We start from the raw sequence: 1,045,723 nt of genomic DNA on the forward strand, positions 1-1,045,723 counted from the left end.
GATACTCCTCACTTATTTAGTTTAGCCTGCCTTCTCATTTATGGACTAACAGATTTGATAGGATATGGAAATTGATACACAAATTATTCATGCATTTTGATTTATCTGTGAAGAAGATTTGCATACCACAATTCCTTTAGAAAGTAATAATATAGGAAAGTCCTATTCAATTGTTCACCAACAATCTTTCATTTTGCTCTAAGCTGTCTCTTTGTTAAATTATTACTGGTGTTTTCAAAATGCTGTCTCGCTGAGTGTGAGTGTGATTTGAGAAAAGTGAAGTGATATTGATATTGTTTTCCTTCTGATGGACCAATCTGAGTTGAGAACTGAATGCACGTCCTTTCAGCTCAGCTCTACAGAAACCAGTTACAATTGTAATGCCTTAAGGAATGAAAATAATGTCATAGCACAAAGCTGAATCACTCGTGATTCACTGCCAAAAAACGTCCTAAACTACGTTAAACTCATAAAATATAACCCTTAAGGACTAGTTTTATAAAGAAAGTGTTTCTAAAAGTTCTCCACCATAAATTCTTATTTCCAGACTAACACGAAGCTCTTTATTGAACCCTTCTGTAGCATGAATATATAAAGAAAACAGGAAATTGCAGAATTGTCAGCCTTGATTTAAAAAGTTGAGAGTTTAAGTCACATTCATGGCTTAGGTTTATGTCCAGATGCAGCAAAAGTGATTGTTGGAGAACCAGTATTCTGTATTGCAGCTGAGATGCTGCCAGGGTCCACCGTCTTTGCCAGGTCCAGCACACTTAGCCATTTCTTGATACCACGAGGCAAAGTAAGGCAATTATCTATAGTCCACAAGTGGTTATATAGTTCGAGGTTTTTCAATCCACATGACATTTGGAAAAAGCAAAGAAGCAGCCCTCCATAGATGAGACAGCCAAAAAAACCTGATTAAACCTCCACATTGTTGGTGTCATTCTGCACAAGTCAAGCCATCTAGCCAACTGAACTAATCCAGCTCCATGATACAACATGGTTTGGACCAAATTCAATGAAGAATTATTTCTGTGTTGATGGAGACCTCTGGAGGAGGCTGAGATGGATCACCCATGTGATACTTCTGTTTGAAGAAAATTGCAGATATTTGTCTTTATCTTTTACACTTGTGTTGGCTCTGCCTTTAGTAAGAATGAGAATATTTGCATAATTAGTGGTTTAGCTGTACACCAGCAACTTCCCAACAAGAAGTGGCAAAACTACAGAACTTTAACCCAATCTATTGAGCATGGATCTATAACTCTGTCCCATAGCATGTGATATGAAGACATCATATTTTATAAATTGAATAAACTTGAGTTTGGAGGATCATGGGTAACTGGATTATTTAAAAGAGGTTAAAGAGTGACATTAGAACTATATTTTAATCTGGCATTCCTTAATAGTCACTTGTCTTGTGACAATGCTTTGTTTAGTGGAGAAAATTTAGGTGGCTTATAACCAAGAGGTTCCAAGTTGTGCTCTGGATATCACTTGGAACATTTGAGAGGTAGCTGCTGAATGAAAGAAGCTTCCCAGTTCAGATCTCCTGTTTCTCTGGAAACAGCCTTTGCCATGGTCTAGAGTTGTACCTGGTCCCACTGCAATTGCTTAAGAAGCCTCTGAAAGAGACGGTCAATATTTCAGCGACATTCATATTTGTTTGCCAAAATTTTAAACCAAAGCCACCTGAACATTTCAAACTTCATACTTTTTATTCCTCAAAGATCCAAGACTCATTTGCCAAGAGTGTATTTATTAATATAAATCTCTTGCAAATAAAAATCTGTTTTTGTTTGTTTTTATTAGGGGTGTGAGTATATATATGTACGTTAGTGAGTGTGTATGTGTATGTGTGAGTGTTTGTACGTGTATCTGTGTGTGTCTGTATGTGTGTGTTAGTGTGTTTGTGTGTGTGTGTGTGTGTGTGTTAGTAAGTGTGTATGTTAGTAAGTGTGTATGTTTATGTGTTGAGAATGTGGTGCTAGAAAAGCAGGTCAGGCAGCTTCCGAGGAGGAGAATCGACATTTCGAGCAAAAGCACTTCATCAAGAATGTGTGTTAGTGAGTGTGTTTGTATATGTGTGTTAGTGAGCGTGTACGTGTGTGTGTGTTAGTGAATGTGCATGCGTGTGTCTGTATGTTAGTGAATGTGTATGTGTATGTTTTAGTGAGTGTGTGTAGTATCTGTGTTAGTGAGTGTGTATGCGTATGGGTTTTAGTGAGTGTGTATGTTGTGAGTGTGTATGTGTATGTTTGTGTGTGTATGTATGTGTGTCAGTCTGTATGTGTGTGTGTGTTGTATGTGTGATTTGGAGATGCCGGTGTTGGACTGGGGCGTACAAAGTTAAAAATCACACAACACCAGGTTATAGTCCAACAGGTTTAATTGAAAGAACTAGCTTTTGAAACGACCTGATAAAGGAGCAGTGCTCTGAAAGCTAGTGCTTTCAAGTAAACCTGTTGGACTATAACCTGGTGTTGTGTGATTTTTAACTATGTTGTATGTGTGCGTGTGTCGAGAATGTGGTGCTGGAAAAGCAGGTCAGGCAGCATCCGAGGAGGAGAATTGACATTTTGGGCAAAAGCCCTTCATCAGGAATGTGTGTTAGTCAGTGTGTATGTGTTAGTGAGTATGTATGTGCATGTGTGTTAGTGAGTGTGCATGCATGTGTATATTAGTGAGTGTGTATGTGTGTTAGAGAGTGTGTACGCGTGTGTGTTAGTGACTGTGTATGTGTATTATTGAGTGTGTATGTGTATGTGTGGTTAGTGAGTGTGTATGCATGTGTTAGTGAGTGTGCATGTTTGTGTGTGTTAGTGAGTATGAATGTGTATGTCAGTTCGTGAGTGTGTATGCGTATGTGTTGGTGAGTGTGCATGTGTGTGTGTTAGTGAGTATGTATGTGTATGTGTGTTAGTGAGTGTGCATGAATGTGTATATTAATGAGTGTGTATGTGTGTTAGAGACTGTGTATGTATGTGTGTTAGTGAGTGTGTATGCGTGTGTGTGTTAGTGAGTGTGTATGTGTATTATTGAGTGTATATGAGTATGTGTTGGTGAATGTGCATGTGTGTGTTAGTGAGTATGTATGTGTATGTGTGTTAGTGTGTCTGCATACATGTGTTAGTGAATGTGTACATGTATTAATGAGTTTGTATGCATGTTTGATAGTGAGCGTGTATGTGTTAGTGAGTATGTAAATGTATATGTGTTAGCGAGTGTGTAAATGTGTTTGTTAGTGAGTGTGTATGTGTGTGTTCGTGTGTGTGTTAGTGAGTGTGTATGCATGTGTGTGTTAGTGAATGTGTATGTGTATTAGTGAGTTTGTATGCATGTTTGATAGTGATCGTGAGTGTGTATATGTATATGTGTTAGCGAGTGTGTAAATGTGTTTATGTCAGTGAGTGTGTATGTGTGCGTGTGTATGTGTGTGTTAGTGAGTGTGTATGTGTATCCGTATTACTGAATGTGTATGTGATGGAATATCTAGAGAGGTAAACATCCATACTTTCATAATCAAAATGAGCGCAAAAACTAATTTTGCATCTTCATCAAATACATTTTGTTTTATGTTAAATCAATAATTTTGTGCTTATTAAAGTAATTTGGTTGATGGATCATTGTTTTTATATTAATACAAAGTAAGTGCACTATTGGCCATATTAGGAACCAGATAAAGCAACTAAGTCAAGGGCAGCCACCAGTACCAGTCCACAGGCTTAGGCATGGTCAGACGTCTAACTTGGGTGATCATGATCTAGAGGCTCTGTACAAGGAGGGAGACAATAAGTGGTCATGCTAGAGGAAGTTGTCAATTGTAGAAAGCACACTGATTTATGGGGAGGACCATTAGACTATTATACATAGGAGCAGAAATTAGGTCATTCAGCTCATCGAATCTGCTCCACCATTTAATCATGGCTGATAAGTTTCTCAATCCCATTTTCCCACTTTTTCCCCATAACCCTTGATCTCCTTTATACTCAAGAACCTAACTATCTCAGTCCTAAGTATACTCAATGACCTGGCCTCCACAGGATTCTGTGGCAATGAATTCCATAGAGTGACCGCTCACTGGCTGAAGAAGTTTGTCCTTATCTCCATTCTAAAAGGTCTTCCCTTTACTCTAAGGCTATGTCTTAGTCTATCCTCCCAATGAAAACATCTTCCCAATACCTACTCTGTCCAGGCCATTCAGTATTCTGTATTTTTAAATTGGATACCCCCTTATCCTTCTAAACTCCATCGAGTATAGGCCGAGAGTCTTCAAACATTCCTCATATGTTCAGCCTTTCATTCCTGGGACCATTCTTGTGAGCCTCCTCTGGACATGCTCCAGGGTCAGTAATCCTTCCTGAGATATGGGGCCCATAACTGTGCACAATACTCCCAATGTGGTCTGACTTGGTATGTTCATCTCACATGTCTGGACGGTAAGGCAAAGTTGGGCAGGTATAGCCTCAAACAGATAGAGAGGTTGGGAGGAGACTCATGGAGATGTAATGCCTATGGAATTAGCATAGAGAGCTACTACTAAGGGGATATTGATGTTTGGGAATTCATCCATGCAGCAAGGCAGAGCCTGGTCCGAGCGGTATTTGATTTTGCTTTCAATTATCTTGCAAATCACTAATGAGCATTGGAAATGAAAATGGCTGTGACCAGACTCAGAGTGGGCAGAAGCAAATGCTGCCATCTGTGAGGGAGTGGTGTGTAAGTTGTTACTGTGTCTGGCCCTCTAAAGGGCAATCCCAATAGAGACACACCCACACAGTGAAAATGAAATGGACTGGCAAGGTTGGCCTTGGTTATCAGCGTACAATGTGCAGTCCAGCTCTTTGACCTAATCTCTCCTGACCATTTCATTCAGGCCAACAGCTAGATCTCGCCCCTGCCCCACCGCCCCCATGAATGCCTGTGACACAATAGCAATGTCTGACTACCTGAAGAGATGGAGTCTGTTTTCCGAGATTGCAGTCACCTGTGAGACACTCATTGCCTGCTCACTGTGTTGCAGCTGTTGCCTTCACAACTTGCTCCATGGAATATTGCAGTTAAAAACAATGTTCTTTTGTTCCAGTGAGGTCATTTCTTTTATTTATGAGGAAAGATTGGATCAGCTGGGGTTGCTTTCTTTCAATGTGAGGAGGCTGAAGGGAAACCTAATTGAAGTGTATAACGTTATGAGAGGTCTGAATCAATTTGACAGGCAGGTTCCATTCCCTTTGGATCTATGCATACTTTATGCATAAGGGCAAGTTTTGGGTCATAGGAAGAAAATGTTTGGCTATAAAAACTGACTATTCCATTGAAGACAGTCTAACAATATTTGACAAGTTCCTAAGCTGAGATAATTAGGTGAAATAATGTTATGTCAAGTTAGCAAGATTTTTCTTTATAAGGAAAGGCTTTCTCAAAGCACTTTTATGCAAAAAGAAACACATCTGCTTCTAAAGTTTCTCATTTCCTATACAATGAAAATCACCCCCATGTGCCTTTGCTGCTCTGGTGATTAGTGAGCAGTGTACAATCTTAGTTTCAAAACAGATGTGTAATATGAATCCCTGATCTTACCCTTATTCATTCCATCACATCATCCAGCCTTCTTTCTCTTGATCTGTTAAACAGGCCATTCCAGATAGCGACAATCGACAATTTCCCTCAGCTGTCCCAGATAAAGTGCCCACAAGCTATCATTTTCTACATCATAATCAGCCTCATTTTTTGCTTATGCTAGTCAAGGACTCTCCCGTGAATTATTTTTCAATTCAATTTCTGCTAATGCCTGTCATAACTCAAATGCTTCCAATCTTCTCACTCAACAGTCAAGGTCCAGGTTTTATAGCTGTGCAACATACTTCTCCTCCATTTACCTCATGGGAGTGAATTTAACCTTAACTGTCAGGGTAAGCTTATTTTAAATTTAATGTTTAGTTACTTACCTCCCAGAAACTCACCTGAATTCTAATAATTGTGATTTTTACTCAGGTTTCATGACAGATGGCTAAGTCATTGACCCAAGTTAGTCTCACTCCTTCTATAAACATATGAATTAGGAGCAGGAGAATATCATTCAGCTTCTCAAGCCTGCTCTTCCATTTAATAAGTCCATGGCTGATGTGATTGTAGCACTGGAAACTTATATGTTTATGGTTAAGTGACAGTTTTGTCAATTTCATGAAAGATTTCTCTTTGGAAGGTCTAATGAGCGCACATACCACATCTTATCAAATTAACCTCATTAACCAGCTGAATAAAAGGTCAAAAGACATAGGTGCTGAAGCAGGGCTTTAAACCCATCAATTCCACTCTGCTAATCTTCTCTCCAATACTTCAAACTCACTCTACCTCTGCTCCTGCAGGCACCTCCCACCAAGATCCATGCTCTACCTCTCTCTCACTATTGCATACACCATCCTTCCCGATTCACTCTCACCCACTCCAACCCCTCATTCCCGGCTTTTCCACATACTGCAGTCCGTCCTCTTCCATCCCCTTCCTCCTATCAGCAATTCAGAATTTTGTTTTAAATTAAAACCAGTCTGTTGACTCAGAGCCAGAACTCGTCAGTCAATGTCCTGCATTGGTGATGTAGGACCCATGCAGCATAAATGTATCCAGCTGGGAGCCAGTGGAGATGGAAATGCTGGTGGCAGAAAGGGAACACATTGCCAGGACCGTGGGGACGATGTTGGACCACAATGACTGGAGGAGTAGAGAAGGTGAAGTTTACAGAGAGGGAAAGATGAACTTTTGAAGCTGTTTCAGATTTAGTAATATCAATTTAATATTAGTTTATTCAGTATTTGCCCATGTGTACTTATTAAGTAATTTATTCTGTAATGTAAGATGGCAACAGATCATGGCGACATTACACAGTTTTCACTGCACCTAGGTACAAGTGGCAAAATTAAATAAATAATCTAAATCTAATCCTTGATTCCCTTACTGATAAAAAATCTGTCTATCTCAGTGGAATACACTTAACAAACCAACCTCAACAGCCCACTGCAGTAAAGAACTCCACAGATCTATTACTCTCTGAGATAACTAAGTCCTCTTCATCTCTGACTTAAATGGGTGCCCTCTGGTCCTAGATTGACCTACAAGGGCCAACAACTTTTCCACGTCTACCCTGAGAATCAATGTTTCAATAATGTCACCTCTTATTCTCTAAACTCCAATTAGTGCAGGCCCAAACTATGTAACCTTTTCTCATAAGACAGTCCCTCCATTTACACAGGATGAGTCTAATAAACTCTTTCTGGACTGTAACCAGTCTTTCTCTAGTTAAGGGAACCATAGCTTTTTACAATATTCCAGGTGTGGTCTGATTATTGCCTTGTATAGTTTTTAATAATCTATTTTTATAATCCATTCCCTTTGAAATCATATATCAACACTGCATTTGCCTTCCTTATTACCTGTTGAATTTGCATGCTCACCTTTTGTAATTTATGCATTTCCTCTGTGCTGTAACATTTTATGCAGTCTTTTTCCATTAAATAATAGCCGGCTCCACTATTCTTCCTGTCAAAGTTTATAATCTCACATTTTCCCATATTGTATTCCCTCTGCCAAGTTTTAGTCTGCCAATCCTGACTCTGACCACCCCAAATGGCTTGATACCCTGGAGTGGTATCATAGTATGCTGATGATTTGTTCAGACCCCTTGACTGTAGGCCATCTCATCGATCAAAGAAATCATACAGTCATGCAGCATAGAAACAGACCCTTTGGCCCACCGGGTTCATGTTGACCAATAAACACTGATCTACTCTAATTCTATTTACCTGCACTTGGTCCAAAAAGCCACTGTACTATGGCACCTTAGATTTTCATTCAGATGATTCTAAAATATTGTTTCTGAGGTAGAACATTTCATGTTTCTACCATCCTTGAGTTCAAAAGAAGGGTCACTGAACCTGAAATGCTAATTCTGCTTTCTCTCCACAGATGCTGCCAGACCTGCTGAGTTTTTCCAGCAGTTTGTTCATGATTCCCAGCATCCACAGTTCTTTCAGTTTTTTGTTTCACGTTTAACCAATTTTCATGTCATCTGTAAACTTGCTATTTATACTTTCTACATTCTCATCTAAGTTGTTGATGTACATCTCAAATGGCAAGGTTCTAGCACTAATCCCTGAGGTATACTGTTAGTCACAGGCTTCCAATTTCAAAAACAACCTTCCACCATCTTTGCCTCCTATTTGTATGCCAATTTTGGATCCAGTTTGCCAACATGCCTTGGAACCCCTGAGCTCTTACTTTTTGGACCAGTCTTTCATGTTGATTCTTGTCAAAGGAAGTCCATGTAACCCACGTCAACTACATTACCTTCATCAATACATTCATCCACCTTTTCAAAAAAAATCAGTTGAATTAGCCTTACAGGATCTCCCTCAAACAGGTTCATGCTGACTATCCCTAATCAATCCCAACCTTTCCAAATATTGATTAATCCTTTCCTTCAGAATTTGTTTGCAATAATTTCCCTACCACTGCTATCAGACTAACTGGTCTGTAATTACCTGGACTATCCCTGCTGCCCTTCTTGAACAAAGGAACCACATTAGCTATTCTCCATTTCCTGGCATTTATCAATGGCCAGCAAAGTATTAAATACACCGTGGGGCAGCACGGTGGCACAGTGGTTAGCACTGCTGCCTCACAGCGCCAGAGACCTGGGTTCAATTCCCGCCTCGGGCGACTGACTGTGTGGAGTTTGCACGTTCTCTCCGTGTCTGCGTGGGTTTCCTCCGGGTGCTCCGGTTTCCTCCCACAGTCCAAAGATGTGCAGGTCAGGTGAATTGGCCATGCTAAATTGCCCGTAGTGTTAGCTAAGGGGTAAATGTAGGGGTATGGGTGGGTTGCGCTTCGGCAGGGCGGTGTGGACATGTTGGGCCGAAGGGCCTGTTTCCACACTGTAAGTAATCTAATCTAAAAAAAACATCGTTCAGGGCCCCAGCAATATCCTCCCTTTGCCCCATAGCAGCCTGGAGATTTGTGCACCTTTACACCTGTTAAAAAATCTCATACCTCCTCCTTATAAATCTTAATGTGTTTGAGAATCTCACCATCCCAAGTGAAACCCCGAGATACAATTTTTTCTCCTCTGTGAAAACAAATGAGAAATATTCATTTAATATCTCACCATGTCAACTGGCTCCACACACAGATGGCCCCTTTGGTCTTTAGTAGGCCCCACGCAATCACTGGTAATCCTTTTCATTCTTAACATAATTACAAAAAGCTTGGTGGGGATTTTTCTTGATCCTAACTGCCAAAGATATTTTGTGGCCTCTCTGCCCTCCTCATTTCTTTTTTAAGCAACCTTTTACACTCTCTATACTTTTGAAGGCCTCCCCTGTTTTTATTGCACTGTATTCCATCTTTCTCTTCATCAAATTCTTGATATCCCTTGAAATCCAGGCCCCCTGGATCTGTTTCCCTTGCCCTCAGAAGAACTCACTGGTCCTGAATTCTCATTTACATTTAAAAGATTCCCACTTTCCAAATATAGACTTACCTTCAAGTAGCTGCTCCCAATTGAATTTTGATATTTTGAAGTCAGCCTTTCCCCAGTTAGGTTCTGCACTATTCTATTCTCCTTCCATAATGACATTGAAACTTGCAGAGTTTTAGTCACTATTCCAAAAATGCTCACCTGCAGAAACCTTAATCACCTGATCAGTTTCATTCCCTAGGATTAGGTCTAACACTGCCCCATCTCTGGTAGGTCTATGTATGCACTGGTACAAAAAACTGTCCTGAATACAGATTAAACATTTCACCTTTTCTGATCCTTTCACACTAAGGGGTACCCAGTTAATGTTAGCAAAGTTGAAGTCCCCTACAACTATAAATCCATTTCTTTAAAAACTTTCTATGATTCCCCTACAATACTGCTCCTCCATTTCTCCTTCTGAATTTTTGAAAACCTGTGGTAGAGTCCCAAAAAAGGCAATCACCCCTTTTTATTTGTAAGCTCTACTTAGATGACCTCATTTGAGGACCTCTCTAGGATGCGCTCCCTTATCAATATCCTTTATTAATAATGCAATGGCCCACCTCTTACTCCCCCCATCTTAGTAGCCTTCCTCATTAACCTACTACCTAACCCCCTAAATTCCTGTTGGAGGACCTCATTTCTTTTTTTACCCATGTTGCTGGTCTCGAAATGTACCATGAATGCCCTTCAGAATGACCTACAGCCACTCTGAGATGTCTTCAACCTTGGCTTGAGAGTGAGTACTGCAGGGTGAATGAGCTTGCTTAGCAACATACCGTGGTACAGGAAATTATTCAAGAGGGAATAAACCATTTGGGAAGTCCTTCCTTGACTGAGAACTGCTGACAAACATCCTGGCTTTGCATCTGCACTAAATGGCACAGCCACATGGCAATCCTGCAAGCCTGGTATCTCTGGCAGAAGGGAAAGGTGCAAATGTCAAGGCAGGGATGCTGTGAGCATCAGTTCATCAAAGTGAGTGAGCCCAAAGAGAACAAGTGAACAGCCCAGAATCGCAGCCTGGTCCAGTCCATAAGCAGGGTGCATGACCCTGAATATGAAGTGTGCTTCCTGCAGTATAACAGTGATAGCTGTCATTGTGCCCCAAGGTGCAATGAAAACTATCTTACTCCTCTGTCATGAATGATTTCCTGTACCACAGTGCATTGGTAAGCAAACTCATCTACCCTGCAGTTCACGCTTTGATCTGGATAAGTTGAAAGAACCTCAAACCTGTAGAGAGGGCGTTGGTCTCGTAGTATTATTGCTAGATTATCAATCCAGAGACCCAGATAATGTTCTGGAGACCCAGGTTCAAATCCCACCATGGCAGATGGTAGAATTTGAATTCAATAAAACAAAATCTGGAATTAAGAATCTACCGATGATGCTGAAACCATTGTCAGAAAAACCCATCTGGTTCACTAATGTCCTTCAGGAAAGGAAATTTACCATCCTCACCTGGTCTGGTCTCATGTGACTCCAGACACACAGCAATGTGGCTGGCTCTCAAATGCCCTCTAATGTCTTTGAACCTCTTGTAGCATAGGTACTATAGGGTTAGTGAAGCTTCAGCTCTTTGATATCTAGAAGGAAAAGACATATGGGTAGTGCTGTGATGGATGCAAGAGGTGCATCATAAGACAACTACAATTTGTATTTCTGAAGAAATGATGTGATGAGGGAGAAATGGAGTTCAAGAAGAAAGAGCAGTTATGAGCATACCATCGTCTTTGAAGGCTCTGTTTTCCATGGCTATTTTGATAATGGCAAGCGCTGTTTCTTCCATCAGCATGAGATCACACTGCCATCCCTGATTCTGCAAGTTAGCTGTTGCTAGTTGCAGTTTGCACCAATATGTGTCAGAAAGAGGGAAGTGAAGTCTGTTTGGATGATATGCTTGGTATTATTGAATAATTGGCAATGGATGCAAACTTTGAGATGTGATATGAGGCATGGAGGAGTGCTAAGTGTGTAAAATGAAGTGTGAGTTATGTTATATAAAGTGGGTGAGCAATGGAAGAAGGCGATACATTGAGCAATATGTGAGGCTGTTAACACACATTTGAAGATGCATTCAATAAGGTCTTTGAACCTCTTCCAGTCCCAGAGCCACGAAATGGACAAAGTAGACTTTGTGTCAAACTCTTTTTCTTTGAACTTTTTTTTTTCTTGTGTTGTGGTGGAAGCTCTATTATTCTGAAGCTTTTACTTCTTTATTTTTCTAATTTATTACTATGATTTTGAACTTGCGAATTTCTGTAATGCTGGACTTTTTTTCTTATTATTCTAATTTTTTCCTAAGAATTTGAGGTAAGGAATCTGTACCCAGGGACTTTTGTACCTATGATGGCATCACATGTGGCAACCTGTAAACTTTTCACTGTACTCATGTGAGAACATCTGACAATAAAGCTAATTCAATTCAGTTTGAAGAGTAAAGTCACTCACTCTCATTACAGAGAGATGAGCAGTGGTGCTTTAACCTGAGGGTCACCACAACTCAGACAAGATCAAGAAGGTGAGACCCTCATGGTGATATTAACCAGTGTGGGAATTGAACCCACACTATTGGCATCTTTCTGCATCACAAACCAGTCATCCAGCCAACTTAGGTAACCAACCTACACCAATGGCCATGATCTGTGCCCACAGTCTTCAGTGTTTGTCAGAAAGACCTTCCGGTGCTGCAACAAGAAAGATTAGAGCATGTTTTGTGCCATTCCATGCTTTTCAGTGCTCTTCCCTGGTAAATCATACTTTCAGAATGACTTCCAACATCTGCTCCCATCAAAATGTATCTTCCCTTTAAGAGGGAAGCTGGCTTTAAAAATTGAAGATTATCCTGAACTCATGTTAGCTTTTCATAATTTTGTGCTACCGGCTCAGGCATGGTGCAGTCTACAAAAATGTAACTATGAAGACAGCACAAAGCCTGCTGATGGCATGACACAGGTTAGTAGAATATGACAAGCCCAGCCTGTTTTTCTCTTTTCAGGGGATATATAAGTTTTCCCCTAACTTGCTGTGAGGGCCCATCTGCAATGACCTCAAATTAAACCATTTGCTCCAGGTTAGACTATAGATTACTGTTGAGAGTGTGATGCTGGGAAAGCACAGCAGGTCAGGCAACATCCAAGGAACAGGAGAATCAACTTTTCGGGCATAAGCCCTTCATCAAGAATGAGGCTTGTGGGCCGGGTCTGAGGGATAAGTGGGAGGGAGACAGGTTTGAGAGGAAGGTAGCTGAGGAAGCAATAGGTGGATGAAAGTGAGAGAGAAGGTGATAGGTCCACAAGCCTCATTCCTGATGAAGGGCTTTTATCCGAAATGATGATTCTCCTGCTCCTTGGATGCTGTGCATTCCAAGCAACACACTCTCGACTCTGACCTCCAGCAACTGCAGTCCTCACCTTTTCCCTGTAGATTACAGTACCTAGGAGCCCACACCACTCATGGTGGAAGCTAATTTCTTACATTTTCAGTTATGTCAGTGACCGTACAGCAGTTTCTTTTCGATATTTGGTGCAATTGGATTTGTCAATCAAGCAGTTTTGCTACCATTCCTGATTCTCTAAGATCCACATCTCTTGTTCTCCTTTGTAGCTATCTCCGGAACTGTCCCTGCCACTAATACCTACAGTTGGCTACTAGTTCTCAATGTTTCACCTTGAGCAGAAACCTCTGTTTCAGTATGTAATCCAGTCAGCATATTGATGCTTGACAATGACACAATATATGATGGTGTCGCTGAGGCAAGTTCTCCTGCTGTTTATGCCTGTTGAAAATGACCTAGTGGAAAGAGAAAAGGAAATATACTTGGATTGTCTCTGACATTCTAGGCAATAGCACATAATAGTGATCCAAATACAGCTTTATGAAGTCAGGCTACATGCCTGTGCATTTATCCGATGTTCATAAAGGGTGAAATTAATAAAAATACATCATTCCTGTCAGCCTCAAAATGTCCTACCCTAATTGCAATTGATCTCCAACATTCTCATTTCAGTTCTTAATGCAACAGTCTTGCTCCTGTATTGTCCCTCTGACATTTTTTTAGAGAGAGGGCACAAGTTATTGAAACTCTCTTGTCTCTTGTCCAAGGTGTTGTAGAAGCTGCAAAGAGAAACAAGAAGTATGAGGCTTAAAAGCAGGGAAATGCTGAACTGAAAGCAGGTGCATGGAATATAAAGTGAGAGAGGAGACATAAGTGAAGGTTCTGGATTAGTGGTGCTGGAAGAGCACAGCAGTTCAGGCAGCATTCAAGGAGCTTCGAAATCAACGTTTCGGGCAAAAGCCCTTCATCAGGAATAAAGGCAGTGAGCCTGAAGCGTGGAGAGATAAGCTAGAGGAGGGTGGGGGTGGGGAGAAAGTAGCATAAAGTATAATGGGTGAGTGGGGGAGGGGATGAAGGTGATAGGTCAGGGAGGAGAAGGTGGAGTGGATAGGTGGAAAAGAAGATAGGCAGGTAGGACAAGTCTGGACAAGTCATGGGGACAGTTACTGAGCTGGAAGTTTAGAACTAGGGTGAGGTGGGGGAAGGGGAAATGAGGAAACTGTTGAAGTCCCACTTCCTCCAGACCAAAGGGGTAGCCATGGGCACACGTATGGGCCCCAGCTATGCCTGTCTCTTTGTTGGCTACGTAGAGCAGTTGATCTTCCGTAATTACACCGGCACCACTCCCCACCACTTCCTCCGCTACATTGATGACTGCATTGGCGCCACCTCGTGCTCCCGCGAGGAGGTTGAGCAATTCATCAACTTCACCAACACATTCCACCCAGACCTTAAATTTACCTGGACCATCTCTGACACCTCCCTCCCCTTCCTGGACCTCTCCATCTCCATTAATGACAACCGACTTGACACTGACATTTTTTACAAACCCACCGACTCCCACAGTTACCTGGATTACACCTCTTCCCACCCTACCTCTTGCAAAAATGCCATCCCGTATTCCCAATTCCTCTGCCTCCACCGGATCTGCTCCCAGGAGGACCAGTTCCACCACAGAACACACCAGATGGCCTCCTTCTTTAGAGAGCGCAATTTCCCTTCCCACGTGGTTAAAGATGCCCTCCAACGCATCTCGTCTACATCCCGCACCTCCGCCCTCAGACCCCACCCCTCCAACCGTAACAAGGACAGAACGCCCCTGGTGCTCACCTTCCACCCTACCAACCTTCGCATAAACTAAATCATCCGCCGACATTTCCGCCACCTCCAAACAGACCCCACCACCAGGGATATATTTCCCTCCCCACCCCTTTCCGCCTTCCGCAAAGACCGTTCTCTCCGCGACTACCGGGTCAGGTCCACGCCCCCAAACAACCCACCCTCCAATCCTGGCACTTTCCCCTGCCACCGCAGGAACTGTAAAACCTGCGCCCACACCTCCTCCCTCACCTCTATCCAAGGCCCTAAAGGAGCCTTCAACATCCATCAAAGTTTTACTTGCACATCCACTAATATCATTTATTGTATCAGTTGCTCCCGATGCGGTCTCCTCTACATTGGGGAGACTGGGCGCCTCCTAGCAGAGCGCTTTAGGGAACATCTCCGGGACACCCGCACCAATCAGCCACACCGCCCTGTGGCCCAACATTTCAACTCCCCCTCCCACTCTGCCGAGGACATGGAGGTCCTGGGCCTCCTTCACGACCACTCCCTCACCACCAGACGCCTGGAGGAAGAACGCCTCATCTTCCGCCTCGGAACACTTCAACCCCAGGGCATCAATGTGGACTTCAACAGTTTCCTCATTTCCCCTTCCCCCACCTCACCCTAGTTCTAAACTTCCAGCTCAGTAACTATCCCCATGACTTGTCCAGACTTGTCCTACCTGCCTATCTCCTTTTCCACCTATCCACTCCACCTTCTCCTCCCTGACCTATCACCTTCATCCCCTCCCCCACTCACCCATTGTACTTTATGCTACTTTCTCCCCACCCCCACCCTCCTCTAGCTTATCTCTCCATGCTTCAGGCTCACTGCCTTTATTCCTGATGAAGGGCTTTTGCCCAAAACGTCGATTTCGAAGCGACTTGGATGCTGCCTGAACTGCTGTGCTCTTCCAGCACCACTAATCCAGAATCTGGTTTCTAGCATCTGCAGTCATTGTTTTTACCTATAAATGAAGGTGACAATTCTGGCTAGACTTTGAAAACTTGAAGAGATTGCTGACCCTGGCTGATATTAGTAAGGAAGAAACAAAAGGTGTGTTTGTGATGTGAATTAAGTGTTATCATGTGACCTTGTAATGGGGGTGAAAGACATTATGAAAATAAGGGTATTGTTGAAGGTGAAGGAATTGACTGTTGCCACATATTGCAGAACAGATGGAGAAGTCGTGACTGTTCATCCTTACTTTTCTTGAGAGGTTAATGAAGAACTTAGCATACAGCAGAAGCCCATTTCTTCAAACTAACCATCTTCCAGGTGTTAGGGAAGTTAAGTACTTGAACTCCATGAATATATTTGTTCCTAGATCAACAGTTCAAATCCTCTGCCCCATGAAATTCCCCAGGGAATCAATGTTTTACAAAGGGTTAAGGAAACCATCTTAATGATTCTGCACCCCCTTCCACACCTCCCCCCCCCCCCCCCCCCCCATCTGTTTTACATTAGTTACTGGGTATTTTCTAGGTGCAAAGGCAAGTTTAATTAACAAATTATTTGAAGAACATAAATTACAGCAGTTTTTGACAAACATCAAATGTATTGCATTGCAGCTAGTTACCAGAATGCACTGATTCAAAGTTACGTGTGTGTGTGTGTGTGTGTGTGTGTGTTGTGTGTGGGTGTATGTATGCATGCAAGTATATATTCTAATACCCCTACAAAATACAAAACTTCTGTTTCTTAGTTACTTTCCCCGTGGATTATTAATAAATCATTTTGAGTACCTTACATTTCTCATTTTCTTTAGTAAACAGCAATTGATGAATGTGCTTCACAGCAAGCCACACTCTGTGCTGGCAATATTAAAACCTCCAGTGATTTATCCAATATAATTGTTCCATTAAGTTTCTCTGTTTCACAGGGTACATCCAGCTCTGACTTTAAAACAGTATCTCCTACTGTCTGCTCCCATCATTTCAACTTCTCATGTCTGTCGACCTTATGATTTCCCTCAATTCTGCTATCGGCAAACTAATGCATTTAGTACAATTTTATATTGTTGTAGTGTGACCATGTGAAACAGAGAAATGCCTTTTTTTTAACTCCTGAAGACAACATAGTGTAAAAAAGAAATACAGAATTTATTATGTAGCACCTTTGCTAATCTCAAGATATTTGAAAGTGCTTTCCAACCAATGGAGTACTTTTGAGACATAATCCCTGTTGTACAGTAGGAAATGAAGGAGTAAATTTATACACAGCATGTTGCGACGATAGTAAAGTGGCAATATCCGCTTCAGTGATATCCTCAAGGACCCACTGGTGAAGTGCGGCATTCCCACAGACACTTGGGAATTACTGGCCCAAGACCATCCAAAGTGGAGGAGGAGCATCCAGGAAGGCACCAAGAACCTCAGGAAAAAGTGTAAGCCAGGTGAAAACAGTGCAAAGAGCACATTGCCACACCGATCCCTTCCCAGGACTACCTTCTGCCCTAAGTGCAACAGAACCTATAGAAGCCACATCAGTCTGCACAGCCACCAATGGGCTCCCCCTGACATTGGAAGAGAGTTATCTTCATCTGCAAGAGACCGTCGATGATGATAAATGCGATAATAACCAGATAATCCATTTTTTTAATGAGGTTGATTGAGAATCATAGAATCCCTACAGTGTGAAAAACAGGCCCTTCTGCCCAACAAGTCCACACCAAACCTCCGAACAGTACCCAACCCAAACCCATTCCCCATTACTCTACATTTACCCCTGACTAATGCACCTAACCTTCACACCCCTGAACACTATGGGCAATTTAGCATGGCTAATTCACCTGACCTGCACATCTTTGGACTGTGGGAGCAAACCGGAAAAAATCCACACAGACACAGGGAGAATGTGCAAACGCTGCACAGGCAGTCGCCTGAGGCTAGAATCAAACCCAGGTCACTGGTGCTGTGAGGCAGCAGTGTTTAATCACTGAGCCACTGTGCTGCCTGAGGGATGAATGCTGAGCAAGAAACCACTATTAACTTGCTTGCTGCTTTTGCAAAGAGTGCTGCAGGATGTTTTCATCCACTGGAGTGAACTGCCAGGCCTCAATTAAACATATTCAAAAGGCATTTTCAGCTTAATGTTTTGTACTCAAGTTCTGAACTGGGACTTGAACAACAGGTTTCTGACTCACAGGTCAGACCCCAACGGAGCCATGAGTGAAACAACTTTGAGGATAGTGTATTAATGAATATCACCAATCACACCTACAAATCAACTCTTTGCAATGGAAGGCTCATACAGCTGCCTTTTGAAAGCTGGTAGTGAATTCATTCTTAACGCAATCCTGGCAAACTATTCCTGTGACTCTAAACATGCAATAATGTTTTCTCACATTGCTCCCCAGAGCATTTCACTCTCAACCTATGTCCTTACATTTAGCTGCCCTCAGAAATTTGTTACCATCTTCTACATACTGTCATATTCTTTTGTTCTGTTCCTGAACACAGCATTACAACTTTCGTAATGGTCTTATTAGCAGCTTAGGTTCAATTTACTTGAAAATCTCAAAAAGGTTTACTTAACTTGAAGCTATAGGGCAGCTTATACACACATCATTAACTTAGCATGCTGTTGCTTGGACTCCTCATGGTTGCTAATCATAGTTGTCCTCCTAGTCCTTTATTCATTAGTATACTCAGCTCTTAAATTAGCACCGCAACATCCCCTTTTCCCTCCAAGACAGGAACATAGGAGTTGGCCATTCAGCTCCTTTGTCTGTTCACCATTTAATGAGATCATGGCTGATAGGGTGGCCTAACTCCATATTCCTTTAATACATATTCCTTAACATCTTTGCTTAACAAACTATTAGCTAAATCAGATTTAAATCTAACAACTGATCTAACATCAACTGCTATTTGTGGAAAAGGGTTCCAAAATTCTATCATCTTTTATGTATCGAAGAGCTTCCAAAGATCTCTCCTGAATGATTTGGCCCTAATTCTATGCCCCAAGTTCTAGAATCCTCAAGTAGTGGAGATAGTTCATCTGTATCTACCCTGGCTTCCTATTAATATCTTGAAGACTTTGATCAGATAACCCCTTAACTTTCTAAATTATTGACAAAACAGGCCAAAGATTACACACATTAAGAGTAAAACTGTAAATACATTCGTTAAATTATTTACATGTCAAGAAGAATCAAAAGAAACCACAAATTTATAAGTTAAGAGATTGAATAACATACAGCTAATCCTTCCAGATGTTGCAAAGGTTTAAGCTTCTGGACATTTAGATTTCACACTTGGTTATCGTTGACTGACATTTGTGTTGGTGTCTTAAGAACATAAGAACACAAGAAATAGGAACAGAAGGAGGCTGTTCAGCCCTTCAGCCTACTTGACCATTTGATAGGATCATGGCTGATCGAACATTCTAATGCCCACTTTCCTGTCTTTCCCCTACTAATCAAGAGTCTATCGATCTCAGTCTTAAATATGCACAAGGACTCTGCCTATGATGTTCTATGGCAGGGATTTCCAAAGATTCTCAACCCTCTCAAAGAAGAAATTTTTCCTCATCTCAGTCTTAAATTGGTGCCCCTTTATTCTGAGACTATGCCACCTAGTTCTACACTCTCCCATATGGGGTTACATCCTCTCAACATTTATCCTGTACGTTTCATTGAAATCACTTCTCATTCTTCTAAAGTCCAGTGAGTGGAGTCCCAACCTGTTTAACCTTTGCAAATAAGATAATCCCTCCACACCATGGATCATCCTAGTGAACCTCCTCTGAACTGCCTCCCTTAAATATGGGGACTAAAACTGCTCATAGTACTCCAAATGTGAATTCACCAGCACCTTAAACAGCACTCTTGTTGGTTGTTAGTGTGCTGCCATGCTGATTGTCCACATCTTCATTTTCCAAGTATATATTTGTTAGTCTTCTGTATACAGTTCCTCAGCTGTTTATGTTTCTTCTCAGCGTTGTTCAATGATGTAGGCTCAATGAACACTTTGGTTAAACTCTATGTGTGACAAAGATTCCTTGGGTTCAATGTATGCCTCTGACCCTTGGTCCTAAGTGCAGATTAGAACAAAGAACATAGAATGTTACAGCACAGTTCAGGCCATTTGGCCCTCGATGTTGCACCGACCTGCGAAATTGATCTGATGCCCATCTAACCTACACTGTTCTATTATTATCCATACGCCTATCTAATGCACATTTAAATGCCCTTAACATCTATTACGGCATGCAAGCAGTCCATTCCATGCCCCTACTAATCTCTGAGTAAAGAAACTATCCCTGATATTGGTCCTAAATCTATCACCCCTCAATTTAAAGCTATGTCCCCTCGTGTTAGCCTTTACCATCCCAGGAAAAAGGCTCTCACTGTCTACCCTATCTAACCCTCTGATTATTTTATATGTCTCGATTAAGTCACCTCTCAACCTTCTTCTCTCCAACAAAACCAGCCTCAGTTCCCTCAGCCTTTCCCCATAAACCTTCTTTCCATACCAGGCAACATCCTAGTAAATCTCCTCTGAACCCTTTCCAAAGCTTCCACGTCCTTCCTATAATGCGGTGACTAGAACTTCACGCAATACTCCAGGTGCGGCCTTACCAGTGTCTTGTACAGCTGAAGCATGACCTTGTGGCTCTGAAACTCATTCTCCATACCAATAAATGCCAATACACCATATGCCTTCTTAACAATCCTATCAACCTGGGTGGCAACTTTCAGGGATTTATACACCTGGACACTAAGATCTCTCTGTTCATCTATACTGCCAAGAATTTTACCATTAGCTCAGTACTCTGCACTGCATTTCCTGTTACTTCTTCCGAAGTGAACTACCTCACACTTTTCCACATTAAACTCCATTTGCCACTTCTCAGCCCAGCTCTGCATCCTATCTATGTCCCATTGTAACCCATAGTATCATTTGGCACTATTCACAACTCTGCCTACCTTAGTGTCATCCTCAAATTTACCAACACATCCTTCTACGCCCACCTCCAGATCATTTCTAAAAATTACAAACAGCAGTGGTCCCAAAACAGATCCTTGCGGCACAGCGCTGGTAACTGAGTTCCAAGATGAACATTTCCCATCAATCACCACCCTCTGTCAAGCCAATTTCTGATCCAAACCGCTAAATCACCTTCAATCCCAAAACTCCTTATTGTGTGCAATAGCCTACCATGTGGAACCTTATCAAACGCCTTACTGAAGTTTATATACACCACATCAACCACCTTCCCTTCATCCACCTGTTTTGTCACCTTCTCGAAGAACTCAATGAGGTTAGTGAGGCATGACCTATCCTTCACAAAACCATGTTGACTAGCTCTAATCAAATTATTCCTTTCCAGATGATTATAAACCCTATCTCTTATAACGTTTTCCAACACCTTACCCACAACTGAAGTTGTGGCCTATAATTATTAGACTTGTCCTGACTCCCCTTCTGAAACAAGGGAACATTTGCTATCCTCCAATCTTCTGGCACTACTCCTGTTGACAATGATGACTTAAGGATCAAAGCCAAAGCCTCTGCAATCTCCTTCTTTGTTTCCCAGAGAATCCAAGGATAAATCCCATCTGGCCCTGGGGTTTTATCTATTTTCAGATCTTCAAAAATTGCTAAAACCTCCTCTTTGTCAACCTGAATCCCATCTAATCGTGTAGCCTGTTATCTCCATATTCTCACTAATATTACCCTTTTCCAATGTAAATACTGACAAAAAGTATTAATTAAGTGCTTCCCCTATGTCCTCAGATCCCACACAGAACCGTCCACTACTATCTTTGATTGGTCCTTATCTTACTCTAGTATTAGGCAGTTCTACCTTTGCATATCAGTCATGTACCATCTTGTGTTTCACTTCTTTTATGGGGTTTGTCCTGCATTCCCATGAAGTTGGACAGGTGAAGGACTGGCAGAGTTGGGCTAAATTTCTTTCTAAACCTGATGCTTGCTGACGATAGTTAGCCCATATGTAAAGATTTAGCTCTTAGGCATGACAAATCAAAATAATTTTGTCACTCTCTTTTTGTCAGCCTGCATTTCACATTAAGTGCTATAACACTGTGGACCATTCACTCAATGGATTGTTCCATTGGATCTGGAAGAACACAAGGCTGTTACATGATTTATACACCATTAGCACTTACGTACCTAAAACGTCTGCCTGAACTATGTGGTCCATGTCAGATATAATTTCTTCGCTTTATTAAATAGTCTGAACATTACACTCATTGTGCCCACCACTGACACAATTAATTGATAATTGCAAACTTGGAAAATTAGATGGTGACTAGGAGAAAATTTTCCCAATGTAATAATTAAGAAGGCAAATCGATCTACTAACATTGGAGGCAGTTCAAAAGAGATTCATTAGACTGATTCCTGGGACAAGGAGTTTTATTTCTTCATTCATGGGATTTAGGTGTCATTGGCTGGGCCAGCATTTAATGCACATCTCTAGAAGGTGGTGGTGAGCTGCCTTCTTGAACCACTGCAGTCCATGTGCTGTAGGTTGACCCACAATGCCCTTATGGAGAAAATCCAAACATTTTGATCCAGCGACAGTGAAAGAGTAGCAGTATATTTCGAAGACAGGATGGTGAGTGACTTGGAGGGGAACTTGGAGATAGTGGTGTACCCATGTATCTGCCACCCTTGTCTTTGAGATGAAGATGGAATGTTTGTGGATGTGGTGCTAATTAAGTGAGCTGTTTCACCCTGGATGGTATCATGCTTTTTGCATATCCTTGGAGCTTCATTCATCCAGGCAGAAGAGTATTCCATCACACTCCTGAGTTGGGTGCTGTAGATGGTGGGCAGGGTCATGGAAGTGAAGAGGTGAGTTACTCACTGCGATAGAGTTAAGGTTAGGATTAACCCTATCATAGTATTAGTAGCCCCTGACTTGCTTTTATAGCACAGAACATATAGTCTAGTTGAGTTTCTAGTCAATGGTAACCTCAAGGATGTTGATAACGGGGGATTCAGTGATGGTAACACCATTAAATGTCAAGTGGCAGTGGTTAGATTTCTGTTATTGGAGATGGTGAATTCTTTGCATTTGTACTGCCCCAATGCTACCTGACACTTTTCAGCCCAGGCCTGGATGTTGTCAAGGTCGTGCTGCATTTGGACATAATTGCTTCACCATCCAAGAAATCCCAAATTGTGCATCATCAGCAAACATCACTATTTCTGACCTTCCATTGGAGGGAACGTTATTGATGAAGCAGCTGAAGGTGATTGAGCCTAGACCCTACCCTGAGGAACTCCTGAAGAAACATCCTGGAGGTGATTTATCAAGACAGCTAAACAGATTAGGGCACTATTCATTGGTGTTTAGAAGACTGAGTGTGATCTTATTTGAAAAATCTTGAGGGGATTTCACAGGTTGATGTGGAGAAGATGTTTCCACTAGTGGGGGACTCTCAAACTACAGGACACAGTTTGGATACCAGAAAACATTGGAAAGCAACTTTAAGGAAGGTTGGAAAGATGGACCTGTAAATGTGGCGCACCATTGCAGAACCTAAGAAGCATGTGTGAAGAACCCCAAGGCTGCTCCTCACAGTGAAGTGGAGACAGACGCCATAAGACCATACGGTATGGGAGCAAAATTAGGCCATTTGACCCATTGAGTCTGCTCCATCATTCAATCATGGCTGAAATGTTTCTCAACCACATTCTCTTGCCTTCACCCTGTAACCTTCTGAGAGAGTCAGAAAACAAACTTGCAAAGACATCAGATTCACCATTGAGCTTTAGTGGTTGGCGAAGAAAATTCTGATCCACTGACCATTGGCTTCAACTCGGAGAATGACACAATGGCCAGAGAATTGGTAAGCAATCCTTAACCAGGGTAAAAGAATTGTTTGCGTGGTTCACCAAGCAGTCAACACTGGGGAATCTAATTCTCTAGAAAGGGGTCTTCAAACAGAAACAAAAGGAGCAATTGACATCTGAGATTAATGACAATAGAAAACATAGAAAATAGGAGCACTAAAGTAAGCCATTTGGCCCTTCGAGCTGCTCTACCATTCAACATCGTCATTGCTAATCATCTTCCTGAGTCTCTATTCCCACTTGTGCCCCACACCATTTGATCTCTTCAGCCACAAGAACTATATCTATCTCCTTCTTGGAAACACAAGATTGAAAATAAAATCTTTTTTTTGGACCACAAGAAAGAAAAGAAAATCAAAACCAAAGGATAGCCGAAAATATTTAATATGCCTGGACCACAAAGTGAAGATGTTATTAAACTAAAGCGGGTTTCAATGATTTTGCATAATGTAAATTAGAAACATCAAGTTTTAATTCAAAACTTCATCAACAGAAGATAAAAGTTGCAGCAGGATTTAATGCGAAGATAAACAACATGGGAAAACTTTCCATATTGAAAAACAAAATTTAGGAAACCAAATATATCACTAAGAAAATGTACAAAAAGCCATGGATCTTAAAGTTACAGGAAAAAGAAGGATTGGACACATGGAAAGATCAAATCAAACTCAAAATGGGGCACATCAGAAGAAAAGATTTTTGATGTACAGAATTGTTTCAAAATTAAACAGCAAGTCTGAAGCAGAATGAATCAACACACTAGATTGTTTCAATTGAAGAGTAGCAGATGATACAAGAGTTGGCATTATTGAGACATCAAATAAATCTGAAGAAGTCTGAAAAGTTTTGATAATTATTTTAGTCTAAGGAGCAAAAATATTCTGAAAAGGGACAAATTCAAGAAGCAAATTGAGAAACCAGTAGATAATTTTATTAATGACCTTTTCAGGCTCATTGAAAGGTGTGAATAAGTAGTCCTAAATGGAGGATTAAAATTACATTGCATCGCAATAAGTATTGCTGATGAACCCCTGCCAGACTTTGCAGCCTAAGAAAACCTCACCCTAGAAAAAGCAATAGTATAGTGAGACAAGCAAAAGTCCATAAACATAAGGTTGTTTTTTGGACTGAAGGCCTCTTCCACAAGAGTTGGAGCTGGGTCCACTGTTGTTTGTCATTTATGTAAATCATTTGGGTGAGAACGTAGAAAACATGGTTAGTAAGGTTGTGGATGACACCAAAATTGGTGACACAATGTACAGTCAAGAAGGTTATCTAAGAGTACAATTGGACCTTGATCAGCGAGACCGATGGTCGAGGAGTGGCAGATGAAGTTTAATTTAGATAAATGTGAGGAACTTAGGAGATTGAGGGGTTACATTATGGAGATTTATAAAATCATGAGGATCATAAGGTGAATAACAAAGGCCTTTTCCCTCGGTTTGGGGAGTTCAAAATTAGAAGGCATGGTTTAAGATGAGAGGGAAAGATTTAAAAGGGACCTGAGGGGCATCTTTTTCACAACGCATGGTTCATATATGGAATTATCTTCCAGAGGAAGTGGTAGATGCAGATACAGTTACAACATTTAAAATACATTTAGACAGGTACATGAACTGGAAAGGTTTGGAGGGATATGGGCCAAATGCTGGGAAATGGGACTAATTTAGTTTGGGAAACCTGGTCGGCATGGACAAGTTGTTCCAAAGAGTCTGTTTCCATGCCATAATATTCTGTGACTCTATAAAGATTATAGTTCAGAAAACCCCGAATGACCATACGGTTTCTTAAGTACAGGATTATAGAAGAAACACCGGAAAAAAGGGTATAGTCTGGAGGGAAAGTATAAGTTTCCATAAAACCCTACCAGCAATTTGGAGCCAAAAGGAGTTGCAGGCACAAACACCAACCTGAAAACAAAGAAGAATATTTTCACTGCAAGGAAGTTGTCTATTTTGAGAAGATGTGCCAAAATAAAATTACTTTCATGGGTGCGAATGAAAAAGTCTCCATGCTTAGAAATATTCATGAAGTTGAAGTATCTGCCCCAGAAGAGAAACCAAAAACATCTTTGGTAAGAGAGAGAGTCAGAGAGAGATCATGTCATTGGTAAAGACAGTCATACTTTGACAATGCTTTTATGGATCCCTAATGTGTAATAAACATATCAATGTTAAAGCCTGATGAAGACTCGGTAACTTGCCCTCACTGGACTAACCAAAGGACAACACGTCCTCCAATACCTTGAAAATATCAACCATTTTCCATAACTTGGCAACATCCAATGAATAGAGGAAGGCAGATGATGAGATTTATCATTGCCTCCAGTGTGCCAGCTCACCTTTCATCCTACCAAGGGAGAGAGTACTTGAGGACCTGTATCTCAAACCCGAGACTGAGATCATAATTGATAGGAAAGCATTGATTTCCATATTCCAACATGATTTGGAGATTTGGACAACCTACAACAGGCAGCTCAACAAATCCAGTGGCAAGAGAGGTGGTCCAAATCAATTTGTGCAACATTAAGGCACCAGTGACTCAAAACCAGCTTCCTTGGATGGGATATGTCAATCCCATGCCTGACATCAGATTCCTCAAGCAATTGTCCCACTCCAGCAATTGCATTCCTGGAGAGGTCGCCAACTCAAAAAAGAGGGCAAAAACCTGCCAAACATGTGGCAGTATCTGTGGATCACACATTTGATTTATCAGCCATCTCAGAACGTATTGAATCAGAGTGGAAACAATTATCATTCATCCCAAGGGACTGCATAGGAAGGTCTATTCACATCTTCAGAAAAGCTCTATTTAAACAATATCATCACCAGTTCCAAAATATTCAAAAGAATTTGACTTTTATCAATTTGCTTAGGAACTGTAGTTACGTTGCACTATTATATTAACAAGTAAAACTTTGAATTTGGACACAGCTAGGTCAAAGAAACAGAAATGAGACCATTTGTTTTTATGATCTTTTTCTTGAGGAGCAAATCTTCACCATGTCAATGGGAGAACATTCCGCATTCAGAATGTATCATTGAACAGAATGTATCATTTTTTAAAGCACGCAAACTTCAATCCTTCCAAAATACACAGCCCTCCAGTTAAACAGGTCCTGATAATGAAAACATCTAATACTTGGTTATCATTCCAGTGTCCCTTCAATGAACCTTCTCCCCACAAAAGTGGGCACTGATCCTAAATGCAGTTGTAACAAAGCCATGAATATTTAATTATAGCATTTCTATATTTCTCGCAATCTATATTCTTTGCCCACGGACTCACAGTGCTGGTCATGCCTCTTCAGTGTTTCATGAACTACAGCTCCCATCCATCTCTTCTACTTTGTTATGGTATGGAAATATTCTTGTGTGGAATGTATATGATTATAATTGACTCTGAATGCAATATAGTGCATTTATCACAGTCCTGTCATGCTTGAACTTCTTGTCCCAAAGAATCCAAGTCAGCCTACTTCAAAAATAATCTTTGGGACAAATCCCAAATGGATTGTGGTCTCATTAACAAACATAAGAATTGTTCCCAATAGATGCTAATATCAAACGGTCATGTTCACATGAAAGTGTAACTGGCAACGTTAAATAGATATATTAACTCTACTTGAGTTAAAATGGAATAATGTGACATGGTTCATAGTTAGGTGGGGACTTATTGTAAACCTAACTACAAACTTATAAGTCAGATACACTTCTTTGCATTTATAGTTGTCCCATTTATCATATTCTCATTTTCTCCCATTTGAAAATTGTGATCCCAGTTTAAAGTTTAATGATAATTGTAAAGTGCTTCTTGGTTTGTGCAACACGGGATCTTGATTTTTTACACGTCAGGCCCCATGACTGGTGTCACTTTTCCAGTTCCAAACATTTTGTGGGGACTATAGATATTGTGACTCTGAATGTGAATGAAAATTTACATTTAATTTGAAGATCATTTGGGTTGAACCTCCTGCAGTACAGGTACTAAACAGAACACTCTGCAGCAAAAATACAGAATGTAAAGAAGTTGGTTTCGCTAGTGGCCTGCTTCTTCTCATGTGCATGAGTGAGGAGACATTTTAAGTCAGTGAGAGAATTGGCAAGGCGATTTTAAAGTCCTTTCTTCCAGCTTGTGCTGCAAACACTTTCCAACATAACTGAAAGTGCCCAGCTGGGCAGTACACTGGTTCAGTGTTTAGTACTGTTGTCTTACAATGCCATGGACCTGGGTTCGATTCCAGCCTTCAGTGACAGTCTGTATGGAGTATGCAAATTCTCCCTGTGTCTGCATGGGTTTCCTCTAGACCCTCTGCAGTCCAAAAATGTGCAGATTAGGTGGATTAAACAAGCTAAATTGCCCCATAGTGTCCAGGTTTGTGATGGTTAGTTGGTTTAGCTGTGGTAAATACAAGGTGGGATGCTCTTCAGAGTATCAGTGCAGACTCGATGGGCCAATCGGTCACTGTAGGAATTCTATGATTCAAATGATGGCAGGGTGGCAGGGTGCCTGCAGCTTTGAAGAGATCAAGAAATACTTTTCCTGGATGTTTAAAGACATCTTTCAGCCAAAGAATGATAATGCCAAGAATTGTACAAGAATCCCAACAATTAACCCAAGGAAAAGCTAGAAGCTGAGGCAGCACATCCCAATTTAAAAACAGAGCAATAGTATCTTCTCACAAGCTGTCCTCTATTGGACATGAGCATCTTCCTTGAGTCCATATTCTAGTGTCCCCCACCTAATGCAATGTTTTAAATCTGGTCTATCCTTTTCCATCATTATTTTAAATCTAATAGAATTATGGTCGCTGGACCCAAAGTGCTCCCCCACTGACACCTCAGTCACCTGCCCTGCCTTATTTCCCAAGAGTAGGTCAAGTTTTGCACCTTCTCTAGTAGGTACATCCACATACTGAATCAAAAGATTTTCTTGTACACACTTAACAAATTCCTCTCCAACTAAACCCTTAACACTATAGCAAAGCCAGTCTATGTTTGGAAGGTTAAAATCCCCTACCATAACTACCCAATTATTCTTACAGATAGCTGAGATCTCCTGACAAGTTTGTTCCTCAATTTCCCTCTGACTATTGGGGGGTCTATAAAACAATCCCAATGAGGTTATCATCTCTTTCTCATTTCTCAGTTCCACTCAAATAACTTCCCTGGATGTATTTCCAGGAATATCCTCCCTCAGCAGCTATAATACTATCCCTTATCAAAAATGGCACTCCCCCTCCTCTCTTGCCTCCCTTTCTATCCTTCCTGTAGCATTTGTATCCTGGAACATTAAGCTGCCAGTCCTGCCCATCCCTGAGCCATGTTTCTGTAATTGCTATGATATCCCAGTCCCATGTTCCTAACTATGTCCTGAGTTCATCTGCCTTCCCTGTTAGGCCCCTTGCATTGAAATAAATGCAGCTTTATTTATTAGTCCTACCTTGTCCATGCCTGCCCTGACTGATTCGCTTCCGTTCTCAACTGTACCAGTCTCAGATTGATCTCTTTCCTCACTATCTCCCTGCGTTTCCCCCCCCTGCCAACCCCCCCTCCCCCCTTCCCTCCCTCCCGCCCCCCCCCCCCCCCCAACTTTACTAGTTTAAATCCTCCCAAGCAGCTCTAGCAAATTCCCCTGCCAGTATATTAGTCCCCTTCCAATTTAGGTGCAATCCGTCTTTCTTGTACAGGTTACTTCTACCCCAAAAAAGATTCCAATAATCCAAAAATGTGAATCCTTCCTGCATACACCAGCTCCTCAGCCATGCATTCATCTGCTCTATCCTCCTATTCCTGCCCTCACTAGCTCGTAGCACTGGGAGTAATCCAGATATTACTACTCTCGAGGACCTCCTTTTTAAATTTCTGCCTAACTGCCTGTAATCTCCCTTCAGAATCTCAACCTTTTCCCTTCCTATGTCATTGGTTCTAATGTGGATAATGAGCTCTTGCTGGCCCCTCTCCCCCGTGAGAACATTCTGCACCCTCTGTGAGACATCCTTGATCCTGGCACCAGGGAAGCAAAACACTATTCTGCTTTTTCGCTGCTGGCCACAGAAACGTCTGTCTGTACCTCTGACTAGAGAATCCCCTAACACAATTGATCTCTTAGAACCCGACGTACCCCTCGTTGCATCCGAGTCAGTCTCAATACCAGAAACTTGGCTGTTCGTGCTACATTCCCCTGAGAATCCATCACCCCCTACATTTTCCAAAACAACATACCTGTTTGAAATGGGTATATCCACAAAAGACTCCTGCACTAGCTGCCTACCTCTCTTACCTTTCCTGGAGTTAACCCATCTATATGACTGTATCTGAGACTTTGCCCCCTTCCTACAACTGCCATCCATCACATACTGTTGCTGTTGTAAATTCCTCATTGATTCTAACTGTCTCTCCAACCAATCCATTCGATCTGATAAGATTCGCAGCCAACGGCATTTATGGCAGATATGATCCGCAGTAACCCTTAAACTCTCTTCAAACTCCCTCAACTGACAAGGAGTATATATCACTGCAAAAACCATTTTTGCTCCTTCCCAATCTACAGACCCAGAAATTTACACTATCTTATTCCTCTACAAACACTGCCCCAGGTTAAATTAATAGTTATGGCTTATATTTTAAGTTTAATCAAGAAACATATCTCCAAAAACATATAATCAAGAAAGAACCCACCCTCCTCACTACTGCAGATTCTCTGTAGACCACACTTAAAGCAACAATGAACTTATCTGATTCTATGCTGTGAACTTCGTCCAACAGTTCCTCCAAGATCAGTTGTGAATTTTTGACGGTATTAGACAAGAACTTTCAAAAGCTGATTGGAGGCAGATGTTCACTGGTAAAGGGACGGCAGGAAACTGGGAAGCCTTCAGAAATAAGATTACAAGAATCCAGAGAAACTATATTCCTGTCAGGGTGAAAAGAAAGGCTGGTAGGTATAGGGAATGCTGGATGACTAAAGAAATTGAGGATTTGGTAAAGAAAAATAAGGAAGCATATATCAGATATAGACAGGCTAGATCGAGTGAATCCTTAGAGGTGTATAAAGGAAGTAGGAGTATACTTAAGAGGGAAATCAGGAGGGCAAAAAGGGGACATGAGATAGCTTTGACAACTAGAATTAAGGAGAATCCAAAGCGTGTTTACAAATATATTAAGGACAAAAGGTTAACTAGGGAGAGAATAGGGCCCCTCAAAGATCAGCAAGGCGGCCTTTGTGTAAAACCACAGAAAATTCGGGAGATATTAAATGAGTATTTTTCATCAGTATTTACTGTGGAAAAGGATATGGAAGATATAGACTGTAGGGAAATAAATGGTGACATCTTGCAAAATGTCAATATTACAGAGGAGGAAGGGCTAGATGTCTCAAAACTGTTAAAGGTGGATAAATCCCCAGGACCTGATCAGGTGTATCCTAGAACTCTGTGGGAAGCTAGAGAAGTGATTGCTGGGCCTCTTACTGAGATATTTGTATCATCAATAGTCACAGGTGAGGTGCTGGAAGACTGGAGGTTGGCTAACGTGGTGCCACTGTTTAAGAAGGGCGGTAAAGACAATCCAGGGAACTATAGACCGGTGAGCCTGACCTCGGTGGTGGGCAAGTTAATGGAGGGAATCCTGAGGGACAGGATGTACATGTATTTGGAAAGGTGAGGACTGATTAGGGATAGTCAACATTGCTTTTGCATGGGAAATCAGGTCTCACCACCTTGACTGAGTTTTTTGAGGAAGTAACAAAGAGGATTGATGAGGGCAGAGTGGTAGATGTGATCTTTATGGACTTCAGTAAGGCGTTCAACAAGATTCCCCGTGGGAGACTGATTGGCAAGGTTAGATCTCATGGAATACAGGGAGAACTAGACATTTGGATACAGAACTGGGGGTAGAAGATAGAGCGTGGTAGTGGAGGGTTGTTTTTCAGACTGGAAGCCTGTGATCAGTGGAGTGCCACAAGGATCGGTGCTCGGCCCTCTACTTTTTGTCATTTACATAAATGATTTGGATGCGTGCATAAGAGGTACAGTTAGTATGTTTGCAGATGACACCAAAATTGGAAGTGTAGTGGACAGCGAAGAGGGTTACCTCAGATTACAATAGGATCTTAATCAGATGGGCCAATGGGCTGAGAAGTGGCAGATGAAGTTTAATTCAGATAAATGCGAGGTGCTGCATTTTGGGAAAGCAAATCTTAGCAGGACTTATACACTTAATGGTAAGGTCCTAGGGAGTGTTGCTGTACAAAGAGACCTTGGAGTGCAGGTTCATAACTCTTTGAAAGTGGAATCGCAGGTAGGTGGGATAGTGAAGTAAGCGTTTGGTATGCTTTATTTTATTGGTCAGAGTATTGAGTACAGGAGTTGGAAGGTCATGTTGCGGCTGTACAGGACTTTGGTTGGGCCACTGTTGGAATATTACGTGCAATTCTGATCTCCTTCCTATCAGAAGGATGTTGTGAAACTTGAAAGGTTTCAGAAAAGATTTACAAAGACGTTGCCAGAGTTGGAGGATTTGAGCTATAAGGAGAGGCTGAACAGGCTGGGGCTGTTTTCCCTGTAATGTTGGAGGCTGATGGATGACCATCTAGAGGTTTACAAAATATGAGGGGCATGGATAGGGTAAATAAGCAAAATAGTTTCCTTGGGGTGAGGGAGTCCAGACTTAGAGGGCATAGGTTTAGGGTGAGAGGGGAAAGATATAAAAGAGACCTATGAGGCAACTTTTTCACACAGAGGGTGGTACGTGTCTGGAATAAGCTGCCAGAGGAAGTGGTGGAAGCTGATACAATTGCAATATTTAAGAGGCATTTGGATGGGTATATGAATAGGAAGGGTTTGGAGGGATATGGGCTGTGTGCTGGCAAATGGGACTAGATTGGGTTGGGATATCTGGTCGCCATGGACCGGTTGGACCGAAGAGTCTATTTCCATGCTGTACATCTCTATGACTATATGACTCTAATCATAACAAGGCAACAGATCAAAGACTCATTGCACCTTTTCCAGGCAATTAAGAATGGGCGATTTTTGTAGGTTTGCCTACACCATCCACATTCACTGAACAAAGTGAGCACTGAGTTTTCTGTTGAGACAAGACATCAAGAAAGTAGCAAAAGGAAATCTCTGTCATAATTTTCAGGACTGTTGGAGGGAAGAAGTATTTGAATACAAACAGCTGAAAATCATTTTCATGGGAATAAAAAGAATACATTTTACTTGGGGATAAATTTATAACAGAATGGAGGTAAAAGAGCAACTTGAGCTGGAAAAATCCCAATTTTCTTTTTAACCCCTTCCCTTTTTCCTTTGAATGCCACAATTGGTGACTTCTCAAATATTGATTGATTTTTGGACTACCAGACAAGGTAGCCTAAAAGGAAGCAAAGAAAATACAGATAACTAAGAACCATTCATTTTGAGAAAACTGCCAGATCTGACTTTTAATAACGCAACATATAACATGGAACACAGAACATTACAGTGCAGTACAGGCCCTTCGGCCCTCAATGTTGCGCCGACCTGTCATACCAATCTGAAGCCCATCTAACCTACACTATTCCATGTATGTCCATGTGCTTGTCCAATGACAACTTAAATGTACTTAAAGGTGGCAAATCTACTACTGTTGCAGGCAAAGCATTCCATACCCTCACTACTCTTTGAGTAAAGAAGCTACCTCTGACATCTGTCCTATATCTATCACCCCTCAATTTAAAGCTATGCCCCCTCGTGCTCGCCATCACCATACTTGGAAAAAGGCTCTCCCTGTCCACCCTATCTAACCCTCTGATTATCTTATATGTCTCTATTAAGTCACCTCTCAACCTTCTTCTCTTTAATGAAAACAGCCTCAAGTCCCTCAGCCTTTCCTCGTAAGACCTCCCCTCCATACCAGGCAACATCCAAGTAAATCTCCTCTGCACCCTTTCCAAAGCTTCCACATCCTTCTTATAATGCGGTGACCAGAACTGTACACAGTACTCCAAGTGCAGCCGCACCAGAGTTTTGTACAGCTTCAGCATAACCTCTTGTTTCCTGAACTCGATCCCTCTATTTATAAAAGCTAAAACACTGTATGCCTTCTTAACCCTGTCAACCTGGGTGGCAACTTTCAAGGATCTGTGTACATGGGCACTGAGATCTCTCTGCTCATCTACACTACCAAGAATCTTACCATCAGCTCAGTACTTTGCATTCCAGTTACTCTGACCAAAGTGAATCACCTCACACTTGTCCGCATTAAACTCCATTTGCCACCTCTCAGCGCAGCTCTGCAGCTTACCGACCTTAGCGTCATCTGCAAATTTACTAACCCACCCTTCTACGCCCTCATCCAGGTCGTTTATAAAAATGACGAACAGCAGTGAACCCAACACCGACTGTTGCGGTATACCACTGGTAACTGGACTCCAGGATTAATATTTCCCATCAACCACCACCCTCTGTCTTCTTTCAGCAAGCCAATTACTGACCCAAACTGCTATATCTCCCACAATCCCATTCTTCCGCATTTTGTACAATAGCCTACAGTGGGGAACCTTATCGAACGCCTTGCTGAAATCCATATACACCACATCAACCAGTTTACTCTCATCTACCTGTTTGGTCACCTTCTCAAAGAACTCAATAAGGTTTGTGAGGCACGACCTACCCTTCACAAAACCATGCTGACTATCCCTAATCAAATTATTCTTTTCTAGATGATTATAAATCCTATCTCTTATAACCTTTTCCAACACTTTACCAACAACTGAAGTAAGGCTCACTGGTATATAATTACCTGGGTTGTCTCTACTCCCCTTCTTGAACAGGGAAACCACATTTGCTATCCTCCAGTCTTCTGGCACTATTCCTGTAGACAATGACGATTTAAAGATCAATGCCAAAGGCTCGGCAATCTCCTCCCTGGCTTCCCAGAGGATCCTAGGATAAATCCCATCTGGCCCAGGGGACCTATCTATTTTCACACTCTGCAGGATTTCTAATATCTCTTCCTTATGAACCTCAATCACATCTAGCCTGTATCTCAGTATTCTCCTCGACAACATTGTCATTTTCTAGAGTGAATACTGTCGAAAAATATTCATTTCGTGCTTCCCCTATCTCCTCTGACTCCACACACAACTTCCCACTACTATCCTTGATTGGCCCTAATCTTACTCTCATCATTCTTTTATTCCTTAAATACCTATGGAAAGCCTTTGGGTTTACCCTGATCCTATCTGCCAACAACTTCTCATGTCTCCTCCTGGTTCTTCTGACCTCTCTCTTTAGGTCTTTCCTGGCTACCTTGTAACCTTCAAGCGCCCTAACTGAGCCTTCACATCTCATCCTAACATAAGCCTTCTTCTTCCTCTTGACCAGAGATTCCACTTCCTTCGTAAACCATGGCTCCCATGCTCTACAGCTTCCTCCCTGCCTGACAGGTACATATTTATCTAGGACACACAGGAGCTTTTCCTTGAATAAGCTCCACATTTCTAATGTGCCCATCCCCTGCAGTTTCCTTCCCCATCCTATGCTTCCTAAATCTTGTCTAATCGCATTTAAGTGAGCAGTATTGAAATGTTTAACTTTAATTCAATTGCTTAGAGTCCCTGAAGTACAGAAACAAGCCATTCAGCCTACACTTACCATCTGAAGAGCATCCCACTCAGACCAATCCTCCCCCCAACCTATCCCTGTAACCCTGCATTTTCCACAGCTTATCTACCTAACCTGTCCATTCTTGGACTGAGGGAGGAAAGCGAAGCACCTGGGAGAAATCCACGCTGACTTGGGGAGAATGTATAAAATCCAGAGGGACAGTCACCTGAGGGTGGAATAGAACCCAGGTGCTTGGTGTTGTGAGGCTGCAGTGCTAGCCACTGTGCTATCCTCAAGTGCTCTTGAGTGGTACTGATCAGCTCAGTGGCTCCTCTTGGACTGGGAGCTGCTCCCACACAATACTGCTTCACAGTTTGTGTTAAAACATCTTGATTGATCATAGCACTATGATGGAAGGTGTTCCCAAGATTTCAGTTACTTAACATGCAGTAACCATTTTATTTATTATTGTCAAATTGTCAGAATACAACAGGGAGTGTGTAGACATGGCAACGTACTGGGTGAGCTTAATGCTAAAACTATGGGTCCACATAGTTTTTCGTCATTTATATAAATGATTTGAATGTAAACGTAGGAGGTATTATGGGTAAGTTTGCGGATATCATCGAAATTGAAGGTGCAGTGGACAGTGAAGGAGGTTACCTCAGAGTACAACAGGACCTTGATCAGATTGGCTGAAAGGCCGAGGAGTTGCAGATGGAGTTTAATTTAGATAAGTGTAAGGCACACTTACTGTCTTACACACTTAATGGTAAGGTCCTGGGAAGTGTTGCTAAACAAAGAGACCTTGGAGTGCAAGTTAATAATTGCTTGAAAGTGGAGTCAAAGATAGAAGAATAGTGAAGAAATTGTTTGGTATGCTCACCTTTATTGATCAGTGTATTGAGTATAGGAGTTGGGGGGTCATGTTACGGTTATACAAGGCATTAGTTAGGTTATTTTTGGAATAATGTATTCAATTCTGGTCTCCCTGCTAAAGGAAGGATGTTGTGAAACTTAAAAGAGTTCAGAAAAGATTTCCAAGCATGTTGCCAGGGTTGGATGGTTTCAGTTATAGGGAGAGGTTAAATAGGCTGGGGCTGTTTTCCTTAAAGTGTCAGAGGCTGAGGGATAGCCTTCTCAAAGTTTATAAAATAATGAGGGGCATGGATAGGGTGAGTAGACAATGTTTTTTCCCTAGGGATGGGGAAGTCCAGAACTAGAGGGCATAGGTTTAAGGTGAGAGGGGACAGATTTAAAAGAGACCTAAGGTGCAACTTTTTCACACAGTGAGTGAATCGTGTATGGAGTGAGCTGCCAGAGGATGTGGGACAGACTGTTACAATTACAACATTTAAAAGGCATCTGGATGGATATCAAAATAGGAAGGGTTTAGAGGGATATGTACCAAATGCTGGCAAAAAGGACTAGATTAATTTAGGATATCTGGTCACCACAGATAATTTGGACCAAATGGTCTGAATCAATGTTGTACAGCTCTATGACTCTATGACTCTATGGTTGGTTGAAAGATACCATAGTGTTTCTGGATCTGCCAACAGAGGAAGAGTTCAGAATGTCTTCATCACTGAATGTACATTAAAACTTTGTGAACATGCAGTTACTTGATACACTGAGTCACTTTATTAATGAGAACATTTCTCATCATATTTTGATAGCAACTGATTTCCACACATAAACCAGGAGCTTTATCTCAATTACTCTCTTTCTGTGAGATTCCTTGTACAACACTGCATAGTCAAGCAAAGTTTTTGTTAACATTTTACTTATTTCTTTTCTTTTTAAACAGAGCACAATTTAGTTTGAAAAATTGTAGTTTTATTTTGGCCAAACTTCAAATGCATTATTGTTTTCTCATTTTGCATTGTTGGAGAGTTGAGCATGCAGGATTACAAACAAACCAGTTCTGATTTCTCACAAGACAATCATAATCTGCAGATTTACTTGAAGCAGTTAGGAGCCATAATTTATTTATATTTGTCGCAATTTTCTCTCAATTCCAATAACTTAAAAACTTAATCAAAGAAGCTACAAAATGAATGTCATTTTGCAAACAATTAATATAAAGAAAGCTGAATTGACACAGGATCTCTTGTTGGTAAAAACAATGACTGCAGATGCTGGAAACCAGATTCTGGATTAGTGGTGCTGGAAGACCACAGCAGTTCAGGCAGCATCCAAGTAGCTTCATCTCTTGTTGTCATTGAAGAAGCTTGCTGCAGCATCTAGATCCAGCCTAATTCACAATGAAAGATTAGCCATTTGATTGTGGATATGGAATTTAACTCAAACCTTCAACATCCCTTCGCCATTTCACACATAAGCCTAAGCATTTTTTTTTTCACTAGTGATCTTGTAATTACAGTTTGTAAAATATTTATCTACACTTTGCACTGGACATCAAATTCACAATTAATTCCAAATCTTGATGTTTGAATATTAGAGTAAAAAAACATGCTGAGGGCAGGAGAATATAATCAAATTGAAATCATTAGAATCCTGCATCCATTTTCTATCTTGCTTCCAAATTTCACATCATATAAATAAATTGGTTAGATTGACAGTTGTCCATATATAGTTGTCCATGGTGGCCCAGTGACTGGGAGCTCAGTAAGATGAGGTACAATAGTTTGACATAGCAGGAATTATATAAGGTAGGAAAGGAAGGGGTGAAGATACGAGCAGCTGTTTGAGCAACGATCTGACTGAGATAAGAAGCTAAGTAAAGTGAAGAGGAGTTAAGTTGAGGCATTGAAAGTCTAATGGAGTAAGAGTAGGTCAGAGAAATGCTCCGATTGAGGGAGTTACAAAATAGTAAGTGGGAGGTGCCTAACTTCTTTGACATAGTGCATGAGGAAAGATATACATCACACTTCTGTTCAAGCATACAATCACACACACATATACAAGTGTTATAAATTGTAAATATTACATTTAGAATTTGAGATCATCCACTTGGCATAGAGAGCTACACAACAAACTGCAGTCTTCATGGCAGCAGTGATGAAATAAACTGCAAGATGCAAATGAGAACACTGAAAAACAAACATTTATAAAGAAAATGTATTTGCTGTATCAACAATTACTATCATGAGCTAAGTAATGGTCAATAAATCAGGTCTCCAAGGGGCCATAAAAAGAGGAAAGAAGACCATTAACATGCAGCGAAACTTCTTTCAGCAGGTTTCACATCACAAATACAATCCCTTTTAACAGTGTATAATCGATCTTCAGGAATGTGGGTATGCAGCTAAAATTTTCTTAAGTGCACAGTATCTTGACATCACCAACAGGAGGACAGGAATGCAAATTATACTGAGATCCTGCTCCGAATTGTCAACTGATTTTGTAACATTACCATAAATTGACTCTCTGGGCTGAATTTCATGAAGCTGAGCAGATGGGACTGGAGTGGGTGAGGCCATAATTTCAGATTCTCCAACTATGCCTTTTTCCCCAGCCTTTCAATGCAGTCCTGCCTCCCATCAATTTTGGAAGAGATGGTGGGACCTTTATATCCATACCCTGAGCTGGAGGTGAGCTGCAAAAGGAGCGATCAAGGCTCTTAAGAGCAAGGATACCTGACACACATTCTGTAAAGAGCAATCAGGGAATTAAAATGATACATTCCACATAGAATATATAACAATACATGCAGCTTCCTGAATCTGACAGAGAACCAGTGTAGACAAAGGATGTGTCTGTCAAAAGAGATGGCACCAGAGTTGTGTGCACTGATAGAAGGCAGTCTCACTTATATGACTACTAGTAACCTGTTGGAGACAGAACTTTTTAGCCCTGGGTCCTTTTATGGAGCAGTACTGACATCTCAAGGTTAGCCCTTTTTCTGTAGGCTTCACTTATATTAAATTCACCATTGATGGGGCCACACAGGCAGAGAACAAGGGAATTTGCTCTAATGAGTTGCAGAAGGTTATGGACTGCACCCATGTGACCATTAAGGCACTGGCTGAGCAGCCAGATGCATTAATAAACTCTGCAAATGTTCAAGTGGTCTGTCACAATATTTCTTGTAGGTCTGTGCTCCATACCTTGGCAATTGTTTAAGGATAAAGTGACGACTGCAGATGCTGGAGATCAGAGCTGAAAATGTGTTGCTGGAAAAGTGCAGCAGGTCAGGCAGCATCCAAGGAGCAGGAGAATCGACGTTTCAGGCATGAGCCCTTCTTCAGGAATGAAGAAAGTGTGCCAAGCAGGCTAAGACAAAAGGTAGGGAGGAGGGACTTGGGGGAGAGGCGTTGGAAATGCCATAGGTGGAAGGAGGTTAAGGTGAGGGTGATGTTGATGATTCCTTCATCCTTAAACAATTGCAGGTCCTCTTGCTAAATTTATTGCTAATGAGGCAACTGTATCTCAAAGTCTTATTCATTGAAAGAAACCTACATAATTGTCTTTGAATTAATCCAAGCAATCTGCTTCAATAACTTCAGAATTTGTTCCATAGAATTATCACTAACTGACTGAAATATTATTGCAGACTAGTTTTAGATTTAGGCTGATTCAAGCTGAAGTCTTGCTTTTTTTGGATCCAATGCTTTCCTTAATTGCTCAGAGTATTGAGTTGGGAGGTCATGTTGCAGCTGTACAGGGCATTGGTTATGCCACTGCAGTTCTGGTCTCCTTCCTATTGGAAGGATGTTGTGAAACTTGAAAGGGTTCAGAAAAGATTTACAAGGACATTGCCAGGGTTGGAGGATTTGAGCTATAGGGAGAGGCTGAATAGGCTGGGGCTGTTTTCCCTGGAGTGTTGGAGGCTGAGGGGTGACCTTACAGAGTTTATAAAATCATGAGGGGCATGGTTAAGATAAATAGACAAGGTCTGTTCCCAGGAGTGGGGGAGTTTAGAACTATAGGGCATAGATTTAGGGTGAGAGGGGAAAGGTATAAAAGGGACCTAAGAGGCAACTTTTTCACTCAAACGATGGTATGTCTTTGGAATGAGCAGCCAGAGGAAGTGGTGGAGGCTAATACAAATGCAACATTTAAAATGCATCTGGATGGGTATATGAATAGGAAAGGTTTGGATGGAAATGAGCCGAGTACTGGCAGGTGGGACTGGATTGGGTTGGTATATCTGGTCGCCATGGACGAGTTGGACCGCAAGGTCTGTTTCTGTGCTGTTTATGACTTTATGACTAGTCTGGACAAAGTGAAATAACTTACTATGCCTGAGCTTGTCTGCTCCTTTTTGAATCCTTAAAATACAAATCACAAACCTCTTATTCTTTTCTCATTAGAACATCCCAGCAATGAATGCAGGGAGGATGGCAACTTCATGAAGGTCTTCATATAAACATAGAAAATAGGAGCAGGAGTTGGCCATTCAGCCCTCCAAGCCTGCTCTGTAATTCAATGTGATCATCCAACTCAGCACCCTGCTCCCACATTCGCCTACACCATTTGATCCCTTCAGCCCTAAGAACTACATCTAACTCCTTCTTCAAAACATTCTTTGTTTTGGCCTCAATCGCTTTCTGTGCAAGAGAATTCCATATGCTAGCACTCTCTGACTGACTTTCAGTCAGAAATGGGAGGACTCAAGCAATAAAAGTATTGACTTTGCAGTCAGTCAGCTGACCAAGCCAGTCTGCAACTAACCATCCTCTTCCGTGATATTGCAAACCAGAATCCTGTGATGTCCTACTTTACATGAATGAGCTGACACTCTTCAGTGTGGCTGACATCTAAAAGGTTCTTTGCTGTGATACCTAGGTGACAACTGTTAGTCAGGATTTACTAAATCTAAACATGAAGTCAGGATGTCATCGTTTTGGTTTTCTGTTTTTCATCACTGTGGTTGATGTGTCACTTTGGTCTGAGGATTACACTATGGGGGTTTCTTACACAGATTTAGGTTCAGATGCTTCATCATGGTTAGACTTATTTTAGCAAATTATTTTGCTTTGAACTCTTACCTTCATTTTGTATTTCTTTCTATGTTTTTCTGACTAGTCTTAAAATGCCATACAAATCATTTTCCATAAGCCTTGAGGCTTATAACATCTGTTTCATAGGGATTAAGCATAAAAGGTAATGGAGCAACCACAGCATCTTCAATGAAACTGTATGAACTCGACTAAACATATGAGACCTTTCATTTCACCCTGAAAAAAGAATAGAAAATGTGCTCTGGGCCTGAATATAAATGAGGACATAATGAAGTAATAATTTATAGAAACAAATAACTACATTATTTATTAAATTGAGCAAGTCATGAATGACAATGGTCTTATGTTGGGACCTATTTCCAATTCTAATTTAAATGAACTGCATTGATTTAACAACTCAACATAAATTGATCAAATCATACATGGTACTAAAACTAAATCTGGGGGAGGGGTATAGCAAAGAGGAGGGGGATTGAAATCTAATAGAGTATCGAACAGTCGTTAAAGCAAATTACATAAAATTTGTAAGTGGATGGAACAGAGTCAGATTGAATTTGATACAGATCAATAATGATTATTTAATGCTGGGTAGACAACATATGTACTCTATGTATGATGCTAAGGCAGCAGGGAGAATTTAAAAGACCATGGGATGCCAGTAAACACTGTAGTTCCCATGTTCAGTGGCTGCACAGCAATTAATAAAACATATAGGAACATTCAGCAATAATGCTAAATATACCCTTACAACACAAGGTTAAGGGCATCATATTAAACCTGTATTTTAATGTCATCAAAGCTCACCTTCTCATGTTTTAATCAAAACAGAAGGGACCCATAAAAGCCAGGAAGCTGTGAAGGGTAGATCTATCTGATTGATTGTAAGATCATGCTGTGTGTATCATGCGTTACAAAATTATGTTTGATAAATCAGAGGAGAAATTAGATCTTTTCCACTTAAAAGGAGGGTCTCAGATGGAACTCAGAGTGATATGTTAGACAAACAGAAAAGATAAAATCCCAAACATTATTTCCATTTCAATTATGGCACTAAAATTAGATTGACTCAGGGTCAATCAAGCTGACGACAAATTTAAATTTGTTACCATATCGATCTTCATACAAAGACTGTCCACTGAGGTTTTGAGCCATTACTGTGTCTGATTTTAAGACACTTCTCCCCTCTTCTGCTCTCCTTATCCTTTCCATTATTCATCAATCAATTTATTACCAGGGTTTGTCCAAGGTATGTGGTAAACATTTTACCAAATGGTGTACAACAGCAGCCAGAGTAGGGAGGGTTAACATTGTCTATCCATGGAAAAACAAAAGAAAGAAATTATAATCCTCACATTGCCTTCCATAACCTCAGAAGGTTTCACAGCCAATGAAGCACTTCTGGTCTGTAAGAAACAAACTACACAGTGAAAAAGCGACAATGAAATATGAAGTACAGTAGATTCAGTTAATTGGTGCACTGCATGATCTGAGAAATAACTATGTGGGAATTAGCTGATCATTTGTTTAAGTAATATTATTACATAAGACCTCCTCTGTGCTTTTGAGAAATAATGCAAAGAGATCTTTCATGTTCACCTAAGTGGCTGATATATCATCGAGTATCTCCAACTGCGCAGCACACCCTTCATAATACACTGGAATTCAAGTCCAAGAATTTGTCACCTTTCAGTCTCAATCTGATTCAGGTAGACGCAAATGAGATTAGTAGACTGTTATTTGGAAGATATCTGTGATATCATTTATTAGCACTCCAACAACAGTATTATCAATCACCCTGCATGTTTTAAGACAGCAACAGGGGACATTCAAATTTGGATTCAAAACCAAAACGTCAGAGGTATATTGAAAGGGATCAAGGGAGGAATAGTGAAGATGACCAGAGGGAGCAGTATGGTGTATGGGCCTTAAGAATCACATGGGAGACCACACATCCAATCCCCAAGACCAGGAAAATTTTCTTCCACTTGGTGACAACAGGAAGGGGCCAATGTAGGAAAACCTAAGCATAGGAAAACAATTAAGCTCATCAATAAGCCACTTAAAAGCAAACATCCGTGAGCCTGCTGGGATTTAATGGTGGCTCAAGAATTATACAAGTAGCACACATGTCTCCAATCCTTTCCTGTCCAATATGTCAGCAGCTTACCAGGAAGTTTCTCATTTCCAGGCATTCGGTCGTCAATCAAGAGATCTGGCATCAGGAATGGCAGAGGCCAACCTTCGAGCCAGACACCTATGCTTTCATTGACTCAGACCACACTCACCAGCAATCTCCTGTTCATAATGCTCATCCCACTCAATGTACCTCTCTCTGAGGACCAATGTCTGATTTCTGATCAAGGCCTATGAGATTGGGATTTCTGAATGCTTTGAAATATTGCTTCCAAAACAAAGTACAGTCAATTTTTTAATCCTTGTTTATGAGCTTCTATACATAATAAAAAGGTAAATTTTACTACTAACCAATACAATCTTTAGCCTGGGAATACTTTACTATTTAATTTATATTATAAATACTAAAATAAAGCAAATTAACATAAATATGCACTCACTAAAACAAATCAACTCTCCAGAGGTGTCCTTAGCTCCTGACGTCACAAAGTTGATAGAGAATTCAAGAGAAAATTCTTTACTTAGAAAGTAGTTAGATGTTAAATGGGAATGCAAAAATCCCTAGGTCCCTGTCCACAAAGCAAGGCTGCAATTTGTCCTTCTCTGCCATGTCCGAGCAAATATCAGGAATAATGCAGGACAACTCCAATTTAACTTATCCGGGTACACCATAGTCTTTTAAAGGTGGCAATGATGCCAGGGATGATGGTTTATTCTGGGAACACTTAGCAGTGGCAAGTTGTTCCAGTGCTGTGAGTGGTAGAATGGGGATAGAAATCGGTAAGAGGGATACCTCAAGGACTAGGCAAATAGATAATGAGGGGACTGTGGAAAGATACAGTGATGGATTTTTCTAGGCCTTGAAGAGAGAAACCCTCTATGAAAGTTGACAAAACATACCCAGATAAAAAAAACATACGATTCAGCCTGAGGATCTCTCTCTGCAGATGCTTCCCAATCTGCTCAGTTTTTCCAGTATTTCTGGTTTTACTTCAGATCTTTAGTATCCACAGTACTGTTGGATTTTGGGATTACTTAAAAACTGAATTTTCCAAGTATTTCCTGTGTAACGTGGAGTGTCATCTATCAGCTATGACAGCAATACCTAACTTCCCAAAATTCTAGCAAATGAAAAACAGGGAGGGATTACAGGAAACACAGAGGTCATATTGCCAGTTGAACTAGCATCAACAATTTAGAATGATAGAGTCGTAGAGATGAACAGCATGGAAACCGACCCTTCATTCCAACTTGTCCATGCCAACCAGAAATCCTAAATTAATCTAGTCTCACTTTCCAGCATTTGATCCATATGCCTCTAAACCCTTCCTATTCATATACTCATCCAGACGCCTTTTAAATGTTGTAATTGTACCAACCTCCACCTCCTCCTCTGGCAGCTCATTCCATACACACACCACCCTCTGCCTGAAAATGTTGCTCCTTACGTCCCTTTTATACCTTTCCCTGTCACCTTAAACCCATGTCGTCTAGTCTTGAACTCATCCACCCCAGGGGAAAAAGCCCTTGACTATTTACCCTATCAATGCCCCTCATTATTTTATAAACCTCTAAAAGGTCACCCCCCAGCCTCTGATGCTCCAGGTAAATCATCCTTAGCCTATTCAGCCTCTCCCTATAGCTCAAACCCTCCAACCGTGGCAACATCCTTGTAAATCTTTTCTGCCCCCTTTCAAGACACAACATCTTTCCTATAGCAAAGAGACCAGAATTGAATACAGTATTCCAAAAGTGGCCTAACCAATGTCCTAGGTAAAAATAATGACTGCAGATGCTGGAAACCAGATTCTGGATTAGAGTGGTGCTGGAAAAGCACAGCAGTTCAGGCAGCATCCGAGGAGCAGGAAAATCAACGTTTCGGGTAAAAGCCGTTCATCAGGAATAGAGGCAGAGTGCCTGCAGGGTGGAGAGATAAATGAGAGGAGAGTGGGGATGGAGAGAAAGTAGCATAGAGTACAATGGGTGAATAGGGGTGGGGATGAAGGTGATAGATCAGAGAGGAGTGTGGAGTGGATAGGTGGACAGGAAGATAGGCAGTAGAACAAGTCATGGGGACAGTGCTGAGCTGGAAGTTTGGAACTGGGGTGGGGTGGGGGAAGGGGAAATGAGGAAAATGCTGAAGTCCACATTGATGACCTGGGGTTAAAGTGTTCCGAGGCGGAAGATAAGGCGTTCTTCCTCCAGGCGTCGGGTGGTGAGGGAGCGGCGGTGAAGGAGGCACAGGACTTCCATGCCCTCGGCTGAGTGGGAGGGGAAGTTGAAATGTTAGGCCACAGGGCGGTGTGGTTGATTGGTGTGGGTGTCCCAGAGATGTTCCCTAAAGCGCTCTGCTAGGAGGCGTCCAGCCTCCTCAATGTAGAGGAGACCGCATCGGGAACAACGGATACAGTAATCCATTAATCCCTAACCAATGTCCTGTAAAGTCACAACATAACATCCCGCCTCCTATACTCAATGCATTGACCAATAAAGACAAGTGAACCAAACACTTTCTTCACTACCCTGTTTGCCTGCGACTCCACTTTCAAGGAACTATGAACTTTTGTCCTAAGTTCTCTTTCTTTGGAAACATTCCCCAGGACCTTATTATTAAGTGCATAAATCCTGCCCTGATTTGCCTTATCAAAATGCAACACCTCATATTTATCTAAGTTAAACTTAATCTGCCACTCCTCAGCTCTTTGTCCTATCGAATCAAGATTCTGAGATAACATTCTTCACTGTCGACTACACCACCAATTTTGGTGTCATCTGCAAACTTACCTCCAGTATTCACATCCAAATCATTTATATAAATTACATAAAGCAGTGGACCCAACACTGATCCTTGCAGCATATCACCGGTCATGGGTCTCCAGTCTGAATAATGATCCTCCACCACCATCCTTTGTCTCCTAATTTCAAGCCAATAGCTAGGTCTCCCTGGATTTCATGTGATCTAATCTTGACAACCAGTCTAACCTTGTCAAACACCTTGCTGAAGTCCTTGTAGGCAATGTCCACAGCTCTGCTTTCATCAATCTTCATTATCACTTCTTCAAAAAAATCGATCAAGTTAGTGAGACACGATTTTCCACGCACAAAGCCAAGTTGGCTATCACTAATCAGTCCTTGCCTTTCCAAATACATGCAAGTCCTGTCCCTCAGAAATCCCTCCAACAACTTACCCATCAGTGACATCAGACTCACTGGTCTATAGTTCCCTGGCTTTTCCTAACCACCTTCCTTAAATAATGGCATCACGCTAGTCACCCTCCAGACATCCAGCACCTCACCCATGGCTATTAATGATACAAATATCTCCTTAACCCTATTTTCCAAAGCTTTCTGATGTCCTCATTTTGCTCTTTTGATTTACCTCTTAAGTATACTCCTACTGCCCTTATACACCTTGAGGGATTCACTTGATCCCAGCTGTCTATATCAGCCATATGCTTCCTTTTTCTTGACCAAAGCCTCAATTTCTCTAGTCATCCAGCATTCTTCACATCCACCAGCTTTGGCCTTCACACCAACAGAAACATACTGCCTCTGGACTCCTGTTATCTAATTTACGAAGGCCTCCCACTTTCCAACCACCCCTTTACATGTAATTTACCTGCTGCCAAATACACCCAATTCTTGGTGCTTTGCTTTTAAAAATCAGACGTTTTTGTTCTTAGAAAGAATGGTAACTAACACTCAGATGAAGGTAGGCAAGGGGATAATGATCATCTGATGTCACAAGTAGTTGTCCCATGGCCATTGGCCAACATGGCTCAGACAAAAATTATCTTGCCCCGAGAAATATGATATAACAAGACGTGCTCAGGGCAGAGGGCAGTTTTCACCAAGCAGCAGTTCTTAGCAGGCAATCATAGAATCATAGACTCATAGAATTGCACAGTACAGCAAAGGCCCTTTGGCCCATGAGTCTATATCTTAAAAAATACACTATTACCCACAGTAGATCTACTTCCCCAGAATAAGCCCATAACCTTGAATGTTATGAGACTTTAGGTGCTTTTTAAAGATTGTGAGGCCACTCATCTTAACTACCCTCCCAGACAGTGCATTCTAGGCCACCCCCTCACCTTAGGTGAAATATTGTTTTTCCTTATGTCTCCTCTAAACCTTCTGCCTTTCACTTTAAAAGAGTGGCCTCTTGCTCTTGATCCTTCAACTGAGGGAAGAAGCTTTGCTTTTTAATTGCTTCTATCCACACCCCTCATAATTTAATACACCTTCATCAGGGTGCCCCTCAACCTTCTCTGCTCCAAGAAGGAAAACCTGAGCTTATCCAACCTCTCTGAAATGCCCCATCCTAGATAACAATCTGGAACAAATATTTCAGATTTTTGAAAATGAAACATTGATAATTGGGTGTATTTGGCAGCAGGTAAATTGTTTCTGCTAGTTCAATAGGCAATGGCTTGAGAGCAGAATGCATCTTTCACAACTTTAACAAGGCCACTACGTTCCATACCAATAGTCTGTTTGGCATCTGGTATCAGTAAGCCATCCCCAATTGTCACAGCTTTATACATTCTTTACCTTATTAACTAATATATAATATCTAAACTGTTGCTTCTTAACAAACTCAATAAATAGAAAATTAATTATAGATTGTTGATTGACTATATTAGTTAACAGTGTTGGCAAGCCCCCTAACTGAACAGTACTTTGTCTTTATATTAGGAAGTCTGACTATACTTAAAGTTGGTAGGTCTTCAAATTTATCCAAAGGCACTGAAGGAAAGTGGAAATTGCAAAGGCACTAACCATAATCTTCCAATCTCTTCTGATACAAGAGTAGTGCCAGAGGACTGGTGAATTGCAAATATTACACCCTTGCTCAGAAATATGGGTAAGCCAAGCAACAACAGGCCAATTAATATAATCTCAGTGGTGGGAAATCATTTTGAAACAATCATCTGAAACAAAATTAATAGTGAACTGGATAAAAGCGCATTAAGAAATCCAGCACGGATTTGTGAAGAGCAAAACATGTTCAATTAATTTGGCAACATCTGTGAAGAGAAAACCGTTAATGTTTCATGCCCAGTGACCCTTCTTCAGAACCAGACCCAAAACTTTAACTCTGTTTTCTCTTCATCGATGCTGACAGACCTGCTGAGCTTCTCCAGCAATTTCTGATTTTTGTTTTTTTCAGATCCAGCATTCAATTCTTTTATTTAAATAATTTGATTGAGCTTAACAATTAAGTAACAGAAGATAGTTGACATCTTGGATTTCCAAGACATATTTGAAATGTGCCTCACAGGAGACTTCTCAGCAAGTTTTACCCTTCAATTTTTGAGTTTTATTTTGCAGCAAGTTACCTGAAGGTAAGACCTATCTAATGTTGCAGTGAAGGAAATAGCATCGTGGCCAGGAACTGAATCTCCTTAACTTATCAGATTGAATGATTTTCAAACTAATAATGCAAGGGCTGGGAAGGATGTGTAAAATGGAGTCCAGTAAATGAAAACAATGTAGAATGAAGTAATGTGCATGTAGCATTTTGATTCAATTTGCACAAGTCATCATATACTCTTTCATGTATTACAGAAATGACACAGCTCATTAATGTCAAATATTGGTGGACAATATATTCTGAAATTAAGATAAAGGGAAGAAATGTTTAAATAGAATTTGTAGATAGGAAAATAGTAATTTATATAAACAATAGATCAAGAAATGCATATTTATGTACTCTCAATTGTTGAAATGAAGCTGAACTTGATCTGTTGAATATTTGATATCTTCCAAACCTGAGTCTATCACAGTAACAGTGGCTGAAAGGTACAACTCATCTCTTCCAATTCTGGCCCTTTAGACCCAAATTGAATAATGCACTCTGGGAGCAGAATGCTTACAACCATCCAACCTCTGACTCATCTAGAGCTTTTCTCAGTAGCTGAAAAGGTGAAGACAGACAATTCTTTATTCTTGTGTTGAAATCCTCTTGCATTAAATGCCAGCATACCATTTACCTTCCTAATTACTTACTGCATCTGCATTCTGGCTTTCAGTTATTCACGCAAGGGGACATCCTAGTCCCTTCAGAGGGCAAGATTTGCCAATTTAAGAAATGCTCAGCACTTCTGTTTTTCCTTACAATATTTTTCTCACATTGATATTTTATCAGCTGTGCTTGTGCCCAGTGCCTTAATCTGTCCCAATCCCATTGCAGCCTTTTTGCACCTTCCTCACAATTTACTTTCCTACCTGATTTTGTGTCATCAGAAAACTTGGAGATATGCTGTCCACATCTAAGTCTTTTTTTAATTGACGGATAAAATATGGGCAAAGCTGGCTGAGCCAGCATTTATTGTTCATCTCAAATGGCCCAAAGCGCAACTAAAATTCAACCACATTGCTGTGGGTCTGGAATCACATGCAGATCAGATATGGATGTCAGATTTCCTTCCCTAAAAGACATACATGATCCTGATTTTTTTTTTCAACTGTCATCATTCCTTTTCTTAAATTCAAGATCTATTTATTATTACATTCAAATTTCACTTCTGTCATTGTGCGTTTCGACCCCATGTCCTAGAATATTAACCCATGGTCCTAGATTAGTAGTTAAGGTGAGATATTGCCACTGCCTAAGTGCAACACCACTCCCCATCCCCACCCTCTCTGGCCCCCATAATCTCGCTTAGAGTAGAAATTGCTGGGTCCAAGCTCTGATCCACTTGTCACAACCTGCCAACCTGGGAATTCCTTTTTGTTTTCTGTCCATGGACCAATCATGTCAGTTTATCACCCTCATTTTAGGCCATCCAAGATGGAGACAAAGATAACAGGCTGAGCGAGTTCATCCATTCCCATCTGCTTTCTTTTTTTCTTTTTACTTCTCTTTTTCTTTTCTTTATCAGGTTAGTCAGCTGCATTAGCATAGCAGCAAGACCATGCTGTGCACAGAGCAGCGGCATACTCCAGGTGGTCGGAGGTGGTGGCTTTGACAGCAAGGATGCCCTCCTGGCAATTGGAGGCAGCAACCGTGGTGATAAAATTTCTATAGCGATCAGAAATGGCGATCGGAGGCAGCAATGGTGGCAAAAGACTCTCCAAGATGGCGACACCAGCGACATCTGGGACTCCTGGCATCATCAAGGCAGGAGAGGATGGATGGCCCAGAGCAGGGACTCCTGGTTAGCAGTGGGGCAACCGCAGCAGCTGAGCTGGGGTCTCTTGGTTGTGGGTTGAGTGTGGGTTCAGCACGGGACTCAGCATCAGAGAGGTGGGCCCAGCAATGAAAAGATGGTGCCTAAAGAGTGGCAACTCCAATAATTGCAGGTCCAGAGCAGATGTCAGTGGGATGGTAGAAGAGGGATGGAGGTACAGGTACCATTGGTGAGACAACTCAAGACTCATGGTGGAAGCGGTGGAATGAAGATATACTCTCCTTCTGTTATATCTTTTTACACTTTTTATTCTTAAACTATTTAAAATGGTGTTGGATTTTACTGCATTATTCACTGTAAAATGAACTGGACAATAAATCAAATTCAATTCATTGCTGCAATAATGTAGAGCCTTGGTCAAACCACACTTGGAGTATTGTATCAAGTTTTGACCTCCCCACTTAAAGAAGAATGTGTCAGTCTTCGGGGTGCAACTGGTCTGTTGACTGAAAAGTTGATGGTTCAAGATCATCCGTGGAAGAAAAGCTTATTCCTTTTAGGGAGTGGCAGTGATATTAGTCCTGGCCTGGTAATCCAGAGCCTCAGGGTAATTTTTCTACCATGGCAGATGTTGAAATTTGAATTTGATTTTTAAAAATCTGCAATTAGAAACCTAGGACCAATGCTGACCATGTAACTAGCTTTGATTGTCATAAAGACCCATCTAGTTCACTATTGTCCTTCAGAGAAGCAAATCTGTCATTGTCACTGAGTCTGGTCCACATGTGCCTCCTGACCCATAGTAATATGCTTGACTCTTAGCTCCTCTCTGGGCAAGTAGGGCCAATAAATACTAGCCAGCCAGTGTGGACACATAAATAGTGAAAAAAATACTCGCTCAAGAGGGAGAGCAATAAAGATTCATTCGATAGATTTCTGGAATTGTGGGAATGCTCTCTGAGGAGCTGCTGAAGTGACTGGGCTTGTATTCTCTCGGGTTGAGAAGCATGAGAGGTCATCTCATTGAAATACATAAAACTCTTAACAGATAGATGCAGCAAGCATTGTTTGGGTTTAGAACCGCGAAAGACAATCTTCGAATAGCAGGCAGCATCGGGGGTTGGAAAAGTCAAAGTTTCGGATATAACCCTTCTTCGGGATCCGACTTCACCTCCTGATGCTGTCTGCGTTGCTGTGTTCTTCCAGCCTCCTATTTGTCTCACCAGTCTGGTTTGGCAGAATGGCCTGTTTGCAAGTAAGGTTAATTCTGTGACTTCATATTTATTAATTGGATTGTTTTGTTATGTCAGTTAGTGCGCTTTAATCCACACCTAAAGTAAAGGATTTTAAATACCCAGTGTTGATCGATTTCTCGGTCTGATTGCTAAGGCCACCAGATATTGCTCTGAAACTCATATTTCTTTCTATTTAACATTGACCTTCATTCTTCGGTCTACTTTGAATTTTTTTTTGTCTCAAACCATGCTGGCTGCCTTTTCCCCATCCCTCTTCATCACTCGTTAACAGTAAAGCATTTTGATTGCATTTTTACAATCCTGAACTTGTCCAGTTTTCCTTTCAACGCGTCCGTGCCGCTTCTGGGCGTTGGGGTCCCACAGTCGGCATTATCCGGACCTTCCTCCTGGTTGGGGATACAGAGATGCAGCCTGTGCAGGTAGCGGGGGAGGAGAGAGAGAGCTCCCGGCAGATTCCAGCGCCGTGGTGCCGCTGTCTAGTTGCTGTTGTAACATCCGAGGCGGTGACGTCTGAGCACTCCACTCGTGTCACTTGCAGGAGGTAGCTTCGGATTTAAAAAAGAGAGCGCGGTCCGAGAGACTCAGAACAGGAGTGAACAGAGCAACTACACAGCGTTACAGCACAGAGCGAGAGAGGGACAAGACCTGGGCAGGGCACAACTTTTGGCTGCTTGTTTGTGTGTGTGTGAGAGAGAGAGATCTGCTGTTTTCACACCAGTGAGCGCTAGTCACTGGCTGTTTGCACCCCTCCCTCACTCCCAGCCCCCCCCCCCCCCCCCTCTGCCTCCCTGATGAAGCTGCTGTCAGTTACATCTTGCTCGGGAGGATGCTGACCACCACCATGGCTGAGCCTCTGAGCCAGGCGAGCTGGGAGCAAGTCAATGACACCTCGATCAACAGCTCGGCCGTCTCCTTAAACATCAAGTCCAGCCAAGTGGTGACCTCTGCCAGTATGTTCACCATCGGGGTGGTGGGCAACATGATTGCCATCGTGGTGCTGTGCGTCTCCAAGAAAGAGCAGAAGGAGACCACTTTCTACACGCTGGTGTGCGGGCTGGCAGTGACGGATCTGCTGGGCACCTGCTGTACCAGCCCAGTGGTGATAGCCACCTACCTAACCCAGCAATGGCCCGGCGGGCAGCCCCTCTGCCACTTCTTCTCCTTCTCCATGCTGTTCTTCGGCTCGGCTGGCATGACCATCCTGTGCACCATGTCCATCGAGCGCTACCTGGCCATCAACCACGCCTTCTTCTACAGCCAGTACATTGACAAGGCTCTGGCCAGGCTGGCCCTGATGGGAGTCTACTTGCTCAACCTGGTCTTCTGCATCCTGCCCTTCTTCGGCCTGGGCAACAACGTCCGCCACTTCCCCGGGACCTGGTGCTTCCTGGACTGGAGATCCAACAGCACGGTGTCCGCCTCCTACACCTACATCTACGGCGGCTTCAGCGCCTTCCTGATCCTGGTGACCGTCCTGTGTAACCTGTCCGTCTGTGCTACCCTCATCAGCATGAGGAAGAAAGCCATGGGGAGGGGAGACGCTGCTGCTCCCGGCAGCTTCAGGGGTCGCCGTTTCCCCCACCTGGCCGCCGCCGAGATGCAGATGTTCTGGCTCTTGGTTCTCATGACCATCGTCTTCCTGGTGTGCTCCATCCCTCTGGTGGTAAGTGACGAGGAGTATCCAAAGTAAAACACCTTACTAATTTTTTTGTTCATTGAGAGAGTTTTTCTCTGATTACTATCCCCAATATAGGCGACAAAACGTTTAATGGAAACATTTGCACTTGATTAATGGCTATTTCTAGACAGACTTTAGATGACGCTTTGAGAAACTGCGTGGACCTATAATTGCCACCCCAATGCCAGATCAGATACTTTTGGTGAAAATTCTCCTCTTTATATTTTAACCATTGGAAGACCGTGGTCTTATTTCAGTTCACAGGGCAACTGTTGTTAAAACATCTCAATTCTTAGAAGTGAAAGATCCATTTATAAAAGTTCCGATATGTTATTGTATGTGGAGTAGGTCTAATGGTATTATGGTTGGACTGTTAATCCAGACACCACGGTAACAGAACCGAGGTTCAAATCCCGCCACAGCAGATAGTGGAATTTGAATTCAACAAAAAAGAATCGGGAAAAAGAGTCTCATTATGACCACGAATCCATTGTCATCTGTTCCATTAATGTTCTTCAGGGAAGGGAACTGCCATCTTTACCTGTTTCATGTGACTCCAGACCCACTCCAAAGTGGTTAACACTTAATTGCCCACTGAGCAACTAAGGGTGGGCAATAAATGTTGGCCTAGCCAGTGACACCCTCATGCAGTGATTTTTTTAAAAAAATTAATATAGCTTGTAATATCAACCCCCAAAAAATTCAATACATTTGTATTTAATATTACTATTGAAATGCTAGTGCAGTATGAGTATATTTGCCTTTAAACAGAAACATCATCAATCAGATTATATCACACCTGGAAAGTGACTTTCTGACATCTAAGTGATCTAAGGTGGTTCCCATTTTATGATGTACATTTTGAGAAAAACGCCAGTTAAAATTGCAGCATTTGCAGTCTTATTTATATAGTGCATCAAAAGATATGGTGAACGTATGATCTATACACATACCACCTGAGAAAAGGGAACTTTTCAGTTGTCTGTAGTTATTGACAGTGCTAAACTCTGCTTGTTAAAGTTTCAATCAATTCCAACTATGACTGTGTAACTAATCATAGTAAGTTTTGGATGCTATTAATTGTATAGAAGTCATGATTTGGAGATGCCAGTGTTGGACTGGGGTGAACAAAGTTAAAACTCACACAACACCAGGTTATAGTCCAACAGGTTTAATTGGAAGCACTAGTTTTCGGAGCGCTGCTCCTTCAATTATATAGAAGGCATGGTTGATTCTGATTGTGCTCGTGGATAAGCCATTGTTCCCTGACACCACTGTTGTAATTCTACATCATGTAATCTCCACTTTTCCAAAAGTGTGACGTCCAGTGTTGATTCAGTTCTCTAGTTGAAGCTGAACCAATGATGGATAAATCTCTAAATTCCTTGCTTTCAAACTCAATTTATGGAAACAATTATTTATTCAATAGACTTATCAATCTTGACTATGATTATTTCTGGACAGGCTCTCTGTTCCTGCATTCATTTTACAATTGTACCATAGAATTTACATCTTTCCTATTTCAGCTGTCTTACGTCTTTCCATTTCAACAGTCTATCCATGAATATGAGAAGTTCACTGTTCTGTTCTTCACTGTTTATTAAATATCCAAAGTGTGCACAGTCTGCAAACATTGAAATTACACCCTGTATTCATACGTCCATGTATTTATATACAGAATATCAAAATGAGCAGTAGTCATCAGAATGGCCCCGTGGGACATCAGTCCATACTAGCTATAAATATGAAAAATAACTTGTTTGTTGCTGTATGATTTTTTTTGTCTCCTAAGTATTTTTTGCCCTTTTTGCACTTTCCCTTTAATTCCATTACCTGTAACTTTATTAATTCATCTATTACAAAGCATTGCATCAAATACTGTTTGAGAATATATATGACATTGGATGCAAAACCCTTATCAACCCTCTCTGCTACTTCATGTAAAAATACAGTCAAGTTAGTCAAGCAGGTTTTGCTTTCAATTAAAGAAAGTCAGCCTGAATTTGTTAACTTGGTTTTCCCAAATGACCATTAAATTTGTCCCAGGTCATTTTGTTTCTCAAGATTTCTGTACTATTGATGTTAGACTGATTTATTACCTGATTCACCCATCTTCCTTTCTCGAACAGGTGTCAAACATTTGTAATGCTTTAATGCTCTGGTACCTTCCTACATCGAAAGAGGATTGGAAGATTGCAGCTAGAGTTTCGCAATTTTGCCCCTGATTCCCTCCGCAGCATAGAATGTACTCCTTCAGACAATTGTGTACTGCCAACCTTTTATTATTTCCATTTAGTTTTCATCCTACCCAACGGGTTACTACTTTCTCCCTTAGTGTGACATTATCAGTACCCTTTCTTTTCTGAAAACCAATGCAAAATATTCATTCAGTATCTTAATCATGCCTCCACAAGAAAATTTTGTTTAGGTCCCTAATCAGTTTTGCCCTTTCTTAACTATATTTTTACATTTTATAAGTTAGTTTTATTGACAAAAAATGTTTCTTTTTATGTTATGCACTAATCTAAGAAACATAGAACCATTCAGAACAGAAAGAAGCTGTTCAATCCCATTTTACATGTGTTAGTGTTTTGAAAGAGCTACCCAATTACTTCCAGTTCCTTTCTCTTTCTCTATAGACCTGCAAACTTTTCCACTCAAGCTCCTGTTTTGAAAGTTATTTTAGAATCTGCTTCTATCATCCTTTCAGACAGTGCACTTTAGATCCAACAAGCTTGTTTTCTGTGTTATCTCTGGTTCCATTACCAATTATCTAATTCTTTACGCTCCAGTGACCAAACTTCTTGCAAGTTGCAAATATTCTATTTTCATACCAACTACTTGTCTGTCTTATTTCTAATTTCAGTTCTCCTGCATTTTCCTAATTCAGTTTATTTTTCCCCGTGATGAACTTCATATTTACTATACTTGCTTTTTCCGAATCATTAGGTCTGTATCTTTGGTGAATCAGAAAACTCCAGCTCTGCATTCCATTCCTTTTCCCCTCCTCTGTGCAGTCTATATCCAAACTATCACTTCTGTGAAGAAATACCACTGCTCGAGTATCCCTTGATGTGTTTAACTTTGATTTCAATCCAGTTGTGCTAGATTTCTTTTCCACCTCCCTGAAATTGCCATACTCTAGTTAAGTATGTCTATCTTTGATTGTGTTGACCTTTTCCATAACTACTTGGCCCCTATAGAAATAAAATTGCAAAATAATTGCTTTGCCAAATTAATAAGCAATCACTTTATTAAAAACATGTTGAACTTCAAGTATGAAATGCTAAATATTGCATGCCAAATTAAAAGCAAGGAATTTGCAAATGCTGAAAATTCAAAAGAAAATGGAAAATGTTGAAAGTGCATGGCAATTTATTAGTACAGGTGTCTGGAAGGAAGTGTTGATGTTTGATTGTACAAAAAATTTGGAAGATCTCTTGCTACTAATAGGACTTAGCTTGTATTGAAAAAATGATGTGTGATGTCTCAAGTTTCTTATCTACACTACCTGCTTACAAAATTTACCCTAACAGGACTTATATTTAAAATATTAACATTTTAAAAAATCATTTTACATGCCAGTGATACTGCAATACGTTTTTGGCACTTGCTATTTTCATGTCAAGTTTATCTACATTATTAATATCAAAATAGCAGATTTATGGTGAAGTAGTCAATTGCATTATAATTAAACAATTTATCCATTTAAAGTAAAATCATTAGAAGAAACTTTTTATTCTTTCACGGGATGTTGGTGCCTTTGTTTCCCATCACTAATTCCTTGGTGAGCCACCTTCCTGAACCACTGCGTTCTATCTAATAAAAGTACACCCACAGTGCTATTAGGAAGGGTGTTCCAATAACAGTGAATAAGTAGTGATATATTTCAAAGTCAGAAGTGGTGACCCCATGTATCTGCTACCATTGGCCTTCTAAGTAGTATATATTGTGAATTGGGAAAGTGCTGTTCAAGGAGACCTGACAAAATGTTGCAGCATCTGTGGAGAAGTCAACACAACATTTCAAGTCCAAGACTTTCCATGAGGGAAAGATATTAAAAGAAGAACCGAACTTGATAAAGTGGAATGGAAATTGCTTTTGCTGATTTATGCCATACTCACTTAGGTTATGAGATTAAGTACTTAAATTAATTTGCTTTTGTTTATTCAGATACGCATTTTTGTGAATCAGCTGTATGGCCCTGCACAGCTCCAGGCAGGTGAGAAGCTACATTATCGCGGCGATCTTCTAGCCATTCGTTTTGCCTCGTTCAATCCAATCTTGGATCCCTGGGTGTATATCCTCTGCCGGAAAAAGCTCCTTACCATGGGGTGTGAGAGACTGAAGCGAACGGTGGGTGCTGCAAAGGATGGCCAATCACGCAGGGTGGGTTGGGCCAGCGGCCAGCAGACACCACTCTCATGCCCTAACAGTATTGCTACCAGCTATGCCTCACTACAAATAAAAGATGAAAGCAAAATGTTATATGGGAAAGCCTGCCACAGAGCTGCTAACTTGACTCATTCATTCACAGACTTCACCAACCAGCAACTGTGGGAGGCCGTAGCTCACCCTTTCAGTATCCCTGATGAGAATCACACTGGCATCACTAAGACTCGTTCTGAAACCCCTCCACAGTCTAATGCCATTGTTTGCACAATACTAAAGGAAACTACGATAACAGATGTCAGTGCACAAAACAACACTGCTCTGAGCCAGGAGAGGAGAATGTTTGACATTTTGAATTGCACTTTAAGTACACCTTCGTCATGCATATCAGAGAGAAGTATTTAAAAGGAAAGATTACTTTTCTAAAGTGTTGGACACTAATTTATAAACTTTGAAAATATCAAGCAGCAATCTAATTTTGGCAGGATTCCTCTTGTCATAATTTTAATAACATTTTGAACACTGAGGCAAGGTTAAGATGATATTATACAATCCAATCCAGTCATACATGTAACTAATTATAGATCTTAACTAAAATCACTTGACATTAATGGGTTGATAATGGCCTCAGAATGGGGTCAGTCACTTTACTTCCACCTTAACTTCAACAAAGCGGCTACCAAAAGCTTGTACAAGGTCTATTGGACACTGCAAGTGCCTAACTGTTTCATGTATATTAACTGGATTCTATGGTAGTTGTCATTGTTTGGAAATCATAGAAGCAGGCTATTCAGCCCACTGAATCTGCACCAGTCTTCCAAACAGCATCCTCCCCCATACCACCCCATCCCTGCATTTACCATAGCTATCCACCAAACCTGCATATCGCCAGATACCACAGATAATATAGGATGGCCAATCCAACTAACTTGCACATCTTGGACTCTAGGAGGAAACCAGAGCACCCAGAGGAAACTCACACAAACACAGGGAGAATGTGTAAATGTCACATGGACAGTTGGTCAAGGCTGGAATTGAACCCAAGTCCCTGGCGCTGTGAACCACCATGCCACTCATTTTCCATAAACTAAGCTGAAACAGAGATACAGCCAAATTAAGCTTGGCATTGTTTTGTGGGCCAGGAGAATCAGTAATGCATCTCTGGATCCCACATTAATACTTGGGCCGTTGCTTCATGAAGATTCCCCTCCCATGATTACATTTGCTCTCCCCGTGCATTTACCTTTTTTTGCTGACTGGGATTTCCAGTTCAATTAGATCCTGCTTGACAGCCACTTGACTCACTGGCCCATTGTTACTTAGCCTTAGACTCAATACCACTTGCAAGGTCCCCTCCAGGTCACTCACTATCCTGACTTGGAGACATATTACCATTCCTTCACTGAAGCAGGGTAAAAGTCCTGAAACTCCCTCTCTAAAAGCATTGTCGGTCAACCCACAGCATGTGGACTGCTGCAACTCAAGAAGACAGCTCAACACCAACTTCTCAAGGGCAACAAGGGATGGGCAATAAGTGCTGGCCAGCCAGTGGAACTCATGTCCCACGAATGAATGAAAAGCATGACATTTCCTTGTTTTGAGTACCGTCGCCCAAAATTCAAAACCAGCCACATAATCATCTCAGTTACAAAAATCTCAATTTTCAGAGTGAATTTAATGTCCTCCCTGTGGAATGTTTGATAGTGGGATGGGCTTTCAGTCGAGCAGAGAATGTTGGATGGTGACCTAGAGTCTTCCCATGTCTGTCCTCATTTTTTCATTTGAAAAGACTCATGGACAGCCTTCCTGTTCTGCTGCCAATTGAACTCCTGAAGTAGGTGATAAATTAATGACATTCAACCAGTTGGGGTCTCACTATGTGAGAAGCCCAATAATCATTCTTGTCAGGATTGCTTATGGGTTTCCAAAAAAGCTGTCCTTGGGAAAGGTGGGGAGCCCTCAAACAAAGGCAGTCAGTTCCTGCTGAGGGGATCTGCTCTTGGGAAGGGAGTCTACTATAAACCTTACAGTCATAGAGTCATAGAGATGTACAGCATGGAAACAGAACCTTTGGTCCAACCCGTCCATGCCGACCAGATATCCCAACCCAATCTAGTCCCACCTGCCAGTACCCGGCCCATATCCCCTGAGCCCAGGGAAAAGACTTTGTCTATTTATCCTATCCATGCCCCTCATAATTTTGTAAACCTCTATAAGGTCACCCCTCAGCCTCCAAAGCTCCTTATTATAATCACTTCTTCTACTGCTAGACCCCTCTCCAACAGCCCTTCCCATGATACCTCCCCCAATGCGCCCATCCGACACCCCCATTTACTCACCTGTACTCCTGGGTCCTTTGGTAATCCTGGGCAGTAGTTGAGTGCAACTCCCAACATCAGTCACCACTGTGCTGCTGAGCAACAGTGATTTGCTGGCTCTTGATTGGCCAGCAGCCCTTGTGGAGACCAGCAGACCTTTATGAGTGGGATCTCCATCCCCAGGCTCCTTGATCCCAGGGAAAATTCAGCACTGCCCAGATCTGAGACTGATTGACATTGCATTTTGGAGCCTTTCTGAAACGAGGAGCTGTATGCTCTCACAGTCATAGAAACTGGTGAAAGTAATAAGGTCCAGTTTTGTTTATTCTCCAAAATTAATTACAAAAGCAACTGACAAAACTAAAGCAAAGGGAGTAGTTTTGTAACATTGTTACCTAAACAGTACAGAATTTAAATATGCATTATTTAATAACTTTCCAGGCCATAACCATTCGAGTTTTGCACTATAACTACTAATCAGTTCACTAACACAAGAGTGAAAAGAAATGTCCCATCAAAGACTGGAACCACGGTGGCCTGTGAATTATTATTAATGCCTTATCAGATACTAGCGTCACACTCTCCTTACATCAGTCTGTGAATTCTATTCAGGATTTACCAAAGAATTGCCTGGTGCAGTGGTAAATAAATGCTTTATTACATTATCAAGATGTTTCAAAGCATTTCACTACCAGGGAACATCTTTGAAGTAAAATCATAAAGTGCTGAGAACACATCTCAGGTCAGCTTGACCCTCTTGGGAAAACAAAAATGTTTACACTTCAGTTTTAAATAAGGGCCAATACCAAAGGTTCTCTCCACACATGTGACTAACTTGATGTATGCTTTTAGCAGTTTCTATTTTAGTTTCAGATTTCTAGCATTTCCAATAGTTATACTTTTCTTGATTACTTCTGAAATACAATCATTGTTGTGGTGTCAATACCATCCAGTTCACAACAGCAGTTCAGTGGTTAGCACTGCTACCTCACAGCACCAGAAATTTGATTTGATTCCACCCTGTGTGGAGTTTGCACATTCTCTCCGTGCCTGTGTGGGTTTCCATCCAGTGCTCCAGTTTCTTCCCATAGTCCAAAGATGTGCAGATGAGGTGAATTGGCAATGGTAAATTGCCAGTAGTGTCCAGGGGTATGTGCAGACTGTGTGGATTAGCCATGGGAAATGCAAGATTATAGGATAGGGTGGCTGGATGCTCTTCAGAGAGTTGGTGTGGACTCAATAGACCAAATGGCCTGCTTCTACACTGTTGGGATTCTATGATAAGACCTGTAATCAAATACTATCTGGACTATGATAGAAACTGGCGATAGTCCAGCAATGGAATACTAACCATTTAAAGACTGTCACTAAGTAAGTGTGAAGATGGAGTAATTGTGGAATAACTTTTAGAATTAATAGCACCTGATCTATAATAGCGTGGACAAAAACCATCTACTTTTATGGAACTTACCTGCAATATTTTCCATCCTTTCCTCTCTAATCTTCAAACTGGTCAGCCTATTGGTTAAGCAAACAGAAGTATGACTCACTACCAAGGCTCTTTCAATGTTACACTTTAAATGACCAATGAGACCAGCAGCTGACATTACTTGCCCAGATATGACCATTGAATTAAAAACAAACTCTCTGAATTTTATAAACCAAAACAGAAATTGCTGGAAAAACTTAGCAGGTCTAGCAGCATCTGTGGAGAGATATCAGAATTAACATTTTGAGTCTGGTGACCCTTCTTCAGAACTGTCCAGAATGATTCTGAGGAAGGGTCACTGGACCAAAAGTTAACTCTGATTTCTCTCCCCAGATGCTGTCAGACCTGCTCAGTTTTTCCACCAATTTCTGTTTTTATTTCTGATTTCCAGCATCTATATTTCTGTCATTTTTTCCCTCAAATTTTATCCCTGACACTCAAAGAGTGTTGCCTTCTCAGAGTTCCATTGCCATGAGCTGCTAAATAGCCCTCCATGCAAGTGGAAGATGAATATTGAGTCAAATAGGTAAATTAGCAATCTATTTTACCATAGGAATCACCAGTATTGAGTCAAGTTCTGTCCTTGGCATACAGCTACTTATGCAATACATATTCAGCAGGATGTATCAAACCGCCATCAGGGAACAGAATATTAGTAGGTTATACTCTGTCAAACTCAATGCATTGAGACCATTTGAAAAATTTGAACCTGTGTCTATGATTTAGTCACAGAGTTGCCTGAAATGTATCGTCCACTTCTTCGTAAGAGGACATGGAGTCCACTCTTCACTGATTGTTGGCTTGTGAGAATTTGCTGGTGAAGCCTTTGTGGGATATAGGTAAATTAATGTTACTTCTGCAATTCTGCAATTCCATCTTACAAAGTAAAATGAACTCACACCAGTGTGTAATTGTTTTAGCCAAGAGCTGAGTCAACAAGAATGGAAACAATGTGGAGGAAATATATAATTGTTTTTGTATTAGCTAAAACTGTATGTCAGAAGGTAGACATTATTGGAAAGTAGATAAGATGTTGTGAGGGGATGAAGTTAAGCTAGATACGCCTGTACAAACAGTAGATATAAACATGTGCTTCCCACTTTTACAAAAACACAGGAACAAACCCCAATTAAAAGGGTCATAGGGATCAGAACGGCCTCGGGAAAGGCACAGATGAAGGGGGTAGATAATGATGAAGAAAGAATATGCCTAACAATGACCTATAGCAGGATAAGGTCAAACAGCCTTGTGAGACCAGAAATAAGCATTTATCACAGACAAGGCCGGATAAGGCAAGAGATAAACAGGGGTAATGGGGGCCGGTCTTAGGGAAGTGGACGATGTAAACAGGGGAGGGAGCAGTGTAAAACAATAGACATCAAATCATATAAATGTTGTGTATGAATTGAATTTGGTGTGTATGTCCCTTGCCTTGTAGACAGTGGACATCACACCCACTTGCAAGTGTAAAATAAATGGCACTACTGATTCAGATCTTGTCTCGGACTGAAATTATTGAAGTGAGTGGGCTTTGTTTCTCACACCTTCCATGGCCAATACTGCATATCCACGTTCCACACACTGTACTGACACTGTAGTAAGGCATATTTTTAATTTATTATAGTGAAGTGTCTAATGTTTACTTGTAATTTAGGATCAAACTGCAGCAATTTTTCTCATTACCAAGCATTCAATTGTAAAGGTGTTTCTTGTGTCAAGTTTGTTCAATTTCCATCTACAACATTGCATGCTGGAAGAGGCTGCACATGTATGTCATTGAATTGTTTTCTTTATTTAAAGACTTTCTCTTGGATGAATAAATTATGTAAAATATTTTTATGTTCAATAAAAAAAATTTACAAATAAAGAAATCTATAGATGTTCTAATTTGAACTGATGTTATTACTTGACATGTCAAATTGCAGAATGAAACCAGGATTTATAGATCATACTTTGATTTGCTTTTTATTTTTACGAAAGAGTCTCTTGCTAAAAATTGAGTAATGCTGCAGATTTTGCTTTAAAACAAAACAAAAGTTTATTAACAAAAGATATAAAGATGAAATAGAATAAATTGAACTATCCACTTATAATGTAAATTCATTGATTTTAAACATACAGTAAGAATATAATCGAATTATTCCAAAAATGCTAATTTATAAATTGAAAATAAAACAATAACTCTTGCACAGTACTGAAAAACACACCTTATTTTAGACCCAAAAACATCATTCATGCAGTTCTTACAGCAGAGTTCCTGTTTTTAACACCTCAATGGATTTAAGTCACTCATGACTTCAAATTATTAACAAGAACTGCAGATAGCTTCTTCCTGTAGCTATTATACATCTGAGTTTAAATATACTCAGCTTAATCTATCCAGCATTTTATTCTAACTCTCCTTGGTCTGAGACTAACATTAACCCTTCATTCTAAGGTAACCTAATTCAGTATAAACTTCCCTTCTGAGGAACACTGGTCAATGCAACTATCTTCATCCAAGAACTGCACGAGATTGCTTCAAAGTAAAGCTAAATTTAAAAAATGCTCCTCTCTAAATTTTTTCCTTTAGCTTAATAATGAAGCTCCAGAAGTCTTTGTCAAAACTTGAGGCTCTATTTACTTTACAGGGTTGCAAAGCAATCTTGTGTAAACAACAATCCATTAGTGGTGCACAAAATGCAATTAATTCTAAAGCGAGGCCTCAAAAATGTTTAAAAGAAATCACCATAACAACAGAAATACTTACAAGTTAATTATCAACTTCTACATATAGAACACCCCTACATTACTGACTCAAAAACCAAAAGCCCAAACCTACAATAAATGATCCTAAGATATATATTATGTTAAAAATCCCTCTATATCCTAGTGTGATGGTTGGCATTTCACCGAGAAAAATATTCTGTTTACTAAAGAGTAAAGAGAGCGATAAGAGAACTGTGAAGTCTATTAAATTAGTTCAGAATAGAAACATTGTTCATTCATTGCTCATCCAACCATTTGAGCCCATCCTGCCATTCAGCTCAATCTTTGCAGTGTTTACCCATTTTAGATCTACAATTCTTAGCATTCATACTTAACAAAAGTTGATCAATGTCAATTTTGAAATTTTGAACTAACCAATCCTCAATTTTATTTGAGGAGAACATTCTAACTCCCCATTACCCATTGTGTAAAAATATGCTTCTGAACATTGATCTGAATGACCAGGATCTAATTGAAAGATTGCGACCCTTTATTCTGGATTTCCCCATTGAAGGAAATGGTTTTCACCATCACTTCTGGAAATCTTATAGTAACTTTAAAATCTTCAATTCAATACCCTTTAATCTTTACTTTTCAAGGGAATACAAAAATGGGGTTGAATTCTACCAGAGAGTGACTGTGTCAATTTTCAAATCTTTGATGAAAGGTTTCTCTTCGTGAGTCCTAGTGAGATTTTTCAAACTATTCTCTGAAACTTGCCTCATTATTTATGGACTACACCATTATGATTATGGATTAGTGGTGCTGGAAGAGCACAGCAGTTCAGGCAGCATCCAAAGAGCTTCGAAGCTCCTTGGATGCTGCCTGAACTGCTGTGCTCTTCCAGCACCACTAATCCAGAATCTGGTTTCCAGCATCTGCAGTCATTGTTTTTACCTCCTACACCATTATGATACCATTCTCGTACTATTTTCCCTCTTGACAGCATCAGAAATATCACTGCTTGGACGTCTCTTTTTTTTCATCATTGTAAAGCCCAGCCAAGCACTAATTCAGTCTCTTCCAGCCAGGAGTTGCACTATACACTGTGACATGGGAACCCAAAAGTAATGCTTCTGAGGGTACAGTGGTGGCATAGCTGGCACTTTGTTTCAAATACAGGTGATATTGTGTTATATTGCTGTTTAAGAGCCAAACTATACATGGTACCCATTCATCACATAATTCCATGTTAGAACCCTGTCTAAGGGAGTGCTATGTTTTCCCCAATGCCCAGTATAGCCTGGCATCTTCTATTTGTTCACTGCAGGAGGAATAATAAACTAGAAGGCTTGCAAACTTTTATTGTTATTTGGCAACGGCAAAAGCAAAAAAGAAACAAACCAACAATGGAGGCAATCACTGCTCTTGGATGTGCCCTAAGATGTTGGTGACTGCTGGTCCAAGCTGGAGGAATGGAGGTACAAGCTGCAAACTGGAGTGACCAGGTCACCACTCTGATTTTCATGTCAGGAACTGTCATCATCTAATGTCTAACCGGTATATAGGAGAGTACGAAACTCCAAATAATTGGAGCAAGATTCGATACTAATGGCTTGTGTACTATATTGGCAGATTGTACCATCCAAAGTGCATCAGGGTAGCAGAATGGAGTGCAGAAAATAGTGTTACAGCTGCAGTGAAGGTGCAGAGAGAGAAAGAGAAATATCAGAATTGACATTTGGTTACAGACTGGAACCTATTTCCTTCGACCTCAAGAATCTCATTATTGCCGATGCTGCCATAGTTTTCCTACTGATGTACCAATACCAACATCAATTATGGGATGACAATATTCTTCCCATTGTCTATGCAACACGTTCTAATAACTTTGTTTAAACATAATTTTGGTGAATTTATGATATCATTTTAAAATTTAGGTTATTTCATAAAAATTAGACAAAACTTTGCATATTACTGATAAATTACTTGCATTTTATGCTTCATTTATTGTCCAGTTTCTTGTTAGTGATTACTTTTCTATTAAGATTTCGAGGATAAAAACAAGAACAGTGTAGGATTCAAGCCCACATGGAGGCAAGAGAGAATAGTGTAGGATATTAACAATGAAACAGCAGTCTTCAAGTCTTAATCTTAGATATGATGGAGGCTGGTACAATCACAACATTTAAAAGGCATCTGGATGGGTATATGAATAGGAAGGGTTTAGAGGAATATGGGCCAAATGCTGGCAAATGGAACTAGATTAATTTAGGATATCTGGTTGGCATGGACGATTTGGACTGAAGGGTTTGTTTCCATGCTGTACAGCTGTATGACTCTAATTCAGCCCCATGGAATACTTCTCCTGCAATATGTGGGAAATCAGGGACATTTCCAGTCTCCATTGTGACGATGTATGCAGTAAGTGTGTTCAGCTGGACCTCCTGATTGATCACATGGAGAGGCTGTGGAAGGACGCACTATGAAGTATCCATGATGCTGAGGATGTTGTAGATAGTATGTTTAGTGGGCTGTTCACACTACAGGCAAGGGTTACATAGACAAAAAAGCATTGAGTGACCATCAGGAAGAGTAGTAAGCATGGGCAGGCGGTGCAGGAGTCGCCAGTGGCCATTCCCCTCAGAAAATGGATTTACTATGTTGGATACTGGAGGAGTGATGGCCTGTCAGAGGAAAGCAGCAACAGCCAAGTTTGTGGCACCACAGGTGGGTTTGTTGCACAGTAGGGGAGGGAACAGACTGGGAGAATGGACTCAATTGTAAGGGAACTGACAGGCTGTTCTCTGGCAGCAAACAAGACTCTCAGATGGTATGTTGCCTCCCTGGTGCCAGGTTCGGAGATGTCCCAGAATAGCTGCAGGACATTCTAAAGGAGAGGGCGAAAGGCCAGCAGTCATGGTTCATGTTGGCATTAACAACATGGATAAAACAAATCAGGAGTTTAAAGAATTAGGTAGTAGATTAAAGAGGACAGCTACTAAAGTTTTAATCTCCAGAATACTTCCAGTATCATCGTGCTACTGAGTATAGGAATATGAACATAGGTCAAATGAACATTTGGCTAAAGAGATGGTGTAGAAGTGAGGGCTTTAGATACTTGGATCATTGGGACAGCGTCTGGGGGAGGTGGGACCTGTACCAGCTGATTGTGTTGCACTTGAATCAGAAAGGGTCATTATCCTTGAGGGACGTTTGCTTGTACTGTTGGGGAGGTTTTCTCTTCATTTATCACCCATCCTTAATTGCCCAAAGGCGGTGAAGAGTCAACCACATAGCTGTGTCCCATTGAGGCCAGACCAGGTAAGGACATCAGCGAAACACATTTGGCAGGGGAATAGGGCACAGGTTTAAATAGCAAATGTAAAGGAGGGAGCTAGGCCCAATCAGAACAAGAACAAAGAACAAAGAAAATGTACAGCCCAGGAACAGGCCCTTCGGCCCTCCTAGCCTGAACTGACCCAACACATCTTCCCTACTTATGTCCACATGATCCAGATTAATCAAATATCTATCTCTAATTTCAACATTCATCATGTTCCACTCCTCAGTGAACTCTGATGCAAAGTAATCATTCAGAATCTCACCCGTTCTCAGGTTTGAAACACAGCTTTCCTTTATTATCCTTTAGTGGACCAATCCTTTCTCTAGTTACCCACTTGCTTCTTGTATAAGAATGAAATGCTTTGGGATTCTCCTTAATTCTGCTAGCTAAAGCTATTTCATGACCCCTTTTAGCCCGCTTTATTCCTCATTTTAGACTTGTCCTACTCTTCCGATATTCTTCCATCAGATGTAGATAGAATGCTTGGACAGCCCAGGAACTGGAGAAGACATGATCAGGTAACATAGGAAGTATGGAAAGCTAACTTGTTCTATTTTATTGCAAAGAGCTTAACTGGTAAGGTATCTGACCTTAGCGCATTGATAAGCACATGGGAATGTAATATTATTGCACTCATTAGGCCATGGTTGAAGGAAGGACAGTACTAAGAATTCAACATTCCAGGATATAGAAGTTTTGGGTGGGATAGGGGGAAAATAAGACAGGTGTGGCATTGCATTCGTTTCAAAGGAAACCAGAACTGTAGTAATGATGGGCGATGATATAAAAGGGTCTTTGAACGAATTGAATTGAACTTATTGTCACGTGTACCAAGGCACAGTGAAAAGCTTTGGCTTGCGATCAATACAGGCACATCACAGAGTTAAGCAGCATAGATAAGTAAATAATAGGTAAACAGCAGCAAAAACAAAAACACAGGTACAAGCGAATGTTAAGGGTTTGTGAGTCCATTCAGTATTCTAACAACGTAGGGTAGAAGCTGTTTTGAAACCAGCTGGTGCATGTGTTCAGGCTTCTGTATCTTCTCCCTGATGGTAGAGATTGTGGAAACACATTGTCAGAGTGGGATGAATCTTTTGAGAATGCTGGCAGCCTTTCCTTGACAATCAACCTGATAGACGGATTCTATAGATGGGAGGTTGGCCTCTTTGTGATTGTCTGGGCTGAGTTCACCACTCTCTATAACCGTCTCTGATCTTGAATAGTACAGTTGTCATACCAGATAGTGATACATCCAGACAGAATGCTCTCGATGACGCACCTATAAAAGTGGGCAAGGGCAATTGCCGTCATGCCATATTTTCTCAGCTGCCTGAGGAGAAGAGATGTTGTTGGCCTTTGTAACCAGTGCGTCCACATGAAGAGTCCAAGAAAGCTTGTTGTGGATGACCACTCCCAGAGCTTGACACTTTCCACTCATTCTACCTCTGTGCTGTTAATGTGTAGGGGGGCATGAGTAACATCCCACTGAAAGCCAAGCATGAGTTCCTTGGTTTTGCCTGCATTGAGAGCTAGGTTTCTCTCAGGGCACTATTTTTCCAGGTCTTCTACTTCCTGTTTATAGTCTGTTTTGTCGCCGTCTGAGATTCGACTGACTATGTTGCTGTCATCGACGAACTTGTAGATGGCATTAGTCTAGTATTTGGCTATGCAGTCATGGGTATACAGTGAGTCCAGTAGGGGCCTGAGTACACACCCCTGGCTGACTTCAGTGTTGAGTGTTAGTGAGAATGAAATATTGTCCCCAATCCCCACGGATTGTCCCCTGTGGGTCAGGAAACTGAGGATCCAGTTCCAGAAAGTACGGCTTAGTCCGAGATCACTAAATTTAGTCATCAGTCTTAGGGGATAACAGTCTTGAAGGTTGAACTGTAGTCAATGAGTAATGTTCTTACATAGTTGTTCTTTTTTCAAGATGTTCTAGGGAGAAGTGAAGGGCAAGTGATATGGCATCTGACGTGGATCTAGCCAAAAGTGAGGACTCCAGATGCTGGAGATCAGAGTCAAGATTAGAGTGGTGCTGGAAAAGCACAGCAGGTCAGGCAGCATCCAAGGAGCAGGAAAATCGCGTCGATAAACGTCGATTTTCCTACTCCTCAGATGCTGCTTAACCTGCTGTGCTTTTCCAGCACCACTCTAATCTTGGCTCTGACCTGGATCTGTTGATCCGATAGGCAAATTGGAGTATGTCAAGAGTAGTGGGGAGGCTGGAGTTGATTAATGCCATGACCAGCCTTTCAAAGCACTTCATGACCACCAACGTTAGGGCCACTCAACAGTAGTCATTGAGGCATACTGCGTGAGTCTTCTTGGACACAGATGATGTGGCCCTCTTGAAACAGGCAGGGACAGTGACCTGCTGTAGGGAGAGGTTGAAGATGTCCAAGAAGACCTCTGCCAGTTGATCTGTGCATGCTCCGAGTGCACAGCCTGGCACTCCGTCTGGTCCATTGCTTTCTTTGGATTCACATGAAGGAAAACTGATCTGACCTCTGATGCAATGACTGTTGGGATAGGTTCGTCAGGATTTGTTGGAATAGGTGTTACCTCTCCGCCAAAATTCTGCTCAAAGCAAGCATAGAAGGTGTTGAGACGATCTGGGCAGGATATGTCATCATCTGCTTTCTTGTACTTTCTCTTTTTAGAACCTGTGATGTCGTTCAGTCCTTTCCATATTCGTTGGCTGTCTGTCTGAGTCTCCAGTTTGGATCGGTATTGGTCCTTGGCTGTCTTAATGGCTCTGCGAAGGTCATACTTGGATTCCTTATATTTGAGTGATCTCCTGATCTGAAGGTCTTACGCCTGGTTTTTAGCAGGTTCTGTATGTCATGATTCATCCAGGGTTTCCTGTTGGGCAACATCCGGATTGACTTCTTTGGTATGCAGTCCTCACACACTTGCAGTGTGGTGTGTCCGGTCCGGAAATCCTTGATTTGGCAGCCTCAGGGGCAACTTCGGCGGCAGCTTCCTGTAGCTACTTCAGAAACCCAGGAGCTGTGGAGGCAACAAAAGATGAACTTTGTCCTAACTTTGCTTCAATTATTTCTTTTTATTATTTCCGTAATTAAAATGGTGCAGAATTGTCACACCTTATACACATTTCATTGGATTTTCATGAATACAAGGGGCGATAAATTGCTATCATATTCTATTCTAGGATGTTGTCTGGCTTGAAAATTCTCAATTATAAGGAGACAGTGGATAGACTGGGTTTGTTTTCTTTGGAGCAGACAAGGTTGAGGGGGAAATGATTGAGAAATGCAAAATTATGAGTAGCATATACAGAGTAGAGCATGAGAATTGCTTCCCTATGACAGATGTGTCTAAGACCAGAGGGCAGAGCTTAAGGCCAGAGTTCAAAGTGAGAAGCAAACAGTTTAGAGGGGATCAGTGAAAGAATTTTTTGACCCGAAGGGGTGGTAGAAATATAGAATGAGTTGCCCAATAGGGTGGTGGAGGCAGGTACTCTCTCAGCATTTAACAAGCATTTGGTTGAGCACATAAAATGCCAGGTATGGTAGGTTATGGACCAAGTGCAGGTGGATGGGATCAGTGTAGTTTGGTGTTTGCTGATCAGCATTTATATGATGAGCTGAAGAAACTATTTCAATGTTGTACGAATCATAATGAGCCAAATTCTGCAAACTACTCAATGGATGCAGGACCTGCATGCTATCACCATTTTTATGAGCCTAGTACACTAATGGTTTGAAGAAAGTGGATGTGGAGGGGTCACAGCACCAGAAATCACTACCAGACCCTTCACATTCACTCTGGTAAGCAGGAGCTGCAGGTGTACCTTGGAACTGAGTAGCAACAGCATCTGAAGCATCTAGCATCTTCTCAGGGCAAGCTTGGTGTGTACAGCAATTACTCAGCAACTCTGCCAGTGACACCAGCACCTCACTTAATTGCAAAGAAGAGTCCTGTACTTGTGCAGAAGGCCTTGAGGGTACAGAACCCACTAGCAGCTCAGGTAGTTAGAAGACAATAACCAAGGTCATCCCAAGCCACATGATAGCACGGTCAGCAGCTGCTCTTCAGCACAGTGGAAGAGCAGGAGGAGCAATTATATAGGTAAACATGTGAGAAAAAAGAACATCCAGCTACACACACAGTTCATGGTTACTTTTTTGTAGATTCAGGAAGTCTTGAAAATAGTTGTAACACCAATAAATTTTTGTTATAGTGGGTCCCAATATTTCTTGGGATACCACTTAGATTTCGGAGCTCTCTGGTTCCATCAAAGTGTTTAAAAGGTGAGAGCATGGAAACTTCAATTGCGTCATTGCCATAATGTCCATTCTAACCGGGACAAGGCAAATGGTAAAGTTAATGAATGCGGTACCACCAAGGCAGTGCTGAAGCTTCATTGATTTGTATGGAATCCAGAAATACATCATAATCATCAGAAATACAAAAAACGAATTTTATGAATTATTTCAAGAATGGGTGTGTCCACAGCATCCTTTTCAAGGATAGCACGATACCTTGACTGTGATCCCTAGAGCATTGCTGCATCTGGTCATTACTTTCCTGAGGTTACCAATGTACAACTCTCCTTCCCAACCTGCTCCCCCTGCCTGAGGTGTGGTGACCCTTAAACAATCATCAGTTAAAATCACTCTAATGAAAGAGCAGTCTCATGGTCTATAAGACTGCAATTTTTACACGCTCAAAAATATCCCGATTGATTAATTGTTCTCCATTCTGGAATGCCAGACCACAGAACACCACAATAATATTTCAACACTTGCTGGGCCACTGATTGGCTCCATCTGATTTGGTTAACCATTAATCACATTTTCAAAAGCACTAAGGCCTGCTCAATCGTCACTCAAGTTATGCAGTGACAAGTATTGTATCTCTCCCTTTCAGCAGTGCCAGTGTTCCTCACAGGCAACAGTGGCCATAACTTCAATGTCACTGTTACAATACAGGCAAGTCAAGTCAAAGCAGCCTCACTATTACTGAATTTGCAACACTGTGAATTAGATGATTCAATGACTCTCAAAATTGCTCAATCATTCATAACCAGATTTTAAAAGTAACAGACCTTAGACACCAAGTTTATAACTTTAAAAAAAAATTGACAATTTATTTTTAAGAATGTAACTTCAGCAGAATGTGGATAAAGTGCAAGATAATCTAAGTAATAGTGACAATATAAACCCATCGTTGTCGACCATAAACCACCACTCACACACCAACAAACTGACAGAGGAAAAAAAATAAGCACTACCGCAGTTAGGCTGGTCATTTAAATTAAAAAAAACTGACAGACAGACACAGTCAAGGGATGAATTTTTTAAAAAGAGAATCAAAATTTACTAGTTTGATAACCATTTCAATGATGAATACCAGGCTTTCCTGTGGTGCTTAGATGATGGGTTGTATAGCAAATATATAGGACTGTCTTTCTTGCTTGAATACTAAAGTGCCCTATCAATACAAATAGCTTCTGCAAATGTCTGGTGACTTTTGGTTATTTCTTGTAGCCTGAGATTATTTTCTCAGAACTTTCAACAAATAAATAAATAACTATAGAAAGCAAAATGTTCTGGAAGTATCCAAACAAAACTGCTTCCTGCAAAATCCAGTCAGGATCAGTTCACTCTTTTTTTCTTCAACATTCTCTGTGGTTGATTCACCAGCACCAGTCATCCCTTGATAAACCTGTTCAACATTCAATCAGCTGCCAGTCCCTGATCATAGCAACATTTTGGTGCCTAAACGTCTACTGTGTCTGTAGAGGAGCAAATAACAAGCATTATGTTGCCAAGCCTGCTCCCAAGACCAGACACCTGTCTTTTGTTTCCTCCCCACTTTTTAAAATGCTGCTGTCCAAAATTTAAAGTTCAATTTTCAACTTCAAGTCAGTTCCAAACCAAGAATGAGAAAAATAAAAGAACATCACCCACTATCCAATCTTGAAGGTGTGCAAAGAACCCAAATAGGTCTGGTACCTGGGATGGCTTTAGTATGTAGGTCAATGCATCCTTAAGTAATTTCCAACAAAACTCTAGTTTAACAATTGAAAATGAATTTGAGCAAAATAGCAATATAATCCATAATTTTCAAACTTTGCTTATTATAAACATATAACAATAGAACATATCTTAGATATGAAACTCTGAGGTCTGAACAAAGTTAGGAAGGATTTTGGTAAATTTATTTTCCAATTCACGCTGGCAGCAGAATAACAGGGCTATGTGCAGTCCCTTGCCTGGAGCCAATCGCTGCCATATGCTTTCCTTCTTTGTTTTACTGTTGTTTCTACTCTTTTTCTTTGCTTTATTTTCTTTGTATTTTGATCCTTTGCTTCTCTTTTTCTCTGCGGCAGGTTGGTCAGCAACATCGATGTGGCAGTGACAGCAAGCCACGTGCAGAATGGCGGGTGTGGTTTTTCCCGGTGACAAGAGGCGGCATTAGTGAAATTGTTCTCCTGGTGACCAGAGGTGGCGGCCTCAGTGAGTGCATTCTCTTGCCATTTGTGGGGTTGCGGCAGCAACAACGAGGTCATGTTCCTGACATTCGGGGCAGGTGGCAGCAGTCACAAACCTCCTGCCACAATTGGGCACAACAGCGCCAGTGGCAATTGACACTTCAAGATGGTGGAACCAGCAAGGTGACTTCTGAAGCCGAAGTGGGATTTCTGGCCTGGCGGCAGCCTGGCCTGTTAGCACAACCAGTATCTCCTGGTTGTGGGGCAAGTCTGGGTTCAGCAGCATCAGCAAAGTGGGTGCAGTGGCAAAGAGATGGTTCCTAAAGTGAGGCAACTCTTACATTGGTGGGTCTGGCGCAGGCAGCAGTGAGGTGATGCAGACCTCCATGGAGACTAATTGACGACATGAACAGATTGAGAAAGACCAATGTTTTGAATTTTTTACTTCTTTATTTTCTTAATTTATTCCTATCACCTATAATACAGGATTATTTATTTCTTTACCTTTTTCTCGTTTCTAAGAATTTGTTCTTAAGTACTTGTACCTCGGCACCTTTGTACCTAAGATGGCACTGTATATACAGCGACTGTAAACTTTTCAATGTCCTCATTTGAGTGACAATAAAGCTAATTCAATTCAGTTCAATAAAACTGTCATTGTTTTATGTGTTCATGTAGGTTTCCACTGAGCTCTCCATATTCCCCATGACAGAAGATTTGTTTATGCCTTGCTTCCCTCCATTCGACACATACACATTCTCGTCATCATCCCAAACCACAAGTAGACACTTGCACACAGACACACACGTAAGACACATGCCCAAGTGCACTCAGCTTCCCCTATTCACAGCCACCTCCTCCTGCCACTTACTCACTCCCCTTCGGTCCTGCCTGAAAAGTCAGGTTGGGTCCTGAAGGATATAACTGCTAGACTGGATCTGCGACAAGTGGTGAAGGAACCAACATGAGGACAAAATATACTCAACCTTATCCTAACTGGTCTGCCAGCTGCAGAAGCATCTGTCCATGACAGCATAGGTAAAAGCAATCATCGCACTGTCCTTGCTAAGATGAAGTCTCGCCTTCACATTGAGAATAATCTCCATTGTGTTGTGTGGCTCTATCACTGTGCGAAATGGGATAGATTTGAAACCAATCTAGCATCTCAATTTTGGGCATCTGTGGAAAAGGACATGGAAGATATAGAATGTAGGGAAATAGATGGTGACACCTTGAAAAATGTCCATATTACAGAGGACCAAGTGCTGGATGTCTCGAAACACATAAAGGTGGATAAATCCCCAGGACCTGATCAGGTGTACACTAGAGTGCTGTGGGAAGCAAGGGAAGTGATTGCTGAGCCTCTTGCTGAGATATTTGTATCATCGATAGTCACAGGTGAGGTGCCGGAAGACTGGAGTTGGCTAATGTGGTGCCACTGTTTAAGAAGGGTGGTAAAGACAAGCCAGGGAACTATAGACCAGTGAGCCTGACATTGGTGGTAGGTGAATTGTTGGAGGGAATCCTGAGTGACAGGATGTACATGTATTTGGAATGGCAAGCACTGATTAGGGATAGTCAACATGGCTTTGTGCATGGGAAATCATGTCTCTCAAAATTGATTGAGTTTTTTGAAGAAGTAACAAAGAGAATTGATGATGGCAGAGCAGTAGATGTGATCTATATGGACTTCAGTCAGGTGTTCAACAAGATTCCCCATGGGAGACTGATTAGCAAGGTTAGACCTCACGGAATACAGAAAGAACTAACCATTTGGAGACAGAACCGGCTCAAAGGTAGAAGACAGGGTGGTGGAGAGTTGCTTTTCAGACTGGAGGCCTGTGACCAGTGGAGTGCCACTAGAATCGGTGTTGGGTCCACTACGTTTGGTCATTTATACAAATGAATTGGATGTGTGCATAAGAGGTATAGTTAGTAAGTTTGCAGGTGACACCAAAATTGGAGGTGTAGTGGACAGCAAAGAAGGTTACCTCAGATTACAACAGGATCTTAATCAGATGGGCTAATGGGCTGGGATGTGGCAGATGGAGGTTAATTCAGATAAATGTGAGGTACTGCATTTTGGGAAAGCAAATCTTAGCAGGACTTTTACACTTAATGGTAAGGTCCTCAGGAGTGTTGGTGAACAAAGAGATCTTAGAGTGCAGGTGCGTAGCCCCTTGAAAGTGGAGTCACAGGCAGATAGGATAGTGAAGAAGGCGTTTGGTATGCTTTCCTTTATTGGTCAGAGTATTGAGTACAGGAGTTGGGAGGTCATGTTGCAGCTGTACAGGACATTGGTTAGACCAGTGTTGGAATATTGTGTGCAATTCTGGTCTCCTTTTTATCAGAAAGATGTTGTGAAACTTGAAAGGGTTCAGAAAAGATTTACAAGGATGTTGCTGGGGTTGGAGGATTTGAGCTACAGGGAGAGGCTGAACAGGCTGGACTGTTGCCCTGGAGCATCGGAGGCAGAGGGGTGACCTTATAGAGATTTACAAAATTATGAGGGGCATGGATAGGATGAATAGACAAAGTCTTTTCCCTGGGGCAGTCCAGAACTAAAGGGCATAGGTTTAGGGTGAGAGGGGAAAGACGGAGAGGGGAAAGACCTAAAGGGCAACTTTTTCATGGAGAGGGTGGTGCGTGTATGGAATGAGTTGCCAAATGAAGTGGTGGAGGCTGATACAATTACAACATTTAAAAGGCATTTGGATGTGTATACTAATAGGAAGGGTTTGGAGGGATATGGGCCAGGTGCTGGCAGGTGGGACTAGATTGGGTTGGGATATCTGGTCGGCATGGACGGGTTGGACCGAAGGGTCTGTTTCCATCTCTATGACTTTATGACTTTATGACTCTATCTATGAGGCGCTGTGGGCCATCAACAGCAGCTGAACTGTACTCCAACACAATCTGCAAACCTCATGGCCTGGCATATCCCCCACTCAACCATTACCATCAAGTCAGGGGATCAACCCTGGTTCAATGGAGAGTGTAGGAGGGCATGCCAGGAGCAGTATCAGGCATACCTAAAGATGAGATGTCAACCTGATGAAGCTACCAAACAGGACTGCTTGCATGCCAAATGGCACAAATAGCAAGTGATAGACAGAGCAAAGTGATCCCACAACCAGAGATCAGATCTAAGCTCTGCAGTCCTTCCACATTCAGTCATGAATGGTGGTGGACAATTAAATAACTCACTGGAGGAGGAGCCTCCACAAATATCCTTTTACTCAATGATTCAGGAGCCCAACACAACTGTGAAAAAGATAAGGCTGATGCATTCACAACAATCAGAAGTGCTGAGTGGATGATCCATCTCAGGTTCCTCCAGTGGTCCCTAGCATCACAGATAGCAGTCTCCAGCCAATTCAATTCACTCTATGTGATGTCAAGAAACAGCTGGAGATTCTGGATACTGCAAAGGCAATGGGCCCTGATAACATTCCGGCAATAGTACTGAAGATGTGTGCTCCAGAACATGCCGGTCCATTAGCCAAGCTCTTCCAGTACAGCTACAACACTAACATCTAACCGACAATTTGGAAAATTGCACAGGTATGTCCTGTACACAAAAAGCAGGACAAATCCAACCTGGCCAATTACTGCCCAATCAGTCTACTCTCCATCATCAGTCAAGTGATGGAAGGAGTCATCGACAGTGCTATCAAGCAGCACCTGCTCAGCAACAACATGATCAGTGATGCCCAGCTTGGGTTTCGCCAGAGTCACTCAGCTCCTGGTCTCATTACAGCCTTGGTTTAAACATGGACAAAAGAACCGAGTTCCACAGGTGAGGTGAGAATGACAGCCCTTGACATCAAAGCCACATTTGACAGAGTATGGCATCAAGGAGCCCTGGCAAAACTGGAATCAATGACTATCAAGGGACAAACACTCCGCTGGTTAGAGTCATACTTGGCACAAAGGAAAATGATTGTAGAGGGTCAGTCATCTCAGCTCCAGGACATCTCTGCAGGAGTTCCTCAGGGTAGTGTCCTAGTACCAACAATCTTCAGCTGCTTCATCAATGACCTCTGTCATAAGGTCAGAAGTGGGGAAGTTCACAAATGATTGCACAGAGTTCAGCACCATTTGTGACTCCTCAGATACTGAAGCTGTCTGTGCTGAAATGCAACAATATGGGCAGCACGGTGGCACAGTGCCAAAGACCTGGGTTCAATTCCCACTTCAGGCAACTGTCTGTGTGGAGTTTGCACATTCTCCTCGTGTCTGTGTGGGTTTTCTCCGGGTGCTCTGGTTTCCTCCCACAGTCCAAAGATGTACAGGTTAGGTGAATTGGCCATGCTAAATTGCCCGTAGTGTTAGATGTAGGGGAATGGGTCTGGGTGGGTTGCTCTTTGGAGGTTCAGTGTGGACTTGTTGGGCTGAAGGGCCTGTTTCCACACTGTAAGTAATCTAATCTAAAAAAATGTTCTGGACAATATCCAGGCTTGGGCCGATAAGTGGCAAGTAACATTCATGCCACACAAATGCCAAACAATGACCATCACCAATAAGAGACACTGTAACCACCACTCCTTGACATTCAACAGTATTACTATCATTGAATTTCCCACTGTCAACAACCTTGGGGTTATCATTGACCAGAAACTTAGCTGGACTCACTGCATAAACACAATGGTTAAAGAGCAGGTCAGAGACTAGGGATACAGCAGCAAGTAACTCACCTCCTGTCACCCCAAAGTCGATCTACCATCTACAAGGCATAAGTCAGGATTGTGATGGAATACTCCCCACTTACCTGGATGGGTGCAGCTCAAGAAGCTTGACACTGTCTAGGACAAAGCAACCCCTTGATTGGCACCACATCAACAAACATTTAACCCCTCCACCGCCAGCATTCAGTAGCAGCAGTGTGCGCTATCTACAAGATGCACTGCAGAAATTCACCAAAGATCTTTAGACAGCACCTTCCAACCCACAACCACTTCCATCTAGAAGGTCAAGGGCAGCAGGTACTTGGGAACACCACCAACTGCAAGTTCCCCTCCAAGCCACTCACCACCCTGACTTGGAAATATACCGCCATCCCATCACAGTTGCTCTGTCAAAATCTTGGAATTTCCTCCCTACTGGCATTGTGGGTCAACCCACAGCAAGTGGATTGCAACGATTCAAGAAGGCAGCTCACCACCACCTTCTCAAGAGCAAATAGGGATAGGCTATCAATGCTGGCCAGCCAGCAACACCCAAGTCCCTCAAATGAATTTTTAAAAAAGTGATGCAGAGTTGCTATGCTGGATGTAAGGGATCTGATAAAAAGATAGACAGGAGGAAAAACACAGTAAAGTTTAAAGTCACCTCTTAGTATAAGTGCACAAGTTACTGGCTTTTCCTCCATTTTGAATGCAGTCAGTCTCTGCCAAGCCAGGTAAGTGCAGAGACTCTTATATGAGGAGCAAAAATGAGGCATGGGAGAAGGCTGTTGGGGTTCTTGAAGAACAGGCTTGGGGTTGTTAGAAAGTGCATTCTCAGAGATTGGAGATGTATGGCATAGTTTTGGGAAGACTATCCATTGAATTTGATGGATTCCCTTACTATCAAATCCATCAATTAGAGACCACAAAATTCTGCCCTTAGGAATATACAAACATGAGGAAGTCATTCAATCCCTCAAACTTGCCTTGCTGTTCAGTTTGATCATCCTTAATCAAACACAATTCACCAACAATTTTTTTTCAGATCCCTTGTTGGACTTACCTCTTTATATATGTCAACATCAAGCTTGAATTTCAACTAATCAGTAAATAGTCAATATCCACAGGCTAGTCAGCTTAACCTTGATAGGTGGTAGGATCACTGCACTTCATGACAATGATATGACAAAATTAAGTGGTACACAGAAAATATCAGAAAATAAATGATAGCCAGTACGGATTATTAAAGGAAAATCATGTTTGACTAACTTGATTGAATGCTTTGATGAAGTAATACAGCATTGATGAGGGTTGTACTGTTGATTTTGTATGGACTTCCAAGGCATTTGTTGAAGCATCACGTCATAAGTGTATAATAGATCTGGACAATATCCAGGCTTGGGTCGACACGTGGCAAGTAACATTCACTCCACACAAATGCCAAACAATGACTATCACCAATAAAAGACACTATAACCATCACCCCTTGACATTCAATGGTATTACCATCATGATTTAAGTTGCTTATCATAATGTTGTAAGTTGCTTTTCTGATAAGTGAAATTTTAAATACAATATTAAGCGAAATGAATCTACCTATTATCGCCAATGTAAATACTATAGCAATGTTCTTTAGGCTCTTCTCAGAAGGGAAAATCATCATCAGACTGCTGCTCCGCTATAATGTTCCCAAATCTGCTCCGCATTGTGTCCTGGGGTTTTAGAACATAGTCTTTACAGAAATTCAGAGTGCAGAGTCCCTCAGAGAGCTCCTTCATGGTACCGTGAAGTCGGGGGTAGGACAGGACCTGTGCCCATTTGGTAGCACTAGTTCCTGCACAGTAGTTTAAAAGTTCAGTATTAATGTCAATGAGAAGGTGAATGGATGAGGATCAATAAGTAGGGCATTAGGCTATGTAGATGGCTGAGGTTAGTGGGTAAGTGTATGAAATGGGTGCTGTTGGTGAATCAATCGGCGAGTATGTGAGGTGACTGGTGGTAAAGGTGATAGGTGGAGGTGGATAGGGTCGCAAGGTAGTAGATAATTAGAATGACAGATAGATAAAGTGGAAAGTGAATGAGGTGATAGGTGGGTCAGCTCTGGTGAAGTAGTCATTAGATGGTCAGAAGGAGTAATCAGATTGGGTCAAACAGGTAGGTGGGGGTGTGATAGGTAGTTGTCAGGAGATACAGATGATGAACAAGGATGAGGGTATCAAGTCAAGAGGGTAAGTCAGGGGGGTCAGGGGCTAATTAAAAGAGCAGAAGGATGGTCAATGGGTAGAAGAGGGGAATCAAGACCTTAGGGAGGACAGTCAGGAGGTTGAGGGAGAAGTTGAGAGCTCTCAAAGTCAGGAATTGGGAGCATCAGTTCTACAGTTACTCAGATGTAGAAAGTTACGTCTTTTTTTCTTCTAACGTCTCTGGGGTAACCACGCAGGTAAGCATGTTTGAACTGTTCAAGGTTTTTTTTTAGAAATTAGATTACTTACAGTGTGGAAACAGGCCATTCGGCCCAACAAGTCCACACCGCCCCGCCGAAGCGTAACCCACCCATACCCCTACATCTACATCTACCCCTTACCTAACACTACAGGCAATTTAGCATGGCCAATTCACCTGACCTGCACATCTTTGGATTGTGGGAGGAAACCGGAGCACCCGGAGGAAACCCACGCAGACACGGGGAGAACGTGCAAACTCCACACAGTCAGTCGCCTGAGGCGGGAATTGAACCCGGGTCTCCGGCACTGCGAGGCAGCAGTGCTAACCACTGTGCCACCGTGCCGCCCCCACGGTGGCACGGTGGCACAGTTCTGACTCTAACTCAAAGGCTGTTTGGTTCAATGAATCTATGAACTTGTGGCAACTGCCTGTTTAGGAGATAGTACACACTTAGTATGAATTCTGTATAAAGCTCAAATGGCAGATGGAGTTTAATTCAAATAAATGCGCGGTGCTGCATTTTGGGAAAGCAAATCTTAGCAGGACTTATACACTTAATGGTAAGGTCCTAGGGAGTGTTGCTGAACAAAGAGACCTTGGACTACAGGTTCATAGCTCCTTGAAAGTGTAGTCGCAGGTAGGTAGGATAGTGTAGAAGGCGTTTGGTATGCTTTCTTTTATTGATCAGAGTATTGAGTACAGGAGTTGGGAGGTGCTGTTGCGGCTGGACAGGACATTGGTTAGGCCACTGTTGGAATATTGCATGCAATTCTGGTCTCCTTCCTATCGGAAAGATGTTGTGAAACTTGAAAGGGTTCAGAAAAGACTTGCAAGGATGTTAGGTAAAAACAATGACTGCAGATGCTGAAAATCAAATACTGGATTAGTGGTGCTGGAAGAGCACAGCAGTTCAGGCAGCATCCAACGAGCAGCGAAATCAACGTTTCGGGCAAAAGCCCTTCATCAGGAATAAAGGCAGTGAGCCTGAAGCATGGAGAGATAAGCTAGAGGAGGGTGGGGATGGGGAGAGAGTAGCATAGAGTACAATGGGTGAGTGGGGGAGGAGATGAAGGTGATAGGTCAAGGAGGAGAGGGTGGAGTGGATAGGTGGAAAAGAAGATAGGCAGGTCGGATAAGTCAAGGAGACAGTAAGTGAGCTGAAAGTTTGAAACTAGGATGAGGTGGGGGAAGGGGAAATGAGGAAGCTGTTGAAGTCCACATTGATGCCCTGGGGTTGAAGTGTTCCGAGGCGGAAGATGAGGCGTTCTTCCTCCAGGCGTCTGGTGGTGAGGGAGCGGCGGTGAAGGAGGCCCAGGACCTCCATGTCCTCGGCAGAGTGGGAGGGGGAGTTGAAATGTTGGGCCACGGGGCGGTTTGGTTGATTGGTGCGGGTGTCTCGGAGATGTTCCCTAAAGCGCTCTGCTAGGAGGCGCCCAGTCTCCCCAATGTAGAGGAGACCACATCGGGAGCAACGGATACAATAAATGATATTGGTGGATGTGCAGGTGAAACTTTGATGGATGTGGAAGGCTCCTTTAGGACCTTGGATAGAGGTGAGGGAGGAGGTGTGGGCGCAGGTTTTACAGTTCCTGCGGTGGCAGGGGAAAGTGCCAGAATGGGAGGGTGGGTCGTAGGGGGGTGTGGACCTGACCAGGTAATCACGGAGGGAACGGTCTTTGCGGAAGGCGGAAAGGGGTGGGGAGGGAAATATATCCCTGGTGGTGGGGTCTTTTTGGAGGTGGCGGAAATGTCGGTGGATGATTTGGTTGATGCGAAGGTTTGTAGGGTGGAAGGTGAGCACCAGGGGCGTTCTGTCCTTGTTACGGTTGGAGGGGTGGGGTCTGAGGGCGGAGGTGTGGGATGTGGACGAGATGCGTTGGAGGGCATCTTTAACCACATGGGAAGGGCAATTGCGGTCTCTAAAGAAGGAGGCCATCTGGTGTGTCCTATGGTGGAACTGGTCCTCCTGGGAGCAGATACGGCGGAGGCGGAGAAATTGGGAATACGGGATGGCATTTTTGCAAGAGATAGGGTGGGAAGAGGTGTAATCCAGGTAGCTATGGGAGTCAGTGGGTTTGTAAAAAATGTCAGTGTCAAGTCGGTCGTCACTAATGGAGATGGAGAGGTCCAGGAAGGGGAGCGAGGTGTCAGAGATAGTCCAGGTAAATTTAAGGTCAGGGTGCAAGGATGTTGCCAGGGTTGGAGGATTTGAGCTATAGGGAGAGGCTGAACAGGCTGGGGCTGTTTTCCCTGGAGCGTCGAAGGTTGAGGGGTGACCTTATAGAGGTTTACAAAATTATGAGGGGGATGGATAGGGTAAATAGGCAAAGTCTTTTTCCCTGGGGTGGGGGAGTCCAGAACTAGAGGGCGTAGGTTTAGGGTGAGAGGGAAAAGATATAAAAGAGACCTAAAGGGCAACTTTTTCACACAGAGGATGGTACATGTATGGAATGAGCTGCCAGAGGAAGTTGTGGAGGTTGGTACAATTGCAACATTTAAGAGGCATTTGGATGGGTGTATGAATAGGAAAGGTTTGGAGGAATATGGGCTCAGTGCTGGCAGGTGGGACTAGATTGGGTTGGGATATCTGGTGAGCATGGACGGGTTGGACCATGCTGTACATCTCTATGACTCTATGACTGTTTTCACAAACTTAATAACATGATACATTTTAAAGATCTCGCAACAAATATTTGTATTTTAAAATACTTTCATGGGAAACGGGTGATGCTGGCAAGGCCAGTACATGTTGCCCATCGCTAACTGTTTGGTACATGTGAAATATCAATGCAAAATGTATCTCATAACAAATGACAAGTGCTCCAAGAAAAACTATATGAAAAGTGGGCAGAAAGATTGATACATTTATAATGAGGCTTTCAGAAAGAACAGTCTGCTTTTGCTATTGTATTATAGTTGCCTTCTATTTGTCATATCTCCTCAAATATAAATGATTTCTGGCAACTGCACCCTTTATCTTTGATGACATGAGTTCCTTCATGACAGCTATTATTACCACAGGGCATGGAAAAACAAGTAGGTTTCAATTGTCTCTTCTCAACTGCAGCTGTCAATTATTTGCTCAATTGTGAATAGGTATTGCCACAAGTACTGCTAGCTGGACACAGCGAAACTTTGTGGGCAAGATCTAAGGCTCCCTTCCGCTACAGTGGCAGCATCCCTACCCCTAGAATAAGAGACCTGGGTTCAAATCCCACCTGCTCCAGGAGTGTGTGATAACATCTCTGAACAGGTTTTTAGAAAAATAGGTTAATAAATAGGGAGCGTCCACTGCCCTTGATGGGCTTTGCAGGTAAATTCATAATTAATTGGAAACATGGGCCATGTTGTGGTGGTGGATGAAACTGCAGAGTAAAATGGGTCAGTTGGCAGTTGACTACAACTGCTCCGTTGTGCATGAAATAACTTCTGATTATAAACAAATGAGGCGGGAGGCTTGGAGATCTCTTCTGACACAGTGCTCGTGTTCCTGCCTCTTGAACTAAGAGGGCCAGGTTCAGGTTCCATCAGCTGTCGAGGTGTGTAATAACATCTTTGAACCGGTGAATGAAGAAAATGGAATGAGTCTACCCTGAACCAGAAGGCCTGTGTTTAAGTCGCACCTGTTCCAGAGGTATCATAGCCCCTCTATACTGGGTAACTAGGGTGATCTACTCCTTGGCTCACTGAAATGTTTAACTTTTTGAGTAGAATAAGAGCCACTTTCAATGGGAGGGAAAATTAGGCAGAATGTATAATGGCCAGGGTCTATACTGGGTGGAATTTATGTGATTTATATACAGGTGTTTCCTATATTGGGCAGGTTCTGTACTCAATGGATTCTATGTTGAGTATATCGAAATCTGGGTTGTTCTATAATGGGTAGTATCAATGTCGTGTTGGTCCTCTCCTCGGTGGATTCTGTTTTGGTAAGTTTTTTTTCTGAGCTGGTCCTTCTTTTCTATTCTTTCATGGATGAGCCACAAAAATTGTTGCTTTCTGTCTGGCACAAGAGTGCAAAGACAACAGTGGCTAAAACATGGCATACAATGAAGTTAGAGATAGTTTTAGATGCAAAAAAAGAGGTGAATAAATTGGCAAAAAAGAGAACAGACCCAAGGACTGGGAACATTTAGAAGTCAGCAGAGGAGGACCAAGTGATTCATAAAGTGCCACGGTGGCTCAGTGGATAGCATTGTTGCCTCACAGTGCCAGGGACCTGGGTTCGATTCCAGCAACTATCTGTGTGGAGTTTGCACATTCTCCTCGTGTCTGCATGGGCTTCCTCTGGGTGCTCAGGTTTCCTCCCACAGTCCAAAGATATGCAGGTTAGGTGAATTGGCTATGCTTAAAAAATTGCCCGTAGTGTTCAGGGGTGTGTGGGTTGGGTGCATTTCTCAGGGATAAATGCAGAGTAGTCAGGGAATGGGTTTGGGTGGGTTACTTTTCAGAGGATTGGTGTGAACTTGTTTGAGCCAAATGGCCAGTTTCCACACTGTAGGGATTCTAAAAAAAAGGAAGGAAACATAGAGTATGAGGGTAATTTTGTGCAGAACATAAGAACTGACTGGAAAGGTTTTTATAGGCATGTGAAGAGAATAGCAAAACTAATGTAGGTCCCATACGGTCAGAAATGGGGTAATATGCAATGGGGCACAAAGGAATAGCTCTCTGTAATGTAAAGATGGAAGTAGAGTAGCAGTGCCGTCTCTGAGTTTCTGCTCTGGGGTTCGCCTGCTTCTATTTGCTTTTTTTGTTTCTGTTTTTTCCTTCTTTTTGATTTTGCTCCTTTCTTTTGCTCTCTTTATTTATTTTTCCCTTTGGTAACCTTTTTGGCACTTTCAACAGGGTGAGAGCAGGCCCTGCCTTATGGGTATATGCAGCAGTGGCAGCAAGAGTTGGCTCCTTGGGAAGAGCAAACCCAGTGTGGGGAGGGTGAGTCCTTGGAGAGCTCGTGATGACAGCAAGTGTGGGCCCAGAGGCCCGAGATGGTGTCAGAGCATGGAGACTTTGACATTGGTGGGCCCAGTGCAAGACTCTTGGTGACGGCGGCAGCACCGGTTTTCAACATGGCGGCAAGGGCAGGGCAGCTTCTGTGATTGCTGTCGGTCAGCTGCGGCAATGCGGTAAACCCAAATCGGTTCTCCTGGCGGCAATTGGGAATGGGAGTGGCGGCTGCATCAGCGGCAAGGTGGTCGGCCTGGTGTGCTGCTCCTGCCAGTGAAGTAGTGACAGCAGACATGGCCCTGGAATGGACTGTGATGAGGGAGTGTTGGTAGGCGCAGAGTCTATTACGGAGGAGCTCCACATCCCGTAGCCCCCAAACGCCTCCCCCCCACCCCGCCTCATGTTGAGCAGACCACAAGAAGGGAGGAAATCTCTGTGTTTAGTTACGTTTTAGTTATATCTTAATACTTTCTGGAGGATAGTTGAGAAGTTGGCTGAAGAGGACCAAGGGATTCATTACGCTTTTTACCATATTAATTTGTTCAATAAAACTGACAATAAAAATTCAAATTTAATTCAATTCAAATCAAACTAAATTCATATTTCATTTCTGGATTCACATTTTTGGACCTTTGGAATCTCTCTTGGGGCAGACGTGACCAGCACAAGAAAGACAGATTGCACCTAAATTGAAAGGGGACTAATATACTGGTAGGGACATTTGTTAGACCTGTTCAGGAGGATTTAAGTAAGGTGGGGGGGGGGGGGTGGGACCCAGGGAGATAGTGAGGAAAGAGGTCAGCCTGAGACTGGTACAGTTGAGAACAGAAATGAGTTAAACAGTCAGGGCAGGCAGGGACAAGGTAGGACTGATAAATTAAACTGCATTTATATCAATGCATGGGGCCTAACAGGGAAGGCAGATGAACTCAGGGCATGGTCAGGAACATGGGACTGGGATATCATAGCAATTACAGAAATGTGGCTCAAGGATGGACAGGACTGGCAGCTTACTTTTCCAGGATACAAATGCTACATGAAGGATAGAAAGGGAGGCAAGAGAGGAGGGGGAGTGGCATTTTTGATAAGGGATAGCATTACAGCTCTGCTGAGGGAGGATATTCTTGGAAATACATCCAGGGAAGTTATTTGAGTGGAACTGAGAAATAAGAAAGGGATGATCCCCTTTTTGGGATTGTATTATAGACCCCCTTGTAGTCAGAGGGAAATTGAGAAACACACTTGTAAGGAGATCTCAGCTATCTGTAAGAATAATAGGGTGGTTATGGTAGGGGATATTAACTTTCCGAATATAGACTGGGACTGCCATAGTGTTAAGGGTTTAGATGGAGAGGAATTTGTAAAGTGTGTACAAGAAAATTTTCTGATTCAGTATGTGGATGTACCTACTAGAGAAGGTGCAAAACTTGACCTACTCTTAGGAAATAAGGCAGGGCAGGTGACTGAGGTGTCAGTGGGGGAGCATAAGTGATATGGTTAGTAAGTTTGCAGATGATGCCAAAATTGGAGGTGTAGTGGACAGCAAAGAAGGTTACCTCAGATTACAAAGGGATCTTGATCAGATGGGCCAATGGGCTGAGAAGTGGCCGATGGTGGTTAATTCAGATAAATGCGAGGTGTTGCATTTTGGGAAAGCAAATCTTAGCAGGACCTATACACTTAATGGTAAAGTCCTAGGGTGTGGTGCTGAACAGACACCTTGGAGTGCAGTTTCATAGCTCCTTGAAAATAAAGTCACAGGTAAGTAGGATCGTGAAGAAGGCCTTTGGTATGCTTTCCTTTATTGGTCAGAGTATTGAGTATAGGAGTTGGGCGGTCATGTTGCAGCTGTACAGGACATTGGTTAGGCCATGTTGGAATATGATGTGCAATTGTGAAACTTGAAAGGGTTCAGAAAAGATTTACAAGAATGCTGCCAGGGTTGGAGGATTTGATCTACCTGGAGAGGTTGAATAGGCTGGGGCTGTTTTCCTTGGAGTGTCAGAGGCTGAGGGGTGATTTTATAGAGATTTATAAAATCGTGAGGGGCATGGATAGGGTAAATAGACAAAGTCTTTTCCCTGGGGTGTGGAAGTCCAGAACTAGAGGGCATAGGTTTAGGGTGAGCGGGGAAAGATATAAAAGAGATCTAAGAGGCAACTTTTTCACACAGAGGGTGGTGGATGTGTAGAATGCGCTTCCAGAGGAAGTAGTGGAGGCTAGTAAAATTGCAACATTCAAAAGACATCTGGATGGGTACATGAATTAGAAGGGTTTGGAGGGATATGGGGCAGGTGCTGGCAGGTGGGACTATATTAGGTTGGGATATCTGGTCGGCATGGATGAGTTGCATCAAAGGGTTGGTTTCTATGGTGTACATCTCTATGACTCAATGGCTCTACGACTAGACAGGTTAGATGCAGGAAGAATGATCACAATGGTTGGAAATCCTGCAGCAATGATCTAGAATAAGCAAAATACATAGCAACAAACCAAAAGGAGCAGTCCCTATTAATGGGAATTGACAGAGGAATAACAAAATAAGCCAGTCATCAAAATGTAAAATGTTTCTCAAAAGCAGCCTGTCAAAACCACTTGGATAAAGATCATGAACAACAAGGAAACATATTAATAAGGAAACATCGCAAAGAGAGGCTCTTAGCCACAGTTGACCTTATCTTGAATTGTTGTCAGCTACAGGATGGAATTTATTGCAGTAAATTATTGTCAATTCAGTTGAGAAGTAAGGTATAATATGTACCCATGAGTTCCAATCGCATCGATTTCACATGAAATGGTGAAATGGAAGTTGCCACTCTCATTCTCACTGTAACCAACCTATGCAAAATTAAATTGGGTGGCTTTAATTCAAGTTCACAACAGAAAGACATTCGCAAAGTTTGACCCTGGTAATTGTTGGCATATTACAAGCAGTTTAATTGACGATGCCCCCCTCTGTGGCCACTCAGCTGCAGACAAATATAAATTCCACAGCAATGGACAGGCATTTTGTTGGGCAAAGGAACTAGATGCAACATGAGGGAAAACTTCTTTATGCAGCAAGCAGTTTCTAATGCAGAGATGGAGGGAAGTATCAGGAGGTAGGAACAAACCGGAACAATCTCTAAAGAGCTAGTGCAAGCTCAATGTAGACAAGCAGGAGCCTGGAAAAACACAGCAAGCCAGACAACATCAGGAGAAGTCAGTATTTTGGGTATAGCCCTTCTTCAGGACTGCGAGTGGGGGGTAAGGGGAGCTGCAGATAAGGGGGGGGGAGGTGCTGGTGGGAGGAGGATGTGGATTTTGGATGGGATGGGGGGAATGGGGTGGTAAGGTAGGGATAGGTGAACACTGGCCAAGGTTACAAACTGTTTAGTTGATGGGAGGAATGAATCAGATTAGTAGCTGGAAGGAAGGATTGATCAGAGGAATGGAAAGGAGGAGGATAGGCTGGGAAAGGAGTCAGGGAATGGGAAAGGGGGTTATTTGAAATTGGAGAACTCAATGTTGAGTCCTCCAATCTGTAGGCTGCCCAGGTTGAAGATGAGGTATTGTTCCTCCAATTTGCAGTCTGATTTGCTGTGGCAGTGGAGGAAGCCAAGGATAGTCATGTCAGAAAGGAGTGGGAAGGGAACTTAAAATGGGCAGTGACTGGGAGGCCTGGTCGGCCTCTGTGGGCCTGGCTGAGATGGTCGGCAAAATGTGCCCTGAGTTTACGTTTGGTCTCCTGGATGGAGAGAAGACCACATCAGAAACACCTGATGCAGTAAACTAGGTTTGAGGAGAGGCAGGTGAACTTCTGTCTCACCTGGAAGGACTGTTTGGGGCCCTGGGTGGAGGTGAGGGGGGTGGTGAGCCAGCAGGTTTTGCATCTTTTACGATTACTGGTGAAGGTACCAAAGGGTTCAGGGGGGTTGGTGGGCAGTGTATTGCAGTCCAAGGATTGGTGAAGGGAATGGTCTTTGCGGAAGGCAGAGAGTGGTGGAGAAGGGAAGATGGCCTTGATGGTGGGGTCTAATTGGAGTTGATGGAAGTGTTTAAGGATGATAGGATGGATGCAGAGATTGGTGGGGTGGTAGGTGAGGAAGGGGGTACCCTGCCTTTATTGCATTTAGGAGGGGTGGTGTTTGGAGCAGTGTTGTGGGGAATGGAGGAGGTGCAGTGGATAGCTGTCTGGATGACAGATGGAGGAAAAGCACTTTGTTCAAAATAGTTGGACATCTGGGATGCTTGGGAATGGAATGTTTCCTCGTTTGAGCAGATGTGGCAGAGATGGAGGAATTGGGAAAATAGGACGGCATGCTTGTAGGATACTGGGTGGGAGGAGGTGTAGTCCGGGTAGTTATATAACTCTATGGGCTGATAGTAAACATCCGTCTGGAGACTGTCGCTGGAGATGGAAATGGTCTGGTCGAGAAAGGAAAGGGAGGTGTCTGAGATGGACCAAGTGAATTTGTTGGTGAAGTGGAAGTTGTGGGCAAAGTCGATGAACTGTTCCAGTTCAGCCTGGGAGCAGGACGCTGTGCCGACCAAGTCTTCGATGTAACAGCAGAAGAGTTGGGGTACAGTGCATGTGTAAGGACTGAAGAGGGATGTAGCAGGGGTAGCTGGGGCTTATCCGAGTGCCCAGGACCACCCCCTGGTTTTAGCGGAAATGGGAAAAGTTAAAAGAAAAGTTATTAAGGGTGAGGAATAGTTTGGTGAGGTGGAGGAAGATGTTGGTGGAGGGGGACTGGATGGGTCTGTTGGAGAGAAAGAAGCTGAAGGCCTGAAAGACATCATTGTCGGGTATGGAAGTGAATAAGGACTGCACACCCATAGAGAAGATAAAGCACTGGGGACCGGAGAAACGGAAGTTACTAAAGAGGTAGTGGGCGTGATTAGTGTCACAAGTGTAGGTCGGAAATGAATGAACCAAGGGGGAGAGGATGTAGTTGAGATAGGATGAGATAGGATGAGATGGGTTTGGTGGGGCAGAAGCATATGGCGATGAGCGGGCTGGCCAGGGTAGTTGGGTTTGTGGATCTTGGGAAGCACGTAGAACCGGGCAGTGCAGGGCTTGGGGACTATAAGGTTAGAGGGTGCGGAGGAGAGATCACCAGAGGCAATAAAGTCACGGACAGTGCAAGTGATTTCGGCCTAATGGGTCACTGTGGGGTCACAGTCAAAAGGGAGATAGGACGAAGTGTCAGAGAGTTGGCATTCGGCCTCTGCGATATAGACATCCATTCTCCAGACTACCCACCCCGCCTTTGTCAGCGGGTTTGATGGTGAACCAGGGGTTGGTGCAGAGAAAGTGGAGTGCTGCATGTTTGGAGGGGGTGCGGTTGCAGTGGGTAAGGGGGCTGGAGAAATTGAGGCAGCCGATGTCACATCCAGGCCTGCCAGGGGTGGGGGTGACCCGGTGGATAAGGAAGGTTGGAGGCAGGAGAAGGGGTCCTCGGAGGGAGATTGGAAGTTTTTGTCGAAGAAGAAGGTACGGAGGCAGAGGCAGCAGAAGAGCTCCACGCCATGGCAGGTACAGAATACATTGAGGTGAGGTGGGGGCGGACGGGATCAAACTTTAGTCCTTTACTGAGGGCGGACTGTTCAGTCTCAGAGAGATTGAGGACAGTGGGAATACTGAATATGAGGCAAGGCTCAGGGGTGGGGTTTTTAAAGGGGGCGGTTAATGAGGAGGCTAAAGCAGGGAAGATGGGAAGGGTGATGATATGTCATGGGTGAGGGTTGGATGTGATGTGCGGGAGAAAGGAGATTGAGAGGGAGTAGGCTGGGGATCGGGGTGGGGATGTGGGAAGGGATGCGGGGGATGAGGTGGAGAGGAAGGGGGAGAGGTGGAGGGTGGCGTGTATTGTGGGGGTGAACAGGTGAGGGGGAACAGCTGGTGTGTTGGCTTGCTGCAGGTAGACAATAGGACTCTGGAAAATGGAGTCCGATTCTTGATTGCAGAGTGAGTGGAGCCCGAAGTGGAGGCAGAAGCTGGAGGAAAGTTGAGATCAGTGGGAGACCAAACGTAAACTCAGGGCATGTTTCACTGAGCATTTCAGCCGGGCCCACAGGGCCCACCTGATCTCCCAGTCACCGCCCATTTTAATTCCCCTTCTCACTCCCCTTCCGACCTGACCATCCTTGACTTCCTCCATTGCCATAGTGAATCAGACTGCAAATTGGAGGAACAAAGCCTCATCTTCTGCCTGGGCAGCCTACAGCCGGGAGGACTCAACATTGAGTTCTCCAATTTTAAATAACCCCCCTTCCCATCCCCCAACTCCCTTCCCAGCCACCTCCCCCTGTCTTCCATTCTTCTGATTGACCCTTCCAGCTACCAACCAGATTCCTTCCTCCCATTGACCAACCAGGTCATACCATCTACCAGCGTTCACCTATGCCTACCTTACCGCCCCACTCTCCCTCCCCCATTCAAAACCATCCTTCACTCCCCAACCACCACCCCCCCCCTTATCTGCAGCTCCCCTTACCCCCACTGCTTGTCTGAAGAAGGGTTTTAACCAAAATATTGACTCTCCTCCTCATAATGTAGCCTGGCTTGCTGTATTCTTCCAGCCTCCTGCTTGAGACCCTTGGATTCCAACATCTGTAGTTTCTTTTTGTCTCAGTGCAAACTCAATGGACTAAATAACCTCAATCGCTGCTGTATTGTTTGACAGTCCTATGTTCTTTTGAGTTTAAGAGTGATTTTTTTTTAGGATTTTTGTAAGGAATTGCTAAGGTGGTGAAGGCTTTCTACTGCTGTTGAAAGAGTCTAGAACTAAGGGACCTAATCTTAAAGTCAGGGCTTCATTGCTCAGGAGACAAACAAATATTAACTTCCTGTTCACAAAATCATAGAAGCAGGATTAATAAATAATTGTAAAACTGAGATCAATAAATATTGTTGCTCAAAAGAAGTGCTCAAATCAGGTATTGTCCCCTTGTATGACAGACAAGCAGCAAGGAAACAACTCTGAATTTAGATTAGATTCCCTACAGTATGGAAACAGGCCCTTCAGCCCAACCAGTCCACACCAACCCTCCGAAGAGTCGGACCCATTTCCCTCTGACTAATGCACCTAACACTATGGGCAATTTAGCATGGCCAATTCACCTGACCTGCACATCTTTGGACTGTGGGAGGAAACTGGAGTACCCGGAAGAAACCCACGCAGACACAGAGAATGTGCAAACTCCCCACAGACAGTTGCCCGAGTGCTGGAATCGAACCTGGGACCCTGGTGCTGTGAGGCAGCAGTGCTAACCACTGAGCCGCCGTGCCGCCCATAATTTAATTAAACAACCCCTTCTGTGCTTAACTTGTTCAGTACTAATCTTTAATATAAAACATACATTCATTGCAACATTTACTTCTTACTTCATTTAACTTAGCTTCAACTTTAACTTGTTTCATTTAGCTTCACTTCTTTAACTTAATTGAAGTTTATCCCTAACTCTTGCTTTAATTCTCTAAGTTTGTCTTGAAATAACTACTACCCTCATTCAAGTGGACTGGCTAACTTTGCTCACCATGTACGTCTCACTTTGTGGTTCTCTCAAGATCACTTCAGGGCACATACTTTTCAAATGTTGGTTTCAACAGCTTCTCCTGAGGAAATCCTTTGTTCTATTGATCTATCTCAAAATGCGATCCTTTCCCAGAAACTTCTCTGGCACTTAGCCAATAAATTAATGTGATCATATTGTCAATCACAGCCAATAGAGTTTACTGGTAAACAACTCCCAAATGTTCAGACCAAGCTGTAAACAGCCATATGCCATAGTCCAGTTAAGGTAATATGGTGCCCTTTTATGTCTAGAGTCTAGATTAGAGTGGTGCTGGAAAAGCACAGCAGTTCAGGCAGCATCCGAGGAGCAGTAAAATCGACGTTTCGGGCAAAGGTCCTTCATCAGGAATACAGGCAGAGAGCCTGAAGGGTGGAGAGATAAATGAGAGGAGGGTGGAGGTGGGGAGAAAGTAGCATAGAGTACAATAGGTGAGTGGGGGAGGGGATGAAGGTGATAGGTCGGGGGGGAGGGTGGAGTGGATAGGTGGAAAAGAAGATAGGCATGAAGGACACGTCATGGGGACAGTGCTGAGCTGGAAGTTTGGAACTGTGGTGAGGTGGGGGAAGGGGAAATGAGGAAACTGCTGAAGTCCACATTGATGCCCTGGGGTTGAAGTGTTCTGAGGCGGAAGATGATGCATTCTTCCTGTATGCATCTGGTGGTGAGGGAGCGGTGGTGAAGGAGGCCCAGGACCTCCATGTCCTCGGCAGAGTGGGAGGGGGAGTTGAAATGTTGGGCCACAGGGCGATGTTGTTGATTGGTGCGGGTGCCCCAGATATGTTCCCTAAAGTGTTCTGCTAGGAGGCATCCAGTCTCCCCAATGTAGAGGAGACTGCATCGGGAGCAACGGATACAATAAATTATATTGGTGGATATGCAGGTAAAACTTTGATGGATGTCGAAGGCTCCTTTAGGGCCTTGGATGGAGGTGAGGGAGGAGGTGTGGGCTCAGGTTTTGCAATTCCTGTGGTGGCAGGGGAAGGTGCCAGGATGGGAGGATGGGTTGTAGAGGGGCGTGGACCTGACCAGGTAGGCATGGAGGGAACAGTCTTTGCGGAAGGCGGAAAGGGGTGGGGAGGGAAATATATCCCTGGTGGTGGGGTCCATTTGGAGGTGGCGGAAATGTCGGCGGATTATTTGGTTTATGCGAAGGTTGGTAGGGTTGAAGGTGAGCACCAGGGTCGTTCTGTCCTTGTTACGGTTAGAGGGGTGGGGTCTGAGGGCAGAGGTGCGGGATGTGGACGAGATGCGTTGGAGGGCATCTTTAACCACGTGGGAAGGGAAATTGCGATCTCTAAAGAAGGAGGTCATCTGGTGTGTTCTGTGGTGGAACTGATCCTCCTGGGAGCAGATACAGTGGTGGCGGAGATATTGGGAATACAGGATGGCATTTTTGCAGGAGGTAGCTGTGGAAGTCGGTGGATTGGTAAAAAATGTTGGTGTCAAGTCGGTCGTCATTAATGGAGATGGAGAGGTCCAGGAAGGGGGAAGGTGTCAGAGATGGTCCAGGTCTAGAGACAACCATTATTTGGTCATCACCAAAACTGTAGGTATGTCTGAGCTGCAGTTTTAACCAAGGTCAGAGTTTCAACTAGCTTGACCAAAACTCCCAGAATGTTTGATTGTAACTTAACCATTTCTGCTGCTGGTCACCTGACCACAATTTTTACTAGCCAAGGGTATTAATGAATATGGAACCAAAGGAAGTAGCGGCAGTTCAGTTACAGAACAGCCAAGGTCCATCTGAAAGATGAATCAGACTTGAAAGGGAGATTATTAAATTGGTCAGAGTTCAGAAAAGATTTACCAAGATGTTGTCGGGAATGGAGGGTTTGAGTTATAAAAATAGCCTGGATAGGCTGGGATATTTTTCACTGGAGCATAGGAGGTTGAGGGGCAACCTTACAGAGATTTATAAAATCATGAGGGGCATATACAATTAGGAATAGCTTATCAACAGCTTTGAGTTGATCTAGGGATTTACTTCTCGCTTTGATATATCTAGTGACTGATTAGGCAAGAGGTCCTGAGTTCAAATCCCAGAGAAACACTGACATGTTATCACTTGAGCCTGGAGTTGCTAGATATTTCTTAAATGACACCTTTTGCTCAAATCTGAAGTGGGTTCATGAATCCGTGATGTCATTGCAGCAAAAGGTGGAATTGAGTTTGAAAACACCTGTGGTACAATGGCAGTGCCCCTGCTTCTGAGCTAGAGGTCAAGGTTTAAATCCCATCTATGCTGGAGGTATGTCACTGATTCAAAACAATTACCAAGAGCTTCAAAGTTTATGATTGACCTGCAATTCACTTCCACCTGTAGTTTTCAGTGTCCAACAGCAGAGGGAGCTGACCAGCAAAAACTGAATAAAAGTTTGGCACAGGAAAGGTTCATATTGAAATTTGGAAATAACAACGGGAGACAAAACTGAGCCAAATAACCGATGAAATTTCCTCTGGCTTTACAAGCAGATGTGCATAATATTTGGCAGGCAGTTGACCCAAAATGGAAAATACCTTGAAAAACTCTAAATAATACTGACAACTAGAAAGAGCAGTTCATTAGATGGGGAAAAATTTGAAAGACAAATAAGATGGTCTTAATTTTTGTTGTCATATTATCATCAATCTGGTTTCCTTCCTGCTCTTCTGAAAGTAGTCACTCCATGGGGGCCACTACTTTATAAGCAAAGGATGCTCTCCATTTCCTCGTAACTAGCACTGTGTGAGCTACAAGTGTAGTCAACTTACGAGCTGCATCATTTAGAGTTATAGAGTCATACAGATGTACAGTACAAAAAGAGACCTTTCACTCCAACTTGTTCATGGTGATCAGATATCCTAAATCAATCTACTCCCATTTGCCAGCATTTGGCCCATATCCCTCAAAACCCTTCCTGTTCAAATACCCATCCAGTATCAGCCTCCACCACTTACTCTGGCAGCTCATTCCATACATGCAGTGCCCTACGCATGAAAAGGTTACCCCTAAATCCCCTTTAAATCATTCCCCTCTTGCCTTAACCCTATGCTCTCCATTTTTGGACTCTCCTACTCTGGGGAAAAGACTGTGGCTATTCATCCTATCCACGCCCTTTATGATTTTATAAACTTCTTTAAGGTCACCCCTCAACCTCTGATGCTCCAGAGAAAATAGTCCCAGCCTATTTAGCCTCTTCCTATAATTCAAACCCTCCAACCCTGGCGACATCCTTGTAAATCTTGTCTGAACCCTTTCAAGTTTCACAACGTGCTTCCTATAGCAGAGAGACCAGAATTGAATGCAATATTCCAAAAGTGGCCAAACAAATGTCCTGTACAGCTGCAACATGATGTCCCAACTCCTATACTCAATGCGCTGACCAATAAAAGCAAGCGTACCAACCGCCTTCTTGACTACCCTGCAACTTCACTTTCAAGGAACTCTAAACCGGCACTCCGAGGTCTCTTTGTTCAGCAAAACTCCCCAGGACCTTACCATTAAGTGTATAAGTCCTGACCTGATTTGCCCTCCCAAAATGTAGCACCTCACACTTGTCTTGATCAGCCCATCTGATCAAGGTCCTGTTGTACTCTGAAGAAACCTTCTTCGCTGTCTACTACACCACCAACTTTAGTGTCATCTTCAAACTTACTAACCATACCTCCTATATTCACATCAAAATCTCTGAGCGCTATTCATGTTATCACCCTGTGTTCCCAGATGCAGTTCCAACAAGAGTCAAATTTTCTCTTCCTAATCTAGAGATTGTCTACCCAATTATACTGCCCACCATTCACCTGGCTGAAATCAAAATATTCAGCACAGAGTAGGATCGAATCAAGACTTCCCTAAATGGTGCAGCAAAAACAGCTCAATGCATTTGAATTTTCTTCAAATTTACTTGAAAGTTTATTTTTCTCCTTTATTTACTTATATGCTCTACTGAAAATACTTGCCCAATAGTGAATTCTACGTAAAGTAGTTCCCTGCCTCTTACCAGTATTACGTTCCGTATAAACCTATTCTCAGTACTTTTCATAGCACAGAGATATCAATCAATAACTACAAGATCAGAAAATCCTAGTTAAGTAGTTGTCATCAGAACAAACAACCTACTTTAAGTTATTGAAAGTGTTTAAAATAAAAAGTTAAGTAGAACCAATCTACTACTTCAATAGGTCACTTAGCCAGAGGGTTTGACAGTTCAAAGGCTTGCCCAGTCTGCCCCATAGGGGGATTGGAAGCTCAAAATGTTCCTATGCTGTGCCTCAAAGCATTTATCCTTTCAGGCTTTTGCTTTAAAGTTTTGGAAACCTGAAGCCATTGAGTAAAACAGCCACTGCAGACCGGTCGGTAACTCTCTGGAGACTGTCATGAAACATGAACACATTCTCCTCTCTCCTGTTCAAGTGCTGAAAGAATTTGGGGACATGTTCACCACATGCTGCCAGACATAAGATACCTCCCATGAGAACGTTAGATAAGGTAACATAAAAAGAAGTTCCATTTGGGGGAAAATTGTTATCAAAAGAACGACACTTGCCTTGAAGTGGCTGTGACCAGAGGGCAGATTGTAAGAAGAGAGCAGCGGTGTGTGGGACTTACTGTCATCATGTGTTACAAGGCTGGTTTTGCATTTCTGGGACCTAGTTTCAAATCTGATCCAGACTGGATGAAAGTCTCTGTCTATTGAAAACATAGGTCTTGCATGAATTCAACCTCGGTCAACTCAAAGACTGAGGAGATCATATGGCAATTCATGTTGCTGGTGTGAAAAATACAGTATCCAGAAACACTAAATTGAGACATTTACCAAGAAGCCAGTTTTTGGGCTTTTGCATTGCAGATTTGGGACAGTGAAAAAAATCTGCCCTGAAGTGAATGCTTTCCATGCAGACAATTATAATTTCCAATATCAATTATCAGGACTAGAAAATCTTACACATATCACAAGACTTCCAAGGTCATATTTTACTTATGAGAGTATATTCTGTTTCTTTTAAGCCAATCATTCAAATTTATATAGTTATTATGTTTGATTTTTTTTCAGGTGGAGGCAATGAAATTACTTGTTTAAGGGGAGGTTTGTTCTTTGACAATAGTGGCAATATAACTTGCACTTCACTTTGGACTGCTATGTGACGTGCCAGTACATGACATGGGCATGATAACTTCCCAAGCAGTCTGCGTTGTACTTGTTATTCCCAAACTGGATTGGTGCAAGTTCTGATGATTCTGATCATGTACTCAGAGCAACCTGTTCCATGATGACTGCAGGAGCTTAGCTGGCTTTTGAGAGCTTCTCTGGTAAACACTTTAAAATCAACAAAAATTATTTCCATTTATACAGCACCTTTTAGATCGGTAAATGTCCCAAAGCAATTCCCGGTAATCAGGCTCAAAAAGCCGTACCAAAGGAGTAATATGGAACTGCGATTAAAGACAGTCTGTCAATGCAAGTATAACCTTTTATTCCTACTTTCTGTTTTCTGTCTGTTATCCAAACCTTAATCCATACCAGTACATTATTTCTTAAACCATGCGTTTTAATTTTGCCAACCACCTTCCCATAGGGAATCTTATCAAAGTCAAAATCCAAATATTTGCATCCATTAACTGCCCTTTATCAATTTTGTTAGGAACTTCCTCAAAGTATCTAACATGATATCCCATTCACAAATTCATGTTGACTGTGGCCTATCAGATCATTTTTATCCAAGGGCCTGTTTCCACACTGTAGGAATTCTAATTATACTTCTAACAGGTCCAAAATAATAAATCCTCTTGTTGTCTCTTCAACATGCTGATCTAAAAAAAAATCCCTTAAATATTCCAGAAACTTGTCCTCCACAGCTTCATCCTTATCTCCATGCTAAAGTTCCTTGTTCAGCAAGTGAAGCTGTAATCAATTTCTTTTGGAAAATTTCTATATTCACTTAATATTATTTTCTTTGGCTGATGTCTGTCATTGAGACCTCATACAATCTGCTAACTCAACTCACTTGCTACTGGACATTAGTTCCCTAATTTAATGTCCTCAACTGCATTGGAGGAGATCCTTTCCCCTCTGACACTTCTTCACTCTTATGGATTTGGAGTTTTCTTCCAAGCCACTTAGGACTTTTTCCATCATCCCTAACTCCTTGGATTGCCAATAACTGCACTTCTGTAGTTGGGGATGTCGTCTTTCTGGAAGAATGTGTTTCTGGGCAGAATAGACCTTCTGGGCTTCTCTCTCCATCTCTCTAGGTTGGAAAAATGAGAGAAAACACATTAGCAACTTTTCTCTGTTCTCCTCTCCAAGAGTTTTCTAGTCATTTTGCTATCATAATATGACATGAAACTACATCTTAAAGACAGCTAAACATGCAGTCTTTAGCTCACTGTTCCAAAGTCATTTTCTGATTTCTCAGAATAAATATTGGTGGTCAAAGAAGTGTAAACTAAAATTCTTTTTCCTTCAATTTAAAACTTAGGTTTCTAAATAATACCATACTATGAGCCTTCATCACACAACAAAAAATGAACAGCTGTCTTTAAGAGATATTTTCACAGACCTATTACAATTTCGTCTTATTGTTATTTCTATTCCTAGATTTTACTTCAATAGCAACAATATATTTACATTAAGTATGCAAGGACTTTCCAAAATGATTACAATCTACCGAAGTCTATTTTTACCATTTACTTATTATCATGATATTAATTTTCCTTCATGTTAGTTTTTGTTAAAGAAGCTGCTAACATATTGTCTCTCACTACTATCTGAATTATTTTCAAATAATGTGGTTTTAGCATAAAACTCCAATTAAAAAGATTTTAGTTATGAAGTTTCAAGAGATAAGTTAAAGGATTGTGATTTGTGTACATAGTCATCTCCTCAGAGTTGTTTGATTTGTCGGCTTCAAAGCATTTAAAGCCAACACCAAACTCAAAGTCTCTTTTTCCACAATTAAATATTTTCATGGCTTGCTTCATAGAGTCATAGAGCTGTACAGCATGGAAGCAAACCCTTCAATCCAATTCATCCATGCCAACTATATATCCTAAATTTGCCAGCATTAGGCCTATGTCCCTCTAAACCCTTCCTATTCATATACCCATCCAGATGCTTTTTAAATGCTGTAATTGTACCATCCTCCACCACTTCCTCTGGCAGCTCAATCCACACATGTATCACTCTCTGTGTGATAAAGTTGCCTCTTATCTCCCTTTTAAATTGTTCTCCTCTCACCTTAAATCTATGCCCTCCATTTTTAGACTCGCCCATCCAAGGAAAAGAACTTGCATATTTAACCTATCCATGCCCCTCATGATTTTATAAACTTCTATAAGGTCACCCATCAGCCTCCGATGCTCCAGGAAAATAACCCCAGCCTCTTCAGCCTCTCCCCATTGCTCAAACCCTCCAACCCTGGCAACATCCTTGCAAATCTTTTCTGAACTCTTTCAAGTTTCACAATATTCTTCCTATAGCAGGGAGACCAGAATTGCTCGCAGTATTCCAAAAGTGGCCAAATGAATATCATGAGGAGCAGGAGAATCGACGTTTCGGGCATAAGCCCTTCTTCAGGAAAGTTGATGACAGCAACACAGGTGGCTGATGCCCGAAACATCGATTTTCCTGCTCCTTGGATGCTGCCTGACCTGCTGCGCTTTTCCAGCAACACATTTTTCAGCTCTGATCGCCAGCATCTGCAGTCCTCACTTTCTCCTAAATGAATATCCTGTACAGCTGCAACATGACTTCCTAACTCCTGTACTCAAAACTCTGACTAATAAAGGCAAGCATACCAAACACTTTCTTCACTATCCTACCTACCTTCGACTCCACTTTCAAGGAACTATGAACCAGCACTCCAAGGTCTCTTTGTTCAACAACACTCCCCAGGACCTTACCAGTAAGTCTGAAAGTCCTGTCCCTTACAAAATGCAACACCTCACACTTATCTAAATTAAACTGTATCTGTCACTCCTCAGCCTGTTAGCCTATCTGATCACGATCCTATTGTGTTCTAAGTTTATCTTCTTCGCTGATCACTATACCTGCAATTTATTTTACATGAAAAGTAATTGCCTTCTTGAAAGAACATTGCACCAGTACCTGTCTTGCTGTCATCAACATCTTGTTTCAAAGGCTTAACAAACTTCAGTGCTAAAACCAGTGCAGTAATAATTGTAACTTTCAAGCTGTCAAAGGCACTCTGACATTCCTTTCTCCATTCAAATGCCTTGTTTTTTTTATTTAAACAAACTTGTCAATGGAAGTACTGCAGTGCTTAAATTCATAACCACCAACCATGAAATTCATTCGTAACAATATATTATAAAGTGCCTTTTTTGTCTTGGGACAGGCTAGTCCAAGACAGCCTTTACTTTCATTTTTCTGGGTGCTACCTGGTCTTGTCCGATATTGTGGCCCAAATAAATTACTTTTACTCTGTCAACTTCAGTTTTAGCCAAGGTTTTGACCAAATAACCCTTTACAATCAATCAATCAATAGTTTAAATGTGGTGAATATTCCTTGTAGATTCGGCTGAAACAAATTGTCTGTGTATATTGCATAATCCTTCAATAACCATTTTTCATTAGTCGTTGAAAAGTTATTGGTGCATTTTGCATTCCAAATACCATGACTTTACATTGACAGCATTTGAACATCCAAACATCAGAGTCTTCTCTTGACCCATTTGAATTCAAATGAATGCAAAGCACTATATTTGGTGTCAGCTGAGTTTCAGGAGTTGCTAGCAAAACGTCATGTTTAGACACGATTTTGCCTTTGCACTCCACTACAGATTTTTTTTTCTGTCAGGGCTTAGCTTTCAATTTTCTTAAGACGCCTACAAGACAGTGAAGCTATTCACCAATATCTGGTAGTTTGGTAGGTACATCAGCATCAACGAGCACTGACAGCGCGATGCTGGAGACACTGTTGATGATTTCAATATCTAGGCTCCACAATCATTGGCAATTTGTCACTTGAGGCTAAATCCACATCCTCAGCATTAAACCTGTACTGTTTTTCCAAGTTGAGTAAGAGAGTGTAGAACTACAGCAGCCTGACTGAAACACCAAACTGCAAACCAACAAACCTGTGGCCTCAAAGCATTCCTTTACAGTCTTTACAGCGTTGATATGTTAGGCAGGAGAAAACAATGAACAATTTCCACTTCACAGTCTCAGATGTATCCTTGGCATCTCTTGAAAATTACTCAATATCTGGAGCATTTAAATTCCATCATCATGCACTTAATGCTAAACCAGTCATGTCTGCACTGGGTCAGCCTCACACATAGATGACAGCTGCATATCCACAGACCTTTGACGTGGTGAGTTGGCCACTGGATCACTACTTCCTGGGAATCCACAACTCTGATACAAGGACACTTGTGAGTAATTATGAAGCAATTATGAACTGACAGCTTGGAGATTGCCACTGACAGCTGTGACCTCTGGAGGACAGCTGTTTGGAAGGGCATCGGAGGAGGCAAACATTATCAAAACACTTAGCTGGTCAAGAAGAGGGCTCAGAAGAAATAGAGGCCAGTGGGCCCTGTCTCTTCTCAGTGTACTGTCTTCTTCTGCAGCAAGTTCAGCAGAGACTGTCATGCCAGAATGGGACTTTAAGCCTCACCAGATGATGCTCAGCACAGAGCTGACAGCCATGATGCAAGTCATTGTCTTCCAAGATGGAAGACTTCCATCAAACATCACCCCTCCATTTTGTTCCCAGCAATTGGACACTCCAGAATTAGGGCAGCCCTTTGGACACTATTTATCATAGGCAATAGGCTGTTCATTTATTTGGGGGTTTGTTCAGTAACATTCCTGTCTGTGCTCAAGAATTAGCTACTCATGGTTGTATGTAATGTCCAGCACACCCAAGCATACCCATACTTCCCAAAAGCAGAGAAATGCCTTCATAAATGTGTATGTGCTGAAGGAGTAGAATTGCCATAAAATATTGTTGATAAAATAAGGAGTTTATCAATAATTAGTAATTTCAATTATTCCCACTAGAGGGTGTCAAAGTATTAAAAGTCCAGGGCTCTGAATTCTGCTGGACACACAGTATATACTCCTCATGTTACATCTTAAATTCACTGTTACAATAATAATTTTTTAAAAGAATCCTCTAAAAAAATACTTGCAGCTATTATGCTTATTTTTCCACTCCTATGAAGATATGCAAATAACTAGACAAACAACAATCCATTCTCAATCTAAATGCAACTAAAGGATAAGAAGTGGCCAGTGGGGGGTTACAAGGAATGGATTATTTGACAAACATCAGCAAAACTCAAACATAAATTGCAGAATTTAGCACATTAAGCCATTGTTTCTTGTAATAATTTCTTTTTTAGGAAGGAGGTCGCAAGGCAATGCTGGTCCTGAATATCCAAGCTTAAACAGTTACTTAATTTTTTTGGCATTAGATCAGAGACATTTGTGATAGAGAGCAGATGCCAGTGTTTAATTAGGTCTAATATAGAGTTTGGGTGATTTTGAAAGAATCAGTTTACCTCAATGATTTAGACAGGGAATTATGATGTGTCCACCCCAGTTTAGAACATAAGAACGTTAGTTAGTGGAGGAGTTGTAGACAGTGGTTAGCACCGCTGTCTCACAGTGCCAGGGACTCAGATTTGATTTCAGCCTTGGGTGCCTGTTTGTGTGGAGTTTACAGTCTCCCTCTGGCTGTGTGGATTTCTGCCAGGTGTTCTGGTTTTGTCCCATCGTCCAAAGATGTACAAGTTAGTTGGATCAACCAGGCTAAAGTTGCCCTGTAGTGTCCAGGCTAGGTGGATTAGCCATAATAAATGTAGGGATACAGTAGAGCTTGGATCTGGATGGAATTCTCTTCAGATGGTCGGTGCAGACTTGATGGGCCAAATGGCCTCTATCTGCACTGTAAAGATTCTATGAATCTCACTGCCTTTTTATGAATGGGGTCTGTAATTGGGGCTTAGCAGAAGCTTTATTTTGCAGTGTGTTATTGAAATCAAGAATACATTGCCTGAAGAGTCAATGGAAGGAGGTTCAATTGTAAGTTTCAAAAGGAAATTGGATTCAGTTAGTAGCCCCTCTGACCTCTGAATGGGATCAAATTCTACTCCCCCAGGGCTTTAGCATGAAAATAAAAAGTGACACTCCCAGCTCAGTAAAGGTAAATTTGCCAGACCATAGCGCTGCTCTCTCATTATATAGAGAGAGATGACTGGTAGCTGTTTAACCTGAGGTGCACCAAGTCTCAAGTGAGGGGAGAGGTTGAAAAGGGAAGTCCTTCATGATAACTTCAGCTGGGAATTGAATGCATGATGTTGGTGATACTGTGCATTGCAAACCAGCTATTCACCTAACTGCGCGAACCAAACCCTTCTTAAAAGACTGGTATTCCCAGACAGACTCCCACCCAAGTACTAACCAGTCAAACTGCTTCACTTTTGAGACCAGACAAGTTCAGGAATTTTTGGACAAAAATACTGTATCAAAGATGGTGTGTTTAGATTGTGACATTAAATTGAGGCCCATGTGCTTTGACCATGGGTGGATCCAAATGAATCAATACATTATATTGTTTGGAAGAGGGGGAAGAGTTATCCCCAGTGAGCTGGCCTACATTTATCATTCAATTAACATGACAAAAACAAATTATCTGGTCATTATTACATTTTGTTTATACATATTTGCTGTGTGTATGTTGGTTGTCACATTTCCTATATTACTACAGTGACTACATTTCAAAATTCTTCAATTGTTAAGCACTTTGAGATATCCGGTGGTTATGCAAAGCACTGTATAAAGGCAAATGATGTTTTCCTGACTACTTATCCAGATCTACTAGCTATAAGCTTTATTGAATAAAAGTAAGAACTCTCTAAAAACAAAAGTTTTGGGTCATATAATTTTAACAAGATGTCAAAAAGTTCTATCTACTCTAATCCCATTCTCCAGCACTTGGATTGTAGCTTTGTAAGATATGGCTTTCAAATGCTCATCTAATATTCTTAAATACCTTGAGGGCTCCTACCTCAGCCATCATATTAGACAGTGATAGCCAGATATCCATCATCCTCTGAGTGGAAATGAAGTTCTCAAATTAAAACTGTCTTTTGATTATTGTTCCCTCTCCTGAGGGAAAAGGTTTCTACAGCCTATTAACTTTGTACATCTCAATCAAGCACACCCTCAGCCTTCTGTACTCTAAGGAAACCAACTCCAGCTCTGATGAAGAGCCATCTAGACTTGAAATGTTAGCTTGCTCTCTCTCCATGGATGCTGCCTGACCTGCTGTGATCTCCAGCATGTTTTGTTTTCAGTAGATTCCAGCATCTGCAGTAATTTGCCTCAGCTATCTAGTGTCTCTTCACATCTGAATCACTCTAGTCCAGGTGACATCCTGGTGCATCCTCATCTGCACCTTCTCTTAACACAATGACATCCTTTCTGTAGCGTGGCAACCTGAATTGCACATAGTACTCCAGCAGTTACAAAGGCAGTGACTTCACCAAAAGGCTTCTGTAAGAAAGGTATGCCATTGAGATTTTATTTTAATGCGCTTTAGAAATAGTCAATTGAGACTGAACAAAAGGATTCTGTCTCCTTAAAGTTGAATGCAGTTGCAAAGCAAAATGAATGGAAGAGCCCTCATGTCTTTAGCAGTTAAGTGATGCTCATCAATAACATGATACAAACTGTTTGAACACCTGGTCACATACTTCTTTTGAACTGTAGAGTTGACTTTTTAAATGTCTGAAGATGGATATCAGGGATGATCTCAGCCTGTTATTCCCTACCATAGCTGTTTGTGATCCACAGTTATTTATGTAAACTGTAATGCCGATCATGCTATGAATCAAACCCTTGTTGATGTGTTTCCCTCTCCTGTTACCTGTAAAACAGTCACTAAGATGAAGGATCATAATCATCTGAAATTCAATGGTGAATAATCAGCAGTTAATCTTCAGAATTGAAAACATAACATACATAGACATGAAAGAAGCCTTGTGAGTTTGCACTTAGAATTCCTTTGCTTAAGAACAATCACACGTTTACAAAAAGAGTTATTTACATTTTTACCAGACACTCCCTTCACTATGTACAGCAATAGGACATAAAGGTGGACATTTACATCCTCTTCCAGGCAAAATGTGACATGGGTAGGAGAGTCTCTGCTTGGACATTTACCACAATACCATCTTCCCTAGCTGGCTATGCAGAACCCCACATGGAGTTATGGCGAATTTACAAAATTAGATGCAGGATAGATCTGTTTCAAGCAAGGAAAGTAAAGTTGATGCTTTTTAAATTTACTAAATTCAAATTGTGTCTATTATCATCATGTACAGTGAGGAATTCAATGAACATATGACAGACAGGTCCATAGGGTCTGTCCACAGTCTTGTAGCAATTGAGGATCATGACCTCCATTGTCCCCATTCACCAACAGCACAGACAAACAGAGAAACATATGATGTAACATCTGTGTAATGTAAATAATTGACAGGTGAGGGAATCTTGAATCACTGCATAGATGGAGAAAGGAGATTTAATACAATTTGAAGAACGGAGGTGGAAAGGTGGAGTGTAATAACACAGCTCTCAGTGTTGAGGTGGAAGCTAGTAAGTGACTAGGAAAGTGTTGATAAGATTGTCTCTTTGATCTGACTCCATTCTAGTAGGAGTTTGAATACATTACTCATGGTTATTCTCTCTTTTTGGTCTGAAAGAAGATCTAGAAAGTATTGGAATTAGTGCCAAAGGATAAAGAATTGGAAAGACAAAAGCCCGGAAATGATAAAATCCTGGGCCAATCCCAACAAAGGGGGGGGGGGGGGGGGGGTGATAAACAGCCTAATGTTACTGAGTTTGTGCTCATTCACACAGAAATGGCAACATCTGAGTTTTTAGGTTGTGTTGTAACATGAAAAGTGCACAGAAATCAGGGGGTGAAATAATTTAGTGAGCTGAATATCGTGGGCAATGTCGTGATATGTGGCAGACGCAGATGAGAAGCCCGTCAAGGCTACATTCAATGTCACAAACATTTCATTGGATCTTTTATACGTTTGCTGAATAGCAAGGCAAGTTTCTCAGTAGGCAGTGATGAAGTGCCAATTCTGAGGACCAGAAGTCATTAGACGCCTTATTATCAATCTAACTCACTTCATTAGTCTACAGCTTCCTAACTGACAAAGTGCATCAAATGAGCTTGACATTGAGAGTTTCAATGTGGAGGCCATAATGGGTACCTGGTGGATTCAGCTCGCCGCTTGGTCTAGAGATCCCCCATATTGCAGACTGGTTCTGACATGTTCCATTAACACCAGCCGCACACACACACACACACACATATTCACTGACATAGGCATTTGACATGTGATAGCAGTGAAAAACCCTCATGACACAACTCTGGTCTATTTACAGTACGCTTCTGAACTTCAATGCTGCACCTCCAGCTGCTGCAAGAACACTGTGCAGTCGGGGACATGTACTTTGGTCATGGTCTGGAACCGGTTGTATCACTGGACTTTTTGTTTACTCTCTTAATGCTCACTCACTTTGAGACTATCTGGATGCTCTCAATATCCCTGCCTTGCCTTACTTTGCCTTGTCCTTTTACGCTTTGCCACCTCAACCAGAGAGACCAAGCTCACTGCAGGTTAGCACAGTGACAAAGCCAGGAACTTGTCATGGTCATCAACGCTCCTCAGTCAAGTCCAGGTGGAAAGCCTTCACTCGGGAAACTCCAGCACAATTAGTCAAGGACAATTTCCAATACCAGACTCGAGGCTTGGGCCTCATCAACTTCTAAGGCTAGTAAGATTCAGGGCCTTCTGCTCCTTATAACAGGTGGTCAGAAAGTCCAACATCCATCTTGACTCTTTCAGCCATATTTTAGGCTACTCTCCTCCCAGAAAGAGAGAAAGGGAGATATTAAAGGAGATGAAAATGGATAACACGGCTTTTATTTTGGTGCAAGTGGGGAGGGGTCCCAACCAAGTAAATAAGAAGCATGGAGGGCATGCAGGATTAGTGATATCGAGGGGTGGGATGGGTGATACTAAGTGGGAAAGACATTGCACACAATAGTGAGAGTTGCAGAATGAGCCTTGGTGAGAGGTAGATATGGTAACAGAGAGGGTTGTATCAGAGATGGATTGGTAACACTTAGTCTGGTGAAGTGGAAAAGAGCATTGATCTTCTTCTGTCATTGCTGGGGATTCTTCCAGGTGGCTGAGAATGCATTGATCTGTGTGGCAACCTTGGATCTACTGGTAACCTCGGATTACAGTGGCAATATATATTTAGGTATCACCTTTAATATCATAAATGGTCTGTAGGTGCTTCATAGGAGCATTATTAAACAGAATACAATTATTAAACATTATTAAACAGATGACTAGAAACCTGGTCAATTTGATAGGATTTAAGGAGTACCTCAAAGGAGGAAAGTCAGGTAGAGAGCAAATTGGAGAAGGAATAAAATAATGTAGTAAGGATTTAAGCAGCAAAAGTAATTCTACCTTAAAAATTTTCAATGACCTATGGAAAAGACTTACAAGGATTTTGCCAAGATTGGAGGGTTTGAGCTATAGGCAGAGGCTGAATAGGCTGGGACTGTCTTCCCTGGAGTGTTAGAGGCTGAAGGGTGACCTTATAGAGGTCTATAAAATCATGAGGGGCATGGATAGGGTAAATGGACAAGGTCTTTTCCCTGGGTTGGGGGTGTCCAGAACTAGAGTGCATAGGTTTAGGGTGAGAGGAAAAAAATGGAAAAGGAACCTAAGGGGTAACTTTTTCACGCAGAGGGTGGTGCATGTATGGAAAGAGCTGACAGAGGAAGTGGTGGAGGTTGGTACAATGAAAACATTTAAAAGGTATCTGGATGGGTATATGAATAGGATGGATTGAGAGGGATATGGGCCAAGTGCTAGCAAATGGGACTAGATTAGGTTAGGATATATGGTCGGCATGGATGAGTTGGACTGAAAGGTCTGTTTCCATGCTGTACGTTTGTATGACTCTATGACCCTCTCCTCCACTGCCTACTGAGGTAGAGTATTCCAGAGTATTCCAAGTCAGACTACTGACAGAGAAAATAAAATTATCTTCCGATGTATTCTAAAAGGTAACCCCTAATGCTAAAGTAGTGCCACCACCATGCCCCTCACCTAGATCTGGATTCACCCACAGGAGGAACATAGTTTCCTCATCCATTTTGTCAAGACCACCTAGGATTTCATATACTTTGATCAATTCACCCTTTACTAAATTCTAGTGAAAACAACCCAGTCTGTTCAACATCAGTGGTTAAAAGTTGGTTAAACAGAGGTAAAACAGATACTTTTCTATTCAGAGTTTTATTCTAATTCACACATAACAAAATTCCAACATACAGTTTACTTATTTCCATTATCTACACCCAGTTCTCACCCCATTATTCCTTAATTAACATATAATCTGGCCCTCCCAGACCCTATTATATGATAATTGATTCTCTTTTTCAAAGAAATTCTCATATATTCAAAAGAATAATGAAAAACAAGAAATATAAAAGTATGACTTTTTAAAGTTTGATTTATTATTGTCAGGACAAGATATTACATTCTCAATATTTTTAAGGTACATTGGAGTTCAAAATGTTATTTTCCAGTATTTCTAATGGCTTCTTAGAGCTTGCTCCTTTCTTCATAAAGCGATCAGAAAGCAGTCTGTTGCAATCCACCCATTTAAATTTGAAGAATCTCAGTTTTCCACTATTTATTTTAAAACAGCAATATAAATCCTCAGTCTCTTATCATTTACACATTTTGGTAAATGTATGTTATCCCATAATGAGATAACTGCACAAAGATCAGTCTCCCATCACCAAGACACCCTTTATTTTCTTGTGCATAGTACACTGACAGTGACCAGCCAGTTCGGGGTCAGTCCCAGAACTGAGGAGATTCTAACCTCCCGGTTATATATTTTTTGCCAGTCCCTGGATTGAGGAGATTCTAAATCCCCTGCTTATACGTTTCACCCACACCCACACCCACACTACTGCCCAACAGCAGTAGTGCTACCTCCTTTTTTGTTTGTTTTTTTTTGTTGTGTTTGTGTAGGTGTCAGACATAGTGAAGAACAACGTGTGCAGAAAACTTCATTGACATTCCACCACCAGCAAGAAAACAAACACCCAAGTGGCCAGTGACAAGCAGTGTTCTTCTCATCAATGGGGAATGCCTACATGATCGATAAAGTGAAGGGAAGAGTGGGTAGGGATTAAATCAAAATAGAATCAGAGGGGGAAATAAAACGCTCCACTCCCTGTGGTGCCCGCCTGTCTTAGAACATGTCTAGGGTGTTGGTGGATACTGTATGCTCCTTCTCCAGGGACACCCAGGCTCGAACATAACCACAGAAGAGGAGCCATAACGACCCTCTCCCCGGCCCGCTGTCTGGACCAGTTTAAGGCCAGTCTGCCCAGGACATTCTGTTTTTCTTATTTTATTAAACAGTACAGTTTACAAACAATTAACATTAACAGCTGTTTACAGAGAAACAGCAATTTACAAGGGAGTGGAGTGGCAAAGCCAGGCCCCAAACCCTAACGTTCAACCAGTTTTCAGGGAAATGAGGACAAACCTCAAATCCCACTTTTAGTCAGCACAAAACAGTAACAGTAACAAATACATACAAGGCAATCCAATTAGATAAGAAACAGTGCGTAGAATACAGACAGTCTTCCAGCAACCCAGCAAGCCTCCCGTCCCTCACACATTCTGGCCACTCGAAGGCCGCCCGCCCCTACGCCCGTTCTGGCTCTCAGTCCACCAGGTGCCCCTTCTGGGTCTCGGTCCGCCCTGGCACACCTTCTAGCCACCTCAAGGACAGCCCATCCTGCTTCCCCAACCCCACAGGACAACAGCGGTCAGGACAGCCTACCCACCTTCTGGCTTCCCTAACCGGCCTTCACACCTTCCAGCCACCTCTAGGACAGCCCGCCCTGGTAGCTGCCTGGGGTGACAGCGCTGAGGACAGTCTACCCATCTTTCGGCTCTCGGTCTGCCCCTATGTACCATCTGGCTCTCACCCTCCCCGTCATGCCTTCTGGTCTGTGGACTGCCCTGACACACCTTCCGGCCACCTCTAAGACAGCTCGTCCCCCTCCTTGGGATGACGGTGCAGCCCACAAGCCTTCCGGGTCTCAACCTACCCCTACGCATCTTCTGGCTCCCAGCCATTCTAACACAACATCCGGCCACCTCTGGGACAGCCTGTCCCGATTACCCCTTCTTGGGATGACAGCACTCAGAATGGCCTACCCACCTTCCAGCTTTCAGGGCAGCTGGCATCGGGTTGGCCTACCCTTCTTCTAGCTTATGGGACAGCATACCCACCTTCTGGTTCACAGGATGGCCTTCCCACCCTCTAGCTCTCAGGGTGACAGCTTTCAGGAGGACCTCTGAGCCTCCCAGCTCACACTAAGGCCTGCTAGACCCAAGGACACACAAGACAGTGCAGGCAATAAACCCAAAAAGCCACAAGACAGAGTCAATTATCAGCAAACAGAGTCCTATCTGATACAGAAGGGTATCATTATCAGTTCTCTTCAAAATGTAGAGTCTATTCAGAGGAACAGAATCCACACTCCAGTATACAAAGTGCATTGTCACAAATGGAGTCCATACAATCTGCAGAGTCCATTGCCAAAAGCAGTGTCCACAGCTGAGGGCAGAGTCCACTCCTGAAGGCAGCAAATGCACACCCACAGCACACATACAGGTGTTCAGTCTCCATAGAGGCCTGGCCCATCCATCAAGAACCAAGTCCACTCATGGGAACACAGTACATTGAAAAGGTGCAGTTAACTCACAGGGGTTTGGTCCACTCCCAAAGGCAGAGTCCATTCCCGAAGGCAGAGTCCACTCCAGGATGCAGCAATTGCTAATCTCCCAGCACATACAGAGGTGTTCAATCTTTACAGAGGCCTTTTCCACACACAAAGGGCCAGGCCTACACACACAGGAACAGTTCCACCTGGAAAGGTGTATTTTTTCACAAGGGCTCAGTTCAAACCCCAAAAAAGTGAAAACACATTCAAAAGAAAGAGAACCAGAGCGTGAGGGCTAAGCCCTGCCTCAAAATCAATATTGTCCTTTTCTCAAAGTAAGAGAGAAAAGACTAACACACAAGCTGTAACCAACCAGTGAAACAACAGTTCCCTAAATTGGACTGGATTATCCTGAAACACATTGACTGTGTAAATCAGGCAGTTTAGAAATCAGTCCTCAATTGAATAGGACTACCACGCTACAAACTGACAGTATAGATCAGCCAGTTTAGGAATCAGGTTTCCCCCCAAAAACAGTAGAAACCAACAGTAGCAGTAACACACTGACTGTGGGCCAGCCAGCACAGACTCAGTCCCCTCAACTGAGGAGACTCTAAATGTCCTGGTTATATTTTTATTCCTGTTTATATGGTTGATTAACCAGTACAAATTACAAACAAACAGTTAACATTAACAGCCATATACAAGAAACAGCAATTTACAGGGGAATGGGGCAGCAAAGCCAGACCCCACACCCCACCGTGCAACTATTTCACAGGGAAACAAGGATGAACCTCGAATCCCACTTTACATCAATCAAGAAGGAAACAATAAACACAATCACATACAGCCAGTCTGATAAATTGAACAATAAAACAGTGCATATATCATAGACACCCCTGGCAACCCAGCAAACCATGCGTCCCTCCAATCTTACAGCCACTCAAAGGTAGCCAGCCCCTATGCTCCTTCAGGCTCTTGGTCCACCCCGTGTCCTTTCCGGCTCTCAGTGTCTACTGTTAAGGTATGTTTTATTGCACTGACAAGTTGAAGGGCAACATTTAGCTCCCACTCATCAAAGGAAACTAATAAGCCATTCTGCACTTGAGGATCTACTACAAATATTTGCCTTAAAAAATCACTAAAAACAATACATTTCATGAATTCTTAATGAATCTCAATGATGGTAATTTCAAAACACAATGCTCTATTTCTAACTTCTCAGTGTTTTGTTTGTGTCAATAATATATTTCATCTTGGGATCATTCATATCTTGGATTCCAATATTGGTATCTAGCCTCATTTGGGTGCCCAGCCAATTCAAGTCCCCAGTTGAACATTGCAATTCCTCCATTTCGCTAACTACCATGGTTGTAGAGGTTGATTTTGATGTTGCGAGTTCAACTCCAGTTCATCACTGATACAAAGTCCCACATTTTCAAACTGATGCAGAGTCCCATAATTAATTCTGCCTGATTTGCAATCCAGTGGATTTAACAACTGTAGAAGCCTGACCTCCAATTTTCGATTCTACTTTAAGCCCATTTATGATGATGTTCAACTTCACTACTAACCTCCTACATAAAATGAGCTACATGCATCATAAAGGTGTTTGTAAGCTGTTCCCCATAATGCCAGTAATACATAGCAGGCTCTGCCTTCAACTGCAGAGAGCCCAGTTTTAATAAGGCGGTACTTACTGAGAAGCACCAAAATCTAGAGGCATGTTTTTGGCCATATTTGGATTTGTTTCATTTTCAGAGTGTCTCCTGTACATTTAGCATCTCTCCTGTTGAGTGATGAAAAGCTTCCCTTTTGAGCTAATCTGCCTTCAGGAATGTAGCTTCAATATCAATTGAGCTAGACTCACAAGTATTTGTTGCTCACAAAACCAAATAAATCTTCAAAATTGTTCCTCCTGCTATAGGTGAGGACTCTTGCAGTTTTTCTTCAAAACCTCATGTAATCTCATCAGGCGATATCTTCTCCACACCTATCCTTCAATGTGACAGAGCTACTTGTCCCTTATCTGGCACTTCTATGTACACCCTAAATTCTCTCCAGCTTTACATATTTTTCTGTATCGCAGCCATTTTCATCCCAGATGATGTTGCCACTGGATAAATCAGATCCCAGGATAAAAGCTGGCCTGATAGTTTTTTTAAATTTTAGTTAATATGCTGGGCAGTCACTGAAAAATGGTCACAGAAGGTTGAAAAGTTACTTTAACAACAGAAAATAAGAACAGAAGAGGAGAAATAAATTAATGAAAGCTATATAAACATCGAACATAGTTAGAAATATCTTCACACAGACAGCATAAGAACCTTTCAAATAGTTTTCCTGATACTATCTGTTACAGAGATTCAAATCCAGAAAAATTATTCCCCCTACGTCAAAATCTTTACTCAAAGATCTAATATTTATTTAACTGATTCTTCCCAGGTTTTGTCCTGTGAAATTTGAAATGACTTGAATACTCAGAGAATTGAGAGTTTAAGCTTTCTCAACTTGTAATAATCTATACATTTCTAACTAACTTCAAATGACTCGTGGTTCAGAAATTGCAAAAACTAATCCTTTCTAATGTGGTAATTTATTTCTTTAACAGTTCTGAAAATCTTCTTTCCAGAAGAGAAACCATAGTTTCCTGTTATATTTGCATACTTACTATTCTTGAATTGTAGTTGGGTCACCTCTGAACACTCTATAACTTTCAGCCTCTGTGTTTTCCAAGCTAAAACCAATCCTTGATTATGCTAAACCAAAAACCACCTAAAGGCCTTCACGTTATACTCTACTATCGTAAACCACCATGGTATAAACAATTTTACATTTATAGTCCAAGGGTTCACAGTCTTCACTTCTTTGACACAGAGTAGATTAGACTACATTTCAGAAGTGTGAGAAAGTGAGGACTGCTGCTGCTGGAGAGTCATAATTGAAAAAGGTGGCACTGGAAAAGTGCAGCAGGCCAAGCAGCATCCAAGGATCAGGAGAATCAATGTTTCAGGCGTAAGTCCTTACTCAGGAATGTGGATGGGGATGAGAGATTAATAGGGGTATAGGGGTGGTGTTGGGGGGGAAGATAGGTAGGAAGGTGATAGGTGGATGCAGGTCAGGCGGAAATACTGATAGGTTGTTGGGGAGGGTGGAATGGATAGGTGGGAAGGAAGATAGACAGGTAGGACAGGTCAAGAAGGTGGGGCTGAGTTGGCAGATTGGATCTGGGATGAGTTGGGGATAGGGGAGATTTGGAAACTAATAAAGTTGATTTTGATGCTGTGTAGTTGAAGGGTCCCATGGTGGAAGATGAGATGTTCTTCCTCCAATTGGCGGTGTAGTTTTGATTTGGTAGTGGAGGAGGCCCAGGACTTGCACGTCCTTGGTGGAGTGAAAAGTGGATTGAAGTGGTAGGCTGCAGGGTAGTGGGGTTGTTTGGCGGTGCCCCCCCCAGAGATGTAACCTCAAACGTTCCGTAAGTTGGTGTCCTGTCTCCTTGATGTAGAGGCGACCACATCAAAAACAATGGATGCAGTAGATGAGGCGGCAGGATGTGCAGAAAAATCTCTGCCAGATGTGAAAAGATCTTTTGGGACCTTGGACAGAGGTGAGGGAGATGTTGTGGGTGCAGGTTTTACACCTTGTGAGGCAGCAAGGGAAGGGGCCGGATGTGGAGGGTGGGTTGGTGGGGGGCTTGAATCTAACGAGGGAGTTGCGGAGGGAATGGTTTCTACAGAACGTAGATGGGGTGAGGAGGGAAATATATCTTTGGTGGTGGGGTCTGACTGTAGGTGGCACAAATGGCGGTGTATGATGAGCTGTATCCGGAGATTCTTGAGGTTAGAAGGTGAAGAGAGGAGAGGTTCTATCCATGTGATTGAAAAGGTGGGGTTCGAGACTGGAGGTGCAGGAAGTGGAGGAGATGCGCTGGAGGGCATAGATGATCACATGGGAGGGGATACTGCCGTCCCTGAAATAGGAGGCCATTTGGGATCTCCTGGAGTGGAATTGTTCCTCCTGGGAGTAGATGCGGTGGAAGAATTGGGAGTAAGGGATCACATTTTTACAGGGGGTTTGGGGGAGGTGTAGTCAAGGTAGCTGCGGGAGTCGGTGGGTTTGAAATAGATGTCCATGTTGAGCCGGTCTTCGGAGAACATGCCACTTTAACTCAACTGCCCACTCTCCCAAGCGCCACCCTTTTCGACTCTATGTTTCTCGGAGGGCTGTCTGATCTAGTCTTTGACATCCAACCTTTAAAAAATAATATTAATGTATATAAATCACACAATTTTCATGACACAGCTTTTTTTAACCTTTCTTCTTACTTATTCATAGTCACTAGGATCTTTGGTCATGTGGACTTCTGTAGCATTCCCATTCTATATTCTAAACTACACTATCTGCCACACTTCCTACAGGACTGCTGCTTTTCCTATCTATACTCATAAGCCATGCACCATTCTCATTTGGAACTGTATCACCTTCTTTCATTGTCACTGGATAAAAATACTGGAACTGCCGTCCTAACAGCATGGATTTACATAGACCACATAGATTGCTGTAGTTTAAGAAGTGTGCTCAATACCACCTCTTCAAGTGCAATTAGAAATGGGTGGTAATTGCTGGAATAGCCAGTTATGTCCACATGCAGTCACGGAATTAAAAAGATAACTTTTATCAAAAGAAGGCTTGCGTGAACTATAAACAGGAGAGATTGGGATGTTTCTGTTTTGTACATTCTGTGTAAGCAATTCCCTCTGACAAATAAGTGCAGCAGCAGTTTTTGCAGTTCTAGAGACATGTGGACATTTGCTCCACGCTGAGCTTGATGACAAATTCACTCTATAAACAATTTTATTATGTCAACAACTCCCACAGTCTTCATATGGATTTCTCTCAGGAAGTGATAAAGGCGATACTGTGAGAGGCACTGTCTAACCTATCTTCCCTACTGAGCCATCAATCAGCAATATACTCACCTACCAGGAGAAGAGGTCAACATGGCTGTGCTCTCAGTAAATACCTGAATTGCTGAACAGGCTCTTTTGCATCGTCCCAGCTGTGACTGGTGCGTATATCTAAAAGTGTACAACAAGCAAGTTAACTTACCTTCAACTGTTAACATAAATGATTAAAAGGTGTAAGAGTCATGTGTGATATATGCTCTATTTTAAATTTGAATTGAGGATTTTGATAGATTTCTTCCACTGAACTCACTCGTGTTTCTTCTATTGCAGGTTTACATTATCCAATAAGAGTTTTAGGGGAACATGTGGCAACTAATTCCATTTATCCTAATTAATTCCAAAGTAAGTGGAATCTTTGCAAACTCTAATAGTCATTATCTCTTTTGTGAAAGCACTAAAAGCTCTCTTTAAATTTTATTGCCTAACTTATCTTACTACCCCTTTTACATGGTTGGCCCTTCAGATGAAAAATGGCTAATTTAAGGTATTTTGTTTTCTTTTCCCGATTCAAAGGGCAATTGGCCATCTGGCTTGCAATCCTTTGTCAATGCTGCTCTTAAATCAAGCTCTGTAAATGCACAAGACTAAAGAAAGACTTGTCTGCTTCTCAGTGAAGAGGTTACAATGTGTTTCCTTCCTAATACTATGGAAAAGATTGGAAATTTCTCATGACTGTCAAGTCATGTCCTTCCACACGTTGTGGAATGCCAACATATATTTGTACCAACCAGGCCCTACATCTTAGAATGGATCACCATGTTTTGGGTCAACACCTGACAACTGCTTCTTTGACCCAGTTTTTTACTAGATCTGAAAAGTCAAACCATTCTTCAGGCATAAAAGGATCTCATGTTAATGAGTGACTGTATTTGTATTGGCAGCAGGAACAGAGACATCTATAAATTCCTTCCAGATTAAAAAAAACAATAATATTTGGATTTGACGTGAGTTTACAGCTTGTGGTGCAATCAGTATGGTGGGACGGGAAGGGGGACGAGTACATGGGGGTGGAGAGTGTTGCATTATGCCAAACATTTCAGGACAGAAATTCAGATGGTCTGAGATGACTTGAACAAGATTGTGGTGGAGTTTGTAATGAACTCCCAACAAAATAAGATCGTTGCTTAATTTCATTTTCTATGGTAGGATTACTTTTGAATGGCTAAAGTGTTGCAAAATCCTCCGCAGCTTTCATGAACGTCATTTTGAACACTGTCTGTCATGGTTGCTCTCAAAATGCAGAGCTAATTCTGTTATCATCGAGTGGATGAGGGGGAATGTCAATAAGATTCAATGATTTGACTTCTTCCTTGTGGAGGTGGAACTATGACTTTTGGAGTGCCCTTAACTGACCTCTTAACATAAAGCAAGGCCAGCTGATTGACATCTTTCAGCAGTATGCTGTTCACTCTTCTGGTAATATATTGACGGTACACAGGGTTCAAGGTTCAAAATATCTGATGTCAGCAGATCTTAAAAGGCCAGTCACTCTTAAACCCATCCTACTGATGAAACTGCAAAAACACCATCCCTTCCAAAAGATTGAGGGCTGACGTTTCAGATACCATCAGAGGCATGGAAGGAGGCAGAAAGTGTTGTACATGAGTCTGAGGACATGAGTACTGAACAGTGCAATAAGCACCACCCACAATAATGGGTGTCAAGCAGATCTGTTGGAAAAACAGCTTAGGACTTTGAAGGAGTGAGAACTAATATTTGATCCTCCTCAAAGCTTTTATGACAGGGTCTATCATATTAATGTGACCTGTAACTAGTGCTCACAGCAATAAATTATTTCATGTTAACTGCAAGAGACTCTTCCAGTTAGACTGGCAGAAATTTTCATCATAAATTAGAGTAAAAAGCGAAATTGTGTCTTCTAGTTCTTTCCATTGGTCATGGGGAAATCAATCTCAGGCAACTGTCTGTGTGGAATTTGCACATTCTCCCCGTGTCTCTGCGTGGGTTTCCTCCGGATGCTCTGGTTTCCTCACCCGACCCCACAAAACAGACGCCACCACCAAGGAACCTCCAAACAGACCCTACCACCAAGGGACCTCCAAACAGACCCCACCACCAAGGATATATTTCCCTCCCCTCCCATATCAGCATTCCGGAAAGACAACTCCCTCCGTGACTTCCTCGTCAGGTCCACATCCCTCACCAACCCAACCTCCACTGCCGGCACCTTCCCCTGCAACCACAAGAAATGCAAAACTTACGCCCACACCTCCCCCCTCACTTCCCTCCAAGGCCCCAAGGGATTCTTCCATATCCATCACAAGTTCACCTGCACCTCCACACACATCATTTATTGCATCCGCTGCACCCGATGTGGCCTCCTCTACATTGGGGAGACAGGCCGCCTACTTGCGGAACGTTTCAGAGAACACCTCTGGGACACCCGCACCAACCAACCCAACCGCCCCGTGGCTGAGCACTTTAACTCCCCATCCCACTCTGCCAAGGACATGCAGGTCCTTGGCCTCCTCCATCGCCAGATCATGGCAACACGACGCCTGGAGGAAGAGCACCTCGCCTTCCGCCTAGGAACCCTCCAACCACAAGGGATGAATGCAGATTTCTCCAGCTTCCTCATTTCCCCTCCCCCCACCTTGTCTCAGTCCCAACCCTCGGACTCAGTACCACCTTCTTGACATGCAATCTTCTTCCTGACCCCTCTCCGCCCCCACCCCCTTACCGGCTTATCACCCTCACCTTAACCTCCTTGCAAGTATCGCATTCCCAACGCCTCTCCCCCAAGTCCCTCCTCCCTATCTTTTATCTTAGCCTGCTTAGCACACCTTCTTCATTCCTGAAGAAGGGCTTATGCCCGAAACGTCGATTCTCCTGCTCCTTGGATGCTGCTTGACCTGCTGCGCTTTTCCAGCAACACATTTTTCAGCTCTGACCTCCATCATCTGCAGTCCTCACTTTCTCCTCATTCAGTGTATAAGTCCTACCCTGATTTGCCTTTCCAAAATGCATTTCCTCCTCCCACTTTATCCCAGTCCCAAGCCTCCAACTCAGCGTCGCTTTCTTGACCTGTCCATTGTCTTTCCCATCTATCTGCTCCACCCTCCTCTCTGACCTATCACCTTCTCCACCACCTTCAGCTACCTATTGCATTCTCAGCTACCTTCCCCCCAACCCCACCCCCGTCCTATTTATCTCTCAGCTCCCCCGGCCCACAAGTTTCATTTCTGATGAAAGGCTTATGCCTGAAATGTCGATTCTCCTGCTCCTCGGATGCTGCCTGACTGGCTGTACTTTCCCAGCACCACACTCTTGACTCAGACTCAATTATGACACTTTAAGCCAAGTTCATAATATCCACAATTCCTTAGGAGAAGCACTACCAACAGAGACATATTTGATTAACAATTCAGATTAATCCTTTCTGAAGTATTCATAGCCCAGCACACAGATAACTTTATATTTGATCATTCTAACTATGGCTCACCTGATGATTATTTTTGCTTCATATTATATTTTAATTTTCTTGCTGGGGTTTTAATGAGAAGTGTGCATCTTAAAAAAATATAAAGGCATATTGAAATATTACACAGAATAACACTTGCAAGTTCAAAGCCACACCCAGTAGTAGCAGTGAGTACCATCGACAAGTTGCACTATAGACATTCACCAGGGTTTTTTTAACAAAACCTTCCAAATACATGACCACTGCCATCTAGAAGGACAACGGTAGCAAATACATGGGAATATCTTCGCCTGCAAGTTCTCCTCCAAGTCACTCACAGCTCTGAAATATATTGCCATTCTTTCAGTGTCATTGATTCAAAAGCCTGGGATTCCTTCCCTAACGGCATTGTGAGTGTACCTACAATTGAAGTTCTATGGTTTGTCAAGGTAGCTCACTGCCACAATCTCAAAAAAAATGAGGAATGGATCATAAATGCCTACTCAGACGGTGAAGCTCACAACTGCTGAACAAATAAAAACAAACCAGGGATATACCTAAATGCCTACTTTGGAAGAGCTGCCAATATGTAGATGGTGTGACGATGCTGTGCCTTTAAGACATGTGCTCTGTCCCATTTCTTTGGCAGTAGAGTTTCGTCACAGTGATGCTGAGGTGTCTCCTATCGAAAGGCAATTTGCAAATAGCTTTGCGTTTCTCTCTGGGTGTTCTTTTAAATTAAGACAAAAGAATCATGAGAGGGTGGGGTCAGATTGACACAGACCCAGCGGACTTTGATTTTGCTTTCAGTTAGTTTTTTGTTAGTCAGCTGCTGCAGCGGACAGCTAGAGTTCTCGTTGCTGTTAAAATGAAAACTTAGACAGAGAATTTTTGTCTTAGAGATCAGAAGGGGCAGCTTGTTTCTTTCCACTGGACTGGAGGGAGACAGCATGTGAGAATAATAATGTTTGGGGGCATTGTATTTTGCCAAAGGATATTTGTGGGCTTCTGCCTATATTGGAACAGTTGTTGATTAGTGGTTAAATAATACATTGTCTTGTTCAGTATGGCAGTAGAGTAGTTATACCAGTTCTTCGTTTTGTTGCATTTAAATTGCATTGTAACAATAAAGTGAGTTTTTATTAAAGCTTAGTGGTTGACCAATCAAATTATATCTGGAACATAGCACTTTACATGTGCATTTCAAATCAAATAAATTTTAGGGTCTAGACTATCTCCATGATATATTTTAGCAAAGGCTGATCTGGTCTCTAAGCATGGCAATAAGCACTAAATATGGTGTTATGTATGGGCTACTGAAATGTACATTGCACAGCAATGTTGTATAAACCTAAACAGTGTAAAGGGTAATGTATACTCTAAGCCATAAATTATACGACAGGACGTACAAAATTAGTAGTGTGATGCAAGGGAAATCACGGAGTAAAGAAAGCATTATTTTAGCACATGTATTTATATGGAAGTTCAGGATAGATGATTATCTTTAATAAAGGGAGGGAAAGAACCCATGGCTCCACCAAATATTGATAACCTGTAATAAGCCACCTGTCCATTATTATATCTGACAGAATGAAGATTTTTGGATGTCTTTGCTTCAAAGAGCTAGTGAAAGCTTAGAACATAGAATTGTTACAGTATGGAAGGCAATCATTCAGCCCAAAATCTGCGTTGTATTGTTCTATGTTCAATGTTCTATCTCTGCCTAGGCTCTCCAAATGAGAATTATGACTTATTGCCATCCTCCCACCCTTTCCCCATGACCCTGCATAGTATTGTTATCTAATGTCCTCTTGAATGCATCGATTGAAGCACCCTGCCTAACTATTCTAGGCAGTGCATTCCAAACCTGAACCACTCGCTGCTTGAAAAAGCTCCTTCTCACATCACATTTACTTCTTTTGAAAATCACTTTAAATCTGTACCATCTGTGACTTTTTTAAAGTGTTAGAACTGGTTCTCCCTATCTGCTCTGTCTAGACCTCTCACGATTTTGAACATTTCAATTAAATAACTTCTTAGCCTTCTTATCTCCAAGGAAAACAGTCCCAACCTCTCCAATCTATATTCAGAACTGAAGTTTCTCATCCCTGATACATTCTCACAAAGCTCCTCTGGGCTTTTCAATGCATTCACACCCCTGTTAAAAGGTGATGTCCATAACTGTACACAACACTCCAGCTGAAGTCTAACTAGTGTCTTACACCAGTGGATAATGACAGATCTTTTCATTTCTGTACATTCCTATATTCTTTAAAAATTAGCCCAACTTATGACTAAAAAGAATAATCACAAAGAAGCTTTATTTTTATCTTTTTGATAAACTTTATTTCATAGCCATTTAGAGTTATTCATGTTTTTCTCCCTCCCACCAAGATGGGGAATATTAATGTTGGCAATAGAAAATGTTCTATTACTGTCCAAAGTGTTAGCTTGGCTCCATTGATAATATTCTTGCCTGTGAATTAGAAATGTGCAGGTTGAAGCCTGACACTAGCATCTGAGCAAATTATCAAGGTTGATCTTTACTGCAGTAATGGCAAAGTGCTACATTGTTGAAGGCAAAATTCCCTTCAGATGAGATCATAAATGAAGGTACTGCCTGTTCAAATGAACATAAAAGATAGTGAAAGTTTACTTGAAGAAAAACATTGTGGTATCCTGGCAATATTTGTGTTTCAATCAAAGTCATCAAAAAGGAATTAACTGATCATTCACAGAATTGCTAGCTATGGCATCTCATTGTGTGAAAATGCTGAATAGTGATGTGACTCACAAGCCTTAAATGTAACTAGAACACTCTCTGGTATAAGAAAAGTGTATACATTGTCATTTTCTCACCTCATGTCAACAATTTACACTTGTACTGTTCAAGGTCTAAATACTGGGAAAAAGTTCCTATGCACTGCCTCACAATGTGCCTCAAATCTAACTTCATAGAAATAAGTACAATCCCTCTACTTCCTCCACAAACATTCATGACCTCATTGATCTTATAAAAATATTGCAAGTCAATAGGCATGTAGCCATTGAGATAAGACTTCCAAAAGTTATTTCTCTTAAACTCTTACATAGAGGGCTTATGCGCAACTAATTTGAACTAGATCCATTCTGGGATTGCTGATTGTTCAAACCCATGGACTCCTTTAAATAGAACTAAGAACTAAGAACAAAGAACAAAGAAAATTACAGCAGAGGTGCAAGTCCTTCAGCCCTCCAAGCCTGCGCCGATCCAGATCCTCTATCTAAACCTGCTGCTCATTTTCTCAGGGTCTGTGTCCTTCTGCTCCCTGCCCATTCATGTATCTGTCCAGAAACATTTTAAATGATGCTATCTTGCCTGCCTCTACCACACCTGCTGGCAACATGTTCCAGGCGCCCACCACTCTCTGCGTGAAGAATTTTCTATGCATATCTCCCTTAAATCTTTCCCCTTTCGGCTTGAACTCATGACCCCTAGTGATTGAGTCCCCCATTCTGGGAAAGATTTTCTTGCTCTCCACCCTGTCGTTACCTCTCATGATTTTGTAGAACCCAATCAGGTCCCCCTCAACCTCTGTCTTTCTAATGAAAATAATCCTAATCTACTCAACTCTGTCTCTTCATAGCTAGTGCCCTCTTGGTGAACTTCCTCTGCACCCTTTCCAAAGCATCCACATCCTTTTGGTAATGTGGTGACCAGAACTGTACACAGTATTCTAAATGTGGCCAAACCAAAGTTTTATATAACTGTAGCTTGACCTGCCAACTCTTGTACTCAATACCCAATCCGATGAAGGAAAGTATGCCACCTTGAGAGTACAGTGGACATGAACACCCAGGTCTCTCTGACCATCAATTTTCCCCAGGGCTTTTCCATTTACCTTATCGTTCATTCTTGAATTGGATCTTCTAAAATGTATCACTTCACATTTGCCCTGATTGAACTCCATCTGCCATTTCTCTGCCAGCTCTCCAATCTATTTTCTGCTGTATTCTCTGACTGTCCCCTTCACTATCTGCTACTCCAATAACCTTAGTGTCTGTAAAAGTTTTCCTGTAATATGAGGAGTATAATCTGAATTATTCATTTTGCCTCAATTAACAAGAATAATGAGAACAAGCAAACTGTGCATAGTATCACAAAAATTTATTTAAAATATCTTAAAATACTGCATTGGAAAAGCTTTTTGTTTTACAGAGGTTTTGTGTTGACATTCTGTATGGTTGAGATTAAATTACAATATAAAAAATGCTGTCAGAGACATGGCCCCATATTTCACTTCAAATAAATAGGATCTTATATCTGTAAAGGATGAGGTTGATAAAAATAAATAAATAACTTAACTATAATAAATACTTTGCCTAATAAGTTTCTTTAATGCATAGAGATGCATAGCATCCAACATGGCTGGCTTGCGCTCAAAACATCTGTTCGAACCATGTGTTCATGTGAGTGAATTGGTTGGTGCTCTTTCACCTTAATGTTTCTCATAAACCATTCACTTCAATGGAACATTTTAGAAAACAAAAGAATCCTCTTTTGTTGAGTGTAGGCTGATAACTACTTGAAAGTCTTCGCAATCTGGTGATCATTTATACGTTTCAGTGTCGGATGCTACATTTAACCTGTTTCACTTGTGCACATCTTGTTCCCATGACCAAATATAAAATTGTGTATTATACATGAAATTGCAATGATATATAAATGTGCTAAAAGACTACTTCACCCAACAGACTCTTTAAATGCACTAATGTGCAAACATAACTCTGTTATCAGTTTTTAAGCTGCATGTGACCCAGCTCCATCAATGGTTCAATATTCCACTTATTGATAGTGAGTAACTAGGTAACCATTCAATGGATTTTAGCACCTCTTTGGTGGTTTTGGTGTGGTTGGATAAAGTTTTCCTCCATGTAATATGGTCAAAGTCCCAATTTTGCAATCACCGAGAAGAAAAAAAACATTAAAACTGGCAAAACTACAACCCATTTCCGAGCATTGCTGTTTTATTTTCTTAATATGTTGTTTCCTTCTGGGTAATGAAAGGTGTCAAATAGAGGTAAGGTGTTTCTTAATGGAAAAGTGAGTGATCATGAGTAAGAGAGAGACACATCCAATCTCCCTTTGTACACCTCTTACATAGGTAAAGGAACAGAAATGGCTGTCTAGCCACAATGATGGAGATGGGAGAAATTCAATAAACAAAAAGAAATGCAGTCATACTTTCAAGCACATGAGTAAATAAGACTTCCCTTTGGTAAATACTAAGTCAATAACCAGTGGTACAAATAACATTCATGAACCAAACAGATTTGTAATTAAAATCATAGGGACGAAATTCCACTTCAGCAGCAATGCAAGACATAAATAGTGAATTGACCACATGCTTTGCCTGATGTCATTTTTTGTGACTTCCAACAAGAAAATTTGGTCAGAGTATGTATCAGGCAGCCATTTCACCACCCCAATTTTGTGGTGGTGTTAACCACAACATATGTTGCAAAATTTGAAGGAATTGAATCTGCTTCAGTTCTATAAAAGCCACTGAAATGGAATCAAACACTTATTTTGAAATCAGAGATTTCCCCATCAATATCATACTCATCTTAAACTGAAAGCATTGATGAAGCTGCCTTATTACATGGTCAGACAACTGAGTTACATGCCAGTCTTTGGACCTTTGTATTTTTCCTTTGATCCACTCAGGCTGCAATATCCTTTAATTTTAAAGTGAATAGAAATTCCACTGTCTCTACCATAGCTGCATTGACTTATTTACAAAGCAGAAATGCTCTAGGCCAAGAATTACTGAAGGGACTTTGTTGTCAATGTTTCTCTGAGCAGCTCGCTTTGCAACATACACTTTCTCAACTGTTATTCTGTTAATATAATACATTACATTGAGTCACAGAGCACCAAAGAGGTGTCCACATACTGAACATAACAATTGTATTTCGGGGATATGTGTTTTGCAAAGTATCTTTTCAAGGGAGAAGACTGTAGGGATTCTATGATATGATTCTATTCTATAATCTATAAATAAACAAATACTAGCATAGCAGTGGTGAAAAACAAGTTGCTTGCCTTTGTTCTTTTCATCCTCCTATTATTATAGTTGACCAGACAGACCTATTTGCTTTCAGGAAGGAAGATATCACTGGAGAAGCTCCAGGATCTTTATATTCTCTTTGTGAGCATCCTGTATTCTTTCCTGCTTGATGTTGGAGGAATTTTGCTATATTCAAAGTAGCTGTTTCATATGCCTGGACTGATTTCTGCAAATAATTCATTACATGTGACATACTCATATGCTTCTGAGAAAGTTAAGATATGATATAAATGCAAGTACACTTTTCCCATTCTCAGATTCTATAAAACTTTCATTTATAGGCTATTTCTCTTCGATTAGATATACCTTAAGTGATACTTATGTAGCAAAGAAAACAACTTGAAAATCAATAATGTAAGATGGCAGGCTATTTATATGGATCATTAACTACATTCAACTTATTAAGAGTTCTATCGTATTGCAGTTAATCATACTTTCAGTCACATATGCCCTAAGCACCAGATCACCAACCAGCTCTTTTCAAATGAATATATGAATTATTACAAGTGGAATGGAGACCCTCTCAGTGTCATATCTCCATATCACAGATGATATGCAATAATCTCAGCAGGTGCTCTTGAAAAGAATTAATTCTAAATTGTAAATTTTAGTACTGGGCATGGAAATGATTATGTTTATTTTTAAATCTGGATTGCACATTGCCATGCTAAATATTTGGTTCGAAAGAGTGAATATGAATCCAACGAAAGTAAATTTTCACAAGTTGCAATTAACAGAACAAAATAAGAATGAGGATTTTTTTCCACTGATGCAATAGTGAGGCCTGTTAAGAAAAAAGGCACTGAAGACTTATAAATAGATGAAAAGAATAAATTATTATTTGACCTCCATATAATTTCAGCAGATATGAAATTCTTAGGTAGAAATTGCTGTAACAGTTTTGTTTGAATGAGTAGCAAGTCTACTCAAAGGAATGTAACAGGACAACTTAACAAAATATATTTTCTTTTATGTCTGATCCTAGAGTTAGTGTAATTCTCTAAAGTTAATATAGTTTTGAAGTTCTTTTGAACTCCTCGTAGGTTTCTGCCAGTTGTTTGTCCTTACGTCAGCACAACCCTGGGGGAAAAGTTAATTTCCCACATCAGCCAGTAAGATCTTTCAAAGAACAAGCAATTAGAGCAGTTGGGTGGTGTGTGTAATATCTATTGAGAACTAAACTCAGACTGATTAATCTCATTATAACCGCTATAGCCAGCAAATAAAAGGAAAAGATGGTACTACATTTCAAATCTACAGGTTAAAAAAAAGCTAAAAATAGTCACCATCACTTCTTTTTGTTGTCTGGATTGTGCATGTTTAAGGAATGTTGCCTCGTTAAAACACAATATTGTTACACTGAGATTTTGTTCTTTTTGCAAAAAAACTTTCTTGGGAGTAAGCCATTCAAACCTATGGCATTTGAGTTAGAGTTTTGATCATAAAGTTAAGCTTCAAAAAACTAACACAACTTCTAAATGGAGTCAACTAAAACACCATCTGTTTTAACACAATGAAAAAAAATGGCCTAAAACCCCCTTTTCAATATATGCTACATAGTAAGATTGATCATCTACAACAGCAATGTATTATGTGACACTTGATTGGATCTTGCTGTATTGCCGTGGTTTATAAGTGAGGTTAGAACAATTAGATTAACTAATGGTTTCAAGGGTCACATTGTAACCTGCTGTTATTTTGCAAGATATGTAACTTTAAATAGAATTAAGGTGAGAGTCTGATTACAGCATAGATTTGGGGAGACGTGTAATCCAAAGGCAAAAGAACAGTAAACAAGATAGGGAGTAGACTGAGCCAATAACTAAAGGTAGGAAGTGTAATTGGGAAACTTTTAGGACTTAGTTCAAACTCAGTGTGAAGTAACTGTGTGCTCCATTAACTACCCATTCCACTTAAACATATTGAATTCACACACTTGAACAGTCAGACAAAAGACTAAGGTTAAAATGCCTTGAATTACTGTCTTTAGAAGGTACCTATATGCTAAATTGTTGGAGCTCAAAACAGGACAATGGTTGTGACTTTGGAGAAGACCAGAATAAATTATTGTGACAAAGATACATTGAGAGACAATAGGTAAAATAATTCAGGAGGATCACTTTCAGTGTGGGATATGTCAGGACTTTAATAAGCTTTGGCTTATTAAAGTATCACAACATTCTGGTTGCCATTAAAAATACTGACTCTGTTCCTGCATGGATACAAATCATTGTGGCTCATATTGTGAATAAAGAAGCCTATAAAGCTAGGTTTAGAAACTAGCATGCAAACTAAATGTACACCTGAAACCCTTAATAGCCTTCTTTAGCAGATATAAGTATTAGCTATTTAAAAAATTGCTTAGGTATATGAATCTTTTCCTTTCTCATTTAAGCTTGCTTTCTCCACTCTTAATTGAAAGCAAATTTGATAAATTGTTGTAAGGGACCTAATAAACTGATTATTTTTTTAAGATTATTCCTACAATATTTGATGGAAGGGGACAGATGACAGAGTTAGCTCCTTCAACAATCTACTATGTAGTATCAGAACACTAGTCAGTGTAATAATAGTTTACAACATACTTCTTCAAATATTTTACCAGATATTTTAATTTCATGCAGAGGTAGTCTATAATGAACGTTGCCCTGTTCCAATTAAAAATTATTGAAGTTTCCATATGCACACATAATATAACCTGACCAAGGTTGTATATGGTTTCAGTTATTTAGTATGTGCAGCACATACCTTGTAATATGTTTGAATATGTTTGTCATTACTACCTGCATCATCACTACAAATGAAAGGACACCATATACTTAAGATAATGGCGAAAAGAGATTATAGTGAATCAATGAATGAACTGCATTAAGATGTCTCTCCATATGCATGAAATGCAATGCTACGCATTCAGATCACCATATGGAAGTGACCCTGAACTCTACTTCTTGGATAGTTTCCAACATGGACAGTGAGGTCTTTGAATGCTTTTAGAGAATTAACAGGGTCTCCAATCTCTTAAAAGATGGGACAAGTGTGAAGAACTACATAAACAACAACCAGGGAGCTTCAGTTCTATGTTGTATAAATACTTACACATACATGCGTATATATCTACTCTTGTTAAAAAGAAATATTAGTGACTATGAATGAGTATACAATGTTGAGATCCAAACAACAAGACAAAGCTTAGCAGGTGGGGAGAGAGGACACCATTGTTCTGGAACATTCTCAGTTCCTCTGAGAAAATGCCATACATTTCTTCCTGCGAATTTCTGATGTTTTACTTTGCAATTTCATGTGATTTTCCTCAGTAAGAACTTTGAGAGCCCTGCAGAATCTTCCTTTTGGGAGTTTAGCATTGTTTCATAGAGTTCATCATGCTTTCTCCACTTTCAGTATTCATTGCATCCATCAAAATAAACGTTGCACATTGATATAGCTGAAGTAAATTTGCTTTATCCAGATAACATTTAATGGATCTTCCATTTCTGGGATTACGTTGTGAATCTTTGTTGAAGAAGCAGATGCTTTTGACTACAAGATATTTGTTATAAAAACAAACTTTCTTGGAGGATATTTCCAAGTCATGTCTTTTGAAGAACATTTTACAAGCTTCATGTATCTTTACTGTGACTTTTGCATATTCCATTCAAAAACTGTGCAATGATATGTTTATTTCTGAAGAGCTTCATGGCATTCTTCCAACAAAAACATTGTGCAGAAACGTTTTGTGATCATAATAACTCCACACAATATAAAACTTGTATTCCTCTGAACAGAACAAATCCAGTGCATTCCTGTCATCTTAACATGGAGAAATCTTGGTAGTATTTTCACCTGAGGAATGACATGTACTGTTATACCCTATTGCATTATCTGTAAAGAGCTAGGAACTGATTTGCTGGCAACCATTATAGTGTGTAAGGCTTCTGGAGGCCATATTCACAGCTACACAAGAGAGTCATGTGATAATGTAAAAAGACACTGCCCAAAACAGTCATCTTATTAGTCAGCATTAAAAATAAATATAGTTTTAACTTTTCAAGTCTAAAGTGATTATTTCTAACATATGGAACCCAGAAAACATAATACCTTGGGAGTAAATGCTTGTATGTAAACATAAAACATTTAAAGTTAATTTAATGCCGACCAGGAACATTAACTCAAATTCGTGTGAAGGAGAGAAAGAAAAACTAAGTGCATCATGCGGAAATGGAAAATTGGAATGTCGACTATTTAGCAAAGGATGCACAGATGCACAGCTACAGCCCATTATGAATTAAAATTCTGATAATGTCATGAAGGCAGTTGAGAAAATTAAAGCAAAATACTGCAAATGTTAGAGGTCTGAGATAAAAAGAAACAGAAGATGCTCAATAGAAACTCAATACGTCTGGCACCATCTGTGGAGAGAGAAAGAGAGTTAATGTTTTGAGTCTGATATGACTATTTTGCAGTTCTGAAGAAAACTCTTATCAGACTGGAAGTGTTAACTCTTTCTCTCTCCACAGATGCTGCCAGATCAGTTGAGCTTATTCAGTCTTTTCTCTTTTCATGTTAACCAAAAGTGCAGATTGGCATTTAGTAGTTTCCTAAAAGGCACTAGAAATGAAGAGTGGGGTCAGCTATACCCTTCTGTGGATAAGAAATAATGAATTATATTCTTTTTGAACAGCTGAGGAGCTTACCAAAGAGGCCAGCATGATTCAGCATCCATCTCCAAACAAATTCAAAACACAGATCTCTCAGTATGAATTTCAAGATCCTAGACTGGAAGTAGGTGAGCCTATTGACAACTTTGCAACAAGATTTAAAAATGCAGCCAGAAAATGTTAAGTTTAAGAATACATATGAAAGGCTGATGGATTGATTAATTTGTATGCTACACATCTTGAAGTACAGAAACAGTTAATCAAAAAGAACAAGTACCTAACACTGTAGGCTATAGATACTACCAGAGCAAATGAAGCCATGAGCAGGCAGTTGAAGACAATGACTACACAAATGGCTTGTCTTCAGTTGAGCTTAGAGAAAGACAGCATCGTCAGTGTCGTGAAACAGCAAGAAAAGATTGTAGAGAGAAAGAAATGTGAAGCATCTCATGGCAGTCACATGAATTCACAGATAGAAGGAAATGTTCCACATATGGATAAGTCAATAGAGTTGTTGGAAAGGTCAACCATTGGGAAAAGATCTGCAGACAAATGAAGAAAGTGAAAAATGAGTCACCCAAGCCAGAGAAACAAGGAAAATGGGTAGAGAGAAAAAAAGGAATCCAAACCTTGGAAGATACCAGTGAGTTTGGGACCTGACTGACATACAATAACGTTTGTATGTGATATTGCTACAGAAAAGAAATTCACACAACAATTCAGATCAGGAGAGGATGAAAAATAAGCTGACAATCATAAACCTGAGGTGATATAGAGTAGCATTATCCTATGCAAACTATATAAGATCATTCCTGAAAATTTGTAAGAAAACAGTTATCCAAAAAAAGCATTTTGAAAGTGAGCAACATCATGTCAACAGCACGTGGGGGAATGTGATTCAACAACCTGAATCAAAGGGACACACAAGATGTTAGCTATTTGTTTCACGACACTGAAACAGATGGTTCTGCTAACCTGGAATTGCACAGACATATAGGGCTGCAGATTATCTCAGAGAACCACAGGTGAAGGAGGAGATACTGAGGGTTGAAGATAGTACAGCCAAGGAAAAGCATCTCTGATCAGATGCAAAGTTTTTCTGGTGTGAATGTACCCAGCATGTTTTGATAAAATGCACCTAACCCTAACCCTAACCCATCCTGACCCATTCTGTGGTTGCTGGAAACCTGAATCAAACAGAAAATGCTGGAAAAGCTCAACAAATCTGGCAATATTGGTGGAGAGAGAAACAGAGTTAATGTTTCAAGTCTATTGTGACTCTTCTTCAGTACTAGCATGATGACTACACCATTGAAAGAGATCCCATCAGTGTTAGTAAAAGCAAAGGCTTTCAGAGGGCTTTAGAACCTGAAGCTAGAAATGGAATTATTGCTGATGCCAACATTCAATAAACCCTTTGAATGGTATAAACTCCTCACATACCTTTAGCCTTAAAGTAAGCTAGAATGAGGTCCAGCAAGAAGTAAATGAGATATACAGGGGATGCAAAGGAGCAGTCAGCAAAGCCGTTAATATCCAGATATATAATGTAACTGAGAAAGATCATGATAGTCATCAACATCATGAAAGTTGGGAATGAATTAAATACAGATAAATGCATTTTGAAAGTGACAATGCCAGTTCTATGCACATGATAGAACCAAGTGAAGTCCTGAAAGTATCAAGGCCACTTCTGGGATGGAATCCCCAAGAGATAAAAGAGAGTTATGAGGTTTCATTGGCTTGTTCCTTTGCACCACAAATGTTAGAACAGACAGCAAAACTGCAGAAGCTAATGAAAGGAAATGTAGACTATCAATGGTCAGAATCACATGACAGGAGTTTCAACAAACTCAAAATGCAGGTCTGCCGTACAGTTTTCTTTAACTCCGCAACTGGATGCTTCTGCAAAAGGACTAGGAGCAGCCCTAGTACAACAGGGAAAGCCAATAGCATTCACATCCAAAGCTGTAACTTTAGCTGAGACCGATTTGCCAACACAGAGAATTTTTGGCTGTCGTGTATGGATGTCAGAAGTTCTGTACATTTCTCTATTGAAGAAATTTCACAGTGGAGGTGATCACTGCCTGCTGGAGCAAATCTACGTGACACATTTGTGTATCACACCAAGAAGAGTAAAGAGGTAACTCTTGAGGCTTGTTGCAAATTCACTCTGAAATTCAAGCCAGGGAGAGAAAGACTGCTTCAAGAAACCCAAAGTCAGTTGTTGCCACAAGAGAATCAGCATATAGAAGATCTAGTTAGAAAGATTCATTACCTAGCGAACAAGACTTAATCAGAGATAGGTACAGAAAGGCAGGGAGCTACCTCTCACAGGAAGTGATATGATCCAGCAATATGTCATTACTGGTCAGTCAAAGAAGACACCTCACCAGAAGATAGAGCTTTATTAACTGGATCCAGAATAAACATACTCAAAACAAGGCAGGAAGTACTTCTCTAGAAGACACATGAAGGCCACATGGGAATGGAGAAGTGTAAACTGTGATGAACTGTGCACTGGCTATCCATATACACAGAAATTGAAAATATGGTATCTACATGCAACGTAGGCCAGAAATAAAGGAATGCGTGGCCGAAAACAAATGGTAGCTAGTGAAGTACTACCCAGACTGCGGCATACCATAGGAGCTGATTTGTTCACATGCAATTAAAAATGGTGCCTCATAGTCACAGACTACAATTCAAAGTTACCTTTTATTCAGAAGGTGAAAGACTTGAGAATCACAACAGCCATCTCAGCAGTATGAGTTCTGTTTGCTGAACAGGGAATTTCAGAAACATTAATACATGACAATGGCACCCACTTCACATCCAGAGAATTTAAGGAATTTACTGAACAGTATGGATTCAACATTGTCACCTCATCACCATACTTCCCTCAAGAAAATGGATTAATAGAAAGACATATCCAGACTGTCAAAATAATCCCTATGAAACACTGAGACCCAATCGTGCCTTATTGTCACTCTGATCCACACCCCTCAAGGCTGACATGAAATCTCTTGCAGAGTTGTGAATGGGAATAAAAGACTGCTTTGCCAAGCAAAATACATCCCCAAGTGACCAGGAGGAAGTGAGGCAACATCATACTGAAGCACAGGAAAGAGGAGGTCAACACTTCAACAAACATGCCAAATCTCTACCTGAGCTGTTGAAAGGACAAACTGTACATGTACAGGGTCCAATCATTAAAACCCAGAGTCCAGCAAAAACTATTGCCAAAGCTGAGACACCAAGATCATATACAATTGAGACTAAAACAGTAAGCAAATGAGAAGAAAACAGTCAATAATCAATCTACCATTGAGCTGGAAAAATGGAAAATATTGTCAACAACAATGCTGAAAGAAATCACAACCCAGCGGGATAATATTAGCAACAGCAAGCATAATCCTGCAACACCAGGAGCAATGCTTACAATATTGCCTGTGCAGTATGCCAACTTGCCACTGAGAACAACAAATGCCAAATCTACAAAATAAAAACACAACATCTTACCACCTGATTGATAACATGAATAATATCATTATAAAATATGCTATAAAAGGGAATACTACAGCAATAGGGGCATTGCATTTTAAAGAAAGGGAGGGATGTTCTATATTGTTGTGTTGTCTGTAAAGAACGAGAAACTAATTAGCTGGGAACCATTTGGTCTGTAAGTGTAGCATGGGAGCCACATTCATGGATGTGTTGGAAAGTCATGTGACATGTAACAGAACATTGGCCTAAAGCAAATTTTGTTACCAGCAGCACGGCAATCTGTATTAAACACAAAAAGCTCTAAATTTTCCAAATCTAAAGTATGATTATTTCCAAAATCTTGGAACCCTCGGAGACATACTATGTATTCTAAGCTGTTAAAAGCCTGAAGTTACTGTTAATCTTTAGACTAGAAAACAGAATCAATATCAAATTATTTTTGGTTGATTTGCAATTTTCAGCAAAGGAGCAGCACAGATTAGAACTAAATCTGGTTCATGGTCCAACTGAAAAATCAGTTACCTTTGAACTCAATCAAGTTGAAATACAGGGCCCAGCAAGCACCCCCTTTCTCTCCCACACACCCACCCTCACACCCCTACCATTCCTAATGTTCAACTATTAATGCCACTTTGTTACCTCCAAAAAAAAGTGTTGTACAGCCTTTTTACCTTGCCGAGATTATTGTTCCTCAAAGTGAACGCATAGTCCATAGTGACGTAGTTCATCATCCCTGACACATGCATTCAACTGCAGAGACATTCGTGATTATCTGCCACTGGTTTTGCAAATCCAGAAAGGCAATATCTGTATATTTGCTTGGTCTGCAGCATGGATGATTGATCACTATCTCATCAGTATTAGAAAGAATCCCATTTTTATTTAACATTTTGGACAATGTTAGGTCATAATTCGACTCGTAGCGTGGACAATTTCCACTGCAATATTTGAAATCTACAATCTCTTCTGATTTATAACCAAGTCCCAGGTCTTCAACTTTGAGCTTTAAGGTATTGATATGGCATTCACTTTTATTTTTTTTCATTTTCCTGGATCCTCTCCGTCTATTTCTTCGTGAGGTCTTTGATCGTTCTTTGCCTTTATGTGAACTGCCTGGTGATCGTTCATAGCGGCTTCGCACATCCTCTGCAAATTCTCCAAGTCTGTTTAATATTGCAGTCTGATCTGTAAAAAGGAGAATTTTAAAATAGCAAAGAACCATGGCTTCTCCAGTGAAATTACAGGACAGAGATACATATCAATTCAGTTTGTTTAGATGGCATGCATGTTTGCAGCAAATCAATTCCTCTGTAGCAATGACTAATGTCAAGTTGTGTAAACATTAAAAATTACACCTGTGTAAACAAAATCCTTCTCAAAATCTTTTTCTAAGAGACTAGGCTCTCAACGTGCTTTGTTATGCACACTTGCCTTATTATGAGGTCTATAAAGAGGCATGATCATACGTAGGGGTAAGAGTTGGCATAGGTACATGGAAATATCATGGAGGTGGTGGGTGGTGATGGGGTATGGTTTGAGGGCTACTCTGCCTAAAATAAAACCAAATAATCTGGACAAAGTGCTAAAGAATTGAACTGAGCCCTATTGTCGGCCCAACTCAGTACTCAATTGCTCCTATGACCAACATCAATCTGCTTCTGGGGTCAGCATGCCTGCCTCTATTAAATCGCTGCTCCCTAGAACAATAGTAGAACATAAAGGACCACTTTATACTCAAACTACCGGTCTTGATTGTGAAAATCTAGCTCAATTAAACTTTTCAAAGGCATTTTGTCAGTTCTAAGTATTTCCAGCACATTCTGTTTTCATTTAAAATATAGTTGTGTGCAGCAACAAATTCAGGTCCTAAGATTGCTATTACAAGTGATGATGTCACCAAATAAAACTTTCTGGAATAATCTCATTGTCTGACAAGCACTGCTTCACTAGCTACTAGGTTAGATTTGGCTGACAGCATTCTAAACCTCCGCCCGTGTTAATTTTCCTCATTGTGTTTTTTTTTAATGTGTCTTTTCTCTCATTGCCCTTAGGCTGAATGTTTCATGTTTAAAGAGGAAAATGTGTAAATTGCTTTTGGGCTCATGAAAATACTGCCGAAGCTTGTTTCTCTGAGGCAGTGGAAGGACGGCACGCCCTCAGATTTTAACACAGTGCTTGTACTAGATACAAGTGTTGATACTTCCGACACTGTTTCACTGTCAGTAAAATGTAATTGAGTCATCAATTGCATTAGCCAACACTTTTCTATTTATAGAACTTGCAACAGAGAATAACATGCAGATGTGAGTGGAAGCCAGACACTTGGAAATGCTTAAAATATCCAAAAGGTGGAACTGACTTAAACTACAAGAATGTTATTTCAAATCTGCTGATATCATTAACCATTTTATGACCTGCAGTTTCCTCAATTATTTGTATCCCCATGGTTATTGTTTCCTATTTTGCCAAATGATTTTAAATGATAAATGGATCATCCATTTAAAAATCAGTTTGCTATTCACTCCCAACTTGCATTATTACCACAATGTTAAAATTAGTCCTCAGCCCTCAATTAATGACAGCAAATGATGAACAAATCATTTTTTACAACACTTCTATCAAAGTGTTTTGCCCACTCTCAAGACATAACTCTTGCATTATTAGTATGGCATTTTTCAGACTGAAACGAAATACTCCCAAAGTGGCTTTGGGTAAATGCTTTGAAAACTTACCTGTAAAATAGAACAACTAAAGGAAAAGATTAAATGATACCTCTGGCTGTATTATAGGATGTCATAATTGAATATCTCAAAAACACAGGTAAGTTTATGAACAGTTAGCACTGTACTAGGAAAGGAAGAGTGTTACATTGGACCTGCATTACTCAAGAGCAAAAACAGAAATTACTGGAATAGCTCAGCAGATTTGGCAGCATCTGTGGAGAGAAGTCAGAGTTAATGTTTCCGGTTGAGTGATCCTTCTTCAGAACTTTATGCAAGACCTGGTGAGTTTCTAGGTGCTTTGCTTTTATTTTGTGTTAGGGTAAGCTGTGGATCAAGATTGGTCAGGATGTTTTCAAACCTGACAGAACCTAATTATGTAAAAAGTAACTAAACAGCCTTGCATTGGAAAAGAGAAGAATAGGTGAGAAAACTATGGTGTTTTAAAATAAAAAGTAACAAAAAAAGGAATTGGTCAACATTGAAGTACATTTATTTTTAAAGTTAGAGAATAAGCACAAGACGAGACAACATTTTTGCGAGCAACAAGACAACATTGACAAGTTCCAATAAGTCAAAAGAATTAGGAAAAACATCTTCTTCCCAGAGATTATGAGTTACATGGAAATGATTCCCTCAGGAGGCACTACCTTCAAAGTGAATGGATAGATTTGTAAGGGAGCTAGGTATATATCTGCTGGTTGTAGTTGGAGGGCGGAAGCTGAGGATCAGAGAGGTACTAACACCACCTTTTGATAATTTGGGGATAAACTAAAGGGAAGAAATTTAGTGTGACGTGAAGTAGAAGATCAACAAGTGGTGCTAGTGACAGGGAGAATTGGAGGTAGAAGGGTAGTGAGTTGGCATTTGGGCTCCTCCGAATCCCATGGAAAAACTTACCTAGGTTGCAGTTCTTTAGTTTCATTACGTGTTGAACAAGTCAGCATCTGCATGGTTTTGTGCTCTGATCCACTCCAGTCTAAAAATTGAACTTACATCTCACAGATCCCAAATGCATGCAGTAAACAGGCAGCTGCTTTGGGAGTTCTGTTAAGCAGGAAGGCAATGGCATCATGATAATGTCACTGAACTAGGAATCCAGAACCCCAGTTTAATGATTTGAGGATGAGGTTTATGTGCCAAAATGGTAGTTGAAGAAATTGGAATTCAATTAATCTAACTGGAATAGAAGGGAGGTCTAATGACAACTACATAACGACTGTTTATAATTGTAAAAACCCAACTGGTCCTTTAATTTCCTTTCATAAAGGAAATCTGTCATCCTACCTGGTCTAGCTCACATGTGTCTCCAGACCCACAGCAATGTGGGTGATTCCTAACTCAATAAATGGTGGTTTAGCCAACAAAATCCACATCAAAAGAGCAACTTAAAAAGGCACTTTTCAATTTGTTGCTTGCCTTTTTGGCAATGATTGCAATGTTATCGATAATATATTGAAGCCACTTTGATCTGTTAATGCTGAACAACGGAAGTGAAAACTAGCTTTCTTGATGTAGTAATTACACATCTTCTCATGGTTTAAATGAACTTGATGCGCTGACTGGCCTTTCCTTCTTTAGATGTATTATTGATTTGCCAAATTATGGGTGTGAGGGATCAAGACTGTCTCAGTGTTATTTTGAAAATATATTAAATTGCTTCAAATGAAAAGAAATATTTGACCATGTGTAAAATGGGTCCAACCGAATCAATTGGAAACAGAATCACTTTTGGTTGCATGATGAGGTAAATTTAGAAGACTCCTTCTGCTTGAATCCAGCAGAGAAAAATAATTTCCTCTCCTCACAACATAGATTGTAACAAAGGTGAATTAAAATTAAGATAATCCAGCTCCACATCGTTATGTGGGTTCACAACCGAAGGATGCATGGTTTGCCATGAATTGATAGTGCGTAAACACAGCCTGATAGAATACCACGATAAATCTATGTGGAAAATGCAAAAATTCACCGTAGTTTTCTCTGAGGATGCTTCTTTGATGTTTGAGTAATGGAATGTTTCCTTGGCACAGAACAGTTTTATTCTGGACATAACCCAAGACATATCTAGGAGCAGGGTTCAAAATAGATGGGGTTGGTGGATGAATTCATCCACAACATACCACCAGTAACCTGCAGAAAAGTAATGACAAGAAAGGTTGCCTCTATGTATTACAGTTGCTCTGGGCCAGGACTGAACAATCAAAGGTCTAGGAAGTGGAACAACCTAGCTTGATTGGAGGAACAGTAAGAAAGTATAAGAGACAGAAATTATGAGGAGCTTCTCACAGATTGGCTTCTCCATAGATGCTGCTCCAGCATCACCAATAACAGGTTCTCTCTCACACACCCTTGCTGCTCTGCCACAGACAAAAGCTACTGTTTCAGGGTGTTATGGACCAGGCCAGACCCCTGAAAACATTTCAAGAAAGTAGTCCAGACCCTAACTTTCCTAGTTGTTTTAAGCAGGAGTGAGGTGGATATTTCAGGAGTGAGGCAGTTGGGCCAACCTCACGGTTTTAAACAAAACAGCTTTTTTTTTTACAAATTACTGAATGAAACATGAACAAAAGAAAACCAAATTTAGAATAATTTAACTGATCTGAAAACCCAGTCAACTCTATCACCACTGAATGATGTGGTTCCAAATATTGCAACATCCTCATAAATAGCGACTTGGCCAAAAAAAAGGTAAAAAATCAAAAACATGTTCTTACAGGAGAGATGTCACAGAGAGAGAAGATTAGCATGAAGCTGTTTCTTTGGGTCACCAGCTAAAACTTGACCAGTAGCTGCAAACAAAACAATTTCCTAAAACCAAACCAAACCATCGATGAACTTGGAGGACTGGCCACTCCCCTTTCACTGGTTAAGTTTTTTTTGAAAGAAAAACGCTTAAAAGCTTTTTCAAGTAGATATTTCCAGACATTTCAGAACAACTGCATTTACAACCTATCTGAAAAGAAAGGACAGAATAACCTTGTTAAAGGAGGAGTGTCATCTCAAAGGGGAGGGCTGAGGACAGTGATGAGGCCGAGAAGAGAAGGGTGGTGACGCCTTGCTTCCTTTTACTGAAGCATAATGTACATAATCCAGCAGTTCTATTGTTAATAAAAATAATCCTGGGGATAAAGGGCTTCTCATATGAGGAACTCTATTGAAGACTCAGTGTCTATATTCGAAAACATTTAGAAGGATGGTGGGGGGGGGAGGTGAAATTGGACTGAACTTACAAAATACTGAGAGACATGGATAGAGTGGATATTAGATTACTTACAGTGTGGAAACAGGCCATTCGGCCCAACAAGTCCACACCACCCCGCCGAAGTGCAACCCACCCATACCCCTACATCTACCCCTTACCTAACACTACGGGCAATTTAGCATGGCCAATTCACCTGACCTGCACATCTTTGGACTGTGGGAGGAAACCGGAGTACCCGGAGGAAACCCACGCAGACACAGGGAGAACGTGCAAACTCCACACAGTCAGTCGCCTGAGGCGGGAATTGAACCTGGGTCTCTGGCGCTGTGAGGCAGCAGTGCTAACCACTGTGCCACCGTGCCGTCACATGGATGACATGTTTTGTTTAATAGGAGAGACTACGACCTGATGGCTCAGTGATGGGATTACCTTTTAGAACTGAGATGAGGAGGAATTTCTTCAGCCAGAGGGTGAGGAATCTGTGGAACTCATTCCCAAAGAGGGCTGTGGAGACCAAGTCATTGGGTGCATTTAAGACAGAGATAGATAGGTTCTTGATTGGTAAGGAGCTCAAGAGTTATGGGGAGAAGCCAGGAGAACGGGGTTTAGAAACATGTCTGCCATGATGGAATGGTGTAGCAGACTCAGTAGACTGAATACCCTATTTCTGCTCCTATATTCGATGGTTGAAGAAAATTTCAAAGATAAATGGAAAAACTGAAATGACCTACACCTCTGCAGTTATTTATCATTGGGACATCTGCTTATGATTTTTCAGCTGCTCAGCTCCCAATTCACCCCAAACTGTCTGGAAGAGAGAAACGCTACAAGCAGTGAAAGGAAAGAGTTTTCTACATATTAAGGAAAATTAGTCAGAAATCAAATCTATTTTTGTGCATCACCCAGCAGGTAATTACAGAGTATTGTTGATCATCATCTGATTTCACGTTGACTGCCTTCTTCGTAGTGAAACAGACTGTGAAATCATCACAGAATGGTTACAGCACAAAGGGAGGCCAGTTGGATCCTCATACCCATTCCAGCTCTCTATTAGAATTACACAGCTAATTCCACTTTTTTATGTTTTCCCTGTTGCCCTGCAAGTATAGTCTCTTCACAGGGATTATATTTGATTTTCAGGCTACTTCTATTGATTCAAATACAAACTGTTTCCTCACTACTGTTTTATGATCAATTTGCCATACTTACAATGCACAGTAGGCCAGACAGATTGAGTTGGCAATTCCCTTCTCTCATCAGTCTTACTTTCCAGGGATCCTTGACTCTCCACAGGTTCTTGACTTTCCATTGAAGTCCTACTGATGGAAATTTTCTTGTCCTGAGCTGGTATCTCTCTGGATTGCGGGTTATTCACTGGAAACCAATTCTCCTCTTTGGATGAAGCAATTGTACTTGCAATCAGGGATAGAAAGATGGCCAGTGTCCAGTAAGTAGCCTTCAAGACAAGAGCCATAATAAATAAAATTTTAAAGATAAAATCAGATAGAAATGGTTCTCCTTTGCTCTCATATGACAGCGTTCAGGCTTTGACACAAAATGAGGCTTATTTCTAAAGGCCAAGTTCAAGAAGATTTGGAACAGCATCAAAGAAACTAAGCCAACCTCCCCTTCAAAGCAAACTATCAGCAACAAACAGTCATTTGGAATTTAACAGTAGGTTTGGACTGTATCATCACATTGACATATTGGCTGCATTAAGCACTTTTGTCAGAGGGGCTCAGTCTGCCTGAAAGTACCAGGTAACCCATTTTTCATTGCAAAGTAGTTAAAGCCTAGATCTGGCTTGTGTACAAAAGCACCCGAAGCCGATTGTTTATAGTCTACAGTAGATTCTCAAAATACAATAGATTGAGAGTCACTGATCTCCAAAAGAGGAGAAAGGTGGCTGGGACAGGGTTTTGCAACATTCACGATTTCAGACCACAACAGATTATAACAAATTCTTGATCTCAGAAGAATTGGAATTATTTTTAAAATTTGTACCTGCCATCTTCTCAGCGGTTTTCCAGGTAAATCAGCCAGACCTCCTGAATCTATCAGATTAACACCTTCACACTCTTGCTTGCATCTGTCTAAAAAGATTAATATTTAAATTAAAGACAAAATGTAAGTTTCCAGTCCCGAAGAGAGTTCCAAGTCAAGTGAAATCTGTAGAAGCAATAAACTGTGCCTATGTTCGCACAGCGAATAACCGATGATCCTGTTTTATTACTTTATGAACAGTAATCTCTGGTAAAGATAGATGAGGCGTTGGGTCATATGATGACAAGTAACTAAAACAAGGTTTTACATCACTTATAAACAAAGCAAAGGTTATTAAACTGGAGCAGACAGATGATAATTTAAGTGGGTTCAGGTAAAGGTCCATGTAACAACAGCAGTGCCCAAAATCCGTAGATCACACTAGTTTTCAAATCACTGAGTAGTCCTGACAATTCCTTCCTTAAATGTTTAACACTTACAAACACAGAAAAAATGGCCATAGTCTTAAAAGGATCTAGTCTAGCCAGATAACAGGTCTTCCATGTTTAGTCAAATATATTTAGATATAAAATGGGGAATGACTAATTTTAATCAAATCAATATTTCATCTGAAACGGTGTTGGGTCTTTGCAGTATGGCAAGAAACACTATGCTTGGATTAGGATTATGTAGAGATTTCAGGAGTCTATAAACTGAAGAAAAACAATTTTGTAGATTGTCAAGTCAAAGCCTCAAAACCATGCATTCAACAATGAAATCCCAACAAGTAAAGAGGAAGTATTGAACAAAAACATGTATAAGGGAAGTGAAATTAAAATATCTTGAAATCACTGGGCAGGTATTTACCTTTCAGCCAGGTGTCATTTATATTTAAGACTGGATCAAGAATTCAAAGAGTCATAGAATCCCCACAGTGTGAAAACAGGCCTTTCGGTCCAACAAATCCACACCAACCTTCTCAAGAGTAACCCACGCAGACCCCTTCCCCTATACTCACCCCTGACTAATGCACCTAACACACACATCCCTGAACACTATGGGCAATTTAGCATGACTAATTCACCTAACCTGCACATCTTTGGATTGCGGGAGAGAACCAGAGCACAGACACAGGGATAATATTCAAACTCCACACAGACAGTTACCTGAGGATGGAATCAAACCCAGGTCCCCGGCGCTGTGAGGCACTGTGCTAACCACTGAGCCACTGTGATGCTGACATTAAGTATGTAATTTAAACCATTGACATTTTATAACCTCAAAACTGGCTTCCCTCCCAGGAATTTCACACTGGATTTACATCACAATGGTAACAGCAGAGCAGTGAGAAGACTATCCATTGACTCATGTGAAAAGTGCACTTGAATATTTACTGAGGACAAGCACCAGCTCATCTTGCATAATCTCCATGGCTAAACAGTTTGCCAAGATTAACAGTTGAGTTTTAACATGGGGGAATAGACATTTAGTAGGTGAGACAGTTATTTGTTAATGGCTGCACACAAGCCATGCATCTTCAGGAATGGAAGGGGAAGTGAAGAGAAACCAAAGGCACGAAAGATAGCATAATCAGGAAACATATTAATGTTCTGCAAATTGCAATTCATTCCCACATTTATTACATTCAAGTTACGGAAAACAGAACAGCCTTGAACAAACTGTTGTTCTCTCTCATTATTTTTTGCTCATTGGTTTTTTCTTTTACTTGACTGAATTATTGACATTGAATAGTGACTTTTCTCCACCCTCAGCACCACCTGTGCAGCCACTGGATGAATTTCTCAATTGGCATTACTTCAATTTGTGTCTGTCAATTTTTGTTACAATGATTTCAGTTCTTGACCTATAATCCCATTTTCTACTTAGGCTCTTTAAGCATGCACTAGCTTAAACACAATAATTAATTCCATTTAAATACAGCTTTATGAGTATTGTTAGCTTTTCTCTGACATCAGGTAATACAGCAAGTTTATTTAGTCTTCTCTGAAAATTGAGTTTACATCACTTACATCACTGAACATTTTAACAAATCGATATATTATAATTATAATGCACTACTGAATGTTTGGTGATGCTGAGGCTTTTAATAGGATATTAGATGATTATTTGGGTAGAAATAATATGCAAGGTTAAGGGAAAAAGCTGGAGATTTGCAGTAAGTAATGACGCTCACTTGAAGACCTGATGCAGACATAACAGGCCAAAAGTAATGTAATTAATCAAAAGAGAAAGAAAATTTTAAATTAATTTTAAACATACTTTTCTGGGATTTCCTGCCAAAAACAAAACAACATCAACTTACATTTACATAGCACTTTAACATGGTAAAATTTGCCAAGGCATTTCAAAAGGCACTAATCAAACAAATAAGACTTGGTTAGAAAGGAAAATGTTCTGACACAAACTGTAGCCTTGAGGAAAGGGCATTTCCTAAAGTAACATTAACAATATAGACAGGATCATCCTGGATTTATTAGGATCTCTGAGGACTTAACAGATCTCAACCAAATCAGCAATACGCTTTGCCTCAGCCCTTCTAACCACGAGGATATAAAAATCACTCACATTTCCTCCCCCTCATTGCTTGCATTTGCTCCTCAGCAAAGAGGATTATCAGCAGGCATTCCTGCTGCAATTCAACTTTGGACAGGTTGTATCGATTAGTACCAGTGCAGTAAGGGAAGATTAGCAGTTTGTTTGAGTGCAGCTTTACCTCCTTGCGGGAAAGCTGTGATTTAGACTGTCATGATGGGAATATTCTGGATTAGTGGTGCTGAAAGAGCACAGCAGTTCAGGCAGCATCCAAGGAGCTTCGAAATCGACGTTTCAGGCAAAAGCCGATTTCGAAGCTCCTTGGATGCTGCCTGAACTGGTGTGCTCTTTCAGCACCACTAATCCAGAATCTGGTTTCCAGCATCTGCAGTCATTGTTTTTACCATGATGGGAATATTAGTCGAGCATCAATTTAAGCAGATTCCAGCAGACAGGCAGATTGGCACCCATGCTTTCCTGGTCAGCATCTCTATTTTTTGATGCATACATGAATGGATCCTCGTGGTACATAAGAACATAAAAAAACATGAGCAGGAGTAGGCCAGCTGGCCCACTGAGCCGGCTCTGCCATTCAATAAGACCATGGCTGATCTTTTTGTGGACTGCGCTGTACTTATCCAGCTGTTCATAACAACCCTTACTTCCTTTGCTGTTCAAAAATCTATCTTTGCCTTAAAACTATTTAATGAGGGAGCCTCAACTGCTTCTTTGGGCAGGGAATTCCACAAAACCACAACCCTTTGGGGACAGAAGTTCCTCCTCAACTCCGTCCTAAATCTGTTCTCCCTCTTTATGCCCCCTAGTTCTAGTTTCACTTGCCAGGGAAACAATCTCATTGCTTCTATCTCATTTATTCCATTCATCATTTTACCTGTTTCTGCAATATCTCCACCCATTCTTCTAAATTCCAATGACCCAGTCCACTCAGTCTGTCCTCATAAAACAACCCTCTCAACTCTGGAATCAACCTAGTGTACCTCCTCTGCACCACCTCCAGTGCCAGTACATCACCTTTCAAGTGATAGAGTCATAGAGATGTACAGCATGGAAACAGACCTTTTGGTCCAACCCGTCCATGCTGACCAGATATCCCAACCAGATATCTAGTCCCACCTGCCAGCACCTGGCCGATATCCCTCCAAACCTTTCCTATTCATATATCCATCCAAATGCCTAGTAAATGTTGCAATTGTACCAGCCTCCACTACATCCTCTGGCAGCTCATTCCATACACGAACCACCCTCTGCGTGAAAACATTGCCCCTTAGGTCTCTTTTATCTCTTTCCCCTCTCACCCTAAATCTATGCCCTCTAGTTCTGGACTCCCCCACCCCAGGGAAAAGACTTTGTCCATGTCCCTCATAATTTTGTAAACCTCTATAAGGTCACCCCTCAGCCTCCGACGCTCCAGGGAAAACAGCCCCAGCCTGTTCAGCCTCTCCCTGTAGCTCAGATCCTCCAACCCTGGCAACATCCTTGTAAATCTTTTCTGAACCCTTTCAAGTTTCACAACATCTTTCCGATAGGAAGGAGACTAGACTTGCACGCAATATTCCAATAGTGGCCTAACCAATGTCCTGTACAGCCGCAACATGATCTCCCAACTCCTGTACTCAATACTCTGACCAATAAAGGAAAGCATACCAAATGCCTTCTTCACGATCCTATCTACCTGTGACTCCACTTTCAAGGAGCTATGAACCTGCACTCCAAGGTCTCTTTGTTCAGCAACACTCCCTAGGACTTTACCATTAAGTGCATAAGTCCTGCTAAGATTTGCTTTCCCAAAATGCAGCACCTCACATTTATCTGAATTAAACTCCATCTGCCACTTCTCAGCCCATTGGCCCATTTGGTCCAGATCCTATTGTAATCTGAGTTAACCCTCCTCGCTGTCCACTACACCTCCAATTTTGGTGTCATCTGCAAACTTACTAACTGTACCTCTTATGCTCGCATCCAAATCATTTATGTAAATGACAAAAAGTAAAGGGCCCAGCACCAATGCTTGTGGCACTCCACTAGTCACAGGCCTCCAGTCTGAAAAACAACTCTCCACCATCACCCTCTGTCTTTTACCTTTGAGCCAGTTCTGTGTCCAAATGGCTAGTTCTCCCTGTATTCCATGAGATCTAAACTTGCTAATCAGTCTCCCATGGGGAACCTTGTCAAATGCCTTACTGAAGTCCATATAAATCACATCTACTGCTCTGCCCTCATCAATCATCTTTGTTACTTCTTCAAAAAACTCAATCAAGTTTGTGAGACATGATTTCCCATGCACAAAGCCATGTTGACTATCCTGAATCAGTCCTTGCCTTTCCAAATACATGTACATCTTGTCCCTCAGGATTTCCTCCAACTTATCCACCACCGAGGTCAGGCTCACCGGTCAATAGTTCCCTGGCTTGTCTTTACCGCCCTTCTTAAACAGTGGCACCACGTTTGCCAACCTCCAGTCTTCTGGCACCTCACCTGTGACTATCGATGATACAAATATCTCAGCAAGAGGCCCAGCAATCACTTGGCTTCCCACAGAGTTCTCAGGCACCCACCTGATCAGATCCTGGGGATTTATCCACTTCTTACCATTTCAAGACATCCAGCACTTCCTCCTCTGTAATCTGGACATTTTGCAAGATGCCACCATCTATTTCCCTACAGTCTATATCTTGCATATCCTTTTCCACAGTAAGTATTGATGCAAAGTATTCATTTAGTACCTCCCCATTTTCTCTAGCTCCACACAAAGGCTGCCTTGCTGATCTTTGAGGGGCCCTATTCTCTCCGTAGTTACCCTTTTGTCCTTAATATATTTGTAAAAACCTTTTGGATTCTCCTTAATTCTATTTGCCAAAGCTATCACATGTCCCCGTTTTGCCCTCCTGATTTCCCTCTTAAGTATACTCCTACTTTCTTCTAAGGATTCACTCAATCTCTCCTGTCTATACCTGACATATGCTTCCTTCTTTTTCTTAACCAAACGCTCAATTTCTTTAGTCATCCAGCATTCCCTATACCTACCAGCTTTCCCTTTCACCCTGACAGGACTATACTTTCTCTGGATTCTTGTTATCTCATTTCTGAAGGCTTCCCATTTTCCAGCCGTCCCTTTACCTGCAAACATCTGCCTCCAATCAGCTTTTGAAAGTTCTTGCCTAATATCGTCAAAATTGGCCTTTCCCCAATTTAGAACTTCAACTTTTAGATCTGGTCTACCCTTTTCCATCACTATTTTAAAACAAATAGAATTATGGTCGCTGGCCCCAAAGTGCTCCCCCATTGACACCTCAGTCACCTGCCCTGCCTTATTTCCTAAGAGTAAGTCAAGTCTTGCACCTTCTCTAGTAGGTACATCCACAGACTGAATCAGAAAATTGTCTGGTACACACTTAAGAAATTCCTCTCCATCTAAACCTTTAACACTATGGCAGTCCCAGTCGATGTTTGGAAAGTTAAAATCCCCGACCATAAATACCCTATTATTCTTACAATTAGCTGAGATCTCCTTACAAGTTTGTTTCTCAATTTCCCTCTGACTATTGGGGGGGTCTATAATACAATCCCAATAAGGTGATCATCCCTTTCTTATTTCTCAGTTCCACCCAAATAACTTCCCTGAATGTATTTCCGGGAATATCCTCCCTCAGCACAGCTGTATTGCTATCCCTTATCAAAAATGCCACTCCCCCTCCTCTCTTGCCTCCCTTTCAATCCTTCCTGTAGCATTTGTATCCTGGAACATTAAGCTGCCAGTCCTGCCCATCCGTGAGCCATGTTTCTGTAATTGCTATGATATCCCAGTCCCATGTTCCTAACCATGCCCTGAGTTCATCTGCCTTCCCTGTTAGGCCCCATGCATTGAAATAAATGCAGTTTAATTTATTAGTCCTACCTTGTCCCTGCCTGCCCTGACTGTTTGACTCACTTCTGTTCTCAGCTGTACCTGTCTCAGATCAATCTCTTTCCTCACTATCTCCCTGGGTCCCACCCCCCCACCTTACTAGTTTAAATCCTCCCAAGCAATTCTAGCAAATTCCCCTGCCAGTATATTAGTCCCCTTCCAATTAAGGTGCAATCCGTCCTTCTTGTACAGGTCACTTCTACCCCAAAAGAGATTCTAATGATCCAAAAATGTGAATCCTTCTCCCATACACCAGCTCCTCAGCCATGCATTCATCTGCTCTATCCTCCTATTCCTGCCCTCACTAGCTCGCAGCACTGGGAGTAATCCAGATATTACTACCCCTGAGGACCTCCTTTTTAAATTTCTGCCTAACTGCCTGTAATCTCCCTTCAGAGTCTCAATCTTTTCCCTTCCAATGTCGTTGGTTCCAATGTGGACAATGACCTCCTGCTCGTTCCTCTCCCCCGTGAGAACATTCTGCACCCTCTCGGAGACATCTTGATCCTGGCACCAGGGAAACAACACACCATTCAGCTTTTTCTCTGCTGGCCACAGAAATGTCTGTCTGTACCTCTGACTACAGAATCCCCTAACACAATTGATCTCTTGGAAGCCGACGTACCCCTCATTGCATTAGAGCCAGTCTTAATACCAGAAACTTGGCTGTTCGTGCTACGTTCCCCTGAGAATCCATCACCCCCTACATTTTCCAAAACAGTATACCTGTTTGAAATGGGTATATCCACAAAAGATTCCTGCCCTAAGTGCTGACCTATTGAACCATTGAGGGAGTGCAGCATAGGTTCACGAGGTCAATTCCTGGAATGGCGGGACTACCTTATGCTGAAAGACTGGAGCAACTGGGCTTGTATACCCTTGAGTTTAGAAGACTGAGAGGGGATCTGATTGAGACATATAAGATTATTAAAGGATTGGACATTCTGGAGGCAGGAAACATGTTTCCGTTGATGGGTGAGTGCTGAACCAGAGGACACAGCTTAAAAATACGGGGTAGACCATATAGGACAGAGATGAGGAGAAACTTCTTCACCCAGAGAGTGGTGGCTGTGTGGAATGCTCTGCCCCAGAGGGCAGTGGAGGCCCAGTCTCTGGATTCATTTAAGAAAGAGTTGGATAGAGCTCTCAAGGATAGTGGAATCAAGGGTTATGGAGATAAGGCAGGAACAGGATACTGATTAAGGATGATCAGCCATGATCATATTGAATGGTGGTGCAGGCTCGAAGGGCAGAATGGCTTACTCCTGCACCTATTGTCTATTGTCTATTGTCTATTGTCTCTCTCACCCTTCCTGGAGTTAACCCATCTATATGGCTGTATCTCAGACTTTCCCCCCTTCCTATAACTGCCATCCATCACCTACTGTTGCTGTTGAAAATTCCTCATGGCTTCTATCTGTCTTTCCAACTGATCCACTCGGTCTGATAGGATTCGCATCCAACAGCATTTATGGCAGATATAATCCGCAGTAACCCCTAAACTCTCTTTAAACTCCTACATCTGACAAGAAGTACATATCACTGCAAAAGCCATTTTTGCTCCTTCACAATCTACAGAAAATAACACTGTCTTATTCCTCTACAAACACTGCCCAGGTTAAATTAATAGCTATGGCTTATATTTTAAGTTTAATCAAGAGACTTATCTCCAAAAACATATAACCAAGAAAGAATCCATTATACTCACTACTGCAGCCTTTCTCTTGGACAGACTTAAAACAACAATTAACTTATCTGATTCTGTGCTGTGAACTTCGCCCAACAGTTCCTCCAAGATTAGTTGTGAATTTCACTGTTCGTTAATTTTCCCAGATGCATTCCGATGACCAGCGATACACAAATTCAAACAGCAAAGGCAGTAACTGTGCAGGTTCTTTCTCTCTCTCTCTTTCTCTCTCCCTCTCCCCGTTTCTCCCTTTCCCCCTTTCCCCCTTTCTCTCTCTCTCTCTCTTGTACTGTCCTCACCATGTGCTGCTCTTCTGCTCTTCTCCCTTTTAAACTGCCGTTGTTTTGACTTTTTTTTCCAAAGTTCCAAAACAATGCAACAGCATATGAAACAGTAATTGCTGCTCCTGGAATTCGAGGAAATCACCTCCAACACCTAAAATACCTCAAAAAAACGAGCAGCTCTTACAGCCAGAAATTTTTCCCATCCTCCATCTTGGATTATCCAGAATCCTGTAAGGAGATCAAAATTAGACTCAAGAAGCCATGAGGGGATGGAGCAGGGCAGTTTGATCCCTAAAAATATATGAGTCAATATTTATATGAGGTGTGTGAAAAATTCCTAAATTTTAAGCCAAAAGTTATGGGTCAATTTCTAGATAAGACCACCTTTTACACAGATATCTATTGTACTTCTGAAGTGTAACCTCACTTGAAATGTAGGAAACATGGCAGCCAAGGTGTAAAAGAATAAGATTATGACAAAACTATATGGTTTTATGACATTTTGAGGGTTAAATATTAGTCCAGACAGATTGATGGTAAAAGTGATGAGGTTCTTCATTGTTACCAGAGCCTTGTCACAGCTGACAGATCGGAAATCTGTTCATCAGCCTCACAACCTTTCTGATGTGCTGTATCCAAAGCCATGCCATCAGGGGAGACCCTGACAACGGTTGCCATTAACTTTCTGACCTCGTTTCTGGAAAATAGTCACCCGGGAGATACACTTGAGGTTTGTCATCTTTGGTAGAACCTAGATTCCTCCAAACGCCAAGGCAAAAAGAGGAGGCAGGTGCAAAAAAAACCACACACAATAGTAATTTGTGCTCCTGACAAGAAGATTTGCTGTCAGAGGTACAAAAGCAGAAAGTTCCCTTTGTGTCCTTTGCTGCAGGTACTGAAAATATTTTTCGCTATTGCTAATGACCTCAGGATAGTTCCTTAAGTGATATTTGGACAATGCCATAGCTTTTCATCAAATAGTTGATGAGTACCGGGCACTAATGAATCAAGGCAAACTGTGCAATAGAAGTGCTTTCTGTAAATACACTCAGTATGATTCTATACTGACAATATTAGTGACCAACATAGTTTGACTATATAGAATGAACAACCAGCAATACAGATAATGCACAATTTACATACTTGAGGTCAAAAGCGAAAGGCTCATTTGAAAAGCTTCAACAACAATGTAAGTGGCGCATTCTTACTTGCAAACATTTTTAGACACACACCATGACATTCACTCATGCCGCATCCAAGCTTATCCTGCAGTAAGTGAGGAAAGTAAGCTGTCCTCTCTGACACTGCAAGGCCCCCTTCCAAAAATGTGAAGAAAATTGAATAGAAACTACCAAAAGTGAATATTGTTACCAATATCTGAATGCAAAAACAACTAGCCCCAAACACGCAAGGTGGCAGACCTGAAGAAAACTTCTCAAGTAAGGCAACCAAATGATTTTTTAAGCTTAGTACCTGTTCTGCAAATGTATGACACAAAGTTCTTCTCCATAATCTGTCATTCTTTTGTCATTTTCATGCTGCTCATTGATACTCACTAGGAATGAGGCAGCTGCTTGACTTATCAATGACCTTGTGCAAACTTTTGAAATAGCCAAGATTGAAATGAAAGGTAGCATTTAAATAGCATCTTATCACATTTATCAGGATTGGAGCATTTCACAACCATTTTATTATTTTTTAAGTGCAGTTACTACCATTACATAGGCAGAGCCAGCAATAATTTTGTAAGTAAAAAGGTCCTGCAATTAGCAATGAGATGACTGAGTAGCTAATTATGCTTCTAGTGATGTGAAGAGTTTGTAAGGGCACCAGAAGAACATTACGTGATTTTCTAAACACAGAAAATGCTGAAACAAGACAATGGGTTACTGCATGTCTTTGAAAGGGAAATAGCAAGTTGTATATTTGCAATGTGTAACAGGAAAATGGCAGTTTTTGCCCATCCAGTTGAACTAATGAACAAGACTTGAATGTTTAATAGAGATTTTCATTACATGCTGGCATGGAAGCAGCAGAGATTCCAAATACAACACTGACTGGACAGGAAATAAGTGAGTAGGGAACTCATCATTGATTTACGTACTTGTGTTGCAATATAAAAGTTGGTTATGAAAGCAAAATTAAAGTTAAAAGCAAATTTTAATCATTTGCAGATTGGCTTGTGAGACTGAAAAAAGACTTTACTTAATACTGGCATATGCTCTGATTTGCGAGGTCAGCTCCTCCAATTACTAAAAAATGCATATTGGGTGAGAGTCAATTTATGGAAACCAGCTGGATATATTTGTAGGGGGTGGCCTAATTAATTCACAAGCAACAAATTCATGGTTAACCAAGTTTATTTATTCCAGCAAATAAAAGCAAAAGACTGAAGATGCGGAAAGTCTGAAACAAAAACAGAAACTGCTGGAGAAATTCAGCAGGCATGGCAGCATCTGTGGGGACAGAAAACAGAGTTAATATTTTGACAGACTTGAAACATTAGCTCTGTTTCTTTCTGCACAGGTGCCAACAGACCAGCCGAGTTTCTCTGGCATTCACTGTGTTTACTTTTATTTACACCATGTACTAATAACTAATTTTGTAAATAATTAAGTGAGGCCAGCTCTGAAAAAAAATTATGTGCATGTAGTTCAGTTGTGTTCCAGAGGCAATGTCAGTGCTCAGTAAATTATTGCTCAGTGACATGGTTCCAAAAGAAACAAAATCATTTAATATCTTCAGTGTGATGTTACAATGCCCGCTCCACGAAACGTAGCAGTTAAAATGAAATAAGGCCACTAATAATTTTCATATTTCATAAAAATGACATCATGGTGCATGATGCTTTGACTAAAGTGAATTAAGCTTTTAATCCACCAGGTGGGGTATGATATTTAGCTTATAAGCCAGCATATATCTATCATATACAAACCTGCATTATAAAACTGTCACAAGTTTAATAATAGGCAAAAGTGAGGACTGCAGATGCTGGAAATCAGAGTTTAGATCAGAGTGGTGCTGGAAAAGCACAGCAAGTCAGGCAGCATCCGAGTAGCAGGAAAATCGACGTTTCGGGCAAAAGCCCTTCATCAGAAAACTGATTCCAGAGGAAGGGCTTTTGCCTGAAACATCAATTTTCCTGCTCCTCGGATGCTGCCGGACCTGCTGTGCTTTTCCAGCACCACTCTGATCTAAACACAAGTTTAATAATATTAATCTATTACAGACTAAATATCAGCCCTAAAATATACTCCATCTCGTAATATCTAGTCATATCTTTTTAAGGGAAATTAAACTCCAAAACAATATCTAATTTCCACTCTTCACCTTTATTTCTGGCAATGACAGAGTTAGGAAGCTCAAGGAAAGAACAGTGATCAGATTCAATTGTAAATATCAAGCACAATTCAAAAATTCCAACTAAATTTTTCTGAAATTTGATTCTTAGTGAATCACACATTAAAAATATGAAGTCACAAGAAAAGACCTAATGAAGGATTGTAATCTCCGACATACTGGCAATGGCTATCTTTGCCAAATTTATTTGCTTTCTTTGGCTTCAGATTGGAGGTCTGGGCTTTCTCACTATCAATGATTGATTATCTTTCATATTTCTTATTTATTTATATTCTTTCATGGTATATGGGCATCAGCGGCAAGGTCAGAATTTGTGCCCCACCCCAAATTACCATTCAGAAATTGGTGGTGGACATCTTTCTCAATGCTGTCGTCCTTCTGGTGTAACCAGGGTACTGCTAGGAAGGAGTTCCTGGATTTTGACCAACTGACATTGAAGAAATGGCTATATAATTTCAATAAGGATAGTAGGTGGTTGTAAGGGACTATGCAGAGAATGGCACTCCATATGTCTGCTGATTTTGTCCTTCTACATGAGAGAAGTATAGTATGGAAGGTGCTGTCAAAGGAGCTTCAGCAGGTTGCTGTAGTGAATCTTGTATATAATGCACACTGCTGCAACTGTGCATCGGTTATGTAGTAACAAGTGGATCTTTAAGGTGGTGGACAGGTTGCTGATAAAGTCTGGGTGTTGTTGACCTCAAAGCCACATTCATTCAAGCAAGTGAGACAGTATTATTAACATGCCTCTTGTAGATGATGGACAGGTTATGGTAAATCAGGAGTTCTGTCATTGTAGCCATTGTATTTTCATAACTGTTTCAATTCAGTTTCTGGACAATTATAACATACTGGATCCTGATAGTGGGGGTTCAGTAATAATAATGCCTTTGAAAATCAAGGGGGATAGTTAGATTTGCCTCAGATGAGAATAAAGTAGCCTTTATTGTCACTCAAATGAGTGCAGTGAAAAGTTTGTAACATTGCCTCTCAGCACCCTCTGAGGTACAGGGTAACTAGATAGAGATACTTTAAGTGTTGTCACAGAAGTGAAATAGAAAAAAAAGACTAGTTTGGGAATACAGATTTTAAAAGTCTTGATTGGACTTATTGGAAATGGCCTTAACTTGGCATTAATGTGGCATTACTGCACCACTCATCAGCCTAAGTTTGAATGTTGTGATATTGTCCAGGTCTTTCTGCATATAGACACAGACTATTTCAGTATCTGAGGAACCATGAATGATGCTGAATATTCCACGCTCATCAAAGAAGTTCCCTAATCATAGAGTCAGAGAGATGTACAGCACGGAAACAGACCCTTTGATCTAACTTGTCCATGCTGACCAGATATACTAACCTAATCTAATCCCATTTGTCAGTATTTGGCCCATATCCAGGAGAAAGTGAGGACTGCAGATGATTGAGATCAGAGTCGAGAGTCTGGTGCTGGAAAAGTACAGCAGGTCAGGCAGCATTCGAGGAGCAGGAGAATCAACATTCTCAGCAAGAGCTCTTCATCAGGAAGGCCCATATCTCTCTATACCCTTCCTATTCATATGCCCATCCAGATGCCTTTTAATGCTGTAATTCTATCAGCCTCCACCACTTCCTCTAGCAGCTCATTCCACACATGCACCACCCTCTGTGTGAAAACGTTATACCTGAGGTCCCTTTTATCTTTCTCCTCTCACCCTGAACCTATGCCCTCTAGTTCTGGACTCCCTCATCCCAGGGAAAAGACTTTGTCTATTTATCCCATCCATGCCCCTCATGATTTTATAAATCTTTATAAGGTCACCCCTCAGCCTCTGATGCTCCAGGGAAAACAGTCCCAGACTATTCAGCATCTCACTATAGCTCAAATCCTCCAACCCTGGCAACATCCTTGTAAATCTTTCTGAACCCTTTCAAGTTTCACAACAACCTTCCAATAGAAAGGAGACCAGAATTGCACGTAACATTCCAAAAGTGGCCAAACCAATAACTTATAGTTAGAGGGATGGACAGGCGGTTCTGTGGACATGGGTGAGACTCTCGGATGGTTTGTTGCCTCCCGGGTGCCAGGGTCCGAGACATCTCGGACCGTATCTTCAGAATCCTTAATGGGGAGGGTTGTGCAGCCAGAAGTCGTGGTGCACATTGGCACCAACGACATAGGTAGGAAGAGGGGTGGGGAGGTCATTCAGGAGCTCAGGGAGTTAGGCTGGAAGCTAAAAGCTAGGATGGATTGAGTCGTCATCTCTGGGTTGTTGCCGGTGCCACGTGACAGCAAGGCAAGGAATAGGGAGAGAGTGCAGTTGAACACGTGGCTGCAAGGATGGTGTAGGAGGGAGGGCTTCAGCTATTTGGACAATTGGACTGCATTATGGGGAAGGTGGGACCTGTACAAGCAGGACGGGTTGCACCTGAACCAGAAGGGCACCAATATCCTGGGAGGTACGTTTGCTAGCACTCTTCAGGGGGGGTTTAAACTAATTTGGCAGGGGGATGGGATCCGGACTTGTAGTCCAGCAAGTAGGCTAGCTGTTTGTCAGGATGTCCAAGAATGTAGGGAGGCTGTGGAGAAGGTAGCACTGACAGGGAATACTTGCAGACACAGATGGGTTCAAGTGTGTATACTTCAACGCAAGGAGTATCAGAAATAAGGTGGGTGAACTTAAGGCGTGGATCGGTACTTGGGACTACGATGTGTGGCCATCACGGAAACGTGGATAGAAGAGGGACAGGAATGGTTGTTGGAGGTTCCTGGTTACAGATGTTTCAGTAAGATTAGGGAGGGTGGTAAAAAAGGAGGGGGGGGGGTGGCGTTGCTAATTACAAATGGTATAATGGCTGCAGAAAGGCAGTTCGAGGGGGATCTGCCTTTGGAGGTAGTATGGGCTGAAGTCAGAAATAGGAAAGGAGCAGTCACCTTGTTGGGTGTTTACTATAGGCCCCCCAATAGCAGCAGAGATGTGGAGAAACAGATTAGGAAACAGATTTTGGAAAGGTGCAGAAGCCACAGGGTAGTAGTCATGGGCGATTTCAACTTCCCAAGTATTGATTGGAAGCTCTTTAGATCAAGTAGATTGGATGGGGCAGTGTTTGTGCAGTGTGTCCAGGAAGCTTTTCTAACTCAGTGTGTAGATTGTCCGACCAGAGGGGAGGCCATACTGGATTTAGTACTTGGTAACAAACCGGGACAAGTGATGGGCTTGTTAGTGGGTGAACATTTTGGTGATGGTGACCACAATTCTGTGACTTTCACCTTGGTTATGGAGAGAGATAGGTGCGTGCAACAGGGTAGGTTTTACAATTGGGGGAAGGGTAAATACGATGCTGAAAGACAGGATCTGAGGAGCATAAGTTGGGAGCATAGGCTATCAGGGAAGGATGTCGTGGAAATGTGGAACTTTTTCAAGGAACAGATACGATGTGTCCTTGATATGTATTACCTGTCAGGCAGGAAAGAGATGGTCGTGTGAGGGAACCTTGGTTGACGAAGGAGGTTGAATGTCTTGTAAGGAGGAAGAAGAAGGCTTACATAAGGTTGAGGAAACAAGGTTCAGACAGAGCATTGGAGGGATACAGGTTATCCAGAAGGGAGCTGAAGAAAGGGATTAGGAGAGCTAAGAGAGGGCATGAAAAATCCCTGGCGGATAGGATCAAGGATAACCCCAAGGCATTTTATGCGTACGTGAGAAACATGAGAATGACGAGAACGAGGGTAGGTCCGATCAAGGACAGTAGCGGGAGACTGTGTATTGAGTTGAAAGAGAGAGGAGAGGTCTTGAATGAGTACTTTTCTTCAGTATTTACAAATGAGTGGGACCATATTGTTGAAGAGGAGAGTGTGAAATGGATTGGTAAGCTAGAAGAGATATTTGTTAGGAAGGAAGATGTGTTGGGCATTTTGAATAACTTGAGGATAGACAAGTCCCCCGGGCCTGACGGGATATATCATAGGATTATGTGGGAAGCAAGAGAGGAAATTGCAGAGCCGTTGGCAATGATCTTTTCGTCTTCACTGTCAACGGGGGTGGTACCAGGGGACTGGAGAGTGGCAAATGTTGTGCCCCTATTCAAAAAAGGGAATAGGGATAACCCCGGGAATTACAGGCCAGTTAGTCTTACTTCGGTGGTAGGCAAAGTAATGGAAAGGGTACTGAGGGATAGGATTTATGAGTATCTGGAAAGACACTGCTTGATTAGGGACAGCCAGCACAGATTTGAGAGGGGTAGGTCTTTCCTTACAAGTCTTATTGAATTCTTTGAGGAGGTCACCCTGTGGATGAGGGTAGAGCAGTGGATGTAGTGTACATGGATTTTAGTAAGGAATTTGATAAGGTTCCCCATGGGGAAAGTCAGGAGGCATGGGATAGAGGGAAATTTGGCCAGTTGGATAGAAAACTGGCTAACCGGTCGAAGTCAGAGAGTGTTGGTAGATGGCAAATATTTAGCCTGGAGCCCAGTTACAAGTGGAGTTCCGCAGGGATCAGTTCTGGGTCCTCTGCTGTTTGTAATTCTTATTAATGACTTGGAAGAGGGAGTTGAAGGGTGGGTCAGTAAATTTGCAGATGATACGAAGATTGGTGGAGTTGTGGATAGTGAGGAGGGATGTTGTCGGCTGCAAAGAGACTTCGATATGATGCAGAGCTGCGCTGAGGAGTGGCAGATGGAGTTCAACCCTGTCAAGTGTGAGGATGTCCACTTTGGAAGGACAAATAAGAATGTGGAATACAGGGTTAACGGTAGAGTTCTTGTAAGGTGGAGGAGCAGATGGATCTTGAGGTCTATGTTCATAGTTTTTTGAAAGTTGCCACTCAGGTGGATAGAGCTTGTAAGAAGGCCTATGGTGTATTAGCGTTCATTAGCAGAGGGATTGAATTCAACAGTCGTGAAGTGATGTTGCAGCTGTACAGGACTTTGGTTAGGCCACAGTTGGAGTACTGTGTGCAGTTCTGGTCGCCTCACTTTAGGAAAGATGTGGAAGCTTTGGAGAGGGTGCAGAGAAGATTTACCAGGATGTTGCCAGGAATGGAGAATAGGTCGTACGAGGATAGGTTGAGAATGCTAGGCCTTTTCTCATTGGAATGGCGAAGGATGAAGGGTGACTTGATAGAGGTTTATAAGATGATCAGAGGAATAGATAGAGTAGACAGTCAGAAACTTTTTCCCCAGGTACAACAGAGTGTTACAAGGGGACATAAATTTAAGGTGAAGGGTGGAAGGTATAGGGGGGATGTCAGGGGTAGGTTCTTTACCCAGAGAGTGGATGGGGCATGGAATGCACTGTCCGAGGGAGTGGCAGAGTCAGAATCATTGGCGACCTTTAAGCAGCAATTGGATAGGTACATGGATGGGTGCTTAAGCTAGGACAAATGTTCGGCACAACATTGTGGGCTGAAGGGCCTGTTCTGTGCTGTATTGTTCTATGTTCTATGTTCTATACAGACACAACATGACCTCCCAACTCGTATTCTCAATGTTCTAACCAATAAAGGAAAGCATATCAAACACCTTCTTCACTATCGTATCTAACTGCTACTCCACTTTCAAGGAACTGTGAACCTGCACTCCAAGGTGTCTTTGTTCAGCAACACTTCCCTAAGATCTTACCATTAAGTGTATAAGTCCTGCCCTGATTTGCCTTTCCAAAATGTAGCACCTCACATTTATCTAAATTAAACCCAAGGTCCTGTTGTAATCTGAAGTAACCTTCTTCACTGTCCATTACACCTCCAATTTTGCTGTCATCTGCAAACTTACTAACTATGCCTCCTATGTTCACATCCAAATCATTTATGTAAATGACAAAAAGCAGTGGACACAGCACCAATCCTTGTGGCACACCACTGGTCGCAGGTCTCCGTCTAAAAAGCAACCCTCCATTACCACCCTCTGTCTTCTACCAGTGCTAACCTGATGATGGAAAATAGTTCATTGATAAGGCAGCTGGAGATGATTCGCATAGAAGACTCCTACAGCAATATCCCAGGACTGAAACGATGAGCCCCTGACACCTATATCGATCTTCTGCATTTCTAGTTGTGACTGACCAATGGAGAGCTCTTCCCAATTCCCATTGACTCCAATTTTGCCAGAGCATCTGATGCTATGCTCTTTCAAATGTTGCCCTGATTTCAAGGATAATCGCTGTCAATCTCCCATCTTGAATTCTAATCTTCTGTTCATATTTAGACCAAGCTTGCAATGAGGTCAAGACCAACTGGCCCTAGTAGAGCACAAACTAAGCATCAGTGACCAGGTAATTGCTAAGTGCCACTTGATAGCACAGTCGATGACACTTTCCATGACTATGCTGATAATTGAGATGAGATTGACAGGACTGTAATTGACAAGTTTGGATTTGTCCTGCTTTTTGTGGATAGGACATATCTGGGCAATTTTCCAGCAAGAGCAATAGTGAAAGTAAATAGCAACAGTGGTAACAGAAATCCACAACCAGGCAGCTGTGAACACAGAAAATAAGAGAGAGCAAGTATACAGAGATAGAAAAAGAGGAAAATAGGTTTTAAAAAGCATGTTAATAGGACGTTTACATAAAAGATACAGCAATGGTTCAGTTGTCACAGTAACGTAAATTAAAGTAATGTTTTCATTCAGTGGGCCAAGTCTTGTTGGCAAACTAACTCAGTGTTAACAGCATGCATCATTCTTAAAGCGTAAGTACGCCAGTAATTTTAGGGGTAAAAATATACTTGCTAGGAGTTGCAAATCTTCAGAGATGGCTGGTCAACTTTTCAAAAAATGGCATCTAATCCCCAGCCTCTTTGTCAGAACATGTTGAATTTCATTGTCTTGTCCAGTGAACTCAACAGCATGATCTATAAGTATAGATACTGAATAAAACTTATATATGTTATTGCAATACAAATTGATCTTGCCTGAGTACACATTTCAAACAGTTAAGTCTCATTCCTGCATAAGATCAGTTTTAGAAATTTTAAACATTTTAAATATTAAAAGCGTTTTTTTTCATGTGGGCATTTCTTGAAATCTAATGTCATAATTACAAAACCATTTTATCCTCTTTCAAAACACTGTCTAATTCACTCTAGTCTTCATGAGGACACGCAAAAAAATTCCAAAAGCACATGGATTATCAAAATTACTAGTGATATCATGTAAAGATCCCGGGGTGATGTAAAAATGCAATTGAAACCTTAATCACCTCAATAATAGTAATTTGTGTGGCGTAACATGTTTGTCACCAGTAGAGATATTCCAATGTGGTGGTCACTAAGTGATGTGAAGGTGTCAACCGCTCTCCTCTAATGTGCATAACTGGTTGAGTTATTGCAAATATCGTTGTAAGAATAGCTGAATAGATAATGGACAAACTACAAATGCACTTACCTTCTTTATCCCCTCAGAAAACACACTTCTTTCTCTAAATCTAAAGTGTCACTGAAAGCACCTGATGGTTTGTTATCCTGCCCACTTGTGCTTCCTATCTATGAACGAGCTGATTGAAACTAAATATTTGTTCAAAAACAAATTGGAAATAAAAGTCTCACAATGCTAATCAAAGCCGAAAGTCCTTAACAAAATAGCAATTAATGCACTAATAAAATTGCCTGAAAAGTATTTAATTCCTGCATGGCAACTTTTGATCTCAGTGTTACAGGAAGTAATTTATTCATGCCAACCCATATACAGACCATTGCTTTAATTTAAAATGCATAAGCAACAAAAGGGCAATGAGAAGCTGCAAGATCCAGTGAAGGACCAATGTGCCAACATATTGAGGCATGCTCTAGTCTTCACTGCACCCTGCAAAATCCAGGCATCTCTCTTAAACACAAAATGTGCAGAGCAGGAAATTGAGATGTCATTAATCTGCCTGCTCAGTTTCATGGTTTACATTCACCCTAAGAGAAACTTTACAAATCAGAGTAAAAGAATAAAATGGTACAAAAACACAGCAAAGTTTTAATCAATTAAAGCATTTTTGGGAAGGGGAGTTCCCCAAAGTTCAATTTCAATTAGATTTTGGGAAGTATATTTATGATATAAGAAGGAAAATAGGGATAGAGAAAAAATAAATATCTACTGTTACTTTAAAATCTGAGGCTTTCTAGAATGTGTACATTACCACAGTCAATACTGTTGTATAAAACAGACAATACCTGAAGAGGTTAACTGACAATGCCAGATAAGCACTGCAATGAAGCTGTGAAGATCTAGTGAAGAGAGGCACTAACCCTTTCTATAGTTGTTACCAATGCTATGTGAGAATGTTTCAGTTGTGGAAATGTGTACTGCCTCTTCAGCTGAATCCGAAGTCTCAATTCAGATGATCACATAAATAACGCGTCGATAACTGGTAATATTATATCTAGTAAATCTATTCACTGTTCATCAAGATTGTCTTCTGCCAAAGACAACTTGTGAGCATCCTTCCTCACATGGTATTAGTAGCTTAGAGTAATACCAGCAAGAAGGATGGGTGGCAGTGAGACTGTTCAAAGTTACGAGCTCCACTCTAATGCTGTATTTCAAGCATTACTTTATTGTTTGTAAAATACATTGGAACATGCCCCTCATGAATTTTGAAACCTCTATGTCAATCCAGGGAAAAACAGCACCAGCCATTTTAACCTCTCCCTAAAGCTCAAAACCTCCAATTCAGGCAACATCCTTGTAAATCTTTTCTGAACCACAAAAGAAGGGAAAATAACTTATTCTGGGCAAAGGTGAAATAATGGGACATTTCAATTTTATTCCTGTAGTGAGGATCCTATCAGCAGGTCCAAAGGTCAGAGGCAAGTTCAGCTATGGTGTCCTGTTCAACCCAGGGCTACACCTTTTTAGTGGCAGCCAGCAAACTGGCTACTATTGGGAGTGCTGTAACTATTAAGATTAGTCACTTGTTCCCAGGGATTTTGGGTCCATTGGAGAACTGGCAGCTCAGTCAGTAGGCAGTTCATGGTGTCCAGCTACTCCCACTGTGACCTCTGGAAGGGATTTCCAGGATTTGGATGTAATGACATTGAAGGAGTTGTCATATAGTTTCAAGTCAGGATGATGTGCAACTGAGATGAACTTGCAGGGGATGGTTCCATGCAGCTATTTCCCCAGACCTTCTAGATCCCAAGTTTGGAAACTACTGTTGAAGGAGACTTCGTGAGTTGCTACAATGCATCTTGTAGGTAGTACATGCTATTGACACTGTGTGTTAGAGGTGGAGGGAGTGAAGGTTTAAGGTCTTGAATGGGATGCCAATTAAGTGGGCTGTTTTGTCCTGAATGGTTTTCAGAGTCTTGAATGTTTTTGGAGCTGCACCTATCTAAGCAAGTGGGGTCCTGATGTGTGCCTTGTAGATGGCGGACAGCCAGAATAGTTCTATTATACAATCCATCCCATGGATAGTACAACTACATCAGAGTATTTTGATACAGATTAAATACAATTCCCTACAGTGTGGAAATAGGCCCTTCGGTCCAACAAGTCTACACCAACCCTCTGAAGAGTAACCCAACCCATTTCCCTCTGACTAATGCACCTAACACTAGGGGCAATTTAGCCTGGCCAATTCACCTGCCCTACACATCTTTGTGGAAGGAAACCCACGCAGACACAGGGAGAATGTGCAAACTCCACACAAACAGTCACCTGAGGCTGGAATTGAACCTGGGAACCCTAGTGCTGTGAGGCAGCAATGCTAACCACTGAGCCATCGTGCCACACACAGTTCAGAATTAACACAATTCTTGCTTGTAGTTAAAGGTTAACAATGTTACCATAAATAATCTAGACTTGTTTATAGGCATTTACATTCTACCATAAAAATCTTGATCTAAACAACTAACAATACAACTTAACTAAATGCAGTTCAAGATCTGTTCTATACTATCCAACCTAATCCTGCACTCTCAACAGATTCGACAGCCTGCTACAAAATGACCAATGGGTCTGGTCACCAGAAATAGATCTGAACTGCAGACATACATTTCCGGTCAGTGAATCAAAGTCACATTCATACTACTCATGAAGAAACTTAAAGTTCATTTTCTTCTGCTCACAAAGTTAAGCTCCAGGAGACAATGATAAAAAAAATGACATTTACAATCTATTGGCATGTAAATGATACTAATCTCAGCTCCAGTATGATCGAAGAAGTATTTAACAGAGATCAGCACCCAGTCACTTTCCCATGGGGTAGAAGACAGAAAATGTTACCCGTGGCATACTTTTAAATCCTTTAAGCAGCAAGTTTAGATATACACAGTACTGTATTAGTCATCCCAGTGTCCACAGGCAGTCTGTGTGAACTCAAAGAGGCACCAGGAGACATGTCTTACTCAGAAGTGCTTAATGGAGGAAAGGCAGTATGATCTGGTTACAAACACATTTATTAAATGGCACTAAGTTATAACATGATTTTATGTGCTTTAACCCACATTACAACTTGCCCAATTACTGCAGATGCTCAGCCCAAAACTTTCCATTGAAGTCTCCAGCATGACCACAGCATAACCACAGTTACAGTGAATGCCATCATCTAAGGCATATGCCTCATTTGTCTAGACTCCCTGCATGTGGAAAATGGTTGCAGGACCACAAACCTACAAATTGTTAGTCACAATATCTGACCTACCTAAAGTTTGATCCTCTTGTTTTGAGGGAATGTGTAGGGGGCTGGAGGTTGTTGGCAAATGGGGGTGGTGTGGTGATGGTGGGTACACAAGTTATTCTGTTAGAGATGACCATTACTTCGCAAAATATAAAGTTGGTGGGCAAAACTACCTCATTGTTAATAAGGACCTTAGGTAGTGATGCAGTTATAGAAAATGGCCCTTTTGGGCTAAAGACTCTTACCTGCTTCCAAAGCTAGCAGCTTGACCTGCATAGAAGAAGGTGGCCTGAAAAGGCAATGAGTTTGTTAAAATTTAAATGTCAGTGCAGAGCAGATACTCTACACTACAATCACCTGATTCTGGAATGTTTATACGTATGCACAGCGTGATGGAAATTTCTGCCCTCGTCCAAGGTGAGCTTGGAGACAAAGAGGGCATTTACTCAGACAACAGTGTGTCAGATGATGGCCCTACCTCATTCTTGTCTCTGCTCCAATGTTTTAGGCAGGAAAGATCATGGGCAGCCTTCCCATCCTGATGTCAATCAAGTCCCCTAAGTTGGAAATTAACGCCTCGTCCCACCACTACTTGTACTTAAATAGTTGTGGGTGAGGCAGCCATCATGTGGGAGCCTGAAAAGCAATACCTGGACCTCAGGTGGGTATATTGCTGGAAGCTACCATGCTTACCAATCATAATGAAGAACTATTGGTCTCTGATTGACTGGTAGCTCTTGAATGGCAGGATTTCCGCCCTCAGAATCTTTGATCCTAGAAAAGATCCACTGTTGCCCTCTTAAATATCTCACTGGCACATAACACAGCCAGCTATTATCAAAAAAGGTAACATTCTCAGCAGCTCTCCCACCTGGCAGGTGAGAGTCGGGTGCCTCAGTTGGTAGTACTTTGGTTTCTGAATCACGAGATTCCAGGTTTAACTCCCATACCCGGGCATGAGAACTAAAATCAAACTGACACTCCAGCAGAGTGCTGGACTGGCAGAGAAGACATTAAACTGAAGATTCAAGTTAAGATTGCCGACCTGACATGATGGGCCTGGAGTCTCTCGGAATTAAAAAGAATGGCCAGGGCACTACTGCAAGCCTACCTCTGATCCTAAGTACACTTGTTTTCCCACTTATTAGTTATAAAATATTAATAAGCTTTTTTAAAGATGTGCTATTTGGTCAGTTGGACAGTTCCACATATACAGTCATTGTAGTGACTATAACAAGGTCAGACAAATGGACCTCAGAATATGCGTTCCCTGATTGGGGCTGTTAATCTGGTCCAATCAGGGAGTCCTAGCTGACAGATAAGTACAGGAGTATCAGACATCCTTTTCAGTGTGAGAGCTGGCTCTGAGGGAGCTGGATCAATGTCAGGGACTCTCCATGTGTAAATAAAGGGTGAATTGGTGATGAGACACCGGCCTCTGTGAAGTTATTTCAGTCATGTGATAGAAATTCCAGGAATATACCCAGAGTCAGCTACCTATCATATATTGGATTAGTGGTGCTGGAAGAGCACAGCAGTTCAGGCAGCATCCAACGAGCAGCGAAATCGACATTTCGGGCAAAAGCCCTGATGAAGGGCTTTTGCCCGAAACGTCGATTTCGCTGCTCGTTGGATGCTGCCTGAACTGCTGTGCTCTTCCAGCACCACGAATCCAGTATTTGGTTTTCAGCATCTGCAGTCATTGTTTTTACCTTACCTATCATATATGCCTGTGCAATTACACTATTTTAAAGAAAGCGAGGGCGATTTATCCCTAGTCTCCCTAAATCAACATTGCAAACAAATGATCCGGCCCTTATCACATTGCTGTCTGTACACCTTTACTGTGAGAATATTAACTGCTGTATTTCTTACAAAACTGACCACACTTCAAAATTATTTAATTAGCTTAAAGTGCTTTGAGACATCTAGTAATGGCCATGTGGCACATCAGACTAGCAAGTAGTGCTGACACAATGAGGGTGTCAGAGAGGTATTGGGCAGATGATCTTTAAAAAGTAAATTACTTATGGATGGGCACCTCCTTTGCATTTAAAATAAGGGCCTAATCAACATAGTACATTTTGCTTCCTGCTCTCTTCGCTTGCTGACCACAGTCAGACAACACTGAGAACGCTGAATGCATTGTGCTTCAGGACTCCAGAACTGATTTTTCAGGAAGTAAGCAGATAACGTACTTCAGCTTGCTTAACACACAACCTTACAATTTTCCCGTTAATATAACCAATCACTTTCCTGGTACAGTTTGCCAGTGAGAAAATGGGCTTTCACTTTTCAAATTAACTTTAATAGTCTCTAGAAATTCTTCCAGACATTTTCACAGACTTAATTTATTGTTAGCTTTCTGTTGTGTTTCAAGGAAGCTGTTAGGTTTACAATACAGTGTAATTCACTTACTTTCTATTACCATTTATGTTTGGCACGGAGCTTTACTGTATATTAATGGAAGTTCTCATGTACAGTTTTCCTTAAGGTTTAAATCTATCTACTGTTGTTTCTGACCTTGGTCATGGTTAGGCTTCTATAGCTTATATACTTCACCTCTTATTTTTTTTCTTTATCCAAGTTTGTACTTAAATGCACAGAGACCTGTGGTATGTTCTTTGATTCCAACACTATAATGGTGCCATTTTTTGTGGAATTCTTTCTTTGACTCTCTAATGTAGACGCATCACAGTCACCACATGGAAATATGTAAACACAGTTATGTACATATTTGGGAAAGAGTCTATCTTCTGGTTTGCTATGCTTGCCAAAACTCTACTTAAAATAAAAATCACCCTCCACCAACGTAATTCAATTTTTAAAAGCAGATTCTCAGACAGTTTTTTTACCTTTTGACTAGTGGGACATGTTTTGTAGCTGTCTAAACATAGGTAAGTATTCACAGAATTTTGTGGGAAAATTATGCAACTTTAAAATCCTTAAGTTCATAAGCCAAAGAATAATGCGATTAAAAATACCTAATTTACAATGTTGTCAGGGTTAACTAAATAAAAGTTTCCAAGAAGAATATATCTCAATTGTATGCATATTCTTCATTCATTGTAGTGTGTTTTGACTGTGGTTACTGCTTCAGTCACACATGCCTACAAATTACTGTTTGCAATGGGGGAGAAAAACTGCCAGCGCTTGTCAGAGAGCAATGTAACATCAGAATTTTACCACCATAACGTATGAAAACAAAAAAAAACATTGTTTTGACACTTCTATATCTATTACTTTAATTTCTGCCTGTGGGTTAATATATCTGTTACAGTATCATGCAATCAATGAATTTGTTGATCATTTGAACACTAACATTACAAATGGAATTTCTAGGTTTTGATTCTTAAACAATCAGTGCTCCACTCTTGGACAAAACTTAAATAATAATTGGCCACGTCTCCCAGATCTCGATATAACTTAAAGAGTTAAAACTCTAAATTTACATAGCTCATTTAACATTTCATCTTCTTTCATAAAACTTGACTTGATTATTGAAAGCAAATTTGTCATTGAATTTTTCAAAAAATATTAGTTAATTGGATAAACTCCAAAAGAATTGATTCAGGAACCATAATGCAATGCGGACCAGCTAACAACACAATGTCTATTTGACTGGCAAGTGGACATGGTCAAACCTTCAAACTGCTGAAACACTACACACATGGTTGCAACAAAGTTTTGTTTTTAAAGCCACAGTAGAATTGTGAGTGTTTCTGACAATCCGGGAGTGCGGTGCTGAAAAAGCACAGCAGGTCAGGCAGCATCCGACAAGCAGGAGAATTGACATTTCAGGCATAAGCCCTTCATCACAAGGGCATCCTGATGAAGGGCTTATGCCCAAAATGGTGATTCTCCTGCTCCTTGGATGCTGCCTGATCTGCTGTGTTTTTCCAGCACCACACTCTCGACTCTGATCTCCAGCATCTGCAGTCCTCACTTTCTTCCTGTTACTGACAAGGCCAGGATTTATTGTCCCAGTCCTAATTTCCCAAAAATCCAGTGGTGGGCTGTCTCCTTGAACTGAATGATTTGCCCAGTCACTTTAGAGACCAGTGGATCACATTGGCATGGGATTGGAGTTACATCTAGCTAATAACTAGAGGTTTCTTTTTCAAAAGAAATGAGGTACCAGATTGGGTTTTTAGTAATAGTGCAGAAATTTCATGGTCGCTTATACTGATGACAGTGGTTTATTTGAACTATATTTTGAGACCGCACCTTAACATCTGCAGATTTTATACTCAAGTCTTTAACATTATTAAAGTTGATCTGGTGTTGGAATTATTCATATTTCTCAAAGGTTTGTTCTCAAGTGAACTTAAAGTCAGAATAAATGGGGATGCAGTAGCTCCTAGCTATAAGGTATAAATTATCTTGACTTATCAAATTTCTTGCAACTAGTTTGATGGCATCAACAAAACTCTTCCAAACTGTTTCCACCTGATTTTTAACAACATGGTTCCTTCTTCATAAAAAATATGAAGTCTTTCTTTCCCAAAAAGGAATAATGTATGTTGATTCCAACATCCTGTGTTATTGCTTTAACACCTTTGAGATTCACCCACTGGAATTGAGATGGGGGAGAACATCACAGCACAATGGAAGATTTATAGAATCCTTTCATTTCCATCTGCCACAAATGGAATTTTAATGCTCCTGTTTGTTAAGAATGAAACAGAGACAGATAGGCTGAAAATTCTACAGTCTTTTGTGTTGGTTCATCCTTAAAATTTGTGGGAATTCCCAGATGGGTTAAGAATGTTCATATTTAAATAGATATTTGCTTGATACTTAACTTCTGTAGCTCAAATGCCAAAGGTCACATTATTTGGAGCAACCATTTTAATAGTCTGTTTGTTCCTAAAAGCATTCACTGCAAATCCATAACATGCTGGTGACTGACATAGTAACTGATAAAGTGACAGCTTATCACTTAATTCACACTGTTCTAAACAACCCCATAGAGACACACATAATAGCTGAACAAATAAAACATAATTCAAAATACATGATATTCTTCAGAAAAAAAGCTGTGAACTTAAATTGCTTTTCAAAGTAACAAGGTAATAAAGTAGCTAGTCTTATTTCCCAAAATGTTGAAGGAACATTAGTTTGTCTCACGTAACTCCTGCCACCAACTGCAAAGGTATAAGGAATGGTTAGGTATATGCACTTGGCCCACACTGCAGATGTTGGCAGAGGTGCAGGAGCAATTGCTCCTGATCTCTTTCTGAAGCATCAGTGAAATTTTTTACCAAATGCTTTACAAACTCAAGATCACAATGAACAGCTGAAATGGTCTTCTCCAAACATTTCTTTCACTATGCAGAAAGTTGTGGAGTTGTTAAGGCATTGAGGAGCTCATTCCTACACAGCACGTGTAGCTCAGTTGGCAGTGCATGGGACTCTTTATCCCAGTTTCATGATTACAGATCACACATTAGGTAATGAGTATTTTATTTGGTGTTTTTCCAAGGAGATTACAAACTGCACTCAACAAACTGAGAAAGAAACATTTGGACAAGATATTGTGATGATACTATGGTTGTAGGAGGTGTATTTTGTTACAATTTTTCTTTTATGAAGAGAGGTTGAGACAGAAGTTCTGAGCGATCTGCTTTAAGCCAATAAAATAAACAGCTTGTGAGGTCTTAGGTTATTCTTCTAAAATTGGAACAATATAAGCACCTCGAATTGGTAAAAGCCAAATTATAAACTTGCAGGATTTATGCATGGAAGATTTGTGCTTGGGTCTGTAGATATGCAAAAAGGGAGGACTATCTCTGGTTATCAGATCCTTTCCTGGAATTGAGTTGCCCTAAATTTACTATTATTGCATTTAGGATAACCGTATTAAAATATGGAAGCCCAACAAGTTTCAAAACAAATGTTTACACAAATATGGAGCCAGTAGGATCAGAAATAGTCCTCTCAAACCCATAGCAATCATGAAAAGCATTGCCTACTCTCACTCAGCTACTCCCCAACTATTTTTCCTTACATTTTGCCCACTTCTCAGGATCTATCTGACAGCCTCATCAGCTGCTTGCCAATCTAATTTAAATGATTCCCTCGGCCCAATGTCAGTCAGGCCTTGGGCCTCACCTTTCCAAATCAACAACTCATCCTTGCACTCTAATCATGCTGATCGGTTGTTGCAATCCAACTTCACCACCTTTGGATAGTAATAGTATACATGCAATATGTTACGTGCTCCTTACACTGAACTTATCAACTAGAAATAATCACATCATGATTTAACAATATATTTGCTGCCAGTGTTTGGGGCTTTGCATTAGGGATAGCCAATTGTGACATAACATGTATCATTACATTTTGCACAGCTAAAAAAACATAAACAGTAGTCCCTAACACCACACAATCAACACATTGTTGCCAGAATACAAATCTACCTGTTTCCACTGTATTCTACTTAATTTGCATCAGCTTTGATTAGAGTTTAAATGTCACCAGCATTTATTTTCTGAACTTTCATACCATTGAGTTCTGTTTTATAAACCAAGTATGAAGTCAAGTTTGTTGAGGGCCAGATTTATGTTTTTGAAACAGTGGAAGCAAAGTATGTGTCTCTTGTGCTTCTAGAAATAAATGGGCCAAATGAGACATTGCAAATTGTTTTAATATGATGTGAACCATTGTGGGTTTCAACTTCTTTAAGTCCAGGAGGAGCTTAGAGCATAGTACATTTTAACAGACAATGGTCTCTTTCCTGATCACATATCATTTGCTAGTTATGTTCCTTTTTATTACCGAACCTTTGAGTATATTTCATGCTTCAAAACATATCTCATGCAATAATTATTTTGAACTGTGTATTGGGACATTTTTAGAATTCTGTCAGTAAATGGTTTTTCAACTTTTACAGACCAAATCATTTTAATTCATTCCTATTTTGTAAAGTCTGCTGATCCAAGCATAACATTTCCCAATTAAATTCTCATGCAAGAACAACATGTTCCTCAATTAAGTTTGTTCCTTCATTCCTGAATGTATTCAATCCATGGCTGTATGTCAGGGGCATCCACATGCTTTAGAAGCACCAGTCAATTTTTGTAAAAAAAAACCCATTAGATCAATGTTTTCTGTTGGTTTTGTCTAAACAAAATTGATATATGAATGATGAAATGGACTGCAGCAGAAAAATTTTACAAATTGACCTTTTATTTGAAGTGCATGGAAATCCTGATTCAAATAAAACAATTGCGTTATTTGTTGAGATTTAACTGTCTGACTGTTTATACTCTGAAAGTATACCTGGCGTGACTATTTCTGTTAATATTTTGAGAATAGCTTTTTTGATTTCACAATTCCAAACACTTTTACAAGATCATGTTATTCCTGCCAGGTGGTTAACACTTGCCAAATATTGATTTAGGCAGCATCGTGTACTCAACAGGTATCTGACTTTTATAATTTTGTACAAATATCGCTGAATTGATTTTGTTTTGAAGTTTCATTGTATGTTGGAGGATATCTTAGGTCCCCAGTATATTGTGAAACAATTGGATGGATTTTGTGATAGAAATTATTGATTATAAACAGCATCAGTGTAAATCAGACAGCAACTTCCAGCAGCCACACTTAACACAGTTCAATGCAGAATTGGGAAGTCACCATCCAAAATGCTTCGTTCCCAATAAAACATCACTATTATGGTACTGAATCTTAGTATTGAAATACAATGAGAAAGTATGTGGTATGTTTTGCTGTGTATATGCACTACCTCACCAGAAAAAAAGTTAGAGCTTGACTAACCCAGTAAGACTTTCACAGTGTGATAGCCTTCAAGCTCTATTACATTGAAAATTAATTTTTTTAAAAAAAGACAGAATTTCAAATTTTAACTGTTGATGATTTAAACCATGACTTTTTTTTTCCAAATCTCTCTCAATCAAATTTTCTTTCCTTCACTTTGTTTCAAGTTTTTTTTACATGATTCAGTGTTGCATTTAAAACTCGCAGTTCCTAGCTGAGACTCTGCACAATTAAAATAATTGTTCAATTTGGATGGTTATGAAAATACACAGTTACCTGGGTTAGTCCCAGGTTCCAGATAACATGTGGAGGAATGTAGAGGAGATTTTTTGAACAGTTAGCTGACATGAACCTCCAGTGCATTATCACAAAACCTCTATGGGAAAGTCCATATGAAACATACAGCTAGCACCATTTGTTCATTGGGGATCAGAAACCCTGGCATATGTTAAGCCTTTTTTTAACCAAGAGTCATTAATTTACCTCTGATTATTGTCTGTGAAATACCACAGACATTAAGGTGACTGGTATTAATTACCAGGTACATCCCTCTCACCTCTTTCGAACAGGGGTGAAAGATTTGCAGTCTTCTAAACCTCGGTCACACCTACATGTCTAAAGAGAGTTGTGATCAGAGCTTCAGCTACCTTCAACATTACTGCCCCGCTTTCTAAGGTGCACCCCATTCACAGTGGGTTTAAAGTAGCTCTCTTGATTTATTTTACCCTATCAATTTCTATATACCTTCATCTCTGTTATTCATTCATTTTTTTCCCAGGTATTTGAAAATACATGTTTCGTGCATGATGTAGAGTAATCACTGCGCAACAGAATGCTCCATACGCAATGTAAGCAGCCACTTAATGGAAGAATGAAGTTTACTCCTGATAAGATACTCAAAACATCACTGTAGCTAGCATACAGGATACTTGGCTTTATAAACGGAGCCATAGAGCATAAAATTAAAGTGGTGGCGCTACAAATTTAGAAATCACTTGTTTTTCTCATTTGGCAGATTGTAGGCAATTCTGAACACCACAATTTAGGAAATGTGTCAAAGCCTTAGACAGAATAGGACATTTACCAGAATAGTATGTGAGGAAAAAGACTTCAGTTACGGGAACAGACGAGAGAAACAATGTTGTTCTGGAGAGCAAAACATGTAAGGGTTGAGTTAATGGTAGTGCTCATAATCATGTGGGGTTTGGATACAAAAAATGAAGAGAACTGCTTCTTGTAGTAGTAAATAATTAACCTTTGGATACTTATTTAAAATAATTGATTAAAGACAAAGTGAGGGGAAATTATAATTGCACATTATTATCTGGAATATGCTCAAATTTTGTATGCCTTGGAAATGGCATAATTCCTTCTTCTAAGCTTCCATCAATGCAAGACCTGGTGAACTATTATAAACCACACAATAGCAGTCCAATAACAGTGTCCCTCCCAAAATACATTTCAATTCTAAGATTTTTTTTATAGCTGTGACCTGGTCAACATTTTTCTCTTAACAAACATCGTCAAAGAAAGGACCAAACAGGTTATTTTCTTTTTGCAGCATGTCGCTGGGTAGAAATTAGCTGGTCTGTCAGACTATTTAGCAGCAATGATACTTCAAAAGTAGTCAATCACAGTAAAGCACTTTAGGAATTCTTGAGGATTTAATAGAGGTTGCATGCATTTTTTTTCCAATTGTGATCATGGTCATTCCTTTCCTCAGAAATCCTGGTCCACAAACCTACAATGCTATTTATTCATTTTAAAGTTTGCTTGTTAGCCTATTTAATTGATCCAAATTGCTTTGATTAATGCTTTTTAGATACTGTGCATCATTGCTTGAATGCATAAATTCTTATTTTTTAAAACAATTTGAGGTGACCAAGTAGAAAATATCTTATGGAAAAAGTTGCACGAGGTGGCTATTGGTTTTTAAAAATCACATAAAAGACAAGCTTTAAGTATGGTGGCTGGGGAAATGAAAATCCACCCACCCTAGAGACTTGAACGCATAATCTAAGCTGACATAGACAAGGAGCGATGCAGTGTTGGCAGCAGCCTATATTTTTGAATGAAACTTTAAACCAAGACTGTCTACCAGAAGGCGCTTCAAAGATTCCATGATACTATTCTAAAAGAAGAACTGTGAAGTTGTTCTTCTTGGTGCTCTGGTCAATAATTATATCTCAGCCAGCAGACTAAAACAGCTTATCTGGTCACCATCAAATTTCACTGTGCAAATTGGTTGTGGCATTTCCCATGTTAAAGTTGTGACTATGGTTAAATACTTAACTGAGTATGGAGTACTTGAGGACATTCCAAAGTTGTGAAAGGCTCTGTGCAAATTCAGGTTCTTCTTACTACTTTTTGGTGCACTGAGAGCAATTTTATTTTATATCAAGACTACATCTGACATGATTTAACACAAGAAGAAATAGATAGGGAGAGAATTTATCATCCAAGAATGAACTCATAACTCAATGGTACAGACCTGTCAAGCCTTACAGATTTGTTTAAATTCTAGTTTAGTTTAGTAACTATTAGTTTTGTTTTGCTTTACACACAGAGTCACAAATGAACAAAAAATTACAAGAGGTTTAGTTCCTTTCATTGTTGAAATAATTGGACCATAATATAACCATGTCTGTCACCTAAGGCACTGTCTCCAACAGAAATAAATTAATGAGAAACAGTAATACTACCCTGAGGCAGCCTTCAGGGTCCTGTTGTACACTATATAATTCAAACTTAAGCCATTAATTTAATAAGTTTTGGTGACCCAAAGACTTTTTCAAAAGACATTATTTTAATTTATTTTAGTAGGGAAGTTTTTGCTCATAAAATGAAGGATGCCAGTTCCTAGGACTGGAATATATTTTTATTTTGGGAATCTGGTTTCACCATCAAGTACCACTAAGATATGCACAATCCAGACATGAAGTTCCCTTTATTGTGCATTAATAATAAATTCAATTGTAGATGTATTATGTATCTATGTATTTTCGCACTTAAGATGTGTATGAGCAATGTCCCAGTATCGTGCTGAATTGGTGTTAAAATAAAACAAATTATCTGTTAGCATTTTGTGGGACAGTGTGCAAGGTGACTGCCTCATTTCCTAATTATAACTACACTTCAAAAGTACTTGATTGGCAGCAAAACACCTCGAGACATCCAAAGATCATGATAAACCTTACATACATGCAAATCTCTTCTTCCTCCTTTATGCTATCAACCATTTTGTGGTGTGAACCTGAACTCAGTAGGAGCATTCCTGAAGTTACTTCACATAAGACTCTTACAGGTAAAGGAGAACTTCACCTAATTTGTCTGAGCTGAATTCAATTTCACTCAAATGGAATGCAAGTTTAGCATTCAATAAAAACTCAGTTACCAAAGATGAACAGTATTTTCTTTTGTAAAAGAATTAAAGTTGCAAACGTACAATGTTGAAATCCAATAATTAAATGTCACAGTGATCAATAATTGGCTCTGCAGCTCTAAATATGATCAGGCCAGTTGTCACTTAACTTCTATGGTTTTTTCAAACCCTTGGGGTGGAATCTTCTCAGCCCCTGAACAAGTGGACATTGGCAAGAAAGTTGGGAGAATTACATGAGGTGGCCAGTGGGGAGCTTCCTGACATCAAGAGCTAAATGTTTACCATTTAATAATCAAGAGTTAAACAGCAAGACAAGATTCTCGCAAGTGAATGACAAGAGACCTCTTTACATTAACATTCTCATGATCACACCATTTCACCTCATTAATATGTAACTTGCCCTTCTCCGACATGCTGGAGAGAATAGTAAGAATTCCTCACATGAATGTCAGAGCAGTAACTTGGCCTCTTCAGCTTGTTTCTTGCTTCGCTGGCCCTCCATCAGTCACCAACATCTCCAGGCATGGTCCATGAGCAGTGACTGCATATATTACTTCCACCTGCAGTGAGTGGGAGAATACAACAAGCAAGGTACCATGGAGTTGTGGTTTGAAGATAATGAGGAGAATTTGGGAAGATAATGTTTAGAAACCTCCTTGGACTTGTGGACAGAAACTTCCATGAAACTCAACAAAACTGAGATTGAGTTGAGAGTGCTGGAGGAACAGGAGAATCGACATTTCAGGCATTAACCCTTCATCAGAAAGGTTCCTCAGATGCTGCTTGACCTGCTGTGCTTTTCCAGCACCACACTCTTGACTCTGATCTCCAGCATCTGTAGTCCTCCATTTCTCAAAATTGAGATTGAGACAATTTTTGATAAAATTCAGCTTTTGTTGTGTGAAAATTGGCTGCAACTACCAACTAGACACTAGTCGTTCTTTTTGAAAATATAATTATCAGTTAGTAAATGGTTTGGGAAGGCCATTAGATTGAAAATGTGCAGGAAACTGATGCTCTTACTATTTGACAATCTATAAGTGAAAGTAAATGGTGACAAAGGCAAAGTGAAATAACTCCAGAGAGATCACAATCCTGTCACTAAGTCACCTTTCATTTAAGAATCCTTAACACTGCTGCAGCTCCCTCAGAGCCAGCTCTCAGCTTAACCAGGATGTCTGACATTCCTGTTTATATTGTCAGCCAGGGCTCACTGTTTGGAACGGATTAACAGCCCCAATCAGGGAACTCTTATTCTAAGAGGTCCATCTAGCTAACCTCATTACAATCAATACACCCCTGTCCCTCTGAGTCTGTGGTGTCCTAGTTTTTTTTTAAGCTTCTCCCCAGTTCATTTTAGCACTGGGTCAGGTTCTTACAACTCTGCCTCTGATACGGGCAGCATGTAACACACAGTAGCTTGCCTTTTACATCTCTCGGAAGAGAGAGGCCTTTCTTTAAGCTTGTGGAAAATTCATACACAACCTGGCCTTCATCCTGACACTATTTGCATCAACTCCCAAAACAGGGTCAGCCTTGGATTGGTCAAGTCATAGCTTTCAGGGAAGTGAAGAAACAGCTATCATCCTCGAAGGTGTTGGCACAGTATGATCCCAAGCAAGATCTGGTACTCACATGTGATGCCTCCCTGTACAACATCAGGGTGGTATTAGAAATTCATCCGCTTCTTCAGGTGACAACAGCATTGATATGCCAACATGTGCTGTGTCCATCGCAGATTCTGGGGATACCTCCAATGCTGGATGGAGAGGGAGAAGCCACAGGTTCTGGAACAGTTGGAAAAGCTGTCGAGGAGCCTGGCATGTTTTGTTCCCACACTATTTGCAAGTTTGCAGTTTTCCTATAGTCCACATGCTTATTCAGAACTGTCACACATAGCTGAATTTTATATGTCACTGGACCTGACCTTGTGTTGACCATGCCCCTTACCATTCCTGTAGTTCTTACACCAAACTTTGTCCCCTGAAGTAAACAGTCCCTCTCGCTTCGTGGAGCCTTGTGTCTGGTATTAGAGTTCCTGATGCTATTTCACCTTCCTCCCAGGTCATGAAGATTAGATTTAACCTGGTGCAGAGTCTTCTCCCCATTAGCAACTCTACTGTAGTTGCATGAGGGTTGGTCCTATAATCATATAGGAACCAAGATAGTTTGGTATCTAGTCTCTCCAGGTCCCAAAAGGTCTAAGTTCTGATTGTGATAGCTCTTTGGTTTCCCCGTCACCACCAGCTCCTCAAGAAAGTATCTGCTTCTCAAGAATAATGCTGTATTTTGGTTAAGGTGTTTTAAAAATATTATTTTATTTGTTTTCAGGGATGTGAGAATTGCTGCCAATACTTAAGACCATAAGACCATAAGACATAGGAGTGGAAGTAAGGCCATTCGGCCCATCGAGTCCACTCCGCCATTCAATCATGGCTGATGCGCATTTCAGCTCCACTTGCCAGCATTCTCCCCGTAGCCCTTAATTCCTCTAGACAACAAGAACCTATCAATCTCGGCCTTGAAGACATTTAGCGTCCCGGCTTCCACTGCAATCCGTGGCAATGAATTCCACAGGCCCACCACTCTCTGGCTGAAGAAATGTCTCCGCATTTCCGTTCTGAAATGACCCCCTCTAATTCTAAGGCTGTGTCCACGGGTCCTAGTCTCCTCGCCTAACAGAAACAATTTTCTAGCATCCACCTTTTCAAAGCCATGTATTATTTTGTACGTCTCTATTAGATCTCCCCTTAATCTTCTAAACTCCAACGAATACAATCCCAGTATCCTCAGCCGTTCCTCATATGCTAGACCTGTCATTCCAGGGATCATCCGTGTGAATCTCCGCTGGACATGTTCCAGTGCCAGTATGTCCTTCCTGAGGTGTGGGGACCAAAACTGGACACAGTACTCCAAATGGGGCCTAACCAGAGCTTTATAAAGTCTTAGTAGTACATCTCTGCTTTTATATTCCAACCCTCTTGAGATAAGAGACAACATTGCATTCGCTTTCTTAATCACAGACTCAACCTGCATGTTTACCTTTAGAGAATCCTCGACTAGCACTCCCAGATCCCTTTGTGCTTTGGCTTTATTAAGTTTCTCACCATTTAGAAAGTAGTCCATTCCTATATTCTTTTTGCCAAAGTGCAAGACCTCGCACTTGCTCACGTTAAATTCCATCAGCCATTTCCTGGACCACTCTCCCAACCTGTCTAGATCCTTCTGTAGCCTCCCCACTTCCTCAGTACTACCTGCCTGTCTACCTAACTTTGTATCATCGGCAAACTTCGCTAGAATGCCCCCGGTTCCCTCATCCAAATCATTAATATATAATGCGAACAGCTGTGGCCCCAGCACCGAACCCTGCGGGACACCGCTCGTCACCGGCTGCCATTCTGAAAAAGAACCTTTTATCCCAACTCTCTGCCTTCTGTTAGATAGCCAATCCTCAATCCATCCCAGCAGCTCACCTCGAACACCATGGGCCCTCACCTTGCTCAGCAGTCTCCCGTGTGGCACCTTATCAAAGGCCTTTTGAAAGTCCAGATAGACCACATCCACTGGGTTCCCCTGGTCTAACCTACTTGTTACCTCTTCAAAAAATTCCAACAGGTTTGTCAGGCATGACCTCCCTTTACTAAATCCATGTTGACTTGTTCTAATCAGACTCTGCTCTTCCAAGAATTTAGAAACCTCATCCTTAATGATGGATTCTAGAATTTTACCAACAACCGAGGTTAAGCTGATTGGCCTATAATTTTCCATCTTTTGCCTTGATCCTTTCTTGAACAAGGGGGTTACTACAGCCATCTTCCAATCGTCCGGGACCTTTCCTGACTCCAGTGACTCTTGAAAGATCTCAACCAATGCCTCTGCTATTTCCTCAGCAACCTCTCTCAGAACTCTAGGGTGTATCCCATCGGGGCCAGGAGATTTATCAATTTTAAGACTTTTTAACTTTTCTAGCACTATCTCTTTCGTAATGGCAACCATACTCAACTCAGCCCCGTGACACCCTTTAATTTTTGGGATATTACTCCTGTCTTCCACTGTGAAAACTGACGCAAAGTACTTGTTAAGTTCTCCTGCTATTTCCTTATCTCCCATCACTAGGCTCCCTGCATCAGTTTGAAGTGGCCCAATGTCTACTTTTGCCTGTCGTTTGTTTCTTATGTACTGAAAGAAACTTTTACTATTATTTCTAATATTACTGGCTAGCCTACCTTCATATTTGATCCTCTCATTTCTTATTACACTCTTTGTTATCCTCTGTTGGCTTTTGTATCCTTCCCAATCTTCTGATTTCCCACTGTTCTTAGCCACTTTATAGGATCTCTCTTTTTCTTTAATACATTTCCTGACTTCCTTTGTCAGCCAAGGTTGTCTAATCCCTCCCCGGTTAATCTTTCTTTTCTTGGGAATGAACCTCTGTACAGTGTCCTCAATTATACCTACAAACTCCTGCCATTTTTGCTCTAGTGTCTTCCCGGTTAGCCTCTGCTTCCAGTCTATTTTAGTCAGTTCCTCTCTCATGCCCTCATAATTACCTTTATTCAACTGTAACACCATTACATCAGATTTCGCCTTCTCCCTTTCAAACTCCAGACTGAACTCTACCATATTATGGTCGCTACTTCCTAAGGGTTCCCTTACTTTAAGATCTTTTATAGAGTCTGGTTCATTGCAAAGCACTAGGTCCAGAATAGCCTGCTCTCTTGTGGGCTCCATGACTAGCTGTTCCAAAAAGCCATCCTGTAAGCATTCCATGAATTCCCTTTCTTTAGATCCACTAGCAACATTATTTACCCAGTCCACCTGCATATTGAAGTCACCCATGATCAATGTAACCTTGCCTTTCTGACATGCCTTCTCTATTTCCCGGTACATGTTGCGTCCCTGGTCCTGACCACTGTTAGGAGGTCTGTACACAACTCCAATTAATGCCCATCTCTAATTTCCCTTCAGACTATGGTGTCTGATCTTGAACTGCTGCAGTCCTTAGAGTGAAGGTATATCCACAGTATTGGTACAAATAGAATTCCAGGATTTTGACCCAGCAACAATGACGAAGCAGTGATACAGTTCCAAATCAAGATGATTTGTGGCTTGGAGGGGAACTTGTAGATGGTGGTGTCCCAAGGCATCTGCTGTTCTTCTCTTTTCATATGGTGGAAGTTGCCAATTTGTTGCATAAAGAGCAAACAATCTTAAAATAAATGCCTTCTGTGCTTCTTCTGTGTTATTGTAATAATTTATGTGTAAAACCAATAAGTCTTAAATGGACAGAATCTTATCAGGATCTGAGCGACATGGGCTCTGGTGAATGTGTGGCAGAACAGGGCAAGAGGGCAAACTCAATGTCAGGACCATCTCCCACCATGTTTACACTTTTCACAAACATCATAGCAAGTTTCTCATCAGGCAGCAGCAAATTGCCTATTAAGAGGAATTACTAGTTGTTGATGGCGAAACACACCTCACTAATATTTAGCGGTCTATCTTCCCAAACATGCCAAACAAGTTAGATGTCAAACAAACTCAACATGGAAAGCAAGTTGCGTACCAGGTGGATTTAGCTGCCGCTTACTCTGAAGGGCCTCCATATTGGGCACAGGGTGCCAACATCTCAAAGAATGCTTCATGGCCACTAGCCACGTGCACCCCACGCACACAAGCATTGGTGTCCAATATGTGCCACCCTCTCTGAGAGCACTCAACACACATCATCAATCCACTTACAAGACATGTCTGCACTTTACTGCACACCACAGGCTGCACTAACAACTAACATTGTGGTGCTGTAGCAAGGACACTTTGCACTTAGTAACATGCACCCAGCTCATGGACTGGACCAGAGTATACCTCAAGGTTTTTCTCCCACTCCCATAGCACTCTAAAACTATCAAGGTGCTCACAGCAGCCCTGTTTTTCATTGCTTTGTCTCATCTTCTTGATGCTTTGACCACTCAGCCAGAAATGGTAGGCTCACATTATTTCTATCTTGCCTTGCCATTTAGCACAGACACAAAGAAAGGAAACTTGTTGTGATTGTCAGAAGATCTCAGTCAAGTCAATGGAGGTTGCCTTTGCTCAGGCGTCCCTGCACAGTGAGTCAGAAGCAGCCTCCGATACCAGTTCAGAGCCTGTTCCGAATGGTCAGAGTTAGCATCCTCTCCACATAAGCGGTGAGGAGGAAAATGTAGGGCAGCCTGTCACTTGTTTTGACTCTTCCCAACCCTATTGTGGGCTGTTTTTCTCCTGGAATGAAAGAAAGGCACATATTAAGGGAGATGAAAGTGGGTGGCACATTTGGTAGTTCAGGTGCAGGTGGAGAGGTGTCCCAAGTGAGTGAGAGAGCAGCACAGAAGTGATGCGGGGTTTGTCCTTTTGTGGATTGAAAATAAGGGAAGGACAAACCTTCCCTTTGTGGAGAGAAAATAAGGGAAGATGTTGCAGACAATAAGGGATCGTGGTGGAGCATGAGACTTGTTGGGAGGTGTGTGCAGCACCAGGAGATAGTACTGGAGCGAGGATGAAGGCACTTACCCTGAAAAGGAAAATGTCTTCTGCCTACATTGCTGGGCATTCCTCCAGGTGGCCATGGGAGGCAACCTCGGACCAGGGTCCAAGGCATAGTCTGTGATGTGGCCTCCATTATTGATCATGAGAAGTGGAAGCCCTGCGTCTATACCTCCCTGACATGCAGGACTTCCAGGATCCCACTGGCAAAACACAGCACAGATCTCCCCTTGTCTGCCGTGCTCAGGGAAAATGTCAGAAACTGTGCTGGGCAGCTCCAATCTGACAATGGGCTTTCAAAGGTGGCAGGGCCAGAAGGTATGCCAGTGAAATCCGGGATATTTGCTGATTAGTGAGTTCTTCTAGGAACAGTGCATGGTAAGATGGAGCTGGAATCAGACATGAGAGACATTATAAGGTTGTGATAGGTAACTAATGTGGCGATCTTGTAAGTAACAGCAAGAGAACTCATTAAGTTTCAAGATGAAACACACTCCAATATACTTGACTCAACTTGAACTTAAATGAAACAAAATTGGATTGACCCATAGACTACAAAGTTACACAAAAACCTGTGGTACAACAAAGTAAACATTTAACACATCTCTGAAATATGTTACTAAAAGTACATATATACAGCAACCTGTACGAATAGAAAAGGTCATCCATGATCTGTACAACGCTAGTTAGTATCTATAAATCAAAGGAATTGTCAAGAATTAAAACAATGAGGATTTCAGAGGATTTAAGAAGAGTTGAACACTCTTGGAAGCAGAGTCATTAGGGACATTTAAGTGACTGCTGGATATGCACATGGACAGCTGTGAATTAAGGGGTGCATACATTAGGTTATTCTATTTTAGATCAGGAATAATCCTCAGCACAACATCGTAGGCCAAAGGGCCTGTTCTGTCCTGTACTTTTCTATGTTCTTAAATACTATCCATGCTGGACCACAGAAAAGCTTGGTGATCAGGAATGGGAAAGTCCACTTCGCTTTCCACCTTCAGAAACAAAACCAACTTTGAAATACTTCTCTCTATCTCCAACTTCTAATTGATCATTGACTAATTTCTGACTTTATGGTTGTTTGTAACATATTTTCATTTCACATTTTTTAGAATGACTATGTTCTACCAAATAACTCAGTAACCTGTGGGGTGCACTGCCTGCTTCTAAAGAAGCCGAGAATGCTTGAAATCTAGATTTGTTCAAACACACTGTCACAGTAGATGATTTATGAGAGTTCATCTTAGACAAGGGAGGAGTGCATGGACACTCACCAATGAACAACTAATCAGATCTAACGCTGTTTGACATCTATATACATGGCCTGCCAATAACCACACCTTACAAGTTCATCTATACTGATGACAACCAAGGGCTATGCTTCTGCACCTTGGGCCAGATCCTTAATGAAGATGTTGCAAAGTTGATGGACTATTGCAGCACATGGATTAGAATAGGTGGGTGCTTGTTTTTGGACCAGAGCAGACTCAGTGATCTGAAGGGCCTTTTACTGTGCTGTAAACCTTCACGACCCCATGGTATCTCACATGGAATCCCTCTCAAACCATATCCAATGTATTCAACCTCCACAATGCCACTGAAAAATAAAATTGCATTATCTCTATGAATAGTCAGAGACTAAAGCATGGTCCTAAAACAACATACTTGAGATGATCTAAACAGAAATTTGCCCTTCCAACAGCATCTATAAAAAGTAAAACAGGAGCAATAGTCTAAACCAAAAATGACCCACTCATCAAATTTGCTGGATCTAAGTGGGGCACCCCTACCACAAAACTCTGATTTGTTCATTCCTCCATGGGATCTCTAATTGCCCATAAACTGAGTGGCTTGCTAAGCCATTTCAGAGAGCAGTTACAAGTCAATCACAATGTTGTGGGTCTGGAAATACATGTAGATCAGACTGGATAAATATGACTAAATTCCTTCCCCAAAGCACATTTGTGATCAAGATGAGCTTTTACAACAATCAATGATAGTTATTTTGTTCATCACATAGGTTGGTTTTATAATTCCAGATTGTATACAGTTAATTTAATTCCACCAGCTGGCATGGAGGGATTTGAATCCATGTGCCAAGAGTATTATCCTTGGCCTTTGTTTTTCAGTACATGATATTTATTACAATGCCATCACCTTCTCTGGTCTATCGTACTCCACTGTGTACTGTGCAAAGGCCATCATAAACATTTTTCAGCTTCTCAACTAAACGTAATAATATGCATCACAGCACTCCACTCAACATCATGACGTCCATCAATTGAAGAAAACTCACAAATAAATAACTCATGTCACCCATTTAACAGAAACTTGTGAATCATTTCCCTCGTCTAGGTCCATCTTGGATCTGTTGTCATTCTCTGGTCTATTGTACTCCACAGAATACTGCGCAATGTCACCACAAATATTAAGCAGACTCTGAACTGAGCTGGAACACTCCACTCCAACATCATAACCACCTACCCCCCGCCTCTTCCCTGGCTTCCTGTGCTCGCAAACATTTATGTCCACCAGTTGAAGAAAACCCACAAGCTGGTTGAAAACATTCATATTGCACCTCACTTATCACTCCAGAATGACCTGCTCAATCATCCCACTGCCTGCCTTTCATCTCAGTGTCCCATATGAGGCAGCTTACCTGAACAACATTTGCCAGCAGGTGCCATTTGGATTTGGGAACTTGAACCACAGAAAGTTAAGAGCAAGTTCCTTGTGACAAAATCTATCTGTTGAAGAACCATGGAAAGAATGGTCCTGGCTAAACAAATTCAAGACAAGCCAGTATCTCAGCACAGCCAATTCTGCCAGTCGATACTCAGTGCAAACCCCTTATACATTCAAAGAGCCACAAACAATGTTGCATATTACTGAAGAGCATTCCTTCTGAAGGTTAAGGGGCAGACTAATCCTTTTATACACAGCAACTCAGGAGACCATCTTTTGGCTTGAGGGATTTGCATTTTCCAAATAAATAACTCATGTCACCCATTTAACAGAAACTTGTGAATCATTTCCCTCGTCTGGGTCTGTCTTCGATCTGTTGTCATTTTCTGGTATGCTCCATTATTTAGCTTTATGGAATCCTTTTGAGGTTCAGCAGAAGACTGTTCTAGACATAGCCTTTGGGACATTACTTACATTTTGCTTATCTTTGTATCTGAAACCCACCAGGGCCTTTGGCTGTGACTAATGCATGCTACATTCTACCACATTGGTTACTTAAAATGCATCTCACTGGTTGAAATCCTTTGCTGTTGTTGGAGCTCTGTGTGAATATATTGTGATAATCCGAATAAGCTAATACACCAAAAAGATGGACTGATTACCCAATCCCAACATCTACCACAAGTATGGCTTTTATAATGGGTGCATATTGAAACTACAACACACTTGTATTATTTAGCATTGATAAATTAACATTGAGTGGAACAAACTACGACATAGTTTAGTTGTTAGCCTGTTATAATGTGCTATAGCATATGACATCAATGAATTGCTATTATGAGACACTGGTTCTTTTGTTAGCTCATTTTGATTGCAATCATTAGACCATTTCTTCACACAGAGTGGCTTGAAGGGTCCAGTGTCATCTGCAATTTCTGCCTGTCAAAAAAGACTCCAGCTATTGGAATTTCATTGTGCCCTGATGCTCCTTTTGATAATGGGAAAGCCATTGGTTTTTTTTTAGAATTCAAACGTTTTAGCGATGCATCAGGAAAATTAACTCAGCTGGTAGATGACCAAGATTTTCTGATATTTGTACCTGTCTCTTTCAGAAAAGGAAAAACTTTACTCATGGTTTCTACCACAGTTCTTAACTATTAAACTCAACTTCACACATTAAGCTATAAAATGTGAACTACCAAACATACCTATTTTCCCAGTTTAATGAAAATGAAACTCATATAAGGTCACCAGCAATCTGTGCAAAGCATCTTAAATAATTGCTCATAACTTGCTCGTCATAGAGTCATACAGCGTATAGTCATAAATCCTTGGGTCTAACCAGGCCATGCTGAACATAATCTCAAACTAAACTAGTCCCACCTATCTGCTCCTGCCCATATCCCTCCAAACCTTCACTACTCATGTATTTATCCAAATGTCTTTTAAATGTTGTTATTGTACCTGCATCCATCACTTCCTCGGGAAGTTCATTCCACATGTGAACCACCCCCTGCGTTAAAATAATTGCCTCTCATGTCTTTCTTAAAATCTCTCTCCTCTCTCCTTAAAACTGTGCCCCCGAGACTTGAAATCCCCCATCCTTGGGAAAAGACAACTACCATTAACTCTATCTATACTCCTAATTATTTTATAAACTTCTATAAGGTCACCTCTTAATCTCTTCTGTGGCATTAGAAACATAGGAGCAAGAATATGCCATTTAGTAATCTAAGCCTGCTTTGCCATTCTACATCATGGATGACCATCTGCCTTAACTCTGTTTCCCATACTACCTCAATATTTCTTGATTTAATTAATATCCTTAGATTTGTCTTGAACATACTCAATAACCAAGCTTTTGCTGCTGTCTGAGAGAGAATTCCAAAATGCACCGTGTTTGTAGAAATGGTTTCGCATTCAGTTTGATATTTTTGACACTGGATGTGCAAGGTGTGGTAAGGATGTCTGGCAAGTTTGTGAACAATGAGACCAACAGTCTATCTCTTTAATCAAAATTTGAGGAAATAACATGAATTTGAGTCAAATTAGGCACAAAAGAAGAAATATTGTGAGGAAAAGAAAAATTGGAATGAGAGATTGAAAACAAGATGGCTTGAAAGACACAAAATTTTAAAAGCTGTTAATATTAATTTAGTACATGTTTGAACGAGTGTCAACAATTTCAAGTTATCTCTTTCTGGGCTAGAGAGATGGAGTTACATGGCAGGAGCATTTATCTTATTAAAGAAAAAGGAATTTATGCTGTGAAGTTTCAGTTGTAAGCTTCTGCATCGAGTTTAACCGGTAGTTCAAGTGCATAAGCTACAATCCTTTAAACTCCTAGAGGCCAAGAGGAAGCTGTCATTTTTCCAAGTCTATAGTGGCAATAGGTACAAATCATCCAGTAAGTCGCAGCAATCCATAAATCACAACATTTCACTTATTCACCACAAATTGCTAGATGATATACGCATTAGCAATGATGTGGATGTTAAACTTGCTATTTCTTTGCCAACAGATTTTTCTAAATATGTCTAACAACTGCTAAACTTGTGTTACAATGACCTGTGATACAGCTACACTTTTCTTGAGAAGGTTTACCATTTTTTCCCTCTAACTTCCTCCACATTCTCAGTTGCAGCAATGATTCCCAAGATGCACAGCAGAAGTTCACCAAAGATCCTTAGACAAAATCTTCCAATCCTAAAACCACCTCAGTCTAGAATGACAATGGAGGCAGATACATGGGAATACTGTCTCCTGCAATTTTCCTTCCAAACCGCTCACCATTCTGACTTGGAAATATATCACCATTCCTTCACTGTTGCTGGGTCAAAATCCTGGAATTCCTTCACTGTTGCTGGGTCAAAATCCTGGAATTCCCTCCATAACAGCATTGTGAGGCAACCGACAGCACATAAACTGCAGCAGTTCAAGAAGACAGCTTAACAGCACTTTCTCAAGGGCATCGAGGGACAGGCAATAAGTGCTGGGCAGCCAGTCATGCCCACATCCCATGAATAATTTAGAAAGTACATATTTCAGAACAAACAGCATGAGAATCCCTCCCTGTTCTCCTTCATTCTTTGAAAGACAAAAAAATGCCATGCCATCAGAAATGTGCAGGTTGAACTTAATAGTTGGATTTAGAGTCGTAGAGTCAAACAACACTGAACAGACCCTTCAGTCCAACTTGTTCATGCATACTAGGTTTCCGAAATTTAATGAGGCCCATTGCCTGTGTAATAGACTTTTTTTTAACAAACTCAGCCAATCTGACAGTATTTGTGAGAATTACATCGAGTCTCAAGAATCATATTTCACTCAGAATACTGGCTGAAATTTTGTGGAGGTGTTGGGGATCTCCGAATTGGCGGAGTGCTGGTGAGAGACTCATGTTGCCATTTCCAGAGAACACCAACCAATCCAGCAAAAGTGATGCCATTGTTTTATTTGGAATTAAGAATCTGTGGGTGGAGGTCCCACTCAGTAATCAGGGGGCAGCAGCCCTTATACTCAGGGAGGAAGCCCTGGCTGTTGCAGGGAGAGCATCCACAGAGACTCAGGGTCCTGGAGGACCAAGGACTAAGATAAGTGGTTTGAGAAGTATAAGATGGGGTAGCTAGGGACAGGACTTTCTTGGGATGGGGGTTTGTGGGGAGATGTGCATCCCTGCCCCATCCTTCAACCATGCTCTGGTTGCTTTTGATCAAGGACCCCACAACCAGAAGGCAAACCAACTATATAGACCTACAGTATGCCACATGGTGACAGGATCACTTGCCATTGGGTTAATCCCAATGGCAGCAGGCTGAGAACCTTAAGTGGGTCCTTAATTGATCACTTTACGGTCTCATTTGGCAACAGGGTAGAAAGGGTCATCAAGGGACTTCCCACAAGAAATTAATTCCAGTGAAGCTGAGAAGGCTTTCTGGATTGGTACTATGTATAATTAAGTGCTCTTCCTGTCTCCCAGCTTGCCACCTTCAGAAGCAGAAGATTCCATCAGTTAATTCCTTCTCTCTCCATAGTTGCTGACAGAGCTTGTGCTTCTAACACTCGGTTTTTATCTTCTACTTCTGGCCTCTGTAGTATTGAACTTTTAGTCAGGATTTACTTTGAAGTTTGAGAGATTTCCAAGACCCAGTGAGATGCTGAGTGGAACACTTAAAAACAAAAATATTAAGTACACTTCTTTTTGTTCCCTTGGTAAGTGAATAGAACAGTATTGTAGATCTTCACAGCTTGGTAATGTATTTTAGGGATGCAAATTTCCAATATTTCAATTGCATTCAGATCTCCATCAAATCTTTCAACATTACCATTATTAGTTACACAAGGACTATTCTTTTATAGCATAGATAGTATTTTGAAATCACATTTACAGAAGAAAAAAATTACCAGCGCCTTTCATCAAGATCTATTCCAGCCAATGAAATATTTTTAGAAATGCAATTGAAACATTGCATTGTACATGTGGATAGCTATGTTTCACAAATGCATTGAGACAAATGGCCAATTATGTCTTTCATTAATGTTGCTTCTATGAGGAGTAAAATACTTTATTCCTTAAAGAAGGCAATGAATGTTAAATGACTACCTAAAAAAAAACAGTTGAACCTCATTTTTAATTCTCATCTAACAATATAAGATTCCTTGCGCTGAAATATCAGCTAAAATTGTGCTCAAGTCCTTTTAAATTAGATGACTGGTGCCACTGACGCAAGGCTGAGACATAAGGGGTAGGGGTTTACGTTGTGGTGAATTGTACCTTTACACTAAGAATTGTTATTGAGCAAAATGGAGGGGGGAGGGGAGTTATGTAATATGAACATCAGATCACACAAAACTGGAATCCAAGTCTACAGGGTGCAAGAGATCATTTGTTCAGAAGTGCAGTACAATGCTAAGAACAAATGAATTCAGTGCCTACCTAGGCACTGGACTATAGAGGCAAATCCCACACCATGCTGACAGTTTGCAAGAAATGCCCACAGAAGGGCATGCAGGAATCAGCAAAAAGTCAATCAGTCACAGAGATACAGTAGACACTGAACTTGACTCAGTTCATCTTAACTCAGTCTCCTCTACAGAATCTTCATTTCCCAGGGACACAGGAAGATATTGATCATTTATTTTCCCAAAACAAAGGCTGCTAACAGATATCAATGCCAATGATGACCAGTCACACAAGAATTTTCTTGATGTATCCTTTATATTGCTAATTTAGTAGAAGCTGGAGGTCCTTGATCTTCTAACACAATTGGCGTGACCAACAATCATTGAGAGGTCTCTACTGTCACTTTTGGAAATTATCTCTTTGTGAAGAAGGTAGAAAAGGGGAAAATTGGTTTGTTTATTCCACTGAATTAGGCAAAAAGATGCATTCTTCCCCATATTGAAGGTCAAATCACAGTCAAGTCATTCAAAAGAAACCAACATCCTGAACTTTCACTACTGCCCCCTACACTTTAACAACCATTAGGGATGAACAGAACTTTGATAAGGGTGGAGGTAACTCACCACTGATAAATGAACAGCTAATTGCACTAATTGACATCCAACACCACATGGAACAATGGCCACAAAGGAGCTTATAGTAATTTAATGAAGAATGAACATTAGCAAAGCATCAACATTTTCCTCAGGCAACAGGAGGCCCACAATACCTCAGAAGTCTAGAATCATGGATTTAGAAAGGGATCTTCAATCATGCAGGCAAGAGTTGGGCTTCAACACAAATTTATGAGCAGTGAAGCTTCAGGCAGGGAGGATTGTACTTCCTATCTCTTCGTACGGTATGGCACATCCTTACTGTAATTTGCAAACAACACCCAGATGAATGTGATACATTATGAGAAAAGCTTCAAACCACCTTAGAGTGGTTCAAAAATTGCAAGCAGTTCACAATAAGTTCACAAGAAGTTATCTGTGGAAAAGGACAAACCCATATTCAAATTGGATCAGGTACAAATGGCAGCTGAAGTCAGCAACTGAGTCTTATCAGCAAGCCATGGAAACACGCAAGGACTTTTTCAAAAGGATGTAGAGGCCCAAACTCTAAAATGCAGGAGTTTGGAGAAACTTAAGGAGGAGTATCAAAAGGAACTTGAACACAATTTTAAAAAGCAATGGTTTTGGAAAATCTAGTTACTTTAAAGAGGCTGCTGAAATAAAAGCCAGGAATTAGCAGTCACATAACACTAACAATCTTCTGAGACTTAGAAAGAAAAGATTGCTGAAATTTCCATATGTCCTGTGCCGAAACTGTTATTGCTTTTAAGCAACTGAGAAGAAAGAAACACTCTGACGGTGGAATAAAACTCTTTTACTGAAATATTCGGAGTTGGAAGATCACTAAGAATTATCGGTTGAGGAAAATATTCTGCTCGAGTCAATGAGCAATGACTTTATAGTTAAAAAGAGAACTTTTGAAAGAAAATGGCTAAGCAAGGAAGCTAAAGATAATCAAAAGTCAAAAACTAAGGTGGACCGTATTGCAAAGGCAAAGGCTGGAAGGTTCGGAAACATTTAAAGATCAACAAGTGTTACTAAAAAAAGTCATAAGAAGAGCAAAGGTAAATTCTGAAAGAAAACTACTACAAAATACAAAAATGGACAGCAAAATCTTGTATAAGTTATACAAGGGAAGAGAAGAGCTAAAGTGAATGCTGGTCCCTTGGAGGATGATACTGGGGAATCAATTGTGGGGAACACAAATGATGAAGTTACTACATCAATATTTTGCCTCAATTTTCACTGTGGTAGACACGAGAGCAATCCCAATAATAGCAGATAATGTAGTGATTATACAAAGGGAGGAACTTAGAAAAATCATTATCACCATCAAGACAAAAGTACCAAGCAATCTGTTAGAATTGAAGGCACACAAGTCCCCAGAACCTGATAGCCTACATCTAAGGGTCTAAAAGGAAGTAACAGCAGAGATAGTGGATCCATTGCTTATGATATTCTATAATTCCCTGGATGCGGGAAAGGTTCCAGTGGATTGCAAAAATGTTTATCCAACATCCTTATACAAAATGTGAGGGAGGCAGAAAGTAGGAAGCTACTGACCAGTTAGTTTAACTTTTGTTTGGAATTTGTTGGAATCCATGATTGAAAAAGCATTAACAAGCCATTTAGAAAGTCAATATACAACCCATCAGAGTCAACATGGTTTTATGAAGGATAAATAATGTTTGACAAATTTGCAAAAATTGTTTGATGATGCAAAAAGCAAATGGATATTAGGAATCCTGTTGATAGCGTCATAGAGTCATAGAGCTGTATGACATGGAAACTTTGGTCCAACTCGTCCATGCTGAACAGATATCCTAAATTAATCTAATCCCATTTGCCAGCATTTGGCCCATATCCTTTTAAACCCTTTCTATTCATATATCCATCCAGATGCTTTTTAAGTGTTGTAATTGTATCAACCTCCACCATTTCTTCTGACCTTTCGTTCCATGCAGGCACCACCCTATGTGTGAAAACGTTGTCCCTTAGGTCCCTTATAAATCTTGCCTCTCTCACATTAAACCTATGCCTTCTAATTTTGGAATCCCCCACCTCAGGGAAAAGACCTTGGCATTTCATCCTATCTTTGTCCCTCATGATTTTATATACCTCTATGAGGTCATCCCTCAGTCTCCGACACTCCCGGGAAAAAAAGGCCCTAATCAATCTCTCCATAAATCTCAAACACCCTAACCCTGGCAACATCCTTGTAAATCTTTTCTGAACCCTTTCAAGTTTCACATCATGCTGCAAGTATAGAAAGTATTAGGTAGACTGAACCTGGAGTATTGCATATAATTTTGGTCCCCTTACTTGTGGAGGAATATACTTAGATTGGAGGCAGTTCAAATGAGGTTCACTAAATTGATTTCAGTGATGGGGATTTGTTCTATGAATAGAGATTAAGCAGCTTAGGCCAGAACTCTCTGGAGTTTAGAAGAATGAGAGAAGATCTCATTGAGGTATATAGGATACAAAAGTGAATTGACCAAGTTGATGTAGGAAGGATGTTTCCTTATGTGGGGCAATCTAGCATGAGAGGTCATAATTTTAAGATAAGGGATAGCAGAGTTAAAACAGAGATGAGGAGAAATTACTTCTCTCAAAGAGCCATAGAAATGTACAGCACGGAAAAAGACTCTTTGTTTCAACTCGTCCATGAAAAATGTGTTGCTGGAAAAGCGCAGCAGGTCAGGCAGCATCCAAGGAATAGGAGAATCGAACGTTTCAGGCATAAGCCCTTCTTCAGGAATGCCCGAAACGTCGATTCTCCTGCTCCTTGGATGCTGCCTGACCTGCTGCGCTTTTCCAGCAACACATTTTTCAGCTCTGATCTCCAGCATCTGCAATCCTCACTTTCTCCAACTCATCCATGCCAACCCAGATATCCTAAACTAATCTCGTCCCATTTGCCAGCATTTGGCCCATATCCCTCTAAATCTTTCCTTTGTATACTCATCCAGATGCCTTGGTCTTGGATCTGTGAAATTCAGTACCCCAGAATGCAGGGGATGTCGAGATAAGGATTAAATTTAATGAGGAGATGCACAGATCTTTAATTAGTAATGGGTTAAAGGGTTCTGGAGACCGGGCAGGAACATGGAGTTGAGGTGGAGATGAGGTCAGCCATGATCGTATTGCATGGCAGAGGAGGCTTGATGGTCTGAATTGACTATTCTTGCTCCTAGTTCTAATGTTCTTGAGAAATATCCTGCTCATCGATACAGTATATTGATATAGCATAAAACACCTAGCTTGACATTTCACTTACACTCTTTCTTGTGGCTAGTGACAGATGAAGACAAAGTACATATTTAGGATTGTTTTCATAGCTAACTTCTTCCAGAACAAATTGTTAACCCATTGCCAGTGTCTATTGCATCACGTTACAAGACTACATCAAGCCTGGCTGACCAGCACATTTGACAGTGTGTTGCTGAAAAAGCACAGCAGGTCAGGCAGCATCCAAGGAGCAGGAAAATCAACATTTCGGACCAGAGCCCTTCATCAGGAATAAGGAGGAATCCTCATTCCTGATGAAGGGCTCCGGCCCAAAACGTCGATTTTCCTGCTCCTCAGATGCTGCCTGACCTGCTGTGCTTTTCCAGCAACACACTCTCAACTGTGATCTCCAGCATCTACAGACCTCACTTTTGCCTGACCAGCACATTCTCCTACTCCTAATGTCTGCCCATAGACATTTGGGAAGGATTTACAGGTTGAAGATCAACCTGCTTGCTGACAGATTCCTGAACCCAGATTAGATTGTATCTCACTGGTGGATGATGTCAACAACTGTGATGTTTTGTCCGTCTTCTTTAACAGTATATTGTCAAAATGCTTGCACACTTACATTTGCCATATCAAGAAAGTTAATACATTGGTGGAACCAATTATACGATACAGTATATGAAATATTTGCTCTACATTAGGGGCCACAGCAAGAAAAGGCATACTGCCAATCTTTGAGTAAGCACTCAAATAGCTTGAACTGGCTAAGTTTTAACCATTTCTCAACAAAATAACATGAATTTTCCATCTCATTTTGGTGATCTCTCTACACCACTTTGCACTGCAGTATAGAATTGAAGATGAAACATTCCACTTTCTTTTCACACATTACAATGAATTTTAAACTAACAGCATGAGGACTTGTTTATCCAATTTAGGAAGGCTGATTCATACTCAGAAAAAAATGACTTGTAAAATAGGACATTATCTGTTTCCAAATATCACTTTGACTGAAAAGGTTACTGACGAAGTCCAACAGCATTGCCATGAATCGTTTCACTAACCAGTCATTCAAGCACTCCCAGTACATTCTCATGTAGCTTCTTAAGTAACACATCACTGCTGTCAGCTTTATTCTGTCTCAGTTTGCATTCAAAGGTGACATCTCCTCAACGGCTTCCCCCTTTCTCCTCACCTCTCCTAAAGTTGGGGCTAATGTTGGCATATTGTTCAATATACCCAGACATCACTACCCACAATGGTGGAGAAAGCAGAAACAATTATTTGAAAAGGAAATCTGATTAACTCTGACAGGAAATGAACTAGCAGGGCCTTGGCCATTGAGCAGGGGAGTGAATTGACTGAAAAACTCTGGGGAGGCCAACATTGACTCAAGAGGCCGAATGGCCTCTTTCTGTGCCACAAATGACTCCGAGCTCCTAAACTGACAGCTCACACATTGCTTGCCCAAAGTGGTCACTTTTCATGTGACCGTGGTAAATATAATGTGTGACATCACATTTTCTGAAAGGTTATCTAATAATTTTTGTCTCCTTGTTCATTCTGCTGCTTTAGCACATTGAGACCAAAAGCAGTGTCTCGACACCATCTCAATTAAACTCAAAGCTGCTGGCATGTATGACTCATGAATCGCTTATCCACTTAGGCATCAAGGAGTCAGAGAGCTTTAGTTAGTATTTGTGTTGGAAGGAGCGTATTAAACCTACTGATCCAATTGCCCTAGGTTCTCCTTGGTGGAAACGACCAGATAGCTCAACTAGGATCATAAATTCATAGATTGGAACCAATGTTCTACAGGCATATACCCAATCTCGCTGTTTTCTCACAGTCAAGTATGTGAGTATTCTAATACCAGTCACACTGCTTAAATATGATTCCTATAACAATAAAAGGCTCCTGACTGCATATGAGAAGCTAATCCATTGGAATGTTTTTGATTTATAAAGTCCCTAAACAATCATTGCAAAACACATCATATAGGTAGTTAGCATCTCAAGTTCAAAACCAGAGCTGCATAATTCAGACAGACCAGAATCTGTATTTGAACTTTAAATCTTGATTTCCTAGCATGAATTAACAATTCTATCTGCTCTGATGCTCTGCTCTCATTTTCCCTTCAGCACGATCCATCTAACTTTCCAGTTAATATTTTGCCACAATTGTTCTTGCCCTGTTTACTACTAAATCCTCTGTTCAGAGAGATCCTGGACTCATCCAACACTGCTGGTCTTTTCAATTGAAATTCTATTTTGCACCTTCTGAACAAGGACTGGAATCAGAAATTGGTATCAACCTGTTGCCAACACAGTTACACTTGAGAATCAGGCAGTCTCTGGTGTTAAACGAAAGTGAGGACTGCAGATGCTGGAGATCAGAGTCTAGATTAGAGTGGTGCTGGAAAAGCACAGCAGGACAGATAGCATCTGAGGAGCAGGAAAATTGATGTTTCAGGCAAATGCCCTTCATCAGGAATGAGGCAGGGACCCTCAGGGATGGAGAGATAAATGGGAGGGGGGGTGGGGCTGGGGAGAAGGTAGCCAAGAATACAATAGGTGAATGGAGATGGGGATGAAGGGGATAGGTCGGAGAGGAGGCTGGAGCAGATAGGTGGGATGGTAGATTGGCAGGTAGGACAGCTCATGAGGATGGTGCTGAGCTGGCAGGTTGGAACTGGGGTAAGGTGGGGGGAGGGGCAATGAGGAAACTGGTGAAGTCCACATTGATGCCCTGGGGTTGAAGTGTTCTGAGGCGGAAGATGAGGCATTCTTCCTCCAGGCGTCGGGTGGTGAGGGAGTGGTGATGGAGGAGACCCAGGACCTGCATATCCTGGTTCTGGGCCTCCTCCATCGCCGCTCCTTCACCACCCAATGCCTGGAGGAAGAAAGCCTTGTCCTCCACCTTGGAACACTTCAACCTCAGGGCATCAATGTGGACTTCACCAGTTTCCTCATTTCCTGCAACACCCCCCCCCCACCTTACCCCAGTTCCAACCCAGTACTGCAGCTCAGCACCATCCTCATGAGCTGTCCTACCTGCCAATCTACCATCCCACCTATCTGCTCCAGCCTCCTCTCTGACCTATCCCCTTCATCCCCACCACCATCCACCTATTGTACTCTTGGCTACCTTCTCCCCAGCCCCACCCCCTTCCCATTTATCTCTCCATCCCTGAGGGTCCCTGCCTCATTCCTGATGAGGGACTTTTGCCCAAAACGTTGATTTTCCTGCTCCTCAGATGCCGCCTGACTTGCTGTGCTTTTCCAGCACCATCTAATCTAGTCTCCGGTATTAGACAGTCTTCAGTATTTGCAAAAGGAAAGAAAAGGAGATCAAGAAATAAAATGTAATCAAATGTATTGATTCATTCACTACACAAGAACATTAGATTCTGAAAATTCATCATAAGAAGCTGGCAACTTGAACATGGCTACTATTGTTTCAGGTTTTGAGATAAGCTATGGAATCATGCCACTCGATTAAGCAATCTCATTTCCCAGTATTCTATGGTTCCACAGGTCAACCCACTGCTCCGAGTTTGGCTCACAGTGTGTATTTGTATTCTGTTGATACACAAGCCAATAGAGAATTTAAACCAGTATAATAATGTGCATCTGCATATCAGTTGTAAAAATATTTATAGAGGTTGCCATTTATTCATAAACACTTCTGATTTCCCATGGCAATATGCCAAGACTTTTTAATATAAAGCAGTTTGCAGATACACTGAAATCAACTCAGGTCTGAAGGGTGAATGGAATGAATTTTGATTTTTACTCCCCAAAAGTCGAAATGTCAACTGTTTAACTCTCTGACAGGCCAAGGTAAATAACAAGTATTGACTCCTGTTTGCTGTGCCAGTTAGGAACGTTTTGCTTTTGAACCTGAGACTTGCTATTGGTTATCAAAGAATGCAGTAAAACCTAGCACTATATTAAGACAGCTTCTGTGTAAATACGTTATCAGGCTGAGTAGTAACTGTTGAACATACAATAATAGTCCTGTGCCATGCATTAATGTTATTGTTTTTATGCATCTTAGAGATGCTGTGCTCTACCTAGGAGCCATTAATCATGCAATGATGTTCAGTTATGGACTTAATCTTTAAAAAAACCCTATCAAAAATCTATGTATGCAATGTCAACAGGATTAATGCAGAGGGACAAAAGTTTTATGTCTAAGTTCTATAGTTAATGCAATGTGGCCAGATAGATTTGATTGGGAAGGATGGGACTGGAGGTTGAAGATCCAAGCATGCTTCTATAGTGTGTAATGGTTTCTTTGGTTTGGATTAATGAATCAGGAATCACACATACACAGTAGCATTTATCGTCAGAATAGTCTCTTCTGAAATAATTCAGCAATTCAAAAATTAATAGCAGAATAAAGATAGAATTCTATGGCATCCTGCCACTTGTCTTTTTTTTACTTCTATGCAAACACTGGTTAAAGCATCTCAGGAATTTCTAGCAGGAATGGCCATTTCAGAGCCCTAATACAGTCAATAATTGTAATCATTTTGACAATTTAGCCACCAATTAGAAATATGGCTAAGAGATTCGGAAAGCTGCAGTAATCCTCAATAAAATGCCAGGTCTTTCGGCTAAGAGCCACAAAAGAAGACTTAAAGTGGAGGGCAAAACGCAGGGAAAGATTAAACTTCAAAGACATTCCAAAGGGAAGTGGATCCAGTGGTATTTTAACTCTAATAATGGACATTGAGGAGGAGAGGGAATTAAATATTATGCTGGAGCTTATGGCTATGTGTTGAAGTTCAGAAAGGAAGTTATCAATTCAAAAGACTCAATTAACTGAGTGAATGAGTGAGTGAGTGGAGTGTTAATTAAGTGGGCTGCTTTGTCTGGATTGTATCCAACTTCTTAAACATTGATGCAACTGCACTTATCTGGGTAAAATTGAGTGTACTCTATTATTCACCTGACCTATTGATAGTAGACAGGCTCTTTATAAACAAACATTTAGACGTTTCTTTCCTTTTAAAAAGTATTGCTGAAAAAATGTTTTGTCAAAGCTTTTTTTCTTGCACTCAGCAGGACAATTTGCAAGAATACCAATTTAAGTTGGAAATCAAACATCATACTTTATGAAAGGAAGGTGCTAATTGCTGAGAATTTGGACCCTGATTGGCAGAGCTGTTGCCAGAAAGAGAACATCAATGATAATTGACAATTAACTGCTAAGTTTTGTTCAAATTTTAAACAAGGCAGATTGACTCTGAATGGTCAAATGAAATACAGAATGGTGATAATTGTTCTGTAGAACTGAAACAGGTACAAATTTTATATATTATACATATACAACACTCAGCACACCCAAGTGCACCACACAATGAATCCAAATGACAACCCTAAATTATTGTCAGTGTAATTATCCTTACACTGAGGATTATCCAGTAAATGATAGCCATTTGCAAAAATCATGTAAACATTGGACATTTAGTTGTGTGTTTGCAAGTATGGGCTGGTTGGGCTCAGTGTGTATCTTGCTTGTTTCAAACAGGCAAAGGGATTGCAGTTTGATATGAATAGCCAGTCACCTCTCATACAGAATAAATCTTGGAGTTTCCTTTCAGTAAGTAATTTACTTTCATTTTCCTCCGACCAAAGTGAATAATCTGCACATTGTATTTGATCTCTTAGCTTGTTGCCCACTCACATATCCTGTCTATATCTTTTTGCAGCTTCTTTTTGTCCTCCATGTAGTTTATATTCCCAACAAATTTCCATCAGAAAACATAAATAAGTTATTTTCAATCTTTTGTTCAAATCATAAATATAGATTGTAAGTCAGTGCTGATCCTGCAGCAATAACCAGTTGTATCCGCCAACTTGAAATGCCTGGTTTGTCCTTACCCTCTGCTTCCTGTGCATTTATCAATCCTCTCTCCAATCTAACTTATTACCCACTAAACCACAAGCCCTTATGTTGCATGTTAACCTTTTCTCAGCAACCTATTCAATGTCTTTTTGAAATCCTATCAACTAACTCCCCTTTATCTACTGTCCTAGATACATCCTCAAAAAACTCCAAAGAATGTGTCACCTACACTTTCTCATCATAAAACTATATGTACTTATTGTCACAAAGCTTGTCTTTTTCCTAAAAGCTGGTCCTTCTTCTCAAGGATACTGTGTCCTTGATTATTCTCAGAGGGGTTCTAATACAGTCTGGGCTCCGAATTGGCCGGTTTGGTACAGAGCTGAAAAGTGTGTTGGGAGCCTTTTCGTGTATTCGTAAACAGATGAGACTTTAGGCCACAGCTTTCATGTTTTAGAAGCAACATGAATGGGGAGTGGTCAATCCTGGAAGCTGAAGTCTTGTTTGAGTCAGTGCAGCAGGAGCTATGTGTGAAACAGGCTGCTGAACTCTCTCTCCTTCTGCCCTTCTAACTTTGATCTGTAAGCCTTTGTTTCATTTTTGCTCTGTGTTTAAGGGGTTTGCTTATTGTGACTGTTGCACGTATTTTTTGGAAGAGCATAATTAAGTCTCGGTTGGATAGACTGAATTCTGTGGGTATTCTATATTCTGTTCTTTGTGTTTCATTCCGTAATTTTGTGAATAAAGTTTGGTCTGGTCATCAACCGAAATAACTTACTCTGGGTAATTTTCACTGTACACTTACCGAAACAAATTGCAAAGTCACGGTCTAGGCTGCCTGCTTAAGAATGTTTTGAGTGGCCTGGCCTAGTCCAGTCCATAACATTATCATACTATGAAGTTCTAAGTGCATTATCAAGAATACAGATCCCAGCATTTTCTCCAACGTTGATGTTGAATCAGCTTCATTATAGTTCCTACTTTCTCTCTCCGTCTTTCTTTTATGTTTGCTTATTTCAAACCTGATGAAGTTATTCCAGAATCTATGGGCTAAATTTTCAGAACTAACTATTGGAATTTAAATTATTTATCTGCTGTGGTGAGAGTTGACTTCACATCTCCAGATCAAGAGAGCAGCCCTCAGGATTACCAGTTCAATAATCCCATGTGATCCAGAATAAAAAGCTCGTATCAATAACAGTGACCATGATTCACTGGTTTGTTGTACAAACACAACCAGTCCAGTTGGTTATTTGCAAACATTAAAAGGCAAGTTATTGAGAAATGTGTCAAAGTAGACAAATTACTCATCTGAATAGGAAGGTGGGTGAGAACTATATAATCATTCTTCTATACCAATTATGGAGGAAAATTGTATCTTGGTAGTCTAATATGAAAAGAACTACATAAAACTGTAATTTTAAAAGCACAATTCTCTGAATGATCCTTTCCAGAAAGAGAAAAGATCAGCCATTTTGAACAACCTCATCAATCTCCAACCTTATATAATCATCAGAATATTGTGGTCTTTGTCTCATGCAGAAAACCAGACACCCTTCATCCTTGTCAACCTCTGCTGATTCCTGTAATGTAGTAAAATGGCATCAAGTTGAAGTTTCAAATGCCCCTGTGGCATCTCTTCATCCTATCGGAGTGAACCCAAGTCCCTTCCCTCAGGTTCCTGCCTATAATACGTCATGTGTTTCAGAAGCTGTTGTCTCCATCACGATAAAAAGAGAAAGAAAGACTTAGATTTATTTAATTTCTTTCAAAATTTCAAGCCACTGCAAGGCACTTTATAGTCGATGAGCTACTTGGAAGTCTTACCTTTTAACCACTGGATACCTAATGGAGCGGCTCTCAACCATCAGAAAGTATGATGCAGAGGTACTAGCAGCTTTTGGTAAACTGGATCACCAGTGTCAAATTCTGTGATATGACAAGATCCCCTGTGTACGTATCAGCTCTGAATAAGCTGATTTGTGGGCAATCAAGTTAGCTATCTCGGTAGTGGGGGTGGAGTGTTAGTCATCATCTACCACTTGGTGGGATGGTAAACCAAAGCCATATTTGCCCTTTCAGCAAGATGTAGAAGCTCATGGTAAAGAAGAACTTAGGAGGCCTCCAGTGCCCTTGCAAATATTTGCCTCTCAACCAACAGCACTAAAAAATCATGTTATTATCACATCGCTCTTTGTGGTATCTTACTGTGGACCAATTGGCTGCTGTGTTTCCTTTGCAACAGTGAATTTTGCTTCATTGACTGTTAAAAGTGCAGTGCATTGAGGCATCCATGGCTGTGAAATGATCTAAATGAAAAGAGAGAAGTTTGTATTTATCGGACATTGATATACCCATTGGCAACATCATTCAAGCTGCTTAAACATTTTGAAGGTGGATCCATGGTCTGAGAAATTTTCGGTGCATTGAGACTAGCTACAGTTTGGTTCATACACTTCTCAATAAGAAAATCAATCGTTTGCCAAACAGCTGTTCAACACAAGGTAACTGACTCTCAGGGGTCAAATGAAATGTATCTAAGGAGTTCCAAGGATATAAGGATGGAAATTGCAGAAACTTTGGCACAAATTTTCCAGAAATCTCTGAATGCTGGCAAGATGCCAGGGGATAAAAGAAAGGCAGATGTTACTCCCATTTTTAAAATACAATATCGAAAGTGACCAGGAAACTGCAGACATTTGAAATTAACATCTCAGGTTATGAAATTCTACTAACGATCGTGGAGCATCCATATATGTATATACATAAATATACAAAACATATCAGCAGTAGAACATAGAACATTACAACTCAATACAGGCCCTTCAGCCCTCGATGTAGCACCGACCTGTGAAACCAATCTGAAGTCCATCTAACCTGCACTGTTCCGTTTTCATCCATATGTCTATCCAATGACCATTTAAATGCGCTTAAAGTTGGCGAGTCTACTATTGTTGCAGGCAATGGGTTTCATGCCCCTACTACTCTCTGAGTAAAGAAACTACCTCTGACATTTGTCCTACAACTATTACCCCTCAATTTAAAGCTATGCCTCCTTGTGCTAGCCATCACCATCCATGGAAAAAGGCTCTTACTGTCCACCCTATCTAACCATCTGATTACCTTTTGTGTGTCAATTAAGTCACATCTCAACCTTCTTCTCTATAACAAAAACAGCCTCAAGTTCCTCAGCCTTCCCTCCAATGAGTAACATCCTAGTAAACCTCCTCTGAACCGTTTCCAAAGTTTCCACATCCTTCATATAATGCAGTGACCATAAGTGTACACAATACTCCAAGGGCAGCCACAGCAGAGTTTTATTCAGCTCATGGTTCTGAAACTCAGTCCTTCTTCCAATAAAAGCTAACACACTGTATGCTTTCTTAACGACCCTATTAACCTGGGAGACAACTTTCAGGGATCTATTGACATGGACACCGAGATCTCTCTGCTCATCTACATAACCAAGAATCTTACCATTAGCCCAATACTCTGCATTCCTGTTGCTCCTTCCAAAGTGAATCACCTCACACTTTTCCACATTAAACTCCATTTGCCATCTCTCAGCCCAGCTCTACAGCTTATCTATGTTCCTCTGTAACCTATAACATCCTTCAGCACTATCCATAACTCTACTGACGTTAGTGTCATTTGCAAATTTACTAACCCATCCTTCTACGTCCTCATCCAGGTCATTTATAAAAATGACAAACAACAGTGGACCCAAAACACATCCTTGCATAGACCACTAGTAACTGAACTCCAGGATGAACATTTCCCATCAACCACCGCCCCCTGTGTTCATTCAGCTGGCCAGTTCTGATCCAAACCATATTTTGTGCAGTAGCCTACCATGGGGAACCTTATCAAAAGCTTTACTAAAATCCATATACACCACATCAACCACTTTATCCTCATCCACCTGTTTGGTCACCTTTGCAAAGAACTCAATAAGGTTTCTGAGGCACAACCTACCCTTCACAAAACAGTGTTGACTATCCTTAATCAGTTTATTCCTTTCTAGATTATTATAAATTCTATCTCTTATAACTTCTTCCAACACTTTACCCACAACTGAAGTAAGGCTCACTAGTCATATACATGAACTTTAGTAAGGCATTCGATAAGGATCCCCATGGTAAACTAGTGGAGAAAGTGAAGTCACACGGTGTGCAGGGTGTTCTAGCTAGGTAGATAAAGAACGGTTGAGCAACAGGAGTCAGAGTGTAGTATGGAGAAAGGTGACCAGTGGTGTTCCACAGGGATCAGTGCTGGGGCCACTGTTGTTTGTGATATACATACATGATCTGGAAGAGAGCACTGTTGGTATGATCAGCAAGTTTGCAGATGACACAAAGATTGCTGGAGTAGCAGAAAGCATAAGGGACTATAAGGGACTGTCAAAAAACACAGAAGAATATAGATAGACTGGAGAGTTGGGCAAAGAAGTAGCAGATGGAGTTCAATCCAGTCAAATGTGAGTTAATGCATTTTGGGAAGTCTAATTCGAGAGCGAATTATACAGTAAACAGAAGAGCCTTGGCAAAAGTTGATGAGCAGAGATATCTGGGAGTTCAGGTTCATTGTACTGCACAGGTGAATAGAGTGGTCAAGAAGGCATATGATATGCTTGCCTTCATCTGGTATTGAGTATAAGAGCTGGCAGGTCATGTTAAAATTGTACAAGACTTTAGTTCAGCTGCATTTAGAATACTGTGTACAGTTCTGGTTTCCACATTACCAAAAGGATGTGGACGCTTTGGAGAGGGTGCAGAGAAGGTTTATGAGGATGTTGCCTGGTATGGAAGGTGCTAGCTATGAAGGAAGGTTGAGTAGGTTAGGATTGTTTTCATTAGAAAAAAGGAAATTGAGGGGGGACCTGATTGAGGTCTACAAAATTATGAAGGGTATAGACAGGATCGATAGAGATAAGCTTTTTCCCAGGGTGAGAGGTGAGAGGTGAAAAGTTTAAGGGGGATACATGGGGCAAGTACTTTACACAGAGGGTGGTGGTAGGTGCCTGGAATGCATTGCCAGCAGAGGTTGTAGAGGCAGGCACGGATAGATTCATTTAAGATATGTCTGGACAGATGCATGAGTAGGTGGGGAGCAGAGGGATACAGATGCTTACGAACTGGACGACACGTTTAGACAGTGGAGTTGGATTGGCTCAGGCTTGGAGGGCCGAAGGGCCTGTTCCTGGGCTGTAAATTTTCTATGTTCTTTATTCTTTGGTCTATAATTACCAGTGTTGTCTCTACTCCCCTTCTTGAACAAGGGAACAGCATTTGTTATCCTCCAGTCTCTGGCACCTATTCCTGTAGACAATGACGACATAAAGATCAAAGCCAATGGTTCGGCAATCTCCTCCCTGGCTTCCCAGAGAATCCTAGGATAAATCTCATCCAGCCCAGGGAACTTACCTGTTTTCACACTTTCCAGAATTGCTAACACCTCCTCCTTGTGAACCACAATGCCATCTAGTCCAGTAGTCTGTACCTCAGTATTCTCCTTGACAACATTATCTTTTTCTAGTGTGAATACTGATGAAAAATATTCATTTAGCGCTTCACCTACCTTCTCTGACTCCACGCACAACTTCCCACTACTATCCTTGATTGGCTCTAATTTTACTCTCGTCATTATTTTATTCCTCATATTCCTCATAGAAAGCCTTTGGGTTTTCCTTTATCCTATCTGCCAACAACTTCTCATGTTCCCTCCTGGCTCTTCTTAACTCTTTCTTTAGATCTTTCTCAGCTAACCTGTAACTCTCAAGCACCCTAACTGAACCTTCACGTCTCATCCTAACATAAGTCTTCTTCTTCTTACAAGAGATTCAACTTCCTTAGTAAACCATGGCTCCCGTGCTCAACAACTACCTCCCTGCCTGATAGGTACATACTTATCAAGTTCCATGAATAAGCTCCACATTTCAATTGTGCCCATCCCTGCAGTTTCCTTCCCCATTTTATGCATCCTAAACCTTAGCAAATCACATCATAATTGCCTCTCCCCCAGCTATAACTCTTGCCCTACAATATATACCGACCCCGTTCCATCTCTAAAATACACACAACCAAATTATGGTCACTATCACCAAAGTGTTCACTTATCTCCAAATCTAACACCTGGCTGGGTTCATTACCCAGACCAAATCTAATGTAACCTCACCCCCTTGTTGGCCTGTCTACATTCTTTCTGCCATTGTAATACTGTCCTTGACTAACAATGCCACACCTCCCCTTTTCCATTCTTCTCCTCTGCTGCATAAATTACTGGTGCATAAAGGGAGCACATGCTAATCTAACTCTTTGACTGTGTTACAAATAAGCTTGATTGGATAAGGCAATGGAAGTTGTAAACCTGGATTTTAGTAAGACTTTTCAAACTATTCCTGTGGATGAGCTACTACTCAGACTAGAGAAAGTTGGCATCAGCAGGAATATTTTACATAATGGATATATATTCATTAACCAAAAGTGGCACAGAGATTATCGTCAGCCTAAGAAAATATTATCAGTGGGGTCCTGTGGCTTCTGAGATAGGGTCTGTTTTATATGCTTTCTTTTATAAATTATCTGGTGCCAGGAATTGCAAAAACAATTGATGCAAAGCTGCTGAAGAATGACAGACTCCAAAGTGAAGCAGAATAAGTCAGAGGAGCATTCGAATATTTTTGGGAACTAGGAAGATAGTTGATAGATGAAAGTCAAAGTAGAAAAAAGCAAAGTTTCTCACATTAAGAGAAATAAATCCACAAAGGGGTAATAACTTAAATAAAAAGACAACATTGTGCAGAGAAACGATTGATAATGAAATGAAGCTATCAGAGCAATGATAGATGGCAGTAAGGAAAGCAAATCTGATGAAATTCACACATGCTCTGCATCTTTTTCTCCAACATTTACATAAGTTGCATCTGTCTTCTCATGAGCCTGATCAATTCAAAAGATTGCCCTGATTAGGTTGAAGCAGTGCAAGGTGAGTCCCAAGTTGCATCAAATTCATGCTGAGCTTGACGGAAATTTTGAGAATGAATGTTTTGCTCTTCAGCAGTGTCATTCTCCAGCTTCACCTGAGTATACAAAACTACTTTTATAATATCTATCTGGTCTTTTTAAAAAAGCATCATTCTTTATAAAAGAGTAGCAACACACATTGGATTAAGTTTCCTCTCCACTCCAGTGAAATCATAAACCTTAGAACATTTGGATTTCACAATAAAACTTGAACAGAGGAAGTTTCTCTTTATTGAATTGCCATTCAACAACAGTGTCAACACTTACACAAGAGTAGAGGAGATTAACAAAACTTGTTTGGATTCATTCCAATTTTAGTATAGATATTCCCTCCCTCCATTTTATCTAATATTTGAAATGACTTGTAAAACACATCAATATTTGACTGAAAAAGCTCAGGATGGAAAACTTATTGGAGAGACCACAAGATGAATTATTCAAATGAATAAACCCATTACATAAACATCAGAACAATATGTATGTTCAAAAATATTAATCTGACCGCTTTTCCATTTTAGAAGGATAAGGTTCCAAGTTCTGTTCAGGGACCCGAGTTTCAGTCCCAATTAAATGCTCGAGGAAATGCCATTACTTGAATTAACTATTAAACCGAGACCAATCTGCCCACTCAGCAGTATATAAGATCACTAAATATTTCATACTACAGTTTGAGGGGCAGGAAACTTCTCAAAAACTGTTGAAGTGAATCACTTCAGCAACAATCAGCAGAAACAGAATAAAATAATTTTATTGGTGGATTTGAGAATTTGGTGTGTGGTGTTTGACACAGATGTTTAACTCCATAAGAAAAGTCATCCACTTTAAAGTAATTCATCACATGAGAAAAGCTTTGAGAGATCAGTTGAATGCATGCATTCCTTTCTTTCTTATCTATTGATAAGTGTGGATTAATTTACTTGAACAGTCCAGTGTGACTGCTTTTTCCATCCCCAAATTTATCACTGCAACAATTGCATCTGTTCCTTTGCTTATATTCAAGTCTGTCACAATAATGAGTATTTAGCACATTTGTAGAATAGTAGTTTCAATCGAAGGCGAGTGCTCCTTACAAGACAGTAATAATCCTGAATCAAAACTTCCTTTATTTTACTCAATGTCCTGTTTTTGGATCAGTTTTATCACAGGTACATGAAGTAGTGGCATGTAGACTCTGTCCCAGCAAAATACCTTTAGTCACAGAAAGCTGTTTTTTTGTGCCATTATGATTTTCCATTTCCCACAACAATGAATGTTGTGCTTGTCTTAACAAGATGATCAATTTCATGTCTATTGCTGCCAAGTTATGAACAGTTCCATGTTATGAATTCATGCTCTCTAAAACAAACAGCAAGATAAAATCAGTCACCAAATGCCAAAGCACTTTAGACTGACTTGGGGACAATGTTTGGGAGTTTAGATGGATTCATACCCAGGTCCCAAATGAACTACAGAGCACAAGGAACTGCTCATTGCCACCTTCTCAAGGACACTTTGGGATGGGCAATAAATGCTCGCCCAGCCAGCTACACCCACATCCCCTGTAGAAATTAAAAAGGCATTCAAATCCAATGTTCTACAAATCTTTCCTTCAGAACTGTTTGTTTCTGCATGAAATACATTATTTTCAAAGTTTATACAGGGACCTACAGGCGCTTATCTCTGCTCCGATCAAGTCTTGGAAGACCTTCTACCACACCACACTAATGAACCATGAGACATTAGCCGACCAATTCTACAGTGGGAGGGAGAGATGACACTATCAACACTGAGATAAGAACAGGGACCTACAGTTATAACACTGCAATCAAAAAAGGTTTAAGAATTTGTGCCGGGCCAGAACATCCATACTAAGCTTTGAGTAGATAATAGTGGAAAGAGATGTATTTGGATCATATGATAAACCAAAAATAATAGATTTATCAATGCTATCTAATCCAAAAAACCCACTTCAGGTTTGAACACACTCACTTCTTATTCTTCATCATAGAAAAAGTCTACTTTTTTTTAGATTTGTGAACTTTCACTTTCAAGCATTTACAAAACGTATATTGTGCAGAAATTATATTAAATCAAGAATGTCAGCATTTAATTGACAAGAGATTTCTTCAATGAAAAATATTGTATAACTAGCGTTTGAAAAGCCTTTACCCAAGGGCCTCATTAAGCACAGAAGCAAAATACTGTAAACTCTTCCTTTATGAAATAGTTTACAATATGAATGTACAGAAGATTTTCCCAGCAGTTGCCACAGAGAGTGCATATATTGTGCCAGGATTTTAGCCCAACTTCTAATAATTCAAATAATGTCTTGTGAGTAGTCAGGGGTTTATGATCCTGAACTAAACCTGGCATTCAACTTCAAATATGTGAACTCTTACATGCATACAAAGTTCTCATGTAATCAAAACTGATTCAGATGTGCACACTCCCCAGATGAAACTGAATTAGTATTGATAAAAATATTAAAAGGAAAAACTACACTCTTAATACAAATAACTTTATTCATAGATTTATTTTCTATTCTATTCTTAACTTTGTTCATGAATATAAGAAGGGCAGAAGCTCTTAAAAACAAAATGAAACTAATGAATAAGGAAATGCACTGAACCAGAAAAACAGGTTTTCTCGGTCAGAAGACCTAACGATAGATGTAACAATTAACTTACAAAAATGAATTGTCACTTCATGAAGTGTATACATACTTAGCTAAGACCTTCCAAAGAGAAAAATAATGTATTCGCAGCTCAAAATCGATCATGCTTTTGTATCAATTTGGGAAAGAAATGAAACTGTTTTAGGCTGAAGGATCTGTTTCCTTGCTGTACGACTCTATGATTCTATGATCGAATTCAAACCAGTAGATGGACCTACATGTACAAGCTACATGGGCTGAAAGATCTTGTTTCTTCTTTCCTGTTTCATTTGTGGACTGACAGCCCCTGAATGCATTAGAGAGTGTACAGGCAAGAAAATACTGTCGCAATAAAGTTGTTCAAATAATACACTACACCTGGAATCATTTTTTACAAGAAAATAGAATGAAGTACAACTTTGCTACCTCAATTATTGTGAAAAATAAAGTAACTTGCTTCACTAGTTTGTCTGTTTAAGACTACACATTTTCTGGTGTAGATAAGTATATTCTGAGATCATCTAAAGGGTATTCTTCTGCTGTCAGGGAAATTTCTTTACAATCAGCAGAAAATGGTTAGTTTTCTCTTTTTCAAAAAAATGTAACATTAAAAAAACTCTTTTAGTGACAAAGGGTGATGCCTGAAGCTTGGCAGAACAAAATATATTTTTAAAACACCAGGGTTTAATGGAACTTACTAAGCAAAAATACACATGTCCTTATTAGGAAAAAGGGATAGCAACTTAAAATGCTCCAGTACATTTCCTGCCCATTAGCACGAGAACAGAAGAGACCATGGAACAAACTGGTTACCCTCTTTCCTGAAGAAGGGCTTATGCCCGAAATGTCGATTCTCCTGCTCCTTGGATGCTGCCTGACCTGCTGCGCTTTTCCAGCAACACATTTTCAGCTCTGGTTACCCACATTCTCAATTGTGAAATCCAGAGAACAAGTAATTAAAGCCAACCCAATTTTCTTATCATCAATTAGGCAGGAAATGTGGATTCTTATTAAATTATACATTTCATCAATCAATATGCAATTAATCATAATCATAATCATAATAATCACTCTCTGGGCAGAGCAGGTAACGGCTGTCTGGTGGTGTTTTTTTTAAGTCGAGGTACAGTCCAGTTATTGTTTTTTTAACGGCTAAAATTTAAAGTTTTTTTTAAGCGCCTAGCGGACCCGGAAGCTGGTGTCGCGCTAGCTTACCTGGGAAAGTTTTTTTTCTTATAAAAGCGCGCAGGCGAGGAACCCGAGGCACTACAGGGGTAGAGCCTCCCACCCGCCCTCCTCCTCTAACCTAATAATATGACCCGTTGTGATAAGCAGGTAAGTGCTGCATTTTGCTTGTTTGTTTCTTTAGATCTAGTTTTTAAAGTTTACCTTTTAGAGGGATGGCAGCGAGGGCAGTGCAATGTTCCTCTTGCAAGATGTTTGAGGTGAGAGAAGCCATTAGCGTCCCTCCTGATTACACTTGCAAGAAGTGCACCTATCTCCAGCTCCTCCAAGATCGTGTTAGGGAACTGGAGCTGGAGTTGGATGAACTGCGGATCATTCAGGAGGCAGAGGTGGTCATAGATCAGAGCTTTAGGGAAGTAGTTACTCCGAAAGTTATAGAGAGATGGGTGACAGTGAGGGGGAGTGGGAGGAAGCAGCCAGTGCAGGGACCCCCTGCGGTCATTCCCCTCAAGAACAAGTATACCTTTTTGGATACTTGTGGGGGGGATGACTTACCAGGGGTAAGCAACGAGGTTCAAGCCTCTGGCACGGAGCCTGTCCCCGTTGCTCAGAAGGGAAGGGTGGTGAAAGGTAAAGCGATAGTTATTGGGGACTCAATAGTGAGGGGCACAGATAGGCGGTTTTGCGGGGGCGACAGAGACTCACGTTTGGTATGTTGCCTCCCAGGTGCAAGTGTACGTGATTTCTCTGATCGTGTTTTCCGGGTCCTTAAGGGGGAGGGGGAGCAACCCCAGGTCATGGTCCATGTTGGCACCAATGACATAGGTAGGAAGAGGGGTGAGGATGTTAGACAGGCTTTCAGGGAGCTAGGTTGGAAGCTCAGAGCTAGAACGAACAGAGTTGTTGTCTCTGGTTTGTTACCCGTGCCACGTGATTGAGAGTCAAGGAATAGGGAGAGAGAACAATTAAATGCGTGGCTACAGTGATGGTGCAGGAGGGAGGGATTCCAGTATTTGGATAACTGGGGTTCTTTCTGGGGAAGGTGGGACCTCTATAAACAGGATGGTCTACACCTGAACCTGAGGGGCACCAGTATCCTTGGGGGGAGGTTTGCTAGTGCTCTTGGGGGGGGTTATAAACTAACTCTGCAGGGGCATGGGAACCTAGACTGTAGCTTTCAGGTGCAGGACCTGGAGTGTAGGGAGGTTAGGAACATGGCATCGATCTCGAAGGAGGGTGCCTGTAAACAGGAAGGTGGCTTGAAATGTGTATACTTCAATGCCAGAAGTATAAGAAATAAGGTAGGTGAGCTTGCAACATGGGTTGGTACTTGGGACTTTGATGTTGTGGCCATTACAGAGACGTGGGTAGAACAGGGACAGGAATGGCTGTTGCAGGTTCCAGGGTTTAAATGTTTTAGTAGGGTTAGAGATGGGGGTAAAAGAGGGGGAGGTGTGGCATTGCTTGTCAAGGATAGTATTACAGCAGTAGAAAGGGTGATGGAGGAAGACTTGCCATCTGAGGTAGTTTGGGCGGAGGTTAGAAATAGGAAAGGTAAGGAGTTTTCTACAGGCCTCCTAATAGTCCGAGAGAATTAGAGGAAAGTATTGCGAGGATGATTCAGGACAAGAGTGAAAGTAGCAGGGTGGTTGTTATGGGGGACTTTAACTTCCCAGATATTGACTGGGAAAGCTATAGCTCGAGTTCGTTAGATGGGTCGGTGTTCGTCCAATGTGTGCTGGTGGGTTTCCTGACACAATACGTAGACAGGCCAACAAGAGGTGAGGCTATACTGGATTTGGTTCTAGGTAATGAACCAGGCCAGCTGTTAGACTTGGAGGTAGGTGAGCACTTCGGGGGCAGTGACCACAACTCGGTGACTTTTACTCGAGTGATGGAGAGGGATTAGTGTGCACTGCAGTGCAACAGTTATAGCTGGGGGCAGGGAAATTATGATGCGGTGAGGCATTTCTTAGGATGCGTGGATTGGAAAAATAGGCTTCAAGGGAAGAACACAAATGATATGTGGAGATTGTTCAAGGAACAGCTAATGGGTGTCCTTGATAAGTATGTACCAGTCAGGCAGGGAGTAAAGGGTCTTGTGAGGGAGCCATGGTTTAACAAGGAATTGGAATCCCTTGTGAAAGGGAAGAGGGCGGCCTATGTAAAGATGAGGCGTGAAGGTTCAGTTGGGGCGATTGAGAGTTATAAGGTAGCCAGGAAGGATCTAAAGAGAGAGCTAAGAGCAGCGAGAAGGGGACATGAGAAGTCCTTAGTTGGTAGATTAGGGAAAACCCAAAGGCTTTCTATAGGTATGTCAGGAAGAAAAGGATGACTAGGGTAGGTATCGGTCCAGTCAAGGATAGTAGTGGGAAGTTGTGTGTGGAGGCGGAGGAGATCGGTGAGACACTAAATCAATACTTTTCGTCAGTATTCACTCAGGAACAGGACATTGTTGCCGATGTGAATACTGAGTCACAATTAATTAGAATGGACGGCTTTGAGGTATGTAGGGAAGAGATATTGGAAATTCTGGAAAGGATGAAAATAGATAAGTCCCCTGGGCCTGATGGCATTTATCCTAGGATCCTCTGGGAAGCTAGGGAGGAGATAGCGGAGCCATTGGCCTTGATTTTTATGTCGTCGTTGTCTACGGGAATAGTGCCAGAAAACTGGAGGATAGCGAATGTGGTCCCCTTGTTCAAGAAGGGGAGTAGGGATAACCCTAGTAACTATAGGTCAGTGAGTCTCACTTCTGTTGTGGGCAAAGTCTTAGAGAGAATTGTAAGGGATAGGATTTATGAACATCTGGATAGGAATAATGTGATCAAGGATAGTCAGCATGGTTTTGTGAAGGGCAGGTCATGCCTCACAAACCTTATTGAATTCTTTGAGAAGGTGACCAAGGAAGTGGACGAGGGTAAAGCAGTAGATGTGGTGTATATGGATTTTAGCAAGGCGTTCGATAAGGCACCCCATGGCAGGCTAATGCAAAACCTACGGAGGTATGGCATTGAGGGTGCATTAGAGATTTGGATTAGGAATTGGCTGGCTGGAAGGAGACAGAGGGTAGTAGTTGATGGTAAAGGTTCATCTTGGAGTGCAGTTACTAGCGGTGTTCCACAAGGATCTGTTTTGGGACCATTGCTGTTTGTCATTTTTATAAATGACCTGGAGGAGGGGCTTGAAGGCTGGGTGAGCAAGTTTGCGGATGACACGAAAGTCGGTGGAGTTGTGGACAGCGAAGAAGGATGTGGCAGGTTACAGCGGGATATAGATAGGCTGCAGAGCTGGGCAGAAAGGTGGCAAATGGAGCTCGATGTAGCTAAGTGTGAAGTCATTCACTTTGGTAGGAGTAACAAGAAGATGGATTACTGGGCTAATGGTAGACTACTTGGTAGTGTGGATGAGCAGAGGGATCTTGGTGTCCATGTACACAGATCTTTGAAAGTTGCCACCCAGGTAAATAGTGCTGTGAAGAAGGCATATGGTGTACTGAGCTTTATTGGTAGAGGAATTGAGTTCCGGAGTCCTGAGGTCATGTTGCAGTTGTATCAGACTCTGGTGCGGCCTCATCTGGAGTATTGTGTGCAGTTTTGGTCACCATACTACAGGAAGGATGTGGAGGCATTGGAACGAGTGCAGAGGAGGTTTACCAGGATGTTGCCTGGCATGGTAGGAAGATCGTATGAGGAAAGGCTGAGGCACCTGGGGCTTTTCTCATTGGAGAAAAGAAGGTTTAGGGGAGATTTGATAGAGATGTACAAGATGATTAGGGGTTTAGATAGGGTTGACAGTGAGAACCTTTTTCTGCTAATGAAGTCAGCTGTTACCAGGGGACACAGCTTTAAATTAAGGGGAGGTTGGTATAGGACAGATGTTAGGGGTAGATTTTTTACTCAGCGGGTTGTGAGTTCATGGAATGCCCTGCCAGTATCAGTGGTGGACTCTCCCTCTTTATGGTCATTTAAGCGGGCATTGGACAAGCATATGGAGGTTATTGGGCTAGTGTAGGTTAGGTAGGCTTCGGTCGGCGCAACATTTTTCTATGTTCTATGTTCTAAAATTTAAAAAACAAAAATCTCTCCATATTAGTGTGATTCTGACCTTTCCCTGCCAAAGATTGACAAGTAGCCAAGTATTCACCTTCATTTTGTTCTGTTACCGGCCTTTAAAAAGTGTTCAAAATACAATTAGATTAGATTACTTACAGTGTGGAAACAGGCCCTTCGGCCCAACAAGTCCACACCGCCCCGCCAAAGCGTAACCCACCCATACCCCTACATCTACATCTACATCTACCCCTTACCTCACACTACGGGCAATTTAGCATGGCCAATTCACCTGACCTGCACATCTTTGGACTGTGGGAGGAAACCGGAGCACCCAGAAGAAACCCACGCAGACACGGGGAGAACGTGCAAACTCCACACAGTCAGTCGCCTGAGGCGGGAATTGAACCCGGGTCTCCGGCGCTGTGAGGCAGCAGTGCTAACCACTGTGCCACTGTGCTAAGTGATATCCAGCCTTTGTCTCCTGATTTGTTAATCCTATTTGATGATCCTACATCTTTTGTTTACTTATCTTCATTCTTAGAATATGAGGTTTCCCTTTATAGCTCTGAATGATAATCAGACACGAAGTCAAGCGTCTCAGTGTTGCAGTTTCATTCTTGATTTTTATCATCTTCATGTAAGAGGTCAGATTATTAGTTGATGACCTATTACTTCGTCCTACCTTTGATTGCTTGTGCATATTAGCATTTGGAGTATCCGTGATTTAAAGATCAAGCCAATAAAAATATTATTTTTCATTCCACATATTAAACAACATAAAGATCAATTTGTATTGCAGCTTCAATAGACTTCCAATAGACTGTGTTGCACGCAATATCATTACAAACTTTTGTTGTGGCTCAGAAAAATGTCATGGCTTTCATATTCTATTGTTCTTGATTATAAAACATACTTCGTTAATCCTATCATGGGATATTTTTTCCCATCCCAAAAACCCTTAAGGTGGTGGTAGTATGTTGCCTTTTTGACTTGTTATGACCAGCTCTCTCCACTCCTGAACTGATGACAACAGAGTTAAAATTTAAAATGGAGGTGACATTACTAATTTAATAAATAAATACTTTATTGTGGACAATATGGTTATAAGTTAAAAGTAGAAAGGTACTTTAATTACTAAAGTCACTCAAACACACAGAAATTAATAAATCTCCTGATTCTACAGGGTGGCATGATGGCTCACAGGTGGCATGGTGGCTCCATGGTTAGCACTGTTGCCTCACAGCACCAGGGACCCAAAGTGTAGCCTCAGGAACGTTTGCACATTTTTCCCATGTCTGCGTGGGTTTCCTCCGGGTGCTCTGGTGTCCTCGCATGGTCCAAAGATGTGCAGGTTAGGTGAATTGGCCATGCAAAATTGCCCGTAGTGTTAAGGGGTGTATAGCTTAGGTGCATTAGTCAGGGGTAAATGTAGAGTAGTTGGGGAATGGTTCTGGATGGATTGCTATGGACTTGTTGGGCCGAAGGACCTGTTTCCACATTTAAGGATTCTATGATTCCAAGGTTTAAAATGTACAGATATATCTGACTTCCCACCAATTCTGATAAAATGCATACAACCACGTACCTCCTGCCCCCAACAAGTATGCAAAAATTGAAAACAGAACTCCACAAAGTATCAGATCTTAAAATTTGGTCAAGTAAAATGTAGACTTAGGACAAAAAATTATTGACAGATTGGTTGAATATATACATGCTGTTGAAGGGGTCATTTTCTACAGCAGCAGCGTTCCTCAATTGAGCAGTTATAGCTGATTGATTTCTCTTTTCCCCTGGACACAATGGAGTTGATTCAGAGTTCTGCATTTAAGAACGCTCAACTTGGAACAATGAAGTGTTCTGATAGATTTTCAACTTTCAAACTTTGATGAGAGAGATTTCAGAGAAAGAGAGAGGGGCAAGGCTGTTGTCCCTGTGGCAGACTCTCACTTATCAGTTTAAATTGTGTGCACAAACTGGGTCATCTGGTCTTTCACTCAAAAGGCTTTGTAGACCCAGTGACTCCATCAAGGAGCTTTGTTCTTTGCAAATTTCAGCTACTGTAGCCAGGGTCCTTTGTTTTGAAAATGCTCTTTGCTTTGAAAAGTGTTCCTTTCAAAACAGCCAAGACATGTATTTATATCAGCTATATCTTTAAAATTAGCAGATCGAACCAATGATAAAATAAATTAATATTTTAGCCAAAATCTGCACATCACGTCACCCACACAGGCAATGAAATGTAACTTGTAGAAATGTTTCATTGCAAGGTGCGAAAAAACATGAAAATAATAAGAAATATATGTACACCCAGAATTCTGAACAGAGATAATTTCTGGATAAAATATTACTCATCACATTGTTTCTCCCTGCAATTTTGGTGATCTTTAAGTGATAAGGCTGTAATAGTAAACTCTATCAAAAAAGCTTGGTGTTCCAAGTTTGGAATTTTTCCACAAAGGTTCAGGGTTTATGACCAGTATTTGTCGACAAAACCTTCAAAGGGTTTAAGGTCTAATAATAGGGTTTCCTTCTCTACAGTACAGTATTTATTTTTGTATAAACATAACTTTTTGAAGATGTTTCCCACTGTCTCTCCATGCCTGACCTAATTTCTGTAGGAGGATAATGCCTAACCTAAGGTCACTAGAATCAATAACTACCTTGAAGAGTTTATTGAAAATTTTGGCAGGTAGCACCCTTCATTTCAAAATTTGTTCGGCCACACATTAATTTTCTTGCAACAAATCCATAAGTGGGATAGTTGAACCTGCATTAAACCCACATTTCCAGAAGTAGTAAGATTTCCTGTCGAGTCATGGAGGTGAGGAAATCTATAAATGCCAGAAATTTTTCTGATCTTGGCAATACCTGTATCTAACTCATTATGTGCTTTAAGTAGGTTACCTGCACTTTTGCAAACTCAATGTTTGTAAGATTTACCACCAGATCAGCTATCCAGGGTGACAAAGGCCACTTTCTTTCACCTCAATTGTTAAGAAATCCCGCCCTTTAGCAGATATAGCAGTTTTTGTTATAAACTTGACACTTCCTACCCTTCCTACCCTGAAGATGAGGAATTGGGTCAGAGTTTTCCCTGGTTAATGGATTAACCTTTCTATAGTCAATGTAGAGCCTGGTTGAACCATCAGGTTTGGGCACTGTCTCTACTGTGGAACTCCCGCCACTCTTTCTGGGTTCGAACAGAAGGTTTTTCAACATGTATTAGAGTTCTGCTTTCATCTACCTCAAGAAACAGGCCAAAGTGATCAGGATGCTGTTTATGAGTGGGGTCTTTCCTACATCCATATAGGTTTGTATACTTGGTTTGTCTCTAAAGACTTATTTAAATTCGGTGAGTTACCCCACCAGATCTCTTCTCCTTTCTAAATATAAATATGACAACGAAGGGTCTTCTTCCCCAATAATGCAACATCGGTGGCGTGGTCTGCAGGGAATTCAAATTTCAAAATTGTTTGAACCTACTCCTACTTCATCTTCACTATCTCTTTCATCCTCCACTGTCTGTACAGCCTGAGAGACCTGTTTAACCTTCAGCTGGCTGTGGTATTGTTTCAGCACATTGATTTAATGCAGTATGGAATACTGCATTAAATCAAAACTGTATGGAATCAAGACTCTTTTCTGCAGTATGGAATTTCAAAAAATACTTCACGTCACTAATCCTCTTTGCTACTATATTTGGGCTTTCAACAGTTCACCTTTGAAGGATAATGACACTAACAAACAAAAGCAGAAATTGCTGGAGAAACGTAGCAGGCCTGACAGCACCTGTATTTTGAGCCCAGTGATCTTTCTTAAAGACACTTCTTCAGAATGAACCTTTTGTCCCATAATGGGGGTACTCATGGCTGTATGCCCCAATCATCATCTTGAGGATCTAATTATCCAGTTAAAAAGCCCCTTGTGACTGTGGGTGTTATACTTTTCTCAATCTCAAATTTCTGAAAAAAATTCAGATATATAATTACGAACCAGACCTTGGCTAATAATCTATATGGATTGAAGAACTGGATTAACACTATCCTGATGGGAACTGTTCTCAAAGAACTACTTCTGGGAACCAGGTAGCCACACCCATTCTAGTGAGAATGCGCTGGTGTTTCCCCTTTTGGTTTTCAGCAGGATTCTGAACAATCTACCAATACTTTGCTAAATGGTTAACCAAAGTTAGGTACGGGATGCAGGGTGACTGGTTTTATTATAGCTTGAGGTTTTCCTACAATCTAGCACCTGCAGCCAACTTCATAGTATAGTACTGCGTTCTTGAGGAGACATGGACAGTAAAAATGCTGGCTTACATGTCTGGGTACAAACACAAGCCATGGGGATTTCATGGGCTAGTTTCAATATTTTCCTACAGTAAGTGATGGTTCCATTATGGTACCATTATCATGTCAACCACCTATTTGTCTGCAATTCAGAGGGAAGTCTCTATTATCTCATCAGCATTCATGTCTTTAATTACTTGTACACAGGAGCTCCCTCTGTTTCAGTCTGGACAGCATTGTGCTATTCTGTTTAAATTCTGGGCCCACCTCCCTTGGGTTAGCCAAGTGTTCAAAAAATGTTTCAGATAGCTAAATGGTAGAAAAATCTGTCTGTGCTGCCTAGGTCAACAGGGCTCATTGGTCCATCAATTGGTCACTACACAGGCTGAGAAAATACCTCGAACATTTCCCATAACAGCTCCATCTCCATATCCTCAATTGGACTTTGCAGCAACAAGGAAGCCATTACTTTCGCTCCTGCCAAGTCATTCTCAAGAAGAAAACTGATCCCATTCACAGGTGATATCACAAACATTAGGACATACTCAAGATGCAACTAATTCAAAAGTCTGGGTACGTACTCTCTATGATATCAATCACTAAAGGCTTGACATTCAATGCACTCTGATGGAAAAGTTCATTCCTTAGCAAAACAGTTGGTGTGGCCCCTTACATCCTTAAGTATGACTATGGGTTTTCCTATAGGTTTCCTGAAGAAGGGCTCATGCTCGAAACGTCGATTGTTCTGCTCCTTGGATGCTGCCTGACCTGCTGCGCTTTTCCAGCAACACATTTTCAGCTCTGATCTCCAGCATCTGCAGTCCTCACTTTCTCCTTTTCCTACCACATACCTGCATGGCCTTTCTGCTGCCTACTTATTTGCTTGGGTCAACTTACTATTTTTCTGCCATTTGCACCCATACTAACAGCTGTGCCACCCCCTCACCTCAGTATAGTATATCTCTTCCTTTCTCTCATTCCAGGAGAAAACAGTCCTTAGTCATCCCCAAAAGAGCCAGGCTGGGCAGTTGGGTGCCCGACATTCCACTCCCCACCCTCGATGAGGAGATGATTTTGGACCAGGATCAATCCATTGGAGAAGATGAAACATCCATGTCCCAGCAAACAAGTAGGAAGCTCTTTACCCCCACTCTGAATGTATTATGAAGACTCAACGCTTTATTCTTGGTCATAGCACATTCTCGCTTTTGTCTCCTTTTGGATTTCATGATCTTCGTGGTCAAGAATACAATGTGGCAAATCATTCCTTTGAAGAAGGCACCATGTATTCCTCAGAGGATGAAGCAGCAAGGCTGCCTCCTGTAAGCCCACCAACTCAGATACTGATATCCTGGGGGAATATTGGCAGGATTAGAGTCGGGGACACCTGATGGTGAGCACTTCACTGCCACATCTCTACTGCGGCTTCAGGAAGAAACTTAATCAGCTCACCAATTTCTCAAGCATAAGGAAAGACGGGCAATAAATGTTGATCTTGCCAGTGTTGCTCACATGTCATGGAAGAATTTTTAAAAGCTTATGTGTGTTAGCATTAGCATTGTCATTAACATACAGCTGCTGCAATGGATTAGGAAGACAAATAGAATGTAGGCCTATGCTGCAAGAGGAATACCAGAATTATTTTGCAGGGCTGAATGAGAAAAACTGTGGCAGATGGAGTTCAATGTAAGTAAAAGTGAAGTTACCCATTTGGAACCAAAAAAGGATACTTTTTAAATGGTATGAATTTAAATACAATCAATGTCCAAAGAGACTTGGGGTTCAAGTGTACAGATCTTTGAAATATCAGAAGAAGGTTCGGGAAATAATCAACAAAGCCAATAGAATGTTAGCCTTTATATCTAGAGGACTAGGATACAAGGATGCAGATGCTATGCCATGGTTCTACAAAAGCTTGCAGAACTGCGAGCAGATCTGGGCATCACAACTTAGGAAGTATATCTATGCTTTGGAGGGAATGCAAAATAGGTTTACAAGAATGGATAGCTGGACTTCAGGTATTAAGTTATGGGGAGAGATTATACATTTTCTTTCTCTGGAACTTAGAATGTTAAGGGATGATCTAATTGAATTCTTCAAGGTTTAAAAAAGAAACACCAGGGTAGATAAAGATAAACTGATTGGAGAATCTAAATCTCAGGGTTGTAGTCTGAGAATTAGGGCAGGACCATTCAGAAGAGATGTTAGGAAGCACGTTTATACACAAAGAATGGTAGATGTTTAGACCTCCCTTCTACAAATGGCATTGAGTGCTGAATTGTTTGTTAAATTTAAATCTGAGATAGATAAGTTTCTGTTAAGCAAAAGTAATAAGGGACATGGACTGAAGGCAGGAATATGGATAAAATAAAACAATGAGTCAGTGGATTCAAAACGTGAATTCTGCCTTCTTCCCACAGATGTTGCCAGACATGCAGAGTCTCTCAGCAATTCCTGTTTTTTTTTTCTGGCAGGTATATGGAATTAGGCCACAAATTAGCCATGATCTCATTAAATGGTGGAAAAGCTTTGAGGGACTGAACAGCCGACTCTTGAGCTGGGTGCTTGACCCTTGTATGCAAAGTATCCTTGCAGCAGTTTCCAATGATAGCTACTGATGTGTTCCAAGCAGCATTGAATTGCAGAAGCATACTGTGAGTGGATCAGAGATGAGCCATGATGATATCATAAGCCGAGTACACATTGGATGCCATGTTCTGTGGATGGGAGTGTAGGAAGTCACTGCCTGTAGAGTGTGTCCTGAGATGTTGGTGACTGTTGCCCAAGATGAAGGTCTGGAGGAGCAAGCAGTAAGTTGGGGTCTCCAGCCCTACTGGGAATTGCTGCGGTATTGGGAATTGTCGTTTCTACCAAGCTGGTGGGAAATGGTTGGAAAATGGAACCCGTTAATCTCAATGTTTAGAAGACCCTCACTCGATATCTCACCTGATTGTCTCAAATTTCACACCAAGGTATATATCGTTCAGTTTGTGGGAAGATATTCACTTGGTTTCAACCTTAAAACAGTGACCTGTTCAGGATTACAAAGAGAAACAGAATTTTCTTAAAACTATTAGACAACTGAAAGAACTAAGTATCCTGCTCAGAATGCCTTCCAGAACTAATCTTTGTTTGGCTTGGCCAAATCTGAAGGCAAATGGAAACGTGTGGTTGATTGTACAACTTTGAATCAGGTTTCAGTGTGATATACCACCCAACAACAGAATTTCACTGACCTTCTCTCTGGAATCAAGAGACAGAAATGTAAATCCTGCATTGATTCAGTCAATGGTATTTGGTCACATCCAATTAAAGAGACGGATTTGTTTAAAACTGCATTGACTGGACTGAATGGATATCAGTATTGCTGCATCAGATTGCTCTAGGCTATTTCAATACAGCCCTGTTCTCTTTTGGGCGCAAGTCATTGACCTTTCAAAAGATCTGCTTAGCATCAACTCTTGTGGATTGTATATACGCAAACGTATAAAAGCTTCACACGATTTCTGAGATCAGTATAAGTCAATGATATGGTATTATCCAGGCTTACTACTGCTAGGTACCTAAGAATGTGAAAAGAGTCAGTTAGTTAGGGAGGGAAGCCTGCAAACAACTGTGAATAGCAGGGAATTAACTTAATCTTCTAAAAAGAAATGAGCCACAACTCAATACCCACAAACGCTTTTATAAAAATAAGGTATGGGCAAACTTAGGGCTCATGAACTTTGCCAGATCTTTTATAACAGTCTTAACCGAGCTTTCAATATCCCCAATAAGGCAGCAAACAAACACTCAAAGATTCTGTTCAATATTCACATCATCTATAATTGCATTGCTTTTTACAAGGAGAATTGCAATATGCCTGTTCAATTCCATTCTAGTAATTTGTCTAATTTTGAAAGAAAGTACATCAAAAACTGGGGGGAGATGGTGGCATACAGGTAATGTCATTGGAATATTAATACAGGCTAACACTCCAGGGACAATCTATGAAGCTGGTGAAGTTTAATTTCAATAAATAAACCCAGAACTGAAAGCTAGATTTGGTAATGGTAACTATCATCATTGTTAGGGACAAGGGTGGCATAGAGTTAGTGTCACTGGACTAGTAACTGGAAAGCCCAAGAGCAGTTAGGCTAATGCCCTAAGGACATGGCTTCAAATTCTACAATGGCAATTAGTGTCATTTCATGACCTACTGGTAATGTCATTGAACTAGTAAAACAAAGGCCCATGAGGAGTATTCCAAAGGTTTTACTTTCTTAGCGTGGACCATGTGGAGCAGAAAATGCTGGAACTAGGTGTCAATGCTGTGAACACTGTTGTCACGCCAATTGTGAGCTGCCTTCTCGATTTTGCAACCAATGTGGTTAACCTCACATTTATCCAAATTATACTACCTTTGCCCACTCACTCAGCCTGTTCAAATCATACTACAACATCTCTGCATCCTCCCCATAGCTCACCCACCCACTCAGTTTAATACATTATGACAATAACATATTGTGAATAGCTGGGGCCCAAACACTGATCCCTGCAGTATCCCACAAATCACAAGCCTGCCATTCAGAAAAATACCTGTTTATTCCAACTCTTTGCTTCTTCTCTGACAACCAACTCTCTATTCATCTCAATGCACTATCTTCAATCCCATATATTTTAATTTTTGACATTAATTCTAATGTAGGACTTTGTTGATAGCCTTCTGAAACTCCAAATAAACCACATCTACCAGCTCCCTGTCATCATCACTCTTAAATCCTTGAAGATTTGGAGTAAATTTGTCAAGTATGGATTCCCTTTTATAAATCCATACTGACTCTGTCCGATCCTACCACTGTTTTCCAAAAGCTCATCTATTAATTTTTTTCCATATACTCTAGCATTTTCCCAGTCCCAAGTTTGACTGGTCTACAATTCCCAACTTTGTCTCTGCCTCCCTTCTTAAATAGTGGGGTTACACTAGCAACCCTCTATTCTGTAGGAACTGTTCCAGAGTCTATTGAATCTTGGAAGATGACCATCAATGCATCCGCTATTTCTAGGAGCACTTCTTTAAGTAGTCCAAGATGTAGATTATTGAGGCCTGAGGATTTAATTGACCTTCAATTCCATCAATTTCCCTATTATCATTTCCCTACTAATACTGATATTTTCAGTTCCTCCTTCTCACTAAAGCCTGTGTTTCCTAATATTTTTTGGTATTTTATTTGTGCTCTTCTTTGTGAACATAGAACTATGGCTGGGATGGACAAATGTTTAATCAGTAAGGGAGTCAAAGATCTGGGGAAGAAGTAGGAAAGCATCATCGAGGATTATTAGATCAGCCATAATCTCAGATTGACCAAACTCAATGGGCCGAATGGCTTCCTTCTACTACTAGGTAGTATAGTCTTAATGTGTAAACACCACTTATCCATGATTTATTTATTGCCTCTACACCTTCAGGCTCCTTGATTTGACAGCAATAGTTAGGTTTTAAGCAAGTAATCACAGATGAGATTCACATGATCATAAGATAAAAACAGACAAGCAAACAAAAGTAGCCATCCTCCTCCCTCACCTCCATCCAAGGCCCTAAAGGCCTCCTCCCTCACCTCCATCCAAGGCCCTAAAGGCCTCCTCCCTCACCTCCATCCAAGGCCCTAAAGGCCTCCTCCCTCACCTCCATCCAAGGCCCTAAAGGCCTCCTCCCTCATCTCCATCCAAGGCCCTAAAGGCCTCCTCCCTCATCTCCATCCAAGGCCCTAAAGGAGCCTTACACATCCATCAAGGTTTTACCTGCACATCCACCAACATCACTTATTGTATCCGTTGCTCCCGATGTGGTCTCCTCTACATTGGGGAGACTGGGTGCCTCCTAGCAGAGCGCTTTAGGGAACAGCTCTGGGACACCCGCACCAATCAACCACACCACCCTGTGGCCCAACATTTCAATTCCCCCTCCCACTCTGCCAAGGACATGGAGGTCCTGGGCCTCCTTCACCGCCGTTCCCTCACCACCAGACGCCTGGAGGAAGAATGCCTTATCTTCTGCCTCGGAACACTTCAACCCCAGGGCATCAATGTGGTCTTCAAGAGTTTCCTCATTTCCCATTCCCCCACCTCACCCTAGTTCCAAACTTCCAGCTCAGCACTATCCCCATGACTTGTCCTGCTTATCTTCTTTTCACCTATCCACTCCATCCTCCTCCCTGACCTATCACCTTCATCCCCTCCTGTACTCACCTATTGTACTCTATGCTACTTTCTCCCCACCCTACTCTCCTCTAGCCTTTCTCTCCACCCTTCAGGCTCTCTGCCTTTATTCTTGATGAAGGGCTTTTGCCCGAAGCGTCAATTTTACTGCTCCCCGGATGCTGCCTGAACTGCTGTGCTCTTCCAGCACCACTAATCCAGAATCTGGTTTCCAGCATCTGCAGTCATTGTTTTTACCTAACTAACAAAACATGGCAGCCCTAAGGTGGCACGGTGCCTCGGTAGTTAGCACTGCAGCCTCACAGCACCAGCGTCCCAAGTTCGATTCCAGCCTCGGGCAACTGTCTGTATGGAGTTTGCACATTCTCCTTGTGTCTGCGTGGGCTTCCTCTGGGTGCTCCTCCCACATTCCAAAGATGTGCAGGTTAGGTGAATTGGCCATGCTACATTGCCCATAGTTGTTCGGTGCATTAGTTGGGTGGGTTACTCTTCAGAGGTTCGGTGTGGACTTGTTGGGCCGAAGGGCCTGTTTCCACACTGTAGGGAATCTAATCTAATCTAATCAGAGAAATGGGTTCAGGAAAGGAGCTATGAATAAAGATTTGGTTTAAGACCCAAATGGAAGAAACCTATTCAAATTCAGTTATGAAAGAATCATAGATACATTTGGTCTCAGCAAAACAGCAAGCAAACTCTTCAGAATGTCTGAAGAGGAGTTCTGAAAGATGCAAGATTAGGAAAACAGGACAAAGTGCAGCAGTATATTGCCTTTGGAATCCAGTTTGGGTTACATAACTGAAAGTAGTAATAATTAGTGAAGACAGCATCATCGACTCCTCCTCTATGTAATACTTGGCAACAACCGGCTTCACAAGAAACCACAAATCGACACAACTAAAGGCAAATGAGTCACAATGTAGGAATATAACATTGAGGGCTCTCTTGTGACACAGTGGCAGTGGTAGAACAGTTCTGATGAAGAGTCACCACATTCAAAACAGAACTCTGCTCTCTTCCCATACCTGCTGAGTTTCTCCAGCAACTTCTTTTTTTGTTTGAAAACATATCATTTTTTTGGAACCATACGAACATAAAAAGTAGTAGCAAAAGTAGAGCATTTGGCAACGTGAGGCTGCTCTGTCATTCAATAAAATCATGGTTGATCTCTTGTATTGTAAGATCCAAACTCCCAGCTACCCGTGATCACCCTGATTCCCTTACCAAATGGAAAACTATCTACCTCTGTCTTAAAAATATCCAATGATCACTGTCTTAAAAATATCTAATGATTCTGTCTCCAATGCTTTCTGAAGCAGAGGTCCAAAGTCACACGACTCTTTATGAAAAACACATCTCTTCAACTCTGTAAGAAGGTGACACCTAATTTTAAGTGGACTAAATGGACTCAGCTACTAGAAGACTCATCTGAGACAAAGCATCCTTTCCATGTTGACTTTGTACGTCTTACTCTTTTAACCTCCAGTGAACTCAAATCCAGCCTGTTCAATATTTCCTAATAAGACAACCTGCTCATTCTAGGTAGCAACTTAGTGTTTAGAGTTAGGGTCTGGGCAGATAATAGTCATTTGGACTGCAGCTCTTTGCGGTATAGGCAATGTTAATCTTTCTCACTATACTAGCCCCTCCAGTCATGATATTCCTCTTTGATTTCAAAGCTTTAATGGTTTCCTCTAGCATCATGCCATGTCAGTTAGTTCATCCTGCAGCCTTCATTCTCATCCAATAAGCTGAAAACTCCTCAGACTTATTGGACAATTACAAAGACCAAAGGATCCTTTACTCCTGCCCTTTGAATCCACTGACCTGCTTCACTTACCATCACAGCTTCTTTTACCTAGTCACTGACTAACTCAAAATATCCTGTCATGAGGATTTTTCAGGTAACATATTCCTTCTCTGATGTCCCATATTGTCTGCAGTTTGGTCTCCAGCTCACTAACTCCAGGCTAAAGCTCCTGCAGCAGCAAACTGCAGATATTTTTACCCTGGATCAGATATTCCCATTTGCTGCAGTTGTAGTACATTGTCTGACCTGTCATCTTTGTTCATAAATAATTTAATTAATTTATTTATAATTAATGAACCTGACACCTTCCAATTGGTTTTCGCACTGCCAATAGACTTTTGCAAAATTAAGATTTAACATTCTAATAAGTAGGTGGTTAAGGGGTAAAATGTTTTCATGCTTTCTTTAATATCACTAACTTTTTAGTTCCCTTCTGCCAGAGTCCTTTAAAAAAGTAACACAAATGTACATCAACCAATTATTTATCCTTTTCCTTGCAATGTTACATTTTATTTATCTTCAAATGTGCTTGGGGGAGAATGCCCTCTAGCTCTCTGTCCCCTCTCCTGCAGCTTTGAACTTCCACTCTGCTGAAGGTAGAAAGGGAAAACGAAAGGAACATCTTCCTCCCCTCCTCACCTAATTTCCTTATTTACCAAACACATTGATCTACACTCTGCCCTGCTGCACTTCAAGAACTGCATTTCAATAGCTCAGCCTTAATTGATTGTGTTAATTCCATGGCTCTCTTTATTAGCTCACACAAGTTGAGTATGGTGCCATGATTTAACTGACACTCTTGCAATTAGCATGTCAAAACAAAATTAAGTGGTTGCGAAACTTAACAAACGCATGAGCAGCCTGTAAAAAGAAAATCCTTTTTTTCTAGATGTTAGCTGGAGATTCTGATAAGGAAGTATAACATAAAAAGGGTTTAAATAGATGGGTGTTCCTTCTTTATTGACAGGGGCAAGCAGAAAAATTATCCTTCAACTTAATAGGATTCCTAGATAGCCCCAGACTACATGGCCAACCATGGAACAGCCCACTACTATACCTTCATGATTTGGATGAGCCAATGTTGGACTGGGGTGGGTAAAGATGGGCACCTCAGCATCTCACTCTACCACAAACCATGGATAACCTCACAATGCTACATTTCTCTAGCTTCCACCCTAAACATATTTAAAAAGTCATCCCCTACGGACAAGCCCTACACATACACAGGATCTGTTCAGATGAGGAAGAATGTGACGGACTCCTGAAGATGCTGAAGGACGCCCTCTTAAGAACAGTGTATGATGCACAACTCATCGATCACCAGTTCTGATGTGCCATAACGAGAAACTGTAATGACATCCTCAGGAGACAGACACGGATTGCAACTGATAAGGTACCCTTCGTTTTCCAGGACTTCCCGAGAGCCGAAAACCTAGTCGTGTTCTTCACAGGCTGCAACACATTATCGATGAGCATGAGCACCTCGCCAAACCTTCCCTCCGCCTCCACTTCGCGCCTTTAAACAACAACCAAACCTTAAACAGATCATAATTTGCAGCAAACTGCCCAGTCTTCAGGACAACATCAACCACAGCACCATACAACCCTGTCATGGAAACCACTGCAAGACGTGTCAGACCGTCGACATGGATACTACCATTACATGTGGGGACACCACCCACCATGTGGGGACACCACCCACCATGTGGAAGGTACTCATGTGACTCAGCAGGTCCTCATGTGACTTAGCTTAAGTTGTCTATCTCATATGCTGAAGGCAAGGATGCCCTGAGGCATGGTACATGGCAAGACCTAGCAGATGCTATAATGGACACTGCACAATGATGGACAATGCAGGAGTGTTCCCTCCCACTTAAGGAACACTTCAGCGATCAGAGACATTTGGCCTCGGACCTTTGGGTGACCAACCTCCAAGGCGGACTTCAGGACAGGCAACAACGCCAAGTGGCTGAGCAGAGGCTGATAGCAATTTCAGTACCCATGAGGATGACCTCAACCAGGACCTTGGGTTCATGTCACACTACAGGTGAGCCCACTACATTATACATACACACACTCTCGTACATACTCACTCACACGGATCTTCTCTCATATACAAGCTCTCTCTCATAAATACACACATACACCCACCATACTCACACCCATGCATGCACCCTCTCACAGGCTTATACCCCATCACATTCACACACACACACTTTACCAAGCTTCTACACTCACAAACACACACTCTGTCACATGCACTCACATTCATACTCACATGCACACACACACTCTATCTCTCTCCTGCACATGCACACACAAGGATGAATTTGTATTTGTAGAATTATGTTTGCAGATACATTCTGTTTTGCTCAAAAAATGCAGAATCTGCAAGCAGTCAATCCATGTAATATTTTGTAAATTCCACTTTTGGAAATAGAACCAGTCTGACTCAAGACTGGGATACAGACAGACTCTAACCTTACACATTTAAGGCATTGTCTGAGCTGAGATGTCACCTTTTGTTATAAAACCTTAAATTATCTTGAGAATGTGACTTAAAAGTTGTTCTGGGATTTACGTATTAAAGAACTGAAATCAGCAAATCCATTCTAAAAGGTGAAAGATTAACAATTTAGGTTTGTTCAAGATATCATTTCAGTTACATGACACTGTAATCTTTTGCTATAAATTCTGCCTTATGGTCCTGCTTCACAACCACCTGATGAAGAAGCAGCACTTCGAAAGCTAGTGCTTCCAAATAAACCTGTTGGACTATAACCTGGTGTTGTGTGATTTTTAACTTTCACCAAGACAGGTATATTCTTTAAAAAAAGGGCATGATGTGGAACAATTGTGAACCATCAAGAATCAGGTACATTTGGATTCTCTTCCCCTACTTGGAAATATGTCATATTCAGCTTCATTATTCTGCCTTAGGCACTTTAATAAATGTATCGTATTTCTCCATGTTGGTGGTAAGTTTCCTTTAAGTTTGACAGTTTTCTTTCAATAAATTTTATTCTGCCTCCTTTAAGAATACTTCGAGTTTTGAGACATTGTTAACATTGATCAAATGTTTATTGATGACTGCAAAACAATATATTCCAACTCAACTGATTACAAAGTATTACTGCAATGAATCCTGAGATTGTCTTTCAAATGGCACTAGACAAATCTTTGCTGAAGACTTTCCAGATGCAAGTAAAGGATGTGAGATGCTGGAAATGTCTTACTACTTCAACACCTCATGTGATTTCCTGCAGAAGCACTGAGATCAAGTTTTTTTTTCTGAGTCTAACTGGACTTATAGCTAGTGGGTGGTAATGAATGTGAAGGACCCATTCACCATAATATTTGTCAAGTAAAATATCACAAATGAAGACATGGTGAAAGGGATGTGCATTGTGCTACATAAATATCTTCTGAAGGGATGCACTTTTTATGAAAATATAAAGAGTTCCCCATGTTCTATGCAAAACACAAACTTTTCCAGTATGAAATGTGTTCACTTTACTTCTGGTTATACCAGAAGTTTGCTTGCTGGGATACCATCAAAAATAAATTACAATTGATATTAACTTAGGCAAACAGACCCTTAACTAATAACCAAGCAGATTGTCAGACTTCACTTCTTTACTGACCTGGGGAAAAGTTTGACAACACACCTCCCAATATACCAGTTGGATGTTTATAGAGCAGTTGTACCTTTGAATCAACTTTCTGTGGATTTCATCAAAATCAGTGGCTCAAATCAAGAGACATTCTGGATTAATGAACAGCAGTTCATAGCAACAGATTTCTCTGCTGCTAACAGGATTTGTCCTCATGGTGGAGTCAATAGAGTTCAGACCCAGACTACAGCCTCAAAAAGATGTTGATTTTATCAAGATTCAAAAGTCACTTATTATCACTGAACTTCAAACTATCTAAAATGAACATCTATCCGCAAATGAAGACATCAGAATCAATATATTTACGACAGATATTCACATGTCTCTTAAGACTCCAATCTAATCAGTTCCCTTGGTCATGGTAAAGAGATTATTTCCTTCATGGCCTCAGACTCAACAACAAAAGCCTTTGCTAAACTGACATTTCATGCCATGTTTTACAATATTCTTTTCCTTTCTACTGACAGAACTATACATGGAAATAATGTCTAGTTAGCTAAATCTATGAATTAGAGAATAGATTAATAAAACAAACAGAAATCTATTATAATCAGTGGAATACCCTCAATGTAGGTCTTGGGTAGTTTAGCTGCGTGGTTCTTAACCAGTTTACAAGGCATGGCACTGATTCTTACCTGTACCATTTACTCAGTTGAGGATACTGTTGGAAGAGCACCACAACTGCTGTTGCACATTGAATCAATTATTTTTTGGCATGCTCTAGATTTGCTCCATGCTATATGTCAAGTCGTTATAGATGCTATGCCAGGGTTAGCTTCTGTTACCAAGTCTGTAATTGACTGATAATGATACAGTCTCGGAAGCATTTGCAAGTCCTTATTGTTCACAGTAAAGACACTTTATTAACGCCCCCCCTAACCAACCCTATGTTTCCACAATCAACCATTGAGTACAATATGCACCCCCTTCACCCCAATTATCACACTATATATGTTCAGCTTAATCTATGTCTATGCCCATAATTTCTGGTTAGGTTTCCAACTCGATTTATCTCACTCATGTTTTAAAAGAAGAATCATACAATAAATTATTGCTTATTGTTTCCTCTAAATATCAGCAAAACAAAACAGCAGCTTGTCACTAAGTATAGTGATGACACAGAGTGAATGCATGCGATGTTGATTAGTAGGAAAACTTAGCGTCATGACAAAGGAAGTCCAGTCTTAGCAGTAGTTTTAAATTTCAAGCTGGAATTAAGTAAACGCTAATAAAATGGAACTAGTTGGTATGTATTATATTTTACCTTTAATTTTTAAGTAATGTTTATTACTACTAGTAGGGAGTTTTAAGTATAACAAGAGTAATCAGTTTTAGTGTGATGACTAGATGAGGAAAGATTCTTTCTGTTTAACATAATCTCCAACCCAGTCGCTTCTAACAAATATTTTTATTTACTTTCAGCACACAGCTATATCAATTGGCAATTAAAACATCAAAATTACAGATCCGCTAAATATACCCACCCTCCAATCAGTATACAGTTCTGAATCTAATGGGGGTGTTGCTTCAACTGGGGAGACTATCCAAGGTCAGGTCCTTGGCACCATGAATGGTTAAGCTATACAGGGCAGGACAAGAAATACAGAACAGCAGAGAGTGCCAAGTGATTCAATAGTTAGATACTTTTTTCTTCTGCAGTCACACATGAGAATCCAGGAGAGTGTGCTATCCTCCCAGCTTCCAGTTTGAAGGATGTCACTGAGCTACTGCAAAGCATCTTGGGAGAGGTGGTTAAGGTAACATGAATGAATGAATGATTTATTGTCACATATATCTCGGGAGATACAGGAAAAGTGTTATGTTGCCACAGTCCGGCACCATTTTGAGGTACACAAGGATAAAAAGAAAGTACTTAAATAAACCTTCATCAGTTAAGATCCCAAACATGGATCCAAGACTTATGCAATGTTTATGCAAGGTTACCCTCTGGGTCTATAAAGCCAGGAGTCCCCACTCCATCATTGCTACAGCCAACATATCGCCTCTGATTCCAGGAGTCCCCAACAGTCAGTGACTGTTGATGCCACTCCAGCCTTCCCATGACATCAGGAAGATGAAGAATAGAAAAAGAAAAAAGGCAAGAAAGGAGAGAGAGAAAGAGAGAGCGAGGGAAAGGAGCAGATGAACTGAAGCAGATGAGCTGAGGAGTCTGAAGACTATTTACCATGCTAGCGCCACCATCTTGAAAAGGTGAAGGGAGAGGAAGGTGAAGTTAAAGAAGTAACATTCCACAATGATGACAATGACATAGGCAGAAAGAGGAGTGTGTAGAAAGCTAGAAAGCAAATTAGGAAGCAGGACCTTAAAAAGTAACCATCTCTCGATTATTCCCAGTGCCATGCTTGTGTGTACTAGAAAATGGGGTGAAGCAGATAGCAGGATGGAAATATGGCGCAAAAAGGAAGGCTGCGCGTGAGATGAGACCTGAGTCAAGAGTGTAGTTCTGGGAAAAACACAGCAGGTCAGGCAGCATCCGAGGAGCAGGAGAATCGATGTTTCGGGCATAAGCCCTTCATCACTCTGCCGAAAATGTCAATTCTCCTGCTCCTTGGATGCTGCCTGACCTGCTGTGCATTTCCAGCACCACACTCTCGACTCTGATCTCCAGCATCTGCAGTCCTCACTTTCTCCCAGTGAGATGAGACCTGTAGAGTTGTGTCTAAACAGAGTTGGGACTGAATTCTTTATGAGGCATTTTGCCAAAAATAAAGCTATTGATGAGGACGTGAACTAACTTGGCAGGAATATAGGAATCATAAGACAATGTCAGGGTAAGTGCTAAGATGCACAAAATACTGGGAGAAATAGAAAGCTCTGTAAAAAGGAATAGTAACTCAATGGGTAGAGTAGAGTAATGCACAAAGAAATATAGTCTAGGTCAAGGTTAAGTGCATGTATGTGAATACACAGGAGTTATAAGTGCAGATTGCATTTGGAAGTATAATGTCATGGCTAAAACAGAGACTGGTAAAGGAAGGATATTTGGAGAGGATGCAGAAAAAATGTACAACAAAGTTACCAGGACTGGAGGGTTGAGTTACAGAGACGAGGCTGGATAGGCTGGGACTTCTATTACTGGAGTAAACTGAAATTGAAGTTGAGGTTTGACCTTATAGAGGTTTACAAAATCATGAGGAGCAAAGATAAGGTGACTAGCAAAGGTCTTTTTCTGAGGGTAGGGGAGTTCAAAACTAGAGGGCAAAAGCTTAAGATGAGAGAAGAAAGATTGAAGAGGAATCTGAGGGGCAATTTTTTCACACAGAGAGTGAAATGAACTGCCAGAGGAAGTGATAGATGCAGTTACAACATTTAAAAGACATTTGGACAGGTACATGAATAGGAAGGATGTAGAGGGATATGGGCCAAATGCAGGCAAATAGTTTTAGTTTGGGAAACTTGGTCAGATGGCCGAGATGGACAGAAGGGTCTGTCTCTGTACTGTATCACTCTATGGCCCCATCCAATTTGGGGAGGACTGGATGTTAAATATTCCTGGAGACTAACATTATTATGGTAGCAGCAGCTTCAAGAAAATTTCTCAATATTCCAAGAATTACACAGGTTATTTGTCTACAAATCCTTGTGATTTGGCTGTAACATAATACATGAATTGGGAGAACTTTTTTTAAACGCGAACTCCCGTTGGCTATTCTACAATTGCTTCCCTGGCACAAGGTGTCATGGTGCATGAAGGACTGGACTCCATGTCTATGTCACATGATCAGTTGGCTTGTGTGTTTTGTGCTGAGGTGCTTCATGAAAGGTTCAGTACTGTACTCAGTAATTTCCAGTCTTGTTTTTTGCAAATCTCACTGTCTTTTCCATGAATATGGAAGGATAAAATTGCAACAATGTCAACAGGAAGCATCCAGGTTAAACAAATCACATGGTGACCATAAACAAAAGGTTATAACACTTGAACAGAAGCTAGATGTTATAAAGCCTTTTGAGCATAATGAAAGAGCATGTGATATTGTTCTTGCAACAGGAATAAAGGAGTCTACACTAAGCACCAATAGAGACAATGCAGAAAGAATTAAAGAAAGCTGCGTTGCTGGAACAAATCTGAGTGCTAGCAAGTCTGTGAGATCATGAACAAAGGAACGTGAGGAGATGGAATGGCTTTTAAGTGTGTGAATAGAAGATCAATTAAAAAAGCAATCTGGGACCACCTTTCTCACCATAAAGCAGAAAGCCTTATCAATTTATGAGGACCTAAGGAACAGAACTGAAAGTCCCGCTGATTTGCCTGCCTTCAATGCTAGCAGTGGTTGGTCTGCTGGATTTAAGAACCACTATGTTTATCATAATGTAAAATCGTGTGGTGAAGCTGCCAGTGCGGATGAGGAATGTGCACTGTCATTTCCTCTCATAGTAAAAATATTGATTGAGGAAGAAGGCTGCACCTTAGATAAAATCTACAATTTACACTGGAAGCAAATGGCATCCAGAACCTACATTTCTAAGAATGAAGCACACGCTCCAAGTTTTAAGGTTGTGAAGGATTATATGACTGTGCTGTTGCATGCCAATGCTAGTGGAGACTTACAGCTTAAGCTTGTGGTGGTGTATCACTCTGCCAACCCACAAGCCTTGAAAAGTTACCTTATGTCTCTCTTGGTATTTACTTCAGATTAAGCAAAAGAGGGGATGACGGGTCAAATTTTTTCTGACCTTATTGTTGATGTTTTCGAGGATGTTTTTTGAAATTATTGCAGGAGAAAAAGTTTGGATTTCAAGATCCTCCTCATTCTGGACAACGCACCGTGCCATTGGTAAGCTTTCTGAAAACATCAAAGTGCTATTCTACCTCCGAACACAAACTCTCTCATTCAACCCATGGACCAGGGTGGAATAGCAGTTTTTAAAGCTTATCACCATTGTGCAGAGCATTTTATAGCATTTCAGGTATTGATGATATCTGATGTAGTACTTTGTCCTGTATTAGGACAAAATGGGTGTCAGCTGTAGCAACCCCAACTGAGGCCATTCTCCTGTAATTTGGAGAACATAAACAGCTATAAAGAAGGATAAATGAAAGTGCATACATATAGTACCTTGCAACATACTGCAACCAATGAACTACTTATGAAATGCCATGTCAGCGAGAATGGCAGTCAATTAGCACACAGCAAGGTCCATGAAGCATCAAGAAAGCAGGTCAGCAGCTGATCAGTTTGAATGGGGTTGCTTGAAGGGTAAAAGTTGACCAAGATATGTGAATATTCTCCTGCTTTGAATAGCATCTCAGGACCTTTTATACCCTCCTGAATTTTCTGGGGGTAGATAGGAAAGTGGAATTGAGGCCACAATCAGATTAGATAAGAACTTATTAAAGGTTAATGCAGGCTGGAAGGGACTCAGTGACCTACTCCTGAGCCTAATTTGTAAATTTGCATGTTCATTTGAAGAGTTGGATAATGTTCTGATTTTGTGTATCATCATAAATATGACTCTTTGACAATGTAGGATTCACTTAAAAATAAAGTGCAAGGCTAGATTAAGTGCTCAAGTAATGCAACACAATCTCAGGAGGTGTGCTATTCTCCGTACCAGCTAAAGGTAAAAGTACTTGACCTGCCAGATAAAATGTTTCAGTCAAAGGTAAGCCACCAGGGCAATCAATTTTCTGGCTGAGTCCTCTCTCCCTGTGGCTAATTTGTGCAGATTAGCAATATGTTTCCATATAGCTGCCCTGGATGGAACCCAGCCAAAAACGAAAGTTATGATGCAAGAGCACATTGTATGTACAGAACAGTTTATTTGATGCTTTATTTTGTTAAAAAGCATTTTCATAAGTATCCGATGTTGTTTGTTGATGCTGCTATGTAGTATAAAATGCAACAGATAGCATACTGCAAGGAGGCAAGACAGTTAAAAAATTTGATGCAACATGAAGTCTTCAGTTTAATCATGAACTACCCACGTTCTTCCTGCTTATGGTGCTCCCAGTGTCTCTCTTTTTAGCTGTACAATCAATAAAGTTTCACAGGACTGTCATGGAGGCAATTCTAAAATATTATGTGAAAAGATTTTATTTGGAACTACTGCTGGTGGAACTTTTTAAAAATCATTTAATCTTCTGTTAGAGGCAGGGTGGAGATTTGGAGTTAAGCACTCATTTGTTAGGGGGAAAGCGAGGATTGCAGATTCTGTCGAGATCAGAGTCAAGAGTGTGGTGCTGGAAAAGCACAGCCAGTCAGTCGGCATCCAAGGAGCAGGAGAATCAACATTTCGAGTATAAGCTCTTCATCACTCGTCTGTTAGCATGTCTTTTTCCACAAGACATCGAACCAATCTTATAAGTTCAGATGGACCTAAACAGGTCCCATTGCATTATTTGGATGAGGAACAGGTAGTGGTGGTTGGGGGAGAAGAGAGAAGTTAGAGTTATCTGTGTTGTCCAGGCCAATATTTATCACTTACAATCGATATTATTAAAACAGAATGCTCAGATTTTGCAGTTAGCAGTGAATCAACAATGCTCACTCCCAACCTTGAGTAAAGCTGCCTACAAACCTGTAGCATATATTTTCAGCTTCAGACACTAATTTGAATCTGCCTCCAAGGTAAGCCTTTATTTCAGTCAGTGATATCAGCAAGGAAATAAGCATCCAATCACAGTGATGTATTCTCAAACAACAAAAAAAAATCAGGTGCTAAAATGATCCTCTGATAAAAATCCAGTTGCACCACATTCAGAAAGATGTAACTTTTCCAAGGTTTCCAGGAGTCAAAAATGTAAAAGAAAAGACAAGCTCTCATCAGTTCAGTGAATTTTACTCAATTTCAGTCTCTGACCAGTTATATAGCCATAGAGATGAGCAGCATGGAAACAGAGCCTTCGGTCCAACTTGTCCATGCCGAACAGATATCCTAACCTAACCTAGTCCCATTTGCTAGCACTAAACCCTTCCTATTCATATACCTATCCAGATGCCTTTTAAATGGTGCAATTTTACCAGCCTCCACCACTTCCTCTGGCAGCTCATTCCATACACGTATCACCCTCTGCGTGAAAATGTTGCCCCTTAGGTGTCTTTTATATATTTCCCAACTCACCCTGAACCTATGCCCTCTGGTTCTGGACTCCCCCACCCCAGGGAAAAGACTTTGACTATTTATCCTATCCATGCCCCTCATGATTTTATAATCCTCTATAAGGTCACCCCTCAGCCTCTAATGTTCCAGGGAAAACAGCCCCAGCCTATTCAGTCTCTCCCTACAGCTCAAACCCTCCAACCTTGGCAATATCCTTGTCAATCTTTTCTGAACACTTTCAAGTTTCACAACATTCTTCCGATTGAAAGGAGACCAGAATTGCACACAATATTCCAAAAGTGGCCTTACTAATGTCCTGTACAGTTGCAACATGTCCACCCAACTCCTGTACTCAATGCTCTGACCAATAAAGGAAAGCATACTATCCTATCTACCTGTGACTCCACTTTCAAGGAGCTATGAACCTACACTTCAAGGTATCTTTGTTCAGCGACACTCCCCAGGACCTTACCATTAAGTGTATAAGTCCTGCTCTGATTTGTAGTACCTCGTATTTATCTAAACTAAACTCCATCTACCACTCCGCAGCCCATTGGCCCATCTGTTCAAGATCCCATTATAATCTGAGGTAACCTTCTTCAGGGTGGCACAGTGGCTCACTGGTTAGCACTGCTGCCTCACAGGATCTGGGTTCGATTCCAGCTTCAGACAACTGTCTGTGTGGAGTTTGCACATTCTCCCTGTGTCTGTGTGGGTTTCCTCCCACAATCTAAAGATGTACAGGTTAGGTGAATTGGCCATGCTAAATTGCCCATAGTGTTCAGGAATGTATAGGTTAGATGCATGAGTCATGGGTAAATGAAGGGGAATCGGTTTGAGTGAGATACGCTTCGGAGGGTCAGTGTGGACTTGCTGGACCGAAGAGCTTGTTCCCACACACTCTTTTATCTAAACTGAAAATGTTTTAATTCTGGATTAATCACGTTTAGCTTTGAATGTTCCAATTCCACAGGTTGCTATCAATTTGAGAAGTAGGTGCTGTAATTTATTGTCACTACAGCCATCACAGAACTTGGGCTACAATCCATTACAAACCCACCAACTCCCTCAGTTACCTCGATTATACATCCTCATACCCTGCATCCTGTAAGGACTCCATCCCATTCTCCCAGTTTCTCCATCGCCATCCCATCTGTTCTGACAATGCTACCTTCCACACGGGGTCTCAGAAACATTCACCTTTTTCCTCAGTTAAGGATTCCCCACTACCATGAGCAAAATGACTGTTAGTCATGTCTGACCTGTCTCCTTCACCTCATCACTTTTCTCTCACAACAGTGCTCCTCACTTACCACACCACCAGCATCCCACCTATCTTTCACCTTCAATGGGATACCATGACCAAACACATATATCCCATCCCTCCCTTATCAGCATTCCACATGGACCATTCACTCCAGGACACTGGGTCTTCTCCTCCTCCATTCCCAACAAATCCACAAACTCCCATAGCATCTTCCCATGCAGTCACAGAAGGTGTAACACCTGTCCATTTACCTCCTCCCTCCTCACTATCCAAGGCCCCAGACACATCTTCCAGGCTAAGCAATAATTTAGCTGTACTTCACTCAATCTATTCGCTGCTCAAAATGTGTTCTCATCTACAGAAAAAAAAACACAGGCAGGCTGACCACTTTTTTAGAACACCTACATTCTGTCCAGAAAAATGACCCTGAGTTTCCAGTTACCTGCCAATTCAATATGTTTCACGTTCCCAGACCAACATTTCTGTCTCGGGCTTGCTGCAGTGTTCCAGCAAGTTTCAGCACAAACTCAACAACAGCATCTCATTTCCTGCTTGGGGACCTTGCAACCTCTGAGACTCAATATTGAATACCTTAGACACAGATTTCATTCTTCCATGGTTTTCACTCATCTCATACCCACACCTGTTATGACATGGTTTGCTTTTAGCACAGTCACCCATTCTCACCTACTCCTAGGCCCGTTATCACATTAAATGGGGTACTTTCAGTACAGCTCACCTATTTTCTCACTCTTAGCTCTTCTTACCACTTATTCAGCTTTTCTTCAGTCACAGCCTGCTACCCATAATCTCCTTGGTTACCTATCCCTTTCCTAACCCGCTCTATGGGCCCCACCTCCACCTCTCCCCTTCCCCACCAATCTGGTCCTTCAAATAAATCCCACCTTTGCCTGGCTACTAACAATTCTAATGAAGTCACCAAAGTCGAAAGGTTAACTTTGCTTTCTTCTCTACAGGTACTGCCAGGCCTGCTGAGTTTCTCCTAGGAGAAAGTGAGGATGCTGGAGATCAGTAATGGAGAATGTGGTGCTGGAAAAGCACAGCAGGTCAGGCAGCATCCGAGGAGCACGAGAATAAGCCCTTCATCAGGATAATGGGTTTCCTGTTGAAGGGCTTATGCTGCCTGACCTGCTGTGCTTTTCCAGCACTACAGCTGAGTTTCTCCAGCAATTTCTGGTTGTTTGAGGATCCCAGCATCTGCAGTTCTTTTGTTTCAGAGGCGATGCTGCGAGCTGGGAGAGATTCTATTTTCGACTGTGGGCCGGCGGTATTAGACATGAACAGATTCACTCTGCTGAACTGCGGGGGTGTAAATTTGACTGTTGACGGCCTGTCTCAGCTAAACACTTGCGGCTGACTTGTGAACGCGTGAACGATGCAAACTCTAAAACCAACTTGGCCTTTCACGTCTTCAAGTTTTGCTTTGTCCAATCTCTCCATGATTTCTCTCTCTCTCTCTCTCTTTTTCGCCGATCCGAGCCAAAAACCACAGCAAATGGGACAGGAATGATGCGCGCTTTTTGCACTGGGCATCAGAGCGTTATTTCAACATGAGGAGGGCACGATCGTCTCACCCAAAACGACACGTCGGACTTTTCCTCCAGAGCTGTGGCCAATTCTCCCCAGCATGGGGAAAGGACACTGAGATCAATTGTAGTCAAGCAGGCAGCAAAGACCAAGTCAGTCCGAAGCGAAGGTTGAATCTGAGACCTTGGCGATGTGTCAGGCTCCTGTACAGCCTGAAGCCCACCTGTATTACAGGGACTTGGCGCCCGAGATTCACCAAAGACTGATGGTAGCCGCCAAGTAAATATCTGGCAAAAGCTCGAGAAGCTTCAAAATGAAATGATGGCTTTTCTTTTTTTTTTAAACAGTTTTTTTTAACCCACACTAAACAGTTCCCAATTAGAGCAGGTCGATTTTCCTCGGATGCTGCCCGACCTGCTGTGCTTTTCCAGCACCACCCTAATCCTGGCTCTAATCTCCAGCATCTGCAGTCCTCCCTTTCGCCGAGTTCCGAAGTAGTATCGAATCTTTAGCTCCGTTTCTCTCTCCACATTACTTTATGATGCCCGAAGGATTGTTTATATCTTAGACACAAGGCACACATCAAAGAACGTCATAGCTGAGAAACAGGCCATTCGATCCATCCAATTCTATCAACGCTTTGACTTGAACCTAATATCAATCTATGATTATTTCCTGTATGCTTTCCTTGAGTTAGTCCAACTACTAACCATTTTTTAAAAAAAGCTAGAACTCTTCTCGGCAATTATGAAATATATTCAAAGGATTTTTAATTTAATTCTTGAGATTGTCTTTGTACTTTTTTTTCCTATTTATATCAAGCTAGTCAGTATTTATATTAACGAAACACTTCTTAATATTGAAGGTCATTGTCAGGTCTTGTTTCCGTTTCGCCTGTCCACCTGTAACCTTCTTAGGCCTTACTGGGTTTATATCTGTAATCTCCCATCCCCGGTATCTTGACAGTCAACCTGCAATGAATAACATGTGGAAAAGTACTGTGACGAGAATAAATTCTGTTCTGAATAGATCCCACCAGATTGCAGTACGAGGGTTTAACTCAAGACTTGATGGTCCTTATTCGGCAATAGAACAGCTTAAAGCGTCCCCAGAGTTGCATCATTTTACAATGATCAGTCTTGTATCTCCAATTCACATGTTCAGACAGCCAGTTTCTCGAGGTTAGAGATTACTGTGTACCAATTTCCAATGAAATATCCATGTGTCGTACCATTGTTGCTGCAACATATAATAATACATTGCAGCAAAGAACAACGAAGCAGTATTATGAAATCACACTGTCCTTTACAGTGACTCGATTGTGAAGAAACGGGAAAAAAAATCATCACAGCCATTTATCCCAGAATAAAAAGAAACCAGCCTGACTGGAGAGGAGTTCGCATATTTGATATTTACTGGTACTGCCCAGGAACAGTGAGAATATACGATTGTTGGTAGCCTCACAAGTAAACTCTACATTGAAAACCACAAGACAGAATAAGCGACTTCTTTTCAAACAAGAGAATGAGGAAAAAGATACTGTGTGCTCAGTGGGGTGAGGCAAACGTGTGTATTCAAAGACCAAAAACCTGATCACAATTTGATCACAATTTTGATCAAGTCTGTTGTACGGGAGAGCAGTCACTTAATGTTAAAACTCCAATATCCCGCCAGCAGAGCGGAAGAATACAACTTCTCATTTCTGAACATCCATGACATAATGAGACCTGAAACATTTTGTCTCTAACCAAGAAAAAAACTTCTCAAAGCCTGAGAAGACAGAAAACAATTATTTAAAAGTTAACGTTACATTTTGTAAAAGTGTGAATCAGATTGCAATTACTGCAGTAGGATGGCACAAAAGTAGATGCATTCACGAAAAAATAAAGAACTGTGGGCTGTGTTATGTCAGAAGGAAATTGTAAATACATATTATTCAGAACAATGATTGACCTTTTCCATGTTTCTACCTTTGTATCTTTTGATGAACATTCATATTATACAATCTGTTTCTATGTTTCTTTCAAATTAATGCTAATTCACTATTGACGCAATGGAATGTGTTACATTTTTTGTTGCTACATAATATGTACACCCAACACGTGTTGAATAAACAACATTGCAGCCTTGCCTTGGTCATGCCTTATGACAGACTGGAAAGTTTTTAAATCATGGGGCTGAAGGTCCCATTAATTGTTCTACCGAAAAGGCTATATGATGTTCAATTTTACATACAAGTCAATTTATTGAGTATAATTACATTCTTGACAAAATAAAATAGTGTGGTTTTATGTACTTTAGATTGTCGGCGCCTTGAGTCATGTATTCTTTGAGTTTGTTATTTCAACTATTTTAATTTAAAGTGTTAGTGTTTAAGCAAGAAATGTCAGTTTATTCTCCAAGTAATACTTGAGAAATCAGTATAATGACTTTTAAAAAGTCAATATTTCCTACGGGGCTTGTTGTGATGATGTTGTCACAATTTACGTAACTAATAGATCTCATTTTTGCGTTCCAACTTGTTTTGCTTGTCATGAAATGTATCCAGTATGTACATCAATTCTAAAAACTGTTCTCTGATACACGTTCTTTACTCAAGATATATGTGTGTGCTGTGTGTGCTTGGGTTAAAAGAATGACATTCAGTTTTACAGTTCTGTTTGAAATCTACCCGTAAATATGGCCTTCAGGATAAATGCAGCATCTCACGCACCAGGCAATATGACATGCACTCTTTTACGCATGAGAAACCTTTTTCACGCACCATTCGTCCGTGCAGCATTCACGAGTTAATGGCGTTTCACACTTAAAGCGGCGAGGGGTGGGGGGGGGGGGGGTGAAACAGCCAACCCAAGCAGACAATTAGCTGCCAGCAGCTTCCGTTCAAACCGTGCGTTCAAAACAAAAGGGACACGCTGATGTGAGATAATTACTGTAGTTTTATTGCTTAAGAGAACACATGAAGGAGCGGGCAGATGAACCGATTACTACAAATTACTACCTCTGGCCAGCCTACAACACATTGCCAGCTCACGCACCGCTCTGACAGATGGCCAAAAACATGTTAGCATTTGACAAAGTGGGCACCTTCCCCCAGCCAAATTTTTCGTCTAACAGAGAGGAAAAAAAGTAGCACGGTCTCTTCAGGTGCCCCCCTCCCCCCCCAATTCCCCTCCCACCCACCCCAGCCTCAATGCATTAAAACGTCACTTGCAGATGATATGCAGAAATCATTATTGACTTGACTATAAAACTAAAGGCATCTGGCGAAAATTGGAAGAGAGCTGTTAGACGAATGATGTGTGAAATGGCATTTCATGGGGTTGTGCCTGAGCTACGCAGACTCACCGACCTTAAAGTCGAGTGACAGAGACATTTTGTCGCCCACTACTGACCACAAAGTGTCAGCAATCCCCTGATCACCCTTGAAGATCCGTAGGGACATTAATTAATAGTCACTTTGGAAGAGAGTGAGACTCTCAGTTCTGCATGCATTCGATCAACCTTACTATCTATTAAGCGGAGTCGCTGTGCGTTATTACATAAATGTGATCCAAAAGGGCGCACACAGAAACATAAGATAGTGGTCGGATTGTTAAACCTACCGCCCGCTGTCCGGGTCCCAAGCCGAGCTCCCTGTCCTCTGGGCCGGCCGCAGTCGTTCCTTCTGCGCACTGGTGGAACTCGGCGCCCCTTGTAACTCATGGTATGCTCGGCCTTTAAATCCCCAGCTAATCAGACATTTCCTGACTCTGGTTTTAGCTGCAAGGGGTGGGAGATCTCCTGGGGCTGCTCTCAGGGGATGGATCCGATGCTCATTTTGGGTCTAGCGTTTGTGTGAAAGCGCCACCCTCTGCTCTGTGACATGCTGTTGGAATCCTTTCCAGGAGTCTTCTCGCAGCCACTTCCTGAAGCTAGCCTCTCGGTCCTGTTCGAAACACGAGTGGGGTTTTTTTTTTGTTTTATTCAAGTGATGAACAGGAAGGATCACATCAGTCCCAAACCCTCGAGCTCAGGAACAACACCCACCAGACCAGTGACGAAGGCATCCAAAAAATATGACAGTCAAAAGGGAACTCCCCAAAGAAGGAGTTCACCCTGAAAACCAAGAGGCCATCCCTTTCACCAAGCCTCCCCTGCGCCCCTCCTCTCAACTTCAAACAGCCCCCAGCGCTGCCTGGCCGCCTTCAATTACTCTTCTAAAGGTGCACAGTAATTGTTACAAGTGGACCGAGTAAGTTTCCTTCCGTCGCAAGCGCACAATCACTATCCCGGAGTAACATACAGACCGAATGTCAACTGTTTCCAAAGAAACCTGGATTGATAACAGTGGTGTGAACGTGTGGGTCCGTCTGGTGTAGGGCAAAAAACCCCCTCATAATCAAACATTTCCAGCCACCGCCAGCTTAGATTTCAGCTTGTGTCTGTGCTTCTTTCGTTTGGTCTCGTTTAATTTGAAGGAGTTAATAATAACATGTACGTTTCCGGCATAAATTGGGACCAAGATCGAAATAATCTGGTTTGCAAATCGCTACTTTAAATGACATCTTTCACAATTTAGCGGGTGCTCATTAGGGTCAAGCAAACTCTTGGTCAGTTTGGACAATTCTTTCAATCTGCGAGTTGACGTTGTTTCCCGTCATTTGTAAGACACGCAATGGCTAAACAAAAAGATGTAAGGCACACCAAAGTGCGACTTCAATTCGTACATTCAGCGTGCAGAATAATTTACTTAACTCTACGCTAACCAAACTCATTTTACTCTATTTAAAATTCTTACGTTCCCGTGCAAGGTACTTCTTTAACTTACCCAGTTATCGCAAACTTTTCCCTGTATTATTGAGAAAGTTATTACAACTCGAATGGGAGAATCATTTACTCAAAGATGACAGAGGTTAATAAAGAGGGTGAAAGTAATTCAGTTAAACAAGGTGGGATCTCAGAGACTCACCGAGTTGATGTGGGATCTAAGCAACACGCGTTAACCCTGATCACTGAGCGGATCAACTTGCCAGTTCCGGGAGAATCAGCGCTCCGCAGCAGCCCAGGACCGGGAGAAAGTGGAGCAGAATGGCGTTACCCTGCGAGTTGGTCAGCCTGGTTGTCCCCGTCCATGAACTGCCGAATGCCCCGCCGCTCAGTGTCAGATTCCGCCGGTGGGATCACATGATGACAGAGGACTTTCCGCCAGGATCTCTACCTGCCCCGCAACAGCCATGAATGAAGCAGCTCCTAGGGCGAGACCGCTTTCCCTCCACAAACCCCAACAAATCAGCTCTCTGCCCAAAATAAAAAGGCATCAGGACATTGAACACCTTCAACTCAGATCTTCGACTGTAAATCTCAAAACGTTCCCCACACGGACCCTTTTCAGTGCATTAGATGTCCCTCCATATGTAGTTGCCCATACAAATGAGCCCCACATTTCCATATTTTCACCTAGAAAACCTCTGTGCAAAATCCATACATTGCAGAAATTCAAAAGCCATTTATTTATATCTAACTAGGCTTCGATCTCAAGGCTGATAATTTTGCTACAAAACGTGATCCTCTGTTTAACCCGAATCCGGCCATTCCTGCGTCCAGGGTAGAACTGATAAATAAATTATTCCGAACTGGTACAGCCTCTGCCCAATACCCTGAACCCAAACACTTCAGGAATTCAGGTCAACCCTATACACAAGAACAGACCCAACCAGCAAGGTTGTGAACCCGTCCAGGACACAATATTTATTGTGGTGTCTTGGCTAGATCCATGATTTGGAGATGCCACCGGGGTATACAAAGTTAAAAATTACACAACACCAGGTTATAGTCCAACGCGTTTATTTGGAAGCACTAGCTTTCGGAGCGCTGTTCCTTCGTCAGGTGGTTGTGGAATATAAGATCGTAGGACACAGAATTTAAAAGTTTACAATGTGATGTAACTGAAATTATATATTGGAAATACCTTGATTGTTTGTTAAGTCTCTCATCTTTTACAATGAACATGTTGGTTTCAGTTCTTTCATATGTAAATCGTAGAACTTTTTAAAAGTTATATTTTCAAGTGAACTTTAACAATTGGTGCCATGTCAGCCCAGGGCTAAGTAATGCATTGAAGGTGCCCTGTGTGAGACCTCGCACCTGTTTAATCAGGCGCTCCTCAATAAGGAACAGAATCCATTCAGACTTGACATAAATGGTTATAATTCAGACACTGACATTTGTAGGCCTTTGTTTTACAATTGCTGGAAGATTATTTTGTTGAGGAAAACAACTCAAACCTGAAACGATTTTATTTGGGTTGAAGTCAATTACTGAAAGCCCTATGGAATTCGGAGCTCCTGTAATCTATGGCCAGGATAGTCTTCCATTCAGAAGCAAGACATGCTCCTCGCAAGCCAACTTTACCTTCTTATCCCACCATCTACAATATGACGACTCATTAATTAGAGATACCGTTGTCTTATTCTCCACAACCACCTGATGAAGGAGCGTCGCTCCCAAAGCTAGTGTGCCTCCAATTAAACCTGTTGGACTATAACCTGTGATTTTTAACTTTGTACACCCCAGTCCAAACCGGCGTCTCCAAATCAAGACGTTCCGTGGTGTAAACATGGCACCACGTGGAAGTCAAACCCAGCTATAAAAGGCGATTCGCCTGTAACAAACCGTGGGAGGTCCAAGCCAAGTGCTGATTACCTGACGCTACCGTTCAAGTCTAGTTCCAGGCGTGCGCTGTTAGAGATGTTGCCTTTTAGAATGAGGCGTTTAAACCAAACATGATTGAAGAACCCATAATAGACTTCCGTCCAATAAAAATCAAACTAACTAATCATTTAGCTCGTTGCAGGGACGAGGTCTGTGGCGCAAATTAATTGCTGCATTTCTGGAAATCAAGAACTACCACAGAGGCGTTGGATGTTAAATGCTCAGCGACATCCCGAGAACTTCATGGTGCTGTGGAAATAATAAGGCTTGTTCTAGTGGTTCTTTAAACACGCGAGTCAATATCTCCCTTTTTTTAAAAGTGTCAAAAAAGTGAATGAAGAAGGACTTTCTTGAATTGCAAGAAATATTGTTTTCATTTCACAAACGTGGCTTAATTCATTTCAGCTTAATGTTTCATTTCTGGGTGTACTGTAGAACCACTCATTTCGTCAGTCAATGCCTCCATTAGTTTTTATTGAAGATACCTTAATTTGTTAAACCGCCAAAGAGAGAATATTCAAGTTCGAGAGTATTTAACTTAAAAGTGTTCCTCTCAGCAGTTCGACTAAAAGTGCAGAATTGACTCACGGTGCTGCCGTGTATTTGAACTTGGGGACGTCTGTGATAAACGTGTTGATAGTCCGTGCCTTTTGCATCAATTACCATCTGGTGAATTACTGGATAGTAAAAGGACACTGGCTTGAAAAAAAAACAATAAAAAAGGGATCCGTTTCTATGGTTTTGATGCCGCTGTTGCTTCTTTCTTATGAAATCAATGCCCAAGCTTTTAGAACTCATTTTAAACTTGCAGTTTTCAGCTGGACAAAGTTAGGATGCATAACTGCGTGACTCTAAAGCTAATCAGACCAAAAGCAAAAATATACAGGTCTCGTCTAGCCCCAGTATTAGACCACGATTTCCGATTAATTCCACATTTTGCCAACAATCATCCAAAAATAACTGGTCTGCCTCTAAAATTATTACAAGGACATTTTACTCTCCCAGGCTTCTCTGGGGAGGGCTGATGCTGACCTTTCAAACAAGGACTAACAAATCTCGGGTCACTCAAAATCCAACTGGTACCATTACTCACTTTGGATTGGGTCTAAATATTTTGCACAGCACGTCCGCTCTTTAAAGATCTAAACATCGGACCCGCGGCTTAACCGATGCACAATGAATTTGGATGTTCCAGCCGCAGGAATGTAACCTGCCCCACAAACTTAGGATAAGATCTGACATTTCAAACAAACTCGAACGAAACTTTCCCGGCTGGGCAGGAAAATCTGCGGCTTGTTATAACATTTATTCATGTTTATCTCTCTTGGGAAGGCCGAGGTGAAAGGACAACTGCATCTTGAACATTGAATCACCGTTGGGAGATCAAACCCACAGGAAGAGGCTGTTTCGCATCGGGACTACTGCATGCGTTACCCACACTGGGGGTCCAGGGCATGGAGAAAGGCAGAGGGGGATGAGGGAGATCACAGTGCCACAGGTGGCGGCGAAGTGGGAAACTGTGCAGCAACTAACAAACGGTTGAAACCATAAAACCCGGGGAGTAAATGTCTTCGGAATAATCCGGCCAATTTCAGGAAATCTTCGCAAAAGCAGGACCACAAGCACAGCGTATTACTTGTCAACGTGAAACAGAAAATGACGATTAAAGTCGCGTTTTAATATTTCCAGAGAATGATTTCCCTTTGGAAAAGCGAAACCAGCTCCTGTTTTGAAGCACCCGGAACCTGCTGTGTCTGCCATAATGACTACACCATGCACAAAGAGACCACTCATTCCTTCTAACGCTCCCGACCCCTCCACCCGCACAAAATAAAACTTTTAAGAGTGTCTTGGCTGTCCAGCATCAAAGGACCACAGGCACTGCTACTTCCGCTCACATTTGGGGAGGGCAGGTAGTGTTTGAAAACAATAAAATCAATCATATTTAAGAGTACACCAGTTAAGGCAAGAAGGGGATACTGGACTTGCCTCGAAGGACGTTGCTTATTCGGTATGATGACCATACACTCATCCTACAAGCCTTTTCACAGGGAGTTTAGACAAGATTGAACCAGCAAGTAAGTATGCAGTTTTCCAGAATCCTAATAAATTGACTGCTTCTTGTCCAGCTACCGCTATCGTTTGCTCTGTGAAGTTCTCTGGAGCTAATCTGGAACTATCAAAGCTCCTTGTGACAAAATCTACACCCTATGCTCCACTGGTGAGTCAATCTGACTGGTTGAACACCAATGAAGCCCCAAAGCATCACATTTGTACCATACTCGGGTAACAGGCTGCTAAATCTGTCAAAGACAAGTGACTGTCTCAAAATCTTGAACACCAGATATGCCATCTCATAGCCACCTTATTTGAAAATGCCCTTGCCTTCCAGCTCACCTTACATCCATGTCCTTGCCTGTTACACCTTGGTGAAGAGGGGACTCAGTTGTTGGTCATCAAAAGCTATCAGTCCTGGATTTGACGGCTACATAGATAGTCATAGAATCATACAGCATGGAAACCGAATCTTTGGTCCAACTCATCCAATCTGGTCCAGTCCCATCTGCCAGCAATTGGCCCATATCCCTCTAAGAGAAAGTGAGGACTGCAGATGCTGGAGATCAGAGCTGAAAATGTGTCGTTGGAAAAGCGCAGCAAGTCAGGCAGCATCCAAGGAGCAGGAGAATCAACGTTTCAGGCATTCCTGAAGAAGGGCTCATGCCCGAAACATCGATTCTCCTGCTCCTTGGATGCTGCCTGACCTGCTGCGCTTTTCCAGCAACACATTTTCAGCCCATATCCCTTCCTATTCATATACCCACCCAGATGCCCTTTAAATGTTGTAATTGTACCTGTCTCCACCACTTTGATCCATGCATGTACTACCATCTCCATGAAAAAGTTACCCCTCAGGTCCTTTTTACCCTCTCATTTTAAATCTATGTTGTCTAGTTTTGGACTCTCCCACCCTAGGATAAAAATATTGGCTTTTCACCCTATTCATGACCTCATAATTTTATGAACCTTTATAAGGTCAGACTGTGATAGCAAGAAATAATAATCAACATGGCAAATGGTAAAATTTGTAATAAAGTCCACTGCCACCAATCTTTTAATTACAGAAAGGACAAACCACATTCCCTTGAGAGTATTGGTTCTTCCCATATTGAGCTGTACATTCAACCCCATAAATGGAAGTACTGTACCCTAGATTTATAATCCTTTTTTGTTTTTAGTTCCAGGCCTCAATTGATGTTTAATTGACTTAATCACCAGAACGTCTGCATCAGCTATAGAAACTACTTACCTCCAATGATACGGCAGGACCCATGCAGGATGGCTTATGTATGCTAAGTATCATGATATCCCAGATATCCAAATATTCAGATATATGAACAGCTTAAACCAGATTTTCATGTAAGAGCCTTTGATAAAGATGAAACCTGCAATGTGAACAGGCTCTTACTAGAATACTGATTATGAGGTCAGTATAGGTAGGTATCCTGCCTCCTCCAATCACCTTTATCCCATATAATGTACCTTTAATTCCTGCTATCAGGTATCCAATGAAAAGCCTAAGTTTAACTCAGGAGCTCTGAACTATGACAGGCAACTATTTGGGTATACCTTTAGAAAATATGGCATCCTGCTGCACATAAGCTGGCCACTTGGTCTTTTGTGCCTGCATTAACTTCCAGAGCTCCAGAACTCAATTGATCCCTCTCCCCTTCCTTTCCCAGTTAACATTTCATGATTTTCAATTTGTACTTCAAATTTCATCTCCCTTTAGGAATTGGCTAGTTAATTCTGTTTGAATTTTAAAAGCCTGGAGGTTTTGAAATGGGTATCTCACTACTGTTGTATTGGTGAATAAATCTAAAATCAGAGCAGCCAAATTTATCAATATAAGTATCTTGAAACATTTACAAATTAATGGCAACATGGGTGAACATCCTGAGTACAGCTCAGACTCATTTATTTCAATAACGTAATCACTATCTTGGGAAAATTAGCCAAACCAATGTATGCAACAAGATAATTTTAAATATGAGTATGCTCTAAAACCACTTATATTCTTATGCATGTACTAGACACATTTTCAAAGCTTTTCATTTCAAAAAATATTGACTGTACTAAAGAAATGACTACACCAAAGTAGTAAATGGTTTAATATTGTTTTTAGAAGTAATTTGCAGGAATTTTAAATCAGGCTACTCATAGATGAAGTACATAACATTATTAAAATGCCTATCTTTATCATAAACTGATTATTGCTGTATTTATGCAACTGACAAAGGTTACTGTTTTTAAATGTATCTCTGAATACTTCTGACAACTTTGAGGAAACTGTCTATTGCAGTCTCTGATTGGTTCATGGAATAATTCATGTTTGTGGTAATGCAAAATGACTTCTTATATTGAAAACTTGAACTGTAACCTAGCCGGTAAAATGTTGGATGCATTTTAGGTCCAATTTCCTGATTGAGCCAAAAGCAAAACTCCTTAAGGCATTATATGTCAGTTAGATTCCAGTTATGCACCTAAGCAACTACAGAGCCTAAGAGCTTGAATATGCTTGCAAATCTTAAAACAAGAATAATTCCAAGTATGCAAAACATAAAGTTCCCCTACCCTTCTCTTCCTAATGTGTGAATCCAACTTGATATGGAAAGGGAGAGACTATTTGGTCCATCAAGCCTAAAACAATCAAACAAAATATTGCTGTCCACCAGTTATAAAATTCCCAACAATCCGCAAAGAAAGGAAAACTTGAGGCCAATTTGTGAGATTGCATGGGAAATACTTCTCCAACCATCAAATAAATCAGGTAAGCATCAGGAGACTACAGCAACTTATGAATCTACTTGTTCCATTACATCTCATAATTTATCTTCACAAGTTTTAAATATCCTTTTCTCCAAGAAATTAGACCAGTTCCCTCTGCAAGAAATTTATACTCACCCCAACATCTGGTAATTGATAGCCCATCAGTCAGACCACTAACCTCCAATCATTATATTTTACCCTATTTCCTACTCATAATTGAAGGCCCAAAATGAAATGACAGATTATAAATTTTTCCCAATAAATTCACCTCCTTAACAGTGAAATAACTGTATGATTCATACTTTATCTTGCCACAAACATGGAAAATTTTATACAACATAATCTGAAGATAAGATTAACATACAGATCTTCTTATTTCTAAGTAAACACTGGTTCTGTTTGATACAATGCGAGAACCATTAGAAATATTACCGCTTTAAAAATCCAGAAAGTTATATTAAAGTACAAAATGGCACTCATGTATCAAATTAATAAAGTTTTGTTTTGAATCCTGTCAACCTAATCACATTCCTCAAATATACTGATAAAAAGATAAAGCAAATATTTGAGAATGACATTGTACAAAAGTTATCACCTACTAAATGTTTTATAATTTTGTATATCACATCTATCTACTCTAAATAATCACAAACAATATTTTTCTTTGAAATATATATTTTCAATTTTATGTGCAACATAATATATTTAGTTTCTTGACACAGATTCACATTGATTCTTAAAAAAAATCAGAGTTTAGAATTGCCACTGTGGATGTAATTGATGATACGAGCACAATTTGCACTAGTTTTGAAAATTTCATAATTTCCCTAATTATTATTCTGAAAGGAAGACACTGTATTAGAAATTCTTAAAATATCAGTACCATACCTAACAGATGGCATATCCTACTTGATGATAAAAATACAATGGGTAATGAAAATTTGCAATTAAGAAAAGAAAATGCTGAAAGCATTCAGCAGTTCAGACAACGTTTGTGGAAAAAGAAACACAACAGAATTAATGTTTTAGTTTAACAGTCTTTTCTCAGAACAGAAAAAAAAGTTGGAGATTAATAGTAATTAAGCAATTACAAGGTATAGAAAACTGGGAGGCATAGGAAAAAGAATAAGGAATGTCTGTGATAATGTGTAAGACAGGAACAATTAAATAATAAAAGAGATGATAATACAAAACAAAAAGGAAGGTATTAGGAGAAATAAAGAAACAAAAGACAGGTTCAGAGAAGAAGTCAATACATTCATACATTAGCATCAACAACCATTGTCAGAAAAAATGGAAACTGTACCTAAAATTGTTGAGCAAATCATTCAGCATGTAAGAATGTAAAGTGCCTGATTAAAAATTGTTCACTGAGTTTGTGGAAGATTCAGTAGAACAGTAGAGGAGGCGAGAGTGAGGTCAAGATTTAAGAATAATAGGAAATTAGAGGGTCAGACTTGGGCACTGAATGAAAATGTTCTGCAAACTGATCTCACAATATATGTTTTGTCTCCCTAATCCCAAGGAAACCGCAATTTCAGCAGAACATATAGTACATTAAATTGAAAGAATTGCAACTAAATCCATGTTTATTGCTAAACAGAGAAATATGTTGGGAAAGCACTCATCAGGTTAGGTGCAAGAATGCCAAATTTCCAAGAGGAGCAATAATTTATATCTTATAAGAAAAGAACGTTGACTGGTTGGTAAGTTGACTTTGGATGGTTGAAGCTTTGTCATGGGGATTGCATGAGGGAACCATTACCCTCAGTTTTATTTTTATTTGTCAAATACTGCCTTGTTATTAAGGGCAATTACCCTTACCTCCCTTCATGAATTCATCATTTTTGTCAACGTTTGGATCAAGGTTAAAATGAGGTCAGCAGCTGAGAGGATTTACCAGAACCCAAACTGAGCACCCATGAGCAGATTATTGTTGAGTAATAACACTGCCAAAAACATTTTACGTCACTTTGCTGATGCTTGAAAATAAGTTGATGTTGTGGTAATTGGCTGGTAGAATTTGTCCTGTTGTTTGTGGATAGAACATACCATATTGTTGATTAAATGCTAATGTTGATACTGCATTGGAACAGCTTAACTGGGTGTGTGGTTAGCTCTGGTGCAGAAGGCCTCAGTACTATTTGCAGAATGCTGCCAGAGCACATAGATTTTGCAGTACCCAGAGCCTTCGGACATTACTTAATTCATGTGGAGTGAATTGAATTAACGACCAGCATCTGTAACGCTGGGAATATCAGGAAATTGAAATGCATCATTTACTTGGCCTTTCTGGTGGTAGATACTTGCAACTGTGCCAGCCTCATCGTTTGCACTGATATGCTGCACTGATTCCATTTTCGAGAAGTGCGATATTTGTGGAGCCTCCTCCTCCTCCAGTGAGCTGTTTAATTGTCCACCACCATTCATGGCTAGTTGTAACAGTACTGCAGAGCATACATCTGATCCATGAGCTGTGGAATTGCCTGGCTGTTTATTCCATGCTGCTTCAACTGCCCGTCACACTATTAGTCCTGTATTGCAGCTTCACTAGTTTCACACCTCATAGTACCTCTGCTGTTGCTCCTGGCATGCCTTTCTATATTCTTCATGAACCAGGGTTAATTCTCTGGCTTGATGGTAATGGTAATGGTATAGGGGAGGTATGTTAGCCTATAGTTACAGATTGTGCTTGAATACAATTCAACTGCTGCTAAAGGCCATAGCATCTCATGGATGCGCAATTTCAAGTTGCTAGGTTTGTTTCCTTGTTGGTTCCCTCACAACATGCCCAATTTCGACGCCATGTCCTTTATGATTTATTCAGCTCAATCAGTAGTGGTGCTACACAGCCAGTCTTTGTAATGCAAACTGAGTATACCTGGAGTACATTTGGTACTCTTACCACCCTTAGTGTTTTTTTCCAAGTGATGCTCAACATGGAGGACTGATTCATCAGCAAGGGGAGGCGAGTGGGAATGAGCAGAGGTCTCCTTGCTTGAGTTTGACCTGATACCAAGAAATATTATGGGGTCCAGATACAATGCTGACGACTGTCAGGGTAACTCTTTCCCAGCTGTATACCACTATGCTGCCACATTTGGTGCATTTGTCCTGTCAGTCACATACACAGTGATGGTAATGGTGATAATTGGGACATTGTCTGTAAGGCATGATTCTGCCTGAATGACAATGTTAGGCTATTGCTTTACTTACTAAAACCTTAAGACCATAAGACAGAGGAGTGGAAGTAAGGCCATTTGGCCCATCGAGTCCACTCTGCTATTCAATCATGGCTGATGGGTATTTCAACTCCATTTACCCGCATTCTCCCCGTAGCCCTTAATTCCTTGTGACAGCAAGAATTTATCAATCTCTGCCTTGAAGACATTTAGCGTCCCAGCCTCCACTGCACTCCGCGGCAATGAATTCCACAGGCCCACCACTCTCTGGCTGAAGAAATGTCTCCGCATTTCTGTTCTGAATTTACCCCCTCTAATTCTAAGGCTGGGTCCTAGTCTCCTTGCCTAACGGAAACAATTTCCTAGCGTCCACCCTTTCCAAGCCATGTACTATCTTGCAAGTTTCTATTAGATCTCCCCTTAATCTTCTAAACTCCAATGAATACAATCCCAGGATCCTCAGCCGTTCCTCATATGTTAGACCTACCATTCCAGGGATCATCCGTGTGAATCTCTGCTGGATACGCTCCGGTGCTAGTATGTCCTTCCTGAGGTGTGGGGACCAAAACTGGACACAGTACTCCAAATGGGGCCTAACCAGAACTTTATAAAGTCTCAGTAGCACAATGGTGCTTTTATATTCCAACCCTCTTGAGATAAATGACAACATTGCATTCGCTTTCTTCATCACGGACTCAACCTGCATGTTTACCTTTAAAGAATCCTCGACTAGCACTCCCAGATCCCTTTGTACTTTGGCTTTATGAATTTTCTCACTGTTTAGAAAGTAGTCCATGCTTGTATTCTTTTTTCCAAAGTGCAAGACCTCGCATTTGCTCACATTGAATTCCATCAGCCATTTCCTGGACCACTCTCCCAAACTGTCTAGATCCTTCTGCAGCCTCCCAACTTCCTCAGTACTACCTGCCTGTCCACCTAACTTCGTATCAACGGCAAACTTCGCTAGAATGCCCCCCGTCCCTTCATCCAGATTATTAATATATAATGCAAACAGCTGTGGCCCCAACACTAAACCCTGCGGGACACCGCTTATCACCGGCTGCCATTCCGTAAAAGAACCTTTTATCCCAACTCTCTGCCTTCTGTCAGACAGCCAATCCTCAATCCATACCAGTAGCTCACCTCGAACACCATGGACCCTCACCTTACTCAGCAGCCTCCTGTGTGGCACCTTATCAAAGGCCTTTTGGAAGTTTAGATAGACCACATCCACTGGGTTTCCCTGGTGTAACCTACTTGTCACCTCTTCAAAGAATTCCAACAGGTTTGTCAGGCACGACCTCCCCTTACTAAATCCACGTTGACTTGTTCTAATCCGACCCTGCTCTTCCAAGAATTTAGAAACCTCATCCTTAATGATGAATTCTAGAATTTTACCAACAACTGAGGTTAGGCTAATTGGCCTATAATTTTCCATCTTTTGTCTTGATCCTTTCTTGAACAAGGGGGTTACATTAGCGATCTTCAAATCATACTGTGGGACAGCTGTCCCAATTTCAGCACAAGCCTCAATGTTAGTAAGTCGGACTCTGCAGTGTGCCAATTTCTGATGCCTTGGTCGATGCGACGTGGTCAATCTGGTTTCATTCCTTTTATCAAGATTTGTAGCAGTGGGATATAACTGACTGGCATCCTAGGCATTCAAGGGTAATCGCATTGCAGTGAATCTGGAGTCATGTTGGAACTATTGAACCAGACAGGATTTTATGACAGAACTTTATTAATTGAAATTACTAATGGGATTCAAACTAATGCCCACAAAACATTAGCCTTGATCCCCGGTTTAAGAGGTCAGTGACAATACTACTATTCCACCAGCTCTGCCATTTGAATGCACTGGTGTCTCAGACACAAAAGTCTAAGTACTTCCCTCTCTCCCATTGATAAGGTTCAAAAGACAATAAGTCAACTTCTTAATTTACTCCTCTTACCTTGTTATGGTTGATTAAGAACTGGCTGCAAGCAAAAGTGATTATTGATGATAGTGGTTTAGTTTGCACAGGTATAATTTTTGAAACCATTCTTACTGCTGTATCCTGGTTTGATTATAACTTCAATTTTTCCAATTTGTCTAAAATGTATTGAAATTATTCCCGAACATTATCAGGAGGGCTGCTGGTGGGAAAGAAGCTGTTATACATCATGATTATTTACACAACACAACTGTATTGGGTACCCTCACAGAGCAGCTGGTCTCTTCCTGTTCATTGTTTCATAGGTTCAGATGTGGAAAATTTATTGCTCCTCCAATTATGTGCAATCATTTTCAAACTCAATAGGGGATCAGCTCAATAATATCAGTTACAAGATATATTGACAAGTTGCTCTATGTGAAGTAACATATATCAATATTTTTCCTGGAGAGTTTTCTGTGCTAGGAATCTACAAAAATCTGAATGACATTGTTATGGCAGGATACATCAGGAATTCAAATCACTTTTATTAGTTTACATGAAGGAAATGTTCGAAAAAAAAATTAACATGTACAGAACAATGGACTCTTAGTTGAAAATAATGATCAAACCCTACAAACTCATAGTCTCTTACACTCATCACCTGATCTTAATAGCCTACATATTACAGTCCTAATAGGTGCAAATGCTGAGAAGTTACTAATGATGGCTGCAATGGCATTGCAACCTCTGGGGAGTCTACTGATGCTGAAATCCAGAAATTGCAGTTTGCCTGTCACTTTTATTTTCAGTTTTGCTTGTATTGTATCTTTATTGAAGCAGCTGTAAGATGGATACCTGCAGTGAATGCCTTGGGTCATGCAGCTCTGGCAAACCAGAAAGGCCAAAAGTACAGTATTGCATTTCCATCCTATACACCCCATTTTTTAAAATAGAAAACAAATACATACACCATCAATTACACTGAGTTACTCGGGTTACCTATTATGCACAGAACTGTTTCATTCATAGTTTGTTATTCTTGCCAGTCTCTGCACATGTATTCCACACACACTCTTTAAATCATTCTTTTCTATTACGGTACATGTGCAAGTTGTCATTGGTAGTTCATTTGAGTGATATTCCTTTTCCAGGGAATGTCATTCCTGCACCACTTCTTGTCATTTTCATTGTTGGGGTGCTGTGCACCTCTGTAACTGAAGGTTGATCTGTGGACTGTGCAGATGGTGAGCTCGTATCTTCTTGAAGGGCTGCCTGCAGTGAAGGAACAACTTCTCAAGTTGTGCACATGACTGCAGTAAAAATCACCTACCAGGGCATTCACTTCCACCATGCATGATTAAGGCAGCAATTGCTCTACAGAGGTCCCAGATTGTCACATGGACTGTCCCTTGTTAAGAACATTGAAGGCTTGCACCATGACTGACTCTCCAATGCTCAATCTGGCAATGGCTTGGCAGATTGGTCAAAATGGAATTTGGCTTCCTGCCATTTCACTTTGATTTTGTCACTCATACGGTTTGTCAATCACTTACTTTTTTTTGGGTTTGCAAGTGTAGCTTGGGTATGATGTAACATTGTCTTTTTACTAGACAATGTTACATCACACCCAATCTATGCCTTCAAAAGCATGTTTCTCCATGCAAGGATTACCTTGCTAACATATGTGCTGGATTTGCTCAATTTCTTTATTATTCCTTTGGTGATTTTTACTGCCTTCGCAGCCATTCCATTTAATGAGGAAAAGTGCAGAGATGATGTATGATGTTGAATTTCCCAATCCTTTATGAAGTAACTAAATGCTTTGCGCATGAACTGTGGGCCATTGTTGCTGATCACAATGTTTGGAATCCTGTAACAACTGAAGTGTGCTTTCAGACATTCAGAATCTCAGCAGTGGTCATTGAAGTCAGTTGTCCACCTCCCAGTGCTCAGAAGAGTAGGGTGACAAGATAATCAGTTTCCGAGAGTGGGAAGATGTCTACTTCCAGCTTTATCCATTACCTGTCTGTAATGTCATGAGTCATGAGGGACTCACCAAGTTGCTTAGGTTAGTACTCGCATGGCACTGGCTGATGTGGTCCTTGAGTTTATTGTTATTGATGTTTTATGGGCATCCTTTCATCATTACTTCTTGCTACACAAGCATCTTGTTGGATAGTCTACTTGATGTGAGCAATGTGCTTGTCTCTGCTGAATTGGTTACTTGGAGAGCATGACAAGCTGCTGTTTCACAAGGGATCTTGAAGATTTCAAACTCTGTCACAGCATCCTTTACTTTCTTCATATATCGTGCCATTCTCAATTGCATGTCAGTGATGTACACATTTTTTCTTTCTTGAATTTCATATCCAGATGCGATGTACTTATTCTTCTGCCTCAACTTCAGTCTTCCATTCAATCACCATAACTTTTCATTCCCCACAAGATTACAAGTCCATCTATCTGAGCCTAAAATATGCTTAACAATTGAATAGCTCGAGAGTAAATAATTCCAGAGCTTCACAAACTCTTGAGTGAAGACATTTTTGTCCTAAGAGACCATCTCCTAATCCCAAGATCATTCCATGTGTTCTGAAATCTCAGGTCAGGGGAAACAACCTCTCAGGGACTACATTGTCAAGCCCCTTAAGAGCCTTGCATATTTCATGAGATCACCTGTCACTGTTTAGAAGCCCAATTTAATCAGGCTCTCATTATAGGCTAACCATCTGATCCCAAGAGCCAATCTGTGAAAATGCACTATACTGCCTCAAAGCAAATATATCCTTCCTCTGAAGTGGAGACCAGAACTATGCACAGTGCTCCAGAAACAGTCATACCAAAGACCTATATAATTACTGAAAGACTTCCAAGTTTCTGGACTCCAGATACTTGTAGTAAAGATCAACTTCCCAATTGCTTTCATAATTCCTTGCTGGAGCTATCTGCTAATGTTTTGTTCCTTAAAAGGTTTCACACTTTTTAAAGCAAACCCCACTTTTTTATTCTCATTACCAAAGTGAAAAATCTCAAAATTTCCACATAACATTTCAGTCTTCATATTTCTGTAAACCCAGAACCTTACTGTATCTCTTGCAGCTTCTTTGTGTCCCCTCACAACTTACATTCTACTTAGCATTGTAGTATGAGCAACCCTAGTTATGTGAGTCTAGATTCTAAGTATCTCAGGCCTAAGTATGGAGCCCTGTAGCACTTCAGTAGCTATAACCTGACATATTAAAAATACTCCTTTCAACCCTACTCTCTGCTTCCTATCTGTTAATTATCTTCATATTGTTATCCCAACTTTAATAATCTCTCTATTGTATATTAACCAATTGAGAAGCACTTTCAACTAATGCATTTTGGAAATTCAAGCATATTACATGTTAGCTACTGTCTTCTACATTTCTAGTTACATCCCTGTAAAGCTCTAATAAATTTGTCAAACATGATTTCCTTCCTGTCCAACTACATTGACTCTGTCCGATCATATTGAGATTTTTCTTTAAGGCTACTATAAAATCTTCCTTAATAATAGACTCTAGTAGTTTTCCAATAATCAATGTCAGGCTAACTCATCTGTCCTTCCATTTTCTCTCTTTTTTGAAGAAATCAAGTAGGCAGGGGGAGGCATGTACAACAAAAACTCTGGTGCAGACGGTTTGTGCCATGTAATCTGTGGTGCCCTGTATATTAGTTGTACTTATAGACAGATGGTCACCCTGCAAGTTAGAAGCAAGGAGGCAGAAAGGGTGGCTGAGATGTTTTGGAAAACCAGGTAGGTACTGCAGGAATTCCCTGAGTCTTTCCAACTGGGTAATTGGTACAAAGAATGGCTGCACAAGGGATTGCAGTCAGAGCCAAGTCCATGGTACCACAGATATTTCAGCTATATTGGGGATTTGGGGTGGGGGGGGGGGGGGGGGGTGGGGGCTGGTGGTGTGGAATAGGAGGGCAACAGGCAATAATGATAGAGGATTCCATAGTCAGATCTGTGGCATTAAATGTGAGTCCAGGATGGCAGGGGAATCAGCTATTTGTAATCATGTTCCAAAATCCTACACATACTGAAATGATTCCCATGGATTTGCAGCAAGCAAATGTCACCCACTATTTAAGAAAGGAATGAGAGAAGAAACAGGAAACTGCAGAACTGTTAGCCTTACACTAACAACAGGAAAATGCCAGCATTTATGCGATAAATGGATACTTGGATAATAATAATCTGAATGGACACAATCAGCATGAATTTGCAATTGGAAATTTCATGTTTGGCAAATTTGTCAGACTTACTTTTGAGGATGTTACTAACAACATCAAAGAAGCGAAGGTGATGGATGTGGTATACTTAGGTTTTCTGAAGGCTTTTGATAAGGTCACTCAATGGAGGTTGGTCAGCAAAACTAAAGCACACTGGATAGGAGGTAATCTATTGACATGGATTAAGGATTGGCTGACAGAAAACAGACTTGGAATAAATAGGTCATTCTCATGTTGGTAAGCTGTGGCCAGTAGGGTATTGAGAGGAGAAGTAAATTGGCCCTAGCTGTTCAGAATATATATCAATGCTTTGAAGTGTGGCAATGTCCTTAATGGGCTTTGCATATAAATTATTAAATTGGAAACATGGGTGATTTAGTGGTGGAGGTTAATAGATGAAAAAAAGTACCATGGGTAACTTGGTGATGGTACCAAAGAAATCCGGTTCTGTGTAAGAGCTATTTTGAATGTAAAAAGAAAAAATAATGAAGTCTAGGGACCAGGAGCTCTTGTGGCACAGTGGTAGTATCCCTACCTCTGAACCAGAAGCACAGGTTCAAGTCCCACCTGTTCCAGAGTTGTGTCAGAACATGGTTGAAAAAATTGATGAGGAATCTCTGAAGCATGGGGAACAAATGTAAAAAAGAAATCCCAAATATGCAAATGATATGTTGTGATGGGGAGATGTAAACTGGCTTTACAAGGATTTCATCAGGTTTAATAAATGGCAAAAACAGAACACATGAAATATATAAATCTCAAAATATGCATTTTGATAAGAGGGAGAAATGTGTAGAACATTTTTTAAATGGTAAGGAAGTTGAAAATTATTGGTATATAAAGGGACCTGGGTGTCCTTGTCACTAAGTCGCTGAAGGCAGCAAGCTATGTCAGTCTTAATTGGAAGATGATTTGAGTACCGGGATTAGAAAGTCTCACTTCAATTGTACAGCCCTTTAGTTAGATTGCACCTATAGGACTGGGTGCAGTTCTGGTCTCCTTACCTCAGGAAGTCAATTATTGTGATAGATGGAGAAAAAGGAAGTTCACCAGACTTGTTCCTGATATGGCAGGAATGTTCTGTGTAGAGAGATTGGGCAAATTGCACCTGTATTCTCTAGAGTTATGAAGAATGAGATGCAATTTAATTAAAACCTACATATACTTAAATAAACCCTCACTGTGATGAGAACTGACTTTTCAGTTTCGCCATAGTGTTAAGTGGGCTGTAATTGTCCATCACATTCCTTTGGAAGAAGTGCACAATTGCCTGTGGCAATTTTGCCATATGCCACATGCAGGTAAAGTACTTGTCGTGTTTGGGCAACCAGGTGCAGTTTTAAAATTAGGGGAACACAATTTAACATAGAGCAGTATGGTACAGGAATCAAAATAGTAAGGACTGCAGATGCAGAAAGTCAAAGTCAATACAATGTGTAGCTAGAAAAACAGAACAGGCCAGACAGCATCCAAATGAGGAGCAAGAAAGTTGACATTTTGGGTCAGGAATGGGCTCAAAACATCGACTTTCTTGCTCCTCTGATGCTGTCTGACCTGCAGTGTTTTTCCTGGTACAGGAATATGCACAGAAATGTCTGTGCTGTCCATGATGTTATTTTAAATTAACCACATTTGCCAGCACATGGAAAAGAGAGGAGGAGTGCACCCCCCCTCCTCCTCCCCCTCCCCCTCCCTCCATCTACATCAACAGAACTGAGGCTGAGAGGGTGGAGAGTGTCAAGTTTCTCAGAGTGGCAATAGCCAACAACCTTTCCTAGACTTTCCAAGTATTTGCAACAGTCAAGAAAGCAGAACGCCTCTTCTTCCTCAGGCAGTGCAGGAAATTTGACATTTCCATAAGGAAGCTCACCAATCTCACCATTGAAAGCACACTGCCTGGGTGCATAACAGCCTGGTATGGTAACTGCTCTTCCCAAAACCATAAGAAACTACAGAAGGTTGTGTGCAGAGCCCAGACCATCACGGAAGCCAATCTTCCATCCATGGACTCCATTTACATGGCTTGTTGCTGCAGAAAGGCTGCCAACATCATCAAAGACCCATTGCACCCCAGTAACGATCTCCTACAACCTCTTCCGTCAGGCAGAAGCTATTGAAGGTTGAACACACGCACCAGCAGGTTCAGGAACAGCTTCTTCCTTACCATAATTAGACTGATGAACGGACTGAATGTTGTGTGCGGCACAGTGGTTAGCACTGCTGCCTCACAGCGCCAGAGACCCGGGTTCAATTCCCGCCTCAGGCGACTGACTGTGTGGTGTTTGCACATTCTCCCCGTGTCTGCGTGGGTTTCCTCTGGGTGCTCCGGTTTCCTCCCGCAGTCCAAAGATGTGCAGGTTAGGTGAATTGCCCATGCTAAATTGCCTGTAGTGTTAGGTAAGGGGTAAATGTAGGCGTATGGGTGGGTTGCGCTTCGGCGGGGCGGTGTGGACTTGTTGTGCCGAAGGGCCTGTTTCCACACTGTAAGTAATCTAATCTAATCTAGACTCTCTAGCCTCAAATAATGCTGATCTTGTTAACTCTGATCTCACCTAGTGCACGCCCTCTGCAATGTAACCTGTATGCCTCTAAGGCTTTTTTACAGCTCGTAAACAAAATTCTTCACTGTACTTCAGTTAGTCAATCAGTCAATCAATGGTTCATATCTCTCTATTTCCTGCTGTTCATCTGTCTGTCTAAATACCTATTAAACTTTGCTACTGTATCTGCTTCTATCACCTCCTCCCCTGGCAGCATGCTCAAAGCATCAATCACTTGACCAAAATGAGGAAAAATGATTTATTCTCAGGTTTGTGAATCTTTGGAATTCTCTACCCCAGAGGGCTAATAAAACTCAGTCCTGGAGTTTGTTTACAGATTGATAGATTTCTAATTACCAATGGCATCTGAGGTAAAAGCCATTGAAGTGCAAATCAGCCATTATGGTGCAAAATTGTGGAACAGACTCGATAGATTGAATAACCTACACCCCTTCCTACGTTCCAATGCAGGGGAAATGAATGCTATACTTCTATGTACAAATGTTGAAATTTCATATTTTAATGTGTAGCATAATTATAGCATCACTTTTATTGCATAATAACTGGAAAGCTCACCAAGTTGCACATAATATAACATTACATCTATGTCTTACACTACTCAGAATGGGCCCTAAATTCAGCTACAGAGCAGTTGACTCCAATTGAAGTGTATGCAGTATTATTGAAATGTGGGCAGCAGAGGGCAAGAACAGTGCATTTTCAGAAGTTAATCACAAAATTCATTAAAAAAAACCACCTACATTTTGGGTTGCTAATAAATTTATGAAATGAATTAATGCAGGAACCTGACTATTCCTACTTAATGATTCATCTTTATCAAATACAATTATTTCAGCAAACTCAATTTCCTTGGTTTCAACACTGAACTGCCCTTATGTATCGAAGGGTACTGGTCTGCTCACAAAAGGGAAATTAACCTACCCAATAGTGAGTCTGGATACTAGGGTCAGGGGTGAGGTATGCTGCAAAAGCTGTCTGTTTCCCATGAGCATAGGGCAAAATTATCACAGGCAATTATACACTTCTTCCAAAGGATATGAAGTACAATTATATCCTACTTAATACTGTGGAGAAGTTGAAAGGTCAGTTCTCATCACAGTGAGGGTTTGTTTATCTCCCTCAGTCGGTCAATTTTCAGGGCAAAATTGTTCAAGTACAATTGGTAAAAATGTTTTACCAGAATACATAACAACTGTAACCTCTGTATTCCAGTCATCCTCATTCAAAATAACTATACAAAAAGTTGTAATTATTCTGTACGTAATGGATCCAAACATAGAAATAGTAGATTCAACAGCAATGGCAGAAATATAAAACTGCACCACAGAGTTGCAACAAAGGAATAAGGGATTTAACAACTTTAATACAATTGTATTGCAGTGCAAATTTATCCTAATTTACAAAATACCGGTCCTGCTCAGAAGGACAGCAAAATGATTGAGAATAAATGCTCAATTGTCAGGATCAAGCTTTGAAATTGGGAGTTGTTTGCTACAGGCAGATAGCCTTTCACAGTAACAAAGGACATGATTATGTATTTTGAGTTGGGAACAGGTTAAGAGAGGGCTCTTCAACTTGGAAGGAAATGCAACCTCCATTTCAGATAAGAGAAGGCACCATCATCTCAACTTCCACTTAGAACTTCTAAAATAAATAAAAATGTCCACAGGGACCAAGTCCCTTCCACAACAATAGAATAGGAACAGAGACCAGGTAGTTAGGTACTATCATGTAAATCTGTCTGGAGCATTGGTCACCAGGTTACCAACTCCAAGGAACTGACTACTCAGAATGCTGTGTAAGGTTCGAAGGTCAACTAGAAATCTAGTCAGATAATTGGACTTAACTGGGTATGAACTTATTTGAATTGGCAACTTGTTGCTTGTGTGCAAGTAGCCCATCCATCCTCATGACTCTGAAACATGGACCCAATGTGGAGAAAACTTGTGTTCCAAATCTTAATGTTACAGCTTCATGTTCCAAGTAAAACTTACTTTCTAGCTTTGCACTGCAATCATATTATACATTCTGGACTCATACTGCAATACAATTTTACGCAGCAGCTTCAAATTATAATTGTACCCTACTCAAAAGTTCCATGCAGAGACAGTAATTTATTTTTATTTTATCAGAAATATATTTGAGTATTGCCGAAAAAAAATTTATTGAAGCTTTTCAGCTTGCACTCATCAGGCTCTGAATCAAAAAGAAATGAATCTGAGTTTTGAGAAGATTTGTAGCTCAGGTTGAGGTTCCAGATGTAAGTTTTCTCACTGAGCTGGAAGGTTCATTTTCAGACGTTTTGTCACCATACTAGGTAACATCATCAGTGAGCCTCCAGTGAAGCATTGGTGGTATGGCCTGCTTTTTTTTTATGTGTTTAGGTTTCCTTCGGTTGATGTCATTTCCTGTGGTGATGTCATTTCCTATTCTTTTTCTCAGGGTGTGGTTAATGGGATCCAAGTCAATGTGTTTGTTGATAGAGTTCCGGTTAGATTGCTATGCTTCTAGGAATTCTCATGCGTGTCTCTGTTTGGTTTGTCCTAGGATGGATGTGTTGTCCCAGTCGAAGTGGTATCCTTCCTCATCTGTATATAAGGATACTAGTGAGACTGGGCCATGTCTTTTTGTGGCTAGTTGATGTTCTTGTATCCTGGTGGCTAGTTTTCCGCCTGTTTGTCCAATGTAGTCTTTGTTATAATTCTTGCAAGGTGTTTTGTAAATGACATTAGTTTTGCCTGTTGTCTGTATAGGGTCTTTCAAGTTCATTAGCTGCTGTTTTAGTGTATTGATGGGTTTGTGGGCTACCACGATGCCAAGAGGTCTGAGTAGTCTGGCGGTCATTTCTGAGATGTCTTTTATGTAGGGGAGAGTGGCGAGAGTTTCTGGACACGTTTTGTCTGCTTGTTTTGGGTTTGTTGCTGAGAAATCGGCAGACTGTGTTCATTGGGTACACATCCTTTTTGAATGCACTGTAAAGGTGATTTTCCTCTGCTCTTCATAGTTCCCCTGTGCTGCAATGTGTGGTGGCTTGATGGAATAATGTTCTAATGCAGCTCCATTTGTGGGTGTTGGGATGATTGCTTCTGTAGTTCAGTATTTGGTCAGTATGTGTTGTTTTCCTGTAGATGCTGGTTTGAAGTTCCCCATTGGCTGTTTGCTCTATGTGGCATCTAGGAATGGCAGTTTATTGTTGTTTTCCTCCTCTTCTGTGAATTTCATGCCAGTAAGGGTATTATTGATGATCCTGAAGGTTTTTCTCTAATTTGTTTCAGTTAGTGATGACCAAGCTATCATCCACGTAGTGGACCCAAAGTTTGGGTTGGATGGTTGAGCTGTTTGTTCAAGTCTCTGCATTACTGCCTCTGCTAAGAACCCTGATATTGGAGATCCCATGGGTGTTCCATTGGTTTGTCTGGAGGAAATGACATCACCAACCCAAGGAAACCTAGACACATAAATAAAAAAGCAGGCCATACCACCAGTACTTCACCAGAGGCTTGCTGATAATATTACTTAGTATGGTGATGAAACGTCTGAAAGTGAACCTTCCAGCTCAGCGAGCAAACTTACATCCAAAAATGAATCTGTGTTAAACAAAAGCTCTCTTCAGCTGTTAGCAACAAACAGTGTACTGACTATAAATAGTTAATTCCATGCTTGCAAAATTCACAACAGTGTCCAACATTACATGTGTTTCTGAAATTATACAACTTTTGCTGGACAACATTTGCTGAGTCTGCACAGAGCATACTGACAACCACATGTATTGGAAGCTACACCTACTTGTACACTGCCTTTTTTTGCAGACAGAAGTAATATGTAAATTCACTGTGCCTGTGTCAACTCAACAAAATGGGCGATAAGCACATGTTGATTCATCTCAGGGCAATGCCTGAATAAATCAGACTCAAACTGCCTGGCTTAAAATGGCAGTTAACTGTCAGTCATCATTGGCTGGTGCATTCTCCACTGCAACAACTCTACTAATCACAATGCTAGTTTCCTCTTAAAATAGTATTCTTATGAATTGTCCTTATCAATGCAAGACAAAAAGCTTCAACAAAACATACTTTTATGAAGCAATGTTTAAGTTCTGTACTACAAAATGAATATTAATATAAGTGTTTCTTGGAATCACTGCCATTGACTATTATTATGGGAATAAACATATCTGATGCCCCATGTCTAGACTGTGAGTCTTTATTTATGCACTATTATCTTTTCCTTTAAATGCATCTGTGTAAATCCCCTCAGTTGCTCCTTGTGATAACAAGTTTCATAGTCTCACTGCAACATGATTTAGAGATATATCATTGCACAGATTTACAATCCTTTTGAAAGATGTAATTTCTCATCTGTTTTAAGTCAGTCAATCCTTATTCTAAAACCATGACCTCTTGCTCTAGGTTGCCCTACATGATGAAATGTCCTATCTATATTTACTTGCCGAATCTCCTTCAGCATCTCATATACTCTCAATTAGATCTCCACTCACACTTAACTCCAGAGAATATAGCCTTAAATTCCTCAATCTTTTTCACAAGACAAACCCCTCATCTCCAGAATCAGTCTTGTGAACCTCCTCTGAACTACCTTCAATATAACTACAATCCTCCTCAAGGCACCAAAACTGTATGCAGTACTTCAGGTGGCGTCTCTAATGCCTTGTACAGTTGCAGCAATGCTTCACTACTTTTATACTCCATTCCTTTAGCAATAAATGCTAAAATTCAATTTGCCTTTTTTATTATTCACTATATCTGCATACTAGTTTTCTGTGATTCATGAACAGGACATCCCGATTCCTCTGTATTGAAGCACTGAAGTTTTTCTTCATTTAGATAATAAGTTGCCTTTCTATTCCTCCTCACACCTATCCATGTTAAACTTCATCTGACAAATTATGACCTATTCATCTATCCATAAAAAATTGCAAATTTCTTATTTCTTTATTGCAACCTATTTTCGTGCTATCTGCAACTTCAGCTATAGTATTTTCCACTTCTACATCCCAGTCAATAATAAAATTACAACCAGTTGGGGCCTGAGGACTGAACCTTGTGGCACCCCACTAGTTACATCTTGCCAACCTGAAAAAGACGAAGTTATCCTCTGTATCTTCTTTGTCGGTTAGCCAATTGTCTATCCAAGCTAATAAATTGCCCTTAACACTATGTGATCTTGTGCAGTAACCCTTTTGTGTAGGATCTTCCTAAATATCTTCTGGAAGTCCAGATATATTACACCTATAGTATCCCCATTATTGCTTGTTACATTTTCAAAGAACTCTAACAAATTAGTCACACATGATTTATCCTTCATAAAACCATGCTGACTCTGATGGATCATATTTGACTTTTCAAATGTCCTGTTATTGCTTCCTTAACAATGGATTCCCAATGATATATTAAATTAATTGGACATAATTTGCTATTTTCTGCTTCTCTTCCTTTTTGAATAATTGCTGTGAGACAGCCTTTTTAATGGCATGTGATGTAGTAGTAATTTTTTTTACTTGTGAGCCAAAAAGTCCAGGTTCAAATCCTACTTGCCCTGAAAGTATTATAATGTGGGAACCGGCTGATTAAAAATAATTTGTGCCTTAAGGCTGCACCAGCGTAAACATTTGAATTCTACCTGAGGGACAGTAAGTGCCCTCCTTGAGAGCTACCAACCAATCTAGGAGCTGAGTAGTCGAGACAGTGCTAGAAGAAAGTAGTGGCTGCTATTACAGCTGTAAGGAAGTCTGAAAAAAAAATCATAGTTGCTCTGCCAAAGCTGGACTTTTTGGACAGCGAAGGATTGGGGTGGGGGTGAGGGCAGGATAGCCAGGTACTAGTGGAAGCTGAATTAGACCTTTAACAAGCTAGGCCTAACCAGCCTAAGGGCAGGTGGACTGATTGATTCTTTGTATTCTGGGTACAACTCTGGAGCAAGTAGGAAGGCAATGGCTAGGCACACATCTATTTTACATGCCCCCATCACCAGATCATACTGGCAGGGGGCATAAGATGCATATACATAATATATTTGGTGCTCAGCCATTTGCAAAATTAAAACAAAAGGCATGATCTCACTTAAATATAATTGTTGAACAGTTCATGAGCTTCCTTACAGGCTAATTGTTTTTGAATTGAATAGTTTTCAATAATTGTAAACCACTGTACATAAAGTCTAATGTGCAGTGTATCAAATGCACCATCTAATTTGTTCACTTTACTAATAGCAGCTTGCAATTTTGGAACATTTATGTCAATCATTTTATGATTTTAAAACTCAAATTTCTGCTGAAATGAACATCAAATGGAATACATAACAAATTAAAATATTTTCTTGGACTATTTGGTTAGTCTGTTGTAAACCTAGCAATAATGCAAAAGAAAACTTTGAGAAAGGTTAAAATGGAACATAGAGCCATATTGTAGAAATTGAGTTATAAAACACTCACATTCAACTCATTAGCTTTTCATTATACCACTCATCCTGAGAGAACCAGCCGCTGAAACCATACTGGTTATCTCAGAACTTGACTATGCATGTGCTCTCTTGTAAGACTCTCACTCTCCAAAGCTGTGAACTCATTCTAAATGCTACAGATTGTACCTGAACTCTCAGTAGTCCCATTCATCTATTAACCAACCTATTCCTAGTGTGGCAACACCAATTTTAAAATTCTCATCCTAGTTTTCAAAGCCCTCCATTGCATCACACCCCCAATCTCTGTAACCATTTACAGCTCTACAACTAATTATGTATTCTGGATGCCTTCAATTCTGGACCCATGCATTTATAAGTTTCTTTATTCTTACATTGGTAGCCATGTTTTCAGCAGTGGAAGCTGTGAATTCCTTTCCTAAACACCATTTTGCCTCCTTCTTTAAGACACTTGTTCAAATTTACCTTTTCGATAAAGCATTTCACTCCTTTGGCTTTAGTCATTTTAAAAATGTTATTGCTGTTGGAATATTTCACAACCTTAATGGATGAATGGTAGTATTGTTATTGTTAATGTGTGCAAGAGGATCTTTGAAATCTGCACAAGTCAGGAGGAATTTGCAACATTAGCTGCAGTGAAATAAAGAAATAAAAAAAAACACACTTGAAAGATGATTCAATAATTTTATTGCTTCAGAGATATCATGTACACAATCAATCACATTTAATCTGGTCTGATCACTCAGTAAAACACTGTTATTTGTAAAAGAAACATACCATACAAGGGCCCACATATAAGTTTAACTTTAAAGTAAGATTTTACAGATAAAGAAACATTAAAACGTATACTGCTGAAATGTAATATTTTACTTACTTGTGACTTAGTTCAAGATCAGTAAATCCAGATTAATTAAATGCTGTACTGTCATTGTTTGTCATGAAATACCAGGGATAGTTCTCATTTAGATCGACAGTAAGAGCACCAACCTCAGGATATTAATATAGTGTCATGCTGAGATCCTGGGAAAGGTAAGCCTTTATTTACCAAAATCCACTTTCTTATTATTATTGCCACGTCATAGAAATAAGCATTTAAAAATCTGTCTCTGGAGAAACTCAGAAAAGGAGACCAACTAAAAATGAAATTGAAGTATGAGATTGCTGAGTTGTTTGTGTTTCAAACTGCATCTGCCAGGAATGTCAGCTTTGGAAAATTCAAACGTAAAAAGTGTTGTACACTAATCCCAGCAGCATGCATTATAAGGCAAGTAACTTTTCATTAGTTCAAGTATTTTAGTTCCCTTCACAAGTCTCAAATAGTTTTTGACAGGTGGGATATCCTACTGCAGTTGCAAATCCTTAATATTCAACCATGTCAGAACTTGGTTTGTGTTATAGGTTATAACATACATAATTACAGGTACCATTTTACAAAAACCTCTCAGTTTCATCATGTACAAATAATGATCAAAACATCTTCGCTAGACCTTTTAAACAAGATGTTCCAGTTATTTCTATTTAACTTTTTTAAGAAAAAAAACTTGTTTACGGGATGTGAGCATTATTAGCAAAATCTGAATTTGTTACCCTGCCCAATTGCTGTGAAGAAGGTAGTGGTGAGCTACATTCTGGGATTTTGACCCAGACAGTGAATGAGCAATGATATCATGTGTTACTTGGAGGTGAAAGTTCCACTTAGTATTATAGTGCAAACCTTCCACTCAGTTGCTTAAAAAATATAATCTATATATGTTAGCATTATTACAATACAATAAACCTATTCTCTGAGCATAAAGCTCTAATATCATGAACGCTTATAAGACACTGACCTTAGCTGTGGTATGTTATGTAGTTCTGGGTGCCAGACTATAGGAAGGAATGCATTAGACAAAGTACATAAGAGTTTACAAGAGTAGGTTCAGCAATAAGTCACTTCAGCTATGAAGAAAGATTGGATAAGTTGGGACTGTTTTCCTTGGAAAGATGACTAAAAGAACAGTTACAGAAGTTTTCAAAATCATCAACAGTCTGGACAGAGCAGATAGGGAGAAACTGTTACAGTTGTAAATGGATCGAGAATCAAATGGTAGTTTTAAAATGTTTTGCAAACAAAGTAAACATGAGAGGAGGAAAAAGTTTCAAACACAGCAAGTAGATAGGGTATGGAAATATGGTGGAGGCAGGTTCAACTGCGGAATTCAAGAAGGCGTGATTATTTGATGATGATCCAATAATTATTTAAATAGAAACAATGTTGAGCTCTGCAAGGAAGAGGAAGATTGGCACCAAGTTAAAATACATGGAAAGCCAATGCAGACATGATGTGCTGAATGGCTTCTTTCTGCACTGTAGCAAATTTGTGACCAACAAATCTTAAATCTCAATCTTAAATAGATGAAATTCACAATCCTCTGCTGTAGACAACATAGGATTCACAACTCTTTGAATGAAGAAATTTCTCTTCATCTCAGTCCTAAATAATTGGACTCATATCCTGGCACAATGCCCCAGTGTTTTAGATTCCTCAGTCAGGTGAAACAATCTCTTTTTGTCTATGTTGACAAATCCCTTAAGAATTTTACATACTTCAATTAGATCATTTCTCAATCTTCTATCTCAGGACAATACAGGCCAAATTTACTTATTCTGTCTTCAAAGGTCACTCTTAGAAACAATCTAATGAGCCGACCAACAATTCAAGTATGTCCTCCTACAATTATGGAATCAAAAACTGTGCACAATACTCCAGGCATGGTCTTATCAATGCAGTGGGAATATTCTCAGCCTATATAAGCGTAGCAAGACTTCCTAATTATTATACTCCAATCCCATTGCAGTGTAAGCCTGTGCTTTCTAATTGTTTGCCACATCTGCGTGCAAACTTTGTGTTCCTTGTACAAGTACGCTCAGCTTTCTCTGAACATCTACACTGACAAGTTTCATGCCTTTTGAAAAGTATTCTACTTTTCCACTCTTACAATCAAGTGAATAACCTCACACTTGCCCAAACTATAGTCCATCTGCCAACTTGTTGCCTACTCATTTATTCTGACTATATGGACTGAATCTTACTTTTCTTTGACTAAGTCTGAGTTGCACTGAATACCTTTGGAAGGATTTCCATCCTTTGGGACTGGACCAACTTTAAATGGCATCTGTGCACCTGGACGAGTACTGGCATTATGAAGCTATCTTGCTCATTGACGGTTGGAATCTGAACATGTTGGAGAAGGAGAAGATGATACTGCAATTCTCCAATAGGGACCTGGAGGTCTTGTTGAACATTTGTGGTGTAATGCTCTCTACTCGGAGGACCGGCAGAGGAATTGTGACAGCAGAACCATCTGTCAATAAGGCTCAAGCTCTGCAACTCTCACTATTGCCTGCAACATCATCCTCCAGTGGTTCTCACCTTCTCCACTACTTCCCACAATACGAATGTTCTCTGTGATGCCTCCTTATTGCTGCGTGACATCTCATCACAATACTCCACTTACATCAGGACTAAAACAGTATTACCCATTTACATTTCATTTAATCTTCCCCTTCACTCATAACAGGAGGAGTCAAATTATAACTACGCAGAGACAGCTAGTATAGGAGAAGAGGTGTCAGATATCTGGCTCTTCATCCCATACAGGGAAAGAATCTTGGTTCTCGCAGACTACTGGAACTTCTTCTACAGGGATGTCAAGACATCCACGTGCCACCAACTGAATAAGTACCTGTTTTGACTACAGTGCAATTCTCATAGTAACCATGCTATCAGTCTCATTAATTAGATATCACTTCTAACACCTGGCCGCAATGCCTTCTCTTTCTTTTGTCTTGCAGGTAATGCAGCATATTCACCAGCACTGCGGAGAAATGACCGACCCTCTCAGAAATCAGCTCCTTAACATTTGAGGAGGAGAGTATTGCTTCCACTGACAGGTTAATAGGTGCCAAGGAGAGCCGGTTCCAACACCCTCTGGGTCTGCTGGAGAGGGCAAGGAGATGGAGAACATGGTATGTGAAATAGGTGCCTTTTCTCACACAAGGCAATGTGATGAGAGATTCAGCTGCAACAGGAACTATATGCAACATTCACAAAATCTCCACTCAGGACTCTCCAGAAAGGGTCATGCAGGGTTGCCATCACTCTGCCTGCCTCTCTCTAATGAACTATTCTAGGCATATCTTGTGCCACCAGACACAAATGCCCCTGGGGTCTCTGACCAAATTTACAGGGTTAACAAGCTCTCTCTACCTGCAGAGAGAGAACACTATGATGTAGTAGGAGCGAGTGAAAGAAGGAAACTTATTTAGAACACTTAGAAGTACAGGTGACAAAATACTGTGTATTACTTTATACTTCTTTATAAATAGCACTGCTTTGACCTTACTTCTGGTCTGTTTAAAAATAAGGGGTAGGCCATTTAGAACAGAGTTGAGGAGAAACTTCTTCACCCAGAGAGTGGTGGGTGTGTGGAATGCTCTGCCCCAGAAGGCTGTGGAGGCCAAGTCTCTGGATACTTTCAAGAAAGAGTTGGATAGAGCTCTTAAGGATAGTGGAATCAAGGGTTATGGGGATAAGGCAGGAACAGGATACTGATTGAGGATTATCAGCCATGATCATAATGAATGGTGGTGCTGGCTCGAAGGGCAGAATGGCCGACTCCTGCACAGTGCATGAGTCATTATGTAGTGTTCTTTCACTTTAAAAGCTCTAACATTGGTCCTGCAGCCCCTTCTCTTATATGCTGATTTGCTCATTGTGCTCATTCCACTTGTGGTTGCAGCCATTTTCTTCTCCATTATGCTTCTCAATTCCACTATGATAGAAGTTGATTGGCGATATCCCTCAGCCAATAGCTTGCTGCTTCTGCCTCTATGTTTCAGTCAGCCCCCAAGCATCCATGTGCCCTTCCTGGCAGCTCTTCCCACAAACCCCATAGATTTTGCACTTTTGGCGGTCTTCACATGAGCTTGCAACTGTCCAACCTTTCCATCCAGCACTTTGCATATGAGGTGACTGAGTCAAATGTGGTTATACATTACTTGCCACCTTGAAGGGATATTTCCTTATCAGGGACATTTGATCCTTTGCCCTTTCTTCAGCACTGAAGGCCATGAGCTGAGTCCTAAAAAGGATGTGAAGATTGAAGGGATCAAATACTAACCTCTCAAGGTTAGAATGTAACTAGGAGAGACAATGGCTTCATGGTATTATTGCTAGACAATGAATCTATAGATCCAGGTATTGTTCTTGGGACCTGAGTTCAAATCTTGACATCACAGATGGTGAAATAAATTTCAATAAAAATCTAGAATAAAGAGTTTAAGAGCATAAAACAATTACTGATTGCTGGAAAAACTCATCTGGCTCACAAATGTCTTTTAGGGCTTTTAGGGAAGGAAATCTACTGACTGTACCCAGTCTGGCTTACATGTGCCTCCAGATCCAGATCAATGTGGTTAATTGTTAACTGCCCATTGTGGCAAATACGGATGGACAATAAATACGGTCCAGCCATCGATACCCACATCCCGTGAATGAATTTTTAAAAATGCAAATTTCTTCAGTTTATTCCACAGAGCAAGAGCATTTTCTGCATCAAGTATCAACATCAGCTTGACAAGGTCCAAGTTGGTTGTGTGACAATACAGTAGTGCTGCAAGGTAGCAGAGGCAACAAATGACACAAGTTCACATTCAAAGGAAACTTAACTTTAGTGGTGTAAGAATCTGCTGGTAATTAGTCAACTTGGCGTCAAGTCTTGCTGCCACAATTATAATTTAAATTAGCATTATTTCAGACCACCTCTGGATGTAAGTATTGGAAGTTTCATCAAAAGTTTCATCTGCCTAACTCACTCATAGAACCTTTCTCTTACACCTCCAATATTTTTATGACTAATAAACAAAAGCATTTGAAAGAATTCAAATTAAAACCATGTGCCTACTATTTTAAAGAACAGTTTTTAAAAGAAAAAGCCATTATTTTCTAACATACCACAAAATATGTTATAAAAGTTCTAATGAATCAGAGCAGCTGGACTACTGTTGCCCTGTTTAAGGCCCTTGGCAAACACAAGGCTTGGAATCTAACTGACTATTTTTGATAGTGTGTTAGGACCAAATCTCTGTAAGTAACACAGCCGTGCTAGTTGTGCACCTTCCGTTTTCATGTTCAAAGTATCCCATAAACTTATGGGTAACTGTAGTACAGCTTAGTGAAAGTCTAGCATATCACCCACAGTCACAAGAGGCTCTAGGAGAGTACCACCAGACCGTAAAAACAATGTTCAGGACATACTGCCATGAGCACCCCATGACTGGGATAAAAGACTACATCTTCTGCATGTCACCAGGATCTCATCCAGTGAGGTAATCAATTTTACTCTATTTGAATTAGGTTAAATTAATTGTAGATCCCCAGTATGAGGGAATCTGAAACTACTTAAGGAGAGGTTTTTAGAATGAAGGAAGAAGTCTCCATGTTAGACTACACAGCTGAGTTCTGACAGTGACTCTCATGAGCCTGCAAGTGGCCCAAAAACACTTGAAGATCTCCCAAACACTGATGATATAAACATGTCAGGGATGAACCTTGCTCTCGGGAGACTCAGACTTCTTCCAACGTGGTCCTTTAAGATTCTGGTTCAGCAGCCTATATAGAGTAGTGAAGAACCTTGAGGAAGTGGTTGAGACCCCAGATCAGAGAAAAAGTAAAGGTTATGTCATGTTAACATAATAAAACAATACCACCTCAGAAAAGGGATCAAATAGTCATTGGTCTGATCCATTACCACTTAAATACAAGACAAGAATAACAATTCAGTGGCGAGTTGGAGGGAGGTATAGGGATGGCACACATTGAACCCCTGATCACCCAGCTAACCAATGCAGAAATACTTGTAAATGTATACTCCTTATTCAACTGCCCAGGTGGAGAACACAGAACAGACCTATTGAGGCAGCTCACTGCATTTAATGACTTGTGATCAGAAGGCCTGGGTCCTTTGGGTGAGCGTATTATTGGCAACTGCCATTACTTTCTGGGTTAGAGTGCTGAACAATGCACAATTGTCAGCTGTTAATTTACCAACAGCTGTCAGGAGATGTGATTCTTTGATCAAGGGGAAGGTTTGCCCTTTCCCAGTTAAGTGGCTGACTGCTTAATTTCATGGCTTTTCCCAAAAGTGAGGTGAGACATAGGGCTATCGCCTTCACTAACTGCCACACTAAAATCGGGTTAATCTGTGTGGCTGTGAAAAGAAATATCAAAATATGAACCCCAGGATGATTCACAGTGACTCAAGCTCTCATTCCGCTAAGATTGTGATGTCTGCTATGTCATTGGATAAGTCACACAGTTCCAGTAAGCTGGTTTGAAGGATAAATTTGTCTATCCTGGGCAACTCATTCACATTTTCTGAAACTAGATCAAAGTAAAATTGACAGAATGCTTTAAGAAAGAACACTAACTGCAGACAACAAAAAACTGGTGGACGTCAAGGGTTAAACCACAAAAAATAATCAGGGGTCCAATGTGTAGGAATAGTTTAATTGTTGTGGGGCAATGTTGCCTGTTGTAACTTTGGAGCCAAAACAGTAATCTATAATGTGAATGAATGTTAAATTGCAATTTCCATTTCAATGGGCCATCTTGATGGCTTTTTGTACTGAAGTAAAATTGCTATAGAGATTGAATATTTCCTTCATTTAAATGCAACATGGAATGGCTGGTAGGCTAAAAACCCATGGAGAGGCTCAAACGAAACAAGTTTAAATCACCAATGCCACATGACCTACATGGTTGATGTCAGTCTTTTTGTCTTGGTTAAAAAGCCAAATAATCAATAAGGATTAGCTAGGAGGCTAGGGAATGATCAGCTTTCTACCAAATGTTATCCAGTTGTAAATTCTTATTCATTACAGTTGACTTTCTGCTTTCACCATGTTCCTACAGAACTGCAGCAGAGTCAGTAAGATCATTTATTGACAGGGAGAGGAACAATAAGTCAAAGTTGCTACTCTCTATGTTAGTTCACATGCAAAATAATTCCTTCTCTAAAAATGAATAAAATGATTCATGCAGAATACGTTGTTGTTTGCTTTGGAACTATGAAGTCCCTGTGTGGCCAAGTAAGTGAGATTCATTAGCACTAAACCAGATATGCCAATTGTAATATCTTTCTATGAGATATGATTATCTGGGCAATAATAGTTGGCCTTGCCAGCAATATCCAAATCCCATAAAACAATTTTTAAAAAAATTACAACAAATCTTTGGTTAAAAAATGGACATTGATGGATGGAATCTTTGCCTGCCATGTAGAACAGTGATTCTTCAAAATCAGTTTCAGAATATGATAACTCCAAATTATTAGATTAACAGTTGCAAGCATTAATGCAGTAATTGAGAGAACTACTTCCACCTTTATTCAAACAAAATTGCGATTTGGAAACTGAAATTGCAATGTTTGGTTGTACATGGTTGCAGCAGTCAAAAATATAGGTAATTTCCATTCACTGCAGCACAACTGAGCAAATAAACTTTAAACATCCCTAGGTTTGGGAACTCCACAGAAGATCACAGCAAACAAAAAAACAACAGAAACGTGGCCCAGATTTTCTGATCAGGATCAGAAATGTAATTTCCAAACCTCTTCAGACAAAGAAAAACTTACCTTCCTCCGACTTTCCTGAGTGATGTTTCAATAGAAGATCTTTCAGAACTGATTCAGTGCACTAGTTTCTTTGCTGTGCTCCAAAATTGTGAGGAAATCACACCCCCTTCTTACAGTTATAATGCCCTTGCGGTTAAAGGGTTTAAATGTCTCAACAATGAAATAGATAATAGGAGTGGGTGACGATGAAGGTAAGTAAGGCAATTGTGTAGGGGAAGAGGGTGGGCAAGGTGTGGTTAACTGGGTAGGGTAGGCAAAGGGATTGCTCAAGTGGGTAGGAATGATGAAGCCAATGGGTAAGATGGCAGATGGCCAGGGAGGTAGGCAGTCAGGGTAATAGGTAGGTAAAATGGGTGGTCAGGAAGGTAGGTGGGTGTGGCTGTGTGCGAGGAGAATAAAAGCAACAATTGGGTGATGGTGTTTAGTCAGGTCAGGTCAGGAGTGAGTCAGAGATTTTTCAGGAGATAGAGTTGATGGGGCAGGAGCAAAGTAGTTGTGGAGTTACCCACTAGTTAAATCAGTTCAATCTAACATTTCTTGGGGAAGTATCCAGGCATTTAGGATTAAACTGACCAAAGTCTCTAACACTGGCTCAAAGTTGAAAACTTTTCATAGGATCCTAGGAATTGCCCATTGAATGTTCAAGCTTCCCACAATTCCCATAGAGTTAATGCACAGGTGTTTTGAGGGGTCCCATACAGCGCCTTCCAGGGTATGGCCTTGTCTCCATTTATCTGAAAACCCAAAGATCTGGACCGGTGCAGTTTGTTTTGGGTCGGGGCAGGCAATGGGTGAAAATAATGAAACTGTGGTAATATCACTGGACAAGAAATCAAGAGACTCAGACTAATGCTTTGCAGAACACTTATGGTGGAAGTTAAATTCAACTAATAAAAAAAAATCTGGAACATAGTGACGATCATGCAAGTATCATCAATTGTCACAAAAATCCATCTGGTTTATTCATGTCTCTTAGGAAAAAAAAATCTGCCATCCTTACCTGGACTGGCCCTAAACATGACCTTACACCCATAGCAATGTGGTTGACTCTTAACTGTCCTCAGAATTGGCCAATCAAGGCACTCAGTTAAAAGGCAATTACAGCAAGCAACAAATGATGACGTTGTCAACAAGACCTACATCCAATGAAAGAATGAAACACCAGCTACTAAAAACAGTTGCATCATATGTTGTATTTAACCCTTTCACTGGTATAGTATATTTCTCAAGTTCAATCAAAAACTAGAGAATTCTGTTCCAGTTTTCAAGTATTTGCTTTTCTAAGTTTTAAGGTATCATCTCACCTTTATCAATTATCATCAGTTTTATGTGTTCAGTTCTTGCCTCATCATTTTGCCCATTTCTCAAGCTTATTTTAGGTCCTTCTCAAGTCACCTCCTGATGATGTAAAACAGACCCTGTGCAAGGGGGATTACAAGTAAACTACTTATTTGTAAGCCAGTGAGACATTAGTACAGGAATATGTTGATAGCTATATGTATCATGGCTTGAGGAATGCAGCATTATCCCAATTCAGCATAGGACAAGAGGAATAACACATTTCACAATGAGCTGTCAAAATGAAAAGATTCCATGAATTGAGAATAAATAGCGGGAGTCAGGAGTGTTAAACAATACAACTCTCTGAAATGACAAGATTCAATACATGGTGAAAACATAAGCTACAGGAGTAGAATTAGGCCATTTGACCCTTTAAGCCTGCCCTGCCATTCAACAGCACCATGGCCAATCTGCTCCAGGCTTCAACTCCTCTTCTGAGCCAACTCATCATAGCTCTCAATTCCCTGATATTTCAAAAATTAAGCTACCCCTTCTTTAAATACTTCCAGTGATCTAGCCTCCACAACCCTTTAGGTAAGCCATTTCCAGACAGTCATATCCTCTAGGAGAAGACATTTCCTCACATCTCTGTTCCAGATGAATGTCCTCTCATTTTGTAACAATGTCATCAGGTTTGAGATTTCCCCAATAGTGGAAATAATCTTTTCAATATCTACCCTGCTAATCCTACTCAGAATCTCTTTGAATAAAATCACTACTCATTCTACTAAACTGGAATTAATAACATCTCATCTGTTGACTGTTCCTGATATGTCAATCCCTTCATCCCAGGAATTAGCCTCATGAATCCCTTATGAACTACTTTCAATGCTAGTACATCCTTTCTTAGAAAATCCAAAACAGTATACAGTACTGCAGGTACAATCTAATCAATACCTCACATGGTTATAACAAGATTTCTCTATTTTCAAACTCCAACCCCCAGCTATGAAGGCAACAATTCCATTTGTTTTCTTAGTTACTTGCTGCATCTGCATGATAATTTTTGTGCTTCATGCCCCAAAATCACTCATATCCCTCTGTGCTGTGTTTTTTTGGAATGTCTTGCCATTTAAATTATAGTTTGCTTTTTGATTTTATCAGATTGTATTACCTCACTATTTTCTCTGTTAAATTTGACCTGCCAAGTTTTTGTCCATTCACTGAACCTCACTTATCCCCTTGCAGATTCTTTGTACCCTCATTGAACATTCTTTTCATCTAATTTGTACTGTCAGAAAATTTAGATACATTACATTCTTCTCCTTCCTCCAAATCATTACAAGTAGATAACAAATAATAGGACTGATCCTTGTTTGCTTCTTTCCAACCTGAAAACGATCCATTAACTTGGCTTTGTGACTTTTATGTGTTAATCAAACCTCAATTTATGCTAATGGGGAAAACCAGGAAAAGGCAGAATTTTAAATTTTTTAAACATGGGAAGGCATATAAAGCATCCCAAGAATACTAGACAAATATAAGGCAAAAAGGAGAGAAGAATTTAAAGCATAACATATTCATTGAAGAAAAAGTAGTACAGAAACTAAAGGGTTAAAGAGAAACAAGTACCCCAAACCTCTTGGCCACCCATTTAAGTGCCTGCAGACAGTAAATGCATTGGCTTTAATCTACCAAAATTCCATAAAGATCCCAGTGATTGAAAATCCGCGAATGCAACATCACTGTTCAAGAAAACAAGTAGACAGGAATTGGGAAACTATAAGCCAGTTAGTTCAACATCTGTCAATGGAAAAATGCTACAATTCATTATTAAGATGTGAATAGCAGTACATTTAGAAAGTCATAATACAGTTAGACAGAATCAACATAGCTTTGTGAAAGTGAAATCATGTTTGACAAATTTATTAGTGTTATTTGAGGAAATAACAAGCAGGATGGATAAAATAGAACCAGTAGATAATGTGTATTTGGATTTTCAAAAGGCATTTGTTAATTACCAACTTACTGTACATGATAAGAGTCATAGTGCAGGGGGTAATACATTGGCATATAGAATTTATTAGATAGAGGATTAGCTAACTAATGGATTACAGAATATAGAGTTAGAAATAAATAAATCATCTCCATATTGGCAAATTGCAACCAGTGGGTGCTTGAGGGATCATTCTGAGGCATCAAATATTTACCATCAACTTCAATGACTTATATTGCAGTCACATTTGCTGATGATACAAAGATAGGTAGAAAAGCAAGTTGAAAGGAAGACACAAAGAGATTGGTTAAATGAATAAGCAAAATTTTGATAGAATGGAGGAAAATGTGAGATTGTTCGCTTTAGAAGAAAGAATAGAAAAACACTAATTATATTATTAAGGATATACAAGCCAAAGGCATTGATTGATTAAGTAGCAGATTTGAGTGCAGATTTGGATATGATTTCACATGGCCATGGAATTCTCAGTATGCTCCGGCATACCCTTCCCTTCTTGTCCTTGTGAACTATCTGGGCATGCCATGGTGCTCCATTTGCCACTTGGAAAAAATTGGAGCACCCAATGGGAGACTCACTTTACTAATGGGCAATTTGCATAGATGATGTTGCATGCAGCACTCCTGTGAAACAAAAAATTAAGACGGTTCAAGGGCTCTCAGGCCACTTGCATTTCTTGCAGCTTGAGGAATTTGAGTTTCAACATCACACAACCTACTTCACTCCTTGAGTGAGATGTGCCTCAAGTTTTGTCGGGGTATCGGTCCATCTATGCTCCTGATCTTTGGCTGTCTGATAAGGAGGGGTGCAGACAAGGTGGAAGACCTCCTTGTTAACTTGCTCCTGAGCCTGGTCAAGATTAATTACCAACTGGTCCAGGCAATGGGCAGTTGAGGTGGTTGTTCGATGCAGTGACTGAAATTCATTATCAGCCCCAGCAAAGTTATTTTAAAATAATATATTTTCATTGCAACTTTTGTGCCTCTTCAGGGGTGGTTCTCAATTTTTTTATATACATGTTTTGTTTTACTCAAAATAGTATAAAGATGACTTACAGGACACTAGATAATGATTTGGCAGAATTTGTCATAGTGCAGACAGTAAATAAATCTAGTATGAAAACAGAAATTGCTGGAAAAACTCAGCAGGTCTGGCAGCATCTGTGGAGAGAAATCGGAGTTAATGTTTCGGGTCGAGTGACCCTTCTCTCAGAAGTATGATGTAAGAATGACACCTGTCTCGGTGACATCCTCAGTGCTTGGGAGCCTCCTGTCACCTAGACAGGGGATGAAACGTCTGCAACACACATTCCCAGCTCGGTGAACACAATCACAACATCGAGCACCCGAGTTACAAATCTTCTCACAAATGTTGAATGACACCTGGTATCCTATATTGCCAATGAAGCAGAATAATATTTAAATCAAGAGTGAAAGCAGAATATTATAGTCCATAGGGATCTGGGTATCCTTGAACATGAATAGGCAGGTAAATAGAATGTTGGCATTTGTACCAAGAAGGACAAGTATTAAAAATAGAGAAGTCTTGCTTCAACCATATAGATCACTGGTGAAACCACATCCGGAATACACAGTGTACAACTTCAGTCTTTTACTTAAGCAGGGATATACATGTACTGGAAGCAGTTCAGAGGAGATTCACTAGGCTGATTGTAGGATTGATGGAGTTGGGCCTACACTCTTTAAAATTTAAAAAAAAGTAAGAACCTGAGGGAGCTTGACAGGGTAGATACTGGCAGTATGTGTCCTCTTGTCGGGACATTTAGAACAAGGGAGCAGAGTCTCAAGATAAGGGGAGATGAGCAAGATTCCTTCTCTCAGACGATTGTTAGTTGTTGGAATTTTCTTTACACAGCAATGGAGCCTGGGTCATTGAATATATTCCAGGCTGAGTTGAACAGATTTTGATTGATAAGAAAGTCAAAGGTTATGGGGAACAGACAGAAAAATGGAGTTAAGGCAAGAAAGCAGATCAGCTATGATCTTACTGAATGGTGAACCAGGCTTGATGGCTTGAATGGCCAATTGCTGCTCCTATTTTTTATGATTTAATTGATGTGACATTGTATCAATTGACACCAATGCAAAGAGAATATGGAATGACAAATTTGAAAAGGCTGGTTGTCAAACTCATGCTAGTTCTATAAATAAGAGACATAGTGTATGGAAGTTGAGCTAGGGTTTCACAGTACACTGCCTGAATATCTGGGCGTTTCCTCCTGGAACATATGGAGTATGACCAATTACTGCAGTCTGGTACCAGAAAAACCACATTTATACCTGAAGCAAAGATGAACTCGCTGCATAAGGCTACGCTCTCATTAGAGAGAGATGACTATTGATGGTTTAACCCAAGGGTTACCATGCATCAGGCAACAGGAGAGGTTAAGAGGAGAATCCTTCATGGTAACCTCAGCCAGTGTGTGAAGCCACACTGTTGGCATCACTCTACATCACAGGCCAGCCATCTAGTCAACTGAGCTAACTGACTCCCAGACCTGAAACAATAATGGAACTGAGGCCAAGGGAACATTATATAAACACTGGTCAAGTAAATCTGTAACAGTTCACCTTCAATGCCGATAACATCTTATCCTGACAGTATTAACAGTTTGAGTACTCTTTTAAAATAATTCTGTAATGGTCAAGCCCGTAGAGTCTAGGTTTAACTGTCAGCAGGGTCATTTGAAAGGCATAAATGAATATTAAAGCTATTTCAATTCTCCATTAGTCTCAACTGCAGAAGCTAAAAGTCATGATAGTTTTGAAACATAAAAATAGTATCAACATATAATTATGATTTTTAGCTGATTCTGTTCTCACATTTAGTCCTGTTAATATTTTGAGCACATAAGTTAATAATATGTTGCTTTACTTTATCCTCACTTTGATTTGATGAGATTCCCTACAGTATGGAAACAGGCTCTTCAGCCCAACAAGTCCACAGTGACCCTCCGAAGAGTAAACCACCCAGACCCATTCCCCGAGCCTATATTTACCTCTGACTAATGCACCCAACCAAGGGCAATTTAGCATGGCCAATTCACCTGACCTGCACATCTTTGGATGTGGGAGGAAACTGGAGCACTGTAGGAAACCAATGCAGGCATGGGGAGATTGTGCAAACTCCGTACAGTCGCCCGAGGCAGGAATCGAACTCGGGTCCCTGGCTCTGTGAGGCAGCAGTGCTAACCACTGAGCCACCGTCCACCCCCTTCATTAGAGTTTGTCACTAAGTTTGGACTCATGAAGAGTTATAGTGAAACCCAGGAGAAAACCGGTCACATAAACAGAATGCTGTCCAGTTTCAGCTGACCTTTGGTCAGTTACCAGCAGTTCTTTCAAATTTGGAGATTTCTATGAATTGAAGAAGCTTGCTGGCAACAAATTATTGGGCAGTATAGATCCAATGAATACCCAGGAATTGAGAAAAAAATAACTCAACCAGAACAACGTAATATGCAGCAAATGATATTCGGAATAACTAATCTGGAAACATGATTCAAATCTTAGTGAAAAAAAATAAATTGCAAAATTATTTTTCTCATTATTCAGAACACACTTAACAAATCAGGGCCAAATGGCTCTGCTGGTTTTGAAATACTGAGTCCATGAGAAGTTTATTGCCCTGGTGCTTCCATTTCAGATCTCACATTATCTATTAAGGCAGAGAGAGAGTTTACACCTTTTATGATTGTTACATTAGATTTCTTTTCCAGAGTTGTTACAATTAGAGATTCAATTATATTTGAAAGGGCATCTTGAAGTTGGTAGAAGGGCCTGGATTTGTACAGCCTTTGCTGAGAAATTTCCAAATGCCTCAAAACTCTAGTGGCAATGAGTAGCAATGGAAGATATTATATCTACTATTTGTCTGAGCACTGAGTAATACTAATGGATTCAGCTGTCTTTTCAATTATTGTCTTACTTCGAGTTTGATCAAATAAGTAACCTTTGAATCTAATTTAATTGGCTGCACTGAAATCTGCAAATATTTTCCTCCATTATATTTAAGAATGGGATTAAGTAGAATTTTTTCCTGAATTAGAATTTCAGGGCTGACAAATTCCAACATCTGGTTGACACACTTAATATGGAAACTTGATATTTATGCATTAATAGACGTTAAACCATGTCCTCTCTGATAATTTGTTATATGTTTTACAGAAGGTTGGGGGCAATTGTGTGTTTGAGACCTGTCCAGTTAAGAGATGATGCATCATATGTAACTGATAGTGAAAGGAAAAAAGGAGACAAATGGAAATTGAAAGAAGAAATATACGTTTAAGTGGCTGGAGGGAAAGTGTTTTTCTAAACAATCCAAGTTACTTTCCACTCGAATCCCCAGTGAGGGCTTATCAACTACATATCAAGCCTGGCACTTCAAATAGATGAGCTGGCAACATGAACCTCTAATGTATTTAACAGGACAGTTCTAAAACAGGTTATATTAGTACTGTATCAGAACAAACAATGAATGTTCTTTTTCAGTTTCTCAGAGCTATCTATTCTGCACCAATAAGATTCACTGTATGAACAATAAAGAAAAAAAACATTTAAAAGAAACATTGTTACTAAGTACTACTGGAACATTAAAAACCGTCATATTCTGCCAAAAAGAAAGAGGTGAAGGTAACACCTGGCCAAAGTTTGTTGAATAGCAGGGAGATAACGCCACCTCGTGTAGTTTACTTGCTAGTCCTGCAAGAAATGTGGATTCAGCTGAGAAATGTTCTTCAAAAGTCATGAAAGCTGGGACTGTACCATGGCATGGCATGAGCCAGAAACACTGCAATTCAAATCAATAATACTGTGGCACAATACAAGCACATGAAACAGTTCTCTGCATGAATTGTCCTTTGTTCTGACATGATCCTTGCATTGATATTAAAAAATGCTTTTTAAGCAGTTATCCGAACTTAGAAGTATGCATACTTTCCGAAGGTTTAATTACGTTTCAAGTTTGAGTTCCAGTTACTAAAGCCATTCGAAACAGCACTTTCTTCTGATCATTGCACACACTAGTGAGAGCAGCACTTGCCAGCACTGACACAGCAAAATATTTCTAGTAATACATGATTTTCTACTCTTAAAATCAAAAGAGGTTGACCATACTTAACCTCTATCACAGCTTCTGTTCTGTATGGATAAATTTTATCTTGAAGAACAATTTGTTTAAAAAAAATCCTCTATCCCAAAAAGGAATAGCAGCAACAACGGACAAGTCTGGGACGGAACAGCCAGTCTCATGAATTTCAGGATAGAGAGAGGAAATAATAAACTAAAAGAAAACACAATGTAAAACTGTTTGTTCACACAGCTCATGGAAGTCTTTACATTCAAGCTATAAAAGAGAAATACCTCAACAATCCTGTTGCACTTCTTTCTCCAGAGGTAATTATGGCACGTCTATTAGTGTCTTTCTTTTCTCATTGCACACTAAAGCTGAGCAATGAAGTGTAACTGCACAAAAATCCCCCTTCAATATAAAGTTGATGCAAGATGACAAATGAATGCTTTTATTCAGAGATGTGCAGTCTTCTGGTAGTGTGGTACAACTGTATCCTCTTCGGAGGTTTTCAGAGTCCACAAGCACCTCCTCTTCATTCACTTTTGTGCTTTACTTCTCTCCAATTTTATTTTGCGACTGGAGTAAAACTGCATCAAATCCCAGCTGTCAAATCTGTAATCACTTGCCCTTTCACCAATTTCCGAAGGAATTCTTTCTCTTTTCCAATATTATGAGTCCACGACTGAAATGAAATTAACAGAAAACATCAATAGTTAATATTTTAGGGGAGCTAACACAGATTTCTGACATGTTTCTTACTGCTTATGGTGACATTCTGATAAACATATAAATATGAAAGTAAAACTTCAACCTAAAGCTCCTTTACTCAATGACTTTAAAAAGTTACTTTTTTTTTAGACTGCCAATGAACAGACTTCTAAAATTAAATGCTTTGAGCTACATTTAGCAGAGACTTAATTACATTTAACCTAACAAGTATTAGCGAAGAATTTAGAGAATCTGTGGTGCAATGCTAATGTCAATAATCTAGTAATCCAGAGTCAAAACCAGAAACTGCTCGAAAAACTCAACAGGTCTGGCAGCATCTGTGGACAAAAGTCAAAGTTAACGCTTCAGGTCCAGTGTCCCTTCCTCAGAACTGATTGCAGCTGGAAAGAAGATTGGTATATATGCTGAAGATACTGTGGGAGATGGAGTAAACAATAGGTGGACATAGAGACTATACAGAGGATTAGCATTTGAACAGACAAAAGAGAGGGTAACAGTCAGCCTGGGAAAATCAATGGCTGCTAATCGGGACCATTAATAGCTGAAAATGGGTTGGTTGGGATAGCAGCTCTTGTGATGACCAGGTATGTGGGGAGATAGGGTTAAGGGCATGGAAGAAGGTGCTCAGACCCGAAAATGACTGATCTTGATATTGAGTCCTGAAGGCTGCACAGTCCCTAAGCAGAAAAAGAGATTCAGTTCTTCCAAGTTCTCTCAGCTTTTGGTTGACTGTCACTTTAACACACCACTGTGTTCCGTAGCCAACATCATTGTCTTGAGTTTGGAGCAGTTCTTGAGGACCTTGCAGTTTTCAGGACTCAATATCACACTTAAGAATTCAGGGCCTGAGCACCTTCTTCCATGTCCCTACCCAAACCCACACACACCTGGCCTTGTCATCACATGGGCTGCTACCACATGGTCTCCATTAGCAGCTTTTGATTTTGCCAGGCTGACCTTTACCCATTCCGTTCTCGGTTTCTCTCTATCTGACCACCTATTGTACACTCCTCTCCTACCCTCACCCCACCTTCAGCATATAAACTAACATTTTCCCAGCTACAATCAGTACTGAAGAAAGGTCACTGGACTCTTTACAGGTGCTGCCAGATCTGCTGAGTTTCTCCAGCAATTTCGGTTTTTATTTCATATTTTCAGTTGTTTGGTTTTATGTTTAACAATCCAGAGTCCCTCAATAATGTTCGAGGGACAGGGGTTCGAATCCTACCATCAGAGATAGTGAAATTGAAAGTAAATGTTTAAAAATCTGTAAATAAAAGCGAGTCCAATGATGACCATATAACCAATGTAAATTGTTGTAAAAACCCATGTGGTTGACTAATCTTCTTTAGGGAAGGAAATCTGCTGTTCTCAACTGTTTTGGCCAATGTGACGCTGGACTCACAGCAATGTGAAGATTCTTAAACTGCCCATCAAGTTACTCAATTAAAGGGCAATAAGGGGTGAGCAACAAATGTTGGCCTAGTCAGTAACGCTCATTTCACATGAACAAATTTTTGAAAAATTGCACAATATCATATGCAATCATTACATCTTTGTATTAGATTTCAGTAATTTTAAATATTTTAAAATTAGCTATTTATGTTATGCTCTTCCCTAATCTTTAAATGCCACTATATTTCTAGCAATTGTTTGACTTGCATGATAATCCAAAACAACTTACTGCTAAAGGTGCTATATAAATGTAACAGGTTAGTCACATAGTGCTTCATAGGAGCAATTATCAAATAAAATTTGACACCAAGTCACATAAGTAACTATAATGGGAGACAACTACAAGATTGATCAAGAAGTTTTAAGGGGAGTTTGAAAGGATGATAGAAAGATGGGGAAAGGTTTAGGCAGGAAATTCCTGAGCAGGGCGCCTCGAAGACATGGCCATCTGTGAGATTGGAAGAGCGCAATATTGCTAGATTGTGATGCCGTTACACAGATCAGAACATGAGGTTGTGGAGGAATCTGAAAAAAATAAGAATTTTTAAATTGTGAAGTTGCTGGATAAGGAATCAATGTAGGTTAGGAGTGATGGTGAAACAGGACTTGCTGTGAGTTAGATTGTCAGCAGTAGAGTTTCAAATGGTCTCAAGTTTATCGAAGAGTGCAGGCCATATTACAGTGCACTAGAATAAAAGGAAGAAAAGCAGCATGTGAGTTTCAGCAGCAGAGCAGCTCAGACAGTGATGATGTTAAAGATGGAAATTGTTATCGTGTTTGAAGGATGTTGCTCATGGTACCAAGCCAAGCTATTAAGAAATCCATAAAGGAGAGATTCTGTTTTCCTGGAAGAAAATACAGAGTGTGGAGGAGTATTCTGCTGAAGTTTAATATTAAAGGCTTTCTATTGCCAGCTTGTTTGCATGATAATTAGGGCATGGATCTGCTCAGCCATGATAAGCAAAATGGAAAGAATCCTGGGGGAAAAACTGTTCCCCAATTCCAGATGCCACCAATCAGCCAAGATGGCTGGACAATCAAAGGTATCCTAAAAGCTGGTGTATATGCCTGCTCCAAGAAGTGGACTATCAAATCTGAATTAGATAACTGATAATCCAATCTTTCATCACATGTCATTTTCATACCAAATAAGCCAAACCAAAGGAATCCCACTTTTCTGGCCAACCCAATGCAAGATACAATTATCACTCAAATTGTTGACTGGGAAACATGAAGATTGGAAGAAACATAAAAATATTAGTTGAATACTTTGAATTTGCAAGTCTAGTGAGTCCTTGATTTATGGTTGTCTTAACTATAAATGTTCATACTTACGAACGTGATCACATACAGGAGTGTAACTTTAAATGTCCAACATATGAACATACCCTGCACTTAGAATGGCTGTTTTATATTGTCTGCATTGTGCTCTGACTTGCATATAAATTATGAATGGACTCAGGAATGGAACCTGTTCACAGCCTGAGACTGCTTTTACTTATAGTCTTACGCTGGTTTCAGCTACAGAATCAGCCTTGTTCTGTGATACCTCAATGACTTTGAATGCACTATCAAAGAGATGGTTCAAGAAAAGCAAGGTCCATATGCAAAAAAGTGTACAAGTGGAGATAAGGAAGTTTTAATTTCAAGAAACAGATGGCTGGACTCTAAATGAGATGTCATGATCTTTTAAAGTTAAAAATCTCACAACACCAGGTTGAGTCCAACAGGTTTATTTGGTAGAACAAGCATTTGGAGCACTGTTTCTTTATCACTAGCGACCTGATAAAGGAGCAGCATTCTGAAAGCGTGTACTCCAAATAAACCTGTTCGACCATAACCTGGTGTTGTGTGATTTTTAACCTTGTCGACCCCAGTCCATCAACGACACCTTCACATCATGATCTTTTAAAATCTCAAACCTAACCTATTCACTTCCAGGTTTAAGAGACTGAGACAGGTATGGGCAAATCAACTCATTCCAAAGAAGTGAGTTAGTAATTTAAATATTCTAAGGAGGCTTGAAGTTTTACATTCAACTTCCCTTACAGATTTAACCCTTGTAGTAGTGTTTTCTATGACTTGGGAAAACCAACAACTCAAAGTGAGATTGGTTTTAGGAAAAGGAATGTGCCCTCCTAGCTCTGCCGTAGACCAGACAAAGTATTAGAACTTCTCCAGCACCAAGCTTACTTGTGCTCCTGCAATTAGATTACCCTGCTGGACCCGGCATCAACCCCCCTCTCTGATTATGGATCAATCCCCTTCTTCTGGGATCAGATCTCCCTCTTCAACTGGAATCAAACCCCTATTAGCAACTTGAGTCTTATTAGCTGTCTCTGCAGCCTGCTTCAAAGTGAACTCCACCCAATGGGAAGTCAAACCCATGAATTATGCTGATTTCCAGTAGAGGCTCCGGTCAAAAGAATATGCAGTGTATGAAGTTATCCATTCTTAAACCATTCTTTCATTCAAGTTAAAACACCACAATATGTGAGGCATTATCAGAAACATACATCTGCTTTCATGTTCAGAAAATCTACCCAGCAATATTGGGGAAAATGTCAACAACTGAGAGTGAAGAGAAATTCTCCATAAAGAATAAAAAGTAAAACTACTAGAAATATGAATATTTAGCAGGTCAGGTTGCATTTGTGGACAGAAAAAGAGCAATTGTTTCAATTTCAAGAGCCTTTCATCAGAACTGACAAAAGGTCACGGTCATTAACTGTTTCTCTCTCTCTCTCTCTCTCCCTCCCTCCCTCCCCATAAACGCTGCTTGACCATTTGAGAATTTCTATCATTTTCTGTTTTTGTTTCAGATTTCCAGCATTCACCATATTTTGCCTTTGCATTTACCCTACTGCTATACAACTGGAGAGTAAGGAACATTTCAACTGGTTGAGAATATTAAGCCAAAGAAACCCCATGGAAATATATTACATGCTCTGTTATCCCATCAAAGCAAAGAAAAACTTTTAGCAGGCTGTTACAAAGAACACTGAAAAGATGTGCAAGATGTGAGAAATCAAAATAGTAGACACAAGGTAAGCGATGAAAATAGTAATATAAAAAATGGGAGCCAGAGATTGGCAGGGAAGGGCAGAGAGAAAGAAAACCCATTAATACATTAACAGTCAAGATTAGATTTTATAAAGATGAAAAACAAGACAAAACAAAAGACTATCTGAATGTGCATAGGATTCATAAAGGAGAAAAACTGGAACACACATTGAAATAATTCAAAATGATCTGATAGCCATTAGCGATACATATCTTCAGGATGACAAAGATTGGGTCTTGAATACTGAGGGGCAGATGACATTCAAGAAAAATAGTAAGCAAGGGAGTGATGCAGGAGTGAACTGTTAATCAAGGACAGCATTCATTCAATTGTTAAAGATGACCTTGATTCAGAAAATCAGGATATAGAATCTATTTGACTATGGGTGAGTAGTAGTAAATGAAATAATTTGCTAGTGGAAGTGTTCTGCAGGCCCCTAACAGTAATAACAATGTGGGACAAAGTATACGAGAATAAATATTGGGTGCTTGTGAAAAGAAGCAGTACTAATCATTGGGTGAGTTTAATCAAAATAAACTGGAAAAAAATCAGATTAGCAATGGTTTTCTGGATGAGGAGTTAACAGAATGCTTTGGAGATAGTCTGTCGGAGCAGCACATTCTGGAACTGACCAGTGGGTTATTTTAGACTTGGTTGTGTGTCATAGGACAGAATTAACTAATGACCTCAATACTAATAAACACATAGGTAACAGTGACCACAACATGATTGAATTTTACAACCAATTTGAAAGAGAGAAGTCCAAATTTTAAGCAAGGTAAAATAAGGAAAATAACTTTGTATGCAGGAATACTGAGCTAGTTGATGTGAACTGGTATACGAGGCTGGGGCTAGTGGCAGACACTTCAGAAGACATTTTGGAACACGGAGAATAAGCATATTCCGACTATAAAGAAAGGTTTTAAAGGGAGAACCTACTATCTGTGGTTAATTAAAGAAGTTAAGCAAAACATCAAACTTAAGGAAAAAAACAGATAACTCTATAAAGAGGAATTGCAGGTCAGATGATTGGTCAGAATACAAAGAATGACAGAGAATACCGTTTTTCGTGCCATTGCTTCAGCACAGTGAAACTAATCGAGGGTCACGATGCAATCCAATTGGGTCAACGAATTAAAATCAGCTAACTCCAAGTAAGTGTGATTCAAGAGGCACTTTTCTACTCAGGCACAGGAAGCACACAATGTTTTACATAGGAGAGGGATGTATTAATAAATCTCAAATCCGGTGCCCTATATTCTAATTGGTGAAACCCCAGATGGTTCAAATAAGAAATTTCTATGGACTGTAAGTCCCTATCTAATCCCATGAGAAATAACTAAAAGCCTGAAGTCAGTCACCTTTATGGGCTTTGTTTTTCTAAAAATGAAGGATCCTGACTGCAGTTGAGAACTCATCCATAGGAATCATTCTGATTTAAAAACTCCTGTGTTAATCACTGTAAACATACCAGGTAAATTGATGGCATCTTAACTGCAAAATCAGACCTGTAATTCAGCCTGAAATCTCAACTTTCAATCACAATTTCCTGAAACACCCTGACTTCACAACTTCAGAATTTGACCTACCAGAGGCCCTACAATCATTTTAGACCATAAGATGTAAGAGCAGAGCAAGGCCACTCACCTTCAGACATTCCAGCTACCCAGCATTTTCTCCTTAGTAATGGCCATTACACTCACCTCTGACATCTAATTCTCCTGAAGTTCTATGGCGTCTTTCACTGTGAAAACTAATGCAAAGTACCTATCTAGCTCCTCTGCCATTTCTTTGGCTCCATTACTATTTCTCTTGCCTCATTTTCCAATGTTCCAATTTCCACTCCTGTCTCTCTCTTTCTTACCTTTTAAAATCTAAAAAATACTTTTGCAATCTTCTCATATATTACTAGCTAGCTGACTCTCATATTTCACCTTCTCCCGCCTTTTTTGCTTTTTTGATTACTCTCTGTGGGTTTCCAGAGGCTTCCCAATCCTCTGGCTTCCCACCAATCCTCACTACAATGTAAGCTTTTCCTTTTATGTTGTCTCTGACTTCTCTTGTCAGCCATAGTTGCCTAGTCCTTCCTTGAGTATGTTTCTCCTTCCTCAGGATGAATTTCTACTGTGTCTCCTGAATTACCCCAGAAACTCCTACCATTGCTGCTCCACTGTCTTCCTTGCAAGGCTCTTCTTCGAATCAACTCTGGCCAGCTCCTCCCACATGTCTTTGCAGTTGCCTTTACTCAATTGTAATATTCAAACTAATTTCAGATTCCTCCTCTCAAACTGCAAAATGAATTCTATCACACTATGGTCACTGACTCCAAAGGGTTCCTTCACCTTCAGTTCTTTAATCAAGACTGCCTCAGTAAACATCAGCAAATCGAGAATTGCCTGTTCCCTAGTGGACTCTGCAACGAGATGTTCCAAACAACCATCTTGTCATTCCACAAATTCCTTTTCTCGATGATCCACTACCAACTGGTTTCCCTAGTCAACTTGCACACTGAAGTCCTCCATGGTTATTGTAATCGTGCCTAACTGACTTGCCTTTTCTATTTCCTGATTTATTTTCTTTCACACATCCTGCCTACTTCTAGGAGGACTGTACATAATTCCAGTCAGGAACCTTTCTCCTTTGTGGTTCTTGAACTCTACCCTCACAGATTCAATGCCTTCAGACTTTACATCAATTCTTGCGATCAATTTAATTTATATCCTTACTAATAAGGCAAACCGCCCTCTCTGCCTGTCCTCTTGATAAGATGTGTATCTCTGCATCACTATCCATCAAACTTTCAAGGCAATATTTTATCACAATTGCTTTTGTTATATGCTTACTGCTAAGAGTGTGCATTGTGTTCATAAAGGGCACTGACATAAATCTTCCCAAACAATACTGATGAGCTTTTCAATTGAAGTGTTATTTTTTGACCCCTCCAAACAATGATTGCTTATGGAAACCTTCATTGAACTGTTGTTGTAGACATACGGCCTAGTATCAACAGCATTCAATCCTTTTTCTGGCTGATGTAGATTCAGGACTGGCTCCTCAAGAAACAGTGAGTTGGAGCTTTATTTTTAATTCACTCGTGGCATGTGAACATTGCTGGCTGATCAGCATTTTATTACCTGTCCCTAGTTGCCCTGGATAAAGCGGTAGTGAGCTGCCTTCCTGAATTGCTGCAGTTCATGTGCTATAGGTAGACCCACAATGTCCTTAGGGAGGGAATTCCAGGATTTTGACTCAGCAACAGTGAAAGAACGGTGATATATTTTCAAAACAAGGTGGTCAGCAGCTGCTTTTAGGAAGACAACTGAAAAAATTACTTTAAAAAGCATAGGGTGGATGACTTGGTACCAGTGCAGACATTCCCAAAGCTACAATTCCTGACTTCACATAAGAAGAAAATTGTCAGAGATTCTGCACGTAAAAGCAACTGAGGAAAATGGAGATGGTGAAGACAGAAGCCTTTCCAAGGTTTGTGGCAGACACCTTTAATTTTCTAACCCTTTTCTAATATCTTCACAAATATTAATGCATATTTTCATTATCAAAGACAAGAATTCCTATTGCATTCACTCAGATTTCATTGTCCATCTCTGCACTTGCTTCAGCCCATCTGCTGGTGAAATCCTTATCAATATTTTTTCCATCCTGGGTCTCAATTCTTCAATGTGTTTCTGGTTGGAAATTTCATAAACCTTCACCAGTAGATTTCCAGATGGGAGGGTCTGTAAATTTCACCAGGATTTTTTTCCACTGCCTGACAAGCCCTCAAATTTACAAAGGGTTAGAAAGGCCTTGGGGTGACCCACCTGTCCTTGCCTCGTTGAGGCTTGCAAGAAGAGGGAAAGGTCTAGTAGGTCACTGTGTTCAGCATTCGGACAGAAAAGGGATCTCTCTCAGGGCTTCCCTTTCTACATCAGTTACAGATCCCACTGCCCGTGCAATCTTGTTACCACTTGTGAATGCTCACCTCCCTCTGGCCTCTCCATCACCATCTCCTCTCCCTGCTGTATTACAATTATCTGGTCCTGAACTGCTGTACTTGGAATCCTGTCAGCCAATCAAATAAAGAGCAGCTCTTTGAGATTGCAATTCTCCCGAAATGAGGACAGCAATGATGCTTCCAGCCAATTAAAGTTCCTTGCAGTAGACCTGCATTCCGTGACAACTCCTTGGGTGTGGGGCAGGTAACCATACCATCTGAAAATTTCTGTTCCCCATGCTCCACCTAACTTAAACTTAAGCAAACTTAAACTTATCCACTACTTTACTGCCAATTTTGAACTCTACTTATTCATCATCCCTGTACTCACTAACTTACAGTAGTTACTGGTCATCACTTATCTTGTAGCTTCAAGTCTTAACAACTATTTAAGAACTCTGCATTCCTGTAACTCCCTTAGTGAATATCAATGCCTAACACTGTTAAAAAAAAGAGCAAAGAAGTGTCACATGTTGAGAGTTCTGATATATTATGCCATAGATCAAAAAGATTCATGTTGTGTCCTTAATTAAATATTCAATGAGGTCCAACCTAAAATATGCAGCTGTTAGGCATTGAGAAGGAAGAAGAAGCACTTTGTAAAAGCTAAACACGTCTCAACTTAATATGAAGAAAAGATTCAAGGATAAACTACTCCATACTATTCAAAAACTTCTATGATACCATACAACTGAATGAACTCCCTGCTTTTGAACAAAACATATTCAGAGTGAAGGACAAATTTGATTTTAGTAGCCTGCCATGACATTTACAATTACGTATCCTTTTGCTCTATCAACACTGCTGTCATCATCAACTAGAATATATGTAAAGTAAAACTTATAACTTGCAGGCCACAGATTCCTGCTGATTAGATTAGATTTGTCAACGTATTATCACCAGGGAACAACAGATATTACAGTTACGATTTTCACTCTGTCTCTGTCGCACCTTCCATCATCTCCTTGAAGTTAGAACTTATTCTAGAGGTTGCTAAAATAATGGAAAACTAATCTGCTGTATTTAATCAGTGGAATGCAGAAATACCACTGTTGACTAGCATTCAATGACTCACTTGACACAGTAATTACACGGTAACACAGGTCAATAATCTATGGCCTGTGCCAGGGCCAATGTTGGAACATGATAGGTAGCTGCAAATGCGATATGAAACATATGAACAGGTGTGATTTGTACCTTGAATGCAAAAGTGTAAATCACTCATTAGTCTCAACCTTGAACATGGACATATTTTAACAGTCCTTTTGATCTTATTCTAGATAAATTGACTCTTAGCAGATTGTAAGCAAGTAATAAGAAACTTATTATTAAAACTATAGTAATGTACCTTTGTCTCTAAGATATGGGTTTAAACCCAATAAGGGGCAAGTATCCTATCATTGACATAACACTGGTCCTTTACCTGGGTTTCAACTTTCAGTTATTGACCCTGCATTTTCCATGGGATCAGCAACAGATTCACTTAGGGAAAAATTATCAGCATAACTGCTGGACCAAGTGCTTTTAGGATCATTCGTCTAGGTATCAAATACTCAGCAAAATATAAAGTGTCCAGTGCTGTTGAAAGGGATGGCCCTGGAAGATATTGTCATTCATAGACTGCAGTTAATTAGAATTTCATTGTAGGACTTTACAGATTTGTAAATATTATGGGATCTACTTGATCAGTTCTGGGGATCAGGCAACATTTGTGGAAAATGCTGTTGTTTCCTTGGAGATTCACTGTTATGGATTAGAAATTCTCAGTGTAAGAATTAGGTTTCTTGGCCATTGCTCCGTGCATACAATTTTTTAGATTTTATGATGTGTGATTGGATTTGATACAGTTAAAGGTATTTAAAAAAACATTGCTCATAGGCAGATGTTCATCCGCTTCATTAAGTAACCAATTGAATCCACTGCAAATTACTGGGGTCAGCAATTAAGTAGAGGCTGTATTGGTTTTCTACACCCTTGCAAGACTGTCCTGCAAGATCTTTAGAATATACCAATAGCCTGGGGCTGGGTAGGGGAAGATGAACCAAGCAATCCCCTTCCAAGGGGATTGGAATAAAGAATAAATGTAGTCTTGCCACAATTCTATGAGATTTTGGTGAGATCGCACTGAGAGCAATTTTTGGTCTTCACATTTAAAGGAGGAAGTACTTATATTGGAGGTGATGCTGCAAATGTTACTGGCCCTGGGGGTGACAGGCAGAGAAGGTATGTTTACATTCTCTGCAATTTAGAAGACCATGGGTGATTTCATCAGAACATACAGGGTTCCAAAGGAGCTCATTAGTATAGACAGTGAGAGGGCTTCTTCTCCGCTGAAGAATCTGGAATACAGAGACAAAGTCTCAAGATAACACAGTCTCAGGATAAGGGGCTGTTCATTTAGGCCTGAAATGAAAAGAAATTTCCTCACTCACTCAATGTGAATTTCAGTATTTTTGTGGACTAAAGTTTTGGAATATTCCATCAAGACTAGGAAAACAAATCAAATGGGGGGTGTAACTTCTTTGTAAAACAACATACATCAAACAGGTTTAAACTAACAGATGTGCCTTTAATGTTATCAAAGATTTGAATCTCAGTTCCATCCAATGACTTTTAGTGTATCGGGATGTAGGTCCTGCATGATTTTTAATTTTCATCAAATTTCCTCCTTAATGCGTATTTCTTGAGCCACAGATGTCACAGAGATGTGAGATTTCATTAATAGCACTAGTCATACATATGACATCATTGCAAAAACCAAAACACAGATTACTTTGGCCCATGGTTCAGTTCACTTATACTTTTGAAATGTTTCAAAACTTACAATAATTAAAGAAATAGATAATTAAAGTAAACCTGATAGCGTTATAAAATTGTTCGAAGATGGAATTCTAAACTTAACATTTCAACCAGGTGCTCCAAATTGAAATAAGTATAAAAAACATTATTATGGAGAAAGAATGCAACAAGAAAGAAAACAGCAGGAAGAAAGAATTTGCTTTGAGACAGCGTTTTTTAATGATCTTTCTTGCCTTTTTTAAAACAAATTGATGCTGGGCAGAAGACTAGGGAGACTTCCTCTGCACATCTTCAAATAGTACCATAAGTATTTTTACAAACATTCAAGAAAGCAACAAACCCTTGATGTTGCATGCTGTTATGAGATAGCACATCCAACAAGTCAGCGGTCTTTCTGTGTTACAATGAATACAATACACTACAATACTAATTCACACCATTAGGTCTGCTCCACTAGTCAATGAGATCATGACTGATCTGATAAGCCTCAACTCCATTTTCCTGCCTTCTCCCTACAATCCTTGTTCCCCTTACTAATCAAGAACCTATCTGTCCCTATCTTAAATACACTCACTGACTTGGCCTCCACAGCCCTCTGTGACGAGTTCCACAGATTCACCACCCTCTCGCTGAAGACATTCCTCCTCATCTCAATTTTAAAGGTTCATCCCTTCATCGTGAGACTCAACAGGAACCTGGAGATCCTTGTGGAAGAGGCAGTTCCAAGGAGAGAAATCCACTTCCTGGAGGACTGGCGAATGTGGCCTTACCATGAGACTCACTCAGTGTAGTCTGAGATCATTACCTGGTTAGTGTTGTCTCCATGGTCCCAATGCACAATCAGCCATAATGCTATTGAATGGCAGTGTAGCCTTGAGGAGTCTACTCCTGCTCCTATTTCTTATGGTCCATCCATTATCCTCTGGACCAGGGCTAAGTCCCATCCTCTGCTTCCTCACACTATCTCTTCTATCGCACCCACATCCACCAAGGCTCATGCTCTACCATTCTCACTATTACCTGAAACATCTTCCCTCCCTCGCTTTCAATCCTCCAGTCTTACACACCACTTGCTCTGCACGGCCTTTGCACTGTCTACTCACTCTCTTGAAACATCTCACCACCCTTTGCGCACATGCACCAGAACTAACAGACATCCCATCCATTTGCATCTCATTCCATTTAGTCTTCTTTACCCTACAAGCGAAGACGGCCCAGAATAGAAGGCAGAGAAAGATCTTCTGGATGGGGAGTTGCTGGTTATTAGGTCCTACCATGTCCTCATCTAACCCACTAACATGAGCCTCCTCCTGCTCACCTTTCCCACCCAGTCCCTCCAAAAATCTAAACAATCTATTTTTAAGTTCACTATGAATATTTGTTTATACTTTAGTTAACATAGGCTTGGCTGGAAGTTTTCTAAAGTATTCCTTTACTAATAAAAATGATGCTCCTGTATGTGTTTTTTTGAAATATTTTTATCGGTAGTATTTCTAACTACATTTCTGAATGTGATATTGTTAAACTCATCCGTAAAGCTGCCTTCAAAAAAATTGAAAGGTTAAGTGGTGATCTCCAAATTTATACTGGAGCTCTTGCAATTTCTTGTGGTTCTTGAGCAAACAGAGGGATCATTATTAACTCGCTGCTTGAGGGAGAATATTCAGTAGACTGACATCAAACCTGACACATGATGACAGCAGCAACTTGACTTACTTTGTGAGTAACAAGTACTTTGTCTTTCAAAATTAAAAAGATTATATTTCTTCAGAAACGTTTTTTTCTAAAATGTAATTGACCCCTTACAGCTTTTTAAAATATATATTTATGGAATGTACTTGCAGTATTTGTCAAGCCTTTGTATTTATACCTCTAGTCTTTCTTTATGATATCATTTTTTGACTCTTAGTGTTGTTTCTGACTGGCAAAGTTTCCATTGTATCTGCTTTTCTGATTTCTATATTTTTTTAGCTTTCCAATTAATATCTGACCAACCATGTTCCACAGCCACCAACTAATTACATTTTCCTTTCTGAATCACCAATCTCATATATTAGCAAGCAGACCAAAAATCAGGTAGCAAATCGCATTCTATAAAATTGACCACTGAATTCTTCAATTAATGAAATGGAGTCACCATGTTCATTTCTTGCATTACTAAATCTTTAACCAGCATACACTGGGCAACAGACAAAGCTGCCTTGCTATTTCCCTGTCAGAATGAACATTTGCTCAGCCTTATATTCAAGACAAAGTGACCCTGCAACACAAATGTTTCTGGTGTAGTGCCACGACATACTGTATGGTGGCAATTAGTTTCTTAAATTACTTCCAAAATAAGCAATGGGTGGCAATATTTAAATAAAACATAAGATTGTGGAAGCCCCAGCCCTTCCGAACCATTGGGACTCACATTTCCATGACATCAGAGTTCCAGTTTGGAAGTGAATCTAGATCTTGAATGACAATGCTAGTTGAGGAGGAAGAGTAAGAGGTTGAGAAGAGGATAGGATGCTACAATCTAGAGTTCAGAATTGGGAAAGAGGCCATAACTGGAGGTTGGGGAGTGGGGAAGAGGCTGCAAAGCAGAGGGTCGAGGAGCAGGGAGGTTGATGAAACAGGACTGTCACTGCATTAATAATTGGGACCTGTAAGTAACAGGCTGCATTTTATCTTTGATATTTTCAAACTTATTTAATTTAAAAGCTACTTCATTTACCAATGTAGGAGTTTAATGATGTTTCAATGATTGTTTCTTTCCTAAAAAAGATCCTAGACAGGTTAACTACAGTCATAACAGGAACTAATATTTTATTTAAAGTTGTGATTTTCAGGAACACACCACAATTTTCAGTGAGTACTTATTGTATCTTGACCTGACGCAGCAATGTTTACTCTGGTAAAGGAATAAACATGCATCTATAGCAGCTCTTCACTGATAATTAAGTACTTTTTAAGTGTTGTGACCGTTGAAAATCAGCAACCAACTTGCACACAGCGCCATATGTGATAATAACTTACTAGTTTTAGGGATAAAGTAAAGGATGAATGTTGGCTGAAATGATTGGGTTAACTTCTCTCCTTTGAATGTGATCTTGTAATGTATGCGATGAGTGTAATGGTATCTTTCACATCCATTTGACATGGCAAACAGGGAAATTAAGGTAAAGTACTAGGAATATTGGAAGTAAGAATAAAATGTGCTGGAGAAACTCAGCAGGTCTGGCTGAATCTGTGGAGAATAGAAACACGGTCAATGTTTTGAGTGCAATATAACTTTTCGCTGGAATACAGGGAATACAGGATCTTGGTTTAACATCTCATCCAAAAGACAGCAACTCTGATAACGCTAAAATTTCCTCAGTATAGAATTGAAGCGTGAACTTAGACTTCTGCACTAGAGTCCTGGGGTTTGATTTAAGCCTGTGACATCTTGCTTCAGAGGGAATAGTGCTATCAACTGAATCATGCCAGACACAACACTGCTGCTTCTAAACACATCGGACAATCTTAAAGCATTAGAGAAAGGACTTGGAATTAATATTCTGAAGAAACTCTAAAGGAATATTTATTTCATAATTTGAAAAATGACAAATGGGTCTTGATTTTCTTGAATAATTTGGTCTTCAAAATACTACAATCTACTTGTGCAAAGTGTACATAGTTTCATAGCTGAAAATATATTTTTGTGACTTGGTCAGAGTGATTAACGATTGTAGTATAGGGTGTACCACACCTCTCAGGGTACAGTTACAGCCTTGTCGTTTCTGACCTTCAGGGAGTCTCAGAGTGATGGTCACAGTAACTGTAACATACTCTCTGAACAAGGGACTTCAAAGAGTTTCAAAGCTGAAACTGAAAATAAAAAGAATGACAATTTAGCATTCTCTAAGCACCTGTTTGTTCTATTGAGTTATAAAGGTACCTCATACAAATCTGTTTAGTTTTTATGTTACTGTCTTTGATTTAAGATTATAAGTAATGTAAGCTGTTCAAAGAAAAATATCATGAACCTCCTAAATCCTTTCAAGTGTTTGTACTCTTTCTGCTTAGGCCTTTTATATTTAACTCTTCGACTATTGCAAATCTTACATAACTGCTTATCCATAACATGTTTTAGATCTGATGGAAATTTTAAAAATCTAAACATAATATTGCAAATATAAAGGAATGCAGACATTTCCTTATTCAAATTAATAATTAACTATACTACTGACTACATTTCATTTTAAATATATAGAACGTTGAACTTTCTATGCTTTGAGGCATGGAGACCTGGGAATCAGTCTGTATGCCTACTAATCTCTAGTTCTAGTATTATAGAAACATTAAGACAAGTATGAAATTATGCATAAATGGTTCGAGACAATGTGATAAACAGTAAAACTAGCAGGATGTAATCTATAGCCCACAGTATCTACAATGCATTGGCAAAGATACTATGCTATATAGATAACACATTAAACTGAGACTATAAAATTGATACTACAGATATTTGTCTTAAGTCCATACACCATAAGATATAGGGAGAGAATTAGGCCATTCAGTCCATCAAATCTGTTCTGAAATTCAATCATGGCTGATATGTCTCTCGATTCTATTCTTCTGCCTTCCCCCATAACCTCAGCTATCTCCCTCAGAACCCTGGAGTGTAGTCTATCTAGCACAGCTAATTTATCCACCTTCAGACCTTTCATCTTCACCAGCACATTCTCCTTAGTGATAGCCACTACATTCACCTCTGCCCCCTAACTCTCGAAGTTCTGGTATGCTACTGGTGTCTTATAGACTGATGTAAAGTTACCTATTCAGCTCCTCGATCATTTCTTCAATCCTCATTACTAATTCTCCAGCCTCATTTTCCAGTGGTCCAGTGTCCACTTTTCCCTCTCACTTACTTTTTATATATCCAGAAAAACTCTTGCAACCTTGTTTTGTATTTCTAGCTGGCCTACTCTAACATTTCATTTTCTCCCCCATTACTGTTTATTTAGTTGCCCTTTGCTGGTTTTTAAAGGCTTACCAATCATCCACCTTTCCACTTAATTTCACCACATTTTTGTTTCGCTTTTATTTTATTCCTGACTTCCCTTGTCTGCCTTGGTTGCCTTGTCTCCCCTATGTATGTTTCTTCTTCCTTGGGATAATTTCTGCTGTGCCTACTGAATTAACTCAGAAACTCCTGCCATTGTTTGTTACTCCATCATCTTCTTACTAGGCTCCCCTTCAAATCTGGCAGCTTCTCCCACTTATCTTTGCTGTTACTTTTACTCAATTTTAATACCATTATACCTGATTACAGCTTCTCCCTCTCAAACAGCAGGGTGAAATCTATCATATTGTGGTCACTGCTCCTTCACCTTAAGCTCCCTAATCAAGTCAGTTTCATTACACATCAGCAAATCCAGAACTGCTTGATCCCTCGTGGCTCTATCACAAACTGCTCCAAAAACCAGTCTGGTAAACATTCCACAAATTCCTTTTCTTGGGATCTGATATCAACCTGATCTTCCCCATCTAACCTGCATATTGAATACCCCCATAATTATTTAATAATGCATTTCTTACATGTCTTTTCTATCTCTTGATTTATTTTGTCCCACATCCTGACTACTGCTCTGAGGCCTCTACATAATCCCATCGGGGCCTTTGTTCTTTTGTTCAACTCTACTTACACAGATTCTACACCTTCTGACCCCATATCGCTTTTTGCTATTAATTTAATTTTATTTCTTATTAACAGGGCTCCTGATGAAGGGCTTATGCCCGAAACATCAATTCTCCTGCTCCTCGGATGCTGCCTGTCCTGCTGTGCTTTTCCAGCACCATACTCTCAACTCTGATCTCCAGCATCTTTAGACCTCACTTTCTCCCAGTTGATTTCAACCCTAATGCGAAGCCTCTTCTAAGGATGCCTACCTTGAAGAAGTTCACCTCCTCTCTCTACAGATTCCTGATGAAGGGCTTATGTCTGAAACATCGATTCTCCTGCTCCTTGGATGCTGCCTGACCTGGTCTGCTTTTCCAGCACCACATCTCCAGCATCTGCGGTTCTCACTTTCTCCTGACCCTCTTGCAGCCACATCTCTGTGATGTCCACACTATCATAGCTGCCAATTTAAATCAGCGCTACTAGCTCATTTACCTTGTTTCATATACTGTGCGCATTTAAATACAACACCCTCAGTCCTGTACTGACTGCTCCCTTCTCATGTCCCCTAATCTGCCTTGCCTTGTTAAATTCTTGACCCCTTTCCTATTCTCTGTCCTACTACTTTATGCTTTCTTGAGACCTCCCTGCCTTTAACCAGCTTAAAGTCTTTGTGACCACCTATTTAGCATTTCCATTAGGATCTTGATCCTAGATCAGTTCATGTGGAACCCATCCCAACAGTACTGTTCCTCGTGTCCCAATACTGATGCCAGTGCCACACAAAATGGAACTCCTCTTTCCCACATCACTCCTTTGGGCACACATTTACTTCGATAATCTACTTAACTGTTTGCCAATTTGCACATGGCTCAGGTAATAATGTAATGATTATAATTGGTAAGATCCTTTTTTAAAATTTTGTTCCTAATTCCTGATATTCCCCAAATTGGATCTTTTCCATATGTTGTTGCTGCCAACTTGGACTGCAATAATTGGATCCTCTCCTTTCTTTTCCAGCATCCTTTCAAGCCTATGCAAGGTACCTTTCACCTTGGCACCACGATACAACACAGCATTTGGGACTCGATGCTGCTCAAAAAAGGATGCTATCAAGAGCTGAGGCTTCTCCAGTGCATGGCTCAGAATCACTCTACCTGCCTCAATTATTGTCACATCCTCCTGCCCCTGACCAGTGGCCAAATTTGAAATATTTAACCACAGGTGCGATTGTGTGGAACACATTGCCAAGATACCTCTCTCCCTCCAGGATGTGCTACAGTGTCTAAAGCTTGGATTCCATAATCAACTCTTGAGCTGAAGTTTCTTGAGCTGCAGATACTTAAGCAACTGTGCAAATAAAAGTTGAGGTTTCTTCTCAGCTTTGTGGAAGTGTCAACTAAAACATTAAAATAGATTAATCAGTCTTTCATTTCACTACTATTTGTGGGAATTTTGTTTCCACCCAATCTAACTACCGTCATCCATGTTCTGCAGAGTTAAACAGGGCAATTATCAGCCATTTTGTGTCACCCAATCATGGACAGCTCTAACATGGCTGCCTCATTTTCCTACAAAGCACTGCACTTCAAATAAACAATCATCTCTGTTGCACTTAAAACTGTCTGAGGTATGATAAAACATCTTGTGAATGCAAATCTTCATTTCTCCATTCAGTTGCCACAACTTAGCTTTTTCATTAAAACTCATTAAAATACAATACTATTTACCCACTTTAGCAATTAATCTGCTTTTAAGAGAAAAATCCAACATGTCAAACCATTTGGCATGAATTTACTGTAACTCATATTAAGAGGTATTATCCCAAGTTGGTGATTTCTAAGCTTCCTAATTCTAAGTATTCATGTGGTCTTGGAAGCCTAAGTTTGCATGCATCAGTGCTAATTGAGGAGAGATTAGAATGTGGCACAGAAAAGCATCAAGTTCATTTAGATGAAACAAATTGTGGATCATTTGTGTATCAAAGCTCCTCTTGCATTATTTATTACAGTATACCTGCATGTTATATGCAGTATCCAGACACACGTTTCCAGGTTATATTTGTCGTATATCACAGCTCACCCCTGTGCTGCATGGCAATGCACCTTCACTTTCTAAACAATGGCAGCATCAACATACTTCAACTGCTCCCTCCACACACAATCATGGAATGACTGTACCTTATGTGCAGTTTCAACACTTGAAATATTAGCATATTAATTCATTATCACTATCTTGATAAAAACTAAGATAGAAATTGATCTGAAAACAAAATAATACATTTAAACTAATTGAATAAAACTGGAGTGCTATCTGCACCACCGAGTGATGCAGAACACAAAAGCAAGATCTTCTTATTGGAGGGAAGTATAGATGACATGATTTTAAAGGACAGGGGTAAACAATGTGCTCCTACAGGGCAAGATGAGTGGATAATAAAGAACTTCCATAATAGCTTAATAATTTTTCTATTAAAAATATATCCAAAGCTACTTTTCTAGTGACAACAACATGCACATTAGTCTCTGCTTTTAAAACAATAAATCCACAGAGTGAATTGAGATCTAAGGCATTACTCGACCTTTACAATGGACCATGTCCATGTATGATCCCATGGGATTGAACAGTTATCATGCCACATCAATATTAATGACAGGGAAATCATATCCCTTCCACCATAGGGAACATCTTGCCAACTCACGAAAAAACAATTAGAAATGCATTAATAATTGATTTTAGCTGGCAGGTGGCTTTTGTGCCATCAAATTAAAAAAACAACTAGAACACGTGTTGGAGAGTAAAGGTTTGATGCAACTTGGGAATATTAGGTAACAGCCTTCATTAAATAACCAGGTAACTTGGACTTATTCCAGCTGCTCCTGCATGGCAATCTGCTGTGCATGTGTGAGCATTAAATTAATGCTTTACTATAAACAGAAAATTCCTGGGCAGTCTGGAAAAATTCCAATTTTGTGGATTAGTCAAATCCTCATCAGCTGATGAGATTTCATACTGTTATTTTAAGATGCACTGGATAATCTCAAAATTGGGACATTTATTTATCCTGAAAGGTTGACTGCATCTCATTCTGGGTTAACTCTTTCATCACAATAGTATTCTTTCTACTTCACTCGAAAACAAAATCTTGGATATGATATTCACAGTCAAGTAACATGAAAATTGTTAATATATGGAGAGAAGATATTCTACGACCACAAACAAGTAAAACACCAAGTAGTATATATAGTGACTATCTAATAATATGCATAAGTAAAATGCATAGTTTACTTCATTTCTCAGCATAACTCAAAGAATATAATTTCATGCTGTCAGTTATGGAATTCCTATTCATTCACGACAGTAATAATAAAAATCCTCATCACAGAGCTTGCTCTGCAACTATGCGGAGAACTGGGTAATTTTGATGGTTGCGGCTATGATGGTAGCCACAGATCCAATATATGTTTATATGATGTACTGGCTGATATAGTTAAATGGTCACATCAAAAATTATATTTGAAAGGATTTGAAAAGAAAAAAATTGTTGGACTGAAGAATGATGTAAATTTAATGGGGAAGTGTAAGACATTGGAAGGTAGGACAAAAAAAAAGGTTACAACGGATGGGTGACTATTGATAATGTAGAAGAATAAAATGATTTTGGTACAACAACATCTGTAACTGATGTAAGTTACAATTGAAACCAACACATTTTGACTTCTCCATGTAGAAATTTTTGGAACAGAAAATCTCTTCATAATAGTTAATGTCATTTTGAGTAACTTCTTTAAAAGGTGGTGAATAAATCAATATTTAAAAACAGGATAGAAGGTTATAAGGACATATACAATCGATAATGTACATATACAATTCTTAAATTTTCTGATTGTACGCTGAAATAGGAAAAGAACTAGTTTAAAAGCAGAGGATTGTTCAAGGATTGCTGCATTTTGTAGAAGTAAATTATCTGACAATTATCGTCAGTGCCATTTAACTGTTGGTTTTCAGCATCTTGAAAAAGCCTCATTACAGGCAAGCTAGAGCAAAGGTTGTGTATGAATGGCGATTTGGCCAGAAACAAGTAGCTGACTGGTCAATGAAATAATGACCACTTACTAATGACAAAGGCCTCCTGCCTACCATCAACTAAATGATTGGCTCCCAGATAGTTAAACAGCTTGAAGTAGGAAGTTTGAGAGAAGCTATCAGTTCTCTGGAAGGGAAGGAGATATTTTTGCCCTGGAGTAGAAACCATCTCAAGCCTGAAAATAGTCTGTTCATTTTTCTGACACTAGTTGCTGTAGGCTGTGACTTTTCATTAATAAGTCAAAACTCTTTGCAAGTGTGAAACAGTCAACCTGTGCCTCCTGCAAATAAGAGATCACACATTTATTTTATTCAATCAGGGACGTAAGTAGCACTGGTTGGGCTAGCGTTTATTTCCTGGCCCTCGTTGCACTAGAGAAGATGTTGTCTTCCTGAACTGCTGCAATCCATGCATTGCAGACTCACAATGCTGTTAGGCAGAGAATTCCAGGATATTGACCTAAAGACACTGAAGGAATGACAGTCTATACCCAAGTCAAGATGATGAGTGGCTTGGAGGGGAATTTGTAGTTGGTACTATTCCCATTTATTTGCTGAGCATATCCTTCTAAAAGGCAGTGGTCATTCATTTGGAAGGTCATGTTTAGAATTAGAATATCCTTTATTGTCACATGGACTCCAATACAGAAGTACAGGAGTACAGTGAAAAGTTTTTGCAGTGGCCTGGGTGCAAATCTTGGATACAAAACAGGATGAAAAGGAAAAGTGGTAGTTTTTAGACACTGTAAGTAATGCTAAGTTAGAAATGATAGTTATAACAGAGTCAAAGGATTTACATTACAGTCCGGTCAAGAATTTCAGACAGCAGCAGCTCAGCACATGGTCTGATGGCCAGCGCCAGGCACAAGTCCAACAACTGTCCTGCTTAGCCTCAGTCTCCAGTCAACTCCTCTTCAGGACTCGGCTGTAGCTAGGTAAATTGCGCTGCACAAGGACTTGCTGCACCAGTAATCGGGTTTTCCCTCGTGCCACTCCAGGACTCTGGTTTCCCCATGTGCTGCTCCGGGAGTCATGTTTTCCCATGCGCTGCTTTGGGGTGAGGAACCTTGGTGAATTTCTGCAGTGCATTTTGGAGATGGTAAGCATTTCTCTACTGAGTGTCAGTGGCGAAAGGTATGGCTCTTTGTGATATGGTGCCAATCAAGCACACTGCTTGTTGAGTACTGTTTGAGCTGCACTCACCTAGGCAAATGGAGAAGCAGCATTCTCAGCAGCAAAACGTTCATCCTAGGAAATCCTATGAATAGAGCCCACCCATAATACCAATGTTTTTTGAGTACTTTTTAAACTCTTTTAACTTTCTTAGATGACTTTGAGAATAACAGGGCTTGATTTTCAGATCACTGCCCCAGTGAGGTGTAACAAGTATAGCAGAACAAATTATGTACTGTTTATCAGAAGGAATGGAGTTCAAAGTAACCTTTTCATTCCATACTTTTTGTACTCTTACAATGTATGTCTTTTCTTGATAAAGTCGTCATGTTAGACCTCTGTTAATGGTAGTTTCCAGTAATGTCATAAAAGTTAAGTAACATGATGCAGTTGTGATATTAATTTATAGATGTGTTTATCAGGATTTTATTAACTCAGATTATAAAGATTTTATTGGACATTTATCTGAGAACTCTTGGGTTTTACTATTAATGGTACCAGCAGACTTAGTAATGCTGATACTTCATACCTAATATATTTTCCCTGAGCAACAACAATAAAAAGGGACTTTTTAAAATTGTGCCTGTGGCATTTTGCCATTTGGTCACCACACTTACTTACAAAACAGTAACAGCACTTCAAAAGCAATTCATTGGCTGTGATCTATTTCTCAAAGGACATAAGATGCTTTACAAATTCCTACTTACACATAAAAAGAAGTAAGTTAAACCAAACATGAGCAATTCTTCCTAACTGGATTAATAAAGTTCTGCACCGTCATTCCCAGACTACAATTTTGCCTACCATCCATACTCAATAAATTGGCCAAGCATTGCATCTTCCTAAAGACAAACATTATCACAAAATTCTTCAACTGCAATTAAGACTTGACAATATGGGCTGAGTTTTTGCCAGGGTCTAAAGTTACTTTGGAAGAAATCCTATTTTTCTTTGAGTTTACAACTGTGCCATTTTCCTCTGAGATTTTGTGTAATGTGCATAATAATCACTCACCTTACAACAGTTGGTTTCTCAGTTTTTACATTAGACACATTTTTAATTAGGTAAGAGAATTAAGGTTTATGGAGAAAAGGCAGAAAGTGCAGTTGAGGATTAACAGAGCAGCTGTGATCTCATTGAATTGCAGAGCAGACTCTCTAGGCTGAATGGCCTACTCCTGCTTCTACATCTTATACTTTTATGGAATTACATTATCAATGAAGAGACACTGAAACTCAGTGAGATGTCAAGAAATTTACAACTCTTGTTTGTCCCACGCATGTATGTGATAACTTCAAGGATCAGAGATGAAATGTTACCTGCATTGTGTTCCATTTGAAAAAGACAATGGAACTAGATTTGGAATATACAAATGGATTATACACCAGTAGTTTGCTCGAACAGCAATGGAGATTGCAACATGGTCTGATAAGAACAGGACACTGAAACTTCTTCCTTCTATCTGTCTAGTTGTTTCTCTGTCAATGTTAGAGACGAATGCTATTGAAAAAGGACAGTGACAAATCACCTTTCACTGAAAAATCAATATCATGTGCAAGTTTTGCCACTCCTGAGATAACAGGACCTTTGGGGCTTAAGATTCATTTTCATGCCCCTAAAAACTTTAGTTGCTTGAAATTCCCTGTCTCTATGGATACATTCTTTCCCCCCTCTTCCTTTTAAACTTATTACCGGTGTTGTTTGTATCTTTGATGTCCCTGTTTTCTTATTATTTGGGGTTGTTTGAAAACGTAATAAAATTTAACTTTCTCTCACTCAAGAGAATCTTGGAACTGACTTTCCTGAATTTTTGATTTGATTCAGTGATTTTACTTGAACTGTGATAAGTAAATGCTAGAAAATAAATAAAAATATTTGCTGCCATCGACAAAGGTGCGATTCAAAGACGAGGACACGAGTTGATCACCCCTCCTTACTTGTTCATAACACTGGCGTTACTTTCTACTGTGACTTACATGACTCTGACTGAAAAAAGACTGGCTTTGTCATTTGAAAAAAAATCTAACCCTAACCCCAACCCTTCATAGTGAGAGAATTTGAGTATAGGAGTAGGGATGTCTTTTTGCACATGTAGAATATTACATACAATCCTGGTTGCCTTTCCATAGGAAGAATGTTGTTAAACTTGAGAGTGTACAGAAAAGATTTACAAGGATGTTGCTTGGACTGGAGGCTTTCAGTTATAGGAGAGGCTGAATAGGCTGGACTTTTTATTCCCCTGGAATGTTGGAGGCTGAAGGGTGACTCACAGAGATTTATTAAATCACGCAGGTCATGGATGGGGTGAGTAGCCAAGATCTCTTTCCTAGGGTTGGGGAGTCCAAAACCAAAGATCACAGGTTGAAGGTGAAATTTAAAACAGTTAACAACAAGGACCTTAGGAGTAACCTGTTTCATGCAGAACATGGTGCATGTATGGAATGAACTTCCAGAGGAAGTGGTGGAGGCTGGAACAATTACAAAGATAAAAGGCATCTGGATGGGTAAATGCAAAGAAAGGGTTGAGAAGGATTTGGGTGAAATGCTGTCAAATGGGACTAGGTCAGATTGGGGTATCTGGTCGGCGCTAACAAGTTGCAACAAAAGGTCTGTTTCCATGCTGTATGACTCTATGACCCAGCAGATAGATCAGGCATTATTTGTAGTTAAAATAATCCAGAGAACAATTGCTGATCGAAGGGTCCGAGTTATCTTACCTCTTTAATGGCTGACATCTTAACATTCTCATAGTAATGAAGAGGTGCATTTGGAGCATTCATATCATAGCCAAACCCAGCGACTGCCACTTCGTCACAGTTGTGCAATGCCATTGTTATTGCCACTGTACCCAGTGTTGGGATGTTCTGTGCAAAATAAAAGCAAGTAGAGTTAAATACATAAAGCAATAGGACAAAACCTTGGCAGATGCATTGTGAAAAGAGAATCTTTGTTAATCTTGAGATTAACTATTATGAATACTTTGAACTGAAGGGTTTGATTGGTATAGGAACGGAAATATGGTTCCAAATGTTTTTATTCTTCCCAAAAATATCTCCAGAACCGTAGAGGAGTATATTTAGCAACACACCCATGAATTGACAAACTTTTCTTTGGAAGGTTAACTCAATATTATAGTATAGAATGGTAAAAAAAGACTTTCTGACAATAACTCTTAATCAACTGAAAGCCAAAGCTCAAAGATTGCACCAGTAGCTGCATGGCTCACCTACAGCATTCTTGCCTCTGTGTCAGAAAGTTTGTGCATTCAAGTCTGACTTTACAGAGATGAGTAAACAATCTAGGTTCAGAACTCAGTGCAGTACTAGGGAATGTTCTGCATTACTGAAGGTACTATTGTCCAGATGTAATGATGAACATTAGCCTAGCATACCCTCCTGGGAGTTAGAAAAATCTCATTTTATTATTTGAAGAACAGCAGGAGTGCTCTCCTAACATACTGTTTAACAATTACACCTCAGCCAACTTCATTAAAATGATTATCTGGATGTTCATTTAATTGCTGTTGTGGGATTTTGCTGTTTGCAAGCAGGCTGCTATGCTTCCCAGGATGACACCAGCAACTATATCTCAGGGAATAAAAGTACTTAATTGATTGGAAGCATTTTTGAAGTATCTTGACATAGTTAAATGCCCCATGTAAATGCAATATATAAGTATTTTTATTCTGCAGCCTGTTCGGGAGTGTTATAAGTGATGTCTGCAGCAGTTGGGACATGAACTTGGGCCTTCTGGATATGAACGTTGCAGCATAAGAACCCTAAATGACAATTACATTTTCAAGCACCAAACTACACATGACCTGAAACTATTTTACTTAATTAGATGAGTAGGTTGGGAAACATGCAGCAAATATAGTAATTCCACACACCAAGCAGGTGACCATGCTTATAGAATTTACTGAAATATCAGTATGAGGGTACTCTTCCAAAAACACCTTGTTGGGTTTAAAAAAAAGCTTTAATGTGAACTATGACATTTGCAAATGAAAGAGCATCTGGGGATAAATACACATGAACTTTTGAGGGTGCAGAGCAAGTTGAGAAAATAGTTACATAAGACATTCAGCGTTATAAGATTTATATACAAATAAATAAGGTACAAAATAAAGTAAGCTATGGTGAAATGTTAGAAGTCAAACTGCTGTCTTCCACAGGACTACTGTGTACAATTCTGGACTCTCCACTTGAGTTAGGATGTGAAAGTATGAGAAAAAGGTGTAGAAAAGATTTCAGAATGGGTCCTGTAGTGATTGTAATGAGGTCAGCCAGATGGATGTTATAGAATATGAGTTCAATGATTTGGGCTGATAATCTGGGCATCCTGGCTGATGTTTAAAAAGGGTGTGTGTCAGAGATACTTACACTGTGATGCCTGATTCTGTATGAGGCAGCACTATCGTTAAGGACAGTTCATGTGTAAAATTGGTGATGGGATACCGGCTTCTATTGAATTATTTCAGTTCCATGGATGAGGTACTTCAGTTATGTGAACAGTGTGTAAATGTTGAGCTGTTCTTTCTTTAGATGGGGCAAATAGAAAAGTTCAAAGTCATGAAGTATTTGGACATAAAATTTAAGGAAAATGTGTTCCTATTGGTGGATCAGTCTGGAACTTCAGACAACAATTTCAGGTGCTTGGCAAAAGAAACAATGGTGAAATGAGGAAAATTTTTTTATGAAATGTCTAATTAGAATGTGGAATGCATTGTCTGAGTACAGAGTAGAGGCAGATTCAATTCTAGTTTTCAAAAGGGAATTGGAAAATAATCTGAACAAGTGGAAAAAAGGCAAGGGAGTGGTATTTGCTGGGTTAATCTTACAGAGAGCTGTCACAGACACAATGGGTTGAATAGTCTGATTCAGTTTATAGTTAACGTGGCAACGTTTGATCCTAAAACTAGATAGCTAACACTGAAAATCATAGCAGCAAGATTCCTCAATTTGAGAACAAAATTCACTCATCCCTTGTATAAACATGATTAATAATACCGTATTTCATATAATTTATGAATGAAAACCACATTTCTTTATTTAAACTCTGATAGCCATGAGTGTTTTACTCTGGAGCAATGCTATTTCTTCGCAGACAGATTGTGTTGATTGAGGAAGCCCAGACATCCTATTAATGAGGAAGGTGCTGCTGCAGCAGGAAGCGGCATATATTAGACACTGCAGGTAAGTTTCTGCACTTTCTTTTCAGAGATCCAGGAGACAACTATGGAGTTGCATTCTGGGCTTCAGAGAAGGTATTGGGGTCATCATATATATGATAATGGGGATTGCAGCTAGAGCCTCGAGGTTTAGGTCAGATGATTGCAATTGGGGATTTGGAGAAGGGATGAAAGGTGCAGTGGTCTCGTCACTTTACAATTATATTTGAAGAAAGAGAAAAGATTTCCATTATTAAATTGTAAGAAATGGAATTTACTTTTGTTTTCTTTCAGCTTATTTTGTGCATTGAGAGTGAGTTCTGTTCATGAGGTGAGGGACATCAGCATCAGCAGGGCATACTTGTTTTTTTCAGATATGGGAAGGATGTCTCATCTTTGCTAAGGACAGCACTACATTTCCAGTCAGTTCCTTACTTGCCATTTTGAAACTTTAGGAAGCCAATTTTTAGTACCTAAAAATGATCTGAGACCCAACTTAACCACCCACATACCCTCATCTGTTTAAAAGTAATTTTCACTCTAGCTTAATGTTCATTATATTTTTCATTTTAATTTGAAGTCATAGTTTTCACCTCAACAACTAACAAAATAAATTAACAGAGAAACGTTGTTTAATCCTTGGGCTGTGAGGAGAGGAGAAAGAGGATCAATTCAATCTCCCTGGAAAGCAGCAAGTTTGTTACCTGAACATAAGCATATGTTTAGTATTCTATTCAATCCCGAAACTCAGTGTCAGACAGAATACCTGAACCTCGTGTAGCTGCAAGAATGATAAAGCAGAGTTTGGTATCTTTTAATAATCTCACTCTATTGATGTCTTATCATTTTGTTCCATGCAGTAATGCATTAATGCATACTGATGTGTCTGACAATACACTGATAACATGTACCTTCAGCTCCTGTCATCCAATTCTCCAGGACTCGAAGGATTTCTTGGACTGCAAAGCCTCAAAATGTAATCAAAGGTAGAGTTACCATAGCAACAAGATTAGAATTAAGTGGCTTAGCTAATTTATTTATCGTTTTAAATTTAAATCATTCCCAGGCAAAACATGATTGGCAACTAACCTTCAAATGTAACATGTAATGTGTACTCAAGGACTGTGACAACTTTACAGACTTGATGGGATTGGAATGTGCCATTGAGCAGAGTGGCCTAAAGCTCTATTCTAACTTTTGGAGTTGTTCCGCTCCAGCAGTTTAGAAAGCAGGTACTCACCAACTCCACGTTTATATTAATGCTGATCCTTAGACCAGTCTGCCAGTGACATCAGGACTCAAGATGAACAAGGATCTGTTCACTTTCTTCACAACGTAAACAACACATGAAACCAACCTCTATGAAACTGCTACAGAAGATGAGGAAACAGATGTACCATGTTACACTAGCCTCTGGGACATAGTTGGTGCCTTCAGGATTTGCTTCCGTCAAAACTAAGGGCTGTATTTTCTCATTACTTTAGGGAAAGTTTTTTTTCAAATGAGATTCATGATACTCGATCCACCATGTCCTATGTTGACTTTTCTCATGCAATCTTCCACCAACAATCTCTAATTATGCATGCAAATGGCCTCTGTTTCATGGATCATACAGGAAAGGTGAAGTGGTTGCCACTGCAGGACCTTTGCAATGGTCTTGCCTCTGGCACCCAGCTATGCATCACCTCAGATACTGCAAATCAGGAACTACCATTCACATTGTGACACTGCAGAACTATCCCCAAGGAAATAGCTCAGAAAGGCAAGTTAGGTCCTCAGGACCTGGATATACTAGTAGTTTCGGTGGTGGAGGAGAAGGCAGTGCTGTATTTGGCTGACTGGCAAAGGAGGCCACTCCACCAGATCCAGCTAGCCTGTACTGAGATAGTGTCCTGGTCAGTACACTGCCTAGGTGGAACACAACACATAGCATTCTAGCAAGGTTAATTATCTTCAGTACTCTGCAAGTGCCTCCATTTTCTTTGCTATCTCATGATTATAGGGCTACTGCTCATCTAACTGCACTGTATACTCATGTCACCAAGGCTCATGTGCTACAAATATCACCACACATCATGTTCACTTAACAGCTTTTATGCACTTCATTCTCAAAGTCTGACCCTTTCTGTCCTCTGTGCTTCCCACTCATTCACTGAAGACACCTTACATACCTCCTACATCACCACTAACATTGTCATCACACTCAATTCCTTCCTTTGCCTTATTAAGGAAGAAGTGGTTCACCCTCTGGACCTATGTCTCCATAGCATCTCAACCCGTAATTCTTGGTCTGGTTGCACCTGACCTGCTGGACTGACCATTACTACTCCCTAATCTCAGTTTGAGGAGCCCCTTGGCTGACTGGCTCCCTTTGATTGACTATAGTTCTCCATGGCTCCAATACGGACTTTGACTTTCACTCGATTTTCACATATGTCCCTTTGCTTGAAGAACATGCAGAGCATTTCCTGCATGAATGACTGGCACATGCTGAAGTTGTGATATTGACATAACATGGTATTGTACATCAATGTGTCCTCCCACTGACCAGTTAGCATAACAATGACAAGCTGCTGTCTCCCCTCTGCTCTGATAAGCATTGCAAGATACAGAGTAGATGCAAAATGTGAGCATTAAGGAATGAAACTTTAAGCCATAAGATACATCCTGTGCAGATCAAAAAGGTGAGTGTATGTCCCAGAGTACAAAGCAGCCTGGCAGAAACGTGCAAGTCATAAGTGTCCCTGATCTCCGAAGTGAAATCCCGAAGGTATAAAGTAGTGTATGAGCTGGTCTGAAAGAAGAAACAATGACAAGGTGAGGCTAGTAGTTGGCTGCTGCCAACTTGCTTGGAAGACGACTTTAAGAGAATAGTATCCATGGAGCATGCAGGAACATTGTGATAAAGACAAAGTTTGACAAATGCCAAAGGAAACAAGCAGCTGGCTGCCACTAGGTAACTGCTCTGAATTCCATGTTGGAAATTAGTGTTGCTTAGTTTTTCAGGGAAAGTGATGTGAATTGGAAACTTTGGGCGATTCACAACACGCTGATGCATGGAAATAAGGCAGTTAGTGCTCATAAGTGTAATTCTGACCTATTTAAAGTTAAAAGAAAATCAGAACTTTTCACTGATGTTGAGATTCTGACTTTCATTTTCACTGTAGTTTCCCACCTTTCTTGTCACTACCACAATCTGCTTAAGGGAGCATAAAATTCTGCCCCAAAGATGTGTTTTCTTTAATCTTCAATTTCTTTATTGTGGAGGTGCCAGTGATGGACTGGGGTGGACAAAGTTAAAACTCACCAGGTTCTAGTTCGACAGGTTTATTTGGAAGTACAAACTTTCAGAACACTATTCCTTTGATCCTTCAGAATTAAAGCAAAAGAATTCTGTGTCCTCTGATCCTGTTCCACTAGCTACACGATGAAGGAGCAGTGCTCCGAAAGCTTGTACTTCCGAATAAATCTGTTGGACTGTAGCCTGGTGTTGTGTGAATTTTAAATTTCTTTATTAGCTGTTTTAAGTCCTTCCAGAACAAAGAAACCCAGAGAGTACTAACAGTTCATCTGATGACATGCTTCTGACAATTTTGCCACGTGACCTCAAGAAGTGGTTTGGAAGATTAAGACTGAAACACAAGGGGGTCTTGTCAGGTGAATGTGGGAAGGATATTTTCTCTTGAAGGAAAATCTAGAACTAGAGATCACTGTTTAAAATAAGGAATTATCCATTTAAGACAGAAATAAGGAGAGGGTTGAGAGTTTTTGGAACTCAAAAGGCAGTGGAAAGCAGAGCCTTTGAATATTTCTTAATACAAAGGTAGACAGGTCCTTGGTAAACAAGGCTGAGAAAAATTCAGACATAGGCAAGCATATTTACAATCAGACCAGTATGATTAAAGAATGGCTGGTGGATCAGGCTTGATGAATCAGGTAGCATTGTCCATGCTAATTTGTATAAATGTAAATTCAAGGACAGTTCTGCGGTTAAATTTTCCTCCAATTTTCTTTCACATCTGTTGCTTATACTCATCCAATGTCTATGATAAGAAATCAATGTTGATTTCACAAATCTTCACGAGCTACATGAATCCAAAAGTTACCATTGGACTCCAACTGCCGAATCATATTCTGTGACACGTTATGTGAAAGCACAAATGTACTATTCTTTAGTGTTACTCAGATGAAAGAACAAATGTCACCCATCCTCTTATTTCTCTAGAGCTCAAGAAGGAATACATCTTTATGAAAAAGCGCAGCAGGTCAGGCAGCATCAAAGGAGAAGGAGAATCGACGTTTCAGGTATAAGCCCTTCTTCAGGAATGAGGAGGGTGTGCCAAGCAGGCTAAGATAAAAAGTAGGGAGGAGGGACTTGGGGGAGGGGTGTTGGGAATGCGATAGGTGGAAGGAGGTTAAGGTGAGGGTGATAGGCCGGAGAGGTCGGGAAGAAGATTGCAGGTCAAGAAGGCGGTGCTGAGTCTGAGGGTTGGGACTGAGAAAAGGTGGGGGGAGGGGAAATGAGGAAGCTGGAGAAATCTATATTCATCCCTTGTGGTTGGAGAGTTCCTAAGCGGAAGACAAGTCGCTCTTCCTCCAGGCGTCGTGTTGCCATGGTCTGGCGGTGGAGGAGGCCAAGGACCTGCATGTCCTTGGCGGAGTGGGAGGGGGAATTAAAGTGTTCAGCCAAGGGGCGGTTGGGTTGGTTGGTGTGGGTGTCCCAGAGGTGTTCTCTGAAACGTTCCGCAAGTAGGCGGCCTGTCTCCCCAATGTATAGGAGGCCACATCGGGTGCAGCGGTTGCAGGAAATGATGTATGTGGAGGTGCAGGTGAATTTCTGATTGATATTGAAGGATCCCTTGGGGCCTTGGAGGGAAGTGAGGGGGGAGGTGTGGGCGCAAGTTTTGCATTTTTGCGGTTGCAGGGGAAGGTGCCGGGAGTGGAGGTTGGGTTGTTGAGGGGTGTGGATCTGACGAGGGAGTGGTCTTTCCGGAACGCTGATAGGGGTGGGGAGGGAAATATATCCTTGGTGGTGGGGTCCGTTTGAAAGTGGCGGAAATGACGAAGGATGATCCGATGTACCTGGAGGTTGGTGGGGTGGTAGGTGAGGACGAGTGGGGTTCTGTCCTGGTGGCGATTGGAGGGGCGGGGTTCAAGGGCGGAGGAGCGGGAAGTGGAGGAGATGTGGTGGAGAGCATCGTCAACCACGTCTGAGGGGAAATTGTGGTCTTTGAAGAAGGAGGCCATCTGGGTTGTTCGGTATTGGAATTGGTCCTCCTGGGAGCAGATGCTGCGAAGGCGAAGGAATTGGGAATATGGGATGGCGTTTTTACAGGGGGCAGGGTGGGATGAGGTGTAATCTAGGTAGCTGTGGGAATCAGTCGGTTTATAGTATACGTCCGTGTTGAGTCGGTCGTCCGAGATAGAGATGGAGAGATCGAGGAAGGGGAGGGAGGAGTCTGAGAAGGTCCAGGTAAATTGAGATCTTCCATCGGCCTCCGGAAGCGCTCGGGCACCATTAACCACGCGGCCGCTGCAGCAACCACCGCCGCGAACCATGACGTCACTTCCATCCCCACCGACCATGCAACTCTGCGATCGCCGCCCAGACAACCGCCTCCACGATTGCCAGGAAGACCATCGCTGACAGATTCGTGGCCTCTGCAGGGTACACAGCCACCAGGAACAACACCGTTTCTGCATTCGCCGCAGCCACCTCCGCCCCTGGAGTTGCCGTCGCAACATCTACTTCCGCCCCCAGTGACGTCACTCGCCTACACACCGACCACGCCAAATGTGTCTCCGCCCCCGCGCCGACCCCCGCCCCCATGCCTAACCCTGCCCCCGCGCCGATCTCTGCCCCCGCGCCGAACCCTGCCCCCACTCCCAACTCCAGTCCCACACCAGGTCCTAGCTCCCGGCCCTGCCGTATTTTCACCATCCCTCCAGACCTCCCCCTCTCTGAGGATGAAAGATCAGTCCTCAGCAGAAGCCTCACCTTCATCACCCTACGCTCCCAGATTAACGAGTTCAACACACGACAAGACGTCGAACAATTCTTCCGCCGCCTTCGCCTCCACGCCTACTTCTTCAACCAGGACTCCCGCCCACTCTTTGACAACCCCTTCTCCCGCCTCCAACACACCCCATTCACCTGGACACCCCCTGCTGGCCTCTTACCCGCCCTCGATCTCTTCGTAGCCAACTGCCACCGTGACATTGACCGCCTCAACCTCTCCACCCCTCTCACCCACTCCAACCTCTCACCCTCAGAACGTGCAGCACTCCACTCCCTCCGCTCCAACCCCAACCTCACCATCAAACCGGCAGACAAGGGAGGCGTGGTGGTAGTTTGGCGCACCGATCTTTATATTGCTGAGGCTAAATACCAGCTCGTGGACACCTCCTCCTACTGCCCCCTTGACCATGACCCCACCTCCCACCACCAAACCATCATCTCCCAGACCATCCATAACCTCATCACCTCTGGGGATCTCCCATCCACTGCCTCCAACCTCATAGTCCCACAACCCCACACCGCCCGTTTCTACCTCCTGCCCAAAATCCACAAACCTGACTGCCCTGGCCGACCCATTGTCTCAGCCTGCTCCTTCCCCACCGAACTCATTTCTACATACCTTGACACGGTCCTGTCCCCCTTAGTCCAAGAACTCCCCACCTACGTTTGGGACATCACTCATGCCCTCCACCTCCTTCATGATTTTCGCTTCCTCGGCCCCCAACGCCTTATCTTCACCATGGACATCCAGTCCCTGTACACCTCCATCCCCCATCACGAAGGATTCAAAGCCCTCCGCTTTTTCCTTTCCCGCCGACCCAACCAGTACCCTTCTACTGACACCCTCCTTCGACTGACTGAACTGGTCCTCACCCTGAACAACTTCTCTTTCCAATCCTCCCACTTCCTCCAAACCAAAGGAGTAGCCATGGGCACCCGCTTGGCCCTAGCTATGCCTGCCTCTTCATTGGATATGTGGAACAGTCCATCTTCCGCAGCTACACTGGCACCAACCCCCACCTTTTCGTCCGCTATATTGATGACTGTATCGGCGCTACCTCGTGCTCCCACGAGGAGGTTGAACAGTTCATCCACTTTACCAACACCTTCCACCTTGACCTCAAATTTACCTGGACCGTCTCAGACTCCTCCCTCCCCTTCCTAGACCTCTCCATCTCTATCTTGGACGACCGACTCAACACGGACGTATACTATAAACCGACTGACTCCCACAGCTACTTAGATCACACCTCTTCCCACCGTGCCCCCTGTAAAAACGCCATCCCATATTCCCAATTCCTTCGCCTTCGCAGCATCTGCTCCCAGGAGGACCAATTCCAAAACCGAACAACCCAGATGGCCTCCTTCTTCAAAGACCACAATTTCCCCTCAGACGTGGTTGACGATGCTCTCCACCACATCTCCTCCACTTCCTGCTCCTCCGCCCTTGAATCCCGCCCCTCCAATCGCCACCAGGACAGAACCCCACTAGTCCTCACCTACCACCCCACCAACCTCCAGATACATCGGATCATCCTTCGTCATTTCCGCCACTTCCAAACGGACCCCACCACCAAGGATATATTTCCCTCCCCACCCCTATCAGCGTTCCGGAAAGACCACTCCCTCCGCGACTCCCTCGTCAGATCCACATCCCCCAACAACCCAACCTCCACTCCCGGCACCTTCCCCTGCAACCGCAAAAATACAAAACTTGCGCCCACACCTCCCCCCTCACTTCCCTCCAAGGCCCCAAGGGATCCTTCAATATCCATCAGAAATTCACCTGCACCTCCACACACATCATTTATTGCATCCGCTGCACCCGATGTGGCCTCCTATGCATTGGGGAGACAGGCCGCCTACTTGCGGAACGTTCCAGAGAACACCTCTGGGACACCCACACCAACCAACCCAACCGCCCCTTGGCTGAACACTTTAATTCCCCCTCCCACTCCGCCAAGGACATGCAGGTCCTTGGCCGCCTCCATCGCCAGACCATGGCAACACGACGCCTGGAGGAAGAGCGACTCATCTTCTGCCTAGGAATTCTCCAACCACAAGGGATGAATACAAATTTCTCCAGCTTCCTCATTTTCCCTCCCCCGACCTTTTCTCAGTCCCAACCCTCAGACTCACCATCACCTTCTTGACCTGCAATCTTCTTCCCGACCTCTCCGCCCCCACCCCCTCTCCGGCCTATCACCCTCACCTTAACCTCTTTCCACCTATCGCATTCCCAACGCCCCTCCCCCAAGTCCCTCCTCCCTACCTTTTATCTTAGCCTGCTTGGCACACCCACCTCATTCCTGAAGAAAGGCTTATGCCTGAAACATCAATTCTCCTCCTCCTTTGATGCTGCCTGACCTGCTGCGCTTTTCCAGCAACACATTTTTAAGCTCTGATCCCCAGCATCTGTAGACCTCACTTTCTCCTACATCTTTATGAAGCCTAGATTTGGATTTGTGAAAAGTAGTAACAATTTCACCACCTTTACCCTACTGAGCACCTTCAAAATTTTAAATACTATGCAATTCCATATACATTCTGGTTTTTGTTCAGTAACTAATTTTCCTCTCTTCATCTTCTGATCATTTGAGCTATTACTGGGATACAGTTCCAAGAGTTCTGGTGATTAGTCGGATAGATGAAGTCAGTGGGTTAATCTATGGTGGTGAATATCTTAAATGAAATGGAAGTTTTGGCTACGGGTTTAAGCTTCATCCCAGAGATATCAGCAAGTGAACAATTAACTCAACAATCAAATGCAGCACTAAAGTAGAGGCACTGTTCTTCAAACAAGACATTTAAATGAGATCCCAACGTCCCACAGGTGAATTTAAGAGGCCCAATGGGGTGAATAAGGTTGTCAAGAGGTGGAATACTTTGCCTTGTGGGTAATCTGGTTCACACTCCTCTGTAACCACATTCATTCCTTCTCCCCACCATGTCAGCTCAATTCTGTGAAGACTGAATAATCTTACTTACTGTATTTTGGATGGTGCAACAGAAGCTAAACGTAGGCATGCAGGTGCAGAAGGCGGTGAGGAAAGCTAATGACACGCTGGTCTTCATAGCGAGTGGATTTGAGTATTAGAGTAAGGACGTATTGCTGCAGCTATACAGGGCCTTTGTGGGGCCACACCTTGAGAATTGTGCACAGTTTTGGTCCCCTAGTCTTAGGAAGGACATTCTTGCTATTGAGGGAGTCCAGTGAAGGTTAACCAGACTGATTCCCAGGGTGACAGGACTGACAATGTAAGGAAAGACTGGACTGTCTGGGCTCGTACTCACTGGAATTTAGAGGAATGAGGGGGCATCTCAAAGAAACATACAAGACTCTGATGGCTATGGACAGGCTAGATGTGGGAAGAATGTTCCTGACGTTAGGGAAGTCCAGAACTAGGGATCATAGTCAAAGCAGAAAGAGAAAGGCATTCAGGACTGAGAATAAGGAAGAATTTCTTTACTCAGTGTTGTGAACCTGTGGAATTCTCTCCCACAGGAAGCTGCTGGGAGCAGTTCATTAGATGTATTCAACATGGAGCTGGACATGGCCCTTGTGGCTAAAGGGATCAATGGGTATGCAGAAAAAGCAGCAATGGGATACTGAAACTGTATGATGGGCCATGATCATATTGAATGGTGGTGCAGGCTTGTTGGGCCTAATGGTCTACTCATGCAACTATTTTCTCTGTTTCTATGATTGTGGACTAAAATAGAACAAGGACTGTTTAATAACTAATATTTATAGAAAAGATTGCTGCACTTTTAAAAACTAGTTATTGAAACTCAGTGTAGGTGGTGCGTTCATTGCTGCTTTGTTCCACCAGTGGCTTTGGGGGTGGGGGTTGGGGGGGGGGTGGGTAGTGTAAGACATTTGTAGGTGGCACAGTGCCAGGATGCATGTGCAGAGTGAGATTTGGCAGGCAACAGGTAGCTGATTGATTTGTGAAATTGTGACCAGTCATGGATGCCAAACATAATCATTCTGGTGACAACTCTAGGATTGGTTCTGGGGCAGTACAACAGTTTGCCACTGTGAATGGTACAGGGAGAAGACTTCAAAATGCTAAAAGTGCAGATTGTGTGATTTTTTTTTTCTGGGCAGTAAAAATTCCCTCAAGCCTGAAGAAAGCCAGTTAGTTTTGCATACCAGTCACCGGAAGTTTTCTCTTTGACCAGTAACTAAGGGACTTTGTTGTTAGCATAGTATTCTCCCTTGCCTCCTTCGAAGAAGTGAAAGAACTGAGAAAGGAGATTGTAGAACAAGAAGACCTGGAAAACCAAAAGGATTATTTCAACAAATTCTGTAGACTGGTACTATTGAACTGTATTTCCCAGTTTATTTTCCTCCAGGTACAGAACCATCATTTTTTGTTTGTGTGTATGTGTGTTATATGTATGTACATACAAATATGAATATTAAAAGGCAGTTAGAGTTTTAACTAGTAGAGCGATATGTTGATAGCTCATAGCTATTTACTTGCAATTAGAAGTTACTTATCTGTAACAAATAGTAATTCTTGTTAAATACTGGAATCTGGTCAGCGTTCTTTGTTAATGTGGTTCCTACAGTTAGGTAAATTAAGGACTCTGCATACTTTGATTAAAGCACCACCTTTTGTAGCAACCCTGGGAACAGTGGAGCATGACAATCAATGCACTTTCCCAAGCGAGTTGTGACACTTATCATTCTTGCTGCTTCCAAGACACCCCTCCAAGAAAAACTATTCACCTTCCCCTGTGTAACATCACTCACCATTCATTTCACTTAATACACAGTAAATTAGGTGATGTTATATATGTTCAGCAGAAGTAAACCTGTACTGTAGAACCCAAGTGCCATTTAAAGGGACCAGTACACAACAAAGGTGAGTGCCATAGTGACTGTCACTTGCATAATGGTTTCTCTGTTAGAGGTGGCATCTAGACCCGTAGGAAACAACTGGCACAGCTTCTTTGTTTCTCACAAGAAAATCCTGGCCCTATTAAATTCTGGTGAGGTTGGGGTATCACCACCTTGGTCTGTAAATAAAGAGACAAGGATACCTCTAGATAGACCCCAGAGACCTCCAACGTTGCCTGATAAACTGCTTTTTTTCATCATACAACTTCTATCACTTTAGGAAAATTTCTTGTTAATTGTTCAAAGATGTAGGCAGTGAGAAGACCATCGCACTACGAGTTATGCTGAATTTCTCAACAAATTTTAGATTGGCAAGGCATAAACTAAATCATGTACTCACTCTGCATCAAAGCAAAAGCTATCAAATTCCCAGACCAATCCTTTAAATGTATTTCTACTTATTGACAGCTGCCTGGCAATCCTGAATGCTTCAATTCAAGATAGATGACAGACAGCATCATTCAAGTACTTTGGATAATAATGCTCTGGACAATGTCTTATTGGATATTTTATCGACAGCAATTTCATCCAACCAGACTGAAAAAGGGAAAATATTAAGAAATTTAGGTCTTGGTCTAGTTATGAAAATTACACTGTACAAGAAAAGTGGTGGGCATTGACCTGAACTGTAACAACTCTGCCTCCCCCCCACTTCTTACAAATTATGAAAGTTATGTTGACAGCTAAGTGCAATTAGCGAATCCATAATGATCAGATTCCTTCATTGAGAGAGATACATTTTTAAAAAGTGAGAATCAAAAGCCAATACTTAAGCAATATTAACTAATCTTATCACTACTTCCTCCAAGCAATTCTATTATAGATTACTGCTGAATTCCTACTTACATGCTGTCCAAAGTTAGGATTTTAGCAAGACCTCCCATCATACACAACTGTGAGTGCAGTTCTAGGAATCAGCTTCTTTGGATTAACCCTATCTGTGCTGTTGTTGATCTGTGTTCTCTCAGATATAAAATACACATGCATGAATATAATATTCATCATATATTGCAAAATAAACAAACACTATAAAGTCTTACATGAAAACCTTACTTCCTATATCTAGTGGGTAGCATTCTTGACTGAAATAGAACATCTTGCATTAAGTGCCCCATTTAACATTTCATATAATCTATAAGCACACTTTATGCTGGATTTTCCACTCCTTAGAAAAGAGAGGGAGGGGAGTAAGGGCAAATAATCTGGAGCATGACATGTAAGAAATACCTGCTCCCTTCCTGCCACCTCAGCAATTGAGTTCTTGACAAGAAGGTCTACGGTCAACATTCCAACACACCATCAATTTAAGGCCCTCAAGTGGTTATTTAAAGATCCTTCAGGGCATCACCTGCCATTATGCTAATTACCTACTTTTTGCTGGCAGAAGACAAAAGTAGCTGTCCTCTAGATGGGGAAAGCAGGGTGGCCTGCCTGCTGGGTTGTGGGGTTGTGGTCTTCTACTTATCTTAATTTGGGTTGATTGGGGGAACAGATTCAGGATGTCACCCCTTTGACCTTGGCTCCATCCCCCATCACTGCTCCATGCGACCCCACCCTTGTGGTCTCTGCTCCCACTAAATGGCTTACCTTTATGCCATCGCCGGTCTTTATAGCCGAGCAGATTAGGCCTCCAGCTCTGAGTGACTGCCAGATTGATTAACAGCTTCAGGCAGGCTTCAGCACCTTTTGCCTATAGCACTGGATAGGTCAATAAGCTTAAACAGGAATTGCTCAGAAACTCAGCAAGTGTAACAGCATCATCTGTGCAGGGAGAGCAGAGTTAACACTTTGGGTCCAGCTTTGTAGTTCTGAAGGAGGGTTACTGGACCCGAAAAGTTAAGTCTACTTTTTCTTCACAGATGTTGCCAGACGTACTGAGTTTCTACACAATTTATGTTTTTGTTTTGGGTTTCCAGTATGGATTTCTTTTTTGTTTAGGTCGAGAAACGTACTGGTCAATACTTAAATACCTGACTGGCACTTGATTTGGCAGGTTTATTTCCACTGGTAGGGTGGGGGCATTACATACCCTTAAAGATGCCTGTCTCCCATTCCCAGACAAAAATAAATTCCATTTTCAACTGAACAGAACAGTCCCATGTAAACTGATGCCATATAAAGTGATTTTAAGTGGTTTCTACCCAGTTCCTAGCTAGCACAGGAAATTACACAGCCTCTACTGAATGTATAGTTATGTGATACAGTTAAAATTGAAAACTCAAAGTATAGAAAACAAAGACAAAGAACTGACTACAATATACTGCAGTAGAGTGTCTTGGAAGGCCAGTGTGATGCCCTACCTTGCTGTGCTTTTGAGCATTACAGTTCAGCAAATAATCCACTATTATTTGTCTTTTCTGTCAATAACTTACTAATTTAGTTTTATAATGTATTGGCAACTCCAATCTTTCTACTTTACTCAACCTAATTGTGGCTTGCTCAAGGTATTGTGCACAGTGACAAATTGTGTAAAATGATCCATAATGGGTCAGACCATTCCTAAACTTCTGATCTGCTTAAAGATAAGACTGTCTGAAATGCTCCACTCCATTTCATTCACTGATGTTGACTAATGACAAGGAAGGTCAGTACAGTAGGTGATGCATTAGATTGATGATATCATTCTGAAACAAATTTCAGCAAAGAAGAAAGAAGTGGTTTCATTTGTTCTTTCAGGATTTGAAATGCCTGCAAAACATGTCAATTTACCTTCTACACAATACAACCATACAATGGTTACACAACAGCATGATGGAAATAGAAGTCTATCTTCGCGTAGCCCTTTGCTGAGAGATTCTAATCTCAGTGGTTTCATCAGAAAGGATGAGCAAAATAAGGAGAATCATTTCCCAAAATAACACAGGGGACATCCATAGAGCTGCTCAATATTGTTACTGTGAGAGACTGAACAAAAGTATTCTGCATGTATTTAGCTGAGGAGTGGTGCATCTTCCACACATACTTAAACAACTAAAGGAAAGATAGAGGGTGTTTGAAGTAACTAACTTTCAAATCATTTTAACCTCAGTAAACATATAACAATTGCCTCAATGTATCTGTAATGTTACATGCCTATTTAAACAGGCTGGAGAAAACAGTGTTTTCAATAATTCCCTTTAAGATCTTAATTTTTGGGATTTAGCAACAACGAGGATTGTTGAAATAAACATTTGGTCACCTTTAGATCAGTTGAGAATAGAATTTCAAAATTGTTCTGTTCACAAAATGGCGGCATAGAGGAGGAACGTGGTGATGAAGAGTAAAGGAACGTTGTACTGGCAGCTTAAAACTGAATTGAAATTTCTATCACGAATATCATTAGTAACAGTTTGAAAAATAAATGAACAGTTTTTAAATGTTACTTTATGAAAATTGACTGCTGTGGAACAGTACTGTTAAAACATGAATCTTGCAAGACCCAAGGTTGTGGGTGAGCAATGAATCATATCAACTTATCTTCAGGAATTCTATAATCATATTCTTGAGGACGTTTGTATTTTGACACTCAGTAAATCAAAAGACCAATATTCTTTGCCCCACTAAAACCTTAGTACTTCCATTGATTCCATATGTTTAAATAAACACAGAAGAGGTTAAGATTTACCCTCTGAACCTGATGCAGTTTTAGTTTCTTATTTCTCTTCCATCTTCCAGTAAAAACTTCAGGACGCAATTTCATTCTTGCACTGTTAGCGTTGGAATGATTAATGGGGTCTCGCATTCCTAGAGTCGTGGCACTGTATAGAAGTACAGTGACTTGAAAGTTCTGTCTAGCCAACTTCTTCTGCCTTAAAATTGCAGACCAGCAGAAACTCCATGTGAACATAAATGGGCAGATTTGATAGATCACCATCAGAATCATCACCCATCTCTCCTCAGATAAAATTCACATTGTGGACATAATAAATTGTATTGAATTAATTTTTGACATATGATTATCTGAAAACATCTTTTTCACCAGTATTTTCTCTCATTATTATTTCTTTTTACATTCCCTGTACAACAGAGAAGATAAGTAAGACCATCAGTATCTGCAGATTGCCATTAGTGCTCCTAATAATTATTCTGACAAATTCAGAAATTGCGGAAAAAACTCAGCACATCTGGCAGAACGGTTCTGAAGAAGGGTGACTGGACTCGAAATGTTAATTCTGCTTTTTCTCCACAGATGCTGCCAGACCTGCTGAGCTTTTCCAGCAATTTCTGTTTTTCTTTCTGATTTCTAGCATCTGCCGATCTTTTAGTTTTTAATTATCCTGACAATACTATTAATCTTCAAGGAAGCAGAAAACCTCAGACAGAAACACATTGCAAAGCAGAGTGTTCCATCATATGGACTAGGCTAAGGAAAATCAAAGCAGTGGATCTTGAACATAAATTTCAAAGTCTGCAGAAATCCAAAGCTGCCAATGCAGAATCTGGAATATAAAAATTTACTGAATTTTCTCTTTGATCAAAAAATTGACCCTTAATTTCTCATTTTGTTCAGTTTAACGTGAAGTAATAAATCTGACAATCAAAGATCGACGAATACAACTTACCTTAACTGATAACTAATTGAAGAAAAATCAAACTAATTTAATCCAATCCAAAGAAAAGTTCAAATCATTCCAATTAAAACTTAAATCCAAACAAATAAACCTCAAAATCCAATCAATCTAATCTAATTAATTCCAATTTGAGAATGAAATTAAAGTTAAATTAAAACAATCCAACAATAAATCATGATTAATTTACCTCAAAATAAAATAAAGGTCTGTACTGCCATCTTTACTGTCAGAAAATAATCAAAATGTTCTCAAATATTTCACATTACAACAATTCAGTGACAAATTAATTTTTCTGTTTTTCAACAGCAAAGTATGCCACAGAATGTGCACTGAAACAAAATAATTACTGTTTTTTTATTCAAAGTGAAGAAGAGGAATTGTAGGAGTTTGAGAAATGAATGAGTTGCAAACCCTTCTTCATCTCTTTAAAAAAAGTAACAATATAACTGCAGTAAAAATACTGAAAACATAAAAATATTCTGATGTTCAGTATTAGCAAAAGATGTGTGCTAAATAGTAAAATTTATGACAGTTTTAAATATTGCTTGAACAGAATTAAAGCACTTGTATCTTTACATTATTCCACACCCTGAGGTGAAGTGATATTGCAGGACTTCTTTAAAACCACAGAGATTTCCAGGGAGAGGATAATTCAGTCTGTTCCGGTGCTAGCTTATTATGAATGTTGACCCAACTCTACCACTTCTTCACCTCTCTCGAACCATCCGCAGTCTGCAAATAGTCTGACTGCGTGTTCAAGCAAATTCATCCCAATGTCTGTCAAGTGTTAGATATCGGTTAATGCTGTGCATAACCTTGGTGTTACATTTGACCTCGAGAACAGCCTCCTACACCAGTGCCATCATCAGTTCACCTCCACAACATGTCCTGACTTTTATGTTATTCACTCATGGGATGTGAGCATCACTGGCTGGGTGACCATTTATTGGTCACCCCTTCAGAAGTGGTGGTGAGCTGCCTTCTTGAACTGCTACATTCCATTTTGTGTAGGTCCATCCACAATGCTGTAAGAGAGGAAGTTCCAGGATTTTAACCTAGCAATACTGAAGGAATGGGGGTATATTCCCAAGTCTGGATGGTGAGTTGCTGGGAGGGAGCGAACTTGGTGGTGTGCCCATGTATCTACTGCCCTTGCCATTCTAGACGTTAGCAGTCACGGATTTGGAGTATGCTATCTTAGAAGCCTTGGTGAATTTCTGCAGTGCATATTGTTAAAAAGAACATTGCAGAAATTCACCAAGGATTCACCCATTTCTCAGTTTATCTGTGGGCTGGAACCCTCATCCATGTCTTTGTTATCAGTAAACTTGATTATTTCAACTCAGTCTCTTGCTTCCCATTTTCTATCCTCTACTAATTTGAAGGCTTTAAAGTTTCCTGCCCATGTCTAACTCATATAAAATTGTGTTTAACAATCAGAAGAGTGGCAGCTCTTTAAACCCAGTAGCACTAACCAGAATGGTGGCCAATGTTGGGACTGCATTCAGCTGCAGCTGCAAATCTGGAGCAGGCTCTGGAAAACTGGGGGGAGGTTTTGGGCTGGTTGAGGTGTATCAGGCAGGCCCCAGAAAGTGTTTGGTTTAGGGAGGGCCGATTAATGTGGGGAGGATGAGTCTGTTACCGGAGAGCCATTTATGCTTCACAGAGGCCCCAATCAGGAGGAGCCCTGCACCACAAGGAGGCCATCAGCTTTTACTGGTAAATTCTCAACCTGCAGATGGCATCCCTCCATTGGCAGAATGTCAGTGGTGGAGGGAGACATCTAGTGAGAAGGTTGTCCTTGACATCACCCTCCAAATGCATCAGGAAGGTGATATCACTCTACCACTGCCTTTCTGCCCAATTCTACAATGAGCCCAGAATCCTGCCTATTCTTGTGGGGTGGATCAAATTCTGCCGATGAAGTCCAGAACTCTCTCTCTATCCAGCTGCCAGTTCAAGTTTCACATTGTTTAACTTATTTTTATAATGTTTTGATGTATCATTTATAGATTAATAACTAAACTAAACAGTGCAGACCATACCGACAGAAAGGTCTGCTTTCCAGCCAGTACATTTTATGCTTCTAATGCTGTTACGTTTCAATTTAACTTTGAGTAAAGCATATGCTGAATATAAGCTGAACCAATCCTGTCTTCAAAAGCAATTGAAAAGTTAAAAAGGGAAAAAGAAATCCATCATAGTGATAAATTATCCAATCTTAGATGCAACATATGCAATACCTTAGTAATCCAGAATAGGTTTTCATTAGTTTTTATAAAGAATAATTTCAACATAGACTGAATAGTCAGAGACTTTGTTCCCAGAACAGAAATGGCTATCACAAGAAGGGCATAATTTTAAGGTGTTTGGAGAAAAGTTTAGGGGAGATGTCAGAGGTCTGTTCTTTACAGAGAGAATGGTGGGTGCGTGGAATGCACTGCCAGCTGTGGTAGTAGACTCAGATACATTAGGGACATTTTAGCGACTCTTGGATAGGCACATGGGTGATAGTAAAATGAAGGGTATGCAGGTTAGTTTGATCTTAGAGTAGGATAAAAGGTTGGCCGAAGGCCCTGTGCTGTGCTCTACTGTTCTATGTTCTATACAAGATCCACAAGAGTAAGCTTGCTCAATCATTCTCGTGCTTTTTTAAAGTTTGATATATTATTTGTCATTTCAGTTTGCATATTTCAAACATATAAATTTTGTTTTGTAGAATCTAAATTTGAGTCTTTCCCTTTTTGAGTGTCTCTCTGGATTTAGGTCGGAATTTTACCTCCACTGCTGGCAGGGTTGACTTGTCAAATCCAGCATGTGGCCTTCCCTCCCGCTCTGGACCTGTAAGAAACTTTGCAGGAACCTGTGGAATTGTCAGGTACCCTTTGGCCCATTGAGCCCTTTAAGTAGCTATTAATGGCATCATAATAGTCTTATTCAACCTTCACTACCTAATTTACCCACAGCAGTTATGGCCCAGGCTATGTAGGAAGTCTAGAAAAAAGTGAGGACTGCAGATGCTGGAGACAAGAGCCAAAAAGTGTGGCGTTGGAAAAGCACAGCCAGTCAGGCAGTGTCTGAGGATCAGGAGAGTTGACGTTTTGAGCATAAGCTGATGACGAGCCTGCTCCTCGGATACTGCCTGACAGGCTGTGCTTTTCCAGTGCTACACTTTTTGACTATGTAGGAAGCCAAGCAGCTTCAGCTGTACAGAACCCATCAGAGGCACATGAGCCCAAGATTCACATTTCTCCCTTACCCTTCCCCAGACTTTCATACCCAGCACCCTATCCTATAGATTAAGGCTTGCCAAACTGATGAAATCCTTCCTATTTACCTTGTTATTCAGATGCAGTGACAATATCCACTGGGGACTGCTTGTGAACCCGGCAGGATCTCCGTTCTTACCTGACATCAACGGACCATCTGATAGGCCAGTAGCTTTCTGAGGGTGGGAATTCTTATCCCTGAGGAAAACTTATCCTGCCTCTAGTCCGATAACGACCAACCGACTGTTTATGAACAGTCGTGAAGTCATTCATTCCTTGGGCAGACTTCCAGCCAACTTTTTTAGCTGCTGGCATAGAAATCACAGCACCCTGTAAATTCCAACATTACATATTTACAATTGGAGTTCAGGTTGGGGATCAGCCATTGTCTATTTAAATAACACTAAGGTTTCAAGGGGCTATATGGTCTCGTCTTATTCATATTTATTATATTCTTGTTTACAGGTCCCCAAACTCCCCACTCTTCCAGGCTGAGAACCTGGAAATCTTCTTCTTGGGCAAGAAAAGCTAAAACAAAAAAAAACCTTATCATGCTTAGGGAGAATGCATTGGTGTTGCCCTTCTTAAAACAGTATTTTCGCTTTCTGAATAGTATGTACCCAAATCATGCAATTATCCAAATTAGTTGATTTTTATTCCTGTAGTCTGAAGTGATATTGTTTGTGCCTGCCTGGTTATGAAATATCACTACTGTGTAAATCCTACCAATGTTCTCACTGTGAACACAGAGTGATCATAACAGCCGTACTTTTATGAAGCTGTGCTATTTGTGCAAAGTGCACAATATATTGTATGTTTGGGTTTTTACAGTTTTTGTGCATACCATAATGGCTTGGTCTTGCTTAGATCTAATTGAAGTAATGCGTATTATGCTGGCAACTCTATTACCCTCAAACCCTCCTCCTTCACACTACACCACACTAACCCCGCCCCACCCAAAGCAAATGACTAGTGGTTGCTTGTTTTTGCTTATTCTGCTTATTTTTCATGTCACTATGCTTTGTAGTACCCTTTAATGGTTTTGACAACCTCTGCTATTGCCACTTGAAGAGACCATTAGGTGGTGCATGAGAGTAACTCAAGTGACTTAATCCACCATGGTACCCTCTTTGTGGAATTTCTGCATATCGAAATGGCAGTGCAAATCACCACCCTTCCACTTCTTTGCACAGTGTTGGACATTTGTCTTCTGAGTTTCTGAACTGTAATTATACAGTGTCAACTACAAAATATTTTTCTCAACATTCCAGAGAGATAAATTAAACAATCCAATCTGCTTCACAAATAGCCATGACATTTTTACTCACCCCACGACCCATCATCCCATTGTTGACTGGAAGGCCAATAAATGTAAAAGCTGCTTCACGAATGAAGTAAGGATTCAGAATCCGAATCTCTTTGGGCTCCTTGGGGACAACAGTGGCAACAGACTTCCAAAAACCATCCGATGGGCTCTGGAAACAAAGCAAGCAAAAGATTACTTTCCATGTATTTTTCACTCTCCATTCCAACATTTTTAGTCCTATTTTCATATGATGTCAATTGTCTAGATAGTGAAGAAAAACACCATATGTTTAAAACTTTGATTTTGCCCATTAGTTTGCCTATCATAAATAGTCATTCGTTGTCTTGATCATTATAGAGTCAGATGTTGAAACAGGCAATATTTTCTGTTTTAATCTAAACTTTTGAGTTATTTTCATCTTTGGTTCATACAACGTTCTGTCACTGAGCATGTTGATCAAGCTGCAGACTGACACCATAAAAGTAGTTCACTATAGGTTGGTGCATTCCAGTCAGCCCTCGTTTTAGACAGGAAAGTACAAAATGGGGACAGTACAAGTCAGGAAAACCTACATGCATATTTAATTCCAATTCTGACTATAATTCCAATTTTTCCTTTCAATTACTCAGTCCCTCATAAAATATCTCACTCCTATAATGTTTTCCATGTGATCTATCTTACTGCCTCCCCAAATCCTTTTTACCAAATGTTTATGAGTCCAGAAGTACAATGTTCAATTCTGATCATAAGTCCAGGCATTGGGAATAGTTCTGAAAGCAAAGCCAAACTCTGATGGCAAGAAAGGTGAGATAGCCCAGAATAGTTAGTCTGACAAAGAGAAGGATCAGTAGAGGCATTATATGAAGATCCTTAAACAAATAAACTAATTGTCTGGGATTGCCATATACTCTCAAATCATACCACAGCCGATAGCGTGGATGTGATGGACTGAAGGACATTTTTCTGTGGTGTGGGTCTTTTTGACTCTAAATTTAAACTGTCAATTATAAACTTGAACTGTGTCAGTTCATTTGAATAAATATATTTGGTTTCAATTTATTGGGTTACAATCTAAGAATCTTCAATAGTGGTAAATAGATTACAGCTGTTTATGCGTTTAACTTGAATATCCATATTTAATATGGGCACTTCTTCAAAAAGAAACCTGAAGTTTGTAAGGTGAAATGTTTAATTATTTTTGAATGCGTTTTTTCAATCAGGTTGATTTTGTTTTCAGAATTAAGAGGCCATTATTAATAGTAGGAATTATAACTTCCCAAAATAATACTGAAAATAGCATTTATTATATATTATAGGTACTGGCTATTATATAATCTCAGACAAAAACTAGAGACATGATCCTTCCTGAGTGTAAGTTAAGTTGAAAATAAAGTAGGTTACTATCCGCATGATATCAAGAAATAAACACTGTAGGTTGAGAATCTTTTCCCCATGGCACATGTGTCCAAGACATGAGGGCATAAGTTTAAGGTTTAAGTTTAAAAAGGTTTAGAGCAGATCTGAGAAAACCTTTTTTCACCCAAAAGATGGTAGAAATATGGAATGTGTTGCCTGACAGGGTGGTAGAGGCAGGTACTTTTGCAACATTTAAGTAACTGGATAAGTACTTAAAATGCGAAGGCATACCAGATGCAGGTAAATAGGATTAGTGTAGTTTGGTGTGTGTTGTTTAGCATAGACATGGTGAGCTGAAGGGCCTGTTTCTATGCTGTATGACTCTATAATTTAAACGACATCTCCACTGAACCTTTTCTTTTTCATTGTAAACATTCCTTGCTCTTACATCATTCTATAAAGCTCAAATGCTTCATCAAGTTGGTTGCTTTTTCTTACACTGCTCAAAACTATGTACCGTACAGCTTTGCTCTGATGACCAGAATTTTACACAAGTTATGGCCATTGCAGATCCTTGCACAAATTCATCAGGACGGCCCATATTTTTGTATCTTTTCAGTATATCCAAACGCTTGTCTAATGTATGCTCCATTCATTGTTGATGATTTCAGAAAGACAAATGATACTATTTCCAAGTTCCACTCGTGTTGCATCTTGTAGCTTAAAGCCACTTGATTTATGTAATAACTGTTTAGTTCACTTCCTTTGTCTAATTAACTTGTATCTGTTGACATTAAATGTCATCAGCCTATACTGACACCTCTGCAAATTATCAGGAAATGTTCTCCTCTTTAAAACATCTCCTGTGTATTGCTTTAATGCAGTAGAAAAGGCTATGACTGGTTATATGACTGATACACTAGTTGGATGAACTGGTATATAACTTCAGTTTTGACAGTTTGCAGCAATGTATTAAATTCCTGTCCTCTAAGGGAATTCTTCATTGAAATTGAAGAAAAGGATTAGAAAAATGGCCACTATAGCACTTAATTTAATGGAGAGATCTGTAATCCAGTTCTTTTATTTAAAGAGAAACTACAGCATAAGCTAAAGACATAGGGAGAATGAAACAAAAATTGTAAAGTTAGCTGCTTTGCAAATACAGAATTTCCATTTGGTTCAAGACATTCAAAATAGAAAACATGACGAACTCCTGTAAACAGTGAGCACTTTGCCATTATCACAATGTGTAAAAATTTAGTGGCATCGACATATAACTCAAACCTTGTTTCAGAACATATATTTCTATCCTGCTCTCAGATTAACTGTGCCTCAGGTTAATAGGTAGTATGGGAAGTAAATAGAGAAGGATCATAAATGTTTCAATAAGAAAATAATGAAGTAATTTAAAGGCTTGAACTTTTGAATATTAATAACAATAGTTAGTTGTTAGGATATTCAGAAGAAATGTGCTTTCAATTCCTTTAAGTTAATCAATTATAGAATTTGGCATGTATTCAACTAACACAGCAGGAAGTTTTCACTTTCTCCCAGCTTTTATGCCCACACAACATATTACTGGGACTTCCATTTAAAAAGAAACCAACAATGCATATTTTCTGCAATATGCCAAGGGGAAAGAAGAGTGGGACTAATTGGATAGCCTTCAAAGAGCTTGCACAGACATGATAAGCTTGAATGACATGAATGTCCTTATTCTGTGCTAAATCATTCCATGATTCAACATAAGAAAATACATTCTTAACCTAAAATTTCTTTGAACTAACTTTCTGCTGAGGTTCTGGTGTTATGGGGATGGACATTTATTTGCCCTGTGGCAATGGACTTGGAGGTAGTGGTCCTGGTAAAATGGTAGTGACTGTGTCAAATCAGAGGTTCATTAGAAAAGACTTGAAAATTACCAGGAATGGCAGAATGTGAACCCTCAATAAAAGGGCTTGTGTCACTCAGGTCCAACTCTGCTAAATAGACACAGCATTCGATGTTTGTAAAGCATTAATCCATGAAGGCTTTGCAACTCAGTGAATTGATCCTCTAAGTGAGCCTTATTCCAGCAGTGAAAAGGAGGGTGGGAGAGATGTATGCTGGTACAGTCACAAAGTGTGTGGAACAGTCAGCAATGTACCAGCATCATGAGGATGCGATGGGATATGGATAAGGAGAGATTATGGGGGCAATACTGTAGGCTAATGTTCACAGAAAGCACTATCCAGTTGAAAGAGTTGACAGACAAACAGAGGCTTACTTCATGAACACAATGTCTGAGAAGACTACATCAGTCTAGACAGGTGGTAGCGAACTTGTGTGGAACAGCTGTTGAGGTAACTGAGATGTGATAACTTTCCATTACTGGTCATGGTGAATATGAAGGTGACTCGCCACATTTACATCAGATTTGGAATCATGTGGACTCTTCCAAGCAGCAACATGTTATTGCATCATGCACATGATAAATGCTATGTACCACACACGTACACCAGACGTAGCAACAATTTGGCTCAATGGGCCAACAGCATGATTGGCTCTAATCCTATCAATGCATTCTCTCAATGTAGGGGATAAATTATTGCATACATGGAGTTATAAAGGTTCCTGTTGAGTAGAAGATGCTTTTACTAAAAAGGAGGGCATTCCATTCACTGAGCATGCAAGCTGCTTGCAGGTTTTGTTGTGTCCACATTCATGAGAAGATGCGAGAAGTCTGCTATTCCAGGATAACTGCAATGCCTCAGCTCTTCAGGCTAAGCCTTACTGGATGGCGACAGGGTGACAAGGGATATACCCTAAAAGTTGCTATGTCACTATAAGGACAACCATCAAATAGGCCACTGAACTTTTGAAAACAAGGGTATTTACTGACATAGATCTGGAAGAATCTTTCAATATGACCCACCAAGGATCTGACATATTATATGGTTGACCGCAATCTGCAAAATCTGGTTAAGTTCTTAGGGGAGAGTTGCATTGGAAATGCATAACCACATTGAACACACCACCTTTTCTGAAGAGGAATGTGAGTTAAACAGGAGCTGAGATCAACTGGGCAATGGAAATGCGACTATGGGCTTATCTCAATAGATATTAATGTGCTGGCCAGGAAGACTCTTGAACTGTTTCACCTGAGATACTGTTAAGCATCCCAAGAAGTGACTTCATCCACTTTGCAAAGCAGACTTGGAGTCCTTTCATTAAACACCATTACTATCTCACTATTCCCATCAATAGACAATTCTCAGAGCTTGTTCCATGAATTGCCTCATTCTGGACCTATCCTTCCAAGCCCTCCAAATTAAGTGTTCAACATCAGTTAATAGTCCATTAGTGAAGGGCTTTTTCTGTCACTGTCAAAGGAGTTGAGGATCTGCTGTGAATGCAAAGCAGTGATTTAACAGTCTTCATAAGCTTCAGACAGCCCTTCTGTCATGTGGACGTGAAAGGGAACTTGCAGATGGTGATGTTTCCATGTAACTGCTGCTCTTGTTTTTCTAGGTGATATGTGTCTCAACTTTGGAAGGCACTGTTGAAGGAGCCTTTGCAAGTTGGTGGTGTGCACCTTGTAAATAATACACCGTGTTGCGAGTGTATGCCACTGAATGAATGTTTACGGTGGCAGGATGCCAATCAAGCAGACTGCTGCAACTCATATCTTGATTGTGTCCTCCTTCTTCCTTGGTGATATTTCATTCTGAAGGTCATACCACTTCCTGTTCTTCTCCATTCCCTAACATTATGAGCATACTTCTTCATTAACAACATATATAAATGTTATTCATGTCTAGCACAGTTTTTGCTATCAGTCTTTGCCAATTCCTATTTCCAACATCATGCAACTGGAAGGTTTATTGCATTGCTCACCTCTGACCATGGGTCTCCACTGTGAGAAAACTTTTTACTTCAACGTAAACACTTGTCTAATGATAAGTTTCAATATTAAGTTGGAAATGAATAAAAATCAGTCAATAATTAAAATTCCAGACTGGAAAAAGGTAGACTTTAGGATTCTAAAAGTTGAACTGAAGCACATTGGTTGGAGACGCATTTTGATGGATAAAACAGCGGATGAAAAATGGTAGAATTTCAAAAGGGAGATGACTACGGTGCAAGCTAGGTATAATAAATACAGAATATCCAAAGCTAGAGTATCCTAGAATCATAGAATTGTTACAGTGTGGAAGCAGGCCATTCGGTCTATTGAATCCACCCTCTGAAAAACATTTCACGCAGACCCTATCCCCTTAACCCCGCATATCCCATGGCTAATCCACCCCACCTACACAATCATGGACACTATGAGCAATTTAACACGGCCCATCCACCTTTACCTACACATCTTTGGACTGTGGGATGAAACTGCAGCAGCTGGATGAACCCCATGCAAATGTGGGAGAATGTGCAAACTCCACACAGAGAGTCATCAGAGGGTGGGATCAAACCCAGGTTCATGGTGCTGCAAGGCAGCAGTGCTAACTACAGAGGCACCATATTGTCCCCTGGATGACTAAGGATTTTGATGAGATAATAAGGAAGAAAAAGGAGGCATACGATGCACTTCAGAATTATAATAGCAGTAGAAATCAGGACAACTATCTCAAATGCAGGAAAGAGGCTAAGGTTGGAATAAGCAAGGTCAAGAGAAAGCATGAGGAAAAGATGGCAGACTGTGCTAAAATAAATTGTAAAATGTTCTTTTAGCAAATTAATAGTGAAGACTAGAGTGGAACCCATAACGAAAAAGCATAGTAACCTGCTCACTGAAGCAAAGGATATGGCAGAAGTACTAAATGAATACTTTGCTTCTCTTTACCAAATTAGAAGATGGTGACAATGACATAGTTGAAAACATGGGTGTTAAGCAATCAAATAGTATAATGCTCGATAAAGAAGATGTGCTAAAAAGGCGGGCAGCACTCAAGGTACAGAAGTCGCCAGACTCTGATGGGATACATCCTAGATTGCCGAGAGCGTGAAGTGAGCAAATTGCAGAGCTGTTGACAGAAATTTTCCAGGCCTCTCTGACCACAGGTTTCGTGCTGTGGGGCTGGAGGATTGCAAAGGTTGTTTAAGAAAGGGACAAAGGATCATGCAGAAAGCTACAGAATCAATAGTGGGAAAACTGATGGAGGCCATAGTACTGGTAATATACATTTTCATAAAAATCAGTTAACACTATACAGTCAACATGGTTTGTCAAGGATAGGTAATGTCTGACAAATTTAATTTCTTTGATGAGGTGCTATAGGCAGTGGATGAGGGTAGTGCTATAGATGTATATTTGAACTTTCAGAAAGCACTTGAAATGGAGACACATGACAGGTTGGTTAGCAAATTAGAAATAATTGGGATTGATGGACCCTCAGCAGCATGAAATAGAAATTGGCTGCAAGATCGGAAATAGGCGATAAGTATAGAGGGGAATTTCTCAGATTGGAGACTAGTGGTGTTCCCCAGGCATTGGCGTTGGGACTCTTGCTTTTCTGATTTATGTAAACAATTTGAAGATGGGTATTATGGTCAAAATCTCTAAATTTGCAGATGATACTAAGCTAGGGAGTATAGTGAATCGTGAGGAATGACACTGACTGACTTTAGAGGGCCACTGACAAGTTGGCCAGATGAGCTGACACCAAGCAAACTGATTTCAATGCAGAAAAATGTGAGATACTGCATTTTGGTAGAAGAAACACAGAGAGACAATTCAGGCTCAATGGTAGAACTTTGAAAGGAGTACAGGAGGAGAGGGACCTCAGGATTCACAAGCATGATTCTCTGAAGGTAGCCAGGGAAGCTGAAACGGTTGTGAAGAAGGCGTATAGGATCTTTGGGTCTATAAATAGAAGCATATAGTATAAAAGCAAGGATGTGACACTATACCTCCACAAATCATTGGTCAGACCACAATTGGAGTAGTGCATTCAGTTCTGGGCATCTTATGTAAGGAAGGACGTTAAAACCCTGGAGAGAGTTCAGAGGGATTTACTGATACCAGGAATGAAGGATGTTAGATACAAGGAAAAAGGAGGGAGAAATCTCTATGGAGCAGAGGAGATTAAAAGGTGACTTTATTGAGGTGCTCAAAATTATGAATAATTTAGTTTGGCTGGCTGGGTAGCTCTTTCAGGAGCCAGTACAGCCACAATCGTCAAATGGCCTCCCTCTCTATTGTAAATTATGAATAATTTTAACAGAGTAAAGAAGGATATTCTGTTTCCACTTGTTGGTACATTAGTAACAAAGAGATCACAATTTCCTGATTGTCAGCAAAAGAGCTAGGAGTGAGATGAGGAGAAACATCTTTACTCAGACAGCTACGAGAATTTGGAATGTGTTGCCTGGGAGAATGGTAGAGATAGATTCCATAGGAAGTTTCAAAAGAGAGCTTGTAAAATATTTGGAAGTAATGAATTTAGAGGGCTATGGAGATCGGATTGGAGAGTGGGATTAGCTGGGTAGCTCTTCCAGGAGCCAGTACAGCTACAATGGGTCAAATTACCTCCTTCTCTACTGTAAAATTCTACAATTCTATTCTATTCTATTGCGCATAGTCATGCCCAATGCATGTGTTGACCAGCTCACTTCACAGGCTAAGGTTGAACTTAAAGCATGCAGCGTTGTGGATTTGCAATTACGAATGTTAGCTTTCTTGCAGAGGAGAGGAGGTAACTGAAATGCTTCCAATACTGCACAAACATAATGAATGATGTACATCTTGAGGTTGCTCAGCACCTTCAGCTACGCCTTCATCCTGAGGTTTGCTGTCTCCCCCTCCCATCCACTGTGAACAGAAAATCTTTCTTTATCCCTCAATGCTTAAAGAGACACTTCCTGGGAGGTATCACTGAACTATGAAGCTATCCTTCCCTCATTTCTGTTCAGTTCCCAACAGCTATTTTGTTTTTCAACCCGTTCAATGCCTTCTAGATTTGTAGTCTGTATGAAGGTTGCACGCTTGTCTTTGTGCCTTCCATCAAACTTCCATTACAACCCTCTCACTCACTATAATAAAACAAAGAACCGCGGATGCTGCGTATCTGAAACAAAAACAGAAGTTGACTTCTGATGAAGAGTTGCTGGACTTGACATATTAACGATGGTTTCTTTCCATAGATGCTGCCAGACCTATTGAGTTTCACCGGCAATTTTGTTTTTTGTTGATTTCACCCACCATCTGTAATGACTAGCTTCCATTCTTCTCAGGTATTACTGGATGCAGAATGGAAGATCACTGTGGGAATCCTGCCAACTGCCTGTCTGGTCTTCTGACCTCAATTTGATGCTGATGTTGGAACTTGCTCTCATTTGGCAAAATCCAATCCTTGCTGTCTTTTCTTTTTCTAAATAGTGATATGTATAACACAAATCATTTAAAAAAGGTAATCAGTCAAATCAGAAGTTCAAATACTGGTGAAAAGCTGTAGTATTGATGACTTAAAGTGAAATTTTCATCTAAATTTTGGAGAGTTCTCTTTTATAGTGACTTACGCGAGGCATGGTGAAATGCTATGAACAGATCAAGAAACGAAGCAACTCTCAGCTGTGACTACAAATTAAGTTATAAATGCTCTCCCACATCAATTTTCTCTCTTTTTCTGGTGTACTCATTCTGTGTACCAAATCAAATTGAGTGACCTGTTTTAAGGGCCATTTTAAACCAATTACACATTGAAAGGTACCAGATTGGGCACGTGATGATTCAGTGATTGGTGAAATCCTCTATGAGCTACAATCAAGAAAAATGGCAATGTGGTTCTGTGGACATGAAACTATATTCCAACATTTGTGCAGTTAAGCTGTGGAGCATAGATAGACAGCATCCTCAAGCATCAATTTATTTAAAACATCCACTGTATTTCTTTTTTCCCCAGTTTTCCCTACCCTAATCCCATGCTTTTACAAGCTTTAAATCATGAGGTAGAAACATTTTTTAAAAATGCACTCCAATATGTAACATGCCTTATGAATGACAGGAATGAGGCATGTAAAATAAAAAATAGTCAGCTCTCACACAACACCATATGAACTGTCTGCCAACAAACAACTCCTCAGGCATGCTACCAGTGTTGCTGTAAGACTAATAGAATTCACTATGAACACAAATCTCTGGCAAGAACTAAGAGGATAATAAGTGATACAATAGAGAAGTTGAAACAGGATTCTTGACTTTAAAAAGAAGTTTGCACAGAGAATTATTATGGTCATGCTATTCTGACAGAAAAATACGCCATTAAAAGCTTAGGGATTTTGATACTGTTTCCTTTCATTGTGAAAATGTTCCATTCTCTATGGATAACAATATTAAAGACTGCTTTGGAGCTGATAATAATATTGCCAAACTAGGAGAACTCAATATGAGTGAGAACACACTTTATTCTGTCAGTTTTGACTATTCACAGGTCAGATTCCTCAGGACCAGCATTCACACCGATCCCAACAATTAACTCACATGATACTCTGTGGATCTCCACTCCAGAACAAAATTACCTAGAGTGAATGCAAATAATTCTTGGAAAAGAACCTCAGTATTTCCTTAGTCTTTGCACATAAGCCAATCACCTAGTATCAGGGATCTGCCTTGTGGCACTTAAGAGTCATACAACATGGAAACAGACCCTTCAGTCCACTAGTCCACTTTTAACACAGTCTTCAGAGTTTATATATCTGCTTTTATTTGAATGATCTAGAGTTGGACATAGTATTCAAGGTGTACTATCCACTGTGCACAATTTCCTCTGATTTATTTTCCACCTGATTAAAAAATGTAGCCTAGGAGTTTGCTGGTTACTGCCACACATTCACCTTACATGTCACACTTTTATACTGCTTTTAAAAAGGCTTTTAAAATGCCTTGTTTTATGCTTATTGAAGTAATTCACTTGCCTTAATATAAACTTTTGATTTTCTTGCTTTTAGTTATTAAATTTTGTTTGCAATAAGTCCTTTTAATGATTAAAACATACTTGTATGCAAATATTATTACTCATTACAGACGTTTACAGAAATTTATCATACCTTAACATAAAGGGCTGTACGGGACATTATTTAGGCCACTTTTGAAATACTCTGTGCAATTCTGGTCTCCTGGCTACAGAAAGGATGTTAAGAAACTTGAGAGGGTTTAGAAAAGATTTACAAGGATGTTGCTAGTATTGGAGGGTCTGAGCTATATGGAGAGGCTGAATAGGCTGGAGCAGAGTGCACGACATTGTCGATATGGATTTCAGTAAGGTGTGTGACAAGGCTCCGAACGGTAGACTAGTTAGCATGGTTGTATCACATGGAGTACAGGGAGAACTTGCCATTTGGAAAAAAAATGGGTTGAAGGAAAGAGACAGAGGGTGATGATGGCGGGGGTGGGGGGGGGGTTGCTTTTTGGACTGGGGGGCCTGTCACCTGTATGTCGCAAGGGTCAGTCAGTGCTGTGACCACTGCTTTTTGTCACTTACAGAAATAATTTGGATATGAATATAAGGTCCTGGGGAGTGCTGCCAAACAAAGACGTTGGAGTGCAGGTTCATAGTTCCTTAAAAGCAGAGTTGCAGGTAGACAGGGTAATGAAGAAGGTGCTTGCTTGCCTTTATTGGTCAGTGCATTGAGTATAGGAATTGGGAGGTCATGTTGCAGCAGTACAGGACATTGGTTAGACCATTTCTGGAATAATGTGTTCAATTCAGTCTCCCTGCTATAGGAAAGATGTTGTGAAAGTTGAAAGGGTTCAGAAAAGATTTACAAGGATGTTGCCAGGATTGGAGGATTTGAGCTATAGGGAGAGGCTGAATAGGCTGGGGCTATTTTCCTTGGAGTATATGATACTGTAGGGTGACCTTATAGAAGTTTATAAAATCATGAAGGGCATAGATAGTATGAATATACAAGGTCTTTTTCCCAGGGTAGGGGTGCCTAAAACTAGAGGGCATAGATTTAAGTTGAGGAGGTAAAATTGAAAAGGAATTTAAAGGGCACCTTTTTCACGCAGAGAATGGCGCATGTATGGAATGAACTGCCAGAGTTGGTGGTGGAGTCAAGTACAATTACAACATTTAAAAGGCATTTCAGTGGTTATATGAATAGGAAAGGTTGAGAGGGACATGGGCCAAATGCTGGCAAATGGGACTAGATTAATTAGGATATCTGGTTGGCATGGACAAGTTAGGCCGAAAGGTCTGTTTCCACACTGTACATCTCTATGACTCTATAATTACTATTCTGATCATAATCTAGTCTACAAAATCAATACTCTTTGTAATTGAAAAGATCAAAACTGAATTCCAAAAATAATCACTAAAAGATTCTGGAGGTATTCTATCAACAGCTGGAGTTAGAGTTTCAGGACCAGGGCTCAGAGCTGCCATTGCAGCTTTTGATGGGATACATCCTGATTCTATCCAAACAATTATTAAGATTATCTGACCTTTCTATTCAAATGATTAAGATAATCTGGTCCAGATCTTTTCAATCAGAAATATCGATTTGGTTACAATCTCTGAAGTTAATTGCTTTTGAATGGCATTGGAGAATTACATTATCAAGAATATCTAAACAAACAACACTATTAATGTTTTCCTCAGTGATACACAGGAGTGGTAGCAGGGCATTTTCCCTCAGCTGTTTGCGGTAAGTAGATAAATCATGCAATATAATACATGTCACAGTAATAATTTTAAAACACTGTTTTTATTCTAGTATCTTGGATGTTTTCCTTTAGTCCTATATACTTGTGTACTGTACTGCTTTACACAGTACAATACTTTTTTAAAGTCAAAATTCACCGGTTACTCAGAGCAAACATGCAATTTCTCAGATTCCACTACCATAGTAGGTAGCTAACCCTTTGTATTGCCTACACCCCATAACAAATCTTCAAGTCTGAAAAGGGCATAGATAAATTTAGTTCTTTTAAGGCCTGATGAGCACTGTATTTCTTAACTGCAATAAATCTGAAAATTAGACAGATCAGAGTAAACTTCTTTAAAAGGAACTGCTTGATTTTCCTCCATTTAGATGAATGGGAGGAAATTGAGCAGATTTATTTGCAGCTGTACATGCTGGTTCACCAGTTCTCTAATTGTTGTACTAAGTGATTCAATGTACTTAATGCAGGCCTAGAGAATACTCCTCATAAATCTTATATGAAATGTCGACATATACTTTGTGTACAGAATGCTTCAATGAGAAGAAACATATTGTACTGCATGTACATAGGAACTAACAGGTATCCACAGATACATATGTAAGTTAAATTCATTTGAAAGGACTTTACCTCAGCGTACAACTATATGCCTAGGATAATAAACACAGATGACAGTTGCTGGTTTTACAATGATGAAGAGCTGGCTTTATCAAAGCAATTATCACTCCTCTGTGGAAGAGACAAAAGTTTTCTCAGTTCAATCTCAAATGTGCCGAAGCTTGTCACGGATGTCTAGTTTCTGGAATTATGCCTGAGATGTACTTGACATTCAGCCAATAACTTTGAACTAAAATAGCCATATTTTAAGACCTGGCAAACAACGGGACTGAAAGTCAAATAAGCATAACATTTACTTTGCAAGAAATGTGTCCTGGTGATTTAGTAATGCGACTGTCAGATTTTATTTCAACAGAAACTTCTCCTTCCGACTGAAGTCTGCATTAGGTTACCTGACATCACCTAATCTGCCAATGACTCAAAATAAGTGGCATCACTGCAGGAAAGCAGTTTTGAACCAGTTATCAATGAGAACAACATGTCAAAGCTGTCAGTTGTACAAATAAGCTTAGATGATGATAATGCAGAAAATCAAGGTGAAGACTCAGTGCAAAACATCAAATTTAAAAAAATTTAAAAGGTTAATTAGTTTGCAAATGACACCAAGTATTTTAAGCTTTAAAATGATGGGATATTGTAGGAGAAGGAAATGAGAGATTAGAAAAGAATGAGTACAAAGACAACTTCATGAAGTTCCAGCTTAAACATACAGGGATTTAAAGGGTGTATAAGGAAACCGTCTTGTAGAACATTACAACTAGTAATTTAGCAGAATTTCTACTGAGCTTCGTCCTTAACTTTGGCGAAAACTTTGGAGAAACGTAGTAAACAAAGAGTCATAGTCATAGAGATGTACAGCATGGAAACAGACCCTTCGGTCCAACTCAACCATGCCGACCAGATGTCCCAACCCAATCTAGTCCCACCTGCCAGCACCTGGCCCATATCCCTCCAAACCCTTCCTATTCATATACCTATCTAGATGCCTTTTAAATGTTGCAATTGTACTAGCCTCCACCATTTTCTTTGGCAGTTCATTCCATACATGTACCTCCCTCTACATGAAAATTTGGCCTCTTAGATCTCTTTTATATCTTTCCCCTCTCACCCTAAACCAACACCCTCTAATTCTGGACTCCCCCACTCCAGGGAAAAGACTTTGTCTATTTATCCTATCCATGCCTTTCATAATTTTATAAAGCTCTATAAGGTCATACCTCAGCCTCCGATGCACCACGGAAAACAGCCCTAGCCTATTCAACCTCTCCCTATCGCTCGAATCCTCCAACCTTGGCAACATCCGTGTAAATCTTTCCTGAACCCTTTCAAGTTTCACAACATCTTTCCGATAGGAACGAGACCAGAATTGCATACAATATTCCAACAGTGGCCTAACCAATGTCCTGTACAGCTGCAACATGACCTCCCAACTCCTAAACTCAATACTCTGACCAATAAAGGAAAGCATACCAAATGCCTTCTTCACTATCCTATCTACCTGCGACTCCACTTTCAAGGAGCTATGAACCTGCATCCAAGGTCTCTTTAATCAACAACACTCCCTAGGACCTTAGTATTAAGTGTATAAGTTCTGCTAAGGTTTGCTTTCCCAAAATGCAGAACCTCACATTTATCTAAATTAAACTCCTCTGCCACTTCTCAGCCCATTGGCCCATCTGATCAAGATTCCATTGTAATCTTAGGTAATCTTCTTCGCTGTCCACTACACCTCCAATTTTGGTGTCATCGGCAAACTTGCTAACTATACCTCTTATGCTCACATGCAAATCATTGATATAAATGATGAAAAGTAGTAGACCTAGCACCAATCCTTGTGGCACTGCACTGGTCACAGACCTCCAGTCTGAAAAACAACCCTCCACCACCACCCTCAGTCTTCTACCTTGGAGCCAGTTTTGTATTCAAATGGCTAGTTCTCCTTGTATTCCATGAGATCTAACCTTGCTAATCAGTAAACACGTTGAACTCCCATCTTACTTAAACAGGAGACCAGTAGAAATGACAGGTAAGCATGTGCAATGCAAAAGTAACAAAACTGCAAATTTAAAAAAAACCAAAGAACAGTGGATGCTGGAAATCAGAAATGAAAATAGAAATTGCTGGAAAAACTCAGCAGATCTGTCAACATCTATAGAGTGAAATCAGAGTTAACATTTCAGGTCCAGTGACCTTTTCTTCCAGAACTCTGAAGAAAGGTCACTGGACCTGAAACGTTAAGTCTGCTTTCTCTCCACAGATGCTGCCAGACCTTCTGTGTTTTTCAAACAATTTCTGGTTTTGAGCAAAGTCCAAAAGACTGACTGACTATAGCCCTATCGATAAATGCAAAACATGAACAGAATCTCATTCTGAGATTTAAAAATTGCAGTTACGCAAAAAATGTGAGGTGACAGTAACTGCTCTTAACATCAAGGCAACATTTGACAGTGTGATGATTCAAGGAACCCTCGTGAATGGAATCAATGGAAAATGATCCATTTATCAAGCCCCAGGACATCACAGCTGGAGTTTTGAGTTGCTTCAGGCCAAACCTAGTGGTGAAGCTTTTCTACCAATAACCTTTCCACCTTCATAAGAACAGTGGGTATTTATAGATAATTGCACAGCATTCAATACCATTCACAACTACTTGGTGGAGCAGGTTTGACAGGCTGAATGGCCTACTCCTGATCCAATGTCCATACACTGATTCATTCTGTGCTCATGTGCAGCAGGACTTGGACTATGCTGAGGCTTGCTTTGATAGGTGGCAATTAATATTTGAAGCATCAAAAGTTGGTCAAGGCCCATTTTTACTAAGTGAGAATTTAATAATTTCTCCTTAATTTTCATTGGCACTATATCACTAAATCCCCACCATAAGCATCCTAGAAGTTAGTATTAATCAGAACGTTGAGTGGACCAACCAAAAATACTATGGCTCCACAGTAGGTCTGAGGCTAGGAATTCTGCACTGAGTAACTCACTTCCTGACTTTCCAAAGCCTGTCATCAGGAATTTGATTGAAACACCCCACTTGCTCCAACAAAACTCAAGCAGCTCAACATCATCTAGGGCAAATCAGCTTGTTGACTGCATCCATTCACCACCTTAAACTTTAATTCTCTCTATGAGTGGCAGACAGTGGTAGCACTGTATGTACCACCTGCAAGATTCCTTGATGCAATTTTCCAAGGCTCCTTCAGCAACATATTTTCATCCGTTCCAGGATTTGTGAATGAATGGTGAATGATTCACTTTTGTGAATTGCTGTAATCTATCTTGTGCAGATACACAATTCTGCTTGCAAGGGAATTCCAGAATGTTGATATTGTTCAGTAAAGGAATGGCGATATAGTTCCAGGATAGCATGTGGTTGGAGCGGGAACTTTGTGCTTCCAGATGGTAGAGATGACAGGATTGGGACTGAGTAGTTGTTGAAAGAATCTTTCCAAACTTGGGACTTCTACAACATGGAGGAGTAATGATAGCAGGAACATGGAAACAGCATCTCCTTCAAGTTTCAAGCTCCTCCAAATCATGTACTGTCCTGACTTGGAATCATATAATCCTTACTTCATCATCACTGCATCAAAATCCTGTACTGCCTTGTTAATACCACTATGAATGTATCTATACAATAGAGAGTGAAAAAAAAACTTTCATAACCACCAGAACTTTGCTGTCAATTAGGTACTCGTATCACTTCACTGACATTGGATCAAAATCCTGAAATTTCCTTCCTTTTCCCCATACCAGTTGGACTACATCTGTTCAAGAAGGCAGTTCACTACAATCTTCTCAAGGATAATTCGGGATGGCTAATAAATGCTGTACTTGCCAGAGATGCTCACATTCCATTAAAATATATTAAAAAACACAAAGATGGTTTGAAGGACCAAATGGAAATGTTTTCTCACAGAGGGTGGTACATGTACAGTACGAATTGCTGAAGGAAGTGGTGGAGGCTGTACAAGTACAACATTTAAAAGGCATCTGGATGGGAAATAAATAGGAAAGGTTTAGAGAGATATGGAACAAGTGCTGGCAAATGGGACTGGATTAGTTTAGGATATCTGGTCGGCATGGACAAGTTGGACCAAAAGGTCTGTTTCCGTGCTATACACCTCTAAGACCCTATTACTCATTTCCAAGCAAACATGAGCTAACTTAGAAGAAGGGCCTTGTTAAAACACTATTTTAGTATTGTGACTCGACAGAGGAATGTCAGACCAGCAATGACAAAGTGGTCCGAGTTGAAAATCTGTTTTTGAGCCCCAGCTATCATTTTGAAGCTATCAGTTTAAAATTGCACTGGTAAGCTGTAATTCCAACACAATTTGAGAAAAATTGTTCTTATCTAAAAGCCTTTCAAAAAGTCTCTTCATATCAGTGCTGTGACACACTGTCAGCCTGAAGCTGAGGAGAGAGAGCAATTTAAGTTGATAATTGACCAAAGACCTGACATTGAAAATCATATTGATTCCAAGCCAGCAAAGTTAAAAACAGGAGTTAGATAAGAAGGAATACTGAAGCTTTTTACCCTCAATTTTAAATCTTTCCATATATTCCATACTGTGACATGACCTTCCTTGAAGCAGCAAAAGAGCACCAAGCTACAAATCTCCAGTTTTCTAATTTTGAAGACCAGGTTTACACTTTAATACTAAATCTTACTGCAAACTATTTCCTCCTGGGAACTTTTTTTTTGTAGCTAAATTATTTCCTACACACAAAATTTATCATGGGGAGAAGAGAAACTACTAAAGTCAAATAAACACAACCAGAAGTTTGAAAGAAAAAGTTGTGAATCGCAGCTATAAGCTATTAAAAGGCAAAATCACAGCAGATGCGGGTACAAGCTCTTATCTGACATCAGCTAAAGGTCAGTAGTCAAATAATAGCATCCCAGACCATCCACGTCTCACTGAAGAGATGACTGCAAGTGAGTTAAGTTAAATTCAACATAATTCAACAAAGTGAATGATGCAAATATTCTTAACTTAGAATACCTTTAAAGTAAATGGAAAATAAAATGGGTATAGACTATTTCCACTTCCCCCAATATTCTCTTCTCAGCCTTTTAGCCATTCCGGAGTCATATATCAATTTTTTATTGACCTTTGTTTTCTCATTCTAGTTTTCAAGTTACCCAATTCTTGAATCTCTCTACCACGTGTAATACTGTCAAAGCGCACTCTTCTAATTCTGATCTTTTGTATATTTTAAATGTAAATACTTCACCATTGGTGGTGATGCATTCATTTGTTGAGGTCCCAGTCTCTAGAATTCCTTCACTACGTTACTCTGCCCGTCCAACTTGCATTGCTCCTTACAACCTTCTTAAACCTTTCACCCTATTCTTTAAAAAAGCTTTTGATCATCTAATTTAATACCGCCTGGCGTTGCTTGGTGTTATATTTTGCATTACAATGTTCTTATACAGTTCTTGGGGGCATTCATTATGTTAAAAGTGCAATAAAAAAAGCTAAGTTGTTGTTTGAAAGAATAATTAGGGAACCTGTTTTTCAATTAGCTCCAAGTAGCTTTTACAAGTGGTAGCTATGCTATTGTCCTTTGAGTTCCCTTCTCCTCTTCCATGGAAAGAACCATCTCTCCACTCATCGTCACTTCTATGTAGGTAAAAACAATAACTGCAGATGCTGGAAACCAAATTCTGGATTAGTGGTGCTGGAAGAGCACAGCAGTTCAGGCAGCATCCAACGAGCAGCGAAATCGATGTTTCGGGCAAAAGCCCTTCATCAGGAACAAAGGCAGTGAGCCTGAAGCGTGGAGAGATAAGCTAGAGGAGGGTGGGGGTGGGGAGAGAGTAGCATAGAGTACAATGGGTGAGTGGGGGAGGAGATGAAGGTGATAGGTCAGGGAGAGGAGGGTGGAGTGGATAGGTGGAAAAGGAGCTAGGCAGGTCGGACAAGTCCGGACAAGTCAAGGGGACAGTGCTGAACTGGAAGTTTGAAACTAGGATGAGGTGGGGGAAGGGGAAATGAGGAAGCTGTTGAAGTACACATTGATGCCCTGGGGTTGAAGTGTTCCGAGGCGGAAGATGAGGCGTTCTTCCTCCAGGCATCTGGTGGTGAGGGAATGGCGGTGAAGGAGGCCCAGGATCTCCATATCCTTGGCAGAGTGGGAGGGGGAGTTGAAATGTTGGGCCACGGGGCGGTTTGGTTGATTGGTGCGGGTGTCTTGGAGATGTTCCCTAAAGCGCTCTGCTAGGAGGCGCCCAATGTAGCCTGTCTTACACTTGAATCTCCCTACACGTATGAAGCACATAACTGATGACGTACAGAAGATCCTACACCATACCCCATATCATGATAGCTTTGACTTCAAAATATTACACTTAACTGGTTGAACGATGTCTCTTTAAACAAATGAATGTTGAACTTCTAGAAGCATCTAACAAAGCCAAAGAGTGTTTTTGGCTGAGATTTACCTCATGTCACCTGAGGTACTATCAATTGCGAATAAAAGGGGCAATGTTAAAGCTTAATATCAGGCTATTAGAAAATGAAATTTTAATTCATGACTCAACTTTACAATTGGTTATGAATTACTTAACAGGAATTTACCTTTCATGCTACTACTTGCTGAGTCCACACAATATTAGTCCAAACATTAAAAAAAACTCCTGATAAAAAGAACTGAGAAATGAAAAATCACCATTTGGCATTTTTATGAACGTCTTAAAATGTCTATGTTCAGTTTTAAGGCAGCTCATCCATTAGCATGTGTTAATGATTAGCCAAGTGATTCCTCAATGCTCTAATCATGTTGTACAAATATTGCCTACACTGGTTAGGCACACAAAAAAAAACTTAAAATGGTTTAATTTTATTCTCATTTAAATTCTTCATATATTTAAATAACTAAGTCATAAAAATAATGATCCCTCACATTTACTGCACCTGCAAAATCTGCAGAACAGCTGCCCCAGCTATAAATGAAATAAATTACACAAAGGAATACTTGGGTCCTTGTGTACTCCTCCATAATGATCAACTGTACCTGCTTATTCTAACCATAGCAATACTAAATTTCACACACATAGGGGACAGTAGAAACATAACTCTCAACTGCAAAACATTCATGCTGGAGAAATATACTTATTCACGTTGTACATCAACTTGTCACCACTTGCTACATCCACAACACATGCCAAAACATCAGACCTTAGAGAAACTGTAGTAAGAATCACTCATAGAATAATACTGAGTAATGAATGTGTTAATAATCTGGACAGATACAGGGGAAGTAATTTTGTGATACCCTCAAAATCACACAGAAAAATGAGTGAGAAAATAGAATAATGGTGTTTATTTGAGGAAGGAGTCTGAGTCCAGGCATTTCCATGACATTTGTAATTATTAATGGGGTGCTTATAGACATGTTCCGACTGAAAGAGATCGACTTCACTTAATCTGCAAGTCTGTTGTTCCATCAGACATGCAGACTATTTTCTTCAGAGATGATTAAAATTTCAGAGACATTTGCACTGGATAATTTTCTTTTTGCAGTTTCCATTCAAATTTACTTAAACAAAGAAATGGAGTAGTTTCACACCATAAGATCCAAATGTTGCTGTCACAACCTCATATGCTTTGAGAAGGTGAAGGAGCTATTGGCTCCAGACGTGCACATGGACCATCCACATGATTAAGCTTCACCTTCAGCATAACAGCTCCAGTATTATTGATCAGTACCATTTTCAGTTGGGTCTGAAAAGACTCATTGCTACATACCCTCCTTCTCTCCCCCACCTATGTGTATGTCAAAAATAGTAATTGAGATTGATAACAGCAATCTCGTCCCTAATTGATCAAACTGGATAATGTGTGAAGGCAAAAAATCTGGAAGAAAGGCTTCAAAATTCAAGAGAACTATAACTGGTCAACAGTTTTTATAGAGCTTTAAAAAGGTAACGTTCTCGTGGTAACTAATTCCTTTCAACTATACTATTAAAAACTATGGAATCGTAATCTGCAATATGGAAAGACCATTGCATCAATAACATCTAACACTATTACCTGTTTTCCAACCAGAAATAAAAATAAAATTGAGCAAAGGATCAAGGAAAAAGCTTTCAAAGCAACAAACAGAACAGCTTCCACATTACAGTCATGCAAAAGCATACAGCATCAAATGCAATAATGTCATTTTAATGTTAAAACAACAGTGCCCTTGTTAGTAGCATATTATCAGTCAAAAGCATCAACATAAAATAAGAAACATTGAAAATTAAATTGGAAATACTGAAAACACAATTTAGAATTCTTGTTACACATTCATCCGTTAATACTCAACAAAATATCCACAAGTTGAAAAAAACTCAACAATGAAATTCAATCACAAATTATCTTTGTCACTAAACATTCTATAGCAACATCACTATGTCTGCAAATGGTCTGCAGTTAATATTGTTTCCTCTGTCTGGGATTAATTTGCTGTCAAGTTATTAGTAATGTCTTGTCAGAAAAGCCTAAGGGGTTATAATCTTGAATAGTTTAATCATTAAATTAGTTTCCTGCATCATAAAGTGGAATTTTACATGAAGCTGGCAAGCCTGAATGAGTTAGGTGACAAGAGTTGAAACACTGCCTTTTCTGATTTGAGATTTGGACTTAATTTAAGGTCAGACTAATGGGCTGAAAGTGCATTTTCTGTCATCTTGATGAGTCCAACTTAATATATTCATGTATAAAATGAAAAGTTTCAGTCACATTTTAGGGGGTGAAAGTAAGAATGCCATCTTAGTCAAAGTGATGAATGGTACTGCATCTCTTTGCCATGATAGCCCTGTATGCCATTATGCTTTACACATCGCCTCCAACAATAGCCATTTCCAATTTGGACCTTCTGTTCATTTTTCCTTTTTCCAATCTTATCCATTTTATCTGAGGCAATTGTAAATTGGTTAGGGTATTGAAGGAATCAACATTGATTTCCAATTAGGATTTGATACAGTGTCAAGTAATAAGCGTCAAAAAAGCTTAAGACATGGAATAAAAGGAACAGAGGCAGCGTGGATGTGAAGTTTGCTAAGTACCAGGAAGGCACAAATTGAGGAAGTATTGTGAACTGAAAGGAGGATAGTTAGACTTCAAGAGGAAACAAGGTAAAGACAATGACTGCAGGTGCAGGAAACCAGATTCTGGATTAGTGGTGCTGGAAGAGCAGAGCAGTTCAGGCAGCATCCGAGGAGCAGTAAAATCGACGTTTCATCTTTATTCCTGATGAAGGGCTTTTGCCCGAAATGTCGATTTTACTGCTCCTCAGATGCTGCCTGAACTGCTGTGCTCTTCAAGAGGAAACAGATAGGCTGAGGGCATAGGCAGGCACAGTACTGATGAAATTTAATACAGAGAAGTGTGAGGTGATATACTTTTGTAGAAAGAAGCAAACAGAAGAAAGGATACAATTCTAAAAGGTTCTGAAGGAGAGATGGCAAGGCAGACTGGAAAAAGTACTTAAGAAGGTATATTGGTTCCTGTGCTTTATAAATAGGAGAATACAGTAAAGAAAAGCAAGCAAGCTATGATAAACCTTTATAAAACATTGGTTTGGCAACAAATGAAGACTGTGTCTGATTCTGGATGCTACCCTTTAGAAAGTATGTTAAACAGAAAGAATTTTGGTCTTGGTTGGTGTTGTGGTTTTTCAGTTATGAGGACAGTTTGGAGAATATGAATCTCCCTATCAAAGAAACATTCAGAGATTTTATAGAGGTGTTCAAAATCATGAAAAGTGTTGACAAAGTAGCAGTTGGAAACTATTCTCATTGGAAAAGACTTATCAACCAGGCAATAGATTTTAGGTAACAAAAGGAAAATACTATTGATAACCAGAAATCTATAAAAAAAGGCAGCAAGGATGGCAGCATCAGTAGAGACAGAAAGCCTTAAGACCATAACAAAAAGGAACAGGAGTAAGCCATTTGGCTCCACCAGCCTGATCTCCCATTCATTAGAATCATGGCTAATCCAACAGTCCTCACTTCCACTTTCCTGCCCTTTTCCTGTAACCTTTGAGAGCTTTATACTTCAGAAACAAGGGGAAAGGAGGAAGGGAAATAGAAGGAAGATGACAGTAAGGTCAGAGGGGTGTTTGAGATTAGTGATCACAGGGAGCAGAGAACAAAAGGCAAACGAAGTGGTAACGGTTATAGAGAAGGGATATAGGTCTAGACCAGGTGTTAATAGTAGACGTTAAAAGGACAATTTAGGCCAGCTCTGCTGAAGGCAACTCCATGAAAAACAGATGTGGGCATTAAAAAAAGACAGAAAATAAGAGAGAGGGAGAGGGTGGGGAAACAAATGGAGGACAGAGTTCAAGGTCTGAACTCAATGTCAAGTCCAGAAAGCTATAAATGAAAAATAAGGTAAAAAACCCGATAGATTTAACATGATTGGTGAATGAAACAACAGTGACACGAGGAATCACTTTCTTTTAAACAGGGAGAAGTTGAGTAAGGAATGTACTGAGTGTGTGATAGAGCCAGAGTCAATCATGGCTTTCAAAAGGGAAAATTTGTAGGGCTATGAAGAAAGGATAGGGAATGAGTTATTCATCTTTTCTCTTTACAAATGCTTACTGATAGGCTGAAAATTTCCAACATTTGCTTCAATTTTTTTCTGGATGGTTAAAATAGTTTGGTAAGACTGAATCAATCTTAGAAGTTGATCTATAATATAGGCTTGAATTTAGTTTAGCTGATGGTGGGTTTCATTTATCAGTTGAGTTCTGTTCGTTCTCTGGGGAAGGTGCAATGGAACCAAGACCCTGGTGACAGAGTCCGCTGACAGTTACTGACAAATTAGAAGATGACAGCTCATCATTATCACCAGTGGCAAGAATGCATACCCCAATGCCTAAGATCACAGGCCTCAGGTGAGTTCTGGTAGCGTAGAATTCTAACATTCTAGATTACCACCCAGTGCATGATCTAAGAGGTTTGGTCCATACAGACTGTGAGAGTTGAATGTCAAAATTAAATAGTACTCAAAACCTGTCACTGGTTGATTCATACAGCAACTTAAAATGGATCTGATTTGTAGTAATTCGATTATTATAGTCATGTGTATCTAAGTACAGTGAAAAGCTTTGTTTGTGAGCAGTACAGACTGATCATAGTAAGCAACAACATACAGATCTTAGAATGCTGGGACATAGTGAGGCATATAAGTGACACTGCACAAGAAATGCACAAAGCAAATTTAACATTAACAAGATCAATATTATTTGAAGCTGGCTGTAAATCAAGTCTGATTATAAGAACAGAATGCTGGGCGACGCTGTTGGTAATGTGATTAAGAACTTAGTTTGGTTTTATAGTACAATTTTGGACCTTTAGAATCTGACACCAAATGCAACTCAAGACTTCCTGCTGTTTTTTTAAGCAATATCTATTCAACGTATTGCAGCACCACCTTGTGATACTAACATACAGCCAACCGTATATGACCTACCTCTCTTATCTCCAGAGTGCATATATCCAGATGCATGGAAGTACACGCCTATTATGCCATTCTTGTAGATAGATCTCTCCAGGTTAACCAATAAAAGGGATTCCCAGTTATAGCCAGAGATAGAGAAGGTTTAGTTTTACACATGCTGGATTAACTAAATTACTGTGATGTGGTCAAGAATGTCACATTACAGGAGGAAGAAAAGGATTGTAAAACATGGATCATAAATAGTTATAAAAACACTGGGAAAATGTCACACCAGCACCAACTGACAACTCGATTTATTATGGTGAGAAGTAGTACCGGTCAGAATCCAATAATGTTGTCTCATCTAGACTGTCAGTGTGGCACATCGTTATGATCCAGATCATGGGAATAATGAGACTTTTTTTCATTTATTAGAACTATGTTACTTATTTCCTGTCTCTATTGCTGGTGATGAATATGGAAAGCAGAAGCCTGCCGTCGTCCAGTAACAACTTGCACAGAATAACAAGCAAAATCCCAAATGTCAATGTTAACTTCTGACCATTCAGCACATACTGTCTCCAGAGAGCTATTCAATAAATACAACATGCTGGCCAAGAAGCTTCTATGGCCAAAAAACTAACATCCTTCACACCTCATAAAACTTTCATACAGCAGGCTTTGAAGACAAAGCCAGCATATTTGCTTTCTGGCCCTCAAATGCAAAATACAGGATGTTTTCAGGAAAAAGAAAATACAAAAAATATTTAGAAGATATTTCAAGAACTTACAAGGGAAGGTGAAATTGAAGTCGAGCCAAAATTATTACATTATTGACATGTAACTTGCCCATCCAATTCAACCTGTTCAACACAATTGGGTTAAGAACCAAGAGGAGAGATGATGGATTTCATTGTGACTTTCACTTGCAAATGATGAATAGAATTATCAATGCCACACTAATGCCTATTTACCCTATCCATGCCCTTCATGATTTTATAAACTTTAATAAGGTCACCCTACAGTCTCATACACTCCAGGAAAAATAGCCCCAGCCTGTTCAGCCTTTCCCTACAGCTCAAACCCTCCAACCCTGGCAACAACCTTGTAAATCTTTTCTGAACCCTTTCAAGTTTCACAACATCATTCCGATAGGAGAGATGACCGAGATATATAAAATTATGAGAGGCACAGACAGAGTGGACAGAATGAAACTTTTCTCCTTGGTGCAGGGACCAATGTCCAGGAGCTGAGATTTAAAGTAAGGAACAGACATTGTGACTATTTTTTTCCCCAATGTAGGCTGTTTTCTTCATCAAATAAGAGATAAGCAGGAGTGCACAGCAATTACTGTTTATGCAGTTGGGTAGGTTTCCCCAGCAAGTGAGTAGGCAGCGCAAAGAGCTTGAACAGTTAGTGACATCAGGGTTAGGTGGGTGACAGTGGCTGGATAGGTAGTAGTCAGCAATTGTGAGAGTGGTAGAGTATGAGCCTTGGAGGGAGGTGGGTTCAGCAGCAGAGATGGAGTGAGTTTGAGATAATGCACAGTAGATGGTGACACTTACCATGGTTGACTGGAGAAGGACATGGACCTTCTTCCTACAGTGATGGACATTCCTCCAGACAGCTTTACCCTGGTGGCAAGCTCAGACGAGCTGGCATTGATGGATATCGGACAAGGGGAGATAGATGTCATAGGAGTATGGCAGGTAATTAACAAAGTGAGTTGGTAAAATATGGGGAGAGAACTTGCTAAGCCTTGCAGTGACAAATTCTTCAAAAAACTTGAGACAACTTAAATTTAGCTAAAAAAAATTAAGATTCAGCCCAATATAATACCATTTATGTTCTACTAAAGAGCTGCTTCGTTTTACAGCAACTTTTATTTCCAACTCAAATCAAGACTTAAATTATTCTGTTGTTTGAGCATTTTCTTCCTGCAACAACATTTACTTTTTAATGTTGTCCCTGTTCTCAGGAAAACTGGAAGCAAAGCTTAGCTTCCGCCAAACATTTCGGCCATCAAACTCTAAAAATTAATATTGGGAGATAAATCTAGTCTCCCAGGTTAGGTTTAAACCCACAACCTTCTAGCGCAACTGTTGCTCACTGAATTAAGGAACACCTCCTTCTTCTGTCATATGATATTCAGTTATGTGACAGGATTATCAGTATTATATTTTACAGCTGCATATCCCAAGTTATGTGAATGTATGGAACTACTCAACCCTTCCCTATATGCAGTACTATCTGTACAAAATTTCTTTGCAAATGAAGTAGTAATCTATGTAGCAGATTACAACAGGTTATTCAAAGGACAAAGCCATTGCCTTAAATATAAATTATTTTAAAACTTTAGCTTCATTGTCACCAATTAATTATAACAGTATGGAAATCCCTAACCCCCTGTCTTCGAGATCACTGCAGTATAGTAAAATCTTCAACCAGCAATGCCTTAAGCTAGAGATTTCAACACAAATATTAGGGGAAAGATAATTTGTAGGTCAGATATCAGAAACTTGCAAAATGAATTACTGACAGCTGTCTTCATCTCAGCTGCATTCTTTTTGGGTAGTATACTGGACCTCCTACTCCACTTGCAATACCTTTGAACCTCTTACATCAAAGAATGTTTTTTTGAGCTTTTGGCTTTTGCTAGAGCTACACTAACTTCGAAATGTTATCTGTAGGATTATCATTTTCTAAAAAAGGTTTGAAGTTGTCAAAAGAGTTCAAAAGTGTCTCGTGCCAGGTCAAAAAGGGCATAGCTTCTGTTGACAACCTTTGAGGGAGAAATTCCCCAGGAAAGCCTGTGATTTCACTGACATACTACCTTGACAGGTATACAGAACAGTGACACATGTTCCCCCATTTGTTCTAAAGATGGCTGAACTCAGCAGGCTGGGAATTTGGCCCATATTCAGAGCTCGTCTGGAAGAAATCAGGCATAATATTCTGGAAATTTTAGAACCAATATTTCTGTTGAAATGTGTAGACTCTGATTCAAATTAGCATGAAGACATTTGTTAATTTTTTTATATATGTAAAAAGGCAGGGAGTGTTAGAGATTTATGTTCAGAGTTCCAGACAAAAGGACCAAAGTTTCTATGATTTTCACCAGTAATATTAGAGTGGTTGTCTATGGTCGGTGGGGTGGGGCAGAGACGGGTTATGGTCAGGTGGGGTTGTGTAGAGAAAGGATGCACAGAAATGAAGCATTTCGAAAGGGATAGATTACTACAGCAGATAGTAAATTTGAAAGAGTATAGAAACAAGGACTGAATACGAACATAGGCATGATCTTGTCTATAAATTCTTTCATGTTTGCAATCTTCTTTTTTTCAATGAATTTAACTTTTAAAATTAATTTAATTTTGAAAAAGGAAGCCAAATAGGATTAGCAAGGAGAGCAGTCACAGATCATAGGCTACTGCATAAGCAATCATGCAGTAAGCAGAGGTAGAAGCCAAAAGGTTGTATGGCGCTTGAGCCTGCTTCAAAATTGATTGCTATTATGGTTATTCTGGCATTGACCTCAACTCCACTCTTCTGCCTGTTCCTCATAACATTTGATTCACCTACAGTTGAATAATTGTCTTTTTCCAGCCTCCACAGCTCACTGGAACAGAATTCCAAGATCTACAACTCTCAGAAAATAAATTCCTTCTCATCTGTTGTAGTGGACATCTCCTTATTGTGAAACAATGCTTGCTAGTTGTGGATTCTCCGAGGAGGGAAATATCCTCTCCACATTTACTCTCTCAACCCACTCAGAATCTCATATGTCAATTGAGTGTTACCCAACCGGAAACCTTGGATGAATTAGGAAATGCATTCCCTATTGAAGACCAGTCATGAAGCATTCAAGTCGGACTACCCAGACCTGTACAGGAGATCCAGATGTGACATCCACAAAGCCATCAGGGATGCCAAGAGGCAAAATTGGACCAAGTTAGAGGCCCAAACCAATCAAACAGACTGCCGCTGCCTGCGGCAAGGTGTAAACAAGATTACAGGATACAAAATGAAGCAGAAAAAGATAACAGACAAAGACACATCCCTCCCTGGTGTGCTCAATGCTTTTTATGCTCAGATCAAGCAGAATTCCTGTGCCTGTGCCCACTATCAATGCTGTAGATGTCAGATTGGTCTTCCGGTGAGTGTGGGGATGGAGTCCCCAGACGAGCACTTAGATCCTGTGTGGACCAACTGGTGGAGATATTCACTGACATCTTCAACTTCAACTCTCCTACAAGCTGAAGTACACACATGCTTCAAGAAGATCACCATCATCCCAGTACCTAAGAAAGCATATACAACGTGCCTAATGACTACTGTCCACTGGCTCTGACCTCAATATAGGGTAATCACGAAGCGCTTTGAGAGGCTGATCATGACTCACATCAACTCCAGTCTCCCAGTTTGCTTCGATCCAATACAATTTGCCGACTGATCCACAGCGGATGCCATTTCCCCAGTCCTGCACTCATCCCTGGAACATCTGGCCAACAAGGTCACCGACGTCAGACTCCTGCTCACTGACTACAGCTTTGTCTGCAACCCCATTATCACCATCGGACTGATCTCAAAACTCTGAGACTATGTCTTGGCTCTGCCCTCTGCAACTGGATCCTCAGCTTCCTGACCCACAGACCACAATCAGTGAAGATAGACAAATGCATCTCCTCCATAACAACACTCAACACAGGAGCCCCCCAAGGATGCGTCTTTAGCCCCCTACTGTACCCCTGCATGCTCACGACTGTGTTCCAAATCCTGAACCAAGCGCCATCTACAAGTTTGCTGATGACATCATTGTGGTAGGATGGATATCTAACAATGACGAGTCAGAATACAGAAAGACTTGGTGAAGTGGTTCATCGAGAAAACTAAAGAACTGATCATTGACTTATGAAAGAAAGCAAAGGGAAAGGAAGGAAAGAAGGAAGGAAGGAGAGGAAGGGAAGGAAAGAAGAATGAAAGGAAAAGAAGGAAAAAAAGGAAGGAAAAGTACAAAGGAAGGAAAAACAGAAGGAAGGAAAGGAAGGAAATAAAAAAGGAAACAAGGAAGGAAGGAAAAGATGGATGAAAGGAAAAAGGAAGGAAGGAAGGAAGTGTTATGAAGTTGAAGGCATGTAAGAGAGAGTTGATTTTGCCAAGTGCACAACCTGTGCGATGTAACCCATATGCCTCTTTCAAAGATTTTTCTCACCCTATGATCTGTATGTCCTTGCTTACTATGATCTGCTTGTACTACTTGTAAACAAAGCTCTTCACTGCACTTAGGTACATGTGACAATAAATCAAATCAAATGCTTCAATAAGATCACCTCTTGTATTTCTAAATGCTCTAGAACTCAATGGTCTGCTAGACCATTTCGGAGAATCAACAACATCGCTCTGGATCTGGCCTCCAGATAAGGTAAGAATTCAGAATTTCCTTCCTTTAAAGACATTAGTGAACCGGATGGATTTTTTTCTTAACAACAACTAATGGTTTCATGCTCAATATTGCCTAGACTGGTTTTCAAGTTTATACTTATTAATTGAATTTGAGCTTTACCAGCTGCCATGTTGGGATTTGAGTCCTCCAGAGCTTGCCACCCCTAATCAACCTGTTCCAGTACAGTTGTTACATTGACCCATATCCAAACATGTAAGATAAATCTAACCCAGCCAACTACTGCCCCATCAGTCTAGTCTCAGTCATCAGTAAAGTGTTGGAAGGTGTCAACAACAGTGCTATCAAGCAGCACCTGTTCAGCAATAACCTGCTCAATAATAGCCAGTTTGGGTTTTGCCATTACGATTCAGGTCCTGATTTCACTGTAACCTTGCTTCAAAGACAGACAAAAGTGCTGAATTCCTGAGGCAAGGTGAGAGTGTTAGCCCTTGATATCAAGGCCATGTTCCACTGAGTGTGGCATCAAGGAACTCCAGCAAAACTGGAATCAATGGGAACCGGGGCAAAGTCTCCAGTGGTTGGAGTCATACATGGCACATAAAAAGATGACTATAGTTGTTGGAGGTCAGTCATCTCTGCAGGAGTTCCTCAGTGTGGCATCCTTATTCCAAACATTTTCAGCTGCTTTATCAATGACCTCCACTCCATCATTAGGTTAGAAGTGGGCATGTTTGCATGATTGCACAATATTCAGCACCATTTGCGACTCCTCAAATATTGAAGCAATTGATATTCAAATGTAACAAAATCTGGACAATATCCAGGTTTGGGCTGACAAATAACAAGTAATATTTTGGCAATGACCATCTCTAATGGAGACAATCTAACACCACCTGACATTCAACGGCATTACCATTACTTAATCCCCCATTATTAACATCCTAGGGTTTACCATTGACCAGAAACTCAACTGGAGTCACTGCACAAACAAAGTGGCTAAAAAATGCATGTCAGAGACTAGGGGATACTGCAGTGAGTAACTCACCTCCCGACTTGCCAAAGCCTGTCCACCAAGGCACAAGTCAGGAATGTGATGGAATACTCACCATTTGCCTGGACAGGTGAAACTTTAACAACACTTCAACAAGAAGTTTGACACCATCCAGGACAAAGCAGCCCACTTGACTGGCAACACATCCACAAGCAGTTACTTCCTTTGCTATCAATGCTCAGTAGCAGCAGCACAAACATGGAAGCATCACAGTCCCCAAGTTTTTCTCCAAGTCACTTTCCATTCTGACTTGGAAATATATTGTTATTCCCTCACTAAGGGGATGGTGGGTCAACCAACAGCACGTTGACTGCGCCAATTCAAGGCAGCTCACCACCACCTTCTCAAGGGCACTAGGGACAGGCAATAAATGGCTGGCCAGCCAGCAACACCATGGCCCACCAATGAATTTTAAAAAAAGCATTAGCCTGGGCTTTAGGATTAATATTGCAGCTACACTTTTATTATGTCCCTATCTCCTCTCAAGCACAAAAATGAGCTGTTCAGTTTAACCAGTCCGTGGCGGTGATTATACTCCACGTAAGCTTTTTCTCGTTTTTCTTCATCCAAATCCATCATTATAATCCTTTATTTTCTTCTCTCCCATATACTTGTCTAGCTTTCCCACAAGTGCATCTATACTATTCATTTCAACCAATCACTGTGGTAGTGAGTTCTAGATTCTCACCACTCTTTCCATAAAAAAAGGCAATTGTGGCAGGTCCAACCAACTTAAGCTTCAAAAAGAAAAAAGCCTCTTCACCTCAGCTATTAATCTTCTCTGAATTTTGCAATTATATCCATCGTAAAACAGAGGATCAAACTCTATGCAGTACTCTAGGTGTGGACTCACAATGGTTTGTAGTAGTAGCTGAGATTTAGATGAGTTGAAGTTTATGGAGGATGGTGGTTAACAAGGGGAGCATCAAATTAAGTCAAGTCCAAAACTGAAAAAGGCATGTGCATTCTGATCACTAGATGGGGCTTAGTTTGCTAGATGGTTAAAGTGAAGTGTGAAATGATGCCAATGAGGCGGCACGGTGGCACAGTGGTGAGCACTGCTGCCTCACAGCGCCAGAGACCTGGGTTCAATTCCCGACTCAGGTGACTGACTGTGTGGAGTTTGCACATTCTCCCCGTGTCTGCGTGGGTTTCCTCTGGGTGCTCCGGTTTCCTCCCACAGTCCAAAGATGTGCAGATCAGGTGAATTGGTCATGCTAAATTGCCCGTAGTGTTAGGTAAAGGGGTAAATGTAGGGGAATGGGTGGGTTGTGCTTCGGCGGGTCGGTGTGGACTTGTTGGGCCGAAGGGCCTGTTTCCACACTGTAAGTAATCTAATCTAATTCAGGTTCAAACCTTGCCCTGACTGTGTCAGGACTGCTTCATTGCGTACCCTATGTTGGAGGAGAGTGGAACCTTTCAAATTATAGAAACACTTAGCTCTCCCTAACATTAATTACTTTACCTCAATCCACTAGTATGATTAAAGTCCGCTTAAACATTGAATCTAATTCAATAAGGCTAGGCTTATCTTGTTTGCATGACTTAAGTATAATGGAGGGCTTTTGCCCAAAACATCGATGTTCCTGCTTTTTGGATGCTGCATGACCTGCTGTGCTTTTCCAGCACCACACTCTTGACTCTAGTCTCCAGCATCTGCAGTACTCACTTTCACCTAAGTATAATGGTTGTTATAAAGATATAACTTTACAGTGCTGGAGGCCATTTAGCCCACCATATGTATCTGTGCTTGAACTCTGAAGGTGCCATTTACTCAGTGCTACTTCAAACCTTTTCTCTCATGCCATGCAAACCTTTCCCTTTCAAATGATACGATTCCTTTTTGGGAGCCTCAATTGCTCCTGTATCTGAGGATCTAAAATTGGAATTTAGGCAACAAAATATGTAGATTTTTATTTCAACAAAATGGCTTCTCGATTTAAAAGAATACTACAAAATAGCCTGTGAATCATACTGCTGATTTGCAGAGTTAATTTGCAGTTCAAAGATAAGAGGACAATAGAGTTTTCATAAGATGAATACTGACACATTATTTGACCATTTGAACTAACCTTGAACTAATATGTGGCATGACAATTTACGCAAATTAGATATCCTTCTTAAAGAAAATATAATTGGATTAACTTGCTGTAAATCATCGAGGTAAAAACAATGACTGCAGATGCTGGAAACCAGATTCTGGATTAGTGGTCTGGAAGAGCACAGCAGTTCAGGCAGCATCCAAGGAGCTTCGAAATTGACGTTTCGGGCAAAAGCCCTTCATCAGGAATAAAGGCAGTGAGCCTGAAGCATGGAGAGATAAGCTAGAGGAGGGTGGGGGCGGGGAGAAAGAAATCATGTTACCTTATTATATGTGACTGGTCTTTCTTGTAATTAAGGCTGTACTATTTCTTAAAAAACATATAAATAATGTGTAATTTTCAAATGTGATTGCGCAACTTCACCCTGAAACACAGAAGCTTCAATCTCTGTGTTGCTGGACAGAATTGCGTCAAGGTACCTTAATTCAATAAACTAATGAACATTGCTTTTTGAATAGACCACATTTGTCGAATCCTTTGACTGATCTCGAACCAAGAGGCACCTCTTGAGGGGACGCAGATCTTCACATCCAGCACGTTCTCAGACATAACATTCCAGATCCTAAAGACTGTCTGTAAAGAAGTTTCTCCTCTTGCTGTCATTGGTCCTTGTTCCAATTACTTTAAATCTGTGCACTCTAGTTCTCTATTCTTCCAAACAGTTTCTCGCCATTTACTTTGTGCAGTCCTTCACATTTTTGACATTTCCCTCAACCTTCTCTATGTTTCCAATCTATTCTTTATCCGTGGAACCATTCTCATGAATCCTTTCAAACCTTCTGAAACACCTACATGTTCTTCCGAGATTATAGTGCCCAGAACTGGATGCAATACTTCTGCTGCAGCTGAACAAGTATTGGACACAGATTTCACATAATGTCCTTGCTTTTGTACTGTTAAGATCTCAGCTGATGGTACTATGAGACAAATCAGATCCCAGAATGAAATCTGGTTTGATAGATCATATGTTTCCTTGTTACTCTCTGAAATATATTCTTACGAGACTGCTTATTTTCTTTAACAACAGAACAGAAGGTTATGAAACAAATCACTTGAAAAGCAACATATTCAAATATACACAAGTTAGAATAATCCCAAAATACATCAAAATAAAGTTTCAACCTGTTTCTTGATAGAAACTATGACATAAACTCAACTCAGGAGCAATCACATTCCTTTTCTCAGCTCTTTAGGGTTCTATTTAATTGACTCCTAACAGTTTTCTTGTCTTTTATTGCGAAGACAATTCAATTACGTCATTCCAAATCTGTTGTCGTGAGCTACTCATAAATTTGAGAAGCTAAACTTTGTCTGTTCCAATAATTTTCATATTTCTAACCAAACTCTCCTGGTTAGAAATATCAAAACTGCCCACTTGTTAATGTAACCTATTTCCTGAACTGTCCTGAATCCTTCTTCTCAGAGAGAAACTAACATGCTTTCTAAATTCAACATTGGCATCTTCTGAATTGAATTAAAAACATCTTGCTCATTCCATGTTCTCCATGACAAGGTTGACAAGGTCGTTTCCCTGGGATGGGGGAGTCCACTGGGGGAGTAGAGGGCATTGGTTTACTGTGAGAGGGGAAAGATTTAACAGAGACCTACGAGGTGACTTTTTCACGCAGAGTGTAAAGCGTGTACGGAACGAGCTACGATATTTAAAAGGCACCTGGCTGGGTGTATGAATAAGAAGGATTTAAAGGGATATGGGCCAAGTGCTGGCAAATAGGATTAGATTAATTTAGGATATATGGTCAACATGGATGAGTTTGACCGAAGGGTCAGTTTCCGAGCTGTACACCTCTATGACTCTGTTTACTCTATCTATTGTAAACACTACACTATATAAACAGCTTTCCATTAACTTCACTAGAGTTTACAGTCATCTGTTCTCTGACAAATACTCAATTAGATCTCTCTTCTGGAAGGACTCTCTGATCTTACTTTTTAAAGAAAGTCCTTTACAAAAGTAACCAACAACCACAGGCCACTAGTTTGAAATCCAAACTCCAAACCTAATACAAATAAATGATTCTCTTTTCACCATTTAATATGAACATAGCTAATCTCAGCCTCTATGCTCCAATCTTTTGATAAAGCCCAGGAAGATGCACGTATTATTAATCACACTCTCAATCCGTCCTGATAGTGTCAGTGATTTATGCATGTATTCACCTATGTCCCTCGGCTCCTGCACCTTTAGAATTGCAACTTTTATTTCATATTGTCTCTCTCTATATTCTTCTTACTAAAAATAAATCACCTCAACCTCTCTGAATTAAATTTCAAATGCCACTTGTCTGTCCATTCAATCAACCTATGTTAAGAAAGAAAGGTTTTGCTTCAAAAATGCATTTGTTCTATTGTCAGAGAGGGCTGCAAGTATCATAAAATCAGTCTGTTTTGTTTTACATTGTGTACACTTTACTGGGTAACCCAATCCCGTCTGCTTAGTGTTTCATAGGTTTCCAGTGCAAAAACAAACTTTCGTGGTAACTGGGGGACATGGAGGGCAATGCATTTACTCAGAGCAGCAGAATGTGCTTTGTTAAAGAACTGCATTTTAAATAGAACAGGAGGTCTATTAATCTGTCAAATTAATCAGATGCATTTTGAAAACATTAGGCAGGCTAATAGAAACTTTTAATGGAAGGTGTCGACATCTAAAGGCTCCTGAAAAAGTATCCTGTGAATACTGCACATTACAGACAGTATGCTAAGAGAAGTAAACTGATGTTTTAATTAAATTCCTAATGTCCTGTTTCTTAATGTAAGACCATTTTCAAAACTTGAGACAGATTTTAGGATTTTTTGTTCCTTCTTTCTCCAACGTGAAATTACATTTGCTTTGAGTTAGAAATTAGATTAGATTAGATTAGATTAGATTACTTACAGTGTGGAAACAGGCCCTTCGGCCCAACAAGTCCACACCGCCCCGCCGAAGCGCAACCCACCCTTACCCCTACATCTACATCTACCCCTTACCTAACACTACGGGCAATTTAGCATGGCCAATTCACCTGACCTGCACATCTTTGGAGTGTGGGAGGAAACCGGAGCACCCGGAGGAAACCCACGCAGACACGGGGAGAACGTGCAAACTCCACACAGTCAGTCGCCTGAGGCGGGAATTGAACCCGGGTCTCAGGCGCTGTGAGGCAGCAGTGCTAACCACTGTGCCACCGTGCCGCCCACGCTCTCAGTAAATACCTGGTTATCTATCCAAATTCAACTCAGACCCTAGATACAATACCAAATTAATAAACTGTTCGACTTATACTGTTCAGTCACTCCAACTTTCGAAAATACATTCTATTAAAAATTAACATATAGATCCAGTTTATGACCTCGTTTTGCTTAACATCAAGTTTTGCATTGGAATTGGCATTCACAGTGGGTTGTTTAGTAGTTCAGCAAATGCAAATAAAGCAGAAATATGTGAATTTTTAATTTATGAATGAATTTCTAAGCATTTCAACTTCAATTTTAAATTATAAATGATCAATCTTCAGGCCAAGCAAGTTTTGAACCACATACGCATACAACTCTAACTTTGTCCATTTTAAGATTATGCATAATTTAGCACTAAAAGTTGGTTCTGGACTTTACTTCCAGAAAATTGGTTCTGACTTTGGTCCTTATTTGCATGGGAGAGGGGAGAGGAGGGGACGGTATGCTTGCTCAATGATCATAGAGACAGGTTCCGTGTCCAAATAAGGGTGCTGGGTTGATTTTTAAACAACATCTGCTCCAAACTATGGAGTTACGCGGCCACTCCAAGTATTCACACATGGGTGTGCCAACGTTATTCCCAAAAGTGACTTCATCTTGGAAGTCGTTGCTGTGCATTGACTTCAGAAGTCTGACCTCTGATGCAGCTTGTCGGGTGCAGCAGGCTGTAATGAAAAGTAAGGTTGAGAGTGCTTTAACATGGAGTGGTTATGGAGATTGCCAATTTCTGCTGCCTCCATGCTATGCCTAAGAACTAAGATTGATAGTTAACTGTGCCTGCAAGATTTCCATGTCAATGATCAGCTAACCAAACTGCATCCTATACTCATGCTACATAAATTGTTTTTTTCCCTCAAGTCCATTTCTTGCGTCCTAACCCTGATGACAGTAAGATGAAAAATTTCAAATTCTAAAACAAAGACAGAGACTCCTGGAGGAATTTAGCATATCTGGCATCTGTGGAAAGAGAAACAGAGTTAATGTTTTGAGTTTTGAATTGAGGTTCTGAAGAAGAATCATACCAGACTTAAAATGTTAACTTTGTTTCTCTCTCCACAGATGCTGCCATACCTGAATTCCTCTAGTGTTTATTATGTTTGTTTCAGATCTCCTTTTGGCAAGATCTTTGTTCATGAAAGTTTCAGAAGCAATGGATTAAAAATGAACTTCTCATTAGCATAACCAATAAACATAATTTATATTTTACAAAACAACCTTTTCAAAACAAAACTTTAGTGCTGTTTTACTCATGGAGTTTCCATTATACCAACTCAAACTGGGCACATAAAGCAAACAAAGAAATCATGTTCACTTAATTAATTTTCTGGGATCTTATAGAGGTTTTCATTGGAAATGAACACCAGTACTTCAGTTCATTAATAATAGGGCTGCAAGGATCTGCAATCATGACACTGGACTCTTACACCCAATTTCATATCTCTTGTTGTTCATCTGTCTTGGGATACAGAATCATGGAAGTAATTCCTTTAGAACAATTGGATTGAGAACTATATCAGAATCATTCTGGAGAAGAATACATTGAAGGATTAAAATTCTATATTTACCAATGTGAAATGCTTAGATCTGCATATTTAAAATTTCTCATTTAGAGTGTCTATATTGACAGACTAAAATTAGTGAAGCAGTGGAGTTTTAAAATGTTGCAGCAACGTCTACTGACACGAGTGTTTAACTTGCAGATCTTTCAAAAGACCGATTTCAAGTTCTTAAACTGCTCTGGTAGGATTTGAACTCATGATTAGATTATTGATCTATACGCTTGAAATAATAGTTCATAACATAACTATCACACCACAATAGCCAGCGGAAAAGCTATTTCATAAATCATTTGGATATATCATTTCATAAACAAGATACTTGCATGCAGCACCAACTCACTACAAATGGAAGCATTATATTTATCTTATAAACAACATTTAGCTATCCCAAGTAGCAGGAGTTGAAAGAAAGTGATATTTATCAGTTAAAATTTATTTTATGAATTATAATTACTGATCACAGTGAGAGCAAAATATATTGACTTTTAAATATGAACCAGTTAATTGCACATTGAGTTCCTGCCTCTCACAGTTGCACAATGGTTACTGTCATATGTGCAACAGCATATCATGTTTACAATGTATTTTGTTTATACCATAGATAAAAGAAAATATTGCCAAATGGCCCACTCCTGTTCCTGCTTTTTATGGACTTACTAAAACAAAATTGTTCAATTCATTTTCATTTTGTACCTGGAATATTACACATTCTTCTTTACACCATGCGTAACAGAATCACGAGGAGAAAGTGAGGACTGCAGATGCTGGAGATCAGAGCTGAAAAATGTGTTGCTGGAAAAGCGCAGCTGGTCAGGTAGCATCCAAGGAGCAGGAGAATCGACGTTTCGGGCATAAGCCGAAGGGCTTATTCCTGAAATGTCAATTCTGCTGCTCCTTGGATGCTGCCTGACCTGCTGCACTTTTCCAGCAACACATCTTTCAACTCAGTAACAGAATCACTGATCAGTTTATAAAAGACAGGTTTAAAATTATGCTACAGACAGCACACAAAGGAAATCTTCTGCATGTTGTATGGTAGGATTTAGTACTCCCCATTAGCACAAAAACCTTTTATCTCTTTTCAGACCTAACTGGTATTTAAAGATCCCACTTAGTGGCAATGAAGTGTTATATTTCAGTTCTAACCTCCACATCTTTCGTGAGTGATGCAAAGTTCAAGTAAATATTGACTTGAAGCAATGGGAAAAAAACTTGGCAAGTTTGATAATTCTGAATCTTAGCTGCCTGAGAATGAATCAGCCCAAATCTCAGTAACAATTTAAAAATAATAATGTACATGAATACAGTATATGGTAGGAAACTAGGATTTTAAAAAATGAAGTAATTTAGACAAATTTGTGACTGGCTTTCTTGCCTCTGCAACTTTGCCACGAGTGCACAATCACTGGCTCATAATGATTTCTGGACTGGAGTGAGGTGGATGACTTTTAATGAATGTGCTATTGAAAGAACTTCTGAACACCAGGCAGTAAAATGATCAGATGTTTTTGTCTTTTCAAACTAAACTAGTAAAATCAGTTTAAAATATTTATATTTCAAAATAAACAACATTCTTATTCCAGAGAAATAATCCTTTTTCATGAAATGAGCTTTAACCAGGAAAACTAAATACCTCAATTGCAAATCTTTTGTACAGGCTTTTTTTTTAAAGAAAATATGTCAAATTAAAACTTTATTGACCCTATTTTGTGTGATTTGCCACCTATTGTAGCAAAAAGAAGTTAAAAAGGGAATTATGGAGCATGATATTTAAAATTATAAAATGTTACAAAATGCACGTCCAATTGATTGCCTTATCAGCCAGAGCTGTGCAGTTATTGCCTTTCAAATGTACAGTAGTCAATGCTAGTGAGAGACTGGGAGCCTCAATGCAAAAGGACTACTATTCTTCCTTTGTGTCTACGGAGGAAACTTCACCTGTTAAGATTGCAAATGTTGCTACATGCTTCACATAATTGGATAATTATTGGTTGGATATCCATGCATTTTGTATGCATTCCAACATACAATCATGGTAGACTGTCCTATGCAATGGAAGTACAACCATTGAAAAATTACTCTCAGACTAACACTGTGCTGCAATAATTGTTCACTGCAGGTAATTCAGATACCATTGTTGGCACAGTTGGAATCTGCCTTGAATTCTTACTATTAATCTGTAGCAGCTTGCTGCTAATATGGGCAACCTTATCCCAGTGCCTAATGGCTACGGAGCCAAAATCTGACCTACAATCTGGCATCTGTCAGCATTAATTATCAAAGGTGGTTGTAACGGAAGATGAAAAAGCTGATTAATGTGCAAAAAAGACTGTTCTTTTGTATTTAAAGTTGATGTATTTAATTGAGTGAAGTAAAGGGTGTTCGTTCCATATCTGGTATATGTTGCAGCTGATCTGGGAGTATTTGATGCTCATTTGTGCCCAGAAGTAGAGTTGGTCTACTCCTAACATCAAACAAACCAGAGAAGTAAAAATAAGTGGTCACCATGATACTTCCAGATTTTTATAAATGGTGCTGACAGTTCAATTCCTAAGAGTCCAAGTTTATTGATAAAATCAGAACACATCATATTATTTGAGTATCTCAGCTATATACAGTATTCGGAGATGCTGGTATTGGATTGGGGTGTATAAAGTTAAAAATCACACAATACCAAGTTATTGTCCAACAGGTTTATTTGGCAGCACTAGCTTTCCGAGTTCTACTCTTTCAACAGGTAGTTGTGCAGCGCTCAGAAAGCTAGTGCTTCCAAAAAAACTTGTTGCGCTATAACTTGGTGTTGTGTGATTTTTAACTATATAGAGTATACTAAGGGAAGACACAAACAAATCTGTGATCTCCAGCATTTTGCCTCAGGTTAGTGGCCCTAAACATGCATACACTATCATTTGTTCAGAATTAATAGAAGGCTTTTTTTAAAACTGAAAGGAAAATAGTCTCTCAGAACCTAGATTAACAAAGTTTTAAAGTTGAGGGCTTTGAGAGATGAGGAACCTCTGGTTCTTCAACATAAGAAAGTGATACATAAAGGATTAAATTTCCCGGTATTTACAATACCAGTGAAATGACAGAGCTCATTTTTAATACATTTAAAATGAGCAGGAAAGCAAAAAAGTATTTTTAAATTCTACAGCTAATTAGATTTCAAAGGGTGGAGAGAAAAAGTGAGAAAAAAAAGGAAATGAAAGTAAAAAAGCAAGGATGAGATATTCACAACACTGTTACTTGGGGAGCCGATATGGTTAACATGTTAAAAACGTTCGGTCTAAATCAATACTTCAGACATACAGTTTTTGATGAGAAAGGAAATCGAGGTGTAAACTTTTCAAATAATTGCTTTAGCTCCAAAGAACAAAAGTAACTTCTACAGGGATTGGGCCTGGGGCCATTACTGTAACAGACTACAGATGTAATACAAAGTATACTGAAGCTGGGGGATAGAAATGAGTGGGATGGTGGCTCAGTGGTCATCATAGCTTCCTCACATTGCGAAGGACCCAGATTTGATTCTAGCCTCGAGTGACTGCCTGTGTAGTGTTTGCACTTTCTCCCATGATTAGATAGCCTATAGTATTGGAAGGAGGCCCTTTCGCCCAACAAGTCCACACCGACCCTCTGAACAGCAACCCAACCAGACCCAGTCCCCACCTTATATTTACCCGACGAATGCACCGAACACTATGGACAATTTAGCATCTTTGGATTGTGGGAGAATCCGGAGCACACAGACACGGAGAGAATGTGCAAACTCCACAGAGTGACTGTGTGGGTTTCCTCTGGGTGGTCCTACAATCCAAAGACATGCAACCAGTGGTCATGCTAAATTGCCCATAGTGTCCAGGGATGTGTAGGTTGCGTGGATTACCCACAGGAAATGCAGGGTTTCAAGGATAGGAGAGGGGCTGGATCTGGGATGCTCTTTGGGGGGTCGGTGTGGACTCAATGGGCCAAATAGCCCACTTCCACACTGTAGGAATTCTATGATCATCCCTCTTGCCAGTGAACACTGACACAAGGTATTTGTTTAGATCCCTATCTATGTCCTTTGGCTCCACGCAGGAATTCCTCCTATTGTCCTTAATGCACCATACTCTTTCCAGAATTAACCTGTTGCCCTTAATGTACTTGTACAATAACTTTAGATCTTCCTTCAGTTTGCCTGACAGTATTCTTTCATAGCTTATTTTTGTTCTCCTGATTTCCTTACTAAATTTCCCCTTCCACATTTTATATTCTTGCGGGGCTTCTGCTATTTTGAGTCCTTGGGATATGCCCACAAAGCTCCCTTCATCCCTTTATCTAATCCTGTCTATCCTTTGAGATCCAGGGTCCAACCCTGTGCCTTTATTGCAACATGTCCCTATTTCCTTCTTGAATGTGCCCTACTGCTCTGACATGATTGACCTACAAGTATTGGCTTCCAGTCCATTCTTACAAAATAACACATCATCTTATTAAAATAAGGCTTCTTCCAGTTTAGAACTTTGATTTCTGGCCCATTCTCATGATCATATTCTTACCTATCAGCAAGTAGAATACTATGAGGAGCTGACATGAAAGTCAAGACCTGAGGCAGTTCAACCACGTTCTTATTTAATGACAAGGCAGACTTAAGGTATTGAATGGCTTATTTCTGCTGCTGTTTCGTGTGTTTCTATGTTATACATCTGATAGCCTTTCATCCAAGAAACTATCCAGTTCTGCGTTGAAAATATTTAAAGACTCTACCTCCACCACTTTTGCGGAAGAGCATTCCAAACACCAAGAGAAAAAGGTTATCCTCATCTGCCTGAAATGGGTGAGGAAAGGTTACTTTTAAACAATGACCCCTTACTCTAGGTTGCTCTGCAAAAGTTGAGTTTCCTCAGGATTTATCTGTTACAATTAAGTTGCTTACTACTCCTCTAAGTACCAATGAATACAAGTGTAGCCTGTTCAAACTTTCCACATAAGACAATCTGCCTAAGGGAAGATGGTTAGATTCTCTCTCACTGGAGGTGGTCATAGCCTGGCATGTGACACAATGATACTTGCCATTTGGCAGTCCAAATCTGAATGTTGTCAAAGTCTTGCTGCAAATGGACATAGACTGTTCTAGTACATGTGGAAATTTGAATCGAACCAGATGCAACGTCAAACCAAACTAGCGGTCAGGGACATTCAGTGAGGCTTCAGGCGACCAACCTCCAAGGCAGACTTTGGGACAGGCAACCACGCAAAGTGGCCAAGCAGAGGGTGATAGCCAAGTTTGGTACCCATGAGGATGGCCCCAACCGGGACCTTGGGTTCATGTCACACTACAGGTGACCCCACTGCACTATACACTCTCTCTCTCACACAGACACTCTTACATTCTCACACACTCACGCAGACTCTCTAATACACAAGCTCTCTCTCATACAAACGCGCATATACACCTCCCACACTCACATCCACGCCCAACACCCTCTCACAGGCTTATACCCCATCACACTCATACATACACTTTACTAAGCATGCACACACGCAAACACACATTCTCATGTTCACTCACACTCACATGCATATGCTCACTTTGTCTCTCTCTCTCTCTTGCACGCAGAACAAACATATACGTTTATGAGGTGAATTTGCTTTTGCAGAATTATATTTGCTGATACATTCTATTTTGCTTAAAAGGTGCAGAACCTGTAAGCAATCAATACAGGCAGTCAATCCATGTAATATTTGTAAATTTCACTTTGGAAATAGAACCAGTCTGACTCAAGATTGGGACACAGACAGACTCTAATCTCACACGTTTCAGGCATTGTCTGAGCTGAGATGCCACCTTTTGTTGTAAAACCTTAAATTCTCTTGAGAATGTGATTTAAAAGAAGTTCTGGGATTTACATATTAACGAACCAAATCCTGCAAATCCATTCTAAAAGATGAAAGACTTAACAATCTAGGGGCGGCACGGTGGCTCAGTGGTTAGCACTGCTGCCTCACAGCACCAGAGACCTGGGTTCAATTCCCGCCTCAGGCAACTGAATGTGTGGCGTTTGCACATTCTCCCCATGCCTGCGTGGGTTTCCTCCGGGTGCTCTGGTTTCCTCCCACAGTCCAAAAAAAAAGTGTGCAGGTTAGGTGAATTGGCCATGCTAAATTGCCCATAGTGTTAGGTGAAGGGGTAAATGTAGGGGAATGGGTCTGCGTGGGATCCTCTTTGGAGGGTCAGTGTGGACTTGTTGGGCCGAAGGGCCTGTTTCCAATCTAATCTAATCAACAGGTTTGGTCATTGTATCGCTGTATTACTGTAATCTTTTGCTATAAATTATGTGTCTTATGGTCCTGCTTCACAACCACCTGATGAAGAAGCAATTCCGAAAGCTAGTGCTTCCAAATAAACCTGTTGTACTATAACCTGGTGTTGTATGATTTTTAACTTTGTCCAACCCAATCGAACACCAGCTCCTCCAAATCACAGATACAGAAAGCACATGCTCAGAATCAATGTAAACTTAACGAATTTACACAGAAAATGATATGTGGGAAAGCAGTAGATTTCTGTACAATTTTGTGTTCCTATGAACTTGATAAATAAGGTGCAAAGTTCAAATGGCAAGTGCCAAATATCATTGTATATTTTACAATCAGTTGAAACATGTTATAAGCAAGTAACAGTCAAGAAATTCAGATTTCACATAAAGTAAAATTTACTTTCAAACAGTGCAGTGCATTTAATGTAGAAACAACAATGATGCAAGTGCAAATTTTATTTTTGATACTGCAGACCATTAGGTCCCATTTGTTGCGAGACTGAGATGGTGAGAATATATTCAAGAAGACTATACAAATATTTACATCATGAAGGATTACCTTTTTTTTTTCAGACTCTCAGGTGATCATGTGTCTTGAAGAATTTTATAGCAACAAACATTACTTGCAAGAAGTGTTTCTCAAAAAACAGAATTTTCGGCCATGATTTTTCACCCATTAAAACTATAAGAATACATTTTCCACATATGCTTTCTCAAAATATACTCCATTTTCCATGGAAGTGCTAAATTATAGAATCACCATGTGTTTCTAAACAGTTAGGAAGCAATCACTTTCAGACTCACGTTCATGGTCTATCCCTGTAGGTGAAAACACTTTTCAACAAGAAAGAATATTTATTATGGTAAATTTACAGAAAATATTGACAGATTGCAACAGCAAGTAGCTAGGAAAGTAGAAATAAAATCCATACTCTAAAGACACAAGTTGTCTGGGGCTTTGAGTGGCAGATACGAAATGAACTTGAAATACTCTTGCTGTATGGGTTAAATTCAATATGGTGTAACCTAAGCCAGTGCTGTCTACTTTCCCACAGAGTGTCCTGTGTCAGATGATACTTGGTGAATTCAGGTCCTAGCTGTGAGAATTAGCAGTGCCATAGTGATATGGTTCAGGGTGAAGAAACAGGAGCAGACAAGGCTCAGGTTCACGATGGCTACCCATGAATGCTTTTGAAACTGTGCTCATGAATTGTAGGAAACTTACTTTTTATTCTGACAGGAAGAGGTTGAAATTTTTACCAGTAGCTGCAATTTCGGTTTGTTGTCACCCAAACACTTCCTACAGCCTTGTACTTTGCTAACAAAGCTCAAGTGCACAATTTTTGCTGCTGCTCAACTTGTCCAATAGTATACCAGCATTTATCATCACCTGAAATTGCCAAAAACTGCAATATCTATTTTGAATATGTCAGACATGTTGAAACAGATAAAACCAGAAACTGAATATGATGGATAGAAGGATAAGAAGCACCTGGTGAAGCAGCCATTTAAGGTCAACAGAAATTTCATTGTGGAAATTAAACTTGGATGGACGATCAGAGCTCTCCAAGCCCACGTACCTACAGGTTTGATCTGGGATTTTAAAATCAGTTTTCATTTGTCAAGACATTTCATAACTTGTGTCAGAATTAAAGATATAGTTTTGCATCTTTTAGATGTTTTTTGTTAATGCAAAGTAGTACTTTCAAATTAGTCAAGCTGGAAGATAACCATGTTTGCATTTCAGTGCCGATGTGCTTAATATGGGGAATTTTACTCAACAATGCAACAGCAGTTTGAGAAGAAGGAACATGGTTTGAGAATAACATTGCTAAGATTAAATAATGGTATTTACAAAGAGAAGGGGTAGAACTGGCTGGACTGGACTGGGAAAGCAGTTTAGCAGCAAAGACTGTTGAGGAACAAAGGCAGGTAGTTAAGAAGATAGTTCATGGCTCACAGCAAAGATATATCCCAAATTATAGGGACAGGATAAGCCAACCATGGTTTGTCAGGGAAGTTAAGGATAACATAAAATTGAAAGAAAAAATATACAATGTGGCAATGACTAGTGAAAATAAAGGAAAAGCTCTTTTTTTAAAAAACTGTGGGTGTTTCTTATAATCAAAAGAAAAACAAATTAACTGTTGATCTTTCAAACTGGAGCCTAATCCACAATGGTCTAACTTGTTTACTTGTGAAAATCTTCTATATAGAAAGCTCATTACTGCCCAGGAAGTGTTTTTCACATAGTGTTTTAAAATAAATATCACATCTACGGTAATACTTAAAAGTTAACCAATAAACCCCTTCAGACATGCAGAAAATCAATATGTCATTAGTTCAAATTAGTTCAAATAGGGGAGGCAATGGTCTAGTGGTTTTATTGCTGGACTCTTAATTCAGAGACCTAGGTAAAGTTCTGGGGGCCTGAGTTCGAATCCTGCCATGGCAGATGGTGGAGTCTGAATTCAATAAATATTTGAAATTAAGAGTGCCATGATGACCATTGTTGATAGTCTGAAAAGCCCATCTGGTTCACTAATGTCCTTTAAGGAAGGAAACTGCCATCCTTACATGGTCTGGCCAACACGTGACTCCAGACCCACAGCAATGTGGTTATCTCTTAACTGCCCTCTGGACAATTAGGGCTGGGCACTAAATGCTGGTCTAGCCAAGGATGCCCTCATCACGTGAATGAATTATAAAAAAAATTCAAAAAATCCAAACTCAAAAATAAATTGATAGATATATCACAATAATACAAACTTTATACCACACTGTATACCACATAATAATTTTGTTTTAATGTTCATAAAACATGGTGACTGGTTTCTGCAGCAGAGACTGATACCCTGGATCTGATGGGATGCCTCCTATGATATTAAAGGAAGTAGCTATTAAGATAGTGGATGCACTGTTGTAATCTTTCAAGAATTATTAGATTATGGAAATGTCCCGGTGGATTGGAAAACTGCCAATGTAACATCTTTATTTAAAAAAGGATTGAGACAAAAAGGTAGGTAGCTCTAGGCCAATTAGCTTAACATCTGTTATTAGTAAAATATTAACAGTCTATTATTGAGGAAATAATCGCAGGCACGTAGCAATACATAACATGATCAAGCACGTAGCAATACATAACATGATCAAGCAGAGTCAGCATGGCTTCATGAAGGGAAAATCATGCCTGAAAAATTTACTAGAATTTTTTGAGGAAGTAACAAGTGGGATGGATAAAAAGGGAAGCAGTGGATACAATATATTTGGATTTTCAGAAGGTGTTCGATAAAGTACTATATGTTAAGATATTTGATAAGACAAGAACCCATGTTGGAGGTAGTATATTATCATGGATAAAGGATTAGCTAACTAATAGAAGTCAGAAGTCACATGACACAATGACGAAGGAACAACTCGCTGAAAGCTGGTGATTTCAAATAAACCGATTGGACTATAACTGGGTGTCATGTGACTTCTGACTTTGTCCACCCTAGTCCAACATCGGCACCTCCATATCATAACTAATGAAAGATACCAATTTGGGATAAGGGGGGCATTTTCAGGATGGATGCCTGTAACTAGTGGAGTGCCAAACAGATCAGTGTTGGGCCATAATTATTTACAATATACGAATGACTTGGAAGAGGAAAGCGAATATGCTATAGCCAAGTTTAAAGATGACACAAAATAGGTAAGAAAGCACAGTGAGAATGATACAGGGTCTGCAAAGGGATGTAGACATGTTAAGCGAACGGGCAAAAACTTGGCAAATAATATATGGTGTGGAAAAAAAATGAGGTATAAACTGTGGCAGGAATAGCAGAGAAGCCGAGTATTATTTATATGGAGAAAGACTGTAGAAAGTTTCAGAACAGAAGAATTTGAGAGTCCTGCATGACTCACAAGATGTTCAGTGGGTAAAAGGAGAGGCAAGCAGAATTTTCACCTTTATTTTGAAATGAATAGAATATAATAAGAGGGAAGTTTAGCTAAGGCACTAGTCAGTCGATAGCTGGAAACACTGCCAAATGTTTTTTGTCAGCTAAGGAAAGCTAGATCAGCATTGGAGACAGTCCAGAAAAGGTCCAACTAATCTGAGTTTGGGTATCAATGGGCTGTCCTAAGGAAAGGTTGAGTAGGTTGGGGTTGTATTTGTTGGAAATTAGAAGGATGAAAGGTAGCCTTATTGAAACACACAAGATTCTTAGGAGACTTGACATGGTCGATGTGAAGAGTTGTTTCACTTTGTGGGAGAGTACCAGAGGGCGTAACATCAGAATAAGGGCTCATACATTTAAGACAAAGATGTTAGAGTCGTAGAGATATACAGCATGGAAACAGACCCTTCAGTCCTACCCATCCATGCCAAACAAAATATCCTAAATAAATCTGGTCTCATTTGCCAGCATTTGGCCCATATCCCTCTAAACCTTCTTATTCATACACTCATCGAGAGGTCTTTTAGATGTTGTAATTGTACCAGCCTCCACCACTTCCTCTGGCAGCTCATGCCATACATGCACGACCCTCTGCGCGAAAACGTTGCCCCTTAGGTCCCTTTTAAATCTTTTCCCTCTCACCTTGAACACATGCCCTTTAGTTTTGGACTCCCCCACACTAGGGAAAGACTTTGTCTATTTACCCTATCCATGCTTGTCATGATTTTATACACCTTTATAAGGTCACCTCTCAGCCTTCGACGCTTCAGGGAAAATAGCCCCAGGCTATTCAGCTTCTTCATCTAGCTCAAAACCTCCAACCTTGACAATATCCTTGTAAATCTTTTCTGAACCCGGTGAAAAGGAACTTCTTCTCAGAGTCGTGATCTGTGGAATTCAGAAGACTGTCGAGGTTAAATTACTAAATATATTCAAAGACATGATAGATATTTTAAACAGAAATGAAATCAAGGCTCATGGGCAAAAGGTAAGTATGTGGACTTGAGGATTATCAGACCAAGATGATTTCATTTGAAAGGCAGAAGAGGCTTGATGGGTTGAATGGTCTAATTTTGCTCCTGCGTCCTAAGGTCTTATTGTCAGCAATAAATAACTAGAGCACAGTTATTGTAGAGATCAAATTTAAACTTCACACTGAGGATACATTTCATCATGTTGTCTGACAACCACTGTGCTAAGTGGAATAGATAATGCCAGATCTAATAAGACATATAGTCAATAATTATGTGATTAATCATTAAAGTGACAAGCAACTCCTGCACCACACAAATCTCAGGCAATGAGTATCTCTGACACGTGAAAATCAAATCATCTCTCCTTAACTTTCAATAGTATTACTATTGGTGAATTCCTGAATTCCGTCATTCCTGAAGAAGGGCGCATGCCCGAAACGTCAATTCCCCCGCTCCTTGGAAGCTGCCTGACCTGCTGCGCTTTTCCAGCAACACATTTTCAGCTCTGATCTCCAGCATCTGCAGTCCTCACTTTCTCCCTGAATTATCCCACCATCAACATCCTGGAGGTTACCACTGAAAAGAAATTGAACTGGACTCAGCAAATAAAAGTGGCGATAAAATCAGAGGCTTGGAATTTTGTGGTGAATAAGTCATCTCCGGACTCCCTAAAGCCTTTGCAACATCTACAAGACACAAGTCAGAAGTGATTTGGAGGAGCTGGTGTTGGACTGGGGTGGATAAAGTTAAAAATCACACAACACCAGGTTTAAGTCCAACAAGTTTATTTGGAATTACTAGCTTTCGAAGTGCTGTTTCTTCATCAGGTGGTTGTCATGTTGTGGCTGTACAGGACATTGGTTAGGCCACTGTTGGAATATTGCGTGAAATTCTGGTCTCCTTCCTATCGGAAAGATGATGTGAAACTTGAAAGGGTTCAAAAAAGATTTACAAGGACGTTGCCACGGTTGGAGGATTTGAGCTTAGGGAGAGGCTGAACAGGCTGGGGCTGTTTGCTTTGGAGCGTCGGAGGTTGAGGGGTGACGTTATAGAGGTTTACAAAATTATGAGGGGGATGGATAGGATAAATAGACAAAGTCTTTTCCCTGGGGTTGGGGGAGTCCAGAACTAGAGGGGTTTAGGGTGAGAGGGGAAAGATATAAAAGACACACAAGGGGCAACTTTTTCACACAGAGGGTGGTACATGTATGGAATAAGCTGCCAGAAGAAGTGGTGGAGGCTGGTACAATTGCAACATTTAATAGGCATCTGAACAGATATATGAAAAGGAAGGATTTGGAGGGATATGAGCCAGGTGCTGGCAGGTGGGACTAGATTGGGTTTGGATATCTGGTCGGCATGGATGGGTTCGACCGAAGGCTCTGTTTCCATGTGTACATCTTTATGACTCTGTGATCTGTCTTAAGGTACAATGTAACCAGGACATTAAATTCACATTAAAATGACCTTTACTCATTGTCTTAATTCAATTACTTATGAAGCTCTCCCCAATTTTAAGTGGTAGTTTAGGTGGATGTTCTCTGAATTTGGTTTTTATCAATGTGGAAAAACACCACATGGTAAACAAGCTCGAAATTTGGCTGCTGGAATTAAAAAAAAAATAACTAAAATGAATGGACAGAAAATTGTCAACCTAAGGTGAGAGTGAAAGATTTAAAAATAGCATGAAGGACAACTTTTTTCCATGAAGTGTGGAATGAACTGCTAAAGATGCAGATACAGTTATTACATTAAAATACTTTTGGATAAGTACATAAATAGGCAAGGTTTGAAGGGATATGGGCCAAATGCAGGCAAGTGGGACTAGTTTAGCTTAGGAAGCTGGTCGGCATGGACTAGTTGGACCGACTGGGTCTGTTTCCACGCTGTATCACTCTATGGCTATGTATCACTAAAGAAACTGCACATCAGCAGGCAGCTTCTTAAAATCAAACCAGAAGTTCCACGAGCAGTCAATTTTAACTGATTGAAAGGGAGAGCTGACAAGATGCAGAGGGATGGATGTGCTACAAATCAAATCCAGAACTGTCCTGGGTATGACAGGACTCATCATCTAATTAATAAAAATTTAGAATCTGTCACGCTTAAAGACATCAAAAATATTAGGCTGGATTCTGAGGTCAACAGGCATTTACTGCTGGTCTAAAAGGAAGTTGCTCATAAAGAACTACCAATCTCAGAGATACAGAACTCACTTTTCTTGAAATCAGGAAAACTGGGAGCTAGGTCTAGAGAACTTTCAGGCATCCAGAAATACTGATGCTATCAAACAGGCAAAGCCAAAGCAGCCAACTTTACTGACGTATTCTCACTGACAGCAAACCAGGAAGTAAAAAACAATGAATCCCTTTTCATTTTTAAACATTCCAGATAACAAAACTGAGATTAACAAAGCTAAGGCAGAAACTAAAATATTACAAAAAACAACGTAGTATATGGATACTAACCCAGTCATGCCTCATACAACAAGGCACAGTTATTTGCATTTGTTTTACAGCAGGACTGAGAGCACAAAAGTGAATGCCCTCATTTGTTCAATAATTTTTTATGACACACTTGGATGACTTCAACAGCATACCTTTTGGAGAACCACAGAATCAGTGACAGCAACTTCTGGATTCTGCTTTCATCTTGTATCTCTGCATGTGGGTGAAGTTCGAAACTCACTGTTCATTTCAGAGGAGTGACAATGGCCATTACCAATGGCCATTTACTGTCATTATTACTGCGAAATCTAGGGGACAAGTATTTTTTGGTGTGGTTTCTCCTGACTTGGTATCAGAAATTTACAGGTAGATGCCAGCCTGCAATTCACAGACATTATATTTTGTGGATTTAGAGGATCATAACCTTGTTGGCATAAAACAATGCATCTTGTGATTTACCATAATCAAAGCTATGGAAAACCATTAGTTAGTATTAAACTATAATGCTTTCATAATAAGGAACTCACTTTGCAGACAAATGCAGCTACATACTCGCATACTAATTCACTGAAGAAACATGCCTGGAATGGACTGGTTTATTGGCACTGATTATAATTTTTGGTCTGTTTACTCTGTTATGTTATTTATTTTTGCTATTTGTACCCTGTCTGATACTTGACTGTGACTCTGCTATTCTGTTTATATTTTGTTTAGTTTACACTGCTATTAATCCCATCCGTCCTGACCTTCACAGCAAGGCTTCACTGTAAACAAGCTAGTCTGGATGAAACTGATTACTTGTATACAGATTTCAATTATATTTCCTCAAATACCAAGTCCCTACTCTCCTTTTCTACCTTGTTTCCTTCCTCATACACAATTTGCTTCCTTTCCAATATTTTCTACTTTGTTCTATCAATATTTTGTCTTTTTCACCTGTGCATAAAAAAACTATCCCACATCTAAAATTTCCTCATCTCCATATTTTACCATTTCTTTCCTTTCCATTTGTCTCTGACCCCGTGTCCCACTCTACTTATCTGTCAGCTTTTGTCTCTCATGCTGTAAACCTCACTCAACCCTGAATTACGCACTTAATAAAATCTCACTGTGCTTTACCTTAGCACTCCCAGCCCTCTCTATCACATTCTTAAGATTCAATATGAGCACTGAAGCACATGCTGATCTTTATTCTAGGGATCCCACTTTATTCCATTTCATTAATTTTCCTTCCCACAGTAATTTTTTTGGAGTTAATTTTCCCCAAACACCCTTTAATTTGTTTTTTTGTATAATCCGAGCCTCAACACCTTACAAGATTTCATCCAATTCTTTGCTTGTTGGACAACCTTAGTGAATGCTGCCCCAAGTTTACATTTGCTCCCACACAACCAACCCCCGCATCATTCACAAGTGCGTTACGTACATTTGCCAACATTCTGGGCCACACTGAAACTCAACTTACAAATGCAGATTTCATCTTTCCTTGCTGAGCCTGCTCTTCCAATTTTCCATTTCACTGCTTGAACTGCCCAAATATCCACAGCTATTACGGGTTTTCAGCATAATTTCTGCTGGACATGGGCCTGTAAAGCACTTTGTACGATGCAAGGAATGCTCCATAAACTTAAGTAGTTGTACAAAAGCAATTTCTAAACAAACTAAGAGTTCAGCATTTTATTTGGTTTGCGCACTCTCATGAGAGGGCACAGCCACTGTCAATGCGAGCACAAACTCTTTCAATAGTTCAATATACATGTATTGATCTACAAAGCCCTGGCATGTCCTAAATTTAATATTTCATCTCTGCCGTTAGTTGCTTTTGACCACTTTGATAGAAGTGGTACTATAATTGGCCTTGACAGCTCTGAGTCACAAATAGAAAAACTGAGATTAGCCAGTTTCCATCCCTCACTGTTGACTATGACTTGTCGTCTGGAAAATACGTCTGGGGACATCCGAACATGTTGAAACCCAGGCAACTGAAACACTTCTTTTTCTCTTTGTGGACTTTCAATGCATTATGTATCAGAGGCAATATGTCCCTACCTTTCTGCAAAAATATAGTTCATTCATAAAATTATCTAAAAATACATTGCAAAACATTTCAAATAGGATATGACAGAAAATGCAAGTTAATACAATTTTTCCTCAGTGAGCATATTCCACCTAAGGTGTCTCAATTCAATTACAAAAATGTAGTGTTAACTAAATGCGACATTAATTATATAAATTCAGAAACAAGCAGAAAGCTGAGGGATTCTAGAAGTTAACAGCTCCTTGGTACATAATTACTGAAAGACCTTAGGCACTGGCCTTTCCCACTGCACCTTTGGTTGTCCAAGGTTTAGTTTGGTCCTCAGTATTTGGTGCTCGACCTTGGAATGGGTCAGTCTGCAAAACATGGTCAGGGCAACTCTTCGAACTGGAAGACCAGCATGTTTCAAACAGAGTAATAAGTATTTTTCACTGAGTTGTTGGCCTTCCAGATTCAGGTGATGTCCATCTTGTACCCCTGAGAATCACCTGTAGAGCACAGAGTCCTGCATCACAGAGCATTTTAGAATTAACTGTGGAAAAACCACTGCATCTTTTTCCATACCTTTGCAAAGGCACATTCCAGAAAGAATTTGCGACAGTCTCTTCATCACTGTACCCATCTCAAGGTCAGCGTATTGTGGTACGGAATCCAGGAATGTATGAACTGTCAACCAAGCTACAACTTGAAACATGCTTGAAAGTTTTGAAATCATGGCATTTTACCAAATGACTGACAGTCCGCTTAGGGAACTTCTTTTTAAATTAATTTATGAGAGATGGGTGTGATTGGCTGGGTCAGTATTTACTGCCAATTCCTCATGGTCTTGGACAGGATCAACAGTCTTCCTCTTGTAGGACTTTCACGATGTTAAACGCTGATCACAGTTTGATGGCCTTGCAGTCAAATGTTGTTTTCTGTCTAAACCATTCCATGATCACAGTGAATGGCGAAGTAGATGAGATTGACTGGATGGCTTACTTCTGCTTGTGTCTTATTGTCTTATGAGGGACAGGCATCATTATACACTCTATCTACTTGGAGCATTATACAGCAATATGACTAGACTCAAATTTGAAAACACTGGGGACAGGTGGAATAGTTGGTGTTTATATATCATAGATCTACACAGCTTGGTGCAGCCTTACATTAAGTTTGCCATCTTGATGAGGTTGATATTAGGTAAATTCTTCTCCCTTCTATTTAGCGTTTTGTGCATGGTGTACCTACAGATCTCATCCATCTTTGACCTCCAGATAAAGTAGAAGGATGAAGTAGAATATCCTTTTAATTTACTGTGCACTCAAGAGCAACGATTTTCTACTTCCAGTTTCAGGCACTGACAGATCATCTCAAAACGTAATATCAGAATGACACTGGGAAATTCACTATAATCTGTGGAAGTTCTGTTCTGGCATGACGAGGAATATAAATGGCAAAGTGCAATTTTCCTCACACATCGTACATCTTCAAAGCTTGAGGAGTGCCTTGTTATCTATATTATCTATATAGGACATTCACCAAAAATTAAAAATATAGATCCTGCATTAATTCTCAGATATTTGAAGTCACCAAACAACCCAAGAAACATAAAAGGGGTAAGACCTTACAGTGCATTATCACATCCTTAGACCATTAACCAATAATTTACTTTTTGAAGTACTGTGTCAGTCACTCAGCAACTGAATGAATGACTGGTGGTTTATATTTTTGTTGTACATGAGCCTGATCAGGTAGACAATGTTTGCTGAACAATTAATCTGAAAGACAACTCTTCAGACAGTACAGTATTCTCTGCTTTGAAGTCCCTGCCTAAATTATGCACTCAAATCCTTGAGGGGGTCTTGAATTTATCTTGTATATGAAACAAAATAATGCTAACAATTAAGTGAGGGCAATTTATTGGGTGACTACAAACATTGATAAGTACTCATTTATGTATCTCATTTTAAAATAAAACATCAATTTTTACAGAGCTCCATTGAAGCTGCATATAATGTTCCGTTATAAGTAGCATAAACGACACACTGAAGTGGCAAACCTGAAGTAACATCATTGAAGTGCAGTCAATTATTAAGATGACATTTCTAGTTGTGTAAGTAACTGTTTAACTGGCTAATTTTAGCTCTTTAAATTTAAAGTTTGTCATCTTTAGTGTAGCAATAATGATTAGCAAAGTCATCATATGAGTAGTCATACTACATCCGTGGATGCTGTTTTTATGCAGATATCATCTCATTTAGAATTAAGATGCACATAAAATGTGCAATAATTAACAATTTAGCTTAGTTGGTAGCACTATCATGTCGAAGGCAGGAAAGCTTTTTTTAAAACTGATCTTCACAATTCAACTTTCAATCGAGTAACTAGGGAACACTATATTGAGACAAGCTGTCCGGAGGTCAGTTAGCTCAGTTGGCCAAACAGCTGGCTTACGATGCAGTGACATCAATAGTGCTGGCTGAACTCTTAGACTGGTTGAGGGCATCATGGAGGTCCCACCTTCTGAACCTCACCCCTCGCCTGACCACAGGTTAAACTCACCTTCACTCGTCTCTCTCTCTCTCGCTCTCTATGAGAGAGCAGCCCAATGATCTTCTGGATGTGTGGCCACTTTACCTTTTGGTTGAGTGATTAAATCAAGCTCCCGTTCCTCTATAAATGAATGCAAAAGACAACTGCACTGTGAGAACGAAAGCAGGGATTTCTTTCTATGTCTTTGTTAACATTTATCTCTTAACACTAACATACTAAAACAGATTTGGTAGTTATTCATCTTGTTATTTATCGAACGATATAATTTAAGGAGAGGCAATCGTCAGTGACATTCTTGCTAGATTATTAATATGGAGATTCAGGTAATATTCTCATAACCGAGGTTTGAATCCCATCATGACAAATGGTGAAATTTGAATTTAATAAAAATCTGGAACGAAGAGTCTAATATTGACCGTGAAATTGATGTCAATTGTCTGAATAGGTCATCTGGTTCACTAATGTCCTTTAGGGAAGGAAACTACTTTCCTTATCTGCTCTGGCCTGCATGCAGCTCTGGACCCAAAGCAATCTGTTTGAATCTTAACTGCCATCTGAGCAATTAGGGACAGGTGATAAATAATGGCCTAGCTAGTAATGTCCATTTCCTGTGTATGAATAAAAAAACTCTGCTGAGTGAAAGGTTGGCTGCTGCAAATGGTCATAAAGTAGGACACTATGCTTCAGAATTCCCTGGCACTGATTTTCTTCATGATACAAAAGACACTCTTTAAATCCAAGTTCTTTCTTAACAGTTCAAACATCTCCCTTTCCAGATCTATGCACACCTTCTTTTCAAAGACAGTGATGAACAGTTTTAAGTTTAACTTATTAAAATTTCTAATAATTTAGTCTGTTTCCACAGTTAAAATCAGAATGTAAATCGGAGTATATATTGCCTGTACTATTGCACTATTGAGGGGTCACATGTCCCCCCATTACAGTGAAATTCCCTTAGATCTATATATTCTGCACATCTGATTACTTTGATTTGTCTACTGACGTTGTCTACACATAACTACATATGCCCCCATACTTGCTTTTCATTTCCCTTTCTCCATTCTTCTTAAATAAAAGTAACAACCTCAAATAAAACAAAATTACAACTAGTCACCTGAAACATTAGTCTGCAATTTAACTGTGACTGCCCTTGCTTAAAAAAAACACAGACTGTGTAAGTCATTTCTTTCAAACTTTGGTAATATCAGCAATTTTACTCTTTCAGTTTTCATGTAAAAGTATAAAACACAAGTTTTTTTGAAAGACTGTTTTGGCAGGTTTACGTGTCCGACCCTCCCCAAAGAGACTTGCAGTGTAATGTTTTGTAGTTTTTTAAAATATAAACAGAATGAAATGGTCCATATGTACAATAAAATATAGACTGATTTTAACCTTTCCCCTTTGGTTTTCTCATATCAATCAGCGCATTCCACTCCAGAATGCAGGTGATGACCTACCCTCAACCTATGCTACCCTGAACCAACACAAATGATCAAAGCAATGCTTGAACCTTTAGTACCTCTCCTTATGTTTTGAAACTTTCATACTCCTAATGTTTTCCAATGTGGTATGATTCATGAAAATAAAACATTTACAGGCAATGATCAGAGTTAATAGCTACAAGTTGTACTTATATCACATTTACAAATTTTGAAAATATTGCAATTTGGATCACAATTAGAGCAGTGAGTGGAAGAGGAGATAGTGGGTAGCAGGCAGGAATTCAAAGAAATGTGGCTCAAAATGGAAGATACAATTGAAAAGATTAACTTGGAAGAAAAGTTTTGAAGGTGGGTAGAGATAGAACAAAGTAAACAGGCTTATGGAGATAATTTTAGAATACAAGAGTGTGATGATTAAGCTATCACTGATTACAGGGTGCAGAGAACATACAGTAGAGCAATGAGGTGAATGCTAGCTGCAGGTCAGAACTTGAGCAACCAGGAATGATAAGATTGGTTCAGGCTTATCTGTAAAATTGTAACAATGACAAGGAATTTACAATCAATGCACTGGGAACTATGAGGCAGTATTGATGTGCATCAGAGACAGGAGGAGAAGGAAATTGGCTTCAGAGAGTAGCGTGCCTGCTTGCTGCCATTTTCCTGCCAGTGTACATTTTAAAAGTGGATGGTTGGGAGAGGGTGGTGAGTAGCTAGTAGTAACTGAGGTCCAAAAAAGCCGACAAAGGACACTCTGAGACGCCATCTGGCATAAAGCCTTAGGAACATTTTTAACATCCGCCCCTCCAACAATGTCCAGAACTATTATATAGCCACAACTGCAGGCCTTTCTGTGCAGGGAATTTCTTTCAAAAATAAGTCTTGCAGTCATGCACAATAAAACTTTAGCTTTGAATAAAAGGTCCTCAGAGGATGCCTCTGTCTTCAGTTACCGACATACATTGACAACTTCCACATCTGATGGTGGTGTTGTCAATCTCTAATGTTTAAGGATCTCCTAATGGTCCATCAGATGTCCTGAATTGAAGCCTGGCTATTGACTGACCAACTCGTCAAAGATTGTGTTCGACTTGAAGAAATGGAGTGAGCTTCAGGAAATGATCCTGAAATTAAAATCGTAGTCATGTATCCAGAGATGCCTGGAGGTCAAGACTAATAAGTAACCGAGAGCTACTTGGATAAAATGTTAACATTTGAATTTTGAATTGAAATTTATGCTGTTGAAGGCCCAGGTGATGGTCCAGTGGTATTATCGATTGACTAGTATAGAACATAAAGGTAAAAACAATGACTGCAGATGCTGGAAACCAGATTCTGGATTAGTGGTGCTGGAAGAGCACAGCAGTTCAGGCAGCATCCAAGTAGAAGGGCTTTTGCCCGAAACATCGATTTCAAAGTTACTTGGATGCTGCCTGAACTGCTGTGCTCTTCCAGCACCACTAATCCAGAATCTAGTATAGAACATAGAACAATATAGCACAGTATACAGGCCCTTCAGCCCTCAAAGTTGCATCAACTTTTTATCCTTCTTTAAGATCATACTAACCCAGGTATTCTTCATTTTACTATTATCCATGTGCCTATTCAAGAGTCACTTAAATGTCCCTAATGTATCTGATTCTACTACCACTGATGGCAGTACATTCCATGCATCCACCACTCTGTGTGTAAAGAACCTACCTCTGACATCTCCCCAAACCTCCTCCAATCACCTTAAAATTATGCCCCCTCGTGACAGACATTTCCGGCATGTGAAAAAGTATCTAGCTATCCACTCTATCTATGCCTTTCATCATTTTGTACACCTCTATCAAGTCACCTTTCATCATTCTTCACTCCAATGAGAAAAGCCCTAGCTCCCTCAACCTTTCTTCATAAGATATGTCCTCCAGTCCTGGTAAATCTCCTCTGTTCCCTCTCTAAATCTTTCACATCTTTCCTACAATGAGGTGACCAGAACTGAACACAATATTCCAAGTGGGGTCTAACCAGGGGTCTATCAAGCTGCAGCGTAACCTCACGACTCTTAAACTCAATCCCCTGCTAATGAAAGCCAACTCACCATACACCTTCTTAACCTCTATCAACTTGGGTGGCAATGTTGAGGAATCTATGGACATGGATTCCAAGATCCCGCTGTTCCTCCACACTGCCAAGAATCCTGCCTTTAACCTTGTATTCTGCATTCAAATTTGACCTTCCAAAGTGAATCACTTCACTCTTTTCCAGGTTGAACTCCATGTGCCACTTATCAGCCCAGCTCTGCATCCTGTCAATGTCCTGTTGCAACCTACAACAGCCCTCCTCACTGTCTACAACTCCACCAATCTTCATGTCATCGACTAACCTACTAACCCATCCTTCCACTTCCTCATCCAAGCCATTTATAAAAATATAGAGCAGAGGTCCCTGAACCGATCCCTGCAGAACACCATTGGTCACCGAGCTCTAGGCTAAAACAGCTTCCATCTACCACCACCTTCTCTTCTATGCACCAGCTAATTCTGTATCCAGGCAGCCAGATTTCCCAGTATCCCAGGCCTTCTTACTTTCTGAATGAGCCTACCATGGGGAACCTTTTCAAATGTTTTCCTAAAATTCATGTACATCACATCCACTGCTTTACCTTTATCAATGTATTTTGTCACATTCTCAAAGAACTCAATAAGGTTTTTGAGGCATAACCACTCCCTCACAAAGCCATGCTATCTGTAATCAAACTAGGTTTTCCAAGTAATCATAAATCCTGTCTCAGAATCCTCTCCTTTCTATTAATCCAGAAACACAGCTAACATTCCTGGATTTGAATTCCACCATGGCAGATGGTGGAATTTAAATTCAGTAAAAAAAACCTAAGATTAAGAATCAACAAATAATCATGAAACCATTGTCAACTGCCGGAAAAATGTATTGGGCTCACTAATATCTTTCAAGAAAGGAAATCTGCCACCCTCACCTGGTCTGGCCTACATGCAATTCCAGACCCACAGGAATGTGTTTGATTCTCAACTGCCCTCTGCAATGGAAGCCGCTCAATCATGTCAATCGCTACGAAGTCTCAACAAGGAAATGAACCTGGATGGATCAGCTATCATTGACCAAGGTAGCAGATAAAACCCCAGAAACCGTTCTGTAGGCCCTGCAAAGTCCTCCTCAATAATATCTGGGGGGTGGTATGAGATAGCTGTCTCATACACTAGTCAAGCAACAGCTTGGCATAAACATACTTAGGGTTCATACCTTACAAACTTCTCCTGAACTTCACCATCACTATCCCTGGAGATGTCCTGTCCCACTAACAAGACAAACACAGCAGAGGTGGCAGAATAGTCGCATAGGGTCAGGAGGGAGTTGCCCTGCAAGTCCTCAACACTGACTCTGGACCCCAAGAAGTCTCGTGGCTTCAGGTTAACCATGGGTAAGAAAATCTCTTGCTGGTTACCATACTCTTTTGGCTGATAAATCAATACTCCACCATGTTGAAAAACACTTAGAGGAAATACTGAGGGTGGCAAGGGTACAAAATACACTGGCTTGGAGATTTCAATGTTCACCACTAAAAGATATTCTGTCGCAGCATGACTGATCAAGCTGGTGGAGTCTTAAAGGACTTTGCTACGAGACAAGGTCTGTAGCAGGTGTTGAGGGTACCAACAAGAGGGAAAAACATACTTGACCTCATCCTTACTAATCTGTTGGTTGCACATGCATCTATCCACGACATTATCATTAAGAATGACCATTGTACAGTCCTTGTAGAGATGAAGTCTCGCCTTCCCATTAGAGATTCACACGGATGATCCCTGGAATGGTAGGTCTAACATATGAGGAATGGCTGAGGATCCTGGGATTATATTCATTGGAGTTTAGAAGATTAAGGGGAGACTTAATAGAGACGTACAAGATAATACATGGCTTGGAAAGGGTGGATGCTAGGAACTTGTTTCCGTTAGGTGAGGAGACTAGGACCCGTGGACACAGCCTTAGAATGAGACGGGGTAAATTCAGAACAAAAATGAGGAGACATTTCTTCAGCCAGAGAGTGGTGGGTCTGTGGAATTCATTGCCGCAGAGTGCAGTGGAGGCCGGGACGCTAAATGTCTTCAAGGCAGAGATTGATAGATTCTTGTTGTCTCGGGGAATTAAGGGCTACGGGGAGAATGCAGGTAAGTGGAGTTGAAGTGCCCATCAGCCATGATTGAATGGCGGAGTGGACTCGATGGGCCGAATGGCCTTACTTCCACTCCTATGTCTTATGGTCTTATGGTCTTAATACCACCAATGTGTTACACGGCACTATCATCGTACTAAATGGGACAGACTTCAAATAGATCTAACAACTCAAGACTGGGTATCCATGAGGTGCTATGGATCATCCACAGTACAATATGCAACTTTATGGCCTGACACATTCCCCATTCAACCATTACCATCAAGCCAGGGGATCAATTCTGGTTTTTGGAGGATGAAGGAAGGCACGCCAAGAGCAGCACCAGGCATACCTAAAAATGAGGCATCAAACTTGATGAAGCTACCAAACAGAACTACCTGCATGCCAAACAACACAAGCATGAAGTGACAGACAGAGTAAAGTGATCCCACAACCAATGGATCAGACTTAAAGGTTAACAATCATGCCACTTGCACCCATGAATGGTGTTGGACAATTAAAATTTCACTGGAGGAAAAGGCTCCACAAATATTCCCATCCTCAAAGATCAGAGAACTCAACACAACAGTGCAAAAGATAGGGCTGAAACATTTGCAGGTATCCTCAGCCAGGAATGCCGAGTAGATGATCTATTTTAGCCATTTTCACTGATCCCCAGCATCACGGACACCAGTCTTAACCAATTCGATTCACCCCCACATTATATCAATAAAAGGTTGGAGGCACTGCATACTGTAAAAGCATTGGGTCTTGACAACATTCCAGCAATAGTACAGAAGACCTGTGCTCCAAAAACGGCTGCTCCCCTCACCAAGCTGTTCAAGGTATGTCCTGTACATAAAAAGCAGAACAAATATTACCCAGTCAATTACCACTCCATTAATTGACTTTTGGTTATTAGGAAAGTGATGCAAGGTATTATTAATAGTATATCCAGCAATACCTGCTCAGTAGTTACCTGCTCAGTGACTCCCAGCTTACCTAGGTCCTGACCTCAATACAGCTTTGATTCAAAGACAGACAAAAGATCTGAATTCAGGAGGTGAGGGGAGAGTGACAGCCCATGATACCAAGGCTGTGATAAAGTACTGATTTATCAGGCAAAAGTGTATTTTAACCAGCAAGAGATTTCCTTACCCATGGTTAACGTGAGTCCTAGCAAAACTGGAATCAATGGGTACCAGAGGACAAACTCTCTCCTGGTTGGAGTCATATCTAGCACACACGAAGATATTTATGATTATTGCAAGTCAGTAACCTCAGCTCCAGGAAATCTCTTCAGGAGTTCCTCAAGGTAGCATCTTAGGCCCAACCATCTCCAGCTGCTACATCAATGACCTTCCCTCCATCAGAAGTGGGGATGTTTGCCAATGATTACACAATTTTTAACGCCATTCGCGACTCCTCTGATACTGAAGCAGTCCATGTTCAAATGCAACAAGATTTGGACAATATCCACACTTGTGCTGACAAGTGGCAAGTAACATTCATGCCACACATATGCCAGGTAACGATCACCTCCAATAACAGACAATCTAACCACCACCCCTTGACATTCAATGGTGTTACTCTCACCGAATCCCCCACTTTCAACATTCTTGCCATTAACACTACCAGAAACTCAACTAGACTCGCCACATTAACACAGCGGTTACAAGAGCAGGTCAGAGGCTAGGAATACTGTAGCGAATAACTCACTTTTTTAAAATTTATTTTTCCCTGAAAGTTTTAATATTTGTCAATAGTTCAATAGTACTTAGACTGCACAAACCTATCACAATTATATTTGAACAGAAGAACTAAGAACAAGAGTAGAGTAGACAATTCACTTCCTCAAGCTTGCTCTGCCATTTTAAACAATTTTTATTGACTTTTCTCCAAAACATGTCAGCAGAACAAGGTGCAATCACAAGCAAAAAAACAACCATAAAACCTCGACCACCCTCCCCATGGCACATGCCTCCCCCAAAATACAAAGAAAAATGACAACCTAATAAATGTAAACATATACTAAGCACAAATCCATAATACATTAGATCAGCAGTAAGATAACTGCATTAGCAAAAGAAAAAGAAAAAAAATCAAGAAGATACCTCAGTCTGGAACAGTTAAAAAGACAATCCTCTTAACATATGAAAGAAAAGGGTTCCAGATTTTTGTAAATTTGTTACAGGAGCCAGATAAGGATAATCCAATCTTTCCTAATTTAAGAAAGTATAGCACATCTCTAACTCAGTGTGTATGAATAGGCGGAATTCAGGGTTTCCATTTTAACAATATCAATACTCTGTCCGAGAGGGTAGTGAACGCTATCAAATCTTTTTTAGAGGAGAAAGATTAAGTAAAAAGGGTGACACCCCAAACAAAGCAGTAATAGCATTAGAAGTAAACTTTTCGGCAGACATCTGAGATAAAGTTTTAAAAATATCAGTCCAGAATCTACTTAAAGAATGGCACTGATCACAGGACGAAGACACCTTCTCAAATATTTTTGCAAGTCAAGCTTTGGTGTAGTGGGCACGATGCACAATTATCCATTGGATAAAACAATGTTTTGTACAGATAGGAGATCTGTGCATCCTTTGTAAAATCTCATCCCACACATCACCCGGAATTACCTCTTCTAGATCTGCCTCCCAGATAGCTTTAATAGAATCAAGAGCATTTGAGCATACTTTATGAACATTTGAATAAATATCTGAAATAGCCCCCTTTAATGAAGGAAGCGGTTCTAGAAAAATGTCAAAATCAGAATCATTAAGAAGGGTGGGGAAAACCTGAAATGATCTATGGACAAAACTGCAAACTTGGAGGCATCTAAAAAAGTGGCTTTTAGGAAGTGAAAACTTATCAACTAATTGTTGAAAAGATGCAAAAACGCCATCAACATATAAATCTTTCACAGTTTTTATCCCTAACTTAGCCCAACCAGAAAAGGCACTGTCCACTAAATTTGAGGGAAAAATATGATTTGCCACCCATGGCACTTTAGTAGAAAATTACCGAAAGCCAAAGTGGCATCTAAATTGAAACCGAATTTTAAAACAGGATAAAACAATTGCATTATCTGTGTAAACAGAGGTTAAAGAAAGAAGAGGTGAATGCAATAAAGCTTTCAATGTTACCAGATGAGTGGAATTTGCCTCAAAAGTCAACCAAATTGGGAGAGCATCAAGGTTCTCATATTGGAGCCAACAGTTCAAATTTCTAATACTTGCTGCCCAATAATAAAACAAAATATTCGGTAGCCCATTCCACCTAATATTTTAAGCCTCTGTAACAACTTTTTCATAACCTAGGAGTTTTTTCATCCCAAATAAATTCAAGAATGAGATTATCTACTTGATGGAAAAAAGGAAAAAGGAAGAAAAATTGGTATGTGTTGAAATAAGTAAGAAAATCGTGGAAAAATATTCATTTTAATGGAATTAATTCTAACGGCAACAGACAAATTAAGGAGAGATCATCATTCGAAGTCATGTACAATTTGTACCAGTAATGGTTCAAAATACTTCCTGTACAAATTGCCTAGTGTCGCTACCACATGTACATCAAGATAAACAAAACCAGAGTTGGCAACTTTAAATGGTAAATTATCAAGAGGGTATTCCCTGGTAGGTTTATTAATAGCAAATATCTCACTTTTGCTAAAATTCAATTTATATCCAGAAATCTTACTGAAAGATTCTAAAACTGAAAATGTGGCAGGAATGGAAAGAGACAAGTTTGAGACAAGTAGAAAAAGGTCATCTGCTTCAACTCTACACCATTTCTAATAATGCTAGAGAAATCAGGTTGAGTCCGTAAAGCGATAGATAAAGGTTCAATTACAATGGCAAACAGCAGTGGACCTTGCTGGTGGGACAATAAAGGTGGAAATAATCAAAATTCATGTTATTCGTCCTAACAGAGGTCTGCAGTGATGCATAGAGTAGTTTTATCCAAGAAATGAATTTTTCCCCAAAGCCAAATTTCTCCAAAGTTATAGAAAGATAATTTTATTCAACTCTATCAAATGCTTTTTCAGCATCTAAAGCTATCAAAAGCGCAGGGAGAGTGGATGGGGAAGAATTGTAAACAACGTTAAAGACCCACCTATGATTAAAAAAGAAGTGCCTGTTGTGAATAAATCCAGTTTGATCCAAGGATATGGATGGATGGAAGGATGGCTTCCAAACATCGGGCCAATAGCTGTGACAATAATTTAAAGTCAACAGTAAGCAGACTTATGAGATATTATGAACCGCACAGTAAGGGATCTTTGCCTTTCTTTAAAAGCAAAGAAATTGATGCCTGAGTTAAAGTTCGAGGGAGACAGACAGAATTAAACCCTTCAACAAACACATCAACCAAAAGCGGAGTCAGCTTTTTCCAAAATGTTTTATAAAACTCAGCTGGAAAACCATCAGGTCCAGGACTTCTACCACTTTGTAGTGATCCAGCCACAGCCTCAAGTCCTGTTGCTGTGATTGGTTGTTCCAATTCCTTTGCTACATTTTGATCAATAGTAGGAATGTTAATCTTATCAAAAAAGGTATCAAATTCTGCTGTAGCAGACAAACATTCAGATGAATAAAGTGAAATGTAAAATTCCTTACAAGTCTTGTTGATTTCTAATGGGTCTGACATGACACCTGAATTAGCCTTAATTTGTGAGACTAATTGAGATGAGGACACTTGGCACAACTGATGTGTCAACAATTTACTAATTCTTAAAGTTTAGATCTAGAGTGAAGTAAAAGATCGGTGGTGTATTGTGAAATTACAACATAATACTCAGGGATATGTGTTCTTTACATACTTTTGAAGACTGAGAGATTGCATAAAGGGAGTCTAATTGAGACAGACGTTGTGCGAACCATGCCAATTTCTCTTTCCTAAGTCTATTCTTATGAGCTGCATAAGAAATTATTTCACCCCTGATGAATGCCTTCAGGATTTCCCACAGCAAGGAAACTGTAACGTCTGGGGTTTTGTTAACTTTTTTTTAAAAAATCGATCCGCTGAGAGACAAAATTAACAAAATCTTCTTCTAAGAGCAAGTGTGTATTGAGATGCCAAGCTGGGGGTGTATTAAGAAACTTCTGAAAGCGAACATTCATCAAGACAGATGCATGATTTGATAAGACAACTGAATCATATTTGCAACCAGAAATGGACGTGAGCAGTCTGTCATCCACCAAAAAGAATACGTGTAAAAGTGTGTTGGACATGTGGAAAAAAAAGAATATTTCTTTTTCGAGGGATTGAAAAACTGCCAGGGATCAACAACATTAAACTCCTCCATAAGTCTTAATTATTTTAGCAGATTTGGACTGCGCGCTTGGAATAGAGGAAGAATGGTCAAAATGAGGATTCAACCTACAGCTAAAATCTCCTCCCAAGAATAACTGGTGTGAAGATAAATCCAGTAACATTGAAAGGAACAGTCTGGAAAAAGCCTCATCATCCTAGTTGGGAGCATAAACATTCGTCAAGATTACATCAATGTCAAAAATCTGTCCAATAATAATAATAAATCTGCTAGTAGAGTCAGAGATAGCTTTAGCATGGACGAAGGAATTGATTTATATAAAAGAATAGCAACTCCTCTAGATCTGTTAGAAAAGGAGGAAAAATACACTTGTCCAATCCAACCTCATTTCAACTTATGACTGTCCATATTTTTCAAGTGAGTTTCTTGTAAATAAATTATACGGGTATTAAGATGGTGTAAACAATGTAAAACCTTACTGGTCTAATTGGGTTGCTCAGGCCTTTGCAATTCAGCCTGGCAAATTTAACGTGCCAGCCTACCAAAGGTGAAGCATTCCTGATGAAGGGCTTATGCCCAAAACATTGATTCTCCAGCTCATCGGATGCTGCCTGACCTGCTATGCTTTTACAGCAACACACTCTCGACTCTAATCTCCAGCATCTGCAGTCCTCACTTTCGCCTAAGCATTAAATTGTGTCATATGTAATAATCACACGTAAAATCTCAAATATGCAGTAATTGATTAACACATGTAAATCTGGTAAAAGAGAGATATGTGCCACCACCCCTCCCTATCCGCATCAGAACAAAACAGTTTCCAGTATCCCCCCAACACCTGTCCACCCTCTCCCCCTCCCAGCAGAAGCACCCTCTAGATGGCGACTGACTGTGTGGAGTTTGCACGTTCTCCCCGTGTCTGCGTGGGTTTCCTCCGGGTGCTCCGGTTTCCTCCCACAGTCCAAAGATGTGCACGCCAGGTGAATTGGCCATGCTAAATTGCCCATAGTGTTAGGTAAGGGGTAAATGTAGATGTAGGGGTATGGGTGGGTTACGCTTCGGCGGGGCGGTGTGGACTTGTTGGGCCGAAGGGCCTGTTTCCACACTGTAAGTAATCTAATCTAAGTAATCTAATCTAATCTAATCTAATCATAGTAAAAAAAAGAACTGTGGTCATTTGTAGCTCATGCAAACTACACAGCGACCTCAGGGAATGTATAGGTTAACTGCACAAAAAATACTAGGCAAAAATGAGTAAAAATCTATGTGTAATAAAAATATGTACTATATATAGTTAAACTCTACATTATTTGGTACTAATAAAGCAACCTTTTGACAAAATAAAGTCTTGAGTAAGAAAACATGTACTTCTTGGTGAATGAACTCAAATATAAGAAGAATACTAAATCCAAGTCCGTGAACACAGCATACCGTCCATCTTCATCTCCACAGTAGGAAATGTAGTCTTTGTCCGTGGTAGTATAAAGTTAACGTCTAATCAGCCTAGTTAGGCCCAACCATCAATCCAGCCATGGGACCACGATCTTTTTAAGGTTTTGATTCACAGAGCCCATAGTCTGATCCGGGTCATCAAACCTATGAGACAGGCCGCTCGGCAAGATATGTAATATCGCTGGATAACGAAGACCAAATTTAATGTTAGGACATGAGTGTAGCTCCTTCTATACTTTGGCAAAAGCCGTACGCTGCTTAGCCACAGTCGGGGTGAAATCTGGAAAAACAAATACTCTCTTTCCATCTGATACAAGGGGAGAAGCATCTCCAGCATGGCATAGAATGTGATTTCTCACTTGAAACTGGTTCACTCTGACAACCAGCATGCAATAAGCCCTGTCCAAAACGGGTTTAGCCTAAAGTCTGAACAAGTCCTGTAAAAGCTGGATGATAAATTTTATGGAGTGAGAACCTTCCAATCCCTCTGGTAAACATACAAGTTAAATATTATTCCACCTGGAGCGGGCCTCTACGTCTTCACGTTTATTAGTCAGAGACTCAATCGTAGCAGATAACACACTAACATTAGCTTGGAAGCTAATTATCTTGTTATCATGCTCATGAGCCAAATATTCTAGGTCCAAAATAGTCCCACACTGTGAAGAAACATTTTCCTCCAATGGTTTCAGAGCAGTTGTTACCTCCTTTTCAGCCGTCTCTGAAATTATAGATTCAAACTTGGTAATGATTTTGGTCTGCATATCATCCATCATATCCTTAATGCTATGTAGCATGGTTTCATTAGTATCTGGCTTCTCCTGAGACTCACGCTCAGGCAAATAGCACAGCCTCGCACGATGACTTGGCTGACTCAATTGTTGTTCGAGAAGTCACAATTTAAAAGGATACATATAAAAATGAGTTGTGTTTAGAAAGAAAATAGCCAAATGGAGTGACGAGGGCGTGGACCAACTAAATTTAAGAAACAAAATATATTAATTTACTACATTCCCAAGGAATGACCCAAACTATGTCCTACATCATCCATGCCAACAGGCACTCCCCTGCCATTTTACTCAGTACACCAGTGTCTGTGTGGGCATGGCAAGTAACTCACTTTCTAACCTCCCAAAGTCTGTCCATCATCTTAAAGGCACAGAATTACACACAGTGCAACTGGGAATGATCAGTGATGATTTCAGAGTCTGATCAGCTAAGTGTTTGATTTTAAGACTTTTACAACTTATAGGTCATAAGCTATTTTGTTTTTATGAATCTACAATAGGGTGAGGTATTTTTTAATATGCTTTACTGAGGTCTGTCTCTTGATTAAATTTTTAATATAAAAGACAGGTATTAAGTTATCTGAGAACAGTTTCTGGCAGTAAGACTGTGATAATGCTGAGTTTTGAGAAAATCTGTTGTTTGGTTTTGTTGGAATATTCTGGGTCTGTAGATTGTTTGTGTTGCAGAGATGGCTTTTAGTAGAGTGATGTGCTTTCTCTACTGGATGTGGGATATTAGGGAGAAATTCAAAGATCCTGGAGATTATGTCTGCAGAAAGTGTTTAGGTGCAAATCCTATCAGATTGAATGGATTGGTTACAAGCAATGAGTAATTTATAGGAGCTGGGGGTGTGATGGGTGGCAGTTGTAGGAAGGTAGAAAAACTGTAGATATAGTCAGGTAGATGGGTTACCTCTAGGAAAGGTAGGAGAAGGTAGGCAGGTAATGTAGGGAGTTTAGATCAGAGTGGTGCTAGAAAAGCACAGCAGGTCAGGCAGCATCCGAGGAGCAGGAAGCTTCCGGAGTGGAGAAATAAATGGGGGGGGGGGGCTGGGGAGAAGGTAGCAAAGAGTACAATTGGTGAATGGGGGTGGGGATGGAGGTGATAGGTCGGGGGGAGGGTGGAGCGGATAGGTGGGAAGGGAGATTGTCAGCTAGGACAGGTCATGAGGACAGTGCTGAGCTGGAAGGTTGGAGGGAGGGGAAATGAGGAAACTGGTGAAATCCACGTAATGTAGGAATCTCCTGTGGCTGTCCCCAAGTCAAACAAGTATGCTGTTTTGAATACTGTAGGGGGAGAAGGTCTCTCAGGGGAATCTTGCACTGACAGCCAGGTTTCTGGTACCGAGACTGGCTCTACTGTACTGGGGGATATGCAAGGTTCCAAGTGATTGCTTGTGATAGGGGACTCTCTAGTTAAAGGCATAGACAGACATCCCTACCACACCCATGCCCTCAGTCCCTCCATTCTTCGCACTCTCCTCTTCATTCCCTCCCTTGGGCAGCCATGCCTCATTTCCCTTTGACTGTCATGAACCAGTCTCATCACCACCTCCTGCTATTGAAGAATTCTCCCATACTGGAAAAGCCATCTCCTATTCACTCCAACTTCTTTTGTGCTGTGCTCGTTGCTACTGGACTCTCTTTATCCCATTCATATTGCACCCAAGACATATCGGGTGGCTTACTTTCTCTAGACCAATTGAAGGTCATAACAGCCAAGTAATGGCCAAGTAAAGATCTCCTCCTGCCGTCATTGTGAATTTTCACATGGCTCAGGGCGGATACACCAAGTATCCAACTTCCAATAAGAGCTGATGGCCTGGTGTCAGGCTAAAGGGATATTTTTCCTTTGTCGGTACACTGTGTTCACCGGAGACCTTGTCATAAACGATTCCACCCTCACACCTTTCATTTTCTTCCACCCTGACCCCCATACCTCAGTTCTGTCAGTTTTATCTGAGCTACATCCTAGATATACCTTTTTTTACTGGGCTCCTGACTCTACTTTTTGAAAGGAGTCCCACCAATGGTCACTGTTCTCAATTGTATTCTGGGACAAAAAAACTACCTGCAAAGCACAGGCAGGCTTGCCTGCTAATGTAAAATTTGATTCAACATTAAGCTGAATAATTTCCAACCATCACCTTCCCTCTCCTCCATTATAATATTTTGTTTAAGGTCAGCATCAGAAGATAATGACTTTACCATTTTCAGTTGCATCTTGTCTAGACACCTTTTGGTTCTGGTTCCATTATCATCTCCATTGATCACGGGTGACTTCAATATGCAGGTGGACTGGGTAAATAATGTTGCTAGTGGATCTAAAGAAAGGGAATTCATGGAATGCTTACAGGATGGCTTTTTGGAACAGCTTGTCATGGAGCCCACAAGAGAGCAGGCTATTCTGGACCTAGTGCTTTGCAATGAACCAGACTCTATAAAAGATCTTAAAGTAAGGGAACCCTTAGGAAGTAGCGACCATAATATGGTAGAGTTCAGTCTGGAGTTTGAAAGGGAGAAGGCAAAATCTGATGTAATGGTGTTACAGTTGAATAAAGGTAATTATGAGGGCATGAGAGAGGAACTGACTAAAATAGACTGGAAGCAGAGGCTAACCGGGAAGACACTAGAGCAAAAATGGCAGGAGTTTGTAGGTATAATTGAGGACACCGTACAGAGGTTCATTCCCAAGAAAAGAAAGATTAACCGGGGAGGGATTAGACAACCTTGGCTGACAAAGGAAGTCAGGAAATGTATTAAAGAAAAAGAGAGATCCTATAAAGTGGCTAAGAACAGTGAGAAATCAGAAGATTGGGAAGGATACAAAAGCAAACAGAGGATAACAAAGAGTGTAATAAGAAATGAGAGGATCAAATATGAAGGTAGGCTAGCCAGTAATATTAGAAATAATAGTAAAAGTTTCTTTCAGTACATAAGAAACAAACGATAGGCAAAAGTAGACATTGGGCCACTTCAAACTGATGCAGGGAGCCTAGTGATGGGAGATAAGGAAATAGCAGGAGAACTTAACAAGTACTTTGCGTCAGTTTTCACAGTGGAAGACATGAGTAATATCCCAAAAATTAAAGGGTGTCACGGGGCTGAGTTGAGTATGGTTGCCATTACGAAAGAGATAGTGCTAGAAAAGTTAAAAAGTCTTAAAATTGATAAATCTCCTGGCCCCGATGGGATACACCCTGGAGTTCTGAGAGAGGTTGCTGAGGAAATAGCAGAGGCATTGGTTGAGATCTTTCAAGAGTCACTGGAGTCAGGAAAGGTCCCGGATGATTGGAAGATGGCTGTAGTAACCCCCTTGTTCAAGAAAGGATCAAGGCAAAAGATGGAAAATTATAGGCCAATCAGCTTAACCTCGGTTGTTGGTAAAATTCTAGAATCCATCATTAAGGATGAGGTTTCTAAATTCTTGGAAGAGCAGAGTCTGATTAGAACAAGTCAACATGGATTTAGTAAAGGGAGGTCATGCCTGACAAACCTGTTGGAATTTTTTGAAGAGGTAACAAGTAGGTTAGACCAGGGGAACGCAGTGGATGTGGTCTATCTGGACTTTCAAAAGGCCTTTGATAAGGTGCCACACGGGAGACTGCTGAGCAAGGTGAGGGCCCATGGTGTTCGAGGTGAGCTGCTGGGATGGATTGAGGATTGGCTATCTAACAGAAGGCAGAGAGTTGGGATAAAAGGTTCTTTTTCAGAATGGCAGCCGGTGACGAGCGGTGTCCCGCAGGGTTCGGTGCTGGGGCCACAGCTGTTCGCATTATATATTAATGATTTGGATGAGGGAACCGGGGGCATTCTAGCGAAGTTTGCCGATGATACAAAGTTAGGTGGACAGGCAGGTAGTACTGAGGAAGTGGGGAGGCTACAGAAGGATCTAGACAGGTTGGGAGAGTGGTCCAGGAAATGGCTGATGGAATTTAACGTGAGCAAGTGCGAGGTCTTGCACTTTGGCAAAAAGAATATAGGAATGGACTACTTTCTAAATGGTGAGAAACTTAATAAAGCCAAAGCACAAAGGGATCTGGGAGTGCTAGTCGAGGATTCTCTAAAGGTAAACATGCAGGTTGAGTCTGTGATTAAGAAAGCGAATGCAATGTTGTCTCTTATCTCAAGAGGGTTGGAATATAAAAGCAGAGATGTACTACTAAGACTTTATAAAGCTCTGGTTAGGCCCCATTTGGAGTACTGTGTCCAGTTTTGGTCCTCACACCTCAGGAAGGACATACTGGCACTGGAACGTGTCCAGCGGAGATTCACACGGATGATCCCTGGAATGACAGGTCTAGCATATGAGGAACGGCTGAGGATACTGGGATTGTATTCGTTGGAGTTTAGAAGATTAAGGGGAGATCTAATAGAGACGTACAAAATAATACATGGCTTTGAAAAGGTGGATGCTAGAAAATTGTTTCTGTTAGGCGAGGAGACTAGGACCCGTGGACACAGCCTTAGAATTAGAGGGGGTCATTTCAGAACGGAAATGCGGAGACATTTCTTCAGCCAGAGAGTGGTGGGCCTGTGGAATTCATTGCCACGGAGTGCAGTGGAAGCCGGGACGCTAAATGTCTTCAAGGCCGTGATTGATAGGTTCTTGTTGTCTAGAGGAATTAAGGGCTACGGGGAGAACGCTGGCAAGTGGAGCTGAAATGCGCATCAGCCATGATTGAATGGCGGAGTGGACTCGATGGGCCGAATGGCCTTACTTCCACTCCTATGTCTTATGGTCTTATGGTCCATTTGCCTTACACCTTTCACCTCTGCAAACTTTCACCCTAGTGAAAGACTTTCGCTCTCTCCCCTCAAAACCAGAATGACCACCTTCCCTTCCTTCCCCATTTCATCTGCTACTGCACATGTTTAAAGGCTGTTACATCTCAGACTTTTTCCAGTACTGATGAAAGCTCAATGACTTCACATGTTAACTCTGTTTTGCTTTCCTCAGTTGATGCCTCGGTGTTCCCAGCACTTTCTGTTTTTATATTAGATTTCCAGCAACTGCAGTAGTTTAGTTTCTAGTTTTACTTTCTCTCTCTTCTTTACTTTTCTTGTTTCCAATACCATGTACTATTAATTATTACTGAAATAATAAGAATACTATTTGTCATCAAGTGGATAATCAGGAGTAATTTTCTCCCAAGTCCGTACTAAACACACACACAAGTAAATAAATATGTTGAGCATGTGTAACTTGACTTATATTCAGATTCTCCCTCTCAAAAAGGAAATATCTGCCACTGTGCACATCACCCCCATTCCACTCCTTTCATTGACTGCTCCAGTGGGACAAATCATCCCTCCACCCCATGGGATATCTTGCCTATTCACTACCATACCGCACTACCTTTAAAAGTTTATTATTAATCTAAACACTCACTTGCATATGGTAGCAATCTTTGCTTTAAGGGCTCTTGTTCTTAGTGAAGTATCACATTCTCTACAGTTCAGAGAAAAATAATCTGCTTTTGCTCCTGATGGCATTGAATAGATGCATATTCCTTGTCACTCAGTAAGCACAATGTCTGAAAAACAGCACATTACTAAACAACAACTTCAAAGCATTGACAGATTGGTCAATCAGTCTACTTCAAAGATATTTTTATACAAATAAATTATTCATTCATTGAATGAACACTGAAGAGGGTTTCAATGACTAAGAACAGCAAAGGTTTTTGGATTTCTATCATTTATTGTCTCAATTGTTTAAAATACTACTAGTGAAAACATGTTTACTTTTATTTAGTGAAGAGATCATAGAATTTTTAGTTCAGCACGTTTGGATTCTTTGAAGAAATCAACAGGCTTTTTCTAACAAACCAGCCAGTGTTTATGCTTGCGGTATATCAGGTATCAACAGCGGATCAGTAAACATGACAGAGGACAATACTCAAGGAATATTGTTTGTATCTTTATACTTAAATTATCCTTTCTGCATCATCTAATTTTAAAATGTAAACAGGGTCAATATTAAAAGAGGGATGGAAGTCCTAGATTTTCTCTCCCAGAATATCCCTAGTACTTGAAGACACATGAATAGTAATAGCAATGGCATTTCCTGCACCAGGTATCTCAAAATATGGAGAAATACCATCACAATGGCTCCACAAGATGCTCCAAATCTATTGGCAAGAATTGTGATCCAATCACAGCATCCTCTCCCAAGTCAACATATCCAGCATCAAGGGGCTAATCACTCAAAACAAGTTCTGTTTATATGCCTGACACCAGCCTTCCAAAGCAACCGTTACACCATGAAGGCAGTTGTGCTCGAAGATTCCTAAGATGTTTTAGGGATGCCCTTGAAACTTTCATGAAAAATCAAACATCTTCATCAGCTCATGAGAATCCCTGGTTATGACTGACTGAATTGGATAAGATTTGTTACAGAAAATATTGCACAGTGAAAGACGTTATCTGGGGCACCTAGAGGAATAGCTGAGGCATGAGAGGAAGTGTACAAACCTTCAATCACTTTATCTACATGATTCTTTTAGCAACTCGCACGTGGCAGAAGATACAGAGCAAAAATTGGATTTTATCAGCCATCTCAGAACACATTTAACTGGAGTGGAACCAAGTCATCTTTCACCTTGAGAGACTACTTGAGGAGGAGGAGTGGCATTCACATGAAAAGTGAGGATGTGTACATGTGATCCAATTAATGGATTTCTAAATTTTTAATTTTTGAAATTTTACAGGTAAAGCAACAGAGAAGAGACTACATAATTACTACTTTCCCTTCACCAAAAACAATACGTCTCCTCTTATGAAAAATATGAGTCACTCAATTATGAACAAATTTTCAATTTTAAAATATCAGACTGTCCATTGCTGGTACAATCTTTAACCCTCTCAGATACTGCCTGTTCTGTTACCTGCAAAGCTTATCTTTCTTCCACATCCCAAAGTCATCATTGTTGTGGGGTGGAATATTTAGCTTACAACATATGTAATGCATATAGAAGTCAACACGCCCTAACCTTTAAGATCAGTGCATACAATTTGCTACGTCACTTATACAAATCATATTTCATGAGCTTGCTGTAAGTAGTGACTCCAAGGAAGATACTGAAATCCCCACAATTAGGAAATGACAAATGGAAAACACACAAAGCACGAAAAGACATCATTTACTCTCTTCAGCCTGTCCTGCTGTTTAGCTTCAATGACTCACTCAGACCGCTTCCATTTGCTTCCTGCCAAACCACTCCCCATTTGAACTATCCATGAGTCAATGTGGTTTCTGGAAAGTTGCTCAATATATCTGTTCTAAGCAACTTACATTCATAAGCCTTGAAGAAGGCAGGAATTCAAGTTAGTCAAGCTTGATTCACGTTTTAGATATTGAGTTAACATCAGAAAACGTGACTGAATACAGTATTGGAAAACAGTCAACAAATATATGGACTAAAGAGAGAAATACATATCTACTGACTTACAAATATAATACCAGTAGGAAATGTTCTAAAATGAGTTTCAAAATAGTATTGGAATGACATAATATGTATGAAAAAATTCAGAACAGAATCTGGACTGCACAATAAATAATATTAAATGTTACTTCCACAGACAATTTAACAATAGGTAGAACTTTAGAGAAATTACACTTCTGAAAACCTTCCCTGATGCTAAAGACAAGCAATTAAATAATTCAATAAGACAATTTAAGGTTATTCAAAAAGACCTACTAAAGTCACTCCTGTAGTCAGAATTGATGTGGAGCTTTACGGACTTACTCTGGTCATTAACAAATATCAGCGTGCAATAATAGACTTTACTACATTTTGGACACCCAGGACAATGTAGCAACTCAGGAATAAAACAGAACTTTTCTGTGGCCTGTTATTGTGCTTCAATGCTAACTTCAGACGTGAGTTCTTCATGTCCCGTGTGATCAAATATCAAAGGGAAAATGCTAATGCATTCACTACTCCATGGTAAACTATGGACACTCCCAAAAAATCTATCCCACAAAAAAACATGAACAGCTACAATGTAAATGTGCAAGAACTCAAACATCTAAATAAATCATTTGCCAAGATCACTGCTTTCTAAGAATTGACGCTAAAGCATCTATAATTCTGATGGTGGTATAGACCGTAATCCCATGAAGATATCAGCAAACTCTATTAATTGGCCAAAACTTTAAAAATATTTCTATCCTTGCGTGATCTATACAATGGTCTGATCCTTACATTTCTTCATCAATGGAACTGTTGATAGAATGGTATCTAAAACCCTGATCACAAACTTTGTGTTATTCCACTCAGGAATCTGCTTGCAAATAGATTTTACAAAGGTGCATAAGTTAAACCTATTAAAATGACTTTATATTCTACTGAAAATCTACTGAAAGTACCAGCTTCCACCTCTTCCTCTGTCAACTCATTCCATACACGTACCACCCTCTGCATGAAAAAGTTGCCCCTTAAGTCTCTTTCATATCTTTTCCCTCTCACCCTAAACCGATGCCCTCTAGTTCTGGATTCCCCCACCCCAAGGAAAAGACTTTGTCTATTTATCCTATTCATGCCCCTCATGGTTTATAAACCTCTATAAGGTCACCCCTCACCCTCTGATGCGCCAGGGAAAACAGCCCTAGCCTATTCAACATCTCCCTATTTAAATGTTTACAGAGTAATAATGAAGCTGTATCCTGAATATTACAAATACAGTACATCTAAAAAGCATCGGTTTCTAATCTATTTTCTCATAAGTTTAATAAACGTTCTAACAAATATAAAGATCATTAACTTTACTCCCACTGAAACATCATACAGAATATTTGGTGTCAGTTATAATAATTGTTCCATATTTCCAGTCATTTGAAATAAGTAGGAAATGTAATTTTGAGTATTTAAGGAATGACAATAAGTAAATTGATCAACTGAGTTGTACCCTGGACTCAGCCCTGTTGACCTTGCAAAGTCCTCCTTACTAACATCTAGGGGATAGTGCCAAAACTGGGAGAGCTGTCTCACTGACATCAAGCAACAGCCTGTTATAGTCATACTCAAAGCTTCATTCCTTACAGATTGTCCCAGACACCACCAGCACCATCCCTAGGTATGTCCTGTCCCACCAGCAGGACAAAGCCAGCAGAGGCGGCAGAATTGTGGTATACAGTTAGGACGAAGTTAGTCTGGGATAGTCCACAACATTGACTCCAGACCCCATGAAGTCTCATGGTTTCAGGTTAAACATGGACAAGGAAGTCTCCTACTGGTACTACATACTGTACTCTTTGGCTGATAAATCAGTATTCCTCCATATTAAACAACACTTGGAAGAAGCACTGGCAAGGGCACAAAATGTACTTTGGCTATGGAATTTCAACGTCCACCATCAAGAGTGGCCAGGAGAGACAAGGGATCAATCTGATTCAATGGAGAGTGCAAGAGAACATGCCAGGAACACCAAGTAAACCCAAAAATGAGGGGTTTACCTGGACTGCATCCTTGCCAAGCATAAGCAGCAAATGACAGACAGAGCTAAGCAATCCCACAAGCAACGATTCATATGTAAGCTCTCAATCCTGCCACACTGCCTTATGACTGATGCTTGATAATAAACAACTCACTGGAAGAAAAGATCCACAAATATCCCCATCCTCTATGATAGGTGAAACCAACACACCAGCGCAAAAGATGAGGCTGAAGCATTCGCAGCAATCCTTAGCCAGAAGTGCCGAGTGGATGATCCATCTGGATACTGAAAAGGCTATGGACCCTGACAACATTCCAGCAGTAGTACTGAAGATCTGTGCTCCAGAATTTGCTGCTCCCCCAGCCAAACTTTTCCAGTATAGTAAAAACACTGGCATCAACCTGACAATGTGTACAACTGTCCAGGTATGTCCTATACATCAGAAGCAGGACACATTCAACCTGATCAATTCCTGCTCCATCAATTTACTCTCAATCATCAGTAAAGCGATGGAAGGTGTCTTCAAGAGAGCTATCAAGCAGCAAAAATCTGTTCAGTGATGCCCAGTTTGAGTTCTGCCAGGACCACCCAGCTCCTGACCTCAATACAAATTTGGTTCAAAAGAACTGACAAAAGACTTGATTTCCAGAGGTGAGGTGAAAGTGACAGCCCTTAACATCAAGGCTACATTTGACTGACAGCAGCATCAAGAAGCCCTAGCAAAACTGGAATTAATGGGGATAAACTCTCTGCTGGTTTAAGTCATATCTGCCACATGGGAATATGGTTATGGTTGTGGGATGTCCTGGAGCTGAGACTATTGACATCTCTACTATTATGAAAGTGAAGGCAGGTACTGTACCTTTAAGAGAGAATAAAAGCTGTTCTGCACTCAGAGCTTATAAACACTTGTCATATGGCTAGATAACAGTGTCCAAGTGTGCTGGAAAATTGAACATATGTAACATTTGGCTGTGAAATAGATACCTGAGTTGGTTGCTGTTTTGACAACAATTCGAATTTAACCAGTTTAAATTATGCCCCAGGATACTAAAACTCAATCGTGTTTGAATTTATTGTTTTGTCAACATCGAACCAATGAGATGATCTGATGTTGGGGGTATAAAGAAGGCCAGCATTTTGAAAATTGGACAGAGCAACTGCCATCAACACCGATCCAAGAAATTAGGAAACGCTCTCCATCAAAGATACCTCTTCATATGAAACATATTCACAGTAAAAAGGAAGACGACAACCCAGGAGGATCTTTAGCTAGAAGACACACACCGAAGGTGGCAGCCACTATATGGTTTTGAAAATAAGTTGATGTAATTTTAATTATTGTTTTATTCAAACAGTATATTATTAAAGAGTTGGAGGTACATAATAAGCAGTTAAGGGAAAAGGGGTTTTAGAATTGAGAACAGTTGTTGCTTCATGTTCACTTTTAGAGTTAAAAAAATTGATACTATTTTCTTTAAATAGTGGAATTTGGTGATTTCTTCACAGCAGCAGGGACCTGGGTTCGATTCCAGCCTTGGGTATCTATGTGGAGTATGCACGTTCTCCCTGTGTCTCTGCGTGGATTTCCTCTGGGTGCTCCAGTTTCCTCCCATAGTCCAAAGATGTGCAGGTTAGGTTGATTGGCCATATTAAATTGCCCATAATATCCAGGGATGTGCAGGCTTAGAGGATGAGCCATGGAAAATGCACGATTACACGGATAGGGTGGAGGATGGGTCTGCTCTTTGGAGAATTGGTGTGGACGTGATGGGCCGAATAGTCTGCTTTCACACTGTAAGAATTCTGTGATCAGTGCGAAGGCTAATAATATAAATAATGATCTGATCCATAGATCTAACTTCTTAGAATATCGCCTTTAATAGTGTGGTAAACCACTTATCGGCCTACCAGAAGAGTCCCATGCTGTTAACAAAGTAGAGGATAGTACGTTAGCATCCATTTACAAGTTAAATTGAACTGATAGGCATTCTTCCAGTGACTTTGAGGGGAATATGATATTCGGCATATCCTAAGCTGGTTTGTTCAAATCCACAAGACATCATCATAATGGATTGTGCTTATGACACTCCTTAATAGAAAGCTTAACAGACCAAAATATAATAGTTCCTAGTGGTAACATGGCTAGTTACTCTAAGGAACTGGCTTGGAACTCCAGTCTCTTTGAAAACCATGGTTCAATCACCCTAAAAGGAGAGCTCTTGTGGCACAGTTGTGATATCTCTGCCTCTGGGCTACAAGGTCTTGGTTCAAGTCCCATCTGCCATGGAGGGGTGTCATTTCTGAACAGTCAGAATTAAAAATAACTAAATGTTGCTGCTATGTATAGCTCATTGTAACACATTTACCTTCCTAGGCATTGGGATATCCAGGATAGGAATTACATTGGGGTGGGAGGTGTTGGAAGAATACTTTCAGTGCTAATTAAAGTTAACAATATGCCTGCCATTATTTTTTGAGTAATATACAATACATGAATAAGAAATACTCTCATATACCCTCCACATTGTGGAAAGTTACTGACTGCAACAAATGGAGTCTGTCTATACCCAAGAGTTTTAAATTGAACAGTACATGTTAGCGTGCACACATCTAATGATGGTGGGGGTGAGCAAATTACTGCAGATGCTGGAATCTGTACTGAATAAATAAACAGCTGATGAAGAGTCATCTAGACTCAAAACATTAGCTTGCTCTCTCTCCAAGGATACTGCCTGACCAGCTGTGATTTCCAGCACTTGTTGTTTTCAGATTGTGGGGGAGCACAGTAGTGTACTGGTTATGTCAATAGATTAGTCATCCAGAATGCCAGGCTAATGTTCCAAGTGGTACAGTGAAAGTGTTCCTACATCTGAGCCAGGAGGCCTGTGCTCAGGTACCACCTGCTCCAGAGGAGTGTAATAACATCTCTGAACAGGCTGATTGGAAAACCTCTAAACCTAGTGATATAGCAGGCTCCAATTGACTCTAACTGTGGCAGTAATAAATGAATAATTCGTAGCCAAATATTTTATCCTAACTTGCAATCGACTAATAAAGTGTAACGGGTAAAAATCTTTCCTTCTCTAACATTAGATCATATTCATGGAATGGAAGACCCCTCTTTTCTCTGGTTTGCAATCTTCAGAAATTAGAGACAGCTAAGTAAAGAACAGCTTCTTCCCCACTGTTATCAGACTTTTGAACAGACCTCTCATCTTTTATTAAAGTTGATCTTTCTCTGCATCTTCTCTGCAGCTGTAACACTATATTTTGCAGTTCTAATATCCTGAAGTACTTATGTAAGGTGTGATTTGCTTGAATATCATGCAAAACAGTACCTTTCACTGTATTGCAACAGTATGCTACAAAAGTAAATCAAATAAAATCAAAATTCATGAGTGCAATTTTTGGTGTATATGAGTCTATGGTACAACATTTCACACAACAATTTGTTTTGCAGATTTTTAGTCTGGTTCAGTAAAAATATTTAAAGGATGATACAAATTTACAAGAGGAGGACTGAACAACAGTATTTGAGCTGCATTATTCCAGTGAAGTATCAAAGGGCTGAATAGGTTTTGTGATGTAATCCGCTCTGCTTCCGTGTTTTTGGACAAGGCTTGCAACAATAATGGAAAATGCCATAGGTCAGCCGGGAATGATCTCTGACTTTAACATTCTAGCAGGGTAGAAGAACTAGTTTGAGTCTAATCTACACTACACCTAATCTAGAAATAGCTAATAGCATTGAGAAAAACTTTTATTACAAATTAAATAACACAAAAATGTCAATGATGAAAATAATGCTATACTATGCTTTCATCTCGAGTCTCTTCTTAGCTTTTAGACTATCTACATAGAAAAGAACATTTTACCTTGTTTGAGTTTTCCCTAAGGATTTCTTCTTTACCATTAAAGGAAAGTCTTTCTGAGGTCAGAGACACTAATGCATTCACTGAAATACCAAATAACTCACTCTGATGGCAGGAACACAGAGTTTATTTCATAAGTTGAAAAGAACAGCAACTAACAGGGAGGGTCTTTTACATCAGTACAAACAAAATAAACTCTGCATTCCTCCGCACTGCGTTAAACCCATTTTGTTAGATATTGCACAATGCTGTCTCAAGTGAGATTTAAAATTCTGACACAATGATAAACATTTAGAAAACAGTCTTTTTTTTAATTTTCAGGAGCGCTAAAACGGAACATGAATAAGACATGAGAGATAGGCAATAAAAGACATCAGACAACACCTTATCACATCTCTCAGAAATGCCTGAACGAAGCACTTTGAAGTTAACTAATTTTTCATGTAGCTACTTACCCCTGAGACACACCTGATTATTATTTTTTCTTTTATCATTTTTTAAAAGCGTATTCATCAAACTTGCATTATACCTCTCTACAACTCTTCATAATCCATCTGTGAAGCAGATATGTTAGAGTGACATCTGCCTAAGGGAATCTATTTGGAACACATCCATTCTTTACCTTTACAGTCAGAGTAATTACGTTATTTTTAAAACAGATTGTAAGCATCCTTTCTTTCTCCTCTGTGTTCATACCAGTATTCGCCAAATAGCAACATGCTTGGCAAAAACGAAAAATCACAATACAAAGCTATTTTAAACAACTGAAAAGCCATAAAATTATGTTTATAAGTCACAAGTCTACAACTTCTGTGTTTATATCTACTATTTTTTAAATGCTCCTTAGTTACAACTTACATTAAGGAGGCATAAAAATCCAAATGCAGATACCATTCAAGATTTTATAGCACCTGTGACATGTCTTACAGTAAACAGTTGATTTTGGACCACCCTTAGTAGATTAAGTAACATTCATGAATGGCCAAGTTTCAAACAGAATAATAGGCTTACTGGTCTGACTTGTCTTTTCTGATTCCTTACATCCAAGGATTACACTCTTAACTAAAACATACAAATCTAATTAGTAGTTCTTTAAGGGTTTTAGACAAGGTGTCAGAATTTAAAGGAAAAAATATTACAGTAGAGTGAACATTTAATACAACACGCAGCACTTAAATAATTACCAAAAGGAATCTGACAATTCAAATTTATTTAAGAGATGTTTCACTTTGCAAATAATAGCCTTCCACCATTCTAGTTCTCATGTATTAAACAATTGTTTGCCCAACATCTAGAAAGAGCAGCTATTAACATCTTTTTAGACTTGGATGCTGAACAACCGGCATCTAAAAACGGAAAGCTGAATAATGGCTAGGTACATAGAAAACAGACGCAGAAGTAAACCATTCATTCTTTTGAGCGTGCTCCATCATTCAGTATGATGATAGCTGATCATGCTTAGGGAGATACTAAATACCTTTCAGTTAAAGTATATTCCTGAGAGGAAAAGGAATTATAAAATGGTGGAAAATCATCCATGGCCTAACAAGGAAATCAAAGATAACATAAAGACAAAAACTAGGACATATATACTGTAAAAGTTTGTAGCACTCTGGAGAATTGGGAGAATTTTAAATGTCAGCAAAAGATTACTAAAAACAACATCAGCAGAGCTAAGATGAGCTACAAAAGGAAAATAACATGAACACTGATACTATAAGTATCCATAAGTATGTAAAAAGGAAGAGAATAGTGAAAATAAATGCTGGCTCTTTAGAAGATGAAAATGGCAAGGTGATAATAGGAAACTCAGAAATGATAGAGGTACTAAATCAATATTTTCTTTCTGTTTTCACAATGGAAGATAATAATTTCTTCCCAAAAACTGCAGTTACTATAGAGGAATTTGATTAAAATATTAATCAAACTGATGGGATTTAATAAACTGATGGGATTAAAAGCTTACAAGTCCCAAGAATCTGATGGCTTGCACCCTAGGAAATTAAAGGAGCTGGCAGCAGAGGCAGTGGATGCATTAGTTACAATATTCCCTGGATTCTGGAAAAGTACCAATGGATTGGAAAAATGTTAGTGTGATACCCTTGTTCACAAAAGGAGACAGGCAAAAAGTGGGAAAGTGTAGATCAGTTAGTTTGACTCTATACGGGGGAAGTTGCTGGAATCAATCATAAAGGAGGAGATAACTGAATTTGGAAAAGCAAAGCTCAATTCATCAATGTCATGATTTGGAGATGCCGGTGTTGGACTGGGGTGTACAAAGTTAAATATCACACAACACCAGGTTATAGTCCAACAGGTTTAATCGGAAGCACACTAGCTTTCGGAGCGTCGCTTCACTATCACCTGAAGAAGGAGCGACGCTCCGAAAGCTAGTGTGCTTCCAATTAAACCTGTTGGACTATAACCTGGTGTTGTGTGATTTTTACTGAAAAATGTGTTGCTGGAAAAGCGCAGCAGGTCAGGCAGCATCCAAGGAGCAGGAGAATTGACGTTTCGGGCATAAGCCCTTCTTCAGGAAGGCTTATGCCCGAAACGTCGATTCTCCTGCTCCTTGGATGCTGCCTGACCTGCTGCGCTTTTCCAGCAACACATTTTTCAGCTCTGATCTCCAGCATCTGCAGTCCTCACTTTCTCCTAGTTGTGTGATTTTTAACTTTGTTCACCAGTGTCAGCATGGTTTCAAGAAGAGCAAATCATGCTTGACAAACTTGCTAGAGTTCTTTGAAGATGTAACCAGCTAGGTGGATTATGGGGTATATCTTGACTTCCAGAAGGCATTTGACAAGGTACCACATGAAGGACTTATTCAGAAAGTCAGACCCCAGGAGCTTTGGGGTAGAGTGTTGGCTTGGATAGAAATTGGCTGATGAACAGAAAGCAGAAATGTAGGATATATGGGTCCTTTTCTGAACGGTGAACTGTAACTAGTATAACTGTAACACAGAGTTCAGTTTTGGACCTCAACTATTTACAATCTATATAAATGAGTTGTCCAACAGGGACAGAATGTAGCATAGCAAAATTTGCAGAAGCTACTTAAATGATTGGAACAACGCCAGGTGGATCTCATTGACTATGAGATCCTTGACTTTGGTTATTATCCTTGGTCAATCAGGGAGCTCTGGCTGACAGAGATAAACAGGAGATTCAGCAATTCTCCTCATTCTAGGCACTGGCTCTGAGCAAGATAGTCAGAGTCCATGTACTGTGCACGTGTAAATAAAAGGTGACTTGGTGATGGAATAATTTGGAATTATTTCAGTGGGAAAGCAGATTGAGATGGGGAGATTAAAAGTTTACAGAGGAATATTGAGAGTCCAGGAGAATGGCCCAGAATCTGGCAGATGGAATTCAATGTGGATAAATATCAGCTTGTCCATTTTGGCTGGAAAAATGAAAGGGCAAATTATTATTTAAATGGGAAGCAGATGCTAAGTGTTGTGGTTCTGTTTGCCGAGCTGGGAATTTGTGTTGCAGACATTTTGTCCCCTGTCTAGGTGACATCCTCAGTGCTTGGGAGCCTCCTGTGAAGCGCTTCTGTGATGTTTCCTCCGGCATTTATAGTGATTTGTATCTGCCGCTTCCGGTTGTCAGTTCCAGCTATCCGCTGCAGTGGCCGGTATATTGGGTCCAGGTCGATGTACTTATTGATTGAATCTGTGGATGAGTGCCATGCCTCTAGGAATTCCCTGGCTGTTCTCTGTTTGGCTTGTCCTATAATAGTAGTGTTGTCCCAGTAAAACTCATGTTGCTTGTCATCTGCATGTATGGCTGCTGAGGATAGCTGATCATGTCGTTTCATGGCTAGTTGGTGTTCATGGATGTGGATCGTTAGCTGTCTTCCTGTTTGTCCGATGTAGTGTTTTGTGCAGTCCTTGCATAGGAGTTTGTACACTACATTAGTTTTGCTCATGCTGGGTATCGGGTCCTTCATCCTGGTGAGTTGTTGTCTGAGAGTGGCTGTTGGTTTTTGTGCTGTTATGAGTCCTAGTGGTCGCAGCAGACCAGCTATCCTTAGTAGCCACACACACTGAGGGATCTGGGCATCTTTGTGCATTAATCACAGGAAGTGGGATGCAGGTGCAGCATATAATAAAAAAGGGAGTGGAATCCAAGCATTTATTGCAAAAGGACTGGATTATATAGTGTTGATGAGACCACAACTAAATAGTGTATTTACACTTGTTCTCCCTACTAGAGGAAGATGTCGGAGGCAGTTCAGAGGAGGTTCACCAGGTTGATTCCAAGGATAAAAGAGCTGTCACACAGGAGTAGTTTAATAGCTTCGGCTTGAACTTGCTGGAATTCAGAAGAACGAGGGAGGGTCCGTTTCAGGCAAATAAAACGCTATAGGGATTGATAAAGTGGATAGTGAACAGATATTCTCCCTTGTGGGACAGCCTTGAACAACAAGTCTTGGTACAGAGTGAGAAGAGGTAGGATCAAAACTGAAGTGAGGAGAAACTACTTCTCTCAGAGAGTTGTGAATCTGTGGAACTCACTGCCCCAGAGTGCAATGGAGGCAGAATCATTCAACAGATTCAAGAAAGAAACAGTTACATTTCTGACGAAGTCCTAGCCTCCTGACGCCTGGAGAAAGAATGCCACATCTTCCGCCTAGGGACCCTCTAATCACATGGCATCAACATCAATTTCACCAGTTTCCTCATTTCCCCTTGCCCCACCTTGTCCCAGGTCCAACCCTCCAATTCAGCACCGCACTCTTGAACTTCTTCCACCTGTCCATCTTCCTTCCCTCTGAGCAATCACCATCATTACCCCCCTGCATCTACCTATCACCTTCCCAGCTACCTTGCCCCCCCAGCCCCACTCTCCATCCTATTTATCTCTCAGTCCACTTGGGCACCCCCCAAATTCCTGATGAAGGGCTTATGCCCGAAACATCAACTCTCCTGCTCCTCAGATGCTGCCTGACTGCTATGCTTTTGCAGTGCCACACTTTTTGACTCTGATCTCCAGCATCTGCAGTCCCCATTTTCTCCTTGAAGGACCAAATGGCCTACTCCTGTTCCTATTTTCTACATTTCCATGACTGTCTTGCCAGCAACTTCCATGTTTCATGGAAGAGTGACAAATAACACATGGAGCTGCTCTGTATTTATCTGAAGCTATCAAAAAGGACATACTCTTCAGAATCTCCTCACTGAACTTTAAAATGTTATCCCGACTCGTGATTTTCAGTTTTGTCAGCCAGATGAATCCAGCTCAGTGCTTGATCCATTAATGTGAAAAGGCAAATCCAACTGTGGAGGTTGTAAGGCTTCTATAGTTATCAAAATATTTCAAGAAAAGTCAGTTGAATGGAGATGTTTGGAAACACAACAGATTATAAATTCATATTGTACATTTGTACATAAGTGGCAGTTCTGAATAAGAGGCATGTCAGAAATGGGCAAACTCTTTGCCATGGGGTCAGGGAGTCCAGAACCAGAGGGCATAGGTTTAGGGTGAAAGGGGAAAGATATAAAAGAGACCCACGGGGCAACGTTTTCACACAGAGGGTGATGCATGTATGGAATGAGCTGCCGGGGAAGTGGTGGAGGCTGGTACAATTGCAACATTTAAGAGGCATTTGGATGGGTATATGAATTGGAAGGGTTTGGAGGGATATGGACCGGGTGCTGGCAGGTGGGACTAGATTAGGTTGGGATATCTGGTCGGCATTGACAGGTTGGACCGAAGGATCAGTTTCCATGCTGTACATCTCTATGACTCTATGAATGAGGTGAATACTAAGCAAGGGTAAAATCACAAAGTCTATAGATTCACCGGCTGGAACTGAAATTGGAGGATTTGAAGAGAGAAAGATCAAACCAAACGTCAGATCAAGACCTGACACAGACGTCAAAAGAGAAAATGCTGGAAAATCTCATCAGGTCTGGCAGCATCTGTAAGGAGAGAAAAGAGCTGACCTTTCGAGTCGAATTGAGCCTTTGACAAAGCTTTGGGGAGAAAGTAGCATAGAGTACTATAGGTGAGTGGGGGAGGGGATGAAGGCGATAGGTTGGTGGGGGTGGGGGGGGAGGATGGAGTGAATAGGTGGAAAAGAAGGTAGGAGAACTCATGGGGACAGTGCTGAGCTGGAAGTTGGGAACTGCGGTGAGATGGGGGAAGGGGAAATGAGGAAACTGTTGAAATCCATATTGAAGCCCTGGGGTTGAAGTGTTCTGAGGCAGAAGATGAGGCATTCTTCCTCCAGGCGTCTGGTGGTGAGGGAGTGGTGGTGAAGGAGGCCCAGGACCTCCATGTCTTTGGCAGAGTGGGAGGGAGAGTTGAAATGTTGGGCCACGGGGCGGTGTGGTTGATTGGTGCAGGTGTCCCGGAGATGTGCCCTAAAGCGCTATGCTGGGAGGCGCCCAGTCTCCCAAATGTAGAGGAGACCGCATCAGGAGCAACGGATACAATAAATGATATTGGTGGATATGCAGGTAAAACTTTGATGGATGTGGAAGGCTCCTTTAGGGCCTTGGATAGAGGTGAGGGAGGAGGTGTGGGTGCAGGTTTTGCAATTCCTGCTGCAGCTGGGGAAAGTGCCAGGATGGGAGGGTGGGTTGAAGGGGGGGCGAGGACCTAACCAGGTAGTCATGGAGGGAACGGTTTTTGCGGAAGGTGGAAAGGGGTGGGGAGGGAAATATATTTCTGGTGGTGGGGTCTGTTTGGAGGTGGCGGAAATGTTGGTGGATGATTTGGTTTATGTGAAGGTTGGAAGGTGGAAGGTGAGCACCAGGTGCGTTCTGTCCTTATTACAGTTGGAGGGGTGGGGTCTGAGGGCGGAGGTGCGGGATGTGGACGAAATGCGTTGGAGGGCATCTTTAACCACGTGGGAAGGGAAATTACGGGCTCTAAAGAAGGAGGCCATCTGGTGTGTTCTGTGGTGGAACTGGTCATCCTGGGAGCAGATACGGCGGAGGCAGAGGAATTGGGAATACGGGATGGCATTTTTGCAGGAGGTAGGGTAGGAGGAGGTGTAATTCAGGTAGCTGTGGGAGTCGGTGGGTTTGAAAAAATGTTGGTATCAAGTCGTTCGTCATTAATGGAGATGGAGAGGTCCAGGAAGGGGAGAGAGGTGTCAGAAATGGTCCAGGTAAATTGAAGGTCAGGGTGGAATGTGTTGGTGAAGTTGATGAATTGCTCAACCTCCTCGCGGGAGCACGAGGTGGCACCAATGCAGTCATCAATGTAGCGAAGGAAGAGGTGGGGAGTGGTGCCGGTGTAATTACGGAAGATCAACTGCTCTACGTAGCCAACAAAGAGACAGGCATAGCTGGGGCCCATACGGGTGCCCATGGCTACCCCTTTGGTCTGGAGGAAGTGGGAGGATTCAAAGGAGAAATTGTTAAGGGTGAGAACCAGTTCAGCCAAACGAATGAGAGTGTCGGTGAAAGGGTACTGTTGGGGACGTCAGGAGAGGAAGAAACGGAGGGCTTGGAGGCCCTGGTCATGGCGAATGGAGGTGTAGAGGGATTGGATATCCATGGTGAAGATGAGGCATTGGGGGCCGGGGAAACGGAAGTCTTGGAGGAGATGGAGGGCATGGGTGGTGTCTGGAACGTATGTGGGGAGTTCCTGGACTAGGGGGGATAGGACAGTGTTGAGGTAGGTAGAAATGAGTTCAGTGGGGCAGGAGCATGCTGAGACAATAGGTCAGCCAGGGTGGTCAGGCTTGTGGATCTTGGGAAGGAGGTAGAACCGGGCAGTGCGGGGTTCCCGGACTATGAGGTTGGAAGCTGTGGGTGGGAAATCTCCGAGGTGATGAGGTTCTGTGGGAGATGATGGTTTGGTGATGGGGGGGGGGGGGGGTGGGGCCATGGTCGAAGGGGCGGTAGGAAGAGGTGCCCTCAAGTTGGAGTTTGGCTTCAGCGGTGTAAAGGTCAATGCGCCAGACTACCACTCCGCCTTCTTTATCTGCTGGTTTGATGGTGAGGTCAGGATTGGAGCAGAGGGATTGGAGGGCTGCGCGTTGTGAGGGTGAGAGGTTGGAGTGGAGGAGGGGAGGAGACAGGTTGAGACGGTTAATGTCCTGGCGGCAGTTGGAAATGAAGAGGTTGAGGGCGGGTAATAGGCCAGTGCGGGGTATCCAGGTGGATGCAGTGTGTTGGAGGTGGGCAAAGGGGTCCTCGGAAGGTGGGCAGGAGTCCTGATTGTGAAAGTAAGCTCGGAGGCAGAGGAGGCGGAAGAAGTGGTCGACGTCACAGCGTGTATTACATTAATTAATGCGTGGACTGAGGGGGATGAAGGTGAGTCCTTTGCTGAGGACTGATCGTTTATCCTCAGTGAGGGGAAGGTCTGGAGGGATGGTAAAATCTCGGCAGGGCTAGGAGCTGGGATCTGGTGTGGGTGTGGAGCTGGGCGTGGGGGTGGAGCCGGTAACTGGAGTGGGTGTGATGGTGGAGGGAATGGGGGTGGAGGCATGAGAAGGGGTTGTGTTCCCCTTAGGGTTCTGGGGGGCGGGAATGGTGACAGTGGGATCTGTGGGGGGCGTGTCAGCAGAATGCAGGTGAGTGGCATTGGTGGGGGCGGAAGTGGTGGCAGACACGGCAGTGGGGGGGGGGGCGGAAGTCACTGAGCGTGTGACATCAGCGCTGATGTGAGGGGCGGAAGTGATGTCACATGTGGTGCATGTGGAATTGTGATGCATGTGGAATTGTGAGGGGTGGAAGTGGCTGTGGGAGTGGCCATGATGGGGCGGAAGTGACATCATCAATCAGCGTGGGGGTGGCAGCTGCACCAGCCGCATGGCTAATGGCGTCTGAGCAGTTCCAGAGGCCAGGGGAATCTACTGGAATGTTTGAGGAGCACTGGTTATGGAGGTGGGTCGATAAAAGGTTGTTGTACTTACAATTTTTGATTTTTGAGATGGATTTGAAATACTGTTTGTTGAGAGTATGAATTCTCCTGAGGATGTAGTACAGAGTGGGTCCTTTGCAATTCTGAGAGAGTTTGGCCCTCAGCTGAGGCAGGGCAGACTGTAGAGAGGTTAGGTGCCGGCGCATTGCTGCGAGTGTGGAGTGGAGGATCTTGAAGGAGAACTGTTGCTGGTGTTTTTGAATCTATAGTCTGTACTGTTTGTCCTGTTCGGGTCCGAACTCTGCTGGTTTAAAGGAGGTCCGGAGACTGTGTGGGATGAGTTGGTTATGATGGCAGGCACTGAGGAAGCAAATGTGGCTGTGGTAGCGAGTTTGTTTCAGGACATGGTTGAAGAGCTTCAGGGCAGAGGAAATGACCTGAGAGTTGTCGTGGGAGAGGGACTCCCTGAGATTCTTGTAGAGAGAGGAGGAAAACTTCTTCAAGACAGGCATCCTTGCAAGAGGATTCGCAGGAAGGTCCACGCCCCCCCTTCAACCCACCCTCCCATCCTGGCACCTTCCCCTGTCACTGCAGGAATTGCAAAACCTGCACCCATACCTCCTCCCTCAACTCTATCCAAGGCCCTAAAGGAGCCTTCCACTTCCATCAAAGTTTTACTTGCACATCCACCAATATCATTGATTGTATCCGTTACTCCTGATGCGGTCTCCTCTACATTGGGGAGACTGGACGCCTCCTAGCAGAGCACTTTAGGGAACATCTCCAGGACACCCGCACCAATCAACCATACCGCCCTATGGCCCAACATTTCAACTCTCCCTCCCACTCTGCCAAGGACATGGAGGTCCTGGGCCTCCTTCACCGCCGCTCCCTCAGCACCAGAAACCTGGAGGAAGAATGCCTCATTTTCTGTCTCGGAACACTTCAATCCCAGGGCATCAATGTGGACTTCAACAGTTTCCTCATTTCCCCTTCCCCCACCTCACCGCAGTTCCCAACTTCCAGCTCAGCACTGTCCCCATGACTTCTCCTACCTGCCTATCTTCTTTTCCACCTATCCACTCCACCCTCCCCCCCCGACCTTTCACCTTCATCCCCTCCCCCACTCACCTATTGTACTCTATGCTGCTTTCTCCCCACACCCCCCCCCCCTCCCCTTTCATTTATCTCTCCACGCTTCAGGCTCTCTGCCTGTATTCATGATGAAGGGCTTTTGCCCGAAACGTCGATTTTACTGCTCCTCGGATGCTGCCTGAACTGCTGTGCTCTTCCAGCACCACTAATCCAGAATCTGGTTTCCAGCATCTGCAGTCATTGTTTTTACGGAGTAGAGAAAGGGCAGCCAGTAACGGATATTACTATGTAAACCCTGGAATTTTGTGGCATACCTAGCGGAGAATGTATCCAAACTCAAATCAGTGGGGAAAGTACAGTTTCTATATAAGGGAGTTGCCAGAAGCCGTGAGCATAAATTCAAACGGAGAATTTTAATCATTTCAGTGTTCACATATTTTTCGGGATTTTTTTTACAAAGTGATTTGAATCAGGTAGCAGTTTGGATGAGGGACAAGAGAAGAGAAAGAGAGAGAAATTTCCTGAAAAAGGAGCTGGAGAGGAAAAGCCAGAGCGGTGCTTGGCGGGTTCTCAGTTGCAGTGGTGGCAGTGCCCAGAGTGAGGACTTCTGGCTGCGGTAGTCCTGAAGGTTAGATTAGATTAATTACTTACAGTGTGGAAACAGGCCCTTCCGCCCAACAAGTCCACACCTACCCTCCGAACAGCAACCCACATTTACCCCTTCACCTAATACTAAGGGCAATTTAGCATGGCCAATTCACCTAACCTGTACATTGTTGGACTGTGGGAGGAAACCGGAGCACCCGGAGGAAACCCATGGGGAGAATATACAAACTGCAATTGCCTGAGGCAGGAATAGAACCCGGGTCTCTGGCGCTGTGAGGCAGCAGTGCTAACCACTGTGCCACCGTGCCGCCCATTGAAGTCTTGGCAAGTTTGTTGTGGCTGTTCCCAGAGCAGGGACTCTTTGATGCCCAGGACACCTTGCACAAGCCATGGAGCTGTGTTTGAAGACTTTTTATACAGAAGATGAACTCTATTTATGAAATTTGATTTTATTCTTTTGGTAATTCAAAATGGCACCTGATCGTAGCAACAAGGCACTTTTCATTGTTTTTTTTGGGTATATGTAACAACAAATAATAAATGGATAAATAAATAAACAAACAAGCAAACAAATAAATAGGTGATATCACAGAGAATCTGGTAAGAGACCTATAATTAGGGACTAATCAGAAACAGTCACAGATTCGGAACAAGTATAATAATATAGATTCAATCCAAGAAGAATTTTCTTTGCAATAAATGAAACCTAATAACTATATTAAAAATGGTAGTACAGGCGATGTGTTGTTCTTAGTAATGTCAGAGTTGGTGGCATTTCAAGCCACAGTTACCACATCTGCAGTACATCCAGGAATGGGAGAGTTACCCTGGCACTAGGTTCTGGGCAGTCACATCCTGTACCTTAAGTAATTTAAATGTGGCCACTGGTCACAGACAGGAGAGTATGACAACAAGTGAGGCACATAGAGGGATCCTGAACGTAGCACAGTTCAACAAGTATGAGGTACTTGCTCCATGTAAGGATGAGGGAAGAGCAGCAGGGAGGATGGTCAAACTGACCACTGCACTGCGGTCAAGGAAGCCATTCACTATGGCGGGGGACAAAGAAAAGTGATAGTGGTAGGGGATTCTATAATTAGGGGGATATAGCATCCTGTGTGAACAGGATTAAGTTCCACCTGGTATGTTGCTAATCTGGTGCCAAAGTGAAGGACATCTCAAATTGGCTTGAAAGGATACTGGAGAAGGAGGGGTGATTCAGCTATTCTGGTCCATTTTGGCACCAACAACATAGACAAGAATAGGCAAGAAGTCCTGTTTGTAGAATATCAGGAATTAAAAGCAAGAATATAAAACAGAACCTCATGGTTGAAAAGTCTAGATTATTATCAAAACCACGTGCAAATTGGCAAAGTGTTCAGCAGATTAGGGAAACAAATATGTGTCTAAAGAAGTGGTGTGGGAAGTGGAGGTTCCATTTCTCCTGATTTAGGAGGACAGGCATCAGTTCTGATCCAGGAGGGAACAGTACCATTACGAAGGGCTCCACCTGAACCAACATAGCACCAGGATCCGTGTACAAAAGCTCAATAGGGCGGTAACAAAGACTTCATACTAGTTAGAAGCGGGAGAGCTTAGGAGAGGTTATTAAATTTCTCAAACAAGTAAAAGGACAGACAATATCAAAATGGTCAGGAATCTAACTTCAGGCAGCAGGTAAAGGGACAACTATGAGAAGGGAAGTGTCAATGCAAGACTGAGGGTGTTGTACTTGAATGTGTGCAGAATATGAAACAAGGTAAATGTGCATGAAGCACATACTGATATTGACGGGTACAATGGTGTGGACATTACAGAGGTGTAGCCCCAAGGCAATCAGGGCAAAAGTGTAACTATTAAAGGATGTGCGTCCTATCAAAAAGATTGGCAGATGAGCAGAGGGTCAGGGTTTCCCTGTTTAGAAAAAAAATTAAGTTAACTTGATAGCATTAAACAATATAGGGTCGAAAGGCATAGAATCTGTAAAGGTAGAGTTCAGGAACCACAAAGGAAAGAAAGTCCTGAAGGGAGTTATGTACTGGCCCCAATAGGAGTCAGGATGTAGGGAAGAAAATAAATCTGAAGACAAAAAGACATGTCAGAAAAGCACCATTACAATCAAACATGAGGTTCCAATATGCAGGTGGAGTGGGGAAATCAGGTTGGTAGTGGATCCCAAGAAAACAATTCGTGAAATGTCTATGAAACTGTTTTTTTTAAGAGCAGCTCAAGGGATAGCCCACTAGGGAACAGGCAGTTCTGGATTTGGTGATGTTGATACTTTTTTTAAAATATACAAACGGTAAGACAGGCAAGTGTGGACATTGGACCACTGGAAAATCAGGCTGGAGTAGTAGTAATGGGGTCAAAAAAATGGCAAAGGAACTGAATACTTAGCATCAGTCTTTGTGGTGGGAAATATGTAGCATCCCAGAACTTCAAGAGAGTCCAGGGGCAGAGGTGAGTGTAGTGGCCATTAAGGAGAAGATGCTGAGGAAGCTGAAAAGTCCGAAGGTGGATAAATCACCAGAGTGGGTGGACTACATGCCAGTGTTCTGAAGAAGATAGCTGAGGAGATTATGGTGATGATCTTTCAGGATCACTGAAGTCAGGGAGGTTCTTAAAGGACTGAAAATTAACTAATGCAATACCCCTGTTTAAGAAAGGAGTAAGGCTGCTAAACAAAATAATGGCTGATGTTGTTAGGGGCAAGTTACTGGCAGAAGGCAGAGAAAAGATTAAAGGAGTCTTTTTCAGGATGGCAGCCAGTGACTCATGGAGTTACAGGGGTCAGTGTTGGAACCACAATTATTCACATTATGGCTTAATGAAGTGCATGAAAGAACATTGTTGCTAAATTTGCATATGATTCAAAGATAGGTGAAGGGACAGGCAGCGTCGAGGAAGTAGGGAAGCTGCAGAAGAACTTGGACAAACTAGGAGAGTGGGCAAAGTGTGAGGTTGAGACTTTGGTCGGTGGAATGGATGCTTCTAAATGAGATGCACAAAGGGAGTGAGGTTCAGAATTTTCTTAAGATTAAATCTCATGCAGATTTAGTTAGCAGTTAGGAAGGCAAATACAATATTAGTATTTGTTTCGAGAGGACAGGGATATGCTGCTGAGGCTTGAGAAACATACTAGTCATGACTGAAATGCAGAGTAGGTTCACTGCTCCTCGGATGCTGCCTGAACTGCTGTGCTCTTCCAGCAGCACTAATCCAGAATCTGGTTACCAGCATCTGCAGTCATTGTTTTTACCTCAAGGATCGAATGGCCTGATTCTCCTCCTATAGCTTATCCAAAGAACAAAAAAGCTGACAATTCATGATCACATATCTTGTTTCACCATCAAAGGTAAACTTCAACTGTTTTCTTCCCTTTTCCTGACAGAATGTGCAATTTACAATATCACATAAATAGTCTGAAAAGGTGATCAATGTTTAATACATTTTGAATGAGATGACCTAAGGACATACTGTACTAACAAGTCATCACAACATTCCACACACCTTTGATAATTAGGATTATGACACACAAAGTGACTCTAATATCTAATGGTTTAAAAAGCAAATCTTTTAAACTATTTGTTACCATCACTATCAGAAGAAAGGTTTCCCCTGAAGCAATTTCATTACCACTCTCAATGAAATTCTAAAGGTTTGGAATATTAAACCTCTTGCAATTGAAGTTCAACCATATGACAAGAATTGTGATCCACCTCTGATCTCGTTTAAAACAAAGATGTAAAAAGTTTTAAAAAAAAGTGTGGATTTAGAAGAAGTAATTTATAACAAAAACTATAAACATTGTGTTCTATTATATTTCACCTATACAGGATTATCACCCCATATAAATCCAGGTTTTCTACTAACAACTCTGACATACAAAGAGGATGTTTGCAACTAAGTCATATTGGTCCTGATTTTCTGTTGGACAAGCAGTCTTTATACCTGTAAAGATAAAAGTTGCACATGGGCACCCTGAGGAATTCCCTTCAAAGTGTAGGCTGAAGAACTTGCCCAGAAAATAGAATTTTCTGGTGGGCAATTCCTCTATGCCTCGAACCATCTGAACGTATCTCTTTAAATCACAGACTTCGGATGTTTCAATGAAATTAAGCAAAATAGTTGCTCTGAAAGGTTAGGCAATAAAGTTCATATTCTATCTCCTGAATAGCAATTAAACTGACCCCAGGCCTACCTACCATCTACATCTCCCCAGAACACTTAAATCTCCCAGGACCTGACACACCAGATGCAATCTGACCTACCCAGAGAACAGCACCTCACTCCTCTAACTGTAACTAATCCAATCTCCCCATCACTGCTGGATCTGACGCAACACCTCCGGCCCAACCCAATTCACCTCATTCCCCACCAGACCTGGAACAAATTAACTTGCTAGGCCAGATTTCTATCATCCACCCAAGCAATCCCAAACACTGAACACTTGCCATGCCACTTTGCAACCTTGCCTACTTAGTACACACTCTCCTCAGCTGCACCCTTAATATCTGGCATCTCCCCCCACACCTAGCATTCTCTGGCCTCCCAAGTTGACACTGTACTGAGCTGGAACCCTCTTCCCCAGCTGGCATCCTATTCCTAGCAACCTACCCTCGGCCTAGCTAACACCCCTCCCAGTTTGCATCCTATTTACCTGATATCCTGCCTTCTAGCTACTTGACATCCTGACCTCACGTCCATCATACTTACCTTATGTATTTATAGCTTGACAGTAGATGTCAAAGTGGCTGTCATGACTTTTATATTTCAGAATTTGGCAGCAAAGTGCTGTGGCTTGCCTTTCCCTGATGACAGATTTTCCTCTCAGTCTAAAGCATTTTCATTATGTCGACATGAGAAATTATATATAATTTGTGATGGGTAATTGGAAACAATTTCTAAATCTACCAAAACATACATTATTAAATATGGAAGAGGGCGTGAATAAATTTGCTTAACGAGCAAATCATTGGCACATGAAATTCAACAAATAAATATGAGGGAGTAGATTTTAGGAGCCAGAATAGGGAGGTTTGTAAGTTGCAAGTCTCGCAGAGATAGAGAAACAAAAGGTGACTAGAGCACAAATTCATTAAAAGTTGTTTACAAGTTAGCAAAGCTACATTAAAAAAAACAAGCAAGGTTTTATTTATGAAGGGACAGAATTGAAAAGTGGGACATTTATATTAACTTGTATCGAACCTTGGTTTGACCTCATGCAATTCAGACTGCTACATTACAAAAAGAATATACAAGCACTGAAGGGCGTACAGAAACAATTTACCTTCAAATCCAAAATTATATAGGTGTAAATATCAAAAAAGGAGAGGTCAGACTGGGTTTCTTTTTTATTTTAATTTTAATGAGGATGAATATTTCAGATTTTATCTCATTTTAGGTTTCACTGTGGCAGCTGGGGCTTGTGAATCTTGGGAAATGCATTACCAGCAAGACAGGGGGACTGCCTTTCCAGCACTGTTTATACATCAGGAGGAGCAGGATTTCTTCCGATCCTTCAAGTTAACAGAATTCCTCGCTCTTTGTCCATGATCTTCATCAATGCAGCCTTTCCTGGTTTTTCTGATGCCGCCACCACCCTTCCTTTATTTTGCAACACTATCCTCCATGTTGTGGTTCTGTTCGCCGAGCTGGGAATTTGTCTTGCATATTTGTCCAGCTCGGCGAACAGAACCACAACAACGAGCACCCGAGCTACAAATCTTCTCACAAACTTTGAACACTATCCTCCAATCACCATGTCTCACAACATTTCTGATTTATCACTGCCACTCTTTCTGATTTCCTCCTCTCCCCGTCATGGTTTTGAGTTGCCAGTAATTCTTCTGATTTTACTCCAGAGCCCCCTCCCCAAATAACTGTGGTATCCAATTTCCTCCATCCCACACCTTATGATCTTTCCCTAAACTTTCCAACCTACCACCCTACTCCATAAGAAAATAAAAACTAGGAGCAAGAGTAGGCCACCTAGCCCATAGAGCCTGCTCCATCATTCAATAAGATCATGGCTGATCTTTTTGTGGACTCAGCTCCACTTATCCATCTGCTCACCGTAACCCTTAATTCCTTTACTATTGCTTTAAAAACACTCATAGAGATAGCCTTAACTGCTTCACTGGGCAGGGAATTTCACAGATTCACAACCCTTTGGAGAAGAAGCTCCGCCTCAGCTCAGTCCTAAATCTGCTCCCCCTTATTTTGAGGCTATGCCCCCTAGCTTTTGTTTCACTCATCAGTGGAAACCTCCCTGCTTCTATCTTATCTATTGCTTTCATTTGTTTCTATAAGATCTCCTCATACTCTTTGAAATTCCAATGAGTAGAGTCCCAATTTACTCAGTCTCTCCCAGGATGGTGCAGGAGGGAGGGTTTTGAATTCCTGGATAACTAGGGTTCTTTTGGGGTTAGGTGGGACCTCTACAAACAGGATTGTCTTCACTTGAACCAGAGGGGTACCAATATCCCTGGGGGGAGTATTTGCTAATGCTCATCGGTTGGGTTTAAACTAATTCAGCAGGGGGAGAGGAACCTAAATTGTAGTTCACGTACAAAGACGTTTCAGAGTCGGGACGTCTGAAAATAAGGTTTCAGGGTCGAAAGAGGGGACCGACAAGCAAGACATTGGTTTGAAGTGTATATATTTCAAGACCAGGAGCATCCGGAATAAAATGGGTGAACTTGCAGCATGGGTTGGTACCTGGGATTTCGATGTTGTGGCCATTTCAGAGACATGGGTAGAGCAGGGACAGGATTGGTTGTTGTGGGTTCTGTGATTCAGAGATTTCAGGATGAACAGAGAAGATGGTAAAAGAAGTAGGGGTGTGATATTGTTAGTCAAGGAGAGTATTACGGCTGCAGAAAGAACGTTTGAGGACTCGTCTACTGAGGTAGTATGGGCTGAGATTAGAAACAGGAAAGGAGGTCACCCTGTCAGGACTTTTCTATAAGCCTCTGAATAGTTCCAGAGATTTAGAGGAAAGGATAGCAAAGATGATTCTCAATAAGAGCAAGAGTGACAGAGTAGTTGTTATGGGGGGCTTTAACTTTCCAAATATCGAATGGGAATACAATAGTTCAAATACTTTAGATGGGTTAGTTTTTGTCCATTGTATACAGGAGGGTTTTCTGACACAGCATGTAGAAAGGTCAACACGGGGTGAGGCCACATTATGTTTGGTACTGGGTAATGAACCCAGCCAGGTGTTAAACTTGGAGGTAGGTGAACACTTCGGTGATAGTGACCACAATTCGGATATGTTTACTTTAGCAATGGAAAGAGATAGGTATGTACCTGAGGGTAAGAGCTACAGCTGGGGGAAAGGCAATTACGATGCGCTTAGACAAGATTTAGGATACGTAAGATGGGGAAAGAAACTGCAATAAATGGGGAACAATAGAAATGTGGAGCCTATTCAAGGAACAGCTACGGTGTGTCCTTGGTAAGTATGCATCTGTCAGACAGGGAGAAAGTTGTCAAGCGCAGGAGCCATGGTTTACTAAGGAAGTTGAATCTCTTGTCAAGAGAAAGAAGGCAGCTTATGTTAGGATGAGATGTGAAGGCTCAGTTAGGGCAATTGAGAATTACAAGGTAGCCAGGAGACAGCAAAGACCAGTGAAGAGGGGACATGAGAAGTTGTTGGCAGATAGGATCAGGGAAAACCCTAAAGCTTTCTATAGGTATATAAGCAATAAAAGAATGAACATGGTAAGATTAGGACCAATCAAGGACAGTAGTGGGAGGTTGTGCATGGAGTCAGAGGAGATAAGGGAAGTGCTAAATTAATATTTTTCGTCAGTATTCACACTGGAAAAAAACAATGTTGCCGAGGAGAATACTGAAAAAACAGGCTACGAGACTAGATGAGATTCATGTTCACAAGGAGGAGGTGTTAGAAATTCTGGAAAGTGTGAAAATAGATAACTCTCCTGGGCTGGAATGGATTTATTGTGGGATTCTCTGGGAAGCCAGGGTGGAAATTGCCGAGCCTTTGGTTTTGATCTTTAAGTCGGCATTGTTTACAGGAATAGTACCAGAAGACTGGAGGATAGCAAATGTTCAAGAAGGGGAGTAGAGACAACCTTGGCAATTACAGATTAGTGAGCCTTACTTTGGTTGTGGGTAAAGTGTTGGAAAAGGTTGTAAGAGATAGGATTTATAATTATCTAGAGAGGGATAAGTTGATTAGGGATAGTCAATACAGTTTTGTGAAGGGTAGTTTGTGCCTCACAAACCTTATTGAGTTCTTCGAAAAGGTGACCAAACAGGTGGCTGAAGGTAAAGCAGTTGATGTGGTGTATATGGATTTTAGTAAGGCACGGTGGCACAGTGGTTAGCACTGCTGCCTCACAGCGCCAGAGACCCGGGTTCAATTCCTACCTCAGGCGACTGTGTGGAGTTTGCACGTTCTCCCCGTGTCTGCATGGGTTTCCTCTGGGTGCTCCACTTTCCTCCCACACTCCAAAGATGTGCAGGTCAGGTGAATTGGCCATGCTAAATTGCCCATAGTGTTAGGTAAGGGGTAAGTGTAGGGGTATGGGTGGGTTGCGCTTCGGTGGGTCGGGGTGGACTTGTTGGGCCGAGTTTAGTTACTAGTGGTGTACCACAAGAATCTGTTTTGGGTCCACTGCTGCTTGTCATTTTTATAAACAATGTGGCTGAGGGCGTAGAAGTGTTAGTAAATTTGTGAATGACACTAAGGTCAGTACAGTTGTGGATAGTGCTGAAGGATGTTGCAGGTTACAGAGGGACATAGATAAGCTGCAGAGCTGGGGTGAGAGGTGACAAATGGAGTTTAATGCGGAAAAGTGTGAGGTGATTCACTTTGGAAAGAGTAACAGGAATGCAGAGTACTGGGCTAATGGCAAGATTCTTGATAGTGTGGATGAGTAGAGAGATCTCGGTGTCCATGTACATAGATTCCTCAAAGTTGCCACCCAGGTTGATAGGGCTGTTAATAAGGCATACGGTGTGACAGCTTTTATTAGTAGAGTGATCGAGTTTCAGAATCATGAAGTCATGCTGCAGCTGTACAAAATTCTGCTGCGGCCGCTCTTAAGAATATTGCGTGCAGTTCTGGTCTCAGAAGACTGGAGGTTGGCGAACGTGATACCACTATTAAAGAAAAGGTGGTAAGGACAAGTTAGCGAACTATAGACCGGTGAGCCTGATGTCGTTGGTAGGCAAGTTGTTGGTGGGAAAACTAAGGGATGGGCTTTACACATATTTGGATGGGCAAGAACTGATTACAGATAGTCAACATGGCTTTGTGCATGGGAAATCACGTCTCATGAACTTGATTGAGTTTCTTGAAGTGGTAGGTGTGATCTATATGGACTTCAGTAAGGCGTTTAACAAGGTTCCCCATGGGAAATTGGTTAGCATGGTTAGATCTCATGAATAACAAGGAGAACTAGCCATTTGGATACAGAACTGGCTCAAAGAGAGAAGACAGAGGGTGGTGGTGGAGGGTTGCTTTTCAGACTGAAGGCCTGTGACCATTGGAGTGCCACAAGGATCAGCGCTGGGTACACTACTTTTCATCATTTATATAAATGATTTGGATGTGAATATAGGAGGCATAGTTGGGAAGTTTGCTGCAGATGACACCAAAATTGGAGGTGTAGTAGACGGCGAAGGAGGTTACCTCAGATTGCAATGGGATCATGATCAGATGGGCCAATGGGCTGAGGAGTGGCAGATACAGTTTTAATTTAGATAAATGCGAGGTGCTGCATTTTGGAAAAGTAAATCAGAGCAGGACCTATGCACTTAATGGTAAGGAGGTGGGGAGTGTTGCTGAACAGAGATCTTGGTGTGCAGGTTCATAGTTCCTTGAAAGTCGCAGGTAGACAGGATAGTGAAGCAATCGTTTGGTATGCTTTCCTTTATTGATCAGAGTATTGAGTATAGGAGTTGGGAGGTCATGTTGCGCCTGTACAGGATGTTGGTTCGGCCACTTTTGGAATATTGTGTGCAATTCTGGTCTCCTTCCTATTGGAAGGATGTTGTGAAACTTGAAAGGGTTCAGAAAAGACTTACAGGGATGTTGTCTGATTTCGAGGATTTGAGTTATAGGGAGGGGCTGAATTGGCTGGGTCTGTTTTCCCAAGACATCGGAGGCTGAGGGGTGACCTTATAGAGTTTTATAAAATCATGAAGGGCATGGATAGGATAAATAGATAAAGTCTTTTCCCTGGGGTGGGGGAGTCCAGAACTAAAGGGCATAGGTTCAGGGTGAGAGGGGAAAGATATAAAAGGGACCTAAGGGACAAAGTTTTCACAAAAAGGGTGGTGCGTGTATGAAATGAGCTGCCAGAGAAAGTGGTGGAGGCTGATACAATTGCAACATTTAAAAGACATCTGGATGGGTATATGAATAGGAAGGGTTTAGAGGGATATGGGCCAAGTGCTGGTAAATAGGACGAGATTAGGTTGGAATATCTGGTTGGCATGGACAAGTTGAACCAAAGGGTCTGCTTCTGTGCTGTACATCTCTATGACTCTCTGACTAAGTTGAGAAAACATTTCTTCACTCAGCGTGATGCACCGATGGAATTTGCTACCTCAGAAGGCTAGACCACTGAGCATATTCAGGAAAGAGATTCATAAATTTTTAGGCATCAAGGGTATGGAGAGAAAGCAGGAATATGGTGTTGAGATTGTGACAGCCACGATCATATTGAATGGTAGAGCAAGCTTGAAGGGCCAAATGACCTACTCCTGCTTTTCGTTTCTATGTTTTGTGTCTGGTCCTGTAGGAGGACGTTATTCCATCAAGCTTAGCCAAAATTAGCACTAAACACAATGGGAAAAGTAACATATTTGGCTATATTAAGACTTCACTAGTAACGGCTGACCTAATGCTCTGAATCTGTACAAACTGTGCTGTGCAAAAGAGAGAAGTTATTTGTTCCAAACCTGATGATGTTCAAAGGTAGTGTGAACCAACATTATACCAAGAAGCAGGGCTGAACATGATGAAAAAATGTGTCAAATCCTCTATGTTTTTCATTGGTTTCTCAGTGTTTCTTCAGTGTAATATTTCAACAAATTCAATACCCCTGGACTGTCTTTCTATGGATAAGTTTAACACTCATCTAAACTTGACATTAGAAATATCCATTTCATGCCTGATACTTTCAGAAAGATACAGATTTAGTCTCTCACTGGAATTTTATTGAAGGCTATATTACCTACTGTAATGTGCTAAAGATAGTGCGTTTTGAAAAGATTTGTAGCTCAGGTTGAGGTTCTGGATGTAGGTTTGCTCGCTGGGCTGGAAGGTTCGTTTTCAGACATTTCGTCACTATACTCGGTAACATCTCCAGTGAGCCTCTGAATGAAGCACTGGAGGTGTAGCCCCTTTCTATTTATATGTTTGAGATTCCTAAATCAAAGACATCTTGGAAACAACTGCCAGACTACTCAGACTCCTTGGCATCATAGTAGCCCACAAACCCACCAACACACTAAAACTGCAGTTAATGAACTTGAAAGACCCTGTACAGACAACAAGCAAAACTAATGTGATTTACAAAATACCTTGCAAGAACTATAACAAACACTACATTGGAAAAAACAGGCAAAAAACTAGCCACCAGGATACATGAACATTAACTAGCCACAAAACGACATGACCCACTGTTGCTAGTATCCTTACATACGGATAAGGAAGGACACCACTTCGACTGTGACAACACATCTATCCTAGCACAAGCCAAACAGAGACATGGACGAGAATTCCTCAAAACATGGCATTCCAACTGGAATTCTATCAACAAACGCATTGACATGGATCCTATTTACCACGCCTTGAGAAAAAGAACAGGAAATTGTGTCACCACAGGAAATGACATCACCAACCCAAGGAAACTCAAACATATAAATGGAAATCGGGCTATACCGTCAATGCTTCATTCAGAGGCTCATTGGAGATCTTACCTAGTATGGTGATGAAATGTCTGAAAGTGAACCTTCCAGCTCAACAAGCAAACCTATATCCATGTGCTAATGAGATGTGAGGAGCGAGCACCATAAATCCCCCACTTTTAGCAAGGCATTGAGTGAAAGAGAATTGTTCAGTACTTCATTAAGCTCCACCATTTTTTGAGCTCACAATCCACAACACTGTGAATGAGATGCTGATCAGACCTACTTTACTCAGGCAAATCTATTCAACCACACTCTTGGACATGTGGGCAGTTGTGCCACTATTGGCTCATACGTTTGATCTTCTGTTCAGTCATGGTATTTATGTGGCTGGTCCTATTGAATTTTCCCACAATGTTAATGCTCATGGTATTAATGGAGGACTTGGCATTTATAATGGCATTGAATATGAAATAGAGTGGTTAAGTCCACTCTTGTGAGAGGTGGTCATTCCAGGTACTTGTGTGGCATGTTAGTTGCCACTCATTTGCCAAGTCAAGCTGCTTTTTAAGTCTAGCTGCATGCCGTTTCTTTCTAGTTTTTGATGATAGAAATTGTTCCAACATCGTCTTCAAGCTTTGCAGTCAAGCAGCTATCAAAATATTTCACACAGGCTATTCACAAATTGTTTCAACTTACACTGCAAGCATGGCCGTACAAAAATAAATTAAAGGGGCTGCACTTTTAAATCAATTATGCACTGCAAAAATGAAACAATATGAGAATGTGTTGTTTAGGCACGATCTCAAAATAAAGCATCAAGTACAGGGAATTTGCAAAAGCAATTTCCAAGGTTTCAGTCCCAAAATAAGAACAAAATTAAGAATCCAACCTATATTTATCAGTTTAAAGTGCAAGAAAAGCACACACACAATTCCGTTTGCAAGTTACATATCTGGCTGTACTTCAGCATGGCAGCATTTTACTGAGTGCATAAAGGAGTAAGAATACAGCATAACAGACTACCACCATTATTTCCCATTCTTGTATGCCAAAATTACGTATCTTTCTTAATGTAACAACAATATATTGAAGTCACACAATCTAAATTACTTTCTATATTGGAAAGTGACACCATCACAGAGCGCTAAATACAAACAAGTTTGTTGTAGCAATGGTGTTAAATCTCACTAGTAAGCATAGAAACTACAGTATTAAAGATTGTATGCAAAAATGACTAAGATTAAGTAAAACTGGTACTGTACATTTAAATGATCATGCTGAGACTTCTGACACTGTCAAATTCTAAATACAAACAGTGATGGTTCCTAATGTGAAGCAGATAATTTTGATCTTGACTGCAGAAAAAGTATAATCAAGTACTATTAACAAATTTCAGCATATTCCATTTCATAAATAGCATACCTAAAGGCTACTGGTATACTTACAGTTCTTACTGAGGGATAATCAATCTACTATTTCTCCTCACGTGCTATTCTATAGAACATCAGATAACTCATCAATGGCAGAATAAACAGAATTATTATCCAAGCTTTAAGTCTTTTGTAGAGAAGCAAATATTTACTATATTCTAATTCATTGCCAGCATAATGACAGTTGGCATGAGATCTGAAACATTTTCAAAATTCTCCAAATGTTATTGAAAAGCAAATACATAGTTATCGGCAGACAGTTAAGTCTTCTATTATAGTACCGAGCTAGGCAGATGAACTTGTTCAAAACTATTGGACACTATAATCATTTACAGTTTATTTATGCCTGTTATATTTTATGACTATTAAGATTAATTCTTATTATCACCACTACTGATGAAACGTTGCCTCTGTTGTCACTCCCAATGAAGCCTACTATTTGTTCTGATGGTCTCTGAAGTCTGATAATGTACTCTGGTTATTCAAGAATTCACCTTGTTCATGTTACGTCAACAGGGAATAATTAATAAGAAATTTCCAATGTGCATTTTATTCAGTGAATCATATTTAACATTTTCCATTCAAGTAAAAGAACTGAACCTGAAAATTTACTATACCAGACATTTAATAGGCCAGAATCACAAAACATAACAATCTAGTCTGCTGTGCCTTTATTGTTCAGACAATGCCACGAACACACATGAAGGAGAATTCTTACCACTTTTTCTTTGTAAACAATATATTTCAGCCATTTGAAATCTTGAGGTTTGAATCCAGCAAACACAAAAAGTGAGTCCTTCTCATAACGAGCTGGCTTTTGTATGGCACCTTCTGGATATGTAATTCGAAGAGTTGTCTTTGCTCCAACATCTTTTTCAAAACCTTTCACAGGGGCTTCGTTTAATCTGCAGTAGAAATGAACAAGAATTTAGTAATAATGAAAAGTTTTTTTGTTTGCTCACTGTGTGTTTTATAAGTGCATGACCACTGTGACTGGCAAAATCACCCTTTCACCAGCTAAAGGTACTGCTCTCTTTTACACAGCCACAATTTTAAGTAACTGGATTTGGTAAAGCTCTCAATTTTCAATCCTCATACTCTTTATTCCTTTCATCACCACAATATGCTACTTGAACTTCTTTCTTCTTTGATTAATAAATGAGGTATCTGCAAATGTAAATGTCATTTTGTGAATGAATAAAGTTATTTTCTAATTTATGCTTGAGCTGTTCCTCATTTATGCACGCACACTGATTTCTTGTTTCATCACTCACTGAATTAATGTCTTTCCCCTTGTTCTCAAATTTATCCAAGGCTTCATCTTACTTTTTTTTATCTTTGTTTATCTATAGCATTGCTCTTGTCTCAGTGTTTGGTCTTCTGACTCATGTCTTTAGTGCATACTCCTTACCTGTGCCTTAACACCTATGTCAGAATCTTCGACCATCATTCTACTCCATTAGAATTTCATAAGCACCGTCATGCAATTAATTTATGCTTTAATAAAAAGCTGAAAATGAACTCTGCTTTTGGTTTCATTTCCTTTCTCTCCCTTTATAAATTATTTTCTTACCTAGACAGTTTTGATTTATTCAGAGTGGGATAGAAAATAAATCAAAACTAATTTATTGTGGCAGATGCCACTACAGGGTGAAATTAAAAAAAGAGGCAATCAAAGGTGATTCAATACAGGTTTACAAAATTATAGCGAGTACAGAAAATTGATTTGGGCAAATTAATCAATATGGAGAAAATGTTCATAAATATAAAAAAAATTTAAAAATAGAAAATGTGGAAAAAGCAAATTGTATTACACAAAAGATAATAGTTAAAAGGATAAGTTTCCATGCAAGATCATTGAAGTAAAGAGCGTAAATTTATTTATGAGATATCTTCAGGAGGAGAAAGAGGTGAAAAGAAATACCAAGTAGGAACGAAGCCAAGTTTGAGATTAGTCAAAACAGAGACTGATATTAATTGAACCACATGACTTATTATCAATACCTACATGGCAATTGATCTACAATTATATACTAACATTAGAAATATTGTAACTAAGAAACTTCCATGAAGGTAATAGAGACAAAACTGAAAATATTACTACAAAGTTATATTCAAGACATAGGTCTTTTGTTCAAAAAATTCAATTTATTGCAAAGTGCTGTTTTGGGTCCAAAGTGACATTCATACCAATGTATATACTTTTTGCAATGGCTATAATGGATGCCATTTTAAGAGGTCACTTATGTGGGTGCTGGCCTTGAATACTGCAAGTTTGCACAATAGGCAGATCATGTTAATCTGATGTTACCCTATTGAAGGTGTTTTCAGATTGACTGCTGTGGCTAGCCTATGCCCTGAAGCTCACACAGCTGGATGTGCAATTGTCCAACAGCAAGAAGGACCTCTTCACCAGTGTTACTGATAAGAATCATCAATCACTTTCAGGCTAATCCCTGTCTGTTGCCAGGTTAGAAGTAGTATTTAGTTATTTCTGCTGCTACTTAATTGAAGAAGTCTACTGGGACTGGTGTGGCATGTGGTTCTCATTTCAAGGATTCTCCTCAGTTTCTGTGCTGTGTTTCTATCTCTTTATCCTTCCTGCTTTATAGGGGGAAAGAGCAAAGGATAAGCAGCTGCAAGAGGGATGGAGGAAGAGAAGGATTCTCTGTGTGATGCAACATGGAGGATTTCTCCAAGCACAGCCTCAGCAAGTATGTTACACCTCCACTTCACTAAAGAGTGCTCAGTGAAATATGCCACTTGTTGAGGCATCCCTGCAGCCTCATCCATGAGCAATGGATGCTCAGTTATTGAGTACATTCTAATAACCTACAGGGCAACCAGAACCATCAAAAACCTAAATAATCAAGAACTGAGACAGGGAGTTGACCATTCAGCCCATAGCACCTGCTCCGCTATTCAATAGAATCACAGCTGATCCAATACTTCTTAGTCCATTTTCCTGCAATTTGCACGTAACCCATGATTTCCCAACTGATCAAGAATCTATCTGTATCAGCCTTAAAGGTACATAAAGGCTCTGCGCCTCCTCCCCAAAAATCTCTGTGGCAAGGAGTTTCAAAGACTCTCAACCCTCTGAGAAAAGAGTTTCCTCTTCATTTCAGTTTTATATTGACACCCCTTTACTTTGAAATATCCCTTCTAGTTTCTTCCCATGGTCCAAAGATGTGCAGGATAGATGGACTGGCCATGCTAAATTGCCCACAGTGTCCAGGATTGTGTAAACTTGGTAGATTAGCTATGGTAAATGCAGGATTACAGGGCGAGGGTAGGGTATGGTGTGGGGTTTTGGCAGACTCGATAGGCAAATGGCCTCTTTCTGCATTGTGGGGATGCTATGGTTCTAGTTATATTCTATGTCAGACAAATGCAAGTTTAGGACCTGCATCTCAATTATTATTTCAGTATTAAGAAGTCTCTAACCACTGCTACTTTGGTTTATAGACTGTGCATGCTATCAAGCCTTGGAGGATAGGAAACTGCAAAATCCTATTAGCTGCAACTAGTTTTTAAAAAATCATTTACAGGATGAGGGCATCCACGACCTCTAATTGTTAAGACTCAACCGCATTGCTGAGGATCTGGAGTCAGTGACATGTACGTAAGGATGATCGTTTCCCTCCCTAAAGGACAAAGGGGTTTTCCCCACCATCAGCAATAAATTTCTGGTTAATGTTAGACTCTTAATTCCAGATTTTTACTCAAACACGGATCCCCAGAACATTACCTGGGTCTCTGGATTAACAGTCCAACAGTTATACCACTCGGCCATTACCTGGAAATTAAAGGTAGTGACAAGATTTGAAAATAATGTTGAATCGATACTGGCAACAGAGTTTCACCCAGTCAATACATGCTACTTTAATCAACATTTAGCATGAAAAGATCCAAATATGATTAATTCCTAGATAAAATTCAATATATCAAGAGAGCAGTATGAACAATTAGTGCACCTCACTCCAAAACACTGATTAGTAACAATGGTGTCCGACCAGTTCAAAGCCATCAGGACAATAATCCAGATAATCCTCTCTCCTTTGGTTCCTTTTCATTTTAAATGAAGCACAAATTTATTACACACATGTATGAACAATGCAGGTAGCAATCAAAAGAGCCTTCAAAATATCAATCATGCAGCAGCATGTCTGAAGTATAGTATAGGATAATCAGGACTTCACCAAGCTACGTGCACATTGTATAAACATGAATGCATGATTTAAAAATAGAAACCAACTTATTTACACATTTAGCAGTTAATCTGATGTCCTAAATAGTTACAGCAAAATCCAACTGCAATTGCTTTGATTCTCTGCGTCCTACTCCATGCCTATGAAGGAAAATGCATTCTGTCCTCTGAAGTTCAAGCACTTGTATTATCATCCAGACCACAATGCATGACATAACCTTGAATCCAACTCAAATATCATCATTAGCACATCTTGTGGTGTTGCACTTAGGGATCCCTTCTGCGGCCACCTTTATTTGTCATTTATATAAACGATTTGGATGAGAATATAGAAGGCATGTTTAGTAAATACATGGATTACGCCAAAATTAGTGGTAATATGGACAGTGAACAAATTATCTAAGATTACAAAGAGATCTTGATCAATTGGATCAAAGGGCTGAGGAGTGGCATATGAAGTTTAATTTGGATAAATGTGAGGTCTTCCATTTTGGTAAAGCAAACAAGGGTAGGACTTTTGCAATTGATGGTAGGGCTCTGGGTAATGTTGTAGAACAGAGAGACTTGGGGCTTCAGGTACATAGTTCTTTGACTGTTGCATCACTGGTAGACAGGGTGGTTAAGAAGGCATTTAACATGCTTGCCTTCATTGCTCAGATCTTTGAGTGTAGGAGTTGGGACGTCATGTTAAAATTGTACAGAACATGGTGAAACCTCTTCTGGAGTACTCTGTGCAGTTTTGGTTGCTCTGCTATAGGAAGGGTATTATTAAATTGGAGAGGGTTGAGAAAAGATTGACCAGGATGTTGCTGGGAATGAAGTTTTTGAATTATAAAAATGGGCTGGATGGGCTGGGACTCTTTCACTGGAGTATAAAAAGTTGAGAGGTGAGTTTTTCGAGGTTTATAAAACCATGAGATGCACAGATCAGGGTGAATAGCAAAGGTATTTACCAAAGTATCACCACTGATAAGAGTAATTATAATGTGACAAGTTTACTGAGGAACTTTTCATTATTTCACAAGGCATGTTGCTTTGAGCTCTACGTTTTCTGAGTCTTGCCAATATTAAATAATACTAAGCATTTTAGATAACTGTGACCATATGCCGCAGATATAGTGGGATTAGATAAAAAAAAGAAATAAATAATACATTCTGACTTATATAAAGTTAAAAATCTTGAAAATGCAATTGCTGATGTGAATAATATATCTTTATTGTAAAATAATGTATGTAATCTCCTTGCTCCTTGTGGACTTGGAATAATAGCCAAATTATATGCATTGATGGATTACCCCTGCACTGTTGTAATTACTTGAGAAGCATTTCATTTCAATGTTTCCTGACATCCAAAAGCAGCAGCAGAAACTCAAACACAGGAAACAGGGACTGAAAGGAAAATTAACTCATCTTAGTTAAAGATTAATTTTAAAAACTGCAACTGTTCTGATGTGGCATTTTCAGTTAGATCCTCAAATAGTTAAGTTCAGGCCATTAATCAAAGTGAACTAGCTAAAGGGGTTTGAGTATGCAGGGAGCAAATTGAAAGAATCTGTATGTCAGAATGTACGCAAGCTGGTCACCTCCAATACCAAACAAAGGTGACTGCAAAGAAATAGTACCAGATGTAAAAGCTAGAGCTTCACATGAGTAAATAAAAAAGATCAAAGGAAAAACCTGCTTAATTGTCAACAAGAAAAAAAACTAAATTGTGGCTAGCTCTCATTTCTGAATTGCTGATGCTGGTACAAAATCGATCTTCAGTAAGCAAGCTATGTCACAACTACTTTTTTGAGTTGGTTCCATTTGGAGCTATTACGGTATGGGAAAATACACTCACCTTATTACAACATCATATTCATCAATTCTTGACCCAAGGGATTTGTTGGCCACTATTCCTCCATTGCCCATGATAATGCATCGCTTGCAGGTTAAACTGAAAAAGATGAAGACTATTTACCATATCTGGAAGTTTCCAAAGAAAGGGAGCATTTCAATTGCAAATCTAAATTTACACAGTAATTCTGATGTTCACTGCACTATTGTTAATAGAAAAATAATACAAAACTCCAGTGACATCATCGCTGTGGTTTTGGAGGCACCGACAATAAGGCCAGGACACAAAGAGTTCACTGTGGTGTTGTGTATTAAACTGAAGCAGAAACAGACTCTATGTACCTTTTGAAGTCCAGTTCACAAGAAAGAGATTAACTCTATAGTTTGTGAGTAATCCTCACAACACAATGCAAAGTTATAGTTGCTGCATAACATTTGTGCAAATAGAAAGAGCTCCCAAATATATTGTAAACTGTCATGCCTAATTAAGTGTTAGTTATACAGGAATAAATTCAGCTAATGTGTAATCTTAGCGAGTTTGGAGAAGATTTGTAGCTCAGGCTGAGGTTTTAAATCTAAGTTTGCTACTGAGCTGGAAGGTTCATTTTCAGATGTTTCGTCACCATACAAGTAACATCATCAGTGAGCCTCTGGTGAGGCTTCACAATGTGTAATCAATTGAAAAAAAAGATTAGTTTTCATGTAGAGAACATTTTTAATGTAGAGGAACAGTGTTCTCTGGCAGAAACTTTTATCTATTCTATAGCAAAGGAGGAAAAGGACTCAATGTTTTCTTACAGTACAGAACCATGAACTAATAATTAGAAGAGCATTAGTTTAAAAATAGGGTAGGAAAATAAAGTTTATTATGCAGGAATCAAATCAAAAGCATCAAGGGAGAGTGGAGGAAATAAATTCAAACTAATATGGAACATTAAAAAGCAGGTTGTTCCCAACAGGTTTATTAAAATCTTTGAGGATGTACCATAGTTGCAGAATGAAGGCAAGTGGATATCTTGCATTTTTACTTCACAAAGCAGTTGATATAGTCTTTGACATGAAACTAATGGCTAAAGTAAAATCTCATGGGATCATGAAGGAAATTTAGATTCAGAGTATTAATTTGCGAGATAATAGGAAACAGAAAGGAGTTATCAATGGCAGTAATTCTAATTGAGCAGCTGTGACTGTCAAAGTTCCCCACAGATATAACTTGCAGTTCCTATCGTTCACAATATTTATTAAACATCTCAATGAAGGTAACATGAATATAAAATACAAGGAAATAATCAATTTGTATAAAATGTATTTTTTCAATTTTCAGCTTTTTAAATTTTCACTCATCGGATGAATTACGAGGTATATTAAATCTCTCAGATAATTTTTGGGCTAATTAATGCATGAGTGATGAACTGAGAAACTATACGAGGGCAAACATGTGCTAGGTTATCAGCTAATGTCCTTCCTGTAGGTGGAATAACAATTTTGGCAAGAACCTGGCCTGACATGTAGAGATTAATAACATTAATCTAAATCATGTGGACTTCATTAAAAGACAGAATGCAGCTGATGATATTCAATATATGATGTCATTTTTTTTCCATTTGAAGAACAGGTGGTCACAATAGCCTAACAATTTTAAAGAAGCAAAAATGCACTTGAGTAATATTTACTTTGTACCATGGATAAATCTGGATGTGGACCAGACTATCTGAGGCCATTTCAAGCTCTTGGGTGTGGATTTTTGCTGCAATACTCAACCTCTTTATCACAGCAAAAATGGCAGACAATCCCAAACATTTGAAGTCTAATCCCCCAATATGTTTGCATGGGGAGTTAATGGGTCCAAGTTAAAGTTTCAAGAACTTAAATTTTGTGGAGGCAGCTATTCAAAGAAATCAGCTGCTTCCTCCACTTATGTCTTAATTTGGTGACATGGATGTCTGAATATGAAAAGTGTGGATTAAACATAGTAGAAGATCTAAACATTGTGGGATTATTCAGATAGCCCTTTGGAGAGTTAAGTTCCTAGGAGCCAATTTGGATATAATACCAGGACAATTCAGGAGATTGGGTGTTCTTTGAGGAAGGGAAGGTGTCCTATGGGATGCTTAAATCACAGGCATGAATGTATGCAAAAACTGCATAAACTGTAAGCATCAAGCTCACTCGAACAGTCAACAGACCTATCAAAGGCACTGCTGAAAGCACCTGGCAAAGGGAATTGTCAGTTGTGTCAGAGGGACCTAGCAAGACGAACTCTGAAATACATGCCAAAAGTGTCAAATGTAACTGTCAAAAGTATCAAGAGGAATCACCAAAACCTATTGTTAAAGCAAGATGTCAAGCTGTCAATACATTTAAAAGTCCTGCCCCTTAAAAACTTGAAAAAATCACCTCGAGTGTTTAAAAGAAAAGCCTTATTTGGTCTGTCCATTGACCGATGCCTGAGGACTGGATCAGTGCTGCATCACTATACTGCATCTGTAGAGTGTCTGTCATTCACAGAATGATTGACAACTCTAAGTTTTGACCTCAGACTAGGAATTCCAATGTTTGTTTTTAGTAGTCATTATGTCCCTGAATAAAATGTTTGTTATTATAAGGCTTTCAATCAGAATTGGAAAAGTTGTAAATGGGATTTTATTGAAATTGAAATACTTATTATCACTTGCATTTCATAATAAATAACACAGTAAATTACAGTGAAAAGCTTCAACTGTCGCCAAAATCCAGCGACATTTTGAATACATTAAGAATGAAAAAGTCTATCTTCATTCCTCCACCCTCCTGCAACCACCAACATAGGCATTGTCAAATTTAGTTGCTGAACCCATACTTGCCCTGAAACCAGGAATCCCTGGCTCCGAGCCTACTCCAATGGGGAGCTGCTGCTGCCATCACATTTATAACCAGAGGTTCCTGCTTTAGGCCACTTCAATGATGCTGCCAGAAATTCCTGGTCTGGGCCTCTTGCAACCAGAGGTCCCTGGCTTCACTGCCAGGCCAGGCTGCTGCTGCCTTGCCAAGAGTCCCACTACGTATGTTTCCTCCGAGATGTTGCTTTGCCAGTGCCACCACCTTGATAAGTCTGTTGCTAGCTCTGATCGCTACAGGAGCTTTGCTGCCACTGGTGCCACCCCCAAATGGCAGAAGGATGACCTTGCTGCCACTGTGGTCACCGCTGGCTCCAACCATCGGGAGGTTACCTCTATTCTGCACAAGACCCACTCTTGCTGCTGCACCAATGCTGCTGACCAACCTGCTGGAAATGGCTTCAAAGAAAATAAAAATGAACGAAACAAACAATAGAGAAAAGAAAAAGAGCAAAAGTGAAAAGAAACAAAAGATGAGCCCCGGCTCAAGATTCCACATGCAGCCAGTGTTTCTTCAGTAAAGGGAAGTCTATAAAAGACACATGGAATTTTTTATTGTTTAATATCAGCAGTGATACTCATGTCTGTCCATGGTAGATAATGGATGAGTTGGCACAGGGTAACGGAAAAACGTACTGAATGGAGGCAACATTGGTTGTGGAATAAGGGCCTTAAACGGCCATGGGTGGAGTATATATGCATGGAATAAGAGGTGTTAAGAGTGCTTGGTTAGCATGGAAGGGAAAATGAGGATTGAGTGGGGGTGGGGGTGGGGGTGGGGACAGCATGTGAAGGATGAGGACTCATGGGATGTCTTACATTTTATCCTTTCTTAAAACATTTTTGTACAGTGCTAGAGCTGCCAGAAAGGCTTCCAGGTAGGTCATTTCCGCACTTGGCATCCTTCTTCCTACATCCAGGATTGTCAGCCCTGAGTTTAAATATAATTTGCTCCACAAATTGAAAATCTAACGTTTAGACAGACATTTTAAGAAATTGAATTCAGAGACTCACAAATTCTTGTGACTGCATACATGATGAACGAACCAAAATCAATGCTTTATACATGACAATAAGGAGCTTGTCCCATATTATTTTCTTTGATTCAACTAAAGTCAACATTCTTTCAAAAGATATCAGAATCTCCAGGAAAAAAACTCTCAAGATGGTAACAGCAAATGTATGGTTATCTAGTGGTGTTCAATGGGTTGGTTGAAGATGTTACACAACTATTTGATAATTACTGAGGAATATAACACAGAGATTGACTTGTCATTGCCACATAATACTAATGGATATCAATATATTCATCGGTACACTATGTTTGATGTAGGGCCATATTAAGGAATGCAACTTGGGAAAACCTGAAAGTCAAACCTGTGGTCAGAGATAACTGAAAGTAATCAAAATTAAAACTGAGCAATATTTCAAAATTAATAAAGTTGTAAGATATACAACTTAGTGACTTTTGAGAAGATTTGTAGTTCATGTTGAGGTTCTGGGTGTAAATTTGCTCGCCGAGCTGGAAGGTTTGTTTTCAGCCGAACTAGATAACATCATCAGTGAGCATCCAGTGAAGCACTGGTGTTCTCTCTATTTATATGTCTTGGTTTCTTAGGGTGGGTGACATCATTTCCAGCTGTTTTTCTCAGAGAATGGTAGATGGGGTCCAAATTGATGTGTTTATTGATGGAGTTCCGGTTAGAATTCCATGCTTCTAAGAAATTTTGTGTGTGTCTGTTTAGCTTGTCCTCGGATGGATGTGTTATCCCCGTCAAAACGGTGTCCTTCTTCCTTTGTATGTCTTTTTGTGGCTGGTTAATGTTCATGTATCCTGGTGGCTAGTTTTCTGCCTGCTTGTCTGATGTACTTCTGTTACAGTCCTTGCATGGTATTTTGTAAATGCCATTTGTTTTGCTGGTTGTTTGTGTAGGGCCTTTTAGGTTCATTAGCCACTGTTTAAGTGTGTTGGTAGGTTTGTGGGCTACCATGATGCCAAGACGTCTGATAGTTTGGAAGTTACTTCAGAGATGTCGTTGATATAAGGTAATGTGGCTAGAGTTTCTGGGTGTGCTTTGTCTGCTTTTTTGGGCTTGTTATTGAGAAATTCTTGTCTACTGGCTATCCATTCTTCTTGTATAGGAATATTTCTTCTGCTCTTGGTAGTCTCTGAGTGCTGCTGCTTGCTGAAATAATGTCCTGATGCAGCTCCATTTGTGGGTGTTGCTTCTGTAGTTAAGTATGTGGTCTGTGTCTTGTTTCCCTGTATATGCTGGTTTGAAGCTTCCCATTAACTGTTCACTCTACTCTGACATCTAGGAATGGGCGTTTGTTGTCATTCTCCTCCTCTTTTGTGAATTTTGTGCCAGTAAGGATAATGTTCATGGTGTTGTAGGTTTCCTATATTTGTTCCGTTTTGTGATGACAAAGGTGTCATCCATGTAGCAGACCCAAAGTTTTGGTTGGATAGTTGAGAGGGCTGTTTGTTCGAGCCTCTGCAATACTGCTTCTGCTAGGAACACTGATACTAGTGATTCCCATGGGTGTTCTGTCGACTTGCTTGTCGGGTCTTGCTATTGAAATTGAAGTGGGTGATAAGGCACAGGCCAACTAGCTTGATTATGTTATCTTTGCAAATGAAGTTGGCACTGTCTGGTGTTTGTGTCTTTGGTTCTTCTAGTAGTGCAACCAGTGTTTCTTTGGCCAGGTTGATGTTAATTGATGTGCACAGGGCTCTCACATCAAAGGAGACCATTATTTCATCCTCTTCTATCTTTATATCTTTGATGATGTTCAGGAATTCTTGGGCAGAGCGAACAGTCAATGGGGAGCTTCAAACCAGCGTCTACAGGAAAACACCACACATGGACCAAATAACTTAATTACAAAAACAATCATCCCAACACACACAAACGGAGCTGCATCAGGACATTATTTCAACACACTACAGCACCCAGGAACTAGTAAGAGCAGGAGAAAAATACCTGTACTGCGTATTCAAAAAGAATGGATACCCAATAAATACAGGGAGACAGTAAGGTCTGTAGATGCTGGGGAGTGTGTGTTGCTGGAAAAGCACAGCAGGTCAGGCAGCATCCAAGGACCAGGAAAATCGATGTTTCGAGCCTGACCCTTCCTCATTCCTGCTCCTCAGATGCTGCCTGACCTGCTTTCATTTTCCGACACACTCTCAACCCAATAAGTACAGTCCACCGATTTCTCAACAACAAACCCAAACAAGCAGACAGAACGTGCCCAGAAACATTAGCCACATTACCTTATATCAACAACATTTCTGAAATGACTTCCAAACTATCAGACGTATTGGCATCATGGTAGCCCACAAACCTACCAACACACTTAAACAGTGGCTAATGAACCTAAAAGACCCAATACAAACCACCAGCAAAACAAATGGCATTTACAAAATACCATGCAAGGAATGTAAGAAATAGTAAATCAAACAAGCAGGCAGAAAACTAGCCACCAGGATACATGAACATTAACTAGCCACAAAAAGACATGATCCACTATCACTAGTATCCTTACATACAGATAAAGGAGGACACCGTTTTGACTGGGACAATACATCCATTCTAGGACAAGCTAAACAGAGACACACACAAGAATTCCTAGAAGCATGGCATTCTAACTGGAGCTCCACCAATAAACACATTGATTTGGACTCCATCAACCATCTTCTGAGAAAAAGAACTGGAAATGATATCATCCACTCTAAGAAACCAAGACACAGAAATAGAAAGCAGGACATGACACCAATGCTTCACTGGAGGCTCACTGGTGATGTTACCTAGTATGGTGACAAAACCTCTGAAAATGAACCTTCCAGCTCAGTGCACAAACAGAGGTATAAAGTTTCTTAAAATGAAAAAACACTAATATAAATTTTTGAACATCTTCTCACACACAGAAAAACATCAAGTACCTTCACAGCAAGGTAGACAATAAGCTTCAACATGCAGGAGGGAGAAAAAGAAAAGATGGATGGAGAGGTAAAAGCAGTTTAAGAAGGTTTTCAAAATAAAGAAGGAAGGGAAGGACAAAGATGCCAAGAAAAAGGAAGGAAAAGGGCCTGGGTGAAGAAGCAATTACTGATAGTGGAACTGAAAATATATAGTAAGGCTGAATGCATGAATATAATGCTGGAGGAATAATCACAGAGGTAAAGAGTGACTCTCTTTCGAAACTTAAAGGAAAGAATTACTATCTTAACGACAGTGTTTTCAACCAAGATTGTGATCAGAGCTTTGTAAGGATAAGGGTGTATATTGTAGAACAAGTTAAATGCAGTCAGTGCATTTTGATTGAGTCATAGCTTCTGAAATATATTCAACAGATTACTTTATGAACACTGACACAAATTATGTATTCCTGATGGACAATACGCAATGAAAAAGTTATGCTGATGCATGTCTTGAAGGCATTTTTTAACCCTTTAACTTTAGTAGTGAATGAAAAGACCTGTGACTTCCAGAGCCATAAATAAACCACTTATCTGACATCTCTGAAGTCCATTCAAATTTACAGTGAATTTCTTAAATCAGACCATGCGTAAGGAACAAATTACCATCATATCAGAGTAGCTGCAAAAAGATGGGGAAAATTTATTGACATCCTAAGGAATCTAACCAGTGTCTGAAGTCAGAATATGTATAAAATATGAACCTTGGTTTGGAAACACTCAACATGAAAGTCACTGGGCATGCCTATCAGCCATGGAAACAACTGTCACCTATTAATATCAAAATAATTGCTTCTTGGCTGTTAGCGGAAATTTGAGGTTGCTTATTTCAAACATTTTGCGAGAACTGCCTCTTCTCGGAAATAATTTATATTTCCCTTAAAAGCATATTTGCACTGTTCCTTTCTATATTCTTGTACCTACCTGTCCAGATATGAAGTCAAAGTGTAGTGCTTAGTTATCCCCAGAATCTTCTGTATAACTGACTCTGTAAAAACAAAAATGACAGAAAACCAAATTCAGCAAAAGCAGCAGCTTTTATTAAGCATTTTGTCTATCCCTTTCTAAACATTCCAGATTAAAGAATAAAATCACAGAACTGATATATTGAATTTCAACCTTATTTCCCCTCAAAGCAAGAGGGATGTTCTGATGTTATTCTTCAATGACAACACAGTGCTGCAGTTTTTCTGTTCACCCTCATGTTATACAAACCAATACACCCCACCAAGTTAGTTCGAATAATGAAAGCTGCATGATCTGTTCAGGCTGCTAATTCTTCCAAAACCTCATCAAAAAACTACTCAAGAAACCTCCAAGTTAAAATACATTGGCAAGACAGTAATTTCACATGTCTAATACGATATCAAAATATACCAACAGGTGAGGATACAGACATGGGTACGAGTACAGGAAGACAGATGATGTATTTTTAGGATTTCAATGAATCTTTTTGCCTCGCTGTTAGTTTATTGATCATGAAATACAAGAAAATTATAGCACAGAACATAGAGCAAGCAATACAGCACAGGAATGAGTTCTTTGCCCCAGATGTTGTGCCGAACATGACGCCAAATTAAACTATTTCCTTCTGCCTATCCACGGACCATATGCCTCCATTCCTTGCATGTAACTGCCCCCACCACCACCAGTCCTGGCAGCACATTCCAGATACCTAACACTCTGGGTAAAACCTTGCCCCTCGCAACTCCTTTGAATTTTCCCCCTCTCAGCTTAAATGATTCCCCTCTAGTATCAGACATTTTAACTCTAGGAACAAGATTCTGACTGTCAGCTCTGTCAACGCATCACATAATTTTATTGATGTCTATGAAGTCTCCCCTCAGTCTCGCTGCTCCAGATAAAACAACCCTAGTTTTTCTAGCGTCTCCTTATAGCTCATACAAATTTTTACATTTTTAAGAATTGTAATCTAATACTTCAATTAAGAAACCAGGTTAGACTTCACCAATCAATTTTCTAATATGCTGCAAAACTGGCATTATAAACTAATTTGCAGCACTGCACTGTAATTGTTAGCCCTTCTGCACTCAGCACTGAAGCAATGTACTTAGCCCTGACCTTGGAAAAAGCTACCCACAAAGACTGATATCTGTAGTAGTGTGGATTTCGTCTTTACTAACATCAATTTGAAAGGTGGCACCAAGTCAATGTGATTGCCAAGCATCTGACAACTGTGACACCATTAAGCAGAATAAACAGCCTCAACATATTCCCAGGTAACAAATCAGGAAGTTTGGAATTGCTAGCAGAAAAAAGATATTTGGATGTAGACATATGAAGCTAAAATATCACTGACTTCTTAATACCTTTTGTTAAGCTGGAAGACATTAGAATAAATAATCACAGGAATAATATATCTTCTATATCATAAGTCACACCATACAAGTTGAACCCATTTTTCAAAGCTCAAAAATAATGTTTTTGCAAATATTCAGTATTTACATTTCCTCCTCAATATGCTAGAATACTATGAATAGTTTTGTGCTCCTTGTCAAAGGAAAGATATATTGGCATTGGAGGCAGTCCAGTAAAAATTCATTAGGCTGATACAAAGTGTGGAAGGACCATCTTAACAGGAGAGGTTGAACAGATTGGGCCTATACTAATTGGAATATAGAAGAATGAGATGTAACCCATTGAAACATACAAACTTTTGACAGGCTATTGATCAGTGGTGTGCTACAAGGATCAGTATTGGGTCCAATGCTTTTTGTCATTTATATAAAGGACTTGAATGTGAAAATAGGAGGTATAGTTAGTAAATTTGCAGATGACACCAAAATTGGAATTGTAGTGGACAGTGAAGAAGATTACCTCAGATTACAACAGGATCTTGATCAGATGGGTCAATGGGCCAAGGAGTGGCAGGTGGAGTTTAATTTAGATAAATGTGAGATGCTACATTTTGGAAAGGGCAGGATTTTAACATTTAATGGTAAGGTCCTGCGGAGTGTTGCTGAACAAAGAAACCTGAGAGTGCAGGTTCCTAATTCCTTGAAAGTGGAATCACAGGCAGATAGGACAGTGAAGAAGGCATTTAGTACACTTTCCTTTATTGGCCAGAGTACTGAGCTAGGAGTTGGAAGGTCATGTTGCGACTGTACAGGACATTTGGTCACTTTTGGAATATTGTGTGCAATTCTGGTCTCCCTCCTATCGGAAAGATGTTGTGAAAAATGAAAGGGTTCAGATAAGATTTACAAGGGTGTTGCCAGGGTTGGAGGGATTGAACTATAGGAAGAGGCTGTATGGGCTGGGGCTGTTTTCCCTGGAATGTCAAAGACTTAGGTAAGATCTTATAGAGGTTTATAAAACCATGAGGGGCATGGATAAGGTAAATAGACAAGGTCTTTTCCCTGGATTGGAGGAATCTAAACTAGAGGACATAGTTTTAGGATGAGAGGGCAAGTTTTAAAAGGGACCTAAGGGACAACTTTTACATGCGGAGAGTAGTGCGTGTATGGAATGAGCTGCCAGAGGAAGTGGAGGAGGCGGCACAATTACAACATTTAAAAGGCATTTAAGATGGGTATATGAATAGGAAGGGTTTAGAGGGATATGGGCCAAGTGCTGGCAAATGGGACTAGACTAATTTAGGATATCTGGTCAGCAAGGACAAGTTGGACTGAAGGGTCTGTTTCCATGCTGTACAGCTCTAACGACTCTATGTGGAAAGGTTATTTCCTCACGTGGGAGAATCTTGGACTAGACGGTATAATCTCAGAACAAAGGGTCACCCATTTAAGACAGGAATGAGGAGTAATTTCTTCTCTCAGACAGTCGTTAAAGTATGGAATTCCTTACTGTGGAGGACTGTTGAGGCTGTCATTAAATATATTCTAAGTTGAGCGAGACAGATTTTTCATCAGTAAGAGAATAAAGGGTAATGAAGAAAAGGCAGGAAAGTGGTGTTGAGAATTATCAGATCATTCATGATCTCATTAAATGGTGGAGCACACTTGATGATCTGAATCGCTTACTTTTGCTCCGACACATTATGGCCTTATGAACCATTGTCCTGCTCGCAATGGAGGAGTGGTGCACATTCTGGAATGTAAGTTTGCAAACTGTGTTTAAGTACAGTTCTGCTGCTAATGGTCCATAGCACCTCACGGATGCCCAGCCTTGAGTTGCAAGATTTTTTCAAAATCTGTTCCATTTAGCATATTGGTAGTGCCATACAACACAACGGAGGATATTCTCAATGTGAAGAGTTCCATGGCAAGTAACTTACCTCCAAACTCCCCTGCAAGACACAAGTCATGATTGTGAAAGGACTGTGAGATTATGCTATCTGGTCCCAGACTCTCCCATATGAGGAAACCTTTCCACATTTACCATGTTAAAATTTGGAATGTTTCAATAAGGTTACATCTCATTCTTCTATATTCCAATAGGTATAGGCCTAAGCTACTCAATCTCTCCTGTTAAGACAGTTCTTCCAAACTTAGAATCAGCCTAATGAATTTTCACTGGACTGCCTCCAATGCTAGTATATCTTTCCTTTGATAAGGACCGCAAAACTATCTATCGTATTCCAGCATTTGAGGAGGAAATGTAAATGCTGGTGGCTTGGATAAGTGTGACACACATAGAACTCAAGAATTTCAATATCATCCAGAATAAAGTAGCTCACTTGAGTGGTGAACCTGTGGAATTCACTATCTTAGAAAGCCGTCAACACCGAAACATCATACGATTTCAAGAAGGAGATGGATTTGGACTTGAGGCTGGTGAGTTCTAAGGAGATGAGGTGAAAAGGGGCACAGGCTATCGAGTTGGATAATCTGTCATGATCATAATGAGTGAAGGAGCAGGTTCGAAGGGGCAAATGGGCTACTCCTGCTCTTATTTAACGAAGAGACATTAACAAAATGATTAAAGAGACGCTAGCAATGATGGCCTGCTTCTGTGCTGAAACCATTCTATGACTTTATGAGGGAGTCGTGTGGCATAGTGGTCATGTACCTATCTCTGCGTTAGGAGGCCCAGGTTCAGGTCCCACCTGATCCAGAGCTATATAATAACATCTTTGAACAAGATGATTGCAAAATATCCCTATGATTTTAAGATACCCTTGTCCTCCACCAGCATACAATAAAGCTGGTAGCCATGATGTGGTTGCAGGTGTTGGGTTGGGGCGGTCAAGGTCAGAAGTCACACAACACCAGGTTATAATCCAACAGGCTTACATGAAATCACAAGCTTTCAGAGTTCTGCTACTTTGTCATTTCACCTGACGAAGGAGTATACTCCGAAAGCTTGTACTTTCAAACAAACCTGTTGGATTATAATCTGGTGTCGTGTGACATCTGACCATACAATAAATCAGGAATGAAGGCTTATGCCCAAAATGTCAATTTTCCTGCTCCTCGGATGCTACCTGACCTACTGTGCTTTTCCAACACCACACTCTCGACCAAAATGATATATAGTTAACATACAGATTGGCGAGGTCTTCAAGGTTCAGCTGGATGAACTTGTTAAACCAAAAATCAGTGAAAATCAATGGGTGTGATAAGCTTGGATGTTGGTAGAGGTTTGAGAAGATACTCAGCAGGAAGCTAGTAAAACAAATTAGAGCAATTGGTTGGGAGAGGATACTAAATTAGTATGGATTGAAAATTAGTTAAAAAGACAGGAAGCAGGAATAAACAAATCATTTTCAGGCAGATTGTTAGTACTGGGTTTCAGCAAGGATCAGTGCCTAGACATAATGCATATACATAATTTAGATTTGGAGACCAAATATAATATTTCCAAATTTAAGGATGAATCAAAACTGGGTGGGAATAGGAGTTGTGAGGATACAGTTAGGAGGCTTCATGACCACTATGCCTCACGACCCCCTCATAAAATCATAAATGAATGGACAAATACAAAACAGAGTATGACATTAATGTGAAGTTATCTATGTTGGTAGAAGCAAAACAGAAATATAACATATTTCTTAAATGGTGAGAGATTGGTAAATACTAATGTCCAAGGAACCTGAGTATTATTGTTCATGAATAACTACAAATTGCCACACAAGTGCAGCAAGCCATCAGGAAGTCAAATGGTAAGTTGGCCTTTATCCCATCTGTGTTGAGGCAATTATGTATAGTCTTAGTGAGACCTCACCTGGAGTATTGTGTACATTTTGGTCCTCTAATCTAAGGATGGACATTTCACAAGGAGATTGCTTTACAAGGAAAAATTGAGAAAACTTGGCCTGTATTCACTTGAGTTTTAAGAATAAAGGGTGATTTCACTCTTAGAAAATTCTTACAGGGCATGACAGGGTGGATATGGATATTTCTTCTAGCTGATGAGTTGGAATCTGGGGAGTCTCAGAAATAGGAGTAGACCATTTAAGACTACATGAGAAGGAATTTTTAAAAATTGTAATGGAGAATTTTTGTAATTCTATGACTCCAGGTAGCTGTGAAAGCACAATCATGGAGCATGTTCAATACAGAAATCACTAGATTTCTGAATACTAATAATATCAACGAGTATGGGGATTGTATGAAAAAGTGGTGTTGAAGTAAATGATCAGAAATATGCTAATTGAACAGCAGAGCAGTATCGATAAGCTGAATGGCCTGTGCATGCTCCTGTGCTTGTTAAAAAAGAGAACAAAGGAATTATTTTTAACAAATCTACTGACCCGGAAATTCCCACATTCAAATAATCATTTCGATAGACCTTGTGGAAATTGATACTTGCTGTAGAAATTACCCTCCATCTGGAATCCTCTTAAAATGTTAACCAGACTCAGATACTTTAGAGGATTTTGACTCAATTAAGCTTATTAGTTATCAGGAAAAGATACAATATGAAAAATCTACTGTAACTTCTTGGTTACTATTAAAGTGAACCCTTGACTCATCACAACTACAAATCTCCTTCCTTGGATACCTGACACCCCAATCCATTCCCGCTGGAACAGACACACTCGCCTTCCTGACCCAACAGGGTCCCTGGACCGACGACAACAACTCAACCCTGCCAGACAAAACATCTTTCCTCAGACAAACACCTTGACCACTTACATGGTGCCTTATGCTCTTAACACACTTGCCCACAACACCCCCACACCTCACCCGAGTGCCCCTCAACCCCTCACCAATCTGTCCCCAACCACTTCTCTACTTTGTACCCGAACTCTTCAACACCTAAGTGTAATCCTATCCTATGTCCTCCACACCCAATTGCAATCCTACCTCCCTCACCCACAAAACTGCCATCCTATATCCCACCAACCACCCTCCCTCCAACACACACACACGTGTCATTCTACCCACCTCACTTACCTTATTTTTACACCTTGGCTATCAAACTGCCGACTGACATTTAAACTACAGAACATGAACATTTACGTTTGCCAATGAAAACTTAGTTTCCATTGTGATTATTCCTGAACACTGGTCTCCACCCCTTCACGACACGTGGGTCCTGTCCAGGAAATTCCATTGTGGAATTGATCAAAAGGTAGGATTTTTTTTAAATGTCCGAACAGTAGGGTTTCCAACCTTGATTGGAATTTGAGCCAATATTAATCCAGGATCATGCTATTAAGTTCAAAAGAGAGGGAGAAAGCTAAAATATTCACACATCGTCCCTTTGATGGCCCTTAAATTCATACTGAATAAATCAGGAACAGACCTAACAAAACATTGAGTCTCATATGGAGTAGGAAATCTCAGTCCACTTTGGATTTTTGTTCAGACTAAAATATACTGCATAAATCTACATTGGTGTGAAGCCAACCACATTGTAAATTACTGGTAAACTGGGTACCAATTTTCTTTTAATCCGTTCTTGGTTGCATGACTTCTGTTTATTTTGGTCAGGCTCCAACTACATACTTTATTCAGTTTCAGGTATCAAACCTCAGGAGCATAAGAAACAGGAGACGGAGGACATACAGTCGCACCAACGTGTTCAGCAATCATGGCCTTAACCTCATTTTCCAGCATGCTCTGCATGTCGCTAGATTCCATGAGACAACAAAAACCTGTTCATCTCAACCTTGAATGACATTTGATGACAGGGCATACAAAGCCCTCTGGGGTGGACAATTTCAAAGATTCACAAACCCTTTGAGTGAAGAAATGTTTTCTCATATCAGTTCTAAATTAGTAACCTTTTACCCTAAGGTTATGCCCCGGCATATATGACTTTCACCTCCAGGGCAAACAACCTCAGTGTCTACTCTGTCAAGTCTGTTCAAAATCATCTCACTTTCAAAGAGAATAACTTCCATTCTTCTAAACTCCAAAGAGTATATGCCCAATTTACTCAGCCTCTCATCCCAAGTGCCCCAGGCCTAGTGACCTTTCATTGCAACATATCAAATACAAATATATTGTTCCTCCTAGAGACTAAAACTACACACACAACTCCACGTGTTTCACCAAAGCACAGTACAAATTTCCTTGTTCTTGTATTCAAACCTTGCTGCAATAAAGGCTAACAAGCCTTCCTACATGCTTTTTGCATATGCACACTAATTTTCTACATTTTCAATGAAGTAAAGCTAAATTTCTCTGACGTTCACATTTAAAAGTTTCAAGCTATTAAAAAAATATTGTTTTTATTAATTGCAATGTAAATGCAATCACACAAATACAATATATACAAACTGTGAACTTGTCATTCATTCACTTAACGAGTCTATATCTTGTGGAATCTCTTTGTTCCCTACTCAAAACTTAAATAAAGAGAAGCCTGGATCGGCTGAACGCAGAGAGATGCTTCCAGTGGTAAGAGAGCTGAGGATGCACGGGTACAGCCTCAAACCCTTTAGGACTGAGAAGAGGGGGAGTTTCTTCAGCCAAAGGATACTGAAGTCTGTGGAACTCATTGCCATAGAAGGCTGTGAAGGCCAGGTCATTCAGTGCATTTAAGACAGAGATAGACAGGTTCTTGATTAGAATCATAGAACCCATACATAGTGAAAGCAGGCCATTCAGCCCATCAAGTCCATACTGACCCTTGGAAGAACATCCCACCCAGACCCATCCCCCTATCTTATCCCGTTTAATCCTGCATAAATTGTTGCTAGTCCACATATCCTAGGTGGGTAGAATCAAACCCAGGTCCCAGGTGCTTTGAGGCAGCAGTGCTAACCACAAAGCCAGCATGCCAGGTTCTGCTTCTTTGTAATGACTGACTGAATATTTTGAGAGTAACAGTCTCCTATTGTAGCTTGTTACTAAAAATGACTTGGTGGAAATCAGGATAATCAAAATTCTTCTTCAAACATGATAAAAAGCACCAATTATTCAAATCTAAGAAGACCTCAACAGTTGCTTAAGTCAGGGGAACAAAGGTTATGGGCCGAAGAAATAGGGTTGATAAATATATCAATCATGATCAAACGACAGAGAAGACTCAATGGGCCGAATGGGTTAATTTTGGTCCTATATCTTATTGTTGATATTCTCATCTAGCTTTCTAATTATCAGCCAAGTGATATATTACTTTTGGATTATTTGTCCAAATGCAAGTTTTCTTTCAAGTCATTCTGATTTGATTTGGGACTATTTCATCATTTCTTCATTGTTGCTGGGTCAAAATCCTAGAATTCTCTTCCTAATAGCACCATGGATGTTCCTACACTCTAAGGACTGCAGCAGTCTGAGAAGACATCTCACCGCCACCTTCTGCAGGGCAATTAGGAATAGGCAATAAATGCTGGCTTAGCCAGTGATATACACATTCCCTTGAACAAATAAGCTTTTTTAAAAAATCCTTCTGAGATCGCTAAAGAAGGACAAAAAATGAAAATGGAAGCAGAATTATGGTCAAACTGAAATTTAAAGAAAGCACTGGGATGCCATGGTTGACATGGCTCAGATTGTCTGAGATGACATTTCCAGTGTTGAGAGACTAAGGTGAGTGATGTCACAGATTAAAAAAAGGTCTGTGCAATTTGCAATATGTGATATCTGAAGCATTGTGTAAATTAAATCTTGCTGATCTTACCAGCTTCTGCTTATTTGTAATGATGCACTGAACATTCTGAGTGTAACAGTCTCCCATTGTAGCCTGTTAATAAAAAAGACTTCACGGAAATACAGTATTTCCTCACTGATAATCAAAATCCCTGTTGAACATAGTAAAAAGCACCAATTATAGGGAAATAAAAAGACATCAATAGTTTCTTAAAAGGAAGAACTGACATTTACATATTTTTAGGTCTTCAAATCTTCTTAAGTGCCTGTCAATATGAACATCAGCATTTTCAGTAGAGTCTAAAGTCAACAGATCAACTAGTCAGGTTTGATTGAAATTGATCTAAGGCATTTTTCAGATAAGAGAGGGGTTTCTGCAATTTGCCCAGGGGTACCCCACCTTGACCCAGTCGCAACCTCCCAACTCGGCAGTGCCGCTGGAACACTGACCGCCTCAACCTGTCACCTATTCCAACCTCTCACTCTCAAAATGCACAGCCCTCCACTCCTTCCGCTCCAACCCCAAACTCACCATCAAACCAGCAGACAAGGTGGGGGGGATGGTATTTGTTTGGCACACTGACCTCTACACCGCTGAAGCCAGACACCAACTTGAAGGAACCTCCTCCTATCGCCCCCTTGATCACGACCTCACCTCCCATCATCTCCCAGACCGTAAACAACCTCATCACCTCAGGGGATCTCCTACCCATAGTTCAGTAACCTTGCTCCACCCGATTCTACCTCCTACACAAGATCCACGAGCCTGACTACCCTGGCCAAGCCACTGCCTTGGCCTGCTCCTGCCCCACCAAACTCATCTCCACATACCTTGATATTGCCCTGGTCTAAACAACCTCATCACCTCAGGGGATCTCCCACCCATAGTTCAGGAACCTTGCTCCGCCCGATTCTACCTCCTACACAAGATCCACGAGCCTGACTACCCTGGCCAAGCCACTGCCTTGGCCTGCTCCTGCCCCACCAAACTCATCTCCACATACCTTGATATTGCCCTGGTCTAGAAACTCCAGACATATGTTCGGTACACCACCCACGCCCTCCTTCACATCCAAGACTTTGGTTTCCCTGGCCCCCAACACCTCATCGTCACCACGGACATTCAGTCCCTATACACCTTCATCCGCCATGACAAGGGTCTCCAAGTTCTCTGTTTCTTCCTCTCCCAACCAGTACACTTCCACTGACACTTTCATTCGTTTGGCTGAACTAGTTTTCATCCTCAATAATTTCTCCTTTGAATCCTCCCACTTCCTCCAGACGAAAGGGGTAGCAATGGGCACCAGGATGGACCCCAGCTATGCCTGTCTTTTTGTCGGATATGTGGAACAGTCCATCTTCCGTAGTTACACTAGCACCACTCCCCACCTTTTCCTCTGCTACATTGATGGCTGCATTGGCGCCACTTCATGCTCGCATGAGGAGGTTGAACAGTTCATCAACTTCACTAGCACATTCCATCCCAACCTTAAATTCACCTGGACCACCTCAGACACCTCCCCCCACTTCCTGGACCTCTCCATCTCCATCAACGGTGATCGACTCAACACTGACATTTTCTACAAACCCACCGACTCCCATAGCTATCTGGACTACACCACCTCTCACCCTGCCTCCTGTAAAAACGCTGTCCCTTATTCCTAATTCCTCCACATCCACTGCAGCTGCTCCAGGGAGGACCAATTCCACCACAGAACACACCAATGGCCTCCTTCTTTAAAGACTGCAATTTCCCCTCCCATGTGGTCAAAGATGCCCTCCAGCACATCTCATCAACTTCTTGCACCTCCATCCTTGAACCCCACCATCTCCAACGGCATTAAGGACAGAACCCCCGGTCCTCACCTTCTACCCCTCCAACCTCTTATACGTTGCATCATCCTCCGCCATTTCTGCCACCTACAAACGGACCCACCACCAGGAGATATATTTCCCTCCCCACCCCTATCCACTTTCCACAAAGATGGTTCCCTCCATGACTCCCTCATCAGGTCCACATCCACCACCAACCCACCCTCCTCTCCTGGCACCTTCCCCTGCCACTGCAGGAATTGCAAAGCCTGCACCCATTCCTCCCCCTCGCCTCTGTCTAGGACCCCAAAGGAGCCTGCCACACCCATCAAAGTTTCACCTGCACTTCCACATGTCATTTACTGTATCCATTGCTCCCGATGTGGTCTTCTCTACATTGGGGAGACAGGATGCCTACTCACAGAGTGCTTCAGAGAACATCTCCAGGACACCCACACCAATCAACCTCACCACCTGTGGCTGAACACTTCACCTCCCCTTCCTACTCCAGCAAGGACATGCAGGTCCTGGGCCTCCTCCATCACCACTCCCTAACCACCTGACACCTGGAGGAAGAACACCTTATCTTCTGCCTCAGGACCCTCCAACCCCACTGCATCAATTTGGATTTCACCAGTTTCCTCATTTCCCCTCGCATCACCTTATTCCACTTCCAACCTTCCAACTCGGCACCGCCCTCATGACCTGTCCTACATATCCATCTTCCTTCCCACCAATCTGTTCCACCCTCCTTTCCGACCTATCACCTTCACCCCTACCTCCAACAACCTATCGCACTCTTTAGCTACCTTCCTTCAAGCCCCACTCTCCTCCCATTTGTCTCACCACCACAACGGCTCACAGCCTCATCCCTAATGAAGGGCTGTTGCCCGAAGCATCGATTCTCCAGCTCCTCGGACGCTGCCTGACCTGCTGTGCTTTTCCAGCACCACATTGTCAACTCTAATCTCCAGCATCGGCAGTCCTCACTTTCACCTGCTTTAAATAGAATCCAAGTTCATGATGTTAGAGGTGTAAAAGGCATTGTAATAGTGTGACTCAGTTCTATAATGTAATTGCATTGTTTAGTTATTGATTAAGAGCCCATTCAGGAAGTACTGTCAGTACCTGGGAGAATAGGACAAGTAATTGCTATTGTGTGATGATCCATTTTGCTCTTTATTGAAAGTGATAACTACAGATGTTTCCTGTGCTACACCAGTATATTGCACAATTTTACTTGAATGCACTGACCAGAGGAAACCGGAGACAATACTGTAAATACATCAAAGATGTGAATTGTTCTAGTTTATAAGTGGGGTAACAATGGACTGTTCCTCTTGACAGCGCAGTGCTGACAGAATGATCTGGCACATTTGCCAGTGTCTCCATTTGAATACTAAAGAACCCAGCACAAGATGAAAAATAGAAAAAATAATTTTAGCATGCTCCAAAGATACTGGGAAGCTCAGAAATTTTCAAAATGGAGCTACATTTTCCGAAGCCAGAAATCAGTACAGCTTGGTCAATGTACTGTTTAAATTTGCTAAAATCCTGTTTAAAAACAATACTTCTGTCCTTTTTGGGAATCGTATATGTCTTTTCTTCATTCCACTTTTAATTTTGGACAGCTCAAGTTTCCTGCTTGTAATCAGTAATCATTTTAAATAAACTTTGAATTAAAGATGACAAAATAATTAATTACTTCTGTCATCCTTTTGTTATTGTTGTGCTGAGAATGAAACATTCAAAAATAACTCGAGAAACACCAGACGTACCAATGAAACTGCTAGTAGGGTGCAACCGACATCATAAAAGTGCTCTTACGCGGTGCAGATCAATAAACCTTTTCTAAGGTTTTACAGAAAGATTGATGTTGGAGCACAATCTATTGTAGTTCTTTGAGGTTCAAATACTTTTGCAATATTGAAGTTCAAGACGATTGGTTCTTCATGGTGGATAAAGTTGCAAAGGACCCACTCTGTACTACATCCTCAGGAGAATTCATACTCTCAACAAACAGTATTTCAATTCCATCTCAAACATCAAAAACTGTAAGTACAACAAACTTTTATCTACCCACCTCCATAACCAGCGCGCCTCAAACATTCCAGAAGATTCTCCTGGCCTCGGAAACTACTCAAACGCCATTAGCCATGCAGCTGCCACTCCCACGCTGATTGATGATGTCACTTCCGCCCCCATCATGGCCACTCCCACAACCACTTCCAACCGTCACAACGCCTCATGCATCACACGTAACATCACTTCCGCCCCTCACATCATCGCTGATGCCACATGCTCAGTGCCTTCAGCCACCCCTACTGTCGTGGTCACCACCACTTCCGCCCCCACCAGCGCCACACCTGCATTCTGCTGACACGCCCCCCCCCCCCCCCCCCCCACAGACCCCACTGTCACTATCCCCACCCCCCAGAATCCCGAGGGGAACACTACCCCTGCTCAAGACTCCACCCCCATTCCCCCCACCATCACACCCACTCCAGTTACAGGTTCCGCCCCCACTCCCAGCTCCACACCCACACCAGATCCCAGCTCCCAGTCCTGCCGAGTTTTTACCATCCCCCCAGACCTCCCCCTTACTGAGGACAAACGATCAGTCCTCAGCAAAGGACTCACCTTCATCCCCCTCCGTCCATACATCAATGAATTTAATACACGCCGTGACATCGAACAATTCTTCTGTCGCCTCCGCCTCCAAGCTTACTTTCACAATCAGGACTCCCGCCCACTTTCCGAGGACCCCTTTGCCCACCTCCAACACACTGCATCCACCTGGACACCCCGCGCTGGACTATTACCTGCCCTCGACTTCTTCATTTCCAATGCCGCCAGGACATTAACCGCCTCAACCTGTCTAACCCCCTGCCCCACTCCAACCTCTCACCCTCACAACGCGCAGCCCTCCAATCCCTCTGTTCCAATCCCATCACCATCAAGCCAGCTGATAAAGGGGGCGCAGTGGAAGTCTGGCACACTGCTGAAGCCAAACACCAACTCGAGGACACCTCTTCCTACTGCCTCTACAACCATGACCCCACCCTCCATCACCAAACCACCATCTCCCAGACCATACAGAACCTCATCACCTCAGGAGATCTCCCAGCCACAGCTTCCAACCTCATAGTCTGGGAACCCACACTGCCCGATTCTACCTCCTTCCCAAGATCCACAAGCCTGACCACCCTGGCCGACTCATCGTCTCAGCATGCTCCTGCCCCACTGAACTCATTTCTACCTACCTCAACACTGTCCCTAGTCCCCTAGTCCAGGAACTCCCCACATATGTTCGAGACACCACCCACGCCCTCCACCTCCTCCAAGACTTCTGTTTCCCTGGCCCCCAATGCCTCATCTTCACCATGGATATCCAATCCCTCTACACCTCCATCCACCATGACCAGCGCCTCCAAACCCTCCATTTCTTCTTCTCCTGACTTCCCCAACAGTACCCTTCCACCGACACTCTCATTCGTTTGGCCGAACTGGTTCTCACCCTTAACAATTTCTCCTTTGAATCCTCCCACTTCCTCCACACCAAAGGGGTAGCCATGGGCACCCGTATGGTCCCCAGCTATGCCTGTCTCTTTGTTGGCTATGTAGAGCAGTTGATCTTCCGTAATTACACCGGCACCACTCTCCACCTCTTCCTCCGCTACATTGATGACTGCATTGACGCCACCTCGTGCTCCCGCGAGGAGGTTGAGCAATTCATCAACTTCACCAACACATTCCACCCTGACCTTCAATTTACCTGGACCATCTCTGACACCTCTCTCCCCTTCCTGGACCTCTCCATCTCCATTAATGACGACCGACTTGACACTGACATTTTTTACAAACCCACCGACTTCCACAGCTACCTGGATTCCACCTCTTCTCACCCTACCTCTTGCAAAATGCCATCCCGTATTCCCAATTCCTCTACCTCCGCTGTATCTGCTCCCAGGAGGACCAGTTCCACCACAGAACACACCAGATGGCCTCCTTCTTTAGAGACCACAATTTCCCTTCCCACGTGGTTAAAGATGCCCTCCAATGCATCTCGTCCACATCCCGCACCTCCATCCTCAGACCCCACCCCTCCAACCGTAACAAGGACAGAACGCCCCTGGTGCTCACCTTCCACCCTACCAACCTTCGCATAAACCAAATCATCCGCCAACATTTCCGCCACCTCCCAAAAGACCCCACCACCAGGGATATATTTCCCTTCCCACGCCTTTCCGCCTTCTGCAAAGACCGTTCCCTCCGTGACTACCTGGTCAGGTCCACGCCCCCCTACAACCCACCCTCCCATCCTGGCACCTTCCCCTGCCACCGCAGGAACTGTAAAACGTGCGCCCACACCTCCTCCCTCACCTCTATCCAAGGCCCTAAAGGAGCCTTCCACATCCATCAAAGTTTTACTTGCACATCCACTAATATCATTTATTGTATCCGTTGCTCCCGATGGAGTCTCCTCTACATTGGGGAGACTGGGCGCCTCCTAGCAGAGTGCTTTAGGGAACATCTCCGGGACACCCGCACTAATCAACCACACCACCCCGTGGCCCAACACTTCAACTCCCCCTCCCACTCTGCCGAGGACATGGAGGTCCTGGGCATCCTTCACCGCCGCTCCCTCACCACCAGACACCTGGAGGAAGAACGCCTCATCTTCCGCCTCGGAACACTTCAACCCCAGGGCATCAATGTGGACTTCAACAGTTTCCTCATTTCCCCTTCCCCCACCTCACCCTAGTTCCAAACTTCCAGCTCAGCACTGTCCCCATGACTTGTCCGGACTTGTCCTACCTGCCTATCTCCTTTTCCACCTATCCACTCCACCCTCTCCTCCTTGACCTGTCACCCTCATCCCCTCCCCCACTCACCCATTGTACTTTATGCTACTTTCTCCCCACCCCCACCCTCCTCTAGCTTATCTCTCCACGCTTCAGGCTCATTGCCTTTATTCCTGATGAAGGGATTTTGCTTGAAACGTTGATTTCGCTGCTCCTTGGATGCTGCCTGAACTGCTGTGCTCTTCCAGCACCACTAATCCAGAATGGTGGATAAAGTTGCAGACTGCATTCAAGTACATGACGCGCGATCTGGGAACGTTCCATTCCCCAACAATAACATTCATCAAAATAAAATTACAATACGGAGAATATTGGAAATCACCCATTGCCTAAGGTTATGACTACACAACTAGTATCAAAAAGATTCGACCAAAACAATTTCTAATATTTTTGCTAATTATTTAAGTTACACAATGTTCAACAGAATTGCCAGTAATTATTGTACAACACTGACAATACCATTATCTCATTAGTTACTTGTTTTCTTTCCTTCTATAGACAGTTTCTTCCATAATTTATTGCACATATTACATGAAATCTATAAATATTACTTGTATGCAAGTATGCAAAAATGGTCCAGAATCCATTCACGTAAATTAGTTCAATGCAGCCACAGTCGCCATCACAAATACACTATTGCCAACATCAATAGGTACCAATCAGTGATTACATGGTAATAAGTAACTCAAAATTCTGTTGCTTCACAGTAACTCAGTCTTCTTGTATTACAACTCACTGGGATAGCATGGGAAATCAAGCCCCACTATTCTAGGTATCGTCACAAAGGTAAAGATTTTGTAAAGTACACAATGCTCTCCAATTTCAGAACCAGACTGATGGAAAGCATGAACTAGGTTTGTGTTGAAAAAGAATTACTATTTATTTCAAGTTATCAGTCTCTAGCCAGAGGTACACAGTTATAAACCAATGGTATAGAAAATTACTAATTAAACACTCATCGACTTATAAGGTCCTCTTCGCACACAGGCAGAAAAACTGACAAGGAACTTTGGTTATTAGGCGGGGGGATAAAAATGGAAACTAGTTCAGTAGTCTTTACACTCAGGTTATATTGTTCAGATGATCCTTATCACTCATCTGCTGGCCTTCAATCTTCTTTCTCTGGATGCTTCTACCAGTTGATAAAAGAGAACAAAGTGGCTGATTCACTTTATCTCTGACTAATAAGTTACAAGTCACAGAACACAACTGCTGCTGCAGGAAAGGTAAACATTTTTCAAGTTCATAGTTTTCACTGCCAAGAACAGAAAGACTGCTCCTACGCTGGAGAATAAATACATACTTTATTCTCTCTCTCTCTCTCTCTCTTTTTAACATGTTTCCAGCTCCAAGCTGTTCAGCATTTAGTAAAAACTGTTTTACTAATTCAAATATTGCATACCTTCCATGAGTCTGCTTCCAAAAGAAAGTACTAAAATGATGCTGATGAAGTCAAGAGAGCATTTGGATCTGCTTAAATATTTCCAGACAACTGGCTTTTCCAAAGAATAGTTTCTCCAGCTGAGAAGGTTACCATGTACTCAGGCATGTTTTGTGCAAGAGTAACAACAATCTACAGAGTACCAGAATGATACTGTAAAGTTTATATTTCAAAATATGTTTATTGTGGACAATAGTTTGCCAACTAGCGCAAAACAACTTCTTAGCAACAGCATCTGATTATAATGTCTTTGTGCTTCCTCTGCTGTTTCCCTTTTCAAATCAAAAATATTGTATTTTATCCACCTGCTTATTGATAGCCATACAAAATGCATATTTGAATCAAAAATACTAAAGTGATAAAAGAATGTAACAATCTGATGCTGTTGAGTACATCACAACTGCATTTCAAACCTGATCACTTCAATTGCATTCCTAATTTTTTCAGACTCCTGAAACACAGCAATAGATTTTGTCAACAGATTTATTTAAGATTCAACCATTTGTCTTCACACAAATGTAAAGGGGAACCAGGCAAACACACCTGAAAGGCTATCAGAAAATGGCTAACACTTTATATTTCACAAATTACTTAAGGAAGCAAGCAGCATTTTGCTGTTTTGCTTTTAATGTTTTCAGTTTTTGACTTGCAGATTAATAACTATAAGTTAAAACAACATAGGCAAGAACACATTGTAAACTTTAAAACAGCAAGATATAGGTCCTCAGACGAATGATATTAAAAGGCCTGGAATGTGCATAATGGTTAAGTAATCCATCCTCACCATTATAATGGATGAAGCTGAAGAACAGCTTCTGGACTAGGCACATGCACAGCTAAGGATAGAAATCAAGAAAGTACTACCAGAGATAATGTGATCCCCTCTATTAGACCAGTGCTGCATTGTTCATCAATGGCACTGAAGTGACTATAATCATGAGAAGTTGCTCTACTTGCCCACTAATTCTGCCCTAAATATCACTGAAAATGTATAGGATGGTGCATTCAGGAGTGAGTGAGACCTCCATGACATCATAAGTGACAATTGCTGATCAAAGTTCTAACTGGTCTGAAAAAATAATTTTGCATATTATGGAGTCTCATTCTCTGAACAGATTTGGACTTGGCCCATCTCAGTGGTTCAAAAAAGGAGCGTTGCTGAACAAAGAGACCTTGGAGTGCAGGTTCATAGCTCCTTGGAAGTGGAAGTATATAGGATAGTGAAGAAGGCATTTGGTATGCTTTCCTTTATTGGTCAGAGTACTGAGTACAGGAGTTCGGAGGTCATGATGCGGCTGTACAGGACACTGGTTCGGCCACTGTTGGAATATTGCATGCAAGTCGGGTCTCCTTCCTATCGGAAGGATGTTGTGAAACTTGAAAGGGTTCAGAAAAGATTTACAAGGATGTTGGCAGGGTTGGAGGATTTGAGCTATAGGGAGAGGTTGAACAGGCTGGGGCTGTTTTCCCTGGAGCGTAGGAGGCTGAGGGGTGACCTTATAGAGGTTTACAAAATTATGAGGGGCATGGATAGGATAAATAGACAAAGTCTTTTCCCTGGGGTCGGGGAGTCCAGAACTAGAGGGCATAGGTTTAGGGTGAGAGGGGAAAGATATAAAAGAGACCTAAGGGGCAACTTTTTCACGCAGAGGGTGGTACGTGTATGGAATGAGCTGCCAGAGGATGTGGAGGAGGCTGGTACAATTGCAACATTGAAGAGTCATTTGGATGGGTATATGAATAGGAAGGGTTTGGACGGATATGGGCCGGGTGCTGGCAGATTGGGTTGGGATATCTGGTCAGCATGGACAAGTTGGAGCGAAGGGTCTGTTTCCATGCTGTACATCTCTATGACTCTAAAAGCCTCTCAGAGACTATCTCCAATTTTCTTCAGAGTCATTACTGGGCTGGAAAAGGCAAAAGATTCGAGAAAAACTTCTGAAATCAAAATAGGGATTATTATGCATGTAACTCTAACCTAATGTTCTGGTCCAAAGAATGGCCAAATTGGATAGAATTCTGAACAAAAACAAAGAAAGCAGATGCTGAAATCTGAATCAAAACAGGATACAGTGGAGGAACTCAGCAGGTCTGGCAGCATCTGTAGGGAGAGAAACAGAGTTAATCTTTTAGGTCCAGTGATTTCATCAGGACTGATATAGTCAGAAGTTGTCATGGTTTCAGGCATACTGTTTTTAAAAAACAGCATAAGAGGGAAATTTTCTGGTGATAATGAGAATTTGTTTGCACTGGAAAAGCTGTAAGAGTGGACAAAATAAATATCAAGGAGCAATAGTTTATTTTCCATTTTGAAGCATTAGAATTTTCTTTTTGCTTAGGGGAACAACCTATGGCTTGGTAACCTGTTGGCTTCAGTTTGCAGTGGTTGTGGTGGAGGTTGAATGTGTGAAATAGCTTTTCCTGAAGGAAATAATTTAGAACATGTTAGAAAGTAGGTTACCTCAGTATAGGGATTTTAGTTTGAAATTTCCACAGCAAAGATGCTTGGTTAGAAACCTGAATGGGTTATGTGAAGCTGAGAAAACCTAAGTTCAGTTATGTGACTGGTAAAGTGTTCAGGATGTTGCCAGAATTGGAAGATTTCAGCTTCAGGGAGAGGCTGAATAGGCTGGGGCTGTTTACCCTTGAGTGTCGGAGGCTGAGGGGTGACCTTACAGAGATTTATAAAATCGTGAGGGACATTGATAGGGTAAATCATCAAGGTTTTTTTCCCTGAGTTGGGCAAGTCCAGAACTAGAAGCAGAGGTTTAGGGTGAGAGGGAAAAAAAATTAAAAGGGACCGAAGGGGCAACATTTACATGCAGAGAGTTGTGCATGTATGGAATGAGTTGCCAGAAGTAGTACAACATTTAAAAGGCATCTGGATGGGTATATGAATAGAAAGGGTTTAGAGGGATATGGGTCATGTGCTGGGAAATGGAACTAGATTAATTTAGGATACCTGATCGGCATGGACGAGTTGGATCGAAGGTCTGTTTCCATGCTGTACATCTCTACGTCTTTATGACTCTAGTGTTTGATTATTGTAATGTGATGGTGTTGAGATAGATGGGATTCTATTTTTACTGCAGGTTTTGAAACCTTTCAAATTGTGTGATGTCACTTGATTTGTTCAATTTCATTCCGTTTGATTTTATCTTCATTTATTTTGCATCACAAACTTATTGCATTGTTAAATCATTTTATATTGGCTCATGTATTAGATGTGAACGTTGTTAGCTGGGTCAGCATTCATTGCCTATTCCTAAATACCCTGGAACTGAGTGACTTGAGCATTCATTTTAGAGGTCAATAAAGAGTCAACCACATTGCTGAGAATAAGGAGTCACATGTAGTCCATGTAAGGATGACACATTTACTTAAATGACAGTGCTGAACCAGATGCGTATTTACCTCAAACAACGCTGGTTACATGGACACTATTAGATTAGTCCTTAATTCCAAATTTTTTAAATTGAATTCAAATTTCACCATTTGCATTGTGGGATTCAAACCCATGTCTCAAGAACATTAGCCTGGATTCTGGCTTACTCATCCAGTGACATTACCAGTGCCATCCTGGAATTTGCAGCATTATGCATTTCATTATGCATTTAAACAAAGACAAAACAAAATAAGATATATTGAGCTGGATTTCAGTCTGTGATTTGAGGTGCCCAGTATTAACATCAGCTGTGATCATAACACCTAATTAATACCTAGACTGGCTTACATATAGTTCCAGTGCCACAATGTGTGGTTGGTATCCAATACCCTCAGGACAGCAACGTGAATTCTTCTCCCCTTCACCAGCTCCTCAGCCATGCATTCATCTGCTCTCCCCTCCTATTCCTACCCTCACTAGCTCATGGCATTGGAAGTAATCCAGATATTACTATCCATGAGGACCTACTTTTTAAATTCCTGCCTAATTTCCAATGTTCTCTCCTCAGAATCTTGTACTTTTCACTTCCTATGTCGTTAGTTCCAGGGTGTACTATGACCTCCTGCTGGTCCCATTCACTTTGAGAATATTCTGCACCCTCTCCAAGATATCTTTGATCCTAGCTCCAGGGAAGCAACACCATTCTGATCCCTCTCTGTCAGCCGCAGAATAGTCTGCCTATGCCTGTAACCAGAGAGTTCCCTATCACAACTGATAAAATCATAAGCGGTATGGTAGGGTAAATAGACAGGCCTTTTGCACTGTGTCAGGGAACCCAAAACTAGAGGGTGTAAGTTTAGGGTGAGAGGGAGAAGATTTCAAAGGGACCTAAGGGCAATTTTTTCACGCAGAGGATGTGTATATGGAATGAGCTGCCAGAGGAATTGGAGGAGTCTGGTACAATTACAACATTTAAAAGGTATCTGGGTAGGTATATAAATAAGAAAAGTTCAGAGGAATATGGGCCAAATGCTCGAAAATGGGTCTAAATTTATTTTGGATATCTGGTCGGCATGGACAAGTTGGACCGAATGGTCTGTTTCCGTGCTGTATATATCTATGACTTTACGACTCGAGCACAAAGGATGGCTAATAACTATCATGTTGCTAGAGACACTTCCATTGAATGAGTAAAAGGAGTACGTGAACAACTATGTGTAAAGCTCGAGGTTCAAATTTATAATAAAAATTATTGGGTATCTTCCACAATGTAAGCAGGGAGGATTCTGTACTTGGAATTCCCACTTCGATTAACATTTTATGGGCGGTCCTCATTATAGTATTCAAATACACAGCTACCAGTGCTTTTGCTTCCACTCTCCTTCAGATTCTTCTCCTTTGTGGGGAGATCAGAACTCTTTTAAAAAGAAAGGCAGAGAGAGCATTCCTTTCTCTTAAAGGGTTGTTCGTGTGTTGAATTGCCCAAAAAAGCACTGGAAGCTGGTTTACTGAATTTATTACTCAAGGCTGAGTGAAGGGAGGCAAAGATTATGATAACAGACTGAAAGTGGAATTAAAAACAAAACCAGATCACCTATGATTTTATTGAATAGCACAGCAGGCATGAAGAGCTGAATACATGTATATGTGTAAATTAGGACCAGACTGGGCCATTAGCCCCATGAGCTTGTCACATGCCATTTAATAAGACCATGGTTGATCCGATTGTAGTCTCAACTCCACAATCTTGCCTACCTCCAATAATGTTTAATTCCCATATTAGTCATACATCTATCAACTTCTGCCTTAAAATTCAGTTACGCGACTTCTACCATACTCTGGGTAAGAGACTTCCAAAGATTCTTTATCCTCAGAGAAAGAACACCTTCTCATCTCTGTCTTATACAGGAGACCGCTTATTTTTAAACTTTGTCACCCAGTTCTAGTCTTTTCCAGAAAGAGAACCATCATGACAGCATTCACCCTGTAAGGTCTCCTCAAGATTTTATATGTTTCAATGCGATCCCCTTTCATTCTTCTAAATCTCAATGCATAAAGACCCAGCTTGTCTCATCTTTCCTCATAAGGTAACTTACTCCATTCTAAAGATCAGTTTAGTGAGTCATCACTGAATTGCTTCTGACATACTTACATCTTTCTTAAATAATGAGACCAAAACTATACACAGTTCTCCAAATGTATATAATCTATACAACTGTAACTCAAAGTCCCTATTTTAAATTTCATTCCACACACAATAAACTACATCTTATTTGCCTTCCTAATCACTTACTGTACCTGCATACTAGACTTTTTGTAATTTACATAGCAAGACATCCAAATCCTTAGGTTCCTCAGAGTTCTGCAATCCATTTAAATATTATGCTATTTTTCCATTCTTCTTGCCAAATTGGACAAGTTCACAATTTCCGATGTCATGCTCCACACACTAAGATTCACTCACAAAACTTGTCAACATTCATTTACAGACTGCTTATGCGTTCTTCTCAACTTACTTTGTTGTTATTCATTCACAGGGTGTGGGCATTGTTGGCTTGGCGAGCATTTGCTGCCTATCCCTAATGCCCAGAGAGCAGCTAAGAGTCAACCACACTGTTTTGTGGCAGGAATCACATGTAGGCCAGACCAGGTAAAGACGGCTGTTTCTTCCCTAAAGGACATTAGTGAGCTAAACGGAATTCTCCGAAGGTTTCATGGTCAACATTAGATTCTTAATTCCAGATTTTTATTGGATACATATCTCATGTTTATACATGTCAGAGAAAAGAAAACATTGCTAGTCTACACTATACAAATTAAACTATACCCCTTTAAAATCCAAAATACATACTCTCACTCACAATTAACATAGACAAAGACAGATGATTTGACATGGTCCTTATGGGTGGAAAAACTACAGACAGGGAAAAACAAAATTATGAAGACCAAATGTCCAGAACTCAAGGTTGAGTCAAATTGGCTTTCACAGTTCTTTTTTTTTTATTTTAGCAATGACGGCATGATGTTGTCTATAAAATGATGGTCATTCAACTCAACAATCTGAGGGATGCTGTCAGTCAGTCTTCCTTTAACTGAAAGACCTCGTACTGTTCTGACTTAATAACATATCAAGCTCACTTCAGTGCTACAACAGCAACGTTGTTGGGCACAGTCAAAAATATGCACCACTTGATTTTTCCAAGTTGCAAAACTCCTGGTATTTCAGTTACATAGTTGCCCAACTTCCATTCTAATTGAGAGTCCAAAAACGGCAAAACCTGTCGTCCCTTACAATTGTAAACAATTGAGGCCCAAACATTGATCTCTATGCCACACCATTCTTAATATTGTGGGGAAGAGGGATGTTGCTTTCCAAGGCTGCTGCACACATTATTGTATGTGCCCTCAAAGTAGATTGCGTTGAACTGAGATTAATGATAGAAAATAGTGCACATTTAAAAGTATTTCAAACCAGTCATTTAGGAGTTAAGAACAGATGGAAAGTGTGGAGGCATGGAACACCTGCATGAGTAATGATTGTTGTAGCAAACAGATACAGTATTAGTCCAGAAAACTTGGCAGCTGCAGCTACTATCTTAATTCTTAGCACAGAGAAGGTAGATCTCGATGATAAATAAAGTGAGCACTCTTGATTCTCCTGTCATGATTAAAATATATATAATTTATCGCATAAATGCTTTAGCTGTCATAAAAATGCAACATATTTCCAAAGCATTTAGTGTGCAAGTGAAATTGGATAAGGATAGAACCTTTCTTCAGAACAAATTGTTTTAAAAAGATGGTAGCACTTGGGACTCTGAGATTGAAGAATGGTCAAAACAAAATTGACAAGGATATAACAGACAGAAAGAAAGCTTCATAATTGTGCATTATGCATTTCTCTAAAATTCTAAAGTCATCAATTTCAGATCACAATTCATCCAGTTGAGATCAAGCACCCAACAAATTTAAAATTACTGTGATTTTAAAGCAAGAACTCACATTCCAAGAGGCCAACCTATCCATAAAAGCATTGCTGCAAAAATGGTCAAACACATTTGTTTAAAAACATAGATGCCAAGACATTTTGCAATCAGGAGAACCTTTCACCATCGAGGTGCAATTTGCTATTTTCTATTGTCAGTCAAGTACAGCAGTATTCACTTCATGGTTGACAAGTTTGGGATTTTGAACCTCATTTTGGAGCTGAGTAGATAATCTTGATGGCACTACATTGAATTACTGAAGGAATGCTATCAACCAATCCACAATTGTGTTAGAATAGAAACTGAACTACTTAGGATCCCAAGGTAAAAACAATGACTGCAGATGCTGGAAACCAGATTCTGGATTAGTGGTGCTGGAAGAGCTCAGCAGTTCAGGCAGCATCCAAGTAGCTTCAAGATCGACGTTTCGGGCTAAAGCCCTTAATCAGGAATAAAGGCAGTGAGCCTGAAGCGTGGAGAGATAAGCTAGAGGAGGGTGGGGGTGGGGAGAAAGTAGCATAGAGTACAGTGGGTGAGTGGGGGAGGGGATGAAGGTGATAGGTCAGGGAGGAGAGGGTGGAGTGGATAGGTGGAAAAGGAGATAGGCAGGTAGGACAAGTCCAGACAAGTGATGGGGACAGTGCTGAGCTGGAAGTTTAGAACTAGGGTGAGGTGGGGGAAGGGGAAATGAGGAAACTGTTGAAGTCCACATTGATGCCCTGGGGTTGAAGTGTTCCGAGGCGGAAGATGAGGCGTTCTTCCTCCAGGTGTCTGGTGGTGAGGGAGGACATGTCAGACCTCCATGTCCTCGGCAGAGTGGGAGGGGGAGTTGAAATGTTGGGCCACGGGGCGGTGTGGTTGATTGGTGCGGGTGTCCTGGAGATGTTCCCTAAAGCACTCTGCTAGGAGGCGCCACCATCAAGCCAGCGGATAAAGGGGGCACAGTGGTAGTCTGGCGCACTGACCTCTACACCGCTGAAGCCAAACTCCAACTCGAGGACACCTCTTCCTACTGCCCCCTCAACCATGACCCCACCCCCCCATCACCAAACCATCATCTCCCAGACCATACAGAACCTCATCACCTCAGGAGATCTCCCACCCACAGCTTCCAACCTCATAGTCCGGGAACCCCACACTGCCCGGTTCTACCTCCTTCCCAAGATCCACAAGCCTGACCACCCTGGCCGACCCATTGTCTCAGCATGCTCCTGCCCCACTGAACTCATCTCTACCTACCTCGACACTGTCCTATCCGCCCTAGTCCAGGAACTCCCCACAAACGTTCGAGACACCACCCACACCCTCCACCTCCTCCAAGACTTCTGTTTCCCTGGCCCCCCACGCCTCATCTTCACCATGGATATCCAATCCCTCTACACCTCCATCTGCCATGACCAGGGCATCAAGCCCTCCGTTTTTTCCTCTCCAGACGTCCCCAACAGTACCCTTCCACCGACGCTCTCATTCGTTTGGCCGAACTGGTCCTCACCCTTAAAATTTCTCCTTTGAATCCTCCCACTTCCTCCAGACCAAAGGGGTAGCCATGGGCACACGTATGGGGTACTTAGAGCAGTTGGCTATGTAGAGCAGTTGATCTTCCGTAATTACACCGGCACCACTCCCCACCTCTTCCTTCGCTACATTGATGACTGCATTGGCGCCACCTCATGCTCCCGCGAGGAGGTTGAGCAATTCATCAACTTCACCAACACATTCCACCCTGACCTTAAATTTACCTGGACCATCTCTCACCCATTTCCCTCAACCCAAGAATAACCATTAGATTAGATTTTATTGTCACTATTACTCGTGTACAAAAAAACAGGAGTACAATGAAAAGTATACAGTCACCACTCTCCAGCGCCAACTCTTAAAATATGATAGAATTAAACACAAGAGCCGAAATTAAAGAAATAGAAACAGAAAGAAAAGAAAATGTCCAGATTGCCCTCACTGCTGCCACCATGAATCTTATGCTAGACTCACGAATGCTGTGGCGTTGCCAATGTCTTGAGACCTGTGCCTGTATTAAAAATCACACACACCAGGTTATAATCTAACAGGTTTATTTGGAAGTACTAGCTTTCAAAACGCTGCTTCTTCATCAAGTGTTTGTGAAGCAGGACCATAAGACACAGAATTTATTGCAAAAAATTACAGTGTCATGCAGCTGAAATGATATATTGAACAAACCTGGATTGCTAATCTTTCATCTTTTAGAATGGGTTTGCTGGTTTCAGTTCATTAATAAGTAAATCCCAGAACTTCTTCTTAGTCACCTTCTCGAGATAACTTATTGTTTTATCACAAAAGGTGACATCTCTGCTCAGACAATGTATTAACGGTGTGAGGTCAGAGTCTGTCCGTATCCCAATCTTGAGTCAGACTGGTTCTATTTCCAAAATGGAATTTACAAAATATTACATGTATTGACTGCCTGTAGATTCTGCATTTTTTTGAGTAATAGAATATATCTGCAAATATAATTCTGCAGATACAAATTCACCACATAGCCTTGTATGTATGTGTGCTTGTGTGCGTGTTGTGTGTGAGGGAGACAGTGTAAAGTGTAATGGGGTCACCTGTAATGTCACATGAACCCAAGATCCTGGTTGAGGCCATCCTCATGGGTACCGAACTTGGCTATCAGCCTCTGCTTGGCCACTTTGCATTATTACCTATCCTGAAGTCCACCTTGGAGGACAGTCACCCGAAAATCCAATGCCGAACGTCCCTGACCGCTGAGACTGGGAGGGAACATCCCTGTCTGGTGACTGTTGTGCGGCGTCCATTCATCTGTTTTCGTAGCGTTTGCTGGGTCTCACCAACATACCATGTCTCAGGGCATCCTTGCCTGCAGCGTTTGAGATAGACAACGTTGGCTGAGTCACATGAGTACCTGCCGCGTACATGGTGGGTGGTGTCCCCACGGACAATGGTGGTATCTGAAAGACTTAACAATCCAGATTTGTTCAATATATCCCTGTATGGCACTGTCATCTTTTGCTATAAATTCTATCTTATGATTTTATATTCCACAACCACCTGATGAAGGAGCAGCGCTCTGAAAGCTACTGCTTCCAAATAAACCTGTTGGACTGTAACCTGGTAGTGAGTGTATTTTAACTTTGTCCACCCCAGTCCAACACCAGCTCCTCGATATCATGACCTACAAATCATGCTCCAGCGCCATCACTTACTGCTGAGCCCACTCGCCAATGCCATCTAAGAATCAACTGAAGTATTGGAGTCCACAACCTTCCTGAACAGCAGAGCTGCTGTCGATGCCCTTACCACTGCCAGCATCTTGAGTCCTACCCTTTCACCATAGATTCAAAGTGTTATTCTACCCCAATTCTGCCACTGCAACATATGGGGCTTTCCAATATCAACAATTAACAATCATTCGACTTTTAGTTTCAGATCTTTTATTGACTTCAAATTCTACCAAGATTCCCCACAGGTTTCCTAAACATTACCTGATGTCTGGATTACAATTCCAGCGACAATGCCACACAGTCATCACCTCCCCTTTGTGGTAGTGAAGAATAAAGCTGTAGACTGCAAGATAATTCCAGTGGACTGGTCAGGTAGGCAGTAAAGTAATAGAAAAGTATCTGACAATACAATTGGGAAGGACCCGTGAGGGAATAGAATACACAATAAATGGGAGGTTTCTAAGAACTATAGCAAAACTGACCATATCTCCAAACTACTTAAGGTGACAGTTCAGGAAGATAGTGAAAAACACACGGGAACATTTTCCTTTAGTAGCTAGACCTATTCACTAAGAGCAGGGAGATTATGATAGAACACGATTAAACATGTTGAACCACAGCAAGCAAATTGCATATAAGCTCTAGTCACTGCATTACAGTTACATGTGACTGTGTTAGAAAAGATACAGAGATTTATTAGGATGGTGCCAAGACCGGAGAACTTTTAACTAACTGAGGCATACAAAATTATGAAGGGTCTCGATGGAGCAAATAGGAATAATCTATTTCCATTATTAGGATTCACAGATTTCAAGTATCTTTTCAGAGGAGCAGAGTGGAGGTGAAAGCATTATTTTCACTGAAGAGTGGTGGGAGTTTGAACTATTTGCTTGAAGGGCCAGTTGAAACAGAAGTAAAAGCAGAAACACTTCTTGCACTTAACAAACACTTCCATATGCAGTTGAGATGATGTAACTGAAAGGACTACAAAAAACAGCTAGAAGATGGGGCTAGGCCAGACATAATATTTCTTATTTTCATGTTTTCCATGCTGTACTTCTACCCTGAACCCTCCAAAAACTCCAGTTTGTCCAATGCTTTATTACCTATTTTCTGATTTCTACACGCAGCGGTCATCTGCTAAGTGATGTACACTGAATTCATTTCATAAATCCTTCCACTCGGGATTTACAAATTTGTGTTCAAACAGCCTCATGAACATGTCTCTTTCTTTCTCTGTCATGTTTCTCAGCCCTCTGACTCTAGACTCCTGTGTATCCTCCTACCTTGTAGAATGCCTTTCGCTGTCTAAATATGTTCACAGAATTGTTATGGCACAGAAGAAAATGATTCATCATATCTTGTTTGCAATGGTTCTGTATTAGAGCATCATGGCTTAGCGCCATCCTCTGTCATTTTCCCATAATCCTGCTCATTATTAAATAGAAACAATCATCCAATGCACTCACAATCTGCCACCACTACTCTTTCGGGCAGATCTGAACTATTTAGTGTGATTTTTTTTCTCACATCACATTTACTATGTTCTCTCATTCTTGATTCTTTTGTGAGTGAGAACAGTATTTCCTGAAACACTCTGACCAGCCTCCTCATGGTTTTGAAAACTTGACCATACCTTTCTTCCCCTTTGTCCATGTTGAAACAGGACATCCATGGAATTCTTCGCTGATGGAAGCAAGGGTAGAATATCTTACCCTTTTCCATCCCCCCCTACTCCCAGGCCCACTGCATCCCCCTCAATATTGAGAGAAGGAAAGCTTACGATTCCTCTCACCTATATTGAGGGAACGCAATACTCCCAAATCCTACATAAACAGGAATCTCCCAAATCTACTTTTGCATAGATAAATGGAAGACTACGAATCTCCATACCCTAAAGTTAAGCAAATGGAATACTCTAGGGCCCCTGAACATAGAGAAATTGGAATAGGCCAAAACACACTCATTCCCCAAACAACATGCACACAGAAAATGGAACATTCTGACCCATCCCTAACACAGATGACCTTTTATCCCCATCCCTAACCAACACAAAAAGAAATGAACGCGCGGATCCCTTCTTGCCACGTGTAGAATGACAGGAACACTCCCAACCACCACCTCCTCCAAAACACAAATACTGCAGGATCTCCCAAACCCCTCCTACTTCAAAAATAAAACAGAAGACTCCAAATGTGTCCCTTCCGCGATCATCTAAAATTTAGACCATGGGGCACTTGGAAACACCTAACCCCCTTAAACACACACAATGGAATGTTCCAGGGTACAAAACATGGACAGTGTGAGAAGTGAGAATGGTAAACTCTGACACATTTCTGCCACAGAGAGAGGACAGGACACCAAAATCCAGTTCTCCCCTCTCAACAATGGGGAGGTAATGATTTAGTGGTATTATCACTGGAATATGTTCTTATAGACCCAGGTAAAGTTCTGGGGTCCTGGGATCAAATCCTGCCATGGAAGACAGATTTGAATTTGAATTCAATAAAAATCTGGAATTAAGAGTCTGATGATGATCATAACACCATGGCAATTGTTGGAAAAATCCATTTGGTTCACTAATGTCCTTCAGGGAAGGAAACTGTAATCCTTACCAAATGGCCTACATTTGACTGCAGATCCACAGTAATGTGGACAACTCTTGACTGCCCTCTGGGCAATCTGGGATTAAATGCTGGACCAGTAAATAACACCCACATCTTATGAAAAAAACACAAGGTAGAGCTCCCAAACTGTTTTCAACAGCACCAAAGATAACATCAATGGAACAAATACCCTTACAAAAATTAAATACTGAAAATTATTCTCAATTGTACATGCAGAAACTGGAAACTTTATTTTAACTTTTACTGAGGAAGAATGATAACAGCAATCTGTAGTTGGAAAGCAGTGGGAAATAAATCAATGCAACAAGAGCTGTGCATTCATCATTGTAAAGAATGGAAAAGAAGAATAGTAAATTGAAAAGGTAAATGAGATCAGCATGATTCGTTACACTTATTCTTCTGTCCGTTAAGTGGACACATCATACCTCATGCTACCTTTATATGCATTGACAGTTGAAATTATAAGTAAGCAGAGGTAGTTTTAGATTAGATTAGAATAGATTCCCTAGAGTGTGGAAACAGGCCCTTCGGTGTAATTAGTCCACGCCGATCCTCCGAAGAGTAACCCATCCAGACCCATTCCCCTGACTAATGCATCTAACTGGATGGGCAATTTAGCATGACCAATTCACCTAACCTGCACATCTTTGGACCGCTGTGGTAATACCATTGGACTAGTAATCTAGAGCACCAGGCTAACATTCTGAGGTCATAGTTCAAATTCCACCATGGTACAAGATGAAATATGAATTCACTAAAAAGGATCTAGAATGCAAAAACCAGCCAGTAACCACTGTTAATTGGTATAAATACCAGCCTGGTTCACTAATGTCCTTCAGGAATGGAAATCTTTCATCCTTACCTGATTTGGCCCACTCAACTTCAGAGCTCAAAATACAGATGCAAACAAACCCTTGTATAGGGAGAGAAACAAAAGGGAGTAAAAAGTGTTCTAAAATTGGATTTCTGAAATGGCTTTCTTCAACCAATGATTAATTGAGAATCAAGGAGTCCTAGAGACATACAGCACGGATACAGAATCTTTGATCCAACTCGTCCATGCCAACCAGATATCCTACATAAATCTAGCCCCATTTTCCAACATTATTCATATACTCATCCAGATGCCTTTTAAATGTTGCAACTGAATCATTCCATACATGCACCACCCTCAGTGTGAAAAAGTTGCTCCTTAGGTCCCTTTTACATCTTTCCCCTCTCACTCTAAACCTATGCCCTCCAGTTCTGGACTCCCCCATCCCAGGGAAAAGACTTCGTCTTGGAATATCGCGTGCAATTCTGGTCTTCTTCCTATCAGAAAGATGTTGTGAAACATGAAAGGGTTCAGAAAAGATTTACAAGGATGTTGGCAGGGTTGGAGGATTTGAGTAAAGGGAGAGGCTGAACAGGCTGGGGCTGTTTTCCCTGGAGTGTCGGAGGCTGAGGGGTGACCTTATAGAGGTTTACAAAATCATGAGGGGCATGGATAGGATAAATAGACAAAGTCTTTTCCCTGGGGTGGGGGAGTCCAGAATTAGAGGGCATAGGTTTAGAGTGAGAGGGGAAAGATATAAAACAAACCTAAGGGGCAACTTTTTCATGCAGAGCATGGTATGCGTATGGAATGAGCTGCCAGAGGAAGTGGTGGAGGCTGGTACAATTGCAACATTTAAAAGGCATTTAGATGGATATATGAATAGGAAGGATTTGGAGGGATATGAGCCGGATGCTGGCAGGTGGGACTAGATTGGGTTGGGGTATCTGGTTGGCATGGGTGGGTTGGACTGAAGGGTCTGTTTCCATGCTGTACAGCTCTATGACTCTATTCCAAAAATAGCCTAATCAATGTTCTGTACAGTCACAAAATGACCTCCCAACTCCTAAACTCAATGCACTGACCAATAAAGCCAACATACCAAATGCCTATTTACTAATCCTATCTACCTGTAACTCCACTTTCAAGGAGCTATGAACCTGCACTGCAAGGTCTCTTTGTTCAGCAACAGTCCCCAGGACCTACCATTAAGTGAATAAGTGCTGCCCTGATTTGTGTTTCCAGAGTGCAGCATCTCACATTTATCAAAAGTAAACTCCATCTCGCACTTCTCGGCCCATTGGCCAGTTTGATCAAGATTCTGTTGAACTCAGAGGTAACCTCCTTTCTATGACTGCTGCATGACCAATTTTGGTGTCATCTGCAAACGTACTCACCATACCTCCATGCTTTCTATGCTTAGCCTTAACAGAATGCTAACAGCGCGGTGATGACTGCCCCAACAGCCCCGGACACACCTGTGTCCTCGGTTACCAGGTGTCAGATTAGTCTTCCAGGGAGTCAATCCAAGGAAAGTGATGGGCCTGGACGGTGTCCCCAGTGAAGCACTGAGATCCTGTGCAGACCAACTGATGGAGGTGTTCACCGACATCTTCAATCTCTCCCTCCGACAAGCTGAAGTCCCCACCTGCTTCAAGAAGACCACCATCATCCCGATCCCTCAGAAAGCACATGCAGTATGCCTTAATGACTACCACCCAGTGGCTCTGACCTCAATGATCATGAAGTGCTTCAAGAAGCTGGTCATGGCCTTCATCAACTCCAGTCTCCCATCCTGCCTCAATCCCCCGACAATTTACCTCTCAACCTAATAGGTCCACAGCAGATGCTATATCGCTAGCTCTGTAGTCATTCCTGAAACATCTAGACAAGGACACCTATAGGGTAAAAACAATGACTGCAGATGCTGGAAACCAGATTCTGGATTAGTGGTGCTGGAAAAGCACAGCAGTTCAGGCAGCATCCGAGGAGCAGTAAAATCGACGTGAAGGGCTTTTCAAGGACACGTACATCATACTCCAGCTCATCGAATACATTGTCACCTTCAACACCATTATTCTCTTCAGTCTGATCTCAAAACTCTGAGACCTAGGTCTTGGCTCTGCTTTCTGCAACTGGATTCTCAGCTTTCTGACCAACAGACTGCAATCAGTGAAGATAAGTAACTGTATCTCCTCCATAATTAATACACCACACTGGAGCCCCCAAGAATGCGTCCTCAGCCCCTAACTGTAGTCCCTGTAACCTACGACAGTGTTGCCAAATTCCAAACAAACACCATCTCAAGTTTGCTAACGACACCACCGTAGTAGGACGGATACTTAACGATGATGAGTTAAAATACAGAAGGGAGACAGAGAGCTTGGTGATGTGGTTCAATGAGAACAATCTCTCTCTCTCGATGTTGGCAAACTAAAGAACTGATCATTAAACTTCAGAAAGAAAGAAGACAAACACATCTCGATCCCCATCAACAGAACTGAGGTTGAGAGAGTGGAGAACATCAAGTTTCTTGGAGTGACAATAATCGACAATTTATTCTGGATTTCTTATGTAGACGCGACAGTCAAGAAAGCGCAACAATGTCTCTCCTTCCTCAGGCTGCTCAGGAAACCTGACATGCCCATAAGGACCCTCACCAACGTCTACAGATGCACAATTGCAAGCATACTTAACGGACTGGTATGGCAACTGCTCTACCCAGGACTGTACAAACTACAGAAGGTTGCGTGCACATCAGGGAAGCCAACCTTCTATCCATGGACCCCATTTACATAGCTCATTGCTACGGAAGGGCTGCCAACAACATCAAAGACCCACTGCACCCCAGTAATGATCTCCTACAACCTCCTCTGTCAGGCAGAAGATACAGAAGCCTGAACACATACACCAGCAGGTCAGGAACAGCTTCTTCCTGGTTGTTATTACATGACTGATGAATGGACTCTCTAGCCTCAAATAATGATGATCTTGTTAACTCTGATCTTGTCTAGCGCATGCCCTGTGCAATGTAATCTGTATGCCTCTGTTCCGAGTCTTTTTACAACCTCTGATCTGTATGTCCTGGCTTACTCTGATATGCTTGTACTGCTTGTAAACAAAGCTTTTTACTGTACTTCTGTACACGAGACAATAAATCAATGTTCACATCCAAATCATTCACATAAATGATGAAAACCCAGCACAATCCTTGTGGCATACCATTGGTCACAGTTTTTCCATATTCATTCAAAGGATGAGGGCATTGCTGGTCAAGCCAGCATTTATTACCCATCCCTAATTGCCCAGACGGCAGTTAAGAGTCAACCATATTGCTGTGGGTCTAGAATCACATGAAGGCCAGGCCAGGTAAAGAAGGCAGTTTCCTTCCCTCAAGGACATTAGTGAACCAGATGGGTTTTTCCAACAATCGACAATGGATTCTTGAAGACAAAAGGATTAAGTCTGTTGTTCTGAAGTTCTAACACTTGAAGTCAAGTTCCTAAAGATACATGGTTGTTTTTCCAAATCTTACAGAGACAGCTTGCTCAGGAAATATAATCTTCAGATGTTCTCATAATCATTCTTTCAAAAGAACAAATAGGTTCCACCCTGAGCTGATAGAGAGGATTTTCTTTTTTTAGAAATGGGAAAGATCAGCTGGACTGTTCACACCAAGCTTTCCTCCAACTCAGCTTTTTCTTCAAAGATATCCCTCCAACTCAGCAGGTTTTTAGCAGGCTTCCTTCCAACTGAATCAACACCGATCCAAACCAGTCAATGTTCAAAACAGGTCTCAGCAAGGTCCACAGCAAAGCAAGTATCATCAGTCATAAGATTTATGGGAAGCCTTAAAAAAGCTTTAAAAAAATCAACACCCACAGTGAATTTTCAATAATCTCTCACTTGTACCACCTTATGTATGTCCATAAAACATGAAATAAATTCCTTTTCCACAATTACACAAAACTTAAGTTCTTCAAGCAATGTTAAGCATGAAACATCTTTGAAACGCGTAACTGTATTTAACACAGATTACAAATCTAATTATAAGGGCTCTTATAGTGCATAGTAGGGTTCATATCTCTGAATTAGGAGGTCCCAGGTTCAGGTTTCTCCTACTTCAGAAGTGTCGGAGCCAACTGAACAGGTTACTTAAAAATATCGACACATCTAATTATAATTCATTACAGTATGTACTGCTCAGCCAGTGAAAAGTGATATGCTTCTCACCTCATCATGCTGTATATCCTCAGCACCAAAACTATCATTGGAAGCAACCTTTAAAGTCATTTACGTAATTTTATCTTACAAGAGTTGCCATTTAAACTCACCTTAGGTAAGAGCTTCCTTGGAAGCCACTGGTGAAAAGTAATTATTGGCTCATTCCGAGTAACAATACTAAGCACCCCATTTTAAATGAAGCTACAGGTGACCAGATTTCATAGCCTCTATTTTCACATTGTGGTTTTAACAATGAAAACCAATATTAATAGTTATACACAAAGAGGACTTCTGTTTTCATCTTGTATGATTTTAGGCAAGGCAAGTCCAAATTAAGGGGTCAGTTAGTTCATTGCCTCGAGTATGGTGCAGAATAACTCCATGAGAGTGAATGGCAAAATAACTCTCTGGCCTGTCACTTTGCCCCATATGAGCCATGATTAGCAAGCCTCAGGCAACAAGGACAAAGTATGGAGAGAGAGAGAAATCTAATTAAAATAACCTTAGCTCATTGTCTAACAAGAAAATCTGCACAAGAATGTCACTTTGAAAAGAATGTTGATGGAGAATGAAACAGCAGAATAATTAATTAGATCAAACTCCTTTACACAAGTTTCTTATGTCACATAATTTAAATTTGAGATTTCAAACCATTTTCTGTAAAAGTACCTTGCCCTTTGATTCCAAATGGAGGAACAAAATCTTTGAGTTTCGACCAACGCCTGTAGGTGTTATCGAGAAACATTGGTGCTGGTTTTGAGAATCTGAAATATAAAACAAAAGAAAAGACTGCAACAATGATTAAATAATTTTTGAAGTGTTCTTTGCATTATTGCAACACTGCTCATATGCTATTAAGATAACTAACGCTGTTGCACTTCTTAGGCTCTCCAGTCTCAATGCTGAAAGCTGGCTCTAGCACAAACGGATGAAAATTATAATCAACAGATTACACAGTTAATACAAATAGCTAAATCAAACCCAGACTCCAATACTGTCTGCTGGATTTGCCCATGAAACAACAGTGCAATATTTCAAAAGTAATTAACAGCTTTTAAAGAACGAACTTTGGACATCTTGAAGATGTAAGGTACTATATAAATGTAAGTGTTTTATATTAGATAGAATTGTTTCTCTCTAAATAAATTTTAAATTTGTTACACATGGTTAACATGTATATAATACATGCGTAGTAACTGGATAGATTACAGTTTAACTATAACGATGTTTGTGATGGCTCAGTCACATTCATCGATAGAAGATACAAATGTTTGAAAACAAGGACCAACAGAATCAAGAACAGCTTCATCCTCACTGTTATCAGACTTATGAATGGACCTCTCATACGTTAGATTTGATCTTTCTCTGCTTTTTCTCTGTTGCTGTAAAACTAAATTCTGCATTCTGTTCTATGACCCTGATGTACTTATGTAAAGTATGATAGCATACAAAACAATACCTTTGACTGTATCTTGGTACATGTGATGTAATAAATCAAGTCAAAGATGTTCTGCATTGTACACTAGCCATGAGGTCATAACATCTTGGATGGGCATTCCTTCAACACCAGGATAGTGGGGATATGAAGACGGCAGACATTGGCACTGGTAACTAGGAGACAGTCACAAATGTCATGACTGCTCGAGCCTGAGAGTGCATTGGAACAGACAACAAAACTAGAAATCTTGGCTGACTGAGAAAAGAGGCCAGTGAATCATGCACCCTCTCAGCTCATTGTCTTCTTCTGCAAAAAATGCAGCAAAATCCATGCCAGAGTAGATCTTCTGAACCACAACAAGCAATACTTGACAGGATTGCCCACCACAACGGTTGCCACTGTATTTGGTGATGAGTAATGTGACCTATGATGCAACAAAATTGGAACAAAGCTTTCAGCAGAGAAGTCCAACTATTGTGCACTGGCATTAGTGATCTGGCCTTCTTTTTGCTGCTGTCATATGCCTCCAGGTCATTTAATAAAAGCCTATGTGCATACCGGAACTGATCGAAATCTGTTCAACCTAACTTACCTGAGATCCAAGACAAAGGCATGCCTAATTCTCATTAGAGAATTGCTCTACACTAATGATGCCACATTAGCATTCCAGACCCGAACATCAGCAACAAACAGACCAATTCTTTCATGTTTGTAGAGTCTGGTGTGACCATCAGAATCAGGAAGATAATTATCACAGAATCCCTGCTGTGTGGAAACAGGCCATTTGGCTCAACAAGTCCACATTGATCCTCCGAAGAGTATCCCACCCAGACTCATTCCTCTACTCTATTGCTCCACATTTACCCCTGACTAATGCACCTAGCCTGCACATCCCTGAACATTATGGGCAATTTAGCATCGCCAATTTACCTAACTTGCACATCTTTGGATATGGGAGGAAACCCACACAGACATAGGGAGAATGTGCAAACTCTACAAAGATAGTCGCCCAAGACTGGAATCGAACCCGGGTCCTTGGCACTGTGAGACAGCAGTGCTAACCACTGAGCCTCCGTGTCGCCCATAAGGAAGATCCCCATAATCCTTGATGTCCTTACTAATCAAGAACTATTCAATGAATATATTACATCTACTACTTCCCTCGTTATCTGTTCTGCCTGTCACCTCCTCAAAAAAAGTCCATCCATCACCATTCTTCTTCAACTGGCCAAGCTCCTCCTTGCTTTGAACAACTTCTCCTTTAACTTGTCTCACCTTGTCCAAGACAAACGAGCAGTTATGGCATCCCAGAGATGCCTGTCTGTACGTGGAACTCTTGTTTCAGTCCTACACAGGCTTCCTCTTGGCACACTGACATTATCATTAGTGCTGTTTACTTCTATCTGCTGGAACTGGAAAAATTAATCTATTTAATTAATCCAATTTTTCATCTTTCTCTCAGCTTCACCTAGTTTATCTCTCACTCTTCCTTCCTGTTCCATAACGAGAAAGAGAAAAAAGTAATATTCACTCCAAACCCATTGGCTCCCACAGTCAGTTTGGCTACAATACCTCGATCTATAAGAAATCCATTTCATTCCTCCAGTTTCTCCATTTCCGTAGCATATGTTCCAATAATACCAACATTCACAGAGATGCCTTGAAATTTCTTCTTTTTCCTCAACAATGGAATCCCCCCCCCCACCCACCCACCCAATAGTTGAGAGGTGCCTCAGCCAGGTCAGATTTATTTCCCACATTTCTGCTCTCACCTTTTCTCCTGTGTCCCAGAGTAACAGGGGTCCCCTTGACCTCACTTTCTACTCTCAAATGCAAAGGATCATTCTCCCACATTTCTCTCCCCCTTGACAGGATGTCATCATCAAGCACATCCATTCCTCCCCTCTCTTCGCAGAATTGTGCAGGGACTATTTCCAATCTGACATTTTAGTCCACTGCTAGGTCACTCATAGCACTTCCCCTTTCACTCCACCCCCAATGCAATCACAGGAAGTATAAGACTGGCTCTTTTGCCTCTTTCCCCCTCACTATTCAGGGCTCCAAACACACCTTTAAGGTGGAGTAGTGATTTACATTTATTTCTTTCAACATCGTTGACTGTATTCACTGCTTGCAGTGTGGGGTCCTCTCCATCAACAAGACCATACGCAGACTGAATAGTCACTTTGCATAACACCACTACTCTGTCCTTAAGATCAAGCCCAACGTTTCAGTTTCTTGTCATTTTCCACCCTATGCTTGCTGCACTGTTCCAGCAAAGCCCAAGATGAAGGAACAGCACCTCATTTTCCTCCTAGGTGTCTTAGACCCTTCAGGATTCAACATTCTGTTTAACTACTTTACACCATCAATAATATTATCTAGTTTGATTATTCAACTACTCTAGTTTCCAGCCGCATTAAGTTCCATATAAGAATAATAGGACTCAAAACATTAATTCTTTCTTTTTTGACAAATACTGCCAGACCCACTGACTTTCTCCAGGACTTTGATTTTATTATTGCACAAACCAAAATGCGTGTTTAAAACTACCAGAAAGCTAGAGTTAATACAAAGCAATTCCACACAGAGTTTCCCAAGAGGGAAGACACTGTTTAATTTTGCAGCCCAAATTATAATCCATTCCAGATTTACATAAAATTACACACTATTCATTAATTTATACAAAAAAGATTTAATGGGCTGAATATTCAAAGGAACAGCAATCACCGCCGGATTATCATTCCACTCCTTTTAACTCATCTTGCCCCAGACTTCTGATTATGGCTTCTTGAGAAACAAGGGGAATATCTGATCTGGAAGTTTTGCCACAGAATCTCCAGCCTTTGCACTATTCTAGTTGCCACAGTATTCATTTGGAAAACTGGGAAAGATCGTCTGGAAGACGAATTTGTAATTGAGTTTATTTTGTGGACTAATATGTTATGGGACCAGGAGATAAAACTATTTACAACTAACATTTTGTAATTAGCCATTGTTGCTTAATAAAACCATGGAAAAAAATTTCCGCAACATGGTGTGACCATAATACAACTGAATTCCACATTACAAAGTTTAAAATCAATATTCTCAACAAGCTCCCCCAGTGCCAGGATTTTTAATTTTAGTTTTTCAGCAGCAGTTGATGGAGTTTTGAAATTTGGTTTGGAAGTTGCAGTACTTCTCTCCTTGCTACTTCCTCTCTGTTTTCTCTGGATGTTTTCTCCCCGTGGACTAGAGAATTGCCTGTGAGACAATCTATTTTGCTGAATTTGCCTTTGCCAAGGGATGTTTATGGGATGTTACTGTATTAGAACAGTTACTGTTCAATAGTTAAATAATTTCTCATTCTATTAAGTTTTCCAAAAGAGATAATTAACTGCCCTTTCTCATCCTCTAAAGGGCCAACATTTACTTTAGCCACTCTTCTCTGTTTTATATGTTCATAGAAACTCTTGTTATCTGTCTTTATATTCCGTGCTAGATTTTTTCTCATACTCTATCTTACTTTTCATGAACACTCTTTTTGTGGCTTTCTGTTGACCTTTAAAGTTTTCCCAATCTTCTAGATTCCTGCTGTTGTTGGCCACTTTGTATGCCTTCTCCTTCTATTCCAATTTCTTTTTTCTTTTGTTGTATTTTAACTACAGTGCTTGAATAAAGTGTGTTTTGCTTTAAATCCGGTAGTGTGACCAATTGATTTGCATCCCGAATGCAATGCCCAGCACTTGTCTTGAAAATAAGAAAAAATTAATGTCTTTACTATCTTCTTAATATATTTTGAGAGTCTGGTCGGTCCATAACAAAATGTTTAAAGAAACAATTCAAAACATTCAGCAAAAATGCATTCTATCATAAAAACAAAAACTCAATAATATCCATTAGTCTATTATTAAGGAGGTTAAGGATAAGATTAAATAAAGTGGCTTACAAAGTGACAATTAAGGACACCTAATCATGTGGGACAAACAGATGCTCAATACAGCAGATTACCAAGAACAATCAGGGGCCCTTATTGAAGCTAACAAAATTAAAAGTGCTCATATCACAGTCGCAAAACAAACTTTTATTTCTGCAAAGAAAAACACACTCTAATGGTCTAATGATGAAAGCTCTAGTTAGTGCTGACATTAAATCAGGAAGACTAAAACATTATAAATTAAATTCCTACCAGGTGTTGAGTTAGTTGACATCTGAAGGACATTGTGGGAAAGTAGGGGATGACTGAAATAGCAAGTGGCAAGGCTATGGTGGCTTTTAAAAATAAGGATAAGAATTTTTAAATCACAGCTTAACCGAGTGCCAGTTTCAGCCAACAACCATCCGAAAAATGAGTAAACAGGAACTGTGACAGTTAGTATATGGGCAGCAATATTTTAGATTATCTCAAGTTTACAGACATTGAACTGGGTAAGGCTATCAGGAGTGTTTTGGAATCATCAAACCTAAAGCTAACAAAGACAGGATGGAGGATATCAACATCAGATAAATAGAAGTGTGGCAGTCAGACAATGTTAAAAAGATGGAATCTGATGGTCCTAGTGATGCACAAATATGTCATTGTCATCTCTGCATCAAAAAGTACTAACGTTACAAATAGCCCAGTTTAGAGTGGAATGGAAATGGTAACTGGAGAGTGGAATTTGTGTCAGGGCCCCAAAAAAGGGCAAATTTTTTAAAATTTAGTTGGGAGAATATTTCTGGTTATCTTGGGTGTTGGATAACTAGTCTGACAGTTTAGAAATAAACAGAGTGTTGAACGAGGTTGTGCTGTGCAATCTTAGCTCTAGGGTTTCTTTGAATAGGATGAGCTACAAACTCCACAGGGCAATCTCCTTGGTGTTGACACCAAGGAACCTCAGCAAAGTTGCAATTAATGGGAATCAGGACAAAACCTTTCCATTGGTTGAACTTGAGTTTATATTTTGTGTCTGTGTTTTAAACTTGGAGTAAATGAAGGGGATTATGTGATTGCAATTTCTACCATTCAGGAGGACATTTGACACATGCAACGTCACCATTTGAAAGGTCTCACCAAATTCACACAGTATATTTACACACTTGAAATGAAATCACTGCTCTTTTGAACTTCTTTCTCACAGCAAACTGAGTATATTCACATGCACTGCAATGATTCAAAAACAGAACTCGCCACCACATTCATATGGACAACTGGGGATGGGCAATAAATGTTAAAGTTGTCAACAACCTTATATTCCATAAATAAGATATTTGTATCATCAACAGTCACAGGTGAGGTGCTGGAAGACTGGAGGTTGGCTAACGTGGTGACATTGTTTAAGAAAGATGGTAAAGACAAGCCAGAGAATGATAGACCAGTAAGCCTGAAGTCAGTGGTGGGCAAATTGTTGGAGAGAATCCTGACAAACAGGATGTACATATATTTTGAAAGGCAAGGACTGATTAGGGATAGTCAACATGGCTTTGTGCATGGGAAATCATGTCTCACATACTTAACTGAATTTTTTGATGAAGTAACAAAGATGACTGATGAGGGCAGAGCAGTAGATGTGATCTATATGGACTTCAGTGAGGCGTTCTTTAAGGTTCCCCATGGGAGACTGGTTAGCAAGATTAGATCTCACGGAATACAGGGAGAATTAGCCATTTGGCTACAGAACTGGCTCAAAGGTAGAAGACAGAGGATGGTGGCGGAGGGTTGCTTTTCAGACTGGAGGCCTGTGACCAGTGGAGTGCCACAAGGATCGGTGCTGGGTCCACTATGTTTTGTCATTTATATAAATGATTTGGATGGGAGCATAAGAGGTACAGTTAGTAAGTTTGGCGATGACACCGAAATTGGAGGTGTAGTGGACAGGAAAGAAGGTTACCTCAGATTACAATGGAATCTTGATCAGATGGGCCAATGCGCTGAGAAGTGGCAGATGGAGTTTAATTCAGATAAATGTGAGGTACTGCATTTTGGGAAAGCAAATCTAAGCAGGACTTATACGCTTAATGGTTAAAGTCCTGGGGAGTGTTGCTGAACAAAGAGACCTTGGAGTGCAGGCTCATATCTCCTTGAAAGTGGAGTCGCAGATAGATGGGATAGTGAAGAAGGCGTTTGGTATGCTTTCCTCTATTGGTCAGAGTATTGAGTACAGGAGTTGTGAGGTCATGTTGTGGCTGTACAGAACATTGGTTAGGCTACTGTTGGAATATTGTGTGCAATTCTGGTCTTCTTCCTATTGGAAAGATGTTGTGAAAGTTGAAAGGATTCAGAGAAAAATTTACAAGGATGTTGCCAGGGTTGGAGGATTTGAGCTAAAGGGAGAGACTTAACAGGCTGGCGCTGTTTTCCCTGGAGGCTGAGGGGTGATCTTTTGAGGTTTACAAAATCATGAGGGGCATGAATAGGATAAATAGACAAAGTATTTTCCTTGGGGTGGAGGAGTCCAGAACTAGAGGGTATAATTTTAGGGTGAGAGGGGAAAGATATAAAAGAGACGTAATGGGCAACGTTTTCACACAGACGGTGGTACGTGTATGGAATGAGCTACCAGAGGAAGTGGTGGAGGCTGGTACAATTGCAATATTTAAAAGGCATTTGGATGGGTGCATGTATAGAAAGGGTTTTGGAGGGATATGGGCCAGGTGCTAGCAGGTTGGCATGGACAGGTAGGACCGAAGGGTCTGTTTTCCTGCTGTACATCTCTATGACTCTATGAATAAAGAAAAAAAAATTCAAAGGGAATACTGATAAATATTCAAAGTGGGTAAAATTCCAAGGCACTGTGGAAGGAGCTGTACAATTGGTCTACATGAATAGCTCTTTCAAAAAAGCTAAGTGTATTAGGCTAAATGGCCTCTTTCAGTGCTGTAACATTTTGATACTTTGGTCAAGGCTGTGGGCAACTGAAGGACCACATTCCAGCGAGAAATTGGTACCTGCAGAAGGAAAGTGGGAAGATTTAGCACAAAATGTAACCATTGCTTAAAACATTGAGCTCGACCTCAAATCAATAAAAATCCACTCTGTCAAGAGTTAAATCAGGTCCATTGATTCTCAGGAAATAATTTGGTATTGTAAATGGTTGTTGCCTTTTTTCTTCATTTTCATTTTAAAGAAGAGTTCGATGGATATAGTCTTAGTTGGGTCACTTCACTGACCTCCACAGTACCTATCCAGCATATCTCATGTCCTTCATTGAAACAATCAGAACTCCACTGTAACAGTTTTGTTAAATGCAAAAACTATCAGCATTTGCTAGATTGGATCTAATGACAAAAGAGATTTTAAAATTTCACTCTACTGTCCTCTTATAATTGCTGTCCCAACCACTTCATATATAGTTTTTTTAAATATTTATTTTAACTCGGCATTTCTCACTGCAAACTGCTGATTCATTATTATCCAAGTATAACTTCTGCACTTTTTGTTCAAAAATGTTATCAATTGTTGCATCATTTAACTGCTGTGGTATGACGGCATATACATTTAGATAGTTTGACAATTACTCAAGACCGTGGCAGCCTCTTGTACAATAAACTTGCACATTCGTGCTGAAATCCCAATGCTACAACCTTACTATTCATAATTATGTTGATGGTTTCAACAAACTTGACAATAATGATGCAGGGTCTATCTAACAACTTCAAATTGCTTGCACCATCTCAACAATCTCAGCTTTGCATATGACAAAAATGACATCGTGTTTACAGGTACCTGCACTGGTACACTTATATAAGACTGTATATTCCTGACAGCACATTGTCGGGTGCTTTCAATTATTCTTATCTGTACAGGATTAAAAGTCATTAGTTTAGTTTTGTTTACCAATAGTCTTTCATTTGTCACAACTTACTGGAAAACAAAGCTACATTTTTTTTGTGGTTAAGTTCCTTCGCAGCCAAATTGGAATCAGAGAATTATGTGACCTTTGTTTCTCAGCATCAATGTTTGGCAAACTCAATTGTACAGGCAACGGCTGTGTCGTTTAAGTTCACCACAAAAATACTCCCATGAGTACTTTTCCATCACCTGTTTGAAAATATCACAACTGAAGTCAGCTGTCCCTCAGGCCTAAAGTGACTTCAAAGCAAATTACTGCATTAATGGCATGGTTTCATTTACTCTGCAGTTTTACATTATTTTAATGTACTGTATATACTTGCGTAAAAGTCGCTCTCATATAATGTCGATCCCCTTATTTTTGGCCAAAAATCTTGTATTTTCCATATATCTCATGCAAAAGTCGACCCTACTACATTGCATCATAAACCTTTTACAAAGGAAACTGCATGTTCCCATTAACCAACTTAAATGAAATTGCATTAATTCATTCATACTGTAACTCTACTCGTCATTCTTTGTTTGCTATATTGCATCTCTATTCATTCATTCATAACTCTATTTAGCCAAATTGGTTTACTATAGCACATTTTGATTCATTTATTCATTCAGGCGGTACTAAGTCTATTGGCACTTATCAGACTTTGTTCACTATACATCCAAAAGTTAATATCATTAAAAAGTTGATCATTTTAATTGTGCCATTATATCTGAATAAAACTGAGATATATTAGCTACATATATCTTTAATTGCTTGGCAAATTTGTTAATGTTGCTGAAGTTCATAACATAGGAGAGTAAATTGGAGGGAAATGGAAGAATTTGGTGGGAAAGCTCAAGATGCTTACACGTTCAGAATTTAATGAGTGCTTCATTTTAAGTGTGCCATTCTATCAGGCCATGACGATGTTGAACAGTGTGATTTTGAAGGATTTCAATGAATCATTGACATGTTAAATTTTCGTACCGTTACATATAAATAAAACTTACCACCAGTAATTCATTATTGTTTCGCTTGCTTTTTTTTGGTAATTACCTTTACCGTAATTCATTGTGTTTTTCTTCTTTACCCAGGATTAGTTGTGAGATCAAATCGACATCTGCTAATAATATGGTTTTTTTGAACTGCAGCATGAATTTCAGACCTTCAAAACTAGTACCTGTGTATTAGTTGACCCTACAAATTGAACATTTAAAAATTTGACTTTTACATGAGTACACTCAGTAAATATGGGTATTTGAGACAAACAAATTGGTTCATTTGATATGGGTTGGAAAAAGATACTTAGTATCAAGGAGTCAACACAAAAAATGACAATCCACTTTTTTTAATTGTTTTCTTATAATCTTTTGAAAACTTCTCAGTGAAAATACAAATTCCTCCCTCAGTTTGTCACTCCGTCACTTTTTTCATCCTCGCAATGCAAAACGTCTAACGTAAGCAATGTAAGAAATAAGACACACGATATCTAGTTGAAATATATTTTAAAATATTAGATTTTCAGAGCTTGAACATAATACCAGTTGAAGGCGATTGTAAATATGCCCTTGAATGTAGGAAAATGGTGCAAAATGTTAAATATTGGTATATTTAATTGGCATTAATCCAGCACTTTTTTAGACATCCACATTGACTAAGGCTTCATTCATTTTATGACATGATTAATTTTAAATGAATTAAAGCTGATCTTATAAATATAGTTTGCTCAAAGGTTCAAGGTAAAACTGAAGGGTAGTTTACAAAATAAAAACTTAAGTTCCAAATTCTGAATCTCAAAAGTTGAACATTTGGTAATAAATTGTGCCTGAAATCACTGTGAGATAGCGTGACTGAGCTGAATAAAGCAGCTGTATAAGCATTTGTTAATACAGCTTAAAAGGCAAAGGTTCCACTTCAGTAAACAGGCTTATGCCACATAGAGTAAATACTTCTGACAGCACTAACATCAAAACAATTCAAATATTCTCAACAAAAAGATAGACAAAGATCCAAGTCTCAGAGTTTGAACTTTATGCATCTATTTTTCAGGGTAACAGCTTCAAAACAGTTTTCGTAAGGCTTGTACGAACTCAGAGAGTTACTTCTGACTCACTGACATTATTGTAGTCAAGGGACCAAATCTACCACTCACATTCAGCTGTTAATTGGAAAAACTTATAGGATATCATCAACTCTCCTGGCAACTGAAACAATGGAAAACAATAGTACACGGCTTTGTAGCAACTGAACTACTCTCACTCATAGCTCATGGGTAGCACTCTCATCACTGAAGGCTAATAATCAATACTAAAGCAGTGCTGCATTGTCAGAGGCACCATCTTTCAGATGGGATGTTAAGCTGGTGTACTATCTGCCTTCTAAAATGGAGATAAGAGATCTCGTGGCACTACTGTGAAGTACATGAGTAATTTCTAGGGTCCTGGCCAATCTTTGATTTTTAAACCAACAGTGCTGCATACCACTGACTGCACAATACAATGCTTTTTTTTTGCATATCATCTGTGCCATGTACTGGAAATATGTTCAATCCCATCCATAACTTGTGAGATACAGAAGCAGTCTATTTCTAACAAGAGGGAACCCGACCAACAACCCTTGATATTGAATGCATCAACTATCGCTGAAGCTACCAAACTTTATGTTTAGGAGATTACTTTGCCAATGACCTGAAATTTAACTGGGACAGTCACAGAAATTCATCTAAACTCCAGCAGATTGGAGTTTAGAAGCTCTGTAGGGAATAACTCACCTTCCAACTCCTCAAAGTCTGTCAACCATCTACAAGGCGCCCATCGGCAAAGTTACAAAATATGCTCCACTTGCTTGAAGAGTGAAGCTTCATCAAAACTCAAGAAGGTTGACATCCTCCAGGCGAACTCACAGAGAATTCTACACACCACCTGAAATACCACCCCAGGCCAACACCGGACATCCACATCATATCTTCATTCCTGTCATTGTACCCGTGTCTACAGATGCACTTCAGCATCTCACTGGCAACACATTCCAAAGTTACAACCTCTACCACATTCATGGACAACAGTGGAAGGCAAATACGAATACCACCACTTGTAAATTCACTTCCAATTCACTTTCTATCCTGATTTGAAATATATCACTGTTCTTTTACTATCAATATCCTGGAACTCCCAACAGTACATTGGGTGTACCACACCACATGGACTGCAGTGGTTGAAGAAGACAACCCATTTTCACAAGGGTAATAAATTCTCACCTTGCCAATGATACCATATCCATTGGACACACATATAAAAAATGTTCAGTTGTTGGGTGACCACAGACATGCATCATACTCCATTAAGACAGCATTATGATGTCTTCATTCTATAGTTGTTCACTCCCCACTGGTACATTTCAGCCACCACAGCAAACTTAAATGTGGCACTTCATGTACACGTATGCAGCATACATATGATGAAACACACATTGCCACAAAGAAAATCCAACAGGACACACTACGTTGGGCTGAAGTGATGATTTTACTGCAGTACTTAGCCGGACAAGTCTCAAGGTTCATGGAAGAGTGGAAATTGTGGCATAGGTTTACCATTGGGAGGATACTAGCTATTAGACAAGACATGTCTTCTTTAACACATCAGCATTGATGTTTCTCGGATTCTGGAATTGGCTTCCAGCCTTCGATAACAATCATATTTCTGTTCTAGTCCAACCTTAAAGTTAGTGATATGTATTTTCAGAAGCCAGAAAAGAATTGAAATACAGGTATCTCAAGCAGCTGAATATGCTTTGTTGCTTCTTTAATCATTTCAGAATTAAGAAATCAAAATGATAAAATTAAGCTATCTTGCATATGGTCAAGTCACATTCTCAACTTCGTTCCTCATGAACTGAAACACTCAATGCAAAATGGATATTTTTTATAATCCCCAAATTCCTTTACAAGTCAACTATTTATCTTTAAACAATGACTCTTAATTCTCAGAGACAACAGATGAGTGGATTTATCTAACTTCACAGTAGCTCCAAGCACCTTTCCGATCTTCAACAGAATTATATGTTCAATATTACCTATTACTGAAGTAAGAGTTTTGCTCTGATGATACTGATCTCTTTTTTTCCCCCCAATGGTCACAAATGCATAACTTTTTGTAAATACTTTCAACAGTACAGACTATTCATTGTCCATTAGCAATACTGGAAAAATTCTATTCTACTAAAATGGCTGATGTTAATTTGCTTTATTTCTATTTTGCTTAGTTCTGTTTGGTTGTCTAACAATACTAACTTATTTGACAACTATTTCAAAACGCAATACAGTATGGCACACAACACCACAAATGGCAAGAAATCAGGAACCTATGTGAGCCAGAATATCTCTGAAGAGTTTGGTATCTCTTTCAAGTTAATGAGTAGAACTTGAAAGAGATATAAAATCTTTCAAATCGCCTGTGAATAAATGGCATTAGGTATAGCTAAGTATTTTAAGATTTCTTTACCCCTTCCTGGACCCCTCACAAACAGTAGGCAAGGGTTGACCATAAAAAACTGTTCAGAAGTCTGACAACCACCTGATGAAGGAGTGGCACTCCGAACGAACCAGAATTGATGAGGGACTTCGAAATGAAGGAGCAATTGGGAAGTAGTGACCATAATACAATATGCTTCAATCTGCAATTTGAGAGGGAGAGGGTACAATCGGAAGTGACAATATTTCTGTTGAATAAAGAGAACTATGGAGCTATGAGGGAGGAGCTGGCCAAAGTTCAATGGTGCAATATCTTAGCGGGAATGATATTGGAGGAACAATGGCAGATATTTCTGTGTATAATGCAGTTCAAGAAAACTATTGCGGATACACTCAATGAACTAATCCTCAAGGCTAACCTGACAAAGCTGTTTCGACCAATCAATATGCAGATTAAAATCTCCCATGATAATTGCCATACCATTTTTATAGGCATTATTTATTTCTTTGTTTCTAATTTCTAATTTCCACTTAAAATAGATTCTACCTTATTCTCCATAGAACTTATATCATCTCTCAGCACCGCCTTGATGTCGTCCTTGAATATCAGAGCTGCGCTACATCGCCTAACTTCCAGTCTGATACGTCTGGATATTTAACTCCCACTCGTGACCATCCTGTAACCATGGCTCCGTAATGGCTACTATATCATATTCATTCGAGATGATTTGTCCTGTTAACTCATCAATCTTGTTACAAATGCTACGAGCATTCAGGTGAAGTGCCCTTATGCTAGTTTTCATATCCTCATGATTTGCAACATCTCTAATAATATCTCCCAAGTGGACCTTCCTTTTTCCTTCTTTCATAGTCGGCCTTATAGTTAAACCCTCCTGCACACATGCTAACCTGCTGCTTACATTTTTATTTACCATCATAGTTCTTTTCATTTTTCTCTTCCTTCCTCTCCCCCCAACCCATCAAACCATCAGACAAAGAGGGCACTGTGGTAGCTTTGTGCACTGACCTCTACACTACTGAAGCCAGGTGCCAGCTCATGTACACCTCCTCCGACTGCCCCCTCGACCATGACCTCACTTCCCATCACCAAACCATCATCTCCCTGACCATCCACAACCTCATCACCTCTGGAGGTCGCCTATCCTCAGCCTCCAACCTCATCGTTTGAGAACCCCGCACTGCCCGATTCTACTCCTACCCAAGATTCACAAACCTGAATTCCCCAGTTGACCCTTTGTCTCAGCCTACTCCTGCCCCACTGAACTCATCTCTGCATACCTTGACACCGTCCTGTGTCCCTTCGTCCAGGAACTCCCCATCTACTTTCGGGACACTACCCATACCCTCCAACTCTTCTAAGACTTTAGTTTCCCCGACCCCCTATGCCTTTCTTCACCATGGACATCCAGTCACTATTAACATCTATTCGTCATGACAAAGGCCACCAGGCTCTTTGTTTCTTCCTTTCACACTACTCAACCGGTACCCTTCACTGACACCCACACCCTCCTGGCTGAAATGGTCCTCACCCTTAACAACTTCTCCTTCCAATTGTCTCACCTCCTCCAAATCAAAGGGATAGCCATGGGCCCCACATAGGCCCCAGCAATACCTGTCTCTTTGTTAAAAGTAAGGACTGCAGATGGAGGAGATCAGAGATAAGTGTGGGGTGCTGGATAAGGATAGCAGGTCAGGCTGCATCCAAGGAGTAGAAGAATCAATGTTTCGGGCATAAGTCCTTCATCAAGAATAAGGATTGCCAGCTGAGAGATACTTGGGAGGGAGGTGGAGTTAGTGTAGGAGGGAAAAGTAGCTGAGAATGCAATAGGTAGGTGAAGGTGGGGGAGAAGGTGATAGGTCGGAGTGGAGGGTGGAGAGGATAGATGGGAAAGGTGATGGACAGGTCAAGAGAGCCGTGCCAAGTTGGAGGCCTGGGACTGGGATAATGTAATTGGAAGGGAAATGAGGAAACTGGTGAAATCCACCTTGATCCCGTGTGGTTGCAGGGTCTCAAGGTGGAATATGAAGCGTTCTTCCTCCAGGCATCAGGTGGTAAGGGTTTGGTAGTGGAGGCGGCCCAGGACCTGCATGACCTTGACAGAGTGGGAGGGGGAGTTGAAGTGTTCAGCCATGGGGTGGGGTTGGTTGGTGTGGGCATCCCAGAGATGTTTTCTAAAATGATCCGCAAGTTGGCATCCTGCCTCCCTGATGTACAGGAGACCACATCAGGTGCAATGGATACAGTAGATGATATTTCTGTCAGATGTGAAAGGATTCTTTGGGACTGTGGATGGAGGTGAGAGTGGAACTATAGGTTTTACACTTATTGTGGTGGCAGGGGGAGGTGCCGGGAGTGGAGTGTGGGCTGGTGGCGTCATGGATCTGACAAGAGAGTTGTGGAGGGAATGGTCTCTCCAGAACACTGATAGAGGTGGGGAGGGAAATAGATCTCTGGTGGTGGACTCCGTTTGTAGGTGGCAGAAGTGGTGTAGGTTGATGCGATGATGCGGAGGTTGGCGGGGTGGAAGTTGAGGACGGGAGAGTTCTGTCCTTGTTGCCTTGGGAGGGGTGAGATTCAAGATAAGAGCCGCAGGAAGAGGAGGAGATGCGCTGGAGGGCATTGTCGACCACGTGGGAAGGGCAATTGCGATCTTGGAAGAAGGAGGCCTTTTGGGATTTCCTAAGGTGGAATTGGTCATCCTGGGAACAGATGTGGTGGAGGTGAAGAAATTGGGAATAGGGGATGGCATTTCTACAGGAGGTAGGATGGGAGGAGGTATAGTCTAGGTAGCTGTGGGAGTCGGAGGGCTTGTAGTAAATGTCTGTGGCTGGTTGGTTGCCAGAGATGGCGATGGAAAGGTCCGGGAAGGGGAGGGAGATGTCCGAGATTGTCCAGGTGAATTTGAGATTGGGATGAAAGGTGTTAGTGAAGTTGATGAACTGTTCAACCTCATCGTGGGAGCATGAGGTAGCGCTGATACAGTCATCAATATAACAGAGGAGCGGATGGGTGGTGGTGCTGCCGGTGTAGCTGCAGAAGATGGACTATTCCACGTACCCAACAAAGAGGCAGGCATAGCTGGGTCCCATGCAGGTGCCCATGGCTACCTCTTTGGTTTGAAGGAAGTAGGAGGATTGGAAGGAGAAGTTGTTGAGGGTGAGGACCAGGCAGATGAGGGTGTCAATGGAAGGGTTCTGGTTGGGACGGCATGACAGGAAGAAATGGAGGGCTTGGAGACCTTCGTCGTGGCGGATGGATGTGTACAGGGTCTGGACATCCATGGTGAAGATGAGGCGTTGGGGGCCAAGGAAATGAAAGCCTTGGAGGAGGTGAAGGGCATGGGTGGTGTCCCAAATGTAGGTGGAGAGTTCCTGGACTAAGGGGGACAAGATGGTGTCAAGGTATGCAGAGATGAGTTCAGTGAGACGGGAGCAGGCTGAGACAATAGGTCAACTGGGGAAGTTAGGTTTGTGAATCTTCAGTAGGAGTTAGAATCGGGCAGTACGGGGTTCACGGATGATGAGGTTGGAGACGTGGATAGGAGATCCCCAGAGGTGATGAAGTTGTGGATTGTCTTAGTGATGGAATAGTCCATCTTCCACAGTGACACTGACACCATTCCCCACCTTTCCCTCCGCTACATCAATGGTGCTACCTCGTGCTCTCATTAGGCAGTTGAACAATTCATTATTTCAGTAACACCTTTCACCCTGACCTAAAATTTACCTGGACACCTCCCTCCCTTTCCTGGACCTCTACATAGGAGAAATAGGTCGCCAACTTTCGTATCGTTTCAGAGAATCTCTGAGACACCCAAACCAATCAACCAACCCTACCACTCCATGGCTGAGCACTTCAACTCCCCTTCCCACTCATTTCCTTTCCCCTACCTTATCCACTGCCAAGCCTCCAACCGGGCATCACATTCTTGACCTGTCCATTGTCATTCCATCTATCTGCTCCACCCTCCTCTCTGACCTATCACCTTTTACCCTATCTTCATCCACCTACTGCATTCTCAGCTTATGGCCAAAACGTCAATGCTCATGCTCCTTGGATGCTGCCTGACCTGTTGTGCTTTTCCAGCGCCACACTCTCGACTTTGATCTCCAGCATCTGCAGTCCTCATTTTCTCAATGATGTAGCTGCATCAACAATGAAACACACACAGTGTACATGCGAGAACTGCTGGAGTGATTTTAAAGCATTTACTCATATCCTTATAAGTGCAGATGCTGCCCCAATGTAAGGGAAGATTTTAGCAACAGCAATGATAAAAGCAAATTGCTGGCCAGTATCGCTGTCAACCTACCCAAAGTTAGAATTAAAAATAAGCTGTCAACATATGCCATCATTCCCTGCTCCTTACTCATACTGCTAACACTAGTTTGTCAGCAAAGGTTGGAAACAAATCATCTGCCTGAGTCCTGGGACAGCCACAGATACAATCAGGTGAACATTCAATGGCAGGCCAGGAAATATCACCTGATCAAGACAATTTCTCCAATACTGATGAATAAAATGTTCTAAATTTCTAACTTTAGGAAAAACATTGTAATCACCATCTATCTGTAAACATGAGCAGTGTTCTGCCATGTTGAGAAAAAAACTGTCCACAACATAAAATTATCCCATACAAATAAGATATCACATTTTCCCAACAAATCTAGCTGCATTTAGGTAGAATGTCATGACTGCAGTCAAATATATATCACAAGGCAATGTTATTTACGAAGCATTTTGTAAACAAATATTTTTAAAAATCCATCCATTGTTTAAATGCTAAAATCTGGGTACAGCGCTGCAGCAGAAAGGAAGGGATTTGCAATTTTTTTGTGGAGCCTCTAAGGGTCAAATGAAGTACTTTCAAAATGCAGTCACTATTGTCATATGGTAAAAACCAGTGACCAATTTTGTGTAAACTTTTGGTCTCCTCATCTAAGGAAGGATTTCCCTACTATAGGAGGACTGCAAAGCAAGTTCTCCATTCTGATCCCTGGGAGGGGTGATATTATACTATGAGTACAAATCAAGGAGACTGAGTCTATATTATCTAAAGTTTAGAGGAATGAGAGGTGAAAACATCATAAGAAACAGGAGCAGTTGGCCATTCAACACCTTGAAGTGGCTTTAACATTCAATGATATCATGGCTGATCTCCATTATGTCACAGTATCCTGTATCTCTTGACATTTTTAATAAAGAGAAATGTATTGAACATTCTCAAAAGCTGAACCCTCTGGGGATAGACAATTCGAAAAACACTTTCTGAGAGAGGAAATTATTCTTAAATTGCCTGCCCCAGATTCTGAAACTGTGTTGCATGGTTCTAGAAAACCTTCCCCAGATAGCGGACACCTCTTTACTGCATTTACCCTACAAATCTCTAATAATTTCAGAAAGTTGAATGAGATCACCCCACATTTTTCTAAACTCTAGAAAATATAGGCTCAGTTTATCTAGTCTGGCCTTGCATTCCAGGAATTAATTCAGTGAAACAAAAACAGAAATTGTTAGAGAAACTCAGCATGTCTGGCAGCATCTGTGGAGAGATAGCAGAGTTAATGTTTTGAGTCCACTGAACTTTGAACTTCAGAGAACTGAAGAAAGAGGAGTGGATGCGAAATGTTAACTCTGTTTTCTCTCCACAGATAGTGCCAGACTTGCTGATTTCCTCCAGCAACTTTTGTTTTGGGGTGAGACTTCCAGTCATTGCAGTTCTTTGCTTTATTAGTTTAGAGAACATTTGTTGTACTCCTTTATGGCAAGCATTTTTTTAGGTATGGAGACAAAAACTGATAGCAATGCTCAAAATGTGGTCTCAGCAAGGTTTTTGATAAATTGTAGTAAGACATCGTTGTGTAAGACAAGTGCTGGATGCTGGCACATCGTTACTACTAATACTACTACTCTTGTGATAAAAGCTAACCTATGACTTACCTTTTTGATTGCTTGCTGCACCTACACGTTAACTTCCAGTCACTGATGAAGAAGGACCCAAGACTATTTAACGCCCACTTCCTAGACTCTCATCATTTAAAAAATAATTTGCATTTCGTATTCTTAACCAAAATGGATATGTTCACATACTCTTCGCGTTGTATTCCACGTGCCGTACTCTTTCCAATTACGTGGCCTCTTCCAAATCCCCTTGAGTCATTACAACATCCACACATACCAAATTTTGTGTCATCTGTAAATGCGAAGTATTGCATTTTGGTACAACAAAACGGGGCAGGACTTATACAATTAATGGTAGAGCTTTGGGTAGTGTTGTAGAACAGAGAGATTTAGGGGTTCAGGTACATAATTCTTTGAACTTTGCATCACATACAGATGGGGAGGTTACAAAGGCATTGAGCATGCTTGAATTCACTGCTCAGTCCTTTGAGTATCGGAGTTGGGAAGTCAGGTTGAGGTTGTACAGGACATTGGTGAGGCCTCTTCTGGGGTACTGTGCCCAGTTCTGGTCGCCCTGTTATTGAAAGGATCTTATTAAGCCAGAGAGGATTCAGAAGAGATTTATCAGGATTATGCAAGGTATGAAAGGTATCAGTTATAAAGAAAGGCTGGGACTTTTTTTTCACTGGAGTATAGGAGGTTGTGAGGTGACTTTATAGAGGTTTACAAAATCATGAGGGGTACAGATAGGATTAAAGGTAGATATATTTTCCCTCAGATGGGGAATTTCAAGACTAGGGGACATATTATTAAGGTGAAAGGAGAGAGATTTAAAGAAGACATGAGGGCAAATGTTTTACACAGAGGGTGGTTCGTGAACTTCCTGAGGAAGTGCTGGATGCTGGCACAGTTACAATGTTTAAAAGACACCTAGGTAAGTACATGAATAGGAAAGGTTTGGAGGGATATGGACCAGGAGCAGGCAGGTGGGATTAGTTTAGTTTGGGGTTATGTTTGGCGTGCAGTGGTTGGACCAAAGACTTTATGACTCTGTTACATTTGGTGTGTACATTCAAATCATTGATATAGATTGGGAATAGCTGAGATCCAAGCACTGATCCTTGCAGTACTCCACTACTCCCAGTCTGAAAATGATCTATTAATTCCCACATTCATCTAAGCTCCAGAAGATATAGACCCGTTAATTTAATCTGGCCCTCAACTGTTGTTTCTGTTGTTGTCTATCCACTAGCCAGTTCACAATCTATGCAGTATTTCCCAAATCCCACATGCTGTAATTTAATTACAAATTTAATGTGTGGAATTAATAAAGGCAGTCTGAAAATCTAAATAGACAACATCCACCATTGCTCCCTAGTCAATTCTGCCAGTTACAACCTCAAAAAACTCAAATATGAATTCCCTTTCATTAATCTAATCCTTCCATTATTTTCTAAGTGGCCTCTTAACACATCTTGTAATACAAATTCTAGCATTTTTTAAAAAACTGATGTTAGGCTAAGAGGTCTGTAGTTTCCTGGTTATCTTCTTCCTCCTTTCTTAAATAATCAGGTAATTTTTGCCACCTTCTAATCTGCAGGGACCATTTCAGAGTCTAAAGAATTTTGAAAAATGACCACTAACACATTTACAATCTCTACAGTCACCTCTTTCAATATCCATGGATATAGATTATTAGGTCCAGGTAATTTATCAACTTTAAGTCACACTAATTTCTCGAGGTATTTTTTGCAAGTAAAGTTAACATCTTGCAGCTTTTTAGCATTTTCTTCCATGAAGACAGAGAAAATGTGCTTAATTTCTCTGCAATTTTCTTATTCCCCACATTATGAAGGTATAAGGGGTACTGTACCTTTAAGAGAGTTAAAAGCTCGCAGAACTACCTGACACAGCACAAAGTGGTCTGAACAAGCTAACAATGCAACATTTGGTCGAACAACTACATTAACAGGGTTGCCTGGAGACAAAAAAATTCAAATTCGGCCAATCAGTTTAAATTATGCCCCAAAACACCAAACTCCAATCAAGTTTGAATTTAGTATTTTGACACTATTAACACCATTGAAAAGATCCGATGTTTTGGTGTATAAAACCGAAAAAGAATTGAACACTTGGAGAAGAACTGCCAAAAGACCAACAGATGTAGGCTGCTAGTAAGAAATCCCTGAGAGGTTCCTGTCTGGAGAAAGAGTTTGCACAGGAAAAGAGATCAACACTGACATGGAGAGCAAAACTACAGAGGAAGGTACCAAGAGAAGATTTGGTAGCTGGCTGGTGTTGAAATTTGAATTTTACTGTAATCCTTAATTGGGGGTTTTATAGGATAGTTTTTTTGAGGGGGAGGAACAAGATAGATTTAGATAAATGAGTTGTAAATAGTTGTTAGTTAATTATTCTCTGTTAGGCTTTGAAAATAGAGCTTGAAGTCAGATACTGCAGAGGGAAGTGAGCTACTACTATGCTGTTTAGTCAAGAAATACATTTTAAAATGATGACTGGTTAAATATTGGTGCATTTGAATCTCTAATGGCATAGAATAGATAACATTTTATGAGAGGAAATTGACCACAATGTATACTAAATTAGAGAAAACAGTACAAATGACCAACTTAATTAACATCTAGTTGAAGTCAAATTGATGATGGAAATGTTTTAGTCACGAAGTATACGAATGTCATGGGGTCCAATGGGAATGTTTTCCCAGGAAGCTCCTATCATGGCATCTCTTTGTTGCTTTTTTGAAATCATTCTGTGGATCTTATTACATGGACATGTCTGAATTTGTTGCAATTTTATTAGTAGCAACTGGTGGTCTTTTTGAGAAGCACAGCAATATATGCATTACCAAACCAGCATGTTGTGTGGTAATGGACTATTTATGCACATTTTATTGTTTTGACTACTATCTTTCATTATAATGAAAACAAACTGAGAATACAGTAGGTGGGAGCCAACAAATAGATAGAAGGAGAGGAGGAAAACTATCAGTGTAATAAGGTCAATTTCTGAATTAATTCCCCTCAGTGTGCGCATCATCTGCTCACTCCCCTTCTCTGAACACTCTCCCTGGTTCACTCAGCATTCTTGTGGCAACCACTGCTATGATGTCAAGCATGACACTACTTGGTTCCAATCTATTCAGCCTGGACACCAACCATGACTATTTAGGCAGATACAAAAAGACTTTGGATAAATAATATCTCAGTTGGTTCACTCAAGGATCTTCCTCTGAAGTTTGTATATACATAGTCTGCAAATTATTATCACTATATAACTGGCAACTGCAGGAAAATAACTGACACATTCTATAATACTGAAACAAATAATAACGACATGATAAAACTACATAAATACCAAAGTCGTTGTCAAGCTGAAATATTACTGTGAAACATATAAAACAACAAAATAATTTGTCTATCAAGTTTACCCTTTCAGTCAGGCTATGTTAAAAAGAATCAAATGGCACAGGAATAGAGTAGGTTCAAGGGAATGAGTTACCCATTTCTGCTCCTAATTCAACTTATCATGTTGCCCAGCCAGTTAAATAAATTTGTTAAACATGGATAATGAAAAATAAGAATTTCAGGAAGAAACTCAAATGTCCTCCGAAAGCCTTTGAAGTAACTAAGTAAATCTTCAGGTAATCACTCTATTTTCTCTAAAGTAAACCATAGACAAGTTAATAAACCTGTGATCCCAACATGGTTAGAATCAGATTTCTGTCAAGTATATATTAACTATTCTGTACACTCACATTCATCCCCATTACTATTAAGCAAGCATAATGTTTGGAACAAGAAAGTGTCATTCCACATTCTTGACTGAGAATTCACATCTAATTTAATATGGAATTTTTCTCACTCAACTTATCAATCCTCAACCAATGCGGTAAAGATCATTCGAACTCTCAATTCCCTCTCCCATAAATATCTGGGCAAACCATTTTTTAAAAGAATTCTTGCTTTATTTTGTCATCCCTGACCTCCTTATTAAATTATGTGGGTCTAGGTCTTAATAACAAAAAATCCATTATTTAAAACTTATGGACAGAATTTAATGTACTCCCCTGAGGCACGTTTGCAGATGACAGGTCATTAAATGGTGAAGGAGGGTTCCAGGTGGAGACTTCTTCCTAAACCTGCTCTGATTAAATATGGAGCAGGAAGGCTTGAAGACAGCTATCCTGCCTCATTGCCAACTGGGGGTCAATACAGGCAAATGATGACCACTCAGGAGCTTCATCCTGTGCTGTTATGCAGGAAGGCACAAAACCCATCCTTGTTTGCTGTCAGGATTCCAAGGAATGGAGTCTCTTGTTGTCATACACTCAGTGCCTGATCGGACAATATAACATCAGAGAAGGGTGGGCCTGATGAAAGCTACCTCCCTGCTCTTGTTAGAAACTTGCTGTTGTCCCTCCAATTCCTCACAACCCCTATCTCATTCTCATTCACTTCTGACCTGGGTCCATTTCTAATACTGGGCAGCCAACTCTCCTAGTGGCATTGATTGTAATTAGAAGCTCGGAGAAAGTGAGGACACTGGTAAGTCAGAGTCAAAAGGTCTGGCGCTGGAATAAGCACAGAGGATCAGGCAGCATCCGAGGAGTAGAGGAGTTGACAATTCGGGCATAAGCCCTTCATCAGGAATGAGGAGCTGCCAATATCTTGCTCAGTTGGGAGCTCTGTAAGGGAGCAGGGAGCTGTCTTTGATGCCTGGGTAGATCCAGTGCTGACTAGCACTTCGTACGTGAGGCCTTCCTCAAAGGAGGTGCCTCTTGCCAGTTGTTCAGTTGATGGACAAAATACCTGTTGCCTAGATTAAATTACGTGCAATAAAATACACTATTTTGTCCACTGTTCAGTTTGCGTTATCATGTACTTGTGATTAAACCATCTTTACTCACAGGGAATTCCTGCTAGGTTGTTACACAATTGCTCAGGAAGAAAGACTCAGAACTCACTCAGACTAAGAATGGCAATAAAATGCAAATTGTCTGGATTTTGCACATCCTTTATGGTGCAATGATATTCACAACTGGCCTGGAAGAAAACAGCTCACAGCGATTCAGCAATTTCAGTGACATGGAGATCTCCTCCCAACATTGATTTGGCACTGGCACCAAGCCAAGTGAGTCACCAAATGTCCAGCAACAGTGACATCATCAAGCAAAGTAAACAGCCAATCAGCTAATGTAGTAGTTATATGATGCAATCTGGAAAACTATTCTGAGTTCACATTCAAGTACTCTTACAGCCAATGAACCAGGAGGTAAAATGCAATAGGTAAAAACAATGACTGCAGATGCTGGAAACCAGATTCTGGATTAGTGGTGCTGGAAGAGCACAGCAGTTCAGGCAGCATCCAAGGAGCAGCGAAATCAACGTTTCAGGCAAAAGCCCTTCAACATGAATAAAGGCAGTGAGCCTGACTCTTCTTCAGAGCAGAAAACTGGGGAGTTTGGATGAAGTATATGCATTAAATTCATGAATTCTTTTGGCCAAAACAGTTTTTCTGTAGAACAAAGATTTTTATTCCAGTTAATAGAATTAAGAATCTTTAATGAGAATGGACTTGCACACAAATTACACAATTTGTGTAATTACACAAATCAGTCTGCTTTTAACTGAACTAAGAGACCTTGGAGTCCAGGTTCATAGCCCTTGAAAGTGGAGTCGCAGGTAGATAGGATAGTGAAGAAGACGTTTGGTATGCTTTCCTTTATTGGCTAGAGTCTTGAGTACAGGAGTTGGGAGGTCATGTTGCGGCTGTACAGGACGTTGGTTAGACCGTTGTTGGAGTATTGCGTGCAATTCTAGCCTCCTTCCTATTGGAAAGACGTTGTGAAACTTGAAAATGTTCAGAAAAGATTTACAAGGATGTTGCCAGGGTTGGAGGATTTGAGCTATAGGGAGAGGTTTGACAGGCTGGGGCTGTTTTCCCTGGAGCGTCGGAGGCTGAGGGGTGACCTTATAGAGGTTTACAAAATTATGAGCGGCATAAATAGGATAAATAGACAAAGTCTTTTCCCTGGGGTGGGGGAGTCCAGAACTAGAGGGCATAGGTTTAGGGTGAGAGGGGAAAGATATAAAAGAGACCTAAGGGGCAACGTTTTCACGCAGAGGGTGATACGTGTATGGAATGAGCTGCCAAAGGATGTGGTGGAGGCTGGTACAATTGCAACATTTAAAAGGCATTTGGATGGGTATATGAATAGGAAGGGTTTGGAGGGATATGGGCCAGGTGCTGGCAGGTGGGACTAGATTGGGTTGGGATATCTGGTTGGCACGGATGAGTTGGACCAAAGGGTTTGTTTTCATGCTGTACATCTCTATGACTCTTTGACTCTATGACTCTAAGACAGAAATATAATCTGCCAATCCTTGTTGAATTAAACTGGAATAAAACAGAATAACCAAAATAATATTATATAATATATAATAGTATCTTACATTGTTATCTTGAGAAATTTGGATTTCCAAAGATGATCAGGGGCCTCTAGTGATAAAAGCACAGTACTACATTTTGATAGAAAATAAAACTCTGTATAAGCATCATTTATACAAGATCCTGCATTACATACTAAGTAGTGTGAATATCAATGTCTCCTTGATCCAACAGTCTTTAGACACCAGTAGAATCTGCAGCTGAAACTGCAGAAGATAGGAACGGGAAGTTACTGCACTGGACATATTCCAAATGCCAAAATGAATACAAAGACACAGATCAGTTCTAATGGAACATCAATCCTTGAAAATAATTCTAAATGCCAGATAGGAGCGCTCTTGTGGCACAGTGATAGGATCCATATCTTTAGGCTAACTGGCTCAGGTTCAAGTCCAACCTGCTCTAGAGCTGTGTGATAACATCTCTGGACAGGTTCATTAGAAAATAGTTTTTATTAAGCATTAAAATTGACTTAGTTGTAATCTGTCATGAACACGGTTTCATTAGGTTGGTGGAGGGTTGCTTTCCAGACTAGAGACCTGTGACCAGCGATGTGCCATGAGGATTGGTGCTGGGTCCACTGCTTTTCATCATTTACATAAATGATTTCAATGTGAACATTGGAGGCATGGTTAGTAAGTTTGCAGATAACATCAAAATTGGAGGTGTAGTGGACAGGAAAGAAGGTTACCGCAGAGTACAACAGGATCTTGATCAGATGGGTCAATGGGTCGAGGAGTGGCAGATGGAATTTAATTTAGATATACATGAAGTGCTACATTTTAGAAAGGCAAATCAGGGCAGAACTGACTTATACACTTAATGATGAGATCCTGGGGAAAGCTGCTGAACAGAGAGACTTCAGAGTGCAAGTTCATAGTTTGTTTAAAGTGAAGTCGCAGGTAGACAAGATAGTGAAGTTTGGTAAGCTTGCCTTTATTGGTCAGTACACTGAGTATTGGAGGGCATGTTGAGGCTGTACAAGACATTGGGGTTAGGCCACTTTTGGAATACAGCATGCAATTATGGTCTCTCTGTTATAGGAAGGATGGTATGAAACTTTAAAGGATTCAGAAAAGGTTTACAAGGAAGTTGCCAGGGTTGGACTGTTTGAGCTACAGAATCATACAATCTCTCCAGTGTAAAAACAGACCATTTAGCCCAACGACCTCCAAAGAGTAACCCACCCATACCCATTCCCCCACCCTATTATTCTACATGTATCCCTGACTAATGCATCTAATTTACACATCCCTGAACACTATGGACAATTTAGCATGGCTAATTCACCTAACCTGCACATCTTTGGATAGTGGGACTAAACCGGAGCACCCAGAGGAAATCCATGCACACACGAGGAGAATGTGCAAACTCCAAACAGCCAGTCAACCAAGGCTGGAACTGAACACTGGTCCCTGGCGCTGTGAGGCAGCAGTACAAACCACTGAGCCACTGTGCCATTGGGAGAGAATGCAAGGAGAAGCTGAAGAGACTATGGCTATTGTCCCTGGAGCATTAGATGCTGAGGAGTGACCTTAAAGAGGTTTCTAAAATCATGAGGGGCATGATTGGTTGGATAGCCAAAATCATTTTCCGGAGGTGGGGGAGACCAAAACTAGAGGGCATACGTTAAGGTGAGAGGGGAAAGACTTAAAAGGGATCTAAGGGGCAACTATTTCATGCAGAGACTGGTGCATGTCTGCAACAAGCTGTCATGAGGATGTGGTGGAGGCTGGTACAATAACATTTAGAACATAGAACAATACAGCACAGAACAGGCCCTTCGGCCCACGATGTTGTGCCGAACTTCTATCCTAGATTAAGCACCCATCCATGTACCTATCCAAATGCCGCTTAAAGGTCGCCAATGAATCTGACTCTACCACTCCCACGGGCAGCGCATTCCATGCCCCCACCACTCTCTGGGTGAAGAACCCACCCCTGACATCTCCCCTATACCTTCCACCCTTCACCTTAAATTTATGTCCCCTTGTAACACTCTGTTGTACCCGTGGAAAAAGTTTCTGACTGTCTACTCTATCTATTCCTCTGATCATCTTATAAACCTCTATCAAGTCACCCCTCATCCTTCGCCGTTCCAACGAGAAAAGGCCGAGAACTCTCAACCTATCCTCGTATGACCTACTCTCCATTCCAGGCAACATCCTGGTAAATCTTCTCTGCACCCTCTCCAAAGCTTCCACATCTTTCCTAAAGTGAGGCGACCAGAACTGCACACAGTACTCCAAATGTGGCCTAACCAAAGTCCTGTACAGCTGCAACATCACCTCACGACTCTTGAATTCAATCCCTCTGCTAATGAACGATAATACTCCATAGGCCTTCTTACAAACTCTATCCACCTGAGTGGCAACCTTCAAAGATCTATGTACATAGACCCCAAGATCCCTCTGTTCCTCCACCTGACCAAGAACCCTACCATTAACCCTGTATTCCGCATTCTTATTTGTTCTTCCAAAATGGACAACTTCACACTTGGCAGGGTTGAACTCCATCTGCCACTCCTCAGCCCAGCTCTGCATCATATCTAAGTCCCTCTGCAGCCGACAACAGCCCTCCTCACTGTCCACAACTCCACCTATCTTTGTATCATCTGCAAAAGGCATCTGGATGGGTATCTGAATAGGAAGGATTTAGAGGAACATGGACCATATGCTGGCAAATGGAACAAAATTAATTTAGGTTATCTGGTCGACAGAGATGAGTTGGACCGAAGGGTTTGTTTCTGTACTGTACACCTCTATCACTCTACGACAAGGTATTATGTTCTAATTCAAACTGACACCAAACTAATGTGCTAATTGTCTTATAAATCTGGCAATGACAATAAAAACAACTTGTATTTATAGAGCTGCTTTAATATAGGACATCCCAAGAACTTCACAGGAGAATTAAAATAAAAATTTGTCACGTTACAGGAAACAATACGAAAGCAGATAATAACAATTTTTATCAAAAAGGCAGATGTTAAAAGAGTCTTTAAAAAGGAAAAAAAGATATAGGGCTGATGAGGTTTAGGGAGGGAATTTCAAAATTTAGGACCTGGGCATCTGAAGACATAGCTACCAATGACAGAGCAAACAAAATTGGAGATGCTGAAGGGATCAGGTAAAGGAACACAAGTATTTGAGGCCAGCTGGGCTGGAGGAGAACATTGATCAGAGAACTTGGAATGAATTTTAAAACAAGTAGCATCATTTTAATACTGAGATTCTGTTTAAACAAGTGCCATGTTAAGTCAGTAAACATAAGTTGAACAGAACAGCTGTGGATATGGATGCAGACAGCAGAATTTTGTATGACTTCAAGTTTACAGAGTTTATAATGTGAGAGAACAGCCAAGAGGGCACTGAAATAATCAAGCTCAGAAGTAACAAAAGCATGAATTAGGGTTTAAGCAACGACTGAGCTGAAGCAGAATTGAGTTGAGCAATGACATAAAGTGATAGAAATGTGGTCAGAAGCTTTTCTGAGGTCAAATACAACACCAAGGTTGCGAACAGTTTGGTTTAACCTTAGACAGTTGCCATGGAAAGGCTGGAGTCAACATCCACGATAGTGCTTGTACAGTGGAGCCAAAATGGTATTTTTGTTTTCCCAATATTTAATTTGAATATATTTTTTCTCCAGAAGCTTAATAACTTAAAACCAATTGAGACTTTGAAAGAACTGGCTGAGGTAGAGCTGGGTGCTGTCAGAGTTATGTGAAAACTAATGCTGTGTATTTGTTACTGAAGGACAGCAGCTAGAAGAAATGTCAGTGGCAAAAGACAAATCCTTGGCAGACACTAGAGCTAATGGTGCACGAGTGAGGAAAAAAGTCATTGTATGCAATTCCTCAGCCATGATTCAACAGAGAAGAATAAAACCAGGTAAGTACAATACCACCCACAAGAACAATGTGAAAGATGTATGAAAGGAAAATGATGTGATCAATGTGTTAAGGAAAAATTTTGTTGAAGTATATAAATTTATGAGGGGCCTGGATGGAAGGCATAGAAAGGAGCTATTTCCACTGGAAAGATGTCAATAACCAGGAAAAAGAAATCAAAGTTAATTGCAGAAGGATTAGAGAGGAGTTCAGGAGACAATTTTCACTATGACAACAGTAGGGGTTTTGAAATTCTCAGCTCTGTAGAAACAAAAACTCATAACTTTTAAAAAATACTTGATTATGTTCTTGACATACTGCCATGGGGCTACTGATGAAGAGCTGGAAAGTGGGATAAAGCTCATTAACTACTTTTCAGCTATGACACATGTTGCTAAATGGCCATAACTTTTCTCTGTTTTCTTGCGTTTCCACTGTGTCACAGGCTGCCAACAGGTCTAGAGGAAAAGGGGGAGAAATTTACCTTTATCAGTCGCATCATTGTAACTTTCAGAACAATTGCCAGTGGGGATAACCTTCTTGGAAAATTTCACGTGTGAACTTCCAGGAAAAATGGGTATAGATAGAGGACTATCAATATATGGAACATAGAACATTACAGTGCAGTAGAGGCACTTTGACCCTCGATGTTGCGCTGACCTGTGGAGCTAGTCTGAAACCTATATATCCTACACTATTCCATTATCATCCATTTGTTTATCCAATGATCATTTAAATGCCCTTAAAGTTGGCGCGCCTACTACTGTTGCAGATAGTGGGTTCCACACCTCTAATATTCCCTGAGAAAAGAACCTACCTCTAACATCTGTCCTATATCTATCACTCTCAATTTAAAGCTATGTTAGCCATCACCATCCAAGGAAAAAGACTCTCACTGTCCACTCTATCTAATCCTCTGATCACCTGGTATGTCTCAATTAAATCACCTCTCAACCTTCTTCTCTCAAATGAAATCGGCCTCAAGTCCCTCAGCCTTTCCTCATAAGACCTTCCCTCCATACCAGGCAACATCCTAGCAAATCTCTTCTGGAGCCTGTACAAAGCTTGCACATCCTTCCTATAATGCAATGTCTAGAACTGTATGCAATATTCCAAGTTCGGCGGCAGCAGAGTTTAGTACAGCTGCAGCATGATCTCATGGCTCCAAAATTCAATCCCTCTTCTAATAAGAGCTAATACACTGTATGCCTTCTTAACAACCCTATCAACCTGCTGACAACTTTCAGGAATCTATGTACATGGACACCGAGATCTTGCTGCTCATCTACACCATCAAGAATCTTACCATTAGCCCAGTACTCTGTTCCTTTTACTCCTTCTAAAGTGAATCACGTCACACTTCTCCGCACTAAATTTCATTCCTGATGAAGGGCTTTTGCCAGAAATGTCGATTTTTCTGCTCCTCAGATATAGCCTGACCTGCTGTGCTTTTTCAGCAACACTCTAATCTCCAGCATCTGCAGTTCTCACTTTTGCCTAGTCCATTTGCCACCTCTCAGCCCATATCCCTCTGTAACCTGCAACATCCTTCGGCACTAACCACAACTCCACCGACCTTCGTGTCGTCCCCAAATTTACTAACCCATCCTTCTACACCCTCATCTAGGTCATTTATAAATAATGACAAACAGCAGTGGCCCCAAAACACCACTAGTAACTGAATTCCAGGATGAACATTTCCTCTCAACCACCACCTTCTGTCTTCTTTCAGCTAGCCAATTTCTGATTCAAACTGCTAAATCACCCTCAATACCATGCTTCCGTATTTTGTCCACGAGTCTACTGTGGGAACCTTATCAAATGCCTTACTCAAATCCATAGACACCACATCCAATGTTTTATCCTCATCCACCTGTTTGCTTACCATCTGAAAGAACTCAATAAGTTTTGTGAGGCATGACTTACCCTTCACAAAACCGTGTTAACTATCCCTAATCAAGTTACTCCTCTCTTGATGATTATAAATCCTATCTCTGATAATCTCTTCCAACAGTTTACCCACAATCGAAGTAATGCTCACTGGTCTATAATTACCAGGGTCGTCTATACTCCCTTTCTTCAATATGTTCATGAACTTTGGACATAAGAGGCTGTAGGTTTATCGATAGTTTGCAAGGAGTGGGGGTAAGTATTCAACTCAAGTAGTTAGAATCTGGAATGTAATAACAGAGAAAGAGGTAGAGACAGATTCTGTCTTGGCTACTAAAAAGAAATTTACCTGAAATGATATGATCCCAGCAACAGCAGAGCTTAGTAAAATTGTTCTTTTGCTGATGCCATTGGTCAAATGAACAGAATGAATGAAGAATTTGTTAAAATCTAAATGTAAACTTTTTCAAATAACAGAATGGCTTATGACAGATTAAAATGGAAAAATCAACTTCCATTTATATTGATTACTGATCATTAAATCAGTTTGCAAATTAGTGTCATTCATATTTTATTAAGTCTACCAGAAAAGCACACCATTGTCCTTTGATGATGCTTGATCACAACATATACACTGCATTAGACTGGGAAGATCATAGAATCCCTACTGTACAGACAAGGTAATTTGGCCCACTGGGTCTGCATCAACCCTCAGAAGAGCATTCCACTCAAACCCACAGCCCCCCACTCCATCTCCATAACCTTACATTTACTGTGGTTCACCCACCTAACCTCCCTGGACACTGCAAGGTAATTTAGCACAGCTAATCCACCTAACCTACACATCTTTCAACTTTGGGAAGAAGCACTGGTGGAAACCCACACAGACATGGGAAGAACATGCAAACTCCAAGTCACCCAAGGCTGGAATCAAACCTGGATCCCCGATGGTAGAGGCAGCAGTGCTAACCACTGCGCTGCCCAATGGAAAATGTGGAAGTCATAGTAATTGGTATGTATTCAAAATGAAATAGAAATAAGTTAGAAATCATCAATATCCTACAATATTAAATCTTATCTGAGGATGGGCTGACTCAAGATTCCTGTTAATTTCGCTAACTGCTGTTTGAAATTATTGAGGATAGTTAGCAATAGATGGCCTGGCCCAATCGAAGAGCCACCCCTAACGGTTGCTCATTTCAACATTAAGATCATTACAGTGTGATAATGGGCCATTTGGCTCAACAGGTCCACACCAACCCTCGAAGAGTAACCCATCCAGACCCATTCCCCTACCCAATTACCGCAATTTTACCCGTGGCTAATGCGTCTAACCCACACATCCCTGAACACTACAGGCAATTTACATGGCCAATTCACCTAAACTGCACATCTTTGTACTGTTGGAGGAAACCGGAGCACCCGGAGGAAACCCACGCAGATGTGGGGAGAATGTAAAAACTCCACACAGCCAGTCACCCGAAGCTGGAACTGAACACGGGTCCCTGGTGCTGTGAGGCTGCATTGCTAACCACTGAATCACTGTGCCATCAATATAGGATAGATTGTAATTAAAGGGCATTCCTACAGCTATACACCATATGAGGAAAGAATCAAAACTAAAGGTGATTTCAGCTACAGTTGATTCTACTAAAATGCGTGTTTCTTCAATGCAAATTGGCTTTAATGCGATTGAAGAATTTAGACTGTTATTTGTAGAATGCAAACTTTCCTTACATGCATTGGCTATAATGCAATTCCAGCCCCATTAATTTAAATGGCACGGCTATTGCACAATTTTCTTATAACACGAGATCATATGAGAACAGAACTATCACGCTATATCAGAACCGGCTGTACATCATAATCTAATGTTGTCTCCAGAAGTCTAGTAAACTATTTTACTGCCTTATGTTAAACAATTACTTACTGACATACATATGAAGACATGATATATCGAAGTATTTTCAGCCAAACATCAAAAACAGAAATGACATTACTGTAAGTGTAAATAAGGTGCAATCAATCAGTTTCTTCTTTTGCTTTGAACATCCATTCTGACATTTACTTTGATTCTATGAAATAGAGACTTTTAAAAAGAGGAAAACGTCATGGCCATGAAAGCTCACCTTTCATGTCACAGAATTAAGAATTCCTTTCAGTATCACAGAGTTGAGTCAAATTACAATTTCGCCAAAGTGTCTACAGTTAATCCAGCTTGGCACATGGTGAATTAGAATTCAGTAAAATCTTGAATTTAAAATTGCCTAAAGGCGACCATGCAACCATTATTAATTGTGGTAAAAACCCAACTAGTTCGCTAATACTTTTCAGGGAAGGATAACTGCTGTTGTTACCTCTGGCAGACAGCAATGTGGTTGATTCCCAACTGCTCTCTGAAATGGCCAATTATAGGAACATTAGGAACAACAAATGTCAGCCTTGCCAGTGCCATTCAAATCCAATGCAAGAATTTTTTTAAAAAGCCAAGATGTTGTGAGACTTAAAGGAAACTTCCAGGTGGAGAGTAAGTTAAGTATCAAGTGCTGTCATAATCACAAAGATAACACAAACAAATGTTACAGATTAGATCTAATATATCAAGGAGACAGCCTATGCGCTAACTTTTTCTTATTTAAAGGCAAGTGTAAGGTGCTATGTTCCAGATGTGGTTCAAATGAGCAAAACACACTTTGTTATTACTCTACAGTTAAAACACAAAAAAAATCTAACTTCACCTTCACTGGAAAACTTAACAGAATACGAGATTATTTAACTACAAAACAGCAACTGTTCCAATATCGCAACATTCCACAAACACAGCCTTTGTGAAGACAAACTCAGTAAAATAAATTGTCTCACATGCAATGTTTCTTCAGTCCAAGAGGAAAGAACGTCAAGAGAAAATTCTGGCAGACAGCAAGAATTCGAGCATTTTGCTGTAGCCGGGAGAAATATATGGCAGCTTCAAAATCACAACAACTACTGAAAGCTAAACTAAAAGTCTGGTTCTGAGGGAGCCTGATTCCACCCATTCATGCTGTTTCTATTGTTCTAATTTTTTTTTAAAAGGAAGCCTCACAAGCTATTGACTTTATTGGCTTGGAATAGATGGCCTGGCACCTTTTTCTCAACTTGTCTTCATACAAAAAATGATAAAATACACTTCTTAATGACACTGTACAATTACATTCCCCCCTTTAAAAAATGAACCAATATGCAAAAATGACTTCAGTATTAAAAGTAATACTGTTATTAAGTAACACTGTTAGCACACTATAATATGTATACATTACATTGACTCTAAGCATGCAAATATTCAATACTGTAGTCCATTTCAGTCCAATTCTTTTGCCACTGAAAACTTTTATATTCTTTCATCAAAGTTGTGACAACACGTCAGCAATTACATAATGTCATCCTGCCACGTATAATTTTCTCATTAAATGGCTGTAACAATAAACTTCATTTAAACTGTTTGGTAATTTTATCTTTAAATATTTCCAAAAATGTTAACAAGTTCACACAACAATTGTCTCAGACACATTACTGCCAATGTAAATGTTGAGATGTTACAATGCCAACACCAAACTCAAGGTCTTCTTCTCAATTCTGGAATATTTATATTGATCAATATTCAACTTTCTGGAAAAATACCCAATAAGTTTTTCTATCTTCTTGCAACAGTACAGCACAGGCACCCACATCACTCACATCAATAGTTACCTCAAATGGTTTTGTGTAATTAGGCGTGGCTAAAAATGGGGGAGTAGGTAACACAGCTTTCAAGCTATTGAATGCCTTCTGACATTCCTCCGTCCACTGAAATTTTCTCCACTTCATCAACAAGTCAGTCAGTGGAGCAACCACGCTGCTAAAATTTGGTATGAAATTCCGATAAAAAACACTCACTTATAGGAATCATAGTATTTCCCTCTTCGTCAATGCTGATGGGAAACTCTCCAATAACCTTTATTAGTTAGTCTTTGAAGTGTAGCTCATGCATTTTTCATCGCAAATGGCATATCTTTAACTGGTAAAGTCCATTCAGTATCACGAAAAGCAAAATTTCTTTCATCTCATGGATAAATGTACCTGATGGTATCCTTCAACCAAGTCCAGCTTTGATATATAAGTCACATGTCCCACCTTCTCAATACATTCTTCCAAACATAGAATAGGATATTAATCTTTGTAGTACTGAATGCATAAACATTGGCTACCATCTGGTTTAGCCACCATCAATAGGGTGAGCTCCATTCGATGCATATCAGTTTAATTATATTGTTTTTGAGCATGCTTTCAATCTCATTTTGAACCTGTGCCAATGTTAAGTCTATAGGGACAGTGCTTAATTGGAACAGCATTTCCTATATCTATATCAGGAATAATCAGTTCAGTATTTCCCAGCTTAGTCCCACATATCTCTCCATGCGATAATAACAACTTATTAGGTCATTTAAATTTTCTTCTGGAAGCTAACTTGATAATTTATCCCAGAACTTGCTCATTGTCCTGTAAGATTTGATGAATATCAAATTCAAATTTATCTGGACTTGGTTCTTCACTCCAAGTTGTATATATCACCACATTCTCCTTTTGCTTTCCTTCCCTATCAAATAACCATTTGAGCATATTCACATGCCACATTCTGCAAGATTTCCTTGTACCTGGTTTCCTTATCAAATAATTCAATTCACTTAGTTTCCTTTAGATTTGATAAAACCCACTAATCCTTGCTTTTAAAGGCTTACCCACCAGTGGTAGTAATACTAACACTTTATCTTCTCTAGCAAAACTACAAATTTTTGATTTCTCGTTTACTTCCTGTTTTATCGCATGCTGTGCTATCTTCAAATGCTGTCTAGCTAACTCGCCCACTGTAATCTCTCCCTAAATTTTGACATATGTTGTCTCTGAACTCTGACTCACCAATTTCTCCTTATTTAATTTCAGTGGTTTTCTCACATCATGTCTGAAAATTTATTCAAATGGATTGAATTTAGATAATTAGGCACAATCCTAATGGAAAAATGTACAAATGGAATTCCTTTATCCCAACCATAACTATAAGCCCTCAACATGGTCTTCAAAGTTTGATGCCACCATTCTAATTGCAATTCCCTGTGATTTTGGATGAAACACAGTGGATTTGAATTGTTTTGTTCCTAAGCTATCCACTACTTCCTTGAATAATTGTATTTCTGTGGGTATTCTGTATCTAGTAAAAGGTTTCAGTAACTCTTCTATAAACCTTTTAGCTGTGATATTGCATAATGGAATGGCCACAAAATCTAGTTTAACACATCGATTGTGGTCAACGAATGTTGATTCCCACTTTTTGTTTTAGAATCAATCAAGACTTTTATGAAAGGTTCCTCAAATGTTGCAATTAACGAAACGAGTTTTATCACTGCCTGAGGTTTCCCTGTAATCTGACATATGTGACATGTCTGGCAAAATTCAACCATACCTCTATGCTGCACTTTTCCAGCAACACATTTTCAGCTCTGATCTCCAGCATCTGCAGTCCTCACTTTCTCCTCTATGCAGTCCATGCCAATGAAAACATTTCTATAGTTAGGCTTGAGTTTTCCTTACTCCCAAATAACCTCATACTCATACCTCGTGGTACCCACAATGTCTCTTTTCTGTTACTCACCAGTAATACAACTTGATGAATGTCTGCCCATTTTTCATCTGCCTGAATACGTGATGGTCTTCATTTCCTCATCAAGACTTTATTTTTAAGAATCTAACATTCTGGGATACACTCAGATTCTTCTTCTGTGTATAGTTTTTAATACAACTGCTTTATTTTTTCATCATTTTGTTGTAATTCAACGAACCTCTCTAAAGTAAAATTATCAACTTTGTCCTCCATCTGTTCTTGTTTTTTCCCTCAACAATTTGATTAAACATAGTTTCTGACTGCAGTAAAAAGTTGTGTGCACGTGTGTGCGCGCGCATGCATTATTTGGAGACTCACCTCCCCAACCCGCTCTCTCTCCCCACGCCCCCACAGAAGGCAGCATTAGTCTTACTGTTAGTGGCCAGTCTAGTTGCCCCACAAGGGTGAGGGAAGATGTGGAGGAGGTGGGGGCAAGGATAGGGTTGGGCAGTGGGTGGGGGTGGGCAGATTTGTGGGGTTAGAGGTTAGGGTTGGGGGGGTGGGCATGGAATGGGTTGGGGTCGGGGAGGGGATGAGGTGGGAATGGATGGGGTTGGGGTGGGCAAGAAGACGGGGTGGGAGCAGACTGGGTTAGGGGGCGGGCTGGGGAGCGGGATGGGAGGGGGATGGAAGCAGATGGGGTGGAGGGAGTGGGATGGGAGCAGATGGGTTTGGGGCGAGCGGGATGGGAGCAGACGAGTTTGGGGGGCAGGAGAGGGAGAGCATATGGGATGGGGGGGCAGGGTGGGAGCGGACAGGGTTGGGGGGTGTGTGGGAGCAAATGGGGTTGGGAGGCCGGGAAGGTGAGGCAGACAGAGATGGGGGAGCAGACGGGGATGGGGAAGGGTGGGAGTGGGGGCGGGGGACTCGCGCACAGTGTGATACTGCCTAGTCTCCTAAACGGGAAGCAGACTTCACAGAAAACTCGCAGCCTCAGAGGAAATCAATTATCCAAATAATCAATTATCAAAACAAAATAGTGCCCCGCCCATCTCGTTCAGAGAATGGAGGTTCCTCTGTAAATACTTTCCCATATTGTCTGCTCCTATCCCTCTTCAAAATTATAGTAAAGGTGAGAGAGTTGTGATTACTATCACCAAAATGTTCTCTCACCAGGAGATCTGACATCTGACCTGGTCGATGTCAAGTGCCAAATCCAATATAGCCTCCCTTCTAGTTGGCCTATCTACATATTGAGTCCGGAATCCTTCCTAGACACACCTGCCAAAGTCTGCTCAATCCAAACTATTTACTCTGAGGAGGTTCCAATCAATATTAGAGAAGTTGAAGTCACCCATGTCAACAACCCTATTACTTCTGCACCTTTCCAAAATCTGTCTCCCAATCTGCTCCTCTGTGTCTCTGTTGCTATTGGGGGGGTCAAAAGAAAACTCCCAATAAAATGATTGCTCCCTTCCTGTTTATGACTTTGACCCAAAATGACTCAGTAGACAAACCTCCTCGACGACCTCCCTTTCTGCAGCTGTTATCTCATTGTCTTATGACCAAAGATTTAACGGTTTGGGACTCTACTCATTAAATATTTAAAGAATAAGAGGTGGCCACATTCAGATATATAGGATTCTCAAGGGGCTTGAGAGACCAAAAGGACAGAGTGTTAGAATTAAATGGTGTCAAATTAACACTGAGATGAGGAGGAATTTCTTCACTCAGAGGGTTAAATCTCTTTGGAACTCCTTGTTACAGAGAACTGTGGGGATAGAGTCCTTGTGTTGAGATGGATAGATTCGTGATCAGTAGGAGAAACAATGGCTATCATGAAAGGGCAGGCAAGTGGATGTAAAGAGTGTCAAATCAGCAATGATCCCATTTCTTATGGTCTTATCACATGTCTTGGCCTTTTCTGCCCTCTTCTGGGCAGTTTATTCCTAGAATGAGAAAGGGAATGAATGGATGAAATGAAAGTGGATTGTACAGCTATAAATGCTGGTACATGTTGAAGAAAGATTGTGAGGTGTCCTGAGTGAGTGAGCAGGCAGCATAGGCCATGCAGGACTAGTAATGTGGAAGAGAATGGATGAGGAAAGACATTGCATGCAATAGTCAAAGTGATAGAGCATGAATCTTGGTGGGAGGTGTGTGCAGTAGCAGAAATAGAGTGAATGGGAAGTACCAGGAAGATGATGAAGAGATAAAGTGAAAGTAGAATAATTAGTTAGTGTCTAGTTTTTTTCCTCCTTTTTTGAGAAATGGCAAACTAAATTTTCATAATCAGTTCATAATTATGCTGAAGGTAACAAACAGCTTTCAAAATTACAGGATGGCAGGTCAGAAGAGCCAAGTGGAGTGTACATCTTGTGATATGTGTGAAGGCATGGACATACCAAGTTTCATAGGAAAATGAATCAGCAGACAGTATCACTGGCTGCACAGGCCTGAGCTCCAGCCGAAATCACTGTTGTACATTAACAAGACAGAGGACTTCTTGGCTTACAAAACTGAACTTTAGGATCAGAGAGGGATGCTAGGTGACTATTAGCATAGGACACAAGACCTCTAAAAATCTATCTTTATCCCAGTGACTAGAGCAATAAACCCCATTTCTTATCTCCTTGAAAGATTTGATTAGCAGCTCCTCCAACATCGCTTGATTTCTGGTAAAAATCAGCAGGTGGCTTACAGCACACATCAAACTGTTAGTTTCAGATTCCAAGAAACCACAATAAAAAGAATATCTAACTAGACCAATATATCAAAGAATGTCCAAATAGTCTAAAATATTCCAGTATTTTCTAGATCATCTTAAAATATATGTTTATTTACATTTAAAACTTCTGAAATTGTGATTTATATCCAACAGGTTCAACTGGCATGGGAGTTCTTGCTTAATATTAGACAATAGGAGCATGCAAATAGATAAGTATAACAACACATGATTTTCTAATCAGTAATGCAGATTTAGATCATCTGTAAAAGGGATGAGATAGATATGCAAAATACACTGACTTGCAATGTAGATATCCAAAAAAATAAGAAACCCAAAATCTAAAAAAAAACTAAACAATCATCAACTAAGTAACTAATCAACGAACTAAACTGTGCCAACACAGCATATTAAGCCTCTGATAGAAAAATGCTCTCCTCAATAAATTAGGTTTATATAGTGTCTTTGGCATAGTAATACATTCCAATGTGCTTCACAGGAGTGCTCAAACAAATATAGATCCCAAGCCAAATAAAAATACATCAGGATAGGTTTTAATTAGTACTGAAGAGAAATGGGACACCAAGTATAATAAGCCTATCATCTTGAGAAGAAAGACTGGTCGGGTGGTATGACAATAATTGCAACCTTCATTTAACATGAAAAACTGAGTTCTATCATTGAAGTAAGTTTTAGTATTGCCATTCATGAGGTGTTCTTATTTAGATCGTTATGTTCTGTTCTGCAGAGATGCATTGGTCGTTTAGCTTGATAGTTTTAATCAAATACAGAAATAAAATCCCTGTTACTTGGGACCTTTAAGCAGAATTTACAGCTCCATGTAATTAACTGAAAACAGTTATCAGATAAGTGTATGTTTAAGTTTATTTCTAAGTTAATACCAACTGAGTACAACAATAAATGCAACTTCACTCATGCAAACCATGCATGTTTCCGTAAATAGGATACACTGCTCGACGAAAATGTAAACCTCTCCCAACATTTATGTCATTATATTTATTCTAAATAATGTGGTTACAAGCATTGCAAGTTTTTAAAATTGTTTGAATTGTACTTTCACATTGACATTGGGTACTCAGGCCTCTTCTTAATTCAGTATCAAATATTCTTTCTTCTGCCCCTGTTAAAGACACTGTATAAATTCAAGTCATTACTGTTGTTGATAGGAACCCTTTTCAAATTGCTCACTGGCATATTGTTGAGTAGTTGTTTCAGTTTAATGTCATTAATAAGACAGTTAGTATAACCTCTAAAAATTGAGTGTTCCATTTTGACATCACTTGCCAAACTTCTTATACTGTGGTATGCCTGTTCAGATGATCTTTCTCTCCAAGCACTTCTACTCTCATACCTAGTCCCTCTTCCCACCCAACATTACTGACTTTCCCTACCCTAACCCTAATCCCTGAATGCCCCCTGCCCCCCCACCACATTTGTCTTTTTCACCCCTACCTGCCTGGTCTCATCTTATAGCTTGCTTCTTAACACTATTTACACCAATTCTAGTGCATTTTGGATGTATCACTGGTGTTACATCACAACTATTGTTTCATGGTAATATAATGTTGACTGAATCAACTTGGACTGTTGTTGCACGTTTCATACCAGCTAACTCAAGACTGAACTGCCCATCAATAAATTACTGAACCATTTTCTCATCTCGGAAATGGTCCCAAGTATAATAAAAACTAAGAGAGGAAAAATAGGTTTGTTCCAAAGCCGTGTTTAATAGTTAGCACAAAGCTGTCCTGCTCTATCACTGAGCAAATCACTTGGATGTTACAAAGCTATTACATTAGTCCACTGGGCAGAAACAGTGACAATAATAAAAATTAAAAGGCCAGCAATGAAATATGAACATATGCCAAATTTCACTGCTTTTGATTACATTATCCGAGAAGAAATAGATATAGGGAGGACATCACTTTGTGAAACAAACACTTCAGTTCTGAATACACATAATGACATTTTTAGAAGCCATGAAGGTAGAATATACCACCTACACCAAACCAGATGACTGAATAATGTGATGCAGCAAGAATTTGAAAGAAATTATGCAAAGATTTTATTCAAACATGATGCAAACGTGCAAGCACCACAATGATAAAAGTTAAATTCATTATCAGTGCAGAACACATAATTCTGGAGATATTTAAAATGAAAGCAGTCTCTGAGAAAGCTCAAGCATGCCTTGGCCTAATCTATGATTTGTCAGTATGAAAAATAGTGAACATTTCCTGGTGCAGTAACTGACACGCTAGAACTTTCCCACAACAAATGAAACAAGTCATGATTAAAACCTTCACTGGCCTTAATTATCAAAATTCACATGAACAAAGAGGTCTGGACTTTTTTTCAAATGGGAGATCTCTATGGCATTACTCATGACCAATCTCAGACAGGAGCACAGTTTCTGACATTTACCATAACTCTACTTTAACCTGAACACAGCACCAATCTAACAATGAAATTGGCAGAATTCAGAATATTATTGACACAAAGCAACATCTTACCAAAAGTGAAAGATATCACACAAGTTTACTGTAATAATATTTACACAATTCACAAAAGCTGCAAACTGCAACTTTATTTTCCTCCCAAAACTGCTCAATTCATTTTTTTATGCTCTCCCTCCCGTGGTGTATTTGCAATACTTGAAATGAACATAATAAACTTTCCCTTACCAGCTTCTTCCTAAATCTCTCCTCCTCCCGTTATTTCTATTTTCCTCCTTCCCTTACTATTTCCACGACAACTGGGGCTCATGATGAAGCAATAATTCACATACACTGCATTAAAACAAGTTTCCCAATTATTCAATCTTCACTGGTAGTTAATCACCTTGCTCAAGGCCAGAATGACGGCCAACAATCATTCGGAGTCTCTTCATAAAGGTTCCCATCTGGCTTCAATGAAAGTTATCAGCAGCCCACAACAACAGAAAACTGCATTATTCTAAACCAGTGCAGAATTTTCTTGGGTGGTGTACCATCATAACTGGGATGGGATTCACTGTCGCTAGATCTCTACCTTGAATAAACTAGACATGTACTGTATTTGAAATTCTCCAATCCCTTCCTCCGATAATGATTTCTTGTTCATACACAGTGAAGCTAGGAGAATATCACAACTTATCACAATTCCTAATGCTCCTTTGCACAAAGCATCCAAAGACCACATTTATGTAACTGAAGAAGTGGAGCTCCTAGATGTCTTCAGATTACAGTCATGGCCTCGAAGACCTAGAACTGTTCAGCATGCATTTTACTTTTTAAAAATCAATGGTCTTATTAGTTAACTGCAATTCACCAAATATCCTTACACAGCACCTTCCAAACCCACAACCACTTTCATCTAGAATGACAAGGGCAGCAGGTACTTGGGAACACCACCACCTGCAAGTTCCCCTTCAAGCCATTCACCACCCTGACTTGGAAATATACACTACTTCCTTCAGTCACTAGGTCAAAATCCTGGATTGTGGGTCAACCCACAGTAAGTGGACTGCAGCAATTCAAGAAGGCAGCTTACCACCATCTTCATAAGGGCAAATACAGATGGGCTATCAATGCTGGCCAGCCAGCGACACCAAAGTCCCACAAATGAAAAAAAACATTTTAAATGTTTTTACCTGGAAAAATGGTGCACTGAGAACAACCTAGCTCTTAATTCTGAAAAAACCAAGGAACTCATTATTGACTTTCGGCGGGATATTATTCATGTCCCCCCCACACATGAACAGCACAGAGGTGGAACGAATGGAGAGTGTCAAGCTCCTGGGAGTGGCCATCTACAACAAGCTTTCTTCATGTGGACGCACTGGTAACAAAGGCCCAATGTCTCTTCTTCCTCACACAGCTGAGGAAATTTGGCATGATGGCAATTATCCTTGCCAATTTTTATATGTGCGCCATTGAGAGCATTCTTCTGGATGTTTCACTACCTGGTATGACAACTGTACCATTCAAATCGGAGACGGTCAGAGAGAATGGTGAACGCAGCCTGGACAATCACAAAGGCCAACCTCCCATCTACAGAATCCATCTAGCAGGTCCGCTGTCAAGGAAAGGCCACCAGCATTCTCAAAGATCCATCCCACCCTGTCAATGTTTTTCTACAAACTCTACCATTGGGGAGAAGGGACAGAAGCCTGAACACATGTACCAGCCGGTTTCGCAACAGTTTCCACCCTACTGTTGTTAGAATACTGAATGGACTCACAAACGCTTAACATTTGCCTGTACCTGTGTTTTGGTTTTTGTCGCTGTTACCTACTAGTTACTTATCTATGCTACTTAACTCTGTCATCTATCTGCTTTGCTCACAGGACGAAGCTTTTCACTGTGCCTCTGTACATGTGCCAATAAATTCAATTCAATTCATGAGGCTCACTAGGGGCATTTCTTCGTACTGATATAACTTTCTCTCACCATCACCACCTCCAAAATCCAACCCTGTCACCAACCACTCTAAAAAGGGCTCACCATCATTATTCCAAATAGACTATTTCACTGAAACCCAAAAGGAAGCAGATTTCACCCAAAATTCCTGATCTCTTATCCACCCCACGCATTCTTAGTTCTTCTTAGCTATTTTCCTGCAGCAAAGCTTCAGGTTCCAGATAGTTTTTCTGCTGCTTAACAAGACAGTGAAACACAGAGGGAAAGTTCAGGACTTACAGAATTCAATGCGAGCAAATGCCAATCACAAACTGCCAACAAACCAGTTTCTAGTGATTTAAACAGCAGAAATAGATCTCATTTGTAAATCTGTTGTCCTACATTCTACCCTCCACAAACTTGATGGATATAAGCCATTGCCATGTTCTGAAGAAGGGTCATAGACCCATAACATGAACTCTGCTTTCTCTCCACAGATCTGTCAGACCTGCTGAGTTTTTCTAGCAATTTCTGTTTTTGTAGGCTGTTGCCACCAGCTGAGCCTGAATGAAATCATGTAATCAAATGTCTCCAGTTTTATTTTGACTGTTATTAATTTCCAAACCCCATTCATATATCACTCAGGTGCACAGTGACATACATCAGCATGCTCAATATGTTCATGAACTGCTTCAGTATCTGAAGAATCACAAAAGAAGCCAGACTTTGTGTTTTTTTAGTAATTCACTAGTCGGACATGGGCATCGCTGGCTGGCCAATGTTTATTGCCCATCCCTAGTTACTCTTGTGAAGGTGGTGATGAAATGGGTTTTTGAACAACTGTAATAATGCGCTATAATAGATGCACAATGCCTTACGGAAGGAAATCCAGTGTTTTAACTCAGCAACAATGAAGGAACAGCAATATATTTCCAAATCAGGATGGTGGTGGTGCTCTGATGTATCTGCTGTCCTTGTCTTTCTAGATGGAAGTGATTGTGGGTTTGGTAGGAGTTGTGTAAGGTTCTTTGGTGACTTCATGCAGTGCATCTTCAACATATTACACACTGCTGCTACAGAGCATCGGCAGTGGATGCTTGAGGATGTAGTGCCAATAGGACATTGAAGAAGGTGCTCAGTATGCTTGCTTTTGTTGGTCAGTACATTGAGTATAGGAGTTGGAAGGCCATGGTGCGGCTGTAGAGGACATTGGTTTGGCCACTTTTGGAATACTGCATTCAGTTCTAGGCTCCCTGCTATAGGAGAGATGTTGTGAACCTTGAAAGGGTTCAGAAAAGACTTACAAGGATGTTGCCAGGGTTGAAGGGTTTGAGCTACAGGGGGAGGCTGAACAGACTGGGACTGTTTTTCCTGGAGCCTCAGAGGCTGAAGGGTGACCCTATAGAAGTTTATAAAATGATGAGGGGCATGGATAGAGTAAATAAACAAGTTATTTTCCCTGGTGTGAGGGAGTCCAAACTAGAGGGCATAGGTTTAAGGTGAGAGGGGAAAGATTTAAAAGGCATCTCAAGTGTAACTCTTTCACACACCAGGTGATGTGTGTATGGAATGAGCTGCCAGAGGAAGTGGTGGAGGCTGGTACAATTATAAGATTTAAAAGCATCTGAATGGGTAAATGAATAGGAAGGGTTCCGAGGGATATGGGCCAAATGCTGGCAAATGGGACAAGATTAATTTAGGATATCTGGTCAGTATGGACCGAGTTGGACCGAAGCATCTGTTTCTGTGTTATATTTCTCAGTGACTTTAAGCAGGCTGTTTTGTCCTGGATGGTGTACAGGTTCTTGAGTGCTGTTAGAGCTGGGCTCATCCAGAAAAGTGGGAAGTATTCCATCACGCTCCAGATTTGTGCTTTGCAGATGATAGACAGGGGAAAGATTTGTTGCAATATTCCTAGCCTCTCACTTGCTTTAGAATCATGGTATTTATATGATGAGTCAAATTGAGTTCCAGTTAACAGTAACCCACAGAATAGTGATAGTGGGGTATGCAGTGATAGTAACATCATTGAATGTCAAGGACATATTATCATAAACAAACTGATCAGGTGATCAAGAGCTTCTTTCCCCCCCAAGCCCCAGCCTCCTCCCTCTTCCATTTATGTCTCAGCCTGCTTGGTCCATAAGCCTCATCTCTGATGACAGGGTTATGCCTGAAATGTTGATTCCCCTGCTCCTCGGATGCTGCCTGACCAGCTGTGCTTTTCCAGCACCACACTCTTCAACACTAAAATCCCTCAACCAGAATGCATTCTGTACCCTTGCTATCCTCAGTGCTTGCTCCAAATGGTGTTCAACAGGGAGAAGAACAAATTCATCAGTTGAGAGGGTGTAGTAGATGGGAATCAGTGGAAGATTCCTACCATTTTGATCCAATGTCTTGAGAGTTCAGTGGTCCAAAGTCAATTTTGCCATCTCCTGGACAACTCATTGCCAAATATATACTCCTGTGCCATTATCTCTTGTGGGTCTGTCTTCCTGGTGGAGTAGGAAATACCCAGGAAAGGTAATGTCTGGCATATTATCATACTAACAGAAACATACCTTACAGATAATGTCAGGCTCTTGCTTAACTAGTCTGTAGGATAATTGGCCCAATCCTCCAGATTGCTAAGGAGTACTTTGCAGTGTTGACAAGGTTATGTTTGCCATTGCCATTTTCAAAGAATAGGGCAATGTTGGTGGTTTGTCTGGTTTCATTCCTTTGTTTAGACCTTGTGGTGATTTGACACAACTGAATGGCTCTTCATGGACAGATGCAAAGGGAAGGTATGTTACATGAGAATATGGGTAGAGAGTGATGCAAAAATGTGATCAGAAATGGTGTTACGTATGACTGCTATGATGGCAAGATCACATGAAGTGGTAAGGTTGCCATGAATGTATATTTCTATCTCCGAACGTACTGAAAGCTACATAATTGTGACATAGCACGAGAACATTACTTCTTTAGAGGATCCTGATACCTATTGTTAATAAATGCATTTTTCAATCTGCAACACAACTTCTATTCCTCCATCACTCCTCATACCCATTTCCCTTTACCCAGCACTTTCTTATACAAACACATCACCCAAGACCGCAAAATACTTCTGCAAAGTGAAACAGTGATTTACTTGCACTTTTCCAACTTATTCACTGTATTTGCTGATCATTATTCCACAGTGTTGGAAAGATTCAGTGTGGTTTGGATGAGGTCTTTGTTGAACATCATATTACTTGCTAGTTAATACACTTCCCATTCTTACTCTGACCACCTATCTTTGGTTTCTATATTGCTTAAATGCAATCTTTAGGAACAGCACCTCATTATGCATAAAATATAGTAGCAGAACTTATTTGGCCCATCAAGTCTACTCCACTATTTGATCATAGCAGATATGTTTCTCAGACCCATTCTTCTGCCACCACTCCGTAACCCTTGATCTCCTCACTAATCAAGAACCTATGTACCTGTTTTAAATATACTGAATGGCTTGGCTTCCACTTGACTTCTGTGACAATGCATTCCACAGAATTACCACGCTCTGGCTGAAAATGTTTCTCCTCATCTCAGTTCTAAGGTATCATTCCTTCACTCTGAGGCTGTACCCTCGAGTCCAAATCTCTCTTATCAGTGGAAACATCTTCTCCATGCCCAATCTAGCCAGGCCTCTCAGCATTCTGTAGGTTTCAATCAGATCCTCCTATATCCTTCTAAACTCCATCGAGTATAAACTAAGTGTCCTCAACCACTCCTATGGCAAATCTTTTATCTCTGAGATCATTTTCCTAAATCTCCTCTGGACACTCTCCAAAGCCAGCACATTCTTCCTTCCATTTAGTTTCAAGGTTTTCCAAGTTCAAGGTTGAGTTACAACTTTACGATGTAATGACTATTCCCATGTCCTCAGATACTGTTAATCACATTTGCTGTTATCCTTTTGCATCTCTTTAGTCCCAGGACATTTTTCTTTATTTAGCAATTATCATCTTCTCTTGCCTTGTAATATCATCCCTGGTCATGTAAATCACTCCAGCCGGCAGGACCAGAGAACCTCCCGTGTATTAGGTCTTCACCCCCACCTTCTTGACTTTGCACTGCTTATATCTATAACATTTCTGATTTCTTCTTATTTTGATAAAGGGTTAACAACGTAAAACATGAACACAATTTCTTTCTCCACAGATAATGCTCAGTTTCACTCGGAGCTTCTTCTTTTGCATAATAAATGGATATTTGGCATCTTGCTGCAATCTTTATATATCATTACTTTTAGCAACAGTTTGATTCTTATCTTCGACAGTGACCTGTCAGATATCATTTAAGAATGCACTATTTGTTGTTACCATGATTGTTGTCACCATGCTTTGGCAAGTCATCAGTTCATAAATGAAAGAAGCACAATACAGGTAGAAGATCCTTTATTCAAATATCCAAAAACCGAAAAACTCTGAAACTCTGAAGGTTTTTTGTGAAGGTTGTTTGACAAGCAGACAGTTAACCCAAGTCAACACCCACTCAATGCATGTCACTCAAATCTGACATGGGGGTGTGGCCAAGCACGTTCTTACTTAGAAGTCTGCTTCTCCGTTAAGACTTTTTAAAATTTCACCATTAAACTGTCACTTATTCTGAAAACCGAAAAATTCTGAATTCTGAAAAACAGCTGGTCCCGAGCATTTTGGATAAAGGATCTTCCAATAGGTTTCTTTTACTCATACACAAGATGTGGGCATCACTGGCTGGGTCAGCATTCATTGACGATCCCTAATGTTAACCAGAAGGCAGTTAACCACATTACTGTGGGTCTGGGGTCACATGCAGACCAGACCAAATGGTTCAGTCAGTAGTTAGGAAGGCAAATGCATTGATAGCCTTTATTTTGAGAAGACTTGAATATAAAAGCAGGGATGTACTCCTGAGCCTCTATAAGGTTCTGGTCAGACCACATTTGGAGTATTGTGCATAGTTTTGTGCCCCAATCTTAAGAAAGATGTACTGGCCCTGGAGTATGTTCAGACGAGGTTCACGAGAATGGTCCCAGGAATGAAAAGCTTAACATATCAGGAACATTAGAGGATTCTGGGTTTATATTCAATGGAATTTAGAAGGATTTGGGGGGTTCTAAGTGAAACATATAGAATACTGAATGGCCGGGACAGAGTAGATGTTGGGAAGATGTTTCCATTGGTAGGAGAGACAAGGACCTGAGGGCATACCCTTAGAGTAAAGGGGAGACCTTTTAGAATGGAGATAAGGAAAAACTTTTTCAGCCAGAGAATGGTGAATATTTGGAGTTCATTGCCAGGCCATGAAGTATATTTAAGACCGAGAGATAGGTTCTTGAGTATCGAGGGGATCAAGGGTTACGGGGAAAAAGCAGGAGAATGGGGTTGAGAAACTTATCAGCCATGATTGAATGGCGGAGTAGACTGGATAGGTTGAATGGTCTAAATTCGGCTCCTGTGTCTTATGGTTTAGGATGACAGTTTCCCTTCCCTTGAGAAGCAATAGTGAACCAGAGGGTTTTTGTCCCCAACAATCAACAATGATTTCATAGTAATCATTAGACTCGTAACTTCATATTTATTTCATTGAGTTCAAATCCCACCAGCTGCCAAGTGATTATTCAAAGCTGAAAAGGTGTTGCTGGAAAAGTGCAGCAGGTCAGGCAGCATCCAAGGAACAGGAGAATCGACGTTTCAGGCATAAGCCCTTCTTCAGGAATGAGGAAAGTGTGTCCAGCAGGCTAAGATAAAAGGTAGGGAGAAGGGACTTGGGGGAGGGGCGTTGGGAATGCGATAGGTGAGGGTGATAGGCCGGAGTGGGGTGGGGGCAGAGAGGTCAGGAAGAAGATTGCAGGTTAGGAAGGCATTGCTGAATTCGAGGGATTTGACTGAGACAAGGTGGGGGGAGGGGAAATGAGGAAACTGGAGAAATCTGAATTCATCCCTTGTGGTTGGAGGGTTCCTAGGCGGAAGATGAGGCGCTCTTCCTCCAACCATCGTGTTGCTATGGTCTGGTGATGGAGGAGTCCAAGGACCTGCATGTCCTTGGTGGAGTGGGAGGGGGAGTTGAAGTGTTGAGCTACGGGGTGGTTGGGTTGGTTGGTCCAGGTGTCCCAGAGGTGTTCTCTGAAACGTTCCGGACCAACCAACCCAACCACCCCGTAGCTCAACACTTCAACTCCCCCTCCCACTCCACCAAGGACATGCAGGTCCTTGGACTCCTCCATCGCCAGACCATAGCAACACGACGGTTGGAGGAAGAGCGCCTCATCTTCCGCCTAGGAACCCTCCAACCACAAGGGATGAACTCAGATTTCTCCAGTTTCCTTATTTCTCCTCCCCCCACCTTGTCTCAGTCAAATCCCTCGAACTCAGCACCGCCTTCCTAACCTGCAATCTTCTTCCTGACCTCTCCGCCCCCACCCCACTCCGGCCTATCACCCTCATCTTGACCTCCTTCCACCTATCGCATTTCCAACGCCCCCTCCCCCAAGTCCCTCCTCCCTACCTTTTATCTTAGCCTGCTGGACACACTTTCCTCATTGCTGAAGAAGGCTTATCCCCGAAACGTCCATTCTCCTGTTCCTTGGATGCTGCCTGACCTGCTGCGCTTTTCCAGCAACACATTTTCAGCTTGATCTCCAGCATCTGCAGTCCTCACTTTCTCTTCAAGTGATTATTCAAACCCATTATGTTCGCCAGGTCTCCAGATTAATAGCCTAGCGATAATACCACCAGGCTATCACCTCCCCTAATAAAGTAAAGAAATTGAGGTGTAGTCAATTACATGACTGCTGACAAATGCTGAGAACAGCAACTCAATATCTTATTTGAAAAGACAACACAATACAAACTATCTCTTATTCATCAAACTAATACCCTACCTAGATGGCAAGTATTTTTTTTTCAAAGAGGGGAGATCGAGTGTGGGCCTGTATTCTTTGAACTGGACAAGGAAGATAAATAATCTAATTGTAACTTACAATTCTTTTAAAGGGGTAATCAGGGTTGATGCAGAAAAAAACATTTCCCCATAGTTGGGTGGTTTAGATTCAAGATACATAGTTTCTGAATGAGGTGTTAGAAATGAGATCAAGAGAGATTTCTTCTTTCAGCAGATAGTGTATCTTTAGAATTCTATGTCCTTGAGAGACATGGAATTTCATCCACTGATTATGTTCAAGATAGAAATTGATAAATATGAACAAAATCAAGGGATATGGGGATAATGTGAGAAAATAGCATTGAAGTAAATGATCAGCCGTGAACCATAAAGGCAGAGGAACCTAAAGCAGCTGTCTGGACTTTTTCACTTCTACTCCTGTGTTTTATTTTAAATTTGTTCATGGGATGTGGAATTTGCTGCCTTCTTGAACTGCTGAAGTCCATTTGCAGTAATTACCCCCACATTGCTTTTAAGGAGGGGTTTCTGGGATTTTCACCCAGCAACAATGAAGGAAATGGCATTATATTTCCAAGTCAGGATGGTGGGTGTCTTGGAGGGGAATCAACAAGTAGTAGTGTTTCTATGTGTCTGCTGCCTATGTCTTTCTAATGGCAGCGTTCATGTAAAAGATGATTAGCAGCCAGCTAAAAAGATGCTGTTTATGCTTCATAAATTTCTGCAGTGCATCTTTTGGTGTCATTTATATTTCTCAATATCCCAAAGTGTGGGAGAGACAGAATCCATTTTGTAAAATTGAACTGGGTAAACATTTGAAACAAAAACAACTTGCAAGGCTATGGGAAATGGCAAAAAAGAACAAGTTAAGTCGCTCCTTCAAAGACAGGCCATCATAATGACAGAGCAAATGACCTTCTTTTGTACCCTAACTATCCTGTGATTCCAATTCTTTCTAAAATCAGAAGTGCTATAAAATACAAGCTTCAAATACTCTGCATGAAATACCAGTCATATATTTTGATGGCACCTCAAGAAATCACTTCTAATTTAATAGTTAACAAAATAAAAATACAAACCAAAACAAAATGTAAAAAAAACAAATGAACCTCAAGAATGTTTTACACGAATGTTCATTCAGTGATAGCACCTTTATCTCTCAGCCATAAACCTCAAACTGAAGACTTGAGTACATAATTTCAGCTCTTCCATCAGTACAAATTGTGGCATTGCTATCTTTCAGCTGAGACTTTAAACCAAAGTGCAATATATTCTCTTTGGCAATGTTCAAAGAACAGCTCGGGAGTTATCCTGGCCAATATATATGCCTTAATCAACACCACTGCCACAGTAGTGTTAAGAAGGTACTTCCATTGTTGTTTATTTTTGGTTGCATTTTAAGACCAACACCACCAGAACGGTGGAGAACTGTGCACGTATACCAAACTACAGTGTTTAGGGAGGAAATTCTTTCTTCCTGAATTACAGTGCAAAACACAAAATTCTAAGAACTGTTGGCACAAACTAATTGTTCATGTGAAACAGGACAGCCACTTCTGCTTTCAGATAATGCTGGACTTGCTTCCAATCCACATTGACGGACAGCAGTTTGGGCTGAAGAGAAGGCATGCAGCATGTGGTAAAAATTCAAGAAACACAATGAAAATGTCAAGACACTGAATGAGCTCAATACAGTCAAAATATTTATTAAAGACAGTAGTATGTTACCTTCCTCCAATACTGCTGGTGAGGGGAAGATGGTTTATAACAGTCACCAATGAAAAGTGCAGTTTGTTGCTTCTACACCAGTGGAAAGTTCTCAATTTAAGTCAAGAGAGGAGACAGAATGGGAAGAAACTGTTATTGAAAATCATTGATGCTTTCTATCCCCAAAGCAGCAGTGAATATTCCTGATTTAGTTTCAGTTTCATCTTTGTTGTTAAACCTCCTGTTCTGAGCACATATCAAAGACATCAATGTCATTGTGGTGGCAGGAGATACTCAATTCTTTTGAAGGAGAAGCAATACCAGGCCTTTTCTTTGGTTTAGAAAGGTCACTAGAGGTATATTGTGGAACTTTTTTTTTAAAAAAGATACCTACTAGAAGTAACAAGACTTCAGCTGAATGCTTGGACTGACTTGAAGTCATATGACTGAGTTTATGGCTGTCAGAAATTTGGCTATTTGATATTGTTTAAAGTTCAGTTAGAGTAGCCTGAGAGAGATATAATCATCATATCAGCCTTTAATATCTTTATGAGAAACCCATTCAAGTGATTGCTAAAAAGCTGAAATGGCTGGTCTTCCCAAAAAGCTTCAAATAAACTTCCTCTTGATGCCTTCAATAATCTGCATTTGAAAACATCCCAGAGTAACAATTGCATGTCTGATGATTACCATTTGTACAAGGATACCATTTGAAAGCGATCCTATCCTTTTGCTCTTTGAGATTCAACAATTATTTTGGCTAAGTATATTTATCCAAAGCTGATCACTGCAGGGAAGTTAACTTATTTTTTCTTTAACTTGCGTACATGCGTGATGCAAGTTGGGGTTAGTTAGAAAGCTTTCATATTTCAAACTGTGTTAGTAAAGCTTTGCATCTTTGCTGAATAAATCTGGTTATAATTAATAAACAAGAAAGTAATTTAGGAAACCTGGTTGATGGATCTTTTGATTCGGAACTTAACACAGATAAAATATATAATTGGTCATATTGGTAACAGTGAAAAAAAATTAAATATGTGACCAGTGGAGTGATGGGACGAGAAATAGAAAGTACACTCCTCCAACATCAGTAATAATGCCAGTCATCGATCTCTTTGTTATTTGTAAGATTTTGCTGTAATACAAGTTGTCTGTCAACCTTGCCTACATTACAGAAGATTGACAGGGGCATTGGAAATCCTGAAAAGTGCTTTACAGATGCAAGTTCACACATATCTTTCTTTCCAATTTACATAGAAAGAAGAGAATTGACTTGTCTGCTATTACTATGCTTTCACTGGGAGAAATTTCCTTGGGGTTCAGGCACCTATTTTTCAATGCCATGCAGGCAACTTAATGTTATAATCTACAGCTCCCAATTTTGATGAATCATAAAACTAGAGAGGGATACAGAAATAAATCATCCAGTGAGCTAAAAAAATGAAAGCAAAGACTCTTTCAAATTCTCCAGACATCATATGTCACCATTATTCAGTCTGGACGACGGGAGTGGATAATCTGAGGTTGTTATCTAACTTTTAAAATACTGTATGCGGTTGATGATTTTGCCATTGTGATTTATTAGCATACACTTTTGCTGAGAATACTTTCCATTCCCACAGAAACCTTTACAGCAATTCAACTCGAGTTTTAAAAATGTCAACATTTGTAGGGTACAGAAGGATGACTAAAGAGCCTTCCTTAAATGTTACTGAAAAATAGAATTATGCTAATCAATAGTCTCATAATTCAACTTCAAGAATAAAACTATCCACAGTTATAACAGTTGCTGAGAAATAAGAAAGATTAAGAGCTAAATTGATCCAAATTTTGCCAACTGTACCATTGGGTCAAACAATTCAAAACACAAAAACAAAGGTGAACTTTATTATTAGGGAGCCTTATTTTTCATTGGATGTAGCTCCTGAGGGAATATCATGACAGGGATGGAAATCGATTTGAAAAAGGGTGCTTATTCTGGGGCTGATTCTGAAAAAAATCACATCTCTTACACATTGCAGTTGAAACTTAATGGTCAGAGCTTCAATACAATTTCTGTTAAAGAAATTGTTTTATCTTTGAAAAGTTCAGTATGAAGTAGTTACTAACAAATTTATTATTTAAATTCTACAATTCTTCACCACCATATCCAGCAAACACTCCAAATCAATCATCTTTTGTGATCTAATTGTACCCTGTATTTATTCGGGTGCCATGAGATTGCATTCATGGAATATTTTTGGATCTTATTGCTACTATTTTAGTTAATGCCAAGAGATGAACAGGAGAAGCTCAATCTCTCTTTTTCTTCCTGAAGAGTTACCTACCAGACAAGTTAAAACATAGGAACTACAAAACAAACTCGATGGGGTGATGCACTAAGACATTGCTCAATACTGAAAACATTCTACATACAAATGAAACAAAAATTATAAGTATACTTTTTTCCAAAAATTTGCATTGAATCAAGTAAAATTATTTTTATAATGTCAAGATTATTTAAGCCTGCTGCAACATATTCGTAAGAATAACAATAGAGATTGAATGTGGCTTTGTCTTAATAGATCTATACGCTGTGTCCTGGTAGAAGGGTACTTGAATCGTTTCACAATATGACAGTTTGGCACAATGCAATTTTCTTAGAGCTTTATAAAATCATGAGGAGCATGGATTGAGTGAATAGCCAAGGTCTTTTTCCCAGGGTAGGGAGAGTCCAAAATTAGAGGGCATAGGTTTAAGGTAAAAGGGGAAAGATTTAAAAGGGATCGAAAGGGCAATTTTATCACTCAGAGAGTGGTGCATGTATGGAACAAACTGCCAGTGGAAGAGGTGGAGGTGAGTACAATTATGGCATTTAAAAGGCATCTGGATGGGTACATGAAGAGGAATGGTTTAGAGGGAGTGAAAACAAAAAATGCTGAAAATCACAGCGAGTCAGGCAGCATCCATGCAGAGACATGTTGAATCTGGATAACTCGCCATAAGAGGTGACTTCAAGAGGGGAGGGTGCAGTATTTATGCAATAATGGGGTGGTGGAATGATGGGGGAGAGAGGCTGCTAATAGTGCAGATTAAGTGATTGGAATGAGAGAATGGCAAAACAATGGTGTGTCTTAACTGCCAAGCTGGAAAGAATAGATTGGCGTGTCCTCTCTCCACTCCCCCGACTATATAAAAAAAAGTCAAAGCAAACAAACAGACGCGTTAGAAAATGAATATGGGAGCAAGGAAGTGGCAGATGAGTGAAACAGAAACTTTGGAATATTCTTTACAGTGGAAGATACCTCAAACATCCCATTAATACTAAATATGGAAGGAATTAAGGAATTAAGTGCCAACACTTGTTTGTCAAATACTCCTTCTCTAACGCAGCTAAAGGCAGATAAGTAATTAGGAAGGCTATGAGAATGCTTGGCCTTATCTCAAGGGGGTTGGAATACAAGAGTAGGGAAGACTTACTGCACTGTACAAGGCACTGGTGAGACACATCCAGAGTACTGTAAGCAGCTTTGGTCTCCTGATTTAAGGAAGGATATTTCATTGCAGAAAGTCCGCAGAAGATTCACTAGGATGATCCCTGGTTTTTCCACTGTCAAAACCCGGAAGCTGGTGTCGCGCTAGCTTACCTGGGAAGGTTTTTTTTCTCTATAAAAGCGCGCAGCTCCAAGCCTTCGGCCTCACTCTCTCGGCGGAGCAGGTAACGGCTGTCTGATGGTGTTTAGTTTAAGTTGCGGTATAGTCCAGTTATTTTTTTTTTAAACGGTTAAAATTTAAAGTTTTTTTTAAACGCCTAGCAGACCCAGAAGCTGGTGTCGCGCTAGCTTACCTGGGAAGGTTTTTTTTTCCTCTATAAAAGTGCGCAGGCGAGGAACCCGAGGCACGACAGGGGTAGAGCCTCCCACCCGCCCTCCTCCTCTAACCTAATAATAAGACCCGTTGTGGTAAGCAGGTAAGTGCTGCATTTTGCTTGTTTGTTTCTTTAGATCCAGTTCTCTTTTCAAAGTTTACCTTTTAGATGGATGGCAGCGAAGGCAGTGCAATGTTCCTCTTGCAAGATTTTTGAGGTGAGGGAAGCCATTAGCGTCCCTGCTGATTACACTTGCGAGAAGTGCACCCATCTCCAGATCCTCCAAGACCGTGTTAGAGAACTGGAGCTGGAGTTGGATGAACTACGGATCATTCGGGAGGCAGAGGTGGTCATAGATCAGAGCTTTAGGGAAGTAGTTACTCCGAAAGTTATAGACAGATGAGTGACAGTGAGGGGGATTGGGAGGAAGCAGCCAGTGCAGGGACCCCCTGCGGTCGTTCCCCTCAATAACAAGTATACCGTTTTGGATACTTGTGGGGGGACGACTTACCAGGGGTAAGCAACAAGGTTCAGGCCTCTGGCACGGAGCCTGTCCCCGTTGCTCAGAATGGAAGGGTGGAGAAAGGTAGAGCGATAGTTATTGGGGACTCAATAGTGAGGGGCACAGATAGGCGGTTTTGCGGGGGCGACAGAGACTCACGTTTGGTATGTTGCCTCCCAGGTGCAAGGGTACGTGATGTCTCTGATCGTGTTTTCTGGGTCCTTAAGGGGGAGGGGGAGCAGCCCCAGGTCGTGGTCCACGTTGGCACCAACGACATAGGTAGGAAGAGGGGTGAGGATGTTAGGCACGCTTTCAGGGAGCTAGGTTGGAAGCTCAGAGCTAGAACGAACAGAGTTGTTGTCTCTGGTCTGTTACCCGTGCCACGTGATAGAGAGTCAAGGAATAGGGAGAGAGAACAGTTAAATGCATGGCTACAGGGATGGTGGAGGAGGGAGGGATTCGGTATCTGGATAACTGGGGTTCTTTCTGGGGAAGGTGGGACCTCTATAAACAGGATTGTCTCCACCTGAACCTGAGGGGCACCAGCATCCTTGGGGGGAGGTTTGCTAGTGCTCTTCTGGGGGGGTTTAAACTAACTCTGCAGGGGCATGGGAACCTGGACTGTAGCTTTAGGGTACAGGACCTTGAGTGTAGGGAGGTTAGGAACAAGGCATTGATCTCGAAGGAGGGTGCCGGTAAACAGGAAGGTGGCTTGAAGTGTGTATACTTCAATGCCAGAAGTATAAGAAATAAGGTAGGTGAACTTGCAGCGTGGGTTGGTACCTGGGACTTCGATGTTGTGGCCATTACAGAGACGTGGGTAGAACAGGGACAGGAATGGCTATTGCAGGTTCCAGGGTTTAAATGTTTTAGTAGGGTCAGAAGTGGGGGTAAAAGAGGGGGAGGTGTGGCATTGCTTGGCAAGGATAGTATTCAGCGGTGGAAAGGACGATGGAGGAAGACTTGCCATCTGAGGTAGTTTGGGCTGAGGTTAGAAATAGGAAAGGTGAGGTCACCCTGTTAGGAGTTTTCTACAGGCCTCCTAATACTCCGAGAGACGTAGAGGAAAGTATTGCAAGGATGATTCAGGAGAAGAGTGAAAGTAGTAGGGTGATTGTTATGGGGGACTTTAACTTCCCAGATATTGACTGGGAAAGCTACAGCTCGAGTTTGTTAAATGGGTCGGTGTTTGTCCAATGTGTGCAGGAGGGTTTCCTGACACAATATGTAGACAGGCCAACAAGAGGTGAGGCCATAGTGGATTTGGTTCTAGGTAATGAACCAGGCCAGGTGTTAGACTTGGAGGTAGGTGAGCACTTTGGGGACAGTGACCACAACTCGGTGACTTTTACTCTAGTGATGGAGAGGGATAAGTGTGCACTGCAGGGCAGGAGTTATAGCTGGGGGCAGGGAAATTATGATGCGGTGAGGCATGACTTAGGATGTGTGGATTGGAAAAATAGGCTTAAAGGGAAGGACACAAATGATATGTGGAGCTTGTTCAAGGAGCAGCTATTGGGCGTCCTTGATAAGTATGTACCAGTCAGGAAGGGAGGAAAGGGTCTTATGAGGGAGCCGTGGTTTAATAAGGAATTGGAATCACTTGTTAAAGGGAAGAGGGCGGCCTATGTAAAGATGAGGCGTGAAGGTTCAGTTGGGGCGATTGAGAGTTATAAGGTCGCCAGGAAGGATCTGAAGAGAGAGCTATGAGCAGCGAGAAGGGGACATGAAAAGTCCTTGGTTGGTAGGATTAGGGAAAATCCAAAGGCTTTCTATAGGTATGTCAGGAATAAAAGAATGACTAGGGTAGGAATAGGTCCAGTCAAGGATAGTAGTGGGAAGTTGCGTGTGGAGGCTGAAGAGATTGGGGAGACACTGAACGAATACTTTTCGTCAGTATTCACTCAGGAACAGGACATTGTTGCCGATGTGAATACTGAGTCACAATTAAGTAGAATGGATGGCTTTGAGGTATGCAGGGAAGAGGTGTTGGAAATTCTGGAAAGGGTGAAAATAGATAAGTCCCCTGAGCCTGATGGCATTTATCCTAGGATTCTCTGGGAAGCAAGGGAGGAGATTGCAGAGCCATTGGCCTTGATTTTTAGGTCCTCGTTTTCTACAGGAATAGTGCCAGAAGACTGGAAGCTAGCAAATGTGGTTCCCTTGTTCAAGAAGGGGAGTAGGGATAACCCTAGTAACTATAGGCCGGTGAGTCTCACTTCTGTTGTGGGCAAAGTCTTAGAGAGAATTGTAAGGGATAGGATTTATGAACATCTGGATAGGAATAATGTGATCAAGGATAGTCAGCATGGTTTTGTGAAGGGCAGGTCGTGCCTCACAAACCTTATTGAATTCTTTGAGAAGGTGACTAAGGAGGTGGACAAGGGTAAAGCGGTAGATGTGGTGTATATGGATTTTAGTAAGGCGTTTGATAAGGTTCCCCATGGTAGGCTACTGCAAAAATACGGAGGTATGGCATTGAGGGTGAGTTGGAGGTTTGGATTAGGAATTGGCTGGCTGGAAGAAGACAGAGGGTAGTAGTTGATGGTAAAGGTTCATCTTGGAGTGCAGTTACTAGCGGTGTTCCGCAAGGATCTGTTTTGGGACCATTGCTGTTTGTCATTTTTATAAATGACCTGGAGGAGGGGCTTGAAGGCTGGGTGAGCAAGTTTGCGGATGATACGAAAGTCGGGGGAGTGGTGGACAGCGAAGAAGGATGTGGCAGGTTACAACGGGATATAGATAAGTTGCAGAGCTGGGCAGAAGGGTGGCAAATGGAGCTCAATGTAGCTAAGTGTGAAGTCATTCACTTTGGTAGGAGTAACAAGAAGATGGATTACTGGGCTAATGGTAGGCTACTTGGTAGTGTGGATGAGCAGAGGGATCTTGGTGTCCATGTACACAGATCTCTGAAAGTTGCCACCCAGGTAAATAGTGCTGTGAAGAAGGCATATGGCGTACTGGGCTTTATTGGTAGAGGAATTGAGGTCCAGAGTCCTGAGGTCATGTTGCAGTTGTATAAGACTCTGGTGCGGCCTTATCTGGAGTATTGTGTACAGTTTTGGTCGCCATACTATAGGAAGGATGTGGAGGCACTGGAACGGGTGCAGAGGAGGTTTACCAGGATGTTGCCTGGCATGGTAGGAAGATCGTATGAGGAGAGGCTGAGGCACTTGGGGCTGTTCTCATTGGAGAAAAGAAGGTTTAGGGGCGATTTGATAAAGGTGTACAAGATGATTAGGGGTTTAGATAGGGTTGACAATGAGAACCTTTTTCCGCGTATGGAGTCAGCTGTTACTAGGGGACACAGCTTTAAATTAAGGGGAGGTTGGTATAGGACAGATGTTAGGGGTAGATTCTTTACTCAGCAGGTTGAGTGTTCATGGAATGCCCTGCCAGTATCAGTGGTGGACTCTCTATGGTCATTCAAGCGGGCATTGGATAAGAATATGGAGGTTATTGGGCTAGTGTAGGTTAGGTAGGCTTCGGTCAGCGCAACATCGAGGGCCGAAGGGCCTGTACTGCGCTGTATATTTCTACGTTCTATGTTCTACTTTCACTGTGCTTCGGTACATGTGACAATAAATTCAATTCATTTCAATTAAATTCAGTATGGAGGGATTGCCTTATGAATAAAGGTTAAACAGGGGTTCCAGATCCAAGACTCTCAGAGGTCAGTAAACTGTGATGAAAACCAAAAAGGAATGGCTCCTTCAATGTAAACTGTAGACCAAATTGAGAGTTCAAGCCTGCACTGTGGTAAAAACATTGGTGTTTCATGTTTTAAAGAAAATGCAAAATTACGATAACTAGCAAATGAAGCTATGGCAACACGCAGAAAACATTTTCAAGCAGCCTGTGTTAAGATTTGGAATGCAATGTCTCGACTCATCGGAATTTAGAAGAATGAGAGGTGATCTCAGTAAAACATACAGGATTCTTAAGGGACATGATTCTTAAGGTAAATGTCGAGAAAATGTTTCCCCTCATGGACGAGTCTCGGAGCAGACTGTATTGTCTCAGAAATAAAGAGTCTGAATTAGAGTGGTGCTGGAAAAGCACAACAGTTCAGGCAGCATCTGAGGAGCAGGAAAATCGACGTTTCGGGCAAAAGCCCTTCATCAGGAATACAGTGCCTGAAGAGTGGGGAGACAAATGAGAGGAGGGTGGGGGTGGGGAAAAATAGCATAGAGTACAATAGGTGAATGGGGGTGGGGATGAAGGTGATAGGTCAGGGAGGAGGGTGGAGTGGATAGGTGGAAAGGAAGATAAGCAGGTAGGACAAGTCATGGGACAGTGCTGAGCTGGAAGTTTGGAACTGGGGTGAGGTGGGAGCAGGGGAAATAAGGAAACTGGCAAAGTCCACATTGATGCCCTGGTGCTGAAGTGTTCCAAGGCAGAAGATGAGGCGTTCTTCCTCTAGGTGTCAGGTGGTGAGGGAGCTGCAGTGAAGGAGGCCCAGGGCCTCAATGTCCTCGGCAGAGTGGGAGGGTGAGTTGAAATGTTGGGCCACAGAGCAGTGTGGTTGATTGGTGCGGGTGTCCTAGAGATGTTCCCTAAAGCGCTCTGCTAGGAGGCGTCTAGTCTCCCCAATGTACAGGAGACCGCATTGGGAGTAACAGATACAATAAATGATATTGGTGGATGTGCAGGTAAAACTTTGATAGATGTGGAAGGCTCCTTTGGGGTCTTGAATGGAGGTGAGGGAGGAGGTGTGGGCACAGGCTTTGCAATTCCTGCGGTGGCAGGGGAAGGTGCCAGGACAGGAGGGTGGGTTTTAGGGGGAGCGTGGACCTGACCAGATAGTCACGGAGGGAACGGTCTTTGCGGAAGGCGGAAAGGGGTGGGGAGGGAAATATATCCCTGATGATGGGGTCTGTTTGGAGGTGGTGGAAATGTCGGCAGATGATTTGGTTTATGCGAAGATTGGCAGGGTGGAAAGTGAGCACCAGGGAGGTTCTGTCCTTGTTATGGTTGGAGGGTAGAGTCTGAGGGCGGAGGTGCGGGATGTGGACGAGATGCGTTGGAGGGCATCTTTAACCACGTGGAAAGGGAAATTGCCGTCTCTAAAGAAGGAGGCCATCTGCTGTGTTCTGTGGCGGAACTGGTCCTCCTGGGAGCAGATACAGCTGAGGAATTGGAAATACGGGATGGCATTTTTGCAGGAGGTTGAGTGGGAAGAGGTGTAATCCAGGTAGCTGTGGCAGTCGGTGGGCTTGTTAAAAATGTCAGTGTCAAGTCGGTCGTCATTAATGGAGATGGAGAGGTCCAGGAAGGGGAGGGAGGGGTCAGAGAATATCCAGGTAAATTTGAGGTCAGGGTGGAATGTGTTGGTGAAGTTGATGAATTGCTCAAACTCCTCGCGGGAGCACGAGGTGGCGCCAATGCAGTCATCAATGTAGCTGGTACCACTCCCCATAAGGTGCTCTTCCACCTGTCCACTCCACCCTCCCCCTCCGACCTATCACTTTCATCCCCTCCCCCACTCACCTATTATACTCTTTGCTACTTTCTCCCGACCCCCACCCTCCTCTCATTTATCTCTCCACCCTTCAGGTACTCTGCTTGTGTTCCTGATGATGGGCTTTTGCCCGAAACGTCAATTTTCCTGCTCCTCGGATGCTGCCTGAACTGCTGTGCTTTTCCAGGACCACTCTAATCCAGAATCTGGATTCCAGCATCTGCAGTCATTGTTTTTACTCAGAAATAAAGAGTGCCAATTTGATGAAGATAGGAAGGAATTTCTTCACTCAGAGGGTTGAGTGTCTTTGGATCTCCTTGCTACAGAGAGCTGTGGGGTTGGAGTCATTGTGAATATTCAAATCTGAACTAGATGGATTTTTCATCAGCAGGAGAATCAAGGATTATTGGAAAATGGCAGCAGGTATACATTAGGAATGGTAGATCAGTCATGGTCCTATTGAATGGCATAGCAGGTTCAAGGGGCTGAATGACCTGGCCTGTTCCTATTTCTTATGGCCTTATTGGTGACACCTTACTTTGACACTATACCCTCTGGTCCTAGATTCTTCCAAAAGAAGAAACAACCCCTCTGCATCTACCCTGTCTGGATCCAAAAAAAACTTACAGCATGGAAACAGACCCTTCAGTCCAACTCATCCATGCCGACCAGGTATCTTAAATTAATCTAGTCCCATTTGCCAAGATTTGGCCCATAGCCCTTGAAAACGTTCCTATTCATATACCCATCCAAATGCCTTTTAAATGTTGTAAGTATACCAACCTCGACCACTTTCTCCCCACCCACGCGTTTGAAAAAGTTGTCTATTAGGTCCTTTTAGATCTTTTCTCTCTTACCTTAAACCTATGCCCTCTAATTTTGGACCCTGCTACCCAGGGAAAAAGACCTTGGCTATTTACCCTCCCCATGCTCCTTATGATTTTATAAACTTCGATAAGGTCAACCCCTCAGCCTCTTACCCTCTAGGGAAAAAAGCCTCAGCCTATTCAGCCTCTCCCTATAGCTCAAACCCTCCAACCTTGGCAACATCCTTGTAAATCTTTTCTGAACCTTTTCAAGTTTCACAACATCCTTGCTATACCAGGGAGACTAGAACTGAATGCAGTATTCCAAAAGTGACCGAACCAATGTCCTGTACAGATGCAACATCATCTCCCAACTCTTGTACTCAATGTATTGACCAACAAAGGCAAGCATACCAAACGAGGAGAAAGCAAGGACTACAGATGCTGGAGATCAAGTCAAAGAGTGTGGTGCTGGAAAAGCACAGCCTGTCAGGCAGCATTCGAGGAACAGGAGAACTGACATTTCGGGCATAAGCCCTGAAGGAACAGCGACTGCGTGACCTTGATAAGTATGTACCTGCCAGCAGGGAGGAAATGGACAAGCGAGGGTGCCATGGTTTACGAAAGAATCTCTTGACAAGAGGAAGAAGAAGGCTTAGGTTAAGATGAAACGTGAAGGTTCAGTTGGGGCACCTGAGAGTTATAAGTTAGCCAAGAGAGAGCTAGAAAGAGCCAGGAGGGGACATGAAAAGTCATTGGCATTTAGGACAAAGGAAACCCCAAAGGCTTTCTATAGTTATATGAGGAATAAAATAATGACACGAGAAAGATAAGGGCCAATCAAGGATAACAGAGGGAAGTTGTGTGTGGAGTCCATGGAGATACAGGAAGCGCTAAGTGAACATTTTTCATCAGTATTCATGTTGGAAAGAGACACTGTTGCTGAGCAGAATATCAAGATACAGGCTACTAGACTAGATGCAAGTGAGGTTCACAAGGAGGAGGTGTAAGCAATTCTGGAAAGTGTGAAAATAGATAAATCCCCTGGGCCAGATGGAATTTATCCTAGGATTTTCTGGGAAGTCAGGGAGGAGATTACTGAGCTTTTTGGCATTGATCTTTATGCTGTCATTGTCTGGAGACTGGAGGATAGCAAATGTTGCTCCCCCTTGTTCAAGAAGGGGAGTAGAGACAACCCTGGTAACTATACACCAGTGAGCCTTACTTTGGTTGTGGGTAAAATGTTGGTAAAGGTTATAAGAGATAACATTTATAATCATCTGGAGAGGAAGAAGTTGATTAGGGATAGTCAACACGGTTTTGTGAAGGGTAGGTCATGCCTCACAAACTTTATTGAGTTCTTTGAAAAGGTGACCAAACAGATGGTTGAAGGTAAAGCGATTGATGTGGTGCATATGGATTTCAGTAAGGTGTTTAACAAGGTTCCCCATGGTAGGCTATTGCACAAAATATGAAGACATGGTGTTGTGGGTGATTGTGGATCAGAAATTGGCTAGCTGAAAGAAGAGAGAGGGTGCTAGTTGATGGGAAATCTTCATCTGGAGTTCAATTACTAATAGTGCACTGCAAGGATCTGTTTTGGGGCCACTACTGTTTGTCATGTTTATAAGTTTTCTGGATGAGGGTGTAGAAGGATGGGTTAGTAAATTTGCAGATGACACTAAGGTCGGTGGAGTTGTGGTTAGTGTCGAAGGATGTTGCAGGTTACACAGGGGCATAGATAAGCTGCGGAGCTGGACTGAGAGGTGGAAAATGGAATTTAATGTGGAAAAGTGTGAGGTAATTCACTTTGGAAGGAGCAAATGGAAAAAAGAGTACTCGGCTAATGGTAAGATTCTTGGTAGTGTAAATGAGCAGCGAGATCTCGGTGTCCATGTGCATAGATCCCTGAGAGTTGCCACCCAGATTGATAGGGTTGTTAAGAAGGCATACCGTGTGTTAGCTTTCATTGGTAGAGGGATTGAGGTTTGGAGCCACAAGGTCATGCTGCAGCTGTACTAAACTCTGGTGTGGCCACACTTGGAGTATTGTGTAGAGTTCTGGTCACCACATTATAGGAAGGATGCGGAAACTTTGTACAGGGTTCACAGGAGATTTACTAGGATGTTGCCTGATATGGAGGGAAGATCTTCTGAAGGACTTAAGGCTGTTTTCGTTTGAGAGAAGAAGTTTGAGATGACTTAATTAAGACAAAAAAGATAATCAGAGGTTTTGTTAGGGTGGACATTGGGAGACTTTTTCCTCGGATGGTGATGGCTAGCACAAGGAGATATAGCTTTAAATTGAGGGGTGATGATATAGAACAGATGTCAGACGTAGTTTCTTTACTCAAAAAGTAGTCGGGGCGTAGAATGCACTGCCTGAAACAGTGGTAGACTCACCAACTTTAAGGGCATTTAAATGGTTATTGGATAAACACATGGATAAAAATGGAATAGTGTAGGACTGATAGCTTCAGACTGGTTCCACAGGTCGGCGCAACATCGAGAACCAAAGAGCCTGTACTGCACTGTAATGTTCTATGTTCTAATACCTCTTCCTTTTTAATATCAACTTGGCTGAGAAACTCGACACTCCCTTCCCTGTTATCATCCTCTGCCAATTCCTTCTCTTTGGTGAATACCTAAACAAGATATTCATTTCGAACTTCACCTACCTCGTCTGGCTCCACATGGATTCCCCCTTTGTCCTGGAGTGGGCCAACCCTTTCCTTGACTACCCTCTTGCTTTACATATATGCATAAAAAGCCTTTGGATTCTCCTTAAACCTGTTTGCTAAGGTCTTTTCATGACCCCCTTTAGCCCTTCTAATTCCTTGTTTAAGTTCATTTCTACTTTCCTTCTATACTTTAGGGACTTCATCAGTGTTACTGAATCAGAGAATTTTATAGTAAAATAGCAGTTTATGCAAAAATATTGTGCAGTAGATTAGGTTTGTGGCAATATTTTTCCTCTTGAGCTGTATAATCGAGCCCGTGTCATTTTTTGCACCCCCAATCAGCTTGTCTTGTCGGTAACTGAGTTCTGCCTGTTTCAGGTAAACTAGCTACACCATAAACTAATCCATCAGTGGGCCTTCCCCAGAAATGAATGTATTGGGCAGAGGTTTCCCCTACTTAGACCACAATCAGAAGCCATTTGCTGTACCCATGGTTTCTGCCAGAAGAACATGGACCAGAGTTCCAAGATCATGAAGCTATCGAGGTCACTGGTGAGCAACATCAGAGAGGAGCTTTGCAGGATAGGGGCTGTGGGAGTGTTGTCAAAAGAAAGGGCAATAGGATCTCAGTGGCCCCACTTTTCCCTGATGTCCAGTCCTCAATCAGACAGTTTAGTGCCATTGACCAAAATACATCCCTGCACACACCACTGCCCCATTCCCAAAGATGACAGGCACAGATTTAGTTGTCATGCAGACAACGTGGTGACAGGCCCATGTGCAGCTCAGTTAATATCAGTAATAGCAGAATGAGACCCTGAGGTGGTCATTATTTGACCACTTCGAAGTTTCAATTAACAGCAGGGCACAAAGATCAAACCTGGTACTTCCTTTCCAGAAGCAGATTCTGTTGGACGTATGAAGTAGCAGGGTTGAGGTACATGACACACTTGCTAATTACTCATCCTTTCAATCTCCAAACTTGCCATCAGAGACAGAACATTTTTGCCTGCAGATTGGAGTAGATGTCAGTGAAGACTGCTTTGTAACGTTCCTGGCTGAGGTTGGGGTAATAGAAATGCTCTCCAAAGACCTTAACTGCATAAGGACTTTGTCCCAAAGCCCTTTTCCATCAACTACTCCTCCTGTGAGCAGTTTGCCTTCCTCTGCATTGCCTCTGCTCCACCTCTCTCTCAGATTTTAGGCCGAGAGGAATGGTAACTCAGTATGTGGGAGAGAAACAGCATGTAATCGAAACAGCAGTGTGCAATTAGGAAAGTCAGTGCTGGCACCGAGAGAGTTGATTGGGGAGTGTGATTTGCTGAAGTCTGATGGGCCACCGAGCACCTAGAACGTGGAGTGAAGAGCCACCTTTGGCAGCAACGGGCACCTATTGCTGAAGACAAAATTCTTTCGCAGGATTTCTGGGCTCAATGTGGGATACTGAAGGAGTTATGAGAAGGAAGGAAGAGGAGAGATGCAAGGAGAAGAAGGGGGCTGCAAAAGGGGATGGAGAGGATGATTGCTAAGTTTGGCAGTAGATCAAGGCTACAATGGACAGAGAGAGAGAGAGACAGAGAGACAGAGACAGAGGGGGGGCATAGAAGGAGACAGAGAGGAGAGAGAGGGAGAGAAAAGGAGAGAGAGAAAGAGAGAGAGAGTTTTAAATCTGTAACCAAAGGCATGCTCAGTTGACTGGGATCAAGTTTAAATTACTGAGGCAATTATTTCTTTATAGATGAATATAGAATATTTAATTTAAGGCTGCCTAACTTCAGGAGCTACTCTTGTATACTTAGGGAAGAAGTGGAGTGCTTCCTACTGTAACGAATACTATCAACAGTTACATTTAAAACTGAAATTGAGATCAAAGATGCAGAAGCAGGTTTGTAAGTGCCTGGTTAAAATGTTTCAAGTGTGACAGAAATACATTTGGAACAGAGGAATTAGGAGCAGGAGTAGGCAACTCAGCCCTTTGAGCTTGCCCTGCCATTTAACATGATCGTGGCTTATCAACTCCACTTTCCTGCCTGCTTCCTTTTATCCCACTCATCATCAGAAAGACATCTATTTCGTTCTTGAATCTGCTGATTAATTCTGCCTCCACGTACTCTGGGGCAGAGAGTTCCACAAATTCACAAACCTCTGAGAGAAGTAGTTTCTCCTCATTTCAGTTTTGAAACTACTTCCTCTCACTCTATATCTATGACCTCTTGTTTGAGACTGTCCCAAAGGGGGAACATCTGTTCAATTTCCACCTTATCAATCCACTTTAGCATTTATATATATCTCAATAGATTCCTCCCCCTTCATTCTTTTGAAGTCCAGTGAGTACAAGCCCAAGCTTTAAACTCTTCTTCAAACAACAGCCCTTTCATCCCTGGAATCAACATGGTGAACCTCCTCTGAATTGCCTCCAGTGCTACTACATCCTTCCTTGTGGACAAGTTGTATTTAAGGGCGACAACTCTAGTGCATAAGTGTGTCAGTACTTTTAACTTATTCCTATACTTTGTACCAGTTTGAATTGTGTGGTGTCAAATAAATTATTGTGTATTATGGCTTTAAGTTGAATCAATGGTTGATAATCATTCAGGGTATTGATGAATTTGTCTAATTCCATTCTACACAATCCCAACTCTCCATCTGTCAATGGAAATACAGAAGAATTGTTACTATGTGATGGCATCACCCAATAAATGTATTAATGAGAATGAAACATTAACTTCCAAAAGCTAAAAGTAGACCTTGAGAAAATCTCAGAGAAAAAGAAGAATGATTTTGACCCTGCTGCAGAACCAACTTTAAAACAGCGGCAGAAAATCAAAGCACTTCTATAAATTTGAAGAAAATCAATACAAATCAAATCAACAATTAAACTGAAAACTGATCACTTCAAATACCATTGCTTTGGAGTGGTTATTCCTGCTGTTGAACTGTTGAATTGCGCTAGAGTGATGAGGTCAGAAGTCTTAGGACTGAGGTCAAATGAGTGTTGTACACTAACTGACATCACAAACTATTGAACTCAATCATGCTAATGCTTGTACCAAAATTATGTCCAGCATGGGCCATTTCAGTAGTCTGTGTATGCAGCAGAAATATGATTTTGGAACCAAATGGTACCTGATTTGCCAAAACTACAGATGCTCCTGAGTCAAATGTTGTGACTTTATTTTGCTTTTTGAGAGATAGGCATATTTAAACATAGTGTGATCTAATTCACGACTTACATTCTAGCTTACCATCAAATTTTGATCTACAGTTAATGTTTATCCACTTTGGATGGTCTGAAACAACTCTCTTCAGAATAAACAGAGACATACTTCCATGAGAAGACACAAAACAAATTTTGCTTCTTATAGAATGACTATGCTATTAAACCACAACAGAACTCCAACCATTGATTTATACCTTCCAGTTCTTAAAGACATTTATTTCTATACTGCATTTGTTTTTGTCACCACACTGCCAAAGAAGGAGTAGGATAATGGCCCAGGCCCCATAGCCATCCAAGAGAAACAGCACCAATGTACCCGATTGGATCCTATAGGCAGTGATGGCTATAATGCAGGGGAAAAAAGACCTCCCAAGATATCATCAAGCAATGGCTATGATATGGCACAGGATCAAACAATACTAGAAGAAAGAAAGGAATTATCACATTGATGAGATTGAACTATAGGCCCACAACAGTCAGAGGGCAATTGAGAAACAAATATGCAGAGAAATCTCAGATATCAGTAAGAATATAATAAGGTTGTAATAATAGGTGATTTCAATTTTCCAAACATTGTCTGAGACTATCAGAGCGTTAAAGGTTTGGATGAAGAAGAACTTGTTAAAGTGTTCAAGAAAAGTTTATTCATCAATATGTAAATGCTCTTAGGAGAAAAGGAGCAAAACTTTACTTTCTCTTGAGTAATAAGGCAGGGCAAGTGATTAAAATGATGGTAGGAGAAAACTGTGTATCTAGTGATCATAACTCTATTAGTTTTTAAATAGTTATGGAAAAGGATAAGCCTTCTATAAAAAGTTTGAATTGGAGTAAGTCAAATTTTAATTGTATGAGAGAAGAACTTTCAAAAGTTGATTGCAATAGACTGTTTGCAGTTAAAGGGACATCACATAAGTGGGAGGCTTTCAAAAGTATGATACTGGGAGTTCAGAATCATTATATTCCTGTCAGAGCAAAAGGTAAGGCTGATAGGATTTGGGAACAATGGAAGAAAGAAAGATAGAGTTCTAGTCAAGAATAAAAAAAATCACGTATTAGATAAAGACAACTAGGTTCAAATGAATCTCTTGAGCAGTATGGTGAGATTATATAAGTACACTAAGAGCAAGAGACCAACTTGAGTGAGAGTAGGGCCCCTAAAAATCAAAGAGGTGAACTTTGTGTGAATGGGAGAGGTATTAAATTTGCATCAGTTTTTACTGCGGAGAAAGAAACGGAGGTTAGAGAACTTAGGGAAATAAATACTGATGTTTTGAAAACAATTCACATTACAGAAAAGCAAGTGCTGGAGGAATTTGAAAATACAAAGGTGGATGAATCTCAAGTACTGGATTTAGTGCATCCAGGAAGTTGTGGGAAGTTAGAGAGGTAATTGCGGGGCCTCTTACAGAAATATTTACATCATCAATAACTACTAGTGAGGTGCCAGTGACTGGCCAATATTGTGGCTTTGTTTAAAAAGGGATGCCAGGAGAAGTTTGGAACTATAGACGTGTCAGTCTGACTTTGGTGGTAGGTAGGTTGTTGAAGGTGATTCTTAAACATAGGACCTACATGCATATGGAGAGGCAAGGAATGATTCGGGATGGTCAGCATAGTTTTGTGCAAGGGAAATCATGTCTTACAAACTGGATTGAAATTTTTTGAGGACGCAACCAAGAAAGTTGATGAGGATAGACATTGTTTACTTGGACTTTAGTAAAGCCTTTGACAAGGTTCCACACGGTAGATTATTATTAGTAAAGTTAAATCACATGGGATTCAGGGGAGTTTGCCAGTTGGATATAAAATTGGCTTAACCGCAGGCGATAGAGTGTGGTGGTGCAGAATTGTTTTCCAGACTGGAGGCATATTGCGAGTGGTCTTCCACAGAGATTGATGCTGGGTTCACTTTTGTTCATCATTTATATAAATGATTTAGATGAGATCATAGAAAGCTTGGTTAGTAATTTTGCAGATGACACCAAAACTGGTGGTACAGTGGACAATGAAGAAGATTAACATTACAAAGAGATCTTGATCAACTGGGTCAATGGGCTGAGGAGTGCCTTCATTGTTCAGAGCTTTGAGTATAAGAGTCAAAGAGTGTGGTGCTGGAAAAGCACACAAATTCCTGATAAAGAGCTTACGTTCGAAATGTCAACTCTCCTGCTCATCGGATGCTGCCTGACCGGCTGTGCCTTTCGCTCCTTTGAGTATAAGAGTTGGACGTCATGCTGAATTTGTACACAATGTCGGTGAGACCTCTACTGGAGTAGTGTGTCCAGTTCTAGTCGGCTTGCTATATATTATTAAGCTGGAGAAGGTTCAGAAAAGATTTATCAGGATGGTGCCAGGAATGGTGGGCTTGAGTTATAAGAAGGCTGGATAAGCAGGGACTTCTTTCACTGGAGCGTAGGACATTGATGCATAGCTTTATAACAGGCTTATAAAATCATGTGAGGCGGCACGGTGGCTCAGTGGTTAGCACTGCTGCCTCCGCACCAGGGTCCCAGGTTTGATTCCAGCCTTGGGCGGCTGTCTGTGTGGAGTTTGCGCATTCTCCCCGTGTCTGCATGGGTTTCCTCCGGGTGCTCCGGTTTCTTCCCACAGTCCAAAGACGTGCAGGTTAGGTGAATTGGTCATGCTAAATTGCCCATACTGTTAGATGCATTAGACAGAGAGAAGTGGGTCTGGGTGGGTTACTCTTCAGAGGGTCGGTGTGGACTGGTTGGGCCAAAGGGCCTGTTTACACACTGTAGGGAATCTAATCTAATCTAAATAAATAAGGTGAATAGCAAGGGTATTTTCCCTAGGGTGGGGGAGTTTGACACTGGGGGGCATATTTTTCAGGTGAGAGGAGAAAGATTTTAAAAAGACATGAGGGGCAACGTTTTACACAGAGAGTGGTTCATGTGTGGAATGAACTTCCAGAAGAATTAGTGGATGCAGGTACAGTTACAACTTTTAAAAGACATTTAGATAAGTAACTGAATAAGAAATGCTTGGAGAGGTGGACCAAGTGCAGGCAGGTCAGACCAGTTTAGCTTGGGATTATGGTCGACATGGATTAGGTTGGACTGAAGAGTCTGTTTCTATGCTGTATGGCTCTATGACTCAAACAAGCAATCTGGAATACAATGTGTAACAATTCCCTGGTGCAGACCTCAGGCATAGGGGCTTTGTGCTTCAAAGATTCAAACATGAGGAGAGGCCACAAATGGGGATGTCAAATGGGGATGGTGAAGATGCTGCAATCAGAAGGTTGAGTATGGGAGAGGCCCCATGTCAGAAGGCTGGGCATTGGGAGCAACTTCAAGTTACAAGGTAGGAACAGCTCAGCCAAAATTGTATCACTTGGCTCAAGTAAATGACATGTAAATTCCACGTACACAATGAGATAATAGGTCCCAATTACTCGCAGGCAGTCCTCAGGTTGCGAACGGTTTCTGTTCTCGAGCCCATTCGTAAACTGATTTGTACAAATCAGAACAAAATGCTATACTACAGGAAATGTTTGTGTGTTGAATCTTAAAAATTACACCCCTACATGGTTTGTGTTCAGAAATAACAGTACTCGCAAGTCAGATGTTTGTAAATTGGGAACCCCCTTTACTAATGGTTAAGTGAAACAATGTAATATGGGGCAAAATTAAACAGGTACTGCTGGTACTATTTTACTGCAGTATTTGAATTCTACGAATATACTACTAAAGTTGTTCAAATATGCAGACAGTATCTACCGGAAGAAAGAATGTCACAATATTCAGAATACTATTTTTAAAACTCTCCTGAGTTTCGCAAGTTTTACTTCTCATAACGTTTTCAATTAAATGCAATGGTTCAGTAACCGTTCAAATAAGGGCAGCACAGTGGTTAGCACTGCTGCCTCACAACATCAGGGACCCAGGTTTGATTCCAGCCTGGGGTGACTGCCTGTGTGCAGTTTGCACATTCTCCCCGTGCCTGAGTGGGTTTCCTCCGGGTGCTTCGGTTTCCTCCCACAATCCAAAAGATGTGCAGGTCAGGTGAATTGGCCATGCTAAATTGCCCATAGTGTTAGGTGCATTAGTCAGGGGTAAATATAGGGTAGGGGAATGAGTCTGGGTGGATTACTCTTCGGAGGGGGCCAAAGGACTTGCTTTCACTCTGTAATCTAATCCAAGTGATTGTTTTTGTATTCTGCAAGACTTCTTAGGTGATTATAGGATAATTATCATAGAGTTCTGAGGACACGAGGTGGACATTCAGATCAGTATGTCCAACTACAGCTGTGTTGGATTATCTTGGTCAGCCCCATTCCCCCATTCTACCCTCACAGCCCTGTAGGTTTACATCCCTCCAATGCTGATCCAAACCCCTTTTGAAATCACTAATCTTATTCCACCACTGTCATAGGCAGCATTTCAAGTCTTTTCCATGTGGTAAGTTGGTCCCTCTATCTCCTTGCCTCTCTTGCGCAAAACCTTAAGTCCCCTAGGACTTGCACTCTCAATTAATAAGAACAGCTTTTCTTTGTCTACTTCATTCAAACAGATCACGATTTTGTATATTTTTGTAAGATCTCTCCTCACTCTTTTGTGCTGAACCAAGCATCTCTAACCTAATCCTGTAATCGAATACATGAAACCGTCTGGCAAACATCGGTGGTGCTCTGGGGACGTAATTTCCTGAGGCCCTATCCATTGTAGCCGGCGACTTCCACCAGGCCAACCTCAAGAAGGTCTACAAAATACCACCAACATGTCTCCTGCCCCACCAGTGAATTGAACATTCTTGACCACTGCTACACAATCAAAGATGCCTACCACTCCATATTCCATCCACACTTTGGAAAATCAGATCACAACGCTGTATTTTTCCTCCCAGCTTACAAGCAGAAGTTGAAATGAGAGGATCCTTCACAGAAGTAGCAGAATGCTGGTCTGAGGTAGCGGAAGAGCTTCTCACTGTTTGGAATCAATGGACTGGACCACATTCAAGAATTCAGTAGACAACCTAGACGAGAACGCCACCACCATCATGGAATTCACTGGCAAGTGCGTACAGGGGGATTGTGTGCTAAAAATCCAAATATTGCCCAACCGGACACCTTGGATGAACAAGGAAATCCACTGGAATACAGGGAGAACTAGCCATTTAGATACAGAACTGGTACAAAGGTAGAAGACAGAGGGTGGTGGTGGAGGGTTGCTTTTCAGATCGGAGTCTTGTGACTAGTGGAGCGCCACAAGGGATCAGTACTGGGTCCATTACGTTTCATCATTTATGTAAATGATTCGGATGTGAGCTTGAAAGGTATAGTTAGTAAGTTTGCAGATGACATCAAAACTGGAGATGTAATGGACAGCAAAGAAGGTACCTCAGATTACAACGGAATCTTGATCAGATGAGCCAATGGGCTGAGGAGTGATAGATGGAGTTTAATTTAGCTAAATGCGAAGTGTTGCATTTTGGGAAAGCAAATCGTAGCAGGACTTATACACAATGGTAAGATCCTAGGGAGTGTTGCTGAATAAAGAGAACTTAGAGTGCAGGTTCATAGCTCCTTGAAAGTAGAGTCACATGTAGATAGGATAGTGAAGAAGGCGTTTGGTATGATTTCCTTTATTGGTCAGAGCATTGAGTATAGGAGTTGGGGGGGGTCATGTTGCGGCTGTACAGGACATTGATTAAGTCACTTTTTGAATACTGCGTGCAATTCTGGTCTCCTTCCTATTGGAAGGATGTTGTGAAACTTGAAAGGGCTCAGAAAAGATTTACAAGGCTGCTGCCAGGGTTGGAGAATTTGAGCTACAGGGAGAGATTGATTCGGCTAGGGCTGTTTTCCCTACAGCGTCGGACCCTGAGGGGTGACCTTATAGAGGTTTATAAAATCATTAGGGGCATGGATAGGGTAAATAGACAAGGTCTTTTCTCTGGGGTTGGGGAGTCCAGAACTAGAGGGCATAGGTTCAGAGTAAGAGGGGATAGATATAAGAGAAACCTAAACATAGAGGGGTGTGTGTGTGTGTGTGTGTGTGTGAGAGAGAGAGAGAGAAAATGGCCTGCCAGCGGAAGTAATGGAGGCTAGTACAATTGCAACACTTTAAAGGCATCTGGATGGGTATATGAATAGGAAGGGTTTGGAGGGATATGGGTTGGGTGCTGGCAGGAGAGACTAGATTGGGTTGGGTTATCTGGTCGGCATGGACGAGTTGGACCGAAGGGTCTGCTTCCTTCCTGTACATCTCCATGACTCTATGAAGGCAGGGTGTGTGGCAATCAACCGGACTACCACGACCTGTATGGAAAACCCAGATATGACCAAGTTAGAGGCCCAAACTAACCACTCGGACACCAGCCACCTGTGGCAAGGACTGCACAATGTAATGGGACTCAAAATGAAGCAGAATAAAATAGCGGACTAGAACTCATCTCTCCCTGATTCACTCAATGCTTTCTCCGCTCGGTTTGAGCAGAATGCCAGTAGCTATTCTGCCAAGACAGAACCTGATGTGTCTGTTCCTTCTGCCATCACTGCAGACGTCAGATTGGTCTTCTTGAGAGAAAATTCGAGGAAAGTGACTGGTCCAGATGGAGTGCCCATCCCTGCACTCAGATCCTGTGAGGACCAGCTGTTGGAAGAATGCACTGACACATTCAATCTCTCCTTGCTAAAATCTGAAGAAGATTGCTTCAAGAAGATCAACATCAGCCCTGTACCAAAAACAAACACATACAATGTGCCTCAACAACTACCATCCAGTGGCTCTGACATCCACAATCATGAAGTACTTCAAGAGGTTAATCATGGCCCACATCAACTCTAGCTTCCCAGCCTGCTTTGATTTCCTGCAATTTGCCTCCAACGAAAAAGGACCACAGCGGATGCCATTTCCCTCGCCCTACACCCATCTCTGGAACATCTGGATAACAAGGACACCTATATCAGGTTCTTACTCATCAACTACAGCTCCGCCTTCAACACCATAATCCCTACCAGGCTAATCACAAATCTCCGAGACCTAGGTCTTGACTCTGTCTTCTGCAACTAGATCCTCAGCTTCCTGACCCACAGCCACGATCAGTGAAGATAGACAACAGCACCTCCTCCACGACAATCCCCAACATTGGCGCACTACAAGAATGCATACTCAGCCCTGTCCTGTACTCTCTTTACACCCATGATCATATAGCCAAATTTTGTATGAATGCCATCTACAAGTTTCCTGACATCCCCATTGTCGGCTGGATATCAAACATTGATGAGTCAGAATACAGGGAGGAGATAGAGTACTTGGTGTTGTGGTGCAGTGATACCAATCTCTCGCTCAATGTGCGTAAAACAAAAGAACTAATCGTTGACATCAGGAAGAAAGGACCAGGACGCACCCCTATCTATATCGATGGAGCTGAGGTGGAGCGGATTGACAGTGTCAAGTGGCAATAACCAACAATCTGTCCAGGACCTCCCATGTAGATGCGACACTCAAGAAGGCACAACAATGCCTCTTCTTTCTCAGGAGGCTTAGGAAATTCAGCACGTCCATAAGAACCCTCATCAACTTTTATAGATGCACGACCGAAAGCATTCTACTTGGGTGCATAACAGCCTGGTATGGCAACTACTCTGCCCAGGACCAGAAGAAACTACAGGAAGTTGTATGCACAACTTAGACCATCATGCAAGACAGACAGACAGACAGACAGACAGACACACACACACACACACACACACACTCAAGAAGAGCTTCTTTCCTGCTGTTAATAGACTGCTGATCGGATCTCATTAATTTCAAATCTAATGTTAACCCTGCTTTTGAGCACTTCCTGTGCAGTCATCATAACCTTGCACATCTTGCTCTGTCTAAGCGCCCTATGATGTATATGTTCTTGTTTGCAATGATCAGCCTGTACTACTTGCAAAACAAAATTTTTCACCATACCCAGGTACACATGACAACAATAAATCAAATCAAACATCCTCGTTTCAAGAATCCTTTCAAGGACCCACATGTCCTTCCTATAGTGTAATGACCACAATGGGATGCAATACTTCAGCAGTGGCCTAACAGATACTCCACATATAAAGCTTTAGAACTTCCTGCTTTTGACCTCAATATGTTGAATTATAAAGCCCAAGACACCATATGATTTGTAAATTATTCTCAATATATAATTTCAAAGATCTATGCCTAGATCCTCTTGTCACATCACATACTTTAGACCTGTAAAAGTCCCTGTGCCTCTACCTATCCTTCTGCCAAAATGCATCACCTAACAGTCACTGCCACTTGTCTGCCCATTCTGTTCACCCATTCATATCCTGTTGCCATCAAATTATGTCATCCTCACTGGCCGTCACACTGTTTTCTGTCCTTAAACCAATTTTCTCAAACCCAAACTGTCATTTACTTTCCTATTCTACATGCCATAATTTTATTAACCTTTTTTTAATTTTGCCAAATAAATGATATTTTGTCAAATGCTTTCCTAAAATTCATGAAGAAACATCCACTGCATTCCTTTCACCAACCTTCTCCTCTAGTTCATCAAAATTTCAATTAGTTTAATCAACTATAACATCCTTAATTAACACACTTTTTACAGTACTTGTTATGTTTTATTCCTCCCATTATGGTTACTGAAACCTAACCCACCACTTACATTAAACTAACCAGTCTGTAGTTATTAAGAAAAGTAATTCACTTTCTAATCTGGCTGATTAATTTTCACCCCATCATTTACCTTTACGTTCCTCTTCCTTAGCTGATGCAAGGTACTCAAAGTGTTCCAATATCAAAATGTTCAATGGTGTGAAGAGTTTGGAGCTGAACAATTTAGATATCATGCTTGGGCCAGCCTGACTTTTCACAGATATCTTTTACTATACCTGAACAGCAGACCACAGGTTGAATATGTCAAGATTGCAAAGATACTCCATTCACTTAAAGATGTTGGAAAGAGTCATGTGTGCCATTTGGGAAAGAGTGCTGCTATCTGAGATTTTCTTTCAATATAACATTCATTTATTCATAATTTTACAGACGTCAAAGCCATAAGACTGTAAAATGTAGAAGCAGATGTAAGTCATTCAGCCCATCAAATCTGCTCTGCCATTCAATGAAATCTGGCTGATCTGCTAATCCTCACCTCTATGTTCCAGGATTATCCCATAACCCTTGATTCCTTTCTTGATTAAAAAATCTATTTCAGCCTTCGGTATACTTAATAACCCAGCCTTGACAATCCTCTGCAATAAGGAACTCTACAGATTCGCTAGTCTGGAGAAGAAGTTCCTCTATCTCTTTCTTAAGGGGGTGACTCTCTACTGAGATGATACCCTCTAATCTTAGACTTTCCCACAAAGGGAAAGCAACTTTTCCACATCCACATTGTCAGACATCCTAAAGAACTGCATATTTTTCAATAAGCCTCACAGATCAGTTTTTGCCCTGTTCCACCCTGTAATTCCTACCAACATTGTTCCTTCATTTCCTCTTTGCCAGGGTATGATGCCAAGCAGGCACTATGAACTCTCCAGTAGTTTACCTATTTGCCACATGGACATCTTTGAGAGCAGCAAGAGCTATATCTAATGCTGTTTTCACATTACGTCCAAGCATAAGATTCCAAACAGATCATAGGTTAATGGTCAAAGCATGGGAATCTTAGTCAATTTTTTCTTACTAATTTACAAGCACAGAGATCAGTTAGTTCAGCACAAACTAGGGATTCAAGCTGGAACTTAGATGCATGCCTTATCTACGCACAGACTGCAATGCATTTGTGACATATTGTTTCGCAATTTTGAATATGCCTACAGCACTGTAAATCTCAAGATAAAACCAAGGTTATTAAGCAGAATTATAGCAACATGAATCCCAAATATCAGCAACATCAATATTACCAACTACTTTCAACTTCACTTTTTCTAACCACGCATAAACATTTAAAAAGTTCATTAAATGCTCAACTGCTTCAACACAGCAGTGTGACTTTCAAATGTACTGAACCTATTCCACCTTGCCCATTTTTCATTCGCTTAAACATTAGTCATAAGAATCACCTTGAATCAAAGAACTGCTAATCATTTCATAAAGTTAATGTAGCCAACTTCCCACAGCAAAATCTGTCAGGTTTGTTGATCCACCTTCCCCCTATTTTCCACCCGGTGAAAGCCACAAATGCTGTTGATTTGATAATATGTATTGTCCTTTCAATCTATACAGAAAATCTACTTATGCCTTGGGCATCCAATCACTCAGTGAATAATAAATCTCACACAATGGTCTGTTGAACAAACTTTCTTTAGAGTCTGAATTCTCATTGTCCAACATGCTAGTGAAGAAACTGGAGAATACATATGTGAAAGAGTAGGCTGCAATTATTTCAAATACTGAACAGATCGCAGGTCAGAACAGCTATTCTTTCCATTGCCTCGGGACAGACACTAGAGAAGCTTGTAGAGCCAGATATGTTAGTACCTATTCTTCGGTGTGTGTATCCACACTTCAGAGGCTATGTACCGATTAGTTTTTTGATGTACAATTGATTGCGATTCAATCAGATCGCAAGTCTCACTTGAGGTTTACTTTAAATGTAATACAATACAAACTATGAACAAGAACATAAGAGGTTTGTATGCACAAAAGACTTAAATATATAATACAGTAGCGGTACTTAAGAAATAGGGCAATAAAATGTTAATAAATGGATGGAAAAGAGGGATTTTTCAACTTCATATACATGTGCAAATTAAATAAAAACTGGAATCAAACTCGAATGTACTGATATCCCTGGCAGTGGCAAATATATCTGGGATTTGGTGGGTGCTGAAGTGTGGAGACTTTTAGGCCATTCTGACATGAAATTAACTACAGGTCGTTCTGCTATAATGCGACAGTTGTGTTCCTCTGCAGCCTCGTACTACAAAAAATCACGCTATGGAAAAGCTCTACAGAAAATCGTGTTGTAGGAGATCACGAATAGAAAATCACTATACCCATTCAGCAGAAAGTTTGCATTATCCAAACAACATGCACAATTCGTCAATCGCATTATTGCCAATTCGCGCTGAAACGCGCGTTACAGCAGAACAACCTGTATCTGATAAATAAGTTCCACTATGAAGATTCCAATAAGAAAATGTTCCCACTTATCAAGTACGTTAGAAGTTCCCAAGAAATGATTCAAAGCACTGCACTAAAGTGCAATAATAATTATTATGTGGGTACAATGTTTTGTGTACCATAACATTAAATGCTTAGTCGAATCTCTCTTGGGAACATTAGTTGAAGAAAGAAAGGTGATCCTGTTATTTTTTTCTGGAGAAATGTGACGGTTAACAGTTTGATCCCTAGTGTAGATGTTAAACCCAAAGGTTTCTAACTCAGAAGTCAACTAGCTCTCAATTGCTAACAACTTAAAATAGCCAAATGCCAGTCCAGGGAAAGGTTACTTCCCACATAATTGCCAGCTGGCTTTTCATTGTCAGAGCAAAACTAGAATGACTGTAGAAAGTCTCCAAACCAACAGTACCACTGTGACTAAAGTCAATACTGATACTACCTAATAATCCCAATCCTGAGCCCAAATTAGGACAATTGTTGAGCAGAATCACAGTGTCAGAAGATACAGAAATTGAAAATTACCACCTGGCTTGCACGTTCACATTTTTTTAATTCACTTGCCAGACATGGACGATACCAGCATTTCTTGATAAATTGGGGCTGAGCTGCCTTCTTGAATCACTGCAGTCCACAAGCTGGATGTTGGCCCATAGTGCCCTTAGGGAGGAAATTCCAGGAGTTTGACATAGTGACAGTGAAGGAATAGCGATATAGTTCCAAATCAGGATAATGAGTGGCTTGGAAGAAAACTTTCAGGTGGTCGTGTTCCCATATTTCTGCTGCCCTTATCCTTCAAGATGGAAACAGTCATGGGCTTGAAAGGTGCTCTCTAAGGATACTTGGTGAATTTTTGCTGTACATCAAGTAGATAGTGCACACAGCTGCTCCTGAGCAGCAGTGGTGGAGGGAGTGCTGTGGACGTGGTGCCAATTAAGTAGGCTGCTGCATCTTGGTTGGTGCCAAGCTTCTTGAGCGTTGTTGGAGCTGCATCCATTCAGGCAAGTTGTGAGTATTCCACTACACTTGTGCCTTAAAGATAGTAGGCAGGCTTTGGGGAGTCAGGTGGTGAGTTACTCACTGCATTATTCCTAGCCTCTGATTTAAAGTGTCACGTCCAGTTCAGTTCTAGTCAATGGTAACCACAAGGATGTTGATAGTGGGGAATTCAGTGATGGTAGCACCATTGAATATCAAGGGGTTGTCACAAAGCTAGTCCTTTTTGTTTGTCTAATAGCTGTTCTTTGACTCAAGGAGATTCTGTCCTTGATTTTCTTTAAGGGGCAAAATAAACCGAACTGGGCTCCGACCGGCCTGGTTTGGTACAGAGATGAAAAGGATTTTGAGAGGCCTTTTATTTACATGTAAACAGATGAAACTTCAGGCTAAAGTGGTCATGTTTGAAGTGACCTGTACAAAGAGAGGGGAGTGGTCAGCTCTCCAGCTGAGCGGAGCAGTTTTAGTTCAGTCTTGAACTGGTTGGAAGTTCAACAGGGAGCTGTGTGGAAACTCTCTCTGCCCTTCAACTTCAACCTGTAAGCATGTGTTCCATTTATACTGGTTTTTAAAGGGAGTTTGCTTATTGAGACTGCTGTGTATATTCGGAACAGCATAATTAGTTGGACAGGCTGAGTTCTGTAGGGGTTCTTCATTCTGCTCTTTGTGTTTCATTATGTAATTTTGTGAATAAATTTTTGGCTGTTTTCAAATCTAGTCGTCAAACTAGCTAACTTACTGTACACTTACTGAAACAAATTGCAAAGTTATGGTCTGGGTTGCCTGCTTAAGAATTTTTTGAATGGTCTGGCTTAGTCCATATCAGAGTAGTGGTTAGATTGTGTCTTATTGGAGACAGTCATTGTCTGGCACTTGTGTGGTGCAAGTATTTTTACCATTTGTCATCCCAAACCTGGATATTGTTGAGATCTTGTTGCATTTGAACATGGATTGCTTCAGCACCTGAGGAGTCTCTAATGGTGCTAAACATTGTGCAATCATCGATAAACATCCCCACTTGACCTTACAATGGAGGGACAATGGAGGGAAGGTCATTAATGAAGCAACTGAACATGACTGGCGTAGAACACTAGCCTGAGGAACACATGCAGGGATGTTCTGAGGCAGAATCATTTGACCCAAAACGTTAACTCTGATTTCTCTCCACTGGTTGTGTGGCAGATGGTGATGAAACCAGCATTTACCCCTGACTAATGCAGAGGAAACCCACACAGACAAGGGGAGAACGTGCAAACTCCATACAAACAGTCACCGGAGGCCAGAATCAAACGTTGGCACTGCAAGGCAGCAGTGCTAACCGCAGATCCATCGTGCCGCCCCTTCAACTTTGACCATTTCAACTTGATAGATATCTTTTCAAATGAGGGGGGAATGTCTATCATCTCCATCTTTAATTCAGGCACTAAACACAGATCTCAAGAGGGTCGGTGTGGACTTGTTGGGCCTAAGGGCCTGTTTCCACACTGTAGGGAGTCTGTGATTCTATGACACTGCCAGACCTTCTAGCTTTCCCAGCAATTTCTATTTTTGTCTCCTGCAGAGATGTCCTGGATCAAAGATGACTGATCTCTTAAAAACTACAGCTATGTTCCTACATGGCAAGAAAGCTGCAACCAGTGAAGAATTTTCTTCCTGATACCCACTGATTGTAGTTTTGCTCAGGCTCCTTGATGCCATACTCAGCTGAATGCAGCCTTGATCTCAAGAGCTGTCACTCTCACCTTACCTCTAGAATTCAGCTCTTTTGTCCATGTTTAAACTAATGCTATAATGAGGTCAGGAGTTGAGTGGCTCTGGGGGAAATCAAGTTGAGCGGGTGAGTGAGTAGGTTATTGTTAAGCAGGTGCTGTTGATAGCACTGTTGATGTCACACTGATGATTGAGAGTAGACTGAGGGGACAGTAATTGGCTGGGATGGATTTGTCATGCTCTGTGCGTACAGGATATAACTAGGCTTTTGTTGGTTAGACGCCAGTTTTGTAAATACATTGGAAGAGAGTTTGGCTAGGGAAGTGGCAAATTCTGGAGCCTATCTCATCAGTACAACTACCAGAATGTTATCAGGTTGCATAGCAATATCCAGTGCCTCCAATCATTTCTTGATGAAGAATACTTCAGCCTTATTTTTTCTATTGATCCATTGGTCACTTCCATCATCAAGGAGGGGGATATTTGTGGAGCCTCCTTCACCAGCAAGTCATAGAATTTTACAGCACAGGAGGCCATTCTACCCATGAAGTCTGTACTGACTCCCGAAAGAGCAAAGAGTTGTTCATTGTCACCATCATTCACGGCCTCACGTGGCAGGGCTGCAAACATTAGATCTAATTCTTTGGTTGTGGAATCACTTAGCTCTGTTTATCACTTGCTGCTTACGTTGTTTGCAACACAAGTAATTCTGTTTGGTAGCTTCACTGGATTAACACTCCAATTTTAGGTATGCTTGGTGCTGCTCTCCACTGAATCAGGTTGATTCCATGGCTTGATCGTAATGAGTGATAATCCAGGCCATGAGATTGCACATTGTGTTGGAGTACAATTCTGCTGCTATTGACGGCCTATAGCACCACACGGATGTCCAGTCTTGAGTCGCTAGATCTGTTTGATGTCTGTACCATTTCATACGGTGATAGCGCCAAAAACACAAAGGAAGGTATTTTCAACATGAAGACAGGACATTGATCACCGTACTGTTAATCTGGAGACACTCTTACTAATACTGTCATGGACAGATGCATCTATTGCTGGCAGATTGGCAAAGATGAGGTTAAGTATGTTTTTCCCTCTCATTGGTTCCCTCACCACCTGCCACAGACTCAGTCTGGCAGCTAGTCCTGTCAGACCCAACCATTTGATCAGTGGTGTTGCTGCTGTGGTAAACATTGAAACTCCCACCCAGAGTAAATTTTGTGTTCTTGCTACTCTCTATGTTTCTTCCATGGGTTGTTAAACATGGAGGACTCCTGACTCATCAACTGAGGGAGGATGGTATGTGGCAATCAGTAGCAGATGCCTTGACACTTCTTGGGGTCCACAGTCAATGTTGAGGTTCCCAGGGTAGCTCTCTCCCGACTGCAAACCACTGTGCCACCACCTCTATTGGTCTGTCCTGACAGTGGGACATATCTAGGGATGATGGCGGCAGTGTCTGGGACATTATCTGTAAGTTAGATTCTTAAAATGCCTATGTTTCTACCACAGTCTATGATAAATCTGTGTTAAAGTAAATGAAAACATGAAGATTGTTTGCACCTTGATTCTTTCATTGATTCAACTGGAACATTTCTCAATACCTTAAATGATTATATTTACCTTTTATCCTTTCTCCAGCTTGTCTTTACTTTCTTCCTTTTAACTTCAAACACTCTAGAAGGCAAAAAGATAGCTAGAACTACAGTATTATGAGCTAGATACACAATGGCTTTAGAAACAAACAGCACATGGAAAGATGTGTGAAGATTTTTAAGCTCCAAACAAGGTAGATATGTTTAAGAACCAAGTATGAACCCAATTTAAATGGTTCAGAAGTAAACCATCTTTGATCATGACATTTTCAGTTGTTTGCAAGTTGAATTTTTCCAATATTTATATATATTTTTGAAGATATCACTTATGGTCCATGGGAGTCACTGGCTGCATTTGTTACCCATTGTCAAATGTCCTTGAGAAGGAGGTGGTGAGCTGCTGTCTTGAACCGCTGCAGTCCATCTGCTGTAGGTGGACCACAATGCCCTTAGGGAAGGAATTCCAGGATTATGACTTAGTAATAGTGAAAGACCAGCAATATAATTCCAAATCAGGATGATCAGTGGCTGGAGGGAAGCTTGCATGTAGTGGTTCCTGTGTATTGATGGTCTTGGCCTTTGAGATGGAAGTGGTTGTGGGTGCTGTCTAAATTTCTTTGGCACATTTCTGCAGTGCATCTTGTAGATAGTACACACTGCTGTGACTTAGTTGTGGGATTGTTTAGGTCCGTCGGCCACTTGCTGCTTACGCCAGTATCGGTAAGAATGACTGCTATGCAGTTCTTATGGTGATAAAGTCACACTTTCACATTGAGAATATCCTGCATTGTATCGTGTGGCACTATCACTGTGTTAAATGGAACATGATTTGGAGGTGTCGGTGTTAGACTGGGGTGTACAAAGTTAAAACTCACACAACACCCGGGGTCATTCCTGATGAACAATTTATGCCTGAAACATCGATTCTGCTGCTCCTCAGATGCTGCCTGACCAGGTGTGCTTTTCCTGCACCACACTCTTCAACTCTGATCTCCAGCATCTGCAGTCCTCACTTTCTCCTTCTTGGTCGCATTTAAACTTTTCCTCTTTTATCTTAAACCCATACCCCCTAGAAATTGGCATTTCTACCCTGGAAAAAGTACACTGACTATCCATCAATCCATACCTCTCATAATTCCGTAATTTCTATCAGATTTGACTTCAAGTTTGTCCAATCTCTCCACATACCTAATATCTCCAAACTCAACAATATCCTGGTAAACTTTTTCTGTACACTCTCCAAAACCTTTTGGTACTGTGGTGACCAAAACTGTACACAATATTTCAAATGTGGTCTGAAGTTCAATAATGCTGCAACATGACTTGTATACCAAACAGAAAACAGCAATTGATAGACTGAACTAAGTGATCCCATAACTGACAAATCAGATCTTAGTTTTCCAGCCCTGAATCGTGGTGGACAACTAAACCACTCACTGAAGGAGGAGGGGGCTCAATAATCTCCACAGGCAGATTAGTGAGGACAAGGTCAATATGTTTTTCCCTCTTATTGGTTTCTTTACCACCTGCCACAAACCCAGTCTAGCAGTCTCCCAGTTTTGGCACTAAACCCCCAAATGTTAGTAAGACGGACTTTGCCGAGTGGAAAGAAATGTTTTTTTCCCAATATCTTGTCTGGTACTGAGGTCAATGCCAGATGGTGAGTCCAGTTTAATTTCTTTGTTTAGACTTTGTTGCGATTGATGTGACGGAGTGGCTTGCTCGGCCATTTCAGAGGGCACTTGAAAATAAACCACATTGTTGCAGGTCTGGAGTCACGTGTAGGCTACACCAGATGAGGATGACAAGAGAGCAACTAGGAAGAGAATAGATCCCCTTAAAGATCCATAAGGTCGTCCACGTGAGGAGTGACAGGAGATGGGTAAGATCCTAAATGAATATTTTTCATCAGCATTTAGCATGGACAAAGAAATGGAAGCTGGGGACCTTGGGGAAATAAATAGTAAAGTCTTGAAAAGAGTCCACATTACAGAAGAGGAGGTGCTGGATGTCTTAAAATACAACAAGGTAGATAAATCCCTGAGACCTGATCGGGTGCATCCCAGGACATTGTGAAAAGCTCGAGAAAAAAATCTGCAGAGTCCTAATGGAAATATCTGTATCATCGACAAGCATTAGTGCGATGCCAGAAGATTGGAAGATGGTTAATGGTGTGCCATTATTTCAGAAAGGCTGAAAGGAAAAGCCAGGGAACAACAGACAGGTGAGCCTGACATCAGTGGGCACGTTGTTGGAGGGGGTTCTGACAGACAAGATCTACATTCATGTGGAAAGGCATAGTCAGCATCACTTCATGCATGGGAAATTGCCTCACACAAATTTGATTTTTTTTTTAAGAAGTGACAAAAAGATGGATGAAGACAGAGTGGTAAACGTTGTCTACATGGACTTTAGCAAGGCCTTCAACAAGGTTTTGCCCAGTATACTGATTAGTAAGGTTAGATCACATGGGATCCAGGAGAGCTAGCCAACTGGATACAAAGTCAACTTGACGGTAGGACAGAGAGGGTGGAAGTAGAGGATTGTTACAGTCTTAGCTATGTACAGCACGGAAACAGACCCTTTGGTCTAATTGGCCCTCGCTGACCAGATACCCTATATTAATCTAGTTTGACCCATATCCCTCTAAATCCTTCCTATTCATATATCCATCCAGATGCCTTGTTGCTCAAACTGGAGACCTGTGGCTAGCAGTATGCTGCAAGGATCAGTGCTGGGTCCATTGGTCTCGTCATTTATATAATTGATTTGGATGAGAATATAGGAGGCATAGTTAGTAAGTTTGTGGATGACAAACAAGACACTTTAAATCTTTAACCCTCATCTTAAACCTATGTTCTCTAGTGGTATAGTGGACAATGAAGAAGGTAATCTACAAGTACAACAGGATCTTGATCAACTGCGCTAGTGGGTTGAGGAGTGACAAATGGAGTTTAACACAGATGAATGCGAGATGGTGCATTTTGGAAAGACCTGTCAGGCAAAGACTTACACAGTTAATTGTAGGGCCCTGGGGAGTGTTGTCAAACAAAGACACCAAGGGTTGCAGGTATTATAGTTCCTTGAAAGTGGCATCACAGGTAGACAGGATGGTAAAGGCTGCATTTGGTACACTTGACTTCATCAATGCGAGCACTCTATACAGAAATTGGAATATCATGTTATAGCTGTACAAGACATTGGTAATGCCAAATTTGGAGTACTGTGCACAATTCTCATTGCCCTACTGGAGAAAGGATGTTATTAAACTGGAAAGGGTGCAAAAAGGCTTTACAAGAATGTTAGAGAGACTGGAGGGTTTGAGCTATAAGAAGAAACTGAATAGGCTGAGACTTTTTTTTCCTGGTGCATAGGAGGCTGAGGAAAGACCTTATAGATGTTTATAAAATCGTGGGATGCATAGCTCAGATGAGTAGCCAAGGTCTTTTCCCCAGGGTAGAGCAGTCCAAACTAGAGGACATAGGTTTAAGATGAGGGTTAAAGATTTAAAGTGTCTTGTTTCATTTACACAGAGAATGACGCATATATGGAACAAGCTACCAAGGGGAAGTGTTAGGGGCAGGTACAATCACAAAATTCAAAATACATTTGGACAGGTAAATGGATAAGAAAGATTTAGAGGGATATGAGGCAAATGCAGGTAAATGGGATTAATTCAGTCTAGGAAACCTGGTTGGCATGGACAATCTGGGTCAAAGGGCATGTTTCCATGCTGTATGGCTCAATGACAAATTTCCATACTCGAAAGACATTAGTGAACCAGATAGTTTTTCCAACAATCAGCAGTATTTTCATGGCCATCATTACATTCTTAATTCCAGAAATTTATTGAATTCAAAGTCCACCAATTGCCATTTGAACAAGGGTCCTGACAGCATTAGCTAGTTTCTAGATTCATAATCTAACACAAATATTACCAGGCTTATCAACTCTCCTGTATCTCCAATACATATTTGTCTTCTTCAAAAATGACAAAGTACTCCAGCTAAGTATTCCCAAACTAATAGCATACTTAATTTCTGACAGCTGCCAAAGTCACTGTTAAAACACTACCATGAAATGAGATTTAAAAATCGTTATTTTTACTGCCAATTATCGTGCTGCTCCAGTAAACACAATCATGTGTTTCATCCAATATTTTGCATAAGGTAGTCCTTGGAGCATAAACAATGCTTTTAAAAACTTGCGATATATTTAAAATATTATGAATTCAATTCTGAATATTCAAAAAGGTATTTTAAATCAATTATGCCTAGCTGGTTAAAATATACTTATTATGCTTTGAAATAACTGGAGTACGTTAAATCCTATTTATGCTTTTAAATAGATAAGACTGAAAAAGGTTAATGCACTGAAGTATTCTCCACAGCTCCAGATTAATTCAAGGGAATGCATGAGAATTTTCTTCTGCCTGCTTGCAGGAGAAAAAGCTTGAAAAATGTTGTATGTCTGGAATCACAGACTGGGACAAACATCAATTTCTAAACAGGCAAGATAATAGAAACAAATGAAGGATTGAAGCCAGAAGTCCTGCTTTAGTGTGGGAACTAAGATCTACAACCTGTTTTATTCTAAATGTAGCACAAACATGCATAAAAACTAGAGACGATCAGCTCAGAGGCAGATCACCAACCATGTGAATTAAATGTATTGCATTTTCCACTTGAGACATACAACACAACATCGCTGCACTGAAAATCTATTGTTCCATCATTCTCCATCACAACCATATCAGGTTTTATTGCATTGGGACTCTTAATGTTTTAAGAATTCAATTTCCACCAGCATCGCTGAAGATCTATAAAATATTTTAATTAAAAATTAAAATTGGCTTCATCAAATATACAGATCCTTCTCTATTCCATAAACACTTCTGGCAATTGCGAAGATAAATCTAAGATTTCATGAATTGAAAAGTTAGAAAACTATCATGTTTAGAGTGGTGCAGTGGTAGTGTACCTACCTCTGGACCAGAAAGTCCAGGTTCTAGTCTCAGTGCCATGGAGTTGTGTCATAACATGTCTGAAGAGGTTGATTTAAGAAAAAGGCAATATAGCAAGAAATAAAGAAAACAATTACAGAACTCAATTAATCTATGTTAACAATCTTAGGACAAAGAAATTCAAAAAAGAAGTGAAGTCCTAAGTAAACTTAGGGGTAGGTGATAGCCTAGTGGTATTACTGCAAGATTATTAATCCAGAAACTCAGATCATGTTCTGGGGACCCAGGTTCGAATTCACCACCGTGGCACAGGGTGGAAATTGAATTCAATAATAAAAAACAAAATCTGGAATCAAGAATCTACTGGTGACCATGAAATCATTGTCAATTGTCAGAAAAACCCATCTTGTTCACTAATATCCTTCAGGGAAGGAAATCTGCCAACCTCCCCTGGCCTGGCCTACACGTGACTCCAGATCCACAGCAAAATGGTTGACTCTCAATGCCCTCTGAAATGGTCGAATTATACTACTCAGTTGTACCAATCGCTGCACAGTCTCAAAGAAATGAAACCAGACAGATCACCTGGCATCGACCGGGGCACCAGAAAAGACAATGGTACCCCACCAACCTCTGGACCAATCGTAACAAGGACAGAACACCCCTTGTCCTCACCTTCTACCCCATCAACCTCCGGATACATCGCAATCATTGTCCACAATTTCCGCCACCTACAAGCAGACCCCACCGCCAGGGATATATTTCCCTCCCCAGCCCTGTCTGCAGTCCAGAGAGACCATTCCCTCTGCAACTTCTTTGTTATGTCCACACACCCCACCAATCCACCCTCCCTGCCACTGCAAGAAGTGCAAAACCTACTCCCACACCTCCTCACTTACCTCTGTCCAAGGCCACAAAGGATCCTTCTACATCCAACATAGATTTACCTATACTTCCACATATGTCATCTACTGTGTCCATTACTCCCAATGTGGTCTCCTCTGCACTGGAGAGACAGGAAACCAACTTGCGGAATGTTTCAGGGAACATCTCCGGGACACGCACTAAACAACCCCACCACCCTTTGCAAGGTTGATAATATGGTTTTATTTTAGGAGGATATATCATTAGGTGAACTGTGAGAAATGACTGGCTGCAGGTTGTACTAAGAGCCCACTCAAGCTCCTGACAGACATTTTCAACTCCTCCTCTCACTCCGCTAAGGACACGCGAATCTTGCTCCAAACCCTAACCACTTGACGCCTCATTTTCCGCCTTGGGGCCCGCCAACTACGGGATCAATGTAGATTTCACCAGTTTCCTCATTTCCCCTCCCCCAATGTTTTCCCAGATCCAACCTTTCAACTCAGCACTGCCCTCTTGAACTGTCCTACCTGTCCATCTTCCTTCCCACCTATCCACTCCACCCTACTCACCTATACCACCACCTTCATCTACATATCACATTCCCAGCTACCTTCCCCCCAAACCCATGCCTCTCCCATTTGAATCTCAGCCCGCCCGCTCCCCCTCCTCCTCCACCCCCCTCCTCCCCATAACCCCCACCACCCCCCCTCCTCCCCCCCACTCCCACCACCCCCCCTCCTCCCCCCCACTCCCTCCACCCACCCACCCCCACCCTTCACCTCCCCGCTCCCCACCCTCCACCCACCCCCACCCCCACCACCTCTCCCCCCTCTCCCCCCCCACCCCCCTACCCCCCCAAGCTTCATTCCTGATGAAGGGCTAATGCTTGGAATGTCAATTCTCGTGCTCCTCAGATGCTGCCTGACCAGCTGAGCATTTCCAGCACCACACTTTTCAATGCAGGAACATTACTATCAACCCTGCAAAGTCCTCCTCACTAACATCTGGCAGCTAGTTCCAAAACTGAGAGAGCTGTCTCACAGACTAGTCAAGCAACAGCCTGACATAGTCATAATCACTGAATCATACGTTACAGACAATACCTCAAACATCACCATCACCATCACCATCCCCGGACATGCCCTTTCTCGCTGGCAGAACAGACCCAGCAGAGGTGGTAGCATAGTAGTATACAGTCAGGAGGCAATTCGTCTGGGGGTCCTCAACATTTACTCTGGACCCCATTAAGACTCATAGTTTCAGGTTAAACATTAGATTAGGTTACTTAGAATACTTACAGTGTGGAAACAGGCCCTTCGGCCCAACAAGTCCACACCGACCCTCCGAATAGCAACTCACCCAGACCCATTCCCCTACATTTACCCTTTCACCTAACACTATGGGCAATTTAGTATGGCCAATTCACCTAACCTGCACATCTTTGGACTGTGGGAGGAAACCGAAGCACCCAGAGGGAAACGTGCAAACTCCACACAGATAGTTACCTGAGGCGGGAATTGAACCCGGGTCTCTGGCGCTGTGAGGCAGCAGTGCCAACCACTGTGCCACCGTGCCGCCCATGGACAAGAAAATCTCCTGATTACCACATACTGTCCTCCCTAAGTTGATGAATCAGTACTCCTCCATGCTGAACCAACACTCAGGATGGCAAGGGCATAAAGTGTACCTTGGATGGGGGATTTCAATGTCCACCAGTACTAGAGATCAAGCTTGTCTGGTCCTAAAGGATAAAGAAGCTAGACTGGGTCTGCAGCAGGTGATGAGGAAACCAACAAGAGGGAAAAACGTACTTGCCCTCATCCTTACCAATCTGCCACTGCAGATGCACCTGTCCATGACAGTATCGGTAAGAGTGACGACACACAATCCTTGTGGAGACAAAGAACCCCTTCACATTCACACCTCTATGTTGTGTGGCACTATCACCGTGCTTAAATGGGACAGACTTCAAACAGATCTAGCAACTCAAGACTGGGTATTCATGATGTGCTGTGGGCCATCAACAGCAGAGAATTGTACTCCAACACAATCTGCACCCTCATGCACCGGCATATCTCCCACTCAACCATTACCATCAAGTCAGGGGATTAACCCTGGTTCAATGGAGATTGCAGGAGGGCATGCCAGGAGCAGCACCAGGCATACCTAAAGATGAGGTGTCAACCTGGTGAAGCCATCAAACAGGTCTACTTGCATACCAAACAGCATAAGCAGCAAGTGATGGGCAGAGCTAAGCAATCCTACATCTAACGGATCAGATCCAAGCTCTGCGGTCCTGCCACATCCACTCATGAATGGTGGTGGACAATTAAACAACTCACTGCAGGAGGAGGCTCCACAAATATCCCCATCCTCAATGACGGAAGACCCCAGCACATCAGTGCAAAAGATAAGGCTAAAGCTTTCGCAGCAATCTTCAGCCAGGCGTGCCGAGTAAGTGATCCATCTCAGTTTCCTCCATTGGTCCCCAGTATTACAGGTACGAGTCTTCAGCCAATTTAATTCACTCCACATGACATCAAGAAATGGTGGGAGACTCTGGATACTGCAAAGTCTACAGGTCCTAATAACATTCCAGCAATAGTACTGAAGGCATTTGCTCCAAAACTTGCCACTCCCCTAGCCAAGATGCTCCAGTACAGTTACAATACCAGCATCTACATGGCAACATGAAAAATTATCTAAGTATGTCCTGCACATAAAAAGCAAGACAAATCCAACACAACTAAGTACCACCCCATCAGTCTACTCTTGATCATCAGTAAAGTGATGGAACGTTTCAATCAGTGACACTACTAGCAAGCAGCATCTGGTCAACAATAACCAGCTCAGTGTTGCCCAGCTTGGATTCTGCCAGAGCCACTCAGCTCTGGACCTCATTACAGCCTTGGTCCAAATATGGACGAAAGGGCTGAATTCCAGAGGTGTGGTGAATGTGACAGGGCTTGACATCAAGGCTGCATTCAACCGTGCATGGCATCAAGGTTCCCTCGCAAAACTGGAATTAATGAGTATCCGGGGGAAACTCTCCGGTGGGTGGAATCATATCTGACACATAGGAAGCGGGTCGTGGCTGTTCGAGGTCAGTCATCTCAGCTGCAAGATATCTCTGCAGAGTTCCTCAGGGTAGTGTCCTCAGTCGCTTCATCAATGACTTTCCCTCCATCATAAGGTCAGAATGGGGATGATTGCACAATTCAGCACCATTCATGTCTCCTCAGATGCTGAAGCAGTCCATGTTCAAATGCAACAAGATCTGGACAACATCCAGGCTTAAACTGACAAGTGGCAAGTAACATTCACACTACACAAATGCCAGGCTATGACCATCACAATCTAAACACTATCCCTTGGCATTCAACAGTGTTACCATCACTGATTCTCCTACTATCAACATCATGGGGGTAATCATTGACCAGAAATCCCAACTGGACTCACTATATAAATACAGTGGCTATAAAAGCTCATCAGAAGCTAGGAATATTGCAGCAAGTAACTCACCTTCTGAATCCCCAAAGCCTGTCCACCATCTACAAGGCACAAGTCAGGAGTGTAATGGAATATTCCTTGATGAATGCAGCCTCAAAAACACTCAAGAAGCTTGACACCATCCAGGACAAGGCAGCCTGCTTAACTGACACTACATCCACAGTCTCCACCACTGACGCTCAGTAGCAGCAGTGTGTACAATCTACAAAATGCACTGCAGAAATTCACCACAGATCCTCAGACAGTACCTTCCAATCATACGACCTCTTCCATCTAGAAGCACAAGGGCAGCAGATATATGGGAACACCACCCCTGTAAGTTCTCCTCCAAACCACTCACCATCCTAATTTGGAAATATATCACTGTTCCTTCACCGTCATTGGATCAAAATCCTGGAATTCCCTCCCTAATGGCATGATGGGTCAACACACAGTAGGTGGACTGCAGTGTTCAAGAAGGCAGGTCACCACCACCTTCTCAAGGGTAACTAGGGATGGGCAATAAATGCTGGCCAGTCAGCGATGCCCATATCCCACAAATGAATTGTTAAAAAAGTTAATCTCTCAATTTTTTTGTATTTATTCACTCACCGGATGTGGCCATCTCTGGCTGGGCCAGCATTTATTGCCCATCCCTAATTGCCCAGGGGTTAGTTGGTATCAACCACATTGCTGTGCGTCAAGAGTCACTGGTAGGCCAGACCAGGTAAGGATGGCAGTTTCCTTCCTGAAGGACATTAATGAAGCAGATAGGTTTTTCCAACAATCGATAATGGTTTCATGGTCATCATTAGACTCTTAATTCCAGATTCTATTTTGAATTCAAATTCCACTGTCAACTATGGTGGGAATTGAACGTAGGCCCCCAGAACATTAGCTGAGTTTCTGGTACCAGATAATACCACTAGACCAATGGCTCTCCTATTTGTTTGCACACCAGTTTGTTACTGTTCTTCAAATTTCACCTATTGAGAGCTTAACTTCCAGTTTCTATTCTCATTATGAAGGGATTTAAATATGGTCAAGTCAATTTACTTTCTATGAACATTACTATTGATATTGAGGTACATCCATGATGAAAGATGAAAACCTGGATTTTCCTATGTGGCCTGCAAAGCAGATCAGCATAAACTGAGCACAGCTTTGTCAAAATGACTGAAGATTCAGTGCGTCATTGCATTTCTTTGTGGTTAGGAGATGCATGTGGGTGGTATTCCTTTTAAAATTCTAATATGCGATAGCAAACACCATTTTCAGCACACTGGACAGTGTTTATGGATCAGGAATACCAATCATCCTGAGTTTTTGGCAAATCAACTGTGATTATTATTTAACTGAAAAGCAATGAGCACAATGATTTGTTTTAATGCCTTTTTTGTGCTTTAATGCCCGTGACCTTTTCGCTGATTATTTTGATTTATTTATTATCAGTAGATTGCTACTATCCATAGAATTTCCATTTGTATTCTAGTTACCAGCATTTTCAGAAGATCAAGAGATATCAGACAGTTGAGCCTGTGAGAGAGGCATTCTATATATCTGTGCACTTGCATCTATAGACAAAAGTGAACATCAGTTGATTTGGTGGATGAACAGTACATGCTTCCTTTTCCTAAAGTCTCCATAGCCAAATAGCATGAGGTCATTCAACTCTAGGAACTATCGCAAAGAATTCCAATCCTGATCGTGCTTACACATTCCCAACAGAAGTCACTAGACAGCAATCAGGAACAAAAATTACTCCTATTCCAAGTCTGTTCCACAGTTAGCACAGCACTGTTCAAGGACTGAACATTAAAATAAAATGTCAGAAATACTCTGCAGGTCGGAATACATTGAAAAAGGTGGGATTAATTCTTCGGGGCAACAACTTTGGGTGGCACAGTGGCACAGTGGTTAGCACTGCTGCCTCACAGCGCCAGAGACCCAGGTTCAATTCCTGCATCAGACGACTGACTGTGTGGAGTTTGCACATTCTCCCCGTGTCTGCGTGGGTTTCCTCCAGGTGCTCCAGTTTCCTCCCACAGTCCAAAAATGTGCAGGTTAGGTGAATTGGCCATGCTAAATTGCCCATAGTGTTAGATCTAGGGGAATGGGTCTGGGTGGGTTACGCTTCGGCGGGTCAGTGTGGATTTGTTGGGGTGAAGGGACTGTTTCCACACTGTACGTAATCTAAATCTAACTCTAAGCCTGCTTCCCTTTTTATGCAGTCTGACTTACTAAGTAGTTCCAACACATTCTGTTTTACTTCAGTGAGTGAAATCGTGGTCTGTAAGTTTTAGGTACTTGGATTACATCAATGACATTAACCATTAAGAGTCAGATGTGATGCAACTGACAACAAGGTGCCACTATTTAAGAAAGGTGGTAAAGAAAAGCCAGGGAACTATAGACCGATGAGCCTGACATCGGTGGTGGGTAAATTGCTGAAGGAAATTTTGAGGGACAGGATTACATGTATTTGGACAGGCAAGAACTGATTAAGAATGGTCAACATGGCTTTGCCCGCCAGAAATCACGTCTCATTTACTTGAGATTTTTGAACAAGTAACAAAGAGTATTGATGAGGACAGAGTGGTGAATCTGATTTATATGGACTTCAGTAAGGCGTTCAACAAGGGTCTACATGGTTGACTGGTTAGCAAGGTTAGATCACATGGAATACATGGAGAACAAGCTACTTGGATACAGAACTGGATCAAAGGTAGAAGATGAGGGTGATGGTGGAGGATTGCTTTTCAGACTGGAGGCCTGTGACAGTGGTGTGCCTCAGGGATCAGTGCTTGGTCCACTGCTTTTCGTCATTTATATAAATGATTGAGATGTATAGTTACAAAGTTTGTAGATGACACCAAAATTGGAGGTACAGTGAATGGCAGAGGAGGTTATTCAGAGTAATGGCATCTTGATCAGATGGGCCATTGGGCTGAGGAGTGGCAGATGGAATTTGGTTTAAATAAATGTGAGGTTCTTCATTTTGGAAAGCTAAATCAGGGCAGGACCAATATACACTTAATGATAAGATCCTGGGGAGTATTGCTGAACAAAAAGACCTTGGAGTGCAAGTTCCTAGTTCCTTGAAAGTGGAGCTGCAGGTAGATAGGATAGTGAAGAAGGTGCTTTGCATGTTTTCCTTTATTGGTCAGAGCATTTGGGTGTGGCTGGTTGGCCAGCATTTATTGCCTATCCCTAGTTTCCTTTGAGGTGGTGATGATAAGTTGACTTCTTGAACCACCCTAGTTAGAGTCTTAGAGATGTACAGCATGGAAACAGACCCTTCGGTCCAACCCGTCCATTCCGATCAGATATCCCAACCCAATCTAGTCCCACTTGCCAGCACCCGGCCCATATCCCTCCAAACCCTTCCTATTCATATACCCATCCAAATGCCTCTTAAATGTTGCAATTGTACCAGCCTCCACCACATCCTCTGGCAGCTCATTCCATACACGTACCACCCTCTGCATGACAAAGTTGCCTCTTAGATCTCTTTTATACCTTTCCCCTCTCACCCTAAACCTATGCCCTCTAGTTCTGGACTCCCCCACCAAAGGCAGGGAAAAGACTATGTCTATTTATCCTATCCATGCCTCTCATAATTTTGTAAACCTCTACAAGGTCACCCCTCAGCCTCCAATGCTCCAGGGAAAACAGCCCCAGCCTGTTCAGTCTCTCCCTGTAGCTCAGATTCTCCAACCCTGGCAACATCCTTGTCAATCTTTTCTGAACCCTTTCAAGTTTCACAACATCTTTCCGATAGGAAGGAGAGCAGAATTGCACGCAATATTCCAACAGTGGCGTAACCAATGTCCTGTACAGCCGCAACATGACCTCCCAACTCCTGTACTCAATACTCTGACCAATAAAGGAAAGCATACCAAATGCTTTCTTCACTATCCTTTCTACGTGCGACTCCACTTTCAAGAAGCAATGAATCTGCACTCCAAGGTCTCTTTGTTCAGCAACACTCCCTAGGACCTTACCATTAAGTGTATAAGTCCTGCTAAGACTTGCTTTCCCAAAATGCAGCACCTCACACTTATCTGAATTAAACTCCATCTGCCACATCTCAGCCCATTGGCCCATCTGGTCTAGATCTTGTTGTAATCTAAGGTAACCCTCTTCACTGTCCACTACACCTCCAATTTTGGTGTCATCTGCAAACTTACTAACTGTACCTCTTACACTCACATCCAAATCAATTATGTAAATGACAAAAAGTAGAGGGCCCCGCACTGATCCTTGTGGCACTCCACTGGTCATAGGCCTCCAGTCTGAAAAACAACCCTCCACCACCACCCTCTGTCTTCTACCTTTGAGCCAGTTCTGTATCCAAATAGCTAGTTCTCCCTGTATTCCATGAGATCTAACTTTGCTAATCAGTCTCCCATGGGGAACCTTGTCGAATGCCTTACTGAAGTCCATATAGATCACATCTACTGCTCTGCCCTCATCAATCTTCTTTGTTACTTCTTCAAAAAACTCAATCAAGTTTGTGAGACATGATTTCCCACGCACAAAGCCATGTTGATTATCCTGAATCAGTCCTTGCCTTTCCAAATACATGTACATCCTGTCCCTCAGGATTTCCTCCAACAACTTGCCCACCACCGAGGTCAGGCTCACCGGTCTATGGTTCCCTGGCTTGTCTTTACCGCCCTTTTTAAACAGTGGTACCACATTTGCCAACCTCCAGTCTTCTGGCACCTCACCTGTGACTTTCAATGTTACAAATATCTCAGCAAGAGGCCCTGCAATCACTTCTCTAGCTTCCCACAGAGTTCTCAGGTACACCTGATCAGGTCTGGGGATTTATCCACCTTTAACCGTTTCAAGACATCCAGCACTTCCTCCTCTGTAATCTGGACATTTTCCAAGATGTCACCATCTATTTCCCTACAGTCTATATCTTCCATATCCTTTTCCACAGTAAATACTGTTGTGCTGTAGGCAAACAATGCAGTTAGGTTGGGAATTCCAGGACTTTGCCCCAATAATACTTAATGGACAGTGATATATTTCCAACTTGGATAGTGAGCAGCTTGGAGAAGAACTTGCAGGTTGTGGTGCTCCCATGTATCTGTTGCCCTTGTCTTTCTTGGTTGTAGTCATCATGGGTTTGGAAGGTACAGTCTACCCTTTTCCTCAGGGTAGAGGAGTCCAAAACTACAGCATAGGTTGGGAGGTCATGTTGCGGCTGTACAGGACATTGATTCGGCCACTTTTGGAATACTGTGTGCAATTCTGGTGTCCATCCCAAAGGAAGGATGTTGTGAAACTTGAAAGGTTTCAAAAAGATTTACAAGGATGTTGCCAGGGTTGGAGGGTTTGAGCTGTTGGAAGAAGCTGATCAGACTGGGGCTATTTTCCCTGCAGCATTTAAGGCTGAGGGGTGACCTTATAGGAGGTTTATAAAATCACGAGGGGCATGGATAGGGTTAATAGACGAAGTCCTTTCCCTGGGTTGATGGAGTCCAAAACTAGAGGGCACAGAACTAGGGTGAGAGGGGAAAGATTTAAAAGGGACCTCATGGGCAACTTTTTCATTCAAAATGTGTTTGTATGGAATGAGCTGTCAGAGGAAGTGGTGGAGGCTGGTACAATTTCAACATTTTAAAGGCATCTGTATAGGTACATGAGAAAGAAGGATTTAGAGGGATATCGGTCAAATGGGACTAGATTAATTTAGGATATCTGGTCAGCATGGACAAGTTGGACTGGAATTCCGAAGCTAACTGCATTGTTTGCTGACACCTTGCCTATGAACTGGGGTGGTTTAAGAAGTCAGCTTACTATCACCACCTCAAAGGGTAGGTAATAAATGCTGGCCAGCCAGCAACACTCCCATCTCGTGCATTAATTTAAAAGAAATGAATGTCTACACAAGTGCCAATGTTTCAGCAGCTGAACTACTGAACCATATAGCCCACCTGGCACACCAGCCTCATTCCCGAAACGTCGATTCTCCTGCCCCTTGGATGCTGCCTGGCCTGCTGTGTTTTTCCAGCACCACATTTTTCAAAGTTGGACCAATGGGTCCGTTTCCCTTTGTATATCTCTATGACTAGCCTCTGACTTAAGGTTCAGGATTCAAGTTTTTTTCCATGGCACTTACATTGGAACGGATACTACTTTTGATGTATTAGATTTAACTACCCTGATGAACCTTGCTAAAGTTGAAAATGTTTACAGGGCAAATTAAACATTTTTAAAAAATTAATCTGGCAAAATCTGTACTAAAAATCCCATCCTTAAGTGATCCAAAGAATAAGAAGCCATTAATTTTTAGCCATGCTTCACATACTGAATTACTGATCGATATTCTGGTGCAGGTAATTTAATAATATTTCAAACTAGTGAAATTGGAAACTATCCTATTGATTGACAAGCTAAGAAAATTAAAAAGAGTGGTTCAGAAGTAGTTCAGCTGCTGAAACATTGGCACTTGTGTAGACATTAATTTTTTTTTAATTAACGCACGAGATGGGAGTGTCGCTGGCTGGCCAGCATTTATTACCTACCCCTAGTTTCCTTTGAGGTGGTGATAGTAAGCTGACTTCTTAAACCACCCCAGTTCATAGGCAAGGTGTCAGCAAACAATGCAGTTAGGTTGGGAATTCCAGGACTTTGCCCCAATGATACTAAATGAACAGTGATATATTTCCAACACAGGATAGTGAGTGGCTTGAAGAAGAACTTGCAGGTTGTGGTGCTCCCATGTATCTACTGCCTTGTCCTTTTTGGTTGTGGTCATCATGGGTTTGGAAGGTGCAGTCTACCCTTTTCCTCAGGGTAGGGGAATCCAAAACTACAGCATAGGTTTAAAGGGAGAGGGGAAAGGTTTAAAAAGGACCAGAGAGGCAGATTTGTCACACAGAGGGTGAAATATGGAATGAGTTGCCAGAGGAAGTGATGGAGGTGGGTACAATTACAACATGTATAAGACATTTGGACATGTACATGGATAGGAAATAATTAGAAGGATATGGGGCAAATGCAGGCAAATGGGACGAGTCCAGTTTAGGAAACCTGGTCAGCATGGATGAGTTAGGCTGAAGGGTCTGTTTCCATGCTGTGTGACTTTATGAATCTACTTTCATGAATAAATGGGGTTCTACCACACATCACTGACTGAAAGTCATTAATGAATCTTCAGTAACTGTATTATTTATGTAAACATGGATCATCATCCTCAACCTCTGATACAAGCATCAGCACTGCTCCCCTCCAATTATTAACAGTGATGGCCCACAACTGATTATGCAAACGTATCCAATTGAATCCAGAACACTTTCAACGATGGCTTCTCTTTTAGATTCTAAACTATTATCACATGAGCATCTGAGAATCTATCTTGAATCCCTGCTCACCTACACACTGCCCCTTAACAACGTTATCAGGAAGCACAAGTCAGCATATGTATGTTGAGAGCTCCACAACATCTATGTTGTGCAAACACTTGTCCAACACTCAGCTTTCAGTGAGGCATAATTTCTTCCAGTTTAACATTTAGGTTGAGTCATCCTTATGAGTGACTACATCTTTCCAAAATTCAGGCACTTTCTTTTACCTCTAACTACTTTAGATTAGATTTGATTAGATTAGATTACTTACAGTGTGGAAACAGGCCCTTCAGCCCAACAAGTCCACACCGCCCCGCCGAAGCGCAACCCACCCATACCCCTACATCTACCCCTTACCTAACACTACGGGCAATTTAGCATGGCCAATTCACCTGACCTGCACATTTTTGGATTGTGGGAGGAAACCGGAGCACCCGGAGGAAACCCACGCAGACACGGGGAGAATGTGCAAACTCCACACAGTCAGTCGCCTGAGGCAGGAATTGAACCCAGGTCTCTGGCGCTGTGAGGCAGCAGTACTAACCACTGTGCCACCGTGCCACCCCATATTTATATGATTTATAGAAAAATGGAATACAAATTGTGGGCGGCATTAAACTCCATTCAAGAATTCTGCAATACACTTTTTTTTTCTTTTGTTTTCCAACTGAGCTTTGCATGAGTTTTATGTGCAGTATAGATTTCACCAAAGGTGAAGCCACATTTAAAGGGATGTTGTAATGTGAAGACCCATGATAGAAAGGTACCTGTAGCATGGAGGTAGTTATTTCATTCATTTTATATCAAAGATAATGGCAGCAATGGATGATTCTTAAAGAGGCAACCACCTGACAAAATCTGGTTTAATTTCAACTACACCACTGGCAAAAGAGATTTTAAAAAAGCCAAACATTCAAGAAATCTGCCAAAAAAATGTAAATCTCAGTCCTGGAGATAAGATTAAAGCATTCAGCCTGATACTTCAGAAAATGGATTGTTATACAGCGTATATTTGGTCACTTAAAGATTTGAGATGGCTGATGTTTTGTAAATAAATTTGTGTAATTTAACTTAATAGCTTTCTGTGGCCATGCTAATGGTAAATTCATACTTTAACTTAATAGAAGTCTTAAGACTAGCAAATACTATGAGCACCAATGTCTTTGAAAAACATATACAAACCAGGTTCAACCACTATAAATTATACAATGCTCAATACACAAGGGATTCATATCTTGAGTCAATTGGCACAAAGGAAAATGAGCCATTACATTTTTTTTAACCACTTTGAAAGAAAATGAAATCTGAGCTCAAGGGTAGTAACTGTTGTAACTGCTCCATAACTTTGAACACAGGAGTTAATAAGCAGCACATGTGTACTGTATTATTTTTATTGCGCAAAACTGCCCAAGGTCCATGGGTTACTGTGCAACTTAACCAGATGGTCCTTTCAACTTAGCTATTCAATCACGTTTCATAGCTATGAAAAGAAATATCAAAAAACATATAGCTTAGACATTTTATTAAAAGCATCAAAGCACTGAAAAACTCAATGACACATCTTTTAATTAGCAGAGGTGTCACAGCTGCAGATGTCCAAAACTGAAAACTGTGCATTTAGAGTAAAAACAAGAACTCAACATCAGGCCTGCAACTTACTAAGTATTAGGCCAAAGGAAAAAAAACATATATTGATCATGCTGCACAACTACAACTGCAACATCTACAATTCGATCTGTAACATGATACATCTGTTTCTCTCGAAATACAATGGTAAATATCAGCATCCCAAACACAACAGCACATCACGTCCCCTGCTCAGATATGACCCGTTCCTCAGTGCTTATCCTTTCAATAAATGTAGATCTGAAATGTTCAAAAATAGAAAAACTCAGCAGGTCTGGCAGCACCTGTAGAGAGAAAACAGGTAACATTTAAAGCCTGCGTCCCTTCTTCAGAACAAGACTCAAAACATTAACTCTGCTTTCTCTGCACAGATGCTGCCAAACTAGCTAACTTTCTCCAGCAATTTCTGTTTTTGTTATCTATTCAGGTTGGCTGGGACAATATTTAATTAGGTTAAAATACTATTTATTAAACAATATGGCAGCTAAACTAGTTATATTTAGAACTGTAATGACTTTATGAGCACGTGTAAACTAAAATTTAAATCATCTTTCTACAAAATGTCAGTTATTCGAATGTTATACTTTTCTCCAGGTTATTAAGTATACAAATAGCAAATTATGCTTTTATTGTGCAACTGCCACATGACACAGTTTAATGTTTAGATTGTGGAGTTGGACACATTACCCAAAAAACGGAGTCATACTGTCTATAATGCAATTATATAATGAGTTCTTGTAAAGTAACATCACAAGGTTCAGGTGATTTATAAAATAGAGGTTTCACACAGAGGTTTACAAGACTTTGAAATTCCTGTCTGATGTCTCGTCTTAATTATACATTGATCTTAATGTACTAAGTTTGTAGTCCTGCAGTGGTATATTGAAAACATTATTTTACTTGCTTGTGATGTAATTATTGTAGAATAATCAAAAGTGATGTTATGAATGTGTTTCTCAATGTACCTGTACCGGCAGGCTGCAACAGAAGTATGGGGAAGTGTGCTACAAGATGAAAGCACCCTTTTCAATTACATTAAATTTTGGGTTTTTTTCGAGGCAGATGACCAAAGTGGGAACAGACAAAGCACCTCTAAAGAGTAGCTCACAGCTACTGCAGCAATCACACTGTCAGGAAGGGCAGTTCAATCCAATTGGGCATGCCACCTCGAGGCACATTAATTGGAACTCAATTTGTGGAAACCTGGAAGAGTACGGGAAAATCCAGTTGGGCTCCTTTAATTAGTATGAAGTAGCCCCAATTAAGCCACATTGGCCATACCCATGCGGATGGTTAGCTATGTCAACACCATTCCACCTTCACAAAAATGGTCAGAGATGGGATAGAAATAGGGAGCTGGAATATTTTTTGACAGCCACCCGTCTCTGTTCCTGACCCCAATGGGGCTTAAAATCTTGCTTTTTTTTTGCTCTAATGTGCAGAAAAAACTGTTTAGCTCGCTTCCTAGTTATTCAAATGAATCTTCAAGCCAAGTAGAATGTCCTGGAGCCAGTACAGCATGAATGCGTTTAGCAGTTTGGATTAGAAACTGGCTTTCTGTAAGAAGGCAACGAGTAGTGGTTGATGGAAAATAATCAGCCTAGAGTCCGGTTACCAGTGGTGTGCTGCAAGGATCTGTTTTGGGTACATTGCTGTTTGTCATTTTTATAAACGACTTGGATGAAGGGTTAGTAAGTTTGCAGATGACACTAAAGTCACTGGAGTGGTGGACAGTGTGGAAGAATGTTACAGGCTTCAGGGAAACTTGGATAAACTGCAGAAATGGGCAGAGAGGTGGCAAATGCAGTTCAATGCAGATAAATGTGAGGTGATTCACTTTGAGAAGAATAACAGGAAGGCAGAATATTGGGTCAATGGAAGGATTCTTGGTCGTGTGGATGCGCAGAGCGATCTTGGTGTCCATGTACATGGATCTCTGAAAGTTGCCACCCAGGTTGACAGCGCTGTTAAGAAAGCATACAGTGCGTTATGTTTTATTGAAAAAGGGATCGAGTTCCAGAGCCATAATGTCATCTGCAACTGTACAAAATGCTAGTGCTCCCTCACTCGGAGTATTGTGTACAGTTCTGGTCGCCCCATTACAGGAAGGATGTGGAAGCATTGGAAAAGGTGCAGAGAAGATTTACCAGAATGTTACCTGGTCTGAAGCGAGGGTCTTAAGAAAGGCCGAGGAACTTGGATCTGTTCTCATTGGAGAGAAGAAGGCTAAGAGGCAATTTAATAGAGACATACAAGATGATCAGAGGATTAGATAGGGTGGACAGTGAGAGTCTTTTTCCTAGGATGATAACATCTGGTTCTATGAGGGGGCATAGCTTCAAATTGAGGGATGATAGATTTAAGACAGATGTTAGAGGCAGGTTCTATACTCAGACTGGTAAGGGCATGGAATGCCCTGCCTGCAAATGTAGTTAACTCCCACATTAGGGGCATTTAAACAGTCCTTGGATAAGCATATGGACGGTGATGGACTAGTGTAGGGTGATGGGCTTAGACTGGTTCACAGGTTGGTGCAACATCAAGGGCCTAAGGGCCTGTTCTGCGCTGTACTGTTCTCTGTTCTATGTAATGCATACACAATCACTGCTGATTTTGGACACTGATCCAGCTAAAAACTGATTATGTAATAATGTGGTGCAAATGGTCCTCTTCTATAGCAAATAGGGTATTCTAACTAAGTTTCTGAATTGATTGCATATTTCCTTATCATTTTGAACTATGCTTCATTAAAAATTTTAAGCTTAGACCTTTCAATATTCCAGTCCCAAGTATAAGTGAAAGAAACATGATACTCTAGACAAAGAGTTAAACAGAAAGAAAATCTCTCATCATGGAGCTATAATTCTCTTACACCCACATGGGGGAGCACAGTGGCTCAGTGGTTAGCACTGCTGCCTCACAGCACCAGGGGCCTGGGTTGTTGCAGCCTTGGGCAACTGTCTGTGTGGAGTTTGCATATTCTCCCCGTGTCTGCAAGGGTTTCCTCTGGGTGCTCCGGTTTCCTCCCACAGTACAAAGTAGTGCAGGTTAGGTGAATTGGCCATGCTAAATTGCCCATGGTGTTCAGGGATGTGTAGGTTAGGTGCATTAGTCAGGGGTAAATATAGGGTAGGGGGAATGGGTGGGTTACTCTTCAGAGGGTCGGTGAGGATTTGTTGGGCTGAAGGGCCTGTTTCCACACTGTAGGGAATCTATACATCCTGTGCCCTATGCGTCCTGTGGGAAGGGTGAATTATTACACTGACGTCACTCAGCAATTTTGTTTTTCTCTTTGGTAGGGCAATGTTTCCAAATGTGGTCTGAAAAGTAGTTGACTGAGATGATAAGACAGAGGAGAAGTAGGCCATTCAGCCCACTAAGTCTGCTCCACCATTCAAAGAGATCATGCTGAACTAGTAATCTGCAACTCCACTTTCCTCCCTTTTTCTGTAACCCTAGTTTCTCCCACTGATTAAAAACTGTATCTCAGTCTTGAACATACTTATTGACCCAGCATCAATAGCTCTGTGAGAAAGAATTTCACATATTAACTACCATCTGAGAAGAAATTTCCTCTCACTTCTGTCATATACGTGTGACCACTTACTGAGAACATGCCCTCTCATCTTTAACTCTCACACAAGAGGAAGACAACACTTCATCATTGAGCCTGTTAAGTCACCTAAGAATCATGTCTGTTTCAATAAGGTTGCTTCTCAGTCTTCTAAACTCCAATGAGTAGAGGAAAAAGTGAGGATTGCAGATGCTGGAGATCAGAGCTAAAAAATGTGTTGCTGGAAAAGCGCAGCAGGTGAGGCAGCATCAAAGGAGCAGGAGAATCGATGTTTCGGGCATAAGTCCTTCTTCAGGAATGAGGAAGGTGTGCCAAGCAGGCTAAGATAAAAGGTATGGAGGAGGGACTTAGGGGAGGGGCGTTGGGAATGTGGTATGTGGAAGGAGGTTAAGGTGAGGGTGATAGGCCAGAGAGGGGGTGGGGGTGGAGAGATATTCCTGATGAAGGGCTTTTGCCTGAAACGTCGATTTTCCTGCTCCTCGGATGCTGCCTGAACTGCTGTGCTTTTCCAGCACCATTCTAATCCATATTTGATGTCAGCCTTGTGAACCTTCTCTGGTCTGCTTCGAATTTATCTTTCCTTAGATAAGAAGCCCAAACTGTTCACAGTATTCCATCTGTGATCTGACTAGTGCCTTAAATAATTCTTGCAAAACCTCCCTACTTCCATATCCATTCCCTTTGAAATAAAACATTCATTTACCTTCCCAAATACTTCATGAACTTGGCATCTAGGTTTGTGATTCATGCACAAGGACTCGCAAATCCCTCTGTTCCTTAGCTTTCTGTAATCCATTTCCACTTGTAATAAATAAATAATTGTGGCCTCAGCATCAATCCTTGTGTCACTCCACTGGTTACAGGCTGCCATCCTGAAAATACTCCACTTACCCTGACTGTCTTCCATTAGATAGTCAATCCTCTATCCATGCTTATACTCTACTTCCAATACCATAGGGTCTTATCTTATTAATTAATCCAAAGGTGCCTGCTGTGGATCACCTTAGTTACCAAAACATATAGGTGCACAAGGATCACTGCTGCCTGGTAAACCATGACCTTAAGTCACGGGTTAGAGCTCCTGGTCATCAACTCTTTTCCTCAATAGGATAAAGGCTGATCTGGCATATTGGAGTTGTTGAAGCATTTCTTCATCATAGAGAAAAAAACTCCCCAAGTTATGGAAAATGGTCCACATTTTCTGCGATCTTACCAATGATTTTATCCAATAATAAGAGGTCTTTTGCTGTAAAAGTGGATTGGAAGACAACCTGAAGAAGGAAAACATACTCACTGTTCTCTTGGGTGACCCTGATTTGTGACTGACCAAAATGCAGATGCATAATTTGGGAAGCATCTGACCACAATGAGAGTAGTTCACCACGAATATGCAGAGGTGAATTCAAGGCTTCAGAGGGAGAATATATACCCTCCAAATAAACATCTACCTAATTTTTCAAGCACCACCTACCTCATGTGGCAGGGTCTGCAGATTATGCATTGGACTGAACAGCAATTTTAGAATCCATCAAATTAGATTGAAACCAAATCATCCTTAATCCTGGGGGACTGTCAAAGATCACAATGAGAAACAACACATTTTTGCAGATTAAGTAGCTTGAAGAATGATTATTGCAGAGTCTTTGAAATCACTCTTCTTAAATAGGTTGATAATGCAACCAGAATTATTTCCAAATTAATATCTTTTAAAATATCAACTGCTATGAATCACTTCTGCCAGTGAAAGAAATTGCTGCATTGCAGCTGAAAAGGAAACAATACAAATTAAGCAACAGTTAATGCGGTAAGTATTTGTGTGTATGTATATAAATACCAACATTAACTACAAGCAATCCTCATCACTCCCTCCTCTTCAGCAAAGCATAAAATCAAAAAACATTACAAGATCAAAAACATACTATTTTACTATAAGGAACAAAAAAATTTTCCTTTTTCATCCCCCAATAATGAAACAAAGTTGTAATTTTGTTTTCATTTTTAAAACAACATCATAAAAATCAGTGTTTATCACATTAACAGAAGATACTTAAAATGAAGTTTTGTTGATCATTATGTTTACGCTTGGAACATAGGAATAGGAGTAGATCATTCAGTCCCAAGTCTGCTCCACCATTCAATAAAGCTCTAACTCCACCTGCCTGCCTTTGGCCCATATCCCTTCAACCTTTCATAAAAATTTGTCAATCGCAGATTTAAATTTATCAAATGAATTAGCATCAACTGCCATTTGAGGAAGAGTTCCAAACCTGCACTATTCCGAATGAGAAAAACTGCTTCTGAAAATCTCTCCTGAATGATCTGGCTATTTCTCAAGACTATGCGCCCTGGTTCTAGCATCTTCAGCCAGTAGAAATAGCTTATTTTTATTTCCCCTGCCTTTCCCTGTTAATATTCTGAAGACCTTGATTAGATCACCTCTTAACTTTCTAAATTCCAAAGAATAAAGACATAATTTGCTCAATCTCTCCTCATAACTTAATGCCTGAAGTCCAGGTATCATTCTTATAAACCTGCGATGAAATCCTTTCGAGGCCAAAATATCCTTCCCGAGATGTGGCGCTCAGATCTGCTCACAATCCTCTAAGTGTGGGGGGGGGGGGGGGGTCTAACTAGGGTTTTGTATAACTGTAATACATCTGCATTCCTAAACTCCAGCCCTTTAGATGTGAAGCTCAGCATTTCATCAGCCTTCTTGACTATATTTTCTAAATCTGTTCATCACATTTTAAATAGCTATACACCTAAACACCAAAACCTCAATGAACATTCATTGTATTTAGCATTGTGCCTTCTAAATATAACCCTCATCCATCCATTCTCATTCCAGCATGGATAGCCTCATACTTGCTTGCATTAAAATCCATCTGGCACACCTTTGCCCATTCACCTAATCTAGGAGTACCCTGTTGTAATTGTATGCTATCATCAACACTGTCTACAATGATGCCCAATTTTGAGTCATCAGCAAATTTGGATATTTGACTTTTTGCCATTATCCAAGTTAGTCATTAATATTGTGAATAATTGATGCCCCAAAACAGATACCTGTGGGGTACCACTGCTCATGTCCTGCAAATGTAAGTCCTTGCTAATTATTCCAACCTTATTTCCTGCCGCTCAACCGATTTCCTATCCATGTCAGTAATATGTCCTTAGTACCATGGGCTTCCACCTTGGCTAACAGAGTGGGATTTCATCAAAAATCTTCTCAAAGTCCAGAAAAACAGCATGCATAAACTTACATCTATCCACCACTTTTGTCTCCCTTCAAAAAACACTATGGGAAATAGCAGGCATGACCTACCTTTTAAAAACCTGAGGTAAAAACAATGACTGCAGATGCTGGAAACCAGATTCTGGATTAGTAGTGCTGGAAGAGCACAGCAGTTCAGGCAGCATCCAAGGAACAGCAAAAGCAACATTTCGGGCAAAAGCCCTTCATCAGGAATAAAGGCAGTGAGCCTGAAGCGTGGAGAGATAAGCTAGAGGAGAGTGGGGGTGGGGAGAAAGTAGTATAGAGTAAAATAGGTGAGTGGGGGAGGGGATGAAGGTGATAGGTCAGGGAGGAGAGGGTGGAGTGGATGGGTGGAAAAGAAGATAGGCAGGTAAGACAAGTCCGGACAAGTCATGGGGACCATGCTGAGCTGGAAGTTTAGAACTAGGGTGAGGTGGGGGAAGGGGAAATGAGGAAACTGTTGAAGTCCACATTGATGCCCTGGGGTTGAAGTGTTCTGAGGCGGAACTTGAGGCGTTCTTCCTCCAGGCGTCTGGTGGTGAGGGAGCGGCGGTGAAGGAGGCCCAGGACCTCCATGTCCTCGGCAGAGTCAGAGGGGGAGTTGAAATGTTGGGCCACGGGGGCGGTGTGGTTGATTGGTGCGGGTGTCCCGGAGATGTTCCCTAAAGCGCTCTGCTAGGAGGCGTCCAGTCTCCCCAATGTACAGGGGGCTGCAACGGGAGCAACGGATACTATAAATGGTATTAGTGGATGTGCAGGTAAAATTTGATGGATGTGGAAGGCTCCTTTAGGGCCTTGGATAGAGGTGAGGGAGGAGTGTGGGCACAGGTTTTACAGTTTCTGCAGTGGCAGGGGAAGGTGCCAGGATGGGAGGGTGGGTTGTAGGGGGGCATGGACCTGACCAGGTAGTCACGGAGGGAACGGTCTTTGCGGAAGGCGGAAAGGGGTGGGGAGGGAAATATATCCCTGTTGGTGGGGTCTTTTTGGAGGTGGCGGAAATGTTGGCGGATGATTTGGTTTCTGCAAAGGTTGGTAGGGTGGAAGGTGAGCACCAGGGGTGTTCTGTCCTTGTTACGGTTGGAGGGGTGGGGTCTGAGGGCGGAGGTGCGGGATGTGGACAAGATGCTTTGGAGTGCTTTTATAAACCTATGATGACTCTCCCTGATTAAGTGAAATTGTTTGAGGTGATTAGCTATCTTATCCTTGATTATAGACTCCAACAAGTTCCTCACCAGATGTCAGGCTAACTGGTCTGTAATTCCCTGGTTTTCCCATGTCACCTTTCTTAAAAAGTGAGTTACATGAGTAAGTTTCCAATCCAGAGGTACAATTCCTAAATCCAGGAAACTGAGATTATGGTTAGGGTATTGGCAATGTGCTATCCTACGTCCTTGAACATCTTTGGATAGAAACTATGAGATCTCAGGGATTTGTCACTCTTCAGTTCGACTAATTTCCCCATTATTGATGCTTTAAGCTAATTTTGATTAGACTCTGCCCCTGATACTCTTATTTTCTTTGGGACATTCTGGTGAGTTATCCTCCTTTTCTGCTGTGATTACTAAAGCAAACTATTCAGCATGTCTGCCATTTACCCATGATCATTGACAATATCCCCACTCTCAGGCTTCAGTAAGCCAATAGTACTCTTAACCAGCCACTTTCCCTTTACACAACTATAAAATCTTTTCTTATTGTCTTTCATTCCATTGGAAGTTTCATTTTAAAAGTTGCCTCACAGGTGGATAGGGTGCTTCAGAAGGTGTTTAGCACACTTGCTTTCATTGCTTCAACTCTTCAAATACAAGAGTAGGTGCATCATGCTGAGGTTTCACAGGACATTGGTTAGATCACTCTTGGAGCACTGCGTATAGTTCTGGTCACCATGCTATGGGAAGGATATTATTAAATTGGGCAGGGTTCAGAAAAGATTTACCGAGATGTTGCGGAGACTGGAGGGCTTGAGTTATAAAGGTTAAGCTGGAGAGGCTAGGTAATTTTTCACTGGAGCGTAGGAAGTTGAGAACTTATAGAAGTTTATAAAATCATGGGGCACAGATAAGGTGAATAGCAAAGGTATTTTCCCTACAGTGGGGTGAGTTCAAAACTAGGGGGCATAGGTTTAAAAGGGACCTGAGGGGCAATGTTTTCACACAGAGGATAGAACGAACTGCCAGAGGAAGTGGTAGATGCAGTTACAGATATAACATTTAAAAGACATTTGGATAGGTACATGAAAGGAAAGGTTTAGAGGGATATGGGCCAAATATAGGCAAGTGGGACTAGTTTAGTTTGGGAAACTTGGTCAGCATGGACTAGTTCAACCGTGCTCTATGACTCTATTTAGCTGCTCTTATAAGCCACTTCATGGCCCTATGTTGGTTTTTGTATTTGTCCCATTCTATGAGATCTGTACTGTTCATCACATTTTTATAAGCCCTTTCTCCTAATTTTACACAGTCCCTTACTTCCCTAGTTGTCCATAGCTGTTTGGTTGAGAGTCATCAAGTCATACAACATGGAAATCGACCCTTCGGTCCAACCAATCCATGCTGAACATAATCCCAAACTAAACTAGTCCCACTTGCCTGCTCCTTGCCCATACCCCTCCAAACCTTTCCTATTCATGTGGAGCTTTTCCTTCTTGCAAACCACTTCTGAATAAACATTTCTATGAACACTCTGCACTGTTCCTGGGTTGTTTTACCTATTAGCAGAACTTGTCAGTTTACTGTGGACAATCTCTGCCTCATCCCATTGTAGTCTGCCTTAGTTAAATTCAAAATTCTAGTATGTGATCTTTGCTTATCTCTTTCAAATGCTACATGAAATTCAATCATGTTAAGATCACTTATTTTGAGAAATGCTCATGACCAACAAGGCCATTAATTAAATCAGGCTCATTGCTTATTATGAGATTCAATATTGCTTGTCCTCATCATAGTCAAGATATATTACCATGGGAAGCTATCCTGGATACACTCTAGAAATTCACAACCTTTCTGGGAGGTGGTTGTCTGTCTCTCCTAATCTATGTTAAGATTAAAATGCCCCATTAATACTACTGTCTTTGTTACATATTTGCCTTATTTCAGCACCTATACAATCTAGCACTTCTGAGCTACCACCAGGTGCTCTATACATGACACCTTTTTGTGGGTTTTAGTTCTTTTAAGTTTCCTCAGTTCCACCCAAAGGTCTCCACTGGATGCTTTCCCCACATTACACCTTTCCTCACCATAGATTTTGTTTCTAATCAGTAATGTTACTCAATTCTCTGCTGTCTTCTCTATCTTACCTGTATAGTTCCCAGTCCTGACCATTCCACAGCCTTGTCTCCGTAATGGTTATTTTACCACAGTTTTGAATTTGAATCTGTGCCTGAAAGTCATTTAATTTGTTCTTTACACTCTAAGAAGACAATTCTTAGCTCAAGGGACAAGGTCACAAGACTCTCCTTCACCCAATTAATATTGCATTCACTGATCTTGCATCTAATACCTCGCTTGTACTATTGGATAATTAATGGGAATATCAGCTACATAAATATTGTTTGGGCTCAAACTACTTCTCCAGTGTAACTGCTGAATGCAGGAGAATGATGCATAATCTGTTGGTTCCAGACTGCAGTCCTACATAACAGTAAGGAGACCATGAAGGAAGGGAGACAGCATATATCATAGGCTTGTACAGAGTCATCTAGATTTGAAATGTTAGCTTGCTCTTTGTCTAAGGATGCTGCCTGATTTCCAGCACTTCTTGTTTCCAGTACAGGTTCCTGTATCTGCAGTAACTTCTCCCTATACTCATTATTTGGGCTCTCTGATGACCCCAGAAATTCTGCCTATTATGTCCTCAAGAGGCCTTAGTGGAACAGTTGCAAGCTAACAGTCACTTGAGTTTGAGATCCCAAAATTCTGTCAGGCAAAATATAAATTGATAGCAATAAGCACTACGACTTGAGCATAAGAAAAGAATAACAAGTTTCTTCCATTCTCAATCGGATGGATTATTCAGTGTCAAGAGTGGTGCAAACAGACTGTGCCAAACACAAACAATTCAATCCCAGAAATGTGGAAAGAATTCTGCAGTCTTGTACATGGATCCATTCACAGCATAAGGAGTCCATTCCAAACTTGTGTCAACAGAGAATATCTCTCAAATTTGATGCACACTGTATCACAGGGATATTAAAATGTTAATATTTAAATTATGCATCCTTGCTTATGCCAATCATAGGCATACAGATGAAAAACTGATAAAGATGGCAAATGATTGGCTCAAAGTGCTCAAGGGTTCAGGCAAATAATGACAGCTCACACAAATGCACTTCAGGTCCAGTAGGCAATGGTGCCTAACATGAAACGGACTCAGTCAGATAGATGACATTGAAGAATTCAGATCTCATGACATATTCAGACACACCTTGAAATCTGAAATCTCTGGAGACAATACAGCCATCACTGAGCAATTCTTTTCTCTTCAACCCAGTTTTGCCCAAGTTTGTCTTGTTTGTGCTTGCAAGGCCTTAATGAAATAAGTCAATGTCAAGCAACTTTTTAGTTTCTGAATTCCTCAAATACTTTGGTCATAAATCACAATGAACATCTGTTCAACTTTGTCATGGAGTTTAAAAAGCATACTAAAATTAAATGATTAAATCAGAAGGGACTGAAATATTTACAGTTTGTGATTATTTAGTTCATAAACCTCAATATATTAAAGGGATCACAAGCAGCGAACATGGCACCTAACTCAACAACTTCAAAAATTCTGATATGAAGACAGGAACGGAATCACAGTACACACAGGATTCATGCAGAATATAATGCTGACAATGCACAAGATTCATTTCCAATTGTCACTGAAGAGGAAATTCAATTAAATTAAAAATAATATTCTGAATGAGTGCCATTCAGTAAAATCAGCCAGCTTGCCTCTTCTGCATTTCGATCAGACCCACTGTCAGCATCCCCTCCTTCCTACAGGGGAAACAAGCATTGTGTTTCAGGAACAGCTTGCAGCCTGATTGTCAGCTTCCAATTTTGACTTCACTCTTTTGCATATGATGCATAACATTCAGCAAGTGTCATATAAATATCTAATTGGCCATACCTTGCATCATAGTGTAAGGTCAGCTGATTTGCTGTAAGTTAATGCATGAAACACAGTGAGTAGCAGATATGATGGCACAGTGACAGCTTCACATACAGCCTCATGTCTAATACAACATATTTGTATTTACAGTCAGCATACTGCATCACTTCCTCTTCTGCCTTTTCTGTCTATTCCTCAAAGTACTGAATCCTGCTTTAGAAAAATTACAAAAAATACTTAAAATGTATTTTCTTTGATGTGGACAAGACTTTGGAGACAGAACTATGACTTTTTCCTTGAATCACCACCATGCCTTCATTATGTACAAATAAAACCAAATATCCTACAGGTTATTTTACTGAAGTGGATCCCATCTTCCCACCCTCACACTTTGAAGTCACATGTCCACAGGGCAGGGTTGGAACCACATTAAAAACAAATCACTTAAATTACTAGAGAAACCAGCACAATAGCATTTCATAAATGTGTTTCTGAAATTCAGGAGAGATTGCCCTAATGGAAACATCTTCATGGCAGGTGTCCATTCACTATTTGATCAGTTCTATTAAGGAAAAACTATTAAAAACACACGCACAGATATTTTCATTTATTGCTATACCTATGAAATGACTAAGAATTATAACTAAGTCCATATACAGGTCTGCAGTAAGTAGTAAAGTGGTGGTGAACAGACTTTTTCAGACTGCTATGAGAAAGTGAGGACTGCAGATGCTGGAGATCAGAGCTTAAAAATGTGTTGCTGGAAAAGTGTAGCAGGTCAGGCAGCATCAAAGGAACAGGAGAATCGATGTTTCGGGCATAAGCCCTTCTTCATTCCTGAAGAAGGGCTTATGCCCGAAACATCGATTCTCCTGTTCCTTTGATGCTGCCTGACCTACTGCGCTTTTCCAGCAACACGTTTTTAAGCTTTTTCAGACTGCTGCTTTAAAAGAGTAATAAATCAACAAACGCGAACACCTAGTGATTTTCACAGACAGTTGAGCTTTAACTATTCAGAACATTGTACAGCAGAAACAATCCCAAGAACTGCACAATTCAATTCTTTATAGGATTGATGCCACTGTACAGTGTTCAGAACAGCTAAGTCTAATCTGTATAGGAAAAACACTAATCAGTAATTGTCAGAGTTCCAAGTTTTGGAAAACTGAAACAAGCAAGTAACAACTACTGTCAATTTAGCAGCATTAACCTAATTATGGATAGCAACAAAACAACTTGGACCTTGTATATTCAAGATAAATTAGAAATCTACACAACGATTAGGAAATTTGTCTTGCTGTATTAATACCAATGGCAATGCAGTGTCAATAAACAATTTCACCTCCGGGAATATTAGGGCAAACATTAGGACAAACTTTTATTTGTCATTTATGAGAATTTAGGAGACATAGTTAATAAGTTTGTGGATGACAGTAAAATTGGTGGTATAGCAGAGTGAAGAAAGTTATCAAACATTACAAAGAGATCGTGATCAATTGAGTCAATGGTCTGAGGAGCGGCAGATGGAGTTTAATTTTGGTAAATGCGAGGTATTGCATTTCGATAAAACAAACAAGGGCAGGACTTATACAAGTAAGGAAACTAAGGAAATAAAGGAAGACATCAAATTGAAACCAAATGCATACAAAATGGTAAAGGTTACAGGGCAACTAGGGGATTGGGAAATCTTTAAAGGTCAACAAAAAGCCACGAGAAAAGCTATAAAGAAAAATAAGATGAATTATGAGAGTAAAGTAGCTCAGAATATAAAAACAGGCGGTAAAGGTTTCTACACATATGTAAAATAAAAAAGCGCAGCTAAGGTAAACACTGGTTCTTTAGAGGATGAGAAGAGGGATTTAATAATGGGAAATGAGGAAATGGCTGAGACATTGAACAGGTATTTTGTATCAGTTTTCACAGTGGAAAATACAAATAAAATGCCAATAATTGATGACAAGGAGGGTATGGCAGGTGAGAAGCTAAAACAATCATTATCACAAAAGAGGTAGTGTTGAGCAAGCTGATGGAGCTAAAGGAAGACAGGTCTCCTGACCCCAATGGAATGCATCCCAAGGTACTAAAAGAGGTGGTGAGGGAATTTCCTAAAATTCAGTGTCTTTGGGGCAGCTCCAGCAGATTAGAAAACAGCAAATATGACGCCACTGTTGATAAAAGGAAGTAGACAGGTAACTATAGGCCTATTAGTTTAACTTCTATAGTGGGGTAAATGCTTGAAATTATAATCAAGAAAAAAAAATAGCAAGACATTTGGATATAAATTGTCCCAATGGGCAGATGCAGCATGGGTTCATGAAAAGCAGATCATATTTGACCAATTTACTGGAATTCTTTGAGGACATTATGAAGGCGGTGACAACAGGAAACCAGTGGATGTGGTATAACTGAATTTCCAGAGGGTATTTGAAAGGCCTCACCCTAAAGTCTGCTGCATAAGATAAAGGTGCACAGCATTACAGGTAATGTATTTGCATTGATTGCTTTTTGTTAGTTAACTAATCATCTAAGAGAGAGGATAAATGGGTGTTTTTCTGGTTGGCAATCTGTTCCTAGTGGTATGCCTCAGCAACCAGTGTTGGGACTGATCATCACATAGAATCATAACATTCAGCAAGTGTCATATAAATATCTAATTGGCCATACCTTGCATCATAGTGTAAGGTCAGCTGATTTGCTGTAAGTTAATGCATGAAACACAGTGAGTAGCAGATATGATGGCACAGTGACAGCTTCACATACAGCCTCATGTCTAATACAACATATTTGTATTTACAGTCAGCATACTGCATCACTTCCTCTTCTGCCTTTTCTGTCTATTCCTCAAAGTACTGAATCCTGCTTTAGAAAAATTACAAAAAATACTTAAAATGTATTTTCTTTGATGTGGACAAGACTTTGGAGACAGAACTATGACTTTTTCCTTGAATCACCACCATGCCTTCATTATGTACAAATAAAACCAAATATCCTACAGGTTATTTTACTGAAGTGGATCCCATCTTCCCACCCTCACACTTTGAAGTCACATGTCCACAGGGCAGGGTTGGAACCACATTAAAAACAAATCACTTAAATTACTAGAGAAACCAGCACAATAGCATTTCATAAATGTGTTTCTGAAATTCAGGAGAGATTGCCCTAATGGAAACATCTTCATGGCAGGTGTCCATTCACTATTTGATCAGTTCTATTAAGGAAAAACTATTAAAAACACACGCACAGATATTTTCATTTATTGCTATACCTATGAAATGACTAAGAATTATAACTAAGTCCATATACAGGTCTGCAGTAAGTAGTAAAGTGGTGGTGAACAGACTTTTTCAGACTGCTATGAGAAAGTGAGGACTGCAGATGCTGGAGATCAGAGCTTAAAAATGTGTTGCTGGAAAAGTGTAGCAGGTCAGGCAGCATCAAAGGAACAGGAGAATCGATGTTTCGGGCATAAGCCCTTCTTCATTCCTGAAGAAGGGCTTATGCCCGAAACATCGATTCTCCTGTTCCTTTGATGCTGCCTGACCTACTGCGCTTTTCCAGCAACACGTTTTTAAGCTTTTTCAGACTGCTGCTTTAAAAGAGTAATAAATCAACAAACGCGAACACCTAGTGATTTTCACAGACAGTTGAGCTTTAACTATTCAGAACATTGTACAGCAGAAACAATCCCAAGAACTGCACAATTCAATTCTTTATAGGATTGATGCCACTGTACAGTGTTCAGAACAGCTAAGTCTAATCTGTATAGGAAAAACACTAATCAGTAATTGTCAGAGTTCCAAGTTTTGGAAAACTGAAACAAGCAAGTAACAACTACTGTCAATTTAGCAGCATTAACCTAATTATGGATAGCAACAAAACAACTTGGACCTTGTATATTCAAGATAAATTAGAAATCTACACAACGATTAGGAAATTTGTCTTGCTGTATTAATACCAATGGCAATGCAGTGTCAATAAACAATTTCACCTCCGGGAATATTAGGGCAAACATTAGGACAAACTTTTATTTGTCATTTATGAGAATTTAGGAGACATAGTTAATAAGTTTGTGGATGACAGTAAAATTGGTGGTATAGCAGAGTGAAGAAAGTTATCAAACATTACAAAGAGATCGTGATCAATTGAGTCAATGGTCTGAGGAGCGGCAGATGGAGTTTAATTTTGGTAAATGCGAGGTATTGCATTTCGATAAAACAAACAAGGGCAGGACTTATACAAGTAAGGAAACTAAGGAAATAAAGGAAGACATCAAATTGAAACCAAATGCATACAAAATGGTAAAGGTTACAGGGCAACTAGGGGATTGGGAAATCTTTAAAGGTCAACAAAAAGCCACGAGAAAAGCTATAAAGAAAAATAAGATGAATTATGAGAGTAAAGTAGCTCAGAATATAAAAACAGGCGGTAAAGGTTTCTACACATATGTAAAATAAAAAAGCGCAGCTAAGGTAAACACTGGTTCTTTAGAGGATGAGAAGAGGGATTTAATAATGGGAAATGAGGAAATGGCTGAGACATTGAACAGGTATTTTGTATCAGTTTTCACAGTGGAAAATACAAATAAAATGCCAATAATTGATGACAAGGAGGGTATGGCAGGTGAGAAGCTAAAACAATCATTATCACAAAAGAGGTAGTGTTGAGCAAGCTGATGGAGCTAAAGGAAGACAGGTCTCCTGACCCCAATGGAATGCATCCCAAGGTACTAAAAGAGGTGGTGAGGGAATTTCCTAAAATTCAGTGTCTTTGGGGCAGCTCCAGCAGATTAGAAAACAGCAAATATGACGCCACTGTTGATAAAAGGAAGTAGACAGGTAACTATAGGCCTATTAGTTTAACTTCTATAGTGGGGTAAATGCTTGAAATTATAATCAAGAAAAAAAAATAGCAAGACATTTGGATATAAATTGTCCCAATTGGCAGATGCAGCATGGGTTCATGAAAAGCAGATCATATTTGACCAATTTACTGGAATTCTTTGAGGACATTATGAAGGCGGTGACAACAGGAAACCAGTGGATGTGGTATAACTGAATTTCCAGAGGGTATTTGAAAGGCCTCACCCTAAAGTCTGCTGCATAAGATAAAGGTGCACAGCATTACAGGTAATGTATTTGCATTGATTGCTTTTTGTTAGTTAACTAATCATCTAAGAGAGAGGATAAATGGGTGTTTTTCTGGTTGGCAATCTGTTCCTAGTGGTATGCCTCAGCAACCAGTGTTGGGACTGATCATCACATAGAATCATAACATAGATGATTCAGCGTTGGAGACCAAGTGTAATATATCAAAGTTCGTATATGACACAAAGAGGAGTGGTAGACCAAAGTCTGCAGAAAACACCAAAAGTTTGCAGTGGGATATGTATAGGTTAAGTGAGTGGGCAAGGGTCTGGCAGATGGAGCACAAAGTTGTTAAATGTGGGAATAACAGCGAAGTGGGCTATTAATTAAATGGTGAAAAATTGCAGCATGCTGCTGTGCGGAGGGATTTATGTGTGCTTATGCATGAATCACAAAACGTTGGTTCACAAGTACAGCATATACTTAAGAAGGCAAATGGAATATTGTATTTCATTGTGAGAGGGATGGCGTTTAATAATAGGGAGGTAATGCTGTAGCTATACTGGGTGCTGGTGAAGCCACACCTGGAGTACTGTGTACAGTTTTGATCTCCTTACTTGAGAAAGGATATACTGGCACTGGAGGGGGTGCACAGCAGGTTCAATAGGTTGCTTCTGGAATTGAGAGGGTTGACTTATGAAGAGCAATTAAGTAGCTGGGACTAGACTCACTGGAATTTAAGAGAATGAGGGGGGACCTTATAGAAACATATAAAATTACAAAGGGAATAGATAAAGTAGAATGGGGAGGATGTTTTCACTGAAGGTGAAACCAGGGGGCATAGCTTCAAAATAAGACAGGTAGTCAAGCAGGAGGCTGGAAATACATGGCAAGCTAGGCTGCACCAGGAAATGGAGAAGTCGATGTTTTGGGTGCAACCAATCTTCAGGGAGGGAAGATTTAGGACTGGGTTGAGGACGAACTTCTTCACCCAAAAAGGTTGCAAATCTGTGGAATTCCCTGCCTCGTAAAATAGGTGAGGCTATCTCGTTGAATGTTACTTGGGCAAAGTTAGATAGATTTTTGAAAGTAAAGGAATTAAGGGTTATGGTGAGTGGATGGGTAAGCGGAGCGGAGCCCACAAACAGGTCAGCCATGATCTTATTGAATGGCAGAGCAGTCTATAGGACAGCCTACTCCTGCTCCTATGTTCTGATGTTATTAATGGAAGGACGTTGGATAATGTTGTCAAACAGAGAGACCTAGGGGTTTGGTACATAATTCTTTGAAATTTGTGTCACATTTAGACAGGGTGGTCAAGAAAGCATTTACCATGCTTGCCTTCATTGATCAGACTTTTGAGTACAGGAGTTGGGATGTCATGTTGAGTTTGTGCAGAATGTTACAGATGCCTCTTCTGGAGTAGTGTATACAGTTATGGTTGCCCTGCTATAGGAAGAATGTTGTTAAATTGGAGAGGGTTCAGAAGAGATTTAACAGAACACTACCAGCAATGGAAGTTTGAGTTTTAAAGATATGCTGGATGGGCTGGAATGTTTTCACTAGAAAATAGGAATGTCAAGGGTCTTTTCCCTAAGGTAGGGAGCGATCAAATCTAAGAGGCACATTTTTAATGTGAGAAGAGGAAGATTTAACAAGGACCTAAGGAGAAAATTTCTTTTTATATGAATTAAATTCCCTACAGTATGAGGAAAGGCCCCTTAGCCCAACAACCCCATACCCGACCCCCCCAAAAAGTAACTCACCTAGACCCATTTACCCCTGACTAATGCACCTAACAATATGGGCAATTTAGCATGGCCAATTCACCTGACCTGCACATCTTTGGATTGTGGGAGGAAACCAAAGCACCCAGAGGAAACTCACGCAGACAGAGGAAGAATGTGCAAGCTCCACACAGACAGTCGCCCAAGGTGGGAATTGAACCTGGGTCCCTACCACTGTGAGGCATCAGTGTTAACCACTCAGCCACCATTCCGCCCTCTGGTTCATATGTAGAATAAGCTGTTGGGGAAGTGGTGGATTCAGATAGAATTACAACATCTAAAAGACATTTAGATAAGTATTTGCAAATACAGACAAGTGGGACTAATTTAGTTTGGGAACATGATTGGCATAGATGAGTTGGACTGAAGGGTCTATTTCCATACTGTATAACTCTATGGCACAATTACAATCCAGGCAGAGATTGGATCTTCTCTCTGATGCCTGGTAAATGATTTGAAGATAAATAAATATAGTTTTAATTCCGTTCCAAAGGGCAGCACAAGTTAGGAGACAAAATGCGGTTTCAATGCTCACAAACCCAGCAACTGTTTAGCATGTTAATATAAACAGACTTAAATAACATCAATACAGACATAAAATACTATGTCCGAAAGAAAATGTGACATTACAAATCTCATAGTTGAGCAAATATGGTCCCTGGCTCAAAATAAAAATCAAACCTTTATCGTGACTTACTCTATTATTCTTCCAAGATATTAGCAAATATGTACAGTACACATTTATGGCTGAGTTAGGAATTCATTAATAGAACATAGAACATTACCACGCAGTACAGGCCCTTTGCCCTCAATGTTGCGTGGCCCTGTGGAACCAATCTAACCTACACTATTCCATTCTCATCCATATGCTTATCCAATGATCATTTAAATGCCCTGAAAGTTGGTGAGTCTACTATTGTTGTAAGCAGTGTATTCCATGCCCCTACTACTCTCCGAGTAAAGAAACTACCTCTGACATCTGTCCTATATCTGTCACCCTCAATTTAATGGTATGCCCCCTCGTGCTAGCCATTACCACCTGAGGAAAAAGGCTCTGACTATCCAACATATCTAACCTTCTGGTTATCTTATATGTCCCAACTAATTTAGATCTCAACCTTCTCCTGCCTAACGAAAACAACCTCAAATCCCTCAGCCTTTCCTCGTAAGACCTTCCCTCCATACAGGCAACATCTTAGTAACTCTCCTCTGAACCCTTTCCAAAGCTTCCACATCCTTCCAATAATGTGGTGACCAGAACTGTACGCAATACTCCAAACATGGCCGCACCAGAGTTTTGTGCAGCTGCAGCATGATCTCGTGGTTCCATAACTCAATGCCTCTACCAGTAAAAGCTAACAAACCAAATGCCTTCTTAACAACCCTATCAACCTGGGTGGCAACTTTCAAGTATCTATGTACCTGGACACCAAGATCTCTCTGCTCATCTACATGACTAAGAATCTTACCATTGGCCCAGTACTCTGCATTCCTGTTACTCCTTCCAAAGTGAATCAGCTCTCACTTTTCTGCATTAAACTCCATTTGCCACCTCTCAGCCCAGCTCTGCAGCTTATCTATGTCTCTCTGTAACCTGCAACATCCTTCATCACGATCCACAACTCTACCAACCTTAGTGTCATCCACAAATTTACTAACCTATCCTTATATGCCATCATCCAGGTCATTTATATAAATGACAAACAACAGTGGAACCAAACAGATCCTTGTGATACCCCACTAGTAACTGAACTGCAGGATGAACATTTCCCATTAACCACTATCCTCTGTCTTTTTTCAGCGAGCCAATTTCTGATTCAAACCACTAAATCACCCTCAATACCATGCCTCCGTATTTTGTGCACTAGCCTACCGTGGGGAACCTTATCAAACACCTTATTGAAATCCATATATACCACACAAACTGATTTACCCTCATCCACCTGTATAGTCACCTTCTCAAAAAACTCAATAAGGTTTGTGAGGCACAACCTACCCATCACAAAACCATGTTGACTATCTCTGATCAACTTATTTCTTTCTAGATTATTACAAATGCTAAGTTTTATAACCCTTTCTAACACTTTAACCATAGGCCCCTAATTTACAGGATTGTCTCTACTCCCCTTCTTGAACAAGGGAACAACATTTGCTATCCTCCAGAGACTTCTGGTACTATTCCTGTAGACAATGAAGACATAAAGATCAAAGCCAAAGCCAAAGGCTCGGCAATCTCCGCCCTCGCTTCCCGGAGATTCCTACGATAAATCCCATCCAGCCCAGGGGACTTATTTATTTTTACACTTTCCAGAATTGCTAACACCTTCTCCTTATGCACCTCAATCTCATTTAGTCCAGTAGCCTGTATTTCAGTATTCTGCTCAACCACATTGACTTGTTCTAGTGTGAATATCGACGAAAAGCATTCACTTAGCACTTATCCTACCTCCTCTGACTCCACACACAACTTCCCACTGGTATGCTTGAGTGGCCCTAATCTTACTCTCGTCATTATTTTATTCCTAATAGAGTTGGAGAAAGCCTTGGGGTTTTCCTTGATCCTATCTACAAATGACTTCTCATGTACCCTCCTGGCCCTTCTCAGCTCTCTCTTTACATCTTTCCTGGCTAACTTCTAACCCTGAAGCGCCCTAACTGAGCCAGCACATCTCATCCTCACATAAACCTTCTTCTTCTTCTTGACAATTAATTCAACTTCCTTCGTAAACCACTGCTCCCGTGCTCAACAATTTCCTCCCTGTCTGACATGTATGTACTTATCAAGGACACGCAGGAGCTAGTCCGTGAATAAGCTCTACATTTCAATTGTGCCCAACCCCTGCAATTTCTTTACCATCCTATGCATCCTAAATCTTGCCAAATCGCATTGTACATGCCTTTCCCCCAGCTATAACTCTTGCTCTGCAGTATATAGAACATAGAACAATACAGCGCAGAACATGCTCTTCGGCCCTCGATGTTGCGCCGACCTGTGAACTATCCTCAGCTTGTCCCCCTACACTATTCCATCATCATCCATGTGCTTATCCAAGGATTCTTTAAATCTCCCTAATGTCCTATTCCTATTCTTTTCCATCAATAAACATAATGAATTGTGGTCACTATCACCAAAATGCTCACCTACCTCCAAATCTAACACATGGCCAGGTTCATTATGAACTTGCCGCGTGGGTTGGTACCTGGGATTTCAATGTTGTGGCTATTATGGAGACATGGGTAGAACAGGATTGGCTGTTGCAGGTTCCAGGGTTTAAATGTTTTAGTAGGATCAGAGGTGGGGGTAAAAGAGGGGGAGGTGTGGCATTGCTTGTCAAAGATAGTATTACAGCGGTGGACAGGACGATGGATGAAGACTCTCCATCTGAGGTAGTTTGGGCTGAGGTTAGGAATAGGAAAGGTGAGGTCACCCTGTTAGGAGTTTTCTACAGGCCTCCTAATAGTCCTAGAGACTTAGAAGAAAGGATTGCGACGATGTTTCAGGAGAAGAGTGAAAGTAATAGGATGGTTGTTATGGGGGACTTTAACTTTCCTGATATTGACTGGGAAAGCTATAGCTCGAGTTCGTTAGATGGGTCGGTGTTTGTCCAATGTGTGCAGGAGGGTTTCCTGACACAATATGTAGACAGGCCAACAAGAGATGAGGCCATACTTGATTTGGTTCTGGGTAACGAACCAGGCCAGGTGTTAGAATTGGAGGTAGGTGAGCACTTTGGGGACAGTGACCACAATTCAGTGACTTTTACTCTAGTGATGGAGAGGGATAAGTGTGCATTGCAGGGCAAGAGTTATAGCTGGGGGCAGGGAAATTATGATCCGGTGAGGCACGACTTAGGATGTGTGCCTTGGAAAAGTAGGCTTCAAGGCAAGGGCACAATTGATATGTGGAGATTGTTCAAGGAGCAACTATTGAGTGTCCTTGATAAGTATGTACCTGTCAGGCAGGGAGGAAAGGGTCGTGTGAGGGAGCCGTGGTTTAATAAGGAATTGGAATCCCTTGTTAAAGGGAAGAGGGCGGCCTATGTAAAGATGAGGCATGAAGGTTCAAGTGGGGCGATTGAGAGTTATAAGGTAGCCAAGAAGGATCTGAAGAGAGAGCTAAGAGCAGCAAGGAGGGGACATGAAAAGTCCTTAGTTGGTAGGATTAGGGAAAACCCAAAGGCTTTCTATAGGTATGTCTGGAATAAAAGAATGACTAGGATACGAATAGGTCCAGCCAAGGATAGTAGTGGGAAGTTGCGTGTGGAGGCTGAAGAGATTGGGAAAACACTGAACGAATACTTTTCGTCAGTATTCACTCATAAACAGGACATTGTTCCCGATGTGACTACTGAGTCACAATTAAGTAGAATGGATGGCTTTGAGGTATGCAGGGAAGAGGTGTTGGAAATTCTGGAAAGGGTGAAAATAGATAAGTCCCCTGAGCCTGATGGCATTTATCCTAGGATTCTCTGGGAAGCAAGGGAGGAGATTGCAGAGCCATTGGCCTTGATTTTTAGGTCCTCGTTGTCTACAGGAATAGTGCCAGAAGACTGGAGGATAGCAAATGTGGTTCCCTTGTTCAAGAAGGGGAGTAGGGATAACCCTAGTAACTATAGGCCAGTGAGCCTCACTGCTGTTGTGAGCAAAGTCTGAGAGAGAATTGTAAGAGATAGGATTTATGAACATCTGGATAGGAATAATGTGATCAAGGATAGTCAGCATGGTTTTGTGAAGGGCAGATCGTGCCTCACAAACCTTATTGAATTCTTTGAGAAGGTGACTAAGGAGGTGGACGAGGGGAAAGCGGTAGATGTGGTATATATGGATTTTAGTAAGGCGTTTGATAAGGTTCCCCATGGTAGGCTACTGCAAAAATACGGAGGTATGGCATTGAGGGTGAGTTGGAGGTTTGGATTAGGAATTGGCTGGCTGGAAGGAGACAGAGGGTAGTAGTTGATGGTATAGATTCATCTTGGAGCGCAGTTACTAGCGGTGTTCCGCAAGGATCTGTTTTGGGACCATTGCTGTTTGTCATTTTTATAAATGACCTGGAGGAGGGGCTAGAAGGTTGGGTGAGCAAGTTTGCGGATGATACGAAAGTCGGTGGAGTTGTTAACAGTGAGGAAGGATGTGGCAGGTTACAGCGGGATATAGATAAGCTGCAGAGCTGGGCAGAAAGGTGGCAAATGGAGTTCAATGTTGCTAAGTGTGAGGCGATTCACTTTGGTATGAGTAACAAAAAGATGGGGTACTGGGCTAATGGTCGGATACTTGGTAGTGTGGATGAGCAGAGGGATCTTGGTGTCCATGTACACAGATCTCTGAAAGTTGCCACCCAGGTAAATAGTGCAGTGAAGAAGGCATATGGCGTACTGGCTTTTATTGGTAGAGGAATTGAGTTCCGGAGTCCTGAGGTCATGTTGCAGTTGTATAAGACTATGGTGCGGCCGCATCTGGAGTATTGCATGCAGTTTTGGTCGCCATATTACAGGAAGGATGTGGAGGCACTGGAACGGGTGCAGAAGAGGTTTACCAGGATGTTGCCTGGTATGGTAGGAAGATCGTATGAGGAAAGGCTGAGGCACTTGGGGCTGTTTTCATTGGAGAAAAGAAGGTTTAGGGGTGACTTGATAGAGGTGTACAAGATGATTAGGGGTTTAGATAGGGTTGACCATGAGAACCTTTTTCCACGTATGGAGTCAGCTATTACGAGAGGGCATAGCTTTAAATTAAGGGGTGGTAGGTATAGGACAGATGTTAGGGGTAGATTCTTTACTCAGCGAGTCGTGAGTTCATGGAATGCCCTGCCAGTAGCAGTGGTGGACTCTCCCTCTTTATGGGCATTTAAACGGGCATTGGATAGGCCTATGGAAGATAGTGGGCTAGTGTAGGTTAGGTGGGCTTGGATCGGCGCAACATCAAGGGCCAAAGGGCCTGTACTGCGCTGTATTTTTCTATGTTCTATGTTCTATTACCCAGTACCAAATCTAATGTGGCCTCGTCCGTTGTTGGCCTGTCTACATACTGTGTCAGAAAACCCTCCTGCTCACATTGGACAAAAGCTGACCCATCTAAAGTACTTGAACAATAGTATTCCCAGTCAATATTTGGAAAGTTAAAGTCCCCCATAACAACTACCCTGTCACCCTCATTCCTAACGAGAATCATCTTTGCTATCCTATTCCCTCCATCACTGGAAGCATTTACAGGCTTATAGAAAATGCCCAACAGGGCAACCTCTCCTTTCCTATTTCTGATCTCAGTCCACACTACCTCAGTAGGCTCAAATGTCCTTTCTGCAACCGTAATACTGTCCTTGACTAACACTGCCACACCCACACCTCTCTTACCATTTTCTCTGTTCTTACTGAAACATCTAAATCCCAGAACCTGCAATAACCATTCCTGTACCTGCTCTACCCATGTCTCTGAAATGGGCACATCAAAACCCCAGGTACCAACCCATGCTGCAAGTTCACTCACCTCTTTCCAGGTGCTCCTGGTGTTGAAGTAGACACACTTCAAACCAACTTTTTGCCATCTTGAAATTTTAGTTCTGACTTCATTACTCCATCCTCCCATATATTCGAAAGTTAATTTCGTTTCTCATCCCCCTGCTGAATTAGTTTAAACCCACCCGAAGAACATTAGCAAATTTCCCCCCCCCAGGATACTGGTAGCTCTCTGATTCGGGTAAAAACCATCCCTACCCCCGAAACAGCCCCAATTATCCAGGAATCCAAAACCCTCCCTCCTGCAACCATCCCTGTAGTCACGTGTTCAACTCCGCGCTCTCCCTATTCCTCGCCTTGCCAGCACATGGCAAAGGCAACAAACCAGAGATAACAACTCTGTTTGTTCTAGCTCTAAGCTTCCAGCCTAGCTCCCTGAATTTCTGCCTTCAATCCCCATCTCTCTTCCTACCTATGTCGTTGGTACCTTTGTGGACCACAACTTGGGACTGCTCCCCTTCCCCTCAAGGATCCCGAACACACACAATCAGAGATATCACAAACCCTGACATCTGGGATGCAACACACCAACTGTAATGATTAAATACAAACATCTGCCAGTTCTGGGTTGATTCCTAGATTTCAGCATCCCACACCTTGTAAGGACAAAACCCAATTGCATCAGAAACTTCATCAATGTACAATATAGTGGTCCATGTTTAGTTCCAGTTGATATTTATTTTACAAAAATCAGCCATCCTTTCTCCATAATCAGAATAAACAATAGGTGCAAATCCAGAAGGTATTCATGTAAAAACAAAGTAATTAGGAAATCTTGGTTGATGGCCTTGCCAATAAACAATTCTTATCAGCAAAAGAATGGTGGAGAAGATACTATGTTCAGCTGACCTAAAAGATACAGATCAAATATGGAATAACCATATAAATGTCCATGCAAATAGTTAACTCAGGGTGATTTCAAGTGAAGCAGCGCAACTCGAAACAATTTCAATAGCCAAGAGATGTGCAGAGCATATCTGAAATTTTTTTTTCTGTTTTAGAAGTGTCTGGGGACTTTTTGGGATCTCCCCACAGGTCACAACACAACTTACACGTTAGCAGAAATTTAGCTTCAGAACTTTCAAGGGTGATAAAGAGTAAATTTCTCCGGTAACCTGAAAACCACCATAGACATGTTCCCTTGGGATAAAGAGAATAGGAAGAAAGTCGGTCACATTCTCTTTCCTTGCAACAAAAAAGACAAAACCCTGGAAACATTAAGGTACCATCCCATTTTGCAAATGCAGAAATCCTGCATATTTCAACCTTTAATAAAAGCCCAAAGAACTGTAGATGTTGAAAATCAGAAACAAAAACAAAAGTTGCTGGAAAAGCTCAGCAGGTCTGGCAGCATTTGTGAAGAAAAATCAGTTATGCTTCGGGCCCAATAACCCTTCTGAGGGAGTTCTCAAAATAGCTCTCAAAGAAACAATAAGAAACAAATTTGCATCTTAAACACCAAATTCAATTCTTGTTCCATTTTAAATATCATTGTCATGACTTACTGTTACACAAGTAAACCTTTTTAAAATAGAATGTTCTACATGACCAAACATGTGAACTACTTCTCATGATATCTGACTTGCAACATGAAGAAAATCCTTTCGTCAGAACACTAAGCTCTAAACTGGTTCTCAAATTCAACAATGGAAGGCTTTAAATGATGATTCCTCAATAAATGGTTGAAAAAGCATATCAATTTTCTCAAAAGTATGTTACTTAAAGTTATTTCCAAGCTGCATGCAATATTAGTGCAGCATCGTACTAAGTGGTCATTATGACAGAAGATACATTCAAGTTTAGACCAAAAGTTTGCACTGTCTGAATCAGAAAGTCAACATAGAATATTTCAAAATTCAAAGAACAAACATCTGTTAAAGTCAAAATCATCAAGTAATTTTGAGGTTTCGACCACTAAAGGAAAACTTTAATAAGCCTCAGAACTAGCCTATTGTTTAAGTTGCCACAAGATGTGTCAGTCTGAAAGGCCATATCCAACGTCAAAATTGCCCAAATGACTGGCACTTACATATGAAACATTCTCCGCAGAACAAGTTATTGATTACCCTGTGACTGATTAACTTTATATTTATAACGTGAGACAACCTTCAATAGGCCCACAGTAGTAATTAATTTTGCCCTCATAAGGTGCAGGTACCATCACACATAGCAAGAATTAATTAGACAGAGGCCTTGAACACGCCAAGCACATCATTTAATCAAGCATGCCATAATAGAAGTCTCAGTTCCTCTGAGTGTAGAAAGTTGACAGGCAACCTTGTAGAAGTTTATAAAATAATGAGGGGTATGGATAGAGTTAATGGCAATTGTTTTTTCCCCAAGGATGAGGGATTTCAAGACCATAGTGTCATAGAGTCATAGAGATGTACAGCATGGAAACAGACCCTTCGGTCCAACCGTCCGCGCCCACAAGATATCCCAATCCAATCTCGTCCCACCTGCCAGCACCTGGCTCATATCCCTCCAAACCCTTCCTATTCATATACCCATCCAAATGCCTCTTAAATGTTGCAATTGTACCAGCCTCCACCACATCGTCTGGCAGCTCATTCCATACACATACCACCCTCTGCATGAAAAAGTTGCCCCTTAGGTCTCTTTTATATCTTTCCCCTCTCACACTAAACCTATGCCTAGTTCTGAATTCCCCGACCCCAGGGAAAAGACTTTGTCTATTTATCCTATCCATGCCCCTCATAAAGGTGAGAGGACAGAGATTTAGAAAAGACCTGGGTGGCAAATTTTTAGAGGGTGGTTTGTGTGTGGAATGAACTTCCTGAGGAAATGGTGGATGTGGGTACAATTACAATGTTTAAAAAAAATTTGGATAAGTACATGAATAGGAAAGGTTTGGAGGGATACGGGCCAGGAGCAGGAGGTGGGAGTAGTTTATTTTGGGATTATGTTCGGCGTGTACTTTTTGGACTGAAGGGTCTGTTTCAGTTCATGACTTACGTTGGGCAAATACAGAATATGGAAAGCCATCTCGATCTTTGTTAGCATCCAATCAGAAGTGAAACCCAGGATTTTGATGTTTAAACAAACAAAAACTTACAAATGTAACACCTTACAAATGTTCAATTCCAAGAATTTTACAGACAATGGAATACTTTTGAATGAGTCACTATTTAATATAGAAATTCACTTTACTTTCCAATAAGAGTAATCCTAAAATAGGCAAAATTTCAAACACTTCCAGTCAATGAAGCAGTAAACAGCAGAAAGGTCCTGGGCAAAAATAAAGGACAGCAATTGATGAAATATTTGCAAGTACAATAATTTTCTTTAAAAATTTCTTATTTCTTCTTTATCAGAGAAAAACAGTGAGTCAATCTTCACTCTTGAGTTTTACATGATTTATCCCATTTGTACTGCACCCTAAATTACAAAGGTAAAATGGGGAAAGGGGTGAAAGATGCTCCTTGAGTCACGTATGAGCTGCATACCATCTTGGGGACAGCCACTTGCGATCTCACACATGACATGAGAGGCAGGTTCAGGGTGATTCAAGATCTCTCCAAGGGTTTCTCAATAACACAAGCAAGTTGCCTAACACCGGTTTTATATGGCAGCTAGACAGCTGATAAGATGGTTTGCTCCAGTTTTTAATATCTAGTGGACATCCTTAGGATGTCAGTCCCAAAAAATTAGTATCATTCAGTCCAGTGTTCAATCACAAAATAGGTGTTAGAAAGGCCAAGTTTTATTCCGCTGAGGCTATATTTTATCAACAGGAACAGTTGACAAAGGATTAGCAAAAGTCTTGATTCATCTAAATGGGATTTCAGCTATCTCAGTTATTTTCTATCAAGTCCATAACAAGTTCCAAATCATGTTTAAGCAATTTATTTGAATTCTTTGAAGGAGTAAATGCACTGTCAACAAAGGATAGCCATTGATGTACTATATTTCCAGAGGCATGGCACAAATCTTCATATAAAATGTTTTATTGTGTAAAATAGGAGCTCCTGGCATCAGGTTAAAGATACTAGCTTGAATGGAAGATTGGATGGATGGCAGAATATAAAAGTATATACAAATGGGCCTTTTTTGTAAGACTGGCAAGATGTGACAAGTAGGGTCCCACAAATGCCTGTGCTCAGCTATCAGTTTTTTTTTAACAGATTATGCCTATTATTTATATGAAGAGATTGAATGCATAGTAGCTAAATATGCAAATAACACAAAGATAGGTAGGAAAGTGTGTTGTGAAAATTACATGAAGTATCTATATCAGTCTGCATCCTTGTTAGGTTAGAAAGCAAAAATCTGGCAGACGGAATACCATGGAGGAAAATGTGAAGTCGTTCACTGCTGTTTTAAATTATCTTCTAACAGGAAAAATAAACAGAGATGGTCACAGAATTCCAAGGTACAGGAGGTTCTATATGTTCTAGTGCACAAATCAAACAAAAGCTAGCATGTGGCTGAGTACATAATTTTTAAAAAATCTATGGGATGCTGTTGTCTATTATAAGTGGAATTAAACATAAAAGTGAGGATGTTATGGTTCAGATATGTAGGTCATTCGTGAATCCATATCTCAAATACTGTGTGTAATTTGGTCTCCTTATTTAAGAAAGAATGTGAATGCATTGAAGGCAGTTCAGAGGAAGTTTACTAGATTGACATTAGAGATGAGCAGGTTGTCTCATAAGGAAAGATTTGACAGGCTGAGCTTGTTTGCATTGGAGGTTAGAAGAACAAGAGATGATTTGATCAAGTGCGTAAGATCCTGAATGATCTTGACAAGTTGGACATGGAAAGGATGTTTCTTTCTATAGGTGAGTCCAGAATAATGGAAAATTGCTTTAAAACAAGGGGCTGCCCTTTTAGAACCGAGATTAGGAGTCGGTGTTTTTTCCTTCTCTCAAGACAGGTGAGACAAAGTTTGTGCGAAGATTTGTAGCTCGGGTGCTCGTTGTTGTGGTTGTGTTTGCCGAGCTGGGAATTTGTGTTGCAGATGTTTCGTCCCCTGGCTAGGTGACATCCTCGGTGCTTGGGAGCCTCCTGTGAAGCGTTTCTGTGATCTTTTCTCCGGCATGTACAGTGGTTTGAATCTGCTGCTTCCAGCTGTCAGTTCCAGCTAACCGCTGCAGTGGCCGGTATATTGGGTCCAGGTCAATGTGCTTGTTGATTGAATCTGTGGATGAGTGCCATGCCTCTAGGAATTCCTTGGCTGTTCTCGGTTTGGCTTGTCCTATAGTAGTAGTGTTGTCCCAGTCAAACTCATGTTGCTTGTCATGTGCATGTGTGGCTACTAAGGATAGCTGGTCGTGTCATTTCATGGCTAGTTGGTGTTCATGGATGCAGATCGTTAGCTGTCTTCCTGTTCGTCCTATGTAGTGTTTTGTGCAGTCCTTGCATGGGATTTTGTACACTACATTGGTTTTGCTCATGCTGGGTATCGGGTCCTTTGTCCTGGTGAGTTGTTGTCTGAGAGTGGCTGTTGGTTTGTGTGCTGTTATGAGTCCTAGTGGTCGTAGTAGTCTGGCTGTCGGTTCAGAAATGTTCTTGATGTATAGTAAAGTGGCTAGTCCGTTGGGTTGTGGCATGTCTGAACTGACAGCCAGACTACTACAACCACTAGGACTCATAATAGCACACAAACCAACAGCCATTCTCAGACAACAACTCACCAGGACAAAGGACCCGATACCCAGCATGAGCAAACCAACGTAGTATACAAAATCCCATGCAAGGACTGCACAAAACACTGCATAGGACAAACAGGAAGACAGCTAACGATCCCATCCAGGAACACCAATTAGCCACGAAATGACACAACCAGCTATCCTTAGTAGCCACACATGCACATGACAAGCAACATGAGTTTGGCTGGGACAACACTACTACTATAGGACAAGCCAAATAGAGAACAGCCAGGGAATTCCTAGAGGCATGGCACTCATCCACAGATTCAATCAACAAGCACATCGACCTGGACCCAATATACCGGCCACTGCAGTGGACAGCTGGAACTGACAACCGGAAGCTGCAGATTCAAACCACTACAAATGCCGGAGAAAAGATCACAGAAGTGCTTCACAGGAGGCTCCCAAGCATTGAGGTTGCCACCTAGACAGGGGACGAAACATCTGCAACACAAATTCCCAGCTCAGTGAACACAACCACAACAGTTGAGACACTTTGGAATTCTGCCCCATAAAGTGATAGAAGTGGGGTCACTAAATATTTTTAAGTTGAGGTAGACTAATTCACTATCCCAACAAGAAACTAAGATTTTTTTGTGGGATAGAAGAGAATATGGAATTCAAACACAAACACATCTGCCATATTGCTAAATGGTGGTACAGGTTTGAATGGCCAAATGGCCTACCTCTACCCCAAATTCATATGTTCGAAACATGCTGCATCATGGTATTGTAGGAGGCAACCTTCATTTTTTTATGTCACTTTTGAGTTCCCTACCTATCATTCTGAAGTCATACCAAGTGGAGAAGATAGAGTGCTTTCCGTAAAGGAAGGAAAATAAAAGAGGACTAGTCATGATGAACTATTCCTCACACACCTTCTTTGGCTGATTACTGTTGTAAAACTTGGGTAATGAAGAAAAGATTTTTTTATGTTGAGTTAGCAACGCACAAAACAAATGTTTGGATATTGTGCATGTTTATTAAATAGAACACATCTGCCAACCTAAAGATGTAAAAGATATGCTGTGCTTTAGTGCTACTGGGAAACATTACTAGCTACTTTTTGTTTATAGTTTTCTTTTTAATCTTCATTCACATCTGTAATCCCTATGGTGAATGTATTCCTACAATGCCAATAGGAAGGCAGATACAAAAAAAATTGATTCAGCAAATGAAGGAACAATGATACATTGCCAAATCAGAATAGTTTGTATCTGTACTTTTATCAGTTGCCATAAGCAATCCATAGGTATAAATATTAGAAAGTTTATTACATTTCAGCATTGTAAAACAAAAGGCATTTTGTCAAAGTGTTTCATCTTGTACTACTCAGGACAATTAGCAAGAATTATCAATGTAATGTGAAAACAACATTGATGTTGTGTGACAGGGAAGTGCTCATTGGTTGCCAAGTGGACTCTGATGGAGGGGTTCACATGGAGAATGCACCAGCATTCTTTTTCCTTTCATGGGATTTGACATTGTTAGGTAAGCCAGTGTCTACTGCCTATCTCTTATTGCCCTGGAGATGTTGTCGGTAAGCTGCTTTTTTGAAACACTATAGTCCTTGAAGTGAGGTCACCAACATTGCGATAAAAAGCAGGTTCCGGGATTTTGAGTCAGTAGCAGCGAAGGAGTGGTGATATAGTTCTATGACAGGACGATGAATAGCTTGCAGGGAAACTTATGTGGTGGCGGTGGTCTTCCCATGCAACAGTTGTATGATAACTGACCATTAACTGCCAAGTCAAGTTTAAACAAAGAGTTGACCCCAATTGGTCAAGGCTTTCTTCTGGGAAATGAAATTTGAGAGATGTCATCTCTGTTCAATTGAAACAGGTACAATGTATGAACATGCTCCTTCTGTCTGTGTATAAATATATGCAACTTCGTACACGCTCTGTGAAACAGACTGACAATCTTAAATTGGTTATCAACTAATTATTAGCAGAACTGAGTTTCACTAGTATGTTCTGTTTTCATTTCAGATCTTAAGCATTAACATTATTTCGCTTTCATTTTAATGTATATTCTTGGCCATGTGAGATGCTCAAAAAAGTGAAAAATCCATTTGATCTACTGATATGAGGCCAGCCATTCTTTACTTGCCCAATTCTTTCTTCCTTTTCTGAGTTAGTTATTTACTAGACATCGGGCAAAATTCTTACATCCATATAATTTCGAACCAGCATAGAGTTAGACTTTGTTTTGTTGATAAATTATGAAAAGATATAAACAAGCAGCAGACTATTCAGCTCTCACAATCCTGCTGTCATTTAATAAACTCACAGCTGATTTGATTATACTCTCAAATCCACATTCCTAGCTATCTCTCAACATTTCAACCTCAATGTAGCAATATATTATGAAAATATTAGCTGCAGATTCATTACGTTCACATAATACCACTGATCGAGGTATCAAGCAGATATTTACTACAATGAATCGAACAAACTAAAATATTCTATCCATAATATTTTAGCACCAATTAAAATGAATAGATTTAGGCTGGCATTTAAATTATGCTGATCAGAATATCAAGGTTACAGGGCAAATTTTACAATTTTCATGTGCGACAAAGGATGCAAAAAGATTTTAAACATTCACCATTTCGTAGTGTGTGAGAAATGCTGAAAAAAGGGCATTCTGTCAAAGCTTTTCATCTTGGATTCATCAGAACAGTTTGCAAGAGCACCAAATGTAAAAGCAAAAACAACTTTTGAACTTCGTGACAGCAATGTATTGACTGCTTGGCGAATAGACTCTGACTGGTAAAAGCATTGCTCTGGAGAATGCAGCTAGATGTGACTGACAGTTTACAGCTTAAACTAGGCAGGTTCACTTTATGAGACCATAAGACTGTAAGATATAGAACAGGATTAGGCCATTCACACATCAGATTTGCTCTGCAGTTCTATCATACCTGATATACTTCTCAACCCCATTCTCCTCCTTTCTCCCCATAACCTGGATCCTCCTTACTAATCACCACTCACTCTCTCAAATACACTCAATGACTTGGCCTCCTCAGCCTTCTATGGCAACAAGTTCCACAGATTCACCATCCTCTGGCTGGGGAAATTTCTCCTCATCGCAGATTGACAAAGTCGTCCTTCACTATGATGCCATGCCACTGGATCCTAGTTCAGCCTACCATTGAAAACATCTTCTCCTTATCCACTCTATCTATGTCTCTCAGCATTCTGTAAGTTTCAATCAGAGCCTCCCTCATCCTTCTAAACTCTATTGAACACAGACCCAGAGTCCTCAACTTTTTCTCATATGACAAACTCTTCATTCGTAGGATCATTCTTGAAAATCCCCTCTGGAAGCCCTATAACACCAATACATCCTTCCTTAGATATGGGGGCCCAAAACTGCTCTCAATATTCCAGTGTGGTCTGATCAGTCTTATACAGCCTCGGCAGTACATCTCAAGCTAACATTGCACTTGCCTTCTGTTATGGACCAGGCCAGACCCCTCAAAACATTTCAAGAAGGGAGCCCAGACAGTGAATATTCCGGGAGAGAATCAGCTGGTCAAACTACATCGTCTTAAACAAAACTGAATTTATTTACAAGATTACTGAATGAAACACAAACAACATAAAAAAGAATACCGAATAACTTATCCCATCCGAAAACCCGACAGACTATCCCAACTTAATGACGCTGTTCCAAAGTACTTGCAACAATCCCCATAAACACATCTTGGCACAAAAGGAAAAATATCAAACTAGTTCTTCCAGAAGTCAGAGAGAGAGGGTCCAGCTGCCTTTCTTTACACACAAACTGCTGCATTTAAACCAAACCAGAGAAACGGAGCTGCCAGAACCGGCCACTCCCCTCTCATTATAAAAGTGTTTTTTTAAAACCGGAAAGCTTTCTGCCTGAGGCAGTATATGTTAGTTGTAAACAAACTGGCCCTAAAAGCCATTCAAACTCAGACTTTTTGGAACCTGCGTCATTTACAACCTCTTTGAAAAAACCCAAGGACATAATTTTTTAAAGGAACAGCTTAGTCACATTTCTCAACTGCCAATTGAACCTACATGTTAACCTTAGGAGAATCTGGAAATTGGACTCCCAAGTCACTTTGTGTTTCAGATTTCCAATACTTTTATTTATCCTACCAAAGTGCATAACTTCACTTTCCCACACTGTATTTCATCTGTCACCTTCTTGTCCACATCCTTCTGCAGCCTCCCCGCTTTCTCAACACTACCTAACCCACCAACTACCTCTGTGTCATCTACAATTGTAGCAACAATGCCCTCAGTTCCTTCATCCAGATCATTAATGTTTTAGTTTCTTAATAATAGAAGCTGGAGTATGATATTTGGCCCGTCAAGCCTGCTCGGCCATTCATTAAGGTTCCCAGGTTCAATTCCAGCCTAAGGCAACTGTCTGTGTGAAGTTTACACATTCTCCCTGTGTCTGCGTGGGTTTCCTCCGGGTGCTCCGGTTTCCTCCCACAGTCCAAAGATGTGCAGGTCAGGTGAACTGGCCATGCTAAATTGCCAATAGTGTTAGGTGTATTAGTCAGAGGGAAATGGGTCTGGGTGGGTTACACTTTGGAGGGTCAGTGTGGACTGGTTGGGCCGAAGGGCCTGTTTCAACACTGCAGGGAATCTAATCTATCTAATCCATCGGTTCAGCTCTTTCTACCTACATTATCCCATAACCCTTAATTTTCCTACCATGCAAAAACCCATCCAACTGTGTCTTGAATATATTTAATGAAGCTGCCTCTGCTGCTTCCTTGGGCAGAGAATTCCATCCTCATCTCTGTCCTAAATCTACTCCCCCTAATCTTGAGGCCATGTCCCCAAATTGTAGTCTCACCCACCAGCAGAACAATTTATCTGCCTCTATCTTCTCTATCCCTTTCATAATTTTACATATTTCTAAAAGATCCCCTCTCATTCTTCTAAATTCTAGCGAGTACAGTCCCAGGTGGCTCAACCTCTCCTCAAAGGGCAATCCCCTCATTTCCGGAAAGAACCTGGTGAACCCCCCTCTGCACTGCCCCCAAAGCCAGTATATTTTTCCGCAAGTAAGGAGACCAGAACTGCGCAAAGTACTCTAGGAGTGGCCTCACCAACACCTTGTACAATTGCAGCAGAAAGTCCCTGCTCTTAAATTCAATCCCTCTCGCAATGAAAGCCAATATTCCATTTGCCTTCCTGATTACCTGTTGCACCTGCAATAGTGTACTCCATCTGCCAGACCCTTGCCTACTCACTTAACCTTGCTAAATCTCTCTGCGGACCCTCCACATCTTCTGCAGTTCACCTTTCCACCCAATTTAGTGTCATTAGCAAATCTGGATACGTTCCACTCGATCTCCTCTTCCAAATCATTTCTATATATCATGTACGGTTGCAGGCCCCACACCGACCCCTGTGGCATTCTGCTCACCACTGATCTCTGACCACAGAAACATCAATTTGTCCCAACTCACTGCTTTCTATTGGTTAACCAGTCCTCTATCCACGCTAATACATTCCCCGCAACCCCATGTATTCTTATCTTATGGATGAGCCTTTTATGCGGCACTTTATCGAACACCTTCTGGAAATCCAAGCATACAACTTCCATCCACCACACTTGCTACACCTTAAAATTTGTCAAACATGACCTTCCCTTCCTGAATCCATGCTGTGTCTACCTGATGGTACCCTTTCCATACAGATGTCTCATTATTTCTTCTTTAATTATAGCCTCCAGCATTTTACTGACTACAGATGTTAAGCTAACTGGCCTATACTTACCTGCCTTTTGCCTCCATCCTTCTTTAAACAGCGGGGTGACATTCGCTTTCTTCCAGTCCACTGGGATCTGCCCAGAGTCCAGTGAAGTTTGGTAAGTTACCACTAATACAGCTACTACAACTTCTGCCATTTCTTTCAGTACCCTGGGATGCATTCCATCAGGACCAGGGGACTTATCCACTTTTACACTCTCAAGTTTGCTCAACACTACACCTTTAGTGACAACAACTGAATTAAGGTCCTTACCTCCGTATCATCATTCTTTGGCATGTTTGACACATCTTCCACTGTGAAGGTTGATACAATATAGTCGGTCAAGGCCTTGGCCATTTCAGCATTACCCAAAATTAATTCCCCTTTTTTATCATGAAGGGACCTATGTCCATGTTAGCCACTGTCTTCCGTTTTATATATTTAGAAAACCTTTCCTATCTGTTTTTATATTCTGTACGAGTTTGCATTGATAATCTATCTTTCCTTTCTTTATTGCGTGCTTTGTGGTTCTTTGTTGCTTTTTAAAGGGTTCCCAATCTTCCTGTTTCCAACTACTCTTTACTACTTTGTAAGCCTGAGCTTTTAACTGGATGCCTTCCTTTATTTCCTTGGTTATCCAAGGCTGGATCTTCCTACCCTTGCTATCCTTGTTTTTGACCAGAATGTACTTTTCTTCAGCAATGTGATAAATCTCTTTGTAAGTCCTTCACTGTTCTTCAACTGTTCCACCACACAACTCGTGTTCCCAGTCAAATTTAGCTAACTCTTTTCTCATCCCATTATAGTCTCCCTTGTTTAAGCATAACACCCAGATTTAGATTATACTATGTCACCTTCCATTTGTATCTCAAATTCGAACGCACAATGATCGCTCTTTCCAAGAGGATCCTTAATTACGAGATCATTAATTTTACCTGTTCCACTACACAGTACCAGATCTAAGATTGCATGCTCCCTGGTAGGTTCAATAACATGCTGTTCAAGAAGGTTAGCACAGATGTCTGACATGAATTGTTGTAGCCCCAACACTGAACCCTACAAAATACCACTAGTCACCATCTGCCATCCAAAAAAGATCTCTTTAACCCCATTATTTGCCTTCTGCCAGCCAGCCAATCCTCTGCTGGTCAAAACATTATCCTGAGAAATAGTTATGAAGGTGTAGGTGTGTACTGTACCTTTAAGAGAAAGAGAGAGAGAGAGAGACAGGAAGCTAACAAGGACTGACTGAAAGCACAGAGTGTGCTGAACAATTTAAAAATGTAACATTTGGTTGAAATGAATAGCTGGAGTTGTGTTGCCATTGAACAAAAACAAATTCAAATTTGGCCAGTTTAAATTATGCCCCAGATATCAAAATGCAATTGAATTTTAATTTTACTGTTTGGGATGATATCAAACCAATGAAATGATCTGATGTTCTGGGGTATAACACTGGACATTTTGAACAGTTAGGAGGAGAACAGCAACAAGCACCAACACACAAACATTTGTGCAGCAGAACACCAAAGTTAACCTTCAGAAATCGACAGAAAAAGTTTGACAGCTGAAGCCAATAAATGGATTTGAAATTGATTTTGCCATAGATTTAAGAGGGAATTTATCGGACCAGCACTGGAGGTAAAAGATAGGTTTAAGAGAAAGGAGTTGTAACTAGATGTTATTTAATGTTCTCTGTTGAACTTAAAGAATAAAATTGTTAAATCTTACTTTAAAAGTGACCTCTGGGATAGTACTTTGCCTCTCAAACTTTAACAAGTTATAGCGTGTGGTGGGCTTCTCTGTGTGTCAGGTTTAAAATTAGCTACCCCACACCCCAAAGTTAGCAGAGGGGTTTACCCAGGGTCATAACAAAATAAAACTGAGGATTTTTTTTTTGTAAACTTGAAACAGTGTTCATTTGTCAACCAAGTCAGCATTTCCCTTTCATATAGTTTAAATGTTGGTTTCTCTTTACATTGGGGCAATTGACTAGAATACTAATAAGAGCAGGACAAAAAAAAACTTTGACAGGATCTATCTTTTTTTCACCAGTAGAGCTTGCACCTGTCAGATTGCTCATATGTTTTCAAAAGTTAGCTTTCAACTCTAACTGTAAATCCACAACCTCAGATAATGCCCATTGCTGTGGAACTACAGCAGGTGCCACTTGTTTGTAACTCAGTGGTCAAAATGGCATTGTACTGAGAATGTCTATCAGCACATCTTCCCCATCCACTATACATCAGAACATGCTTGTCATTCTACCTATGTTTTATTATTATAGATCACAGATCTGTACTTCATGTGGTCATGTCAATGTCTCAGAGTACATTGTGAGCCAATATAGCCCAGACTATCATTTTTGTCAACAGAACACATCTTAGAATTTTAAAATAGAGAGTTCCAAAGTGACCATAAACCACCTGTGGTGAATGTCCTAGGAAAGTGATACCATACAGACCTTGTCCTTGCATCATAAAGACCTTGCATTTTATCAACAAAAATGACCCCGAGCTTCCACTTGCTTCCCATTACAACATTACATCATGTTGCCTGACCAACATTTCTATCACAGGCTAGCTGCAGTACTCAGGCCAGGCTCAACATAGGCTGGATGAAAAGTATTTCATTTTCTGTGTGGGATATTTCAGCCTTCAGCATTCAATATCAAGTTGAAACATTTTAGGACCTCTGCACCATCTTATGTGTCCTTTAGCTACCCCCCACCCCAAAATACGGGGCTGCTTTCATTACAGCCAATACATTTTCACTCATTAATTCTCCCCATCAGTAACTTTTCTTTCTTCCCAGTTCACCAATATCAATGTTTTTGTCTGTTCAATTGTTGTTACCTCACACTCTAGGCTCCATCTCTAACTATTGCCTCCTCTTCCTTTTCTTCTCCACTTCTCCACCCCATAATTAATCATCAGCAGATATACCACCTTTTCTTAGCTACAATCCAAATCCCAAATGTTGATTTGGGCCTGGAGGCAAGTCCTAGGCTAGGCTGGCAAGGGACTGGCAATTCCAGGAGAGGTAAAAACAATGACTGCAGATGCTGAAAACCAAATACTGGATTAGTGGTGCTGGAAGAGCACAGCAGTTCAGGCAGCATCCAACGAGCAGCGAAATCGACGTTTCGGGCAAAGGGCTTTTGCCCGAAACGTCGATTTCGCTGCTCGTTGGATGCTGCCTGAACTGCTGTGCTCTTCCAGCACCACTAATCCAATTCCAGGAGAGGCCTAGGCCAGGCCAGTGTGGAGGGTTCAGGTCCTGGAGGTGAGCCCCGGAGTGGAGCCTGTACAGCAGGAGGTTTGACAACGAGTCCTGGAGCATAGGCCAACGCGAGGGTGGCAAGTCCGGAGTTGAAGCAAGTGGAGGCAGCAAGTGTCGAAGCAGTGTGTGTCAAAGTAGCGACTCCCAGAGCAGTGGCCAGTGTGGGAATGGTGTTATGAAGGTGCAAGTGTGTACTGTATTTTTAACAGAGAGAGGAAGCTGGCAAGAACTGACCAAAAGCATAGAGTGATGAACAAGGTGAAAATGTAACACTTGGTTGAAACAAATAGCTGGAATTGCATTGCCATTGAATAAAAAACAAATTCAAATTCGGCCAGCTTAAGTTATGTCCCAGAATCCAAAATTCAAACAAAGTTGAATTTTATTGCTTGGGATGACATCAAACCAATGAAATGATCTGATGTTTTAGGGTATTAAACTGGTCATTTTGAACAGTTGGGTGAGAACAGCAACGATCGTCAACAAACAGACTGCTAGCCAAATAGCTCTCTGAAAGGTACCCATCTATAAGAAATTTGTACAGCAGAACATCAAAGTCAACCCAGAGGAATCTACAGAGAATGTCATCCCAAACAGTAAAATTAAAATTCAAAAGGATTTTGATATCTAGGGAACATAATTCAAACTGATTGGCCAAATTTGAATTTGCTTTTGTTCCATGGCAATGCAACTCCAGCTATTTGTTTCAATCAAATGTTACATTTTTAAGTTGTTTAGCACACTGTGCTTTCAGTCAGTCCTTGCTGAAGACTATACCTGGGTTTGAAATTGATTTTGCTGTAAATTTAAGAGGGAATTTATCAAGGCAGTATTGCAGATTGGGAAGGAAAAGATAGGTTTAAAAGAAAGGAATTGTAAATAGTTGTTTTGGTTTTAGTATTCTCTGTAGAACCTAGAGAATAAAATTGTTAAGTTTTACTTTAAATAGTGACCACTGGGATTGTTCTTTGTCTCTCGAAATTTAACAGATTACAGCATGAGGTGAACTTGTCTGCGTGTCAGGTTTAAATGAGCAGAGGGGTTTACACCATGTCGTAACAATGGCAAGTCCCTGAGCAGAGGCCAGCATAAGGATGGCAAGTCCTGGAGTGGATGTGTGGTCCTTGGGAACTGGAAGCAAAGCCTCAAGGTTTGAAGCCACTGTGGTCTCGCTCAGGTGGTCTGCAGGCTCAATGCTGGCACGGACTTGGTGGTAAGAATAAAATTTGCATACTTTTCAAAAAATAACTTCATTTATTCTTAAGCTGAACATTTATTTATGATTCTTTCAAGTCTACAAAAGTATTCTGTACCTAGGTACCCTGTACAAAAGAGGGCATCAAAGCAGCAACATTACAAACTTTTTATTGCAATCATTCAAGTGCATGTGGCAATAAAGTCGAATGCAATTATTCAAGTCAATCGGTTTTGAAGGGTCGCTGGACCCAAAATATTGACTCTGCATTTACTCCACATATGCTGCCCAACCTGCTGAAATTCACCAGCAATTTCTGTTTTTGTTTCAGATTTCCAGCATCCGCAGTTCTTTGTTTTTGACCTTAACCACTATTTATTCAGATGAAAGCAATTCCTTTTCCTATTCCATAAAAAAAGGCATGAAGCAGGAGTTAAAATTGGCGAGACAGTAGTTAATTCTATTGAGATATCCCTCTATTAGCTATAACTCAAAATCATATGTTGTCGTCACTAGATTGCCTATTGATTACTGGGTGACAAATAGTTAGTTTGCGAAAAATGCTTTATGTCCAGATGTGGCAAATAGCATTAGAAAAGTGAAAAGACAACTGCATAGAGTGGACATTGCACACAGATGCGCACTTGCAGTCAGGGATAGGCAATAATGTAAGGATCCTTCAGTAGCAAGGTTAATTGCAGGAGGCAATCTCGAACATGAACGTGTATAGAACATTTAGTACAGTAGCAGACTTTACGAAGAGCAAAAGTAGACAGCGAGTCCAAGCCAAAGGAGAGGAGCAGATCATAAGAGAGTTGACCAAAATCTTGATTGAGAATGTCGTTTGAAGGAATCAGATCTTTCAGCTGCAAAGAAACCGGTAACAATTTGCTGTTTTTCAAGCTGAGATAGAAAGTTACTCTGTGACAGAGAAAGAACGCATGTTTTTCTCTAGACACAGATCCTCACAAAACTGAATAGATTGCATCATCTACCATATGGCTCAACCTTTTAAATATATAACAGACATCTGCCTCACTATGTTCATTAAAACACCTCTCCCATTACCTTGTTCTTCATCAGTGGTATAGAGGTTAGCCAGACAAATACCATGTTAGCCAATTTTTTTTTAAATTGTACATTGGATTTTATACAGCAGCTGTGAGATGTAAAAGGAAACACACTGCATGGTTTTAGTAGAGCTGATGTGAGCCAACAAAAGGAAGGCTGTCTCTCTCAGGTCAATGCTGGGTTCTGACAAGAACCTTGTTTCCATAAAGTGCTGATCTAATCACCAAAGTCTACTCGATAGCACCATCTGTTCAACATAATGAATAAAGCAAGAGGCCATTTTCAGATTCTAATAACATTTTAAACTGCAGCGGGTCCTTTGAGTAAAGCCCTAAAGCCTCAGTTGTGACCCTAATCAATCCCTCAGACTATGTAACAAACTACAAAAAATTTTACTATCTTGCCATTACATTGCTTACTTCAGACAACTTTTAATTTGAGCAAGAAAGCAAGTAGAAACAAGTTGACTGAAAATGAAACTCTGATAGATTACTTCTAATTATTCAAATGTAACAGGATATTTTGAAGAAAAAATGCAACTTGATTTACAATGCCTCTTACTGCATGTGAAGAAGAAACATTTAAGAGAAATGCACAACATCAGCAACAATGTGGGTACACGAACAAAATAAACTTCAGACCTATATAAATGAGATTAACTCTTAACTGACTTCCAACATGGCGAAGAAGGCATTCAGCTGTGTCATCGTTAGAAAGGAAGACCCCATCCACTGCAATAGGCATACTAGCAAAACAGGTTCACAGCAGACATCATTTCCCTAGCCTTACATTAATCCCTGGAACACTTGGATAACAAAGACGCCTACATCAGGCTCCTACTCATCAACTACAGCTCCGCCTTCAATACCATAATCCCTTCCAGACTAATCTCAAAACTCTTGAGTCTCAACTCTGTCCTCTGCAACTGGATCCTCAGCTTCCTGGCCCACCGACCACATTCAGTGAAGTTAGACAAAAGCACCTCCTCCACGATAATCCAATGCTTTTAACATTGGCATTATGCAAGGATGATTTCTCAGCCCCCTAATGCACTTAATGTACACCCATGACAGTGTTGCCAAATTCTGACTGAATGCCATCTACACTGTGGTAGGACGGATATCAAGCAATGATGAGACAGAGTACAGGAAGTAGACAGATTGCTCCTCTCTCTCTCAATGCTGGCAAAACAAAAGAACTGAACACTGGCTTCAAGAAGAAAGGAGGAGAACACGCCCCTATCTATATCAACAGATCTGCAGTCGAGAGGATCGGACTGTCAAATTCCTAGGGATGACAGTAACCGACAATCTGTCATGGACAATCAAGAAGGCACACAACACCTCTTCTTCCTCAGGTGGCTTATGAAATTTGGCATGTCCATAAAGACCCTCACCAATGTTTACAAATGCACCAGTGAAAGCTTTCTATCTAGGTGCATAATAGCCTGATACGACAACTGCTTTGCCCAGGATCGTAAGAAACTACAGAAAGTTGTGTGTGCAGCCCAGACCATCATAGAAGCCAACTACCCATCCATGGAATCCATCTACACTTCCCATTGCTGCAAAAAGGCTGCAAACATGATCAAAAACCCCTCAAACCTCAGTAATGTTTTCTCACAACCTCTTCCGTCAAGCAGAAGATACAGAAGCTTGAACATGCATGAACAGATTCAAGAATAGCTTTTCCCTGCCATTATTATTCTGCTGTATGGACTCTCTAACTCCAAATAATGTTCATCTTGCTGATGGTGATCTTGCTTTGTGCACCTCCTGTGAAGCTGTAACTTTGTATTCCTTGTTCTAAGTACCCTATGATCTGTATGTCCTTGTTTGCTATAACCTGCCTGTATTGCTCACAAAACAAAACTTTTCACTCTATGTGTAACTACAATAAATCAAATCAAAATAAAAAAAATGAAATTGACATTCTACCTGGCATGACCATGGCACCGAAAACGACAATGGCAAACACAGCCCTGTTGACCCTGTTAAGACTTCCTTACTAATCTGGAAGTTAATGCCAAAATTGGGATAGCAGTCTCACAGACTAGTCAAGCAACAACCTGACATAATCATATTCATGGAATCACACCCGACACACAACCATCCCTGACTATGTTCTGTCCCACCAACAAGGCAGACCAACAGAGATGGCAGCACAACAGTTGCGAGGGAGCTGTCCTAAAGGTCCTCAACATTGACTCTGAATCCCATTGAGTCAAAGTATAGGTCAAGCATGGGCATGGAAACATCCTTCTGATTACCATGTACCAACTCCCCCAGATAAAGAATTAGTACTCCTCCATTTTGAAAACAATTAGAGGAAGCACTGAAGGACTGAAGGATGGAGAATGTACTCTGGATGGGGGATTTCCAAGTCTTTCACCAGGAGTGCTCAAAAGCAGCAAAACTGATAGAGCTGGAGGAGTGTTCCTAAACAAATGTTGCTGCTAAACTTGGTCTGCAGCAGGTGGTAAGAGAACCAACAAGAGGGGGAAAAAAATTGACCTCATTCTCAACAATCTGTATCCTGCATCTATTTATAACAGTATTGATAAGAGTGACAACAATACAGTCCTCATGGAGATGAAGTCCTTTCTTCACTGATAATACCTTACATTACACTGTGTGGCACTTTCACCATGCTAAATGGGCAGACTTAAATAGATCTAGCAACTCAAGACTGGGCATCCATGAGGGCCCTCAGCGACAGATGACTTATATTCCAACACAATTTGCAATCTTGTGGCATGTAGTATCTCTCACTCGACTATTACACTCAAGCCAATATCAGCTCCAGTCACACCTTATCTGGAGAAGCTAGAATACATGACTGCTTGCATTACAAACAGCCTAAGTAGCAAATGATAGGCAGAAGCAAGAGATTCCACAATCAATGGATTTGATCTCAGCTCTGCAGTCCTGCCACATCCAGTCATGAATGGTGGTGGACAATGAAACAACTCCTTGAAGGAGGCTCAATCAACATCCCCATCTTATTAATGAGGGAGCCCAGTACATTAGTGCAGGAAAATAAGGCTGAAGCAATTGCATCTTACGAATCACTTCTTCGACTTCTATCTTCTTGCAACTTACTGCATGGAAGTTTATTAATGCACGAAGCATTGTACCATTTTCTCGCCTATTGCTCAACATGAGTACATTCTACTGCTTGTATAATACCATGTCAACATTGCCATATTCCTCCCATTCTTCCCTTCTGCTACCTTCACATGCACCTTCAACTAATGCAAGAATCTCATAGATGCCTTTGCCATGAAGATTGTGATCATTTAGTCAATTGTTTTTTTCTTTTCTCTGAGACCATTAAGGGCATTCCCACAAGGTTCACCTAAACTTAGGCTTGAACCAGTATCCTGCTGTATTTGTTCTCCTTTCTCATGCCCTCTGTGCATACTTAACCAAGAAATCGATCTTCTACTCTCGCAACACTATTTTCAATTAATTTCCCTCCCAGACCCTCAAATTCATATCTTTCTCCAAAAAAAACCCTTTATCCCTGTGTTCTTGCTCAGAACCATACATTCTCTTAGCAGGGATAGGTTGGGGATGTGGGTCTAGGTGAGATCCTCTTCAAGGTAAAAACAATAACTGCAGATGTTGGAAACCAGATTCTGGATTAGTGGTGCTGGAAGAGCACAGCAGTTCAGGCAGCATCCAAGGAGCAGCGAAATCAACGTTTCGGGCAAAAGCTCTTCGTCAAAGGGCTTTTGCCCAAAACATCGATTTCGCTGCTCCTTGGATGCTGCCTGAACTGCTGTGCTCTTCCAGCACCACTAATCCAGAATGAGATCCTCTTCAGACGGTTGATGCAGTCTTAATGGGCTGAATGGCTTATAACTGCATTGTAGGAATTCTATGATCCATTTCCTCCCCAAATTCCCTGATCTACTATCTACCTTCCAAATCCAGATCCATCTTTCCCACCACAACCACTCTATGTCTGAACCCCTCCAATCACATTTCCTGCTTTAAGCCTTCAAAGAAAGAAATGAGTTTCAATGCAAGTATATTGATTAAGAGTTCCTCATTATTCTCAATATGTCCTTAGTGTTTGCCACCATATGAGTACATCAGTTCTCGGATTATTTGATTCTAGGCACAGACTCATATCCAGAGAACTTCTGTAATAGCTTCTTCTCTGGCTCACGTACTATTAATACTTAAAAGTTTCTTGAAGATTTATTGATGGTGTTCTCCAATTTCCCAGATACATGTGTCCCTCAGGTCATTAAAAGCACTTTTAAAAATCAGCTTTCATATGAAAGCTGACAACAACCAGTTCTGTAACACCAACTTCACTAGATTCCTTTACTTGTGAAACAGAAAATTTCTCTGATTCAATGTTGGCAAAACTGAAACCATTGTTTTCAGAACCCACCACAGTCTCCTTTGCTTCACCACTAAACCTAATCTTTCCCTATCCATTCACTGAAAAGGAAATAGAACATGCAAAATCTCTGCAATCCCGTAGGTGAGTTTACAACTATCTTTGGATTAGTGGTGCTGGAAGAGAACAGCAGTTCAGGCAGCATCCAAGGAGTAGCGAAATCGACGTTTCGGGCAAAAGCCCTTCATCAGGAATAAAGGCAGAGAGCCTGAAGGGTGGAGAGATAAGCTAGAGGAGGGTGGGGGTGGGGAGAAAGTAGCATAGAGTACGATATGTGAGTGGGGGAGGGGATGAAGGTGATAGGTCAGGGAGGAGGGTGGAGTGGATAGGTGGAAAAGAAGATAGGCAGGTAGGACAAGTCATGAGTTTGGAACTAGGACGAGATGGGGAAGGGGAAATGAGGAAACTGTTGAAGTCCACATTTATGCCCTGGGTTGAAGTGTTCCAAGGCAGAAGATGAGGCGTTATTCCTCCAAGTGCCTGGTGGTGAGGGAGCAGCGGTGAAGGAGGCCCAGGACCTCCATGTCCTCGGCAGAGTTGGAGGGGGAGTTGAAATGTTGGACCACAGGGTGTCGTTCATTGGTGCGGGTGTCCCGGAGATGTTCCCTAAAGCGCTCTGCTAGGAGGCGTCCAGTCTCCCCAATGTAGAGGAGACCGCATCGGGAGCAACGGATACAATAAATGATATTGGTGGATGTGCAGGTAAAACTTTGATGGATGTGGAAGCCTCCTTTAGGGCCTTGGATAGAGGTAAGGGAGGAGGAGTGGGCGCAGGTTTTGCAATTCCTGCAGTGGCAGGGGAAGGTGCCAGGATGGGAGGGTGGGTTGTAGGGGGGCATGGACCTGACCAGGTAGTCACGGAGGCAATGGTCTTTGCGGAAGGCGGAAAGGGGTGGGGAGGGAAATATATCCCTGGTGGTGGGGTCCTTTTGGAGGTGGCGGAAATGTCGGCAGATGATTTGGTTTCTGCGAAGGTTGGTAGGGTGGAAAGTGAGCACCGGGGCATTCTGTCCTTGTTACGGTTGGAGGGTGGGGTCTGAGGGCGGAGGTGCGGGATGTGGACGAGATGCGTTGGAGGGCATTTTAACCACGTGGGAAGGGAAATTGCGGGCTCTAAAGAAGGAGGCCATCTGGTGTGTTCTGTGGTGGAACTGGTTCTCCCGGGAGCAGATACGGAGGAGGCGGAGGAATTGAGAACACGGGATGGTATTTTTGCAAGTGGTAGAGTGAGAAGAGGTGTAATCCAGGTAGCTGTGAGAGTCGGTGGGTTTGTAAAAAATGTCAGTGTCAAGTCGGTCATCATTAATGGAGATGGAGAGGTCCAGGAAGGGAGGGAGGTGTCAGAGATGGTCCAGGTAAATTTAAGGTCAGGGTGGAATGTGTTGGTGAAGTAGATGAATTGCTCAACTTCCTCGCGGGAGCACGAGGTGGCGTCAATCAATGTTGCGGAGGAAGAGGTGGGGAGTGGTGCCAGTGTAATTATGGAAGAATGACTGTTCTACATAGCCAACAAAGAGACAGGCATAGCTGGGGCCCATACGTGTGCCCATGGCTACGCCTTTGGTCTGGAGGAAGTGGGAGGATTCGAAGGAGAAATTGTTAAGGGTGAGGACCAGCTCGGCCAAACGAATGAGAGTGTCGGTGGAAGGGTACTGTTGGGGACGTTGGGAGAGGGAAAAATGGAGGGCTTGGATGCCCTGGTCATGGCGGATGGAGGTGTAGAGGGATTGGATATCCATGGTGAAGATGAGGCGTTGGGGGCCGGGGAAACGGAAGTCTTGGAGGAGGTGGAGGGTGTGGATGGTGTCTCGAACATATGTGGGGAGTTCCTGGACTAGGGGGGATAGGACAGTGTCGAGGTAGGTAGAGATGAGTTCAGTGGGGCAGGAGCATGCTGAGACAATGGGTCGGCCAGGGTGTTCAGGCTTGTGGATGTTGGGAAGGAGGTAGAACCGGGCAGTATGGGGTTCCTGGACTATGAGGTTGGAAGCTGTGGGTGGGAGTTCTCCTGAGGTGATGAGGTTCTGTATGGTCTGGGAGATGATGGTTTGGTGATGGGGGGTGGGGTCATGGTCGAGGGGGCGGTAGGAAGAGGTGTCCTCGAGTTGGCGTTTGACTTCAGCAGTGTAGAGGTCAGTGCGCCAGACTACCACTACGCCCCCTTTATCTGCTGGCTTGATGGTGAGGTCAGGATTAGAGCAGAGGGATTGGAGGGCTGCGCGTTGTGAGGGTGAGAGGTTGGAGTGGGGGAGAGGGTAAACAGGTTGAGGCGGTTAATGTCCCGGCGGCAGTTGGAAATGAAGAGGTCGAGGGCAGGTAATAGGCCAGCGCGGGGTGTCCAGGTGGGTGCAGTGTGTTGGAGGTGGGCAAAGGGGTCCTCGGAAGGTGAGCGGGAGTCCTGATTGTGAAAGTAAGCTCAGAAGCGGAGGCGGCGGAAGAAGTGTTCGATGTCACGGTGTGTATTAAATTCATTGATGCGTGGACGGAGGGGGATGAAGGCAAGTCCTTTGCTGAGGACTGATCGTTCGTCCTCAGTGAGGGGAAGGTCTGGAGTGTGGTGAAAACTCAGCAGGGCTGGGAGCTGGGACCTGGTGTGGGTGTGGAGCTGGGAGTGGGGGGCAGAGCCAGTAACTGGAGTGGGTGTGGTGTTGGGAATGGGGGTGGAGTCATGAGGAGGGGTGGTGTTCCCCTCAGGGTTCTGGAGCCAGGAATAGTGACAGTGGGATCTGTGGGGGATGTGTCAGCAGAATGCCAGTGAGTGGCATTGGTGGGGGCGGAAGTGGTGCCTTTATTCCTGATGAAGGGCTTTTGCCCGAAACGTCGATTTTACTGCTCCTCAGATGCTGCCTGAACTGCTGTGCTCTTTCAGCACGGATAATCCAGAATCTGGTTTCCAGCATCTGCAGTCATTGTTTTTACCTTACAACTATCTTCATCTAACTCTTCCTCAAGATCTCCATTGCATTGTTTATCCATGTTCCCGCCTCAGCCCATCGTCAGCTAAACCCCTCATCCTTCTAATCTTTTGTTACCTCTACACTTAACTATTTCATCTATGATGATCCCATCCAATAGTAATACTGGGCAAGTTAGGCTTAGGCATGAGAATGGCTTGATAGCCAAACTGCAAAATAAAATTTATAATCTATCTACTTACATATAACATATACAGATATAACTAATTCTGCATAACCCTAATTATCATAATTTTATAATTCACTGACAATATTGAAGTACTTACTTTCTGCAACTTTCTATACATTTACCAGATACAATTCTCTCAAATATTATTTCTCCCAGAGATACATTCTACTTCACTGACGTTTCCAAACTGAACTTTTAAAAAAGCTCTGCTTATTTAAATTGTGCAAGTAGTTTAATGGCTTCTGCTCAATTCTGAAGTCCTGGACTGCCACAAACTAACATCCCCTATTGCCTTAATGAAACTGCTTTTCTCAACTGAAACCTAGTTAGGGGCCTTGGTCTTTCTTCTAGGTCAATGAATTTCAAAATTTTTAACAATTAACCATCCAGTTACTTTGTCCAGTCATTTTATTTAACTCGGATGGTTTCTTGGGAATAATGTCTAAACTCTCTGTTCAAAAAAGACTTTCTGACCTCTTCAAAAAAAAGTCACCTTCACAGGATTAAAACTAAAAAGTAATTTACCCCTATTTTAAAATCCTAATTCACAAATAATTGATCACCTCTCTCTCTAAGGAGAAAATATAAAGGTTTCCTTAAGAGGCATTTTCATTTTATCACTATTTCTTATCAATACCACTACTTTATACTGGTGATAATATTTCCAGTAAATTCAAGGATTTTCATTACAATCGTTCTACATCAAAATATTTTTCTTTCCTATTTGCTGTTAACTCAGTGTCCACTATAGTAATATTTTCTTGAAGATGAATAAGTTTTGAATTGCATGGCTATAGCATTAAACTCCAATGAAGCCTCTTGAAAAAAAACATTATGGTCCATATGAGTAACAGTCTCTGCAGAACTGTTTGAAATGTAGGTCTCAAATACTTGTGAAGCCAAGACCAAACATAGCATCTATTTCAAAATTGTTGATGATTTTTGTTAATAAGCATTTAATTTCTTTGAAAAATAACTCACCGGCCAATCAATCCCCATTTCACCTACCTGTGACAACACTGCATCAGCACTGATGCCATTACAATTCACAGTCAGTTTAAATTAGCTGCTATTAAAACTAGTGCAGTAGTCAGTAGAGCTTTTAAACTATCAAAGGCATTCTAATATTTTTTTGTTTATTCAAATTTCTGCCATTTCTTCAAAAAAATTGTCAAAGGGGGCAATTCACAAACAAATATTTGATAAAACCCATTCATACCAAGATATAGCAAAGTGTTCTTATTTTGTCTTAGACACAGAAAAATCTAAGACAGCACTTACTTTTGCTCATTGAAGTGCTATTTGACCTTGTCCCGCAGTGTGGCCCAAATACTTTTATTTTGGAAAATTCAGTTTTAGCAAGATTTATAACCAAACTGGCTCTTTGTAACTGATGAATTAATTCAGTCAAGCATTATGCATACTCATTCTAGTTTTGGACAAACGATAGCTCCATGATCTAATTGTGGAAAGGTTGCTGGTACAAATACCATGACTTTACATGGATACTTTATATCCTGTGTTGCAAAAACTAACATAAAATCAAAGAACTATGAATGTTGGAAATTTGAAACAAAAACAGAAAGAACTTTAACAGGTCTGGAAGCACCTACAGAAAGAAAAACAGATTAACATTTTGAATCCAGAGACGTTTTATCAGAACTGAAAATAATTAGGAAAGGGTGATATTTATGCTAATGATGAAGTGGTGGCATATGTCGAAAGAGGAGGGAAAAGGAAAGAGGAGGGAAAAGGGAAGAGAGAGAGAGAGACAGTAAGTGTGGTTGGGAAGGAGGTGAGGAGGAGGAGATGGGGATGGGGGGGTGAATGGAATTCATGGATATGGTGCCCAGAGATGTCTGACATTTGATATTGTGAACAAATGCTGAGAATAATGAGGGCATGAAAAAAAGGCAGTTCATTAATCATAGGTGATTTTAACCTTCATGTAGATGGGAAAGTCAGATTGACAAAAGTAGCTATGAACACATATATTTGGACATGTTCATCGAACAATATGTTGTGAAATCAGTCAGGGATCAGACAACTTTTGATTTGGTATGGGTAATGAGGCAGGTATAATAAATAATCACAAAATAAAAATTGCCCTAGGTAAGTGACCATAACATGATAGAATTTAGCATTCGGTTTCAAACACAGGGTTCAACTGTGCTTAACTTAAGTCAAGGTGATTACAAAGGACTGAGGACAATACTAACTGGAGTGGACTTGGTAAGGAGTTTAGCAGTAAGGCACAAGGTTGGAGTACGATGGAATATACATTAATTCTTTACTCAGAAAGTAGTAAGAGTATGGAATGCTTTGCCTGCAACGGTAGTAGATTCTCCAACTTTAAGTACATTTAAGGCGTCATTGGACAAGCAGATGGACGTACATGGAATAGTGCAGGTTAGATGGGCTTCAGATTGGGATGACAGGTCGGCGCAACATCGAGGGTCGAAGGGCCTGTACTGCGCTGTATTATTCTATGTTCTATAATACTCCCCACCTGCCTGGATGGGTGTAGCTCCAACAATACTCAAGAAGTTTGACATCATCCAGGTCAAAGCAGCCCACTTGATCTGACACCACAAACATCAACTCCCTTCCAGCACCAACGTTCAGCAGCAGCAGTGTGTACTATCTACAAGAAGCACTGCAGAAATTCACATAAGATCCTCAGACAGCACCTTTCAAACCCATGACCACTTCCATCTAAAAGGACAAGGGTAGCAGATACATGGGAACACCACCACCTTCAAGTACCCTTCCAAGTCACTCACCCGACAGATTCCTACATTTGTCCTTGGTCTGCACTAACAAGTCTTTAAACTGCTTTTGTTGTCCCCGAGACAGAGAGTTTACTAACCTATCCCACTCCGCAAGGGCTTCTTCATTTTTTAATCTACTTTGAGGCAAATCAAAATCCACAACAGCTGGATTTGATTCCTCACTCTGCGGGGCAGCAACTAATACTCATTTCTCTCTCGTGTAATACGGTTTCAACATGTTCACATGACAAACCCAATACCATTTTCTTCTATCTAACATCTTTGCTAGATAGTTCACCTGACTCAACGTTTTCTCAATTTGATAAGGGACCACTGAATCTGGCTTTAAAGGGATCTCCTATCACCAGTTACAGTACTAACACATCACCTACTTGGGAAAAAAAACAACCGAATCTCAGGCTTTTAATCTGCCACCTGCTTTATTCTATGCTGTGCCCTCTTTAGGTGCTGTTTAGCTAACTCACCTCTAATACATAATCTCCTACTTTGGCATGTCAACTTTTCTTTCATTAATTTCAAAGGACCTCTCACTTCATGCCCAAATATCAACTCGAAGGGAGTAAACTGAGTAGATTCATTTCGGGCATCTCTAATAGCAAATAATACAAATGGGACACCTTTATCCCAATCATTTGGGTAATCTTGACACTATGCTCTCAACATGGTCTTCAAGGTCTGATGCCACCCTTCTAAAGCTTCCTGGGATTCAGGATGATACACACTTGATTTTAAGTGCTGCACACCTAAGCTATCCATGAACTCCATAAACAGGCTAATAGTAAAATTAGACCCAAGGTCCGACTGAATCTCTCTGGGTAGCCTATATCGCATGGAGACAGCTACGAACACTTGTACCACTCTTTTTGTCTTAATACTCTGCAATGAAATTGTCTCCCAAAATCTGGTAGACACATTCATTATGGTCAACAACTACTAGTTCCCATTTTTAGATCTCGGGAGGGGGCCTACACAATCAATTGTGACCTGTGTGAAAGGTTCTTCAAATGTGGGAATTGACAATAAAGGTGCAGGTTTTATTGCCACCTGTGGCTGACCTACCATTTGGCATGTATGACACATATGGCAAAAGTTAACCACATCCTTGTGCATTCCAAGCCAATAAAAATGTTTGTGTACCTTAGCCTGAGTCTTTCATACACCGAGGTGACCTCCTACAGGAGTTCACGTGCTACCCGTAACACTTCCCGTCTGTAAACTACCAGCAACACAATCTGGTGCACTTCAGCCCATTTCTCCTCTCAACTAACCTGCCATGGTCTCCATTTCTGCCTTCAGATCATATCTTTCAGATACTAGTCCTCAGGAATATTCTCAGCCTCCTTTTCAGAGAATGCATTCACATATCTTTTGTCGTCTTGTTTTTCTGTTGCAAGTCCCTTAGCCTTTCAGGACTAAATACTTCTGTCTGATCTTCTGCCTGTTCAGGTTTTTCCTGCACCATTACGTCAAACAGGATGTCCACTTACTGAACTTCAACTTTGTCATCCTTCTCTTTAGTTTTTGCTTCGCACTGTGACTTATGATGGTGGGATCTTGTTACGACACAGTCTGAGAAAATACCAGGGTATTTTTCTTTTAACTCCTCAGTTTCTTGATCTTCCTTGGGCTTTTCAACAATAAGGGGTGTCACTCCCACGTTGGGCCCGGCTAAATCATTCCCAAGAACAAACTGAATTCCTGGAGCAGACACTCAGTCAATGAACCCCATTGTTATTTCCCAATTCTTGAGTTGGCACTCAAACCTGACTGTACATCAGGAAAAGCTACATTTCTGCCCATCTATCCCACAAATTACCACACTCTCAGGTAACAGATCAGAAAGAATGCAAATTCACTCATCTCTTACTATTAGGAGACTGGTTAGATCCCGTATTTCTCAAAATTATAACTTCTTGACCATGTTCCCTATTCTTTCTGAGTAACCTTTATCCACAGAAGCAAATTCTTTATAGAGATCAGGTACTAACTCCATACCCAGCCCCTGTGCACTCTCCTGCACCTCCTCAGCTCTTCTTGGGGTTTCCTTTACAACTTTCATTAATGCCACAGGCTGAGCTTCTTTTACCACATCTTTTCCCACAGTGCCTTTCGATAACGACTTTACGTGTTCCACTTTACCACAGTGGAAACACCTAAGGCCTTTCACCTCCTTGGAGCCTTTGTGTGGAGCAACAGGAGACGAGGGAGATACTAAATGATAATTTTGCATCAGTGCTTACTGTGGAAAAGGACATAAAAGATATAGAATGTAGGCAAATAAATGGCGACATCTTGGAAAATGTCCATATTACAGAGGAGGAAGTGCTGGATGACTTGAAACACTTAAAAGTGGATAAATCCCCTGGATCTGATCAGGTGTACCTAGGAAGTCTGTGGGGAGCTAGGGAAGTGATTTCTGGGCCCCTTGCTGAGATATTTGAATCATAGATAGTCACAGGTGAGGTGCCGGAAGACTGGAGGTTGGCTAACATGATGCCACTGTTTAAGAAAGTGGTAAGGACAAGCCAGGGAGTTATAGACCAGTGAGCCTAATGTTGGTGGTGGGCAAGCTGTTGGAGGGAATCCTGAGGGATAGGATGTACATGCATTTGGAAAGGCAAGAACTGATTAGGGATAGTCAACGTGGCACGGCAAATTATGTCTCAAACTTGATTGAGTTTTTTGAAGAAGTAACAAAGAGGATTGATGAGGACGGAGTGGTGAACATGATCTGTATGGACTTCAGTAAGGTGTTCGACAAAGTTCCACATGGGAGACTGGTTAGCAAAGTTAGATCTCATTGAATACAAGAAGAACTAGCCATTTGGATACAGAACTGGCTCAAAGGTAGAAGACAGAGGGTGTTGGTGGAGGGTTGTTTTTCAGGCTGGAGGCCTGTGACCAGTGGACTGCCACAAGGATCAGTGCTGGGTCCACTACTTTTCATCATTTATAAAAATGATTTGGATGGGAGTATAAGAGGTATAGTTAGTAAGTTTGCAGATAACACCAAAATTGGAGGTGTAGTGGACAGTGAAGAAGGTTACCTCTGATTACAATGGGATCTTGATCAGAAGGGCCAATGGGCTGAGAAGTGGCAGATGGAGTTTAATTGAGATAAATTCGAGGTGCTACATTTTGGGAAAGCAAATCTTAGCAGGACTTATACACTTAATGGTAAGGTCTTAGGCAATGTTGCTGAACAAAGAGACCTTGGAGTGCAGATTCATAGCTCCTTGAAAGTGGAGTCGCAGGTAGATAGGGCAGTGAAGGCAGTGTTTGGTATGCTTTCCTTTATTGGTCAGAGTATTGAGTACAGGAGTTGGGAGGTCATGTTGCGGCTGTATAGGACATTGGTTAGGCCACTTTTGGAATATTGCGTGCAATTCCGGTCTCTGTCCTATTGGAAAGATGTTGTGAAACTTGAAAGGGTTCAGAAAAGATTTACAAGGATGTTGCCAGGATTTGAGCTACAGGGAGAGGCTGAACAGGCTGGGGCTGTTTTCCCTGGAGTGTCGAAGGTTGAGGGGTGACCTTATAGAGGTTTACAAAATTATGGGGGCATGGATAGGATAAATAGACAAAGTCTTTTCCCTGGGGTCAGGGAGTCCAGACCTAGAGGGCATAGGTTTAGAGTGAGAGGGGAAAGATATAAAAGAGACCTAAGGGGCAATGTTTTCACGCAGAGGGTGGTATGTGTATGGAATGAGCTACCTGGGGAAGTGGCAGAGGCTAGTACAATTGTAACATTTAAGAGGCATTTGGATGAGTATATGAATAGGAAGGGTTTGGAGGGATATGGGCCGGGTATTGACAGGTGGGGCTAGATTGGGTTGGGATATCTGGTTGGCATGGACAAGTTGACCAAAGGGTCTATTTCCATGCTGTACACCTCTATGATTCTTGGGCTTCTATTTTAACCTGTGATAAACAGCGACCCCCCCAGTGTTCTCTACTCTGTTTCATAGTGTAGGATTTCCCCTTCTCCCAACTGCTATCCCTCACAGGTCAGCTTTCTGGCCGGAAGCTTCTCTTATGCGCCAAAATGTATTCATCTGCTAATTCCACGGTCCTTCTCATTTCCTGAACTTTCTGTTCATCCACGTGAATTCTTACAATTTCTGGAAGTGAGTTTTTAAACTTCTCCAGAAGAATAATCTCTCTTAGAGTCTTATAGGTCTTATTTATCTTTAAGGCCCACATCCATCTATCAAAATGATGATGTTAATGCTTTCAAACTCAACGTAAGTCCGACCTGGTTCATTCTTTATGTTTCTGAACCACTGACTATTCGCGCCTGGTACCAATTCATAAGCTCTTAAAATAGCCTGCTTGACCTCTTCATAATCTCTTGACAGTATGGCAAGTACCTCACTAGCTCTGCCTACCAGTTTAGTTTGAACTCGCATTACCCATAAATCTTCAGACCACTCCATCTACCTAGCCAATTTTCAAATGAAATAAAGAAAGCTTCAACATTTTCCTCATCAAAATGTGGCAGATTTTTGACATACTTGTATTTTTAATTACCTTCTCTTTTAATCTCCATCCTTTCAACTCGACTTTGCTGACTAAGTCGCAACTTCTCAAGTTCAAATTCTCTCTTTTTCCTCAGCTAAGAAGGTTCTCTCTCTCCATTTCTTCTCTCTTTGCTTAGCTAAGAACCTTGTCTCTCTCTCTTGCTCTCTCCCTCTTTCTTTCCTCTCTCTCTTTGTTTATCTTCAAACTCCATTTTCCTCAATTGAAATTTAAGTTTTTCTAACTCTACTGCATGTGTATGTTTCTCTGACACGTTTAAGTGTTTGAGTAATTCCCTTACAATTTCAGCTTTATTTTGTCCTTGATTAAACCCAAATCTAACTTATTTGCTAATTCTAAAAGTATGGCCTTTTCCTTTCCTTCCAAACTTTCTTGGCAAATTTGAGAATCATCTTCAAACTCCAGACCCTATCTAGCAATTTAAAGAGTCAATTCTCTCACTTTTAATTTCACCAACACAAGTCACTGAAGTTAAACAAATTGCATCACCCATGTCTTTTTTAAAGATCGAGGACACTAGCCTGCAAATGTTTAAAACTACTGGGCTTTTTTCTTACCCCAGACTTATCCAAATCTGTCCAAATCTCAGACAGGATTTACCTAAACCTGTTCAAATCGTGGACAAAAGCCCCTAAACTGTTCAAATCCTGGCGATAAACCCCCAAACTGTTACAACACAGAGTAAACCCCTCTGCTAATTTAAACCCGACACACAGAGAAGCTCACCTTGCGCTGTAATCTGTTAAATTTCGAGGGGCATGAAACTATCCCAGAGGTCACCATTTAATGTAAAAACTAACTATTTTATTCATTAAATCCAACAGAAAATATTAAAACTAGCAAATATTTACAACTCCTTTCTCTTTAACCTATCTTTTCCCTCTTATTCTATCTTTTCCCTCTTATTCTACAATACTGGCCTGAAAAAAAAACCCGATTAAGAGTTGCAAAAAAAAATCAGTTTCAAAACCAGCCAACTTTGTCAATTTTCCTTTATAGATTTTCCTCTGTAGATTTTTCTCTGTCATCTTTTCTTCCGTATTCTGCTTTGCAGGTCTTTCATATGAACAGATACCTTTCAGAGAGCAGTCTATACTTGTTGGTGTTCTTGGCAGTTTTCCCTCTAACTGTTCAAAATGTCTGGTTTAATACCCCAAAACATCAGACCATTTCCTTGGTTTGATGTTGTCAAAATACGAAATTCAAATTTGATTGATTTTGGTATGTGGAGCATAATTTAAATTGATTGGCCGAATTTGAATATCATGGCAACTCAGCTGCACTATTAATAGTCACATTTTACATTGCAGGAAGGATGTGGAAACACTGGAAAAGGTGTAGAGAAGATTTACTAGGATGTTGCCTGGTCTGGAGGGAAGGTCTTATGAGGGAAGGCTGAGGGACTTGGGTCTGTTCCCACTGGAGAGAAGAAGACTAAGAGGGGATTTAATAGAGACATAAAAATGATCAAAGGATTAGATAGGGTGGACAGTGAAAGTCTTTTTCCTAGGATGATGACGATGGCTTGTACAAGGGGGCATAGCTGCAAATTGAAGAGTGATAGATTTAAGACAGATGTAGGTTCTATACTCAGACTGGTAAGAGCGTGGAATGCCCTGCCAACCAATGTACTTAACTCAGCCACATTAGGGGCATTTAAACAGTGCTTGGATAAGCGTATGGATGATGACAGGATAGTGAAGGGGAGGGGCTTAGATTAGTTCACAGATTGGTGCAACATCGAGGGCGGAAGGGCCTGTTCTGCACTGTATTGTTCTATGTTACATTTTAAATTCTTTCAGCACACTCTGTGCCTAAGTCAGTGCCAACTTCAAGTCTCTCTTAAAGGTATAGTACACACCTATACCTTCATAACACTTCTCAAGTCTATAGTTTCCAGGTTTTTCATTGCAGCCCTTCTTGAATAAGGGCTCAACATACAATACCTTCCAGTCTTCCAGGACCTCATACATGGCCAATGATGATGAAAAAAAATCAGCCAGGGGTCCCACAAATTCTTCTCTAGCCTTTTGCAGGGATCTTGGATATATCTTATCAGGAAGAGGAGATTTATCCACCTTCATACATTCAAATATGTCCAACATCTCCTCTATCGTGATACGGACTATCCCCAAGGTATCATCACGAACCTCCCCAAGTTCCCAAAACTTCATATAAGGAGCCCAAAACTGCTCACAATACTCTAAATGCGGTCTGACCAGAGCATTATAAAGCCTCAGCAGTACATCTCTGCTGACATATCCTAGCCCACTTGAAATGAGTGCTAACATTGCATTTGCCTTCCTAATTCTCAAATGAACCTGCATATTACCCTTAAGAGAATCCTGAAGTAGACTCCTAACTTCCTTTATACTTTAGATTTCTGATGCCTTTTCCTGTTTAGAAAATAGTCTACCCTCTATTCTTCCTTCCAAAGTACATAATCTCACACTTTCCCACATTATATTGCATCTTCTACTTCTTTTTCTGCTGTCTTATCCTGTCCCAGTCCTCCTGCAACCTCCACATTTCCTCAATATTACCTGTCCCTCCACCTATCTTTGTGTCAATGCAAACCTACCAACAATGCCATCTCAGTTCCTTTGTCCAGATCATTAATGTATAACGTGAATAATTGTGGTCCCAACAGGGACCCATGTGTAACTCCATGGCTCTCTCCATGCCAGTATCTTGCTCCTAACATCATGGGTCTTATATTACTTAAGACAACTCCTGTGCAGGATCTTGTCAAAGGTCTTCTGGAAATCCAAATGCTTCACTTCTACTGGCTCTTCTTTATCTAAGAATTCTAACAGATTTGTCAGACATGATCTTCCATTTACACAGCCACACTGATAGCCCTATTTTTCGGACACTTCTAAGTACTGCAATCTTAGCCTTAATTATGGACTCTAAAATCAAACCAACAACCAAGGTCAGGCTAACTCACCTATCGCTTCTCATCTTCTGCCTCCCTCCCTTTTTAAACCAGAGTGTTACATTAGCCATTTCCCAATCCTCTGGAACCCTCCCTGACTCCAGTGATTCCTGAAAGATCACCCCCCCAATGCCTCCACCTTCTCCTCAGCTATCTTCTTCAGAATTCTGAAATAACAATCCACCTGGTCCAAGTTACTTACCCACCATCAGACACTTCAGCTTCCTAGTGCTTTCTCATTAGTGATGGTCACTGCATTCACCTCTGCCCCCTGACTCTCAAAATCCTGGTATGCTACTGGTGTCTTCCACTGTGAAAACTGATAGGAAATATCTATTCAATTCCTCCATCACTTCTTTGTTCCCCATTAGAATTTCTTCAGCCCTATTTTCCAGCAGTCCAAAGTCTACTCTTGCCTTTCTCTTACCTTTTATATGTCTAAAAGAACTCCTGAAAACTTCTTTTATATTACAAGCTAGCTTATCTCATTTCGTGTTCTCTTCACATCAGACTCCCTGCTTCAGATTTACACTTGGTCAAAGTTAACGAGAAAGTCTTTCTGATGAAAGGGGACCAGGGAGAAATCAAACCCAGAAAAGAGGAGTTTGAAAGAGCAAAGTTCAAAGGAGTGGGTGTGGTCAGGATGAGATTTGGGCCCCTCCTCACCCCCACTGGTTTTCTCTCCACGTTCCCCATTCCTTCCTCTTACATCTTGGCTCTCTGCCACTGAACCCCATTTCAAAAGTATGTACGATTTGATGATGTCACACTACATTCTACATGTAGTAGTGGTATCTGGAAAGGTATAGGTGTTTTTAGGTTAACACAAACATGTAGTTGCCCACTGTTGTGGGTGTCAGCAAACTGCAGAGATATCAGAAGTTGCTTTTTGTGAGAGTAATACTAATAGCTTTGCAATTAAAATGCTTTACCACATCAAGTCAAACAAGTTTCGTAACAGCCACAGACAGCAGCATCACCTGTAGTACACTTTAATTTTCTTCATGCTGCAACTTCCAGCCACACTTACAAGTTGAGGATTCTAACCCTGCTACAGTTCCTAAAGAACAATGGCCATTCACTGCACAAATATATCAACACCATAATTTAAGATACTCAGTTACTATTCAGCAAAGATTTATTTTAAAAATGTCATTTCATAGCACCTCATCACATTCGAAGGACATCTTAAAATGCTGTTCAAAGTGCACAGGTGAACAAATTCAGTTCTAACTTTATATGCTGAAAGTTTGAATTTGAGAAACATGTTCATGAGTAATGAGATAAGCTGCTTTTACTGTTGTTAGTTGAAAGAAAGTACAATTAAAATATATGTAATGTTGCAAAATAAAGTGATTCTCTGTTCAACAACCACTTGGCATTATGGTCACTCAATATCACAGATTCTCTAAAAGCAAGGAGAGAAAAACAGAGGAGATAAACTTCGGGCAGCATTGATTTCTTACTTTGGGAAGATTGCTGTCATCTGTGCAGAGGCAAATCCTTTTCTGCAGCCACCTTCAGTGTTATTTCCATTTTTATAGGCCAAATCTGTTGAGCTGGAGAGGAATACAAATCAAAGATTAGTAACACAATCCTACAAAACAAATTCACAGAATTGATTACAGTACACACATTTACAGCAGGAGGCAATTCCAAACATTACACCAACACTCATGCTGTCAAAAGCAATCTACTTTGTCATTTTCTTGCAAATCCACATACACATTTAAAAAATATTTATATTTCCCTGCTTAACGAAACTTTGCGACTGGTGCTACTGACACTGCTACTCAGAATCGTTATGTTCAGAAGACCATTTGATACATTTCACTGCATTTAGTGCCAATCTCCTCTCTTTTCTCCATATCTCTGCACACCATTTCTACCCAAATATTCATCGAATGCACTCTTGAATGCCTCAATCGAAACTGCCTCCACCACAATTCCAATGTTACAGACCAGGCCAGACCCCCTCAAAACATGTCAGGAACGCAGCCCAGACCCTACCTTTGCTAGCTGTTTTAAGCAGGTGTAAAATGAATATCCCAGGACAGATGTGGCTGGTTAAACCACTTAGTTTTAAACAAATCAGAATTTATTTACAAGATTACGAAATGAAACACAAACAAAAGAGAACAGAATATAGATTAACAACCTATCCGAAAACCCAACAGATCACGGATTACGGAGACATGGCTAGATCAGGGACAGGATTGGCTGTTGCAGGTTCCAGGGTTTAAATGTTTTAGTAGGGTCAGAGGTGGGGGTAAAAGGGGGGGGGGTGTGGCTTTGCTTGTCAAAGATAGTATTACAGCGGTGGAAAGGAAGATGGACGAAGATTTGCCATCTGAGGTAGTTTGGGTTGAGGTTAGGAATAGGAGAGGTGAGGTCACCCTGTTAGGAGTCTTTTACAGGCCTCCTAATAGTCCTAGAATCGTTGAAGAAAGGATTGCGAAGATGATTCAGGAGAAGAGTGACAGTAATAGGGTGATTGTTATGGGAGACTTTAACTTTCCTGATATTGATTGGGAAAGCTATAGCTCAAGTTCGTTAGATGGGTCAGTGTTTGTGCAATGTGTGCAGGAGAGTTTCCTGACACAATATGTAGATAAGCCAACAAGAGGTGAGGCCATACTGGATTTGGTTCTGGGTAACGAACCAGGCCAGGTATTAGAACTAGAGGTAGGTGAGCACTTTGGGGACAGTGACCACAATTCGGTGATTTTTACTCTAGTAATGGAGAGGGATAAGTGTGTACTACAGGGCAAGAGTTATAGCTGGGGGCAGGGAAATTATGATGCGTTGAGGCATGACTTAGGATGTGTGGATTGGAAAAGTAGATTCCAAGGCAAGAGCGTAATTGATATGTGGAACTTGTTCAAGGAGCAACTATTGAGTGTCCTTGATAAGTACGTACCTATCAGGCAGGGAGGAAAGGGTCGTGTGAGGGAGCCGTGGTTTAATAAGGAGTTGGAATCCCTTGTTAAATGGAAGAGGGCGGCCTTTGTAAAGATGAGGCGTGAAGGTTCAATAGGGGCGATTGAGAGTTATAAGATAGCCCGGAAGGACCTGAAGAGAGAGCTAAGAGCAGCAAGGAGGGGACATGAAAGGTCCTTAGTTGGTAGGATTAGGGAAAACCCGAAGGCTTTCTATAGGTATGTTAGGAATAAAAGAATGACTAGGGAAGGAATAGGTCCAATCAAGGATAGTAATGGGAAGTTGCGTGTGGAGGCTGAAGAGATTGTGGAGGCACTGAATGAATACTTTTCGTCAGTATTCACTCAGGAACAGGACATTGTTGTCGATATGAATACTGAGGCACGAATAAGTAGAATGGATGGCTTTGAGATATGTAGAGAAGAGGTGTTGGAAATTCTGGCAAGGGTGAAAATAGATAAGTCCCCTGGGCCTGATGGCAGTTATCCTAGGATTCTCTGGGAAGCAAGGGAGGAGATTGCAGAGCCATTGGCCTTGATTTTTGTGTCCTCTTTGTCTACAGGAGTAGTGCCAGAGGACTGGAGGCTAGCAAACGTGGTTCCCTTGTTCAAGAAGGGGAGTAGGGATAATCCTAGTAACTATAGGCCAGTGAGTCTCACTTCTGTTGTGGGCAAAGTCTTAGAGAGAATTGTAAGGGATAGGATTTATGCACATCTGGATAAGAATGATGTGATCAAGGATAGTCAGCATGGTTTTGTGAAGGGCAGGTCGTGCCTCACAAACCTTATTGAATTCTTTGAGAAGGTGACTAAGGAGGTAGATGAGGGGAAAGCGGTAGATGTGGTATATATGGATTTTAGTAAGGCGTTTGATAAGGTCCCCCATGGTAGGCTACTGCAGAAAATACAGGGATATGGCATTGAGGGTGAGTTGGAGGTTTGGATTAGGAATTGGCTGGCTGGAAGAAGACAGAGGGTAGTAGTTGATGGCAAAGGTTCATCTTGGAGTGCCGTCACTAGCGGTGTTCCGCAAGGATCTGTTTTGGGACCATTGCTGTTTGTCATTTTTATAAATGACCTGGAGGAAGGGTTAGAAGGTTGGGTGAGCAAGTTTGCGGATGATATGAAAGTCGGAGGAGTTGTAGACAGTGAGGAAGGATATGACAGGTTACAGCGGGATATAGATAAGCTGCAGAGCTGGGCAGAAAGGTGGCAAATGGAGTTCAATGTAGCTAAGTGTGAGGTGATTCACTTTGGTAAGAGTAATAAAAAGATGGATTACTGGGCTAATGGTAGACTACTTGGTAGTGTGGAAGAGCAGAGGGATCTTGGTGTCCATGGACACAGATCTCTGAAAATTGCCACCCAGGTAAAGAATACAGTGAAGAAGGCATACGGCGTACTGGCTTTTATTGGTAGAGGAATTGAGTTCCGGAGTCCTGAGGTCATGCTGCAGTTGTATAAGACTCTGGTGCGGCCGCATCTGGAATATTGTGTGCAGTTTTGGTCGCCATACTATAGGAAGGATGTGGAGGCACTGGAACGGGTGCAGAGGAAGTTTACCAGAATGTTGCCTGGTATGGTAGGAAGATCCTATGAGGAAAGGCTGAGGCACTTGGGGTTGTTTTCATTGGAGAAAAGAAGGTTTAGGGGTGACTTGATAGAAGTGTACAAGATGATTAGGGGGTTAGATAGGGTTGACAGTGAGAACCTTTTTCCACGTATGGAGTCAGCTATTACAAGGGGGCATAGCTTTAAATTAAGGGGGGGGGTAGATATAGGACTGATGTTAGGGGTAGGTTCTTCACTCAGCGAGTCGTAAGTTCATGGAATGCCCTGCCAGTAGCAATAGTGGACTCTCCCTCTTTATGGGTATTTAAGCGGGCATTGGATAGGTATATGGAGGATAGTGGGTTAGAGTAGGTTAGGTGGGCTTTGATCGGCGCAACATCGAGGGCCGAAGGGCCTGTACTGCGCTGTATTCTTCTATGTTCTATGTTCTATGTTCTATCATCCCAACTTAACAAACTTGTTCCAAATACTTGCAACAATCCCCATAAACACCCCTTGGCACAAAAAAAATCAACACAAGGTCTTACTGGAGAGATGTTAGAGAGAGGGAGGATCAGCATAGACCTGCTTCTTTGGGTTCTGATTTGGAAATGCTTGTGTTAGACTGGGGTGTACAAAGTTAACCACCTGATGAAGGAGCAGCGCTCCGAAAGCTAGTACTTCCAAATAAACCTGTTGGACTATAACCTAGTGTTGTGTGATTTTTAACTTCTCTGGGTCCAGCAGCTTCACAACGACTGACTGCTTTCCGTGAACATCAAGACTGCTAAAACCAAACCAGAGAAAAGTTGAGCTGGGAGAACTGGCCACTCCCCTTTCACTGTACAAGTTTTTTTTTAAACTTGAAAACCTTTTGCCTGAGGCAGTATCTTTTAGCTATAATCAAACTGGCTCTAAAATCCTTCAAACCTAGACCCATGACCTTGTTAAAAGAACAGCATCATCACACTCAGCAGTGTAATTCCATACCCTGACTACTCGCAGTGTGAAAAACCCTTTTCTTACATCACTCTTGTTTCATTTACACATCACTTTAAATCTACACCCTCATTCTTTTTTTCACTTTTATGAGCAGAATAGTTTCTCTCTACCTAAGCTGTCCAATTACTGATGATTTTGTAAACCTCAAACAAATCTCCTCTTGGCCTTCTTCTCTCCAAGAGAAGTCCCAACTTCTTCATTGTACCATTGAAACTGAAGTTTCGCATTCCTGAAATCATTGTTGTAAATTGCTTCTGCACACTTTCCACTGCGTTAATATCTTTCCTAAAATATGGCAAGTAAACAAAATACTCCAGCTGAGGTCTAAGAAATGTCTTGCTCAACATCACCTCCTTGCTGTAATCCAAATGCCTGTTAATAAACGTGAGAACACTGTACGTGTTATTAACTGCTCTTTCCATCTGTCTGTCACCTTCAGTAATCTATGCACATGTAAATTCAGGTCCCCAGTTCCTGCACTCACCTTAGAATTGTACTTTTGTTTTCTATTGTCCTTCCAACCAAAGTGCATCATCTTACACTTCTCTGCATTGGACCTCAGCTGCCCTCTATCTGCTAACGTGTCAATGTCCTCTCTGTTTAAAGCTCTTCAGATTTAGTGCCACCTGAAAGTTTTGAAACTGTCTGCACACCAAGATCTAAATTATTAATACATAACAGGAAAGGCAAAGGTCCCAATACCGACCATGGGAAACTCTACTACAAACCTTCAATATCTATTGACCATTGACTATTATACACTGTTTCATTGGGCCAATTTTGTAACCACATTGTCACCGTCCCTCTCACATCATGACCTCTAACTTTCCACGCAAGTCTGTTGTGTGGCATTGCATCAAACATCTCCTTGAAATCCATATATACACATCGACACTGCTATGTTCATCAAACGTTTCTGTTACCATTTCAGAACTTCGAGTGAAGTATTTCATGTGCTGACAAACACTTGTTGTCAAAAGCTCTTACCCTTTTCTCTGTAATTAATTTGGTCTTCAATGCATGCCTCTGTTTACTTGCTGCCTGACCAATGGCAACAATTCATTTAACTGCACTTTCAAACCCTCTAAGCATGCATACTTCCCTCAGGTTTTATCTTAACTCACATCCCAGTGAAAACAACCTTAGTATCTCTCGCTTCTCTTTCCCATTATCATCTTAACAAATCGCTTCTGCCTCAATATGGCCTTAACAGCCCAAGGTATCCACAGAAGTATGATCAGTCAAAATAGACACGAAGCCAGAAAAAGAGACATCAGGAAGAACCTGAAAGGAGAGTGATGAGATGGAATCATTTAAGAGGGATTTCCAGTACATAGGGCCTAGAAAGCTAGAAGGCACAATAACTAATAGTAGGATGAAAAAAAAGTTGAGAAGGCACAACTGAACAGAATTGGTTGAACAGGAAAGGAAGGATGAATCAGATTATAGAGATGGAGGAATGCAAAACAATGGACAAACACAAAGATTGGGATTTGAATTTGTGGCATTGATGAACCAGTAAACACATGATCTAGAACAGCAGGACAGGTTTAATGGGCTGAATGATTAATTCCTGTTCTCTTATTTCTCTGATGGGATTGTCCTGAGGGGAGACTCAAGAAACTGGGCTACATTCTCCAGTGTTTAGATGAATGAGAGACTCTCTCACAGAAATGTACAAAATTATTAAAGGGATAGACAACATGGATGAAGAAAGAATGTTTCCCTCGGCTGTGGGCTCTGAATCCAGGGGGTACAATCTCAGAAAAACAGACAAGCCATTTTGGACCGAGTTGAGGAGGAACTTCATCAGAGGGTAGTGAATCTTTCGAATTTCCTACCTTTGGAGGGCTGTCCAAACTCAGTCTTGAAATTAAAGGCAGAGATGGATTGATTTATAATTGTTGATGACATCAAGGGATGTGGGGATAGTGCAGGAATGTGCCTTTAAGGAAATGATCATCTATGATCTCGGCCAAAGTATCTTCAGCTGCTTCAATGGCATTCCCTCCATCATAAGGTTAAAATTGCAGAGGTTCACTGATGATTGCCTAATGTTCAGCATATTTTACATTTCAAATGCAACAAAATCTGGATAATGTACACACCAGTCGTGGAAAGTGGCAAGTAACATACACAAGTGATAGGCAATGACCATCTCCAGCAAGGGAAAAAAACTAACCAATCTCACTTGACATTGAACTGCTGAATGCCCAGCTATTGACATCTTGGGTTTGGGGGGAATAAAAATACGACAGATACAGAATTAGACTACTATATAAATACTGTGGCTACAAAGGTTTGGAATCTTGTAGTGACCAACTTACCTCCTCAAAACCCAAAGTCTATCTCTAAGACACAATCAGAATGTGACATACAGTTTCTCACTTGTCTGCATCTGTTACAGCTCCAAAAACACACAAACAGCTAGACATAAACCAGGGCAAAGCATTCTGATTGGCACCAGATCCATTAATATTCATTCTTTCCACATCACTGACAACACAGTAGCAGCAGTATCAGTGCAGGAGTTCACCAAGACTCCTTAGACAGCATCTTCCAAACCCACAACCATTACCACCCACAAGGACAAGGACACTATCACCACTCACCATGCTGCCTTTTTTTTAAATTCATTCATGAAATTGTGGACGTTATTGACTAGACCAGCATTTATTGCCTATTCTTGAAAATAAATCATCCCTGCTTCAGTATCACAAATCCTAGATCTCCTATCTTAACAACATTGCATAAGTACCTATAACAAATGGAGTGCAATGGCTTAAGAAGGGAGCTGACCATCAACTTCAAGGACAACTTGGTTTGGACAATAAATGCTGGCCTAGTTATCAACACAAACTTCCCATGGATAAAATAAATAATTTAAAGTACCAAAGCAAATACAAAAGTGCTTTCTATACTAGATGAACAAGAGGAAGAGAATGCTACTGTTCAGTCAAGGCTGGCATCACAGTTTAATACTGAGAAAATATTACATTAAAAAAACCATGACAAATGTCATATCAGATGTACACATCAGATTTGACATCCACCAATCCTTCCAACACTACTGTGAAAACTAATTAACTGGTTTCTCATCTCATTGTCATTTGCAGAATTTTTCCAGACGTAAATGGCCTATTACTTACAGAGCAGTAACTCACTGGATGCCTTAAGATACTCTCACAAAAAAACATGAAAAATACTATGTAAAAACAATAAAAAATTATGAATTTTTCCTTGTGCTATTATGGTAGTTATTCCCAGTATCATAGGAAACTCATCTTGCGTGTCCTCTATCATTATTGCTTCACCTGACCAAGGAGCAGCGCTCCGAAAGCTTGTGATTTTAAATAAACCTGTTGGACTATAACCTGGTGCTGTATAACTTCTGACTTTGTCCACCCCAGTCCAACACCACACCTCCACATCATGACAACTGTATCATTACTGAACTAGCTCCACAATGAGTGAGTGTCTCACGAGAACAGCAGCAAGCTAATAAAGTATTGTATTTCTATCCCAAATATTCTTCCACTTTGTACAAAGAAAAGTTTAATTTATTGCAAGATACCAACCACATATGACTGTTCTCATGTGTTAGCTGTTATTCTTCTCATCAGTTTCTGCACATGCAATCCACAGTCTTTAAATCATGCCTTCTCTTAATGGTACCTTAATGCTTTGCCATTGGCTGTACATCTGGCTGACTTAGTTCTCCAGGGAGTGTTGTTCCTAAAACACTTTTTGCTGCTGTGTTAACTGCTGTTCAATTTCTATTTGGACGTTATAGTTCGCTAGGACTGATGATTGATCTGTGACCAATGCAGATGTCAAGTTCATTCACAACTTCCTGATCAGTTGCATGCAGCGAAGGAACAACTTCTGCAGTTGCATGTTCTTTTGCCTGTGTTTGTGACACTGTATCTGGTCACTTAATTCCATCATGCGAGATGGAGATGAAAAGTGTGCTTTGTCATTGTCATAGTATTATTTGGGCTGAGTCAAATTGAAAACACTGAAGGTTCCTAACTTGAACAACTCTCCAGTGCTCAATTCTGATAACTGCTTGGTAGTTTTGTCAAAATGAGATCAGGATTCCTGTTGTATAAGATTGCTTTTCTCATTCATGCCTTTCATTACTTCTGGCTTTAGTAGCTTTTTAACATTGAAAGGTTAGTTTGGGTGCATGCGATGAGTCTTTATACTAATTTACTCCCCATGCCTTCAGTAGGTATGCTTCCCCATTTGAGGGTTACCTTACATACATTTGCCCGAGCATTTTTTAAAAAAATAATTCATTAATGGGATGGAGTCATCGTTAGTGGGGCAAGCATCATTTGGTCATCCTTTGTTACCTTTATAGGTGGAGGTGAGGTATCTTCTTGAACCATTACAATCCATTTGGTTTGGGTAGACAAAACAAGACAACACTTCTCTTGCCTTCCTCAAACTTGTTTCAATTCCTTGGTGGCTTTCTTAAATGTGCTTGTGCATCTCTCCTCTCAATTCCTTTCGGTTTGACTTCTTTTGTTGTATAATGTCAGCTTGGACATTCAATTCATCTTTGTATGCTCTTGCGACCACAGGGTGTCCTTGATACTTTCAGACCATTGTTTCATCACTACTTGTCTCGTCACTACCTCTTGTAGAAGTTGGAGAGGTGTCTCTTACTGGGGATTTTGTCTATTTTGAGTAAGGTGTTTATCAGATTCAGTGACTCTGGACTGGGCTGACGACTTCCAGAACATGTCAAGCTGTTCTTTAGTGAATCTGGAAAATTTCACCCTTTGCTACAGCGTTTGCTTTTTTATTTATTTGATTTGATTAGATTAGATTACTTACAGTGTGGAAACAGGCCTTTCGGCCCAACAAGTACACACCGACCCGCCAAAGCGCAACTCATTCCCCTACATTTAGGCAATTTAGCATGGCCAATTCACCTAACCTGCACTTTTTTGGACTGTGGGAGGAAACCAGAGCACCCGGAGGAAACCCACGCAGACACGGGGAGAATGTGCAAACTCCACAGTCAATCGCCTGAGGCGGGAATTGAACCCAGCTCTGTGGCGCTGTGAGGCAGTAGTGCTAACCACTGTGCCACCGTGCCGCCCAGCATGGAATAGGAGTAGGCTACTGGGCTCTTCATGCCTGCACTGTCATTTAATAAGATAATGACTAATCTGATTATAAACTCAACTCTACATTCTTACATATCCCAATAATCTTTCATTCCCTTGGTAACTAAGAATCAACCTACTTCCCAGCCTTAAAAATATTTTTTAAAATATATCCAAAGATTCTGTGTCCACTGTGTTTTGAGGAAGGAAATCCCAACAACACACAACCCTCAAAACCTTCAACAACATGATAGCAATGAACATCCATTTCCCTCACTTGTATGGTGTGTGCAGATGACCTTTCTGTTCAGATCCAAAGACAATGGGAAGGCATATACTCTTGCATAGTTAAGCTTTAATTGTGTTAATAACTGGATGCAAGTACAACTGGTTATCTTGCTGCAGTAAGGTTGTTCCTAAATCCTAACTCACTAGTATTACACTACATGGTAACTTTACCACTTAGGTCAAAGCATATCAGCATTGGCATTGTCATTAGGAGTTAATTGATTTTAGTAGACACTGTTTATTGTTCAATGCTCCAATTGGTATTGATTAAATGTTCACCCTCTGGTGACAAATTGGGAAATTTTGCTAAATAGTAACAAATGCAAAAATGTTTGCAATGCTATTGCACCTGTTGGTCACTACACCGCAGCTATTACTATCATCTTTCGGGATCTGGGTCAAAACATTTTGCTATCAGTATGTGATGTCAAGTACATGGGAGGTCAAGTATCTTTAACCGTTGAACACAAAAATATTTGCTTCAAGTTCATTTGGGAAACTGTTTGATAGATTTTGATCATGATCAACAAAGGCTTCATCCAATGTGCCTCCACATCCACAAAGTACGATCATCACTATAGTTTTTACTGTGGGAAGATCATTAAATATGTCGTTAAACAAGTGCAGCTATCTGTATCTTCCAAATGGCATCCAGAATGTATTTAAAATGCTGATACTTTTAATCAGCTTCACTTGCCAGTATCTGCTCTTTCTATCGAGGACAGTGGAGACTTTTGTCTGTGCAAGTTCACAGAATGACAGAACTGTTATGGTGCAGAAGGAAGCCACTGACTCATCGTGCCTGCACCAACTCATAAAATAAGCACCATTACCCAATAGCAATCTCCTGATTTATCCCCATACCCTTGTACATTCTTATTATCCAAATAATCACCCAATTCCCTCCTGAATACTTTTTCCACACTTTCAGACACTGCAATCCACACCCTAACTACTCACTCTGTGAACAAGATTCTCCTCAATTCAATCATGCTCCTTATGCACATCACTTTAAATCTATGCCCTCTTGCCCTTGCTCTTTTTACAAGTGGGAACAGCTTCTTCTTATCTACTCAAACAAACTCACTCAAGTTTTTGAAAACCTCTATCAGATCTGCTCTTTAGCCTCCTTTGTCCAAGGAGAATAATCCCAACTTCTTCAATCTATCCTAATAAGTTCCTCAACCCAGAACAATTCTTGTAAACCACTTCTGCATTCTCTCCACTGTAGTCACATCCTTCCTATAATGTGGTACCTAGAACTGTGCACTGGAATTGCCTCTGAAATGGCATTGTGAGTCAACCAAAAGAACAAAGACAACAGCTCCCCACCAGCTTCTTGAGGGCAACTTCGGAAGGGCAATAAATGCTGAGTGACATTGGCTTGGTCACATCATGTGTGAAGAAAAAAGTTTCCAGCTGAGGTCTAATAAGTTTGTTGTACATCACCTTTTGCTCTGTACTCTATACCCTTTTAATAAAGCTGACAAAACTGTACGCTTTACTTACTGCTCTCTCTCTACCTGACCTGCAATCATCACATATACCCAGGTCCTTCCAATCAGCCATCCCTTTGTCTTCTCAACTGTCTTTTTCTCTCTAGGAAAAAGTGGGGACTGCAGATGCTGAAGATTAGAGTCAAAAGTGTGGTGCTAGAAAAGTACAGCAGGGCAGGCAACATCCAAGGAGCAGGAGAGTCAATGTTTCAGCCAAAAGCTCTTCTTCAGGAATGAGCTATTTGGATAATTTTTTCTCTGTCTGGGCTCCATCTCCACTTATTCATTCACTCACTCCTTTCCTTTCCTTCCAGCAACCACACATGTCACCACCCCACATTAGCACAAATATAATGATTTCCCAATTACTAATAGTTTTGAAGAAGGGTTATGGACATGAAACATTAACTCTGCTTTCTCTCCATAGATGTTACCAGACATGCTGAGTTTCTCCATCAAATCGGGTTTTTGTTTTAAATCTCCAGCATCCACAGTTCTTTGTTACATTACACCCAAGTTCTTCTGCACCCTCCTGAGAATTGTAACTCGTATTTCACGTTGTCTTTCAATGTTTTTCCTTCAAAAATGCATCGCTTCACACTTCTCTGCCTATGCCTCCAACATGTCTATCTATACACAGTCATAAAGGTATACAGCAAAGAAAAAGGCCCTTTGGCCCATCATGTCCATGCTGTTCAAAAACAACCACCTATCTACTCTAATCCCAATTTTCAGCACTGGGCCTTTAACCTTGCATGGCTTGGCATCGTAGGTTTGCATCTAAATTCTTCATTAATGTATAAGGATTTCTGCCTTTACCACCCTTACGGGCAGTGAGTTCCAGATTCCCACCATTCTCTGAGTGAAAAAGGTTTTTTTCCCTAACATCTCCTCTCAGCCTTCTGTGCCTTACCTTAAATCCATTTCCCTGATCATTGATCCCTCCAGCAAGGGGATAGGTTTCTACCAATGCCCTGTACAGTTGCAACATGTCATCCCATTTCCTATACATAGTGTTCTGACCAATGAACGCTAGCGTGCCAAATGCCTTCATCACCACCCTGTCCTTTCAGCCATCATTGACTTCTACCTCTACCTCTCACCTACTCCATCCATTTCCTTTTCTTTCTTTTTCTCTCTTTGATTCATCGCTTTTGTGTTTTTTTCCCTTCTCTCTTTCTTCTCCCGGCCACAGAATCCTGGTTTCGGACTCAGTCTAGACCCAGCAAGGTGACCTCCCAGTCTGGCATGGCAGCCCTTCAAGCTCAGCATGGCGGATTCCTGGCCTGACGCAGCGGTCTTTTGGCCTGGTGTGGTGGACCTTTAGCCCAGCATGGCGGTCTCTTAGTGGCCCAGCGTGGCAGTCTATCGGTCTGGCATGGTCTCAGTGTAGATTTTCGGTCTCGAGATGATTCCTCAAAGTGTGATCCCACCATGTCTAAGCATTTAAGTCAGACTGTAATGTTTGAACTTTTACCTTTATTTCTTAATTTTCTACTTAAAATTGAGGTATGCAATGTGTAAGTTTTAACCTTACTTCATATGATTTACACTATACTACAATTACTGCAACTTTTAATGTCTAACTTTGTTCCTTCTCTCTACCTTGTTCTTAAGATTTTGTACCTAGGTACTTGTACCCAAGATGGCGACTTGTGTGGCAACATTATACACATTTCACAGTACTCCTGTACTTGAGTACACATGACATTAAAATCAAACCAATCTCTCTTCATAGCTGAAAGTCTACAGCCCCGACTACATAAACCTCCTCTGCACCCTCTCCAATATGATCACATCCCTCTTATAATGTAGATTCCAGAACTGCACAATACTCTTGCTGTAACCTAACCAATGTTTTATGCAGTTCTGTCATAACCTCATGCTTTTATACTTGATGCCTTGAATAATAAAGACAAGTAAACCATGCCATCTTAACCCGTTAATCCGCTTGTCCTGATACCTTAAGGGACCAGTGTACATCCACACCCCATGACCATCACCCTCTGCTTCCTTCCACTCAGCCAACTATGGATCCAACTGACCAAATTTCCTTAGATCCCATGGGTTCTTATCTTTGCTATCAGTCTCCCATGCAGGACCTTATCTAAAGCCTTGCTGAAGCCCAAATAGACTACATCAAAAGCACAGCCCTCACTAATACACCTGGTCACCTCTTCAAAAAAATTCAATCAAGGTGATCAAACATAACCTCCCCTTAACAAAAGCATGCTCACTGTCCTTGATTAATCTCTGCCTCTCCAAACACAAATTAACTCTGTCCCTCAGAATTGCTTCAAATAGTTTCCCCACCACCAACAGGTGAGACTGACTGACCTGTAGTTCTTTGATTTAGTATTTGTTCCCTTCTTGAAAAACAGTACCATACTGGCTATCCACTAGTTTTCCAGTACCACTCCTGTGGCCAGAGAGGAATTGAACATTTTTGCAAGCACCCCTGCTCTTTCCTTCCTTGCTTCACTCAACAACCTGAGATACATCCATCTCTTGACATTTATGTACTTTTAAGCCTGCCAGACCACTCATAACCTCCTGTCTACACTAAGTTCTTTAATATTTCTTCATGATATTTATACCAGTATCGTTGCTCTCACTAGTGAGCACTGACATAAAATATTCATTTAGAGCCCTACCCACATCCTTTGGCTCCACACATTATCAGTGTGGTCCTTAATGGGCTCTACTCTTACCCTCATTATCCTTTGACACAATGTACCTGTAAAGCAACTTGGGGCTTTCCTTTATTTTACTTGCCATAATCCTTGCATGTCCCCTTCTAGCTTTTATAATCGCCACCTTAAGTTCCCTCTAGCACATTCTACATTCCTCATGGACTTCTGCTGTTTTATATCTGCCATAAGCTCCCTTTTTCAATTAACGCAATACTGAATATATCTTGACATCCAGGGTCCACAGGCACCCTTTTTTTTATTGGAACATTCGTTAAACGTAATTTCTAAATGCATCTCACTTTTCTGAGTCAGATTTACCTGAGACAGGAAGTATCTGCTCCCAGACCATTCTAACCCATCCTTGACCTTTGTCATAATAATCTTGAATCTAGTCGAGCTAAGATCATTACCTGCAAAGTTCTCCCCTCCTGGAGCTATATGCTATCCTCATTACAGTTTACAATTCTTCAAAGCTTAATGTCACCTTATAACTTTGAAATTGTTCCCTGTAGACCAAGATCCAAATCATTCAGATGTATGAGAAAAGCAAGGGTCCCAATACCAAACCCTGGGGAATTCCATTGCAAACCTTTTTCCAGCTTGAAAATTATTCATTGACTATTAGTCTTTGGTCCCTAACATTCAGTCAATTTTGTATCCGTGTTGCTACTGACCCTTTTGATCCATTATCTACAACTTGCCTTGATGTCTGTTGTGTGGCATTGCATTAACTACCTTCTGAAAGTCTAGAATAGTGTTAGTCTCACCAAGCTTTTGTTACCTATCCAAAAAAACCCAACAAATTAAAAATTATTTCCCTTTTAGAAAGTCAGTCTAACTTTTCCTGATCAATTCACCTTCTTCCATGTTGACTACTAATTCCATCCCAAATAATTGTCACTAGAAATTTTCCCACCACTGTAATTGCTGGAATTATCCTTACTCCCTGTTTGAAAAAGGTGATAATATTTTCAAATTTTATATCTTCTGGCACCTCCCCAAGTCCAGGGAAGATTGTAGCCCATGCTCCTTCAATTTCCGCTCTCACTTTGTTAAAATTCTTGGTTACATCTCATCCAGCCCTGATGCCTTGTCAAATGTAAGCACCAACAGTCTATTCAACGCTTCTACTTAAAAACTTCTAATGACCAAGTTTCCTCCACTGTTGCCGTGGCCTAGACAGCATCTCTCTCTTTGGTAAAGACTAACACAAAGTAGTCATTTAACATCCTGGACATGCCGAGTCAGCAGATGTAGATCCCTAATCGGCTCTACTCCTCTTATCACAATTTTACTATTTATGTAACCTTAGGAGAACTAGAAAGCATCTTCATGTTGGCTGCTAAGTCGTTCTCATAAATTCTCTTTGCTGCTTTTATATGCTTTGCCACTTCTAAATGTTCTGTATTCGTCTTGGTTCCCAATTTTATTTTCTGCCTGACACTTGTCATAAGCTCACCTTTTACCTTAATTTCTAACTCCTTTGTTATCCAAGAAGCCCTAGATTTGTTTGTTCGACCTTTCACATTTGAGGGAACATGCCTAGACTGTATCTGAGAAATGTCCTCTTTGAAGTTGGATCACTGTTCAGTTATTGTATTTTCCAGCCAACCTTCCAATCCAGTCAATACTGCCCAACTTTGCTCATGCTCCACTGAAATATGCTCTCCATCAGTTCATTTTTCTGACTCTGCATTGTTACACATCTTCTTCAGCATCATCCTGAACATTAAGATACCATGATCACTGTCTCCTAAATGTTCCCTATATGACATGGGGTCTATTTAGTCCAACTCATTTCCAAGAAACAGGTCCAATAATGCAACCTTTTTTCTTGGACTGGAAATATACTGCTGTAAGAAGCTCTCCTGTACACAATCCAAGAACACCTGCCTTTCACTCTACAAATATCTCAGTCTGTGTTTGGGAAACTGAAGTGTCCCATTATAATTACTCTATAACATGCATCTCTTTGTAATTTCCCTGCAGATTTGTTTTCCAGCATCCTTTTCACTAGTTGGTATTCGATAGACTATGAGGTAAAAACAATGGCTGCAGATGCTGGAAAGCAAATACTGGATTAGTGGTGCTGGAAGAGCACAGCAGCTCAGGCAGCATCCAACGAGCAGCGAAATCGACGTTTCGATTCCTGATGAAGGGCTTTTGCCCAAAACGTCGATTTCGCTGCTCGTTGGATGCTGCCTGAACTGCTGTGCTCTTCCAGCACCACTAATCCAGTATTTGATAGACTATACCTAACAATGTAATTTTGTTCCTTAGCTCTAGCCAAATTGATTCTATGCTCAGTCTCTCTGAGACATCTCTTTTGCGAGCAATGTTGTGCTCTTCTTAACCAATACTGCTACCCCTCCGCCTTTCCCACCTTTTCTGCCTTTTCTGATTACTTTGTACAGAGACATATTTAACATTCAGTCTTGCCCTTCCTTGAGCCTGGTCTGTGTTATCAGCACAACATCAACATTCCTTATGACAACCTTATTTACCATATTCCAGGTGTTCGCGTGCATGCACAGTAATCCTGTTCTGGACTTAAGATTTTTCTTTCTTCCTCTGATTTCAACTACTGAAATGTTATTGTCTACATCACTGCCAGTTGCTTCGCCATGTATTTTGTGAACCCTGAGTTTCTCCTCTATTATTCTCCCTTGGTTCCCACATCTCTGCCAAGTTACTTTAAATCCTTCCCAAAGCACTAGCAAAACACCGCACAAAGAACTCAGTCCCAGCTTTGTGCTGTGCAACTCATCTGGCTTGCACAGGTGCAAACTTCCCCAGAGTCGGTCCATGTCTTTGAAATCTAAAGTTCGTTCTCCTGCACCATCTTTCCAGCCTCGCATTCATCTGCCTATCCTTCTATTTCTGTACTCACTTGCACATGGCACTGAGATTATGAAATTTGAGGTCCCGCTTCCTAACCTTCTATCAAGCTTCCTAAATTCTGACTGCAAGACCTCATCCCCCTTCCTACTAAAGTCACTGGTACCAATCTGGACTAGGACCTTTGGCTATTCTATATAGTCTTAAACTTACTTCCCTTACACTAACTTTACTGTAATTCCTTTACCGTACTTTGTTTACTTTTTTTAATATCAGCCCTGACTTTCACGTATTCCTGTTGTTTTAGTTCATCCCTTCTTCTGAAAAACACCCTTTTAATAAAAGCACAAAAAAAACAATCCACTTCCTCATAATGTCGCCATTTGTTTTTTTTCTCCCAATCAGCAGTAGCAGAAGCTGCAACTGTTAATACTATGCCTCCCCTCTTGTTTCTGGGACTGGGATCCTGAGTCTCAATACATTCTCTCGTTGTTATGTAGAAACTGAAGTGCTGGGCCCCCCATCCTGTGCCTCAATATATCCTCTTGCTTATGGTCAAGTTCCTTCAACAATTGGCATGGGATAGTGAGATATCTTCAGACATTTATTTGGATCTTTTGAATTGATTCATACTCTCAACTGCTAAAGTTGTTTCAATGCTATCATGCTGCAAATTCCAACAGTTAACACTTTCTTGGTCTCTCTCTTCTTTTTCAGTTCTTCTTTCTGGACTTTCAGACTGACGTTAAGAACAGCTGGAACTTGCCTCAGTGGATGCTGCATTGATCTTAGACACATATCTATTTGCAAATGTTTTAAAAATTGTTGAGGTGATAAATAGTGAGGAGCATAGCCTCAGACTAAAGAAGACATAAATGGGATTGTCAGATGTGCTGATCAATCACAAATGGAATTCAATCAGGATAAACGTGAGGTAATGCACTTGGGCAGGACAACAAGGCAAGGGAATACATGGAAAGTAAGTACCCTGGGATGCATTGAGGATCAGAGGGAGCTTGGTATCCATGTGGACTGGTTCCTTCAGGTATCAGGACAGGTTGATAAAATGGTTAAGAAGGCATATGGTATACTTGCCTTTATTTGTCAGGGCATTGAAACTAAGAGCAGAGGTTATGTCAGAATTGTATAAAATGGTGATTAGGCCACATCTACAGTATTGTGTGCAGTTCTGGAATCCACATTCTGGGAGGAACATGAAAGCACTGAACAGCATGCAGAGGAGATTTACTAGAACCTTGGCTGGAGAACTTGTTATGGAGAGAGATTGGACAGAGAGATTAGGGTTGTTAACTTTTGAGAAGATGAGAGTGAGAGGGGACATAACTGAGATGTATAAAATAATGAATGGCTTAGATAGGGTAGACAGAAAGAAACATTTTCATCTACCAGGTGGTGGGAGTCTGGAACTCACTGCCTGCAAGAGTCATAAACCCTCATTACATTTAAAAAGTATTTCGACACACAGTTATGATGCCAAGGTGTTTAGAGGATTAGATTAGATTACTTACAGTGTGGAAACAGGCCATTCGGCCCAACAAGTGCACACCGCCCCGCCGAAGCGCAACCCACCCATACCCCTACATTTACCCCTTACCTAACACTACGGGCAATTTAGAATGGCCAATTCACCTGACCTGCACATCTTTGGACTGTGGGAGGAAACCGGAGCACCCGGAGGAAACCCATGCAGACACGGGGAGAACGTGCAAACTCCACACAGGCAGTCGCCTGCAGTGGGAATTGAACCCAGGTCTCTGGCGCTGTGAGGCAGCAGTGCTAACCACTGTGCCACCGTGCCACCGTGCCGTGTATTAGGCTATAGATCAAGAACTGGAAAATGGGGTTATAATAGGTAGTTGCTTTTCAGCAGTGTGGACACAAGGGGCCAAAAGGCTATGCTTTGTACTGTAGATCAATGAATCTATCTACTTCGAGTCAATATTCACCATGAAGACATACTAAGCCCATAAATACATTGTTGTACTTCTCTGGGACCTTCCGCAGTCAGTGTTCTGTGACATACTACAAATTTATTTTGGCATATTAAGGGTTTCTAATCCAAGTTTTTGGCTTGCTCTAGCTGAGATGCGTAGTTGTTGCCTGCTCCATATTTTCACTGATTAATGCACTGGGCTTAGAGTAATCTGTTTCCTCAGTATGAGTATGGTCCCATTACTTAGTCTCAAACTTACTTCTGAGGCTTCATTTTTAGATCACCACATTTAGCCACTTCACACAGATCTGAAAGTTATGACATTGCATGACACGCTGGCATCCATCTGACATTTTATGTTAACTTGGTGTTTTCCTCCTGCACTCATTATTCCAACACTGACAGACCACTAACTGAGTTGCATGGTGCATGGTGTAGAGTGATTTGTCACAATCTTCAGCTGATAGCTCTTTGGAGTCCATCTACAGTTACTTGTTGGGTAATGTTACCCCTTATTCCCAATTCCTCCACCTCCACTGCATCTGCTCCTATGAGGGCCAGTTCCACCACAGAACACACTGGATGGCCTCCTTCTTTAAAGACCGCAATTTCCCCATCCACGCAATTGAAGATGCCCTCCAGCGCATCTCACCACGGCCCGCACCTCCATCCTCAAACCCCACACCTCCAACCACACCATGAACAGAACCCTCCTGGTCCTCAACTTCCATCCCACCAACTTCTGTATATATTGCATCATCCACCAACATTTCTGCCACTTACAAACGGACCCTACCACTACAGATATATTGCCCTCCCCACCTCAATCTGCTTTCTGTAAAGTCCGTTCCCTCCCTGACTACCTTGTCAGATCCATGCCCCCCTCCCCCAACAACCCACCCTCCCTACCTTCTCCTGCCACCACAGGAATTGCAAAACCTGCGCCCACCCCTCCCCTCTCACCTCCGTCCAAGGACCTAAAAGAGCCTTCTACACCCATCAAAGTTTCACCTGCACTTCCACACGTCACTTACTGTAGCTCCTGATGCGGTCTCCTCCACATTGGGGAGACAGGACACCTCCTCGCAGAGCACTTCAGAGAACATCTCCGGGACACCTGCACCAACCAACTCCATCACCCTATAGCCGAACACTTCAACTCCCTCTCCCATTCCACCAAGGACATGCAGGTCCTGGGCCTCCTCCATCGCCTAATGCCTGGAGGAAGAATGCCTCATCTTCTGCCTCGGGACCCTCCAACCCTATAGAATCAATGTGGATTTCACCAATTTCCTCATTTCCCCTCCTCCTACTTTATCCCTGTTTCAAACTTCCAGCTCGGCACCGCCCTCATGACCTGCCCCACCTGTCCATCTTCCTTCCTACCTATCCACTCCACCCTCCCCACAGACCTATCACCATTACCCCACATCTATCGCACTCTGAGCTACCTTCTCCCCAGCCCCACCCTCCCCCCATTTATCTCCCCCCACCCCAGGCTCCCAGTCTCATTCCTGATGAAAGGCTTTCACCCGAAACATCGATTTTCCTCCTCCTCGGATGCTGCCTGACCTGCTATGTTTTACCAGCACCACACTCTCAACTCTAATCTCCAGCATCTGCAGTCCTCATTTTCATCTGAAGTGGAACTGAACCCAGTCTACGCTATATCAAATTCCTTTAACAGCATCAATGTCACTCTGGGGTGTGAAATGAACTTGTACAATATGGACAAAAACTGCCCTGAATGACTCAGGTAATGCAAAAGGTACAGGTTATTCAACCACAGATTGACAGCACAATCGAACACAAAGTCAACTTCATCCCAGTCCTCCAGACGACAAACTAAACGTGTGTAACAGAAAATTCTTTATGTTGCCCTAACTTAAATGTTTGGATTGCATCTCTGCTCTAAAATGCAAATTCACAAGGCATTTCATATGTTAAGAGTTTTGTTCCTTGTAAAGCTACAAAACCAATTGATAAAAAGTTCATTCGGGTTATACATGCAAATTGTGTGCATTCTCAATAAATATCCTTAATATTAATTAATGCAGTGTCGAGTAAACTTATCTCCTACATGAATGAGAAGTATTGCACATGTCCAGTATCTTTATGACCAGTAATCTGGCATTTGTGGGGCCACGACGTGAATCCCTCAATTTCTGCACTTACCGAATGTAGCCCAATGTGGTTTGGGAAGGAATAAAAAGTCTGTCTTTGTGGGTATCAGCATTGGTACAGCCATCTCTTCTGTTGTCCACCACTGGATTCTCCAGTTCCCTAAGAGTTACCCACAAATTACATTTTCAGAACTTTCTAACAAGTATGATATACAAGTACTCGTATTACAGATATGATTCTGACACTCTATATAGTGCAAACTCATTAGTTTGAAATATATCATAAACTAACCAACCACTGTTATGCTATCCACTCACTAGAAAGCTACACAGCTATTCACTTTAAATAAAATAGAAATGCAGGGCCAGGCGATGTGGTTGTACCTGCATGATGTGCGAGCTGGTGGACCCATTGTGTTTTGGAGTGACTGGATCTATAGCAAGTGTTGATTGCTTGAGGAACTCTGGCCCAGAGTTGATGAGCTGGAGTCCAATCTTCGAGCAAAGCAACACATCAGACAGGGGGAAAAGAGTTATCTGGGCATTGTCTTTCAAAAAGAAGCCACACGCCTTTCATTAATTAACTTGAATTCATACAGTGGTCAAGGACAGGAGGGTGTGACTACATGTGAAGCAGGCAGGGGGATCCAGGAGATGGCGTGGAAGGAGCCTCAGCCCTTAAGTTTCTCTAACAGGTTTGAGATTCTTGCTCCCTGTATGGAGAGTACAGACGGCCGTAGGAAGAATGAGCAAACTGACCATTGCAATTGTGCCATTTAAGGAGGGGGGGGGGGGGGCGGAGAGAAGAAGAGAAATATAGTTGTGATTGGGGATAGTATAATCAAGGAAAAGACACAGTTCTCAGTGCCCCAAGGACTGTGAGCTCGCAGGCTCTGTTTCCTGGGATCAGGGTCTCTCATCTGGGCTGTAAAGGAACTTGGAGTGAGAGGGGAGAGATCCAATTGCCATGGTCCACATAGGTACCAAATATATGGGCAGAAATAGGAAAGAGGTTCTGCAGAGGGAATATGAATAGTAGGGGCTAAATTAAAAAGCAGGACCAAAAACCCAATTATCTTTGAGCCAAGAGCAAATTCACACAGGGTGTACAAGAATAAAGAGGTATGCTCATGGCTCGAAGACTGGTGCAGGAGAAGCAGGTTCCAATTCATGGGATACTGGGAGAGGAGGGAGTTGTTCTGGTGGAATAGGCTCCACCCCAGTCATGCTGGGACCAGAGTCTTGGTGAATTGCAAAGCTAGGGCTGTGGACAGGGCTTTAAATTGTAAGTTCGAAGGAGATCATTTGCATGGGAAATTATGGAAAGAGTTAAAGGGGGAAGAGCTCAGCAGAGGTTATTGAAGTTTCCAGAACAAGCAAAAGGACAGAGCATATGGAAAGGGTCAGGAATCTAAAATCAGGCACAATAAATAAGGGGACAACTATGAGAAAGGGGGTTGGGGGGTGGGGGGCAGTCAATCCAGGACTTTTTAAAAATTAAATCGTAAGATGTGGGCTTCACTGACAAGGCCAGCATTTATTGCCTGGCCCTGATTGCCCAGAGGCTGTAAAGAGGCAACCACATTGCTGTGGGTCTGGAGTCACATATAGGCCACACCAGGTTAGGATGGCAGTTTCCTTCCCTAAAGGTGAGTATGTGTTCTACTTGAATGCTCAGAGTGTATGGAACAAGATAAAAGAGCTTGTACCACAGATTGAAATTGGTGGGTACGTTGTTGTGAGTATCACAGAAACATGGCTTCAAGAGGATCAGGCTGGGAACTAAATGTATAACAATTCGGGTCTTATCAAAACGACAGACAGATGAACAGAGTGGGCAGGCTTGCCTTGCTCGTAAGTAATTAAATTAAATCAATAGCATGAAGTAATACATGGTTGTAAGGTGCAGAACCTGTGTGGAGGTGAGGAACTGCAAAGCAAAAATGACCCTGATGAGAGTTATCTTCAGGTTTCCTAGCAGTAGTCAGCATGCGGGAAGGAAATAAATCAGGAGATAGAAAAGGCATGTTAGAAAAGATACTCATCATTCATCGTGGGGGGTCTTCATTATGTAGGTGGACTGGAAAAATCAAGTTGGCAGTGGATTACAAGGAAATAAATTCAAGGAATGTCTATTAGATGATTCTTTGAAGCAGCTTGTGGGTGCAGCCCACTAGGGAACAGGCGATTCTGGATTTGGCGATGCGTAATGAGGCAGTTTGAGAGGGATAAGCTGGAATCAGACGTAATGGCAATACAACTGAGTAAAGGTAACGATAAAGACATCAGTGAGGGGCTGGCGGGAGCCATATGGAAGGGGAGCCTAGCAGGAAAGATGGTGAAGCAGAAATGGCAGGAGTTTCTGGGGATAGTTCAGGAGGCACAGCAGAAATTCATCCTGAGGTAAACGAAAAATACTTTATAGACTTCATTAAACTTCAGAGCCACAGCAATGTGGTTGACTCTCAACTTCCCTCTGGAGTGGCCTTGCAAGACATTCAATTGTATCAATAACCACAAAATCTCAATAAAGAAATGAAACTGGGCGGACAACCTGGCAACGACATAGGCTTCGGAAAAGACAAAGAAAGAAACAGCTCATCAATTCTGCAAACTCGACCTTACTAATATCTGGGGGCCAATGCCAAAACTGGGATAATGGCCTCACAGACTAGTCAAGAAACAGCCTTGAGTATGACGACACTCATGGAATCATACTTTAAGGACAATATCCCAGACATCACCATCACCATTCATGGATGCATCCTGCCCCATCGGCAGGACAGATGCAGCAGAAGTGGTTGCAAAAGTGGTACACAGTTGGTCGAGAGTGGCCCTGTGAGTTCTCAACACTGACACCAGATCCCATGAAGTCTCATGGCTTCAGGCTAAACAAAGGCAAGGAAATCTCCATGTACTGTCCGACCTCAGCAAATGAATCAGTACTCCTCCACATTGAACAATACTTGGATGAAGCACTGAAGGTGGCAAGTGCAAAATGTACTCTGGGTGGGGGATTTCAATTCAGGCAGCATCCAACGAGCAGCGAAATCAACGTTTCGGGCAAAAGCCCTTCATCAGGAATAAAGGCAGTGAGCCTGAAGCATGGAGAGATAAGCTAGAGGAGGGTGGGGGTGGGGAGAGAGCTATGCTACTCTCTCCCCACCCCCACCCTCCTCTAGCTTATCTCTCCATGCTTCAGGCTCACTGCCTTTATTCCTGATGAAGGGCTTTTGCCCGAAACGTTGATTTCGCTGCTCGTTGGATGCTGCCTGAACTGCTGTGCTCTTCCAGCACCACTAATCCAGTATTTGATTTTCAGCATCTGCAGTCATTGTTTTTACCGTGGGGGATTTCAATGTCCACCATCAAGAGTGGCTCAGCAGCAGCACTACAGACTGAGATAGCCAGGTCCTAAAGGACATAGTTGCTCGACTGGGTCTGTGTCAAGTGGTAAGGGATCCAACAAAACAGAAAAACAAACCTGGCCTCAGCTTTACCAATCTGCCAGATGCATCTGTTCATGACAGTGTTGGTAAGAAAGACCACTACACAGTCCAATTGGAGATAAAGTCCCACCTTCCCATAGAGAATAATATCCATGATGTTGTGAGTCACTACCACTGTACTAAATGGACAGACTAATAGCAAGCCAAGACTAGGCATCCATGATGTGTTGTAACTATCACCAGCAGAATTGTACTCTAGCACAATATGCAACCTCATGCCCTGCCATATTCTCCACTCCACCATGGTCATCAAGTCAGGCGGTCAATCCTGGTTCAACGGAGAGTGCAGGAGGGCATTCCAGGAGCAGTATTGAACGTACGTAACAACAAGGCATCAACCTTGTGAAGCTCCGACAACTCTGCAAACACAAAAGCAGGAAAAATCCAACCCAGGAAATTACTGCCCATCAGTCTACTGTTGATTTTCAGTAAAGCAATGGAAGGTGTCATCAGGATTGTTATCAAGCATTGTCTGCGAGTAATAACCTACTCAGTGATGTTCAGCTTGGTTACTTGCCAGGGCCACTCAGCTCCTGACATCATTACAGCCTTGGTCCAAATGTGGACAAAAGAGCTGAATTCCAGAAGTGAGGTGAGAGTGACAGCACATGACGTCATGGCCGCATCAAACCAAGTGTGGCATCAAGGAGCCTCAGCAAAACTGAAAGCAATGGGTATCAGAGGACAAACTCTCTGCTGGTTGGAGTCATACCTGACACATAGGAAGATGTTGTGGTGGTTGGAGGTCACTCATATCAGCTTCAAGACATCCCTGCAGGAGGTCTTCAGGGTAGGAGGCCCAACCATCTTTAGCTGCTTCATCCATGACCTTCTTTCCATCATTAAGGTCAGATGTGAGAAAGTTTGCCAATGATGCACAGTGTTCAGCACCACTCATGTCTTCTGGACATTGATCCAAATGCAAACAAGATCTGGGCAATATCCACGCTTGGACTGACAAGTGGCAAGTCACATTCACGCCACACAAATCCCAGGCAATGACCATCTTCAATAACTGACAATTGAACCAAGACATTTTGACAATCACTAAATGCCTCAACTATCAACATCCTTGGGGTTATCGTTGATGACCAAACTCAAGTGGACTCGCCACATATACATCTGGCTACAACAGCAGGTCAGAGACTAGAAATACTGAAGTAAGGACATCATGACTCCCTAAAGCCTGTCTATCATCTGCAAGGCACAAGTCAGGAGTGTGACAAAATACTCCCCATTTGCATGGATGTATGCAGCTCGAACTGCATTCAATAAGTGTGACACCATCAGGGATATAGCGGCCCACTTGATTGGCACCACATTGACATGCATCCACTCCTTCACAGCAGTGTATATTATCACTGGGTACACTGCAGAAATTCACATAAGATCCTTAGAGAGCACCTTTCAAACCCATGACCACTTCCATGGAAAGACAAGGGCAGCAGATACATGGGAACCCCATCACCAGGTGCAAACTCCCTCCATGCCAGTCACTATTCTGACTTGGAAATATATTGCTGTTCCTTCACTGTCACTGGGGCAAAATCCAGGAATTCCCTTCCAAAGGATCACTGTAGATTAACCTAAAGCATTTAGACTGCAGTGGTTAAAGAATGATGTGGAGGTGCCAGGGGTATTGTGTGATTTTTAACTCCGTGGTTAAAGAAGGTAACTCATCCCCACCTTCTCAAGGCTACCTAGAGACAGGCAATAAATGCTGGCCAGCCAGCAACACCCACATCCAAGGAATATAAAGGGGAGGCTTTTAAAAACCAGCAGAGATAATTATAAAAAGCATTAAGTGGGGGAGAAGATAAAATATAAGGGTTAGCTAGCTGGCAAAACAAAATAAGATTGCAAGAGTTTTATTTAGATATTTAGAACAGACAAGAGTAGACATGGGAGTCCTGGAAAGTGAGGGTGGAGAACAAACAAATGGCAGAGAAACTGAATGCATACTTTGCAAAGGTTTTCATAGTGGAAGACACCAGCAGCATACCAGAACTTCAAGATAGTCAAATGTAGAGATGAGTGCAGTGGCCATCTAAAGAGAATGTGCTAGAGAAGCTGAAGGGTCTGAAGGTGGATAAATCACCTGGACAACACAGACTATGCCACAGAGGACTGAAGGAGATAGCCAAGCTGATGGCAAAGTTATAAGTGATAATTTTTCAGGAATTACTGGAGGCAGGGAGGTTCTCAGAGGACTGAAAAATGTCTAATGTTGCACCTCTGTTGAAGAAGGGAGAGACTCAGAAGACAGGATAGCACAGGCCAGTTAGTCTGACCATAGTCGTTGCTAAGATTTTACCATGCAATATTAAGGATGAGATTGCTTGGAAGTGGATGGTAAAATAGAGCTGAGTCAGCGTGGCTTTATCAAGAGGAGGTTACGCCTGACAAATCTGTTCCAATTCTTTGAGGAAGTAACAAGCGAGTTGGACAAAGGACAGCCAGTGAAAATTATCTACTTGGTTTTCCAGAAGGACTCAGATAGGTGCTGCACAGGACACCGCTAAATAAGAGCCCATCTTTGGGACAAGGTAGTGGCATGAATAGAGGACTGGCAGAAGGCAGAGAGTGGGGATGAAGGAATCTTTTTCAGGATGGCAGCCCCTCACTAGTCGAGTTCTGCTGCGGTCAGTGTTGGGAATCACAACTCTATTAATACGTTAGCAATCGAACCGAACGCAGAGAGGCCATTTTTGCTAAGTTTGCAGATGACACAAAGATAGGTGGGAACACAGATAGTGTTGAGGAAGCAGGGAAACTTCAGATGAATGTGGACAGACTAGGACAGTGAGAAAAGAAGTATCAGGTGGATTACAATGTTGGAAAGTGTGAGGTTATGTACTTTGGCGGGAAGAACAGACACATACTTTTTTCTAAATGGGGAAAGGCTTTGGAAATCTGAAGGGCAAGGGGACTTGGGAGTCTTAGTTCAGGCTTCTCTAATGCTTAATATGCAGGTTGTACTGGCATTTGGGAAGGCAAATGAAGTGTTAGCATTCATTTCAAGAGGGCCAGAGTACAAGAATATAGATGTACTGCTGAGGATGTATAAGGCTCTGGTCAGACTGCATTGAAAAAATTGCCAGCAGTTTTGTGCCCTGCATTCAAGGAAGAATACGTTGACATTTGGGGCGGGGGTCCAGAGGAAGTTTACAAGAATGATCCCAGAGCTGAAAGTCTTATCTTATGAGAAGAAGTTGAGGACTCTGGGTCAATACTCATAATCAGACAGTCATAGAGATATACAGCACAGAAACAGATCCTTCAGACCAATTGGTTCATACCAGCCAATATCCTAAAAAAATCTAGTCTCATTTCTCAGTCGTCTGGATTTGATCCACATCACTAAGTCCTTCCTATTCAAGTATCCATCTGGATGCCTTTTAAATGTTGTAATTGTACCAGCCTCCACGACTTCCTCTGGCAGCTCATTCCATACACGTACCACCCTCTGCGTGAAAAAGTTGCCCCTTAGGTCCCTTTTATATCTTTCTCTCTCATCTTAAACCTATGCCTTCCTGTTTGGGATGCCCCCCACTGCCCCTATGACCACGCCGCCTGCCGCCACCCCCCCTCCCCATACAGCAAATCTATGAGTGATGTTCTCACTAATGAAATGCTACTGTCAAGTCAAAATAACACTCTGCCTATCACACAAATTGGTAATATGATAGGAGTTCCAGTGCTGGTTTGTGCTTGTATGTATGATGGCCATACATCCCAACAACTGGCAGGCCATATCAAACAGCATGTCCCATTGACCATTTGCAGTTAGCAGCATGTCATTCTACTCAATTAGACCATGCTTGCAACGCTCAGAAAAGTATTCCCACCGTCAGATGTGATTCTGCTATTGGACATCATTTAGTAAATAATTCAAACTGTGCTAAGAATTACTCCAGAAACCAATGTAGGTTCATCAGCAGAGATTGCAGAGACATGGCATACTACAAGCTACTTACATATATAGGACCCTGTTTTTGTAGGTAAAAAGGATTTCTAACATATGTTGCACTTTGCAAAATAAGGGGTCACAGAGACAGCCAAACTCTGCTGTTTCCCCATGGCAACACACTGGCCAATCAGAAGCTATTTGCCTGCTCTAAGAAATAAAATTGATCATTAGCTGTTCCTGCTGCATCTTCATGCCAAATGATGGCCCAATCAATCAGCGCTTGCTTCTTATGCTGTATAAACTGGTGTCTCTCTCTTCACGTCTGCTTCTTGCATCCTACTTTTGATGAGTACAAACAAAACATCTTATATCCTTTGAGCAATGGCTTCAGATACAGTCAATGACACCTATAGCACAAAAACGCTCCTTTAGCCACTCTGTATCCACTCTGGTAAGAAACAACAGCCTAACCATTCTAAACCCATTTTCCAGCACTTGGACCATAACCTTGTGCACCTTGGCATCGCAAGGGCACATTAAAATACTTCTTAAATATTATGAGGATTTCTGCCTCTACCATCCTTATAGGAAGTGAGTTCCAAATTCCCATCTTTTCTAAACCTTCTGCCCCTCTGGACATTGATCCACTATCAAGGGGAAAAGTTTCTTTCTGTCTACACTTACCATGTCCCTGATTTTTATACATTTCAATCCTATTCCCTCTACTTGAAGGAAAAAACATCCTGTCTGTCCAATCTCCCTTTATAATAAACTCTCTAGCCCAGGATATAGCCTGTTAAATCTGTTCTGCAAGTTCTCCACTGCAATCATATCCCTCTTATAATGTGAATTCCAAACGTAACATTCTAGCTGTGGCCTAACCAAAATTTTACACAATTTCAACATAACCTCCTGCTCTAAAACTCGATGCCTCAACTAATAAAGGCAAATATAATACATACCTCCTTAACCACTTAATCCACCTTAAGGGACCAACATACAGGCAGACCAAGATCCCTCTGATTTTCAGTATTTTCTAGGGTCCTACCATCCATCGTGTACCTCCGTTGCCTTGTTCACTCTGCCCAAGTGCAACAACTCACGTTTATCTAGATTGACGGATCACTGGCAAATGGAATTCAATCTGACTAGCCTGCTTGTATCTTCTTGTAAATTAAGGCGATGTCCCTCACTAAATGCCACTCACCTATTTTTATGTCATTGGTGAACTTCAACCTTCCTATATTCAAGTCTATATTCAGGCCACAACACTGACCTCTGTGGGACTCCAATGAACAAAGACTTCCAGTCAATAAGGTGCTCCTCAATTATCATTTTCTGCTTCCTGCTGGTCACTCAACTGTGAATCCAATTTGCAAAATTTCCTTGGATCCTATTGGCTCTTACTTTTACAATTAATCTCCCATGCAAGACTTTATGAAAAACCTTGCTGAAGTTGAAGTACACTACATCAAAAGCATTGCCCTCATCTACAAACCTGGTCAACTCTTAAAAAAAAATCAAACAAGTTGGTCAGACATGAACCACGTGACATATTACACCATTTGTTTTTAGGACACCTGCAATTAACATGTGGCTTAGGGCTGGCACAGCTCATGGCATTAATGATATCTACCTCCTTTTGGTCATGAAATAATGATAATTAATAGGGATGCTGACAATAGATGACAAACATGTTCCTCTTTTATGCAACCAGTTATTGCAATGCAGCATCCAAGTAAACTCACAATCTTAGGTTCCTCTATCACTTGCCTCTAGACTGTTTCCTTCCAAAACAGAATTTTTCATATCTTGGACCTCTCCCATTCTTCAGTCTCAGGATTACTAATGGTTTAGTTCTCTGCACGATTGGTATTAACTATTTTTCACTTCCCTCTGCTTTCCCATATAACTTAACATTTTACCTTTGCAAAAGTTCTTACTCTGATTAATAATGTGCTCCTGACATCCAAATAAATCTGTAGCTGTAACTGCAACTAATTATGCAAGTATACAAAATTTAATCACTACTCCCAATTTATTATCAGCAAGATTTTTATTGGTAGGAACAAATTACTGTAAATGCTAGAATCTGTACTGAAAACAACAAATGCAGGAGATCATTACAGACAGGCAGGAGGCTGGAAGAACACAGCAAGCCAGACAGCATCAGGAGGTGGAGAAGTCCATGTTTCGGGTGTAATCCTTCTTCAGGACTGGGGGTGGGGGTGGGGGGAGCTGCAGATAAAGGGAGTGGTGGGGGCAGGGTGGTGAAGTGGTGATAAATGAAGACAGGTTGAGGGTATGACCTGGTTGGTCAATGGGAGGAATGAATCCAGTTGGTGACAGGGACCAGAGGCAGTGAGGGGGCGAGGCTGGGAAGGGAGGTGATTTGAAATTGGAGAACACAATGTTGAGTCCTCTGGGCTGTAGGGTGCCCAGATGCAAGAAAGGGTTGTTCCTCCAATAGGCACTGTGTTCAATAGGAGGCCAAAGATAGTCATGTCAGAAAAGAAGTGTTGGGGGAATTGAAATGGGCAGTGACTGCGGACCTGGCTGCGATGCTCCGTGAGCCGTTCTCTAAGTTTATGTTCAGTCTGCCCCATGTTGAGAAGATCACAACGGGAGCACCTGATGCAGTAAACTAAGTTAGAAGAGGGGCAGGTGAACCTCACCTGGAAGGACTGTTTTGGGTCCTGGATGGAGGTGAGGTGGGGGGGGGGTGGGGGGGGGTGTACCGGCAGGTTTTGCATTTTTTCTGGTTGCAAGGGAAGGAGCTTGGGGGATCGGTGGTGGGAGTGGCGTGAACTAAGGACTGTCGGAGGGAACAGTCCTTGTGGAAAGCTGAGAGGGGTGGGCAAGGGAAGATGTTCTTGGTGGTAGGGTCTATTTGGAGTTGGCGGAAGTGTTTGAGGATGATGCGTTGGATACGGAGATTGGTGGGGTGGTAGGTGAGGACAAGGGGAATCTATCCTCATTGCGTTGGGAGGATGGGGTGGTTTAGAGTGGTGGAACGGAGAATAGAGGTATTGCGGCAGAGGACTGTCTGGATGACAGAGGGAGGAAAAGTGTGGGGAACATCTGGGATGCTCGTCCAAGCAGATGTGGCGCAGGTGGACGAATTGGGGGAATGGGATAGAGTTCTTGCAGGATACTGGATGAGAGGAGGTGTAGTCCAGGTAATTATGGGAGTCTGTAGGTTTGTAGTAGATGTCCATCTGAAGACTATTGCCAGAGATAGAAATGGTGACATCAAGAAAGGGAGGGAGGTGTCACAAGATGGACCGAAGTGAAATTGAGGGCGGGGTGGAAGTTGTAGGCAAAGTCGATGAACTGTTCCAGTTCAGCCTGGGTGCAGTACACTGCACTGAAGCACGTATCGATGTAATGCCGGAACAGTTGGGGTATAGTACTGCATAGGTGAAGAGGAACTATTCGATATGGCCGGCAGAGACAGGCATAGCTGGGGCCATCCAGGTACCCATGGCCACCACCTTAATTTGGAGGAAATGGGAGGAGTTAAAGGAGGTTATTGAGGGTGAGGACCAGTTCAGCAAAGCAGAGGAGGGCAAGTCAGGCAACATCAAAGGAGAGAGAGTAAGCTAATGTTTTGAGTCTGGATGATTCTTTATTAGAGCTGAAATGAAGCGTAACGGGTCAGCATTTATGCTATATTCGGGGGGAGGCAGTGATGGTAGGAGTAGTGAGTCCAGTGTGATGGTGGAGAAAATATGTTAGTAGCTTACATTAAGTGATCAGGATGTGACAATGGTGTGTCTCCTGCCAGACTTGAAAGGACAGTAACTGGGATGGGTTAAGAGGAGAACATGATAACAAGCTAAAAGAAAAGAAATAAATAGTTCACAATTTGAAGGTGTCGAGCTCAATATTAAGTCTAAAAGGCTGTAAGGTGCCTAGTCTGAAGATGAGGTGTTGTTCCTCCAGTTTGTGCTGTGTTTTACTGGAACACTGCAGCATGCCAAGGACAGACGTGTGGGCATGAGAGCAGGATGCTATGTTAAAATGACTGATTATGGCAAGGTCAGGATCCTGAATGCGCACAGTTCAGAGCAAAGCAATCACCCAGCCTGCCTTCAGTTTCTCCAATGTAAAGTAGGCCACACTGAGTGCAGTGAATACAATACCCAAGATTGGAGGAGGTACAGGTAAAATGCTGCTTCACCTGGAAAGACTGTTTAGGCCCTTGGCTGGTGAGCAAGGAGAAAGTGAAGGGGCAGACTTTGCACCTTCTGTGGTTACATGGGAAGGTGCCAATGGGGGTGGTGGTGGTATTGTTGGTGGTTGTGGAATGGACTAAGGTGTCCAGGATGGAATAATCCCTGCCAAATGTAGATGGGGGGGGTTAAGGGGAAGATGTGTTTGGTGATGGTATTCTGTTACAATTGTCTGAAATGGCAGGGGATGATCCTTCAAATGCGAAGGCTGGTGGAATTAAAAGTGAGGACAAGAGGATCCCAATCATGCTGTTGAAGGTGATGGAAAGGGGCAAAGGCGGAAGCAAGGTTGATAGGTCGGATGCGATAGAGGGCCCTGTCAACCGCAGTGGGTGGGAAACCAAGGTCATGGAAGAAGCAAGCCATGTCAGCGGTGTTGCTTCGGAAGGTGACGTAGGCAAAGGAACTGGGAGAATGGGATGGAGTCTTTGCAGGCCATTGGGTGTAGCGAAGGGTGTTCGGGGCTTTGCAGTGGATGGCAGTGGACAGTTTATTTCCCAAAATGAAGACAGAAAGATCAAGGATAGGAAGGGAAGTATTGGAAATGGATGATGTAAAATTTATAGAGGGGTGGAAATTGGAGGCAAAATGAAAGTAATTTTCACAGTAATGGTGGGAACATGAAGCGGCACTGAAGCAGTTGTCAATGTACCAAAGAAAAATTATGGGACGAGGCCAGTGTAAGATTGGAACAAGAAATGTTCCACATTACCAATAAAGAGGTCATGATCCTTTGACCTGGCAGAACTGAAATGAATTAAAGGAGAAATTGCTCAGTGAGAAAACAAGTTCAACCAAGCAGAGGAGAGTGATGGTGGATGAGGATTGTTCAGGCTTCTGGTCAATGAAGAAGCCAAGAGCTCTCAGACCATCCTGGTGGGGAATGCAGATCTCAAGGGATTGGACATCCATGGTGAAAAAGAGGTAGTTAGAGCCAGGAAACTGGAAATTGTCAATATGGTGGAGGGTATCAGATGAAGCGTGGATGTAGGTCTGGACATGTGGAGAGAGGATGGAATCAACGAAGGAGGAAATGAGCTCAGTGGGGCAAGAACAGACTGATACGATGGGTCTACTGGGAGAGTCTGGTTTGGGTAAGTTGGAGGGAGGTAGAAGTGGGCTGTCCTGGGTTGGGAGACTATTCGGCTGAAGGTAGTAGGGGGAAGATCTCCAGAGGTAATGAGGTCGGTGACAGTCCTGGCAACAATGGATTGATATTCAGATGTGGAATCATGGCCCGGGGGTGGTAGGAAGAAGTGTCAAAGAGTTGGCGTTTAGATTCCACAAGGTACAGATCAGTGCACCAGACTACAACAGCACCACCTTTATCGGCCAGTTTGATAACAAAGTTTGGGTAGGATGTAACAGAGCGGCAATTTCAAAAGGGAACAGGTTAGAGTGAGTGAGAGGAACAGGGAAATTGAGATGGCTGATGTCACATCAGTAGTTTTCAATGAAGAGATGGTGGGCAGGTGAAAAGGGTCCAAGTGAAGGTGAATACTGAAGGCAGATGAAGGGATCAGTGAGACAAGGGGGGGGGGACTCCTGCTGGAAGAACTGAGCGTGGAGACGGAGGTGGTGGAAAAACTGTTTGACATCATGATGAGCCTGAAATTCATTAAGGTGGAGGCTTAAGGATATGAAGCTGAGTCCTTTGCCGTGGACAGTACATTCAGCCTCACAGAAGGGAGGGTCAAGAAGAATGGTGAGCATACGGCAAGAGCTGGGGTCGGGTGGACAGTGGTCTCAGAGACAGAAAGTAATGGCATCTGAGGGCTGGAAAATGGTGGGTGCTGAGGGGTGGTCCTCGGGACGGATGTTGGAATCCATGAGTCGCTGTAGCTTGCATGCCTCAATGTCAGTAAGAAAGAGAAAAAGTCTTCTTGTCGAGGTGACAGATGAGGCAAAGGATGAAGTGAAACTGGGGACCGGTGCAGCTTTGAAAGAAGCTCAGTTGATATTGCTGCAGAGTGAAGTTGAGTGTACACATTTGCCAGCGCATGGTGTTGAGTGTGGCTGGCAGGATCCATCAGGAACAGCAGTCTGAGGAACATTGTATGTCCTGGGTGGATTCAAAAGAAGAAAGGTGAAACTTCACTTGAAATCCATGCAGGGTGAATCTGAGTTGTTAGCAGTCACTGAGAACGGAAACATGACTTTGGAAATGTGTTCTGGCAAACACCTTGTCGGACACCAACCGTGAAATGAACAGCAATGAAGATGTAAAAGGTGAAAGAGTCAACCAGAATTCCTGGCATGGGGAAGAGCAAAACTTCTTCAGGATAGGCATTCCTCAAAGAGATGTGGTTACCTTCGTCTCCGTGTTCACTTCTTTGGGTAAGGATTCTATCCCTCATTCCAGTGATCCCATCACGCATCTCCAATATTCAGCCTCCACTTTTCCTGGCCTCGTGCCTGCCCTCGATCTCTTCATTTGAAAACTGCCTATGTGACAGTTGCTAGAGTTGCTTGGGAGGATTTAAACTAGTAAGGTGGGGGGACCCAGGGAGATAGTGAGGAAAGATTTCAATCTGAGACTGGTACAGTTGAGAACATATGTGAGTCAAACAGTCAGGGCAAGCAGGGACAAAGCAGTGAAGAAGGTAGGACTGATAAATTAAACTGCATTTGTTTCAATGGAAAAGGCCTAACAGGGAAGGCAGATGAACTCAGGGCATGATTAGGAACATGGGACTGGGATATCACAGCAATTACAGAAATATGGCTCAGGGATGGACAGAACTGGCAGCTTAATGTTCCAGGATACAAATGCTACAGGAAAGATGGAAAGGGAGACAAGAGAGGAGGAGGAGTGACATTTTTGATAAGGGATAGCATTACAGCTGTACTGAGGGAGGATATTCCCAGAAATACATTCAGGGAAATTATTTGGGTGGAACTGAGAAATAAGAAAGGGATGATCACCTTATTAGGATTATATTATACACCCCCTAATAGTCAGAGGGAAATTGAGAAACAAATCTGTAAGGAGATTTTAGTTATCTATAAAAATAATAGGGTGGTTATGGTTGGGGATTTTAACTTTCCAAACATAGACTGGGACTGCCATAGCGTTAAGGGTTTAGATGGAGAGGAATGTGTTAAGTGTGTACATGAAAATTTTCTGATTCGGGATGTGGATGTACCTACTAGAGAAGGTGCAAAACATGACCTACTCTTGGGAAATAAGGCAGGACAGGTGACTGAGGTGTCAGTGGGGGAACACTTTGGGGCTGGCGACCATAATTCTATTCGTTTTAAAATAGTGATGGAAAAGGATAGACCAGATCTAAAAGTTGAAATTTTAAATTGTAGGAAGGCCAATTTTGATGGTATTAGGCAAGAACTTGCAAAAGCTGACTGGGGACAGAAGTTTGCAGGTAAAGGGACGTCTGGAAAATGGGTAGCCATCAGAAATGAGAAAACGAGAGTCCAGAGAAAGTATATCCGCTAGGGTGAATGGAAAGGTTGGTAGGTATAGGGAATGCTGAATAACAAAAGAATTTGAGGTTTTGGTTAAGAAAAAGAAGAAAGCATATGTCAGGTACCGACAGGATAGATCAAGTGAATCCTTAGAAGAGTATAAAGGCAGTAGGAATATACTTAAGAAGGAAATCAGGAGGGCAAAAAGGAGACATGAGATAGCTTTGGCAAATAGAGTTAAGGAGAATCCAAAGGGTTTTTACAAATACATTAAGGACCAAAGGGTAACTAGGGAGAGAATAGGGCCCCTTAAAGATCAGGCAGCATCCAAGGAACAGGAAAATCGACATTTCGGGCATGAGCCCTTCTTCCGGAATTGGGCTCATGCCCGAAACGTCGATTCTCCTGTTCCTTTGATGCTGCCTGACCTGCTGTGCTTTTCCAGCAACACATTTTCAGCTCTGATCTCCAGCATCTGCAGTCCTCACTTTCTCCCCTCAAAGATCAGCAAGGAGGCCTTTATGTGGAGCAGCGGGAGATGGGGCAGACACTAAATGAGTATGTTGCATCAGTATTTACTACGAGAAAGGACATGGAAGATATAGAATGTAGGGAAATAGATGGTGACATCTTGAAAAACGTCCACATTACAGAGGACTAAGTGCTGGATGTCTTGAAAAGCATAGAAGTGGATAAATCCTCAGGACCTGATCAGGTGTATCTGAGAACTCTGTGGGAAGCTAGGGAAGTGATGGCTGAGCCTCTTACTGAGATATTTGCATCATAGATAGTTACAGGTGAGTTGCCGGAAGACTGGAGGTTGGCTAACATGGTGCCACTGTTTAAGAAAGGTGGTAAGGACAAACCAGGGAACTATAGACCAGTGAGCCTAACATCGCTGGTAGGAAAGTTGTTGGAGGGAATCCTGAGGGACAGGATGTACATGTATTTGGAAAGGCAAGGACTGATTAGGAATAGTCAACATGCGTGGCAAATTATGTTTCACAAACTTGATTGAGTTTCTTGAAGAAGTAACAAAGAGGCTTGATGAGGGCAGAATGTGGACGTGATCTATATGGACTTCAGTAAGGCATTCAACAAGGTTCCCAATGGGAGACTGGTTAGCAAGGTTAGATTGCATGGAATACAGGGAGAACTAGCCATTTGGATACAGATTCGACTCAAAGGTAGAAGACAGAGGGTGGTGGTGGTGGTGGTGGAGGGTTGTTTTTCAGACTGGAGGCCTAGGACCAGTGGAGTGCCACAAGGATCTGTGCTAGGTCCACTACTTTTCATCATTTATATAAATTGGTTTGGATGTAAGCATAAAAGGTATAGTTAGTAAGTTTGCTGATGATACCAAATTGGAGGTGTGGTGCACCGCGAAGGAGGTTATCTCAGATTACAATAGGATCTTGATCAGATGGGCCAATGAGCTGAGAAGTGGCAGATGGAGTTTAATTTAGATAAATGTGAGGTGCTGCATTTTGGGAAAGCAAATCTTAGCAGGACTTATACACTTAATGGTAAGGTCCTTGGGAGTGTTGCTAAACAAAGAGACCTTGGAGTACAGGTTCATAGCTCCTTGAAAGTGGAGTCGCAGGTAAATAGGATAGTGAAGGAGGCATTTGGTATGCTTTCCTTTATTGGTCAGAGTATTGAGTATAGGAGTTGGGAGGTTATGTTGCGGCTGTACAGGACATTGGCTATGCCACTGTTGGAATATTGCTTTCAATTCTGGTCTCCTTCCTATCGGAAAGATGTTGTGAAACTTGAAAAGGTTCAGAAAAGATTTACAAGGATGTTGCCAGGGTTGGAGGATTTGAGCTATAAGGAGAGGTTGAGTAGACTAGGCTCTTTTCCCTGGACTGTTGGAGGCTGCGGGGTGACCTTATAGAGGTTTACAAAATTATGAGCGGCATGGATAGGATAAGTTGACAAAGTCTTTTCCCTGGGATGGGGGAGTCCAGAACTAAAGGGCATAGATTTCGGGTGAGAGGGGAAAGATATCAAAGAGACCTAAGGGGCAACTTTTTCACGCAGAGGATGGTACTTGTATGGAATGAGCTGCCAGAGGAAGTGGTGGAGGCTGGTACAATTGTAACATTTAAAAGGCATTTGGATGGGTATATGAATAGGAAGGGTTTGGAGGGATATGAGCCAGGTGCTGGCAGGTGGGACTAGATTGGGTTGGGATATCTGGTCGGCATGGTTGAGTTGGACCAAAGGGTCTATTTCCATGCTATGCATTTCTATGTCTCTGACTGCTGGTCAAGCACAGAGACAGCAGTAAATGGAGGGGTGTGTAGGTTAGGTTGATCTTAGATTCAGATAAATGCTCAGCACAACATCGTGGGCTGAAGGGCCTGTACTGCTCTTTGTTCTATGTTCTAATCCCCATCCACCACCATGCTCCTCTGTTTGGCTGAACTGGTATTCTCACTGAACAATTTCTCCTTCAATGCATCTCACTTCTGCAAGTCAAAGGAGTGGCTATGGGGATCCACATGGGTCCTGGTTATGCCTAGCCTCTTTATGGGTTATGAGGAACAATGCGTGTTCCAGTCTCACACTGGCCTACTCCTGCAACTTTATTTCAGTATATCAAGACTGATTCAGTGCCACTTCATGCTCCCACTAGTACGGTTCATTTTGCCTCCAATTTCCTCCCCTCTATAAATTTCACATTATCTATTTGCAACACTTCCCTTCTTTTGCTTTCCTTGGCCTCTTTTTCTCCATTTCAGTAAATAAACTGTCCACTACCATCCACTGCAAAGCCAGGGACTCCCATAGCTATCTTCACTACGGCTCGGCACACCCATTGGCAGCAAGGACTCCATCCTATTCTCCCAGTTCCTTTGCCTATGTTGCCACATTCTAAAGCAGCTCTGTGGACATGGACTACTCCTTCCATGACATGGTTTTCCACCCACTGAGGTTGACAAGGCCCTCTATCGCATCCGACCTATCAACCTTGCTTCCGCCTTTGCCCCTTTCCATCACCCTCAACAGCATGATTGGGATCCTCTTGTCCTCACTTTTAATTCCACCAGCCTTTGCATTCGAAGGATCATTCCCTGTCATTTCAGACAAATGTAACAGAACACCATCACCAAACACATCTTCCCCTTAACCCCCCTATCTGCATTTGGCAGGGATCATTCCATCCTGGACACTTAGTCCATTCCACAACCACCAGCACCAGCACCAGCACCAGCACCAGCACCAGCACCAGCACCAGCACCAGCACCAGCACCAGCAACCCCCCTCCCCACGCGCGTCAGTTAGACTCGAAACATCAGCTCTTTTCTCCCTTTACAGATGCTGCCAGACCTGTTGAGATTTTCCAGCATTTTCTCTTTTGATTACTGTCCTTTCAAATCTGGCAGGAGACACACCACTGTCCTGTCAATGTCATATTCCAATCACTTAATATAAACTATTCACATCTTTTCTCCAACAACACCCTACACCCACTACCCCCAGCCCCACCACCACCACTATAACATAAATGCTATCCCTCTACACTTCACTTCATTTCTGATAAAGAATCATCCAGACTCAAAACATTAGCTTGCCCTCTTTCCTTTGATGTTGCTTGACCCGCTGTGATTTCCTGCATTTGTTGCTTTCAATTTTTATCAGTGCTCAATTAGAATGCACACATGAAAGTAACACCTTTACATTCCAAATAAATTTAGAATTTCATGATCTGTAACCTTTTTGAATCCTGTCTACAAGCTCAAATGAGTCAAGTTTCTCCATGAAGTTTAAGAGATAGCTGCAAAAATTATAGGGTGATTGTCATGGCTCAAGGCTACACCAAATTCTAGAATCAGGTACCTGTTCTGGAAAAACAACTTGAGTTGATAAGAAATTATACGCATAAATGTGTGTAATATCTTAAGTCCTTCTTTTCAAATGCTTTTGTTAAATAGACAGATTAAATCTTTATGAATGACATCTTATAAATTGCTTAAGAATCAAAAAATATGATGACATCATCATCATGGCCGCTGTAATGTGCAATTATCAGCATAGTAAGCTTGGAAATTTCAACAAAACTCGTATCTAAATTTTGTATGTTGCTCAGAAGCTATTCAGTGTTGTTTTTCTTCTGACGACTTACTTTCGGTGAAACAGCAGAAGTTGAAAAGACCACAAAATCTGCAGCATGCAGCTGGAGCATGTCAGGTGTACAAATTTGGCATTTTAATAGCTGTTATTGTGCTCTGAAGGGAACATTTCCAGATTAATAAGAAAGAAAACTGACAAAATAAACAGAACAAAGGTAATAAAGTAAAATGTATTAATCATGTACTTCATGCTAACATCTGTTCTGAGTTTGTTCTTTAGTCTTGGAATTGCTCTAAATTAAATGAAGTTATTCCTGCATTGAATATGCACTTATAAGTGCAGTTAAACAAATATAAGAAGAGATTTTGAATGGTTCACTGGGTGAATGCACACTGTAGGTGGAACAGGTTTAAGATACTAGAGACAATTTAGGCTCAGTATCTACGTTCTGTACTGAGTTAACAGTTCTCAGTTGCAACAGAGTGGGTACATTAATCTTAACAAGAAGCAAATGAAAATCAGCAAAGCTTTCACAATTCAGGTTGCTAGCCATTATTGGGAGGTGTAATTGTCAACACCAAAATGTACCTGAAATGACTGCATTCTCCATTTCTCAACATTAACATTCCTCACTTTGAGCAAATAACTGTAACCTCTCCATCTCTTAATACAAAATGTGACAATGGGGTTGACAGAGGGTAAAAAATTACATTATTGGGAAAGTTGAAATAGGATGTCTTGATGATGGTTAGAATGTAAGGTTAGAAGCTCAGCTCAATGTCCAACAAGATTTCGTGAAGTAATATTCAGCATATAGGTTGATTCTCCAAAACACACTTGCAAACATATGTCAGCTAAGTTGCATCCAGTACATCACTAGTCAAAACTACTTTATAGCAAACATTTCAAGCCTCTACTGCATGGAACCATTGGGAAAGTAAATAATTAGCTTTAACATCCTAATTGTATCACTAAAAGTTTGCTGTTCTAAGGGTTGTCAATTAGTTATAATTAACTCATGATTTTTTTAAAGAGATTAATTTTAAGCTGTGTTAGATGTGAAACTTACCACAGCTGTACATAGGCAAGAACATGCCTGCATCAATCAAAACCCACAGTTATCTCTTGATGAATTGTAGCTTCCTCCTTTTCTCCTGGTATTGTCAAACAAATACATCTTACCACTGCAGTTCCCAAATTGTTCTCATGACATTGAGAGTAATGAAGACACAGTAATGACTTGAATGGTGAAAGGAGCTTTACAGAAGCATAATAAACCAAAATTAGATTCAGATCCAAAGCCAAGGTGGGAAAGATGACCAAAAGTTTGGTCAGAGAGATAAGCTTTAAAGAGTCTCTGAAAAAGGACAAAGGTGGGAGATTTATAGAGGAAATTCCAGAACTTTGGACTTACATTTTGGAACTGAAGGCAGGGAAATTGCTCCTTGCAAAGAAAATGCCAATGTCAACTGATGATAGACAGAAATTGCAGAACTTGAATAACATTGCTGTTACATGTTTGCATTTTTTTTCTTCAAGAAAAGTGGGCCAAAGAATGACAAATGGAGTTTAATTCAGATAAAGTCAAGGTGTTGCATTTTAGTAAGTCAAACTAGGGCAGGACTGACACAGTTAATGGTAACGCCCTGGGGAATGTTGTCGAAGAGAGAGATCTAGGGGTGCAGGTACAAAGTGATATCACAGTTAGACAGAGTAGAGAAGAAGGCATTTAGCACGTTTGCCTTCATTGGTTAGGGCCTCGAATGCAGGAGTCGGGACATCATGTTACAGCAGCACAAGACATTGGTCACATTTGGAGTATTTCATACAATTCTGGTCACCTTGCTACAGGAAAGATATTATTAAACTGGAAAGGGTGCAAAAATGATCAACAAGAATGTTACTGAGACTACAAGGTTTCAGTTATGAGAAGAAGCTGGATAGGCTGGGACGTCAATCCCTGCAGCATAGGAGGCTGAGGGATGACCTTATAGAGTTTTATAAAATCATGGGAGACATAGTTAAGGTGAACAGCCAAAGTCTTTCTCCCCATGTAGAAAAGTCCAAAACTAGAGGGCATAGGTTTAAGATGTGAGGGGAAAAGTTTAATAGGGACCCGAGGGGCACATTTTTCACACTGAATGTGGTGCATATATGGAACGAGCCACCAGAGTAAGTGGTAGAGGCAGGTACAATTACAATTACAACATGTAAAAGACATTTGGATAGGTACGTGGATCGGAAGGTTTCAAGGGGGATATGCTAAAGGCAAGCAAATGGGACTAGTTCTGTTTGGAATACCTGGTCAGCATAGACGAGTTGAGCCACAGGTCCGGTTTCTAAGCTGTACGCCTCTATGATTCTATAACTCTTTAAAAAAAGTCTAATATTCCAATCTCAAGCAATTGGATTTACACATCCTTTCCACAACTTCACGCAGGGGTGCAAGGTGATACTACATTTTAGCAGAATCTGGCTTTCAGTTTTCAACATTAAAACACAATCCTTTTGTCACTTATTCCTTTAATTAATTTAGTAATGTTGCATGACTTTAGTGAGGTTTTGCTTGGAAATTTTAGAAAAGAGCAATGGGGGAACTAAATTGAATAGCCCTGAAAACTGGCACAGGGTAATGTAAACATTCTATGTCATCAACTGCAGAAATTTAAATAAGGTGGCTCACCACTAATTTCTCAGGAGCAGTGAAGCATGCAGTTAATACAGTTTGTGGCAGTTATTACACTTTATGTAGTGTAAACCTTTATAAGGACAAGTTTACACTACACAAAAGTCAGAAATTTTTATTAAACCTGTATGAACTGTGGATCAGCCTTTTGTTTTCTTTTTCTTATTCATTTTGGAAATGTGGGCTTCACTGGCTAGGCTAACATTTAGTGCCCATTCCTAACTGCACTCGACAAAGTAACAGTGAGCCGCTTTCTTGATTTGCTGCAGTTCATTTGCCATAGGTACATCTAGAACACTATTCAGGAGGGAGCTCCAAGAGTTTAAACCAGCAACACTGAAAGAATGGCAAATATTTCTAAATCAGAATGGTGAGTGACCTCAAGAACAATCTGCAAGTGGTCACTTTCCCATGTATCTGCTGCCCTTGCCCTTTTAGGTGGTTGGGGTGGTGGAATGTGCTGTCGAAGATAATTTCTGAGAACGGCTCCAGAAATGACAAACTTCAATGGCACAAGGTTGGAGAACTTAGGACTGTTCTATGTGGAGAAGGTTGAGAGGAAAGTTTATCAAGGTATACAAACTGATGTGGGACTAGTCAGAGTAGATAGGATGAAATTGTTCTCATTGAAGGAAGAACTGATAACCTGTGGACATAGATTTAAAATAATTGGCAAAAGGCACAATGACGATGTGAAGAAATTTTTTTATGCAGCAAGTGAATGGTATCCGCTTTTATATGCATAGCAATCATCAATAGTTATGAAATAGAAATACAGGACAACATTTCAGAATCAGAGTCTTTGCCTGCAACGTCTCTCAATACCTGCATCAATGACCAAGATATTCTGCCTTGAGCAGAATGCTAGAATACCTTAAAAACAAATGCGCTCAATTTACTTGAATTAACAGTTAGTTAAACAAAGTTTCTACTTACATTTTGGAATCTAACTTCAGCAGAAATCCCAGTCTATCATATTCTGAAAAAAAAAGAAAAATCTTATAATTCAATGAACAAGTACTCTATTTCCCTAAATATTAGATCCTTTAATAACACTATATTAGTATTATTTGGTCCTGAATCCTATTTTCAGTTCTTCACAAGGCTTTCAAACATTTCTATTATCTTTAAATAATTATCTTGCAGCCAACATCAGAGTTTGAAAACACTGCAGAAAGCTATTACACGCAATCACCTTTGATCGGATACCCCTTGACCAAATTGGAATACATTCATCCTGGAAGCAACTTCAGGTGGTTTGAGGAGCCAAACAACAAATCAAAGTTAGATGACAGTACTAGATGCCGGCAGTTAGTGACTGAGGAATTCTTAAACTCTTCACAAAACTAAGTTTTGTTGTCATTTACCATTTAAAAATCTGACTAAAATTTCTCAGACTGAAGCAGGGTCTCCACTGAAAGTTCACTTGAAGTTAGGAAATTAAGGAAAACAGCTAAAATTATTTGTTTTTTGCACCTGATATCAGCTAGCTCTTTTCTTAAATAAAGCGACGCACCTCACTGAGGCTTGGCACAGAATGTGACTTTGGGAGCCATGATATGTTACCTTTAAGACAAGGGGATTAGAATACAAGAACAAGTATGCCTTGCTGCAATTTTACACCACTTTGGTGAGACTACATCTGGAATATTCATGCTAATGCATGCAATACTACAATCCTTTAGGGAAGGAAATTACCATCCTTACCTGATCTGGCTGACATGTGACTACAGATCCACAGCAATGCAGCTGCCTCTGAACTGTTCTTTGGGCAATTAGGGATGGGCAATAATTACTGGCCTAACCAGCGATGCACACATCCCGTGAACGAATAAAAAAAAGCGTCTCCATATTTAATAAGGGTGTCCCTGGCATTGGAGACAATACAGCAAAAGATACACCACATTCTTAAACTATAGAAAATTGCTGGAGTCACTGTGGTCTGGTAGCACCTGTACATAAGAACTAGGAGCAGGAGTAGGCTATTTGGCCCTTCGAGCCCGCTCCGCCATTCAGTAAGATCATGACTGAGCTTTTCATGGAGACGGCTCCACTTACTCGCCCTCTCACCATAACCCTTAATTCCTTTACTGTTCAACAAATTATCTATCTTAGCTTTAAAAACATTTACTGAGGAAGCCTCAACTATCTCATTGGGCAGGGAATTCGTAGATGCATAACCCTCAGGGTGAAGAAGTTCCTTCTCAATTCAGTTCTAAATCTGCTCCCTCTAATTTTGAGGCTATGCCCTCTTGTCTTAGCTTCATCCGCCAATGGAAACTTCCTCTCTACTTCTCTCTCATCTATTCCCTTCATAATTTTATATGTTTCTATGAAACTCCCCCTCTCAGTCTTCTAAATTCCAGTGTAGATAGACAGTAGGTAATATTTCAAATTCGAAATAACTTTTCTTCAGAACTGCGCTTTTCTTTAGGGGAGTAGGGCCTAGGATATTATAAATATGAACATATTTAATCTCACAGCCTAAAGGGAAAACAGGAAACAATGATGACGAGGCAGTGAAAATAAATAGGCAGATATTGCAAGAATGTCCTGAGTGCATCTCACCCTCCAACAAATGTTTAATGCTGAACACTGATGAAAGTGACAGGTCTTCTGAGGAATCGAGAGAGAGAAACCCTTATCTGCATATACCTGAATATATGGGCGATTTAGCATGGCCAATTCACCTAATCTGCATATCTTTGCAATGTGGGAGGAAACCAGAGGACCCAGAAGAAATTCACGCAGACACTGGGAGAATGTGCAAACTCCACACAGACAGTTGCCCGAAGGTGGACTCAATACTGGCTCCCTAGTGCTGTGAGGCATTAGTGCTAACCACTGAGCCACCATGACGACCCATGGGTGGGAGGAGTAGAGGAAAATAAATCGATCGATAAAGAAAACACCAAGGTTCAAAGCATCTAAGGAAAGATGGGCAATAATAAAGGAAGGAAAAAATAGGTTCAGTCCAACAGAAAGGTACCGAAGACTAAATTAGATCGACAATCCATGTCTGTGAATGCATGGAGTGTGGTAAATAAGTTTGATGAATTGCAATGGTGAATCTCTCTCTCAATTCCTCAGAAGATCTATCGCTTTCATCAGTGTTCAGCATTAAACATTTGTTGGAGGGTGAGATGCACTCAGGACATTCTTGCAGTATCTGCCTATTATTGATAGGATGTGGAAGCATATTCTGGATTAGTGGTGCTGGAAGAGCACAGCAGTTCAGGCAGCATCCAAGGAGCAGCGAAATCGACGTTTCGGGCAAAAGCCCTTCATCAGGAATAAAGGCAGTGAGCCTGAAGTGTGGAGAGATAAGCTAGAGGAGGGTGCAGGTGGGGAGAAAGTAGCATAGAGTACAATGGGTGAGTGGGGGAGGGGATGAAGGTGATAGGTCAGGGAGGAGAGGATGGAGTGGATAGGTGGAAAAGGAGATAGGCAGGTAGGACAAGTCCGGACAAGTCATGGGGACAGTGCTGAGCTGAAAGATTGGAACCAGGGTGAGGTGGGGGAAGGGGAAATGAGAAAACTGTTGAAGCCCACATTGATGCCCTGGGGTTGAAGTGTTCCGAGGCGGAAGATGAGGCGTTCTTCCTCCAGGCATCTGGTGGTGAGGGAGCAGCGGTGAAGGAGGCCCATAACCTCCATGTTCTCGGCAGAGTGGGAGGGGGAGTTGAAATGTTGGGCCACGAGGCGGTGTGGTTGATTGGTGCGGGTGTCCCGGAGATGTTCCCTAAAGCGCTCTGCTAGGAGGCGCCCAGTCTTCCCAATGTAGAGGAGACCGCATCGGGAGCAATGGATACAATAAATGATATTAGTGGATGTGCAGGTAAAACTTTGATGGATGTGGAAGGGTCCTTTAGGACCTTGGATGGAGGTGAGGGAGGAGGTATAGCTGCAGGTTTTACAGTTCCTGCAGTGGCAGGGGAAAGTGCCTGGATGGGAGGGTGGGTTGTAGGGGGGGCGTGGACCTGACCAGGTAGTCACAGAGGGAACGGTCTTTGCGGACGGGGAAAGGCGTGGGAAGGGAAATATATCCCTGGTGGTGGGGTCTTTTTGGAGGTGGCGGAAATGTCGGCGGATGATTTGGTTTATGCGAAGGTTGGTAGGGTGGAAGGTGAGCACCAGGAGCGTTCTGTCCTTGTTACGGTTGGAGGGGTGGAGTCTGAGGGCGGAGATGCGGGATGTGGACGAGATGCGTTGGAGGGCATCTGTCTTTAAAGAAAAGACATTTCAGACACAGACAAGGAGTATTCCCATGAAGGAGAAAAGTAGAGTAAACAAACTGAAATCTGCCTAATGACAAGAGAGATAGAAAAGAAGAGAAAGCAGAAAAGTTGCATTTTTGACAAATATCAGGTGGATAATATATTTAACAACCAAGATGAACTCAGAAGGGAGTGAAAAAGACAAGCAACTCAAATACATGAGAAGAGACAATCAACAAATATGAAAAACAGAACCCAAAAGTCTTTAAGGCACATAAAGGGTGGAGTGGGGCTGATTACTGCTAAAAAGATTTACGCAAGGAGGGAAGAGGCATAAGTGAGGTAATAATACTGAACATATGTTTTTACCAAGGAAAGCAATGAGGTCATGGTAAAACAGGAGCTAGTTCAGACACTTAATGTGCTTAAAATTGATAGGAAGGAAGAAGTGAATAGGCTGACTGAATTTAAAGTTGATAACATAACAGGACCAGATAATGTAAACCTGAGGATACTGTTGGAGTCAGGACTAGAAATTGCAGAGGTACTGACCAAAACGTTGCTAACTTAGGCTCGTGGATAGAGACAAATGACTAGCAAATTGCAACTGTTCCTCTTTTTATCAAAATAGATGCAAAAAAGTCAGCAACTACAATCCAGTCAAGTTTTATCTCCATGATGAGGAAGCTTCTGGAAACAATAATTCAATAATAAACAATAATAAAATTAATAGATTGCAGGTTAATTCAGGAAAACCAGCATATATCCATTAAGGAAAATCATTTTTCGCTGATTTTGATGAGATAACAGACAAAGCAATGCTATCGATATCGAAGACAAAGATAGTTTGGTGGAACGAGCAGACAGGTGCTCAGTAATATTTAACACAGAGAAGAGTGAATTGATTGAATTTTGGTAAGAAGAATGTAAAAAACGCAATATAAATCTAAAGGTATAATTCTAAAGGAAACAAAAGGGTGTTAATCATTGAAGGAAGCAGGGTTCATTCATGAACAAAACTCTCCACCTTCCAGGGATGAGAAATGCAGGATTTGGGACTGATCTCCTTGGAGACTGTTGACAGGAAAGCTGATAGAGATGTTCAAACCAAGAGGATTCTGAATAGAGTGTATAAGGTGAAACGGTTCCTATCAGTGGAAGGATCAAAAACCTGAGGGAACAGATTTGAGGTAATAGGCAAAAGAAACAATGGGAACATAAGAAAAGCTTTTTTATGCAATAAATAGATAAAAATGGATAAATGAGGATCTAGAAGGCACTGCCAAGGAGTTTGGTGGAGGCAGAGTAAAATGACACATTCAAAAAGAACTGGATAATTATCTGGAAAGGAAAACATACACGGTTACAAGGACAGGCAGTGGAGTGGCACTACATGACTTGCTTCTGAGGGCCAGCACTGACACAACAGGCCAAATAGATTCCTTCCATGCTAGATTCTTTGACTGACAGATTAAGAAGCAGAGCTGGTTTAACAGATTACATGGCTGGTTCTTGTCCCTATTTACATCTCCATATTATTAAACAAGTGTTTCAGATAATCAGTCAGCCTGACTAACAGTTGGCTGATAGCAACATATCTATTGATTTACTGGTTTCGGCCCCATTTCACACCCTGTATCTCATTATACATAATAATTACTGGAATCCCTCCAACACATTATTCTCACACTAAGGACCCTATTATTTATGATACCCAACTATTTTACCGTTTTAAAGAGAATAGTTGTTCCAAACGCTGTTCCAAACGCATGTTTGTTGTACAATCAGATGTTTTTCCCTACTTGTTTCAAAGTAGCATGTTTTCTTTTTTAATTGAAATTTTCTCTGCTGTATGAATCAGTTTAGAATCACTATATTATCATTGTATCAGATTACTAATTTGTTGTTTTTGTTTTTGATTTTGTTTAGAATCTTTCTTCACAACTTTATGTTGGTTTCTCCCCAGGGAAGTTTTATAATACAGCCAATGTAAAAATGTTGTTCTTGGCATAATCTCAGGATTGTAATTAGCCTCAGACAAGGAGGGTAGAAGATTGAAATTATTATCAGAAATTAGGGTACAAATCACTTGAGGCAAACTACTCCACACCAGTCACTGGACCACACACACGCACACACACACAAAAACAAAGAAGCTCAGCCTGACACATTGTTAACCCAACACTTCTAAACATAGCAATTGTAGTGTGAAATAACTTAGGCCATACTGTACTGAGAGGTACCACCACATGGATTCAAGCACTTTACTAAGGAGAGAGCATTTCTTAGCATATGCCTGTCAATCTATTTGAACGTAGTCATTCACATCACTGACACATGATGACAGTAGTCATCACATGATTGTATTTTGTTTTTACATTCATTGTCGACTTAGTGGGGCATGAAAAATACCCTGTTCAGACTGCTAAATATCAGAAGAAAATAGAACTGCAATCCTCACAAATTGTTTTTAATTTCACTCAGAAAAGAAGCTTTCTACTGCACATATTACTTAAATTTCTAGGATAAACTGCAGAAGGGACAGCTCTCGACAACTGCAAATACAAAAAAAAGTCACTATTTCATCTTACTATTGCAAATCTACACTAGTGAAAAGGAACTTCAGTTAGATTGGAGAAGTTAACACCGGAGAAATATAGGAACATAGGAAAGAGAAGATTGACAAAATTATGATAAAGGTATTCAAAACTAAGATTTCAAACCAAGTAGATGAGGTGAAACTGTTCGTATTGGTAGACCAAGTGACCAGGAAACAGAGTAAAGGATATTGGCAAAAGAGACAATATTGACACATGGAAAAACATTTTCATGCAATGAATTGTCAAGATCAGGAATGCACTGTCCGAGACTTTGGTGCAAGCAGCGTGAAATCATCGAGATCTAAACTGCACCAACAATATTCACATTAGTGAAAAATAAAAGACATTTGAGTAAGTACATGAACAGGAAAAGTTTAGAGGGATATGGGCCAGGAGACTACTTTAGTTTGGGATTATGTTCGGTATGGACTGGTTGGACTGAAGGGTCTGTTTCCATGCTGTATGACTCCACGGCTCTACATTGACCTTATTCACATTGAGAAATCCCATGTTTTATTTATCACCTTACAGACCTCAGATTACAATGGTAGTAGCCAGACAAAAGATGTGTCTTCTATTAAGAATAAAGGATACTTGAAGTCATTTGGAAAAAATTACAACAATATACAATTTCAAGGGTATTTAAAATCCACTTAAAGTGCAAATTATATCAACAACATAGTTGCACATATTATAAATGTAAAATATTTCAGGGTCTAGGAATTCATGCATGAAAAAACCTTTTAAAAAATAATAATCATCATCACTGACATCAAGGGTAATGGTAATCTAATTCCACGGACAAAATAAGAAAGGACCATTAAAAACAGCTTCTCAAAAGGCATTTGAAAAAAATGCAAATGGACATCAAACATAGTGGTATTCAGCCTATCATGTTTATACCAACTTTTAGCAAGTGCAACTTAACTAGACTCTTTCCTCATAGTCATATAGATTATGCCTCAAAATGAAAGGGTAATCAAAACTGCCTACACCATCCTATCAAGCATTTAATTCCATGTCCTAATTGGTGACAACATAAAAAAAAACCTCCTCAAATCATCTTTAGTCCTTTTGCAAATAACTTTCAATCTGTCCTCTAGTTCTTCACCTTCAGTCATTGTGAACAGTTTCCATCTCTTCTACCTATACCCCTCATAATTGTAAGCATCCCCTATCAAATCTCTGAAAGCTCTTGAAGAACAACCAGCTGGATTCTCCAACCTATCCACACAACTGAAATGCCACATTCCTGGAACCATTCCCATGAATCTGATCAGCGGGGTTCTGTAAGACTCAAGCTTGGGCCCCAGTTATTAAATATCTGTGTCAACAATTTGGATGTGGTAGCCTACTGTAACATTTCCAAGTTTACAGATGATACAAAACTTGGGAGTATGACAAGCATGCGAAGAGGTTTCAAGGGTATTTAAACAAGTTGAGTGAGTGCACAATAACATGGCAGATGCAATTCATACGGATATGGGAATAGCACAGGAATAAGGCTTTAAAGTAGATGATGATCATCCATGGTCTAAAATAGCAGAACAGACCTGAGGGGCTGAATGGCATATTCATGGTGTCTATGTTCCTTGCCTGACATATGTTCCCTCTTCCAACTTCATTTTATCTCAATTTCCTTTCCATCCCAGGAATTTCCAACTTTTTCTGCACTATCTTTCCTGCCTGTGGGTATCTACGTCAAAAGTACCAAACAGTCTCTGTAAAGACACCCAAACTTTGATTTGAAATTGTCTGCAACAGATCCTTTCTCAACCCACTGAAATTGACCCTTTTACAATTAAGTATTTTCAATCTAGATTTCTCTTTGTCCTTTTCCAGAGCTATCATAAACCTTTTGAAGATGTCCCTCGACTTGAAATTGATCGACATGACCCAGCTAATTCCTCAGAACCAGAACCAATACTACCACCGTCCTTGCTCTGCTGGAAATGCACTATTGAAAATTCTCCTGAAAACATTTAGAAAGTTTTCACCTCTCTACTATCTACGCAATTATTATTCCAAGGTATATTCAGACAATTGAAATCTTCCATATCACAACTCTGTAGCTCTTGTACCTCTCTACAAGAGAAATCAGGAACTTATGAATACATGAAGGAATTTTAGACCATTCATATGCATCTCCATGTGATTACAGCACCTGAAGGTGGTTGCCAGGACATATATTTGATAAAGAAGGAAGTATTGCAAAAGGCACACAAGAAAATATTTTGGGTTTTTTGAATATTTGAAAGATCTACAGGAAGTCTTAAATGCAATACCATCAGCTGAAGATATTTTTTTGTTCAATACTTCTAGAAATATTTTTTAAGATAGTATTCATGTTACCCAACAGGTAGGATTTGAATTGTGAACACTAAAAAGTTATTCTCAAAAAAAATGCCACAAAGAACATAAGAACATTTCACACTTACTTCTTGCATTGCTTCCTCCCTCATTTTACTACCACCTGACAAATATCCCTGACTATTAAAAAAAGTTTTAGCTACACAGATTAATTCTCGCTATACTCACATGTATATGTAGATTAAAATAAGGATTAAAATGTATATTTTAATATAATACTGAATATTTGATTGCAAAATGTATCTGAATGTTAGGAAACAGATCGCCCATTCAGGGCAATCATCTTCTTTGTTAAATGAACTATTTGGTGTACTAATAGTCAAGCTTCAGTTGCTGTTACTTCAAATTTTGTTTAAAATTGGAAAAATGTTTCTTTGACAGATGGTCAGCTGAAGATAACATATAAGCAAAAATGGATTTTTACAATTAGAGATGGTACAACATTGCAACTATTGCATCTTGAATGAGTGCAGAAATGAATTTTTCTTCTTGACTGAGAAAACAAATTATGATGGAAATATCTCACTTAAATGGCTCAGAACAGGTACAGCTTGTTTTTGATCGACGCTAAAGATTTCTTGTCTTTACCAAAACTTTCTGTAGGTCCTGTATGCCCAAAAGGCACATCACCACGTACACAGGAGGAATTTTCTACCCTTGGGGTGGTTAATTAAGACATGCATAGTATGTTTTTATTATCTAAACATATGGTAGATACATGATCTACAGTATTGGATTACAAATGCAAAGTAAGCCACACACACAGCTACATAGTGCTAGTTATGTCATGCAACATCACAAGTGATTGATTTTGCGCTTTTCAGTGGCCTCTCATGTATTCTGTTTGCACAAAATGTACTCTTGATTGCAAGCTTGTTCAAACAACACAGTGCTTATGGACCACAAAGTGCAACTAAGACATTGTATGAAATTATACTGTTTTGGCTCATAGCAGAAGTAAAGTGTTACCATATGGGCATAGAGAGAGAAAGTAAGTGTGCTGCTTTGAATTTTTGGTGCAGACCTCTGTTGGAGCACTAATATTCTTAGGACATGGTTTGTAGGTTCAATTTTCTGCATGACCCCAAGATGTGCCAAGGGGAGGCATCAGCAATCATCAACCAATTCCCATTAGAATTTTGGGCTGTGAGGAAATTCAGAGAATAGAAAGAAATAAACCAATAACCCGCTTAGAAATTACAAATACAATTGCTATGGTTAGGGGGAGGGTGTTGTATGATAAATCACTTTTGAGGACCCTATAAAGTTTCTACTTTGTGGTTCTTATGGGCTCAGTAGTTAGTTCTGCTACCTCACAATGATAGGGACCTGGCTTCAATTCTACCCTCCGGAGACTGTACGTGGAGTTTGCACATTCTCCCCATATCCGCATGGGTTTCTCCCAGCTGCTCCAGTTTCCTTCCACAGTCCAAAATTGTGCAGGCTAGGTGGATTGGCCAAGGGAAATGTAGGTCTATGGGGATAGGACAGGGGGCAGGCAGCTGGTCTGGGTGAAATGCTCTTTGGAGGGTTGGGGTGGACTCAATGGGCTGAATGGCCTGCTTCCACACTGTAGGGATTCTATTATTCCAAGCCTTGCATAGCAGTGGACAAAGGAAAAAAAATGTGGTTTTCTCTGTAATCGTAACAATCTAATTGCAAAACTCTTAATATGGCACATTATAACTCGTGCAAAACTTTAGTTGAATAAGATGGCTGCAGCAGAGGTCAGGAAGAAAATAAGACGACAGATGAGAAAGGTTGCAGGTTGGAAAAGAATGACATGGGAAAGTTTAAGAAAAGGCAAACTTGTATTTATAAAGTAACTTTAATTATCACTGGTCATCTTGCAGCCAAGTACCTCTGAAATGTAATCACTGTAGTAATGCAGTTGGATAAGAACATAGAAAAACTTACATAAACTGGAGACCATAGTAGCATAGGTTATCAAGAAAAAGTAAACATATTTGGAAGTATGTGTATGTACATGCATGAATATCAGAACAATTAGAAAGGAGAGGAAAGCTGTTGTGACTCTCAAAAACTATAATCATGAACTGTAATTAACCCAGAGTTGAAAATCAATGTAAAATTCAGAGATATAAAGTGATTGGAAGTGGAAATATTGGGATGGATGACTGGAGATAAGTAAAATTGACCCTGTTCGAATTGAAAAACAGGAAGATGAATTACCATGAATAGAAATATCTGAAGTGAAAATATCCCAACCTTTACTCTGTTAAGAAATGAGAATGACAGCAAAAAAAACCTACTGGAATGAAAGATTTTTGAATCACATTTAATCTGGGAAAGCTAGGCTGTTTACAGTCAGTGCTGATAAAAGCATGACTTCTTCATGACCCAATCCCCAAAGAAAGTGATGAGAATATCCTGAACTGGTATTTATCAATTCACGTAACAACATTGAGGGTGCAAATCTACTGGTACCCATGTGGAGCAACGAAGATCTGGAAGTCAGAAATACCCAAGGTCAGGAACATGGTCAAAAATTCAATGATGAAACAGATAAAATAAATTATGTTCGTTGGCTATTCAACAAATTTCAGTCAAAGTCAGGAACAGCTTTGACTGAATAATGTTGAGCATACAAGATTAACAACACAAAAGAATCAATACATTCAAGTAAGAGATTAAATATATCTCCCAATTGGTCACTTGTTCCAAGCGTCTGGGAACTTACATCACAAACCACATTTTACTCACTAACTTAAGTAGCAATGAATTCCTTCTTATTATGATACATTAGTGATCATTGACACTTAAAGAATAAATCTGAACACGCAGCTAAATGACAATAAAACACCTTCACAAGATCACATATTTTTAAATAAAAACAAACTTACAGTCGTTTTTCTATAGCATGGCAGTCGCATTCCTGTGTGACCCCACACTATAAGAATCATGCAATATAAATAACATTTAAAGTGTTGGTGATGCAATCACCCATAGCCAAAATACATTTTAAAAATTTGTGCTTTAGAAACGGTGTTCCTTATTTAGGGTGGCACGGTGTCTCAGTGGTTAGTACTGCTGCCTCACAGCACCAGGGACACAGGTTCAATTCCAGCCTCAGGTAACTGTCTGTGTGAGTTTGCACATTCTCCCAGTGTCTGTGTGGGTTTCCCCTGGATGCTCTGGTTTTCTTCCACTGCCTAAAGATGTGCAGCTCAGATGGATTGGCCATGCTAAGTTGCCCATAGTGTTTGGTGCATTAGTCAGAGGGAGTTGGGTCTGGGTGGGTTGTTCTTCGGAGGGTTGATGCGGACTTGTTAGGCCAAAGGGCCTGTTTCCAATTGTAGGGAATCTAATCTAATCTATTTGTCAATCATGTTACAGTGAATTCACATTAATAAAACATGCATTACAGCAGAATCACTTGTATTTAAAAAAATTAAATGAGGTAATGCTAATGCTATAGCATACAACTGGACTTATTTCAAGATCCGTTTTATTTGTAAAAATTCACTCGCATAACAGATTTGAAGTATTGACATCCAGCTTTATTATGTAAAGATGGAAGATTCCCTGTGTCCATGACTTTCACTATGTTTACTCTGGTCTTGAAGGTAAACATAAGACATCCTTTATGCGTAATTAACTACACGTTTGTGTGAACTGCATTTATAGCAGAGTTAATATCCAATTCTCAATCAGACTTTTATAATCATCTTCCAGTTAATACTTTAATTCCTAGAAACAAATGGTATGTTTTGAAGCATATAAACCATGAACCAGATTTTCACAACATTCTACCTTAGCCAGAGCAACATGTTTTCTTAATATCACAGAAACCCCAAATTTCTTCTTCTCAACAGGTTAATGTTCGAAGAGATGTTCCATCAACCTAAAACAGCCATCCTATCTGGGAGCTTTTCAATCTTTTCCCATCACTCTTTGCTTGTGCATGCTGTAATTTGTTTTCTCCAATCACAGTCTGTTTTAAGTTAAGTAACTTGATTAGTTCAATTTATCTCTCCTTTTCCTCACCACTGAGATCTTGGATCCAAAATTGGGCTTATTAACACCCATATTTTGGGCATTGCAAAAAGCTCAAAATGAAATTTGTGACGCATTTCTATGTCAAGATGCACTAGACAACACATTGGGGAGAGCATAGCTATGTTCAGAGAGAGTGCTGAAGTGTGCAAAACAGCCAGATCATGACATTAATCAACATGAGCGAGACAGATTATTTTCTGACTATGTTCAATGAACTATATTATTGACTGATAGTCAATAGTCAGCTTCCGTCCTTTCAATTTTTATTTCAACTAGAGAAAATTAGATTACAATATCACAATTAATAAATCTTAAATCTCAAAGATGATAATTTTGACAAATTTACTATAACTGTGATTGGGATAAACCAATGGGAACAAATCATAACTCTATCAAATGGCACTGAAGAACATGATACATCTTTTTAATTGACCAGAAAGGTTTCATACCTTTACAAAAACTCTCAGTAGATCATGATTACACAAGACAAACACACAACATAGGAGCCAGAGTACGCCATTTACCCCCTTCCCACTTTCTCTACCTCTTAGCTGATGTGACCACAGCCTCAACTACACTTCCTTACTTAACCAATACCCCGTTACTCAGAAGAATCGACCTATTTCTGCTTTAAAGATAATTACTGGCCATGTCTCTCCCAATTTGAAGAAGAGTTCAAAAGTCTGACGACCCTATGACAGAAATAAATTCTCATCTCCATCTTAAATGGATAGTCCTTTATTTTTAAACTGTATCCTTTAATTTTAGCAGGTGCCACAAAGGGAAATGTATTTTGAGCATCCTCCCTGTCAAGTCCACTCAGGATAGTTTAGATTTCAAAACAGCACTTCTCATTCTCATAAATTCCAATGGATAAAAGCCCAGTTGGTGGAACTTTGTGTTCAAAGGTAATTCCCCAATCCCAGTCAGAAATCAGTCAAATGAGTGTTCACTGAACTTCTTTTAATGCACCCCCTAATCCTTTCTTAAAGAAGAACAAAACAGTGCATTGTTTCCAGATGAGGCCTTGCCACACAAGCGCAGGCAAAAAAAAACCTTTTCTCTTCCATTCCCCATGCAATAAATGACAACATTCCAGCTGGTCAGAACGTTCGTGCACATTGATCAGACACATTGATTTTGAATTCCAAAGTTATTGCTGCACACAGACATTGGAGGTCCGCATAGTGGCTGGACAATTAGTGAGAACGTGGCCACTGACATAAGGTGTAAGAGCATTTGGTCAATTGAATCTGCTCTGCTACTCTGATATTCTTCAGCTCAACTTTTCCATGTTAGCTTCATAACACTTGGCTCCATTACTGATTAACAGTATGTCTATTTCAGCCTTGCATACACTTGACAACCCAGCATCAAAAGTCCTCTGGCATAAGCAATTCCACAGATTCAGTGCCCTCCGGGAAGAAATTCTTCCTCATAACTGCCTTAATTGAGCAATTCCTTACTCTGAGGTAATGCCCTCTGGTCCTAAACTCTCAAGGATGTGCACAAACATGACCCTGACTTTCCTGTAGCCAATTGTTTTAACACAGCATCCTATTCACATGCCCACTTGTCTGTTCTCAGCATGCTGCAATACTTCAGCAAATCACAGTGCAAACTGGAGGAACAACATCTCATCTTCAGACTAGACACTTTACAACCTTCTAGACTTAATATTGAATTCAACACTTTCAGACTGTGAACCCACTCCCACTCCTTCCCTTTCTTATAGCTTTATTTGTTACATTTTCTGTCACCATGTCCTGTCTTCCTTATCCCCACTCCTGTGGGACTGTCTGTTCTTTCCAGTTTGGCAGTTAGACACACCACTGTTCTGCCTTTCCCACATTCCAATCACTTACTGTGCTCTATCAACATCCTTTCGCCCCACCAATCCACCTCCTCACTCCCCCGCAAACCAATACATAAATACTGTCCCTTCCATATCAGCTCTGAAGAAGAGTCATCTGGACTCAAAATGTTAACTTGTTCTCTCTCCATGGATGCTGTCTGATCTGCTGTGATTTCCAGCACTTGTTTTGTTTCTTGTATTACCTGGATCCTGTTCTCATGTTTCAGCCATTTCCCATCTCCAAACTGCAATTCATTCCTATCCGAGCAAACGCACAAATTAAACCAGAAAGCATTCAGCTCTACCCTGTCAATATAGTCTGCTCTGAACTAACTTTATCCTAGTTTTTAGTGGTTAAGTATTCCACATTTACTCTTTTCAAAATGAGTTTTATCACCTTTTAGAGTTTTTGAAATGTTTTAACTAATTTAACTTTAACTCCCAAGAACAAATAAACAATCTCTCTGGACTGCCATTGCTACATGCAACACATGCTGTGAGGCAGCAGTGCTAACCACTGTGCACAGTGGCAGTGCACAGTGGTTAGCACTGCTGCCTCACAGCGCCAGAGACCCGAGTTCAATTCCTGCCTCAGGCGACTGACTGTGTGGAGTTTGCACATTCTCCCCATGTCTGCGTAGGTTTCCTCCGGTCTCCTCCCACAGTCCAAAAATGTGCAGGTTAGGTGAATTGGCCATGCTAACTTGCCTGTAGTGTTAGGGGCAGGGGTAAATGTAGGGGAATTGGTCTGAGTGGGTTGCACTTCGGAGGGTTGGTGTGGACTTGTTGGGCCGAAGGGCCTGTTTCCACACTGTAAGTAATCTAAACACAGACAGTACATTTCCTGCTCAGTGAAACCACCTGCTGTTTCTGATCCTCAGTCTCCTCTCCCCAATTTATCCAATCTCTCTTCATAACTAAAACTCCCCAGTTCAGGCAACATGTTGGTGATCTCTTCTGCATTCTGCAGCATAATAAGAACCTTCCTATAATGTGGATTCCACAACTGCATACAATAGTCTAGCTGTGGCCTAATCAATATTTACAGTATCCACGAGAGATACATTCTGAGATCTACTGCAGATCATAGCGAACCCATTCATTTAAATGCGAAATTTACCTCTCTGGCAGCCCCTGGTTCTGGAATGTTCCATGTAATATTTGTGGGCCATGGCAAACGGCGGATAACTGAAACTGCGGAAGCAGACTCTATGGATACGGTGGACGCCCTGTATATAATTGCAGCAGAACCTCCCTACTCTTAAGTTCCATGCTTTGGCTATTAAAAACAAGTATGCTACATGCCTTCTTAACCACATTATCGACCTGTTCCTTTGAGGAACCAGTGGACAGGCATACCAAAGTCTCTTGGATCCTCAGTGCTTCCCAGGGTTCTACCATTCATCATGCATTCCCTTGCCTCGTTTGTATTGCACAGTGCATCACTTCACACTTATTCGAATTGAATTCCATTTGCCATTTAGCATCCCATGTGACCAGTCCATCACCTCACCAATTTTCATATCATCCGTAAACTTACTGATCAACCCTCATATATTCAAGTCTAAAATAGTTTATATATATTACAAACAAAGGCCCCAACACTGATCCCTGCAGAACCACTGGACACAGGCTTTCAGTCACGATAAAACAACCCTAAATCATTATCCTCTGCTACCACTCAGTCAATTCTAGATCTCTTTGGTCAAAGTTCCTTGGATTCCATGGGTTTTTACCTTCATTATCAGTCATGCATGCGGGGCCTTACAAAAACCTTGCTGAAGTCCAAGGACTATTCTTGATTAATCCTTGCCTCTCCAAGTGCAGAATAATTCTGTCCCTCAGAATTGTTTCCAATTGTTTTCCCATCATGGAAGCCAGACTGACTAGCATGTAGTTTCCTGATTTATCCCTTGCTCCCTCCTTCAGCTATCCTAAAAATTATTGCCAGTTTCCCAGTTATTTCCTCCCTTTTCTCACTCAACAGCCTGGGATAAATTTCATCCAGCTATGGCGATTTATCTACTTTTAAGTCTATCAGATCTCCCAGAATCTCCTCTGTGTCTATGTTACTTTCTTTAAGTATATCAGAGACCTTTCCCTGATTTCTATGTCATATCGTCCCTCCTCTCACTAGCGAACACCGAAAAAGTATTAATTTAGAACCCTACCTATGTCCTCCAGCTTCACATACTAGTCACCACTCTCATCCTTAATGAACAACTTATTTTAACAGGAGGACCATATAGAGATTGATATCACCCTCATGACAGCAAACCTCCTGATGTCTGTGTACTTCAAATGTCCTCCACAAAAGAATAACGAGATGATAGCAAATAAACCATTCCCACTAACACAGCACCTGAAAGGAAAATTCTTACACTCATCTGAATTTCTATTATCTCGATTGGAACACAGTGTATGACTTACAAACTGACAATAGCTCCACTTCATGATGGCACACCTCCTACACACATCAACTACAACCTACAAACTGACCTGAATGAAGTCCCAGGTTTCTGCTTTTCAAGGAATATCAGGACAATCCTTGACCACTTAAGGAGTGACCATGGAAGATGTGATACTTGCTTCACAAGTGTAACATGAAAAAGATTCAAATACTGACTCTAGCTATCCAAGGCAGATCACCTATATGCTGAATAGCTGCCCTGAGAGATCCATTCGTAGTAACATAATAATCATTCATGCCGTGTCAACTGAAACCACTGCATGGATTGTTAACCACAATGTCAAAGATTAACTCCATAGAGTCATACAGCATGGAAACAAATCCCTCGGTTCCACCAGTCCATGCTGAATAAAAACTAGGCCCACCTGTCCCCATATCTTCCAAACTTTTCCTATGCATGTACTTATCCAAATGCCTTTCAAACAATGTAATTGTTCCAGCATCCATCTCTTCCTCAGAAAGTTCATTCCATATTCAAGCCTCTATGTAAAACATTTGCCACTCATGTCTTTTTAAAATCTCTATCTTCTCCCTAGTCTTGAAACCCCCATTCAAGGGAGAAAATACTTACCATTAAGGCAAAAGTGAGGTCTGCAGATGCTGGAGATTAGAGTATAGAGTGTGGTGCTGGAAAAACACTGCAAGTCAGGCAGCATCCGAGGAGCAGGTGAGTCAACGTTTCAGGCAAAAGCCCTTCATTATCATCATTCCTGCCAATAACCTTACCTATACTCCTCATGATTTTATAAACTTTGATAAGGTCACCTCTCAACCTCCTACGCTGCAGTAAGAAAACTTCCAACGTATCTAGCCTTTCTTTATAACTCAAACCTTCCATACTGGTCAATGCCCTGGTAAATCTCTTTTGAACCCTTTCCAACTCAATAATATCCTTTATATAATTAGACAATCAGAACTAGACACAGTACTCCAGAAGTTCATTTTTAAATCTTTCTCCTCTCATCTAAAGAATATATCCCCTCGTCAAGAAATCCCCCACCCTAATGAAGAGACGTTTGCCATTCACTTTATCTGCACCCCTCATGATTTTATAAGCTTCTATAAGATCATCTCTCAACCTCCTTCAATACAGGGAAAAAAGTCCTAGTCAATCCAGCATCACTTTTTAACTCAAACTCTCCATTCCTGAGAACACGCTGGTAAATCTCTTCTAAACTCTCTCCAACTTAACAATGTCCTTTCTAAAACAGGAATGTCATAAATAAAATTATAATGTACTCATCAGATCTGAAATCAGAAATCCATTTCACCAACCAAACCAATAGCTGAAAGAATGTATATTTGAATCATTTAAATAAGTATAGCCACCCGACCACAGAATAAATCAAGTTATTTTTCTGAATCATAAAACTATCCGGATAACATACTGCCTGAAGCTAATTGTTCCAAACTTCTTCTCGCCCCCTCCTGTGACTGAAAACATAAAACTCAGGAACACGTCTTGAATCTCAGATTCACCTTTCAGCACTAAATCATATCCTTGACCCTCTCAGTACCCAAAGGTCTCTGATTTCTGACTTGAACCTACCAATGACAGACCTTTCAGAGTTCTCTGTCAGAGAGATTCCAAAGGTTCACAATTCTTTGGGTAAAGAAATTTCTAATCTCTGCTCTAAATGACAAAATCTCCCAGCAACTAAACCTGTCGAGTCACTCAAGAACTTGAAATATTTCAAATACATCACCTCTCATTCTTCTGACCTTTTTAAAATTAATTTGTACAACTTGAGTGTCGCTGGCTGGCCAGCATTTACTGACAGCCTCTATTTGCCCTTGAGAAGGCAGGAGTGAGCTGCCTTTTTGAACTGCTGCATTCCATATGCTGGAAGTTGACCCACAATGCCAATCTGGAAGGAATTCCAGGATTTTGACGCAATGTTGGTGAAGGAATAGTGACACATTTCTAAGTCAAGATGGTGAGTGGCTTGGAGGGGAACTTGGAGGTGATGTTACCTTGTCCTTCTAGCTGGAAGTAGTCACGGGTTTGGAAAGTGCAGTCAAAGGATCTTTGGTGAATTTCCGCACTGCAACTTGTAGATTGTACAAAAAGCTGCTGAGTGTCAGAGGTTGAGGGACCCTCTGTCTGATATTGGCCAATTCCAGGTAGCTTTGTCTTTGGCAGTTGACAGTATGTTGAGGGCATGACCTCCATGGACTTCCTTTCCCTTGTGTTTCCTGTGCCCTCCTATTACTCAAGGGTCAGTCTTTCCTGTGGAGAATGTTGTTTGTCTCTGACACTGAGGACAGAATCTGACGTTCATGCATCCTTGGTTAGCGTTGCAACCTTCTATTTGCACAACTCTATTGTGATTGTCAGACTTGAAAAGTATAGCACTGGAAAAGCGTAGCAGGCCAGGCAGCATCCAAGGAGCAGGAGAATCGACATTTCGGGCATAAGCCTTTCTTCAGGAATGAGCACGACCAACTCCGCCCCCACGACCAACTCCGCCCCCACGACTAACTCCGCCCCCACTCCCGGGCTCCAGCCCCACACCAGGTCCCAGGTCCCAGGTTCCAGGTCCTAGCTCCCAGCCCTGCTGTATTTTCACCATCCCTCCAGACCTCCCCCTCTCTGAGGATGAACAATCAGCCCTCAGCAGAGGCTTCACCTTCATCCCCCTACACTCCCGGATCAATGAGTTCAACACGCGGCTAGACATCGAGCATTTCTTCCACCACCTTCACCTCCACGCCTACTTCTTCAACCAGGACTCTCGCCCACCCTCTCACAACCCCTTCTCCCGCCTCAAATACACCCCATCCAACTGGACACCCTGTGCTGGTTTCTTACCTGCCCTCGATCTCTTCATATCCAACTGCCACCGTGACATTGACCGCCTCAACCTGTCCACCCCTCTCACCCACTCCAACCTCTCACCATAACAACGCGCAGCCCTCCACTCCAACCCCAACCTCACCATCAAACTGGCAGACAAGGGAGGCGGAGTGGTAGTTTGGCTAACCGATCTTTACACCGCTGAAGCTATACACCAACTCATGGACACCTCCTCCTACTGCCCCCTTGACCATGACCCCACCTCCCACCACCAAACCATCTTCTCCCAGACCATCCATAACCTCATCACCTCAGGGGATCTCCCATCCACCGCCTCCAACCTCACAGTCCCACAACCCCACACCGCCCGTTTCTACCTCCTGCCCAAAATCCACAAACCTGACTGCCCCGGCCGACCCATTGTCTCAGCCTGCTCCTGCCCCACCAAACTCATCTCTGCATACCTCGACACTGTCCTGTCCCCCTTAGTCCAAGAAGTCCCCACCTACGTTCGGGACACCACCCACGCCCTCCAACTCTTCCATGATTTTCGCTTCCCCGGCCCCCAACGCCTTATCTTCACCATGGACATCCAGTCCCTATACACTTCCATCCGCCATCACGAAGGCCTCCACACCCTCTGCTTCTTCCTCTCCCGCCGATCCAACCAGTACCCTTCCACTGACACCCTCCTTCGACTGACTGAACTGGTCCTCACTCTTAACTTCTCCTTCCAATCCTCCCACTTCCTCCAAACCAAAGGAGTAGCCATGGGCACCCGCATGGGCCCCAGCTATGCCTGCCTCTTCGCTGGATATGTGGAACAGTCCATCTTCCGCAGCTACACTGGCACCACCACCCCACCTTTTCCTCCCTCATTCCTGAAGAAGGGCTTATGCCCAAAACGTCGATTCTCCTGCTCCTCGGATGCTGCCTGGCCTGCTGCACTTTTCCAATACCACACTTTTCAACTCTGGTCTCCAGCATCTGCAGTCCTCACTTTCTCCTGATTGTCAAACTTCTAAAGTTCGCACTTAACTCCACAATGCCGGGGGGATGTGACAAACCCTGTCAATTCCCGAGTGTACACTCTTTTCACTAACAATACAGTACTAAGAACACCTTTCCAAATGCCAAGATGACCTCTGCCCCATTTACCCTCTTATTATCTAGGATAATGCCCTGCGGCAGCCATAACTGACTCCCTACTCTGTACCTACTTCTATTCAGCTGCTTAGAAACAAACAGCTTCTGAATGCCATATGTTTCTTTTCAAAATTGCAGCCCTCACCTCTAACAAGTTATTAACAAGTTTCACAAGTTATTTAAATGGTCTAAGAAACAAACAGGATCACTCTCCCACCCTCATTCTTGTACTGGTTAACATTACCCTTTTTTTAAAAAGGCATGCTGGCCACCACAAGAATTGCCCAGTTCCTTACCCAATCACTGTTCCTAACCTCATGAAGGGGCTAACATTTCAGCTGTTGGTCTCAATCCTGTGGTCTATCTTGTCAAGACATTACAAATCTTGCACCAAAAAGCCATGAACGTTCTGTTCTGTGACAAAGGTACTGGAATGCTAATTTACTGTATTGTCATTTGCAGTATTTTGATTTGAATTTAATGACAGTTATTAAAATGCCTTGACAATTGCCAAATTATTGACAACTGGTGAAAACAAAGAGCAAATTCAAACAAACTAGATATTTGCCTTTTAATTTAGGTCCTGGGAACTTGGCCATTATCCAAGAGCTCTGTAAGAAATCTCAGACTGTGGGGCAAAGGCTGCTATAAGTGAAAGCTGAGAATAAAGGAAAATGCCAGCTGTTGATGAAATACATTGCTCTTTAAAGTTACTCCAAGTTCACAAAAGTTTCTAAAATGGGCATTTTGATGCCAAGTGATTTGTAAATCTTGTTATGAATTGCTACAAAAATGTAATCATTTTGAGATTTCACACGATTTTAAGCAAATGCCAAGAATCACCTTTTGAGCCTGCATAACTGTCATACCACCTCCTCAATGAATTAAAGCAAAATAAATCATCCAAAAAAAGAATAATGAGGGATACATAAATTTGGATAAGCCCCAACTAAAGTCCTCATTAGCAATGAAAAATTATGATCGAGCCAATTGCTCACTTAAAACAAGATTAACTTCAAACGGTCTCATTATAACTTTAACGCAACACTTCAGTAAACACTGAAGTGAAGAACATACATTGTTCTGCCAATGGAACAAATAATATTATTCTTGGTACAGTAATTACTTAAAAGTAGGACACATAGTTAAGCTTAAATGAGCAGGCTCAATTCTACCATGGTTAAGTATTTATTATTTATTCCTGGGGCAAGAGTCTTCATTAATTCATTCACAGGATAAGGGCGTCACTAGCTATGGTGGTGCTGGAAAAAGCACAGCAGGTCAGGTAGCATCTGAGAAGCAGGAAAATCAATGTTTTTCTTGCTCCTCAGATGCTGCCTGACCTGCTGTGCTTTTCCAGCACCACACTCTCGACTCTAATCCCCAGCATCTGCAGTCCTCACTTTTGCGTAGGCAGCATTTATTTTCCATCCCTAATTGCCTAGAAGGCAGTTAAGATTCAACCACATTGCTGTGGATCTGGAGTCACATGTCGGCCAAACCAGGTAAGGATGGCAGTTTCCTTCCCTAAGGCACGTTTGTGAACCAGATGGGTATTTTCGACAATAGATTTGTGGTCAACATTAGATTAATTCCAGATTATTATTGAATTCAAATTCCACCATCTGCCATGGCAGGATTCGAACCCAGCTTCCCAGAACATGATCTGAACTCTGGATTAATAGTCCAGTAATAATACCATAGCCATCACCTCCCCTGTAAAAGCACCAGCATTACAGAAAACAAAACCAGAGAGGAAAAACATATACAGAGTCATGTATATGAAGACACACCAGATACATTCAGGAAGACCACAGAAAAATCAAGAAACGAGAGGCAGAGAAAGCACAATAACAAAGGAAAAGAAGAACCCTTCTACTTTATCTCTCCAAAAAGAGAGGGCAGTCTCTCTCAGGAAGAGAGCTGGAATGTGTGTCCAATTAGGTAACAATACAGGTTATCAAGTCTATTAGGGCTGGATGCAGAAGGGGAGACATACGTAGAAAATATTTCTCCGTCATTACAATGGAGAATGATTGGATGATTTATTTTGCTTTAATTCATTGAGGAGGGTGGTATGACAGTTATGCAGGCTCAAAAGGTGATTCTTGGCATTTCATTTCAGTATCATACCTGGTGGTAAGATTGCACAGTAAACTGGATTCATTCAATTGAGAAACTAATATAATTCTCAACGAATACTGTTATTTGTAAGAAAATCTATTTGAAAGCTTGCAATACTTTAATACAGTTTTTGAATAGTTTTTCAACTAGAGGGAGAGAGACTGTGTTTGTCTGTGAGCATGTGTGTGGGGTGTTTCGAGGAATAGTCACTGGGCCCGAAACGTTAACTCTGACTTCTTTCCACAGATTTGGCCAACCCTGCTGAGCTTTTTCATCAATTTTTGTTTCTAATTTATAGCATCCACAGTTCTTTCAGTTTTAATATAAACCGTGAAGCTGTATTGTGCCTCGGTTGAATACAGTGAAGACAGTATGGATTTCATCTGCTACATCTGCCATCTTTGAGAGGAGATTCCCAAGATATGTAAAGTAGTCCAAGGAAGGAAGCTGGATGTGCAAGAATCAAAACCTGTCAAATTCCTTTCAGCTGTTTTTCTTTTATTAAATGGGGCTACATCACTGTGCAAGTGAGGCTGTTTTTAAACAATGATTGGAATGCTCGAGCACACAACAGATAGAATTAAGTAATCCATCAAACAGGCCAGATCAAAATTCAAGTCTTGCCACATTCCATTGCGAATGTTAATGAACTGAACAAATAAAGGGAGGAGGCTCCAGAAAGACCCCTTCACAGAACAGTCCGTCACATGAATCAGTATCTCAGTATATGTGACAACAGTAAAAATCAAATCAAATCTAACAATGGAAAACCCAGAAATGTGGACTTTTTACATTAGACAGTAAAAGCATTCCAACCACCTTCAATCAGATGTTATGTGGATGATCCATCTTGGCCTCCCACTTTACAATTACCAGTTTGAGGGGCATGAATAGGATAAAGAGACAAAGTCTTTTCCCTGGGATCGGGGAGTCCAAAACTAGAGGGCATAGGTTTAGGGTGAGAGGGGAAAGATATAAAAGAGACCTAAGGGGTAACTTTTTCACGCAGAGGGTGGTACGTGTATGGAATAAGCTGCCAGAGGATGTGGTGGAGGCTGGTACAACTGCAACATTTAAGAGGCATTTGGATGGGTATATGAATAGGAAGGGTTTGGAGGGATATGGGCCGGGTGCTGGCAGGTGGGACTAGATTGGGTTGGGATATCTGGTCGGTGTGGACAGGTTGGACAGAAGGGTCTGTTTCCATACTGTACATCTCTATGACTCTAATTAGATTCACTTCATGTGCTATGAAGAAATGGCTGACAGCACTGGATTCAACAAAAGCTAACTCACTTTCTGTTTTCTCACATAACAGTAGCCATTCTTTAAAAACAGAATTATAGTAATTGGAAAATGCTTTGAAATACACAAACATCAGAGGAGTTTTTTTAAAAAAGAAATTTTTCTTTATTACTAGTTATTTTTCACTTCTATTTAAATATGGTCTAGTACTACACAAGAATAAATTTCACATTTCGCAAATTGTCTTGGATGCAGTTTCGCATGAGTCAAAAATTAGGGTTCAAGTTCTGCCAAAGTACTATAGCAAAATCAAGGCCGAAACTGTTGCAGCATTCTGGCACTGCCGTATTTGGATGAGGTATTAAAATGAGGCCCTCCACTCCCTGTTTACATGGATGCAAGAAATAACTTTAAGTGTAAAACTGCAGAAAATTGAAATTCTGGTCCAGAAAAGGGAAGCATATATTAGATATAGACAGCAAAGATCACATAAATTCCTAAAGGAGAAGAAGGGGAGTAGGGTAATACTTAAGGGGGAAATCAGAATGGCAAAAAGGGGCATGAGATAGCTTTGGCAAATAGGGTTAAGGATAATCCAAAGCGTTTCTACAAATACATTAAGGACAAAAGAGTAACTAGGAGAGAACAGGGCACCTTACACATCAACGTGGCCATCTAGGTGCAGAAGATGGGGAAAATACTAAATGAGTACTTTGTAACAGTGTTTACTGTGGAGAAGGAAATGGAAGTTAAAGACCATGCGGAAATATATACCAATATCTTGGTAAGTGTCCATATTACAGAGAAGGAGATTCTGGATACCTTAAAACACAACAATGAATAAATGCTCAGGTGTACCATAGAGCTTTGTGGGAAACTAGGGAAGTTATTGCTGGTCCCCTTGCTGAGATATTTGTATCATCAATAGCCACGGGTGATGTGCCAAACGACTGGAGGTTGACTAACATGCTGTTATTATTTAAGGAAAGTGGTAAGGAAAAGCCAGGAAACTAAAGGCTGGTGAGCCTGACATCAGTGATGAGCAAGTTGTTGGAGGGGATCCTGACAGATAGGATTTACATGCATTTGCAAAGTCAAGGACTGATTAGGGATAATCAACATAACTTTGTGCATGGGAAAATGTGTCTTACTGGGTTGTTTGAGGCTTTTGAAGAAGTGACGAAGAGGACTGATGAAGGCAGAGCAGTGGACGTTGTCCACCATACAAAATTGGCTCAAAGGTAGGAGACAGAGGTTAGTGGTGGAGGGTTGCTTTTTGGAGGCCTGCGACCAGCGTTGTGCTGCAAGGATCAGCGATGGATCCACTGCTTCTTGTCATTTATAGCAACGATTTAAATGTGAATATAGAAGATATGGTCAGTAAGTTTGCAGATAACACCAAAGTTGGTGGTGTAGTGGACAGCGAAGGAGTTAATCTCAGAGTACAACTGGACTGTGATCACATGGCCCGATGGACCGAGGAGTGGCAGATGAAGTTTAATCTAGATAAATGTGGTGTGCTGTATTTTGAATAGGCAAATCAGAGCAGGACTTATACACTTAATGGTCAGGTCCTGGGAGTGTTGCCGAACAAAGAGACCTTGGAGTGCAAGATCACAGCTCCTTAAAAGTGGAGTCACAGGTAGACAGGGAAGTGAAGAAGGCATTTGGGGTATCTTCGCTGTATTAGTCAGTGCCTTGAGTATAGGAGTTGGGAGGTCATGTTGTAGCTGGACAGGACATTGGTTAGGCCACTTTTGGAATACTGTGTTCAATTTTGGTGTCCCTGCTATAGGAAAGATGTTGCAAAACTAGAAAGGGTTCAAAAAAATTTACACAAATGTTGCCAGGGTGTTGGAAGGTTTGAACTATACAAAGAGGCTGAATAGGCTGGGGCTGTTTACCCTGGAATGTCGGACACTGAGGGGTGACCTCAGAGAAGTTTATAAAATCAAGATCGACAAGGATAGGGTGAATAGTTAATGTCTTTTCCCTCAAATCGGGGAGCCCAAAACTAGAGGGCATAGGTTTAAGGTGAGAGGAGAAAGATTTAAAAGGAACCAAAGAGGCAACATTTGCACACCAAGGGTGATGCATGTATGGAGTGAGCTGCCAGAGGAAGTGATGGAAGCTGGTACAATGGGTATTTGAATAGGAAGGGTTTAAAGGGATATGGGCAAAGTGCTGGCAAATGGGACTAGATTAATTTAGGATATCTGGTCAACATGGACAAGTTAGACCGAAGGGTCTGTTTCCATGCTGTATATGTATGATTTTATGACTCTAATTCTTCAGATGTCCTGGTCAGCAATTATTCTTCAACCAACACCTTTTGTCATCCATTGATTTTGTTACTTTTTGCACACTGCTCTATTCAAAAAGGCAGTCACATTTGCCTACATTAATTATTATAATTTTAGATAGAGGATGCAAATGACACTGTGTACTACAGATTTTGCTTTGTTTCTCAACATGGCACGGGCAGCACAGTGGCTCAGTAGTTAGCGACTGCTGCCTCACAGCACCAGGAACCCAGGTTCAATTCCTACCTCGGGTGACTGTGTGGAGTTTGCACATTCTCCCTAGGTGGGTTTCCTCTGGGTGCACCAGTTTCCCCCCAGAGCCCAATGATATGCTGGTTAGGTGGATTGGTCGTGCTAAATTGCCCTGTAGTGTCCAGGGATGCACAGGTTAGGTGCATTAACCATCGGAAATGCAAGTTTATGGGGATAGGGTATGGGATAGGCCTGGGTGTGAGGCTCTTCGGATGAGGCAGTGTGGATTTAATGGGCCAAATGTCTCTGAACAGGTTGATTAGAAAATATCTATACCAAGTTCATTTCTCAGATTATTACCCATGTCTGTCCAAATCTCAACAAACACTTTGTCTTTGGTAGTACTCAAAAGGGCATTACAACATTGCCAAGTGAAATATTAAAATATGGAAATTAATCACAATATTTGGACAAAAAATGTTTGTGCTATATACTATTATCTGCTTTATTTACACTTCGACAAAAAAGGCAGTCAAAATTAAAACACTAAAGATGTAACGCAGGCCACCGATTAATGGGGTGTTGTTGAAGCTGGGGCATGAGTGAATGCAAAGCAGAATGCTTCAATCTGATCCAACCACAACCAGCTGTTCTATCTCAGTTATTTTAAGATATCTTGACTGAATAGATGCAAGTTCAAGTTAAATTAATAACAATTAATGCACTGCATTTAAACTTGGTTTCGTCAGCCGAGCTTTATTTTGAGCAATATTCAACTACCTAGCCACAAAACAGTCTTTTACTGCAAGACAATGTCTCCCTCCACTGGTATTGTGCTGTCACCACAACACACAACACATCTGTTTAAACTCCAATTTTAAAAAGCACAACTAAAGTTGCTTTATACTAATTATTAGATTAGATTCGATTCCCTACAGTGTGGAAACAGGCCCTTTGGCCCAACCAGTCCAGGCCAACCCTCCAAAGAGTAACCCACCCAGTCCCATTTCCCTCTGACTAATGCACCTAACACTATGGGCAAATTAGCATGGCCAATTCACTTGCACATCTTTGGACTGTGGGAGGAAACCAGAGCACCCGGAGAAAACCCACACAGACACGGGGAGAATGTGCAAACTCCATACAGACAGTCCCCTAAGGCTGGATTCGAACGAGGGACGCTGGTGTGGTGAGGCAGCAGTGCTAACCATTGAGCAAGAGAACAATTCTTTCTGCTGTTACCAAGAGAATTCAAAGAATTTCTCCTTCCAAGCATAGATTCAAATATATTTGTCCACACATCTAGTATATTTTCTATTTAGGTCACCTAAATACAATGCATTTATTATCAAGGGTTTAGAGGGATATGGGCCAAATGCTGGCAAAAGATTAATTTAGGGTATCTGGTCGGCATGGACAAGTTGGACTAAAGGGTCTGTTTCCATGCTGTATAGCTGTAAAACTGTCTGTCAATGTCTGACAGTGATGACAAAATTAGTAGTCTTGCACTTCTTGGCCTGTCAGATTGAAACTTGTCCTACTGAAAAGCATCCTTTCCAGTACTATCCATTATGATGATACAAGGTCTAATAATAAGTATTTTTATTTGCAGCACTGACCTGATTTTTGCTCTTCAACACCGAGACTCATCAGTCATATAATCAGAATTACCTAGACTTCAAAAACACAACTATATAAAAACAATGATCTTCAGTTTCACAAAAAGAAAAAAATGCTTGTTAATCAAATCATGGATAATTTAATTCCATTGAATCAGTGTTCCTGATCAATATGGCATGGCTAAATAAAATCTAAAGTTGTTACTGACATTTCTCCTCATTTGAAATCATTCTGAACACACAACCTGACAATGAACTCTTCTGCACAGCTTTCTAATTTGCTGTCTGGGATGCGAAAAACTAGAAATTAACCTGATTGCACACTTTGGAAAATGATAGACTATCCAAGTTGAGTAAGACCACTTCAGCTTTGGTTGACAAATCAAAAAAAAGAAAGAAAAAAGGGCTCCTATTGATCAGTACACTGTTTGATTTGTAGCCGTTCGCACATAATTTGGCATTTCTTGAGATATCTATAGGGCTAAAAAGTGTATGGTTCAATTGATTCATTCTGTATGACAAAGGAGAATAAGCAAAACCAAGATACCACCGTTGGAAGAAAACAACCCTTTGGGGAACTAGTGGGGAAAGTTGGAAGAATTAGCTGGTAGCTTGTTAAACTTTTGAAATACATCTTGGCCAACAAGACTTGGAATGAAGCATTAGACAAGCATTTTCAGGCATGGAGGAAGGAACACTACCGAGAGATCCACAAGACCTCCTCTTTTTCTCTACCTTAAAGTGTCTATGTAAATATAAACTGTTATTATTCAAGAATTCTCAAGTTGGGTTCAGAATGCTATTATTATGTAGAATGCCCCCTGCTGGATTTTAAACAGTGTGACAACATATTTTAAGCCATGATGTGGAGATGTCGGTGCTGGACTGGGGCGGACCAAGTTAAAAATCACACAACACCAGGTTATAATAGTCCAACAGGTTTATTTGGAAATACAAGCTTTCAAAATGCTGCTCCTTCATCAGGTAGCTGGGTTCCTGACGGAGCAGCAGTCCAAAAACTTGTACTTCCAAATAAACCTGTTGGACTATAATCTGGTGTTGTGTGATTTTTAACATATTTTAAGTGACTTGTGAGATATTGTATTCTAGGTCCCTTCACTAACCCAGTCACAAGTGCTTTATGTTTATTTATTCATAACTCCTTTATTAACCCATTCATTCCCATTTCTTTCATTCATAAGCTTCTAATGTAACACAATTTCATAATTCATAAAACCACGGGTTCTGAAGTATATTTTACTATCTTAAGATGGACCAAATTTAAAACAACCCTTTCTAATCAAAACAACCCTTTAAAACCCATGACTGCATTTTCACAACTTATCAGCCCTTGCTACCTCTGAATAAGTGTAGCATACAGAACAATACCAGCCCCATCAAGTCTCCACAAAATCTTATAATGTTAATCAGCCCTTACCAACCATCTCCCGGACCTGAACAGATTACAGAGCACCAAACAATTTCTCCAATTAAACTGGGCCTTTCGCCCTTTAAGAAACTAACTATCAAAACAGTGCTAATGTGAAATTGCATGAATGAATGAAACTCACCTACAAATAATAAACAAATCTCACAACCCAGCTGCAAGGATTGTAATCAGTTTAAGAATCCTTTATTCTTTTCTTCAGTACAGGTACAATTTCTAACCTATGTAGAGCACATAGGCCTAGCATGTTTAACTAGCATTTATTAACTTAAAAGACAAAAGGACAAGTACCTCTTAATTATGCAAGCAGACCGGAAAGACACTCTTAAAACCTATCAGGAGTAGCAGCCAGCATTTAGCACGTTTTAATCCATCTCCTGTCTTCCAGGACAGAAGGCCCTCAAACCTTTGTGTCCTCTATTTAAAACAATGTAACACCACAGTAATGGAATTTTAATATATGTAAGAACTGTGATCAAAGAGGCTTGTAAGAACTATATTTTGGGATTCTATTGCCGCCTCGAACTAACGCTACTTGTGGTTGCTGAATAAAGGACGCTATTTTCGCCACTCAACAATTTCAGTTGTTATTCGAACACAATCCCACACACTGATCAGAGATGGTTTGCATGATTGTAATTTTTACTAATTGGACTGATATCATTGGGTATTTTTTGCGATAATATATTAACACAAGTTGCACTAATTAACTTCTGTTTTTCATAACATAATTATGGCATCATTTAAATAAATGCTTTGACTGTCAAAAAATTAAACTGCATGCATTTTGCTTGGTTAGAAATTTTAAATGTATAACTTAAAAGAGGAAACAGCTGTGAGGTTGGAGAGGACTCTGACAGGTGAACGTATGGTCATCAGCAATTTTTTTTTATTTATTCTTTCATGAGATGTAAGCATTGCTGGCTAGGCCGCGATTTGCTGCCCACCTCTAACTGCCCTTGAGACAGTGGTGGTGAGCTTGAACCCCTCCAGTTCATGTGGTGTAATTATACCATTCATACTCTTAGAGGTAAAATTTCAGAACTTTTAATCAACAACACTGGGGGGATCCAAGATGGCGATCTAGGAAGGTCGTGTTGCACAGCTCCACACCACAGCGCAAGTGAGACAAACATTTAACCAGCCCTACCCAGACCACCGCGATATCCTGGGATTCTGGAAAAGTCGGAGTCCCAGGAAACTGTTAAAAATTAACTTATCTTGGTTGTCATCATCCAGGGATTCCGAAGGAGGAGGAGCGTCCAAGGCTGGGCCCGTGGCCCAGCCTGTAGGGTCCTCTGACTCGATTTCTTACCAGGCCCTGGTGAAGGAGCTTGCAAAATCTCGCAAGATGTTGGGTAAGCAAGCAGAGGCTGGATTAGTGGTGCTGGAAGAGCACAGCAGTTCAGGCAGCATCCGAGGAGCAGTAAAATTGACATTTCGGGCAAAAGCCCTTCATTAGGAATACAGGCAGAGTGCCTGAAGGGTGGAGAGATAAATGAGAGGAGGGTGGGGGTGGGGAGAAAGTAGCATAGAGTACAATAGGTGAGTGGGGGAGGGGATGAAGGTGATAGGTCAGGGAGGAGGGTGGACTGGATAGGTGGAAGAGCTTCTGGACAGAGGAAATGACCTGGGAGTTGCAGTGGGAGAGGGACTCCCTGAGATTCTTGTAGAGCGAGGAGGAAAACTTCTTCAAGGCAGGCATCCTTGCAAGAGGATTCGCAGTAGGGTTAAAATCAACTAGGTAAAAACAATGACTGCAGATGCTGGAAACTAGATTCTAGATTAGTGGTGCTGGAAGAGCACAGCAGTTCAGGCAGCATTCGAGGAGCAGTAAAATCGACATTTCGGGCAAAAGCCCTTCATCAGGAATACAGGCAGAGTGCCTGAAGGGTGGAGAGATAAATGAGAGGAGAGTGGAGGTGGGGAGAAAGTAGCATAGAGTACAATAGGTAATTGGGGGAGGGGATGAAGGTGATAGGTCAGGGAGGAGGGTGGAGTGGATCGATGGAAGAGCAAAGGTAAACAGAGGAGAAGGTGGCCCCAATCTCTATCATGCCAAAGATGCATGAACAGCAGCTGGGACACCTGGAGAAAAGGACGGATGAGGTAGAACACAGAGTCACAGTGGTAGAAGCTGATACCGGTTTCTCCAAGGATAGGATCCAAGCCCTGGAGACGCAGGTCTGTAACTTGCTTGACTAAGTTGATGACCTCGAGAACAGTTGCAGGAGAAAAAAATATTTGGATCGTTGCTCTGCCAGAGGGTAAGGAAGGTGAGTGGCTGGCGGAATTTATTGAGGACTGGTTGCTAAAATTCCTTAATTTGGAGGGTGGAATGAGAGGCTCGAAGATCGAGAGGATCACGGAGCAGAGGATAAGTATGGATCAACGCACTCATCCTATCCTGGTGCGGTTTGATCATCATGGAAGCTTCCAGAATCCAGGGGAAGGATCCAAAGACTCTAGTTTACGAGGGCTCTAAGATCATGGTCTTCCAAGACATCTCAGTGGCGGTGATCCAGAAAAGAAAATCCTCTGACGGCGTCAAGAGAACACTGAGAGAGCTTGGAATTCAGTACTCTCTGAGATATCTAGCGGTGCCCCAGAACACCTTAGATGGATCTGTACATCTCGTTGACACGTTAGAGAAGGCAAGCAACTTTGTGGACAATTCAGTTTGTACAAATAGTGGTGTTGTTTGGGTATGTCTTTGTTTTTTTCTTTGACAAAATGCGGAAGCCTGGTCAGGGCTTTCTTTTCCTATCTTTTTTGTTGGTAATAATCTGGTCAAAACTATGTTTGGTTGCAGTTGAGATGTATATTTTCAATTTCTAAATTAAGTTATACCAAAGGATGTGTAGGGTATTTACCTTTTTTTTCAAAATTTCTTTATTCACATGGCTATTCCATGGTGTATTTTCTTTCTTTTCTGCTTGTGTTTACGGTGTAGCTCTAGCTAGGAGGAAGGAAAATGGTTGGGATGACTAGATGCCTACTTACAGGCAGCTTATGCCCGATTCAAGTGTTTAATTGTCTGGGCTGCAGTATTGGCAGCGGGATGGGAAGTTGGGTTTTGGGATATGTAATTGTCCGCTTTGGGTGGGGAGTGTGTTCCCCTATTCAACACTGTTGGTGCTTTATATGTTGGTTTGTTTTTTGGTTTTTGTTGTATGTAGTCTTTGATAGCTTTGTAGGTTTGTTAATTGCAGTGATTTTAGTTTATGTAGTTTTTATGTTTGATGGATCTTGCAACACTAAGGCTTGTGGTTTGAGTTCCTCCTCTCTGGAATCTAAATGGGACTGCAGAAGGTTATGGCTAATGACTTGATTAAATGGTTACCTGGAACATCAAGGGGAGTCACTCACCAATTAAGAGGAAGAAGGTACTTTCGAGTCTTAGAAAGGAAAAGGTAGATATTGCTTTGCTACAGGAGACACACTTGGATGATAGGGAGCACATAAAACTACAGCAGAATGGCTTTGATCAGGTTTACTTTGCATCTTTTAATACCAGAAGTAGGGGAGTGGCTATATTGGTTAGAAGGATTTTCCCATTTACATTACACATGGGAAATTTGTAATTCTCAAAGCCCTGATAAACAGGGAAGAATATGGTGTTTTAAATGTTTATTGCCTCTGGCCCATCCCCTCAAATTTCTGGTAGATGTGTTCTCTAAATTGATCAGTCTCAAGTCCTGGCATATCATTATGGGGGAGATTTTAATTGTCTCATGGATCCCACAGTAGACAGGTTGGCCAAAGGCTCATCCACACCCTCTGTACAAACTCAACAATTAGTGGATCTGTGTAGGGAGTTAGGTTGGTGGACGTCTGGGGGCGTCTCCACCCTACAGGCAGGGATTTTACGCTGTTCTCCAACCCACACATGTCTCACCAGGATTGATTTTTTTTCTGACTCCCATGGCAACCCTGGACCTGGTGACATCTTGTATAATTGGTAATATTGCCATTGCCAATCACACCCCAGTGTACCTGTTGGCTAAGATTAAGGATGTTACTGTGGGCCCAAGACACCGGTAAATGGATCCCTTTATCCTTAAGGATAAGTTTGTGGAGTACTTCTCTCGGGAATTTTGGGCATTCCTAGACATTATCTCAGGCTTGGTTAGTAGCCTGCCCGTCCTTTGGGAAACTGCCAAAGCCTATGATAGGGGATTAATTATTTCTTACTCTGCCAGTAGGAAGCGGCAGAAGGGCGAACAGCAATGTCTCCTCCAAGCACGGTTGAAGGCAGCCAAGATGACTTACACTGACAGGCCTTCTTTGGTCAAGCTCCAGAGGATTACAGCGCTGTGGTCTGCATTGAATTCCGTGCTCACGCAGACAGCAAAGAAGGAGCTTACTTTCGCAAAGCAAAGGTTATATGAGCATGGTGACAAGCCAGGCAAGTACCTCACCAAAGGGAGCACCTGTCAAGCCACTATGTCGGTTAGGGAAGGGTCTGGGAACCTAACAGACGATTCCAAAAAGATTAATGTGGCATTCCAGAGATTTTACTCTAGGTTATATCAACCTGAGGGTTGTGAGGAGGGGCAGGCCAAGATGGACCTTTTTCAAGGATCTGGTGCTCCTGGGCATGACCCCCCTGAACAAGAGTCTTTTCTCAATGCTCCCTTATCAGAGCAAGAGTGTGAAGCAGCTTGAGAGTGGAAAAGCGCCCAGTCGTGATGGACTTCCCAGCAAATTATATAAGGAATTTATAAACATATTGTCAGGCCCAATGCTCAACATGTTCAATGTCTCATACAGTTATGATTGTCTCCCTCCATCCCTGAGAGAGGCCAATATTTCGCTTATTCTTAAAAAAGGAAGGTCCCAGAGGACTGTGCTTTGTATAGGCCCTATTTTGAAGTATAAGACTTCAAAATCCTCTCTAAGACTCTTGCATTAAGGCTGGAGGCTGTGTTACCTTCTATTGTTAAAGAGGACCAGACAGGCTTCATTAAGGGCTGCAGATCCTCCAATAATGTTAAGAGGCAGTTTAATATAATTCAAGCATCCATACAGGGAATGGTGATTTCTCTAGATGCAGAGAAGGCATTTGACTAGTTGCACTGCCGTACCTTTTTTACACTCTGGAGCAATTTGGCTCGGACAAAGCCTTTATAAGATGGGTAAAGGTTCTCTACAGTGACCTCTCGCTGTGGTCATCACCAGTGGGGTACAAGCAAGCAATTTTACCATTTTTAGGGGCAGCCGGCAGGTCTGTCCGCTTTCGTCATTGCTTTTAACATTGGTGACTGAACCATTGGTGGAGGCCATTCATAGGGTCCTAATGTATCGGCTCTAGAAGTGGGATCAAAATTACATAAACTTTCGTTGTACGCGAACGATGTCTTCATTTATTTTGTCAAATGTGACAGTTTCAGTGCCTCGCCTGATACAATGCATCAGCACGTCCAGCCTCTTTTCAGGGTACAAGATTAATTTTGTAAAATCAGACGCCAAGCCTATGGGTGGTCTTACAAAGGTGATAGGTCTTGAGGACGAATATCAATTTCCACTTAAGTGGTCACGGGGGGTATTGTGTATTTAGCTATATTCATCACCAGTGGGGTATCAGTTGTTCAAAGGTTATTTTGTTCAATTATTTGACAAAATCAAACAAGACTTTCAAAGATGGGAGGCACTTCTGGTCTCATGGTTAGGTCAGATAGTGCTTATTAAGATGAATATTCTCCCTCATTTGTTGTAGCCTACACAGATGCTCCCCCTGATTTTCGATAAGCAAATGTTCAGGAGACTGAACAGCTGGTTCAGCTCTTTTATTTGGTATCGTAAGCAGCCCCTTACTAAATTACCTAAACTGCAATTGACTCTCAGATTGTGGGGAATGGATCTCCCAAACATTAAAAACTATTAAACTAAGCTCGCTTTTATCTTACGTGAGTGATTAGGCTTGTGGGGACCCTCTTTCAATATGGTTAGAAAAAGAAGCCTCCCAGAAGGGTGCCCCCTTACAAGCTTGCTGGTTTGGACAAAATGAGGACAGTTAGGGGATATCGCCATAACCCAATAGTTATCGATACTGTTATAGCATGGAGGGCAATTCGGCAGAGGGAAGGTAATATTGGCAAAACATCTTCTGATTCAGGATTCAAACATTGGGCAGCTAGGGGTGTGTATTGCATGGGCGATTTATTTGAGGGAGATACAATGATGTCCTTTGATCAGTTAGCATGGAAATACGAGCTGTCTAGCAGGGATCTCTTGCATTTTTTTTAAGTTAGGGATTTTATTCAAGAAAAAAAAACTACACTTTTGACTGATCCCTACAAATCCAACATACAAAGGAGGGTGCTCAGTGCTAAGAGTGCTCAGTGCCCCCTCAGATGAATTCGATCGACTCTGCAGGGTGAGGGAAAGAGAGCTGGGCGTTGAGGTCCCATCAGAGACATGGGAAGATACTTGGGAAAACACAAGGAAGATATCAATTTGCAATAGGACCCATGCTTTCCAGTTGAAGATTCTCTGCAGGGTCCACTTGGCTCCAGATCGTTTGTCAAAATTTAAACCAGGGGTATCTTCAACATGTCCCAAGTGCAAGGTTGGTACGGGCACTCTTATCCATTATCTCTGGTCCCATGGTAGGCTTCAAACATACTGGAGCGCTGTGGCAGGTACAATGGAGGGGATTTTGGATGTAAGGGTGGAGAAGGACCGGATCGCTCCTCTTCTTGGCCTGCCCAGTATGTTCCCGGTAGATATGCATAAGAAAAAACTTTTCAACATCCTCACTTTCTGCACAAGAAAGGATATCTTGTTAGGTTAGGTATTCGAAAATCCCCTGGGCCTGTCAGGTTGGCAGAAGATTGTTATGGAGTATATCCACTTGGGTTTTCTCACAAGTATGGTACTTCACAAGACTGAGAATTTCTACAAGACATGGCAGCCCTTTTTGGAATACCTGGACACAGATTTGTCCGCCACACTAATAAGGGTTTTTATATAGCTGTAACAATTGTGCTTTATGAGTACAATATCCAGACAGGGGGAACTGCAAACGTATGAATATAAAACTTAATGCTCTCGATATTCGAGAGTGAGTCTTTCTTTGGCTGAGCTGAGTAATTATTAATTATTAGTTCATTGTTGGTTATTATTTATTTAGTTTAGTAGTTAGATGGAGTTTTTTATTTATATTTTTCTATATATATTTATACATTTGTACATGAGGGCAGTTTGGGTTTTTTACTTTCTTTGGGTTTTTTTGTATTGTTTTAAATTGTATTGTTTTGTACTTGTAATATTAAAAAATGCACTTATCAATAAAAATATGTTTTTTTAAAAATCCAACAACACTGTAGGAACAGTTCCAAGTCAGGATACTGTGAAGTTGAGGAGAACTTTCAGGCCTTGGTGTTCTCCTGACTCCACTGCTATTGTCCTTCTAGATGGTAAAGGTCACACATTTGGAAGATGCTGCTGAGGAAGATTTGATAAATTGGTACCATGACATGCTAGTCATGGCAGGAGCAAACTTTGAAGGTGGTGGATGGGGTGCCAATTAAATGTACTAATTTATACTGGTGTAGAGCTACACAAGTGTTTTTGGAGTTGCATTCATCCAGGGAAGTGTACAAAATAACATTACATGCCTTACAGTGCACACACTGGAGAGAGTTAAGGGACAAGTGACTCTCCATAGAATTACCAGCCTCTGACTTCCTCTTGTAAAATGTCATGGCTACAAGATTGGTCCAGTTAGATTTCCAGTCAAACCTAATTTGATTTGATTTATTTATTGTCATATATATTTTGATACAAAATATGGAACTGTTGCAGTATTGCCATTTTTCCAGCACTATCTTAAAATGCAGAATAAAAGACCAAAATACAGAATGTAAAGGCAGAAAAATGAAGTAGTGAAGAAAAAAAGTGTTGAACTTTACAGTTCTTCTTGTTAAGTGCTCTGTCATAGGCCACTGGTCTAGTGGCCAGGCAGGTGTCCCCTTTGCCACACTGCCGAAATGCAAGTCCCACTCTTCAGCACCAAATCGCCTCCACCAACAGCTTTGATGGACTTCACTAATGCAGATGCCATTGAGCACACCAGGTACTACACTGACCAAAACTCAACTCTGCTACCATGTGTCTGCTTCAGCCCACCTTGCCAATGCAATTGCTATCGATGCTGCAGAGTCACGTACTGGGCCCAAACAGACCTCCATGAATCTACGCTGGATACAGACACCACAGGGGATCCAAACTCACCTCCAAAGCTGTCACAAGTTGGTGCTAAGACCATCTCATCAGAACCTGCCAGGAACCCTAACTCACCTGGGACACCACTGCTAAATCTACAGTACTGGGCAGACTTCCCAATGCCAACAGATGCCATCACAGCGACTGAGTTCTTCCCAAGACATAAGCATAATATTAAAAAACTAGAACAAAAAGAAAAGAAACGAAAAGCGGACAGAACAAAGAAGCCCCTGGCTCAGAAGCCCTATTCCACTGCCATCAGATTATTGGCTGTGGGGAATTCAAAGATGATAATACGATTCAGTAGCAAAGAAGGATGTTTATGTCCTGTTGGATGGAGGATGCCATTGCCTAGTACTTATAAGATGCAAATGTTAGTTTGCACTTACCAGCCCAAGCCTGAATGTCATCCAGCACATAAGAGTCATACAGCTCTACAGCATAGAAAGCCCATCAAGTCTGTTCTGGTCAAAAACCAACCGCATCTATTCTAATCCCAGTTTTCAACACTTGCCTATAGCTTTGTATGCCTTAGTTAAATACTTCTCAAATGTTTTGAGGGGGTGCGTCTGCCACCCTCACAGGTATTGAGTTCCAGGTTCCCGGTTTCCTCTAGGTCAAAGACATTTTCCTCTTATCCCTGATCTGTATGGAGATCAACTGCTTTAGTTTCTGAAGAGTCGCACATGGTACTGATATAGTGCAATCATCAGCAATATCCGCACGCATGACCTTATTGTGGAGAGAAGATAATTATTGAAATTCAAGGCAGTATGATCGAAGACATAGCCCATTAAGGCCAAAGCTCCTAAAGGTTAGTATGGAAATTAATAAATTGGAAAACAAAGATGATTTAATAGTTATGGTTAACAGGTGAAAAAAATACCACAGGTGATTTGGTAATGGAAAACAAACTGTTGAGTTGTATGTAAGAGCACTTATGGATATGTGGGACATTCTGGGACAAAGATGATTGATCTCCAATAACTGTAACAATCTCCTTATGAGTCAGGTATGATTCCAACTATTGAGGAATTTTATCCCAATTCTCACTGACTTGAGTTTTGCTTGGGCTCCTTGATGCCATTTGTAATCAAATGCTGACCTAAAACCAAGAGCAATCATTCTCACCTTATCTCTGGAAATCAGTTCGAATGGTGATGCAATTAAAACCTGTGACGTTCAAATGGTCAGAAATAGATGATTGTATCTAACATGAAAGTTTTATGGAGATGGAGGAGATTACAGATTTAAGGAGGCGGGTGAAGTAATGAAGTAATTTGAAATCAAGGAATACAATTTTAAAATCAAGGTATATCTTGATGGGGATCCAACATTAGCATTGTTGGAGAAGAATGTGATGTGATGTTGGTCATAGACAAACCTTACTTTCACAGATAATAGAACACAGTTAGCTAGGCAAATCTATGTTAAAATTGTCAAATCTAGAGGTAAAAAAGATGTGAATGAGGGTTTCAGCAGTAGATCAGCTAAAGTAAAGGCGAAGTCCCGAAGGCGGAAATAGACAATTCTGATAATGATACAAACCCAAGAAGTTCTTTTCAGGTTCAAATAGGACACCTGATTGCAAGTCAATGAAATTTTGTCTCAGACAGTCGCAAGCAAGAGAAATTAAATCACTATTCAGGAAATGGGAGTTGAGTAGGGAATGGAATTTGGAGAGAACAAAAACAAGTTTGCAGTCTTCCAACATATAATTGGAGGAAATTTCTGCTCATCCAGTACTACACACATCAGGTAAGTGCTCTGATCATTTAGGGACATTGCTTTGGGAATGCCACCAAGGGGCAGTACACAGATAGGAAATAGGGGACAAGGAGAAATCCTTGATAAATTCAGAGATATTAGTGTGGGAGCAGGAAGAAAAGCCATTGCAAGTGATCATCTGGCAATAATTATATTGATAGTAATGGAACCAAGCAAGTGTAGTCTTATTTAGCTGGTCAACAGTGAGGGCTTTAGAGAATGGTGCAGTCTATAATATTCTTGGTTTTGTGTTGCTGCTGTTGAGACAAGGAAAATTTCAAGTATTTTACGATCCATTTTACTGTGGGTTCGTCTTGCCACAACGATACAAAAGAGAGAACACAATCATTTCACATTGCATGTTTACCGTATCTTATTAGTACATCTCAATGATATTTAACTCCATATTCCACATAGTCAACAGTGACAAAGGTTGCAAACAGATTGAGAAGGAAGAATGACAGTTTACTTTAGTTTCAGTCATCAAGGATGTTATTTGTGATTTCGATCAGAGCTATTTTTCAACAATGGCAGAAGCAGAAACTGGATTGGAAGGATGGCTGTAACAGGTTACTACTACTTTTTTGAGGTATTTAAGGTAATTGCCTCCAATTCCAGGAGCAGCAATTACTGTTTTATAGTTTTGCAACTTCAGAGAAAAAAAGTCAAAACAATGGCACTTTCAAAAGGGAGGGAGATAGACAATAGGCAGCACATGGGGGGGAAGAGAGAGAGAGAGAGAGAGAGAGAGAGAGAGAGAGACCACAGAAACAGATAAGTGAAGAGTTTTAAGTATAGCCTTACTGTAAATCTACAATAGTGACTACAGTAGGTTCTTTCTTGATTTTGTGTTTTGTGTATTGGAGAGGAATATGGTGGTGTTATTTTCTGGAAGGAACAAAAATGGCCTTTAATAGAGTGATATGATCTTCTTGTCAGATGTGGGAGTTTAGGGAGACTTTACGAGTTACTGAGGATTATATCTGCAATAAAAACCATTGGTTGCGAATTCTATCAGATCGAATGGATCGGTTGGAGCAACAGTTAGCGGCAATGAGGAACATACAAGAGCAAGGGTCATGGGTGGTAGTTAGAGGAAGGGAGAAAAGTCGCAGATACAGTAATATGGATGGGTTAACTCCAGGAAAGGTAAGAGAGATAGGCAGGTAGTGCAGAAGTCTTCTGTGGCAATCCCCATTTCAAACAAGTATGCTGTTTTGGAAAATGTAGGGTGTGATGGATTCTCAGGTAAATGCAGCACCAACAGTAAAGTTTCTGTTATTGAGGTCGGCTCTAATGCATTGAGGGGTAGGTCAGTTTCCAAGAGATCGACTGTGTTAGGAGATTTTCAAATCAGAGGCACAGACAGATGATTCTGTGGCCAGCAGCAAAAAACCATCAGAATGGTGTGTTGCTTCCCTGGTGCCAAGATCAAGGATGTCTCAGAGAGGGTGCAGAATGTACTCAAAGGGAAGAGGGAGAGAATGTCATTGTATGCATTGGAACCAACAAAATAGGAAGGGAAAAGGATAAGATTCTGAAGGGAGATTACAGAGAATTAGGCAGGAATTTAAAAAGGAGGCCATCAACAGTAGTAATATCTGGATTACTCCCGGTACTATGAGCTAGTGAGGGTGGGAACAGGAGGACAGAGCAGATGAATGCATGGCTGAGGAGTTGGTTTATGAGAGAAGGATTCACATTTTTGGATTATTGCAATCTCTTCTGGGATAAAAGTGACCTGTACACAAAGGACGAATTGCACTTTGGGGACAGCGACCATAATTCTATTAGTTTTAAAAAGCGATGGAAAAGGATAGGCCAGCTCTAAAAGGTTGAAGGTCTAAATTGGAGGTTGGCTAATTTTGACAGTATTAGACAAGAACTTGCAAAAGCTGACTGGGGGCAGATGTTCACAGGTAAAGGGATGGCTGGAAAATGAGAAGCCTTCAGAAATGGGAGAACGAAAGTCCAGAGACAGTATATTCCTTTTAGGGTGAAAGGTAAGGCCAGTAGGTATACAGAATGCCAGACTATGAGAGAAATTGAAGGTTTGGTTAAGAAAAAGAAGGAAGCATATGTCAGGTATAGACAGGAGAGATCGAATGAATCCTTAGAAGAATATAAAAGCAGGAAGAGGGAAAGTAAGAGGGAAATCAGGAGGGCAAAAATGGGATATGAGATAGTTTTGGCAAATAAGCTTAACGAAAATCCAAAGGGTTTTTCAAATACATTAAGGACAAAAGGGTAACTAGGGAGAGAATAGGGCCCCTCAAAGATCAGCAAGGCAGCCTTTGTGTGAAGCTGCAAGAGATGCTTAGCATGTATTTTGCATGAGCGTTTACTGTGGAGAAGGACATGGAAGATATAGAATATGGGGAAATAGATGGTGACATCTTGAAAAATGTCCATACTACAGAGGACTAAGTGCTGGATGTCTTGAAAGACATAGAAGTGGATAAATCCTCAGGACCTGATCAGGTGTACCGAGAACTCTGTGGGAAGCTAGGAAAGTGATTGCTGGGCCTCTTACTGAGATATTTGCATCATTGGTAGCTATAGGTGAGGTGCCGGAAGACTGGAGGTTGGCTAACGTGGTGCCACTGTTTAAGAAAGGTGGTAAGGACAAGCCAGGGAACTATAGACCAGTGAGCCTGACGTCGGTGGTGGGAAAGTTGCTGGAGGGAATCCTGAGGGACAGGATGTACATATATTTGGAAAGGCAAGGACTGATTAGGGATAGTCAACATGACTTTGTGCATGGGAAATCATGAATCACAAACTTGATTGAGTTTTTTGAAGAAGGAACAAAAAGGATTGACGAGGGCAGAACGGTGGATATGATCTATATGGACTTTAGTAAGGCATTCGACAAGGTTCCTCATGGGAGGCTGGTTAGCAAAGTTAGATCTCATGGAATACAGGAAGAACTAACCATTTGGAGACAGAACTGGCTCAAAGGTAAAAGACAGAGGGTGGTGGTGGAGGGTTATTTTTCAGACTGGAGGCCTGTGACCAGTGGAGTTCCACAAGGATCGCTAATTTTCGTCATTTATGATTTGGATCTAAGCATAACAGTATCATTAGTAAATTTTCAGATGACACCAAAATTGGAGGTGTCACAGACAGCGAAGAAGGTTACCTCCAATTACAACAGGATCTTGATCAGATGAGCCAATGGGCTGAGGAGTGGCAGATGGAACTTAATTTAGATAAATGTGAGGTGTTGCATTTTGGGAAAGCAAATCTGAGCAGGACTTATACACTTAATGGTAAGGTCCTAGGGAGTGTTGCTGAACAAAGAGACCTTGGAGTGCAATTTCATAGCTCCTTGAAAGTAGGATAGTGAAGGTGGTGTTTGATATACTTTCTTTTATTTCTCAGAACACGGAGTACAGGGGTTGGGAGTTCATGTTGCAGCCATATATGACATTGGTTAGGTCACTTTTGGAGTACTGAGTGCAATTCCGGTCTCCTTCCTATCAGAAGGATGTTGTGAAACTTGAAAGGATTCAGAAAAGATTTACAAGGATGTTTCCAGAGTTCGATGATTTGAGCTAGAGGGAGAGGTTGAATAGGCTGGGGCGCTTTTCACTGGAGCATCAGAGGCTGAGGGGTGGCCTTATAGAGGTTTATAAAATCATGAAGGGCATGGATAGGATAAACAGATAAAGTCTTTTCGCTGGGGTGGGGAAGTCCAGATCTAGAGGGCATATTTTTCAGGTGAGAGGGGAAAAGATATAAAAGAGACCAAAGGGGCAACTTTTTCACACAGAGGGTAGTGTGAATATGGAATGAGCTGCCAGAGGAAGTGGTGGAGGTTTGTACGATTGCAACGTTTAAGTGGCATCTGGATAGGAAATGAATACGAAGGGTTCAGAGGGATATGGGGCCAGGCGTTGGAAAGTGAGACTAGATTAGGATGGAATATCTGGTCAGCACGGACGAGTTGGACCAAAGGGTCTGGTTCCATGCTGTACATTTCTCTGACTCTCTGATTGAAACATGATTTTTTTTGAAAGATGGGCATGGATTTGGAAGATGTCAACATTTTTAAGAACTTTGGTGTGGAAAACGAAAAAGAGTTTGGCAAGGATTTTCATTTCCAAGAGAGGACATTGATGGCAGATTATAAGGAATGACGCACAACATTTGAAATGAGAGTTAAAAAAAACCCAAAAGAATTGCAGATGCTGGAAATCTGAAAGAGAAATAAAAATTGCTGGAAAATCTCAGCAGGTCTGGGAGCATCTGTGGAGAGAAATCAGAGTTAATGTTTCAGATCCAGTGATCCATCTTTACAACTGAACCAGTCGATATGGCGTATTTGGGTTTTCAGAAAGCTTTCGATAAAACCCCATTCCAAAAGATTAGCAAGAAATATTATAACACTTGATTGGGTATTATATAAGTGGCATGGTTTGAGAGCTGGTTAAAGGTCCAAAACACAATATGAATAAAACAGATCACTCAGGTTGGCAGCCTGTGACTCGTAAAGAACTGCAAGGAGCACTATTTTGGCCCAGCTATTCACAACACATAGTAATGATTTAGGTGTGAGTTCCAAATGCAACATTCCAGAATTTGCTTATGACACAAAACTAAGTGAGAATGAGAGTTGTGAGGAGGATGCAAAGAGACTGAAAAGCAATTTGGACAAGCTGAGTAAGTGGTAAATACATGGAAGATGGAATATAATGTGGAAAAATGTAAAGTCCTCCATTTTGGTAGGATAACCAGAAAAGCAGCATCATTTTTGAATGGTGAGAGATTTGGAACCGAGTCACTGAAAGCTAACATTCAGGTGCAGCAAGCATGTAGAATCATAGAATCCTTACAGTGTGGAAGCAGCCCATTTGGCCCATAGAGTCCACATTGACCCTCCTAACAGCATCCCACCCAGACCCACCATCCCTGTAACCTTGCATTTCCATAGATAATCCACCTAACCTACATAGTCCTGGACAATATGGGCAATCTAGCATGCCCAACCCACCTAATATGCACATCCTTAGACAGTGAAAAGAAACCAGAGCACCCAGAGGGCACTCATGCAGACACAGGGAGAACATGCAAACTCCACCTGAAGGTGGAATCAAACTCACCTGAGGTAGCAGTGCTAATCACTCAGCCACCATGCCTCCCACTAATTAGGAAGACAAATGGTAAGTTGACCATTATTACAAGAGGGTTTGAACACAGGAGTAAAGATGCCTTGCTGCAAATGTGTAGTATCTTAGCAAGAGCACATAGAGTCATGGTGATGTACAGCATGGAAACAGACCCTTCAGTCCAATTCATCCATGCCGATCAGCTATCCTAAATTAATCTAGTCCCATTTAGAACATAGAACATAACAGCGCAGTACAGGCCCTTTGGCCCTCGATGTTGTGCCGACCTGTGAAATCAATCTGAAGCCCATCTAACCTACACTATTGCATTATCATCCATATGTTTTTCCATTTAAATGCTCTTAAAGTTGGCAAGTCTAGTACTGCTGCAGGCAGAGCATTCCACGCCCTCACCACTCTCTGATAAAGAACCTACCTCTGACATCTATCCTATATCTATTCTTCCTCAATAAAATAAACTATGTCCCTTTGTGCTCGCCATCACCATCCTCAGAAAAAAGAACTCACTATCCACCATAGCTAATCCTCTGATCATCTTGTTGGTCTCTAAGTCACCTCTCAACCTTCTCTCCAACAAAAACAGCCTCAAGTCCATCAGCCTTTCCTCATAAGACTTTCCCTCCAGGCCAGGAAATACCCTGGTAAATCTCCTCTGCACCCTTTCCAATGCTTCCACATCCTTCCTATAATGTGGCGACCAGAACTGTAGGCAATACTCCAACTGCGGTCACACCAGAGTTTTATACAGCTGCAACATGACCTTGTGACTCCGAAATTCAATCCCTCTTCCAATAAAATCTAACATACCATACGCCTTCTTGACAATCCTATCAACGTGGGTAGCAACTTTCAGGAATCTATGCACATGGACATGAGATCTCTCTGCTCATCTACACTACAAAGAATCTTACCATTATCCCAGTACTATGCGTTCCTGTTACTCCTTCTAAAGTGAATCACCTCACGCTTTTCCACATTAAACTTTGTTTGCCAACTCTCAGCCCAGCTCTGCAGATTATCTATGTCCCTGTGTAACCCACAACATCCTTCTGCACTTTAGTGTCATCTGCAAATTTACTAAATCATCCTTCTACACCTTCATCCAGATCATTTATCAAAAATGACAAACAGCAATAGCCCCAAAACAGATCCTTGCAGTACACCACTCATAACTGAGCTCCAAGATGAACATTTCCCATCAACCACCACCCTCTGTCTTCTTTCAGCTAGCCAATTTCTGATCCAAACCGCTAAATCACCCTCATTCCCATATCTCCGTATTTTCTGCAATACCCTACCGGGGGAACCTTATCAAAAGCTTTACTGAAATCTATATACACCACATCAACCATTTTGCTCTCATCCACCTGTTTGGTGACTTCTCAAAGAACTCAGTTTGTGAGGCATGACTTATCCTTCACAAAACTGTGTTGACTATCCCTAATCAATTTATTCCTTTCTAGATGATTATAAATCCCCTCTCTTATAATCCTTTCCAATACTTTACCTATAATCAAAGTAAGGCTCTCTGGTCTATATAATTACCAGGGCTGTTTCTACTCCCCTTCTTGAACAAGGGCACAACATCTGCTATTCTCCAATCTTCTGGCATTATTCGTGCAGATAATGATGAGATAAAAATCAAAGCCAAAGGCTCGGCAATCTCCTCCCTTGCTTCCCAGAGAACTCTAGGATAAATCCCATCCGGCCCAGGGGAGTTATCTATTTTCACACTTTCCAGAATTACTCACACTTCCTCCTAATAAACCTCAATTCCATCTTGTCTAACAGCCTGTACCTCAGTATTCTCCTCGACAACATTTTCATTAGTATTCACACAGGAAAAAGACAAATAATCATTTAGCACCTCTCCTATCTCTTCAGACTCCATGCACAGCATCCCACTACTGTCCTTGATTGGCCCTAATCTTACTCTAGTCATTCCTTTATTCCTGACATACCTATCGAACACTTTCGAGTTTTCCTTGATCCTACCTGCCTTAAGCTTCTCATGTCCCCTCCTGGCTCTTCTTTGCTCCCTCTTTAGGTCCTCCCTGGCTAACTTGTAACTCTCAAGCCCCTAACTGAGCCTTCATGCCTCATCTTCATATAAGCCTCCTTCTTCCTCTTGACAAGAGGTTCAACCTCATTAGTAAACTATGGTTCCCTCACTCGGCCACTTACTCCCGACCTAGGTATGTACTTATCAAGGACACGCAGTAACTGTGCCTTGAACAAGCTCCATAGTTCAGTTGTACCCATCTCCTGCCGTTTCCTTCCTCATCCTATGCATCCTAAATCTTGCCTAATAGCATCATAATTGCCTTTCCTCCAGCTACAACTTTTGCCTTGCGGTATGTACCTATCCCTTTCCATTGCTAAAGTGAACATAACCGACTTGTGGTTACTACCATCAAAATGCTCACCTATTTCCAAATCATTACCCAGTACCAAATCCAATGTGGCCTTGCTTCTTGTTGGCCTGTCTACATACTGTATCAGGAAATCCTCCTGCACACAACGCACAAAAACTGACCCATCTAAAGTAATCGAACTATAGTGTTTCCAGTCAATATTTGCCAAGTTAAAGGCCCCCATAACAACTACCCTGTCACTCTCACTCCTATTCAGAATCATCTTTGCAAACCTTTCTTCCACATCTCTGGAACTTTTCAGAGGCCTATAGAAAGCTCCCAACAGGATGACCCCTCCTTTCCTGTTTCTAACCTCAGCCCATACTACCTCAGTAGATGAGTTCTCATCAAATGTCCTTTCTGCCACAGATGATACTGTCCTTGACACTCAATGCAACACCTCGCCCTCTTTTCCTTCCCTGATCGTACTGAAACATCTAAATCCTGGAACCTGCAACAACCATTCCTACTCTATCCAGGTCTCCAAAATGGCCACAACAAAGTCCCAAGTACCAACCCACAGTGCAAATTCACCCACCTTATTCCAAATGCTCTTAGTGTTGAAGTAGACACACTTCAAACCATCTGCCTGCCTGCTGGTACACGCTTGCGACCTTGAAATCTTATTCATGACCTCACGACTCTCAACCACCTGTACACTGGAGCTACAATTCAGGTTCCCATCCCCCTGCCGAATTAGTTTAAACCACACCCCCATCCTCTGTACCCCAAAAATCATCAGCAAATTTCCTCCCCAGGATACTGGTACCCCTCTGGTTCAAGTGTAGACCATCTTGGTTGTAGAGAATGAGCCCCAATTATACAGGTATCTGAATCCCTCACTTCTGCACCATCCCTATAGCCACATGTTCAACTGCTCTCTCTCCCTATTCCTCGCCTCGCTAGCACGTGGCACAGGTAACAAACTAGAGATAATGACTCTGTTTGTTCCAGCTCTAAGCTTCAACCCTAGCTCCTTGAATTTCTGCCTTATATCACCATCCCTTTGTATAAGCACCTGTGTTGTTGATGCCTACGTGGACCATGACTTGAGGCTGCTCCCCCTCCCCCTTAAGGATCCTGAAAACACGATCTGAGAAATCATGGACCCTGACACCTGGGAAGCAAAACACCAACCGAGAGTCTCCTTTGATCCCACAGAATTTCCTATCTTTTTCCCTAATTACGGAGTCCTCAATGACTAATGCTCTCCTCTCCTCCCTTCCCTTCTGAGTGACAGTGAGAGACTCTGTGCCAGAGACCTGTACCCCATGGCTTACCCTTGGTCAGTCTTTGCTCCCAGCAGTATCCAAAACAATATACTTGCTATTGAAGAGAATGGCCACAGGGGATCCCTGCAGTGTCGGCCTGTTCCCATTCCGTCCCCTGACTGTAACCCATCTGCCTTTTTCTTGTACCTGAGATGTGACTACCTCCCTGTAACTCCTCTTAATTACCCCCTCAGCCTCCCAAATGATCCAAAGTTCATCCAGCTCCAGCTCCCTAATGCGGTTGCTAAGGAGACTGAATTGGGTGCACTTCCCACAGATGAACTAGGCCAAAGTCAGGACTGCAGATGCTGGAGGTTAGAGCCAAGATTAGAATGGTGCTGGAAATGCAAAGCAGGTCAGGCAGCATCCAAGGAACAGGAAAATCGACATTTCGGGCAGGACCCCGATGATGATTTTCCTATTCCTCGGATGCTGCCTTACCTGTTGTGCATTTCCAGCACCATTCTAATCTTGACTTCCCACAGATGAAGTCAGTAGGGACACAAGTGGTGACCCTTACCTCCCACATCCTACAGGAGGAGCATTCAACTGTCCTATCATCCGTTCCACTGTTCTGAATTCCCAAACAGACTATATATAAAAAGAACTAGTAACCTTACCAAATCAGTGGTCAGAACCATGTTTTTGGTTAGAGGAGGATGGGTGGGAAACACGACCTATGTCATGTTTCAGGTAAAGTAACCACCCAAATATATTACCTCGCTCACTCAGCTGTCTCATGTCTGCTCCTGCTCAGCATGCGCTCTGCCTATTCATGATCTGCCAGCATTTGGCCCATAGCCCTCTAAATCCTTCCTATTCAATTACCCATCTAGATGCCTTTTAAATGTTGTAGTTGTACCAGCCACCGTCACATCCTCTGACTGCTCATTCCATAAATGCACTATTGTGTGGAAAAAGGTGCCCCTTAGGTCCCTTTTAAATCTTTCCCCTCTCACCTTAAACCTATGCCCTCTAGTTCTGGACTACCCCACCCCAAGGAAAATACTTTGTCTATTTATCCTATCCATGCCCCTCATGATTTTAGAAACCTCTGACGCTGGAGAATTATTCATAGATTCACAGAAAATATGTGGAGTAGGCCGTTTGGCACTTTGAGCCTGCAGCATCATTCAATAAAATCATGGTTAATTATGCAATTTCCGTAAGGGTTTTTTGCCCGAAATGCTGACTCTCTCCCTCGGATGCTGCCTGACCTGCTGTGCTTTTCCAGCACCACACTCTTGACTCTGACCTCCAACATCTGCAGTCCTCACTTTCTCCTATGCAATTTCAGTATCCCACATTGCTTGATCCCTTTAGCGACAGGGGTCACATTCAGCTCCCTCTTGAATATATCTAATAAACTGGTCCCAACAGCTTCCTACGGGAGAGAATTCCACAGGTTCACAACTGAGTGAAGAAATCCTCTTCATCTTAGACCTGAATGGCTTACCCCTTATTTTTAGACAGTGACCCCTAGTTCTGGACTTCCCCAACATCGGGAACATTCTTCCTACTTCTAGCTTGTCCAATCCCATCAGCATTTTATAGGTTACTATGAGATCCTCCTCATTCTTCTAAATTCCAGTGAGCATAAACCCAGTCAATCCAGTCTTTCTTCATAGGTTAGTCAGCTTTGGTTTCCTCACCCAAGAGGTGATCTCACTAAAACATTGAAAAATCATATCAACTGCACAGGGTAGATGCAGGAAGAATGTATCCACTGGCTGGAGGTCTGGGAGACAAAGTACAATAAGGGTTGAGCCATTTAGAACTGGAATGAGGAGGAACTTCTTCATTTAAAGGGTGGTAAATCTTTGCCATTCTCCGATTGAGGGAACAGTGAAGGAAAATGGCATTGAGGCAAAAGAGCGACCATTACCTAGTTAAACGACAAAGCAGGCGTAAGGTGCTGAATGTCTCTATCTTGTACACTCATAACCTCAGAAGAATTTTGACTCAAATGAACCAGTGGAAGAGAGGAAAACAGCAACAAAAGAGGACAGTGTTTCCCTGGAGCACCAGAAGCTTTATTTGATTTATTGTAGTCGCATATACCCAAGTACAGTGAAAAGCTTTGTTTTGTAAGCAGTGCAGGCAAATCATAGCAAACAAAGGCAGACAGATCATATGGTGCTTAGACAGAGTAAATCAAACAAGTTACATTGCACAGGATATGCGCAAAGCAAAATCAACATTTTTTGAAGTTAGACAGTCCATTCATCAGTCTAATAATGGCAGGGAAGAGGCTGTTCTTCAATCCAATGATAGGTGTGTTCAAGCTTCTGTATCTTCTGCCGAACGGAAGAGGTTGTAGAAGAGCATTAGCGAGTTGGAAGGGATCTTTGATGATGTTGGTAGCATTTCCATGGCAATGAGAAGCATAAATGGAGTCCAAGAATGGGAGGGTGGCTTCCATGCTGATCTGGTATGTGCACACAACCTTTTGTAATTTCTTATAGTCCTGAGCACAGCAATTGCTCTTACAGGCCGTTACACACTCTTACAGATGCACCAAAGAAGCATACTATCAAAGTTGGTGAGGGTCCTTATGGGCATGCGGAATTTCCAAAGTTGCCTGAGGAAGAAGAGGTGTTGCTGTGCCTTCTTGACCTCACATCTATGTGGGAAGTACCGTATAGATTGCCGGTTATCATCACTCCTAAGAACACTCTCAATCTCTGCTCTGTTGAAGACAACGGGGGCATGTCCTCCTCCTTTCTTCCTGAAATCAATGATCGTTCTTTTGTTTTCCCAACATTGACAAAGAAGTTGTTATCAATGCACCACAGCATCGAGCTCTCCATTTCCTTTCTGTATTCTGACTCATTGCTGTTTGATATTCAAACCTACCATGGTGGTATCATCAGCAAACTTGTAGATGGCATTCATTTGGAATTAGGCAATTCAGTCATGGGTGTACAGAGAGTACAGTAGGGCACTGAGAATGTGTCCTAGGGGGGCTCCAGCGTTGGAAAGTTAACATGGAGGAGGTGCAGTTGTTTGTCTTCACTGATTGCAGTCTGTGGGTCAGAAAACTGAAGAACTAGCTGCAGAGAACAGAGCAGAGTCCTCAGTCTCGGAATTTTGATATTAGTCTGGAGGGGATGACAATGTTGAAAGCGGTGCTGTAGTTGATGCATAGATGTCCTTGTTGTCCAAGTGCTTCAGGAATGCGTGTCGGGCTAGGGAAATGGCATCTGCTGTGAACCTGTTAAGTCAGTAGGCAAACTGCAGGTGATTGAGGCAGGCTGGGAGGCTTGAGTTCATATGAACCATGACCAGCCGCTTGAAGTATTTTATGATTATGGAGATTAAACCTTGATAGAAGTTTGTAAAAATCATAAGGGTATAGATAAGGTAAATAGAAAACTTAGGGGGCGGGGGGCACAGCAGATTTAAAAGGGAACTGAGGGGCAACTTTTACATACAGAGTGGTGCATGAATGGAATGAGTTGCCAAAGGAAGTGGTAGAGGCAAGTACAATTACAACATTTCAAAAATATTTGGACAGGTACATGAATACGAAAGGTTTCGAGGGATATGGGTCAAACGCAGGCAAATAGGACGAGTGCAGTTTAGTATACCTGGTCAGCATGGATGAGTTGGACCAAAGAGTCTATTTCTGTGCTGTCTGACTCAGAGTTGAACAAATCAGTAGACTTCAGAAATGAGGTGAAAAATCACAGACTAAGTGCATTTGGAGATAGCTTTTTCAAAGGCCAAATTCAGAAGAAGGTGGGCTTTAAAAAGGGGACCCAGGAAGAGTTATACATCAGTCCTTATCTTTGATATAAATAAAGAAACAACACAGAGTGAAGTAAGCTTGAATTGGGAACCAGAATGTGGGATGCAGTTTTGGCAGTTTACAAAGAAGTGCTGCATTTCAGAGCATAACCTTCACTGCATTTGTATGCTCACTAGAATTTCTGTAGAAATAATGGCATGTAGTATTAACTTCACTATTCATTTCACACCAACGATACTGGAAAACTGGAAAAGCCCACACACCTACCAACACACTGAAACAGCTACTGATGAACCTAAAAAGGACCCTGTACCAACAACCAGCAAAACAAATGGCACACACAAAATACCCTGCAAGAACTGCAACATACACTACATTGGACAGACAGGAAACGAGCCACCAGGAAACACAAGCACCAACTAGCCACCAAAAGACATGACCAGTTATCACTAGTATCCTTACACACAGACAGAGGAGGACACAATTACAACTGGGACAATACATCCACCTGAGCACAGGCTAAAATGAGATACGTTCAGAAATTCCTAGAGGCATGGCATTCAAAAAAAAACTCCAATTAATAAACACATGAATTTTGACCCCATTTACCAACCTCGGAGAAAAAGAACCTGAAATGATAGCATCCACCTTAACAGACCAAGACACATAAATAGAAAGCAGGACAGAACACTAGCGCCTCAACTGAGGCGCAGTGATGATGTTACCTAGCATGGTGACAAAACATCTGAGAACAAACCTACCAGCTCAGCGAGCAAACTTACAACCTGGATCTCAACCTGAGCTACAAATCTTCTCAAAAATTGCAATTACATGTTTCCTGTTAGAAACGTTGTCTGTATAGATAAATCCAGGTATTTATAGTTGCTTATAAATTCATGATACTTGTCTACATAAATATTCATAGATAAAACAAGAGCCCAATAGGCTAAGTTCAATTTTCAAAAATGAATATATGGAATATTGTCTTCTGTATTTTTTTTCCTATGACTGAAGCTTGGTTGACCATTCTACAACAATGATAGCTGGTGTCCAGCTGGCAATTAGAATTGTTGGTTTACAATACAAACTACATATCATTGTCAATACTGACCACCAGAACGGATCACGATTAGGCTTATCACATGTTCAATTTGTAACTTGGATAAAATTACTACTTTTGTGAACCTTGGTCTTCTATTGAAACGTAAACTATCTTAAATTAGCATTCTGGAATAACTACATTGTCTACCATTTGAAAGATTTTAAACAGTTACACGAGACCAAATGACTGGATCACTTTAGTTCAATTGTTGGTACACTTCTCTTTTCTACTGCACTGCTGATGAAATTCACTGACATGCAACATTTATTGTTGCCTTCCCCACAGATGCTGTCAGATTTCCCAGACATTTCCAGCATTTCTGGACTTAAATCAGATTAAATTCTGCGATGATCAACACCGGTCACAAATATGGAGAATGTCGGTCAGCAACAACAGGGCTGATGCATTAATGGCACACAATTTTGAATGATAGTTTTGAAGGGTAGAATACAAGCAATCAGCCGACAGTGTATTACATTCGTTAAGCTTAGAGATAAAGAAGATAGGAATTAGAGTTTGGCAGATGAGCTGAGGTAAGGTGAATGAAGGACAAACCCGAGGGATCCAAGATGGCGGCAACCCAGCAAGTCTGAGTCTCCAGTGCTCCTCCCAAGACTTGGGCAAAGTGGGTCACCCACCCCCACCACACTCACCAAATCATTTAAAATAACTGTTTAATTTAATTAGTTGCTCAGTGTTGAATTTAAACAATTTAATCTTCAGCAAAAATGACTAAAGGGAAGGGAGCCCACAGCTCTCAGCAAGCAGGAACCCCTCCCCCACCCTCTCCAGCTGCAGCAAAGGCGTCCGCAGCCGCCCCGGGGGACTTACCTACGGTGGCAAGCCTCGTGGAAATGATCACTAAACTTGATGCGAAGATCGACGCTTTCATTGAAGAATCCTGAAGTTGATGGGACTCACTCTCGGCCGCGCTGCAAAAGCACGACCGAGACATTAAAGAAATCAAGTGCCGAGTCGGAGGGGCGGAGCTAAAGGCCGCTGCCTCCAAAACTACAGCACGATCGGCCGTGGATCGGGTCCGGACTCTTAAACAGCGAGTCCGGACCTTAGAGAATCATATTGATGACCTCGATAATCGAGGTCGTCAAAAAAATATTCGTTTGCTGGGCCTTCCCGAATGGGAAGAGGAAGGCCTGCTTACAGCATTTCTTGAGCAGTGGCTGCCACAGCTTTTAAATCTGGAGGCTGGATCAGGCCAGGTAAGGGTAGAATGGGCCTACCGGGTTGCAATACGCGGGCCCGGCTCGAACCAGCACCCTCGCCCGGTCCTGTTCCGGCTGCAGAGCTATAGGAAGAGGCAGATACTCCTAGAAGCCTCTAGAAATCTTGGAAAAGATTCCCAAGCCATGATCTATAAAAGATCCAAGATCATGTTATTCCAGGACTTTTCCCCAGCTCTGGTCCGAAAGAGGAAGGTATTCGATGAGGCGAAGAAGTGTTTAAGGGACTTAAATATTCAATACTCCTTACACTACCCAGCGACGCTACACTTTAACCATGAAGGATCCATGTATAACTTCAGATCGCCAGAAAAGGCTAAGGAATTTTTGCACTCTCTGAGATAAATTGTAAGAGACAATGGATGTTGGTTTGCCTTTCCCCCACTCCGGTTTATATCACCCTTTTTTTAAACTTACCTTACTGTTTAATATTATCTTGGAGAGTGGGGAGAGGGATTTATTTATTTGTTCTCTATTTAACTATATATATATGTGTGTGTATTATATATATATATAAGCCGGGGGGTTTAGTTAATGTTGGTTGGGGGAGGTGGTTACCTTATTCTATTTTACCTCCATCTCTAGGAGCGGGGTTGTTTTTCCCTTGCTATTTTGTATTATTATATTTAATTATTATTTGCTGAGGTTGTAATTTTATAGTTATATATGTTTATACATGGTGTTAACATTACTAAATATATCCAGGTGTGGGTGGGGGGGTAGGGTGCTCACTGTTAACTCTAGCTTTGTATTATATCTGAATTCTCCTCATTCTATTGAGGAGCGCCTGGGTCAAGGGTGGGGCATTGGTTTGGAAAGGATACGATGGACCCCCTGGGAACAAGGGGGAAAATCTCCATTTAAATATGCTTTATACGTTTTTTTTATTATTTAGAAATAGTTTTTTGTTATACTGTAGTGTGTGTATTAGAGAGCCTTTATTTTTGTGAATTTTATATGCTCTATGCTCGGGATGTTTTGGATAGGGTTTCCCCTCCCGAGGGGTCTCGAATTTGCCCGGATGATTATGGTTGATCAGTCGGTTAAGTGGTGCACCTGGAATGTCAAGGGGAGTAATTCGCCAGTCAAAAGGAAGAAAATATCATCAAATCTTAAGAAAGAAAGAGTTGATATAGCTCTCCTACAGGAGACACATCTGTTGGATAAAGAACACTTGAAATTATGACAGGGTGGATTTGATCAGGCCTTTCTTTCTTCTTTTAGCTCAAAAAGTAAGGGAGTTGTTATTCTTATTCAGAAGAATTTCCCTTTCAAAATCCTAAATCAGATAAAAGACGAATCTGGACGATATATTCTGATTAAAGCCCTTATAAATGGAGAAGAATATGGGATTTTAAATTTGTACTGGCCCCCCGGCACACCCCTTTAAATTTATAAAGGAAGCCTTCTCAAAATTGATGGCTCTTGGTGCCCGTCATACAATTATAGGGGGAGACTTTAATTGTATTATGGATCCGGAAATACATAGGATTCCCAAGAGTACTGCAGGAGTATCTCCCAGATCTAGACAATTGGTGGATCTGAACAAAGAATTAGGATTAGTAGATGTATGGAGATGTCTTCATCCACAGGGCAGAGATTTTTCTTTTTACTCCAATCCACATAAATGCCAGACCAGAATTGATATGTTTTTTGCCCCCTTGATTTTTTTAAATCCCATATCATCCTGTAAAATAGGTAGTATAGTAATTTCCGACCATGCTGCTGTATATATGGAAACCAAGGCGAGGGATAATGGGACATCCCCTCGGCATTGGTGTATGGACCCCTTCTTAATGAAAGGCAGGAAATTTGTAAAGTACTTTTCACAAGAATTTAAAACTTTTTTAGAAATTAATTTAGGTACGGCTAGCAACCCATCAATGATGTGGGAGACCATCAAAGCTTAAGCGCGAGGTTTGATCATCTCCTACTCAGCAACCCAGAAAAAATTAAAGGGAGAACAACAGCGTCTGCTTGAAGCTTGCTTAAAAGCAGCTGAAACTGCATACGCTGATAGACCTTCTATTATTAAATTGCAAAGGATTACGGTCCTTAGGACAGCTCTAAACACTACGCTTACCCAAACGGCTAAGCGGGAAATATTATTTGCAAAACAAAGGTTATATGAATTTGGCGACAAACCGGGTAGATACTTAGCATTTCTTGCAAAGGAAAAAAAGGCCCCTCAAACTATCACGTCTATCAAGGAAAGTACGGGTATTTTGACTCATGATCATAAAAAGATTGATGCAATCTTTAGAAAATTTTATTCTGATTTATATAAATCGCAGGATTGTGAAGACAGGACTAGGAGGATGCAATCATTTTTTAAAAATTTGACCTTTCCGGGCCTAACTCCGGAACAGGTATCAGTCTTAAATGCTCCCCTAACAGTCCAAGAAATACTTGACGCAATCAGGCAACTTCAGAGCTGTAAGGCACCTGGCCCAGATGGTTTTCAAGCTGAATTCTATAAAGAATTTACAGAAATATTGGCTGGTCCACTTATGGACATGTATAACTATGCAAATAGTCAGGGCTGTCTCCCACCTTCACTGAAAGAGGCAAATATCTCTCTTATCCTTAAAAAAGGAAAGGATCCAGAAGATTGTACGTCATACAGACCAATATCCTTGCTAAATGTAGATTTTTAAATCCTTTCTAAAACGTTAGCATTGAGACTAGAAAGGGTACTGCCATATATCATAAAGGAGGATCAGACGGGGTTTATTAAGGGCCGTAGATCATCCAATAATATTAGAAGGATTTTGAATATGATTCAAGCCTGCCATCAGGGAAAGATACCAGGAGTAGTAGTTTCATTAGATGCGGAAAAGGCATTTGATAGGGTTGAATGGTCATATTTGTTTTACACATTGGAAAGGTGTTTACCAAATGGGTCTCAAAGCAGTTGTGGTTACCAATGGATTAGATTCGGGTAGCTTCAGTGTGGGTAGGACCTGCCATCAGGGATGTCCTCTCTCACCATTGTTATTTACGCTAATAATTGAGCCACTAGCAGAAGCTATACGGGCTGATCCTAATATAACGGCCCCGAGGATTGGTACAGGTAAACATAAAATTAACCTGTATGCAGATGATGTTCTTCTATTCCTCAGTAATCCTCTGATGTCCGTACCTCGCTTAATCCAAATTATTAATACATTTAGCGCATTCTCAGGCTATAAAATTAATTTCTCAAAATCGGAGGCTATGCCAATGGGTGGCCTTGCTATGATACCCCACTTAGTGGATGGATCCCATTTTCCCTGTTGTTGGTCCCTGGAGGGTTTCTTATATTTAGGTATTTTTATTACCCCAGTATTTGGTCAGTTATACAAGGTTAACTTTGTGCATTTACTGGAAAGGATAAGGCGGGACCTCCAGCGATGGGGAGACCTTCCAATTTCCTGGCTGGGTAGAATAGCACTAGTTAAAATGAATGTCCTGCCCCGTCTCCTATACCCATGAGAATGCTTCCGGTGATGCTGCCGAGGCTGGCACTACGTAAATTATATGACTGGTTGGGTTCCTTTATCTGGAATCATAGACGGCCCCTCATTAAGCTGAAGAAGCTACAGCTTCCACAGGCAAGGGGAGGATTGGACTTCCCAGATTTTAGGAAATATCAGTTAAGTTCCTTATTAAGTTACATAGCTGATTGATTGTGGATCAAACAAGACCCAATCTGGCTGGACATCGAAGCTTCTCAAGTAAAATGCCGACTTATTAACCTTTTATTTTCAGACAAGAGGGAAATCATTACGGATTACTGTAAAAACCCTATAATACTAAATACAATTAAAGCTTGGAATATAATGCGGCAAAATGAGGGCAACTCACATAAAACATCCCCTTATGCGCCGATAGTGGGAGCATGGGGATTCCAACCGGGGTTTACAGACGCCACTTTTTAACTCTGAGATCCAGGGGTATCTCATGTCTAGGGGACCTATTTAAAGATGGGGTCTTGATGTCTTTTGAACAGCTGTGTCAGAAATTCGGATTACCTAATGGAGACGTCTATCGATACTTCCAAATTCGAGACTATATACAGAAGAAGACTACGTTATTAGATAGTCTTTATAAATCAGATAGAGAATGTAGAGTACTACGACGAATGGGGGTATCCTCCATCAGTACCATTTATCATTTACTACATGATGAAGTATCGGGAGATATGGACAATCTGCTTAAAACATGGGATCAGGAATTGGGACTAGAAATCTCTACAGAAACGTGGAATGTTATTTGGGAAAACGCCAGAAGAATCACCATCTGAAACAGAACTCAGGCTATCCAGCTGAAGATACTTCATAGGGCCCATATAGCACCGGATCAATTGGCAAAACGTAAGGCAGGGGCATCTCCAATGTGTCCCAAATGTAAAATAGAGGTGGGCACTCTTGTACATTGTCAATGGACCCGTCATAAGATCTGTAGATACTGGATTAAAGTAGCAAATGCCCTGACAGAAATTTTAGGAACGGAAATTAAAGTGGACCCCGTATCTCTCCTTTTGGGCTTTTCAAACTTATCCCCCCTGGACATGCAGGGGAAGAGACTATTTTCTATTCTCCCTTTCTGAGCAAGGAAAAATATTTTGGTAAACTGGGTGGCTGAGGGCCCCCCTGGACTTTCAAATTGGCACAGATTAATTATGGAATGGATTCCCCTTGACTTCCTTACAAATATGGTGCACCGAAAGACCGAATTATTTTATAAAATATGGCAGCCCTTCTTGAATTATATGAATACAGATATTTTGGCTATCCGAACAAGGGCTTTTATTTAATTGAGATTACGAACCTGGCTGGTCCAGGGCCCCATGGGAGAGGAATCCCGCAAGAATACAGGTTTTGTTACATTTGATGTTAACACATTCCGAGCATGTATCTCACTACACAATTTCTATGTTATCCGCTGTTTGTTTTTTCTCTTTCTCTTATTTGAATAATGTAAGAGACTTAAATATACACTCTGGTTAGTTGTAGGTTAGACTAGTAGTTAGTTGAGTTTTGTTTATTTTTCACGGTATTTTTCTTTTGTTAAATTATATATTTAAGACTTAATTGTATATCAATGTTTGTACATGAGAGTTTTGTTTATTTTTGTAAACTTGTAAAAATGTTAAATTTCTAATAAAAATATCTGTTAAAAAAAAGGACAAACCCAGCAATCAAAGGCCAGGCAGCGTAGCTGTAGTAGTTGGAAATTTTTAGAAACTATAATCTGGGACAAATTTAATAATTATTTGGAGAAATTTAATTTTTTTTAAAAAGCCAGCTTGGATTTGTTAACTACGGGCAAATGACTTTCTTTGGATTGGAGGGTGACATACAGTTGTGATTTCAGGCATCATTGCTTTTCTTCATGTAATTTAATTATTTAGAATTGGATCTACAGAAAATGGAATCAAATTTTACTGATGACAAAACTTGTGAGTCTAGTGAACAATGAAGAGGACAGTGATAGTCTTCAAGAGGATACAGACAGATGGAACATTTGTAAAAATCAAAAAGGTAAGAACAATGCAAGAAAGTGGCTAAAATGTTATTAAGTACAAAGCAAAGTTATGAAGAACCTTTATAAAACACACATAATCTCAACTTCCCAGAAACACTTCAGGAATAATATGAAAGCAGGACAGTACAGAAAAGATTGCCAAAAACACTTCCAGGGATAATGGACTTCAGTTATATGAGTGGATTGAAGAAACTGGAAAGGTTCTCCTTATGGAGGCTTGGGAGTAGCTTTGTTAGAGCTGTTCCAAATCATTAGCAATCTACAGATGTGTGAGAAAGGAGAGAAAGCAGAGGAGAGAGAAAAAGAAAACAAAAGGAGGGAGGGAAAAAAAAGAGATAGGCAGACAGAAAGGAAAGGACAACAAAATAGCAAATAGAAAAAAGAAAACAAAAAAGAGCAAAAGAAAAGGACTGTTCCCATTGGCAAAAGGATCAAAACCAGAAGATGCAGCACAACTGATTGGGAAATTAACAAAAAGCATTTATGGAGAAAATAAAAGGTTTAATGCAGGAAGTAATTACAATCTGAATTTACTATCCAAAACGGCAGTGAAGGCATTTTCAATAATAGTTTTCAAAAGAGATTACACTAGATTCTGAAGAGATAGTATCTGCTAAACGATGAGGAAAGAGCCAAAAAGTAGGACTAGCAACATTGGTCTTGTAGAGCAGACACAGATTCAACAGATTGAATGACTGCCTTCTGTGCCATTATAATTCTGATTCTACGTCCCTCGTGCAAAGCATAAAATAAAGGAACAACTAAGCTATAATCACACACCTATATGGGTACTGCAAGAATACAAAGTTGTTATAATGAAAAGAGCCCTCTGACTTGCAATAGTTGGACATCTAAATCATTTATCCACAGAGACTGAAAAATATGAATGTATCTATATTGTTCAGTGAAAGCAACACTTTTTAGAGAATAATCCTAGGTTTGGATAGATTATTTGATTTATGGATGAAAGGCCAAATGTCTTCTCCATTCCTTTCCTGCTGCTCCACCCAGCCATTCCAAAGTGCAATCAGTCTAGCTACTATAACCTAATGCAATACAGATCCAGTGATTAAAAAGAAATCAATTAAGGAGGATCACTTTCCTGCTTAGTCACAAGAACCTTTTAGATACATACAACTGAACAAAATGTGCTTCCATGATATTTGCAGTAAGAATGAATTAGAATTTGGAACAAAATGGTTATGGTTTCCTTGCTTTCAATTTGAATAGAGGTTAAAATCCCAAATCCCACAGTTGTGAGAAATCACAACTCAATACCTTTTCATTTTAGATCAAGAAACAAAGATCAGAAAAAAATGACATAATTTTTAAAACAGTTCATGACTCACGTGGTTCCTGTCCCCATCCATGCATGTGTAATTTTCCAGCAGAATAGTAGAGAAATCCCAAGACCAACATCAGACAAAGAGCCAGCAACAAATTGCGGACAGATCCCAGCAAACTCATTTTCACATTATTCCCAGAGTTCTAGGGTACCTAGTCAAAATAAAACCAAAATTGATTAGCTCTGGTAAGATGGAGGTAAAACTACAAGTTCACAAAACAGGTTGCATAAAGAAAATCTAAACTTCCAAAATACTGCTGTTGGGGATTTTGTCTAAAAAAAAGTTTCCAGATAAACACAAGATCTATACAGAAACTGGAATACCACAACAGTAGTTTTCAGAAATGAATTGGAGTATTATTCGTGAGATTTAGTAGCAGAAACCACAGAAACAGAGGAACATGCCACAATTTAGTTGGTAGCAGGTGACAGAATGAAAAATATTGTGGCAGTGGAGAATTAAATATTGAATCAGATAAATAAAGTCACTGTGTAACACATATTTGTGTGAGAGAGATGAGACAGGGCAAGAGAGAGAGAGCGAGCAACAAAGCGAGAGAGAGAACGAGAGATTCATTAACTGCTCTCTTCACTCATCTTGCTACCTTTACACATACATACACCCAGATCTGTTTGCTCCTGCACACTATTTTATACTATCCCTCCATATTATTTGCACCAAAGTGCATTACTTCACACTCCTCTAAACTTCATATGCCACCTGTCCACCCAATGTACCAACTTGTCAATATCCTTCCAAGGGAAAACACTGCCCTCACAGAGTTTGCAAGGCTTTCAAGTTTTGTTTCATCCACAAACTTTGAAATTATTCCATGTACACAAAGCTCTGAAACTTTTATATTAAATCAGGAAAAACAAGCGTTCCTAGGGAATTCATCTACAAACCTTCAGCAGCCCGAAAACAATACCTATTTACCACTACTGTTTCCTAACACTCAGCCAGTTTTGTATCCAGATTACTATTGTACAATTTCATTCCACAAACTAACACATTTACATGTCTCTGTTAAGCATTGTATTAAAACACCTTTTGGATATCAATGTATACCCCACATCAACAACATTGCATTTATCAATCCTCTGTTACTTCAAAAAAACCTCCCAACCAAATAGTTAAACACCATTTTCCCCTCACTAAATCAATGTTTGCTTTCCTTAGCTGACTCACATTCGCTCATGCAGCTATTAATTCTATGTCAAATTATTGTATCCACAAGTTTTCATACCACTGAAATTACATGGTCTATAATTGCTGGGCTTAGTCTTTTTTGGAACAAGGGTGTAATACTTGTAATTCTCCAGTTCTCTGGCATCACCTCAGCCTAAGAAAGAGTAAAAAATTATGGCCAGTGTGTCCACATTCCTAATCTAATTTCTTGCAGCTGTTCTTGGATACATTTCATCCAATTGCAGGGCCTTGTCAACTTTAAGTCATAGAGTCAGAGAGATGTCCAGTATGAAAACAGACCCTTCGGTCCAACTCGTCTATACCAACCAGATATCCCAACCTAATCTAGTCCCACCTGCCAGCACTGGCCCATATCCCTCCAAACCCTTCCTATTCATATACCCGTCCAGATGTTGCAATTATACTAGCCCTCCTCTGACAGCTCATTCCACAACATCTGCATGAAAAAGTTGCCTCTTAGGTCTCTTTTATATCTTTCCCCTCTCACCCTAAACCTATGCCCTCTAGTTTGGGACTCCCCCCACACCAGGGAAAAGACTTTCTATTTATCCTATCCACACACCTCTATTTATCCTATCCAAAAACCTCTATGAGATCACCCCTCAGCCTCCAACGCTCCAGGGAAAACAGCCCTAGCCTATTCAGCCTCTGTCTACAGCTCAAATCCTCCAACCCTGGCAACATCCTTGTCAATCTTTTCTGAACTCTTTCAAGTTTCACAACATCTTTCCAATTGGAAGGAGACCAGAATTGCACGCAATATTTCAAAAGTGACCTAAGCAATGTTCTGTACAACTACAAAAAGGCCTCCCAACGTCTGTAACCAATAGTCTAACCTTCACTATCCTATCTAATTGTGACTCTACTTTCAGTGCAGGTACTGTGAACCTGCACTCCAAGGTCTCTTTGTTCATCCACTCTCCCTTTGACTTTACCAATAAGTGTACAAATCCTGCTAAGATTTGCTTTCCCAAAATACAACACCTCACAATTAAATTCCAACTGCCACTCCTCAGCCCATTGGCCCATCTGATCAAGATAATGTTGTAATCAGAGGTAACCTTCTTCATTGTCCACGACACCTCCAATTTTGGTGTCATCTACAAGCTTACTAAATATACCTCTTTATTTAAATGGTTTGGATATGAACATAAATGACGAGTAGTGGATCCAGCACCGATCCTCGTGGCACTCCACTGGTCACAGGCCTCCAGTCTGAAAAACAATCCTCCAACACCACAATCTGTCTTTGAGCCAGTTTTGTATCCAAATGGCTAGTTCTCCCTCTATTCGACGAAATCTAACCTCGCTAACCAGTCTCCATGGGGAACCACGTCGAACGCCTTACTGAAGTCCGTTTAGATCACGTCTACCACTCTGCCCTCATCAATCTGCTTTGTTACCTTTTCAAAAAACTCAATTAAGTTTGAGAGACATTATTTCCCACATACAAAGCCATGCTGACTATCCCTAATCAATCCTTGCCTTTCCAAATACATGTACATCCTGTCTCTCATGATTCCCTCCAACAACTTGCCCACCACCGACATCAGGCTCGCCAATCGTTCCTTGGCTTGTCCTTACCACCTTTCCTCAATAGTGGCACCAGGTTAACCAACCTCCAGTCTTCCAGCAGCTTACCTGTGACTACCGATGACACAAAAATCTCAGCAATCACTTCCCTAGCTTCCCACAAGAGCACTAGGGTACACCTGATCAGGTCCTGGGGATTTAACCAACTTTATGAGTTTCAAGACTCCAGCACTTCCTCCTCTGTAAGATGGACATTTTTCAAGATGTCACCTTCTATTTCCCTACATACTATATCTTCCATGTCCTTTTCCAGAGTAAACACCTATGCAAAATACTCATTTAGTATTACAGACACAGTCTGCCCAATACCACATCCAGTTTGATCCATCCTAATGACCGAATTTTCTCCTTTGTCACCTTGACCTATATTGTATCTCCTTCTTGGTAGTAATTTAAAACCTCAATGATGCCCCTGGCTTCCAAGGTTATATTCCCTTTATGATCCCTCTTGAGCCCTACTCCTGCTTTTACTGTATGTGCCTTAAAAGACTTTGGGATTATCTCTTATGTTAGCTGTCAGTCTCTTTACATAATTCCCCTTAGTTCTTCTTTTTTACTTTTTCACCTCCCTTCTGATCCTTCTATATTCAGCCTGTCAATGTATTTGTTAAGTAAACTTTGTCCTCATCTTCTTAATTTCCATCTTTTTCATCCAGGATGCTCTATGTGTTTAACCCTCCATTTCCCTTTTTCAGGTAATCACCTTGATCATGCCCAAACCATCTCTTCTTTGAAGGTAGCCCTTTGTTCAGCTAGCTTTCCCGACTGACTTCGTGGCTCTAGATTAGAGTGGTGCTGGAAAAGCACAGCAGGTCAGGCAGCATCCGAGGAGCAGGAAAAATCGACGTTTCGGGCAAAAGCCTTTCATCAGGAATCTATGCATTCCTGGTTCATGCATGCCCAACTGAAGTCAGCTCATCTGCAGTTAATTCATAGTCCAGATTGTTTGCTGTTCTTTTCCACTGTCATCCTAAGCCTATGATACAACTGTCCCCTAAACATTCCCCACTGACCTCTGAATCAATTTACCTCAACTCATTTCAAGTTTAGCAGTGCTAGGGCTAGACATATATTGCTTAGGAAAATGAAAATGATCCCAGTGACTGAAGTCACTTTCCACTGACAAAGAATTAGGCCAGTTAAAGACCATGCAACACCTTGTAAACTACCTGAAAAGTGAGCATTTTAGCACCGTTATAAGGCAATGTTCTTTTTTTAGAAACTTACTTTGCAGGATCTGAATATCTTAGCAATACTAGCATTTATTGCCCACCTCTAAATCCTGTTGATGTGGTGGTGGCAGACCATTTTATCAAACTGCTGCAATCCATGTGTATTGAAGGTACCTCACAATGCTTTTAGGATGGAATTGCAGTACTTTTGAGCCAGCAATGGGGGGGCATAGATAAGGTGAATAAGGTTTATAAAATCATGAGGGGCATGGATAGGATAAATAGACAAAGTCTTTTCCCTGGGGTGGGGGAGTCCACAACTAGAGGGCATAACTTTAGGGTGAGAGGGGAAAGATATAAAAGAGACCTAAGGGGCAATTTTTTCACGCAGAGGGTGGTACGTGTATAGAACGAGCTGCCAGAGGAAGTGGTGGAGGCTGGTACAATTGCAACATTTAAAAGGCATTTGGATGGGTATATGAATAGGAAGGGTTTGGAGGGATATGGGCCGGGTGCTGGCAGGTGGGACTAGATTGGGTTGGGATATCTGGTCGACATGGACAGGTGGGACTGAAGGCTCTGTTTCCATGCTGTATATCTCTATAACTCTATGATCTACTAAATGTGTGTCTATCTTGCACTGAGGAAGGTAGTGATGTAGCAGAAATGTTATTGGACAAGCAATCCCAAATTCCCACGGCAGATGGTTAAATTTGAATTCATTAAAAAACTGGAATTTAAAAAAGCTAGCCTAAAGACTATTACATAACCAGAGATTATTGCCTTTGTAGTTCTACTTTCTAAGTTAGCCCATAGTGTGATATTAAAGAGTTAATTTGCTCTGCTGACCTGCAAGAAATTGAAAGCCCCAGGGATAGTGTGCTATGTCTTTATCTTATAGGTGGAATGTGGGAATTTACATTCCCATCCCTTGTCATTCAGAGGCATTTGTATCATCACCACCACCTATTCAGAAGTCAGTTGGAACACTGGAATTGAAATGCTGAGTGCACCATATAGTTACACAAAAAATACAATTCATACCAGATCTGACCATTAAGGGATGATTTACATTACATTGTTTCTGGAGGTGAGGTGGTCACTGCATTGTATCTTGAGTGGCATGTGACTGTGAGGGAGTGGCCAGAGTTCTGTAAGCATTACCAACTGACCTATATAAAAGGGATGTGTTTTCTTTGTTCGGGGCCTCTTCTGACTCGACTTCACACACCTACGAAGAGAGTCAAAGTGGGTCACCCAGCTTGTACAGGTTTAATAAACTTGAACTGTTTGCAGAAGTTAGTGTGTGTGAATTGCATCTAGCGTGAGAAACCTCAGGAAAAGAACCTAACAATAGTTTCTCATATTCCCTTAATGGAAGAACTTTCTTAAATCAGAAATTGCTGGAGAAACTCAAATCTGACAGCATCTGTGGGGAAAAAAGTAGTTAACATTAACTCTGCTTTGTTCGCAGATGCTACCAGACCTGCTGAGTTTCTCCAACGATTTCGGTTTTTGTTTCAGATCACCAGCATCTGCAGATGTTTGTTTTATCTTTATTCGACATACGTCCTTAATATCCACACTGACTATGAGAAATGGATCCTCTTGATCTCACTCAAAAACATTTTCCAGTTCCAATGAGATATTCTTAATGTGAAACTAGATAGACAGCACCTCTTATCTGCAGGAACAGTACCTATTTCCCAAAATTAAATGGCTCCCCATACCACAGTGCTATGATCAGTGTGCTAATTCACAATGCTGTTTTGACCCTCCTGTACACAGGCTACAAAACCTATAAATCTTGATGGACACGTGCAAGGGCTGAAGGTCCTCCAATGCCTCCTTTGGATCTCTAAAGCTGTCTCACATGCAGTCATAACTAACTGTCCCTGGCCACTGACTAAATCTAAATTACTTGACTTATGGGGTGTGACTACAAGCCCTGTGTGATGCATTTCAGCCTCCAATGTTTTATGGCAGATATGTCACTAGGGATCACTTGTGAAGTGAAGAGAAGATGAATAAATGGGCAATGACAGCATTAGAGGAGTATGGAGAGTATTGATATCAATCAGTTGGGCGAAATTTAAGTTGTAGACTTGCTTGATGCAACACTAATCCGATATTTACATTTACTAAAGTGACATTAATTTACAAAATTTAAATGCGCTCAAATAATGATTTAGTCTAGAATTTGAATATTGCAGAAAAACAACATTTTGCACTCAATCAGGACATTTCACAAAAATACCAATTCAAGTGAAAAACCCTAATTTATATTGCATGAGTGAAGATGCTAATTGGTTAGCAAGTAGATTCTGATTGGTAGAGGTATTACCATGGTGAATTCATCATTAATACAATTGACAGTTAACTGCCAGGCTAAACAAGTGTTGCATGGCCATGCTAAATTGCCCATAGTGTCCAGGGATGTGTTGGCTAAGTGGATTAGCCATAGGAAATGCAGGGTTACAAGGATAGGCTAAGGGGGTTGATGGACTTGATGGGCCAAATGGTTTGCTTCCACATGGTAGAGATACAATATTCTTAAAAACAAAGCAGGTTAGCTCTGTTTGAGTAAGGCAATGGCCAAGTGTTAATATTGCTGGTCACCTAACCCAGAGACCCAGGTAATGTTCTGGGGACCTCATGTCGAATCCTGCCATGGCAGATGGAGATATCTGAATTCAGTAAATATCTGGAATTAATAGTCTATTATGACCACAAATTCATTGTCGAGTTTTGGAAAAACTCAACTCGTTCACTGATGGCCCTGAGGGAAGGAAACTGCTGGTCTGGCCTACATGTGACTCCGGACCCACAACAATGTGGTTGACTCTTAACTGCCCTCCTCTGGGCAGTTAGGGATGGGTATTAAACGCTGGCCTAGCCACCAATGCCCTCATTCCACAAATGAATAAAACAAAATCTGCAGTTGGCTGTCACTAATATTGTTGAGTTCAAAGACACATATTGCATGCACTTTGTTTGGTCTCTGTGAAGAACAAGGCCATGTGTATTCATATATGTTGCTTCAAATATACGTGCCCTACACGGAGTCAAACTGACAATCCTAAATTGTTCGTTGGCATAGTTCTTCGCACTTAGGATCATCCAGCAACTGTTGTCTAATTGCAGGATTACATCCAATGTACTGTTGCAATATTTCTAAGCGTTAACTAGTCAGGTATGGTAGTATCTTGTTTGTTGCTAACTGTCTAAAGGATATGCTGTTTGATACAACTGCCAGTCTTTAGGACATTTAAGATCACATTTGAAATAAACCAAAACAATCAGCTCCCTTGCTTCACCGTCAGCCAAGACTTTTCTCTATTGTCTACCACAAATTAGTCTCTCTATTCGTCAGCATATACTTTGGGATTCCGACAATTTTGCATGCTAGCAGATTACCTAATGTTTGTCCTGAACACTTAACTCATTCGAAGTTGGTTTCCCAGCAAGATGGTAATGGATGACCAGGGTCTTATGCTGGGCCATGAGATTACAGCTTCTTGGCTCAATACAGTTCTGCTGCTGATGAACCACAGCATCTCATGTATCTCTACTTTTTAAGTGCTAGATCTGATAAAAATATAAAAACCCCATTTAGCACAATGGTCATACCACACAACACGATGGATAAAGACTGCACGATAATCACTCCTGTCAATATTGTGATGGACTTATGCATCTATGCAAGATAAATTAGTGAGAATGTGATTAAGTAAGTGTTTTCCATGTAGGTTACTTCTTCACCTGCTGCAAACCAGCATTCCTGATTATTTTCTCTTCTGCACACAATTAGATCTGTTCGCTGAGCCAGGAATTTGTGTTGCAGACGTTTCGTCCCCTGTCTAGGGGACATCCTCAGTGCTTGGGAGCCTCCTGTGAAGCGCTTCTGTGATCTTTCCTCTGGCATTTGTAGTGATTTGAATCTGCTGCTTCCGGTTGTCAGTTCCAGCTGTCCGTTGCAGTGGTCGGTATATTGGGTCCAGGTCGATGTGCTTGTTGATTGAATCTGTGATTTTCAACATGGTGGAGTCCTGATTCATCATTCGGGGGGGGGGGGGGAGCAGTTTGGAAGATGGTGATTAGCACGACGTTTCTTGCTCAATGTTCCACCTGATGCCTCGAGATTTCAATGAGGTCTTGAGTCAATGCTGAAGACTTCCAAAACAACTCCCTCCCAATAATCTCCAGTGGAACATAACATAGCCAGGGTGTGTGGGTCATTGTAGAGCAAAATTCCATCAGTATAGACTATAGTTTTGAGAGAGTACAGGGACTCCTCAATATTGATTCCTTACTCTCATGAGGAGAAAGTGAGGACTGCAGGTGCTGGATATCAGAGTCAAGAGTGTGGCAGTGGAAAAGCACAGCAGATCAGGCAGCATCCAAGGAGCAGGAGAATCGATGTTTTGGGCACAAGCCCTTCATCAGGAGCGAGGCTTGTGGGTTTGGGCTGAGAGATAAATGGAAGGGGGTGGGGGGGGGGAGGTAGCTGAGAAAGCAATAGGTGGGTGAAGGTGAGGGAGGTGGTGATAGGTCAGGGGGAGAGATGGACAGGTCTGGAGGGTGGAACAGAGTTGGAAGCTTGGGACTGGGATAATGTGGGGAGAGGGGAAATGAGGAAGCTATTGAAATCCACATTTATCCCATGTAGTTGCAGGGTCCTAAGGCAGAATATGAGGCATTCTTCCTTCAGGCATCGGGTGGTAACAGTTTGGTGGTGGAGGCGGCCCAGGACCTGCATGTCATGTCATTGACGGAGTGGGAGGGGGTGTTAAAGTGTTCAGCTACGGGGCAGTGGGGTTGGTGGGTGCAGGTGTCCCAGAGATGTTCTCTGAAATGATCCACAAGAAGGCCTCCTGTTTCCCCAATGTGGCGGAGACCACACCAGGTGCAACAGATGATGATACACTGCTGAAGCCAGGCGCCAACTCGCAGACACCTCCTCCTACTGCCCCCTTGATCATTGCCTCATCTCCCATCACCAAACCATCGTCTCCCAGACCATCCACAACCTCATCACCTCTGAGAATCTCCCACCCACAGCCTCCAACCTCACTGTCAGTGAACCCTGCACTGCCCGATTCCTTTGTAAGATTCACAAACCTGACTGCCTCGGTCGACCCATTGTCTCAGCCTGCGCTTGCCCCACCAAACTCATCTCTTCCTACCTCAGCACCGTCCTGCCCCCTTAGTCCAGGAGCTCACCACTTCCATTCATGACATCACCTATGTCCTTCACCTCTTCCAAAATTTTAGTTTCCCTGGCCCCTAACGCCTCATCTTCACCAGGAACACGCAGTCCCTGTACACATCGATGCGCCACGATGAAGGTCTCCAAGCCCTCAGTTTCTTCCTCTCACGCCATCCCAACCAGTACCCTTCTACCAACACCCTCATCCGCCTGGCTGAACTGGTCCTCACCATCAACAACTTCTCCTTCCAATCATCCCACTTCCTCCAAACCCAAACGGGTAGCCATGGGCATTCACATAGTACCTAGCTATGCCTGCCTATTTATCAGATATGTGGAAGAGTCCATCTTCTGCAGTTACACCAGCACCACTCCCCCGTCTGTTCCTCAGCTAGAATGATGACTGCATCGGCACAGCCTCATGCTCCCACGAGGAGGTTGAACAGTTCATCCACCTTACCGACACCTTCCACCCCGACCTCAAATTCACCTGGACAAGCTTGGACACCTCCCTCCCCTTCCTGGACCTCTCCATCACCGTCTCCGGTGACCGAATAACCACGGATATCTACAAGCCCACTGACTCCCTCAGCTGCCAAGACTACACCTCCTTCTACTCTACTTCCTGTAAAAACGCTATCTCTTATTCCCAACTCCTCCGCTGCATCTGTTTCCAGAATGACCAATTCCACCTCACTAAATCCCAGATGGCCTCCTTCTTCCACAATCGCAACTTCCCTTCCCACGTGGTTGACAATGCCCTCTAGCGCATCTCCTCCACTTCACGCACCACCGCCCCTGACCCCCATTCCTCCCAACGCAACAAGGACAGAACCCCCCGGTCCTCAGCTTCCACTCCACCAACCTCTGCATGCATCACATCATCCTCCGCCATCTCCAAATGGACGCCACCACCAAAAGATATATTTCCCTCCCCAACCCTATCTGCATTCCAGAAAGACCATTCCTTCCACATCTCCCTCATCAGGTCCACACCCCCACCAGCCCACACCCTACTCCTGACACTTTTCCCTGCCACCACAGGAAATGCAAAACCTGTGCCCACACCACTCCCCTCATCTCCGTCCAAGGCCCCAAGGGATCCTTCCACATCAGTCAGAAATTTACCTGTATCTCTACCAATATCATCTCCTGCATCCACTGCACCCGGTATGGTCTCCTCTACATCGGGGAGATAGGATGCCTTCTTGCAGATCGTTTCTGAGAACATCTCTGGGATCACCGCACCCACCAACCCCACACTTCAACTCCCCTTCCCACTCAGTCAAGGAATTGCAGGTCATGGGCTTCCTCCACCATCTAACTGTTCCCACCCGACGCCTAGAGGTAGAACGTCTCATATTCCACCTTGGGACCCTGCAACCACACAGGATAAATGTGGATTTCAATAGCTTCATCATTTCCTCTCCCTTCACACTATCCCAGTCCCAAGCTTCCAACTGGGTACCGTCCCCCAGACCTGTCCATCACTTCCCTTCTGACCGATCACCTTCTCCCACCTATCGCTTTCTCAGCTAACCTTCCCCCCAATCCCACCCCCCTCCCATTTCTCTCTCGGTCCCGATGCACAAGCCTCACTCCTGGTGAAGGACTGATGCCCGAAACATTGGTTCTCCTGCTCCTCGTATGCTGCCTGACCTGCTGTGCTTTTCCAGTGGCACACATTCTATTCATAACTCTCAGGAGGTCTTGTAGCAGTAGGTCAAACATGGGAAGGAAACCTCTTGCTTATCAGCAAAATCTGCCCTCCCAGATGAATCAGTACTCTATATTCAGCCTAGATTAGTCTTCTGATGCATTTGGTAAGGACAAACAAAGCAAAATAATACTCACTAAATAGGACAATACTGAGAGGCTTAGTGGATGTGAGGGACTTGAGTGCATGCCAACAGACCTTGAAAGTAACAAGTCATTAGTTAGACCACAGTTTGAGTACTGTGTGAAATTCCAGTCACCCCCATTACAGAAGGGATAGATTAGAGAGGAGATTCACAAAGATCTTTTCAGAACTATGAGGAAATAATGGGCTGAATGGGGTTGTTTTTCTTGGAACAGAGGAAACAGAATAAAGATTTTATTGGTGTATACATGGTTATGAGAGGCTTACTTCCCTTAGCAGAGCATGGACTTAAAATGACTGGTTGAAGGATTAGAGGAGAAATGATAGAATTTGTTTTTCACCCAAGGGTGATAAGGGGTCTCGCTCTGTCCCAAAGGGTATAAGCCACAGGAACCTAAACAGGTGTTTGGATACACATTGGATGTTCTGCAACCTCAAGTAGTATGAACCAATTGCTGGAAATGGAATCAGATTTGATGATTCACTGTTTGGTCAAAGTGAGGACAACCAGCAGAGTGGCCTCCTTATGTGCCTGAATGTTCTAAATATCTAGGAGAAAGTGAGGACCGCAGATGCTGGAGATCAGAGCTGAAAAATGTGTTGCTGGAAAAGCGCAGCAGATCAGGCAGCATCCAAGGAGCAGGAGAATCGACGTTTCGAGCATAAGCCCTCCTTCAGGAATGACGGCTTCCTGAAGAAGGGCTTATGCCCAAAACGTTGATTCTCCTGCTCCTTGGATGCTGCCTGACCTGCTGCACTTTTCCAGCAACACATTATTCAGCTCTGATCTCCAGTCCTCACTTTCTCCTAGATATTTAGAACATTCAGGCACATAAGGAGACCACTCTACTGGTTGTCCTCACTTTGACCGAACAGTGAATCATCAAATCTGATTCCATTTCCAGCAATTGGTTCATACTTAGAGGTTGCAGAACATCCGATGTGTATCAAAGGGCTTATGCCCGAAACGTCGATTCTCCTGCTCCTTGGATGCTGCCTGACCTGCTGCGCTTTTCCAGCAACACATTTTTCAGCTTCCTTTCTGTTCTAAATATCTGAAGAGGAGGAAATGTGCTTGAATGCAGAGAGGGGGCAAATGAGTTGGGAGTGTGTCATCTGTTCCATAGGGATGGACAACATATGTTGGCTAAACTTGTGATGCCCACACCTCATGAATGAAAAAAGGAGGGCTGACACAAATATGGTTGGATCAAATGGCCTTCAATGCTGTAACTACTATAATTCTGTATTGAACATCATTTGAAATGCCATAAAACACCACTGTGACAAGTAGTGAGAGAAGTAACAAAAGAGAAAAGTCTAGTTAACATCATCCTATCACATATCTATTTTTGACAGTCTCGACCTGAACAAAAATGACAATCCTGTGGAGATGAAGTCCTGTCTTCATGTTATGGGCTGTTACCATTGTGAAACAAGATGTGCCCATCATCTAAGATGGAACAGATTTTGGCTGCTTTTGGCATTTTAAACCTGGCATTCACCAAATACTGTGGCTACCTTAGCTGTCCCCCAATCAATAACGTCGCACCACTGTATATTCTTCGCTCTATCATTGAGCTAGACAACTAACAAGGAGTATAACAGCAAAACCGGGTAGGGCAGAAGCAAAATACTGTGGTCAGAGCTACATAGCCTCATAATTAGCACATCAAATCAAAGTACTGCAATCCACCACAATCAAAAATGAACAGCAGTGAACACTGAAACAAACCTAGGGAAGAGGTTTCACGAACATGGTCATCATCCAACAGCAGAAGAGAAAAGGAGAGGGCCACAACTAGCAAAGAGATACAAAACAGTGAATGGAGGATGATCACCGCTCAATTATAGCACGTAGCATTGTACTACAGCCTCGCAAACATCTGACGCCAAAGACTTCACTTCAGTCCAATCACGTCAGTGGCAGCATGTTATTTCAGTAACACTTTTTATTTACAAAAGCAGTTTTTCATGAACAGAGGGTATAATAATCCTTAAGTATCCAGACAGTTTTGAACTCATGACTTCATTTTTTTGGCTTGCAGACGTAAATTCCAAAAACTATCCCCTCCCTATATCAGCGACAAGTATATTCTTGTTGCTGCTACCCGGGGAATGTCAATGATAGGTGTCAGAACAGATCCTGCATCTTGACTGCTATATATCCGACCAGAGCTCAAGACCCTGGAGAATACCATAACGGCTATTAAAGCTGGAGTCAATCGAAGAACGCTTAAGCAAATATCCGTATTGACAGGGTCTGCACTCAATTATATCATAACCTACCAAATCTTAAACTGGTCTACATGTAGCCTCACTGTGGTGAATAAACTGAAGTTACATCATCGATGTACACAACCTTTCTTAATTAAGTGAAAATCGAAAGGCAAGCAAATATAAAACACTGTTCTCATCAATGTCACTTTAACTTATAGGCTTATACCCCGCACTTTGCCTCTAGTCGTTAGCAATTAATGCTCAATTTTTTTACAAAAAAAAGCGCTAGGTCGAGTTGCAATTGGTACTCGTACCTACCACACTCCAGCATTTAATCAAAATCCTTCTGTGCCCAGCCCACTGCTTAAACAGATAGTCGAACACCAACATCGCAAAAACCGTCAACTCTTGCGGACAAGAGACACTCGACGTACCGTCCGATAACGTATTAATCCCAAGGCCGTGGCTGCTCATTACTGTTTAACACTTGACAGATCAATCGGCTACTCATCACACCAAGGGCTGGAGCACACATAGCAACCGCTTACTGATGTGAGTTGGGGGATGGGGATGGAGGTGGTCGCCCTGCATAAGCGTACCCAAATTCAAAAGTTTCCGACCTCTTGGACTTCATTGCTACCTGTGATCCTTTCCCCCTCCCTGACTAAATTGATTCGTTAAAATCGGGGGCCATCTCCCCCGTCCCCGTGCTACATTTGTCCGTTACGCCGCAATCAAACGCTTCGGTGCGTGCCAGGCATCCAACACCGCGCATGCGTACTCAATTCGACGACGACTGCGTTGCAGCGCACGGTTCAGTCAGAGGCGTGAGTATCTCCGCCTCCAATCTTTAAAGTATGTGCTGTGCCGCTGTCAACTGATTTCCCTGGGAATGGGGGTTAGGTTCTTACTTTGTTCTGTTTTCTACCTTCTCCTTCGCACCTCTGGTCATTTCTTCGCCATCGAATCGCACCGCCTCCCACCCCCGTTCAATCTTGCATCTGTTTCTCCGTTAGCTTTCCGAAGGCCACTTGGTGGCGACGCACAGACCCCTCCCCCTCTAGCCCACCGCACAGCCGCTCCAGTGAACGAGGAATCCGAAGCCTGCGCAGTTCCTCTGTTGATCCGAATACAGGCGGCATCCAATGTCCCTGAGACCAACCAAACAGTGATGCGTCGGCGCCATTTTGGTAAAGGAAAAAGTAGACCAATTTGGCATTTGCAACAGACTTGGTGTATCTGTTCAGCTTGGGGAAGACCGCTTGCTCGGGTAAATTTGTCAACTGGTTACTTATTTTACTGTATCATAGGCGCGAAGTCCACTCCAAATTGGCATTTACTGGGCTTTGACAAAGGGGCAGTTAGGTTAGACTCGTAATGTCAGCTCTTTTCTCTCCTTACAGATTCTGCCAGACCTGCTGAGATTTTCCAGCATTTTCTCTTTTGGCATTTACTGTCCTTTTAGTTCCATGAGCTTTCAAATCAATAAAGCATAGCGTGCTGGAAAAAGCACAGAAGCATCTGAGGAGCAAGAGAGTCGACATTTCAGGCTTAACCCATCATTAGGACTGGGGAAGGGGAAAGGGGCTGAAAAATAAATAGGGGCAGAGGAGTGGAGCTGGGGAAAGAAAGCTGGAATGGCGATCGCTGGGCGAAGATAGGAGGTGATTGTGATAGGTCAGTGGGAAGTGTGAAGTGGATAGGTAGGAAGGAAGATGAACCAGTAGGTCAGGTCAAGAGGGTAGAACCGAGTCAGTGTTGCATCTGGGATAGGGATGAGGATGGAGTTGGTGAGGGGTGGGTAGGGAGCAGGCAGATGGGAATGGAGTTGGTGAGAGGGGTGGGGGGCAGGCGGAAGATTTGGAGCTCTAACTTTGTTTACCGATCTCTTGTGCAGCACTGCATCAAATGCTTTCTGGAAGCCTATTATCCTTATCAGCCGTTCCGTGTGTTACACATAATTTGACCCTAAACAGAGTCAAAGAGACAGACGGCATGGAAACAGACCCTTCGGTCCAACTTGTCCATGCCGACCAGATATCCCAACCTAATCTAGTTCCATTTACCAGCACTTGGCCCATATGATTCATATGGTAAAAACAATGACTGCAGATGCTGAAAACCAAATACTGGATTAGTGGTGCTGGAAGAGCACAGCAGTTCATATACCCATCCAGATGCATTTTAAATGTTGCAATTGTACCAGCCTCCACCACTTCCCCTGGCAGCTCATTCCACATACGGACCAAGCTCTGCATGAAAAAGATGCCCCTTAGGTCCCTTTTATATCTTTCCCCTCTCATCCTAAATCTATGCCCTCTACTTCTGAATTCCCCCACCCCAGGGAAAAGACTTTGTCTATTTATCCTATCCATGCCCCTCATAATTTTATAAACCTCTGAGGTCACCCCTCAGCCTTTGACGCTCCAGGGAAAATAGCCCCAGCCTATTCAGTCTCTCCTTATTGCTCAATCATCCACCTTGGCAACATCCTTGTAAATCCTTTCTGAATCCTTTCAGGTTTCACAACGTCCTTCCAGTAGGAAGGAGACCCAAATTGTACACAACATTTCAAAAGTGGCCTAACCAACTTCCTGCACAGCCAAAATATGACCTCTCAACTCCTATACTCAATGCTCTGACCAATAAAAGAAGGCATACTAAACGCCTTCTTCACTATCCCATTGACATGCAACTCTGCTTCCAAGAAGGTTTATGAACCTGCACTCCAAGGTCTCTCTGTTCAGCAACACTCCCTAGGACCTCATCATTAAGTGTATATGTCCTGCTAAGATTTGCTTTCCCAAAATGCAACACCTCACATTTATCAAGATTAAACTCCATCTGCCACTCCTGAGTCCATTGGCCCATCTGATCAAGATCCGTTGTAATCTAAGGTAACCTTAGAACATAGAACATAGAACATAGAACAATACAGCACAGAACAGGCCCTTCGGCCCACGATGTTGTGCCGAACTTCTATCCTAGATTAAGCACCCATCCATGTACCTATCCAAATGCCGCTTAAAGGTCGCCAATGAATCTGACTCTACCACTCCCACGGGCAGCGCATTCCATGCCCCCACCACTCTCTGGGTGAAGAACCCACCCCTGACATCTCCCCTATACCTTCCACCCTTCACCTTAAATTTATGTCCCCTTGTAACACTCTGTTGTACCCGGGGAAAAAGTTTCTGACTGTCTACTCTATCTATTCCTCTGATCATCTTATAAACCTCTATCAAGTCACCCCTCATCCTTCGCCGTTCCAACGAGAAAAGGCCGAGAACTCTCAACCTATCCTCGTATGACCTACTCTCCATTCCAGGCAACATCCTGGTAAATCTTCTCTGCACCCTCTCCAAAGCTTCCACATCTTTCCTAAAGTGAGGCGACCAGAACTGCACACAGTACTCCAAATGTGGCCTAACCAAAGTCCTGTACAGCTGCAACATCACCTCACGACTCTTGAATTCAATCCCTCTGCTAATGAACGATAATACTCCATAGGCCTTCTTACAAACTCTATCCACCTGAGTGGCAACCTTCAAAGATCTATGTACATAGACCCCAAGATCCCTCTGTTCCTCCACCTGACCAAGAACCCTACCATTAACCCTGTATTCCGCATTCTTATTTGTTCTTCCAAAATGGACAACCTCACACTTGGCAGGGTTGAACTCCATCTGCCACTCCTCAGCCCAGCTCTGCATCATATCTAAGTCCCTCTGCAGCCGACAACAGCCCTCCTCACTGTCCACAACTCCACCTATCTTTGTATCATCTGCAAATTTACTGACCCACCCTTCGACTCCCTCATCTAAGTCATTAATAAAAATTACAAACAGCAGAGGGCCCAGAACTGATCCCTGCGGAACTCCACTTGTAACTGGACTCCATGCTGAATATTTACCATCTACCACCACTCTCTGACTTCGACCGGTTAGCCAGTTTTCTATCCAATTGGCCAAATTTCCCTCTATCCCATGCCTCCTGACTTTCCGCATAAGCCTACCATGGGGAACCTTATCAAATGCCTTACTAAAATCCATGTACACTACATCCACTGCTCTACCCTCATCCACATGCTTGGTCACCTCCTCGAAGAATTCAATAAGACTTGTAAGGCAAGACCTACCCTTCACAAATCCGTGCTGGCTGTCCCTAATCAAGCAGTGCCGTTCCAGATACTCGTAAATCCTATCCCTCAGTACCCTTTCCATTACTTTGCCTACCACAGAAGTAAGACTAACTGGCCTGTAATTCCCGGGGTTATCCCTATTCCCTTTTTTGAACAGGGGCACAACATTCGCTACTCTCCAGTCCCCTGGTACCACCCCCGTTGCCAGTGAAGACGAGAAGATCATTGCCAACGGTACTGCAATTTCCTCTCTTGCTTCCCACATAATCCTAGGATATATCCCGTCAGGCCCGGGGGACTTGTCTATCCTCAAGTTGTTCAAAATGTCCAACACATCTTCCTTCCTAACAGATATCTCTTCTAGCTTATCAGTCCGTTTCACACTCTCCTCTTCAACAATACAGTCCCTCTCGTTCGTAAATACTGAAGAGAAGTACTTGTTCAAGACCTCTCCTATCTCTTCCGACTCAATACACAGTCTCCCACCACTGTCCTTGATCGGACCTACCCTCGTTCTCGTCATTCTCAGGTTTCTCACATACGCATAGAATGCCTTGGGGTTATCCTTGATCCTATCCGCCAGGGATTTTTCATGCCCTCTCTTAGCTCTCCTAATCCCTTTCTTCAGGTCCCTTCTGGCTATCCTGTATCCCTCCACTGCTCTGTCTGAACCTTGTTTCCTCAACCTTATGTAAGCCTCCTTCTTCCTCTTTACTAGACATTCAACCTCCCTCGTCAACCAAGGCTCCCTCACACGACCATTTCTTTCCTGCCTGATCGGTACATACATATCAAGGACACGTCGTATCTGCTCCTTGAAAAAGTCCCACATTTCCACCACATCCTTCCCTGACAGCCTATGCTCCCAACGTATGCTCCTCAAATCCTGTCTTACAGCATCGTAATTTCCCTTCCCCCAATTGTAAAAACTTCCTTGTTGTGTGCACCTATCCCTCTCCATAACCAAGGTGAAAGTGACAGAATTGTGGTCGCCATCACCAAAATGTTCACCCACTAACAAGCCCACCACTTGTCCCGGTTCGTTACCGAGTACCAAATCCAATATGGCCTCCCCTCTGGTTGGACAATCTACGTACTGCGTTAGAAAAGCTTCCTGGACACACTGCACAAACACCGCCCCATCCAATCTACTTGATCTAAAGAGCTTCTTCAGTGTCCACCACACCTCCAATTTTGGTGTCATCTGCAAACTTACTAACTATACCTCCTATATTCATATCCAAATGAAGAAAAGTAGTGCTTTTCCAAATACATGTACATCCTGTCCCTCAGAATTCCCTCCAACAACTTGCCCACCACTGACGTCAGGCTCACAGGTCTATAGTTCCCTGGCTTGTCCTTACCACCTTTATTAAATAATGGTACCACGTTAGCCAACGTCCAGTCTTCGGGCACCTCACCTGTGACTATCGATGATATAAATATCTCAGCAAAAGGCCCAGCAATCACTTCCCTAGATCTCCACAGAGTTCTAAGGTGCACCTGATCATATCCTGGGGATTTACCTACCTTTATGCATTGAACTGGCACTTTCCCCTGCCACCGCAGGAACTATAAAACCTGCAGCCACACCTCCTCCCTCACCTCTATCCAAGACCCTAAAGGAGCCTTTCACATCCAAAGTTTTACTTGCACATCCACTAATATCATTTATTGTATCCGTTGCTCCCGATGGAGTCTCCTCTACATTGGGGAGACTGGGCGCCTCCTAGCAGAGCGCTTTAAGCAACATCTCCGGGACACCCGCACCTATCAACCACACTGCCCAGTGGCCCAACATTTCAACTCCCCCTCCGACTCTGCCGAGGACATGGAGGTCCTGGGCCTCCTTCACCGCCGCTCCCTCACCACCAGACGCCTGGAGGAAGAACGCCTCATCTTCTGCCTTGGAACACTTCAACCCCAGGGCATCAATGTGGACTTCAACAGTTTCCTCATTTCCCCTTCCCCCACCTCACCCTAGTTCTAAACTTCCAGCTCAGCACTGTCCCCATGACTTGTCCGGACTTGTCCTACCTGCCTATCTCCTTTTCCACCCATCCACTCCACCCTCTCCTCCCTGACCTATCACCTTCATCCCTTCCCCCACCTCACCCATTGTCCTCTATGCTACTTTCTCCCCACCCCCACCCTCCTCTAGCTTATCTCTCCACGCTTCAGGCTCATTGCCTTTATTCCTGATGAAGGGCTTTTGCCCGAAACGTCGATTTCGAAGCTTGAACTGCTGTGCTCTTCCAGCACCACTAATCCAGAATCTGGTTTCCAGCATCTGCAGTCATTGTTTTTACCATACAAGAAAATAGGTCCAAAGAAGCACGACGACTGGGGCCATCTAGTAACACATACTTGTATTGAACAGATTATTCGCACCTTGAAGATGCAACTTGGGTGTTCCCTTTCAGTACAAGCTACCAGGGTGTCTCACATACAAACACAAAGAATATTGGAGAAACACGGCAAAACAGTCATATCAAATATTAACTCCTTCCATAGATGTTGTCAGACCTACTGAACTTGTCCCGCATTCTCTATGTTTGTTTCAAATTTTCAACATCCCTGCAGTATTTTGCATTTATTTGGGCATCACACATTATGGTTGTTTTGCTACATGCTGTATAACATAATTCTACAAAGCGGTCTGGAGCTGGATAAAGTGAATGATCTGCTATACAACTCTTCCTCTGATGAAGACTAGAGAGATAAAGGTGTTACTGCAGATGCACGTGATTCATGATTGACAGGCTGGCATGACCACAAGGTTCATGCTGATTTAGCAATACTAAATATTGAAGCCTTCCAGCCTTCTGAAAAATGGCTCTACGACTCATCCTCCATCAAAAAGTGAAATTGTCCAGAATGCACATCTGAATAATTCCACTGCCAGCCAAAAACACTAAGAATGGAGCCACAAGAGGCAGCATGGTGCCTCACAGCACCAGGAATCCAGTTCGATTCAAGCCTTGGGCGGCTGTCTGTGTGGAGTTTGCACATTCTCCCCGTGTCTGCACAGATTTCCATCAGGTGCTCCCATTTCCTCCCAAAGTCCGAAGATGTGCAGGTTAGGTGATTGGCCATGTTAAATTGCCCGTTGTGTTCAGGAATGTGTAAGTTAGGTGCATTAGTCAGGGGAAATGTAAAATAATAGGGTTGGGGAATGGGTCTAGGTGGGATACTCTTTGAAGGTTCGGTGTGGACTTGTTTTGGCCAAATGGCCTGTTTCCACATTGTAGGGATTCTATCATTCTATGATCACAGACCTTGCAACAGCACCAAGCCCAGGCATGCATTCATCATCATTAATATGAATTTCACTTTTCTCACTAAACTATAAAAAGAAACCTCTTATCAATGTCATGATAAATAATCATAGCTAGATTATTCAAAAGGAAGAACTTCAACAAAGTGACCCATTAGGCATAGTTAACATCATGCCCATATCTATGGTTTACTTTCCCAGTGGCTAGGAAGAGAAGGAAGTAGCCTTCTCTGTTGTATCTATCTAAGGCTGAAATGCCTATCAAAGCCATGGAGATGCCCATGTGGGCTTCTTCATAGGTTGCTGCACCGGTCTCATTGCAGGAGAAGCCATTGTCATCGGACCTTTACCGGGAGGGTGCTGAGTTGAAAGGTCCAAGGAATGACCAAAAAACTGAAAGAACTGCAAATGCTAGAAATTTTAAAAAAAGAATTGCTGGAAAAACTCAGCAGGTCTGGTAGCATCTATGGAGAAAAATCAGAGTTGATGTTTTGGATCCAGGAATGATTAGGGTGATTATGACCAAGGGATAGTCCCCCTCATTAACCACTTTAATTGCCTTACACGCTGGATGAGACCATCAGCTGAGACACAGCTGGCATTCACCTCATGTATCTCTGTGCCAGTGACAATAAGTGTTCCATGCTATAGAGAGTCTAACTATTTCTGTGCATGTCTCCTATATACACACTATATAGCATATGGCTCTTCAGGAGGAGTTGAAAGACTCCTGAGCTATGAGAGAGCACATACACTTCATAAACACTCTATTGTCTGTCTGTGGCTTTACAATGCCTCAGGACGCTGACATATGGAGAAGTATCTGCATCAAATAAGAAAACCTTCATTGTGCATGACACTCAAGACACAGCACCTTCACACAGTGAAGCAAGGCCTGTCTGTCATCTAACAGGATTGCCACAGCCGATTCTGCTTCACTGCTCTCTTGCTCAGGTATTGTACTGCTTACACAGTGTTAAGTCTTTTGATGTTGATTCAGGCCTAACCGAGGTTACTGTACTGGTGGATGGTGGAAGTACGAAGTAGTTGACAGTTCAGCTCTGTAAAGTCATTCACTGTGCCTAGCAAAATTAATCCACTAGATGGAATGGAGGGAAACTTGGCAAGATGGATCAGAAACTGATTTAGTAATAGGACACAAAGGGTAGTGCCAGGAGGCTGTTTGAGTGTCTGAAGGTCGGTGTCCAGCGGTGTACCACAAGGATCAGTACTGGGACCTTTATTGTTTATTATGTACATAAATGATGTAGATGAAAATGTGGGAGGAATTTGCAGGGGACACCAAGATTGGTAGTGGTTCATAGCAAAAAAGGTAGTTATAGGTTACAGGAAGATGTAGATGGGATGGGCAGAACAGTTGCAGATGGTACTTAACCCTGATAAGTGCTAGGTGATGCACTTTGGTAGAAGAAACAAGATGAGTGAGTATTTAACGAATGGCAGAAAAGAGGTATCTTGGGGTAATTAATCACAGATCCTTGAAGTCGACAGAGCACATGAATAGGATAATTAAGGTGGCATATGGAACACTTGCTTTCATTAGTCGTGGCATAGAGTATAAGAGTAAGAATGTAATGAAGTTATACAGGATGTTGCTCAGGCCACAACTAGAGTACTGTGTGTGGTTCCAGTCACCTCACTACGGGAAGCATGTGATAGCACTGGAGGGGATACCAAAATATTGCCTGGGATGGAGAAATTGAGCTTTAAAGGAGAAACTGAATGGACTTGGAGTTTTTTTCTTTAGAGCAGAGAATATTGAGGTTCAAGGTAAAGATTAAGGAGTATAAAGATTATGATAGGTATGGATGAGGTGAACAGAGAGCAACTGTTCCCCTTGTTAAGAGGGAAATCATGAGAGGACATACTTTTAAGGTAAAGGGCAGGAGGTTCGAAGGGGATTCTGGGAAAAAAACTTTCACTCAGTGGTGAGAATCTGGAATGCACTGCCTGGGAAAGTAATGGAGGCTGGAAATCTTACATAGTACTTGATGAGCACTTCAATATCATAATATTCAAAGATAAGGGATTTGCGCACTTTTAGTGGTAGTTATATCAGTGCAGATACTATGGGCCAAAAGGCTTTTTTCTGCACTCAATAAAATAGATTTTCTCATGAATCTATGTCAAGGGTTGTCACTCTCAAGTCACCTCCGAAATTGAGCGCTCGTTCATATTTGAACCACGGCTGAACTGAGGTCAAGAGCTGAGTGGCCCTGGTGGAAACCTAGCTAGGCATCATTGAGCAGATCATTGCTAAACAGGTGAATAGAGAATAGACTAATGGGGTGGTAATTGGCCAGGTTACATTTGTCTTGCTTTGTGTGTACAGGAAACACCTGGGCAATTTTCCATATTGTTGGATAGATGCCAATGTTGCAACTATAGTGGAACAGATAGGGGAGCAACAAATTCTGGAGCACAAGTCTTCAGTAATATTGTTGGCATATTGTCGGGGCCCATAGCCTTTGTACGATCCAGTGTCTCCAACCACTTCCTGATATCATGTGGAGTGAATCTGGCCACCAGTAGAGGAGGCTAAGATGGATCATCCAGTTGGCATTTCTACTTGAAGATTTCTGCGAATGCTTCACTGTTACCTTTTGCACTGATGAGTTGTTCTCTTCCATCATTGAGGACGAGGATATTTGTGGAGCTGTTTAATGGTCTACCATCATTCACACTAGATATGGTCGGACTGCAGAACTTAGATCTCATTAGTTGGTTGTGGGATCACTTAGCTCTATCTATCACTTCCTGTTTATGTTGTTTGACACACAAGTAGTCCTTTTTGGTGGCTTCACTCCCAGGTTGATGCCATCTTCAGTTATGCCTGGTGCTGCTCCTGGTGATGTCCTCCTGCACTTTCCATTGAGCCAGAGATGATCCCCTGGCTTGATGGGGTATGCTGGGCAGAGGTTGCAGATTGTGCTGGAATACAATTCTGCTGCTGTTGATGGCCCCCCAGTGCCTTAATGGATGCCCAGTCTTGAGTTGCTAAATCATTTCAAAGTCTGTCCCATTTCACAAAGTGATAGTGCCATACAACATGATGGAGGATGTTCTCAATGTAAAGGCAGGACTTCATCTCTACAAGGACCGTGCGATGATCACTCATAGTGATACTGTCATAAACAGATGCATCTGCAGTTGGCAGATTGGTAAGGATGAAGTATGTTTTTCCTCTTGATCATTCCAAGATGCAGTCTATCTCCTTTAGGATCCAAGCAGCTTGATCAGCAGTGCTGCTGCTGAGGCACATTTGGTATTGGATATTGAAATTCCCCAGCTAGAGTACATTTTGCACCCTTGCAATCCTCTTTGCTGCCTCCAAGTGTTTTTCAAGAATACTGATTCATCAGCCAAGGGAGAGCATGACTATCAGCAAAAGGTTTCCTTGCCCATGTTTAACCTGAAACCATGAGACTTCATGGCGTCCGAAGTCAATGTTGAGGACTCCCAGGGTAACTCTTTCCTAACTGTACATCATTGTGCCACCACCTTTGCTGGCTTTATCCTTCCTGTGGCACAGGAAATATCCAGGGATGATGATGATGATCGTATCTGGGACATAGTCATACTCATGGAATCACACCTTACATACAAAGTCAGTCTGTAGCTTGACTAGTCTGTGAGACATCTCACCCAATTTTGGCACTGGCACGCATATGTTAGTAAGGACAACATTGCAGTCAACAAGGCTGTTTTTGCTGTTGTCTTTTGCTGTGCCTTGGTCAATGCCAGGTGGTCTATCCAGTTTCACTTCTTTGTTGAGACTTTGTAGTGATTGACACAACTAATTGGCTTGCTAGGGCTAGGCCATTTGAGGGCATTTGAGTGTCAACTACATTGCTCTGCCTCTGGAGTCATGTTAAGGCCGGGCCAGGCGAGAATAGCAGATTTCCTTCCACCAAAGACATGGAAGTGGATGGGTTTTTTCTGACCATTTTCAATGGTCGTCAGTAGATTCTTATCATTCTCATAGTGAAACCAAGCAGAAAATATGGACTGACTTCTCTTAAAATATTTTCTTAATTTATGTGTGATCGTTACGGTTTAATGTTCACTGTCCAGGTCAATATTTATTCCTCAACCAACATGAATGCAAACAGATAATTTTCTTGCTATTACGGACTGTTGTTTGTTAGAGCTTACTGTGCACAAACTGGCTGTCAGCTTTCTGTATTACAAAAGTGACTACACTTAACACGTTAGCTTTTTAGTACTTTTGAATGTCCTAAGGGTATGAAAGGCACTTACAAATTAATTATTTGTGGGTAATAATGAGTTACAATGTCAGTGGAATTAATTGGATAAATTTTTAAAACTGAAATGGTAGAAACTGCTGAAGGAATTATCGATCCATCACATAACATCTAATTGTTTCCACCACTAACTGTGCACCAGTCTTTGAGTGGTGCACTAAATACTGACTCAGAACAGTACAGCACAATACAGGCCCTTTGGCCCTTGATGTTGTGCCGGCCTTTTATCCTATTCTAAGATGAAACTAACCTACATACCCTTCATTTTACTATCATCCATATGCCTATCCAAGAGTCATTTAAATGTCCCTAATGCATCTGACTCTACTACCATTGCTAGCAGTGCATTACACAGAGTGGTGGGTGCATGGAAAGAACCTACCTCTGACATCTCCCCTAAAAACTTTCCTCCAATCACCTTAAAATTATGTCCCCTCATGACAGCCATTTGCACCCTGGGAAAAAGTCTCTGGCTGTCCACTCTATCTATGCCTCTTATCACCTTATACACCTCTATCAAGTCACCTCTCATCCTTCTTCGCTCCAATGAGAAAAGCCCTTGCACCCTCAACCTTTCTTCATAAGACATGTCCTCCAGTCCAAGCAACATCCTGATAAATCTTCTCTGTACCCTCTCAAAAGCTTCCATATCCTTCCTATAATGAGGCAACCAGAACTGAACAAAATATTCCAAGTGTGGTCTAACCAGGGCTTTGGAAAGCTGCAGTGTAACCTCATGGCTCTTAAAAAATGTGTGTGGTGTGTTGACTTTCATTAGCAGGGAGATTGAGTTTAACAAAGTTGGGTGACAACTTTGAAGGAATCAGTAGATGTGAACCCCAAGATCCCTCTGTTCCTCCACACTGCCAAGAATCTTGTCTTAAACCTTGTAATCTGCATTCAATTACAACCTTCCAAAATGAATCACTTCACACTTTTCCAAGTTGAACTTCATCTGCTACTTCTCAGCCCAGCTCTGCATCCTGTCAATGTCCCGTTGCAACCTAACAGCCCTCCACGCTATCCACAACTCCACCAACCTCATGTCATCGACAAACTTACTAACCCACCCTTCCATTTCTTCATCTAAGTCATTTATAAAGATCACATTTAAAAAGGTGGATTATAAAATCCTAATGAATAAATGGAATAATTTCTGATAAATATCAACCACCTGATGGAGTGGTGCTCCGAAAGCTAATCCTTCCAATTAAACCTGTTGGACTATAACCTGGTATTGTGTGATTTTTAATTTTGTAAACCCAACACAAATCACTCTTAGTGATTCATGAATGAATGTCACTAAGAGATTAAAGGGTATGATCGAATGGCCATTATAGAGACATGATTACAAGGAGATCGAAGCTGGGAATTAAATAATCAGGGGTCTGGGACCATTTGAAAGGACAGGCAGGAAGGGAGGATGGTGGGATAACTTTGTTAATATAAATGGAATAAGTATGATAGCAAGAAATGATCTCTGATCAGATTATGCAGAATCCATATGGATGAAGGTAAGAAATAACAAAAGGGAAGACACTGGTGGAAGTAGTCTATCGGTCCCCTAACAGAAACAAAAAAAAAGTCAGGCCATGTTAAACAAAAGCAGTACATTTATCATGGGTGACTTTAATCTACACGTAGACTGGGAAAATGAAATTGGTAAAGGTAGCTATGAGAAGGAATTCATAAAATGCATTCAGAAAGTTTTCTTTGAACAATATGTTGTGGATTTCACCAGGAATCAGACTATTTTAGATATGTATTAGATTAGATTAGATTACCCACAGCATGGAAACAGGCCCTTCAGCCCAACAAGTCCACACCGACCCCCCCCCCCCCCCCCCCACGAAGAACAACCCACCCAGACCAACTCCCCTACACTTATTCCACCTAACACTATGAGCAATTTAGCATGGCCAATTCACCTAACTTGCACATTTTTGGACTGTGGGAGGAAACCGGAGCACCTGGAGGAAATCCACGCAGACACGGGGAGAATGTGCAAACTCCACACAGACAGTTGCTGAGGTGGGAAATGAACCCGGGTCTCTGGTGCTGTGAGGCAGCAGTGCTAACCACTGTGCCACCGTATGGTAATATGTAAGAGGCAGACTGAAGAAATGATCTTAGCATAAGAGATGCCCTGGAGAACAGCAACAATACATGGTAGGATTTATCATTCAGTCTGACATTTGGAAACTTGCATTGCAAATAAACATGCTAAACCTACATAAGGTTAGCTATCAAATTGTGAGAGTAAAACATACAGTGTGGCAAAAATTCATTGTCAACCAGAGGATTGGGAAAGTTGTAACAGCCAACAAAATATGACAAAAAATAATAAAATGAAGAAAATCAAGAATATGGGTAAACTAGGAAGTAATAGAAAAATGTATAGGAAGAGCTTATTTAAATGTATAAAAAAAATGAAGAGAGGGGCCAAAGTGAACATAGGTTCCTTAGAGAAGGAGGCTGGAAAAATAACACAGGGAATTAGGAAATGGAAGAGGAGTTGAAGAAATATTTTGCATCACGGTAAAGGACATTACTGGTATTCCAAAAGTGCAAAGTGATCAAGGAGTTTAAAGTAGTAGGATGGTGATGGTGGGGTGGGAATAAACACAATAAAATCACTAGTGAACAAGTACTCGGGGAAACTAAAAGAGCTGAAGGACAATAAGTCTTCATAGCCTAGTGGGTTGCATCCAAGGATTTTAAAGGAAGTAGTTACAGAGTTGGTGGATGCACAGAGAAGTAATCTTCTAAGAACATTTAGATTTGGGAAAAGTCCCAGAGGATTAGAAAATTGACAATGTAACAAATGTTTGAAAAGGGAGGGAGAAAAAGGAAAGGTAACTACAGGCCAGTTAGTTTAACATTTGTCATTGGTAAAATGTTAGATTCTATTATAATGAATGTAATAATGGATCATTTAGAAATTTGAAGATAAAGCAACCTCTGCATGATTTCATGAAGGGGAAATCATAACTCGTAAATATAAATTAAAAATTTTTTGAGGAGATAGCAAGCAGAATAAAGGTGGACCAGTATATGCAATGTATTTGGATTTCCTAAAGATGTTTAATAAGGTACCACAAATAAGGCTGTTGGGGCCACATTTATTTACAATATACAAATAGTTCTTCTATAACGCAATAGTTGAGTTCTTGTGCAACCACGTGTAATAGAAAAATAGCACTTTAGAAACAGCGCTTAAAGTGTTGGTGATACAATCTCATGTTATAGCCAACACATGTTTTAAAAATGCACACTTTAGAAACAGTGTCAATCGTGTTACAGCAAATTCATGGTATAGCAGAATGACCTGTATATTAATGACTTCAATAACAGAAGTGAATATACTATTGCCTAGCTTGCACATGATACAAAAATAGATGCGTAGGCAAATATTGAAGCTGACACAAACAATTAAGTGATTGGCGAAAACTTGACAGATGAAACTTAATGTGGGAAAATGTGAGGTTATAAACTTAGGCAGGAAGAATACAAGAACTGAATATTATTTAAATGATAGAAAATTGCAGAAATCTGAAGCACACAGGGATTTGGGAGTCATCATGCATGAATCACAAGAAGCTGGCATCTAGGTTCAGCAGGTAATAGGGAAGGCAAATGGGTCGTTGGGCTTTGTTTTGAAGGGAATGGAGCATTAAAATAGGGAGGTTTTACTAAAATTGTACAAGGCACTAGTTAACTACAACTGAATAATATAAACAATTTTGTTTCCCCTTATCTAAGGAAAGATATACTCAAGTTAGAAGCAATCCAGAGAAGGTTCACTCAGTTGACTCCGATTATGGAGAGATTTTCTTATGAGGAAATGTTAAGTAGATTAGGCTCGTACCATTGCAATTTAGAAGAATGAGAGAAGACTCTATTGAAACTTAAAAAGGTTATTAGGGAGCTTGATAGGGTATATGTTGGGTGGTCGTTTTCCATTGTGGACAAGTCTAGTACCAGAAGGCAAAGTTGCATAATTTGCCTGTTGAAAACAGGTGCGAAGAAGTGTCTTCCCTCAGAGCATAGCGAATCTGTGGAATTCTTTACTGTAGTGAGCTATCAAGACTGAGTAATTAAGTATATTGAAAGTTGTGGTAGATTTTTAATAGTAAGGGAATCAAGGGTTATGAGGATAACAAAAATAGAGTTGAGAATTATCTCATTGTGAAGAGCAGACTTGACAAGCTGAATGCTCCTCCAGCTAATGGTCTTAACTACATTAAAATGTCACTAAGAACATTCTCAATAAATGCATCAATGTAAAAATTATAACTAGATACTAAAAGCATTGTGTCGAACTGGAACAAATTATTTCAAGAACACAATTGAAAGCCACACAGAAGCTTGGTAACTTGAAATGGACACGAAAGGAACAATTCCAATCCAACTTAATACCCTAAAAAGTCTATTGCATGGATTTTTAAAAGGTAGTGGTGGCAAAACTCTTGCCATTCGCCATCATCGTGCTGACAAAAATATCTGGACTCCACTGTTAAACAGAACAACATGGAAATCCAGAAGCTGGTGTCAGTGATTATACTTCTCCAGAATATATGATATTGAGGCATTTTCAGACTGCAATCAATAGGAAACCAGAAGAATTGACAAGAACTTTCAATACTGCACTGCACATGTTGTTATAAAAAAGTTTAAAGGTTATAACCTGTTTAATAAGATGTAATTAGATGCATAATGTGTATTAACATCATAATAATTATTAAACACCTTTACATCTGATGGGCAATTCTTACTGATTTTGGAATTACATTATTTTCAATTATGATAACAGCTCATTTTTATAAGAGTTAAAATAAGTCAATATAACTCTTCTTCAGAACTTAAACTCGGTTTCTGTCTCCAGAGATGTTGAGAGATCTGCTGAGTTTCTCTTGCACTTTAATTACAGAACAATAATGATCTGGATGCCTAATGCCATAACATTAACTTTATTTACCAACTAAGCCATGTTGGTGACCTTTGCATTCAAGATAAAGGACCTAAAGATAAAAGTCCAAAATCAAAATTGCTTTGATGCAGACTGCAACTCTAAGATTTTCCAGTTAGCAAACTAGCCAAGTTTTGGGGTCACTGAGTGTTAGTTTGTGCTTGAACAATATGGTAGCTCAGACTGTGCCTGCACATTATTTATATGCTTTATACATGTATTAGGAGCAAGCAGGTAGCAAGGGAAAGAGTAGTCCCACTCAAGAATAAAGGAGAGAGGTTGTGTGTGGAGCCAGATGAAATGGGTGAGATCTTTAATGAGTAGTTTACATTGGTATTCACCAAAGTGGACCATGAGGATATTGAGGTAAGGGAAAGGGGGATGAATACCCTTGGGCAGGTCAACATAGAACAAGAAAAAAATTGTTGAGTGTCTTGAAATACATTAAGTTGGACAAGCATCCCGGGCCAGACAGGATCTATCCAAGGACACTGGAAGTCAAAGGAGGAAGTAGCTGGGGCCTTAATAGATATCTTTGCATCCTCGTTGGCCTCAGATGAGGTTCCAGAGGACTGGAGAATGGCCAATGTTGTTCCTTTCTTTCTGAAAGGAAACAGACAAACCAGGTAATTACAGGCTGGTGAACCTGACGTCTGTGGCGGGGAAGCCATTGGAGCAGATACTGAGAAATGGGATTTATTCACATTTGAAAGTGAATGGACTCATTAGTGATAGGCAGTATGGGTTTGTGCAAGGGAAGTCTTGTCTCACCAACTTGATTGAGTTTTTGAAGAGGTGACAAAAATGATTCAGGAGGGAAGGACAGTGGATGTTGTCTATATGGATTTTAGTAAGGCTGGTACATAAGGTAGATCTCATGGGATCCAGAATGAGCCAGATGGATACAAAACAAAGACAAAGAATTGTAATGCAAGGGTTTTTTTGGAATGGAGATCAGTAACTAATGGTGTTCCACAGGGATCAGTGCTGGGATTGTTGTTTGTAATATATAAAAATGATCGGGAGGAAAATGTAGGTTGTCTGATTAGTAAGTTTGAAGATGACACCAAAATTGGCAGAGTTGCAGATAGTGAGGAAGATTGTCAAAGGATACAGCAAGATATAGATGGATTGCAAATTTTGGTAGAGAAATGGTAGATGGAATTTAATCCAGACAAATGCGAGGTGATGCAGTTTGGAAGGTCAAATCTGGGTGTGAATCATGCAATAAATGGCGTAACCCTTAGGAGTATTAACATTCAGAGAGGGATCTGAGCATACAGGTCCACAGATCCCTGAAATTGGCAACACGAGCAGATAAGGTGATCAAGAAGGCGTAGAGCATGCTTGCCTTCTTTGGCTGGGGCAGTGAATATAAAAGTTTGCAAGTTCTGTTACAGCTGTACAAAATTTTAGTTAGGCCACATTTGGAGTATTTATGCAGTTCTGGTCATCACATTAGCAGAAGGACGTGGATGCTTTGGAGAGGGTGCAGAGATGGTTTACCAGGATGTAACCTATTCTGGAGAGTTTTACGTAAGAGGAGAGGCTGTGTAAACTCGGATAATTTTCCCTGGAAAGATGGAGGCTGAAGGGGTGACCTGATCGAGGTCTACAGAATTATGAGAGGCATAGATAGGGTAGATAGTCAGAGGATTTTTCCCCTAGGTGGAAAGGTCAACTACAGTAGGGTACAGAGATTCAAGGTGAGAGGGGCAAGTTAATGGAGAAGTACGGGGAATTTTTTTCAGAGGGTGGTGTGTAACTGGAACACACTGCCATGGGAGGTAGTGGAAGTAGGCATGTGAGCAACATTAAGGCATATCTTGAAGTACACATGAATGTGAGGTAAACAGAGGGATAGATACGACACATAGGCAATAAGTAGTGGTTCTAAATAAGAACAAGGAAGCGACACAGGCTTGGAGTGCCAAAGGGTCTGTTTCTGTGCTGTATTGTATATTCCAGTATAGATTGTACCTAATAGGAATTCATAACTAAACTGGATCAGACACTAATGTAATGCAAGTCCATTTAAAAAAAAGTACTTCAGTCTATTTCAAATTTAAACTTCCTTGTGCAAGACTTAATTTAAAGCCATATCTCTCAGTAAAATCATTCTGCTTAATTGACGTGCATCATAAACTAATTTGTTGTGATGTATTGGTAGTGTCTCCATCTCTGAACCAAGAGGGTTTGGTTCAAGCCCCACCTGCTCTGCAGTTATGTAATAATCTCTTTGAATAGGTTGATTAGAAAATATCCAAAACTAACTTATGTTTCATTAAATCATTTTCTTTATGGCCAATTCTTAACCTTGGCTTTGTGTAAAATACAAAATACAAAAATGTAAAGTAGTTAAATAGATAGAAATTCAGGAAGCTCAAACATTTTAAATAATAATTTGCATAGTCACTATAAAATATACTTTCTACATTCAACACATAATTACCTTTCTTAAATGGGCAATGTAAATTTAAAGTCTCCGTTATCATCTTCTACCTCTCTTTAACTATGATGTTGCTTTCATTTTACGAACTGTCACTGTCATCAAGTCCTCTGTAGATCCTCCAGCACCATCACAATTACAACTGAACAGTCCTGTAAACTCCCACTGCCCACAGAGATTCTGGTCAAGCTTAACTGATAGAATTGAACTGGCAGAACCATAATTATAGATTCCTAGCTGGCTAACCTTTTTGTGGGATTGGTGAAATATTCATTCTAGTTCTATTCAGCTCTATGCTGTCACCTCTTTTTCTACTTTGTTCATGGGTTTGGGGTTGTTTGCCATTCCTGCTGACCTTCAGATCCTGCATTGTTCAAATGAAGCTCAAAGAATTCAAGTAGCTCCTGTCTATCAATTAGTCTGGAAAGTTTTGCAGTGTCTATCAGTCTCAGCATTTTGTTTGTCTCAGCTTTCTTCCAACTAGCAATTAAACACAAGATTCTGATTTACAGCTGAACCCACAACCTATTTCAAGAATGTAATTATACCTGTTTAAAAGCAACATACTCATTACATTGATTTTCAAATCTTATAAAATAACATAGGCTGTAAATGTGCATGGGACTAGGACATGTTTTTGTTGTCAGTTACCCTATTTAAATTTTCCATGATATGGAGGTGCTGGTGTTGGATTGGGGTGGATAAAGTCAGCTTCTAATTGCCACTGATTATTAATTCTTGTTAACCCAAAACCTATTGGTCCTCTTCTCATTTAAGTCCATGGAAGCTCCGGTCTGTTTCACCAGAAAATGCATCAGGGGCTGCATGAATTTGTTAAGTTTTATTGGAACATTGTAGGATCTGAAAGTCAGCAGGTATGGCAAGCAACCCATTAATACAATTAATGGGAACAAAGAGAGAGTAGAGCTGAACAGAACTAGAATGAATGCTAAACTAAATTAATTCTGAATCTTTGATTATTTTATTCATTTCTATCAGTCTACACCCAAGGACACCCTATTTGATGTGTACCTAACATACAAAATGCCCAAAAGCAGCTCTTGTTCCAAATATTCAAGAAAGAGAGGCAGTATCAGAAAACTAGAAGAGGTGAGGACTGCAGATACTGGAGATCAGAATCGAGAGTACGGTGCTGGAAAAGCACAGCAGGTTAGATAGCATCCAAGGAGTAGGAGAATCAATGGTTTGGGCATAAGCCCTTCAACAGGAAACAGGAATGAGGCTTGTGGGCCAGGGGACTGAGATATAAATGGAAAGGGGATGGGGGAAGTAGCTGAGAATGCATTAGGTAGATGAAGGTGGGGGAGAAGGTAATAGGTTGCAGAGGAGGGTGAAGTGGATAGATGGAAAAAGTGATGCACAGGTCAAGAGGGCAGTGGCAAGTTGGAGGCATGGGACTGGGATAATATGGGGGGGGGGGGGGGGGGAGAGATGTAAATGTGAAATCTACATTGATCCTGTGTGGCTGGAGGGTCCCAATGCAGAATAATAGGCATTATTCCTCCAGGCGTCAGGTGCTAAGGGTTTGGTGCTGGAGGCGGCCCAGCACATGCATGACCTTGGCAGAGTGAGAAGGGGAGTTGAAGTGTTCAACCACAAGGCAGTGGGTTTGGTTGGTGTGGGTGTTCTCTGCTGTGGCAGGGGAGGGTACCAGGAGTGGGGTGTGGGCTGGAGGGGGGCATAGATCTGACAAGGGAGTCGCGGAGGGAATGGTCTCTCTGAGAAACAGAAAACTATAGTTAACTTGTCATGGGGAAGGTGTTAGAATTAACCATTAATGAGATTATAGCTGATCTCTTTGAAATACTCAAAGTGATCAGGAAGACTCAGCATGATTTTGTCAAAAGAGATCTCATTTATTCAAATTATTGGAGTTCTATGAAGGAGTAATGTGCAGTAGATGAAAGCGTGCCTGTCGATGTACTGTCCTTGGATTTCCTAAAGATATTTGGTAAGGTGTCTCATAAAATGTTGCTGCACAAAGTAGGAGCTCATAATGCAAGGGATTACATATTAACATGGACCTAAAACCATCATATTCAGACTGGACCTAGCTCTTCACTCCAGCTCTACGAATGACTGCAATGACTAACACTAGCACAGAAGCAATGTTGCAGGAGTCTTCAGCTCCCACAGTTGTTCCTGAATAGATGACTTTGCAAGCATACACTAACAAACTAAAAATGTCCTCATAAATGAGAGGCATCAAAATCTCTAGAACAAGTACCAGCTACAGTTTTGACACAGGCCCATCTATAGTGACCAATAAGAAGTTGCCATTTCACCGGTATAACAATTATCAATAAAGGACCTTAGCTCAATAGGTCAGGAAGTAGAACTTCTTTGTACATTGATTAGGAATAACAAATGAAAAATTGCTTGTGAGTGTAGTTTTAAGATTCCTAACTAAAAAAATGTGAAGTAAGAAATAATTGGAGCTTGTAATAAACACACTGTAATAACTGTGGGGGACTTTAATCTTTGCATAGATGGACAATTTTGTTTCATTCATTGGATGTGGGCAGCTCTGGCTATGAGAATTGAGTGGTTTGCGGCTGCCTTGAACCATTGCAGTTTTTGGGGTGTATAGGTGCAACACCAATGCTGCTAGGAAGGGATATCCAGGATTTTGATCCTGTGACAACAAAGAAACAGCAAAATAGTTCTAAGTCAGGACAGTGAATGGCTTGGAGAGAAACTTGTAAGTTGTAGTGTTTCGATGCATCTGCTGCTCTTATCCTTCTAGGTGGTAGACTTTGCAGGTTTGGAACATACTGTTGGAGTCACCTTGGTGAGTTAGTATACTGCATCTTGTAGATTGTAAATACCACTGCCACATTACCACTTTGTTACAGATGTGAAGGTGTTAATGGGTTCAGAGTCCAAACATGTGGTATTGGAAAAGGACAACAACTCAGGCAGCATCCGAGGAGCAGGAGAATCGATGTTTTAAACATAAGCTCTTCATCAGGAATGTGGGTTGCCAAGCAAGCAGGTTGCTTTCTACTGGATCACGTGATGCTTCAGAATTAGGGAGATGGCCGAAATGGATGCTGCTGTCCTGCCTGAAGGTGGATATGAAATACTTCCTATTGTTCAGGATGGGGATGTTTGTGGAGCCATCCCCTTCTGTCAGTCTCTTCAATGTCCTTCACCATTCATGACTGAATATAATAGGACTGCAGAGTTTAAATAAAATACTTAGCTGCAACAGGTGCTCCCAATGTGATCTTCTCTACATCAGGGAGACCAAACGTAAACTTAGGGAATGGTTGGTCAAGCATCTCAGGCAGGCCCACAAGAGGCCAACTGGACCTCCCAGTCATCACCCATTTTAATTCCCCTTCCCACTTCCTTTCTGACATGACCATCCTTAGCCTTCTCCATTGCCACAATGACCCAAACCGCAAATTGGAGGAACAACATCTCATCTTCCACCTGGCCAGCCTACAGCCTAGAAGACTCAATATTGAGTTCTCCAATTTCATGTAACCTCCCTTCCCACCCCTATTCTCTTCCCAGCCCCTCCCCCTCCCAGCCACCATTCGGATTCATTCCTCCCATTGACCAACTAGGTCGTACTCTCCGCCTGTCTTCACCTATCACCACCTCACCCAACCACCCCCTTTATCTGCAGCTCCCCCTGCACCCACCCCCAGTCCTGAAGAAGGATTACACCTGAAACATCGACTTCTCCACCTCCTGAAGCTGCTTGGTTTGCTGTGTTCTTCCAGCCTCCTGCCTGTCTATTTATCATATGAGGAACAGTTGAGGACTCTGGATCTGTTCTCAGAGTTTAAGATGGATAAGGGGGGGAATCTGATTGAAATCTACAGTATATGAGAGGCTTGAATAACAGGAGCATGGAGAAGATGTTTCCACTCGCAGGAGAGTCTTAGTCCTCAGGGCACAATGTCAGAGTGAAAGGTCAACCCTTTGAACTGAGATGAGGTGGAATTTTTCCAGCTTGATCATGTCGTTATTTTGTTTCTTAAAGTATAACAGAGAATAATCGGGTAGCTTTGGCAAATACAATTAAGGAGAATCCAAAGGTTTTTTTACAAATATATTAAGGACAAAAGGGTAACTAGGGAGAGAATAGGGCCCCTCAAAGATCAGCACGGGTGCCTTTGTGTGGAGCCTCAAAATGGGAGAGATACTAAATGAATATTTTGCATCAGTATTTACTGTGGAAAAGGATATGGAAGATATAGACTGTAGGGAAATAGATGGTGACATCTTGCAAAATGTCCAGATTACAGAGGAGGAAGTGCTGGATGTCTTGAAACAGTTAGAAGTGGATAAATCCCCAGGACCTGATCAGGTGTACCCAAGAACGCTGTGGGAAGCTAGAGAAGTGATTGCTGGGCCTCTTGCTGAGATATTTGTATCATCGATAGTCACAGGTGAGGTGCCGGAAGACTGGAGGTTGGCAAACATGGTGCCACTGTTTAAGAAGGGCGGTAAAGACAAGCCAGGGAACTATAGACCGGTGAGCCTGACCTCGGTGGTGGGCAAGCTGTTGGAGGGAATCCTGAGGGACAGGATATACATGTATTTGGAAAGGCAAGGACTGATTCAGGATAGTCAACATGGCTTTGTGCGTGGGAAATCATGTCTCAAACTTGATTGAGTTTTTTGAAGAAGTAACAAAGATGATTGATGAAGGCAGAGCAGTAGATGTGATCTATATGGACTTCAGTAAGGCATTCGACAAGGTTCCCCATGGGAGACTGATTAGCAAGGTTAGATCTCACGGAATACAGGGAGAACTAGCCATTTGAGTACAGAACTGGCTCAAAAGTAGAAGACAGAGGGTGGTGGAGGAGGGTTGTTTTTCAGACTGGAGGCCTGTGACCAGTGGAGTGCCACAAGGATCGGTGCTGGGCCCTTTACTTTTTGTCATTTACATAAATGATTTGGATGTGAGCATAGATTAGATTACTTTCAGTGTGGAAATAGGCCCTTCGGCCCAACAAGTCTACACCGACCCGCCAAAGCACAACCCACCCATTCCCCTACATTTACCCCTTCACCTAACACTACGGGCAATTTAGCCTGGCCAATTCACCTGACCTGCACATTTTTGGACTGTGGGAGGAAACCGAAGCACCGGAGGAAACCCACGCAGACACGAGGAGAACGTGCAAACTCCACACAGTCAGTCGCCTGAGGCAGGAATTGAACCTGGGTCTCTAGTGCTGTGAGGCAGCATAAGAGGTACAGTTAGTAAGTTTACAGATGACACCAAAATTGGAGGTGTAGTGGACAGTGAAGAGGGTTACCTCAAATTACAACAGGATCTGGACCAGATGGGCCAATGGGCTGAGAAGTGGCAGAAACGGTTTAATTCAGATAAATGCGAGGTGCTACATTCTGGGAAAGCAAATCAGGGCAGGACTTATATACTTAAATTGTAAGGTTTTAGGGAGTGCTGCTGAACAAAGAGACCTTGGAGTGCAGATTCATAGCTCCTTGAAAGTGGAGTCGCACGTAGATAGGATAGTGAAGAAGGCATTTGCTATGCTTTCCTTTATTGGTCAGAGTATTGAGTACAGGAGTTGGGAGGTCATGTTGCGGCTGTACAGGACAGTGGTTAGGCCACTGTTGGAATATTGCGTGCAATTCTGGTCTCCTTCCGGTCGGAAAGATGTTGTGAAACTTGAAAGGGTTCAGAAAAGATTTACAAGGATGTTGCCAGGTTTGGTGGATCTGAGCTACAGGGAGAAGCTGAACAGGCTGGAGCTGTTTTGCCTGGAGCGTCAGCGGCTGAGGGGTGACCTTATAGAGGTTTACAAAATTATGAGGGGCATGGATAGGATGAATAGACAAAGTCTTTTCCCTGGGGTCGGGGAGTCCAGAACTAGAATGCATTGGTTTAGGGTGAGAGGGGAAAGATATAATAGAGACCTCAGGGGCAACGTTTTTATGCAGAGGGTGGTACGTGTATCGAATGAGCTGCCAGAGGATGTGGTGGAGGCTGGTACAATTGCAACATTTTAGAGGCATTTGGGTGGGTATATGAATAGGAAGGGTTTGGAGGGATATGGGTCGGGTACTGGCAGGTGGGACTAGATTGGATTGGGATATCTGGTCGGCATGGACGGGTTGGACCGAAGGGTCTGTTTCCATGCTGTACATCTCTATGACTAGCAACTATATAAACTCCTTCCTCTAACCTATCTTTTACTTTCCCTTCTATAACACTGGTCCGATAAAACCCCCGACTAAGATTTATCAAAATTCAACTTTTCAAAACCAACCAGATGTTGGATCTTCTTGTTATGTCTTCATCTGTCATCCTTTCTTCTTCTTAGGAATTTCTGTTTCACAGGTTACTGATCGATAAAAGTACCTTTAAGAGAGTTATTCTGTGGGTAGTCTGCAGATACTGGTGACTTGACAGTTTTCCTCCCAACTGTTCAATTTTCCTTGGTCTTATATCCCTAAAGCATTGGATTGGGTCATTGGCTTTTAAGATTGTCAATATACTAAATTCAAACTTGATTGGAATTTGGTATTTTTTTGGAGTACAATTTAACCTGATTGGCCTAATTCAAATCTGTTTTGTCATTTCCAGACAACCAGCTACCCTAATTACCAATCAAAAAAGATTACATTATATCTTGTCAGGTAGTTCAGCCAGCTTTTAACTCTCAAGAGGTAGAGTACAGCCACATATTCATAATCCCTCCCCCCTTAAGAAAAAAAGAACCATCATAATGAAAAGATGGCTTCATTTTTTTCTATTCTTTAAACACATTACCCAAACATACAGATAAGTTTAATCTAAGTTCACCTTAACTTTTTCCTATGTCACTGTATATATGTATATAACATTAAGTAAAGACAAATTTCATCGAAACTTTATCAGTTAAATCCACAATAATGCATCTGTGATTACATTCTTAGGACCCGCAACATGTACGATTCTAAAATTAAATTCTGTAACATAAGACTATAACAAAATAGTCTCATATTCTTGTCTTTAAAGTATTCTAAGAATGTAAGAGGATTGTGATCCATGTACACAACCGTCTCTGATACATTGTTCATGGCATACACATTAAAATGTTGTAAGAACAGTACCAAACTCAGTAGTTCTATTTTGATCGTGGAGTATTTCCTCTGGTGAATGTGGATCTTCTTCAAAAAGTAACCAACTGGCAGTTCAATCACATCCTCATCTTCCTGTAGGAGTAGAGCTCCAACTCCTATATCACTAGCATCGATGGTGACTTTAAAAGTTTAGTGAAGCTAAAACTGGCTTAGTGGTTAATATGGCTTCTGTTATGGACTAAGCCAGACCACTCAAGACATTCTTAAGCAGGCAGCTTTGCAATTGGTTTTGGTAAGGTCACTTCGGGTAATTCAGTGAAAATTACCAGATTAAGTTAGTGAGGTTGACTACTAGATTTTAAAACAGACAAAACATTATTCACAAAATTATACAATGAAACACAAAGAACAGAATGAAGATCACCTACAGAACTCAGCCTATCCAAGTAGACTTAATTATGCTGTTCCAAATGTACACAACAGTCCCAATAAGCAAACTGCCTTTACAAACTAGTATAAATAGAACACGTGCTTACAGGTTGAAGTTGAAGGGCAGAAAAAAACAGCGAGTTTTCACACCACTCCTTATTGAACCTCCAACCAGTTAAAGACTAAACTAAAACTGCCCAGCTCAGCTAGAGAGCTGACTACTCCTATTTCTTTGTACAGGTCACTTCTAATACATGACCCACATTGGCCTGAAGTCTCATCTGTTTACATATAAACAAATGGCCTCTCAAAATCCTTTACATCTCTGTACTAAACCAGACTGATCGGAGCCTGGCCAGGTTTATTGTCCCCTGAAAAGAATCAGGGACAGAGCCTCCATGAGCTAAGAAACAGCTTTTAGAAAAAAAAGGGGACTAGCTTTGTGATACTTTCAAATGGTCAAATGCCTCCTGGCATGGTTCTATCCATCAAAACTTTGTGTTCTTCTTCAGCAAATTGGTTAATGGTGCCACTACACTGCTGCTGTTTGGAACAAACGTCCAATACAGTCCTGAGTCCTAAGAATCGAAGCACATCTTTCTTAGAGGTTGGTGATGGAGATTCCTTGATGATGTTAGTCCTTGCATTCAGTGGTGTCAGCCTTCCGTGACCGATGTTATGTCCCAAGAACGTCACCTCTGCTTTTGCGAATTCCACTTTAAGTTTATTACCAGTTTTGCTTCTTGTAGTCATTCAAAGAGCTCTGCCAACTGTACCATGTGATCTTTCCAGGATTTACTAAAAATGACTACATCGTCCAAATAGACTGCACAGTTTATTAACCCAGCCCACAACTCTGTTTGAGTGTCTTTGGAACGTGGCAGATGCGTTCTTAATTTCAAAGGGCATCACTTTAAACTGATAAAGCCCATTTGGGGTTACAAATGCAGAAATTTATTTTGTCATCTCTGATACTTGCCAGTAACATGCATTGAGTTCAACTTGGTAATTTAATTGGCTTGTCAGACTTTCTCGATACAGTCCTCCAATTTAGAAATTGGATAAGAGTCCTATTTTGTAATGACGTTGACCTTCCGATAATCCATGCAGAATTGAGTCCCATCTCGTTTGGGAACTAAGACGATCAGCGAACTCCACTCATTCTGGCTTAGTTCAATGATGCCATCATTGAACATGCTCTAAGTCCATGTGGACCTGTCTGGCTTTGAAAGGATTAAGCGATAGGGGTGTTGTTTTATCAGAGCAGTATTCCCTCGGTCTACTTCATGTACAATAGCATTAGCCCTCCCCATCTGATTCTTACATATGTCCTTATACTGCAATAACAAGTCTTTCAACTGCAATTTATGTTCCTGAGACAGATAGCTTACAAACCTATTCCCACTCCTCAAGTACTTCATTTTTTAAAATCTGTTTTGAGGCACATCAAAATCCACATCATCTGGATTTGACTCCTCACATGGTTTCAATATGTTCACATGACATACCCAATAACTTTTCTTTTCTATCTGGCAACTTTACTAGATAGTTCACCATATCAACTTTTTCCAAACTTGATAGGGACCACGAAAACTGGCTTTGGAGGAATCTCCTATCACTAGTAACAGTGCTAACACATCATCCCCTCGGGCTAACGTCCGCGTCTCAGAGTTTTTATCTGCCACCTGCTTCATTCTACACTGTCCGCTCCGTAGGTATCATTTCGTTAGCTAACCTACTCTATTTAATCTCTCCCTCACTTCCGATACATAATCTAAGGGTGAGTTTCCAGCTTTGGTCCTGTCAATTTTTCTTTCACTAATTTCAAAGGACCTCTCACTTCATGCCCAAATACTAACTCGAAGGGAATGAACTGAGTAGATTCATTTGGGACATCTCTAATGGCAAACAAAACATTGGGATGCCTTTATCCCAATCCTTCGGGTAGTCCTGACTGTCTGCTTTCAATATGGTCTTCAAGTTCTGATGCCACCTTTCTAAAGCTCCCTGATACACACCGGATTTAAAGTGCTGTATACCGAAGCTATCCATGACCTCCTTAAACAGCCTAGCAGTAAAATTTGACCTTCAGTCCAACTGAATCTCTCTGCGTAGCCCATACTGTGAAGAAAGCTACTAACTCTTCTACTACACTTTTTGCCCTGATACTCTTCAATGGAATGGCCTCCAGAAATCTGGTAGACACAGCCATTATGGTTAACAAGTACTGGTTCCCACTTTGGGTTCTCGGGAAGGAACCTACACAATCAATTATTGGCATTCCAGGCCAATAAAAATGTTTTTATATCTTTGCCTGAGTCTTTCGTACCCCGAGGTGACCTCCGACAGATAGTTCATGTGCTACCCGTAACACTTCCTGTCCATAAGCTATCGGCAACACAATCTGGTGCACTTCGGCCCATTTCTCCTCTGCACTAACCTGCCGTGGTCTCTATTCCAGTCTTAGGATTCTATCTTTCAGATAACAACCTTCCGGAAAATTCTCTGCCTCCTTTTCGGAGTATGTATCTGCATATATATCTCTTACCGTCTTGTCCTGCTGTTGCAAGTCTCTTAGTCTTTCAGGGCTAAACATTTCTGTCTGACCCTCTGCCTGTTCAGGTTTTTCCTGCGCCTTTACATCAAAACAGGGTATCTGCTAACTGAACCTCAACTCCTTCATCTTTCTATTTACTTTTCACTTCATGCTGTGACTTATGATAGTGGGATCTGATTAGCACACACAGTCTGGGAAAATAGCAGGATATTTCTGTTTTAAATCCTCAGTTTGTTGGTCTTCTTTTGGTTTCTCCACAACAAGGGGTGTCACTCCCACCTTGGATCCTGCCAAATAATCCCAAGAACAAACTGAATTCCTGGAACTGACAATCTGTCAATCACTCCCACTGTAACTTCCCCAGTCTTGAGTTGGTACTCCAACCTGATCTTACATAGGGGAATGCTAAACTTCTGTCCATCTATCCTATAAATTACCATACTTTCAGATAATAGATCAGAAGGAGCACATATTTTCTCATTCCTTACTATCAGTGACTGGTTAGATCCTGTATCTCTCGAAATTATAACTCCTTGTCCTTCTCCCCCTAATGTTTCTGAGTAAACTTTACCTACTGAGGTGAATTATTTGTAGAGATCAGGTACTCACTCCATACCCAGCCCCTGCCTAGGCTCTCCTGCAGTTCCTCAGCTCTTCTTGTGGTATCTTTTACTACCTTCACTAACGCCACTGGCTTAGCTTCTTTTACACATCTTTTCCCACAGCACCTTTCTTTAACAACCAGCACTGTGACTTTACATATTCCACTTCACCACAGTGCAAACATCTGAGGCCTTTCATCTCCTTTCCACATCTTGGGCTTCTTTTGTATCCTGTGGTAAATTCTTACCAGTGCTGTCTACTCTTGGTTTCATCGTGTCGGATCTCCCTTTCTCCCAACTTCTGTCCCTCACAGGACGAAATTCTGGCCAGAAGCTGGTCTTATCCACCAACATGTATTTATCTCTAATTCTGCTGCCTTCTCACTTCCTGAACTTTGTTCCTCCATGTGAATTCTTACCATCTCTGGAAGTGAGTTTTTAAACTCCTCCAGCAGAATAATCTTAGAGCTTCAAAAGGTCTGATCTATTTTCAAAACACATACATCGATCAAAAGGACTATGTTTAATTCTGTTGAACTCAACATAAGTCTGTCCTGGTTCCTTCTTTGTGTTTCTGAACCACTGTCTATAATGCTTCTGGTGTCAATTCATAAGCCCTTTAAAATACCCTGTTTTACCTCTTTATCCTTTCCTGACCTCCCATCTGGCAGCGCAGCAAATACCTCACTTGCTCTGCCGATCAGTTTAGTCTGAACTAGCATTACCCATAAATCCTCAGACCACTCCATCTGCCTAGCCAATTTTTCAAATAGAATAAAGAAGGCTTCAACATCTGTCTCATGAAAATGTGGCAGAGTTTTGACATATTTGTCTATATCATTACCTTCTCTTTTAATCTCCATCCTGTTAACATGACTTTGCTGATTGAGTTGCAACTTCTCAAGTTCAAATTCTCTTTTTGCTCAGCTAAGAACCCTGTCCCTCTTTCTTTTTCCTCTCTTTCTCTCTTCCCTTTCTTCTCTCTCTGCTCAGCTAAGAATCTTCTCTCTCTCTCTTTCCTCATTCTTTCTCTGTTTATCTTCTAACTCCATTTTCCTCAATTGTAATTTTTCTACCTCTACTGCACTTACCTGTTTCTCTGACACAGCTTAGTGTTTGAATAACTCCCTTATAATTTCAGCTTTACTTTTGTCCTTGGTTAGACCCAAATCTAACTTATTTGCTAATTCGGAAAGTATGGCCTTTCTTTTTCATTCTAAACTTCCTTGGCAAATTAGAGAATCATCTTCAAATACCAGAACTTCTTTAGCAATTATAAGAGCCATTTCTCTCACTTTTAATTAACCACAAGTCACTAAAATTAAACAAATTGTCTCACCTATGTTTTATTTAAAGATCGAGGACACTGACCAGCAAGTGTTTAAAACTGGTGGGAGTTTTCATACCCCGAAATCTATTCAAATCTGTCTCAACCAATTCAAATCACAAATCCAAGACCTAACATGTTCAAATCGCGGACAGAAGCCCCCAAGCCATTCAAATCCCAGACTGGCCCACAAACTGTTACGTCATGGGGTAAATCCTCCTGCTTAATTTAAACCAGCAACACAAAGATTTATCCCATACAGTAATTTGTGAAAATTCGACAGGCCAAGTACTATTTAAATTAAATAGAGTTGTTAATTTTTAAAGGATAACAGGGAATAATTGACTAACTATTTACAACTCCTTCCTCTAACCTATCTTTTACTTTCCCTTCGATAACACGAGCCGGAAAAGTTCTGATTCAGATTTACCAAATTTCAACTTTTCAAAACCAGGCAGATGTCAAATCTTCTCGTTTTGTCTTCCTCTGTCTTCTTCTTAGGGATTCTTCTTCACAGGTTACTGATCGATAAAGGTATCTTTAAGAGAGCTATTCTTTGGGCAGTCTGCAGATGCTGATGGCTTGGCAGTTCTCCTCCCAGCTGTTCAATTTTCCCCAGTCTTATACCCCCAAAGCTTTTTCTAAATTCAAACATATACAGTTCGAGTCATAGAGATGTACAGCACAGAAGACCCTTCAGTCCAACTCATCAATGCTGACTAGATATCCCAACCCAATCCAGTCCCACCTGCCAGCACCCGGCCCATATCCCTCCAAACCCTTCCTATTCATATACCTATCCAGATGCCTTTTAAATGTTGCAATTGTACCAGCCTCCACCACTTTTCTGGCAGCTCATTCCATACACGTACCATCTGCTGTGTGAAAAGGTTGCCCCTTAGGTTTCTTTTATATCTTTCCTCCTCACACTAAACTTACACCCTCTAGTTCTGGACTCCCCCACCCCAGGGAAAAGACTGTCTATTTATCCTATCCATGCCCCTCGCGATATTATAAACCTCTATAAGGTCACCCCTCAGCCTCCAACGCTCCAAGGAAAACAGCCCCAGCCTATTTACCTCTCCCTATAGCTCAATCCCTCCAACCCTGGCAACATCCTTGTCAATCTTTTCTGAACACTTTCAAGTTTCACAACATCCTTCCAAAAGGAGACCAGAATTGCATGCAATATTCCAAAAGTGGCCTTAATGTCCCGTACAGCCGCAATATGACCTCCCAACTGCTGTACTCAATACTCTGACCAATAAAAGAAAGCACACCAAATGCTGCCTTCACTATCCTATTGATCTGTAATTGTACTTTCAAGTATCTATGAACCTGCACTCCAAGGTCCCTTTGTTCCGCAACACTCCCTCAGACCTTACCATTAAGTATATAAGTACTGCTAAGATTTGCTTTCCCAAAATGCAGCATCTCACATTTATCTAAATTATACTCCATCTGCCACTCCTCAGCCCATGGGCCCATCTAATCAAGAGCTCATTGTAATCTGAGGTAACCTTCTTCACTGTCAACTATACCTCTAACTTTGGTGTCATCTGCAAACTTACTAACTACACGTCTTAGGCACACATCCAAATCATTTATATAAACAATGAAAAGTAAAGTAAAAAAAAGTATAAATGATGACCAGTGGAGTGCCACAAGGATCTGTGCTGGGTCCTCTACTTTTTGTCATTTACATAAATGATTTGGATGTGAGCGTAAGAGATACAGTTAGTAAGTTTGCAGATGACACCAAAATTGGAGGTGTAGTGGACAGCGAAGAGGGTTACCTCAGATTACAACAGGATCTGGACCAGATGGGCCAATGGGCTGAGAAGTGGAAGATGGAGTTTAATTCAGATAAATGTGAGGTACTGCATTTTGGGAAAGCAAGTCTTAGCAGGACTTTTCCACTTAATGGTAAATCCGGTCAGTCAGGATTCCCTCCAACAACTTGCCCACCACCGACGTCAGTCTCATCAGTCTATTGTTCCCTGTCTTGTCCTTACCACCTTTCTTAAATAGTAACCCAACCTCCAGTCTACCAGCACCTTATAGAAAATAGAACATTACAGCGCTGACCAGTCATACCAATCTGAAGCCCATCTAACCTACATTATTCTATGTACGTCCATATGCTTGTCCAATAATGACTTAAATGCACTTAAAGTTGGCGAATTTACTACCGTTGCAGGCAAAGCATTCCATACCCTTACTACTCTGAGTAAAGAAACTACCTCTGACATCTGTCCTATATCTATCACTCCTCAATTTAAAGCTATGCCCCCTCGTGCTCACCATCACCATACTTGGAAAAAGGCTCTCCCTGTCCACCCTATCTAACCCTCTGATTATCTTATATGCCTCTATTAAGTCACCTCTCAACCTTCTTCTCTCCAACGAAAACAGCCTCAAATCCCTCAGCTTTCCTCATAAGACCTACCCTCCATACCAGGCAACATCCTACTAAACCTCCTCTGCACCCTTTCCAAAGCTTCCACATCCTTCTTATAATGTGGTGACCAGAACTGTACACAATACTCCAAGTGTGGCCGCACCAGAGTTTTGTACAGCTGTAGCATAACCTCATGGTTCTGAAACTCGATCCCTCTATTAATAAAAGCTAAAACACTATGCCTTCTTAACAACCCTGTCAACCTGGGTGGCAACTTTCAAGGATCTGTGTACCTGGACACCGAGATCACTCTGCTCATCTACACTACCAAGAATCTTACCATCAGCCCAGTACTTTGCATTCCGGTTACTCCGACAAAAGTGAATCACCTTACACTTGTCCGCATTAAACTCCATTTGCCACCTCTCAGCCCAGCTCTGCAGCTTATCTATGTCTCTCTGTAACCTACAACATTCTTAGTCACTATCCACAACTCCACCGACCTTTGTGTCATCTGCAAATTTACTAACCAACCCTTCTACACCTTCATCCAGGTCGTTTATAAAAAATGACGAACAGCAGTGGACCCAACACCAACCCTTGCGGTACACCACTGGACTCCAGGATGAATATTTCCCATCAACCACCACCCTGTCTTCTTTCAGCAAGCCAATTACTGATCCAAACTGCTATATCTCCCACAATCCCATTCCTCCTCATTTTATACAATAGCCTACTGTGGGGAACCTTATCGAACGCCTTGCTAAAATCCATATACACCACATCAACCGGTTTACTCTCATCAACCTGTTTGGTCATCATCTCAAAGAACTCAATAAGGTTTGTGAGGCACGGCCTACCCTTCACAAAACCGTGCTGACTATCCCTAATCAAATTATTCTTTTCCGGATGATTATAAATCCTATCTCTTAGAACCTTTTCCAACACTTTACCAACAACTGAAGTAAGGCTCACTGGTCTATAATTACCAGGGTTGTCTCTACTCCTCTTCTTGAACAGGGGAACCACATTTGCTATCCTCCAGTCTTCTGGCACTATTCCTGTAGACAATGACAATTTAAAGATCAATGTCAAAGGCTCAGCAATCTCCTCCTTGGCTTCCCAGAGGATCCTAGGATAAATCCCATCCGGCCCAGGGGACTTATCTATTTTCACACTGCAGGATTTCTAATACCTCTTCCTTGTGAGCCTCAATCCCACCTAGTCTAGTAGCCTGTATCTCAGTATTCTCCTTGACAACATTGTCATTTTCTGGAGTGAATACTGTCGAAAAATATTCATTTAGTGCTTCCCCTATCTCCTCTGACTCCACACACAACTTCCCACTACTATCCTTGATTGGCCCTAATCTTACTCTTGTCATTCTTTTATTCCTTAAATACCTATAGAAAGCCTTAGGACCTACCCTGATCCTATATGGCAACAACTTCATGTCTCCTCCTGGCTCTTCTGAAGTCTCTCAGTCTTTCCTGGCTACCTTGTAATCCTCAAGCGCCTGAACTGAGCCTTCACATCTCATCCGAACATAAGCCTTCTTTTTCCTCTTGACCAGAGGTTCCATTTCCTTTGTAAACCACAGCTCCCGCGCTCTACAGCTTCCTCCCTGCCTGACAAGTACATACTCATCTAGGACACACAGTAGCTTTTCCTTGAATAAGCTCCACATTTCTAATGTGCCCATCCCCTGCATTTCCTTCCCCATCCTATGCTTCCTAAATCTTGCCTAATCGCATCGTAATTGCCTTCCCCTCCAGCTGTAACTCTTCCCCAGTGGTATACACCTATCCCTTTCTATCACTAAAATAAACAGAACAGAATTGTGATCGCTATCACCAAAGTGTTCACCTACTTCCAAGTCTAACACCTGGCCAGGCTCATTACACAGTACCAAATCTAATGTGGCTTCACCCCTTGGTGGCCTATCTACATACTGTGTCAGGAAGCCCTCCTGCACACACTGGACAAAAACTGACCCATTTATAGTCCTCGTACTATAGTGTTCCTAGTCAATATCTGGAAAGTTGAAGTCCCCCATGACAACTACCCTGTCTCTCACTCCTATCGAGAATCATCTTTGCTATCCTTTCCTCTACATCTCTGGAACTATTCGGAGGCCTATAGAAAACTCCCAACAGGGTGACTTCTCCTTTCCTGTTTCTAACCTCAGCCCATACTACCTCAGTTGATGAGTCGCCAAACATCCTTTCTGCAACTGCAATACTGTCCTTGACCAACAATGCCACACCTCCCCCTCTTTTATCATCTTCTCGGTTCTCACTGAAACATCTAAATCCTGGAACCTGCAACAACCATTCCTGTCTCTGCTCTATAATCCCAACTAAACTAACCTCAAAACTCAAGGTCTGTGTAAAGATTTGTAGCTCGGTGCTGGTTATCATAGTTGTGGGTATGTTCGCCGAGCCGGGAAGTTGACCCGCAGACGCCCCTTATCTGTGACTATTGATACAAATATCTCAGCAAGGGATGCAGCAATCACTTCCCTTGCTTCCTACAGGTCCTTAGGATTTATCCACTTTTGTGTTTCAAGATATCCAGCACTTCTTCCTCTGAACTATGGACATTTTTCACGATGTCACCATCTATTTCCCTACATTCTTTCTCTTCCTTGTCCTTTTCTCCAGTTAACACTGGTACAAAATACTAGTTTAATATCTCCCCCATCTCCTGCAGCTCCACACAAAGGCCACCTTACTGATCTTTGAGGGACCCTATTCTCTCCCTAGGTACCTTTTATATTTTACGCATTTGTAAAAACCCTTTGGATTCTCCTTAACTCTATTTACCAAAGCTTTCTCTCAACCCCTTCTTGCCCTCCTGATTTCCCTCTTAAGTATACTCCTACTGCCTTAATTCTCTAAGGATTCACTCGTTCTATCCTGTCTATACCTGACATACACTTCCTTCTTTTTTTTAAACCCCCAATTTCTTTAGTCATCCAGTATTCCCTATAGCTACCAGCCTTTCCTTTCACCCTAACAGGACTATACTTTCTCTGAACTCTCGTTATTTCATTCTGAAGGCTTCCCATTTTCCAGCCATCCCTTTACCTGCAAACATCTGCCCCAATCAGCTTTTGAAAGTTCTTGCCTAATAGCATCAAAATTAGCCATCCTCCAGTTTAGAGCTTCAACCTTTAGATCTGGTCTATCCTTTTCCATCACTATTTTAAATCTAATAGAATTATGATTGCTGGCCCCAAAGTGCTTCCCCATTGACACCTCAGTCACCTTCCCTGCCTTATTTCCCAAGAGTAGGTCAAGTTTTGCACTTTCTCGTAGGTACATCCACATAGTGACTCAAAATTTTCTTGTACACACTTGACAAATTCCTCTCCATCTAAACCCTTAACACTATGGCAGTCCCAGTCTATGTTTGGAAAGTTAAAATCCCCTACCAAAACCACCCTACTATTTTTACCGATAACTGAGATCTCCTTCCAAATTTGTTTCTCAATTTCCCTCTGACTATTAGGGGATTCTTTAATACAATCCCAATCAGGTGATCATCCCTTTCTTATTTCTCAGTTCAACCCAACTAAATTCCCTGGATGTTTTTCTGGGAGTATCCTCCCTCAGTCCAGCGCTTACCAAAAACGCCACTCCCCTCCTCTCTTGCCTCCCTTTCTATCCTTCCTGTAGCATTTGTATGCTGGAAAATAAAGCTGCCAGCCCTGTCCATCCCTGAGCCATGTTTCTGTAATTGCTACTCTATCCCAGTCCCATGTTCCTAATCATGCCCTGAGTTCATCTGCCTTCCCTCTTATGCCTCCTCCATTGAAATAAATGCAGGTTAATTTATCAGCCATACCTTGTTCTCTGATTTGTCCCTGCTTGTCCTGACTATTTGACTCACTTCTTTCTCAATTGTACCAGTCTCAAATTGATCTCTTTCCTCACTATCTCCTTGGGTTCAACCCACCCCAACCCCATCCCCATCTTACTAGTTTAAATCCTCCCAAGTAGCTCTAGCAAATTCCCCTGCCAGTACATTAGTCCTCTTCCAATTCGGTGCAATCCATTCTTTATGTACAGGTCACTTCTACCCCAGAAGATTGGAGTTTGGTATTTTTCGGGGTATAATTTAAACTGATTGGCCTAATTGGAATTGGCTTTGTCGTTTCCAGGCAACCAGCTACCCTAAGTACTGGACGAAAAGGTTACATTAAATCTTGTTCTGAACACTTGCTGCTTTGTCAGGTAGCTCTGCTAGCTTTTAACTCTCTTAAAAGGTACAGTACACCACATCTTCATAATAGTGTGCATCTGTGGAACTCATTGCTGCAGAAGGCTGTGGAGGCCAAGTCATTGCATGTATTTAAGAGACGGATAGATAGGTTCTTGATAGGTGAGTGGACCAAGGGTTACAGGAACAAGGCAGGAGAGTGATGTTGAGAAACATATCAGCCATGATCAAATGGCAAAGCAGAGTTGATTGGCCAATGGCCTAATTTTGCTCCAGTATCTTATGCTCTTCAAATCCCTTTAGCCCTATGCTCTAATATTCAGTGTTTGGCCTCAAATGCTTTGTGTGGCATAGAATTTCACAGACTTGACATTCTCTCTGGGTGAAGAGATTTCTCATCATGTCAACCATTAATGGCTTACCCTGTATCCTCTGATCCTGACCCTCTGGTTCTGGACTTCTCAATCATCAGAATATCATTTCTGTGTTTACCCTGATTAGTACTGTTAGAATTTTATAAGTTTCTATGAGATACCCCCTCATTCTTCTAAATTCCAGGGAATATAGTCCAAACTGATCCAGTCGGTCTTCATACACTCTGCTATCCCTGAAATCAGTCTGGTAATGCTTTGTTGCACTCCCTTCATAAGGAGAAAATACTTCTTCAAATCAGACCAAAACTATAGACAATACTCTCAGTCTGGTCTCACTAAAGCTCCATTGCTATACTCAAATCCTTTTGCTATGAAGACCAACATACTATTATCTTCTTCACTAGATGCTGCAACCTGCATGCTTACTTTCAGTGACTGTTGTACAAGGACACCCAGGTCTTATTGCACCTCCCTCTTTCCCAATACATCACTATATAGACAATAATCTGCCTTGCTGTTTTTGCTACCAAAGTGGAGAACCTCACATTTATTTATGTTATATTTCATCTGCCATGCAATTGCCCACTCAATCAATCAACTTGTCAAAATCACACGGAAGCACCTCTGCATCTTCCTCACAGCTTACCCTTCCATCCAGCTTGGTGTCATCTGCAAACTTGGGAGTTATTACATTTAGAACCCTAATTTAAATCATTAATATATATTGTAAATAGCTGGAGTCCAAGCACTGATCCCTGCAGTACTCCACTAGTCACTTGGAAAAAGACCTGTTTATTCCTACTATTTGTTTACTGCCTTCCAACCTGTTCTCTTTCCATGTCAATATACTATTCTCAATCCCATGTACTTTAATTCTACATGTTAATCTGCTGCCTGTGATCTAGTCGAACTATGACAACCTTACCAATTTGTGATAATGTAAACTTCAGAACTTTAATAACTGTTCATGATTAAAAGAATTAGCAATAACTTTGTCTGGGATAAACGGTTTCCTGAGCTGCAAGAGACAAGGACAAATTGTTATAAAAGGTATTGAATGCAATTAACCATCCCTGTTAGGAGGAGTCAAAGCAACATAAAGTGTTTCCTGGAAGAGTGGAGGTAACAACTGCTTGATAACTTACTGCCTTGTGCCAACTGAGCAACTAAGATAGCTAATGCAGGCAATATCCTGAGGTGAAGGAGCTAATGACAGGAAAGGCTATGTTTCAAAAGGACAACCAACACTGAAATGTAACAAAGAACAGTGAAGCTACTCCCAGTGAGAAAGCAAACAACTGACTTGATGACTTCAGAAGCTTAAAAAGACAGAACATCCTATAAGAATTCAACTTTGGGATTCTGCAGCAGCAGAACTCTGGAGAACACTGCACAAGAATTGAACTCTGGATATATCCAGAGACAAACTATGTTGGTTGGAATCACAGCTGTTAACCAACTAATGGTGGAATTTAGCAAAATTGGGTTGTTGGGCTAACTTCCCTATTTTACAGGTCTTATTTTGGAAGCTATGTGCAATAAAGTTGAAGTAACTGTTTCAGAATTTGGTTGTGAGACTTCTTAATAAATAGCTAGATCACAATACAGCACAAAAACAAACCCTTCGGTCCAGGTCATTCAGGCTAACCAAGTTTCCCAAACTAAAGTAGTCTCATTTGCCTGCATTGGGTCCATATCCTTCTCAACCTCTCCTATTCATGTGCCTGTCCAAATGTTTTAAGTGTTGTACTGTACCTGCATCTACCACATCTTCTGGAAGTACACTCCACTTATGAACCGCTCTGTGTGAAAAGTTGCCCCTCAGGTTCCTTTTAAATCTTTCTTCTCTCACCTTAAAATTACACCCTCTAGTTTTGAATTCCCCTACTTAGGGTAAAGACCATTATCACTCACCTTACTTATGCCTCTCATTGTTTTATAAACCTCTATAAGGTCACCCTTCAGCCTCCTATGTACTCCAATGAAAAAATGTTCCAGCCTATCCAGCTTCTCCTTATAACTCAAACCCTCCAGTCCTAGTAGCTTGTGGTAACTTACCATGACAATCTCAAGGTGGGACCTTATCAAAAGCCCCATGAAAGTCCAAGTAGACCATATCTACTGCGCGCCCCCGCGCCCCCCCCCCCCCCCCCCCACCTTATCAACTGATCTGATCTAATCCAGTTTTTGTCTAAGTTTTGATCACTGGAGGTTTTAAATATAAAAGTTTTGTTTAACGTTTTATTTCTCTCTTTCCAAAGCTCCCCTCCTTTATTATTTTGTACCTAATTTGACATTGACTACATCATTCTAAATTCAACTTTCATAGGTTTTGTGCTGATAAACAGGCAGATTAAAGGATTCTGAAATTAAGGAGGCACACAGTTCTATACTGTTGCCTCAGATCCCTGAAGGCCTGTACATTTGGCAATTAGCTGTACTGAGATGCAGTAGTGGAAGCTGCCATCTAAAATATTTAGCCTTCATAGTATAAATTATTTAAACATGACATGTTGAGTTTAAAAATAGTCAGTGCCAATATACAGCACAAAGGATATTTTATATCCTTTCTGCCATTTTATGGCAAACAATACTGCCAGAACTTTTTGGGAGTATGTTTCACATTGGTAACACCATTGCTATTCTGTCATTTTGACGGGGTCCAATTATGTGAAAGGGCTAGGGTTATTTCAAAACACAATATTTCAGACACAATGAAACACTGTCCTAAATTATGCACATCATTCTAACTGTTTGTATATTGGCAGTATAATTTCTGAACTGGATTCTGAACTAGCAAAACATTTCTTTAAAGTTTTTCAATGTTTTTAGTATGTTGTCTTTGTGGTCCCCAGATTTTGAAGTATTCACAGTTTTACACTCTCATACTCGAGCTTCATCAACTATATTTCTCAAATCCGGCATGTGCTGCATAAAATAGCCTGCCACCCAGTACCCTGCCTGTAATACAGTCATGAGTGACATGACACTCCGGACACTTATATTCATATATATGAACATTCCTCAGTTACATTGGAATAATAATTTTTAAAAGATGAAAATTACATTGACATTAAAATAAATGACTTTAGTGTCCTTGGAACACCTCAAAGAACACAAATAGAAATTACTTTAATCTTTTCATATTGAAGCAATATTGTTCATCTTTATTGAGCACATTTATACATTTGCTTATTAGAATATATTTTTAAATATGTGATTTGTAATTAACTGACATACAATAGCCCTTCAATCACCAATACACAATGCTGGATGAAGGAATTCACTCATCATTTGACAAAAGCAGATTTTGGAAAGGCAGATAGAGTTCGAGAACAAATGAAGATCTAACTCTATCAGGCAGAAGTTCTTACATCACCTCTTTATGGATACGAGACTTAAATGAGCTACCTAAAGCAAATAGAAACATTCCATACTCGCTACTTGAGATATACTTGCAGCATAAGGTAGCAGGATAAAATTACCAGCACCCATGTTTTTGCATAGAAAGAATACTCACCAGAACTAGGCTTCATTTTTTCAGTCAGATGGTTGACAGAGTAGATTCTCAGATAGTACAGACTGAACTCTAAAGCCAGCTGAGCATGGAAAGCTGCACCATAAAATGTCTCAAACTTTGACATAAAGGTAAACTGAAAGCCAACATGAGAGCTTGCAAGTTGGATCACAATCATTGGGGAAAAAAACAACCTTCGGCTGATGCAAATGGAGAAATCTCTGTCATGCAATTTTTAAATTTGAGCAGAACAGAGTCAATTGTCTTTAGGACAGGTGGGGAGTTTAGGGAGGCAGAAAACCAATACCGCCATCCATCCTCCAACACTGACTTCATATATGCTCGAGGCCCACCCATCTTCAGCTGCTTCATCATTGACCTTCCCTTTCTCATAAGGTCAGAAGTAGGGTTGTTTACTCAATGTTCAGCACCATTCACAACTTCTTGTATACTGAAGCAGTCCACAATCAAATGCAAGGTCCAGGTTTGGGCTGGCAAGTGGCAAGTTTGGGATGGTACGGTGGCTCAGTGGTTTGGACCGATAGGTTTCTTGATCCCCTCATACACTCCACAGATGTTGCCTGCGTGAAATAATGACTGAATACTTTTGCATAGTTATAGCCAGTAATCATTTGCGCAGAGTCTGGCTGTTTTCTGGGCCTTGTCTTTTGCTGTCCTTAGTGCAGACCAGCCTCAGCGCCAGGGACCTGGGTTTGATTCTAACCTCAGATGACTGTGCAAATCCCCCAAAGACATTCTCCCAGCTCCGGTTTCCTCCCATAATCCGAAGATGTGCAGGTTAGGTGAATTGGCCAAGCTAAATTGCCCATAGTCTTCAGGGGTGTGTAAGTGAGGTGCATCATTTAGGGGTAAATTTAGGGTATAGGGTAGGGGAATGGGTCTGGATGGGTTACTCTTTGGAGGGTCAGTGTGAACTTGTTGGGATGAAGGGCCTGTTTCCACAATGTAGAGATTTATGAAGTAACATTCAATGCCACACAAGTGCTAGTTATTGACTATCTCCAACAAGAATGAATTCAACCTCTGTCCCTTGACATTCAATTAGCTTCACTGAATCCACTGCAGACATCTTGGGCTTACCAACCACAAACAGGACTGGAGTAGACATAAAAATATGGTGGCTACAAGAGCTGGTCAGCGCTAAGGACAGCAAAAGGCAAGACCCAGAAAACAACCAGATGCTGCGCAAATGATTACTGGCTATAATTATGCAAAAGCATTCAGTCATCATTTTACGCAGGCAACATCTATGGAGTGTATGAGGGGATCAAGCAACCCATCGGTCCAAACTAGAGCAAGATAGCACCACTGAAAACCATAACAGGCAAGACCAAAGACAAGGGCAAGCAGATGGAGAGACAGGTTTTCTGTGGAGTAGAGTTTCTCCGAACTCTACTCCACAGAAAACAGCTTCTCGGACAGTGTGCTAGACTCCGTGGAACACCTGCCTGTCATGGTGGAGTTGGATGCATTGCCAACTGCCAAAGAGCGGAGTAAAGCAATTGACAACCTTCTCACTGGAAAGGCACCAGAACTGGATGGCATTCCACCAGAGGCCATCAAGTGCACAAAGGGCATCCTCCTAAACCACCTGCACAAACTACTGCCCAGTGCTGGGAAGAGGGACCAGTGCCGCAAGACATAAGAGACAGCAATGTTGTCACCCTATACAAGAACAAAGGGGACAGAAGCGACTGTAACAACTACAGGGGAATCTCTTTGGTGATCATTGGGAAGGTCTTTGCCTGCGTAGTCCTGAACAGATTGCAGAAAATTGCAAAAGGGTATATCCTGAGTCTCAGTGCAGTTTCAGGTCAGAATGCTCCACAATCGACATGATCTTCTCCCTTTGACAGCTACGAGAAATGCAGAGAACAAAAACAACCTCTCCAAACTGTCTTCATTGACCTCACAAAGGCCTTCAACTTTGCGAGCAGAGATGGTCTGTTCAAAATCCTCACCAGGATTGATTGTCCACAATTGTACTCTATGCTACTCTCTCCCCACCCCCACCCTCCTCTAGCTTATCTCTCCATGCTTCCGGCTCACTGCCTTTATTCCTGATGAAGGGCTTTTGCCCGAAACGTTGATTTCGCTGCTCGTTGGATGCTGCCTGAACTGCTGTGCTCTTCCAGCACCACTAATCCAGTATTTTACCTCAAGATAGTTCAGTCATTCCACACAGACATGAAGGGTGTCATTCAGTTTGATGGCTCTTTTTCGGAGGCCTTCAACATTCGCAGCTGTGTGAAGCAGGGCTGTGTCCTTACCTCCATCCCATTCAACATCTTCTTTACAGTCATGCTGAAGCATGCCTTTGGAACATCAACTGATGGTGTCTATCTCCACACCAGATCAGACAGAAGGCTGTTCAGTCCTTCCTGGCTGAGAGCGAAAACCAAGGTTTATGAAGTACTTATCAGAGGCATGTTGTTTGCGGCACTGGCAACATAATCGGAAGAACAACTGCAAGGCGTTGAGCATCCCTCTGCCATTACCATCAACAACAATGACCTGAAAGTAGTCCACGAGTTTATATACCTTGGCTCCACCATCACAGACAGTCTCTCCCTAGACTCAGATCAATAGACAGATCAGACGAGTGGCCTCAACATTCGTCAGCAGAAAAAGTGTCTGGGAGAACAGAAAGCTGATGACGCACACTAAGGTCGCAGTCTACAGGGCCTGCATCCTCAGCACACTGCTTTCCATCAGCGAGACCTGGAGCCTCGACTCCAGACAAACGTGGCATCTCAATGCCTTCCACCTCCGCAGCCTGAGACACATCCTGGACATCAAATGGACCGACTGAGTCACCAACAATGAGGTCCTAACCCACGCCCTGATACCCAGCCTCTCTGCTGGCTGGGACATGCACACCCCATGTTAGATGGGAGGATCCTGAAAGACCTGGTGTATGAGGAATTAGCCTCCGGCAAGAGAGCACAAGGGCGGCCCCATCTTTGTTTCAGAGCTGTCTGCAAGAGAGACATGAAGTCATTGAACATAAACGTTGAAAGGTGGGAGGACATTGCAAGTGATCACTCTCACTGGAGGCTGGAATTAAGCAGAGGTCTAAAAAGACAAGAGAGGCTGAGGCTTGCTGCTGAAGAAAAGCACACCCATTTAAAAAAAAGCACCAAGACAACACCAGAGGACAGCACCTTCAAATACAGTTGCTGCAGCCGAGACTGCTTTTGGATTAGTGGTGCTGGAAGAGCACAGCAGTTCAGGCAGCATCCAAGTAGCTTCGAAATCGACGTTTCGGGCAAAAGCCCTTCATCAGGAATAAAGGCAGTGAGCCTGAAGCGTGGAGAGATAAGCTAGAGGAGGGTGGGGTTGGGGAGAGAGTAACATAGAATAAAATGGGTGAGTGGGTGAGTGGGGGAGGGGATGAAGGTGATAGGTCAGGGAGGAGAGGGTGGAGTGGATAGGTGGAAAAGGAGATAGACAGGTAGGACAAGTCCGGACAAGTCATGGGGACAGTTACTGAGCTGGAAGTTTAGAACTAGGGTGAGGTGGGGGAAGGGGAAATGACGAAACTGTTGAAGTCCACATTGATGCCCTGGGGTTGAAGTGTTCCGAGGCGGAAGATGAGGCGTTCTTCTTCCAGGCATCTGGTGGTGAGGGAGCAGCGGTGAAGAAGGCCCAGGACCTCCATGTCCTCGGCAGAGTGGGAGGGGGAGTTGAAATGTTGGGCCACGGGGCGGTGTGGTTGATTGGTGCGGGTGTCCCAGAAATGTTCCCTAAAGCGCTCTGCTAGGAGGCGCCCAGTCTCCCCAATGTAGAGGAGACCGCATAGGGAACAACGGATACAATAAATGATATTAGTGGATATGCAAGTAAAACTTTGATGGATGTGGAAGGCTCCTTTCGGGCCTTGGATAGAGGTGAGGGAGGTGGTGTGGGCGCAGGTTTTACAGTTCCTGCGGTGGCAGGGGAAAGTGCCAGGATTGGAGGGTGGGTTGTTTGGGGCCGTGACCTGACCAGGTAGTTGCGGAGGGAACGGTCTTTGCGGAAGGCAGAAAGGGGTGGGGAGGGAAATATATCCCTGTTGGTGGGGTCTGTTTGGAGGTGGCGGAAATATCGGCGGATGATTTGGTTTATGCGAAGGTTGGTAGGGTGGAAGGTGAGTTTTGTCCTTGTTACGGTTGGAGGGGTGGGGTCTGAGGGCGGAGGTGCGGGATGTAGACGAGATGCGTTGGAGGGCATCTTTAACCACGTGGGAAGGGAAATTGTGGTCTCTAAAGAAGGAGGCCATCTGGTGTGTTCTGTGGTGGAACTGGTCCTCCTGGGAGCAGATCCGGCAGAGGCGGAGGAATTGGGAATACGGGATGGCATTTTTGCAAGAGGTAGGGTGGGAAGAGGTGTAATCCAAGTAGCTGTGGGAGTCGGTGGGTTTGTAAAAAATGTCAGTGTCAAGTCAGTCGTCATTAATGGAGATGGAGAGGTCCAGGAAGGGGAGGGAGGTGTCAGAGATGGTCCAGGTAAATTTAAGGTCAGGGTGGAATGTGTTGGTGAAGTTGATGAATTGCTCAACCTCCTCACGGGAGCACAAGGTGGCGCCAATGCAGTCATCAACGTAGCGGAGGAAGAGGTGGGGAGTGGTGCCAGTGTAATTACGGAAGATCAACTGCTCTACGTAGCCAACAAAGAGACAGGCATAGCTGGGGTCCATACGTGTGCCCATGGTTACCCCTTTGGTCTGGAGGAAGTGGGAGGATTCAAAGGAGAAATTGTTAAAGGGTGAGGACCAGTTCAGTCAAACGAATGAGAGTGTCGGTGGAAGGGTACTGTTGGGGATGTCTGGAGAGGAAAAAATGGAGGGCTTGGAGGCCCTGGTCACGGCGGATGGAGGTGTAGAGGGATTGGATATCCATGGTGAAGATGAGGCGTTGGGGGCCAGGGAAACAGAAGTTTTGGAGGAGATGGAGTGTCTCGAACGTATGTGGGGAGTTCCTGGATTGGGGGAATAGGACAGTATCGAGGTAGGTAGAGATGAGTTCATTGGGGCAGGAGCATGCTGAAACAATGGGTCGGCCAGGGTGGTCAGGCTTGTGGATCTTGGAAAGGAGGTAGAACCGGGCAGTGCAGGGTTCCCGGACTATGAGGTTTGTAGCTGTGGATGGGAGATCTCCTGAGGTGATGAGGTTCTGTATGGTCTGGGAAATGGTTTGGTGATGGGGGGGTGGGGTCATGGTCGAGGGAGCAGTAGGAAGAGGTGTCCTCGAGTTGACGTTTGGCTTTAGGGGTGTAGAGGTCAGTGCGCCAGACTACCACTGCGCCCCCCTTTATCCCCTGGCTTGATGGTGAGGTTGGGATTGGAGTAGAGGGATTGGAGAGCTGCGCGTTGTGAGGGTGAGATGTTGGAGTGGGGGATGGAGGGAGACAGGTTGAGGCGGTTAATGTCCCGGCAGCAGTTGGAAATGGAGAGGTCGAGGGCAGGTAATAGGCCAGCGCGGGGTGTCCAGGTGGATGCAGTGTGTTGGAGGTGGGAGAAGGGGTCCTCTGAAGGTGGGCGGGAGTCCTGATTGTGAAAGTAAGCTCGGAGGCGGAGGCGACGGAAGAATTGTTTGACGTCACGGCGTGTATTAAATTCATTGATGCATGGACGGAGGGGGATGAAGGTGAGTCCTTTGCTGAGGACTGATCGTTCGTCCTCAGTGAGGGGGAGGTCTGGGGGTATGGTGAAAACTCATCTGGGCTGGGAGCTGGGATCTGGTGCGGGTGTAGAGCTGGGAGTGGGGACGGAACCTGTAACTGGAGTGGGTGTGATGGTGGGGGGAAATAGGGGTGGAGTCATGAGCAGGGGTAGTGTTCCCCTTGGGGTTCTGGGGGGTGGGGATAGTGACAGTGGGGTCTGTGGGGGGCATGTCAGCAGAATGCAGGTGAGTGGCGCTGGTGGAGGCGGAAGTGGTGGTGACCATGGCAGTAGGGGTGGCGGAAGTCACTGAGCATGTAGCATCAGCGATGATGTAAAGGGCAGAAGTGATGTCAGGTGTGATGCATGAGGAATTGTGAGGGGTGGAAGTGGTTGTGGGAGTGGCCATGATGGGGCGGAAGTGACATCATCAATCAGCGTGGGGGTGGTAGCTGCATCAGCCGCATGGCTAATGGTGGAATAGGTTCCGAGGCCAGGGGAATCTTCTGGAATGTTTGAGGACCAACAGTCGAGACTGCCCCTCCTGTGTGGGCCTCTACAGCTACAAAAGATGCTGCTCGGTTAACAAAGATTGAAACAAGACATCCCAGGCGCAGATCCAAGTCTCGCGAGACTAACGAATACCACCTACCAAGAGCTGGTCAGCAACGAGGAATCATGTGGTGAGTCCCTCACCTCCTGACCCTCTCCAAAGCTTGTCATCATCTACAAGGCATGAATCAGAAGTGTGATGGAATACACCTCACTTGTCTGGATGAGTGCACTTCAAATAATTCTCAAAAGCTCAACAGTATCTAGAACAAAGCATATGACTTAATTGCATTAAACACTCTTACTCTCTGCACCACAGCAGCAATAATATGCACCTACAAAATGAACATAAGCTACTCACCACAGCTCCTTCAACAACACTTTTAAACCACTCTTTACTATTAGAAGAAGAACAGGGGAAGAATATGCATAGATACAGCGCCATCTGGCATATGCCATATCGAGCGAAATGAACAGTAATCAAGTACATTAAATAGATATGCAGTAATTACTGAAAGAGCGCAAGTAGTATTTGAGACCAAAGTCTAATTACTAATCCTCAGCTTTGGTTCCAAGCCAATTTCACTCTGAATATAGACTTATGAAATGATTAGTCATCTTTACACAAGCCACTAGAACCAGAACAGGCCCTCGAGCCTGTTCCACCATTCAGTGTGACAATTGTTGATCTGTATCCCAATTCTATCTTGCCTACCTTGGTTCCAGATCTTTATATACCTCTTGTAAAAATCTGTTTATTTCAGATTCACAATTATTAATTGGGTGGCACTTACTGCCTCTGCAGAAGAGTGTTACATAGATTTACCACCCTTCATGGGAAGAAGTGTTTCCCTCACTCATTTCCTGAATGGCCTGGTTCTGCTTTTAAGATTGATAAGGTCAATGTTGTGCCAGATTCCTTGATCACCAGCAGGAAAAGTTTCTTTCAAACCACCCTGTCAATTCTTTTGACTTTTTTTTGAAAGCTAAATCACTCTGCTGTACAAAAAATCAGAGAGAAGGAAAGCAGTGAAATAGAAGACCACAAGATTGAGTGATAGATCATACTGCATGTAAACAGACCACTAGGTCTGACTCATCTGCATTGACTAGACATCCCAATCTAACCTAGTCCCATTTGCCAGCATTTGGCCCATATCACTCTAAACCTTTCCTATTCATATACCCATCCTATGCTTCTAAAAATGTTGTAATTGTACCTGGGTCTACCAATTCCTCTGGCAGCTTGTTCCACAAAAGGACTACCCCTCTGTATGAAAAGGTTATCCCTCAGGTCCTTCTTAAATCTTTCCCCTCTCTCCTATGTCCTCTAGTTTTGGACTTTCCCACCTTAGGAGAAAGGCGTTGGCTACTCACCCTATCCATGCCCCTCATGATTTCATAAACTTCTATCAGGTCACCAGTCAACGTCTGATGCTCCAGGGAGAAAAGCCCCAGCATATACAGCCTCTTCCTATAACTGTAGTCCAGGCAACATCCTTTAAAATGTTTTCTGCACCATCTCAAGTTTAACAACATCTTTTCTGCAGAAGGGTGACTAGAATTGTATGCAGTATTGTAAAAGTGGCTTCAACAATGTACTGTACAGCTGCAACATGAAGATGAGCATGCCAAATACCTTCTTCACCATCCTGCAACTCCACTTTCAAGAAACTATGCACCTGCACCCCAGGCCTCATTGTTTGGCAACACTCCCCAGTGCCCTAACATTAACTGTACAATTGCTGCCCTGGTTTGTCTTAACAAAATACAACACCTCATATTTATCTAAATCAAACTCCATCTGGTGCTCCTCAGCCCATCTGATCAAGATCCAGTTGTACTTTTGAGATAATCTTCTTCACAGTCCATTACATCACCTATTTTGGCGTCATCTGCAAACATACCAACCATGCCTCCTATATTCACTGTGCAAGCGGCCTGACAGGTAAATGGATTAACTTAGGCCATGGTTGGAAACAAGGGCCTTGGATATCATAACTATTATAGAAATTTAGCTCAGGGATGGACAGGACTACCAGCTTAATGTTCTGGGCTGTCGATGTTTTAGGAAGGATAGAAAGGGAGGCAAGACAGTGGGAATGGCAGTTTTAGTAGGATATTCCTGGGAAATCCTCCAATGAAGAAATATGGGTGAGACTGAGAAATAAGAAAGGGATGATCACCTTGTTTGCACTATATTATAGGCGTTCCCTAATAGTCAGCGGGAAATTGAGAAGCAAATGTGTAAGGTGATCTCAAGTATCTGTAAGAGTAATGGTAGGAGATTTTAATTTTCCAAAAATTGATGAGAAGTGTCCTAGTGTTATTAGCTTGGATGGGAAGGAATTTGTTATGTATATACATGAAAACTTTCTCATTCAAACTTTCTTTGGGCAGCACAGTGGCTCAGTGGTTAGCACTGCTGCATCACAGTGCCAAAGTTGTGGGTTCGATTGCATTCTCAGGCAACTATTTGCATATTCTCCCCTTGTTTGCTCTGGTTTCCTCCCACAGTCCAAAGATGTGCAGTTTAGGTGGATTGCCCAGAGTGTCCAGGGATGTGTAGGCTAAGTGGATTTGCCGTGGGAAATGCAGAGTTACAGACATAGGGCAGTAGGTCTGGGTAGAATGCTCTTTGAAGGGTCAGTGTGGATTTAATGGGCTGAGTGGCCTGCTCCCACACTATAGGGATTCTGTGATGATTCCAAGATTCAATATGTGGATGTACCTAGTCCAGAAGGAACAATAACTGACCTCATATTGTGAAAATAAGGCAGGGCACGTGATTGAAATGTCATTAGGGAGCACTTTGGGGCAAGTGATTACAGTTCTATTAGTTTTAAAATAGTTATGGGAAAAGGATAGAACTGATCAAAAAGTTAAACTTCTAAATTGGAGTGATGCCAATTTTAACAGCATTAGACAGGAATTTTCAAAAGTTGATTGGGGGAGGCTAATCACAGGTAAAGGGAAGGTTGGGAAATAAAAGGCCTTTAAAAATGACATAATAAGAGTTCAGAGATCGTATATACCTCTTAGTGTGAAGCACAAGGCTGGTAGGTGTAGGGGATGTTGGATGACTAGAGAAATTGAGATTCTGGAAAAGAAGGAGGCATATATCAGGTATAGACAGCTGAGATCGAGGACTATAAGGGCAATAGAAGAAATAGAGAAATCAGGAGGCCACAAAGGGAAAATGAGATAGCTTTGGCAAACAGGGAGAAGAAGAATCCAAAAAGATTCTATAAGTCCAGTAAAGGTAAAAGAGTAACGAGGGAGAGTATAGGTCCCCTTAAAGATCAATGTGGCCACCTATGTGTGGAACCTACAGGAGGTGTGTGATTTCATGTCAGTATTTACTGTGAAGGACATAGAAACTAGGAAACTTGAGAAAATAAATAGTGATATCCTAAAAAGAGTCCACATTAGTGAAGAGGGGATGGTGAAGGTCCTAAAACACAAAAGCTAAATAAATTACCAGAACGTGATTAGCTGTTTCCCAAAACTTTATGGGAAGCTAAGGAAGAGATTGTGGGCCCCTTGCGGTGATATCTGTATCATTGACAGCCATTGGTGAGGTGCCAGAAGACTGAAGGTTGGCTAATGTGATATTGCAATGGTTGACATATTTCACAACCCCATTCTCCTGCCTTCTCATAACCTTTGTTCCCCTTACCAAAGAAGAGCCTATTTATCTCTCTCTTAATTACAGTCAATGACTTGACATCGAAAGCCCTCTGAAGCAATGAGTTCCTCGGAATAACCATCCTCTGGTTGAAGAAATTACTCATCTCAGATATGCAAAGTCATCTATTCACTCTGAGGCTGTGCCTCCGGATCCTATTCTCTCCTCCCGATGGGAATGTCTTTTCCACATCTACTCTGTATAGGCCCCTCAGTATTCTGTAAGTTTCAAATCATATGCACCCCATCCATCTACATTCCCTCAAGTACAAACCCACAGTCCTTCATCCCCAGAATTATTGTTGTAAACCTCCTCTGGACCTCATCCAATGTCAGCATGTCCTTACTCAGATATGGGGCTCAAAACTGTTCACAATTTTCCAAATGTGGTCTGACCAAAGCCTTCAGGTATAGATAGCTGAGACTGAGTGAATTTCTAGAGGACTATAGAAAATTGCTAACTTCCATGATTAAGGCTAGAGTGACTGAACACCTTGAAAACTTTCAGGTGGTGAGTAGTCAGCATGGATTTGGTTGGTCATGCCTGACCAGTCTGATTTATTTCTTTTTTGTTGAGGAGCTAACTAAACTAATAGGGGAATATCTACAGTTACCAATTATATAGGCAGAAGGCATTTCATAAAATGTCTGAGAAGAGACTAGTAATTAAAATGGAATCTCAAAATTGAGCAGAAATTATTGACCTGTTTAACAATCAGCCAACTGGCAGTTCACAAAGTAGGAATAATGGACACGAATAATTGAAGGAGAATAAGGTTGAGAAATATATCAGCCATGATCGAATAGCAGAGCAGACTTAATTAGCCGAATGCCTAATTCTGTCCCTGTATCTTCTGGTCAGAAATCTGACTGGAGGCATTCTACAGGTTTCTGTGCTAGGACTTCATTTATTCTTTTGTATTTATTAATGATTTAGCTAAGAGGAGAGGAATAGGTTTGACATATTGGTGCATATTATTATATCCATTGTAAATGGAAGCATTAAATTACAAAAGAGATATAAAAAGATTAAAGTAAATAGACAAAATTGGGAAGTAGATTTAATGTAGATAGATGTAAAGCATTCATCATTGGACTTAAAAGAAATATAGGCCAGAGTACTTTGGACGATAATATGGCTTTAAGAAGTGTATTTTTTTGGGTTTTTTTCCTTCTGTAAAGAGGTTGACACAGAAGTGCTGAGCAGTCTGCTCCAAAGCCAATAAACAGCTAGTGAAACCTTGTTTTTTTTTTAAGTTGGAACAATAGAAGCAACCTGAATGGGTGGGGGTCAAGCTCCCACAGAAGCAGGATTTTTAGTTTTAGTTTTTTAGTAGCTTGCTGCTGGGGTCTTGAAACTGGATATGGAAGCAGTTTCTCTCCCTGTGTTACAGCTAGAAGCTGGGGTTCTCTTCCTGTTGCTAGAATTCCATATGAGACAATCTATTTTACTAAATTTGCCTTTGATTATGAAATGTTACTATTTGGAACAGTTACTGTTTAGTGGTTAAATAATCTATTATCCTGTTAAAGTGTTCCAATGGATTTACATTATTTCAATTTCTTCTTTCTTTGTTGTCTTTTAACTATAAATGTATGAATATTGTGTTTTCCTTCAAGACTGGTAGTTTGGCCACTCAAATTGCATTCAGAATACAGTGCTTGGTATTTGCCTTTAAAGTTAAAAAAAAGGCTATCTTCTTAATATTTTGAAAGGGTTTCACCTGATCCATAACAACTTCTGAAAGGGTTAAACATTAGAACAAGGAACAAAGAAAATTACAGCACTGGAACAGGCCCTTCGGCCCTCCAAGCCTGCGCCAATCCAGCTCCCCCATCTATTCCTGTCGTCTATTTTCTAAGGGTCGGTATCCCTCTGCTCCCTGCCCATTCATGTATCTGTTTAGATACATCTTAAATTATGCTATGAAGCCCGCCTCTACTACCTCCGCTGGCAATGTATTCCAGGCACCCTCCACCCTCTGCATAAAGAACTTACCATGCATATCTCCCTTAAATGTTTCCCCTCTCACCTTGAACTCATGAGCCCTTGTCATTGAGTCTCCTGCTCTGGGAAAAAGATTCTTGCTATTCACCTTGTCTATACCTTTCATGATTATGTAGACCTCAATCAGGTCCCCCTTTAACCTCCATCTTTCTAATGAAAATAACCCAAACGACAGTAATCCCCTCTCTTTATAGCCAGTGCCCTCCATACCAGGCAACATCCTGGTGAACTTCCACTGCACCTTCTCCAAAGCATCCACATCCTTTTGGTGATGTGGTGACCAGAACTGTACACAATATTCCAAATGTGGCTGAACCAAAGTCTTATACAACCATAACATGACCTGCCAACTCTTGTACTCAATACCCCGTCCTATAAAGGAAAGCATGCAGTTTGTCTTCTTGACCACTCTATTAACCTGTGTTGCCACCTACAGGGAGCAATAGACCTGAACACCCAGAACTCATTGTACATCAATTTTCCCCAGGAACCTTTCATTTACTGTATTGTTCGCTCTTGAATTAGATCTTCCAAAATGCAGCACCTCGCATTTGCCCAGATTGAACTCATCTGCCATTTCTCTGCCTAACTCTCCAATCTATATATATTCTGGTGTATTCTCAGATAGAACCCTTCACTGTCTGCTACTCCACCAGTCTTAGTGCCATCTGCAAACTTGCTAATCAGACCACCTTTACCTTCCTCCATTTATGTGTATCACAAACAACAGTGGTCTTGGCATGGATCCCTGTGGAACACCACTGGTCACAGTTCTCCACTTTGAGAAACTTCCCTTCCACTACTACGCTCGGTCTCCTGTTGCCCAGCCAGTTCTTTATCCATCTAGCTAGTACACATTTGACTCCATGCAACCTCACTTTCTCCATCAGCCTATCTTTTTGAATACCTTACTGAAGTCCAGGTATATTACATCTACAGCCCTTCCCTCGTCAATCAACTTTGTCACTTCCTCAAAGAATTCTATTAAGTTGTGAAGCAGTGAAGGTCTGAAGAGATTTACCAGTTTACTAGTAGTTCACTAAAATATCATGTGATGAAAGTCAGATAGCCAGACAGTGAAAGACAGAGCACTGACATGAAGTGTTCACTTATTAGATTTTATAAACAGAAACATGTATTACGTATTGTCCAATTGCACAGCCCTTTTCTACCATCTTTCTACAGTTAAAAACTTGCTTGGCCAACATGACTGGAGGTGGGAGATGTAACCAAATGGTGTGGCCTAGAGGTAGGGTCACTATCACTGCACTGCAAGACCCTTCATTGTCTCTGAAATAACAACATTCCCTTTAGACCATGCAGTAACACAGCTGCTGATGCATGGACTTTAAAGTTCCAAAGGTTGTTGCCTCACATGAGCCTTGGAGGTCTTTGCAGTGGCAAGAGAAATTACATCGCATGTAGCTTGTAAATTTGCCTTTAATACATAACAGATAAGTGCAATCAACAACTTATCATATACAGATATAATTTATAGCTACAAAAGTAATCAAAAGGCATTGGAATTGTGTGTTCTATCTATAACACTACAGTAGAGTGGCTAGAAATCGTATAACAGCTGTGCAAAGCCCTGGTTAGAAAGCACTATGTTCAGTTTTAGGCACCATACATTACGGGGGATGAGTGTCTTAAAAAAACTAAAATGGTTAAGTTATAAAGAAAGATTACAAAAGCTAGGACAGTATTCCCTGGAATTTAGAAGACTAAAGAATAATTTGATTGAAATTGATATAATGGGCAACACATTGGCTCAGGTGGTTAGCACTGCTGCCTCACAGCACCAAGGACCTGGGTTCGATTCCAACCTTAGGCAACTGTCTGTGTGGAGTTTGCACACTCTCCCTGTGTCTGTGTGGGTTTCCTCCGGAAGCTCCAGTTTCCTTACACAATCTAAAGATATGCAGGTTAGGTGAATTGGCCATGCTAAATTGCCCAGTGTTCAGGGATGTGTAGGTTAGGTGTATTAGTCAGGGTAAATGTAGGATAATAGAGTAGGGGAATGGGTCTGGGTGGGTTACTGCTTGGAGGGTCGGTGTAGACTTGTTGAGCCAAAAAGCCTATTTCCACACTGTAGGGATTCTATTCTTTTCTGAAGAGTTACATTGAAAATATCTATTTCTGCTATTTGAGGAATTTGTGACTGAGGGCTCAACAACAACAATAGATCAGGCCTTTCTGGAATGAAGTTAGGAAACATATCAACATAAGGATTAGGTTTTCCTCCCCTACAGGTAAAAACAATGACTGCAGATGCTGGAAAGCAAATACTGGATTAGTGGTGCTAGAAGAGCACAGCAGTTCAGGCAGCATCCAAGGAGCAGCGAAATCGACGTTTCGGGCAAAAGCCCTTCATCAGGAATAAAGGCAGTGAGCCTGAAGCATGGAGAGATAAGCTAGAGGAGGGTGGGGGTGGGGAGAGAGTAGCATAGAGTACAATGGGTGAGTGGGGGAGGAGATGAAGGTGATAGATCAAGGAGGAGAGGGTGGAGTGGATAGGTGGAAAAGGAGATAGGCGGGTTCGACAAGTCCAGACCAGTCAATGAGAGTGTGCTGAGCTGGAAGTTTGAAACTAGGATGAAGTGGGGGAAGGGGAAATGAGGAAGCTGTTGAAGTCCACATTGATGCCCTGGGGTTGAAGCAAAGACCGTTCCCTCCGCGACTACCTGGTCAGGTCCACACCCCCCTATGACCCACCCTCCCATTCTGGCACTTTCCCCTGCCACCGCAGGAACTGTAAAACCTGTGCCCACACCTCCTCCCTCACCTCTATCCAAGGCCCTAAAGGAGCCTTCCACATCCAAAGTTTTACCTGCACATCCACTAATATCATTTATTGTATCCGTTGCTCCCGATGTGGTCTCCTCTACATTGGGGAGACTGGGCGCCTCTTAGCAGAGCGCTTTAGGGAACATCTCCGAGACACCCGCACCAATCAACCAAACCGCCCCGTGGCCCAACATTTCAACTCCCCATCCCACTCTGCTGAGGACATGGAGGTCCTGGGCCTCCTTCACCGCCGCTCCCTCACCACCAGACGCCTGGAGGAAGAACGCCTCATCTTCCGCCTCAGAACACTTCAACCCCAGGGCATCAACGTGGACTTCAACAGCTTCCTCATTTCCCCTTCCCCCACCTCATCCTAGTTTCAAACTTCCAGCTCAGCACACTCTCCTTGACTGGTCCGGACTTGTCGAACCTGCCTATCTCCTTTTCCACCTATCCACTCCACCCTCTACTCCTTGACCTATCACCTTCATCTCCTCCCCCACTCACCCATTGTACTCTATGCTACTCTCTCCCCACCCCCACCCTCCTCTAGCTTATCTCTCCATGCTTCAGGCTCACTGCCTTTATTCCTGATGAAGGGCTTTTGCCCAAAACGTCGATTTCGCTGCTCGTTGGATGCTGCCTGAACTGCTGTGCTCTTCCAGCACCACTAATCCTGTATTTCCTCCCCTAGAGGCAGTTCTGCCATTAAATAAGACTGGTTGATCTGATTCTCTATATTCCCACCTACCATCCAGTAACCTTTCACTCCCTTGCTTATCAAGAATATATCTACCTCTGCCTTAAAAATATTCAAATACTCTGTTTTCACCAGCTTTTGAGGGAGAGAGCTCCAAGGATTCAGGACTGTCCCAGAGAAAAGAATTTTCTTCAGTTCCATTTAAAATGGGCAACTCCTTACTTCTGAAATGTGATTCCTATTTCAAGATGCTTCTCAAGATGAAGTATCTTTTCCACATAAATTACCTCTTACTGTTCTAAACTCCATAGATACAAGCTTAGCCAATTCAACCTCTCCTCCTAAGACAATTCACCTATTGCAGGTATTAACTTATTAAACCTCTGAACTGCAATTGTATTTACATCTTTCCTTAAATAAGATGAATACTGTACACAGTACAGTATTCGGTGGCACAGTGGGTAGCCCTGCTGCCTCACAGCACCAGAGACTTGGGTTCAATTCCCGCCTCAGGCAACTGACTGTGTGGAGTTTGCACATTCTCCCAGTGTCTGTGTGGGTTTTCTCCCACATAGGTGAATTGGCCATGTTAAATTGCCCGTAGTGTTAGGTGAAGGGGTAAATGTAGGGGAATGGGTCTGGGTGGGTTGCGCTTCGACAGTTTGGTATGGACTTGTTAGGCTAAAGGGCCTGTTTCCACACTAAGTTATCTAGTAATCTAATCTACTCCAAATGTGGACTTACCAATAATTGAAGTGCAAACTCATTACTTTTGCATTCAATTTCCTGCGCAAAAAACAATGACGTTCTCTTAGCATTCCTCATTATTTGTTTTACCTGCATATTAACCTTTTGCAATTCATGCATGAGGATACCCAGATCCCTATGCATCTCAGAGACCTTTTTATTTGGATTTTTCTTATTCTACCTACCAAAATGGAATGTTTCAATTTTTCCTACTCCAGTCACTTAACCTATTTATATGCCTTCATTAGCCTGCTTATTCCTCTTCAAAAAACTTAATTCCCGACCTAGTCTGTACCCTTCATCTGAGAAGGTGAGGACTGCAGATGTTGAGATCAGAATCAAAAAAAGTGTGGTGCTAGAAAAGCACAGCCAGTTGGGCAACATCAGAGGAGTAGGAGAGTCGACATTTCGAGCATAATGATTAGGAGTAGCTTGAGCTCAAAACATGGACTCTCCTGCTCCTCAGATGCTGCCTGACCGGCTGTGCTTTTCCAGCACCACACGTTTTGACTCTACCCTTTATCTGGTTCATTTATATAAATTGTAAGAAGTTGAGGCCCAAGTACGGATGCTTGTGACATACCAGTGGTAACATTTTGCCAACCAGAAAATGACCCATTTATGCCATTATGTTACCTGCAAAAACATAAGCTTTTGGTTTCACCACTTGACTTTGATGTGGTACTTTTATAAAACGCCATCTAGAAATATAAATACATCCAACAGTTCCCCGTTATCTGCAGCATGTTATTTCTTCTGAGAGCTCTAATAAATTGGTTACACACGATGGCTTTGTCACAAAACTATGTTGACTCTGCCTGAAATTTTTCTAAGTGACCTCTGAGAACATTTTTAATAATATTTTTTAACATTTGCCCAAAGACTGATGCTAAACTTCAAAAAAGGTGGGAGAAAAACATAAAAAGACTTTGCTAAGTTAAGCAAGAATTGGAAATTGTGTTCTCCTTCACTTTTTAATAAAGAAGTCACACTTACTACTTTCCAATATAATGAAACTTCCCCAAATCTCAGGAATCTACATATAAAAGGATGATAACAGTTTAGAGCTTTAAATGCAAACAGCAATTAGTGCAGTGTCCACTGTTCATTTTAAATCTGAGATTGAAAAGTCTTAGATCAAAAGTGCCCCGACTCTCATGTCTGTACTAGAGCTTAGGTCTTTCCTTGGGCTGGTGAATTATTGCAGAAAACTCATGCATAACCTGGCCTCCATCCTGGTACCTTTGCATTAACTCTAAAAAGGGTTAGCCTTGGAAATGGTCACATTGCCAAACTATAGCTTGTAAGGAAGTGAAGAAACACCTGTCTAACCTCTGAGGTGGTGGCACACTATAATCCCAAGCAAGATCTGGTATTCACATGCATTGCTTCCCTGTACAGTAACAGGGTAGTATTAGCTTACAGGTGGCCCAATGGAGAACACCAATAGCATATGCATCCAAAGATTTGGCTAATGCAGACCTTAAATATGCCTAGATAGAGAAGCAAGGTTTAGTGGTCATATTTGGAGTTGGGAAGTTCCAACATACCTTTAGGGACATTAGCAGACCACAAAGTCCTGCTAGGTCTATTTAGAGGACATGGCAGTGCCACTCAAAGCTTCAGAATGACTTCAATGGTTTGTTCTACTATTAAGTGGTTATAATTACAAGTTGGAACACCATCTAGGAGACCAGGATGCATTGAGCTGCCTCCCACTGACAGATATACTGCCACTCTCCTCAACATACAGCAGATCTCATTTTGAGCAGAGTGCAGTAGACTAAAATGAGTAAACTGCAGGTAAATATAGTTGGATAGTGAGGAGGGAGGAAGTAAAGGGTCACCTTCTGAATTGCAGGGGAAGGTGCCATGGCCCTGTAGGGGCATTTTAGGAGTGGAAAAAAAGTGGACCAAGGTATCCTGAACATAAACTGTCACTGGAAGAGTCCGCAATGCTTTTGAATTTTCTGGACACTGTCAAAAAGCTAGTCCCTTTTTTTTCCTAAAAGATGTTCCTTGGCTCAAGGAGACTCTGTCCTTGATAATTTTCAGAGTGGTAATAAACCTGGCCGGGCTCCAATCAGACTGGTTTGGTACAGAGTTGAAAAGGATTTTGAAAGACCTTTTGTTTATTATGTAAACAAATGAGACTTCAGGCCAAAGTGGTCATGTTTTAGAAGTGACCTGTATAATGAAAGGTAAGTGGTCAGCTCTTTAGCTGGGCTGAGCAGTTTTAGTTCAGTCTTGAACTGGTTGGAAGTTCAAGATAGTGCTGTGTGGAAACTCCCTCTCTCTTTTCTGCCCCCCAGCTTCAACCAGTGTTCCATTTGTACTGTTTTGTTTTAAAAGGGAGTGTGCTTATTGGGACTATTGTATATATTCAAAACAGCATAATTAAATCTAGTTGGATAGGTTGCATTCTGTAGGGGTTCTTTATGCTGTTCTTTGTGTTTCATCGTGTAGTTTTGTGGATAAAATTTTGTCTGTTTTGAAATCTAGTAGTCAACCTAGCTATTTTAATTCAGGTAATTTTCACTGTACACTTACCAAAACAAAATTGCAAAGTTATGGTCAGAGCTGCCTGCTTAAAAATGTTTTGAGTGGTCTGGCTTAGTCTATAACAGATAAACTCGTCTGGAATTTTAAAACAGCAAGTGGTAGGTGTTAGTGTCTTTATTTCAGGTGTTGGTTTGGTTGGGTAGACAAAGCTTGGAATAGGAATGGCTCTTTCAGTTGCCAAAAGTTTTCTAGATGCGGATGCGGTGACTTTGGAAGTTTTGCAAGAAGTGAATAAGACCAAGTTGCAAGAATTAGCAGAGAAGCTGGAATTGGAACTGCCTTCTTCTGTGAAGAAAGTACAGATAATTACAGCAGTAGCTCAGCATTTATAACTTGCTGGAGAAACCATCAGAATCTAAAGAGATGGCAAGAATTCAAGTGCAAGTGAAGCAGCTTGAGTTAGAGGCAAGAGATAAGGAAAGGACAGGTGAAATGAAGCAGTTTGGGTTATGATTTAAAGCAGAAGAGAGGGAAAAAGAAAAAGATCAGCAGAACAGAGAGAGAAAAAAAAAGAACAGAGCAGGAAGAGAGAGCTTTTGAACTTTAAAAACTGACACTGAAAAAGGAAAGTCAGCTTAAAAGACTAGAGCTAAAGGCTAAGGGTAGGCTTAGTGAAGACGAGGAAGCCCCTGGTAGTCAGAAGCCCAGTGAGAAACTGTTGAAGTATGTTCAAGCGTTGCCTAGATTTGATGAGAAGGATGTGGAAGCCTTCATCTAATTTGAAAAAGGTGGCTAAACAAATGCAGTGGCCAGTGACAATGTGGGTTTTGTTGATCCAGATGAAACTTGCAGGTAGGGCTAGTGAGGTATTTGCAGTGCAATCAGAGGTGGTATCTGGGCAGTATGAGGTGGTGAAGAAAGCCGTGTTAAGTGCATGTGAACTTGTACCAGAAGCCTATAGACAATGTTTCATGAATCTAAGAAGGGACCCTGGTCAAATCTCTACTGAGTTTGAAAGGATGAAACTGAATAATTTCAATAAATGGAAAAGAGTTTTAAAAACTGAGCAAATCTGTGATGCCCTGAGAGAGGTAATTTTTTTGGAGGAATTCAAACATTCACTGCCTGAAGTAGTGCAAACTCAAGTGGAAGAGCAGAGAGTTAAAACGGCAAGTTTAGCAGCTGAAGTAGCTGATGATTATGAGCTGGTCCATAAAAGTCGGTTTGGCTTCCAGAATCAATTTCATTCCATGAGGGATAGAAATTGGGGCAAAGACAAATCTTCACGTGGAGAGGGAAAGGTAGATCTCAGTGAAGATCATAATGATAATTTACTACAGGGTAAAAAATAACCCTTGAGGGGGACAAAGAAGGTAAAACGTTCCAGTGTTTTCATTGTAATAAAGTGGGCCCCATTAAATCACAGTGTTGGTGGGCTAGGAGAAAGCTAGATGCAGGAAAACCAGACAAGCCTAGAGTTTTGTTGAACCAGTACAACAAAAGTACAAGGGAAGTTAGACAACTGCCTCAGAGTACAAACTGATCAGAGGTTGATGAAGGAGGAAGTGTCAGATCTGCTTAAAAAATATACATGCAAGGGTAACGTTTATTTACAGAGGCCAAGCTTGGCAGGTAAAGAGGTTACAATATTAAGGGACACATTATCTTCTCACAGTCCGTAATGCTGAAGGATGAGGAAATATGCACTCCTGAGGGACTACTGCCAAAAAAAGGTGCTGGTAACAGGAATTCATGGTGAAACAAAAAGTATTCAATTTTGTAAAGTGAGGCTACAGAGTCCAGAGAAGAATTTCTGGTAGTAGTACTGACAAACTTTCAGCTCCAGGAATGCAATTTGTCCTTGCAAATGATACAGCTGATTCATTAATAGGCATGCTGCCTACTCTAGTTGAAAAGCCAGTGCAGACATAGGCAATTGACGACATGGAAACTGTTTAGGAATTTTCCCTGATTGAGTGATCAGAAGATCACAGAGGCACAAGCTGAAGCAGGAAAGATCAAAAGGCACAGATAAGGAAGCTGACATAGTGTTACCTGAAACTTTTTTGATCAGGTAAGTAGAACAGAGAAGGAGCAAATAGGTAAGCATGCCAGTTTTTTTCAGCTCTGCTCAGCTGATTGAATTACAGCAGAAAGACGAGGAGTTAAAATAGTTTTTATTTTCTGGAAAGAAAGTGAATGCATTCCTGTGTGTTATCACTTAACAAATGATGTCTTAATGAGAAATGGAGACCATCCCCCATTCAAGCTGATGAGAAATGGGCAGAGATTCAACAAAAATTGTTTTTCCAGTAGGATATAGGAAACAGGTACTGTGAGTGGCACATGAGCTACCACTTGGAGGTCTTTTAGGACTGAGGAAAACACAGGCTAAAATACAAAGACATTTTTACTGGCCTGGACTACACAAGGATGTAGTTGAATTTTGCCAGATGCATACATGTTAACTAATCAAGAGAAAGTGAGGACTGCAGATACTGGAGATCAGAGCTGAAAAATGTGTTGCTGGAAAAGCACAGGTCAGGCAGCATCCAAGGAGTAGGAGAATCGACGTTTCGGGCATAAGCCCTTCTTCAGGAATGAGGAGGGTGTGCCAAGCAGGCTAAGATAAAAGGTAGGGAGGAGCGTTGGGAATGCGATAGGTGGAAGGAGGTTAAGGTGAGGGTGATAGGCTGGAGGGGGTGGGTGGGGGCGGAGAGGTCGGAAAGAAGATTGCAGGTCAAGAAGGCGGTGCTGAGTCCGAGGGTTGGGACCGAGATAAAGGTGGGGGGAGGGGAAGTGAGGAAGCTGGAGAAATCTGCATTCATCCCTTGTGGTTGGAGGGTTCCTAGGTAGAAGATGAGGCACTCTTCCTCCAGGTGTTGTGTTGCCATGGTCTGGCAATGGGAGAGGCCAAGGACCTGCATGTCCTTAGCGGAGTGGGAGGGGGAGTTAAAGTGTTCAGCCACGGAGCGGTTGGGTTGGTTGGTGCAGGTGTCCCAGAGGTGTTGTCTGAAACGTTCTGCAAGTAGGCGGCCTGTCTCCCCAATGTAGAGGAGGCCACATCAGGTGCAGCGGATGCAGTAAATGATGTGTGTGGAGGTGCAGGCAAATTTCTGATGGATATGGAAGGAAGTGAGGGGGGAGGTGTGTGTGCAAGTTTTGCATTTCTTGCAGTTGCAGGGTAAGGTGCCGGGACTGGAGGTTGGGTTGGTGGGGGTTGTGGACCTGACAAGGGAGTCGCGGAGTGAGTGCTCTTTCCAGAACGCTGAAAGGGGAGGGGAGGGAAATATATCCTTGGTGGTGGGATCTGTTTGGAGTTGGCGGAAATGACGAAGGATGATACGATGTATCTGGACGTTGGTGGGGTGGTAGGTGAGGACCAGTGGGGATCTGTCCTGGTGGTGATTGGAGGGGCGGGGTTCAATGGCGGAGGACCAGGAAGTGGAGGAGATGTGGTGGAGAGCATCGTCAACCACATCTGAAGGGAAATTGCAGTCTTTGAAGAAGGAGGTCATCTGGGTTGTTCGGTATTGGAATTGGTCCTCCTGGCAGCAGATGCAGCGGAGGCGAAGCAATTGGGAATATGGGATGGCATTTTTACAGGGGGCAGGTTCGGATGATGTGTAATCTAGGTAGCTGTGGGAGTCGGTTGGTTTATAGTAAATGTCTGTGTTGAGTTGGTCGCCAGAGATAGAAATGGAAAGGTCTTGGGGGGGGGGGGGAGGTGGAAGGAGTCTGAGACGGCCCAGGTAAATTTGAGGTCAAGGTGGAAGGTGTTAGTAAAGTGCATAAACTGTGGGAGCAGAAGGTAGCACTGATACAGTCAGTCAATCAGTCAGTCAGTCATCGAAGTAGTGGGGGTGGTGTCAGTGTAGCTGCGGAAGATGGACTGTTCCACATATCCGATGAAGAGGCAGGCATAGCTGGGGCCCATGTGGGTGCCCATGGCTACTCCTTTGGTTTGGAGGAAGTGGGAGGATTGGAAAGAGAAGTTGTTCAGGGTGAGGACCAGTTCAGTCAGTCGAAGGAGGGTGTCAGTAGAAGGGTACTGGTTGGGTCGGCGGGAAAGGAAGAAGTGGAGGGCTTTGAGTCCTTCGTGATGGGGGACGGAGGTGCATAGGGACTGGATGTCCCTGGTGAAGATAAGGCGTTGAGGGCCGGGGAAGCGAAAATATTGGAGGTGGAGGGCCTGGGTGGTGTCCCTACCATGGGTGGGGAGCTCTTGGACTAAGGGGGACAGGACTGCGTCGAGGTATGCAGAGAGGAGTTTTGTGGGGCAGGAGCAGGCTGAGACAATAGGTCGGCCGAGGCAGTCAGGTTTGTGGATTTTGGGCAGGAGGTAGAAACGGGCGGTGTGGGATTGTGGGACTGAGGTTGGAGGCAGTGGATGGGAGATCCCCTGAGGTTATGAGGTTATGGATGGTCTGGGAGATGATGGTTTGGTGGTGGGAGGTGGGGTCATGGTCAAGGGGGCAGTAGGAGGAGGTGTCTGTGAGCTGGCGTTTAGCCTCAGCAATGTAAAGATCGGTGCGCCAAACTACCACCACGCCTCCCTTGTCTGCCGGTTTGATAGTGAGGTTGGGGTTGCAGCGGAGGGAGTGGAGGGCTGCACGTTCCAGGGTGAGAGGTTGGAGTGGGTGAGAGGGGTGGACAGGTTGAGGCAGTCAATGTTGCGGCGGCAGTTAGCAATGAAAAGATCGAGGGCAGGTCAGAGGCCAGCCCGGGGTCTCCAGGTGGATGGGGTGTGTTGGAGGCGGGAGAAGGGGTCAGAGGGTGGGTGAGAATCCTGGTTGAAGAAGTAGGCGTGGAGGCTAAGGCAGCGGAAGAGTTGTTCGATGTCTCGCTGCATGTTGAACTCGTAAATCCGGGAGCATAGGGGAATGAAGGTGAGGCCTCTGCTGAGGATTAATCTTTCTTCCTCGGCGGGGGGAGCGGGCGGGCGGGGAGGGGAGGGGGTGTCTGTAGGGATGGTGAAAATACAGCAGGGCTGGGAGCTAGGACCTGGTGTGGGGCTGGAGCTGGGAGTGGAGGCGGGGTTAGGTGTGGGGGGCGGTGATCAGTGTGGGGGCGGGGACACATGCGGCGTGGTCGTTGTGCAGGTCAGTGACGTCACTGGAGGCGGAAGTAGATGTGGCGACGGCAACTCCAGGGACGGAAATGGCTGCGGCGACGGCAGAAATTGTGTTGTTTCCAATGGCTGTGGACCCCGTGGAGGCTACGAATCTGTCGGCGATGGTCTTTCTGGCGATTGTGATAGCAGTTGTCTGGGCGGTGATCGCGGAGGCTGCATGGTCGGTGGGGGTGGAAGTGACGTCATGGTTCGCGGCGGCGGTTGCTGCAGTGGCCGCGTGGTTAATGGCTCCCGAATCCAGAGTGTGGGGGTAAGTACATGAAAGTTTTTGGTACTTACTGTCTTTAATTTCCAATATGGCTAGGAAGAACTGTTTGTTTAGTGTCTGGATTCTTCGGAGGATGAAGAAGAGTAGGGGTCCTTTGCAGGTCTGTGAGAGTGTTGTCCTGAGATGGGGTAGGGCTGACCCACGCCCACGCCTATGCCCACACACGCCCTCCACCTCCATGATTTTCGCTTCCCCGGCTCCCAATGCCTTATCTTCACCAGGGACATCCAGTCCCTGTACACCTCCATCCCCCATCACAAAGGCCTCAAAACCCTCCACTTCTTCTCCCGCCATCCCAACCAGTACCCTTCCACTGACACCCTCCTTCAACTGACTGAACTGGTCCTCACTCTGAACAACTTCTCTTTCCAATCCTCCCACTTTCTCCAAACCAAAGGAGTAGCCATGGGCACCCGCATGGGCCCCAGCTATGCCTGCCTCTTCGTCGGGTATGTGGAACAGTCCATCTTCCGCAGCTACACTGGCACCACCCACCACCTTTTCCTCTGCTACATCGATGACTGTATCAGCGCTACCTCATGCTCCCACGAGGAGGTTGAACAGTTCATCCACTTTCACCCTGACCTCAAATTTACCTGGACTGTCTCAGACTCCTCCCTCCCCTTCCTAGACCTCTCCATGTCTATCTTGAGTGACCGACTCCCACAGCTACCTAGATTACACCTCCTCCCACCCTGCCCCCTGTAAAAACGCCATCCCATATTCCCAATTCCTTCGCCTCCACTGCATCTGCTCCCAGGAGGATCAATTCCAATACCGAACAACCCAGATGGCCTCCTTCTTCAAAGGCCGCAATTTCCCCTCAGACATGGTTGACGATGCTCTCCACCGCATCTCCTCCACTTCCCGCTCCTCTGCCCTTGAACCCCGCCCCTCCAATCGCCACCAGGACAGATTCCCACTGGTCCTCACCTACCACCCCACCAACATCCAGATACATCGTATCATCCTTCGTCATTTCCGCCACCTCCAAACAGATCCCACCACCAAGGATATATTTCCCTCCCCTCCCCTATCAGCGTTCCGGAAAGACCACTCTCTCGTCAGGTCCACACCCCCCACCAAACCAACCTCCACGCCCGGCACCTTCCCCTGCAACCGCAAGAAATGCAAAACTCACGCCCACACCTCCCCCTCACTTCCCTCCAAGGCCCCAAGGGATCCTTCCATATCCGTCACAAGTTCACCTGCACCTCCACACACATCATTTACTGCATCCGCTGCACCCAATGTGGCCTCCTCTACATTGGGGAGACAGGCCGCCTACTTGCAGAACATTTCAGAGAACACCTCTGGGACACCCGGACCAACCAACCCAACTGCCCCGTGGCTGAACATTTTAACTCTCCCTCCCACTCTGCCAAGGATATGCAGGTCCTTGGCCTCATCTTCTGCCTAGGAACCCTCCAGCCACAAGGGATGAATGCAGATTTCTCCAGCTTCCTCACTTCCCCTACCCCCACCTTATCTCAGTCCCAACCCTCTGCCTCAGCACCGCCTTCTTGACCTGCAATCTTCTTCCCAACCTCTCTGCCCCCACCCCCTCTCCGGCCTATCACCCTCACCTTAACCTCCTTCCACCTATCGCATTCCCAACACCCCTCCCCCAAGTCGCTCCTCCCTACCTTTTATCTTAGCCTGCTTGGCACACCTTCCTTATTCCTGAAGAAGGGCTTATGCCCGAAACGTCGATTCTCCTGCTCCTTGGATGCTGCCTGACCTGCTGCGCTTTCCCAGAAACACATTTTTCAGTTCATGTTAACTAATCAGAAAACCACAGACAGTAATAAAACCTGCACCTTTAATACCTATTCCAGCATTTGAGGAACTTTTCACAAGAGTCTTGATTGATTGCACAGGTCCCCAAACAAAATGTAGGAATAAATATTTATTAATAATAATGGATATCTCGAATAGATTTCCAGAGACAATCCTATTACGCAAGATCACAGCTAACAAGGAAAATAGAAGAATTACTTAATTTATTTTACTAGATACAGATTGCCAATACAGATCCAGTCAGATCAAGGATCAAAATTCACATCCAAACTATTTGAGGTGGTTTATGGATTACTTGGGAATAAAACAATTCAAATCTACTGCAAAATCGCAGTGAGTGCAAGAGAGATGGCATCAAACATTAAAGACCATGTTGAGGCCTTATGGTCAGGATCATCCACATGATTGAGAGAAGGGAGTTCTGGTTGTACTTTTTGCGATCAAAGATGCACCAAATGAATCGACCAAATTCAAACCATATGAATTAATTTTTGGGCATGATGTAAGATGACCGTTAAATCTGATTAAGGAGAAATGAATAAGTCAGAATTCAGAGACCACCCATTTGGACTATGTGTCAAATTTTAGAGAACGATTAAGTCGAGCTAGAGGCTAGACAGTATTTAAAAGTATTACAGCATACAGTGAAACAGAAGCGGATAAGAAATCACAAATTTGCAATTGAAGATAAGGTATTGGTGTTACTTCCATAACAGGTGAACCTTTAAGAGATGGCTACTTAGAATCCCTGCAGCGTGGAAACAGGCCCTTAGCCCAACAAATCCACACCGACCCTCTGAAGAGTAATCCACCCAGACCCATTCCCTTATTTCTCTACATTCTGCCTGACTAATGCACCAAACACTACGGACAATTTAGCATGGCCAATCCACCTTAGTTGCATATCTTTGGATTGTGGGGGGAAATCAGAGCACCTGGAGGAAACTCCACACAGACAGTTGGCTGAGACTGGAATTGAACCCGGACCTCTGGTGTTATGAGGCTGCAATGCTAACCGCTGAGCCACCATGGCACCCCGTAGCAAGGTTAAGTGGATCTTATCAAATCGAGAAGAAATTGAATGAGATGAACTACTTGATAAGAACTCCAGACAAGGAAGAAATCTCAGAGTGTGCCATGTAAATATGCTCAAAAGGTATTTTGATAGGGAAGGAAAGCAAGAGGAGAAGGTGTTAATGATTACAGCCCAGAAGCAAGAACAGAGTTCAGAGGATTCTCAGATGGACATTCCTCAAATCAAATTGGACAATGAGGAAGTTGTCAAAAATTGAAATAAATTATTGAGTTACCTTCCACAAGAAAGTTGAAATGACCTGAAAGTGTTATTACTATCACATGGGGAGATATGCGGAAATAAACGAGGAAGTACTAACCTAATTGTGCATGATGTAGATACAGGAGATGCTGTTCTGATTAAGCAACATCCATATAGGCATAACCCTCTTAAGTTGGCACAGGTTCAGAAGGAGATTGATTAAACCATCGTGGAGCATTCTAAGTTAGTTACAGTGACTGGAGCTCACCCATAGTCACTGTGCCAAAGCCAGATGATACCCAACAGTTATGAGTGGACTATCACAAAGTCAATTCAGTTACAAAGACTGATGCATATCCAATTCCACAGTTGGAGGACTATGTTGAAAAAGTGGAACAAGCAACTTACATTTCTAGTTGAACTTGCTCAGAGGCTATTGGCAAGTACCTCTGTCAGAGACAGCAAAGGCAATTTCAGCTTTCGTAACGCCAAATAGACTATACCAGTTCAAAGTCATGCCATTTGGCATGAAAAACACTCCAGCCACATTTCAGAGACTGACTAACAAGGTCTTGGACGGATTACCCAACTGTGTGGCATATATTGATGACATGGTGATTTTTAGTCACTCATGGAAGGAACATTTACAACTTTTTTCGGACTTGTTTGATCGACTTTGGAATGCAGGCTTGGTGGCAAACCTAGCTAAAATTGAAATTGCCAAAGCCCAAGTCACCTTCCTAGGCCATGTTATTGCACATAGACAAATGGCCCCATTGAATGCAAAAATGAAAGTAATTGGGGAATTTCCACGCTATCGACAAAAAAGTCCAGTACTACGATTCCTGGGGTCAAGTGGATTTTACTGAACATTTGTGCCAAAGTTTAGCAGTGTAGCTACTCCACTCACCGAATTGTTAAAAAAGGGCAAGAAGTTTCAGTGGACAACAGACTGTCAAAAGGGGTTTGTTTGACAGCCTAAAAACCGTTAACCACTGCCCCTGTATTGGCCACCCCTGATAACATGAAGCCTTTCAAGGTGGCTATCAATGACCATGATGGGAGTGTCAGTGGTGTGCTCCTGCAGGAGGATGACGAAGGGATAGAGACACCCATTGGGTATTTTGGCTGGAAGTTGAATGTTCATCAACAGAAATATTCAAACGGTGGAGAAAGAGACTTTAAACTTGGGTGTTGGCATTACATTTGAATGTTTATATTACCAGTAATGCATCTGAGACAATCGTATACACGGATCACAACGCATTGCCATTTGTGGAAAAGTTTTAGGACAAAAATGCCAGACTGTTTAGATGGAGCTTGTTGTTACAGCCATTCAATTTGACAATTGTGCATGTGGCAGGTTGTGAAAACGTGATTGCTGATGCATTATCGAGACTCGAATGAGATATAGAGGCATTCGGTGGTGGGTGTACTGCGGCCTGAATTTTCATGTAGTTGTGCATGGTTATAGTTAGTACAGTGTACATGAGTGTTTAGACTATTAACCAGGTTTTGAAGGGTTAAAAATGAAGCCATCGTTTGGTATGGAGGTGGGAGGTGTCACAAAGCTAGTCCTTATTTTCTAAAAGCTGTTCCTTGGCTCAAGGAGACTCTGTCCTTGATTTTTTTTCCTGGGAGGGGGGGGGGGGGGGGGGGGGGAGATAATAAACCAGGCCAGGCTCCAATCAGTCTGGGTTGGTACAGAGATGAAAAGGATTTTGAAAGACCTTTTGTTTATTATGTGGTCATGTTTTAGAAGTGACCTGTATAATTAAAGGGGAATGGTCAGGTCTTTAGCTGAGCTGAGCAGTTTTAGTTCAGTCTTGAACTGGTTGGAAGTTCAACAGGGAGCTGTGTGGAAACTCTCTCTCTCTATTTTCTGCCCTCCAACTTCAACCTGTAAGCATGTGTTCCATTTACACTTTTTTTAAAGGGAGTTTGCTTACTGGGACTGTTAATTATGCTGTTCCAAATATAAACAAGTCTAGTTGGATAGGTTGAGTTCTGTAGGGGTTCTTTGTGTTTCATTGTGTAATCTTGTGAATAAAATTTTGTCTGCTTTGAAATCTAGTAGTCAACCCAGCTAACTTAATCTGGATAATTTTCACTCTACACTTACCAAAGCAAATTGCAAAGTTATGGTCCGAGCTGCCTGCTTAAGAATGTTTTGAGTGGTCTGGCTTTGTCCATAATACACTTCCAGTCACAGTTCATAATATCAGACTTTGGATGCAGAAGGATCCAGTCCTGGTAAAACTGAAACAGCTGGTGGTGATGGGGGAAACCAAAGGGTCATCACAAGCAGAAATGAAACCTTCTGGACCTGAAGAGACCTAGAGTTCACAGTAAAGGATGGCATATTATTATGGGTCATCCAGGAATTTCCAAAATGAAGATGTTGGCAAGAAGTTATGTCTGGTGGCCAGGATTAGGTGTAGACATAGCCTCTGACTCCTTGCATACGTTCCAATCTCCCTGCTGACTTAGTTTAAATTCTCACCAACCACTCTGGTAAATACTCCCCCAAAGGCATCAGTCCCAGTTCTGCCTGCTTTAACCCATTGTCATCTCTCCCAGAAATGGACCCAATTCCCAGGAAATTGAAATTCTTTTCAACACACCATCTCTTTAGCAATGTGTTCATCCAATAAATCCTGCTACTACTATTCTAATTAACGCATGGCACTGGTATTAATCCTGAGAACACTATCTTTGAGGCCCTACTTTCAGCTTGCTTTCTGACACCCTATGTTCTACTTTTAGGACTTTAAGAATGAAAGGTGATCTTATTGAATATTGAAATTTGTAAATTTTAAACATCTTCCAAAGTGTTGACCATGAGAGGTTGTTTCTCCTGCCATGAAATCTAAAACACAAGTCTCAGACAGAGACGAGGAAAATATTTTCGCTCAGAGGTTTGTAAATCTTTGAAATTATTTGTCCAGTTGGATGTGGATGTCCTTTTGTTGAATATGTTTCAGGATGATATTGATAGCTTTTTGACCTCACAAGAAATTAAAGGATATGGAGAATGGGAAGGAATATAGTAGTCGATGCCTAGGAAGTCATTCGGTTGCAATTTCAGAGGGTAGTTTGATATTAAATCACACTCTAATGCACTTGGAGTCACGCGTTAGTCAGACTAGGCAAGGAAAGAGATTTTCTTCCATAAAATGGATAATAATCAATGAGGTAGGCTTTCAACAGCAACCTGGTAGTTTAATGGTCTCCATTACTTTTGGCTTTTCATTTTGGATTTATTTGGTTTTCCTAACAGAAATGTGGGATTTGAATTATAGAATCCCTACAATGCAGAAAGAGCCCATTTGGCCCATTGAGTCTGCACTGACCCACCAAAGTGCATCTCATCCAGACCCACTCACCCCAACCCTGTAACCCCACATTTACCATAGTCGTAGAACACAGAAACGGACCCCTCAGTTCATGTTCCATGTCAAACATAACAATCACAAACTAAATTAGTTCCACATGCCTGCTCCTGGCTCATATCCCTCAACTTTTCCTATTTGTGGACTTACCTAAGGGCCTTTTAAATGTTGGAACTGTGCCCTCATCCACCAGTTCCTCTGGAAGTTCATTCCACACATGAACCACCTTCTGAGTTAAACATTTGTCCCTCATGTCTTTTTTAAAATATGTCTCTTCGCATTTTAAAAGTTTGTCCCCTAGTCTTGAAATCCCCCAATCTAGGAGGAAGACACCTACCATTAACCTGGATTAGAATAGTGCTGGAAAAGCACAGAAGGTCAGGCAGCATCCTAGGAGCAGGAAAATTGACATTTCGGGCAAAAGCCCTTCATCAGAAATGAAGGCAGGGAGCCTCCGGGGTGGAGAGAGAAATGGGAGGGGAATGGGGCTGGGGAGAAGGTAGCCAAGAGTATAATAGCTGGATGGAGGTGGGAATGAAGGTGGGGATGAAGGTGATAGGTCAGAGGGGAGAGTGGAGCAGATAGGTGGGAAGGAAGATTGGCAGGTAGGACAGGTCATGAGGATGGTGCTGAGCTGGAAAGTTGGAAGAGCTTCAGGGCAGAGGAGATAACCTGGGGGCTGCAGTGAGAGACAGAGACAGAGAGCGCAAGAGAGAGCGCGAGAGCAAGAGCGAGAGTGAGAGTGAGAGAGCCAGAGCCAGAGCCAGAGCCAGAGCCAGAGCCAGAGCGAGAGCCTCACCTGAGATTCTTGTAGAGAGAGGAGGAGAACTTCAAGGTAGGCATCCTTGCAGGAGGATTCGCAGTAAGGTTAAAATCATCCAGGCAAAAATGAGGAGTGCAGATGCTGGAGATCAGAGTCGAGATTAGAGTAGTGCTGGAAAAGCACAGCAGGTCAGGCAGCATCCGATGTTTCGGGCAAAGCACCTACCATTAACCATTAATACCTCATGATTTTATAAACCTCTAATATCATCTCTCAATCTCCTACACGCCAGTGAAAAAAAAGGTCCCAGCTTATTGAGCCTTTCTTTGTAATTCAAATCTTCTGTACCCAGCAACATCCTGGTGCATCACTTTTGAATCCTCTCTACTTAATAACATTTTTCCTATAACAGGGTGACCAGAAGTGGATGGCTAATCCATTTTAGCCTACACATCTCTGGAAACTACAGACAAGTTAGCATGGTCAATCCATCTAACCTACACAGCTTTGGATTGTGGGAAGAAAATGGAGCAACCAGGGAAAGCCCAGACAGACACAGGGAAACTCCACATAGACAGTTATCCAAGGTTACAATCGCATCCAGGTCCCCCCACTGAGACAGTAATACTAACCATTGTGCCAGCATACTGCTTCATCCTAGCATCAGGCCAAACATATGTATTACTAGTGCAGTAACATAACCAATTTTTTTTAAATGACAGCATCGCTGGCTAGGCCATCACTCAATACCCATTCATAATACACAAATCACAATACTATGTGGTCTGGAGTCACGTGTAGATTAGACTAGGTAGGATGGCAATTTCCTTCCTGAAAGGGCATTAGTGAACCTGATGAGTTTTCCTGACAATCATTGTTTCATTCTCATCATTCAGCCCTTATTTCCAGATTTCTATCAAATTCAAATACACTATCTTCCATAGTAGGATTCATACCCAGGTCCCAAGAACATTACCTGGATCTCTGGATTAACAGTCCTCTGATAATACCACTGGGCCACTGCCTCCCCATATGCTACTCTTGTAAACTACATTCAAAAGCATTCAGCTAGTTAATTGCCTACAAAATATGAGGTTCATTCGACATGTTCTACCGTTAACAAATATGTATAGGCAATCCCTAACAGCTCGAATTGCAGTATGTGCTATGCGTATTGTCTTTAATTATATGTTCCAATAATTTTTCCATAATTTGTCAGGTTAATAGTTCTCTAATGGCCTGTCTTCTCACTCTCATAGATCTTAAACAATGAAGTAACATTTGATTCAACCCAGGAAAGCATTTTGACATGACTTGTATTGTGTTGTGTCCTTGACATTGACAGGAGTACCAGCCAAGTACCTTTGCACGCATTTAGGAGATTTTGGTTGTCCAGATCAAGTTTGTAATCTCCAAACACTATTTTATGTTTGCTATTTACAGTAGTTACAGGGTTAGATTAGAAGAATCAAATTACAAACTCGGCATTAGCTTTTTTTTTATCATAACAGGAAAGCAGGTAAAGATGATTTGAAGCTGAGTCATTACATTTTAATTTTCAAAATGGAACAGTCATATATATCTTCCACTTGCTCCAGTAAAGATCTCCATATTATGAAACTGTAAATATCCAGCCATTTACTGCATGAGATTAATTATTAAGTGACAAACTACTATTCTGACTAATTTAAATCAAACTGACTGCAGAAAAATAAATTTATACCGTATATAGGTCAAATTTTGAAATGGAGTTTTAAAGCTGAAATTAGGGAGTCAACTAGTAAACAAAGTATTGTTTGAGAGGATGAAATTCATGCTTGGTACGAGTCAAAAAAATGGACCAACAGTAATTTATTATTTTATCTAGAGCCAGATCTCTAGATAAAATAATAAACAAAAGGAAAAAAATTAAAGCCATTATGGAATATTTATCTACAAAATAACTGTTTCCATTCTGCCTGCCACGGTAGAATGGTACAATTCTGTCGGATCATTAAATAATTATGAAAACCTGGAGCGGAGCTTGATGACTGGCGGACTGGTAGATCCAGGAAGAAACGGTACGGCCAGCAGACTCAAAAGCCGGATCGGAGTTCTACAGGCAAGCTTCACTGACTTCACTGACTTCACTGCAACTGTGAAGAACCAGGGTTGACCTATACACAAGATATTTGGAAATTACAAGATTTTTTTAGCCTAAAGTAAAGGGTTGACTTATATAAGAGATCAATCTATACAGAAGTACACACAGTAGTTACAATGTATTTATTATGCTGCCAAATGAGAAGACCATATGGTCAGTAGTATGTAATTGTTAGATCAGAATGGTGCTGGAAAGGCACAGCAGGTCAGGCAGCATCCAAGGAGCAGGGAAATCGACGTTTCGGGCAAAAGCCCTTCATCAGGAATAAAGGCAGAAAGCCTCCAGAGTGGAGAGATAAATGGGTGGGGAGCTGGGGAGAAAGTAGCAAAGAGTACAATAGGTGAATGGGGGTGGGGATGAAGGTGATAGGTCAGAGGGGAGGGTGGAGCGGATGGATGGGAAGGGAGATTGGCAGGTGGAACAGGTCATGAGGACAGTACTGAACTGGAAGGTTGGAACTGAGGTAAGGTGGGAGGAAGAGGAAATGAGGAAACTGGTGAAATCCAGATTGATGCCCTGAATTTGAAGTTTTCCAAGGTGGAAGATGAGGTTTTCTCTGAAGCACTCTGCTAGGAGGCATCCTGTCTCCCCAATGTAGAGGAGACCGCATCGGATGCAACAGATACAATAAATTACATTGGTGGATGTGCAGGTGAAACTTTGATAGATGTGGAAGGCTCCTTTGAGGCCTTGGATGGTGGTGAGGGAGGAGGTATGGGCGCAGGTTTTGCAATTTCTGCGGTGGCAGAGGAGGCTGCCAGGACAGGAGGGTGGTTTGTTGGGGGTTGTGGACCTGGCCAGATAGTCCTGGACGCCTCCTCGCAAAGTGCTTCAGGGAACATCTCCGGGACACCTGCACCAATCAACCCCACCGCCCCGTGGCCCAACATTGCAACTCCCCCTCCCACTCTGCTGAGGACATGGAGGTCCTGGGTCTCCTCCACCGCTGTTCCCTCACCACCCGATGCCTGGAGGAAGAACGCCTCATCTTCTGGCTCAGAACACTTCAACCCCAAGGCATCAATGTGGATTTTACCAGTTTCCTCATTTCCCCTCCCCCCACCTTACCCCAGTTCCAACCTTCCAGCTCAGCACTGTCCTCATGACCTGTCCTACCTGAATCTCCCTTCCCACCTATCCACTCCACCCTCCCCTCTGACCTATCACCTCCATCCCCACCCCCATTCACCCATTGTACTCTTTCCTACCTTCTCCCCAACCCCAATTTATCTCTCCACCCTGGAGGATTCCTGATTAAGGGCTTTTGCCCAAAACGATTTTCCTGCTCCTTGGACGCTGCCTAACCTACTGTGCTCTTCCAGCACCACTCTGATCTAAACTCTGGTTTCCAGCATCTGCAGTCCTCACGTTTGCCTAGTACGTAATTGTTATCCCACTAAGAATAATCATACTGACAGTGTGTGTGTAAATCTCAACTAATATATAAAATGATCAATCACAAATCGTAATCTTCATATTTATTTTTGTAGAATAACTTGCAGTTCTTTACTAGAACATTCTGTAAGTTGCTTGTTGAATTTTACTTTTACTAAACAATATGTTTTGGAGGACCAATAGGTCAAGACAGAGCAAATGCAGGAAGGATGTTCTGGATGATGGAAAGCCCAGAATAAGGAGTCACAGCCGAAGGACAGAGAGTAGACCATTTAGAACGGAGATGAGGAGAATTTTTTTCAACTTGACAGTGGTGGAATTCTCAGCTACAGAAAGCTGGTTTTCATGAAGGAAGTTAGATATAGTTATTAGGGACCAAAGGGCATGGGAAGAAAGTGGGAACAAGTACTGAATTGGATGGTCAATCATGGTCATAATGAATGGTAGAGCATGCTCGAAGGGCTGATTGAAACAAAGAAAATATAAGGAGTGGACCAATGAGAAGTTTTAGCTGAAATAGCAAATGAAATACAAAGCCTTTGGGGAATTCCTCATGACTGACCTCAAGTGCAGTGCAGACCAACCACCAGATGTGACTAACTGGAACTTTGGTTGTTGACTTAATGACAGTTCACAGGACTAAAGTATGAATAACAGAAATATCTCATGTGTCCATACTAACCACGAATTTGGTTCAATATTTGTCAGCTTGGAAGGTAACTATTCCACCATGTCGTGAAATGTTTTTGTGGGATTGGCTATTGTGGTTGGTGAGAATGTAGAGTTGAGGCCATGATCAGATCAGCCATGGTGTTATTGAAGAGCAGAGGTGAGGGAGGTTGAATAGTCTTTTTCTGCTCCTAATTCATGTGTATACATGTTCTCAGCATTTCTGAAGGGATAGATTGAAAGAAAGGGTTAAAACCCATTTGGATGGTTATGAATAGGAAGAGTTTAGAAGGATATGGACCAAATCCTGGCAAATGGGACTAGATCAATTTAGGATATCTGGTCGGCATGGATGAGTTGGACCAAAGGCTCCGTTTCCATGCTCTACAACTTCTTATGACTTGAAATACAACTAAAGAATTTTTAAAACGGTATACCTACTAACCAAAGATCCTCAGTTTGGACCTCAAGATGACCAAATTAATTAGGTGAGCAGGACATGCATAATCTCTTCAGATGTCCAGATCATCAATTCTGCCTTATGCTGATATCATGAATGCCCACATCACATGCCCCTTTCTTGCACCCACTTTGGACCAAGAGACTCTAGGCCTGACTGGGTCAAAAGATAATTTCCACACAAGACTAGGACCCAGTATATTTCATCTCCTAGCTAATACTAGTCCTTACTGATACTTTTAATCAATCTGTTCAGGTATGTTATGACATGTCTGGGACATGTGGGATTTGAAACCAGAACTTCTGACCCAGAAGGTAAGGACACTACTACCATGCAACACAAACCCTAATTTTAATCTTTATAGTGTGATCCTGCTAGGTTACAATGGAAGTGTTCCAGGAGGAACCCAGCTTTACAGTACTGAATTTAAGATATAAAATAATATTGACATGAGCAAAATGATATTCAGATCATGACAAAATTTGACTTCTGAACAGTACTTTAATGTAATCTCTAATAATGAATTTTTCAGGGATAATCAATCATTCTCAACTTGGAATACAAACCTATATGAAAAACAAATATACAAGAACTTTGCATTGAATATTCATTAGATCATAAAACTAAACAGACATGAAGCATCTACTTTTGAAGATATGTTGAAATCCAAAATGTACATTTCATGCATTTTGTTTATTTTTTTTTCACAAGAGTGAACATGTCTGTCTAGGCCAGCATTTATTGCCCATTCCTAGTTGCCCTTCAGATTGCTAATTGCTGAGCCCATTCTTGAACTGCTGCAGTCTATGTAACAGTGAAATATTGCTAATAACCAGTAACTGATGCTAAAGAGGCCACAAACATTATTGTTATCAGTTGCCTTGCAATCGGAGGAGAAAATCTGGGGCTGGGGGAATTGGTGGATCGCTTAGAAAGCTATAAAATTCTAATAGGATGAGGCAGGATAAACACAAAAGGCTCTCGCTGATGACCAGAGAGCCCAGAATCACGGTTCACAGTCTCAGAATGCAAAGTAAACAATTTAGGACTGAGAAGAGGAGAAATTACTTCACCCAGACATGGAATTCTCTGCCACGAAAGCAGTTGAGGCTAAAACATTGAATGCTTTCACAAAGGAGGTAAGTATAATTCTTAGGGCTAAAGGGATCCAGGGGTATTTGGAGAAAGCAGCAACAGTGTACTGAGTTGGATTATCAACCATGATCATTTATTGGATGTCAGGCTCAAAGGGCAGAATGGCCTTCAATGGAAACGAAAGTCAGGCTGTGTATCTAACAAGTCATAAATATCAATTCCAATCAATATTCTTGACATCTTTAAAAGTGCAATTTGAAAAAAAAACTTTGGTCCATAAAGGGCTGTAATTTGTTAGCTTCATGCTGTCATCTAACTGAAACTTTCCCTCGAGGCTAATAGGAATGGTGCTGAATTTGAGATTCTGAAACAGTATTTTCACCATCTTCAGCTTTAGCCTTCATAACTGATTCTACTATTTTACCACTGGCCAAAGTAAGAGTAGTGGCTCTATCATTTTCCTTTTTGTGAGGGAATGCATATTTATGTTGAATTTGTATGTTTTTGAGGCAGCACTCAAAATAGAAGCTGAACCGAAAATGAAACCAAAGGTCAAACAGAATTTAAATTGATTTTCATTCAAAACTATAACACTGCTGAAAGATATAAAAGGATCACTGATCAATTCTAGCTGAACAGTAGGAGTCATTGAGTTCACTGAAACAGTACAAGCACACTGAAGACGACAGTCCAGTTCCAGACATTGAGAATAGGGTACTGAAGCTGTTTCTGTTCCTGGAAGATATTATTAGTGTGGCTACCTCATCCAGACTAATTTGAGCATGTCTGCAGATGTGTTCTGCTGGTGATGAAGGTTATGTCTATGGACAGATTAGTGAGGCATCACAAATGCTCTTGGAAGGAGAGGATTTGAGATTCCTCATGAGGAAATGGATTCTGTAGTATTTTGTGACCCACTATGTTCACTGAAATCTGAGTGAACAGCTGAGCTAATTCATTAAATCTGCCTTGGTTGTATCTGCAACTAAAGATGTGATCTTGCAATACATTCTGCACAATTTGCCTGCTAATTAATGTTTTACTGATTAAGTTTGGATTTTTGACTATAAGATAGTATCTAGAGCTTGCTCTGCCAACTCTTGTACAGCAAGAATGCTTCTGTTTTAAGTCATGGAATTGTGTAGCTTTATTCTTTTCACAAATAACATTTCAAATTTCATTTTTTTTGTGCCCTCTGCCATGACTATTTAATAATTGTTCAGTTTCACATTCCAGAAATCACTTTGCCTTGAACAATTTAAACTTTCTAGGGTGCACATATGTAAAACTAAATAAAAAAGAATAAAATAAGTGATTAAAAGCAGTTGTAAATGACCCTACATTGAGTAGCATGATCCTATAGCCTTTGGTTCATCTCCAGCTTTAATTATGTTCCTATTCCTTTAATAGTCTGTTTTGTTGCAGTCAGAGGTTAGGAAAATGTCTGAGAAGTTAAAATGACTCAAGCAGCTAGGTGCCACGAGCAGGACTTCAACAGCTATCTTTATTTCTATTTCCCTCATGCTTCTCTGACCATCTTGAAAATGTATAAGTTTTCTGGTATTTCCTGTGTTCCCTTCAATGATTTCATTCACTTTTCTTCCTACAGATTCTATTTCATTCACTATTATCTTTGTTTGGTATCTCATTATGTACGGTCTTCTATGAACCTTAATATACTAAGTCTTTACAACATTCCTTTTCTTTTCTGACACTATTAAAGAAACATTGTAACCATAATCAGATTGAAAGTGAAACAAAGAATCAAAATGTAATGTAACCTTCAAATTTTCTTCTCTATAATAGAAACTGAATAGGGCAATCACATTCATTTATTTTTCCAGCTCTATCAACTCAGACATACCATTATTGTTGCAACTTAACCAAGGCTGATGATAGAGTGAAAAAAAATAAGCATCCAAAAAGAATCCACACAGAACGTTAAACCGTACAAGATTGAGATAAAATCAGGGTGGATATAGCCTGTTTTTAACAGAACAAATTGTGTGTGTTTAACTTGATCACCCTGGCACTTAAACAATTCATTTAGTCTGAGGCAAAAAAATACTGCCAAAAAGATAAAGATGTCAGATTTATTTTCTCCATCCCTCAACTCCTCCCCAATCAGCAATACTTTGCTATGTCAAATTTAAAATATAAAATATTTAGACTGCATTTTGCAAATTACCTTTCAATAATCCCAGTATCATCTAGCTCATCCCATCTTGCTTAAAAAAAATCTGCTTTAAGTAGTTAATAATGCTGATCTAACTGCTATTATTCTCTGTAAAAAATGTTACATAATTCCTTAGTTATCAATTTTAAATGTAGAGAATGAGAGGAAGAAAAGTTTACTCCTAAATTAAGAATGTGTAGATGTCAGTGAAAGAGGACAAACATGAAAACACATGATGAAATCCTGTGCATTCAGTTGTACCAGGGAAAGCAAGCATTCTCTGAAATACAACATGAGGAGCACAGACAGATCAAGAGTCAATAGTGGCACGATTCAGTTCTGCTGGGCAAAGGAGAGGGACTTAACACAAAGTTTTCAATTGGCCACTCAGGTCAATTTAGGGATCACAGAGGGGCAGATCAAACTATGACAGACAGGGACTGAAGATCAGAAAGTTTAGAGAAACAGTAGACTCCATGTTAGAAATGATGATTTTTAGCTGTATTGTAGGTAAAGCAACTGAACTACACAGGTTCTGTGTAGGGCACAGTGAGTTAGATCCCAAGAGCAATTGAACATCCCTGTACTGTGAGAACTCAGGCCAAGTTACAAGAGATACTAGGGCAGCATGGTGGCTCAGTGGTTAGCACTATTGCCTCACAGCACCAGGGACCCAGGTTCGATTCCAGCCTCAGGCAAGCATGTCCGTGTGGAGTTTGCACATGATCCCTGTATCTGCATAGGTTTCCTCCAGGTGTTCCAGTTTCCTCCCACAATCTGAAGATGTGCAGGTTAAGTGAATTGGCCATGCTAAATTGCCCATAATATTCAGGGATGTTTCAGGTGCATTAGTCAGTGGGAAACGTAGAGTAATAAAGTAGGGAAACAGGTCTGGGTACGATACTCTTTGAAGAGTTGGTGTGGACTTGTTGAGCCAAATGGCCTATTTCCACACTGTAGGGATTCTATGATGTTAGGCAACTAGGTGTCGCAGTCAGGGGTTAGGAAACAGTCTTGGAAGTTGTAATGACTCACATGCAGTTAGGTACCACCAGCAGGAGAGTCTTGCAGAGAATGGTGGTTGAAAAGCCAGTAAACTTTATTTGCAAGATGTGACTGAGAAAGAGGAGAGCACAAAGAAAACACAAAAAATCTAGTCTGGTGAAGACAGTTGCTGACGAAAAGATCGATTTGTCCCTGTGAATAAGTATGAGAATACAGTATTCAGAGTTCAGGGGAGTGTAAATTACATGTGTATTATAGATCGTGTAAGGATGTTCTAACTTGTATGGTAAAGTTTATTATTTGTTTAAAACAGTAGAATCTTGTACTTTATATATTCTTAAGTCCCTAAATCTCACCTTGTATACTTAAGATAAACGAATATTGGTCCTTAACCAGATATTAGCATAATTTGGCAGTCTGAAAGCAGAAGATATGGTACAGAAAGCTTTAAGTGGTGAACAATGTTAATAAGAATCCTATTTTTTGGTTTAAGTGAAAATTAAAACAAAGGTCAAACATTTCTGTGAACACTTTTGCAGCAAGTAGGTGGGAAAGCAAACTATTGCAACGGAGAAAAAATGTCAAAAGCTTTCAGTTATGAAGAGACTAATGGGTAGTTAACAATAACTTTTGAACAATTTTTAATAAATATTTATTTAGGATGTGGGCATCAATGGCTGTACCACCATTTATTGCTTAATCTAGTTGTTCTTGCAAGGGTGATGGCGAGCTACCTTCTTAAACCTCTACAGTTGATTTGGTATAGGCACGCCCACAGTGGTGATGAAGCACCCATTTGCTGGACACAGATACACAAGGGCTCCAAAGCACTATCTTTTGGGAAGGTGCTACATTAGATTGCCAATGTTACAAATCACACAACACCAGGTTATAGTCCAACAGGTTTATTTGGAAGCACTACCTTTCAGAGCACCGCTCCTTCATCAGGTGGTTGTGGAGTGCACAATTGTAAGACATAGAATTTATAGCAAAAGTTCAGTGTGATGTAACTGAAATTATACATTGAAAATTATCTTGATTGTTTGTTAAGTCTCATCTGTTAGAATGACCATGATAGTTTCACTTCTTTCATATGTAAGTCACACAAGACTTTTTTTTAAAAGAAGTTACATTCTCAGACGAACTGTAACAATTGGTGTCAGTGCAGATAAAAGGTTGAGATGTTGAGAGTGTTAGCCCCTGTGTTCCCTGTCTGTGCCATAATGTTTAGACTGATTCTAATCTAAAAAGGTGAGGGGCAGCACAGTGGCTCAATCATTAGCACTGCTGCCTCACAGTGCCAGAGACCCGGGTTCAATTCCACCCTCAGGCAACTGTCTGTGTGGAGTTTGCACGTTCTCCCAGTGTCTGTGTGGGTTTCTTCCAGGTGCTCTGGCTTCCTCCCACAATCCAAAGATGTGCAGGTCAGGTGAATTGGACATGCTAAATTGCCCGTAGTGTTAGGTGCATTAGTCAGGGGTGAATGTAGGGCAATGGGTTGCTCTTTGGAGGATCGGTGTGGACTTGTTGGGCCGAAGAGTCTGTTTCCACACTGTAGGGAATCGAATCTAACAGAGTCTTACATGGATTCATGCAGTTTTTGAGCAAAATACAATGTAACTGTGCAAGTATAAATTCACCCCACAAACATATATATATATCTGGGGTGGGGGTTTGTGTGTGAGCGAGTGAGAGAAAAAAGTGGTCTAAGTCTGTGAGAGGGTGAGTGTGGGAGTGTGGGTGTCTGTAGGTGTGTGTCTGGGGTGGGGGGGGATGTGGGTGTCTGTGAGAGATTTAGATTGCCAAAGGCAGCAGCAGAATCGAGGAACCAGGCAAGAAAATTTCACCTTATGAGAGCGAGCAGTTCCTGTCAGCATAATGAGGTTCTGGTAGTAGCTATTGGCAATGTACCACAGAGGCCCATCTGACAAAGGTGACAGAGGGGAGGTGTTGGCAGGGCCAATGGAGGAAGGACCTTTCCCCTTCTTTATATCACTCCTTCCAACATGCCACAAGTCCAAAATATTATAGTATGCTGTAAATCCCCAGTTGCTTCTAAAATTATTTCTTGTCTTGGAGTATAAAGGATTGGGAGCAGAGCTTCTGGCTTATGCATACGTTGTAATCTGCACACAGTGGAACTGTTTTCCTACAGGCTAACTCTTGTTTAATGGAAGTAGTCACTATAGAATGAATGACCGAAGAGTGTGCTTCATCATGAGGATGTGCTAAGGACCTGCTGATGGAGAAGCTGTGAACTGACAGAGACACTTACACATTTAGCTTGTTTCGCATTGCTGCAGCAAAGTATATCAGCTCAAAACAAGAAGTGAAGGAGCATGCAGAAGTCACCCACATGCTAGAGACATCACATCATGCTGGCTTTTGTATTCTATTTATGAAGTCTATGACCCTATCTGCTTATTAAGCTTCTTGATAAGTGCAATGGCAGCCTTTGCTTGCCTTCTCCTTGCACTTGCTTTAAAGCAGCATTTGGCTTTTCTCATTTCTTCTGATTTTTCCATCAAAAATCATCTCATGGTAGATGAAGTTCAATTCAAGATAATTACATCCACTCAGTCTATTAGCTTTTTGTCCTCTTGATGTCGGTCACTATAATCCTCACAGTATATGATATTTCCAAGTTTCATGTCATCTTAAAATTACAAAATTGTGTTGTGTACCCAACACAATGTAAATCAAAAACAGCAGAACAGAGTTCTGAAAAAATTACAAACATCTCTTCCCAACATAGAAAAAAAGCCAGCCGTTCACCAAAAGAATCAGTTTTCTGTGTTTTTCTGGAAACACTGCTAACTTAATGTCTTCTCCGTATGGAGTTTACATATGTCAATTTACATGCATGCAATGCCCTCTAACTATGAAGAATCATTTTGTCAAAATAGTAAACATTTGCAAGAGAGCTCATTATTTTTCAAGTACAGCTAATCACCAATCTGATTTTTAAAAATTTCTTCACAGGGTGTTGGCATTACTAGATAGGGATGAGTGATAAATATTGACCTAGTGCCCAGAGAACAGTCAAGAGTTAACTGCATTGCTGAGTCTGGAGTCGCACGTAGACCAGACCAGGTAAGGACAGCAGCTATCTTCCGATTCAAGAACTTCTCCAACTCAAATGGGCTAAATCCAGTAGATTCATTTGGGGGGAAAATCTCTGGTAGCAAGTCGTAAGAAATCTAACCTTTTTGTCCCGATCCTGTGGGTAATCATGACAGTATGCATTAATCATGGTTTTAGTCTGATGATAATTCTCCAAAGTTCCCGGTGTTTGTGGATGACAATTGAATTCAATTAGTTTTTTTTTCCCCCCAAACTGCTCATGATTTCCTGGAAAACTTTAGACATGAAGTTAGAATCCTGATCTAGGCCCTAGACTGAGGAGGCCTTCTGTTTATTTGTTTTGAGGGGAAACTTGGAGTCTCCGGTTTGTATTTCAATTGGTACTCTATAATGAGTAAACATCTACATGAACTTCTCTACTACTTCCTTAGCTTCTGCAAATCAGATTGTAAGCATATGCCAATATCCTGTTTTTGTTTTTAATAATGGTTCTACACAATCCATTAACAGTCTGTAATGGAAAATTAACATTTACTGTGAAATCTGAAAGAGAATATTTGCTAAATATAATACTTTGCTGAACTTTGCAAACATTCAACCTGACCTTGCAGGTCAAATTCAGCAAAAGCTAAGGAAAACAAAGACAGTTATCTCCATGGCAAGGGAATGAGAAAATAAGAGCTTGAATGTTTCCCTGCCATTATACTATTTTTCGCACACGGTCAAGGACAAAGTAGTATAAAAGGAATGTGAAATTTGTTCAGCGCCCTTACACAAGGCACTTTGCAAGTTTGGCCCCCTGCATGCAGAGGATAAAAAAATAAAGCTTTTTCTTTGCTCTTGCTAGCATTTGAGTCGAGTTGATTTAATTTCCACAACACATTCAAATGAATGGTTCTTCAAAAACTGGTACTGGTCTGACTACATACTGAAGTTTTCCTATCATCTATCACGTATGACCTGTTCTACAAAACTGCACTGTGTCTTTAAAGTCTTGTCCATGTAAAATATTAGTTTATTGATGCCAAGCTTTTTGTATTCCTTTCTGCCCTGCTATAGGGACTTCGTGTGCTATCCTATCATATCTGGGCTGTACGAACATTTGATCAACTACGTACACTTGATCCACAAGTCTACGAGGATGTCACCACTTTCTCATTAGAACACTGCTTTTAATACTCTGGAACTCCCTCAGCCTCAGTATGAGGTGTCTGTGCTAACTTACTTAACTGTAGATTTGCTCCCCGAGCCTCAATTAAAGAAGACATGCCAAACGCTTCCTTTGAATTATCCACCTCCTTCATAAATAGTATTTCAGCTATTTAAATACCTTGTTATATTACTGTGACCTTTGGTGATGAACTTTATTTCACCATCAGTCTGGTTACTACACATGATGGAAGAACACTCAAAACTTGATCCTGCAACTGTTCAACTCTTCAGCTTCAATGAAACTTTATAATTACAGTAGCACCTCGACATACGAACGACCCTGTTCACGAACAAAATCGGAATACGAACAGGATTGTAAATAAAAATTTGCTTCAAAGTACGTACGAAATTCAAGGTACAAATGCAAAAAACCCATGGTTTCATTGTCATTGTTCTGCTTTTCTACACGCACTTTGAACGCAAAAGCTCTCGGGCTCCATGTGATCTCATTCAGTTAGTCTTTGGCGCGCACGCGGTGTGAACATCCAACGTCCAAGCATTCTTACGCTATTTTTTTGTTTCTTTGCATTAAATTAGCCCTCATTATGGCTCCCAAGAAAGTGAAAAGTGGTAGTGTTAGTGGTGTTAAGCAACCTAAACGTATTACTGTAGAAACGAAGAAGGAAATAATAGCTAAACACGAGAATAGTGCTCATGTATCTGATCTCGCTATGCAGTACGACATGGTGAAATCAACTATCTGTACTATCCTAAAGAACAAAGAGGCACTAAAGGCAGCTGACGTGGCTAAAGGAGTGACTATTTTAACGAAGCAAAGGCCTAAATTAGACAATAGACAATAGATGCAGGAGTAGGCCATTCTGCCCTTCGAGCCTGCATCGCCATTCAATATGATCATGGCTGATCATTCCTAATCAGTATCCTGTTCCAGCCTTATCTCCATACCCCTTGACTCCACTATCTTTAAGAGCTCTATCCAATTCTTTCTTAAATGAATCCAGAGACTGGGCCTCCACTGCCCTCTGGGGCAGAGCATTCCACACAGCCACCACTCTCTGGGTGAAGTAGTTTCTCCTCATCTCTGTCCTAAATGGTCTACCCCGTATTTTTAAGTTGTGTCCTCTGGTTCGGCATTCCCCCATCAACGGAAATATGTTCCCTCCTGCCAGAGTGTCCAGTCCTTTCATAATCCTATTCGTTTCAATCAGATCCCCTCTCAGTCTTCTAAACTCAAGGGTATAAAAGCCCAGTCGCTTCAGTCTTTCCGTGTAAGGCAATCCTGCAATTCCAGGAATTGACCTCGTGAACCTACGCTGCACTCCCTCAATCGCCAGAATGTCTTTCCTCAAATTTGGAGACCAGAACTGTACACAGTACTCCAGGTGTGGTCTCACCAGGGCCCTGTACAGCTGCAGAAGCACCTCTTTGCTTCTATACTCAATCCCTCTTGTTTTGAAGGCCAGCATGCTATTAGCCTTCTTCACGACCTGCTGTACCTGCATGCTTGCCTTCATTGACTGGTGGACAAGAACACCCAGATCTCTCTGAACAGCCCCTTTACCTAATTTGATACCATTGAGGTAGTAATCTGCCTTCCTGTTCTTGCCACCAAAGTGGATAACCAGACATTTATCCACATTAAACTGCATCTGCCATGCATCTGCCCACTCACCTAACTTGTCCAGGTCACCCTGTAATCCCCTAACATCCTCATCACATTTCACCCTACCACCTAGCTTTGTGTCATCAGCAAATTTGCTAATGTTATTGCTGATACCATCTTCTATATCATTTACATATATTGTAAAAAGCTGCGGTCCCAGCACGGATCCCTGCGGTACCCCACTGGTCACTGCCTGCCATTCCGAAATGGAGCCGTTAATCACTACCCTTTGTTTCCTATTAGCCAACCAATTCTCTATCCAATCTAGTACTTTGCCCCCAATCCCGTGCGCCCTAATTTTACTCACTAACCTCTTGTGTGGGACTTTATCAAAAGCTTTCTGAAAGTCCAGGTACACTACATCCACTGGATCTCCCTCGTCCATCTTCCGAGTTACATCCTCAAAAAATTCAAGAAGATTAGTCAAGCATGATTTCCCCTTCATAAATCCATGCTGACTCCGTCCTATCCTGTTACTATTATCCAGATGTGCCGTAATTTCATCCTTTATAATAGACTCCAGCATCTTTCCCACCACTGAGGTCAGACTAACTGGTCTATAATTTCCTGCTTTCTCCCGCCCACCCTTCTTAAAAAGTGGCACAACATTAGCCGCCCTCCAATCCTCAGGAACCGACCCCGATTCTATTGAACTCTGGAAAATAATCACCAGCGCATCCACGATTTCCCGAGCCACCTCCTTCAGTACCCTGGGATGCAGGCCATCAGGTCCCGGAGACTTATCAACCATCAGACCTAACAGTCTCTCCAACACCAAATCCTGGCAAATAGAAATTCCCTTAAGTTCAGGTCCTTCAGCCACTATTACCTCAGGGAGATTGCTTGTGTCTTCCCCAGTGAACACAGATCTGAAGTACCCATTTAATTCCTCTGCCATTTCTTCGTTCCCAGTAATATATTCCCCTGCTTCTGTCTTCAAGGGCCCAATTTTTGTCCTAACCATTTTTTTGCCTTGGACATACCTAAAAAAGCTTTTACTATCCTCCTTTATATTCTTGGCCAGTTTACCTTCGTACCTCATTTTTTCTCTGCGTATTTCCTTCTTACTAATCCTCTGTTGTTCTTTAAAAGCTTCCCAGTCCTCCGTTTTCCCGCTTATCTTCGCTAAGTTATACTTTTTCTCTTTTAACCTTATATGTTTCTTTACTTCCCTCGTCAGCCACGGTGCCCATGTCTCCTCCTGGGATCTTTCTTCCTTTTAGGAATGAACTGATCCTGCATCTTCTGCATTATACACAGAAATATCCGCCATTGTTCCTCCACGGTCTTCCCTGTTAAGGTATTGAACCATTGAACTTTGGCCAGTTGCTCCCTCATAGCTCCATATTTCCCTTTATTCAACTGAAATATTGTCACTTCAGATTGTACCCACTCCCTCTCAAATTGCAGATTGAAGCTTATTGTATTATGGTCACTACTTCCCAATGGCTCCTTCACTTCGAGGTCACTGACCAATTCTGGTTCGTTACACAATACCAGATCCAGAATCGCCTTAACCCTGGTTGGCTCCAGCACCAGCTGCTCTAAAAATCCATCTCTGAGGCATTTCACAAAGTCTCTTTCTTGAGGCCCGATACCATCCTGATTCTCCCAGTCTACCTGCATGTTAAAATCCCCCATAACAACTGTAGTAACATCTTTGCAACAAGCCAATTTCAGCTCCTGATTCAACTTACCTCCAACATCCAGACTACTGTTTGGGGGCCTGTAGATGACTCCGATGAGGGTCTTTTTACCCTTAGTGTTTCAAAGCTCTTTCCACATTGTTAGAAAAATTATTATTAGATTGGATAAATCAAAAAGAGCTTGCTGGACATAGTGTTAACGAGACTATAATCTGCATGAAGGCTCTACACATACACCGTGATTTGTTGGCGACATCACCGAGTACAAGTACTGCTAGCATTGAAGAATTTAAAGCCAGCTTTAAATTTTGTTGACGAACTGGAATCCATAATTTAATAAGGCATGGAGAAGCGGCTACTTCGGACAAAAAGGCAGCGGAGGACTTTGTGAAGGAATTCAATAAGTTTGTCAAAGATGAAGGTTATGTCTCACATCAAGTTTTTAACTATGATGACTTTTCTGGAAAAAAAATGCCCAAAAGTGCCTACACAACCCAAGAGGAGTTTACACTACCGGGCCACAAACCAATGAAGGACAGGTTAATGCTTTTATTGTGCGCAAATGCAAGTGGGGATTGCAAGATTAAGCCTCTAATAGTCTACCACTCTGAAAACCCTCGCGTTTTTAAACGCAATAATGTGTTGAAGGCTAAACTCCCGGTAATGTGGAGGGCTAATAGCAAGGCTTGGGTCACGCGAATGATTTTTATGGAATGGTTGATGGAGGTTTTTGCACCAGCTGTCAAGGAATATCTTGAAACAAATAATTTGCTATTTAAGTGTCTTCTGGTAATGGACAATGCTCCTGCCCATCCTCCAAATTTGGAAGAAGACTTGGACATTGAATACGACTTCATAAAAGTAAAGTTCCTTCCTCCCAACACCATTCCTCTCATCCAACCCATGGACCAGAATGTCATTGCAAATTTCAAAAAATTAAATACGAAGGCTCTGTTCGCCAGGTGTTTCCAGGTCACCAACGACACAGATTTGACCCTTGGTCAGTACTGGAAGGACCACTTCAATATCCTCCACTTATTGATAAGGCATGGAACGAGGTCTCTTTCCGTACGTTGCAGTCGGCCTGGAGGAAACTTTGGCCAGATTATGTACCTGAGAGAGACTTAGAGGGTTTTGAGGAGGAGACATCAGTAAATGTAGTGAACGGGATTGTGACCCTGGGCCAAAATATGGGCTTTGAGGACGATGAGGATGATGTGGCGGAGCTGGTGGAGGACCACAGACAAGAACACAGCGCAGAAGATCCTGTTGAAATTCAACAGGAGCAGGTGAAGGTTATGCAGCAGGAGCATTCTAGAGAGGAGGTAGAAGAGAGGGAAGATGTATCAAGTGTTCAAATCAAAGACATTTGTAGCAAATGGAGTGAAGTGCAGGCTTTTGTTGAGAGGCATCATCCTAACAAAACTGTGACCAACAGAACAGTGAACGTTTTAAATGACAATGTGATGTCTCATTTTCAGAAAATTCTGCAACAAAGAAAAAAAACAAGTTTCTCTGGATCATTTTCTTGTGGCATCACCAACCTCCAAGAGACAAAAAAAAAGAGAAAAGACTCTGTAAATATCCAAACAGTGGAAAATTGATTCAGTTCGCGAACTGGGTCCCGAAATGGATTAAGTTCCTAAATTAAGGTGCTACTGTATAGGCAAAGCTTTGCCTTTCACTCATGCCAAAAGATTTCCTCTGAATAAAGCAACTCCATCCACAGTTAATTTCTTAATTGACCCAACTTCAACAGGTCCAGACAACAAGATCCAATTGGACTTTGTACAATGGAACTGGGATACATTCTCTACCTTTCCCATTTGAACTCATTGAACTTTTTGTAGTGAAAATTACACCTTTCTCACAACAAGAGAATTTGAGGAGCCCCGTGTTTTGGGTTTGGACACATTCTTTGAAGAAAAAGGGGTTATTTTGCCCTTCAATAAAAATCCTCCATATTTCCCAACTACCCTATGTATTTCTTCTATACTCACAATAGTGTCTACCTCCAGTCTCTTAATTGTAGTTAACACCACAATGTGATCTTTCCTTTCAAAGTTTCTTTTTCAAACTCATTCTTATGAACTCCAGTAAGTCCCATGGGTTTCTCTTTCAATTTCCAACATTACAAATGAATATGGCCCTGCTTAATACATTGGAAATACCTTGGCTTCTAAATATCCCCTCCATCTCCAACACTTCACTTTCTGATCGGAGGAGACTTTGAGGCATTCACAGCCATCCATTCCTTACCTTGGCTACTTATACCTTCCTTTCACTTTCCCATTTCCTATCCTTTTCAAATTTATGACAATCTGTAAAACTAAAATCATTTTTCCATCATTAAGTCATAATCATCAGCCATTATTGCTGCCTGTCTAGCAGTTGGAATATCTTGGTCATTATCAAAGTAATTATTATGGAAGATGGAATTTTTAACTTCCCCTAACAACCGAGTTTCATCCATAGTTTCACACTATTGTTCATAACCACCTGTCAAAATTTATTTCATCTTCTGAATTCAATATAGGCTTGTCCAGTCTATGTGCCCCAGGGACTAATTCAAACAGTCAATATAGTCACCTTTACAGCATCATAATGTCAAGAAACTTCATAAAGTATAAATTTCCTATGTTTTACCTGTCAATTTACACTGTCTGAGTAATGTTTACACTTTTATGGCCCAATTCATTTGCCAAGCCATTTTCTCATGTGAGATAAGGAATACCTCTACATTCTTTTTCTCAAATATCGGTACTGCCTGTGCAAACTTAAACATTTGTCCAAGTGGACCACAAATTGAGATTCAGAATCTCCCCACTTGGGCTTGCATCAATATCTATCATCTTCTGCCTCAATGGTATTGTCATATTCCAGTTTCCTCATTTACCTCACTCTGGCACTTCTAGTTTTAATTTTGTCACTTCTATTTCTTTTCTTTGGTTCCTATTTCCTGCTTTTTCTTTTTCATTATTTGTTCATTGCCTTTTTCTGCTCCATCCTCATCATTCTCTGCTCTTTGTTCCATAAAGTTGGAACAATAGAAGCAGCCTAAATGGTGGGATTAAGCTACTACAGAACCGGGATTTTTAGCTTTAGGTTTTCAGTAGCAGATGCTGGGGTATTGCAGGTTGCAAACCAATTTCAATACATCTCCCCCTGCTACTCTGTTTTCACTTTATATTTTTCCTCCTAGCCTGGAAAATTGCATGTGAGACAATCTATTTTACTGAATTTGCCTTTGCCAAGGATGTATTTATGAAATGTTACTTACTATATTAGGATAGTTACTATTTAGTTATTAAATGATCTATTATTCTGCTGAGCTTTCAATCGATGTAAGTTATTCCAATTTCTTCTTTATTCATACTATTTTTATTGTAGTTTAATGAGTGTACATTTTGCTTCAAGACTGATGGTTTGACCAATCAAATTGCATCCAGAACACACAACCTTGCACTTACATTTAAAGTAAAGGTCGGATCTAGGCTCTCTCATTAATCTATTTGAAGGAGGTTGAGTCAGGTCCATTACACACTTGATTCCTATGTTTCACTATCCAAAAGTACTCTGTCTCCTGTGTATTTCCTCTAAACCCAAATATTGTGCTAATACCTCAAACAGTTTTGCCTTTTTAGCACTCAGACAATACCACCTCAAGTTTACCCACCAAGTTAATCATCCTCAGTTTTGATAGTTCTCTCTGAAGGCTACCAGAAACAATTCTTCCACCTGCAGGAAATCCTTTGCCATTTCCAGTAATATGTCATAGAGTCAGACATATCCAGCATGGAAACAGACCCTTTGGTCCAACCTATCCATGCCGACCAGATATCCCAACCCAATCTAGTCCCACCTACCAGCACCTGGCCCATATCCCTCCAAACCCTTCCTATTCATATACCCATCCAGATCCCTTTTAAGTGTTGCAATTGTACCAACCTCCACCACTTCCTCTGGCAGCTCATTCCATACACGTACCACCCTTTGAGTTAAAAAGTTGTCTCTTAGTTCTCTTTTATATCTTTCCCCTCTCACTCTAAACCTATGCCCTCTAGTTCTGGACTCCCCCATCCCAGGGAAAAGACTTTGCCTATTTACCCTATCCATGCCCCTCAATTTTGTAAACCTCTACAGGTCACCCCTCAGCCTCCGACGCTCCAGGGAAAACAGCCCCAGCCTGTTCAGCCTCTCCCTATAGCTCAAATCCTCAAACCCTGGCAACATCCTTGGAAATCTTTTCTGGACCCTTTCAAGTTTCACAACATATTTCTGATAGGAAGGAGACCAGAATTGCATAAAATATTCCAACAGTGGCCTAACCAATGTCCTGTACAGCCGCAACATGACCTCCCAGCTCCTGTACTCAATACTCTGACCAATAAAGGAAAGCATACCAAACGCCTTCTTCACTATCCTATCTACCTGCAACTCCACTTTCAAGGAGCTATGAACGTGCACTCCAAGGTCTCTTTGTTCAGCAACACTGAGGACCTTACCATTAAATGTGTATCTTAAACACACTAGATTTAATCTGACCAAGAGCCTCTAAACTTTGTCATAATTCACTGGGATAGCATGTTGGAAATCAAGCTCTGCTATTCCTGGAGTCATCACAAAAGTTAAAAAGACTTAAAGAAATATGCAGAATCCCCAAACTACCTGATTTGCAGTACCACTTCACAACCATTTGGTGGAAAACACAGACCAGATTTTTTAATACTTAATACTAATCACTATTTAATCCAAACAATTAGGTTCTAGCTGCATTAAACAATTAAACTAAATGAACTCTACAAATTACAACTCTAAACTACATATAAACACCCCTTTATACACATACCGACATAGACATAAACAAGTGGAGACAAAAAAAAACAAGTGGCAAGAACTGGAAGAATATTTTCATAATCTTTGTTCGCAAGAAGATCAGTTGGGTTGGTTCGTGTTGATCCAAAGGTTTCTTCTCAACCAACCTTTTTCCAAATGCTTCCACAGTTTGCAAAAGGTACAGGATGGCTAGTTCACATGTGAAAGATCTCTGAATTATCAAATTCACCACTTCACAACATTAGCTGAAAGAAAGAGAAGCTGCTTTAATTCAAGTTTAAAAGTACCTTACTGCAAACAGAGTGTGTGTTTGTCTCCTGTCGACCTGCTAGTCTCTCTTCTGGTCTGGCTAGCATTTCTCTGCCTTATTCACAGCCCAAGCTGTTCAACTCCCTGACAACCACTTTGTTGTTTGAACCTTTTGTCATTGATAACTCGTCTCTCGGTCACAAACAAATCAGTTTCACATCTAAACAATCCCCAGATGCAATTAATGCATATTGCTGCAATCACAGCAAAACAAAACAGGGTATCAGTTTTTTTTTCACATTGAACTATTTTGTAAACCAGGAACTTCATTCTCATTTCAGTCCACAGTTCTAAAGAGCATAAAAATAAAAACCATTTTTACATGTCTGCGTTTATATTTACTGGTATTCTATTTTTATTTGCTTGTGAATCTCACATTAATTCTGTACTTTAAAGAATAAGTTGCATCTATAACGTGCATTATTATGCAAGGCTTGAAAAGTAAAACAAAGATTATTTTATCAATTCTCACTTTATTCTTTTAACACATTGCTGAATTTCCAAACACTATTCACTATAAAAAAAGTTACTAGTCCCTAACCTGAACCCAATATAAATTTGTTGATTGTCTGGGATCATAACATAAATAAGATGATCCATGATGGGACGACAACATATAATACAAGTAAATGCACTTTGTGCATACATTCAATTAACCAAAATCCACAGCCACTCTTATAGAACCTTTCAATCTTACTGTTTCACTAAAGTCTGGAACTGATAAGACAGTGCATCTTATTGGGGCATCTAGGAATTTTGTCTAACTGTTGCAAGCTGAATTGTACCTTCGTCAGAGTCATTGCTGCCAATGGTCACTCATAATGACATGTACTTGACCGGTCTCAGCCAGCAATGCAGAATGTATGTTGGATATTAATTGCCTTGTTTGAATTGCTTGTTAGTGATTGAGCTTTGCTGGCTTGAAGTAGTTACAGAGTCATAGTCAACTTTGGTCCAATCAGTCCATGCCAACCATGTTTCCAAACCAAACTAATCCCACCTGTCTGCACTTGGCCCATATCCTTCCAAACCTTTCCTACTCATGTACTTATCCAAAAGTCTTTTAATGTTGTAAATGTACCTGCATCCACGACTTTCTTTGGCACTTTATTCCAAATGTGAACCACTCTTAAAAAAATGTTGCCCCTCATATCATTTTTAAATTTTTCTCCTCTCACCTTAAAACTATGCCCCTAATTTTGAACTCCTCCACAATAGGAAAAGACCCTTGTCATTCACCTTATCTATGCCCTTTATGATTTTATAAGGCTCAATAAGGCCACCCCTCATCCTCCTATGCTCCAGGGAAAACTATCCCAGCTTTTCCAGTCTATTTTTCTCACTTAAACTCTCCATTCCAGCCAATATCCTGGTAAATCTTTTCTGAACCTTCTACAGTTCAATAATATCCTTCCTATTATCGGGCACCCAGAACTGCACACAGTACTTCAGAACAGGCATCACCTACATCCTGTACAACCTCAACAGGACATCCCCGCTCTTATACTCAAAGTTCTTCCATTTCTTTGAGCTGACCATGAGGGTTGGCAATTCTCCAGGACTTGAAGATCTATTTCCACAATACTGCTTTGAGACACTCTGGAAAATCATAGGGACATTAAAAGTATTATATTTTTGTCAGTTTCTTTGAACATTTCTGTTTACCAAATATAAAAGCATTGAAAATAGGGAGAAAAGATTGTTTAGCAGACAATCATGTATCATCCAATGAGTAAAGAGTTTTTGTTTTCCCAATTAGTATCGGAAGGCAGGATGTTGAAAAAAACTAATGTGTTGGTTGACGACTGGCTAGACTATGGGGGCAAGTCATGGGAAAACTGTCCAGGAATAGATTTAATTAGAGTTGACAATCCTAATGACCATGACAATAGATACATGGTTACATTATGTTACTGATTTAACAATGTCAAAGTTTGGTATTTTCACCTATTTTGCACAACATTTTAGGATTATTTTTTAAAAATGAAGCACACACAAAAGGTCAAGAACCATGCTATGTTTGTCTTACTGTGAGAGGTGCTTGCAAATGATGTTGTTTCTGCAAAAATCACAAGGGTGAATTATGAGGGGGGGTGTTTGTTAAGCTAGATATGCTTACACAAACTGCTACAAATAGCTGCATCTTGCTTCTGCAGAAATCGCAAGGCGGAATCATGAGTGTGTATACCAAGAAATAACTAACCGAAAAAGGGAGGTGGTCGACTGGTAGAAACAGATGTATTGACATGACAGTTCCAATTGTGACGCACATAGGGAGTTAGTATGAACGAGATAACCAAATAAGACCCAGTGTTGCGTCAGCAAAAGTAATAAGACCCAGCTATCAACGGGGAGTGGGGGTGGGGGTTGCACGCTAACAACAGGCCACAGACAGGTCTGGTAAGATGATTAGATTAGCAGATGCACAGGGCAATACAACTGTCACATATGAGGTAAAAGGAGGTACAGGGAGCCTCATAGAAAACTGTATAAATGTGCAATAAAATTATTCAGAAGTGTGCCTACTCTGTGGTCACCTGGGCTTGCAAGAATGTATGAATAAAACTGCTGCTTCAGAATTTGACTCTGACTGAAATTATTGAACAGTGAGCTTCGTTTCTCACATTACCATTTTACTGAGATGCATTCAGAAGATTCCCTCAATAGGACTTTGCTTCTGGGTATGGAGAAGGTCCAGAAGGGAAGGATAGAAACTGGTATTTGTACTGAACAACTAGATAACAATCAAAGAACATCTTCAGCTGCCTGATTCAGCATATGGATACATCTCTGTAAAAAGAAAAGGAGTGAAGCATGCAGGGATTGATAACAAGGATTAGAATTTTAAAACTACAGAAACAATATATATGATTCAAATTCCCGGAATGAGAAATTTAATTTATAGAGGATAGATTGAAGAAATTGTTCCGGTTCTCTTGGAGAGAAGAATGCTGAGTGGAAACTTGATAGAGATTTTCAAAATCTTGAGCTGGCTAGATAAAAGTAAAAAGAGAGAAACTGTTCCCACTGGTAAAAGGAACAACAAGAGGGCACATATTTATAGTGATGTATAAAAGAAGCAATGATGATAGGAGGGAAAGCATTTTCATATAGCAAATAGTTAAGGTATAGAATGTACTGGAAATGTGTGGAAGCAGGTTCAATGGAGGCACTTAAAAGGGCACAGGATAGAAATAGGGTGTGAGGATGCAGGGAAAAGGCAGGAGATTGGCACAAGGTAATTATGCTCATTTGAAGAGCTAGTGCAGGTAGGATGGACAAAATGGCCTTCTTCTGTGCCAAACAACTCTGTGGTCCTTGACCAAAAGCCAATCTTGTTCAACACAAGATTGGATGATGTTTCAATAGAGCTTTGTGCGAGTAAAGACAGTGACACCAATACTTTAGCTGATCTCACGTCTAAACAAGGAAAAATGTAGGAGAGCATTGGAATAGCCCAAAGGTAACAAAGGTATGAATCCAGGTTTTAGTTGTAGATAAACTGAGATGAAGCTGAACCATGGTACAGAAGTGGCACCTCTACTGGAGAGTATTTAATTTGTCAGAACTGGAACACTGGAATTCAGTGTAGCAAATGGACAGATGATTTAAAGTTTGTGGAGCAAGTATAAAATGAAACAGGGCAGGGGAGCATTTGAATAGTTGAGTTTGGAGGTGACAAAAACAAACAGATTTTACCAGAGTTTCAGCAAGATATTGATTCAAGATAGAAGTAAAGATGGCTCTTATGTGTGGCATTGGAAGTAAGCAAAGTGTTCATAATGTAGAGAGTATGGAATTGAACAGGATGCCAGTGTTGCAAACATTTAGTGTTGTCTGAGCCAAAGGGTGGTGGCTGGCATTTAGGGACAGGCAACAAGATCTGGCCTTGCTACCAAATCTCACGTCCCAAAAACAAAACAAAAAGGAAAATTGTGGACGGTATTTGATACAGTCCTGTTGCATTATCAGCCAGGCCTACTTAATTGCAGGATAGATCACACATCTGTCTCCTGGCAGTAACAATGTTTATGAATTACTTTGGAGATGGGATTGGGCACATGGGGGGAAACACATTGGCTCACAGGTCATTATTGAACCAACTGCTAATTATCCCTGAGTATTCTAAAATTTAGTGACTGCTCATGAATTATACTGAAGCTGCTTTAAACTAATGAGCTTCAATTACATTAAATTCAATGAATCCATTGTCAGAATATTTAAACTAACTTTTGCACATTTAAAAAACTCACACCAGAGCTATTTGATCATAGCATATAACGTCAGAGCTCCCAATCTCATTAGCTGGCGTTTGCACTATTACAGTTATCGAGTCACTGAGGTCTGCACCATGGAAATAGGCCTTCAGCCCAATTTGCCTTGCTCACTGTTTTCACAATTAAACTAGTTCCATTTGCCTATGTTTGGTCCTTATCCCATCTATGTCTAAATATTTCTTAAAATGGCAAAACTTTACTCGCTTCCACCACTATGGCAGCCCATTCCAGAAACTCCCCACCCCCTATGTGAAAACATTGCTCCCGGACCTTTCTCTATCCCCCCCCCCCCGCCTCACCTTAAACCTATATCCTCTAGTGTTAGACTCCCCTACCATGGGGAAAAGTTATTGGCTATCTATCTTATCTATGCCTCTTACGCTCCAGGGATAAAAATTCCAGTCTATTCAAGCTCTCCTTATAAGTCTCACCTTCCAGCTCAGGTAGTTTCCTAGTAAATCTTTTCTGCACTGTTTCTAGTTTAAATAATATCCTTTCTAAAGTAGGATGACCATAATGCACTTAGTACCCCAAATATAGCCTTACCAACGTCTAGAGCAGCTGTAACAAAGATATCCCAACTCCTTTACTCAATGCCTTGCCTCTCCAAAGGCCTGTTGATCCGGTCTGTCAGAATCCCCTCTAACAACTTACCCAACACAGATCTTAGGCTCATTGGTCTGTAGTTCTCAGACATTTCCCTGCAGCTTTTCTTTAAAATGGCACAATATTAGCCACCCTCCAATTTTCAGGCACTTTGCCCGTGGCTATCAATGATATAAATATTTCCACTAGGAACCTCGCAGTTTCCTCCCTAGTCTCCCCCATACATTAGGTTCTTTTTCTGAGATTCTTACACATTTGATGAAACTGCAATATGCCAACTTTTGTGAACAGCCAAAATTTATTAAGTACAAGCTCTGGGGGAACTCTTAACACACTTCACGATGTTTTAAAACCACGTCAAGAGATCTCTCTGTACATAGACCTCCCTGTTTTTCCTTTATACAAGATTTTACATCACAGTCTGTAAAGCCCACAAGACAACTCCCAGACGCTTCCGCATAGTCACATGTCACTCAAGACAAATGTAGTGATTTGATTATTTCCAGAAACAATGTGATGTAGATCATTCCTTAATGGCAAGATCTGTATAAAATCTTTTTTTTAAGCTGCAGGGTATGGCCAGAATTTTAACTGCAATGTTCATATTGATAATAGCAGAAGATGACAATGTACATTTACTCTGAATAGCAGGATGTGGTGAGATTTTCACATTCTACCTGCAAGACAGAAACACTCCCCCACCCCGGGACATGCAATTTCTTACAGGTCGGCAGAACAAATGAATTGTTTAACATCTCACAGAGTCCTGGGATACTCTTCATCAGGTCATGGGGATTTATCTACCTTAATGCATTTTCGGACTTCCAGCACCTCCTTTTCTGTAGTGTGGACTCCATTCAAGACATTATTTATTTCACCAAGTTTCCTGGCATCCACACCTTTCTCAATGGTAAATACTAACAATAAATATTCATTTACGATCTCACCCACCCCTTGTGGCTCTGCACATAGATAACCTTGTTGATCTTTGAGATGCCCTATTCTCTCTCTCAAGTTACTCTTTTGCCATGCATGTACTTGTCGAATTTCTTTGGATTCTCCTTTATCTCATCTGCCAAAGCCCTCTCGTGTCGCTTTTAGCCCTTCTGATTTCCCTCAGTATTCTCAAACACCCTCTATACTCTTCCAGGAATTCACTTGGTCCCAGCTGCCCATACATGTCATATGCCTCCTTTTTTTCCTTGACCAGAGCCTCAATAACAATAGTCAAGCACAGTTCTCAATTCCTGCCAGCTTTGCCCTTCACTAACAGGAACATGCTGGCCCTGAGCCCTTATTAATTCATTTTTGAAAGCCTCCCACTTACCAGATGTCCCTGCAAACAGCCTTGCCCAATTAACTTTTGAAATTCCCGATCCAAGACCAGCAAAATTGGCCTTGCCCCAGTTTAGAACTTTCACTTGTGGACCAGACCTATCCTTTCCTATAGTGATTTAAAAACTATTGAAATTATTGTCACTGGTCCCAAAGTGCTCCCCTACTAACACTCCTGTCACTTCCCCTGCCTTATTTCTCAAGTGGTGGTTAGATTTTTCTCCTTCTCTAGTAAAGTCATCTACATACTGCATGAGAAATTCTTCCTAAAGACACTTAAATTTCTCTCCATCCAAGTCCTTAACACTATGGCAATCCCAGTCGATGTTAGGGAAGTTGAAATCCCCTACTTTGACAATCCAATGTTCTTGCAGCTACCTGCAATCTCCTTACATATTTGTTCCTCAATCACGTGCTGACTGTTGGGGAGCTATCAGAAACTGATGGCATAGAACAATGCTATCAAAGTGATCTCCCCCTTTTTATCTCAGTTCTACCCACAGACTATATATACCCATATAAATCCTCAAGAATGTCTTCTCTCAGTGCTGCCATGATGTTCTCCCAAGTCAAAAACGCAACTCCACCTCCCCTCTTGCCTCGCCTTCTATCTTTCCTATAGCATCTATACCCTGGAACACTGAGCTGCCAGTCCTGTCCCTCCCTCAGTCATGTGTCTATACTAGCTACAATTTCTCAGTCCTATGTACCCATCCATGCTCAAAGTTAATTTGTGTTCCCTCAGGCCTCTTGCATTGAAATTAATGCAGTTTAACCCAGACTTCCCTACCTTCCTGCCGTGCCCTGTCTAGTATTAGGACTACCAACATTGCTGTTACTATTTAACTTGCTTTCATTAACTTTTGTACTGTCCTCAACCTGCTCTTTCTTCTCCTTACTGCTTTGGATCCCACCCCTTGCCAGACTAGTTCAAATGCTCTCAAGTGACTATCAAATCTCCCCATCAGGATATTGGGCCCCTCCAGTTCAGCTGCAACCCATGTATATTGTACATGTCTTCTCTACCCTAGAACAGATCCCAAAGATCAAGTATTTGAATCCCTTTCCCCTTGCACCAGCTCTCAAGCCATGCATTCATCCGCGAAACCCTCCTATTCCTACTCTGGCTAACACATGGCACCGGAAGTAGTCCAGAAGTTGCTACTCTTGAAGTCTTGCATTTTAACCTACAAGGAGAAAGTGAGGACTGCAGATGCTGGAGATCAGAGCTGAAAATGTGTTGCTGGAAAAGCACAGCAGGTCACAGGCAGCATCCAAGGAACAGGAGAATCAATGTTTCGGGCATCAGAAGGGCTGATGCCCGAAACGTCGATTCTCCTGTTCCTTGAATGCTGCCTGACCTGCTGCGCTTTTCCAGCAACACATTTTCAGCATTTTAACCTACTGCCTAACTCCCTATAATTAATCTTCAGGATATTATCCCTTTTCCTACTTTTATTGTTGGTACCAATATGTACCGAAGGGTAAATCCCAATTTAAAATCACAAATTAGGGTATCCTGCCAATTGCCAAACCAGCCAGACCATCTTACCCCAATTAAAGCATTGCCTGAACACATTTTATGCAAAGAATTAGGAGCATGTACCAGTGAGGCAGAAGAAATATGCACGTTCATGGTAAAATAAAAATTTTAGATATCCTAAAGTTCATCAGCGCAGCTGTGACTGGCAGGCACAGTATCCAAACTCAGTTGACAGTTTTATTTTACAGAGCATCAACCATAATTTCAATGTTTTGAAAAAGACTAATATTATCAATAAAGACTTTCCACTTCCTTGGTTTGGAATCTTAAAAAAATGAAGCAGTCTTTATCATATGCTCAAGAACATATTTTCTCAATGCATTCACTATAAGTGTAGTATTTCATATTATTCCTACTATGAAACTGTAAAGAAAATGAGATATATCTCATGATAATCAACTGCACCAAAAGATGGTATTTTCTATCAAATGGGTGTGTTGTTGCAAATATAACAAAACAGTATGAACACAAAATTGCAACCATGTCACAATAATAATGCTACTGACCAAATTTCACGAGAAAAAGCTAGCATTTCTGTCAAATATTATTTTCCTGCATACACTAATATGTTGAAGCAAAGGAATCCTTAACCTCTGAAGTGCAAAGCAGCATGGTTACATTTCTTGAACTTCTCAAAGTTGGAAAAGGTAGGAATTAAAATATTTTCAGATCCATGTCTGATAATGGTTTTCCCAATTATGTCTCTTGCATGTGTGAAAACTGGATTGCGAAACAGGATGCAATTCATTATATACGGTAATTTCTAATTTTGTTTATGCTATTAATGAGTTCAGGCACATACTACTAACCTAATAATTTGTATTTCTTTATGACTTTGCTACGTTTTCACTCATGTTTGAGCTGCACATTTACAAAGTGCACCCAGTGGTATTTAAAATTAGCTATATAGCACATGTGAAAATTCCACTACACCAAGAAATTCCGTGCTCAGAAAAGATTTTGTCATTGCATCAGATGCTCGAGGGGTGATCTTCTCCAGATGTATGCAAAAATAAATGTATGGAAGTAATAGGCCTGGAAAATTGCTTCAAGATAAATTATAATAGTAAGGCAAAGCAACAAATTTAAGGGGCCAAATTTTCCTGTCCTCCTGTTGGACTAAGTCACATTTGGCATGCTTTAAGATTAGTGTACTGGACCCATTTCCAGGATTTCCACCCACATTTCCAGTGCCAGCAAATTTTCAGTGATACACTTGGAAATACTCATATTTATGTCCTTACATTTCTGACTCTGTAGCAGAAGCAGGCATTTCAGATCGTCCACAATTTAAGGAATCTGGTTGCTTTTGGAAAATGATTCACATCAACTCAAATATTATGAAACTTGATTTATAATTGGGAACTGCAATGAAAGGTAAATTCAAAAATTGTTTCTAACTTCAAATGCCAATTATAAAATGCTGTGTAAGTTATATATAATTTTTAATAAGAGTGATGTTTGAAAAGGAATCTACCATTAAAGATGCGTTTGTCAGGTTGTTGCTTTTGACATCTGGCAATGTGTCAATGTGTCAAAGCAATGAACAGCATTGTGAAAATTGAAACGTTTTCAAAGCTTAAAAATGCATCATTTACCTGAAAATGTGCTATTTTATATTCACAATGGTGAAATCCAAATCAGACAATCCTGCTTTGGCTGTTTAAAAACTTTGACTAATGACTGATATCCTGGCTGTCTTCAAAAGGTTTTAACATATTTGGCTCCAGAGATTTTATTTACACAGTTGTTCAATGGAATGAATGCTTTGCTGAGTTGTAAACTCTCAGTAGAATTTAGCTCAGCAGGCGTCATTTATAAAGTAATTCAGTGGAATCCTATTATGATGGCTCTGTGGACTTCCATTCCTACTACTAGATTCTGCTCTGCAAACCTGACACACTTCAACAAAATGTAATCCTCGTTATTTCAACAGTTTTAGGAGCTGTAAAGAGGATTAAGTTTTTTTTTAAATGTTTATTTAAATACTATTTACTTTGACAGGTTTCTGAACTTCTCAGACTTCCCTGTGTAATTAGTGTGTGAGAGTTCTATTTATAGAGAATACTGGATGCATGGGTCAGAGGATTATAGAAATTGGTGATGAATACTATATGGAAGAGGTTAGGGTCAGGAGGCACACTTATCTCGAGAACTGGGCCATTATCTTCATGAATGGAGGCAGGCCAACTTCGCCCAAGAACCTCCTTGGCCTACCTCCAGAGGGAGTTGCTGAACTTCAGTCCATACCCAAATCGGTCATGAAAATAGTATGCACAGCATCATTGGTCAAGTGGTAGATCATGACATATGGAAATCTGACTTCTGATTCCCCACCTCTAAAATTAAAATGCAGCCGAGGAAGTCAATGTGAAAATCTGCTGCAGAAAGTTATGGCCAGTTTATATAATTGAATAACTGGGTAGAAGTAATGTAGGCAAAAGATCTGAAATTATTTTTAGAATAGAGTCCCTACAGTGTGGAAACAAGCCATTTGGCCCAACAAGTCCACACCGACCCTCCAAAGAGTACCCCACCCAGACCAATTCCCCTACCCTATTGCACTACATTTCCCCTGACTAATACACCTAACCTACACATCCCTGAACATTATGGACAATTTAGCATAGCCAATTCACTTAACCTGCATATCTTTGGACTCCACACAGTCGCCAGAGGCTGGAATTGAACCCAGGTCCCTGGCACTGAGAGACAGCAGTGCTAACCACTGAGCCACCATGCCACCCATTGCCTGGCACTAAACTACAGTAGGCCAAATTGGGCCTTGCTGTTCATAATTTGAGATCATGCAATGTAATTTAGAACACAGTGAGCAACAGAATCCTTTTAAAAATTGCCAATGTTTATTTATTACTTATTCCCCAGGAACAGCTTTTTCTCATTTGTCACTGCAATTACATTTCTATTGTTAAGACATCTTACAGATTAACTAATTTGGCAAAGATATTACTCATTGAATCTGGAGATTGGAATCAGATATAAATAGACCTCAAAACAGAACTCAAAAACTACTTAACACCTAAAACTTTCAGGGTGAGACTATAAATGGTGAGGTAATTTCATGCCTGGGATGTGAGTTTCAATTAGTTCCCAATTAATGGGCTAAAATGTCCTAGTGTTTATAAATCCATACCGCAATTTGATAGCAAGATTTGGTGCAGTGCTCTTGGAAGATTTGTTCTAGACATTATTTATATCTAATCAGAGAATTCTTGGTAGTCATACTGGATTTAAAAAAAACACATTCCTGTCCACATTACTGACAGCGTTCCTTTAAAAGTCAGTTTTTGACCATCATGGAAGATTAAGTATTTAATCTCACAGTAAGGAATCATTTAGAGCAAATATGTTTATAGATTTTTTAAAAAATTTTGCAACAGAATATGACTGGATAGTGGAAATTTCAACCAAGTAGATTTGTTGAGTGTTAAAGAGCCCTTACTGTGTGCGCCAAGGGCAAGGAATAGTCTCTCCTTAACCAAGGAGTTGGCTGACTGACAAAAGCAGCTGAGTACAAGTGATCCTTTATGTAGAAGTATATAGTTAACCTTTTTATCCTCCTACAACTATTTGCCTTTAGCCAGTTACTCATTGCGAAAGCTAACCATTTCAGAGTTGCTTGCATTTCTCCTTTATACTCACGTCAAATAATGAATGTTTTACACACGAGTGAAAAGTAACTCAGCACAAGCTTACCTGTCAATAGGTTTCTCTGTTTAATAGTTTGTGACAGACTTGCTCAATTTAACCATTTAAAATCTGTTGCTGTTCAAATACTGCTGATTTCATTCATAAAAAGGGCTATTATTCCCTAAATCCAAAATGTCCATTTGTCCTGCTTCTTTGCAATCTTTATGCTAAATACAAAAAACAAATGAGTGTAAATATTTATGCCAGTGTCAAAAATAAAATCCAAATCAAGTGGGTAGCATATGGTTGTGGTTGCTTAAAAGAGTTTGGCGGCGAATAATCTCTCTCAGCTCTCCAAAGCCTGTCCACAAGGCCAAAATCAGGAACAGAGACTTACTGAGATCCAGCTCACCTGGTATCCATTATTGATGGAACTCATGATATTGGAAGCTTTTGAAATGTTCAAAAATCTCTCAAGATGCATCTTAGAGCAGACAAGTCTGTTAAATCGAGCACACAGTCATCCATAGACCAACTGAAATTTAAAATTCATAACCTTAAATACCTATAAAGCTGTGAATAAAACTCAGCCAAACACCAATTTTAAACATTGTGACCTTAAGTACTCATTAAACTAAAAAATATGTAAAACCCCTCAAAAAAACATATCCTCTTAATTGGTCACAAAACTGTTAGTCAAAATAAAGCTTTCAATTTTCAAAGATGACGGTTATACCAACATCCTTTAGGAATTCAATCTGTAGGCAGAGTTTGAAGAACAGAGCTGAAAATGTGTTGCTGGAAAAGCGCAGGTCAGGCAGCATCCAAGGAACAGGAGAATCGACATTTCGGGCAAAATGTCGATTCTCCTGTTCCTTGGATGCTGCCTGACCTGCTGCGCTTTTCCAGCAACACATTTTCAGCTCTGATCTCCAGCATTTGCAGTCCTCACTTTCTCCTCGAAGAGTTTGAAGAACAGACAAGTATTCATAACAAGATTCCACTACACACGTGCCAACAAAATCTCCAAAGCCCAATACATCAATATCTTTGGAGTAATAGAACAGATGTTATGCTGCTTAAAACGTTCCGCAGATGACTGAAATGTCAAAGAAAAAAAGAGGTTCCTGATTCCAACAAAGTTTTACCCATTACTCACAACTTCTGAGGTACCATGAATGTCACCTGTCAGAATGGGCCCAACATTTTGGAAACAGCAAGGGATCTAAAATGCCCACCTTCCAAAACAGCCAGCATAGGTACAAGTGCTACATCTGGCTTCAATATTAGTTCCCTTACCAAATGCCTTTAAAAGCCCAACATCATGGGAAGGGTGCGTGGTCACAATTCTAGACTCCACTAATTTTTATATCCTTCACCCACTCTGTTCCAACACTGATGATGGCATTGAAATCTGCTCCTAGGCTTCAACATAGTTTTTTCAGTGTTGGAAGGAAGTAGCGATTTCTCACAGCATTCAGTTCTGAGGTCACTTCTGTTCATTCTCTAAAGCAATAATCTAGATACGTGCATGGAGAGAATAGGGTCAAAACTTTTATTTAATACAACATAAAAGGCATTGTTAATTCTTTAGGTGACCAACTGAAGTAGCAAAGAGAATAAAATGCTGAATGAGCTGAAAAGCATTAAATCTAACTCAATATCAGTAATTATCAGGTGATTCATACAAGTAAAAACATCTGAATTGAAATAGCGTTTTAGGAATGGAACAGCAAAGGAACTTAGGGTACATGGTCACAAAATATTAAGGGGTATGCCTAAGTTTTATAGGACTAGTTTAAAGCTATTAGAATTTTAAGTTCATAGAAGGTATAAAATGTATCCAGACTGTGATGTTTGTTCCAGACAATTGTTGAAACAATCAGCAAAAACTGGCCTTAGGTGTGCTCTGAACAAGATGATATCTCGTCAACAACCTACAACAAAAAAATGGTCATTTCTGCCACAGCTGTAAAAAAAAAGTTCTGAAATCTAGTCTGTGCTTTCTGTTAACCTGGGTCTAAAATTCAGATAAATTGGGGAATTCTGCATACTTTTTCTCAACGTTAACTTTTATGACAACTCCTGGAATATTGGATTTCCAGCGTGCTACCCCAGTGAGGTGGAACATCTATTACAGATGTGATCAGATTTGGCAATTTTGTTGAAGCAGGTTTCTGTTACTCATTAAAACCTTGTTATTTCTTGTAATGTTCTTTTTTAAAAAAGTTATTCTCTTAAATCAACCTGAAACTACTGTACTAGTTCTTTGACTTTCTACTAAAAAGATACTTAACTCTTGCATCTCCATTTCTTCAGCCTTGATTTGAAGATGGTGACTCTTAGCTTAGGAATTAGTTAAGTGAGTTCTATTTGTTAATAACTTGAATGAATTGATCAGTCATTCAAAACTAACATACAAAGTAAGATCTGCTCCCACCAAGTCAAACTGATTGCATTCATGTACCTTTCCACTTAATTTATAGAAGGGTCTAACTGTTCATTGTCAAATTGAATGTATTTGTGCTATAGATTATAAGACCAATTACCTTGATAAGGGTCTCATCAAACTGAACTCCCTTTCCTAATTTGTTACAAATCAATGTGGTATTAAATGAACATCCAAGCTATTTATTTGATAGGAACATTCATGATCCCATGGAACTATTCAAAGAAGAGCATGTCATTCTTGTTATGATCTCAGCTGATGGTAATACTGAATGATTAAGATTGCAAAGTGAAACCTGACTTGACAGATCATAATGTTTTATTTTTGCTCTTTGTTAACCGTGGTGAACAATGACTGAATATATTCACAAGAGTCTGCCAATTAACTTTTAACAAAAGATCAAAGTTTACCTGACAAGAAATGAAAACATGCAAAATATTTTACACTATACAAAAACTATTTGAAATAGGCTCATTACAATTATCAGAAATAAAGACTCAACACATTTACCCTGAATGACAGCCATTTAAATATCCAAACCTCCCGTGAAGGATCACCCTGCATCCACTTCAAAGTTCCTTGCTCAGCTGGCATGATGTAAGCATTTTTGTTTTGGCAAATGTCAGCAATCATTCAATGACATTAAGTAAAATATCTCTTCCTGAAACCCTTCAATAAAATTGCTAACACTACTCACTTATTTCTTAACCTGGAACCCTTAAATTCTTATTCTTCTTTCAGCTTTCTGAAGCTTTTTTCTCACTGGCATTAAGCCACACAGGACTACTTTTCTTCTGCTATTAGTATTCTGGAGATTACTAACCTGCACTGCTGCAGTCACGGCCTTTCTTTTTGAAAGGCTTTGAGCGGGCTGGACAATTTCAGAGAACAGTTGCAATTAAATGTAAAGCAAGTTTTCCCAAGCCTTAGTGATGCACTCACTTAAATGGATAACTTGAAACTAAAAACTGGTAGGAGAAAGTGAGGACTGCAGATGCTGGAGATCAGCACTGAAAATGTGTTGCTAGAAAAGCGCAGCAGGTCAGGCAGCATCCAAGGAGCAGGAGAATCGACGTTTCAGGCATGAGCCCTTCTTCAGGAAGACGTTTCAGGCATGAGCCCTTCTTCAGGCTCATGCTTCCTGAAGAAGGGCTTATGCCCGAAACGTCGATTCTCCTGCTCCTTGGATGCTGCCTGACCTGCTGCGCTTTTCCAGCAACACATTTTCAACTATAAACTGGTACCAACCATCAGTTATCTAAAATCAAGCCAAAATTTAACTATCCTTCAGAGAGACTGGCACACATTTTAAGGTAGCCCACTTAAGAGTCAGAAAGAAAATCTATTCCACTCTAATTGTCCCCAAACAACTGCACAAACTAGTCTTAAATAGGAGTCTTCTACTGATATGGAATGCCACAGATCTAACTGCCATTCCTAATATCTATATGGCAGAGCAAATTCATTCAAGTGGACCAGAGCATGAGTAATATTAAGATTGTCAGTAGTCAAATAACCAATCTACACAGAGGAGTGATAGGATAGAGTGCAATGGGAATGAGATCATGTCAAAGTGGTACATAATCTTAGTTATCTCAGTGTGGGAACTACATCTACAACTTGGAAATCAAGATTATAGAAGGGCAAAAAATGTAGTGCACATTCACTAAAATGTTTCAAGGAAAGTGGTCTTATCGTTATAAAGAGGTACTTACATAGATCTTATTTTACAACAGATAAGAACTTAAAGGAGGCTCATAGAAAAGTATAACGCAGCAGATTTGAAGACCCTAATGATTTGCTTCCATACTATAACTTTCTTCAATCTTGACATATCAATATGCTATGGAAGGTGTGCCAAGTGGCATTCTGTGCAGCCCAACATATTTCAAATGAACTTCATACTTCCATAGAATCCCTATACTGTGGAAACAGGCCATTCAGCCCAATGAGTCCACAGCATCCCCCTGAAAAGCATCATACCAGACCCATCTGCTTACCTTTTCCCTATAACCCTGCATTGCCCATGGCAAACACACCCAACTTCCACATCCCTGAACAGTACAGGGAATTTAGCATAGCCAATCCTCCTAACTTGCACATCTTTGGACAATGGGAGGAAACTGGAGCACCCAGTGGAAACCATACAGACACAGGGGAATGTGCAAGCTCCACATGGACTGTGGCCAAGAGTGGAATCAAACCCGGATCCCTAGTGCAGTGAGGCAACAGCGCTAACTACTGAGCCACCACGCTGGCCTTAAGACGGAAGTACACCTACAAAATCAACAAATAATAATGTTTTCAATTTGTAAACTATGTACAGTTATAAAATAGGAAGGAATGATCTTCATTCTAACTAGGGCACTATTTGCAGTAATCATATGTTAACAAACAAGAGCTTAGGAAAGAGTTCAGTCCAAAAATGTACAATGAGCTCATTGTAACAATAGTACATTTCAGAACCATTTGTCCTTGTACAATTTGAATGGCTGTTCAGAAGTGTTAAGTATCAACAGATGCACTGTAGACACTTAGAAAGTTTTAGACATTACAAAGATTTGACAAGGAGTAGCTACCAACTGTTATACTAAGCATCTTTGCAAAAGTGCTATCAGAATAATTGATCTGCTTTAGATTTAAATAAATGTACCTATGACAATAATCTTTTTAAAATATTGAATTTTTTTGCAGATGATCTGACTATTCAGATACCAGATAGAATGGGAATTGAGCAAGAGCAGAGAGTAAAGCATATCAACAGAGCAGGCCCAGGAACAGTAGCTAAGCAAAAAAAGAGCAGGACATAATATGTGATAATACTGCAAGTCACTAAACAGGAGTGGGAGCAAGATCACAAAAGGAAACTGAAAGAGTGAAGTTAGAATCATTGCAGAGGTGAAGGAGCAAATGTCAAGGGAATTAAGATGGTGTCAGAGGGTGTGATATTAAAGAGTTAACTTGCTCTGCTGACCTGCAGGAAATTGAATGTCCCGAAGCTAGAGTTAGATGCCTCTGACTTACAGATAGAATGTAGGAAATTTACATCATCGTCTCCTATTATTCAGAACCATTTCCTTGCCATTGTTTGCATCATCATCACCTATTCAGACATCAATTGGAACATAGCAATTGAAATTCTGACCACACCGTACAGTTACTAAAAAACATTTCAAACAGATTTGACCATTAAGGAATGATTTACATTACATTGTTTCTGGAAATTATGTGTGGTCACTGCATTATGCCTTGAGTGGCATTTGACTGTGAGGGAGTGGCTGGAGTTATATTGTGTGCATTACTGACTGTGATATAAAGATTTTGTATAAAGGAAGGACTGTTTCCTTTGTTCGGAGAGCTTCCATGGACACGCTTCACAAGCATGGCGAAGAGTGTTCAAGGTTTCTCCAAAGCTTGTATTGTACTGTCCTTAATAAATTTTGCTTGTTCACATGTTGGCAATTGAAGTTGCATCAAGTGTGCGAGAATCTCAGGAAAAAAATAACAACATTTGGTGGCAATGGTGGGATTCCAACATACACTGAGCTTCCAGGTGGACTGAGTAAGTGATTGTCTGAGTGCTGGTGGCGTAAGACAGAGGGCCCACGAGGTAAGATTTACCTTAATGTCTCTCCTTAACCTACCACTCAGTTGACCCCTCATCCCCCTGAACTCTGTGGTGATGGAATCTTTGAGGTAACTTACACATTTGCATGCCAAGGAGTTCGCTTTCAGAATCATAAGGTACTGGGAATTTGGAGGTTAAAGTCCTCTGTGAAAAGGAGGTTAAAGTCCCCTGGGTAAAACGGCATTAAAGTCCTCTATAGCTGAGGTTTGAGGCCTGAGAACATAGAATGCAAGATAAAAATTAACTGCCGTGTCTGTCTCTATCACCATGCGTTAGACTGGTTGTAAAGCGGGGAAGATCAGGACCCTGAAGTGGGTGTGCCGACTAAAAGATGCTAGACTAGTATACAGGATAAGTTAGGAAGTTGAGACTTTAAAAATGTGTCAAACATTCCTATTACAGGTTTTAAATGCAATAGTCTTTTATTTGCATAAGTCTAGTCAGAACTCCTGGGGAGCTTTGTTATTAAAGCTTAAACAATAAACTATTGATATCTGACAGTAGTTAAGATATTCACATGGAAAAGATTAATGATTATGACATAATGGGAAATATTAAGTGCGAATAAATCCACGTCAGATGCCATATCACTTGCCCTTCACTCCTCCCTAGAACATCTTGACACCAAGAACAGCAATGTAAGAATCCTACTCATTGACCACAGTTCAGCCTTCAACACTATTATCCCCTTGAGACTAATTACTAAACTTAGTGATCTTGGACTAAGCCCCGCTCTCTGCAGCTGGATCCTCAGTTTCCTGACCCACAGGCCACAATCAGTGAAGGTTGAGGACAATATTTCATCCTCACTAACACTCAACACCGGACCCCTCTACCCCCCCACCCCAGGGGTGGCGTACTTAGCCCCCTACTATACTCACTGTATAGCCATGACTGCATCACCAAATAGGAGAAAGTGAGGACTGCAGATGCCGGAGATCAGAGCTGAAAAATATGTTGCTGGAAAAGCGCAGCATCCAAGAAGCAGGAGAATCGATGTTTCGGGCATTCCTGAAGAAGGGCTTATGCCCGAAACGTCGATTCTCCTGCTCCTTGGATGCTGCCTGACCTGCTGCGCTTTTTCAGCAACACATTTTTCAGCTGCATCACCAAATACCAGACTAAAGCCATTTACAAGTTCGCTGACGATACCACCATAGTCGGTCGAATCTCAGATGGTGACAAAACAGTCGACAGATGGGAGGTGGAAGACCTGGAAAAAATGGTTCACCAAGAACAACTTAGCTGTCAATGCCAGCAAAACCAAGGGACTCGTTATTGAATTTCTGTGGGATGTTAGTCATGCCCCCCCCTACACATTAACATCAAACAGGTGGAACAAGTGGAGACCATCAAGCTTCTGAGAGTGGTCATCCACAACAAGCTTTCTTGGACTCTTCATGTGGACACACAGGTTACAAAGGCCCAACAACATCTCTTCTCCTCATGCAGCTGAGGAAATTTGGCATGACGGCGATTACCCTTGTCAACCTTTACAGGTGTGCCATCGAGAGTCTGTCTGGATGCTTCACTACCCCATGTGTGGGAACTGTACCATTCAAGATCGGAGACGGTTACAGAGTTGGGCACAGACAATCACAAAGGCCAACCTCCCATCTGTAGAATCCATCTTCCTGGCCCGCTGTCAAGGAAAGGCCACCAGCATTCTCAAAGATCTATCCCACCCTAGCAATGTTTTCTACAACTTGCACCATTGGGGAGAAGATACAGAAGCCTAAACACACGCACCAGCCAGTTTCGAAACAGTTTTTAGCCTACTGTTGTTAGAATACTCAATGGACTCTAAACATTCACCTGTACCTGTGTTTTTGCTTTTGCTGCTGTTTACCTATTATTTACTTATCTATGCCACTTAACTCTGTAATCTGCTTGCACTGCTCGCAAGACAAAGCTTTTCACTGTGCCTCGGTACACGTGACAATAAATTCAGTTCATTTCAAGTGATAACTCTTTGCTGGTTTAAGTTTTAGTTGTCTGTGGTTGTCATGTATGGTCAAAATTTGAAGATAGTTATAACACCAGTCAAAGTTGCAAGGGTTGAAAAATGTAAGGGAAAGCCATGCTAAAGACTTCCAGCATTTTTTTTTAAAAGCCCAAGAAGATTGATACCTGATATAACAGCATTGTCTTTATACAGGATTTTATTTCGCAGGGAGTGTGGAGGTGAAACCCAAAATCGTTTAAAGTAACTGTTATGTCTTATTTGAATGGAGATCCTAATTCAGTGTGTTTTGTGGGCTAATAGGGCAGATTTTGTTTTTACATTATTAAACAACATTCAGTCCTTTTTAAAAATGATCAAGCATGGAGCCTTAAAACTGATTGAAGGCTTTGAGCCCCTGATTCGTTTGAAATTCTGCAATACCAGTTTCAAAAAACAATTGTGTTAGTGGTTATGCTTTAGCTAGATGAAAGTACTGTATTAAAATATCTTTGCATTTTTTTTAAAAATGCAGCGTGTTCACAAAAAAGAGGGGTGCATTTTAATTTTGATGTCTTGTTAAGATTTTAGAGAATATTAGAACTTGAGTCTGAGCTGTTTAAGATCTGTCAATTATTGTTAAGACGTCATTGGCCCCCTTCACAATGTAAATTCAAGGAATGCTGATCTCTAGCAAAGTTGTACAGTTATTGGTATGTAACCACTGTAAATTTCAACTGTTTTATTTGGAGAATATATTTTAATATATTCTGCATTTTTCCCCACCAATATTTGAGATTTAAATCTGAAGTGAAATTGCCTCTCCAATTGCAAAGGGACAGGAAACATTTTGTTGATTTCTTGCTGTTACAGATTTTAAAAATATTTTTCCTGACAGCTTTCACATTAGCCAAGTATTAATTTATCAAAGGAAAATAAATTTTGAAAAACCTGAATAGGATTCACCCAAGGGTTTGATTTTAGGACCATTTATTGTTGTTTATAAGTGACTGAACTGTTTAAGCAATACAATTTAGAAGTCTATGGATTGCATAAAATTTGATAATGTCATAAATAGTGAACAGAGTAACAGACTTCAAGGCGATGGAGAAGGTTGAAATAGGCAGACACAATTTAGTGTAGTTAAATGTGTAACTGTCTTCATACTGATAACCACTTTGGCAAGGAAGGAATGAGAGAGGAATTGCAAAGATACTTTCAGCAGCTAACATCGTCTCTAGAGTTTCTCCATTCTCAGATAAAGCATGCCTTTGGACACCGCCTGCCCCTCCACACCCTGATCCAACGGATTCAATCAGCTCCCAGTCATGAGCATGAAAAGTAAAGAAGCTAACAACGGTAAAGAGGAGGTTTGTATGCTTTCTGTCAGTGGCCTTCCTATGGATGTTAAACCACGTGAGCTTTACCTTGTTTTTGATGATTTAAGGGATATGAAGGTTCACTGATCAAGCTAACATCTAAACAGCCAGTTGGTTTTGTTACATTTGACAGCAGAGTGGGAGCAGATGCAGCAAAGAATGCTGTGTTCACCTCGCCTGCTGCTACAGCTGCAGCTGCTGCACTTCACGCTGGTATCCTCCATCTGAAGCATCTCCGCAAGGATGGAAGTCTCATCAGATTTGTTAAGTATTTAACTGTCCTTATCCAAGAATTCCGATTTCTCAGTGGAATAATGCAGAAGGACAGTCTGAATTTTGTTTTCAGGTTGGACTTTACTGAAGGAGATTTTGGAGAACTGGCTCATTTCCACCTGACATGGAGGGAATGGAATGGACACTAAGGACTGTGGATTTAAGAACTTTACTGGTGAACCTTTTTTCCAAGTGGGATGATACTGGGGTCCTATCTACTGCATGGGCTAGTAAAATTTGCTGTTATAATCATTGCATTTGTGTGTCAATAACTTGCTTAAATACTGGCTGTCAGAGTCTTATGAAAGCTGGTAGAGCAATCGAGGAGGTTATCATGGAATGATAAAAGGAGGGAATGTGATTTTAAAGAATTAACTTGCTCTGCTGACCTGCAGGAAGCTGGATGTTTTTCCAAAGATGGAATTGTACCGTGCTTCATAAATGTTTTTGCTTGGTCACAGAAGTTGATGTGTTGCAGTCACATCAAGTGTGTAAGAAACTCAGAAAAAAAAGAACTTAAGATTAGATTACTTACAGTGCAGAAATAGGCCCTTCGGCCCAACGAGTCAACACCGACCCGCCGAAGCGGGTCTACATTTACCCCTTCACCCAACACTACATGCAATTTAGCATGGCCAATTCACCTAACCTGCACATTTTTGGATTGTGGGAGGAAACCTGAGCACCCGGAGCTGACACAGGGAGAATGTGCAAACTCCACACAGAGAGTCACGTGAGGCAGGAATTGAACCCAGGTCTCTGTCACTGTGAGGCAGCAGTGCTAACCACTGTGCTACTGTGCTGCCCATAAACAATGGTAAAAAAAACTAACATAATGAACTAGCAGAATTTAATTGAGTTTTAAAATTGAGAGGTTTTAAATTTTATGTTTTGTTAAATTTTAGCTATTATTTCTGATCTACAAATAATAATTAAATAAATAAATAAATGCAAAAGAAGGTACTTCAGTCCCATCAAATTGATGGTGGAACTGCAGGACATTCCTTGCTCCCAAGACCAAAAAAATCTATTTTGCAATGTCAACACATGGATAAAAAATGGTAAGGATAATGGGGTAACTTCCTTGTTCTACTTACAAGTATTGTGGGAATGTTGTTACAACTCACAGGGGTAACGCATTGGAAATTAAACCCTGTTACTCCTGGAATCATCACAAAGATTAAATATTTTATAAAAGACTCAGGAGTTATAGAGTTGTATATTCATAGAGCTGTACAGCACCCTTCTGTCTAACATGTCCATGCCGACCAGATACCCTAAATTAGTCTAGTCTCATTTGTCAGCATTTGGCCTATACCCCTTTACACCCTTCCTATTCATTTACTTATCAAGATGCCTTTTAAAATGTTATTATACCAGCCTCCACCACTTCCTCTAGCAACTCATTCCATACACACGCCATCCTCGGGGTGAAAACGTTGCCCCTTAGGTCCCTTTTACATCTTTCCTCACTCACCCTAAACCTCTAGTTTTCCTTCCCTCTCAGGGCGAATAGTCAAGGTCATTTTCCCAATCTGCCCCTCATGATTTTATAAACTTCTAAAAAGATCACCTCTCAGCCTCCAATACCCCAGGGAAAATAGCCCTGGACTATTCAACCTCTCCCTGTAGCTCAAACCCTACAATGCTGACAACATCCTTGTAAATCTTTTGTGAACTCTTTCAAGTTTCACAGCACCCTTCCGATAGGAAGGAGACCAGAATTGCATGTAGTATTCCAAAAGTGGCCTAACCAATGTCCTGTACAGCTGCAATATGACCTCCCAACTCTTATGCACTTGCCAATAAAGGAAAGCATACCAAACACCTTCTTCACTATCCTGTCTACCTGCAACTCCACTTTCAAGGAACTATGAACCTAATTTACCGAACTTTCAGACCCATATTAGGAGTAAGTACAGACCAGGTTTCTGTACTGAACAAGGAATCACTATTTATTCCAAATAATTAGACTCTAGCTACAGGTAAGCTGTCAGCATATTACTTAAATAGTTAATACTCTAATTCTGTTATAAACTCCCTCTTTACAGACACAGAAACAGACAAAAAGACAGGGTAAAATAGGTTATGGACAGAGGGAAACAATTGAAAAGACATTTCAGTAGTCTTTGTTCCCAGGTTCTGTTGTTGAGTTAATCCTTATGACTGAGCACTTTATTTCAGACATCTTCTCTAGATGCTTCCACTGGTTGGTATGAGGCACTTATAGCTAGTTCACTCATAAAAGATCTCTGACTTAGCAGTTAAACAGTCACAGGTTACAACACCTGTTGCAGGAAAGATAGAATGGTTTTCTTCAGTTTTACAGGATATTTTGACTGCTGAGAGCAGAAACACCACTCCCAAGTTGAAGAAGAACTGAACACTTCAGTCTCTTTGTGACCTGTTCCCAGTTCCAAACTATTTAGTTACCTGAGAACCAGTCACACAGTTGTTTAGATACAAAAAAAACCTGCACATGCTGGAATCCAAAACAGACAAGCACAAGGCTGGAAGTATCAGGAGCTGAAGAAGTCAAGGTTTCGGGTCTAACCCTTTTTCATGACTGGGGGGGAAGTGTAAGGGGAGCTGCAGATAAAGAGGGAGGGGATGGATAGGTGAACACAGGTAGAAGCTATGACCTGGTTGGTTGATGGCAGGAATGAGTCCAGTTGGTAGTTGGAAGGAAGGGTCAATCAGAGGAATGGAAAGGAGGGCAAGGGGCTGGGAAGGGAGGTTCTGTGAAATTAGAGAACTCAGTGTTGAGTCCTCCGTGCTGTCGGCTGCCCAGGTGGAAGATGAGGTGTTGTTCCTTCAATTTGCAGTCTGATTCGCTGTGGCAATGGAGGAGACCAAGGATTGTCATGTCAGAAAGGGAATGGGAAGGGGTATTAAAATGGGCAGTGACTGGGAGATCAGGTCAGTCCCTGCAGGCTCAGTTGAGGTACTCAGTGAAATGTGCCGAGTTTACGATTGGTCTTCCTGATGTAGAGAACACAACATCGGAAGGAGCCGGCCACAGTAAACTAGATTGGAGGAGGGTCAGGTGAACCTCTGACTCACCTGGAAGAACAGTTAAGACCCTGGATGGAGGTGAGGGGGGGAGGGGGTGGTGTGCCAGCAGGTTTTGCATCTTTTACAGCCCCACCAACCCCCACGAAACCCCAGCTACTTTCTCCTTCATCTCAAAGAACAAAGTACAAAGAAACTTTACAGCCCAGGAACAGGCCCTTCGGCCCTCCAAGCCTGAGCCAATCCAAATCTACTGTCTAAACCTGCCAGTCAATTCCTAAGCATCTGTATCCCTCTGCTCCCCACCTACTCATGCATCTGTCCAGTCGCATCTTAAATGAATCTACCGTACCTGCCTCTACCACCTCTGCTGGCAACACGTTCCAAACGCCCACCACCCTCTGTGTGAAGTACTTACCACGTGTATCCCCCTTAAACTTTCCACTTCTCACCTTGAAAGCATGACCTCTCATTATTGAATCTTTCGCCCTGGGAAAAAGCTTGTCTCTATCCACCCTGTCTATACCCTTCATGATTTTGTAAACCTCAATCAGGTCCCCTCTCAATCTCCTTTTTTATAGTGAAAATAAACCTAACCTACTCAACCTCTCATCATAGCTAGCACATTCCATACCAGGCAACATCCTCGTAAACCTTCTCTACACCCTCTCCACATCCTTTTGGTAATGTGGCGCCCAGAACTGTACACAATATTCTAAATGCGGCCGAACCAATGTCTTGTACAATTTTAACATAACTTGCCAGCTCTTATACTCAATACCCCATCCGATAAAGGCAAGCATACTATATGCCTTTTTGACCACTCTATCCACCTGTGCAGCAACCTTCAGGCCCATCAACTTTTCCCAAGGCTCTTCCATTCATTGTATAATTCGCTCTAGAATTAGATTTGCCTAAATGCATCACATCACATTTGTCTGGATTGAAAGCCATCTGCCACTTTTCCGCCCAACTCTCCCGTCTATCTACATCCTCCTGTATTCTCTGACAGTCCCTTGTGCTTTCTGCCGCTCCACCAATCTTTATGTCATCTGCAAACTTGCTGATCATACCAACAGTGCCCTCTTCTAGATCATTTATGTACATTACAAACAACAGTGGTCGCAATACTGACCCCTGAGGAACACCACTGGTCACCTTTCTCCATTTCGAGAAACTCCCTTCAACTACTACTCTGTTTCCTGTTGCTCAACCAGTTCTTTATCCACCTAGCTAGAACACCCTGCACACCATGTGACCACTTTCTCCATTAGTCTACAATGGGGAACCTTATCAAATGCCTTACTAAAGTCCATATATATGACATCAACAGCCCTTCCTTCATCTAACAACTTGGTCACTTCCTCGAAGAACTCGATCAAGTTGGTAAGGCACGATCTCACCCACACAAAACCATGTTGCCCATCACCGATAAGCTCATTCCTTTCCAAATATAAATAGATCCTATCTCTCAGTACCCTCTCCAGCAACTTCTATCCTTACTACCTTCTTGTACAGGGGGGGCAATATACAATCATAGAGTCATAGAGGTGTACAGCATGGAAACAGACCCTTCGGTCAAACCCGTCAATGCCGACCAGATATCCCAACCCAATCTAGTCCCACCTGACTCCAAACCCTTCCTATTCATATACCCATCCAAATGCCTCTTAAATGTTGCAATTGTACCAGCCTCCACCACATCCTCTGGCAGCTCATTCCATGCATGTTCCACCCTCTGCGTGAAAAAGTTGCCCCTTAGGGCTCTTTTATATCTTTCCTCTCTCACCCTAAACCTATGCCCTCGAGTTCTGGACTCCCCAACCCCAGGGAAAAGACTTTCTCCATTTATCTTATCCATGCCCCTCATAATTTTGTAAACCTCTATAAGGTCACCCCTCAGCCGCCGATGCTCTGGGGAAAACAGCCCCAGCCTGTTCAGCCTCTCCCTATTGCTCAGATCCTCCAACCCTGCCAACATTCTTGTAAATCTTTTCTGAACCCTTTCAAGTTTCACAACATCTTTCCGATAGGAAGGAGACCAGAATTGCATGCAATATTCCAACAGTGGCCTAACCAATGTCCTATACAGCATGACCTCCCAACTCCTGTACTCAATACTCTGACCAATAAAGGAAAGCATACCAAACGCCTTCTTCACTATCCGATCTACCTGCGACTCCACTTTCAAGGAGCTATGAACCTGCACTCCAAGGTCTCTTTGTTCAGCAACATTCCCTAGGACCTAACCATTAAGTGTATACGTCCTGCTAAGATTTGCTTTCCCAAAATGCAGCACCTCGCATTTGTCTGAATTAAACTCCATCTGCCACTTCTCAGCCCAGCCCATTGGCCCATCTGGCCCAGATCCTGTTGTAATCTGAGGTAACCCTCTTCGCTGTCCACTACACCTCCAATTTTGGTGTCACCTGCAAACTTACTAACTCTACCTCTTATGCTCGCATCCAAATCATTTATGTAAATGACAAAAAGTAGAGGACCCAGCACCGATCCTTGTGGCACTCCACTTGTCACAGGCCTCCAGTCTGAAAAACAACCCTCCACCACCACCCTCTGTCTTCTACCTTTGAGCCAGTTCTGTATTCAAATGGCTAGTTCTCCCTGTATTCCATGAGATCTAACCTTGCTAATAAGTCTCCCATGGGGAACCTTGTCGAACGCCTTACTGAAGTCCATATAGATCATATCTGCTGCTCTGCCCTCAGCAATCTTCTTTGTTACTTCTTCAAAAAACTCAATCAAGTTTGTGAGACATGATTTCCCACGCACAAAGCCATGTTGACTATCCTGAATCAGTCCTTGCCTTTCCAAATACTTGTACATCTGTCCCTCAGAATTCCCTCCAACAACTTGCCCACCATTGAGGTCAGGCTCACCGGTCTATAGTTCCCTGGCTTGTCTTTACCACCCTTCTTAAACAGTGGCACCACGTTAGCCAACCTCCAGTCTTCCGGTACCTTATCTGTGACTATCGATGGTACAAATATCTCAGCAAGAGACCCAGCAATCACTTCTCTAGCTTCCCACAGAGTTCTCGGGTACACCTGATCAGGTCCTGGGGACTTATCCACTTTTAACCGTTTCACGACATCCAGCACTTCCTCCTCTGTAATCTGGACATTTTGTAAGATGTCACCATCTATTTCCCTATTGTCTATATCTTCCAAATCCTTTTCCACAGTAAATACTGATGCAAAATATTCATTTAGTATCTCCCCCATTTTCTGTGGCTCCACACAAAGACTGCCTTGCTGATCTTTGAGGGGCCGTATTCTCTCTCTAGTTACCCTTTTGTCCTTAATATATTTGTAAAAACCCTTTACATGAGCAACCTTCCAATCCTCCGGCACCTCACTGTATTTAAGGATGCCACAAAGGTATCTCTCAGGGCCCCAGCTATTTCCTCTCTCGCCTCCCTCAGCAACCTGGGATAGATCCCATCCAGTCCTGGGGATTTGTCCACCTTAATAACCTCTAGCATACCCAACACATCTTCCCTACTTGTGCCAACATGATCCAGACTAATCAAACTTCTATCTCTAATCTCAAGATTCGTCATGTTCCGCTCCTCAGTGAACACAGTAATCATTCAGAATCTCACCCATTCTCTCAGGTTCGGCACACAGTCTTCCTTTATTATCTTTTAGTGGACCAATCCCTTCTCTAGTTACCCACTTGCTTCTTATATAAGAATAAAATGCTTTGGGATTTTCCTTAATTCTGCTAGCTAAAGCTATTTCATGACCCCTTTTAGCCCACTTGATTTCTCGTTTAAGACTTGTCCTAATCTTCCATCTCCTCCATGTAGGGTAGCAAAACATTCCTTCCAGGTGAGACAGAAGTTCACCTGTGTCTCCTCCAACCTAGTTTAACTGTATCCAGTGCTCCCAATTAGTCTCCCCAATGTAGAGAAGACCACAATGTAGACCCAGGCAATGTTTCGCTGAGCATCTCAGCTGGGCCCAGAGGGGCTGACCTGGCCTCCCAGTCACTGCCCATTTTAATTCCTCTTCCCACTCCTTTCCGACATAACCATCCTTGGCCTCCTCCATTGCCACAGCGAATCAGACCACAAATTGAAAGAACAATACCTCATCTGGGCAGCCTACACATTGAGTTCCCCAATTTCAAATAATCTCCCTTCCCATCCCCTGACTCCCTTCCCAGCCCCTCCCCGCCCTATCCCTTCCATTCCTCTGATCGGCCCTTCCTTCCAGCCACCAACTGGATTCATTCCTCCCATCAACCAACCAGGGTGTACCCTCAACCTGTGTTCACCTATCCCTACATCACCTCCCACCTCCCCCACCCAACCTTTTATCTGCAGCTCCCCTTACATCCACCCTAAGCCCTAAGTCCTGTAAAAGAGTTACACCTGAAACATTGACTTCTCCACCTCCTGATGCTGCCTGGTTTACTGTGTTGTTCCAGCCTCCTGCTTGTCTGCCAATCACACAGTTGTTGTTGTGTCAAAATGTTTCTGCCGTTGATAACCCAACACAAGTCCATACATGAATCAACAACTTTTTTTTAAATTCTATTTAACTTATTTTTCTCATCAACCTGTTCAGCAATATTATTTGTATAGCTCTGGAGCAGATGGAACTTAAACCTCGGCCTACTAGTCCAGGGTTAGGGAGAGATGACCTTAGAGTCGCTACAGTTCATGAGGAGAGAGTTTGAGGAGCAGAGTCCTTCACAGTAACCTCAGCTAATGCAGGAATTGAACCCATGCTGTTGATGGTGGGTCTGCATTAGAGGGTAGCTGCTTAGTTAACTGGGCTAAGGGACACTACCACTATGCCACAAGAGGACTCATATCAACCTCTTTTCAATTTTTATTTAACCTAAGTTTCAGAGATGGTATTATACGCCTCTGGAGCAGGTGGCAGTTGAACACAGGTCTCTTGTAAGGATGCTACCACTGCATCACAAGAGGGCCCACATCAACATTTTTTTAACCTATCTTTCTAATCAACCTTTTCAGAGATGTTATGACAGACCTCTAGAGCAGATTGAGTAGCTTCTTAAAATTTCTTAATTTTTCTTATATAACCTGTTTTTCTAAACAGCCTGTTCAGAGAGATATCATTACACACCTCTGGAACACGTGAGACTTGAAAAAAAGGACTTCATGGTGCAGGGACAGGGACACTACCACTGCAGCTCAAGGACTCTGGGGAGTCTGCTTTTTTTTTGAAAACACTGGACATTTTGTTTTATTACTCTATGTTTCTAATCAACCTGTTCAAAGATGTTATGACAGAAGGTGAGACTTGAACCCAGGTGTCTTAGTCCAGGAGTAGAGACAGTACCACTTCACCACAAGAGGGCCACAAACAGCTTTTTTAAAAAATCTATCTTTCTAATCAACCTGTTCAATATTACACACCTCTGAAACAGGTGGGATATTATCCTAGACCTCCCAGTCCAGGGGTCTAAAGAAAAAGTCATGGGGTATGGGACAGTAAAAAAAAACTTTCCTTTTTTTTGGACCCTAAAATTTTGTTCATCTCTCAAGCCTCTTCCCTTTCTCTTCTCAGACCTCTGTGCTAGGATAAAGTCTCATGGGAGAGTCAGCATGCAAGAGTTGGACTGATAAGTCTGTTTTCGTGCTGTACATCTGTGACTTTGTGGGAGTGCCCTTCTTGAACCCCCAACTCAAATGCCCATTCTTCACACATCAATCCTGTCACTGGCTGTAAGTTACTGCTCCAACACCAGAAGCAGCACAACTGAACCTGAACTAATTCCCAACCGGGGTGCTAAGAATAAATCTGGATTATTGTGGAAAGAATTCTGAGGGATAGGATTTAGGACTATTTGGCAAAGCATAGTGTGATTCAAGGCAGTCAGCATGGCTTTGTGAGGGGCAGGTCATGCCTCACAAATCTTATTGAGTTCTTTCAGGAGGCATCAAGACAGGTCGATGATGTCAAGCAGTGGATGTGGTGTATATGGACCTCAGCAAGGCATTTGATAGGGTTCCTCATGGTAGGCTCATTCATAAAGTCAGGAAGTATGGGATACAGGGAGATTTGGCTATCTGGATTCAGAATTGGCTGGCTGACAGAAGGCAGAGAGTGGTTGTAGATGGAAAGTATTCTGCCTGGAGGACAGTGTTGAGTGGGATCCCGCAGAGCTCTGTTCTTGGGCCTCTGCTCTTTGTAGTTTTTATAAATGACTTGGATGAGGAGCTTGAGGGGTGGGTTAGTAAATCTGCAGATGACACAAAGGTTGGAGGTGTTGTTGACAGTATAGAGGGCTGTTGTAGGCTGCAGCACGACATAGGATGCAGAGCTGGGCTGAGAAATGGCAGATGGAGTTCAACCTGGATAAATGCAAAGTGATGCATTTTGGAAGGTCAAACTCAAATGCTGAATATAGGATTAAAGACAGGATTCTTGGCAGTGTGGAGGAACAGAGTGATCTGGGTGTGCAAGTGCATAGATCCCTCAAAGTTGCCACCCAAGTGGATAGGATCGTTAAGAAAGCATATGGTATTTTGGCTTTCATTAACAGGAGTATCGAGTTTAAGAATTGTGAGATTTTGCTGCAGCTCTACCAGTCCCTGGTGAGAACACACTTGGAATATTGTGTCCAGTTCTGGTCACCCTACTAGAGGAAAGATACAAAGGCTTTGGAGAGAATGCAAAGAAGGTTTACCAGGATGCTGCCTGGACTGGAGGGCTTGCCTTATGAAGAAAGGTTGAATAAACTCAGACTTTTCACTCTGCAGAGAAGGAAGAAGAGAGGAGACCTGATTGAGGTGTACAAAATAATGAGAGGAATAGATAGAGCCAATAGCCAGAGACTTTTCCCCAGGGCAGGATTGACTGGTATGAGAAGTCATAGTTTGAAGATATTAGGAGGAAAGTATAAAGGAGACATCAGAGGTAAGTTCTTTATGCAGAGAGTTGTGAAGACATGGAATACATTGCCAGCTGAAGTGGTGGAAGTGAAGTCATTGGGAACATTTAAGCGACTGCTGGACATGGACATGGATAGCAGTGAGTTGAGGGCTGCGTAGGTTAAGTTACTATATTTGACATTAGGATTAAGTCTCAGCACAACATCATTGGCCGAAGGGCCTGTTCTGTGCTGTACTTTTCTATGTTCTATTTTGTAGAAAGCAATAACAATGTGCATTATGGAAGTTTTCCCACCATCATAACACTGATTTTTTTTCTGTGATTCTGCTTTTTTTAACATCAACTTTTCAGAGATGTTATTACACATATCTGGAGCAGTTGGGACTTGAACACAGGCATCGCAGTCCAATTCTTCAAGAAAAAAGTCTCAAACCTACATTTCTACTGCCCAGATGGGGCTAGGTCACAGGTCAACAATGATTGCTTTAAATGATGAAACAGGTTCAAGAAACTAAAAGACTTATCCTTATTCCCAAGCTAAGAAAGACAAGAACAGCAGGTGCATGCAAATACCATCACCTGAAGGCTCCCCTTGAAGTTAAGCAACATCCAAATCTGACAGGATATTGCTGTTATCAGAGAGTTCATTACTGATGAAGGGCTTTTGCCCGAAACATCGACTGTCTTGCTCCTCGGATGCTGCCTGACCTGCTGCACTTTTCTAGCATCACACTCTCGACACAAATATTTATGATTCAAAAGGTAAATAAGCCAAATATTAAAACACATTTATACTATGTCTTAGCATAAGTTATACATAAATTGCTTTTCCCAGGTGCTAGTTGTATTCCATAGAGTACATTCTTCACTGTTCATTTTCCTTACAACCTCTGTCTCCATTTCTCAGAACTAAGTTTTAAATCTTTCCTTTTCTTTCATCATTGCATTCACACACCAGCTATCCCAATCCGAATGTGGTCAATATGATCCACTGTCCAGTATTCATTTTCCCTCTTTTTGTTTTATCTCTTATTCCAACTCTAATTTATTTGCTTCAACTACAGTATATTGGGGGCAATGCATAGAAGCAGCAGTATTAGGCCTCAGTTAGGTACAAGATTAGAGGTTGCAATACTACTGGTATGGTGAGAAAAGTTACCAGTAACTGGCATAATGGGTCAAATAGGATCTTTAAATTAAGGTCCTATAATGGTAGACAGGGATGCTGGCATCCTTAGATTAAGCCTTCAGTGACGATCTTAATTAATTGCTTTCAGTGAACCATAATTTTTCCAACTCCAATACCCACAGATATGCGAGATAAGTTGATAGAAAACTAACAGTTCTTATTACTACTCTATTATTTTTTTTGTTTGAAATCACTTGTGAAATACTGACAAGTCAATCTTTAAATCCCCTAATACATACAGACCAAATATCTCATGCCACTAGTTCAAAATCCAAACTCTAAAAACTAGTGATATCAAAATGAAGTACACACTTTAATCATATGCTTTATTACACTTAGGCCTTCAAATTTCAATTCCACCCTCAGGACCTTCTTTTTGGATGTGGCAAAATCTTACAGCATTACAAAATGTTCATTCTCTACCTTGCCTATACGCTTTCCTTTTATTTTCCATCTTTATCCTGCTAGAGTTTATATAGCTGACCGAAAAAGGTATAGTTTTCTGGATCAGAATGTAATCTTAAGCTATTTCTGCTGCCTGTCTATTAGTTGCAACCCTTCAACATTGGCACTAATTACAAAAAATGATTTTTAAATTCTTCTGAGCAAATTTGTTTTTGAGAGCTCCATTCATGGTCCTTACATGCATATATTCACTTATAGAGTCATAGAGATGTACAGCATGGAAACAGACCCTTCAGTCCAACCCATCCATGCCCATTAGATATCCCAACCCAATCTTGTCAGAAGTACTTTGTTTTACCCTTTCAAATTGAAAATAAGTTTGCCCAGATTGATTTTTCAAATTTGAAACTTTGCCTGTGTTCTTCAGAAAAATTCATGCACCAGAATAACCTTTTTTTTTACATCATCATAATCCATTGAAACCTCCTGTAATAGCAATGCATAGACTCCATGTGGTCTAGCTATCAATTTACTGTGGAACAACAAGGTCCAAACTTTACTTTTTTTTAAAATTGCATAAAGAAATCCACATCTTTGTTACAGTTTGGGAGGACCTACAAACAAACAAATGTAAACATTTCCCGACTGGATTTAATGGATTATGATTAGGATTTCCCCAGAAACAGTTTGGGAATCTAAAGTCTTTTTTTTAAATGCATAGTTTACACCAGTACTCTCTAACTCTCCTCTTGTCTTTTCCATTTTCTCTTGTGAAATGCTCATGCTTTCTCTTTCTCTTCTCTCTGAAATACAAGTTTTAAGGTTTTTCATTTCCTTGTTTTTCAATTCCAATGTTCTTTCCTTCTCCAGTTCAAGCCACTTTGTAATTGAATCCTTGCTAACTCGAGTGACTCATCTCTCTGTTACCAAGTCCTTCTTGTATTTCCAACAATTCCAAATACTTTGTCAATACTCACACAACATTTGATTTCTTGGCTCTGGCAAGAAATTCCTACTCTAATTTATTTGCCAATTCTAATAGTCTGGCTTTTATTAATTCAATTAAATCCAAAAAAACAAGGATAGCTGTTCCAACTGGTTTAACTGCTTCCAATGCCAATTTGTTTTAACTGCTCCAAGCAATTATATCCAGAACAACCTTTTGAGTTTTTTTCAAATCAGGAGCTGTTGTGTGGAATAGGAGCGCTCATCGTCACAACACTGTGTCTCCCTTAAGGGTAGAGAGTCTTATGTGAGGCTAAAAAGACAACATTTCTCTCTCGTTGAGGAGAAGTGACTAAGAATAGGAAGTTAGCTAGCTATTCTCACTCACTATGCATCATTTGCACTGGAGAGACTGCACAATTAGTATGGCACTTGCTGTAGGTCTGCAGTAAAGAGTTGAAAGGAATCAGAAAGAAGTTTGGCAATCAGAAATGGCACCTGATTGCACCCTATGAACTGTTTCCCCTAATTTTCTTTTTCTCCATTTACGACATGCATTTTTTGTTGTTCTGATGAAGAGTCACTGGACTCAAAACATTAGCTCTGCTTTTGTCCCACAGATGCTACTGGACCTGTTGAGTTTTGCCAGCAGTTTCTGCTCTTGTTTCAGACTGTCAGCATCCATAGTCTTTGTGTTTTGTTTCTGTCTTTCTAAATGTTTAGAAAGTGGGCAATTTAAGTTAACTTAATAATTAGTATCCTGTTTGCTTTTAGTTAGAACTGATTTATTTGAAATAAAGAGTAGTTCTTGTTAAGTGCAAAAACCTGGTCAGTGTTTTCTGTTAATGGTAGATCATCAGAAAAGGAAAATTAAAAATTTGAGTAATTTGATTCAATCTTTAACTTTTTGATGATCCCAGGACTAATGGGGCTTGGGTATCAGTGCATTTCCCCAAGCGGGTTGTGATAAAAGTTTGGAGGCTCTTGCTAGGGTTATGTTGAAACTCAGACAGCAAAGTTTGGGAATTGGAATTATCAAATGATAATGGATTATAGGAAGCATCAAGTTTTGTATTGTAAAAATAAATACTTGAAACTGCTAAAGATTTCCTGCAGATAATCTGGGCAATGAAATATTGGAATTCATCGATATTGAATTACATTGAAAGACGTACGAAGGAAAGATGGAAAAGCTGGGGGATGGATGGATGGATGGTCCTGTGCACATACGCGTTAGTGCAGCAAGCATGAGCTAAACGTTTTGCAATTTAAAAGGGAATACTACATTATACTTGATCTTTTCAAGTTAGGGAATTTGACAGGTGAATAGATGCATTAGAAGCTGAAGTTATCTATATAATTCTTAGTGATCATTGTCTTAGAAGAATTTTAAAAATTCACTACCTTCTATAGTAAGAACCCATGTTGAAGGCCAAAGGGTTGCAACTGCTGTACAGATACTATTAATAGCTGACAATAATGAGTTGATGCATAAAACTAAACATTTTTCTGTTATGCCCATAGATTCCAAAATGATAAAAAGAAAGAAAGTGATAGAAAGTAGAAAAGGAAGGCAAGTAGCCTGGGTAAGGAGTGGATAGTTGGGAATGCCACATTATCCCCTCCTCATATCAGAAAGGAAGGCACCGAGAGTGGAGGTAAAAACAAAACTGTAGTAAAACAATCAAGCGGGACACCTTCATTCACAATGGTGGAAATTGGGAGGAAGTCCACATGGTTTATTGGCATCCAAAAGAATGCATCCAAAAAGGGAACTCTAAAGGAAAATACTGTGGGTCAAACTAGCTTGAACTGCAACCAAGAGATTAGAGATAATCATTGCTTAAGTGTAGGAGAAATGAAAAGGTGGATGAGAGATATAAAGACATTTTGTCTAAAGGTAAGTTAATCTATTTCTCTTCAATGATGCAGCTAAATCCAGCATGCAGAAGGATTATACAATATACAAAACCCAGTGTGTAACTTGTTGCCTGGACCAGTGATAGTTGGATTTGTCAAGAAATTATTTAGCTGGAAAGAAAAACTTATAGCTTTGCCTATAATCACACGAGTCTGAGTGAAGCAAAACAGATGAAACAGTACAGAAACCGGTTCCAGAAATTTTCCATCATGTGTAGTCATCACAGCTAAACAAAACCCAAAATCAAAAGGCAATGTAACAGCACAAAGTTACAAGAGCCAAAACTCTCTCAAAGAAGGAGGATAATTCCCAAGAGTTTAGCATGTCTTCATTGATTGGGGTCCAGCAGGCAGATTCAGGGTTAACTAAGTTTGTCACAGTGAGCTTACATTAAATTTGAAGCTAAAGGAATTCCAGAGGACTATTATATAAAAACAGTAGTCCTGATGAGAAAGTGGAGACACTCTCACAAATCTGCAGATGAGAAATGGATGTTTTTTCCAACAGTGATACCACTGAATTCCTCTGATGTTTGATTTATTGTTGTCACATGTATCTACGTACAGTGAAAAGTTGTGTTATGCGTGCAGTACAGGCAGATCATTACATACAAGGACATACTCATCATAGGTGTTTAGATAGAGCGAGGCATACAAGGTTTTGACTGTACAAGAAGCGTACAAGAGCAAGATCAACATTCAATTTGAAACTAGAGAGAGGTCCGTTCAGCAGTCGAACAACAGCAGGGAAGAAGCAGTTCTTGAAACTGTTGATGTGGTCTATATATTCTGCCTGATGGAAGAAGTTGGAAGACAACATTGCCGGGCTGGGAGGGGTCTTTGATGACATTGACTGACATTCCATGGCAATGAGAAGTGTAGATGGAGTGCATGAATGGGAGCCATAAATACAACTTTCTGCAGTTTATTATGGTCTTGGACACAGCGATTGTTGTACCAAGCCACTATGCACCCATATAGAATGCTTTAAGGTGCATGTATAAAAGTAGGTGAGGCTCCTTATGGACATGACAAATTTTTTAAGTCTCCTGAGGAAGAAGGGTTGCTGTTGGGATGATGCCGTTCCTTACTAAGTTAGGTTGTCCTTAGTTTTTTTCCCCCCAGGAGGTTTTAATCACAGACTCTGAAATGTCTAGGGTTGGTTGACTGGAGAATGCGTTCGTGTTTTTATATTAAAAAAACACTTTGTACAATGAAAAGGGGAGTAGTCAATTCTCCCAGTTCAGCTTCTCTCTAGTTTGGTTTGGTTTTTAGCAGTCTGGCTGTTCACGGAAAGCATTCAGGCCATTTGAGGCTGCCGCTCCAAGAAACAGCTACATGGAAGAGAGTGTTCCATGCTGCCACCTCTCTCTCTCTTGGTCCTGTAAAACCTTGTGTTTGAATTTACTCTTTGTGCCAAGGGGTGTTAATGGGGATTGTTGCAAGTGTTTGGAACAGCATCATTACATTAGGATAATCTGTTGAGATTTTGGATAGGTTAATTTATTCAGTATTCTGTTCTCTTTTGTAAATAAATACTGTTTTGTTTAAAACTAAGTGGTTTGATCAGCTGTCTCTCTCCTGGAATATCCACTTTACACATTTCTTTTTATAAATATTTTTATTAGAAATTTTCAAACCTTTTACAGAACATTTATATACAAAAAAGAACAATATCAAAATAAAGATAGAGGCAGTACAACAATACTATTAATAATGAACTGCCTACTTTTCCACCAGAACAAACATATCTACTTAGCTTAAACTTCAAACAAATTAAAAATTAAACCGAATTAAAGTTAAATTAGATCACATTACTTTATTCTATTTTACTCACCACACCTCTACTGAGGCTCCCATCCCTGGGAGCACCAGTCATTGTAACCATATTCTTTTCCCCAGCCTCCCCCTCCCAGGGCCCCATGGGTGCCCAGACTGATTCCCATGGCTATACCATAGCCCTAGTTAATATTGCTGATAAATCTGTGTCAATATAATTTAGAAAGGACTGCCACATCTTGTAAAACTGCACCAATTTGTGGTGCACTATATTTGTGAGGTAATCTTGGGGAGATGCTCCATCATCAGCTTATGTCACCCCATAAGACCTGGGGTGTTTTTCCAACGTCCACTTCATTAAAATGTTCTTCCTCACACAGTGGGTAAGAATGTTACACAGTCTCCTCCTGTGCTCCCCCAGAGGGGGCAAATTTGGCAACCCCGAAGAAATACCAGGTCCACTTTACCTTCAATCCCCAGGATGTCCTTCAGCTCCCTTACTATAGCATTCCAGTATCTCGATTTTACAAAATGACCAATAATAGTGTGAGTGTATCTATACTAATGTTACATTTGGGACACGCTGGTGACACTCCTTTCCTGAATTTAGCTAGCCCCTCTGGTGCCATATGAGCCCGCTGTAAAATTTTCAATTGCATGGCCTGCGCTTTGTTACATATTGAAATTTTCCCTACATATTCCCATATATCTTCTCATGAAATATCCTCTCCTGGCTCCCGATTCCACGTCCTACAGAGCCCCTCCACATCCCCTAAGGCACGTCTTTTCTGTAAATTATACAAAGTACTAACCAAATGAATGCCCATACACTGAAGAACACTTTTCTCCACATCTGACTTGTAAAACTGAGCCAGGAGAGTGGTCTTCCTCAGTAGAGAACATAGAACAATGCAGTGCAGAACAGGCCCTTCGGCCCTCGATGTTGCGCCAACTTGTGAACTAAAGTAAGTTCATCCTCCTACATTATCCCATCATCATCCATGTGCTTATCCAAGGATTGTTTAAATCTCCCTAATGTGGCTGAGTAACTACAATGGCAGGCAGGGCATTCCACGCCCTTACCACTCTGAGTGAAGAACCTGCCTCTGACATCTGTTTTAATCTCTCAATTTGTAGCTATGCCCCCTCGTACAAGCTGACGTCATCATCCTAGGACAAAGACGTTCACTGTCTACCCTATCTAATCCTCTGATCATGTTGTAATGTCTCTATCAAATCCTCTTTTAGCCTTCTTCTTTCCAATGAGAGCAGACCCAAGTCTCTCAGCCTTTCCTCATAAGACCTTCCCTCCAGACCAGGCAACATTCTGATAAAACTCCTCTGCACCTTTTCCAATGCTTCCACATCCTTCCCGGAATATGGCGACCAGAACTGTCCACCATATTCCAAGTGCAGGCACACTGGCATTTTGTATAGTTGCAGCATGAGATTGCAGCTCTGGAACTCCATCCCTCTACCAATAAAACCTAACACACCGTATGCCTTCTTAACAGCACTATCAACCTGGATGGCAACTTTCGGGGATCTATGTACATGGACACCAAAGATCCCTCTGCACATCCACACTACCAAGAATCCTTCCATTGACCTAGTACTCAACTTCCTGTTATACTTCCCAAAGTGAATCATCTCGCATTTATCTGCATTGAACTCCATTAGCCACCTCTCAGCCCAATTCTGCAGTTTATCCAAGTCCCCCTGCAACCTGAAACAGTCTTCCACACACTGTCCTCTACTCCACTGACTTTAGTGTCATCTGCAAATTTACTAATCCATCACCTACGCCTGCGTCCAAGTCATTTATAAAAATGACAAATAACAGTGGTCCCAAAACAGATCCTTGTGGCACACCACTAGTAACCAGACTCCAGGCTGAATATTTTCCATCAACCACCACTCGCTGCCTTCTTTCAGAAAGGAAGTTTCTAATCCAAACTGCTAAATCATCCTCAATCCCATGCCTCTGCATTTTCTCCAACAGCCTACCATGTGGAACCTTATCAAAGGCTTTACTGAAGTCCATGTACATCATGTCAACTGCCCGAACCTCATCAACATGCTTGGTCACCTTCTCAAAAAAACTCACAAACCTCATTGAGACTTGACCTGCCCTTGACAAAATCAAGTCATGTTGACTATCTGCAATCAAACTGTTGCTTGCTAGATCATTATAAATCCTCTCTTATAATTCTTTCCAAAACCTTTCCTAAAACAGAAGGAATGCTCACTGGTCTATATTTACCTGGGTCATCTCTACTGCCCTTCTTGAACAAAGGCACAACATTTGCAATCCTCCAGTCCTCTGGTACCAAACCTGCAGACAATGATGACTCAAAAGATCAAAGCCAAAGGCTCCAGTACCTCCTCCCTAGCTTCCCAGAGAATCCTCGGATAAATCCCATCCAGCCCAGGGGACTTGTCTACTTTCACTCCTTCTAAAATTGATAATACCTCTTCCTTACTAACCTTGATCCTTTCTAGTCTAATATCTCATATCTCAATCTTCTTCTCTACAATATTCTGCTTTTCCTGAGTGAAAACTGATGAGAAAGGTTTGTTTAGCACCTCTCCGATCCCCACAGGGTCCACACTCAACGTCACACTTCTGTTTTTGACTGGCCCTATTCCTACCAGTCATCCTTTTATTCCTCACATACCGATAGAAAACTTTAGTGTTCTCCTTTATTCTACCTGCTAAAAACTGCTCATGTCCTCTCTTTGCTCTTCTTAACTCTCTCTTTAAATCCTTCCTAGCTAATCTGTAACTCTCCATCGCCTCATCTGAACCATCTTGTCTCATCAACACAAACCTCCTTCTTCCACTTAACAAGAGATGCAATTGCTGTAGTAAACCACGGTTCTTACTTTATCACTTCCTCCCTGCCTGACAGGGACATACCTATCAAGGACACGCAATATCTGTTCCTTAAACCAGCTCCACATTTCCATTGGCTCCATCCCCTGCATTTTGCTACCTCATTCTATGCATCCTAATTCTTGCCTAATCCCATTATAATTGCCCTTGCCCCATTGATAACTCTTGACCTGTGGCATGTACCTATCCCTTTCCAACACTAAACTAAATGTAACTGAATTATGGTCACTCTCTCCAAAGTGCTCACCTACAACTAAATCAAACACCTGGTCTGGTTCATTACCAAGCACCAAATCCAGTGTGGCTTCCCATCTTGTCAGCCCCTTGACATACTGTGTCAGGAAACCCTCCTGTACACATTGGACAAAAACCGATCCATCTGATGTACTAGAGTTATAGCATTTCCAATCAATGTTGGGGAAGTTAAAGTCCCCCATAATGACCACCTTTTCCTTTCACTCCTACCCAGAATCATTTTGCTGATCCTCTCTGGAACTCTGCAGAGGCCTGTAAAAACTCCAAGCAGGGTGACCTCTCCTCTCCTGTTTCTGACCTCAGCCCATACTACCTCAGTAGACAAGTCCTTGTCAAAAAAAATTTCTTTCAGCCACCATTATACGATCCTTAACTAACAAGGCCACACTTCCCCCTCTTTTACTGCCTTGCCTGTTCTTAATGAAAGATCTGAACCCTGGAACCTGCAACATCCATTCTTCACCCTGCTCTATCCATGCTTCCAAAATGGCCACAACATCGAAGTCCCAGATACTTATCCATATTGCAAGCTCACCTACCTTATTTCAGATACTTCAAACCAGCTTGCTGTCTGCCAGCACATTCCTGTGACCATGAAATCCTGTCCCTGTCCTCCCTACTCTCATCCTTCTGTGCACTGGAACTGCATCGCAGGTATACAATCCCTTATCTGAAAGTACTGGAAAAAGGTCCCTCATAGGCAATCATATTTCTGACGTAGCTGGCTAAATGACATCAAGACCTCCCCATCGAATAAATCTCCCAAACAAGAGATTCCCTTATTCTCCCATGCCTTAAAGCCAGTGTCCATTGCCCCAGTTCTAAATCCTTGGGCTCTATCAACAGGGTAAACATAGAGGTTTGAAAGCAATTGCCCTCATCTTGCCTCATTATCCTCCAGGCTTTCACCATTTTTAAAATGATTGCACTCTTACACTGCTCAGTCATGGATTTCACCTTATTTATGAATAATAGATTAACTGGGGACATCTCGACTTCAATATAAAATAAAATAGAGTCTGAATCCCCTGTACCCAGTCACCCATATATGCTAATAAAGTGCTTCTTAGATATCTCTTCAAGTCCAGAAGGCTACCCCACCCCCATCCCCCAACACACCCTGCGAGAGCTGCAATTTAGTAAATTTAATTAGGGGGCACCAAATCAAGGATTCAAGCCAACCGAGTCTCTGTAATACTCACCTGGGTAGCAACAGGAGCATTCTCATGGGGTACAACAGGCGGGTAAGAACATTCATTTTAATCAGGACTATTTGGCCGAACCATGATAACGGTAGTCCCTCAACTGCTACAAACCTGTTTACCTTCTCCAAAAGTTGTACATAGTTAGCTTTATACAGAGAGTAGAAGGCAGGGGTAATAAAAATTCCCAAAGACAAAAAAATAACCTTTTGACGACCATCTAAACGGGAACTGCATTCCATCCTTCAGATCAAGCACTTCCACTAATCCCCCACCAGCACAGCTTCAGATTTTGTAAAGTTGATCCTATAGCCCGAAAAACTGCCAAATAAATTAATTGTTTGAATCAATCAAGGTATGGATCCCTCTGGATTGGTCAAGAGCAAAAGGACATCATCAGCATATATTACACTCCCCCGTTCCTACCCCTGGCACTATTTCAGGATCACTCCCGATAGCCTCATCTAACGGCTCAATTGCCAAGGTAAATAACTGCAGTGAAAGGGAACACTCCTGTCAACTACCTCTCCCAATATTAAAGTTATCTGGCTTCGTGCTGTTTGTGATGGCTGCTGCCTTAGGATCATTATACAACACCACCAATCATCGAGCAAAGGCTCCCCCCAGACCAAAGCACTCTAGGATCCCAAAACAGGTACAGCCATTGTATCCAGTCAAACACCTTTTCTGCTTCAAGGGAGGCCACCAAACCCGGGATCAATCTTTGCTGGGATGCCTGCACTACGTTCAGTACCCTCCTGATATCGTTGGAGGAGCTACGGCCCTTGATAAAACCCATCTGATCTTCTTTTATAATATGGGACAACACCTTTTCCAACCTCAGGGTCAGCGTCTTGGATAGAATTTTAAAATCTACATCCAGCAATGAAATTGGTCTGTATGAAGCACAATTCTTTGGGGGTCTTTCCCCTTCTTTAAACTGATGGAGATATTAGCCTCTCTAAGAGAGAGTGGCAGACAATCCCATGTATATGAATAGCTATACATCCCCAGAAGTGGGTCCACCAACACATTTATGAATTCCTTATAGAATTCACTTGGGAATCCATCTGGCCTCAGTGCTTTACCACCCTGGAGATGCTTCATTGCTTCTTGCATCAAAGGCACATTCAACAGGTAAACCTGTTCCACATTTATACTGGGGAGGTCCAGGTTCTCAGAAACCAAAAAAGGACTGCATTCTCACTGCACCGTTAGTCTCCCTCTGACTGATATAGCTCTGCAAAGTATTCCCAAAATCTAACATTGATCATCTTCTACTCACGGGTAACCGTGCCAGCCTTCTCTCTAACAGACATAATAGATTGGGAAGCATTTTTCTTTCTAGCCAGATATCTACCTGGTTTATCTCCAAATTCAAACAAACAAACTTTGTTTAGCAAAGGAGACCTCTTTCTTTTTGCCACGTGAGTGTGCAATGAGTCGAGAGAAACCCGGAGAGCCGTGACCCGCTGCAGCTTGACCAATGAAGGCCTATTATAATAAACTTCCTCAGCTATCTGCAGTTGCGTCTCCAGCATCCGTTGTTGCTCCTCCCTCTGCCTCTTTCTAGTCATTGAATATGAAATAATCAGGCCTCATAAATGGGCCTTAGTAGCCTCCCAAAGTATTGCCGGATTACTGGCCATACCCAAGGCCCTGAACTATTGTGATGTACTCAACGAATTTGCTATCCCTTAACAGGAAGGGGTCTATGCGCCAGTGGCGTGCATCCATTCCACCATCTTTGATTTTAACATCTAAATATACTGGCACATTGTCCAAGACAGCTATATTCCCAATTTTGCATGCCAATGTCCTGTCCAAACAATCAACGGCATTAAAAAATGTCAATTTGCATGTGGCACTTGTGTGGGTCAGAATAGAAAGTAAAGCCTCTTCCATTAGGGTGGAGATGCCTCTACAAATCCACTAATCACAACTTCTCACACATGTCCATCAACTGCTTAGATTGCATGGGCGTACTTGCCAGGCCCCTTGGCACCCTGTCTACCTTGGGATCTTTTTAGCGATTAAAATCCCCTCCAATAATCGTGCAGTGCACCCAAGACTCATTAATTTAGCAACTGCATCGATTAGAGATTTAAGAGGGTGCACCGGGGGACAATACACATTCAGGACACCCAACTCTCCTCCATGTATTAGAACTTTAAGAATGATGAACCATCCATGTTACTCTTTAATTTGCTCAGTTACCTGGAAAGGGAGGTTCCTTCTTACCAGTATAGCCACTCCTTTACTCTTGGAGCTAATGGAGGAGAAGAATACCCTGTCATAATTCCTCACCCCCGCCACAGCTTCAGATGTTCCTTATCAGTTAAATGCGTCTCTTGCAGCAGGGCAACATCCACCATTTCCTTCCTAAGGCTTGACAGCATCTTCTTTCTTTTAAATCAGGGAATGGCTCCCTTTTCCATTCCAGGTGCACCACCTGAACAAATTACTAGCCATGATCATCCAGGGCAGCCCATGGTTTCCCAAGAGGAAGCTTATCTGTTGCTCACCGCACATCAAAGATATTAACTCTATAAAACTATTTCTATAAAAACTACAACTAAAAAAAACTAACCACTACATTTAACTTAAGCAAACACCCAAATAGCCCTCCATTCACTAGAGATCTCCCCCCACTTTCTCATAAGGGGCATTCCTCCCAATCCTTGCTATCATCCCGGCTCTTTCCAGCTATGGCTGTGCCTGAGCCCGAGGCAATTCACAGATGAAAACATGTTATTTACATTGAGTTAACAATGGATGCCCATCCACCCGCCACGCCCCCGCTCCCCCCCCTACCCCCACGCCCCCGCTCCCCCCCTACCCCCACGCCCCTTCTACACACGTCATAACCACAAGTATAAGCATCCACAATCCAAAAAAAAAGGACAGCAGTAAAATGGCCCCAGATAATACCCAACCAGCCGATATACTAAATCGTTCCGGTTTTACATCAAGACAGTATGTATAAAGCTGATAACCACACAAAAAAAAAGGAGAAAAGGGGCAAATAAAATAAAAAAGATACAGTTGTCTGTAACGATGCCTCTCCCCTGACCAGAGTCCTTTAATTCAGAAAATTCTTCCTTTTCTGCAGAATCAGAATTATATACCGACCCTCCATGAGCCAAACACCTCAAGGCCGGCTACCTCAAGGAATACTGAATGTTCAGATCCCTTACTTCTCTCTTAACTTCATCAAATGCCCATCTCTTCTGAATTATAGCTCCTGAGAAGTCCTGAAGAAAAAAGCATTATTATTGAGCCTTTTGCATGAAAGCCTGTGGATCTCTTCCCAATCTTCTTGCTGCAATCACGAACGGTTTTCTTTTATTATGCAGGAATCGCACTAGGACCACACGGGGTGCGCGGGTCCAAACCGGACCTGCGAATTGTGATCTGGTGGGCCTGCTCCACACTCAATAGGCCCGACTCCCCATCTCCTGGTCCAGGAACTTCAGGAGCCGCTTCTCCAGAAAACCAAATGAGGTCTTCATCTTCCTCGCATTCTGGCAGGCCCACAAGCTATAAGTTTTTTCTTCTACTTTTGTTTTCCAGGTCGTCCACTTGCTCCTGAAGGACCCAAACCTGGTCTTCCAGCATTCGGATCCTTCCTCCCAAAACCTCTGCCACGGTCCTCTCCTCCACTGCCTCTAGTCTTCGGTCCAACAATTGAATTTCCTGCTCATGCTTTTTCAGCATTGCAGATAGTAGCTTCACCACTGCTTCAGTCTTTTCTCGGAGTTTACCAAACTCAGTAACTGCTGCTGCCCTATTAAATCCAAAAGGGGCTGCCCCGGGAGTTTGAGTAATAGCTATAGGCACCCCTGATGCAGTTGGGGAGTGCCCTGCCTGCTGCACTCCTTTCGGCCACTTTCCTTTATTTGCTTTCATCCTGATCTTAAAGCTGTCAAACCAAATTTTAGCAGCTCCAGATGTTCAGCAAATTTATATGAGCAATTTTTTTCTCCTAGGGTGGTTAACAAGAGGGTAAAGGTCCACCTTGCCAGGGGGATATGGCACACAGCCCAGTGCAGCAGACAACTCAGACTGCCGCCATCTTGGATCTCCATCCACTATATACCTTAAAACAACTAGTAAAGTTAGGGTATGTACTAATTTCTTGAAATGTTTTGAGGAGGTCTGGCCTGGTCCATAACACTGTACCTTCTTGACCATTACGTCTATGTGGGAGGTCCAGGATAGATTGTTGGTAATCATCACTCCTAGGAACTTTACGCCCTTGACCCTCTCTACCTCAGCTCCGTTCATGTAGATTGGGGCATGGCCTCCTCCTTTTTTCTTTAAGTCAGTATCAGTTCTTTAGTTTTGCTGACATTAAGGGATACCAAGCATTCTTTGGTACTGGGATGATGGAGATCTTCTTCGAAGCAGGTGGCAACTTCAGATTGTAGCAAGGAGAGGTTGAAGATGTCAGTGAATACTCCCACCAGCTAGTCCACAATGATCTGAGTGCACAGCTGGGGACTCTGTCTGGGCCAGTTACTTTCCTTGGGTTCACTCTCAAGAAGCCAATCTGAAGTCCGCAGCGGTGATGCGGGAAATAGTACGTCTGAGGCAATTAGGGCAGGTGGACACAGCATCACTAGCATTCTGCTTGAACGGAGAATAAAACGCATTGAGTGCATCAGGGAAGGATGTGTTTTTGTCTGCTATTTTGTTTTGCTTCATTTTATATCCCATTATGTTGTCTAGACCTTTCCACAGTCAACCGTTGTCTGTGAGATTAGTTTGGGCTTCTAACTTGTCCGGTACTGCCTCTTGGCATCTCTAAAAGCCTTGCAGAGGTCGTATTTGAATTTCCTGTAAAGGTCTGGGTCATCTGACTTGAATGCGGCACGCCTGGTCTTCAGTAGGCAGTGGATTTTCCGGTTCATCCATGGTTTCCAGTTGGGGAACACACTGATTGACTTCTTTAGTATGCAGTCCTGTACACACTTGCGAATGAAGTCCATGACGGTGGTGGCATACTCATCTGGGAAGACATGCAAGAATATGAAAAACTCAAGCATCAATAAATCAGACATCTTACCAGGCCAAAACTTCATCAGGATGTAGGCAATGCTATAACATATGTTATACATGAGACAGTAGGAAGAGCATCATTCTTGGCAATGTCCTGTGAGGTGGAGGCATACAGTCAGATTGATATGGCCTAGGAGTCCTCAACATTGCTATGAAACCTCATGGGTTCCAAAGGCATCAGGCCAAATATGAATAAGGAGACCTGCTGATTATCCTGTACTCCTACTCTCAGCTGATGAATCAGTACATCTACATTTTGATCATCACTTGGAGGAGGGCCTGAGTGTACTATGGGATTTCTATGTCCACCATCAAAAGTGGCTCATTAGCATGGCTACTGACTAAGCTAGTCACGTCCTAAAGGACAATGCTGCTAGAGTGGGAGCCAACAAGAGGGAAAAATATATTTGACATTATCCTCATGAATATGCCTGCTGCAAGATCATCTGACCATGAGTGTCTGTAAGAGTGACCACTTGCACACAGTGCTTGTGGAGACAAAATCATCTTCACATTATGAATATCTTCCATTGTGTTATGTGGCATTATACAAAACGGGATTGACTTTGAACAGATGTAACTACTCAAGACTGGGCATCATGAAGTGTTGAGCCATCAGCAGCAGAAAAACTGTACTCAAACAATCAGCAACCTCATTGGCTAGCATGTACCCCAACTCTACAGCAACTGTGGACATTGGGCCGCTGGAAAATTAGGCTGGAGAAGTAGTAATGGGAAACAAGGAAATGGTGGAGGAACCAAATAGGTACTTTGCATCAGTTTTCACAGTGGAAGACAGCAGCAGCATACCAGAACATAGCGTCCATCACTAAGGGGAAGGTGCTGGGAAGCTGAATTGTTTGAAGGTGGATAACCAAAAGGACTACACTCCAGAGTTCTGAAAGAGATAGTTGCGGAGAATGTACAGGCATTGGTGGTGATTTTTCAGGAATCACTGAGGTCAGGGAGAGTCCTAAAACTGGAAATTGGCTGATGTAACACCTATTTAAATAGGGAGGGAGGCAGAAAACAGGACATTATAGGCCAGTTAGCCTGATCTCAGTCATTGGTAAGATTTTAGAGTAAATTATTAAGGATGAGATTACAGAGTACTTAGAATATATGGTAAAATAGAGCTGAGACAGCATGGCTTTGTCAAGGGAAGGTCTTGTCTGACAAATTTGTTAGAATTCATCAGAGGAGGTAACAACAAGTTTGGCAAAGGAGAGACAGTGGACATGATCTATTTGGAATTCCAGAAGGCCTTTGACAAGAGAAGAGAACCCTTGGTGTTAAGAACAAGGTACTGGCATGGATTGAGGATTGGCTGACCAGCAGAAGCCAAGAATGGGGATAAAAGGGGTCTTTTTCGGGATGGCAGTTTGTGACTACTGGAGTTGATAGAGGTCAGTGTTGGGATCAAAACTATTCACATTATACATTAACAACCTGGACAAAGAATCTGAGGGCATTGTCATTAAGTTTGCAGATGACACAGAGAGGTGGAGGAACAGGTAATGTTGAGGAAGTGGGGAGACTACAGAGAAAATTGGACAGGTTGGGAAAGTTTTCAAAGAAGTGGCAGGTGGAATACAATATGGGAAAATGTAAGGTTATGCATTTGGTAGGAAGAATAGAAGCATGACTATTTTCTGAATGGGGAAAAGGCTTTGTGAAAATCTGAAGCACAATGGGACTTAGTAGTCCCAGTTCTGGATTCCCTTAAGGTTAAGATGCAGGTTCAGTTGGCAGTCAAGAGGGCAATGTTAGCATCCGTTTCAAGACAGCTAGAATACAAGAGCAGAAACATACCGCTGAGGTTATACAGGCTTTGTCGGACTGCACTTGAAATGTTGAGAGCAGTTTTGGACCCAGTAGCTATGGGACAGTGTGTTGGAGGAGGCTGAGAGGAGATTTACAAGAATAATCCTGGGTATGAAGGGCTTATGATATGTGGAACGGTTGAGGACTCTGGGCTGTATGTCATGCAGTTTAGAAGGATGGAAGAGGATCTGATTGAAATTTACAGAATACTGAGGGGACTGTATATAGCGGACAAGAAGACTTTTCCCACTAGTAGGAGGGACTAGGACCAGAGGGCAGAGCTCAGTGAAGGGATGACCCTTTAGAATTAAAAGGAGGAGGAATTTCTTCAGCCAGAGGATGATTAAGTCAATGAGTGTACTTAAGACAGACTTGGATAGGTTCCTGATTGGTAAGGGATCAACAGTTACAGAGAGGAGGCAGGAGGATGAGGTTGAGAAACACATCAGCCATTGGTCAGTGGATCAAGGGTTATGGAGAGAAAGCAGGAGAATGGAATTGAGAGTCAAATCAACCATGATCAAATGGTGGAGCACGCTTGATGGGTCAAATGGCCTAATTCTGCTCCTACGTTTTAGAGTCGCGCACATTACCATTAAGCCACCTACTCTCCTGCCCGATTTAATAAAGCGTGCAGGAAACCATGTTGGAAGCACTATCAGGCAGACCTAAAAGGGAGATGTCATCCTGCTTAAGTTACAACACAGGATTATTATACGAAATGCCACAAGCAACAACAGCAAGACAGGGCAAAGTGATTCCACAACCAACAGATCAGATCAAGCTCTGCAGTCCTGCCACATCCAGTCAAATAGTGGAGGACAATTAAATAACTCCCTGGAGAAGAAGGCTGCACTAACATCGGCATTCCCAATAATGGTGCATCCCAGCACATCTTCAGCCAGAAGTGCCAAGTGAACTATCCATTTTGACCTCTCCAGATGTGCCCAATTTCACAGATGCTTGAATACAGCCAATTTGATTCACTCTACATGACATCAAGAAATGGCTGGAGGCACTGGGTACTGCAAAGGCTATAAGCCCAACTATATTCTGGCATTAGTATTGAAGACGTGCTTTAGAACTTGCCAAAATGTTACAGTACAAGTAGAAAACTGGTGACTACCCAATGTGAAAAAATGTCCCATTATGTCCTGTGTATTAAAAGACAGACAAACCCAACCTGACCAATGACTGCCCACTCTGTCTTCTTGATTATCGGTAAAAGTGATGGAAGGTGTCAACAACAACAGAAGGTGAGAGTGGTTACTCTTCACATCAAGTTCACATTTGAGTGAGTAAAGCATCAAGAAGCCCTAGTAAAACTGGAGTCAATGGAAATCAGGGGGAAAATTCTCTACTGTTCGAAGTCATATATGGCACAAAAGGAAGATGATGGCATTATGGACTAGGCCAGACCACACAAAATATTCTGAAGCAGACAGCCCCAGACCATAACTTTGCAATTTGTTTCGGTAAATGTACAGTGAAAATTACCCAGATTAAGTTAGCTAGGATGACTAATAGATTTTAAAACAGACAAAATTTTATTCACAAAATTACACAAGGAAGCAAAGAACGGAACAAAGACTCCCTACAGAACTCAGCCTATCCGACTAGATTTAATTATGTTGTTCTGAATATACACAACACTCCCAATAAGCAAACTCCCTTTAAAAACCAGTATAAATGGAACACATGCTTACAGGTTGAAGTTGAGGGGCAGAAAGGGAGGAAAGAGAGCACGCGAGAGAGACTGCGAGAGTTTCCACACAGCACCCTGTTAAACTTCCCATCAGTTCAACACTGAACTAAAACTGCTCAGCTAGAGAGCTGACCACTCCCATTTCTTTATACAGGTCACTTCTAAAGCGTGACCACTTTGGCCTGGAGTCTCACCTGTTTACATATAAACAAAAGGCCTCGCAAAATCCTTTTCAGCTCTGTACCAAACCAGACTGATCGGAGCCCGGCCCGGTTTATTGTCCCTCTGAAAAAAAGAGTCCTTGAGCCAAGGAGCAGCTTTTTTAAAAAAAGGATTAGCCCGGTGACAATGGTGGTTGTGGGGGGAATCATGAAATTCAGCTGTCGGACATCTCATTGGGAGTTAGTCACGATCAAACCCTCAGCCCATCCATTTTCAGTTGCTTAATCTATGACCTACCCTCCATCATAATTTCAGAGGTGGGAATGTTCTCTGATGATTGCACAACATTCAGCACCATTCATGACTCTCCAGATACTGAAGTAGGCCAAGTCCAAATGCAGCAAGGCTTGGACAATATCCAGATTTGGACTGCCAAGTGGCAAAAAAACATTTATGCCTGATGTGCTAGGCAAGAACCATCTCCAATAAGAGAGAATGTAACCATTGCCCCTTGACATTCAACGGCATTACTATAACTATAACTGAATCCACTTCGATCAGCATCCTCAGGTTATCATTCACCAGAAACTGAAAGGGACTAGTTGCACAAGTATAGGTGGAGTTGTGGATAGTGAGGAGGGCTGTTGTCGGCTGCAGAGGGACTTAGATATGATGCAGAGCTGGGCTGAGGAGTGGCAGATGGAGTTCAACCCTGCCAAGTGTGAGGTTGTCCATTTTGGAAGAACAAATAAGAATGCGGAATACAGGGTTAATGGTAGGGTTCTTGGTCAGGTGGAGGAACAGAGGGATCTTGGGGTCTATGTACATAGATCTTTGAAGGTTGCCACTCAGGTGGATAGAGTTTGTAAGAAGGCCTATGGAGTATTATCGTTCATTAGCAGAGGGATTGAATTCAAGAGTCGTGAGGTGATGTTGCAGCTGTACAGGACTTTGGTTAGGCCACATTTGGAGTACTGTGTGCAGTTCTGGTCGCCTCACTTTAGGAAAGATGTGGAAGCTTTGGAGAGGGTGCAGAGAAGATTTACCAGGATGTTGCCTGGAATGGAGAGTAGGTTGTACGAGGATAGGTTGAGAGTTCTCGGCCTTTTCTCGTTGGAACGGCGAAGGATGAGGGGTGACTTGATAGAGGTTTATAAGATTATCAGAGGAATAGATAGAGTAGACAGTCAGAAACTTTTTCCCCGGGTACAACAGAGTGTTACAAGGGGACATAAATTTAAGGTGAAGGGTGGAAGGTATAGGGGAGATGTCAGGGGTGGGTTCTTTACCCAGAGAGTGGTGGGGGCATGGAATGCGCTGCCCGAGGGAGTGGTAGAGTCAGATTCATTGGCGACCTTTAAGTGGCATTTGGATAGGTACACGGATGGGTGCTTAATCTAGGATAGAAGTGCGGCACAACATCGTGGGCCGAAGGGCCTGTTCTGTGCTGTATTGTTCTATGTTCTATGTTCTATGTTCTACTGCGGGTACAAAAACAAGACATGAGGAGAAAGGCCATTCAGCCCACCCACACCAATCCTCTGAAGAGTATCCCACTCTCCAACCCAGTCACTCCACATTTATCCTGGCCAATCCACCTAAACTGCACACCCTTGGACCCTGGGAGAAAACTGGCACAACCAGTGCAAATTCTACATAGACAGACAGTCCCCCAAGACTGGAATTGAAACTGGGTCGATGGTGCTGTGAGCCACCATGCTGTCAGGACTCCACCAACTCGGTTGGGGGGTGGGGGGGTGGGAGGTAGAAGGGGTGGGAAACTGTATTCCCCACTTGCCTGAATTGCTCCAACAACACTCAAGAAGCTTGACATCATCCAGGAGAAGCAGCCTAATTGATTGTTTGGGGATGTGGTGCTATTCACTCCTTCTACCAAGGATGCTCAGTTGCAATAATGCAGCTGCACCAGATGCACTGCAGAAATTCCCCAAGGCTCCTTAGACAGCATCCCACAAACCCATGCCCAATACCATCTCGAGAGACAAAATGACCTGCAAGTTCCTCTCCAAGCCACTCACCATCCTGATTCGGTTAAAATTCTGGAACTCTCTCCCTAAAGGCACTGTGAGCCTAACTACAACAAATGGACTGCAGCAGTTCAAGAAAGCAGCTCACCACCACCTTCAAAGGCAACTAGGACAATAAGTGTTGTTCCAGCCAGCGACATCCACATCCCATAAATGGCTTTCTAAAGGCATTTCAACAAAAGTTGTCTGAAGGCTGTGGTAACTAATCCCTACTAGGACACTGGTGCAAATGTTACCACTGGCCTTTCTGTCTTTTACCCAGGAACGAAACAAAATTAATGAAGTCTATCAACCCAATTCTTATTCACAATCAGTGCTGGAAAATACATACGAGAGAATCAGAGATAATTGCGAAACGTCCCATGATCAATAGCTTGGAAATATTGTGCTAACACTCACATAAATAAAAGCTACTCATCAGGATGTCAGACAATGTTAAACATCTCCAATCATACCATCAACAAAGATGGAAGGAAAAGATGAAAAGAATCGGCAAAGATGCTTCAATTTTACACTTGAATGTCTGTGTCAGGCCAGGTCTCTTGTTACTGTGACCTATTGGAACCATAATTTTACATGGAAACAGCAACGATTCATCCATAAAGTAGTGAAATGGTGGAAATGGGAATAGCAGTTTCCATTTTTCAACGTGCAGCAGATCAATCAGCATCACAGCGTCTGAACGCAGAGGAGTCACTAAGAACTGATTTTGGAAAGTCCCACCCAAAATGCTGACCCATCTTTCACTATCAAATGAAAATCCCAGACACTCACTTACAGGTACATTAAATCAAGCTGTTTAATGAAATAGCCCAGTAGAGACCAGCACCGTTATACCCGAAACATTGACTTCTCCACCTCCTGATGCTGCCTGACCTGCTGTGTTCTTCCAGCCTCCTGCTTGTCCACCTTGGATGCCAGTCTCTGCAGTCTTTTCGTCTCTAACTATAAACAACTCACCATTTAGCCCACCGTTGCTGCGGGAAACTATGTACACCTGCATTAGAACATGTTACCGAACCTCCCATCCCTCGTTACAAGATTATATGAAACTAAATAGCTTTCAATTCTAGGAGAATTAACGTCACGTGTATTGTGCATGTCCCGGTACTGACAATAGAAGGGCAGACCCAATTTATCCGTTTGACAACAATCTGCATATCCATGGACTGACATTAAGATATAAACTCGAGTACACCACACAAGTGTGTTCATATTAGTGTACAGTAAAAGTGCAAGATTTTTGTGTCATAAATGTTCAAAGATCAACAGTACAGCGGAATACCGGAGCATAATTCACCCCTTCCCTTCATTCAATAACTCCAGCAAACCACCCGTAATTCTTTAAACTCTTAAATTAAAATGGACAACATTGACTACGGTCAAAAACATGTACATTCATAACCGCCAAACAAAGCCACTGCCTGAAGACTTGAAATGACAAGTTATTTTCCTTATTTATCCTTAACTAGATTTCCCAGCTGCAAATAAAGTCATTTAAAACATACTATAATGCACTTACTGGTTCCTCAGTGCCTACACTTTCACGTGAACATTCCTGCCATCAAACCTCCTTTCCGCGTTCAATCTTTGAAAGCAATATGAAGCCGTTTAGGAAAACGATATCCTCTGACCATAATAACAAACATACACCGGTCAGTTCATACGGAGATGGGTTGAACCTGACCGGAATCAGAACGCCAAAGATCCGCTGGCGGAATGATCGGCCGTTACTGTAGCATACACACACGTATACATGTGACAACCATGTGATTATCATACACTAATCAAAATTCTTCAACTTGAAATTCCCTCAACCATCCCCAAAGGGTAAGGTGCCAGGTGGAATGGGGGATGGGTTAAAATAAGACGTGGGAATGCTGCGGGGCTGACGCTGCGCTGTTAATAATAGTTGCCCATTCAAAAGCGTTTTTAACATTTGAGGGGCATGAAAGCGCATCAATGGCAATTTCATCATAATACCTACGATCCGTCATAGAGAAAATCCAGTGTGAAATTAAAACGAAAATTAATAAAGCAAAGAGAGGCTATGAAAAATATTGGCAGCAAAACAGAGAAAACGTAAAAGATAATTTACAGACACATAACAGGAAGGTGATAACTAAGGAAAAAAGTACGATTAGAGACCCAATGGGTAATTTACATGAGGTGAAAGATACTTGTTTCTATGTCCACAAAAGATTGGACTGTGCAGTCATTTTAATTAAGGAGTAGGCAATAATAGTGGGCAATAATACATCATGAGAGCTAAATGTTAAGGGGTTTAGGTGATTAATAGCTAATGCCGGGGTGAATGGATTCCTGGTAGCTAAGAATAACAAAAGAGGAGATAGGGCTCTTTCATTTTTCCATTCTCTCTGGCAATGCAACAGGACTACTAAAATTGTTTAGAAAGGAAGGGAGTAACCAAGTACTTACAGGCCAGATGGTAATTAAAATAAAAGAGAAATATTAATCAACATTTATAAAGGCACGGTTTAATCAAAAACTGAGAGTAGATTGTTAAACAAGGATACATAGAATGTAATTGCATATTTTGAGGATATAGTTCATTTAATGTCATCTTCATGAAATTTAGCAATACTTTTGAAAGATAGACTGGCCTGAGCATATTCCTTATGCTGGTTAGCATGCACATGGTCCTGCGTTGTCATTCACCAGACTGACACCTCACTTTTACGGATTTAATTAATGTAAAAGCAAAAGCCAAATTGATAATTTATGTTATCATTACAATCAATGTTTGATTAAATGATAGGCTAAAGTTAATTAGTTAGAGAAGGATAGTAACACTCAGGAGAAAGGACTAAATGAGAGGAGACTATCTGCTGATACAAAATGGAATGGAAATCTCTTCTTGAGACATATAAATTGTGATAGGCTGGTAATAGGAAGAGCTGAGTTGATTATATACCAATAACGGCCTTATGCAAGGAGGCAAAACTCAGGTAGTAGATGAATATTTTACACCGGTCTTTAACAAAGAAGAAGATCCTGCTGATAATTGAAAAAGCATGTTAGAAAAGCTGAGAGTACTTAAAGTTGATAGGACAACGGACCAATCAGATGTCGCTGAAAATATGGAGGGAAATTTTAAAGCTGAAACTTGTGGAGGTACTGGCTATAATCTCACTTTAGATGCAGGGGTCCAGAAGACTGGAGAATCGAAATGTTACACTTTTATGTAAAATGGTTAAAAGAATAAGTCCAGCAAACATATCTTCACTAAGCTAACCTTGTTGGTAGGAAAGCTTTAAATATTATAATTCAGGACAATATTATTAACCACTTGGACAAATGACAGCATAGATTTGTTCAGGACAAATCATATTCAACCTATTTATTTGTGAATACAACTGAGAGAGGATTGATTGTAGTGATGCACTTGATGCAATTCATGTGGACCTCCAAAATCCACTTGATAAAATGCTACATAACAGACTTGTCAGTAAAATCAAAGTCAATGGAATATAAGTTATCAATGGCAGCATGGATATGAAGTTGGATGAGTGACTGGAAATAGAGTGGTGGTGAACATTTGTAGCAAAGAGCTGCAATATTGCCAACAATGTAGAAAAATACCCAGCTTTACCCTATACAAGAAAAGGAAGGCAAAAGCAATCTGGTCCAAGTGTCTACTCTCAATTCTCATCACAATAATCTCAATAACCTGCTCAGTGACACGCAGTTTGGGTTCCACCATGACCACTCAGTTCCTGACTTCATTACAGCCTTGGTTTAAACATGGACAAAAGAACTGAGTTCCACAGGTGAGGCAAGAGTGACACTTTTTGACATCAAGGTTACATTCGACCAGTGTGGCATCGAGGAGCTCTAGCAAAGGTAGAATCAATGTGTAACAGAGCAAACTCTCCACTGGTTGGAGTCATGTCTGACATGTGGGAAGATGGTCATGGTTGTTGGAGGTCAATCCTCAGGGTAATGTCTTAGACCCAACCATCAATTACCATCCCTCCATCATAAGGTCAGAAGTGCACAATGTTCAGCACCATTTGCTGAACTCCTCAGACACTGAAGCAGTCCATGTTTAAACATGCTGAAAATGTGTTGCTGGAAAAGCGCAGCAGGTCAGGCAGCATCCAAGGTGCAAAAGAATCGATGTTTCAGGGATGAGCCCTTCTTCAGGAATGAAGCCCTTCAGAAGGATTCATGCCCGAAACTTCGATTCTCCTGCTCCTTGGATGCTGCCTGATCTGCTGCGCTTTTTCAGCAACACATTTTCAGCTCTGATCTCCAGCATCTGCAGTCGTCACTTTCTCCATGTTTATACATAACAAGATTTGGGCAATGTCCAGGTTTGAGCTGACAAGTGGCAAGTAACGTTTACTAGTGGGGTTTGAGAAGATTTGTAGCTCAGGTTGAAGTTCTGGATGTAGGTTTGCTTGTTGAAGTGCAAGGTTTGGTTTCAGACATTTGGTCACCATAGAAGGTAACATCATCAGTGAGCTTCCAGATGAAGCACTGGTGGGATGGCCTGCTTTTTATTTATGTGTTTAGGCTTCCTTGGGTTGGTGATGTCATTTCCTGTGGTGATGTCATTTCATGTGGTGATGTCATTTTCTGGGTTTTTTTACTCAAGGGATGGTAAATGGGATCCAAGTCGATGTGTTTGTTGATAGAGTTCGGTTGGAATGCCATGCTTCTCGGAATTTTCGTGTGTGTCTCTGTTTGGTTTGTCCTAGGATGGATGTGTTGTCCTAGTCAAAGTGGTGTCCTTCCTTATCTGTATGTAAAGATACTAGTGAGAATGAGTCATGTATTTTTGTGGCCAGTTAATGTTCATGTATCCTGGTGGCTAGTTTTCTGTCTGTTTGTCCAACGTAATGTTTGTTAGTTCTTGCAAGGTATTTTGTAAATGACACATAGTTTTGCTTGTTGTCTGTATAGGGTCCTTCAAGTTCATTAACTGTTGTTTTAGTGTGTTGGTGGGTTTGTGGACTATGCTGATGATGCCACCATAGTCAGTCGAATCTCAGATGACAATGAAGCAGATTACAGATGGGAGGTGGAAGACCTGGAAAAATGGTGCACCAAGAACAACCTAGCTTTCAATGCCAGCAAAACCAAGAAACTCATTTTTGACTTTCAGCCGGTTTATTCATGACCTCCTTCTCATTAATATCACAGAGCTGGAACGAGTGGAGAGTGTCAAACTCCTGGGAGTGGTCATCCACAACAAGCTTTCTTGGACTCTTCATGTGGACACACTGGTTACAAAGGCTCAACAATGTCTCTTCTTCCTCAGGCAGTTGAGAAAATTTGCCATGACAGCAGTTACCCTTGCCACTTTTATAGGATGTTCTTCTTCTGGATGTTTCACTACCTGGTATGGCAACTGTACCATTCAAGATCAGAGACGGTTACAGAGAGTGGTGAACTCGGCCCAGACAATCACAAAGGCTGACCTCCCATCTATAGAATCCATCTACCAGGCCCGCTGTCAAGGAAAGGCTGCCAGCATTCTTAAATAATGAGTTCCTTGGATTTGCTGGCATTGAGAGCTGGTTGTTCTAGTGCACCATCTTTCCAGGTCTTCCGCCTTCCGTCTGTTTCATTGCCATCTGAGATTCGACCAACTATGGTGGTGTCATCAGTGAACTTGTAAATGGAATTAGTCTGATATTTGGCGACGCAGTCATGGGTACAGAAGGGGGCTGAGCATGCATCCCTGGGGGGGATCCAGTGTTGATTATTAGTGATGATGAAATATTGTCCCCAAACTTACTGATTGTGGCATGTGGGTCAGGAAACTGAGGATCCAGATGCAGAGAGTGGGGTTTAGGCCAAGATCACTAAGTTTAGTCATCTGTCTTGAGGGGATAATAGTGTTGAAGGCTGAACTGTAGTCAATGAGTAGGATTCTTACGTAGCTGTTCTTGGTGTCAAGATGTTCTATGGAGGAGTGAATGGCAAGTGATATGGCATCTGACATAGATCTGTTGGTCCAATAGTCAAATTGGAATGGGTCAAGATTAATGGGTAGGCTGGAGTTGATTTATCTCATGACCAGCCTTTCAAAGCACTTCATGACCACCGAAGTTATGGCCATTGGGCAGTAGTCATTGAGACATGCTGTATGAGCCTTCTTAGGCACAGGGATGATGGAGAAAAAATTATACACAAAAGGAGGCAGTATTGTGGGCTCCATCATTGCCACTGATCTGTGAATGGATCGTTGATTCATGAAAGGAATAAAAGCTGACACTACCTTCAAATCATTCAAGAAATATGGAATTTTGAATGTATTGGATGGTAAAGAGGATGATTATTTGTGGAATGATATAGTTGAAGAAGAAGAAGCGGATGATGTGCTACTTCTAAGTATAGACAGTGAAGAGAAGATGAAGAGGATCCAGATGATGACATCATTCGTCCTGATGAACATGAAGCTTTATTAGGTGCTGAACTGATTGGACAGTGTGGTTTTGCAGGATTTTAATGAACTCTTATATTTGACGTTTAATTTAAGATGTACCATGTAATTGTGATTTAAAGTCATATTGTATTTCTACTTCACTTTTTAAATGTATAAATGAAAACTTACTAATTCATTTTAGTTTCTATTGTCATCATCCAATAATTACCGTAATTTGTTGTGTTCTTTTCTTTATTCGTTTGGAGATCAATTGGGCTTCTGCTAATAATATGGTATTTTGGACTGTAGCATGAATTTCAGCCCCTCAAAAGTAGTATGCATGTGACATTCGACCCATAAATATAACTTGTTTAAAAAAGTCTAAGAAAATCGACTTTTACATGTGTACATATGGTCGTAATTTTCCCCACAGGGGGAATCGAAAGCCAGAGGACGGAGGTTTAAGGTGAGAGGGGAAAGATTTAAAAGGGACCTAAGGGACAACATTTTCATGCAGAGGGTGATGTGTATATGGAATGAGCTGCCAGAGGAAGTTGTGGAGGCTGGTATAATTACAACGTTTAAAAGGTAAATGAATAGGAAGGGTTTAGAGGGATGTGGGCCAAATACTGGCAAATGGGACTTGTTCAATTTAGGATATCAGCATGGACAGATTGGACCGAAGAATCTGTTTCCATGCTGTACAGCTCCATGACTCTATAATTATAGATATAAAACTGTCAGCTAAATAACAAAAGCTTTTCGATATATACAATATCAATGAAGGTGCTCAAATAAACATAACCTCTTATAAAGTAATAGAGATGTTTGAAAACTGCTAAGAATAGTAAAAACACAAATCATTAAATAATGCGTAATCTAGAGTTGCCTTTGTTCGGATTATATTAGTGCTATAGATTGTGATGGCAGTGTTTTTTGTGGTGGTTCAGTTTTTCTCTTCACTCAGATTGGAATTTTCTTTTTGTAAGTGATGAAAGAGATGGCGATATGGTGACATAATTGGGCAAGTTAGTCCTGGAAAAATGCTTGCCTCTTCTCACCATCTCACCAATTGAGTGATCATCTCAGCCCACCATCAATTAACGCCCTTAATTGATCAATTTGTTAGATTCTTTTTCTTGAAATTCTTACACACTTGATTCAACTGCAATACGCCAACTTCTGTGAACAGCCAAAATTTATTAAGCAAGTACAAGCTTTGGATGATGGCTTAACGCTCTTCACAATGCTTGTGAAGCGTGTCAAGCGAAGCTCGCTGAACAAAGGAACTGTCCTTCCTTTATACAGGGTTTGACATCACAGTCAGTCATGCATGTAAGACACAACCCCCTCTGACTCCCCTATAGTCACATGCCACCCAAAAACAATGTAAAGTGATTAGATTATTTCCAGAAATATTGTATGATCAGGTTATTCCCTAAAACAGTGTGTGATCAGGTTATTCCTTAAAGCAGCATTTATGTAGTATTTATGATTAGATTGGTACAGACTGCCTGCATGACAGAAAAACAACCCTCCCCCCCCCAGAACATCCAATTTCGTACATGTCAGCAGAATAAATTAACCCTTTAACATCTCATTCCCTCCTTTTATCATTCCATGATAACCAACTAAAAGGCGCTACCAACTTATTCATAAGACTCTGACAGCCAGTATTTAAGCAAGTTATTGACACACAACATACAATTATTATAACAACAAAAATTACGGGCCTATGCAGTAAATAGGATCCCCAGGGTCCTCTCACATGGAAAAAAAGTGTTCACCAGTAAAGTTCTTAAATCCACAGTCCTTAGTGACCACTCCAAGTTGAGTGGAAGTGCGCCAGTTCTCCAAAATCTCCTTCAGTAAACTCCAATCTGAAAACAAAATTCAGTCTGTCCTTGCACACCACTCCATGGAGAAATCGGAATTCTTGGATAAGGACAGTTAAATACTTAACAAATCTGACGAGACCCATCCTTGCAGAGATGCTTCAGATGGAGGATACCAGCAGCAGGCGAGGTGAACACAGCATTCTTTGCTGCATCTGCTCCCACTCTGCTGTCAAATGTAACAAAACCAACTGGCTGTTTAGATGTTAGCTTGATCAGTGAACCTTCATATCCCTTAAATCATCAAAAACAAGGTAAAGCTCACGTGGTTTAACATCCATAGGAAGGCCACTGACAGAAAGCATACAAACCTCCTCTTTACCGTTGTTAGCTTCTTTACTTTTCATGCTCATGACTGGGAGCTGATTGAATCCGTTGGATCAGGGTGTGGAGGGGCAGGCAGTGTCCAAAGGCATGCTTTATCTGAGAATGGAGAAACTCTAGAGACGGTGTTAGCTGCTGAAAGTATCTTTGCAATTCCTCTGTCATTCCTTCCTTGCCAAGGTGGGAATCAGTATGATGACCCACATATTTAACTACACTAAATTGTGTCTGCCAATTTCAATGTTCTCAGTTGTCTTGAAGTCTGTTACTCTGTTTACTACTTATGACATTATCAAGTTTTATACAATCCATAAACTTCTAAATTTTACTGCCTAAATAATTAAGTCATTTATAAACAACAATCAATGGTCCTAAAATCAAACCCTCGGGAATGCCTTTCAGGTTATTCAAAAATTATTTTCCTTTAACAAATTAATACTTGGCTAAGGTGAAAGCTGTCAGGAAAGGTATTTCACAGTTCCTGATTTCTAACTAAGTTTTTCTTTAACTTCTGTTACTATTGACATTACACTTAGTTATAATAAAGTTTATTTTCAAGTCTTCTACTTTCCTGATCTCTTAAGCAAAGCTTTACCAGCAGTATTCACATGTAGATTTTCCCTTGAAGTTTTTTTTACTGTATCTACTAGTCAAACTTTAAACCATCCTGCCAGCTGAGAATCATTCAAATGGAACTGATAGCCCAGTGCTGGACTCACTGCATTGTGTCCTGTCCGAAATTACAGTAAGCAATATACTAATTAAGTACTTATGTCACCACACACACAACAATCTCGAATTCTAAAACCTTGGAAATAATTTGTAGAAGTATTATGTTTTACGTAGAATGTGAAATTAATACACAAATATTTCATTTTTTTTGTTACCAAGTACTAATAGCTAATAGTATTGTATAAACTGAAAGAAAACGGCAATGAGTAGTCACTTAACAAAACAAAGTAACGTATGAATATTTTCTAAACAGTTGTAATTTAACTTGACGTCTATGAACTGAAACTTAAAATGACAAGAAAAACAGAATACTCCAGGTATTATTAGCATTGGTAACAAAGCATAAGTGTACACACCTGGCCAATTGGAGTGATCCAGAGGCCTTCTGACGCAGAGTGTGAACATCCATGTGTCTTCCATATTTGTTTTTCTGGATCAGGGTCTTCCCCAGTAAACGCTGCACAGTGACAATGTCTAGTATGCTGTTGTTTTTGAGGCAGGTAAGCGATTTAGTGCCTGCTGGTTCACAGAGGGCAGCACATGTGATTATGGTCAATTGCTTGAGGAGGAGGAGGATGGCTTTGAGATTTTGGACATATAGTGAGTTCCCTAGGCGCCCCTGAAGAGGTCAGAAATCCACATTGTGATCGTTGATGGTCATCGGTGTCATTATTTCAAAACATTATTGGCAGACCAAACTTGTCAAGAGGTACCTCCATTTTATTCCTACTTGATAGTTCAGTTTGGCGTTTCAACTCTGATTCCTGACTTTGTCATTCCTTAATTTTTCCTGGTTTCCTTTACTTATATCATAATCATTACACTGACTCTTCAGCACCTGCAAACACTTAGGGTTTCCCTCATTATCGCATACTTTAATCCCCCTTTGATGTGGCCTGTTTAGATTTGTTTGTTATTTCCTCAGCAGTCTTTCTCCACGCAGGTATTAAAGTTTGCCGTTTAATCTCCATATTATGTTTCCAAATTGCCTCCACTGCTTCTAAACATTTATCTATGTCTCAAGTTCTTCCTATCGGCCAAATTTCATTTCCCAATTTTTTATTTAAACATCCTGAAAGGTGCCTGAACCATTCCTCATTATGGGGGTCATCCCAGCATAACAGACACAAAGGGCCAATGTTTGTTACATTTTCTTTCTAAGGTCTGAACTTCCTAACTTATCTCAATATACTAGTCTAGTGTCTTCAGTGTCCACACCCACTTCATGTGGGGGATTTCCCCTCTTAACAACCGGTCTGATGCAGGGTGACTGAGACAGACACAAGTTATCCTTTATCTTATGTACTATGTTCCGGGGCCTCAAATCCCTCTATTAGAAGACTCTAACCTCCGAATTTCAGTAGACTCTGATCTCCCTTTCTGGTAACTTTTGGTTCTGAGGACTGTAACCTCCGAATTCCAGTGGGCTTCTAACCTCCTTGGGACGAACTCATCAGCGTACAAGTGGGTAAGTTATCTCAGAGATTCTGTCACTAGGGGATAAGGAGTCAACTGAGTGGTAGGTTAAGGAGAAAGATCAAGATAAATCTTACCTTGTGGGTATATCCATCTCATGCAACTGGCACTTAGACGATCACTTATTCAGTCTGCCTAGAAGCTCCATATATGTTGGAATCCCGCTGCTGCCACCAAATGTTAGATTCTTTTTCTTGAGATTCTTACACACTTGATGCAACTGCAATATGCCAACTTCTGTGAACAGCCAAAATTTATTAAGAGAGTACAAGCTTTGGAGGATCATTTAATACTCTTCACAATGCTTGTGAAGTGTGTCAAGCGCAGCTCCCGAACAAGGGAACCTTCTACCCTTTATACAGGGTTTGACATCACAGTCGTGCACCCAAAACACAACCCCTTCTGATTCCCCCATAGCCACATGCCACCCAAAAACAATATTAAGTGATTAGATTATTTCCAGAAACAATGTGTGATTAGGTTATTCCTTAAAACTGTAGCATTTACAGAGAATGAATAGATTGTCACATCCTGCCGCTAGACAGAAAAACAACCTCCACACTCCCCCCTGCTGCCCCCCACACCCCCCACCTCCCGGACAGGACATCCAATTTCTTACATGTTAGCAGAACAAATTAATCCTTTAGCATCTCAAATTAGAGACTCAACTCATCACATCTACAAATTATCTGCCTCTCTCATGGTTAAAAATGGCAGCTAGTTTCTCACCTAGGAAAACAGGTTGATGGCCTCTGAAAACTATCCCCCTGCCACCGCCTCTAAGCCCTGACCTCTATCACCATTGGTTTACCAGCCCTGAATAAGATAAAAATCATGTACTTTCTCACCATTGAATCCCCTGAGAAGCAGACCTCAGTTGACAGCCCTTTGGAGGCAAAAGCTTCTAGCCTCTGATTGACTGGCAAACTTCTGACAAGCTGTGAAATGAGTGTTGCAGATTCTGATAGGCTGATAAACTTGCCCACATTCAATGTATAATGATCAGCAGTGCTAAATATATGGCTGAATGAAATAAACTGTGACAATTTCCAATCTTTAAATGGGAATGATGGGGCTGAATGCTGTAGTTCAACAAATTAAGTTTTGTTAAGCTTATCAATCTATCATTAATTTAACTTTTTCTTCCCTTGTTGTTTTATTTACTGTGAACACAGTTAGCAAGACCAGCATTTGTTGCTCATCCCAAACTGCCCCTGAACTGAGTGGCTTGCTTGGAAATTTTTGGAGAATAGTTAAGAGTCAACCATAAGAAACAGGAACAGGAATACCGCCATTCAGTAGGACATGGCTGATCCAACATTCCTCATTTTCCTGCCCTTTCTCTGTACCCCTTTATTCCCCTCCTGATCAAGAATCTATATCAACCCTAAATACACACAAGTCTCCGACCCCCAGTAGCTCTCTGTGGCAAGGAGTGGCAAAAACTCTCAATTCTCTAAGAGAAGAAATTCCTTCTCATCTTAGACTTAAATTGGCACCCCTTTATTCTTTAGCTATGCCCTCAAGGCTTTCCAATGAGGGGAAACATCCTGTTGGCATTCACCCTTCAAGCCCTTTAAGATTCCTATATGTTTCAATTGATCATCTCTCATTCTTCTAAATTCCAGTGAGTAGAGTCCCAATCCATTCAGCCTTTGCTCAGACCAAGGAACATTCCAATGAACCTTCTCTGAACAGCCTCCAATGAAATGATATATTTCCTTAAATAATGGAACCAAAACCACTTGCAGTATTCCACATGTGGTCTCACCGTCACCTTGGTAGATGTGATCTTAATAGACCTCAGTAAGGCTTTCGACAAGGTTCCCCATGGGAGACAGGTTAGCAAGGTTAGATTGCATGGAATAAAGGGGAGAACTCATTATTTGGTTACAGAACTGGCTCAAAGGTGGAAGACAGAGGGTGGTAGAGGGTTGTTTTTCAAGTTGGAAGCCTGTGACCAGTGGAGTGCCACAAGGATCGGTGCTGGGTCCTCTACTTTTCGTCATTTATACAAATGATTTCGATGTGAGCATAAGAGGTATAGTTGGTAAGTTTGCAGATGACACCAAAATTGGAGGTGTAGTGGACAGTGAGGAAGGTCACCTCAGATTACAACAGGATGCTTATCAGATGGACCAATGGGCTGAGAAGTGGCAAATGGAGGTTAATTCAGATAAATGCGTGGTGCTGCATTTTGGTAAAGCAAATCTTAGCAGGACTTATACACTTAATGGTAAGGTGCGAGGGAGTGTTGCTGAAGAAAGAGACCTTGGAGTGCAGGTTCATAGCTCCTTGAAAGTGGAGTCGCAGGTAGATAGGATAATGAAGAAGGCATTTGATATCGTTTCCCTTATCGGTCAGAGTATTGAGTACAGGAGTTGGGAGATCATGTTGCGGCTGTACAGGACATTGGTTAGGCCACTGTTGGAATATTGCGTGCAATTCTAGTCTCCTTCCTATTAGAAAGATGTTGTAAAACTTGAAAGGGTTGAAACTTGAAAAAGATTTACAAGCATGTTACCGGGGTTGGAGGATTTGAGTTATAAGGAGAGGCTGAACAGGCTGTTTTCCCTGGAGCATTGGAGGCTGAGGTGTGACCTTATAGAGGTTTACAAAATTATGAGGGGCATGGATAGGGTAAATAGGCAAAGTCTTTTCCCTCGGGTTGGGGAGTCCAGAACTAGAGGGCACAGGTTTAGGGTGAGAAGGGAAGGATATAAAAGAGAGCTGAGGGGTAACTTTTTCAGCAGTGGGTGGTATGTGTGTGGATTTATCTTCCAGAGAAAGTGGTAGAGGCTGGTACAATTGCAACATTTAAAAGGCATTTGGATGGGTATATGAATAGGAAGGGTTTGGAGGGATATGGGCCAAGTGCTGGCAGGTGGGACTCGATTGGGTTGTGATATCTGGTCGGCGTGGACAGGTTGGACTGAAGGGTCTGTTTCTGTGCTGTACATCTCTGTGACTCCATGACCTCCTTAAAAAAGGGACAATATTCCATTAGCCTTTCTGATTACCTTCTCCACCTGCTACTAGCCTTTTGTGTCATGGACAAGTACACTCAAGTCCCATTGTGTTGCAGCTTTCTGCAATTTTTCTCCATTTAAATACTATTATGTTTTTTTGTTCTCCCTTCCAAAATGAACAACTTTTTATTTTCCAACATTATACTTCATTTGCCAACTTTTTGCCTACTTAACCCATCAATATCTCTCTATAATTTTTTGTATCCCTCTCACAACCTGCTTTTCCACCTGTGTTTGTGACATCTGTAAATTTGGCAACAATATAATCATTTTTTTCACATTGGGATGTTATGAATTAGGCCAGACCATTCAAAACACCCTTGAGCAAATAGCCCAGACTGTAACTTTAGTTAATGTACAATGAAAATTAACCGGAGTAAGTTAGCTAGGTTGACTAACAGGTTTTAAAACAGACAAAAATGTATTCACAAAATTACGGATGAAACACTAAGAAGAGAACATAGAACACCCACCAAACTCAGTCTATCCAAATTGGACTTAATTATCCTGTACTGAAAATACACAACAGTCCCAATAAACAAACCCCTTAAAAACAGAGCAAAAAGGAAACAAAGGCTTACAGGTCAAAGTTAGAAGGGCAGAAGGAGAGAGAGTCGAACAACCTGTTTCCACACAGCCCACTGACGAACTGAACTGACAAACAAGAATTCAGTTTCCAGGACTGCCCACTCCCCCTTTAGTATACAGGTTACTTCTAAAACATGAAAGCTGTGGCCTAAAGTCTCATCTGTTTACATATAAACAAAAAAGGCCTCTCAGTGAACCCTTTCATCTCTGGACCAAGCCAGCCAATTCGAAGCCTGGACTGTTTTATGACCCCTCTGAAAAAAACCCAAAGATACAGTATCCTTGAGAAAAACAACAGCTTTTAGAAAAAATATCATCTTTGTGACAGCTTCCCCCATTCCTGAAGAAGGGCTCATGCCCGAAATGTCCATTCTCCTGCTCCTTGGATGCTGCCTGACCTGCTGCGCTTTTCCAGCAATACATTTTCAGCTCTGATCTCCAGTCCTCACTTTCTCCTTCTGGATTGCTAGTCTAATGACATTACTACTATGCCACTACTTTCCCTGGAGTGTGTAGAACTTGGAATCAGACCCTCAGAATAAGGTGCCAGCCATGTCATTAACAGAAAATTAATCTTCAAAGTGTGTGACATTTTTAAAATCTCTTCCTCAGAGACTTGTAGATGCTCAGTTGGTGAGTTCTTTCAAATCATATATGGACTTTTTTTGGATACTAAGGGAATCAAGGAATATCGGGGTGATGCAAATGGGGGAGAAGATCATCTGTGGTCTTACTGAATGGCCGAGCGAATTCAAACGTCTATTCCTGATCCTACTTCTTGCCTTATATTTTATGCATTTTTGTTGTTGCTTCCTGCCACTTAAACTATTCTGGGAACTGCATGACATACTTTACATGGTACATCTGTCCCTTGTGTACTACTACATCTACTTTTTATTTTCATAGATATCCCACTTGTAGGAAAGCATAGGAAACAGTTTCCACTAAAAAGCACCCTTACCATTAGCCTGTGTACCTTATAAGAATTCAGATTTCAGTTTCTTGACCACCAATTAATTTAGTAGTTAAAACTAATGAAGAAATGAATATAATGATTTCATGTAACGTACTCAAATTGTGCTGCTAGCCAGGTGTTTCTGCACTTTAGAAATGCTGACAACATTTAATGTCAATATTAGATTATGGAGCATTGTATTCAGGACTCCTGTTAAACTTGACCCAATTCAATGTTAATTAGGTAGGTGTTTTTAATTAGGGCAAATGCATTATGTAAACTTTATCCAAGAGAAATGCAATACCAATCTATAACTACCTATAACAACCTGAGTATATAAATAAAATACTCAAGATGTGTTCGTAAGAGGACTGATTGCACACTTTTAGATTAGGAAGCTCACAACATTCTTTTAAAATCACAACAATTTCAGAAAATCCATGGATAATTTTTGTTTACTTAACAGGAGTGGAAGAGACTAATTAAGTGCATTGAGAGAATTTCAGTACTTATAAATGGTGCAGTGTTCGAATAGAACCTTCAGCTTATTTGGCTGCTTGTCAATTTTCATCCAGAAGTCACATTACTCTAAATTTTAATTTATGTAAATGAGAAAACATGAGAAATCCAGACATTTGGCTCTGACTGAAACAAGAAACTCTATACTGCATCTCGCTTCATTCATGTTCCCATTTGTTCACTTACATTTTCATTTATTTCAGGCTGAAGTGAAATGTTAACATAACTTTCCTAATTATAGATCACTGTAGCAGACAGAAAAAATGAACTGAAAAACATTTGGATTATGACTGGATGCATTCTAGATGCTCCATAGGGAATTATATTACAACTTCAGAAAGCTGTTTAAATAAAATAAATTATTTTCAAGGAAGCTCAATTTGCTGAAAATTCTATGTTTTCACAGAGCAAAGTAGGAATATCAATTTAGCTCACATGTCAATGTTACTTCAACACTACTTTCTATTACATTTCAAGGACTCAAGCCACACTGTTTTAAAACAAGATCCTCCATTAAGGAGTAGCCCTTTGGACAGGGAAACAAATGAGACTGAGTTGTTTCCCTTAAATGGCTGATGATGTAATCATGTCACATGATCAGACTCTTAAAGTAATTAGCAGACTTGCATAAATACTCACCATTGCTCTCTCTTTATACCAGATGCTCTTGCAATGAAAATGTTTACACTTAAATATAAAACAATTCAAGGAAATGTGAAGAATCATTTACCATTTAATAGCTTTTTAGATTTGGCTTCTGCATATCAATGTTTCTTGCAGTGCAGTAACACAATGTACATAGGCACAGGTAGTCAAGATTGAATTATGTTCACCTCCTTTTCAATCTGACATGACCAGATAAACTGATCTCTACTGAAGGGTGGCTACCATTTTGCTACTCTCCTTCTAAAGCCATACCTTAGGTCCATCCTGGCACATAAATTTCCTCATTAAATTACCTATGGTGTGGAAACAAGCCCTTCGGCCCAACAAGTCCGAAGAGTAATCCACCCAGACAGATTTCTCTCTGACTAATATACCTAACACGATGGGCAATTTAACCTGCACATCTTTGGACTGTGGGAAAAATTCAGAGCACACAGAGGAAACCCGCACAGACACAGGGAGAATGTGCAAACTCTGCACAGCCTTTCCCAAGGCTGGAATTGAACCTGGGACCCTGATACTGTCAGGCAGCAATACTAACCATGGAGCCACCATGCCACTCCATTTCTTGATCATAATCTGCCCATCTACTTCAGACAGTTCTTCAAATTTGGACTTCTTTTTGTTGACACTGTCTCCTGTCTTTCGGGGCACCTTATAGAGAATTTCTGGAAGTTACTAAGTATCTAAGCGCTTTTCTTTTTGTGTTCTTCATGGCAAGCCTGAACAAAATAGATGTAAGAGGAAATCTTACCTCTTGGCTTCTTAAAGTCATATTTTGCCAATTTGTGTTTTTCCAGAGGCTGGCTGCTGGTGCCGTTGCTGATGCCATAGTTATGGATTTTACTTTTAAAGGAGATTTGCATAGCCCCTCAGCCTCAATGACATGACCTAAATATTCCACAGAAGACTGAAAAAGTTCACATTTGTTTTTCCTCACCTGTAGGCCATGCTTTTCAAGTCTTTGCAGAGTAGAGATTTTCTAAATTGGGGAGGTGCTCTTTTTAATTGTTTCCCTATATCTAAAATATTGTCCCTGTAACATTTTACAGATCAAGTTTCCCAAGAGTAGGTCAAGTTTTGCACCTTCTCTAGTAGGTACATCCACTTACTTGCAATGTAACTGAAAGCATTTAAACCCTGTTAAAAATATTGCAATTGATTAATTTATTAAGTTGATGTGTATATGGTTGGAGGCACAAAATGGCTTGAACTGAATAATTCCATCTCCTTGTGTAGGATTTCCAACTCTCTGTATTTTCATTATCCGGTCTTATTGCACTAAAACTTCCTGCCTTTTTTTTTACAAAATGGAAACAACTTATGGAGCACAAAATACCACAGAAAGTTTAGCAATATCTTCTTCCCATTTAAAAGAAGGCAATATTAAGGGACATATTTCTTTATTGTTTGAATACATCCCAATCTCAAAACATTTTCTTTTATGCAGGATGGTCATTAGTCAGTGTTCCTCCAGGGTGCAGCGCAGGGAAAGTTTCTTTTGCACTGTTCGCCTCTCCACTGGGATGAAACTTTTTTTTAATCTATGCTGACTGTTCCTGTCTTTTTTCTCTCAATGTGGCTCTGTAGTGCAGACAATGACTTTTTTTTGAATTATTAGCAGATTTCCCAGACAAAAAGCTGTTTTTATCCTCATACCTGTTTTCTTCATGTATTAAAATTCAAGAAGGACTAGGGGCTGCAGTGTTTTTAAACAACAAGTGCTTTTATTACAGAATATTTGCTCTACAAGGCAACAAGATGGACTGAGCTGTTTCCTACCAAAATGGCAGATGACATCATCATCATGTCAAATGATCAGACTCTTAAAATGACGTACATAAATGCACAACACTTTCCACCTTTTGACCAAGAGGAACAAGAGGAGTGATGTCATGGGAATATCATTACCTCTCCAAATTTCCTGTTCAGATACATAACAACTAGGGCAGCACGGTGGCTCAGCGGTTAGCACTGCTGCCTCACAGCACCAGCTTCCCAGGTTCAATTCCAGCCTTGGGTGACTGACTGTGTGGAGTTTGCATGTTCTCCCTGCCCCTGTGTGGGTTTTCTCCAGTTTCCTCCCACAGTCCAAAGATGTGCAGGTCAGGTAAATTGACCATAGTGTTAGGTGCATTAGTCAGAGGGAAATAGGTCAAGGTGGGTTACTCTTTGGAGGGTCGCTGTGGACTGGTTGGGCCGAAGGGCCTGTTTTCACACTGTAGGGAATCTAAAAACTGCCTTGGATAGCCAATGCAATTCTGTTACCATTGTTGTGTCCATGTACATACATCAAAGATGCAGATACAACCTTAAAATAATGGCCCAGGTCTCCTGTCCTCCACGTATTCAGAGGCCAAATGTAGCTTGAAACATAAATTGTCACAACCCACTGACTATGAAGGAGTTTAAACTTCCAATGGGAAATTAGCATGCATCAAGATTGCTCCAAAAAGGTCTTGAACTCTTGAGTTATAATCATAATCTTTGGAAGGTTCCATCTTATTTATCTGGATAGTTACCCATTTAGAAATAGGAGTGTTTGAACCACTTGATCTCCTAGCTAATGATATACCTGATCTCCTAATCACTCACAAGCACACCCCTCCCTCCCACCTCACCCCCAGACTCTACACTGGATCTCTAACATGTTCACCACTGACTCTGTAACAGAGGGTTGTGACAGAATGAACATTTCAGATCTGTAATCTTTCAGAACCTGTTCCACTGATGTCAAATAGTGTGAAGTTACAGTGATTGCCTACCAGAAAGATAATAGCTGGTACATTCAGGAGTAAGTAAATTTTTAATAGCATGATGTCATAAATACTTTCAAAAACATTTTTGGGGTCTAAACATTTAATTGTGTATTTGGTATTGCATGCTCATCAAAACAATTGCAGTATACAATGCAAGGCAGAATAAGCTGTTAATTGGCCAGCTAAAGCTCAACAGGTGATCCAGCAGTATGCATGACATGATATACAGGGGCTATTAAAGTGGACCTACATTCACATAATTGAAGTTCCTGCAATTATCTCTAGAAGGAACAACAAAAAAAGAAAAAGTGATTGTAAGTATCCCAATTGCCATTCTCTGAGTTCAGAGATTCTGGAACATCAAGGTCAGCAGTGCTATAGAGTCAAATTTTGCAGACAGTGGGTGAATCTTCCCAGCCCATGAATAACATAGAGCATGACAAGAAAGTCAGGAAAATTGAATAAAAAGTCCAGCAACAACCTTCTCAACGCTGAAAGCTAAAAATCCCATGTACAGGACATTGGTTAGGCCACTGTTTGGAATATTGCGTGCAATTCTGGTCTCCTTCCTATTGGAAAGATGTTGTGAAACTTGAAAGGGTTCAGAAAAGATTTATAAGGATGTTGCCAGGGTTGGAGGATTTGAGCTATAGGGAGAGACTGAACAGGCTGGGGCTGTTTTCCCTGGAGTGTCGGAGGCTGAGGGGTGACCTTATAGAGGTTTACAAAATTATGAGGGACACGGATAGGGTAAATAGGCAAAGTCTTTTCCCTTGGGTTGGGGAGTCCAGAACTAGAGGGCATAGGTTTAGGGTGAGGGGGAAAAGTTATAAAAGAGACCTAAGGGGCAATTTTTTCACACAGAATGGAATGAGCTGCCAGAGGATGTGGTGGAGGCTGGTATAACTGCAGCATTTAAGAGGCATTTTGATGGGTATATGAATAGGAAAGGTTTGGAGGGATATGGGCCAGGTGCTGGCAGGTGGGACTAGATTGGGTTGGGATACCTGGTCGGCATGGACGGGTTGGACTGAAGGGTCTGTTTCCATGCTGTACATCTCTATGATTCTATGATACTATGACATTGAACAGTGAGATTAGATTTTCCCTCGTGAGCAGCGAGAGCCCATTTGCATGCACTGGCAACCTCACTATGATGTCACTTCAAATGATTGCTATGCAGTTTCCTATTCTCCCACCTGCCATATCAAAACAAAATGGCAACAGTCAGAGATGCAACCTGGGGACTAAAATCTCAGATCATGCTTCATGGGCAGCAAGTACTTGCCCACTCATTCTAGCAGGTCCTCCAGCTCCCTATCAGCAAAGTGGAATGGCACTTAACCTCTGCCTGACACGTCTGGGATGAATATAATAAACTTTCAGGGTAACTGCAGACTGCCATTGCTTGACTGGATGATAGCTGAGCTTCAGAGATAGCACTGGTGTCAGGAATCCCAGGAGATCTTGGCAATAGATAATGTGTCCGCTGACAGTGAACGGAAGTGTACAAAGAGCAGGGTGCCATAGAGTCTTGGTGCTTGGTTAATGACATGAAGTTGGGGGGAATACTATGAGGGCAGCATGGTAGCTCAGTGGTTAGCACTGTTGCCTCACAGTGCCAGGGTCCTGGGTTCGATTCCAGCCTTGGGCAACTGTCTCTGTGGAGTTTCCACGTTCTCCCTGTGTCTGTGTGGGTTTCCTCCAGGTGCTCTGGTTTCCTTCCACAGTCCAAAGATGTGCAGGTCAGGTGAATTGACCGTGCTCAATTACCCCATAGTGTTCAGGGATGTATAGGTTAGGTGCATTGGAGGGCTTTTGCCTGAAACATTGAATTTCCTGCTCCTTGGATGCTGTCTGATCTGCTGTACTTTTCCAGCACCACTCCAATCTAGGCAGGGTAAATATAGGATGGTGGGGGAATGGGTCCAGGTGGAATACTCTTTGGAGGGTCTGTGTGGGCTTGATGGGCCAAAGGGCCTGTTTCCACACTGTAGGGATTGCATAATATTCTATACTAAAATCCAAAAGGCCTTGTGGAGAGAAACCATTCATGAGACTTGACAAATAAAGTACTCAGGTAATTTCATGTAAGATTCAGCTTTATGTGTCTCAATGTGGATTCATCATGCTCTTTTGTTGAAGAACCTCACTAATGCTTAGCTACAGCTGTCTATAGTGTGCAGCAGACTGGATCAGCTGCAGGATTCATGCAAGTGTCTGAACTCAAAAACCTACTATAAGATTGTGCATAACTGTCATAGTAAAGTGAATTACAAATGCTGACCCCAAAATGTAAGCTGTTTGTGTCAGATGTGATCATTAATCCAAATTGTTTTTTCATAAGCTCTTCTCCTTGCCCAAGTCAAAGCTTTCTTCTATTGTATTGAAAAGTAAAGTGAAATAGATACAATCCTTGAGACAAGCTGAAAAAAGTTTGACTTTGAACACATTACTTTACCAATGGAAAGGGATAGGTATATACCACAGGGCAAGAGCTATAGATGGGGGAAAGGCAATTATGATACGAATAGGCGAGATTTAGGATGCAAAGGATGGGGAAAGAAACCAAGGGGATGGGCACAATTGAAATGTGGAGCTTATTCAAGGAACAGCTACTGCATGGCCTTGATAAGTGTGTACCTGTCAGGCAGGGAGTAAGTGGTCCAGCGAGAGAGCCGTGGTTTACAAAAGAAGTTGAATTTTTTTATCAAGAGGCAGAAGAAGGCTTATGTTAGAATGAGACATGAATGCTTAGTTAGGGTGCCTGAGAGTTACAAATTAGCCAGGAAAGACCTAAAGAGAGGGCTAAGAAGAGCCAGGAGGGGACATGAGAAGTCATTTGCAGATAAGATCAAGGAAAACCTTAAAGCTTTCCATAGGTATATCAGCAATAAATGAATGACTAGAGTAAGATTAGGGCCAAACAAGGATAGTAGTAGGAAGTCCGAAGAGATAGGAGAAGCACCAAATTAATATTTTTCATCAGTATTCACACTGGTTAGAGACAATGTTGTCGAGGAGAATACTGAGATACAGGCTACTAGACTAGACAGGATTGAGGTTCACAAGGAGGAGATGTTAGCAATTCTAGAAAGTGTAAAAATAAGTGAGTCCCCTGGGCCGGGTGGGATTTATCCTAGGATTCTCTGGGAAGCCAGGGAGGAGATTGCCGAACCTTTGGCTTTGATCTTTATGTCGTCATTGTCTACAGGAATACTGCCAGAAGACTGGAGGATAGCAAACGTTGTCCCCTTGTTCAAGAAAGAGAGTAGAGACAACCCAATAGACCAGTAAGCCTTACTTCGGTTGTGGGTAAAGTATTGGAAAAGGTTTTAAGAGATAGGGTTTATAATCATCTAGAAAGGAATAAGTTGATTAAGGATAGTTCTTTGAGATGGTGACCAAACAGGTGGATGAGGGTAAAGCAGTTGATGTGGTGTATATGGATTTCAGTGAAGCGTTTGATAAGGTTCCCCATAGTAGGCTATTGCACAAAATATGGAGGCATGGGATTGAGGGTGACTTAGCGGTTTGGATAAGAAATTGGCTAGCTGAAAGAAGACAGAGTGCAGTGGTTGATAGGAAATATTCATCTTGGAATTTAATTACTAGTGGTGTACGCAAGGATCTGTTTTGGGGCTACTGCTGTTTGTCATTTTTATAAATGACCTGGATCAGAGCATAAAAGATGGGTTAGTAAATTTGCAGATGACACTAAGGTCGGTGGAGTTGTGGATAGTACCGAAGGATGTTGCAGGTTACAGAGGGACATAGATAAGCTTCAGAGCTGTGTTGAAGGTGGCAAATGGAGTTTAATGCAGAAAAGTGTGAGGTGATTCACTTTGGAAGGAGAAACAGGAATAAAGAGTACCGGGCTAATGGTAAGATTCTTGATAGTGCAAATGAGCAGAGAGGTCTCGGTGTCCATGTACATAGATCTCCGAAAGTTGCCACCGAGGTTGATAGGATTATTAAGAAAGCATATGGTATGTTAGCTTTTATTGGCAGAGGGATTGAGTTTCAGAGCCATGAGGTCATGCTGCAGCTGCACAAAACGCTGGTGCGGCCTCACTTGGAAGCATTGGAAAGCACTGAAATCTCCTAGAGGAGACTTACTAAGATATTGCCTAGTATGGAGGGAAGGTCTTATATCTGAGGGACTAGAGGCTGTTTTCATTAGAGAGAACAAGGTTGAGAGGTGAATTAATTGAGACATATAAGATAATCAAAGGGTTAGATGGAGTGGACAGTGAGACCCTTTTTCCTCAGATGGTGATGGTGAGCATGAGGGGACATAGCTTTAAATTGAGGGGTGTTAGATATAGGACAGATATTAGAGGTAGTTTCTTTACTCAGAGAGTAGTAAAGGTGTGGAACGCCATGCCTGCAACAGTTGTAGACTCACCAACTTTAAGGGCATTTAAATGGTTATTGGATAAACATGTGGATGAAAATAGAATAGTGTGGGATAAATAGACATTCAGATTGGTTCCACAGGTCAGCGCAACATCGAGGGGTCAAAGGGCCTGTACTTCACTGTAATGTTCTATGTTTTATCATTATTATTTCAGTCTAACTTCAGATAATTAAAATCATTGAATGCTTTTGGCTCATTCCTTCTTATCTATCTTTATTAGCAGTCTGCAGAGCCTTGTCTCTATTACTATTATTTTGTGGCTTTATTTGCTCTAGGAATTATGCAGTTTCTATTTCTTGACTCTGTGGATTCTGCCCATGAAATCTCCTTGGATATTTTTACATTCCACCCTGTAAGAAAATGCTTCACTAATATTAACGCCTGTCTATCCATCTCTCTTGCCTGAAAATGTTCTTTGTACAATTTTTAATCCCTTTAAAAAACTGGGACTATGTTACAGTTGCAAGTATATAGTCATGTTCTTATAAAATTATTAATGCTTTCAATTGTTCAATTTTGATTCCAATGTCGTGAGAACTCTTCTGTACCAGAGGTCAAAAACTTTTTTTTGGTCTGTTTCTTTCAAAGAAACGTCAATTGAACTTGAAATATTGATTCGGTTTACCTCTCTGCAAATGTTGCCAGACCTGTTGCATTTTTCCAGCATTTTGTATTTATTTCAGATTTCCAGCATTCAAAACATTTAGATTATTTGAAACCATTTCAGATATTGCTTTAATACAAGAATGATTAAGAATGTAAACTCCTTCCTCCCTCACTGTCCCGAAACTGCATGTTTGTCTTCCTAATTTTCAATTCCTGAATTTGTTTAGTATATGATAGAATAATCAATCTAGACATTGTTATCCTCAAGATTTTGTTTAAAGTTAACTTCCAGTATTTTGTAGCAATTCCCTGGACACTCTAAGTCAGAAATTCCTCATCCTTTCTGAGCTGTAGTGTCACAGTTGCTACTCAAGCAGAAAAACCTTCAGTTCCTGCAATTCACATGTCTGATACTTAGTGCATTCAGTGACAGCATATTTACATTAAGGATCCAAGCTGGTTCCCCTATTGCAACCCACACACATTACACATAACCACACTCCAAGTTTAACCTAAAAGATGTTAGTCTTAACTCCCACTAATGATAAACCCTCACTGAATTTGAATTTATTTTACTTACTTCACTAAATATTAATTTTAGGAAACAAATTCATTTTCAATCTCTGGGATGACCTCTTGCCTGGATTAACTGGATCATTGAAGTAGCCTTAGACTTTCAACTGGCTTCTCTAGATCACGACTGAGTTATTGCTGCTCAGTTTTAATATTAACAGTGGAAATCTCTTCCCAGATTTCAACTGTCATTTCAACGATAACGGCCTAATAATCAAATCACTCATCAACAATCGATTAACTCTGTGGGTTGGTTTACTTAAAACAGTAATATACATTATAAGATATAAGCAGCCATTACAGCAAACAACTGATTTAAGTGTGTGTAACTTGGACACCCATAGCAAACTAACAGGCAGGCAGAGTTGCTATTTGATCACAAACAGCCCATGAAATTCCAAAAAAAGCTTCGATTTCAAAGTTACTTGGATGCTGCCTGAACTGCTGTGCTCTTCCAGCACCACTAATCCAGAATCTGGTTTCCAGCATCTGCAGTCATTGTTTTTACCTCAGTAACTGGTCTTTTTAAGTCTCAGGCATGAAACAGTAATTGGAATTGGAAACCCTCGTCGATATCAATTCTTCCACCCCGTGAAGACTGAGATCAATTATAAAACTTGAACACCGACCCTTCGAGATCAAGAGGCCAGAAATTAAACTTGCAACCTTCCATGCTAAGTACCAAACTGTGCAGAACATTATCCATTAGTCAATTGGAGAACACTCTTCCCAAACCTCTGAACAAATAAATCATCATACTATGTTAAAGAAGAGGGGTTGTCACAACATTATCTGAAAGATCTCTGCTGTTCTGCACTACTGGGATCATTAGGTTTCCTGTGGAAATTCAGCAACCAAAAGCACTAAAAAAAGCTTTTTTCTACTGTTTTAAGTTCACTACTAATAATGTGGAGCTGATTTTTAGGCATCAGTAAATTGTTCATTTTTGTGGCCAGTTCTGTTTTTAGAACACTTAATTGTTTGCCACAAAATAGTTAGTTGTGGATCATTAAGTGCTGCACAGAAATAACATTTATTCAGCAACAGATCCCACCGGAGTAGATGGTAAGAACAATTTAGGGCAGTCATTCTTAGATCGTGGCTGAAGATAAGACTTGGCAGCACAATCAATTTAAGCTGTGCATCAAGAAGAAATAGAAAGCTGAAGACAGCACAAAACATGGGAAATAAAAGTTAACACTTTCAAACAGATCACTCATTTTCCAGGCTGATTGTTCCCAGCATGTTTTCCAGCATTTAAAAAGAGTTTTGATTTTGAACTAGTGGCATGCGGGGGTGGGGGGGGGGGGGGGGTTGGACGGTCTCCATGAAGGGTTGATTGATTAATGTGTAAGGTTTTCTGAAGCTGTGATTTGTTAAAACAGTGCAAGAAATATCATTCTTGAAAATTCATAGGATTTTATTTACATTAAAAACTCTCCCAATGATTGAATAACAGCAATGATGTAGTGCATAACGATTTTGTTTAATGGATCTGAAATAGTGCTCATTGGCTTGGGGGAAACATGCATTCCCTTTGGGCTTGTGTTTCAATATGAGACCATTTCTTAAAAACCAAGGAAAAATCTACCAAGCAGTTTTCCCTCTAATTTTCTCACATACCTCTGAGAAGTGGGCAGCAAATGGACTGCTGCCTCACAGCACTAGGGTCCCAGGATCGATTCCAGCCTCCTGCATATTCTCCCCGTGTCTGCATGGGTTTCCTCTGGGTAGTCCAGTTTCCTCCCACAGTCCAAAGATGTGCAGGTCAGGTAAATTGGCTATGCTAAACTGCCCATAGTGTTAGGTGCATTAATCAGAGGGGGATGGGTTGCTCTTCGAATGGTCGGTATGGACTTGTTGGGCCAAAGGGCCTGTTTCCACACTGTAGGGAATCTAATCTTAAAAAAAAGTGTGAAAGGCAGTGACTTCTACAGCCGCCCAGCTTAGATGAAACAAGCAAAAAGCCGAAATTGCTGAAGAAACTCAGCAGGTCTGACAACATCTGGAGAGAAAACATTTCGTGTTCACTGACCCATCCTCAGAACTTAGTTTCACTTCAGCTCAGAGGAAATGTTGCTACCAAGCCAGATTTCAGTCTGAGATCAGACTTGTCTGGTAGTAACATCAACTGGGATCTTAAGTAAAAAAGAAAAACACAACTGGTGGGAGATTGTTGGTATGTATCTAACAGCCTCTCACCAGGTAAAGAACATACAGGAAAACCACAGAAAAGGAAAAGGAAACAAAGCAAAACACAAAAAAAGGATGAAAATGTGAATTAGGTCACATTGCAAGTAATTACTTGACATTATTCAAAATTAGGAATTTCTCTTGCTGCCATGATCAACATTCTTTCAGCCATAACCAGTGGCAGTTGTTAAAATGGGTACATTAACATTTAAAAGGCATTTGGATAAATACACGGATAGGAAAGGATTAGAAGGATGTAGGGCAAGTGCAGGGGTTAGCATGGATGGACATTTTACTCAGCATGGACCAGTTTGGGCCAAAGGGCCTGTCTCCGTGCTGTAGGACTCTATGGCTAACCACCAAAACCAAACTGGTCTGGAGTATCCATTGATCAGACCATAGTTATGCTAGCGTAGATAGGATTTTTGCATAGGGACCCCTGCAGAATCCCAATTTAGCACACTCTGAAGGAATTGCCCAGGAAATACAATTTTCCACTGGGCAATTCCAGTGTGCTTGGAACCAAAAGTCTCCAGCAGTGGAGATTTGAATGGATGCAACCTGACACCACCCGCAATACTGCATCACTTAACTTGCCATCTTGCAATAATGGCACCCTACCAACTTGTCCCCAAATATGGCACCTAACCATGGCTCCCCAGTAAGCACCCTACCATTTCTCAGCTGGCATTCTACTCCTGGCATGCTAACATCTCTCCAGTTGGCACCCTTCCCAGCTGACACCCTAAAATCATAGGGTGAGTCCTGATGAAAGGCGTCGATTTTCCTGATCCTCGGATGCTGCCTGACCTGCTGTACTTTTCCAGCACCACTCTAATTTAGACCTTAAAATCAAACATACCTTCCAGCTTGAAAGTAGCTGTTACCTGGTGGTCAAGACCTTGACATTTCAGAACACTGCAGCTGACTGAAAAGAGGATATGGTCTGCTCAATGAAAGAATAGTCCAAACAGAGGTATAGTTTCATATTTTATGAAGAATCCATGAGTGGAATCTGCTCTTAGAAATGCAGCCCCCACTTATTCCAAAAAAAGAGCACCCTGGTATGATAATTTACTTGCAATTGCCACCCCTCAAAATCCGGCCCATTAACTTGATATTCAGGGTATTTGTGTTTTGTAAGATATTGCTATGTGCACCTTGCTACTGTGATTATAAAAGCAAATGTATTAGCTTAGCTGAAGGAATCTGCAGGGATGTTCTTCGGAGCCAAGAACACTGTCGTGACTGTAATGAGGTCAGTCATGTGGACCTCATAGGGAACTCTTATTTGGTTGGACCAGGTTAACAACTCCAATCAGGGAGCCCTGGCTGACAGATATAAACCAGAGTGCCAGAAGTTCTGTTCAAGCTGAGAAATGGCTCTGAGGTAGCTGGAAGTACGATGCACATGTAAATTATAGGGTGACTTAGAGATAGGATACTGGCCTCTTTGGACCTATTCAGTGGCAACAAGAGAAAACGCTCCTGAAGAAATTTGTTCTTAACAGTCACCTTTGAGTTAGAGTAAACATTTCTAACATCATGCTGTAATTTGGAAAGCTTGACTCGTTTGATCCTGCCAGTATGAGGAAAGAATATACTACTTTTCTGGGAAATGATATTAGGGCAAATGAAAAGCAATGAGTAATTCTTCTGACAGGTTGTAGGCTCGCAACTTTAAATTGATAATGAGAAGTCTAACTTTTCCTGAGGCACTAAAAACTTTCAAGAGTTGATGGATTTAGTTAAGGAATACTATGACCCTAAGCCTCCTCTAATTTGGAGATGTTATTGCTTTTACTTAGCAGTTCAAGAACCAGGGACATCCATATGGGATTTTTGAAGAGGTTAAGATGACTGGCAGTGGTGTGTGACTTTGCTTTAACCTTTAATGAGATGCTGAGAGACTGTTTGGTATGTGGGATTAATGATGTAACCACAAAAAGCATTCACTAGCTGAAGCCCAGCTGATCTTCAAACAGGCACTACAACTGGCTTTGTCATTAGAAAAGGCAGCAAGTAGAGCATGAGTTACAGGGTGTGCGGATGTAAGTGAACACTCTAGCCAGACTGATTGAACTTGGGGGAGGGGGGCAATTGCTTGAGCAAAGGCAATTGCATAGCCTCACACAGTACATGATCCGAACAGAGTGACTCTGAAGTCAATCCACAGCAAAACCCCCAAAGCCAAGCCTCAGCCAAATGGTTAACATTTGCATCTGGAGCTGGGCTGGCAAGCTGTTATAGTTGCTGATGGTATGCAGACTCAAGACAACAAGAGTCCCAATAGGCCTAAATTGAGTAAGAGAAGTCAGAGTGATATCCAAGAGTCAGAGTCAGGAGAGATGTACGGCACAGAAACAGACCCTTTGGTCTACACGTCCATGCCGACCAGATATCCTAATCTAATCTAGTCCCATTTGTTCAGCACTTGGCCCATATCTCTCCAAACCCTTCCTATTCATATACCCATCAAGATGCCTTTTAAATGTTGCAATTGTACCAGCCTCCACCACTTCGTCTGGCAGCTCATTCCATACACACACCACCCACTGTGAAAAAGTTGCTCCTTAGTTTCCTTTTACATTTTTCATCTCTCACCCTAAACCTATGCCCTCTAGTTCTGGACTACCAGCCCAGAGAAAAAAAAACCCTTGTCTATTTATCCTATCCATTTCTCTTGTGATTTAGTAAACCCCAAAAAGGTCATCTCTCAGCCTCGGATGCTCCAGGGAAAACAGCTCCAGCCTATTCAGCCTCTCCCTTTAGCTCAAATCCTCCAACCCTGGCAAATTGCTTGTAATTCTTTTCTGAATCCTTTCAAGCTTCACAACATCTTTCCGAAAGGAAGGAGACCAGAATTGTATGCAATATTCCAGAAGTGGCCTAACGAATATCCTGTACATGACCTCCCAACTCCTATACTCAATGCTCTGACCAATAAAAGAAAGCATACCAAATGCCTTCTTCACTTTCAAGGAGCTACGAACTTGCACTCCAAGGTCTCTTTTTTTCAGCAACACTCCTCAGGACTTACCATTAAGTGTATAAGTCCTACCCTGATTTGCCTTTCCAAAATGCAGCTTCTTACATTTCTGTAAATTAAACTCCATCTGCTACTTCTCAGCCCATTGGCTCATCTGCTCAAGGTCCTGTTGCAAATCAGACGTAACCTTCTTTGTTGTCCACTACACCTCCAATTTTGATGTCATCTGAAAACTAACTAACTATACCCAATATGTTCATATCCAAATCATTTCTATAAATTACAAAAAAAGTAGTGGACCCAGCACCGATCCTTGTGGTACACCAGTGGTCACAGACCTCCAGTCTGAAAAGCAACCCTCCACCACCACAATCTGTCTTCTACCTTTGAGCTAGCTCTGTATCCAAATGGCTAGTTCTTCCTGTATTCCAGGAGATCTAACCTTGCTAACCAGCCTACCATGAGGAACCTTTTCAAATGCCTTGCTGAAGTCCATGTAGATCATATCCACTATTCTGCCCTCATCAATCATCTTTGTTTCTTCTTCAAAAAACTCAATCAACCAGTTATCCAACCAGTTTATGAGACATGATCTCCCATACACAAAGCTGTGTTGACTATCCCTAATCAGTCCTGCCTTTCCAAATTTGTGTAAATCTTGTCCCTCAGGATTCCTTCGAACAACTTGCCCACCACCGATGTCAGGAGTGCACAAGTTTACTGATAGAGTCATACAACACCGTGGGCGGCACAGTGGTTAGCACTGCTGCCTCACAGCACCTGAGATCCGGGTTCAATTCCCGCCTCAGGCGATTGACTGTGTGGAGTTTGCACATTCTCCCCGTGTCTGTGTGGGTTTCCTCCGGGTGCTCTGGTTTCCTCCCACAGTCCAAAGATGTGCAGCTCAGGTGAATTGGCCATGCTAAATTGCCCCTAATGTTAGGTAAGGGGTAAATATAGGGGTATGGGCGGGTTGGTGTGGACTTGTTGGGCCGAAGGGCCTGTTTCCACACTGTAATGTAATCTAATCTAACATGGAAACAAATCCTTCTATCCAACCAGTCCATGCCAAATTGCTGATTATATTGCAATCAAATTGCAAACCAAACTAGTCCCACCTCCCTGTACTTAGCCCTTATCCCTCCTAATACTTAGTCAGATACTTATCCAAATTCTTTTTAAGCATTGCAACTGTACCCGCATCCACCAGTTCCTCAAAGTTCATTTCACACACCAAATGCTGCGTAAAATAAGTTGCCAGTCTTTTAAAAGTCTTTCTCGCATCTTAAAAATATGTTCTCTAATCTTGAAGTCCTCCACCCCAGGGAAAAGACACCTGCCATTTAACGTATCTATACCCCTCATGATTTTATAAACCTCTTAAGTTCACCGCCCAGCCTCCTGCATTCCAGTGAAAAAAATCTCAGCCTATTTTAATAACATAAACCCTCAATTACTGGTAAATCTCTTCTGAATTCTCTCCAGGTTAATGATATCCTTCCAAAAATAGGGCAACCAGAACTGGACACAATACTCGAGAGGCCTCATCAATGTCCTATACAATCTCAACATGATGTCTCAACTCCTTTACTCAAAAGGTTTGAGCAATGAAGGTAAGTGTGATAAATGCCTCACTAACTACCCTGTTTATGTGTGATGCAAACTTCAAAGAATAAATGTGCCTGAACCTCTAGGGGTCATACATTACCCAAGGCCCTACTTATAAATCTTTTTAAGCAGTGCCCTTCTCATTGAAGGGCAATGCTGCGTGATCAAAAAGGTGAAGGCCAGGGCCAGGAGCAGACCCACGAGGATGGGCCCTACTTTTAATTGTATAAGTCCTGCCCGATTTGTTTTACTAAAATGCAAAACTTTGCATGTATCCAAATTAAGCCACTCCCCAGCCCATGAACCCAACTGATCAAGATGTACTCGTAATCTCAGAAAATTCTTCTTCACTGTCTACTACACCAATTTTGGTGGAATCTACAAACTTTCTAACCATACCTTCTACATTCTCATCTAAATTATTTATTTAAATAACAAACAAGTGGACCCAGTACTGAACCCTGTAGAACACCGCTGGTCACAGGCCTTCAGTCTAAAAAACCCTCCACAATCACGGTCTCCTGCAGTTAAGCCAAATTTTGTATCCAATTCACAAGCTCACCCAAATCCACTGTGATCTAACTTTACTAATTAGTCTACCACGTGGAACCTTGTCAAAGGCTTATTAAGGTCCAAGTTAACAACATCTACTGCTCTGCCCTCAATTGTCTTGGTTACTTCCTTTTGATGGTTTCACAATTTTCAGCTAATATTCTTTTATAACTACTTACGACATTAAAATAGCCTCGGTCCACACACATAACATGACCTACGCAGCATTGCTACCACACAAGGATCATCACATATAAGTGAATTTAACATCGATGCTCAACTTGGAGTGGTGATACCATTGCGGAATCTTACCATCAACATCTTGTGTGCTATCATTGACCTGAAACTGAACTGTATGAGCCATATAAACATTGTGGCTACAAAAGGATATCAGAGACTAGAAATTGTGGTGAGTAATGCACCTCCCAAACCCTACTTAACATCTAAAAAGCACAAATCAGTGTAGTGGATATTTTCCATTTGCTTGCAGCTCCAACACTTAAGAAGCTTGAAACAATCCAGTAGTCTACTTGACTGGCACCCCATCCAAGCAATTCTAACATTCACTCCCTTCCCCAGTGTGGTAACAATTTGTACGATTGACTAGATAAACTACAGTAACTCACTAGGAAAACTTACCAAGTAGAAAGACAAAAAGGTGGTACCCTGTAGATGCCTGGCAGTATCACAATTTGCCATTTCCCCAAGCTACACGCCATTCTGACATGGTACCATGTTATTATTTCTTTACTGTTGTCAGGTTAAAACCCTGGAACTTACTAGGTAGAAAGAAAACCCACAGGATTGCAGTAATTCAACAACAGTTCACAATCATCTTTGATGAGCTGTTCTGTTTTCCTGCTGTTCCATGGCTCCCTCTGCTGCCCAACTGTGTTTTTGGATGTATCAGGTGCCAGCATGATAACCTCATGACAACCACAACAATGATAAACTGATCAGCACACAAATATATACTGCTCAATTAATTAAATTAAAACAAACATTCCAAAGCTTGTAATGGTTAGTGCACAGTTTTGAAATGACAAAGCAGTTTTGTTATAAGTAGGTAGCATTGCAGGTGGTGTCCCAACTGCAACATATGTTTGTGAGGAGTATTGCTGTAAAGTGATAAGATCCCAGCTGATGTGATTAGACATTCAGATCACAGAACAAAACCTGGCTTGGTAGGCCACAGGCTTTATTCTTCTTTATGTTTTCTGTGGAGGTCAGTCACTGGACATATTCAAGAGAGGTTGCCCAGTAACAGCACCTCTGCTGGTATTGATTTGTGCTCTCTTTTCACATTAACCTGCTTCTGGCTTTTGCTGTCTGGTGGTCATGAAATTTAAGTCAGCAAATACCTTAGCAATGATCTCCCCATAATTTCTTTCAGTGCGCTGCTGGACATTTAAATCTGAAAACATGGCAACTACTACCGTGAAAAAGAGAATGCAGGATCCGTGGTTGAAATCTCCTGCCACAAATGCTTTCTAGTCATTAAAAAGGTAGGAGTTATTCTGAAAGATTGGAAACACTCCAGCCCATTAAAAAACTTTTTAATTGCTGGATTTCAAACAAAAAAGATTGAGGAATCATTGCAGGAGCCCTGAGTCACATCTAGGCCAGACCAGGTGTGGATTATGACTTCCACCCCTAAATGATATTAGTGAACCAGATGGATTCTAGATGATAGTTGATGACAATTCATCATTATTGTTTCAAATTGTATCTCTGAGAATTGCTAGGCTAATTGTTAATAACAGGGAGGCAATGGTGTTACTGCTGGAAATCCCGCCATGGCAGATGGTGGAATTTGAATTCAAATCAAGAAAAATCTAGAATTAAGAATCTTAAGATGAACACAAATCCATTGTTGATTGTCGGAAAAACCCATCTGGTTCACGAATGTCCATTAGGGAAGGAAACTGCCATCCTTACCTGGTCTGTCCTATATGTGATTCCAGACCCTCAGCAACGTGTTTGACTCTCAGACTGCTCTCTGGGCAATTAAGAGATTGTCAATAAATGCTGGTCCAGCCAGCAAATCCCACATCCCATGAATGAATAAACAAAAAACAAAGAAAACTTACAGCCCAGGAACAGGCCCTTCGGCCCTCCAAGCCTGAGCCGATCCAAAAAATGAACTTAAGTTCTACCAGCTACATAAAATCGTAGAATTGTGGCCACAGATCAATAGTACTTGATAAGATTGTTAAAAGAAACTATATTGTAAAAGCATGACAAATTCAAATAAACCATTAAAAAAAAATCAGGAGTTACACATCAGGATATCACTCTTTCCACTCATCTAGATAAACATTTAGTCATTGGAGGGAGCAATCAATTATTGTTTAATCATATGATTTTCTTTGGAAGGTCATTAGAATTTAAAATTGCGTGAAACAAACATGGGAGAGTTGCAACAATATTTCTCCTTAATGCAACACTAGTTTAATCTTTTTCTCTGTGGCATGTTGCTACACTAGAAATGCACTCCAGTGACACGCCCTATGTTGTCTTCGAACACAACAAAGTTTTCAAACTAATCAATTTGATAAATGTTATTCTTTCTTCAGTTAGCTTCATATTAGCTCAGAAACAGAAAAACAAGTCAATATTTTCTCTTACCAAAAATGTTGTCAAAGAAACATCTATTTAGGATATGGAAATATTTGTATCCTTACTGAAGAAGTTACTGGGTATTTGACAAGATGCACTTCTTTCAGTGGCAATGGCCATGGGGTCTTCACAAAATCAATTTTAGCTTCTGGTCTTGCATTTTCACATAGGAGACAACCAGTGAAAAATGTGGGTGCTTATTTCAAATTTAGTGTTGATCATGTAGATTTACTAAAGGATTTATTTTTGCTGAGTTCTTGCCCTCACTCCTTTCCATAGAAGGAAAGTCACAATTTCTAATTGGCCCTGATAATGACATAATCGAAACAAACAAGGCAAATTTTAGCACAAGTAGAGAAATATGTTATAGGAGCAATAGTGTATCTGAAGACTGGATTGGAACAAAGCAGAATCAAAGACAAAAAACATTTATTAACTGCAAATCATTTCAATGTCTCTTATTTTCCTAAACAATCACAGCAAGCCATTTAAACTTCATGTTTGCTTGAACTAATACAGTCATTTTCATAGATCAATACAATCAATTACTGTACAGACTCCTGAGGTGGTTGTAGTGTAGACTGTGGGCCTTTTAGATTAGACACAATGATTTAAAACATGTTCAAGAGAGGAATGGGGATGGAGGCATGTAGAGAGTGCAAAACTGTTCCAAAAGAATTTAAGACTCTTTTCAAAAAAAGGGGAGCTGCAATAAATAACCAAACTTGTGAAATAACATGGAATCAAAGAGCCAAGTTTTCAAACACATCAAGAGCTGTTAAATTTGTTGAGAAATTACTCATCTTTCAACAGGTCACACAACTTTTACATGGGTTGCACAGACAGTCTTTCATAGTTGCAGAACCATCAAGTTATAGAGATATAGGATTCTTTCACTGAAGAAAGCATCATCCAGGAAACTGTGGTCATTTAAACTGGGGCCTGACAGCAAACATATTACTTTTGTTTTAGATCTCTAGCATCTGCAGGACTCTGCTGTTATTAGAGTGTCAATTTTGGAGGAAGCATTATTTTTCAGAAAGGTAGGATCAAAGGTGACCATCCAAAATGGGATGCTACTAGTAAGTTAAAAGAACCAAGAGGAATAAAAATAGTTTATAAAGTTTTCAGAGTTTGCTGTTTAAGAAAAGGAAAAGGAAGTATCTGAATTATGCTTGTATTATTTCATACTACCATTTCATTTTCTTTTCCACTGTTAATTAAATTTTCTTTTTTGTTCACAGATTCAAAATAATTTTCAAATTTACTACATTTCATTTAAAAAAAACGTAGCTCAGACTGAACAAAGTGATTCTTACTGAAGAATTTAGAGGCAACAAGACTTTAAGAACACATACAATGTAGTCACTGAACAACTGGCTTTCTAGTTTTAATAGTTAAATATACTACATTTTTAAGGTATACCTGTTTAGTTCTATTGTTCCACCAACTCTCTCAAAAGAAGACAGCATTGATATAACCCAATAAATACCAGAAATAGTAGACTGCAAAAAGAGCCATTCCATTAATAGCCATGGTAGGTGGTTTAATATTTGCATACAATGTTGCACCATGGTTTCAATGCAAACGAGTAATCTTGTGGCGTTTAGCCAGTGTCTGTTTCTACAGTCTACACCAAACCAATAAAGTAACTGAAAGGAGCATTTTACACTGCAATTAAGTTTGCAAGAATATTGGAATAAAATTTAATAATTCATTGAATAAACAAATATAATTTGTGACAAGTAAAAACAGCACACAAGTCTATCAGTACATGAGGTTCACAGAGATGGGAGACATCTTTAGAAGTGCATTTTGGGACTTTGGGATCTTGGTTTGGGCAGGGACATTCATAAATCATTTGCGATTTCATTAATACTTATCCATTCAAAGTCAATTTTCTGTTTACTTTCATTATGAACACTCAGTAAATAGCTACAATATGGAGGTGTTGGGATGAAACTTTTAAAAAACCTTGTGTCTAATCATTTCAGCCAAACTATAGTCTTAAGACTTCCCCTATAAATACAGATAAGAGTTTTAACTCAAGCACCGGTGATGGCCCTAGTTTTGGGCTAATGACTGGATATGGTGAAAACCCATTCACAACTTCCAGAACTTCACAGCCTATATACAGAGGGAATGCTTCTATGCCTATGGTTAAACAGCCATGCGTCAATCAATCAATCTTCAAAGTTAGTACTTTTATGTTCAATAGACCAGGTATGCAATAGGTTTCAACTGATAGTTGAATGTAAATGTTAATGACATTTACCAAAGAGGGACCAGCAATATTAAAATGTATTAAAACGTAAATGCATTTTTTATTCTGAACATGGATGTAAGTGTTGAAATCTAACCCAAAGACATTTTTTTTGCAATCCTATTTCTAGCTCACTGAAGACTCCATTAAAGGCATTCCTTGATCCAGATCAGTTTGCCGTTTACAATGCAAGAGTCCGGAGCAAGATCAAAGAACGCTTGAAAACAGCTTTGCTGAATCCCAAGATATTCAATATTCAAGTTCAATGGATGTGTTGTGAATAATGAGGTACCCTTGGTAGTTTTGTCACTAAAAAGGGTTAGAATTCAGCTGCACCTCAACTGCTTTCATGTATCTACAATACAACCAAGTTGGAAAACCAAAGTTTGTCACAATGGCTTCCATAGGTGATGTTCTGAACAGTTTCTGTAATGATAGCAATTTTATTCCATAATTGCACGGTAGAGAGATGGCTCAACATAGTCCCCACGATATCTGGAGTTAAGAACTCGCTGTCGCTTTGTCACCGGGGCAACCTCCTCTTCTGCAAAAATTCCAGTAAATCGCATGTCAGACGCGACAGACTGCAAAACAAACAAGACATGCCATTTTTAAAGCTTTGTGAAATTCTCACTGTGGTGCAAACCTGGCTCGTTTTCACGTATAAAACATTGAAATTTTAAATATATACAACTACAAACTTTCATAAATGTTCACACTAGGGAAGTACTCCTTGTTATGGACCAGGCCAGACTCCCTCAAAACATTTCAAGTAGCCCAGACCCTAACGTTTGCGAGGTGATTTAAGCAACTGTAATGCAGATATTCCTGGAGGGATGCAGTTGGCCAAACCACTTCATTTTAAACAAAACATGTATTTACAAGATTACCAAATAAAACACAAACAAAAGTGAATAGGATACAGAATAACTTAATCTATCCGAAAACTCACCAGCTTATCCCAACCTAATGATGCTGTCCTAAATACTTGCAACAAACCCCATAAACACCCCTTGGTACCAAAAGATAAAATTAAACACAATTGTACAGGAAAGATGTCAGAGATAACCACCATGGACCTGCTTCTTTGGGTCCAGCAGCTTCAAAGCTGCCTGACTGCTTTCGGCGAACAGCCAGACTACCAAAAACCAAATCAAACCAGAGTAAAGCTAAGCTGGAAGAACTGGCCACTCCCCTTTCATCGTACAAGTGTTTTTTAAACTTGAAAACCTTTTGCCTGAGGCAGTATCTGTTAGCTTTAAACAAATGGCTCTAAAACACTTCAACTTAGACTTTTCGGAGTCAATGTCTTTTATGACCTCCCTGGAAAAAAAACAAGGACTGCATTACCTCGATAAAAGAGCAGCATTGCCACATTCTAATAAATGAAAATAACAATAAATTAATAGTTTTAACATCAGCCAAAAACTACCACAATACGGGAGGTGGTGGGAGAGAGAGAAAGAAGGACATTGACTTGCACTTGACCACCTAATTTGGCCTCACTGTATGAGGAGAGTCCTCAAAACATCTCATCTTCAATGATGGAAGTGCCCAATTCATCAGTACAAGCTAAGGCTGAAGCACTTAACACTTCAAGCTGAAAACTGTTGTAAGTGGATGATCCTTCTCAGTCTCATTAGAGGTCTCTAGCATCATAATGCTTGCCTTCAACCAATTCAATTCACTCCATGATGATGATATCAAGAAATGGCTGAAGCCCTGCATATCGTAAGGCTATGGGCCCTGACAAAAATTCCAGTAACAGCCCTGGAGCCTTGTGCTCCATAACTTCCTATGGCCTTAGCCAAGCTAGTCTAGCATTGTACATTGGACATCTAGCCAGCAATTTGGAAACTTTGTCCTGTACAATATATAGAACAGAACAAATCAAACCACCCTATCAGGCAGTCTCCTCAATTATCAAAGCAATGGAAGCCATCATAAACAATGCTATCGAGTAATAACCTGCCATCTGATTCTCAATTTAGGTTTCATCAAGGTCATTACAGACATGACCTCTTTACAGCCTTGGTTCAAACATGGGTTACAAAACTGAAGTCCAGAGGTCTTATGATTTGCAGGTTATGTGAATTGGACACGATAATTTGTCCACTGTGTTCAGGGATGTGCAGACTAGGTGGATTAGTCATAGGAAAATGCAAGGTTACGGGGGGGCGGGGTGGTGGTGGTCTCAATGGGATACGCTTTGAAGGGTCAGTGTGGACCCAATGGGCTGAATGGCCTGCTCTCTCACTGTAGGGATTCTATGATTCTAAGTCAAGGTGGCCACATTTGACTATGTATTACATCCAGAAACTCCAAAGTAGAATCAGTGGGAATCGCAGTGAAAACTCTTCACTGGCTACAGTCATACATTGCAAAAAGGAAGATAGTTATGGTTGTTGGAGGTCAGTCAGCTCAGCTCCAGGATATTACTGCAGGGGTTCCTGAGGGTAGTGTCCCAGGCCCTATCACCTTCAATGACCATCGATGTCTGCACTATGAACATCCTGGGGAATACCACTAACCAGAAACTGAACTGAATACCCACATAAACTAAGTCTACAAGAGCAGGTCAAAGGATTGGAATCCTGTAGTGAGTAACTCACCTTCTAACTCCAAAAAACTCTGTCTGCCATCTAAAAAGGCATATCCTTTACTTGCCTGGATGAGTCGAGCTCGAACTCGAACTCATGTGGTGGAGGCTGGTACAATTACAACATTTAAGAGGCATTTGGATGGGTATATGAACAGGAAGGGTTTGGAGGGATATGGGCCGGCTGCTGGGAGGTGGGACTAGATTGGGTTGGGATATCTGGTCAGCATGGACAGGTTGGACCGAAGGGTCTGTTGCCATGCTGTACATCTCTATGACTCTACGACTCTAAGAAGAATGACACCATTTGAGGAGGCAATGGTGTACTTGCATTAATCCAGAAACTCAATTAATGCTCTGGGTTTCTAGGTTAAAATCCCATCATGTCAGATGGTGGAAAATCAATTCAATAAAAAAATAAACAAACAATCTGGAATTAAGAATCTAACGATGACCATGAGTTCACTGTTGATTATCAGAAAACCCCATCTGGTTCACTAATGTTCTTCAAGGAAGTAAATCTGCCATCCTCACCTGGTCTCATATGCATGTTTCTTAATTGTCCTCCGAAATGGCCTTGCAAGTCAATCTCAACAACCTGACACTGACCAAGAGATGGAAAAGTCAACAGCAGAAACAGCCCTGTTGATCCTACAAAGTCTTCTTTTACGAACATCCGGGGTCTAGTGCCAAAAGTGGGAGATTGTCCAACAGATGACTCAAATAACCACCTTACAGTCACACTCACGGAATCATATACCTGACAGACAATGTCCCAGACAACACCATCACAATCCCTGTTCTACTGGAAGGACAGATCCAGCACAGGTAGTGTACACTGTGGCATACTGTTGGGAGGGAGTTGCCTGAAAGTCTTTAACATTGACCGGAGCCCATGAAGTCTCCTTGCTTTAGCACAAACATGTGCAAGGAAGCTGCTGCTGATTATCACCTACCGTTCGCTCTTGGGGGAATGCTGATTCATCAGCCAAGTTGAATAACACTTGGAGGAAGCAGAGAGAGAGTGACAAGGGCATAAACATACTCTGGGTGGAAGATTTCCCACAGCCACCACCAAGAGCGGTTCAGCAGCATCACAACTGATTATGCTCGTCGTGTCTTAAATGACAATATCTACTAGACTGGATCAGTGGCAGGTGATGAGGGCATGAAGAGGGAAAAACATTCTTGACTTCATCCTTACCAATCTGCTGAATGCAGATGCATATGTCCATGACGGTACTGATAAGCATGACCACCTTATGGAGACACCTTGTGTCCTTGTGGAGACAAAGTCCTTCATTCACATTGAGAATACCCTCCATTGTGTTGTGTGGCCCTAACACCGTACTAAGTGAGAGAGACTTTGAATACATCTAGCACCTGAAGACTGGGCACCCATGACGCGCTGGGGCATCAACAGCAGCAGACTTGTATTCCAGCACAACCTGCAACCTTATGGCCTGGCATAAGCCCCCACTCAACCATTACCATCAAGCCAGAAATTAACCCAGGTTCAATGGAGTGTGCAAGAGGGCATGCCAAGAGCAACAAGTGATCTCACAACCATTGGATTAAATCTAATCTCTGCAGTCCTGCCACATCCAGTCATGACAATTAAATAACTCACTGGAGGTGGCAGACTAGGGAACTCAGGGAAATAAATAGTGTCTTGAAAAAAATTCACATTACATAAAAGGTGGTCTTAAAAAAAAAGTGAATAAATCTTTGGGAACTGATCAAGTGTATCCCAGGACGATGTGGGAAGTTAGGGAAGAAATAGTGGGGCCCTAGCAGAGATACTTGTATCATCTATAGCCATAGGTGAGGTGCCAGATGACTAAAGGGTGACAAATGTTGTGCCTTTACGAGAAGCCTGGTAACTATAGATCAGTGAGTCTGACACCAGTAGTGGGTAAACTGTTGGAACAGATTGAGAAACAGAATTTACATGCATTTGAAGAGGCAAGGACTGATTAAGAATAGTGAGCATGGGTATGTCTGTGGGAAATCAAATATGTCTCACAAATGTGACTGAGTTTTTTTTTGAGGACAACCAAAAAGAATGATGTGAGCAGCTTCATGGACTTTAGTATTGCTCTTAACATGGTTTTGCATGGTATACTAATTAATAAAGTTAGATCACATGGGATTCACAGAAAGCTTGTCAACTGGATACAAAATTGGCTTGATGACAGGAAAGAGGGGATGGTGGTGGAGGGTTGTTTTCTGGACTGGAGGCATGTGACCAGCAGTGTGCCACAACTATCAGTGCTGAGTCCACTGCTTTTCATCATTTTATGGAAATAAAATGATTTGGGTGTGAATATAGGAGATATGGTTAATAAGTCTGTAAGTCAGTGGTTCAAGAAAGCAACATACCACCACATTCTCAAAGGGAATTAGGGATAAGCAATAACTTGTGCCCATTCAATGTTCCCTTTACAGGATTCATAGATGAATATTTTTAGAAAAATGTTTCTTCTTGCAACTAATGATAACTCTTTAAAATAAGAGTTGCCCATATAATACAGAGACGAGACAAATTTCTCAGAAGGGTGAGTGACTTTAGAACTATCTTCCTGAAAAGACGATGGAAATAGAGACCTTGAATATTCATGAAGTACACTGATAATCGTTCAGCAAGTCATGAAAGGTTATCAGGATAGCTGAAATGCAAATCTGAGGTTACAATCAAATCAGCCAAAATGTTCTACGCCCAAGTATGCGCATTTTAATAAAGGCAAAATATTGTAGACGCTGGAAACCTGAAAGAAAAATGGATGCTGGAGAAACGCAACTTATCTGGCAGCATCTCAGAGTCATAGAGATGTACAGCATGGAAACAGACCCTTTGGTCCAACCTGTCCATGCCAACCAGATATCCCAAGTCAATCTAGTCCCACCTGCTAGCACCTGGCCCATATCCCTCCAAACCCTTCCTATTCATATACCCATCCAAATGCCTCTTAAATGTTGCAATTGTACCAGCCTCCACCACTTCCTCTGGCAGCTCATTCCATACACTTACCACCCTTTGTGTGAAAAAGTTGCCCAGTAGGTCTCTTTTATATCTTTTCCCTCTCACCCTAAACCTATGCCCTCTAGTTGTGGACTCCCTGACCCCAGGGAAAAGACTTTACCTATTTACCCTATCTATGCCCCTCATAATTTTGTAAACCTCTATAAGGTCACCCCTCATCTGTGGAGAGCAAAAGAGTTCTCAATTTGAAGAAACTGAACTACCAGTTCTGAAGAATCATACTGGGCTTGAAATGTTAACTGTTTTCTTGTCCACAGATGCTGCCAAGATTTGCTAAGAGAATTCCCTGTGCTTGGTTACACAGCATCCTATGTAACTCTAGAACAATCCAAATTGTGCCACACTGTTTCTGAAGTACAACAAAAGATGTAAAATGCTGCAGCCAATTTTGACAAAAGCAGGGTTCCACAAATAGCTCGAAAAAAAATTTACCAGAGCACCCAATGTCAGTTGGGTGTATATCGGAAGAATAAGGAACTCCACATATCCTTTTAGCCCTTGACCAACATCAAGAACAAAATCATCTCATCACATCAGAGGCCTTGCTGAGCACAAATTACTTTCTACTATTTCCTACTTTATAATATTTCATGCCATCTAACGCCTCCATCACAAATTATTTCAAGTTTAATATCCATGTCAAATGGCTGAAATTTGATTCTACTTGAAAGAAGTGATCCTGAAAATTTCGTGAAAGCCATGAATGCATAGTACAAGTCAAAACTCATGATCCCCTCCGTAAAAATACTCAATGTTTTAACTAAGTTTCAAGCAGTTATTATTTTGGACTGCTACACATTTGATTAGGTTAAAACAAAAAAAAATTTGCAAATGGAATCAATCTGATTGAACATTACAAAGTGCAGACAAACTTTTTAAAAAATTTATAACGGACATAGTGGAACCTTTCACCATTGCTAATGGAAAAACCTTAGACAGTTATTCATTTCTTTTCGCAGGAATAAATTGAGCAAGATCCAGAACTGTACAAGGTGTACTTTGGCAGATGGCATGTAATAATAGAATAATGAAATACTAACCAGCCTGGACTTTACTTTTTTGGGTAGTTCCTCATTAAGAGTGTATACATCCTCTCTCTTCACCATTAGTTGGGATGCATCTTCAAATTCAACCTAAATGGAAAAGCAGAGTCAGGTGTGCACCGGGAAGTGATATGTCAAACCATTTAAAAACTTGAAACTCAGGAATGAACAGATAAAACAACTACAATGAAGGAGGCGTCCATCTGGTCCAAATGGCAATTCAAAATGATCATGCTATTCTTTCCCACAGTAACTCAATTCACTTTGCATCTAAAAGTATATTTCATGACACTGGGGTAGACAACAGCAAAGATTTACAACTCTTTAAAATCACCAAAACCTCATTCAGAGACTGTGATCCCCTAGTACTAGGCTCTATTGCCTGCAGGCACATCCTCTTAATACCTGCCAAGCTTCCTGCAAAATTTCTAAGTTTCAATTAAATCACTTCTTTTCAGCATTTGAGGAATTAAGACTTGAGCAACATAATTTCTCATCCTTGAGTCCCAGGAATCCACCTAATAACTTGTTGGTGAACTTCTTCTAAAGCCACTATATTCTTCCTTAGGTAGAAACCAAAACTCTGTAGTACTCCAGGTATAGTTTTGCCAAGACATTATGCAATTGCAGCAAAACGTCTTCACTCTTACACTGCCATCTCTTTGTCATAAAGCTTTTCCTCGTTGTTGTTACACCTGAACTTTAACTTCCTGTAATTCATGTGCAAAAACAGAGATTATTTGAACATTCACAGCATGATGGCTAACCCCTAATTGCCAGAGGGCAGTTAAGAGTCAACCACATTGCTGTGGGTCTCGAGTCTCATGCAGCCAGACCAAATATGGACAGCAGTTTCCCTCCCTAAAAAGGGCCAGATGGGTTTTTGGTCAATCGAGAACAGTTTCATGATCATTATTAGACTTGTAATTCCAGACTTTTTTTTATTTAATTCAAGTTCCATCTGCCATGACAGGATCAGAATCTGGGCACACAATGTTATCTGAATCTCTGGATTAATAGTCTAATGATAATTCCACTACATCATCTTCATATGGAAAGCCACACATATATAAAACATACTTTCAGTTCTGAATACTTGCTTTATATGAGATGTATTTATGCATGTGCCGAGTGTATGCATCAAGGGCCAAGGGATTAGAAACAGAAGTTGAGAAAACCTGTTTTGACCACAACCCATTCTCTGTAATCAGAAATTCAGCATCCTATGTCAGTCTTACGTAAGTAGATTTAAATCACTGAACAATTGCTTTAAGGAGGGGTACCATGTAGGAGGAACTTATAACGCATTAGTTTGACAAGTATTTAATAATATTGAATAGCCAAGGGGAGAAAATAGTTTCTGTCTGTCAGCATCCCAATACATGCAGACAATATCCTGGTTGCACATCAACTACTCAAATGATTAACCCAAATTCAGTTTTGCAGTTTGCCTCTGATCCAAATGATTAGTTTGGATGAGACACCAAGCATTCCACAATAACTATCCCTAGCACCAAGGCTTTAACACAAATAGACATATTAATACTTCAGGCTTATTATTGTATGCACAATACACTAGTGCCTTATTTCATACCTGATAGAGCTGTATAACATGTGATGCTACAAATTGGGCACCATAAACCAGCCCATCGGTCCATCGCACTTGTACAACCTCTCCCCCTGCAGGGGGTCCCAAGCTAAGACAGTCCCGACTCTGAAAATCAGCAGCAAATTGGAGAATTAGATTTCTATTAGAATAGAGCTGTCCAAGTTCAGCGTTAGAACAATGTAAATTTAAAAGAGTAATATTATAAAGCAACGTTTATTTCAAGGTACTCTTCAGTGGGAAAACATGAAATTGCCTTAATTTCAATGGCATTGCTACATTAAGGCATCATTAAGGGCTTGGAAAAAATAGCACAACTTAAAAAGAAAATCACAATTATCATGTTAATTTTTGCTAACAAAAATTGGGAAAGACCACTCCCATATGTATTAAGCAGGTACAGTGGATAGGTTATTAATGTAGCATTTCCATGATAATAACATTCTCCCAGTGTCTGCGTGGGTTTCATCTGGGTGCTCTGGTTTCCTCCCACAATTCAAAGATGTGCAGGTCAGGTGAATTGGTCAGGATAAATTGCCCCCATGTTAGGTGCATTAGTCAGGTAAATATAGGGTAGGGAATGGATCTGGGTGGGTTACTCTTCAGAGGGTCAGTGTGGACTTGTTGGGTCAAATGGTCCGTTTTATACTGTAGTGATAATCTAATCTAAAAACACAAAAAGGTGGATGAAAGCACCGCATAAACCTGATTACGACCAAACTCAAAATTCCCAATATTTATTCTAAGACATCAGGCAAATTTTCAGTAACCATTCAAGATGCAGATTCATTTTTGTGAAGATTTGAGAATTATGCAAACAGCAGATTAAAATCTTTTAAATTTAAAAAAATGCTTTCATGATGTGTGTATCGGAAAGAATTTCACCTACCACAATATCTTCTGGATACAAGTTGTCACTGAAGGATCCATCATCAAAATTCACTTCATAGAATGTTTCTTTAGTCAATCCTACCACCTCACACTGATAAAAACGTCCATTCTTGTGCTTTGAGATGACTTTTTGCCCAATTTCAATGTCATTCAAAGCTAATTTGGCACGCTGTGGAAAGTGAAATCATAATCTTTTAAGAACATTGATATTATTCATTTATTCTGAATGTAAAATATTTAAAACACATGTAGCTGCTTTGAATGCCACATTAACATTATAGAATTGTAACAGTCCCATAGCATGGACCAGACCCTTCGATCCAATTCATCTACAGTGACCAGCCATCCCAATCTGACCTTTCCCTTTTTGCCAGCATTTGGCCCATATCCCTCTAAACTGTTCCTATTCATAAACCCATCCAGGTACCTTTTAAATGTTGTAATTGTACCAGCCTCCACTACTTCCTCGGCAGCTTGTTCCATATAAACTCCTCCCTCTGCAGAAAAAAAACTTGACCCACAGATCCTTTTCAAATATTTTTCCTCTCATCTTAAACTGAAACCTTCTGGTTTTGGTCTCCCTTACCCTTGGAAAAAGACCGTGGCTATTTATCCTATCCATGCCCCTCATGATTTTATAAGCCTCTAAGGGAATTCCTCAGCCTCTGACACTGCAGGAAAGAAAAGCCCCAGCCTATTCAGGCTCTCCCTATAACTCAACTCTCCAGTCCCAGGAACATCCTTGTAAAATCTTTTCTGTACCTGTTAAGTTTAACATCATCCTTTCTATAGAAAGGTGACCAGAATTGTACATAGCATTCTAAAGGAGGCCTCACCAATGTCCTATACAGCTGCAACATGACATCCCAACTTCTACGCAATGTTCTGACCAATGAAGGCTAACGTAGCAAATGTCTTCTTCACCATCCTGTCTACCTGCAACTTCACTTCCAAGGTACCACGCACCTGCACCCCTAGATCTCTTTGTTCAACAATACTCCCCAGGGCCCTACCATTAACTGCATAAGCTGGGGAATCCAAGATGGAGGATGGGAAAAAAATTATGGCTGTAAGAGTTGCTTCTTTTTTGAGGCATTTTTAGGTGTTTGAGGAGATTTCCTCGAATTCCAGGAGCAGCAATTACTGTTTTATACACTGTTGCACTGTTTTGGAACTTTGGGGGAAAAAAAAGTCAAAACCACAGCACTTTTAAAAGGGAGAAAGACAAACAAAAGGTAGCAAGCGCATGGTCAGTGAGGGAGAGAGAGAAAAAAAAGCAACACTGCAGATTCACTGCCGGGTCAGTTAGCACAGTTACTGCCTTTGCTGTTTGGAGTTCATGTATCTCTGGACATTGGAGTGCGCCTAGAAAAAATAAACAAACAGCGAAATTCACAGGTGACCTTGGAGGAACCTGTGTGGGCAAGCTCACAGCACAGAAACAGATAAGTGCATAGTTTTTAACGTGTAACCTTGTTGCAAGTCCACAGCAGTGAGCAGTGGGTTCTTTCTTGATTATATGTTTCATTGAAATCTCTGTCTCTCGAGTAGAATTTTTAAAATATAAACCATGAGTACTAAGTTAGCCTGGACAGCACCGTTTTCTAGAGCAAGCTCTTCCTGTCAGATGTGGGAGTTTAGGGAGAGTTTCAGTGCTACTAATGATGATGTCTGCAGGAAGCGTCTTTGATTGTGAATCCGATCAGATCACATGGATCAGTTGTAACTTCAGTTACAGGCAATGTGGAAGTTACGAGAGCTGGAGAGGGGAGGAATGTGATGGATGGAAGTTATAGGAAGGGAGAAAAGCCACAGATACAGTCAGGTAGATGGGTTAACTCCAGGAATGGTAGGCAAGTAGTGCAGGACTCTTCTTTTGCTATGCCCATTTCAAACAAATAGGCTGCTTTGGAAAATGTAGGAGGTGATGGACTCTCAGGGGAAATATAGCACAAACAGCTAGGTTTTCTGGTATTGAGACAGGCTTTAATGTAATGAGGTACGTCGGGTTCCAAACAATCAATTGTGATTGAAACTCTCTAAGCAGAAGCATAGATAGATGTTTCTGCGGCCAGCAGCGAGAATTCAATGATGTATTGCCTCCCTGGTGCCAGGATTAAGGATATCTCAAGAGAGGTTTCAGAATGTTCAAGGGGGAGAGGAACCATCAGGAGGTCATTATATATATATTGGAACCAATGGCTTAGGAAGAGAAAAGGATAAAGATTCTGAAGGGAGAATATAGAAAAATGGAAAGGAATTTAAAAAGGAGATCCTTTAGGGTAGTCATATCTGGAATACTTCTGGTGCTACGAGCTCGGGAGGGTAGGAATAGGAGGACAGAGGAGATGAATATGCGGCTGAGAAGCTGGTGCAAGGGAGAAGGGCTCACATGTTTGGATCATTGGAATCAATGTTTTGACTTCAACAGTGAATTCCATAAACTCACCTCCATCTGGGTGAAGTAACTTTACCTCATCCCAATCCCAAAAGGCATGGCCCTCATCCTTAAAGTGTGACCTTTTGTTTAAGACTCCCCATTAATTGAGAACACGCTTTCTGCATTTACCCTGTCTATTCCTGGTAGATTTTATAGGTTAATTCGTCTATATTTCAGTGCATATAGTTCTAATTGAGCCAGTCTCCCCCTGTCGGTCAATCCTGACATCCCAGGGATTAGTCTGGTAAACCTTTGTTGCAAGAATATCCTTTTTCAGAGGAGGAGACCAAAACTGCAACAATACTCCAGGTGTGGTCTTACCAGCCTCCATGCAAGGTATCCCTGCTTTTGTACTCAAATCCTTTTGCTGTGCAGGCCAGCATAACATGTGCCTTCCCCACTGCCTGCTGCACCTATATGTTTACTTTCAGCAACTGGTGTAAAGGACACCAAGATCTCATTGTATCCCAAGCTACTGCCACATAGATAATAATCTGCCTGCCTGTTTGTCAAGTATTTGCTCGCTCACTGAACTTGTCCAAATCACAATCATCCTCCTCATTTCTTTGTTTCATCTGCGAACTTAAAAAGCTGGAGGTCAAGCCCTGATCAACGCAGGACCCACTCATCACTGCTTGCCACTTGGATAAAGACATCTATTCCTACTCTTGCTTCCTGTCTGTGAACCAGTTCTCAATCTGAACAAAACAAACCAAAGAACTGCAAATCATGAACAGAAATTGCTGGGAAAACTCAGCATGTCCAGCAGTATTTGTGGAGGGAAAACACATTTTGTGGTCTAGTTCTGAAGAGGGTCACTGGACCTGAAATAATAATTCTGCCTTCTCTCCACAGATACTATCAGACCTGCTCAGTTTTTCCAGCAATTTGTGTCAGTTCTCAATCCACTTAAGTCCATGAACTCTAATCCCATGTGCTTTAATGTTGCCTGCTAATCTGTTGTGTGGAATCTTATTGAAAGCCTTCTGAAAATAAAGTAAACCATATTCACTAGCTTATGAGGGCATAACTCTACTAGTTATGCCCTCAAAAAAATTGCAGATTTGTCAAGCATGACTTCCCTTTCAGAAGTCTATGCTGACTGTCCTATCTTCCAGGTGCTCTAGAATATCTTTTATAAGACGACAAACCGAAGGTGGAAGAACACAGCAAGCCAGACAGTATTAGGTGGTGGAGGAGTCAATATTTCAGTTGTAACCCTTCTTCAAGACTGGGGGTGGGTGTAAGAGGAGCTGCAAATAAAAGGGGGTAGGGAATTTTGGAGAAGAGAACCTGTCCTGCCCACCACCTACTCCCTCCAAAAACCTCCACTTTTTCTTTTGGAAGAGTTATTGCCTTCCTTTGTGAAGATGGAACTAAAAAAAAGTGTATATTTAATTTCCCATCTTTTTGATCTCCCATTATAAATTTCTATATTTATCTCAATTATCATTTTTTCATCACAAGCCTACAGAAACTTTTACTACTGGTTTTCATGTTCCCTGCAAGCTTACTTTCATTCTCTACTTTCCCCCCTCTTAAATTGGTCTCTGTTTCACATTGCTGGAATCTAAACTGTTCTCAATCCTCAAGTTTTTGTTTGGCTAATTTATATGCCTCTATCCTGGACTCAATACTATCCATAAGTTCCCTTGTTAGCCAGAGTTTGACCACATTTCCTGTTTCATATTTACACCGGTCTGGAGGATTTTTGACATTTGCCCATGTACTCTTGAAATGTGGCCATTACCAAGCAACAGTCATCCTTTTAAATAACGATACCCAATTTATCATAGCTAGCTCACATCTCATCCATTGTAACTTCCTTTATTTAACTTCAAGACTCTTAGTCTCAGAAATGTCGCTCTCCATTTTAATGAAGAATTCTATCCTGTTGTGGTCACTCTTTTCTAAGATGCCACGTACAACTAGATTCTCAACCATTCATTCCCTTTTACACAATAACCAAAACAAAGATGGTCTTTCCTACTGCTGGTTCCTCAAAATATTGATTCATAAAAACTTTACCGCATATACTCCAAGAATTCCTCCTCTACAGTAGTGCAGCTAAATTTGATTTAGTCAATCTATATGCAGATTGAAGTCATCCATAATTATAGACATACCTTTATTACTTGCATCTCTAATTTCCTTTTTAATGCCTTCTCCAAAATTACTATTAGAATTTGGGCTTACAATGACAAAAAGGTGAATGCAGTTAGGCCGATATCTTTTGGAGTTTAGAAGAATCAGAAGTGAGTGATCTTTGAAAAGGTGGTGAATTAAAGATGATAAATTCAATATCACATTAGGTGCAGGAGTAAGAATGTGAAGAAAAAATGAATTAAGAGACTGAGGGAAAGAGGATTAAAAAAAAGGATTGAATTGTTATATTTCAAATCTTCCCAAGGAGTAACACTCACAAGAGTTAAATTTTGATGTCAGAGGACATGCTTGTAATAACCATACTTAGAGGTGAATTGTAAATGGGCAGATGGAACAAGTTATGATTCCTAACGCACAGCTACAACACAGAAGTTAATCATCGTTCATGAAGCTGATGTCCTCATTTTTTTTGCCTTTTTCCCCAACTCTTCCCCATGGCCCTACAAATTTTAGCCACCTTTGGTACTTGAATTCACCTTTGAAAGCCACAATTCAAAACTGTCTCCACCACACTGCTGGAAATTATTTTCCTTAAAAAAAATATTAAAGTTGAGCTGCTTTTGCAAAGCTGACAGTGCAGACTTGCAACTTGGACAAACAACAACTGAATATACATATTTAACTGCACAATCTGCTCCAGTGCTGAAGTTGCTATATAGTTTACCCATGAATAATGTTGAACATTAATAGATTCTGCCAAAATAAAGTCTTAAAATATTATAACTGAAGAGGACATTACCCCAATGAATTATCAAAGGGCTGAGCTCTATTGTTTTTAAAAAAAAAATTATTTCATGCAGTCAGAAAGACATTACTGCCTTCAAAAAGGCGAATGAGTAATTGATGCAATACAATGTTGTACAGACTGTATGCAATAGAAGAAAAACAGTGATAGTTAAAAAATACAAATTGTGGAAAAGCAAGGATTAGTATATTTAGCTATACAAGAAAGTGCACAATGATCAGTCAGGAGTCTTCCCTTCTTAAATTGATAGGGGACTACGGAAGAATACTTGTATAGGATCCACAGCAGATATTTTTAGAAATTGAAGTGGGAAGACAATAAACATCTATGGCTCAGAAAAATGGCAGACATCTGTTACTGTCCAGAAGAAGTTGACCCAAATTCAGCTTAAGCTCTGGCCTCTTTCAAGGCTAGCACTGTTTGCTTATTCTTAACTGCTCTTGAACTGAATAGTACGTCTGCCATTTCAGAGAGCAGTTAACAATAAATCACATTCATTGGGGAAGCAAATGACCGAGTGGTATTTTCATGGGACTGTTAAGCCACAGACCCAGGTAATATTCTGGGAACCAAGGTTTGTAACTCACCACAGCAGATGGTAGAATTTCGCTTCAATATAAATCTGGAATTAAGAATCTAATAATGACCATGAATATATTACCAATTGTTGGTAAAACCCAAGTGGCTCACTAATATCCTTCAGGGAAAGAAACTGCTGTCCTTAATTGGTCTGGCCTACATGTGACTCCAGACTCTTAACTGCAAGATGGACAATAAAATGATGGCCTAGCCAGGAACAACACTCAATTCGTGAATGAATTTCAAAAAAAGAAACATTGCTGTTGGAATGCAGTTGCATGCAGGCCAAACCACATAAGGTTAGAACTTTTTTCCCCTAAAATAGACATTAGCAAACCCAGTAGGTTTTTACCATAATTGATGATAGCTTCTTAGCCACCATCATGGAGGCTAGATTTCAAGAAGTGAATTTAAATGGGCCTTTGAACCAATGTGCTCTGGGTCTTGTAACGACTAGTCCAGTGCATTATATCATTGCACCATCCAGCCTGCTCTCAGTTATGTGGCTTTGAAGATTGTTACAACCAAGGTTGGAGGGGTGTACTGATTTTTTTGCAGTCCCACTCTTCCAGTGATTATAAATTTTACCAGAGTGTGATATAGCCAATTATGGAACTTTTAGACTGCTTCTGGTCAAGTAACAGAAACAATTTGGCTGGTTTCTTTAGTCAATGACTAACTAGCTTATTAGAAGTGGAACTTAAAGAAGACGCAAAGATTATTGACAGAAAAACATTCAGACCGTGAAAACATCTCTAACATAGCATGCAACAAATATGGCTAATGACAAATAATGGTCAAGCACACAGAACACATCATATAGCAAATATAAAGTCATAGAGATGTACAGTATGGAAACAGACCCTTCGGTCCAATCTGTCCACGCCGACCAGATATCCCAACCCAATCTAGTCCCACCTGCCAGCACCCGGCCCATATCCCTCCAAACCTTTCCTATTCATATACCCATCCGAATGCCTTTAAATGTTGCAATTGTACCAGCCTCCACCACATCCTCTGGCAGCTCATTCCATACACGTACCACCCTCTGTGTGAAACAGTTACCCCTTAGGTATCTCTTATATCTTTCCCCTCTCACCCTAAATCTTTGCCCTCTAGTTCTGGATTCCCCGATCCCAGGGAAAAGACTTTGTCTATTTATCCTATCCATGCCACTCAATTTTGTAAACCTCTATAAGGTCACCCCTCAGCCTCCGACGCTCCAGGGAAAACAGCCCCAACCTGTTCAGTCTCTCCTTACAGCTCAAATCCTCCAACCCTGGCAACATTCTTGCAAATCTTCTTTTCTGAACCCTTTCAAGTTTCATAACCTAGGAAGGAGACCAGAATTGCACGCAATATTCCAACAGTGGCCTAACCAATGTCCTGTACAGCCACAACATGACCTCCCAACTCCTGTACTCAATACTCAGACCAATAAAGGAAAGCATACCAAATGCCTTCTTCACGATCCTATCTACCTGCGACTTCACTTTCAAGGAGCTATGAACCTGCACTCCAAGGTCTCTTTGTTCAGCAACACTCCCTAGGACTTTACCATTAAGTATATAAGTCCTGCTAAGATTTGCTTTCCCAAAATGCAGCACCTCGCATTTATCTGAACAGATCCCATGGATTTCTTACACACCATTCCCCGCACTCAAGATATCAATAACAAAATGATTTGTGAGATGCCGGTGTTGGATTGGGGTGTACAAAGTTAAAAATCACACAATACCAGATTGTAGTCCAAAAGGTTTAATTGGACAAAATGGGTCATCAAAACCTGCTAAAACATTACAAGGCATTATGATTCTTTGCTTTTCATGACCTGGCCTTCAACCTCCCTCAAAAGCTACTTTGTCATGAATAGTCTGAACAATTGCTCATGTTCTGATGGTCCATCTTCCTTTTTTGGAGCTGTTTCCCCTTCACTCTTAGGAAATACATTCTAGCACTAAATCATAATTGTAGCTTTTCACAAGCAACAAGCTTAACCATAACAGTCTTACTATCTGGCAAACATTCTTGACCTCTCTTCTGGCTCATTAATGCTTGTGAGCATTCAACCCCTACTTTCTGTTTCACTTAACCATTAATAACACACTGCCTTTAAGACTTAGCAACACACAACTAGCCAACTGTTCGAAGATTTCTCTATCTTTCAAAACTACAGAACTCTTGTTCAATTCTCTTTAGTCAAACAGCTAACAGCACCACTGTTTAACATAAGAGTTTACCTCTCTTTCTTTCTCATGTGTACACATTTTCCAGGCCAATTGCCCATCACCTTTAAATTGCTCAATAAGCCTACTAATACCCTTGCAATAGGTCCCAGCTATTCCTTCAATGCCACTTTCCCGCATTATCTCCATATTCATTCATGTCACTAGTCTCCAGCCTTCTGGGTTAGATAATTCCAAGATTCATCATCCTGATCGGTCTTAAATGGCCTAACCCTCATTGTGAGATTATGTCCTCTGGTTTTAGACTCACCAGCCAGGGGAAACATGTTATATACATCCACATTGTCAAGGCATATAAGAATTCTGTAAGTTTCAAATGAAGATACTTTTCAATCTTTGAAACTATGGAGAATGTAGACAGAGTATCCTCAAAAGACAAGTCTACAATCAAAGAGATTAACCTGGTGAACTGGTCCTTGCACTCCTTCCTTGTACCTCAAATGCAATTGAAAACAATGCTGGACATTAATTTATTTGACAAGTATGAGGTGTGGAGCAATCAATCCATTTAGCATCAATTAATAGTTGCTACTCTTCAACATAGCCTACCTCTGCTTGATTGGGTGTTTTGTGCCTGCAACAAGTGATAAAGACTACAAACGGCCAGTCATCAGGCTGCATGATCACACCAGCAGCTTGGGCGCAGGTTGCATGAAAGGAAGTGGGACAACGGCCATGGGAACATTGCACACAGCAACCACCAGTCTTCTTCATTCTTTTCTTACAATAGAAGCATTTCTGCAGAGATCAAAGTTACATCATTGATAAAAGCACACAATTATATGGTTGGAATATTTGGTAATACTGGTCAATTTGTTTCCATGTACATCACCAGACATATTTTTACTGCACTTTATAACTTGGCCTAGGAAACAAACTCACATCTGCAATGCACTCAATGTCAAATTTAAATTAATTTAACACAAAAGTTTACTTTTATTTGCATTTTTTTTTACACTCAAATCTTTACCATCAATAACTTTATTTGTTGGCAAACAAGACAGTAGTAAGAAAATATTTTGATACTCCACTTTTTTGGTTTTACACTGGTAGCATCAAAAATCTCACCATATTTCTAACAACTGAAAGGAGCTCCGCTCACTTTCTGTAAAGGATCATTGAAAAACAGGAAAACCAAGTAGATTATGAAATTGTAGCACTCTTAACCCAAAACTACGTCTAATAAAACAATGAAAAATGGTAGGAATAGGGAGGTAAAGATAGAATTTTTAAAAAGTAGTAAATAAATTATGAATATGAATTTAAAAAAACAAAAACAAATATGCTTATAGAATGAACAGATGGACCGGCTGAATAATCGAGGTATCCAATCAAAATGATATAATTTGCCTAAACCAAAAATATGTAAGCTACTTTTCCCATTTTCATTCACAGCTGCCAATTATATTCTCTTTATATAAGAGAGCGCAGCAGGAAAACCAATGTTCCACAAGGAGTAAAAAGATCAATGATCTGGTAGTACACTTTGGTGACAGTTGTTCTTGATGAACTATCGGCAGGGATACAAGATGTTGTAGATACATAGAACAATAGCTTCCATTTAAATACAAATATCTGAAGATCATAAGTGATCATTCTATTTATTGAATAGCTCTGCACTTTTTTTTGTTTACAATTTATACGCAAAGGTAAACAGGGTCTTAGTTTAACACAGTCAGTACATATTGCACTGGAATGTTAACTTAAAATCTGGACTCAAATCGTGAAGCGGAGCTTGGGATGCATGAAATGTTGATTCAAAACTTGCAACAGCCAACATGACGGGAAGCAGAAAAAAAAAATTGCAGAGACAGGAGTGGCATGGCATGGTGGCTCAGTGTTTAGCACTGCTGCCTCACAGCATCAGGGACATGGGTTTGATTCCCACCTTGGGCAACTGTCTGTGTGGAGTTTGTCCTTTCTCCCAGTGGCTGCATGGATTTCCTCTGGATACTCCGGTTTCCTCCCACAATCACAAAGATGTGCAGGTCAGGTGAATTGGTCATGCTAAATTGCCCACAGTATTAGGTGCATTAATCAGGGGTAAGTATAGGGTAGGGGAATTGGTGTGGATTTGTTGGGCTGTCTCCATACTGTAGGGAATCTAATCTAAAAAGAATGGTCTTCCAAACTGATTCAGATAAAGTCTAGATTAGAGTGGTGCTGTGCTTTTAGAGCACCACTCTAATCTAGGCTCTGATCTCCAGCATCTGCAGTCCTCACTTTTGTCTGATTCAGATAAAGGGCAGCAGTTAATTATTACATATCAGTTTATCGCAGTTGTAACTTCTGAACTCAAAGACAACTATGATTGGTCATTAAACAAAAAACAAGAACAGTGGGTGCTAGAAATCAGAAACAAAACAAACTACTGGAAAAACTTAGCAGTCTGGCAGCATCTGTGCAGAGAAATCAGTTAACATTTCAGGTCCAGTGACCCTTCCCCAGAATACTGTTAGTCATTGACTACTGTGTATTTCTGTTCTTTTTAAATAATTTATGACCAAGAAAATAACTGTTTTTAGTGTAGCTGAAAACAATTTGATGTAAATTGTTATTTTGCTTATTTAACATGGCTTTTAGCTGTCAGGCATTTTCTCCCTCCAATTCAATAGCACCTCTACCTCTTTCAAAAACTCTGTCAACTAGAAAGTCAACGGTATAAGATGCATGGGAACACTGCCACCTGCAAGTTCATCTCCAAACCACACACTATCTTGACCTGGAACTATATCAGTACCCTTTCACTGTGCCTGGGCTAAAATTCTGGAATGTCCTTCCTAACAGCACTGTAGTGTCCCTCCACCCTTTTGATTGCAGCGATTCAGGTAGCTCACCACTACCTTCAAAAGAACAAATAATGAGGAGGTAAAGATGTTGGCTTAGCTGTATCCTAAGAACAGATTAAAAACAGAATTTCAAAATGTATACTGCTGGCCAATTTACACAGTTAGCAAACCAAATGCATTCGTGACAAAAGCAAAAAAATAGCTTTATGGATTAAAATTTTAAAACAGTTGTTTGGGGCAGTGCACAGTAGAGAAACTTGATCAGTGCATTAATTCCCAGTGTACATTTGAACTTGGCTTTTGCAAATTATATTTTGTTATGTTACTTCAACATTATGATTCCATACCAGTTTCCAGCGTAGTGGCGGTATCGGACTGACATCCACAGGGCCACGTTCAGCCACATTCACAAACCGTACTTCTTGCACTGCAACAGCACACAGTAGATGTACCCACCTGCATAAATTTTAAAAGTAACACTGAAATAGGATAGACCCAGCGAATAAACGAACAAAAGAGGTATCTTTGCACAATCAGGTTGCTCGTGTAGAGTTTACGTGTTAACACATTTTCATATTACTTAAGGTTTTGTCAATGGGAAATGAATTTACATTGTTGCATAACACATTACTCTTATTTCACTTCACATCCTGATTGCAAATCTCTCCAATATAGCTTACTTCCAACAACTTTTTAAGTATCTCTGACCAGATCATAAAAGACATCCCACCATGGCAGAAGATGGGTGTTCTTTCCCAATGATTTTTCAAGCTGGGTGAAGGTACTGAAGCAGACTGAGGAAATGAAATGAATATACAGTTGGAATCATGCAATCACTCAATTACTCAGTTCAGAACTGTAGTGAAAAGACTGTTTGAATGTTGAAACCAGTGGCTAGTAGCTACTCCCACATTACATTTCATGACTTGGCCAGTACTTAACATAGCAAAAGTTATGCTATTCCCTAATAATTCTCTAGCTGAGACCTAGGTAAGGTTAATATTGAATTCTAGTCATCACATTTCAAAAGGTGACATCAAGGACCTAGACAAGGTATACAAACAATTCACTCGAATGAAGCCATGCATGAGGGACATTAATATCACAAGAAGCTGGGATCAGCTCCACAGATCACAAAGTCCACAGGAAATTTAAACAGACAGTCGATGTTAAAAGAAGAAACTGCTTCCACTGATATGAAAGTCAATAATCATAGGACTGAGATTTAAGGAAGAGACTTTAGGGTTTTTAATGCAGTAAATAATGATGATCTGTGATGCATTACTGGAAAAGGGCAACAGTGAAATATTCAATAGTAACTTGCAAAAGCAAATATATTTTAAAGGGGTAAGATCAGGAAACTGGGATTAACTTGGTTATCTTTATAAGCAGCAACTCAGACATGACAACACAAAAAGGCTTTCTGAGTTACATGGTTATCTGAAATATGGAGTAAGAAAACTGGTTTGCAAAATAACACCCCCGTCCCCTCTGCCAATTTCAAATATTCAATAATCCATCAAACAGCCCTGGATTAAGTGTTCAGATTAATAAAATAAATTAAGATCAGTTTGCAATGGCCAAATCATTTCCAAGATAAAAGATATCATATCAGAAAACTTAATAAATCAAGAAAACAGTTGAGATTAAGAGTTCCATACACCAAAGGTTGATGCAACAATCTTCAGAGGTGATTAAATTCCCCATCCTTACACCATGTTTGCCAGATAAAGGTCAAATTAGGCACCCAAGAGCTGCCCAGTGAGATTTCAGCAAGTCACAAGCCTCGATCCTGAAGCCCTTCCCCATCAGAAGTTGCAGACCAAAGGCTGTCAGCTTCTGGGTCTGAAGATCATTGCTGGACCCCCTACCCTGCAAAGGTCTGAACTAAGATAAGGCCTTACAGATCTCAGGGGATTCAAACTGTGGGGATTCAGTGACACCACTTGATTCCCATCCTGCCCACAGGAAGTGGAGCTCCCTAAACAGACAGGTTGCCCTGGTTTTCTCGTTAACAAACCAACCCTTTTCTTGCCGAGTGGGAAGGCAAGCAATTGAGTCAGCGGTTTGTGGAGGTCATTAATTGACCACTTAAGGGTTTTAAAAATGGTGGAGATCTAGAAGGCTGTCCATGGCAAGTGCCTAGCACATAGTTGCTGAGATGGCAAGAAAGGGACAACTTGCCCTAATCGCCAACTCCATAGAAAAAGGACAACTGTGCTCAGTGTGCCCAATAGTGAAAATACAAAATAAGCAGCTGGCTGGAAACAATAATACTAGCTCAAAGAGCATGCACAGCTGAAAGTACTTCGTTGACGCCCAAGAAATTAATCTTGCAGTTTATGGTAGTGACACCAGTTTCTGATCATCCAACTGAAAATAATTATTTCAGAGCACTGGGAAGATTCAGCGAATTTGTAGCCAAAGCAACAAACAAAGTAGAACTAGACTTTGAGCAGGTGCAAACAAATAGAGAGAAGTTTTCAGAGCCACCTCTGATGCATCAGTGAACATCAACTTGATCTCATTTCTTAGTCCCATTAATCCTTCCATTTAAATTAAGTGTACTTCTTCAACTTAATAAAAACTACACTTTGCCTCAGTTGAGCTTGCTACAGAACATGCAATTCCAAGTACATTTTAAGATTTAACATCATTTACAAAATAAATGTACACATTGTGCAGTTCTACTGGTTGGTCTGACCTGTTGTCAGTGGTTTTCTGAAGTGCTCCTCCCCGAAGGGTACATAGACAACAATCCTGTGAATGTGAAGGGAATTGTAATACAGGTCAAAAATTGTTGAAAACTGTTCTGATGAAAAAGTCTCATCTAAAATTTTAAACACTGCTGAGTATTATCAGTCTTTTCTGGTTTGATTTTTGATTTGCAGCACCTATCAAATTTTGTTTTTTGTTTCAGTATACAACTGATATAGTTGACAGCAATTTTATATAACCATAGCATAACAGTCAGTCAATCAGAGTTAGAAAACACACAAGAGGTTATAGTCCAACAGGTTTATTTGGAAACACTAGCTTTTGGAGTGCTGCTCATTCATCAGATAGTTGATGAAGCAGCAGTGCTCCGAACGCTAGTCCTGTTGGACTATAACCTGGTGCTGTGTGATTTTTAACTTTGTCTACCCCAGTCCAACACTGGCTCCTCCACATCAGAATCAAACAGGCTGGTGTTTCAGTGTTTTAGAAATTCAAACAAAATGGAAATTCAAATTTCAATTTCACACACTGTATGCTTGGTGGACAAAAAATGTAAATTCATAGAAGCATGCTTAAAGCTTAAAAGCCAAAAAAGGTTCCAAAAATGTTCTTGTGCTACTTCTACATTGTTGATTTTGTATTTTAATGAGAACACATGGTGATTATTCAACCATTCAAATGTGCTCTGCCACTCAATTAAAAAGCAATAACTCAATTAATATCTCAACTCTACTTTGCCACCCTAATCTCATTCCTCAATTCACTTATTACTCAAAAAAATCTCATTTTGAATGAACATCCACAGCCCTCTAGGTACAGAATTCCAAAGATTCATAACTCTGGGCTAAGAAACCTCTCATCTTGGTCCTGATTAGACCAACTGCTATTCTGAGACTCTCAGCCAGAGTTCTAGAATGTAGCCAGGAAATTCATTCATCTGGCAATGTCTCCACCAAACTGCATAACAATTTTTTGTTTCAGTGACATTCACTCCTTCTTAACCACTAGGTCTAATCTACTTAATCAGACACTAGGCATCACAAAACCGGACTAACAATGCTCTAGCATAAAAAGATTTAACTGTTAAGAATTTGCATAAAATAATGACTGTGTACTTCTCTTACCTTTCTGGATAATTATTCAATATGGATCAATGTAAATTACTGTGCATTTTTAAAGAAAACAGACCACTTCACAACTCTTGGGTCTCCTTGTACAAATAGTCATGCTTTGCAATAATAAAAATACTTACTGCTGCTAAAGCATTAGCTGCACACCTTGCACAGATCCAATCTTCTGTCGCTTTCTCAGGAGCAACTCCATAGCAGCCTATTAGAATATGCATAAGAACATTTAAGAAATTTATCACTTAGAACATGTTTTTCAATTCAAGCAGCTTTCAAATTATGCTATCCTTTTTAGCAAAGTGGTTGTTTGAGTAAGAATCCATTTGGGGGAACAGATATGGTCATTCAAATCATATGCTTTGTCTTTGTTAACAGAGGATGAGCCAAGGCTCAAGGTCAAGTATTCAAACCCCTTTGAGCATCTTGAACACACAACCTGGGTTACCAGTAAAGGGCAAATATGCACTACCAGAAGGCACTGACTTGCAAATGAGGAACTAAAATCAACATTGTCAGGTAGTTTTAAATTATTCAAATAGCAGGGGAGTTTTCCCAGTGATCTGACGAAGATATACCTTAAACCAACAATACAGATTATCTAGACATGTATTTCATTTAGCATGGCTGTGGAACCTCACTGTGGAAACTAGCTTACATTATAATATGATAAAATAATGAAATCAACATAATGTGAAATGCTGGTTGTGTCAAAGTTGTCAGCTATTACCACCAGCTGATTAGCAAATCCAATAGAAGTGTGCCTGTAACGAGCCAAAATTGATTTTAACGGAACTCATGCATGCTTGATGTATGATCATGTTAACCAATTGGAGTGGAGTCAGACCAAATGAGTATAACATGGGTTCAAAGACAAGCCTGCAGTGCTGGCTCCAAAATGGTCTTAGTCCATATTCATTCAGGATATGGACAAAAGATATTTAGAACAGAGAACATTACAGCACAATACAGGCCCTTTGGCCCTCGATGTTGTGCCGACCCGTGAAATTAATCTGATGCCCATCTAACCTACACCGTTCCTTTGTTATCCCTCTGTATGTTCAATGCCCATTTAAATGCCCTTAACGTCAGCAAGGTTACTATTGTTGCAGGCAGGCCGTTCCACACCCCTACTACTCAGAGTAAAGAAACTACTCCTGATATCTATCCTAAGTCACCCCTCAATTTAAAGCTATGTCCCCTCGTGATAGCCTTCACCATCCAAGGAAAAAGATTCTCACTATGATCATGTTAACCAATTGGAGTGGAGTCAGACCAAATGAGTATAACATGGGTTCAAAGACAATTTAACCCTCTGATTATCTTGTATGTCTCGATTATGTCACTGTTCACCACCTCCCCTTCTCTCCAACAAAAGCAGCCTCTGTTCCCTCAGCCTTTCCTCTCAATACCTTCCTTCCATACCAGGCAACATCCTAGTAAATCTCCTGCACCCTTTCCAAAGCTTCCACATTCTTCCTATCATGCAGTGACCAGAACTGTGTGCAATATCCAGATGCAGCCTTATCCATGTCTGCTACAGCTGAAACATGGTGTCATGGCTCCAAAACTCAATCCCCCTACCAATAAACACCAACATACGCATTCTTAACAACCCTATCAACCTGGAAGGGAACTTCCACGGAGTTATGCACCTGGATACAGAGATCTCTGTTCATCTATACTACCAAGAATTTTACCATTAGCCCAGTACTCTGCATCCTGTTACTTCTTCCGAAGTGAACTACCTTACACTTTCCCACATTAAACTCCATTTGCCACTTCTCAACCCAGCTTTGCATCTTACCTATGTCCCTCTGTAACCCACAACATCGTTTGGCACTATCCACAACTCTACCAACCTTAGTGCCATCTGCAAATTTACTAACCCATCCTTCTACGCCCACATCTAGATCATTTATAAAAATGACAAACAGCAGTGATCCCGAAACAGATCCTTGTGGCACACCACTGGTAACTGAGCTCCAGGATGAACACTTCCCATCAACCATCGCCTGTCTTCTCTCAGCTCACCAATTTCTGATCCAAACCGCTAAATCACCTTCAATCCCGAAACTCTATTTTCAGTAAGAGCCTGCCGCATGGCACCTTATCAAATGCCCTACTGAAGTCCGTATACACCACACCAACCGCTTTACCTTCATCGACCTGTTTTGTCACCTTCTCGAAAAACTCAATTAGGTTAGTGAGGCATGACCTATCCTTCGCAAAACTGTGTTGAGTATCCCTAATCAAATGATTCCTTTCCAGATGATTGTAAATCCGAAGGTCTTCCAACATCTTACCCACAACCGAAGTAAGGCTCACTGGCCTATAATTATCAGGGTTGTCCTGACTCCCCTTCTTAAACAAAGGAACAACATTTGCTATGCTCTCCAGTCTTCTGGCACAACTCCTGTCGACACTGATCAAAGCCAAAGGCTCTGCAATCTCCTCCCTGGCTTTCCAGAGAATCTGAGGATAAATCCCATCTGGCCCAGGGGTCTTATTTATTTTCAGATCTTCCAAAATTGCTAAAACCTCCTCTTTGTCAACCGCAATCCCATCTAATCTAGTAGCCTGTACCTCCGTACTCTCACTAACATTGCCCTTTTCCAATGTGAATACTGATGAAAAGTATTCCTTAAGCGCTTCCCCTATGCCCTGAGATTCCACACATAGCTTCCCACTACAATCTTTGATTGGCCCTAATCTTACTCTAGTCATTATTTTATTCCTGATATACCTATAGAAGGCCTCAGGGTTTTCCTTGATCCTATCCGCCAACAACTTCATGCCCCTTTTGGCTCTTCTTAGCCCTCTCTTTCGATCTTTTCTGGCTAGCTTGTAACTCTCAAGCCCCCTAACTGAGCCTTCATGCCTCATCCTCACATAAGCCTTCTTCCTTTTGACAAGAACTTCAACTTCTTTATTAAACCATGGCTCCCTCTCTTGACAACGACCTCCCTGCCAGATAGGTACATATTATCAAGGACCCACAGTAGCTGTTCTTTGAATAAGCTCCACATTTCAATTGTGTCCAACCCCTGCAGTTTCCTTCCCCATCCTATGCATCCTACATCTTGCTTAATCACTTCATAATTGCCTTTTCCAGTTATACCCCTTTGTCTGCGGTATACACCTATCCCTACCCATCACTATTGTAAACATAATGAATTATGGTCACTATCGCTAAAGTGCTCACCTACCTCCAAATCTAACACCAGGCCTGGTTCATTCCCCAGTACCAAATCTAATATGGCATCACCCCTGTCTACATACTGTGTCAGAAAACCCTGCTGCACACATTGAACAAAAACTGACCCATTTATAGTATCCCCAGTTAACATTGGGGAAGCTAAAGCTTAACAACGACCCTGTTACACTTGCTCCTATCGAGAATTATTTCGCTATCCTTTCCTCTACATCACTGGAACAATTAGGAGGCCTATGGAAAACTCCCAACAGGGTGACCTCATTTCCTGTTTCTAACCTCAGCCTGAACTACCTCAGTGGATAAGTCCTCAAAATGTTATCTCAGTTGCTGTAACAGTACCACTGATTAACAATGCCATACACCCCTCTCCCCCTTTTATCTTCTTTTCTGCTCTTACTGAAACATCTAAATCTCAGAATCTGCAAAAACCATTCCTGTCCCTCCTCTAGCCATGTCTCTGAAATGGCCACAGCATCAAAATACCAGGTACCAACCCATGCTGCAAGTTCACCCAGCTTATTCTGGATGATCCTGGCACTGAAATGCACACATTTCAAACCAACATTCTGATTGATGGTGCTCTCTTGCAACCTTGTAAACCTATCACTGACCTCACTACCCTCAACCTCCTTTACACTGGAACTACAATTCAGGTTCTCACCCCCAAACAGAACAGTATTAGCAAATATCCCCCCCAGGATATTGGTACCCCTCTGGTTCAGGTGAAGGCCATCCTGTTTGTAGAGGTCCCATGTTTCCCAAAAAGAGTCCCAATTATCCAAGAATTCGAAACCCTCCTTCCTGCACCATCCCTGCAGCCAAGTGTTCAGCTCTGCACTCTCCCTGTTCCTCACTTCACTGGGATGTGGCATGAGCAACAAACCAGAGATAAGAACTCTGTTTGTTCTAGCTCTAAGCTTCCACCCTAGCTCCCTGAATTTCTGCCTTAGATCCCCACCTTTCTTCTTACCTATGTCGTTGGTGCCTATGTGGACCACGACTTAGTCTGCTCCCCCTCAAGGTTCCCTTTCCTACCCATGATGATAACCCATCTACTTTCTTCACGTGGCTGTGGAGTAACTACCTCCATGCTAACTCCTCTTAATAGCCCCCTTTGCCTCCCATAATGATCCAAAGTTCATCCAGCTCTAGCTCTCTAACATGGTTCTCGAGGAGCTGGAGTTGGGTGCATTTCCCACAAATAAAGTCAGCAGGGACACTTGAGGTGACCCTTACCTACCATCTACTGCAGAACGAACACATAGAATGTGCAGGTGGATGTGTTCCATGTGTCTACTGCCCTCGTCTTCTAATCGATAGAGGATACAGGTTTAGAAGGTGCTATGGGAGGAGCCTTGGTGAGTCATTGCAATGCATCTTGTAGATGGTACACACTTCTGCCACTGTGCTGTGGTGAAGTGAGTGAATGCTGAATATGGTAGTTAGGGTGCCATTCAAGTGGCTGCTAAGTCCCAAAAAACTGTTATGCTTCAAATTGGAGCACTTGAGTTGCATCATCTAGACAAATGGAGGTGCTTCCATCAGAGTCCAGACTTGTGCCTTGCAGATGACAATGGACAGCACCGGGGCAAATCTGTCGAATTTCTCACTCAGAATTCCTAACCTTTGACCTACTCTTGCAATTACAGTATGCATTTGGTGGCTTCAGATCAGTTCCTGGGCAATGGTAACCACAGCCACCACCACCACCACCACCACCACCACCACCACCACCACCACCACCACCACCACCACCACCACCACCACCACCACCACCACCACCACCACCACCACCACCACCCCACCCCCGATGCTGTAACAGGAGAGTCAGTGATGTTAAAGCCATTTAATGTCAAGGGATAATGGTTAGATTCTTTCCTGTTGGAGATGGTCATTGTCTGTCACAAATATTACTTGCCAACTGTCAGCCCAAATGTGGATGCAGGACAGATGTTCTTGCATATGGACACAGACTACTTTAAAATTGAGGATTCATGAGTAGTGCTCTACATTGAGGAGTACACGATGTAGATTTCAAATTCTCAACTTATGGAGGGAATATTTTTGATGATACAGCTGAAGGTGAACAGCCTGCCACTTTCTGTGATAGGCAATCCAAGATGCCACATTACTTTGTGACATGTAGTGAACAAAATCAACTGATGACTTGCAGCAATTTTAGGTTGAATTAGAAAAGTGGACAAAATGTATTAACTAGATCGCCTGTTATTCTAACTTCTTTTCTAGCTCCTCCACTGGAACCTCCAGTGCAGCATCAAAGCCTCTCTCCTCAATGATATGCCATTCTTCCCAGATTAGAACTGCTTCCTGTTGGACTGGCAGCACCTGCCCTCGCCACAATTATCACCCTCAGAAATAGAAACTAGTTTTTAAAATGGTGCTAGCCACTCATGATACTGGTCTACTAAAGTAAGCAAGCAACATAAACCAATGCTCTTAAAATGTAAATTCCAGGGGTTTAATTTCTCAAGGACCTCAGCTTTGTCAAAGATTTTGAACACAGGTCAATCTGCTATAACGCAGATTTTGTTAATGTGAATTTGCTGTAACACGATTGATGAATTGGGAACACTGTTTCTAAAACATTAAACTTTTAAAACGTGTGTTGGCTATAACTGATTATATTGCCAACACTTTAAACGCTGTTTCTAAAGAACGCAACCATCACATTATAGAAGAACCACCTGTAGTTAAGAATTCCAAGTTTAGCAGACAACTAGCCACCAGTGTGCAAAGGAAGAACTTGCAATTTTAGAGCATCATACATCCTCAGGATGCTCCAAAAAGGCTCACAACATGCTGTAATTACAAAACATGTATCTTACTATCTGCAATGAGTAGCCAATTTACACACAACAAGCTCTCACAGCAATGGGATATGATTTTTTTAGTGATGTTGATTGAAGTATAAAATTGCTTGGTAAATTAGGGAGAACACACCTGTTAAAAAAAACTCCTTCCAATCCCCCTCCTCCTTCTATTGAAAGTGCCCAGATAACACTTACTTGCATGAACACATACACAGCACTTTGCACATGTTACAAGAATGCTCATTCCATCTTCATCGACATAAGAAGTGGGAAGAGTTAGGTCTACATGGTCACTTCCAGATGTGAAGCACATCTCTGGAACCAATGGCTTGCTTTTCATTTGGTTTCTGGGTTTGCTCGCATCCAAAGATTGGCTTTTATTTCTGGAACCCTGACCACCTTCACAATCTACCTATTAAATTGAAGAAAGGAAGCTGTCAATAAAGTAAAAGAAACATAGCTAAAGACAAAAAGATTATTAAATTAAGCAGAGGCCATCTAGAATCTCTCAAGACAAAGTTTTTTTGTTCAAATTACCAGTCAATTTTCAGGGCAGGTTGGGGGTTCTCATAGAAATCTATGAAGGTACTGTTTACCCTGTCAAGATGTTCCTGATGACAGAGGAGTCCAGAACCAGGAGTCACAGTCTAAGGTCATTTAGGACAGAGAGGAGAGAAATGTCTTCACTCTGTGTGATGAGTTTGTTGAATTCTCTACCACAGCAAGTGATTGAGACCAAAACAATGTTTTGAAGGAGTCAGATAAAATTCTTAGGACTAAAGAGATCAAAGTGTATGGGGAGAAAGTGGGAACAGGATACTGAATTGGATGATTAGCCATGATCATACGGAATGGCAGAGAAGCTTGAATGGCCTACTCCTGCTCCAGTGTTTCAATATCCACTGCAACAATTTGATTCTAAACCAACGACAATTTTTAAACACCAAATGCAAATTAATTCAGGGAAGATTTTGCAAAGTGGATTGCAAAGACCATTAGAAACTCACCAAGATACATTCACAATTTAGTTTAGAACCAAAATGGTTACATTTTTCACAATCCAGTCATTCTACAAAGATTTTCTTAAATCTGAAATGGTTTTTAGCTTTTTCCAACAATTTAAATCTCTTACCTAAAGTAACCATTCACAATGATTTTAAAAAGAAAGCTTCAGTTCAAATACAAACACGGAGGGGTGAATGAAAAGTATCAAAACCTGGTATGACTGGAAGAGTGCACAAATTGAGCAGTAAGGTATCTGCTGTGCCACTATGCAGTTGTATTCTCGTTCTGCAAGGAAGTTCTGGGGCCGGTTTTGCCACAGATGTGCAAGTGGCTTTGCCCATGGTTCCGACTCCATAGGGTCATCTTCGACTGACAACAGGTCTGGCATTTCTGTGAAAACAAAAATGGTTTTAGGAAGAATTAAGTCCAATACAATCAATGTCTATTGAATATGATCAAGTGGAAGCAGAAAAAAAATTGAACTACAATGCTCCTGCCATCACATTTTCCAACTTTATTTGCTTCTAGCAGTCCATTCCTTTTTTATTTCAATAATTATCCCCAATTAGTTTTGCACAAACTGTACAAGCGTGCCGCATCAGGATCCTTCTTCCCTCTCCCAAATTTTATCGTGCTCTTTCACGTCCTGAGTACTATTTTGCTGCACATATCAGTGAAAATGCTCTATCACAGTACTTTCAAAGATGCACACTGACTCCTTAAAAGTTCTTCTGAGATTTAAGCTTTCAGTCAACAGATATAGCATATGTTATGCTAACAAAATAAAACAAGTTCTACTTTTCACCTGCAGTATAGTTTTACAGGTTAAATAAAAGCTGAAAAAGCCTGACTGCTTTTACAAGTTTTAGTTTTCTGCAACATATTTTATCCACGATTTCATTTAGGCACCAATGCATAGTTTAAGATGATATTAGAGGAGATAAATGTCTACAAGAGGGCATATTTATTGCCTACAAACGGTGGTACCAAATTTTCAAAAATGTTGCTACATACTCAACACCAGACATCCACTAGTTATGTAGAATGCAGTCCTCGATAAGCCTTCAACAGTAAAGCCTCTTGACTACAGCTACATATTCTAACTTGCTTACATACCTTCGTCACTAATGTAGTCCTTTACCACAGAAAGTGGATGATGTCGTGGTGGTTTACTAAGAGGCTGCCGCCGACTCTTGGCTTTCTTTTTGGATTTCATTTCTTTCATGTACTGCTCAGCCATCTGCGGAAGAACAGAACAGTAGATCTCTCATTATCCATTTGAAGAACAGGATGTCATTTTAGCATTGCTTCTGTTCAGTGCAAATTGCCCAATCTGCTGCGCAAAGCCTCTGTGGGCTTCATCTTGTTACGTTGATAATGCTAACATGATTACTATAAAAATGTTATGATTGCCACAGAGTTCTAATCGCTATAAACTTACCATAACAAAATATGCTCTGAAACACACTAACACCTAAAGTTAAGGTAAACAGCTTAAAAGCTTTTTTTTAAAAACTGGAAATGCGGACAGAGAATAAACAAAGTTAAAGACTCTGAGGTTTCATGTCAATTATCTTTTGTCAAAACGGAAACAAATTAGATGCAACAAGTTTTATGCCAAGTACAAGATGGAAATGGAACACAAGGAGAAAACCAAAGGAAAGATTTGAGAGAGGGTGCAAGGCAGGAGAAATTAAATGGACAGAAGGTATAATAGTGCAATGTTACCATTGAGACAAGGAAAATAAACAAAATGAGAGATGTCTACAGGTGCAAATGCAGCATCATTAACAGCTGTCATCTAATAATTTAAAAAAAATACAGTTTACAAGCTGAAATTGGTTAACTTGTGCTGTGCCTTTAGCTGCAGTTTAGCTTCACTGGATCAGAGTAGCAGAGCAGAGAGGTCAGAGTGAAAATGGAATTGAGAGTGTGGTACTGGAAAGGCACAGCAGGTCAGGCAACATCCGAGGAGCAGAGGTTTAAAAAAAAATTGATGTTTCGGGCATAAGCCCTTCATTGGGAACTTATACCCGAAACACCGATTTTTTTTCTTGTTCCTTGGATTGTGCCTGACCTGCTGTGCTTTTCCAGCAGCACACTCTCGACTCTGATCTCCAGCATCTGCAGTCCTCACCTTCACTAGAGTGGAGGTGGAGCAGAGAATCAAACTGACAGGTGACTGGAAAGTCAGGATTATGCTTCAGACTGCAGTCCACCCAAGTCCCCATTCACTCTCCGGATTTTGTAGTTTTGTTCTTTTCCAAACACGTAGTTAACTCTCAAAGGCATCTGACATTTCTCAACTATTCTTGTGACAAGGAATTGAATATGCTAGTCACTTCCCAGAGAGAGAGGTTTCCCAAGTTCTCTACTGATTCATTATGACCATGTTACATTTGTGGCACCTAGTTCTGGTGTCCACCTGCAAGTAGTAATATCACCTTCATACCTATTTGTTCAAATATTTTCTTAATCCTAAAGCCCTCCATCAGGTTACTCCACAGCCTACTGTTCTCTACAGAAGAGATTCAAAGCCTATTATTTATCAGTATGCCCTCTCAGTTTTGGCACTATTCCACGGAGGTTTTTCTTGCACCTTCGCCAGTCATAGATACGTACAATACGGAAACGGACCCTTTGGTCCAACCTGTCCATGCCGACCAGATATCCCAAACCAATCTAGTCCCACCTGCCAGCACCCGGCCCATGTCCCTCCAAACCCTTCCTATTCAAATACGATCCAAATGCCTTTTAAATGTTGCAATTGTACTAATCTCCACCACTTCCTCTGGCAGCTCATTCCATACATGTATCACCCTTTGCATGAAAAAGTTGCCCCTTAGGTCTCCTTTATATCTTTCCCCTCTCACCCTAAACCTATGCCCTCTAGTTCTGGACTCCCCCACCCCAGGAAAAAGACTTTGTCTATTTATCCTATCCATGCCCCTCATGATTTTATAAATTTGTATAAGGTCACCCCTCAGCCTCCAATGCTCCGGGAAAAACAGCCCCAGCCTGTTCATCCTCTCCCTATACCTCAAATCCTCCAACCCTGGCAATATTCTTGTAAATCTCTTCTGAACCCTTTCAAGTTTCACATCTTTCCGATAGGAAGGTGACCACAACTGCACACAATGTTCCAACAGTGGCCTAACCAATGTCCTGTACAGCTGCAACATGACCTCTCACCTGCTATACTCAATATCCTGACCAATAAAGGCCTTCATCATTTAAAATTAGAGCGCATAAGTCTTCCAGTGTGGTATAACCAAGACTCTAAATATAAACATACTGTATTCACAGGGTATGAGTGTAACAGTACACCTTATTTAAAAGTCAAACTCCTGACTATTAGCCAGAAACTCCAACCCTCATACTTGCTACCTGCTCACTTCTGGAGTCAACCTCACCTTCCTTTTGGTGGCAGCAGTTGTCAGGAGCAGTTTCCAATATGATAACTAAGATCATGAGATGTTGGGACAGAATGGATTTCAACTTCTTTTACACAAGTAATGTTTTAAAGTCAAGCCCTTTGGCATTTTGATAAAGAAAACTGTCAAGTAAACCTGGCTTTTGTATGAGCACGCAGACGAACTTCTGCTTTTAAATCTGTACTCACAAAATGAACTTCAATGCGTTCTATACCTTTAAATGGCCTTATTGACAGATGTCATTACATTACAAATTCAATTTTTTTGAAAAGGTTTGGGAGATGGGCATTTATTGGTCATTCTCTAGTGCCTGGAGAAGGTGTGCTGAGCTGTTTTCTTGAACCACTGAAGTCTTAGGTTGTAGGAACACTCAACATTGCTACTGGAAAGGAAATTCCAGAATTTTAAATTAGCAACTATGACACAACATAGTTCCATGTTTGGGTTGTGTGTGTTTTGGAGGTGAACTCACAGGTGGTGTTCCCATACATTTTATGCCTTTGTCCTTCTGAGTGGCAGAGGTCACAGGTTTGAAAGGTGCTATGGGTGGAGTCATAGTGAGTTCCTGCAGTGCATCTTGTAGATGGTACACACTACTGCCACTGTGTGTCAGTAGTGGATGTGTCAAGCTTAGAGTCTTGCTAGAGCTGCACTCTTCCTGACACTTATAAGTATTCAATCACACCCTTTATACTTACCTTAACGATAGCAGACAAGCATTCGGGAGATAGGAAGAGAATTACTCACCATATTTATCTCGTTGGTCCAGTTCAGTTTGTGTTCAAGACTAACTCACAAGATATTGACAATGGGAGACTCACTAACAGTAATGTCATTGAAAATCATGGAGGCAGGGGATGGTTACATTACCTCTTGTTGAAAGTGATGCTGGCAGGTGGGACTAGATTGGATTGGGATATCTGGTTGGCATGGACGAGTTGCACCGAATGGTCTGTTTCCGTGCTAAATATTTCCATGTCTATTATTGCTTGATTATCATGGCGTAAATGTTTCTTGCCACTTGTCAGACCAATCCTGGATGTTTTCCAGGTCTTGCTACACATGGGCATAGATTCAATATCTGAGATGTCACGAGTGGTGCTGAAAATTTACTACACAGTCAACATTCCAACTTCCCATCTTATGACGGAGTGAATGGCTTTGATGAAGCAGCTGAAGATGGTTGGATGCAAGACTGAGGAAGTCCTATAGTTATATTCTGAGGCTTGGATGAAGAACCCCAACAACCACAACTACCTTCGAGATATGACAAGTACCAGAGTGTTTTCCTCCTCAATTTGCATTGACTTTAGTTTTGCTAGGGATCTTTGATGCCATATCAAATACGGTCTCGATGTCAATGACAGTACCTCTCACTTCTGTTCTTCCAGATTCTTCTGTTCCTCTACGTGATTAAGATGCTTACTTTCCAAGGAGCATGTAACCGCTTTATTCTTAAGTTTAAGCCACCTTTATACTTATTTGTCATTTCTTATTTTTCCCCATCACAATCATACTAACTGCATTATAGAATAGTGACATTTTCTACAGACAGAAAAGGGGAAGCACCTCCAAGCATTATGAAAATATTTGATGTATGAATACCTCTGCAAGATCTTGTTCATTGAGGCTAGTTCCAACATTTGTTTTAATTGGCTCGTTCCAGTCTGGACTATTATCAGAGTCCTCTGATGCACTTTCTTGGCTTGAGCCCTGAGTGCTTGTCATCTCTGACTCAGATGAACTGGATTCAAATGATTTCACAAGTGGGCTAGGAGTATTTTGGGATGGAGTGGTCACAGAGAAGTTTAACACGGTAACAGGAGTGTCTATTGAGCTGGACATGGTTCGCTTCAATGTAAGCTTCTCTTCCCGTGGAGCATTTTCAACGTGTGGCTCAACTTGTGCTGGAGCTGATTCTGCAACAACTAAAAAAAACATAGAATTAAATAGCTTATAAACTAAAAAAAATGACTTTAATAAACAATGTGCATTCTGTAAAGTAGAATATGTTCAACTGTAAAATACATGAGCAGTATTTCACAACACTTATTGGATTTGTATTATATTGTTATTTCAAACAGGATATGCAAGTGCTTTACAACATTTATGATTATCTCCATTCCAGGCCATGGAACTAAATCAAAAATTCCAATACTTCTCCGGACATTCAAAGGAGACCAGAAACAGCCAAAGGCAGTTGGCAGATAATGTGGAGGTCCAATTGAATTCTTTTGCCACTATTTCACTAGCAGCTAGCCAAAAGTGATATATCAGCTGCAGGAAGCCAAAGTGAGGGGCTCATGTTAGCAATTGGGGTTGGGAACATTGTCATAATGGCTGGATATAAAGGGACAGTATTCTCAAGGATAAGCATGATCAACAATGATAGGAAGTAGGGCATCATTAATTGACAGGGGGAAAGAGAGCGAAGGATCACTGCCTTAAAAATAAAGAGACTCCTTTTCACTGTTGGATTTCCCAGCATTTGCTAAATATAACTAACAATTGTAAACATTAATTCTTCTTCCAAACTGTACCGTGGAAGCCTGGCTCACTTTGTTACTAAAATACCTAGTCTCCTACTGTACAAAGGCCTTCAGTCTTCAATCCTAATACCAGAAATTACTAGTATGTGGGATATTCCAATTTCAATTGGGAAAGTGATGTGGAGAACTAAAGGCCAAAGACAGTTGGCACTCAATATCCCCCTAGGAAGAAAAGAGTTGGAATGAGGAACTTGGAATTCTGTTTCTGCCCACTATTCAACAGTGCCTGCAACCAAGTGCTTCAGAGGTCAAGTTTGACTGTTTTTGCATACTACCTCCCCAAATATCATAAAAAGCTTGCTTTCACTCTACGCCCAGCCATAAAGTTCAGGGCTAAGGCCATCTCCATGTTCGAGAGTATAACAGTCCTTGATGTCAAGATCACATTTGTCAGAGTGTGGCATTAAGGAGCCCTAGCAAAACTAGAATCAATGGAAATCAGGGGAAAACTCTTCATTGTCTGGAATCATACCTGGCACACAGGAACATGGTTGTGTCATCCTGTTTCTCCCCCTCAGTCAAAGCAAAACGCTCAGAGACACAGTATAGTTTTACCTCCTTCATCTTTATTCTGGGCCCTGGAGAGAGAGAGAACAATCGCCCATGTGCGCAGGGACATGGGTTCCCGGTCTTCTCTTGAACAAGGGATTCTCTATGAACTATATAATCATTTTACAGGGAGAAGCATCTAGATAAGGCAATATACGTATTAATTGGGTGACTGTTACTATCAATGAGTATCAGTAGCAGAGATCAAGCCCTTTACTGTTATACAAAGAATGTTCTTAACCTTATTTACTGGATTTATACAATGGATACTTTTCCCCTTGTTAGCTGACCTTGCATACTGAATGCTTCCAATATCGTTAAATGTCTCTACATCATGACTGCTTTTGTACCTTGTTAACCCATTTCCCATACATTTAACAATGGAGTGTTGGAGGTAAGTTTTTATTTGATCTGAGTCATGCTCAGCTGAACCTCTTTTCACAAAACTCAGAACTTTACTCTTTCCCTGCTTGCTTCTACCGTATACACATTGTCAGTTGCAGTTGTTGGAGTTCAGTCATTTCCGCTCTAGGATATCTGCAAGAGTTGCTCAGGGTACAGTCCAAGGCCCAACCTTCTTACCTTCCCTCCACTGTAAAGATCAGAAGTCGTGATGTTCACTAATGACTGCACAATGCCCAGTACCATTTGTGACTCCTCAGATACTGAAGCAGCCCATGTTCAAAAGTAAAAAGAACTGGGCATTATCCAGGCTTGGGCTTAAAACAGGGAAGTAACATTCATGTAGCACAAATACCACGTAATGACCATTTCCAAGAAAGGGACAATCTAACCAAGAGCTCTTGAAATTCAGTGCCAGTGAATGCCGCATTATCATCTTGGGAGTTAGCATTGACCACAAACTGATCTGGACTCTCAATATAAATACAGTGGCTACAAGAATAAGCCAGGGGTTAGGAATACTGCAGTGGCAAACATACCTCCTGACTCCCCAAAGCCTGTATACTATCCGTACGGTACAAGTCAGGAGTGTGATGGAATACTCCCTACTTGCTTGGATGGATTCAGCTCCAACAATATTCAAAGTGACCTGCTTGACTGGCACCACATCCACAAACATTCACCCCCTTCACCACCAACATTTAGAGTAACCACTAGCTAGAAGCTTCTCTGCAGAAATCCTTAGACAACATCTTCGAAACCCATGACCACTACCATCTGAAAGGATGGGGGAAGCAGATACTTGGGAACATCACCACCTGTAAGTTTCCTTCCAAGTCACTCACCACCCTCACGTGGAATTATATTACCATTCCTTTACTGTCACCCGGTCAAAGTCCTGGAATTCCCTCCCCAACAGCATAATCAGTCTAACTACAGAACACGGATCATAGAGGTTCAAGGAGTGAGCTCACCATCACCTTAAGGGACAACTATCGGTCAGACAATAAATGCTAACCAGTCAACAATGCCCCTGTCCCACACATGAAAACTCAGTCTGTTCACCCCACTTTAAATTGTTGGGCACTGGTCTTTGAAAATTAATGTAAAGGAGAGACTTCAGTGTGCAGGATGACCTGCTTCATCATGGTCCAGGCCAATTTGAGGTCAGTAGGAACAATGCGTGTAGCTAATTTCAGAGATGCATCTGGACATTGACATGCTATTTAAGTTTTACTGATGTCCCACTGAGGGACAGGAACAGATATGGAGAACTTCCTCTAATATGCATTGGTTCTCTTCTCTCCTTTATCAACCAATTCACAGGTTAAACTTTCTGGTCTCTCCAGCAATCCTCAAGCTACAGAAGGCCTTATCTGCACCCTAAAAGGTCAATTGGGCCACAGATGGGCAACCCACTTATGTTTCCTTGCTGTTTGTGAAATTACAGTCTGGTGGATCGCATGAAGAAAATCCCTTAAATTTATACCTAGAGGTTGACTGTCAAATTTGGCCCCATCTCTCCAAGAAAACAATTGATTTGCGCATAGAAATTAACAAAGTTAAAAAAGATCAACCAGCATTACAATCGTGTTGTTAGCTCTCCTGAAAGATGCAATAAGGTAAAAAAACTAAAATCGTTTCTACAAAAACATACCTTGAACACCTAGATCAGCACTGTCACCCACCACTTTACTAAATTCCTCTTTATCCTTTCTCATTACTCCCTTAGAGTCTCCAGATTCGCTTTGTGGAACAGGATTACTCCCTTCACTTTCCTTCAGAATGGCAGTATTTTCATTCACTTCTTGCGGCAGCTCAAGACAAACTTTGTGCCTTTTTGCTCCGATTCGATGCTGTATTGGACTGGGTAATGAAAGACAGTAATCATCAGATAAAGCACACTAGATATCTATTGATGTCTATAAACAGAGAAAAAAAAATTCCATTCCATACTGAACTATAAAGTCAACTTGTTTTTTGGTTGCATTCCACTAACGTCCTTCTTTTACTTTCCACAGCTAGTCTAATTTTCTGAGTATTGTTTCTTATCTGAGTTAACAGGTCCCACCACATAAAACATTATAGTGGATACTTGCCAAATGGATTTGTGCTGTACAGAGCAATAACTTCACTATCTTCAATATTTTGGTGTTGACAAACTTATGGTTATTGCCAATCTGCAGTTCCTTAGCTGCATTAACACATTTAATGGTATAAAAGAACTTGAGACTTATCCCATGACAGCTCAAAAAAAAAATTCAGTACAGTCTGATCACATAGAAATAATTTAATCACACATTACAGTAGACCATCTAATTGTTAAAATATTGCTCCTATGTAAGATAACACGTTAACACACCTGTCACTAAAATGTCAAATAAACATATGTTAAAGAGTATTTAAAAATATGACCTTGGAACAAGAGTAGTCTACTGGCCTTTAGAGACTTGTCTGCCTTTCAATACATTCATAGAGGAGCTGATTTTAAACTCAACTGTATATTCTTGCACAATGACAATGTTTCACCTACTTGGTTAACAAGAATCTATCTACATCTTCCTTAAAAATATCGAAAGATTCTGCATCCACTGCCTCCAATGTGCAACACTTTATTCTAGGTTTAAGATGACTACTAATAGAAAATTCAAATTATAGATAACCAGAATTGCTGTGTCAGTATCTTAATTTGATAACTAAGCTACTTTGAATAAACGCTCATAATATCATGCAGAAATTATTTTTCTCTTCACAGAAATAAACCGAGTAAATCCCACTGCAACAAAGCTGGATGATTCAAATGAAAATTGATTCCATGATATGAAAAAAAATTCATGTCAAGATTTGAACCAAAGGATAATACACACCAGCTTACAAACTAATAAGCAGCATTCCTTGAAAAGATAATCACTGTCTCTAGGTCAAAACTTTCTTACGTTATTTTTCTTTCTTCAAACAGAATGTCACGTTCAACAAAATAAAAGCAGCATTAACAAAGTTAGCAACATTTCCCCACATTATAACAGTATATGGAGTTTGCCAGTTTAGCACTGGACAGATACATGCAGTGAACAAATATTTCACCTTTTTATTTCATCACCATCATCCTGCTGCGTGGATACTTCTTTTTCAAGTTTGTCATCCGATTCCCTTTCAGCAGTATCAGCATCCTGGTCCTTCAAACTCTTTGCGGTTACAGAGTTCAATTCTCCACCAAGAAATTCAACTGCTTCTGGAGTGGCTCGTGTGTGGTCAATGAAAATGGTATCTTTTCCTACTTTCCACAACTTGTAACGTTCAGGCTGAAATTTGCGCACAAAAACATCCATCGAGATTTTTACCATATCCTTCCGGCATGAGCACTGGATAGAGGACAGTGAAACGAAGATAGTTGGAGCCATGTAATAATGCCATAAACATTTTGACAGAAATTTTAATGGTTCAGTACAACTGTATTATGGATCAAGAACGCACAAGCCAGGTTAACAGCTTAAACAAAACTATGTTCTAAATTTGAGGCTGCTCAAGAGCAATGAAACTGCCAAATCTATTATGGTGCACTAATACTAGAGGAGATTTCCTTCCAATTCACACAAGATCCTGGTCTTCTATTGGAAGTGTTTTCTGCAAGTTAACCAACTACTTCCAAACTTCCTATATTTTGGATATGCACATTAATGACAAACCTACATCAGTCATAGAGTTATAGAGATGTACAACATGGAAACAGACCCTTCCATGCCCTCCTTTGTAAACCTCCATAAGGTCACTCCTCAGCCTGCAATACTCCAGGGAAAACAGCCTCAGCCTGCTCAGCCTCTTCCAACAGCTCAAATCCTCCAACCCTCCAATCCTGGCAACATGCTTGTCAATCTTTTCTGAACCCTTTAAAGTTTCACAACATCTTTCCAATAGGAAGACGACCAGAATTGCACACAGTGGCCTAACCAATTACCTGTACAGCTGCAACATGACCTCCCAACTCCTGACCAATAAAGGAAAGCCTACCAAACACCTTCTTCACTATCCTATCTACCTGCGACTCTACTTTGAAGGAGCTATGAAAGTGCACTCCAAGATCTCTTTGTTCAACAACACTCCCTAGGACCTTACCATTAAGTGTCTACGTCCTGCTAAGATTTGCTTTCCCAAATGCAGCACCTTGCATTTATCTGAATTAACCCCCATCTGCCACTTCTCAGCCCAATGGCCCATCTGATCAAGATCCCGTTGTAATCTGAGATAACATTCTTCGCTGCCCGCCACACCTCCAATTTTGGTGTCATCTGCAAACTTATTAACCATACCTCTTATGCTCGCATCCAAATCATTTATGTAAATGACAAAGTAGTAGAGTACCCAGCACCGGTCCTCGTGGCTCTCCACTGGTCACAGGCCTCCAATTTGAAAAAGTCAATAGTTCTAATAATCTCACGGAATACTGATCTTTACCAACTGGATAACTTTAAGTCAAATGATAAATCAGGAAACTTGTTATTTTCAGAATTCAGTTATAAATATCAAAGAGTAAACATACCAGAACAGCATGTTTCCCATACTCTATCCATCTTAATGTGGCAAAGTTTGTTGATTCAGCACAGTTAAAACCATGGTTAAAACCAGCATGATAGCCATATGGGAATGTGATCATAAATTCGCCTGCCTCTTGAGTTATCTATGAATAAATGAAGTGTTAATTCAATTAATTAAGTAAAACATACAAAAACATTATATAATTAATTAGACAGAAATGGACAAGGTTGAGAATTAACTGCTGAGGAAAATCTCAGTCTAGTTTTCTTCTTACTACTGAAATATAAACACTTGCAATGATTTGGCAACATTAATACACCAAATTTCTGCTAACAGAGTAACCATTACAAGCAGAGCATAGACTGAACACCAGCTTCTCAACTGGCATTTTACAGTACTGCTAAATTGCAAGTGCGTTTGGGCTGATGTGTTTTTGTTTTGAAAGTTGCTTTGCTTAAAGGGACATTCCTGTTCAAGACTCTAGCCATATTCAGAAGAGCAGTATGTTGTACAAACTCTTTTCTACTTCAAAATTCAAATTTCCATCATGAAGAGGAGTCTCTACAGTTAAGAAAATGTTGGAAGTGGACTAAAATCACAAGTTCGACCTACGAAAATAGCACTTCCAATTTTCATGGGGCAGGAGTGGAGCCAAGCAGGGCTTTGCTTATAAATATTTGATAGAAATGGTGAACCATTTAAAATTTACAGCTGTCTCTAAGAAGTGAAAGATAGGTACCCTTACAGGGTACCCTGCTCAGAATGCAGAGTATGCACTTTAGACTTGCTAAAAGAAAAAGGTGTGGGCCAGTGCTAGTGTCTTTTAGGATTTTTAAATGTAGAGATGTTTATGTCTCGCTGAGATCTCCTTGAAAGTTTGTTTCTCAATTTCCCTCTATTAGGTGGTTTATAATACAATGCCTTTCTTATTGCTCAGTTCCACCCAAATAAATTCCCTGGATGTATTTCCAGGAATATCCTCACCAAGTAAAACTGTAATGCTATCCCTTATCAAAAACGCCATTCCCCCTCCTCTATTGCCTCCCTTTCTGTCCTTCCTGTAAGCATTTGTATCCTGGAACATTAAGCTGCCAGTCCTGCCCATCCCCAAGCCATGTTTCTATAATTGCTATGATATTCCAGTCCTATGTTCCTAACCATGCCCTGAGTTCATCTGCCTTCCCTGTTAGGCCCCTTGTATTGAAATAAATTAAGTTTAATTTATTAGTCCTACCTTGTCCCTGCCTGCCCTGACTGTTTGACTCGCTTCTGTTCTCAACTGTACCAGTCTCAGATTGATCTCTTTCCTCACTATCTCCCTTGGTACAGATTGTTCAGCAATATGGTTGGATTGGATGGGATATGCTTTTATTTCTGGACACATTGCTGGAGCCTCAAAGATTTCCTGCCCAACTTGCCTCACACCCAGCACATACTCAGCTGGTCTCAAGTAGCCACACCAAACTTCCAATAACCCTACAATTCCCCACTCACTACTGAAAGAAGGGAGGATGGGTGCGTATTTTCGAAAAGGTCAAATTCACAGAATTAGGAGCTCTTCAGTTTTTGCTTTCCTATCAGGGAACAAAAATCTCGCCCAAAAGATGCAATGACATCTGAGCAGTATAATTTAGGTACATATAAACTGGTTGTTCTGGTTCTGTTCGCCGAGCTGGGAATTTGTGTTGCAGACGTTTCGTCCCCTGTCTAGGTGACATCCTCAGTGCTTGGGAGCCTCCTGTGAAGTGCTTCGGTGATGTTTCTTCCGGCATTTGTAGTGATTTGTACCTGCCGCTTCCGGTTGTCAGTTCCAGCTGTCTGCTGCAGTGGCCGGTATATTGGGTCCAGGTCGATGTGCTTGTTGATTGAATCATGCCTCTAGGAATCCCCTGGTTGTTCTCTGTTTGGCTTGTCCTATAATAGTAGTGTTGTCCCAGTCGAACTCATGTTGCTTGTCATCTGCATGTGTAGCTACTAAGGATAGCTGGTCGTGTCGTTTCGTAGCTAATTGGTGTTCATGGATGCAGACTGTTAGCTGTCTTCCTGTTTGTCCTACGTAGCGTTTTGTGCAGTCCTTGCATGGGATTTTGTACACTACATTGGTTTTGCTCATGCTGGGTATCGGGTCCTTTGTCCTGGTGAGTTGTTGTCTGAGAGTGGCTGTTGGTTTGTGTGCTGTTATGAGTTCTAGTGGTCTTAGCAGTCTGGCTGTCAGTTCAGAAATGTTTTTGATGTATGGTAGTGTGGCTAGTCCTTTGGATTGTGGCGTGTCCTCATTCCATTGTCATTCCCTTAGGTATCTGTTGACGAAATTTGTGGGGGTATCAGTTTTTGGTGAATACATTGTATAGGTTTTCTTCTTCTTTTTGCAGTTCTGGTGTAGTGTGTTATGGCTCTTTTGAACAGTGTCTTTATGCAACTTCTTTTTGTGTGTTGGGGTGGTTGCTTTCGTAGTTTAGGACTTGGTCGGTGTGTGGCTTTCTTGTATACCTTTGTGATGAATTCTCCATTCGGTGTTCTCCGTACCATCACATCTAGGAATGGGAGTTGGTTGTCCTTTTCTTCCTCTATAGTGAATCGGATTCCTGCGAGTGTGGCGTTGATGATCCGGTGTTCTCGATTTTTGTGTTTTTAGTGGTTACAAAGGTATCTACATATCTGACACAGAGTTTGGGTTGAATTTGCGGAAAGACTGTTTGTTCTAACCTTTGCATTACTGCTTCTGCTAGGAGTCCAGAGATGGGTGAGCCCATGGGTGTGCCGTCGATTTGTTCATATATTTGGTTGTTGAATGTGAAGTGTGTTGTGAGGCACAGGTCCAGTGGTTTGAGTATGCAGTCTTTGTTGATAGGTTCCCAGTCTTGTCTGTTCTGTATGTCCAGCAGGTTGGCTATTGTTTCTCTGGCTAGGGTTTTGTCGATAGAGGTGAACAGTGCCGTTACATCGAATAAGACCATAGTTTCTTCCTTGTCTATGTGTATATTTCTGATGATGTCCAAGAATTCCTGTGTTGACTGTATAGAGTGTCTGGATCCGCTGAATCAGGTGTTTCAGTTTCTGCTGTAGTTCTTTAGCCAGTTTGAGAGATGGTGTCCCTGGTCGTGATACTATGGGTTTGAGTGGGATGTTTGGTTTGTGCACATTAGATAGTCCATAGAAATCTGGGGGTGTTGTTGCTTTCAGGTTTCATTCTCTATAGGTCAGACCTGGTTATCTGTCTGTTTTTTTGTAGGTTCCTCAGTGTGTTGTTTATCCTATTGGTGAGCTGTGGGGGTGGGGTCAAACTCCTTCTGTTGGTAGGTTTTGGTATCTGCAAGTAGTTGTTGTGCTTTTTGGATGTACTCTGCTTTGTCCAGGATGACCGTCATTCTGCCTTGGCGTCTTGGAAGTCTGCTGTCTTGGCGTCCCTGTGGTTGTCGTTGAGTCCCTTGGACAGTATTGTTCCTTCCATGGCTGTGAGCTGTCTGTGGGAGAGGTTTCTAATCCAGGAGTGTGTTGTGGTGTCCTCTCTGTTGTGTGTTCATTTGGCCATTTTTTCTTTTAGTGCCGTTTTTTTGCGGTGCGTGGTCCGGTTCTATGGTGATGGCCTGTTCTATGGTCCGGGTCCATTCCGGATTGGTGGTTTTTGAAATTAACAATTTTTGGCACGCAATTTCTTGTCTGTATTTGTGTAGTCTGTGGTGTGCGTCTGTAATCATTACCTGGATGATCCTGAATCCATTCTGTCTGGCTGTGTCCCTGGCTTGTGGGTTGTTGACTGGTGGTCTGTATCTGACACATGGTGGAAGGATTCGATTCTTTCGGCATTTGTGCAGGAACCAGAGTTGTTCGTATGTGGTGCTAAGGCGGTTGGCACAGAAATCCCATTTCCTGGCTTGTCTTAGCATCTTTCACCCGTAGGTGTTCAAAGTTTGGGAGAAGATTTGTAGCTCGGGTGCTCGTTGTTGTGGTTCTGTTCGCCGAGCTGGGAGTTTGTGTTGCAGACGTTTCAACTCCTGTCTACGAAAGCAACCACCCCAACACACACAAAAGAAGTTGCATCAAGACACTGTTGAAAAGAGCCACAACACACTGCAGTACACCAGAACTGCAAAAAGAGGAAGAAGAACTCCTATACAATGTATTTGCCAAAAACGGATACACCTGCAATTTCATCAACGGATGCCTAAGGGAAAGACAACGGAATGAGGACATGCCACAATCCAAAGGACTAGCCACACTACCATACATCAAGAACATTTCTGAACTGACAGCCAGACTACTGAGACCACTAGGACTCATAACAGCACACAAACCAACAGCCACTCTCAGACAACAACTCACCAGAACAAAGGACCCGATACCCAACATGAGCAAAACTAATGTAGTGTACAAAATCCCATGCAAGGACTGCACAAAACACTACATCGGACAAACAGGAAGACAGCTAACGGTCCGCATCCATTAACACCAACTAGCCACGAAACGACATGACCAGCCATCCTCAGCAGCCACACATGCAGAAGACAAGCAACATGAGTTCGACTGGGACAACACTACTATTATAGGACAAGCCAAACAGAGAACAGCCAGGGAATTCCTAGTGGCATGGCACTCATCCACAGATTCAATCAATAAGCACATCGACCTGGACCCAATATACCGGCCACTGCAGCGGACAGCTGGAACTGACAAACAAATCACTATAAATGCCGGAGGAAACATCACAGAAGCGCTTCACAGGAGGCTCCCAAGCACTGAGGATGTCACCTAGACAGGGGAGAAACGTCTGCAACACAAATTCCCAACTCGGCGAACAGAACCACAACAACGAGCACCCGAGCTACAAATCTTCTCCCAAACTTTGAACATCTAAACTGGGTCAAATTTGCACCTATCATCCCCTAACTAGTCATTCAGTACTGTGTGTACACCTACTCCAGATGGAATAGAGTGGTTCTGCAATACAGATCAGCCAGCAATGCGCACACACCAAATGGCCAAATAAATTTCATGTAAAGCTGAATTTAATAGAAGCATAAGCATTAATTCCAATATATTCTACAAATGGATAGTAGAGATCCTCAAACATTTTACCACTTCATTGATAAGGAAGGTATATAAAACACAAGTAACCAATAAACACTTCAGGCAAAAATTGCTTTAAAGAATTAAAAAGGAGAAAAAAAACTACTTCAACAACTCTGTATGGAGATTATTTTCCAATTTTTACATGGCTAAGATCACCTAGACAACAGAGCATTAAGTGCACAATAAACAGTTCTTCCTCAATTTTAACTCTTCATTCAAATATATAGCAAATGATTCTAAAAACAATTATTTCCTTATTCATAGAGTATAGATTTGGATACTGGCTGAGAGAAGAAAATTTTCAGATGAACATTGTTGGAACAAAAGTTAACTTGCAACCAACTTTCACAATCCAACTGTTTTACACTATTTTCATTTCAACTTAAAAACTGTTGAACGCTGCTGTTGTTTCTACGAGTTAGATCACAGCTTTACAACTCAAGTACCCAGCCTCTCCAGAAACATGTTATTTTCTTTGAAAATGTTATTGCACCTGATGCAGCTGCATGCTACACACAAACTTCGTAACGGTTAAAGGAATCAATAAAACTGCAGACTGAGTGCAAATAAACTATAGCCATCCTACTTGGTTTGGTTATAATCTTACTTCACTAGTTTATTTTGATCAACAAGCTCCAATACAAAGTAGCTGAAATAAAGTCAGCATAAAATGGAATACAACAGCAGCACAGACATTATCCTCCACCCTGCCATTTCAATAAAAGCAACCATACCAAAATAATTTAGAATATAAGTCTATTACTGTAGTATGACATACATACCCGATCAAATGGGATTCCATATTTCTTGAGAATAGAAGGGGATATTAAGGTCATCTTATGCCGCAGAAATGCTTCACAGCTTTGAGCGCTACCTGGGAAAAAGCCTATTCACAACAAAGTACAAAATTCAAGTTTAAAATTCAAAGGAAAAACCATTTGGCTCATGGAACTTATCACTCAATTTTTAACCATTCCAGCTGTACCTTGAACACCCCAATCAATACTTATACCTTAAAAAGAAATATTTTCAGATAACAGTTTCAAAATTGCTTTTCATGAATTTTGAACTAATACTCTTAAAGATGGTGTGGGGGAAATCATCATGTCAGAAACATTTTGTTTTTTTAAATAATGGCTCTTAGACTGGTTTTCCACTATGCAAAGTGTCCATAAGGATAAGCTTCTTGTATTTCACTCAAGAGCTGGAATGCAAGAAACAGTCTTTGAAAAATAAACTCCATTTTAAAATAGCCTGAGAAAAGGTGGCGGATTGGTTAGAACATCTTTAGCCAGAAGATACACCAAGAACATTTCATTGACAACTAATTCTCAGCCTTGGTAAAGAGATTCCGATTGGTCAGGGTGTAGCCCTAGAAATGCTGTCTCCATGATCCCTGTTTTGAATAAGATACGCACAATGCGTCTACAAATTCCTTTTGTCTGTGTAAAACAGGGTCCTACATGTAGCATGGAAAGACTCTTCCAATCCAAGTCATTTATGCCGACCAAGTTTCCATATTAAATTAGTCCCATTTGCCCATGTTTAGCGTATATCCCTCTCAACTGTTCCTATTCAAGTACCTATCCAATGTCTTTTAAATGTTGTAGCTGTAACAGCATCCATCATGTCATCTGTTAGTTTGTTAGACATGCCAATCAACCTGTGTATGAAAAGGTTGCCCCTCAAGTCCCTTTTAAATCTTTTTCCTTTTAAAAATATGACCCCTAGCTTTGAACTCCCCTAGCCTAGGGAAAAGACCTTTGCTATTCACCTTATCCATGCCCCTCATGATTTTATAAAGCTGTTTAAGCTCACCCTTCAACCTTCCACGCTCCAGTGAAAAACATCCCAGCCAATGTTTATAACTCAAACCCACCATTCCTGGCAACATCCTGATAATTCCTAAACCCTCTTCAATATATCCTTCCTATATAGCAGGTGACCAAAACTATCCACAATACTCCAAAAGTAACCTCATCAACATCCTGTATAATCTCAACAAATTCCTATACTCAAATGGTCTGAGCAATGAAGGCAAGCATACTAAATACCTTCTTAACTAGCATGTCTACCTGTGGTATAACTTTCAAAGAACTGCGCACTTGAACCCAGAGGTCTATTTGTTTAATAACACTATCCAAGGCTCTACCATTAAAAGTGTACAAATCCAGCCCTTGTTTGATTTACCAAAATGCAATACCTCGCATTTATCCAAATTAACCTCCATCTGCCACTCTTCAGCCTACTGGCCTAATTATCAGGATTCCTGAAGAAGGGCTGATGCCCAAAACGTCAATTCTCCTGCTCCTTGGATGCTGCCTGACCTGCTGTGCTTTTCCAGCAACACATTTTCAGCTCTGATCTCCAGCATCTGCAGTCCTCACTTTCTCCTCGATAATTATCAGGATCCCTTTGTAATCTTAGATAACCTCTTTTACTTACAAATGTTTCCTAAATTATTGATATAAATGACAAACAAAAGTGGACCCAGCACCGAACCTTGTCGAGCATTGCTGGTTACAGGCTCCAGTCCAACACAAGTTCCTTCACTACCACTGCATGTCGCCTACTATCAAACTAGTTTCATATCCAATTGACAAACTGTCCCTGAAACCAATGTGATCTAATTTTACTAATCAGTCAATCATGTAGAACATTGTGACCGGCTTTACTAAAATCCATGCAGATATTTACTGCTCTGCCCTCAATCTTCTTGGTTACATATTCAAAAAAAGGCTCAATTAGATTTGACAGACATGCCTACTCACACTTAAAGCCATGGTGACGATCCATAACCAGTTCTTAACTCTCCAAACGCACATAAATCCTCTATCAAAATCCTCTCCAACAACTTACCCACCACTGTTATTAGATTCACCTATCAATAGTTCCGACGCTTCTCTTTACACCCTTTCTTAAATGACATTTGTCACCCTCAAGTCCTCTGACACCTCACCCATAGCTACGGATGATACAAGTGTCTCTGCCGGGACCCGCTATCTCTTCCCTAAATTCCCAGACATCCTGGGGGTACACTTGATCTGGTCCTGGAGAATTAGCCACCTATAAGCTTTAAGTTTTTTAGCTTCTAGCATGTGCAAATGCATCAAATAGTGATCCCAGTTGATAATCTTAAAAATGATTTCACGTGTGTAGCACAGTCCAGATAATTTCATATGAATTTCAATAGCAGAGTACCTAATGGCAAATATAATTTTCTAAGGCTTGCAAACATGGGCTGGCTGAACGGAGACATAAGCTGCAAGCTGCAAATGGTCAACAGCACATACTGTTCTTATGGCCTACACACCGTGCATCACTCTGGCATTTGAACTCATTACTAATTGGATGGGTTTGGTAGGGTAAATGTCATTTTGTCTTGAGAGTAGTACCCTATTAATGAGAAAACCACACATGGATTTACTGCAAAGTAGTAGCATGAGATGGCTAACTTCATTCATTGTTTACATTTTTGAGATGTTTTCCTCCCTTTCAGGATAATCAGAGGTATACTGGGTATCACCTGGTGCCAAGTGGTGGATTAGGCCCTTAGATGAGGTTTCATGACTGACAATGACAATGATATATTCAAGGAGGGTATGTATCCATTATCACATAGGACATCACTTCACTCAAATGGGTAACTAATATGCCATTGAAATAGAATAGAAGGAAATAGCAAGGAGTTCCTCCTTTAAACAGGAGTTGCTTCGCTCCTTTGTCTGTTGCTGAAAGTGTCAGTTTTCCACTGCTTTTTCGGAGCTCACAATCTCAAACTTCAACTTGCATCCCCACGTGGGGAAGCCCTGCAATATACAGCTATTAAGTTTGTAGAATCTGTCAAAGTTTACTTCATGTACAATCAGAAAATGTGATTAAAAGCACTACACTATATTAGAGTTGAAAGTAACTTATGTATTTCCAATTTTCTTCACTCCCAAAACAGAACTGTAAACAAGAAAGTCAGACTCCTTTTCATCAAGATCAGAGCAGTTAATTAAACCAGACTTGGTAGACTGGGCAGCCAAACATCAAACTCCAGGTCAGTAGAAAGCAGCAACTCAAACAGGAACAATTGCAGAGCATGTCACCAGGAACAGTCAGTCAGCAAAACAAGAGCTGCAAGCAACAGGATTCGATGTATTGAAAAATACTTTGTCCCCTTAAGGCCGGTGGTAGTTAGGAGAGCAAGAGCTTTCTTTAAAGAAAATTCAATATTGTACACCCATTAGCTAGACGGACTTTTTGTTTTAAAACACAGTTCCACTTCAAAACCTTGTGTTTCTCAAGGGGAAGAATTCTGAAGTCAAGTCAAAACAGTAATGTTTTAGCGATTGTTTGACAGATATATATGATGGAAAGACCTCTGCAATCTGGTCAGAGCTCAACTACATCTCAGGATTATTTGTCAGTTATTTACAACTGACACTCATTGACATTCCAGAGTGATGCACCAAAGTGACCAGCAAGGACTGAACTCTCATTTGCTTTAATAAGAAAAATCAAACGTGTGTAATATTTCTACCATGCAGCAAACTCCTTACAGTTTATCAAAATGTAGGAATCACATGAAACAGAAAGCAAGAAATTCAAACAAAGATCAAATAGATTGCAATACAAGTCTTTACCTTTAGCCAGACGTTCCAATCGCTTTCCATGCTCTGGTGGAACAGTGTACCTATGAGAGTATAGATAGATATAATTATTTACTATGTACACTGCACATTCCTTACTTGAATATGCTATTTTGAGAGACACATAAGCAGCTGCGTAATTCTACAAATGAATGGAGTTTTAAGTTCAAAACATTGTAGATCTCCATACCTAAATATAGTCACTAAAGAATTGAAGAAAATGTTTTCTTTGGTTCTGACATTTCAAGGAAAAAGCGATAATACAACTGTATCAAAATTATATACTGGATTAGTGGTGCTGGAAGAGCACAGCAGTTCAGGCAGCATCCAACGAGCAGCGAAATCAACATTTCGGGCAAAAGCCCTTCATCAGGAATAAATTTATTCCTGATGAAGGGCTTTTGCCCGAAACGTTGATTTCGCTGCTCGTTGGATGCTGCCTGAACTGCTGTGCTCTTCCAGCACCACTAATCCAGTATTTGATTTTCAGCATCTGCAGTCATTGTTTTTACCTTGTATCAAAATTATGTTGATTTCATGCAGAGGAGCAATAAAACAACAAAACAGTTGGTCCTGATATAATGTGATAGTTCCAATCTCGTGCAATCTCGCATTGTAAGAAAATCGTACAATGGCAGCGCCATTTTAACCTAATGGGGCTACAACTACATTATAGCCAACACGGGTAAGTTTGTATTCTACAAATAACGGTCTGGTCTAAATACTTTAATCGTGTTCAAGCCAATTCAAGTTGAAGAAACACATTATAGCAGAACCGACTATAGTGTATTTTAAACTAGGAACCCAAATTTGTTTAACCGATACGAGTGATTTGTTTCATTAAATTTTAGAGTCACGGAGTAGAATAGAATTGCTACAGCATGGAAGCAGGCCATTCAGTCCATAGAGTACACACGGATACTCCAAACAGCATCCAACCCAGACACATCTCCTACCCTATCCCTGTAACCTTGTATTTCCAGCGCTAATCCACCTGACCTACACATCTTTGGACTGTGGGAGGAAACCAAAGCATCCAGAGGAAGCCCACGCAGATGCGGGGATAATGGGCAAACTACACACACAGTTGCCCAAATGTGGAATCGAACCCGTGTCCATGGTGCTGAGAGGCAGCAGTGCTAACCACTGAGCCACCTTGATTAAAACAAAAGCAGGACAGCCAGCTGGTCAACTCCATGCCAGCTTTGAAAGAAAAGTTAAGCAGGACCCATTTCTACATACTTTCCTGTGGTCCTGCAAATTCTCTATTCAGATGCACGTTCAATTCCCTGTTGGAGACCTATGACTGAAACTGCCTCTACCACATGCATTCTGGATCCTCTATCTTCACTTGCTAAACTAAAAACAAAAGATTTTGCCTTATGTTGCTTTTGGTTATTTTGCTAATCATTTTAAATTTCTGTCCATTAAATTTCTGCCTTGAGCCAGTTTTACTCTCTATTTGATTTGCCTAGACCTCATGATTTAAAGAACTTCTGTCAATCTCCTCACCTGCAAATATGTCAGTGCTAGCCACAACAGAACCAATGCCAAACCCATTAATTTCCTTCAATCCCAGCCATCCTAGTGTACTGTCCTCTGGCCAGAATAAATAATTCTTGAATATTTTGCCAAAATCAGTTCTTTTCACAACTTACTTGAATTTCACTTCTGAGTCCCCTCTAACCATTCTTTGATTTTAGTTTAAGAAGTTCATAGCCTCAACACAAGGTGATGCAAATGCAGTGAGATAAACCATCCTCTAGAGGGCCTGTGGCATAGAGGTAGCACCCCAAGTTTTCCTCCTCTCTCTACAAGCCATGCTTCAGGCTCACTGCCTTTATTCCTGATGAAGGGCTTTTGCCCGAAACGTTGATTTCGCTGCTCGTTGGATGCTGCCTGAACTGCTGTGCTCTTCCAGCACCACTAATCCAGTATTTGATTTTCAGCATCTGCAGTCATTGTTTTTACCCCCATTTCAGAAGCCCAAGCCACTCCAGTCGGCCAACAAAGGAGCATGCATAACATGGTCAAACAGGTCATGTATCAACTTGTAAATCCTTCCAACATGCACATATGACAAGCAGTGAGAATGGGAGATGCCTGGTCAGCAACATGATAAATTGGAATAGTTAACTATAGTCAGGGTAAAATACACATATTAAACAGAAGTGTATGTTGCCACAGCACACTGACTCCTTGAGGGGTGGGTTGGTTGGACAGCCTGTCTAGATCACACTAGTGCCAATGCTACAGAGCTTGATCATTGGTCTGGCTGGGCTGAATTCAGGACCTGCCTCCTTGGACTACTAATGGTTGAGATGGGCTGGATAATATTGTGGGTTGGACCTACTATTAGATAATCGGAAAGATATTACCAAATTAGAGAAGGTGCAGAAAAGATATAAGTGGACCTGAAGAAAGCAGGGCTGTGATTGCCAATAGTTCCTGATGGATATTTTGTTGCTGAATCAGGGCCCATGTTAATAGTACACACATACCTGACATAAACTACATACTCAAATTACAGCCAACTTACATTCAAATTCAAACTACATCCTTCTCTCAAATTTAACAGTTAGCAAATTATGCAGCTATTCCAGTAGAAACTGGAGCACAGGCAATCATGGGGCCTACCCTGCTTTAGCAAACTGCCTTTAAAAAGCTACCTGTGGATGATTACAGGTACACTGTCACAACAATTTCCAGTAAATATTACTGCACACACTTCTCTTTATTCAGAGCTCTGATATACACATTACAGCTTTGAAACAAAATTTCAACTATCTTGACTGTTGTGAGAAATGTAAGTGTACATATGGTTTGTATGGGCAATCCTTGTTCAAAGCTGTTGAAAATCAAAAGGTAAGCTAAATGCCAGTATTTTATCCAAATTGCCCATGACATGCAGCTGGACAAAAGGAGGCATGTCATTACTATCCCATTTCACAATTTCCAGATCAAGGACTGGTTTTCAATGACCCAACCAAAATCCATCCTTTAACTAGCTATCAAAAATCACTTACTGACTAGCCAGCTTATTGCGGTCCACAAACTGACAGTTGTGTTTGTCAGCATCAGTGACTATAGTTAGTAACAGTGACAATCTGATGATTTTTACTTCTATATAATTGCGAGTCTTAATAGTACCGTATAATCTTTCCCACATAGGTACATACATTAACCAGTAAGAAACAAGCCAAGCAGATGCTAAACCTTGAAGTCCTTTAATTTCTCTCTTTCCCCAAACTACCCTACTCACTTTTACTCGGAGTTTCATATTTAAATTTAACCTAGTGTTATAACAAAATAGCAGTTACTGCACAAAAACAAAATCAAGACCCCCATCTAGTTCAACTGCCTTCTTGTTAGTCTCATGTTACAACAATAAAGGAGCTGTCAACTAATCATTTGAGTGTGTAGAGCATTAAAATGCTTAAACTATTTCATTGTAACACATTTAAAATTCAAGCTACAGTATTCAAAACAAATATGTAGAGTGCAAGATAAAACAGAGCCTGTTACCAAGACTTGGGTTCGCCAAAGTGCAGGTAGTTAATGCTGTAGAGGTCCATGTCCTCTGTGTGCCAAGCAAACGTGGTTTTCCACATTCCAAAATAAAGGTACGGTGTATTGACACCTTCAATTGTGATACCACTCTCTTTTTCTACCACATCCAAGATGGTGTTCAAATGCCCAATGTTCCATTCAGTCACACCCTAAACAAACAGGAAATTGTATCTGTAAATAAAATATTTGGCTTAAAATAATATAGCATTTGGAAAACACAACATTTAAGCTTGTTATATATCTTCTATGGAAACTGAGAACACAGAGACAAATCCAGTCTTGACTATTTATATAAAAAGGAGAATACCGCACTCCACCTTTTCCTCTACTTCCAACAATCATGCAACATCTTGAAAAATAAGGTTCACCATGACAGAAGAAAAGCGATGCTTACATGGTAACCTTTTGTCAAAAGGATGGTGTCACAAAGTAGGATTGATATTTACAAAAACTCTACATTACTCCCAATATTCTTCAATCTGCATGCAGCTGATATCAACTGGAGATTACAAAGTAGAAGACAAGCGTTTCTCACTTTGGTGGGGACATACTGTAAGTCACAGGATGTTATGCTAAAGAAAATTAAGCAGATATTCTACCCATCATCTCAAACAAAAGTATTTGATTCAAGAGAGAAAAGTAAGGCATTTTCAGAGCTTTATTCTAATGGACCATGTATTCACACTGATTTACACTAAGATAGCACCCACAGCATAGAGACAGCATAAAAACTCAGCAAGCAAGAGAAGAGGAGGAAAAAAGAGCACTGTGTAGAGAAAGCTGAAGAATGACATCAAGATATTTTAAAATAATTTTAGAAGACCTGGAAATTTTTTTAAAAAGTTTAGGAATATTCCAAAATATTAATGCTGATTTAATTAGTCATGAAAACATATGCTTCTGCCAACCTGTGTGGGGAAAAAATGGCTGTAACGAGACACGAGTTAATGGTTTCACCTAGATATAATAGTATGGTACCAAAATGAAGGATTTCAATTGTCTGGAGAATAGATCGGAATTTTTCTTCTTAGAAAGAGCTTGTAGAGTGAAGATTTAATAGATCCTGGTTCAAATTCAGAGATGTTGTAATTCCTTCTTACTAGCAGAATGATCAGCAACCAGAGAACATCCATTTAAAGTAACTGGTCAAAAACCTTGGTTAGGAGCTGAAAAGAATTTATTACTTGTTGCAGTCCAGATCATAATAACTTGCTGTCTGAAAAGGGTGGTGGCAGCAGATCCAATTTGAACTCCCAAAAAGGAAAAGAAATTGCATTTTAAACAGAAAATATTTGAAGGCCAAATGGAAAGGACAAGGGAGAAAGACTAATTGTTACATTGTTTAGAATACAAGCACAAGCATAATGGATCAAATGGCCTCCTTCTGTTTTGCATGATCTGATGATTCCAACAAATTGAAAGTAAGTTAACACCAAACATTCTCAATCACCAAGCCTAACTTCAGAGACTGAGAGTTCTCATCAGTTTTGGTAACATTAAAAATACACAGTGGACTATGTAATGTTCAGAATCCTTCAATTTGAAATCATTTTCAAAGGAAAAACAGCAAACAGAAGTGTAACCACTTTAATCAAATGTATCTGGGAATGACAGCAATAAAAAACAATTAAAGACTTATTTAAGCCTTACCTCATTGTACAATGTACCATTGACATCTGCACCATAGATTGGTGCATTAAATGTGAGATTTTTCCAATACTTGCGCTCCAGATCATCAAAGTCTGAATAGCGAGGGGTGCAGTATCTGGAAAAAAGATATACATTTTAATAGATCAAAATTCTAGTTGGACTTCACTTTAGTTCTCAAATGAATAAAGCTGGAGTTAGACTCTTCCATAGAATTAGGGAGTGATATTTAAAAACTAGTACTAACGCTACTGCATGGCATGGTGGCTCAGTGGTTAGCACTGCTGCCTCACAGCGCCAGGGACCCTGGTTCAATCCCAGCCTTGTGCGACTGCCTGTGAGGAGTATGCACATTCTCCATGTCTGTGTGGATTTCTTCCAGGTGCTCCAGTTTCCTCCCACAGTCCAAAGATGTGCAGGTCAGGTGACTTGGCCATGCTACGTTGCCCATATTGTTCAGGGGTGTGTAGATTAGGTGCATTAGTCAGGGGAAATATAAAGTAATAGGGTAGGGGAATGGGTCTCAGTGGGATATTCTTTGGAGGATCAGTGTGGTCTCAACTGGCCAAATGGCCTGTTTCCATGCTGTAGGGATTCCATGACTACTGCTGTTTGCTATTTACAGAAATGAAATTGGAAACATTATCAAAATTTGGAGACAGCAGCAAATTCCATGCAGTTAATATGTTAAAAAAATTGAAAACAACAAGTGAAAATTAGAGCAATTTTAACAGATAAATGTGAAGTGGTGCATTTAGGTAGGAGAATTCAGGCGGCCACATATTCTGGAGGAAAGTAACAGTCTCAATGGGACAGTGGAAAATTGAGGATCTTGGGAGTATTCATTCACAAATTAAAAGTACCAACACAAATTAAAGACAATGCAAATAAATCACTAGAGTTTACATCCAGAGGAACAGAATTCGAAACAAGAAATAATAGCAAAATACTGCAGATACGAGGAATCAGAAACACAGAATTGTGGAAAAACTTAGCAGGTCTATCAGTATATGTGGAGAGAAACAAAGTCAACATTGATAGCCTGGTATGGCTCTCCGGCATTTCATGTTTATTTCAAAAGCAGGGAGTGTGTGTTCCCATTGTGTAGAAGCATAGCTCGGCCACATTCCAGAATATTGTTTACTTGCTAAGTAAATTCTGGTTTCCCCATCACAAAAATTGTAGCAGCATAGCAACTCAGCAGTTATCACTGCTGCCTCACAATTCTAGAGATCTGGGTTCAATTCCAATCTTGGATCATTGTCTGTGTTGAGATTGCACATTCTCTCCATGTCTCTGGGGGCTTGCGCCAGGTGCTCTGGTTTACTCCCATAGTCCAAAGGTGTAGAGGTTGGGTGGATTGGCCATGCAAAATTGCCATGTAGTACCCAGGGATGTGCAGGTTGGGTAGATTAGCCATGGTATATGCAGGATTACGCGGATGGGGTGGGTAAGTCTGGGTGGGATGCTCCTTGAAGGGTCAGAGCAGACTCAATTGGCTGATTGGCCTCCATCTATACTGTAGGGATTCTATGCTTAGAGGATTGGATGAGTGAACAAACAGATTCACAACAATAATACCAGAATTCAAAAGTGACAGCGAGTGTACGAAATGATCGTGCATGCACTCTCGACTGTTCCCTCGAAAGGGGAAGGTACATAATTCACATTTAGGGGATTTGATTTCGTCAATATGCAGAAGATCCTGGCACTTCTACGTGAATCCAAAATCAGAGGCAATACGTGCAAGCTAGTCACTAATGAACACAATAAAAATTACAAGACAGACATTTTATTCGGGGTAAGAATGTAGAACTTGCCATCACATGGTGCAATTTAGGCAATGCTACAGATATCTTTATAAAAGGGGAAATTAAGTTAAACACACGGGAAAGAAGGAAAAAAAAGGGTTTTCCAGGATTAGATGAAACAAAGTGGAAGGAAGGTTGTGAGACGCACCATAGACCAGATGGCCAAATGGTCAGTTGGTGTTGTAAATTTTACTGAACCAATATCCACACTTACTATCTTGCCACCGAGGAAAATGACTATAGGGAGTTACGAACCTGATCCCAAATAGGGGTTTTATTTTAAAGTACATTTCCTGTACTCAAGAATAGCTGTTTTACATGTCCTGAATTTTGTACACAGGTCAGAACATTTCGATTTGCAAACTGACTCCAGAACTCCCATTTGCAACTCAGGGACAGCCTCTATCACTAGTGGGTGTTTTCACATTTGTTACTGAAATGTTAGAGCGCTCAAATATTAAACAAACAACATCTTTGATGTCCTACTCACAGCCACAACTCCAAATTAGAAACATAATTGAACATATTAGGGCACAAGTATATGATTTATCTGAACTAGAACTACAGAAACCTCAAAAACACATTTTGTAAAATTCCAAAAAATCTTGTTGGCTTCTTATCCAATACTGCGAAGTTTGGTTAAACAAATTTTACTAACAATCCATTATGAGAAGCAGCAACACAAAAAAAAAATTTCTTACTTATCACTGTTAGCAATTTTTCGGAACTCGCGTACAGTGGTAGGCTTCTTCTGGATGTTGTATTGTGTGAAGAGGCCTGACTGGCCTGTCACCACCTGTTGAATTGGGGCTGGAATCACCAGATCATCAATTTCATCATAACTCTTACAAGGCTTCCATTCTTTAGGTGGAACAACCTGTTGAGGACAATATTTAAATGAATATAGTTGCATCTCAAAGACCTGTATTTCTAAATTCATGGCCGAAACAGAAGAGAAAACATTTTGTTTTGCATGATATGACTTTTAAGATGTAGGTTACAACATATCACATCTCCTGTGGCTTTCAGTCAGCTTTTCCTGACAGCTGAGAATGAAAATTCATTCACAATTTTTGAGGATAGTGTTGCTGCTATCAGATAATACAGGGAGAAAGTTTTTAAAGAACTTTTAGCAAGTGCGTCTTGGAAAAAATATGAGCTGTGATGCATCAATAGTGGAGGGAGTAGAGGTTTAAAGCCATAGACAGGGTGCTCATCATGAGGGCAACATTGCTCTAGATGATGTCAAGTTTCTTCAGAAATAGCTAAGGCTGTATTCACCCAGGCAAGTTGAGAGTATTCCATCATACTCTGAATTGTGCTTTGGTGATGTTGTTCTGGATTAGAGAAACCAAGAGGCCAATCACTCAGCACAGAATATCAAACATCTGAGTGACTTGTAACCAAGAGATTAATTGTGGCTGCTCCAGTCGAGTTTCTGGTCAATGGTCAGTATGAGTAATCATCTCAAAAGAAACTTACAGAGAACAAATGGAAGATAAAAGATATGACATTTGAAAAACAAACTAAGAGTTCATCACATGCTATCTGCTTTCGTGAAGATCATTCAACCTTTTTGATTGTTTTTACAAATGGTACATGAATTTACATCAGAAACTACTGAAATTTGAAACTAATTGTGTTGCATTACTTGCACCCAAATGAATCATATCACTTAAAAATCTACTTGTTAGGGATGGGAAGTGGTAACTATGTTGCAACTCAGATATTTTGTCATGCACTACCAGATCACAATCAGCCATAATGGTGATAATCATGAAATCTGAGCAAGAATTAACCACTGGACTCCATCATTCAATAAAGCCATATTCAGATTAGTACTTGGACTTCACTGTTTCAGGTCAAATGGGAGAAAGTGAGGACTGCAGATGCTGCAGGTCAGTCAAAGAATGTGGTGCTGGACAAGCAGAGCCAGTCAGGCAGCATCTGAGGAACAGGAGAATCCATGTTTCAAGCCTAAGCTCTTCATCTGGAATGAAATGTCAACACTCTTGCTCCTCGGATGCTGCCTAATTGATTGTGCTTTTCCAACATCACAGTCTTTCACCGTGTCAGGTCATGTTAACTGAACATACGCAGTTGCATAATTTCATTCACAGTACAAAATGGAGACTTTTTAGTGTTGATGAGGATTTTTAAAATTCATACCTCCTTTATTTGATTACCTATTTTTTTAAATAGATTTAGATTTGAAACGGATGTCCACCATCGAAGCTTCAGTTCAATATATGGGCTGATCCCATCAGTATTATTAGTACATCTGTACTACAAAAATCTGAAACTATATCTGGTCTTGTACCCCAATTATCTACTTACTTTGTCCTTTATTTCCTCTGATTCTTACATTCTCTTTCTGAAAGGTTACTTCATGCCCATTCGATCATGTTGGGTGCACCTAATCATCACATTGGTAGAACAATTGGACTACCCTCAAAAATTGTGAATGAATTTTCATTCTCAGCTGTCTGGACCATCTGATCGAAAATAAAAGTGCAAGTATTTGGACAAAAGGAGACATCAGTTTCAGTTTTGGACAATACTGGTTCCTTTTTATTTTGTTGCTTTCAGCAAATTAGAAACGTTTCCAATTCCCCTAATATAACAAAAAGGCATTACAGTGTACCCTATATTCTTAGGGCCTTATGCAGATGTACAGAAGATACAACACCTGCAATCAGCAATAATAAAGCTGCTCCCACAGTGTGACAATGACAAACTTCACAACTTGGGGTAATGTACTGAATTTCCAATTTCAAAGGACTGAGTAATTTCATGAATGGTAAATAGTGTTCTATGTTATATCAAATATACTTAAGAAGGGATGTAAGGATAAACCTGGGAACCATAGAAGCTGTAGTTATTAATATTGAATATATATTAACTACAGAGGCCTATGACCAGTGATGTTCCACAGGGATTGGTGGTGCATCCACTTTTGTTTGTCATTTATATAAATGATTTAGATGAGAATATTGAAAGCATGGTTACTGACTTTGCTGATGACACCAAGATTTGTGGCATAGTGGACAGTGAAGGTTATCTAAGGTAACAAAGAGATCTCGATCAATTGAGTCAATGGGCCGAAGAATGGCAGATGGAATTTTATTTGGATAAATGCAAGATATTGCATTTTGGTAAAACGTGCAAAGGCAAGACTTATACAATTAAAAGCAGGGCCTCGGGTGTTGCTGTAGAACAGAGACCCCTATGAATTCAGGTAATTAATTCTTTGAAGTTTGCATCACATATAGATAAGCTGGTTAAAAGGGTGTTTAGCATGCTTGCCTTCATTGCTCAGAGCTTTGAGTACAAGAGTTAGGAGGTTATGTTGAGGCTGTACAGGACATTGGTGAAGTCTCTTCTGGAGTGCTGTGTCCAAGTTTGGTCCTTCTGTTATAGGAAGGACATTATTAAATTGGAGAGGGTTCAGAAGCGATTTACCAGGATATCGCCAAGAGTGGAGGGTTTGAGTTATAAGGTGAGACCGAATAGGTTGGGAAATTTTTCCCTGGATTGTCAGAGGCTGAGGCTGACCTTATAGAGGCTTATAAAATAATGAGGGGTATGATGTATCAGGTGACTGATATATGTCTTTTCCCTAGGGTTGGGAATTTCAAGACAAGAGGGTAAATTTTTAAGGTGACGGGAGAAAGATTTTAAAAAGACATGTGGGGCATTTATTTTATATAGAGTGGTTTGTGCGTGGAATAAACTGCCAGAGGAACTGGTGGATGTGAGTACAGTTACAACGTTTAAAAGACATTTAGATAGTATATGAATAAGAAATATTTGGAGGGATATGGGCCAAGTCCAGGTAGGTGGGACTTAGTTTGGGATTATGGTCAGCATGGATTGGTTGGACCAAAGGTCTACTCCTTGCCGGATGACTATCAGTTTACCTTTGCAAGCCCAGCACGATGGGCTCCTTGTGACTCTATATATGCAATGTACCGACTGAAATTTTTGAACTCTTCCATCGTAGGATAAAAAGTCATTATCCGACAGCTGGGATTGGTCACTCCAGAATCTGACGCCATGGTAGCCAATGTCACTCACCTACAAAGCAAACATTTACACAAAATGATATTATGCAGCCAGCTCTCTGACCCTATTAAGTGATAAAATGCATTAATAAGCACTTGTAACATAGTGACATGAGGTAGTTCAAGCTAAAGTTAACAGCGTCAACCAATGATTTGGATAGCCCATTTCTATGGGATTTATAAAACTGACGGAACACCAACAACAAAATATATTGCCTCATTGTAAGAGCCACAGAGATAGCTTTAGAATCCCTGCAGTGTGGGAACAGGCCCTTCGGCCCAACAAGTCCAAACTGACCGTCCAACGAATAACTCAACCAGACCTATTTCCTGAACTTATTACACTACATTTACCCCTAACCTACACATCCATGAACAGTATGGGTAATTTAGCATGATCGACTCATCTAAACTCATAAGTCAGGATTGTGGGAAGAATCCGCAGCACCCGGAGGAAACCCACACAGACACGGGGAGAACGTGCAAATTCCACACAGACAGTTGCTCGAGGGTGGAATCGATCCCTGGTGCTGCGAGGCAGCAGTGCTAACCACTGAGCCATCGTGCCAGGGAGAGGAATTCCAAGACTATAAAATAAGGAATAACTGTAGAAATAGATCTGACGGGATTACTGATCGTTTCGAAGGCGAGAACCATAAATAAAACAGTAGAAATTATAATAGATTACGCGCACTGCTCAAAAATCTTAAGCAATGGGAAGATCGAAGTCAAAATACATTCAGCGAACTGTCCAAAAGGTCGAATGGACGATTAAAGTTTGCATCATCGGTGCTGAGCGAAAAAAAAATAAAACCAACTGAACAACAGCTTTCATAAACGTCGCAGGGTACGACCCGCGAGAAGCAAGTTTCGTTTTCAGAGAGGACAGCAATACCAGACGGTGTCAACAAAGGGTGTCTCCGCAATGGGAGGCAGTGCACCAGAGTGAGGGCAGCCCGGGGCTGTAAACACTCGGGCCGGGGGCCGGGGGGCGGGGGGAGACATCTCCCTTTGTCTTCGGGCTGCCCTCTCCCCACCCCCCCCCCCCCCCCTCTTCCCAATTGCCCCACCACCCGTTTCCAACACCACCCGATCTCGGATTGTAATTGACCCCCACTGTCTGTACACGTCCAGCAGCTTGGAGAAGCCGAGCCTGACCGTGGTCACAGAGCTGGCTCTGGCTCTGTACGGTCTACTCTTTAAATCGGTGCCCTCATTCCCTTTGTGGTCGCTGTGGGATTTGGGGGGTGGGGGGGGGGGGGGTGGAGATGGCGGCCTGTGGGGCCTGGGGGGGGGGGGGGGGTGGAGGAACGGCCCACTTCTCCCTATTGTTTCACAGTACGTCACCTGGCCTCTCGGCACCTCTCCGCTCACGATCCCGAAATCGAACGGGAGGCTGTATCCCAGCCCGATAGGCCGGGGCCGGGGGCAGCCTTCAGGCCTGAAGAAGCATCGACGGCTGCCGGATCGTGTTCGTCAACCGAACCCTGGCCCCCCGCCCCCTGTCCGGGCCCACCCCCCCCCCTCACCACGCGCAGCCTTCGTCAACCGCGCCGCTGATTGGATAGTCACACGCAGTTTACGTCACAAAACACACGGTGCGTCGAGCGAATTGGGCGATCGTCCTGTCAGTCAGGCCATTGTTCAAGCAAGTTAAGTTGCCACAAGTTACGACAACCGGAAATTATATATTATTGTTTTTCATAATTTTTGAAAACTTCAAGGATCGCGGAGAAGCAATGTTTTAAGCTATTAAAAATATTTCACGCGTTATCACAGAACACAAGGTCTGTCATTACCGAGCGTCGCCTCTTCCCTCAACGCCCTCCCGTCTTCGTTTGTTAACAAAAACTGACATTTCGTTCCGCCTTTTTCCAACCATCAAAACCCAATCAACACCGGGCTCCCTGGACTAGCCAATCAGCGGCAGGAAACCAAATGTGCCCAATCAACGCCGGGCACCCGCTACTAGCCAATCAGCACCAAATGTTGTTCCCATCCAATCATCGCCGTGCTCCTGGTACCAACCAATCGGCGCCGAGCCCCCGATGACGGCCAATCAGCGCTCAGCTCCCGGTAACAGCCAATCAGCGACTCGTCTCTAGTTGTTTGCTACTCAATATTAACAGACAATCAGTATTTCTAAAAATGTTTTTAATTAACTCTGTTGGATCCATCCACTGCCACCATGTTGAGAGTGTTTAAAGATCACACTATACCAGATTATAGCATTTGAACCTGGACCTTCTGGCTGTGAGTTGGGAACAGGACCACTCCATACCAAGTCCATTAAGGTAGTTGGTTAGTTCGCCGAGCTGCTTATTATCGTGCAGATGTTTCGTTTCCCTACTGGGGAACATTTATCAGCATTTCCGTGAAGTACTGTTGTTTCTCCTACTTGGTTTTTATGTGGTTTGGTCTGTTGGGGTGACTGTCACTTCCGGGTTTTCTCTGCAGCGATTTGTACTCTATCTTTGTGTTTATAGGTGGCCTTTTTGGTTGAAAACCAGGCTTCCAAGAACTCACGGACGTGTCTCTGGTTAGCTTATCCTAGAATGTGGTGGAGGAGCTGGTGTTGGGATGGTTAAGTTAAAAGATAAAAAAAATCACACAACACCACGTTCAGGGCAATAGGTCGATTTGGAAGCACTCGCTTTCGGAGCGCTACTCCTTCATCAGGTGGTTTTGGAGAAGCAGCGCTTTGACAGCTAGTGCTTCCAAATAAACCTGTTAGACTATAACCTGGCATTGTGTGATTTTAACTTTGTCCTAGAATGGTTACTTTGTCATAGGCAAATTGATGACCTCTTGATATGTGTGTATGGAGGGAGAATGGATGATGTTGTTTAGTTACTAGTTGGTGTTCATGAAGTCAGATGGCTAGTGTTCTTCCTGTTTGTCCGATGTAGTGCTTGCAGTTGCTGTAAGGGATTTTGTTTACGATGTTGTGGATATGTGGTCCTTTGTCCTGGTAAGTAGCTGGTATGGTGTGACTGTAGGTTGGTACGCCCAAAGTATATGAATGGAACCTCCCAGTCAGACCCATAGTCTTGCTACCAGGTACACCAATGCACAAACTGTTCGAGGAACGACACAAAGACTGAAATGTCTCATCAGCGAATCAATCCATTCCATTCACTCGGCCCAGGAATTCTTTGACAAATTCATGAACACTACAGTCAACATGGATGAAATCACCTATTCACCTCCATTAAATACCAATAACCAAGGGAACAATTGCCAAACTACTAGAGGATCAAGGGACAATGACTCCTAGCAATACCATCAGCAGAGACAACATGCTCAAGCTATTGGACTTGTGCCTCACCACCCACTTTGTCTTCAACAGCCAGACATACCAACAAGCCAATGGCACACCAATGGGCTCTCCCAACACAGAACGATGCAGAAGCAGTCATGCAGAGACTTAAAAACACAGCCCTCACCCAATCCAACCAAAACTTTGGCTCTGATATGTGGATGCTATAGCAAAATGGGGACATGAGATAGCATTGGCAAATGGATTCTCCTTAATTCTAAAGGGTTTTTACAAATATATTAAGGACAAAAGGGTAACTAGGGAGAGAATAGGGCCCCTCAAAGATCAGCAAGACGGCCTTTGTGTGGAGCCACAGAAAATGGGGAAGATACTAAATGAATATTTTGCATCAGTACTTACTGTGGAAAAGGAAGATATAGACTGTAGGGAAATAGGTAGGAGAAAGTGAGGACTGCAGATGTTGGAGATCAGAGCTTAAAATGTGTTCCTGGAAAAGCGCAGCAGGTCAGGCAGCATCCAAGGAGCAGGAGAATCGACGCTTCGGGCATGAGCCCTTCTTCAGGACTTCAACAGTTTCCTCATTTCCCCTTCCCCCACCTCACCCTAGTTCCAAACTTCCAGCTCAGCACTGTCCCCATGACTTGTCCGGACTTGTCCTACCTGCCTATCTCCTTTTCCACCTATCCACTCCACCCTCTCCTCCCTGACCTATCACTTTCATCCCCTCCCCCACTCACCTATTGTACTCTATGCTCCTTTCTCCCCACCCCCACCCTCCTCTAGCTTATCTCTCCATGCTTCAGGCTCTCTGCCTTTATTCCTGATGAAGGGCTTTTGCCCGAAACGTCGATTCTCCTGCTCCTTGGATGCGTCGGAGGCCGAGGGGTGACCTTATAGAGGTTTACAAAATTATGAGGGGCATGGTTAGGATAAATAGACAAAGTCTTTTCCCTGGGGTTGGGGAGTCCAGAACTAGAGAGCATAGGTTTAGGGTGAAAGGGGAAAGATATAAAAGAGACCTCAGGGGCAACTTTTTCACGCAGAGGGTGGTACGTGTATGGAATGAGCTGCCAAAGGATGTAGTGGAGGCTGGTACAATTGCAACATTTAAAAGGCATTTGGATGGGTATATGAATAGGAAGAGTTTGGAGGGATATGGGCTGGGTGCTGGCAGGTGGGACTAGATTGACTTCGGATATCCGGTCGGTGTGGACGGGTTAGACTGAAGGGTCTGTTTCCGTGCTGTACATCTCTATGGCTCTATGACTGTATTTGTCATCATCAAACATAGAAGACGAGAAGAAACACACCACCTCATTAACAGTATCAAGTTTACAAGGGAGGGAGGGAACATCAATTATCTCATTCCTGTCATGTTAGAACGGATGACCAATGGGGGAATTCACAATCAAAGTATACAGGAAATCCACCTACACAGAACAGATCCTCAACTACACTAGCAACGACCTCAACAGCCAGATATAGAGTTGAGTCAGGACAATATTCAAAAAAGCTGGTACATACTGCAACACAACAGAATTACACAGGGAGGAGGAAGAAAACTTGCAGTGTTTTTGCTAACAACAATACCCCATCAGCTTTATCTGCCGTTGCATGTCCAACAGACCACGACAAGAAGACACTAGCCACCCTACCCTATGTGAAGAACATTTCAGAATTAACTACTAGACGGTTATGACCACTAAGTATTAAGGTAGCACACCAACCCACAGCCACACTAGGGCAACTACTTACCAGGTCAAAGGACCCCATACCCACAACATGTAGGACCAATGTGATATACAAAGTCCCTTGTAACAAGCACTACATTGGACAAATATGAAGAAATCTAGCCATCCGAGTTCGTGAACACCAACACCGACGATTAAACAACATGATCCATTCTCATTCTGTCTGTACACATTGACTAAGAGGGCTATCAATTTGACTATGGCAAAGTAACCATTCTAGGACAAGCTAACCAGAGACACACCAAAGGGCTTTGAGAAGATTTGTAGGTCAGGTTGAGGTTCTGGATATAGGTTTGCTAGCTGAGCTGGAAGGTTCATTTTCAGACGTTTCACCACCATGCTAGGTAACATTATCAGTGAGCCTCCGGATGAAGCACTGGTGGCATAGCCCACTTTCTATTTTTATGTTTAGGTTTCCTTGGGTTGGTGGAGTCATTTCCTGTTATTTCTCTGGGGGTGGTAAGTGGGGTCCAAATCAGTGTTTGTTGAGAGAGATCCGGTCAAATGCCATGCGTGTCTAGGAAGTCTCATGGCCGACGAGGGGAGAGGCCATTCTAGACTTAGTGCTCAGAAAGGAGCCGGGACAGGTATCAGATCTTGTGGTGGGAGAGCATTTTGGTGATAGTGACCTCAACTGCCTAACATTCTACATAGCTATGGAGAAGGAGAGGATTCGGCAAAATGGGAGGATATTTAATTGGGGAAGAGGAAACTATGATGTGATCAGACATGAGTTAGGAAGCATGGATTGAGAGCAATTGTTCCATGGTAAAGGCACTATAGACATGTGGAGACTGTTTAAGGAACAGTAGTTGCAAGTGATGAATAAATATGTCCCTCTGAGACAGGCAAGAAGTGCTAAGGTAAAGGAACCTTGGATGACGAGAGCGGTGGAGCTTCTCGTCGAAAGGAAAAAGGTAGCTTACATAAGGTGGAGGAAGCTAGGGTCAAGCTCAGCTCTACAGGATTACAGGCAGGCGTAGAAGGAGCTCAAAAATGGTCTGAGGAGAGCCAGGAAGGGGGCACGAGAAAGGCTTGGCAGAACGGATTAGGGAGAACACAAAGGCATTTTACACTTATGTGAGGAATAAGAGAATGGTCAAGGAAAGAGTAGGGCCGATCAGGGATTGCATAGGGAATTTGTGTGTGGAGTCTGAAGAGGTAGGGGAAGCCCTAAATGAGTTTTTTGCTTATGTCTTTATGAAAGAAACGAACTTTGTAGTGAATGAAACCTTTGAAGAGCAGGTGTGCATACTGAAATGGATAGATATATAGGAAGCTGATGTGCTGAAAATTTTCTCAAACATTAAGATTGACAAGTCGCCAGGCCCAGACCAGATTTGTCTTCGGCTGCTTTGGGAAACGAGAAATGTAATTGCTTTGCCACTTGCGAAGATCTTTTCATCCTCGAGGTCCACTGGAGTCGTACCTGAGGACTGGAGAGAGGCAAATGTAATTCCTCTCTTCAAGAAAGGAAATCGGGAAATCCCTGGCAATTATAGACCAGTAAGTCTCACGTCTGTCGTCTGCAAGGTGTTAGGATTCTAAGGGATAGGATTTATGACCATCTGGAAGAGCATGGCTTGATTAAATGCAGTCAACACGGCTTTGTGAGGGGCAGGTCATGCCTCACAAACCTTATCGAGTTCTTTGAGGATGTGACTAGAAAGGTTGATGAGGGTCGAGCTGTGGATGTGGTGTATATGGACTTCAGCAAGGCATTTGATAAGGTTCCCCATGGTAGGCTCATTCAGAAGGTCAGGAGGAATGGAATTCAGGGGAACATAGCTGTCTGGATACAGAATTGGCTGGCCAACAGAAGACAGCGAGTGGTAGGAGAAGGAAAATATTCTGCCTGGAGGTCAGTGGTGAGTGGTGTTCCACAGGGCTCTGTCCTTGGGCCTCTACTGTTTGTAATTTTCATTAATGACTTGGATGAGGGGATTGAAGGATGGGTCAGCAAGTTTGCAGATGACACAAAGGTTGGAGGTGTCGTTGACAGTGTAGATGGCTGTTGTAGGCTGCAGCAGGACATTGACAGGATGCAGAGATGGGCTGAGAGGTGACAGATGGAGTTCAACCTGGATAAATGCGAGGTGATGCATTTTGGAAGGTCGAATTTGAAAGCTGAGGACAGGATTAAGGATAGGATTCTTAGCAGTGTGGAGGAACAGAGGGATCTTGGGGTGCAGGTACATAGATCCTTAAAATGGCCACCCAAGTGGACAGGGTTGTTAAGAAAGCATATGGTGTTTTGGCTTTCATTAACAGGGGTATTGAGTTTAAGAGTCGTGAGATCTTGTTGCAGCTCTATAAAACTTTGGTTAGATCACACTTGGAATACTGCGCCCAGTTCTGGTCGCCCTATTATAAGAAAGATGTGGATGCTTTGGAGAGGGTTCAGAGGAGGTTTACCAGGATGCTGCCTGGACTGGAGGGCTTATCTTATGAGGAGAGGTTGACTGAGCTCGGACCTTTTTCATTGGAGAAAAGGAGGAGAAGAGGGGACCTAATTGAGGTGTACAAGATAATGAGCGGCATAGATAGAGTCGATAGCCAGAGACTATTTCCCAGGGCAGAAATGACTAACACGAGGGGTCATAGTTTTAAGCTGGTTGGAGGAAAGTATAGAGGGGATGTCAGAGGCAGGTTCTTTACACAGAGTTGTGAGAGCATGGAATGCGTTGCCAGCAGCAGTTGTGGAAGCAAGGTCATTGGGGACATTTAAGAGACTCCTGGAAATGCATATGGTCACAGAAATTTAAGGGTGCATACATAAGGATCAGTGGTCGGCACAACATCGTGGGCTGAAGGGCCTGTTCTGTGCTGTACTGTTCTATGTTCTATTTGTCTCTGTTTGGCTTGTGCTAGGATGGATATGTTGTCCCAACAAACAGACAAAACACATCCGGAAATCCTAGCCACTCTCTCCTACGTCAAAGAGATCTTGGAAATGACTGCAAGACGACTCAGTCTTCTTGACGTCATGATAGCCCACAAACCCACCAACACACTAAAACAGCAGCTAATGAACTTGAAAGACCCTATTCAGACAACAAACAAAACTAACGTCATTTACAAAATACCTTGCAAGAACTGTAACAAACACTACGTTGGACAAACAGGCAGAAAATTAGCCACAAGAATACATGAACATCAACTAGCTAGAAAAAGACATGACCCTCTCTCACTATTATCCTTACATACAGATAAGGAAGGACACCACTTCAACTGGGACAGGACACCACTTCAACTGGGACAAGACATCCATCCTAGGACAAGCCAAACAGAGACACTCACGAGAATGCCTGGAAGCATGGCATTCCAACCGGAACACACTCAACAAACACATTGACTTGGATCCTATTTACCATCCCCTGAGGAAATGACATCACCACAGGAAATGATATCACCAACCCAAGGAAACCTAAATACATAAATAGAAAGCGCTTCATCCAGAGTTTCACTGATGATGTTACCTAGTATGGTGACAAAGCATATGAAAACGAACGTTCCAGCTCAGCGAGCAAACCTACATCCACACACCAGAGAGTTCTGGTTTTCAACCAAAATGGCCATCAACAAGCAAAGAAATAGATCTGTGTACAAACCACTGCAGAGAAGATCTGGAAGTGACAGTCACCCCAATAGACCAGACCACATTACCTGGATTACACCTCCTCCCCCCTGCCTCCTGTAGAAGCACCATCCCTTATTTCTCCGCCTCTGCCGCATCTGTTCCCAGGATGACCAAATCCACCTTAGAAAATCCCACATAGCCTCCTTCTTCAAAGACCGCAACTTCTCCTCCCATGTGGTCGACGATGCCCTCCAGCTCATCTACTCCACTTTACACATCTCAGCCCTTGAATTCCACCCCTCCAACACAACAAGGACAGAAACCCCCCGGTCCTCACCTTCCATTCCACCAACCTCTCTATAAATCGCATCATCTTCCGCCATCTACAAACAGACCCCACTACTAGGGATATATTTCCCTACCCACCCCTATCAGTGTTTCAGAGAGACCATTCCCTCCGTGACTTCCTTGTCAGATCTACACTTCCCAACAGTCCACACCCCACTCCTGGCACCTTCTCCTGTCACTGCAGGAAGTGCAAAACCTGTGCCCACACCTCCCCCCTTCACCTCTGTCCAAAGCCCCAAAGGATCCTTCCACATTTACCAGCACCTCCACAAATATCATCTACTATATCCGTTGCACCTGATGTGGTTTCCTCTACATCGGGAAGACAGGATGCCAACTTGCAGATTATTTCAGGGACACCTCTGGGACACCTACACCATCCAACACCACCCCCCCCCCCTCCCATGACTAAACAACTCCCCTTCCCACTCCACCAAGGACTTTCAAGTCCTGGGCCGCCTCCATCACCAAACCCTAACCACCTGATACCTGGAGGAAGAACGCCTCATTTTCCACCTTGGGACTCTGCAAGCACACGGGATTAATGTGGATTTCACCAGTTTCCTCATTTCCCCTCCCTCACCTTACCCCAGTCCCAAGCCTCCAACTTGACACCGCTCTCTTGACCTGTCCATTATCTTTCCCATCTATCCGCTCCATCCTCCTCTACGACCTACCACCTTCTCCCCCACCTTCATCTACCTATTGCATTCTCAGGTACCTTACCCACAACCCCACCCCCCTCCCATTTATCTCTCAGTCCCCCAGCCCACAAGCCTCATTCTTGATGAAAGGCTTATACCCGAAACGTTGATTCTCCTATTCCTCGGATGCTGCCTGACCTACGGTGCTTTTCCAGGGCCACACTCTCGACTCCGATCTCCAGCATCTGAGTCCTAACTTTCTCCCACATAAAAACCAAGCAGGACAGAACAACACTTCACGGAAGTCGCACTGATGATGTTACCCAGCATAGAAACGAACCGCTTTTCATGATAATCCAGCAGCTCGGCGAGCTAATCAATCACCTCGTTCACAACCTGAGCTACAGATCTTTGCAAAATCCTGATTTGGAGATGCTGGTGTTGGACTGGGGTGTACAAAGTTAAAAATCACACAACACCAGGTTATAGTCCAACAGGTTTAATTGGAAGCACACTAGCGTTCGGAGCGACGCTCCTTCATCAGGTGATTGTGGAGGGCTCGATCGTAACACAGAATTTATAGCAAAAACTTGCAGTGTGATGGAACTGAAATTATACATTGAAAAATTGATTGTCTGTTAAGCCTTTCATCTGGTAGAATACAGTGATAGTTTCACTTCTTTCATGTGTAAATCACAAAACCCTTTTTTTTAAAGTTGCATTCTCGGGTTAACTGTTCACAATGGTGATAGCTAGACAATATGTTGAAGGTGTTAGCCCCCTGTGTTCTCTGTCTATGACCAACCAACATTGTACACCAGGTACATTGATGACATTTTCTTCCTCTGGACCCATGATGAGGAGTCACTGATAAAACTACACAGTGACATCAACAAGTTTCATCCTACCATCAAACTCACCAAGGACTACTCTCGACTATCTGTCTCATTCTTGGACACGTGCGTCTCCATCAAGGACAGACACCTCAGCACCACACTCTACCGCAAACCCACAGACAACCTTACAATGCTACACTTCTCCAGCTTCCACCCAAAACGTATGAAAACAGCCATCCCCTATGGACAAGTCCTACGCATACATCGGATCTGCTCAGATGAGGAGGAACGTGACGGACACCTGGAAGTACTCAGGGATGCCCTCACAAGAACGGGGTACGATGCTCAACTCATCGACCACCAGTTCCAACGTGCCACAGCAAGGAACCGTAATGACCTCCTCAGGAGACAGACACATGCTGCAACTGACAGGGTACCCTTCATTGTTCAGTACTTCCCAGGGGCTGAAAAATTTCGCCATGTTCTTCATGATCTGCAACACATTATCAATGAGGATGAGCACCTCACCATGACCTTCCCCACACCTCCACTACTTGCCTTTAAACAACCGCCAAACCTCAAACAGATCATTGTTCGGAGCAAACTGCCCAGCTCTCAGGACAACTCCATACAACCCTGTCACGGTGGACGCTGCAAGACGTGTCAGATTGTGGACACAGATACCACTATTACACGTGGGGACACCTCCCACCTTGTACTTGGCAGGTACTCATGTGACTCAGCCAACATTGTCTATCTTATACGTTGTGGGCAAGGATGCCCGGAGGCATGGTACATTGGGGAAACCGAGCAAAGGCTACGACAACGGATGAATGGGCACCGCACAACAATCAACAGACAGGAGGGTTCCCTCCCAGTTGGGGAACACTTCAGTGATCCAGGACATTCAGCCTCGGACCTTTGGGTGACCATCCTCCAAGGTGGACTTTGGGACAGGCAGCAGAAGGAAGTGGCCGAGCAGAGGCTGATAGCTAAGTTCGGTACCCATAGGGAGGGCCTCAACCGGGACCTTGGGTTTGTGTCACATTACAGGTGACCACCATTGCACTACACACACACACAGATATTCCTACACACACACACACTCTCACATACACACGGACACAGGTACACACAGACGCGCACACAGACACCCACACACACCCTTATAGACACACACACTCCCACACTCTCACATGCATCCCCTCACAGACTTAAGACACTCTGCGCTCACCACACACACACACACACTTTCTCACACTCACAACCCCACCCCAGACAGACACACACACACACACACAGACAGACAAAGACCCACATGCACACATATATTTTGTGGGGTGAATTTGTACTTGCAGAGTTACATTGCACTTTGCTCAAAAACTGCATACATTCATGTAGAACTCTGAGCTCAAAAACTGCATGAATTTATGTAAAACTCTGATTCTAATCTAAAAAGTGAGATAACAATCTAAACATCAGGTCATAGACAGAGAACACAGGGGGCTAACACCTTCAACATATTGTCTAGCTATCACCATTGTTAACAGCTAACCCGAGAATGCGACTTTTAAAAAAAGGGTTTTGTGATTTATACATGAAAGAAGTGAAACTATCACTGTATTCTAACAGATGAAAGGCTGAACAGACAATCAATTTTTCAATGTATAATTTCAGTTCCATCACACTGCAAATTTTTGCTATAAATTCTGTGTTACGATCGAGCCCTCCACAACCACCTGATGAAGGAGCATCGCTCTCGAAAGCTAGTGTGCTTCCAATTAAACCTGTTGGACTATAACCTGGTGTTGTGTGATTTTTAACTTTGCAAAATCCTGGTTACCATTGCTTTGTTATCCAGATTCACCAATTGAATGCAAATTCCATCAGGACTGTGTTAGAATTTGAATTGGCCTCTGGGGCCACTGGATCATTACTTCAGTGATTATAGCAGGTTAGAAGGTCATACGACACCATGTTATAGTCCAACAGGTTTATTCAAAATCACAAGCTTTTGGGTGCTGCCCTTTTCTCTGGTGGTGATGAAGGAGCATCGCTCCAAAAGCTTGTGATTTCAAATAAACCTGTTGGACTGTAACCTGGTGTCATGTGACTTCTGACCCTGTCCACCCCAGTCCAAAACCGGCATCTCCATATCATGATTACAACAATAAGTTTCTATTGCTACAAAAACAGACATCAAACATATAAGGAGATGAGCAGGTGACTTAAATTTCAGTCAATTCAGGTAACTTTTACGACGTGTCCAAAAGAAGGAAATAAAGGCAGAGACATTAAGCAACTGAATTCCAGAGGGTAGGAGCTAGGTGTCTAAGGATAGCATAGCTCATACTGGAGAGTTAAAATGGTAATGCTGAACGTTCGGGAAATGAAGCGTAGACTCTATTCTGTGCACAAAAAGAAAAAGACTCTGAGATTCCAGTTGCCTGCTACTTCAGCACACCACCTTGTTCCGTGGCCAACATCTCAGTGCTCTAGTGAAACTCAGCGCAAGCTGGAAGAACAGCACTTTATTTTCCACTTGGGAACTCTTAAAGCCTTCTAGATTCAATATCCAGTCCTACAATGTTAGGGCTTGAGATAGCTTCTACCGTGTCATTACCCCAATACCAACACACCATGGTCTGATTTTACACAAAACCCATTGTTAGCCCCAAACAGTCCCCATGAGTAGCTATCCATTCTCCAAGGCTGACCGTTATCCAATCCTTTGTCTGTCCAACTGTCCTCCTCTCTCTCTTTGGGCACTATTTTTACCTATCATTTATTCCTTACCCGGTCCCTCCACCCTATCTTCTGCATAGAAATCAACATTTTTTAACTATGCAATCACATGAATAACTACCTGTCAGTGTGTGTTTCACATTCTTGGCAATCTTTGGATGAGAATGATTCTTCTGAATAGCCTGTTAGATGTCTTGGTATCTTATAGCAGTAAACGTACTCTCTTTATCAATTACATCAAAATATTCCATCACATTAAACATTTTCCCCAAGTCGTTTACTTAAAAGAGAAAAGAGACCCAGTCTATCAAACCTTGCCTGGTAAATAAAGACATGTAGTTTTGGTATCATCCTTGGAAGTTTCCTCTGCATCCTCTTCAAAGCTTCCATACATATCTCTCGTAAACCGACCTGCAAGCAGTTTGTTGTCTAACCAAGGCTGAGCACTAACTTTGCAGAGCTTTCCTAAGTTTATGTTAGAACTTAGAACATAGAACATAGAACAATACAGCACAGAACAGGCCCTTCGGCCCACGATGTTGTGCCGAACTTCTAACCTAGATTAAGCACCCATCCATGTACCTATCCAAATGCCGCTTAAAGGTCGCCAATGATTCTGACTCTACCACTCCCATGGGCAGCGCATTCCATGTCCCCACCACTCTCTGGGTAAAGAACCCACCCCTGACATCTCCCCTATACCTTCCACCCTTCACCTTAAATTTATGTCCCCTTGTAACACTCTGTTGTACCCGGAGAAAAAGTTTCTGACTGTCTATCTATTCCTCTGATCATCTTATAAACCTCTATCAAGTCACCCCTCATCCTTCGCCGTTCCAACGAGAAAAGGCCGAGAACTCTCAACCTATCCTCGTACGACCTACTCTCCATTCCAGGCAACACCCTGGTAAATCTTCTCTGCACCCTCTCCAAAGCTTCCACATCTTTCCTAAAGTGAGGCGACCAGAACTGCACACAGTACTCCAACTGTGGCCTAACCAAAGTCCTGTACAGCTGCAACATCACTTCACGACTCTTGAATGTTCTATCATTGTAGAAATTAACTGTGTTTGGTTTGCCTTTTGATGCCTGTTAACTGTGGTAAAACTTTTACTGATACATATACTTGCATTCCAAGATCCAATCATTCCTCTACCCCTACTGAGATTTATTTTCCAAATAATGGGATTCCCTATTTATTTTAATAAAATTGATGTTATACTTTATTTGCCAATTGTTTGTCCATTTGCAAGTTTATTCATGTTCTCTTACAATTTGCTGCAATCATATTTAGTATTGACTGTTCACCATGTCATTTGCAAATGTCAAAATTAGGGTTAGAGGAGAAAAACTTAAAAGGGACTAAGGGACAACATTTTCAAGCAGAGGGTCGTGTGTGAATGCAATGAGCTGCCAGAGGAAATCATAGAAATATACGGCATGGAAACAGACCCTTCGATCCAACTCATTCATGCCAACCAGATATCCAAACTAACATAGACCCATTTGCCAGCACTTGGCCCATATCCCCCAAAACCCTTGGTATTTATATACCCATCCAGATGCCTTTTAAATGTTGTACCAGCCTTTACCACTGCAGAGTATAACAGGATCTTGATCAGATGGGCCAATGGGCCGAAGAGTGGCAGATGGAGTTTAATTTGAATTATGGGCCAAGTGATGGCAAATGGGACTAGATTTGTTTTGGATATCAGGTCAGCATGGATGGATTTGACCAAAGGTTTAGATCGGAGTGATGCTGGAAAAGCACAGCAGGTCAGGCAGCATCCGAGCAACAGGATTTTTCTCGGAATTTGACCAAACGGTTTGTTCCATGCTGTACATATTGATGACTCCACCTAAACTGTTAATTTAAAAGTCCCAGGAATATTACATGTGGAAAACCATTTCCCATCTTCTGCCAGGCTGATTGTTTATTTTGCATTCCCTCACTTTATTATCTGTCTTGAATCCAGCCAGTAATCTATTCTGACAATTGCCCCTTGATATCTTCTAGGAATAACAGGCAAATGGAAGTTGCAAAGATAGGGTCAGTCAAGGCTAATAAGGCATTCAAAACAAGGATTAGAAGTTAAAATCCATTTGATGCATGACCAAGAGATGGTCAGCCAACACTGTGATGCGGGAACAATAATTGGCACAACCTAAGACATCTGCAGCAGAGTATCAAATATGTTCAGTTTACAGAGGGTGAAGTGCAGAAAGCCAGTGAAGGGTGGCAAAGACACGAAAGAGAGTAGCAGATGAGCTAAACAGGGGGTGATTTTACGGAGGTAGCCTTTGTGGTGGTGTGTATCTTTGGAAGTGAGTTCTGTCATTGGTCACTGGAGTCGAAACGTTAATTCTGTTTATCTCACCGCAGGTGCTGCCAGACCTGCTGAGTTTCTCCAAAACTTTTTGTTTTTCCTTTGCTTCAAATCTCTACATGATTCCACTCTGTAGGGATTCTATTCTATGCTATTTCTTTATTTTATTTTAAGAATGTAAAGAGACTGGTTGGCTCAGACTATTGGCAGGAAATGGGATGGTATTTGTGACTGGTACTGAAATGAATGACTTCAGTTTCCCCAACATTTAGATACAGGACGTTCCTTCTCCCTTAGGACTGACTGTCCCACATACAACTCTGAGATTTGCAGTTGATTGTAATCACACTTTGTCCATTCGGACTTTCAGTGTCTTCACATCATCCCTCGCCTTCCTTTTCTGACCAATCAGCACTGCCCTGGAATATCACTCACCATTGGATTGTCAGCAGTCAATCAATAATTCGTTTCTCGGGCATTAACCACTAGGAAATTACACTGTTGTTGCCAAGTGCAATTTATATGAAACATTTTCTGTTTCCTGGGAGGGTCTCACTCGGTGGCCATTTGCTTTTCCACAAACCGTCAACATCCATCGGCCCCACCCCCAACCGCTCTACCTCGGCTAATCAGACTCCTTTTCGTCACAAAGCAATTGATCCACACCTGGCCAATCATCAAGCGGTTCTGCGACGGCGGCCAATAGGCTGTGGCATCGGCTCCGCCCACCCACCGACTGCATTACGGACCAACCAGCAGCGGCAGGTTGTTGCCATCAGCCAATCAGCTGGCGGGGCTGCGGCTTTCATGGTCCGCGTGCAGAATTGCACATTGTTGTCCTCGGAGGAGACAGAGGTCTGGGCGATGAGGTCAGTCAATCATTGGCGAATGGGTCAGTGACGCTGGAGAGGAGGACCCAATGAGACTGCGGCTTTGAGGAGGAGCTTGTGAGGCAGCAGTTAGAAAGGCTGCAAGAAATCTCGATTGTTAAGGTGAATGGTGGCAAGGAAATGGAAAGAAGATGTGGGAAGTCTGATACCACCCGGCCCTCTCAGCCCTTTGTCGTCATTTGACTCATTCCAGGGGATCGTGGTGAACACAGAACCAGAAAGAAAGTGTTGTCTCCAGAAGAGCATGAAGCAAACCAAACTGAGCAGCTCATGTGTGTTGCCCAGGCCTTGAATTTAGTGTCATTTGGGTTTGGAGGGGGGAGGGATGGTTGCTGGCTGGCTGGCTGGTGAACAATACACTGTCTGTCGGTGAGATGGAAGTAGCCCATAGACCGAGTGATAGTTGTCAAGAATCACATTTGAAGCTTCACAATCACCAATATTACCACTAATGATATTTACTAGACTGAGTTTCAATCTCTTCTCCACTCGACATGTGGAGCAAGGAAACCTCACTGAGACAGCTGAATGCCTCACTGAAAAGAAGTGGCCCAGTTGTTTGTCAGCAGTGGAGAATACACGGGCCGTGAGAGGGAAGATGTAAAAAGAGCATGCTTCATCTCTCCATCCAGCCCTCTGCACCAACCCCACACAGAGTCAGAAACGTGACTATGGCAACGCATGATGATCTGGCCCCCTTTGAAGGTCTTCCAAGAAGCTGCAGATATCAGCACTGACCTACAGCAAAACCTTGAACCTCTTAAGGCACTGTTGCTGGCTTTGCTGGGGGTATCCCCTCCTTAAAATTGGAGCCAGTCCACCTATGCTTTGTGGATCCAGAGAAGAGGCTGCTTCTGTGCATTCTCATTAGAGGTTCCTGCTCCAATGACATATGTTGCCTATGGTGCAGTAGAAACAGTTTGGGGCAGTATAGTGGCTCAGTAGTTAGCATTGTTGCCTCAGAGTGCCAGGGACCCAGGTTTGATTCTACCCTCAGGCAGCTGTCTATGTGAAGTTTGTACATTCTTCCCGTGTCTGTGTGGGTTTCCCCTGGATACTCTGGTTTCCTCCCATAGTCAAAAGATGATCAGGTTAGGTGGACCTGCCATGCTAAATTGCCCATGGTGAAAGGGATGTGTAGGCTTGGTAGATTAGCCATGGGTCTAGATTAGAGTGGTGCTGGAAAAGCACAGCAGTTCAGGCACCATCCGAGGAGCAGTAAAATCGACGTTTCGGGCAGAAGCCCTTCATCAGGAAGAAAGGCAGTGAGCCTAAAGGGTGGAGAGATAAGTGAGAGGAGGGTGGGGGTGGGGAGAAAGTAGCCATGGGAAATAGAACATAGAAGATTACAGCACAGTACAGGCCCTTCGGCCCTCAATGTTGCGCTGACCTGTGGAACCAATTGAAGCCCATCTAATCTACATTATTCCATTCTCATCCATATGCCTATCCAATGACCATTTAAATGCCCTTAAATATGGTGAATCTGCTACTGTCGCAGGCAGTACATTGCACACCCCTACTACCTTCTGAGTAAAGAAACTACCTCTGATATCTGTCCTAAATCTATCACCCCTCAATTTAATGCTACGTCCCCTCATGCTAGCCATCGTCATCCAAGGAAAAAGGCTCTCCCTGTCGAAACCTCTGATTATCTTACATGTCTCAATTTAGATTAGATTTCCTACAGTGTGGAAACAGGCCATTTGGCCCAACAAGTCCACACCGACCCTCCGAAGAGTAACACACCCAGACCCATTTCCCCTGACTAATGCACCTAACACTATGGGCCATTTAGCATGGCCAAATCACCCGGCCTGCCTATCTTTAAACTGTGGGAGGAAACGAGCACATGGAGAAAATCCATGCAGACATGGAGTGGATGTGAAAACTTCACACAGTCACCCGTGGCTGGAATCAAACCTGGATCTCTGGTACTCTGAAGCAGCAGTGCTAACCACTGAGCCACCATGCCATCCCAAGTCACCTCTCAACCTTCTTCTCTCTAACGAAAACAGCCTCGTCCCTTAGCCTTTCCTCATAAGACCTTCCCTTCATACCAGGTAACATCCTGGTAATTCTCCTCTGAACCCTTTCCAAAGCTTCCACATCCTTCCTATAATGCAGTGACCAGAAATGTACGCAATACTCCAAATGTGGCCGCACCAGAGTTTTGTACAGCTTGCAGCACGATCTCATGGTTCCAAACTCAATCCCTCTACTAATAAAAGCCAACACATTGTATGCCTTCTTAACATCCCGATCTACCCTGGGTGGCAACTTTCAAGAATCTATGTACATGGACACAGAGATCTCTCTGCTCATGACACTACCAAGAATCTTACGATTAGCCTAGTACTTTGCATTCCTGTTACTCCTTCCAAAGTGAATCACCTTACACTTTTCTGCATTAAACTCCATTTGCCACTTCTCAGCCCAGCTCTGCAGATTATCTATGTCTCTCTTTAACCTACAACATCCTTTGTCACTATCCACAACTCTTCTGACCTTAGTGTCATCCGCAAATTTACAAACCCATCCTTCTCCACCCTCATCCATGTAATTTATAAAAATGACAAACAACAATGGACCCAAAACAGATCCTTGCGGTACTCCACTAGTAACTAAACTCCAGGATGAATATTTTCCATTAACCTGTCTTCTTTCAGCTAGCCAATTTTTGATCCAAACCACTAAATCACCCTCAATCCCAAGTCTCCACATTTTGTGGAATAGCCTACTGTGGGGAACCTTATCAAACTCCTTGCTGAAATCTACTGCTTTACCCTCATCCATTTGTTTGGTCACCTTCTCAAAGAATTCCATAAGGTTTGTGAGGTACGACCTTACTCTTCACAAAACCATGTTGACTATCCCTAATCAACTTATTCCTCTCCAGATGATTATATATCCTATCTCTGATGACCCTTTCCAACACTTTACCCACAACTGAAGTAAGGCTCACTGGCCTATAATTTCCAGAGTTGTCTCTACTCCCCTTCTTGAACAAGGAACAACATTTGCTATCCTCCAGTCTCTGGCACTGTTCCTGGAGACAATGACAACATAAAGATCAAAGTCAAAGGTTCAGCAATCTTCTCCCTGGCTTCTCACAGAATCCGAAGATAAATCCCATCCAGCCCAGGGGATTTATCTATTTTTACACTTTCCAGAATTACTAACACCTCCTCCTTATGCACCTCAATCCCATCTAGTCCAATAGCCTGTATCTCAGTATTCTCTTAGACCACATTGTTTTTTCCAGTGTGAATACTGACAAAAAGTATTCATTTAGTGCTTCCCAATCTCTTTGGGACTCCACACACAACTTCCCACTACTATGCTTGATTGGCCCTAATCTTACTCCAGTCATTATTTTATTCTTGATATACCTATGGAAAACCTTAGGGTTTTCCTTAATCCTTGAGATCAGCCAACGACTTCTCATGTCTCCTCCTGACTCTTCTCAGCTCTCTCTTTAGATCTTTCTGGCTAATTCGTAACTCTCAAGTGCCCTAACTGACCCATCACATCTCATTCTCACAAAAGCCTTCTTGACAAGAGATTCCTTAGTAAACCACGGCTCCTGCGCTCAACAACTTCCTCCCTTACATACTTATCAAGGATCCACAGTAACTAGTCCTTGAATAAGTTCCACATTTCAATTGTTTACATCCCCTGCAGTTTCCTTCCCCATCCAATGCATTCTAAATCTTGCCTAATCATATCGTAATTGCCTTTCCCCCAGCTATAACTCTTGCCTTCTGGTATATACCTATCCTTTCCATCACTATAGTAAATATAATCGAACTGTGGTCACAATCACCAAAGTGCTTTTTTTTTAGAATCGATTACTTACAGTGTGGAAACAGGCCCTTTGGCCCAACAAGTCCACACTGACCCACCGAAGTGTATATCACCCAGACCCATACTCCTACATTTACCCCTTCACCTAACACTACAGGCAATTTAGCATGGCCAATTCACCTAAATCTGCACTTTTTTGGATTGTGGGAGGAAACCGGAGCACCCGGAGGAAACCCACGCAGACACAGGGAGAATGTGCAAACTCCACACAGAGAGTCGGCTGAGGCGGGAATTGAACCTGGGTCTCTGGCGCTGTGAGGCAGCAGTGCTAACCACTGTGATACCGTGCCGCCCACCTCTGTGCTCACCTACCTCCAAATCTAACACCTGGCTGGGTTCATTACCCAGTACCATATCTAATGTGGCCTCGCCCCTTGTTGGCCTGTCTACATACTGTGTCAGAAAACCCTCCTACACACACTGGACAAAAACGGACCCATCTAAAGTACTGGAACTATAGTATTCCCAGTCAATATTTGGAAAGTTAAAGTTCCCCATAACAACTACCCTGTCACTCTCGCTCCTATCAAAGACCATTTTTGCTATCCACTACATCTCTGGAACTATTTGGAGGCCTATAGAAAACTCCCACCAGGGTAACCTTTTCTGTTTCTAATCTCTGTCCATACTACCTCAGTAGACGAGTCCTCAAATGTCCTTTCTGCAACTGTAATACTGTCCTTGATTAACAGTGCCATATCACCTCCTCTTTACTATTTTCACTGTTCTTACTGAAATATCTAACTCCCGGAAGCTGCAATAACCATTCCTGTCCCTGCTCTACCCATGTCTCTGAAATGGGCACAACATCGAAATCCCAGGTACCAACCCATGCTGCAAGTTCACCCACCTTATTCCGGATGCTCCTGCCGTTGAAGATGACACACAGCAAACCAATTTCTTGCCTGTTGGTGCCTTCTTGCGATCTTGACAGCATAGTTCTGACTTCACTACTCTCAACCTCCCATATACTCAAACTACAATTTAGGTACCTGTCCCCCTGCTGAATTAGTTTAAACGCACCCAAAGAGCAAATGTCCCCCCCCCCCAGGATATTGGTACCCCTCTGGTTCAGGAGAAGACCATCCTGTTTGTAGAGGTCCCACCTACCCCTCCAAGACCCCCAATTATCCAGGAATACAAAACCCTCCCTCCTGCACCATCCCCGTAGCCAAGTGTTCAACGTCTCTCTCCCGATTCGCCTCACTAGCATGTGGCTCGGGCAACAAACCAAAGATAACAACTCTGTTTGTACTCGCTCTAAGCTTCCACCCTAGCTCCCTGCCTTAGATCCCCATCTCTCTTCCTACCAATGTCGTTGATGCCTATGTGGATCACGACTTGGATCTGCTCCCCCTCCCCCTCAAGGATCCCGTAAACATGATCAGAGACATCACAAACCCTGGCAGCTGGGAGGCAACACACCAACCGTAAGTCTCTCTCGTTTCCACAACTATGGAGTCCCCAATGACTGATGCTCTGCTCCTCTTCCCCTTCCCTTCTGAGCAACAGGGACAGACTCTGTGCCATAGACCTGTACCCCATGGCTTACCCCTGGTAAGTCGTATACAAAATGTTATACTTGTTGAGGGGAATGGCCTCAAGGGATCCCTGCATGCCTGCCAGTACCCTTTCTATCACCTGACTGTAACCCAGCTACCTTCTTCTTTTACCTGAGGTGTGACTACCTCCCTGTAACTCCTTTAGATAACCCCTTCTGCCTCCCGAATGATCTGAAGTTCATCCAGTTCAGCTCCAGCTCCCTAACGCAGTTTTTGAGGAGCTGGAGTTGGATGCACTTCCCACAGATGCAGTAAGCAGGGCTACTAGTGGTGAATCTTAGTGGCACATTCTGCAGGAGGAACATTCAACTGCCCTAACCTCCATTCCCATTATTCTAAATTCCCAATGAGGTAAAAACAAGGACTGCAGATGCTGAGACTACTGAAAAGCTAAAAAATGAACCAGTCACCTTACCAATCAGCACATAGAACTGTTTTTTATTTTGGTTAGAGGAGGAGGACGGGTGGGAGACACTACCCAAGTCATGTTTCAGATAGAGCAACCACTCAAATATATAACCTCACTTTCTCAGCAGTCCAGTGTGCGCTCTGCCTATACATGAGGTAGGTTATTATATCTTTTGAAATGTACCTTTCCATCGGGCCTCTGGTCCTCGCTGCTGCTGCTTCCACTCCAACTGCCACAGGAGAAATGAAGAAATGTACGGTTACATGGAAAGGATGGGGGGGGGGGAGGGGCTGGATCTGGGTGGATGTTCTTTGGGGGAGGGTCAGTGTGGACCCGATGGGTTGAATGGCCTGCTTCCACACTGTCCGGTTTCTATAAAGATGAGTGAAGTCCATGGGACGTGAAAGATTAAAAAGTACTTTCAATACAATGAAATCAGGGTTTTAGAACAATTCTCCGAAGCACAAAGCTTTGAATTGAATTGAATTTATTGTCACGTGCACCAAGGCACAGTGAAAAGCTTTGTCTTGCAAGAAATGCAGGCAGATCACATACTTAAGTAGCGTAGATAAGTAAATAATAGATAAACAGCGGCAAAAACAAAAACACAGGTACAGGTGAATGTTAACAGTTTGCGAGTCCATTCAGTATTCTAACAACAGTAGGGTAGAAACTGTTTTGAAACTGGCTGGTGCATGTGTTCAGGCTTCTGTACCTTCTCCCCAATGGTAGAGGTTGTAGAAAAACATTGCCGGGGTGGGATGGATCTTTGAGAATGCTGGCAGCCTTTCCTTGACAGTGGGCCTGGTAGATGGATTCTGTAGATGGGAGGTTGGCCTTTGTGATTGTCTGGGCCGGCTTCACCACTCTCTGTAAACATCTCCAATCTTGAATAGTACAGTTGCCATACCAGGTAGTGTACATTCAGACAGAATGCTCTCGATGGCCCACCTATAAAAGTTGGCAAGGGTATTTGCCGTCATGCCAAATTTCCTGAGCTGCCTGAGGAAGAAGAGACATTGTTGGGCCTTTGTAACCATTGCATCCACATGAAGAGGCCAAGAAAGCTTGTTGTGGATGACTACTCCCAGAAACTTGACACTCTCCACTTGTTCCACCTCTGTGCTGTTAATGTGTAGGGGGGCATGAGTAACATCCTGCCGAAAGTCAATAATGAGTTCCTTGGTTTTGCTGGCATTGAGAGCTAGGTTGTTCTCAGTGTACCATTTTTCCAGGTCTTCCACCTCCCGTCTGTAGTCTGTTTCATTGCCAGCTGAGATTTGACTAACTATGGTGGTGTCATCAGCGAACCTGTAAATGGCATTAATCTGGTATTTGGCGATGCAGTCATGAGTATATCGTGAGTACAGTAGGGGGCTAAGCACGCACCCCTGGGGGGCTCCAGTGTTGAGTGTCAGAGATGATGAAATATTGTCACCAGTCTTCACTGATTGTGGCCTGAGGATCTAGTTGCAGAGATTGGGGCTTAGTCCAAGATCACTAAGTTTAGTAATCAGTCTCAAAGGGGTAATAGTGTTGAAGGCTGAACTGTAGTCAATGAGTAGGATTCTTACATAGTTGTTTTTGGTGTCAAGATGTTCTAGGGAGGAGTGAAGGGCAAGTGATATGGCATCTGATGTGGATCTGTTGGTCTGATAGGCAAATTGGAATGGGTCAAGAGTAATGGGAAGGCTGGTTAATGCCATGGCCAGCCTTTCAAAGCACTTCATGAGCACCGAAGTTAGGGCCACTGGGCAGTAGTCATTGAGACATGCTGCATGAGCCTTCTCAGGCACAGGGATGATGTTGGCCCTCTTGA

At 41.3% G+C, this 1,045,723-nt stretch overlaps 4 protein-coding genes across 11 annotated transcripts; 1 reads left to right on the forward strand and 3 right to left on the reverse strand.

The window, feature by feature from the left end:
- Window positions 1–52,386: 52,386 nt before the first annotated feature.
- Window positions 52,387–58,035, forward strand: ptger4c (prostaglandin E receptor 4 (subtype EP4) c). Its single transcript, XM_072573272.1, has 2 exons — window positions 52,387–53,223; window positions 57,412–58,035. Exons 1-2 carry the CDS (start codon window positions 52,387–52,389, stop codon window positions 58,033–58,035), a joined length of 1,461 nt encoding a protein of 486 aa, XP_072429373.1.
- Window positions 58,036–99,305: 41,270 nt separating this feature from the next.
- On the reverse strand, window positions 99,306–246,322 carry LOC140480014 (uncharacterized). 3 transcript variants are annotated; one of them, XR_011961175.1, is made up of 5 exons: window positions 244,669–245,118; window positions 142,959–143,047; window positions 142,164–142,410; window positions 135,701–136,214; window positions 99,306–99,784 (listed from the first exon to the last, which is right to left on the reverse strand). XR_011961175.1 is itself a non-coding variant. In XM_072574506.1 (5 exons), exons 2-5 carry the CDS (start codon window positions 244,766–244,768, stop codon window positions 135,757–135,759), a joined length of 894 nt encoding a protein of 297 aa, XP_072430607.1. In that variant the 5' UTR covers window positions 244,769–244,991; window positions 246,015–246,322; the 3' UTR covers window positions 124,933–135,756. The 3 variants fall into 3 exon arrangements, 2 of the variants coding, with proteins under 2 accessions (XP_072430607.1, XP_072430606.1); XM_072574506.1 differs by lacking the exon at window positions 99,306–99,784 and adding an exon at window positions 246,015–246,322 and having other exon boundaries at window positions 124,933–136,214; window positions 244,669–244,991; XM_072574505.1 differs by lacking the exon at window positions 99,306–99,784 and having other exon boundaries at window positions 124,933–136,214.
- A 25,291-nt stretch (window positions 246,323–271,613) lies between these two features.
- st3gal3a (ST3 beta-galactoside alpha-2,3-sialyltransferase 3a) lies at window positions 271,614–775,014 on the reverse strand. 5 transcript variants are annotated; one of them, XM_072574507.1, is made up of 13 exons: window positions 774,685–775,014; window positions 760,990–761,137; window positions 699,736–699,778; window positions 677,009–677,116; window positions 656,419–656,511; window positions 576,560–576,613; window positions 492,049–492,143; window positions 455,961–456,024; window positions 448,183–448,278; window positions 442,851–443,037; window positions 336,200–336,346; window positions 313,672–313,818; window positions 271,614–288,686 (listed from the first exon to the last, which is right to left on the reverse strand). In XM_072574507.1, exons 2-13 carry the CDS (start codon window positions 761,105–761,107, stop codon window positions 288,597–288,599), a joined length of 1,242 nt encoding a protein of 413 aa, XP_072430608.1. In that variant the 5' UTR covers window positions 761,108–761,137; window positions 774,685–775,014; the 3' UTR covers window positions 271,614–288,596. The 5 variants fall into 5 exon arrangements, 4 of the variants coding, with proteins under 4 accessions (XP_072430608.1, XP_072430609.1, XP_072430610.1 ...); XR_011961176.1 differs by lacking the exon at window positions 271,614–288,686 and adding an exon at window positions 335,011–335,201 and having other exon boundaries at window positions 313,703–313,818; XM_072574508.1 differs by lacking the exon at window positions 576,560–576,613.
- Window positions 775,015–956,506: 181,492 nt separating this feature from the next.
- kdm4aa (lysine (K)-specific demethylase 4A, genome duplicate a) lies at window positions 956,507–1,023,580 on the reverse strand. 2 transcript variants are annotated; one of them, XM_072574535.1, is made up of 22 exons: window positions 1,023,465–1,023,580; window positions 1,021,522–1,021,678; window positions 1,018,303–1,018,478; window positions 1,015,794–1,015,908; window positions 1,014,099–1,014,292; window positions 1,010,568–1,010,617; window positions 1,006,719–1,006,822; window positions 1,000,871–1,001,008; window positions 999,418–999,695; window positions 997,991–998,199; window positions 994,439–994,761; window positions 990,516–990,639; window positions 989,611–989,789; window positions 988,590–988,806; window positions 982,475–982,551; window positions 981,209–981,264; window positions 978,852–978,960; window positions 976,265–976,453; window positions 967,538–967,708; window positions 966,637–966,756; window positions 965,040–965,132; window positions 956,507–958,941 (listed from the first exon to the last, which is right to left on the reverse strand). In XM_072574535.1, the coding sequence occupies exons 2-22, from the start codon at window positions 1,021,657–1,021,659 to the stop codon at window positions 958,801–958,803; spliced, it is 3,201 nt and encodes a 1,066-aa protein (XP_072430636.1). In that variant the 5' UTR covers window positions 1,021,660–1,021,678; window positions 1,023,465–1,023,580; the 3' UTR covers window positions 956,507–958,800. The 2 variants fall into 2 exon arrangements, with proteins under 2 accessions (XP_072430636.1, XP_072430635.1); XM_072574534.1 differs by lacking the exon at window positions 1,023,465–1,023,580 and adding an exon at window positions 1,023,013–1,023,170.
- Window positions 1,023,581–1,045,723: the final 22,143 nt, after the last annotated feature.

This window comes from Chiloscyllium punctatum, chromosome 7 (genome assembly GCF_047496795.1).
Source record: "Chiloscyllium punctatum isolate Juve2018m chromosome 7, sChiPun1.3, whole genome shotgun sequence".
NCBI classification, from domain to species: domain Eukaryota; kingdom Metazoa; phylum Chordata; class Chondrichthyes; order Orectolobiformes; family Hemiscylliidae; genus Chiloscyllium; species Chiloscyllium punctatum.

Coding starts and splice junctions, on each gene's coding strand:
- kdm4aa (XM_072574535.1), bottom strand. CDS start 1,021,659: ATGGCGTCAGATTCTGGAGTGACCAATCCCAGCTGTCGGATAATGACT. Junction 989,790..990,515: donor GGACTACATTAGTGACGAAG/GTATGTAAGCAA, acceptor TTGTTTTCACAG/AAATGCCAGACCTGTTGTCA. Junction 965,133..966,636: donor ATGTTATACAGCTCTATCAG/GTATGAAATAAG, acceptor TTTTCCATTTAG/GTTGAATTTGAAGATGCATC.
- st3gal3a (XM_072574507.1), bottom strand. CDS start 761,107: ATGAGTTTGCTGGGATCTGTCCGCAATTTGTTGCTGGCTCTTTGTCTG. Junction 656,512..677,008: donor ACCACATTGGGCTACATTCG/GTAAGTGCAGAA, acceptor ATTCCTCTCCAG/CTCAACAGATTTGGCCTATA. Junction 288,687..313,671: donor AGATGTCAGCCATTAAAGAG/GTAAGATAACTC, acceptor ATTTCATTTCAG/TCGTGGACTCATAATATTGG.
- ptger4c (XM_072573272.1), top strand. CDS start 52,387: ATGCTGACCACCACCATGGCTGAGCCTCTGAGCCAGGCGAGCTGGGAG. Junction 53,224..57,411: donor TGTGCTCCATCCCTCTGGTG/GTAAGTGACGAG, acceptor TTGTTTATTCAG/ATACGCATTTTTGTGAATCA.
- LOC140480014 (XM_072574506.1), bottom strand. CDS start 244,768: ATGAGTTACAAGGGGCGCCGAGTTCCACCAGTGCGCAGAAGGAACGAC. Junction 143,048..244,668: donor TGGGACCCGGACAGCGGGCG/GTAGGTTTAACA, acceptor TAATCTTTTTAG/ACAGATGCAAGCAAGAGTGT. Junction 136,215..142,163: donor TGTCTGGCCTACTGTGCATT/GTAAGTATGGCA, acceptor TCCTTTTTACAG/ATCAGACTGCAATATTAAAC.